The sequence below is a fragment of the Lissotriton vulgaris genome, chromosome 3_1, assembly GCF_964263255.1.
Source record: "Lissotriton vulgaris chromosome 3_1, aLisVul1.2, whole genome shotgun sequence".
In the NCBI taxonomy this organism is placed as follows: Eukaryota; Metazoa; Chordata; class Amphibia; order Caudata; family Salamandridae; genus Lissotriton; species Lissotriton vulgaris.
The window spans coordinates 472,121,489-473,145,153 of record NC_141689.1 but is presented as its reverse complement, the minus strand read 5'-3'; the positions used below and the strand labels follow the sequence as shown (position 1 = coordinate 473,145,153).

Here is a 1,023,665-nt window from a genome sequence, read left to right as displayed (position 1 = left end):
CTGTCCACACAGGTCCGAGGCCATTGCCTAAGCCGAGAGATATCATTTACTGCCCTTATTGTATGAGGTCGCTCTCCTTCAAAGGACCCTCTATTGATCCAGACCTCCCCACCCCCTATGACATGATCAGGCGCACACATCCTAAGACTCGACGGAACACTCAGCTGCGTGATGGCCCCCTCCTCTTATCAGCAGGTTGAGAAACTCTATTGTGAATGTATATGGGGGTGGGATTAACACGAGGATTACGGGGATGTCTTTCCCATGCTCTACAAAGTTGTGATTGTAATAAAGGAAGGTCACATGCCATAAACCAGTGTATAAGAGGCCAGGCCTCCGAGTGGCTGTTAGAGCACCTCGACATGATACCTTGTTGTCTGTTCTGATGTGTTCTGCTCCGTCGGAATAAACTTCTGTTTCCTGCCTTCTGGTCTCCGGCGCCTGCCTCATTGCTTGGTAAACTTGAATGGTACAAGGGCGGTTAGCGCCGGGCAAATCTTGAGAAAGGTCCTAGCCCTACCTTTTTCCACATATCTGCAATTGCCTCGATGCCCTCACATGGGATATAGTGCACCCCGCCGTAGGGCTAAGGTCTGCTAGAGGGGTGGCTTACCTATATCCCATGGGTGTGAGTGCATGGCACACAGGGATGTGTATCAAAAAAGTAGAAAGTGGCACACACTTTAGTTTGCCTGAATATATCAAAACTCAAAACAACAGTATCACAATTTGTGTATGAAGCACCAGGCCAGAGAGCGTCCTGTCTCCCGTTAGTGTTATTGCAATGTGTGCAACACAAGAATGTAATTGAATCTACAGATGAAGAATTTTTTGAAATTATCTTTTTGTTGAAATGTATATTGTTTTGGTAAATGTATGAAAAGTTGAAGAAGGCATAACAGATGGAAATAAAAATAGATTTTTGGAAATATTTAATTAGTGTTATTCATTAAATGAAATTTGCATACAAGGTCAAAATTGTAAGTTAAATACATTCTGCAGTGCACACTGGGATTCAGGTACACACTTACTAGAAACACATTGCAATAACACAGGGATGTGTGCCAGTCTTTGTCTGCACCAGAGCACGAAGTCTGCAATTGCAGCATGCATGGCCTTGGTGAGGGGACCCTAGTGTGGCACAATTTGTGCTGCTACCGTTGGTGTCCCTCTTCAGTGCCCTGGGTACCAGGGGTACCATTTACTAGGGACTTACTAGGGGGACTGAAGTTGTGCCAATTGGGAAACAAAAGGTTCAGTTTTAGGGAAGGAGCTCTGGCACAGTGGATCTGACTGGCAAGGCCCAAGCGCACTTCCAGTCGAAATTAGATAATTTTTCAGGCAAAAGTGGGGGTTAACCATGCCCAAAAAAAGGCACTTTCCTATATGCCCCTCCCAAACCCAAACACAAGAGGATGAGACTAACCTTCCCCTAGAGAGTCTTCATTGTCTACGTGGAAGAACCTGGAAAGTCTATCTGCATTGGCATGGGCAGGGGCATTCCCATGTCTGTGTTCCAAAGTCCATTCCCTGTAGGGCTATGGACCCTCCTAGCAGTCCTTGATTTTCACCTTTCATTTGCATTCCCAGCTCTGAGACCTGTGCTCGGTTTGAACAAGGAAGTGAGAGCCAAACAGGTATGGTCTCAACATCTTCAGGGACCAAATCACAGCAAAGGCTTCCCTCTTAATGTCACTCCAACGCTGTTCCCTGGGAAGTACAAAGCAAAACAAAAGGGGATGATGGATGGAGTGTTGAACAATGCAAGCACTCACCCCCAGTCAACTGATCTGGGTTTAATCCATCATCATTCTTTAGTTCGCTCCGCCACCCCAGTTCAGACATGGCCATATGCAACATTGCAAGCACTGTCTGAACTGGGGTACCGAAGTGAGCTAAAGAATGATGATGGATTAAACCCAGATCAGTTGACTGGGGGTGATTGCTTGCAATGTTCAACACTCCGTCCATCATCTCCTTTGGTTTTGCTTTGTTCACCCCAAGTTGGCAGGGTATTCCCATATGTTGGTCTGTTGCTCACTTTGCCACTGGATTCAAGCTAGCCTGGCTGATGACGGCTGATTATCCAGAAACCGGTTCTAGGATGCTTGTTTCCAGTCCAGGGAAGCCATGGCTTGGCAGTTCGGGCTGGACTGTTCGCATGAGGCACAGGGTCTGACTGATTTTCATATGGCCATGTCTGAACTCAGGTGGCAGAGTGAGCTAAAGAATGATGATGGATTAATCCCAGATCAGTTGACTGGGGGTGAGTGCTTGCAATGTTTAACACTCCGTCTATCATCACCTTTGGTTTTGCTTTGTTCGCCCTAAGTTGGCAGGGTATGCCCAGACGTGGGTCCCTTGCTCACTTTGCCACTGGATTCAGGCTAGCTTGGCTGATGACGTCTGATTAGCCAGAAATCGGTCTCAGGATTTTTGTTTCGGGTCCATGGAAGACATGGCTTGGCAGTTCGGGCTGGACTGTTCCCTATCAGTAAGTATGCTCTCTGACCCTGGACTATATTTGGTTAGGCGCCTTGACGCCCGTAGGGCAAAGTTGCGCGATATAAGTTTAGTTTCATTCATTCATTCCCATGAGGCACAGGGTCAGACTGATTTTCATATGGCCATGTCTGAACTGGGGTGGCGGAGAGAGCTAAAGAATGATGATGGATTAAACCCAGATCAGTTGACTGGGGGTGAGTGCTTGCAGTGTTCAACACTCCGTCCATCATCTCCTTTGGTTTTGCTTTGTTCCCTGGGGAGTAGACTTCTAATGATGAAAGCCACTGGCTTTTGAAGCTTCTCGCCCTGGAAAGATGTTTTTGCCTGGAGGAGCTGTGAAGCACCCCCACCTAAGGCAGGCTTTGTTTCTGCCTCCTGAGAGCGGAGGAGCTCATCCCATGGGTCCAAAAACATGTCTAGTAGTGGGAGGCTGGCGGAGACCAGTCAGAAACACATTACAAATCGATATGTTTCAAGGGACCCTTCTAAAGGGATATTGCAGAGGCATATCTGCTATTGCCTCGATGCCCTCACATGGGATATAGTGCACCCTGCCGTAGGGCTAAGGTCTGCTAGAGGGGTGGCTTACCTATATCCCATGGGTGTGAGTGCATGGCACACAGGGATGTGTATCAAAAAAGTAGAAAGTGGCACACACTTTAGTTTGCCTGAATATATCAAAACTCAAAACAACAGTATCATAATTTGTGTATGAAGCACCAGGCCAGAGAGCGTCCTGTCTCCCGTTAGTGTTATTGCAATGTGTGCAACACAAGAATGTAATTGAATCTACAGATGAAGAATTTTTTGAAATTATCTTTTTGTTGAAATGTATATTGTTTTGGTAAATGTATGAAAAGTTGAAGAAGGCATAACAGATGGAAATAAAAATAGATTTTTGGAAATATTTAATTAGTGTTATTCATTAAATGAAATTTGCATACAAGGTCAAAATTGTAAGTTAAATACATTCTGCAGTGCACACTGGGATTCAGGTACACACTTACTTGAAACACATTGCAATAACACAGGGATGTGTGCCAGTCTTTGTCTGCACCAGAGCACGAAGTCTGCAATTGCAGCATGCATGGCCTTGGTGAGGGGACCCTAATGTGGCACAATTTGTGCTGCTACCGTTGGTGTCCCTCTTCAGTGCCCTGGGTACCAGGGGTACCATTTACTAGGGACTTACTAGGGGGACTGAAGTTGTGCCAATTGGGAAACAAAAGGTTCCGTTTTAGGGAAGGAGCTCTGGCACAGTGGATCTGACTGGCAAGGCCCAAGCTCACTTCCAGTCGAAATTAGATAATTTTTCAGGCAAAAGTGGGGGTTAACCATGTCCAAAAAAAGGCACTTTCTTATATGCCCCTCCCCAACCCAAACACAAGAGGATGAGACTAACCTTCCCCTAGAGAGTCTTCATTGTCTAAGTGGAAGAACCTGGAAAGTCTATCTGCATTGGCATGGGCAGGGGCATTCCCATGTCTGTGTTCCAAAGTCCATTCCCTGTAGGGCTATGGACCCTCCTAGCAGTCCTTGATTTTCACCTTTCATTTGCATTCCCAGCTCTGAGACCTGTGCTCGGTTTGAACAAGGAAGTGAGAGCCAAACAGGTATGGTCTCAACATCTTCAGGGACCAAATCACAGCAAAGGCTTCCCTCTTAATGTCACTCCAACGCTGTTCCATGGGAAGTACAAAGCAAAACAAAAGGGGATGATGGATGGAGTGTTGAACAATGCAAGCACTCACCCCCAGTCAACTGATCTGGGTTTAATCCATCATCATTCTTTAGTTCGCTCCGCCACCCCAGTTCAGACATGGCCATATGCAACATTGCAAGCACTGTCTGAACTGGGGTACCGAAGTGAGCTAAAGAATGATGATGGATTAAACCCAGATCAGTTGACTGGGGGTGAGTGCTTGCAATGTTCAACACTCCGTCCATCATCTCCTTTGGTTTTGCTTTGTTCACCCTAAGTTGGCAGGGTAGTCCCATATGTTAGTCTCTTGCTCACTTTGCCACTGGATTCAAGTTAGCCTGGCTGATGACGGCTGATTAGCCAGAAACCGGTTCTAGGATGCTTGTTTCCAGTCCAGGGAAGACATGGCTTGGCAGTTCGGGCTGGACTGTTCGCATGAGGCACAGGGTCTGACTGATTTTCATATGGCCATGTCTGAACTCAGGTGGCAGAGTGAGCTAAAGAATGATGATGGATTAATCCCAGATCAGTTGACTGGGGGTGAGTGCTTGCAATGTTTAACACTCCGTCTATCATCACCTTTGGTTTTGCTTTGTTCGCCCTAAGTTGGCAGGGTATGCCCAGACGTGGGTCCCTTGCTCACTTTGCCACTGGATTCAAGCTAGCTTGGCTGATGACGTCTGATTAGCCAGAAATCGGTCTCAGGATTTTTGTTTCGGGTCCATGGAAGACATGGCTTGGCAGTTCGGGCTGGACTGTTCCCTATCAGTAAGTATGCTCTCTGACCCTGGACTATATTTGGTTAGGCGCCTTGACGCCCGTAGGGGAAAGTTGCGCGATATAAGTTTAGTTTCATTCATTCATTCATTCATTCATTCATTCCCATGAGGCACAGGGTCAGACTGATTTTCATATGGCCATGTCTGAACTGGGGTGGCGGAGAGAGCTAAAGAATGATGATGGATTAAACCCAGATCAGTTGACTGGGGGTGAGTGCTTGCAGTGTTCAACACTCCGTCCATCATCTCCTTTGGTTTTGCTTTGTTCCCTGGGGAGTAGACTTCTAATGATGAAAGCCACTGGCTGGTCTTTACCTTGGTCATCTATTTGGGATAGGACCACTCCTATTCCATGTTCAGAGGCATCAGTCTGCACAATTAATTGGTTGGCTTAATCTGGGGCTTTTCAGAACTGGTACAGAGCACATTGTTTCCCTAAGAGTGTCAAAAACCTTTTGACAGCTCACTGTCCAGTTAACCTTCGTGGGCATTCTTTTGGAGGTCAGTTCTGTGAGGGTGCTATAATTCCTCAAAAACATTGTGCAGTACCAAGTCAAGCCAAGGAAGGCCCTGACTTGAGTATGGATTGTTAGAGCTAACCAGTCCAAAATGGCCTGGATCTTGGGCTGTAAGGGTTGAACTTGGCCTGTACCAACAAGGTGGGCCAAGTATACAACCTTCCCCTGCCATATCTGGCACTTGCCTGCCTTGATAGTGAGGCCTGCATGTATCAGAGCCTCGGGTACTGCCAGATGGTGCTAAAGACAGCAATATAATCTAGATATGCTGCACTAAAGGATTCCAATCTGGCAAGGACATCAACCTCTGAAAAGTGGCAGGTGCATTTTTCAAACCAATGGGCATAACAATGAAATGATAATGCCCATCTGGTGTTGAAAATGCAGATCTTTTTTCCCTCCTGGAGTCAGGCCTATCTACCAGTACCCTGATGTGAGATCAAAACTACCCAGATACTTGGCTACTTCTATGCCAGTCAGTTCATCTCCCCTAGGAATTGGATGTGCATCAGTTTTGTTCACAGCATTGAGGCCCCTATAGTTAATACAAAACTAAATTTCTTTCCATTCTGGGTATGAGGCTTGGGGACTAAAACAACTGGGCTGGCCCAGGGGCTCTCCAATGGGTAGGACTCCCAAATCCAGCATCTTGCTTACTTCTGCTTTGATGCTATCTTTCATATGGTCAGACTGCCTCTATATTTTATTATTTGCAGGCAGGCTTTCACCAGTGTCCACATCATGGGTACACCAGCTAGTCTGACCATGGGTCAAAGAGAAGAGGTCGGCAAACTGATTTAGGACTTTCCTGCAATCAATCTGCTGGTGGGCAGTGAGGTTATCTGACAAGACCATTCCTTCTACTGACCCATCTTTTGGACTGTTGGAGGGCAGGGAGAGGCTCACTCTCCGCTTCCTGATCCTCATCTGTAACCATCAGCATGGTCACATCGGCCCTGTCATAGTAGGGTCTAAGATGGTTTACATGGATAACCCTCCTGGGGTTCCTGCAAGAGCCAAGGTTCACCTGATAGGTGACCTCTCCTTTTCATTCTATAATAGGGTAGGGTCCTATCTTGGCGTGCAACTGGCTCCAAAGCACACACCTTCTGCCCTGGCTGGAACTCAACCATAGCAGCCTTCTAGCCATACCATTGCTTCTGGAGCTCCTGGCTGGCCCCAAGGTTTTTTCTTGCTTTCTCCATTTATTCAGCCATCCTGGGGCAGAGGCTAAGCACATAGTCCCCTATATCCTGTTTAGGCTCAACGAGTATTTTTCTACCATCCTTCCTTCACAAAGGATAGTGATCCCATGACAGAATGACCAAACAGAAGTTCAAAGGGTGAGAACCCAACTCCCTTCTGTGGCACTTCTCTGTAGGCAAAAAGCAGGCATGAAAGTAAGACATCCCATCTATTTTGGGGTTTTCAGGGAGTAAACCAATCATGCCTTTCATGGCCTTTTTGAATCTTTCAACAAGGTTATTACACTGTGGATGGTAGGGGGTAGTGAACCGGTAGGTCACCCAGCACTCCTTCCACATGTGTTTCAGGTAACTAGCCATGAACCTGGTACCTCTGTCTGACACCACCGCCTTAGGGAAGTCCACCCTGGTAAAGACACCAATGGAGGCCATAGCCACTGGCTTGACAGGTGGGACTGGAGTTACAAAACTCCTTCACGTTCTGGTGTATCCCTGGCCAGTAGAACTGGCTGACTAGCCTACTCCAGGTTTTGGTCTGGACAAGGTGCCCAGCTAGGAGGATATCATGGGCTAAAGTGAGGAGGAATTCCCTAAAGGACTGAGGCACTACCACTCTCCTAGTGGTACCAGGTGTGGAGTTTCTGGATTCCCTCCATTCAATAGGTACTGCTGGAACCACTGACATCACCTCCTTCCTGTGCAGCCCTTGCTGTTGCTGGCTTTCAAGTGTGGAACAGGTCCTCTACCCTGGCACAGATCTTCCCTAGAGGGTGCCAGTGGACCTAAAAGCTCAGATTGGTGAATCTCCAACTCCTGAGGCTCAGTTCCCTCTGGTGCGGACTCTTTTTCTCCCGGAGGAGAAGGGGCTGGTGTATGATTTGAAGCTGGTTCCCCAGGCTCTCTATTCTCTTGGAGGGCTGGGCCATTATTCCAGACTCCAGCATCTCCTTTTCACTCTGGGCTCTGCTCTGTGCTCTGGTTTTTACACACACCCAGTGTGGAATTCAAAGCATTTTTGCATGGCTTTTCAGTTATGCCTCAGTCCAGGCTGAGGACTCCAAATCATTGTCAAGCAAACAGTTGACTGGTATGGATAAAGCTACTGCTACCTCCATCTTTCCAGCAACCACTCCCTAGTCAAAGGGCACCATCGACATTGGTGCCTGGATAGGCCCTACCCTCCAGATTCTGTTCAGAGGGCACCAGCTGCTAAGTCACCATGGTGATGCTGGCACCAGTGTCTCTCAAGGCTTCCTCCCTAACCCCTTGATTGTTCATGTTAATGGGCCAGACAGCTAAGGTGGCTATGTCTACATCCCCTACTAGAGTCGCCTCTGTGAGCTCCTTGGCATGGGCAGTGCTCTCCGGAGATCCCATCTGGAGATCTGGAGATTGGCCACTGCATTTACTACAGGTGGACTAGAGGCACTGGAGTCCCTCAGGGCTCTACTTTAGGCCCTTTGCTTTTCAATATCTATTTGACTCCCCTGATCTTTCTGGCTTAGGAATTGGGTGCAAAAATTATTGCATATGCCGACGACCCAGCTCCTATTTACTTGGAAGGACTCTGACCTGGCAACCGTTATGGCCCGGAATTGTCTCTCAGCTGTGTTTAGGTGGTTGGCTCATGCCCAACTGAAATGCAACGAGGACAAGTCTGAGGTTCTTTTATGTGGCCAGTTCCGTCCACCTTTAGAGAGTCTCTATGGCCTTCAGACTCCCTACGCCCTAACTCCGAGGGAGCCCCAGCAAAAAACCTGGGGGTCTGGTTCGAAGAGGACCTGCGGTTTGCGGTGCATATTAAGAAACTTACTGGTGTCTGTTTTAGCACTCTTTAGTCACTGAGAAGGTTCTTCCCTCTACTCCAAAGGTAGGCCAAGGAAATGGTCGTGCAGGCTTTTATTCTTTCCTACATTGATTATGCCAATGCTTTGTATGTGGGAATTCCTGGATATTTACAAAATAAACACCAGATCATACAGAACGCCGCGGCTAGACTTCTGTTCAACATCTCAGGAAGATCTAGCGTAAAACAACATTTACGCGCCCTACATTGGCTGTCTGTGGCCCAGAGAGTGCAATTTAAGGTTCTTATTTTGGCACATATAGCTCTGCACGATCACGGACCATTGTACATTAGGAAGCGTTTTGCCTTCTATGTCCCCAACAGACCGCTGCATTCAGCCACCCTTTGAAGGATAGCGATGCCATGTTTCCGCAGAATGCGGCTGGGGGGCCAGTCTCTATCCATCAAAGCAGCCACTACATGGAAGCCCCTGAACTACGGTACATTCAGGACTTCAGACTTTCTAAAAAACAACTGAAAACCCATCTTTTTAAGCAGGCATACTAAAGTTTTTATTCCATCCGGTCACTGTTATGTTTACGTACCAGGACACTCATGAGTATTTGTGCGCAACATAAATCCATTATAACATAACATAACATTCTATTTTTACAGCCAGTCTCTCCAGTTGGTGCCCTGTGGTTCTACAGTCCTAGCACCAAACCTTCTTGGGGTCCCAGTACATTTCCTGATACCCACCCTGTGGCTGTGAAGAGTCTCGGGTCAACCCTCCGAAATAGGTTTCGGAGGCCTAAAGAAGTCTCTGCTTTAAGAGTTACCCTCTTTCCCTAGGGGGTACATTGTGGCCTCTTTCTTTCGGTCTCTTCCACCGGTGGTAGTTTTGGTCACCCTTGTTTTGACCAAGTGGTCTGCCTTCTTCCCCAACTCTTGAGGAGAAAGTGGACCTAGGTCTACCGGGAATTAATGTAACTTCTCTTGGTAACAATTACTAATAAGATACTCGTTCATTAACAAATTATAAAGTCCTTCAAAGTCTTGCTATCAACTATCCAACATCCTAGGGGTTTCACTGAGTAGTCTACAAAATCTACCCAGGTCTGCCTCTGTGTTTTTCAAGCCTCCCTGAACCGAATTCTTTACTCTTCAGTGGGTAATCTAAAGGCCTTAATCAGGGATTATAGGATTCAGCATTGTTCTCATTAAGTGTCAATAGTTATCCCTGCACTTTCCTGAGGACATTTCCCACAGGATAGAACTCCACAGCTTCTTGTTGACCCGTCTGCTAAGGCAGTTCCTCTCAAAAGCAATGAATCATTTGGTGATATCTCCCTCAAAGTTTATGGGGCAATCCCTTTGGGGATTTTAGGGTCTGCTGCCACCAGAGATGGGTCTAGGCTCAACTCTTTTCTCTTTTTCTCTAAAGCTAGGAGTTGGGCTGGAGCTGCCCTCCTAGCTAGTCTTTCCAGAGCAAGCTCTTCATCTGAAGATGCTTCCCTGTATGTGGGTGTTACACGGTCATTCCCATTGTCAGTGTTTTGATCTGTAAGATCAGACTCATCGTCTGGATGACCTTTGTCATACTCTGCCAAAAGCTCCTGGAACTGTGCTTTGGGTGGGTGGCCCAGTCTCAAGGCCATATGTTTTACAAAAGCCTCTAATCTGTTTCATTGATCAGGACAGGTGAGGTGTGAGGTTGAGTTACGCCACCTGTACCACTTTCTCTGGAGTACTGTTTCTGGTTCTCATTTTTACTAAGTTGGAAACCTTTTTTTAGAGGACTAAAGACCCTAACAAAACCGGTTTCCTAACTACAGTAAGCTTTGGATTTTTAAAACAGTCGTACTAAAAAGGACCTAACCAGGGCCCTGACAATTATTTAAAAATGTTGAAAAATAGTTGGTTTGCTAAATACAATTTAACTAAAGGCAATTGTGACTTCACTTGTGTGGTTAATTTATTGTCGGAGTGGTTCAGCAAACACAAAGTCATAGACCCCACCAATGTAGGAAACCCACCTCTCTATATAGTGTTCCACAACGGGGTGCACTGTGCAGAGAGACCCTTACTGGGTTATAGAAGTAAAAGTAAATAATACTAACAATCTATTTCGTGGTAATATGGAAAAGCAGTTAGGCCTAACCAGAGTGTAGTGTTAGGCATTTGTTGAACTCACAGAGGCAATAAATGCAACACATACTCAAGAATGAAGTGGAGACTGAGTAATGAAAAAAATAGCATGTCTTTTTATGTATGGTTTGAACCAAGCACTTCAGTTACACGTAAGCATGTAATACGTTTCAGCAATAAGCAAGGTAAGTACAGGTAATATACAGTTGTGGGCAATTAGGCACACAGTTATCCTATGGAGAAAACAGAATGCAATAAATCACAGTGCAGTAGAACTTAGGGGTTCACCTTCTACATTTTGAGTGTTAGGCAGCCAGGGTCCAAAGTTCTGCCAGCAGGTTGTCAGGGGTGTCTCTGATTCAGCCGGGAGCTGGGAGATCAAGTACCTGGTGCGCTACGAAAAAGGGTGGGGGAGGGGGGGGGGTTAGGGGAGGTGGGGGGAGTAGGGTGGAGGGACACCGGAAAATAGGAAGCACGGGGGGACTTGTTGGCAAGTCCGGGGACACTCAAGAGTGCAGAGGTCGCAAGGGCCAGGGGAACACAGGACCACCAAGATTTCAGAGATTCCCCGTCTGGTGGAACTGGTTGCAGAGCGAATGGATGATCCAAGCTCAGGTGAAAGTCAGGGGCACACATCTCAGAGGGTCTGGTGCCGGGCAACAGGGCCACCCAGCGACTTGGTCATAGGGCTGCAGAAGTCATTCATAGGTTGCTTGGTCCTCAGGAAGTTGGAGTCCAGCATGAACTATTTTAGTCGGTCTTGTGCTGAAGGGTGTCGGGTACACCAGGGTTGATGCTGCTCAGCCTTGGAAGATCCTGGTGCCTCCAAACTTGACCCTTCAGAGCTGCGATACCTTCTCCTGGGCAGTTGAGGCGTCGGCTGGGCCCGGGAGCTGCAATTTGAGAGTTTGGACTGTAGTTTTGTGTTTGCGATGCAGGGGAGTAGCTCCACTCCTCCAAGGGAGTTCTTAGGCAATTTGTCGAAATGCTGGAGGGCCCATAGGGTTTGTAGAGGTCAGGACAGGGTTCCGTGATTGTCAAGTCTTTGGGCTACAGGCAGGGTTTTACACCAAAATCTAGTCCAGGCTCCCTGTTCTCAGGGCAGCTGCTCTTCTTTGTCCTTGATCTTCTTGTGTCTATCGAATCTGAAATTCAAGGTTCAGGAGTACCATCTAAATACTACACTTAGGGGCGTTCAAGGAAGTGTCATGTGATAGCCAATGGGCTACTTACCATTATGGTGACTACACCCTCTGAGTGCCCAACCCACGTGGAAGGTGGGCATGACCCTGACAGGCTATTTTCCCCATCTGGGGAGGTCCACATTTCCGGCCCGCATTAGGGATGGTGTAGGTTGATTGGTGACCCTCTTCCTCATCTGACTAATGTTCCCACCTGTCTTCCTGCCGAAAGTGGGGTCATGACATGGGGGGGGGGATGCCAACTGCTGCTAGCAGAAGAGGTCTGGGTCAGAGTTCAAAGGCGGCATCACCTTTGAAGCTTTCTTCCCTGGAAAAATGTTCCTGCCTGGAGGAGGTGTGAAGCAGCCATGCCCAAGGCAGGCATAATTTATGGCCCCTGAGAGTGGAGGCTCTCACCCCATGGATCCATAAACATGTCTAGTGGTGGAGACCAGTCAGAAAGACTAAGTTGGTAGGTTACAGGGGACCCTTCCAAAAGGGACCCCTGTGTGCAATTTCAATAAATGTTGACACTGGAACCAGTGCAGGTTTATTAAGACCAGCTGTTTGGTACCAAACAGCCCAAAACACAGTGAAGCCATCATGGTGCTGGGGAACTCATAATGACGAGTGTCTAGCCCATTTACTCTCTTTGGCTTCCCTGTTCACTTACAATATCCAACAATCGACAGGGATATTGCAGGGCATATCTGCTCAGGTAGATATGCCCTGTGTGCAACCTGCCACAGGGCTAAGGCATGCCAGAGGGGTGACTTACCTATATCTCATGCAGTATGTGTGGGCAAGGCACACAGGGATGTGTACCATGTTGACTATTCAGATTTTTCTGCACCAAGGCACGCAGTCTGCAATGGCAGAATACATGGCCTTGGCAAGGGAACCCTAGGGTGGCACAATTTGTGCTGCTACCCTTGGGGACCCTATTCAGTGCCAGTGCCCTAGGTAACAAGGTACCATTTACTAGGGACTTACAAGGGGGACTGACGTTGTGCCAATTGGGAAACAAAAGGTACAGGTTTAGGGCAGCAGCTCTGGTACAGGGGACCTGGTTGGCAGGGACCATGTGCACCTCCAGTCGAAATCACACAATTTTTCAGCCAAAAGGTGGGGGCTAACCATGTCCAAAAGAGGCACTTTCCTACACTATGGAACGCCTCCGTGACACAGAGTAAGATGATGCAGCAATTTGTTCTGTGTTGCTTTACTTGAGATTTATGCAGCCACTCGGGGCACTCAACCTGGCCTTGCGTGGCTTCATAAATCTCATTGAGTTTAGTCGCTCTTACACCACGATGCACATTACAAGAGTGAAACAACGGGGTTTGTAAATATGCTCCATGGAGTACCTGGTCTGCACACTATCGGCCCACAACTCCTTAGTTCTGGAAATGACCTGGGGTACACTAGTGGCATCCATTCCAATATGGAGACTCACACTTTCTAACTTCGTTAAGCCAATGTTCAGGAATCCCTTGGGTGAGGAGATCATGGAATACTTCTGAAGTAACGCAGGAAAATCGTTCCATATCAACACAGAATGGGATGTTTTAAAGTTAGTGATGAGGGTTTATTGCATAGGCAAGTCAGTAAGGGTCCAGAAGTCCCTGGGTGGTAAATTGACTGCACTTGAAAGAGACATCCGAGCATTGGAAAGGGATCTTCCAATCGCCCCCATGATGGAGTAGTTAAGAGTTATAACACCCCGGGACTATATAGACTTCACACACGCTGATGGAGGGAGAGCAGGCAGAATTCTGCCTGGTTTATAATCAGAGGAGAGCAGTAGCCCAGTTACCCAGACCAAGAATGCACTGGTGGAGACTATATTCTTTCAGGGGGACATTAGTTTTAACCTTCACTATTGGGATCTATACAAATAAAAGCCAACTGTTCTGGATGTAGACATAGAGGACTTCTTAGATAAGGTACCACTGGTCCAACTGGGAGCTGAGGAACAAGAGCTTTTAGGTGGGCCCATGACACTATTGGAAATTAAGGCCATTACAGAGCTCACCAGAGTTAAGACCTCAGACACTGATGGTTTACATACATTCCACAATTGGTCCCCAGACTAGCTGCAGTTTTCTGGCTCCATGGAATGTAGCGACCTGTCAGACACCATAAGGGAGGCACTGATTATCTCATTCCTTAAGGCCCAGGGGGGCTCTACGGAGGTGGCATTGTTTGGCCCCCTGTCCATGCTGAACCTGGACTACAAGATTCTCAGTAGAGTTCTCACTAATGGCCTGCAGGTACATCTGCACACACTAGTACATCAGGATCGGAATGGTTTCATTCTTCAATATAGCACATCATTTAACATTAGCGGACTATAAAGGATGCTCGACGAAACACCAGGGAGTTTGTTGCCTGCGTCACTGATACTGTTCATAGATCTACACAAAGCTTTTGACATTGAATTGGGGGTATCAATGCGCAGTAATACGATGAGTGAACTTTGGACCTGGATGAGACAAGTGGGTTCATTTCTTATATACTTAGGCTGAAGCTAGGGTCCGAACTGGGTAGTGCATATCTCAGGCCTTTGGGGAGTATGAGGGTGGCAAGATAGGGGTGCCCCTCTCGCTGATGTTATTTGATTGGCAATTGCACTATTTGTGAGTCTGAGAACAGACAGAAGAGGAAAGGCATACCGCTACAAGACAGGGAGCACATCATAGCATTATATGTTGGTGATATGCACCTGTGCTTACTGAACCCAGAATCTGGAATGCCTTGGAGTGTGGCAGCACTCGAGGATCCGAGTAGGGTGTTGGGCCTTCGATCTAACTGGAGCAAGCCCTGCACTTTTCCGGTGTCACACAAACTCCAGTGCTCCTCCAATGATCTTCCGACTGACCATTAAATGGGAGCCCGAGTCCTTAAGTACCCAGGGCTGCAAATCTTTCACACTGACGTAGTTACCAGAGAGGGGAATTTAGGAAGAGTGCTGCGGGCATTAAAGGGAAGTGTGACATTCTGGCGCTCCCTGAGACTGCCTTTCATGGCACGAGTTGCCATTTCTACAAGGGTGGTTTTGCAAGGAGTGGTTTGCAGGCCTGCTAGTCTGGAATCTATTGAGCTAGTTCTGGGCGATGAACAGCCTGATTTGAGAGTTGATATGAGATGGGGGATGAACGTGAGTCTCCTGGATCCCTCTCCACCACCATTGTCAGGTTAGGGGGCTGGAAGACCCAGATCTTAAACTGTACTACTTGTGGGCTCAGATCCAGGGGCCGTCCAGGGGGCCCTGAACTGAATGTTGATAAAATGGGGAAGCTGGGAGGTCCTTGCCGTAAGGGGGCATTGGTAGCAGTGATGTTGGAAACCAATATACATCAAAGGCAGCAGCCCAACTCCTGGTGGTGGTAGTGCTCAGTTTGAAAGGCTGGACAGGGTGAATGAAGCCTATGACTTGGACCTTCCATTGGTGGGCTTGCCTTCACAGGGGGTGAGTTTCTTCACAGTGAAGTGAGGGATGGAATGGACAGAGGCCGGGATAGAAAAAATGGGTGAATGCTACTCGGAGGATACCTTTCGCAGCCTGCATGGTAGGTATGATAGAGCAAGATAGTTTGCCACAGGCCCAATTCTTGGTTTATGGCACTTTGAATAGGACCATGCAGCATTTAGGGCAACATGGCTGATTGGAGCCATGGACACACAAGAGCTTTCAAGGCCTGCTGACCTTTGGCTCAGGACGAAGGCTGGCATCTTGGCTGTACTGTTGTGTTGTATCTAGGACCCCGATCAATATTGTGACCTCATGCCCCTATACGGCTATAATCAGTAGATATCCCTATAATGGCATAAACGATCAGAGCCATATTTCAGTAACTCGTTTCTGCAGCTCATTACAGTACATGACACAGCAGAAGCCACTTCCTTAGATTCCTAGATAACACACCGAGTTCTTTCGACAGCTCAAACCCCCCTCTCGTTTCCTTCACTTTCTCCCCTCTCTGTTTCTATCGTCGGTCTCTCTCGCTTGCCGTCCCTCTTCCTTTTCTGTCACTCTTGCATGTTGCATTACAAATGCAATAGGTGTCACATTTGCAAAAGTTATAACTATTGGCATTTTAAGTGACAAAGCTATTAATTTAAAAAACACATAAATAAAATAAATGTCATTTATAAGACCAATAGTTCAAACTTTCCTAATGAGAGACCTATTGCATTTCCAATTCTTGTCTAGAAAGCAAAGAACAGTAAATACACAGTCATTGTGCTCTAAAGAAGCAAACTTATTTACTCTTAGCCCCGGGGCGGAAACATACATATTGCATCCCGTCAAATGTGTTGTCGTGTTTAAGTTGAGAGGCCCCATACATATGTGTTAACTCTCATTGCCTAGCATTATTATTGCTTTACTCATTATCAATGTACAGCTGCACAGTAAAGCAAAGATGGTTGGTGGTATTTCAAAAGGAAAGATAAGTCTGTCAGCAAAGTGAATTTACAGCGATGACATTCTTTTATTTATGCGATTTTATATAGCGCGGACTTTACCCGAAGGTGTCCCACGGGCTTTGGCTGAAGGAACATATGCCGCAGCCTATCTGTCCCTAGAGAGCAGATCACGGTTACATATTTATAAAAGTTACAGTTCCATGCACAGGCCATTTTTATCTAACTTAGAAAACACAATTTTTACTAACGTGCATTCTGGCAGAACATTCATTGCAAAATACCCAATTATTTTCTTGGTTCTTTTAAAGTTCAGGTCCATTAACCATACATAGCTGAGATAAGGCAGCCGTTTTTATTACGGAGTTTTATATAGCATGACGGGTGTCAGAGCGCTTTACATAGCACCAGTTGCATTATATGAGGACACATTCATTTGTGTTAGTGAGGGGGAGATTAAGTGATTTTCCCAGAATCACAGGATGTGCAGCCGAGCGTCATTGCCGAGACTCGAACCCGGTTCCCCAGATTCGAGGTCAATCGCCCTAGTCGTTAGCCCAACTCCTGTCCTTATATGTAGGCTTCATCTGGTTTTATAATTAACAAACAAAAAAAAGAACTCCACGTTCTACCTTCAAATAATTTTTTTTAAAGAAATGTGAGCATGTTTTTAGAAACCATTCTAAAAGCCCAATTAAAATGGAGCATCTATTACTAATGTTTGGACAATAGTTCAAGCCTATATGTTTATACTGTTTGGGCTTTAACATTGCACTTCTTTTTCAGATATTTATGAATTTTGTCAATAATGAGTGATTCGACGTTCAGCATGACCTTTTTTGTGTTACAAATTAATGTTTTTAAAGATATTGTTTGAAGCAAGGCCTGGTAGGTTTTTATGCTGGGTTTTTAGCGAATGTGGAGCAACGGTGTTAAATGCTGCTAAGTTGGTGATTCTAAACTCCTTTAAAGTATTTTCATTATCTGCATGAGATGCAAGGCAACAGGGTTGAGATTGTTCAAGGGCTTGAACAGCAATCAAAGACACATTTTTAATTGAGCACTTCCAGGTCTTTATTGAAAAGTTACTGTGTAAAGAGTAGTCATTTGTGAATGAATGAATCAATGTAGGCGTGGGTCAGCATCTAGAACTGGCATATCTTCTTTATCAGGAGCCAGTGTTATTTCCTGAGGTGGGGAGTGATTTGGGTCCTTCTGGTCAGGTCGAGGATGACTCTAGCCGCAGTGTTTCTGTATTGTCTGAAGTCTCAATAGAAGGTGCCATTTTTCCTACGTAAAGAGTTTTTCCATAGTTCAGCCTACTGGTGATGAGGGCCTGTGTGGCGGTCCTTCTGGTGTCGACAGGGAGCCACCTGAAGATCTTGCGGAGCATGGGGAGGGTATGGAAACAGGCAGATGAGATTGCATTGACCTGTTTTTTCGAGAGCTTGCTCTTTAGGATGATGCAGAGGTTGCAGGCATGGTCTGTTGGGGCCACGTGCCGTTCCAGGGGCGAGGTGCTTTTCCCAATGATGAGCACTTCAGTCTTGTCCATGTTGAGTTTCAGACAATTGCCTCTCATCCATTAAGCAACTTCCAGCATGCAGGTATGGAACTTGGCTCTGGTGGTGGAAGGGTGATATATGAGAAGAGACCGGGATGTGGCCGGCGGCATCTCAAGCTTGTGGCACTGGACAATGAAACGTTTTTAGTCTGCAGGGTCCACTGTAAAAGAGATTTGACAAAAGCATGTATTTTTTATGGAGGAGAGTTTAAAGGGGCACAGGGAGATCAAGAGAGTTGCTACACAATTGTTGGTCAGCTGCTGATCCCATGATTAGAACAGAGGTCTCCAGGATACATCAAAATGCCAATTCTTTTTTTAAAATCTTTTTATTGTAATAACTAGTTCCATAAATTTGCACATCAGTCGGCATCGGAAGTTCATTGGCATTTATAAATAAAGTCAGTCATATAATCATTTTAAACAATATGTCCTGCATACAAAGATCAGGCTTCTTGATAGACACCTATGTAATAGCGTAGGCGCCCCATAGTCCCCAAAAGTAAAGAAGGCCATCCTCGGATTACCATCAACAGTTCACTCCCCCCCTATCCCCCAGGTCCATGGTGTGTCCATATTGATCAGCAGTAGCAGTCCGTTTGGCTCAGAGGAGGCAGGGTGACTCATAATAAGGACCCAAGAGAGGGCTAGCCCTAGACATTTTCAATATCTATGTTAGGGGCACAAAGGGAGGTCTACACTCGCCTATAGTTTCAGAGTTAGAATCCCTGTTAAGGAGGGGCTCCGATAGTTCTCATGTTTTAGTCACAGGTGACTTTAACTGCATCTTTGAGCCTCTTGGATTGGAGGACTCTTTGGGGACTGTTGATGATGACAACAGGAGAGGTATACCAGCTCTTACCTTACCTCCGATTAGAAGGTGGTCTCAAGTGGCGGTCCAAATTTACTCCTTAAACTTGGAATTCGATCTTAGGGCAGTGAATGGTAGGACGTCTCTGGATCCATCTGGAGCACATACCTATAATAGGGTGGATCATACGTCCAGAATAGACTACATCCTCCTCGACGTAAAATCCTGGGGTCACTTGCTGGATATGGAGGTACTCCCCACAGTAGAGAGTGACCACAACCCGCTCTCCCTTGCTCTTCGTCCTTTTTGGACGGAGTACTCGGGGGTACATACGTCCCTTTCAACGCTTGCCCACCAGGACCTTCATCCCTCCAATAGCGGTAGGCGTTTAAAATGGATTAATATTATTATGGACGAAGAGAAAGTCCTATCCATTTCAACAGTTCTGGCTACTGCCCAGTCTAAGTTAGTTGTACCTATGTTAGATCCTGAGGAAGTATCATCGCTTTTTTGTGCTAACACCAAGGCCCTGAGCGAACTTTTTTATCTTCCAAACAAGGCCTCTCGTGCTGATAAGCGTAAATCCAGGCCGAACCCAAATGGTTGGTTTACGAAAAAATTTAGGGAGATGAAAAGCTCCTTGATTTGCGCTGTGAAGAGCAAGTCCTTGGCCGATATACGATTGGCAAGGAAAAACTATTCGCAGACAGTGCTTGCAGCAAAGAGAGAATGGGAGGACAGCTTCTGGGCGGATCTGAGGAAAGCAAGTTTGGAAAGGGATGCTAGAGGTTTCTGGAACCTTATAAGATCTAGGGACAGGCCAGACAGCACATTGATGACATGCAACATCCCTGCCCAGAGCTGGTTTAATCACTTCTCATCCCTCTATGTTGCAATCGAGCCACTTATCAATACTGCTCCTTTATTGGGAGTTTGCCTAACGGGATTAGAGTACGTTTCCTTTACTGCTAGAGAGGTGGTGGATGTAATTAAAACCCTGGTGCCGCTGAAAGCAGCAGGGCCTGACGGGGTACCGGGAGATCTATTACGGACAAGCCCAATTGAGTAGGGGAATCTTGTATCATCTCTGTCAAATGCCATTAGTGAGGGTGCGCCCGTTCCCGAATCCTGGAAGGGGGCAGAGGTTGTCCCGATATTCAAGAAGGGGTGTCGGGACAACCCTGCCAACTATAGGCCAATAAGTCTTATTGACTCCTCCCAAAAAGTGGCAGGGAAGGTGATCCTGAGAAGGATGCTCCAGTGGATGGACGACAATAACATCTTGTCGGACCTCCAAGTTGGGTTCCGCTCTGGCACTGGGACCATCGAGCAGGCCTTTAGATTGACTCTTCTCCACTGGAAGGTGGTGGTGATGGGAGGGGGCAGTCTATATTTGGCCTTTATAGACCTTAAGACTGCCTTCGACCTGGTTCCAAGGGAGAAGTTATAGAAGGTCTTGCTAGACTTAGGGCTGCCCCTGTACATTCTTTCCCTACTGGTAAAACTACACAATGGCAACTTTGCACAGGTGCGTTGGGGTACGAAGGGTGAAAAAACAGAAAGGATCCCCGTGGGAAGGGGCGTCCGTCAGGGATGTGTCCTGGCGCCCACCCTGTTTTCGCTTTATGTAAACCGTGTGGTTGATCATCTGCTTAGAAATCCCTCGGACGCTCCTTCCTTGGCGGGTAAACGGATCCCTACACTGCTTTTTGCAGATGACACTCTTCTTATCTTAAAGTCCCCCATGGGTCTTCAGAGCCTTTTAAATAGTTTTCAGGAGTTTTGTCTGTTGAGAGGGTTGGTAATTAATACCGACAAAACTAAGTTCCTGGTCATGAAACCTCCCAAGAAACTTGGCAGACTCCCGACTTTGAATTCCAAGCCATTGGAGAGAGTTTCTGAATTTGACTACCTGGGTATCCGCCTCAATGATTCCCTTTCCTGGAATTCACACATCCATAAAATGGTACTGGGCCACAAAAGGGTAGGAGGCACCTTACTTAAGAAACAACGCTCCTCATCCAGCAAACCCCTTGCCCCAGTTGTGGAAATATATAAAGCGAGAGGGGTCAGTGCTGTTCTATATGGGGCGGAGCTGTGGGGCACCTGCAACCTGGATCCTCTAGCCAAATCAGAGAACAAATTCCTGAAAGACCTGATGGCTCTTCCATGGAGCACACCAACAGTGCCAGTGCTACTGGATTTAGGTTGCAGACCTATCAGGGACCAAGCACAACTTCGTCCCCTGCTCCTTCGGGCACGGTTATGGCGGGTGCCCGAATTAGTTTCTTATGCGGAAGCACTAGCTGAGGTCATGGCCATGGCAGGGTGGTCCAAGATCAAATGGCTGAGGGATGTCAAAAGATTATTAATGGAGATAGGGTTACCTGATGCATGGTCTTCGAAAACTGCCCCACCAAAGGCTACTATCAAAAAGTTGTATTGGAACTGGGTCTCTGCAAAACTACATCTAGACTCACGCCACTGCAACGCAACTGTAGCTTTTGTGAGGATCAAGGATGTGGTGGCATATGAACCCTATTTAGACATTATCTCCATCCCGTTTGACCGCACCCTGTATTTTAAGTTTTGTGTGGGGATTCTACCAGTAGGTGAGGTAGTCGCCTGCTGGAAGCGGCCTCATCAACATCAACTTTCACCTTTTTGTGCATCTTGTTCCTCTCGAGTAGAGTCTGTAGCCCACATCTTCTTTGAATGTCCGGACTATCATGCCCCGAGGACTCATTGGCTAAAACCACTTTGCAGACTCTTAGGCTTCCGCCAGTGTACAGTGGCAATGAGTATTTTAATGACTGACACATCCCCATTGATTGTATGTGCTGTCTTGACCTTGAGCTTGGTTCCACTGGCATGCTAAGCATTCCTGTAAAGGGCACATCTGGAGTCTTGCATGAGGTACTATTAATATGCAAGAGGACATCATCCTTATTAGTTGCATAAACACTCGAGCTGGAAGAGAGTGCTGCGGTTGGAATTTTGTTATAAGGGCTTGCATACTTCCTATCCCGGCTGGATTGGGATGTGCAAGGCCTTTTGAGGTGTCTATTGTGGCACCTAGATATTACTGGATGTGGGACGGCTGGAGGTGAGACTTTGGGAGGTTTATTGTAAACCCTAAGTCGAGAAGTAGTTGGATTTTAGTGTGTGTGTGTGTGTGTGTGATTTACACACTGGGTATGCGACTTGGCTTTCATGAGCCAGTCGCCCAAGTATGGGAAGACGTGAATTTGTTGTCTTCTTAAGTGGGCTGCTACCACTGCTAGACATTTTGTGAATACTCTGAGTGCTGTGCTGACTCCGAATGGGAGAAACTCGAACTAGTAATGCTGACCGGCCACTACAAATCGAAGATATTTCCTGCGAGCAGGGTGAATGGGAATGTGGAAGTAGGCGTCCTTGAGATCTAAAGTGGCAAGGAAATAGCCTTGAGTAGAGGAAGGACTTGTTGAAGAGTGATCATATGAAAATGGTCTGATTGTATGTATAGGTTTAATGGTCTGAGGTCCAAGATGGGTCTCGGGGTTCCATCCTTCTTTGGAATGAGAAAATACAGGGAGTAAACCTCTGTGTTTTGATGTTGCAGGGGAACTGGTTCTATTGCATGTTTTTGTAGGAGGGAAAGCACCTCTTGTTTTAGAAGTGTTAAATGCTCTGTTGACATTGGATTGGGTGGTATGTTTGGGGGAGTTGAAGTGAGCTCCAGGCAATAACCGAATCGGATGATTTGTCTCACCTACCTGTCCGTGGTAATGTTGTTCCAGACAGGTAGGAACTGTATCAATCTTCCCCGAACGTAGTAGAATGGTCCGGAGGGAGCCGCCAGAAGTCATTGTTTGGAGGTGGAGGCACTGCGAGTATTGGTAGTTTTGTCTCTACCTTTGCTATTATTGCCCCTGTAGCCTCCTCTGTAATAACCTCTGGTAGAGGAGGTCTGTGTGGGACTCTTGTAGGAGGTGGAGCAGTTATCCGTGTTAAAGCCTCTAGAGGCGCCCCTATAAGAGGAGCGACGAAAGGAACTGCAAAGCTCTCATTGATTTGGCAGTATCTGTATCTTTTTTCATCTTCTCCAAAGATGAATCTACAGTAGGCCTAAATAGATGTTGCTGGTCAAAGGGTTGATTTATTATGGTAGTCTGAACCTCGGATTTGAACCCTGAAATCCTTAGCCAGGCATGCCTGCATAAGAGAACACTTGTATTAATAGCTCGGTAGGCTGTGTCTGCCGCATCTAGAGCACATCGAATAGAGGTATTGATTGTTAGTTTACCTTCCTAGATGAGATCATTGGCCCTTGTTTTATATTGATCTGGAAGGTGTTGTAGTAGGGTCTCTAGTTCGTCATAGTGCACCCTATCGTACCTAGCCAGTAAGGCCTGTTTATTGGCAATTCTACATATGTTGGCTGCTTATGATGTTGTTCTTTTACCAGATGCATCCAAGAGTTTTGATTATCAGGCGGTGGTACATCACCTGAGGTCTTGGAGTTGGACCTTTTCCTGGCGTTGGAGACCACCAAGGAATCTAATGGAAGCTGGCCTTTAATATAAAAAGGGTAATTTGGGGCAGACTTGGAACATCTGGTGTGCCATAATTTTCCCATGGATCATTTGGGATATAAGGATGACTAGGTTCCCCTAGAGGCTCATCATACTCGTCGTCCCCAGAGGTGTCTTGATCATCTGGAGGTGGAGGAGATTGTGAGGGTACTGGAGATGGGATAGGAGAGATGTATTGTGGAGGAGTAGGTGGAGAGGGGAATCCTTAAAGGAGAAGTAGCAATGTCTCTTTTCTTTAAAGGAATTGGAGTTGGTGTAGGTTTGTCCATTTTCCTTTTGTTGAAAGGACTTATTCTAAGATGACCTGTTTCTGGGTTTATTTCCAGAGTGTTTTGGGTTGGATCAGGTCGAAAAAGCTCCTCTTCTGGAGGTTGTTGCCTCGGTGCCGATTTTTTCAGGTCCGAGTGTTTGTGTGGCACAGTTTTTGGAGTTGTTGTATGCTCCTTAGGTTTGGAATCAAGAGTTTTCTTGGTTTTCGAAGGCTTGCTTGGGGTCTTTGGAACCGGTTGTTTGTTTGGTTCTGATTATTTTTTTGGCTCCTAAGGTTTATTGGTAGTGGTTTTCGGAACCGGTTGTTTCCTTGGTTCCGATGATTTTTTCGGATCCAGTTGTTTCCTTGGTTCCAATGATTTTTTCGGATCTGAAAGTTCAGTGTCTATGGATTTCGGTGCCGAGTGCGCTGATGTGGAACCAGGCTTCGGTGCTGAGGAAGACAATAGTTTTTGGTTTGTCTTTTGTTGTCTGTGCAGAGGATGGGGTTTTGGGACCGCCGGTAGGCTGGCTTGATCCTGAGTGGCCTAAATGCTTATATGTTGACTTCTTTGCTGGGTCCGAAGGTGGGGCGTGGGAAGTTTTAACCCAGTGTGCACCTAGGCCCGAAGGTGAAGGTGTTACCGAAGCCTTTGTATGGATGGATGGGGGGGGAGGGGTCCACGTCAGTACTTACAACCTGCAGCCCTGTAGTGATGTCTTCGACAACGGATTCTTCGGAGGAGCTAAAGGTGCCCTCTTCGATGTGCTCCTGCTCCGGTTCATTAATGCCTTCTTGGAAGATCTCGTCCGGTATCGATGTTGATGATCGAGCAATGCTTCTTCCAGCTCAACGATATCGTATGGTTTTCTTAGAGTGGAAAGAGGCACAAGCTAGACAGTCTTTGGCCTTGTGATCAGGTGAAAGGCAGTGGTTACACACCTCATGAAGATCGGTGTGTGGAAACTTGAATTCACATTGAGGACACTTTTTTAAAGGAGTCCTTTCAATGAGCCAAAGGGCCTGATGGCGCAGACGGGCCCGAAGGCCTGCATCGACGACCGTAACCGAAGAGTTCAAGTTTGTAGAGATGAGCATTGAATGGGAAATGCGATCGAAGACAACACAGAAGAAAGGGCAAAGGATTGCTCGTCGAAAAGTAGATTGGTAACGACACTGCACTGGAACGCGTCGAACACATCCGAGCCCTATGGCTGAAAAAAATTATCTGAAGATGGAGTCGATGCCAATGCCCACTATTGTCCACAGGAGGAGTCACCTATCTTGTGACTTCCAAAGACTTGTTCCAAGACAATAACAAACTGCCAACATCAGGGCCCAACACCAGATGGCGATCTATGCATAGCGTGTATTCTGCAGCTCATATGCCTCTAACATATATTTTCTTTTAGCCAATGTTTTTTCTTTTAACTTGGTTAAGGCCTGGCAGTTCCTCAAAAATAATCTTTTACAATAACCATAGCTTACCAAAATAATCATTGACTAAGCCAAACGGTTGGCAGCCAACATCAAATTCAGTGACCTCGCCAGCGCCATGAAACTGATTCAGTGTACGTGCGCTTTATAAGTCTCTTTAAATTCAAATTCAAATCAAATTTATCGTCAATGCCAATGCTTGTTAAATAAGGGTATGAAGCTGGGGGGGTAAGGAGATGTGGCAGCTTATGATGCATTATGATGTGGTTGTACCAAGGACACTGAATAAACAGTGCTGATTAGGAAGTATGTAACACTGATTAACTATCTCTAGAAGCTGTTTTTGTTTCTAATGCTTGGTGAAGTGGTATCAAGAACTTAGGGTCACACTTATCAGTACATAGCGCTGGTGCAAAGTCACCAAAAGTGATGCAAAACACTACAAAGGATAATGTTACTTACCCAGTAAGCATCTGTTCTTGGCATGTAGAGCTGTAGATTTGCATGCGTTGCATACTCCTGCCATCCAGTGTTGGGTCTGGATGTTTGCAAGTTGTTTTTCTTCAAAGAAGTCTTTCCTAGTCACGAGGTAAGGTGATTCCTCCTTTCAGTGATATTGCACAGTGGCATCAACGCCATTGAAAGAATGTTTTCCCGCAAAGAGGGTGAGAATGGAGTAAGAAAGTGTTGTATATAGATGTCCATGCGTATAAATGTATAATGAAGAACTGCAACAACTAAATGTACCCGGGTGGGCGCATGAGAATCTTCAACTTTCAATGCCAAGAACAGATGCTTACTGGGTAAGTAACATTATCCATTCGAGGCATGTGTGCTGTAGATACACATGCTTATGATAGACTATAAAGCAGTATAGTCCCAAAGCGGTGGCTAACCTGTAGGTGTTGCAGTTGTTTGGAAGTGTTTTAAGTACTGCTTGGCCTCCATTAGCTTGTTGACATGCTAACACATCTATTTAATAGTGTTTGCTATACGTGTGTGGTGTAGACCATGTAGCTGCCTCACATTTGTATTTTTTATTTTACTGAGTTTTATATTGCGCAAACTTGACCTGAAGGTATGGAGTATCAGAGCTCTTTACATAGCACCAGTTTCCTTACATGAGGACACATTCATATTTGGTAGGCACGGGGAGATGAAGTGATTTGCCCATAGTCACAGGATGTTCAGCGTCAATGCCTAGACTCGAACCCAGTTCCCCAGATTGGAGGCCCTATCCATTAGGACAGCTCCTCTCACATATGTCAGCTAGCGGAATGTTACCTAAAAAGGCCACAGAAGCCCCTATTATGCAAGTGGAATGCGCTCTAGGGGGAATAGTTAAAGTTCTTTTAGCTTTAGCATAGCGTGTTTGAATGCATTTAACAATCCATCTGGCAATACCAGATTTAGAGGTAGGATTGCCTTTGTGAGGTGGAGCTAATGCAACAAACAGTTTTGTTTTGCAAAAATCTTTTATCCTATCTATTTAGTGCAGTAAAGCTCTTTAAACATCAAGCGCGAGAAGCGCGGGTTCTGCTACAGAGTCAAGTTGAGGAAAGAAAACTGGTAACTCAACCGATTCGTTTATGTGAAAGACAGAAACCACTTTGGGAAAGAATTTAGGGTTGGTGCGGAGAACTATCCTGTCTGTGTAGCTGAAAGAAGGGTTCTTCTAAAGTTAATGCCTGTAGCTCACCAACTCTCCTCAGTGATGTGATGGCAATGAGGAAAGCAAGTTTCCATGAGAGGAATTGCAGAGGGCACTTGTGCAATGGTTCAAAATGTGGAACCATGAGCCTTATGAGAACAATGTTGAGATTCCACACTCGGTCAGTGGGAACCAGTGTTGGTATTACTATATTTAATTAGAAGAGAGAGGAACCCCTTAAGTAGATCAAGGGAAGTAGGGTATTAGACCCAAAAATAAACTGGTTCCCTTGAGGAATATACAAAATAAGCTAAAACTTAGCTTTAAGTCAAAAAGATAAAATCATGAACTAATGCGATCTTAAACATGAAGTACAACAAAATTTATCAAAGTAACAAGAATAAAAACAGTTTACATTTATGCATCATAGAATTCCTAAGCATAACAATTAAAATTCCAACTAAAAATACAATCTATTGTGACCTGCACAATACAAAAGACAGACAAAAATTTGTAAAACATAAAAAATTGTAAAATACAAGTGGTACATTCAACACTATAATTTCATCACACCCTTGTTATATAGCCACAAATTTTATATAAACAGGGGAGGAAAGGGCTTGAATTGTACAGTGGTTGGGCGTCGACGCATTTCGGTGGTTCTGGACGGAAATATGATCCACCTTTGTCAAGACTGAGGTTTGATGTCTGTCTTGTTACTGGGTCTGAGAAATTACCCTATAATAGATATACATACAATTAATCATCCATTCACTTAAAATACTTTCACAATTGTGATACTTGGTCGGCACATAACATTTCAATGTCACATTGTTAACTCTCATTTCCTATTTCCAGGTCACATTTTGCGACTGACATAGTACAACTATGTTTTATTTATTCTGTCATGCATTGTCTCTATTATCCCCAACTTTGCTAGCTATTGTAGAAAACCAGATCATAAAGTTTACTGGGAATTTAGAAGGTAAAGGGTCATCCTCTATTCTCAGTTTCCTACTTTGGTACAACACTACCTTTTACACTATCGTGTTCTATTGAAATATATATGGCCGTCTTATGTGGTTATAAGGGCGCCCTACAATTTTTGGTGTATTTGGACCTATCTAGGAGAATTGGAACCTCGTACATTTGAAGTTTTGGAAAGGGAACTCGTTAAGTGTCTTCCACTTTTAAGTGACCTATATACTATTGTAATGTGGATTATTAAATCTCCACCTTACCTATACAAATCAGCAATGTGTGGCTGACAAATGAGTCTGGGCTTCTATCCTAATATTCCATCTCTGAAGGTTAATCTGTTTAATTATACCTTCAAGTAATTGCGCTATATTATATCTACATGGCTATACTGGAAAGGCTGTTTTTTGTAAGATCCTCATATCCGGGAGCGCGACAGTATTTGCGCAGTGATGGACTACAAAGCCTTAATATATTATAGCGCGGTACAATTTTAATTCTGAGAACGTTCAGATGATATTAGAACAAGTCACAGATGAAAGATAAAAGACTTTGGTACGATCCCTATACTCGAGTGCAGTAATTTGTGGCTATACAACAAGGGTGTGATGAAATTATAGCGTTGAATGTACCACTTGTATTTTACAATTTTTTATGTTTTACAAATTTTTGTCTGTCTTTTGTATTGTGCAGGTCACAATAGATTGTATTATTAGTTGGAATTTTAATTGTTATGCTTAGGAATTCTATGATGCATAAATGTAAACTGTTTTTATTCTTGTTACTTTAATACATTTTGTTGTACTTCATGTTTAAGATCGCATTAGTTCATGATTTTATCTTTTTGACTTAAAGCTAGGTTTTAGCTTATTTTGTATATTCCTCTAGGGAACCAGTTTATTACTATATTTAAGCCTTCCATGAAAGCTTTATTTAATGGAATTCTGAATAGTGATAGATGTTGCCTATTTTGCAAGTAGGAGGCTACTGCTGCAAGGTGCAAACAAATACATTTACAGCAAACTGGACTGGCGTATACATCTAACAGGTAACAGATGTTTTGTATGGAAACATCTAAAGGATTGATTTTGTTGTTATTGCAGTAAAAAACAAATCTTTTCCATTGTGCTGCAATGCAAGCTCTGGTGGTAGGCCTTCTTGTTTCTTTTTGAATAGTCATACAGTCTGGTGGTAAATTTAAATAACCAAACTCTAGGACTTCAGGAGCTAGATCGCTAGATTTAGTTCCTTGGGATTTGGATGTCTGATTTCTCCATGGTTCTGTCTGAGGAGACTGGAGGTGAGGAGTAGCTTTTGATGTGGAACTACTAACCGCTCCAACATGGTGGTGGTGTACCATGGTTGACTGGCCCATGTGCAACCTAAAAGAATTAGTGTGAGGGATGTTTGCCCGAGTTTCCAAACCATACATGCAATGGGCTGGTGAGGCGGAAAAGCGTAGGCAAATATCCTAGACCATTTCATCCATAGGGGAACTTACTTTGTCTTGCCGATACCGCCAAGAGTCCTGAGAGAGCAGCGGAGGGGCCATTCTTGCGAGCCCAGCAGCACCAATGGCACACCTGACCCCACTTCCATCACCGCAGCAGTTTGCAACCACGTCGCCGCCCCGGGACTGCAACTCCCGGCTTCCTTAGTGGTGGCGCGCACAGCTGACGCGCCAGGAGGCGCATTAAAGCGCTCACACATCGGTGGAGCGGGGGGAACTTACTTTGTCTTGCCGATACCGCCAAGAGTCCTGAGAGAGCAGCGGAGGGGCCATTCTTGCAAGCCCAGCAGCGCCACCGGCACACCTGACCCCACTTCCATCACCGCAGCAGTTTGCATCCGCGTCGCCACCCCAGGACTGCAACTCCTGGCTTCCTTAGCGGCGGCGCGGACAGCTGACGCGCCAGGAGGCGCATTAAAACGCTCACACATCCGCGTCACGGGACGCCGAGCGAAGCTCTGGCAAAGGGCGGGCCCTCTGAGGCCCTCAGAGACCAGAGGAGGCCAGGCTCTACCTCCCATGGTGGTTTTGTTGATGCGAGGTACAGTGGCAAGGGCTTGGTTGGATGATCGTAGCTGGCGGGAGGGGGTGTAGAAGGACAGTCGTGTGTTGAGGCATTCTGGTCCGATTTCGTAGAGTGCTTTGTGTGCGTGGGTTAGGAGCCGGAAAGTGATCCTCTTATTGACGGGAAGCCAGTGGAGGTTTTTCAGGTGACCAGAGATATGTTCTTTACGCGGGATGTCTAATATGAGCCTGGCTGAGGCATTTTGGATTCGTTGGAGTTTTTTCTGGAGTTTAGCGGTAGTACCGGCGTAGAGGGTGTTTCCATAGTCCAGTCGGCTCGTGACCAGAGCGTGGGTGACCGTTTTCCTAGTTTCGGTGGGGATCCAACGAAATGTTTTTTTGAGCATGCGAAGAATGTTGAAGCAGGATGAGGAGACGGCGTTGACTTGTCTGTTCATTGAAAGTGAGGAATCCAGGATGACGCCCAGGTTCCGTGCGTGGTCTGTCGGGATGGGTGCTTTTCCAAGGGCTTCTGGCCACCAAGAGTCGTCCCATGCGGAGGGGGAGGTACCTAAGATGAGGACTTCTGTTTTATCTGAGTTCAGTTTCAGACGGCTGTGTTTCATCCATTCGGCTACTTCTTTCATTCCTTCGTGTAGGTTAGTTTTGGCGGTGCTAGGGTCATTGGTGAGTGATAGGATCAGTTGAGTGTCATCCGCGTAGGATATGATGTTGAGGTTGTGTTGGCGTGCGATGACCGCGAGGGGGCTCATGTACACGTTGAAGAGGGTGGGGCTGAGTGAAGATCCTTGTGGTACGCAGCAGATGACTTCAGTGGCCTCTGACTTGAATGGTGGAAGGCGGACTCTCTGGGTTCTTCCGGTGAGGAACGAGGTGATCCATTCTAGTGCTTTTCCTTGGATTCCGATGTTTCTGAGGCGCTGTAGAAGGGTGCTATGGCAGACTGTGTCGAAGGCTACGGAGAGGTCGAGGAGGATGAGGGCGACTGTGTCTCCATTGTCCAGTAGAGTTCGAATGTCGTCTGTTGCTGCGATGAGGGCGGTCTCAGTGCTGTGTTTCGCTCGGAAGCCGGACTGTGAGGAGTCGAGGGATTTGTTGGCTTCGAGGAAGGCGGCGAGCTGGTTGTTGACAGCTTTTTCGATGACTTTGGCCGGGAATGGAAGGAGCGAGATGGGGCGGTAATTTTTGAGTTCGGTGGGGTCCGCTGTGGGTTTTTTCAGAAGGGCGCTGAGTTCAGCGTGTTTCCAGCTTTCCGGGAAGGTGGCGGAGTTGAAGGAGCAGTTGATGACGTCTCGGAGGTGCGGTGCTATGATGGAGTCTGCTTTGTTGAAGATGTGGTGAGGGCATGGGTCTGTGGGGGATCCTGAGTGGATGGAGTTCATCAGGCGGATGGTGTCCTCAGTGGAGATTGGGTTCCAGTCATTAAGGATGTTCGACGGGGGTGAAGGTCCAGCAAATGGTTGGGTGGGTTGGTCTCCGGGGAAGCTGTTGTGGATGTCTGCAATTTTGTTGTGGAAGAATGAAGCTAGGGAGTCGCAGAGGGCTTGAGAGGGGGTGATGTCGTTAGAGTTGGCCGAGGGATTGGTAAATTCCTTGACGATGTTGAAAAGTTCCTTGCTGTTGTGGGCGTTGTTATCTAGTCGGTCCTTGAAGGCGGTTTTCTTGGCCTTTCGGATCAGTTGGTGGTGTATGCGGGTGGCGTTTTTGAAGGCGTCCTTGGTGCTGGTGGTTGGGTCTTTTTTCCAGGCCTTCTCAAGGGAGCGGCAGAGTTTCTTGGATTTCTTAAGATCATCGTTGAACCATGAGGCCTTCTTGCTGCCAAGTTTGCTTTGTCGTTTTTTCAGTGGTGCTAGGATGTCGGCGCTGTTGGATAACCATAGGGTGAGGTTGGTGGCGGCTTGGTCGGGGTTTGAGGAGTGGGCTGGGGGGTTTAGAAGAAGCGATGAGATCTTGTCGATGGTGATTTTGTTCCAGTTTCTTTGCAGAGTTGGTAGGGGGTGGTTGTTGGGTTTGGGCTTGTTGTAGGTAAAGTGAACGCAGCTGTGGTCAGTCTAGAGGAGAGCCGTAGTGTGGCTGAAGGAGACATGATTGCTGGAGGTGAAGATAGGGTCGAGGGTGTGACCTGCGATGTGGGTGGAGGAAGTGACCAGTTGTTTAAGTCCGAGGTTGGCGAGGTTGTCCAAAAGGGTGGTGGAGTTGCGGTCGTTGTTCTTTTCAAGGTGAAAATTGAGTTCTCCCAGAAGGATGTAATCTTTGGAGGGGAGCGCGTGTGGAGTGATGAAGTCCGTGATGTCCTCACTAAATTGTGCGCGGGGTCCTGGTGGCCTGTAAAGGAGGGTGCCTCTGAGTGTGGTCTTGGGGTCGATGTGGATCTGGAAGTGAAGGTGTTCAGAGTTGGCGAGATTGACGTCAGAGCTGGTTGAGATGTGGATGGATTTCTTATGGACGATAGCGATTCCTCCTCCTGTGTGGCCGGTACGGTCCTTGCGTATGATCTTATAATCTTCTGGGATGGCAATGGTGATGTCTGGGGCGGAGGAGGCGTTTATCCATGTTTCTGTAAGGAAGGCGACGTCCGGAGAGATGGTGTCTAGTAGATTCCATAGGTCAATGGCGTGCCTGTGGACCGATCGGGTGTTGAGCAAGATGCATTGTAGGTGGTTGGGGTCGGGAATCTGTGGTGTGGTCGTAGCGGAGTTGTTGTCGGTGCCGATGAATTTGCAGGAGTAGCATGAGAAAGGACCATGGGTGTGTCCAGGAGCGGCTTGGACGCAGTTGGGGGAGCGGCCGGGGTTAAGGGCTAGGAGGGTGGGGGCATCGTAGGTAATGCGGGAGGGCTGGGCAATGCGAGGGCCAGGGGGTCTGGCGCTGGGCGCGGTCCAGGCGCGGACGGGCGTAGACGGGCTTACCTTTGGCGCACCTTCGGCGCGGATTGGGCGCGGTCGCTGCGCGTGGACGCTGCACGTGAAATCTTCTGTCATATATAGATAGTGGAGGGGGGCGGAGCGTGGGAGGGGCTGCTGGGAGGCGGGGAGCGGGGAGGAGACACGGTCCACGAGTGACCAAACCCAAAATGGACGGGCGGAAACCAAACAGGGATTCCAATCAGAGCGTCAAAAGTAAACAAATACACATTCAAAGCAGCGCAATATACAATGAGATGCCTTGCGTAGTAAAAACGATACCAGGCGCTATGTTCCCCTCTAGGCGCTCAGGGAATGCAGGCTACGTCGGAGCGCGATCACCCAGGCAGGCAGAGGGTGTTAGGAGCAGCAGCTGGGGCAGGCAGTCGTCAGAAGCAGCAAGCGGAGCAGGCGGAGTGCCGCAATCAGCCTGGAGATCGTGGCTGGGAGCGTGGGGGAGCGACCACAATGGAGTTAGTCCAGGTCCCCAGGCCCCATTACCATCTAAAAGACCCACATTAAAGAGAAAAAGGGGGGTAAACATGCAAGAGGGGAGGCAGGCTAAAATACCTAACATCTCTCGACTCCACCAGACTACTAATACTACAGGAATAGAGATGATAACATCAGGTCAGCCGCTGACTAGACAACATTATTCAAATCAAGATCTAATGGGGAACATTGAAGTGTTAGTAAAATCCTTATTGTTGTCCCTTGTTGAAAGAGTCAAAAGGCTAGCAACTCACCTGGGGTCAATAGAGGAAGCCATCACCACAAATACAACCCTAATGAAGGCTCTAGTAGAAGATAACAGAAAACTAACACTAGCTGTAAACCCTGGGCTATGTGACTCAAACAAAGGAAACGAAAGACCAAAACCGATACCTCCAGTAAAGGTGAAATCAATTCCCCCCACGAAGATAACAAATCCCCCGAAAACATCTATGACTTCCACGGTGAAAGAAACCGTGGAACACCAAAAAAACCCATTGGATGCATATAGAAAAGGTGAGAGGGAGAGGCAAAATGTCAGGAATTTAAATGTCCCCAAGATTCAGATGGACCTCTCGCCAGAAGCGGCCCCCTATGTTGCAATACTGACAGGGGTTCCAGAATTGAAAACAGAGAAAACTGAGGGGTACTCGAACCTTAAAAACAAGGTAATATACTGGTTAGGGAAGAACAGACCCTTACCCCCTAATATTAACGGGGAATTTTAAATGTGAGAAGGCTTGACTGGGTAGGGCAGAGGCCCAAAGACACACAGGGTGACGTGATAATCATTAATTTCAGAGATCATATGGTTATCTCGTTCATCAATTATTGGTACCACGAGAGTGGAGGGGAAGGGATTAGGAAACATGACCTGAGCTATTTTTATGCCAGGTCACTACTCCCCCACCAACGAAGACCATTTAAACCAAATTATAACATCTTGGGGGGCTCAGTCATTGCTACCACCAATCGTTTTGTGGCTCTCTCGTCTTTAGAGGGGGTAGACTGACTCGCAGATGAGCCAGACAAGATCCAAAAGGACTATGTAATTCCAATTAATATAGGCACTGAGAATGTAGCACATAATGTCCAGAGGACTGAGCCTCAGACTAGGTTCACTGCAAGCCATATGGAAAGAGAGGAGGTGGCGTTTATTAGTGAAGAGCCGCCAGGGTCCTTGGAGGAAATCTCTAGTATAGTGCAGAATAGTTTATGTATAGTGGACGAGGTATCTGTTCCCCAAGCAATTAACAAAGGAGCCGCTGCAAATTCCACCGTAATAAATTTGCTGTCATGGAACATAGCAGGGCTTCAAAAAAAATTGGCCACCCCAGAACGGAACGAATTTATTGATGCATATAAGATTTGCATGTTCCAAAAAACATGGAGCACGATCCCACTTCATAAAAGTGGGTATGCCACTTATTTCATCATGGCAACTTCGGTAGGAAGAGGTCGCCCATCTGGTGTCCTTCACATATGGATTAGTGTGGCATTGAATTGCGCTGTCACGGTGCATAAGCTACCTTCAGAAGACATACTATACATATCCCTTAAAGGCCCCCACGTCGGAAACTCTATGGAACTATTCTGTGTATATTCTAGAGGTGCGCCAGGTGGTCAAATCTCACCCACAATAGCATTACTTGACGCTGCACTAGCGGCTGTCCCTCCCCTCTCTAATGTAATTGTTGGGGGAGACCTCAATTGCACATACGAACCCCTAGCTGACGAAGACCTCTTTGGCTCTAGCGCAGAGGATTTGAGGCTATCTATTACTGCTTTAAATCTGGCACCTATTAAGAAATGGACAGCTAGAGCAATCCAAATAAACACATTGACACTAGAACATAATTTGTGTGCACTAAATGGGAGGACTATTTCAGACCCCAGTGGGGCAATGACATATAACAGACCTAGCTGCCCGTCACATATTGATTATATTTTACTTTATGTCCGTTCATGGGTAAGACTAGTGGATATGGAGGTTAGGAAAACGCAGGATAGCGACCATAACCCACTCTGTATGAAATACAGATGGGGGAGTGAGAAAGAAATAAGGAGCGGCCCTTTAATGGTTGCAAAAGAAGTAATTCCCTCCAATTGCAACCGTATGTTAAAATGGAATAAGGTAATGTGCGAAGAGGAGAAATTGAACAGCATTAAAGAGCTTGTGCAAGCAGAGACTAGAGACCTCTTACCCCTTATGCCTTATACACAGACTAATGGCCACAGTTCCAACTAAATTGATTCCTATAAGTACCTAATAGAGAAAATTGGAGTTTTTTTTACTATTAGGGGAATTGGGGGGCCTACGAAGACGGAAAATAAACCGATGAATGGTACCCCATGGAATACAGCGGCATGTAAGCAAAAGAGAAAGGCCATATCGACCTCCATCAGGAGGAAGGATGCGACAACAGTGAGGTTAGCTAGAAAAGAGTATAACATTTGCATTAAATTGGCCAAAAGGGACTGGGAGGAAGAGCATTGGCAGCAATTAAAGCAAGCAGCCAATTTGAAGGACTCAACTGTGTTTTGAAACTTGGTAAATAAATTAGATAGAAGGGGAGTAGAGCCCGTACTTAATCACATAATGGAGCACCAGTGGTATGCCCACTTCTTTAAATTGTAATGTGGTGAAGTAGTCATGGGTCAACCACCAGGGGCATCTACCGAGGAGGGTAACATTCTGACCCATTTCCAGGTGGGGTTTTGCCAAAATGTAGGCACGATGGACCAGGTTTTCAGGTTTTGTGCTATATATTGGAAAACTGTGTCCATCGCGAAGGGCAGCCTATATTTGGCCTTTATTGATTTAAAAACCGCGTTTGACGTGGTTCCTCGCGATAAACTCTGGAAGGTGCTGCTAGATATGAGGTTTCCGTGTTCTCTTTTGGAGTTTATCGTAAGGATTCATCAGGATAACTACGCTAGAATCCGGTGGGGTACCCAACAACAGTTAACAGGGAGGGTGCCTCTGAACAGGGGGGTCCGCCAGGGCTGTGTGATGGCTTCAACATTGTTCTCTCTCTTTATCAATGGGGTGGTAGCCCATTTGAGGGAGGACCCTGCGGATGCCCCAGTCCTGGCGGGGGAGAAAACATCTAACCTCCTCTTTGCAGATGACACCCTCCTGATGTCCAAAACTCCCACGGGTCTCCAGAAGTTGCTGGACAGATTTAGTCTGTTTTGCGATAAGCGGGGGCTAACTGTAAATACCACCAAAACTAAGCTGATGGTGTTATCTTCCCAAAAAAAAGCTAGGAGAGTACATATAACCCTTAATGGGTCCCCGCTAGAGGTGGTAGAGGAATTTGACTACTTGGGAGTCAGGATTAATAGCAGGATGAAATGGGACTCCCACGTAGCCAAAATGCTCCTAAACCTCAAAAGAGCTTCTGGAGCAATTTGGAGGAATCAACGCATATCAGTCAGCAGGCCCATAGCTCCGGCTCTGGCTGTCTACGAGGGCAAGGCGCTGGCTTCAGCAGTCTACGGGTCTGAACTATGGGGCTGCAAAAGTATTAATGATCTGACAAGAGCTGAGAACAAGTTTGTTAGGGACTTAGTTTCTCTTCCTCACTCAACACCTTTGAAACCCCTTTTTATTGATACGGGCAAACGCTCAATTGCAGACATAGTACGCCTTCGACCACTGCTGTTCTGGGTGCGCCTGAGAAGGACACCAGAACTGGAAAACTATGCTAAGGTCCTGGATGAATTGATTGTGCTGAATAGCTCAAACAAGATACAGTGGCTTAATAAACTGAGGCAGCTGATCGTGAGCTTAGGAATGGGCGAATCTTGGGATTCCCAGTCCCCCTCACCCACGAGCAAATTGTTAAGAAAATGTATTGGGAGTGGGTACAGGCTGAGGATTTAAAGAGCACTAAGTGGGGGGGGGTACTTACTACAGAATTCCTAGAACATAAGCCCAACAGAAAGCTAGAGCCCTTTCTAGACTATATTCAAATCTCAAGAGATAGATCTCTCTATCTGAAAATGAGATACGGCATACTCCCTCTTAATACATTTATAGAGGGGTTGAAAAGAATGAGGGACCATTGTTTCACCTGCCCAGGATACTTCTTGTTTGCATGTAAGGCATACAAGAGGCCAAGAACAAGGTGGCTAAAACCAGTATGCAGGGAGCTGAGTGTAAGACTTTAGGATTGCCCTACGTATCCTCTTAACAGATACTTTATCTCTGTATATTGTATGCAGGGTTGCAAAGTTTCTTGCCAGTGCTTGGTTTATACGCACAAGGCTGCTAAATGAAAACAAAACCTAGATCATGCCTCAATTTTTAACTTCTATGTATATTACTGTGATTGTACTTTACCCCCTTGTAACCATCCTTTTTTAACACCTTAGATGCGGCGCAAATATCCCTCCCCAGTGCTGCGCTGTCCATTGGAACTAGTGCTGAATGGACGTCCAATGGACGTGCGCAGCACTGGGGAGGTAGTGCTGCCGTCGGCCAACGCCCCGACGCAGCACTTAAGAGGTTAAATTGTAAATAGCTTTTTATCGTTTTTATGCGAAGAAATAGCCAGAATATTAATTATAAGTAACATTTTATGTCTGTAAATGTTTGTACTTTTATGATATCAATATATCGAATAAAGTATTATCATCATCACTATAGGGCATTGCCCTTTGATAGCGGGTGTGATAACCTGGAGCTGAATCTTTGGCATTTTGCATTTTCGACCATGTCTATTTGTGGAAAACATCTCATGTTTCTACACTTTGGCTAGTGGTGGTCCCATGTAATTTTGCTAAAATACAATTTGGTTAAACAAAAATGTTTATGATTTTGAAAAGCTTTACTTGTCATGGAATACATGGATTGTATATACATATGTTTTCACACTGTTCCCCTGCCGAAGGTGCTAGCACCGAAATGCATTGGGAATTGTCGGATGCTGTATGAAGAAATCAATATTGGAAACCGCAAATAAAACAGCAACTATCATGCTGATCATGTTTAAAAAAATAAATTCACAATTTTTTCCCCACTTATTGTGTACGCATTGCAATGTTGTTCTGTTGACTGTGAAAAATGTTTAACCTCATGTTATGGAGAATGCATAAGTGAGGAATCATTTTAAAACTAAATTCATTACTGATACAAGAATTATTTATATCGTTTGACATTAAGGGCCCGATGTAGGTCGCCATTTACCGGCCGTTACCGACCGGTAAATGGTTTTTCTTGATGTAGGGGGCCTATTTTACCGATTCGGTAAATTTACCGAATCTGTAAAATACCGAATCGGTATTTTAACCGATTCGGTAACTTCTATATGTAGGTGGGACTCTTCTGAGTCCCAAAGGCCTGTCAGATTCGGTATTTTACCACCCAATCCAATTGGGTGGTAAAATACCGAATCCAGGTGTGCATGCACATGTGTGCATGCAGACCTATGCCATGTGACAGACAGACATGCCCTTAGGCCATGTCTGTGTGCCACATGGCACACATGCCTGTATTTGGGGGTGCTCGAGGGTGTCAAAGTGACACCCCCTGCACCCTTGCTGCAATTGGTATTTACCGAATCGGTAAATAGCGATTCGGTAACGCCCATTGACTCCTATGGGCTTTAAAGCCCACAGGAATCAATGGGCATTACCGATTCGGTATTTACAGAATCGGTAAATAACGAATCTCAACGATTCGGTATTTACCGAATCTGAAATACCTACATCCCCACCCCTCCATTTTACCACTTCTTAAATACCGAATCGGTATGATTCGGTATTTAAGAAGTGGTAAAATGAATTTACCTACATCGGGCCCCAAGTGTCGTAATGATGAGAAATATAACATATTTAGCTCTAGGTTATGCACCATTTTTTGAAACATTAAAACACATTTTACAAATTAGTTAATAAGATAACATTATTTTTGAGTACCATATTAGGTGTGCAAGTTATCTTTCTGTTATTTGTGGAAAACCCCATTGTTGAAAATCGGGGCGGAGAACTTGGGGATGAAGTTCCCACTCGTGAATTGGCTGTCTCTTTCTGCTGAGGTCGGCAATTTGATGGTTTACTCCTGGGAGACGTTCGGCCAGAAGATACATTTTGTGATTGATTCCCCACTTCCAGATGGCTTGAGCAATTGTTGACAGTTGGTGAGTGTGTCCCCCTCTGCGAGGTGGAATGTTTGGGGGATTGCTTGTAAACTCCAAGCAAAAACCATGTTGGATAATTCCAGGCACCCATTTGTCAGATGTTATAGACTGCCAAACAAGGAGAAATTGTTGAAGTCTTCCCCAAAACAGGTGTGGTGTAATCGGGGGGAGTGGAAGGTTGGGCAAATCACGGTTTGTTGGGGGAAGGGGAGTAAGAGGCTTTGCTTCCCTTACTCTTACCATTGAAATTGTTGCCTCGATAACCTCCTCGAAGAAACCCTCTAGAGGGAGAGGACTAGTTGTTACCTCAGTAAGATCTGGGGATGGGTTTTTGAGCCTCCTCTGTAAAAGGAGTGATGAAAGGAGCCTATGCTGAAGGTAGTCCGGAGTGCTCCCATAGAACTAGATACCTTGGTGTCCTTCATTTTTTCGAACGCCTGATCGACGTTACGAACAAATAGGTGTTATCAAAGGGTGTGTTATGGATTGATTGTTGGACTTCAGGTTTAAACCCTGAAATCCTTAACCAAGCCTATCTCCTGATCAGAATGCTGTTGTTAACTTCTCTTGCTGCGGTGTCTGCAGCATCAAGAGCCCAGTGTATAGAGGAATTAGAAATTAGTTTACCCTCATTTACTTAGTTCTGCGCTTTCTATGCTCATCTAGGAAATACTGGAGCAATTTCTCCAATTTGTCCTAGTTGCCCGATTATACCTGGCTAAGAGGCCTAGTGTATTTGCAATGCGCCATTGATTTGCAGCTTGAGCAGCTTTGCGCATGAGCAGCTATGCGCTTGCCAGAAGCATCAATTAATTTGGACTCTATCTGGCAGAGGAGCAGCTCCTGATGTTTGAGAATTTTCCCAGTTATAAGCATTAGATACTACTACGAATTCTAATGGTAATTGCCCCTTTATAAATATAGGATCTGTAGGAAAGGCCTTATATAATTTTTGTCCACCCTAGGAGTCAAGGTGCATGCTCTGACTGGGTCTTGAAAATCTCATCAGCATGTCGCATCATGCCTTTAATCATGGGAAGTGTCTGTGATGACCTGTGTGTAAACACTAGTCTCAAAGTTTTTTTTTTCTTCTAGTGATTCTTTGTGCAGCTCAACCCCATGGTATTGTGCACTCCTGGCAATGAGTTCTTGGTGTGATGATTTGGAGGAGATGGTTTGTCTGGGTAAAGGTCTAGATCAGTATTTCCTGAGGGATCAATTGTGTTATCTGTCAATGGATCTATAGGGATATTCAACCCCCCATCATCTGCATCGTCATTGTGTGATTGTAGGGAATACTGAGATGTAATATGCAAAGGATGCTGAGGTGGAGGAGGAGGCGATGGAAGATGGAAAGACTTGTAACTACAGATTTTTTCTTCAAGGGGATCTCGTAAGAAATGTCCTTATCTTGAAGCTTGCGTTTTTGAGGCGGTTTGGTGTAAATATAACCAGTCTCAGGGTTAATGTGTAGCCTTTTCTGCTTTGGAACTGGTGTTAACAGAATAGTATCCACTTTGGGATCCGAAGGGGACTCTGTGTTTCGGTGCCGGTGTTTTCAGTGCATACGGATGCTGGCCTTTCGGCGTGGAATGTTTTGGCTCCGAAGGTTGCTTGGGTTTTGGCTCTGAGCCTGAATTATGCTTTGAACTGGAGAGTTTTGGCTCTGAGGAAGACTTTTGGCGAGCGGGAACAGAGCCGGAAGGCTTGACAGGCTGTTTAGAACCAGGCCCGAAGGCGGGCCGTTGGAAACTTCTCCGGGCCGACCGTGGCCAGATGGCAGAGGTGGTGCAGAAGCATTTTGGTGTTTGTAAGGGCATGGGGTCTTTGGTCCTCACATCACCTTGTGCCTGCGGCAGTAGTTCGGCGTTGAGGTCTATCTCGAGCTCCGAGTTCGAGCCTTGGTTAGAGAAGGCTTCCTCCTCTTCTGCTGCTGATGCCTCGGTGTCTTCTTGGACGGAGTCTAAACCAAAGATGTCCAGTGAGTCTTCGATGCTTTGCCGCTGCATGTCCCGACGTCGAGCCAGTCGATTTGCAAGCATCAGTTTTCTTCTTTCTGCTCGGGAGATAAGCACAAGCTGCACACTTCATGCGAGTCCGTACGCGGATATTTCACGTGGCACCAAGGACAGAATTTAAACGGAGTCCGATCCATCTACGGAGAGCTGACCGGGCACGGTTAGGCCTCGAAGGCCGTCCAAGATGCTTTCTGATGGAAGGTCGGTTCCGATGTTGAAACAATATGCGGAGAAGTGGAAGTGTGGAGTGGGGCAGAGGGTGGAGTCGGGCAGAGGGTGGGGTCGGGCAGAGGGTGGAGTGGGGCAGAGGGTGGAGTGGGGCAGTGTAGATTGGCGCAGTGTAGAGTGGCGAAGTGTGTGGAGTGGCATAGAGTACGAGTGGCATAGAGTACGAGTGGAAGGGCGGAGAGTACAGGAGGTGTGGGGTGTAGAGTGGCATAGAGTAGAGTTAAGTGGCTCAGAGTGGAGGGGCTCAGAGTAGACTTAAGTGTTGTGGAGTGGAGTAAAGCATCAAAGTGGAGTGACAGAATGTGGAGCGTCAGAGTGTAGTGTAGTAAAGTGGAGTGGCATAGTGTCGTACAGTGGAGTGTCAGGGTGATGTGGAGTGTCATAGAATAGAATGTCTTACAGCAGAGTAGAACGGCCTAGAGTGAAGTGATGTGGATTGTCGTAAAGTGAAATGGCAATGAGTGGCATGGAGTAGTGTCGTAGAGTGCAACAGAGTGTCAGAGTGCTATAGAGTGGAGTAGGATAGAGTGCAGTGGACCAGAGTGCAAGCAGTGGACCAGAGTGCAAGCAGTGGACCAGAGTGCATGCAGTGGACCAGAGTGCATGCAGTGGACCAGAGTGCATGCAGTGGACCAGAGTGCATGCAGTGGACCAGAGTGCATGCAGTGGACCAGAGTGCATGCAGTGGACCAGAGTGCATGCAGTGGACCAGAGTGCATGCAGTGGACCAGAGTGCATGCAGTGGACCAGAGTGCATGCAGTGGACCAGAGTGCATGCAGTGGACTAGAGTGCATGCAGTGGACTAGAGTGCATGCAGTGGACTAGACTGCATATTGTAGATTAGAATGCATGCAGTGGACTAGACTGCATGTAGTGGACACAAGTGCATGCAGTGGACACAAATTTATGCAATGGACTAGAGTACATGCAGTGGACTGGAGTGGAGTTGAGTAGACTAGATAGGAGTGTCCAAAAAACACCATCTGTGGCTTCCCTCAAGTCTCATCCCTCAGCCCCACCCTGTTCAATACCTACATGGCCCCTCTGGCCAACCCTGTCAGAAACCACAGACTGAACATCATCTTCTATGCGGATGACATCCAGTTCGTCCTATCCCTCTCCAAGGACCCCTCCACCACAAGGACAAAGTTCCACCTCTACATGACCAGCGTCCCCACCTGGATGGAAGATAACTGCTTCAAACTCAACACTGACAAGACGGAAGTGCTACTCGTCGAAGCACCATCTCACTGTGGAACGACACCGGTGGCCTGCAGATGTGGCCCAGAACCTTAGAATCATCCTAAACAGCAAACTCACCATGAAGAAACAGATCAATGCTGTCTCCCACACCCTATTTCTCTGCACCATCTTACAAACGGCTCCCTGCATCCACCAGACGTACTATCACTCAAGCTCCTGTGACCAGCCGCATGGATTATGGCAACGCTCTCTACGCTGGAATCACATCACAACTCTTGAGGAGACTTCAGACCATACATAACTCAACATCCAGACTCATCCTAGACCTCCCTAGACAGACCCACATTATCCCCCACCTGAAGAAGCTCTACTGGCTCCTCATACAAAGGAGATGCCAATTCAAAATGCTGACGCACGCCTACAAAACCCCGCACAAGCAAGAAGCAGCACGCATCAATCACCGCCTGAACTTCCACTGACCCTCCAGACACCTGTGCTCTGCCTCCCTCTCCCACACGCCCCGCATTCGCTGAAGCAACAGCAGAGGTCGGTCTCTTTTCTTACTCGCAGCGAAACCCTGGAATACCTACCACCCACCTGAGGACATTAACCTCCCTTCAGGAATGCAGAAAGGGACTTGAGACCTTGCTTTTCGACTGAGATCCTGAACAGCCTGGATACACTCTGGGTGATTACAAATCCGGACTGATTGATTGAAAGTGGAGTGGCGTGGCGTAGAGTGTTGTGGTGAAGAGTGGAGTGGCATAGAGAAGTGGCATAGAGTGGAATGGCATACAGTGAAGTGGCATAGTTTTCTGCAGTGGAGTGGTATATAGTGGAGTGGAGGGTAGTAGAATTTCTGTGAGTGGGGTACAGTGGCATATGCATGTTGTAGTAGAGTACTGCCGCTACCGACAACACATTTTTGATTGCAATGACCATTCAATTTATTCAGACATACAGTTTTTCTGATAATACAGCGCACATTGATAATGTGTGGAATTGGCATCACCTAGCGAATTGATTTGTTTTGATCACATTCAAATATTTGTTTCCAGTGATCTTCAGAATTACAATAAAATGTGCCTTATCTGTGCTTTCGTACATTAAATATTCAGAAATATTGGCAAAGGTGCAGGGAGTGTCTGGAAGTGGGTTATAGAGGTCAGGGATGGATTCAAGATTACGCAGCCTTGGTATTCTGCACACCCACATGTAATAGCGCCGGCCACAGGTTTCAGAGCAGCCTTGGGCACCAGCACTCAGTCCTATAAGAGCCTCACAAACTTTAGTGGGCGTGATAAGTCTTTTGCAACACTAATGCACTTTTTTCAGCAAGTATTGGGTGAATTAATGCAAGAGGTATCTTGCCCTGCTCCTGAGGAAAGCAAAGGGAGAATTTACTGAACTGGCTTTTTCTTTAAAAAAAATAATATATTAGAGCTATAATCACAGTTGGTTTTAGGGGCAGCTGCAAAACTAAAGAACACTTCAGTACAGACTATTTTACTGCCAGTCTACATTGAATTAAAAAGCATGTGGATCAGTCCACACTGTTGATAATGGATGAAAACTGCAGAGTGTTTGATAAGTGGGGCATCCTCTTGCCATGCCTTCACTTTGCTACAGAGAGGGGACGCAGAAGGGGGTAGCTTTAACCCCTTTGAGCTGTATGGACACCCTGTAAGGGAACTTCTCAGTTTGGCGAAGGAAAGGTGGGAGCAAGCTCCCAGGAAAACACCCCAGGATGTAGATAGCTACATGCTGGCCTTCAGAAGCCAAATGGGCAATTTGTGGAAGCAAGCTTCTGACAACTTAGAGGCCAGCCAGGAAGTAATTGTATGACCAAACAGCTACCCATGTGGAATTACAACCTGGGCAGAAAGTGTGGGTGATTAACCCTGGGGACCGAGGGCTCTCTAAGACTGTTGGACTGGGCCCTATGAGATAGTTGAGGAAGGTGGAGGTCACCTTGCTCATAGCTTCCAAGGTTTCAGATTGCTTATGTGTGACATTTTCATAATTTCAGTGTAATTATGAGTGACATTCAAAGACTATGTGTGACACTTTTTCGCATGCAAATATCAAGCAATGAAGACTAAGGAAACATAGAACTATCATAAAGTACACCCGTTTCGGCACCTAGAAACTAAGAAGATCTTAAAAATGCTGCAAAGCACCACAAATGGAAGGGCGCTAACCTAGTGCCCTTGAACATGATAGTACTGCTAAAGAAGGCTAGGTTGGACACGTGTGTGTTGTCGGGTGGGTCTGCAGAAAATCAATTAAAACAGATCCTGCCTATGCCAACTGGTCCACCTGGCTGGCTTCTCTCTGGCAATCAATCAAATGTAGAGTTGAGCAGCTGCAGTCTGGACTTCAGGCCGCCCTCTGTGTCATGCAGTATTAGTAATGAATATTTCACTTGCACATATGCATATTAACATTCTGCATCCTTTCCTTTTGAACTGTCGCTTTGATTTCAGCTGGATCCATTGATGTACGGTTGCTTATGTTTTGATTTGTGTGTTCTCACACTGAAATTCAAGCTAATGCTTTGTGTGTGCAAATCGTACTAACCAATTGCACAGTTTTATTCACAAAATGCTCCTCGAAAAGTTTGATATATTCATCCCAAGGACAATGATGTTATGATTCCAGTATATTTGGTTATATTTTTAGGCCGATGTCTGTAAGCAAACAGGATGTGAGAGGTCCCTGACCAATCTCTTCTCAGCTGCCTAATATACAGTCAACAGAGGTCAGCTGTTTCGCGGACTCCGTGCCGCCGCAGGCACCTCTGACCAGCATTGGGGCAGCCTCAGAAGAGTCTCTGAATAGTCAGCTGACTTACGCACACATATGTGACAGGGCAGCAAAGGCTGTTGGGGCAGGAGTACATTAAAGGGAGACAACTGACAATAAAAGGGTATTTGTATCCAAAGTTACTCTGCGTATATTTAACAATGTGATTTTAGACCGCAAGTGTACGTGAACCTTTTTTTCCTCATCATTGTTATGAGTGTGAATGAGAAATGAATGGCGTGGGGAATATGCAGAGCGCACTATTATAAAGCACATTTTAACAAAACTTACTTTGCTTTGAGGCAGGCGAGCACGGCAATTTGGTTACGGGCCGCTTGAGTCTTCAATCAGGAGTATGACCCGGTGGTATGCTGCTGGTGGTAGGCTGTTGAGCCTGGAACCACTCCGACCGGCAGAGCCACAGTCTGTCCAGTCACTCTGAGCTGGCCAGCTCCGGTGGGGTGACGGGTCGATGCAATTGTAAGATGACATATTCAATTTAAATAAAAGCGGCGAGCTGCCAGTGCCCTGACTGTATTGCCAACAACCAAAGACCATGAACTGCCGCTTGCTCGGCACATGACATGCCACTAGTGGCAGGACGTCCTACCGCCTACTGAAGAGACTAAAGTGTGTCAGACAAAACAGTCCTGACTTCACCCATTCACTGAGTCTGCGTGAGGTCCCCGGGTGCCGCTTCCGACAGACCTTACTTCCTTCCACGTGAGGTCATTGATTCCCCGACACTGCGCTGGGGCCACAGCTAACTGAATGACTGAGAGGGCAGGCCCCGCTCGGGAATTTAGCTTCAATTATGCTGGCGGCCTGGCGGATAGATTGTAACAGTGTAGCACTGTCAGAGCGCGATCTGATCTTTAAGTGTTTCCTGCTGGCAAGTTTGAAGGGAGCTGAGCAGCAGCCACATCGCACCGGCGCGCGCACTAGCACCCTGGCGTTACGTTGCCGGTTTCAGCTGGTGCTGTCAGCAGAGTGCATGCCAGTCCGTGGCATGAACATGTGTGACAATGCATTTCAGTGCTGTGATGCGGAACACCGCACTGAACTGAGTTAGTGTCACGTCAGTTGCGTGATACTTGGCAGAACTGCTTGCTGGTGGACTTCAAGACCACCAGGTGCCCCATATCAACAATCTCAAACCAAACTTTGAGAGGTCTGAGTTCACCATGCTGTTGGTGACAGGTGGAGGGGAGGAAGAGGAGCGTGAACCTCTCTTTGATCCCTTAGCCTCCAGTGGGAAGGATGGGTCAGTGGGGGGTGTAAACCTTTCCCCTACTCTATTTTCCGTCAGCCCAGGGACTACCCACGTGTGTACCCATGATGTGGAGACAGCCTCCTTGTCAAGAATAAAATAAGGTGAACGCTAGCATCAAAGAAGAGGCTTTAAAGATGCTGGCGTTGGGGGTGAGGGAACCCTCCAGTAGCCCCTCGTCCAGCCCATTGGTGCTGGTACGAAAAGCTGCACCTCTGGTTTTGTGTGGATTACAGGGGGCTCAACTCAGTTACCAAAACTGACGCTCATCCCATTCCCTGGGCTGATTAATAGGTTAGGGGCTGCCCAGTTCTTGAGTACCTGTGATTTTATATCAGGGTTCTGGCAGATTGCCCTAACTGAGGGAGCCAAGGAGAGGTCAGCCTTCTTTACTCAAGAGGGACATTATCAGTTTAGTGTGATGCCCTCTGGACTCAAGAATACTCACCCACCTTTCAGAGGCTGGTGAACCAGGTTTTGGCAGGAATGGAGGCCATCAGTACTGCTTACTGCATTTCATTGGATGACATTGTAGGATAAAAACAGTCTGCGTGTATTATTTATTTAGACATTTGTAAAGGGCACAGCTACCCCCAAAAAAGGTGTCCTGGCGCTGAAGCGGATGACTGATACGGATGCACAGTGAGTGGTTTTAGGGGCAGTTGAAGAGCAGGTTTTTCGAGCTAGTCGGAAGGCAGGTTCTGATTAAATCAGTCAGAGAAAGTGGCAAGGCATTCCTTAATTTCGCGGTCCTGACAGAGAAAGCTCTGCCTCCAGTCCTCGCCTTGCGGAAGCGCGAAATGGTGAGGTGCCGCAGATGGTTGGATCTCAGAGCCATGTCATGATGGTAATGTTGAAGTCTGGCTCTCAGGTATGCCGGGCCTTGGCCTCTGGTGGCTCTGTGCGCCAGGGTGAGTGCCTTAAATACTATGCGCCTGATGATGGGCAGCCAATTGAAGTCTCTCAAGTGGGGGGTGATAAAATGGCGAAAAGGTACCTTGCATATCGATCTGACTGCAGCGTTCTGAATCATTTGGAGTCTGCGGGTCAGATAAGTGGGGAGTCCCAAATAAAGACTATTGGCGTAGTCCAAGCAGGAAGAGATGAGAGCGTGGCTTACCGTCCTTCTACAGTCAAGAGGGAGGAAATGGAGAAATTTCTTGAGAATTCAAAGCTTCCTAAAACAGGAGGAGGAGGAGACATGCCTAATCTGGGATTTACAAGGGAGCTCACGGAGGGTGTTTAAAAATAAAAAAAAAGAGCAGTAACTCGGATTGGAAATGGGGAGGGGGGAGGGGGGGTGAAGCTCTTACAAAATAAAAGAAAAAAGAGGAGAAAAAAAAAGAAAAAAGGGAGAAAAAAATATGACGTTTATCCACCTCTAGTATCACTACTCTCTATACCTTCTTCACTCATGACGTCTTCCCCTTAAGGGTATCTATCTTGGTACTGCCGGATTACATTTCAGACCAAAAATACATAACAGGGCTGGGTGAGGGGGGGGACTCCTTAGAGAGACAAATCTGGCATCAACGGCCAGGTTCAGTAAGGGGGGGTTTTCCAGGGAGGGGAAGGGGGAGGGGGGGAGAGGGGTAAAATTGCAAAATATCCTCATCGGTCAGACACCGTTCTATATTTACAAATCTTATTAAACACATCTCAGTTTTGTTTAACCTGCCTTGGGAGTTGTTATCTTTATACTTACTCAATGAGTCGGTGTAGGAGTAAGGATATCAGATGATGGGAATAAAATTCTTGTCCTGGAATGTCAAAGGCCTGCGTGTTAAGAGTAGGAGGTATAGAATACTACAATATTTGAGGGACTCCCCAGCGCAGGTCATTGTCATTCAGGAAACACATCTTCTCCAACAAGAAGTGAAGGATATGTTGAGGAAAATTACATGGGTAGACTGTTTTATTTGTACCAACCATAATGCGAATATTTGGGGTATCCGTATCATTTTCAAAAGGCAAATTAGAGCACAGATTCTTGCCTATGAGGAAGACTTCAGTGGTAGGTGGCTATATGCTAAAGTAAGTCTAGAGGGCAGACCATATAATCTGGTTGGTTATAATGGACCTAATCAGGACGACCCCTCATATTTGAACAAAATCCAGAGCCACCTCTTAACTCACGATCCAATAATTTGGATGGGAGTCTTTAATTTAGTACTTAACCCAAAATTGGATAAATCCCCCAATTCAAGGGCATTAACCTATAAGAAATCCAGGCAGGCGCTGGGGGTTGTTATGTCAACGCTCGGATTGGCAGATCCATGGAGGGAGAGAGCAGGCGATGCACTCGGCGTATCGTATCACAATCAAAAATACAATCATAAATCGAGAATTGATTACGCTCTTTTTATTCATTAAGAGACCCCCTGAAGGATATAGTGTACATGCCCTCGCATTTATCAGATCATTCTGCCATATCTTTTTCCTTACAATTAGCTCAGCAATCCTCTCATACCTCTTGGTCATTTGACCGTACGATCCTTTTAGAGGAAGAGGAAACTGACTTCCTCATCCAAGAAACAAAATTCTTTATGGATACCAACATAAATTCTACACAGCTAGGTATAGTATGGGAGGCCTATAAAGCAAATTTGCGAGGTCATATAACCAACAGGGCCTCTTATCGAGGGAAATTATACAGGACAAAGATCGCCAACATTGAAAAGGAAATCGCCCTCCTTGACCAACATATTGGCTCCGGAAATGGGACTAATAAGGAGCAGGAACAACGTAAGGAATTAAAAGAGAAGTTAGACAGTATTCTTCAAGAGAGGGTTGCTCTGAGATGGGCAGCAAGTAAGCTCTCAAACTTTGAATACGGTGAATCCGCAGGTAAGGTCCTCGCATGGAAAATTAAATCTGACCAGGTCAAAAAACACAAAGCGCATCAGCGTAGAGGGGGAGACTCATGAAAGATCTTCTTTTAGAGATATCGGAGATGCATTTCTGGAGTTTTTTCAGCAAATTTATAAGGAGGAGATCTCGGATGACCCGATGTCTAAGCTTAGATGGTTAGAGAAGATGACTCTCCCCACTCACACCTCGGAACAAAGTGACCGGCTTGATAGACCTATTTCAGAGGAAGAAGTGAGCGAAGCTATTAAAAAGGTGAAGTGGGGTAAGGCAGCGGGCCCTGATGGTCTTCCCGGTGAACTACTTTGGGTCTTGGCACCCGAAATAGTCTCAGTGCTTACAAGACTCTTTAATGACATCTTAGCTAATGGTGCTACCCCTCCTAAATCATGGGGGGAGGCAACAATTGTCCTGATCCCGAAACCCGGGAAAGATCCGGCCAAATGTAGCACTTATCGGCCAATTTCGCTTTTAAACAGCGATTATAAGCTCTTTGCGGCTGTGCTGGCGAATAGGTTGGGACGCGAGGTTGGCTCAATAATACACACCGACCAGAAGGGCTTCATACGGGGTAGACAGCTCCCAGATCTTACGTATGACCTAATTGGGGCAGTGGATATCGCCTCAAAGTTCTCCCTTCCTTTGGCCATTATGACCATCGACGCTACAAAAGCGTTCGATCGAGAAAATTGGGCATATTTAGCTGAGGTAATGAAGAAATTTGCAATTGGGCCAAACTTTCGGAGATCAATTGGTCTGCTGTATGCTCATCCCAGTGCAAGCATTTTGGTCAACGGTTCATGTACCCAGCCCTTTCAGATCAGTAGGGGAACAAGACAGGGGTGCCCCCTGTCTCCTCTACTTTTTAACATGTATTTTGAACCACTCGCACAATCCTTCAGGGATGATCCAAGAATCTCCTCATTCGAATTCGGCGGTTGGGAAAGAAGGGTAGGGCTCTACGCCGATGATATAGTAATCTATACCAGTAATCCAGCAAATGCCTTCCCCTTTGTGGTTGAAAAGGCCAAAGAATTTGGAAACATATCAGGCTATGATATCAACGCTGAGAAGACTGAGCTCATGACGTGGAATATTGCTGATCCGGGCGTTGGGGTGGCACCCTCAATTCGCTACATCAGAGTTAAAATCACGCAAGACATTGACACCCTAGCAAAAGTTAATTTAGATCTGGTTTTCCGAGAATGTAGGGCCCTATTGAAATCCTGGGCGGGTCTTCAATTATCAATTTTTGGGAAAGTCAATATTGTAAAAATGTCTATCCTTCCGAAACTGACCTTTATTTTCAATTCTATTCCCTTGGCTTTTGACTCCAAGCAACTTCTTAAGTGCCAGCAAGAAATCAATTCTTTTATTTGGGGCAATAAAGCTACTAGGTTGGCCTGGAAAAAATTAAGGAGGAGGAGGGAAAAAGGAGGGTTGGCCCTCCCAGACCTGCAGTATTACTTTTGGGCATTCCAGCTCTCCCACTCAAGAATGCTCCTGAAGTCACCAGATCTCTCTTCAAATGGGAGACTGTTTAAGGCAATGCTGGTAGGGGCAAACCTCCCGCTAGACGGGTTTCTATTTAAGTTTGGAGACCGAAAGTTCTTCAAAAAGGTGAGGCTTAAGACTCTTTTAACACTATTGAAGTCATGGGTGCAAATCAAACGTAGAGTGGGGCTGGCATACTTTTCTAATTATGCTCAGATATGGGATTCTCCTGGGCGCCCACTGTGCCTGCAAGACTCTCTGGAAACCCCCCTAATTACAGCTGGGTTTTCAAGATGGGGTGAATTGATATCTGGAGGCATCTTGATAGAGTGGGAGGAGCTTAGGGAGAAAGCAGGGCCGACTGTCAAGATTTAAGTACATACAAATCAGTAGTTGGGCCAGAGAATTAATTAGGAAAAATCCTAACATCGGGAGACTTAGCCCCTTAGAACAACATCTAGTAGAAAAACAGACAGGAGGTAAGGAGGTGGCTCTTTGGTATTGGTCCATATTGGAAGAGATAGATGGGGATTTCAATCTCCCAATGGAGCTATGGGGAAGAGAAATTGTGTCATTAGATGAGGACTTGTGGATAAAATCCTTCTCTCTTCTGTATAAACTAGTTAAATCCGCCTGGCTTAGACGAAACCATCTGTTTACCCTACACCGGGCATATCTCTCACCTTTGCGTCTATCTAAATATCAGGACGGGAAATGTTGTAATAAATGCCAACTACCAGCAGCCTCAGATACACCAATGTTTTGGGAATGCCCCCACATATCCGTTTTTTGGAAAGAGATTAAAGTCACCTTAGATTCAATTCTCAAGACTAACATTCCTTTAACACTATCACTAGTCATCTTCGGGTTTGATCAGAATATTATTGGGGCAGCGCGGTCCTTTATATTCTATGCTATCCTGTTGGCAAGACGGCAGATATGTATGCACTGGGTGGATACCATCCCTCCCACTCACTCTGCTTGGCTAACCTCACTCTACGAAACATCTAAGGTAGATTTGAAAAGAACTTGTAGAGTCCAGAGCCTCACATTTTGGAAACTTTTGATAGACTGGAAGTGAGGTTTTCTTTGCCTCCTTGGGGTTCCCCCCTGCCCCCCCAAGATCCGATGATTATGCCCATTCACTCCATGGCTCAGTATTGTGGTCTGCCCCGACTCCGCTATTTACATACTGGCTTTACAGGCATAAAGTTGCCTAGAGGAACGTTAACAAGGTGCATTGTATCTCCTACCAACTCGTAATAACTTCTGCCTAGTTTGTGTAGCGGCTCAATGTCCAGGGCATTGCTCCCAATGGCAGTGAGGTGGTTGGGTTGTCTTCTTTGCATCCAAGGAACGTGTGTCGGGCAGATGATTTAAAAAAAAAAAAAAAAAGAGCTCATTGTCGATTCTAAACCCCAAGTTTGGCACCGAGTCCACTGGCTTGGGGAGGGGGACTGGCTCTTGGGAGGGATTCAGTTCTTGAGGCCAACAGAGTGCCGCGAGAGGGGGGGGAGGGGCCTGCTGGTTAAAGAAGAGCACCTCAGTTTTATCCAAGTTCAGCTTGAGACAGTTGAGTCATCCAAGCCGAGATATTACACAGACATTTTCTAAAGTTGGCAAATGCTGCCTTTGATTGATGTTTGAAGGAAAACAGCAGTTGGTTTTGTCATCCGCATAGGAGATGACCTTTACTCTGCAGGATTCAACCAGTGTGGCAAGTGGCATGAGGTAGGCGTTGGAGAGGACTTAGTGCGGAGCCCTGGGGGACACCAAATAACACAGGTTTCTGGGGAGACATGTAGGGCTGGAGAAAGACTTGCTGTGTCTGGTTCTTCAGAAAGGACCGGATCGAAGACCAGGCCATGCCCTGAATGCCCAGGCACTTCAACCAAGAGAATCGAATGAGCCACCGCATCGAAGGCCACGGACCGGTCCAATAGCACAAGCATGGCTGAGTCGCCCTGGTCTATGGTCTTGCGGACCACTCTCAGACACTTCTAGGAGGGCAGTTTCCTTGCTATAGCCTGTTCTAAAGCGTTTTTTAGATTCCTGAAATTCTGAAAGTTGACTCTGGACTAGTTTCTCAAGAATGTTTGCTAGAGCCGGCAGAAGAGAGATAGGTCGAAAGCTTTTATATTTTGTGGGGTCAGCTTCTGGCTTCTTGAGGATTGGCAGTAGGTAAGCCAGTTTCCATAAGGAAGGGAAGATGCCTAACCTCAGGGAAGCATTCAGGATCTGATTCAGAGGGTTATTAAAGCAGGTGGCAAGGAGTTGAAAAATCTGGGCAAGGCAGGGATAGCCAGGCTTACAAGCTAATAGAAGTTTAAGGAGTCATTGAGAGAAACCGGAAGAAATTCGGTCAGAACCTCGGAATTATCTGAATAGGCATCATGCTTGGGTGAGGTCGGGTTGGAAGGGAAGGTGACATAGATAGATAGGATTTTGTCCTGGAAAAAAAAAATCAGATAACCAAGCACAGAGGGAGGCTGTAGGTTGTACTCTACTAACAAGAGCAGCAGGATTAGTAAAGTCTTGAAACATTTTAAAAAGTGTTCGATGAATTTTCTGCTAGTTTGATCTTGTGGGCGAAGTAATCCTTTCTGGTGCTGCGTTTAAGCTTGTGGAAGTTTTTTTTAGAAAGTTAACCTTCATCCCTGGATGACATTTAAGGAGTGCTTCAGTTCCTAGGGTGTCACTTTGGTGGTGGGATTAAGCATTGGCTCATTTGATAGTGTGATGTTGTCACCGCCTTTTGCCAAATAGCCTCTATGAAGATGTGGCACATGCCGACAAGATAGTTTATTATTTGGGATTTGGTTGATATTACATTTTGACAACCGTGGGGCTTAACAAGTACTCTCTGGTTGGGGAGTTTGGGGATTGCTTCCAGAAGAAGCAGACCCACAGGGAACTATTATCTTCCTTCTCCTCTACTAATAGTGCCAGAAACATAAATGTTTACTATACTGGATTGAAGACTTAATAAACACATTACATCCATTTACAGGTTTAAAGTTTTATTTCTTAATTTACAAATTATTGAACAAAATCACTTGATAGTTGCATGGCATGAACAACAGAAGACTTGGTGTAATAGTTGGTGCTGTCCTGTGGCTTTCCTGAGCAGAGAGCGTAAATGAAAAACACATAAAAAACTTTATAATGGATCTAAAATTCAACATTAAAGATTTATCAAAATTTATAAAATTTTCTTTAATTATTTCACAGTGATACTAATTATGCTAATGTCTTCGTACGGTTTGTCAGTTTTGGGGTTGACTTTCACATTGGAGATCCGCTGAACAACTTCCATCCCTTTCGTCACTCGCCCAAACACTGTATGTTTGTTGTCTAGCCATGGCTATTTAATGAAAAAGAAAAGGAAAAAGGAAAGCAATGTTACAATTTAAAAATCTTGATTCAAATTTTTTTTTTTTTAAACCATTGAACGCAAGGGTGACAGTCTAAATTTATATGAGAGAATTAAAAGACTGCTTGCTTTAACTCCACAGCAATCACTGGTTGAATAATTTGCATTCAAAACATTTTAACCGTTCTACATTTTAGAATCATCTCTGTGTACTTATGATGCATGTTTTGCAAGAAAAATGCTTTGTTAGTACTGAAATCTCTTACTGACCAATTCTGCAAGTATAGACCGACTTCTTAAACCAGGGTATTATGGGCAGTTGTGATAAATGGTGTTAGGGCCTACTCGTTGAAAAACAAACTTATTGTTTCACATCGACTCTCTCCAGGTTTCAAAGAGTAACCAACAGAGCTACACTAACCTATTGCTTGAGGCGTTCAAATGTTTCTACAACATTAGCAATCTTACTAAGAGCATGGAAGGCTAAGGAAAGCAAAGCAAGAGGACCTGAACAAGCAAATAGACAGAGGGGAAATTCAAAGATACAATAGCACATGGTAATACCATTATGCAGAGACTTCATAAATGAGTTTGGCCCTCAACAGCACAGCACCATCCCCCAAGGTTTATAACAGGATCCCGGAAATATCAGGCCATCACACATGCATATTAAGGCCCACTGTCACAAGTGTCTTAGTCTTATGCTGCTGACATGTGTATGGACCAAAGTAATGGAGCAATGGTAAAAGTAAGATTAGTTCCAACACTTGCATGTTTCACATCTAAAAACCCTGTTAATCATCTTAATGGCAATTCAGCTATCAGTGTAAGCTATGTAAAAAGATAACTTCCTCTTATGGTGTGTGTATGTTCTTATTTTGTACCATGTTTTGACAGCAGTTTGTAACTGGCTTTTGGAGAAGCCAAAACAAGAAACAGTGGGAGGAATGAAGAGGAAACATGCTTGTGAATACAGTGCAGTAGAAGAGACGAATACAAGATACATGCAACTCAACAACAGGATGCCAGGTATTGATGCTTTCTCATAGTGGCAAGATCTTTAAAAAAAAATGCCACTCTGTTCTAATCAAAGCCAATAACTTGGAAGCTTTCCAAGAAATTACTGATATTGCTACAAAGAAGCTTGATAAAGCCACTTCTACAGAAGTACAGCTGTGAAGGCGGCCTGAAACTCTCCAAACAAAGCAAACTGCTAGAACCATTATTCCTCTACAACCTGCTCTACCAGATTTGGTCAGGGGTACTTTTCTGAATCCCTACTTTGCTACCTCTGTAAAGAAGGATCCAATTACAGAATACACTCAATTCCTATAGGAAAACCTACCTACATATTCCCTGGTACTACAAGCAACCAGTAGTAGTAGTATGCACAAGGGTTTACATGCCTAGTGCCCAGGCATGCTCCCGGGAAAGGGATCAGAATCAATCAATCTATCAGAGTACTTTTAAAGCGCGCTACTTACCCGTGAGGGCCCCAAGGTGCTGAGGGTAGGGGGGTGGGGGTGCTACTGCTCGAAGTGCCAGGTCTTGAGGAGTCCTCTGAAGGCGAGTAGGTCTTGGGTCTGCCGTATGTGGGTAGGGAGGGTGTTCTAGGTCTTGGCGGCGAGGTAGGAGAAGGATCTGCCGCCGGAGGTCGTTCGTTGGATGCGGGGGACAGCGGCAAGGGAGAGGATGAGGCTGGCGGAGCGGAGCTGGCGGGTGGGGGTGTGGAAGCGGAGTCTGCTGTTCAGGTAGGCTGGTTCGGCGTTGTGGAGTGCTTTGAGTGCATGGGTGAGGAGCTTGAAGGTGATCCTCTTGTCGACGGGGAACCAGTGTGGGTCTCTCAGGTGGGGGGTGATGTGGCTGCGGCGGGGGACGTTGACGATCAGTCAGGCGGAGGCGTTTTGGATGCGTTGTAGTCGTCGTAGGTGTTTGGCTGGGGTTCCTGCTTAGAGTGCGTCGCCATAGTCCAGTCTGCTGCTTACGAGGGCCTGTGTCACCGTTCTTCTTGTTTTGGTCGGGATCCACTTGTAGATCCTGAGGAGCATGCGGAGGGTGTTGTAGGAGGAGGAGGAGGAGGAGGAGACGGCGTTGACCTGCTTAGACATGGAGAGGGAGGAGTCAAGGATGAATCCTAGACTGCGTGCATGGTCGGTGGGTGTTGGTGCTGTTCCCAGTGTGGTCGACCACCAGGAGTCCTCCCAGGCTGAGGGGGTGGGTCAGAGGATGAGGACCTCCGTCTTGTCTGAGTTCAGCTTTAGACGGCTGCTCCTCATCCAGTAGGCGACAGTCTTCATTCCCTCGTGGAGGTTGGTTTTGGCGGTGTGTGGGTCCTTGGTGAGGGAGAGGATGAGCTGAGAGTCGTCGGCGTAGGAGATTATGTTGAGGTCGTGATGGCGGGCCACTTGTGCGAGGGGGGCCATGTAGGCGTTGAACAGAGTCGGGCTGCGGGATGAAGAATCCCTCAGAAGAATGGACTCTACAGAAAAGAAGGCATTCCAAACATCAGCTATCGTGGAAACTAAAAAAAAATGCTAGCAGTTAAGACCCGTGACAAAGGATTTTTCTAAGGATCAGATTAAGGAGTATCGAAGTGGCAAGCAGCATGTACATTATTCACACTGCCGAAGACTGTTGCACGAGCAACACCACCACTTATCAGAAGCTAAAACCATCATAAGGTAGAGGACATCTCTACAATCATCCTCTGGCTTGGCAGAAGATTATGAGTAACAGGCGTGCACTTAATATTGTGCAATTTAAAATATATACTTTTTAAGAGTGCTCATAGGCAGCCTGAGATAGCCAATTTTTCAATGACATACTTGGGAGAACCACATTTGATAATGATTGATTATTTGTGGTTGACACAAACCAGTTTGAAGATGCTTCTAGTTTCAATTGTGAGCCATTTAAGGGTCACTGGTATAAACGAAATGTGGTCAAAACGTCTTGTACGCGAGACCAACCTAGTTACTTGCTGCATGCAGAACCACTTTTTAAGGGGCAACTTGGACTTTGTGCAGTCCAGTGAATAGCGAGTTGCTAAAGATTGTATCACTGCTTGGAGGTCTTCCTCAGTGGTGTATCTTTCATTTCTTTCATCAACCTCAGCTGAAACTGGAAGCTTTTCAGCCATGCATTGAGAGCTTGAAGGTTTAGATTACTCTGAAACCCATGGATTATGGTCTTTTGACTGTTGAGATTTAGCCAGGCTTGAAGAGGAATGATATATAAACACTGATTGAGAGTGTTTCTTTGGAACCGGTGACCTCCTGTGGCGGAAGCCGGGAGCACCTTGATCCTCTTTTAAAATTTCACTTGTGTCACGAATAATTGTCATTTTACTTTTCTCGCTGTTTCCTGGCACCTCAGGACATTTCTGTCTGTACCACGAGCGCACCGCACAGCGGATTTTATCGCTGTAGTGGAACCAAAGCACCTAAACAAACCAGATCGCCATTGATGGCGAGGCAAGAGGCCACGCCCACTTCGAGGCCAGGCCCCCGCCCTCGATGATATATAAACACTGATTGAGAGTGTTTCTTTGGAACCTGTGACCTCCTGAGGCGGAAGCCGGGAGCACCTTGATCCTCTTTTAAAATTTCACTTGTGTCACGAATAACTGTCATTTTACTTTTCACGCTGTGTTCTGGCACCTCAGGACATTTCTGTCTGTACCACAAGTGCACCGCACAGTGGATTTTATCGCTGTAGCGGAACCAAAGCACCTAAACAAACCAGATCGCCATTGACGGCGAGGCAAGAGGCCACGCCCACTCCAAGGCCACGCCCCCCCCACCCTCCACTTCCCCTTGAAATTATGTGCAACCACCGTACACGCAGCGGACGGGTGCAGCGGGCGCGCCGTTTGCGCGCCGAAGGCGTGCCAAAGGCAAGCCCGTCTTCGTCCGTCCTCGCCAAGTCATCGCATCTCGCCAGGCCCCCTGCTCAAAAACCACGGACAGCATACGTCTACGACAGAAACCTACTCTGGGCACTCAACCCAAGCCCACGCTGTGACAAGTTAGAGGGCTGCATTGGACGAACTGCTCTTCAATGTAAAGCCTGTAAATTAACGATACCTGAGCCACGTTTACTCAGCCACAAAGCTACCAGAAGTAACCAGGCCTCGCTCACTATCTCCCAGCTCAACGTCAGGTCTCTGGTCAAACACCATGCGGAGGTAAAATCGCTTCTGATAGACGAGAACCCAGACATTATGTTCTTATGTGAAACCTGGCTTAGGGATGAACTAACCAGCATCCCCAATCTAACGCTACCGGATGGGTTCTCCATGACCTATATCAATAGAGACTCGAGGGGAGGCGGCATTGCCGCCATCTATAGAACTAGGGGACCTTAACCTCCACCTAGATGACATCTCGGACACTAATATCAGCAATTTTCTAGCGGACCTATCAGCCCTGCAGCTGACCCCTCTCATACAATCCTCCACGCATGTCGCTGGTCATATACTTGACCCGGTTTTCACCAACATTCCGGTAGCCAGAGCCGACTCTCCTAAGCCCATGGCCTGGACTGATCACTCTCTGGTCACATTTGCAATTCCGGTCGCCATCCCACCCAACAAAACGGCAACCGCCTCCTGCCTGAAACGGCCCTGGCACAAACTCCATAAAATAGACCTCTCTGCCAGCTTAGGCGAACCTAACTGAGTGGACAAACGACATTGACACGTCGTATGCTGCCTTCCTAGAGAGGATCACCAAGAGACTGGACTCTATTATACCGGCCAAATGGACTAAAGGACGTAACACCCCCTCCAACCCTTGGTACGACGAGAAATTGAAACTTCTTAGGAAAGAGTGCAAGAGAGCGGAACGACACTGGAGGAAAGACTACAATCACGAGGACAAAAACTCATACCTGGTCGTGCTCAAAGCATACCACAAAGCTATACGCGCTGCTCGTGCAGCCTTCTACGCTAAGGAGATCAGCTCCAGCCCCACAAAAACTATTTTCAAAATAGTCCAAAAACTACAAAACGGTGGCAACCCTGCCTCATATATCTCCTCAACTCAGCAGTGTGAAGACCTCGCCACTTTCTTTACTGAAAAGGTGAGGAAGATTTACAACTCCTTCACATACAACCCCTCAGATCGCACCAATTCTCCCAACGCCCCTTTCAAGGGTTCCAGGCTCACCTGTCTGCCAGCTATCTCTCATGAGGAGCTAGCTAAATTTTGCAGGAAGGTGAAATCCGGTGCCCATACAGATCCTATGAGACCAGTCCATTTTCTGGGAGCCTTGGACTTCTTTCTCCCATCTCTGACCTCACTCCTCAATCTCTCCTTCTCCTCGGCCGCAGTACCCATTTGCTGGAAACATTCCTGGGTCACTCCATTATTAAAAAACCCACCCTAGACCCCACTAAACCGGAGAACTACAGGCCTGTCTCACTGCTTCCCTGAGTGTCCAAACTAGCAGAGGCTCATGCGAACACCGTACTAAATGACCATATGGCGGAAAATAACATCCTGGACCCCTCCCAACACGGGTTTAGGCCGGGGCATAGTACGGAGTCCGCTCTCCTTTCCACCATTGAACACCTGCGGAGGATCATGTACACCGGTCGGAGTGCTGCGCTGATACTGCTCGATCTCAGCGCAGCCTTTGATATGGTCTCCCATGACATCCTTCTAAGACGCCTGGAAAGCATTGGGATCCAGGACCTGGCACTGGAATGGTTCCGATCGTTCCTTACGAGTAGGTCCTTCCGGGTGTCAGCTCCCCCATTCATCTCCCAACCACAAGCTATAGGCCAAGGAGTCCCGCAGGGCTCTGCCCTCAGTCCATCCCTTTTTAACTTGTACATGCAGCCCCTTGCGGAAGTAGCCAAAAAATGGGACCTCACACTGGTGTCGTACGCCGACGACACACAGTTGGTAATCACCCTCAATGAGGCGCCCTCCCCCGATGCCACTAGATTTAGGGATGGATTGGCCGCCGTCGCCAACTGGATGACGGCAAACTTCCTTCAACTTAATGCAGGTAAAACCGAGGTGCTGCTCCTGGGCAAGAACCCCAGTGGTTGGAGTGATCTCTGGTGGCCCCCCTCACTGGGCCCAGCCCCCTCCCCCCCCCCCAAATCTCTGGCAAAAAACCTGGGAGTATGGTTGGACTCAGCGCTCAACTTCCAGACCCACACCAAAAAAGTAGCCGCGACTTGTATTGGGCTGCTGAGAAGCCTTAATCCCATTCTAGGATTCTTTGACCCTAAAACGCGGCAGCTCATCGTCCAATCGACCATCCTTGCCCGGTTGGACTACGCGAGTGTCCTGTTACTAGGCGCGAACAAGGCTGAGACCAAGAGATTTCAGCGAATACAGAATTCTGCGGCCAGGGCAATAGTAGGCCTTCCTAGAAGGTGCTCCGCGAGAGCCACCATCCACAGACTTCACTGGCTGCCCGTGGAAGCCCGCATCCAATTTAAAGCCCTCACCATCGCCTTCAAAATTCTGAAAACTGAGGGCCCCGAACTTCTACGTTCGCTGATAACACCCTACATCCCCCAAACGCAACCTTCGTTCTATGGGCCAACACCTAGTTTTGGTTCCCCACACAAAGTTTTGCCGCATCGGAGGACGCTCATTCAGGCTGCTGGGAGCAAAGCTCTGGAACTCCCTTCCCCTCCACATCCGCTGCCTTGACAACCTGTCCGCTTTTCGTAAAGCTATTAAAACTCACCTTTTAACCCCCCCCCCTATAGGCCCCCTTCTCTCCCTTTTCCTCAGTAGGTTATGATATGGTTGTTAGCGCCGGGACGCCCCGTCGCTGGGGCAGCTGTCGCGCTCAACAAACACATAACATAACAATGCTGGATGGGTTTATAGGAAGGAATTGTGTTTTTACCAGGTTGAGCCTTTAAATTGTGGTAGACCTCCACTACTGAATGACAACTATTGAGGCTGATTGGGAATCTCTTCGGTGGAAGACATTGGCCAAACAGAGAAAAAGCTGAAAAATAGAATTAGATACTAACTTTTATCAGAAAAGAGCTCAGAGGTTGCATGTAAAGGTTAAAAAGGGTAAGCGTGAGGTTGGAGCATAGTACCTCTTTGCTGGAGGTGTAAGGGCGATGACAGTTTTTTTTTGTTGGCTTCTATTTTGCAGATACAAGTAGAACCAAGTGAGTATTGAGTCTTATTACCATTCTTGCTGTAACTATTTTAAGGAGGGTGGGATGGTTAAAGTCAATCACTGCTTACAAGTCAAGCAGTATGAGAAGACAGAATGCCTTCATTCAGAAAGCGTTGTCCTCTATCTGAAGTGTGTCTGCTTCTATTCGTACAAAATCACACCTACTGGATTGCACCAAAAAGTTTGAATATTTTTCCTCTACTTCCTAATCAAGAAAAACAGACCACTCTAAGAATTCTGGCATTCGCTATACCTGAAGACTGCAAACAAGCTTGCATAAAGAGACGTGCTCAGGATGTTAGCATTTTGCAAAAACTTCCATTACCTACAACACTAAGACTGAATATGTGCAAAAGACCCTCAAGATGGCTATTTGCGGGTTATCTTAAGCACAAGAAGCACACAGTTCCCAAGATTCAGAAGTAAAAACTAACATTACCAATGCAGAGTGATTTTCTTCAATTTGAAACCAGCTCCATAATCCTCTAAAAATACTTGGCTGTCACTGTAGTTTCTTCTTAGCAAGATGATATTTGCTTACCCCCAACTTGCATATTCGCTTCTCATAGCACTCTCTCACCAAAAAGTGTTTGACGATTTAAAAGTGACGAAAGCTCTTTAACAGATTAAGGGTCATCACCCAATGGGTTCAACATTTAGGAGTGGTGATAAGTTGCACATGATCTCCCCAGGAATATCTGGAGGATTATTAACACTAGAAATCAGGACTAAAACTGGATGAGCTCGACCAGAGTGCAGTGTATGGCCTGGTCCTGTCAAAAGATTATTCTGCGAAGGTGGCATACTGTCAATCACCCAGAGAACAACTATAGCAATATCATTTTTGGAGTTTTGAGATACCTATGAGAGGAAAAGTAACTTACTTGCAATTCCCACTATACATTGTGGACATTTCCTCTAAATTCATAAACAATGTAATATCTTCCTTCAAGAGTATTTTTAAAGTAACATGATTTCAAAGAAAGCATTTTCAACTGGTGAACATGACTAAAGGACAACACTTGCATGTTTTAAAATAATTCAGTCAACCAAATTTGTTACATAAAGGGACATCTGACTGCTAACACCACTGTGCTTTTTAAAAATGTGTTTGGGAGCGGTATGTTACTACCTCACATTTAATACCAATCAATTAGTGGTAGTGATTGATAGGAACTTTACGTTTTCTGAGATATAAGGGTCACAGAGGTAAACTATTGGCACATGGTATTTCGTTGGGGAACTGAAGGACAGGATGGGTATACTTCCCAAGGACATTGAAACAAACTTCCGCTGTTACAGGATTTAAATGTAGGAAAATGCAAACACGGATTTGAGTTCAGTACAGCCCTTAAAGAGGAGTTGGATAACAGCCTTTTTTAAAGTAGGACATGATAGCAATAACGAAACATGAAGACCTACTATATCACGAAAGACTGAAATATTTTAAGCAAACCTAAGCTCATTTCAAATTATATTGGAATGAGTTTTACAATTATTTACAGATGCTTTAGAGAAATACTTTGGGGGAGGCGAGTGGGGGGTCGAGAGGGTGAATCCCACACAATTTACATATGGACGCAAAAGTACTGATAGAGATGGTGAGTGAGGGTCCCATCTCAAATGTATATAAAACCTTAATTAGCACACCTAATTGCCATGTATGACTTAGGACTAAATGAGATATGGATTTAAAACTAATAGAAGAGGAAGACATTAGTAGCTCTTATGCATCTGTATTATACAGAGCATCTATTGTACTAAAATGGGGCTACTAGTTTCCTCTTACTGTTTGAGATTAAAGGGAGAAGAGGAGAAACCTGGGCACACGATAAGAGGGTACCGAAACATACAAAAGTACTCGGGTAATAATGGGGTAGGATATCGATCAGAACCCAAAATTGGCAGGAGTAGGCGTGATGGGGGGACTACGATCTACATAAATACAATAATCCATTGCACAAACAGACTTCTGGAGCAATGATGAGATTTCACGGTGTGCACGTCATCGTATCGGATGTCATAGGCCCATGGCAAGAAGTTCTGGGTCTCACACTCTCTTGGCCTAGTCCAGGAACACTAGGATGAAGTGTGCCTGGTCATTCCTGATGTTCTTCACAACTTTAGGCAGAAGAGGTAGAGACAGGAAGACTTACAGAAGTTCCGAGCTTCATTCCAGGTGGAAAGAATCTCTGGGGAGAACCACCTTGGAAACTCTTAATATTCAGAACCTTTGACACAGTATGTTCACTGCAGTGACAAAAAGATCAAGCCAGGTCTTTCCCTATTACCACCGACAGGCGATACGAACGTTCAAACACTGACTGACCAGTATCTCAACGCTATGACCTCTATAATTAATGAGGCTGCACCTTTGCAACTAAAAAGAGCCTCTACTAAAATCTCCAATCCATGGTACGACGGGAGACTCAATGAAGATAGACGAGACATGCGAATGGCAGAGCGTACCTGGAGATCAGCTCCCTCGGCAATGCACCTAAAAGACCTGAAGAAAAAGAGAAACGCCTACTTCAGGAAAATAAAACGCTCAAAATCAGACTTCTTCAGCCTCCAGCTCGACCAAGCAAAAAACCGTCCGAGAAAACTGTTTGAGCTAATCAGATCACAATCCAAGGATCAACCCCAACCACTCATCACTGCGCGTGAGGCGCCATCCTGTGAAGACTTCGCTGCTTTCTTTTCCCAAAAAAACTGACAACATAAAGAGCGATCTCCTCATTGACACGCAAGCCTCTACTCCAAACCACAGTGCCTAGCAGCCACTGAACCAAAAAACAATGCCACATGGTCAACCTTTGGCACATACTCAGAAGAAGAAATTTTCAAACTGCTCAGCACCCTGAAACCATCCAATCACCTCACGGACCCCCTTCCTGCTGCAGCAGTAAAATACTTTACCCCCTTGCTTATCCCTCTCTGGACTAAAATTATCAACAGCTCTCTCCAACAGGGACGCATACCTGACTCACTAAAAGTTGGTCAGGTCACACCTCTCCTAAAGAAACCTAGAGCCGACCCCTCTGATCTCAACAATTACCGTCCCATTACCAATATTCCCACCCTCGCCAAACTGCTGGAAAAATGCGCACAACTACAATTGGCTAAACACATTGAACAATTTGATCTCCTCAACCCGCACCAGTCAGGCTTCCGAGCAGGGCACAGTACAGAAACGGCTATGACTCACATAATTGACGACGCACTTCAAATGCTAGACCGGAACGACACCTGCCTCCTCATCCTCCTTGATCTCTCTTCAGCCATTTGATACAGTTAAACATGAGAATCTACTAGAGCTTCTAAAGACAAGAATGGGCTTATCTGGAACTGTTCTCAAGTGGTTCACCTCCTTTCTTCACAACAGGTCGCAGAAATTCAAGAGCAACAACAGGATGTCCTCGCCAATACCCGTAACGCTAGGTGTCCCCCAAGGATCCTCTCTATCCCCAACTCTATTCAACCTAGTCATGGAACCGCTCACCACCTTGCTACAAGCATCCAATGTACACTTTCACATGTACGCAGATGACACCCAACTCTATCTCAAATTACAGTCCCCCAAGGACATCTTGCTCCTGAACTCAACGATCAGATGCACCCAATCCTGGCTGGCCGATAATCATCTCAAACTCAATGCCCTGAAAACAGAATTCCTTCTGATCTCACCTCCAGCGAAGGCCTCCACCACTCAAATTTGGCTTAAAGATCTAACTGCACTCAATGTCCAACCCACCATCGTGGACTCAGCAAAATCCCTAGGCATAACACTCGACACCAATCTTATCTTATCTTATCTTAGGGGATTCTTGTATAGCGCACTGACACCGGAAGGTTTCCTGGCGCTGGCTGAGTGCCAATGAGATGAAAAGACGGGGGTCTAGCCAGTCTGTGTGAAGAGGTGAGTTTTCAGGAGTTTTCTGAAAGCCAGAAGGGAATTGGCAGATTTAAGAGGGAGAGGTAACTGGTTCCAGAAGGCGGGGGCAAGGTAGGCAAATCTGCGACCGCCGTTTTTTTTTAGTTTGGTAGCAGGGACAGCTAGCAAAAGGCGATGGGAACGAAGATTGCGTACCGGACGGTAAGGAATGACCAGTGATTTGAGAAAGGCAGGGGAGGTCCCGAATACAGATTTGAAGGTCAGGCAGCCGATCTTAAATGCAGTCCTCTGCTCCACCGGCAACCAGTGGAGTCTGTGGAGCAGTGGTCTCGCGGATTGCCACTTCGGGGTTTTATAGGCCAGCCTTGCCGCTTGGTTCAGTACAATCTGGAGCCTATTAAGGAGGAATTTAGGTAGGCCATAGTACAGGGAGTTTGAAAAATACAGGCGGGAGAGCACCAGGGCAATCAGGGCTTGTATCAGGGCCTCTGGTGTCAGGAGATGGGAAACTTTCCTAATTTTTCTGAGCTGGAACATACATGATGATACAACCGCGCCAACCTGAGGCTTAAGAGAGAGCTCCGAGTCAATTATGACCCCGAGGCTCTTTGCTGACTTAGCTGGGACGGGCGGGGAGCCGAGCTCAGTTGGCCAGAACTGTGGGCCCCAGTGAGTGAGACTGTTTCCTGGTAGGATTAACTCGGTCTTCCCCGGGTTCAATTTAAGCTGGTGGGAGTTCATCCAATGTTGGATGTGTAGCATCACTGCTTGACAATCGAGGGCTGCATTGGGGGTGTTAAGCGGGAAAATGATTTGCAGATCGTCTGCATAGTTGAATACGGTGATATTCCACCTCTTCAAGGAAAAAATGAGCGGCTGAAGATAGAGATTAAAAAGCAGAGGGGACAGGGACGATCCCTGAGGCACTCCGCAGATGGATGGGACCTGTGCGGCTGTGAAGGGACCAAGCCGGACCGCCTGCATTCTGCCCGACAAGAAGGATTTGAGCCAGGCAGAGGCCAGGCCTCGGATGCCGGCTTGCTCGGCACGGTGGATAAGGATGTTGTGGTCCACCGTGTCGAACGCAGCCGACAGATCCAGTAAAACAAGCGCCTGTGATGTCCCTTTATCGGCATTAGCCCTAAGCGTATCCATAACTGCCAAGATCACAGCCTCGGTGGAATGGGCTGGTCTGAACCCAGCCTGATTAGGTTCGAGAAAGTTGGAACGCTCGATGAATTCAGATAGGCAGCCAGTAACATGTGCCTCCAGGAGTTTGGATAGGTAGGGCAAGAGGGAGATAGGCCGATAGTTGGCGAGATCGTCCGGGTCAGCTCCAGGCTTCTTCAGTAAGGGCGCAAGGACAGCCTCCTTGAAGGAATTAGGTACTACTCCTGCCTCCAATGAGGCGTTTAATAAAGGCAAGATGCAGTCCGGTATGGACAGGCAGATGTTGCGAAAGACAGAGGGGGGACAGCAATCATTAGGTGAGCCAGATTTGACTCGAGCAGCAAGTTTTGCCAGAGTGCTGGGGTCGAGGGCAGGGAAAGAAAGCAAGGAGAGCGGGTTTTCAGGGGGGGAAGCTGGCATATCATCAGGGAGGACTGAAGGAATCGTATTCTGGATCTTGAAAATTTTTTCAATAAAGAAATTATTTAAGGCATTACAAGATTCTTGCGTCGGGGTCTGAGAAGGAAGAGTCCTTGCATCAGACGTAAGCTCCCTCATGATTGAGAAGATCTCCTGAGATTTGTTAGGAGCAGTGAGAATCCTTTCCGAGATGTGAAGAGCTTTAGCTGCAATAATAGCATCTTTATATTTTTTTCTCGCAGCGATATATAGCTCTCTGTCGATGGGCAGATAATTACGTCTCCACCTACGCTCTGTCTGGCGCAGTTCGAGTTGCTGAGCTTTCAGGGTGGAGTTGAACCACTTGTGGGACTTACTGTGCCGGGAACGGGGAAAGCTGGAGGGAGGGGCAAAGTGATCACTGGCTTTGATGATCCAGCCAGTAAGATCTTCCACCAGAGTGTGGACAGTCGCAGTTTTAGATAACGAAGGACGAGTCTCAGCCAAGAATGAGAGGAATGCCTGAGAGTCAAGAGTGCTCCATTTACGGGCAGTCCCACCGGCCATGGGAGGGACCTTAAAGCAACCTCTGACTGTGATCACTGTATCGATCAAGTAATGGTCAGACCAGATACAAGGGGTGATCACAGGATAGGGGAGAGTGAGATTATGAGTCCAGATGTGGTCTAAAATATGACCCCCAGTGTGAGTGGGGGAAGTGACGTGTTGGTTCATGTTGAAGCTGGTGAGGACTTCAAATAGCTCAGCCGCATGAGGGCCAGCTTCCTTGTCATTATACCAATAGTTGAAGTCGCCAAAGATGGCGACTCGAGCAGATGAAATAAGTAGATTGGCTATCTGTTCACTGAGGGCAGCAGGGAACGAAGGCATAGGGTAGGGAGCACGATAAAGAATGATGATGGTAAGAGCACCCTCTCCGGTCTCTAGCTTAATGATGAGATTGTCCACGTCAGTGAGAGTAAAAGAGGAAGTGGAGGTAAATCTAAGCTCCTTATGGATGACAGCTGCCACCCCGCCGGTGCGGCCAGAAGGTCGGTTCGTATTGAGCTGAACATGCAGCAACATATCAGCAAGGCAACAAAGGGAGCAAACTTCCAGATCAACACTCTGAGGAAACTTAAACCCTTCCTCCCAGCCAAAGACTTCCAAACCGCAGTACAAGCACTAGTCATCCCTCGAATTGAATACGGCAGCATCGCCCTCTGTGGACTCCCCCTAACTACAACCGCACCCCTAAGAGCTCCTCTAAACGCTGCAGCGAGACTCATCACTGGGTCAAAAAAACACTCACATATTTCCCCTGACTTGAAATCCTTGAACTGGCTGCCATTTGAAGCTAGAATACATCTGAAAATCGCCTGCCTGACACACAAGGCGGTACATCTAAACTCACCCAGATACCTCGCTCAGAAACTGACAATCTCTGGAGGAGCTAGAAACACCAGAGGCACAAACAATCTTCTGTTGAAACCTCGAAGATTCCGGAAGGAAAAAAACATATAAGCGCTCCTTCTCGGGAATGGCGCCTAGGATCTGGAACTCTCTCCCGCCTGAAACCAGACTTATCTCTTCCACCACACTCTTTAAAAATGAAGTAAAAGCTATCCTCATGGCTAAATACACCTGAACTACTATCTTGATCACTGTTAATACTCTGCACCGATCTACTACATGTTTGACCCTTTTGATTATTTGTATTAACTGTTCTATTACTCACATGTTTGGCTTTGTAGCCACCTATTTGTACTACTTAGTACTCATGTTGGGCTTAGTTGCCACATACTTGTACTAATTGACCTATTGATTTATCTGTTTAACCATGCCCATGTACTTCTCTTTGTAAAGCGCTCTGATATCTGCAAGGATCTTGTCCGCGCTATATAAAACTTTCAAAATAAAATAAAATAAATAAACCACCCTGGCATTTAAAGATCACACCAGACAGTGTACGAATAGGGAAATATCCTGACAACTCTGCCAATTGCAGAGGCACAGAGCCTCCTGGCACAGGACACACAACCCATCCTGCTCAGCTTGTTGCAGTAAGAAATGGCAGTAGTGCTGTGCATGAGGACATGCACCCGTTCCTTGTTAATGACCAGGAGGAAGGCTTTTAGTGGCAAGTGCATCACAAGCAACTTCGGCAAATTTATGTGAGTAAGGTATCTGTCAGAGAACAGAGTCCTCTGATCTCCACTTCGCCCAGGAGGCCTCCCTAACTCAGCAACAATGTATCGTTCTCAACTGTCAGATCTGCGTGGGGTAGGGAGAGGAGTCTGCGACTGGTGCAACTGGGGGTCCTACAACCACTACTGCAGATCTTTTACAGGCTCCTTTGACACATGGAGGATAACTAACCGTTTCCCTCAGTGCTGAGACCACTAATACTTCAGAGCCTGTATAGGCCACCTGGCACGTTCCACTAACAGGATGTAAGAGACCAAGAAGTCTAAGAGTAACACACACACTGTGACCCAGATCAAAGGTTGAAGCATTGGGATCATAGCCCGAAAGTACTCATTGAGATGGTTAGAAGGCTCGAAACACTGTATCCAGGATGGCTTAAAGAGGAGCCTCTGTGAAGAAATCCGATGTGACCTCAACACGTTGATCGAGAACACTAAAGATGTCTGGAGGTTTGCCATTGTCTAGATGTAGACGTAGACTAGTATTCCCAACTTCTGAAGATGTGCAGCGACCATCACTTCTGTGAACATCTACGGAGCACTGGTGAGCCCAAAAGGGAGCACCGAGAACTGAAAATGGTTGTGTTTCACTCAGAACTGCAGATGTTGTCTGTGGGACTGCAGGATGGGACTATGGAAATATGCATCTTGCAAATTCAGTGTCACCAGGCAGTCACCTTGATCCAAGGTAGAGAGAGAACTCAGGTCAAGGTGAACATCCTGAACTTGTTCTTTTTGGAGGAATAAGTTCAGAGGGTGAATATCTACAAAAGGACAAAATTCTCCTCTGCACTAGGAAAGAACAGTCACAGCATCCAGTTCTTATTACTAATACTAGAACCCTCTCAATGGCTTCCCTGTCCAAAAGAGCCTAAGCTTCCTACTTAAAATGGACAATCACCCCTCTGGATGTTGCTGTGGTGTAGGTGGCATACGAGGAGGGATGAGCAGAATACAAAGGGTGTATCCAACTGGGCAATTTGAAGCATCCATCCAATGTGATGCTTTGGCATATGTGAGAATAATAACTCATCCTGCCTCAGATGAGGTAGAAGAGATGGGTGCCATCAAATGGCATATCAATTAGTTACGCCTGTATGTTGTTGGAAAAGCCTATGGATCTATTCCATGTGTGCCACGAAGCATTCTATCCAACAATTGGTATTGTTGAGTCCCAATCTAATCACATACTTCGCATTGCCCTGTCTATTCTGTATGATTTATGCCAAGTTTGCATGCAACTCATCTGGGACCGCAGACAAGACCTTGCTCTCAATGCCCCATAATGCATGAGAATAACTGTTTAAAAAAACCACAAGAGGTAACTTATCAGTGGGTACGGTCGGCAGAGGATAACAACCTTTCCCCGAAAGCCTCCAACAGTTTAGATTCTCTATCCAGAGGTGTAAACAGAAAAAGTCAGGATTTAGCCTGCTTGTGGAAGTTTGCACCACAAGATTCTTGGCAGTAGGGTGCTGGAGAATTAAGAGCAGGTCTGTGCCATCTAGCAATCTGCCTGTTCACAAGCAGGCAAGATCCAGGTCTTGTCCAAGTGCTCATTAAGGCAAAGTTTCCCAAACTGCGGGTGCAAGCATACTTTTGGTGGGTTGTGAAAGTTCAAGTAATAAATAAATAAATAAAGATGCCTTTACATTCTGCTATTATCTTGTTGGGCTCTGTTCCATCACCAGCTGTACATTCTCAAAGGAGAAAACGTTGAGTAAACGCTTTGGGGCCTCAGACCCCTAGTCTGGTCTGCGGCCCAGCACTGAAAGGTCTGTTGATCCTTGTTATGTTATATTTAATTTATAGAGCGCACAGCTACTTGGGAGTGTCCCGGCGCTAGCTTCCAAAAAATAGAGAAATGCCCGCACAGCTGATTAAAAAAGCAGAGTTTTAAGTTTCTTCCTAAACAACAGTGGATCTTGGATGCTCCTCATGGCTAGTGGCAAAGAGTTCCAGGACAAACCAGCCCTGCGCACAAAGGAATTGCCTCCCAGATGCTGGCTTTTAAACTTCGGGGTCTGCATCAGCAATAGAGCAGAGGACCGAAGCTGTCTACCTGGTACGTAGAAGGAAAATCTCCTCTGCAGGTAAACGGGTCCTGTACCATACATGGCCTGATGCGCTATGGTCAGCATTTTAAATTTCAGGCGCGATTCCACTGGAAGTCAGTGCAGGGCGCGCAAATGTGGCCCAACACTGTCCCTGGGAGACAGGCCTGCAAGAAGTCTAACAGCAGAGTTTTGGACCACTTGTAATTTATTTACCAGGGACCCCGGACCACCGACCAGAAGGGCATTGGCGTAGTCCAGACAGGATAGGATTAATGCGTGGACCACTGTTTCTCTGGAAGTGCTAGGCAAGAAAGGGAGAAGCTTCCTCAGGCTCTTAAGCAAGCCAAAGCAAGTTCCAGAGAGTTTCTTCACATGCGTTATAAAGTTCAAATTTTCGTCAAACCAGACGCCAAGATTTTTAACGGCTCCAGTACTTTCAGAGGGGCATGGGAAGCCTGGAGGCCAAAACCTTTCTCTGAAATCCGATGGAAAGGAACCAAATAATAGAACCTCTGACTTTCCCTCATTACATTTCAGCTGGGCCATGGCCAGCCAGTGAAAGACTGAAGATAGGCAGTGTTGGGCCATCTCCATGGCAGCCTCCCCCTTGGGCCAAGTAAACAGCAGCTGAGTATCGTCAAGGTATGCCATGACCTTAGCTCCCAGTAACTCTACCAGCGGAGTCACATAGATGTTAAACAAAAGGGGGCTAAGTGATGAACCTTGGGGCACGCCAGTAGTCACGGGCATGACCGCAGAGGCACAGTGTGGGAGCCAAACCTGCTGCTGCCGGCCCTCCAAAAAGGAGCTGATCCATTGCAGGGCACTGCCAGAGATGCCAATGGCGGATAGCCGATTAAGAAGCAAGACATGAGGAACAGTGTCTAATGCCGCCGAGAGATCAAGTATAACCAATGCTGCTCTCCCGCCAGCATCCAAACACGTCCTAATAGCCTCAGTAACCTCCAGCAGCGCTGATTCCGTGCTATGGGCAGCACGGACGTCCGACTGAGCCGGATGCAGCCTATTTTTGTCCTCAACAAACTTGGTAAGTTGGAAAGTAACCGCCTTTTCGCAGACTTTCGCCAAACTAGGAAGCAATGAAATAGGACGGTAATTCACTGGTAATGAAGGGTCCAGAGAAGGTTTCTTTATTAAGGGAAGAATCAAAGCATGTTTCCAGGCCATAGGCACACAAGCCATGCCGAGTGATTTATTAATCATAAAATTCACTTCAGTATTTAAAGTGTCAGCCAGATCTGATAAAAGCCTAGCAGCGCAGGGATCCTTAGGAGAGCCCGACTTGAGGGCCTTCACCAACTTGAGTGAGCAGGCCAGATCGATCGGCCTAAATTCCGAGAAGGTGGAGAATGGCTCGGCCCTGATCACCGGCGAGGAGAGCGCCACATCGGGATTCCCCGGGAAGGTGGATAGCAATTCATGGATGCTAGTTATTTTATCCTTAAAGAAAGATGCTAAGGAGTTACACCACATGCCAGAAACCGGGGTAGCAGCCACCAGTGCGCAGGGAGCCAAAAAGCTTTGTACAAAAATACTGGCCTTTGGCCTCCCCAATGACAGCATAATAGATTCTTTGTTTAGCTCTGAGAGAATTTTTATCGACTGGGCGTTGTGGAGGTCTCAATTGCGAGTCAGCAGTAGTATGTCATGTTCTGCTCTAATCAGTGTTGGAGGAAGGCAAGGCACGGTGAAAAAAAAGTGCTAACGGGCGTTTCGATCCTGGACCACAAGTCGTCATGTCTGAACCAAATGGAAGGAAAAAAACGATCTAAATGGAATTGGGGCACATGACCAAAGCAGATATGAGGAAGAGTCACCATATAGCTCATGGCTCAAGAAAAACAAGTTGCAAACGTGCAAGCCTAGCACTAGATAGCAGGAGTATGCAGAGCATGTGCATCTGCTGCAACACATGCTACAAACAAGACTTTTCAATAATGCATTATTAGAACCAAAGATGTATTCCAGACTAAGCAGCTGTTATTCAACTACAAAGCTATTTGCACCCGCCCACCTCACCTTGTTCTAGGATCATAGTTTGAATAAGTTTTGTTAAAGACTTTGTAAATCGGTCATTCAAAAATCCTAACTGACTGACTGACTCCATGGTTATTATAACAGTATAGGAGAGCTTCCATAGTTATTAACATGTCAACGTCAGTTTTCTAAACAAAGAGGAAGGGGGGCTAAGACCCAATGAAGGTCCAGTGCCCAGGCTCCTACATCATTGATGTAACAAACTAGGAGTTACAGTTCGTATCGTGAAAGGAAGGTAAGGATGGACACATGCTCACTGTGGCGCGAATCAGTCGCCACAGCGTGAGGCAAGTGATGAAAACCTGCTGGTACACATGATTATGGGAAGTACATAGACATATTTGGGACACAGAACATAGACCCTTCGTGGGGCATGTAGGGCATTGCAGTGCTGGCCGTACGAGGAGCACCCCCAATGATGAAGTAGGCCATCCCAAGGAGTAATCCCTAGGATTCCTTTCTCTTCGTCCATCCTTACTTTTGTTTCCTGATAGGAACAGTACCCTCCTAGTTTGTTATAACATACATTTTCTGTCACATAGTTGTCGGCACAATTTGTAGCTTCCTGTTTTGTGTAAAAGTACATTGCTACAGTGACATTTTCAGTAAAGTATAATACTGCAATGTTTATTTACTTGTCTGGATTTAAGAAAATAACTAGTGAAAAGAAAATGTTGAATCCTACAGGCATGTTTTCTTGTTATAATCTGCTTACAATTTCAAAATGTTTATTTAAAAAAGTGTGTCCCAGGATCCTGCATGTGTGCAGAGCTAGTCAGAATCTTGCACACATAATATACCTTATATGAGTGCAGAGTGCGGAGAAGAGTCCAAGGGTACAGAGTTAATATTACATTTACCTTATTTTTCCATCTGCACCTTTAGCACTATTTTCAACCTCTGTTGTGTGTCACCATACGGAGCCTTTCTGGCTCGATTGGTTCCTCCTCCCCTGATATGCATTTCTCTGTTGATATCAAAGATAAACTGAGAAGCAACTGTGTTCAAATTACAGGGCTGCTAAAATGTTTACTATATTCCCATCATCCTTGCCGGACACCTGATGAGTCAATAGTCAACTCAGCAAAGTCTCTTCTAAATTTCAATCCAGGATGGCTGCCACATTTACCTGCAAATTCCTCTTTTCAAGTCTCTGGTTGCTATGGAATGACATTACCTAGATGATTAACCCTTGTATTTGATTACTCACTTTATTTACAACTACTTGACAAAGAGTTGATGTGTCTCCAATCTGTCCAAAATATGGCTTTGCATCTGATTACCAGATTCCCCAGAAGAGCTCATACCACTCCACTCGTTGAACAATTGCATTGGCTCCACATTGAACAGTGAATTAATTTCAAGTATCTCTGCATCCTATTGTAAAGCTATGCATGCTTGAAAACCTACATTTGTGTGTAATACAATAGATAAATCTACCCTTTTGGTGATTATGTTCTACCTCTGCTCATCTCTTGATCACCCTGAAATCTGAGACAATTACCATGAGAGGCTACTGCTTCTATGTGATGGATTACAACGGCATGGAGATGCGAGTGTGAAATCCATACTCCAAAACTTCTCACTTAGGAAGGCTCTTAAGACTTGGCTTTTTAAACAAGTTTTTGCTGACTGGCTTTCCTCTTCTCTCCAGTAGGGTCAGCACCAAGAAACCAATGGTATGCGTTTGCTTTATTAAGTAGGTTTAACGTAATATAAGCAAGTAGAAGAGAGGTGTACGTGTCCCCATAGGTGCTAGTATGTGTTTCCAACAAACTGTGGCAGACACCTCTACAAATAAATATGGACGGGGAATACTTACCTATGACCCCATACAAAAACACACAATTGCCTAAGAGGTGATAAAAGAAAAAGCAGGTTGTACAATGTTACTTACTGTGGGCACCACGGTTAGGAAGAATTGCGAGCCATTTGAGTTTGGTCCTGCATTGGCCATACTGATTGTATATGGCCGGTCATGTCGTAGCGTTGGATGAAATTCATCTTCAAATTCTCCTCCCCAAATACTTTCTCCACCCATTCCAGTTCCTGACGGATCTCCCGTTTGCACCATGAAACCCTGGATAGTTAAAAAGCATAATAAAATGATAACTTTGAATATGAATTGTACAGATCCTCAAGAAAATAAATATTCCAGGTTAATTTCTTCTTTCGTTATTGATTTATAAAAGAGCAAGGCATTTTTTGATAGGCAGAAATATGAATAAATATTAACCAGGTTGGTTCACAATGGTGCAGTTTGAAATTGCTAGACTAAGAGCTCATCAAAACACTCCTTTCCATATTTGATACATTAGTTGTTCTTCTGTTGCGATCGCACAAGATGCCAAATTACACCACTTCATGCTATATTTGAACATGTTGAGTGAGGGAAAAGCTTGGAAGGCCGAAGAAGTTCTAGTTATAGGGATAGTGAAAGTGGTGATAATGTAATTTGGATGTTGCATGTGGTGATTTGGGCGTTATCAGCAAGTTCTGATTGGGGGTACGTAAAAACATGGTGGGTAAATGCAGTGGGTGACTGAATAGAACTATCAGCAACTACCAGATTATTATTATTTTTTAGATTCTTTTTATTAAACAAACATCCCATCATAATCAGTGATCAAATTTGGATTCATCAGCAGTTCTTTTTTTGATAGGCAAATTTTTCTTGATTTTAAAAAACATAGAAAAACAAATCAGCCAATGCACGGAAATCACAGATATGAGTTCATTCAGATTTTTGCTGTACTCCCCAATCACGGACCCTCTAAAAAGAAAAAACATAACCCCTGGCAGACGCTGGACTCCAGTCAATCTGGACCCTCCACAGCCCCCAGCCACTCCCCCCCCCCACTCTACGATATTTCTTGGCACGCCCCTTCGCTGTATACATGGCTTTCTCTTGGGTCGCATACCAGTCCACCCCTCTTCGCCACTTCTCCAGGGTAGGAGGATCAGGGCTTAACCAGGCCGCTGCAATGTCCCGCTTGGCCACCATCATTGCTGTATTGTAAAACAACTTATCCATCCCGTCAGTGATGCCCAGCAAGGAGTGACGTGGGTCATGAGAATCATCCCAACTAACTACCTCCGTTAACTCTCCCTCAATGGAACCCCAGAACTGCCTCAAGCGGGGGCATGACTAAACTATGTGGAGGAAATCGTCTGGGACGTGTTTGCATCGTGTGCATGCCGCATCTGGGCGCAAACCCACTCGCTGCAGGTGCAGAGGGGTGAGATACCCAGCGTGTAGATAGTAGAATTGGATCAACTGGAGTTTGGCGGAGACAGTAACCGTTCTGGGGGCTATAAGGACATCACGCCAGTCCACATCATTTAGGGGGCCCACCCATTCCACCCATTGATCCCTCAACTTGTCTAGTGATGTGGGGGTGTTATTGACTAGAGTACGATAAATTTGGGTAAACCCCCCTCCCCAAGTCACCCATCAGTGTCTGAGCCTCAGTGGGGCTTTATTCAGGGAGCCTCGTGTCACCCGTGCTGTGTGTGAGGAGGGCATGTCGCAACTGCAGGTATTTATAGTGTTGTGAGGAGTGCAGGGGGTAACAGGTTTGGAGGTCTTGGAAGGATAACATACGGCCTCTTGCCCACACATCCCCTAATTGGGAGATACCAATAAGGTCACAAGGTTTAAAGCCCCTCAACCCGCTGACTTCACAAATCCAGGCCCCCTGCCAGAGGGGGGTGCACTGGGTCAGTTTCCCCGACAACCACGTGTGTCGGAGCGAAGACCGCCATGCCGACAACACTGATTGCGTCACTTCAGGAAGCATTCTCGGAATGGGTTCCCCATATAACATGGCCTGGACACCAATTATCCGCAGGTCGCTCAATTTAAGCCTATAGGCAGGGTCTGACCAGCCCCCATTAAACCAAAGGTGTATCACTAATAGGCGCACCGCCAGAAAATAGAGATATATGTGCGTCAATCCCATGCCACAGTCATAAGAGGGAATCCGAGAGACAGACAAAGCCACCCGGGCCCTTCCACCGCTCCAGAGAACCTTGGTGATCACAGTGTCCAGCTCCTTGAACCAGACCTTGGAATACCAGAAGGGGGTGTTCTGGAGGACGTAGAGGAACCTGGGCAGGATCATCATTTTAAAGAGAGCTATCCTCCCCAGGGGGTTCAGAGGCAGTGCCCTCCATTTAAGGAGATCCTCTTTAGCCTTCATAACCAAGGGGGCCACGTTGAGGGACCAGCCAAGTTCGGGCAGAAGGGTGATCCAGATCCCCAGATACTTAAATGACAGCCTCCAAAGGGGTATTTTGGACTGCCACTCGAAGCACTCTCTAGAAAGATGCAGAGGGACTAGCACAGACTTTCCGGGGTTAAGCCGCATTCCTGAGTCCAGCTCAAAGTCATGCAAGATTCTGAGGCACTGTGGCCCAGAGGGGTCGGACAGGAAGACCAGCACATCAGCAGAGTACAACACGATCTTGTCTGTATGCGGCCACTCCCAACCGTGGAGGCGATCCTCAGCCCGCACCAGGGACACCAAGGGTTCCATCGCCAGGGCAAATAGTAAAGAAGAAAGGGGACAACCCTGCCTAGTGGCCCTGGCCATGGTAAAGGCCTCCAACAGCACCCGGTTGACCAAGACTCGCACTTTTGGGCATGCGTAGAGGACTCGGACCAGAATCCAAAAGTGGGGCCCAAATCCCATCTCGGCCAACACGCCCAGTCCACGGAATCGAAGGCTTTTTCAAAGTCTGTGGACAGGAGTGCCAAGTAAGGGGTAATCAGGTGCTGGTGTGCCAGGGCTGACTGCAGTCTTCGGAGGCAATGGCGGTCCCAAGCTGCGGCATGAATCCGCACTGATCCGGGTGTACCAATGAGGCTAAACAGGGTTCAAGCGCAGGGCCAGAATGGTGGCATAGAGCTTGATTTCGGTATTAAGGAGGGATATGGGGCAGTATTCAGCACATAATCGGGAGGGAGGTTGGGTTTGAGATAACCACGATGGTTGCGATGTCCGTTTCTGGCGGAAATGATCCTTGGCCCACAGCTTCTTTAAACAAGTTTGCTAGGTGGGGGGGATCAGAGTGCTTTGGTTGGCAGCATAATATTCCTGCGGCAAGCAGTCCGGCCCCGGGGTCTTGCCGGTGAGACCAAGTTGACTGCCTCCTCAATCCCTTTCGTGGAGATGGGGGCGCTCCAGGTCCTTCTGGGCCGCCTGTTCCAACGTGGGAAGGCGCACCCCGCCCCGGTCAAGGAGAGCAGCGACGGTCAGCCCGGGGTCCCGTGCCGTGTACAACTCCAGATAGTACACGGCAAAAGTATTTGCCATAGTCATAGGAGCCCGGTGCACCACTCCATTTGCGTCAACCACTTCCAGAATGATAAGATTCGCCCTGGGGTACGTGGCCAGCCTGTGCAGTATCGTTCCATTCTTGCCACCCCAGCCGTAGACTCTTGCCACCGAGAACCGCCAGAAGAACTTGGCCGCATCCAAGGACAATTGCTTGATGTCACCCCGAATAGGGGCCAGTTGACGAGCCTGGAAGGCGCCATCCAATGTGGATAAAAGCTGCTCTAATCGAAGTGCCTGTGCTTCTTTGGCAGTAATTTATTGAAGCTGCGCTTGCCACTGTCGTTTAAGATGCCGTATTGCAAAACCCCTAACTGTCGCCTTCCCCACCTCCCACAGGATCCCCGGGATGCCACTGTCCCCTCGTTGGTGACAAAGTATTGGCTAAGCTCCCTCCCAATCTCTTTTTTAAAACTCTTTGTCCTGAAGGAACGAGGCATTCATCCTCCATGTTTGGCGGGCTGCAGGGGGGGAGCCCTGGAACCAAGAATTATCGGGGAATGGTCGGAAATGCCACTGGGGAGGATACGGACATCTACTATCATTATTTATTTAAACTTCTTTTTATTGATTTTATCATCATAAACAAAAACAAAAAAGATACATTTTACCAAACGTAAGGACAATTACATTACTGCATTCTTCCTCCGTGTGTCAACAATACATAGGCAAATAGACGTTCTGAGATCCAGCCAGTACAATAATGCAGGTAAGATAATTCATACATTCAAGTTTGTGACGTTACCTCAGTATTGATTACATAATCAGTAAAGTATTTCCAATAATCTTTTGGGCGGGACCTTGCTGGTAGTTCTTCTTCATACGTTAATAACATATCCCTACAATAGGTGATATCTGTCATACATTGTGTAACCGTCGGCGTGAGTTTCCCACCCCAGACATCTACTATCATTGAACAGTCATGGCGGGTACAAAGATTGCGTCTTTGCTGGCCTGGGTGTGGTGTGCCGTGGATGTGTGCGTGAATTGGACAGTACGCGGGTGCCAAGTGTGCCACGCAACACAAAGCCCCAGGGACTCAGACCACCTCCTCAAGTGTTTCGCATTTGCCACCTGTTCTGCCGAGGGGGGGCCCGGTGTATCAAGGGCTGGGGCTAAGACTGTGTTAAAGTCATCCGCAATGATCATGCTGCCTGCAGGCATGTCGTGTAGGAAGGAAGCTGTGTGCGCCAGAGTGGTCGCAAGCAAGGAGGGAGGGACAAATATCAACAACCAGACAACGTCCCACAAACCACCACAAACGAGCCCTAGGGGTCATGCACCACTTGAGAAAGAACAAAAGGCAATGTCCGCCTTAGAAGGATCGCTACCCCGCGGGAGCCCCTGGAGTAGCCGGAATGCCATACCAAGCTAGGAAGGGACAGCAGTTACCCAGAAGGTGCGTTTCTTGGAGCATGAGGATGTCTATGTGGAGACGCTGCGCATATCTTAAAACCGCTGTACCTTTGTGACGGTCCAACAGACCGTTGACATTCCACAACAGGACGTGGAGGGATCCCGTAGGGGAGGTGTTATCTGTCATGGTAGTGTGGTCTTGGTCTAGGCGGAACGTGTGGTATGGTGTGTACAGCCGCGCTGTAGCGCCTATGGTGGTGCATGCGCTCACATATTATGGGAACACACCCGCCCGTCCCACCAGTGATTCAAGTCAATCCATGATGGCTGAAACATAAAAACAAAACAACACAGAAAAATACCGGACTAAACTGTCCCAAACCCACCCCTCACCCCCACCCTACACTTCAGGAACAGAAGCATCTGTCTCCCCACAGACCCCCAAATCAACAACAGCACCCAGTATACCGGGTGAACAACCAAACTAAAACGCCTGGGAATCGGGAAGCGCGGAGGACCCCTCCTCAAGAGCGGATGCTAAATGATAAACATCAATGGGAATTTGGGAACAGATCAGGGACAGCAAGCCACCTCCGGGAACGGAGCAAGGCACGGCGGGCAGAGAACGGCTCATGCAGGGTCCTTCAGCAGCATCGGGCTACAGGAGAGGTCTGTGTCTGGAAGGTCAGCAACGGAGGGCCGGGAAGTGTCACCTCCATCTTCCTGCCGGCCAGATGAACCCGAGCGCCTCCCATTGGATGCTCCTTCCTCAACTTGGGTGGACTGCCGTGTGTGACCCGGCGGGGAGTCCGATCGGGCCCACCTCCAATCACGGGCCTACTGGAACGATTGCGGGGAGGCTGAGGAGCGGACCGACCTAGACCGCCCCCCTCTCATCCATGGCTCTGCCCTTAACCCGCGAGGATGCTCTTCCGTCGCCCAGGTCCAAGCCTCTGTCGGACTGTCAAAGAACAGAGCCTTATTCTCAAATATCACCCACAGGCTAGCCGGGAAGAGGAGCAGATATTGAATATTGAGCGCCCTCAACTTTTGCTTGACCTCTCCTAAGGAGCGCCTCTGAACCTGAACCTTGCGGGTATGAAATGCGTTACTTACCTGTAACTGCAGTTATCCAGTATTAGTGTCTTTCATAGATTCACATGCCTGAATCATTCCCCGTAGTCGAGACGGGAGCCTCCGGTATATAAAAAAGTAATGTCCTAAGACATACACATAAAGGAATAGGCCTAAGGGTCTCACCTTAGTGTCCTATCTAGGTCCTTATGCAGGAAGAACCAAACAGAGTAGGCCCAAGGGTCCCACCTTGGTAGCCTATCTGTGTCCTTTTGTAAAAAGGACCAAAGTAAAGAGAAACAACCAATCAGCTACTACCTCCTTCTAGAACCTTCCTGTCAGGAGCCTCAGTCTCTCAGATTTTCGTACGCACCAAGCTAGTTAGGCGTAAACTTGTTAGAGAGATAGGTGAGTCCTTCCAGGGGAGGCGGGAGGGTGCATGTGAATCTATGAAAGACACCAATACTGGATAACTGCAGTTAAAGGTAAGTAACGCATTTCTTATCCAGTATTTGGGTGTCTTTCATAGATTCACATGCCTGAAGCAGAGTAGCAAGCAATACAATATGCACATTCTGTGATGGTATAGCATATATAAGTCTAAAGATAATTCATATCTGTGACTGTAAATCAACAACATACAATGTCAAGTAGTATCTAGGAATAAAGAGATGTGCATACCAGTAAAGGATGGTGGGAAGTAAGAAGGCTCACCTCACTGGAATAGATGGCGAAGCACTGCTCTGCCCACTGCTGCATCTTTCGTCAGCTCAGTATCCAAGCAGTAGTGCCTGGTGAAGGTATGCAGTGACTTCCAGGTCGCCGCTCTACAGATGTCCAGGAGTGGCACTCCAGCAAATAGTGCCGCAGACGTGGACATGGCTCTCGTGGAATGGGCTTTGACCCGCGAGTCCAAAGGCCGCCCAGCCTTGTCATGGCAGAAAGTTATCGCTGAAGAGATCCACCTTGATATACTTTGTTTCGTCAGGGACATGCCCTTCCTTGGTCTGCTAAATGCCACAAAGAGTTGGGATGATTTTCTGAAGTGCCTTGCTCTGTCGATGTAGAATTTGAGACATCTCTTCAGATCTAATGAATGCAGGGTTCTTTCAGCCGTAGTAGTTGGGTTTGGAAAGAACGATTTTAGAACCACTGGCTCATTAAGGTGGAAGTCCGAGGGGACTTTGGGTATGAATCGTGGGTTAGTGCGCAGGATGACTCTGTCCTCTCTGAATTGTAAAAAAGGGTCTTGGATGGAGAGAGCTTGCAATTCACCAACCCTTCTGGCAGAGGTTAGAGCCAGGAGGAGGGCCGTCTTCCATGAAAGGAATTTGATATCCGTTTTGTGGATAGGTTCGAAGGGGTGCTTCATCAGTTGGTGAAGGACCACGTTGAGGTGCCACGACGGAGGGATAGGTCTTGGCCTTGGAAAGGACCTTAATAGGCCTTTCAGGAATTGTTTGATAAGCCTGTCCGACCACAGGGAAGGACCCTTAGAAGTTCTTGTGAACCTGGATATTGCTGCTAGATGTACCTTGATGGACGCATGTGCAAGGCCTGACTGCGCCAGGTGTAGCAGATATGGTAGCAGTTGCTGTGGGGTGACATGGAAAGGGTGTAGGCCTTCTGTCGCACACCAGACACAGAAGCGCTTCCATTTAAGAGAATAGGTCTTTTGTAGAGCTGTCAGCTCTAGCTTTAGCGAGAATATCTCTGCATTCCTGTGGAATGTTCAGGTGGCTAAATTCGAGATATTCAGGAGCCAGGCTGATAACTTCAGAGGGCCCGGGTGGAGAACCTGTCCATGGGACATTGTGAGCAGGGCCGGATGACTGTGTAGGCGAAGAGGTGGTTGGATAGACAGGCGATGGAGTTCCATGTACCAATGCTGCCTCGGCCAGGATGGGGCGATGAGGATCAGGGTGCAGGGCTCCGACTTCATCTTCCTGAGGACCCTGGGTATCAGTGGAAATGGCGGAAAGGCGTAAGCAAACACGTTCCGCCAAGCTATGGAAAATGCATTCCCGAGGGTTCCTGGTTGGGGAAGCCTGCTTGCGAAGCTTGGGCATTTGGCGTTCTCCCTGCTGGCAAAGAGGTCTATCTGCGGGGTTCCCCACTCCGCAAAGATGTAGTTCAGCGCCTCCATATCCAGCTCCCACTCGTGGGATAGAGACTGTTCCCTGCTCAGGGCGTCCGCCAGGACGTTGTCTTTGCCCGGAACGTATTCGGCTTTGAGAGTTATTCCATGCTCTAGGAGCCAATTCCAGACTCTCTGAGATTCTTGAGAGAGTGAAAGCGAACGCGTCCCTCCCTGTTTGTTCAGGTAGTGCATCGTCGTGGTGTCTGTCCGGACGAGCACTGGGGAGTTTCGGATGCGTGGGAGGAAAGATTGGAGAGCTAGAATGACTGCCCTTAGCTCCAGAATGTTGATATGGAGTTTGGATTCCTGCAGCGTCCATTTGCCGTTTATCTGGAGCTCTTGTAGGACCGCTCCCCAGCCCTCTAAGGGTGCGTCCGTTGTGACCACATGTGGTTCCGCCGGAAGCAGGAACGGCAGTCCCTGCGACAGGTGTTTGGGCGACCTCCACCATTGTAGATGGTTGACTATAGTTCGTGTGACTCGTATGCGGTCTTCGAATGATCCCGCAGCTTGTGTCCACTGCCTGGTCAGTGCTTCCTGGAGGGGGCGCATTTTGAGACGGCAGTGTGGAATGAGCAGAATGCATGAAGACATCATGCCGAGGAGAGACTTGAAGGTACGGACAGTCAGAGTCTTTTTGGATGCCACCAACGTGGCTAAGGAGATGAGTTTTGTCTTTCTCTCCTGCGAGGGGAAGGCTCTTGCGCGTTCCATGTCCAGGGTCGCTCCAAGGAAAGTGATGACTTTGCTGGGTGTCAGTGATGACTTTTCTCTGTTGAGTCAGGCCTAGTTGGCGGAAAAGATACAGACAGGCGCTGGAAGACGCGGCTGCGGCTGTTGCCGACGGCGCCTTTACCAGCCAGTCGTCCAGGTATGGGAAAACCTGGTGTCCTTGTTGACGAAGGAAGGCTGCCACAGGAGAGAGGCATTTTGTAAATATCCGTGGGGCAGATTTGAGGCCAAACGGAAGGACACGGAATTGGTAGTGGGTTCCTGCTACTGCGAACCTGAGGTACTTCCTGTGTCCCTTGAGGATAGGGATGTGATAGTAGGCGTCCTGCAGATCTAGTGACGTCATGTAGTCGCCTTCTTCCAGGAGTCCCAGGATCTCTTGTAGCGTGACCATACAGAACAATTGTTTCTTTAGGAAGACATTGAGTGCTCTCAGGTCGAGGATCGGTCTCCATTTCTTGCCTTTTTTGTGAATTAGGAAGAAGTGGGAGTAGAATCCTTCCCCCTTTTGGGCGTGTGGAACTTTCTCTATTGCACCCTTTTGAAGCATGGAAGTTATTTCCTGAAGAAGCAGCCGTAGGTGTCTGTGGGCCCGCTTGGCTGGTGGTGTTGTTGGGGGATTCGAAAGAAATTCCAGTGAGTGACCGAATTGGATAAGTTGTAAAACCAACCGGTCCGTCGTTATTTGTCGCCAGTTCTGCAGGAAGAAGGAGAGTTTTCCTCCAAGTCTTAAAGAATGCGTTGGTGGAAGGGCTGGCCAATTGGAAGAGTCATTGGCGATTGCCAGCAGGTCTCTTTTGGTTTTTTCCCCTGTAGGTCGATTTGTTGTAGGAAGTTTGACGTCCCGTCTGGTTTTGACGCTGTTGGAACTGCGTCTTGCCCTGGGAGTACGGGTAGGAGGACCTATTTTGGTAGGAACCTCTGTATGTAGATTGTCCTCTCCCTCTGTTGCCACGAAAGGACTGATTTCTAAATTGTAGAGTTCCCAAAGCTCTGGCTGTATCGGTGTCCTTTTTGATTGTGTTGAGGGCGTCATCGATCTTTTCTCCAAAAAGATGTGCGCCATCATAAGGCATATCAATGATTTTAGTTTGAACTTCCTGGCGGAAGGAGGTGGCCTTAAGCCAACCCTGACGTCTAAGGACAGCGGCGCCTGCCAGCTGTCTGAAGCCAGTCATGGCTACGTCAATGGCACAGTCAATCAATTCAGAAGCCGATGTTTGGCCCTCTAGGAGTAGTGAGTGTGCCTCCCCTTTCAAATCCTCTGGCAGATTATCGAGGTAGGGCGCGATGTCCGCCCAGAGCTGACGGTTGTAGCGGCCCAGGAGTGCAATCGAATATGCGATCTTCACCGTCATTGCAGACGTGGTGGAAAAGCGTTTTCCAATGGCATCCAGCTTCCTGCCTTCCTTATCGGGTGGCGTTGATAAGGGAGACGCAGGGTTGCGCGAATTTTTCTGCGCTGCTTGAGTAACCACGGAGTCTGCCTTGGGGTGACCCGTGAGGCATGCTGGTGCCGAAGATGTAGCTTTGTATTTTTTATCAAGCCTGGGCACTAGTACCTGCAGAGAAGCTGGCGTCTGCATCAGTTGTTTGCCCTGTTTCAATAGGTAGTCAATAATCGGGATCGATCTTGTCGTCTTTTTCGTAGGTTCCTTAAAATCATAGAGGAAACATTCAGTCTCCTGTGTTTCCATGGAACCTTTTGGCTGCCCTCTCAATGAGGTTATGGAAGCCACCAATGTCTGCGGGCGGAGACTCCGAAGACTGTGGCTCTGGAGAGGCCGGAGAGTGAGTGATGTAGTCCTGGTCTGCGTCAGGGTCTGAGTCATCATCGCGGACTTCCCCCTCTTCATGGTCTCTCTCATCGTCGTCGGACGAGATGGTGTCTTGTGCTGGATCCTGATTTCTAGGAAGTACCAGCGGAGGGGGTTTATGTCGAGGTACAGGAGCAGGTACCTGCGGAGCTGGAGGTGCAACAGGAGTGTTTTTTTCTGGAAACCGCTCTTTATAATCTTTGATGAGGAATTGTAGGTCCGAAACGATGGATGCTGGCAGGCCCACCATCGGTGTCACTTGTGTGTGTACCTGAGTATGGACAGTTTGATCCACGCATTCCTCTACTTCTTGTTCCTCATCTGTACTCTGGCACTTAAGTACCAGTTCCGAAGGGCTAGTGGCCTGAGTAAAAAGTTCCTCATCCAGTTCCTGGTCTTGTAAGAAGCAGGATGGTGTTAGTTGTTGCACCTTACTAGGTGATGTCATGTCCGGTGTGATTGGCTTTTTAGTTATTTTGATTGTGACATGAGACGTCTGGGCATCCATAGCATGCGAGAGCAGTTCAGACTCTTTCCAGGTACTAGTTGCCGTCGACGCCTGTGTTGGCGGTGTCACCAAAGAGCTTTCCGCCGTCGGCGGAATTTTACTCTTAGTCGACGGTATGTCCGTCGACGATGCCCTCGTCGACGTTCTCGTCGACGACAACTTTTCCGTCGTCGACGGCTTCGCCGCCGTCGACGGGGTGCTCCTAGTTGACGAGGGAGGCTTCGTCGATGTTGCGGCGATGTTGCGGCTTTCGTCGTCGTCGATGCCTTCGGCGTCCACCGCGTCATCGACGACGTAGTCCTAGTCGTCGAGGGAACGGTAGATGGCACAGGTCTACTCGCCGACGATGAAGGTGTCGTTCTCGTCGTCGAGGAAGACGCCGACGAGGCCGTCGTCGTCGACGTAGAGACGGTTTTCAGCGCTGAGGAGGCAATAGACGTTGTCGCCGCCGGAATCAGCGGCTGCTTCCTGGGGACAGGAAGGTCCTTGTCAGACACAGGTGGCTTGCCCTCTGAAGACTTTCTGGCCTTCTTAGGAGGGGTGTCTGAGGGCCCAGGGGAGGAAATCCTAGGCCTCTTCAAGGAGAACTGCGAGGCGCCAGACATGCTCTCACCTTCTGAAACCAGGTCGCTCTCAGGTTTGTTCTTAAGCCTGTTCAGCCATATCAGAAGACGTCCTTCCCGGTCCTTCTGGGTTTTATGGGAGAATGTCCTACATATTCTGCAGTCCTTGCCTGGTCGTAGGGGTAGAGGCAGTATAAACAGGTCTCATGTTTATCTTCCACGTGTAGCCTCTTTTTTCCACAAGAGGTACAGGCTCGAAATAGTCCTTTTTTCTGGCTATCAGCCATGGCAAAGAAGTTGTGAAAATATCGAGATTTGAAGAAAAGAATAAGTTTCCTGAGGAGAACTCAGGTGGAGACTCCCTAGCACAACGTGCGGTAGAAAATCTGAGAGACTGAGGCTCCTGACAGGAAGGTTCTAGAAGGAGGTAGTAGCTGATTGATTGTTTCTCTTTACTTTGGTCCTTTTTACAAAAGGACACAGATAGGCTACCAAGGTGGGACCCTTGGGCCTACTCTGTTTGGTCCTTCCTGCATAAGGACCTAGATAGGACACTAAGGTGAGACCCTTAGGCCTATTCCTTTATGTGTATGTCTTAGGACATTACTTTTTTATATACCGGAGGCTCCAGTCTCGACGACGGGGAATGATTCAGGCATGTGAATCTATGAAAGACACCCAAATACTGGATAAAATCGGAGAGATCATGATGGTGCAGTTTTCATGTAGGAGCCGTTGTTGCTTGCGGGCCTCAATGAACAGGAGGAAGTAATGAGGCAAATGGCACTACAGCCAAATGGCTGATTTCCTTCCACCTTGAGGGGTACTCTGTGCTACGTTTATCTGACTGCACTTTTATCCCCATTGAATTATTTCTTACTTGAATGTAACACACTGTCAATGGGTTTTCTATAAGAGCTGTAGCGTTTCCCCATGTAACTGTTCTTGATACATGCTGCCGCTTGTGACTGAATATATTGTATTGTTATGTATTTATTGTATTTTTGTGTTTGTTATGTATCTACAGTAACTGTTATTGTTGTTTTCTGTAATTTGATGACATGTTTGAAAACGAACTGGTGTTAAGATGGACTTGCACCTACCTTTGACATTTGATGGTTAATAATGTCGACCACTGTTGTATACGCTTTCTTCATACATGTTTGTTTGAAATTTTCGGCTTTAATGTGAATTAAATGGCGATATGATTCGATACCCTGGTTGGTATCCTCCGTTTACCCCTATCCAGGATTAGCGCTTTGAACGAACGTAGTCCTTCTTTTACCTCTATTTGTATGCGCCTAATCATTAGTCCCTTGTTTAGCCTTACGCGCCTTGACACACACTAATAGCTGTGATTGGCGGCGTCCTATCACGTGGTTTTTCCCGGATGTGAGAGTCGGGATGTGCCGGACTTAGTCTGCAGTAACGAGCCACTAACCTCAAATTTACGGACTTGCAGTACCAAATACAGGGACTTACGAACTAACAAAAGGTAAATTCTGCAAACCATAATCCTGATATTCTTCTGTTAGTGTCCACATGTGAATTTTAAAACTAATTGTATTGGCGTCAATTACCGCTAGTGTCTGTAATTGTAATGACGCTTAGACTTTATTAGTGGCGGCATTTTGAATTGTTGGACTCAAACCGGGTTTGTTTGCTCCAACACAGGTCTTCCCAAATTAGACCAACTTCTTCCTCGCTTTCAGCAACCGGTTAAATGTCAACTGTTTCACCGGACCAGGGTGAGTTGCTCTTAGTTCTACTTATTAGACCGGATTGCTTGCTAGCGTACTGTGTCCCGGGACTGATTGGATCCTCTTTCCCTCATGTAGCACGATTGATATCGTCGGCTTTATATGTGCAATGTAAAATATTTTCTTTGTTGCACTGAATTATCCTAAACCTTATGCCTTCAGCTTTTCTTTTCTCATCACTTGAGCACCAATCTTTCTATTTTTCCTATTGTTCATTCTCATGAATATGTAAATAAACTGCAGTATAATTTGTCTTGATACTGTTGTGTTGGGTTCATTGCATTTATAGCAGAATTAGCTAATAATACATCTCCGTCTGTCTTTCAGATTATATCTGACTATCTGTTTATTGTGAATAACTAATACTTACATCAATTGTCTTTTTTAAAAAATTGTGTCTAGGACCACTTTTTCTATATATATACAATCACCCAGGTCCTGTTGACTTATTGGGTCTACCCCATTGTTTTCAATGATGCTTGCGGGCCTCAGGCAGGATGATGTCACGGGCTTCGAAATTAAGGACCCGCATGATAAGCGGGTGAGAGGGAGCACCCAGCAGTGGCTTGGGGGACAGGGACCGATGGGCCCGCTCAATTGCAAACCAAGGGGATAGGGCCCCCTCAGGGACCCACGATAGCAACTACCGCTCCAGGAAATCCACCGCTCGCCCCTGCTCCGCTCCCTTCGGAAAGCCCACCAGGCGGAGGTGGTTGCGCCTCGACCCACGGTGCAACTCCTGTGTGTATGACTGGAGACGTGCCACCTGTCCCCTAAGTTGCTGCACGTCATCCTCACGAGGAGATCCTAGAATCACTTTCTTTAATCCGGGCATTTGCGTTACGGAGGTACTGCCTAATGTAAGTCATGTCCACCCTTACCTCGGCAATTTTGCCCTCCACCGAGGTCTGGGATGCGTGGATGGCCTAGAGGATGGTGGCTAGCTCTGGACGGAGGAGCATCCCCCCCTCCCCACCCGAAGCCCCCTCCCCTCCTGGGTGGTAAAGCGGTCCATTTTGGTCCGAGTGGTGGGGACCTTCGCAGATCTATCCGTTCTGCCCGTGCTCTGTCCCCAATGAGGACCAGGTTCCCAATGATTCCCAGGCCGGACCCCACTCCAGCTCGCGCCAAGTGCTCACCCGGCGAGTGACCGCTGCGCAGGGGGTTATAACTGACAAGCGCCGCTGTGCGTCACTGGGCAGGGCCCGGTCCAATCATGTCAGATCGCCTCAACCACAGGACGGAAGAGGTGCGCCAGGAGTGTGGGAGAGGGGGAGGAGACGGGGTGACCCAAAGAAAGCTGCAGTGACCAGAGCACCCTCACACCTGCCTGCCGCCCGTTTGACAGCTGAAACCTCCACCCAAACCCCGGCGCCTTGCGCCCCACTCCTTACCTCTACTTCCAGGCACAGGAGCTCGTCACAGGCCCACCACCAACCGCCGGAGGGGCCCCGCAGCAGCAGCACCTGCTTCAAACCCAACCGGGCAGACTGGAATCGGGCAGGCCCCCGCACGTGTCCACCACTGGTTTAAGACGCCCAAGGATGCCGCACAGGCCCAGTCTCCTCACTCCCAGCAGTCCTCCCCAAGGCACCGATGATAACTTCTCCTGGAAAGTCTACAGTTCCGCAGCTAGCCCCCCGCAGGTAGGGCCCACAGCGCACCAGGAGTCCAGGGGTCCCGGTCCATGAGAGTACCCCAGAGCAGGTGGCCGCTGTCACACGTAACAGACTGGACCGCTGGGGGCCTCACGCGGCAGTGTTGACAGCCAGGGATTAAACAGCAATGAGACCACAGCCCCTGCAAACAGCAGAGCTGAGAGGGCCCCAGAGAAGAACAGGGGCTAGGGCCAGAGGCGACCCATCCAGGGAGCCCCAGGCGCAGAGCCACGCGTACATGGAGAAGCCACGCCTACAAGGAGATGGAGCGAATGAGCGGCGGACATCCCCCTCAGCAGTCCTCCATCCAGTTAGCGCAGCCCAGGCTCCTCTGCACTCGGGGAGCTTGTGTGCAAGATGGCGCTTCCCCTGGGCAAATGGCAGGCCCCGGTCCGGAGAGTGCGTGATTTACCACACTCCCAGCAAACGCAGGAGTGTAAACTGCAGGGATCACACGTCCCGATTCCGATGGGGGGGTGGGGAGGACGTCCCCGTCTGCCTGCTGCCCAGTGATGCAGCCGATACCGCCCCCCTCCAGCAGGGCCTCACCACACCGTCCCGCGGGCCTGAACGCCACACTCACCAGAGAGGAGGATGCTGCACAACACCAGCTGCCTGCGCCCCACGGCTCCCTACCACTAGATTTCGGGAGAGAGGGGGAGGAGGAAGCAAATTGCCCAAGAGGGATGGTACCGCCTACACCTCCACCCGGAGTAGCAGCCGAGCCCTTCAAATATAGAGGAGGTCACTTGGGTCCCAGGCCATGTGTAGCGGGCCCTCGATGCTGCACACGCAGGAGGGCAGCGGCCTGGGAGCCCCGCTTACACCGTTGTTCCACCCAGGAATAATCTAGCAGTGCGCCCCACGGGCTGAGGACCCGCCCGGAGGTCGGGAACCCACGCTCAGGCTGTATAGCAGGTAACCTTCTTCAGGTACGCCTCATGGTTACCAGGAGACACAGGTCACCCGCTGTTTCACCCCTATGCTGCCCGAGCAGACGGCCGAACCACTCCGCCTGCTCTCCAGCTGCTTAGCGTCAGCATTCAGGCGGCACAGCAGGTCCGCCGTAGGCCACCTCCCAACTCCTCAACTCTTCTTGCCAGCTCCGTCAGATCAGCAAAGGCTGACCTCAAGGGCCCCCGGCCGACCCAGTCCCACAGGCCGCCTGCAGTCACCGTCCCCGGCACGATGCCACCAAGGGGGGTCACCACACCCAAGAGAGGTGTTAAGATACAGGATACTGAAATCTCCAGCAGCAGTCCGGGCCCAACACTCACTTAGTATGCGGCTCGGACTTCGGCAGCAACATCCACCAGCGGGAGAGGGACAGTCTCTCGCCTTTCCTCCGCACGATCGACAGCCGGTCCTCCCGCATTCCTCAAAGAACCCCAAGAGCCCAATCCGATGACAGCGGCAGGCCACCTCCACAGGCGCCTCTCACCTCCACCAGGCGCAGGGCTCACAGGTCCGCAGTGAATCTGTCACCTCTAGAAGACCCGGGAGCCTCGGTCCCCTGGGCCTTTTAGCTCAGTGCAGCGCCTCAGGCGGGAGCAGATTACCGGAGCTTGCCACCATTTTAGAGTGGTCATGTGGCGGTTACTCCGCAAGGCTGACAAGAACATCAAAGCACCACCCGGTAAACTCCTCTCATGTATTCCAGGCGTAGAAGCAGTCCAGGGACAGAAAACTAAAGCAAATGGTCGATGATAGTGGCGGATAAAGAAGCGGATGACAGAGGCGTACGGAGCACTTCTAAAGTGCGACCGTCATCTTGACACTCCTGGCCACGCCCGCCGTCATCAGCAGTTCTTAGAGCAAGGATACAATATTACATGTAACAGAGAGTGATTGCCAGCCCTCAGTTGTTTTTTGTGGGGCTATTACACCCTTCCTCCCCAGCAATCATATCTTCATCTTAATTAGGATCCGTATTTTTAACATGGACCCCATACTTTCTTCTATTTTTGGGGGGGGGGCATCTCCTACTTTGGTAGACAGCCTTTTCTGCCAGGCAACAAAAGTCTAAATGTTGCTTACAGCTGGAGAGCTTTGCTGATTCCAGTGCCCGCTTTGCCATCACTGAGGCCAATGCGAGCCAGGTTTTCAGGTGAGAGGGCCACCTGGTCTCGCCTGTTATGCCTTGTAAGTGCCAGCGAGCGTCTCTGTTTGTGCCCAGTAGTTCAGACATCACTCCAGTGACCAGAGTTCAATAGCGCTGTATATTTGGGGCAACCCTAGATAATATGAAAGAAATTACCTGTCCCCCCGCACCCCTCCGATGCAGTGATCTGAGTCCCAATTTAATGGAACGTCCGAGGTGTGTAAGATCTGTGCAGGACTCTCAGTTGGATCTATCTAAATCTACCTCCCTAGGGCTCTGAATTGCTTCCTGCCAATTGTCGTCCTCCAGTAGTCCCAGGTCAGATTCCCAGGTGGCTCTCAGTGAGACCAAGGGATCTGGGAGATTATTCATTATTTTCCGATAGGTTAGAGATGTTGCTTGGTCTTGCACAAGGTCGAGTAATAGTCGGTCCTCTAAAGGGGAATAGTACGGTATGGATTCTCCTTCTGGTATGGAACTGTGTAGGGCATATCTTAATTGTAAGTAGTGAAATTGTTCTATGCCGTCCATTTGATATTCAGTCTCGAGTTCTGCAAAGGTAAGCGTTCTTCCAACCTGCCATACGTCCCCAATGCTGTCCAGACCTATAAGGCTCTACTTGTGGATTCCCTGCAGGCGCCATACGTCGCCAAGTGCACCTCTCTCCCTAAGTGGTGTTTGTTGAGTCAATCTCGAGTCCCACCCCGCAGCTTAGTGGTTGATAGCCACGCTCATACGACCTCTTGTGTGTGGTAGAAGCGGCTTCCCCAGTTACCTGAGTAGAGGGCCGCTAGGTGCCCTTCACTCCTCATCGCATATCTGTCAATATTATATTCCGGTTCTGTCTGTGGCACAAAGACCCAGCAATTAATATAGAGCAGTTGGGATGCTAGATAGTAGCTCTGAATGTCCGGGACCGGTAGACCGACCTCATATACCCCATGCGGTAATTTGCACAATGCTATCCGAGGTTTACCGCCCTCCCACAGAAGGCTGCATTGTTCCCCCTCGATAGTCCTGAAAAAGGAGTATGGGGTCCTATATCGGGTGTTCTGCAGGGCATAGTGCAAGCGCGGTAGGGCCATCATCTTAAATAGTGTTGCACTACGCAGAAGGGAGGTCGGTAAAGGTCTGCCCGTGTTTTGTGTTCCCGCGCAGCCTCGCTAAATGGGAACATATATATTGAGACTTAGGAATTCCTCAGCTGTCCTCGTGATCCACATGCCTAAGTATTTGAATTTATCATGTTGCGTCAGGGACGCGCGATCAGTTGTGAGTGGTGGGAGTTCGCTTGCGAGAGTAAAGGTGAGAGATTTGTCTCAATTTATCTGGTATCCAGGATAGGTACAGAAGAGTCGAAGTATATTTATTAGTCTAAGGAACGTTTGTTTGGGTTTGTGTGCATAGAGCAGTACATCGTCTGCGTACAGCGATATACTCCTCCCAGATTAAGGGGTCTCCTCGGATCCATGTTGCTAATAGTTCTAGTGCCCATTCTAATAATATTGAGGGTAGCAGGCACCCCTTCTGTGTGCCCTGGCGGAGTGTGAACGCCCTCAAAATTGACCCATTTATCCGCACACAGGCTTTTGGGCATTGGTACAGGAGACAAGCCCAGGCACAGAAGTGTGTTCTGAAGCCCAGCCTGAGCAGCACAGCGTTGGGATAGGGCCTTTGATGCTATCAGTGGCCTTCTGGCATCTAATGACATAAGAGTTGCAGGTATATGTGGGTGTGCCGCCGTGGCAATGGATTACAAAGTATAGTCGTCTGAAATTAAGTTGCGTACTTCTGTGGGGTATGATTCCAGACTGGTCTGGGTGTATTAAGGTGGAGATTATAGGTATAATTCGGTTTGCCAGCACCTTTGCAAGGACGTGGTTTCAAAGTTAAGGAGAGATATAGGCCGGTAGGAGTCACATGGCTCTGCGGGCTTGCCCTTTTTGGGACCTTGGGCAGACATCCTTCTGTTAGGGCGGTCTGAAACATGTCCAGCATCAGTTGCACCACCCTCATTGCTACACATGTGAAGAGTTCTGCAGGTAACCCATTAAGGCCGGCGACCTTCCCGGACTAAGTCTCGGAGGGTCCCTTCCACCTCCTCCTTTGCTAAATCACAATCTGGGGCATCCATATCTTCATATGAAAGAGTTGGCAAGGAAAATTTTCTGAGCAGTTCAATACTTTCGTCCTCTGATCTAGCGGTCACAGATTGACAGAGTAATTCGTAGAAAGACGAAAATGCCTCAGCTATGTCTGCTTCCGACCCAGACTTTGCACCATTTGCCATACGGATTTCCGCGACCCAGTTATGCTCTTCATATCTCCTTTGTAGCAATGTGATGAGCTTGTTGGCCTTGACCCTTAGTCATATAGCTGCCTTTGAACAGCTATTGAGTGTTGGCGCACAGTCTCCTCCTCTAAATCCGTAAGTACCCTTTAAGGCGTATTGTGTGTCTCAGCCCACAAACCTCTGACTCACGACTACAGGACGTTTGTTCTAGTGTTTCTATCTCGTGCTCTAGCGTTTTACACAGAGCACCTCTCTTTCTTGATGCCCCCTATCGTTGCTTGCAAGTTTCCAATCGCCACCGCTTTGTATGCTTCCCACAGAGTGGAGTGTGAGTCTGCCGACCCCATGTTTTCGTTGAAGCACTACTGTGTTCGCTCTGTGAATTTGTCTTGGAATCCTCTATTCTGGAAGTACCAGGGTGCTATGCATGTGGGTGTGGTGTAGTTTCAGACTAGGCCCTGGAACTAGTGATTGATCAGAGATGCCTCTGGCTGTGACCTGCGCCCCTCAGAAGTTTCCCACATGCATGCATTGCGAGAAGAGATAATCTAGACGCGACCCGGAACCATGCGCAGCAGAAATATAAGTCTACTGTCTACTCGTCGGGGTGTGCAATCTCGAGAAGTCCGACAGGCCCATTGCCGTCGCAAATACCCACAGGGATTCTGCTCCTCCAATACGGGCTGGCACTGTAGTTCTGTCTAACTTGTGTGACATTACCATGATCATGTCCCCACCTAATATGCACATTTCTAGTAAGATTTTGCTTACCTCAGGGAGGGTGTCTGCATTGAGTTTTGGTGGGATGTAAGCGAAACATAAGTTGAGGTTTCGCCCCTCCCATGTCCCAGTTAATGTCACAAATCTGCCCAGTGGTTCCTGCTAAGTGTGGTTCTTTATCAGAGGCACCAAGTTTTTGACCAATATCGCCGCATCTCGGGATCCTGCCGTAGAGCCCGTGTGACCTACCAAAGTGTAACCATATCTATTGAGTGCTAGGTATTGATTGCCTCACAGGTGCGTCTCCTGAAGGATGACCAAGTCAGGAGAGTGCATACGTAGATCTTGCATGACCATAGTACGTTTAATTTGGTCCCCCAGGCCCTTCACATTCAAGTCAAACTTTTCAGTACGGTCACAGACTGTGGTGCTTAATCTATGTCTTGGTGTTTAGCGTTTGAGGTTCCATTCCCACCTCTCTCTTCAACCCCTCCCTCCCCTAGTTGCTGTACTGATCCGCCTAGTTTGAAAAGATGGGTTGATGTGTAAAACAAAGATAACATGTAACAAACATAACCTGATGTGTAAAAATCTAGTCCCCTATGTAGTTGACTCCCTCCCTGCACAGTAGGTTTAGAACTATCCAACTCCCTAATTTGCAGAGCGCCTGTCGTCCCATTAGAACCATTTTAACTACAACTTGTGGTTGGCTGGCTCTGCAGCGCGTGTGTATGCAGCCGCCCTTCTGCCCTCATTGCATCAAGTAATTAACCATACATGTGATGGGCCCCACTCCAGTAATCAGTTTAGGGTATCGGGCGGACGCGGGATCAAGTAAGGCAGCATGGTTTATTTTAAACTTTTCTTCTTTCAACTAAAGGATTTTAATAAAGAATTTGCACTGATGTTTTGTTTTAATCTTTGCTTGCACTAGCCCTTTGTTTTCTCACCTTGCCCTCCTTTAATTGGCAGTAACCTACTGCCATGCTACCCGGTCCACCACAGTTCGTCCCGATTGCGTGGAGGGAGTAGGCAGCACCAAAGGTTCTCACTTTCGGGCAGGGGGCGGAGTAACACGGTCAGCAGTTTAGCTGCTGGACCTACTTAAGCAAATGCGGACCGTGACACGCAGCAGGCGCGACATTGGCGCCAAAGGGAAGCCTATCTGCACCCGTCCGCATCCGGTCGGGCCAAGGGCCATACCCACTGTCCGTTCTCCTGCAGGTAAACGCTTTTATTCCCCTGAATACCTCAGTTGCCTGGGGGGGGGAGGTGTAAATGAAAGCGGTCTTCACTCTTTACTGCCATCGAAGGACAATATCTTCTGTCCCCATTGTTATTTTAAATTTTGCACATTCTTACAGCCCCGCCTCTGAGTTAGTTAGGAATCTGTTAGCACATTAGTTTAGACAAAGACTTTCTGGAGCCACTCACGTTAAGGGTCATTTATTGGACCATCTTCACTAACAGTGAGGATCTTTCAGTGGGGGCACCACCAACGCACCCATGGTCAGACCACCTCCTGATTCCCCTGTCATGGGACATTAGGGGCCCACCTTCCTCATTTAGTATGATTAGTAGCCAGGAATGCTCATGGTCTAAGCTTACCCTAGAATAGTGGGTTTCTGCTCTCATTGCCTTAAGCCTTTCAGCGAATTAAACCCTATTGTGGCCAATGATAAATTTAACAAGTGGATCGAGCACTCTTTAGACCATGTCCTCCCCAAAAAATCCACAAGCAAACAAGATAGGTCGAAAATCTCTCCGTGGTACTCCCCTAAGCTCCGCAAAATTAAACAAATTTTAAAAAACTTGAAAGAAAATGGAGACGGGACTATACGGCTTCTAGTAAACAAAAATACAGGGTGGCTATTCAAATTTATCAAGCTAAGATTAAATCAGCACAAGCCACCTATTATGGATGAAAAAAATCTGTCTTGCGTCTAATTCACCACGTGAAATTTTCCGCATTGCAAAATCTCTCATCAAACTTCCCACCCCACAAGCCACCGCTGAGGGCTCCCTTGCCCGCTGTAACAATCTGACAGAGCTCTTCTATAAGAAAATTCAAGACATATTTCACCTTCCCTCTCGCAGATGCTCATAAGGACCCGTCTCATACAGCTAACTCCCCTCTCTGTACCCAAGTCTTGTTGGAACACATGACTTTGCTGGACAGCTCTTTTAGCGGTGGCTGAGTCCAGGAGAATTTAGGACCAGGGTGGCAAAGCGGCTATCATTCTCCTGGACCTCAGTGCCGAATTCAACACTGTAAACTATAATATCTTCACTCTCCGACTCAGGAGTCTTGGAGAGACTGGGGGTGTCATCACCTGGCTTCAGTCCTTCTTAGAAGGTAGGTCCTTTCAGGTCTTCGAAGGAGATGTAATTTCTAAGTGTATGTCTCTCAGCTGCGGTGTGCCTCAGGGATCCTCCTCGAGCCCTACATTATTTAATGTATACATGAGTCCGCTGGCAGAGATAGTCCATCCATTTGGCATGAAAATTGTTACATACGCTGACGACACACAACTTGGTGGCCTTAAACTACCCAGAAAACTCACTTTCCAGCCTAGGCCCCTGTCTGGAGAAGGTAGCCAAATGGATGGAGCTCTGCTGCCTGAAGATAAACGGAGATAAGACAAAAAGGTCATGCTGCTAGGCAACTTTCCAATTTTCAATCTGGGGTTACTATGGCCAAATTGTCTTGGCCCTGTTCCAGCACCAAAGAACCAAATCAAAAGTCTGGGCATGTGCCTGGATCGCATTCCTTGCTAGAAGGATAATCGACCAAGCTCTGATTCTTTCACGCTATGGGAATGAGCTCTACCTGGGAGTCCCCCAAACCACCACCTCTAAACTACAGGTCATCCAAAATTGCACAGTTCGCCTACTTCTCAAGATCCCTTATTGGCAATCTGCCAAGCCTGCACTGAAGACTCCTCATTGGCTGCCTATACTGGAGAGAATTCAATTTAAGGCCCTTTGTATCACCTACAAGTCCTTCTGGGGGAAAGGACAGATGACTAATCAATTTATTGCTACTCCTTTCTGCCCTAACAGAAGCCTCAGTTCGGCTAACCTCTTGCTCACCCTAATTACAAAAATAAAGAGTTGCTTTTCCCATAACGCTGCTAAGCTCTGGAACCCTCTTCATTTCCACATACGCCGTGAGTCCAATCATTTGCCTTTCCAGAAAATAATGAAAACTTGGCTTTTCCAAGTCCCTGCTTAGCAAGCTGTCTCCTTTGTCCGCTGCAGCAGATAGCGTTGGGATGCTTCAGGGTAGCTATGGGCTTTATAAAGGCTTTTTCATTCATTCATTAATTTTTCATTAATTCATAAGGCCCGGTGACTTTTTCCAGTCTTTTTGTTACGCTCCACTTTTGTCTACCGGGCCAGATGCAGTCGCCCCGTATTCATTGTTATTCGGGGGCTCTTTCACTCAACCTCCCTCCCACCAGCCAGTCAGCGCCTGGCATCAGTTCCAGAGAGTATGTGTGCTTCTGTCGCATCTGTCTGAGCTCCTCCAGAAGAGGAGCGCCCCTGGTTTCTTCGGGTTTGTCCCTCCTGGTCCTCGAGCTTCGCCGCCATCACGCTATGCTGTTATGTGAGGTGTTTTATCTGTTTTTTCATTCTTTGGGAAGTGGCTTGTAGTTCAGTGATATTGGTCTCTGCTGCTATCACTTTTTCTGAAGTTTTATTCAGATCAGTAAGGTCACCTAAGTCTCAATCTGGGCCTGCCTCCTCCGGTGGCTTCCAGGGCACTTCCTCCTGCTACACCACACGAGTTTCACCCATTACTGTGGGCCTGGTCGAGAGGATTCCTTATGTGGCTACTCTGGCTCAGTATATTGTGGGCTATTCGGCTGTTATGTGGTCGCTTGTTTAAAGGGCCACAACTATCTCAAGTTTTGTATCTGAAGGGGGACGCAGAACAGTGACAAGGAGCACAGGCTTCTCTCCTGGGGACGCCCCCCCCCGTCAGAAGCCCATCAGGCGTGTACTTCAGTGTCCTCCATTGCAGCCGCTCAGCCAGCAGCCTGTAGGCTTGCAGTATGAGTTCTTCACCACTATAGCCTGGTTCTCTTCTTTGCTCCGGGTGTTGGGGGAGGAAAGCCCCAATGTGGTTATTTTAGGCGTGTCTCTCTATGGAGGGGACCACCCGGTCGAAAGAACGTTTTGCAGTCTATGTCCCTATGCTGGGTCTCTTGCTGCGGCTCGGCCTAACCTGACCTGACACTCTGGCCTCCGCTGGTCAGTACCCGGTGTCCAGCTTGAGATCGCTGCAGAGCCAGCGGTCCCCGCAACATCAGGGGCTCCGGTCCCAGACCCATCTCTATTGTGATCAGTCCGGCGCCACAGGTCTCAGCCGATCCTCGAATGGCTCCTTCCTCCATGCGTTCTCGAAGCCACACCTCGGTCACACGGATCTGTCACTGTCAAGCCTCTTACTGCGACGATCTCGGCCCCGCTTCAGCCAGCCAGGTGCCCCCCTCCAGCACGGACACTTAGGCCAGCTTTTCCATGTGGGACAGGGTCTCCAACGAGTAGCTCGGGAGCTACTGGTAGCTCTCAGAGTTGAAGACAAGCCAAGACAATCTCAGAGAATCTGTGCATATTAAAGAAGGCTGAACCTCTCATCTCAAAACACTCAGAGGGAAAGCCGACCAAACAAATATCAGAGCCTTATAGTAACACTCAAACACAAACTGAGTTGTGTTATGGGGTCTGCCACATGACCTTCTGCATCCCCTCTAACTCTAATTCACAAGGAAATTGGGCATGTTATACGCCCTACTCCATCAGTTTCAGCACATATGTGAACAATGCACTATCAAATAATGACAATAGTAATCAGTGCTGACCCACCAAAGTTTGGGACTTTAGGAGCCAGAGTTAAAATTGGTTAGGAGCATGATTAACCAAAGAGCTAAGAAGAGCAGGATATGGATCCAGAGCAAAGAAAAAATAAGAGCTTCATCTGCATTCATTTATCTGTCTGCCTGTCTGACATGGTGTCCCTCTCTGATAAACAGTGTTGTTTCCTGGAAGCTAGAGTCAAGGACCCTCAAATGTTGTTTCCTGGAAGCTAGAGTCAAGGACCCTCAAATGTGTATGCTGGCCCGCATCATAAGGGTTTTATCTTTGGTGCAATTGTGCCCGTTCATGGCATAATAGTGCCCATGGTGTAATAATGGTCATCTTTGCCTATTAGGTATTTTTTAGTATAGTTTTCCCATAGCGGCCGCCATCATTGACATATTAAGAGCACGACTGGCCCACTTTGAGCCATCCCGGTCAGAAGGATGACTATTCCTCGCATAATAATGGCCAGAACTGATATACGTTGGGCATCCAGGATGTTATGGCGTCCAGCCTTGTTACGCTGGCTCTGATATAATGGTGGGCATTATTCACATAACAAAGGCATCCTTGGTGCTATGGTGAACATTCATTACCTATGATTGTAATACCTGGGCACTTTAAGAAAAATTTGTCTGAGTTAAGCATTTTTACATGATAGTACTGATATTTGTGGATTGAGTGTTTTCTAAAAAGTAAAACTGATATTTTAAAGGTAAATGTTTTTTCGGAAAAGGTTTTTATTCTGAAACTGAGTTTGTTTGCCCAAAATGGAAAGTGGTATTTGATAGAAAAAATGTGTATTTTGAAAAACTAATATGCCAACATAGACAAAATATTTTAATTCTAAAATACATATAAAGTTGATGTCCGAATGATAATTCAAGCTGAGTTGGGGAGACTTACTGCTCTAGTTCTGTCCTTTGTGACACAGAGCATTTGATAATTTGAATGTAACTTCATTAGTGAGTTGGTGGCATTTAATATTGAGAAATGTTTTCCTGACACTTCTGCTGGTAACCTTGTCTGGAATGCTTGGGTGGTCACTTCTGATAATACTGCTTAGAGTGGTCATAGTTTAATGTTAACACATGTTGCCACTATTTTACAGTGATAACATATGCTAGTAGCTCAGCAGGACTTTCCTTGAGCAGAAGTAGCTCTCAATACAGAAAAGGTTGGACACCCCTGCTCTGGACAGTGTCAAATTTTACCAAGGACGGGAGGGCCGCAGCGGAGTTCTCAAACTACGCAGCTATCTTGGCTGGTGCCAAGCCACACCCCGCCTCAGATGGCTATTTTTTAATCTGAGAGCCATACATTGTCAATAAAAAGGTGGTAGGTGTATGAACAGGCGGATTGAAAAGCATTCTTGTTGCAAATTTAGGTACCTTGTCCAATGGTGAGAAGGGATAGTATGGGAATCCCACAGGAACGCTGATGAACTAAGTACTGGGAAATGTATTAACTGAAAGGGACACATGGATACATTTTCTTATGTTAAATACTTGGGTGTCCTGCCGTAGTGGTAGTGATAAATAATTCAATGCTTATCAGTCATGAAAACTACGTTCAAGTTTCTAGTAGAGGCAAAATAAAAAGATGACAGGAGGAAGAGGATAACACTAGGTAGTGGGGTGCATGTAGAAGATAAGTAGAAGTAGAGGACCCTCTCTTTTGGAGAAGTTCAGCATAAGAGACTTGAGAGGTATCTAATGATGAATCTCAGAGAGCCAGTCAAAGGGTAGGAAGGCAAAAGATGACCTGGGCTTATAAGCGAAAACATGGTAAGAGAAGCCAAAAGAGGGTATGCTTCTAATTCAGGCATTGTATAAAGAAAATAGGTGTGGACCTACTACTTACCCTTGAGAAACACAGATTTGTACTGTGGTTGGTGACAACCATTTGAAGTCCCACTGAGGAGCGATCTGTAGCTAAGATGAGAATTAATGAACAGCACTGCCCTTGATGTTAAAGTTCAGAGGGAGGAAAGTAAATGTGAAGTGGTCTATTAACTTGAATGCTACAGTTAGACAAAAAATAAGACGAATAAGGATAGAAGATTATGATGAGTGAGTTAATGAGGATGGCGAACAGTGAGTGCAAATTCAGCTGAATGAAGAGAACAGAAACCTGACTAGAAGCGAATGAAGAGCCTGTCACAAGAAAAATATGCAGTTAGTTTGTTGAACACTTGGTGTCTCTGTGGCAAAGTAGGTTTCTGTTGCAGTACACCCACACTTTTTGCCAGTGTTTTCCATCCACTTTGACTGAAGTATACTGGGACCCTGCAGTACAGGTTCCCAGTACCAGTGTTCTTTCCCTCAAACTGTACCACACTTGGCAACTTCAGGCCCCTCTGTAAGTCCCTAGTAATTAGTACGCTTGGTATGTAGGGCATTGGAACTGAAGAGGATCCCCTAGGGCACCTGACCAAGGCCATGCAAACTGCCACTGCAGCCTGCATGCCTTGGTGCAAACAAAAAAGACAAAGTTGACATGGCACACTGCCTGTGCGTTATGTCAAAGCAGCACTGCCTAAGGTATAGGTATGTCCTCCCTCTAGCAGGCCTTACAGGCCCTAAGGCAGGGTGCACTATATCGCAGGTGTGGGTATATCCTTACAATATTTAAGTCTAATATTTTAAGTGCCAAAGGAAGCAATAGAGAGTACATGGACTGGAACCTCGACAACTCAAGCACCATGATGGCTTCACTGAACCCAGGAGTGTTTGGTACCAAACCACTACTCTACATAAACCCATACGGATGTCAGTGTTGGATTCATTAAAACATGTACTCTGAGGGGACCTCGGAGATGATCCCTGAAAAAACTACTGACCCTGGTGTGCCACCACCGCACACGTTTCTGGACCCCTGGGTCAAGAGCCCATCCTCGGCGGCCTGGGGGAGCGCGACCAACTGTGTCCCTACATCCCCTACTATATCTGCTTACCTGGGCTGCAGTGGGCTGGCTTCGTCCGGCCTCCTTGCCTGAGCCTGTAGCCTTTCTTCAAACCCAATCTCCACCATTGGTTTGCATTTGGTACCCGATGCTGTGTTGGCACTCTGCGCATGCCTGTCGCTGAGGGTGTAAGTTTAGTGCAGCCTTGTGACCCCCCTGCGTTTACCTTAACCCCCAGAGACTGGGTTACCAAACTATCTTAATCAACTGTGAGCAAAATCCCTTCGATTACCCCCTTTCACAAATGGATAACATTGGCGCCCGATTCCAAATTTGAACCCTGCACCCAGCCACCCCTGTGCTGCTAGAGGCGCAGATTTGTTACTTACCTGAACCTTGCCTGATGCTTCATCCTGAAAACCAAGACTAACTTATATACTTACCGGCAAATCCACATCTTTGTTTTCCTCCCATAGGCTAACATTGCTAAGCAGCAAATTGCAATGTGTCTACTTTTTAAAGTGAAAAGTATTTTTCTTGAAAACCTTACTTACCTTTTTACAAATTTCTTAGTCTTAAAATAAATCTTGAAAGAAATTTAGTTCTCTAAAATTGGTGTGGGACTCCTTTTTGAGTTGTGTGTCATTTATTAAAAGAGTGCATAACACATGTCTTATACTCCCTCTTTGTTAGGCTTAAGGCTGGTCGCCCACACTATCACAAATAAAGCACTTTGGGTTTACATTGAGCCCTGTACACTTCAGGGGGAATTTCTGGACTGAGTGGTAAATCATAAAAATCCAGCTTCCTACAGTCACAGTACGTTGAAGTACAAAAAGACACTTGGAATACTAGATGGTTGTTAGAAGGACATGAAAGGTCAGTGTAGAAGCTGGCTCTGTATATACTATATCAAAGTGAGGTATAGTGTGCACAGAGTCCAGTGGAACACCAAAGATAGGCAGAGGTAAAGTTAGATAGAACCTCACTCTCTATTTGTAGGAATGTGGTCGAGCAGTACGGCTTTATCAGAGGACAATGTTATGCATTTGTTGTACACACTCTGTCAGCAAATGAATTCACACACTTTAAGACTGAACTTCAGGCCAATTGTTTTTGTATAAAAATATTCTTTTAGTTATTTTATTTCCTAGAACCAAGTAAGCCTGGCACAGGTACGTGATAAGTACTTTGCAGTAAATATACAGATTGTAACAGTTTGGATAGCAATTGTAAATGTACTTGGTTTTGACTTACAGTATTGTTTCTGAGAAATGCAATGCTTTGTAAATACAGTACATATACTTTGTATAGGATTTTCCGTAAGATTACAGGCAAGTTACTTTTGAGATTACTTTTCTTACACAGTGCAGCATACCTGAATACTACACTGGGACATTTCCTGTAAACAGGTAAGTAAAATAGTCTTTGTTAGTACTTTTTTTTTTTAATCAAATTTATTTTTATTGAGTTCAGCAATGCAATACATAATAGCACCTGGACAGATATAACGTTGCGAGTGACTTCCAATCCTAGTCGCTACATATGCGTTAGATATCTGAGCATTGGGTACGGATGCCATGTGTCCATGTGAGCTCGTGAGATAGAAATCTGTCAAGACAATGCAAACTGAAATCCTGTACCCATTCCTCCCTCGTGGCCCTCCCTAACCCCAACTGCCTCCCACCCCTAGTGCCCTCCCTCCTTCTTCGCCCTCCCTCCAGTGTGTTCCGATGAGTCGTCGGTGGGTGACTGAAAGGACCTGATTTAGACAGTGCGCCTCGTATCGTCCGTCGCTTTGTGGAATTCATCCGCTAATCTGAGGACCCTTAGGTATTTTGGGCACGTAAGCTCGTTAAATTCTTGGGTTAGCAGGGAGACTAATGGCAGCCATGTTTCTTTAAAAGTGTCTGATGTTTGTGTGAGTGAGGCTTGTATCCTTTCCATCCCCATTATGTACCATAGCCGGTGAAGCCACCCTGTGTGTATGGGCTTTCATGAGGTGCCCCAGAGTGAGAGGATGTGTTGTGTTGCTGCCCCTATCGCCAGTCCTATCTATTTCCCCCGTAATGATTTGAGCGGGAACGTGAGTTTGTTAGGGAGACCTAGTATTGTGTATGCCGGGAAACAGGGGATCTCCGTCTCAAAGTATAAGTCTATGTCCCGGAGCACCACCTCCCAGTATTCCTGTACCTCTGCACATTCCCAAAGTATGTGGTGCATGGTCCCCGTGTGTCCGCATCCCCTCCAGCATGTGGGGTCTCTTCGTGGGTTACTCTGGTGCAAACGCTCCGGTGTCAGGTGCCAGTAATAGCCCACCTTTACCGCTGATTCTCTACTGGCTGTATTTCTAGTGGTGTGGTGCACCCGACAGAAGATGTCTTGCGTCCCAGTTCTCGCTTCCATCGTCTGACCTGCTGACTGCGTCGTGAGGGGTGGTGTGGGGGGTGGGGGGGACGGAGGGGGGGGGGGGGGGAGGGGAGAAGGGGGGGCGGAGTCAGCAGTTTATATAGATTTCTGTGATTGTCCGTAAATATGTGGATTTGGTAAGAAGCCATTTCTCATACCGGGTGAGGGGGTGGTCCACGTGAGGTACAATGTCCTTGTGCGTAAGCCAGTGCCTGAGCTGAAAGTACTGAAAGCGTTGCGGTTTGTCAATCGCATACATGTCCCTTACTGTGTCCAATGTCATGAAGCCCTGTAGATCGAACAAGTGCCCCGCTGAGCAACACTCTGTCTGCCGCCACTGTGGGAAAGAGCCTGGGAACGACCCAGGCGGGAATGCCGGGTTATCCAGTAGGGGTGTCATCGGTGATGGAAAGGATGTAAGGCCCTTAGGGACCGCCACTGCATCCCATACCTGGAGAAGCGTCCTGGTAATGGGTGATATTTTGATGTAGGCCGGCCTATCTGGACGTGCCAGGAATGGGACTCTCCAGAGTGGCATGCCCGCCATGGCCCTGTCTTGGAATAGCCAGTGTTTTCTCCAAAAGTGGCCGGGACCATTCTAAAAGGTATCGCATCTGCAAAGCCTGGAAGTAGCGCTGTAGGTCTGGCACGCCTAGCCCCCCTCCGCCGTCACCCGTGTGATCAAATCACACCTCAGTCGAGGGAGTTTACCGACCCAGATGTATTGTTGCATGGTGTCTTGCAACTTCTTGATCATGCCTAGAGGAGGGGTGACCGGGATGGTCTGGAAAAGATAAAGCACCCTTGGCAATAGGGACATTTTGAAAGCAGCTACCAGTCCTAACCACGAGAGCGGTTGTTGTTGCCATCTCAAAATATCCCCTTGGATGCGCGTCAGAAGTTTGGAGTAGTTTAGTTCAACTGTCTGGGCTGTCGTGGGTGTCAGCTCAATCCCCAGGTACTGCAGTGCCATTTGTACGGCTTGCCCCCCCCATCTGTAGCGATCCCCTGTTGGCCTGATTGGTGTTGCTTCCCAGGGGAAGAATTACAGACTTCCCTACATTCATTTTGAAGCCCGATACCTTCCCGAAAATCTCCAGCTCCTTCAGAAATGCTAGTATCGATACCCTAGGATTGTCCACGGCGACAAGAATGTCGTCCGCGTAGAGGCTGATAGTCTGTTCCTCACCCCCAAATTTAATGCCCGTGATGTCTCGGTTGTCTCGAATGTGTTAGGCGAAGGGTTCGATGTAGATGGCGAACAGCAGCGGCGAGAGCGGACAGCTCTGACTCGTCTAATGTCGAATGGCTTGGAGCTTATCCAATTCACTTTGATCGTCGCCTGGGGTGACGCATAACAGCTGGCCACCTAGGCTCGGAACCTGTCCCCCATGCCAAACCTCGATAGCGTTTTATCCGTCTGGGCCCGGTGCCTTCAGCGGTTTGAGTCTGGCAATCGCCAAAATCACCTCTTCCAGGCGTATGGGGGCATCTAAAGCTAGGGCATTCGCTTCATTGAGGGCCGTGACATCTACGGCATCTAGGTACGTTGTCCCCGCCTCTTCATCCAATGCTGGGTCAGCCGCGTATAGCTGGCATAAAATGCCCTAAACGTTTCCACAATGCGGTCGTCCTCTCGAATGTCTTCTCCCCCTTCTGCGCGGATGACCGGGATTTTGGAACGGACAATTTTTGCTTTGAGCTTACTGGCCAGCAGGCGGCCGGTCTTGTCCCTCGCCACGTAGTACGTATGACGAAGGCGCAGTGCCGCATATTCTGCCCGATCCAAATCAAGCCTCGCGAGCTGCGCTCTGGCCGCTTTCAACTTGCGCCATATTCTGGGGACCCCTGTCCGACAGTGAACCCTCTCCAGCTCTAGCACTTGATCTGCCAGCTCTTGGCGCCGTTCTTTCCGTTCTCTATTGTCTGCTGCCGCGATCGCCAGTATTTCTCCTCGGACAACCGCCTTGAGCGCCCCCCAAACCGCCGTCAAGGCCTCCTCCCCCGTTTCATTTCGGCTTAAATAATCTGTGAAGAAAGCTGCTGTGTGACCCCCTTACGGGAAAGCAAATTCTCTCCGAGGCGCCATTTACCCCTATGCGACTGTGTACGTGGGACCATCAAGTGAAGGACCACTGCATCATGGTCCGACAGGGCCGCTGGGGTGACTTCTACGTCTCAGACCATGGGGACCAGTTGTGCGGAGCCAATAAAGTGATCTATCCTGGAGTACGTGCGGTGCACATGGGAATGAAAAGTGTACCCTGGGGTGTTGTGATGAATCTCTCTCCATGTGTCTACAAACCCCCTATCAGCCAGCCATTGCTTCTCTGCAGTGGAGAGAGCCCCTGAATCGCCAAACCTCTGCCCTGATCTATCACTCTCATTGTCCATGACCAAATTTATGTCCCCCCCCTATCAAGATGTGTCTCGCTTCGTTACCCATCACATCCGATAGCGCCCCTTTGAGGAAGGCCTCTTGTTTGGTGTTGGGAGCGTAAATAGACCCCACTGTGAACAACAGATTTCCAATAAAAAATAGTGTGGGCCAGGAGTCTGCCTTTGATTTCTGCCACCTTATCTCCCACCCGTCCTTTGAAGTGTCTGGTGAATAAAAGGGCCACCCCTGCTTTCTTCTCTGTTGTGGAGGAGTAAAATTTATTCGGGAAGGCTCTGGATTTCATGCGGTGCCAATCTTTAGCCAGTAGGTGTGTCTCCTGGAGCAGACATATGGCCGCCCCAGAGTTTTCTAAGAAGGAGAGCACTGCCCTCCTCTTGACTGGGTTGTTGAGCCCTTTTACATTAAGGGTAAGTACCTGGATGGGCTCGTCAGCCATACCGTGGTGTGTGCCCTGCCCCTCTATGTCCCGGTCCGATGCCACCTCTCGCCCTTGTGCCTACTGCCTGAACGAACTGAACACAACGGAACCCTCCCCCCTCCTCTGTCCCAAACTCCCTCTCCTGAACCCCAACATCGCATACCTCAAAGGACATCCCCTTACCCGCTCCCTCCCACCCCTCCCCAACCCCAACTATGAATCCCCAACTGGTGATCATTGTCCCAGGCCTATGCAACAGCAGTACAGAGTTTCGAGTGAAGGGAAAATGTGGAAGTGGCGGCTTCAAGGCCCCCCCGTCCGGCCCCCCCAACTCATCGCTGTGTCCATGCATGATAACACCCCCGCTTATGTTCTCTCATGACCCGTCGTTCGTGTCTCCAGAAACTTCTTCCATCACTGCTGCATGTTCTTGCGCCATGGTCTCAGGGTCCGGTTTAAGGCCTTTTCTAGACGGGAGTCCACGCCTCACTTTCTGCCAGCCATCTCTTATTGTCGGCGGGGATTTCGATTGGGAGGGACGGGCCCCCGAGTCGTTGCTGTTTGTGTCCCCTTCCAGGGGAATGCCTAGCAGGTCGCAAGTTTCTCGCAGGGACCGAAGCTGGTGGAGGGCCCCTTTCCATTTGAAAATAAGTCGAAATGGGTGCCCCCAGGAATACGGGATCTCATTGTCTCATAGGAAGGTGGTAGCCACTTTGAATGCCCGTCGTTTCTGTAGGGTGATGGCTGACAAATGCCAAGACGTCAAGTATATGGTCCAAACTGTAGCTTCCAAAGGAGCCCATGTAAATTCATCAATTCCCAACTTCCGTATCCGCGAGTATTACTCACGTGTAGGAGAGGGGGAAAGGGGAGTTGGAGTGCGAAAAAAGAGAGACTGCACGGCTTCTCGTTCTTCGGACTGGATTCTACTTCCTTCGGTTGTGGAACCCTGTAACAAGACAATCGTGCATTCACAGTGACAACACCTTATCTCATTATCGATTTTACTGGTCTAGTTGTACCTGTCTTTCACTGTGTTTTTGCTGCTCTCTTATTAAGGATATATGTTTTATAACCTTACTCTTCTCTTCGTGGGTAGGTATTTGCTGATTTGTATGCTCTGGAAAATGAAATAACATGTAAATCCTGTCAAAGGCTAATTATCCCTATCTCTCTCAAGAAACCTAGTTACCTTGCTAAACCTGTCCAATAAGTTGTAATTGAGCTTGTCCTTGTAAAGGAATTGGATTTATCTTCTTTCTTTCTCTTCCGCTGATCGACTTAACACGTGTTGGTAAGTACAATTATATATATATAATTATATCTACTTCTCTTCTGTATTGTATCTGAATTCAGGCTTACAATCTTAACCTTTTCTCAGAGTTCGTAAGTCTCAAGGCTTGGTATTACACTGTTTCAAATAAGAGTCTTTGGTCTCAAAACTTGACAGTTCGCTCCAAATATATCCACTCTAAAACTTCAGAATATTCTGCCACTTATCTGTAGCTTCAATCGCTGACTGAACTCTCAGTTTCTTCGAGTTCTCCAAATGAATGTCAGCAGCACTCAGAAGTCGCTGCTGTCTCCTCAGGAATATCGTTGAAGTGCGCAGTTTAATTAACGAGCGGTTGCCTTGCTGCTGCAATCGCTCGTGCACAAATGATCTAGACCACTAACCCGACTTGAGATCGGGTGGCGGCCATCTTGGAAATCTGCGTCCGATCTCCGAGTAAAGATCGAAGCACCAAGCGGACCAAGGTTAACGACATTACTCTCTTCAACTTGCCAAAGCGAGGTAAGGTGGGCCAGAGTCTAATTTGGCTGGACATTGGACTAAACTCGAGTGAGAGGCCTCCATTCCTGACCAGTCTTGAAATAATTCCACAGTATGGCCTTTAAAGTTAATGGGTTGCTTTTGGCGCACCGCCTTCAGAATGCGCTTCTTAAGGGGGTAATCGGGTAAGCAGGCTAAAATGTCAGGGGGGAGCTGGCGCTCGTCTTGCTATGCCCACTCTGTGGGCCCTGTTGATTCCGATCACATAGCCCTCGTCCTCCCCTAAAATGTCTCGGAATAAGTCCTGTAGGTAGGCCGTGATGTCTTCTCCTTCCGCCTTAGATGGCACATTTCTGACCCGAATGTTGTTGCGTCTTGAGCGATTCTCCAGATCTTCTGTGTGTGCCTGCAGATCTGTTTGCTGTTCATGGAGCCTGATAATTTCCTGCTGCAGGAGTTCCACCTCCTCGCTTCTGGCGTGCCCGGTGTTCTCAACCTCTGCCACCCGTTCACCTAGGCCATCTATGTCTCGGCGCAGCTCTTTGTACCCTCCGGCCATGTCGTGCTTGAGGGTTTGAATGTCCTCTCAAAGAGAGTTGAATAAGGCCTCCATGAACGATTTTGTGGCTGGGGCCTCTCCTTCATCCCATCCCTTCTCTTTAAGTTGAGTCGATGGCATTGACTTATCGGGGCTTTTTTCCCCCCTTGGTTGTGCCCTTTGCCATCATTTCTGGGATGGTGTGGCCGCCTCGGCGATGATTGGAGGACATGATATACCGCCCGTTCCGTTTCGGTGATGCCCCGTTCGTCCGTTATGACTCTCGGTATATCCCCGGTCTTTGGCTGGTCTAAGAGGGGGGCTGGGTGCCAGCAAATGGGACTCGTTGTGATTCGGCGGGCCCCTCGGTCCACCGGCCTGAGATTCGTATTTGGGCTATCTGGGAACTTTCTGGTCCGGCCGCTATCAGCGCTGGGTCCGTAGATATACCCGTCTGACTGGCTCGCCGCCTGTCCGTTGATTGGTGTACCTTCGGTCGCCGGGGGCTCGATGGGTGCCCCCCGTGCATATGCCCTTGGCCCTTTGGCCTGCTTAGTGTCCGACCTGCGATGTTACTCCCCTCCAGCCCAGGTATGGCCTTGTGGTTTGTGCCGGGCCCCGGACTTGCCTCTCGGTGCTGCCCGCTGTCGTGCGGCCGGGCGCTAATGGGTTTCAACTTCAGGGTCCGGACCGGTTGCGCGCCGGGGGCTCGATTACCAGCCCCCTGAGGTCTGTGTCCTGGGTGCCTCTCCGGCCCACTCCTCACCTCTGCACGGGGGTGCTGTCTGCCTCCCGAAGTGGGCTTGTGCTCACCGGCTAGGCAGGCCCAAGCCAGGGCCTTGAGTCGTGCCGGGCCCTGGACCTGCCTCGCGGTGCTGCCCTCAGTTGGGGGGTCTAGCGCAAGAGAGCCTCAACCCCTAGGCCCCGACCCGTTTCTTGCCGGGGGCTTGAGTACCTGCCCCCCGAGTGCTGTCCACTGGGTGCCTCTTCGGCCCGCTCTTCACCTCTGCGCGGGGGTGCTGACTGCCTCCCGAAGTGGACTTTTCTTCTCCGGCTGTGTAGGCCCAAGCTGGGGCCTCGAGTAATGCCGGGCCCCAAACCTGCCTCGTGGTGCTGCCTTCGGTTGCGGGGTTAGCGCAAGGGAGCCTTAACCGCTAGGCCCGACCTGCTTCTCGCCGGGGGCTCGAGTACCCGCCCCCCGAGCGCTGTCCACAGGGTGCGTCACCGGCCTGCTCCTCACCTCAGCGTGGAGCGCCGCCTGCTTTCCAAGGGTTTGCTTCTTCTTCGGGCGTGGAGGGCCAAGCCGGGGCCTCGAGTGGTGCCTGTCGCCGCCCGGGACGTCTTTTCGTCCCGCGGACCTCTCCCGGGCCGGTCAGCTGCCGGGCCTTTGCTCCTTTCGTCCCATCCCCACTCCCAGGGACGCGGGTCCACTGGGCTGTGGCGACGCTGGTCGATCCGTCGCAGAGAGCCTTACTGGATGCTATCGCCTGACGGGCCGGGCCGCTCTGATCCTTTCCTGGGCCGGGGACAGCCTTCTCCGCAAATCTAAGTCAACAAATGCTGGCTCCAAAGTGAGCATCCTATGCTATTTGAATGCACTTTCCTAAGGAACCCTCGCGGCGGGATGCCTGGCTTTCACCTTGTGGATACCCGGCCGGGATATCTCACAGGGGAATACCAGGACGGGTTCCCTAAGCAAGCGCCTTGGGACCCCTGGGTTAAAGTGCGCTATATAAATCGAAACACATTTACATTTACATCGCAGGACCCGCACCTCTACTACCGTTGCGTATAGGATTGTCTGGGCCCCTGGCAAGCAGCACTCTCAAAGCGGACCGCCGGTAGAGCGTTTCAGGGGGTGAAATATATTGCGTTAATGGTGTGTTGGGGGTTTGGGACGAGGAGCCTCTTCAAGACGCGTCCTCTCAGGCCGCCATCTTAGCCACGCCGCCCGTTAGTACTTTTTTAAAAATCATTTCTTTAGGTTTTCAAACTCCACACTTTCCCAAGAAAAAGTCAAAGTTATCCCATGGAGGAATATAGTGTTATAGGTTTTAGGGTAAGTATTCGGTAGTGGGAGTGGAGGTTCAGGGGTCCCTCAGGGTCAGGGATGCACTCTCGTTACACCCTCAGTGGCACTAGGGCGGCTGGGTGTAGAGTGCTGAGGCCCAATATTATCCAATAGAGGCATAGGGGGCCTCCAGTTGGTGGCTGCTGACTAGCAGGCCACTTGATTGTGGGAGCAAACCTCCTAGACTTTATCTCAGGGCAAATGGGGAAACAAAGTAGCACCAAAGGGGCACCCTCAGCAGCACTAGGGCGCGTGAGTGCAGGGTGCGGTTTCGATGTTGGATGCCCTGTTTGCAATGGGGAACCTCCGGTTTGCAAAGGCACTGCAGGCTTGGGGACGAAGGTCTTCTAGGTGCAACCACACTTCGAAGTAAGTTGGGATGTTGGGGGTTGGTAAGGCACAGTTAGTTTAGCCACCCAAGGCCGTGGGGTGTTGGGGTAGGGGTGCCTTTTAGGGTCAGATCTTTTTACTAGCTCCTGGTCGCGGTTGGGGGGACCTTCTGGATTTAGGCTGCAGGCGTTGGCTTGAGGTATGAGGCAGGTCAGGGGTCACCGGATCTCTGGTCAGGATCGCCGGGGGGACCTCCTCGTGGTGTTGCCCCAGTCAAACATGGGCCGTGAACATGTTTGACATGTTGACCACGAATCCGTAGAAGTGCGGATTTGCGGTACCCGGCCGGAGCCAGAGGTTGGAGATGAACAAATCTGGTATTCACAAGAGACACAGTCTTTGTGATTGAAGGCAGGCAGGTCCTCCGGGGTTTACGTGGTTGATGGCTGCAGGACAGACCGGGATTCGCAGGAGGAGGCTTGAAGTTAAAACAGGCCAGTAGAATTGGTGCCAAGTCAGTGAGCGTCTTCCTCTTGTTAGCTTCGGCACGGCTGTTCAGTCCTCCTTTTCTTGTAGTGTCTTCTGGTCTGAGGATGCAAGGTTCAGGGGTGCCCCAAACACTAGATTTAGGGGCGTTACAGGTAGGTAAAAAGGTTGGGACGAATGGGTCCGTTCACTGGGGTGGGTAAACCCCCTACTATGCCACCCGCCAGTGGGAAGAGGGCATAAGCCTTTCCCTGGTTGGCTGAGTACCTCTATCTGCAAGATAGCACGGACTGAGAGTTGTGCTTCACCTCGCCTCACCCACCTGAAGGGTGGAATTGGCAGAGGTGGGCACACCTCTTTTCCTCACTTGTTTTTCCCGCCGGTTCTCCCGCCTAAAGTGGGGGTCAGAACCAGTGGGGACTAGTGTCTCAACGTAGCAAGTGGCCTGGGGAAGCTCACAAAGGCGGCGAAGCTTCCCCTTCGTGGACCCTGCCCATCTTGGGGCAGGAGACTTGGCACCTCGTCCCAGGAGGTGCATTGTTTCAGGCCCCGAGAGCAGCAGGCTCTCGACCCAGGGGGCCAGAAACATGTCTGGTGGTGGCAGCTAAAAGCAGCCACTCAGCCTGGACACTAGTGGTAGGTTAATTATCAGGGGGCATCTCTAAGATACCCTCTGTGTGCATTTTTCATTAAGTGTGGCAACAGTGTAGGTTTAATATGCTGAGGAGTTTGATACCAATTTTCTCAGTTTTCAGTGTAGCCATTATGGTGCTGTGGAGTTCGTAATGGCAAATTCCCAGCACCATGTACTCTTAATGGAAGCACTGCACTTACAAAGTCGAAGAATGGACTTAGACACTGTAGGGATACAGGGCTCATGCACATGTACCCTCACCACTGGTATAATGCACCCAAATAGAGGGGTGACTGACCGATGCCAGGATAGTGGGCTGTAGGCATGGCACACAGGGATGTGTGCCATGTGAACTGTTCACTTTGTTCTGCACCAAAACACACAGCCTGCAAAGTCAGTGTGTGAATGTGAAGGTACAGGACCTCTAAGGGTGGCACAATAAGTGCTGCCACCCTTAAGAGGCCTTCTCTGGTCACAGTGCCCTGGGTACCTGTGTTACCATTTAACAGGGGCCAGAGATGCCAATTTGGTTTAGGCTTCAATGCAAATTTCGGGAAAGAACATAGGCCCTTCGTACCTGGTTAGCAGGAGCCCAGGGCACACTCGGTCAAAGCACATCAGCTATTCAGCAAAAAAAAGTGGAGGCAACCATGCAGAAAGAGGGCACTTTCTCAGTCAGTAATGGGAATTTTCTGTAAGCGTAGTTGAGAGCTAGTTCCCCGATCCCAGAGTAATAAAAAATTACTTGGCTCCAACAATAGCAAATGGAATAGGCCTAAGGCCACAGTAGTACTGAACTGCATACTGGTTGGAAATTAATCCCTCCTAAAAGGATAGCAAGCCAGAGCTGTTTAAGACTTACTCAATGAGTCAATGTAAGTTCAGACACTTAGACACTGTAATACCCCTTAATAACAGTCTGCAATTTTTTTTACTTACTTTATGTAGATATGATAAAGTTCTTTAATCAGAACCTACTACACATAAAATGATTAGCAAAGAAATTGCAAAGTCTCCAACTTCTTCTCAGCAAGAGACATGACTGCAAAAGCTATTATAACATTTACGTGCTAAGCGCTATCATAATATGTGGCCGATAACCAGCTGTTGAACAAATGGGACTGAATATGCGGAGCACCCTTGTGGCTTCAGAGTCAGCATATACTTATTGCCAAAGCCCACAAAAGCCCACAAGCGGTAACTCGGCCCTCAGTCTCATAAAAGATCAAATTCAAAGCATAAAGGTGATGTTACTCATTATCAAAGGGGAAATGCATCTTTGTTTACTCTGCTGTGGTTTTGTTTTTAGGTGCTGGAATGTTACCTGCCACAAAACCACCTGGACCAAAGAAGTGCCTACAGCTCTAAAAGTTTGCACCAGAAACATATTAAGCAGGATAATGGATTTAGGTTGTGCAGTCATGGTGCAAAAATGGAATTTCAATAGCATATAGGGGAGAAAGAAGCACAAGAGGTTTTGCTTACTGAAGATTAAGATCCATCTTGCTCCACAAAGGTCTCCCTCTAGAAAGGCTTATAAATTACTTCAAGATTATATTGTCTGCACTGGGCAAGAAGCAAAACCATGCCCACCAGGTATGTATGGATAGTGTAATGGTTGGTTTCCAATTTCTAAGTGTTCTCTTGACCACTAGTACTAAAAATGTATCAGTCAGCATGACATCGTAAGGATGCAGGTTGCAGAGATCAAATGGTGCCCATTAGCACAAATTACATTTTCAAGATATATAGTCTGATACAAGGCCACAGAAATTATATAAACTTGAATTCAAATATCATAAGGAGGAAATTATTAAAGAGATCTTTGCAGTAGCAACAAAAGTTATTGGATAAAGAATGTAACTTTTGTAGTCATGCGGGGGGTCCGGAAAGAGGTAGCCATTAATAAGTATCTAGGCTGGTAAATGTACACTTACTTTTGCAGTTAAGGCGGAGTTCCATAAAGAAGGGCACGTTTTCTGAGGAAGTGGGTTTTGATCATACAGATTCCATTTATACTCAGATTTCTTGCATGTTTTGTGGTTATGTTTAGAGGATTTTGGTAGTAGTAGGTAATGAACTTTGGAGACCAAATGAGCTGTTTTCATAATTTGAGTACTAGTATGGGGAGATCTGGTTTGGAAGTAGAGCACATTTATGAAACAACAACTTTCAATCTCAGGAGGGGAATAAGCTCACCGAACACATGGAAGTAAACCAGCTGCTCAAAACCTCTTAGTCAGGGTTCTGCGCCAACCACAGCACTGAGACAGCCTTGATCGCTGCGACTGATGATCTAACAACCCTCATCAACAGAGGTGAGAAAGCTGCCCTGATCCTCCTTGACCTCTCTGCTTCATTCGACAGTGTTTCGCACCACACCCTCATCACAAGACCCCACCATATCGGTGTTCAGGGAAAACCCCCTCAAGTGGATCACCTCTCTGGATGAACTCGAAGTCCGCCTTCTGCCCTTCACCGCTAAGAGAAAGAACATATCCTGCCTCCCACAAGGCTCCTCCTTCAGCCCCACCTTCTTCAACCCCTACAAGACTCATATAGCCGAAATTGTATGAACACACAGACTCAACATCCTCTGCTACGCTGACGCCCAACTCACCCTCTCCCAAGACCTCGGAAACACCAGATCCAACTTCACGAATGCGATGACCCAGATATTTGATTGGATGAGGTCCTTGGACAAGACCGAAGTGCTGACCTTCGTGCTAAACACGTCACCGTGGGATGACACCTGGTGGCCTACCAAGCTTACCAAACCCCTCCAACCACTTCCGGCATCATCCTTGACACCAAATTCTCAATGAAGCACCAGGTATACACAGTATCCTCATCCTGCTTTTGCACCCTCAGCATGCCCCGAAATATCTTCAGATTGATCCCCATTGTTACAGGGATTCTGCTCTAGAACAGAACTATGCATGGAACCATAGAATATCAGTATGCAGGGACTGAGTCACCATGCCACCTCAGTGTCTATTAGTTAGAGTCCGACTAGCTGTAGTGTCTCACTTGCTCTCCTAAACTTACCAGAGAAAAACGTGAATTAGCACCCCAGAACACAACACTCTCGATCCTTTCTGTAATGGGACATAAACTTTCACTCTCAATCGTCCTTGTCTACAATAAGTTAACCAAAAGACACAAAGTAAGTTGAGAATATTTCAACTATTGGGCTCTGAAATGCAGTATATGTGAAACAATTAGAAAACCAAGGCATAATAAAAATACTGCCAGCATGGTTAATAATCTGTATACCATGAAAAGCCTATAGGACAGAGTGACCCAAGCCCCCTTCTCTGCTGCTAAGCTAAATGATTGTATGTAAAAGATCTCTGGAATTACTGGCAGACCCCCGTACCTTAGCAAACAGAGGTGGAAGCTCTACATCTCAGCAGACACAGTGCTCTTGTCTCAGAACTCTTGTTCAATTTGTGTACTTTTGGCTCATGTGCTCATCTATTTGATCGGACATCTTTGCACATAAACAGCTGTGTTATCTGTGCAAATAAACAACAGCTGTTATGTCTGTGTTTATCTAGTAACGTGTGCAAAGGAAAAACAAGGCCTACAATGGCACAGTTAGGCTAACATAGGGAAAACAATAATGGGCCAGGCAGGAAACACACAACACCAACACCAGGAAAACAATCACTCAAGCCCTTGCCACCAGCTGACTGGCCTACGGTAACACTCTCTATGCAGGAACCACTACTCAACTCTTCAAGAGACTACAGACCAGGCTTCCCTAACGGGTAGCTCAGGAGCTACTGGTAGCTCTCCAACTATCTGAAAGTAGCTCTCCAGTTTGCAGCCCAAATGATTAAATTAGGAGTTTTGTTTGGTTGAATTAATATATGTATCCCAATATTGAAAAGTGTGTACTTGATTTGGAAATGCCTGTATTTTCGGAAGAGATAAGCTGATCTTTGGAGAAAAATATATTTCCGAAGTATATTTGAGTTTGAAATCATGCAATATTACTAATATTAGTACCTTTGTGCCAGGGGCAATGCAGCTGTTGCCGTCAAGTACAACCATTGTAGAGGCATTCCAAATTGAGATAGCTTTATTATATTACTACTGGCAACCCTGCCTGATGCATTGAGGTGATCAAGGCTGTTATTCTTGAATTGGGCGGCCACTAATGTAACCTTTTCTGACGTCACTATTATAACACTAATAATACTAGTAGCTTGGATTTACTTTTATTGAACATACTTAGCTCTTATTACCGGAAAGGTTGGAGACCCGTGCTACAGACTGTACAGAACACCACAGCCAGACTCATCCTCAACCTCCCCAAATGGACCAGCATCACCCCTCCTCAGAATTCTACACTGCCTGCCCATCCAGAAGAGATGCCAGTTCAAACCCCTCACCCACGCCTACAAAGCCCTCCACAACCTTGGACCAGCCCACATCAACCACCTCCTGACTTTTCACCAACCCGCCAGTCATCTGCGCTCTGCCTCCCTCGTACAAGTCACCCGCATTCACTGAAACCACAATGGAGGTTATTCCGCACCATCGAACTCTAACTTCCGGAAGGTCCCTTTGCTGAAAGAACTACACTGGTTGCCCGTGAAGAAACGCTCTGATTTTAAAATCTACTGTCTCACTTATAATGCCTTAAAGGGCAAAGGTCCAATTTACCTTCAGAAAAGAATAAAGGCGTATGCTCCCTGCCGTAATCTAAGATCTGGCTGGAAAGCCCTGGTGTGGGTCCCTCGCATCAGTTTAACACACAGCGTTGGAAAGTCTTTTTCCTGAGTGCTTGAACAAGCTTCCTGTTCATGTGCGTTCTTGCCCAAATTACTGTAAATTAGGAAAACAACTCAAAGCCAACTTATTTTAATCACCCTCATTGACTCTTGTTTGTGCTCCGCAAATAGAGCCGAGATGCCCTAGGGTGATTTGTGCGCTATATGAAGTCAATTTAACATACCATAACAAGGGACACAAGGCATTGCTCTTCAATGAATAGACTTCCAAACTCAGCGCCTGTATACCCTCCGGGGTGATAAATCCCGCTATACCAATACTGCCTGACTGACGGATATAATTTTAGACAGTGAAAGACTTTTCTTGTAAATTTGCAACTGACATGGCTGAGTGAAGAGATCCTAGATCTTTTAGCAATAAAATGCCATATCACTGCTCATTTTAACCAGGAAATTGTATCAGGCTTTTTCGATGTTCTATAACAACAACCCAATTAACTTTGCTATGCTCATGGACACGAGGGAACCATTTAGAACATTGTTTAACAGTGAGTGTTCTACATTAGCCTAATCATGGTTAGCTGTTCATTGATTTGAAATGATAGTGAGCCTAGGCAGAATAATAATGCTGTTTGGCAAGTATAAACGTTGGCCACATTAGCACCACCAAAACCATTACTGAGTTAGTTTTTTCAGAGAAATTCTAGCTTATAACCTTTTCACAGAAGTTTTGTGGTCAGCATTCTCAAGTCATACCGAGTATTAATGGCCATATGTGTAGAAGGTAATGTTTCACTGGTAATACAACATCTAAACGGTTTCTGATCTTCCCGATGTTATGAATTTGGGGGACCAGCCCTCTAGTATAGTAGCTATATTAATAATAGCCATCTACTCATTATAGGCCCTAGATTCCATTAGGTTGTCATTGATCCAAACATCAAATAATGTCAGAAAACAGTCTGCCATGCAACACATGTGTCTCCAATTAAATCAGAGGTACAAACAACAAAAATAGAAGAACGTTCAATCTGCCCTTGATCAAGAGATGCTAGAGAGTACCCGTCAATAGTGTCAAATAGGGCTGGAATTTAGGTATGAGCATCTTCTGCGAAAACTAAAATATTGTCGGATTATGCTGCCCTTTTACAGACACCAGATTTAAATCTGATTGCCAAAATGTGGCCATTGTGTAGGACGGACATTAGAATCATTTCAATCAACAGGAAAATCAACAGGAAAATCAAGAACAATAGTGGGTAGCCCTATATTGTACTTCGACTCAAGAGAAGAATGGATTGGAAAACTGCAGTTTACACTGATATTGGCTATTTGTTGGTCAGAGGGCCACAGATATATGGTCTAAATGTTTTTTTCAAAATGAAATTTGTGTAGCACAGAATGAAGAAAAGTCCACACTACTTTATCAAATGTCTTCCCTGCATCCAGTGCTATTGCATCTTGGGGAATTAATGTGTGGCTTTTTCTATACAATGTGATAGTAACCTAGTATTATTACTCAAATGTCTATTTTTATTTTGCATTGTTTTTGCAGACTACATTAATTAAGGATATTGGATGTAGTTATTAATGTTGGAGCTTCGTTTTTTTATGTATTACCATAATTGTGGCTTCTGGTGAAGAATCCTGAAACTTCCCAGATGGTGCAAAATGTTGAAAGAGAGCTTTTTGAGGGCAGAAAAGGTTTTTAATACATAGGCAACAAAACAGGTAGAATATCCATCAGGGACTGGGGCTTTGTGTGTACAAATATTAGGACTCGTGTTTCCTTGTGAAGGAATTATGACTTTCTGGTTTTAATTGCGTGAACGGCTGGTGTTTAAGAGAATGGAGAACTATTGATCACCATATGCTTCATGTCATGGTCAAAGAATGATTGATCAACGAGAGAAGAGAAAGTTAGTTTGTTAGACATAAGACTTCCCACCCTTATGCAAAGGTATGGAATGTGTATTAAATAGCAAGTACTGACACAGCAACTAAGAGAAGAATGTGTTACATAGTTGGATGCAGAGGCTTTCATAAAAACAGGCTACTTGACAACTGTAAAATCCCCGTTTCTGGTGTATGCAGATTATTGCTTTTATGTTTATACACATCAAAGCAGAACTCTTCAGTAAAAGTAATGTTAAAACAATTCTTTTGTGATTTTCTATGGAACAAATTATGAGTAGGTGTGTCTGAAGCTATACATTTTCTTAGTGACAGCACCTATCAGGACAGTCATATTAAGTCAGGCAATGTATAATCATAACAAAATTAGACAAAGCATGAAAGCCTGGTGAAAAATTGCACAACCATACATAATAAACAGCAAAGGTCCTTTAGCACATTAACCTAGCCACACACTACAATCATGCATGAAGGCTCAGATAACCTTCAATCAACCTAACAATGAACATGAACCATCTCTAAACAATTTACTTTTAAAGAATCACATGAAAAGGGTGCCAGTGTGCCTTACAAATGCAGGCACTGATCATGCCAGAAGCAGACACTAGTCAATGACACAGCACTTTACATTCCACTGCAACTTTCATGCAGCCATGTCATGGCCTTTTCCAGAAGGAAGTCTCAGATCTCCTCTTCCATCTGACAAGCCCACACCACCCTTTTGGGTGACTTCAATCTCCCAGGCTCGACAAGCTCAAAAAAGACAAAACACCCCCCTCTTCAACCCCATCATAACAATCAATGTGGTAAAGCATGTAACACAACCAACATAATCCTAAGGGATATATTTTCTTGACCATGTCAACATAATCAGCGATCCAATGCAAACCACCCATACCCATTGTCTCGACCAACTAACTTTACCGTCCTTAACCCCTGTTCAGCATCCTACTAAAAAACCAAGGTCAAAACAAAAGAGAAGACCCACAGGTATTCTACAGAGACTTCTCCATAGACAACCTAATGCTTGAACTCATCACTCAACCTATCAATTGCGCGCAAGATGTCAATAGACTTCTAAACAATTTCAAGAATTCTTGGGAAAACTATGTAAACATCCACACTACAATTAAAAAACATAAGTACAAGAGACAGCCTTCAGCACTTTTGTATTCTAAAGACTTTACAAACAATCCAGCTGCAGACAGGAAAGAAAATGGAAGTCAACCAAACTTCTGATGACCTCATGATATTGAAGTTAAACCACGAAACAGACAGAAACTGTCACACTGGTAAAAGCAAAATGCTATACCAACAATATCTACGAAGCCACCAACAGAAGCAGAATGCTTTTCATTCCAAGCTACTAGTATTATTAGTGTGCAATAGTGACCACATCAGATAAGATTACATTAGTGGCCATCTTGTCCAGGAATATCATCAATTATCAACTCAGTGCATCGGGTATGGTTGCCAGCAACATATAGTAAAAAAGCTGGTCAGAGGATGCCTCCATGTAGGTAATACATAAACCTTAGTTTGATACAAGACTAAAGACTAGATGGATTAATCAAAAAAGACATTTAGAATATTATTCCTGTAGTACGTCAGTTCTTTGAAAAGAGTAGATATACTCTCATCAGCATTTTAGATCAACTATCTAAGTAGACTATAAAGAATTCTGAAAGTAAGTGGAGGCATTGTTCATAACAAATATGCTTCACAGATTTTGTCAGCCTGATAAATAAATCTCCCTCAGGATTTGTGTATTTGTTATAGTACCTACTTATGTTATCTTGTCAGATTACAATCACTACTACAGAGTTCCTTATTCAGGCCAGGAAAGAATCAGTTACAAACCCAACCACCAACTGTGTGAAACTTTCAAGCACACTTCAACCATCCAATGCTTTATAGATTGCTTTTGTGTTTCAACCTACATGTCAAGCTTTTGTGTTTCAACCTACATGTCAAAATCATTACCATTCAGTCACAAATACAAGTTCATACTTGCTACAAATAGAAAAAATTATAGTATACCTTTATGATGCGATGAAACGTGTGGCCATTGTAATACCCATTTCGACTGTGGACACAGAAGTTTTCCACTGTTTTTGGGCACCTATATATGGAGACAAATGTAATGTTATAGCACAGATCAAAGTTAGTCTTACAAATTCTCATATAAATCTTATACCTTCTCTCTTACATCGCTGGTTATATTCACCCAGTTTACTTAAAGATGCAATGAGTGCCTCAGTCAACTGTGCAAAGGCATGATATAGGTAAATCCAGCTTCATAATGGGTTGGTCAAATAATTGAGGAGCTCAAGATAACGTTCTGGAAAAACTGCATTATACGTGTTAAGAAGTTAAATGCAGCATAAAACCAATAATCAAAGCTTGTGCCTGTTGAACGTTTTTAACATTGTAAATAACATTACACAGACTGCAAGTACATTTTTGACAAACCAGGAGAAACAGCAAGACCAGTCCGGAATAAAGGGAACAAGAAAGAAATGTGTGTCATAGTGGCCTCTCTTCTACCCATCACAGCAGTCGTTCTTCAAGTTGGGAATTGCTTTACCAATGGACGCATGACAGTCAAGTCAAAATGTTAGCATGAGCTTTTTTGCCAATATATTTTATATTATGCATGTTGCGCTACAGAATGAAGAATAAATGTGCTGCAAATCTGAATATAAAATAAATGAAATGTTTCTGACCTGAATCACAAAGCAATTTATGGACAAAACGAAGCATTACTTACTTGTAATCTTAGTTCTGCATTGTAGGAATCTTTACTGAGGTCTTTAAAAAGTTATATCCCCCACAATCCCATGAAAGGTTGAAATAAATCAGAGACGGTAAAGAGCAAGAATGCACAATGCAGATCAGCACTCTCTAAAGCAGTGATTCTCAAACTGGACTTCTGTGAACCCCCACTTAAACATTACTGGAACGTGGAGACCCCCACTGAATCATTATTGGAACCCAAGGACCCCCACTGAGTCATTAGTGGAAGCCGGGGACCTCAGCATAAACATTTTTGATGATTTGAAATGTTAGCAATACACACAAAATATGGAAACAAGCATTCATCATACCAATACATAAATTACAAAATGTCATGTAATTCCCAATCAAATTTGTATTTGTAAATTATCTGATTTTTAATGGGAAGGTTGGAGCTTTTCTAAATCCAATTTAAGTCACTTATCGGTCCATATTATATTCTATTTGATGTACTTGCACTCTTCCCACGATTCAATAGGAGGATGCTAACTGAATTTTCAATCTCCAACTTCAAATTCCTTCAAATTTATAAAATATTTTGAAATGTTTACATTCGAATGTTGCTTCTTTATTTATATACTTATTTATTTAAGGTTTTCTAGAGCACAAACGTGACCCGTTAGGGTATCAGGGCGCTTTACAGGGATCAACATGTTAAGTACAGGTTAGGCATAGGCAAAATACAAGGAATGGGGTTAAGGGAGTTGAACACAATAGGACAAAAGCCAGAGTTATATAACAATATTCAGCGCAGTAACTAAATCAGCGAGCAACATGTCAGCGACAAACAGGGAAAACCAGCAATTGTATACTAGGGGACACAATGATAGTAAAAGGCAGAGAGAACCAGCAGAACATTTGAAGGGGTGAGAATCGGTACACGGAGAGGGCCAAGCAGTACAGGAGATTATGCACAGAAACAAAAGCCATGATAAAAGGCAGTATGCACTACAAAGGACAGTTATAGGAGGATTTTGCTCCTTAAGAAGGTTTTAGCTTCCTTTTTGAAGATTGGCAGAGAAGGTATTAATCTGATGGAGGATGGTAGCAAGTTCCAGATTCTTGGGGCAGCCCCAGAGAACGCTCTGTTATATGTTTTTTCCCTGTGGAAGAGGGGTAGCTGGAGCAAAAAGTCTCTGTTGAACCAGGAGTTACTGAATTTCCCAGATACCACAATTTTCTGGGCGAGGTATGCCGCAGAGTTCATGTACAGGGCTTTGTGTGTGTGATGCAGGCCAGCTTGAACTGGATTCTGGCCTCAAGAGGAACCCAGTTCAAGGCCTTCAGACTTGGTGAAATGAGCCATATAAGAGTCTAGCTTCTGCATTGAGGCAAACTTTTAGAGGGGCCATGGAATTCTTTGGAAGGCCAGATAGGATAAAGCAGCTGTATTCAATTCTGGAGATAACACCTGAACTGAGGTTTTTAGGTCTGCAGTTTCAAGGAAGGGTTTTACTTTTCTTAAGTAGCTCAGATGGAACCTGGCCATTTTGGCCATCGAGTTGATGTGTTCACGCATATTCAAGATGCTGTCCAAGGTTATACCTAGAGATTTGGCAGAATCCACTATGGTCAGTGTGCAGTTGAGTGGTGTGATCGAGTTAATCCATTCCAGGATGTCATTGGAGATATTAAGGGGGGAGATGAGAAGGAACTCTGTTTATTGGGCATTCAGTTTGAGCTGGTTGATGGCGGAGCCATTGAACAGACCGTTTCAGGGCTTCATTCAGATGTGTAATCTCCTTGAGAGAAGAGATTTTGATGTATATTGGAGTATCATCAGCGTACATGTGGAAGGAGATGCTGGCTGTGAAAAGAATTTCAGCTAATGGTTCAAGGCAGAGATTGAAGAGGGTAGGCGACAGATTGATATCGGGGAAGGAGCAGATAGGTTGCTGTTGACTAAGAATCTCTGGGTGCGGTTCTGGAGGTAGGAACCAAACAAGTTGATGACAGTACCTCCTAGACCCATCCTGTGTTCCAGGCGTTCGAGAAGTTTCTCATGGTTGACTGTGTCGAATGCAGAGGAAAGACCAGAAGGTTCAGGAGACAGGTTTTGCCTTGGTTAGGGGCTTGGAGAGCATCATCTACGATGTATAGAATAGTAGTTTCATTGGCATATACATTGTCAAAACCCTTTTCAGAAGGCCAAGGAGAAGGTGGGAGCTCCTGGGCCCAAACGTGGGGCTTGAGGCCTTTTACTCCTGATGTCCCAGGGCCTGACCCACTATGGCTCCTGAGCAACTAGGCCAATTACCCTTTCGGCACTCAGTGCCAGCAGGGAATAAGCAGTGCGGGAGGGGAGATGGGGCAGGAAGACACAGGTGTGTAAACACAGGCTCACAACTCAAAATACATTTAGGAGCAGCAATAAATGATTGCCCAGTCAAATACTCGCTTTTATGAAAAAAGCAGTATTTATATACAAACCCAAAGTAAAATACAGCATTTGCAAACAATACACACAGTCCTCTGAGATCATGCCTTTAGTGTTTTAACAGGTGTGCTTTTGAGCCCCGCTCCCCTCTCGCAAGTGGTTATTCCCAATTAACTATAGGCGACATTCAGGTTATGCCCCACTGGTAGTCAGAGTCTCAGTAGTCCCACTCCTATTAAAGTCAGAAGGGATCTAGCGCCAAAGCAATATATAGAACGCAAGTTCCCCTGGGGCCGTCTGACCTGTGAATTAGTCTTACGTACACCAGCATGACCGAGTAGACAGGAGTCTCTGAGCACGCCCCCTTCGTGAGTGCGGAAGTTCTGGCGGGTGTCTCGGTTAAGTTTGTCACAGGTGGCCATGGAGTGGCAACGGTTGGGTGTCCTAGAGTTTCTCACATGCGGTCCTGCGGATGTAACGGCGGGGAAGGTGGTGGTAGGGGTGTGAGGGCAATCCTTGATGTGCCTCTGATGATGGTAGGCTTCCTGGGATCCTCTCCATAGGTTGAGGAGAGGGGGTTGGGGCGTCTCTGCAGGTAGCAGTCCTCACATGGGTTTGGGCCTACATGCGTCGCCATAGCAGCCGCCTCCTATCGATGACTCAACCAGACCACGCTCCTTGCCTTTTCCCGGAGGCCCCCTATGACATGCAAAGTCATTATCCTCGATCTGTAAATGAGCACAGCAGCAACCTTCATGATGGCCCCCTGTAGCATACTGGGTCACCAACTTCATTACGCACACAGGCTATGGCTCGATTGGTGCAGCAACATTCATGGTTCACTTCATAGCGGCCCTCCTCTTGCATACAGATGTTGCAGACTTTAACCTGCACATGGGCAACAACCCATTTTGGTGCACAGCTGTCTTCTCACAGCTCTCTACAGAGGTCCATTCGCCAGGATCCCGCAATTGACCTCACTCTCTGCTACACGATCATCTTCTTCACAAAGAACATTGGTCTTGGCAAGCATGCAGGCACTGGTGCTCCAGGGGCAGGTGATCTTAGATTTCCTGGATGATGTCTGCTCACTGTGCTGGAAGACTGGCAGGCCTTGGCCACCAGTCCTTGTGACAGGCAGATGTCTTGCAGAGCTTCTCCTCCTCGCATAGCTTCAGAGGCTGCTTGACAGTTGACATTTTTTGAGGCTTCAAGCTCCACTTCTTATACTCCATTTCCAGAATCCAAATGTTATTTATAGTCTTAGTCTTCCAAGTTAATATTGGGTGTCTGCTTTCCTTTGATGTGTCCTCTCCCCTGCCCAGCCTTTCCTCAAGAAAGCATTATGTCACAGCAGGAGCGACTCAAAATAGGACAGCCCTACAACACAGGCCCATGGGCGTGACTAGAGGGTAACAACAGGATGTCAGCCACAGTGATAAGTATAAAACAAAAAACAGGGCCTCAGCCCTACTCTTTAAGATTCTCTTATCATACCCACCTCCTGTCTGAGATATGCCCAGGCCCTTTCCCAGAGGCCTCTCTCTGAATCAAAGTGCACCCTTTGAAGTACACTAAGGAGCTTGGCCAGTCTGTCCCACCAAGCTCACAGGAATGCAGAAATACACAAATCTGTCTGGGGGATTACTCTACCTCCTCATGCTCCTCCAATTAGCCCTGGGCCTCAGAAAATGGGACCGAGAATCTTCCATGCATTGTACCATTCACAGGCACACAAACACCCAGGACATGCATATAACCGACGTATTGTAACATTCACAGCCACACATGCACTACACAGCAAGATGAGGTAGGTGAACGGGGGGCTAAGCACACAGCAGCGGACCTTTATATAAGTGAGCCAGTAGGCCTCACTCCAGTGACTCAAGTAATAAGGCATGTTCACTCCTATTGATCACTGTATGGTATGCTGCTGCCACCACCGCGCTCGTGCTGCTCAACTCCTGGCAAAGGCAGTAGCCTTTCACCACTATCAGGGTAGTGGTTTTGGAGCCCTTTGCGGTCCAAAAAGTCTGCAATTCTCTGAGACAGGCTTGTCATGGTGCACATGCAGATCTGTGTTCACCTATGAAAACAAAAATCAGCATCAGGGATCCAGAGATCATTACTGCTGGGGCAATCAGGGCAAAGGTGTACGTCCACCACCATGCAAAGGTATTTTCCATCCCAACATACATTTTAATATTCTGTTAATATTTAATTTTCTAGAGAGTTATGTACCCCCTGACTGGGCTTCATGGACTCCCATGTGTCCCGGACCACAGGTTAAGAACCACAGCTCTTCAGCCTACAAAAGGTAAAGCTTTCAGATTTTTTAGGTTTTCGAAAAAACACTACACCTAAAATGGCAACACAGCATCTATAACAACCTGCTGTTCTAGCAAGGCACGCTGCCCTTTTGACACTCCTTGGGCTTCCATCTCCCACGATGCCTAGTACTGTACGTTTTTAGAGTCTCCTGGGAATGGGATCTTGTAACACTCCGGGTGTTTTTTCTGCATTTTCTCCAGGGGATTTCCTCTGAGAAACTTCTTATTATCGACTTTGGCAAAAGATAATGTGCCAACTTTTCACCATCAAATACAACTTCCATCTTAATATTGAAAGAGCATGCCCACTTTGTGTCAGACAAATCTTTGAAACCTAAGTGGCCCAGGTCTCAAAATCGGACGTCATGTCCTCACTCAACATGGTACAGTTTAATGTAACTACACTACTCAAAGTCACATCATTCGACAATAAGTCATAATTCGATATTATGCTGGCCTATTCATCCTCTTTGATTCAAATGTTTATAGAATGTTTCATGGTCCCTTCCTGTTGCAAGACAAGACTTATTCTAAAGCCTGCTATTCTGACTAAGATTCTACAATTCAGAACCTACGTTTGCAACTGAAAATGGCCAGTCAAGAATCAACAACATACTACTTTGCAAGCACAAACAGTTTATCAACTGCATAATTGTACACAATCACTCTGAAAATAGGATTAGATCTAAGGTAGTAAATGTATAACATTTATTTTTGAATCGGGCTGCAGTATTTCAGCTGCTGCTCTCTTCTTGACCAGTATGAGCGGATTTGAAATATTTATGTCCTATCGACTGAATTTCCAAAGCTTGCCAGTATCATCCCTTAACACATAGAATAGATCATCTGCACTCTGACATCACATCAGCGATACAGAGTCATAACTGTGTCAACACTTAGTAATATATAGTTTACCCAGCATGTGGTTAACAACACCTATTAGCACGAAGGTAGTGCTATTATGCATGTAAGGCGCTAACACACTTTCAACAAAACACTTGGCTGGATGCAGGCAACTGTCAATTGACAATCTCTCAAATTAAAGTTGTGGTTCTTGGAGTATTTTCACTGATTTAAAAAAGTTAAATATAGTATGAACATTACAAAGTTTGTTCGTGGTAAGGAGAGAAGACTCTTTAGCTTTTGTAAAGCATGTATAAGAGAAAGGCTGAATACATTGTCCCCTACACCATTCAAAAACAGAGGCATGAAAACAAGTAGAAAGTTTTGTAATAAAGTATAGGACAGTGGGGTACAGCTGCAATGCTTGTTTGCACCCAGTCAGCTCACACAAATGCAGACTCTGGAGCTCTATAGGCAGTCAAGGGATGACAAAAGCCATCAGTCCTTTCACAGAGGAATCTCTAGCTCATAACATTTTAAACACTCAATTGTATATGTACGAAAAGGCTTGCTGCAACAAGGTTAAAGAAACCAAGCAACTTAAGTGCACCGAATAAAGTACTTACTCGACAGGGAAGAGTTTGACATGAACATCTCCCATACTAGTATGGACAATGGCACTGTCAGAAACCCTCTTGGGACCTTCTGCTTGCGTGGCGGCCATAACCTCTTCTTTTGATGGTTTCTCATTAAATACATCTCGATCAGAGTCGGCGCTCTTTGTGTCTTCGGGTTCCCGCTTGGAAAACTAAAACCAGAAATAATCATATTTGATCACAACAGTCAACATACTTAAATGCAATTCTTTGATGAATTACAAGACTGCATGCTTTGGTTTCTCTAAACACTCAAAGGTGAAAAGTGCAGCAATTCATTACGTACGAACACTGTAGTAAACAAGTCCGCAAAAGTTACTCATCAGTCTAAAGTTTCAGGCTACTGGCAAAATCAAGCTGGGTGAAATCAAAGAAAAAGTGATATACAGCTTTAAGAGCATTAATGCTAGGAGACTATGCAATGAACAGAACTAATAGGAGAGTAGCACACCTCACGCCATGGTGAATTATAGATGTGCATGCTTTAATTAATCCTAGGAGTCAAATACTGAAACATACATTTCAGATGCTTCTCCACATGGGACCAACTTGCATTGAGATTCCCAGCTTTGTTTTTTTCTAAATAACTATTTTCAGAATGTTACAAGTTGTATACATATGCCAAATTTACTGAGGGGAAGCTTACCTGGCGAAATCTTGCTCACCTGCTAATCCTGACCTTTGGCTGCACTACGGTCTCCCTCCCGCCGCCGCTGTAGTACATCTCGCGGCCGCAGAGCGGAGGGAGACTACACCTCCCAGCCTGCCCTGCGACCAAACCCGGAAGTCATCACAGGGGTTACCGCGCCCGGAGGCGCTACAAATTGCCTGCACTCTCGGTGGAGCGGGTGCTCTGCCGAATTTACTGAGGGGAAGCTTACCTGGCGAAATCTTGCTCACCTGCTAATCCTGATCTTTGGCTGCACTACGGTCTCCCTCCCGCCGCCGCTGTAGTACATCTCGCGGCCGCAGAGCGGAGGGAGTCTACACCTCCCAGCCTGCCCTGCGACCAAACCCGGATGTCATCACAGGGGTTACCGCGCCCGGAGGCGCTACAAATTGCCTGTACTCTCCGCGACGCGGGACGCCCGGACGAAGCCCGGACAAAGGGCGGACAGTCTAAGACAGTCCAAGACTGGCCACGACTGGACTGGACCAGGACTCTAATAACATCAGTACTGTGAGTTACTCGCATTTTCGCCCCGCTGTTATTGACTGCCCAAAGACTCAAGGCCTAATATCTTGTTATTGGTAATATCTCACAATCTAGCCTTATTGTATTAGGATTGTCTGGCTCCCATATGTCGAAAAAGAAAACTCCCATCACCCCTGCCAACACCATGGACAATTATTTAGTCCATGTGGTGGCAAAAATAAATAGTGAACGGAGGTCTTCCCTGGGGCTCAGCGACTCTCCACCATGTGCACAAAAAGAAACGTTAGGCTTGACTCAATCGGACTCTGATGCAATGAATGTAATAGATTTACATACTGAAGAAAATAATGATTGCTCAGTGCTAAATGTTTCTACGGCATCTATCGCCCCACAACTAGATACAAATGCCGACCTATTAATGGGGGATGAGATAAATACGTTCTGCAATGATTTAGAGATAGGTGAAGAGAGCATCACTCCACCAACGCCAGTCCCCGCACCAAGAGCAGCAAAAGGGTCCACCAAGGCTCCCCCTAAAAGACCAGGACTGCGGTCTAGTAGAAAAAGACCAGCAACCCCCCCTAAAATTAAAAATAAAAGTGTCACAGAAGAAATAAGGGAGGAAGGGAATGGCAGTACAGGATGGGATGATATGATATCGAATAAGTTTATGGGCATGTTAGAATCTAAGATATCTCGGTTAATTAAACCTCTCCTATCTAAAATAGACCATCTTTCTGATAAAGTTCACAAACTGGAGACCCTTTTAAAAATAACAAATGATAGTGTGGGGGAAATACCGAATTTGATCATAGGTAAACTTGATGAAAAACAAGCGACGGGAAACACATCAGGGGGGAATATTTCTGGGAGAGTAGAAGATATACCAGTCCCTATTCAGTCAGCTACAACTAGATCTAGTAATGATCTTAACAACCCTATAGCTGTAGTCCCTCCGACAATCCAAGGGAATGCTATAATTCCTGATCTTAATACAGAAACAAGCCCTGTGGAGTTAATAGTGGAAGCCTCACCCCTGATTCTAGTACTTGCCAACGTGCCACCACTGAAAATAGGCCAGATCGAGACTCCAGATTCCCTATTAAATAAAGCATTGCAGTGGTTAAGTAATAATATGCACATATCTCCCACAGGGGAAAGAAAAGCTGACAGAAGACTTGCTAACAGCAAGAAGAGTAAAGTGGATAGGGATTAAAGCCAAGAAATTCGCAGGAGATTGTGTGGTACTAAATTTTAAGGGCCCTGATGTATTACCAGACATTCTGCTTAATATTTTCCCTCCACAACGCAGAACGGCAGAAATAATTCCACTTACGTTGGACTTCTTTTATAGCAGAAGAGGACTTGTGGCAAAGCCAAGCATACTAAGGACTAAGTGGTCAGTAGTGGGAAATAGAAGGGCTAGGGGTGGCCCCATCTGTGACTGGGGGCTAAATCTGGAAAATCGTTTTTCGGCTTTATCCGATTTAAACGAATGCGATTGACTTGCAAGCCGTGAACCAGTCTCTCCCAAAAGGCAGATGATACAAAAGAATGGAAGGGTAGAAAACATGACATGTACACATTTGAGCAAGCAGATAATAGGCAAACTCGCTGAGTCCCACGTTGTTCAATCTTTACGTGAGACCGCTGGCTGATGTGGCTAGGCAGTGGGGCCTAACTTTGGTCTCATATGCCGACGACACACAGCTGGCGGTTACTCTCAGCGGGGATGCGGAGACTGAGGCCCCCAGGTTTCAGTCTGGACTGAAGGCGGTGGCTAGCTGGTTGACAGGCAACTGCCTTCAGCTAAATGCCACAAAAACGGAGGTGATGGTTGTCGGTAAGGGAGTGGAGCTGTGGGGTGACCAATGGTGGCCCTCTGAGCTGGGACCCACTCCGACCCCGGTATCTGAGATGAAAAACCTGGGGGTCTGGCTGGATGCGGGCCTCTCCTTTGTAGGGCATACTAAAAAAACTGCGGCCTGTTGTTTCGGTCTCCTAAGGGGCTTGAGACCTGTTCTCAAGTTCTTTGACGCCCCGACCAGGCAGCTGGTGATCCAGGCAACTATCATCTCCCGCCTGGATTATGCCAGCTCTCTTCTGGCTGGGGCTAACCAGGCCGAGCTAACCCGTCTGCAGCGGGTTCAGAATGCTGCGGCGAGGGCGATTGTCGGCCTGCCCAGATTCAGCTCGGTGGCAACTGTCCTTCGTACCCTACATTGGCTCCCTGTCAGGAAGCGCATCCTTTTTAAGGTCTTGTGTCTCGCTTTTAAGATTCTGAGAGGTATTGGCCCGGAAATCCTATCCAGCTGTCTTTCCTTTTATGTTCCCACCCGCACCCTCCGTTCCCAGGGTTTGGCCCTTGCGGTGGTCCCCAGATTTAGGCTTAGTCGCATGGGTGGTCGCTCGTTTAGTGTAAAGGCCGCGTCAGCATGGAACTCCCTTCCTGTTGAAATTCGTCTGATGGAGGACCTCTTGACTTTCCGGAGGGCTTTAAAAACTTTCCTGTTTTAGCTACTTTCATGTTTTTAGTTTCCTGTTGTGTTATGTTCTACCTTGTCTCTGCGCCGGGACGCCCCTTGGCTGGGGTATCTGTGCGCATAATAAATCAATATAACATAACATAACATAACATAACAAACAGATAACAGGTCCCAGGGAATCCCAAACCTTTGTATCCGGAGAGCCAAAGATAGATATAGAGGGGTCAATCAGAATTAGAGAGGCGAAAGGGAGTAAGATTACATTGGCGGATGGAGAAATAATAACAGCAGAAAGTGAAGTATCTGTAAATAATGTTGAAAAGGGCCAGCCACTGCAACAACAAGAAACTCCATTACTGTCCCTTGTATCTTGGAACATAGCAGGCATAGTAAATAAGGCAACTACACCGGAATGGGTTGATTTCATTGATCAACATGACATTATTATGTTGCAAGAAACTTGGTCATTGACTCCAACCTTTCGGCAGGGGTATCTAAACTTTTACATGCCAGCAACTAGAAATCGTTTGGGACGTCCCTCTGGAGGCTTGTTAATCTGGATACGCCAGTCCCTGAATTGCACAATAAAACAACGATCTGTACCATCTAATGACATCATGGCACTTAATATTAGATGGGAAAATGGCCATGAACTTGTCCTGTTTAATGTTTATGCCAGGGGAGTGGGTAGTGGCAAATCCTCAGAGGTTGTAGCAATTTTAGAACAGAATATCGAAATGTTAACACCAAAAACTCACATAATAGTGGGCGGGGATTTTAATGCCACCTTTGAACCCTTGGGTGTTGAGGATAGGATCTTGTCTGAGGAGGAGGATGCCAAGTGGGGAATACCCCAGTTGGAGTTGCCGGCCATTAAAAAATGGAGTGCAGTGGCAATCCAGCTAAAGAGTCTCTGCTTAGCAAGAGGATTGAGAGCGGTAAATGGGAGCTCGCCCTCTGATTTAAAAGGGAACAACACGTTTGATAATGGCCGATCAGCTAGTAGAATTGACTATTTATTATTGGATGTAAGGGTCTGGAATAAAATGCTAGACATGGTTGTGGAAGAAAGACTAGACAGTGATCACAACCCCTTACGATTGACCCTTTATTCCCATCATGAGTCTACAGTGTACACCAATAAAAATGGAATGGTGACGCAAGATGTTGCATGCTCGAATAACCAACGCCACTTGAAATGGAGAATGCTAATAGAAGATGTAGCAAAATTAGAGGTTCTCAAAAAAATAGTAGTCGATGAAGTAAACAACATCAAGTCCCATCATGGGAAGCTTAACTTCCAAGATTTCATGATGGAGGCCCATGAAAACCTATTTTTCAAAATACAAAGCTTCTTCATTAAAACAGTAGATCCCTACAAAGCAAAAAAAGAACAACCAAGACAAGGTTGGTATGACAAGAGCTGTAGGTTGGCACGACTCAACCTGAGTACGGAACTGAGAACAGGCAATGCCATAGCAATTTGGAGGGCGAGAGACAACTATAGACAGACCCAAAAACAGGCCAGGAAACGCTGGGATGAGGAATGCTGGTATGAATTGAAGGAGGCCTGTGCTGCCAAGGATTCCAAGCGATTTTGGGCCACAGTAAAATGGGAGAGGGGAGGGATAGCTGCCCAACCACAAAATTATGTTGCTATAAATAAATGGACTGAGTTTTTCAAACCACAATATGCCCGAAATCCAGCCTATATTTCTGATCAACCCCCCATCCATCTTCTTCAAACACCAAATATTTAATGAAAAGGATGTTAGCAAAGCATTGGATTGCATAGCGGGTGGAAAAGCTCCGGGCATGGATGGAATCCCGGCTGACGTATTTTTATCGGACCGGAATTCCTGGTGTACTTACTTTAAAATGTTGGCTAATGCAGTGGCGATGGGAGGGGAAGTGCCCACTTCATGGAAGGGAGCAGAAATCATCCCTATATTTAAAAAAGGCGATAAAACTCTAGCTCAAAACTACAGACCCATCAGTCTCATTGACACAGCACAAAAACTGATGGGGCGCCTAGTCCAGAACAAGTTGCAACAATGGATTGACGAAAAGAACATATTGTCACCCTACCAGGCAGGGTTTCGTCCCCTGACTAGTAGTGTTGACCAAGTCCTTTACTTCATAACTATCTATTGGAGAAATGTCACACTAAAAAAGGGTTCATTGTATGCCGTTTTTGTGGACTTAAAAGCAGCTTTCGACCTAGTCCCTAGAGAAAAATTGTGGCAGACCTTGGCTGATGTAGGATTAAGCCAGGAACTCCTCACTCTCCTAGTCCGCCTCCACGAAAACAATTTTGCTAAAATCAGGTGGGGCAAGCAGGGAGAAGTAACAGACCCCTTCCCAGTAGAACGAGGAGTAAGGCAAGGGTGCGTCCTAGCGCCAACACTATTTTCAATCTATATAAATGGCATTGTTGACCATCTAAAGAAATCCCCAAGTGACGCTCCAATTATAGCAGGCTCCCACGTCCCCGTCCTAATGTTTGCGGACGACACGCTTTTACTTTCACGCACGCCGAGCGGTCTCCAAAAAGCGGTTGATGCCTTTGGTGAATTTTGTGATAGTAGGGGCCTTGAACTGAATACCACCAAAACTAAATTCATGTGCCTAAATTATCAGTCCACTTTCAAAGGTGTAATAAAATACAAAGGCACCCCTCTAGAGAAAGTGGATGCTTTTTCTTACTTAGGCATTATTTTACAAGGAAACATGAAGTGGAAATCGCACATTAACACGACAGTATTGAAGTTTAGCCAGCTCGCAGGCGCAGTTGCGTTAAAACATCGAGCCTCGCTAACAATGTGGAGAAGTGTGGCTCACTGGTTAGAGCAGGCAGACCCTGAAGCAGAGGTCAGACCCGGGACCAGGGTTCAATTCCCGACGAGGCAGGGTGTTGAGCTCAAAATGTCCACGGACTCGATAATTCTCGCTTTGGTGCCTGACCTAATCATGGGTTCACACTCTGCAACTCTGGGCATTAAGCTTGTTTAATCTCCACAACGGGATGCCTGGCTTTCACCTTGGGGATGCCCTGTAGGGGCTATCTCACAGGGAAAAACCAGGACGGGTTCCCAAGGCAAGCGCGGAGATACCCCTTCGGGGGTCGATTCTGGCGCTATATAAGAAATATAATAATAAAAATAATAAAACAAAGCCGGTAAACTGTGCACTTGAAATCTATAACATGAAAGTAATGGGCGCCTGCTTATATGGATCCGAATTATGGGGGTTTTCAAACTTGGGAGAGTTGGGACGTGCAGAAAACAGATTTTTACGAGGGCTTGTAATGGTCCCCCAAAGCACACCCATAACTCCTCTGAAACTGGACCATGGCAGAAAAAACATTGAGGACATAGCTAGATTACGGCCACTTTTGTATTGGAGATGCCTGATGGTGACTCCAGAGCTAAGCCATTATGCTGCAGCTCTGGCAGATGTTGTCAAGTTTGATCGTTTTCACTGTATTGAATGGCTAAAAGAACTACGGGGACTTCTTGTAAAGCTAAAGCTGGAACACCTATGGGGCACTAATGATGTGGCTAGTTTTCCTTCGAAAGCAAAATTGAAAGAACTATATTGGGAGATGGTGTATGTAACAATGTTCTGTAAAGGATCCCAATCAAAATTGACAACTCGCTTTTGTGATATAAAAATGTACCCGTCATGCGAAACATATTGGGATATAATTGAACGACCACATGACAGGAAACTATATTTCCAATTTCGTATAGGAACATTACCAGTGAATGCTTTTAAAAAACACTGGTCTCCAATGTGGGATGAATATTGCTATTATTGTAAGGGTCAAACAGAGCACATTTCCCATTTGTTGTTCTGTTGCCCATTGTATGCCAGCCCTAGGCGCAAATGGCTAAAGCCAGTGTGCTCAAATATTGGTACCCGTAGTCAATCGACAGCCCTCAGAATACTAGAATCCGATTGTTCCACACCATTTGTAGTTGCTGTAGCTAAATTTCTCGCTTGGGCATGGGCAATCCGCACTTGCACTTTAATGTCAAATATAATCACAACATGAAATATGGCTGCTATAATTTAATCATTCCGTTGTATGAATTGTCTTTTTAAAAGAAAAATAACTTTTATGAATATTGGAAAAACTTTTTTGTATTTTTAACATGTATAGCATTCGACTGTCAATGTTTAATATGTGTTTTAGAAAGTATTTTTAGCTGTAGTATTTATTGTAATAGGGTTAGGAAGGATGCTTTTATGACAAATGTCGAATAAAGCTTTGAAATTTGAATTTGAACAAAATTTAAAGTAGAACAAACTCAGTCACAATTACATCAAGTAGGGGAGGAGGTGATAAATCCTTTTAGATAAACCCATTGTTCCCAAAACACTTTACCATATGTAACCCCTGTAACGGCAAAGGGTGGCACACACTTCGAGGATTCCTCTGCTGCATCCTGACACAGATCCACCTACCCCACTCGGTCCAAACTGTCTTGTTCATCTGAGCCATGTAGTTTACAGAGGTCAGGACTCTGGAGAATCTTGGATACTTTCCTGATATGTGTTTCTTCCACAAGAGTCCATTCTATCGAATCCCTTTGCCATGCTTGTCTTGTTAAACTGCAGGGCTACAGTCAGTGAATGGAGAGCCATCGTTTTACCTCAAGTGTCCATTAAACTACAAATGTGTGCCTCATTTTGTCTTTCTTCAGTTTTGGGATTACTCCTAGAAAACATTTGATGGATGCCTCAGGTCTGGTGCCTGAACGGGATGCAACTTGGTTGAGACCAGGCAATAAATTTCATGTGGCAACACAAAAAGAGATGAAGTTGTATTGCCACAGCACAGTCTCCAATCTAATACATTACAACAATAAGGATACGGTGTAGAGGGGGAAATTATTCAATTGGTCATAATACCTAATCCTACGGTAGGCTGAAGTAGCTGTTCTTGTATTACAGGGATTCTGCTCAGGAATAGAACTATGCTTGGGATCATAGAACATAGAGTCACCATACCACCTCAGTACCTATGAGCCAGAGTCTGACTAGCTATAGTGCTTCACTTGCCCTCCTAACCTTACCAGAGAAAAAAGTAAATTGGCACCCCAGGCCACAACACTCTTGATCCTCTCAGGGACCGCAGTAACAGGACACACACTTTTGCTCTCTCATTCATACTCGTCCACAAGAGACAATGGAATTTAGAATATTTATTCAAACTATAGTGTCCTGAAACAAAGAACTTGTGCCACAATTAGAAGAAAAAAACATGCTGAAAATACTGTTAGTATGGTATATAAATAAAAAAAAAAAAAAGGGGGCCAAGTTCACAGGATAACTTGGACTAGAGTGAGCACAGCGGATTAGGGCTTAAAAGCCTCTGATTAGACTGATCCACAGCTGACACGTAGACCACATCTACCATCAGTTTGTTATTTTTGGCCGCCCACAGGCCACCATCAGGGACTCCCTTCAGCAGTTCAGGTCCCCCCTTCTTTGATTTCCACGCTTGCAGAGCTGACCATCACCTTCCATGACCCCGCTCCAGGGCACGGGCTTGGGTGGGAGCTCCCCTACGGGTGGGCAGGGTCCCATGTAGCCATCTGCTTCTCCATGTGTCGTATTTTGACGATGGCTGGGTTAGCGCTTAGCTTTGCTACACGTTTCCCGCTTAAATTAGCTATACGTAAAAACGCCATTTTGTATGTGTTGGCGGCCATCTTAGATCATGAGCGGCCTCGTGGCCAGCGTGCGCTTTAGTCCTTTGTCCGTTCCACTGACCACTCGAGTCTGCCCAGCAACAGGCTATTTTTAGTATTGGTCAAGCCCACACATGCGCAGTTCACACTGACCAGTCACTCCTCAGGAATGTGCCACAAACTGACCAGTGGGTTTGAAACCCTCCAATAAGCTGGCAGTATTCCAAAATATGCCATTATATGTACATAATGTTCTGTAACTTTGTGCCGCGTGTTCGTTTTATTACCTGTAGAATTGTATAAAAGAAGGGGTCGCACCGATGTTCGGTGTGATACCTCTTGCATTACCGAAGGGTGCTGTATGAGTGTACCACCACCCCATGGGGTCCTAATAAACTTGTTCTTTGACTTTTACAGTTTCCGTGCCAACAGTTCTTCTAATGTATGTGGGTTATCTTCGGAACATGTAGGCCTTGGGAACCCGATACGACACATGGACCATTTAGTTGATGACTTGCACCCTCATTAAGCCTCTCCACATCCTATCATGGAACGTCCATGGCCTTTTAGACCGCATTGAGGACACAATTGTCCTCTGCGCTGCTCACCGCCACACACCGGACATCCTCTTTCTCCAAGAGACGCACCTCCTGGGTACACAATGCAACTTTCTAGCTCGCTATAGGTTTGACAGGGTCTGGCACTCTGGTTTTACACTCCGTTCCCGAGGGATGGCTATTTTACTTAGGAAGGGTCTTCCCTTTCCCATGTCACAGGCAAGACTGATGAACAAGGCCGATACGTGGCCGTCTCGGGAACCATCGAGGGGCGTCCCCTAAGCCCCCTGTGTCTTTACATTCCCCCCACCCCACCCCACTCCTGCCTTCAAGACTTTGCCATCTCACACAAGTGGTTTCCTCCCTTGTGGTGGTTGGGGGGCGGGGGGGGCTTTAATGCCGTCCTGCAGCCTGATCGCGATAAGACGGTGCCGGGCCCGGGTGACCTCCGCGAAACTCCTCTCCAGTTGGTCCTCGGCCCTTGGTCTATGCGATGTCTGGCGGGTCTGGAACCCCCGTGGGGAGCAGTACACCCACACATCGGCAGCCCACCATACTCACTCTCGAATCTATCTCCTCCTGATGCCGGCCACAGACTGCCAGCTAGTCTCTGGAGCCGCGATATTGCCCAGTGGGATCTCAGACCACTCTCCCCTCTCCCTCCGTCTTGGATTCCCTTCGTCGGGTCCCCGAGCGATTTGGCGGCTTAACACCTGGTTCTTGCAGGATTCTGCGATGGTGGAGTCCGTCGGTCAGGACCTGCGTTCCTTTTTTGCCACCAACGAGGGTTCAGTTCCCTCGACGGGGACGCTGAGGAAGGCGGGCAAGGCCATAATCCGGGGGGTGGCCAGGGGACTGGTCCACGCGAAGCGTTCGGAGCAGACAGCCCAGCTTGTGCAGCTGGAGTCCCGGACGGCACAGCTTGAAGCAGCTCAGTCCAGGGATTCCTCTCGACAACTAGCGGTGGTACATGAGGAGATCCGTCGGATCTCGTTGGAATCTGCCAAGATGCTTTGGCGTTCATCGGTTGCCCGTATTTACGGATGGGGGTATAAGAATGGCAAGCTCCTCCACAACCTTGTGTCTTACTCCAAAGTCAACCGTATCATTCCAGAGATCCGTTCGAGCACCGGGACCCTTCAAGTGACGTTCTCAGCCATCGCACGAACCTTTGCTGCTTACTATGCGACCCTATACACCGCCCGCTCCCCGGAGGCCTCGCTAGCCGACTTGCTGGACAGGACTGAAACCCGCCTGCCATGTCTCTCTCCACAGATTGCGAAGGCCCTGGACTGCCCCTTCACCCTGGAGGAAGTCCAGGACGCTGTCTCGCTCTTACACCCCGGTAAAACGCCGGGTTCTGATGGGTACCCTCCGGAATACTATGCAGCTTTTCGGGATATTCTGGCCCCCCACAGGGTGGCTGTTTTCCGCCATGTGGCAGAGATGGGATCCTTCCCGCCCGAGTCGGATGTCGCCACGATCGTGGTTATTCCGAAGACACAGCCGCCGTCCCTGAGCTTGGCGGAGTATCGTCCGATCTCACTGATTAATACGGAGATCAAGATCTTCGCCACGGTCTTGGACCAGAGACTCGGTCCCCTTGCAGGATCTTGTGCACCCCGACTAATCCAGGTTCATGCCTGCTAGAGGCACTTATCACTGTATTCGTCGGCTCCACCTGGCTCTGGTCCACTGGCACTGCTCTTCTTAGACTTTGAGAAGGCCTTCGACACGGTGAATTGGGGATATCCGCAAGATGTGCTGGACAGGTTGGGTTTCGGTCCCTCGTTCCGCCATCTGGTCGGAGTCTTATATACCAATCCCAGAGCCCAAGTGCTCATTAATTGGGAGCTCTATGAGATATTCCCGATCCGACGGGGTACGCGTCAGGGGTGTCCGCTCTTGCCACTATTATTTGCGCTGGCGATGGAGCCCCTGGCGGCCCTTATTCGCCAAGATCCGCTTAATCGAGGATGGGCCTGGGACTCGAGCCAGGTGGACAAGATAGCCCTATATGCGGACGATGTTCTGCTTTACTTGGCGGACCCCGACAGCTAAGGTCCCAGATGTCTGACGGTTTTGGCCGCCTTTGAGCTGGTTTCTTGACTCCGTCTGAACCCGGCAAAGTCAACTTTGGTCCCCCTGCATCCCTCCAGGGACTGCTTTGACTGGCAGTCGGACATTCTTCTTAGAAGGCACTCGGTCAAATATCTTGGATAACTCTCCTGCCAGAACTTGAATGGGCGTTAAACGTTAAGCCTTTGGTAGTCCGGATGAAGGCGGATCTTAAAAGGTGGCAGAACCTTCCCCTTAACCCCCTGGGCAGGAGTGCCCTCTTCAAAATGACGATTCTCCCCGTTTTCTTTTTATATTGCAAAACACTACTATTCACCTCCCGGGAAGTTGGTTCCGAGAGCTGGACTGCGTCCTCACCCGGTTCCTCTGGGGAGGGGCGAGATCACGTTTATCTCTGACGCACTGCCGTACTCCCCCCTTTGATGGAGGTATGGGGGTCACCAATCTCCCCCTCTACTACCTGGCCACAGAAACTTATTGTCATTCATGATTGGTATGCGGGCGGCTGGTCCGACCCTGCATACCGCGTAGAACTCAGCACGGACTTTCTGAGGATCCAGGCGTTTCTGTATGGTAGCCTGGTGCCACAGGCCCTACCCTCGGTTACCAAGACGGTGTTCCTGGCCTGGCGTACGGCTCTCCGCCACGTGCGGTGGGATCGGAAACTGACTCGACAGACGCCACTTTGGCACGGGTCCAGGATGCAGGAGGTTTCGTCCCTGCAGGGCTTCCGGTGCTGGGAACTTATTGGTGTTTCAGTGCTCGGGGATGTCTGGGTGGGGGACCACATTTGCTCCGTTGCGGATTTACAACAGTGCCCTGCCCTTCCGCACTCCCAACACTATAAATACCTACAACTTAGACATGCGCTTCATACATATGTCTCGCCACCGACCTCCCTTCCAGAGTTCAGCCTGCTGGAAGCTCAAGTAATGATGGGGAATCTGGGGAGAGGGGGTGTCCCGTATCTACCGGTTCCTGATGAACAATGGTCCCGCTTCCCTAGATCGACTCAGGGCTCGGTGGGAGGGATGGCTGGCCCCCCTGGACGAGGCGGAATGGAGGGATGCCCTTACGGCGCCCAAACCTCGTACCACATCCTCCCAGTTGCGCCTAGTCCAACTTTATTACCTCCATGAGGCATATCTCACCCGACACGTCTATTCCAGGCCCAGTTGAGATCCTCCCCGGCGTGAACACGCAGTGCTTATGCCCCAGCCGATTTTTATCACATGGTATGGTGTTGTCCAGTGCTGGCGCCCTTTTGGGGGTGAGGGTGGGGGGGTGAGGTGGAGGGGGGTAGAGCGAGAGCTCACGCGGGCCCTGGGATGGGAGGTTCCCCATGATCCGCAGCTCATGCTGCTGTGGGTGTTTGATGGTCTGGATGGTTCTAGGGCGGACAAGCGCTTGCTGGGGACAGCCGTGGCGGTCGCCAAGAGGGATATAGCGGCACGCTGGTCCCAGGCTAAGGCGCCCTCTGTAAAGGGCTGGAGGAGAAGGGTGGATTGGTGTAGGATCCAGGAGAAGGCCCTATTCAAAGCTCGGGGTTGCCCCGACCTATTTAATAAAGTGTGGGACAAATGGTTCAATATGCTTCCACCTTGATAGTCTTCCTCTATGTTTTCCTCTGTGTAACTGTATCTACCGTATGGACTGCCGGGCTAATCCCTAAAGGACCGCCCTGCATACCCCCCCCCCCCCCCCCCCCCCGACCTCCCTTTTTTTGTTTTTTTCTTTTGTCACCTGTGTGTAAGGTCATGTTTTTTTATGGTAACGAATGAACTGCAACCAATGAATTTGTATATTGTGGAAAAAATGTTCAATAAAATTGATTATATAAAAAAAAAAAGCCTCTGATTATAATCAATACGTTTGACTGCAGTTTATCTGTTTTTCACAAAAAATGTAATCTTGTTTACTCATGTTTCCGTTCATATGTAAATGTGTGTATATATTACATCACACAATTAATTCTTTATTGCTTTGACAAGAAAAAACTATTTTATACACAATACATGCACAATTTCTCATTCCATACAAGTATCAACAAAAGGTTAATATGAGCCCAATGCATTTCGGGATGGTGGTCCCTTCATCAGGGGCATAACCTGTGAAAACAAATTATTGACTAAATATATACATAACAGATGCAATAGATAGTGCAACGTGGCTAGCGCGCAACAAACGGTGAATATAACAATCGCTGCTCCTTATAAAACTGTTCACATACTTCTGTGATTTTTAAATGGTCTCTCTTAAAAGCATATGTGGTAAATGTGTTCCTTTATAGTCCAAATGCGTTAGAATCCCGGTATATGCATGCAGTCTTGTAGTGGGAATTCAACACTGTAATCCGTGCTCAATACCAGAGTAGACTAGTGCATGAATAGAAGTTGAAAACGTTGGGAAAGCACCCATCACCTTAATAACGTTAACTCACTAAAAGTATCTTCTAGTTGCCATAGATATTATGAATTTTCAAACTTCAGACAGCGAGACAGAGTGACACTAGTTTATGGATAAAGAGGTCAATGTCAGACTCACTAGACAAGATGGAAAAAGGGAAAAATCACGTTCATCAAACATTTAAATACCTCAATGAAATTGCTGTTGCCGTACTCTACTCTGTGCGATTGCCGTTCAAAGAACTTTCGTTCTCTGTCAAATATGGTGAGACGAGTATCAACACACTTAATAGTTTAAAATCATTTAAGTTGCCACATTCGCTCATTGTACCGTGTGGGTCTTACCTAAAACTTCAAACGCGGATGCCCGAAATTTCCTCCATAACAGCTGGTCACTTGTATGACTGACATCCTGCTTTATAAACAACTTGTCGCGAGAACATGCTGCGAATCCGACCGCAGAGAAATTTTGGGCGCCATCTTAGTGGCCACCGAGAACAGCAAATGCTCCCCAGCCGATCTGCTTCACTGCCTAGAGGACATAAAGGGCTGGATGACCAACTCCTCCCTTAAATTAAATGGGGATAAGACGGAGCTCATGCTCTTAGGCCCACCCTCTCCAGTCCCATTCACCGCCCTGTGGCCCAATGCACTGGGTCCCCCCCCCCACCCCAAAGGAAAGCGTGAAGAGCCTGGGAGTGTGGTTGGATAACAAACTGAACTTCTCCACCCAGGCCGCAAAACTATCAGCCACATGCTTCGGCCTTCTAAGAACCTTGAGGAAGGTTCTTCCGCTGCTGCCGCTAGAAGCCAAAAAGATTGCGGTCCAAGGGCTAATCCAGTCTCGCCTGGACTCGAATAATGCCCTATACATGGGGGCACCCGAGTTCACACTTCGGAAACTACAGATTGTCCAAAACTGTGCAGCTCGTTCCCTGCTAGAAATCCCGCGCACTCAGTCTGCTAAACCTGCTCTAAAAATTCTCCACTGGTTGCCGGTGAGGCAGAGGATAGCCTTCAAAGCATTGTGCCTGGCGCACCGCACTTTCTGGAACACAAGCCCAGCGATCAACAGGAATCTCGTCACCCCCTATCATCCCAACAGGAACCTACGATCAAAAGAGGCCTTCCTTGCCGTCATTCCCAGAGTCAAGCGAGCCAGAGCAGGGGGAAGAATGTTCTCGCTGAACACCGCGAGGCTCTGGAACGACCTCCCCCTCTCACTCCGGTCCAACTCAAACCTTCTTTCATTCCGCAAAAACTTAAAAACATGGTTGTTTGACAAACCCACTGTACCATAGCACCTCCTCCGTCACTTCTGGTCAGCTCAGCGCTTGGACGACCGCGGGCAGCAATCGCGCTCTATAAATACCGTTACAATTACAATTACAATTACTAACTGCACATTACTGATCTAAATCGAAAACGATACACATGCATAACTAGCGCAAAGGGTGGTGAAAGTCAATATTACATGATCAAATAATGAGTACACAACGACCCAATTCCACCTTATCCAGCCTGGAACAGTACACTCGCTTAAGTCGCGAGTGGTCAAATAACATGCCCAACTTCATTAAAACCTAGTGCCAGAGTACCTCATATTACTGAACAGAGTTGCACAAATAAACGACTGGGGAGATGTTCAAAACAGTGGCCCTGCATACTGAAACCGGCGTGATTCCAAGTGTTGTTATGCGTGACAAGTTATGTCAATGTACCGTGAGAAGTTATTTATGTAAACTTTGAGGTATAACTAGCTGTTTCAAGCACGGTCAAGGAGTACGGCCGTTTACCAACACTAGATTGGTTAAGGACCCTGCAACTGGTTCCACTGACTTGCTAAGCATTCTTGAAGGAGATGCATGTGAAGCCTGGCATGGGGAACAATCATCATGCAAGAGGCCATCATTCCCAGCAACTGCATATACACTCGAGCTAGTAGTGAGCTGTAACTGAAGAATTAGAGGCTGAATATTGCAAATTCTGGCTGCATGGGGGAAAGCCATAGCTCTTTGAGTATCTAAAGTGGCTCCTATATAGTTTTGAGCATTGGATGGTTGAAGATGTATCAGAATGTGGAACAAGTATTTGCAACGCAATAGGTCTCGCATTAGGAAAGTTTGAGCTATTGGTATTGTAAATGACAAATATTTTATTTATGTGTTGGTTTTGAAAATAGCGAAATTAATAGCTTTGTCATTTAAAATGCCAATAGTTAAAAGTTTCACAAATGTGACACCTATAGCATTTGTAATGCAATATGTGTTGTATTTACTTGACTTACATGTATTGATATTACAAAAAACAATGGCTTTACATTTTTTTTGAATAACTAATACTTAAATAAAAGTGATTGTAATTTATAATGGCAATAGCTTAAACTTTTGTAAATAACGTTCGTGAAGATTATGTTCAGTGTATTTTATTGTGACGAAAATCCAAGAACAGAAGTGAAATATTAACATCTTTTTGTGACATTTGTAATAAAGCTTGAAACATTGAGAGAACATATTTGAACCAGTTGTTGTTGAATGGTTGCACAGATTGATGCTGTGGAGGCGCTGATTGATGCTGTTGTGGCGAATGAGTGATGCTGTGGCATTCAGTGATGCTGTGGTAATGTTATGCTATGTTTTGTTTTGTTATGCTTTCTTATGCTATGTTTTGTTATGCTATGCTATGTTTTGCTATGCTATATGTTTTGTTTTGCTATGCTTTGTTTTGTTATGCTATGCTATGCTTTGTTATGCTATGTTTTGTTGTGTTTTGTTATGCTATGCTATTTTTTGTTGTGTATGGCATGCTATGCTTTGCTATGATAGGTTTTGTTTTGCTATGTTTTGTTATGCTATGCTAGGTTTTGTGTAGTTTTGCTATGTTTTGTTATGCTATGCTTTGTTATGCTGTTTTGTTTTGCGATCCTATGCTTTGTTTGTTATGCTATGCTATGTTTTGCTATCATATGCTTTGTTTGTTATGCTATGCTAGGTTTTGTTGTGTTTTGTTATGCTATGCTGTTTTGTTGTGTTTCGATATGACATGTTTTGTAATGCTATGCTGTTTTGTGTTTTATTTTGCTATGCTTTCTTATGATCTGTTTTGTTCTGTTAAGCTATGTTTTGTTATTATATGCGATGTTTTGTTATGCTTTGATATGTTTTGTTGTGTTTTGCTATGCTATGCTATACTATGTTTTGTTATGCTGTTTTGTTGTGTTTTATTATGCTATGCTTTCTTATTCTACATTATGCTATACTTTGTTATGCTATGTTTAGTTATGCTATGCTATTTTTTGTTATACTATGCTATACTAAGTTTTGCTATGCTATATGTTTTGTTTTACTATGCTTTGCTATGCTATGTTTCGTTATGCTATGCTTGTATTTTGTTATGCTACGTTTTGTTGTGTTTTGCTATGCTATGTTTTATTGTGTTTTGATATGCTATGCTTTGTTTTGTTATGTTATGTTATGCATTGTTGTGCTTTGTTATGCTGTGCTATGTTTTGTTATGCTGTGTTCTTCTGTTCTGTTTTGTTATGCTTTGCTGTGTTCTGTTATGCTATGCTGTGTTTTTTTGTGTTTTGTTATGGTATGTTTTGTTGTGTTTTGCTATGCTATGTTTTGTTATGCTATGCTATATTTTGTTATGCTATGTTTTGTTGTGTTTTGTTATGCTATGCTTTGTTATGCTATGTTTTGTTATGCTATGTTTTGTTGTGCTATACTATGTATTATGTTATGTTTTGTTATGCTGTGCTTTGCTATGCTATGTTTTGCTATGCTGTTTCGTTGTGTTTTGTTATGCTATGCTATGTTTTGTTATGCTATGCTATGTTCTAAACTATTTTACCTGTAGGCACTCAAGAAAATTTTTAAAGCCCACTGATGTGGCTCAGCAACAAGGGCGTAACACTGATTGCGAGGATTTGATCATCTCACCCCCGATTCAAAGCAGTCCTCTTGCCGCTCATTCAGGGTGGTAAAACATACCTGTTACTATAGTGATCCACGGTTCCTCTAGTTTGGAAATCTCGTAGTTTTGGGTGTTGCAGCTCTGAAGAGCCTCCTCTCGGTAGCTGCTACATGAGGAGGCCTCCCATAGGAAGCATCACTAGGCACCAATATCGGCGCTACCTAATCTGACTGCAAGTAAGGCGGGGGAGCGGCAGCCTTTGAAGTCTGATGCAGAGGCTCAGACAAATGGTGGTGTGCGAGCGGCTTCCTTTCAAGTTTGATGGGGGGGCGGGGGTGGGGAGCAAATGGCGAGCGCGCGCCCGCCGCACATGCACTGGCCATAATCCGCATTCCAAAGACCTCTTGGTAGGATTTTCTGGTGCCCCTCTAGATCTCTCCCAGGCAATGCGCAAACGCATTGACAGGCGAGAATTAAAAACGCATCCTTTAAGTCTTGAGAAAACAAAGTCTCCCTGTTGTAGAAAACTGGGTCTGATGGTGCAGCTTTATATTTTTTGTCTATCCTGGGAGTGAGAATACGGGCACGAACAGGATCCTTACGCACACCCAATGGAAAAATTCGATATGAGTTTTCCCACTTGCACTAGGTCTTAGGCTTTGGACGTCTACTCATCAGTCAATAATTGAAGCAGTTCCCCCATTTTGTCCCAATGCGCCTTATCGTACTTGGCTAAAAGGGCTTGGGTATTAGCAACGCACCAGTAATTTGCAGCTTGGGAGGCTACTCTCTTTCCAGAGGCATCTATCAACTTAGACTCTTTGTCCTGAGGTGGAACATCTCCTGACGCCTGAGAATTGGCCAGTTTACGGGCATTAGAAACCACCAAAGAGTCTAGCGGTAACTGGCCCTGGATGAAAACTGGGTCTGATGGTGCAGGTTTATATTTTGTATTTATCCTGGGGGTGAGAATACGTGCACAAACAGGATCCTTAAATATGTCATCCACATGTCTTATCATACCTTTGAGCATGTGGAGTGCGAGTGTGTGTGTAGATCTTTGGGAACTACTAAGGGTTTCAAAAAGGAAATCCTCCTCTAGGGATTCTACCTGGGCATAGGTCAGCTGCCCACTCTTCGACTGTAAGGAGTATTAAGCAGCGACATGGCTGTGTCTGATAGGGCCTTCGGGTGGTAGGTCATCCAGAAATTTCTGTACTAGGGCCTCTGGCAGCGTATCGCTTTTGGTGAAAAGTGCAGTGTAATATTCGGCGAAACTATTCGCAATCACAGAGGGATCAGTGAGAATACCACCGCTGGGATCACAAATCTTTGGGATATGAAACGGCTGTAGCGCATGCTGGCACAGCTGATGCAATCATTTACTGGATTTATATCCCCATTGATATATCCAACTATGGGAGCTCCTTGCAAGTATTTTAATAAGTTATAGAATGCATACCCTCTAGGCATGCCACTCTTTGGCCCGTTTTAGTAAACTGTTAGGAACCCCCCTTTTTATGATTTCAGCTCTACCACTCCCTCCTCACCCCACCTATTACCACCTATCAAGCACTACCTTTTTGTGACATTTTGAAAAATAAATCCCCTACCCCCAATAGGAAAATGCTACTTACCAAGTATGCATCTGTTCTTGGCATATACAGCTGTAGAATTATATGCTTTTGTATAGATCGCCATCTAGTGTTGGGTCCGGATGTTTGCACTTTGTTTTTCTTCGAAGAAGTCTTTCCAATCACAAGGTAGGTTACTCCTCCTTTCGGCGACAGTGCGCATGGGCATCAAATCCAATGTTACATTGTTTCCCCCGCAGAGGGTGATAATGGAGTTAGTAAGCGTAGTAAGAGGGAGATGTCCATGAAGGCATATATCTAAGTAAGATGTTACTGCAACAGGTATAGGTACCCGGGGAGGCAGGTGGGCGCAAAGGATTCTACAGCTCTATATGCCAAGAAAAGATGCATACTGGGTAAGTAGCATTTTTCGTTCGAGGCATATGAGCTGTAGATCATATGCTTTTGCATAGACTACATAGCAGTTATCTCTCAAAGCGGTGGCTAACCTGTAGCTGTTGCAGTAGTCAAATAGTGTACGTAAAACTGCTTGGCCTACTCTAGCTTGCTGTGCAGCTAATACATCCACAGAATAATGTTTTGTGAATGTGTGAGGTGTAGACCAAGTTGCAACTTTGCATATATCATCTATGGGTATATTTCCTAGAAATGCCACAGAAACCCCCAGTTTGTGTGTAGAATGTGCTCTAGGTGGAACTGGTAGCATTATTTTAGCCTGCGCATAGCATATTTGAATGCACTTGACTATCCACCTTGCAATACCCGATTTTGATATGGGATTGCCCTCGTGTGATGGAGCAAAGGCGACAAACAGTGATTTGTGTTACGGAAAGGTTTTGTCCTTTCAATGTAATAAAGCAATGCTCTTTTGACATCTAATGTGTGTAGTGCACGTTCTGCTACTGAATCTGGTTGAGGGAAGAACACAGCCAACTCAACAGATTGATTTGATATGAAAAGCAGAAATGACTTTAGGAAGGAATTTAGGATTGGTCCGAAGAACCACTTTGTTTGGATTCATTTGTAAAAAAGGTTCTTCTATAGTTAATGCCTGAAGTTCACTCACTCTCCTGAGTGATGTAACAGCCACTTAGAAAGCAACTTTCTATGTGAGAAATTGTAGTTCACATGTGTGCAATGGCTCAAAGGGTGGACCCTTTAGTCTGGTAAGAACAATGTTGAGATTCCACACTGGAGCAGGTGGACGTCTAGGGGGAATGACTCTGAGTCCCTCCATAAACGCCCTAATGACAGGTACTCTAAAAAGAGAGAGATGCTGTCTATTTTAGAGATACGCAGCTATAGCAGCTAGTTGTAAACGTATGGACGTGTATGCTAAAGTGGAACGTTGTAGATGTAACAAATAGCATATAATGTTTTGTACGGAAGCATCAAGCGGGTTCCTGTGGTTGTTATTACAGTAAATCACAAACCGCTTCCACTTTGCTGCATAGCAGGCTCTTGTGGTAGGACAACTAGCCTCTTTGATATTATTTGTGCAGTCTGGAGGTAAATTAAGATAGGCAAACTCTAGGACTTCAGGTGCCAGACTGAGCTGACTGGGGGTCTGGGTGTGTTATGTCTCCATGGCTCTGTGCGAGGAGATTGGGTGTAAGACGTAGTTTCGATGAGGAACTACAGAGAGGGTCAATAGGGATGTGAACCATGGTTGACGCGCCCATGTGGGAGCAACTAGGATAAGTGTCAAGGACGCTTGTTTGAGTTTCTGACCCACTATTGGAATGAGTGGTAGAGGCGGAAAAGTATAAGCAAATATCCCTGGCCAGTTGATTCATAATGAATTGCCTTTGGACAATGGGTGTTGATACCTGGAAGCAATGTTTGGGCATTTTGCGCTTAGATGCGTGGCGAACAGGTCTATGTCTGGGAAGTCCCACATCTGAATGAATGGGAGGAGAACTTGAGGATGCAGTTCCAAGTCGTTGATTTACTGTGTCTGACGACTTAGTAGATCTGCCACCTGATTGTGCACTCCTGGGAGGTATTCTGCTAGGAGATAGATTTTGTGGAAAACGGCCCATCTCCAGATGTCCTGTGCTAGGTGGGACAGTTGGAGGGAATGTGTCCCCCCTGTTTGTGAATGTAGTACATGGCTGTCATGTTGTCTGTACGAATTAGTACAATCTTGCGAACTAGTTGAATTTGAAATGCTTACAACGCCAGAAAAATCACTGGTAGTTTTTGATGATTTATATGAAGCTGTTTTTGTTGGGAGCCCCACATGCCTTGGATTTTGTGGGTTTGGAGATGCACTCCCCAACCTGTCAGTGAGAAGTCTGCTGTTAGTATCATCCGTGGAATCGGATCGCTGCAGGGGCGCCCTTCTTAAAGGTTGTGTGTTCCACAACTGCAGAGAGCGATGGGTGCGACCGTCTACAGACACTAGATCAGATAATTGCCCTTAAGCCTGGTTCCACTGACGTACTAAGCATTTCTGTAGGGGATGCATCTGAAGTCTTGCGTAGGGAACTATGAAAATGCAAGACCCCAGTAATTGCTTGAACACTCGAGCTGGTAGGGAGTGTCGAGGCTGGAACTGAGACATTAGGTTTTGAATATTTCCGCTTCAGGCAATAACCAGATTAGATAATTTATAGAACCCATTTGTCTGATCTAAACGTATTCCAAATGGGTAGAAACTGTGAAAGGCGTCCCCTGACAGGAGTGGAATGATGGGGGGTATGGGAAATAAGTCAATACTTGTTGTTTGCAGGGGAGGTTCGTGTTAAATTGCCTCTGCCCCTTCCCTTGCCGTGGTTTCCTCTATATCTTCCTCTAAAATAAACTCTTGAAGAGGGAGATTGATTGTTGCCCTTGGAGGAGGAGGGATTCTTTGTAGATACAGTTTTAGAGCTGCCCCTATAGAATAAGCGACAAAAGGAACCCCTGTTAGAAAGTTATTGCAATGCTCCCATGGATTTAGCAACTTTGGTATCTTTTTTCATATTTTCTAGTGATAAATCTACAGCTGGGCCAAAAAGATGTCCTTTATCAAAAGGTTGATAAAGAATAGAGGCTTGTACTTCAGGCTTGAATCCTGAAATCCTTAACCAAGCATATCTACGAAGTAATACACTAGTGTTTACTCCTGTGCTGCTGCCTGATCTAACGCACACCTGATAGAAGTATTAGTTTGCCTTTTTGAATAAGGTCACTGGCTTTAGTCTTATGCTCATCGGAAGGAATTCAATGAGCTTTTCAACTTTGTCATAATGAGCTCTATCATACCTTGCCCACAATGATTGGGCATTGGCAATGCGCAGATTATTAGCTGCTTGTGAGGCTATCCTTTTTCCCGAAGCATCTAACAATTTGCATTCCTTATCAGGCGGGGAATCTCCTGTTTGGGAGTTAGCTCTCTTACGAGCATTGGAAACGACCAGAGAGTCTAAGGGTAACCGACCTTTGATATACACCGGGTCATTAGGTGCAGCTTCATATTTTTTCTCTACCCGGGGAGTGATGATCCTAGCTCTTACAGGGTCTTTAAAGATATCTTCAGTGGGTTTGAGCATTGCCTTTAGCATTGGTAATGTTTGTGTATCCCTTTGAGATGAACTCTGTGTCTCTATCAAAAAATCCTCTTCAAAACTCTCCTTATAAAGCTCTACTCCACTTATTAAGGAGCTCAATGTACCCAATGTACCTGGTTTAAAAGCCTGGATGGGTCATTATCTTGAGGGACATTGTAATTATCCCATGGTTTGGGGTCCTGTATTGCCTCCTGTGGTACACAGTAATCTATATCCCCATCCCCTGTATTCTGTGGGTCAGGTGATGTTGGTGTAGGTGTAGGGAAATGTGTAGGTGTAAAAGGCAATTCTTCATGAATAGGTAAAGAAGGTACAATATAACGAGGAGAAGGGTTAGTGGCCAAATTTTTCTTCTTTAAAGGAATTTGGTAAGCCCATTTTCCTCTTTTCATTTTCCTCTTTTCAGGAAGTGTGGCGTGAATATGACCAGTTTGGGGATGAATCACAATTTCCTTCTGTTTCGGATCCAGTAAATTTTCGATCCGAGGATCTTTATTTGCCGTACTTTCTTTAGATGCCGGTTTTAGCACTGAATGTTTTGGCTCAGAAGATTTCAGTTTATGCAACAGTGGCACGGAAACCAGAAAGTGTTTCGTTTTTAACGCCGAAGGTTTCGGGTTGGCACCGGTGTGAGGACGGGTAGAGCCCAAATGTTTATGTTTCGGCGCCGAGCCCGGAGGCGGGGTGCTCGAAACCTTTTCTCGGTGCCGACTTTGGCCAGAAAGCAGAGGAGGGACCGGAGCCGTTTTCTTATAAAGGAGATGGTAGGGGAACAAAGTCTCTTTACTCACGATAACTTGAATGGAGTCCATTCCATCAGCTGCTACCGATCCCGGGCGGGTAGGCCCAACGGCCTTTCACGAATGAAATGAAATGAAACAGACTTATAGAGCGCGATTGCTGCCCTGAGGCGTCCAAGCGCTGACTAGAGAGTGGAGCCACTTGTCGGGGCGATCAGCTAGGGGATTAGTTATGAGCGTTAAAAAGAAAGGTCTTTAATTGCTTGCAGAAGGAGGGCAGATCAGGGTTGGACCTAAGTTGGAGGGGAAGGAAGTTCCACAGTTTGGCGGCTCTCGTTCTCTTGATTCTGGGAACTCTGGCTAAGAAGGCCTCGCTAGAGCGAAGGTGTTTTCTAGGGTGGTAATGGGTGATTAGTTGGCGGCTAATTGCCGGTCCTTTGTGCCAAAAGGCTTGATGGGATATGCACATTGCCTTAAAGGCAATTCTTTGCCGGACCGGGAGCCAATGCAGGCTACTCAGCCCAGGTTTGGCTGACAGTCTGCGTGGCAACTGGAGCAGTGTGCGAGCCGCGAAGTTTTGGACAATCTGCAACTTGCGCAGTGTGTAGTCTGTGTAGTGTGTGTTAAAATCAAAGGTTTTCTAGAGCAAACGATACACTGAGCATGGGAAACGCGATCAATAACAATACCGTCAAGGGTAAAGTATTGCACGTCGAAGGGGGCCCGAAGAAACGGTGCAAACCGGAGCGCAACAATTCACATCCGAACCCGATGGTGGAAAAAAAAAAACAATCTACAATGGAGTTGATGCCCATGCGCACTATCGCCGAAAGGAGGAGTCCCCTACCTAGTGACTGGAAAGACTTCTTTGAAGAAAAGCAAAGTGCAAACATCCAAACCCAACACTAGATGGTGATCTATGCAAAAGCATATGATCTACAGCTCATATGCCTCTAATACATAATTCCACCACCAAAGGCATCGTACCGCACGATGCACAATATTACTCAACTTAGCTTCTAAGTTAGTCAATCTAGTACAAAATATGCATGGGGGGGTTGTCGCCGAAGGTGCCAAGTCTCCTGGATCTCGCACAGGCTAGGCAATATATCAGACTAGCTTCCATATGTGGATTAGCAATAAATTGCAATCACTTACTGTTCACTTCCCTTAAATGTAAGGTCAACCATGGACAGGGGATCTGCTTTTTGTGTCCGGATGTTTTAAGCTCTCATCCAAAATCAACGTGTGGGTGATAACCATCCTCTGGCCCACCAATTTGTCCAGGAAATTTGCTACAGTCCTCCGCCCCCTCTTTCTCCCCTCCCAGCACTCAATATTTCAGAAACTTTGCTTTGGTGATGTGCCTCTTTCTGGCAATTATAGTTGATGTGCAGTAGGTGAGCCTTCAGCTCCTGCATGCCATCTTCTTGAATGATGATCCTGGTGTTGTCTCCCGAGTTCTGACCCAGGGGTCACTCATGTAAGGTGGACAGCTGCCCGCACCATCCTGATGTCTGCTGAACAATGTCCAGCTGATGTCTGGGCTCTGGTGGCCATCTCCATCCACTCCCATACTGTCGGATGTTGCAAACAAGTGTGATTGCTTCTTTTTCCTCCCAGTGACTCATAACCTGGCTGGAAACTGTACATTTCCAGTCCATTGTTTTCAAAACATTCCTTTAATCTCTGTACTATCTGGGAATATACAGCATGGTGCAGGCTTTTAAGTGAGGGTCTGCAAGCCTTTTATTGTTGGTTAAATGTGACATTTTTGTCTTTCTAATTAAAGAATCTTGCTATTATACCCCTCGGTGGAGAATCTGGTGGAGTATCTATTTTGCTTTGTGGTGCAAGTTTGTGTTGTTAGTCTTTCCCCATATTGGAAATAGTGTGTCTCATGTACGCTTGCCCCCTCTATAAAGTTACTACATCAGAAACAGATGCACCACAAAAGAAGGTGAGAGCCACAGACCCAGCGCTCAGCCCTTTTTAGGGCTCGTCCTATTAATCCCGCAAGGGATAATAGGACGAGAGTATAGTAGCCAAAATAAGCCGTCAAACCATTGGGCGGATTACCAAGAGTGCATGTGCTCATGCACGAGCTTGCCATTTGCTTCCCAGCCGCCTTGCATCAGGCAACGCGGCCTCAGGCAGTCACCCCAGCGCGCGCTAATTACATCTAATTAATCCCTGCTGTTTCACACTTCTTTCACGGCCGCGAGGCTGTGCTTCAAAGGGATCCGCTCCCCCGCCCCTAAAAGCTTCGTAAACTAACAATGGACTGGAATGTGGCCAGAGTAATTGCCAATGGGGAGATTAATACAAGCATTCCATCCATCACGTTTTTGTGTGCTTTATCGCAACACCCTAAGTGGGATGGATATACCTAGACATGGGTCGCATGCACAAGTGCTACCAGAGAACCAAACCATAACGGACTGATGAGGCATGATAACCATGAAACCGGTCTTGTACACTTGTGTATGTTTTGGACAACAAAGGACCTGCGATGGGCATGCCCTTTGGATTGTATATCTTGGAGACCGAATAGTTAAAACAAGACTGTAAAATAAAATGTCTGTGAAAAATTATGATGAGTATCGAACCTGTGCAGAGCTGTGATTCACGCTTTATTATGTTATTTATTTGACACTGTAAATAAAGACGTAATAAAAATGGCTGTATTTCGCTACCGAAACAAGGCACATGGGGGCCAGTTTCCTTCCTGTTAGGCACATGGCACCCACGCCGCTGTACCATGTTTTCATATTTTTATGATATAAAGACAGAAAGCAAATTTGTAACTGCAGAGCCATGCGTTTTGCCCTGCAAGTACACTAATCTGCCTGCACGAGAGGGGAGCAGCTGGAACACACAGCGCTGGCGCCGTCCATCTGTTGGCAGCGCCTTCTGATGCCACCACACACGGTGCTGCTTGAGCCGGTCAGTATTCAAGCTGCAAGGCTGGGGATCGGAGGCACGTCAACGTGAGACACTGCTGAACGAGACACTTAACCGATTTTTGCTGATCCCGAAGCAGCAAACAGCCATGCACAGCCGAAGGATGGGAATCAAAGAACTGTAAAAAACAAGGGCAACCGGATTGAGAAAACGCGACCGTCCATAACAATGCTAGACGGGGCTGCACACATGCTGATAATGTAACATTCATTCACAGGTTGTGCAAGTAAACATGCATTGTGCCCTAGAAACCATCCCACAGAAGGTTGTGGAAAAGCCCATTATGAAGAGTTTTGAATGTCAAGCAACTAAGCGAGCTATTAGTCTGATTTCATATTCAGACCTCTGTGGCATTTGCTAAGGCGTGCATCGCGTAGTTCTGTTGTCTTATTTCTACACAGTAGACACATCTGCATACAAAAACAGTCGCCTCCAAATGGGGAAAGCGTTCGGTTCTCCACTTAATATCGCACAACGCGAACTGGAGAAGCCTCATTAAATTCAACCGGCTTCCAAGCAAGGCAAAGAAATCAAGATTCGGAGAAAAAGTCAGCCTGCTGCGCCGCACGATGTGGTGGTTTTAAGAAGGCAAAACATATCCATTAAGAAATACCCAGCAACAACAAAACTAGTCTTGAGACAAATGCAGTCACTATTCTAAAGTTTAGTGTCGACGAGGTCAGTACGTTCAGCAGGGCAAAAACTCTGCAAGTGATAACGGAAGTAAAAAATAAATGAATAAAATCTGCCACTAAAGGACTTGGAATTAGTCTTAAACACCAATGATAAACTGAAAACAGGGCTCTACTCGGATAATAACATCTAATTTTGTTAACATTTTCTAGTAGGCACTTACCTGTGGGTATCATCTTAGAGCAAACTGTCTATTGATGTGTCACTTTATTTTAGGTAAAAAAAAAAATTAAACGCATCAATTACTTATGAACGTGTGCGTGTATTCACCTAAAAACACCCCATCCCTCCATCCCCCGCACTCCATCCCTCCATCCCCCGCACTCCATCCCCCGCACTCCATCACTCCATCCCCCGCACTCCAGCACTCCATCCCCCGCACTCCAGCACACCATCCCCCCACACTCCAGCACACCATCCCCCCACACTCCATCCACCATCCCCCCACACTCCATCCACCATCCCCCCACACTCCATCCACCATCCCCCCACACTCCATCCACCATCCCCCCACACTCCATCCACCATCCCCCCACACTCCATCCACCATCCCCCCACACTCCATCCACCATCCCCCCACACTCCATCCACCCCCCCCACACTCCATCCACCCCCCCCCACACTCCATCCACCCCCCCCCACACTCCATCCACCCCCCCCCACACTCCATCCACCCCCCCCCACACTCCATCCACCCCCCCCCACACTCCATCCCTTCCCCCGCCCCACACTCCATCCCTTCCCCCGCCCCACACTCCATCCCTTCCCCCGCCCCACACTCCATCCATCCCTCCCCACACTCCATCCATCCCTCCCCACACTCCATCCCTCCCCACACTCCATCCCTCCCCACACTCCATCCCTCCCCACACTCCATCCCTCCCCACACTCCATCCCTCCCCACACTCCATCCCTCCCCACACTCCATCCCTCCCCACACTCCATCCCTCCCCACACTCCATCCCTCCCCACACTCCATCCCTCCCCACACTCCATCCCTCCCCACACTCCATCCCTCCCCACACTCCATCCCTCCCCACACTCCATCCCTCCCCACACTCCATCCCTCCCCACACTCCATCCCTCCCCACACTCCATCCCTCCCCACACTCCATCCCTCCCCACACTCCATCCCTCCCCACACTCCATCCCTCCCCACCAGGGCCGGACTGGTATTTGCGGGCACCGGGCATTTCCCCGGTGGGCTGGAGGGGTGGGGGCCGGTTTTGTGGCCGCAGGGGGCCGCTTTTCATACAGAGTGCCGGTTTTTTAGCAGCGCTGCAAAATCGGCCCTCTGTAAGAAAAGCGGTAGCAGTGCTTTGCCGGTAACAACCCCCTCCCCTCCCGTTACCTGGGCCGGTGGAGAAGCAACCTGCCAGGGCTGTTTGCTGGTCTCAGTCCGGCCCTGCTCCCCACACTCCATCCCTCCCCACACTCCATCCCTCCCCACACTCCATCCCTCCCCCGCCCGACACTCCATCCCTCCCCCGCCCGACACTCCATCCCTCCCCCGCCCGACACTCCATCCCTCCCCCGCCCGACACTCCATCCCTCCCCCGCCCGACACTCTCCATCCCTCCCCCGCCCGACACTCTCCATCCCTCCCCCGCCCGACACTCCATCCCTCCCCCGCCCGACACTCCATCCCTCCCTCGCCCGACACTCCATCCCTCCCTCGCCCGACACTCCATCCCTCCCCCGCCCCACACACACTCCATCCCTCCCCCGCCCCACACACACTCCATCCCCCCGCCCCACACACACTCCATCCCCCCGCCCCACACACACTCCATCCCCCCGCCCCACACACACTCCATCCCCCCGCCCCACACACACTCCCTCCCCCCCGCCCCACCCACACTCCCTCCCCCCGCCCCACCCACACTCCCTCCCTCCCCCGCCCCACCCACACTCCCTCCCTCCCCCGCCCCACCCACACTCCCTCCCTCCCCCGCCCCACCCACACTCCCTCCCTCCCCCGCCCCACCCACACTCCCTCCCTCCCCCGCCCCACCCACACTCCCTCCCTCCCCCGCCCCACCCACACTCCATCCCTCCCCCGCCCCACCCACACTCCATCCCTCCCCCGCCCCACCCACACTCCATCCCTCCCCCGCCCGACACTCCATCCCCCCCCCGCCCCACACTCACTCCATCCCCCCCCGCACACTCACTCCATCCCCCCGCCCCACACTCACTCCATCCCCCCGCCCCACACTCACTCCATCCCCCCGCCCCACACTCACTCCATCCCCCCGCCCCACACTCACTCCATCCCCCCGCCCCACACTCACTCCATCCCCCCGCCCCACACTCACTCCATCCCCCCGCCCCACACTCACTCCATCCCCCCGCCCCACACTCACTCCATCCCCCCGCCCCACACTCACTCCATCCCCCCGCCCCACACTCACTCCATCCCCCCGCCCCACACACACTCCATCCCCCCGCCCCACACACACTCCATCCCCCCGCCCCACACACACTCCATCCCCCCGCCCCACACACACTCCATCCCCCGCCCCACACACACTCCATCCCCCGCCCCACACACACTCCATCCCCCGCCCCACACACACTCCATCCCCCGCTCCACACTCCATCCCCCGCTCCACACTCCATCCCCCGCTCCACACTCCATCCCCCGCTCCACACTCCATCCCCCGCTCCACACTCCATCCCCCGCTCCACACTCCATCCCCCGCTCCACACTCCATCCCCCGCTCCACACTCCATCCCCCGCTCCACACTCCATCCCCCGCTCCACACTCCATCCCCCGCTCCACACTCCATCCCCCGCTCCACACTCCATCCCCCGCTCCACACTCCATCCCCCGCTCCACACTCCATCCCCCGCCCCACACTCCATCCCCCGCCCCACACTCCATCCCCCGCCCCACACTCCATCCCCCACCCTGCCTTTATCTCTCGCCCTCCCTCTATCTATCGCCCTCACTATCCATCGCTTCACCACAGCATCACTCAGGGGCACCACAACATCACTATGTGCTACCAGAGCATCACTGAACGCCACAGCATCACTTGTCGCCGCCACAACATCATTCAGAGTCAGTACAGCATCAATCTGTGCAACCATTCAATAATAACGGATTCAAATATGTTCTCTAAATGTTTCAAACTATTACAAATGTCACACATTTTTTTAATATTTCACTTCTGTTCTTGTATTTTTATCACAATAAAATACACTAAACAATCTTCCAAAAAGTTATTTGCACAAGTTTAAGCTATTGCTATTATAAATTACAATAACTTTTATTTAAGTAGTAAATATTGAAAAAAATACAACCCATTGTTATTTTTAATATTAATACATCTAAGTCATGTAAATAACAACACATATTGCATTACAAATGCTATAGGTGTCACGTTTGCAAAAGTTAACACTATTGGCACTATACATTTAATTGTGCTATTTTCAAAACAAAAACAAATAAAAAATGTGTCATTTACAATACTAATACCTCTAACTTTACTAATGCGAGCCCTATTGCATTGCAAATGCTTGTTATCTTATAATGATGGCTATGCCTCACCTCTATGGGAATGCAAGCGACTCAGAATTAACAAGGCATCGGGAAATTGCAGCCCTGTGATAAAATCGGTTGTCTCTGCTTAAAATGTCACTAGGGTTCAGAGAACCAGCCACCACTTCAAAAGGACCTTCACTCTGTTCCAGTAGAAAAGATCAGGCTTGCTCAAGTGGAGGCACAGAAGGTGGCTCCCTTGGGTTTCTTCCTCCTTTATCCTATTTTAATATGGTACTCCATAACAGACTGGGCGTGGGCTCCGCAGGCAGCAGCTACCATCAGCAGGGTGGGGCGTGTTATCTACCGCCTCAACGTATATAGGATTTGATTTCTCGCACTAAAGTTCAGTCACTGGGTTGTGGTGAGAGGAGCCAATCAAACAGAAATACCCACGCATCCGCTTCCCTTAATGATCAGACTTACTCTAGAGCCCACGTTTAGCGGCAACCGTTAGGACACACCAGGTGCTCCTAGCATTGAGCTGAAATCATGTCTCCTCACTCCCAGATGTTGCCACCACAATCGGTCTCTAGATCAGAGGAGCCTTGAAACAGGCTTTCTGCACTTCCCGTACCATCTGTCATCAATGCCCAGGTGCCACCAAGGTCACCATACAGTCAGTCCACCTCTCGGAGACAGAGGATGCACTAGGTCTTGCTTCTCTTGCCTCACTAGGCCCAGTGGGAGGCGACCGGTGGAGCTCTGAGAGTAACAAGCACTGGCGTTGCCAATAGGTCTCGCAGTAGGAAAGTTGGAGCTATTGGTTTTGTAAATGACTTTATATTTATGTTTTGTGATTTACAATGCCAATACTTTTAACTTTAGCAAATGTGACACTTTTAGCATTTGTAATGCCACATTTTTTTTATATTGACGTGACTTAGATGTATTGATATTACAAATAACAATGGCTTTTAATTTTTTAAAGTAATTAATACTTAAATAAAAGTGATTGTAATTTATAATGGCAATTGTCCGAAGTAGATAAAATAGTGGCAAAATAGAAAAACTGTGGCACAGAAAACAGGGCAGAAATTCGGAATGGAAAAGGCGAGACCTAAAAACATGTCGCCTATCTCACCGTTTTTTTCACACCCGTTTGCTCCCAGAAGCCATTCATAATTACCCACGTATGTAAAGAGTACAATGGAGGTTTGTGGGGGTAGGGCGTTGAGAGGACGGGTCTCCCCGGTGAAAACAAGTGTCAAAAGATCAAGGGAATCACAAACACGGCGAACGAGCTTGGACGTCGGTGGCCGCGTTTCATGTAGGGCACGGGGAATGCCCATTTTACAAACCCTCTAAAAGAAAATGTGTTCCTTGTGCAGGTTCGTGCGCGTGCGAGTTTCAGAAACGCTGATGATACACAAGTGCGTACAAACGTGTAAGCACATCCCAGCGCACGAAAGAAGAATGCGAACACAATTAATAACATTTCCAGTTTTCACATTTGTTTTCCCGTTTACTGTCCCGAATTTACTGCTAGGTTCTCAGCGTTTCGATAGCTGCCACAACCTATAGAAAATATGTCTTATACATAGAACACGCCCATAGCCACCATACTAAATCGGACATGGTGGATATTCGGTGGCTAATGCAGGGCACACACGATAAACTGCTTGCTCTTAGGCGAGGCGCAACTGATCTTGTTTTTTCCGCTTATAGATTTGGCGTTCGATTATTGTAATGTGCGGATTTGAACAGCAATTCGTAAAAAAAGACGATTTTTGTTTGTAATGTATAGCTTTGAACAGCAATTCGTAAAAAGGCGACGGAAAGGCTGTCAATGAATTTATTTAAGGTCTTGCTTAGTGAAAAAAACTAGGTTAACCGCCTCGCATAAGTTTGGTTATTCTTTTGAACAAAAAATAGTTATTGCTATCGTTACAATTAACTGGTATGTCATGTTTTCTTCTTTAAAAACGCGGCAGCTAAATAAATACAATACTTTCTTTAAATTATAAAAAATGTTAGTTATTTAAAACAATTAAAAAATGCACTTGTATTCTTCATGTGTTTTACAAAAAGAGTATTCAGTGCTTAGCCTGGAGCGAAATTATATCTTCTATAGCTGTTCCTAAAGATGAAAGGAAACACGTTGTTTGAATGAAAGAAGGGACAGAGAGGAGGAAAGGTGGGAGGGAACACGGCCTGGGGGAAGCTGGCTGGGGAGGGGGAGGAGAAATCCAATTAAGGCTGTGTGCGGGGAGAGAGAGAGGGGAGGTGCTGGAGCTGGGGAACAGATGGCCTTGAAAGTTTATGGCCCAAAAGCACGTGCCTGTGGCCACGTGAACTCGAAGAAAACCGCACCAAAAAACCCTCGGTTTGACTAGTATTTTGAGCACTTTAATTCTCTCCATTTTCCATTCCTTCGAGTCACTAAAAGGTCAGGTTGGTGCCCATTCCTATGAGTGTGTTTCACGTAGGATGACGTGAGCGGTAAATCCACTCCCATCTTGTAACGTACATCATGCAAGCATAATTTACCTTATGGGTGTGTGATTCTCCTTTGTGGTGTAAACTAATTGTCAACTATAAACCAATGTCAACCAATATAACAACTTATGGGTAAAGCAATCAATGAGCATGCATGTCACAGCGCGCAGGGCCTGTGTTCTGGCTCTGTGATTGCACACAAACTCCTTTGACTGCCCCTCGCAAAGCCGACTCACATGTAAAGGGCCAATCTGCTATTATTCTCACTGCTTGACCCAAACACCAAATGGATGTGCAATGGAATGATATGCCCACAAAGCCAATGGCTGAAGGGTGCTAACTCATGGTCCCATTCTGTGTATTCTCTTTTGGGACTGTTCGAACACGTGAGTGGCACTACAACTCGGAAATTGCTGAAGGTAGCTCGCCCAAAGCCCCTGTATCTATTATAGTATGAGATTACATGAGCTGGCAGACAGCTAGCTACACTTGTCTCCAGGCTAGGACTGAAAAGGCGCCATTCTGAATGTTTGTTTTCAGAGGTTAGCTCTGTCAAAGGCTACCCATCTTTATACATTCTCCGCACAGCCATTAAAATGTGGCTAAGTATTTATCCTTTTACATGAAAGATTTTCCCACTTTCAAAAGTGTTTAATATTCCCTTTCTTCTTTCACACCTAACATGTTCAAATGTTTTGTGTATTGTGGAAAAATACAACTTCTGAATATTTATCAACACTGTTTATCACAAATAAACAAGATATAAGCAATGTGAATATTTTTGTTCAAAGCAACATTTATAGAATTCTTGCATAAGTTAAATACACATTCAGTAGACCCGATAACCCTCAAAATCTGGGTCCGTTACATATTTGATTAAAAGGTGACTGTTGGGAATATGTTTTAAAAACAAAGTTTTTTACTGTTTGGTAATGAGTTCAAAGAATACCCTTAACAGGTCATGTACTGACTTACAATACACACCTCTTAACCAAATCAAACTGTATTTAGAAATGTAAGACAAGGAATGGATAATATATGGATGTTCCACAAGGTGAAAGCAGTGCAGTGCTTGTTGGAGTGAGGTCACAGCGAAACAAATAGACACCATGTATTACATAAATAGGAGCTTGTGAACTTGGGTGGACAGTCAATGGGGAAAGCCAACAACTCATTCTGCCCCTTGCAGTCAATCTTCATCAAGCTCATGATTGATTTCAATGTTGACATTTCGGCCTGTATATGTATCCTTTGAAGCCTTCATCAGGACAGCAGGGGAAATACACCCTTGAGACCTCTTAATGGTAAGCAGAGGTACTTGTATACGGCCTTCGTACTGATGGCAGAACAGGAAAGAGATAATTCTCTTATAATGGTACCTGGGTCAAGGAACCTTGGAGGTACACTGCACCCAAGGTGGCGTTTGGTAGAGCTGCAACTGAAGTCCTTAAGAAAAACTTAGAAGTAGACACTTGTTTTATTTGCAACAATAGCGAATCAGCTAGCTGTAAAACTAACACTTTGAATGTATCTTTGAGAAAATCGAGAGCAGCGTATTGTAAGAAAGGCAACTTAGTTACATTTCTCAGCAGCAAAAACAGAGTTTGGTAGATTTATTGCTTAAAGCATGTCAAAGGCGACACATCCCATCAAGACAGTCGGCTATAAAAACATGAAAGATGTATCCGAATAAATCAAATTTGTGTGATGACATGCAGGTCTTAGCGCTCCGCGCTTCTCATCCTGCCGCTTTCTTGTAAGTGTTATGAGGAACTAATGTCATGCTGTTCGTTCGGTTGGAAATCAGATGATGAAATGCTGAGCCGCCCTGGTTTTTTTAGCATGTAAACTAGCGGTTAGTCTCAGAGCAGCATGTTAACTAGACCGCTAGTATCTGCTAAACTGTTTGACTTTTGCTGCTTGCCATTGACACTGATGCATTTAATCATAACCACAAGTGAACACATTCAGAGTGCAAGAATATTAATCACAGCCACTCTGTGTGTCAAAGTAAGGATACCTGTTGTAGGAGGGTAGGTGAGCCCGCAGGCGCACGGTCCGTGGTGCCAGTGGTTCTATAGATGAGCAGTGAGAGCAACAGTTAGCAGCGGCCTCCTAAAAAATAATAATTGGCGCAGGCGTTTGTTTTTTAACAAATGCAATACTTATCGGTTCTCTTACACACAGTCAGAGCTGCATTCCACCATGCGATTAACGTTCGATATCACAAAGATCTGGCGATCTTTGAAATTGGTGGGAAATAAACAAACGATGCTCATGCTTGATAAGTCCGCTGGCGCCCTAAGCAGCAGAACAGACGATGAAAGTCCACCCTGCAAGTGGGGGTAGGTGGATTGTAAATAACCTATATAAAATATCAGCTTCTTGATCGATGGATGCGAAGGTGGTCGGTGTAAAACATCCTTTGCAGTTAGCAGTCTTCAATTGTCAACGTCACGGTTGAGACTTGAGTGACATTATGCCATCAATTTGAGGTTTTGCTTTAAGCTCTGGTATGTCGTGTTTTCCTCTTTAAAACGTGGCAGCTAAATAAATAAAATACGTTCTTTAAATTATAAAAAATGTTAGTTATTTAAAACAGCTAAAGAATGCACTTGTATTCTTCATGTGTTTTACAAAAAGAGTATTCAGTGCTTAGCCTGGAGCGAAATTATATCTTCTATAGCTGTTCCTAAAGATGAAAGGAAACACGTCGTAGTTTGAATGAAAGAAGGGACAGAGAGGAGGAAAGGTGGGAGGAATACGGCCTGGGGGAAGCTGGCTGGGGAGGGGTAGCAAAAATCCAAGTAAGGCTGTGTGCGGGGAGAGAGAGGGGAGGTGCTGGAGCTGGGGAACAGATGGCCGTGAAAGTTTATGGCCCAAAAGCGCGTGCCTGTGGCCACGTGAACTCGAAGAAAACCGCACCAAAAAACCCTTGGTTTGACGAGTATTTTGAGCACTTGAATTCTCTCCATTTTCCATTCCTTCGGAATGGAAAAGGCGAGACCTAAAAAAGCAATCAATACCAGTAGACCACGCTGCACCGAAACAGGGGTCCTGTGGTCAACTGCGGAATCGCCCCTATTAAGACCCTTGAGGGGTGTTTCACAATTGAGATTGCCTGTTCTGACACCAGGCCCCAAGAAGTGCTAAGGAGCGCTGCTTTGCGGGGACACTTACTCCCTGAATTACCCCTTGACAACTAGGCTACCCACAGGTGTAAACTGCACGCCCTTTGTTGCCCTGGCATTGCGACCTAGCACTCATGGCGGAGGATCTTCACATGTGGTGACCATGGGCAAATACATCCGCAGGCGGGACCCGGATCCTAAGGGGAATGCTGGATCTTTTTCGGATGGCGAGGGGGACCCCCCCCCCACTAGCAGCGGTTAAGGACCCCTCGTAGCATTACATACTTTAGGCCATCACAGCATCTAGAACAGTGTCTCTTAAGTGATGATTATAAGTGCCTGGTGGAGAGGGTTACCACTACTAAACGAGCGCTGGCAGAAATACTGCCTACACTTACCACGACAAAGGAGCAAATGACCACTTTGGAATCCAAAATTCGTGCCTTAGGGCTCAGAGCGGAGGACGCTGAAAATTGCTCCCATATTTGGTCCAGTCGTAATATACAAATGGTAGGCCGGAAAAATAGAAGGACCCAGTATGATATCCTACCTGGAGCAGTGGCTACAAGCGGAAGTGGTGCAAGACCAATCTCTGCAATATTTTCTCTTGAAAGAACACAACGGGTACACTACACTGGCGCCTATGTTGGGGCCCCAACAGAGACCGACTATTCTACTACAAAGAACCCAACCACATTCTAGTCCAGGCCAGCCTTTAAGGAATACTCAGAGTCGACAATGCTATAGCTCAGATTTTCCCAGACTTCTCTCAAGAGATACACAGACAGAAAGACACATTTCAGGAGGCAAAAAAATGTTTGGACAACTAGATCTTCCCTACCCGATGCTATTCTTGGCTGGATTGTGGGTGGCAGCACCTGAGGGTGCTAGATTTTTTCGCTCTCCCCAGGAAATAAGGGACTGGTCAGACTGACGCCCGCAGCAGAGCCCACTGGAAGTCCAAAGAGGAAGCAAGTAAGTCGCTCTCACTCTGGGTGTAGAAGGTTGACACGCAGGCCTGTCACAAGTTGTAACACAACTACGTACAGAATGTGGTGGAAGTAGTGGTGCAAATCAGCAGAGGGGGACATAGGCCCCTCGATGACTGAGCTGGAGGCTGCAGCAGGTGATTCTGACTCGGACCAGGGATCCATCAGCTCTGCAGTTTCAGGCCTTACACTCCCCAAAGTGATACCAAGATCTTCCGACGACCATATCTAACTACCTGGACAGCCTTATACCTAGACAGAGGAACTCATCCATGGAGCTCCATTATATGCTAGAGGGCAACGACTGCTCTGTATGGAGATATATCCCAGGGCTACATCAAGTTATCCTTAGATTAAAGATGGATAGAGGGGTTGGTGCCTGAGGGGATCTCTTGATCATTCTACCCCTCCCCCCTTCTTTGAGAACCACAGGGGAACTCCCATAACTTTACCTGTCCTGAGGAGTGGGCGTTGGGGAAATTACTTTTTGTTAAAATGTTGTGTGTTCGTGCTACACAGGGAATTGCTGGCTGCTGTCAATAAGCAGAGGATGGGAGGAGGATAAGCCCATACCCTTCTAATATGTTATAGATTGCAGTATCAGTAACATTCTTTGTTCTCTGTCCTCTACGAATACATTTCTCTGCACTGCGGACATTCATCGGTCAGTTCACACTGCTGAATACCTGGCCTGCGCAATATCCGATCATAGCCCTGATCTCATCTGTTTGCAGAAGACCCACCTCAGACCCTCTATTCTTACTTGGAGACTTAAGCCAGAATAACTGGAGGACCAGGTTTTTAGGGTAGGGATCAAGGACAAAATAGTGTGGGATTTTAATGATAATGATGACACTGCCTCCTCTCCCCAAGTGGAGTGGGACGCCTTTAAGGTAGTCCTACTAGGCCAGTACATTGCAGAGCTATAGGAGATTCTGTATACTATACTGCCAGAAGTGCTAACTGCTGAACAAGGCCTAACGGATGTGGAACTAAGACTGGGAGGCCCGGAGATACAGCCTGCCCTACTGGAAGCTAAGAGTCAGTAGTAGTCCAGAAAGAGCAGCTTCGATGCTTTGACTTTAAGAGGTATATGGACCGAAAGCATGCTGAACGAAACAAGTCATTGTCACTTACAGCATGGCTGGCTAATCCGACCAAGTGTGGCTCTCCTGTAGTCGAGTTGGATGATGAGGGAGGGGACAAAATATAAACCCAGGAAGGGATTCATGACCTCTTTGCTCAATATTACACCACTTTATATCGTAAAGTTCCGACATTACATCCTGGCAAAACAGATATACTTAGAGATGCTACGTCTCCTGTGCCTCAGCGAGGAAGAGGGGAGGACCTAGGAGGGGACGTAAGCCCCCCAGGAGATCAGAACAGCTTTTAAAAATGTAGCCCAGGATACGATACCTGGCACAGACAGTTTCCAGGCGGAATTCTTTGCTGCATACCCGTCACAGAATTAGTACCCAAACTGGCTGCCTTATATACTGTAGCCAAGGCCACAGGGTCCCTGCCAACCACCACAGAGAAGTATTCATAATTCCTATTCTGAAGCCAGGGAAACCAGGACATGATTGTTCAGAATATAGGCTGCTCTTAATGTTAAATATCAACTATAAAAGACTAAGTAAGATACTGGCGACCAGGTTGCTGCCCCTCATGTCCAAATTAATTCACCAGGACCAGGCAGGATTTACACCAGGCCAGAACACGGCCATAAACAATAGACAACTGCTGAATGTTCTGAATGCTGTAGACTATGATCTGGCGAATGCAGTAGTGTTCGCTGTGGTCATAGAGAGGCATTTGACAGCCTAGAATGGCACTACCTCTATGAAGTACTGGCACACGTGAGACTGAGAGGGAATTTCCTTGCTTGGACAAGACTCTTCTACATAAATCTAGGGAAAGGAGAGTGTGTGTTCCATAAGGAGTCAATATTGTACTTGTTGGGATGAATGCCCGTTCTTTCAAAATTTCATATAGAGGACATGACTACTTCAGGTTGCAGTGTGACATCTTTATTGTTATATTGTGAAACATGGACAGCCGACACGTGTTTCGCCCCCTATTGGCGAATTGCGCCGGGGCTTTCTCAAGGCTATATACACAAATGCAGCTTATAGTTCAAACGTTTCCATATTGTCAAGATTCCAAAGACAAGAGTTTGAATGCTCGCAGAACAATTTTCTTCTGTACGATTGCAGAAGGCTGGAGAAACGTGCAGTCCGGTCCCTGCTCGCGGCTCAACGGCATTCATCCCAACAAGTACAATATTGACTCCTTATGGAACACACACTCTCCTTTCCCTAAACGTGCTTTTTCTTACGAAGCTCAAAAGGTCAAGAGCTTCGAGTGTGTTTCCATCTACCCAGAAAACCAGCTTATTAAGCGTTGTTTAGTCTTGGAATCCTTGGACCTTCCTGCCTTGCTAGTCTTCTACATAAATCTGACTGCCGCATTCCGTACAGGGAAAACCATCTCTGAGAGACATATGGAGGAGAATGAATAGGACAAGTACTACACGAAAAGAACCAAACACCTCTTCAACTTAACTCGCCCGTCTCCAAACCAGCCAAACCCACAATTCCTAGAAAGCAATATCTGTCATCCCAATAGTAAAAAGATGGGAGACAGCCTCTTTTGAACTTTAACAACCCCATCTAAATGTAATTATGTACATCTGTTATGTTGAGTGGCTGGCCTCGTGTCAGACAGCAACAAATGTGTCTGGATGTCATTTACTAGACACCATTAGTTGTCAATCCTTTTCAATCTTTCCTCTCATATCCTTCTTAACACGTGTCACTCCTAAAGCAGTTAAGCACAAAGACTTTAATCAATGCATTTAATACACCCCATTACTTCTCCATAACCCTTACTCATCAATTGGCATGAATTCTGGACTCATGTTGTTTAGCCATCTCATTGCCACACCACTCTGCCTTAAAAAAGAAACACAAGTGAAGCTTTTCCAGACCGTACCTTCTCTTTTCAGGTCTGTTATGATACATTTCTTGGTATTTTGCCTCTCTGTGCCTTCAGTTTCAGGCAGTCAGTGTCCATCTTGGCGAGTCTAAGAAAGGGGCCTTCCCACTGTGAAACAACTTCTCTATAATTTCTAAAACAAGGGTGCATTTAAATGGCTTCCATATCTTCAGGATTGTACACTCTCAGGTACCATCTCTAACCATTCTGTCCTACGTGAAGCATGGTGTCTTAGTCAGTTAAACATTTCAGCTATGCCTTCTCTCAGCTGCAGTCCTAGATTGGGGTTCAAGACTGTTGACGAGTTAGGTCTTTCCAGTAGGAAGATAACTAAGAATGACATTCTTCCTTAAGTATTTAGCAGATCCAGGTTTCTAGTACTCAGCTGCATTCATGCCAACTGTACTGTATTCATGTCAGTGTTGTGTCACTTTCTGCTGGTTGTTGACAAGAGCTGGTCTACTCCAGTTTTATCTTTTTACCTCTTGAGTTGAGTGAGTATCACAGACTTCAAAATTTAATTTAGTGAAGGTTTATTCCCACTGCCCATTCACAGTCTTCAGTTTCTGCAACGTTGTATACATCTCCTTTTCACTGTCTAGAAAACTGGCCCATCATTGAATTTATACCCTGTTCAGACAAAACAATCCACAAGTATATTAAGCATGTCTCTCTTTTTATGTCCACTAACATTGGTCAGCGCTTTACTTTATTTTGTTTACAACAGATTTTATTGATTTTCCGTAGTACCAGATGGACCAAGCCCGCAAGCAATGTACATTTGAAGGACATATTGTAAAAACTCTAAGTACTGAAAATGTTCCACCCTTGAGGTCTGCGGAACATCAGACCAGAAACAAAGTAATCCCCTTACATTAAAATTAATTTCACTGCTATTAAACCCTATGGTGCTTATGTGGCACAGGTGCGGCTATACAGAGGGATGCACAATTTTCTTTGCTGGAGGTGATTTGAGTATTTCCAGTTTGTTCTGGCTCCTTTGCTTTTAGGAAAAAAGCTGTATTTCTGTACCAACACAGAAAAATATGGAATTCACAAACCATACACACAGAGCGTGTCTCCTATAGTGAATGGGGAATAACTACTGCTAGCAAGGGAGGAGTGGGACTCAGGATCCAGTCAGTTAAAACATGTAAGCCCTGACCTCAACTGGCTGGATCCGGAGTCCCACTCCTCTCTTGCTAGCAGTAGTCATTCCCCATTCACTATAGGAAACATTCTGGATAAACGACACTATTCCGAGCTCAGGAATCCCACTCCGACTCTTAAAAGTCACAAGTGTTCCAGCTTGTTATTGTGACATTATTCCAAAGAAACCAAAACGCCGCAGCCAGGCTCATATTAGACATCCCACGCAACGAACACATCTCTGGTCACCTTAAAGACCTCCACTGGCTACCCGTCAATAAGAGGATCACTTCCGACTGCTTACCCACGCACACAAATCACTCTACGACATCGGACCAGATTGCCTCAACTCTCGACTGTCCTTCTACATCCCCTCCCGCCAACTACGTTCTTCCAGCCAAGCCCTCGCCACTGTACCTCGCATCAACAAGACCACCATGGGAGGCAGATCCTTTTCATACCTAGCTGCTAAAACATGGAACTCACTCCCCGCTTACCTTCGCCTCACCCAGAACCACCTAGCGTTCAGAAAGCAGCTTAAAACGTGGATATTTGACAAATAATCCTCCTCCCCTTCCTAAGCGCCTTGAAACCCTCTGGGTATGTAGTGCGCTATACAAATTTTATGACTTGACTTGACTTGACTATGTGGCAGGCAAGTTTTCCTGGGTTCTTAGGAGGGAAAAAGAGGGCTCTGCTCTTGCGTCTCTCACTTCGCAAATGGAGTTCAGGTTTAGTAAGACCTTGATCTTCACTATTCTCTCTTTCCCCCGCCCTGGGTATGAACAGAAGAAGGGGTATGCTGTCGTCCTTAAGATCAGGGGTCCATGTGTGCCCCACTGTTTAAAGCCTTATAACTTGATCTTCACTGGCGTCCGCTGAACTGCTATTAGGTTTGAGCATCAAAGTCTCTATGGAATTCCTAATATCAGATGACTCAGGTAGTGCTCTCCCCTAATATGAAGAGTTAAAAAAATTAGAGTTGTGTGCACACAGGGGGAAATAAAATTATCCACTAGGACAGTGACTAGTATTATGGATAGCAATTTATAAATGCAAATATTCTGAAAGTAGAAAAATGCTGATCGGACTATAAAGCAGTTGGAAAACAGGATTTGATCAGCTTTAAGTAAATGTAAGCATACAAGAAATTTGTGAGTAGAAGTGAAGAAATGTGCCTAGAAATTATACATACCAAATAAAAACGGTTCTTTTTGAAAGCTGTGCAGACAATTGTTGGGTCAGCTTGGACACTCATAAGAACAGGATTATCAGATGCCTTCATCTCCACAGTGGCAGCAGCTCGATGCTTTCTGGCTACACCTTGGAACATGGCAATTTGTAATATTCTGACATTTTCTTGTTTTCCAAGGATACGGACACACCTACACAAAAAGAAAAGAAAGCTTACATGAAAAATAATCATACCTTCCAATAAATGCTTTCATGCTCCCTTTCGAAAATATCGGCGTCAATGTAGACAATCAAAATTATTGAAACCAGCTATTGCATTTTAATTAACATTATTCCAAAGATTTTGAACTTAAAACTTATTTTTAGGTCGCAGCCTACCAGATAGCCCCATGTCTGGTTTGCTAAATACATTTTTTGGAACATTCAGAAAGTTGACCTAGGAATGCACTCTGCACGTTGCTTACTATTAGCTTTGTGATTTGTAACTCATATTTTCTGGCTTTGTATTTGCTGCCTTTTTTTTCTTTAGGCTTTCCATTTTGAGTTCGTCACTTCCGTTGCCCAAAACTTGTTTACTGTATTTTTCCATCAACTCGCTTTCTGTAAACAGGTCTCTAAATCTTGTTCTTATCGGGTCACGTTTGATGGGCATGCAGAGGTCAAATGTCAAGCTGTGTCTTCAAAGAGAGCTTGGGGTTTACTTTGCTTTTGCGGACTTTAAAGTGAGAGCGTTTTCTGGAAAGATGAATGCCGATTACTCTCCCCATGGAGCCCGCTCGTGCCCCTCCTTTACAAGGTTTTTTACAAGGCTGTAACATAACCCTTCAATAGCACATCATGTAACATTCTGATGACAGATTTTTATTTTAGCTAGATAGGTAAGCAGGTTTCTGCTTTTAACACAGAGGTCCGTTAGTCACTTGTAGTTAATACATTGTAATCCTTCTAATACAGCACAGTGAGCTATGAAGAACTTATGTCTCCTACGCCTTGTAGCCCTCACTATTTTATGCAACAATCATCTTGTACATTGATTTACATACTTGCAGGATTTAATGTCAATGGTGAATATGTATGTTATTTAAAGTACTCAGACACATTGCACTGGGATATGTAGCGCTATGAAAGAAATAAAATTGTGGTATTTGCATTGTCATTTGTGCAACTACTAAGCACATGTGAAGTGATAAGTTGTGAGTCTTTCTTTCCCCTCTTCCCCTCCTTTCCATTTGCATAGATGTGAGAGCCTCCAGACCGCACCCAGCCAGGATCGGACTAGAACAAAAGGAGAGCTGATGGCCCTTTAACTTTAGCTCTGGCCCAGACGAAGGCAAAATAAATGAAGTTCCCTTCCTGCCTGCATGTTGCTGCTTGGAATGAAAGCAGACAACAGTACAGGCGCTACTGAACGTGTCCCAGTGTCGGCAAATTACACCAGGAAAAGTTCAGCATAGGCAAAGTCGTCACTCACAATGAACCCCACAACATCTCTGCTCTTACTTCATTTTCAAACAGCAATTGCAGTGACACCAGGACAATAAAAACTCATGGAAAAATTAAATCTACTCTAATGCTTCAGTTTACTTTTTAAACGATCAAAAATAACAATTCATTCACTTGCACTAGCGGATACCACACACTGCCTAACCAGAATATAATTTTTTTTACAGGACCCAAGAATACTTAGAGTGACACTGTTCCTTTCCTAGTAGAGTATGGCTTACGAGTTCGAATCTGTCTAGGGGGAGAAGGAGTGGGGATTGGAGAATTGGAAACGTTAAGTACAGCCAATGAGACTTCTGCTTCAATTTGTGGAGACCTCAAGGGAACTTGCAATATACAATCTGAAATTGGATCAATCAGTTGCTGGGTGTCAACTAGGGGGTCTTCAATCAAAGCATATCGAGGTTCCAATGATAGTCTCCTTTGGGTGAGCTGTATTTCGTGGTTAAGAACGGACTCAGCCCACAGGAGAAATGCATCGAGGGTGCCCACAGGAGAAATGCATCGAGGGTGCCCACAACCCCTGGACCCCCTGACGACTACCCTTGCTCATGATGGATTTTTTGGGACAAAATAGGCAAACAAATATACACAAATATTACTAATATCTTAGACGTGCAAAGAATGTCCAAAGAATGTCCCATGTAACTATTAAAAATCCCACTAACGAAGTCCTTAACGACTTAAGTTCACCGATGAAAGGGAGGTGGCCCTGCCCTGTCTCCTCCTGGTACTCATTTAATTGAATACATGTGAATAATTCTGAGGAGGGCCAAGATTATTTTTTTCCCACTGGGGGCACGACATCAAAAATTTTCGAAGACTAATGCTTTGTACTGTATACATTATGTAAATACACTGTACTCTGTGCCATCCCGCTGTACTCTACGCCACGCCAGTCTACACATCACTATGCCATTCTACTCTACTCCCCTCTACTGCACACAATACCAATCTATGCTACTCTACACCACTATGTTGTGCCACACTCTATGCAACTCCACTCTGTCACTTTACTCCATGCGCCACTCTACTCTATGCCACTGTGCCACTCTGTGCCGTGCCACTCCACTACATGCCACTCAGTGCTACTCCACTCAATAAAATGCCTGTCTACAGCACTCTATGCCACGTCCCTGCACTCCGCTCTGTTACTCTACTTCACACCATTCTATGTCAATCTACACCACTCTATGCCATGCCACTCCACTACAGGTCACTCTGTGCTACTCCACTCCATGCTACTCCACTCAATACAGTGCAAGTCTACGGCACTCTACATCACTCAACTCTACGCCACTCGTCTATGCCACTCTACTGTACTCTACATCATTCCAACCCATGCAGAAATGCAATAACGCTGCTGTTCAACTTAGCTCAAAGACATTGGCAAAGCCAATAGCGCTCATATTGGTGTAACGGATTGGCTTTGCCAATGCTTGTTTAAATACATATGTCAACAAAGAAAGCATTCATAGTTCATTTCGGTAACTTTCCAAGTGAGGCTCAGCAAAAAGGGGAGTCCTCTCCTTCCCATTATACTAGCAGCTGAGAATCAACCGAGGGAAATCTTCTCGATTGTCCACAACTTGGCATTCTCCGACATGACATCTCTCAAGCCCTCCCCGTCCCAGGACCTTTGTCACTCTTTAAATAATTTTTTTATCGAGAAGATTGCTATTATTAAAGCCAATATCCCCTCACCCCCCCCCCCGACTTTTGTTGACCCACAGTGTCCTCCACCTAAAGGACAACTTGATGCCTTTCCTCCCTTGACTAAAGACTCCTTGACCTCGATAATCCCTCTTGTTAAATCCGGCTCCCCATTGGACACTTGCCCTGCGCACATCCTTCGCCACATCTATACAACCTGTCCAGACCCCCCCCTCTACTTCCTCAACAGTTCCCTTTCCCAGGGGGTTGTAGCCAATCCACTGAAGACAGCTGTTATTGTCCCCATCTTAAAAAAATCTGGCGCAGACCCTTCGATCCCCGCCAACTACCGCCCTATCTCCCTCCTACCATTTTTGGCTAAGGTGCTCGAACGCCATGTCACCAGGTCCTTGAGCACCTTTGTGGAGGAGTACGGGATTTTGGCTCCCACCAAGGCCGGCTTCTGCCCCGCACACTCAACGGAGTCCGTAGTTCTTTCGGTCCTTGACAACCTCAGGGAGGGAATGGACACCAACCAGGCCCAGGCTTTGGTTCTCCTCGATCTCTCAGCCGCCTTTGACACGGTTGACCATACCATCTTACTCTCCCGTGTCAGGGCGGCAGGGATCGGGGGTACCGCTCTGGTTTGGTTATCCTCCTTCCTGAGGGACCGCACCCAGGCTGTTCGCCTGGGTAACTTTTCTGCGGACTTCCGGAAAGTTCAGTGCGGGGTTTCCCAAGGTTCCTCCCTTTCACCCCTCTTGTTTAACCTTCATATTGCCCCCCTTATTTTTTCACTACAGCAAATGGAGGTCGGCGTATACAATTATGCGGACGACCTTCAACTTGTTTTCAATCTGTCTTCTTCCCCTGCTTCCATCTCAAACTTCCAGTCTATTAAGATTTTTATCCAGGACTGGATGAACTACAACCACCTGAAACTCAATCCGGACAAGACCGAGCTGGTGTTGACGGGTGGTTGCTCCAGTCCCTGGTCTTCACTTTTTTGGCCCCCTTCCCTAGGTTCCACCCCAGTCCCCTCTACCTCAGTTAAAACTTTAGGTATCAAACTCAATTCTCAGCTCACTCTTCACTTCCAAGTTAGTTCTGTGGTGTCTTCCTTCTTGTCACTGTGCACCATCCGCAAGGTATCCCGCTTTTTTTCCTTCGATGCCTTGAAAATGATTATTTTAGCGATGGTCATTTCCCGCCTGGATTAAGGCAACGCCTTATATGCAGGTATTCCTGCATATAGCCTACGGCGTTTGCAGCTGATCCAGAACCAGGCGGCACGGTTGGTGTTCAATCTTCCGAAATCCCACCATGTAACCCCCCTTCTCAAATCCCTACACTGGCTTCCTGTCCGTGAACGCGTCCAGTTTAAGCTTGCTTCTATCTATTTCAAGCACGACTGGGCGCGGCTCCGGCCTTTATAACATCTGAGATTGTTCCCTATGTCCCAACTAGGGAACTTCGCTCCTCCACGCAATCCCGGTTGTCAGCCCCCCGTTTTCGGAGAAAGAAATGGGGAGGATCAAAGTTTGCAACCCTCGCCCCACTCCTGTGGAATTCCCTTCCTTTGGAGCTCAGATCTCTAACTCTGTACCCTCAATTTCGGAAGAAACTTAAAGCCCACTTATTTGCCAAATGTTTTAACTAGACCACTTGTTGTTCTGCTCTGTCCTATTCTGTCTTCCCCACTCCTACTCTGGAGATCTGTCTGTTGCAGCGCCATGAAACCGCCGGTGAAAGTGTGCTATACAAATATTTTAAACTCAAACTCATCACCTTATACTTTCCTGCACTGTGCTACCATGCACTCACGGGGAGGATCTGCAGCTTAACCCATCTTCAGCATACTATCTAGAGGGAACTAGAGGCTTGCCAAAAACAAAAGAACACTAAATTGTGTGCGCTTTCCCTAATGATAGGTTTGCGATTCACAGAAGTATTAACATTCAATCATAAAACATCTAAAGGTTTAATTTTGTTTGGACTATTAGTCAAACTCCCAAACAAAGAAACACGGGTCAAATGTGAGATGATACACCATAACAGCACCATCACCAACATTAAGACTTACAATAAGGGTGACGTGGAGCTCTTGATTCCATCCCTGGATTTAGTAAATGTGTGACTATATAGCCCTCACCACGGCCGCGTGCAGTAAATAATCTCCTCTTGGGAGGTCGTATTGCTCCTGCAGGGTCTGGTACGGTGTTAGCACCCCGTCGGTATAGAGGTCTCCCACCATCTGTAGTCCAGCCTCCTCCCAAATTTGGAGGCACGACCAGTCTCCACCATGTGGTAGCGCTGTTATCATAACTATTGGGATTTCGGGCGCATACGGGTGCTCAGGACCGGCTCGTTTTTGCATGCGGTTCCAACATAGTCTCAGCGTCCGTTCTTCATGGGATAGCCCTCTGAGTATTAGCCTCTGTTGTAAGGTTATATACGCCAGCACATGGCGGGGGGTGCCAATGTCCCTCTCTTGTTCCGGACCCCGATATACCCTTGCCACCTCCTGCGTGAAGAACTGTAGTTGTGCTGCCAGGTAATAGAGCTCGAAGTCAGGGACCGCCAGTCCTCCCTCGTTCTTCGGGCGGGTCAGAGTCGCCAACGCTATTCTCCGCCTGCCTGTTCCCCATAGGAAGGATACTATCCGGGATTTTAGGCGTTTAAAGATTTCTCCTGGTATCCATATAGGAAGGGTCCTAAAAAAGTACAACAATCGTGGCAGGGCAATCATGTTGAGTAGGGATACCCGGCACGTCATGGATAAAGGGAGGGCGGCCCAGAAGGTCATGTTGCCTTGCAATGCTCCGATACAGCAGCCTATATTGCCATCTAGTAGATCTGCGGGCTCATGGTAGATATATACCCTGAGGTAGTGTAGACAGTCAGGCTCCCAGCGTATCTCGGGGCGGGCCAAGGGACACCTCTCCGCCTTCCGGAGGGGAAAGAGGCAAGTTTTCGCCCAGTTCACTTTTAAGCCAGAGACACCCCCGAATCGCGCCAGTAGGACCGCCGCACCCTCCACTGCCTCTTCGGCGTTATCCAAGAATAGCAGGAGGTCGTCTGCGTACAATGATATATAGTGGTGGGCCCCTCCAACCTCCAACCCGCGGTAATAATCACCTCTACTAGCCAGTGCCGCTAACGGCTCCATCGCAAGAGCAAATAATAGGGGAGAAAGTGCACACCCTTGTCTAGTTCCCCTGTTCACCTCATATCGATCCGATATCAAAGCCCCCACTCTCACCGTAGCGCCTGCCGATGCATAGAGCACCTTTGTCCATTGTATGTAACCTTGGCCTAGGCCAAAACTATGCATCACCATGTACTAGTAACCCCACTGCAGACTATCGAAAGCCTTCTCTATGTCGATCGCCAACACCATAGGGGCTCTTGCGGTCGGCGGAGGATCCGCTATTAGCCTAAGCAGCCTGCGAATGTTGTGTGATGTGTTTCTGGTAGGAATGAAGCCTGACTGGTCCCTATGGATCAGACCCTGCATATGGGCTACCAGTCTAGTGGCTAGGATTGTGCTTAAGATTTTATAGTCTGTCGTCAGCATTGATAACGGTCGGTACGAAGCCGGATCTGTGCTGTCTGTACGTGGTTTTAACAGGGGAATCATGATCGCCTCGCGCATCGAGTGGGGTAACTCGCCCCTCTCTTTGGCTTCATTATATATTATTTGGAGTCTTGGGGCTAGTAAATCTATATATTTCACATAAAATTCGACGGGCAGTCCGTCCATTCCTGGTGTTTTATTGCGCGCCATTCTCTTTATGGCCCCTCTAATTTCTGTTAAGTCGATCGGGCCTCCGATGGCTTCAGTTTGTTCCTGCTCTAGGTGAGGCAGCTGGATCTCGGTTAACAAGGCATCTATCGCCTCGTTTCGATTCTCCAAGCCCCTCCTATACAGCCTTTCATAATATGCTCTAAAGCAATTCAATATGTCCGGCTGGGTGTTGTAGACTTCGCCACCCGATCCTTTCAGGGATAGTATCGGGGTATTGCCCCTATTGGGGTTGGCCAGCCAGGCTAGGAGTGTCCCTGTCTTATCCCCCTCAGCAAGAGCTTTAGTCAAATATGTTTTGTAATCGAAGCTACGTAGGCGCTCTACCTCCACTGCCACCGCCTCTCGCGCTGCACATACCCTTTCTTGTAGGTCGGGGCGGTTGGGTCGTTTTTTCTCTGCATCTCTCAATTTCCGTTCAGCCTTGTCTAAATCGTCCACTAGTGTCCGCCGTGCACCCGCAAATTTCCCTATACAGTGCCCCCTCACCACTACCTTGAGTGCATCCCATTCTGTAGCCCTGGAGGAGGCAGTCCCCTCATTCTCCGCAAAGTATTGGGAGATTCTGTCTTCTAATGCCGCGTTGAATGGCGGGTCATCCAACGTATCTGGTCGAATCCGCCACGTCGGGATCAGCGTAATTTCGTTCATCCAAGCCAGCGTGAGGAGTAAGGGGTTGTGATCTGACATCGTGCGTGCTAAATATTCAGTCCGGGCAACCATCGGTAATACCGGCTGGGAGCACAGGAAAGCATCTATGCGGACGTGGAGGTCGTGTATGCTGGAGTAGAAGGCATAGTCCCTCTCTGTTGGATGTTGCACTCGCCACACGTCCGTCAGGTCCCACTTCCCTTGCCAGTTTGATCTGTGTTTCGCTAATCTGTGTACTGGGGAGGCATGCAGTGGTGGGTGTGATCTATCTAAGGTGGTGTCCTCGATAGAGTTGAAGTCCCCCCCCATCAGTACCGGTCCAGTAAAATAGGTAGCTAACAGCCTGGATAGTCTAGTGAAATATGATGCTTGCTCCACGTTCGGCGCATAAGTGCTGCAGAGTGCTATATGGCGACCTCTGAGCAAGCCCTCGACTGCTACAAATTTCCCATCTGGGTCTACAGTGTGCCTAGTGACCTAGAAGGGAACCCCCGCACGAATCCAAATTAGTACTCCCCTGGCAAATGCTGAATACGTGGTGTAGAACAGGTGACCCCTCCATCTCCTTTGTAGTGCAACACCTTCTTTTTTAGTTAAATGGGTCTCCTGCAGAAAGGCAATGTGAACCCCTCTGCAGACAAGGTAGGAATGTATCTTGTGCCTCTTCGTCATTGAATTCAGACCCCGCACATTCCAGGACACACATTTTAATGACCCCACACTATCCATTATGCCGGTGTAGTTGGACAAGGTCTATTTCCAGTAGTGACCAGACGCTAGGTATGACACCAGCCCCGCCTACCCCCAACAATCCTACCCCCACCCCTCTCCGAGCTCCGTTCCCTCCCAACTCAGTCCCTCCCCCCTCTCCCCATACCATGCCCTGAGTTACCCCAACTTCTCCGGGCTCCCCCCCCCCCAGAACAGGACCTAACTGCAAAAGAGTTACCCCCATCCACACTAGTGAGCAACGTGCTCTCAAAAAGTCTTACTCCGCAGTCTGTACTGCGGTGGCCTTATGGGCCTCTGGGTGCGTGTACTAGCTTCTGCTACGTTCAGTTGCCTTCCCTGTTCCCTCGCCCCTCAATATGCATCTAGACTCACGTTAGTCCAGTCTCACGGCTGCCTGCTCAAGTGTTCGTGCGCGCCATACTAGCTAGACTGTCGCAGCCAGTCCCCCATGTCCCAGTTTCAGCTGCCGAAGATTTCTTCTGCGGTTTGCGGTGTGACCTTCGGACCCCTCGTGCTGTCCACTTCTGACAGTTCAGTTTGCGAGCCCGTTCTTAATTCCTCCGAGACCGATTCTCTCTCCAGCGGCGTCGATGCTATGCCAGAAACCTCCTTCACCGCTTACAGCGCCGCTTTCCGTTCCTCCTCTGTCTGAGATTCCGTCGGTTTTTTCGAGTTCTGTCTACGTTTCCGGAGCCTCTTGGATTGTCGTACTGAGCGCAGTTGGAGCTCCTCCTCAGCTCTGAAGCGGGCCCCATCCGTCCCAGCCTTGTAAGTGTCCCACCAGGCCCATGCCTCCGCCGATGTTGTGAAGAACAAAGCTTTCCCATCTACAAGTATTCGGAGCCTGGCTGGGAATAAAAGAGTACTGCAGTCCCTCTGTGCGCAGTTATTTTTTAATGGACAGGAACGAGGCACATAGTTTTTGAGTTTCAAAGGTGTAATCCGGGAACAGCGTGACTTTACTGTTATCTACCTGGAAGGGACCCGTCTCTCTCGCTCGCTGCAACAGCCAGTCTCTGTCCCTGTAGTGGAGCAGTTTGATCACCACCGGTCGTGGGGGTTGACCCGGTTTCGGGGGCCTGGCTGGTACACGGTGTGCCCGCTCTAACGTGAAGAAGGGGGATAGGCCCTCCGGGGCCACCAATGTCCTCAGCCAGTCGTCTAAGTAACCCATCAGGTCCACCCCTTCTTTTTTCTCCGGAAGGCCCACCAAGAGCACATTGTTCCGCCGACTGCGATTTTCGGCGTCCTCCGCCCGTCTCTCCAGCGCCTGTATGCGGTCTAAGGCTTCCGTGAGCCTCCCTTCCATTGCTTTATGTCCCGGCACGATGTCTTTCAGAGTGACTTCCGCTTCCTTGACCCTGTCGGCTAGTTTCCCATGGTCCGCCCTCAGGAGCCCCAGGCCTGTCGATACCTGAGCAATGTCCCGGTGCAAGGCGTCCTTCGTGGCTGCAATAGCTTCGAGGATCCTGTCTTGCATCAGCTGCAACTCCGAGGGGGGCTGCTGCGCGTCCTCTGAAGCCTCTGTGGTCGGGCCTCCATCTCCTTTTGGTCCCCGCGGTTTCCCCATCTCGCCTCTGCAGTACCAGCTGGCCCTGCCAGGGCAGTCGGTGGCAGTGAGTTCACTCAGCAGATGGCTGATTCGTACCCCTTGGCAGAAGCGGGTGCCGCCCAGGCGGTGGTGTCTCATTCTGCGGGGTCGGCGCCCCCTTGTTGGTGGTGCTTGTCGGGCTCCAGGGGCCTTGCCGCTATGGCGGTGCGTTCACCTCCCAGGGGAGCAGTAGGGGTGTCCGTGGCAGCTCTCCCCAGTGATGAAGCCCAGCCGTGTTCGGGCCCTTTTCCTCGCTCGGCCTGGGCCCCTGATCAGTTGCTTGGGTCACTTCTCCTCTAGATGGCTCCGCACTGCGGCCGTTTGCCTCACTGGCTGCTGTGCTGGGCCTCCGATCGCCCTCCAGCGCGCGCAGGGGGGAGCAGGCCCCAAAGCCGGGGAGTCGAGTTGTCGCTCCGGGACCGGAGCAGCTTCACCTCGTTGCCGCCTATCACCAAGGCTCTACACTGGCCAGTTGTAACTAGTCGGAGGTCATACCCCCGTTGGTTGGAGGCCCCGAGGCCTGGGTCCGGGTGTAATGTTCCTGGGTGAGGTGGTGTTCCCGCTTGTCAGCGCTCCCCACTCCCGATGTTCCGCACCAGCCGCCCGGCGATGGGTCGGGCGCCCCCTAGTCGGGCAGGGTGCACCTCCGGACCGTCGCGGGCCCCGATTCCCGCTCCGGCAGTCCCCGGGATCGGAGTGCACCCGCAGGGCAGCTGGGTCTAGATCCGGGGCATACAGTTCAGTTCCTGGTTGGGTAGTGCCCCGCAGAGGATGTCCAGGTCCCCCACCAGCCGCTCCAGAGTCGGGTCAGTCGTACGCCCGGGCAACCCCTGGGTGCTTCCCCCGCTTCTCCCTCACCTCCGGGTTACAGGGCCTCAGGGTCGGAGCCCCCAGCAGCCGCCGGTCGCTATTGTCTCAGCGTCCTGGTAGTCCCACAGCGAATCCCTGCTGACGTCGCGGGTTCTCCGGTCTGCTTCCCGCTCACTCGCGGTGTTGCTCTCGCCGCTCCTCCAGGCGCCGAGGCGCCACTTCCAGGGGGCTGTAGGCCCTCAAGCCAGGTAGTAAATTTCCGATCTCTCCGGGCTGGCACCCCACCAGGCTGCCCGGGTTCCGCACCGGTGCCCTCAAGGTCCGGATCCGCCGGGGTGCCAATTGGGTTCAATCCCTCGCACTCTGGCCCGTAGACTTCGCACAGTTGGGCTCCGGGTCAGAGCCGACGACAGTCCACAGCCGCCGACCGCCTCCATGTCGCCATTTTGTGCTCTGTCATCTCGGGCACTCCGTGGCCAGTAGCGCTCGTTGTGGTTGTCCTGCCGGCTTGCCACTCGACCAGGGCAGGCACAGATGGAAATCGTGGGATCGACCCGAGATTCACGGGGATCCCACATCTGGTTCCGGATTTAAGACGGATAAGCGGGCTGAGGGTCGGGAGCCTCACTAGGCTGCGTCCGCTCTCATCGGCTGCTAGCCATGCCTCACTTGGAGCAGCCATCTAGTGTGTAGGACCTGGGAGACAGTGTACCTGGATTGTCCGGAGGTATCGGAGGCCACGGAGGAGCTAGAGGGTGGTGTTTGTCGCCGGGCCTGGAGACATTGCTGGCCTGCAGATTGGTGCGGCAGGAAGCGGGCGCCATTTTGGGGGAGGCGCCAGTTTGAGTGGGACTAGCACTAGTGTGGTGCACTCTCGAGGCAAGTGGTGAGCCTGAGAGCGGGGGACACGCCAGACGATAGTGAGTGGGGCGCCTGTGGGTCCCTAGTGGGACTCAGAGTCGGGGACTTGTGAGGAGCTGCCAGGAGAGTGCGGCCCCTGTTGAGGCGCTGATTAACCTCACAGCTGCGGACGGACCGACCAGGACCGTAACAGGTGCAGCCTTGTCGTGGTGGTGCTGCACGCAGTGGGGAAGCCATAGAGCGGGAACGCCCAGGGACTCAGTGGCCTTCATGTGGGCACCTACCGGCGTGTGCCTGGTGGGGTCGTGGCGTGCCTGTACTGGCCCTGCCGAGTACCATCAGTGAGGGGCACAGGAGGTCCTGCCAGACAGTGCACCAGAGAACCAAGGACAGTGGTGCGGTGCCCCAGAACAAGCAAGGAGTGGCAAGGGAATCCCAACACTGACCAGGAGACGCTGAGGGCGGGTTGAGCGCCCCTTAGTACCTGTGGCTGGCACAAAGTAGATGGTTTATCCCCCCAACCCTTGGGCCTGGGCATCGGATCCCTGAGGATTGGGCTGCAGAACTCCAGACGTCGCTCAGGAAGGGTGGGCCCCAGGGGGATGTTCTGTTAGCCACGCAACACAGCACTCTTTCACTTAGACAGTGGGAGGGGGGCCCTGGTCCGGAAGCCCTGCAACTGGTTGTGCCCTCATAACCTGCGGACAAGCTTGTGGATGCCAACTGCTCAACAGCTTGTGATGGGCCAGTTGTGGGACAAGTCGCAGCAAGGGCACATGTGCACGGGGAGCTTGGACCCCCCCACAAGGGCACCAAACTGGAGACATGGAGCCGCAAGCAGCGGCCCTCTCGGCCAAGATGGACTCTGTACTTGCGGCCGTGGAGATGATTGGCACTACCCTGGAGCAGACCAAGGAGTCCCTAGAACCGCGGATAGACAAGGTCACGTCGGACTTCACCCACCTCCATGCTGATCACCGTAAGTTGGCTGAGAGAGTTACAGCACATAGTCAAACACTTCAAGAGCTTCAGCCCATTACCCAGAGTCACACTTCAGCACTACAAGACATGATCGACTGGGTCCATGCGCTTGAAGACCGGATAGACGGTGCGGAAGGGCGCTCCCGGCGCAATAATATCCGTGTGGTGGGTCTTCCGGAGGGAGAGGAGGGAAGAAACCCGGAGCATTATGTTGAGCGCTGGTTGCGTGATCTCCTGCCCCAGGAGGCGTTATCTCAACAATTTGTCGTGGAAAGAGCGCACAGAGTACCGGCACAGAAGCACAGGCCGGGGCCAGGCCCCGCCCAGTCCTCTTCAAACTTCTTAATTACAAGGACAGGGACGTGGTCCTGAGTGCAAACTCTAAAATTAGGCGACCTGAACGTGGCCAGCAGTCGAGGTTATGTTTTTCCCAGACTTGAAGGCGACTGTGAAGCAATGAATAAGTAACTACATGGCGGTGAAGAGTCAACTTAGGGAGCTGGAGCTGCCTTATTCCCTGCTGTTCCCGGCCAGTCTGAGAGTGGTCACAAAGGAGGGGACTTGTTTTTTCAATTTCCCGGCAGACGTGTGGAATTGGCTGGAGGAGTCGGGGCAGTGGACAGGAACGAGACCTTCAGGTACAGAGGCCGGAGGTACTTGAAGAGGTGGCAACCCATGGGACAATGCATAGCAGTGACCGCATGGAGGCCTACATGGGCAGTGCTCCGGGAACCAGTGGCGCGTCGTCTTCATCCAGCGCGATCTCCGATTACTCGAACATGCCAGTGGTGACTCCACAGACTGCTGACCAAATTGAGTGATATTATGTCACAGTGCTAAGTTTGGACAAGGTTTACACACACTGGCCAAGAATTGCTATTCACCCTTTTATATGTTTGCGCACATGTCGTTGTACTGTACTGTGTACTGGTGGGTCCTAGGATCCTACCGGGGCACATTTGTAACAGGGGACAGCCTGCTGCGCGGGGGTGGGACACAAGGCGTTTGATGCCACTCTCGTCTGCACTCGCAGACTCCTGCTGCTGCGACTCGCACCAGACCTGCGCGTTAGTTTAATTCACGACACGCTACTGCACCTCCCGTACTCAGGGGAGACATGGGAGGGGGAATAGTGCAGACAAGTCACCGCTATCACACGCACCCCACCAGGCAACACACTGGAATAGCTCACCTTTAACTGAAGTTTTTGAGGTTTGGACGGATGCCCATTCGGGGATATGCCCTATTTGTTATACTGTTTGCAGTTGTTATATTGTTCACATGGCAGTGCATTGATATGCTCCCCTCAGGCCACAGCCCAGACCCCCTGGTGCAGCCACTTCACCCCACGCCACGCCACGCCACGCCTAACTACCCAGATTGATGACGACACACACTAATATTGTGACCTGGAACATACGTGGCATGCACTCCTACAGGAAACCCACATAACCCAGATGGAGCTTGTCAGACTTCGCAGGCGTTGGAGGCGACAAATATACGGCACCACCTTTTCAGCGCACGCGCGGGGCACACTGATCTGGGTGCGGGCGGGTATTCCCTTCAATTGTGAAGAGGTGGAGGTGGATCGGGAGGGCAGGTACACGCTAGTGTGGGGGAAACTGAATTGTCAAGATATGTCGTTGGGATCATTATATGCACCTAATGTGGATCAACAGTCCTTTCTAGCGAGACGGACGCAGCTCCTACACCCCTATGCTGAGTTCCTTGGTTGCTAGGAGGGGACTTTAATATGGTGCTGGATGTCCAGTTTGACAGATCTTCCCCCCCCTCTGTGCCGCAGCGACGGAGTCCAACGCGCAGGCGCTTAGGGACTGGCTCACACACTGGGTGATGCAGGACCTGTGGAGCATACTCCACCGGACAGATAGGATCTACTCCTACTACTCCGCAGTACATGATTTGCATGTCAGATTAGACAGGCTAGTGGGTTCCCAATCATTGCTCCCGCTTATTGCAGAGTCAGAATACCTGGGGCGGAAGCACTCCGATCATAACCCCATGTGGTTTCAGATCGGCTGGGAGGCGGATCACTCACCGGTGCCCACGTGGCGACTTCAACCAAGCGCGCTAGGGGATCCGGAGTTTCGCTCTTCCCTGGGTACAGCTATCTTAGCATACTTTGACATTAATGAAGGAACGGCGAGCAACGCATTAGTGGAGTGGGACGCCCACAAAGTGACTGTCCGGGGCCACATGGAATATACGCGGGACGCTTTCAGACTTCCTGGCGCGCTTAGAAGATGAGCTACTGCAATGTGAGCGGGAGGGAGAAGGAGGGGGTAGACACTCACACAGGTTGGAAGATCTCCGCGCCCAACATGCGGAGCTTCTGGAGAGGCTCCAATGTCACAATTGTGCAGCACACAAGGCCAGAACACATGCTAAGGCGGATAGAGCAGGCCACCTATTGGCTTGGCTGATACGGCAGGAGGAACACTGTGCCCCGATAGGAGCAATTCACAGGGTGGACGGGACGCTGGTGTATACACAGCGCAAAATCCACTGGGCCCTCACTGACCACTATAAGCAGTTGTACAAGGCCAAAGGAGTTGGCCCCAGGCACCTTCTAGGGGGGTTTGGACTCTATCCAGCTGCCCACACCCTCAGAGGAACACAAGGAAGCACTTAATGCACCTCTATCCTAAGAGGAAATTGGGGAGGCGATCCAGTCAATGGCATCCAGGAAAACGCCGGGGCTGGTCGGTTTGCCCCATATAAAGCATATTGTGAGTCCTTGGTGCCGTTACTTCACGCGCTCTACAACAAAGCGGTAGAGGAAGGATCGTTACCCCCTTCAATGCTGGAGGCGTTCCTGGTCTCCCTGCCAAAGCCGGACAGAGACCCTACGGCTTTAAGATCATATAGGTCCCTGGCGATGCTTAACAAGAATTATAAAGCCTCGCAAAAGTACTGGTGGAACGGTTGGCACCAGTGGTCCCCCACTTAGTACACGCGGACCAGAACGGGTTTGTCCCTGCGAGGTCCACGTCCGTGAATCTTAGGAGGTATTTCAGGGTGGCCGCCGAGGCCACACATGGGTGGCCCAGGGCAGGATGTCTTACCCTAGATCTGGAGAAGGCGTTTGATTGCCTAGAATGGGGTTACCTATCAGCAGTGCTGTTGCGATATGGGTTGGACATGGGGTTCCTCCACATGGTCGGCCTGCTCTACAAGAATCCCACAGTCTGTGTGCGGTTAGGCCCCCACATCTCTGAAGCGGTATCAGTGGGCCGGGGCACTCTGCAGGGGTGCCCTCTGTCCCAGTTGCTGTTCGCACTGGCAATTGAGCCGCTAGCGGTGGCTATACGGGCGACTCTAGGGGATGGTATACCACTGGGAATGCGGTTCACCAGGTGTCGCTCTACGCTGATGACCTGTTGGTGTATGTGAGAGAAATGGGGCACATGCCCGGGCAGCTAGCCCAGCTGGTGCAGACCTTTTTATGCTTTTAGCGCAGGGACTGCGGACCCGGGATACTGTCTTGACGGTACGCAGGTCCGGAGGAAAGAGGGTACCTTCCGATATCTGGGGATATTAATCTACAGTAGACCAGCTCATTTGTTTAACGGGAACCTGAGAAGGGCGGTCACGGCGCTTAAATCGCAGGTGCGCTTTTGGAGTACACTTCCACTGACGGCTACAGGTATGGTGGCGCTCGCCAAAATGGTCATACTTCCCCGCCTCCTGTACTACTTCCTTAATTTGCTGCTATTTATTTTGGCCCCCTTCTTTAACATGCTCAATAGGATGTTGCGGGACTTTGTCTGGGGCACAGCTAGGCACAGGCTGGCGCTTGCTAAATTATCCCTGCCGATGGACCGGGGTGGCCTGGCTGCTCCCTGTTTCGAGCACTACTATCTGTCTGCTCAACTGCAATGGGTTGCTTGCTGGCTGGCGGGCAGGGATGGTACAGCCACAACAATGCCGCCTTACTCACTAGAACAAATAACCAGACTGTTCCATCCCCTTGGTACAGTTACGCGGCAGACGCCGCTCCTATTGGCGGTGGCATACAAGTGCTACCGAAGGGGCCTATATCTCACCTGCACCGGCCATACCTCTGGAGGGTTCCCCTAGTGGTGGAGGGGTGCTTACGGCTCCTGAGCTTGCGGAATGGTGGTAGGCCTATGTTCGTACGCTTGGAGATCTATACCGGGATGGTGAGCTCATACCATACAAGACTCTGGTGGCAGAGGAAGGGCTACCGCCCGGGAGGTTTTTGGCGCACCGCTCCCTGATGGCGAGATTGACTGCCAAATGGGGGGACATGACCACGGTGCCCAATCAGCACCTAACCATGCAATACCTACAAGTCATGGGGAGAGGCAGGCACCTGGTTCGCGGCATCGCTGAGGGAGCATGCGCTTATCAGCTTAGGCCTGCTTAGATGCAAATGGGAACTGGACCTGGGGCAGCCACTGGGGGATAAGCCGTGGGAAAGGATACTTAAAAGTCCAGTGCGTATCCCCAGAAACATGCAGTTCCGCCAAATTCAGTTATTCATTGTCCACAGGTCTTATCTCACACCAGAGCTGATCAACCGGTATTTTCATCGTAACGATGCACTGTGCCCCATGTGTAATGAGCTGGGGGCGGCGTTCTTGCATATGATGTGGAAATGTCCTTGGTTGGCCAACTACTGGCACGCGATTAGTGGGCTGTTGCAGGGTAGCACGGGTCGTACCATACCCTTTGACTGGCCCGAATACATCTTGCACTACTTTAAGAGGTCCCTCAAAGACAAGGTAAAGTCCTGATTCTTGGATCTGGGGCTCGTGGTAGCAAAATGGCTCCTTACAAGGAGATGGAAGGCACACAACCCGCCGCACATACGGACATGGAGTGCCTCATGCCCTGGGCTAGGGCAGAGGGGACTGCCATCCGCAGGGAGGAAACGCTGGGGTTGCGGAAGGAGCCTATAGCGGCCCACTGGGAACAGATGCTCGGAGTGTTACAGCGGCTGGAAAGGGAGGGCCACATGAGACTCGCGGGGGAAGCAGGTAATGACCACACAGGCGGATGCATGCCACAGGCTGTTGTACTGACGGGATAGCCTGGTTCCACTTTTTCCTACCCTACCCTGGTGCGGGTGCAACTACACTAGCACGATTATGGCTGAGGAGCACATAAGGGGCCCCTGGGGGTGAGGGGTTGGGGCAAAGGTAAGGGTGGAGGGAGTTACGCATGTACAAATGGTTTGAGCTGCCATTGTTATTGATCCTTTGCTTTGTAAGTAAAATATCTGTTTCATTGATCAAGCTGAACGATCATCATTGGACCACACGAGTAACCGGGAGGTTGACGCACTCGTTTTCTACTGTAATTTAGAGACTGTAAAGGAACTGGCAGAATGCGATACAGCTTGCTCCTGGGTGAGCGCTCCTTGTCTCATTTAGCAGTGAAAGTTGAACGCACATTAAACTAATGTGGCCACATGCCCATGTATTGATTAATAAGTTATGCATGATTGCGGAATTCTGTATGCAATGCCTGTCATTATCAAGTGTAATCTTAAAACAATAAAAACAGATTTGTAAAAACAAAAAAGGACTTTAACTAAGAGGGTTGGTCTGGAAACCTCGAGAACGCACACAAGGTCGAAAGGTACAGTTTAAGAGTGCCCAGAGCAGAGCCCTACTGGGCAAGGATCAAAACAAAGAGAAGAACTTGAGAGAGGGAAGCAGAAAGAGGATCAATAGAGATTTCTGTACAATACTTTACAATTTGTTTCCACCGGCAGGTATACACGGTCTTGGTAGGGGGGGGACGCCTGGCTGCCAAAATTACATTACAGACTTTGGGAGGAAGGTCAAATGTTGTCAACTGCCACCGCCAAATCTCCACGCTAGAAGGTGTAGAGTTGACAGGTCTGGGTGAAGATCCCTCCCCTGCTGCTGTGACAGGAGATCCGCCCGAAGGGGCAGCCTGATCTGAGGATCGATGCTTAGTTGGAGAAGCTCAGGAAACCAGACTCCATGCCCAATCCGGAACCACAAGTATGACTTGGGCCCAGTATCTCCTGATCTTCTTGAGCATTCTGGACATGAGCAGTATTAGCAGAAAGGCGGGCAGGAGGCCTGCGCTCATCTCAAGACGAAAAGCCTTGCAGAGTGAGTGCTGCCTTGGAAACTCCGATTCAGTAAAGGGGGTGGTGATGGACAGAGTATCTGAATTAAGCAGAACACTCGTACCCAGTCAAGAGATCAGGGCTTGATCCATCACCGTTGTTTAGCTCACTGCACCATCCCAGCTCAGAACCTGGCTACATGCAAATTAGTCTGTCCCTGGCCCAGTGCATCATGGGAACAGGGCAGACCAAACTACCAAGCCAATTCTTTTACTGGGAAAGAAACAAGCTTCCGGGGACCGGTTTCTGGCATTACAGCCGTCTTCGGCCCGGCTTGCTTGAATCCTGATGGTGCAATGAGCAAGGGTCTCATATCTGAGCATACCCTTCCACGCTTATGGTGGACAAAACGATTATACTCGGATGTGAGTGTCTTGCTCATTGCACCATCAGGATTCAAGCAAGCCGGGCCGAAGACGGCTGAAATGCCAGAAACCGGTCCCCGGAAGCTTGTTTCCTTCCCAGTATAAGAATTGGCTTGGTAGTTTGGTCTGCCCTGTTCCCATGATGCACTGGGCCAGGGTCAGACTAATTTGCATGTAGCCAAGTTCTGAGCTGGGATGGTGCAGTGAGCTAAAAAACGGTGATGGATCAAGCCCTGATCTTTGGACTGGGTAAGAGTGGTCTGCTTAATTCAGACACTCTGTTCATCACCACCCCCTTTTCTGAATCGTTTTTGTCCACCATAAGCGTCGAAGGGTATACTCAGATGTGAGTCCCTTGCTCATTGCACCATCAGGATTCAAGCAAGCCGGGCCGAAGACGGCTGAAATGCCAGAAACCGGTCCCCGGAAGCTGGTTTCCTTCCTAGTATAAGAATTGGCTTGGTAGTTTGGTCTGCCCTGTTCCCATGATGCACTGGTCCAGGGTCAGACTATTTTGCATGTAGCCAAGTTCTGAGCTGGGATGGTGCAGTGAGCTAAAAAACGGTGATGGATCAAGCCCTGATCTTTGGACTGGGTAAGAGTGGTCTGCTTAATTCAGAAACTCTGTTCATCACCACCCCCTTTTCTGAATCGCCTTGGAAACTCCAGCACGCAAAACTGCTGACATGGCCAGTTATCAGCAGAGTCACACAGATTTAACCAAGGCTCTCCCAACTTTTGAAAGCAACCCTGTTTCACCTCCAGGTGGAGGCTGGTGTTCAGGGAACCTGTTAGGTGTTGAACCATCAGGGATAAGCCTTGCTGTTCCAGCTAGGTCTACAGAAGCAGGGCCTCTTGACAAAGGGTCCATGACCTCACACCGCTCTGCTTGTTGCAGTACTACATGGCAATCGTGTTCGTGAACACTTGCACCAACTGCCCCTTAACAGAGAAAATAAATACTTTCAATGCTATTCGGATCGCCCGAGCTCCAACATGTCTGAGACCAGAGTCCTCTGATCTCCACCTCTCCCAGATGGCCACCCCATCCCAGGAGTGACACATCTGTCATTATCATATGATTTGGTTGAGGAAGGGAGAGGGGTCTTCATGTGACTCATTCATGGTTGGTCAGCCACCACTACAGGACCTGTGCAGTTTCCTCCAAGATCGGTACCATGTTGGAGAGATTACCCTGATGCTGCGCCCACTGGAACTTCAGGTCCAACTGCAGAGTCAACATATGCCCTAGCATGATGCAGGGGACCATGAGGCCCAGCAGCTTCAGAATCAGTCTCACCGAAATTCAGGATAGAGGTTTACATATCTGTATCATAGTTTGAATATCCTGGACTCGCCGCTCTGGAGGATAGGCCCAAAACTGCAATGTGTCCATAAGAGCTCTGATGAAAGGGAGCTTCTTAGAGGGAGTGAGGTGGGACTTCGGTATGTTGATGGTGAACCCCAGCAAAAGCAGGAGGTTCGCCGTAGTCTGGAGGTGGAAGAGGGCAGTCTGGGGCGAGCTAGCCTTCAAAAGTCAGTTGTCGAGATGGAGAAAGACTGGTACCCCCGATCATGGTTCAGCAGAGGGGCTATAAAAGATTGTCCCTTGGTGTTTCTGCTCTCCCATCACTATCACAGGGATACACTGTCATATCTGGAAGTCTAGTTGGAACAGCCTTTCACTTTTGAAAGCTTTGTGAGAGGGGTTTATTACAATAGCAGTCAGGATGGATTTCCACAGCTGAGAAGGACTCCTAGAACAGAATTGCAAGCAGAGCTTTTTATTCTGCAAAACCGATATTCCACGATAAGGATGTCTGAGCCATGTGGTTGCTGCTAGGGAGATATGTGGATATAGGTGGTTGCTGTTGAGCAATTATTGCATTACATGTACCGCAGCAAATCCCCCCCACCTTTGCAGGAACCTCCAGCAGTCTACTATGTTACATGCATCCAGGTGGGATCTAAGCTGTTTAGTGGAGATAGGGGTACAACCACTTTGTTCGTTTGGTGAACAGGTTCCTGCATAAACCATTAATGGCAGTCTTAAAAAGAGGGGTGGCAGATGCACAATGATTGTTTGTTTTGTAGGATGTGTTCCCGAGGACACTACAATTGTATATGATTAAATAAACAGGGTGCTTAAGTAAGTTGAGGAGTGAGCTGGGCCTGCTTGGAAATGGTTGGGGACCTGGTGCAGAGAAGTGGTTTTCTGAACCTGTGGATTGCAACCATACGTAGGTTGCTCTTTCGGGTTGATTTAACCCCCTTGGGTTGGGTGAAAGATGCACTATTTCTTGTTTCCCGTGTCTAGTGGAAAGTCCATCACTAGCAACTACAAAAAAATCCATATTGGCTTGTTTTACTGACTTAAACTCAGGTTCTGGTGTTTGGATACCAAGTACTTCTGTTGTCAGATATTAAAGAACGTTCATGTTTCACCTACAAATGAATGTGTTCGTTTCAAACTGGTACTGGTTTTAAATGGCTGAAGTATAGGTGGGCACATAACCAGGTTAATACTGTTTGTTGCTGTATCCTTTTCCCCCCAAAAAACGTTCTCATTAAAAAATCCACAATTTGGCACTATTTTTCAGCTAAAGTGCAGGCTTTTCTTCACCATCATTAAAACGACAGCACTTGTGTGTGTGTGCGTGCGTATCTAGAGCATCCACTGAGGACGGGTGGATGTACCATCATTCTTTTTAAGCTGAATGTTGTAATATAAGTAGTGCCCACGGAACATGATTTGGTGGGTGACGCAACCCTTTGAAATTGAGCATTGTCTCAGCCCCTTCATCCATCTTGTGCCTTAGCAGCATACTTTGCATTGGGAAGGAGTAGTTCTTAAAGCATATGACCAGAAAGGAGAGCTGCTTCCGGCGCATAAGCTCACGTTTCAGGGCAGCAGAGGAAATTTGATGCCTGTAGAGTCTGCATTGTTAGTTACGTATTTAAAAATAGATGCAACAAGAGTGCATATTTGAAGCCATGATGAGCCACTAGAAGTGCCAATAAAACATTGCACTGGCATTCCTTATTTTGTAGGTTAGTGCTTCTAACTACACTATGCATTTGCGGACCATTCTACTGAATGATTGGTGTCCCAGTACGCTTGCTCTCATGTGAAGTCCCCTCACAGGTCATGGACATGTACAACCAGGGTTCGACTAGGACAAAAAATTGGCCCGGCACCAAATAAAAGTGGTCCACATTAGCAAGCCAGATAGCTATAAAAGGGACCTGCATTTGCAAGTAAGGCCAGTTGTGAACTTGCAAGTACTCCTGTGAAGGTATTTTGCAAGGTGGGGGAGACTGCAAGCATTTGTGTTTTCTGCAGGCAATGTTTGTTGTAATATCCTCCAAATCAATATTAAAAACCGGCCCACAAACTGGACTGTCAGACCAGTCTATCAGGCACTGCCTGATTGCCCTGTAGGCCAGTCCGACACTGTGCACTAGGATACATGATGGAAAGATACATTTATTTCAGAAGTTTAGCAATAGGTACCTCATTTTTCTAGGACATGTTAACCATGCCAATAGTCATTCTCTGGGTAAACCAAGTAACGTTTCGCTGTAAAGCCCAACTATGCTGCACCATTGAAGCCTAACTCAGTGATTGGTAAAAACGAAAAAAGAGAGAATGAAGTCACAAAGTTATCATAATAAATCGTTCTTGAAGACCATTGCAAGATCTTAGGTTGAACAGAGTTATCTGATAGAGACATCTAGCTGCAGTTTCCTTACCTTTAAATTACTTTTGCTCAAGCAATATTCTTGCACACCAGTAGGGGGTTGGTCGACTGCAAGATGTCGCCAGCGTGGAAAGCTACCCTCTGTCACTTTTTGACAGGTTTTTGTCGATGTTTTATCGACGATTTTTGGTGTGTAGGTTTTCTCTGAACATGTCTAACAACACTTCCTTGATTCAGACCATGTAGCGCCTGCCATTGCGCCATGTCGGTGAAGGATCCACACTTAATTTGTCTCTGGTGCCTTGTGTTCGTTGAGGACTCACTGGCAATGGCCATGTCCTTTGGCCTCTCAGTTGCCACCCGTCTGCCTTGCGTTGCCATGGAAGGGGCTTTCAACTGCGCCAGCCATCTCTCAGCCACTACAACGCGCAAGTTTCAAAACCTCTTCGCTGCTGTGGACGCATATCCTTTTGACCCCCCTGGGTCGGGCGGCCAGAGGGTGGGTCAGTTCACTCCTCCCCCGGCAGCCTCCAAACCTTCCTGGTTCGGCCATTCAAGATTCTGGAGCCACCAGTTGGTGGCAGTAGCAGCCATCACCCCCACCACTGGCAAAACATCACATCAGACAGGTGGGTTCTTCAGATAGTCCGATGGGACTGCTCTCTCCCCTTCAAGACCAACCTTAATGCCTCTAACTTACGACCAGCTGACTGAGGATCACCTGAACTTGCTTCTCAAGGACGTCAGGGCTCTCTTAGCCAAGGGAGCCATAGAGAGGGTTCTGGTGCCAGAAGAAGTCTGTGGTTGCTATTCCCGCTACTTTCTGGTCCAAAAAAAGGACCAGGGCCTTCGTCCTACCTAGATCTACGAGCCTTCAACTACTTCATCACAAAGGAAAATATCAAAATACTCACTCTGGCTCGGAACTTGTCTGCCCTAGACCGCGGAGCCTGAATGATTGCATGGAATTGCAGGGCCTTACCTGTGGTTCATGGTAGGCCACGAGTACTTTCAGTTCACAGTGCTCCCCGGTGGTCTTACCAGGACCCCTCGGGTGATTCAGTTCATCCATCCCATCAACAAGGAAGGATTGACTCTTTCTGTTCATCATGTGTGAGAATAGATATAACATCATTAGACTTTATGGATATTTTGTAGAAGAGGGCATGGATATTGTATTTTGAAGCCTTACTCCCTGGACCCTACTGCAATGTTAGCTACATTTAACCTCTGTAACCCGCACTGGGTCTTGTCTGCCCTATATAAAATTACATATGTAAGTATGCTTGTGCAAGCTACCAAAAATCCATGCATCATCTCTTTCTGCATATAGTGCAACTAGTGAAGCTTGTAACGAATGCAAAAGAGGATGCCAGAATAGGGAAGGGTAACCAAAGAAGATTGGTACGGTAAGGTGAAAGTCAATCCACCTGGGCTGAGAAAACACAATAGAGATGTGTTGTGCTCATAGCTTTTCGAGGCAAAAGTCTTCAGCTACTGCACTCTCTTGATTGCACTCGAAGGCTCCCCCAACTTATTGCAGATATTCACCAGGCACTGTGTCCTGTATGCTGTCATACTAATTCAGTAAACTATTACTGTGTCGTTACAATGTTACTGAGGTAGTGTGGCTCACTGGTTAGAGGCGGCAGACCCGAGAGCAGAGGACGGCCCGGGACCAGGGTTCGATTCCCGGCGCGGCAGGTTTCTGGACCAGGGTCAGCGGACTCGATAATTCTCTCGCCTCGGTGCCCACTCTGATCAGCGATCACACTCGGCAACTCTGGGCATTAGCTTGCCTCATCCTCACTAACGGCCCCACCAGACCGCCGGGGATGCCTGGTCTCACCCTGGAGATACCCATTAAGGGACCATCTCTCAGGGAAGCCAGGAAGGGTTTTGCAGCGGTCGAAGCGCCTTGGGACCCTAAGGGTAAGTAGTGCGCTATATAAATGCCTATACATTTACATTTGGTATACAGAGGTATACAACAAGAACATTTTAGGGAGTTGGCTATTCGCCATAACTAATTGGATGTCCGAGTTTATAGGTCGCCAGGGGGTGTCACTAAATGACTACCAAGGATGTATGCTGAACAGTAAATCGTTTTTTGTTATGCAAAGTTTTTGGTTTAAGTGGCATCTAAAGCAGCCGGACGAATAAGTACAGAGTTTTCAATGTAAAAACCATGTGGGACTTGCAATACCAGTTAAATTGCATCTAAAAATAGCAATGCATGCTGCTAGGAGAGATATGTGCACAACGGGAGAAGATTTACATAATACCCATACAGGACTGTGTCTTTCAGTTTTAGCACTTGAAGTCTTGAAAAATGACAAGTGCCGGAAAGCAAAAGAAACCGTAGTGGAGATCTCTGAAAATGTACTGCAAAATAATTTCTCAAGCAACTGAAGAAAAATATAAACACCTATCATAATACTAGTGAGTATGATCTTGGGGAAAAGATTAAAGGTTCGATTAACACATAATAATCCGTCCTGGCTACAATTAATCCTCTAAAGGAGGCAACTGCTCCATGTTGTATTTTTGGACGAGGCTTTTTTTGGGGGGAAGCAGGTCTCATAGGTTTCCGGTTAGGAGTATGAATCTAGCAGCTGCTTTATCTTCACAATTGGTCAGGTAGTGAAGATATTTTACATTGGCTGAGCAGAGGAAGAGTTTACATAGCACAAAGCCATCTACACTAGTGTACAAATGTACCCCTACTAGCTTAGAAACCGGGTTGGCTAAGTATTTGCTAATGCCTGTGTGTTAGTCGGCGGGTTGGGAAAGGACACACCTTTTATATTTGTAAATAATCTTTAACGATGCAGTCAAATTCACTCCAATATATTTAAAGTAGATAACCATTAAATTAGTTTTTGACTTTCACGTAGTTTTCCTTGCAATGTTTACATTTACACTCAAGACCATTTTGTCACCCTTTCCACAATTGTTTCTTCCTCTACAGGTCTCTCTACAATGTTAAGAGATCCATCCCCCTCTTGCTCCGTTTCGATTTCCACTTTCGGTCAATAATTAGTGGCAATGCCTATGGAAACCTAGAAATGATAGTATCCTACAGGATCCCAGAATGCAAAGACCAACTGCTAAGAGATTGGGAATAAGATCCACCAGGAGTTTTTTTCATTTTAAAATCAAATTAATTTCATCTTTTTATTTTTATATTTTGGGCCTAAATCAGCTACGATGGGTGAGAAGTCAGGTTGAAATTAAAATTACAACCAAATTAAGACCTTGGGTTACCATAAATGGTCGCTAATAGTTACCTCTTGTTTTGTTAGCATTGAAACAAGCTGGAAAATTATATGAGCATTCATCATTCCAGTTGAAGTTTACAGAATTTCCATTTATAAAATGCCAATAAAGGACAGTGTAATAGTTATATCACTGTACCATTAAGAGAGTAACATGTAATTTTTATTGTATTCAAGATAGGTGTGTGTGAGAAATTGAGCTGTTATTTGACTGGGGTGTGAGGCCTGGTCAAGCAGCAACCACAAACCTCGTTGGGGTGAGGCACAAGCAATCCTAAATTAGCCCCTATGCTCAACCCTTTGGTAGCTTGGCACAATGCAGTCTGGCTTAATCTGGGGGCAAAGTGTAGAGTATTTGTGCAAAACTTCAAACAGTAATAAAGTGAAAACACCACCCAAAAAAGGATCCCCCACCAGACTAAAAAAGAGAGTAAATTTTAATACATAACACAAGGCCAAAACATTAGAAATCTAATCAGTAGAATCAGAGATGTGCAATTTGAAAGATTTTATTCAAAATAGCTCCAAAAAGCACAAAGAGCCAAATGCGGATATCTGCTAGCACCGGACCAGGACAATGCCACACGTTCAGATCGACCACGACATGGGCTACATGTATGCAGACATGATATTGGTACCTCGGTCAGATGGATCTCATTGGGGAACAGACAAGACAGACTGGAAAGAACGGGTAGAGGCCTAGCCACTGCCCACAAAGCTGAAATCCCTCAATGCTTACTAAATAAGGCAGAATACTCAACATTCGAGTACCTCAGAGTCTAAGTTAAAGGCAATAGCTCCCCACCTATCAAACTACACACCATCTACAACCCTCCTGGTAAGCATGCCCTATTCGCTGAAGTGTTATCGGACCTATTAACTCGGTTCTCCTTAACTGACACGAAGGACATGTTTCTGGGAGACTTCAACTTACACTGGAACAACCACGACGACCCCACAATTAGGCGCCTCATGAACCTTCTTAAAACAAATTATCTAAAGCAACTCTGCTATAAACCAACACATATTAAAGGCGCTACGCTTGAGGCGATTATCACCAACAATGAATTGGTCTCACTTAACGTCATCCTACCTATAAGACTGGTCAGACCACCAACTCATACTGTTCAACATCGAGACCTCCATCAAACCACACTTAGACTCCTCAAATAAACCCAAGCATTGGACCAGAAACCTCAAACAAGTCCCCTTCAAGAATCCTGAAGCCAAGATCTGTGAACAACTACAACTCCCTTCCTCTCATAACGTAAATGACCTGGCCACCCACTTCAACCTTGCTATAACAGAAGCTCTCAGCCTAGACGCACCTCTTAAACTAAAACAACTAATATCTACTCAATCCAAATCTTGGTTTACCTCCAACATCAACAACAACAGAAGACTTCTTAGACTTCTTCTTCTGAAAGGGCCCGGAGAGAAAACCTATCGTCAGTACATCTTACTCTACTCAGAAAGGAAGGATGACATAAGAAGCATATCTTCAGAGAAAAAGTCATCTTCTTCCGCTATCAACTTGACCATGGAAAGAACAGGCCAGGGAACTCTTTAACACTGTCAAACAACAAACCACTTCCCCCTCCACAGCTGAAATTATAGCTTCTTATAAACAGTGTGTAGAAATTGCCACTGACAAAAGAATGAAAATTTAGCAATTTTTTCTTCAAGCCACAACCCCACCCCCCCCTTACAACCAATCTGCGCGGACACTCCCTACACTACCTCAATCACTCCTCTGGACCTCGCCAAAGACAATGGCTCCTAGTGGAACTAACGGCAACCATTGCAGCATCCAATTGCAAAGCAACGCCAAATGGTCGATCTTCAAGCCCATGACAGAACTTGAGGTTTTCAATATTATTGCAAAACTAAAGCCCACTTCCCATGCCAAAGATCCCCTCCCTGCCAAAATGGAACATAACCTTAACCACATTATTGCCCCGTATTGGACAAATATCATCAACTCACCTCTCGCCTTGGGTAGTGTTCCAGAGTCCCTTCAACTAGGACAAATCACACCCATTCCAAAGAAACCCAGAGCTGATCCGAATGATCTCAGCAACCTCAGACCTATCGACAACCTCCTGTTCCTAGCCAAAACCATGGAAAAAATGCATACTGCAACAAATTAACAAATATATTGAAGACTCCAACTTACTTGACTCCTTCCAATCAGGGTTCAGAAAAGACTGTAGCACAGAAACTGTTGTGCTTAATGTCACAGATGACATCCATGGATCTTTAGATGATGGTGATGCATGCATACTTATCCTACTTGACTTATCAGCGGCCTTCGACAATGTAAACAACACAGCCTTGCTGGAATCCTTGAAGATCCGTTCTGGTATTAATGCCACTGTTTTAAAATGGTTCACTTCTTACCTTCAACACCGATCACAATAAATCAAAATCAAGTCAGCCTCTCAAAACCCTCACCGGTCTCTCTAGGCATACCCCAGGGCTCAATCCTCTACCCGCCATTGTTCAATCTCTTCATGGAACCCCTTTCTATCAAATCAAATCCAATGACCTTTCACCTCTATGCAGATGACATGCAACTCTACTACAAAATTAAATCTAGTGAAATTCGTCATCTCAATGTCAGACTGTGTAATATTCAATCGTGGTTTAATGCTAACCATCTAAAATTAAACCCCACCAAAACAGAAATTATCTTGTTCTCCCCCAAAAGTAACCACATCCCTATCAAAGACTGGATCACTGACCTGAAGGCTCTAAACTGTACTCTCACTCTCAAATTCAGCTAAATATCTAGGATTCACCCTGGATAAAGACCCGTCAATGAAGGAGCACATCAATAACTCAGCCAAAGGAGCGATTTACACACAAACCTCGGAAAATTTCTAAAGGGTCGGTCAATCTCTGGTCCTCTCCAAACTTGGAATGCCAACCTCACAGGGATCCCGAAAACACCTCTTGCTCCCCTCACATCAGTTCTAAACATGACAGCCAGGTTCATTACAAATATCAAACGGTATGAGCACATCACGCCTGCAATCAAGACCCTCAAATGGCTTCCTAAAAAAGGAAGATGCAATTTGAAGACTGTCTGTGTCACACACAAAGACATACACTTGCACACCCTGGAATATTTAGATAATCTCATTAAAGCAGGAAGAACCAGATCACTGAGAAGCTCCAACCTACTTCTTCTTGTCCATCCCAAACTAAAAAATAAATCTACCCAGTCTAGCTCGCTCTCTGGTAACGCCACCACCATATGGAACTCTCTCCCGAGGGATTTACAACATAACCCCTCCTTCACTGGCTTCAAAAGAGACCTAAAATGCCATCTCCTCAACAAATAGTGGAACACTTGAGCAATTTCTTGACCTCAGTTTATATATCAGTCTCCCTTTAAACCGTTGAACTGGAGGGTGTTTACATCTGTTTCTGCCTCCGTCTAGCTTGAGGATATTGCTCTACCTGGAATCAAATTGGCGACTTGCCCGTTAAACAGTAACCGCCCTCAGGGCCTAGCTGTAGTCAGTGTACATACTGTATTCCACCTGTTTTTGTCAAATATTTCCATGTGTAGTTACTCTATGTTTGTACATGATCCTTAGTTTGTTGTGCGTCATTTACTTAGTGACTGGAGTATAGCCTGGATCTTGATTCTGTAAAGCACTCAGATACCCCCGGGGCTAGCTAACGCTATATAAAACTTTTATAAATAAAATAAATGAATAAAACCCCATGTGGGTGAAGAGCCCCATCAGTCCCCTGGCCACTGTGGGGACAGTGACTGACCTCAGACGCATAGCCTCTGGGTACCAACTGGCACGGTCACCAAAACCATGATGAACCTGTTGTCAAGGGCGGTTCCGGGATCCAGAGGCAAAAAAAATGTTGATGACGACCCAGCAACAGGGATGAGCTGCAGGGGAGCCTTGCTTCCCTTCTGACCCGCCACTGGCCTGGCATGTAGGACATGACAGAACGCATCTGAGGCCACCCTCATCTGGGGACAATAAAAGTGAGTGATAAGCCTTTCAATAGTCTTATACTGCCCAAGATGACCTGCCAGGGGTATGTCATGAGTCAACTCCCCAGGGAAGGCACTGTAGCTGTGGGGGACCATGAACACCCGGGTTGCTCCAGGCTCAGAAACTTAGGCTCGCTATACAGGAAACAATTCTCCTAATAGATCAGGGTATCACCAGAGGTGTCGCCAGCTGCCTGGGCCTTGGCCTGCCGGCGTAAGCACTCCAGAGTAAGGCACTCCACCTGTAACATGTAGAGCTCCTCCCTGGATTGACCTCCTTTCTTCTGCCAATCGGTCAGCTCCGGTACATTTCCCCAGGGTGGAAAGTCCTCCCCTGTAAGTTCTGGGGCATCAACCGCAGGTTCAGCCTCCTCCCAGACTGTGGGAGTTTCAGGGGCGGGTATTCCATGCCCCCTGCACTTCCTCTTAAAGGAAGGCACCTGGGCCAATCTTCCAGTCCGAAGAGCCTCTGGAGTACCCTCTCGGGTAGCCAGGGACCTTGTGGTCAGGAACACCCTCTCAGGCAACTCTAACATCTCCAAGTGTGACCTGAGCTCCCCTTCCTTCCAGATGATTTGCTTCAAGGCATTGCCAAGTAGACAAACTACAGGCATGGATCGACTCGCAGCTAAACTCAAGGAACCTGAGACAGCCCCCCTCCCTCACAAAAGGAACCAGAGCCACGGGGTAGTGGCTTGCGGGTGTCTTCTGCAATAACTTTGTGGAATGCATTAGGAACCACCTGCTGAGGTCACTAGATATATATCTGACAGTTTTCCTGCTGGCTCTAGTGTTCCTCAGAGCCTCTGCCCATTGATGGTGGCCCACTGCCTGCATTTCCTAGTTTTACTTGGCATGTGAATTCTCTGTACTGTGTCTCCGTCACACAGGAGCACTAGGAGAACCTCTACGCCATCCCCTACAGTATCTAAGGCTATCTCCTCCCCAAGCGACACACTTACCTACCAAAAAGTCTGCCGACCAGTAGGGGGTTGTGCCCGCTTGGGACACTTTATCACCCTTGCAGTGCCCGACCTGTTGAAACTCATAGCACTTAGGGGGTGCCTTCCCTGATGACTTACTATCAGGGAACCATTTCTTCATCTGTTCAGGTGGGGGTTGGGAGTTCTGACCTTTAGAGCTAGTTCAGGGACCTTAAGAGAGAATTGCGTTTTTATGTTTGTCTCCCCTTTTTATGGACCCAGGTGCAGAGCCAGTGGTCTGCCTCCTTGGCAAGCTTCCTGGGGTAAGTGAGCTTACTGTGCTGGCACAGATCTACAAAACAAAGACTGAACTTAGGTTCTCTCACAATTAATTTGTACAGCCCCTGATAATCTTTACTTCACTGCCATTCCATTACAAAGAAACAACCACTATACTTGTGCTTTGTAGATTTTAAGTAGGCTTTCGACTGTGTGCATAGAGATCTTTAGTGGCAAAAGTAAATAGATAAACGTATACCACTCTCCCTTTTAAAATTAATCCAACTTCTCTACACTGACACATGGGTCAGTGTCTGGATGGGAGATGGCCTAACAGTAACAGAAAAAATACGTACAGCATCAGATTTGAAACAAGGATGTGTATTGACACTGTTGCTTTTTAACTTATTTTTAGCTGTTCTAACACAAGGCCAGGTGAAAGCTTGTCCACCTAAATTAGCCAATACTCCGATATCAAACCTGCTTTATGCAGATGATGATATCCTACTTAGTCAAACAAAGGTTGGACTGCAACACCAGTTAAATAGGATATCCACCTATGCTAAAGAAAATAGAATGGTGATCAACGAAACAAAGACAACAATTATGGAGGTAACAAATATTCAAGGTCAAAACATAAGTATAAATGGATTTTGGATAACTCGCAACTCGAACAAGTGAGTACATATAGATACTTAGGAGCACTATTTGATGACCATGGAGCATTCCAACCACATAAGATTGACATACAACGGAGAGCAAAAATATTGCTAGCGGCTTTCAAAATTATATAGAAATCCATAGGAGGGCAGAGTTATGGACCGTTGTTAAAAGTAATATCAGCAAACATTTTGCCAACTCAGACATATGGAAGTGAAGCATTGAGTGGAAAAGACTCAGTCATAATCAACAGCGCAGTCAAGAAAATCTATAAAGCCCTCTTCTTAATTCCACATAATGCATCACCCGCGCAAATACGAATGGGATTTGGGATAACTAATCAGGTACTTGCGCGAAAAGGCCAATTTGTTTAAGTGTAGAAAAGGATAAAAACGGATACTGTACATCAATTGTCCAAATTATTGTGGCAGGAGATAAACAAACTGAAAAGCCAAGACGTGGAAATACCTATTTACATCAGTAGAGGATTATTCAGTAAACTCGGTCTGGGAAATGCTAATTACCTTAAACTCATTTAGAAAAGTCATTAATAGTACAACAAAACATTTATTACTTCTCCTGGATAAAGATACCTTCTCAAAAAGAAACATGCGTGGCCTCTAATGAATGGCTATACCATAGTAAAAGTCCAACCGTACCTCGAAATTCCTTGGTCTGTGAAGTACAAGCAAATATTTATAAAAGCTCGCTTTGGAGTATTTCCGGGCACATGTCATCTAATGCCATGGTTGAGTACAGAGGGACCAACGACCTGTAGCTTATGTAAACTTGGTGAAGAGAACATTATGCACCTCCTTTGAGCTTGTCCAGAACTGAAAACTGAAAGAATATCCATTCTTAAGAGACATTTTAATGTTCGAGGAATAAAGAGCTGCAGACAAGCTCTGATATGATGCCTCCATCCTGAGGATATAATTTTATCTTCCGCTTATGTAAAGTTCTTAACGCAACTGAGAATTAAGTTAGAACACCAAAAACTTAAAGAATGAAATGTCGGATGTACATAATATGTAAATAGTACAACAAACTCGATGCCCAAATGTTTTTATAATTGATTTTATAATTGGATTTTATAAGTAGGGATTGCTGCATATATTTTGTTAAACAAACTTTTCATTCATTTCACTGCCATTCACGCAAACCATCCAGTGCCTTGCAAAAGAAGTTCACACAATCCACTCAGAACTGTTGGTCCAGCTTGTGGCTGTACTTCACTGCGGTGAGAACATATTTTCTGACAAGGGTGTCCTTAATTGGAGGAGAGGGTGTGGGGGGCGCCATCCTGTCTCCCGGCACCCTCTCCCCCGCTAGGGATGTGCTTACAGAGGTTGCCCACCCTTCCTCCTCGGAGATCCTATGCATTTGTAAAGCCACCTCATATGCTTCAAACCACTTGCAGATGTCATCCCTCACAACAAAACCAGGCACCAGACCTTTGAGGAAATGGACCTTGTGGTTTCAAGAGGACACTGCAGCTATGCTGCCACCAAAATTGCTGGACTCTGCCTGCTGAGCCTTGATGTCCGACTCCTTAAGACTCAGTTTGTGAGCCAACAAAATGTTTCTCTCCTCCATGGCCAGGTTTTCCTTCAGGAAGGCTCACTCAGCCTCCGCCTTCTTTTTCTTCATCCTGAGTTTGGCCATTTACGGCCTAATCTCCCTTTCTGCCTTCCTGTCCGAAGGAGAGAACCCAATACTCTCTGCTAGAGAGCATCAAATCAGGAGGTACATCATCCCCCTCAGTAGACTACTGCCTATCAGGACTGGGATCCAGATCCTCTCCTTGCCTGTCCACATCCTCATCAACTTCTGCTGCTGTAATTGGTGAGTGGTAGACTTCTGCCCAGGCCCACTGCATCTTTTGAAGCTCCAGTTTCCTGGTGTTGCCTTTGGCAGGAAGTCTCCTCTCTTTGCAGAACTAATTGAGCTGGACCCCAGAGTAGGCATCCTTACTGGCCAGCCCAAACCCCATCCTTGCAGGAGTGGATTCAGGCACAATGATTGGAGAGAAATTAGAAAAAGCAAGGAGGCCAATCAAGGAAAATGTAGAACTCGAACTGGTCTCAAATATGGGATGGTAGTTTAACACAAATCCACTGAATGGCACTGCACAAACACAAATCTAAATCCCACCAATGTGAGAATTTGGAATAGTGTTGACTGGGTGTGAACCCTGGTCAAGCAGCAACCATAATCCTTTTCAGGGTGAGGCATAAGCCAAACATAAATTACCCTGTGTTCAACCCTCTGGTAACTTCGCACAGAGCAGTCAGGCTTAATCAGGGGGCAATGCAGAAAGAATTTGTGCACTACTTCAAACAGTAATAAAATGAAAAAAACCCACAGAAAAAGGATCCCACACTACATAGAAAAATAGAGTCAATTATAATAAATAAAAAGACTAATACAACAAAAATCTAATCAGCAAAACCAGAGATGTGCAATTTTAAAGATTTCAGTAAAAATAACTCCAAAAAGCACAAAGCGTCTACTATGGATATTTGCTTGAGCCGGACCGAGATAAAGTCACAATTTAAGATTAACCAAAAGGGCGCTCAGGCATGCTGAAGGGACCCAGTTAGGCCAGCTGAACAAAGTACCTTAAATCCTGGTTTGCAAAGCGTTTTGAGGGTCCACATCGACGATGACCCGTGCAGTCGAAAAAATGTGTCTATTCCAAGATGCAGCTAGGCTGAGCTAAGAGGGACTGTGTGGTCACGGAGGATCCAGTCGACAGGGCTTGTGATGCGAAGCTAGGTGTGCAGTCAGGGCGATGCAGCGGTTACAAGGAGCTGAGCGGCTGCGACGCAGAGGCCGTCATCAAGGTGGCTCTTGATGTGGGATGAGAGGATGCATCGCGCAGCAGCGGTTCCGCAGTGATAAATGCAGCAGAGGCAATGGGTTGCGCCACACAGCACAAGCAGGCAGAGCACCATAGACCCACTTCCAAGGGTCCAGGCACCACTTGAAAGGGTAGGACTCAGATGGCAGAGTGCAGTTGCCAGGTTCGAGGATGTTAGAGCCTTCTGTACTCGAGGATCTAATCAGGAGATCAGGCAATTAGCCTTTGGAGTCACTCCGGGGTCCTGAATCAATAGATGCAGGCATGGTCGTGCTCCCCAAAGCAAGAGGCCAGCAGGGCAGGGCAGCAGAAGAGTGGTAGTCCTTTCATCAGCACAGTAGTACTGTTTCTAGGCAGAAAATCCACTGGCCCAGAAGTATACTGAAGAGTTGGTTTCTGAGGTCCAACATGTTTACCTTGTGCCATTCCTCTGGAATATGGGAGAAACTTCTTGAAACTCAGTTTGAAGTCACGGGGCACCCTTCCTTCCCTGTCCTGACTCCAGACTAACAACAGGGAGAAAGCAGCCCTATGAGGGGAGGCAGGACACTGACTTTTCAAGTGTAGGTGGGGTTATGCCCAGCTCCTCCCTTCCATCCTGCCAGTGATGGCCCATCCAGGCACACCTATTGTGTGTGGCTGTAGAGGAGTACACAAAGCCCAGTTGCCACCTACACCCAGTCATATGATCCAGAGACAGCCTACAGACACTAAATGGCTAAGGCAGGAAAATGCCAACTTTCCAAAAGTGGCATTTACAAAATTGTAACTTAAACTCAAACTTTACCATAAATCAGGATTTGTTTTATTAGAATTCCAGAGACATTTGGAAATGATAAGGTAACTTGGCTGTAAAAATCAAGCTCTGGGCAGATTGGTATTTTGAAGATAGGTTTATTCATAGGAAAAGGGAACCCATCCACAGGAACCATGCAGACAGGATGGAGGCTCAGCTTCAACTGACAGCCCCTTACATAACACATTCCAAAGTTCCTGGCAACAGGAGCAGAGACCTACAATGCCACATTGGCCTTGCTGTAGTGAAAGCAAATTTATGAGTTTTCCACTATCAGGACATGTAAAACTTAAAGGGCCATGTCTAACTTTTTAAATACACCTCACCCTGCCCTTTGGGCTGTCTAGGGCCTATCCTAAAGCTGATTTATATGTATTAAAATGTAAGGTTTGGGCCTGGCAAAACAGTTTATTTTGCAAGGTCCACATGGCTGGTTAAAAACTGCACGCATGCTGCAATGGCAGACCTGAGACATGTTTAAAAGTGCTACTCAATGGGTTGACTATCAGTGCTGCAGGCCCATTAGTAGCCTTTAATGTACAGGCCCTGGCCACAGGTAGTAGCACTGTACTAGGGACTTGCAAGTTAATAAAATATGCGAATTAGATTTAAGCCAATCTTACAATTTTTTTTAAGGAGAGCACCCAAGTACTTATACATTGATAAGCAGCGGCAAAGTGAGCAGATTCCTAAAACCAGCAAAAACGAAGTCAGCAAAAAAGGAGGGTTGAAAGCAAAGCGTTAGGGGGGAAACCACTCCAAGGATGCAAGGTCCAACAGTGTGGCCGATTTGTTAGTTACCCAGATGTTGCAATACTTCCCCTGGAATGGTAAACATTAGAGCACAAAAACCAGTGGTCTCCGGTGGAGCAAGTGCATTTTACTTGGAAAGCTCCTGCTGAAAACAGAAACCATCCCCCGACAGCGCCACTTTTTTCTCTCCATAATGTGCCCATCAATAAACCTTCCAGCAGTTTGGTTCCCGTCATTCTTGTGGTCTAAAGACAAGACCTTAAAAGGTCTTGATAGTACGGAGTATATAACCTTAATTAGTTGGTACTTATGATTCAACATTGTGACTAATTTTAATAGCCTGAAATGCTTGTTAGAATATTACCAGGTTGGAGCTCTACAGTTATTAACATTTCTGATTCACATTACACAGCTATCCACTCTACTGGGCTTTTCCATTTTCAGCCAAAGAGCAAATAATGCGCCCAAGAAATATTTTATAGATGAATATGCTCATTAGGCTAAAGTACAAAGCAAAGTTGGGATAAAGCCCAAGATTCAATTAAGAGATTAGCCACACTGTACTCTCTGCTCAAACATCGAAAACCAGACTGTAGTGGCTTGTGCAGTAAGTACCTCCAAGTCTGTATGTATGTGGTTTTTCTAAAGCGCAAACTTAGCCAAAAGACATAATTGTGATGTACGGTTCTTTAAATAGTAGCGTCTTTCCTAAATTGAAGCAATGACGGATATGGAGATACTGTTCCATATCCTGAGAGCATAAATTGAAAAGGCCTTAATTCCCAGGTTAGCAGCTATGCGAGATACAACGTTCTGAAACAAGCCGATACTTCCCCTCCTCATGCTCTATTAAACAAGGCTCTTCATCAGCGGAATTGAAGATTCTCACCCTGAATTTTTTTTTTTAGCCTTACAGGATTCTGCGTCCTCATCTTCAAACTTGCCAAGTGGCTTCCCTGTTTTAGCATTGCAAGTGTAGATATCGAGCACTCAAACTACACCCGTATTGTTAGAATGAACTAAGGTTAGTGGGAGTTTTCTATATTATGTAGATTATTTTTCAAAGAAGTAGTCTACAATGTGTAAGACCAAACCAATGCAGGAGGTGGGTGTGCTCACGGGAGGTAACCCAATATGTAACAAGGCCTACCAATATGCCACACACTGTCACCTTGGACCATATGGTAGCATCAAGAAACAATGACTTGTTCAAACGTACATCTAAGCACTGATTCATAATAGCACCATTTTTCCCTTCCACAACTAACCTATCCTCTCGCATTCCCTTTTTAGGTCTTACCTTTGAGACAACATGAGCAAGACTATATGCAACTATTTCTTCATAGCATTTAGGGCTGTAGATTCACATGCACTACATAGTCCTGCCATCTAGAGTAGGGTCTGGATATTTTACAATTGTTTTTCTTCGAAGTCTTGAGTCACAAGACTTGTTGTAACTGTTCCTTTAGTCCATATTGCACCTGCAAATGGCTCTACCTCAGATTGCTTTCCTGTGCAGCAGGCAAGTAGTGTAAGAGTAGCATGGATTCAAATAAGAATAAACATATAAGTGCACTGTGTATTATATGAAAAGGTAATGGAAAATAAAGATGCCTGTCATCACTGCTGTCTTCAGGGAAGGCGGGTTGGTGCATGTGAATCTACAGCACTACACCATGAACAGATAGTCACAGGGTAATATTTTCCGTTTATAGTTCTAGTGGCTGTAGGCACATTCTCTGCATAGGCTACATATTTACCCCAAAAGGTGAGGCTTCCGACGAGATGATGCAGATGTTTGAAACAGAGTTCTTAAAATACAGTTAGGCCAACTAAAGCCTAATGACAGGCTTAGCCGCCTGTTGAAGCTAAATACAGCTATTACATGAGAAAATTTCCAAAAGGCAACTTTGGAAACAACTTTTGAAACCACATTACTACACAAATCGTGCAAGTAATTTCTTCGTTATTTGTTGTTTTTTTGTTATGTACTGTCCTGACGAATGCTCCGTAGACCCGGCTGGGCAACATGGAGCAGAAACATGTTGACACTGTAGTTTATAAGGTATAAGGAGATTCATTAACACGACCTCCAGCAATACCGCAATTTTTTAATAACAATACTTCACCTTTTTCATTAAAATTCACCACGGTGTAGTATATGTTTTTTATTAGTTTTTTCTGGGTGCCCTTTTCATCCTTTTGATCTCTGGACACTGCTACTTGCGCCAGAGGTTGCCTCTGGTTGAGGCTTGGCATATAGCATGTTGTTGGAGCACTCAATGATAAATGCCACAACGCGAGTGAGGGGCGGAAGAAAGACATACACCGCACGAACAACACCGCGTTTATGAGAGTGTCCCAACTTAACCAATGGTTAAGTAGTATCAAGTGTCCATTCTTCTTCTGATTAATCAAACTACTTGTACTGGGGTGATGAATGGACCTTCTACCCTCCTCCCTACATTTTGATTATCGCAGGCTTGAATGTCCTCCCAGTATGGTTTTGTGAACGTGTGTGGAGTGTCTCGGGTAGCAGCTTTGCAATTGTCTGCTAAAAGGATTTTGCCTACAAAAAAAAAAAGAGCATGGTGGCTACCTTTCTGTATGCAGGGTGGGCACAGCTTGTGTGTTCTTGGCATTGGTACAGCAGGTTTCTATAGATTTGACAATCTACATTGCAATGCCTACCTTATAGAAGGAAATGACAATTGTGAGGCTTGACAAAGGCTACAAACAGTTTTGTCTTACAAAAGGACTTATTCCTGCTGATAGTGACCTTTTAATATGTAGTGCATGTACAGCCCTTTCTGCTACAGAGTCAGGTGTGAAAGAAGGCAGGTTGTTCAATGGTTTGATTAGTGTGAAAGGGTAACTCTACCTTGGGTAGCGACTGGAGGTTGGTTCTAACATGTGAATCTGAATAAAAGGCTCCTGTATGGTTAGGGCCCAAACATCCCTGATGTGGCTGAAAGGTGATTGCTATTAAGACGACAACTTTCTATGACAAGAAGTGGAGAGCACAGGAGTGTAGTGGTTTCGAAGGGTAGACCCATGAGCCGTGTGACATCTATGCCCCAGACAGAGGCTGGAGCGTTTTAAGAGGAACAATCCTTTTTAAGGCCTTCAATGAATGCTTTTACCTCAGGGATTTTAAAGACGGATATGTGTTGCCTATTTTGTATGTATGCCACAACTGCAGTCAAGTGTATGTTGATGGAAGTGTATGCCAATCCACCTTTTTAAAGCTGACAGCAAATTATATCCTTAACTGAGACCTTGAGAGTGTATATGTGTTGAAGCAGTAGTGAACAAACATCTCCCACTTTACTGCATAACAGAAGCCAGCAGTGTGCCAGCACACTTCACTGATGCCCAGCTTGTACCTCACCGGTAAAACTGAGTTTGCTGGACAACATAAACATTACAGGATATCTTGGCCTATAATCCTGCTAGCTCAAAGTGCAAACATAATTAACACTAGGAAGGTAACAAATGGAATATGCAACCTCAGAATTTGAAAACCCTGATGACACCTTCAGGAATTGTGGTAACAGACCTAGAACCCTTTCGTTCAATTACTCATGCGTACCAAGAGAGTTACACAAGAAATGTACAAAGAGGCGTTCAATATTTATTGAACCACTCTGATTCTTGTATAGAAGACACACGCTGCAATGATTAATAGTCAAAAGCACATAAAAGTAATTAGCATTACAAGAACAGTGAAAAGGATAAACAATTCCACCATTGTGTTAAAGCAGTATATACATGCTGGCATGTAAAGTACTGAGTATAGTGTATGCACTGCCTAACTTATTTGCCTGGGGTGATCTGCCAAATCCCTTACCGGATGATCTAAATCCCCATTACCCGAGGGCAATTGGATGCTGGTCTCCGTTTTGTCACAAGTTAGACATCCCTCCTCGCAGTGGGAAACCAGGAATCAGGTGGGCTGAGATTCCCAACAAGCAGAGTCCTTGCAGTGACAGCAGAGTGCTCCTCTCTTGAAACCCGGAGAGGTTTGTGGATTTATAATAAAAAGCACCCATACTTCCGTGCCAAAGCGTAAGCCAAGTTGATATTCTTTATAAACTTGTGATAGCTGTGTCGCCTTCCGGACAATCAACAAACATTTACACATTGTGCGTTCAAGCCTTGTACTAAATGTTCAAGGTATAGTGACAGTGTGCCTACGAAGTGTAAATGTGAGCTATATGATTTCAGAGGAACTAATCCTGCCTTGTCTTCCCAAGATGACATGACTGATGTACATGATCTCACTGACTTCTATAACTCCACTATCTCTGGTATCATGGACTCAATAGCACCTCCACAACAAAAAAATGCCTCCTTCAAAAATCTCCAAACCCTGGTTCAACAACAACCGAAACTCTGAACGCCGCAACTTAAGGGCAGCTGAACGTTTATGGAGGTCAAAACCTTACGTGGATCATCTAAAAGTCCTTAGATCGGTTAGGAGCTCCTACAATAAAAAAAAAAAATCAAGACTACTAAGGCCAAATACTTCGGAGCCCAACTTATTCAAGCCTCTAATCACCCTAAGAAACTTTTTGAAATTGTCAAACAACAATCAGCGAAAGCACCCGACCACCTTGACTCAGGAGACAACTCTCCTTCATGCAACAATCTGGCTGTCTATGGCGAAAACTAAACTCATCAGTATTAACTTTGAATCTAAGAAGGCCCTTCTTACATCATAAGAGTGCTGCTCATCCTGCCCTGCCTGAGAGACTAAAGCCTCTTAGTATTAGCACCAAGAACAAGGCCACTTGGGGCCCCTTCACTCCCCTCAGTGAAAACGACATATACAAAACCCTTCTTAGCATCAACCCTTTTAATCACTTCAGCGACCCGTTGCCACCGTCTGGATGCCTTCATCCCACTTTGGACAAAGATTGTCAATGCTTCTTTATCTCAAGGCAAGAGCCCCAACTGTCTAAAAGCAGCTCAGGTTTCACATATTCTTAAACAACTGATCTCAACAACTTTCATCCAAACTCCAACATCCACACTCTGGCTAAGCTCCTACAAAAATGCGTGCAATCGCAACTCTGCATGCACATTGAGAATTTCAATCTCTTGGATCAACATCAATCTGGTTTTTGGAGCGGTCATAGCACTGAATAGGCGCTCACTCACATTAGTCATTCTGGAACACAGGATGGGCCTTTCTGGTCTGGTATTGCAAAGGTTCTCGTCCTTCCTTGGCAATTGATCCCAAAGAGTTAAGTCAATCCCAATCCCTGCCTTCTACAGTCTTCATGGGGGACCCTCAAGGGTCTGTCCTTTTTACCATACTCTTTAAAATTTTCCTGGAACTGCTAGCGAATGCTCTAAACTCCATGAACATTCTTTTTCATATGTATGCAGCTGACACGCAACTTCACCTGAAAATCACCTCCTTTGACGACTTCACTACACAACTCCACCCTGACGATTACCCAAAACTTGCTGAGAACCACCTCCTGCTCCACACCACCAAAACGGAATTCTTTCTCATATCTCCTCCTAATCACACCCCCAAGATAGACCTCTGGATGAAACACCTCACTGCCTTTTACTGCTCCCCTCATATCATTGACTCAGCTAAATCTCTCGGAAAAACCATGGACTCGCACTGGAACATTAAGAATCATATTAGTAAGATGTGCAAGGGTGCTAACCACCAAATGAGGATTCTTAGAAATCTAAAACCATTCCTTCCACAAGAGGACTTCAAGCAGGTGGTTCAAGAGCTTGACTTGCTGAGGCTAGACTATGGTAGCGCTATGCTCTGTGGCCTCCCCAAATATACCTTGACCCCACTCAGAGCTTCCGCTGCCAGACTGATTACTGGTAAAAAAAGAAATGAACACATATCCCCAGCCCTAAGATCTCTAAATTGGTTACCATACGAAGCAAGAAAACAACTAAAGAGTGCTTGTTTGACGCACAAAGCCCTCCATTCAAAACCCCTGGTTACCTGGCTCAAAAACTAGAACTATCAGGAGGGGTAGACCATCAAGAAGTGCAAATTCTATCCTACTGAAACCTTAGACCTTTCACAAAAAGAGAACGAGGCTCAGAGCTTTCTCTGGCTCAGCACCCAAGATCTGGAACTCTCTTCCAAAGAAAATCCGCAGGATCCCCTACACAGCCGCTTTCAAACATGACGTAAAAATAATTCTAATGAACAAGTTCTTACCTTAAATGGCCATGGTTCATCTGCTTTCTAAACGTCCTCTGATTACACTTTTGTTTGGCCTACCAACTGTAATCCTCAGGGTTGTCTGTCATACCCTACTAAGTAATGCTTGTTCTCATCCTGGTACATTGTCATAAGTTCATTATGTTATTCTCGGTTGCCCCCTCTGCAATTTCCCCTTTACTTTGTTCTTCCCTTCCTTTATGTTAAGTGCTCTGATACCCTTCAGAGTCTTGTTAGCGCTATACAAAACGTTATAAATAAATAAAATAAATAAACAGGCATGCAGACAAATGTATGTCAAATGTTGTCGTGTAAGAAAACTTAAGAAACGTGTGTATGTAAATGATGGCGTTTCTTCTCGGGCCTAACCCAGCCATATGACATTGCTTAGATTGAGCATGCACTTATCAGGGAGCTTGAGGTACCCACATTCTAGGTCTTTAGGGGGCAGATTGTTTGAATGATATGTCTGGGTTCTGAGTGCCTATGTTGGCCCTGATGCGGAGCAAGAAGTTACCGCCTCACCTTCTCGAGAGGGTTGACAGACATTTCCAGGAGCATGGGGTACCAGTCTTGCATGGTCTAGTATGGCATCATTACATTAAGAGTGATGAATAGCTCTTTGTACTGTGGAAGGTGCCACATGGGGCAGTTTTAAAGAAGAGCCAGATGGCACATTAAAAATACTGTTGATGTAGGGTTCTCACCAAAACAGAATTATGAACGTAATATACGGAGCCATCGTGAGACAGATTTCACAGCACTAGGAGCCAAGTTAAGTCAGGATCTTGAGACAGAGCTTTTTGACTGGGATTGGATTGTTTCTCTCCCCCACACATCTAAAGCTTCAAGGAATGATTGTCAAATCATTGCAATTCGACTAAGTTATATCACACGTATCTTACAGCAGCCAGTGTACCTCACAATTGTCTTGGGTGTGTGTGGGTGGCGGGAGGAGCTGGACATGCGTGGCACTCATGCCCAAAAAGTGCCTTTGTCAACACCAATCAAATCCATAGTATATTCATTAACCTTGCAAAGAGAGCTATTGCTGTTTACTGGAAGTCCTGTTTCCCAGGCTGTTGAGCTTTGGATGGCAAAGCACTGGAAATGGACCCAGGCAGAAGATGACGCTGTCAGGCACTTAAGATATAAGGCGGGAACACCCAGAGAAATAGCGGGGTGGGATACTATTCTCCTAGAGAGATGAATTCTACACCTTGTCAGTCTTATGAAAGTCAAATTTGGGTTTAAATGCAATTAAATTGGGAAATGTGTGTTTTAGTACTCTTTGTCCAACCTGTGCATCTTTGTGTATTTAGATGTTCACACTGTATTGTTGTTTTGCGAAGGTGTGCATGGAGGACCATGTTGCCACACAGATGTGGTTGATGGACAGGTTTGCTGAAAAGACCAAAGTTGCTTCATTCTTCATCATGGAGTGTGCCCTTGGTTTTGTTGATAACAGTTCACCTGCTTTTTCGTTGAAGGTTTTGATTGTCGACACTATTGTGCGATGGTCACCCTAGGTTACTTACTCACCCTCGTGCAGGAGACGAAGAGTTGGCTACTCTATCTTAGGGTCTTGGACTCCTGGGGGTAGTAAATGAGTGCCATTTGTACGCCTAGTGTATGTAAGGCTGTTTCAGCGTGCATCTTTGACTCCTGAAAGAAAGCCAGCAGCTGTATAAAACGGAAATGTGACATCACCTTAGGCGGGAACTAGGGGTTACTACTCTGTCATTATGGATTTACGGGTAGGGTTCTAGGATGGTGAGAGCTTTCAGTCAAACACACAACCACACACACACCACCACAGCCACACGCACAACACCACAACCACACACACACACCCACACAAACACACACAACCACACACACACACAACACCACACCGTCAGTGCACACTTTCACCAGGCACAGGCGCCATCACCTGTCAGTGCACGCTTTCACCAGGCACACACACACCACCAGTGCACGCTTTCACCAGGCACACACACACCACCAGCAGTCAGTGTACGCTTTCACCAGGCACACAGACCACCAGCCGTCAGTGCACGCTTTCACCAGGCACACACCACGAGCCACCAGTGCACGCTTTCACCAAGAACACACACCACCAGCCGGCAGAGCACACTTCCGGCAGTGCACACACACCACCAGCTATTTTACAATAGCTATCGCTTTCGCAATAGCGATCGCTTTCACAATAGCGATCGCTTTCACTTGAAGTGCCGCTTGTTTTCTCCTCTTGTGTCTAGTCCAGACGTCTAATTGAATCGCTTGTCTGAGTTTTCCTATGCTCTCGGCAGGATGCTAATCTTGAGTTCTATTGGAAATAACTCACTGCCGTAAGAAGTCACAGACGACCCTCCCACACTAGTCTCCCAAATGAACTTCCCCGAGCGTGCCAGGATTGGCTTTTCTCCCCGGAGATCCATCTTCTGCTCAATATTTATAGTCCTTGCATTTGGTTACCTAGAAGGTTCCCAAAGGCCAGGCACAAACGATGCTGTGTTCTCTGTGCTTAATTTTTCTCAAGGCTTTTTTTCTTTTGTGTCGTGTACAGGCACTGCAGTTTTTTTTTTTACTACTGGAAAGGTTTCATGGTTCTGGCTTGCTATATGTGACACAGTGGCCATATTTCTATTCAATCAATCAATCAGTCAAATTTGTAAAGCGCGCTAGGGGCTCAAGGCGCTGGGGGGGGGGGGGCGCTACTGCTCGAACAGCCAGGTCTTGAGTTGTTTCCTGAAGAGATGGTCCAGGGTCAGCCATAGGTGGGTGGGAAGGGAGTTCCATGTCTTGGTCGCCAGGTAGGAGAAGGATCTTCCTCCGGCGGTGAATTTGCGAATTCGTGTGACAGAGGCGAGGGCGAGGCTGGCGGATCGGAGCTGGCGGGTGGGTGTGTAGAATGTGAGGCGGCTGTTGAGGTATTTCGGGCCCATGTCGTGAAGAGCCTTGTGTGCGTGGGTGAGGAGTCTGAACGTGATCCTCTTGCTGAAGGGGAGCCAGTGTAGGTCTTTCAGATGGGCAGAGATGTGGCTGTGGCGAGGGATGTCCAGGATGACTCGTGCAGAAGCGTTCTCTATGCGCTGGAGTCTTTTCTGGAGTTTGGCTGTGGTTCCAGCATAGAGGGTGTTCCCGTAGTCCAGCCGGCTGGTGACGAGGGCCTGGGTGACAGTCTTCCTGGTTTTGGTGGGGATCCACCGGAAGATCTTTCGGAGCATGTGCAGGGTGTTGAAGCAGGAAGACGAGAAGGCGTTGGCTTGCTTGGTCATCGTGAGGGAGGAGTCCAGGATGAAGCCCAGGTTGCGTGCATGGTCCGTTGGCTTGGGTGCTGTTCCCAGGGCAGGGGGCCACCAGGAGTCGTCCCAGGCAGAAGGGGATGGTCCCAGGATGAGGACTTCAGTCTTGTCTGAGTTCAGTTTCAGACGGCTGAGCTTCATCCATTCCGCGACGTCTTTCATTCCTTCCTGGAGGCTGGCGCTGGCGGTGGCAGGGTCGTTGGTGAGGGAGAGGATTAGCTGGGTGTCGTCGGCGTAGGAGATGATGTTGAGGTTGTGTTGGCGTGCGATGGCTGCGAGAGGGCTCATGTAGACGTTGAAGACAGTGGGGCTGAGTGAGGATCCCTGCGGAACGCCGCAGATGATTTCGGTGGCCGCGGATCGAAACGGGGGGAGGCGGACTCTAGGTTCTTCTGGTGAGTAACGAGATGATGCCCTCCAGGGCCGCTCCTCGGATTCCGGTGTTGCTCAGGCGCTGTATCAGGGTGCGGTGGCATACGGTGTCGAAGGCTGTTGAAAGGTCTAGGAGGATGATGGCGGCAGTTTCCCCGTTGTCGAACAGGGACCTGATGTCGGTAGCTGCGATGACGGCGGTCACGGTGCTGTGGTTTGCTCGGAACCCGGACTGCGAGGGGTCGAGGGATCCGCTGGACTCGAGGAAGACTGAGAGTTGTCTGTTGACGGTCTTCTCGATGACTTTGGCCGGGAAGGGGAGGAGCGAGATGGGGCGGAAGTTCTTGCGGTCCATGGGGTCCGCTGTGGGTTTCTTCAGGAGGGCGCTCAGCTCAGCATATTTCCAACTCTCCGGGAAGGTGGCGGATGTGAAGCAGCTGTTGATGTTCCGGAGTTGGGGTGCGATGATGGAGTCGGCTTTGTTGAAGATGTGGTGTGGGCAGGGGTCGGTTGGGGAGCCGGAGTGGATGGTGTTCATCAGGTGGGTGGTGTCTTCGGTGCTGACAGGGGTCCATGTGCAGTGGGTGGTGGTGGGGGGCGTTGGTTCGGTGGTTGGGTGCGTTGTCTGTGCTCCGAAGCTGTTGTGTATGTCTGCGATCTTGCGGTGGAAGAACGAGGCCTATTGAATAGGTATAACGGTGGATTGGTTTTAGGAAAGGCTTTGGAGTCACTGTATCTTGGCAGTTTTCCAAATATTGTTCCTTTTTGATAAGGATGCATATCTAAAACCCAGTATGCATTTTAGATTAGTATACGTGTAATTTAGGATACTGATGGCTAATGTTTGATTATAAACAGTTGTGGCTTGTAGATTCTTTGTCCACATCGGATTTGCAAATATCTTGATTTTTAGCGTTTTCCTTTTATTAAGTGCATGACAAAGATACTGAATTGTAGCAGAATAACCCCTGGCAGCTGAGCTATGGTACCTTGTAAAAATGCTGCTGGTATTTTCCTGGGTACCAAGTATGCACTGTGTGTACAGGAGACTAATAGTTAGACTCACAGCCACTGTAGCAGCAGAGTTATGCATTTATGGTTCAGACTAAATCGAGAAACCGGATGTGCAATTTTCATTATCAGTAATATTTTCTACAGCTGAGCACCATAACTGTCTGTAGAAAAAATGGGAGGCTCCTACTGAACAACACACAACCACACACAGAACCACAACCACACCGTCAGTTCACACTTTCACCAGGAACAAACCCCACTAGCTGTCAAAGCAGGCTTTCACCGGGCACAAACACCACCAGACGTCAGTGCACGCTTTCACCAGGCACACGCACACCATCAGTGCACGCTTCCACCTGGCACACACACCACCAGCCGCCAGTGCACGCTTCCACCAGGCACACACACCACCAGCAGTCAGTGCGCGCTTCCACCATGCACACACCACCAGCCGGCAGTGCACACTTCCACCAGGGACACACACCACCAGTCATCAGTGCACAATTTCTACAGGCACACACACGAAATCAATTGTTAACGCATCCACAATTAACTATTGTAGCAATCGCAGTATGGCACACTTTACTTTTAAACATATTCATCTAAAGTGCAGCATGCCACCATAGCTACAAAAATAAATACACATTTTTTGGCCTACAATTTATAGACTTTTGTTGCAATTAGTGTTGCAATATTTAGCAATGCCAATAGCTCAAACTTAATTAATGCGAGACCTATTGCATTGCAAATGCTTGTTTCTTTCCGCTTCGACCTACCACTCAGATTGGATACTATAGAGTTGAGTGCTAGAAGCATTTGCATGCGCTGCTTTTGCAGGTCCACTTCTGCCGGTACTGCGGACAGCTTCACTCCCTGGAGTGCGTTTCTCATGAGGTTAGTTTCAGTCACTGCCCTGTCCCTGGTGTGCAGTCCGAGAGTTTCACTGCTGCGCCTATGCTGCAAACCTATCTGCCGTTCTCATGCCTCTAAGTGAATATTAAATTATATATCAATTATAAAGCAAAGAACTGGTGCACTTAGTCAGAGCGAGGCAGCATTTTTAGCGGCCTGCCCTCTTCTTCCACTCCTTCAGCACACCCACTATCTGGAATTACTTGCCCAAGCAAATGCACACGATAGCATGCCCTGGCTGCAGCATGCATTTGGTAAGTGTTTTTTTTACCCTGTACGGAACCAAAAAAAAAATCAAACAAAACCAATTTTTAGCATGCTTTACGGCCAGGCTTTCCCCTTATTCAGCGATTCCCAGATTAAATACAGCATTAGGAGGAATGCTGTGGGAATCTGGAGTGCAACTGTGCAGCTTTGATGTGTCATTTATTGGCAGCCCCCCTACTAGCAATAAAAAGAGCAATTAATGTCTGTGGCCGTAGATTGCTCAGAGTCGGGGGCTGCAGGAATTCATTTCCCTATTGCAATACCAGAGACCTTTAAACTGAAATGGTTGTTGTCGCCCCAAGAACAATAGCCGTCTGTCTTTCAAACTGATAGTTTTGTTTCACGTGTCCAGATTGTAAGTGGTAGAAGCCTAACTGATCAAAATAGACAAGATTGTGCAGTTACTTACTAGCAGCGAATTTACAATTTTAACGTTACTCGCCCACGCTTCAAGGGTTCATGCAATATTTCTGAAATAGAAGAAATTTCAGTTTTTGTGTGTGAGAGGTGGGAGGTCATTGCCTTCTACAGAAACACTCTTCACAGTATACATGTGCAAAGTGTTTAATGTGTTTATCTATTTATCATAATTTCTAATGCTTGAAACGTTTGTTTAGGTACTAAAAGTGGATAGCAAATACTTTTATTTATGGAGGGGTTTATTGCTCCTTCCAGAAAGAATATGCTACGGCGCACGACCTAAAGATACACCAGAGGCCCTCAAAAGGATATATGTCAAGGGTAATGCAATTGCATTTCTACCTTCACGTAGAGTGTTGTTTCGAGGCCACATAAACCAAAAGAGCACTTAGGAACACCAATCTTAAAACCTACTAAACAATCAGAGAACTCATATAAACTTTCAGCTTCCAAAAGCCTCTCTATGTAAATCATGGTTTCCATGATAGCACATTTCTTGCTCTTTTCTATTCTGTTTTTTAGGTCTCAGCCTGCGAAAGACTGCGCACATGCACAGTCGAGCTGACGAGATTTAATGATATAGAGCAGGGGTCTTCAAACTGTGGGGCGCGGCCCCCAGGGGGGCCGTGGAGCCATGCAAAGGGGGTCGCGCTCCCAGTCACACTTCTGCTCAGACCGAAGGGCTTCAGCCCCCCTCTTCCCCTGTGTCTCAGCCCGGGCTGCTGCAGTGTAACTTGAGCTGCTGGGGCCTCAGCTGGGCAGTGTCTGGAGTCTTATCTCCAGCACCCCATCAGAGTTTTTCACAGGTCTTTAAAGGCCATTTACATATTTACGTGCCTTTGTAAACTGGTTACAGAGGCTTAGTGTTTTTGTCCTGATTCCAGTACCCCCTGGGTCCCACTCTGCCTATTCCTTACATTTATATTTTACATTTACTGATGTAGTGTGCGAATGCATTTCATGAAAAGGAATATAAAGTAGGGTTGTCAAAATAAAAATGCCTGTGTGTGTTGTTCAAAGAGCCTGCAGAGACCTCCTCTTGACACTAAATAGATTTATAAATAAAAAAGTATGTATTCATTCATTATGTGACTTTTCTGTGTTTGTTCTTTTTAATTATCAGTCATGGATCATTGAAGCAGTCTTAGAACACAATTAAAAGTGCTTTCTATTTATATTTGCTGTTTGAAGTATGCACATATAAGTGCTTAAAATACAGCTTTAGGTGACTATATATTTTTGTACCAACTGGGCTATCACAATAATCTACTGGCAACCGTATACATAAGACTGGAAGTTTGTTGCAGGATCAGCACAATATTTATTTCCTCCACCCTGCCATAATAGCAATAGTTTAACTTGGATCTTAAACCCTACACCGCTGTCAGTAACATGCTGGGTTACTTCAAGTGTCTGGGAATGGACCCTGCATTCAGACAACTCACTCCTCCTTCACGCCCTTCACTTTCATGCTCACCCTGTCCTCATAGCGATCACAATGCACTCATACTGATCACCATGCACTCACACCATTCACCTGCTCTCCCTGCACTCACAATGATTACTCTGCACTCACAATGCACTTGCTCTGTTCACCCTATACCTCACCATGCAGTCACACAAGCACACAACTCATCCTGCACTCATGTGACACTTCTCTCACCTGTCCCTCTCACTGCTGAATATACAACTCACTTAAACAATCCCAGCCGTAATCATACATTCATCCCATTCTGAACTTGCATCCGGACCCAAATTCGTACGGCCACCTCACTCACCCTGCAGAAACTCCTCTCACCCTACTCTCACACTGTTGCATCGCTCACCGGGCACTCACATGGGCACTCCTTCCACCCACACAGCGCAGAGGGTTAATGTGCCTGCTACAAAGAATATGTACCATGCAGATCACAGAAATGAGTGTGAGTAAACTATGAGTAGCGCTATAAAAATGAAATGTTTGTCAGAAAGGTGTTATAGAGAGATGAGGTGCATTGCTGGTGAGTGGTAGTGAGGGAATTTATGGAGAAGGAGGAAACTGGGTGGGGCACCAAAAAAGACTTGCACCGGGTGCAAACTGTGTTAGGGCCAGCCCTGGCTGGGAGTGTTAGTACCCCTTCCCCAGAAGTTCTGGTCTAGTGGCTCCCCTGCTTCTGCATATTATTATTATTTACTAATTTTATTTAGAAAGTTTTATATAGCGCGGACAAGATCCTTGCGGATATCAGAGCGCTTTACAGAGAAGTACCTGGGGGAGCATAGACAGACAGGTGGAACAATAGATCACATAGTATGAGACAGCATTCGATGTCCAGTGCCCTCCTCCGCCGTGTAGCGGGGGACCTCTTCCAGCCCTCCGAAGTCGTCGAGCTGTCGGGACTAGGCTCCTGGAATTTCAGCTGCCCCTGTGATGTGCAATTAATAACAGTACTGAAAGGTTGAGTGAGAAAGTTCGGGCGGGGAGGTGTAGTGGAACAATAGGTCACATAGTATGAGACAGCATTCGATGTCCAGTGCCCTCCTCCGCCGTGTAGCGGGGGACCTCTTCCAGCCCTCCGAAGTCGTCGAGCTGCTGGGACTAGGCTCCTGGAATTTCAGCTGCCCCTGTTCATTACGAATGTTCAGAGTAAAGCTAGTAGGGATTTGCTCATTGTAGATCTCAGGCAGTTGGCATATGATGGCAAGACACTGGAGCAGGGAGATAGAGAGATTCCTCGGCGCGTTGGGGTGCTCGGAGTCAGGGGTAGGCATCCTTGGATCAGGGCGAGATAAGGCGTCATGGGTCATCCTTCCGAGATCAGCCCCGGGGGGGGCGGCCATCATAAGGGCAGGCACAATTCAAAGCCAGTGGTAAATGGCAGATCGCAGATCAAACGTTCGGCAGATCGCAGAGGTCGAAGCAGGCGAGGGTCACCGCCAGAGATTCCTGAAGAGGGCTCACCCCCGAAGGCAAGAGCCACAGAGAGAGTCTGCAGGGTCGCCCCTGGGAGAGGCAGCAAGCGCTGGGGCCAAGCACAGGCGCCGATCGTTAGCTGGGAGTCACACCGGGCCGCCATTTTAGGGTCAGGCAGGCGGGGGAAGGTCGATTCTAGCCGGGCCACCCCCGGGCCACCCCCGGTGTCTTGCCGCTAGAGGCCCCCGGAGACTATCCTCAAATAGAGGCAGCCCCTGCGTACCTTAGATTTCGCCCGTCAGCGTACCTCCCATAGAGAGTTGAGTCATCGGCGCTCCGGCCGCCATTTTGCCCGCAGCCGTCCTCTCCTCGCGTCTCCTCCCGGATCCAGCTACAGCGGCGCCAGGGGCGATCGGAGCAGCCCCGCAGGTGTCCTGCACATTCCGCTTCCTCTGGGTGCCGAAAACGGCCCCCGGGCCAATGGGGAACCGCCAAACCAGGCTCCCGAGCAGCGCCGGAGCCGGGAGCCGAGATGGAACACGACCGCCCGGCTCGGCTCCGCCCACCTCCAGTAATGACCTAATGGGCTAATGACCACCTGCTGCCTGAAGGCAAATGAGAAACACATAGAAGGAGATGGATAACCAGCCAAATTGGGTAACCCACAGAGCATAGAGAAAGGTTTTTATATCTTCCTAAAGGATAATCGATTCTTGGTGGATTGAAACAAAGGAGGGTGCAAGTCCCATAACTGCGCGGCCTGCACCAAAACAGCGAGATAAGACAACTCATGCCTTCTTGAATTGGGGAACAATAAGCTGAGTGGCATAGGCCGAGAGGAGCATAAGGGCCCGGCTCGTATGTTTGGTGAGAAGAGATGAGAGGATGAGAAAGGACAGCAAGGGATTGAGAGTATTTGATTGAAGAGGTCAGGGAAGAGGAGAAATGTAAATTGCAGAAGAGTAGTGTGGACAAGCAAGAAGTGAGTGTGAGCCAAAGGTGAGGGCTTCTGTTAGGACAAAGGGAAGATGTGAAAGATGAATGGGGGGACCGGAGAGGTGTAAGATACAAATAGACAATAAGTTGAATGGAGAGACGAGGTGAATGAGAAGTGCTGAGGTGACAGGGACAGAGAGGCCATGAGATAAATGCAAGAGACTGTTAGAGATGAGGGCAGTAAAAAGACAGAATGGCAAGAGGTGATTAAAGGTGAAGTGAGAGGTTGAATGGGGAGAGTTCAGAAGTTGTAAAAAGGGGTGAAAGAAAATGGCCTGCAAAGTGAGAGAGGGATCCAGGGTTGGGAGGGAGTGAGAGGAAAACTGCATGGGTAAACTGCTTAACTCTGCAGAAAACTGTCAGGGTTTTAAGGGTCCCCTGATTCTCCCGGCCAGGGTCAGGTGAGCTTCTAATGTGGCAGCATGTATTCCTGCAGAGTGGAGGGCCCTTCACAAAGGTTGACTAGAAATCTTTCTGATGTTAATTTCTGTATTTTGGTTATAAACAGGTACTGATGGGGTGAAATCTTTCCTCAGTGTTATTGTGTGTAAAAAATTAATTTCAAAATAATGAAGCAATGCTATCCCAAAATACGCTGCGTCACGTAACATCATTTACATTTTCTTCCCACACAATTTAGTCAAGCCTGTTGCGTAATTTGGTCCTCAATTGCCTCATAATTCCAGTAGCCCTGCCTACAGGTTTAGAACTTTTTGTCAGGAGGGGGTCCTTACACCTCAAAATGTGGACAGGGGGGTCTCGGCATCCAAAAGTTTGAAGACCTCTGATATAGAGTGAGTTTCACTAGCGAGGTTAAGCCCCGCCCCGCTTTTCCATTGGCTGGCGTCACCGTTCATGCTAAACGGTGGCCAGCCATTGGAGAAGAGGTCCTAGTGACGTTCTTCTTTCTCTTTTAGCCACGTCCTTTTCAGACTGGGATCCTTGACTTACTGGTGGCGTAAAAGGATTCTTATGGGCGAAACAGATGGCCCCATAAAGAAGATAAGGAACATTTTACCACAGCAGTAAGTCAGGCTCTAAAAGAGAAAGCAGCATGTCATGGCAATCTTCTTTGGCTATAATCGCGGCACCCGCGCTTTACTAAAATGAAAGAAATAGAAAAAACATCTATTTCTTTCATTTAAGAATAATCGCGGCATCCGCGCTTTACTTCTAACATTTTAAAAGTAAACCGCGGGTGCCGCAATTTTACCAAAATGAAAGAAATATATTTTTATTTATTTATTTCATTTTAGTATAATCGATTGTGTAAGTCTGGTTCCTCGCACAGCTTCTCTTCCCAAATTCAATCTTTATTTGCGCAAATTCATTTGTAAAATTCTATTTTTAAATTTTAAACGCTATGCTTTAATAGACTGGTTTGAAGTACTTGTATTGCTTCCGTTTTCAATAGCAGGATACTGTCAGCGTTTCCCGCGGAGTGAGTTATTGCTGAAATAATAAAAAACTGTCCTTGGACTCCTGGCCTGAGATTTATTTCCGTTTTCGGTGGGTGTGGAGGTGCGTTCAGCACGACGGTGCCCACATTGGTGGGCACAAGGAACCAGAGCCCCGGAGCCGGGTGTAAAGTAAAGCGCTTTGGGAGCCAGTAAATGGAGCGCTCTAATGGTACGGGTTTTTCGCGGTATCTCATCAGCGTGACAATGGCCGGCCTGGCACGATATATCATTTCCAGTAATTCCTGGAAGGGTGCGAGGCTGTCGGGGGGGCTAGCCGGGGCTGTAAATATCCAGTTTTATTGCCATATGAACATATGAAGCGATTGAAGAAGGCTCAGATCTTTTACCAAAGACACATTCCAACAACGCTGCCGTCCCGTCAGCAGCCAGCGTTCACACTCTGGCTTGTTTTCTTTCACTTACACCCCTAAGTGCCTGCTTCAAACAAATCGTTCTTTTCAAATATATATTTTCATTCCCGGCTTGTTTTCTTTCATTACACCCCTTTTCAACTGTTGTCACAGCTAAGCACATTGTGTCTGCTTCAAACAGAAACTTGAGATATTCACACTAATCTAAAATCGATTGTTTTGTAATAAATATTTCTGAGAATCGGTTTAAATATAGGAGAAACCAAAATGTGTTTTTTTTTCTTTTGAAAAAGGTTTTCATGCAATAGTTCATTGATGTATTTGAGGCTTATGTGCCATGACATTGAAATATTACATATTTATCTCCTTATTTTATTTAAACACATACTATAGCAATGCATATGACAGTCTGGCCTGTATTTAATGTGATTAGGACAGGTCCGCAGGTACAAGTTCTGGTTTGAAAGCTCTATCTCAGTTGATAAGGCAGTCCGTCAGTATGTCCTCGAGTCCCCTGTACAGCCCCAGTAATGTAGATGAATGCCACCGCACAGCCATCATTTACAGCTTTGGCGCTATGTTAGCGGTCACATTTTCATGTTCCGAAGTTCGGACTGGTTTTATTGTTTTACTTGCCGTATGCTGGCTGGGCTGATTTATAGCAATATATGATGCGGGCGGGATAGGCAACTGGCAGCGGCGACAGAGGCCGATACATGAACAGAGGAGTGTGTCTGTGCAAACCGCCACAAAACTCCGATCCCTTAATTTGAAATAGAAACACGCACCTACTCACTTCCTTTGAAAAGGGTGCATGCGTGTATATATATATATTATATATATATATTTCTATACTACTATTATAAAGAGAGAACTTGCACCTTTTGGCCAGGTAAACTCGGGAACCACAGCGCCAATCTACACACCCGATACATCTATGAAAATGTCAGGGTGTGCAGACGGGCATAGGCTATATAAAAAATAAAATAAAAAAGTAAATAAAAAAAATTACGTTTGTAAACAAAGTAGTCCCCTGAAAGTACCGCAGGCCGGGACCTAGCGCTGGCCGCGACGCGACATGCGTGATGACGACGAAGGAGGAGGGCGGTGCAGTGACTAGCGGCTGTGCAGTGAGGAGCGGCCGCACAGGTAAGGAAAGGGAAAGTGAGACTGTGATGCAGGGGGAGGAAAGAAGGAGGCAGCAGTAAATGAAAATGTCGCGGCGGGAGGGGGGGCGCGAGTGAGTCTGGGTGGGAGGGGGGCGCGAGTGAGTCGGGAGCGGGTGTACTGCCCCCAGCCCCTTTCTGCCCCAGGCAACGCTGGGGCGGGATATATATATATATATATATATATATATATATATATATATATATATATATATATATATATATATATTTTCCCGCAAAAACGTTCTCTTGGCAGTTCTGAAAAAAATGGTGGCTTCTTATTGGCTATACGCAAACACGTCACTACGTGTCTCCGTACGGCCTTAAAATAGAATAGCAGCCGGGAATCATTTCCTTTCAAGCATTTAGGGACAAGGACGCACACTGGCTGGGCTAGGCCCCCTCCGAAGAGCGCATGCTGTGTGGAACCGAGTCATCAAAGAGAAAGAGTGCGACCGCACTCAGCATTCACCGACCCCCCCACCTCCCTGATTTGGAGGAGCGTCTCGACTTACACTGTGCTTCCTGCAGGACACAAAGAACAGTTTAGTAAACCTGCAATGTAGTATTGCGAAATTAAGAAGCAGATAATGCACACAACCTTCACTTTTGAAATCAAGGTACAACACGTGACAGAAAAACCATATGGTGCTCCTGAAGGGTTCCCTAGGGACGGGAAAACAATGGAAGAGTCCTAAAAGTTTCAGCGTGACAGCGTCTTCCTAATGCAGGCTGTAACAGTGCCAACATGTCAGCTGCTGGTAGCTTTCACTCGAGTGGGCAGAGGAAGCACTCGTTTGTCATCAGTGGCTGTACACAAATAGTTACAGAACGTTGGGCAGTGCAGTGCAACACAGTACAATTCAGAATGTGTGAGCAGTGCCGACATACCACCACTCAAAGGTTTGGTTAAAAGTAGGAGCCTTCTACTTCGGTGACATCAGGGGTTCATTCTGTTTAGAGATATAAAGGTGAAACCTCATTTTATTACTCCAGTAACTGTTACAACAGATCGAGCAAACTCTTGTTTGTGACACTTATTAAATAGTACTGTACTATTTGAATAACTTCCAATTTATTAACACGGTCCTCAAAATCCCACATTTAGACGCCATTTCATTGGTGTGATTTTCATTTTAAACGTCTTAAAAATGTTTTTTTACCGTTTGTTCGCCTGTTTTTTGACTGCATGCTATATTTGTCTGAAGAATGCCATAAAGGACAGCTGTGACATCATATTGTAGAGATCCTGGAGGATATTGTGGCATGAATTCGCAACTTTAGCGGCACAAATATGGAAATTTAGAGGGGCGGGAGCTTTGAAGGACAGGTGTTCTCTGTCCTCAAGACAGTAGGGACAACATGGCAGCTGCTCTCTCAGGCCCTTTTCATTGGTTGCATGGGGTGCCTGCTGTCCCATATAGGTATAACTGTCACCTGGCCATTACTTTACCAGCCTGCCAATCATTTCTTTTCCAAGATGACAAAAACAGAATAGAGATATTCAGGGAAATCCGGTATTTTCTTTCTCCCTTGAAATATGAATTGAAATTGCAAATATAAGTGGAAATCACTCTAAAAGTCTTTTAGAACAACAGGGAAAAACCTAGGTTTTTTTGGGGTGGGGGTCTCGCCTACAGACAGCTTTAGCGAGACCCTTCAGCATTTCGTGATTCACAAAAGAATTGTGAATTCAGCTGGGTAGCGCAATGGCCGCAAAATGTACTATTTCGGTTGCAAATAAGGTCTCCAGAAGGCAAGAGGTTAGGATTGGGGCTGTGCACAGCTGCAGAACTTTAAACATGCCTATTTCAAAGTGGAATACTCTGCTAAAACAGTATCCATTGATTTAACGCTGAAAATGAATGATTATGAGTAAAATAAAGTGCCGCAAAAATGCCGCTAAATTTCCATATTTGTGCCGCTAAATTTCCAAATTTGTGCCGCTAAATTTGCACATCTATGTCGCTATATCCTGGGGGGTCTGCCTAATATACCACACTTCACTACCCATGTTTACCACCATGCAGATACTCACCACTTGCATAGCACTGCAGCCACCCACCTAGTGTTCAGAGCTATAAACCGCAAAGGACACCGAGCTATCCCCCCACGAATATCACTGCACCCACTGTGTGGGGAAGGCAAGGGGCAGTCAGCCCCTTGGATTACAGTTCAACCACCCTCCTCACGCACATCGTACCACACTGTGCACTTATGAAGGTGTGCAGCCATGCATCCAGGGCAACAACAGTACACTGCAGGAGCGGGTCAAGGCGCAGCACTCCGTACACAGCACTGCAGCAGAGTATTACACAGTCCGTCAGCACCACGTTTGTGTAGGTTCAGCAAGATGCAGTTCTAGCGTACCCTCTGAAAACGTCTTTCTGCCCTTTCTGTTTCAGATACAGTGCCCATGCACGCTGGCTGGGAGAGGGCACGGGCCTTGTCCGATGGTGTCCTAACACGGACGCATTCTTATCCCATCTTAGAGGCCCTTACTCCATCCAGCTTTGGGTGTGTGTCCGAATAAAGAATAACACAATCCCCGTAAACTATCCACCAAGGTGTCATCTTTAGAAACACAACTAGTCTTCGGAGTAGAAGGAGGGCCTCACTTCCTCTCAATTTTTATTAAGAATATTCGATTTCATTGTGTTTTTCACATTAGTTGTAAATGCCACTTGGCAAACAATTGGCAGTAGTGGAAAGCAGTGACCTATAACCCCAAAAGCGTTGCGCACCTCGTTCAGCTTCTACCCCGCCCCCCAGTGAATGGATTGGAACGGATTTGCACCCCCTAAATAGGGAACCAGGCCCTGCCCAGGAGATGCCCTTTTGGCACGGTGGAAAAATCTGCTGCACCCAGTTCTGTAACCAGTATGCCAGCCACCTGCAGGGCTCCCCAGGGGAGCACCCCGGACCCAGGCTTCGTATGGGGAGTCAGGTGGACTTCCTTCCCTTTGGACGGAGGAGTTCGACCCTCCACAGTGAAAAAGAATCAATCGGTTAAGACGGGATCCCTAGTCTGACAAAGGCCGGCTCCAGATTCTACCTGAGCTCACCCACTCCCAGGATACCGACCTTCAGGAGATCCTGCTGCCGAGGCCGGCTTGCAATTCCAGTAAGTGAGGAACTAAAACTGAAAGTACTTTTAACGCAAGCGTGCTGACAAGGTTCAATAATTGCATTTTTTTTTGTTTTTATTTACAGCGGAAACATATGCCCAGGATGTTCTAGAGCTTTACAAACAATGTATGTTGAAAGGTGTAATGACCAGATTCTCAGACCAGATAGAACCAGCTCACCAGAGCAACACCAACCTGGCCAAAACGTAACCACCTCCCTCCTCAGGACCCATCTATCCAGGCACCTGGGTACCTACCTGAGGATAGGGAACTCGCAATGTACAAGCTCATATCATCAGAAACACCACTAAATCTATAGGGATTACTAGGAATACTCACTGATTACTAAGGACGTCCATGCCCTACACCACACTCATACCTCAGTCTCGCGACCACATGGGTCCAGACTAATCTACCCTGGGGCAGTTCTGATTATTTACCATTACACACTGATCACCATCAGTGCTCACTCGGCACCTCTGCAATCCTGCGTGCCTACACACCGGTCTGCAGCCCTGGTGCTCTCTTCCTCACAACCCGGTCCACAATCTGGCGGACCTACACATCAGGCTTCCACCTGAAGCTCTCTTTAACGCCGCTTTCCCTAGAGGCGATCTCATTACACACCGTATCCCCCCGGTGCTCTCTCAAGCCACAATCTTGTGGGTATACACACTGACCACAATCAGTGCTCTCACTAACGCCGCTACACAACGACGATCACTTTCCTATGAATACCTTCAGCTCTCTCTCTCTCTCTCTATGTTGGGAAGTTTCTCTCACTATTCACTAAAGGTTCGCTACTACAATAATATTATGGGATGGCCGAATCACTTAGTGTACTAATGTTATTCCAGCCCAAGGGCTCCTCTCTCTCCCTAATTATTCAGTGGCTACTTACCGGATCAGGGGCAGCATTTGTTCTGGCTGTAACACCTGACTAGAAGGAACGGTTACCTGTGCTTTAAGAACAATAGACACACACTGTATGCAAGAGTTATTACCTGATTTAAACGCTCTCTATCATAAGAACAACACATGCACACTGGTTCACTAACAACTGGGGTATCTTTATTACAATAACAATAGAAAAGGATTCATACACAGATCTGCGGGGTCTCTGTGACTAACAGGAACTGTAACACACCGCTGAAAGAAAAGGGATTAGACATACAGTATAAGGACAAGGTTATCTGCGGGGTCTCTGTAACTAACAGGAACTGTAACACACCGCTGAAAGAAAAGGGATTAGACATACAATAGCCTAGGGAATAAAGACAAGATTAAGGTGTAAGTGTAAAGCAGACTAGTTTAGACTACCTCACCTATTAGAAGGAATGTTTCTCTCTCTCTCTGGTAGGATCAGGGCTCTCTGTCTCTCCCTCCGTCACCACAGCTTCACGCCTCTGGCTCAACTGCTTCAGCTGACAGCCTCAACTCCTCCATCTGCTTTAATGCATTCTGATAAACTGGCAGCTCCAGCTGATAGTTCCAACTTTGTTCATATGACTGCCTCTCCAGCTTCAGCAATCATCTGCCTTCTTTCTCCATTCCAGAAAACCAATAGAACTGAACTGTACTCTGCAGCTCCAGCAAACATCCTACTCTTCACTCTTCAAGAACCAAACTGACCACTCCTCTCCTGCAATTCGCTAATATGGAATCCTCTCCTCTAGTGGAAAGCTCCAGCCAGTAGCCTCCTCCCACCAGGTCCATGCACCGGGCTCCTTGCTCTAGACGCTCCCACAGTGATCAGCTGCTTGTTTCGCTTAGAGACCTGAGCCCAGGGACACTTCTTGATTAGATTCAGCTCTGGCCGGTTCTCTCCGGTTCGCTTAGGACGAACAACAGCTCAAAACCAAAATATTACCTTTACCCTTCAAGCATCTCAGCTCTGCAGGGATAGAAAGCAAAATGGAGTCTCTCTAGTTCTGGGCCTTGTAGGCCTGAGAAGGATGAAATAACCCTTAGCTCTGTCAGAGTACCTACACAAACCATACCAATGTGTAATATAAAGTCAAGACCACAGGATCCACCCTCTACTATAGGGAGGATAATGAAAGGACACATAATTATGTCAAAGCCAATAGGCAATAGATGGATTAGAGTCAAGAATAAGGGATCTATCATCATATAAAGCAGCTATCCTCTTCTAGGTCTGGAAAAAGGGCTTAAAAGGGCCAACACAAGGTAAGAATACAGATCCTAGATGTGAGCAAGCTTAAAGTCTTCATCACTCCGAAATAGAACCAAAAAACCCGTCAAGACAAAAGGACAAGCATTTTTACACCAGAAAAACGGGAGTAAAGACAACACAGAAACGGGAGGAGGCGGGAGTAAAGACAACACAGACAACAGGAGCGGGGGAAAGAGTAAAGCCAATACGGACAATGGAAGGGAGCGGGAGTAAAGACAAACCAGCTTTAAGTACGGGCACACGGACAGCGGGAGGGGGGGTGCGAGAACGGGCAAACAGACAGCGGGAGGGGGCGGGTTAATGGGCACACGGACAGCGGGAGGGGGGGGGCGGGCACAAGAAGGCTCGAAAAATAAAACAGCACTCACCTGGACATCTTCCGGCGGCAAATGATCAAAACATGGCGTCCCCCCCAAAAAAAACACGCCCACAGCCGCATGACGTAGTGAAAAGCCTAAAATTCGCCGGAACGCCCACGAATCTGCTCGCAGAATGACGAGCAGATCTCTCTTCCAATGGCTAGCCTCCATTTATGGAGCTAGCCAATGGAAAGAGAGGGCGGTACAAAGACAAACAGTGTAAGTCATTAGATTTCGCCTGCGCGAAAGGCTGCTTGAGCAGCTTTCGACAGGCGAAACCTAAAAATGAACAGACTCTGGCGAGTGAGCGGCAAGCACAGCGGGCTCTGGGCCCTAGACAGACCAGTGGAAGAAGTCCTGTGAACACGGTAAACAAAGGGTTAACATTCTTTGGCAAGTCCTTCTTTCACGCGAATAGCTTTGCCTTTTCTGCTGCTGTTATCAGCTGAAGGTATTTTTCATCTTAATTCTTTTTGGCAGTTTTGCCAGCTGTGTCTGCTCTGGGCCTGGTGGGCAGGACCCTCAGGGAAGAAGATGTTATCAGGAGAATAAAAGCCCAAGTTTAGGTTTGCCAACAGAATCCAGTAAGGTAACTCAGTGAGCTGCGTGCCGCAGCAGAGATCTGTAAGTAATTCGTTATTTCGTTGTTTGTTGCCAGATGAGTCCAGCTGTGTTACGATGTTGATGCCACTTATTTAAGAGGAAAGTCACTCTGTGGAATGTATTTCATCAAAGATTAAAAGCGGTTTTATTTGTTTTCTCATAAAACATTTTATACATAGCACAATGGCGTCATAAGGCGCTTTACATACAACGTCACACAAACGCACATAGCAGGACGGGAGAGAATTACAGTCTGAATCCTACTTTATCAACCAAATAAATAACTTTGTTAGCGGGCAAGCGGAGGCATGGAGGTATGAGAAGAGAAAAGGCAGAGGACTCTGCGAGAGTGTGTGGCCTCGTTGGTGGGCTTAAGACACCCAGAAGCCGAACAACTATCGAGTGACTAAGTTGGAGGAGGAGTGCACCTTGAGTGAGCTTCGTGGATACCGCGTGGGCAGAGCTCTGCTTACGTGTATTCCAGGCCCATGCATTCCATTTAACGACGAGTTCGTAGCCCCACCCTTTTCTGAGGTGCGGGACCAGCTTCTTTGGCAGTTTCCGCTGGTGCGAGACCCAAACCTCTGCAGGATTCCTCGTACGAAGGAGGCAGATAACTAAGAGGAGTTTATATAAACAGAAACTACGGAACCTTGCAGGGCTTGTTGCAGGCCCGCCACGCATGAGTGTCCAAGCTGCTCGCCAAGTACAGGGCAAGGCAAGACTTGGGCCTCCTGAGACACAACCAGCAGGGCGCGCCGGATGTCCCTTCTAGGGAGCCAAGGTATCCCTACAGACTGCTCTCCCTTTCTGCAAGTGGCATCATGTCACCGCAGCAACAATGCGTGTGTGCAAGGAGAGTACACTGCAAGCCCAAATAACATGACTCTTTCAGGGAGAAACACACCACAGGCGGAATCCCCCTTTTATGTTCAATTCTATGGATGTATTTAAAATAAAATAAACCTTGACTGGGTTGCAGAATTGAAAGGACAAGAATTTTTACACCAGAAAAACGGAAGTAAAGACAACACAGAAATGGGAGGAGGCGGGAGTAAAGACAACACAGACAACAGGAGCGGGGGAAAGAGTAAAGACAATACGGACAATGGAAGGGAGCTGGAGTAAAGACAAACAAGCATTAAGCACGGGCACACAGACAGCGGGAGGGGGGGGTGCAGGAACGGGCAAACGGACAGCGGGAGGGGGGCGGGTTAACTGGCACACGGACAGCGGGGGGGGGGGGGGGGACGGGCAAACGGACAGCGGGAGGGGGGCGGGAACGGGCACAAGAAGGCTCGAAAAATAAAACAGCACTCACCTGGACATCTTCCGGTGGCAAACGATCAAAACATGGCGTCCAAAAAAACAAAAAAAAAACACGCCCACAGCCGCATGACGTAGCGAAAAGCCTAAAAATCGCCGGAATGCCCACGAATCTGCTCGCAGAATGACGAGCAGATCGCTCTTCCAATGGCTAGCCTCCATTTATGGAGCTAGCCAATGGAAAGAGAGGGCGGAACAAAGCCACACAGTAAGTCATTAGATTTCGCTTGCGCAGCTTTCGACAGGCGAAACCTAAAAATTAAGCATAGGCTGGGTTGCCGAATACACGTTTTTTGCTTACATACCAAAAAATCCCAGGCAAGCATAAAGTGGAATGCAGAAAAAGTGTTTCATGTGAATTCAATTGGAAATCTAGCAGAGATTCAAAGCCTGTCTGCAAGGAAAACTAAGAAAACAATGGAAGATGACTGCAGCAGATTTACAGTCAGGCATGATTTTCAGGAATCACTTGGTGGGGTTTCCATAAATCTGGATTCGTTGCTGCTGTCAGGGAACACAGTCAGGAATTTTGCAGTAACCAAAGTGTATACAGGACATCTGGTTAAAATGTTAAGAGCCATGGGCAGCTGATTAAGACTGCCAAGAGCCGGGAATGTGAACTACACATAAAAAAGAGAAGTCTATGTGGTGTAATATGAAAAGTTGAATGCACTGCATCCCCTCTCCATTCTTACAAGGAAAATAAGCCATTTTTAAGCTTCTGTTTTCTTTTATGGAAACAAGGGTTCATAAAGTTAAGACCATGCATGTTTTCTTTTACTAATCTTCAACATTTAACAAGCTAAGAAAGATTGATCTAGTGAGAATGGCTTGAAATAAAGCAATTGCAGTATTAGCACAAGTCAGTTTACCAATTAAAAAGCGATTAAAAGAGGTGAGATCTTACCTATTTGTTTCTACATTTATGACTTTAATGCCGAGCATCGTTCCATACAGCACAAAATGTCCAGTCTCATCGAAAATGATGTTAATTAACCTAATTGCATCCACTTTCTCCAGTTCACGCTCCACAGCCATACGCCGGCCAAACTCCATATCTGGAAGCTGTTGCCTCATCTGCTGCAGTTCAGTGAACATCTATGGCGAAAAGTCAACATTAGAAGGCTCCTAGGAACACATGCAGCAAGACATGCCACAGGGTGCTACATCATATGCCTCATGGAAAATTAAAAGGCAGTTACTGTTTACTATGAAGCCAGCTTTGCATGGGCAGGGTTGAAGGTAAATCACACATTCCAAAAGACTCGATATCAATCACTAGTAAGTCTGAATCCTCAAATATGCAGAACTTCAAATGGAATAACCTTCTAATGAGGGAATTATAGGGGCTGTGTTATGCCTTGTACACCTTTGCAGTGTTGGACCTGGAGATGGCTAGTATTACACTAGACAAATTATAGGGCCGGATCGGTTTACACTAAAGATAAAGTGTGTAACCACATTAGAGTGTGAAAGACCTCTTTCAAACGAACCTGAAAAAAAATAATCTAAATTAAAGAAAATGTCTTGGTAGTGTCATAGGTACCAAATTACGTAGTTAACTGTTATTTTTTCTAGAAGAGACTTTGTCTCTTGAAAAAAGTATCTCGGGACACCCCAGGCTGGACTGGACATTCAATGTTCATGAGTATTATGATGGAGAACAAAGTAGAACAGAAAATTCAAACACCGAGCTGTTGGGTTCAATCTTGAAATCGACCTGAATACTGAAAACAGCAAAAGGACTAGGGTGGGGCCCGAAGGTTATAATATCGTGAAACGCTCATGTCTTCAGAATGTCCAATCTATATCTATGTCAAAAGCAGGATGCAACTAAACCAGCATAAACAGCTTTTTTAGATGGAGTCTACCAGTCTGGTTGCAAAAGAGCTATTGTTACCTTAACAAGATTGAGATTAAAGCCCATCCATTGCTTACCATTTGTAGGCTTTATTGTGCCTCATTGGTTTACTTCTTCTTTGATGGCTTGCCTTGTCCGTCTTTTGTTTGCCACCCTTGAGTATAGGCTTTTTTTCTTGTGTCCTACCACTGCTCAATTTTAGGGAACTACTTGCCTGACCGCTTCACAGGATTGCATGTGTTTTCCAGCTGTCTCCCCATCAATGTTGCACTCTTTTCTGAGTGCTCGTCTTCCCTCATTCTGCACTCCACATTGCTCTCTCTCACCAGTGTTCTTCTGGTGTCACCCCCCCTAACCCCCCCCCCCACCCCCCCCCCCAGCATTCCGTGTGCTGCTCTTCCTACATGAAACCCGCTCCTCTGACAGACCCCAACAATACATATAACATCTGGTCCATCAGCAGTTTCTTTTTATTTGCCACTTTTTTCCGTTCCAAGTGGTGGCTATCATCTGGGACGCATAAATAATACATTAAAGCAAATAGCGCCTGCATCATTTCGCTGCCACACACATACGTTCTGGCACATGTGGGTATCAATGGAATTAAGTGAATGCCATCACAGTTTTTCTTGACAATGCTGAACAGTGTCCAAGTGCTGCACAGCATCACCAACTCCAACTAGCGAATACGAGTCCCTATGGAGTGGTCTATTGGGCTTGTCAATGCTTGCACTTTAACTAGTCTAGCGCACAAAGTGCATTATTTTAAATGGTGGGATTCAGGCTCTACGATGCCAAGACGTTGCATTGTTCTAGATCACTTCCTCCTGAATGGTAAAAGTCTACATGAAGCGGACCTGGTTCACCTTACCAGTGACATACTGAAAGATCAGCCGATAATGACAAATGTTAACAACAACAAAAAACTTAATGCCATCACAAATTACATCAGACGCTAAAATGTTACTGTTGTTCCATGCCACAACTTCTAGCTCAAGGCCACAACCTTTCTACTGTGAGAAATCATATCAACTGTAAGATACATTTGCACTTGTGTTGTTTCAACAAATAGCAACTCACTGTAAACCAAACCACAGGATGGAAACATGCTAAACTGAAAAATAAGTATAAGGCGGAATAGGAAAAATAACAAGAAATACAGCGTGTAATGCATGATACTTATTGTTTAAAAAACATTAATGGACACTTCGAAGCAAATGTACCGCAATTATCGACAGGGTCGAAAATTGTTTTGTAGATGAGACAATTTTGCGTAGATGTTCAATAGTTTTTGCAGATGTTTGGCACAATCCACTACCTAGTTCTCCAATAGTTAAAGTGGTAATTGCAGAAAACCCTTTATAGGTATGGCTTAGAGAAAGCTTTAGATATAATTAAGTCATGTAATTAAAAAAAAAAAATAAATCATGAATAAAGTACATATTTAGTTATTTTATTTCGAGTTTTATATAGCGCGTAGTTACCCTGGAGCATCCCAGCGCTTATTCCAGAGCAACAAAAAAGGAGGCAGTTAGGCGTGATCAAAGGCATTAGTTGGGGAAGAGGTGCGTTTTAACACCATGCGCGCTAGCGGAATTCCGCTCGCACGCTGGGTTTTGCGGAAACGCACTTTACGTGACGAGCTGGGCTCGTCATCAGCGTGCGAGGAGGCTACGCCATGACGAGCCCAGCTCGTCATCAGCGTCGAAGGGGTTAAGGAGTTTACAGAACCGGAGAAGACAAGTCTCCGAACGTAGACTCAGGGGGAGTGAGTTCCAAAGAGTCGCTATATTCACGGAAAATCTTCTCCCCCCCATTCGGGCTTTTTTGACTTTGGAAGTTCTAAGCAGATGTTTCTGATCTGAACGCAAGGCTCTGTTTGCTTTATAGGGTACAACTAAGTTCTTCAGGATAGGAGGTCCCTTATCCTGAAGAATTTTATGCGCAATGCAGAGGGACTTAAATTTGACCCTTTCACGCACTGGGAGCCAATGCAGCGCCTTCAACGCAGGTTTAGCTGACCGCATCATTGGGGTGTTCCTGAGGAGCCGTGCTGCAGCATTTTGAATCTGCTGGAGTTTATTGAGCGTTGCTTCAGGCGCACCTAGAAAAATAGCATTGCTAGCTATAATCTAGTCTTGATACGATCAACCCCTGAATAAGCAGCTTTCTAGATTGCGGTGGAAGGAGAACAGAACTTTCCGAGCTGCGCGGAGTAGACCGAAACAAACTCCCGCCGTTTTTTTCGACTGGGTCCTGAAAGAGATCTTGCTCCAGCCAGACCCCAAGACTCTTAATCTCCTCCTTTGGATTCGGGAGCTCTCCCAAACATCTGGGCCAGCTGGTCGAAGGAAGTGAGGCTCCTTTATGCCCTAAGAGCATTATTTCGGTCTTTCAGCCATTTAGCTTCAAAGCCGATTGACACATCCAGGTAAAGACTTTGGACATGCAGGAGTGCAGCGTGACCGGACTTTTAGCAAGCTGGGATAGGGCGACCACCAGCTAAGTATCATCAGCGTAGCTCACGATTTTGATACCAAATGGGCTAACCACATCCTCCAAGGGGGCCATATACACATTAAACAATGAGGGGCTTAGGGATGAGCCTTGTGGCACACCACAGTGGAGGGGGGATTGACGCTGATCGTGAGCTGCCCTCCCATACTTGGTAAGTCCGGTCGTTGAGAAATTACTTAAGCCATTTCAGGGCCATTCCTGTTACCCCTGCAACTGACAGCCGTTGAATTAACACTTGATGATTAACAGTGTTGAAAGCCGCACTGAGATCCGGATCACTGCCACTGATCCTCCAGAGTCTAAAATGCTTCTGGCTTCCTCAACGACTGCCAGAAGAGCAGTGTCAGTGCCCTGACCAGGACGAAAGCCTGTTTGCGAATTTCTCAGCAAGCCATTGGACTCAAGAAAGTGTGAAAGATATAAGTTCACCAGTCTTTCCGCGATTTTACTGAGTCCCGGCAGCAGAGAAATAGGCCTGTAATTCGCTAGATCCAATGAGGGCTTTCACAACTGCTCCCTTCCAGCTCGGTGGCATCAGGCCACAAGCAAAGGATGCGTTGATTAAGTCGGTGACATGGTTGGAATTGGTAGCCCCTACCTGTTTCAGGATCCTCATAGGGACCGGATCGCTGGGGGAGCCACTTTTAATAGTGGCCAGCACTTTAAGGACCTCTTCCACTGTTGTTGGTCCAAAGGCTTCCAGGTGTGCAGGGGCTCCAAGTGACTCACTGCTAGCCTCTGCTATCTGGTCAATATGGGGCAGGGCACTTAGAATGTTCTCTATTTTAGCATAAAAATAGTTCGCCAGGTCTTTACATTTCTCTACTGGGTTATCATGGGCTGGGGAAGGCTCGGGAACTCTCAATAGTTCCTTAACCACTAAGAAAGTTTCTCTCGAGGAATTCGAGGAGTTTTGAATTCTTTCCCTTAAAGAATTGTGCTTTAGTGCGACGAAGAGCACATTTGTATGCCCTTATCGCAGAGCGATATTCAATTCTATTGGATTCGCCCCAATCCTTCCTCCATGTGCGCTCCAGCTTCTTGCAGCCCTTCCTAAGGATTCTCAACTCGGGCGTGTACCAAGGAGCAGAGCCTATTCTCTTCTCCCTTTTTGGGACTGCTCTTTTAGGGAGGATAGAGTCAAGTGAGCTGGCAGGGACTGACAGGGACTATAGACGGACGCGAGCCTTCGAGTTTGAGGACCCAATTCTCGACCGACAATCTGGACCAAGCTCTTTCCAGAGTGCGGACACTAGGAGGAGGGGATATAGTCATGGCCTACATTTGCCAAGTAAAAGGAACCAAGAAATGGTCTGACCATGGGAGAGGGTAGGGAGGCATGGCCTTACAAAGGGGCACATTAGAAAAAATTGGGTCAAGCAGATGGCCCTTATTGTGTGTTGCTCCAGAATTGATCAGGCCTAGCTCATAGGCCTTAAGATCACATTGTAGGTCTGTCGCTAACACGTCCGCTGGATCGTTAAAGTGGAGATTAAGGTCTCCCAGCATCATAAAGTTGGTAGCAGTAGATGCCAAAACCGTAACGGTTTCCATTAGGGAGCTGACAAAATTTCCAATGCACCCTGGTGGACGATACACCAGTAGACCGGATACGGAGACCGTGGGTGAAATCTGCAAAGAGAAATGACAGCTCTCACAGTCCAGCACCCCACTATTCTGTGCCCTACATACGAATGAATCCCTATATAGTATGGCGATGCCACCTCCTCGACCTACTGGCCTGTTCTGAGAGTATATTAGAAAGCCAGAGGGAAGGACTCATACAATGTCCACCCCTGTGCTCGAAGTGAGCCACATTTCCGTTAAAAACAGGATATCTAAATTATGATCCTGTATAAGAAAATTAAAATCTCTAAAGAGTGCCTCGGGAGGGATCTGCAATTCAACAAGGCCATTTGCAGGGAACTCTTTCCTATAGGTGGCTGGGGCGAGCAGCATATCTCACAATGAGTAAAAGGCTCTACTCCCCAATGAATATAGTTGCATGTCGTCTTTTTAGCAGGACGTAGTGCTAACAGATCATCGCAGGTGTAAAAGATCTTGGGCCCTAATGATTTGGACATAAATCCTGGCCCTGAGCCCGCCTGGGCCCGACGGGCACAGACGGGCTGGACTCTGGCGCGACTCAGGCGCCATTCCGGCGCACCCGCTGCGCGTTTCCATTACTGGTTTATGTAGCGGTTCGTGAGTCTGCCTGGGACACTGAAGCGCTAACCAAAATGGCGCCCGTGGAGTGTCCCAGCCTCCCCCAAGATGGCTGCGAAATCGGCGGAATGCAGCAACTAAGGACCCGCTCAAACGGCGGTGTAAATACAATTACAGTGCAGGTAAGCGCTAAAGATTTAAAAACAGGGGCTAAGAAATGAGGCTGTAAAATAATGAGAGAACAAACAGGAATATTTAAAAATAAAGTGCAAGCTTTCAGAACTGTTGCGCTATGCGCACGAAGAGCTGCCAAGTGCTAAGGTGATCAGCAAGCACCAAATGTTGTCTAGACTATGTCTAGACATATATACATAGATAAAAGACTTTGGCTATCATCCATTGTTCTTTTCAAGTGCCATTCACATTTTGTTTCTGCCCATATCATCATACCACATAGTGCATTGTGTCATCCTACTTTTGCAATTGGTTCATCTTGATCGATTTTGTTAAGTCATATTTGCATATTTAAACTATTATAGATATAGCTTAGTAGGTACACCCATCCTTAAGTCTCTATCCAAGCCATTTTAAGAGACGTTCACAATACAGGACATTCTAAAATGTGTTCATATGCACACTGCCAAAAAGCATTTACCTTTTATTTTGTTTTGTGCGACTAGGTACAAGGTGCAGCCCTGCCCAAGCATTTAACTGGTGGACTAAATATATTTAATTTGCATATCAACTGGAGTGTTAAAAGGGCCAAACGTGAGCCATCGACAGGCAAATTTTAGAACCATGCTGTGGTAGATTATATGCAGCTAACTCACAATGCTACACAACTTTGAAATGTCAAAAGCACCAGATATAAAGCGATGGATGGATTTCTCAAAGTAGTACGCTGGGAAAATCCTACTGCAACAAAAAACACAGTCTGTATGGCTCATCGACTATTGTACTCCGTCACAAGAACAATACATTTCAATGTCTTGCCCCTTGTCTGGAGAACTCCAGAGCATATAAAACAATTCTTAAATTGCATGTGCATCAAACACATTGCCCAAGAGAATTTATTATTTTCACAAGGGTAGACTCCAGCATGCAGCTTCTCTTTGAAGGGTGTAGAGTTCCAGCATCCAAAAAGTGAAATTCACTAAAGTGTAGAGCTCAACAAATCAGAATTATTCCCACAAGACTCATTGGTCGAGTTCCTAAGTTTGTGAATCTTGGAATTCTGAACTAGGCAGACACCATATGTGCCAATTGGAGAGCTGAGTATACTCACATGGTGAACTAAGTGCAGACAACCAACTAAACATCGACATAGTTGGTTGGGTAGGAGCATGGCATTGAACAGCTCTGGTGCACAAGTCCAAGCATAGAGGCCTGCATGCGACAACAAGCCCTATTTTCGTTGACTCCAAAATGCAAGTCAGCAATCAGTCAACCCCAGTTTTTTTTTTTTTACAACACTGGACCACCAAGGGGAAAGTTGTGTTGGAGAGAAGGAAAACACACTAGATTTATCAGAGCCTTATTTAGAGCCAATTAGTCTGCCATGTTCTAAGCTCTTGGTGAAGCTGTGAGGTAGAAGTATAACACATGCAAGTGCAAACAATTCTGGGATAATAAATATGGCCTTCCCCCGCATGCTGAGTAGATTTAGGAGTTTGTGACCTCATTATTTCTCTCTGGCAGAGTCTCCATTCTACAGACTATGCAGTCCCACTCCAAATATTTGCAACAGGTATCCAGATCCCTCTAGGTAGGATGAGATTGGGAAGGCCGAATGAGGCAGGTGCTAGCTGGTTGTATGACGATCCATCGTAAACAAACTCCTCGCGGCCGTTCGCATCGCGGCCAATACATCGCAATGCCACTTACATCGCCCATTTTATCATCGCACGTCGTTGCGACGCAAATGCGGCCGTGGCCTAGGATCGCGTATCACATCGGCGACATTACATCGCGCGACATGACAACGCGATGTTTCACAGAGTTCCCGTGTTTGAGTAATAACACCTATGTATTATTTAAGTCCCAATTGAGTTTGCGGAGTGTGCACCCTAAATGGTCATTTGTATGAAAGAAAATGTGTTTCCATTTGATGGGCTTTGAGGCTGAGCCCTCTAAAAAGGACACTGAGAAATAAAGGCCTCTTACACTTGCGAGATTGACTGAAGGGCTGGCAACAGAGCTAAAATTAAGCTGTGAAGCAGTTTCACTTGACCTCAGCATGGACAGACCGTACATTTCAAAACTTCACACCATTAGCAAAATTTATGGCGCGCCCCTCGAGTGACACCGGCAGAATGCGCATTACGTGTGGCAGCAGGCGCGCGAGCCAGCCACTTACTTTCATCGTGCGTTATACTTTAGGAACTGGGTCACACCTGCGGGTGCGATGACAAACGATGGCTCGAATTAACTTTCAAGACTGCCCCATCATTTTCACGGGTTACATACATGTCGTGCGTAACAGGGGCCTTTCCGCAGCCGATCAGGAAATTTGGCAGGGTGTCCAAAAGAGTTCAAAGCATAAATACCTATCAATTTGTTAATGGTATGTTCTGTCTCAATTAAATGTAATAGGATAAATGGCTATCATTAGAGGCCCAGCGGCGAATGGATTTGGAACGGAATTTCTGATTGTCTGCTTTGACACTTGAATTCTTAATAATGTTCTAAATGACGCGGACCGTGGTCGGCTCATCTAAGCGCACTTTTCATTTTCTGTGCCCCAGTGCAGCAGACTGTCAGGTGATTCTGCTTTTCACCCTAGATATTTTCTGCAGGGCAGCTAATCAGCTTGTTAAGTTTATAAACATGAAAATCAAAAGAGAATTTAAGAACATGATAACACCTTTTCCAAACTAACCACGCTTTTAGTTTGTCTGTTGTGTTTACCCATATTGATCTGTTGTCTGGAGCTCAAATGAGGCTGTGAAAGCCTCAGGCCCTCAGCGTGTCTTGAAGACTCTGTCAAAAATTGGATTCCAAGTCAAATAAAATCAGGCTGCGAGCGGGTAAGGAGGCTTAAAAGAAATTTAGCCTTTCGTAGCTTTTAATACCTTCATGGGCTACTGTGTATATCAAGGCCTATATTTATGAATTTCTCATGCTACACAGTACTGCAAACAGATGTGGTGCTCTGCATTGCACAAGGTAGAAACACTGAGCAAAGTCCTATCTAAGAAGATTAGCCTGCTGCAGGTGTTACCCCTGCCTTGATGCCCAAAGAAGACTGCCGTGCAAGATGCACAGCCTCACACCGTGGTGCAGAGGTGAGTGTGGAATGCCTAGTACATGACTGTACTGGAATCTTATCCTTTTAGCACACATTCCTGTATCTATACTCACGCAGAAGCAGTAGCATCTCACTATTTGGGGCGTCAGGCCTCCGCCCCCCATTTCCTGAATCCTATTTTTTTGTCCAGATATTATTCTGATTCCTGTCTCCTAGGTGATCACTCAGAGGATCAGGCAGTGAAAGGGGCACTTTTTACAGGCACATACACTCAAGCACACATGTCTCTGTCCATCCACCCATCCCATCCCACCCACCCACACACCCATCCATCCCTCAGCACCCACCCATCCATTAATCCACCATCACCCATCCATCCATTAATCCACCATCACCCATACACCCATCCCACCCACGCACATCCATCCACCCATCCATCCCCCAGCACCCACCCATCCATCCATTAATCCACCCGCACCCATCCATCCACCCATCAGATGTTTATTAAATATGATGCATCCACTCATCAGATGTTTATTAAATATGATGCCTGAATCAGATGTTTATTAAATATGATGCTTGAATCAGATGTTTATCAAATATGATGCATGAATAAATGTGATGCATGAAATTGACGTTAGTATCTTGAAAGAAATGACCTCAATTGCGTTGCATTTCTTTGTTTTGCAAATCAATTTACTTTAATAAAGACAATTTCCATGTTATGAACACAATTCCGCATATGCGCACAATTCCCAATTCCGCATATCGTATATCATTTTAGGAACACAATTCTGGTCGTATATCCAAAAACTTAATTGCCATTTTCTGAACACAATTCGGCTCGTATATCATTTTAGGAACACAATTCTGGTCGTATATCATTTTGGTATGAGTGGGCTCGAACCTTGTCTGCCAGCACCAAAGTCTGCCAACCTATCCGTCAGACCACATATCTTTTTTTATTTGTATTGTACGTTGTTTTCCCCACAATTCCGCTCGCATATGCATTTTCATATCTGTTAATGTTTCAATAAAGAAAATGCGATTCTACTCGCAAAAGTGTCTTAAACAAAGAAATATGCCCGGTAAAGAAATGTCTCTTCTTAAATAAACAAGCCGCTTTAGAAGAGCACCAAAGTCTCTTCTTAAATAAACATAAAGTATGCAGGTATCTATTCTGCAAGCGATTGCGAAAGTGTCTTAAATATACAAAAGGCCGGATTCCGATGTAATGGTTAACGATGTACAAGGAAATGCGATGTACTTGCATGCGTCCTGATGGCATGCGATGTGATGTCGTGCACGATGTAACAGCAGCGATGCACTGTCAGCGCGATGCGATGTATCCGCTGTAAGCGGTGCTTCCCGTGCTAGCTAGGTGCTAGCGTAAAAATTGTGGCATACCATTGCATCCAGACATCCCCCACGGCACTCCATCTGCCAATGAGAGCCGGTAAAAACTATGGCAAGACAGATTTTTTAGTCCAACCAAACATTTTTGCATTGGACAAAAGTGAGACAGTGAAGCTTTTGTTCCACCAGGCAAATGAATACATACACGCACAAAATATTTCTGATCAGTCCCAACCAGGGAGAAGAGGAATGCTATATATTTGGCCATGTAGCTCTACATTTCTATTTTGCACCACAGACCACAACGTTTTTTAATATCTCCAAACTAGAGAAGCCCCACACTAAAGTCCTGATGGCTTCTATAGAAGGTTCAGAGAACTGATAATGAGTAATGAATCATAACCAAGCCAGGAATTTGAGCACAGATCATTTTAGGTTTCTGGCCTAAGCTGAGAGATGCTAATTTCTGGGAAACCGAAATCAAGTCCCCAACGGAGAAACAGGCCAAATCAACCACAAACGTGTGATGAGATGCGGCAGCACACGGCATGATGGCCCATGCTTGGATAAAAGGATAGCCACTTTCAGAAAGTGGTATTATAAACTACTATGGTATGTCAATCAATGGTCACAGGAACCACAAAAAACTGCACTACACATTGTGACAGCAGTATCAAAATCTACATCTCTTAGATATTCCTCAAGGAGAAACCAGAGACTAACAAACCAACCTAGAAGCACAACAAATGTGGGAAGCCTTCATCTACCAGTCCTCACTGGCAAAGGATCCACAGTACTGATGTGGCATCAAAACCTGCTTTGGAGAAAGAGGCCATAGCAGTTCCATGCTACGCTCCACCGGGAAAAGGTAACAAAAGGTGTTTTGACAATCAGATCAGATTCACGTACGTAGACTGTGATATGAAAATCTGCATTGCTGAAATTAGGTATAGGAAAAATACACAATGGAGATTGAAGAATCAGTCTCCAAATGATCCCCTTTTTAGGTCTCGGCTCTCTAGACTTTATGTCTTAGAGAGTGGGGCTTGAACCAGCCCCTCTTCTCCATTGGCTGGCTTCCTAAACGGAGGCCAGCCATTGGAGGAGAGGGGCATCACTCCCGACTTTTTTGGATTCAGGGGGGGGTGAGGGGGGGGCTAGACTGTTGTGTTCTTTCTCTCCCCGACGTCATCGGTACAAAACACCCGCCCCATCACGCTGCCTGCACGCCCAAGTCGGCTCTCTGATTGGTTGACAACTACCAAAAGACACTAGCATTGGTGTTCCTTATTAACCAATCAGTGGCCTGTTTGGCACATGCAGGCAGCGTGAGCAGACTCTGCCTCACTTTTCTTGTTTTCGTCGCTTTGCCCTTCCCACCCAGACAGGAGTTTGAGAGGCAGGCAGGTACGGCTCCTGCTAAAGCCTGCACAGCGCATACCTCGTCGGACAGCCCCCAAGGAGCTACCAGAGCCTGGTGAGAGCCCCCTCTTGTTGTTACTCCTGCTACAGGGGAGGGAATTTATTTATCCCTTATTTTCAGCGAGTTGAGTTTATCAGTTGAATTTCCCGCAATTTGTCGTCCGAAACAAGTTAGCGCCCGGGTAATGGGGGTGTGGTGTTATACGGATCGTAGATAAGTAGCAGACGAGATCGTGGACACCTTTTTTCGCAGCCTGCCCTTAGATGAGTAACATTTATCTTTTTTTACTGAAGTAGGCTTCTAGATGTGTGTTGTAAATAGAGGTACGTCATGATAGCTCACAACAATAGCACATGATTAAGGGCCCTAAGAAGCAAGGCTACCTCGGTGGTTCACAACAGCGGGTCCAGGTGCCCCACGATACAGACTAGCTCCTTGTTGCTCCTTCATTCCCTTAAGTTATAAACCCATTATCGTGATTAGTTTTAAGTAACCGTTACAAGCACTTTTTGTCTCGCTTTAAACGTTTCTTCAGCTGATCAGCGAAAGTGTACACAGAATGGCACAGCGCAGCCATGCTGATGACTGACACTCTAATGCACCTACGTAAAATGAGACAAATTAACATTCCATGTATCAAAATGTTGGCGTAGATATGCCCCTGTAATATTTGCCCCTCGCTATACACTAACTGCACAAAGAAGCATGGATAAATAGTGGAACTCAATAGCTGCTTCTTTCACGTCTTGAGCGGATCATATCTCGCCACTTTATCATTTTTACAAAGACATGGTTTAATTGTATTTTGTTCAATACGTAGAACCGTTCAGTGTTTTTTAGATACGGCAGAGTAGGGATATGACGTTTACATAGTCAGATTAGTGGGACCTAAGTGGCTGCATTTCCGATCAGTTCGAGCCACCTTATTTTCTACACTTGGAAAAGTTTGCATTGGCACAGTTGCAGTAATGTTTAAGGAATTTGTCTCGGGCTAGCCTTTTATTGGTTACTTCATCAGAACATTATTAATTTCCACAGAAATTGGAAATTCGGCTTTTATAATCTAAATTATTTTTGTATTCGAGTGTTATATTTTCTAAATGTATTTTCCATGTAGTGAAGCATGTTGTAATGGGATTGGATTTATATAGCGTGTCATTGAGCAAATTCCTAGTTTAGTACCTTTAAAGGACTGGCATTTTTCTTAAGTGTGGCTCTGTGTGTGTTGGGCTCTGTGTGGCTCGGTGTGTGTGTGTGGCTCGGTGTGTGTGGGGGGGGGGGCTCTGTGTGTCTGTGTGCGTTGGGTTCTTTGGGTCTGTGTGTGTTGGGCTCTGTGTGTGTTGGGCTCTGTGTGTCTTTGTGTGTTGGGCTCTGTGTGTATGTGTGTGTTGGGCTGTGTGTGTATGTGTGTGTTGGGCTGTGTGTGTGTGTGTTGGGCTCTGTGTGTGTGTTGGGCTGAGTGTGTGTGTGTTGGGCTGTGTGTGTGTGTTGGGCTCTGTGTGTGTGTGTTGGGCTCTGTGTGTGTGTGTTGGGCTCTGTGTGTGTGTGTTGGGCTCTGTGTGTGTGTGTTGGGCTCTGTGTGTGTGTGTTGGGCTCTGTGTGTGTGTGTTGGGCTCTGTGTGTGTGTGTTGGGCTCTGTGTGTGTGTGTTGGGCTCTGTGTGTGTGTGTTGGGCTCTGTGTGTGTGTGTTGGGCTCTGTGTGTGTGTGTTGGGCTCTGTGTGTGTGTGTTGGGCTCTGTGTGTGTGTGTTGGGCTCTCTGTGTGTGTGTGTGTGTGTTGGGCTCTCTGTGTGTGTGTGTGCGTTGGGCTCTCTGTGTGTGTGTGTGCGTTGGGCTCTGTGTGTGTGTGCGTTGGGCTGTGTGTGCGCGTTGGGCTCTGTGTGTGTGTGTTGGGCTCTGTGTGTGTGTGTTGGGCTCTGTGTGTGTGGGGCTGTGTGTGTGTGGAGGGGCTGTGTGTGTGTGGGGGCTGTGTGTGTGTGTGAGTGGGGCTGTGTGTGTGGCTCGCTGTGTGTGTTTGGCTCGCTGTGTGTGTGTGTGGCTCGCTGTGTGTGTGGCTCGCTGTGTGTGTGGCTCGCTGTGTGTGTGGCTCGCTGTGTGTGTGGCTCTGTGTGTGTGGCTCTGTGTGTGTGGCTCTGTGTCCGCTAATACTCTACTACTCTCTAATGTTCACCTATTGCCATTGTAAATGACAATACCATTTATTTATGTTTTTAAAAAAAAACAAAAAATGCCATTTGCAATGCCAATAGCTCTAACTCGAGGCCATTGAATTGTAAACGCTTGTTTGGTAAGAGGGGACACTTAGGTTTTGTGAATAGAACCTCTCTGGCTCTCCCCACACCCTCAAGATTCCATGGAGAAGGGTGGTCATGATTTCTCAATAATGGTTTTCTACTGCATGTCTGATGAGGTAGTCTGCTTTCAAGAGCAGCCACTTTCTAGATCTTACGACTCCTCAATTGTTTGCCTGTGGTCACACAGTGTTCTACTCTTCTTTTCTTACTGACAGAGCATAGTGGCCCTAAATATCATCAAAATTCCGAATAGTGATGCCACAACTTGTTTGGCTTAAAATTAGAAGAAACACTAACCTTTTCATATTTTACTCATTCTTCAATTTCCAGATAAGAATTCAATCAGGTATTGAAAATATATGATTATAGTAGCCTACAGGGTTCATAAAAGCTGTGCAGTCATCCTAGTTGCAGGAGAGGGGTTCCATCACCTCTTTCAGTAGCAATTATTTCACCCCTTTATCTCAATGTTTTGGAAAGAGGGTAGCCTATTTCCTACAGCTGACCTATGGCACTTCCTTATAAACCTGCAAAGTGTTTATGGGATTGTTGGAGTGGTAGAAGCAGACTGCTTTTGATATGTGCCGATTCCTATGTCCCTGTAGGGATGAATATATTGTTGATGGAACTTTCTGGAAAAGTCAGACAGGAAATTGACTTCTCATGGAGTTCTTGGCTTTCCCTCCGAAGTCTTTCACCCTCAAACAGAATGTCAAGTTAGCCAAACTCGCACATGCATTGTGGACTGAAGGGGGTATGATTTTGTAGCTCAACGTCGGATCTCACGGAACGGCTACTGTGCCCAATCAGTTTTTCACTGCTTGCTTTCGCAGAGTTTTAGTGCAAACCTCTGCTGCTTTCCTTATAACACCAGTAAAGGAGAAGTGTGCCTCCAAGTGAGGCTTCAGAGAAAAAACTTCATTTGTGTTGAGGAACCATACCACCCTTGAGTTCCAAAACTATCCTGAAATGAACAATACAGAGGAGGGGCGCTGCCTCATTGATTCCATCTCACGATCAAAATGGATATGAATATGGGAAACGCAGTCTGATGGAAAAAACACATTCAAACATGTCTATTTTAAAGATAGCTTTTTTCCCACTGCTCTCTTTATGTTGCGCTCAGGCAGAATATGTAGATGAGAGTTCGCAGGAGCCCAAAGCTGTACACAACAAAGTTGCATGCTTTTTTATTTTCTTTAATGTCCAAAATACTCGTGTTGAAAGACGAGAAAGAGTAGGGCTAGATTACCCCAAGCACCCCTATAACCAGCGAGTCAAAACTGACAAGATTTGATGCGTGGAAATAAGGCTCAAATGAGAACCCCTCACAAGGGACATATCATTCACCTTATTTGATCCCAGAATACTCTAATCAGGGCCAACTCTCTGCTATCCAAGATACGGAAAGACTACTCCTTAATTCCTCTAGACATATTCACTACCAATAAACCTATCACTTCTATGGGTCAACTAGATTTTACTGTATTTCGCCCCTCAAACAAAATCAAACTGGAAAAAGCTTCTGCAAAATGTAAAGAGCTTTGGGCAATCATCCGAATAACTACACTTCTATAACTTCTGAGACATGTTCGTTGAACAAACAATCCCATTTACCACCTTGCCTACGCAAGATCTACTGGCTTTGTCTGAAAAGTTACTTATCTTTGGTAATGCCTTTCTGGTAGAGACATGATCTAGCCGGAGATTCCATACCTTTGAATTTTCCAGGTTTCAAATTGGATTCGGAAAATTTTTCTTCAAGCACTACTCCTGCACCCCGGTAGGTGGCGTTGGTCGGTTCCGCATGACATAGTCTGTATTGTCTGCACCGTAGTGATGTCCATGTCACCTATATAGGCACCACCTCAGCGAGCAAATATCAATTACTTTTCACGCCTTTCTATGCCAGAAGCGAGGAGCCATGAAGTACACTTGCATTGGTGGGTTGTGAATAACTTGAATCGTGAAAGGGATCAGCCCTGACCCCAAAAAACCTGTCCGCAGTGCAGGGAGGATGGATAGGTTGGTAAGGAATCAGCAGCTATATCAGGTCTCTACATGATAAGGCATTACTGAAGGTAAGTAACTTGTTCATCTGATAGACATCTAGCCACAGATCACTTACCTTTGAATAGATACCCTAGCAATACCATCCATAGAGGAGGGACTGCAGACAAGTTCAGATCAGAAAGTCCAGCATGACAGAGCAGCCAAAAGGCAGTCCTTGGAGACTTGACTGTCCAGGCAGTAGTGCTTGGTAAACACATGCAGAGATACACACATTGCTGCCTGACAAATGTGGATGACTGGAACACCATGCTACAACATTATGGTAGCAGCTTTAGCTCTGGTGGAATGAGCTCTTAGGCCTTCAAAAGGCTGTTTTGTTTGCCAGAGCGTAGAAAATGTTGGTGCCGAGGACTACCGTTCATGAGAGAGTACTCTTCTGCACCACACAACCTTTCTTAGCTCTCAAGTACCCCACAAAGGAGTTGATCGTCCAACCTGGAGTTCTTTAGCGCCGTCAAGGTAGAACGACAACACTCTTTTTTTATGCAGACGGTGGAGTGCTCCTCTCCTTTAGAGGGATTTGAATCACCGTAGAGCATGGGCAAGATGACAGATTGCCCCACATGAAGGGGTGTTACAACTTTCGGCAGGAAAGAGGCCCTAGTGTGAAGCACCAACTTGTAAGGGAATATTGTCAGGTAAGGAGACTTGGATGACAAAGCCTGCAATTCGCTCACCCTCCTGACAAATGTGACTGCAACTAGAAAGGCTGTCTTGATGGTAAGCAGCCAAAGGGCGCAGTTGTGCCAATGCTCAAATGGAGCGCACTTTGGGAAGGTGAGACCCAAATTAAGGTACCATTGACGCATGATGAAAGGGGAAGCCGTGGAAAGACTGACTGGGCCGAAGGTACCTTATTGGAGTGCTCAGTACAGAGCTCTGCTGGGCAAGTGTGAAAATAAAAAATAAAATATCAGATAGGTAAGTAGATAGAAGGTCAATAGATTTTTCTGTACAGTATATTACAAACCTGTTCCATTGGCAGGAATACACCGACTTAATAGAGGGACGCTTAGCAGCCAAAATAATATTCCAGACCTCGAGAGGAAGGCCGAATGCTGTCAACTGCCACCGCTCAATCTCCACGCAAGAAAGTGTAAAGTTGACAGGGTCGGGTTGAGTACCATTACCATCTGCTGCAACAGAAGATCCTTTCTCAGAGGCTGCCTGATCGGAGGATCAATGCTCAGTAGGTGAAGCTCGGGATACTAGACTCTCCGCCCCAGTCCGGGGCCACTAGGATGACTTAGGCCTGATCTTCTTGAGACCTCTGGGCAGGATTAGTATGGGCGGAAAGGGAATCAGGAGGCCTGAGCTCCACTAGAAATAACAAGCGAGAGCCGCCTTGGAAACTCTAGCACGTAAAACAGCTGAAATTGCAAGTTCTTGAAGGCTAGTCCCACTGTTGATAGAGACCTTGCACCACCTCCAGATGGAGACACCATTCGTGATCCGCTAGGCATCGGTGGAGGAGTTAGTCCACATTGGCTTTCAGAGAACCTGACAGGTGGTGAACCACTAGTAATATGCCCTGGTGTTTCAGCCAAATCCAAAGACACCGGCCCACTTGACAAAGGGTCCACAACCCCACCCTCCCTGTTTGCTGCAGTATCACATGGCGGTGGTTTTGTCTGTGAACACTTGTACTACACTTCCCTTGATGGAAGGAAGGCAGGGTTTTAATGCCAAACTAATTGCCAGGGCTCCAGCAGGTTGATATGGAGTCCGGATTCTGCCGGCGACCAGAGTCCTCTGATCTCCACCTCTCCCCGGTGGCCGCCCATCCTAGGAGTGAAGCATCTGTTACTACTGTGAGATCTGGTTGAGGAAGGGGTCTGCCCGAGACCCAATTGTGGTTTGGTAGCCACAACAGTAAATCCTGAACCATGTTGGTGAAGTTTCCCTTATGCTGCGCCCACTGGAACTTCAGGTCCCACTGCAGAGCCCTTACATGCCATCTAGCCTGTAACACCAGCACGATGCAGGGGACCAGAAAGCCCAGCAGCCTCAGAATCAGTTTCACTGAAATTCAGGATAGAGGCTAACATATCAGCATCATAGCCTGAATATCCTGAACTTGTCAATCGGGAAGATAGGCCCAAAACGGCACTGTGTCCAGAAGAGCACCGATGAAAGGGAGTGTCGGAGAGGGAGTCAGGTGTGGCTTCTGTATGTGGATAGTGAACCCCAGCAAAAGCAGGAGGTTTACCGTAGTATGGAGGTGGAAGAGGACAGTCTGGGGGAGCTCGCCTTCAAAAGCCAGTCGCTGAGATATAAAAAGACTGGCACCCCTGTTCCATGCAGATGAGCTGCGACCACTGCCTTCACCTAGGTGAATACCCGAGGGGAGCTCATAAGCCCAAAGGGGTGCACGGTTAACTGTATATGCTAACGGCCTACCGTAGACCGCAGGTAGTGTCAATCAGTAGGCAGGACGGGAATATGGAAATAGGCGTCCTGCAACAACGCAGCCATCCAGGGCAGACAGAACCTGAGCCAAAGTGAGCTTCTTGAACTTTTTCTTTTTTGAGAAACAGGTTGAGGGCTCGTAGATTTAGGAACGAAGGATCTTGTATTTTTTTCTGGTCGAGAAAGTAGGGGGATACAAACCAGCCTCCTTCTAGCGCCGGAACCCTCTCTATGGCTCCCTTGACCAAGAAAGTCAAAACTTCCTCTGGAAGCAAAATAAGATGATTCTCGGTCAGCCGGTCTTAAGATAACTGTATCCAAGAAGGGGTAGTCTTGAAGGAGAAGCCCCTTCGGACTATCTGGAGGACCCACCTGTCCAACGTGATCTCAAGCTAGTAGTGGAGGTGATGGCGAATCCTGTCACCAACTGGCCGCTCATGATCTTGAAGGGCAAGACTAGGAGGGTTTGGAGGCTGACCTCTGGCCTCCCGACCCATGAGGTCTGAATGAGCCACGCCCTCGGCCGCGCGAAGGTTGCTGAACCTGTGCAGGCTGGGATTGGTCTGACACAGCGGATAGCCTCTTCTGCAGCCACGAAAGGCAGACTGGGGACGAGTAGCCATGGAGAGGCCCAAGGACTTTGCCGTAGCTTTTGAGTTCTGAAAGAGCTCCAGCTCCATGTCTGTCTTGTCTGGTGCAATCAAAGAACATGTCCATGAGAAAGAACCTGATGCCGCTTGGAAGAGGATGTCCCGGGCCTCCTTAGAGACCTATGGCAACCCTTGCGCAACCGCTTCCCACAGGGACTGGGATTAACGGCCCAATAAGCATGCAGTGTTCACAGACCACAATGCAAGGCTTCTGGAAGAAAACTTTTCTTACTCTGGGGGAGCAGAAGTGAACAAGCCATGGGAGGTGGAGGCTTGGACCACCAAGCTCTCTGAAGTAGGGTGGGTGATGAAGAAGCTTGGGTCGCTCAGAGCAGGGCGATGGCAGCAGGCAATTATCCTATTCACAATTGCCCGTGCTGGGTTTGGACCAGATACCTAGTATGACATCTATAAGGGCCTCAAAGGGTAGCAAGGGCTCCACTGAAGGGAGCTGAAGGTCCAGGACCTCAAACGCCCTTTGCACCACCATAGCAAATTACGCTCCCTCCTCTGTAGCCACGGTAGGGAGAGAAAGCATGCCAGAATCTGGAGAGGAGTCCAGTCCATAGGCCTCGCCCAACTCCTCACACCAGCCCATTTCATGATAAGGCTGGTCTTCTAAAGGGTCCAACGACCCCTCCCAATCTCCTTCCACTCCTAGCCCTTTGCAATAGGGCTCAGGAAACCACCTAGGACCTGGAGATTCTGTCGGCTCCAGTATCCGCTTCCGTTGATGCGGTACCAGCTCCAGGTCGTTCAGAATCAGAATGGGGCTGGCGCCGCCAGGTGACGCCAGCCATGCCAGGAGCAAACAGCGCCAAGGTCAGCGCAGGGAAAGGTCACAATAGTATGCAGGGAACACTTTGGAGCCACCTCTGAGCCTACGGAAGGTGCGTTGGTAGGTTCAGACCACCCAAATTTGAGGCACATGGCATCATAAAATTATTTCAGTTGTGCAGGGATCGATCCGGCTCCGGGAAAGGCGGGGAAGAGGTATGTCAATCCAGGCGCAGGTTCAGAAGAACCAGGCCTGGTTCATTGAGGTTCCTCCGTCGCATCTGTTATCGGACAGCGAGAAGTCTAGGCACACTTCAAATTTGTGTGTTTCTTATGTCTCTAACCTGACCTACCCGACGACTTCGAGTGGGAAAATGAAGACTTGGGACTCCCGGAGTGGTGCCTGGACATTCCTCTTAACCAAGAATTATCCCTCCTAGGAATTGTATGATGCGGGGCTGAGTGCTGGGCCGCCAGTAGCTTTAGGGACCGCTCTTTCAAAGCTTTCCGAGCCATGGCCCGGCAATCAGAGCACAACTTCGAGTTGTGGTCGCGATACAGGCACCAGATGTAAACAAGATGTGGATCCATCATCGACATGTCGAGGTGACAGGCGTTAAGCAGAAAGTAAAGAACGGACGCCAGTGTGCAGAGGTGGTGCCTATATAATGGTGAAACGGACATCACTCAGAGCCAACCACCACAACTAACCGGCGTGCATGGGGTATTGATTGAAGAAAAATCTTCCTGATCCAGTTTGAAACAAGGGAAATTCAAAGTAAAGGAATCTGGGGCTAGATGTCGATCAGATAATTTTTTGAGAAGTGCAGCAGTTCATATGACGTGCAGCACAGCAGAAAGTAAAAACAAGCACTGGCGTTGCCAATAGGTCTCGCAGTAGGAAAGTTGGAGCTATTACAATTGCAAATAACAATGCCTTTAATTTTTGTTTTCATTTTAAAAAGATAAAGGGCTTTGTCATTTACAAAACCAATAGCTCCAACTTTCCTACTGCGAGACCTATTGGCAACGCCAGTGCTTGTTTCTGCTGCTGGTACAGAGATTAGGGCTGTGAACTCCTGCCGCCGGTGCCGGGCTCCCTCGCTCGTTTGTGAAATTGTTAAAGGTAAGGGGGAACGGCACAAGATGCAAACAGCAGGCTTTTTTTCTGCTGGGGATGATTTACGATCGAGATCTCGGTTCAAACTGAATTCACAGGGATTTGCTGCCGCTGAAGGCTGGGAGATGCGCCCGCCTGACAAGCGAGGCTGCCGGAGAGCGCTTTTTTTCAAGGGAAAAAAAATGCTCTGCTCCAGGACTGGGCAAACAAATTGTTCAGGAGCAGAATGTTTACTGGGGTGGGGGAGGATGGGGCGACTTGTTTTTTAAATGATATGGACATGACCCTACAATTTCCCAGTAAATAAAAGACCACGTCTTACGGTTTACAGACAGTACACCCCACCCCCCCTTCAGAAAACAAATATGTTGATCTCAAATCATGGGGTGCAGAATGTAGGGGTTCAGTGTGTGTGTGGGTTTAATGTTTACACTGCTGCACAGTGGGCGTACATTGGAGGGGTGTTCTCTGCATGTGCCTCACAAGAAGTGTGTGTGTTCCTGTTTGTGTGTCTGTCGGTGCTTGTACCCCGAAAAAGGCAAAGCTTGTGTGAAGGACCCAACCACTGTCCCCAGTAAAGTACGCCACGTAATAACCAAGGGATGCCATGTGGTTGGTTTAAAGAGGGGGTCAGCAGTAAGTGTGAGTTGGGCGCCGTCCCAGCACACCTCTTATGCAGCTGAGTAATGTTCGAACAAAATATTCGTAGAAAGCGCTTGCGCTTCTCGAAACACAAACTCGTAACTAAAGGGAGTCGTTTTGTGGGTCTGGGTCCCAGTCCGACAGCCCCCGCTTCTAAAAGCACCCCCCCTCCCCCCTCCCCGCCGTCCATACACTGGAAGCATTTTGCTGGAATATTTTAGCTCACTTTTTTTTTTTTTGGTTTGGCCGACTACAAAGTGCTACATCTACTCTTCAAAGGAAGTCTGGAGCTGGGCTCAAGTCAGATGTTAGCCCACAGAAAGGCTAGACAGTGACCCCGCATGTTTCAGACACCCTGCAGGAGGGACGGGTGCACTGCAAGGGGTCATCGGCTGGCCCACGGAGATGCAGTGGGGGTGCAAGAGGTTCGTTGTGGATGCCAGCAGAAAGGAGTGTCGAGTGAGCGAGGCCACAGGTGTAATTTTCTGGCTAGGAAGCGGTCGGGTGCGCGCGAGTGTCTCTTGCCTAAAGTGCCTTTTGGTAAAGAGGTCCGATTCCTGGGCACAGTCTAAGCGTTCGAGTCATTTTGGTAAAAAATATGTTAAACAAAAAATATAAAGGGTGTTCAAACGGGAAAGTACAGAGAGGTAGTTGGATGTGTGGCGGAGAGACATAGGGGGAACTTTACAACACTTTGTAGGGGAAGCTCGGGCGTCTCCGCCATGTCATGCTGTCGCAGAGATCTATAAGAGTTGGGGTGCGTGAGTACTGGATCCATGTGTGACGGTAACGTGATGACGTGGGCCTTGCTCCCTAACATAAGCATTGCCATTTGGAAATCCAATGGTAGGAATAAGCTGTTGCTCCCAGGTGGCCAAATTCATATCACTCGCTCGCTCTACTGTACAGAGTATTGGGCTAGGAAGTCTCCATAATTGGGTGAGCTTTCTGATTGGTCAGAATCCCCCAAGTCTGTTTGGGACTGCGAAACTCCTTGCTAATAGCCATCTCTATGCCGGGCCAAACTGAAAAGCTCTCCACATTCTCCTAAAGCTAATGTAAGAGGACTGAACCTGGCTTGAACTTTTAACACGGGCGGATGAAACTGAAAGCGAGAGCGACCCATGGGTTAAATAAATCATATACATCGAGGGTCTTCTCATTGCAGAGACATTCCAAACTCGGACTATAGGTTATCCGCTGGAGTCGTCACAAGTCTGAAAGTACGGCCGGCCGGCCAGCAATGATTAATTAGGGGAGGAGAAGCCGCAGAGCGCACGCTGGGCGAAGCCCTTTGATGTGCTGTGCGGCCGTGAACGCGCGTGCTTGTTTGGTCACGTGATTCACGTGAACTTAATGAAAACCGCAGCGCAAGAAGCCCTTGGTTTGACTAGGATTTCAAGCACTTGCGCGCATTGATAGGTCGCGAGACCTAAAAAAAAAAGGCCACAACATGGCCAATGCTATGCACATCATAGAGCTTTTATATATTTATTTTTTACACTTTCAGGCATGCTGCTGTACAAAATGGCTGAAAAAGCACCAACAAAGCAGTGACTTTCACAACAGAGATACTGGCATTGCCAATACTGGTCTGTATTTCACTTAACCCTCTAGCGGACTTTTTAATCAGCAATCAAACGCACCACTCACTAACTGTATTTTTTAAAAATGAACTTATAGACACTGATGTCTAGCGTCTGCCCACCCTGCAGAAGAAAATGTACTTAGTGAACTAAGAGGAAAGTCAGTTGTCATGTGCACATTCCATGTGGCCTAAATTCTCATTATTACACAAGTACGCACGCAGTTCCTAGTGTTAGCTTGTATATCCTTAGGGAAGTGAGGTCGGAGGAATGTTTTTATTTTGAAGCAAGAGCCCCCACCCACCAAACTCTTTGGTATGCTTTATCGGGCAGCTCCTTGTTGGGCCCGCACAGCAATGCCCAATAGGCTCCTCACATGGGGAGGTGGGGGTGTGGCGGGTAACGACGGATAGCCTGAGAAGCCCATTCTCTCTTATCTGCTAGCGGCCACTGGAGGGAGCACGCGAGTCACGACGGGAAACGCCAGAGCGTCTTTACCACCGAGAGCGAGACGGACGCCACGGCCGCCGCTGCCATTCCTGCCTGCCATACCCCACGCGCCCTATCCGCAGCTTGGAGCCACGGAACTAGGCATCGCAGGTTTGCGGTTTTGCGGACTTGCCGGTGCGTGAGGGGTCGTCAGTCTGAACCCGCCCCAACCTGCCTGTCTGCCTGTCCGCCCGCTCGCGATTGGACCAACGCCCAGCGTTGCCGGCCCTGGGACAGCAACCTGCGAGCAGGTAGGAGCAGGGCTCGGCGGGCGGGTGGGGATGAGAGCAGGCGCGCAGGTCTAGGCATGCAGGTCTAGACACCAGCTCCGCCATTTCCGAAGCTACCGCCCCCTGCATACGGAAAAAAAGGAGTAAAAAGCAAAGCGAAAAGCAAGGAGCCAGGTGCTGCATGGGGAGCAAGGAGAAGGTGCTGGTGCAGGAACCGGAGGGCAAGAGATAAGCGGCTTGGGCACCAGCGCGCCTACACCAAGGCCACAAGGCCAGAAGCAAAAGCAGCAAGCTAGCAGGGCAACAAGCCTCAGCTGCAGACCAGGGGGTGGTTGGGGGGGGGGGGGGGGGGGGGGAGCACACGCAGTGCAAGCAAAGAAAAACTTCCAACACTTGGCTAGCCCTAACGGGTTAGAGTCGGGGATAGCGAAGCAGCGGTAGGGGGTACTTCACCCACCCCCTACCTTATTGGAGACCACGCTGTCCTCTGCCGCCCACCCCCCCGCTCTACACCATCGCAGCGACTCCAGCGAAACTTCGCACTATCGCAGCGACCACTTTGCGACAGGAAAAAAGCAACAGCGAAAACAGGGAAAAACAATGAGGACCAGAAATTCGTCCTTACTGCAGGCACAGGAAAAACCTTGTCCCAAGAGAACAGCCAGGAGACTGAAGCCAAAACTTTTCTACCCCCCGAGTGCGGGTGGCTTCTACCCCGGGCTTGGGCTATCGGAGGGGGGAGCTCCGGGATCACCTGGTGCTACCGGTGCAACGCCAACGTCCCCAGGTTTACCAACTGCGTTCCCAGCACTGACATCGTCGCAAGCAGGGAAAGATGGGAGGTGTTATAATCCAGTTCACTTAATTCCCCGTCCCGGGGCAAACGTCTTCCTAGGAAACAGACATAAGAAGCTTCTTATACCCCCTGGCAACAAGTTCAGCTGTACCAACTAGACCTTCAAGCTGTACACTGCCCAACAAAGCCACAGAGGACGGCCTATCCCCCAGTCCCACTGCCACAAGGGTTCCAGGAATACCCCTATTACCAATAATAACCACGCTACAGGGCGGAATATCCCTCAAGCCAGAGGCTGCGGACAGGGTCGCATCCAGACCCGACTCCACTTGACCAACAACTCCTATTCACCACTCACCGGAAGATCCTCATTCGAACTCGATCCTAAATGGGGCCCTCACGGCTGATATATTGATCAGCACATGCAGCGAAATACCGGCAACAGGGGAGCACATGCTTGACGCAACTAGTCACACACATGAAACCTATGAAGGAGGAGGAACCACAGAAATACCGGCCCGGCACCCCCCACCTTAGATTTTGACGCACCAGAGCCCCCGGGAACAAGGTAAAACGGCCCTGCTACCATCGTCAATGAGTAGAAGCTCGGATGGGGGAGAGCCCCCTAGTGATAACAGATCATTTAACACTGATCAACGAGACACTCATTTCTATGACAGGTGCGGCAATAATGCACGCCGACAAGCTCGATGCCCAGATAAACATACTACAAACAGTCGCAAATTTAATTTCTGGAATCGACTGTAAACTGGACCATCTGAATTCCCTGATCCGCAGAGCACAAGACAGCACACACTTCAAGCCTGAGTCATGTAGTTGCAGTCCAATTTTGAACAATTTAGGAAAACTTCCACACATCATGACCACACTAATTGAGGACCTCAAGAAAGAAGTCGGCAAGACCAAGGATTCGATCTCACAGGCCCCAGCCCCCCATCCTCAAAAAATAGAAGGTTTAAGAAACTCACCAAACCATTCTACACAAACTAATAAAGAAGATAAAATCGCCTGGGAGGCTCCACCATCCATGCTCAGAACGAGCAGGCCAGACGCCATCACGATCAAAACGATCAAAACAAAAAACCACGAGCCCCAGCATACTATCACACCAACCAGCCCAGACCTCCATAGCCTATCCAGGAAAAATAAGAAAAAATAAAAAAACTCAACAAGGCGAATAAAAACAAATCATCTCTCGCTCCCAGATCCATCCGGGAATGGCTACGGCCTGAGAATGAGACGCCCGCCCACATCGTGTACCAGGAAATGACCAAATTGGGAGCAATCGTCAAAATACCAGAAATAATCGGGCCAAACGTCGAAGTTACTCATTCTACCAACACAGCAATAACCTTACTCGCAACCCCCCAGCCAGTTTTAACAGCATCACACACAAAACAAGCAATGGACCCACACGGACAAAGCTCTGTGGAAGCTACTCAAGCAAACTCAAACAGACACGACCCTCAGGTCGCCGCTTTATCAATGCTCACGACGGGCCGCACGTCTCAAGCGCCTTTGATTGCCACAAACCTCAGGGAAATTGAACACCCGCCACATATCAGTGCCCCCAGCTTGTCACAGATGGAGGTCCACCGGCGGTCATTGGGGCCATTGGGGTTAAACAGGCATGCAAACGACCATCCACCAGACACAGCACCGTTACCACAAACAGGCGGCCAGGTGGCGGACTTAGTCTGCCGAATAAACCACCCCAACCCCAGGATCGGAAAAAACGTTGTACCCAGACGATGTCTCCCAGGGGACGTGGGACATTCTCAACCGCAGTAATCTTCTAACACTTTTTGCAAACATCCCAGGGTTGGAGGGAACAAAAACTACAGACATTGAAACCATCTCCTTCCTCCCGCCAGATGCGGAGGAGAAAAACGAACCCACGGAGTTAACCTTCGTGAGCCCGCACACGGCTGAGGCTCTGAAAAGCCAGTATAAGTTATTGGAAAGCTGGGGCATAAAAATAAAACCTAAGCGCGCACAAAAATATCCCCCCATCTTGAAAACTCACACTGCGCACTTCCAGATGGGAAACACAGATCAGCGAATTTGAGGGAACTCACGCCTACATGCCTACACCACTGACGCGCCACATGTGGCGCCCATCCTCCAGGGGTCCAAAGGTGCCACAAACACTGGTCCAGCCATCAGCAACCCAATTAAAATAACTAATCCGAATCAGGGCACACGCACATGCGCAACTCTGGGATGCGTGAGTAAAGACTGGTCCTGGCTGCCGCTAGTACTAAACTCAAGATCCTAACACAGCCACGATGCCTCGGGCCACCCCCTCTGCAATACGACCATCGCTCAACAAAAGCCTCCAGGCAGGGACCGCCCCGGATCGCTTGAAAATCATACTTGGAATGTCGCAGGGCTCAGGAGGCTGCTTCTTAATAAAAACGCTGTGACATTCATGGAGGAGGCAGACATCATCTGCATACAAGAATCCTGGCAGCTCCACCCGCTTTCATTAAGAGGATACGCAGAATATGGAAAACCTGCAAAAAAGCTTAACATATTCGGAAGACCGTCGGGGGGGATATGTGTCTACATAAAGCATTCACTCAACCTGGAATTCGCGGTAATTCCCAATCTCCCGGACAACCTCCAGGCGGGCATCCTGAAAGGCCGCCGCCTGATAAATGGAAACTTTGCGTTTTTATTAATCAACCTCTACCACAATCCATATGGGCCCATATCCAACTTGGCCACGCTGACAACCCATCTTGAGTCCTTAATGCTCCAATTCCCGGCCTAGGAATGCATCATTCTTGGCTACTTCAATATCCTTAACAGGTATATTAACCACACGACGACATCTGCCTGGGGCCACCATTGCTCTGAATGATCTATTAAAAACGTATCAGCTGGCGACAGCGCACTCGGTCCTCCTAAAGAACAGCCCAGGGTCCTTTGTCGGTCCTACATATAACAACCATACAACCAAACAACGATCGACTACATCATCCTAAGTGAAAAACTGCAACCTCTTATGTCAAACTTTACAGTTCATCCGCGCAGCAATAGCGACCAAGCTGCCTTAACCATCACATTGAATCTCATAGCGGACACTCGCCACAGGCTCGAATACATTGGAGCATCTAACGGCGAAGAACTGACAAAGTTGCCCAGAAGAATCAAATGGGTACAGACCTCAATCACAACTTCTAACAATTGGGCAAACCAGTGGCCAGGCTGGCTACTGAATGAACAGAAAAAGGGTGCAATAGCCACCTGGAATGCGATCCTTCGCGGAACCTCAAATAGCACATTTAACAGGGACTCCCCACCTACATATGGACACAAGGCAGAAATCAAAATCAGCGCCAAACAACTGAGCAAGAAACGCAAACTTTTCCGCAAAAATGGCACAAGCCCAATGGAGAAACAACTCCAAGAGGCCAGCAAAAGTCACTCCAAGAAAGTTTGGGAGGCAAAACGAGACTACTGCGAAGCACAATGCGAAGCACAATGGCTGAAAATCTTTGATTTGCTGAGCCCAGAAAAATCACAGGAGTTTTGGCACTACTTAAGCGCCCTGAGACGAGGCACAAACCACAGAGAAAACTCCCTCGAGGCTCCCATCTGGGCCGCCCACGTAAAAACCCTTTACATCGAAAACGGCTCCGTTACTAAGCAAAATGAAACATCTATCGTTGGAGCTGACTTAGACCCAACCACCGAGATGACTGCCCCACCAGGAAAACTGTTGGTGTCCAAAATTCTAAAAAATATCAGACAAAATGGTGCCCCGGGCCCAAACGGCCTTCCTGGACACTTATTCAAGGAAAACATCGACTTCTGGTCCAAAACCCTGACCCACCTGTACACTGAATGCTGGCTCCTGGAGGATGTCGCAGATTCATGGAGAGGTTCGCTCCTACAGCCAATCCGCAAAAAGGGCCCCAAATCTGAACCATCAAACTATCGCCTGATCGCCCTTCTGGACATCGAGGGAAAAGCTTAGGCCAGTGCCATCTTGAGGGACCGTACAGACTGGACGAACGCTGAAGGTCTCCTCCCATTCTGCCAAACTGGATTTAGACCAGGATCCACCACAGTCGATAACATCACTGCACTTTCTTACCTGGTCTACCATGCGCGGATATGCAAAAGCCCTCCCTTATTCGCCTGCTTTATTGACTATTCGGCGGCGTTCGACGGGGTAGATCGTGCAATCCTGTGGAGAAAGCTGGCCCAATGGAACATCAATCCATCTCTGTTGAGGGCGATCCAATCCTTGTACCACAATACGTGGGTGATAATTAAACTCTCGAGGGACCATGCATCCGCAAAGATCAATACGGACCGAGGTCTAAAACAAGGGTGCGTGCTAGCCCCACTGTTATTTAATTTATACACAGTGGACATGGAGAGAGCCTTGACTGGGGTAGCATTGCTCATCCCTAAGATCGGCGGGACAAAATTCACTTCATGCAATACGCCGACGACCTGGTGCTCTTGGACCACACGAGAATTGGGCTACAAAAGGCGCTGAAGGCACTTGCCGTATATAACGATAAAAATAAGCTCGCAGGAAATCCATCCATGTCCAAAGTCATCATCTTTGGAAAGTACCCAAAGAAAAAATCATTAAAAAGGCTGGAAAGTACTCAGCATTACACTTACTTGGGCATTTGCTTCCAGGAGTCGGGGCTCTCAAGCGCGCACCTAAAGATCATCCAAGGCAAAGGCAAAACTATAACCTACACTATTTGCAAGCTGCACGCTTCCTTATATAGCCCGTCTACAATGGCCATCCAACGAGTACTCAAAGCCAAATTAATGCCGGCCCTTAACTACGCTCTCCAGGCATTTCCGGGCAAACTGAATAAAGATCTAGAAAAAATTCACTGCAGAGCCTACAAGAGACTATTTCATCTTCCGAGGTGCACCAGAAACACCCTTGTCCGCCTGGAGTTCTCGCTCAACCAGCAATATTTGGAAGAGATGGCCGCCCTAAGCAAATACTACTTTCTAACAACGACGGCTAAGGAGAACACACTTAAGGCAGCCCTGAATTGTATCTTCAGAGAACCAGGGAACCCCTGGTCGGCCACTCTCAAGGCGCCGATGGACCATCTTAATCTCGCCATAGAGTCCTGGAATCCCGAATGTGTCAGCTACACCGCCATTAAACACTCCATCAAAAAACAAGTGCGCGCGCGGTCACGGGAACTGGACCTGGAGTCGCTGGCAAAAAAAGACCTTCATGAGTCCTTGTGCTTACCGCACACCCTGCACAATCCCAAACACCACCTTAAGCAGGCTCTGGGCCACGCAGCCCTTCATAAAATCCTAGCCTACAGACTACATCCGCTGCCTCTCAAAGAACTATACGCCTTCGGCACGGTTGGCTCAGGAGTCCGGGTATGTAGGCTCTGCAGGTACAAACGTGAGTCACTGGCTCATCTTCTATTCTGCTGCCCGGCCCTGCGCATGGCCCGCAGGCTCTATCTCAGGCCAATTCTAAGACAATCAGGATCCTGCACCGCAAAGGAGGCGATCATCCATCTTTACACCTTGACAACGGTAAAGCACATGGCCTCCTTCGGAAAGTTCATTCACCAGACACGATCCTTGCTGATGGCCCCGGAGGGCCTACCCTTATATAGTGACTTTGCAGACCCATGCCTCAATACGAACCTTACTCATCGTAACCCCAGCCCCCAGGGCGGCACAAACTTCCTTGGTTTTAATTTTTGTAACTTTGCATTCTGTTTTTAATGTAATGGTTTTGAGTAACCAAACAATAAAAAGAAATCATTCATTCATTCATGTGTGGCGGGTTGTTTTGATTGCTTTGCTACTGCAAACTTGTGGTGAAGGTATATAGAAAGTGTAGACCGGAGTAAAGTTGAGTGTAATATTAAAATTAACTAAAGGCCTCCACGTCCCTAGTTTATTATAGTGGTAGTCCTAGTTAAGGGATAAAAATAAAATTTAACATGAAGGAAAATTATGTTCCTTCTTGTTCACATAATGTGGTTAAACGAAATAGTCGGTCAACATTTTTCTTGCCATCAAGAAAGTCATAATAAACTATGGCAAATTCAGCAGTACAGATTAATTCCTATTCGTCACTAGGTTGGAACAAAGGTTCAGAAGTAGTTATGTGCTCAACACTAGCACCCATCATTAGTGCGGACCTCTAACTTGATAAAGAAATACTGTGCTAAAAGCCTCTAACCCACCCAATAAGATCAGAACCCTTACACAATCCTCATTATCCAACTCAAAAAATCTCTTTGTTGGAGACCCCAACCTCCACTTGAACGATACCAATGACCCCACTACCACCCTCTTCAACAACCTTCTCGAGATCAATGACCTCAAAGAACTTTGTCAGTCCCCCACCCACACCAGAGGAGCCATCCTGGATGCTATCATTACCCATAATGACTTAGCCTTTCTGACCAACATCATCCCCATTGATTGGTCCGACCACCACCTCATACTGTTCACCATTTCCATCACGCCGCCTCCCCTCTCCTCGAAACAAATTAAATCTACGAAATGGAACAGAAATCTACAACTTATCCCTCCTGGTGAACTTCAGTCCAAACTACAAGCTCAACTGCTCCTCACTCCTCTCTCCCAAAACGCAAATGAGCTTACTGATCACTTTAATAAAGCGGTCACGGATGTCCTTGACCAATTGGCCCCTCCTAAATCTTCCAAATCTTGGTTTAACCTCAAACTTAACAACGAAAGACGCTCATTAAGACTGATGGAAAGAACCTGGAGACAGCATCCCTCCCACTTTAACCTGACACTCCTCTGATCAGCTAGGTCTACATACAAAAACCACATTTTTAACGAAAAGGCATCCTTCTTCCCTACACAACTCGATCGGGCCAAAAACAGACCTAGAGAACTGTTCAACATTATCTGGCACCAAACCTCCTCAGCTCCGCTTAACCCGACTGCCTTAACCGCTGGATGTGAAGAAATTGCCCACTTCTCAGAAAAAATAAATAAATAGATAAATCCTTCCACTCAACGCAGATCCCAACCAACGCCCTAAATTCTCCTGTCATCTCTTCAAATTCACAATCCACCCTCCTGACACCATTAGGTCCCCCCTCATACTCACCCCCTACCTCACCTCAATCTAACCCCGCATCACACATTCCTTCTCCTATTCCCTCCCTAAACTACCCCCCACACCTTCCCACCCCTCCTCCTCTGGTACCCAACATCCCATACTCGCGACCAAAAAACAATGCCTCCTGGCATAAATTCCTCCCTGTAACTGAGGACGAAGTCCACAGCATTATTACTAAACTAAAACCATCCTCCCATACCAAAGACCCCCCTCCCTTCTAACCTTGTCCAAGACCTAAAGCACATTATCGTCCCGTCCTGGACCGCAATCATCAACACCTCCCTTGCTACGGGAAGTGTCCCATGGTCCCTCCAACTTGGTCAAATAGCCCCCATTATCAAAAACGCTATTGCTGATCCTAATGACAAACCTCTACCCCAACACGAACCTCCCCCTTCTTTCTAAAGCCCTTGAAAAATGTGTCTTGCTCCAATTAGACAAACACATCGAAAAATTCAATCTTCTGGACCACTTACAATCAGGCTTCAAAAAAGGCTGCAGCACTGAAACTGCCATACCAAACATTGCTGATGACATCCACCACTCCCTTGATAATGGTGAGACATGTCTTCTTATCCTCCTTGAGCTCTCGGCAGCCTTTGTTACTGTTAACCACTCTGTCCTACTTAATGTGCTCAAAGATCGCTTCGGCCTCAATCAATCAGTCAATCAATCAATCAGAGTACTTGTAAAGAGCGCTACTTACCCGTGAGGGTCTCAAGGCGCTATGGGGAGGGAGGGTACTGCTACTGCTCAAAGAGCCAGGTCTTGAGGAGTCTTCTGAAGGAGAGTAGGTCTTGGGTCTGCCGTATGTGGGTAGGGAGGGTGTTCCAGGTCTTGGCGGCGAGGTAGGAGAAGGATCTGCCGCCGGAGGCCGTTCATTGGATGCGGGGGACAGTGGCGAGGGCGAGGCTGGCGGAGAGGAGCTGGCAGGTGGGGGTGTAGAAGCTGAGTCTGCTGTTCAGGTAGGCTGGTCCGGTGTTGTGGAGTGCTTTGTGTGCGTGGGTGAGGAGCTTGAAGGTGATCCTCTCATCGACGGGGAGCCCGTGTAAGTCTCTCAGGTGGGGGGTGATGTGGCTGCGCGGGGGACGTTGACGATCAGTCGGGCGGAGGCGTTTTGGATGCGTTGTAGTTGTCGTAGGTGTTTGGCTGGGATTCCTGCGTAGAGTGCGTTGCCGTAGTCCTGTCTTGTGCTGACGAGGGCCTGTGTCACCGTTCTTCTTGTTTCGGTCGGGATCTAGTTGTAGATCCTGCGGAGCATGCGGAGGGTGTTGTAGCAGGAGGAGGAGACGGCGTTGACCTGCTTAGACATGGAGAGGGAGGAGTCGAGGATGAATCCTAGGTTGCGTGTATGGTCAGTGGGTGTTGGTGCTGTTCCCAGTGTGGTCGGCCACCAGGAGTCATCCCAGGCTGAGGGGGTGGGTCCGAGGATGAGGACCTCCGTCTTGTCAGAGTTCAGCTTCAGATGGCTGCTCCTCATCCAGTCGGCGACTGCCTTCATTCCCTTGTGGAGGTTGGTTTTGGCAGTGAGTGGGCCCTTGGTGAGAGAGAGAATGAGCTGGGTGTCGTCGGCGTACGAGATGTTGAGTTTGTGATGGCGGGCCACTTGTACGAGGGGGGCCATGTAGACGTTGAACAGCGCCGGGCTGAGAGATGAGCCCTGGGGGAGGCCGCAGATGATGTCAGTGGCTTCGGATCGGAAGGGTGGGAGGCGGATGCTCTGGGTTCTGCTGGAGGGGAAGGACGTGGTCCAGTCAAGGGCCTTCTCTTGGATTCCGAACTCTATTACAAGATCAAATCCCACACTGACATCATACACCTTAATTACACCCTCACTAAAATCCAATCCTGGTTCCACTGTAATCATCTCAAACCCCAAAAAACTGAAGTCATCCTCTTCTCCCCCAAAAACAACCCTCTCCCCATTCAAACTTGGATCCCCGACCTCAATGCCCTCAACTGCTCTCTCTCCTTGTCCTACTCAGTAAAATCTCTTGGTATCTCAATCGATAACAGTCTTAACCTCAATGTCCACATCAAAAATTCGGCTAAAGGAGCCCTCTTCACTCTGTCATCTCAAGAAAATCAAACCTTTTCTCCCAACTGAAGATTTTAAATTAGTGGTTCAATCCCTGGTCCTTTCACGAATCGATTCGAGCTCGGCGGTGATGGGTAGGTGAATCCGCACGGACACGGGAAGTTTGAGCCAGATCCAAAGGTCCAACCCCGATGTACCGACCCGCCGAACACTCATGTGGCATTTAATCCCTGACAATCCCTTTCACCATCACTAGGTCCTGATGAATCGCGGGTAAACAACCCCATGCGAGAAACATGTTGACCAATCCTTCTTCTAGTCTCTTCTAGGGTCGCGCTACCTAACTTGTCGTCACCTAGCGAGCTAGATTCACGTTTCTAATTGCAGTAGGGGGACCCCCAGAATAAAGTGGTTTCCGGCACCCCCTGATACATTTTAAATCACTCCTCCAGGCAACTAGCTTCCCCACCCACACACCTGCACTTCACCATAAGGCAGTTGGATACAAAAGATCTCCGCCAAAGAGCCCCTCTCCGAAGTGAGCCCGTCGGGGATTGCACCGCCTCCCCGACGAGGAGCAACGCCTATGATGAAGCATGACACCCTTTTGGGTGTGTGAGGCAAATACATCCAACAAAATGGATGCCCAAAGGTGTTACATATACACCTCCGGTCACGCCAGTTTTACCTAATTCCTCCCTTTCCATAGGAACAGTTCAGCAACCCCCTTTTTTGCTTTACGAATCGATTACGGCAATGCCATCCTCACCGGAATACCCAAGGTCCATCTAGCTCCACTCAAATCTGTACTCAACCTTGCAGCCAGGCTAATCACAGACTGTAAACGGTTCAACCACATTTCCCCAGCTCTCAAAACTCTAAAAAGGCTCCCCATCGAAGGCAGATCCACCTACAAAAACGCATTAATCACACACAAAGTCCTCCATCAAAATGCACCATCATACCTTGCCAATAAACTCGGCAAAGCGGGCAGTACATGACCCCTAAGAAGCACTAACGCTTTCCTCCTTGCCCGTCCTCTGCTAAAAAAGAAATTCACTCAATCCCGCTCCTTCTCAGGAAATGCCCTCTACATCTGGAATGCCCTCACCAAAGACCTATGATTCAACCGTTCCTACACCAGCTTTAAAAAAGATCTCAAAATCCACCTTCTCAATAAATATTGGAGGTCTCTACCTGCGCCTTAAACTCGCTCTTCCATATCTTATAAGTACTTCTACTCTTTTCTCAGAGTATCAGTTTACATATGTATAACCTCAAGCCTTATGGTATTCTCTCTTACCTGCTGTTTATCCTATAATGATGTTGTAAATGTTGTAATTTAGTTTTTACCTTATTTATCTCAGTCTTGTAAAGCACTCTGATGTTTTTGTTGTTCTTTTATGCTGTAATTTGTCTCTTACCGTAACTAGCTTTATCATGTAAAGCGCTCCGATACCTCTGGGTCCAGCAAGCACTATATAAAACCTCTAAAATAAATAAATAAATAGTAAAAATGAAATATTCATCTAGGGTCACACAATCTCAAGTTTTTAGGTCGAGGGACAGTAGGCCAAGCCGGAAGTTCGGAGAATGAATATGCTACTTACCAGTATGCATCTGTTCTTGGCATGTAGGGCTGCTAACATTCATATCTTAGCATTAGATCGCCACCTAGTGTTGGGTCCGGATGATCGCACATTGTTGTCCTGGAAGAGTCTTCGAAGTATCCTGAGATGGGTGGCTCCTCCCCTGGACTACAGTGCGCATGGGCATCGGCTCCATCCCCAGATTGTTTTTCGCCATTGTGGCAGAGGATGGGGTGAAAAGTGTAAAGGATGTCCATGCTAATGATTGAATACAATAGTATATCTGCAGCTGCGACAGGCACCGGGGAGGAGGGTGGGCGATATGAATGTTAGCAGCCCTACATGCCAAGAACAGATGCATACTGGTAAGTAGCATATTCAGTTCGAGGCATGTGGGCTGCTAAATTCATATCTTAGCATAGAATACATAGCAGTCCCTCCTTTAGCGGCGGTTGCCTGTGCCAGCTGCAGAAACCTGAAAAAGTGTTTTGAGAACAGCCTGTCCTACAGCCGCTTGCTGTTTGGAATGTACATCAACACAGTAATGCTTTGTAAAGGTATGTGGTGTAATCCACGTGGCTGCTCTGCAAATGTCCTCTAGAGGAATGTTACCTAGGAAAGCCATGGATGCCCCCAACTTGCGTGTGGAGTGTGCCTTTGGGGGTATTGTTAAAGTGCGCTTGGCCTTTTGATAACAGATTTGAATGCACTTAACAATCCATCTGGCTATTCCAGCTTTGGAGATCGGGTTGCCTTTGTGTTGTGGTGAGAAGGCAACAAAGAGTTGTTTCGTCTTCCTAAAGTGTTGTGTCCTGTCCATGTAGTACATCAACGCCCTCTGTACGTCTAACGTATGGAGCATTCTTTCCGCCACTGTTTGTGGGTTCTGGAAGAATGCTGGCAGATCGATAGTTTGGTTGAGATGAAAGTGTGACACCACCTTTGGAAGGAATTTGGGGTTAGTACGTAGCACTACCCTATTTGGATGAATTTGAATGAAAGGCTCTTGTATTGTGAGTGCTTGCAGCTCACTAACACGCCTTAGTGACGTAATAGCAATTAGGAAAGCAACTTTCCACGTTAGGAATTGCAGTTCACACGAGTGCAGTGGCTCAAATGGTGGTCCCATCAGTCTGGTGAGGACCACATTGAGGTTCCAAACCGGAGCTGGCGGTGTTCTTGGGGGAATGACTCGCTTCAGACCTTCAAGAAACGCTTTAATGGCAGGCACCCTGAAGACCGAGAGATGCTGCCTATTTTGAAGGTAAGCTGCGATGGCGGATAGATGTATTCGAATAGAAGTGAACGCTAGTTTGCACTTATAAAGGTGTAACAGATAGCAAATGATGTTAGGGATAGATGCATCTAGCGGGTTTATGTCATTGTCCGCACAGTAAATGACAAAACGCTTCCATTTTGCGGCATAGCATGCTCGTGTTGAGGGCTTCCTCGCCTCCTTGATGATGTTCATGCATTCAGGAGGTAGGTTGAGGTATCCAAACTCTAAGATTTCAGGAGCCAGATCGCTAGGTTGAGCTGTTGCGGATCTGGATGCTGAATTTCTCCATGGTTCTGCGTCAGAAGTCTGGGCGTGAGGCGCAGTCTTTGATGCGGCACCACTGAGAGTTCGAGGAACGTGGTGTACCAGGCCTGGCGCGCCCACGTTGGAGCAACTAGGATGAGTGTCATCGAGTGTTGCCTTAGTTTTCTCGCCACCAGTGGTATCAGAGGTGTCGGGGGAAAAGCGTAAGCAAATTTGCCTGACCAGTTCATCCATATCGCATTGCCCTGCGATTGGGGGTGTGGGAACCTGGCGGCGAAGCTTTGGCATTTTGCGTTTTCCCTTGTGGCGAACAGATCTATGTCTGGACGACCCCACCTTTGGAAGTACGGCTGGAGTACCGATGGATGTATCTCCCACTCGTGCATTTGATGGCTGTATCTGCTGAGCAGATCCGCCATCTGATTGTCCTTCCCTGGGAGGTGTTCTGCCATGAGGAAGATGTTCCTCTGAATGGCCCACTTCCACATGCTCTGAGCCAGATGAGACAGCTGTGGCGAGTGGGTGCCCCCCTGTTTTTGGATGTAGTACATCGCGGTCATGTTGTCCGTCCGGACTAACACCACCTTGTTGCACAGATGTACAATGAAGGACTTGAGTGCCATGAAGATCGCCATCAGTTCTAGATAGTTGATGTGCATCTTCTGTTGCTGCGTCGTCCATAGCCCCTGCACCGTGTAAGTGAGCAGATGAGCTCCCCATCCCTGGAGGGATGCGTCCGTTGTCAGGATAACCTGTGGCACTGGCTCCTGGAACAGTCGGCCCTTGCAAAGGTTGTGTGGAGTCCACCAATGCAGAGAGTTGTATGCCCGACTGGTAACCAACACTAGGTCTGTTAATTGTCCCTGAGCCTGTGTCCACTGATTTGCTAAACACTCCTGGAGCGGGCGCATATGCAACCGTGCGTGAGGGACTATGAAGATGCAGGAGGCCATCATGCCTATCAACTGCATGAACACTCTTGCTGGAAGTGAGTGTCCCGGTCTGAACTTGTGGATTAAAGACTGCATGCCGTCTATCCTGACCTGGTTTGGTTGCGCCTTGGCCGTCAGGGTATTGATTGTCGCACCCAGAAACTGTCGGACATGTGCCGGCTGAAGGTGTGACTTTGGGTAATTTAGCGAGAAACCTAGGTCGTGAAGGAGGTGAATGGTAGTTGACATGTCCGCGGCGCACTGCTGTTCCGACCTGGCTTGAACGAGCCAGTCGTCGAGGTAGGGGTAGACATGGATGTTCTGCCTCCTGAGGTGCGCTGCTACTGTCGCCAGACACTTGGTAAACACCCTTGGGGCAGTTGTGACTCCGAAGGGTAGGACTTTGAACTGATAATGCGTGCCCTGGATAGTGAACCTGAGGTACTTCCTGTGGGACGGATGTAGTGGAATGTGGAAATAAGCATCCTTGAGATCTAAGGTTGCTAAGAAGTCTCCTTTGTTTAACATAGGAAGAATTTGTTGCAGTGTAAGCATATGGAAATGCTCTGACAGTATGTACAGATTGAGGGGACGGAGATCCAGAATTGGTCTGAGAGATCCGTCCTTCTTTGGAATGAGGAAGTACAGGGAATAAACCCCTGTGCCCTCCTCTCCCACTGGCACGAGCTCGATTGCCCCTTTTTGCAGCATCACCAACACTTCCTGCTGCAATAAGTGCAAGTGCTCTGCGGACATAGGTCTTTGCCTTGGCGGAATGTTGGGTGGAGTGGATTTTAACTCTAGACAATAACCGTACAGGATGAGCTGTCGCACCCACCTGTCTGTGGTGATGTTGATCCAGACGGGCAGGAACTGCTGTATTCTCCCCCCGACGGGTGTTAAGTGGTCGGGGGGCAGTGACAGCGAGTCACTGGCTGCTTGGGGCAGAGGAGCGTGAATTGTTGCCTCCTTTGCCGCGTCCCTTGTTGCTGTTTCCCCTGTAGCCCCTCTTGTTTTGTTTGGGGTACGAGGATTGTGCTCCACCTCTAGGGAACTGTGATTGGTGACCCATCTGTCCTCTGGTGATTCCACGGGCACCTGAGCGACGAAAATTATTGCCACGAAACTGCTGTGATTGCAGGGCCCCCATAGATTTAGCAGTTTCAGTATCTTTTTTAATTTTTTCCAGGGTGGTGTCAACATCTGGACCAAACAGTCTCTCCGGATTGACTGGTTGATTAAGTATGGTTGTTTGAATGTCAGGTTTGAACCCCGATATGCGGAGCCATGCCTGTCTTCTGAGCATCACACTGGTATTAATGGCCCTAGCGGCCGTGTCCGCGACATCAAGTGCACACTTTATGGCCGCGTTGGAAATCAGTTGTCCTTCTCGAATAATCATTTTGGTGCCCTCTTGAAACTGTGGAGGCAGGTGTTCGACAATCTGCTCTAGTGTGTCGTAATGTGATCTATCATAACGTGCCAGTAGTGCCTGTGTATTTGCAATACGCCAGAAATTGGCAGCCTGCGCAGCCACTCTTTTGCCTCCTGCCTCTAGCACTTTGGACTCCTTATCCGGGGGAGGAGCTTCACCCGTTGATTGGGAGTTGGCCCTTTTTCTTGCGTTTGCGACCACCAGGGAGTCAAGCGGCAACTGTCCTCGAATGTACGCAGGGTCCGCAGGCGCTGGTCTGTACTTTTTTTCAATACGTGGGTTGACCACCCTTGCCCTGGTAGGTTCCTTAAAGATGTCCGCCGCATGCTTGAGGACCCCTTTAAGCATGGGCAGTGTCTTGACAGTTTTTTCCGAAACCGAAAAAGTGTCGAACAGAAAGTCTTCCTCCACTGGGTCAGCATGCATGTCCACATCATGGTTAGCAGCTGCCCTCTCAATGAGTGCATGAAAACCTGCAGAATCCTCTGTAGGGGAAGCACGTGTACCGAAAGTCTGTGGGTCTTGTCCCATATCTTGGGTGCCTTGGTCCCCAATGACATCATATGAATCTGGCTGTGCCTCAGGTTCATTGACTGGGAATGTATATTGTTCATCTTCAGCATAGCCCTCACTTTCAGAGTGGTCTGGAGACGGTGTCGGGCTCCTTCTTGGAGGAGGCTGGATAGGTTCCATGAGGCCTGAGGCGTCATGTTGGTACTTCTTCTTCTTTAGGGGGATGACATAGGATTCCACCGGCTGCGAAGTGATTTTCCTTTTGTAAAGGGTTAACTTCCCCGTGTCCGCATCTATGAAGCACTCCGAATCCTCTTCTTGGTCGTGCACATGACCTGAAGATGCCCCTGCCGAAGAAGATTCCGACTTCTTTGGCGTCGATTTCGATGAAAAAGCCTTCGGCGCCACTTTTGGTGGTAGAAGGAAGAGGAGTTTACTTGCGGGCTTGACCGGGACGTCTGCCTCCTTTTGCGTCGATGGCGTTGGCGCCGACAATGAAAAAGCCTTCTCCCTAATTCTTTGCAGTGAAGGAGCAACGAGAGATGTGTCGGTAACCGATGTCTTTGGCACCGACGAGGTGGCCTTGCCTTCGGATGCGACGTTCCGTTGGTCTTTTGAAGGGATGGACGGCGCCGACCTCGAGTCCTTGGAGCGATGCGCCGATGTTCCTGTTGGAGCCGGGGCTGCGTCGCTTGCTTTGGCTGGCTTTGCCGGCGCCGGCGCGCTTGTCTTGTGCGTGCCACCCTTTTTAGAGGATCTCTCCTCCGGCGCCGATTTCGACCCTGTGGAATCGCCGTGTTTCTTCGACTTCCGCGGACCGGAGGTCGACGGAGTCGATGAGGCTGCCGGTTTACTCGACTTTGCTGTAACGGCCGCCATCTTAGGGACGATTGAGTCCTTAACTTTCGCTTTCAGTTTCGGGTCGGCCATTTTAGGTGTAGTCGAGACCGCTTCTTTCAGTTTCGGTTTCGATTCCCTCGGCGCAGCAAGTATGTCCGTGGCCGGGCCAGCAGGCGGGGCCGAGGCTTGCGCTACAGGGTCTTGGGTAAGGCCGACAGGCGATCCCGCGACCCTTTCCTGATGTTCGTCAACTTCGGGGCATAGCTCGTCCCCTGAGCTATCTTCCGCGGCCCCATAAACCATATTGTCGTCCCCTACCTCGTCGACGTATTCAAGGCCTTGATCCACGACCCCGTCGTCGTCATATTCCGGATCAGCCTCGACCTCCGTCTCAGGCGGGGAGATTTGAAGATGATGGCTCTGGTCCTCCTCTTCTTGGTCGTCGAAGATGTTTTCCGGATCCGGGGCCGTCTGCTTGGCCACCAGGCGCACCGCGCGCCGAATCGTGAGAGTCTTCTTCGACCTGAAACTCGCACAGGCCCTGCAACTTCCTTCGTCATGGTCTGGCGAAAGGCATTTATTACAGACCGGGTGCACGTCTATATGTGGGTATTTGGACCCACAGAGCGGACACAGCTTAAACGGAGTCCGCTCCATGTTGGGAACTTGGTGTCGAGTCGCGATGAGAAGGCCTCGATGTCCAAAGAGTTGGAAAAACTCCGCTGATTCCGGCTCCGAGAGACGGAAGAACTCGAGACCGTACGCAAACAATACCGACGTAAAGAACCCAAAGCCTTTTGGCCTTTAGAAATGATGTTTTTTTCGGTTCCGACGGAGAGACGTCGAGACCGCATCCGAACCCAATGGCGGAAAAAAACAATCTGGGGATGGAGCCGATGCCCATGCGCACTGTAGTCCAGGGGAGGAGCCACCCATCTCAGGATACTTCGAAGACTCTTCCAGGACAACAATGTGCGATCATCCGGACCCAACACTAGGTGGCGATCTAATGCTAAGATATGAATTTAGCAGCCCACATGCCTCGAACTTATTGTTACTTAGAGTGGCTGCTTTATCCCGCCTCTCTTTTCGTCTCTCCTCCACTGGCTGGCTTCCTAAACGGAGGCCAGCCATTGGAGGAGAGAGCCGTCCCTCAAAAGAAGCTCCGTCTTTTTCGGATTCGGGGTCGTACATTTTGCTGTTCTTTCGCCAGTGACGTCATCCGTCACTCAAAACAACAAATACACGCCCCCGAATCTGAAAATGGTCGGAAGCTTGTGGCCGCCATTTTGCTGGTCGAGCCCGACGCTGTTTTGCTGCTGAGACCCGAGCGGCTCGCTGTGCCCGATACCTCCTGGCCGTGTGATGCGTCACGATTGGTTCATTCCCCACAGTATTTCTTTTATTTATTCATAGGGTCATTGAACATGTTGTGCATGGGCCCGGGTGGTTTGAGTCATTGGGGCTCTGATCGGGATCGAGTCCACATTTCCGTGCCTATTGGACTTAGCCACATGTGTTTGTAATGTTATACTGCAGGGTTTAGTTAGCCTTTTCACTGCTGAGATGGGGGTCGTTGACATCAGCAGCAGTGGATCCTCTTGACTGCCGTCTGCCCTGTGTCAGCGGGTCGATGCTTGGAGGTGACCCGGTTCTCCATCGCAGTCGGAGCCGGGTCATTGTTTGCACAGGTCATGGGCTGCCGCCGGGACCTCTCTGCACACTTGCATACACTCATGCCTCAGTTATATGCTCCGCCGCTGGAGGTTGAGAGGTCTGCACAATTGGTATGGGCGACATATATAAGACCTTATCTGAACCCTGGGCAGATGAACATACTGGTGGCAGTGGTGCTGGGGCATTGAGAAGAGACTTTAAGGGTACTGGGGAAGAGAAAGGGGCGAGCGAGCTATGTTTCTGTGTAGCATGTTGTGTCAGTAAGAGAAGATCGGTCAAAAGTGCGATGGTGCTGCTTGTTGACAGTGACAAGTCAGGTAAAATGCAGCTGAAGCGGAGTTATCGACAGTGCAGCTGGTGTAGTAGCACAGGGCCCTGTTGGGCTTTCTACGGATCCATTGAACTCTATTTTTGACTTATTTTCAGTTCAGCCAAAATAAAGGCAATGGGGCATGTCCTTTACCAGGGCCCATAGCTCCCTTGTGTAGGAAGGTGGATACCTGACTATGGTTACCCCAACTTTTTTGCCTGGTGTTTTGCTGGTTTTCCGACTTAGTTGACCTGGGACCCTGCTATTCATGGCCCCAGGCCTACTGCGCTCTCTGTAAAATGGATTCCATGTACCTTGGGTACATAACCAATTGTTACTGGGCTACTTTATCAGACCCTGTAACTCAGGGCATAGGTGTACCCAGGGCCTACCAGGGGCTGCAGCATGTATTATGCCACCCCTGGCTGGCCATCTAAATCTGACACAACTGGCTGCACGACAGCTGGGGCAAGGTGGTGTAATTACCCTTTGCTTTAGATATAGTATACCTATATCTAACCCTAAAATGGACACATAGATTCCTATCAGTCACTCCTATGGCAGGCCTTACCAATTCTGAAGGCAGAGTGCTTGGAATCATGTGAGATGGTGCCCTGGCATGAGCTGAGCCCATTTGCAGCTTGCGGAATCAAGTCCTAATAGCTGTTCCATGATAACGCATACCATATACTCTTAAGTGCATTATAATCCTCGCGGTTATATGCCAACTCTGGTATCGCTTTATCAAAACATGTTGAGTAAGGTGTCATACGAATTGGAATACTAACCCCTCGCCAATTCTGGTGACGGGGTTAGCATTCCACCCTTCTAGAGGGACACGACATGTGTGTAACTGTGAACCCCGGTTAAAGTTAACTCGAGCCTCAGCATCACAAAATGGATGCTGCCACCACAGACACAAGTCTGACCTCCTGCTGCTGGGAGTCCTTCCAGCGAGGAGAGCTTGGACAAAGGGTTTCCTGTCAGGGGCGGTGCTAGCACCATCCCAGACAGGGTTTTGTGTATCCTGGGTAGGCAGGGCTGAATAGGAAGGTGACTGCAAGTGGCACCCCGGTGCTCATTATGCATAGGCCGGCTTGAACCAATTCCAGGGGCACACCAGCCCCTGAGCTGGGGAAAGACCGGCATGGGAGAGGGGTGTAACCACCCCCCTTCCTGGTCCCACCCCTGGGCAGGACCTAGTCCCGTACCAGCCCCTTTCTTTAGTATAAAGGTGGGAGCGGGGACCCTTCCAAATTAGATCATCTTTGAATCCTGAAACTACTTTCTACGAAAGGAACTCAAGACTTCTTCTCAAGATTTCTCCCTTGTGACTAAGGAGTAGTCACCCGGCACCAACTAAGTAACCTGCGGTTTGCTGCACGTCCTTCCTCCGGAACCAGACCAACCAGCATGACGAGACCCGGCTTCCCTGGCACCTCTGACCTCTACCTGCATCATCAGCCCAGCTGAGATTCGTGGGTGTGACGAGACCTCGAGGGACTGGCCATCTTCAGAACTGCACTACGCTTATCCAGCACGACCGCCGAGGGATCCTCGAGTGAGTGCTTTGGGGTTTGAGAAGCCCTAACCCTGAGCAGCTCCAGCACCGAAGTCCAGCCCCCCAGCATCCACACATCTGCGTGGGGCCCTTCTGCTCTTTGCTGCTCACCGCGTTGTCCGGCCACTTGCCTGCTGGCTTGTAGCCCTCTTGACGACGAACTACGACACTTCCATCGCTGGTCTGGTTGCTCCAGACTGGCCCTTGCTCCCCTCCAACAGAGGAGCACCCCGGACCCTCCTGGTCCATTCCAGACGCCATTTTGAGTCCACCGCGTGGGCTTGCATTTGCCAAGAGTTGTTGCCCCAATCCTGGGTCCAGCATCGCCGACAGCAGATACCTTTGTGGGACAGCTCGCACCTCCATCCTGGTCACCCACAACGCCTTCTGGTCCGAGAGACTACAGAGCCCAGCGTCGCCCACTCACCTGGTCGAGGTGACTTCATCCAGTGCCATCCTGGTGCCCATCTAATCACTGGCCAGTGATTCTGAACTTGGTCCCCTCTGCTTACAGGTCGTCTCCATCATCGATCCAGGCTGGGATCACATCAAACATCTTCACTGGTCGCCTGCCAGCAACTTCTTCTTTCAGGCTCCATAGACTGCAACGAGGTTTCCCGACGTCTTTTCAGCACTAGGCAGCCGCATCCCCTGGGCTAGGTAACCTGAGCATTTCGGTGCTCCAGCATAGCTTAACTATCTAAGTGTCCAGATCATTTTTCGTTTCAGCTCTACCTAGTCGGATTCGTCCGATAACACTAACTTTACGAAATCTAGCATCCATAGACTTTGTCCTGCATCCCGCGTGAGTGCACACTCTGCACCCGATCTCCCTAGGCCTCCTGCTCGTAATCTGAAGGTTCAGTAGTCCAATCCTAGTGATCCTAAAGCCTTTGAGACTAGTTACTTACCTGCTAGTATTTCGCATTCCATTTTTAGAGTATATGGTTTTTCGTGCCCCTCGGGCATTTGTGTAAATTGTGCGACTTTCAGAAATTCTTTAAGAGCTTTGTATTGTGCTTAGCGCCCTGTCCTCATAAAGAGTCCAGGGCTGTTGTGTTCTAAATAAATATCCTTTTATTTTCATAACAACTTGTGTGGTGTCCTTTCACTTGGTGTTCAAGGGGTATATGTGAGATGGTATAACAGCTGGCTTAACACGCCCTCTAGAGTTTAGCCTAAAGACTGCTCTTGTCCATGCTACTAGGATAGCTGGTCTATCAGGTTGACTTACAACCAATCATCAATAAGGGTTGTTTGGACTGATACATAGTGATCACTAGAATAGTGAGCACTGCATATCAGGCCAACTTCTCACACCTTGAGAAAGGATACAGTGAACTCTGGGCTATTAAGAAGAAGGCAGATAATAAAATGGTTAGCGGGCTCTGGGAGTGCTGAGAATGAGATCTGATAAGGTCATGATAACTGGGGTCAAGGAGAAGGGACTGGGGGTGAGCAAAGAAAACCGATGCACATGACGAGGGACCCGAATCACAAGGCGAATAGGTGATTAAGAATGGGCCAGGAGGCTATGAGGGAAGGTGTGAGTGATCAGGGGCTGAGGTACAGCGAGAAGGGATTGGCCAATTTGGACTGGGTTAACATACCTGCCAGCTCACATGGTGCCACCGTGTGATATGTGCTCCCATCACAGGGTCTCCAGACGAGGAGGCAATATCACATGGTTGCAGGAAAACCGAGATGATCGCCACTGCAAATAGTGGTCAAGTCAAGTCTTGTGTGTGCCTCTGTGTGTGTGTGTGTGTGTGTGTGTGTGTGTGTGCGTGTGTGTGTGTGTGTGTGTATGGCTCTGTGTGTGTAGCTCTGTCTATGTGTGTGGCTCTGTCTGTGTGTGTGGCTCTGTGTAGGTATGTAACTCTGTGTAAACAGCTTTTTTTGTAGGTGACTCTATGTGTAAGTGCCAATGTCTGTGTGAGGGTGGCTCTGTGTAAGTGGCTCTATGTGTGTGTAGGTGACTATGAACAACTCTATCTAGGTGGCTGTGTATGTGTGTGTGGCTATGTATGTGTACATTCGTGGAGAAGCGTGGCTCAGTGGTTAGAGGCGGCAGACCCGGAAGCTGAGATCGGCCGTGGACCAGGGTTCGATTCCCCGCCTCGGCGGGTCTCGGGCTCAAAATTCCACGGAGTCGACAATTCTCGCTCCGGTGCCTACTCGACTCACGGGGTCACACTCTGCGACTCTGGGCAATAGCTTGCTTAATCTCCACTACGGCCCCTCGCGGCGGGATGCCTGGCTTTCACCTTGTGGATACCAGGCCGGGGTATCTCACAGGGGAATACCAGGACGGGTTCCCTAAGCAAGCGCCTTGAGACCCCTGGGTTAAAGTGTTGCGCTATATAAATCGAAACACATTTGCATGTACATTCAATAGGTTATGCATATGCAAAAGATGAAGCTATTAGCATTGTAAATGACAATTCATTTAACGATTAAGCTATTGCAAATTAAAAAGACAATGCTATTTATTTATGATTTAGAAAAAAACCTTAAAAAACAATAAACAATACCAATAGCTCTACCTTTAATAATGGCGAGACCATTGCATTGTAAATGCTTGTTGAATTTCACATCAAGCAATGCACCCACTATATGGGTATCTTTGTCCCTCCTGATTACATCAAAGGTTAATGCGTTTCCTTTCATTCCTGGAGCATGTTTAGAGCTTGGGTGGCGGACAGAAATCACATGACAGCTTGGCTCGTATTTGGCCAGAGGGTCCAAGAGGACCTCTAGGTGAACCAGAGGAAAAGTATCTGGCTAAGTAGCTTACCCATCTCTATGGAATACTAGGAAAGGATGAGATTTGAAATTATCGGTGCATTTTAGAAACATTAAGCAAATTTAAGTGTTTGGGATATCACCTTTTGCAAGTACTAAGATGCTAATACTCAGTCTGCAGTGGTGATTCATACCACGCCGACCAGGAAGGGCTGGGGACTGCCATCTATGGGTTAACAGTCTAGTGTTGTTTATTAAAGGGAGGCGTATAAACAAGGGTGCTGCTCGGCTAAAAGGATTGCCACGTCTAATCTTGAAGTCACTGGGCACTTAACTTTTATTTGCGGCTAGGCAGGAGGCACTTTCTTTGAATTTGTAGAGAATATGGTGTATGAATTTGCCCTGGTGTTCCAGCCATTTTCAGAGACACAGAACCTCTTGGCAAAGGGTCTACGACCCCATCACCACCCTGTTTATTGCAGTACTATATGGTGATGGTGTAGCTCCAACAGGTCGATATGGAGCTCGGACCATGCTGGAGACTGGAGTCTTCTGATCTCCACCTCCCCAGAAGTTACGCATCTGTCACATCAGCCAACTCTGGTTGGGGAAGGAAGAGGGGTCTGACCGTAACCCAATATCAGTTCGTCAGCCAACACTGCAGGATCTTTGCAGTTCCCTCCAAGATTTGGACCACGCCAGAGAGATTTCCTTGAGGCTGTGCCTACTGAGACTTCAGGCCCCACTGCAGAGCCCGCATATACCAACATGCATGAGTCAAGTAGGATGCAGGTGGCTATAAAGCCCATCAACCCCAATGTTTCTCACCAAAATCTAGGATACAGGCTGAAACATTAGTATCATGGCCTGAATATCCTGGACTCGCCGCTTTAAGGATAAGCCCAAAACTGTACTGTGTCCAGAACAGCTTTGAAAAAGGGAGCTTCTTAGAGGGAGTCAGGTGTGACTTCGGCACATGGATAGTGAATCCCAGCAAGTGCAGGTGGTTAGCCTTAGTCTGGAGGTGGGAACACCTGCCTTCAACAGCTAATCGTTGAGGTAGGGAAAGACTGGAAACTCCTAACATCCGCAGATGAGCTGCAACCACCGCCATGCCATCCCTTCTTTGGGAACCCCCAAGGGGCACTTGTAAGACCGAAGAGAAGCATGGCAAACAAAGTGCTCTTGGCCTACCGTGGCTTTAAACAGAGAAATAAACAAAGTTGTAAGGGGGCAATTTTTACTCTTCTCTCAAGAAGCCAAGTCTAAGTTGTTTCTCTTAAAAAGAAGGAGAGTTAGGCTTAAGGCCCGCTTAAAACGTTCTAAGGAAGATGCCCTCTGGATCCAACTGAGGGAAGCTTCTTATAATGGTCAAGCCAAGACATTCTGGTCCTTAATTGGCAAAGGTTGTGGTACCAGAGCCAGTCCGTCGCCAATTGCCATTGAGGAACAGGTGTGGGTTCATTATATCGAGAAGTTGTACAGTAACAATAATTTTCATGTTTTTAATGTTGATTCTGATAATGTCTCACGTATACCTGACTGGCCAACGGAAAAGGAAATTGAATGTGCCATTAAGAATATGCGTTCCTCTGGTGCGATGGGTCCTGATAAAATCCCAATTTCAGTATTAAAAAACCAGAGTGAACTTTGGAGTAAAATACTCTTTCCAGTGTTTAAATTTTGTTTCTCTAGCGGAACAGTCCCTCCCTCCTGGAAAGGAAGTATTATTGTCCCTTTATATAAAAAAGGGGCAAGAGATCTACCACAAAATTATCGCCAAATTGCCTTGCTTGATGCCATTGGTAAGGTCTTTGCAAAATGTGTGCTTACTTTAATGAATCAATGGGTATCTGAACATAAAATCCTTCCCATGGAGCAAACAGGTTTCAGACAAAATCATGGAACTTTAGATAACCTGACTGCATTGCAAGTTATCAATGAAAAATATGTGAAAGTCCGCGGTGGTCAGGTATATGGCGCCTTTATTGACTTCTCCACCGCCTTTGATAAGGTAGATAGAACTTTGTTGTGGAGAAAGTTATCTAACTTAGGTATGCCCTCATTCCTTATTAAGTTAATTCGCGCCCTCTATTCTGACACCTGGTGCAGAGTTCTACTTGGAGGTGAACGTGGTGTATCTAAATTAATCCCCACTTCCAATGGGTTGAAGCAAGGTTGCCTTTTGGCTCCATTGCTATTTTCCTTATATACAGTTGATTTACCCATCACTCTCTCTGCTTGCACCGGTATTGCCCCGGCCTTGGGTGGAGTTGCAATGGCATGCCTTATGTATGCAGACGACATCCTGATTTTGGATCTCACGCCAAAGGGCCTGAACAATCGGTTGCATGCACTCTCTGATTATGCTGAAAGCCATTTCTTATCAATAAACACGGCAAAAAGCAAGGTGATTTGTTTCTCCGGTAGAAAGAAGCCTAAACACCTTAACTATCCATGGGTTGTGGGGGGGGGAAAAAACTGGAATGTGTGAAATCTTACACCTTCCTAGGCAAAATTGTCACTTCTAACTTAAGTGACAAACAACACATTGACACTAACTCTCGGAAGGCTATTTCGCAGGGAAAGAGTCTAGTTTCCCTGTATAAAGCCACAGGTAGAAGGCATTTTTCTATTCTTTTAGATGTTTTCAGAGCGAAAGTTCCGGCCTCCCTGTTATACGGAGTTGAGTTAGTTGATCTAAAAAAGTGGAGTTTTTTAAACTCTGCGGAAGGGAAAATTTTACGTAGTTTAATGTCGGTAGGTACAGCAAATTCAACTGCCTCCTTGAGACAGGAATTGGGTTTACGTAGCAGCTGGGTTCAAGGGCTGGCAAGTATCATACGTTGGGTAGTAGCTCTATCTAAAGGTGAACCTAATACCTTAAGAGATCTTATAAAAAATGAATTATTAGGTTCTTTTAATGACTTCTCACTGATTGTAAAAAACTTCAGATTTGCTGTGTTACAATTGAAATTGGACGAGGAGACTTTATTCTTATTGTCCTCATCAATTAAAAACTGTTCTGAGGTCAGCCTCTTGGGAATTGGGGTTTTGTCTGGATAGAGACCTCTGTCTAGCGAAAAAAGGTTGTACGCCTGTTATTGAATCTTATACCCTGCGGAAAGCTCAACCGTATATGTATTGGAACATCCCCCATGGGGCCAGGCGCCTGGTATATTTACTAAGACATAATTTGCTTCCGCTGAAAGTTCTACATGCCAGCTGGTTTGGACATTCGGCATGCTGTGATCTTTGTCAATTGTATGATCAGGACTTAGATCACGTCATGTTTGTTTGTCCTACACTGATGCCTTGCAGGCGTAGATGGTTAAGACCAATTTGCTTACAACTCAACATATTATCTGCTTCTTCGTTTAAGGCAGCCTTGATTAACCCACCTAATGAAATGTTTGCTTTTAAACTGTACAACTTTTAAAAATGTTTTTTGGACCTGTATTAAGATGTCTTTTGTAATTGTGATGGAATAATATTTTATGTATTTCTTGTTTTGTATGTATATGTTATTTTATGTGGACCTCATAAAGAGTTCCTTATCATAATAAAATAAACTTGAAACTTGTCTTGGCCTACCGTGAATTGCAGGAAATGTCTGTATGCGGGATGGACGGGGATGTGGAAATTTGCGTCCTGCAAATCCAAATGCTACCATCCAGCCTCCCAAGTGTAGGGCAGACCGAACTTGTGCGACCATTCTGAATTTCTCCTTTTTCAAGAAGCAATTGAGAGGGCAGAAGTCTAGGATAGAACGATGGCCTCAGTCCTCTTGGGCACCAGAAAGTAGCGGGAACAGCAACCACGACCTTCCTCTGATGCTGGCACCCTCTTGATGGCTCCCTTGGCCAAGAGTGCCAGCCCTTTCTGACAGAGCAAAGCGAGGTGGTCCTCTGTCAGCAGATCGTAAGTGGGTGGCATGGGTGGAGGGGTAGTCACACAGAGGAGATAGCAGCCTCTTTGTACTATTTGCAAAAACCCCAAAACCCGATGTTACTGACGGCCAGTGGTGCAGGTGATGCGTATCCTGCCTCCCACTGGATACCCATGATGGTTGGAGGGCAAACTAAAGGGGGCTGGAGGCTAGTGTCAGGGGTGGGAGGTTGGGGGGGGGGGGGGTGTTAGGAAGGATGCGGTTAGACATATCTTCTGATGTCATGAAAGGGGCAGACGGCGGACTGGGGGTAATGAGGGGCAATAGACCAGCCCCAGCGCCTGGCAGAAGCACTGCTGTCTTAAAGCTCTCCACAGCTAAGTCCGCCGTATCTACCAGTGAGTCAGTCATGCCAAGTCCACACTGTATGATGAACTTTGCTGCATCGCTCCAGCAAGCGATTGGGAGGATATGGCTCAGGCATTCTCTGAGACCACTCGCAACTGAATCCCAGATGTATGAGAATATTGGTTAAAAAGGCACACAGTGTTTACTGACTGCGGTGCAAGGCTAGTGAAGGAGAACATTCTCTTTCCATAGGAATTCAACCTTCTGGATTCTCTAACCAGTACAGTGGTAGGGAATGCACCAGGGTTAATCCTAGAAGTGGAGGCTTGTACCACCAAGATAATCTGGAGTGGGATGCTGGGTAAGGAAACTGGGGTCGCCAGAATGGTGGTGGGCAAATGTTTTATGCACAACAAGAGCTATTGTGCAGGCTTGGGCCAGGCCGTAGTAGGATGTCGGTAAGGACTTTATTAAATGGGAGTATGGGTTTGGAGGGGGCGACTCCTGGCTGAAGAATCTCTGTAAAGACGTTTGTCTTGTTATGTTATTTTAGTTTATAAGACGCACAGCTACCCCAAGGAGTTTCCCGGCGCTATGCCTGAAAAAAGGGAGGGAAAAGGAAAAAAACTACAAACTAAATAACCACGTTTTCAGCTGTTTTCAGGAATTAACATATACCATTTCTTTACCTAAAGAGAATTCCACATGGAGGGTCTGAAGTATGCAAAGGAACGACCGTGCATACGCTTCAATCTAATTCTAGGAACAAGACATTTAAACTGAGTAGTGGAGCACAGAGTGCAGGAGGGTAAATAGGGTTGGACAACAGACTGCAGGTACTGAGGGGCTGAGCCAGTTTTAATCCTGAACATATAGCTCAAGGCTTTGAATTTAGCATGATTCTCCACCTTAAGCCAGTGAAGGTTGCAAAGAAGGCCTGAAGTAGGAGCAGTCCTAGGGGCCAGACAGAGCAATCTGGCCGCCGCATTTTGCCTTGTTTGCAGTTTTAGTATCACCTCCTTATTGCAACCCAGATACAAAGCCTTGCAGTAGTCCAGCCTAGATATTATAAGGCAAAAACAACAATTGATGGACGGAATGTTGCACAATGGCAAAACATTCACCCCCAGTCACAGATCTGGGTTTAATCCATCGGTATTTTGCTCACCACACCACCGAAGTTCAGACATGGCCATATGCAAATCAGTCTTGACCCTGTGCCTCATGGGAACAGTCCAGCCTGAACTGCCAAGACATGTCTTGCCTGGACCGAAATCAAGCATCATAGGACTGGTTTCTGGCTATCAGCCTTCATCAGCCAGGATAGCTTGATTCCAGTGGCATGGAGAGCACGGGACTCACGTCTGAGCATACCTGTCCCACTCCGGGTGACAAATGCAAAAACAACAATTGATGGACGGAATGTTGCACAATGGCAAAACATTCACCCCCAGCAACATAACGACAGATTAAACCCATGTCTGTGACTTGGGGTGAATGTTTTGCCATTGAGCAACATTCCGTCCATCATCTTGTGTGTTTAGATGTTATAAGGGCCTGGATCACAGTTCTCTGAGTGGAAAGGGGCAACATTCAAAGAATCTTCTTCAGCCATTTAAGGATTGTAAAACAGACAGAGGCCACCTTCATGACTTGCTGTTTCGTAGATAACTGACCGTCGATAATCACCCCAAGATTGCGTACTTGATGAACAGGTTGGTGTAAAACGCCCATCTTCAAGGGCCAATGCTGAGGACTCCAAAGATCTAATTTTTTTCCATAGGATCAGAACCTCCGTTTTTCTCCATTTAGCTTGAGTAGATTGTCCTGCATCCAGGATGCAATCCTCCTCAAGCCAGACTGGATAATGGAAGAATCAGATTCCTTAGCAGTAAAAAGGAAATAAATTAACTGAGTATCATCAGCATACGAAAATATGCTTCAACCACCCATGCACCAGCATAGCATAAGAGGGTACTACCCCTGTAGCTGCTGAATGAGGAGACACCAGGCCATATCAGATGAAGTGTCTAGCTGACTGACCTCTGCCAGTTCCTCATACCAGTTGTCCTCCTCATCTACGGGATGACAGTAACCATAAGTGTCCTCAAAACCCTCCCATTTCCCTCCCTTCTATATCCGAACCAGGTTTGGGCTTTTAACAGGCCATGCAGCATCGCTCAGTGCTAGAGGTTTGTAGAATGAAATACCCTGTAAAGTATCACTGAAAAATGTATCCTGATGAAGAAAAGGTTAGTTTTATTACAACACGTTTCTAAACCAATGCTGGTTAATTGTCCTATGTTTCTCAAACCACAGCACATTAATGAAGGCAATTGTTTTAATATAAAACTAAATAATGTTTATAACTTGTAACGGGAGGGTGGAAACAGGGGCAACAAACGACAAGGAGGGGGGGCAGAGGAACAGGAGCAACAAGAGATGAGGAGGGATGAGACTACAAGCAAGGGGCAAAAGTAAAGAAGCGGGAGGGGCGGGCAGGATGGCAGCAACAAGCAACAATGGGGAGGAAGGAGCTGGGAATGATGGGGCCACAAGCAACGAAGGGGGAAGCAATAATGATTGAGAGAACAAGTACGAGGAAACAACAAAAAAGTACCTGAATCTGAGTGCAAGCTGCAGAAGGACACTAATAAAGCAATTAATAAGTACTTGGACCATGTTCCATTAAACGGACAAACGCACGAAGAAGAAAGAGTAACCAATGCGCTGATCAATGAGACGCAAGGAAATGAGGGACGCTAAACCAAACCAATGGTAAGCAATGGGAGGGCTAAAAGCACCTTTTGTTTGTTTTTACCCTTAAAAATAATAGATTGTAAAAAGCACCAGTGCATGCACGTGGTCCCATGCAAGACCTAAAAAGAAAAAACAGACCAGAGAATTGCTGGTATAAGACCTAACTAAGGACAAAGGGACAACTAGTTTAGAGGAAATCGTGTTTGTCCTACTCATCTGAGGCACTTAATATTTTTACTGTACACAATCAATAATATAAGAACAGTCTACACCAGAACAAAGCTATTTATTATAAGAAACAAATTCAGGAGGTCAACAATTCATCCTATGCTATATTCAAGCAAATCCAGGAGCTTGTAACCCTGCCTTATATGACTTGCACTTTTCCTAATTCCAGAACTGAGACTTGGTAAGCTATACAACAGAGAATCAAGTTCAAGATCCTCTGCTAGGTGCGTCGAGCACTTCATAGTACTGAAGCCCATGCTATAAAAGTCTGTATTTTGAGATATTATTAGCCTTGTTGCCGCTCTGATCAGCACCTCACTTTGATGGTGGTGTTGCCCAAGAGATAGAAGTTTATTCTGTCTTACCTCCAAAATGATTGAACAGACTACCACTGGCTCTCCACTGCATTTCAAATCATAGTTCCTTACGCAAAACATCGAAGACTCATCTTTTCTATAAACTGAGTTGTCTCTTTCTTTAGGCTTCAGACAACTGAATCTCAGTCCCAAAAGCCCATGAGAGAACGTGCACATAAAAATATATTTAGTCATTCATTTAATATTCATTCATTTAAATCAGTCTGAAGGAATATCTATTACAATTGCTGCTACACGGAGAAGATGGCTGTGCAGATGCCAAACCACTGGATACTGCTACTGTCTAAGGAGGTTTTTAGTCGGGCCTGCAGACATATTTTATTCTGGTAACCCTTAACTGCAGAAGATCCATGCAACAAGTGATGCACTAATGCTTTAGAAAGAAATACTTCTGTCCTAAGATATCATTCTGACGACTGTGCTCCATGCCAGAAGTAGGCCTAGATTGCCAATTTTCCGGAAGGTTCACTGAAACAAGATCTGTGCTTCTTTACATACGACGGACAATGATGGTGAAAATAGCCTATATAGATATATTTCAAACATTTAATAATGCACATACATCAAATCGGCACCCCTTCTTATTGTTGCTCTCTTTGTATTTTAGCTCCTGCAGCCAATATTGTAAACCACTTTTTCGAAGAAATGTGCAATCTCTTTCAAAAGCTACTGAGCCTTTAACCTGGAAACATGTTTGTTTCTTAGTCTTGCGGAAGAAACTCTATGCTGATCAGATAATTAACGATCACCCAATATATTTACTACCCTTTCCTCACAAAGTTTTGGAGAAAGTTATTAACAAACAATTCTCCAGCATCTTAGAAAACAACGATATTTCAGATTCCTCCAATCAGGATTCCATGTCATACATAATACAAGAAAATTTTCCTGCGGTAGCCACCAACCACATTAAATGACCGTGGACACCTTTTCACTCCAATTCTACCTCTTTAACACTACAGGGATCTCCTCTGAACCCAAATACATATTTAAAGTGCACCTATCCTCCTTAGGTTCCCTAACTTGCAGTTTCCATATCGAATCTGCATGTCTACAACACTCTGATTAGTATCACCTTAAGCAACAATCCACAATCATCTCACCATCAGTTTTCTAACTGAATATCTGCAGAGGCTAAGTGGATGTCAGAGAACTACTTGAAGCTTAAGAATTGACTTATATAAGTGCATTCAATGAATAAAGCTTTTATGCCCACCAATAACTGGCTCGCATTGAAAAAACCACAAACTCTCATGCAACCTCAGTAGAAAACAGAAGTAATGACATACAAACATTGCTTTACAACAGAAAAAGTAATAACTTGCAAAGAATGCTTGATGTAACAATTTAAAAATTAAAAATAAAGAATTGAGAAAAGCTAAAGAAAAAGCTTAATTGTTTTAAAGAAATTTAACTCTGCTATTCCACTGCACTGCATTCACAATTGGCCACCATTCCTATCATCGCTAAATGTTTAGAAATATGAGGGTTCATGATGCTCTGTTTTGACACGGTAGTAAGGTGAATTGAGCATGCAACTCTACAGATAAGAGAAGCACTGCTGACACCTAGTCAAGAAAGTATCACATATCTCAAAATACACTGCTTGTTATGTGCATCTCTACTACTTGTAACTGTGTCCGCCTTGCGTTCTTGGATGGCCGCTGGCTGGAATGTAAGTGTTAGGTTGATACTGTATTTGTTGCATTTCTCACTTTGATTGGAGGTGGGCGACATGTACTGGCCAGGCTGAAAAAGTCTAATGGGTAATTGAATGATGGGTTATTTTGCATGGTGGCTGGCTAGACCCTTTTAAATATGAAAAACGTAGCTGTCTACCTCATTCTGCTGGAGTAAACTGCTCGGCACTAGGGGGTTATGGTATGAGGAGCAGAGGTTGAGATATCTGGGTGTGGTGAATTTCAGACAGAGGATATGTGGATTGTTGGAAGGTCATACATAGAATGTTGAGGTGTCAAAAGCACAGCCAATTGTATGGCTTCGAGGTCTGTTGTACTCAAGACAGTTCTAGGTAGTGTGTCTATGTTTACTTCTAGTGCAGGGCAAAGAATAATTAAATGGATCTGCTGCTGACTTCGAAAGCCTTGCCCAGCTCTGTGGACTGTTGTGGACTTGCTCGTGCTAGAAATATACTTGCCACATACAGTAAATCAGAACCAAACATTAGCGGTCACAATTTTCCATTCATAGATTGGTGGTAGGAGAAATAGTCACTCATTAATACTCGACTTAAAATAGCATTCAACTCAATAAGTATAATTACAAGTGCATTTAGAGGGTCTGAGCATATAAATTCATACTTACGCTTAAAGATTCATCAAAAACTCTCATTAGTTTCCCAGTCAAAAATCTGAAAATGCGAACTTTTCTGTCTGATCCAATAGTAGCAATTTTCTTCCCATCTGGCGAAAAACACATGCTGGTGAGATAAGCCTTGCATTTAGCAAATTCATACAAGTCTGTATCAGTCTTATATTCCCAGTGGACATTCTTGGGAAATTTGTACTCTTGGGGAGGACCAGTCCAATATTCTATCATCCCAGTTTTGTCTGCTGATACTACTACTTTGTAGACAGAGTTCAGGCGTATGTGGGTGAGTGGGGATGAATGAAGTCTTTCAAAAACATACATCGGCTTATTACTTCCACGGCCATCATATATAAATATCTTCCCTGTGCTCTTCTCAGAAGATGCTACAGCAGATATGGCGTCTCCTGGGCAAAAAAGCCACTCACACTGACCAGGGTGGTACCTATAAAGAAAAGAAAGAAAAATAAGTTGACTACAAGAACTGCAAGTGGCTAAATCCTTCATAATGCTTTGCATGACAATTTTCAAATCTAAGCTCTTCGTTTACTTTAAACATGCTATAAGGAATGTAATCACCAAGCCTTTTGCTTTTTGGGCACTAATTTAGATTTTTGCTCCGTGGCTTGCATAAATGGCCCAGCCACCAACTGCCCTGCATTAGAATGACCTGTCCTCCATTTTCAATGCAGCTCCTGCAGCGGGTGCCCGTTTCGGACAGAAAGTCGAAATTCTAGTGCAGCAGTAAAAGGTGAATATAAATTATTACCAATGTAAGTTAGCTAGCAAAATACATAAATACTGCAGTTACAAATATGCTACCTTATTAAACTGGAAAGCAGAATGGTATTTCTCTTCTGGTGATGAATCCTGCGATTTAACAGGCTGCAAGAGTAACGTGAGCTTTCTGCAAGGTGGTTAAGTTATGCTCGAATTAATTAAAATTACACATTTTTTATGATGGAGATAATTTACAATTTTATAATTCTCCTTTTTCCAGGCCATTGTAAATGTAATAAAAATTGTGGCCTTGGAAGCATGCCTATTCGTTTAAGAGAAAATCACTGGGGGAGGGCCCGACAACATTTTGTGATTTAATAATTTCTGAGAGTAATAGGTGTCCAGGGAATAAGAATAGCAAGGAATTAGGTGTTAATGGCCTTTATGTAGAAGCCTACACAGCATGGATGGTGAAGGCATGTCTACGGGCTGCAAGAAAAAATAGAAGGGCTTGCCAAGAATGTATGCGCCTCGTCACTCATGTTACACGATCAAAAGTGTACACACTCGCATGTAGCACAGAAGTGCTGTTTCAATAATCTCTCAAAGCAAGCAATGGAAACAACAATGTACACCAAAACAATTAATTGCAAGAACTACAGTCAAATTTTCAGTTACATTCTTCCACTGGTTTTAAGTGTAATCGTTTAATCTAACACATGATTGTTTGCTGGGGTGAGTGGTAGAAAAAGTGCAAACCAAACCCTCACTGAGAAAATCGAAATAGTGTATATGAAAGTACCTGGCCTGTAAAATCTATTCTACAGTGTTCAATTTTCCGCCTGGTATTTAATCCCAGTAAAATAATAACTTAGTGTTAATGTAGTGCTAGATCACACAAGTCTCACTGTCCTGCAAAACCTGGTATTATCAATACTTATTTTATTAATCTCTTTTGCTTATTATCAATTTGCTACGGTTGTGTTTCTCTTCTAGACCAGGGGGCTCTAGTCTCCGAGCAAATCCTGCTAAAATTAAGCACACTGGCAACGGTGATGCACAATGCTGTGGCACAGCACACAGATGGCCCACCCACCTATGCGAAAGCAGATCCATCTCTGGTCAACTGCGCGGCTTATAAGGAGGCTTGAACCTCAGTTCAGTTCTCAACTCACTGTGGGATTTTAGTACTCTAATTAGTGGACAAATGCATGAAGGTTACACACTTCTCCCAGACCCAAATAGCTAACAAAAGCATACTAATCATATAGAACCATGAAAAGGCCTGACTGGATGCTCCAGTACCACAGTTTCTTAATGAACAAATTTATGACGATTTTACAGGTGTGTCGAGTAAAAGCAGACCTTGAAATGTGTGATAATACATTTAAAAAATAAAAAAAAGCAGGCAGACGCCTCTGTTGCCCAGTCAGAACAAATTATCATAGTTCTGCACAATTATGGGCCTGTCTATTTTAGTGTAAATTTATACCATTCAGATCATCTTGTTGAGCATTTAATTTTTTTTGTTGGAGAATCGCTTCTACCATTGTGAACTCTTGAAAGACACCCATCACAACAGAGAAGAAGACTGGGCTAAAGCAAGAAAAATGCATTATAAGAACGCAATTTATAGATTTCTCCTTCACAAGTGGTTTCTTGGCACTGGAAGACAAAGTTTAAGATTATCCAACCCGGTTAAGAAAAAGGCTGCTAGGCTTTAGTGAATTGCCACGTTTTTTAGGAGCACCTTAACGTGGTAAGACAGGTAGTGGTCAGGCAATTTTTTGCAATGTTGGCACCAACAAATTGAAAAGCTACAACCGTCATCCGTTTGCTAAATTTAGGAATTACCAGCAAATTGGCAGTGGAGAAAGAGAAGGTTCTTCGCGGGAGAACCTTCTCATACGCTCAGGTATGAAACCGGGAGCTTGTCCATACAGTGATCAGCAAACAATACATCTTGACCATTCGGGCTGTGACACTTAATTTTCTGCAGTAAAGAAGAAGGTAGAGATAGGCTAATGACAATGTAATCCAGTGTAATCCATATAAGGGTTCAAATGGCCCACCTCCTCTCGTTTCTATGCAAAAAAGGACCATTTTCAGCAGTAGCTTTAAATGGTATTAATAAGTCGATATCAGCAAAGATATCTGCATCTTCCTAGATAGGGCACAGCCAATCTTGACTCAAGAATTTAACGAAATTTGGAGGAGTAAAGAAAGTGATAATCACTTTGGGTCAACAGGAGTAAAGTCAGAGGGTGTATTTCCCATTAACAATTATTACCTCGGTTTTTCAGCATTAAGTTAGAGCCCATTATTTTCCATCTTTCCAATATTGATCTTATGCATAAATGTAAAGAGACTGGATGTCAAATGTACACCAATTCTTTCAAGTAACTGTGAATCCTCTACTTGCATATAAATATTTACACTTTGTGAATGTAGTGTTCTTACCAAAGGACTGATAAATAGGGAAAAGATGTAGCATAAGAATCAAAGTGAACTCTTTGGCAATAAAGGCTTGTGAGCTCAAACTAAGAGCTTCCTTAAATAACCTGGGAGCACAAAGGTAATGTAATGCATGACAGTAGAGCCAAGCTTAGGCGTTCCATTGAGATGCTAAGGTCTACAGTGTCAAGCATAGCTGATAAATCAAGAAATAGCACAGCGTTAAGCTTGCCTTGGTCTGCTTCTAATCTAAGGTCATCCAATATTGCCAGCAGCACACATTCAGTGCTGTGGGCAGATTGAAAGCCTGCTAAAGTCCAAGGACGGTGATAGTTTGTGGGTGACTGTGTCAGTGTTTGGCAACAAGGCTTTCTGGTAATTTGATGCTTGCAGGGAACATATGTTGGATGGAAGCTTTTCTTGGAGGTAGGGTTAGCTTCTAGCTTCTTAAGGACTAGAGTAAAGGATGCAATTTTAAGTGCTTCTATTATAGCACCTTCTTTCAGCGAAGCATTCAGTAGCGTTGTAAGTGAATTTAGTGATATACTTCATACTTGAGTCAAACGTTAAAGGGCATGATCAGAAGGTGCTCCTGAGTTCACGTCTGTCATGTCTGTATGGATATCCTTGCTGGGTCAAAGTTTGTGATTGCTGGAGGAAAAGTTTCCTTTTCTATCTTTAATCTACGTTGTACTATTTTCTCCGCTCTCATCCGAGAATTCTTTAATCGCTTGAAAGAAAGTTTTTTGGGCATCAGAGGAAATCATAATCCTATCCGAGTAAAACTCTGTTTAGCAATTTGAACTGTTCGTTTTAAGCAGCCAGTACTTCCTTAGCGACGTTGTCATAGTTTCTTTTACACAGCTGCCCTTACTTTGAGTTTTAGAAATTTTTAGTTGTTGAGAGTATCAAGGAGTTAGTTTTCTGTCTTCCATAGTTAATGTGATCCATTCATTTTTTTTTTGGTTTGGATCGGTTTTATTGGAGTTCGCAACAAGAGAACAAAGCAAATATCTGCAGCACGGTGTATGCTGCCCGACTATTGTGAACAATACATTTATGTTACAGGCATATAGTAAATTCCCAGTATTAATGAACGCCTCTGTACACATTCATGTGCTTCCCAATGCACTCTTCATACAATTTTATTTCAAAAGGGTGGCTGTTGGATAGTCCGTCAAATGAACAGCAGCAGGCGTACCACAATGAGAGTGGCTAACACAGGAGGCGGATACAACTAGAACATAACTAGGAGTATAAGTTCCAACTAACAAGATGCCGCCAACAGCTCAGACCAACTCTCCCCCGCATCCCACAAAAAGAATAAAGACAGCAAGTGCACATCAGTGTGTTTCTACATCTCAGCCTGCAAGATTTGCCAAAGTTTGTACCTGGTCAGCAATAAACATAACCATTGTTTCTGCTCTGGCAGTTGCAGGAGATCGCAGCACGCCCCTCTAACTGCTAAGTTTACTACTCATTTGGGCCAGTCTCTGGCCCAGTATCATGGTTCCCATCTGTTTCCTGAATTCATGCATTATCGTGTCCCACTGTGTGGCAATTAGTAATTTACGCAGTCCTAGTGCTTCCTCTCTATGCAGTGCGGCACTTTCTGCTGTGGCCCAGACCCACAAAGAGCGTTTCCATGCTAGAACTACAGAAGGCTCAGGGGATCGCCACCTTTTGGTGATTAGGCGTTTAGCAACTATCTGCCCCAGACCGATAAAACGGGAGGTCACTTTTTGATCCTTAGTTCTGCAATAAATATGTAGGATGCAAGCTTTCCAACATAAGGGCACATTGCGGCCCGTGTAGCGGTTTAGGGAGAGCACCACAGATTCCCAGTATTCTCAAAGACGTGGGCAGCTCAATACCATGTGAAGCAAATCTGCGTCAACTGTAAGGCATTGCGGGTAAACAATGCCTGTGCAGTTGTAGTGCTTCTTGATCTTCGCTGGCGTGAGATAAGCCTTCTGTCTTATAAAGTATTGAATTAAACGAAAACGCATGTTGCGTTGGATATGATTTGGCCCTTCTATCACTGTATTCCATTCAGAGTCTGTGGAATGGCGCTGAAGGTCTCTCTCCCAACTCGCGCACAAGGGAAGTAGTGGCGTCGCTGTGTGATGTCTGAGAGCCGCGGTGAACCACCTATTTAAATGTCGTTCCTGCTCCATGACATGCAAGTATTGGATGATTAAATGAGTTGGAAGCTCTCTCGACCTGTCACTCCAATGTTTTCTTAGTGCTGCTATGATTGCGCGATGTATTAGAAATTGCCCTGGCTGGATCTCATTGTTCTCCGACAGAGAGAACACCGTCAAGGTACAGATCACGGATGCCCTGTATCCCTCCTTCTATTAGGTGGTGCAATTCGTGAGCAGTTATAGCCCTGGAACCTCTGGGAGTGCCCAGTAGCGCTAATGCAGGGGCGTATGGCTTTGTGTGTCATGTCAGAAACAAGTTTGTGGCTACCTGAAATAGTAATTGCACTGGAGGGCTCTGCCTATGACATGGGTGAAATAGTGAGAGGCGGCTGCGATGTGATAAGGGCAGAGAGTCTGTTGCCTTGTGCAATAGGTATCGCTTAGAAAGCCACCGGACCACCCATTGAAGTTGAGCTGCAAGAAAATAGTGCTCTAAGTTGGGTAACGCAAGCCCACCTTGATTTGTCGGCAGGTAGAGTTTCTGGAGTGCTACTTGGCTGCGGGATGCTCCCCAAATAAATCCACTCTACAGCGTTTTGGAAAAAAGCTGGAGTTGTATATAGGGGTAAGTTGGTAAAATAGTACAGAAGTTGTGGCAATACCATTATTTTAATAAAAGCCATGCGGCCCATAATAGTCAATGGGAGAGAGCTCCAAAACAAAATTTGAGAGCGAATTGAAGTCACCGCCCTACCTATATTATCTTCTAGTAAGTCATGCCGCACGGCCAGGTAGCAGAAGGTTTGCGTCTGCCATTCGATGTCAACATTAGTGTGGGTGTATTGCGGGTCTGGGTATGCCGTGTTGAAGGGATAAAGGTGAAGGAAGCTAGCTCTGTATATACTATAACAAAGTGAGGTATAGTGTGCACAGAGTCCAGCTGAACCCCAAAGGAAGGCAGATGTACAAGTAGATTGCACCTTACTCTCTATTTGTGGTAGTGTGGTCGAGCAGTAAGGCTTTATCAGAGGTGAGTGTAAAGTATTTGTTAGAGTTTTTACTCTTAATGGCAGCACTGCACTTACAATGTCTAAGAATGGACTTGACTTGGACACTATAGGGGTACAGGGCTCATGCACCTGTAGCCTCACCACTGGTATAGTGCACCCAGCTCAAGGGGTGGCTGATCTACGCCAGAGAAGTGGTTTGTAGGCATGGCACACAAGGATGTGTGCCATGTCGACTCTTCACTTTGTTCTGCACCAAAATAAGCAGCCTGCAAAGGCAGTGTGTGAGTGTAAAGATACAGAGTCTCTAAGGGTGGCACAATAAGTGCTACACCCCTTAGAGGCCTTCCCTGGTTACAGTGACCTGGGTAGCTGTGGTACCATTTACCAGGGACTGACCTGGGGCAAGAGTACCAATTCGGTGTGGTCTTTAATGCTGTTTTAGGGAAAGAACATAGGCCCTGGGTACCTGATTGCAAGAGCCCAGGGCACAGTGAGTCAAAGCACATTAGCAGTTCAGCAAAAAGTGGAGGAAACCATGCAGGAAGAGGGCACTTTCTCACAAAAGGCAGAACTTAGACGCATTTACTTTTGACCCAGATATCGCGGCAAAGTCGTCCAAGATCTGCGCCACAGCATCTGGAATCGAGTGCACATCCTTGATGTATATAAGAAGGTCATTCACATATGGCGAAATCGCATGCATGTCTTCACCTAGCGAAATCCCCCCAACCCTCTCCCTGCTCTCAGATGGCTGTTGCAAGGGGCTCGATGGCTAGTGACGTTGGCACGCATATTGAGAAATGCCTCCCTGAATCCGTAACGTGGCAGTACTGCAAATAGAAAGGAAAATGCTACTTATCAGTATGCATCTGTTCTTGGCATGTAGAGCTGTAGATCATATACTTTACATAGATCCCCATCTGGTGTTGGGCTCGGATGTTTGCAGTTTGTTTTTATTCGAAGAAGTCTTTGTAGTCACGAGATAGGCGGCGACTCCTTACGATGATAGTGCGCATGGGCATAACTCCATCCCAGATTGTTTTCGCCATAAAGGGCGATGATGGAGTTAGTAAGAAATAGAAAGAGATGTTCATGTGTGTTGTATCGAAGTAAGAGAACACTGCAACAGATAAATGAACCCGGGGAGGCGGGTGGGCATGTATAAATCCACAGCTCTACATGCCAAGAACAGATGCATACTGGTAAGTAGTATTTTCTGTTCGAGGAATAGGAGCTGTGGTTTATATACTTTGCATAGACTATATAGCAGTTTTGTTTGTGGCGGTGGCTAACTTGTGTCTGTTGCAGTGGTTTGAATAAGTGTTCTTAAGACAGCCTGGGCCACAGTAGCTTCTTGTTTTGCTTGCACATCTACATAAAAGTGTTTTGTAAATGTGTGTGGTGTAGACCAAGTTGCAGTCTTGCAGATGTCATCTAAGGGAATGTTGCCCTAAGAAGACCATAGAAGACCAGAGTTTGCATGTAGAATGAGCCCTATGGGGAATGGTTAACGTCGCTTGACTTTATTAAGTGCATACAAATATGCTACCTTAATCAACCGTGCAATACCTGCTTTTGAAATGGGATTGCCTTTATGAGGCGGGGGGAAAGCACCAAAGAGTTGTTTAGTCTTCCAAAAGGATTTAATTCTTTCAATGTAATAGAGTAGTGCCCTTTTAACGTCTAGCGTGTGAAGAGCTCTTTCTGCCAGCGAGTCTGGTTGAGGGAAAAATACTGGTAGTTCAACAGATTGGTTACGGTGAAAGGCAGATAGATACCACTTTTGGTAAAAAAATTTGGATTAGCCCCGAAAACCTCTTTGTTGTGATGAATTTGAAAAAATAGTTCTTGTATGGTTAGTGCCTGAAGCTCACTCATGTGATGGCTATAAGGAAGGCTACTTTCCAAGTGAAGAATTGTAGTTCACATTTGTGCAGAGATTCCAATAGTGGACCTATGAGCCTTGTAAGGACGATATTAAGAATCCACACTGGAGAAGGCGGAACTCTAGGGGAATTATTCTTTTAAGTCCTTCCATAAAAGCTTTAATAGTGGGTAATCGAAACAAAGACAAGTGTTGTCTGTTTTGTAGATAAGCTGTTATTGTAGCTAGATGTAGTCTTATAGATGTATATGCTAGGTTACAGCGTTGTAGGTGTAATAAATATGAAATGTGGAAGAGAAGCAAGATGTAACAGTCTAGTGGATTGATTGATTGTACAGTAAATTACTTTTTAGAATGCCAGAAAAATTGCGAGTAATTCCAGATGGTTTATGTGGAATTGTTTTTGTTGTGTAGTCCGTATGCCTTGAATGGCAAGTGTTAGAAATGGGATTTCTGGTTGGCAAAGGTTTGCACCAAAGCCAGGCAGAAACCACCACTCTAGTCAGGATGAAGCAGTTACATTCCTAAAATAACCCCTGCTCACCGCCTTGGTAAGCTTGGCATGACCAGTGAGGCTTATCTTAGAGGCAGTGTGTAAAGCATTTGCACATAACCATCAGTAATACATTGTAAGCACTACAAACGGAAACCACACCTGTTCAGAAAAATAGGCAATATTTTTATATACAAGACCAAATACGATAAAAATCCACAGTACAGTACTTTCAAAATAGATGCGTTGCAAGATGTCTTTAAATTGCAAAGATACAGTGCGAACAAAGTTCCTTGATGCCGATAGCTCCGTCCGGGGCTATCAAGGCATCGTGAACAAACAAATTCAAACAGTTCTGGCTGACCGCGGCGTCGCTGGTCAGTTGCGGTGTCGGGGAGACCCGCAAACAGTACCTTTCAGAGATGCAGGTCGTCGATGACCTCTTGTTGTCACACCCATTGCAGGTCGATCTCTCTGATGGAATCAGGAGCGCTGGCGTTGGCAGGCGTCTAGTGCTGCGGTGCAAAGTACAGCGGTGCGGTGACCTTAGGTCGCGGTGCGAGCAGTGGCGGCATCGGATGGCATCATCGGTGAGACCAGGGTCGCGGTGCCTTCAGGACACAGCATCGTAGACGGCGTCAGGCTTGAAGTCTTTGCTGTTCCTGAGACTTCTTGAACAGAGGGCAAGCTCTACCTCAAGCCCTTGGAGATACTCAACACAAGCAGAGAAAGTTCAGTCCAGTCCTTTCACTGTCCAAGGCAGAAGCAGCAGCTGCAGGTCAACACAACAAAGCAACAACACAGCAAAGGGGCAGTACTCCTTCTGGCAGCTCTTCCAGCTCTTCTTCTTGCCAGGTTCCTTAATTCCAGCGAGATCTTTGAAGTCTCTGAGACTTCCAAAAGGAGGCAGGCTCTACTTCAAGCCCTTGGAGAAAACTTAACAGCAGAATGATGAAAGCACAGTCCAGTCCTTTCCCTATCCGAGGCAGTAGCAACCACTGCAGGCCAACCCCTCAACACGCAGCATAGGGGCAGTACTCCTCCAGCTTTTCCGGTTCTTCTTCCTGGCAGGTTCCTTAGTTCAGAAGTAAACTAAATCTCTGGGGTCTGGGCCCCAATATTCATACAATCAAATCCTTTGTTCTCTGAAGGCAGAAGGGCCAGTACCTAGTTCAAACCAGTTCTCTGTGCATTCTGCCAGTGTGTACTTCTTCCTTTGTCAGTGTAGGCCAGGGTCATCAGACGCACCACAGGAGGTGGAGCCAGCATGGTGGAGGGAAGGCACAGCCCTATTCAGGTCCCATGTGTAACTCCTCCCACCCATCTACATGTAGATGTGTTTATTCAGCTCTGTGCTGACTCACCCTGTCTCCTGGAGTCTCCCCCAGCTCCTGTCACTCACAAACCAGACAGACAATACACAAGCTGGCAGGCTAGATGGTTAGGTCAGAAAATACCTACTTTCTAAAAGTGGTATTTTTAAACACAGAATGTTAAAACCAACTTCACTAAAAGATGTATTTTATCATTCGGAGTTCAGGCATACTAAACTCGAATTTCTACATTGTTCCCTGAGTCAGTTAGGATTATAGGATGTAATAATCAAACTGCCCATTCTAGCCTTGCAATAGTGAAAAACGAAGTAGGCTGTAATTCACTATAAGGACATGCCACAAACACCAGGGCATGTCCTACCTTTTACATACAATGCACCTTGCCCATGGGGGTACATTGGGCCTACTAGAGGGGCGACTCACATGTAGAAAAGGGAAGGTTTAGTGACTTGCAAGTGTGTGCACTTGCCAAGTCGACATTGCAGGCCCAGGCTGCATACAGGCTCTGCAATGGCAGGTCAGAGTTCAACTTTACGGGCTGTTTACGTGGGTGGCACAATCCAGTGCTGCAGCCCACCAACAGCATTTGATTGATATGTCCTGGCACTTGCAGTGCACTTTACTAGGGATTGACATATAAATCAAATAGCCAATCATGGGAATACCAATCCATAACACATTTTATACAGATAGCATATGCACTTTATCACTGATTAGCAGTGGTAAAGTGCCCAGAGTCCTAAAACCAGCACCCACAGGTCAGGAAAAAATTAGGATAAGGCAAAAAGTTTAGGGATAACCCTGCAAAAAGGGCCATTTCCAGCAGTAAGGTTTTGGAGATCAGCTCCCCAGCCGGCAAAGGATGTGTCTGTGGTTAGCACCATCTGTGGAACCGGGTCGAGGAACGGTCCCCCTTTGGAAAGGTTTTGAGTGTTCCACCAGTGCAGAGAGCAATATGTGCGGCTGTACACCAACACCAGATCTGTTAGCTGACCTTGAGCCTGGTTCCATTGATCTGCAAAGCATTCCTGTAGAGGACGCATGTGGAGTTCTGCATAGGGGGCGATTAGAATGCAAGAGGCCATCATCCAGATTATTTGCATGAACACTCGAGCTGGTAATGAGTGTTGAGGCTGAAATTGTGATATTAGAGCCTTTATGTTGCATATTCTGACTGGGTTGGGGTATGCTAGAGCTTCGGAAGTGTCTATTGTAGCTCCTAGATATATTTGTGTGTTGGATAGTTGGAGGTGGTACTTGGTGAAATTCACTGTGAACCCCAAGTTGTGTAGCAAATGAATTGTCTTGCGGGTGTGGTGAGCGCAGCTGCTGTGTGACATGGCTTTTATGAGCCAGTTGTCCAGATAAGGGAACACAAGAATGTGCGGTCTTCTTAAGTGAGTCGCAACTACTACGAGGCACTTGGTGAAGACTCTGGGTGCTGTGGTCACACCGAACGGGAGAACTTTGAACTGGTAGTGTTGACCGTCCAGTATGAACCGGTGATATTTTCTGTGAGCTGGATGAATGGGAATATGGAAGTAGGTGTCCTTTAAATCCAGAGTGGAAAGAAAGTCGGCTTGTTGAAGCAATGGAAGCACCTGTTGGAGGGTGACCATGTAGAAGTTATCTGACTGAATATAGAGGTTTAGTGGTCTTTGGTACAGTATTGGACTGATAGAGCAGCCCTTTTTTGGAATTAGGAAATCTAGGGAGTAAACCCCTGTGCCCTGATGAGGCAAGGGGACTGGTTCTATTACATGTTTTTGTAACAGGGAGAGAACTTCTTGTTTTAAGAGAGTCAGATGTTCTGATGACATTGGACGTTTCCTTGGAGGGATATTTGGGGTAGTGGAGGGGAGTTCTAGGCAATAACCATACTGGATAATTTGTCTTACCCACTTGTCTGTTGTGATGGAGTTCCAGACAGGTAGAAACTGTGAGAGACACCCCCCGCAGGAGTGGAATGGTTGGGGGTAGTGTAGGGAAGTCACTGCTTGGTAGTAGGGGAATTACGGGTGTCGTTACCTCTGGCTCTTCCCCTATTATGTTCCCTCTGTATCCTCTCCGAAAATATCCTCTGGAGGAGGTAGCGATTGGGGCTTTTGTAAGATGAGATGGGATGGGATTTTCTGATGATATTGTTTTGGAGCCACCCCTGTAAAAGGAGCGGCAAAAGTAACCCCTATTGGAAGGTAGTTGCAAGGGCCCCATGTACTTAGCAGTCTCTGAATCTTTCTTCATTTTCTCAAATGAAGTATCCACAGTAAGTCGGAAAAGATGCTCTTAATCGAAGGGCTGATTGAGTATGGTGGTTTGAACTTCTTGCTTGAATCAGGAGATTCGAAGCTAAGCATGCCTACGCAGTAATATGCTGGTATTAATGGCACGAGATGCTGTATCAGCCGCATCTAGGGTACATTTTATGGAGGTGTTAGTAATAAGTTTGCCCTCTTAAATGAGTTTATTGGCCTTGGTTTTATGTTCCTCTGGTAAGTGCTGCATTAGTTTTTCCAGCTCATCATAGTGCGCTCTGTGGTAGTACGCTAACAGAGCTTGAGCATTAGCAATGCGCCAATGGTAAGCAGCCTGTGGCACAGTTGTTTTCCCTGAAGCGTCTATAAGCTTTGACTCCTTGTCAGGAGGAGGGCATCGCCTGTAGCTTGGGAATTAGGCCTTTTGCGTGCATTAGACACAACAATAGAGTGTAAGGGTATCTGGCCTTTGATATACACAGGGTCTGTGGGAGCTGATTTATATTTTTTTATCCAGCCTTTGCGTAAGTATTCGCGCTCTAACAGGGTCTTTGAATACTTCAGTAGCGTGTTTTAACATGCCTTTTAGCATGGCCAGGGTGTGTGGATTTTTGTGACGGTGCAAATGTTTCCACTTAGAAGTCCTCTTATAGGGGATCAGTGTGTAATTCCACTTCATGGTATTGAGCAGCCCTATAATAAGTGCTGCAAAACCAATGTTATCATCAGGTGGTGAAGGCCTGGAGGGATACAGATTAGGGTAATTGTGTAGATCTGGATCTTGATCATAGTCATCCCTTGGGACTGTGTCCTGTGGTATGTTCTGGTTGTCATCACCCCTAGTGTATCTCCATTCCCATCATCATCCTGCGGTGCAGGTGAGAGTGTAGGTGATGAGAATGTTGGTGATGCTGAGTTTGCTGGTGAGATAAATAAGTCAGGATCAGGAGGAGGAGGAGAGGGAGGTATATAAGGGGGAGAAGGGTTAGTACCCATGTCCTTGCACTTGAGGGGTATGTGATAAACCTCTGGGGGGTGGGTCTAGTTTTCGTTTCTTAGGAGGCTTGGAGAGACGGTGGCCAGTTTCGGGGTCAATATGCGTTTTCTGCTTTGGATCCGAAGGTACTACAGGTATGTCTTGCTTCGGTGTAGGAGGCTTGGGCGTAGTGTGTTCCTTAACAAGTTTTGTACGGGTTTTGGAGTCCGGAACCTTTGGTGAGGGAGTTTTCGTTTCAGAGTTTTCTTTGGCTCCGACGCTTTTGGTGTGTCCTGTTTTGGCTCCGAAGCTTTGTTTTTTGGTGGCTTCGGTTTCGAGGTTTTCAGCGAAGTGGTCTTCGGTGCCGACGAGGAAGGGTGGGGCACCGGCTTGGTTTTAGACTTCGGTACCGAAGGTGTATGCCGGTGCCGGAATGAGGCAGACTCGAGCCCGAGTCAGAAGGCTTTTGTTTCGGTATCATAGGCAAGGTGTCTGAAATTTGTTCAAGTGCCGACCAGCAGGCGAAGGTGTCACCGGAGCCTTAGGTTTGGGTTTGGTGGCGGCTTGGATGTTGGTACTCCAGATCCGTTGAGCCAGGGTCACGTTCTGCTCATCTCCTCCGAGTCGTCTGGTACAGACACGGAGATATCTTCTTCTGTAGGTTGGAATTCTGGATGGACATTAGAACCTGCTCTGAAGAGGTCTTTTAAACGGAGTCTGTTCCATCGACGGCCGGCGTGGTCGGCGGAGGTAGGCCAAACGGTCCGCGTCTAAGCTCTTGGTCGAATATTATTTGAAGTTGGAGGATGCACGTTGAAAGGGGAACACGATTCACACGCAAACCTTCACCACTCAACTGTATTGTTCTGGAAGTGGGTTGGAAGACGGTACAGACCTGGAGTGCAGCAAATCACATCCAAACCCGATGGTGGAATAAACAATCTGGGGATGGAGTCAATTTCCAAGCGCACCATCATCGTAAGGAGTCACCTATCTTGTGACTAAAAAGACTTCTTCGAAACAAAACAAACTGCAAACATCCAAGCCCAACACAAGATGGAAATCTATGAAAAGTATATAATTTACAGCTCATATGCTTCGAACCTCCCATTCCAGGGTATCAAAGACCTTTTAGATATCCAGTATGAGGCAGCCTGACCAGGGCCTTTGATCTGGTGCATAGCGAGCAACCCTAAAAAAGCGTTGCAGTTTCAATGAGGTGTTCTGTTCTGGTACAAAACCTTTCTGGTCAATATGCACTAGGGATTGGATTAGTGGTGACAGCCGTCCGCTAAAAACTTCGCTAGGATCTTATAGTCTGTGTTTAATAGTGCCAGAGGCCGGTAGGAGCTTAACTCCTTGGGGTCTCTGTCGGGCTTAGGAAGTGAAACTAGTCGTGCTTCAGCCATTGAGTCGGGAAGAGTTGCATCTTCCAGGCCAGCATTGTACAAAGTGAGTAAACACAGGGCCAGGGTGGCTGCATACATTTTATAATACCCTGCAGGCAGATTTTCCCGGTGGCTAATGCCGCTATAGCTTCCCTGATCTCCTCTTTTTCAAGCGGGGCTTCCAATGCTGCGCTCTGGTCTGGCGTTATCTTAGGTAGGCGTATAGAGTTCAGAAAGGTGGTGGTGTGCTCCCGATCCTGCTGAATTGTGTTTTCATATAATTCTTTGAAATGCCTTGTTATTTCTGCATGTATTTTGTGTTGAGTGTATACTGCGGGTCCCGCTGCCGTGTTTATGGCATATACAGAATGCAGAGATTGCTCCTGATGTAGCACCCATGCTAGGAATAACCTGGGGCTGTCAGATGTTGCATGTTTTCGCGCTGAGGGTGCCGCATAGTTCAGGCATCTTAATTGCTCAGGCAGCTCTATGCATTCGCTGTGCATTGCGCTCATGGAGCGCAAACTTCCTGTACCCGATGTCACCTGGTTTTCACATGGCAGCATCTCCCGTTCTATTCTTACTATTTCCTGAGTTAGGTTTTTTCGTATGTTCCATGTGATGCCCATGCTGTGCCCCCCCCTGACAACCACTTTAAACACCTCCGATTCGAGAGCAGTGCTACATGTGGTGCACACATTGATGTCAAAGAATTCCCTCGTGGCTGCACCAAGAGAAACCTGAAACGCTGGGTCCTCCAGTGCCGCTGGTTGAAGACGCCAAGTGGGGACCAAAGGTGGTTTGGCATACCAGCTGAGCTGCATGAGCTGGGGATTAAGAGGTGTGTGCGACCAAGGTATTCTATATGCTTAATGAGAGGGACGAGTTAGGGTGAGCTTACCAGGTGATCCAACCTCACATGAGGGTCATGAACATGAGACTAGAAGGAGTATATGCGGGTATATGGGTTGCGATTGCACCAAACATCTGTTAAAGACCAGTGTGCGAGCCAGGTGTTCAACACAAGTGCATTTGAAAAGGCGGACATGAGTGTCAGGGGACGAAATGAGCAGGCCGTAGCAGTGTCTAGTACTGAGCTGAAGTCCCCACCCAGCAGCTGGGGACCCCACTCCAGCAGACGAGTAAGGTGACGCAATAAGGTGAGGCAGTAAGGTGCGAACAGACTAGTAAGGTGACAAGGAAGATGGCCTGCTCCACATTTGGGGCATATATGGACCCTATCAAGGTGACGACTGTTTAAGCCAGGGGTCTCCAAACCGGTCCTGGAGGGCCGGATCCATGCCAGATTTTTAAAATTACTACATGTATCTCAATGGGGATATCCAACAAATCTGGAATGGATCCGGCCCTCCAGGACCAGTTTGGAGACCCCTGGTTTAAGCGTTCCTTTACAAAGTCATATCAAACGTCCGGATCAGTCTGCACCTCGTCTGCTGCAAAAGGTGTTCCCGCCTGGATCCAGATCAGCAAACTACTCTCGTGCGCAGAGTAGTTAGTACTAAACACTTGTCTCGCCATTTCCTGCGAAGGAGGATAGACTCAGGCTGTGTTATGTGTGTTTCTTGCAACAGTGCTATGTTGGTGGCACTGCACTGCAAATATGAATAGATGGAATATCGCCTAGCTGGAGTGTGAATGCTGCTCACATTCGAGTTAATTACATTAGTTTGCGTCATGCTATCAGAGTGTGATCATGCGTACTATGAGGGGGATGTGGAAGGTCTAATGGCGCAGTGCTAGTTACGGTCAATGTGGGCCCGCAGACCATCTGCCACCAACTGAGAGCAGCTAGAGACAGGGCATAGATTGTAACATAAGCTCACTGCACACCTCCCCGTCTGAACAAAGGGGTGGTCAGGGGCTGAGTCCCGCTGTGTGAAGGCAAGGCGCAGCCGGTAAAGGGAGTACAGTGGCGTGCGGGCTCCGACTCCTCACAATCGGACTGGAATTTTAAAATGGTAGGTGGCTTAGAATGAGCTAAGGCCTCTAGTCTAGCTGACCCCACCTGGGCTTGCTCATTAGATCTTTGCTCTCACCTACAGCTCCCTAGTGTCTGCAGGGCGAGGGGAACTTGTTTGCACAGTATGGGGGCTGTCCCTGGGTTACTCGTCATCCGCCCTTGCCCAATATCGCCCGCCTATCCGCACCGCTCAGTGGAGGCCAGATGCTGAGTGGGTTAGATGTGGGATAATCCAGTAGCTAGCATTTGGCAGAATTGGAAAGGAAGGCAGCACCCAGGCCTGGGCCCCAACGACCTCCATGACCTCTCTGATTAATCCTGTTGCTTCCCAGCCCCTCACCCCACGTCGGGGCAGTCTGAGAGGGCAAACGCAGAGAACCCAAGGGGGGGGTTGCAGGGGGGGGGGGTGGGGGTCGCAGACGGAGGAAACACAGGATACCTCAGTAAATTAGCCGCATTAAGCCTGGGCGCGAGCCGACCCAGAGTAATTTTCAATCACCTCTGCTGCCGCCCAGCCTCTCGCCCCGTGTTGGGGCTGTTGGGAGAGGCAGAGGCAATGAACGCAGGGGGGCTGGGCAGATTACTTGTTGGACCACCCGGCGGCTGGCAGGGAGAGTGAGAGCACCGCACCAGGCTTTGTCCTGAACCGACCCCCGGACTTGATTTGATCAGCCCCGCTGCCGCTCAGCTCCTTACCTCAAACTGCCACGGTAGGGTAGGGCACCTCTGCCGCTCCAATGGTCACTACTTTCCTCAATCTTCGGTGGGAAGCAGTGCCGCACTCAGTAAGTCAGACGTGGAAGGGCCGCAGCGCGGTGCGCCGGCTCCTATGTGGACTTCTCCGCCTTCCCGGTCTCTGCCTGCTGCTAGGCTCCGTGAGGGGCCACCCGGCTCTGGATACAGCCAGTCACCGCCAACTCTCTCCCAGTTACTGGCCGCTACCGTCAGAAGAGTGGCCGAGCATGAGGGCTTGTGGGAGCGTCGCTATGCCAGGAATGTAGGCCAGTGTTCCATATAGTCCGGCCCACTGGGGGTGGTATTCCGCTCGTCTCTTGAGTGTGGATGGCCTCTGGTGACATAGGGATTGACAGGATAATAAGGGTTTGTGGCAGAGCGTCTTTAGTTTGTGTCCGCCATCTTAGCTGCTCAGCCACAGCCCCTCTTAGTGTGATCCATTCATGACATGCTGTACATTATCCGGTGATCTATTCATGGTATTTTGTGCATGGTTTCTCCTTGGAAAGTATGAAAATAAATTGCTTTACAGTTGGAAGTATTTATTTTTGGTGCTGGGCATGGGTTTATTCATTAAAGATTAAATGATAGAGAGGTCAAATCAAACACGAGTTAACTTTAAGCTTTTTACTGAGATGATCCTCAGTTCATATATTGTCTAAAGTTTGTCCTTTATTGTGTGAAGCAAATCTTATTCTTTGGCCGAAGGTTTGCAAGGACTTCAGGTCAAAAAGACTTTATTTCGGTCAGAATTACCTAAAAATTGCAAAACAGCAATCAATTATATCTAAAATTACATCATACGGTCAATCAGGATTAAAAAAATAAAAGAATAAATAAAATTAATTATACACATGTTTTCATGTTAGAGTGCATTCAATTTTTAGTGTGTAGATCTAGGCGAAAGTTGCACAATTAATTTCGGAAAAAGTGCGTAGTACAGAAATAAATACATAAATTAGCTAAAAAGGACATATTAAAAAAAGATAGGAGCCCTTAAATTTAAGACTATACAAAATGAGTAAGCCAGCTTACTATGCTACCATAATTGCTTCACCATGGCGCGATCGATGCGACATCTCGAGATTTAAAAAAAAAAACTCTTCTGGAACACCACATGGAAAACAGGAAACCTGCAACTGAATAAACTATTGGGATACTAGAATCGGACATCAATATCCTGAATACATCAAGACAGCACCTGTTGCCAAGATTCCTACAAATTTGAACCAGCCAGCGTCTCCTTGCTTTGTGATGGCCTGAGCAGCTTAAGAAAACATGGAGCTCAGTTTCTTAGGGGTGATCACATGCCGGGCACTGAATCAATTGCTGGTCTCTCCACTTACATGTAAAGCAGCGAAGAGGAAGCACCCGATATCTGTACTGTAAATAGAGCTTCCTTGCCGCTGGTGGATTAATAAGATCTATTACTGTCTCGAAGCAAGGAATATCTTTTATTTCTAGAAAGACTCTAGTGAGTTTCCCGGTTCTAGAGGAGATATGAAGTTGAGCCAGTCTGTACTCTTTGTAGAGTACCTTCATTTGATTCCTAGATATTAGAGAACAGGCTGACTCAGGTTCAGACCAACAATCCCCTAAACCCATACTAATTAGCAAGGATTTAATGGGGTCAAACCACAGGAACTTTGCAGCGCCCCGTACCCTCATTACCTCTGACAGTTCCTCCCTGTAGGATATAAGTTCAGTAGTGGTCCACAGGAGGCGCAAATACATTATAGGTTTGAGGCTCGCCACTTCGGCAATTGGTGTTATTCCCATATCAAGACGTAGTGGGGCCAACGGGGTACTGCGTGGCAGTCTAAATAACTGTCTTAAGTATTGGTTCTCCACCTGCGTTAGATTCTCAAGCTTTAGGTGGCTCCATAGCTCTGCACCATATAAAGCCACGCCTCTAGCCTGTGCCCTATAAATTTCTATTGCTGGGCTGGCAATTCTTTTGCTAGACTTGTCAAAAATCTTCATGATGACACTTGAGGATTGTGCTAATTTTAGCGTAGATTTTGTAATGTGAGCCCTACATTCCATGGATTCGGAGATTGTAATACCTAGATACACAAAAGATGACACTCTCTCAAGAGGTTTACCATTTAAAGACGGGTTAGGACGTGTACTTTTTAGGCAGTTAACCGCCATAAATCTGGTTTTCTGTAGATTTATTTCTAGGCCTCTTTCACTACAGAATAGCTCAAATTTGTCCAAGGCCCTTTGTAACCCCATAGGCGATTTAGCTACCAATAGAATGTCATCCACGAACATCATCGCCGAGATTCTACGGGAGTCTAGCTTAGGGGCATCAAGGTCTTTTTCTGCAAGCAGGGCATCAATCAAGCCATTAATATAGAGGCTAAATAAAGTTGGTGCAAGCACGCAACCCTGGCGTACGCCACGTTTGATGGGTATAGGTGCTGTGAGATTACCATCCTTGCCATGCCTAATTTGGGCTAAGTTGCACTCATGTAAGCGTTTAAAGAGTCAGATTAAATATTCAGGGACCCCCATCTCACCCAGGACCAGCCAAAATGTCTCCCTAGGGACTAAATCAAATGCAGATCTCAGGTCTACAAAGATTAAGTAGAGGCTGCCCCCCTGCAGGCTTATGGTCTTCCAGTACAACAATTGAAATCTTAGTACTTGGTCCAGGGTCGACAACTTTTCCCTGAACCCAGCCTGCAGGGCGGACAGAACCCCCCTCTCTTCCATCCATGATTGTAGCCTTAGGAGTAAGACGCGTGCAAATACTGCAAAATGTCTATGAAACTAATAGTTCTATAGTTGGTTGGGAGGAGTGGGGAGCCCTTTTTAAAAATCAGAATTATTTCCGCACGAAGCCAGCTCGAGGGAATCTTCATGCCTTGCATGATTGCATTAAAAAGCATCCAAAAATATGGGGCCCAGATAGCAGGTTCGCTCCTAAAGAGGTCTCAAGGTATCTTATCCAGGCCTGGGGCTTTACCCGGAGCTATCCTTGCCAAAGCGTCCTTTATTGCTTCTAAGCTAATGCTTGGACCCACAACACCATCAGGCAAGGGGGTTTGATCCCGGTTAGCTCAGGAACAAGCAACCGACGGGTCGCAGCCATTGGCAAAATCATCACCGGGCAATCGCTCCTTGGCATCAAGGGATTCAAAATGCTCCCGCCAGACCTGTTCCTCCAGGTTTGGTTCAGCCGCACTTCGGGGGGTAGTCGTTCCAAAATTTTCGGCTCCCCAGAAGGTCCTCATGTATCTGTCCCCTAATGCAGTTTTCATAGTGGCCCAATTTTCATCTTCCCACCATTGCTTAGCTTCTAGTGTGACCGCTTTATAGTTTGCTCATAGCCAGTGTCTAACCCAGGTTGGTGTCGAGTGCAAAAAAACGATGGATTTAGGCCAAGATCCTTGTACTGGGGAGAATGTATGACATTGTTCTACATTCTGTCCATCAACTGTGTTTTTTGCAATTTTCACCCCGAGTGTGCTGGGTATACTCAGACGTGAGTCCCAGGCTCTCCACACCATTGGAGTCAAGCTATCCAGGCTGATAGCCAGAAACCGGTCCTTGGATGCTTGATTCCGGTCTGGGAAAGACATGTTTCGGACTGGACTGTTTCCATGAGGCACAGGGTCAGAGCTAATTTGCATATAGCCAGTGTCTAACCCAGGGTGCTGTGGAGTGCAAAAAAACGATGGATTTAGGCCCAGATCCTTGTACTGGGGTGAATGTATGACATTGTTCTACATTCATCAACTGTGTTTTTTGCGAAGATTAGTCACCAGCAGTGAAACCCACATGGGCTGCTCGTTGATGTGTTCTAACCTGGCCTCGGTGTGATTCCTCCCTGGGTTTCCCTTTTCCATGTTTGATTCCTGCGCTTTTTTCCTTCCTGCGCTTTTTTCCTTCTTGTGGGCAGTTTAACATTATGTTTTAGGTTTTTTTTTTACATTTTCTTCCTGGGCACCTTGGGGGAGTAATCTTGGGTGGCGCTAGACTCAATGGCTCCCCAGTTATAGATTTATCTTTAGTGGACTCTATACCTGTTGCCCTTAGATCAACTAACGAGTCACAGGCTGATGGGCTCAGCTCTAAATTTGGGGTGATAGACAGGCGCCTCTCTGTGCGCTCTATTTCTGTAGCCACCACTCCCAATGCTTTCTCTAGCATTCTATCTATGGATGTAGGTTTAGAATTACTTTTTGGGGGAGCTAGACTTTGTTGCCTCACAGTACAGGCCCGCTTCCCCATCTTGATAGTACACTCGTTTACTAAGAAAAGAAGGCTAGGAGAACCCCATACTATACTGTTATTATCCTGGGGAACAACAAGATCTCAGAGAGGTTAAACCATGAACACATATAATGCACTGGAAATGTGTCAAAAACCAGGTTTAGAAGAACGATAGAGTCTGAACAAGTATCCAACTTTTGTGTAAAATCAACAGTACCTCGTGCTCCGGTCAATAATTGTAGCTGTTAGAGAGGTTGCCCAGCCCAGCCCAGCCTCTACCGGCCTCCGACTGCCTGTCCTTTGCCCGGGGTTCGCCCGCGCGCGTCGGGAATAGCAGGTTAATTATATAATCCTGGTGCTGGTGAGGGAGGGGCAGCAGGTCGGCTTCCTGCCCCGCTGTGTTCTGGGACTTGCAGCTGTGTTCTGGGACTTGCAGCTGCGTTCTGGGACTTGCAGTCCCGGTCGGTGCCTCCATAGGTCTGGCGATGCGTTTCCCGCGAAGCGGGAGGCGTGAGAGGTATTTGCCCTGCTCCTGCCAGTGCTGGTGAGAGGGGTTGCGGGTCAGCTTCCTGCCCCGCTGTTTTCTGGGACTTGCAGTCCCAGTCGGTGCCCCCACAGGTCTGGCGATGAGTCTCCCCTAAGCATCGAATTGCTAAACTCCTGAGTCTTAAATTATTGAACTGATGGTCCAAATGACAAAGTCCTCCACTGCAGTTAATGTATTGACGAGCATAAGAAGAGGGGGGGGGGGGGGGGGAAGGGTTAAATAATAAAGGAAGAAGGTAACATGATTTGGAGTGCAACATGTAAAGCGTATAGGTAAAGTTTTTCAGGGGGAGGTGAAATATTTAGAAGCATGCCATCTACCTATTCAATTGAGATGAATAATCAGTTTCTTGAAAAGGTTTTAACCAATGGACACCACCGCCTCACCTTCCTTACCTTTTTGTCTGTTTTGTTTGAATAGGCAATACCCTTCGGGCTGCTTGAAGGGTTTCACTCATGCCAGATCGTAATAATCAAGTACCTGTTTTGAGTAGAACACCTATGTTGTTGTTAGGCATCAGGTCCCTGGCCTCTAAAGCAAGTTTTACTAACAAACCAGTCCAAAAAACAAGCCCCTGCCAGCCAGAAACAGGCTACAAGTATCATCTCAAAGTTGTTGGAGGTCTTCCCTTAGTGGGCAGTTCCACAAATAAGGGGAGTAGGAGGGGAATGAAGGGCATTGTGCAAGGGAATTTCACTAAACAATCTAGATGCAAATCATCCCCATGGCAATTCTGTCCTGCTCAAAGGTGAAACATGAATTGAAACCACAGATGACTGAATGTCATTTATCAGGGATCCAACACTTGATGACACACAGACAAAAGATTGAGTAATCAACCAATACTGAGGCGCACAGAACAACTTCCTCAGAGGATCTTCTAAGATATTGTTTTTTCCATGCAATAAAAGCGCCATTAGACAGACTTGTCCCATAGCCAGATTCCTGTGAGTCAGGTTCTGTCCCACTCTAAAGTTTTAAGTAGAACAGGACCACTGTATAATCTTTCAAGACATCAACAACTTTCCCTTTAGAGTTGCAAAGGCCGAGATAACCTTTAAACTTCTATATGGAACAGAGACTTTTCCTGGCAAACTTGAACACCTCACAATCTAAAATATATAGGATGTTATTTAAGCTCCCATAGAACTTTTCCTAGTCTTACATTTGAATGGTGCTTGGCCTATTCGACCAACATTTGGCACTAAAATCTGAGTTTCTGAAGCATTGTTTTAAATTTTTTTTAAAGGCCCTAAAAAATGATCTAAAGTTTCTTATAAAATCTAGACAAAAAATATTCCTGGCATGTTTATCTACACCCTGCCTTTAAAGGCAAATGGTTGCAGTGAGCAGAGTACAGGAAGTGATAAGGAGGCAGACTAGTGCCGTCTCTTCCCCAAAACAAAAGTTTAAAAAAAAAACAATTTTCCCTTTCTGTGATTACGGTCTTTACCTGTGGTTGTTACAGTTTAAAATTGTAGTTTTAACCTGCCTGTGATTGCTTATTTTATCACCTGTTTTGTGTTTTAAACATGTGGTTTTTCCTGCCCATGATTGCTTCTATTTAATGTGTTGAATTGTGGGATTTGCAGTCCAAACTCCGTAGTTTTTCCCTCTCATTCCTGGTGACTATTCAGTTTTCCCTCCAAATTTCTCCTTTGCTCTGTGCTAAGACCTGTAGGTTAAAACAGTGCACCCCCCGCCACCATTTTGTGTTCACAAGCCAGTGAAACCAGCCCCCCTGCTCCCCCCCCCCACTACCTCCCCAGCAACAGGGATATTCTACATCAAAGGGTGCTTCTGTGAGCTGTTTAAACTACTGTGTTTACTATGGACTGTGCACTTCGTTTGTTTTTTGGCCAGGAGAGGGAGTAAAGTTTTATTCAAACATTATTGTTAGATTTCAAGTTAGTGAGGCCTTTACCTGCAGAATTCCAAAGTGTGGATTGAGCCTGTCTGTCTCCTAGGAGATTCTGAACAGGAGAAGCAGCTCTCCAGCCCCCCTGCCAGCAGACCCAGGACTGGGGATTGGCTATTCAACTATCAGGCAACTCTGAGCCGTCCCCTCACACCTGCCCAGGCCCCTTAAGGCCTTGCTGGTTGACCCCCAAATCATTCTCCTCCATCTTGGGAGTTGCAGCCTACCTGTGCCCCAGATTGCAGTGAGCAGAGTCCAGGAAGTGGTAAGAAGGCAGACTAGTGCTGTCTCTTCCCCAAACCAAAAGTTTAAAAAAAAGATTTTCCTTTTCTGTGACAAGCCAGTGAAACCAGACCCCCTGCCTCCCCCCTACCTCAGCAACCGGGATATTCTACATCAGAGGGTGCTTCTGTGAGCTGTTTAAACTGTGTTTACTAGGGACTGTGCAAAGTGTGGATTGAGCCTGTCTGTCTCCTAGGTGGTCCTACGAGATACTGAACAGGAGAAGCAGTTTCTAACTCCCTGGCCAGCAAACCTTGTTTGAGGTCTTCGGGACCTTATATGGTCTGCTAGTGGTTGGTACATGTATACACGGATTAGTGGTTGTATCTGATGTTTCAATTGGATGAGGGTTAGTGTCCTCATTGGTTGGGTATTTGAGTGTTCGGATTGGTTTCGGGGTCTGTGATTCAATCAATGTAGGGTTGGGGCTAGGGTTAGGATTTCAATTGGAAGTAGGGACGAGGGTTTCCTGTGTTATTGGTTGTTGCGACTAGGGTTAGTTGGAAGTAGCGATTAGGGCTTCTGGTGTGATTGGTTGCTGGACTAGTTGTGGGACTAATTGTAGGGTTAGTCTTTCTATTGGAAGTAGGGACTAGGGCTTCCTGTGCCACTGGTTGCTTGGACTTGGGTTGGGACTACTGGTAGGGCTAGGGCCTCTATTGGACGTAGAGATCAGGGTTTTTGAACTAATTGGGTGCATGGGCTAGGGCGAAGATTGGCTGTAAGATCCTGGTCTCCTTTTGGTTCTAGATTTTTAGGGCTAGTGTTGTGATTGGATAGTGTAGGGTTAGGGTTGCCATTGGCTGACGAGGTCACTTGATTACTAGGGCTATAAAAGGCCAGGGTTAGGGCGTCTCAGCCAAGGGCAGAGAGGACAAGGGCAGTTGCTGTTTGAGCCTGTTCGAGTCTGACAAGGGCCAGAAATGCTGCCCAATATACAAGCTTCCTTTATGCATCTATATACTTTCAATGTAATTATCGATCTATATATTTATCACTTTCCTTTAATTTAGCATTTCCAATGCACTTCCCTATTTCTCAGCCTATACTTAGCTCAATATATCTTCTAGCCCAACCTTCTGACTCATCTCCAACTTTTCTACTACTCTTTCCAATGCACTACCCTCTCTCATCCTAAACATCTATCAATATATCCTCTACATCCACTCATTTATTCCAAAGCACATACCACTACTATGATCCCCAAAATAACACTTTCTAGACGCTCTCCTACTTTCCCCCTCCTTGCATCATCCGACACCTCTTTTACTATAACGATCCCCCAAAACAAACCTTTCTAAACTCTTCCCTCTTTTCTACCCCTCCCCAACCCATCTCAATCCAAATAACTGACTAACCTATCCACCACTAAAATTACTTTCATGTTTCACCATACTAATTCAACACCAATCCTGATGGGTTCCAGAGTAGCGTGCTACTTGCACTTCAAAACTCCATCAGGGGTAGCAAGCGCTATATAAATACAAACCTCTTTCCCTTCACTATCCCACCACCTACCCTGCTCTACCCAAATAACTGAATAACATATCCACTACTGAAATTACTTCATATTTTACTATACTAATTTTCAACACTAATCCCTTATGGGTTTAGGAGTGGCGTGCTACTCGCCAGAAAAGCGCTTCAACATCCATCAGGGGTAAGAAGTGCTATATGAATGCAAACCTTTCTTCCCCTTTTATCCCTCCGCTAGCCTTCGCACTCCAAATAACTGACTGATAACCACCACGGAAATACTTTCATATTTCACCATATTAATTCACCACTAATCCTTTATGGGCTTTCTGAATAGCGTGCTTCAACACCCCATCAGGGGTAACAAGCGCTATATAAATACAAACTTTTTTCCTCCTCTATCCTTCTGCTATCATTCCAAATAATTGACTAACCTATCCACCACTTAAAGTGTACTTGCATGTTTCACTATACTAATTCAACACTAATCCTCTATGGGTCCCTGAGGGGGCGGAGCTAGCCAGCGTCGATGGCGGACGCGTTAGCCTTCGGCTCCTCGCCTTAGCCCCGGAAAAATCCTGTTAATTTATCCTTCGAAGTGTCCAATCTTCCATATTCGGCTCTACTACACTCACTGACACCCCAAGGCAACAGTGGGTGACTTCCAGACCCTGGCTGGCGAGTTCCTCCGAGTGGATTGAAGCGAGGTTCTTTGGCGATCTGGCGGCGGCGGACCGGGCCTGACGCCGCGGACTATCCTGGAAAGCAGGCCGAGCGACGTCACCTGACGTGCGGCCGCGGAGCCCGGTGGAGGCGGTGTGGTGACCGGCCGGGCCGAAATCAAGCATTTACTCGACCGGAGCGCCCCCCCTTCTTGGCTGCCACCCCACTTCGTGAACATTTGCCCTCAATCGTAGTGGGTCTTTGGTGGTGCGGAAGCTGTGCATTTGGACTACGCGGTGGCGCCATCGCAGCAACGGAGTGCTCACGGGCGCATATCAGCCCCGGTGTGTCCTGGTGTCCCCACGGCCCTCCACTACACCTGAGTGGTGGATCCGGCACTGAGACTTTTGTACTGATATCGCCCGGTGCCGAGTGCGGACTTTGCTAGAGTGGTTGGAGACTGTTGGACCAAGCTAACGGGCGCCATCTTGGGCGCCTCGCGCCTCCAACACAGGCCCAGAGTCTTCGGCGACCGACAGTAGCAGATCGCCATCAGGAGAGACCCACACACTATCCTTGCCGACTGGGGGCTAACGAGGTGCCCATTGTTTCTGTGTTCGCCTGCTGCTACAGAAGAACATGGGGAAGAACGACGCCACGCAGGCAAAACTCTCCTTCGATCGGCGTCGACCGAAGGGAACGGATGCAACGGCCCCGGAGGCATCCCCGAAGGGGGCCACTGCGACTGGCCCGGCGCCCACAGAGCTTCGGGACATGTTGGCTGCCATGGAAAAGGGCATACAGGACAGTATCGCGTCTATGGGCTCAAAAATAGACGCACTGTCGTACCGCATGGACCGCATGGCGGAGCGAGTCGACAAGCATGCGGAGCGCCTGGACATGGCGGAGTGGCGTCTCACGGAGGCGGAGGAGGCGCAGACCGAATGGGACAAGGACAGAAAACAATTCGGTAGACTCCTACAGGTAATTCGTGATAAGGCAGAGGATTTGGAGGCGCGCTCGCGATGGTCCAATATCCGCATCACGGGAGTTGCGGAGACCACTCAGACCGGCAAAATGGAACTCTATGTAGAGAAACTGTTAAAGACTCTGCTCGGGGAGGAGGCCTTTTCCCCCATGTTCATCGTGGAACGGGCACACCGCACGTTGGGCCCACAACCGCAGCCGGGCGCGCCTCCTCGTCCCATCATCGCGAAGCTTCTCAATTACCGTGATAGGGACACTGCTTTGCGCCTGGCGAGGGACAAGGGTAAGCTGCAACATGAGGGCATGGACATCTCCCTTTACCCGGATTTTACGGCTAAAGTACAGGAGGAGCGGAGACAGTTTGCGCCGTACAAAAAACAACTACGTATGCTGGGCCTGGACTACGCGATGCTGTACCCCGCCAAACTCCGCATCAACACAGGGGGGCATTCCTACTTTTTTACGGATCCCAGAGACCTTCAGAAGTCCCTGAAGGAATGGACTCGGGAGCGCAAGGAGGCTCGGAAGAACCAGGAAGACGACGCTGGTTCAGTCTCGCACATGGACGAGCAAGACTAGATGGGTCCTAATGGAGTATTTTGCTCTCCTCAACGAGGAAGGGGACACTATTCCTCAAATGGAGGAGCTGCACCACCCCCTTGGGGGTCGGTAAGTCTGGCTTGCACTATGACTGTCAGTACTGTTTGATGGTGCAGCGTACGAATCGAATGGACTTGCGCTATGGCGGTTGTTGGAGAAGGGGGAGGATAACGCTGCTTGGGGGTATGCTCAGGCCAGTGTACAATGGTTGGGGGGTTGGTGGGGTTGGGGATCGCGTTGGTGTGATTTACTATGGACACTGAACAAATAGCGGGGCCGGGCTGGTGAGCCGAACTGACTATATGCGATAGAGCAGTTGGTGGTGCGGTTCCTATCAGGCGTGCTTTGCCCCAGTGCCTTTGGCTGTGTGACTCCCTGGGGAGTCGAGTTTTGAAACGACCTACGAATTGCTATTTTTGGGTTGATGGGGGTAGTTTTTGGGGCCTGTCTGACCTGGTTGGGGGTGGTCGGCTGTGGGTGGGTGGAGGAGTGGGGGGTGGGGTTGGGGGAAGCTACTGACGGGGGTTCTTGTTTCAATGGGTTTGGGGAGTTTGCAATTGCTTTGAGTGGACTGCTCTGTGCAACTGTACCTGAACTGAAATGCCGGCTGGCTACAACGGGGAAATGTGTACTGCTGTGTTTTGTTCTCGCCATCCCTGATGATAAAATGGTTCAAATGTCCTTGAAATGTCGAATGCTGCTTTGAATGTTCCCACACATTCGCAACACACTCTGAAATTGATGACCTGGAACGTGCGGGGCCTGAACGATTACCGAAAGCTGAGGAAGGTCCTTAGCTACCTACACCGACACCATGTTGATTTGGCCCTACTACAGGAAACCCATTTGCCTATCAACAGCAGGATGTTACAGTCTCGTGGGTTGGCGGGACATATAGTAGCGGCTGGCTTCACGACTCATTCTCGGGGGGTGTTAATCTGGGTCAGCCCTTCCTCACAGTTGAAATTGATCCCGGTAATGGCAGATACGGAGGGTCGATATGTCCTGGCTAGATGTGTGGGTAAGGGACTTGACCTGTTGATAGTTAATGTTTACGGCCCCAATTATGATAAAAAAAAAAAAAATCCTCTATGGGTCCCGGAGTAGCGCGCTACTCACCGTAAAAGCGCTTCGACGCCTCCTCATGGGCTGTAAGCTCTATATAAATGCAATTACAATACAATACAATATTCAACGGCGTTAATAACTGAAAAACACAAAGCAACTTTCCTTCCATGAAGGCAAAGCAATGGTTCTAAGTACAAGTCATGGTTGGTCAGATGCCTATAAACAGCCTTGTCCACCAAAATATCTAGCTGCGATTTATCCAGCTCACTACGAACTAAAATGAATGCAGCTACGTTTTGGCCAGTTTCCATCCCTAAAATTTCTCCCTAGCTCGGCTCAACGCCCAAGTACACAGGAACGCAGATTCCATAAATATAAAACTGAATCGTGATGCACATTATTTGCATTTATTCTGCTTTAATTATAGAACCCAGAAATGGTTAAGTGTCCCTTTTAGCTAAGTTAATGTACCTGCCACCATTCAATTATTGTTTGTTGGAAAGGAGAACACCCACAAGTGGTAAGCATATTTCTAATACTCATGACAGACCGACTATTTTAGGGGGTTAAATTGATTTTTATCAGTCACCATGTTAACAAATCAATGCAGAAATCTGACTTTTAATATATCTCTTATGCAGGTTATTATAAAGTGTCATTTTTGAACGATGATGGTCGTCATGCAAGTGTGTCCCTAAATCAACCCAAAGTGATCACCAGCTCTTATTGGTAGGACTTGACTTTCTCAGCACATCATTGTGCATGTCCAGTCCATATGTAATTTTTCTTTTAACCCCTTCGCTGCGGGGCTAATTTCCCCACAGCGCGGGGGGCCGCGCACGGCGCCGCTGTGCTCATGACGAGCCCAGGCTAGTCATGCAGCACGGTGCTCGTGTGCTTGTGACGAGCCTGGGCTCGTCATGACCACGCCCGCGCAATGGAACGCTCAGCACAGCGGGGAAATTAGCCCCGCGTGTGAGCGTTCCACGGCTCATGACGAGCCTAGGCTCGCCACCAGCACACGAGCACCGTGCTGCATGACGAGCCTAGGCTCGTCATCAGCACAGAAGGGGTTAAACATATTTGCAAATCATCGCACAAGCACATCAACAATCTTTCAAATGTTTTATCATTATTGTATGTTTAAATTTACCATTATAGATTTTGATCATTCTGGATCTGTTAAGTGTTTTAGGTCTCATTTGAAACATTTTGCACTCATGGTCTATATCTGCATATAGTTACTTTACCATAACAACTAGGGGTAATATAATATTTTAATAGAGTGAGCAGTCTGAATTCTGACTTTTTGCATCCCTCCACCTCGCTTCAATACTTCCAAGCCAAGCTGCCCATTTTTACTGTTCTTTAGCACAATCTTGTACTTGTATTCATCTGACAATTATCAACTTGCTGTGGTTTTGTCCCTTTTATTATGTTTATTCCTTTTATTATCCTAGTTTTATACATTGCTTGGGAACAGTCGACAGCAATTTATTACTTGTAATTTCACTTCCAAAAGTGCTGGAAAAGGCTGTAGTTCTTGGAAGACAGATTTCAGCTTTGCTTGACTTTTGTGGAGCCTCATTTCCCAAACACAATTCCCGAGTGTTAAGGTCCTAGTACTTAGCCACCGGCCACAATGGAAGCAGTCTGTTCTTAGTGTTATTTAGTACCATCTATATATGTAAGCCAGTCTTTGACATTGGTGTGCACACAAAACGCTAAGCATATACCAATGCTAGGAATACATAACTATTTTGATTTGGGATACAGTTTTGCTGTTAAATTATATATCATATTCCTAGGTACTACAAATTGTGTGGCCTGAACACACAGTTTGTCAAAGATCATCTTTTTAGATGCTTAACTAATACTATTTCACTAACTATTGTGATCAATTTCTTTTTTTGAACTCGTACATCCTTGTAACAGATTAATCTGGCTTTTATGAACAGTTTCTCATAGAAGTTACTTTATTACCTATTAATCATTGTACATAGCCCTCCAAAGTGATTTCTGTCCATGCCTCACTGATCACTTCTACTGATGCAATTCATCCAGACTGTGTGCATCTTGAAACCGAGATGGAGAACTGGGCACGTTGACAAAAGTAAAGTCATGTGTGTTTATCCTGGCTTCAAAATAAGTGTAAGGAGGTTTAGATAGAACATTAGAAAATCAAAGTTTCGACTGGTCTTATGTGACAGATGTCCTTCAGATTAGGTAGGCATGTTCCTCGATTATTCGTGTGGAAAATAAAAATCTAAAAGACTTGTTGAGGTGGCAAACTGATGGTTGGGGAAAAAGTTATACTTTCTAAAATAATTCCTAAAGCATCCTTTTGTTCTAGCAATTAAGCTGAAGGGCTTAGTATCTTCAAACCAGGTCTCATATTTCTCAAGAACCTAGTCAGCTGCAAACCCATCGACTAGATTCTTTCCCATCATTCTGTACTCAGAAATGCATGTGTCCAGTAGGGCCCTCTCTGGAATTTCCCACCTTTAAGGGTATTCAAGGCACTGCCATGTGGAAGCAATCCCAAAACTGATAACTGCAAGTTTTGAGAAACCTCTTATGTATATGAGATGTGTGACAGCCTGTCATGAAGTCAACAGTCTCTTGTAAAATCATATTTGTTTCCCAGCCACTTTTGCTGGATAAAGCACAGAAATGGCAGGAAATCAGTATATTTACAAGTGGATCTCATGATGTTGAATGGCTCGAAATGGCTCGAAAGTGTGTTATCTGAACACACCATGTTTCCATATTGACCATTGGCAGCTGCGAGGAAAAGAGACGAGACGCGGAAGACGCGCCTCGCTGCTCCCGGATGCGGCGGCATCATCCCCCGTACCAACGTGCGTGCTGCCTGCCGCTATCTGCAGAGTGCCGGCCCCGCTATTAGCATTCATCGGTGGTCGTTGCTGGCAGGCGGGTAGCCTGCGTATACGGTGAAAGCTGCGGAGTGTGTGGTGAAAGCAGCGCGGGGGCACCTGAGGAGCGGCACTTCCCTCTGCATCTCCCTCTGCACCCACCGGGGGCTACCTTTTGACTCTTCGTGTCTGCAGGAAGGAATGGGAGGAAAGATGGTGGTATTCCGGCAGCATTTACCAGACTGGTTCCAACGAAGTCTTCAATCATAGACTAGTTTATCTACAGTTTAGATTAATTTCCGAAGGCCCAATCGCTTTCCACTCGATAGTCTCATTAAAGCTATCATGCCTTACTTACTACATAGGTTGAAGTCTATTCCCAGCACACCTCCCCGTGGTCACTCCGCTCATACCAAAGCCAGGCAGCTGTAGATCATAAAACAGGAAGGATCTACTGGAATTCCAAAGCAATTAGCAAGTTAAATCATATGATTTCTCATGCTAAGCTAACATTAGTGGGTAATACTGGCAATCCAATAAATAGATTTGAGGCAACCTTACAATCGGAGTTCGCCTCTCTTCAAGGAAGTACCTCGAGTCGAGAATGTGTTAAAACATGCCATTTGGGAAAATCTTTGGAGAATAATTCTCGACAATTAAATAAATTGACTAGAATGCAATTTCGCTCTTTCTGTGTGCTAAGACCAGGAGAAATAAGGAAACTGAAAAAACTCCTCCAACGGACAAAGAAGAAAGAAAGACAAGCACTAAGAGATCGTGTCTGGGTTGACATTCAACAAGCAGAAAAACACAACAATAATAAATTATTCTGGAAAATAATCTCTGCGCAGATGGGGATACGTAAATCTGCTCAAGCGACTCCTGTATCATCATCTGACTGGGAAAAATATATTCTAAGGCTCTATAAATCTAACCATCGTGACCCTTCTTCACCTGGACTGGATCAGGCACTGAAAAAACTACCCAAACAGAAACAAATGGAAATATCAGCTGTCCAGATCTCTTTTCTGAATTCCTCTGCCAGGTCTTTAGCAGCGATGGGCCCAGACAAGATACCTATCAAAGTCTTACAAAAAAACGCTGACGTCTGGGGAAAATTCTTGTCCCCTCTCTTCCAATATTGCTTGAAAAGTTTAGAAAATCCAGATTCTTGACGAGGGAGTGTGGTGGTTCCCCTTTTAAAAAAAGGTGTAAAAACGAATCCCGCAAACTATATATAGACAAATAGCTCTCCTTGACGCCTCCGGCAAGGTCTTTGCTGCTTGTGTTTTGGAACAATTAAAAGACGGGGCTTTTTCTAGAAAAGTTATTCCCATGTATCAGGCTGGGTTTCGCCCAAAGCATTATACTTTGGACAACATTGCTGTGCTCCAAACAGTGCTTGATAAGTTTGTGAAGTTAAATGACCACATTTTATATTGTGCTTGTATTGATTTTGACGGCGTTCAATAGTGTAGATAGATTGACACTATGGAGAAAATTGGCTGAAATGGGGATTCCCAAAGATCTTTTAACAATAATAATCTCCCTTCATACATCAACATGGTGCAGAGTCCAAATGGGGGGAGAAAAAGGCCTAACCAAACCCATCCCTTAGCGGAATGGGCTAAAACAGGGATGCTTATTAGCTTCCCTATTATTTTCCGTCTATATTAGCGATCTCCCACGGTGTCTCTCTCAAAGTAAGAATTTCCCTCCAAAATTAGCTCAAGTCGATATACCTTGTTTAATATATGCAGATGATATAGTTATACTTTACCAGGCCCAGAATGGTTTACAAAGATCTTTGAATGAATTAAATCTGAATGGAATTGAAAATTTCCTGATGCCAAATATTAATAAAACGAAAGCAATCCCTTTCAGTGGCAGAAGGAAGCCCTTACCTTATATCTGGTCTTTAGGAGATGAACCAATAGAGACTGTAAGAGAATATGTGTATTTGGGTCATATTTTTACTTCCAGTCTGTTAGATACAGCCCACCTCTGCCACCTGTACCGGAAGGCAGATTCCCACGTTGGGGCTTTACAGAGGGTGTACCACTCCACGGGAAATAGACCCTTTACACCAATGCTGGAAGTCTACGGTATGAAAATCCCTCCGATTTTATGGTCTGCCATGGAATATTCACAAATGAAAACATGGCAATCTATAAAAGTAAAGGAAGGGGCCATACTCCGAAAATTGATAAAAGTGGCTCAGTCGGTGCCAGTTCAAGCCCTACGTCTTGAGCTATTGGTAACGGGGATCTCAACCAGAGTAATTTCAAATATTATTAGGTGGGCGTACAATTTATATCATGCAGCCCCAGACACCTTAAGACATTTGTTAAAATTGGAGACTTTCAGAGAGGAAGATACTGGGTATACTTTTAATAGGAATATGGTGAAAGCCTTTGAGGTCTCTCAATGCACGGTCGCACTTTTACAGCAGTGGTCCCCAGCACACCTGAAATTGTTTTTAAAACATTTGGCCCCTAGAATCAGCTTTGAATCTGATAAAAAACACTGCAGTCAATTGAAGCACTATAAACGGTTTGCAGAACAAATAGAATTTAAAACCTATGCTACCTATTTGCGATTTCAATTAAAGCATGGAGTAAGGCGTTGTATTCTACTCTTACGCTTGGGTATACTCCCATTAGCCACTTTTTTTAGCTAATTGGGATGGTACTAATAACCCCAAAGGTTTATGCGAATTATGCAAAGGTGGCCAACAAGATCTTCTACACGTTTTATTAATATGTCCTAATGTGAGCATAGTTGCGGCTCGTCAACGTTATATAACCCCAATTCAATTAAAGTATAACGCAGACTCTGCCCAAGACCTAATCAAATTGTGTAATTCTCCTGTTAATGAATTTGTCTGTCATAATCTGTTTAAGTATTTAAAAAGCTTTTTGCAGCCGTTTTAAGTTATAAGCGCAACACCGAAGATTTCACCATATCTAATCCTATCGAATGCTGTATGAGTAGGTGGTAGAATATTCCTACTGTACCAACTTGTAGTGAGCCTAAAAAGCAAACGTCTTATCGAATCATTTTTATGAGAATCTAAAATTATTTTAATTTTAATTCTGTATTTGTTGATCTCAGTTGAGGTCTGGATCAAATACAATTTTACTGTTACTGTTTTACTGTTACAAGTGGATCTCCAAGGCAACATGAGCAAGAAGCAGAAAAAAGGGCAAAGCAAAAAATTATTTCAATTCTGGGAAAAAATGTACACTCATGGTAAATAAAAACAAACTGCATTCTAAGAAAACATTTGGGCCCTGTAAGGCCAAGGAGAACATTTGCATAGGCAAGCTCACAAGGCATAGTGTTGGGGAAGACATCCACCATACAGGATGAGATTACTGAAACACGTTTAAGAAGCAATGAGGTGAAATGTCTCAACCACACATGTAATAAGATTTTAAACATACTCACCCAAGTTTAAGCATGTTGATCATGTCAAAATTGACAACATCAAACACCTTCATTGCCTGGTCATCTCCAATCGAACAAAACAATGCTCCCTCAGAGCTAACTGCAATGCACTCAATAACCCCTGTGAGAACAAAACCAAACATTATCAATACAAGGTACCCACAATTCACAGACTACACAAGGGACATCTACGCACATTACAAACTTCATTCTAACTCAAGGGTAGGATATACTGTGAACAAAATGAGGTCCCTACAAGAGGGCTAGAACAAATAACCTTTAATATGTCACCTAACCAACATGCCAGTTTGTGAGTATTCCTAGTGATAAAATGCTTGAACAAGAACGTGGATTCGTTTTCTGTACCTTGAGAGATTTGTAAATGTGCAAGGGTAAGTTAAGTAGTTTGATTATGAAATGCAACTGCTCAAAAGTTGTATATTAATATGAGGGACACAGGTGAGACTTGGGAGTTTCCAAACAATGTCTTCACAAACTTTGTCCTGTAGCACTGGTAGACCCAAGACCTTCTGCATTTTTTTTTTTTACAAAACGTGTTGAGAAATACAAATAAAAGGATACTGGTTTTAGTTAAGGTAGGACATGTTGAGTGAGTTGAGTCAAGTTTCAAGATTTGGTGAGGCACAATGCAGGGAGCGCCACTAAGTGGAGTGTTGCAGTGTGAGAACAGAAGCAGGACCATTTGCAGATACTTAACTTAGACTGAATCATAGAAAGAAACTGCCATTGATATACCTCAGTACTACAAGGAGTCCACAAATAGGATCATGAGAGGTCTTACCCACTGGAGGCGCCGCTAGATTAATATAAGAGTACTATATGGAGACAACCTAAGAGCAAACATGACCAAAAACAACTTGAGTCACTGTTAAGCAACTAGGCTATATTCTGTGGTGTCAGTCTAGGAGTCAAAGAGAACCAATCCTGGTCTGTGAAGGGTATTAAGATTATAGCTAAGGCCCACAGTTTTCCATCTTTACTGATTTTTACAGATAATACAGACAGAAAACAATGTGTTTCCTATCTGTTTTTATTTTTAAAAGTGGAAAAATACAGCAACTTTGGCATCTTTGCAGTGACTTCATGAATTCCCAAGCCAATAGAGCACATGGAATACGAAAAAAAGGCATTACATTTTCTACAGTAACTGCATATCTCAACACATATTTGTGCTCGCACAAATGTGTGTTGAGATATGCAGTTACTGTAGAAAATAGAATGCATTTTTTTCTGCATATGATTTCAATGTGGGTTTATTGTTTTATTATATTTGGGCCTGATGGGCTAAAACGAATAGTTCCTTACCTGTAGGTGTTATTTTGCAGCTTGAAGAATTTTATGGATTCACATGGCATGCATTATTTCGCCAACTGGAGGTTGGGTCCGGAATTTTCCAACCTTCCTTCTCGTTTTGTTTTGTCCTTTCTCTATTTTTTGTTGGGCACTGACAGATCTGCCCCTTTGGTGCTTCCTGTGACGTTGTGCCTTCCCCTCCGGAAGCTCTCACTTTTTATCGGCATATATAGATTTATTTATTTTTACTGCTTTTCCTATCTTTTTTGTGGAGGCGGTTGGGTCTCTTGTGAATCCAGAAAACTCTTCAAGCTGCAAAACTACACCTACAGTTAAACTATTTGCAGTGTGAATCTTTTCTGGATTCACTTGCTGTGGCTAGATTATATAGCGGTATTAGTCCAAGAGTTGTGGTTAGGTTGAAGATGGGTTTATATTTGAAAATAAATGTCTTAATATCTTCTGTCCCACCTGAGCTTCCTTATTCATTTGTACATCTATACAGTAATGCTTTGTGAAAGTATGAGTTGCTGATCATGTGGCAGCTAAACAAATATCTTGTAATGGTGTGCCTGCTAGAAAGGCAATAGTTGCTCCTTATTTCCTTGTTGAGTGAACCTTTGAAGATAATTTTTCTCCAGCTTTATTACGTCAAAATTGAATAGTCCCAGAGATCCAGCTAGCCACTGTGCCTTTAATCACTGGTTTACACATATGTTTACTGTGAAGAAGACAAAGAGCTACTTTGTTTTCCTTTATGTCTTTGTTTTCTCCATATAATACATTACTGCTCGTTGTGCATCTAATGTGTGAAGAGCTTTTTCTGCATGATCCTTTGGGGTTTGAAAGAAAGTTGGAAGTTGAATAGATTGGTGTATGTGAAATCGTGAAACAACCGTAGGTAGAAATTGTGGATCTGTTCTGAGGTCACTCCTATCCCTATGGATTAGCATATATTGCTATTGAATTGTGAATGCTCCTTAAAGATGTTATGGCCACCAGGAATGGGGTCTCTAAAGTAAGCATCTTTTTTGAGGCTTTATGTAAAGGCTCAAAACGTTCTTTTATTAGTTGGGCTAATACTAGATTAAGTTTCCGTGTAGGTGCTGGAACCTTCTTTGAGGAAGCAATCCTTTTGGTTGCCTCCAAGAATCTTTTGATAACTGGAGCTGTGGGAAACATCTTTCCCAGTGTTCTCTTGTGTAAACTACTATGGCTGCTAAATGTACTGTTAGCAAAGCATATGTTAGTTTACACTTAAATGAGTTGCATATTTTTAATACTGCTGACTCCTCCTCTCTTTTAAGGCACCATAAATAATATCTATTCCAGTTAGAAAAGTATCACCTACTTGTTGTTGGTTTCCTTGCTTCTCTTAGTACTGCCATCATTTTATCTGAATGATTTAAGTAGCCAAATATTATGTCTTCAGGTGCCAGGCTCTTAAGCTCAGTGACTCTGGTTCTGGATGAAATACACTTCCTTGGTTTAACGACAACAGATCTTAATGAATTGGTGGCTTTTGAAAAGTTCCCTTGAGCATTTTGAATTGGATCTGAGAACCATGTTTATCTTGCTCATTATGGAACAATTAAAATTAAGGGTATGTTGCTTCTCATGCATCTGTTGAATACCTTGTGCAACAGTGGAATCAGGGAAAGCTGTAAGCAAATGACCCTGCCCAATCTATGGACAGGGCATTCCAAAGAGACTGATTGGGAGGTTGTCTGGATGCGAAGCTTTGAAAGTTTGCTTTGTGAGGAGTTGCAGAAAGATATGGTGTAGGAGTCCGCCATATTTTGAAGATTCCTCTGAGGACTTCCGGTTTCAGTTTTCATTAGTGGGTCTGCTGAGCTTATCTGCTTCCATATTGTCCTTTCCAGGAAGACAAAGTACTAATAAATGTATTCTCCTTTGAATTGCTCAAGTCTAAATCTCCTGAGCTAACCTTGATAACTGTGTGTTGATGTAAAATATTGTTGTATTGTCGTTTTGAATCAATACTGTTTTCCCTAACAAATACCCCTGGAAGGCTCTTAAGTCTAGGAAAATGGTCTTTAGTTCTACGATGTTGATATGAAGAATTGCATCTTTCTCCTACCATACGTCTCTGATTTTGAGTAAGTTCATATTTGCTACAAACCCTACATGTGAGGCATTTGTTGTAATTGTTACTGATGGAGTTGGTTGTTGTAATGATACACCTGTTGCTTGTGACCATTGCACTTGTAACCATTACTCAATAGGTCTCATGTGAAGCCTCACAGAAGGGATTAGTGAAATGCAAGATGCCATCTTTCCTAATAATCTCCCCACCATACTCGCTGTCAGAGCTTGCCCCTTCTGGTACAGGTGAGTTTCTGCTATTAAACATGCATGGTTTTCTTTTCTCACTGGGTAACACTTTCCCCTGAATTGAGTTAATCCTTGCTCCCAGAAATATATTTTCCTGTTGTGGTTCTGGGGACGATTACCCTACGTTGATGGAGAATCCGAGTGAGAATAAAGTCTTTATTACTTGTTGCATATGTTCCTTGCATTTCTGGCGTTTGCTTTCACCAGCGAGCCATCTTGGTATGGTAAACATGTATGCCCAGTCTCCTTAAGTGTGCTGCCTCAGCTGTTAGATACTTGGTGAACCCCCTTGAAGCCGATTTGATTCCGAAAGCCAGGACTGATACGGAGATGTTTTGAGAGGGCTGCGTTTGCGTTGGATCACTTGTGAGTGGGAGTTGAACCACCTCTGTGGCCTTGTCCCTTACTCAGCCCCTACTCCGAAAGGGCAGTCTGCTCTGTTGGTATTGCCAACTTTGCAGAGTATTGGTTGACTAGCTTGTTCCCTGGGAACCTTGATGTGAGGTTCCCGATTGGAAGCTTCTTATTCCTGTGGATCTCCGAAAAGCCCCTGTCCCTCTGCGTGATCCTCTAAATTGCATAGCACCCATTGACTTGGCCGTTTCGTTGTCCTTTAGTTGGTTGAGTTTGTCATCAACCATACTGCCAAACAGCTGTTCCCCATTGAATGGCATGCTGAAGACACTAGTCTGAACTTCCGGTTTGAATCTGGAGATTCTTAACCATGAGTGTCTTCTTAGCATGAAGCCAATCAATTTCCTGGGCAGCAGTTTCAGCCCCATCCACAGCTGACTTCAAACATGTTTTTTCTACAATAAATTTTATTGAGATTTTACAACCAACCCCGGCAAATAACCTTCATGCAAATCACGAATTACAGATATAAAAGCAGCTGATGAGGGTAGGATTTGAGGAGCAATACCGCAGTTAAACCAACACCCACCACCTCCCGCCAGCCCCCTCCCTTGCACCGCATTTTCCACTAAGAACATTATACAGGCATATAAACATAAGCATATCTCCACTTTGGCCAAACCGCGTCTGGAATTGAGGATTCATTAAATAGTAAGTCTGTCTATAGGGTCGAACCTGCAGACGGTGATAAGAGGTAATGCCACGATAAGTGGCCTATACTTTCCAGATCTTCCCATGCTTCTGCGGACAACGTTGGGCCTGTAACACCGCCACTTCGGCTGACATACATTTATCTAAAGCGGATTTCCAGGCCCCCACCCCCCAGGGCTGTGTTGAGCTATGTCCCGCTTGGCCAAAGTAAGTCCTAGAAATAACAAATGCCGTTTGTTTATGTTCCCCCAATATCGTCCGTACTATGGAGAAGAGTTAGTTGAGGGTCTGCAAGGAGGTCCCATCCCAGCACTCGCCCCAGGCAGGAAAACACTTGGGACCAGAAATTTTGCAGTGCCGTGCAACCCCAGACCATGTGCAAAAAGGAACCATCGTCAGATTGAACACATGTTGCCAGAGCCACCCAAACCGCCCCGCCGCCCCAAAGGAAGATATTCACGAGTGCATTCATTTGAAGGAACCACAACGGCAGGATTGGATATGGGTAGTTTTGCAGTCTGTACAGCAAACGCGGCAGGGACACCATTTTAAAAATCGCGGATCTGCCGTATAATTACAGGAGAAGATGGGACCATATCGCCGTCTCATCCCAGACCACCGGAAGCAGAGACGCAATGTTAAGCGACCACGCCACTGTAGGGCTTCTGGTAATGTGAACCCATAGGTATTTAAACCCTTCATTTGCGATGACCAGTTGTGAGGCCCAGTCTGGACAGCCCTGATCCCCGCGACTTTACACGTTTTGGCAATGTTTTTGCCACTGTCCACTAAATGTGCAGTTCTCTTTTTAAAATGTTCAGGCAGTGCTTCATTAGCTCCCCAATCTCTTCCCAATGCTGATGAGCATGTCTATTAAGGAATGCATTTCAATTTGCAATGTGCCACTTCTTGGCACCATTACGTTCACATTTTCTCCCTAACAGCTCTATTCTCTTGCTTTCCTTTTCCCACTGAGGGTACATTTGCTCTTTTCCTACCATTAGATACAATAATTGATTCGGCAGGCACAGCCCTCTGTGTACAGACTGGATCCTTGGAAGAATGTTTGTACTTTTTCACAGCTCTTAGATTTACATTCCAACAAGAAGCAGGCTCTTTGAATGCCTCTCTTCCCTGACTTAAAACACCAGGAAGCATGGTAAGAAACTGATTTCTAGTTTGTATCGGTAGTAGGATTTCCAATAAAAAAATAACATGATTGTGGCTTTTCATCCTCTAATGGAACCTCTTATTTTATCTACAGCATGTTTTATTAACTTATTCTATATGCCTATATTAACTGGGGAGGGAAGGCTTCGAACGGCAACTGTATGTCCCTTCCTCTGGAGAGTGTCTCTAGATCCTGCCACTTGTCTGAATACTCAGTCTCTGATCCTTGATATATCTCCACCAAATGTTCCTCTTCTTCCTCATAATACAACCCTTCCTCCTCTTTCTGGGGTTATGGAGTGAGGTTTTTCTGCTCTTTCAACCCATTTTGAGGGATGTGGCACCCTTTCAGCCTTTTATCAAAGTCTCTCTTCTTTTGAATTATAGTGGCAATTTCAGCCTCTAGGCGTTTTTGCTTCTGTTTTAATTCTGCAACTTTATCATCAGCATCAAGATTCTGCTGTTTTTTCGGCATCGATAAGTCCTTCAAAGAGTCCTTTGAGGAGATGTCAGTTAATGAGCTTTGTATTCCCTGCCCGCTGTCTGTTTTGTTTCGACGTAGAAGATTCCTTGCAGTGACTGTCTTTCGACATCGAATAGTTTCTTACCCGTTGGTGTAGTTTTGCAGATTGAAGAATTTTCTTGATTCACATGCTGTGCATTATTCCACCATTTAGTGGTTAGGTCCGGAATTGTACTATTTCTTTCTTTTTTTAGGGCTCGCCTGCTGATGCGCTTGCACATAGCTGGCGAAGCTCTATAGTGGCTTATCCAGAGTTTAACCACTGGCGATTCCACTGGCGATTCCATGCAGTGCATGTGCTTTTTAGGTCATTGCGCAAGCACAAGCCCTAAAAAGCGCAAGCACAATGCCACCAGCCGCCTGCCTGCCTCGCATTACCACACCAAAGGCAGCCCAGCCTCGCTCCCACAAGCTTCTCAGCGTGCGCTCTGCATTTCTCCTCCCAGCGCCGGCCGTACTTTCAGTTTCACGGCCGCGAGGCCGTGTCTCCTTTTATGCTCCCATCGAAAATATCCAAACGTTAACATGAATAGAGAAATTGAAATGTCCAAGTCTACTCACAAGGGCTTCGCCAGTTCGCCCCAAAGAGTCTTGATTTAGTCGAATGTAGAAACATTTATTTTTTTAGTATCAGCGCATTTTCACACCCGCATTCGAGTTCCTTGTTTTCCTATCATTGTGCCTGTGCTTGGCAATGTTAGCAGCAGACCGTGAACTGCTCGCACCCACCCTCTTGTCTTATTCCAGAGCTCCAAGCAGATGAGGACAGCGAATGCCTCTTAATGTGTTTTACATCAAAGGTTGACTGGAGTTCTGACAGTCCGCATGTCCGTCTTGTTCTATTTCTTATTTCACCCGGCCGTCTCTCCAGGGCAGAAGACGCTGCCTCAGAGCCCTGCCAGGGCTGCAGCTGCTCGGCATGGTGTGCCCGTGCAGACTCAACCCACCATACCCCGAGCTCTGGCCTTTCAAGCTAGTTTGCAGGAGGAACTCGCTTCTTAGTCTCCCTCTCCCCATCTCCCCCTCTGCCTGCTCTCCTCTCTCTCTCCCTCCCTCCCCTCTCTCTCACCTCCGTCCTTCGCTCTCGTCCTAATAATAATAATAATAATAATAAGCATTTATTAAGCGCCTGGCTGCACAAAACTGTGTGTCCCCTCGCTGACTGCAAATGCAAACCATCAAGAAGACCAGGAGTCGGGCGAACGGAGTTAATTTTAGGGAAATTGATGGGTTTTAAGTCTGGCTCTGAACCTTGTTTCAGATGGCTCCATCCGCAGCTGGATTGGCAAGGCATTCCAGAGCTTGGTGGCCAAATAGCGGAAGGATTTTCCTCCCATTTTAGCTTTAGTGATGCGGGGGATTTTAAATAGCATTGTGCCTGCTGATCTAAGATCTTTGATCGGTCTATGGATGGTGATGAGGCCTCTCAGATAGCTAGGGCCTTTGTTTTGGGCAATGCGGTGTGCGTAGCAGAGAGTTTTAAATATAATTCTCTCTTTAACAGGGAGCCAATGTAGCTTGGCAAGCGCATTTTTCATGGATGCTCTCTGAGAGAGACCGAGCACCAGTCGTGCTGCAGAATTCTGTATGCATTGTAATTGGTGCAGACTCTTTTGATTAAGACCAAGAAGGAGAGCATTACCATAGTCCAAATGGGGGGATATTAAAGCATGGACTATGGTCTTTCTCGCTTCGGTCGGAAGAAGGTCTAGAACTTTACGCAGTACTTTAAGGGTGCTGTAGCATTTGCTTGTCACTTTGTTTACCTGGGCTCTGCCTGAGAGATCGGCGTCAAGCATGACTCCGAGGTTCTTCACCTTCTCTACAGGCACAGGTAGTTCACCCAATTCGCTAGGCCACCATGCATGTGACCAGACAGAAGTATCCTTCCCTACTATCAGTACTTCTGTTTTATCTCCGTTTAAACGGAGGCAGTTGGCGTTCATCCACGTCGCTATTGTTAGCATACAGTTGGAGAAGTTGGAGGCTAAGTCTCTACTGTCTGGCGTTATTTTGAACACCAACTGGGTGTTGTCAGCGTAGCTGACTATGCCCACCCCAAATTCCTCCGCAATGTGTGCCAGGGGTTCCATGTAGATGTTAAATAAGGTAGGGCTCAGACTAGAGCCCTGTGGAACCCCATGGCTAACACTGCGAGTGATGACTTAAAGGGTGGGCAATGAAGTTGGAAAGTTCTGTCAGTGAGGTATGACTGGAACCAGGTGAGAGCAGTATCTTTACTCCCATGTCTGAGAGTCGAGACAGCAGCGTAGAGTGCAGCACGGTATCAAATGCTGCACTTAGGTCCAATAGGACCAGCGCTGCTGTCTCTCCCTCATCCACCAGTTTCCGAATCTGTTCGGTGGAATACAGGACGGCTGATTCCGTTGAGTGGCCTGATCTAAACCCTGATTGGGAAGGGTGAAGGAGTGATTCTTTCTCCAAAAACTCCATGAGTTGGAGATTGGCCACCTTTTCTATGATCTTAGCACAGAAAGGGAGAAGAGAAATTGGCCGCAGATTTTGAAATTGAGTGATTGGAATGTTCGGTTTCTTTTTTAGTGGTATTACCTGGGCAGATTTCCAGTTTCTCAGGACATTGCCTTCCCGGAATGAAGTTGTGATCATGTTGCTTATGTGATCCAGTAATAAGCTTTCCATGACCGCTTTGTACTGTTCCGGTGGGCAGGCATCCATAGGGGAGCCTGAACAAATACTGTTTATGATTCTCAATAGTTCCTGTTTATTGGGGGTCCTGAAGTTGGTAAACTGGGGTTTGTGGAAACAGGAAGCTAGGGTCTCTGCCTTATTGTTATCTGACCTGGTACTGCTAGAAAACGTAGCATGAATTTTTTCTACCTTCTCCACAAAGAAGTCGGCTATCTGGTCGCATATCTCTGTGGAGTAGGTATCTTTAGTATCCAGGCGAGATGGTGTGGTAATTTCTCTGTAGATGCTGAATAGTTCTTTAGTAGGGTTTTTAGCTTCCACAATTCTGCTTTTGTAATAGAGACTCTTCTCTAATCGTACCAATTTTTGGTATTTTTTCAACTCTGTTCTATAGTTTTCTTTGAGTTCTGGAGTGTAGTTTTTCCTCCACTTTCGTTCAATGGATTTGCATAGGGCTTTAGCCTTTTTCAGTTTTTCTGAGAACCAGGGGGCATTTTTAGTTTGTCGAGCTGGGGGCTTGGTCGTCCAAGGAGAAATCTTGTCTAACGCTTTAGTTAGCGCCCTCTCTTCTTCCCCTCCCCCTCTCTTCTTCCCCTCTCCTTATCCCTAACTTCCCTCTCTCCCTATCCCTCACTTCCCTCTCTCCCTATCCCTCTCTTCCCTCTCTCCCTATTCCTCTTCCCTCTCTCCCTATTCCTCTTCCCTCTCTCCCTATCCCTCTCTCTCCTCTCTCCCTCTCCCTGCTCTCCTTTTTCTCCCTCTCCCCATCTCCCCCTCTGCCTGCTCTCCTCTCTCTCCCTCCCCTCTCTCCCCTCCGTCCTTCGCTCTCGTCCTCCCCCGCTCTTCTTCCCCTCCCTCTCCCTCTACCCTCTCTCCTTTTCCTTCTCTCCCTTTCCCTCACTTCCCTCTCCCTGTCTCCGTCTCTCTCTCCTCTCTCCCCTCTATCTCTTTACCCTCTCCCTGCTCTCCTTTTTCTCCCTCTCCCCCTCTGCCTGTTCTCCTCTCTCTCCCTCCCCTCCGTCCTTCGCCCTCGTCGTCCTCCTCTCTTCTTCCTCTCCCTCTACCCTCTCTCCCTTTCCCTCACTTCCCTCTCTCCCTTTCCCTCTCTTTCCTCTCCTCTCTCCCAGTCTCCGTCTCTCTCCCCCCCTCTCTCTCTCTCTCTCTCTCCTCCCCCCTCTCACCCCTCTCTTCATCTCTTTACCCTCTCCCTGCTCTCCTTTTTTTCCCTCTCCCCATCTCCCACTCAGCACCACCCCAGCATCACTCAGCGCCACCCCAGCATCACTCAGCGAAACCACAGCATCACTCAGCGAAACCACAGCATCACTCAGCGAAACCACAGCATCACTCAGCGAAACCACAGCATCACTCAGAGAAACCACAGCATCACTCAGAGAAACCACAGCATCACTCAGAGAAACCACAGCATCACTCAGAGAAACCACAGCATCACTCAGCACCACCACAGCATCACTCAGCACCACCACAGCATCACTCAGCACCACCACAGCATCACTCAGCAACACCACAGCATCACTGGTTCAAATATTTTCTTTCAATGTTTCAAGCTGTTTTCAAGCTTTCAAGCTTGATTACAAATCACAGAAAGATGTTAATATTTCACTTCTGTTCTTGGATTTTCGTCACAATAAAAACCACAACATAATCTTCCCAAAAGTTATTTACAAAAGTTTAAGCTATTGCCATTACAAATTAAATAAATTACTTAAGTATTAATTATTTAATTAATTATTTAAGTATTAATTATTTTAAAAAATTAAAAGCAATTGTTATTTGTAATATCAATACATCTAAGTCCCGTAAATATAAAACATGTTGCATTACAAATGCTATAGGTGTCACATTTGCGAAAGTTAAAACTATTGGCATTGTAAATGATAAAGCTATTAATTTAGCTATTTAAAAAAATAACACATAAATAATAAAAAGTTCTTTTATAAGACCAATAGCTCAAACTTTCCTAATGCGAGCCCTATTGCATTTCCAATGCTTGTTTTTGTTGGTGGGCTTTGACATACCACCATATGGTGTCCTCCTGTGACGTTGACAGGCTTCCTCCGGAAGCTCCCACCTTTGGTCGGCATCTTCGGATTCTTTTTTTTTCTTCTCTCCTCCTAATCTCATCGCTAGTAAATCCAGAAAATTCAAGCCGCAAAACTACACCGACTGGTAAGAAACTATTCGTTCTGCAGCGTGAATCTTTTCTGGATTCATATGCTGAGGATAGACTTTGTAGGGGTATGCTAGTCTTGTGGTGGCTGGGTGGAAGATGAGCTTTGGTTTGTGAATAGATGTTGTAAGTCCTTTCCTGGTAAGTGTATTGCTATCATGTCTATTCCCCTTGGGATTGCCCATCTACAAATCTCTTGCGCTAGCGTTGAGTGCTACAGACTGAGTACCTTCTTGCTTGTTGATGTAAAACATTGTGGTTGTGTTGTCTGTTTGTATCAACACCTTTTTACCGTAGAGCTATTTCTGAAAGGCTTTTAGGGCTAAGAGAACGGTTTTCAACTCCAAGATATTGATGTGTTTCACTGCATTCTGCTGTGACTACAATCTCCTCACTTTGAGATTGTTCATGTGTGCTCCCCATCCCATTAGGGATTCATCCGTTGTTATGGTCACTGTCGGAGTTGGTGGTGTGAAGAGTCGTCCCTGTGCTATGTTTGTTTTGTTCCACCATGCCATCTCATGATGAACTGTCTGTATGAAAACCACTAGATCCCAACTCCCTTTTGCCTGTGACCATTGTGTCTGTAGCCATTCTTGAAATTGTCTCATGTGTTGTCGAATATTGAGAATTAAATGAATGCATGAGGTCATCATTCCTAGTAATTTCCCCACTGTTCTTACTGTCAGATGTTGCCCTTTCTGGTATAGTTGTGTCTCCTTCAATAAGGCTGATCTCTTTTCGCTTGGGAATGCTCTCCCTATTACTGTATTTATTTCTGCGCCTAACAACACCTTTAGGAGTTCTGGTGATTATTTTTTACAATGTATGGTGAACCCCAGTTGAACTAGTATTTTTATTATTAATCTAATTTTATAAGGCACACAGCTACCCGAGGTTTCCCGGGGCCATCGGACAAACACATAAGAGAGGGAAAAAACATTATTAGTTAAATAACCACATTTTGAGACTTTTGCGAAAGTTCTTATGGATGGTTTCATGCCGAAGTGGCGTGGGGAGTGAATTTCCATAGCGAGGGGGCCAGATAGGAAAAAGACCAGCCACCCGTATGCAACCGTCTGAAACTAGGTCTAAAAATTTGGCCTGAGTGCAGGATCGAAGAAGACATGTTGGGAGATAGGGATGGACCAAGGCACTCTGATACTGTGGTGCTGTGCCCATTTTAATTGTATACATATAACACAGGGTCTTGAATTCAATGTGGTCCATCCTAAGCATGTGGAAGTCGAGGAGGGAGCCTGAAATTAGAGGCCTTTCTAGTTATCTGGCAGAGCAGTCTTGCCGCTGAGTTCTGTACTACGTGCAGTTTTGGAACCACCTCCTTGTTGGCTCCTAAATATAGGACATTGCCATAGTCCAGCCTAGAAGTAATTAGTGCCTGGACCACAGTTCATTGTGTGGGACTAGGCAGCATCCAAAGTATTTTTTATTTGAGGCATTTTAGGATGGTCAAGCAGATTGAGGCGACCCTGACTACTTGCTGCCTCAACGACAGCTGGTCATCAACGATTAGGCCTAGATTGTGGACCATTTGTATCGGCTGGTGGAGATCACCCATTTGAGGAGGACAATGTTGTGGGCCCCAAAGATCTTTGTTTTTACCGAGAATTAAAACTTCAGTTTTCCCACCATTGAGTTTTAGCATGTTGGCCTGCATCCACCCGGCTATATTTTGCAGTCCTGCCTGAAGAGAAGATACCTTAGATGCCTCATTTGTGTAGAGAGAGAAGATTAGCTGGGTATTATCCGCGTATGAATAGATACATAGCTCAGCCTCTTCCGCTATTGTGGCCAGGGGTCTAACGTAAATATTAAATAATAAACGACTGAGGATAGATCCCTGTGGTACTTCGTACGGAGAAGCGTGGGACTTGGAGCTTGCTGATGATGAGAAGACCTGAAAAGTCAGATCGCTCAAAAACTCAGTGAGCCATTTGAGTGCTGTCCCTGCAATGCCCACAGATTGAAGAGCTTTGAGTAGGGCGGTGTTTGACAGTGTTGAAAGCAACACTCAGATCAAGCAGTAGGAGTGCCAGTTTCACCTATATCAAGGCGTTGACTCAAGAGTTTCTGTAACTCCCAAAAGCGTGGTTTCTGTAACTCCTAAAAGCGCTGTCTCTGTAGAGAACCCAGCTCTAAAACCAGATTGTTACACATGTAAAAGATTTTGGAAGTCAATAAACTGCTTCAAATGTTGGTTTATATGTTTTTATGAAATTTGAGAAAGCTGGGTGTAAAGAGATCGGGCGAAAATTACGTAACTCCGTTGGATCAGCATTAGCTTTCAACAGTGGGCGAACCATGGCATGCTACCATGCCAAGTGAACGGCTGCTTCTAGCAGAGATGCATTAAGCAACTCCATAATGATTTTGAGTGATGATGGCTCCAATTTTTGAAGAATGGTGATTGGGAGAGGATCTCTGGGTGAGCCGAATTTCAGGCTATTTAAGATGCAACTGAAAGAGGGGTTATCCAAAAGCTGCCCGTTTTCTAGCAACTTTGTAGGCAAGGTAATCTGATTTGCTGGTGGAGCAGCGCAGCTTGATGGAGGGAGTGAGCTCCTTCTTGGATACCCCTCATTAGTTGTTACTACATTCAGTTCTGCGTAAATTTTCTCCACTTTGCCAATAAAAAACTTGGCTACGTCCCCGCATTGAGCTTCATTGAGCTCAATGCGGGGGTGGGGGGGTGGTTGTCATGCTGCTCCTGAAAGAGCTTTGACTACTTTAAACAAGACCATGGGGCTGTTATGTGCTGATATAATGGTGTTGTTTACATATTCAGCTCGGGCTGCTTTGCAGAGGGAATGGTTGTCCCTTTAAGCCAGTTTGTATATACGACTGGATTCAGGTGTGTAATTCTTCCTCCAACGTCTTTCCAGCACTTTGCATTTGGTTTTATTTCTATTTTTAACCTTTACGAGAACCAGGGGGCAGGAGGTTGATGAGTGTTCACCTTTTTAATAGACATTGGAAGGCACACATCAAAGGATGGTGTCAGAGTCTGCTAAATTGATAGAGGTGATGGCAGGAATGTTATTCGTGAGATGTGTCAATATCTAATTTCTTTCAATTTCTAGACTCCAGTAAAAATCGATGGATTCTCCCGCTGCCGATCTAACCTCACATTAAAACCGAACAAGAAAGGATCGGACCATAGTATAGGGATGGCTGCCTGGCATGAGATACTAGATAGATTGGAGAAAATGGGGTCTAACAAGTGGCCCGCTCTATGGGTGGGACCTGAATTGCAAAAGTAAAACATTCATAGCTGCCAAATCAGCCTTTAGAGCAGTGCTTGTCGTACATGTACTGTCATTGAAATGAATATTTAAATCTCCCAGGATAGTGAAATTTGCAGCATCAAGCAAAAAAGGGGCTAGGAGTTTGGGAAAAGTCGCTGCCCAAGATCCAGCTGGCCCCGGCGGCCGTTAAATCAAAATCCCTGAGAGAGTAAAGAGGGGTGTGAGGAAGAGTTTAAAGAAATTAGCCTCGCAACCCTTAAAGGGTACGTCTTCCATTTGCAAGTGTATGCATTATTGTAAATTAGTGCAATGCCACTTCCGGCTTGGTCGCTGCGATCCTTTCTACCTATTGTGTAGTTAGGTGGTAGAGTGAACGCTACATCAGGGCCAGAACTCTCCTGAAGCCATGTTTCTGAGAGGAAGATAGCATCAGGTTGTGTATTAGACAAGAGGCCATAGATACCATCCTTGTGTTTGGGGAGCGACCTACAATTTATGTTAAAGAAGCTAAACTAATTTAAAGAAGCAGCCTTATTCTTAGTAGGGAAGAGTGGCTGTGTACTAGGATTCATGGAAGCCGTGGTATTAAGAGTATGTTCCCTATTGGGTGATCTGGTAACGGGCAAAGCCACAGCAGGAGCAGGTGGAATCAAAAATTTCAGGTAGGAAAGTAATACAATCCTGTTGTGGCTTAGGCCTAAGCTCATACAATATTTTTAGCGAATAGGTCAACTTGTCCGTCGTAAAAGTGGTAGGGGTCGTGACCCCTGTCCCCGCGGCAGATGGGCTTGCCTTTGGCGCGTCCACTGTGTGCGTCTGCTGCGCGAAGCGTCTGGCATTTCTTTATTTACCTTCTTTAGTTGAGCTGCTAAGTGTACGTCACCTCCGGCCCCCACCTCCTGCCCGGAAATGAATGTTACCGCTAACTCCCTCCACAACAAACGAGAAATCCTGTGGTGGACTGGGGAGGAATGCAGAATTGAAGCGGTCGGCAGCATGCAGGTAGTGATTGATTAGTCATGTAAGAAGAGGTTAAAATTAATTAGGCAAAAAGTCGTAAAGTCTCACTTTCAAAAGCGCGTCCGCATTCTATAGTATCTTTATCACCTGTTGTATATGCTGTTTGCATAGACTGTAAGAGTTTGCTCTTACTAACCAGTCATCCAAGTAGGGGTAAACATGAATAACCCTGCCTTCTGAGATGTGCTGCTACTGCTGCTAGGCACATTGTGAAAACTCTTGGTGCAGATTTTAGACCGAAAGCCAGTACTTTGAATTGATAGTGTCTTTTGTTTACCATAAATCTCAACAGTCTTGAGTTTTTTGTTCTCAGAGATGTGGAAGTATGCATCTTTTAAGTCTATGGTAGCCATGTAATCGCCTTCTTGCAATTAAGGTATCACCTCTTGCAGTGTAGTCATCTTGAATCTTTGTGTCTTTATAAATTTGTTTAGAAACCTTGGGTCTATTATTAGACGTAATGTTCCGTCTACCTTTGTAATTAGAAGTATGTCAAATATACTCAGGTCTTTTCCTTGTGTGGTACCTGCTCTATTGCATGGTTTCCCTTGAAGTTCCTGCACCTCTTTGAATAGCTGAGATAATTCTGCTTTTGAATGTATCTTTTGTTTTGGTCTCCTGTTTGGAGGTTGTTTTGTTAGCTCGATTCAGTATCCGTACTGTATTATGTTTAAAATCCATGTGTCTGGGGTTATGTCATTCCATCTTTGAAGGAAATATTTTAGTCTGCCCCCTACTGGTGTGGCATGCTGGAGGAACTGTAAATTGAAGGTTTTTGCTTGTTTTTTACTGTGTGTACACTCATTGCGGTTATGTGTGAGTGTACCTTCGTTGTAACGCAGTCACTTGGTAGATGTCGGTTGTACTCCTCTTGTGGCTGTCCTCTGCCACAGGGACACCCTTGAAAGGATTGCCTTCCCGGTTGATATTTCCAGTTCTGCTGCTGTTCCTGTCTTATTCCTTGGTATATTTGCTGGAAAGGTTGAGGTGACGTAGCAGGTTGGTGTGTACCTTTACCTGCTGGTCTCCTTGAGTGGGTGCCTCTATGCATGCCTCTGAATTGTAGAGCGCCCATGGACTTGGCTGTCTCGTCCTTCTTTAATTGATTGGAAGTGTGGTTGATGACACAGTCAATCAGTTGTTCGCCATTAAATAGTGAGTTAATGATAATCCTTTGCACTTCTGGCTTTAAGCCTGATACTCAGCCATGCATGCCTCCTTTCTGTGATACCAATCATCATTTCTCTGCTTGCTGTTTATTTATTTATTTGCAGTTTTTGTAAAGCGCGACACTCATCCCATAGAATATCACGGCGCTATATACCAGGGGAGCTGCTGAGGCGTGTGCTGAGAGATGTAGGGATTAGGGAAGAGGTGCGTTTTTAGTTTCCTTCAGAACTGGAGATAGTTATTAGTATGTCTCAGGTCAGAAGGGAGCTCGTTCCATCTTTTTGCTGCAAGGTAGGAAAAGGAGCGGCCGCCTGTTCTGACCTTATAGATGCGTTTAGATTTAGACAGGGCTGATTGGCATGATCGTAGGTTCCTATAGGGTACATAGAATTCGATCTTCCCTTGGAGTATCGTGGGGCCAGTTCTATGTAAGGTCCCGTGAGCATGGCTGAGTAATTTGAAGGCAGCCCTCTGGCGCATCGGGAGCCAGTGAAGTTTTTTTAAGCACTCTGATGCCGAATCTCGTTTACCTTTGTTAAGGATGAGTTTGGCCGCCTGATTTTGCAGAATCTGTAAGCGGGAGAATAACTGCTCATTCTTCCCTTCAAATATTGCATTTCCATAGTCCAGGCGACTGACCAGTAGGGCCTGAGTGACAGACCGTCTGCAGTCCAGGGGTATCCAGTGGAATATTTTGGCGAGAAGTTTTAATATGGCAAAACCCTTGCCACAAAGAGATCGGACGTGGTCCTTCATGGACAGTGCGTCATCCATGATGATTCCCAAATTCCTGGCGTGTTGTTTAGGGGTGGGGGCCGTGCCCAGTGAAGGTGGCCAACCTGTGGCGTCCCACAAATGTTTTGCTCCCCCGAACAGGAGGATCTCCGATTTGCCTGCATTCAATTTCAGGAAGTGCTTGTGCATCCATTGTGCCATTTCTGACAGGCAGTTGTGTAGCTTGGTTTTAGTTACCTCAGGTCCTTCGTCCATGGCCACCATCAGCTGCGTATTATCTGCATAGGAGCAGATGCCAATGCCCCACTTCCTTCCAATGTCGGCCAGAGATGAAATATAGACATTGAAAAGGGTGGGGCTCAGGGAGGCGCCCTGTGGCACCCCACAGCCGATGGGGTTGGGTCTAGAGTAGAACTGTCCCATGTGTACTGCCTGGGTACGGTTAGTCAGGAAGGATTGTAACCAGTTCAATGCTGTGGATTGAACTCCCTTGCTCCGGAGTATGTTTAGCAGGCAGTCGTGGGAAACCGTATCAAACGCTGCTGACAGGTCGAGCAGTATCGGTGCCACCGCTCCACCTTGATCGGTGGAGGATCTAATACTGTCCGACACTGCCAGCAACGTTGCTTCGGTGCGGTTGTTGGCTCTGAACCCAGTCTGGGAGGGATCCAGAAGGGAATTGCTTTCGAGATACCTGGTCAGCTGTGTATTGATCAGTTTCTCCAAGGCTTTAGAGAGATAGGGAAGCTGGGAGATGGGCCTGTAATTCTCTGGATTGAGAATATCAGTTCCCGCTTTCTTCAGAAGGGGGGGTCACAGAGGCATGCTTCCAAGCATCAGGGAAAGTGGCAGTGGTTAACGATTTATTGAAAAGTTGAGTGATTAAGGGACAGAGCGAGGGTACAATTTTTGAAAACACGAAGTGGGGGCAGGGATCTGAGGGGGATCCAGATTTGATTGTGTTCAAGGCTGCTAGGACCTCTTCTGTATTGAGTGGATCGAAGCTGTGAGGCGGGGTCCAGTTCCTAAGTCTGGTGGATCTGTAGACACTTCTGGTGACGTGACAATTTTAGGTGGGTAGTCTGAGTAGCTGATGTTTTGAGGGGTGAAGGTGCAAAAACAACAGGTGATGGACCGAATGTGGATCAATGTCACACACTCACCCCAGTCCAAAGATCTGGGCCCAAATCCATCGTTTTTTTGCACTCCACACCACCCTGGGTTAGACAATGGCGATATGCAAATCAGCTCTGATCCTGTGCCCCATGGGAACAGTCCAGTCCGAACTACAAAAGCCATGTCCTTCCCAGAACGGAATCAAGCATCCGAGGACCGGACCGGTTTCGAGGTAACACCTCTCATCAGCCCGGCTAGCTTGACTCCAGTGGTGTGGAGTGCCTGGGACCCACGTCTGGGCATCCCCAGCGCACTTAGGGCGGAATATGCAAAAACAACAGGTGATGGACCGAATGTGGATCAATGTCACACACTCACCCCAGTCCAAAGATCTGGGCCCAAATCCATCGTTTTTTTGAGGGGTGAAGGTGGAATATATTTTCCTGATTTTTTCAGAGAAGAACGTGCTTATACGTTTACAGGCCTCGGTCGAGGGGGTGAGTATTTGTGAGGCGCAAGATGGTATGCTGAGCTCCTTCACTATTTTAAATAGTTCTTTCGCTGAATTGCAATTTTCTTGAATGCACTGTGTAAAGTAGTCCTTTTTTGCATGTTTGATGGCGAGAATATACTGCTTCCGTTTGTGGACGTAGTTTTGTCTCGCTTCACTGTCTTTGGACTGCCTCCATAGGTGTTCTTTTTTTTGGCATTCCTTTTTAAGGTGTTTTAGGCAGGGAGTATACCATTTCTCTGTTATGGTTTTTTTTCTGCCTTTCCGTAACAGGGCTAGTTTGTTTAATGTTTGCAGTATACCTTCGTCTAGTAGGGCGACGTCGTTGCAAATAGGGGAATACTCCGATAATGTAACCTTGTCTTTTGGGAAATTTATCTCGAAGTTGGATTCGTTGATTAGTCTCCATACTCGTTTAGAGATGTGAGAGGCTGTCTTAGGTTTTGGAGGTCTACAGGGAAGGGTGAGTGAGAAGGACATAAGTGAGTGGTCCGACCAGGGTAGTGGGTTGACCTCTTTAATAATGGTGGATTCGATGTTGGTAAATAGTAGGTCTAATGTGTGGCCGGCAGTGTGTGTGGGGCCCACGATCCACTGCTTGAGTTGGAGAATTTCCATGTCGGATTTCAGTTGGGAGGTTCCCGGGGCATCCATTTTTTCATAGTGGATGTTAAAATCGCCGACGATCATATAGTTTTTGTGTTTTAGACACAGTGGCAAGAGTTGATTTAATAGTTTGGCACCAAGGCTGGTTTGTTGTCCAGGGGGGATGTAGAGAACTGCACCAGCTAGAATAGTAAGACCATCGAAGAGTACTTTAAAAGGCAAGATCTCATGTTCCATGTGGGCAGTTGTCGGTTCGGCCAAGCATGTTAGATGATGTCTGAATATTACAGCAACCCCTCCTCCTCTTCTTTTACCAGCCCTGTCTTGCGAAATGATTTTGTAGTTAGAGGGGAGGGTAATTGCTAGGTCTGGAGCACTGGTCTCGGATAGCCAGGTTTCGGTTACGAAAACTAGGTCCGGGGTCTTAGATATAAGTAGATCCCAAATGTCTAGGGCATGTCCAGGTAAGGATCTGGCATTGAGATATAAGCAGTTCAGTGTCAGGTTGTTCTTCTCTCGAAATATATGGTTGTCCGATGGGGTTAGACCCATACTGGACCATCGACAGGCGAGGCAGGAAATAGGTCCATAGGATAATCCTGGTCCCGTTTGGGTGCACAGATGATTTTTTATACATCTATTATTTTTATGAAAAGCTAGCAGCTCGCTTCGTGAATATCGAATGGGCGTGGACAGGTTTTGGACGGAACCTGCAGGGGGTATAGTCCCTAGTCCCGGTCGGACGCGGACGGGCGCAGACGGGCTTGCCTTTGGCGCGCAGGCGGCGCGCCCGCTGCGCGTCCGGCCCAGGCACATGTTTGGTAATGGAGGGGAGGGGGCGTGGCCTCAGGGCGGTGGGCGTGTCCCACTGTCCTCGTAATTTGGCGGCAACTGATTGTTGTTCACCCGCGGCAGCGTTCAATCGGCTGCGCGGGGTGTGTACAGCATTTCAAAATGAGGGGGAAGTGCTCAGGGGCAGCGTGACATACAATAAAAGTAAGTTTTCCAGAATTGATTACAGTTTTTAAAAAAGAGCAAAGCTCCCGGCTTTCCGCCTCAAGAGCGGTCCTTGGATAATGGCGCGTTGGCTGTCTTAACGCGGCTTTTATACCTTGCAGGGGGAGTGGCCTCAGGGCGGTGGGCGTGTCCCACTGTCCTCGTAATTTGGCGGCAACTGGTTGTTGTTCACCCGCGGCAGCGTTCAATCGGCTGCGCGGCGTGTGTACAGCGTTTCAAAATGAGGGGGAAGTGCTCTGGGGCAGCGTGACATACAATAAAAGTAAGTTTTCCAGAATTGATTACAGTTTTTAAAAAAGAGCAAGGCTCCCGGCTTTCCGCCTCAAGAGCTGTCCTTGGATAATGTTTCTGCAGCATCTAGGGCTGATTTCAAGCATGTATTAGCAATGTTTTTAGCCTCTTCCACCAAATGGCTAGCTCTACCTTGGAGTTGTTCAGGTAGTTCTCTTAACAGCTCCCCTACCTCCTCCCAATGTTGATAAGCCTGTCTGCTTAGCAATGCATTAGAATTAGCTATGTGCCATTGGTTTGCTGCATTTCTTTCTACCTTCCTCCCTACAAGGTCCATCCTCTTGCTTTCCTTGTCTGGAGGTGAACCTACTGTTGGTACATTTGCTCTTTTTCTTGCTGTGGAAGTAATAATAGTGTCAGCTGGTACAGACCCTCTGATGTATATTGGGTCTTTAGGGGAATGCCTATATTTATTTTCTGCTGCAAGTGTGATAGCCTTGCATGTTGCAGGATCTTTGAATGCTTCTTTTCCCTGGTCCAATACACTTGGCAGCATTGGAAGGAATGGATTTCTTGATTGTGTTGGCAACAAAGTCTCAAATAAAAAACAAGATTGTGGTTGTTCTTCCTGTAGCTGCACTCCATATGCATCAGCAGCTTTCTTAATCACCTGATTATGCATGCCATTGTCATCTGGGGGTGATGGCCTCGAAGGATATGTTTCCACAGCATCCTCGGGTGATTCGTCGTAGAGATCTTGCTATTGCAGACTTTAGGTCTTGGAGATCGCCAATCCTGCATAAGTTTGTTTGTCCACCACAACGTCTTCTCTGAAGAAGAATCTTTCTTCGAGAGCCTTAGGTGTAGACGGAGGCATTACCTCCTCGACGACCTTCTAGACTTCTGTTGTCGTTTTCGGCTGTATATTGAATTGTTTCAAGCTTTCGTTAAACTCTTTTTTACGTTGTAAAATATTTGCTATTTCTGCTTCGAGTCTTTCTTTTCTTCTCCATCTCAGCTGCGTGTATTCTGGCATTGAGACCTTCAGCTTTACGTTTTGTGCTTGTGGACGGCGATCCGGCTGTCGAAGCATGTTTGGACCTCTCCTTTTTCGACGCCTATGTGTCCTTTTCTAGACTGTCTTTCAACGTTTTTGGCTTTCTGAGGGACTTTGCAGTTACGGAGTCCTTATCCAAGGATCCTACAGTGTGTTTTTGTTTGGATGCAACTGCGATCGAGTGCTTCGATGCAGAGTTTCCCTTCGTGGGTCTAGAATCAGATTTTCGAGACTTTTCTAGTTTGTTCGAGGTGGACGACTCACTTACCTCCTTTGAAGTCTTCTTCCCAACCTCCACGACTAACGTCTCTGTCCACGTCACTTTCTGGCCCTTCGGCGAAGTCTTCCTTGTCACTGGAGAGGCCCAGGTCACACAGCGATGGTGGTGGTCCTTGGCCTTCGCTGTCTTTCTCTCACCCTCAAAGTCTTTGGGGTGAAGTTGGAGCATGGGTTACAGTCCTTGCTTCAGTGATGCGGCGGTAGGCAACAGTTGCAAACTGGATGCTGATCTTTCTGAGCGTACTTTTGCTGACAATTTTTGCACAACTTGAACAGTGTCTTGTCCATTACCGCGCACAGGAGATCCACTGCATGCGTATTCTCCTATCGTCGCTGAAGCTTTTGTTGAACTCTGGTCGTTCTGATAGAAACATTCTACCACAGTTCTTCTGATGTTTTTTCCTTATTTTTGTTGATTCTTCTCTCCAATCTTGGGAGCTCCTTCAAAATTCATCCAGACCCTACAAGGGAAACAAAGAATCTGAAGATGGCGACCAAAGGTGGGAGCTTCCGGAGGTAACTCCTCGATGTCACAGAAGGACGCCAAATGGTGGTATGTCGACGCCCACCAACAACAAAGCAGCATTTGCAATGCAATAGGTCTCGCATTTGCGAGAGTTTGAGCTATTGACATTATAAATGACAATGCCTTTTATGTATGTGTTGGTTTTCAAAACATAAATAACAGGCATGGCCATTTATATGCGAAAATCTTAAACTCTCGCAATGCGAGACCTGTAGCATTGCAAATGCTTGTATAGCACTTTCGACCGTTCAGTATTTTTTGTAAAAATGGGATGAACAAATTGGTTAATTCACAACAAAATATGTTCTTTTTAACTTAACTTTGTGCTTGTTTCCTATTGTATTAGTTTGTGTGCAGGGGTGAAGGAGTTAAGAAATGGCCAAAAGCAGTGTGAATGCTGGAAGTTGTAGGACTGAGCTTCTCCCTGTTGCGTCCTACAATGGTGGTCACTGCTGGTGGAATAAGTAATCATGTGCTCTCTGTAGGATTGCAAAGGAGAGCTTTAATGCAAAACTTGGAGAGTATTTTATGCATAAATACAATGTGCAGCAACAGAGTTAAGATAATATTTAGAGTGTCTGGAATTCTATTCGAGAATATGCAAGAAATAAATGGTGTACGTTTACTGAGGTTTTTTGCCCTTGCCGGCCTTTTTGCTCGCGCAAACTGGCAACCTAAACAAGAGGAAAACAAATCCTAGTGAGGAGGCAGAATGGGCAGGAAGAGAGGGGAACACCCCGTGCACAGAGGGAGAGTGGGGGAGGGGGGGGGGGGGGGGGGGGGGGGGGGAATGTCGAGAGAGCTTCAGGCAGGGAGAGATGATGATTGGGCGTCGGAGGGCAGGGAGACATCATGTGGCGAGACTGTTGGAAAGAAGGAGGTGTGGCAATATCGGTAGAAACGGAAAGAGTTGCTACCCACACTCAATGGCACATGCAGTTGAATCCTATAAAGCAGGTATTAAAGATTGGGATGCACATAATTTAATATTACTAAACCAGGATTTCAAAATCACTCATATTTTTATTGTGACTCTGAGGAGGCTGTATAAAATAGCATAGCGCCGAAAGAAGAAACCGGACGTGGTTTCTCCGACACACTTTATTTAGCCTGCTATACAGATCCGTCAGCTTTTTTATAAAGAACATATTTCTCAGGCAGAGCTTTGATTCTTGCTCAGCGGTGGAGAGATTCATGCTCCAGCAGCGACAGGTCTGACTTGTGGAGTGGTGTGGCTCACTGGTTAGAGGCGGCAGACCCAGAAGCAGAGAACGGCCCGGGACTAGGGTTCAATTCCCGACGCGGCAGGGTCGTGGACAAGGGTCAACGGACTTGATAATTCTCGCCTCGGTGCCTACTCTAACCAGGGATCACACTCGGCAACTCTGGGCATTAAGCTTGCCTCATCTCTACAACGGCCCCCCACAGACGCCGGGGATGCCTGGTTTCACCTTCGAGATACCCAGAAGGGACCATCTCACAGGGAAAGCCAGGACGGGTTCCCCAGCGGTCTTCAGCGCCAGGACACCCCGAGATGGGGTAACAGTTCGCTTTACAAGTATCATCATTACATTACATTACATTATTTGTGCACAGAGAAAGAGATACAATAATGAGTGGCTCAGCTGGTGAGACGCAGGCAGTAGGGTGAGGTATGGCTTGTATGAAGCATGCGGCTAGGAGGTTGGAAGGTGCGCTGGTGGGCAGTAGGCTCAAGTGGATTTCGTGAGATCGGCTGGCCAGTTCTTTGCCACCCTGCAAGCAAAAATGTGACCGGCAGCGGCAATGAAAGCAACATGGAGAATGAGAGGGTGGGAAACGGAAGCTAAACAAGCGACAAGCCTTCTTACAGCAGTTAATTGATGGAGTCACATAAAGCTGACGACGGAGCGGGCGCGGTGTTGAAACATGGAGCCCGGCTCACGAGAAAAGTTATGCATGCCCATAATCAAATGCAAGCATTATAGACAAGCAGGCGCACGTATACAATAAAAGTGTGCGCTGTGCTGAAACATGGAACACGGCGCCTGAGAAAAGTTATGCGTGTGTTCGCAAATACTATAAAGCATACATAAAAAAAAAAAACAACAAGCAAAACAAACCAGTGCTGCGCGCGCACCACAGAGGAGCAGGGCTGGGAATCGGAAGTAGTGGTGCGCGCGCAGCACAGAGGAGTGGGGGCGAGGTAGCGCTGCAGCGAGACGAACGCGCGCTGCTGCGCATGCTATAAACAGGCGGTAATGGGTTTTGCAAAGGCAGGACATGCGCCCGCCTTTGCCCAACACGTGCATTTAAAAAATAAAAAATAAAAACACTCGCTAAAGCCAATGGCTGCCGGCAAAAGCAAAACCACACGCACAAGTGTGTGGTCAGCTTTCAAAACCCCCTTACAAGAGGTCTCGCGCTGCACGAGCAATGTGCAGAGCTAGGCGCGAGACCTAAAGAAAGGAAAAATACTACAATTTTGGATCTACCACTAGATGGGGGAATAATGCACAGCATGTAAATTCAGAAAAGATTCAAGCTGCAAAACTTTAGCTTTTCAGCTCCTCCTGAGGAGACGCCTTCCAGGATTTTTGGGGTGTCCCAGCGTTAAATATATTTTTTGAAGCCATGGTTCCCTGCTGCAGTCTCAAGTCTGATTTTCAAGACCTTTTTCAATGACGACGACTTACCTCAGTCTTTCATGGTTTATTCAGAGCTACTTCAGCAGGCTTCTAGACCTAGGAAAAACACATTCTAAAGATGGCGACAAGAGGTGGGAGCTTCCAGAGGAGGCACAAAGTCACAAAAAGCACCAAATGGGCAGATCTATCTGTACCAAACAACAACAAAAACAATACGTAGAGAAACGACTAATCAAACAAGAAGGTAGGAACATTAACGACCTAACCACTAGATGGCAGAATAATGCTCAGAATGTAAATCTAGAAAAGATTCACACTGCAAAACTGGACAGGCATCAAAGAATGAGTGCACATTTATTTGCTAAATAAATGTGGAAGTATATTTGTTACTATTTCATTTATTCACGAATTACAAAATAAATATGGCTAAATACTGATCAGATGACCCCCCAAAAAATATGATGAATACATACGGAAATGTTCAGCACATTGGTGTGGAGTCCACATGATAGCATTACAGCACTACTGAATGAATGAAAATACACTGTTCTTACCTAGGAGGTCCAGGCTCAGGAGGGGAGAGGTGTGCATAGACCAGCACCAAGAGGGACATGCACACATATTCCTAGATGAGGTACAGGTATGCGGCTAGTTAGTTAGAGCTTGGGAACAGAGGGTGGACCCCCCCCCCCCCCCGGGAGACACACACTGCACGGAGTACACTGCTTAATGGCTGAGACTAACATGCCATCCTCCGAACCAGATGCTCCACTGCACCCTATGCATGAAGTTTTGTTAAATTGTTTAAGTTTAATTCAATAGGAGTGAACTTGATGAGGACATCACCGAGCCCTGGTCTGAGGCTGGAGCCACTCACCGGCTCACCAGGATGGGGCAGGGAAGTAGCGATGGGCAGGGAAGTAGCGATAGGCAGGATCCATGGAAAAAGTAGGCAAATTAAGACTACTGGCTAGTAGACACACTGGAGGTAGGAGTTTTTACGCCCAGGCAAGTGATACGCACTATTATGATTTGTCTCCAGATTGAGTTGTATGGGGATCTGCCTAAGTGATAGATAAGAAACGTAATGTGAATATCTGAATAATAGGTTTGTACAAATGTGCTAAAAATATAAATGTCAATACAAATGTGTTTATAAAAATGAATGAAGACACCAAACTGTGGGGATTCCGGAGTACTGGATAACATTCAGCACCCCTGTGAGTCAACTGGCGATTCTTTAGGTAGTGTGAAGATTCCCATTTCAGAAGAGCAAAATGACTGGGGAATGTTCAGGTAGGGTGGCAAAGGGAAAGAAAGGAAGAAGTATGGTTGTTCGGCCCATCTAAACACTAACAAGGGCAGTGCCACAAGAAGACCCCCCCCCCCCACCCCTTAATATTTACACCCTTCAGCTAGACTTGGCACCCTGGGAGAGATGGTATAATAAGCAGGCACAGTTAAACTTCAATCAGGATGGGCTTTAGGAGGTACAAAAAGGCAGCTCAGTGAGAGAGTTTCAATGGGCAAATTGGGAATTTACAAGGCTCTCCAATCGGGTTGAGAGAGGTGGGGGACAATTAGCCAGCTTAGAGGACAAGAGAGGGGCACAGGAAACACGCAGTGTAATCTGTTGCACAGTAATTCAAACACGGAAATTACGTTTTTTGCCACTTTTTCCAGCCTAGCACCAGGGCACATTCTTTTAAAATAGCTTGCTAATAATGTAATCTCTCCATCTGGTTATATTTGAAAAAAGGAATTAACTGCTTTTTGAGGGTTCACCTTCTGTACTCCTGTGGTGGAAAAACTTTTGGAAGCATACCGTGCAAGGACCTGGAATTAATGTCAATCTCCTGCATATTTTCAATCCCACGCTGCCTAGATTTTTTCGGTTCCATTCTAAATTACATGTCTAAGACATAAGGATGGATTTTAAAAGGTTAAAATAAAAATTAACTACAAGGCATGCATTGGAGTTTCTTTTTGATCCAAAGTGGCAATAATTTAAGTGGAAATTCGGGATCAATAATGAGCTGTGGCAGGGTAGAAGCTACTCAATCAAAGAGATGGTAATGATGCTGTGCGCGAGAGGAGGGACAAAAACAAGATGGTACAAGGTAATCTATTAAATGAGAAGCGAGCAATAAAGCCAACCGGTCTTTCTTTGTTACTTCATAGGCAAATGTTGGATAAAAGATGAAAACCAAGATAGTGGTCTCCTAGAGAAGCTAAAATAATATGGGACTCAATTTCATCACACAGCACTGGCTTATGTAAAACCTACGGGAAAGTATTAGAAGTGATGCTCCTATACAAATAAACCATCATCCTGGATGCCAATTTTTAGTAAACAAATGCATACAAGTATCTGGAAAGAAAATACACAGTCCAAAAAACTGAAAGCAACTCTCCTTACAGAGTGCCCCATAGAAGATCCTGGTCTGTCTGGCTTTAGAGCTAACTTTAGCACAGAAACGGCTCTGCTAGAAGTTACAGAAACTATTAAAGCTATTAAAACTATTAAAGCTACGTTGGATAGAGGGGGTAAGGCCGTTCTGGTATTACTGGACCTCTCTGCAGCCTTCGATACCGTGCCCCATGCTAGATTACTGCAAAGACTCAGTGAAAGCGGTATTGAAGGCACGGTGTTGAATTGGTTTGCATCCTTTCTCGCCAGCCGCTCTCAAACCATCTGGTCCCCTCCTTTCTCTGCGACGATTCCGCTTATGAATGCTGGGGTGCCCCAGGGCTCAATCTTGAGTCCTACATTATTTACTTTGTATATGGCCCCTCTCGCAGAGAAAGTTGGTGCTAAAATAGTGTCATACGCTGATGACACTTAGTTGTTGTTCACCTGCGAGAAGGGAGTTGACTTCAATGGCAACTTAATTATTACCTGCCTCTCTAAAGTCTTCTCCTGGTTAAGCTATAACCACCTAAAATGTAACTCCGAGAAGTCCTAGATTATCTTTTTTGGTACATGGCAATCCGAAGCTTGGCATGTATGGTGGCCTCAGGACATGTCTCCTTCTGTGTCAGCCGTTTCCTCTGTGAAAAATTTAGGTGGCAAGTTGGACTCAACCCTTTCCATGAAGGCCCAAGTTCATACGGTAGCTGGGGTCTGCTTCGGGATGTTGAGAAAGTTACGAAATGTTCTCCCCTTCCTCTCTATCCCCTACAGGAAGACAGTGGTTCAGGCCTTGATAGTCTCTAGATTGGACTATGTTAATTACTTGTATTTCTGCCTCCCTGAATATATCTTGGGCCAACTACAAGTGATCCAGAACGCAGCGGCTAGAGCCATTTTTCTGACAGGACCTAGAAACCATACCACCCAGCTCCTGTCTTCACTACATTTGCTTCCGGTACGAAAATAATTCAGTTTAAAGCCCGGGTTCTGGTCTTTAAAGCCTTCCACAAGATTGCAGCCCCTTACCTTAGGGATCGATTCCAACCTTATCTTCCTCAGCGCACCTTGAGATCTTGAGCCCAATTCCTGATCATCACCCCTAAGGTGCAATTTTCCCAGATAGGGAGTAGATCTTTTCATGTAGTTGCTTCACGGCTGTGGAATAGCCTACCTTTCTCAGTTAGACAGAGCCCAGACCACCTTACTTTCAGGAAGTGTCTTAAAACGTGGATCTTCCAGCTATGATCCCCTGAGTAGTTAGCTTGCTTTGTTCTACGTGGCCTATATTTTTTCCAGCGCTGGGACACTCCAAGAAGTAGCCGTGCGCTTTATAAATAAGACCTAACATAACATAGTCATTATAGAGGGTATTGTGATGTCTATTAATCTATTGACCGTGAACCCCTATGCGGTTCTGTGTGAAGAACTGAAATCCTATTGGATTGTTCACTGAAAATATTGTTTTTTTATGCTGGAGTTGACTTGCTGTTTATAATGCTTGTTATATGCAGATAAGTACATTAGTGTTGCACATCAGCACAGTGCTTTTCACAAGGTTGGTCACATGATTAAAAGTCCTTCTGCATCAGAACAGATATGGAACCTGTCTTTGTAGAGAGACACCCTGCCAACTTCCAAACCAAACAAACTCTGGCTAATCCTAACAGACATTGAAGAGTGAAACGTAAAAGGTCACCGAAAATGTTCAATTTTGTGTCTTCATGTCTGCACCTGTATGCATTTTCAAAGGTAAAGGCTTATGGCTCTTTCAAGCTTGAACTCATATTACTTACAGGCACTTGGCTGAAAGAGGTAAAGATGGTGGGTAAGCGAGCAGATCAAAGTATTCATATATCTATTGTAAGGGTCACAGGGATATCCCTATCTAGCTGTAGTCTCCGCTGACATGTAAAGCGGTGTGAAAGAACAAGAGAGCCATAATCCAGAAAGGTGCAACCCAACCTCTACAGAATATGTGGTGCAACAGGTTTTATCAGCTCAGGTGCTGATGGCTGAAAAAGATGAACAGAATCACCCAAAGGAGATAGCAGCTATCGGTTTGCAGTCTTTGGTAGGGTGATTACTGCTGTGAAGAAAATGTCAATAGTGAGTAAAGCCTGATGGAAATAACTATCAACAGATGAAATATGAAAGGGTGGAAACTGCTTGTGTGTGACTCGATCCAAACACTGACATGAAACACTGAGGGCAAGAATGCTAGGTCTTTGATCGACCACAGTGGTGTGATTTGACACCAGGAACAAACTCTTCAGAGTACAGGTAGAAAGCACAACCAACTGGTCATGTCCCTGGTCTGTACATCCAGCGGAACAAATCTCAGTGATAAAGAGAATGGCATATAGAGTTCATGGTGCCAAAGGTACTGTTCTTTTTTGCTGAGACTTTACAGACCCGCTGGATGCTATGCACTACATAGCTGGAACAACAGTTGCTCAAGAAAGGCAGATGGTCTGTTTACCACAACCTGAGGCTTGGGAAAGTAATTGTATTGGCATTGGAGGTGTGTGGCCTGAAGAACCCCAATGAGTTGTCTGAAGCTTGAAATAAATGGAACTGAGGCAAAAGATTAGATCAGGCTGTAAGTGTATTTCAAGAAAGCTAGGATATTGTACCATGAAGCACTTTAGGGAAAAACAGATGTTGGCATTGTGTTACCCATCTGCAGCATTTGAAGGAACCCAGAATGGAAAAGTGAGGAAGCCAGAAGGCAACTGAAATTTCTGGTACTGGAAAGGTACAGAGACGAGAGTAACATGCACGAGTGGGGCATGTTCCGGCTGTAATGAAGTCTCTTCTGGAGTCTAGGAGGATCTGCATGTGACAGACTGCTAACATTTATTTTCATATGCTGTGGAAACAGCGTTCTATAGCTTCGTTTGGTTAAGGTTTTCCATTTGTTCAGTGAAGGGCACGGAAAATGGACCTGGAGGAGGTTAGGCTCAGAATATCATAATGGGTGCAATCCCCTTCCCAAACTATCTAACAGTACCCTTTTTTATAAAATATAAATATTTCAACAGTATGGTGAAACAAGCTCTATTTCACTAATGGCTTCCTCAAGAACAGCACACAATTATCTGAGGAACCCATACGCCTCCGTAACTCTAACTCAACTTTTGGGTCCTACTTAAAGGCACCTATCCCTCCATCTTGAGTAATGGTCCCCTGAGCCACTTACAGCCAGCCCCTGGTAGCTCTACTCAATCATCTATCACATTTTTAGTACAGCGCCACAGAAAACAATGTAGTATGTTTTACCATAAGGAGTTTAAATGTTATACTAAACATTTGAGACTAATGAATAATGTGGAAAGTGTATATGATTCTTGTCTTTTTACACAGAACAGGGGGAGGGAATACTACTTCCAACAACCCAAACAACTTTCATGACCAGTTCATTAAAATACAATGCTGAAAAACAGAATGATAGACAAAATGATAGACATTATGATTTCATTATATAGTATTGCTAAAACTTGTTTCATGACAAAACCTCACTTTCGGAGTACATTTGTCATTTGGTTCTGATATTCATCAAATAAGGTTTGGATGCAATTTAAATTAATTACCAGAAGTCGCCGCTATTTGCAGTTTACATTAACCACACTCTAGTTCAAATGCATTTCTCATGGTTAAAAACCAAACAGATTTAGCATACTTAGGATTAAATATTTTTGTTCTTCATTCATTGATGACAAAAACCTTAGGAATGACTCAAGTCTTGGACTCTTTTATTTTGAATCCAACACAGATACCCGGTGGCTTCAACCGAATAGTGTTGAAGTGAATTTAATTCATTTTACTTACTAATCTTATTACAATAATCTTCTGAGAAGTGCCTATCAAGATGTTAAATGTTGCAAATAAAGTCCTTTATTTAAAAGATCTTTTCCCCCAAAAATGTAATTATTCTGATGAACAAGTTAGCAGCTACATTTTAACGACTCATTAAGAAATAAGAGTGTTGATGTTCCCTGATGATGCTTCTATGACTAGATTAGGCACTTCTAAAAAAAATAAAAAAAAAAATAAAAAAGAAGAAGATTACTCCACATAGACAATCTTACACTAACATACACCGATAGGATATATGACGTTACGACGCGTACCGTCACAACGCGTGCTGTTACAATGCGTCTTTTACAACGCAAGTCGTGACAACGACTTGCGTTGGGGGCGCGGATCGAGAATAGTATAATTTACTATTCTAACACCAGTCCCAGTGGACACTAGGGAAGGTGTTGGAATAGTAAATATACTATTCTTAATCCTGTAGCGCCCTCCAGCGCAAGTCGTGGTTACGACTTGCGTTGTAAAGGACGCGTCTTAACAGCACTGCGTTGAAACATCCGCGGTGAAAAGGAGGTTTCCCACACCAGGACATTTTTGAAGTAGATGAAAGCCCAAACAGAAACCTACCAGAATGTTTTCCCCCCTGGGTAGGGTGGAATGAGGAGGAGATGGGTAGGGCAGTGGGAGAAATAGTTGCAGAATTTCACTACAAGGGGAAATCAGAGAAGGTAGATTTAATTTTTCATTGATTCAATTTAAACTTAATTTTTTGGACAAGCCACAGCTTGTTATAAAGTCAGCCTTTCTGACTGCCAAATGTTGAAGATGTATTACACCACAATTTAAAAACAGTATACCTGAGCTGACAATTGGGACAAGAACGGGAACAACATGTTTTCATTAGCAGGAGGCAAATGTATGCTCGGACATGCAAGCATCCCCCACCGCTTCTCTAGGACTTCAAGCCTCACTAAGTTTTACAAAAAAGTAAGAAAGTGGCTAATGTCCTGCAGTATAATGCCAAACCAGTGTATCATTTGCCTGTGAAAGTACCCTCTGCTATGAGCTTCCACAAATAGCTAATAGAACTAGCCAAAATAGCTTAATTCAAGATGGTTTGTACAGATTAAAGACCTTCAGGCTCAATACGTGCACAACTGGGGTCCATTCGGAGTACAACTAGGACTACTGCTAACAACTGTAATGCCATCTTATACTATCAATTTGTGGTACTGATATTGTTTCCAATGAGTTTACGTTTATGGTTCTAGTTTGTTTTTTTATTTCATTTTTTAATGTCCTCATATTGCCAGCTCTCATGTTGAGACTCTTCCCATCTCTCTATACTGATTGTGATGACCATCAGAGAGAGGAAGGAGTGCTACATTATGGAGAGTGCCATTTCTTATACCTGTCCCAGTTTCTCTGTTCCACCCTTGAGGATAAAACACTGGGAACTTCAGAGCCACAGGCACGTTGGCTTAATCATTGGACCCACTTAGTTTTTTCTTTCCATTCAATCAATAAAGTCCAGACCTTATCGCAGGCCGTATCTGATTCACTTGTTACTATGATGCTTTTTAAAAAAGTTCAGCAAAGGTGGGAGGGTCCTTAGACATGGCTGTATGTTCGGAAACAAATGACAATTCCTTACTATTCTATGAGGGCACCAATTTGGGAATCACCAGGGAGGCCTATATGTTTAAAAGATCACTTGAGTAAACCGCTAAAAGATGGGGTATTTACTATTCGGCAGCCCTTCGGAAAGAGGAAGTCTCGTGAGCTGGGAGACGCTCAGTAATTTGACTGAGGAAAAGCTTACAAGGTCTAAATACTATCAATTGGGCTCCTGGTGGGCTGCACAAGATTGGGCACAGGAGGAAGAAGACCCTAAATTAGACCAGATAACAAGAACAGAGCACGGGGGGAAGGAAATCTTCTACTGGTATTGGCCATTTTAGATGCAGAAGATAAGCTTGAGGCTGATGTAAGGAAACTATCGAGCAAGGAGGTTAATGAGGAGGAAGTTGAAATTAGATGTGCAAAATCATTTGAAATGTTACGAGCAGTTGTGAAACCAGCCTCATTTAAGCGTAACCATGTATTTACTGCTCACAGAGTTTACTGGACTCCGATGAAGTTAACAAAGGTCACAGGTAATAAATACTGCTGCCCAAGATGTAAGATAGAAGGAGCTGATGACAGGCAAATGTTCTTGGAATGCCAGAAAATTATGACATTTTGGTCGGATGTATGCAACTTTTTGGAAGAGCTCTGAGGTAAACAAATCAAGGTAAGCCCTTGTTTAGTGTTCTTTGGGCTATCGCAAGAGGAAGAGGTGGGGAAAAATGTTGCTTCTAAACTTATTTTGTATGCGATTTTACTTGCAAGGCGTGAGATATGCAAGAAGTTATGGTTCTAGTTGACCTGTTCCAGTTTTTATGGAACAATCATAGAATTGATGCAAAACCTAAACTCTGCTAAAAATAACCGACTTATCCAATCTCATAAGGATGGCAGAAGATCATCAATGGACCAATTCTCTGCACACTTGTATGAGATCTGGCATTAGATTTCCTGGCTACAATTATATTTTCAGAAGTAATTTTGCACAGTTCATCATGCTATATGTTTAGCAATTAGAATGTATTAGGTATAGACAATTTTCAATCACTAAAAGCTACATTCTTTCATAGTTATTGATGGGGACTGATTGTTTATCACTGCACCTTTATTTAATGAAAACAATTTAAAATGCATTTACGCTTATTACAGGTTTTGACACAGGCACAACAAAAACAATTTTCTTCAATATTTACTTTATTTTCATGTAACGTTATCCTTTTTTAATAATGTTTTTTAAACAACTTGTTTCAAGCTTTATGAGCCCGGCAGGAATGTGTGCTTAAGAGGTGTGGTTCTCCTGATGAAAAGAACCCCCAAACGAAGAGCGGAGGAAGGGGTGCAGAATTATTTATGAATACTGAACCAAAAGAATTTTTATTTGGTCACACATGCAGTTAAACATCACTATTTAATGCTCCAAAATATTAAGCTACTTACCTGCAACAATGGTTTTGCAACTTTCCCCAACACGCATCCCACAAAACATCCTGTGAAGGTAACGATGGTGGAAAAGACAGGTGCATCACAGATGACGACTGAAAACAAGGAAGCCTCAGGGGTTCTTGATCAATCCGGGATCTGGTAACTGACATTTCAACTGTCGGTGCCAAGGGTTACTTTTCAAAATTATTAACACTATTCTGGAACAAACCAATAGATGGCAGGATCTATAATAGATACCAAGATGCAAAACCAATGTTACAGGTAAGTACCTCACTCCATTGATCCATCATCTGGCCTGGTAAATGCTATTCCACTTATTCCTGACTGCACTACATCTGTCAAAGAACAGGTAACAACTTATTTCGTGTAGCTGCTAATTTAAATCTACACAAAGTAAGGCAATATTTGACAGCACTTGCTTTCTGTATCATTTCACTTTCACAATTTCTTGTCACAAAACACCCTTTGTACAAATAAATGTGGGTAAATACTCTAGTACAAAAAATGCAAAGGCTAATTGTATTTCAGTGTGACCAATCTTTGAGGCTGCTACATTGACACTGCAAATTTTATCTGCAGAAAGACCCAGACTTGCGATCTACTTAGTTGCGGACTAAACCACACACAACACGTAAACGCATATATTAGATATATACAACTACAATTCATATTTTGTTAATCTCATGTCCTTGCAGTTTTAAAAGTGGACAGCAAGGTCACAAAAAGAAAACATGCTACTTCATATGCAAAGATAAAGATACACACACAATACTGATTAATGTTAAATCATTGTTTAAACACACATTGCATAGAAGGTGTTACACAATGTCTGCCAATGCCACGCTGCCTCGAGAAACACTGCTGGACAACAAACAAAGCAGGTAATGTGGGCAGCAATCAGTATTCTGTACATTTTTGCTGCAACATTCAAGACTGCATTAAAAGAAAATATGTTTTTTTTACACACTGACTCCTCAGAGGAATGGAGGTTTCTGAAAGTGGAGTTTCTATTGTGTTGCACATCTGTCAACAGAAACTACATGCTGTGGCAACCCGTCGTGTGTGTTATATTGGACACTTGGGAAGGTCTGCCAGTGATAACTATAGTGTATTGGTTGTTAGGCTTGAAGTCATAAAGTCATAAAATGTAAATGATAACATCCGTAATACAGTAAAACAGAGGTTGGCAGCTTACATGTGAAGTGAATGGTCATCCTCAGAACCGGTACTGGAAAGCATATAAATGTAGTTATGGACAGTCAGCTGAAACCTCAAGCGGAGAGTCTCCATATGCAGACCACTAAGTGGCCAAAAGTTAAAGTAGTACAATAGGTAGCAGCAGATCCTATTGTATCGCAAATGCATGCATGTGGAGAACAAGACATAGTATTGCATTGTATGGTACACACTTCAGCAACAACTGCATAACGCTCTACAACAATTTTGATGAAGTTACAGAGGTATGGATGCCTTGAATGACATCAAAGGGTATGGCAGAAATGTCACAGCACCCAATGTAGGTATTTCTTGTCACTAGTAAACAAAAAGTCCAGCATTTTCATACTGAAACGGACATTGCAGGCAAGTGAAGCATCACAACAGAAATCCTTACCTAAATGGCTGCGGAAATGTTTGACAAATTCGATTCCCTCTGCAATTTTCTTCCAGAATTTAACATGTCCATCATGGCTGGCAGTGATGATAAAATCTGTCCTGTGTAGATTGATAAACAAATAAGTTACTAAATATCTATGGGCAAAATACTTTTTCTCAATAAGCCCTGTCTGTTGGCAGCAGACTGTAATCAACCTAATTGTATCGGTGCTTTCCCTGACTCTTTTACCAAGTGCCTCAGAATAAGTGTGTAGGAAGCTGGCTCTGTACATAATATACCAAAGTCAGGTATAATGTGCATAGAGTGCAGGGAGTCCGTGGAGATATAGCAAAGGCTAAATTAGGTATGTACTAACAGCTCTCTTTGTGGTAGTGTGGGCGAGCAGTTAGGCTTATTAGGAGGGTGTGTTAAGCATTTATTGTATTAAAGAACTTTTTTAGGAACAAAACTCGTAACATTGGTTCCTATAGGAGAAAAAGGATTAGCAGTACTCAGGTAAGTAAACGACTTACAGGTGAGTGTTTTCAGAGTTAGGAACAAGGTACCCCAAGGTCTAGGTAGGCATTCAAGTTAGACCACCAGTGGAACTAGGGAAGCCAGGTGCAGAGTGCAGGGGCGCAATGTTAGCCAATGGGGCTAAAGGGGTTTTCAATCAGGGACTGCTCACGGGCAAGCCACTCAGGTGTGGGAGCAAAAGCTCCCGGAGTTAAGGTCAGTACTGCAAGGGCGAACAATCAGCACAGGAGCTGCACCCCCAGTGGCACAGGGCGGCTGGGTGCAGCATGCCAAAAAGACGTTGAGACCCTGTGGATTCCAAAGGAGACCTTCGGTTCAGCAAAGATGCTGCAGCCTCGGGCAGGGAGACTAACTGAAGTTGGGCTTTTGGAGGATGCCTGGACACTGGTAGGGCCAAATAAGGCTGTGGGGGTTGTGTGCAGAGGTTTATTTTGGTGTCCAGTTCTTCTTACCAGCTACGAGTGCGGTCAGGGGTGGGGGGGTGTAGGCATCAGCTTGAAGCACGATGGAGGTCGGGGGATCGCCAGATCCCAGGTCAGAATCACTGGGGAGACCTCCTCGTGGTGTTAGGCTAATCAAACTCGAACCATGGGCATTAGGTGCAAAGTGGTGCAAAATTGTGAAGCCGCCTAGATCCAGATTCTGTGGGCGAGTCTTTGCCTGAGCAAATCCAGCGCTCATGGAGGACAAAGTCTTTAAGAGGGTTGTAAAGCAGGTCCTCTGGGCTCTGGGGGACTGCTGGTCATGCGGAGGTTTCACTGTAGTCGAATAAAAGTTGGGAAAGGCTGGTAGGACTGGGGCCAAAGCAGTTGGAGTCCTCTTCTTTCTGGGTCAGCAAGGCTCTTCGGTCCTTCTTTCTTCCTTTAATCTGAGGAGGCAAGGTTCAGGGTCACCCCTAAATACAAAATTTAGGAGTGTTAAGGTCGGTACCAATGGATCCCTTATCATACCACCCTCCCTAACTGGCTGGGTCCCCTTATCTTTAAGATTAGGGGACTGATATGTGTGCTTCACCTTGCCGCCCCCCTCCCCCCCACTTAAGGATTGGTGTTGGCAAAGTTGGGCACACCACTCCTCCTAGCTTAGTTTTCTTGCCCATTCTTCTGCCCAAAGTGGGCGGCAGAACCAGTGGGAGCGAGTTGTTGGGGCAGCAAAAGGCAGGGACAACGTCCAAAGACTACAGGCCTTTGAAGCTTCCACTTGGTGGATCCAGCCCATCTAGGGGGCGGAGGAATGACACTTCTGCCAGGACAGGCTTGGTTTCTTGCCCCAGAGAGTGGAGGCCCTCTACCCAGGGGTCCAGATACCTGTCTGGGGTGGCAAATGGTCGGTAGCCATGCAGGAGCCACAAGAGGACTGGCCGCTTTTCAGGGGGCTTCTTAAAGATACCATCCAAATGCATTTCACATTAAATCCCACACTGGCATCAGTGTGGGTTTATTGTGCTGAGAAGTTTACTACCAAACTTCCACATTTTTAGTAAAGCTATTATGGAGCTGTGGAGTTTGTAATGACCAATTTCCAGACCATATACTCTTTATGGCTTTACTACACTTACAATGTCTAAGAATGGCCACTGTAGGGTTACAGGGCTCCGGCCACTGTAGCCTCACCTGGGGACTTGGACACCCTGCTAGAGGGGTGACTTACCTTGGTTCCAGACAGTGATTTGCAGGCATGGCACACAGGGACGTGTGCCATGTCAACTCTTCATCTTTCTCTGCACCAAATCACGCAGCCTGCAATAGCACAATAGGTGCTGCAGCTCTTAGAGGCCTTCCCTAGTCACAATGCCCGTGGTATCCATAGTACATTTTACAAGGGGAGATACCCTGTGGCCAGAGATGAACTGACCAGAAGACATCTGTTTATCACTGCTGTAAAACACACTCCAAGCAATGCCCGAGTGCCCGGGAAAAGGTGGTCCAATATAAATGTGGGAAGATCAGGTAGAGATCAAACCAAATGGGGGGACTAAGGGCTTTGTCGAGGTCAAGCATACATGCCCAATCAAAGCCAAAACAGAAGAGGGTATGCTATTCCTAACAGGGCAGGGGGGGGCAATGTCAGCTAAGAAGGGAATATTATCCCTAAATGGAGGAGGGAAAGGGAGATCCTTCCTTAAAGAATTAGGCCCCTCACACACCCAGCCTGCTGGGTGTCATGCTTCATCATAGGGCTTGCTCCTCATCAGGTCGGCACGGCAATACCGAACGGGCTCCCTATGAGGGGCTCTTTGGCAGAGATCTTTTATTCCTTGCAGTTTGGTGCTGTGGGTGAGAGGGACCTACATGTGTAGATGTGTAAATGTGTATATGTGCTAAGTGAGGGTCAATGGACCGTGTAAAGGTTAAAACAGGGAATGGAAGTCCAAACAGAATAATTTTAATGAATATCGCTTCCAACCTGGCTAAAAAGTAAAAGTGGTGCACTCCTGACATAATATGTCAGGAACTTGCGCTCAACATCATGTGGTCGACATGTTTCTTGCCTATGTGCCAGGGTGGTCTAGCGGCAATTTATCAGGACCTAAAAGAACAGTTCTATCTACACTATTTACACTACTGGCATGTCAAACTTGATACCTGTAAATGCGGTGGCCAACCCAAAATCGATTGGTGGCTCATACCATCAACTCCCGACAGGTAAAGATGCCTGGAATTTCGGTGTTGTAGCGTCAACCACAAGGTCATCAGTGGACCTACCCATACGCTTCTTGGCTGACCTCGCTCCCCCTGCCCAGTTAGGAACTGCATACCCTCTTCAGTTTTAAGATCAGGAAGAGCACAGCCTTGTGTAGCATTCTAATTCAGCAGAAGCACTGAAAGACCAGGGTTGTTGACTGTAATCCCGCTTCAGGGGCTGGAATGTGCAACCCCATTACGTGAAGCAAAAGGCTACGTGGTTATAGTTCCTGAACTCACATGCTCTCACAAATGTACAGACTGGGGCTCAGGATTAAGTAAACAATTAGGACACAAATAGACCATAATCTAAACACACTATAGATTGTAAAAATATATAATACCAAAATTGCACATGTTAATTTTAGTCTGTAGTTTCAAATGCCTTTCAGTGTTTTCTGTAATCATGTTAAGAACAGGAAACAACCTGTTTCCCGTTCTTAACATGCTTTAAAGTTGTAACGCATGCCATTACAATTGAGCTATCAAAACTCAGACACCATTACAACGCAATACCAATAGAATGTCTACTTTTACAACGCATGCCTTTACAACAAATTTCATTGTGAAGGCATGCATGGTAAAGCCATAATATGCGTTTTAAACATAAGTATTAGGCAAGTATGGGTTTTTAGAGTTTGGGTGTGTATCGGATTTTGGGTGGCAAGGTTATTTTTAGGGTTTAGGGTGGGTAAGGGTTTTTGGGTGGCACCGGTATTTTTAGGGTTTAAGGTGGGTTTGGGTGACAAGGGTAATTTTTAGGTGGGTAAGGGTTTTTGGGTTGCAAGGGTACTTTTAGGGTGGTAAGGATTTTTGGGCGGCAAGGGTACTTTTAGGGTGGTAAGGATTTTTGGGCGGCAAGGGTAATTTTAGGGTGGGTTTGGGTTTTTGGGTGGCAAGGGTATTTTTATGGTTTAGGGTGGGTATGGGTTGAGGAGGTTCACAAATCTCCAGTCTCTAAAAGGTAGCTCCAATACCACCCAGCTCTATAGGAGGCAAGGAAAAAGCAGAAAAGCCAGGCACCACTGCTTTGTGAGTTTATTATTTATTGAGTTTTGGCAAGTTTATGTTTGATATTATCTCACTTTGATACTATATGGTTCTCAATTTCGGTATACATATATACACACAAAGTGATTATACTTAACTGACTTACCTGTACCACACTCGTAGGCCTTTACCAATCATGCTATTACAACAAAATTCATTTTAAAGGCATACGCGTAGTAAAAGTTTGTGTTTTAGTGATAATACGTTGTGATAACTGTGCTGAAATGGCAATGCAATAGCATGCGATGTAATGTCATACAACCGTTAGCAACATTTTTGGCATAGGAAGCCTGTGCGGCCATAATCAGGCCTCTAAGAAAGTTCTAACCTAGCTCAGTAAAATACATAATGGACCGTTCAGGGGTCCTGCATTGGAACAGATAGTCTGGACTCTACTTGACAAGATTACTTGAATTACTGCCATAGCAGGTACATAGGCAACCCAAAAACTGTTTTTAATTTATTTGGCAGGAAGCAAAGCTTTTCTTAGGATAAAACATATGGGATCACAATTTCTGAATCAGACTCTGCATGCTGCCAATGAAAATCAGTAAACATCAAGGTGCCCTGCGTGATGCACAAGCATTCTGGACAAGAGGTCCCAAAGACCTAAAGACACTGATAAACAACTAAAAGCCATCTTGCAATCTTAGAACACCGTTCAACAAAAAGAGCTTGTGGCAAAACACCACAGGCAGTAGACCCAGAAGCATCACACAAATGTATTCTAGCATTGTGAAAAATCGGTGCTTTACAAATTCTAGATAACCAATGTCCATCATCTTTCCTCAGGCTTTCCTACCCACCACAGAAACAAGAACCAGATTGTTAACTATGGAAACCCCCATCTGCATCCACTCCATAACCAACATGTTTACCCCAGTACTTAACAGAGGGAAAAAAATCCCACAATTCCTGAATCATGCTCAGAAATATTAACCATTTCGAAAATTCAACTGTAAATAACCATAAAAGCAGATAGCCTTCTATTCTAAGTCTTGAAGTGCCATTCGTTCTCCTTGTATTTAACTATTTGGTGAATTTTCTTTTTTTTTAAAAACCTCCCAAAAAATTGATCACTGATCTGTGCTTAAAAAGCCCTGATTTTTCTAGGCTTTAAGAACCTATTACTTTCAAGTCATGAATCACGTCTACACGGTTTTTCACACTACAGTTTTATCACCATTGCTTTTCACACTCCAAATAATGTCAGAGCATGCACGCCTGGAAAACATCGGTCTTTGGGCGCAATGCTGTGCGCTTCTGCTGGAGGACACATTTAACCTGACATTTATTGTAGGATGGTTGTTCTCATTTCAGACCATCAGAAAGGCATATTTAAGCATCAGCAATTAAGGCATGAGTATGGAAAGAAACTGAAGTATACTTTGGCCGTGGCATCCTAGAAAAGATGGGATTTGCACTGGAAACAGGTATTGGTCGATAATGCTGAATCCAGTGGCAATTCAATTGTTGCCTGCAGTGGCAATTCCCTTAGTGAACTATTTCCTTTAACTGAGGTTCAAACCTAGAAAAGTAACAGGGAAGCTACACACCCTGTACTCCATGCTCGTATCACATTTGTCTCTAGAAACTCTGTTTTGCCGTTGCAGGACCTATAGGCTTGTCAGCAGGTTCTAATGGAAAGATGTGAGGAAGATCTCGATCTCACTCCATATGGATGGTATTGGACTACATGCAGCAGACCAATCTTAATCGCATTTTAAGAAAACAGTTATACTCTCTGCAACAGATAAAGTAGATGGCTACTATATTTCCATTTTGAAAGGGAGAAATCAGGCTACTGAGTAGATAATTTACAGTGAGAACAGATTCAGCTGTTGCAGCACAGAAATCATTAAGATGGAATGGAGATGGGGGCATGGCTTGGCACCGATGGAGAGGTACCTTTGCAAATTTCCCGGTGTCACACCACCTTTCGGTGCCATCCTGTAACCCATGCTGACCCTATATCTCCAGTATGCATGGGGTACGAATAACTATCTGGCGGTGGGTTGAGTGGCATTTCTGAAGATCCGAATGCCCTTGTTGGCCTGTATTTTCTCCACAGCAGAGCGGTGGCCAAAATGCAAGATGGTGGCATATGCAGAGCTAAAGATATTGCCTGGCCGCAGTGAAGACAGGATCGTCGCTGGATGGCCTGGAGGACCACACGGTGCTCGTAGCAGCCTCTGCGGTGCAGGGGAGTTGGGAACCAGTGGAGGGCAACAGAGAGCCACCACTGCAGTGGGCGGCGATGGAGAGGAGGAGGCCTGCAGTGAGGCAAGGTGGGTGGCGGTCATAAAGTGCTACGGAACCTGTGATTCTGCTGCCGGATTGCAGTTGCATACCCTGGGCCCCTAGTGGAGCAGCACAGCCAGCTGGGCTGGGAGAAATAGCATTGAGGGCAAAGTGACTACCCCCGGCATAATGCATTGTAGGGAACCCGGCTGGGGCATTTGGACTCATGCAGTGTCTTTGTCACAGCAAACTTGGAGCCTGTGTGGGGAGAATGACAGCCTGCATGCATACTGCTATTGTTGACCCCAGGAGGAGAGACCACTGGGTATCCTCTTTGGTGTTCTCGTGGAGATGAGTGTGGAGTGCTTGTTCGCCTGGTGAGACAACAGGGAGCACCAAGTCTCTGAGGGAGACTACCTTCGAGGGAGATCAGGCAGTTACCCAAGGGGTGCCTGCTGAGTCAGGTGGAACCGGTAAGATAATTGCTGCCATCAGACCATTCTCCAAAACTAGGTGGATGGTTAGAGGTGCGATGGAGAGGCATTCTAAATGTAAAGAGCCAGAGGATGAAAAGTTGAAGGAGCCATGTTGCCTTCTGAGGAGGGGGAAATAGCACACAGCCCTTCCCAGAAGCTAGACACAACACAAACCACTTCACTGGAGGCCAGCCTGCTGGCATATCAGAGATACCAGGGAGACTTTAAAACAGAAAATGGATACTGTGGTGGCAGGCATTGGCCTTTTGCGGGATGACCAGCACAAGATGAGAGAGAATCAAACAACGGGCGAGCGTTGGCCAACCTTGAACCCGCAACTCGCGTCCTGCAGGAACAACAACAGGGACTGGAAGGGAGAGTCCAGACACTAGAACGCAAGGAGTAGGATGCTGAAGGCCGAGCACATCGAAATAACATTTATAGTGTCGGCTTACCTGAATGCATGGAGGGTACAAATACACTTACTTTTCTGGAATCCTGGCTCAAAACATTGGTGGCTCCTGAGGGCCTCTCCCCTACTTTGTGCAAGACCGAGCGTATAGTGGCCCGGCGAAGCAGCCCTCAACGGTACACCCCCCACCCTTTTGCTGTGGTGACACCAAGATGGTGAGATTGATATGCTCAATGCACTGTCTGCGCCCGTCCGCACCTGGACCGCGCCCAGTGCCAGGACCCCTGGCCCCCGTAGACCCCAGCCCACCCGTCGGACCTACGGCGCCACCTAACTCTACGCACTCAACGCCGGAAGAATCCTGGGGTGCTACCGAGCCACCCCTAGACGCACCCACGGACCCTTCTGCTGCAACGCCTGCAAGTTCACCTGCATCCGGACCTGCACCACTCCAGCAGTACTCAAGACCTCCACGAGCAACAGCAGCAGCCACCTGAAATGCATCCTGCTCAACACTCGCTCCGTCCACAGACACGCCGTCGAGCTCTGGAACCTGCTCGACACAACCTCACCAGACGTCGCCTTCCTCACGGAAACCTGGATGAATGCCTCTTCAGCGCCTGACATCGCCATCGCCATCCCAGACGGCTACAAGATCATCCGAAGGGACCGCATCAACCACACCGGAGGAGGCATCGCCATCGTCCACAGGAACACCATCCGCATCACGACCAACACCGACGACACCCTCGCAACCGCCGAGCACCTGCACTTCCAGGTCCACATCAACCCCAAGACCACCCTCAGAGGCACCCTCATCTACAGACCCCCGGGACAACGCACACAATTCAGCGAAGACATCGCCGACTTCATCAGCCCGCACGCCCTCTGCTCCGCTGACTACATCCTCCTCGGGGACCTCAACTTCCACCTGGAGAACAACAACGACCGCAACACCACCACCCTGCTGGACAACCTCGCCAACCTGGGACTCAAGCAGCTGGTGACCACCCCCACCCACTACGCCGGACACACACTCGACCCAGTCTTCTCATCCAGCATGGACATCACCTCCCTTCAGCCACGCCACCGGACTCCACTGGACGGACCACAGCTGCGTCCACTTCAGCTTCAAAAGGACCACGACCCACTACCACCACCAACAGGTTGCACGCAGAAGCTGGAACAAGATCACTGCCGACCAGCTCGCGACTTCCCTGAGCAAGAACCCCCCCCACCAGCACAACGAACCCAAGCCAGGCGGCCACCAACCTCACGAAGTGGATCACCGACTTCGCAGACGACCTCGCCCCCCTGAGGACCCCGCCTAGCAGACCCGGTAGCAAGAAAGCCCCATGGTTCACCGACGAACTCAAGAGCTCCAAGAAGAACTGCCGAGCCCTCAAGAGAACCTGGCGCAGAGACCCAACACCAGACAACATGACTGCCCTCAAGCTCGCCACCTGAAACCACCACCAACTCATCCACGCCACCAAGAAAACTGCATTCAAGGAACGACTGGACAACAACGCACACAACAGCAAGGAACTCTTCAACATCGTCAAAGAGCTCTCCAACCCCAACGCCGGAAAACAACGACATCACCCCTTCGCAAGACCTCTGCAACTCCCTCGCCTCCTACTTCCACGACAAGATCGCGGACATACACAACAGCTTCAACACTCAACCGACGACGCCACGACTGAACCACCGCCCCCCCACCACCAACATCCGCGCCTGGACTCCGATCAGCACCGAAGACACCGTCCGCACTATGAACTCCATCCACTCCGGATCTCCGACCGACCCCTGCCCTCACCACGTCTTCAACAAGGCTGACGCGGTCATCGCACCCCACCTGCGGGACATCATCAACACCTCCTTCGACACCGCTCCCTTCCCGGAGAGCTGGAAGCACGCCGAACTCAGCGCTCTACTAAAGAAGACATCAGCCGACCCCACCGACCTCAAGAACTACTGCCCCATCTCGCTGCTCCCGTTTCCTGCAAAAGTCATCGAGAAGACCGTCAACAAGCAGCTGCCCGCCTTCCTCGAGACGAACGGATCCCTCGACCCCTTGCAGTCTGGCTTCCGGGCCAACCACAGCACCAAGACCGCCCTGATCGCAGCCACCGATGACATCCGAGCCCTGCTTGACAACGGAGAAACAGCAGCCCTCATCCTCCTAGACCTCTCTGCGGCCTTCGACACTGTCTGCCACCGTACACTAGTGCAGCGCCTCAGCAACGTCGGAATCCAGGAGAAGGCACTGGAGTGGATCATCTCCTTCCTCGCCGGAAGGACACAGAGAGTCCGCCTCCCTCCGTTCAGATCAGAAGCCACCGAAGTCATCTGCGGCGTTCCGCAAGGCTCCTCGCTCAGTCCAACCCTCTTCAACGTCTACATGAGCCCCCTCGCAGACATCGCACGCCAGCACAACCTCAACATCATCTCCAATGCCGACGACACCCAGCTGATCCTCTCCCTTACCAACGACCCCGCCACCGCCAGAGCCAACCTACACGAAGGGATGAAAGAGGTAGCCGAATGGATGAAGAACAGCTGCCTGAAACTGAACTCGGACAAGACGGAAGTCCTCATCCTGGGATCCTCACCCGCCGCCTGGGACGACTCCTGGTGGCCCCCCGCCCTAGGCAGCGCACCCAAACCAACAGACCACGCACGCAACCTGGGCTTCATCCTGGACTCCTCCCTCTCCATGACCAGACAAGTCAACGCCGTCTCCTCGTCGTGCTTCAACATCCTGCGCATGCTACGTAAGATCTTCCGGTGGATCCCCAACGAGACCAGGAAAACGGTCACCCAGGCCCTCGTCACCAGCCGTCTGGACTACAGCAACTCCCTCTACGCCGGAACAACCGCCAAACTCCAGAAGAGACTCCAGCGGATCCAGAACGCCTCAGCGCGACTCATCCTGGACATCCCCCGTCGCAGCCACATCTCCGGACACCTGAGAGACCTGCATTGGCTCCCGGTCAACAAGAGAATCACCTTCCGTCTCCTCACCCACGCGCACAAAGCCCTACACAACCAAGGCCCAGGATACCTCAACAGCCGCCTCAACTTCTACGCTCCCAAACGCCAGCTTCGATCGACCAGCCACTCCCTCGCCGCCGTCCCCGGCATCCGAAGAACCACCACAGGGGGACGGTCCTTCTCCTACTTTGCCGCCAAGACTTGGAACTCCCTCCCCACCCACCTCCGCCTGACCCAGGACCACCTCGCCTTCAGGAAGCAACTCAAGACCTGGCTGTTCGAGCAGTAGCAGACCTCCCTCCCCCAGCGCCTTGAGACCCTCTGGGTGAGTAGCGCGCTATAGAAATGCGTTGATTGATTGATTGATTGTATGCTCACATAATGCTGGGAGAGAGACCTACCATGCCTAGTCTGGGTGGGGGGATGTTGCCTTAATGTCCCTGGGTGGGGTACTTGAGGTTATTTCTATTAGGGGTTCACTATGGTATATGACTACTACAGGTAACTGTACAACAGCAGCAGGGAGTACATTGAGAGGACTATGTTGTTGCGGCTCAGGGAAAGGACATGGTTACACGCTACGATGATAGAGGACCACGCAAACTATAAGATTATATCCTGAAATGTTCATGGGCTTAACAACATGACTAAATCATATAAGGTAAAGGCCTAATTTAAAAGGGTGGGGGTTCATATGGCACTGCTTCAGGAGACACATGTGGCTGCGGCTGAAGGGGTGTCCCTCCATAAGTGCTGGTGGGGTAAAATGTACACCACCCACAACTTTGAGGGTTGAGACATTACCTTGGTCAATACATATGCTCTCAACACGTACCAAGCTGGTTACCTGGACAGACTTTCACACATGCTTGCTCCACATATGTTCAGCGTTTGTTAGTGTGTTTAAGGAGGGGGGGGGGGGGGGGGGGGGAGACTTCAATGGAGTTGCAGATACCCAGCTAGACTGCTTGTTCCCTCCCCTTCTCTGCAATCCAGGGTTGGGGGGGGGGGGTGCTTGGCAAGGAGACTGACAGGGTCAATGGGAAGACTCACTTCCACAAAACTTTCAAAGATTTCCTTTGCTCAAACTGTGCAGGGGAGGAAGCCAGATGCCTACTTAAAAAGTGCTTGGCACTAGGTTCATTCCCACCGAGCTGAAAACAACCTATATTAGAGCTCTACTCCAAAAGAACCCCCCATCCCCCCAGACTCCTCCGACCCAGAAAAATCTACAACTCTATATCAAATTGAGCATTCTTGGGAGAAATGCTTGAGAGAACAGGGTTTACTCAATTCTAACTTTACAGAACATTATGGCTTTATGTTACTCCAACAGTCCAGCTTCTGACTAGGCAGAGGGACAGAGTCAGCCATCATATCCATCTGGCATGACCTAAAACTCACCATGAAAAACAATGGAGTAGATGCAGTGTTGCTTTTGGATTTATAAGCTGCATTTAAAACTGTCCACTATTAGAAGCAGCTACAAAGACTCCACAATCCCAGAATCCGTGAAAATTGGCTAAATTAACTACTTCGTATCTCAGAGACAAAGTGCAGTGTACCTACCACCTTTTGCAATCCCCTCCTCACACAGAACACTGTGGCGTTCCTCAGGAGCCCATCATATCCCCACTGCTACTCAACATCTACCTAACCACCTTAACAAATCGGATTATACCAAACAACCTCACAAGCTACATGTATGCAGATGACAAACCTTATTTAAACAAGCATTTGCAATGCAATAGGTCTCGCATTTACGCGAGTTCGAGCTTTTGGCATTGTAAATGACAATGCCTTTTATTTTTGTTTTTGTTTTTAAAACATAAAATAAAAGGCATTGTCATTACAATGCCAATAGCTTAAACTCACGTAAATGTGAGACCTATTGCATTGCGAATACTTGTTTAGGACTTGTGCCCTGACAACAAGCAAGCAGGGCATCAACCTTTGGGTACTCCATAGTGACCATAATGCAGTGGGCACCACCTGCTCTGGGTGAAAACAGAGGAGAGGGTGTGGCTTGAGGGCTAGGGCAGCCGACTTTGAAGCTGGGGAACGAGAATTGAGTCTGGCGGGACCCTGTGTTTCTGGGCAAATCACCTAATCTCCCCGTGCTTAAAAATTAATGTGTCTGTTTGTAATACAACTGTTGCTTATGTAAAGCACTCGAAAACCTTCGGGCCAAGTTTGCACTGTACCAAACTGCAACAAAAAAAAAAAAATAGACAATGCGGGAAGACATTCAATGACAAGGCGGGGAGAACGAGGAAGAGCTATCAGTTATGCTGTATTTACTGTGCCCCAATGAAGCGCTACTACAAACCATTGCCTGCCTAACCACGAAGTGACGCATTCGCCGGACCCTACGCGGGTTGCACCAACCCAACCTCAAATTTGTAGGGTGCTTGTCAACTACCGTTGCACTGACCAGACACGCTGTGAAAAGGAACTCAAAATTGTAGAAATGCTACGGGACTTCCGTCTTCTGAGGGAAGCCTGCGCCCACGGTGTGGATGGCCCAGGAGCAGTGGTGACGCGGGGCTCCCATGCCTGAGGGAGAGCCCTGCGGTGGCAGCAGAAGTCAGGAGTGGCGGCTGAGGCCGCTGATGCGGTAAGTTGGGCTTAATTGTGGGGGGAAGGCGGCGGTGTGTGTGCGCGCGTCTGTGTGTGTGCATGGGCGGCGGCGTGTGTATGTCTGTGTGTGTGTGTGTGTGTGTGCACGCATGGGGGCAGCGGCAGTGTATGTGTGTGCACATGTGTGTGTGTGCTTCTGTCTGTGTGTGTATGCGTGTGTGTGCGTGCCTTCAGCCGGCCTCAGTAACGCTGTGTATGTGTGTGTATGTGTGTGTGTATGTGTGTGTGTGTGTATGTGTATGTGTGCACGCGAAGCGCGTCCACAGACCCTAAGCGGCTCGTGCACCGGTCTGTCTTCCTTGGGAGGCAAAACAACAATATGTCTCGCTGGCGAGACCTAAAAATGGATAGCGAGTAACCATGGATTCAGACCTATCCTGGAAACCACATGATAAACTGAAAATTAAAACACTGTCACATCTTCCCATACCTTTCATAGCAACATACACTGCAAGCCATCCTTTCTCTCGTAATCCCAAAGCTTGACTATGCCAACAGCCTATACCTTGGTGCACCCACAATTATCATACACTAAATACAACTTCTTCAAAAGCTGCAAAGCTTCTTCTCACATTCACCCAAGCGAAAGCACAACTCCATTCCTGCAATCGCTCCACTGGCTACCTACAGCTGGGCAAGCAATGTTCAAGGCACTCTGCACGGTCTATAGAATCTCTCAAGGAAAAGGACTGCTATACCTACAAGTTAAATTCAAGCAAACCATACCAAACACTGCACTCCAGGCTTGCACCATTTATACATTACCATAAGAAATCTGTAGGAGGCGCTGCTTACTCAGTACAAGCTGCCAAGCTCTGGAACTCACAACCAGCCAATATTAGAAGCACCATGAGCATATACATTTCCGAACACAAAAGAAAACAGGACTATTATCTAGAGAATTGCACCACCCACATGCCAGCAAAAGAGGTCAGAAAACATTACCCCCCCTCCAAAGCAATTCTCAGCTTACATCCACTATCTTGGATTCAGCAGCACACCCTGCTAATTTATTTATTTATTTATTTATTTGCTTGTTAAGCGCATGAATCAATTCCCGAAGGGATATCTCTGCGCTGGTGCTCGCATATTAGAGGGTTACTGCAAGGATTAGAGCTGAGGATGAGAACCTGAAAAATTTAAAGCATGGTAAACAAGTAGGTTTTCAGTTTCTTCCTGAATAGTTCCAGGCTCCTAGTCTGTTTTAGTTCAGTGGGCAAGGAATTCCAAAGAATAGGCCCTTTGTAGGACAGTGCTCGGCCTCCCTGTCTGGCCCTTCTAATCTTTGGGACCTGAAGCAAGAGATGGTTGCTGGACCGAAGTGTGCGGGTAGGGATGTAGGGCAGGAATTTTTCTTTTAGACAGCTGGGGCTGGTGCTAAACAGGCATCTGTGTATGACGTTACAGATTTTAAATTTGATGCGCTGCTTTACGGGTAGCCAATGGAGTTGGCGAAGTAAGGGACTGGACGGCGTTCTGGGAGGGGCATTGAGGGCCAGTCTAGCCGCCGTATTCTGTACAACCTGAAGTTTGTCTAGCTGTGCTTCATTAGCTGAGATGTATAGACCATTGCAGTAATCCATTCTGCTTATGATAAGGGTCTGGATGAGAGTCTTCCTATGGTTAGGGGGTAGAAACGGGAAGGCTCGTCTCAGAAGCTCCACCACATGGAGGCAAGCACCTGCCACTTGCGTGGTGTGCTCTTTAAGCAGGAGCGCTTGGTCTAGTTTAACACCTAGGTTTTTTGCTGTTTGTTTGGGATTGGGGATGGGGCCAAGTTCCAGAGGCCACCAATCTGGGGACCAGAGAAGAGTCGCCCCTCCAAACAGCATGACCTCCGTTTTGGATACATTACATTGTAAAAAAAATTTAGCCATCCAATGTGCTACCGCCCTAATTCACTACAGACTTTGTGGAAAGCACCACCACCTCTGCTGCAGCATGTCTTCAGCCCGAGGGGAGTAGGAGTGCAGGATGGGGAGTTCCTGTCCTAATTTTGCATACAAGGAGGCTAACATATTTGTAACATGTGGGGGTAAGTGCGTCGGGGCTCCCCTATTGCAAGGAAACTCAGCAAGGTGTGTCCGTTATCATAGCTGGCTAACTCTGCCCCCAAACAAGGTAGTCAACCTTTATCTCAATGGTATGATATGAGCGAGGTAAAGATAGAAGAATGTGACCCCCTCACCACCACTTCAATGTCCCCTATTTTAGGTGGATATAATGTGTTTTGATAAAGAATACACTCCTCTGTAAACACAACACAAAGTTTGCTTTCTTGCTCTTATTTTTTGGAAAGCTTCATCTTATACGAAAACAAATGTTTTTTTCTTTTTAAACAAATGTAAAGGCGAGATTTGAAGGAGGCATTTCTTTTGAGGATATGTAAAATGATTGGAACAAAGCAATGAAAGGCATTGCACAATGACGGAAGCTCAACAGGTGTAATTTATTGAGTGGGATAAGGTATTGTACTAGTTAATTTCGACACCAACAAGATTGTCATATACGAATATCAAGAACAGAATAGCAAGAGATTAGTACAAATGGGGAAGTATAGATTTATTATTTTAAACTTCATTTCTATGTACCTTGAAGAAATATGTAGCGTGTAAATGTATGTGGAAGTATAGAGTTATCATTTTAAACTTCATTTTTATCTACGTTGAAGAAATATTAGCGTGTAAATGTATGTGGTGTTAGGTATAAAAAAAACCTAGAGTTATTTACCTGTTATTTATTTTCGTTATTCTGTCCTTGATATGGAGTCCCATTGATACTGCGGATTTAATATTAAGGAGGAACACGGGATAAGCCAAGGACAGACATCTACGGAGAAAATGCCAGACACCCCTACAGACGGAAGCACGTTATCTTCAATCCTAACATACTGATAACATTTCACTTTAGCATTCGTCCTCAAAATGCAGAGGCAATAGTATCAACAGAAGAAAGTGGGTCATGGAGTTACAATATAGACACATGTGAGTTTCTGGGCCACAGCTCAAATATAGGATTTACAATTTTCCCTGTAACCATAACAGACTGAAACATGTACCCAGACATAAGGTAATTTTTTTACCAGTTTTCTGTTCGGTGAAGTCTCCTAAGTTTCAGTTTCTTTTCTCACACACATATGGTGATTTTGCTGCTGTTTGTAATACATGTTGAGCTACAGGCCCGGAGCCACATACAATATATTACACAAAGAAAATAAATGGACGGTTCGATAGGAGAATCAAAGAAAAATACGCACTATAAACAGAGCATCAGCAGATGAGGAGTAGGAGGCCATTATTACATCAGTGATTACTGGTAGAACTACCCAAAAAGCAATTTTATAAAACTGTAAGGACCCTAAAGACTTTTCGCATAAGAACACGTCAACATAATTCACGTTCCTACTAACTTTGCAAGCTACATAAATAGAAATGCAAGGTGCTGGAAGTGTTCCAGCACAGGTACACTGCCTGAGGACAGCAGTTGACTAACAGTATTCTATAACATTCAGGAGACCACAGATTGAATTAACACTTAAATCACGCAGCTTTTAAAGGAATTACTACACACAACCTTATTGATTGAATAACTGCAAAGCATCCCCATCTAGGACTGAACAACAGGCTGCAAGACATTCGGAGGACATGGGATCTGGGCTCCAGAACCCAGCCATTTAGACCGTGGCTATAATTTAATTCTAGCTCACAAGTACCTCTCCTTTCATAATTCTATGTGCGTGCAAACCATGGTAATTGCAATGAACATTGTGCGAGACATCTGCTAGCTAATTTATTAATTGTAAAAAGCCAAGTACATTCGGTAACAATGTTAGGTTTGCATGGAGTTGTATCGTACACACTAATCAACGGCAACTTATTTAGGTAGTCTGAGTAGTTGTAGGGATCTAGAAGCCCCTAGTGATGAATTGTCCTTTTGTGTATGCACAAGACATGTTGACTAAGAAACATCAAGGGTCGTAACCTACCCTTTTGTTTTTGGAGTAGGCACAGGGAAACAACCTGAAAATACAGCTCATGCAATTTTAAAGTAGAAGCCCATGGCGACACAACATGGCTGGCTGCAGGTCTAGTGTACAAAAACCTTTAGAGTAATTAAATGTATAATAAAAATAAGAGTTAGTGAGGGTGACTACGGTTTTGTCTAAAAACAGCTATAGATTAAATTGATAACTGTTAACATTTTCGTTGATTTGAACTGCAAAACAATACACTAAAAAATAAAGAAACAAGCATTCATCAAACAAATGCACAAATAAAGAAATATTTAATTGAATTCACAAAAAAAACATTTTAATTTTAATCGGAAAGATAGACCTTTTCTAAATTTAATTGAGGCCCCTCATTATCCGTACGATATTCTGTTTGATGCACTTACACTACTTTATTTTTAGCTTCTAATTTGGAATTTCCTAAATATACAGAATAACATTTTACATTTGGCTTCTTTGTATATAAATTGTTTATTAATCTGCTAACATTATTTAATTTTCCTAAGCAGTCCCAGACTACCCGGGTAAGCTTTGTGGATCAGGAGGGGTCCCCGGACCACAGGTTAAATAGCGCTCTAGCCTATTTTAGCTCTTTGATCTGTGCAAGTCCTGTTCCGACTGTTTTTAATTCGTTTTCCCGTATTTCTCGAGCATTTAGTTCTACTTTCTACAAAGTTCATGTATCAATGTCTGAATGAAATACTGAAAGGCCTCATTCAGGTGGTGATGGGGAAGGCAGGAGGTACTCTTAGCAAGCTTTGATAAGTATTACCCCTTTCGCACTGGACTCTCAGGGTAGACAGAGTGAGCAGCCACGTTGATCAGGGAGGTAGTGTTCGGTGCTTGAGCTCAGCACTCGACCAACATACACAGTAATTTCAATGTTCAGCACAGAGCTGGTCTTTTCCAGAAAAAAGTGCTTTAATCACACTGCTGTACTAAATACTACACAACCCTAATAATCATACAAGTCAATGCCCTTCACTAGGATTAGTTTTCAGTGCTCTAAACCATCTCCGTTCCCATTACTACACCTTTCCGTGAGCGCTTCCACTTGCTCTGGATCCCCATTTATGAAGTCAGAAGGTGGCATGAATTAAGCACACGTGCAGCTTTCAGGCCCACAGTTAATTACACACGGTCATATTAGTCATGGTACAGGTCGCATGTTTTGAGTCGTTGTTCTCTTCCTGTTTAAGTGGTGGTGTTCCCATATGTCTTCTGCAGGTGCAGAAATGAGCCGAAGGTCTGTTGGGCTGCACAGAATGCTAGGAGTGGACGGTACCTACCATCATGCCCACCTAGCCTCAGTTTGGCAATGCAAAAGTGTTCAACAGCAGAGATCTCTTAAGGTTGCAGTGATTAAATTCCACTTGGGCCGAGGACAGATGCAGCCTGGGTTTGGCCAAAGGTGGTCACAGCAATTTCGGTTCCTATGGGACCCGAGGCGGCTGCAGCCCCAGTCAGACCTATGCCTATCACAACAATTGTAAACCCCATATAGGCCCATTGTGATCATGATAGCTGTAACCGCCAACCAGTCCTATGGCGATCACAGCAGTTGGAGTCCTTGTCAAGGCCTACAGCGATCAGGGCATTTGGGGCTCCTATATAGGCCACTAGCAATCACAGTAGCTGTAGCCCTTGTCCCAGAATAGGGCAACTACAGCAGTTGCAGCCCCCACTTGTAGATACGGCAATTATAAAGTTGCACTGCAGGCTGGGCCTAAGATGAGCACACAGTAGCAGTTTCTACAAGGAATCGTGTTGGGAAACCATGGTAGTCCACAGGACACAAGGATACTCCCTAGCTCGCTCGTCTGTCACCTGCCATCTTATCCTTGCACCACTAGAGTCATTCTGGGCCTCCTACTTCTTTATCAGCAGGCTGGCGTCTATATGCTGAGGGCAGATAAATAGCTCAGAAAGCGCAGACTTCAGGTGATATCCCCCTCAATTCTGGAAGACTGGCTGTCAGGCATAGACCAGCAGTACATCAAGTACGCTGCGGAGCATGCCTTTCCCTGGTCATAAAGAAGTTGCAAAAGAAACAAAGTAGGGTGGTTTTGGTCCCAATTTTTTTTACAGAACTTTTAGAAAGGGGATGTGGATCCATTGCCTTAAACTATAGAACAGAGTTGGGATTATTCTCCTTAGAACGCTCTCCAAACACAGCCGCTGTGAACAGTGATGCTTCTCACCGCAGGTAACACTGGGGGTGTTGCAAACTTAAAGCAGCCACAATTGAGGTATAAAGAAGAAGAAGGTTTCTGCACCGGATTGTTATCAACCCAACTAAAGGAGTAATAATGGGACAGACAACAAGCGTAGGCCTCATCTAAAATAGTCCTCTCCTCAGACAACAGAGACTGCAGTCGCACACTCCACTCCCTATCATCCACCAAAGAGCAGAACTCAGTAAGACTAGTCAGCAGATCCTTGCTAGAGGCCTCATGGAATAGCTAAAGTAACCTCCGCCTCATCCTCCTCACGTTAGTCGACTGATTGTCTTCCTTAAGCTACAGGAATGCAGCCAATACACTTCCACTGTCTCGAAGCACAGTCCTCACTCTTCATCATAAGCTATGCCAGACCTAGGACTTCAAAATGGATTCCAATGGCTGCACATGTACACACACACACACACTGCAAGGTTATGCGTCATACACATAATAGCAGAACTTCACACAAGTGAACCAGTAGGCTTTACTCTCACTGATACAAAAAGCTCTAGTCAACCTACTTAACTTTTTAAACAAAAACAGTATACTGCCACCACCACTTTAATCACTATATTAATAACCCACTGCTAACTCGGAGTGTACTTGGAGCACAGGTCTAGGCCTCACGGTCAGATATTCATTGGCTGCCAAAACACACACTAGATTAGTGCAACACCAGGACCAAAATAAAAATCAGATATACATGCAATTGGGCATAAAGGTCTGATTACAAATATAGAACACCTTAAGTCTAGAACATGTGTATATGAGCCAATATTTAGTGCCTCTCTCAAACGCAATGCTACAAGAGTAAGTTGACTGTGGGAGACATCCCTTAAGGATAGAACCCTCGCTCACCCGAGGGTGACATGCTTCATCATATGGGTCCTCCTTACCAGTGTGGACACCTAGTCAACACTGGGAGCTACTACTTCTGTGTTTAAAGACGGAGCTCAAAGATGTTTTAACAGGTAAGGAACAGGATGATAATCCCATATGTGAGATGGAGGTGTAGTAAGGTATGCAGTGCTGTGAAGGAGTGGGTGGATGAGATTAAAACTGCCTAAGTGGAATCACTGTAAAACTTTATTAATGTGTTCAACTTGACAGGGTTAAAATGAACAGCACAGTGGTATGGATATAGAACCACTGTCACTTAGTGAGAGTTCTATATTTGTATTCAGTTTCCATGAGGGAGCGTGCACCTATTAGTCTATAATCTATCATCCCTCTGGACCCCCAATCTACGGTAGTGTTACATAAAGGTCTGATAACAGTACCAGAGTTTCCTTTACCCAGTGAATTCAATGGTATACTATATTCAGAATCCTTAAGTCACATTCAAAGCTACCAACATCCTAACTCTTGTCCAAACCAGTCTCATTGGTTGCCATGCATATTCTTTTGCACAAACCGATAATGATAATCTCCAATTTATCCAATTTTCTAGACAGATTTCTAGTATCTTTAGGTTTAAACAAGTTTTATTGGGGTTTAAAAAACCCAGCTTGAGGTGGGTAGATCTACCTTGAATATAGAAGGAACAATCCTACTATCCCTTCTCCTAAAACCCTTCTCATAGCATCCAAGCTAAAGCACAACTGGCACCATTTCCACGTTACCCTCAAACCCACTCACAGCCTTCTATGTTTGAAAATCTGCAAGTATGTACTAATCATTGTTGAGGATGCTCAAGGAGCGCAATCAATTAAAGTAGAATAGGCTTCGGTCATCTTCATTTAAGTAAGTCAGGACTAAGCTCCAAATTCTGTTAAATTTATGGGTTATACCTTTCAGATTGTATACTTTACTACACTAGTTCTCCATCTTCGGTTCCTGGCCTTGCGCCCCTCTCGTGTCCTTAATGGAATTCAGTTAATTTAGGAAATCTGAGTGGAACATAGGCCCTCATTACTATGCCAGTCGGACGAGCGTCCTCCCGATATTGTATTGGGACTCCACATGCCTAATTATTATCTGACCGCCCTGAAGGCAGTCAGACACATGTATTTTTCAATTGAGGCATGCACTGCGGCCTGGAAAAGGGTTGCAGCACAAGCCCCAGTGGCAAAAGGCATAGTTACAAACTTCCCTGCACTGTGTGCCTGGAACATGGGTGTTTGGGGGGGCACCATGTGTGCCCTCCCCACCGGTCCCCATAGCGGAGGGGTGGGGGCGGACAGTTGGGTCACCATGTATAGGCAGAGTGAAAGGGACATGGTTATCCCCATGGCGGTGCCTGGGCAGGCCCTGCCCCTAGGGCAGGGATTACGGTCCCACTGATGCCCCGATGGGCTCCTTGAGCCGGTCGAAAAAGCAGCGAATGGTCGCCCCGTCCTATGCCTGACCACTGGATCATAATTCGGTGGTCAGACCGCTTCTGCAGAGGTCGGTGGGTTTGCCACCAACGGCTTGTCGGTGGCGGGCCCACCAACATTGTAATGAGGGCCATAGATTGGATCTGTGTGTACCACTGTGAAAGTTTGATAAATAAATTAAAATGTCATAATTCTGCTTGCCTCTAAAAACCTTTAAAATATGTCATGTCAATGGACTCCAACAAGCCAGTATCCGCTAACCTAAGGTACTAACTAGTTGCCTACAAAAAATACGCTATAAAACATTCATACAGAACAAAAATTGTGGTTTGCTTTAATCTATGTAGTGCATACTTATTGCATGCAGGTGTCCTAGTGATTTGTGTTATTCTGCATGGTTTATTTCAAACAAGAGTTTAGTTTTCCAACCAGTCATCATTTAACCTCTTTGACACTGAATGTTTGTTCTCTAGAAAGAAGGTCTAGAGGAGAACACTGTCTAACCATGAAAAACGAGTTGTAACATACAAGACTGAAATCAGAATACCACATTAGTTATAAAACGTAGTGAGGCATCCCGTAGCATAAAGGAACCAAGTCCTTTTGAATGCATGTACGCCTCCTTTTTGAAAACTAATTAAAGCAACCAGTACATGAATGTCTCATCTACGAAAAAAGGAAACTGATATTTGAACTAATAAGATTTATAGATTGTGCACTATTGCAGATGCAGAGTGGAGTGCACAGAAGGTCGGAGCAATATAATGTAGAAATGTAGCAGTAGCTCTTGCTTTGTATGGTACCTGTTAAAGTTACTAATAAAAGCAATAAAAAATATGGAGTCAGATACTGAAGCCTTCCATCCGATAATTAGACAAGATTTTAGACCAAGGCGGTATGTAATGAGGAGAATGCGCGAGACAGTCATAATATGTATGTTTTTCAAAAACCAACCTCAATTGCAACTCTTTCAGTAAGGAGCGTTTTACAAAGAATTCCAAAAAGTCACAACAGTCAAGCAGGAATCTACTGCACCAAGTCCTAAGCATAAGCAGAAAACAGACACAAAAACATCTTAACTAGACTTACTTTGTACATGCTACATGGGTGATGACATCTCTATGCATGTAACTTCGTTCATACATTGTGGCGCTGGGAAGATTGTCAAGGTAGACACGTTCAAATTCTAGCACTGTGAAAGAAACAAAAAAATCCATACATTTGTCTTCTAATTATATTTGGATTTTTTTTTACATGTTGTCAATATTCGTTTGCTAACATCTTTCTACTGGAGGATTTCTTTTTACCTCTAGTTAAGGGGAGTGAAGAAGGCACTTTGATTCACACTGCGCAACTACAAATTGTTTTAAGAATATGGCTCCTTGACTCAACTGTGGTCTACCGGCATGAACATGACAAGTTTCATATGGAGGCAAATATTTACCAATAAAGGCACTCACAAAAGACGCATAAGAAGGGTTTAAAATGGAGAATGTTTAAATGATCAACAGTCCGCTTCCTCTCCTTCCATGTGTTCTCCTCGAGGCATGTACAAAAGAATTACATTTTTTAAATCTTTATTTTTGTTGGGGAGCTGCTGAGATTTTGACAATATAAAAGAAGTATTGGAAAAGCCAGTAGGTCTGGTATGGGCAAGCGACCTTTTGGCTCAGTAAACACTTGTTTTATCATGGTTTTTACTAAACGTTGTTACTGGGGAAGGTGTCTGACCCAGCGGGGTGTCGGACCCCGCTAACCTAATAAATCAATAAAATATTTATGGCCTAAAGAAAAAATATATTTTCTTTTCACAAAACACATATTGCCACCGTAGTCAAATGTGAATGACAATAATAGATTAATGGATGAAGCGGGTTGGCTGAAAGCCTCTTTAAGTATGTATATTCTGCCTCTAACCTTAGTGAAATCAAAAGGTCTTCGTAAACGCAATACCTAAAAATGCAGAAAAACAAAAATATGTTTAGTCTCAAAAAGCACACATTGCCACAGTAGTCCAAGGCACGGAGTTGGTTTGTAGATGTGCTCCTTGTCAGAGCACTTTTGTTACTCAGTAAAGTTGGTTGACCCACTGCCCCAAACAGTTTACTGTAGTGGTCGGGAAAATAAAATATGAATGACATACTCCAAGCCAATAGACAAAGAGAGATGGCTGAGATTCACTATAAGGAGGTAAAGTATACATAGAAATTTGGCAAAATCAAAAGTTCCTGGCCAAAGCCAGACCCAAAAATGACTAAAAGCATAAATATCTTTGGTCTGAAAAAGCATAAATTGCCATAGCAATCCTTGGCAATGAAGGGAACTACTAATGTGTGATGTGTTCTTTGTGAAAGAGCAGAATGCATTCACTCACAGTGAAGTTAACCAAATGATTGAAGTACTTTGACCCATTGCACAATCTGTATGTTGTAGTGGGTGAACGAAAATGTGAATGATACAACAGGCCAATGGATCAAGAGGGCTGGCTGAAAACCTACATATTTAACTAGTACATACAAATGTTAGTAAAAAGCCAAAAAGACCTTGGCTAATGGAAGAACTAAAAATAGTAATATAGCATTTCTCAGTTCAGTATAGTAAGCCTTCCCTAATTAGCAGCATCCAGTTTATGTAGTGTACATGATAAAATGAACACAAAAAAAGAAACATGGTGCCGTACAATTGCCTACCGAAGGAAAAGGAAACGTCATTAAAGGCTTCATATACAAATAACCTCATATTGAATTAAGACACTCTAAACATCTTCTAAACAGCGAAGCAAGACCTTAGTTCTAAAAAGTCATGGGCACACTGTATCCCTGAACGTGATATACAAGATGTTGTAAAGCAAATACAACGATTTGAGCATTTTTTTTAATCCTGTGCTATAACCGCAGATATAAAAAAGTTCTAACAATATGCGTGTTTTCCAGGAAGAACAATTCAAATATCTTGGTAATGTTGTGTGCAGGAGTGGCGCATTTTATTATGCTACATGGCTTTAAATAAATGCACCAACATTGAAATATATTGTGGAAGTGAATGAAGTAATTCAACCTGCAGGGGAAAACGGTGCTCACAGAACACCAACTGCAACAGGTGCTGTGTTCAAGTAACACATGCGACACTCAGGATTTATAAATAGCACCCACAACTCGCACTGGCAAATGTAAACAAGCATTGGCATAGCCAATAGGTCTTGCTTTTGGGACCTTATAAGTGTTTAGCACTGCAACAGTTGATGTTGTTGTACCAAGGATATTGTGCTACATAACTAAATACTTATAAGGTCCCAAAAGTGAGACCTATTGGTTAGCCAATGCTTGTTGTGACTGGCGTTTGGGTGGTGCAGCAGCCTTATCAACACACCCTGCATAGATACTGGGGAAGTGAGCTGAGAGACAAAATATACACTTATTTTCAACATTTTGTGTGTGCACGCTATTCGAAGTTGCACCCTGTTTGCGAGGCAGGACTTTTTCTGATGTAGCAGAGGCTGGGCATCATGCGGTCCACTCCTGTGCTTCAAGTTGGACTCTGAGGTCCCAACCCAAACTCATGCTGGAGTCCTGAAGTTGCGAAAATAATTCTAACGGAACTGGTGAAGTTAAGGGGAAAGAGAGATTGCAGCAATTCTACAAATAGTGTACTTTTTTCGTCGCATTTCGTAATAATGTTGTTTAAACCGATAGGTGTTCAAGAAATAGTAGAAAATAAATATGCAAAGCATTTTGGTCTGGGTGTTAATTTACACTAATTAGGAAATTCCAAGTGGAATGAGAGGAGTTAACATTAGCTACCGTTTTGACCAAAATAGACGGACTATATATGCAGTTTTCACGGTTTCTCTGTCTGCATAGGTAAAGACCACTTGTCATTCTCACCTTATGCTTCACTGTCAGTTCAACATACAATATACTGCGGCATGCGAGTATTGCACACACAGCGGATTGTGGACTGCTGACTTCCCGTCAAGAGCAAGGACAATGGTAACGCAATTATCAAGGTGTACGAGCACAAGAAGGTAGGCCGAGTGGAGCAGTCAAGGCTACAAAAGGGCTATTTTTGCCGAAATTGATGTTTCTCAAGTAATTGAAATCTAGACACATTTAAATGATGCTCTGCAGATTTTAGGAATAGTCAACGGATGCTGATCGTAAGCATATTGATCGATTTTCCCCTGCATTTCTGTAGCATCCTGCCAGAATTAATCGGTATTGATAAATAATTACAGCAGTTCCTATTTCTTTTCAGCTTCCGCTTGGCTGCCGGCGTGAAAATAAGAGGTAATCACCAGCTCCTATTGGGGGTTTTACAATTCTCAACCGATGCACAACCAATTTACCTGCAGGTGTAAGACCAACCAACCCCACTTGTACTGGAAAATATACATTGAGAAACCCTCGGTGCTGCTGGGAAAACAGGCACGGATATGGCTGATGGTTACCGGACAGCAATGCTGCTCACTTCAGGCACAACAAAGGCAGGAGAGAGACGAAGAGAGGAACAGAAAGAAAAAGTGTAAGAATAGGTGCGCCAGAGAGGTGAGAAAGTATAAATGGAAGGGGAATGAGTGAAGGAGGTGCAGAGAAGGAAAGAGAGGGATGGTGACAGTACTGGTTTGACGTGCTGCGTGGATGATGGCCCGAGTACAGGACACACACGGTCAGGTGCCGGCAGAACATGAATAGCGCGAGACACAGATGGCGTGCGTGAAGCCACAATGAAACTCTGGCAGAGTGTGGAGGGGCTACTGTGAGACTGAGCTAGCGTGCATCATTGATAACACCATGAGTACAAGAGAACACTTGAGCGGATGCAACTGCAGGAGGAACGTCACAAGGTTGGTGCGAGTTGCCGCGAGGAACAGCTCATGAAGGTGGCGTGAATCATGAAGGTGGCATGTAATTATTAAAAAGTCGCAGCCAAGCGAACTTTACATGTACGAAAGCACCAGGTGGCAGCAATCAAGACAGAAAGAGTGGTGGGTGCGGGTGCCTCGCGCTAAAAGTGAAAGAAACCGGAACAAGCATGCGAATGGTGAAAGCGCGCTTAATGAGCCATGACGAGAGAGTCAAGCCAAATGGCATCTCTGCTCGTAACTGTGCAGGTAACCGCACGCTGTAGGCCACACAAAAAGCTGTGGTCCGCTTTTTAAAGCACACTCACTAAATGTCTCGCTGGAGCAGCGCATGCGCTGGCTCAGGCGAGACCTAAAAACAGCACTGAGAAAGCGAATGGTCATACGCTTCTGTAGAACCAAAACCTTTCCTATACCTTTACTAACCACTTCAACAGCAGCAGTGAAAGCTTCCTTCACACATATACCACAAAAACAGAGCAGACTTAGTCGCTTTACCAATCTTTCACGTGAGTGGGTATGCAGTGCCTGGCAATCCTACTCTTTAGCTGGTCGGACACCCAAGACAGCTGGTGGCCTCATCATCTAAGTGTAAATATGTGACTGTTCTGCACATCAAGCCATTAACACGATTCAATCGCCTACATAGAGCCAGGTTCAATCGATTTATTGGCTAACTGTTCTTATCTGTCCTGACACTAGAAACACTATAAATCAATAAAATAGGTGCAAAAGATCGCACCTTACCATACTCTAATCTCCAAGTGCTTCCATAGAGGGACAAGATGCCGGACTTTGTAGAGTTGTAGAGTGTTGTAGAGTATATTGGCATAGAGTGTTGTAGAGTATAGTGGCGTAGAGTGTTGTAGAGTAAGTAGTTGGCATAGAGTGCACTGGTTTTGAGTAAAGTGATGCACAGTACATTAGGTAGAGTGCAGTGATTTAGAGTAAAGTGGTGTATAATACACTGGTAGAGTATAGTGGCGTAGAGTAGAGTGATGTAGAGTAGAGTGGGGCCGCATAGAGTAGTGTAGTAGGTTGTTTCAGGGTAGAGTGAACTGGCGTGGAGTGGTGTGGCACAGAGTTGTACCGTAGAGTGCACTGAAATGGTGGTGTAGAGTAGAGATGGGGCCTAGACCGGAGTGTTGTACAGTGCAGTGGCAAAGAGTCCAGTGGTGCAGAGTAGAGTACATTGGCATACAGTTGAGTGGTGCAGAGTATAGTACAGTGGTGTAGAATGCATAGGCGTAGAATGCAGTGGTGCAGGGAGGAATAGTGCAGTGCTGTGGCATAGACTACAGTCTTTCAGAGTAGAGTGAAGTGACATAGTGCAGCGTAGATTAGAGTGGCTTACAGTGGATTGGTGTGGAGTGGTGTAGTATGGTGTGGAGTTGCGTAGAGTGTAGTGATGTAGAGTAGCATTGGGTGGAGTGATGTAGAGTGGAGTAAAGTGTAGTAGCCACTATAGGTGTGGCAGGGTATACTCAGACATGAGTCCCTTTCTCACTGCTCCATCAGGATTCAAGCAAGCCGGGCCGAAGAGGCTGAAATGCCAGAAACCGGTCCCCGGTAGCTTGTCTCCTTTCTGGTGAAGAATTGGCTTGGTAGTTTGGTCTGCCCTGTTCCCATGATGCACTGGGCCAGGGACAGACTAATTTGCATATAGCCAGGTTCTGAGCTGGGATGGGGCAGTGAGATAAATAACGGTGATGGATCAAGCCCTGATCTTTGGACTGGGTAAGAGTGGTCTGCTTAATTCAGACACTCTGTTCATCACCACCCCCTATTCTGTATCAATTTTGGCCACTATAGGTGTGGCAGGGTATACTCAGACATGAGTCCCTTTCTCACTGCTCCATCAGGATTCAAGCAAGCCGGGCCGAAGAGGCTGAAATGCCAGAAACCGGTCCCCGGTAGCTTGTCTCCTTTCTGGTGAAGAATTGGCTTGGTAGTTTGGTCTGCCCTGTTCCCATGATGCACTGGGCCAGGGACAGACTAATTTGCATATAGCCAGGTTCTGAGCTGGGATGGGGCAGTGAGATAAATAACGGTGATGGATCAAGCCCTGATCTTTGGACTGGGTAAGAGTGGTCTGCTTAATTCAGACACTCTGTTCATCACCACCCCCTATTCTGTATCAATTTTGGCCACTATAGGTGTGGCAGGGTATACTCAGACATGAGTCCCTTTCTCACTGCTCCATCAGGATTCAAGCAAGCCGGGCCGAAGAGGCTGAAATGCCAGAAACCGGTCCCCGGTAGCTTGTCTCCTTTCTGGTGAAGAATTGGCTTGGTAGTTTGGTCTGCCCTGTTCCCATGATGCACTGGGCCAGGGACAGACTAATTTGCATATAGCCAGGTTCTGAGCTGGGATGGGGCAGTGAGATAAATAACGGTGATGGATCAAGCCCTGATCTTTGGACTGGGTAAGAGTGGTCTGCTTAATTCAGACACTCTGTTCATCACCACCCCCTATTCTGTATCAATTTTGGCCACTATAGGTGTGGCAGGGTATACTCAGACATGAGTCCCTTTCTCACTGCTCCATCAGGATTCAAGCAAGCCGGGCCGAAGAGGCTGAAATGCCAGAAACCGGTCCCCGGTAGCTTGTCTCCTTTCTGGTGAAGAATTGGCTTGGTAGTTTGGTCTGCCCTGTTCCCATGATGCACTGGGCCAGGGACAGACTAATTTGCATATAGCCAGGTTCTGAGCTGGGATGGGGCAGTGAGATAAATAACGGTGATGGATCAAGCCCTGATCTTTGGACTGGGTAAGAGTGGTCTGCTTAATTCAGACACTCTGTTCATCACCACCCCCTATTCTGTATCAATTTTGGCCACTATAGGTGTGGCAGGGTATACTCAGACATGAGTCCCTTTCTCACTGCTCCATCAGGATTCAAGCAAGCCGGGCCGAAGAGGCTGAAATGCCAGAAACCGGTCCCCGGTAGCTTGTCTCCTTTCTGGTGAAGAATTGGCTTGGTAGTTTGGTCTGCCCTGTTCCCATGATGCACTGGGCCAGGGACAGACTAATTTGCATATAGCCAGGTTCTGAGCTGGGATGGGGCAGTGAGATAAATAACGGTGATGGATCAAGCCCTGATCTTTGGACTGGGTAAGAGTGGTCTGCTTAATTCAGACACTCTGTTCATCACCACCCCCTATTCTGTATCGAGTAGAGTACATTGGCATACAGTTGAGTGGTGCAGAGTATAGTACAGTGGTGTAGAATGCATAGGCGTAGAATGCAGTGGTGCAGGGAGGAATAGTGCAGTGCTGTGGCATAGACTACAGTCTTTCAGAGTAGAGTGAAGTGACATAGTGCAGCGTAGATTAGAGTGGCTTACAGTGGATTGGTGTGGAGTGGTGTAGTATGGTGTGGAGTTGCGTAGAGTGTAGTGATGTAGAGTAGCATTGGGTGGAGTGATGTAGAGTGGAGTAAAGTGTAGTAGCCTAGAGAAGAGTGGGTCAGAGTAGACTGCAGAGGCATTGAGTTCAGTGGCAGAATGCAGTGTTGGGGAGTAGACTGTCAAGAGTGCAGTGGTGAATAGTAGGATGGCATAGAGTGCATTGGTGTAGGGTACAGTGGTGCAGAGTAGAACAGAGTGGCATATAGTACAATGGGCACTAGTCAATAGGGCAAGATTACTGTACCCCCATAGTTCGGCCCCATAAAGAACCGCCGCATCATAAATTTTGAGTGCTGGGGCAATTGGATGTGTATGGGAGAGAAAAAGCTCTTTTTTAAGGGCACCTGCTAGTTGAGCATGCTTCATAACCAACTGGTTAGTGTGGCGTTTCCAGTCTAGTTTCAAGCCCATGGTTATGCCCAGATAAGAAAAGACTTGAGTCTGTTCCAGCTGGGCCCCATTCATGACCACCCTCCCTCTTACATGCTTGGACTTATGTAGGACCATGAACTTGGTCTTACTCACCTTAATGAAAAGTCCATAGTCCTTGCAGAATACCTCAAATCGATCAATAGCCTTCTGGAGGCCTTGCTGTGTTTTGGATATTAATAAGGTATCATCTGCAAATATCAGCAGAGGGATCTGTTTACCATCCAACTTGGGGGCGTCGGTGGGATGGTTCTCAAAATACTGAATCGCCCTGTTGATGTAAAGTGAAAAGAGAGTCGGGCCTAATACGTATCCTTGGCGTACTCCCCTTGAGATCGGAAACTTGTCTGTTACCCTCCCTTGTTGATTCCAACGAACTTGGGCAAAATTGTCCTCGTGTAATTTCGTTAGGAAGGCCAAAATATCTAATGGCATGCCCTGACCTACAAAGACAATCCACATTTTAGCCTGCGGCACCAAGTCAAATGCTGACTTAAGGTCAACAAATGCCGCAAAGAGCATCCCCCCAACAATACCACGTGCCAGTATATTAAACCAAACCTAAAGACTTGATCTATTGTGCTTGCATGACTGCGGAACCCTGCTTGGAGAGGTGACAGTATTTCTTCCTCCTCAATCCACCCTTGGATTCTCTGCAGAACAAGCCTGGCTATCACCTTCTGGATACACTATTAGGCTTATTGGCCTATAATTTCCTGGATCTGAGCGCTCCCCCTTCTTAAAAATCGGAATGATCTCAGTGCCTTTCCAGGTATCAGGTATGGGTGAGCCTTTGGCAATACCATTTGCTTGTGACTGGATGTACGGTGCCCTGTGTAGGAAGGTGGATACCGGACTATGGTTGCCCCCAACTTTTTGCCTGGTGTTTTGCTGGTTTTCCGACTTAGTTGACCTGGGGCCCTGCCAATCAGGACCCCAGGCCTACTGCTCTCTCTGTAAAATGGATTCCATGTACCTTAGGTACATTTCCAATTGGTACTGGGCCACCTTATAAGACCCTGTAACTCAGGGCATAGGTGTACCCAGGGCCTACCAGGGGCTGAAGCATGTATTATGCCACCCCTGGATGGCCATCTAAATCTGACACAACTGGCTGCATGACAGCTGGGGCAAGGTGGTGTAATCACCCCTTGCTGTAGATATAGTATACCTATATCTAACCCTAAAAATGGACACACAGATTCCTATCAGTCACTCCTATGGCAGGCCTTGACAATCCTGAAGGCAGAGTGCTTGGAATCGTGTGAGATGGTGCTCTGGCATGAGCTGAGCCCGTTTGCAGCTTGCGGAATCAAGTCCTAATAGCTGTTCCATGATAACGCATACCATATACTCTTAAGTGCATTATAATCCTCGCGGTTAAATGCTATCTCTAGTATCGCTTTATCAAAACATGTCGAGTAAGGTGTCATACGAATTGGAATACTAACCCCTCGCCAATTCTGGCGACGGGGTTAGCATTCCCCCCTTCTAGAGGGACACGACATGTATGTAACTGTGAACCCGGTTAAAGTTAACTCATGCCTCAGCTCCACAAAATGGATGCTGCCACCACAGACACGAGTCTGACCTCCTGCTGCTGGGAGTCCTTCCAGCGAGGAGAGCTTGGACAAAGGGTTTCCTGTCAGGGGCGGTGCTAGCACCATCCCAGACAGAGTTTTGTGTATCCTGGGTAGGCAGGGCTTTACAGGAAGGTGACTGCAAGTGGCACCCCGGTGCTCACTACGCATCTGCCGGCTAGAACCAGTTCCAGGGGCACACCAGCCCCTGGCCAGGGGAAAGTCCGGCATGGGAGAGGGGTGTAACCACCCCCCTTCCTGGTCCTACCCCTAGGGCAGGACCTAGTCGCGTACCCACCCCTTTCTTTAGGATAAAGGCAGGAGCGGGGACCCTTCCAAATTAGATCATCTTTGAATCAAGAAACTACTTTCTACGAAAGGAACTCAAGACTTCTTCTCAAGATTTCTCCCTTGTGGCTAAGGAGTAGTCACCCTGCATCCGAGGGCACCATCTAAGAACTCTGCGGTTTGCTGCACGTCCTTCCTCAGGAATCCGACCGACCAGTACGGCGAGACCCAGCTTCCCTGGCACCTCTGACCTCTACCTACCTCTACAGCTAAGCTGAGAACCGTAGGTGCGACGAGACCTCGAGGGACCGGCCATCATCAGAACTGCACGACTTCTATCCAGCACGACCGCCGAGGGATCCTCTGGTGAGTGCTTTGGGGTCCGAGAAGTCGCGACCCTGAGCAGCTCCAGCACCGAAGTCCAGACCCCCAGCATCTCCACGATCTGCGTGGGGCCCTTCTGCTTTTTGCTGCTCACCGCGTTGTTTGGCTACTAGCCCGCTGGCTTGTGGCTTTCCTAACAACGCCCTCACCACTGCTGGTCTGGTTGCTCCAGACTGGCCCTTGCTCCCTTCCAAAAGAGGAGCACCCCGGACCCTCCTGGTCCACTCCAGACGCCATTTTAGGTCCACCGCGTGGGCTTGAATTTGCCAAGACTTGTTGCCCCAATCCTGGGTCCAGCGACGTCGACAGCATCATCCATCGTGGGACAGCTCGCACCTCCATCCTGGTCGCCGACAACGCCTCCTGGTCCGTGAGACTGCAGAGCCCAGCGTCGCCCACTCACCTAGTCGAGGTGACTACCATCCGGTGCCCTCCTGGTGCCATCTGACTACTGGCTAGTGGTCACGAACTTGGTCCCCTCTGCTTTCAGGTGTCATCCATCTTCGATCCAGGCTTGGATCAACTCGAACTATCTTCACTGGTCGCCTGCCAGCAACTTCTTTCTTCAGGCTCCTGGTTCGTCTACGAGGATTCCCAACGTCTTTTGAGACATATGCAGCTGCAGCCCCTGGGCTAGGTAAACTCGGCATTTCGGTGCCCCAGCCTAGCCTCACTATCCAAGGGTCAGGATCCACTGTCGTTTTCGATCTACCTAGTCGGGTTCGCCCGAGAACATTAACTTTGCCTTTACTAGCTCCCATAGACATTGTCCCGCATCCCCCGTGAGAGTGCACACTCTGCACCCGAGTCCCCTAGGCCTCCTACTAGTAATCTGAAGGTTCAGTAACATAGTCCTAGCGATTCCAAAGCCTATTAGTACAGTACTTACCTGCTAGTAATTTCGCATTCCACTTTTAGAGTATATGGTTTTTCGTGCCCCTCGGGCATTTGTGTAAATTGTGCAACTTAAAGTATTTTCGTAAGAGTTTTGTTGTGTGCTTAGTACCCTGTCCTCATAAAGAGTACAGGGCTGTTGTGATCTAAATAAATACACTGTTTATTTTCATAACACTTGTGTGGTGTCCTTTCACTTGGTGTTCAAGGGGTATATGTGATGGTATAACGGCTGGCTTAACACGCCCTCTAGAGTTTAGCCCGAAGACTGCTCGTATCCACGCTACTAGGATAGCTGGTCTATAAGGTTGACTTACAACCAATCACCATAAGGGTTGTTTGGACTGATACAAAGTGTTCACTAGAATAGTGAACATTACATATCAGGCCAACTTCTCACACCCATACCTCCTTATCATGCATAAATGATCAGCTGGTACTTGATCCAGGCCGGGAGCTCTTCCCTTTGGGATAACTTTCAGTATGCTTTCAACCTCGGTTCTATCAAAGTGTAACGGAATAATATAATTTGTAGTGAAAACAAAATCTTCATCCGTCTCGCTATCAGTTCCGGAAGGGCAAACTGTGTCGCAAAATGGGGGACCCAGAGGCTGGGCGGGACATGGTTACTGGTTTCTCCCCTTTGAATCCTCCGTCCCCATTTGACCAAATCCCAAAAAGTGCTCATAGTCCGTTCTTTACTGGCACAATACAGCTCCCCCCAGAACTCCTCATCCCAAGCCCGTTTAGCATCATGTTGGGCTTTCTTATAAAGAGCACAAGCATACTTAATTCCGTCCCTGTCTTTCAGTTTTACTGCCTCCGCTTTATACGCGACCCTGCATGATTTCCAATACCATTGTTCTTCCCTATTTACGGGCCTCTTCTGTGTATTGGATACCTTTTTAGTAAAATATTTCCTAAGTTGGTTAAAAAGTTTAGTATGGATCGGGATGACATTAGCTACCACATCCTCCTATGTTGTACCTTTCTGGAGGTCAATTGTTGTCTGTATTGTCAGTTCCCTCATTGCCACTTTGTTATCCTCTTTCAATAGGCAGAATGCCCATTTAATACTCCTTGTGTCATTTGAAAGAAAAATGTCGGCACCATCTAAGGATGCCTCTTGGTGGTTAGATGTAAACAACTGAAAGCATAAGAGTAGTGGGTCATGATCACTTTCTACTCTTTCAACTACCGACATATCCTTAATAATGGGCCAATTGTCCTGGTTAGTGAGGATATAATCAATACGGCTCTTCCGTAGACCGTTATTAAAAGTAGGAGCCCCTAATTTATCAGAAGCTGTTCTACCATTTACCGCCTGTAACCCTTGCTCAATGCATAACACTTTAAGCTGGAGTGCAGCCTCGTCCACTGTTTAATAGGCAGTAGGGACAGCTGTGGGATATTCCATGAGAGATCTTCTTCCATGGTAAGGTCTATGTCATTACTGTTGAGGGGTTCGAAGCAACAGTTAAAATCTCCTGCAACTAGAATGTTACCTTTCCCATTATAAAAAGCAAGGAGTGCTTCTAACTGAACAATAGTATCTGAAGGTTTGCCCCCAGGCAGACCCCTTGCATAAATATAAAAAATATAGAGATCCTTGGACTCCGGGCACTGAATTTGTATTAGTAAAATATCATTACTTTTGGAGTCCAATTGTTTAGCTATATAGTTACTATCCTGTCTTACCCATGCCGTTAAGCCCCCCTTAGGTCTCCCCCGCAGACTGGGAGTTGCTGGTTTAAAAAAATTTACATAACCCAGGCTGTACTCTGGTACAACCAACCATGTTTCCTGGAACAATACTAGATCGTTACGGTCTATAAAAGACAGCCAATCTTGAGATGTTACCTTGCTTCTTAGCCCAGCAACGTTCCATGAGACCAAGGATGTTACACTAGCACCAATACTGGTGATAGGGTGTCCCTGATGCCCACTATCACTGAGCCCCCTATTTGTATCCATTTGCCCTATTTCGGGAATTTCCTGGGACAAGCTATTAGTGTTGGCTCTACCTAGCGGTACGTCCTTTACCAGAGCTATAGATTTCGCTATGTTAGTGCTGGGTCCTAGAACTATTGGTTCTCTACGAGTATAAGCTGGGCTTGTCCCTGAAAGATTCTTATCTAGTCCACATGGCAGTCAGTCATTGACAGCCAGCGTACTTAAGACCTCAAATCTGTTATTCAATGAGATAAAACTGTTAAGGGACATTCAAAACAGTATCTCTCTGAGCTCCACAAATGTAGTCACTAGATTGTGAATTCACCAATCTGGTATAGTGTTCAAATATGCTCAAGTGCAGGAGTAATATCTTCCTTGCCACAGTAATGTCCTTTAATAAGAAAATTCCACCAATCCGGTATTCCAATTTCTTTTAATGGTATTATTTCTTCAATCCAATTCAAATTGTCCTTAATTGTCTCTCAGCCAACACGTGTTTCGTCTGATGCTAATCCCTGCATCAACAGACTTCATCAGGGCTCTTTCACAATTAAGTCTTGTCAAAAACAATAATTCAAAGTATTTCTGTGTTGCGTAGAGATCAGTTAGAAGAACCTATCATCGTATAGGTTATTCATCTCCGAAAGGAACGTCAAACTTGATACAGCAGATTAGGTACCTGGATACACGAGTACGTGTACCTGTCTAGTGACCGCAGTATCTCCTCGTAAACTTCCCGGCTTTCGGGAAGTTTACGAGGAGATACGAGGAAGTTCATAACTTGGATGCCGAACTGTATGTACATTTGTGATCTGACATAGAGACAATTTAATGATACTGTCATTTCAAAGGGTTGAATTCTATAAGATTTTGGGAATGCCACCTGTTTGTAGCTGGAATACGTACATGTTTTGAATATCATGGAATCAGATCCGATTAATTTTTGCAGATCCTATAATTTGACTGGAGGATAGAGAATGTGTGGAAGGATGACTTACAGAAATTGTGATAACAATAGGACATTATGAGGAATTAAGTTATAATAGTACTTCACACATAATTTGTTTTGCTGCACGGGGAGGAACTGTCGAAATTATGCATATAATTATAGACTATAGGTTGTACATTCCTTGATAATAACAATTGGCATTATTGAGACTTATCCCCATGTTTATATGATACTTTATCAAATTAGATTATTGCAGCAACTTTTGAATTCTTAAAACCTTGGTTTTCTCATATATTTTCTGGATTAGTTGTTATAAGCTTGGGTCATCATCCATTTTTGATTTAAATTTTTTTTTTTTTTTTTGAAAAAAGACCTTTATTGTGAGTATCGCCAACTGTCAGCATACATTGTCATTGCAGTTCGACTGTACAGTGCACAAAACTTTGCATAAGCCCTGGGGGCAAGTCCGCTGAACCTTATACACAGCCTGTGTGCCGGCATCCCGGAGGCCCGGCGGCGTGAATTGATGGCATCATTCAACACATTACAATGTTATCGTGCACTGTTGGCCCCCAGCTTAGCATCAAGGCAGTCGGCAATCACCGAATGGAGACATATTAGTACGGTCTTTCATGAACCGGGAAAGGGCAGGAAAGGAAAAGTGGGAAAGGGAAAAACTAACCTAAACTACCCCTAAACACCCCCCGGGCCCTCCCCGTTTGCTATTGTGTACCGTGAAGGAGTCTTAGTGACGCTACCTGTGTGAGTGATGTCGTGTATGCACTGTGTATGTTCTGCACCCACCACCCGCTTGCCCTGTCCACTAAGGCATGACACACCCGACCCACCCTCCCCGCTAACCGCCTACACTCTCCCTGGACCCACCACCCCCCAGAAGAACATTAAAGCCCCCCCTGCGGTGATTGCCTTAGTTCCATAGCATTCTCTAACTCCTCATCCTGATGTTCCTCGGCTGCCGACATGTCACTGTCGTCCACCTCCCCCTTCTGTTGGTACTCCTTGTAGAGATCCCAAAAGGACTTCGGTCTGCTCTTGGGCGGCAGCAGCTCGCTGTACAATTCCGTCTGAGTGCAGCAGTATTGGAGATCCCTGAGCCATCTCGTCTTGGTGGGGAGTGGTCCGCGCATCCAGCACGCTGCCACCACCCTTCTGGCCAACAGCAACGCTACATCCACTAATCTACGCAACGCAGGGGCTAGCGGTTTGGAGAAGCCCAATAGCGCGAGCAATGGGGATCTCAACAGCGGCTCCCCTAAAATCTTTTCCAACTCCGCGAAGACCTCCTCCCAGAAAGCACTCACCCCCGGACACAGCCACGCTAAATGAAAGAAATCAGCAGTACTGGTCCTGCAGCGCTCACACTCCGGGGAGCCACGTAGGCCGTAGCGGTGAAGTCGCTCCGGGGTATAGTATACTCTCTGTAGAAATTTGAAGTGCACCAAGCGGTGCCTGCCATTAAGCGAGACCCTACGGGTGTTGGCGCAGCAATAGCGCCACATAGCATCGTCGATGGGGGTTTGGAGATCCGCTTCCCACGCCGCCCTAGGAGCCGAAGTGGGTAATGTCTGATATGAAGGTTCAAGCCTGTTAACCATAGAGACCAATTTAGCCGGAGTTTTCGTTTTGATGATATGTGTCAGTTCAGGGACCTCCTCCGGCTCCTGTAGCGCGGGGCCCAGTATTTCTCTGCAGGCCGACCGTATCCTGTGATATTGGAACCTCTGCAGCAGCGACGGAGCCGGGGTGACAGGGGGGAGTTGTTCCCAGGTTTTCAGCGTACCGTCCAAGAACAAGTCCTCCATTGTTTGCATGCCGAGGGCTTTCAAGGCCTCTGTCACCCCTTCTCATTGAGCGGATCTAGCCATAGGGCCCAGGCCACCGGCATCTGTGGGGAGTACAGTAAGGCACATCCCCGGTCTCTCAGCAGTGCGTGCCATGCATGGTTTGTCGCCTTAAGCGAGTCCATCCGCCCGATTGCTCGGTCTGTTGGGAGACAAATTGTGGCCGGCAGGGGGAGTGGGTCGGCGAACAGCCTCTCTAGTATGAGATGTGGAATGCGGGTATCTCCGTGGATCCAGGAATGTAAATGGGTCGCCTGTGCCACCCGGTAGTAGCGCTCCAAGTCCGGTGCCCCCAGTCCCCCCATTTCACACGGGAGTATCAGTGTCGCCCATTTGACACGAGGTTGCTTTCCGCCCCAGGCGAGCTTGACTAGGACTTGGTTTAAGCGCTTAAAGAATGATTTCGACAATACCACCGGAATGTTGACAAATAGGAAGAGGAACCGGGGAAGCACTATCATCTTCATAAGGGCAATTCTGCCCAACAAGGAGAGGGGGAGCTTAATCCAGGCGTCCACATCGTCCACCAGTTTGGTAAATGCGACCCCGTAGTTGTCGCGGATCAGGATCTCAGGATCCGTGTGGAGACGGATGCCCAGGTATCGCACCGAGTCGTCCGTCCACTGTAGGGGATACTCCATCTCAAACGGCTGCGTGACTGGGGTCAGGGGGAAAGCGATGGACTTGTCCCAGTTCACTTTGAGTCCCGACAGCGCCCCAAAGCGGACCACTTCCCTGAGTATCGGCGACAGATTGGTTACTGGGTCCCGGACATACAGTAAGGTGTCGTCTGCCTAAGTCGAGATGCCAATCTTATATGTGGGGAAGCTGACACCCTCCAGGCTATTGTATTCCCGCATGGCACACGCTAGTGGCTCAGCCACCAGTGCATACAACAGGGGGGACAAGGGGCATCCCTGCCGAGTACCTCTACCGATGTGTATCGGTTCCGAGACCCTGTCGCCGAGGCGCAGGCGGGCCGAAGGGTGATGATAGAGTGCCCCTATTCTCTGCAAAAACGGTTCTCCCAGCCCCAATTTGCGCAATACCCTAATCATGAACGGCCATTCGACAGAGTCGAACGCCTTCTCCATATCTAGGAATATCGCCAAGGCGGGATTCTCCTGCTTCACATGCTGTATCGTTCCCAGCACTGTGCGGATGTTATAGGTTAGGTTCCTGCTAGGTACGAAGCCCGATTGTTCCGGCGCCACCAGGTCCGGGACCAGCAGCGCGAGTCTGTTGGCTAGAACCTTTGCATAGAGCTTCGCGTCCACGTTCAGCAAGCTGAGCGGACGGTACGATCCACAGTGGTCCGGGGGCTTCCCTGGTTTCGGGACCGTAACCAGCAGAGCTTCCCGCATTGAGGGCGGCATTTCTCCCTCCTCGCATACGGTGTCAAAGAGGGCAATCAGATGTGGGAGTAATAAGTCTTTAAATGCTTTGTAAAAGCCAGCCGTGAGACCGTCAGAGCCTGGGGCGCTCCCCGACCGCATGCCACCCAGGGCATCCAGAATTTCATCCTCATGAAAGGGTGCCATTAGAAATTCCCTGTCTGAGTTCTTAAGGAACGGCATCGAGATGTAATCTAAATAGTCGTCAATCTCGGTTTCCGCACCCCCCGCCCTAGAACGATCCAGTTCCGAGTAATAGCGTCGGAACGTCTCCAGTATCTGGTCTTCCTCAACCACCCGGTTGCCCTCCGGGGTCTGCAATTCATCTACCACTAACGGTTTACGGGATCCCTTGGCCATACGGGCCAGCAGGGCCCCCGGCCTCTCCCCCTCCCCATAAGCCCGAGCCGTGGCATACTTTCCCATATAGAGGACTTCTCTATCCGCAAGCGCGTGATATTCCGCCAACATGGGCACTCGTTCTCGTCCCGCCACTCCTTCCGGGTCCGCCAGCCGTTCCCTCTCTAGGGCCGCCATCTTGTTCTCCAAGTCGAAGAGGTCCCTTCTAATGGAGCGTAGGACGCTGGAGTGTTTGGACATGGCCATCCCCCTGATACAGACTTTGAAGGCCTCCCACACAGTGAAGAAGCTATCTACGGAGTTAGTATTGGTGGCGAAGAATCTTTCTATATCTTCCGCCAATTCCCCTCGGAAGGCGTCGTCTAGTAGCGCATAGGGCAGGAAACGCCAAGTATAAGGCGGGATCCCTTTTCTGTCGGTGGAGAGACTGATCAGGACCGGGGAATGATCCGATAACGTGCGTGGGAGAACTGCACACGAGCTGATGCCGCCCAGCACCGAGGAAGAGGCGAGCCAGTAGTCTATCCTAGTGTGTATGTTGTGATAGGCTGAGTAATGCGTGTAACCGCCCTGCGTAGGGTGCTTTTCCCGCCAAACATCCACCAGGTCCAGCTTCGTCATTTCCGCTCTCATGTAGACAGCAGACGCCACTGGTCTTCGAGTAGGGCCCGCAGAACGGTCCCTGTCAGGGTCAAATACAAAGTTGAAGTCCCCCCCCATAGCATCTTGGTGTGCGTGTGTGACCTACAGGTGGCCGACAGTGCTGCATAGAACTCCGGACTATCATGGTTAGGGCCATAAACGTTTACCAAGAGCAGGTCCAGCCCCCTCCCCGTACACCTAGCCACTACATATCTACCCTCAGTGTCTACAGATAGCGGGGTCAGTTTCAATCTCGAGGCGGGGTTAACCCAGGTGATCACGCCACGGGCGTGGGAGGCGAAACCCGCTGCTACTATATTCCCTGCCAACCCTCTAGCCTGCAACATCTTACTGTGGACGGGCAGGTGTGTCTCTTGCAGCAGGGCCACATCCACATGGTGTCTATTAAGAAAGCTCATTACCTTCCGTAGCTTTCGGTGGTCATTTAGCCCTCGCACGTTCCAGGTCAACAGGGACAGCGCGCGTTGGGCATGCGGGCGTTCAGACATTACAGCAGCAGACATCGTAAAGCACAACGCGCCATATTAACTCCATCGGGAGGTGACGTACCCTTAAACAGTGCATCACCGCTCAAGACAAGCAGACAGACACTCCGCTCCCGCGCACTCACCATTCGCCAGATACTCATAGCAAACCACAGGCCCTTCAATTTCCGAACAGCAACAAACCCCTCAACTTTAGCCCCACCGCCCTCCCCCCTGTCCCCACCCCACCCACAGCTGACCACCCCCAACCCGGCCAGACAGAGCCCCTCACAATTCCCCATCAACTCAGGTACCCCAAAGTAGCGGGCGACACAAGTCCCAACTCCCTGGGGAGTGTCTCAACCAAAAGCACAGGGGCAAAGCGTGCCGAAACTGCATAAAAATCACCAGCGGTGTAAAAGTCCTTTTTTCCTCCAGTTCCGCATCCCCTCTTAGCCCCATCGTGTTGCAATGCCTCACACTGAATTCACCCAGTTCCCCCCCCCGCCCCCCAACCCGTCCCTGAGTACAACACAGTGAACGCCTCACCGGCATTTGTAGATTGGTCCAGCAGCAACTAGGCAGTAGGAGCCGCTGCGATATTACTCCACCCGTCTCCCAGCCAATGTCTCCAGTTGGGTCCAGGACGCAGCTCATAATATGGAGACACACAGTGTACCCACAGTAGCATGTCCAACAATGACACTTGCAACTAAGTACAGAGAAAAACAGGTGCACTGCCTCAGTCCTGTTCCTCCAGGGTCGACGCCTCCCCCGAATCCTCTCCGTGCTGCTGCCGGTGTTCCTTACGTTCTTTGGCCCAATTTTTCAGTGACTTCTGTAGTTCCTTAGGGTCCGTGAAGAAGTACGATTTCCCGCCGGTGTTAATCCTCAATTTGGCCGGGTACAGCATCGCATAGTCTAGACCCAGCTCGCGCAGCTGTTTCTTATGCGGAATGAACTGGCGGCGCTCCTCCTGTACTTTGGCCGTGAAGTCGGGGTACAGTGATATTTTCATGCCTTCCACCTGTAGTTGTCCTTTTTCCCGAGCCAGCCGCAGGGCCGTGTCTCTGTCCCTGTAGTTTAGGAGCTTGGCAATGATGGGTCGGGGTGGCAGTCCAGGTTGGGGCTGAGGGCCCAAAGTACGATGCGCCCTCTCCACGATGAACATTGGGGAGAAGGCCTCCTCCCAAAGAAGCGTTTTCAGCAGGCTTTCCACGTAGAGCTCCATCTTGCCTGTCCGAGTCGATTCCGCTACTCCCGTTATGCGAATGTTCGATCTGCGGGAGCGCGCTTCCAAGTCCTCTGCCTTGTCACGGATCACTTGGAGCAATCTGCCGAATTGTCGACGGTCTTTGTCCCAGTCGGTCTGTGCCTCCTCCGCCTCCGTGAGGCGCCTTTCTGCCATGTCGAGGCGCTCCGCGTGTTTTGTCTACTCGTTCCGCCATGCGGTCTATGCGGTACGATAAAGCGTCGATCTTGGAGCCCACTGCCTCTATGCTGTCCTGGATTCCTTTCTCCATCGCTGCCAGCAGATCTCGAAGATCCGTAGGGGCCGTGGACGCTGTGGCTCCTCTCGGGGAGGCCTCCGCCGCCGGGGGCTCCGACCCCTTCGTCTTCCGGCGGTCAAATGAGAGTTTGGCCTGCGTTGCATCGTGTTTCCCCATGAGGAAGATCCAGCACCAGGGAGGGTTTCTGTCTCACGATAACTACCCCGTAAACGTCCAGGCAGTGTCTCAAGGGTAGTGCTCCGCTCACTCCTCGGCCCCAGAAACGTTGGCACTGGCGGGCCAACAATGGCGGCTGCGGCGCAGGTGTAACCTCCGGAGTGCGTCTTGTGTCGGAGTTTGCCAACCGCCCAGAACTGTGCCGGCCCCGACGGGCGTGCTAGCGGCAGTGTCCCTGCATTGGTAACGTCGCTGCATGTGGGCTCCCAGGTGAGCCGCGGTGATCACTCGGACCGTACGCCGCCCCAGTATCAACGTGCTGCACTCTCCGGCTCCTCTGGAAGTCGAGGCCGCACGTCAGGTGACGTCGTGCGGCCTGCTCCGCAGGGCAGGTCGCGGCTTCAGGCCTGGTCCGCGCCTCTCTCCGTCGCCGACCGTGTACGGGTCGTTACCCACAGCTCTCGGTCACTCCGGGCCACTCAACCGGGTCGGGGGGGCACCAGGGGTCACCAGGCACCGAACTCAGCTAAATTGGCATTCAGTAGGATAGTTTATCAGGATATTTTAGGGGCTTAGGCGAGGAGCCGAAAGCTCACACGTCCGCCATCGACGCCGGCTAGCTCCGCCCCCCTTTGATTTAATTTAGCCCTCAGTCCGAGTACTTCACATGGAAAGGTATCGTATAATACCACAAATGATTAGATGGACCTGCTTGTAAATAGCTTTTGTAAATACTTTATTTAGAATTATCGGCTCTGTTCTTCCAATGATACTTTACATTGATTTCTTTACATTGATATGTAAAATGGAACTTAATTTGGTGTAAATACTTTATTTCGAATATATGGTTCCAAATTACCGTTATGGTACTTTACGTTGATTGTACATATTAGTGTATATACCTTTAACATGTACTGGCCATGTGTTGACTATGCTGGGTGGGTTGGTCTAGATGACCATGGAAATGGTAGAGGGTACTTACACTGTTCACGTTATTTAAACAAGGTCTAGACCTAGGGACTCTGTGGTCCAGTGGAAGGCAGGAGCCGAAACGCGTAGACCGTCCATTTGATGCACGTTACTTTTTGCACTGGTGTGTAAATAAAGAACGCTGAAAACCATCTGTTGCTGTGCCGTGTCCTTTGGTCTACTTAACGTAGGAAGAAGCAGCTGTGGATATATATATATATATATATATATATATATATATATATATATATATATATATATATATATATATATATATATATATATATATATATATATATATATTATTCAAACACTTTCACTCCAATAAGGCTGAAATTAGGCCAGCACACAGGTCTCCGATTTTGTAGATTTTATTGTAACCCCGTCACCCTTAACAGACGCGTTTCGCTTACAAAAGCTTCGTCAGTGTCAATTTGCGTGTTAAAACTCGCGCCATTTTAAAGACATTATCATTCATTGACATAGTAGATGGTAGGATACATTTCACCAACATTGTGGTGGCCATCTTGTAGTGTGTTCATTTACATGTATTTACTTGTGTCTTTTTTGTTTATGGCGTTTCTTAGATAAAGTGCTCAAGTGCTTTCCCTCTTTAAAAACATATGACAGCAAACTGATAGCATTTCATAATTATTATCAGCTTTGAACAATAATAAAGTGCATATACATTTATTACATTTGCTTATTTTAGCCCTGAATGGGTAAAGGCACTTTTCTCTGTTTGTTTTGTAGCCCTGAATGGGCATAGATCTTTTTAGGTCTTGCGGTTAAAGGAATGTCTTTTGCATTGTGGAGTCTCCTATTGCTTCATGATCTTATTTTGTACATGTATATCAGCTCTCCAGGGGCACTACAAGTGGACCCACATCTCCTCATCGTTGTTGAGTCCCCAAGGTGCCATGGTCTTGAGATCAATTATGTACTTTGACTCTAGAGTGCGCAGAGCCTTTGTTCTGTCCCCTCCTCTTTCTGAGCGTTCGACCTGGTCTCTGCAATAAAATTTCAACAGGTCCCTGTTGCTTTGATGTAGTTCAGCAAAGTGGCGTGCCACTGGGTATGCCCTGTCATTTTTAGTTATTGCACGCATGTGCTCTAAAATTCTCAGCTTTGTGGGATTGATGGTGCTCCCTATATATCGCTTTTCACAGGGACAGGTCAGGCAGTAAACTGTGTACTCTGAGTTACAGTTTAAAAGTTTCCTGATCTCTATGTTCGGTGTGTTTTCATTAGTTCTTCCTGGGTAGTTAGATACTTTCTTACTGCCTTTGCAGGCTTTACACCGTAGACAAGGAAAGAAACCTTTTGGGTCGGGCCGAACGAAGCCACGGGGCAGGGTCGGGCCGAACGAAGCCACGGGGCAGGGTCGGGCCGAACAAAGCCACGGGGCAGGGTCGGGCCGAACAAAGCCACGGGGCAGGGTCGGGCCGAACAAAGCCACGGGGCAGGGTCGGGCCGAACAAAGCCACGGGGCAGGGTCGGGCCGAACAAAGCCACGGGGCAGGGTCGGGCCGAACAAAGCCACGGGGCAGGGTCGGGCCGAACAAAGCCACGGGGCAGGGTCGGGCCGAACAAAGCCACGGGGCAGGGTCGGGCCATTTTCTTTTTCTAAATGTTTGCATTTTTCTGAATTGTCTGTAATAGTTAGCAAAACTTCCCCCAAGTACAACATTTATACAGATTGTTCACATAAAACCAACTTCAAACCATTCATCTCAGTTACTTTCAATTGTAGGATATTACGGTGCTCTAAGAACACACGTAAATGTCTAATCCTATTTGTAATTTCAAATACTAAGATTAATGGCTAAATCTAATCTTGGAATCTGTAAATCTGCTTTATAATCCCAGATAGTAATTTGTTGACAAAAATGTGCAATCGTTTGTTTTTACTCTACGTTTATAGAGTTTAACCATCATGGTTGTCTAGTCAACAAAATGCTAGTAATAAAGGAGTGATGTTGTACACCCTTTAACCCTGTATGACATCAGATAGTTAACCATTTGTCCTACTTTAGCCCTCAATGGCCTCTTATTTGCAGCTGAGGATAAAAAGGGAGGGCGAACTTGAAATTACTACATGTAAACAGGACTTTTTAGACTGTTTACTTTCCATTCTACGACCCTTTTCAGAGAGCCTCTAGCATTTCCCAATTTTGTGATAACAAAAGCAATGCCCCCAATACTTAAGCTGCTGACCGCAAAAAAGTGTTGGTAAAAGCCAATAGGTCTACATTGGCTGCCAGCTTTTTTGCTTTGTCAAAGCTCATTTTGATTTGCCATGTTTTTGGTAAAACTTTGTTGTTGGGAGGGCTGCCTGGTATGTGCCAAAGTTAGTTACAACAATATTGGCTACAGGCAAAAATATTTGTTTTGGCCGCAAAACACACACTCAAAGGAACTACTTTGTGAGCAGATTTGCTTCTTGTGAAAGAGCGGGAATACAATCACTGTTCATTTCAAGGTAAACTGAGCTTACTGCTGTTGGGGTGAAGTCGGTGTTTTCTTGCAGCAAAACTGGTTGTTCAGAAGAACGGGGACTTTTTGCACCTTGCTCTTCACCAACGTGTAAGCATGCCTACCCTTAGGCTTTCTGAAGCTGCACACCCTGTCCAGGATCCTGCTGTTAGTCACCGCCTGGTTCATGACACTCTAGTACTCAGCAGCATTTATACTGTGCAATCTCCGGCAGGATTTGTGTCTGGATAAAGGGGTTTGCAGCTCTTGGCAAGAGCCAGGTAACATTGCGCTTGGTTTGACCTATGCATTAGAACCCAGCACCTAGTAAGGTATAACACACAGTCACTCTGAATTACTTTATCGTGTCTATTTCAGTGTGCAATAATGTGATAGCATAGTTTAAATCTTTTAAGACTGATAAGGAATGAATTTAAGTAATAGTGCAAAAAATGATAGAGGATATATCTAAGTTTTCGCACATCTTAGACTGCACACAAATTTAGGGAAATCAGTATACACTCCGCCACCTGGGGTGTGAGAACCAAAACCAGGGAAACACTGGTTGGCATACAAATATCAAAAGAGAAAAGTAAAATGGGATAGTAAGTACACGGTCACTCCACCTATATATAATAGTGAAAAGGGGGAAATGACAAGGACTAGTTGCAATTGCAACTCAGATTTCATTTTCATGAGAGAACTTCAGAAGATGGAAGGAAGATTCAAGACGAGAGGTTATCCTAAGGAATATACTAAAGGAGGCTAGAAATAAGATCAATGGAGTAAAACGAGTTATCCTTCTTGACAGCTTAGGCTAAGGTAGAGTAAGGAAACAAAAAAATATCCTTCATTACCCCGTAAAGTGTACTTAGTTCCCAGATTTTTAGGATCATGCAGCGACACTGGCATTTCCTACAGACAGCCAACATTTTACGAAAGGCCATCACTACAAGACCTACACTACTACATAGCAGGGGACGTAAGCTGACAGGAACATTGTGCCACAGCTATATGAAACCGGGCGCACAACACATTTGGCTGACAAAACCACCTAATGGCTTTCATAAGTGTGGACACGAACATCTGTTGCTATGCAAGGGACAAAAGAACCACCTTTCAATACAATACCAAGAGGGTATACCAGATAACCAGGTTCATCAATTGCAATACTAGATATGTGGTGCATATCATCATTTGTGAATGTGGCCTTAAATACATCGGTAGTGCAATAAGAACTTCGAGGGACGCATTCAATAGCATGTCTGGGCCACAAGGAACAACAATAAAGACCACCCACTCGCAGTACATTATAATTCAGAACACGGACACAGGGAAACCATTAAGATAGGTTTCCATAGTATAGATGAAGTTGGAACATTGCCCAGAGCTGACAGAGCTGGGCATTTAGATACCAAGAGAGCAGGTGGATCGTGCAACTCTGGGCAGTGGATGGGGGTGGGGGTGGGGGGGGGGGGGGGGAGGCTAAATGTGGATAGGAACCTTCAAGTGTTCCTGGGAGAGTGAAATCATTTCCTGAATAAATGAATATATGTTATATCTATACTTCTGAGCTGTCACTATTTATAGAATGTAACATACAATCATATAAGGGTAGTGAAAGACCCATACTGTGTAATAACCTTTTTAGGTCGAGCCCAGGCAGCCCGCGCCCGCCCACTCTCCAACCCATATTTGTCATTGGCGTGTGTCATTGTCCACTGTAAACTTAGTCATGAATAGGCTTGGTAGTCCCTCCTTAGTGCCGCCTTATCTCATTTTGTAACCTCCTATGGCAACACCCCATTACAAGTGTTGTTACTCGGTAGGCTTCAATTACAGTCTCCGTGCACCATTTTTTCAAATAGCAATAGGTCTGGCATTTACGAGAGATTAAGCTATTGGCATTGTGAATTGCAATGCCTTTTGTTTATTGGTTTTAAAAGCAACACATAAATAGATGGCATTGTCATTTACAATGCCAATAGCTCAAACTCTCGTAAATGCGAGACTTATTGCATTGGAAATGCTTGTTATATATGATGTTCTTTATTTTTCTGGGCTTCTTTTCCCCATATGGGATGTCGTCTCAGTTTACATAATTTATGACTAGGTTTATCCAATTGTTTTAAAACATCCTATTGTGTAAAATACTTTATATTTGGACATTTTTTGACTGTATTTGAATCATATTATAAAAGTGCTGTGTTAATGTTTTTTCTACGCTTACATGCTTTGCATGAACTCTTCCCTTTATGTGATTCCAATGTTTTTTTCACGCTTCCTTGCTTTTCATAATATCTTTCCTTTATGTGATGATGTATGAAAACTGTCCCTTGTTGGTTACGACTCCGGAATTTTTAAAACTGTGTTTTTCTGCACTTTACTGGTAGACTCTGTAGCATACTGTCTTATCTTACTGATTTGGCTTGCATTAGTTAATGCGTTCTGTACATGACCCTGTACTAAGGTGGCGACTATCTATTCGTAAACACAGGCCTTTTTTCTTTGTTGACTACTTGCCGGACGTTAAATGGTGGGACAACAACACACGCCAGCTTACTCTGTTACGGCAACACACTCGGGGGGCCACGCTATAGTGTCAGGTATTTTACTCACATGCTATAAAGCGCATTAGACTGCACATCGACTTTTGTCATTATATGCACAGACAATTACATGGTCTGGTTTTTCTTGTGTCCCGTAGGCCCTGCGCTGTCCTGTATATGCATATATATTTATTTTATAAGGACACTTCAGAGGTATGCTACTTTAATTCACATTTAGAAGCCATTTACCATGTACTGGCAAATGACAGACTTGGGACTAGCATTTATCAGCTGTTATTATTTATAGGAACTCATTGACTCTTTCCTGTTGATTAGAACTTTACCTTTTATGTTTGTCTTTATCCTTAGCAAAGCCCCATGATCTAACTTTTCATTGCCTGCACAATGCGGGTGGCTAGTACACACGTCTTTTGCAGGTACGTTTGACTTTGTATTTTTAATATATGCCGCTAGGTATATTTGAGCCACTGACTCGCAGCATACTTTTTTTCTGGCGTACTGGCAGCCAACTCTTCGAGATATACGTACTTTGGAGTTGGTGAACTCGGATCATCTCGTTCGTCCAATATTTTACAAATGGATTGAGCCTCTTTTAGTTGCGTCTTCCTGGTTGGTTAGGAGTAGTCTTTGCGGACTTACCGAACATATGTACATTGGCACCAACTGTCGGCTGGCATTACACATTGCCACTTCCATCTCTCCCTAGCAATTTCTAGGAGCACAGACGTTGAGTTTCTCTGGCATTCATTTGTTATGTCGCAGTTTGCAGCATCCCCTTTTCGTCCAATGTTTTTTTTAATGCCTTTTTGCGGGGACCTTTAAATTACAGTATGGTACTATCTGCATACGCGCGGTTTACTATCACTGCTTCTTGGCAATATCTTTTCAGGTTCAGTCTTCTGACTTTGGATATATGGTATTTTATTCTACTATTCAGTACACTATGCTTCTATTTACTATCTGTGTAACTTTCCTTCTGCACTACACATGCGGATAGAATGACAGAGTTCGATGCTCAGTTTTTACTTTGTGATTTTTAATGTTTACTTTTTTGGGACACTTTGGTGTGTTTTAAGTCTCTTGTTAGCGATGGTAACAACAGTTATTTAAAATCCTATCCTTTTGTCATTGGTACCTCTGTGTAAGACATTGTGTATATCCTCGTGCAGCCTTGAAAAAGTGTGCATGAAGAAACACGTGTTGACTGCCTGTCTGTGCTGGATATTACATCCTAACCAAGTAACGTGAACAACTGTGGAAAGAATAAATCATATACAACAACTCCAACTTTGCAAAATCATTTCTTTATTTATTGCATTTCATGCTTTTGGACTTGTGTGCTGCGGCCATTTTCTTTTGATATGAATTTAAGTAATATTAGGTGCTGCAAAAAAAATTGTATGCCACAAAAAAGTTCATTTTTGTGCTTCAAATTGTGCTAATCTATCTCGCAATATACTGGGTGGATGGGGGTCTTGTAAGAGAATTAAAAGCTCATCGGTATCTTTAGCAGAGGGGCGTGGCTTGTGCGCACAAGATGCGACCTAATCTCGCTCCGCCGATTGTCCAGTTTATCGGCCAGTTATTGACCACACTGAACACAAACAGACCTCTAGACTTACCCCCTGCCGCATCCGGTGGCGTACCGAAAGTGCTGTACACCAGGTGGAGCCAAATAAGGGACTTTAGGCGGACTGACCGGTGGCTGCGAGGATCTGTTGAGCTAATTGCCAAGCACCATCTGATCTATGTGGCAGGACCCAGGAACTATGATATTGATGGCAAGAGGAAGAAGGACACATATCAACTCAGCGATCTGGGGTGGGCCTTTCTTAAACGCACCGTTACTTGGGAAGATCCACAGAATCACACATAGGGTCCAGCTCTGCGACACTAGAGCTGGATAATGCTTTCAGGCTAAAGAACAGGGCTACACAACATCGCTGGCACACAGGAGTGAGCTCTACCGATATACTGCTCGGAGAGCCTGCACAATAAACACTGAATAGGGGTGCGGTGTGTTGCCGTTGAGTGACGCGTAACGATGGGGTGCTCTTGGGAAGCAAACTCCAGAACTTCCTCATGAGCCTCTTCGGCAGCAGATTGGGGGCAAGCGCGTTCTCAGAGTTAACGGAACACATCCCCTGAAGACAGATAAGATACCATCCTTCAGGCTATCTAGCGTTCTAGACTCTCTCTAGAGTCCAAAATAGAAACTATTGCCACATAACTCACCGTACTATACGCAGACCTGAGAAAATTAACAGAGGGGTCACGTCAGTGGAACGTACCATAGTGGAAATGCAGCCAACCTCAGATCTCATGGAGAAACAAATTGGGGATCATGAAGCGCAGATCAGACAGCTGGAGGAAAGGGCAGAAGATGCAGATGGTCGCTCTAGAAGGAACAACATCCGCCTAATAGGCCTGCCGGAGGGAATGGAGGGCCAAATGCCAGTTGAATTAATTGAAAAATTGCTGAAGGGCCTAATGCCAGAAGGGACGTTATCCCCTACTTCTCAACAGAAAGAGCGCACCACGTCCGATCTCAGAGACCATAAAACGCCCGATCCTTCTTTTTTAAAATGCTACACTAACGGGACAGAGACTTGATCCTGAGGGAGACCAGGAAGATACAAGATCTTCAAGTAAACAATGCCAAGGTAATGTTTTTCCCCGATTATACAGTGGGAGTTCAACGTCAGCTAAGCTCCTTTTTTGCAGTGAAACAGCATCTCCGGAAACTGGACATCCAATATTCACTGTACTTTCTGGCAAAACAGAGTGGTGGTGGCTGACAGGGAGACTCAATTCTTTGATGCACCACAGGATGCATGGGACTGGCTCGAGTCATATGGAAGATTCACTGGCCCTAGACCCACTTGAAGAGGCACCAAGCGTGTAGCTGCTGCGACCACAGTTAAGAGACATAGTAGCTTGCGGAAATCACAGGTATCGCAGTTGTCAGCGGTCCCCAATTTGGAGCAGATAATTAAAGAAAGGCGACAAGCACTTTATGAAGCGGAGATGATCTCGGAAGCGGTTAAGGAACCAGACATGGATTTTCTCTCAACCCGTACTTCCATTGACGGAGACTCCTCGGTGATCGGCCCCCCGGACAACAATTCTTTGATCATGCCAGACTGCCCTCCACAGACATCAGAGTGGTTATCTGAGGTCATCATATATCTCTTTTGGCCCGTACTGCAAGTATGGACCCGACACTCATGTGGGAACCTGTTGAACTGCAGTGAGATGGCTGCTAATGGGTAAAGTGATACTGTGGGGGGCGGGTGGGAAGGGGCACGGGCCAAGCTCACTGTGGGTTTGAACAAGGCGGAGGAGATGTCTCTTACAAATATGTGAGTTATCTAAAAAGGGAATTGCTTTTACTATGTCATTGGGTGGGTAGTGCACATCGGTGGACCGTTGAAAGCCAAGAACCCCTGCTCATCCACGACCGCAGGGTTGGTTCATTGAACTGGAAACACTCTTACATTTGGGCAGATCTACACAGTTGCAGGATAACCTCTTTTGGTATTGCATGTTTGTTGTTATGTTTTGCAAAACGTTTGCTCAGGCGCTGTTACGCTCAACTAAAGCTACCCCCATATGGCATCATAACAGTCTCTGTTGGCCATGTGCGCGTATCTTCCCAAACAATATATGCATATACATCTAAACTATGCAATCACAACCAATCATTACCTGGAACATCACAGGTCTGTGTACGCCGTCCCAGAGGTATGCGGTCTTGTCACACCTTAAGCATCATAATGTGCAGATAACCTAGGGGCAAGAATCCCACTTGACACACTTGGAATCCAATAGTCTGCAGTGCTGGTGGAGGGGCAAAGTCATTGCAACAGACTACCCAGCATTTGCACGAGGAGTGCTGGTTTGGGTGCGCCCAGGGACCCCCTGTTGATAGAGGAAACAGAGATAGATGCAGAAGGAAGATATACCTTTCTGAAGGGTAAACTAGACGGTAGACGTCTCCTAATAGGAAACATATATGCCCCCAACACGGAACAGGGAACCTTTTGGAATAAGTTAACAACAACACTATCTAGATGGTGTCATATACCCTGGCTGATGGGGGGTGGGGGTGGCTTTAATAATGTATTAGGTATAGCCCTTGATCGATCATTCCCAGCCCTTAGGAGCACATCAGCAGCTAGTGGGGCTTCACTACGGAGGAACTGGGTTAATAGCTGGGGGCTGATAGACATCTGGAGACACTGCAATTCCATCACGCAAATATACTCCTTTTACTCGGTTCCCCACACTCTGCATGTCCATATAGATAGGTTCTGTGCACACCTAATGTGCTGCCTTATGTGAGACAGGTGGAGTACCTGGTAGAACACATTCGGATCATAATCCCCATTAAATTGACCTAGACTAGGACACACACTCTTCTACTCTCGTATTCTGGCGCCTGCAGCCTTGTGTGTTAGAAACCAGCCCTTCCGTGCCTCCCTCTGCACCACAGAACAGAATTACTTTACACAGAACACTGGCATGGTGGAGTCGGTCTTACTGGAGAAAGACGCCTTTAGGGTGGCGCTCAGAGTTGGCTGCATGGGTCTGGGTTGTGGTACGCGGAAACAAGAAATCCGTGATCTGGAAAGAATATTGTTGTCGCTCGAAACAAAGTAAGTCTCTGACTTCTCTTATGCTCCGGAATTGTCGTCAGTGAGGGGACAACACACCACATTACTAGAGAGGCTGCAATGTCTTAATCATGCAGCATATTTTGCAAGAACACACTCCCTAGCTGATAGATAGGGGACGCTCCTTGCATGGCTGATACGGCCACGTGGCTGTTCTTGCCTTATCACTGCACTCTACTCATCAGTAGAGGAACTGCATTACATCCAAGATGAAATACATAATGATTTGGTGCTCCATTTTATCTTGTTATATCAATCAACTATGGAGGCAACGGATTAGTATATAACCGACTTTCTGTATACGCTCTCCTGCCAGCAGATTACTCCAGATCAGCAAGCTGAACTAGATGCACACAGTCGAGGGAATTCAGGGTGCAATCATGTCTTTGGCGTCGGGGAAAGTGCCGGGCCGGATGACTTCCCAACTGAGATCTATAAAACTTATGCAGACCTTTTAGCCCCTAATCTATTGAGGGTATTTGAGGAGGCACTGTCTCACTTGCCGAGCTCTATGTGCGAGGCAACCCTAGACACTCTCCTCAAGCCAGATAGAGACCCCACCATGTTTGGCTCATATAGTCCATTGGCACTATCAAATGCATATTACAAGGTGCTGGCTAACATCTTAGCTGAGAGACTGGCATACATATTGCCTCATTTAATACATGAAGACCAGAACAGATTAGACCCGGAAAGGTCTACTTCCCTTAATCCTTGTCGACTGTTCGGAGATACGCTCCACTGACTTGGCCCAGATATGGCTGTATGGTGCTCGATCTGGAGAAAGCTTTCGGTACGGTGGAATGCCCCTACATTTTTAAAATTTTGCCTGGGACCATATTTTACCTCACGGATACAACTGCTGCATAAAAAGCCAGTGGTCAGAGTCTGGACTGGCCATTTGCTGTCACGTCAGGGGTGTGGAATTTAATAATATATCCGCTTGTCTATGGGGCAGGTTGCTTCATAAGTCTACTAGACCCTTTTGTGCCATATATTGTGGTGACAAATTATGCCCGCAATCTCATTATATAAGAGCTCTGAAATACCCTCTCTGATTATGCCAGGGCTCCTTCCATAGTAGGGTTTTAATACTAGCAGTTCCATTATGTTGCCACGTTTACCCAGCTCTACATACTCGTGTTGAAGGTAGTGGTTAGCAACAGTTCCAGAGTTGGAATGCCCTTTTGAGACTGGGCAAACCTACTAACTTGCATATTGTAAGGGATAATTATTCCTGACAATGGCAGATACAATACCTCTTTCAGGGTTGGGAAAAAAAGTGGTTGGAGGGAAAGTAAACTTGCAGACACTCACATGAGCAAATCTACACCTGCATATTGGCTCATGCTAAAATGCACTTCCAAATATTTTCTAAGAGTACTATTTCTTGGCCTACTTCTGTAAAGTCTTGTGAATGCAAGAAAGTTGTATATCTGCACTTAATCCAAGGACATGGGTGCACTTTATTTATTAATTGGGCCCCTAATTATGTCTGGTGTTAACCATGATCTTTAGTGTTTATTAAAATTCTGCGGTCTCTCTCTCTATCAACTAGATTCACTGTGACGGTATTCTGTTCTTTCACAAGGAGCATATCCACACACAGTTGTTTTGTTTAACCCCATCGCTGCTCATGACGAACTCAGCTCGTCATGAGGCACAGTTGAGCTGTGCTTATGCCGAGCTCAGCTCGTCATGAATAGAGGGATTCATGGAATGTCAGCACAGGAGGGAAAAACCACTAGCAGCCAACGTGTAAAAGCCAGGAACTACTGTGGAATGTGTGCTTTTTGAGGTCAATACAATTTTTGCTTTTGCCAATGTTTGTTGTAATGGTGAGGGCCATGGCAAAACAAGTCACGCATTGACACATCCAAAAGACTGACCAACAATTTCAGACCTACTGGCTTTACCAGTGCTTGTTTATTTTTATGTTTCCATAATCTTATTGAAACTGGTTACACTGATTTTCCATTATGAATATTTTTGGGAAATACTAGTGTACATCAACACATATTACTAAATGATGCTGCAAAGAAATGCTACCTAACGTTTTCAGTAGTTTTGCAAAATGTTTTGGCTTTTTTTGGGGAACATTTTATTTTGAAAACAAAGAATCTGTCTTGCTTTCAAGCTTCTGCAAATATTTGCATCTAATCAGAAAGCATTCTGGGAGCAGTATAGCCTCACATAGCTAAACATTGAAAACATGTGAACAAATTTTATACTGGAACCACTCGCCGTAGTGCAGTCGGAGCTTACAACATTTACTTAGAGCGCGCACCCTAATAATGAAAGCTTGCAATTAATGAACCATAAATACAAGTTTGAACAGCATTAACTCATGGACACAAATATTACCTTAACTGCAGACAATGCCCTTCCCTGATCAATAATGTGGTACTGCAAACTGGCAGCCAAAGGATTCCTGCTGTAGGGGGTTGGGCCTACTTGTCCCAAGGACAAAACACACATGAAAACTTGTTGCCCTTGACCCCAAACAATATGTCCCTGGCGTTGGGCTATAGGAATTGCACATCCCTGCGCTGCGTCCTTAACAGGTATGTAGAGGTACCCTCCAGGGACGCCTCTTCTCACTGGCCATTGAACCACTGGCATTAGCCATGCGCGCATCTGCAACTCATTGGGGCCTTTATATGGGAGGAGTTACTCAAGCAATATCTTTATACGCAGAGGACGTCCTCTTATATATACACACGAGATGTTGGGAGAATTCTAGCTACTGTACCTGCTATACTCAGCCAGTGTGCCCATCTATCAGGGCTACGGGTTAACCTGGATTAGTCTTGTCTGCTTCCCTTTGAACCTACCACGCATGACCCGATGTGCTCTATTGATGGCACCCCAGTCGCATGGTACCCATCCACGCTTTGTTACTTTGATATTAGGATATACCATAGTGACCGGGACCTCCTGGATGGCAACCTAACCAGAGCACTTACATCCCTGTTGTTGCAGATGATCTTTTGGAAATCACTGGCTAACTCGGTGGCGGGTAGAATCTCCCCCATCAAAATTGTGGTACTTCCCTAACTCCTTAATTACTTTGCCAATCTGTCACTATATTTAAAGTCTTCCTTTCTTAAACCAATTGAATGGATGATTTGTGGCCTTATATGGCACACATCACGCTGCAGCGTGGTGCTCACAAAGTTATACCTACCACCAGGCCAGGGAGGGCGGGCTGTACTAAACCTGGAACATTATATAGAGTCCCAGCTTTAGTGGGTAGCTCGGTGGGTGGAAGGCAGGCACTGGGGTAGAGGAGACTCCCCTAACAGTACATGCGATTCTTTCTTTCTTCCACCCCTGCAAAGGGAAAAGTAACTCACTCCCCCGGTTACTACAAGTAGCTTTCAGATGTTTCTGCAGAGCGTTGTTCCTCACCAGACATGTAAAGCCGTATACCCCAGCAATCCCCTTAATCAGGACACTTAGGGGACCCAGATCCACCACATCTTTCGACTTAGTGGACTGGCACAATGTGGGAATCCATACACTTGGAAACCTGTACTCCAACGAAAGACTTGTGCCATTCAATATTTTGGTACAAGAGGAAGGAATGCCCCTGGTTGACATTTTCTTCTATACACCTCTTGGATTAGGCTATTGCAAATTCGGAGATATTATGCCAGTGTAACAAACAAACATGCTACTTCAAAACATCAATGTAATTAGAAATGGTAGCCATCTGGTTTGCAGACACCCTTCGCCTCCACACCGCATCAGATCTGACCCCACTGAGTACGAAATTGGAATCTGATTTAGGTCGCTCAGATACAGAATGGAAGATGATACTAACAAGTCCTACACTGGTTCCTTGCAACGCTAGGTTTAAATAAATACAATTTTATAGTGTACACCGGGTGTAAATCATCCCAGAGAAAATGAATCGGCACTTTCACAGAACTGACTCACACTGTCCTCACTGCAAACACTTGGATGCAGACATTGTACATGTTATGGTATGTCATAAGCTTGGACAGTTCTGGGTAAAGGTTACATTCCACCTGTTTGAGTGCACTGATAGACAGCTACCAATCTCTTGGGAATCATGCATACTGGGGCTATTCCCTAGGGGTAAGGCACACAGGGCTACAGGTCGGTTCCTAGATTTGGGCATAGAAGTGGCAAAAAGACTCATTACATGATGTTGGAAGTCAGGGGACCCTCCGGTACTCCTGGCCTGTCCCCGTCCGGTTCTAAATTGGGCAGCGGCTGAGGGTGTATTCCTCAAGAAGGTGATACATTGGGGCTAAGGAAGATCCCGCTCTCGGATAGCTGGAACACAAATTCTTGCAGCACTGCGGCTTAACCTACAGTCTGAATAGAAATATAGATCACACAACAAACAGTGCCTGAAATCAGTTATGTCTAGGGTTGGGAATTAGCCTTATGCACACTGGGAAGAATGCAGTGGCTCCTGTGACAGCACGTATAATATATATATATATATATATATATATATATATATATATATATATATATATATATATATATATATATATATATATATATATATATATATATATATATATATATATATATATATATATATATATATATGATACAATTTTATTTGGAGAAGTATTAGATACATGACTTTATGGTTATACATGATTTCTCCTAAAGGGAAGATGTCTGGAGCCCTGTTGTTGCCTGAATATATTTAGGTTGTTAATACAGTATACACATTGACCTTTTAAATCGCATATGGGAAATTGTCATGGTCTCTGAACGCAGTGGGAAGAAAAGAATACAATGCGGAATTGATACCTATATGTATGACAATGAGTTCACCAAATGTAATCAGTTGACGTAATACGTCTTCCTGTCAATCTTGTGCGAAGATCCAAAAATATTGTGCACCTTATCTGTGTTTCCTTGAAACTTGCTGTGCAAACTTTCGGTCAACAAAATGTCAGAGAGTGGCGACGAAAGGAAGAGAACTGCAGCAGCAGCTCAGGCAGTTTTAGACGACAAGTCTCCAACAAAATGACCCGGATGCTATAATCATCCCGGTAAATTTAAGGAAAACAATCACTATAAAGCTTATAAAAAATGGAGTATCATCGAGAGGTGGTAAAGTAATATTTGTTATAGAGGCACATGAATATCGGTAGAGAGAGGTACTCTATTCATGGATTCAGTTTCCTGCAGCAAATCTAGTAACACACGAGTTCCACTACTACAAAGTAGAGGAATCTCCAGTGGAATACGTTACTTTCGAGGACGTTGAAATTTCACTAACTTGCAAATCACATTCCCAGGTTCGGTCCACTAGGTAGACCATGAGTAACATGGCCGATATTAGCCAGCTATACACCACATCTTGCCATTGAACAGAACTATTAGCTCAGCTAAATCAATTAATCAAAATACATAGGCAGTTGGTTCAATATGTCATGCGGACTTTAACAGTCCAACCTGCTATAAGGATTCCCCCACACACCCCTCATCAGGGGAACACAAACAAAATTACACCACAGACTATACAATCAGTCATTGGTAAATTGCCCGCAAAAAGGGAACAAATTCTGTTCGGTTTAGCTCAAAAAATTACTCAAACAGAGGCAGTATTTCCCGATAGTACACCTCATGAGAAACACAGGATTCTAACAATCTGTTTACCAATGGGGATTGCACCACACGTGGAGGACTGTGAAACTTGGGGTACACTCTTTGCTTCAATCTACACAAAAACACATGGTCTTCCGTCTATGGCGGTAATACCAGAAGTTCTAAGACAGATTCAAAATGAATACGGATCAGAACCTGCCTTAAATCTTGGTATGCAGTTACTAAAAGATTTCAAACAGGTCTCGGCTATAGTATTAGCTAACATCAAAGGTGAAGCAGCATCCTTAGCAACCCGCCAAAAACTAAAAGAAACTAATATAACAGAGCAACCATATGAACTTGCAAGAATTATTGGAAAATCCTAGGAAGAACTAGGAAGATATAGTTTGGGGGGGAACCCAGTAAAACCCGAACTAACAGAAAATCCTGATAAGGATTTTATTAAAAAATAATCTCACTACTCCTAAAAAGAAGTGGGAAAATAGTAAACAGACGCTTCCTAAAGAGAAGCGCTCCCAGTCCAGAGGTAGGTCTCCTCAAAAGGAGCCCTCTGAAAAGAGGTATAACCTCAGAAATAGGGATAATTAGAGAAAACCTGATAGATATCAAGATATTGATACACTTTCCTCTCGTAACTTTCAGACTTCCGAAAGAAGAGGACGATCAGAACAAAGGAAGAACGCATGAAGTCCAAAGACGAACAGCACATTCCGAAAAATAAGAAGACCCAATTCACCAAAAAGAAGGTAGCAAGTCTAAAGACTAGACATGCCGAGGATCTTGAGGACACAACTCAAGAACGGGGAGTGGGCCCAGATAATGCTAGACAGCGCAGCAGAAGTCACCATAGCTCGCAAGCTCTTGAAGGATCATCTGGAGACAGTGGACTTGAATGAATGCATTAAAGTTGAAACTGCCGACACCAGGGTTAGTGTACCCCATAAGTTATATGAAGTAACACTCCGGATGGAGGGGGACATAACTAGGAAAATAAAAGCACTCTTTTGGGAGAAGCTATCTAAGGGTTATGACATTCTTCTAGCTGAACGACACTGGCCACCTGAATTTGTCAGGGAGGGCCCACATGGCAAAAAGATGATTATGCCAGCCTTCTCTAATCACATTCCAATTCATAAAAAATACACCTATGCCAGAAAATGGACTGTACAATAGAAAAATGCCAATGCTGCCTATTTAATTTATTCTCTACTCTTTTATCTGTCTCACTTTTGACTGAAACATAAAGTGAGCGGACCTTAGTTTCTTGAATAAATCATGAATTTTATTTTGTTTTACTTCATTTGTACTTTTTGATCATTGTTTCTCAAATTTCTGGATTTCAAAAGAACTTATGACAAACAATATATGAAAAACATTCTGTACATTAAAACATTCCCCTCAACACAATCTCACTCTAACACTACAGTTCACAGTCGTACACTTTCATACAAAAAAACACTCATACCATTCCTATTTACAATGAGCAATTCAATAATTACTTCAAAAAACAAACTTTTTATGTATAGCCATAGATTATAATGTAAACATTGTTAAATAATTCACAAGAAATTCTCTTTTTTAATTGTTGTTCTTATGGCTCTATTAAAGGTCTACGCATTTCGAACTCTTCTTAATGTGGAGTTCTCATCAGGACCACACACTGTGAAAGAAGAGGGGAGACCTAGATTAGGCGTGTTGTTTATCTTGTAGAGTTTAGCTAGATGGCTCAACAACCACCTCTAGACATCTTACCTCTATATTTAAGACCAAATAAATTGCAGAGTTCCTCAAGCCCACGGCGTAGGAAAAGCCAAATGAATGAATGAAAACACAGAGCTCAGCCGAGCTGTACCACAATTTATGCCCTAATACAAAAACTGTGCAGTGAAGTATTGCTCACAGTTCAGATGTGTGAATTATTTAACAATGTTTACATCATAATCTATGGCTATACATAAAAAGTTTGTTGTTTGAAGTAATTATTGAATTGCTCATTGAAATACAGAAGTTTTAGAAAAAATTATCAAAAAGTACAAATGAAGTAAAACAAAATAAAAAAATTCATGATTTATTCAAGAAACTAAGGTCCGCTCACTTTATGTTTCAGTCAAAAGTGAGACAGATAAAAGAGTGGAGAATAACTTAAATAGGCAGCATTGGCATTTTTCTATTGTATAGTACATAAGGCAGTGGCTTGGCCTTGCTGCTTGGGAGCCCGTACCCAGTGGTGTTTAGTAGAAAATGGACTGTAGCATTATACAAAAATCACGTAGGATGGAATGAGGACTCTCCTCACCATAACATCCAGTAAAAAAAAAAAAAAAACAAAAAAAAAAAATCAACCTACTGCACAGAGTTAAGCAAGAAGCTAAAAAAACAGGTCAGGGAGATCTTAGATCAACTTGAATTCCAAGGGGTGATTGAAACATGCACCTCATCTATGAACAAACCTTTATTTCCCGTCTCCAAACCAGACAATTCATATTGTCTAGTTTTGGACTATAGACATTTAAACACTTGTTGCAAAAATTTTGCAGTACAAAATGCACACAGGGCTGCACTGATGAATAATATTGTGTGGAAAAAATATGAAACCACATTACATATTTCTAACAGTTTCTTCTGTCAAAATATTGCAACAGAAAGTAGGTACTTGACAGCTTTCTCAATTATGGGGAAACAGCGACAATTTTGCTGTCTCCCCCAGGGATTCAAAAATAGTCCAGGGTTATTTTCAGCCAGAGTAACAGAGTTACTACAAACGTATGATGATGAGGCATTATCTTATGTGGACGACCTTATCTTACAGATGATGATTTGGACGTACACTTGAAAGAGTGAACACCATAATACTTGGGTTTGCTTCTGAAGGGTATAAATTCAATTTTGAGAAATCATGAATTGCCCATCTCAACGTCCTATTCTTAGGTTATGAGTTATCCAGTGAAAGCAAAAGCCTGGCAGCCAACTTTCTAGAGAAATGTGCGCTGCTACATCCTCCAAAAACGCTGAAAAACTTACAGTCCATTCTAGGTTTCCTGAATTTTGGAAGAACATATGTTCTAAATTACGCAGAAAGTGTTAACACTCTCTACGAACTAATAAAACCTGACTTCAAATCAACTAATTGGACTCAAAAACACAGAAATTTTGCGTTCAGTGCAAACAGACATGTTAGCAAAAACACAATTACAGACAGTCGACAACGTACGCAACCTTGTGATCCGAATCATCCCAGGGAGATGCGGATTCACATACCTAACCTTTAATGAAGGTGAAAAGGTACCAATAGCTTACAAATCACACTTGTACACACAGGCTGAAATTCAATTCACTTCAACAGAAAAGATTCTGACAGCGGTTCAAACTGCAGTAGCAAAAGAGAGCTCTTGCGCAGGGTAAAGGCATTATGATCATTACAGTGACAAAAGCGAGCATTCCAAATGCTAAGGCCTTACATCTGAGATGGATACAATGGGTTAATTCTCTTGCTGCAACCGACGTTGAATACGTTTTTGACCCCTACTTAAAAACACAAGAATTTCTACAATACGAACACAAATGTCCTCTGCCCACTGAGATTCTGCCTCTAGAACATTACGGATGTATAATTTATACAGACGGACCAGCACAGCCTGCAATTGGGGGTAAACAAGCCTATAGTGCTGCAAGCGCGATTGTTAAAGGTTGCTGCCGCCAATGTAAATTTTGACCTATGGTCACAAAAACTCAATCACTCGGAGACTGTACAGCTCAGCGAGCTGAACTACAGGCTTTCAAGAGGGCGCTTGAAAATACTGATCACGAATTCCCCACACTCATAGTGTGCGATTTGTATTACTGCGTCCAGTCTTACAATGTATATCTGCAGAACTGAGTTCAAAACGGTTTCAAAGACGCAAGAAGTGGCACAATCAAGCATAAAATGTTTTGGGAACAGGTAGCTCTATTACAGAAAGAACTACAAAAGACTCACGGGATCCATACACCGAGTAATCAGCGTGATGGCGTTCACGTTGCAGGGAATTAATTGGCTGATAAAGCCGCGAAGGCAACTGTGCAAACTGCTTCCGTAGCTGCAATCACTCGTTCAAATACAAAAATAGACAGCGACATAATGCAAGCTATCACTGCCTCAGTAAAAGACAGTGGTAAAACACTCCCAAAAGGTTTTCCAGTGAAGTACTCATATATAACTGATACAAATAATGTTCCTTTTGCTCGAATCCCAGGAGTGGAGGATCGGGCAATTCCAAACATGGAACATAGGTTAGGACTAATCTTAGCAGCACATGAAGGACTCGCCTCTGCACACGCAGGAGTTTCCGCCATAGTATCATGATTAAAACAGAGATATGGGGGGCCGGGCCGCGCATGAGGAAACAAACTAGAAACTATGTTCTAGAATGTGAAATATGCCAAAAAAGAAAGTTTCTACAGTGAAACGACCTGCGCAGACGCCCCTTTTAATTACAGATAAACTATTAGCGTGTGTTTACCTGGACCACTGTGGTCCCTTACAAAGGGATGGCAACTATAAATATTTCATGATCGCAGTGGATTCCTGCACAAGATTCATTTGGATGTGGCCTCAGCGCTGAGCTGACGCCCGAACTGTTATAAAAGATTTGCGAGTCTTTATCGGCACATACGCAATAGGCACACTGCATTCTGACCAGGGTCCTGCGTTTAGCTCTAGAGCTTACAAAGAGGCCATGGCTAGTTTGGATGTACCCAAATCCATTTCATCCTGAGGGAAATGTGGTAGTGGAAAGAAAAAACCGTGACCTAAAGCAATCTATAACAGCTAGGGTATTAGGTTTGGGTGACGGGTGGGTCAAACATCTAATAAGTGTCCAACGTACTCTTAATAATCTGCCAAGAAATTCTCTGGGTGGGATCACTCCATATGAATTACTATTTGGTACTAGAATGATCATCCAGGATCTTAATCGTCAAACTTCAGTGGTGGAACAAAAACCCTTTGATATCAAAGACAGTTTGGCTATTTTACAGGACTTAAATGAAACAAGAAGAAGTCTGAGCAACACAACACAAAAGCTAACGACCACTGAAGAAAAATCACCTGTCACAGCAAAGCCTGGGGATCTAGTCAGAGAAAAGATCGCGGACAAGAAGGAATTTGGGCCTTCTTACAGAAAACCAGTACCTGTACTAGCAATCCACGGATCAAGAACAGTGTTACTGCCGCCCCTTGCTGGGAGAAAGGAGAACAGGTCCGTATCCATCGACCTGGTAAAACCACATCATGTGGCCGATAATAAGTAGTAGGCCCAGTGGAATTCTGAGATGTAGCAGACGACCAAATCTTGCTACAATGCAAGTTCAAACTGAAAGACTTATCACCTTTGATAAGCTTGCAGTAAGAAAAGAAGGACTATGCAACAAAGCAATGGAACTTGTACCTCTTGAGACCCAATTAGCAGTTCGTCAAGAAACACCTGTCTACAATGATATAGCCTCTGACTCTACTAATATGACAAAGGAAGAAAAAGCTCCAGCGATTCCAAACAATCCTGATGCAATTCCAACAATTGACAGAACTGCCTCTGGCTATTTCATCAACTTTGATACATTTTCTGAGGATCCCAGTGAACCTGAACTTACGCCAGCAAATAAAACTTTCAAAGAAAAAATCACAGAGTTCATTCATCAGCTTGAAAATACATATCTGGTTTCACCATGGGTTGAATTTTGGATTGTGTTAGGTGTACTTTTTCTCCTACTTTGGATCATTCTTGTTTTAAGTTTGGGAAAGATGATAGATGGAAGATATAGTACAATGGACACAGCAAGTAAGAACATAAGCTTGTTCATGAATCCTCACAAATCATCTCATCGTGACCAAAGAGACCTGTCATCGGTGAACATCACAGCCATTCCTATACCTGGTGGTATAGCATGGGACAATTGATTTTGACATTTATGGCCCGGTAGAGCTGTTGAAGATTCCACACCAGTTTAAGGTTTCTTTGAGTGACTTTGTTTCACCCAGCACATTTTCTGATCATTGGGACTTTGAAACTGTTAATAAAATGATGACAGATTAAGAAACGTCAGCTAAATTCACTAAACATGAATACTTAGAAGGCTCATCAGATTATGAACAAATGTATTGTTTTAATCATTATGGTCACCATTATTTGCACAAATCTGCAAACCCTAGAAATGTTTTTACTTATAATCGATGGGAACATTGTCCAACACCGCCAAAAGGCAGTTCAAAAACATTTTATGAAAAGTTTCCATACTTCTCCGGGCTTAAAGTCACAAATCCAGAAACGTTTTATTTCAAAAATGTGAATAAGACAGGAATGAAAAGCATGTTGACTAATACTAAACAAATTTATTCTGCGAACTTTTATGCTCAACTGTCTACATTAGGGTTTAACTTTTGGAAAGACAACATTGAGACAAAAACTGTCTGGGGCACAAAAGACTGGCAGGTGCAAGGTTTAGACGCCTTATTCTGAGCCTGCATTATCCCAGAACAAATAATGTTTTTAAATGACTATTCAACAAACATCTTGTCTTGACTAAGATAAAAGATTTAAACAAACCGTCCATACCTAAACCAAAGACTGACAGTAATAGCACTGCAGATGAGGAGGTAGACATAAAACAGATTTTAGAACAGAACTAATCCGGATTGGAAAAAATGGTTAATCTGGCACAGAGACACGAATAACTGTCAAGATAGATTCCTGAACAAAACACAAGGGTTCACAGTAACTAGGCCAGATCCAAGATATTCCCAGAGACAACATCCAGGGATAGTTACAACATACAGTGTAGGAAAACTATGCCTTGAGTGGCTACAGAAATCCACACTTCCAGAAATTAAACAACACTTAACTTTTCTTAAAGAAGGCGTTGATTTACGAGACTTCTTACTTGGACCTCGTAAACCACGTCAAAAACGTTTCATATACGCCGGTATGCACTCTGCTTACAATGAAGCATGGAAAATCACGCAAATGGAAACTGCAGAAAGAATACGAGAAATTGATTGTATTAATTTAGAGAAAGCTCTCTCTGTAGTGGACAATGGGTTAACGACTGTCCTCCAGAATTTATTCTTTGGACAGCATTATATCCTCTGCCATTGAATAGAGCAGGACTTGCTAATGTTACAACATGGCCAGTCTCAATTACGTTTTCTAATGATGCTAGGCTGGACATTACAAAATTTCCGTTCAGGCTACGTGCCGTGGCGTCTAATCAACACCACATCATTGTTTTCTGTCTTTAACCTTACAGATAAACAAATCTCTTTGGCACAAAGAGGAGCAGACTATACGGTGCCGAGCATAGAAAAATTGGAAAGATTATCATTAACTGTTTCCGAGAAGCCAGTCATGGAATGGATAATACATGGCACCATCACGATACCAGTGACGATTTTCCAGTTTCAGTATTGCTTAAAATACATACCAGCAGGCCTGTATGAAAGGTTGGGTGAAGAGTACATTAAGTCGACCGGGAATTTACCATACACACACAAATGTTGGAGTGGGGGAAAGGAGGCATTTCTTAGTGGAAAAAATTGTAAGAACTTGCTAAGCGGTACACTTTTGTGTCAAGGTATTAATTTACATGAAGCCTGCGAGGGTTCTTCAAATAACTTTTCTTGACCCCTGCACGGTTCTCCAGCGGCGGTGATAGACCCAGTTTATAGGCAGCTATCCAATGGTAGCTACATAATGTTGAGTGATCACAGCTGTTGTGGAATGATGCCAGGCATAGCCTATCTAGTTAGTGAAAGCCAGGGACACTTGTTGTATGCAAGTATTGTTTCCTAAAAGCAAGACAGACAGGGAGTCGCTGTTATGGCCTTCACTGAATATCATTTCTATACGAATAGATATGTAGTGAATGAGCCACTTTAGTGGTCTGATGATCTGTGATGACCCTCGATCATCACCATTGTGTACTGATTTTAGTGTGCTATGTTACTTTAGCCTTAATGTAGGATGGTCTTGCATTAGAATAATCTTGCCAAAGAATAGAAGGTATGGGATGTCAAGGTGCAGTGTTGTTGGTGATGGTGCACACATGTGCTCCATAGTGGATACTGAGAGATTAAGGGCATAGTGTTATTTGAGTTAGGTGAATTATGACTTTAGCCTATTGGCTTTGACGTGGTCTAATATCATTCTGCTTTCCAAGTAGTAGAGGCCTATGCTTGAGCAACTCCATATTCTAAACTGCAGCCACCTTCTGAGCCTCTGTAGGCCAGAGGTTATATTTGAGATTACATGTGTTGTTCACCGGCAGTGAACCAGAGCAGACCAGTTCTTATCAGGAGGAATGGGCCTTCTTCGCATTGGCATCATAACAAAATGCTTGGCCAGCTGCTGTTGGGTGCCTGGTGTGGAAAGGTACAGGAATCTTGTGAGAAAGGTAGGCGGGTTCTTCCAGAAGCTTCGATAGAGGATAGAGTTCTATATTAGAGAAAGGGGGTCGGAGAGAGGGAGAGATTCTGAGATTCAGAGATGCTGAGATGCTGGTCTGGTGATACATCACGGTGCAGACGTGCAGTCGTGTTTGTGCAACAGAGAGTCCTGACCCAGCCAGAGAGGGAAAGAGAGACGGACCCTTCTTCAGATGATAAGACGCCTAAGATTATGGTGAGGTGTTCCAGGTGTACTTATTGTATTCTAACTATGCTTTTATTTTCAAGCTCTATGTATATGTATGTGTTGATGATTGCTACTAATGTTTACTGTGATGTTAAGTTATTTCTTTATTTTGTCATCCTATTATCATGTAATAAAGAAACCCGAGAGCATATCATTTGTTTGTATTCCTTGTGAGGGAAGGTCGGGACCCTTTTTTACCAAGTACTTACAGAGGGATTGGCGATTCCCCTCTAATGGGTAATTGTTGATACAGGAGGGAAATCGGCTCCCATCAGGGATGTCTAAATTACATTGCTAGAGGAGCATGCGCTGTGTACCCTCTCGGATGGGGAGGTGTTGTGACTTGTTGTTTGCGAGCTCCTTGGCAATGGTTTTATATGTTGTCAGGGTTTATTCCTTTCTTGGGTAAGTATTGTGAAATGTGGTGTCTTTCTGGATCCTGAGAAAGGATGTGGTAAGTAATGGCCTGGTGACTGACAGAAGCACCAAAACATACAGAGAAGTAGGTCATTACAAGATACTTTAAGCAGAATGAAAGCCATTCTTTTGCAAAAAACTGTGCCTCTGACCTCGTCCAGAGAAACGTATGATCTGCAAGTCGCAAGGACTTCTGCGGAGATACATGCCCTATTATCAACGAACTGTCCAACACAGTTCACAGAAATGTTAAGTCGTATCTTAAACATGTCTGATAACAGTGGTATTGTACATGTATTTAAGGCTGTTTTTTCGGGACTGTTAGCACCCTTTGAAGCAGTCCTAGGCATTTTTCCAAATTTCTTGCCATCTGTGTTCGGCGGCCTGCCTCTTATTTTGGGACTCGTAGCAGGAATTCTATTTTTGTGTCTTCTGCTCCGCTATGGCAAGTCCAGTCGCCAACGATACCCAGACTACCATGGAGAACGCTCTTCTAGCCATGCGGTACCGTGACAGAATTACACAGATTCTTGGCTTGGCTCGTTTAAGAGATCTGAATACCACATGGTTTCTCTCGTTCAGACCAATCTGGCAAGATTGCATCTTACCTCTTCTACGATGCCTGCTTTGCGGAGAAGAATGCGTGCTGGACGTTTGTCTTACACTTCCATCAGCACTGCCAACGGATGTTGACGCTTTGCTAGGTTCGGTAACGGCTCGTGCATCGTGTTGCCCCCAACGGCTGCCAATCCTGATGACGGCATTCATAGAGATCTCACCAGCAAGCACAGCTAATGGTGAGGTACGTGGAACAACAGGCACACAGGTACCATCTGCTGCGAACATTGCTAATGCGAATGACTGACGGCGATGCTTCTCATCTGTGCTCAATTGATCTACTTAATGAAGTAGTTCCATTTTCACCTACTGTGGTAGACTATTTCTTTGCCAGCCTAGACGATTTGATGTTTTCTCTTGACACAGAGAATAACTTTTGAAATTTGCACACAGCGTTCCATGAACTCTGAAATTCGGCCTTCGTTTTTCAAAAACAAAGCTTCTAACTTTGGAACTCCATTTTTTCTACTATTTTTGATTTGTCTTTTTCCAAAATTGCATTTTTTTGGGCACTAAGCAATCTGCCTAAAGTAGAACTATTCATAGAGAACAAGAAGTCTTTGAATACTTCCTAGAGACAATATTTGACCTCGTCAAAAGCAAAACAGTATATTATTTCTGCTATGGGATGGTCTCCATTTTTCTTTCTGTAATAAGAGCCATTTCATAAATGTACATTTAGTTATTCATTTGGTTAGTATGAATACTTTAATGCTATATACTTCGTATGAAAACACTATTCTTAAATGCGTACAGTCACATGCTCATTTTTCGTGTGCAACCTTATCAAATGCATTTTGTGTATTTCGGGTGGATTGTAAACACATGCTTAAGATATGTTTTAGTGTTTATAATTTAGTAATGTTAAACATAATAAAGTGGAGTGGGTGTTGTATATGAATTTAGGACCCTAGTTTAATTTTCCCGATTCATGCCCATACATAGGTATAAATCAAACTATCCTTATATAGGCATAGAAATCATAACTAGACTTGGCCTATGCAGCCCAAATACGGCATGGCTACTTCCACTAGTTCCGAAAATCCACAACGATTTCTTGAAAAAACCCGCCTTCAGCAGTCAGGGACCTCCCCTTGCTTGAATATGGATTTATCCAAGAACTCATGGAGTTTTCAAAGAACTGAGTCTTTGATGACGTTATTATGACCAACCTTACGTCAAACTAGGCACCTTCAAGGTATAAATATGCCCACACTTGCCCAGACAAACACACGGTGGTTTGGAGCAGTTCGACTATCTACCTACACGACACAGCTCGCCGAAGGAAGCCGGCACTCCAGCAGACGCACTGAGAGAGACGCTGTCTTTTTCTCTTGCCGAGAAATCCGGCTCCAGTGTTTCCATGCTACCCTTGTGGGTTGTTGGGAAATAGAGTCCTTAGACAGAGATACCAGACCTCCTTCATTTTAAACCAAGGTACGGAGCTGATTAGACCCTTAGAGAATTCTTGGATAGATTCTTGGCAAAGAATACTGAAACTAAGCTACACCTCTCTTACTTCTTCCCTCGTACTAGACTTAGGTTAGGTACATCGGGGTAGGCGTATTTTAGAAGCACCAGTTGAGTACTTTTAGTCTTTATTTATTAATGTATGTATTCCATGTATTTTATGGCTTAGAAACCATATCATGCGTTTACAGTATTATTTTATAATACTCTTCGTACTGTACGCATAGTACTTTGCAACCAGTATTACGATTGTAGCAGTTCATTTCCTCTGCAAGAGAAAGAAGAGTGTTCAATAAATACTTTTTATTGAAAACACCCGTCTGTCTATTTCTCTGCACCTCTGGTGAAACGAAGCATGCCCGATTGACTGAGTGAAATATCTATCTATTGTTTCCGCGACTCTGGAGATACATTTCTTATTCTTGGGAAACAAAGTTGTCATGTTTATGCAGTTGTCAGAAACTAATCCCTTCTTGTTCATTCGAGAAAGTTTCTAGTGACCTCTGAGCTAGCTGGCACTCACAATTAAGTCCAATATATTTGATAGTAGACCTCAGGCCTACGTCAAATCTATAGTATATATTATTCCAATGCGCAGAGCCTATTGGGAATATAGGAACTACACTACAGGATAGGGAAGGGTCCAAGGGAATATAGGAACTACACTACAGGACAGGGAAGGGTCCAAGGGAAATAGTTTAAAGACCAACAAGGAAAGTATCCCCTACTAATATACAATTATAACACAAGAAATCCTCGGGTCTATACTTGTTTATTAATTAATTTATTTATTAATGATATTTATAGAGCGCGTACAATTACCCGTGGGCGTCTCGGCGCTAAAATGCATTGTTGTCTCACCATGATCAGGAAGTACGGAGATGGGAATTACTGATTGAATAACCACGTTTTCAGTTTTTTTCTGAACTGAAGAAGTGAAGGGCATGTTTTTATGTGACTTGGAAGAGTGTTCCAAAGTCTAGGGGCCGCAATTGAGAAGCGGCGATCACCCCAGGAAGCTGTTCGACTACGTTGAACCACTAGTTGGTTAAGTGAGGTGGATCGGAGGGTTCTCGATGGGTTGTAGGGAATCAGTTGATTTTTAAGGAAACGAGGTCCTTGATCCTGTAGTGTCTTGTAGACTGTGCATAAAGCTTTGAATTTTACCCTGTTGTGGATGGACAACCAGTGGTAGTTTTTCAAGGTGTCTGAGATAGGTGCAAATTTGGTTTTTTTTGACAGTACGCGAGCGGCCGCATTCTGCACGGTCTGTAGTTTTTTAGTAACTCTGCTCTGAGCATTGAGCAGCAGACCGTTGCAATAATCTAGTGATGTCAAAACTAGAGTGGTGACTAACGTTTTGGCTGCTGAATCTGGTAGATACGGTATAATTTTCCTTACCGTTCTAAGCTTGAAATGGGCGTTGGCTGCCACCTTATTTGCATGGGCCATAAAGTTAAGCTGGTCAGCGAAAGTAACACCTAGGTTTCTAACTTTGACCGTGGGGGAGGGAGGTGTACCTAAGGCCGATGGCCACCAAGCTGCAGACCAGACTGGTGAGAGATTACCAAAGATAACCACCTCCGTTTTATCGGAATAAGCTTCAGGCAATTCCTTGCCATCCACTCGCCGATAGTGATCATCCCAGTTTTGAATCTCTCTGCCACCCTCTGTCCATCACCCTTTATTGCCAGCACCAGCTGGGTGTCGTCAGCGTATGAGGTTAGGCTCATCCCATGTGCTTTGATGACCCTAGCAAGGTCCGACACGTATATATTAAATAGTGTCGGACTTAGGGATGAGCCTTGGGGAACCCCACACGGTAACGACAGGTCAGCCGACTGGAAGGGGCCCAGTGTAACCGCCTGGGTTCTATTGGCCAGAAAGGAGGCAAGTAAGTCCCTGGCAGTGAGCTGAATGCCCATCCTCTCGACACGGTTGACCAAGATCTTGTGGTCAACCGTGTCGAAAGCTGCTGAGAGATCCAAGAGAACTAACAAAGCAGTTCCTCCTTGATCGCGGATGACTCTTATGTCATCAGCTGCTTTTATGAGAGCGGTTTCTGTGCCATGATTTTTGCGGAAACCGAACTGCGTATCATCCAGCAAATTGTGTTTTTCTATGTAGGCTGATAGCTGCTGATTCATAGCCTTTTCTAGAACCTTGGCTAAGAAGGGGAGGCTCGCTATAGGGCGGTAGTTTTTTAATTCGCCTTTATCTGAGCCCGGCTTTTTGAGCAGGGGTTTGATCAACGTGTTTTTTAATGAATCAGGGTAAATTCCAGATGTCAATACTGTATTACAGACAGCGGTAATGATGGGGATAACTGTGTCTGGTACAGTAGCGAGCACGGAAGTCGGGCATGGATCCAGAGCTGAGCCAGCTTTAATCGATGCACACAAGAATGCATCAAAACCAATGTGCATCAAAAGATTTGAAGGATTGGAGTCTCATAAAATGTCCCATATAGACAGGGGGACAATCCCGTTCAGGATGAAAACCCTCATCCACCATAGGTGGCATGCTTCATCATATGGGTTTCTCCTCCCAGTGGGAGACCTAGTTCCACTGAGGGCTACAACTCCCTTACTGGTAAGAGCTCTTTTGATACACATTGGTTTTGATGCATTCTTGTGTGCAAGTTGAGACCAGAGGATTTCTTGTCTAGGTAACCACCCACGGTGTAATATGTTTTGGGTGCCATCTCTGTATAAGGAGAAATCAAAACTGAATTTCCTCATAGTAACTTCCAGAGATGTATAAAGTAATAATAAAAAATGTACTCAAATTGTTAATTTCTGAACCTCTATTCATTTGTGATAGCAAGAATGACTAAATTGATAGCATAAGTATAAGGCAACAATATCTCAATCGGATTCAATTGGGCAACAGATATACTTGTATGTACGATACAATACAATAGATCTGGACAAGGAAAGAGACTCACAAGTTTAGATTTTTGAACGTGCATATACCATTTTATAATTGGAAAGAAATATATGCAAAAACAATTAGGGAAAATAACAAAGTAATAAATAGCACTTGTGGCAAGTAATGCGGTGGCAACCCAAGGGGGCTTTGTGCACTACGTGATAGTGAGACCAACAGAGGCGGCGCAAGTGACATAAGAGTGAAAAACAGCGAATCTGCGAGGACAAGAAAACACAATATATACAGATTGTAGGTTCCTCCTTGATAAATGGATTATGGTGATTAGTTTTGGAACCAAAGTCAGTAGTGCGCCATGAGTTGCACTGCAGTGTGGGTCGACGGTGTTTCGATCCTATTGATTTAGGATCTTCATCAGGACCAGGTTGCCAAATAAAAGAAAAGGTACGATTACGTCCAGAAACGGAGCCCCCATTCTGGGGGGAAGAATCCCATGGAGGTAGTAGTGATTCAGGAGAGTGGGGAGCAGGAAGCGGCATGAACGAAGCCCCGTTCAGGCCGTAGGGGAGAGGAACACAGTTCCAACGCTTCGTGAGTGCTATCGGATGAATGGACCATGGTATGTAGGGTAGCCCCGTATGACGTACGGCGGTCACTGAGCAGTCCCGTTTAGGTGGACCGAGGATCATGAAGGAGCCGTCAGGAGCGGTCATACGATCTGATTAGTAGATCTGTGATCAGTTGCGAGAACGCCGTCGACCCACACTGCAGCGCAACTCATGGCGCACTTCTGACTTTGGTTCCAAAACTAATCACCATAATCCATTTACCAAGGAGGAACCTACAATCTGTATATATATTGTGTTTTATTTTTCTGTCCGATTCGCTGTTTTTCACCCTTATGTCACTTGCGCCGGCCGCCACTGTTTGTCTTACTATCACGTAGTGCACAAAGCACCCTTGGGTTGCCACCGCATTACTTGCCACAAGTGCTGTTTATTACTTTATGTTATTTTCCCTAATTGTTTTTGCCTATATTTCTTTCCAAATTTATGATGCTATGTGCGCGTTCGAAAATCTAAACTTGTGAGCCTCTCTTTCCTTGTCCAGATCTATTGTAATGTATCGTACATACAAGTATATCTGTTGCCCAATTGATTCCGATTGAGATATTGTTGCCTTATACTTATGTACACCCAGATCTCAATCTGGTCTACGGGTTTACTCCTGTTTTTTTTCGCCTAAATTGATAGCATGGCAGTCCGAACAATGTCTTTTTGAGGTACTTTGCTACTAAAAAATATAGGAGTGTACATAACTGAAGGCTCCTAATTTTAACAAAAGCTGGCCTACCTGTCAAATAATTTAGTGGGAGTCATGTCTTTCCTAACAAAGTGTTAACAATTCCACATCTGTTCAGTTGCCAGGTTTCCCTTTTTTAAAATCTTTACTAGAAGGTAATATTTTTGGGTACCAAAAGATCAGCTATATCTTACAGACCCCGGGACGCAGGTCAGACTGCACATGAGGAAAGAAGACATGGTATCCATTAAGCTGTGTATGTGATTAGCTCCAAGAAGAGTGTTATTGGCGTTTGCACACTGCTATCTAAATAGATCCTCCCATCAGATGATGTGAAAGTTTGACTGTTAGTGGGGATGAATAATTGAAAATATCAATAATGTGGCTATAGTTTATATAAGACCTAGATGTCTAGATACCCCCATGTGTCGGATTAGGTGAATGAAAAAATTCAAAGAGCGTCAGGTCCTGAAGAAGATGGCAGACAGTATACATGTTCCACAAAAACATGTGTGGACCATTTTTCTGAACAAACTGTTCATGACATATCAATGGAAGGTTAAAGTAGAATGCTCTCCTTTCTGGTTTGTTCAAGATTTTTTGTTCTGGGACTTTCAGTTTCATATGGAAACACCTGGGCTTTCGAAATACTTCTAGGTCTGGTGCGGAGTCTAACAACTGACTCAGTACACTATCTAATCCCTTCTGTTAACATGACACCATATTTTCCCATAGAATACATATAAGCAGCGGAGAGAACTATCATCTTTATCAGGATGATCCACCTGATCAATGACGGTGTCAGTTTCAGCTGAAACTAAACAGAACTGTGCCTCCTCTCAATGATCCTAGACAATAAACGCTTCAGGGTCTCGTTCTGAGTGCACAATTTGTATCCCCAAGTACTTCAACATCTTACCCGATCACCACACACCCAAAATATGACAGGTGCGTTCCACCAATTTCACCCAGTTCCCCAAAGGAAAAATCTGTATTTCGTCCATTTAGTCTTCAGATCCCACAAAGTCCCAAATGTCTACTAATTTAAGTAACTATGGTACCATTCTCTCAGGTTTGGACACATATGCCATGTTTCATCAGCATGAAGTGATACGGTACATGTAGTGCTTCCAACCATAACTCTCTGTGGGTACAATTACATTTTGGGCCTACATGCTATTACGTCAACAGCTAATGCAAACAGCAGAGGCGATGGTGGAATCCTCTTCTTGTTCCTCATCAATACTCCCAGCTGTCTGTGATCAGACCATTAGTTCTCTCTCTGGCCAAAACCTGGGCGTTGTACAATCAACCTTCATCCAGAAATTGGGGAACACGTGTAGCTCTAAAGAGCGGAAAATAAAAGTCCTATCCTTAAGAGTCAAAGATTTCCTCTTTATCAAGGGATAGGATGACATAATCCTTGGTGCTTTCCTCCAGCCAATATTGACTATGGGTCACCTGAGCAGATTGTTCTTCTTCGTAGTATTAAACCAGATTGGATTGGTCCTGGTAGACTATCAACTGTAATGTTTGCATTTACAGTCCTCAATGGATCCTCTTATAAGGGCATACAGGACATCTTCTGTTTTGACCAGATACGTGCCAATAAACAGATCCACTACTCCACATTCCCCCCTGCATCTTTCCCAACAACCGCATAGTGTGTACCTTACCCACCACAAGACATAACAAACATTAAAAGCACTAGTCACGATCCACCAGCCAACACAACACTCAATCAGTCCTCATTAGCATCACATTGACAAGCACCAGCAGGAAGCACTCTTAATTCTACCGACTTGTTAATGCCATTACTCAGATAACTTTAACAAGCTGCTGACCTATGATCTTATCACCACCCCTGGCCTTGAGGTACTCATAACAGAAATCTGGCAGTGACATACCACCACCAACCACCCAGATGACCCTGTCGCACAAAATTACAATACCCAACATATTGTGAAGCAATTGTAGCCCTCCATCAAACATTGCGGCTGTGCAGATACTAATAACCTGATCTCAGCCATACCACACTGCCTTACACTACAATTCCTAGTACAATCAACAACTTAAAGGACAATACAGACAGTATTCAACACCACATATAAAGCAAACTCAAGCCTGTCATTGCCTCAACCATTTCACCTAGCAACAATCCTAAATGACCAACCTTCCACACCTAATTTATTATTTGTATTTATTTATTTCATGTGTAAAGCGCTCTATCACCTGACGGCATCCTGGCGCTGAGAAACTTGGAGTACATGGCAAGAAACAGACAGTAGAGGGCAGCTAATACAAACAGTACCACAACTAGACTTTCGGAAACAACAGGGTTTTTAGCCTTCTTCTAAAAGGAAAGGGGTCACTGATATGTCTTAATTCCAAAGGCAATCCGTTCCAGAGCCTGGCTGCAGCAACCGTAAAGGTTCTACCACTGGCTCTGACTTTCCTGAACCTGGCTATGTTAACTAATCAGGCTGAGGCGGAACAAAGGTTTCTAGCCGACACATACCACTCAAATTTCCTCTGCAACACAACCGGGCCCATAATGAGGGAGCAGACCAGATGACGACCAGTATCCATCAATACGCAGAAGATGGTCAACTCTGGTTGGTGTCCTTGCTAAAAGTCACCTTCAGAAAGACTATGGAGAATATTGCCTTCATCTACACCTGAGTGATTAGAGCACACATTAAGGTGAGTTGCAGAAGATATCATTTATTCTCATTGCCAAGCCAGCAAACAACTGCAAGTACAGAAAGGACTCAAAAAGATGAACCACAACAGATTCATACCACAACTCGTCACCAGCAGTGAGTCACAACTTTTACATGGACATTAATCCCAGCTTCAAAACACATCACCAACAAGATGAAAAAATCTTGGCTCTACAGAGTTAAGCCATTTCGCACAGATGACAGCTACTGGGCAGCCATCCAGACAGTAGTAAAGTCTCACCAGACAGAGGAAAGGTTCACTCACCAGCAGCTCACCTGGCCCCATTGATTACGACCGTTGGTGCAGCAGCACAATGGCAAAGGTCTTCGGAACTTTGACATAGAGCCAACACTCAGACATCCACAAGCTCTCTCTTCCAGTGAAAATGTCCTTCAAGATCTGGTGCATAATCAATTGAGCTGCACAAAATGTCTCCCCATCTTACCTAGCACCCAAGATCAAAACGTCTGGAGGACTACAAAAGGCACAAAGCAAAAACATCACAAAATTCACGACTACAAAATGAGGGAAAGACAAGGTCAGGTGCTAGCTGGCCTCCACCATCTAAGCACCCATGGTTTGCAAAACTGTTCACTGATTAAATCCACCAAGCACAATCGTAAATCTTCAGGAAAAAAACTCAAAAACTGCTCTTTAGAACAACACCATGTTGCAAAACTCCCCAACCACCAAGACACCGAAAAAGCTCCAGCACACGTTGCTGCCACTGTGTCACTCCAGCTTATATGTATCCCTAGCACCCTTTCCCTTTGGAAATGAACTCACTATTACATCACAGGGCTTTGTTGCTTTATACCTACCTCTGTGCTATATAAACCACATGATCATCCCTGTTTTATGTGCAGTGCAATGTAGCTTTGTGAAGCTACACCATATTCAAACAATTAATGAAGAAAAAGATAAAATACAAAGTTGTCTACTGTGATATTGTACTACTCTAAATGTTCTTCTCAAGACCTCAGCTTTCTTAGTGTATTCATCTACAGCAGAAGTCCATCCCCACAGTACCAGGAATTTGCATAGAATAATAGATTTCCCATTAGATAATGCACAAATCCAAAACAGGCAGATACTAGAGTGGAACACTGAGGATAGAAAGGTTTCCTACCAAGACGGAACAAGAAAAAACATTCATAAAATTTGCCTTAAAAGAAATAACGTACAGAAACAAATTTCCATATGCCACAGATCGAGTGCTTTATGACAAAGATATTAATTAGATTTAGATACTTATAGCTGAGCTGACTGAAGATACAAGAGTGAGTTCTTGTTTATTTATTTATTTATGCTCTTGTATAGCGCAGGACTCGACCCCCGGAGGGGTATCTCCGCGCTCGTGCTTCTACTAGATATAGCCCAATCAAAATGTTTACGCTGAAAAATAACTGAACTTTTCTTTTAGGATGTGAAGAATAGATGGATTTTTTAAGGACTTCCTAAAAGACTGAAGGTTAGTGATTTGTTTCAGAGTGGGAGGGAGTGAGTTCCAGAGAGTAGGGCCTTTGTAAAAGAGGGCTCGACCTCTTTGTCTAGCTCTCTTGACTCTGGGAACCTCTAGTAGCTGCTGACTACTGGAACACAGAAGCGTCCTGGGCAGTAGAGGTTAAATTTTTCGGTCAGATATTTGGGGCCAGTGCCAAACAAGCACCTATGTATAGTGCAACAGATCTTAAATTTGACACGTTGCCTAATCGGCAGCCAGTGGAGTTTGGTCAGAAGGGGACGTGATGGAGTCCTGGGTTGGGCATTTAGAACAAGTCTCGCTGCAGCATTTTGCACCACTTGTAATCTGTTTAGTTGTTTCTCATTGGCCGAGATGTACAGGCCATTACAATAATCAAGTCTACTGATGACTAGGGTCTGAACCAGTGTCTTCCTGTAGTTGTCAGGTAGGAATGCGAAAACTCGACGTAAGAGTCCGATGACACGGAAGAAATAGAGTTGAACTAACCTAATCCTCCTGGGAAAAAAATTATTTATTCCTATAAAATTCAATCCTAAAGTAGAAATAGTGTCCTAAACAAATTTGCAGATGGGCATTCTTAGTAAGTTCCACCTGGAAAACACAAGGATTACCTCCAGTAAAGAATGTGAGGTTCTGCTCAGCGCCCCCCATGGCCCCCCCTAACAGTGAGTCAATGAGCCGTACAGAAAGATGGTTATCCTTCAACAAAAACAGCCAGAGTAAAATGTGTCTCCTATTTTTCCCATTTTGCCCTTGGAATCATACGGATTATACTTGCCCTTGCAGTGTAGTATACACACTGGTAGGTATTGTACTTTATGTTTGCATGATCTTTTTGTCAGAATTCAGAAAAAGCACAACCTTCAGTGATTCAACATCAATCACAAATAAATGAATTTTGTGGTGCCCCTACATGTGTACAGGATGAGAAACTGCTCGTACGTTTACAGATGGAGAGGGATACGTTTTTATTCTTAGCAGTGGGTTTAGAGACACCTAGTAGCACGAACAAGGCTATTAGTCATATAGCAGAAGGTTCCTGGGCAATTTTGATTTTACTACGAGGATGATAGGTTGCCCAGTTTTGATTTTAGTTAGCCACGTTGCCCTACTTTCACTTGCTTAGGCCGTGGTCCAGTTTTCCTCATTGGCTTGCCCTTATCCTAGTCCTTTTGCACCCTCACTCGGTGCTTCTGTGGCTCACCTCCATCTGTTCACTGTGTCCATCAGTTTAGTGAAAGGGTTAAACTTCTCACTCTAAACTGTGATCATTGCACCATCAACACTAAAAGGCACATATATTCATAGTACCTGTAATTGGTCTTGAATAAGACATTCGTAGTTATACAGAAGTGAATTCTGTGCATGCCACTCTTGAAAAGAAACTCCAGTCAATTAAGTCATTACCACATAATTAGCAAATGACTTTGAATTTAATTTGGAATATTTAAAGACTACAATTACAGACTAAACATTTCTACAAAACATTAAACACACAGCACAAGAAAATAATGTTTTCCCTTTAGATAATGTTCTACATCACCCTTAAAGAGGTCAATCAATCCAGGGGCTGGTATATCCCTATTAGTCGGCGAGTACAACTAATCGGTTTTCTGACTGGTGAACATTTGCTTTATTTTCAGTGAAGAGATTAAACTATTTCCGTAGAACAACACAGTAGTTTCTAATGACTATGTGACAAGATGTACAATTCTACACCAACTCAAGCAGGTGATGTGCCATCACACATTGAAGATATCAATCTATTTCATTAATTTCGAATAATAAAAGTGTAAAACAGGTGGTAAGTACCTTTTCTCTTCTTGGTCTGAGAAGCTTCTGTAGGGAGGGGCCCAACCCAGCGCTCTTCTGTATCTTCCTCTTTGGAGGGAGGCTGTGACGTCAGCTCCTCTTTTTTCCCATTGCCTCCGTCGCCATAACTTTCTTCCTTGGAAGAGGGTGAGGAAGATAGATCTTTCTTCCTTACTCTGCCTCGCTTAGCTGAAGTTTGGGACAGCAGTTCCATCTCCTCGTTCTCTTTGCCTCCACTTCCCATACTATCCTCCTTAGAAGGTGGGGACAGCAGACAGTCCCCTTTCATTTCTTGGTTTCCACCATTACTGTCCTTTGAGGAGGTCCAAGATCCCAGCAACTCTCGCCTCTGTTCTCGCTCTCTAATACCGCCATCCTCTGTGGATGACAGACAGGACACCAGCAGCTCCATATTTCTCGCTCTGCTTCCATCGCCTTCCTCCTCTAATGGTGCTGATGCCAGAAGCAGAGCCCCCATTGTCTCTCTCTCTTGGTCTAACCTTTCCCCCTCATCATCAAAGGGGAGTGTAGAGAGTGGATCTTTTATCTTTTCTGCGCTTTCAACACTTTTCTGTGGGTGCTGCTCTCTTATCCTCTCCTTGCCTATGTCAGTGGTGCTCTTTGCACGGCTACCACCACCAGACAGCCTGGCCTCTATTTCCTTCTCCACTATGGATGCATATTTCACCTCACCTCCATCTCCCAGTGGCACTCTCTCCCGTTCATCCATTAAAAATCCAGGCTTCACTTGTACCTCTTCCTGCTGTGCTCTTTTCTTCTCAGCCTTTCCAGGTAATTGCTCTCTCTCTTCTTCTCCATACCCCTCCAGCTGTCTATTCCTCTCCATCAGTGGTACATGTTTTGCCTCTCCTTCACAACCCACTTCCAGCTCTGTTTTCTTTTCATCGCGCCATGGTCCAGGCTTCATTTCTGCTCTAACATGTACCTCTGCTTGGCTACTCCTCGCTACAAAATCAATAGTCTGTTTTTCCTCTCCTTCGCTGTCTATTTCAGCCTCTATTTTCCTCCCTTCGCTGCCAGTTACAGGCCCAACTTCTGCTAACATATCCTCTGCTGAGAACTTTTCTCTCCTCCTGTCTCTACTATGTAATGAAAGCATTCCATCATCACCACTTGCCTCAGCCTTTTCTTTAGTCCCTTCCTTCTCCCTAGTGCATATTATTCCCTCTCCACTATTATCCACCTGCATTTTATCCCGGTCTACCTCCATGTAGATATATTTGAACTCAGTACTGTCTTCTTTAGTTTCTTCTTTTTCCCTGCTAGCATCATCATTTTTCTCTCCAATTTCCTCACTGTGCTCCTTAACTGACCTCTCTGACTTTCTTTCCTTCTCCGCTGCACTTCCTTGAATCCTTTCAGTATTATGATGCTGCGCTTCTGACTTTGTTCTACTTCGTTCCATCTCCATGACACTTAAGAAGTTCTCTACTTCATCCTCTTGCTCTTTTTTCTTGGCCACTTGCCTGCAGCTTCCAAGTTTGATCTCTATGTCTTCACCATCCTTCTCCAACACCCGTCTCTGTTGGCCATCACTCCTAGGTTTGTTCTCTCCACCATCTTCCCTTTCCCAATCCTTGCCCCTTTCCTTCTCACTATCACTCCAATGCTTTGAACCTCCTGCGCGAAGTTCCTCTTCTTCCCTTCTCTTCTGCTTCTTCCTGCTGCTCCTGTGCTTTCTTTGTCCACCATCATCATGCTCCCTCTTCCTTTCCTTTTTCCTGCTTGACTTTGGCTCTTCTGCACCACCACCACCTTCCTCATCCTCCTCCTCCTCTCTCCTCCTATGTCTCTCCCTGCTTTCCCAATGTTTTCTTTCACTACCAGTCTCCTGTTCATGCTGCTCCCTCTTGCGGTCTTTCCTACTGCGCTCATGCCTCCATTCAACTTCACCAACACTTTCAGTATGTTGCTCCGTGCCCTGGCCACTCCAGTATAACATTTCTTCTGGAATATCAGCACCTTCAACATGTGTCTCCATCTCTTGGCTGCAACCCCACTGCTCTCTGTCTAGGCCCTCATTCTCTCCTATACACTCACCCCAGTGGGGCATCTCTCCCTCCGCCTGCTGCTTCTCTCTCCTCCTCTCCCTGCTCCTGTTTCTCCTTTCTCCACCAGCATTGTGGCCATCTGCCTCTTCCTCCTCTTCCTCCCAGGACTTCTCTCGCCTCCTCTTTTTTCTGCTGCTCCCATACTTTCTTTCGCCACCAGCCTCGTCCTCCTGCTTATCTCTCCTCTCCCTACCTCTGTGTTTCCTTTCTCGGCCACCATCTTCCTTCTCTTCCCTCTTTTTCTCCTTCTTTCTACTACTCCAGTGCTTAATTTCAGTAGATTTTCTCCCATCTTCTCCCTCCAACTCCTTATTTTCGTCAGCTGTTCTACCAATCCAACGGCCCTGTTGTCTTTTTCCATCCTCCTCTTCGGTCTTCCCAGAATCCCACATCTTCAGCCCACTGCCACCATCTTCATCATCTTCGAATGTTCTTTCCTTCTCCCTGCCTCTATGTTTTCTCTCTTCGTAGTCCCCTTTATCTTCCTCATACATTCTCTGCCGCCGCTTCTTATCAGCTCTGGTATCATACTCCTCTTCGTCCTCTACAGCTATCTCCTTAGCCTTTCCACCATTATCTGCTTCATCCTCAAATGACCTTTCCATCTCCCTCCTACTCTGCTTCCTCTCTTTATTATCCAAATGTTCATCCTCATGCGCTTTCTGGCGTTTGTGCTTCATTTCTGATCTTGTAACGTAGTCTTCTTCCTCTTTCTTGACCGCAGCCTTTAACTCTCTACCACAAACCTCCACTTCGGTGAATGTCATTTCCATCTCTCTACTGCTGTGTTTTCTTTGTTCTTGGGCCCCTTGCTCATCTTCGGGCAACCTATGCCATTGGTGTTTGATCTCAGCACTTGCATCAAACTCTGCTTCTTTGTTCCCAGTCCTCGCCTTTATGTCTGTATCACATAGGTTCTCCTCCAGTGTCTTTCCCTTCTCCCTACTTCTGCGTTTACTATCTTTCTGAAACTCTCTTTGCTCATGCACTATGATCTCGTCATTTATCTCTGCTTCTAAACTACCCGATCCTGCCTTCAACTCCTTAAAATCTATTTCTCTAGCATCCTGATGCTCTCTCCTCTCCTTCGTGCTGCGCACCTTCTCCTCTGAAGATCCTGTTGGTTCGTGTACTCTCTTCCTCCGTTGAAGAACCTCTTCTCCAGAACCTTTCTCCTCAGTATCCATATTCTCATTCATATAAGGTGCCACGTCAACAAACTCCTCTCTCTGCACGACTTTCTCTTGGTTATCCCACTGCTTTACCTCTTCCTGAAGCCTTAGTGTACCAACATCCGTGTCCTGATGCTGCCCATATGCGTCTTGCAACGCCTTTAAGCCCTCAAACTGCACCTTCACAGGTCCCTGGACCAACATCTCTGTAACATCACCTTGCTGTCCCACAAACGCTTGCAAAACCCCATCTACATGATGCATGTGCTGCCCAACAGGTTCTGGTGACACCACCTCTCCATCCTCTTTATACTGCCCAACAGGGTCCTGCAATCCTCCTTCTCCGCCCTCCTTACTGTGCTCCACAGGCTCCTGTAGTGCTATCCTATGGTTCTCTGCACACTGCTCCATCATCTCCTCTAATGGCCGCTGACTTACTGTGCCCTCTTCAGAATTGCAAACTATGCTCTCCTCTTGATGTCCCACAGGATTTTCTGGCTCTTTAGCGTGATCTCTTTCATGCTGTCCCATGGTTTGTTCGGGTGTCATCTCACTGATCTCCTCATGCAGCCTCATTGACTCTTCCAAGCTCTCATACCTATCATGGCCATGTTGGTCCATGGACACCTCTGATACCTTGTCTCTGCTCTCTTCATGGTGCCTCATAGGCCCCTCTGACCCCCTCTCTGTGTCCGAGCCTGCCTGCCCAATGAGTTCCTCCAATATAACCTCTCTGTTCTTCTCATGCTGCACCAGTTGCTTCTCTGATCCCTTTTCTGTATCCTCCTCTCTGTACCCTGCATGCTCTGTTGAAAACCCCTCTCTGCTCACATCCTGCAATCTCACTGAATGCTCCGACTTCTCTTCTATGGATTTGTTGTGCTGTTTCATTGCATCCACTGGCACACTCTCTCTACTATCCCCCAGCTGGCTCGCTGGCTTTTCTGATTTGCTCTCATCATGGGACTCCAGTGATGCCACCGACCCGCTTTCTCTACCATATTCAGGCTGGCCCATGAGCTGCTCTGACCCCCCACTTTTATCAACATGATGTGCAAGATGTTCTGCAGGTACATTCTCACCACTCTCCCCGAGCTGTGCCACTGCATTTCCTGACGTCTCTCTAGCTGCCCCCTGAAGTGACACATTATCCTGCAATGCTAGATCTATGCTCTCAAGTTTCCCTACTGGCTCATGTGATCCCCCCAACTCTCTAACATCCACCTGTAGTAACACAGGCTTCTCCAGACATATATCCGTATTATCATCCTTGTGTCCTGAAGGCCCCTGTGAGGACTTCTCGGCAACCTCCATTTGAGAGACCTCAAGCTTCTGCATCCCAGCTTCCTGGCCCACAGGTTCATGCAACAATCCATGCTGTCCAACAGCCTCCTCCGAACTCACAACTCTGCTTTCTGTCTTTTGCAACATGAGCCCATCTGACCTTACTTTACCCTCTGTTTGCTGTAAGACGGGCTCCTTCGATATACAGTCTCTGGTCTCCCCCTGCGAGACTTTGTCTCTGTCCCCATCTCCTGGGTGCGTGGTTGGTTCATGTAATCCTGTATCGATGGCTCTAGCTTGTTGACCCCACGGCTCTGTTAACATTCCTTCTCTGCCTTCGGCCTGCTGCTGGCCCCAAGGCTCTGCTAAACTTCCTCTGCCCTCTGCCTGCTGTCCCCAGATCTCAGTTGCTCTCTTGCTGTCTTCATCCTGTTGCCCCCAATGAGCCGTAGACCCCTTGTCTCTGTCGCTGTCCTGCTGGTTCCTAGACTCCTGTACTACTTTATCTTTGGGAAGCTCTTGCTGCCCCCAGACGTCATGCGATCCCCTCTCACTGCCATCCCACTGCTGCCCCCAAGGCTCATGAGCTCGTCTATCTCTGCCATCTCCCTGGTGCCCCCAAGGTTTTTGTGATCCCCTCCCTCTGCCTTCCTCAAACTGACGCCAGGGCTCCTGCGGCCCTCTGTTCTGTCCCTGCTGCGCCCAAGGCACTCGACCTCCCCTTCCTCTACCTTCTCCCTGATGCCCCCAGGGTACACGTGGTCCCCTCCCTCTACCTTCACCCTGATTCCTACGGGGTGAATGTGATCCTCTCTCTCTACCCTCCCTCTGATGGCCCCACTGCTCACGTGACCCCCTTCCTCTACCCTCTCCTTGATTGCCCCAAGGCACACTGGAGCCCCTTTCTCTACTATCTCCATGCTGCTTCCATGGTTTTTGCGGTCCTTGGTCTCTGCCCTCCCACTGCTGTCCCCAGGGTTCGCGAGGGCCCCTCCCTCTGCCGTGCCTGTCTTGCCCCCGTGACTCTCGTGCTGGCCTGTCCTGTCCATGCTGCCCCCATTGCTCCTGGGAGGCCCTCCATCTGCCATCTTCCTGTTGCCGCCATGGTTCCTGGGGTGTCCAACCTTGCTGCTCCTGTGAGACCACGTTCTGTCCCTGTTGGCCCCAGGGTTCCTGCGCTGCCCATGTCTGCTGCTCCTGGAATGGCCGGTTCTCTACATGCTGTCCCCAAGACTCCTGGGATAGGCTATGTCCAGGCTGTCCTGGCCCACTACTGTCTGGCTGCTGGCCAGGAGGCATCGTTGCTCCCCTTCCTGCCCCAGGCGGGGCCCAGGGCTCTGCTGATCCCCTTCCCATTCCAGGTGGCGGCCACTGCTCTGCTGATCCTCTTCCCACCCCGGGCGGCACCCATTGTTCTGCTGACCCCCTTCCAATCCCAGGAGGAACCCATGGCTCTGCTGTTCCTCTGCCCACCCCAGGTGGGACCCAGTGCTCTGCTACACCCCTACCCGCCCCTGGGGGGACCCACGGCTCTGCTGCTCCCCTTCCGGCCCCAGGCGGGGCCCATGGCTCTGCGCCTCCAATACCAAGACCTGGCGGTGCCCAATGCCCTGCTGCTCCTCTGCCGTCCCCAGGCGGTACCCAGGGTTCTGCTACTATTCTGTTCGCTCCTGGTGGCAGCCATGGCTCGCCTGAAACTCTGTTAACACCAGGTGGGAGCCAGGGATCTGCTGGACCCTTACCAACTGCTGGAGGCACCCATGGTTCCGTTGCTCCTCTGCCAACACCAGGCGGAACCCATGGTTCAGATACTCCCCTACCCACCCCAGGAGGGACCCACTGTTCAGCTGCCCCCCTCCCCACCGCCGGCTGTACCCAAGTCTCTGCTGCTCCCCTGCTGACCCCAGGAGGAGCCCAGGGCTCTGCGGCTGCACTATTAACTGCAGCGGGGACCCATGTCTCTGCTGCTGCCCTGCTTTCTCCAGGGTTGATCCAGGGTTCTGATCCTGCCCCAGATGGGATCCAAGGCTCAACAATTCCCCTACCTACTCCAGGTGCAACCCAGGGCTCCGTTGCTACTGGGATCCAAGGTTGCTGGGGTGTCCTGTTATCCCCCTGCGGGCCCCACTGTTCTTGAGATGCCATATTCTGTCCCTGAGGCCCCCATGGTTCTTGGGGTGGCTTGGTTTCCATTTGCTGCCCCCATTGCTCAGAGGGTGCCCTTCCCTGTATATGCTGGTCTAAGGGTACCCGGTTCTCTCCTTGCTGGCTGTGGGGCTCTGCTTCCCCTCTGACCTCGCTTGGCTCCCGCCCGCTGTCTGTGCTGCTAAACGCGTTTTCTCCGCTACCAGGCTCGGGAGGCGGCGGGGGTGGTGGTGGGGGTGCCGGTACCGGAGGATCGTCTCGTTCCCTCGCTCGGCTGTCATCCCAGCGGGTCTTCCTCTGCCTGGATCCGCCGGACGCCATGCTCACCACTGCGTCACCGCGGCCGGCCGCCAGACACTGACGTCATAGCCCTGCGACACACGGGCCAACCAATCAGGCGTTCACGCGCTGTTTTCGCCCGAACAGAAACGGGGCTACCGGGGAAGGGCGGATTGTGGAAAGGTTGGGATCAGTGGTTGGGAGAACAAGCTGTAATCGTCGCTAGGCGACCGCGACGGGTCAGGAGGTGCCATCATGGTATGTATGAGATCACGTCAGCTCTGCATATTAGTGAACCGATAAAACGCAACACTGCCAGCAAGACTACGCCCCACTGCCAGTAAATCGGCACGGTAAAAGTGCGTCAGTTTGGCTCATCACGGCTAAGGGAAGTACCCGCCGTTTAGCAGCAGAGCACATAGTCACTAGTGACACCTCACTGTGCACATCACTGCATATGTAACACCAAAACAGTGCCAGTAGGATTGCTGTAGTATTTATTGCATTGGTATTACTGTATTAGGGTTGTAGTAGTGGGTAAGCTATTGGATGTGTAGTGGTTCTTTTAAATGGAACCTTCAATAGTGTAGAATGTTGTAGAGGTCTGATTTGAATTGGGGAACATGTAATGCAGTAGGTTCAGTGTCATGGTTATGTTGTTTTTGTGATTGGATGTTGCTGTGTACATCCTTGTTCCGGTGCAACTGGAATAAACAACTTGCAAACTTACGAATGTGGACTGTGGGACCCTGAGGATTGGTCAAGAACGGTATTTAAATCTAAACACCCAATTTACAGATTTCGTCCCATGGGAATATCTGCAGAGCTGCCAAGGTTTCTGATTGCTTATGTGTGACATTTTCATAATTTCGGTGGAATTATTAGTGACATTCAACTACTATGAGTGACACTTTCGGGCAAGCAAAATCAAGCACTAAAGACCAGCGAACCATATAAATACCAGAAATTACACCCAACTGTCTAACAAGAAACTAAGAAGACCTTAAAACTGCTAAAAACACAAGAAACGGAAGGGCTTTTAGTGTTGTCAGTGATCTTCCAAATGTGTGACACTTGGGGGGACATGTTCTCTCGAGTAAAATGAAGCAAAGAAGTGCATGGAAATAAATAAATATAAAATATCAGACACTTTATCAACAAGAAACCCTAACATACCTTGAAACTGCTTCAAAACCCTTGAAATAGAAGATTAAGATACTGATACGAAATGGTTTGTCTGCATACAAGATATGAAAGTAGGGAAATTATCATAAAACCTTTCACATCGGCATGCCATTGCTCTTTATTGCGGCCTAATACAGGTTAAGCACATACTTCCGAAATCAAATGAACACAGGGCAGATATGTTATTCCGGCATGTAAAAAAGTAAGCGAAATCACATAAAGCTGGTAAATATTTGCAGTCTTTAACTGAACATACTACAAAGAAGTAATGCAAATAGAAAGTTAAACGTGTTCTAGCGCTGATCCATGACTATTACTTAGAGTAACCAAACACAGAAATGGAAAGTTACAAATTAATAAATCTGATTTTGTTTACAATTCTATTTAGTATTATGTCCAGTCATTAGAAGACTTGATAAAACAAATCAACTTCTCTTATTTATTTATTGAATGTGACAACCCTAGTCAGAGTGCTTGACTCACCTGACTACTGCTGTCCATCCCACTACTGCCTGGGAGTGGGTCTGATGGCTGAATGCTTCACCAGCAAACTTTTTTTTCCCATTGAGGTGCGACATGTCTCGGTGATTCAGCTGGAGTTTAAAGCAGAGTCGGAGGGAACAAAGAGCCACAGGCAACTCTCCTCAAGTTTGTCATGATCTAATTGGCAGCATTTTTTAATACAGGACCCCGAGCATGTTATTTCCGGTCAGGCCTGCCTGAGCACCAGTGATGCCTTCCTGGGGGCTGGCAGGATAATATAGTTAAAAACATCCTGCCAGTCATGAGCGCTGACTACCCTCTCAGGTTTGAGGTTAGCACACTGTGCACTGCAAATTAAGTGCTATTTGGAAAAGAGGACGCCAGCCTCATACTCTCTCTCTCCGCTTCCGGCGGGCACCGGTGCGTACCTGAAAAAGAAACTTTAATTTGCCCGCCGCCACTCATTACTTCATTTGGCCATAATCCCAACACAGTGCAAGGGTGGCAGCAGTTGCCAGAAACACAGAAAGGCAAAGCAAACTGCTGTGATTTGATCACAGAAGGATAACTGTAGTTTCTATTATCCTCTAGCGGAAAACATAGTGCTCGGGTTTGATTCTAGAGATCATTCAGGCTCACCACTCAGCAGCAGCTGCACACAGTCATCAGTGCTGTGACTGCTGCCCTGGGCTCCAGCAGCCACATTTATCCCTGGGTTGGCTCCCATTTGCGCGGGACAATCATGTTCATTTTAAAATTTGCCCACGGCGGTGCAAGCAGCACTGTCATTTGGCGCATTTACACTCATCTGCCTGCGCAGCCACCCCTGCTTACGCCACAGGTGACAGCAGAACGTAGCTTACGTACTGCCTTCGGCCGGGTCGTGAGGTCAGGCTATGATATGACAGTGGCGCTGCACCGGACGGGAATGCGCTACAGCTTTAAAAAAAGAATACATTTTAGCAGCCTCACTGCTGTGCTCTGTGCTTCTGGCAGCTCGCGCCCGGGCTGGCAAGTGACGTCTGCGCGAGCAGCCCCAGGCTGGCAACTGACGTCTGCGCGAGCAGCCCCAGGCTGGCAACTGACGTCTGCGCGAGCAGCCCCGCCGCAGGCAATCACGCAAGCTAGCAACCTGGAGTGGCCAGTAATCTACTAGTTTAGCGCTTTATGTGACAGCAGAGAGTGGCATCAAATGCGTGACAACGCATTTCAGTGCGGTGATGCGGAGCACCTGACTGAAATGCATTAGAGTCACACCTGATGCTTGATACTTGGCAGGACTGTTTCTGATGGACCTTTGCCACCGAGTTAGAACGGAGCTAGAACAAAGCCATAAACTGTGCATACATCAACGGTCAGGTTAATGTTCAGTCAACGATGAGAGGTTGATGAAGTTTCAACACCTTTATTTATCTTAAAGGATTAGTATTAATTTAGTCATCTTTATTCATATTAGTCGTTTTACAGAAATATCAATAAAAAGGTTGATTGGGTGGCTTGTTTGAGGTCCTTGGGCGGGATGAAGGGCTTGATTTTGTTGAGGAGCTTCAGATTGAGGAAGGCACTATTCGCAGAGATCTTAATGTGATTGATCATGTTCAGTTTCGGGTCTAGGGTGATTCCTAGAGATTTTACCGATTTAACCAGAGTGAGATTACCGTCGAGGGCATCTATTGCTTTTAGCCACTCTACGATTTGAGGGTTTTCTTCTTTGTTGGAGATGAGGAAAAATTCCTTTTTGTCTTGATTGAGTTTAAGGTGTTTAGTTGATAGCCAGTGTTGAATCTCTAAGGGTTTTGTTTAGTCTTAGAATGTCGGTAATGGAGGAGGTTTCCAAGTAGATCTAGGTGTTATCTGCATATAGATGGAAGGGAATGTTGGGTTTTTTGAGTATGGTGGTGAGGGGTTCCATGTATATGTTAAACAGTTGAGGGAAGAGCACTGAGCCTTGTGGGACACCTCTGGTGACGGGATGTAGGTCGGACGTAAAGGTTTAGATTTTTACCCTTTGGGAGCGGTTGTGTAAGAAGGAGGAGAACCATTTTAGGACCATCCCTTCTGCACCTACTCAATCTTGGGAGATCCTGTCAAAGGCTGCCGATAGGTCCAGGAGGATCAGTAGGCAGCTTTGGTCGGTGTCTAGGGACTTGTGGATGTCATCCATGATGTTAAGGATCACAGTTTTGGAGCTGCAGCCTTTTCTGAAGCCCAATTGTTGGGGATCTAGCAGGTTGATGTTGTCCATGTGTTGGGTCAGTTGGTGGAGAACGCATTTTTCAAGGATCTTGGATAGAAAGGGGAGTTTGGAGACAGGTCTGAAGTTGTTCAGATCGTTGGAGTCTAGGCCTGGCTTTTTCAATAGAGGTGTGATTTTGCCGACTATGAGGCAGTCTGGTCTGACACCGGTTTTCAAGGAGCTGTTTATGATTTCGCACCAGAGTGGGGCGAATGAGAGTTTCAGCTTTTTGGTCAATTTGGAGTGAACAGGATCGAGAACGTGGGATGCGGGCTCGGAGGAAGAGATCAGTTTGAGAATCTCATCTTCGAGTACGGGGTCAAAGGATTTCCAGGATTCCGTGGGGAGCTTGTGTGTGTTGGTTTTGATAGTTGCGATTAGGTTTTTGCAGGAAGGATTGAGGTTGATGTCTAGTGATAACTCAATCTTGGTGACTTTTTCGTTGAAGACATTGACAAATTTGTCACACAGGTCTTTGGAGGCCTTGATTGGGGCTGCTGAGGTCTTGGAAGTTTGTTGCCTGATGATGTTAAAGAGTTTCTTGGGTCGGTTTTTCGCATTGTCCAGAGCGGTGCAGAAAAAGGTGTTTTTTTCGTTGATGATATGCTTATTGTATTTCCTTCAGGCTGCTTTGAGTTGATCGTGAAGGCTCATTGAGGGATGGTTCCTCCATAGACACTCTGTGGCTCCAAGTTGCTTCCTTTCATTGTTAATGTCCATGTTGAACCAGGATCTGGAAGGGATGCTCCTGGGTTTTTTTAGTTTCAGGGGGGCTAGTTGGTCTAGGATGGACGTCATAGTAGTGTTGTAGTGGGACGCGAGATCTGTTGCTTATATTTATTAGCACATCTTTCTCCTTGTTTAGTACTTGCTTAGGGGTTAGGGGAGTGGGCTGCGGCAAGTTAATAAATTGTAATGTTATTTTGTTTTTATAATCAATAAACAATTTAAACCTAACAACGCCATCAATATGTTTAAAAAAGTTTGCATATTTTAGCAATATGTAGTGCTAGAGAGCCCAACTTGAACAAGAAGCAGTATGTCTTGACTTATGATCACATTTAGCTCTTTTGACAGTTGGTAACCTACAAACAGCCTGCCCTTCCAGCCCCGAACACTCAATAAATAATATTGCTTAATACATGAAGCTTGATTGCTTAGAATAGGAGTAGCAGATGTCAATCCTGAAAGGCGTACCTTGGAAATGACGTCCCTGCTATTAGCTTGAAAACCTGTACAGTGAGAAAAGAGAGCCTTTGTCATATAGAAAATAAAGTAACTAGAATCAAATGCCGTATGAAAGCACAAAGGGCAAGATCTCATCCAGTAGAAAATTAGCAAAAATCCAAAAGCGTACTCTTTTTGCCTGCCTTTTTTTTAAAAAGCTATGGTGCATTAAAAAAAAATTAAAACATTGGCGTATTTTAAGCTCTGTTGAAGACAATAGAATTGCATAGGGCTATTAATGACTGATACCGGCATTCTGCTTCAATATTCCAATACTTGTTATGTTTTTCCCTCTTTAATCTAGATTATTTTGCCCTCAGTTCTAATAGCATTGTAGCCCTTCTGCTTAGGGCTTTCCAGATGCTGAAAAGCCCTCTCTCCCATTATATTCCCTTGACTATTTATTTATTTATTTATTTATTTATTTGGAAGTCTTCTATAGCGCTAGCCAGACCCGAGGGTATCGGAGCGCTTTACAACATGATGAAAAAGGAGACAAAATACAGGGCAAAGGCATTGAAGGAGAAATACAGAAAAAGTAAAAAAAAAAAAAGGGGGCTTTACAGATTCTGCCGAGTGTCCGAGGTAAGCCGTTGAGGGAGAAAATGTTCAGAAAGGAGGCCTTACAGTTCTGCTGAGTGTTCGCGGTGAGCCGCTGGGGTAGAGAGGTTGAGGAGGACGAGCCGAGGCATTGCGGAGGAGGGGTCATGAGGTAGTTTCAAAGTCCTAGGGGAGGCACAACTAGAGCTGCCGCCTGGTGGAGATGAGAGCATCACGTAATTGCGTTAGGGAAGGCGCGGTTGAGGTAGAGAGATTTTAGGAGGCTTTTGAATTTTGAAAAGGAGGGGGTGGTTCTGATGTTGACTGGGATGGCATTCCAGATTTTCGGGGCGTTTCCTGCAAAAGAGCGGGCAGCAGTCTTATGTTTGCGCGTTTTTAAGGGAATGAGTAGGAGAGAGTTGGAACTCCTGAGGCTTCTCGCTTGTCCGGCTTTCTTGAGCTTGGAGGCTACGTATTCTGGTTTGCCTGTGTGCAGGGCTTTTGGGTGTGGGGCAGGCAGTTCTGAAACTGGCCCGCATTTCGACGGGAGCCACTTTAGATCTCTGAGTGCAGGAGAAATGTGGTAAAATTTCTTGATTCCGGTGACCATTCTGGCTACAGCATTGAGGGTAGTTTTAAGCGGGGCTAGGTGAGAGTGAGCTGTCCTGGAGAAAACTGCGTTCCCGTAGTCCAGTCTGGATAATGGTCCATGGACTACTGCTCAGGCCTATAACTCTGATTGATAACATCATTTTTGTATTTCTCCGCAACTGTCGTTCTTGGAGTAATGACAGTCCCTGGCTGGCAGAACAGTTTCCAGAGGTCACAAACCAAGTATCTAGGTCCCTACAAAATTCATTCACCACGAAAAAACTCATGCTGCTTGACATAACAGTAATCCGACCAGTATAAGAGACTCTGGAACCCCAGCACAAGGATAAGTGAAACCTAGAAACAGATTTGGTGGTATGGCATCCTCCTAGGAGGAAATGATATTATGATATATGAAATATCTAAGACAATGATAATCATTGCACAAAGATGAGAGACTAATAAATTTAGGCCCACATGCATCAAGCATTTTTGGAGTCGCAAACGGTGCGATTTCTTAAAATCGTCCGTTTGCGATTCCAAAAATGCTTTTTGGAATGCATCAAGCATTTTTAGAAATCGCAACATTTTTGCGATTTCTAAAAATGCGATTGCTTTTAAGAAATCGCAAATTTGCGATTTCTTAAAAGCAATGCATGAATACTTTTTAAATTGCGAATTCGCAATTAGAGGGATACATTTACCGAGTAGTTGAACTACTCGGTAAATTTGCAAAAAGTGAAAATAACGCTGAAAATGCATTTTTTTAACATTCATGTTACGGACACACATGTCCTTAGGACATGTGTGTGTGCAACATGATGCGAAAACAGCATTTCATGGGTGCAGGGGGGGTTCATTTGAACCTCCCTCACCACCCTTGAAATGCAATCAGCATTTGCGATTTTCAAATTGCGAATTCGCAATTCCCATTCATTCCTATGGGCCTTTTGGCCCATAGGAATGAATGGGAATTGCGAATTCGCAATTTGAAAATCGCATTTTTTATGCGATTCGGTAAAAATAGCGATTTCTACCGAATTGCATAAAAATTAAAAAAATAATCATGCATACCCTTTTGCGATTTCTAAATTGCGAATCGCTATTTATCACAATTTAGAAATCGCAAAAGACGACATTGATGCATGTGGGCCTTAGTGTCTGCAAATGGAGCCAGTTGCTCTAATGCCAAATGAAGGTTAAACAAAAATGTAATGCTTAAATCACTTCTAACACCAACAACTTAACTATCATGAACAAGAAAAATGCACAGAGACTTCCTTGCCTTAATCACTAGCTCTAGGTTTTTGCTTCCCTTCCTACTAACTAACATGGTGTCCCAACCCTTTCTTCCATGGAAGTTTTTGTGGCTATTCAAAAGGGAAACTATGATAAAAACATACTACTCAATGAGTGTGAATGGTAAACATAAGGAATCAGATAGCAGATAGGTTCTCCTTTAACTGTGATCAATCCCTCCCTTTTTAGGTCTTGCTGAGCCAGCGCATGGACTGCTTTGCGAGACATTTAGTAGTGGGCTTTGAAAGTCCTACCCAAAGACTTTTGCCGGCCTCCAGCGTGCGGTTACGTGCGAGTGGCCGTGCACAGGCCATCTGGCTTTCTATAATGGCTCATTAAGCCTTACAGTGCGTGAATCCCCTCCCCTACCCCCCCCTTTCTCCCACTCCCTCCTCGTCAGCTTCTCTCATTGTTAGATCCATTTCACAGAGAAGCAAATAAATGAAAGAAGGAAAGAGAAGCGGGCTGCTTGCGCTCACCAATCAGACATACACTTGCAGAAACCCACTTTCACTTGCAAGTATGTCTGCAGCCTACATTTAAAATCATTTTTTTACTTGCCTCAGCTATCAGGGTAGGTCATATTAATGGGTTTCTTCTTTGTGCGAACACCTATATCCGGCTCATGTTTATTTTAAAATGGCATGTACCAAAACATTTTGCTCTTCCCCGCGCAACCTCCTTTCATGGTAAATGTAAGATGGGGGCCACTTTTTGTCATTTACCAAAAAATTTGTCTTCCCCGAACAGCCTCCTTTCTTTGTAAAATAAACCACCCCATTGTAAAGTGGGGGCAACTTTTTTCAGTTCAAGTTTTTTAGTTAGTTCAAGAGGATACATAGATCACTTCAAAACTTAGAAATAAATATAGTATATTTAGGAAAAATGAATACAAGCTTTTCCTTCAGTTCTGTGCTTAAATGTGATTGTGTATTTTGAATTAATATAGCATTTTTAATTAATACGGCATATTTTTACTGTATTTGTAATAAAAACAACTTATTGTTTGAGTAATAGTTTTTCACTTCCAGGAGCAATACAATTATTGTATGGCATAATCAAGTGGATTAATAAGTTTATGTTGGTATTTTATTAAAATAAGTGGCTAATATTTTCCTAAATTTCAGAATTTAATAAAAGTACATATGAAAAAGAAAATTGTGATAAACCAGAAGCAATAACGTGCATTGTAGTATTTTTTTTAATGTCTTACAGGACAAACAAGAGGAACTTTTGAAAGAGGTAAGTAACTTGCGTAACTTCGTGTTTTACTTTAATTATTTTTATATTGTGGCAAAAATGATTAAACATTAATGGTTGAAAAAGGTTTGTTTTTCTCCCCGTGTGTTCTTATTCTGTCAAATCTCCATTCTACTCCAGTCTGGTTCTGCACATCCACACAACTCTACTAAAGATAGCATCCTAACTCCTAGTAATTAACACAATGCTCAGCATGCTGAACTTTATTTCTTTGTTATTTTTAGGTAAAGAGAGGTACAAAGAGCTCAATTTGAATACGTGTTTCGGGACTTTCATGAGGGCATACTGTAGTAAGAATTGTGAAATTGTAGAGCTAAAACTGATGAAGGATTGGCTGAAGAGTTACCAGTCTGTAGGGCACTTCTCCAAATGCTGTTGCTTTCACCTGACACTAGGCCACCTTACGTACTGGAAGGCCGTACGAGTTAGTAGCAACTCTAAGTATTGGCCGGGCTATGGGTATGCAGATATGATTGGCTGGGCTGGAATTCGATGGTATTTATACAATGTTAGGCTCAGCTGTGTAAGGCAGACATGAGAGCTAAATGACGAGGTGCTTTATGCTCCTTACAGACTGAAAATCATTGTCCGTTATCGCCTATGAAACATTATGACGAGCTAAAAGATAACTAGCGATTTGATACAAAGGGAGTCAATGTATACCTGAGCTGTTTGTTGGACAGGTATATGTAAACATGACACTTTGGAGGAGGAGTAAGGAAGTGTTTTTGAGGCTTCTGCTGGATGATTATTTTGTTTTTAACTCTATTACTTTAGTTAATGTGATATAGGTTATACTATTCAATTCAAAACCCTTTATTTCAATAAATATGTGTTATAAAAGCAAGTACATCTAAAAGCAACCTTAAAATACAACAATCATCTGTACGATGATGGCTATTCAGCCTAATAACACAGAAACACTTTGTCAGTGTGATTTAAAAAAAAGAATAACAAGTAAAATGAAAACACATTTTGTGCACATTATCATAATAGCATCATTGTTAACCATCAGACACACAAAACATTGCCCTGATTTTCCACATAGCCAATAGGTAACCGGTACAATAGGTACAAAACAATGGTTTACTAAGATCCTTTAGGGCAAGATTATGCTCTTAAACCCCAAATTCCGGCAAAGAGGAGAAATCCAACACTGGATACTAGTTAAGCAGGCTGGGCAGAAAACATTACTGTTAATAAAGATAGGTTAAAACTAAACAGCTAAGGAATGCCATGGCCATTGGTGTCAGCTGCACACAGCCCTTCCTACGTATCCGTCATACATGTCCTGAAAAGACCATTCATCCTGGTTTGCTCAATAAACTCTAAAGCTGGTCAGATCCCTTTCTTCTTAATGCCTACTATTTATAGCTTTGGATTTTGAAGCAGGCCCTCAAATGTCTCTGCGGGTGTCATTGGGATGTTTCACCACAAGTATCCATTGAGGTGTCTTTCTTGAAAGTACCTGTTTCTGACAAACAAGTACATTGGCAATACCTTTAAACTTACATCTCAGCTTTTCACTCAAAATGTGAATACCAACCTCTTTGTCTACCATCCAGTTTTCGGCATGTTGCAGCAGTGCAGCTTAGTGTTCTGTCTTGGATAGCACCGTGAACAATGTAGCTTTGTATCTTTTAAATAAACGTGTATGAATGGTACAATTGCCATGCTCTCAAATACACATAGAAACAGTGGCACAACAATCAACTTTATAGGAAGCTCTTTTCCATCTTGCAAAATTCGAAAGTTAATCCACCTCTCCACCTTGTCCCGAAACTGTTTTAGGATGTTTTCCAGATTATACCTAAGAATATGCATCTTTGTATGTACTAGGCCCTACAAATCTGAAGGTCTGAAGTGCCCGTTTATCCAATAACACTTCTATTGTATTGGCTTACTTAGTGCAAATAAATCTGACTTGCTCAGGTTAATAGTTCTGCCCAAAACCATGGTTAGTAATATATACCGTTCGTGGTATGTTAACTGCATTTAGAGACACTATGTTTTTTAAACCATATGTTACGATACCAATACAAATAGCCATTTCTTTTTGTTTTTATTCCACGGACAGGTCAAATAATAATGTAAAAGATGGGTTCTCCTTTGGTGTGCTCATGTACAGACATACCTGAGGTTAAGCACTGATATTCGTAAAACCTTTGCACTTGTATTCCCCAGGGGCCAGTTATCGAAGCAAGTACTGCAGGTATTCTAATGCAGATGCCAAATATAACCTAGGTTATATCCAGTTATCCTTCCAAGTATGAATCCAGACTGATCCAGGTGCACCAGCCACACCATGAGTGATGTGATCATGGAGGCTGACATTCTCATCCAAGATCTTGTTATTATTGATAAGGATATATGACCAATATTTATTGATGGTTGGTTGATTTTTGCATTGTCAGCCAAGGGATGCCGTAGCAATGTATTAGTCTAATTTAATAGCAGCTCTCTCTGATGTTATATCCCTTTCAGCGTGTTGCATGTTTCAACCCAAAACCAAATCTATGAGTTGGGTGCACAGAATCTGTAACTGCAGCATACATAACAAGCACTCAACTGTCTTCTATTAAAGAAGTATGCCTAGCTGGTCTGTATACTGAGCTCGCTGCACTGAGGCATTACATGGCATGAACACATGTTCTAGCAGATCCTCCATCTTCATTATGATTTTAGGGAATGTATAATTCCTTCCTAGTGAATGTCTCTTTGCAGGACTTAACCACCTACCCCAAGTTCCATCACCAATCCCATAACCGAGGCCAACTGCCTCTGGATGAATACGTTTAATGTGCAAAGCCCACCTTTTTCCGTCAGCACAGCTTTTCTTCACTAGCATTTTGAAGTTCAGCTCCTTCTGTTGTAGAAACAACTCATTGGAAAGCTTAGGCTGAACAGACCTCTCTGTCTGCAGACTCTGGTTGGGGCACCTGCTCTAACAGTCCCACAGTTTGTAAATTTACTTGATCTACCGCCTCCTGTAGTATTGACCCTGCAGTAGTTGTTCAAACACGTACTCAGTTTGCTGCCTTTCTTGAAGGATCTGGCGCTCAGAGGGTTTATAACCTCCGCACATTACAGCATGGTGGTTCCTACTCACTCCTGCTTCTTCTCATTTTCCCAGTGTAAAAGTTCAGAGGAAATGCTTATGAATTAAGAGTTTAATTCCCCTTTCCTCTTGTTCTTGAGTAATTCAAATTAAAAGATGGGACTATGCTATCACGGAGTGTAAGGGACCAGATTTGTTGAGTAGGTGTCTTTTGGGGCATAATTTCAATGAGAAGTTACTGGACAGGATCAAGTGTATACACGTCTAATCGCATATAATTGGGCTGCATTGCCAGGTATGGCAAACTATTTGTAGTAGGACTGTAAGGTATCATAACTTGTTGGTGGAAAGTAGGTCCTCGTTTATACTGCACCTTTCTTGCTGTAATGGATCTGTAAATTAAGCTTTCTCTTCTGCTCTGATGTCATCTTCTCGTTGTTTGAGGTAAATGTGCTTCACAATGTGGAGGATACCACTACATAATCGTTAAAAAAAAATGAGATTGTTATGGTTTGACAGGGAAGTCCAACATAGGTTATCACCATTTCATATTTTAAATTTGTTTGTCTTTGTTGCATGCCAATGATCATCATTCTGGCCTCATTCTTAATTATATCACTGCTAGATATCATTAATTTATTTTATTCTTCTCAGGCTGAGGCGTTGGCAAAGCACATGTCATCATATAATTGTGAATTGGCACCGGATCTCACTTCCGAGTCTGAATGTTCTGCAGAGGCTAAGGAACAGTTATTAGACCAGTGTGAAAATATATGGGCGCAAATGGAAAAGGTACTCAAAAGTTTCACTTATTGTCCTGCATCTGTCTGTTTGGTTTGGTTTCTTTTATGAAGCAAAGCAGTGGAGCAATATCCTATTATTAAATGCTGATGCACGAGCTGCATTCTATGCAATCTCGAGGAAATGTTTCTCTTATTTTTCCAATTTAAAGTTTTGCTTAGCTTTAATCATGTCTTATAACTTTTAGTAAAGCGCACAATGCACAGGAATTCAGAACTCACAGGGATGGGATATTATGTAATAGAGATTGAACTGGGGTGTAAACATATGGGAAGACATGATTGAGGGCAGTTGTTTTTGTTCTTGGATAAACATTTTTATATAGGTACTATGTTCTGATAGTGTGCGGAACAACAAAAGTACCATTGGCAAAGCTAAATGCAGCATCAGAGCTATTGGCTCCTGTCATGCACATTATTATTATATATTGTACACACTAATATTACTCAACCGTTCCAAGATTCCAACGTGCTGCCTTCAAAATGTCGACCATCTTGGATTGGTAAAGTAATATTTTAATGTTTTTGATTGGATAGCAGAGTGTTGTAAGCTGTATTGCCCTTGTAAAAGGTAAGAAATGAAATAAAAGTTTTCAGTAGTGATTGAAAAATCATGTTTTTTATCTAAAGAATTAAGGACACATTAGCCCACCTTCCCCAGCATTGAAAGATTCTACATTTATAGTAAATGTGCACATGGTACAGAAGCAAAGTGGTGTCTTGTCAAAGTGAGGAGGGCAAATTGGTGAAATGGGCTGACCCATTGCCCTATGTTGTGTGCAACTTTGGCAGAAAGGTAGCTCCTGGTGTAGAAAAAACATTTTTGTTATTTGGTGTAAATCTGTTCAGTAGTTTTTGAGATAATAAACAAAAGCAAATTTGTATATATAGGAACACGGATCCTCCAAGGATCCAACAATCCCCATGCTGAAATATTATTGGCTGCCAACACTTCAACCAGGAAGTGTTGGCAACCATCTTGAGACTTAGGACTTTAAAAAACAAGGGCAAGGTAGGAATACCCGACTCCCTAACTGTGGTCCTGGAGTCCCACTGTGACCCCAACACAGCCAAAAAGCACTTAAAAATATATATTTTGACACAGGAACGTAACAGAGCCTTGAATTATCAACAAGAATAAAAAAAACAAGCATTTGCAATGCAATAGGTCTCGCATTAGGAAAGTTTGAGCTATTGGTATTGTAAATGACAAATTTTGTATTTATGTGTTCGTTTTGCAAATAGCTAAATTAATAGATTTGTCATTTACAATGCCAATAGTTTTAACTTTCGCAAATGTGACACCTATAGCATTTGTAAAGCAACATGTGTTGTATTTACGTGACTTAAAGGTATTGATATTACAAATAACAATGGCTTTTATTTTTTTAAATAATTAATACTTACATAAAAGTTATTGTAATTTATAATGGTAATAGCTTAAACTTCTGTAAATAACTTTTGTGATGACTATGTTCAGTTTATTTTATTGTGACGAAAATCCAAGAACAGAAGTGAAATATTAACATCTTTTTGTGACATTTGTCATAAAGCTTTAAACATTGAGAGAACATATTTGAACCAGTTGTTGTTGAATGGTTGCACAGATTGATGCTGTGGTGGCGCTGAGTGATATTGTGGTGGCGACGAGTGATGCTGTGGTGTTCAGTGATGCTGTGGTAGTGATGTTGTGGTAGCGCATAGTGATGTTGTGGTGGTGCTGAGTGATGCTGTGGTGATGCGATAGAGTGAAAGCGATAGATAGAGGGAGGGCAATAGATAGAGGGAGGGCGATAGATAGAGGGAGGGCGCTAGATAGAGGGAGGGCGATAGAGTGAGTGAGGGCGATAGATAGAGTGAGGGAGGGCGATAGATAGAGCGAGGGAGGGTCATAGATAGAGTGAGGACGATAGATAGATAGGAGTGAGGGCGATAGATAGATAGATAAAGTGTTAGACAGATAGAGTGAGGTGATAGATAGAGTGAGGGAGATAGATAGACAGAGTGAGGTGATAGATAGAGTGAGGGAGATAGATAGACAGAGTGAGGGCGATAGATAGAGTGAGTGATGGCGATTGAGTGAGTGCGATAGATAGACAGATAGAGTGAGGGCGATAGAGTGAGTGCGATAGATAGATAGAGTGAGGGCGATAGATAGACAGATAGAGTGAGGGCGATAGATAGAGTGAGGGCGATATATAGATAGATAGAGTGAGGGCGATAGATAGACAGATAGATAGAGTGAGGGCGATAGATAGACAGATAGATAGAGTGAGGGCGATAGATAGAGTGAGGGCGATATATAGATAGATAGATAGAGTGAGGGCGATAGATATATCGATAGACAGAGTGAGGGCGATAGATAGACAGATAGATAGAGTGAGGGCGATAGATAGATAGACAGATAGATAGAGTGAGGGCGATATATAGATAGACAGATAGCTAGAGTGAGGGCAATAGATAGATAGTCAGATAGAGTGAGGGGGATAGATAGATAGAGTGAGGGCGATAGATAGATAGATATATAGACAGAGTGAGGGCGATAGATAGATAGACAGAGTGAGGGTGATAGATAGACAGAGAGAGGGCGATAGATAGATAGATAGATAGATAGATAGATAGATAGATAGATAGATAGCGATAGAGTGAGGGCGATATAGTGAGGGCGATATAGTGAGGGCGATATAGTGAGGGCGATATAGTGAGGGCGATAGAGTGAGGGCGATAGATAGATAGAGGGTGATAGATAGAGTGAGGGCGATAGAGTGAAGGCGATAGATAGGTAGAGGGTGATAGATAGAGTGAGGGCGATAGAGTGAAGGCGATAGATAGATAGAGTGAGGGTGATAGATAGAGGGAGGGCAATAGATAGAGGGTGGGCGATAGATAGATGGAGGGAGGGCGATAGATAGATAGAGGGAGGGCGATAGATAGATAGAGGGAGGGCGATAGATAGAGGGAGGGCGATAGATAGATAGAGAGAGGGCGATCGATAGATAGAGTGAGGGCGATTGATAGATTGAGGGCGATAGACAGACAGACAGATAGAGTGAGGGCGATAGATAGAGTGAGGGCGAAAGACAGATAGATAGAGGTGTAGAGAGAGAGTGGGGTGTAGAGTTAGTGGGGTGTAGAGAGAGAGGGGTGTAGCGAGAGGGGGTGTAGAGAGGGGGGTGTAGAGAAAGGGGTTGTAGAGAGAGGGGGTTGTAGAGAGAGGGGGTTGTAGAGAGAGGGGGGTGTAGAGAGAGGGGGTGTATAGAGAGGGGTGTAGAGTGTGAGGGGTGTAGAGTGTGAGGGGTGTAGAGTGTGAGGGGTGTAGAGTGAGGGGTGTAGAGAGAGGGGGGTGTAGAGAGAGGGGGTGTAGGGGGAGAGGGGTGTAGGGGGAGAGGGGTGTAGAGAGAGAGGGGTGTAGAGAGAGGGGGGTGTAGAGAGAGGGGGGTGTAGAGAGAGGGGGGTGTAGAGAGAGGGGGATGTATAGAGAGGGGTGTAGAGAGTGAGGGGTGTAGAGAAAGGGGTGTAAGGGGAGAGGGGTGTAGAGAGAGAGGGGGGTGTGGAGAGAGGGGGGTGTAGAGAGAGGGGGGTGTAGAGAGAGGGGGGTGTAGAGAGAGGGGGGTGTAGAGAGAGAGGGGTGTAGAGAGCGTTAAGGAGGTCCTTTATCTAAGATGACTTATTCATTGCACTTCCTTAAATAACTATGCTGGGCCCCAAGTCACAAGAGCCTTTTCTGAACTTTTAAAATAAAGTGTTATGGGAAATAGAAAGCACAGTAGCTCCAACTAATCATTTCAAATGCATCAGCTGACATGTAAAAACACAAATGCTAGCTTTGAAACCTATGCATACATAGATTTTATAGTACAAGCACCGGTGCTGACAAAGCGCATGGTCTGAGGAAAAGAGTCTCTTTGGCAGTCCTAAGCATTAGTGCTTTCAGTGGGATGAGAAGTTCACGAGCCCACAGAGAGGGGGGGTGGCGTTAGCCGTTTATAGCGCAGGCGGAAATGCAACGAGGTATCATGATCTGCGCACAAGCTGTAGATACTGACTTTTCTGACTGTAAATTAAAAATAAAAGGCTGGTAAAATGTCATCAGGCAAAGGTCAACTACGGGATACATAATAGAATATTTCCAATGGTGTTAAAAAAAAAAAGTTTTGCTTCATTGCCTATTAATTATATATTTTATTATTATATAAACTGACGCAGCTTGTGCTTTGCCCAGGAGTGAATATCATTTGCTAAATTCCTGTTACACAAGCAGAAAAAAAACCAGGAAGCAAATGCAAACACACAAACAGCATATTTAATAAGTCTTATTTTAAATGATGGTGACTCTGGAAAAGTTAAGTTGTGTCTCTATAATGGTACGAGGGCCGGGTGAAACGTGAACCCGATATTGCAGTAGCATGGGGGCATTGGCCTGCTCGCCTGACATGAAAGGGTGCCCAGAGAGAGGCGCGTAATTACCCATGACATAGGAAAGGCAGATGGCCGGGCGTGCACTCACACGTGCACTCAAGCTTGTAGCCAGCAAGCAAAGGCTGGGTTGAACTTTTAAGATCCCATTTTACTAAAAGTCGAGCAAGCTCGACCTAAAAAGCATGAGCCAGAGAATGAGGTTAAAGGAATTAGACCGACAGAGAGAAAAAAAACACAATAGCAAGAGTCTAAAGGAACACTATAAGCTGGTCACTTTGCCTAAAACCACATTCAGGCACACCCACAAAAGTCAAGCTCACAACAACAAGTAAACTCTTTTACAGACACCTAGAACTGTCAAGATACGTATTTTTGTTGAAACATATTTCCCTTTACATCCCCTCCCTCTACTTCCTTCAGGTTCTGGCAACATAGCAGAGCTTTGGTTCATGGCACTTGCAGGTCTACTGTGCAACATAAGAGGAACCTCTCTCTGCAGGTTTATATGTGTGAAGAACACCAACTGGTCCAGGAGTTGCACCAGCTCCATGGTTTAAGTGCCTCCTGATACCACCTATGTCTGAACTGCTGGCAAAAGAGTTTAAATGCTAGGAGGGCCAACTGAGAATTTCATCCTTAAGGTCGATAAATTAAGAATTAATTTGGATAACATCACGATTTATGGCCGTACATAGAAACTGGAAAACTGTAGCATTAGTCTGTATGCAAAATTGTTATCATTATCATTTTTTTTTACAGAAAGCCAATGTTGACTCAACCAATCAGAAAGCTTAGAATACTGGCACTAAATGCTGTTGGTTTGTCTACGTTCTAGGATTATTTGAAGAGAACTAAACCTGACAAAGGCAGTAGGTGTTTTTATTTGCCAACGTTTGGTGAGCTTAGGGTGAATGCTAACAGCCTAATTGTGTAAAGCAGACAGGGAATTAATAACAGTACATTTCTCGTTCTCTTATTAGGTGCACTCGCCTTTGGCTCTGTTCCATTTTTGCGAGAGGTGCAATGAACGCAGTAAGGCTCTATTTAACTAGAGGACGTTATCCACAACTTACGCTCTTAGCAGAGAGCAATTGTATCTTTTTTGCAGCTTTATATAACGCGAACTCGATCCGAAGGTATTGGAGCGCTTTACAGGAGCACCAGTTACGTTACACAAGGACACATTCATTTTTAGTAGGCACGGGGTGATTAAGTGATTTGCCCAGAATCACAGGATGCTGAGCCGACAGCGAGGCTCAAACCTGGTTCCATAGCTCCAAAGTCGACAGCTCTTGCCGTTAAGCCACAATCTATCTGATCACAGGGCCTTTGCCAAACACTTCTTTGAATGGGTCCTGGTTTAAAAACGGGACAAGGGAGAATCCGGGATTCTCCGCACAAGATTCAGGGCAAAAATGTTTTTTTGTGTTCAAAACTTTTTCTTGATTGTTTCCAGAAAACAAAAAAGAACATATAATAAGGACATAAGCAACATTGATGGATACAGCAGAATGAGAGGCCAGTACAGAACGGAAATAGGAACACAAAGTCTGCAAAGTCTAACAATCAAGGGGGAGCAGGGTAAAATAAGAATGAGTAAAAAGGCATACATAAACAGTGTATCATGTCCTAAACATCCTGTATGAAGCCACGACACAAGACGAGTGACCCACAGGAGGGCTTGAGCCGGAGGTAACTAGGCCAGCTGGATTAGTGTAGAAGGAGCAAATGCATGTATACAGGGCAGTCTTAGAAGCTGGAGTGTGAGAGTGTATGGGTCTGGGGTTAAGGGAGTATGGTGAGCTCAAGGAGGTTTCTGTGTGCTGAAGTAGTTGTCAAGCGAGACCCACAGCTATGAGGGGGGCGCCATGGAGTGTTTTGGAGCGAGATGTTGTCCGCACCTCTCAGATTGGTTACCTAATTTATCCAGCATTTAAGGAGACCTTATGGGTATCTTTCCAGTTATTCAAAATCATCTTTACAGCGGCAGTGAGGAGAAGGTCAACTAGGGCCTTATCATTATCTGTTAAGAACTCGGCCCTAAGGAGGCCGAAAATCAGTGTGGATAACTCCCTTGGAGGGGAGAAGGAAAAAACCTTGGCAATGAAGGCGAAGATTTTGTCCCAGAAGGAAGTAACACCTACACAATGGATTAGGAGGTGTTCCAGGTCCCCGTCTTTCTCATTACAGTTCCAACACATGGAATTATCTCTAATAGTATGTAAGAAGAGACGTGCCGGTGTCCAGAAGGCTTTATGGAGAAGCCAAAACTTCGTCTGGGAGAGCATAGGGCTTATTTTGTATCTCATGGACGACTCCCAGGTTTTGGACCAATCCAAATCTGAAATCGGAAGTGATGAGTGAGCTTCCCAGAACTGAATTAAATCTTTATTGAGATTAGAGTGTTGTGGCCGCAGCAGTTTGTAGAGTCTGGAGACCTGGTGACCTAGTTTGTTGAGATTAGCAAGAAAGTTTGGGAGAGAGGGAGATTTTGCGGATAGTTTTGCTTTGGTGATCGCTATCTTAATGTTCAAGAAATAGTAGAACTCCACGCGGACGAGATTATATTTGGCTTGAAGTTCATTAAAGGAGAGGGAGTAAGAGTCTCTAAATAGTTGATGCTTGAAGAATACACCCTTGCTGATCCATTCCTCATTTTGTAGTGGTTTACCTTTGTAGAGGATAGCAGGGTTGCACCAAAACGACTCCCAATCAGAGCGTCTTATGCTGATGTTTAAAAGTTTTTCGATTTTCACACAGTCTTGTGTTTTTAAATATAGACTTCGAACAGAAAGCCGTGTTTATCCTAGCAGTGAGGAAGGTGGCTGGCGCCAGGTTTCTAAAAATGGCTTTTTCTACCGCAAGCCCGACAGGCGTGTAATCATTGGGGGGTGATAGCCTATATAAACCTTGTTTGGCGAGGAAGGCTGTCTGATAAATTTTAAAATCTGCTAAATTGACCCCTCCCAGGGATTTATCAAGACATAGCTTTTTATACTGATTCTAGCTTTTTTCCCTTTCCATAGGAATTTAGAGAGGATATTATCTAGCTTATGGTGGAAGTCCTGGGATAAGGTAAGTGGGAGCATTGTAATAAGATAATTAACTAGGGGAGAAATCATTATCTTGATAGATTCTACTCTACCCCTCCAAGATATAAATCGGGGGGGGGGCAGCCATCAAGTTGTGTTTTAATTTTATTCAATGTGATGGATTTTTTATGATGTAGGGTTTCGAGGAGGGAGCTGCCGAATTCAATACCTAAGTATTTAATGAAGATGGTCTGCCATGTGAGACCTGAGCTTCCGAGCATGTCTTTGGTACCATGGATATTTAGGGGCTTGACCTCAGATTTGTCCCGATTTCATTTGTAGCGGAATGTGTAGAGTATTTTTCAATGGACGACATAAGGGCTCCGATAGAGGTCTCTGGGCTTTCCGTGGCTATTAAAATATCGTCAGCGTAAGCCGCCAGTTTCACCTGTGTGTCCCCGAAATTTACACCCGCTATGTCTTTATTTTGCTTAATGTCTGCTATAAGCGCTTCAAGGGCCAATAGAAACAGGGCTGGCGAGAGGGGGCAGCCTTGTCTGGTCCCTTGTTCTAATCGAAATGGGTTGGAGAGGGAGCCATTGATGGAGATTCAGGCGGTTGGGGAGGTATAGTGCCATAACCATATTAATGTAAGAGTTCCCCAAATTAAAGGCTCTCATGGAGTGCTGAAAGAAAGACCAAGAAACCATGTCAAACGCTTTTTCAGCGTCCAGGACCAAGGGGGTGGACATTGTTTTGGCTTTCTCAAGTATGTGGCACAGTAATCGAGTGTTATCGTTAGACAATCGGTATTTTAGGAAGCCCACTTGAGAGTTGCTGATTAACTTAGGAAGGACGGCGTTTAGTCTGCTAGCCAGAATCTTCGCGTACATTTTGCAATCCAGATTGATGAGAGAGATCGGCCGATAATTTTTAGGTAGGAGGGGTCTTTACACTCCTGCGATACCAATTATAGTGGCTTCACCCATTGTATTAGAGACACTGCCTGAGGTGGCAATCGAGTTGAATAATTTTAGAAGTATGGGGGCGATTGGTTTATGAAATGCTTTATAGAAGCCGGCTGAAAACCCATCTGGGCCTGGGGCTTTTTTGCTTTTGAGGGATTTAATAGCGCCAGATATTTCCTTGTCTGTGATGGGGCATCCTAGTTTAGCGCAATCATCGTCAGAGAGTTTGGGGATTTTCAACTTGTTTAGGTATTTAGTGCAAGCGTCCGGCTCGAATGGCATTTTGTTTTTATAGAGGTCCTCATAGAAGGCCTGGAAAGAGGCTAGAATTTAGTCCTGCTTGGTGTGAATATTGTTAGCGGAGTCTTTAATTGAAGTTATCGTTAGAAGTTTCTGTCTGTGTTTGAGGTAGAACGCAAGCAGTTTGCCTGCTTTATTCCCCTCACATAGTTTCATGGCCTTGAATTTATTAATCCATACACCGGCACGCCTGCTAACGATAGCGTTCTATTCGTATTTCTTTTTGATTAATTGGTCTAGAATGGGCTTATTATCTAGGTTATATGAGTGGGCAATTTTTAGGTCCTTGATGTCTTTCTCAAGAGTGAGGAGTTCTGCATTAAATTTTTTATTGGTCCTTGCCCTAATGCCAATAATCACTCCCCTTAATGTAGCTTTCAGGGTGATTTTTGCTTCTGGGGAATCGTTCAATTTAATATAGTCTCTGATAGCGTTTTCTATTTGACTTATTCCTTCAGGGTCTGAAAGTGTTTCCTCATTGAAGCGCCAGCGTTTTGGGGGTAGAATAGAGTGAGAGCCCGAGAGTTTAATACTAATACAAGAGTGGTCGGAGACTAGTTTAGGGGCAACGTCTGATTCCTCTAAGAGGTGCGTGAAAGGATTGGATATTAAAATATATAGTCAATTCTGGAGTAAGAGTTGTGTGGAGCTGAGTAAAACGTATAGTCTCTTCCATCAGGGTGCTGGAGGCGCCATGAGTCTTGAAGGAGAAACTTGGTGCACAAACGAGAGAGTGCCTCGTGAGAGTGGGAAGACTGGAATGAGCATTTGGATTGTCGGTCCAGGAAGGGGTCTAATGGCAGATTAAAGTCGCCCCCTACAAGTAAAAGTTCGTCTTGTGGAATATTTTCTATGGATAGAGAGACGGATTCCCAAAAATCTGGGTCGTCAGAGTTAGGACCGTAAATATTTACCACATATATGGGGTCTTCGTCTCTCATCAGGTGGGTAATTAGTAATCTACCATCCGAGTTATGAGTGTGTGAAGTGACGGAAAGGTTTGAATTCTTAGAGATTAGAGTGATCACTCCTCTCTTTTTGTGAACAGCCGAGAAGCATAACGTGTGGGAAATCCAGTTGAGGTTTATAAAGCTTACATCATCCTCTGAGAGCTTAGTCTCCTGGAGTAGTATAATATCGCCTTTTGATTTAGAGAGGTAGTCAAAGACCTTTACTGGGTGGTTGAGGCCCTTGACGTTCAGGGAGACAACCGTGAGGTCTCCTAGAAGGGATTGGGGTTTAGCCATCTAGAGCATGGTGGTCGCTGGTGGAGTGGAAGACATATGATTTTGCAATTATGCGATTGCTGAACTTGATTGACACGAACTGGACGTCAAACACTGTAAGGTGTGTGAGAGGTGATTGCGGGTTATTTTAGTTCTTTACAATGAGAAGGCCACTGTTGGGTCTAGATCGAGATCTGTGTTAAACGCATGTCTTGTGAGGATTTGCTGAAGAGACATTTTCGTTAAAATAAAAGTTAAAAGTCATAAAAAACAGAACAAGTGGAAACAATCAGTACATTTTTCAACCCTAGCCCCCATCCCTCACTCCTCCCCAACCCTCCCTCCCCCATTCCCTTCCACCCTTTCATCCCTTCCCCACCCACCCAAAGGAATCGAGTTTAGGAGCTGCGACCGCAGTGCTGTCTGTGGGCAGCGCAGAGGTAATGAATGTAATGTAATACATATACCAGAAGAAACATGGTTGATAGCTGCACTCAGTTAGTGGTTCGTAACATATTGGAGCTCTTAGCTAGTAACATTTAGCCAATAACAAGTCAAGAGCAAACATATTCTTAGATCAAAAGTGGGGATATGAGTTCTGCAATGGTACAGATAGGCGAAAGCTACATATTTTACGAGTAACAAGGTCAAAATAGATAGCAACCAAACAGACCCTAGGGTCTCTGACGGTTATTGTGGATTGTCCACATGGAGGGGCAAAATATGGCCCACTGACAACATAATAAGGACACCATCGTTAACTTGTACATAGTGTAACTATTGGTAGACAACAATAGAAGCAACCAGCGGTTAACTGTGTGATTAGACAAGCTATAAACTGTTGACAAGGCATGTCTATAATATTAAAGTAAGAACAACAAAGTCAGTAGAGGTGGCGAGATTGGTAAGCAGTATGCAACAATACCAGTGACTGTAACCGAGTATGTCAGGCAATGGCAGAGTCTTGGGTCTCCGTTTTCCTCTTGTTGGTGGAACCACTTGACAGGTCCATGCGCCGTGTCGGAGAGTCTTCCAGGTGTTGCGCAAGGTCGTGAGGGTTAGAGAAGAGGAGAGGTCTGCCATTTTCAATGATCCTAAACTTTGATGGGCTCGCAAAAGAGAATTTTATATTTTTCGCTTTCAGCTTATCTCTCAGGAGGAGGAAACCTTTCCTTATTTCAACAGTTTCTTTAGAATAGTCTTGTGTAAATATTATGCGATGGCCTTCCCAAGAGACGTGGTGGTTTTTCCTTGCGAACTGCAGAATGGACTCAACATGCTGGTATCGTAGCGGTTTGCAGATCAGGGGGCGAGGGCCCTTCTTTCCTTGGACGTGAATGTTGGAATTCTATGCCCCCTGTCTAGCTCTAGGCCGTGTTCAAATGTGATCCCCGTTATCGTCGGAATCCAAGCCTCGAGGAAAGACACACATGACCATGCATCTTTCTCTGAATTCTCCGGGACCCCAAAGATTTGAATGTTCCCTCTCCTATTGCGATCTTCCAATTCAGCGTTTTGTCTTCTAAGGTCGTCTGTTGCAGATTGAAGATGCTTTATTATCTTTGATGTTTGAGGAGTCTTGTCTTCTACGTCACTTAGGCGTTGTTCTGCTTCGCTGATGCTTTTGTTCATAGCACTCATGTCCGCAGTAATTGCTGTGAGCTCGAGCTGCACGGTGTCTGTATTGCTTTTGGTAGATTTAGCTAAGTTGTGGACTTCGGCTAGTTTTTTAGAATCATGTCCATAGTGGCAGTTAAGTCCGATCTGGCTTTTATAGGGAACTCCGAGGGTGATGGTTTCGGACGCACCTTCTTATTGTTGGACTATCTCCATCCGCCATTGTCAGGATAGATTGTGAGGGATTTGCAAGTAGGAATAGTTGAGAAGAGTTGACGCAAGATGGGTTCACCGCAGGTCGCAGAGAGGACACCTTGCTATATGTTGTTGTTGGTTAGCAAGGAGCAATGGTGGTTGAGGGTGTTGAAGAGATTGTAAAGCGTCAGCAGTGACAAGGACCAATTGGGCAGTCGGTCACAGCCAGGTAGATTGAGCAAAGTACACTTTTAAGTAAAGGCAAGAAGACCCACCATCTCTAAATGCAGGAATATCAATTTAGAAGATGAGGTAGGATGCGGATTGCTTCAGGATGCCGCTTCCGATTTCTGTTGATATACTTGTAGCACAGGAAGTTGTTAAGATTTTTTACTCACAACCACAGGAAGGCAAATTAACAATTGAAAGATGACTCACTGCCACCGTTTAGTGACACACTGCTTCAGCTGCTGCACGTAACCAACAATTGGGGCCGGTTTTATTGTTAATCACACAAAGCTTTACCAAATCTACTTCATCCGTGTATTAGACCAATACAAGGGGTATAGTATCTCGTTCTCAGTATACCCAGGATATGTGAAATAACACTATTCCTATGGTCAGGATGTATACATAACTCAACACAATAAAAACACAGGCCAACACTTCCTTGAACCAGAAAAAGTGTAGAAAATAGAGTGAGTGCTTCACGGTAGTAACACCCGAGGGGGTTCCTGGCTAACAATCACAGGTTGACCCGCTTCTCATCATTGGTCACTCACTCTATGTGAGGAAACAAAGTGTACACAGACGAAATCAAAAGTGCACACGTGAGAATAGTGACAAAGAAAGACCAGTGAGTACATATAAGCACTACTGTAGAATAATGTGTACATACATAGACCCCCCCCCCACACAAACAAACAAATAAAACCAGGCAATGTTTTGCTGGCTGCTTCTTTTATTCTGTTGCTGCAAAACCTCCCATTCAAAATTGGTTAATTATATACCATAGTTGTTCATCCTCAAGCCGACATGTTTCATTGCTACAATTTCAGCAAATTCATCAGGGCAAATGAGGGTTTACTATTCTCAATCTTCACATATAAATAGTATGCAAAGACCTTTGTAAATAAAAATCAGAGCACTCTGATAATTGTCCTGCACCCCTTCAGCCGAAGGGTATGCTCAAAGACGTCACACCTGTACCAAACATAGAAATTGCCATAACATAGTATTTACCTTATGGTTAACCAGTCAGCACATACTGGTAACCAAATGATGGACCCCGTGTCATGTGATCGCGTGTCCGCCAATGGCTCTTCACTGATGTGAGCCACCTGTGACCAAAACATAAACGAGAATGGGAATCAACCTCCAAGAAGAACTAGAATAAATAAAATAACCCTGCCGAGTTACTCAGCAGTTTAGCGAGACTCACAGCGCTTTTCATTTCCACGTCAACATCTCTGCCAGCCGGCGTGTTAGACGTGTGGAGTGCTGCATGTAACCCGGTCCTCCAACGGAAAGCTAAAGGCTGCAGAAATAAAAACTCACAGCCATCCCCGCAAATACCGAGAGTGCCCCACTCAGCCTGTGCTTCACTTAAGCCATATCGCAAATGCCCCCAAATTGTGAGGATTATCAAGATAAATGCTCTTAGTCGCCATTAACAGTGCCGCTGAAACCCTGGCTGAACCTGTGTTTATACTAGGTTGAAAAATGTCCCAAAATACATCCAACCCCGGCCAACATCGATGAAATCAATGTTGACATGGACGGATAATGAGTCTTTAGCTTTCCGGTGGAGGACCGGGTTACATGCAGCACTCCACACGTCTAACACGCCGGCTGGCAGAGATGTTGACGTGGAAATGAATATCACAGCATGGGGCTCTTTTATAAAACAAAATTGTTTGTGAACTTCACATACACATGTTGTTTTTTTGTAAAAGTGTCCCACACCGGGCTTTCACTTTAATGACGCCCGTGCCCCTTTTTTTTAGATGGAGCTCTCTGTAACCTGAATACGGTGAGCAGCGTCTAAAGAAAGCAGCGTGTCCACCATTAAAGTGGTCTTGTATTTGGAAGAATTTGAGCTATTGGCATTAGAAATGACAATGCCTTTTATATATGTGTTGTGCTTTTTTATATATGTGTTGATTTTCAAAACACATAAATAGAAGGCATTGTCATTTACAATGCCAATAGCTTAAAATCTTGCAAATGGGAGACCTATTGCATTACAAATGCTTGTTTTACAGTTCACCCACTGACAGACCCACTCATGCACCTACTCGCAGATCCATTAAAGCACTCATTTACCCACACACTGACCCAATGAGGGAGTCACCTACTCACAGAACCATTCAGACACTCATCCACCCACATAACCACTCAGACACTTGTGTTCCTATTCATAGACTCTTGTACCCACTCACTCACCTACTCAGAGACTCATCCTTCCACTCAGGGTCCTTCATAGACACTAATGTATCCACTCATAGACCCAGTCAGAAACTCATGCACCGACTCAAAGACCCACTTAGACATTCATGCACCCACTCACAAACTCACTGAGACACTCACGCACCTACTCACAGATCCACGCAGGCACTCCTACACCCACTTACAAAGCCATGTACACACCCATACAGTCGCTCATACACCCTCTCAGAGACCCATACAGGCACTCACACACCCACAAACCCCCTCACACACCCAATCACCTACCTCTACAGCCATTCAAACACCCCCTCTCAAAGGTTACAGGTTCAGTTAGGAAATACAATAAAAAAAAACATTGACTTTCACAGTCAAAAATCCAAGGTTACAAGGACATTATAGTTAGTAAATAGAATTTAAAAAAAACCTTACAAATTCACTGGAAAAAACAAAGGTTACAGGGAGGTTCAGATTTCACTCGTACAAAACCATTGAAATTCAGTAGTTATAGTTACCTAAGCTAACTGGTAATTTCCTTTCTTTTCATGTCCTGTCCTGTATTCCACCTCTTTCATGTTCTTAGTGGGTTTATTGTGTCTGATGGTAGATCGTTCGTTATCTCATCCTCATTCAGTAGTAGTGAATAAGGGTCCTGCCACTCCGTACAGTTTTCTAGATGTGTATTAGGGGCAAGTATCCAGTCATTTGTTGTAGTGTGCACCACCCAATTAGGTAGAATACCGCCATTATATTTGTATAGTATAGCTTCTCTGAGTGCATTCTAGATGTTTTTCTTGATAACTACAACAACCCTTATTTCTTGGCTATTTTTTTAATTTCGGCATGGGACCTTTATAATACGTGGCAGACTCCAGGCAGCTCAGTTATGTTTTTTTAATATTGTTATTCTACTACTGAATCAGATCTTCTTTCAATTTCCCTAAACACTGGGTGAAGTTAATGTTTTTTTTATTGGTACCTTATTTTGGACACATATCCTTATGTTATTATATCAGTGTGTTTTCCATTTAGTTCTGCCTTATCCCTCTTACAGAGAAAATTGTGAAACCAAATATGTTCATATAATTTGGCAGTCTGTTTCATTTCACCAGTGCCATGTAAGCCTTGTAATTACAGCAAGTTCTCTGACCCATCTTACTAAGAGTTTTTTTGTTTGTGCAGTTAAAATTGGTTACAGAGGCAGTCTTGTCTCATGCTTCATTCAATAGAGAACACCAGAATTTGTACTTTTGATCTGTTTACGGGTCGACAGTTCCCTGTACATCGAGGGTGTGGTGGACTCTTCAAGTTAGCTTTTGGTGTTTTTTTTTTGGGGCCTGAATCCACATTGGTTTCTTTACCTTCATTTCTTTATTACTTGCAGTAGCCTAGTTGCTAGATGTTTCACTAATACTTTAGTCTCTGCCTTAATGAATGGATTGGCTTACGAGATTCACGTTTCTCTGGTGTTTAACTTGGATTTAAAGTAACTATTATTTCTGCTTCTTTAAGATCTTGATGGCTTCTCCTCTCTCAGGCAGGACTGATCTATTGGTAGAACGTAACCAGATAATTTTGAAATCTTCCCCCAACTTTTGGCTGAGTCACTATCCGCACTGGCCGTTGACTGTCTGAAAATCCTTCTCCTTGGTGATTTTATTTACTGGGTGAATGAGGATATTGGTGGGCAAAAGTCTCTACACCTGACTTGGTCAAAATTAAGATTAGTTAATGGCTAACAAGTATTGGAACCAACTCACATTAAAGGTCATACTTTACATCAATTCAGTTAAACGTACGGCTTCCCCTTGCATTTGGTCGGACCATTACTTATTACATTTATTTTAAGAGATTAATCTATTTTTTTAATCCCCTGTGTACCCTCTCTAGGAACTGGAATGTACAGATCTCAATTTGGTCTGTAATGCACTGACTCATGCCTTACCTAATCCCACTGAGAACCTGGATGACTATGTGGAAGCAATATCGGACTGGCCAAGGGTAGTCCAGCGATATTCATGTCCCTCTCCGCAAACCTAAATTTACTCGCCGCTATGAAGCATCTAAATGGTTTTCAGAGGAGTTAAAAACAGCAAAATATTGAACTCCGGCAGGCAGAAAAGAAATGGCAAAATACATACCTGCCTGAAAGTAGGGAAGTATTTGCCCAACCCAACTACTAAAAACACACACAAAATTAATACTCCAGACCAAATATACCTACTTTTCAATTAAATGTTGAATTTGAAAAACAAAAACCAAAGGCCGTCTTTGAGACGGTCAGAGAACTTTTCAACTCAGACAGAATAACTTTATCTGTGGCTCCCTCACACAATCTATGCAACAACTTGTGCTCATTTTTCATTGAGAAAATAAAAGTAATAAAAGACAGTATCCCACCCAGCTCAAGTATGTTTGTCACTTCTCCACAAGATAGAAACCCCTTTGCACTCACTCAGAGCCTCTCTGGCTCTTAGCAAAGAGCGCTTTAACGAGCTGATGAACATCGTTATATCAGATGTCTGTCCCCCACATGTTTTAAACACAGTTTTTCCCACTGTACTGAGATAGCCACATCCATTCTCAACATAACCCTTAATGAGTGCAAGGTTCCTCAACATTTTAAGAAGGCTGTTGTGCTCCCTTCTATTGAAAAAACCTGTGAACCTGTCAATACTGAAATTCTACAGACTGATCTCCCTGCTTTTGTATCTAGTAACACTTCTTGACATTCCAATTTGTCAACATCCATGTCCTTTTTGGAGGAGTCTGTTTTTTTTGACACCCATTAGGCTGGCTTTTAACCTGCCCATTCAGCTGAGACAGTCATCCTCTATGTAACGGACGATTTGAGAAAAGAAAAGTCAAAGACACCACACATGCACTGGTCCTTTTAGATCTCTCAGCTGCATTTGACATGGTCAACCATGCTATTTTGATCAACAGTGTCAGCACTGCAGGCTTGCAGGGAACTGTCCTTGAATGGCTGGCCTCTCTTCTCAGGAAATGATGAATAGTCACCAGTTCAAGCTAAACTCCGACAAAACTGAAATTGTGGTCACGAAGAACAAACTGCATCAATGGAATCCTTCCTTTTGGCCCCCTGGGATGGGATTCCCCCTCAACGCCCCAGAAAGCAGTAAAAAGTCTTAAGATTTTCATTGATGAGGAACTATCCCTGAAACATCAGATAGAGTCTGTCTCTTTCTCTTGTTCTCTACAACTCCACAAAACAGTGGATGCTGTCATCCAAATGAATATTGCCGTAGCGATGTCTCAGATTGACTATGCCAATGCTCTTTATCTGAGACGCTGTATTGGCTTAAACAGCAGGCTATAATTGTCTCAAAATTCAGCCGTACAGCTGTTTTTTTGCCAGCCAAGACACTACCATACTTAGCCTCTGATGAAAAAGCTACACTGGCCTAGAGGCCTTTTTTTAAAACGGCCTGTATTGTCTTTAAAGCCCTACGCAGCAAAAGCCCAGTTTTCGTGTCCTCAAAAAGTCAGCGTTCCATTCGTAACCCCATCTCAGATCAGATCAGCTCAGCTGAAACTACTAACTGTCCCAAAAAGTGAAAGGAAGAAGCTTGGAGGGGGTCATATTTTCTGTAATGGCTCCCCACATCTGGAATACCCTTCACCCTGTCATTAGATCATCAGCCAATTATGTGCATTTTAGGAAACTCTTAAAAACGTGGCTGTTCAGACAAGCTTTTGGCTAATCTTGCTGCTGTTGTTGCTTCCCGTATTTTAGCGCAAAATACCTCATGGTGAAGGTGCGCTCTATAAATTCCCGATAAAAAAACCACAATAATTTCTGTTACATTATTCAGTAATTTATTTTTAACACAAGGTCTATTTGTTGGCCTGATAGCGCCTGGACAATTGCAGTCCGATCCCTTGGGATGATAATATCATGATTATTTCCCAATGCCATTAAGTGATGGAAACAAGTTTTTGTAGTTGTTAATTTGGGCTTATAGAACAAGGATGACCCTTGAACTTTTCAACTGCTTCTGTGCTAGGTGGCTAGCATCTGTTCCCTGGATGAAGCATACTGGCCAGTGGAAATGAAACAATTGATCATAATCAAATTATCCATCTTTAATCACTGAAGTGCACAGATTAAGGGCCTGATTACGATGCCGGTCGAATTGATCACTGCCTTTGCGGGCGCTTTTCCACCGCCAAGGCCTTGAAGTTTCCTCCCGCCATATTACGATGCAGCCACTGCTATTAAGCGGCGGTCGCATCTACAGCGGAGCGCATATCCCAGAATATGTTGCTGCAAATGTGTACAGAAACATGTGAATTGTACACACATTCATGACATATGTGGGAAATGCATTGTGCACCATGTATGCCATTGCTGGAGTGTCCGGAATGTGGATACTTACTGCATAAGGACTTACCTGGATTCCGGCGCCCACAGGATCATAGTCATCAGGGTGCCGCTGTTCAGGTGTAGGGGGGACCAAGAGGAAGGGATCCACGGCGGAGACTGCTGGAGAAAAACGGATATGGCTGAGTATGCACCTCAAATCCATCGATGTCTTGCGTGACTGAGCAGCACTTATCCCACTGCTCATCTGTAATTGTCGTTCCCAAATCCATTTCCCAGGACCTGCGAACTTTACTGTCGTCTATGGGGTTGAGTGCACCACATGCTTTATAGAGTTGGAAATGAGATGCGTCTTGTCTACGTTCTCAATGACCATAGTGAGCAGAGGGAATGAAAGCGGCTCAACCCGGAAGGGTGGGAATGTAGAGTGTGGGGCCGAACAGATTCGGCTCATGACAAACCTTTCCATAATGGTCCCGGACTGGAGACGGGCGTCTTCCGTTAAAGAAAAGACATGGCCGTTTGGGTATAAGTCGCCCATTTGCAAGAGTTCAATTGTCTTGAGGGATCGTTGCACCAATCGTTCTCCTGTGATTGATATCAAGCGGGGGTTGACGATGGGCAGAGCCGAAGAATAAAGAATGTCAGTACCAGTGATTCTGCACAGTTTCTTCCATGCCCAGCTCATGGTGGAAACGGTTTGGATATCAGATGGGTCTCTGGGAAGGCCCGCGGGCAGGATAGTCACGAGCTTCTCAGGAAGGACGAGGTCAGCTTCCGGACGAAGATATGGAAGCCGGGCGTCGGGATGATACCACAAATAAGCATAGCTACATTGTGCCACCAAACAGTATAGTTGAAAATCTGGAACATTATATCCCCCCTCTCCCGTACGGCTACGTAAGGATAGCCCATCGGAAGGGTGCCTTTTTTTCACCCCAAATCAATTGGGTTAAAAGGGTGCGAAATGTGCAAAAAAAATTATTGGTAAGTGGAACGGTGTGTTATTAAACAGATATAAAAAATTTGGGAGCACAACCATTTTCAAAACTGCCACGCGGCCAGCCAAAGAGAGGGGCAGCCTTAGCCATTTCTCTATTTAGGTTGTGAGTGTGTCGACTGCCCATCTGTAATTAAGACTGATGATTTGGGTGGTGTCTAAGTGGGTATGGATTCCTAAATATTTCACAGAGTGGAGTCTGTGCACCATTCTAAGGCGAATCCGCGGTCCCATTGTTTTGTACTGGCTGTAGCGGGAATATAACTGATTTGTGTCAATTGATGCCCAAACCAGAGTAGCGACCAAATCGTATTATTTCCCTAATCAATTTGTGTAAGTTGTCCTGAGGGTGCCGGACAAAGAGTAGGGTATCGTCTGCATTTAGGGAGACCAAGAGGGCCAGTGTTGAACTGAAGGTCCCTGTGTAAATGAGTTCCTGAAATTGTTGTATAAGAGGGTCCATGGCTAGAATGAATAAGAGCGGGGACAGTGGGCATCCCTATCTGGTTCCACGAGATAGCTGAAAGGGAACAGAGAGCGTGCCGTGGAGGCGCAACCGAGCAGTAGGTTTATTATACAATAATGCTGTTGTGGCGATAAAACCCATGGGCATGCCCATGCGTCTCATGACAGAAAGAAAGAATGGCCATTCTAACGAATCAAAGGCTTTATCAGTGTTTAGAAGGATAGCTGCTGCCGGGGTGTCTGGGTTTATTCTGTGAATAACCGAAAAAAGGTTGCAGAGGTTAAGGGAGGTGGAGCGATGTGGCACAAAACCGTATTGAGACGGAGAAATTATGAATTCCATTAATTGGGACAACCGATTAGCAATGACTTTTTCCAAGATTTTATTATCTAGGTTGAGAAGAGAAATAGGCCGATATGAACCACATTGATTGGGGTCCTTGGCAGGTTTGGGAAGGGGGATTATAACCGCCTTTCTGAAAGTGGGAGGCAATATTTGTGTCTCTAATGCCTCAGCGTACACCTCAATGAATTTTGGAGCGAGTATCTCTTTGTATTCCTTATGAAATTCTCTGGTGAATCTATCCAGCCCCGGCACGGATGATCCCCGAATAGTCTCAATGGCTAATAGCACATCTGCGACTGTAATGGGTTCGGCCAAAAAGTCCTGCATGTATTTCTCTAGATACACTAAGGCTATCTCGTCTAAATATCCCTCTTGGGCTTACCAGTCACTCCCTATAGTGGTGGAATATAGGGTAGTTAAATACTCCAAGAATTGTTTTTGAATATCTGCCGTGGAGGTGTACATGTGCTTGCCTTGGGAATATATTTCAGTGAGGTAGGTCTTATGATACGGGGAACGCAGAAGTTGGGCAGGCACTCGGCCAGGTCTTTCCCCCTCGCATATTGTCGGGCTGTCTGTTATTTCCCTTAATATAGGATCTCCCGATCAGCTGTCTCCCTGTAGTCCTCCAGTAGCACCAGTCATCTGTTCTCGTATGTGGAGTGTGTGTGATTTGGGGTATCCCCATCCAGTGCCTGAAGGTCCCGCTATAGTCGTGCCAATGTGTTACGGAGGTCTTTGAGGACCCCAGCGTGTTTAACTATGCAGACACCCCTGATCACGGCCTTGAAGCCCTCCCATAGCACTGCCCGTGTGCTCACTGATCCTGTGTTGATGGAGAAGTATTCCTCTATAGCTTCCCGAACCTCTTCTTTAAACACTTCGTCATTCAAGGCGCAGCTGGGAAATCGCCACTGCCGTTCAAAGCCCTCTGGGGATCTTAAGGAATAATGTCACTAGGGAATAATCAGAGTAGGTCCTAGGTAGGGTCTAGGTAGGGTCCCCACTGCTGTACACCAACCATAAATGTCAGGGGAGAGCAACCAATATTCAATCCTCGTCCAGGTGTTGTGTTGGCCCGAATAGTGGGTATTTTCTACTATGTTGGGGTTGCGTGTACGCCAGACATCTAACAGTCTGAACTGGTCACAGAACTCATGGAGGGCATGTTGGGCTCTTGGCTTTACATCCGTAGATTTAGAGGTGCTATCCTTGTCCGGGTCAATTAGAAGGTTGAAGTCCCTTGCTATGAGCAGCGTCTGTGGCTGTAATCGCATGAGGTGAGTGTGAAGGGAGTGAAAAAATTGCGGATGTCGGTGTTCGGGCGTAAACACTAAGCAACGTGACATCTCTGCCCAGCAGTGTTCCGTAGACCACCAGATACCGTCCCCTATCATCTTAAATCATGGAATGAAAGCGAAAAAATACTTGTTTTTTTTTTTTTTTTTGAAAACCTTTATTTGTAGAGTGCACAATACACAGCGTCTGCCTACAACCCCTCGGGGCCGGCCGCTATGACATACGAGAAAAGGATAAAAAAGGAGCCATCGGGGCAGAACGCCGTTGAAGCAGTCTCTGAGCGACGAGTAGCGTGTGGAGCATAGAACATTGCATAAGGATAGAAGAAGGTTCCATTTTATGGTTTTGTTGAGTACAATTTATAAAACTACGGAAAGAGTAGAGGCTAATCATTGACCAGGATAGCTATCATAATTCGAGGAGCACCCAGAAGGAGGCACGATAGAGGAAGGCAGGGAACAGAAAGTAAATTGACCGCGATTAAAGAACCAGGACCAACCGCTATGTCACATAATGATAGAATACCATAAACTCCCTAATGACACGGAACCCCAACCCCAAAGGAAGCGAAGAGGTGAAGAAGAGAAAGAAACAGAAGAAGAGAAAAAAGAGAAAGAGGGCCATAGAAACAAAGAGAAAACATAAAACACATCCCATCCCCCCCACCCTGCATACCAGCGGAAGGCCACGGCCCACCCCCCCCCAATAGGCATGCCTGTCGCCCCAAGAGAACCCCCAAGTGGGAAAGAGAGTAGAGAGAGTGAGAAAAAACGATCCCAATCTCCAACCCTCAGAGAAAACGGGAGGAGGAAAATAAACATACTCCCGGTCTCCGTCGGCCCCGTAAGCATCCCCCACCCCAAATACCATCGGCATGACAAAAGTAGCAAGCGGAATTGTAGGTGGGGAGAGTCATTTCCAAATGTGCAAGTAAATCAGACAGAAAAACAGTCCCATCCTAGTCCCCGCCCAACCATGCGTCCATCACATTAAAGGAATCGCCTAGCCCTGGCCCGATCTCGGGCGACCCCACGTACCCACCCCCCCGTGAGAGGCCACGACCGTAGGAAAAAAGGAGAAAGCCCGCCCCAGTGAGAACAAAGAGGCAAAATGGCCGCACTCGAAGATGAAGTAATGTCCAGGGACAAAATGGACGTCGCCAGTCCCAGCCAGAGCCGACACATAGAAGGAGCAGCATTGTCAATATAATAACTCTTTGCGTTGCAGAAGGTGTCAATGTCTCCATTGAATAGGCACAGTACATGGGGATAGTCGGGTGTTGTAGCAGCAGCCCCGTGGACTCAGTAGGCAAGGTTGAGTGTCGCACCGGGGAAAGAGACACTGTAGCAGCGCCAGGGTGGTCAAATCGCAGCTCACACTCGGTATCCAAGCAAAGTTGCAGTTTAGGAACACACTCCCGCGGCAACAATGTATCATTGACTGGGATCAGCGGAGGCTGGTAGACATCGCAAGAAGAGAATCCAGGCAAAGTATAGCATGATGCAGTCACAAGCCCATCCAGTTTCTCCCTTAACAGTCTCGAGTTTTCACGCCACTCATTCCGCAGTCGAGTAAGGGCACAAAGCACAGAAGCGCGAGTAAACATTCGTTGATCATCCATTACCCCCTCGGTGCGAGGCGCAGTAGGCAGGTCTGCTTCCCAATCGGGTATGAGCTGGGCACACCGGGCAGGAGCCGAGGCGCCGTCCGCCATAGTTGGTGGGGAGCCAGCCGTCTTGATCCTGCCTCCAGGGACAACAAAGGATAATCGGCGAGGTCAGCGCTGTGGCACAACAATCAATCCCTTCGGAACAAGACAAGTCCGTGATCGTGGACGGCTCACAGCGAGGCGTCCCTTTCCGCTCGGGACAGGCAGAGGCGAGGCAAGAAAGGAGCCCCGGTGGCCCGGGGCACCTCCAACACTGGAGAGAACGGAGCGCGGCTCACCTTCAGAGTCCCACAGAGAAGGAGATGCGATAGGCTCCCAGCTGGCCAGCAGTGCCCTCCACACCAGCGTCCGGTGTAAACGACCACAGAGGATTTCGGCTCCGTTCCAGAGCGATCGGCCCCCGCAGCTGCAGTAAACACAGGCGGCGCGCTGTATCGTAGGTCCCGGGTCCAGGGCTAGGAGAGGGGTCGGCATGTATCTCGACGATACCCTCGGTTAGCAAGCCGGCAGGGACATCGGAGGAACACCCGTAGAGTCAGGAAACGTTTCCAAACATCCCGCTGGTACAAAATAGCAGGATAGCGGACAGGATGGCTGTGCGGGAGATATGGGCTCCGGGAGCCGGGAGACTACACGTCCGTCTCCGCGGCCATCTTGGCTCCTCCCCCCGAAAAAATACTTGTTTATGTATTAGAATGGCAGTACCCCTCACGTAATTACGGTAATTTGCTAAATATCTGTGAGCACCCCAGCTAGTACCAATGTGTGCCATGTCTAGTTTTGGAAGGTGCGTCTCTTGTAGATATGCAATATCAACATTATGTCTTACCAAGTAATGGAGCTTTTGCCTACGTTTCCTAGTATCATTCAGGCCACGTACGTTCCAAGACATTAGGGTGAGGTCAGAGGGACCCTCTACATTACCAAACGTAGCCATTTTCCGAGACCGCATTTTCAACATTGCATTTGTGGCAACAGCGAATAACCATGAACAACCTTGGACGACATGAATCGTCTCTTGTGATGGAGCTTTCAATGCTAAACAACCCCCCACCCAGCCCATCCCTAACCAGGGAAGGGCCATTTCCAACATAGCAAAGAGCATGAAGTACCCAATTATTTTACATTTCAATGAAGAATCCGTAAAACAATACCTCAGAGTATACCAACCCATTCTCAAAGGATACACCAAGGGGGGCGGCAACTCCCCGGCAAGCTTTCAGCTAAATAAAATGACAATGCAAGGATGTTGAAAAACAGATTCCCCAAAATTGAATTTAAACTGATCATGTGATTCTAATTGCTCAGAACAATTCAGCACTTGCGTCGGACGAGTCCGCTCCCGCTCTGTTGGAAGGAAGGTTAGTTTGTTTGTAATTTCGACAAAACTTCTGTGCCTCCGTTGGGTTTTCAAAAATATGGGCCCTGCCGTTGACGTCGATCTTCAGCCTGGCAGGATGTAACATGCCATATCTTAGCCCTAAGTTTTTCAGGGTAGCTCTGACACCATTGAATTTACAACGTGCGTCCTGAACCATGGCCCTGAAGTCTGGGTAGAAGGATAGTTTTGTGCCCTGCCAGTCGATATCACCTTTCTCTCATGCCAGGCGCAGAGCTGTGTCTCAGTCTTGGAAGTTCATGATGCGCGCCACTATGGGCCTGGGAGGAAGACCCGGGTTGGGCCGAGGTCCTCGTGATATGTGCGCCCTCTCGAGAACAAAGCCAGAAATGAAGGATTCTGTGCCAAATATTCCAACTAGCAAGGCCTCAACAAATAGATCCATGCGGCCGGTTGGAGTCGTCTCAGGAACGCCAAGAATGCGTAGGTTATTGCGGCAACTGCATGCTTCCAGGTCTTCATTTTTTATGGCCACCTCCTTTAAAATATGCTCGACCCTTTCCAGATTCTTCACGGATTGCGCAGTCCCTTCTTCGATATCACAGATGCGTGCTTCAGCCACATCGAGACGTCTGTCGTGGACTTGTATTTTGGCGCCCAGGCTAGAGATGTTCCTTTCGAGCACGTCAAAGCGACTGTCCAATGCCTTAAATCCAGCTCTCATCTCCATCAGTAAGGACGCTTGGGAGTCGGATGGGCGTCTTCCTGTCCCACCTGGAGTGCAGACTCTGTCCGTGTTGGGTCTTGATGAGGGGCGGTGTCCGATCATTTTTCGAATGACAAAGTCCTTTGTTTCGGATCTTTGCGGCCCATGCCGTGTTGAAGCTACTGTACCGTGACCCTTCAGGCCCCAGTGGGTGCTGTTGCACTCTCTGCCCCCAACCTGGTGGTGTATGGGGAGGGAAGTAGGATGGCGGTGTCTGTCACACAAGGGTCGGAGTCCGGTGCTCCTGAATTGGCACAGGTGTGGACCAGAGCTCGCAGAGCAATGCGCTTGGCAAGCGAAGGCGCGGTCGGGTCGTTGGAAACAACCATGATGGCTTGGCCGGATGGGAGGGGAGCAGCCAGCGGTCACGGGGGCTCGAATTCAAGGCGCACTGGCAAGTGTCTGACACCATGATCTCTGTGTAGTGTCAGGATATAGCCCAAACCCCGGCCGCAGGGCACCAGAGCAAAGGAGGGAGTTGGGGATGTCTGTGCTCAGAGAAGTAATGTTCTTGTTGATGGCGTAAAAACTGTCCCCAGGAGACCCAAAGCGGGGAGATATTGCGTGCCGCGCCGACCAACAGACTGACCACTGATGGAAGCAGTGGAGGCGGCAAGCAGCGTAAACAAGGCCGCGGCGCGATGTTCGTCAAAGAGGAGCAGGGTGTTTCCAGGGGGGCCCGCCGGGCCAGCCAGCAATACTGTGTTGCGGTAGCTGTCCCCACCTTCAGGCCGCAACCAACAGGAATGAGCAGTGTTCTGGTGCAGGGGGGACAGCGCAGCTCGACAATTTCTCGCGGCCAGACCCGGCCACCGGGCGCACTCTGGTCCTCCTCCCCCCGCAGCCTCTGTATGTCCACCTCAGTCAACCTACACAGCGGACACAGAACAGACACCGGACTGGCGGGGTCAGCACTTCCTACGCCGACTCCCACGCCGGCCGGAGGGATCGTGGTCAGCTTCTGTGGAGGGGCGCTACGTCACGCAGCAGTGTGGGCCGAGCAGCCCCCTCCTCCAGCTCACCACAGATCAGGGCCACAACATTGTCCTGGGGGCACAGCCCAACTCACCAGGGCTTTGCAGCCGGGTAAAGCCGCGGCCGCGCTTCGTACCTTTTCCCCCCACCAAAGCCGTCTCTGCTTGACAAGAAGGAGGTAGTCCCCCCGTATCTGTCCTCAGCCGCAAAGCGAGCCTCCAACGGGACGTTAGTGGGTTCGGTGGGGTCAGACCACCTTCTGCAGCTTCTCGCGCCGATTTACTGGACTCTTAGGCGGCATCTGTTCTGGGAATCTGTTCGACGGCTGGAAGGCTCAACGGAGCTTCAGAGCCTGGCGGCCATCTTCGTCGCCGGCTTGGCCATGCCCCCTTCTCTGAGATCTACTTCAATCCTTTCCTAATCACAACACAATCATATTTTCCTTGAAGTATTTTGCATTTTTTCCATAATTATCTTCTGTTTCTGCTTGGGTAACCTTCATAAGATTAATGCCTGATATTTACCTTTATGAAGCGATGGTGCAAGAAATGTTTTTCTTCTTACATGCTTTTACTTCCTGAGTTCCTTGAATTTTCTGTATCCGTAATTTTTTGTTTCTGTAACCTTAATTGTTTTGTTCCTGTATGCATTATTCTGTCTTCTTAATTAGGCTGATATGACATTAAACTTTTGAACTCTTTTCTTTTATATTTCTAAACTAAACTTTTATCACTTGTTTTTCATTTTTTGCTAAAGGCAGCCAAATTTAACATCTTACTTTTGTACACTTAGGTGAAATTAACATCAGTCTTTTCTGCTTAATCCCATACTTCTTTGTGAGCAGCACACATATTCTTCCAGCTATTTTGTAAATGTGTTTATTACATTTAAACACATAACTGTTTATAATTACCACACTACAAAGCATGTTCCATTGTGTTGTATTGTTTCAGGGAATAATATCAGCTACAAATGCGCTCATAGTCATTATAAACAAGCATTTGCAATGCAATAGGTCTCACATTAGGAAAGTTTGAGGTATTGGTATTGCAAATGACCAATATTTTATTTATGTGTTGGTATTGAAAGTAGGGAAATTACTAGCTTTGTCATTTACAATGCCAATATTTTTAACTTTTGCAAACGTGACACCTATAGCATTCTAATGCAATATGTGTTGTATTTACATGACTTTGAAGTATTAATATTACAAATAACAATGGCTTTTATTTGTTTTAATAATTAATACTCAAATAAAAGTTATTGTAATGTATAATGGCAATAGCTTAAACTTTTGTAAATAACTTATGGGAAGATTATGTTCAGTGTATTTTTTTTGGTGATGAAAATCCAAGAACAGAAGTGAAATATTCATTATTTTGTAACATTTCTAATAAAGCTTAAAACATTGAGAGAACATATTAGAACCAGTTGTTGTTGATTGGTTGCAAAGAGTGATGCTGTGGCGTTCAGTGATGCTGTGGCCTTTAGTGGTGCTGAGTGATGCTGTAGCCTTTAGTGGTGCTGAGTGATGCTGTGGCCTTCAGTGGTGCTGAGTGATGCTGTGGCCTTGAGTGGTGCTGAGTGATGCTGTGGCATTAAGTGGTGCTGAGGCCAGTATAATGCTGTCTTCTGCGTGCAAGTCTGGGAAGTCATGGTGTATTCGGCAGTGGTGCAAGCACGGTGAAAAACGGAGCAATTGCTGGGACTTTTCTGCTCGTAACTAAAAAAAAAAAAAAAAAAAGCTCTTGGCATTGCTGTGGCGGTGGGGGGGGGAGGTGAGGGAGCTGCAGCCTTTGAAGACTGATGCCTAGGGCTAAGCAGACAAATGGTGTTGCGCGATATGCACGGGGGGATACCAGAAACTAACCACTGAAATCTGCAAGACTAGTGTGACCAACTAAGCCCAGAGAGAGTGCAGCCACAACAAGTAACAATCCAAAAACATAACATTGTGCACGCAGATACATCCATGCCTGTGACACTAACAGCTCTGAATATCTGTGACAGCGTTACAGGCGGATGAGAGAAGGGACAGAGAAATCTAAAGCCGAGGTGGAGAGTGAGACCGGACGCACTAAGGCTGGTCTGTCTGTGAGAGAAAGGCAGGCTGCAGTATTAAGTTATATCAAGAGAGGAGCTGGGAAAGAAACTGCAGACAGAAGGTTTAACAGAAGTGCACAGAGCCACTTCACAGAGAAGGAATAGCGGAGGAGGTATTGGTAGCAGAAATGAATACCAACTGGTGACACGGAGGCAGATAGCAAAGAGTAAAGCTAGGAGAGAAAGAGTCCTGAAACAAGGAAAGCGAAAGTAAATGGGAAATCCAAAGCGGAGCTGGAGAGTGAGAGCGCACGTACTAAGGCTGGTCTGTCTGTGAGAGAAAGGCAGGCTGCAGTATTAAGTTATATCAAGAGAGGAAAACTGAAAGTAAACTGAAAGCAGAGCGCAAAGCAGAGAGCGGCCGTGAAAGAAGTGAAAACAATGGAGGAAGGGTGACGAGACGCATGAGGAGCAACAGCCTTTGATGTGCCGGCCGGCCGGCCATGCAGTGAATGATTGGGGGAGGAGAAATGCCGGCCTGAGGCCGAGCGCAAAGCAACAGATGGCTTTGATGTGGAGGCAGGCGGCAAGCTCGTGCACGAGGCGTGCACTTCTCAAAATCCGCTGGAGAGCCCTTGGCAGAAAGTATGGTTTGGCTGCATTAGGGCTCTTTTCCTATTGCTGCGGAATAGGAAAGGGGCGAGCCCTAACAAGTGTCTAGTATTGCAATCTAACTATATGGTATCATAGGCCTGCTGTTTGAGTCTTTTCATGTAATCTAAGATGTTTACGGCATGTGATCCTCATCTCAATGAGTATTTAAGCCTGTTTTGGGAGGGGGGACATCCAACCTTGAATTATCCACTACAGTAAATGTATTTTACTACGTGGAGCATGGTCTTATTGGTCGGAATATGGTTACACATCATGGGGGTCTGCCAATGACTTTTTTGCCATCACTGTCATAGGGTGTCCCAGTCTGTTTCCTCTGCATACCTTTTAGCCTGTCCTTGTCCCATAGAGATAGATTGGTCTCGATTTTGGCCTATTTTAGTAATTCCTTTACATATATTTCTACTACAGGAGCTGCTGCTGACTTCCAAGTCATAGCTGTATGCCGCTTCTCTAGGAGCATTGCCAGATCGGTGGATCTACTCTCTAAGTTTGCTTTCTTTGGCTTTGACATGAGCCCAGTCGGCTGGTCTTGGGGTCACAAAGATTATATCGATCCACCATGGGCAAGTCTAGAACATGTACAAAAACCTTTCCTCTCTCATCTTGGAGTGAGGACATGTACAATTTATTTTTGTGTTGACTTTATGCATACACATCAGTGTTAAATACGCCGTATAGAGTAAGTTAAATTGAATGAATCTGGCATTCCTTGACACACCCGGATGAAAAGCTGTTGCAGTGACCAATTCTTTTTTAATTTACTTCCAACTTGTGTCTAAGTACTATCAAGTTTTCCCCCATCTCACTAATTTGCTGCTTTTAAATATAGTTATTGCCCTCCGTGCACACCAGTGTTTGAGTAAGAGATGCAATGTCTCTTGTGTCGTGGGTTCTTTATCTGCTACCTTCCCTGTTTGTTGTATCAGATTGGTGGAAGTGCCGTATTTTAAAACTGACCTGTGATTATCTGTCTGTTTTAATGCAACTCATCAAATGTCTGCAACAAGCCATATGTGTGGTGCTAATCCTGTTCCGTTCTGCAACTTTAACAATCTTTGGCAGTTCCCTGAATTTGTGGTGCATCCATATTGGAAAGTCAGGGAAGCAGGCTTCCTTCAGATGTTTTTTTATGTACAAGGCAATGTGCCCAACAGTTTCTGGCCATGTCCAGCAACCTAGAGCATGGCTTGTTTCATGTGACTAACAACCTCAATATATGTAGACTCTTCAGCCCTGGGGAAGTCATGCCACCTGCCAGCTACCTGTAGTTAAGCTGAAAGGTAATAACCGCCTTAGTCGGGCCTCCCAATCCTCCTACCATAATTGGCGGCCTCAAGTTTTGCACTGTCACCGTTCGTCTCTCTGTTCTCTATGAAAGTTCTATTAGTAGCATGTCTAGCTGTTTAAATATTGTAAAGGTTAATGTTTGCAAACCTTTCTGGTTTGCCTATACTCGATCCACGTTCTTGCTCTTTGTTCTGCACTGGGAGCTGAAATAAAATACTTCCCAATCTTTTCCTCTTTAAATTCTTCAGATACATCTTCTTATCCCATTATGTATGTTATATTATTATTATTATATAATTATTATTATGTGATTCAAAATCCTTCCTCTCTGTTATTTATCTTGTCTGGGAACACTCTCCAGTTGCATGTATTGTTAGTATTCATCTTGATATATTTCTTACTGTTAACAAGCTCATGTATTTCAAAATCAGTTAATGCATTTCCTAAATGTAGTACTGCTGATTTCCTTGGCAAGTAGAAGTATTTTGTTTTCTGTTATTAGCTCATATCATGCTGAGGCACTTACCTAATACGTAAAAATAATGGTTTATGCTTTATTGTTCAGTGTCAGAGCAAACTAAACCAACTGGGCACAGAAACCTTGCCAGAGACAGATACTCAGGTGAGTTGTGACATTTTCCATGGCTTTAAACTTTGCATGAGAAAACAATTACATTACAGAAATTATTTTTGTGTGCTGTGTTATTCTGTGTTATTCTATTGTAGTAATGACGCAACAGTTTGAAAATCATAATACACAACACATTTACTGATAATAGACAAAAAAAGCTAAAAGTACAGTTTGCACACGTGGTGCATGAAACTGAGACAAATGTAGTAGAAGCATTGTAAAAGCGTGCTTTGAAATGTAAGATGAAGAAACTATACATTCAAAGTAATACTAATACATATAAACGAGTTGCACTAATGAGAATTACTTATGAACATGTTGTTTATTAGCATTTACTGATGAAAATTGTGCTATTAAGAAAGTGGGCTGGTGTTTCTAATGCCTTCTGTTAGAATGCACCATTTGGAAAAGTTGGTGCAAAAATGTGTAGAAACTAGGTACGATCTTGAACTTTCGCATAGGCATACTAGAGATTCTATAGTTTATGAAAAGTTAAAAATGGATTTTGTAGTGTGAATTTATATATTTATATGAAAATTGGCAAAACTTGTGGTAGTAGGGAATTTATAACGTTAGCTATTTCCATTTAATAACGTCTGGTGAAAGTTTACATATTCCCTATTTGAAATGATATATTGCATTATATTTGATTTTTACTTAGAGTGTATTTCATTTGAAAAGTGTAATGGCAATTGTGTTTTCAGAAAATGCTTTTTCTATAATGCTGACTTTTCCCCAGACCTAATAAAAAATGGTTCTTTTATAACTAATGAAATGTTGCTTTATTTGTTTAGTGCATGTGTAACATTTATATTCCTAAATGTTTCTTCAATGTTCACAGTGAATTATTCCTGTGGGAACAGCATTTCAGCTGTTACTATTGACTAATACTTAGTATTTTTCTTTTTTCACCGATGTTATTCCTATGTGGACTTCCGAATCTTTAGCTTCTCATGACTAGCATGGGAAAGCATCTTACGAGTATCCTCTGTGACATTATGTGAAACTGAACATGTGACAGTCTTTCGCTGCGACTTTGTTTGAAACTTTATAAAAGAAGAAACCCCGAAGAAGGGGCACTGCCATTCTGGGTTTTCCTACTCTGAGACCCCAACACTATGCTGATCGAATTTTGATGATTACCAAGAACTGTCCTCTTACTTTTGGATACTTTGCTGATGCTACAGTTGGTAGCTGATGGACTGGAACATTCTTTGCTTAACAATTTTATTTTCGTTTTCCTTTATTTATTTTGTTCTATGCTAATGGACTGGCCCTTAGTGGACTTTAAATCCGAAACCTTTTCCCTTTTTCTTATGATTTGAGCTGTTAGACAAACAAACAATCCTTCTGCCTTTAATGGTAGTGGGACTCTGTAACTCACTAAACTGATTTTTAGGTCAAACTTTAGTATACGTCTCTTGTGGGCTTAATTCCAGCTCCCTGATTTTCAGTGTCTTTAAACATCTTTGCTTGATGATGGTCAGTCCTGCCTCTTTGTCCCTCCTTTTGTCTTTGTTTCCCTCCACTGGAGTAGGGACCAAGAACTGTATGTTTACACCTTAGTTTTTCATCCTTTGTTAGGTGGGCTTTTTTAAACAAGCATTTACAATGCAATGGTTTCGCCTTTGGAAAAGTTAGAGCTATTGGCATTGTAAATGACAAAATGTGTATTTATGTGTTGGTTTTGAAAACAGATAAATAAATGGCATTGTCATTTACATTGCCATTAGCCTCTGCAGTCACTCTGCACTCCCTAGCACTCCCTAGTCACTCTGCACTCCCTAGCACTCTGCAGTCACTCTGCACTCTCTAGCACTCCCTAGTCACTCTGCACTCCCTAGCACTCTGCAGTCACTCTGCACTCTCTAGCACTCCCTAGTCACTCTGCACTCCCTAGCACTCTGCAGTCACTCTGCACTCTCTAGCACTCCCTAGTCACTGCACTCCCTAGCACTCTGCAGTCACTCTGCACTCCCTAGCACTCCCTAGTCACTCTGCACTCCCTAGCACTCTGCAGTCACTCTGCACTCTCTAGCACTCCCTAGTCACTCTGCACTCCCTAGCACTCTGCAGTCACTCTGCACTCCCTAGCACTCTACAGTCACTCTGCACTCCCTAGCACTCTGCAGTCACTGTGAACTCCCTAGCACTCTGCAGTCACTCTGCACTCCCTAGCACTCTGCAGTCACTGTGCACTCCCTAGCACACCCTAGCACTCTGCACTCCCTAGTCACTCTGCACTCCCTAGCTCTCCCTAGTCACTCTGCACTCCCTAGCACTGCCCAGTCACTCTGCACTCCCTAGCACTCCCTAGTCACTCTGCACTCCCTAGCACTCCCCAGTCACTCTTCACTCTGCACTCACTACTCTGCGGGTGACAGTGCTCGCCATGTCGGCCGCGTCAAAGGGGTGACAGTGGTCGCCATGCAACCCATGTCACAGCGGCGGGTGACAGGGCTCGCCTTGGTGGTATTCTTCATCAGAGAGTTCCTTCCCGGCCGTTGCAGAACGAGGCGTGCTACAACCTATGAGATGCATGGGAGCACTGTTGGAAAAGGAATAGGGTATTGAGTGGGGGTAGGGTTAAGCTTTAAAAATACCTGCCTGGTACACCTAACACTTTAATCTGGCTAGCAGCCAGTATGATTAAAAACAGGAAAATTTAGGAAGTCCCAGGGCTCTAGTAACCCCTACTTCCTCTTAGGGTCAACATATTTCTGCCACTGGTGTTCCCAAATGCTCAATCCACACTTATTCCAGAATGCTGACGTAACTGCTGAATTTAACATACATACGTCAAGCACACCTAAACACCTCTTCCAGGCAGCCCCTTCATCAGACACGCACACACCACCACCAGAGAGCCTGGAGCAGCAGCAATGCGACACCCTCCTCCTCCCTGCTCCTAGGAGCGAATCAGACCCAGAATCCAGCCCTTTCCCCTGCAGGACAACTTCTGAAAAGGAGGAGGAGGAAGGGGGACCTCTGAAGAATAGACATCCAAACCAAGCAATGCAATCGGCCGTGAAAAAAAGAGGTCACCCTTAGCCTGAGCTTTTCCCAGGGCAGTGTTTTTCTCTCGCTCTCCTATACCGTGTCCCTTACTGTGTTTTGAGATCCAAGTCCACACAGAGACAACACACACTGCACACACCAAACCACCACTGCCCGCAGCTCTACTGCACACAGGATTTTCGCTATACCCGCTCATGAGTCTCTGTTAACCAATTCCTCCCACAAACCACCTCAGGAAACACCAGCAGCGAGAAACCCCCCCAGCCAGATGAACCATCTCACGTTTGGACATAAAAAGCCCTCCTCCCGCCGCGCTCGCTCTCCCAGAGTGCGTGGGCTGCATTTATTTATTTAAATAAACAATTACCAATTGGAGATGGGGGTTAATTGCAAGGAACTTACAAGAGCTTGCCCGGGACGCCCACTGCTGCCGCTGCACTCAGGCGGGCTCTGCTGCTCCTACCACTTTCTCTGTAGATTTTTTTTAGCGGCTCCACGCAGCTTCTCGCCGGTGCTTTGTTGTTGTTTTGGCGGCGAGGGGAGCCGCCGGTAAAGTTTTGTGCGCTCGGGGCTTCTCGCGCAGGGTCTGCTCACCAGCGGAGGAGGAGTTGGATCGCCATCTTCCTCTCACTTCCCTCTCCTGCTGCTTGCTGCTGCAGCAGATGACTTGAGAGGGATCCGTCTCACTCACACTGTGCACGTCTCTCTCCTCGCTCTGAATAATGAGCAACCAGAGGCCAGGCAGAGCGAGAGACAAGGAAGACAACCTCGCAGTCCTTCTCCTCCACCACAGAGAAAGCCAGAGCTCCAGGGGGTGCAAGACTCCTTTCTATGACAGCACAACGGCGGCAGACTTGGTGCGTACACAATTGTATCCGCAGCTGCCCACGCTGGGCGTCTCCTCCCCCACGTGAGCAGGAAGCTGCTGAGGCCGGACGTTGCACGCACAGGCGGCCACGCCATGGCGACCAACGCTGGTGCCGAGCTGGCCAGGAGCTTTCGGGTTTCTCCAGGGGAGTTGAATGTTAGAGGGAGATGAATGTTAGAACAAGCACCTACAGGCACACGAACAGCGGGAGGGGGTGCGGGAACACGAACAGCAGGAGGGGGGGCAGGAACGGGCACACGGACAGCGGGAGGGGGGGCAAGAACGGGCACACGGACAGCGGGAGGGGGGGGCGGGAACTGACAGCGGGACATCGCGCAACCCACCCCTGCAAAGGATACTTCCGAAATGGTGGAAAACAAAGCTGTAAAAAAAATTAAAATAAACACCGCCGCATGACGATCGCAAGGGGGCGGGATGAGTAAAAATGTCCGGGACGCCCACGAATCTGCTCCGGCCATGACGGACAGATCTCTGTTCCAATGGCTAGCCTCCATTTATGGAGCTAGCCAATGGAACAGAGGGGCGGGACATGAGTACACATCTCTAGACATAAGCTTTCGCCCTGCGCGAAAGTCTGCTGCGCAGCCTTCCGGCGAGGCGAAACCTAAAAATGTCTTCCCTGACCGTGTTACACTGTGGATGTGTGTTCCGCTTCTGCCCGTATTTTATTGCATCTTGCTTTTCCCTTCGTGTAAAAGCACTCCACACAAGTGCTTCTCCCACTGCAGTTACTGTAAACAGGGCTATAAATCTTGTGAATCTTGGGCCGCTCTTAGTTGTAGCATTTCATTGGTCTCCACGTCACCTCCTGTGGCCCATCGCTCATTTCCTCTCTGCCGTTGCTCCAGAGCACTGCTACTCCCCTCCCTGGGCCACCACAGACTGACTCCCCCTTGTTCACTCTGACACTATACAGAGCCTTTCACAACAGGCTGGCTGAACATATATGGCATGATTGAATGTTTGTGATGGAATCAGACAGTTCCCATAGGTAATTGGATATTGATGTATGCTCTTGCAGTGCAGTGTTTTAATATGCATTAAACTTGTTTTGGAAAGACAATTCCTGTCATTACTGCATCCAGGTTCAAGTGTTGGGCTTGGCTCACAATCCTGTGATTCTTTGCAAATTATTTAATCTTCTGTAGCTAAAAAGAAATATATGTGTTCTACTGTAATGGAACTGGTTATTGTGTAAAGCATACCAATATCTTCTGTTCCGATTTGTGCTATGTAAAACTGCAAGCAAAAAAAAAATGTAGCCTGATGTATTGTGTTTTTAATTAATGTTTCCTGTATGCCACCTTGGCACTGCCCTTTTTCTCTGCCTACTATTCCCTCTGTGCTTTCGCAACACTGCCCAGCCTCATGTACCCAGTGTGCTGCCTATCGTATGTCATCTGTCCCGTTTGTCACCATGCACTTCCCTGCCCTCATCCTTGTACCCTCTTTGCACTCGCGCACCGGCATGGGCCTGACAATTTCCTCCTACTAGTCCATCATGCTGTTTCATCCAGATCTGTAACCATGGTGCCCCACGCACCAGCCTGCCTCTTTACCACTGTCGGTAGTTTCTGCCACCCATTCTGTGCCACTGCGTTTCTGTATATCTCCTGAACTTGTTCCCATTGTGGCAGCTGGGCACTGCCCACCCTCTCCGACACCCGTCCCTTCTATGCGAGTCCCTTTTTAGGTTGAGCCAAGAGCCAGCGTGCATGCACTGCGAGACTTATTGTAGAGGAGTAGGTGAATAGAAGCTCCGCCCATATTTGCCATTGGCTTGTGTCATTGTCTGTCCTAAATGCTGACTTCTGATACGTCGATGGGCTTGTTAGTCCCTCCTTATTACCGCCTCCTCTTCATTTGGCACCTCCCATGGTGACTGGCCCCTTTACTTCGGTTGTTACATGGTAAGTGTTATTTAGACTGTGATCACTATTTTCTTTATTAAGGCTCTCCTACTGCAGGCACAACATGCTTTGTGCCTTGTTTGCTCCCCCCTCCCTCCCGTTGTCGTGCCTTCTCCCCCCCCCCATCCCGTTGTCGTGCCTTCTCCCCCCCCCCCATCCCGTTGTCAGTGCCGTCTTCCCCCATCGCCCGCCTGCCGCCCTCTTGTTGTCCGTGCCTTATCCCCCCCGCCCGCCCTCCTGTTGTCCGTGAGTTCTCGCCCCCGTTGTCCTTGCCTTCTCTCCGCCCTTTGTTCTTGCCTTCTCTCCCCCTCCCTCCCTCTGTCCGTGCCTTCTCCCCCCCGCCCGCCTGTTGTTGTGATGCCTAGCATTTGCAGTGCAATAGGTCACTTGTAAATGTGAGACCTATTGCATTGCAAATGCTTGTTACTCTTGTATCTTGTACCAATAGACTACTGCCCACCCCCTGACATCAGTTTCTAATATGCAGCCATGCACGTTGCCTTGGCCGCAGCTTCCTGTTTGTGCCACGCTCTCTAACCCTCCAGGATGTAGAGAAGGCTAAGACTGCAGCTGTAAACAGGCATTTTGTGCTCCAATATCAATCCTCTGTAAAAAATAATATACTGTTGAGAGAACTTGATTGCATGAAATATATATATATATATATATATATATATATATATATATATATATATATTCAATGAAAAAACCATTGGTTGTAGGCCATATATAGTTAGGGATTTGCATTTAGAAAACCTTATTTTACTCGCATAAAACCATTGAAATTCCATATATAGTTATAAGCGCTAACTATATATCGCGCACCCGCAATCCACTGCTGATGATGTCACATATTACATCATTCATGACATGGTTAGTGACATCACTGATGACATCACTGATGACATCTCAAATTACATCACTGATGACATCACTGATTACAACATCCAGTGAATGTATGTTTCTGTAAAGTTAAAACATGTTTTACATATTGAAGAATGAGTGCATGTATAAGTGTCTGGATGAAGGATTTACTAGATGCATGACTGACTGATTGAGTGAGTGATTAAATGTGTCTCACTGAGTGCATGGGTTAGTGACTAAACTGTTTTAATTTGTGCATCATTATATCTGTTGTTCTACAAACTGCTGCATAGGTTGATCAGTAGCTATATGAGTAACTGTATGGGTTATTGATTGGTTCTCCAAGTATTTGTATGGGAAACTGAGTGTGTGTGTATGGGTGGCTGGGAGGTGTGTGACTCTGTACATAGATGTGTGAGTAGTTGATTCACTATATGTATAGATTCAAAACTGCATGTGGAAACAGCTGTATGGGCGGTTGACTGTGCATGAGTGTATTAGTGAGTGAATGGATATCTCAGTGCTACATGTCAAATTAAGTACATATGTAAAACACAGTACATGTGAGAGTTGACATCTATAAATAACTGTGCATAAGAGCTAGTGAATGTGTGAGTGGCTGTATGGATCATTGTGAACATGTATCAGAGATTGTATAAGAGAGTAAAGTAAATATGTGTTAGTATATGTTTGAATAAGTAAGGTGTGTATAACTGTATAGTTGAGAAAATGGAGGTGTGATTAATTTTTGGCATAACTGACTAGGTGTGTAAGTAACTCCATGGATGAGTGACTGTCTGTTTACACTGATTGTATCTAAGGTTATATTAGAGTCTGAAGAGGTTCATGGTATTATCACATGAATGATATCATCAGTGATGTGATCACTCATGTCAAATGAGATGTTATCAGTGATGTCATCAGTGATGTCATTTGAGATGTCATCAGTGATGTCATCAGTGATGTCACTAACCATGTCATGAATGATGTAATATGTGACATCATCAGCAGTGGATTGCGGGTGCGCGATATATAGTTAGCGCTTATAACTATATATGGAATTTCAATGGTTTTATGCGAGTAAAATAAGGTTTTCTAAATGCAAATCCCTAACTATATATGGCCTACAACCAATGGTTTTTTCATTGAATTTTCAAGGTTTTGTAAATGCAAATTCCTAACTATATATGGAGTATAACCTATGGTTTTTTCTGTGAATATATATATATATATATATATATATATATATATATATATATATATATATATATATATATATATATATATATATATATATATATAGTTGCACTAACTATATATCGCGGACCCGCAATCCACTGCTAATGATGTCACATATTACATCATTCATGACATGGTCAGTGACATCACTGATGACATCACTGATGACATCTCAAATGACATCACTGATGACATCACTGATGACATCTCAAATGACATCACTGATGACATCACTGACATCTCATTTGACATTACTGATTACATCACTGATGATATCATTTATGTGATAATACATCTTCAGACTCTAATATAACCTTTGATACACTCAGTGTAAACAGGCACTCACAGACTGTCACACATCCATGGAGTTACTCACACACCTATTCAGTCATGCAAAGAATCAATCACATCTCCATTTCCTTAACTATACAGTTATACACACCTTACTTATTCAAACATATACTAACACATATTTACTCTCTTATACAATCCTTGATACAAGTTCACAATGATTCATACAGCCACTCTCACATTCACTGACTCTTATGTTCAGTTATTTATATATGTCAACTCTCACATGGAGTGTGTTTTACATATGTACTTACTTTGACATGTAGAACTGAGATATCCATTCACTCACCAATATACTCATGCACACAGTCAACTGTCCATACAGCTGTTTCTACATGCACTTTTGAACCCATACACCTAGGGAATCAACCGCTCACACATCTATGCACAGAGTTATACACCTCCCAGCCACCCACACACACACTCAGTCTCCCATACAAATACTTGGGCAACCATTCAATAACCCATATAGTTACTGATATAGCTACTGATTTAAACATGCAGCAGTTTACAGAAGAACATAAATATTGATTGCCAAATTAAGACACTTTAATCACTAACCCATGCACTCAGTGAGACACATTTAATCATTCTCTCATACAGTCAGTCATGCACCTACTAAATCCTTCATCCAGACACTTATACATCCACTCATTCTTCAATATGTAAGACATATTTTAACTTTACAGAAACATACAGTCACTGGGTGTTGTCATCAGTGATGTCATCAGTGATGTCATTTGAGATGTCATCAGTGATGTCATCAGTGATGTCACTGACCATGTCATGAATGATGTAATATGTGACATCATTAGCAGTGGATTGCGGGTCCGCGATATATAGTTAGTGCAACTAACTATATATGGAATTTCAATGGTTTTGTGCAAATAAAATAAGGTTTTTTAAATGCTAATCCCTAACTATATATGGTCTATAACCTATGGTTTTTTCAGTGAATTTTCAAGGTTTTGTAAATGCAAATTCCTATCTATATATGGTCTATAACCTATGGTTTTTTCTGTGAATTTCATTGGTTTTTTAAAAGCTAATATCTATAGCTGTAAAATATATTCTTTATTAAGTGACGTATTACGTAGCCCGTGAGACGCCTCATGATGCATCGCATAACCGTGACGTATCGTCTCTGCAGCGCAAACCAAACCCAAAACGTAAGCGCGCCAGAACACGCTTAAAGATATATATATATTTTTTTAACCTTAATTAGACAAAATCCACACGTGCACATATCACAAACGTTCAAAAAACACAATATGTCGGACTCCCGTTACGCTGCCGGTTAGCTGCCCGGTTAACGTACCAGGAAGCACCTTTACCGCGAAAAATCGCAAATTTTTTTTTTTCACCCCCCAGAGAACTTTAATAGCCCCCTCATCAATCCTAGGGGTTCAGGAGGGGTCTACCTTACCCCTTTCATTCATTTACACCTTTTTTTTTTCCACCTCTTGTCTCTCGATCCCACAGAGAGACAAGATGGCGGCCGCTCCAGACTGTTTACAATGATAACAGCCAATCAGCTTCTCCTCAGACTCCCGTTACACTGCCGATTAGCTTCCCGGTAGCTGCCCGGTTAGCTGCCCAGTTCGCGTACCAAGACGCGTCTCTACGGCGAAAAAATCGGATTTTTTTGTTTGTTTTTTTTTGGCCCCACGTGGCTTTATAATATCCCCCTCATCAATCCTAGGGGGTCAGAAGGGGTCTACCTTGCCCTCTTTCCTTCATTTCCCCCTTTGTTTTGGCCTCCTCTTGTCTCTCGATCCTACCGAGAGACAAGATGGCGGCCGCTCCGGACTGTTTACAATATTGACAGCCAATCAGCTACTCCTCAGACTCCCGTTACACTGCCGGTTAGCTTCCCGGTTAGCTGCCCGGTTCGCGTACCAAGACGCGTCTCTACGGCGAAAAAATCGGATTTTTTTTTTTTTTTTTTTGGGCCCGGCGTGGCTCTATAATATCCCCCTCATCAATCCTAGGGGGTCAGAAGGGGTCTACCTTGCCCCCTTTCCTTCATTTCCCCCTTTGTTTTGGCCTCCTCTTGTCTCTCGATCCTACCGAGAGACAAGATGGCGGCCGCACCGGACTGTTTAGAATGTTGACAGACACCGGAGAGCCAATCAGCTTCGCTTCGCAAAGTTCCGATACGCGAAAAGTTCGCGAACCGGAGCGCTGCCCGGAGCGCTGTTACAGATATATATCTTGATTTAAACGTTAATTTCTCAAAATCCACTGAAGCACATATATTGAGACCTAGCAAAGGCACATCGGGCTAACAGTCCCTACAATTTTGCCAAGTTTCGTGCAAATCCATTCAGCCGTTCGAGCTAAAAGTGAGTCCAACCGCCCTATGGAAAACTCAATGTTAAAAACGCGTTTTGGGACCCCCCTTTTTTCTCAGCCCCCCCTTGACGAAACCCCCCCAAATTTGCAGGAGCTGCTCAGAAACAAAATGTGCCATTTTCCTGAAAATTTCAGCCGATTCCGTCCACAAACGCCAAAGTTATTAGACATAGAATTTTCAGAAATCCCATAGGGAAAAAATCCTAACTATATATACCTACTGGCGACCGCCAGTAGGTAATATATATATATATATATATATATATATATATATATATATATATATATATATATGTATGTATGTATGTATGTATGTATGTATGTATGTATGTATGTATGTATGTATGTATGTATGTATGTATGTATGTATGTATATATATATATATATATATATATATATATATATCCTGTTATTTACTGGTACTCCTGTTCGCATGGTCCACTGGGGTCTACCTGGGGAGTACACACCCTATTTCCCTAGTGATAACTTGCAACTTCTTTCCCGTACAAATGCTGCACACTTAGTTTACTTAAGGAAAACCTTTTAAAATGCAAAAAAAACACCAGCGTGAATGTTGCTGCTGTCTCATTGGCTCGGTGAAAGCAAACCTTCACACTACATTAGGTTGTCCTTACAAGCTTGGGGCTTGATTTATATGCAACCTCAGATGTTCAGTAAGACTCGCTTAATCTCTTAACAAAGTAAACGAGTAATTAACAAATTGTACCTGGTTTCTATTGTTTAAAGTTTCCAATCACCATCATATGTTGTTCAATACTCTATTGATGCAATTGCACACAGAATGTTATAGTGGTGTTGACTTGCATCAAGGCACTTGCCTTTCTGTCTGTGCTTTAAAAAACCTTGTGTCTTTTAAACTGTGCGCATTAGCGACTGACGTGTGTGCGCATGTGTGTGTGTGTGTGTGTGCGCGCGCACACACACGCGCAGTTAGTAGGTGGATCAATGTACGAATGTCATTGCGGCTGGGAGTCGCTGCAGTTAACACTCTGATGCCAGTATGCTCTGATATATTGTCGACCAAAGGAATAATACACAAATAACTATGCATACATCACAAACTAATAATTTGGTCTTACTGCACAAAGGAACTCTTTTCAACTCCTTAGAAAAAGGAAAAGCTGTGAAGAAAAGAATACGTTTTCACATTTATGAATCGCAGTCAGCATGCAGCTCCTTTATGCCAGTTCATATCTCACTAAGCTATAATTCTGGAAGTGTAACTTGTGACCTGTGGGTAACAAAATGATCTCTCATCATCATTAACTGACTGAGCTTCTACATAGAGTACAAATCAGTGTCCTGTATGCTACATGTTGTGGTTTGCATCAGCCCTATTAACCCTCCATGCTATATGATGAATGAAACCTGTGACTAGACTGCACAGATATTTCTAAAGCAAGTGCATTGACCATCAAGTAATAAAGTATACATTTATCTTCCTTATCCGGTGGTTTGCACCGGTTTCAGGTCATTTTAGAGCTTTCCATTGTTCAAAGTGGTAATTTCTGATATTTATTTTAATAGTCGCCGCTTTGCGCACATGCTCTGTTGGCTGTATGTTCTGTCAGTCTCTTGCCCACTCCTTCCTGTAGGTCTTCCCTTCCATCACAGATGAAACCCACCCCTTCCCCACAATACGACCCTTTCTGTTGCTGCTTGGGAGAGACCAGCATGCTGAACTCCTCCTATTTGTGCTGAGCAGCAGCTGACGCCTGTGGTGAATACAGGAGCGCCGAAGCTTGGTTGAGATGCTGTGTTACGGCTCTGAATACAGTGGCTTTGGTCACATTGGACTATAACACTTTCCAAACCCGCCATCAAACACTCTAGGCACAACTAACGAGCCTTCCTGTGTGAGGCTTCTACTCACTCGTGCAATCTTTGTTCTCCTCCACGTCTTTCCTTATCCTATCCTTTCCTACTCTTATTTTTCTACCTCTTTCCTTATTCGTTCTCCAGTCTGTCTAATCTCTCTCTTTCCGGTGCCCATCCTCGGTGCTCTGCTGTCAGCTGGTGTGTGGTCATTGCCTCTCTCAACACCTGCCTTACTTTGAGGTTAATAATGTTTCTATGAGAAGAGCAACTAGCCCCCTCTCTCTCCCACCTCTCTGCCTCGCTCTCTCACGCACTCCTCCCACCTCTCTCATATGGCTGACTTCAGATCTTGAGCACAGTTTCTATCCCGTGCCTTTCCAAGGTTTCCGTCCCTCAATCCCACGCTCGCCTCCTCTTCTTGGGGTGTCTTTACATACACAGGCGCTCCCTCTTTATGCTTCTGTCGCCTTCTCTCCCCTACTTTCTTTCTTTCTCTCACACTCTTTCTGCTCATATGTTTGGTGTTCATTCACCACTTTGTGCACAAACTATCTATCCCTCTTTATCTTTCAGTCTTATCTATTCTGTGCAGCTCTCACGCCTATCTATCCACCATGCCACATAATTCCACTACATAAATCCACTCCACACCATACAGAACAACCCCACACAATTGCACAACTTACAATTCGAATACAACCCGCATAATTCCATACCACCACATACATCCACTCCACTACAAACCAAAACACATGTGTAAAAGACATTGTCATTTACAACGCCATTAGCTCTTTAGTCTTGCAAATGCGAGACCTATTGACATTGCTAATGCATGTTATAATAACTATCCGATAAAGCCTTGCTTAAATGTTTGGCGCTTTGATGCAAGCTGTAATATTCTTAACCAAAAAAATCAAAAGATTACTTATTGCTTTGGATTTTGAATCTTTAATACAGTAACCAAATTAATCAAATACTTTATAGTCTATTAATGAGTCTTGTTGATTCTTCAATTCATACTCTATTTCACAAATGATTTAAATACTTTAAAGGGAGAATCAGCGCGCTTTTACTGAATATCAAGTTCTACTTATTTTGTTTTGTGTAGCTATAGCAAAACTTTTAGTCTGCATATTTCTAGTCATACTTAACTTTTTCGGGAGGTTGGGTCTTCCTTTTTCAATACCTTATTTTTATAGCATTGTCTTAAGAGTAGTGTACCTTAATCTAATCTCACATTTGTTAGTTATCTGGCAATTAATTGTCCTCATTGAAGATAAAACATGGTGTTTTGGCCACCCTTATTTCCACCCCTCCTATTGGTGGAGAAAGATTCATCAGAGGATCATTGCCTCTGTGGTAAATGCAAATTCAGCAGATTGTCGAATCGCAAAGGGCCCAGTACAGTTAAAGTAGTAAGGAGAGTAAGAGTATAATAAACTTTTACCACGCTTGCGAAGCAACAAAACCTTAGTAGCAGAGATATGGTTCTGCCTAGTGAAGTGAGATTTTAGGGTGCCAAAAATAAACCTTTGTCCAAGTTCATAGAGTCCACAAGTTTTTGGTTCTGCAAAAAGAAGGATTAATGGAGTGCTCATGGAGTTTTGCTCTGGATAAATAACGTGTAGCAGCAAAGGTGTGTGAGTATTAATAAGGATGCGCGTTGCTTTTGCTTATGCCTAAGATTGCGTTTTTTAAATGGCTGTGCTGTTGAGCAGAGTGCAGTGGTTAAAGTCTATGTATGATTGTGGCACTTTGTACAATGCTGAAGTTGTAAATGAGTCTGTTGTAGCCTAAGATCTCGAGATATTTACTTATAAGTTGTCTGTTGTTTTGTGGTGTTGGCCGTGAGACGTCGTCGACAACACCTTAATACAGGTTCTCTTTGTATGTTAGTGGTTAACGGTTGGTGTGGGTGATCTCAGGTGCACATGGAAGAGCTATATCAATTGAGGGTGAAATCCCGCTGGTCAAGATTTCATTTGAGGCGAAACAGTATAGAAAAGTTTAGTTACCTTGCAAGAGTAAAAATCCTTTTGTGGTCGGTTGGTGTAAAGCCATGCTGGGATTGGTTGTGTATGTCATAAGAGACGCGCTATTATTGGTTGAGGTTGCAGAACAGATGGATTATGGGAGAATATTATTTCCTGGATTTATAGATATCATTTGTGCATACAAAATTGAAATAAAAATGAAATTTTTCAAGTCACTGCAGACATTAGTAAAGAAAGATGAGACCATATCCGCCATAGCAAAGATAGTAGCACCCCTTTAGGGTACGCCAGGATACACTATCATGATGGACAAAGGATTACATCCATGCCTGTGGCTCAAGTTTTGGCATAACCGCACTGAGAAAGATGAGACATTACAGTTTCCTCGTTATTGAACATTTAATTTGAGGATTTTAGAAAATTTAAGGAAAAGAATGTACCAATTGAAAGATACTGTTAGAGCCACTGTTATTGAGGCTTCAAATACCTGGGAGCATATTGCTAATCAAAATGACAAAGAGAAATACCAGGGGAGGTATTAAAGAACTATGGACCATTACCCAGCAGCTAGATGGGATGCTCAACAGAAAATGTAGAGTGCAGATGATATACATGGAAGACGATTGTATCCAGTGTTAGAGAGATGGAATGGGCAAGAGAAGAAAGAAAAATAATCATTTAGAGACCGACAAACTTGATTCAGAGAAAGAAGGCGAAGAGAGCAACATAGAAGAAGAACTTTTGAATGATTTATTGACAAATCGGCGAGTACAGACTTGACACATATTCGTACAGTTGAGAAACCTAATGCTCATATGGGGCCAGATGTTCGACCATTTGATTTTGCTCTTCGCAATTTGCGACAAATTGCGAGTCGCAAATTGCGAAGTGCAAAATCAAATGTACAACAGTGTGTTTAACACTGTTTGTGATACCCAATGGGGTTGCGAATTGCAAGGCTCATTAATATTAATCAGCCTCTCGCAATTTGCATTCCCATTGGGAATGACAGGCCCTCCCAGGGATGGTGGCCTGCTGGGCTCAGCAGATCACCATGTCTGGGACTGCTTTTAAATAAAGCAGTATTTTTTAAAAAATGCAGCCCGTTTTCCTTAAAGGAAAATAAGATGCATGTAAAACAAAAAAATGAAACGTTTTAATTTAATTTTTTAAGGGCAGGTAGTGTTCCCTGGGACCACTGTCTGCCCTCCAAAAATTATTTGGGGCCCTCCATAAATAATTTTGCATGCATTTGCAAAGGGAAAGGGATCCCCTGGGGACCCCTTCCCATTTGCGAATGCATTACCACCAACTTGAAGTAGGTGGTAATTGCAAGTGTTTTTTTCAACGCCATTGTGGTCACCAAACATTAGTACATGGGTTTGAGACTCGCTATTTAGAAGGGAACACTCCTAGCCGTAGTCTCATCAGTATTAACTCACACAGAATGGGTGAATTTCCTGGGGCAGCATCTAAATTCACAATCTACGAAACCTGGAATCAAAGAGCACTGCTCACGGAAGGAAACCCCAATTCAAAGTCAAGATATGGATCTTGATATAACACACAAACAAGTTGTTAAGCTAATTAAGAAACAGAAAGATGGGGCACCTATATAAAGAGGATACAGACGCATGGGCAGAACATCTTGTAAAGTTCTTCAATGAAGTAGTCAGGAAAGGGGTGATACCGGAAAGCTGGACAGGGTCGTTAATATCCCCCATATACAAAAAAGGAGATTGGGCGTTGCTTAATAACCCTACAGGACACCGATTCAAAATTATTTGCAGGGCTTTTATTATCATCTTTATCTGATTGGGTAAAGAATAACAGCATTCTCCCGCCTAATCAAACCGGCTTTATTAAAGGACTAGGAACAACTACCAACATCTCAGTGCTATCTGTTTTAATCGATAAAGCAATTACAAAAGGACAACCTTTATACTTAGGCTTTGTTGATTTTAAATCACCTTTTGACTGTGTAGATAGAGAACGCCTGTGGGGAAAACTACACGCACAGGGATACCTCCCTTATTAATACACCTGATCCGTCTTCTGCGTACAAAAACTTGGGCTAGAGTACGTCAGTAACGGTCACTCATTAACCAAGGAAATACCAACGCTAGGTGGAGTGAAGCAAGGGTGTGTACTGGCTCCTTTATTATTTAATGTGTTTTTAGCTGACTTGACTCAGGCCTTGAACAACATAAATGCACACCCACCTAAGCTTGCCGATAATCATATATTGAATTTACTCTCTGCAGATGACGTTATCCTCCTAAGTAATACAAAGGTGGGTTACAACGGTTAATAACACGCATACAGGAATATGCGGTAGAAAACAAAATGGTAATAAATGAATCCAAATCTAAAGTTATTGTTGTCACAAAAAACACAAGAAGGAAGTACAATTCAAAATGGTTCTTGGGGAAGGAAAACTTGGAGCAAGTCAAAACCTATATATACCTGGGAGTTATATTTAACGATAATGGTAACTTTAGCCCCGAAAAACTGGATATCACCAGGAAGGCAAACCCATTAACAGGTGCATTTGGGATAATCAAAAAGTCTGTTGTATTTCTATCTAGGACCCTAATTCGATATTCCCGATTCATGCCCTTATGTGGTTATAACAAATAGTATCCTTATAAAGGCATGAGAATCATCCATATTTAGTAATAGCCCATGCAGTCCAAAACACGGCAAGGCTACTCCCATAGACTCCTAGAAAGCACAACGCGCTCTTTAAACAAACCAAGCCTCCAGCAGCCCGAAATTCCCCCTGCTTTTGTTTTGATTTGCACAAGAACTCCTGGAGTCCAGAAAGAACTGTTAGTTCTTAATGAGGTCTTATTTTCAATCTTACGTCAAACCCGGCACCTTTCAGGTATAAATATACCAACGTTGTATTAAGCAAACACACGGTGGTGGGGAGCAGAGCGACGTTCTACTTGCCCGAGAGCCCAGCTGTTGTCAGAGCCAAAGGAAAACGCCCCGCCCTTCGACGCACTGAGAAAGACGCTGTCTTTTTCTCCAGCCGAGAAAATCCAGCTCCGGTGTTCCCAAGTCACCCTCGCGGGTTGCTGGGAGATCGAGTCCTGAGAAGCGAGATACAAGAGCTCCTTCATTCTATAACCAAGGTACGGAGCTGATTAAAACCTTAGAGAGAATTCTTGATTCCGATACTTGGCAAAAACCTAACTTAACTTAAAACTGCAACTTATTTACTCCTTCCCACGTATTAGGCTTAGGTCAGGTACACCGGGGTAGGCGTATCTTAGAAGCACCAGTTGAGTTCGTTAGTCAATGTTTTTATGTATGTATATATTTTATCTATTTTAAAGTATCATATGGCTAAGAAACCATATCAATGCTTTTACAGTATTATTTCATAATACTACTTTTACTGTACGCACTTTACTTTATAATAAGTATTGCAATTGTGGCAATTCATTTCTCTTGCATGAGAAAGAAATCTGCTCAATAAAATAACACCTTTTATTGAAAACGCTCGTCTCTCTATTTCTCTGCACTCTGGTAAAATTAAGCATGCACGATTGACTGAGTTAAATAGCTGTCTATTGTTTTCACATGACTCTAGAGATACACTCTTTATTCTGAGGGAGAAAAGTTGTCATGTTTATGCGGTTGTCAGAAACGAATCCCTTCTTGTCCAAATCAGGACGGTTAACCCTTTCCTGAACATTCGAGAAAGTTTCTAGTGACCTCTGAGCTAGCTGGCAAAACTAATTAAGTCTAACATAGTCAGTAGAGACCTAGATGACCTCAGTCCTACGTCTACACTGCTGTTCATGTTATTTCAATGCGCAGAGCCTATTTGGAATATAGGAACGACACTACAAGTCTACAAGCAATTTAACTTATCAACCGCTTCTTGAGGTGATATTGGTGAAACTGTTACCTTCCTTATCCTATGGCAGTGAGGCTCTAAACGGAAAAGAAGCAATAATTATTAACAATGATATCTCAAAAACTTTTCGATCCCTCTTTTTTTTTACAAATAAATTCCTCACAAGCCCAAGTCAGGCTGGAATTCGGCTTGAACAACTAACTATATGCACAAAAGGGTCATATAATCAAAGTCTGGAATAGAGTGAAAAATGATAAGGAGAACTTAATTTCGCAGCTTTTATGGAGAGAAATAGAGGGTAACAATAAATTATCTGCCTGGAAATACCTGGACAACGCTCTGGATGAATTTGGAGTTAGAGGGATTTGGACTACTACCATAACCCAGGAATCCTTCAAAAAAGTTGTGAATGGGAGGAGCCTAGCCCGCAACCATGATGGCCGCCTAATTCCTCGGCTCCGCCGACCGTCTCGCCTTTCTCCCGTATTTCGCCCCATCCTGCCAGCGATCCTGATTTTAAGTGGAGTCATCGGAATCGGGAGGCGAACCCGGTTCCAACGGTGTGCTCTCCTGTACGATCCCCGCAGTGGAGGTGACGGGGCGCCTCACCTCCTCCTGGTGCTCCACAGCGGTGACCGGGTCTTTGTTCCCCGGGTGCGGCCGGCCCTGAACACAACAACAGCGGCCATTGCAGGCGGGGCGGAGCCGGCCGGTGGAACGTAGCTGCCGCATTGTGTTCTCTGCAGCGGAAATCCTATCCTGTTCCGCTAACCTGCAGGATTTGTGAACCGCCGCTGAGAGAGATACAGTGTATCGTCTTCCCAGCCCGTGGACGGCTCCGCTCGCTACTTTGTCTCCCTGAGCGCTTTGGTGGGCCCCATTTTAGGGATTGAGCATTCGTCACCTGAATGTGAAGACCCCGGGCCGCGGCTGACGATACAGACGACTGTCCACGCCACTTTGACACCGTGTGGGGTGTAGGAACGGAGTGTGCTGCCCCGGTGCCCCCGGACTGGCTGTGCTGCGAGGAGTGCCGGCGGGGTGATCAGCTACCTGCTGGAGGTGCTGGCGGCCAGCTTCCAGGTCTGTTACACGTCTGTGCGCCCCGTGTGCAGGGGACTGCTGCGTCCTTTCTCCCTGAGGCACCCATGATGGTTAGCGATATTTTGGGCACTCTATGTACCCTGAGAGCTGCCCTATGTACTGCTGCCCGGGATTTGGGGGACCGCCTGGATGCGATTCTGTCTGAAGCACCCCTGACTGGCTGTGGTTGCCCTCGAGTGCGGGACACTGCGCCACACCCTGTGTCTGACTACTGCGATTTCTCAGCCCCGGTGCACACGGAAGCGTTGGGGGTGCGGGATCTTGCTACTGCTGAGGTGCCGGCTGAAACATCCTCGGAGAGACCTGATGTTCATGGATCTGTGAAATGGCTGGGGAATAGTCTCCGGGCGCCATGTCTAGTGACTCCTTTGGGGACTATTGGCATAACTCGTTATCTTATCCTGGAGCGGTTGCTACTGCTTGGGCCGGCCGACCTTGGAGGATCACTGCTGTGCGATGCTTCTTTTTGTAACACTGCTAACCACATGGCTGTGTGTCGGATAGACCTTGGTGGTCAGCGTCCTACTCTGATGTGGTCACTTCGTTCGCTTGCTTCATCCAAGATGACTACTATGCAGCTGGACTACGTCGCTGTACCGAACCGCAGGGGGCAAGGTTGAGGATGTCTCCTCTCTTTTCTGGATTGTTGTTGCTCGCACTGCTGGGATGATGATGGATAGCCGGGGGAATTGAGCATTGGTCTTATTTCGGTTATGGGGTCTGGGGATGGGCGGCCCGAAATGTACATGTTGGTAGTTTTGAGTATATATGTATGGCCCTCCTCCGGTTTTATATGCTTTCTTCTTTCTTTCTTTCTTTCTGCGTCTATATTTCGGGTTTCTTTTTTGGGCGACAGGCACACTGCTAGGGGGGGTAGGCCATAGCCTCTGCATGCGTGTAGGGGGGGGGGGTTTATTTTGTCCGTTTTAGTTTCTATGGGCCTTATTTTTCTTTCTTATTCTTACACTCTTTCCTTTTCCTGTTTTTCTTCGGGTCAGTAGGGTGGTTCGGTGTGGGGTAGCGGCTGGCATGCACCGTGCTTTGTGATTGTTTCTCCTTTCGGACTATTACATTGCAGCCATTTTGATTATGCTCTTTCGGCTGGACTTTTCTGGTAAACATGGCCCATTTGTGTCCTTGGTGGACTGTATGGACTCTGATACTTCCTAGTTCCTATACTTTATATTATAATTTTAAAAATTTTAAAATGAACATTAAATTCTCCTGTTTCTCGGTAGTGCGATACTAGTCAGTGTAACTCAAATTGATTGCTATTTTGTATTAAGGTACTACTGAGCTGCTGCATAACTTGCTACTTTGCTTCAAAGATGTCGAGGCCGGCCGGATAGTTGTAGGCCCGTATTTGTTTGCTGATACTGTGCAATAAAGGTTCCAAAAAATAAAAAAAAATAAAAAAGTTGTGAATGAAACAACAGATTACCTATCATTGGTAAGTGATAAAGAGTCCCTTGGTAAAAGGAAACACGCTTGGTCCATAGTAAACAGCTACCAAAAAAGACGCCTCATAGTATCTGGACACAGCATGGTCGTGGAGAAGTAAACATATCTTCATTAAAGCACGATTTGGAATATGGCCAGGAGAATCACATGCTCTACCTTGGAAAAAACTCGAAAACAACATAGCTTGTCAGTTGTGCAAAGTTGGAGAGGAAAATATTATACATCTCCTGTGCATCTGTCCAGAACTAAAAAACGAAAGACTAACTTTATTAAAAAGGTTATTTAACGAAAGAGCGATAAGGACTTGCCGACAAGCATTGTCTTTGCCCAGATGATCTACCCATTAATTCTGCTTTCGCAAAATTTTTAACAATTGCACTGAAAAAATTAGAACAATATAACATTGATCATTATAATGACTATATTCATCACTAACTTTTAAACATAAGAACTTGTTTTATTTAAAATAGTTTTAACAATGTGTCTGTATAATTTTAAAGATTCACTGCTATTTAAAAACCATTTTAATGAGGTATTGTAACTCAAATGTACATAATCGAGCATTCACTCTTCGTAAAGATTTTAATTAATCAATCAATAAATAACTACTACTACATACTAAATGTGCAACCTGGAATAAGTGAAAATCTGAATGATGGAAGCTTGAATTTAAATAATACAAAAGAGCAATCGGGTTTACTCCTCAAGATTTAAAATAATTTCCTAAAGGATATAGTACCCCAAATAATCAGAATTCAGCAATAGTTCCAACTTCAGTTCTACTTTCTGCTATACATTCAGTTCCAATGTAAACTTTAATTTCTAGTTCAGCAGCTACTTCAGATTTAATTACAGGCTCAAGTTCGATCCGAAATTCAGTTTAGGAAAATAGAACACCCATTGATGTGAGCCAGTTAAAATGTGAATTAGAAGAAATGATTCTTCAAGCCCTTCAAGATTTTTGAATGATTCTTCAAGCCCTTCAAAATTAAATGTCTATCTGGTGGAAAAACTGTAGTTTCTCCGTAAAGACATTACACGATGAGCAAAAATTACATGAGAGATTGATAGAATTGACTCAGAAATATGGAGTGTATATTTGAAATTCAAAGATTTTAGAAAATTCTTACAGGATAGATTTTACTGACAAAGACATTGTAAACATGAGAGCACCTTGAAAGAAATTGCAGATAAAAAGAGCTAATGCTATATTTCAGAAAATGGGATGAAAGAGAAGAATGGGAACATAGATGGTAGAAAAAGAAGGAAACAAAGCGAGTTAGAGTGCAGGTAGTGTAGTGGAAGTACAAATGCTCCCTATGAGAGAAGTACCTGAAGGAGATTATGGTCATATACCATGAATAAGAGTAGACATTATGTCATTTACAAACTATTTACCTAAATTGAGAGAAAATCCAGTGGAATAGTACAGACAAATTGAACGATTTGTGAAGATTTAGAACGTTTTGTGGATTGATTTGAATACTCTATTTGAGATTGTGGTTATAAGAGATTTTTGGGCCGAATATAAGGTTACGGTGGAATGGCCTGAGTCAGAACCAGTAAGGGATCCTAGAACAGGAGCACAATCTTAAGTTATATTGAGGAAATACCAGCAGGTTATAAATCACCTAACATTTTCTCTAAATAGATTAATTGGTTACAGATTGACATGACGACCAAGAACTGAAAGAATCAGTACATGCCGTTTACGAGAGATTAGTACAGGCTTTCAAACAGTATAGCGATTGGACAATGCCGCAGATAAAAATGTGGGACATTTTGTTTACAGGTTTGCTTTCGGTTTGAGACCTGAGATTTCTTCTGACGCGAGTGAGATGAGGCACAATAAGCTTAAGGAGAACTTAATGATTGCCCAGAAAAACGTGATTGAGAAAGGTCAAAATCAGATGAGTATTGCTAATACAGTACAAGTACTGGGAGGTTACAATCATGCTCCGACGATGTAGGGTGTTAATGGTTTTCAACAGCAGAATCTTCCGTCCCAAGGTAGAGGCTGTGGTAATCCTGTTGATTCTAGAACTAGTGTTGATGTATCGCTTTTGAAAACAACAAATCCATGTCATGCTTGTTGAAAATGTGGACATTGGAGACGTGAGTGTAAGTCTTTTATATGTAATGCTGGGATTCAGATGCAGAATGTAGAATATGCACATTCTCAAGGTAATAACATGGGACGGACTCGACAGATGCAAGGACAGAGAATGCAGAATTCTAATTTATCACAGAAAATGCAAATACCCTAAGCTCCCATGTCACAACAAAAAACCTTCCAGAAAAAGAATGCAACACAGCAGTATTTGTTCCAATTGGATGACAGTGACCAGGACCCGTGAGCATGACGGAGCCTGGGGGTGGGCAAGGACTGCATGCTTGGCGCAGCCTTAGAAGTAGACCAGAGTGGTCCCCAGCAGCGGTTCCTCGGCTAAGGCATAGGAGCATCACCCCACTGCTTTTCAACAGTGCAAAAAAGGAAAAATAAAATGATAACACAATGTTATTATCATTTTTTTTTCAGTGCAATCCAAGTTAGCGAGGGTTGGGCTGTCAGAGCAGGGGGAGGTAGAAGTATGTGCACTTAATATGCGCATGCCAGTTTGGCCGGCCAAATAGTCTTCCGTACCTAGCATGTTCTTTGCCTGGCTGTATTGCACAACCTAGGTGGAGAACATGCACAGGCTCCCACTCCCTGTCCGAGCACCAAACCAGGCCGCTCAGACCAATCACAGCGCTATTGCCTTGCTTGTGACAGTGTCGGTATTGGCTTAGGGTAGCCTGTGTGATTCTTACTTCTGGAAGTCAGTAAGAGAAGCGGAGGAGAGACGACAGAGGAGAGATGGAGGGCATGCCCGCCGCGCCCCCCCCCCCGTTACGTACCAGCTTCCATTGGTGGTCCCTATGTGGATGGAGAAGTGGATTACTTGTCGACACTGGTGCTACCGCTCTACTGTAAGAACAGCAGAAGTTCCTAGCCAACCTCTCTCGGGAGAAAGCATCCAAGTTATAGGATTGACAAAAAGTTGTCTACCACAATTTCAAAACCAGTTACAGTTAAAATTTACCTCGATTTGTGGTGTGTGACACAAGTCCAGTGAATCTGCTTGGACGCGATCTTCTATGTAAATTAAATTGTTCAATTTATTGCACACCCCGAGAAATTGAATATTACACAAATGATGAGGATGTTGTTTTTAAACTTGCCCAACAGAAATCAGATGTGGGGATGTATCCTCTCCTGACGAGTGAGGATTTGCCTGTGGAATTGAGAGACAAAGTGCCACCTAAAGTCTGGGCCTTTACAGGTAAAGATATCAGACTAATCAAAGTTGTCGACCCTGTCCGAATTACTATTAAAGCTAATACAGAGTTTCTAAGAATCCCACAATAAAATTTGTCTCCAGATACTATTGCCTGAATTACTCCTGTGATCAACGCAATGATTGAGCAAGTAGATAATAGGAAGTCCATGTTACTCTCCCATCATGGACTTTCAGACACCGAATGACAAGTATCATATTCTGCAGGATTTGCGAAGGGTTAACTCTATTGTTGTTCCATGTTGTCCTGGGGTACCGAATCCAGCTGTGATTTTATTTAAAATTTCACGCAAAGCTGAATGGTTTTCAGTTATCGACCTGTGCCATTGCACAAAGATAGTCAGTATCTTTATGCTTTCTGTTTTGGCAGTCATGTTTTGGCATTGGTGCCGAGTCCCACAAGGTATACAGAAAGCCTGTCAATTTTTAATCCGGGACTCAAAAAGATTCTTGAGTGTCTGATGATGCCGTATCATTCAGTGTTAGTGCATTATATTGACGACCTGTTGGTGGCGTAAACTATGTAGAAGGCTTGCAATATTGACACTATTGCTTTTTAGAACCATCATGTATCCTGACCAAGTTACAGTTTTGCAAAACTAAAGTCCTGTACCTAGGATATCACATTTTGAAATAAGCAAGGAAAGTATCACAGGAAAGAATCTCAGCGATTCTTAACATGAATACTTCAGCTACCCAAAAAGAAGTCTGCATGTTCTTAGGAATGGTGCGCTATTGCAGACAGTGGATTCCTAATTTTTCTGTAACAGCAAAACCTCTCCAGGAATTGACACACAAAGACGTGTAATCTAGTACCCTGGGATTACCAGTCACACAGAAGGGGGCCCCTGATCGGATATGTAGGCAGGGGATGCAGGGGAAAACGCTACCTTTTCCTTTAGATCCCGGATTTTTGGACCTAGAAGGACACCCATGGCTCACCTCTTTTGATTCGCAGGGCTATCTGCTACTTTTTGGCGACACTTGATCCTGTTGCTGCTGTGTTGCCTGGATGTTTGAAATCGGTTGCATCTATGTGTGTGTGTGAGTCTTGAGCAGTTTGAAAGTATTGTCAAGGGTCATCCACTGACAGTATGTGTGCCCCATTTAGTGGAGATACTGTTGACTCGTATTCGAGGACAGTACCTGACCAACAGTTGTTTGACAAAGTATGAGCAAATTTTACAGGGTGCAGAGAATGTGACTCTTAAGAGGTATACAGTATTCACCTCTTTTGATTCTCCGTATCGTGAAGCATCGTAACAGAAGTTTTTGGTTTACGTATCTGGCCCCCAGGTGGGCAACAGCCCAGACTCTGGTCCACCACTGCATCAACCCCCGGCCGGTCGCTGACCTCCATTCTGTCTAACCTTTATGTGATGATGTTGGGACCTGCTTTCTGGATCAGCCGCCCAAGCCTCTGTCTAGATTCCTACCAGTTGTCACTCCGAGTTGGACTGTATTCTGGCGCTGTTCAGTCCTGGTGCTTCTTCCGTGGTCTTCTCAAGTTACTGCGCCCTGAAGAAGGTGAGACCCATTATCGGGATCACATACCAAAACGTGCGTTGGTGCTGGAGTTCTTGTTTTCTTTTGTCTCCCCCGAGTTTGTTAACTCATGTTAATGAAAAAACAAGCCTGTATTAAGGAATTTCTAAAACCTCTGTATTCAACTTATGAAGTGACACTGTGTTGATATTACTATCCTATCAACTGGATACATGTGGAGGACCACTACTTGAATGTTCATTTTGAAAGTCTGTTGGGTTTATATGTTTTTGTAGGATACATGTGAATGAATGAGTATGCATTGGTTTGTTTGAATGGATGTGTAGTTGTGTGTTAGTTGTGCCTGGGCAATTTGTATTATCCACTATTTTCTTTGATATTTTCATGTTTGTTGGGATTTAATATAATACGTTTAATGTAATTGATTTCATATCCTTGTGTCCTGCCTATGTGAGGGTTTGTGTTCTTGCAGTGTGTGTATATAGACCAGTGACAATTAGCCCTTTTTGAGTATAATTATAGGGTTTTGCATGTTAATATTACCTACTACTCTAGGATGACAGTTGCATGACTGCCTTCGCAGAGCTGCGAGAATGCGTTTGTTATTTTGCATCGAAAGAGAAGACTATGCTCTTTCAAATGCATGGAAGTAATCGCAGGTCTATCGGCTACTTTTTGGCGACACTTGATCCTGTTGCTGCTGTGTTGCCTGGATGTTTGAAATCGGTTGCATCTATGTGTGTGAGTCTTGAGCAGTTTGAAACTATTGTCAAGGGTCATCCACTGACAGTATTTGTGCCCCATTTAGTGGAGATACTGTTGACTCGTATTAGAGGACAGTACCTGACCAACAGTCGTTTGACAAAGTATGAGCATATTTTACAGGGTGCAGAGAATGTGACTCTTAAGAGGTATACAGTATTGAATCCTGCTACTTTGATGCCGTTGCCTGGAAATGAGAGCGTGATTGATGAGGTTGAATATGACTGTTTGCATGTGAATGAGTTGTGTACGAAGCCATGTCCTGATATTTGCGATGAACCATTGCCTGAATCATGTGTCGTTTGTTGATGGTTCATGTTTGAGAGACAATGAAGGAAATCTGAAAACTGCTTATGCTGTGTGTAACGTTGAAGGTGTTGTGGAAGCATTTTGCTTGCAGGGAGTGTTTTCTGCGCAAGTTGCAGAGCTAATAGCCCCGACACAAGCATGTATCATTTTAGAACAGCTCCGAGTTAAAATTTATACAGATGGATTTAGAGTTGTACATGAATTTGGGCAATTGTGGTCACAGGGTGGGTACATGACGTTTTCTGGTTCTCCCATTAGAAAAAGAGACTGCGTGAGGGGCCTTTTGTAGTCTCTATATCTCCCTGCCCAAGTTGCTTTTGTGAAAGGTGTTGCTCAATGGCAAGGTACCGACTATGTAACAGTTGGAAACCAATATGCTGATCAGATGGTTAAGTATTGTGCTTTGAATGTACATATTTTTTATGAAGAAATACGGAAAAACACATCTGATGTCACAGATTGTAATTTGCTGTTGTCAGCTTTAGATACCTGGGTAGAGGTGAAGAAATGACAGGATGAAGTGACAGAAGCAGAACAGCAGGGTTGGGTGTGAGCAGGTTGTACCAAACGAGAAGATGACATGTGGGTTTACATTGATGGTAGACCAGTGTTGCCTGACAGCCTATTGTCACCAGTTGCAAGAGACTACCATCATCCTGTACATGTTGGGAGGGAGGCAATGATGCGCCTTTTTCAACAGGTGTGGTTCAATCCTAGATTCAGAGTGACTGCAGAAACGTTGTGTCATCTTTCTGTGGTGTGTCAGCAACAGACCCAGGAAGAAATATACAGGTTGTCAAGAGTCACATTAGTAAATCTGCAGGTCCTTTCAAGCTGGTGCAAATGGACTCTATTGAGATGCCCCTTTGCAACGGCTTAAGATACGTTTTGGTCATTGTGTGCATATTTAAAAAGTGGGTGGAAACCTATCCTACTCGTAGGAATGATAGCTTGACTGTGGCAAAATTACTGTTGAGGGAATTGATTCCGAGGTTCAGATTTCATGCTTCTCTTGAGTCAGATCGCGGAACTCATTTTAATAATGAGGTCCTAAAAATGTTATGTGCAGCAATACAGGTTGAGCAGAAGCTCCATTGCAGTTACCGACCAGAAGCTTCTGGGTTGGTGGAGCAGATCAACGACCCATTGAAATTCAGATTGGTGAAAGTATGCACACCTCCGTCTTTGAAGTGCCCAGGTGCATTGCCTCTTATATTGATGAGTTTAAGAAATACTCCATATAGGAGGACTGGATCGGCACCCCAAGGACTTATCATGGGATGTGTGATGATGCTGCCAGGTGTTCTTGCAAATGCTTTAGTCAACATAACAGACGATATGATTTTGGACTTCTGTGAGGTCTCACTGACGTGGCACGTTATGTTTCTCACCAGGTTGGAGAAGCTGCCCTTGTGGTCCAAGAGGAGCAGTTCCATGACCTCAGTCCGTGTGACTGGGTAATAGTGAAGAAAATCATTCACAAAACGTGTTTGGAACCTCGTTTACCGATGTAAAGTGCGGAGGTCTTCTGAATTGGGTACAAGCAAGCTGCACTCTGAGTCCCAAGTCCCCTTGATGAAACAACAGCACATGTTCCTAATGTGCCCGTGGTAACAGTGAGACGTGGGGATCAGGTTAGTCAAGCTGTTGGGGACCAGTAAGCTGCTGCGATAGCACTAATTTGGCCTGAAGGGGTCAGAAAGATTCAACAGTAGGTACCAAAGGGTCGCAACCTTGAGAGTTGACTACGAGAGGTACAAATCCAAATGAAGGACCGAGTGCAGCCGGAAACCATTGCACCAGAAGAGGTGAGATCTTGAGAAGTTGTCTGATTGCAGGATGAGTACCACCAACTATTCCTGAAAGCTCTAAATTGTCAGAACAGAATGATGCAGATGATGAGTAAACAGCTGTGAGGAAATCAAAAAGAGTGAAGGTACCAAGTCAAAGGTACTCCTATCCGGAATGGACTTATTTGGCTGCCAGTGAGTGGGAGAGAGAGTTCATCAATCATTGCATTAACAATACAAGTCTAGCTGAACCTCCTTGAAAGATCTTTGTGGTTGATTTTAATTTTAATCTGGATGTATTGATTGATGGACTAATATTTTTTCCTGAATATACTCATCAATGAAGCCGATATTAGAGTCTTTCCATATCTGAGAAGATTTCGAGCTTCGCCATGATTTTTTAGTGGCAAGACTTTGTTGACTTGCTCAAACCACCGCTGCTATTTTTTTATTTTTCCTTAGTTAAACAGTCTGAATTTTGGGGAGCTATACGATCCAACACTGTTATTCCTCCGCTACCTTTCTCTATCCAACTGAATAGCACATGCACCACTCAAGCTACTTTCTTATTTCACAATACTAATTTTCAACACTAATCCTTTATGGGTTCCGGAGTAGCGTACTACTCGCCAATAAGGCGCTTCAACACCCCATCAGGGTTACAAGCGCAATATAAATGCAAACCGTTTCCCTTTTCTACCCCTTCCAACCCTTCTCAATCCAAATAACTGACTAACATATCCACCACTCAAATTACTTTCATATTTCACTATACTAATTCAACAGTAATCCTTATGGGTTCCAGAGCACCCAAAAAAGCGATGCAAACCCCATCAGGGGTAGCAAGCGCTAGATAAATACAAACCTCTTTCCCTCTTCTATCCTGCCTCTCCCCTTCTCTATCCAAATAACATATCCACCACTCAAATTACTTCATATTTCACTATACTAATTTTCAACACTAATCCTTTTATGGGTTCCGGAGTAGCGTGCTACTCTCCAGAAAAGCCCTTCAAGGGTAACAAGCGCTATATGAATGCAAACCTTTCTCCCCCTTCTATCCCTCCGCTAGCCTTCTCTCTCCAAATAACTGACTAATATCCACCACTCAAATTACTTTCATATTTCACCATACTAATTCACCACTAATCCTTTACGGGTTTCCAGAGTAGCGTGCTACTGCCCAAAAAAAAGGCGCTTCAACACCCTATCAGGGGTAACAAGCGCTATATAAATATAAACCTTTTTTCCTCTTCTATCCTTCCGAATTCAAATAACTGACTAACCTATCCACCACTTTAATTACTTTCATATTTCACTATACTAATTCAACACTAATCCTTTATGGGTCCAGGAGTAGTGTGCTACTCTCCGAAAAAATGCTTTGACGACTCGTATGGGGTAGTAAGCGCTATATAAATGCAATTACAATACAATACACTGTGATTCTTTCTATTACAGTTTTGATATTTTTTGCAATACTTATTTTGTTAACGCTGCCACATTATATTTCTGTGAAGGATTTTTAAACTTACTATCCCTTTCGGAACTACTAAAAAATGTGATTCTGAATCTATTGACTTTAATGAAAACTCTTTACACAGCAATACTTTGGGAATAGATTTGAGCTCAAATGTTTATACTATTCTGCTTAGCAAATATGTAAATACTGTGGATGTTGGTGGTTGCTACCTTTGTATGCAAATACCTTTATCAGTTGCTGAAGGTGTGACTTACCATAGCTTACTTTTAACATATGGAATTTCTTGCAGTGTGCTAGCTAGCGTGTTTTATGGTACTAATCAATTACAATATTACTACTCTAATCAAAATCAGATTTTTCCTGAACTTCCTATGCTTAAACATTAAAATCTGCATCCCAAAGCCTCAACAGTTGGAACTATGGGTTCCATATTTAGACCAACTCAATCTTTGGACATGGCTTATGCACTTATAAATAACCTAACATGTAATGAGAGCTGAAAAGAGTTGTATAAATGTAGTGGAAAGTAAAGAGATAATGTAACAAAGAATATTAATGCATTGCCTAACTTAATTCCTTGGAGCCTGCCTCGAGAGGAACATAAAACTACAGAGGGAATGATTTAATTAGTTTTAGACTGGTAACACAAAGGCAAACTCTATATATACAGGAAAAAGTCAAATACTAATACTGTTTTTGTAGGACTTAGCGAATGTAAATATATATTTGAAATGAATGAAAACTGGGCAAGATATTTAGAAGGTGTACATCCTATTTTCCGTTAGGAAGAGTGCTTATAACAAACTGCCAAAAAGATGGTATGAAAGTTGTAATTTGGGAATAGTTTTTCCAAAAATGTGTAATGTAGATACTAATGTGAGAATGAAAAGAAGTTCGAATACCCTCATAGCCAACAAAAAGTTGATTACCACCCGGATCTGTCTAGAGCGATCCAGATAGGAGGAAAGTGCACGCTTTGGGTCCAGACTGTCGAGCCTCTCTTCTTCCTTTGAAGGATGCGGAAACGGAAAGAAGGTGGGCAAAGTAATGGTCTGCCCGATGTGGAAGGCAGTGACTACCTTAGGAAACAAGCATTTGCAATGCAATAGGTCTCGCAAGTGCGAGATTTTGAGCTATTGGCTTTGTAAATGACAATGCCTTTTATTTATGTGTTTAAAAAACCTGCAATAGTAAAGGGATTGTCATTTACAATGCCAATAGGTCAAAGTTTCTAAAATGTGAGACCAATTGCATTGCAAATGCTTGTTATGAGAGTAACAAGAGAGTGGAAGAAGTATGTGATTGGAATCCGGTCTTGAATGGCAATCTGTGTATGGGCAACTGGAAGTAATCCATAGTCAACATTCCCTGTAAGAAGGCCATTAAGCTCTGTTTCTAGGCAAGAGGCATTAACCACACATAAGAATTGCTAAGTTTCAGATACATCAAGACATCAAAGGGGCAGTTCACCCATTTCAATTCCTTAGGAGTCACAGGAAATGCATTTCACTGTGCTGCACTGCACAGCATTTCTTTCAAATCCTCTACACATGAAAGGTGTGTGCTACACCTTTCCTTTCAATATATCATTGAGCGGTCTTAATTTATTACTGAAAAGGATGGCCCATCTTAGGCATTTTGAACCCTTTATTTTTAAACAAAAGTGGGTATTATACAGAATTCTTGTTGACCTAAAATAACTTTTCCTTGTTACGCCTCAGAGTAGGATCTTGCTCCCGGACCTTTAAAAGTTGGGCTCCACAGAGAGCCGGTTGTGCTCAGAGACAATCGCATTTGCATTCTCAGTCAAACAGAATGAACCTCCACAAAAGCGTAGAATAAAAATTTATCACAGCCTTGATAGCCCACTGCATTTATAACACAAGCCTTTGCAATGCAATAGGTCTCGCATTACTAACGTTTGAGATATTGTCATTGCTAATAATAATGCAACACCGATAGCAATAGCTATTGCATTGCATTATTGCATGCGCGCTGCTACAGACGCGACCTAAAAATTAGCTGAAACACTGGCGAGGAGAGAGGGAGAAGAGAGAATTGAAGGCATTAGTGACGAGGCAGAGGGGATACCGGGCGAGGGAATGAAAGGCTCTAAATGAGGATAGCTGTGACGTGGGGCCTGGGTGCTGCTTCACTGTGAAGCTGGTTTCAGCAGCAGAGCAAATATACAGCGGGCCGTGCTGCAAACAAGGGAACACTTTTTTTAAAGGTACATAGTGATGACGTGATCTGCCCAGATTCACAGGATGTTGAGACGCCGCCAAGAATCAAACCTAGTTCCCCAGTGCCTTAATTGCCAGCTTTGGCCACTATGCCACATCCTCTCCCAACACAGGAAGCCTCGGGACCAAACATGCCGTCCATGCCTCGAGGGCAAAAGTAACAGCCCTTTGATTGTGAAAATACTGCCCAGAGGCTGGTGGGAGAACTCGGAGGCGGGAGGAGGCAATTAAAAGACGCAATATACAACCGGTTTTAACTGCTCCACAGAAATAGTAGAATATATTCCTGGAAGGAAAGCAGGAAAGTCCGCACACTCATGTATCCTGTATATGTCATCGTTAATAGAAATAGTCTAATTGCCACTACCTATGATATTTTTCATACTAGCCATTTCTAAGGTTAATAGTGTACTTGGTAATATTGCTACTATGGTGCATATATGTTATCTTTAAGGTTCATGTTATATTCGGCAATAAATCAGCAATGCCACATACAGTTCTTGTGTAAATGTAATGCTCTCTTTAGCAGGAGCTCTTAATGCCTCATACATCTCTAATAAAAGTGCTCTAATTACAACATCCCTGCTATATACCTTCTGTAATATTATTTATCTGCTTAGCATCATCTACATTCATGAACTTTAGCTGTTTTGCACACAATAGGAATACACATTTACATATAAAATGCAAAATATAGGCGAACATGATCACAAACAGGTCGTGCAAAACGCTTTCAATTATTCATTACAAAAACTAAAAGTACTATCAGTTTCACTTTTACTTTTGTGACCTCTTCTGTGATCCGGATTTCTTTAATTACCATTTTGTTACTTTGCCCTTGCATTCTTATTTGTTTCTTTTTCTAATGTTCTTCCTCCTTGTAATTAATTACGTTGCCATCTTTGAAAAGTCTAATTATCGCTTTTGGGTTCTACTTTGCCAGTCCATTATTACTTGTTTAAATGTGCCTCTGCTCCTCTCCGAGTTGCTCCTCGTTAGCCTGCCTCCCTTTCAAAATTGGTAAACTCGTCTACCTCCAGTAACCTGCCCCAGCCCCTGTGTGCGGGCTTTCCTGCTTTCCTTCCAGACAGGGCACAAGTCCTAAAAAAAGAAGTGGGGGGACTCTCCAAGGTAGGCGTGGTCACAGGAAGTGACATCATGACAGGAAGTGACATCACAACAGGAAGTGACATCACGGCAGGAAGTGACATCACGGCAGGAAGTGACCTCACGGCATGAAGTGACATCACAACATCCTGAGTGTCCTATAATAGCACGTGTTAAGTCTGGTTATTCCACGTCCCGAAGAAAGGGTGGTACGGGTAACTGGAAGGAAGAGCCTCTGGGTTCTGCAAGTGTGACCATTGTCCACTGGGGTACAGTTATAGGCAGAGGTCATTCCTCTGAAATGACCCTCCAGTCAGTACCTCTGAAGGTCTGCCTACTTGGGGCGGATTTGCTGAGGCAGACCACTCTGTGTCTGCCATGCCTGGCAGGAAATATGAACACTGCCGACCACTTGTAGGGGAAAAATCTCCCTGTGGGTAGGAGACATTTTTATTTTTCAGAAACAAACCCTTGAATTGTGGGCTTGTTTCTGAAAAACAAAGAAGTTTGCGAAGTGGGCTGTAACAATATGACAGCCCACTCAGCATTCAGTCTTGCCAAAAGCACATCTACTTCACCAATGGATACACTTGTGTTAAAGAGTTCCCCATCGACACAGTAAAGAGTTATACGTTGGGTGGGTTGTCCTCCATAGGGAGCGGTAGTAAAGGTTACAGAATATTCTTCGTTCTATTATATGACCTGCATTTTTGGGCAGCATGTTTATCCCTCAGTTACAGATATTGCCAAGATGTCATTTTGCTAATTATCCAAATACAGCCCACATTGCCATATCATCAGACTGAATAAACTATGCACTTATAGTAGCTTAAACATGGATGTATTTAGGTGGTAAATGGTACTAATGAGATTAACATTTGCCCAGTTGCGGTGATTCCCAGGATCAAGAAGGCCAGAAGTGGCGGTAGCCTCTTCTCACTCAATGCCTCCAGACTATGGAATGCCCTTCCACTGCATCTATGGAGCGAACCAAACCATTTGAACTTCCGAAAACAGTTGAAGACCTGGCTGTTCATATAAAATCTCAGACCCCCTCCCCTTAGCCCCGCGCAGCGCTGGGATGCCTCCGGGTAGCCATGCGCTATACAAGTAACAATACAATACAATACAGTTAGTGTTAGCATGTGCAAAATTTCAAAATAATAAAGTAACTCTATCATAAAATATGCAGCATTATACTACATAACTTGCCTTTGCTTGCCTCATAATTCCACCCTGCTGCATAATTTGGTCTTCTCCTGACGCATAATTCCAGTGACCCGGACTATGGCAAAAGGCAAAGGTGGGCGAGACACCAAATTACCAGGGACAGCGGAGCCAAGGGTCTGCTCTGGCTCTTAAGAACACATACACAAGCCAAGCCTTGAAAAAATGTGGTGTGTCAATCATGCAGCACAGATTATGTTAGACTATAGTAAACTATCGAAAGCACCTCATGTTAGTACTTCAGATTATGTGCAAAGTATTTATCAAACAAGACCTGAGAATCGTTCCAGCTCCCGCACCACCTCCCCCCAAAAGACAGTGCTATTAGTGAACTAAAAGGCAAGTCAGGGGTTTTGTACAGTGCAAAGCCTGAAGTCATGTATTTGAAGGTGTATTCTTTGTGATGATAAATAAAAAGGAGGATTGGTTTAAACATTTTTGCCTATACTTTAAGATGAATGTTTAATCTAGTTTTTACAGTTTTTTGATCAACATCGACTGGAAAGTATTGGAGCTCTTCATTTGAGTATCAATACTGGAACCTGTTTCCAGGGTCGGCTTTAGCACTGGTGGTGCCCAGTTAGCGCCCCCCAATGACCATTACCGGCACAGATTCCCTTACAACCACCCTTTAACAGGATTCAAAATGTAACACCATACTTGAGAGTTCTCTGTAATAATAACAATTGTTTTCTACCCAAACAAATCTTTTTTGCAACAATAAAAAAATGGAAGACTGGGGAAAAAAGTATAACACTCTAATATATAACTTGCAGTTTGCATGCAGCGCTTTGATTACAGTTGATAGCTCGCTGTTCCATTTTAGGATTTTAACTTAGAAACTGCAAGTAACTAAAGAATACCTCTAACAAAAGCAGTAACCCACTGAGCTACCTTCATAAATACAGGTCTGTGATGTATGGTACACGTCCTTTGCATCAGGCATATTAACCCATATTAACAATGAGTCAAAACTTTCACTAGACAAAACTCCGATCTCACTCCAAGTAGAACATTAATCACCGAAGCTATGTAACATTTTTATTGTGGCTAGGAACGAGGCAGAAGGTGCTTTTTAAACTTTAATATACTTACCCTAGTGCCGGCCTCGCAATCCTCCCCCAGTTCCAATTTCAGCAACACTGGGCGTAATGACACGTCCACACCCTCTCATTGCAGTGTGAAACACATTCACATAGGATTAGTTTCACACTGCCTGCTAAGGGCCTCTTGGAAAACTGTAAGCAGCCCCTTTGTAATTTAATTGCTGTACTGGGCTTCCTGGTGCGCCTCCCGCTTTGAAAAGGAACGTTTTGACGATATTCTTTTGTTATGTATTCTGCTTCTAGAGGGGAGAGCGCACTCCCACAGAGCGTCTGGGAGCTGTAGGAAGCAAGTCTGCATTCGGGCACACACGCGCAGCCTAGAGGCAAACCTAATTCATCAGTAATGGTGGACGCGATTTTGATTGAGCAGGGTGGACGGCGTCCACCCTGAAAAACCCTCGAAAATAAGTGGGGGGATGCCGTCCACCCGCGTGGTACCCCGACTCGTGCCCTGCTTCCAGGAATATATTCTACTATTTCTGTGGAGCAGTTAAAACCTTCTTCTCTAGTCAGTCTCACCCAGACTTAAAACACCGCTCTTTAGTTAAGAAAGCGTGCATCGGTTAGGAGAAACGAGTAAAGCCTGCGAGATACCAAAGTAGTCGTCCACAGACACAATGCTCATTTTTTAGATGCTACGCACCAAAAACCGGGAGGGTGGGGGCGCTAAAATTACGAAAAGGCGCTTAAGTCAAGGTCAGACTACTCAAGAAGCCTAAAAACATGCAGGGAGAGCTGTATCACAGGTCGAAAAGTCAATGAAGATAACATCGCCCTCAAGGAGCAGCGCCAGCTGCCAATGCGCAGTTGAGGCAATCAGAAAATACTACGTATGACACAGGCTGGCTTCTGGGCACTAGGACCTCCAATATGAAGTCTGTAAACCAAACACCTAGAAGGGGCTCTCTGTGGGTGAATAACTCAACCGTTTGGAGGTTCCAAGAACTGATGAGGAGCATCACAGCTCTAGAATGGAAAATGGGCCCACTCAAGTCAAAATTCAGATTTACTCATGTTCCCATAAATATACATGCACAAGCGCTTTCTGCAGTGAACGAGGACTATTAAACTGTAACTGCCCTAACCCGCTTTTTCCACTATCTGCTCCTGACTGGTACTTTACGTCCTTCTTACATTTTCCATCCCCAGTGGTTTACCACCAAGGCCTCTGGTCGCAGTAACAGTACACTGCTGTCGGCTGTTGCGGCAACATGCAGCTTTCTGAAAATCCATCTTAACATAACATTCAACTGGCCGCATTTTCTCCGCACAATTCTGGGCTTTCTGCAGCTTACGCTCCGATGCAAGAGTGAATAGATTAGTTTGTGGTCCAGTTTCCAAATGATTGCGGCGGAGGTCACCAATTTATGGCGATGAAAGGCGTAGCCTCAAAGTACACAAACCCCTTTCAAAAGTCCCTTCCAGTTAGCTGGGAGTTGCTGTTTTCTATTAAACTAAGTTCGCCTGATGGAAGGAAATGGAAAAATACAGGAACTACATCTGTCGCCCTTTAAGTACAAAGTCAAACACATCCCAAAGCAATCCTCAAAGTTTCATGATCTAAGTTGACGTTTGCAAAGTTTTTCCGCACACTGCGAAAAATTTCTACGCATTAGCACTTCATTTTAATTTGTGGCTTTTTGTATGCAAATTTACTCTGAGGCGCAATTTTTCTCAGCACAACGGCAAATGTATGCAGAATTTTTGTATTCAAGTTTACTTTTATGCAACACATTTTTGAAATGTCAACATTGTTTCGCAAATGCTGGAGAATCACAAGTTGCAAATCTATAACACTTCATTTCATATTGCAACATTTTCGCTAGGACTTCGAGTAAGCCACAAAAGAAAACTTGGCCTTTTCGCATGCTCCCTACTTTGAGTCCGATCCTTGGCTTGGGCAGGTCCCTGCCTCCTGCTCCCTCGCAGAGACCGGGCAGACAGCCCGGGCACGTCAGCCGGCCAGACAGTCCTAAAACACATACTGTACCGATCTTATCACTCCTGGGCAGAGGAAAGCTGAATGCCTCGATTTATGGCTTTGAACTGAGTGTAAAATCACTGGAGGAGCCGCACAACCTTTGCAGGAAAAAGGTTCCCCCCGCGAGCCCACCGGAAGAGGATGCAGGTGTCAGCAGATCAGGCCTTTATCAGCGTCAGCATCCGGAGCCAGCCCCAACCCCGCCTGCACATGCTGAGCAGAGAGGGGACGGGCACCCTCCGGGTTAGGACCGGCAAGGAGGGCACGGGGGCAGGGGTGCGGGAGAGGGACTGGAAAGGACAGGGCCGGAACAGGCCGAAGGGAGAGGACACGGACTACTGACGACAGAGGGCCTTCTATTTCTACCGGAAGTTACATAGTGGGGCTTCAATAATTAACACTAGAAATTGAAATGTAACAAATAAAAAAAAAGACAAAAATACGGAACATGCATAGTAACGGAAGCCAAAAAAGTAATTCATAATATACCCATCCACTGCTTTAACCATGTGTAGTCATAATTTATAATTTCTCAACAATCATAAGGACAATACAGAACCAGCACCGCCTCTCCCCTACCTCCTCCACCGCCGAGGAAGGGGCAGTAATGACGGCAAAAACGCAAAAAAAAAAAAACGGGGCGGAAACATATACTGAATCCTGCCCCTCCAGGACTCCCTGCCCTGCCTCATGGTTGCAAAGGCAATATTTCTGAAAATATTGTCGTGCTACCGTAAGGCAGGTCATGGAGTCCTCGAGAGGTGGGATCCAGAGCAGACAAATCTGCTAAACAGGAGCTTTTTCCAATGGCAGGCCTCCGTTTCGAGAGGCCTGCCAATGGAAAAAGGGGGCGTGGTTTCACGCAGTACTGAAATCCCCTTGTTCACAATAGGTCTTTGCCTGCAGCAGGGCCATGCCCTGCAATGCAGGCTTCAACCTAAAAAGGATGGACGGATCCTGAGAACCAACTTGTCCGGGTGGAAAGAAAGGAAATGAGGTTTGGAGGAAAGGGCCTGGAGCTCACTCACTCCTCTAGCAGAAGTGATGACTACCAGGAAAGCAGTCTTAAGAATCAAGAGACGTAAAGGACAGTTATGAAGCTGCTCAAAGGGAGCGCACATCAAATAAGTCAGCACAAGATTCAAGTCCCACTGAAGCATAACAAATGGAATTGGGGGGGGTGAAGATGTGTTAAGCCTTTTAAGAAACGGTTAACTTTTTTTAAACCTTTATTTGTTGCGGACAACAGAGATACATGACAGTAACAGCATTAGCAATCCAATACAGTGTAATATTTGTGGTACATACAATCAAACTCCGTACATATGCATGGGCTGGCCTATCGCGACATGTCTAAACAGCAATACATCCCCCAGTAGTCTGCAGGGTTAAGGCATCAGGAGACGGGTTCAGTATCCCCCAGTTCTCGAGTTATAGATAGCGGGACAGTTGCTATACCCTCTCGATCCCTTACAGAGCGCTTAATGAAGGGCGGGCATCCTCCTGCACACAGAGTGTAGCTAACTCATCCCCCGCCAGGCCATCGTCAGTTCCCCTATGAGTTCTAGCGTATTATGTATGCTGTGACCAGTGTGGGCCGTCCCTCCGCCCGTGTGTGCACGTTAAGAATGGGTAATCTGAGTGATGGCCATCATGAGGCGGTACTTGGTGTCTATCCCCGGACAGGCCGTCCCTACATGCGTCCAGTCGCGATTCCCAGTGTGTATGCAGAACCTCATCTCGACTACATTATCGAGATATCGGAAGGGCCATTGCCACTTGCGCAGTGTGTTGTAGTGTGTGATAGACATGGGTCACATAGTCCCTAGTTCCGTTCCTATAATGTACACCCCACACCCTCTTAAGCAAGGAAGCTTTGATATAGACCGTTTGGAGCGCCGCGCTAGTATATGTGCATCAGGCACCATCCTATCGTTCAGGGACCAGTTGGCTGACCCTCATCTTCAGAGGCATCGCTGTGAGCTACCTGGGACAACAAGTACATCTGTAACGGAGACCAGATATCTCGAGGTCTACAGCGAGCAGGCATCAAGTCCGCATAGACGCTATGTTGGTCTTGACAATACGTGAGATCGTCCAACCACTCTTTAAACTTAGGTGCCCTGCCTCTACCCCACCTGCAAGCCACTCTCCTCTTGGCGAGGAGCAGCGCAATGTCTACAAACCGTCGCTCCGATTTGGGTATGTCTTTGGTATAACCCAAAAGCATCAATACCGGGTCTAGTGGAAGGGGGCCTGCAATCATGACTTGGAGCGCAGCATGCACCTGCGCCCAATATTCCTGTACCACTCTACACTCCCAGGCCAGATGAAGGAAACCCGCACCCTCCGAGTGGCACCTTGCGCACCTGTCATCTTCTGAGAGGCGAAAACGTAGCTTCCTGACTGGCGTGTAATAATATCTTTGTAAAAACTTATAGTGAATAATTTTCAATCGACAGCTGGGTGAGATGTTAGCCGTGAGCGAGCAGCAATACAACCATTGCTCGTCAGTAAGTGCTGTAGATAGATCTAAGTTCCAGTCATTCCGTGCTTTAGGCACACCAGGTGGACGCTGCGTTCGGATGGTAGTATACAGTTTCGATACCAGATGCCTCCCATCAGACACCAACAACACATGCAGGGGTAGCACCGTCCCCGGTTCATCTGGGAAGTTGGGGAGTATGTCACGCATACCCTGACGAAGTCTGATATAGTAGAACACCTCCATCGGCGTCGGGGGACCTGCCCGAAATATCTGGTCCTTGGTGCGAAAGGTGCCATCTTGAAACAAGTCACCCCATGTGCTAATTTGGACGCGCCGACACATAGCCCGGAATCCATTCTCCAGTAACAGCGATAGCTTCGGGTGGTATGTAAGGGGCAGTGCAGGGGAATAGAGCATGGGAGCGCCAAGTAGTCTTGTCATCCTCCTCCAGGCATCCATAGTACAGGTAACCGTGGTGGCGGGCGTCTCAATATCACCAACCGCTCCCATGAGCATGCCACTGAGCGGAAGCGGATGTGTAATCCAATCCTCAGCTGCAACCTGTGGCATAAAGGGAGTGGGGCAAACCCAGTGGTAGGCGTGTTGCGCCTGAGCTCCGAGATAATACGCCTCAAGATCCGGCACATCGAATCCTCCCTTCTCATATGGTTGTGTCAATACAGCCCAACTCAGTCGCGGCTGTTTACCTCCCCAGAAGAGGCGAAGAAGCTCAGTCCGCAATGTCTTAAAGAAATAGGATCCCGGGTAGTATGGAATGTTCTGGAATAGGTACAGGAATCGCGGGAGGATGATCATCTTGATCAGGGATGCTCTGCCTGCCATCGATAGTGGGAGGGACAGCCACCGAGTCACATTATCTGTTAGTTGTGAGATAGCCACTCCGTAATTCAGCCGGATAGTGTCCTCCTTATTGAGTGATATCTCAATGCCCAGGTATCTGAGTTCTGAACTGCACCACTCCAGGGGGTAGTCTAAGGGGAATTGGTCAACCGAGGCAGTGAGGGGAAAGAATTGCGATTTTGTCCAATTAATGTGTACTCCGGAAATGCCACCAAAAACAATAAATTCTCTGAGGAGCGGGTTAAGGTTTTGCTGTGGGTGTCGCACGTAAAGCGTGACGTCATCTGCATATAAGGAAATCCCTATCTGCCGTTGATTGCAGTTAAAGGCGCTAGCCTTATGTAGTTGCCGGACCCTGCATGCCAACGGCTCGATTGCCAAGGCAAACAGCAGGGGCGACAGGGGGCAGCCCTGTCTGGTCCCTCTTGTGATCGGCATTTGCGCGGAAAGCACTCCATTCACGACGACCCTGGCAACAGGGGAAGTATAGAGAAGCTTCACCCATGATATGAAAATCCGAGGGAACCCCATTCTAACCAAAATAGCCATGAGGTAGTCCCATTCCACAGAATCGAACGCTTTAGTGGCGTCCAGGAACACAGCGGCGACAGGCAGCTCAGGCGCAATGGTGGGTATAAGGGAGAACAGCGTGCGGAGATTGTGCGATGTAGCTCGACCCGGCACAAAGCCGGACTGATCTGGTAGCACCAGGGTGGGCATGAGTAGTGATAGCCTAGTCGCCAATACTTTAGCAAGTATTTTTGCATCACAATTGAGCAGTGAGAGGGGTCTATAGGAGTTGGTATCTAATGGGTCTTTCCCCGGCTTCAGAAGTGAGGTGATTGCCACCTCTCTCATTGAGCCCGGTAGTATCCCTATCTCCAGCGACTCTTCAAAGACTTCCTTCAGTACCGGTGCCATGATGTCAATGTAGCACTTATAGAATTCGGCTGGAAGGCCGTCCAGTCCCGCAGCCTTGCCATTACTGAGGGACATGATAGCCTCCCTAATCTCGTCGAGTTCAAGAGGGCTCCCAAGAAAGGCCCTGTCGCTGTCAGCCAGCCAACACAGCGCTATGTCGTCGAGGAAGTTCCCGAAGTCCACTTCGCCCGTCTGCTGCGTGGAATACAACCGTTTGTAGTGCTGCAGGAAGGTGTCCTGTATCCTCTTTGTGTCTTGATAGGTCTCACCCTCACTATTAGTGATTCCCAGTACATGGGTGGCATAGCGCTGACGCCTCGTGAGCGCCGCGAGTACCTTTCCCGGCCGGTCTCCCTCACAGTATCGTCTGGCCGTCCAGTACTTGCCCCGAAACTTCACCTCCCGTGCTGCCTCCTCCTCAAAGGACGTGAGTTTGGACCGAAATTCACCCGCCAGCTCAGGGCGAGGGTTCCTGACCATCTCCGCCTCCAGATCTTTAAGTTCCAGTTCGAGCTTAGTAAGCGTTCGCACTATGTCCCTCAATATACCGCAACTCTTAGCAATCGTGACACCCCGTATAGTAACCTTGAACGCTTCCCAAATCGTTTCTACGCTATCGACTGACCCCTTATTCCTCGGGAAGAAGGCCTCTATCTCCTCCCCAAGTTCATGTTTAAAGACAGGATCTAGTAGGGCAGAGGGAAAGAGCCGCCACGGCGGGCGCGTCCTGACAAGACCAGGCATCTCGAGCACAGCCAATACTGGGCAGTGGTCAGAATAGGTTCTAGGCAGATGCTGTACTTTAGCGACACCTCCCGACAGGCCCCGCGAGATGAAGCAATAGTCTATCCTCGCCCATGTGCGTGCATGTGTAGTGAAGTGCGTGCCTTCTCTAGTCCCAGGGTGCGAGTGCCTCCAACTGTCTATTAGCCCCGCCTCAGTCAGTATGCCCTGCAGTGTATCACGAGCTTTTGTGTTGTACTGGCTACTCCCATCAGACCTATCTACTCCAGGAATCAGCGCAAGGTTGAAGTCCCCCCCCCAGATAATATGTGTGGCATCAATCTCCAATACATGTCCCCACAATGTCAGGAAGAACCCGGGCGTATCAATATTGGGTGCATAACAATTCACAATGACAATCACATCAGTGCCCAGCCTGCCCCACAGAATCACATACCTCCCTTCAGTGTCAACCTTCGCTCCTAACCTTTGGAACGGCAGTACTTTATTAATCAGGATGGCCGTACCTCTCGAGTAAGTGGAATAAGAGGAAAATTCCCTCACCAGTGCCCATCTACATGCAAATTTAGGGTCGCTACGAGGTTTCAAGTGGGTCTCCTGAATCAACGCTATCTGCACATGATGCCTATCTAAATATGTAAGTACATTTCTGCATTTCCTGGGGTCGTTAAGGCCTCGCACATTCCATGACAGTATTGAGATGTTACGTAAAGCGTTATCATCCATGACCACCATCACGTTTCTGACAGCACATTACGGCCAGCCCGCAAGCCACCTCTCGTAGTGTACCAAGTTCAATTCCCTCCGCTGTTCGGGACAGTAGCACCTTCCACACTGAAACACTCTCAGGCACTCCAGCTACACCATATGCATACAGGCCATGAATATCTCCCGCAAAACTGCCTTCAGGCACAACAAACCAAACCTCAACAAACTCACACCCCCCCGCCCCCCACATGTAGCAACTTAACTCCTTCGTTCCCAGTCCCCCCCCCACCCACTGAAGCAACCCAATCTTGCCAGTACTACATCCCCTCCCCCCTCCCCAGACCCCATATCCAAAAACCATAGAAAAACTGTTTGGGGAATCCCCTTCTGGGGGCATCAGAGGAACACACAAATACACCCCGGTACCCTCCTCCCGCTCCGCATACGCCATACGGGAACAGTCAGAGATGGGGGGGTGTTGCCTGGTATACATTACCCCTGAAGAATAGACCCTGTCCATCACAGCATAGTGTCACATGTCTTCCTCTCCAGGCGGAGAAGGTAGTAGTCAATGCAGGGGAGCCCGACCAATTGGCAGCCGCTGCACACGTCCCCTCCACGGTTTCCACCAGTCTGCTCACATCAAGCATAACCCCTTCCTCCAATCACATTGTATGCCCCACCCGCCAGGCCACTCCTTGAGCATGTATCAATGAGACTGCAACCCGGTTCGTCAACCAGGTCTAGCTAGGGCTCGGCCAGGGCGCAGAATCCAAATCGAACTTCAGAGCATCAACAAGAGGTCATCCAGTTCAGAACTAATTGGCAGTTTCAGTGTGCATCCTGCTCCAGAGGCTCCTCGTCCGCGTCGACATTCTCCTCGTTTCGCCTGTCCCTTCTAGTAGCGCGGAGTCGTTTGATATAGTCATCTACCTGCTGCGGATTTGTGAAGAAAAATTGTTTGCCCTGATGGGTCACCCTGAGTCGTGCCGGGTACAGGAGCGCATAGTCCACCTGCATGTCTCTTAGCTTTTTCTTCACTTCCAGAAACTTCTTCCGCTGCTCCTGCACCATAGGCGTGAAGTCCGGGTACACTGAAAAACGCACACCATCACAAGCCAGGTTATGATTTGTCCGCGCCGCCCGCAGTGCCGCGTCGCGGTCGCGGTAGTTAAGCAATCGGGCGATAATAGGCCGTGGCGCCGCTCCTGGCTTCGGTTGTGGGCCCAAAGAGCGGTGCGCCCTTTCAACAATAAATTGGCTGGAGAAGGCTTCCTTACCCACTGCAGTGATGAGGATCTTCTCAACATATTCCTCCATACGGCCCGTGTTGGTGGATTCCGGCACCCCTACGACGCGGATGTTATTGCGTCTACTCCTCGCCTCCAACTCCTCATTCTTCGCCGCTATCACCCGCAGGATGTTGTCCATTCTGGAGAGGCGGGCATCATGGGATGTCGATGCGTCCTCCGACGCCGAGATACGCCGCTCCGCTTCTGTCAAGCGTTCCTCGTGGACCTCCAGTTTCTGTGCAACCCCATCCATCCTTGAGGACAGGCGGTCCACCTTGTCCACTATTGTGGCGAAGCCTTGCCTCATCTCCTCCATCATTGCCTGCAGCTCTGTAGTCACAGGCGGGGAAGGGGCCTCACTGCTCGTCGGTTCCTGGGCACCACCAGCGCCCTGCGTGCTCTTCTGCTGTTTCTTAGTGGTAGCAGGCTCGAATGACAACTTAGGCTGTTTATTGTCATTTTTACCCATTGTGCGTCGCTTGAAGGGGCCCAAAGTGCCCGGTTCGAGTCGGTTGGGGCGGTCCTCACTGCCCAGCGCCAGGTTTCTTCGCATCCGGGGTCACTAGCACTGTGTTTGCGGCCGTGGTAGCGCCGTCCGTGCAGGGAGCAGGCCAGTTGCGCCCTAATGACCTTCGCTTCCCAGCACACTCCAATCTCCACTGCCCAAGGCTAGCTGTGACTGCTCGTGAGGGGGCAGAGGCACCATGTGGCCACGCGGCTCAAGCGGCGGGCAGTGGCATGCTGAGTAGGTGTAGCCAGCCCTTAGTCTCCTCTATGCAGGAAGGGCGCGGGGAGGGGGGGGGGGAGGGACAGGCCCACCGATCCACCGGCAGGTAGCAGCCCACGTGGCACGATCACAGGCAGCGGCCCCCCAGGAGGTCCCCAGCACTTCCTCACCCCCAGCCCCCAGTTGCAGTGAGCTCGCGGAAGGCACACGGGCTCCTCCGGCAGTCCGCCGTCTAAGGCCGGGGTCCCGTCCTGCCACTGTCCGGTTCTGGCGGTAGCCAATGTCTTGTGCTCGCGCTCCTAGCGGAGCTTAGAACTGCCGCTGAGCGTCTCCGCAATCCGCCGTGGCCGACAGCAGAAAGGGGGAGGGGGGGGGGGGACTCACCGCCGCTGATGACCGCTGTATCCCGGCAGGTCCCTCCGGCCCCGGACAGGCCGCTCCGCCCTCAAGGCCTGCCCTCCTCGTGGCGAGCCCCGGCCTCGAGTGATGTCGCAACCAGGCTCCCTCGTCGCCCTCCGCTGTAGCGTAAGCCGGTCAGAATGTTCAGACGGCTAAGTCCGGCGCCGAGCCTCGGAACGGGCTCAAACTTGGACAGGATCAGCTGGGCCCCCAGCTTCGGACTCGCTGAAAGTTTCAGGCGTCCATCTGCAGGTTTTCAGGATAAGAGTAGGATATTCCTGACCAGGCAGCCAGAGCCTCACTGAAGTGCGGCCATTAGCTCGTGCGCCCTCTAGCGCCCCCAACTACCGGGGACTTGAAGAGAGAAGGCTGATCTGGCAGCCGAAGAAAAGCTGAGATGGCAGAAAGGTAACCCTTGATAGCCCCCAGAGCAAAGCCCTGCTGGGCTAAAGAGAGAAGGAACAAGAGTACTTCAGAAAGAGGGGCAGAAAGGGGATCCACAGCTTTTGCTGTGCACCATGTCACAAATTTGTTCCACCTGCAGTTGTATACCGTCTTTATGGAGTAACGCTTGCCTGCCAAGATTGTATCACAAACTTCAGGAGGCAGATCGAAAGTGGTCAACTGCTGCCGCTCAATTTCCACTAAATGAGGTGGAGACTGGACAGGTTCGGGTGGAGGACCGTTCCCTTCTGCTGCAACAGGCGATCCTCCCGAAGAGGCAGTCTGATCGAAGGATCGATGGCCATGTTGAGCAGCTCGGGATACCAGACTCTTTGTGCCCAATCTGGAGCCACAAGAATGGCTTGGGCACGGTCGTGCCTGATCTTCTTCAGCACTCTGGGCAGAAGTGGTATAGGCGGAAAGGCATACAACTGACCGCAACTCCACTTGCGACGAAAAGCGTCGCCGAGTTAGTGCGCCTTGGAAATGCCAACACGCAGAATTGCTGACATGGGGATTGCTGGGGGATGCCAGTGGTCTTGACACTTCACTCAACCTTGGCATGTTGTCTCCTCCTACAGTGGCTACGGAGGAGGGAGTGTCATACTCTGTGGTGTTGCGTAGTGCGGCCAAGGCGCTCAACCTCGAGCTTCCTACAGTGGCGGTCAGGACTAACCTCCTGACTGAGGTGCTTCAACCGGCGGCGAGCTCTTCAAAGCCTGGTCCAGGCCCATCATGGGGGCTCCCGTGGACAGGATGATTGCCCGACGCCACTTTCCTCTCCCAACACCCCACCCTGGAGAGCTTGATGGTCCAAGCCTCCACCTTCAAAAGCGCCTTCCCTACCGCTCCACCAGAAATGGAATCCAAGAAGCTGGACCATCTTGGGAAGAACATTTTCTCTTCTTCCAGCAAGTTAGGGCTGCGGTCCGTAAACACTGCATGTTCTTGGGCCGTTATTCGCACTCTGTGTGGGATAAGGTGGCGCAAGTGCTGCGTCAGTATCCCAAGGAGGCCCGCGCAGTGCTCTCCCAGGCTGTTTATGCTGGGAGAGATGCAGTAAAGTTTACGATTCATTGTGTGCTGGAGACCGCCGACTCTCTAGGCAGGACCATTTCATCGTCAGTAGCGCTCCGTCACTACGCCTGGATGAGGTCTTCTGGCTTTTCGGGGGATGTCCAGAACACCTTGATGGAAATGCCCTTTGATGGCGGCGCCTTTTTGGCGACAAAGCAGACAACTCCCTAAAGCGCTTCAAGGACTCATGGGCTACGGCCAAGTCCTTAGGCCTCTCCTCCTGTCCGGTGCTGTCTGCTTTTCGCCCCTTTCGTGGCTACAGAAGGGGTGCCCCACTACGTCCCACCCAGGGCCACAGGCCGCAGCAAGTTACCCAGCCTTTGCGCAGCCGAGGACGTGGGAACTAGTGTTGTGGTTCAGGGGGCCAGCGGGCAGACCAGTCCACCAACCCCCCCTCTGCAGCAGCCTCCAAACCCTCCTAGTGAGACCTTCCAGGCCCGTCTAACGCCAGTGGGCGGCGGGACTCGCCATCACCTCCCCACTGGCGCACCATCACGTCGGACTGGTGGGTTTTGCAGATAGTCCAAAGGGGCTACTCCCTCCCCTTCAAGGATAGCCCTCCTGCCATGCCACCTCGTTACCATCGCATGTTGGAGGATCATCTGGCTCTTCTTTAGCAGGAAGTTATGGCTTTCTTGGCCAAGGGAGCCATCAAGCGCGTTCCTGTCCCAGACGTAGGTCGTAGTTGTTACTCCCACTACTTTCTGGTTCCCAAGAAGGACAAGGGCCTGCGTCCTATCTTGGACCTCAGGGACGTTACTCACTTCCTCCGGAAGGAGAAGTTCAAGATGTTGACACTTGCTCAGGTCTCGACCCGCAAGGCTGGTTGGTAGCGTTGGACTTGCAGGACACTTATTTTCACATCCCTGTCCTGCCGGCCCACCGGCGTTACCTGCGGTTCACGGTAGGCCACGAGCACTTTCAGTTTACCGTGCTCCCCTTTGGCCTTCCCAACGCCCCTCTGGAGTTCACAAAAGTGATGGCGGTTGTCGAAGCTCATTTGCGCAGATCAGGGGTTTCAGTCTTCCCCTATCTCGACGACTGGCTGTTGACGGCGGGCTCGCCCCAGGCAGTAGTTTCCTACCTCCTGACGACGGCCGACCTCCTGCATCAGCTGGGGTTCTCCGTCAATATGCCAAAGTCACACCTGATTCTCTCTCAGAAGCTCCTCTTCATCGGAGCTGTTCTGGACACGACACTGTTTCGGGTCTATCCTCCCGAACAACAAGTCCGGAACATTCAGGCTATGATTCCGATCTTTCAGCCCTTGTCCCGGGTTTTGGTCAGAATGACCCTGAGGCTGCTGGACCTCATGGCCTCCTGCATCCTGCTGATCAATCATGCCAGGTGGCATATGCAGGGTCTGCAGTGGGACCTGAAGTTCCAGTGGGCGCAGCATCAGGGGAATCTGTCTGATTACGTCCAGATCTCGGAGGGCACTCAATGTCAGGAATTCTGCGTGTTGGAGTTTCCAAGGTGGCACTCGTACATTCAGTTTCAGTGTTTAGGAAGTATATTAACTAGCATGTTATATTATTTGTATGTGTTCTGCAGCAGGAAATGTCTTATTTTAATATTTGATTATTCCAAGAAGGTCATTTGTACACCTTGAAGAAACAGCACAAACCCCGACTACGTTGTTTTTTAAATCCCAGACAGATTGTACAACAAGGGGATCAATAATACATGTTAATCTCTTATGGTAGCTGAGAAGAATTGGGGAATCATTAGATCTTAAAAGGCACCGCAAGCTTGTTGAAAAGACCCATTGCCATCTTACAATGGTTTAAAACCACCCATTGCTTACCATTGGTTGGCTTTATTGTCACTCACATTCTTGCATTTTATTCGCTAACTTGTGTGGGCTTTTACTTCCTCTTATTGTGTTTGCCTCTCCCCTGGAGTATAAATGCACACTTTTGAAGCACCCTTTTATTTGTTTAGTTAAGCACTCCACATCAATGCATGTATTTTCTAGCTGTTTCCCTCGTGTACTGATATTTCCCCCTTCCACTGCACTCTGAGTTGCTCTCTCTTGAACATGTGCTTCTCGCCCACTCCCTCAGTGTTGTGCTCAGCCATGTGGGCTTCTCCGCTGTGTTCCTTTTTCACCTGTGTGCTTCCCCTGATCAGTTACACTCTCTAGCCCACTTGCTTCTCTCATTCTTCACTCGTTCTCCATGCTTTACATTCCACTCTTGCCCATGTGGCTTCCCCATCCCTACATTGCTTCCCCCACTTGTGCCCTCCATGTTGCTTCTGCCCTCTGTGACGCATCTGTGTTCCATATTGCTTCGCCTACCATATTGCTTCTTTTTCCACCTGCTCCCTCCGTGTTACTTTCCTCTATCTCACCTAAAAAAGAAAGCAAAAAACTTTTTGGGTGTTCTTTCTACATTTTTTGATTACCAATCCAACACAGATGAGTAAATAAAAAAAAATAAAAAAAAGTAACTGACTTTCTGTAGGCGTGTGCCTATAAAATGATGCGGGAGGACGGATAATAGTTCCTAAAGGCAAGACCAGTTGTATTGACCAGTACTCTTTAAGATTCCTGAAGTAGAGAACTACAAAGATTTATAGGATTAGCATCTTAACAAGCACCACATTGCCCAAACATTCAGCTTTTCGCAGGGAATAGTGTTGTGTATTAATGTCAGAAAGCAGACAAGATTTTAGATTTCATTTGTAGAAAATACAGCGAATGCCTTCTAGGTATGCAGTTTGTTCTAAAGTCCCTGCATTTTGGACAGATTTCTCAGAGATAAAACTCAATTTAGTAGAAAGCAACCTTCTAGTTTTATAATCACATCCAGTGTGGAAATGGTCTCCTTCTTCAGAGTAATTGTTGATGATTTTCTTGAACCCCTGTCCTTGACAGCATTATCTTTGATTCCAGGCATACTGTTTACCTTAATTGTATACAGTTTACAAAAAATTAAAAACCTGTAGTTTAAATATTTTAACAATTAATTGACAACAGTTATGACCCATGTTTATTTTTTCGTAATCAGGTGTCTTAAATAAAGTAACTGCTTCAAACTTTCTTAAATGAGAAAAATTATCAGAAACGCGTTGAAGGATCAAAAATTGGCGGTTTTATTACTTTACAGATTATGTTACAATAAATTAAGATAATCCGATTGCACCAAATTGTAATTTCTGAAAAATTCCAAATTGCCCAACTTAGTACATGGAAAGACAAAAAGTAATAAAGTAAATGTTGAATTGAACAAATGGGAAGGGTTTCGAAATGGTGGTTTGGGAGATCTTACTATTAAAATGAGCCTTGAGGTGATGCAAGGAGGGATAGAGGAGGCAAGAGTCTAGAAAGGGAGTATTTGGAGATCACAGTAGCAGAACAAGGTTTGGGATGAGTCAGAGAGTGGAGATAGAGAATATATTGAGAGGGGTACAGGGTGAAACATAGAGTAGTGCATTGGAGGGACTCAGTTTCTTTTTACGTTTTAAGTAAAGTAATACATGAATAGATATATAAGTTCATGGAAGGTATACAGGTACAAGGAAGGTAATATATCAATATTTAAGTTGTATGTAAGGAACTCTTGCAAGTGTTGCTATACTTTAGGTTAATTAATTTGTGTGGGATTTTTGTCTTGTCAATAATTCAATAGTGAAGTAATTGTAGATAATTATGATAAAATGTACATATTGTGATAGATAAATAAACAGAGAACCATATGAATCTAATCAAATGCCTTATATGAAAACTATGCAGTGACATATATATGTTAAGCATACAATAATAAAACCATAAGTAATGTGTACATTTATTAAGCAGACCTAAACAATATCTATATATTTATAAACATAATTATTAGACATATTTCTACAAAGAAATACACATATCTATATACATACATATGACCAGGTGAAGTGCTTGTTTACACAGGGATATGCTGTACATTTGTGTTTGACTATGGTGGTTGTGTAGCGAAGACCCAACTCTTGAGTAGTTTTCTGAAGACAAGATAGTTATACGTAGATTTTATGTTTTGGGGTATTGAGCTCCATAGTTTGGCTGCTTGAACAGAGAAAAATGTCCCACCTGTGTTTTTTTTTTCTTGTATGGTGGAATTTGGAGTAGAGATTTCTTGGTTGACTGTATTTGGTGATTTTATTCCTGATGAAAAGCGGCCCAGTTCCATTTATTGCTTTGTGGATGATGCAAACCAGCTTGAATGTGGATCTTTTGGGAACCGGTAACCAATGTAGGGGCCTAAAGGCAGGGGAGATGTGGGCTTGTGGCTTTACATGTAGGAGTAGTAGTCTGGCAGCAGAGTTCTGAATCTGTTGTAGTCTTTTCATAGTTGATAAAGAGGATCCGTGGTAGGGGCCATTGGCGTAATCAAGTTTAGACAGTACAAGAGAGATAGAAGCCCGGACATTGTGTGGAAATCCCAGGTTGGGGGGGATGGAATTTAATAGTATAAAGGAATTTTCTTATACCTAGGTTTACCTTAGAAGTCATGTTTTTCTTTTCTATCCTTCGGATTTGTCACTGCATATTGCTGTAGACCTTTGGTAAACCCCATGCACTATTATATTGGCCATCTGATCCATCTAAAAAAAAAAGGTGCTTCATTTTGGCAGCAATGCACTTCCATGTTGGGTTTATTCTGCATAGATTTATTTTTTAAATTACTGCCTTCATACATTGTGTATTCATATTCAAATAATAGTAATGTGGTCTAAATTAGCAGATGCATTGTAATTTGTTATCATTATAGGACGTTCTGAAATTTTTTTAAATGCATAAATATTGTGGATATAATTTGTTTAGAAGCCTCCCCAAAAAGAACTCCCTCAGGCAACTTTTTTCACTTTTTTTTAAATGAGTTAATACTGATGCATTCTTTTTTCTTCCTTTATTTTTTTCAGCTGTTTTTGTTGATGATGCAAGTGAAATCTCTAATGGCAGAGTGCACCCAGTGGCAGAAAAAAGAGCCAGAGAGTAAGATTTGTTTAAATATTTTTAATAATATGCTCAAAGCTTCAGTAGGAAGCCAATTACGAAAAATAAGAAATAGAATGGTGTGTTAGAATCATATAACTCCATATACCAGTCCAGCTTTCCAGGGCTACCTTCAAAAGTGTTTGATAAAACTTGGTTACAGCTTGGAGTAGAGCATTTTCTTAGTCTAGTTTCCACATCACTAACAGTTGTACCACTGTTTTAAAGTTGGGCTCTTATATTAGCTGTTTAACCCATTGAAGATGTTTAAGTTGGTATTTAGCTTTGTTTGTTATGCTTACTTGTGCGTGTGAGATCTGATTTTTATCTACTGTGCAGGCCAGTGATTTTGTGCATTCAATGATGCTAGCTTTGTAGTCCAGTACATTGATTGTGTCTACCATTTTTACACCGCGATTCAGCTACTTTCGGGGTTTGGGGGCTTAGAGAGGAGTAGGTACTCAGTTTTGGGTGGGTTTAGTTTTGTGTGGTGAAATGACATAAATGATTGCGAGTCTGCCCTAAAAGGAATATGTCCTCACAGGAGGAGACTTATTGCCATAAATATGTGTAATCTGCTTAGAGATTAAGCAAGATGTTTGTGTTTGAGAAGCATTATCAGTGGTTTCATGAAAAGTTTAAAAAGAGTTGAAAACAGAAGTACGCCTTTAGGCACTTCCTGACAGAGAGAGGAAGGATCCAAAAGACTACTGCTAATTTTTTTAATATCTTTTCATAACTGGGAAGCTATACAACATTCTAGTACTTAGCTAAACTTGGGAGATTTGTTACAGGATGAACATTAATTAGACCTTAAAGATCATCTTCTGGTTTTAAAGTACAAGGTTACCACTCCTATTTTAAGAGAGCAAAGGAAGACGTCATGTGTTGATGAGATGAAATGTTGATATTAATTGTCCAGTTAAGGTCTTGGGATGTATTGGGTGTTTTAGATTGGTGGCAGGTTTCTTATCAGATAAATGAGAGGATGGTCTGAAATATGTAATAGTCTTAACAATTTCACTTGCAGTAATTTCTCTGGATTGGGAGAGAAGAGAAAGTTGTATCCAGTGGAAGTCACAATAGTTTACGATGATAGTTCCGGACAGAACAGCTCTCCTGCCAAGCAGTTCTTCCGAAGGCTTCTTCAGAACAGAGACTGCAGAGCGGCCTCAGCAAAGCCTGAGTCATTTTCTCCCTGTTCTCCTTGAGTTGGTTGCACTGCATGCTTGGTGTCATGGACTTTTCATTATACCAACTCAGCAATGCCAAACAGATATGGGATTTGCTTGGCTGTGAGAAACTGAGTTGCTAGATAGACCCAGCATCTTCTCCTACGGAAACACAGAGTTCGTGCTGATTTTGGATAGTTCTTTGGGAGCACCAGAGATTTAAAGAGAGAAGCTTTGTTATGAAAATCCTGTTCACTCTTTAACATCTAGTGGGTTTCATTAGCCAGACATGCAGTCTAGGATGGATTGAAATCTGTTTCTTAAGTGTACTGCTTTTACTGTTATATAGTTTGAGAAAATACGCTACATGATTTGAGTCCAAAAGGGAGTACATTATGTTGATAGTGATGTTTCCTTATTTCAAATTGTAGAAATCTTTGATGATTCTTTGTGATCAGATTGTGATTGAAGGCACATATCCAGTTTTGTAGATGTAGTTGGGGATAAATCTAATTCAAAGTGAACATTGCGATTTTTTTCAATTTCTTCATTTCTTCACTGTCTTCTGATGCAGAATGGGTTTGAATTTGCACTTCAAGCTTTTTCTTTGGACTATGAAGTAAATTGAGTAAATCACTTTGTCTAACTGTTTTAAATGGTACATTATATCTCTGTTTCAATGAGGCTTTTCCTGTGGCCTGATGCAGCTTAAGGATATTGCTTTCTACTTGCAGAAGATCAGTTTTGGGCACTGTCTTTGGTGGAACAGCAGGCAGATTTATTCTAAAACATGAGACACAACCATTTGCCTACTATTTAGAACCAATCTGTCTCTGTTTATGTTTTGCCACTGTTTTAAATGATTTCCGATACAACTCTTCTCCTTCCAACCCCGTCAGAGTACAATAAAGAGAAGGAGAAATGGGAAGTCATTGGTTTGAGTTGCTGAGGGGGGACTGTAGCTTCCTTGCTGCCTTACCAATCCTAGGTTCCTATGGCTATAGTTAGAAAGAAAACCATTTTCTCAAATAAAGTGATTCTGTTTCTAATCAGAATCCAAATGTTTCCATTCCAGGACAGCAAGATTGTACATTTCACAGATCAAGTACAAACTATTAATCACACCTTCGATGACCAGTAGTGTCATGTTTTCTTTCTTGCTCTGAAATCATTTGAAGACAACAGAAAAGTGAGAATGACTTAGGAATTCAAGCAAAGCTTGATTAATGTGGATAGCAAATCTGTGCAAACGTATCTTAATATTTTCTTTACAGACCCGGATGCTTTGAAATCCCCATTCCCTTTTTGCTATTGTCACTCTTAACTCATAATCTCTGATGCTAGAGCTTATGTGGCAGGCACAATCACTTGACGCAAAAATTACTAGTGGAGCGTATTGTCCACATTATATGTATTTGTATTATATAGCACATTTCTACCTACATATATCCTCATTATAAGATTTTCCTAACTCCACCTAAAGTATGAGCAATTTGCAACTTCTAGTGCTAAAAGCATACTTTTTAGTTGTAAGTGGAAGAGGTGTGGCGCAGCGGCCTGGGTGCCTGACTCCGGACCACAGGGTTTAGGGTTCGATCCCCGGCTCCGGCAGCATGTTAGCCCAGCACCATGTGACTCTGGGCAATAGCTTGCTTAATCTTCCCGATAGCCCCCAGCGCCGGGACACCTCCGTCAGTGGTAGCTGTGCGCTCTACAAATGCTTGCATTTACATTTGCATTTGTCTGACTTGTATGAAACATGTATGCATAACAGATACCAATCTAAAGCTGATTAGAAGAGATTGATGTGTTTAAGAAAGACAAGGGAACCCAGAAGGTATGCCATAGGGACCTTGGGCAGTATCATGTTTCAAAAAACAGTGGTCCCTACTCGTGGACACAATGGTATACTAAACTGATAATCACACACCTGATAAGTGTTATGTCTTTTGTCCAGCCGGACAAGGAATTTATTTAACAATTCTCTTAATAAAACAGAATGAGTACATTAATAACAAGTGGGCACAGCCGTGACCCACAACATTCAGACAAAACAACGAACAAAATAGTAAAAGGAGCAAAGCAAAAATATGTCTGTGTACTTGTAGTCAGTGTTACAGACAAAGATTGTTATAACCACACCATTGCATTTCACAATATTTTAAATGTCATATTGCATAAGGGGTTTTTTTGGTCGACGACGTTTCGATGCCTTAAGTTAAATGAGGGGCATCATCATCAGGACAAGATTATAGTCATTGTTGTCTTTAAATATTACACTGCCTTTTGACGCAATTCTATACATTTATACAGTACATTGGAAAAAGGAGGAGAAAAGGGGAGAGAAAAAAATTACATGAAATTAGGCATGTTGTATTTGAAAACTGCAACCTCATCTCTTCCATTAAAACAGAGTGTGTTCATGTGCTCGTAATGAAGAAAAACGGAGCATTGTGGATCTCCGTGTCCAGGAATTCGTGAGACAACCGGGAAAGGACTTAATCGTTTGGAAGGGGTGTATTTGAGGGCCAGTGATGACAAATTAATGGCGCATTGAGGTGCAAAATATCAAGTCCTGTGAGGGCAGACTATTTGGGCGCAGTGATGGAGACAAGTGTTCCAAATTTCGATGTGACTCTGTGACCGGAGTGAGATCGGTCGGAAATATGGGCAGTGAAGTTCAATTAGCCATAAAACAAAAATATAGACGGAGGCTGAACCGGGATCCGTGGCCCGGTCATGTAGTGAAGGGCACAATTGTTATGAGTGCAAGTGAACATTATACGGAGCATGCGACTGGGAAGAGTAAATGCATAAACCTACGCGTATTACAACAGGCAATGCATCGAATCAGCGGATACCGCGAACAATGGAGGAATCTGGAAAAATAATTGTTCAGCATTAAGACGGTCGAGAGCGACCAGGGGAGTGAGCGGCATGGCGTGCTACTGGTAGAATAATTACCGGTACTGCCTTGTCCAGCGAGGAGAGTCGTCTGGATCGGGAGCGCAATAGCTCGATCTGGGAAGAAAGTTCAGTGGAGTCAATTGCCCAGCGGGGCATGGAGGGACTGGGGTGAGATGAAACGGCGCAAGCGGGTTACTTACATGCAGAAGTCAACGGCGCTGTGGCAGATAGTGGGGTTCTGGTGTTAAAGAGCCCCCATGTGGCAAGTTTATTAAAAGGACCATGTGGTCTGCAGAAAGCGAAGATGGACTGCGGAGGTGGGAGCTGGTTAGGCTGTGAACAGTGAGAAAGGACTGTGGAAGTGAAACCTCTAGTCATGGTGTGCAGACGCGGCGGCCATCTTAAGGTGGTGAATATTGTGAAAAAAGTGAACAATGTTCAAGTTAATCAGGCACACTGCAGTACATACAATAACATTTAGAGGATTATTTCTTGTAAGCTTTGTTTACAGTAGGGAGGTCCAATCTTCGAGACGATTCAGGCCATTCCTGATGCTGTTGGTTTTAACGATCCAATGGAGTTCCTCCTTGTTGAGCAAAAGGGACATATCTGCTCCTCGAGGAGGGGGTTTGATGATTGTTATCACAGTCCATACCAATTCTTTGTCACTGTGACCTTTTTCTGAAAAATGTTCAACAAGCGGTGCATTAGCTGTCTTGCACCTTATCCTGCTTTTGTGTTGGCCAATTCGTAGTTTCACTTTCTGGCTTGTTTGGCCTATGTAAAAGAGCATGCATGGACATAAAATAGCATATACAAGATTTGTGGAGTTGCAGTTAGAAAAGTATTTACGGTCAAATTTTATATTTCCATACTCAAAAGTTTTGCCTTCAATGGTTGAGTTGCAACATACACAGTTTCCACATTTTGAATGGCCCAAGAGTGGCGACAGACCCCATGCATCATTTATTGTAGTTTTGAGGGGTTGCTGTGGTAGGGAAGCTCTCACTAGATGGTCCTTTATTTTCTTTGCTCTTTTAAAAGCAAACATGGGGCAGTCCAGAGTCAGTTGACCTGTATTGAGAACAGGCCAGTCTTTCAACACACTTTTTCTGACTGCATTGGAAACAGGGGAAAAGGTGGTCACACAGATTAGCCTATCTTGTTCTTTCTTTTGTTTGGGTTCCAAGAGGGCATCTCTTTGGCAATACCAAGCCCTTTTGAGAGAGCGACGTACCAATTTTCTGGGATAGCCACGGTTTCTGAGTTTCTTACTGAGTGTTTTGGCCTCTGTAAAGTAATCTTCTTTCAAATAACAGTTACGCCTGATGCGCAAAAACTGGGAATAGGGGAGTGATTCCCGTAAGGCCCGGGGGTGGTGGCTGCTGTATTCTAGCAGAGTATTGCGCTCTGTAGGCTTGCGGTGTAGACAAGTGGTAAGACGACCATCAGTGTGTCTTATCTCCAAGTCTAGAAACGCGATGGATTCAATACTGGTAGACAGGGTGTATTTTAAACCTCAGCTATTGTTGTTCAGCCAATGTTGAAACAGTAAGAGATTGTCAGAGGATTCGGTCCATAACATAAATATATCATCTATATAGCGTTTCCACAGGGCGATGCCATTGTGGAAAGGATTAGATGTATGTAAGTTGTTATTGGTCTCTAAGTGGTCCATATACAGGATGGCCAGGTTAGGGGCAAAAATTGCTCCCATGGAAGTACCCCTGACCTGGCCATAAAACTGCCCCTCGAAAAGAAAAAAGTTTTTCGTAAGGCAGATTTCAAGTAGTTGTAGGATGAACAAGGATGGAACATTGTGAGGCCGTGTCCTTGAATCAAGTACCTTTTCGATCACACGTAAGGAGTCATACTGTGGAATGTTGGTGTATAGTGACTCCACATCCAGCGTGCACATGGTGCTGGATGTGGGGTCAAAGGGATGTTCTTCTATCATGTTACTCATGTTCATGCTATCCTTGATATAGCAAAGGGTTTCGGGTACAAAGGGTTTAATGAAATAGTCAATATAATGGCCCAGTGGCTCTAAGACAGACCTGCAACCAGAAACCATGGGGCGTCCTGGAGGGTGCAGGTGTGTACATGGATGGGTGAGGAGAGGAGCATGGAGATGGATGGGTCAGAGAGTTCATGCATGAGTGGGGGGAGGGTGCAGAGCGGGAGGGGTGGATGGATGGGTGGGGGGGTTGAGTGGGTGGGGGGATGGCTGGATGGGTGAGAGGGTGGGTGGTTGGATGGATGAGTGAGTGGATGGATGGGTGGAGGAGTGGATGGATGGGTGGAAGAGTGGATGGATGAATGGAGGAGTGGATGTATGAGTGGGAGGATAGCTTGGGTGAAGGGGTGAGTGGTTGGATGGATGTGTGGGTGGATGGATGGGTGAGGGGATGGATTGGGTGAAGGGATGGATGGATGATGGATGGATAGGTGAGGGGTGGATGGAGGGATGGATGGGTGAGATGATGGATGGAGGGATGGATGGTGGATGGGTTTGCAAGTGGTTGAAGGGGTTTGGATGTGGATGGGGCACAGATGGAGGGACGGAATGAATGGTGGGGGAGTTGGTGGATGACAAGGTGTACATGATGGATGGGGAGGGTTGTTATGACTTCCTTTGCCTTGGAGGATTGTGTTTTGAGCTGTGTGATACGCCTCTGTTGTTTCACCACACCCACTCACAGGCCTGCAGTTTGCTAGGCACTCTTGTTGTGTTGAGCATTGTTTGCCGGATATGGCCTGTGGTGTGCGCGTTGCAGTCGATCATGTGGTCTGCCGGATTCCCGAGGTTTCGGTCGGGTGGTGGGGGGGCCCAACATCTGGGGGAATTCAGCTGGGGGGCTCAACCTGGAAAAGTTTGAATACCTCTGCCTTAGGGGTTTTTTAGGAAAAGATAGAAAATTCAACAGGTGGACAGGGAGGACCCACTCGTAAAACAAGGGGCTGGGATAGCTTGAATCCCTTGCAACCCAGTGGTTGCGCTAAATATGTTTAAGAAAGACAAGGGAACCCAGAAGGTATGCCATAGGGACCTTGGGCAGTATCATGTTTCAAAAAACAGTGGTCCCTACTCGTGGACACAATGGTATACTAAACTGATAATCACACACCTGATAAGTGTTATGTCTTTTGTCCAGCCGGACAAGGAATTTATTTAACAATTCTCTTAATAAAACAGAATGAGTACATTAATAACAAGTGGGCACAGCCGTGACCCACAACATTCAGACAAAACAACGAACAGAATGGTAAAAGGAGCAAAGCAAAAATATGTCTGTGTACTTGTAGTCAGTGTTACAGACAAAGATTGTTATAACCACACCATTGCATTTCACAATATTTTAAATGTCATATTGCATAAGGGGGTTTTTTGGTCGACGACGTTTCGATGCCTTAAGTTAAATGAGGGGCATCATCATCAGGACAAGATTATAGTCATTGTTGTCTTTAACCCCTTGCACGCTGATGACGGAACCACTCCGTCATCAGCTGCGGGTGCGCTGTGCTGATGACGGAGCGGTTCCGTCATGGCCCGCTCGCCGCTCATGCGCGGCACGAATTCTGCGCCTGCGCTGAACGTTCTATTGAGCGGGGCGGGCCATGACGGAACCGCTCCGTCATGAGCACAGCTCAACCGAGGCTGGTGACTGAGTGGGTCCGTCACCAGCATGCGGCCGCCGCGCGGCCTCCCCGCCCCCTTAGCACCTCGGCGGAATAGCCGCCGCAGTGAAGCGGTTAAATATTACACTGCCTTTTAACGCAATTCTATACATTTATACAGTACATTGGAAAAAGGAGGAGAAAAGGGAGAGAGAAAAAAATTACATGAAATTATGCATGTTGTATTTGAAAACTGCAACCTCATCTCTTCCATTAAAACAGAGTGTGTTCATGTGCCCATAGTGAAGAAAAACGGCGCAATCCACATTGACTTTGAAGTACTTTTTCTCTTTAGAGGCCACAGATCAGTTGGTTAGGTGAATCCAGCCCTTACATGAAGCCTGTGACCCAGACTCTTCTTAAAATTCTTCGGTACTTCTTACTGAATTATCTGTAGTCTTCCTGTTGCCACACCAGCCAGTCAGCAGGGGGCACCGCCCCAGTGGTGCCTGTATAACTCAGCAGCTTGTAGATGATTAATTCTCTTACATTACTATATTAACTGGGAGACTTCACCTTATGGTCCAACTGATCTCCATTCTCTATGCTCCAATGTATTACCTGCCATAAGCAGGAGATAAATAAAAGTGGAGGTGTCAGTTTGGGGAGCAGCGGTAAGGGTTTTTGAGGCTGAGTACTTTTAGATTACTGTTCTTGTTTGGTATAAAACACACTCCTAACACAGTTTACATCACATAGGACATTTGCAGACAGGTTAACTCTTGTGCAACAAAAGGCTACTTTTTCTGCAGTACAAGACAGTTCCAGTTAGAAGAAAACCCACTATGCAGTCATAAGGGAAAAACGAAGTGTCGATTTACATGTGAGTATAACTGTTTTGGAATTTGAGTTTTAGGGGGTAGAACCAAGGTTCCCCAAGGTTCAATTTGGCACTTCAAGTGCACCACCAGGGCGGCCGGGTGCAGAGTGCAGGGTGCCAATGTTAGTATATGGAGCCAGGGGGCACGTCAGTTGGGGGCTGATCATGGGCTGGCCATTCGGTCTTGGGAGCCAAGCTCCTATGGTTAACGTCAGGGCAAAGGTGGTCCTTGGTTGGCCCTAAATCCACACCACCAGGAGTGCAGGGGCGGCCAGGTGCAGAAGGGCAGCAGGTGTCGGGAGCCCAGTGCAATCCTACAGAGGTTGCCGGTTTTGGATTTTGGCTGCAGGCTCGGTCCAGGATGTCGTCCGGGAGGAACCACAGCTGGACAGGTTAGTTGGAGGGCTCAGGAACGTAGGTACACCTCGGGTCCTCTTCTCCAGGACACATGATAGCAGGATGCAAGGGTGCCTTTTGAGGTTGGGTTTCACTTTAGCAGGCCACACGCGGTTTGCTGGTGTCTCCGTGCAGAGGCTGCAGGGGTCATCGGGTAGTCCTGGAGATGTCATCTCACGGTGAACTTGGACTCTGGAGTGCTATGGGACCGATGGGCCTTGAACTCTGTCTGTAGGTGACAGGTGCAGTGGTGGTTCTAGGTGTCAAGTTTCTTCGTCCTCAGCAGGGTCCGAATTATTTTGGGGAGTTTCTTTTGAACAGAGCTGCTGTTTGCAGGAGATCCTATCTTTGTTGAAGGCAGTCAGTCCTCCCAGGGGTTCTGAAGGCTGCAGGACAATTCGACTTTTGACGCAGGGGCCACGTCAGTTTTTCTCTACAGTCACCTCTGCTGTTCGACTTCTTCCATCTTTCTTCGTAGGTTGGAGGAATCTACTTCCTGAGTTCAGGGGGTGTTTTTGGGGTCTCAAAGTAGTAGCAAATGGGCTACTCACCTTAATGTGACTACACCCTTGATGCGTACCCCACACGGGGGAGTGAGCACATTCCCTACACCCAATTTGGGGATGCCCTCCATCAGCAGGATGCCGGGCACTGAGGAGTCTTCACCTCACCTCCCCGACCTGAGGGGTGGGGTTTGGTAGAGGTGGGCACACCTCCCAGGCTTGCCAACCTTCCCCTCCTGTCTTCTTGCCGAAAGTGGGAGAGTAGACAGAAAGGGGGCCTCCTACTAGCAGGATGGGTGGGGGTCGCAGTGCAAAAGCAGCAGGACCTTTGAAGCTGCTTAGCCTTTCCGGACCTCTGGGAGGAATTAGGAACTGCCTAGGAAAGGCTTTGCTTCTGGACCCAGAGAGCGAGGGCTCTCACCTCAGGGGTCCAGAAATCTGTCTCATGGTGGCAGGCTGCTGTTTACCAGTCAGAGAGCCCACCAGAGGCTGGTTTGGTTTAGGGGTCTCCTCTAGAATGGAACCCTGAATACAAGGGTTAATAAATCTGACACTGGAATCAGTGTAGATTTATTATGCTGCAATGTTTGATACCAAACATCCCAGGATTCAGTAAAGCTATTATGGTGCTGTGAACCTGTTATGACATGTTTCCAGCCCATGTACTCTTATATGGCTTTACTGTTCTTATATTATCTAAGAATGGACTTAGATATTATAGGGGACTATCTGCTCCTGCAGATAGGTCCTTACATGCGGTGAAGGGCACTCTGCCTTAAGAATTACTTAGCTATACCTCATGCAGCGACTGGTAGGCTAGGCACACAGGGATGTCGACTCTTCACTTTTAGCTGCACCAAAACACGCAGGCTGCAATGGCAGTGGTGCATGTTTGTGGTAAGTTATCTCTGACGGTGGCATAATACATGTTGCAGCACTCAGAGGCCTTTCTCTGGAAACCATGCCCTTTGGTACCATAGGTACCTCTTGCAAGGGACTTATATGTAGGCCTGAATTGTGCCAATTGTGGAAAACAATGGTACAATTTAGGGGAGGAACACCGGTATTGGGGCCTGGTTAGCAGGAACCCAGTACACACTCAAAGTTGCATCAAGCATTTGGCAAAAGGTTTCGGGGGTAGGTACTGCAACAGAACGCCAGCTTCCTACACTGGCCAATTAAATTCAGGTGGATCGGTGTCCGCCACCCCAGGGAAAACACTTTTTCTGACTTGTAATCGGGCCCTATGTGTTACTTGCAGGTGTTTTGTAATATACAACCATTTTCTTAGATTTCAAACACTATGTGCCTGACAGTGCCCGCCCGTCTTTGAAAGATTTTCATTTTACTGTTCCCAGACATCCTACCCCAATTACCACATACCTTATTTGTGAAAGTGGATTTCCTCTGGATTTCTAGTCCTTGAAATCTGAGGGCAGCATTAGTTCTATTCTTTCATTATTTTAAACCAAGTAAACAACCTTGGTGCTACGAACCGTGCATATTAAACAAGGAGCTAGAAACGGATGAAGAATACACATTTAAGATTAGACTATGAAGCTGAATATTTTTTGACACCTAGAGCGCCATCATGCTCTCCAGCCTACACATTTCTACATTCCACCGAGTCGGTTATTGTGGCTGTCATGGACACCCTCAGGAAGGGCGCCGATAATAACATCCCTCAAGCCCTTGTCCTTTTGGATCTATCGGCGGCTTTTGACACGGTCGATCACGCAATACTGATCGACCGTGTCGGGAACGCCGGTATTCAGGGCATGGCTCTTGAGTGGGTCAAGTCCTTTCTGGATAATCGCTCTCAGGCAGTGCATTTGTCTACCTTCTCGGCTTCCTACTCTCCCTTTTCCTGCGGTGTCCCTCAGGGCTCCGCTTTATCCCCTTTATTATTTAATCTATACATGCAACCCCTGATTTTTTCCCTTTGTAAGTCCGCCGCTACCATCTTCAATTACGCGGATGATTTGCAGTTAATTTTTCCCACTGATACCTCCCTTTCCTCCTGTACTACCTTTCAGTCTACCATGCTTGAGATCTCTGAGTGGATGTATCATAGCCAACTCAAACTAAATCCTACTAAGACTTAGCTTCTTCTGGTGGGAGGAGCAGCCAATCCATGGAATGACAGCTTTTGGCCTCCCTCACTAGGGCTCCCTCCCCGTCCTGTCAACTCTGTGAAGAGTCTTGGCGTGGTCATCTCTAGTGACTTATCCATGGGGCCCCAGATCAGTGCGGTGACGTCATCCTGCTTTTTCCAACTACGCAGGATACGAAAAATCTGTAGATTTCTTACCAGAGACGCTCTGATCCTTGTCATCATGGCCCTGGTCACGTCAAGAATTGACTACGCCAACACTTTGTATGCCGGTATTCCTGCATACCTCCTTCACAAGTTGCAACTTGTACAAAATCAGGCTGCTCGCCTGGTTTATCACCAACCCCGACATCAACATGTCTCGCCGCTACTGCGGAGCCTTCATTGGCTCCCTGTAGCCAAGCGTTGCATCTTCAAACTGGGCTGCACGATCTTTAAAGCCCTAGCTGATCTTGCTCCTATCTTTATTTCTTCTAAAATTGAAATGCTATGTTCCTTCCAGAAACCTGCGCTCCTCTGGCCACAATCTGCTAGTCATTCCAAAAACCAAACGGAAAAAACATGGCGGCTCCTGTTTTTCTTTCTGCGCCCCCAAAACCTGGAATGCTTTCCGCCTGCCATCCGTCACTGCCCTACCTATGGCTGTATTCGTAAACTGTTAAAAACTTATCTTTTTCAGTCTGCTGTTGAGTAAAACACACGTCCCGGCCTCTCCGCATTTGTCATGAGCGCCATGAAACCGTACGGTGTCCGAGCGCGGTATAAAACTTTTTACCATACCATACCATACATTGTTTTAAAAAAAATGTTATTTAATATTTTTTCAGTTTCCATTTATCACTTTAAAAATGAAATTAATTCATCATCTCAACATAAATAGAACGTTCAAGCCTCCCTACAGCTGACCATTCTCCCCCTCGCACCCCCCAACAAGGAAAGTCCTCATCATTTTGCAACTAAAGTGCATTCTGCATTACTAAAGTGCTAGAAAGAGGAAAGTGCTATTATAAAATGCTATTATAAAGTGCTCCTAGTTACAATGCTTTCCTTCATGTTGGGTAATAGTCCTTAGTGCATCTTCTTAGCTGGTATTCGTAAAGCACAAACTAACCTCGAGGCGCTGTGGGCCATCGGGGAGATTAAGTGAACTATTGCCCAGAGTCACATGATACTGAGCTGATCTGCCCCCGGGGCTGTAGATCGAACCATGAGCCCCGCACTCCGGAGTCAGCCACCCTGGCCGTTGCGCCACACCTTTCCCCTCAACGCCTAACCTTCCTGTACAAATGTTTTAAATTACTCAACCAGTAACCCAACAATAAATTAAGATTGAATATGCTCATAATGCCTACGGTTTAGAAAAGGGGGTGGTGATGAACAGAGTGTCTGAGTTAAACAGACCACTCTTACCCAGTCCAAAGATCAGGGCTTGATCCATCACCAATATTTATCTCACTGCCCCATCCCAGCTCAGAACCTGGCTATATGCAAATCAGTCTGTCCCTGGCCCAGTGCATCATGGGAACAGGGCAGACTAAACTACCAAGCCAATTCTTCACCAGAAAGGAGACAAGCTACCGGGGACCGGTTTCTGGCATTTCAGCCTTCTTCGGCCCGGCTTGCTTGAATCCTGATGGAGCAGTGAGAAAGGGACTCATGTCTGAGTATACCCTGCCACACCTATAGTGGCCAAAAACGATTTAGAAAAGGGGGTGGTGATGAACAGAGTGTCTGAGTTAAACAGACCACTCTTACCCAGTCCAAAGATCAGGGCTTGATCCATCACCATTATTTATCTCACTGCCCCATCCCAGCTCAGAACCTGGCTATATGCAAATCAGTCTGTCCCTGGCCCAGTGCATCATGGGAACAGGGCAGACTAAACTACCAAGCCAATTCTTCACCAGAAAGGAGACAAGCTACCGGGGACCGGTTTCTGGCATTTCAGCCTTCTTCGGCCCGGCTTGCTTGAATCCTGATGGAGCAGTGAGAAAGGGACTCATGTCTGAGTATACCCTGCCACACCTATAGTGGCCAAAAACGATTTAGAAAAGGGGGTGGTGATGAACAGAGTGTCTGAGTTAAACAGACCACTCTTACCCAGTCCAAAGATCAGGGCTTGATCCATCACCATTATTTATCTCACTGCCCCATCCCAGCTCAGAACCTGGCTATATGCAAATCAGTCTGTCCCTGGCCCAGTGCATCATGGGAACAGGGCAGACTAAACTACCAAGCCAATTCTTCACCAGAAAGGAGACAAGCTACCGGGGACTGGTTTCTGGCATTTCAGCCTTCTTCGGCCCGGCTTGCTTGAATCCTGATGGAGCAGTGAGAAAGGGACTCATGTCTGAGTATACCCTGCCACACCTATAGTGGCCAAAAACGATTTAGAAAAGGGGGTGGTGATGAACAGAGTGTCTGAGTTAAACAGACCACTCTTACCCAGTCCAAAGATCAGGGCTTGATCCATCACCATTATTTATCTCACTGCCCCATCCCAGCTCAGAACCTGGCTATATGCAAATCAGTCTGTCCCTGGCCCAGTGCATCATGGGAACAGGGCAGACTAAACTACCAAGCCAATTCTTCACCAGAAAGGAGACAAGCTACCGGGGACCGGTTTCTGGCATTTCAGCCTTCTTCGGCCCGGCTTGCTTGAATCCTGATGGAGCAGTGAGAAAGGGACTCATGTCTGAGTATACCCTGCCACACCTATAGTGGCCAAAAACGATTTAGAAAAGGGGGTGGTGAGAAGAAAGACAAGCATTTGCAATGCAATAGGTCTCGCATTCATGAGAGTTTGAGCTATTAGCATTGTAAATGACAATGCCTTTTATTTATGTGTTTTTAAAACAGATAAATTAAAGGCATTATCATTTACAATGCCAATAGATTAAACTCTCGCAAATGTGAGATCTATTGCATTGCAAATGCGTGCTATAATTTTTTTTAAAAGGGTTAGGAGAGAGCGTGTCCTGCCTGCAACAACAGCCAGGACAACCCCATTTCAGAAAATAGTGTCTTGAGGCTCTAATAAAATACTACTGAGAAACAACACATGTAACTGCGAGACCTAAAAAACAATTTGCTATTCATATAGTACCCGTTGTCATGCGTGGCCGGAATGCAGTCCTTTTTGACAGACTGCAAGTTAGTGCTTTTAGGCAGGTGTTTTCCCTCCCTCACACCTCCTCCCTGGTTAAAATTTGGCTGGAGTTTTGGCTTATAAAGCAAGATATGGGAAGAATGTCTTTTTCGATAATGTGCTGGTATAAAATAAGGATAGATCACAAACGTTTATTTAATAGGTTATTAAGGGCTGCATTCGAAAAAGGCCCACAGTCTGCTTACTGCAAGTACTTGTGTAGATCCTTGAAGTTGATGTACTTAACAAATCTTTGGGACAAGAAATGGCTCTTTCTGACCTTCAATAGAGTGTTGAACAAGACAGTAGAGAGGCATTCATATCTGGAAGATAAAAATAACTTTACTTGTCAATCCTTCGCTTGGATGGTGATCAAACAATATCGCAGCTTGAAACCATCCCCTACTTAAGTATCACATCAAGCGAAGACTGGTGGCTTAACTGTTTGGTCATTTACTTGCGTTGGCTACTAACCATTTTGGAAACAATGTGGAACAATAACATGTAAACTTTGTGGTGCCGAAAAAGAGGACTTCATATACCTGGTTTGTATATGTCCCCATCTGTACAATCCCTGCACAACTCTACTAAAATACAGTTTTAAAGCCAGAGGTATTCACACATGCAGAGAAGCCATAATAGTGAGTCTCAACCGAGCTGATCCTCAGTTGAACTGCAAACTAGTGACATTTTTATTAGAACATGAAAGTGCTTTCCTGCTAACGGTGGCCCGAATGCTAGCTTAATCTGCATTAGCTCATTGTACTTAAGTACTATCCAGAATGTATGCAGCTTATTCAGGCACAACTCGCCGCTACAACTTTGTAATTGCCCTTACTGAATTCAGCGGGTTGGCCAATCAGTCATGTACAAGCAATAACAATAGACTTCAATAAAACCTGAAAGGCTGGTAGCGAAGAAGGCAAATAGTTGGGACTGGCTCTGATATCCTGTCAACAGACTGGGACTAATTGTTTTAGTTTTTATGTATGGTTGCACTTTAATTAGGTTTTCTCTTAATTCAGATCTTCTAATCCCTTTTAAAAAGTCTGGTCTTTTTTCACGCGATATTGCACAAGTATAGGTGGTGTTATTACTTTTTAGCCAGTAACAACAACAGAGCCCCATGGAGCTCGACAGGCTGTTAGCAGAGAAGACAAATATTTGGGTCTGATTCAGCTATCCTGTCAACTGACTAGGACTAATTGTTTTTAATAAGGAGTATCATCCAAGGATAGGCAATGTTTTATATATTATTATCTAAAGTTGCTCTTTAAATAGGACCATCTCCCAATAGAGACACCCCAATGCTGTTGATGGTGACTGGTCAATTATCACACAATATTGCACAAGGATAGATGATGTTACTTTGTTTCACCTGGCACTGTTGATTTATTTAGGCACCCCCTTCACATATGTGTGTTGTTTTAAATGAAACATTGTTATGTTTTTAAATAACTGAAACAATAAATAATTTGATTGGTTGATTAAAAACTATTGCTGGAATCAGATTGGTCTCATAATAATCTGTCGGAGGCCCCTCATGGCTTCTTATCTGAAGTGATCAAGAGGCAGAGTTATAGCACATCATCACTAGGAGAGAGCTGGAGGACCCCTTGCTGGCATTTAAGGACATATCTCAAACTTGAAGAAGGAGGTAAGAGTACTTCCTGGCAAAAGGCTTGGTGAGGGCTTGATTAGAACTTTTGACTCAGACTCATGCTGAACATAAATTAATACAATGCAGACACTGGCTGACTACAAGAAAGGGGAGGAGAGGCTAAGTGGAGCACTGCAATTTCAGTGGGTGACTGGAAGCAGGACATGTGACCCAATAATTCAGGCGACAGTAAGAGCTGATTAGTCGGGAGCCTGTGATTTGTGAAAAAGGGGCAACCGGGCTCCAATAAAATAGGATTTAGACGCAAAGAGGAAGCAATAAATTTGAAGATTGTGAGTCATTGGGACTAGGTAAACTGTAGTTGCAATCCTGAATTGGTAAGAACTGGGAAGTAGTTGTGGCCAGCGAATGACGAAGAATAAAAAAAAAGAACACACCTCCAAGAAAGGGCCCGGGATATCCCCACAGGAGCTGGGCCTAGAGGACATTGGTTGAAAGAATGCCGCTGATGGAGAGGCCCATATGGTTGGCAATGTAAAAGCCCTGCAGCTCCCAAAAAAACCCTGGTGGGTCAGAGCCTGATGTGAGTGGTCAAATAGGCATTAGAGAACAGCGCTCCCTGGAGAGTGCAGAAGCTCAAGAACCTCATACGGAGTGTTCTAAGTATGATCAAACCTGGGCTCAATCACTTGCCCCGTCATCTAGCCTAGTAGAAGCTACAGAAGGGGATGGTGGCCCCACTATTTTCAGTTTTTTTGTAGCAAACTGGCGAGAAGCGATTGTCAGGATCCGACAAAGTTAATCGAAGAAATTTGATAAGACAAGACACCTCTGTTTAAGAGTGTGGCTGTATCTAATGGAAGTGAGATTGCTGAGAAGATTTTAGAGAATAGTGTCACCACTTGCAGCCCATAAATACTGCTGCAGGGATTCTGCTTATGCACAGAACTATGCGCAGGAAACCAGGACCTCGGTGCATTGTGGTGTACCAAGAAAGCCACCTCAGTGCCTAGAACCCCAATCCGAATTGCAAAAGTGTCTTATTCATTCTCCGTACTACAGCGAAGCTACCAATGATTAGACTACCTAGAACATGCGACTTAGTTAACTCTCAGGAATAGTGGGAAAAAGGAACACTCTTTCGCTCTAACATTCATTCTAGTCCACAAAGTGAGTAATCAGAGACACGGTATAGTTTAAAATGTTAATTTGAGCTAACGTGCTCTAAGATGCAGTACACAAGCCAACACTAGCAGAAGAATGCATTACAATAATACAATCAGCATTGTTACAATTCCATAAAGCACAAAAGGGGAAATCTTATTATAATGAGATGGAAATAGGACTTTAGCGCCTTTGCCACCCTCTCCGTGCTGGGAGCTAGTTTATTATAATTATAGAAGACCTCTAGGCTTTATCAGGGGGACCCCATTTCTCCAAGATCAGATACAATGAATCACATCCCAGGACAATCACAGTTCTTCTTAGTTGGAAAGGTTTTCTCCAAGTGCCTTCTCATGCATGTAAAGCCATATTAAAAAGCACCTGAGTTTCAGTGGGGCAGCTGTGCCTAATGTTATGTCTATGTGCGTGGGACTGACTAACGTGAATCAACAGCATACATTGTTATTTGACCTTGAACATGCTGTGCAGACAGAGAATACGGTGTACAGCTAGATATGTGAAAAGCAGACAGTTCTCATGTGAAGAAGCGCAAACAGTGTATTTACAAGAACAGAGCCATGTAGTGTTGTGTGCAAAAGTGGCAGAATGGTGTCTAAGCATATATTTCACTTATGCTAACTTAGCAATGTCTGCAGTTAACCCCATATCCTCACTACAGTACCTGGGCAGGAGTTAAGCGGAGGCATGGGCGGAATCAGAGGCAGTCAAAGCATGGCCTTGGCAATGAAGGTGACTCAGACACTAGGATGCTCCAGCCAGTACCTAATTTACCCCGGGAGCTCCAAACTAGTACTCTGCATCAGGGCCTTTAAGGGGCCTCCACAGTTGCTGGATTGAACAATGGTACAATGGATAGGCTTTACCCAGCAGGTACACTCACCAATGCAGGAGCTTAGCTCCCTCATACTAGAATTGAGATGCTACTGACTACAATTTTTGGGGAGATGCATGAGCTAAAGCAAAGGCAAATTTCTATGGTGTGAAGTAAACCTTAAAGGGCTTTCTTCTCGGGCAAGGAGTGTATTTTCATTTGTGGTTGCTGGATAGGTGTGTGGACTTTGCATACAAGACACAGACCACTTGTGATTTTACAAGTAGGGGAGGAGGTAGGAGAGAAGGAAGGTGATTATCTGAGGAGGCATGATTGATTAAAGTTTTACTTTGTTGAGTGAACTAACCCCTTACTCATTGACGAATCTAGATATAGTGCTGTGAAGTTTTCTTTAAAAGTCATGTTTTGCACTGGTGTTATGCTATGAATTACATTGTAATAGCATTGCTATTTGTTCTTTAAATTCCTGAGATCCAGTCTCGTGGTTTGACCTTAAATTGCATTGACATCCCTCGGAGTAAAGAGTAGTGCTTTATAAAAAACACAAATAAATAAAAATATCAGGTAAATGTAACCTCACTCCATTTCATATACATCACGTTTTTCATGCGGGTGATCTGAAAATGGTCTATTCCTGAATAAAAGTTTGTTAAACCATGAATGTTTCTCTTTTTTCTCCACAGTAATCTCTGCTAACCAAGAGGTACTCTTAGCTTTAGGAAAACAGGAGGTAAGCATGCAGTTTCTGAAAATATGCTTCAATTGATTGTGTTCCTCAGAAGTTTGGAATGAGTTATGTTTTTTTGTAACTGTTTTTTAAATTATCTTACAAATCTTTCCTGTTTTAGTGTGTGTTCCCCAGGATCTACAGTAGCATGAGTATGTTTATTTGATTTTGACACAGTTACTTCCTTTTTTACACCAATTGTGCTTAAATGCCAATTCTTCTACTTGGAATATTGTTCACTGTCCGGTTCGTTCGTTGAAAGCCTTTTTAAATTTTACTGTTGTGGATAGGTGTATGATGTACAACGAATTAAGATCACTTTTGACATTGGTAAATTCTCACTGGAATTTTAGATTGTACTCATACATTTCACTGAAAATTACTTAACTCCATTGAACTAATATAACGTCATTTTCTTTACTGATGTGCCTCTATGGTGCCGATTATAATTATCTTTTTAATCCTGATGAGGATGAGAATTTCTACCCAAATCGCTATTACACCTTGTGCGGAGGATGTTTCCTTGCTTTTCCAAACAGATTGTCCCACCATGTAACCCTGGTGAAACATTGGAAAGAAACAACCAGCCCATGCTGAGATTTGCATCTCTGATTGGGGAAGGAACGTGGTTAGATCACACCCCACTTGTTATTCTCACGTTTCGCCGTGCACTATTAGGGTCAGAGTTTTAAACTAAATCTTAGAGCATTAGATATCCGGGGGCAAAAATACATCAATTCCCGTGGTCCTTGTAATGAGCCCCTATGGGTTTTATTGTTTCCTTTCTAGAGTTTGCACAACCATCGGGAAATAAACACAACCACTTTAAGTTTAGGCAAATTCAACGAGACAGAAAATTCTCTTTCTAAAACTATTCTTATTTATTCTTGGAAAGCATCAGCAGTCCGCCCTACTTCAATATTCATGTGCTTGACACAGACTGGATTTAGCAGACGGTCACGCTGTGCTCTCCTAATGCAAAGAGTTCTAGGTGGTGCCTCATATCTTCCCAAAATCATGAAATTAGAGGTAGGCTCGCAGCAGTCCGGCGAGTTATGGATCTTAAACCGTATTACAACTTTTAAACCCTCAAAATCAGAAACGGGCTTCCTCCATGTAACAATTAGCATACATGCTGTGGGACTGAATCATTTTCATCCATGTATCATGCTACGGCGTTTTCTGCTCACATTTAAGATACTCAATTTCACTCTCGTTAGTTAAAAACTGAAAACTCACCTGTTCGAACGCTACTTTAATTATGTTTCCTTTAGGCCTCACTCAGAACGCTGCTTTTCTCTGTATCTTAGTTATCCTTCTCTCTTTCAAATTTTGGTCTGTCAGCACACCGCCACCTGCCCTCCCTACCTCCTCTCTCTCTCTTTGGTCCCTTGCCATGTCTCCCCATGAGCCTTTCACCCTACCTTTGCTCTCTTCTACTCTCCATCCAGAAAACTTGTTGCTCTCTTTGTTTTATGCTCTACTAAAAGGATTGAAGTTTTATATACTTAAGTACATTCATTGCTGGCTCATTTAAAGTGAAGCTTGATTTTGTTATTTGTATTAAACAATGACATTATGGGTTGAGGAGGCTTTTAAAATAATATAAACAATAATAAATAAATGCAACAAGGCAGTAAGGTGCCACTATTTGTTTTGTAGACTTAAAAAAATGAAACAAGTAATGACATTTTATTTGAAAAATAAACATAAATGCGCAGTAAGTACTGAAAAACAAAAAGCGTAAACAAGTTTAAAACTCTTCATGCATTAGATAAAAGGATTCCAAGTCTAATTATGAATAAACGTTCAGTAGTAGTGAAAATTCATTACATCATGTGACATTATTATTAGTAAAAAAAAAAAAGTTGAGGGTTTTGTGAACCTCTTCGCTTTTATTATTTTATGATTCAGTCAGACACATAGAATTGTTGTTCTTGTTGTGAACACTTGCTAAGAACCTTAGATAATCTCAGTCTTTGATCACACAATTTTCCCTTTCCACCTGCAGACGTAAAATATGTAGAAATGCCTTTTTTCCCTGTGGCCTTTTCCCCTATTTGGTCATTGCTCCCATAGTGGATTTCCTTTTTTTTTTTTTTTTTAAAGTTTTTATTTGCCTTTTATCATAACTTAACAATACAATCGTGTAATCAGCAGTTCGCACATCCATGTCTCCCACCCACCACCCTCCCCACATTACATCCGTAAAATATTTCATTTCGATCCGACCCAATAACCAAAGTGCCGTGTTGCAATTCTCTATAATTATTTAACACAGGAGCCTCCGTGGTGGACTCATACAGGCGTTTAATTGACTACTTTTCAAGTCTCCCTCATAGCCCCCATCCAAACCATGGTAGTGCCTCCATTTTCCCCAGATCTTGCGGAACTTCTTCGGGCATCCCCTTGCTTTGTAAGTGACCCTCTCAGCGGCCATATATAGGTCTAAACCTCTCCTTCATTCATCCAACCCCGGCGGTTGTGGTGCTTCCCAATACTTAGCTATGTCTCTTTTGGCTACCACTAGCTCCAGTATCAGAAAGATCAGTAAGGGACGCGCTAGGTCTACGTCATTAGTCATACCTAAGAGGGCCAGCCTGGGCTCCGGTTGGAGAGGGGTCTCCAGCACCTCACTCAACTCCTCAAAAACTTTACCCCAGTACTCCTATATCTTTCTACATGCCCATATGATGTGATAGAAGTCCCCTTCCATATCTCTGCATCTAAGGCACGTCGTGTTCTCCGTCCTCCCCATTTTGTGGAGCCGCACCCTGTCGTAGTAGGTTCTGTGGAGCACATTAAAATGAATGAGGCGCAGCCGGGACTTAATTGCCACCTCTCTGGGATGCATCAGCACAATGTCCCAGTCGATAACCTCCATGTCTCCCACCTCAGTCTCCCACGTCCGTCTAAGCTTGGCCAGATCGCCTAGCATGTTATTTGTCAAAGTCTTATAAGTAAGTGAAACTGCTTTTTCCTGGATACGCTCCTGTAAGAGGCGTCCCTCTAGAGGTGCGCTCTCCGGGAGTTCGTCTGCCTGGATGTTGTGGGCCCGCCAAGCATGTCTCAACTGCACGTATTTGAAGAACTGTGTATGATGCAGCCCAAAACCTGACCTCAGAGCCATGAATGATTTTAGTTCCCCCTTGGCCACTATGTCCCCCAAGGTGGAGACACCTATATCATCCCACCTCTGGAAGCCCTTTAATTTGTTCAATTCTGTTAGCCATGTACAATGCCATATCGGCGTCTGTCGTGTGGGTTTCATTCCCCACCCAGTGCGTTTCATCGCCTTACTCCAGAGTTGTAAAGTAATTCCTGTAGCCGGGAGTATCTGCCCTCGCCTGGTGCCCCCGTATAGGTAGTACATCAACGGCCTAGATGACATCTTGTGTCTTTCAAGGGCGTACGTGGGATGATCTGCCTGCGCGTGTTCCCAATCATTAATCGGGGCTAAGTGTTCCGCCCAATAGTATGCTTCCAGGTTCGGGAGTGAAATCCCTCCGCTATACTGATGTCTCTGAAGAATGTTCAGCGCCACTCTGGGTTGTTTATCCAGCCAAATCCCATAGTGGATTTCCATTCCTCCACAAACCTAATGCTGTGATACTCTGCACTTCTTAAAAGCCAATGTTTTAGATGTTACCTCCTTTGCAAGATCCGTTGAACGCTGTGGTGTATTTGCGTTTTTTTCTGTAATTTTTTTTTTTATTTTCATTCACGCTCCTCACGATATACCTCCTTTGTTAGATAGTCCTCAACTGCATTTGCTGTCTTAGTAAATATCCATTAATTATAACCATGCCATCTGGTGGTCGCTCGATTCAAGTAGTCTGCCATACCCCACCCACCTCTGTCCCTTCCCTTTCAGTGTGAACCATCAACTTAAGAAGGTTGTATGCTCCAGCTTGTAACTTTAGTTGCTAGGATGCTCGAGTCAACATCATTAGGTTTAAAGAGGCCTAAAAGTAGTAACTGATATTGGTGCTGATTCCAATCATGGTATATGACTCCCATGTAGGTACCCCTGGGCCTGGAAGTCTTCTTCGGGCTGCCCCTGTTAAATGTGGAATACCAATGGAGGAATATAAATTGGCAATAAAACTATCGCCTGGTGGGCGAAAAATACTTTATTCTGGTTCCCCCATTGGATAGGGGTAAAAAAGGTGCGAGAACAGGGGGTAAAAATGCTACCCTATTTCAATCGGTCAACATGTTTCTGCCCTTAAATGAATGTTAAGTTTGCTGGCATTCGTCAGGACCAGAAAAAAGACTTTCTGTCTGCTGATTATAAATCAAAATTAAATACCAGCCATACATTCGGCTAGGTAGATACCAGGGTGGCCCACTCTGGCATCCTGTGTGCATTCCACTCTCAAGCTTTAAATGTCATCTAAGTCACTGAGCTGCTGTGCTTCTGCTTATCGGGTTGTGAGTGGTGCTACAAGTGTCAAGATTACGTTCCACAGGATCCGGTCGTTGCTAAAGGGGGTCCACATCCTAACGTTGCCAGCTCCCTGATTGTATAACACAGGGAATTGGAACCATTAGGCGAGGGAAGTCAGGAACGGGGAGGGGACTGCTGGGACAAAGGCTCTGAAATGATCTAAGCACAGTGTACACGGTTAAACACAGCATAGTAATAACATGTCTACTCTCATCAATTCTCGCCAAGAGTGGAGCCCATGCTTGCGCAAAAACACACCTGATTCACAGGGTCTAAATACACCCAGCAGGAAAACAAGGAAGGTGTCTCAGCGCTTTCCTCTTGAAAGAGCCTCTGATTCACAGTACACACTGAGACAATCAAAAGTAAAGAAACCAGTTCCATATGAAACAATAAGCTCCTTGAACACCTGGATATTATAAAGCCATATCCAGTTCGTGATAGTACGAAGATAAGGATGAGGTTGCTTCCAGCAGTAAACAATGACAATCTGTATGAAAGGGGCAACCGCCGCTACAAAATCACTTCAAAAGATGAGTAAATTCACACAAGGGTTCAGAGCAACAAGTGGTTAGCCAACACACCTTACTCCGCTACACACGCCGAATGAGTACTCATTAACGGTAGCGCGTGGCAAGAACTCACTGCGCTCCGCTTTAGGAATAAGGAACTGTGGAAACATGGTAACATGTGGCAGCACCACAATGTTCCGCGATCAGGATGATACTACTGGAAACTCTCTGTAGAAACGCGTGGCCAGCCGACACACGGCGTTCTGCAATAACGAAAGCGCAGCCGCGCTGTAAATAGACCTCGGAGCCCCGAGGTCAGATGCAGGGGAAATGACAGTAACGTGTGGCCGGGATGACACACTACGTTCCGTTGACGACAAGGAGGCGCTACAAGACCGCCACTTACCCTACCAAAGAGCGAGGGCAAAGGGAAGCCTCTGAACCACAGAGGCAGGGAACAGCCACGAAGAGTAGAGAGACCTGTTCCTCCGGACCTCCAGTGAAGAACTGGAACCAACAGTATTACGCGCATCCGCCCATGCGCGTGGAGTCGCTTACTACCTTCCGGAACGTGAAGGATCATGGGAACTGTAGTTTGTAGGTCGGGTAGGCGCAAAGGGAGCCAGATTCCTCACAAAAAGTTGTAATATTGTTTCTTAGCAGCTTCAATATCACATCAGTAAGCTTTATGTTACAGATTTGCTGTCTCTGTCAGCTGGACTTTTCTTCTCTGGCCCTTTTTGGTGGTGGCCCTGAGCTGGGTTTTAACTTGCTTAAAGTCAAGTGTAAACTGCTTTGCTGAGGGCCGTCCCTGTCCTCTACAGTAATTTCTCTGACAAAGGTTAAGTGGTTGCAGACCTCTTTCAGAATGTTATTGTGTAGTCTGACCCAATTATCAACTTCTGGAAGAGATAGTCTTTTATCAGAAACTCAAGAGAAGTGTCACATTATGCCGGACTACTTTCTTATGACCATGCCTCCTTCCGTATGATCTTTACTTCTACCAATATCAAACAATCAGTAGACCATGTCATGGTCCAATCAGCTTATGGAAGATTCTTGATTCTTCTTGGTTGACCCATTTATTGGTATTCCCTATGTTACTACTTCCAGGGCTTCTGTAAGCGTAGTATAATTTTATCTATCCATTTAACCATTTCCTTTGTGTCTCTTGTTCAGAGATCCCATGTGGTGTGATGCAGAACTCATAGGTATCAAAGGGAGTTCAACTCTCTGTTGTCTCTAGCAAGAAATGTAAAGAGTAGTAGCCAGTCCCCTACATATGACTTGAGTATGTGTGCTTCTACTAAAGTGAGCTTATCCATCACAAGACTCTCCCAGAGTCAGTGATCCAAGATTTTACTGTTGGTATTCCTGGCCAGCCACATTCCACCAGAATATTCTGGATGGTAGAGACTAGAGTTGTTGCTGCTTGTTCCCCTCTTTTACCTTTACCTCACATGCCTTTACCACACAAGGTAAGTATATTTAAGGTATGTGTGGGGTGTGTGGGTGTATATTTATATATATTCACTGAAAACACCAAAGGTTACAGGGATGTTGTCGTTAGGTTCATGTTTACCCACACAAAACCATAGAAATTCAGCAGTTATAGGTTATAGTTATACTTTAAAAACTAAAACATATGGCCTAAAACTTAACCACACAAATTATAGTTTGTATTAGATAAGTATAACTAATTGAGTAACCTAAGGCAGCGAGTCATAATTTCTAATCATAAGTATAACTATTAAGTATAACTGCAGAATTCCTATGGTTTGGTGTGGTCATCACATGAACCTAGCTGTAACACCTCTGTAACCTTTGTGTATTTCAGTGAGTTTGTATGTTTTTTTAACGTAAAGTAACATATAATTGGATCCACGGGTACCCGCTTTCTTAGACATACAAAGTTTAATTTCTTTAATAACTCCAAAACTATCTAACAGATTAACAAATTACAGCAAGCATTTGCAATGCAATAGGTCTTGCATTTCGGAAAGGTAGTACTGCTAGATTTGTAAATGATAATGTCTTTTATAAATGTATGTTTGTTTGGAGTGAGGTGATGTATGTGGTGTGGAGTGGAATTATGTGGGTTGATTGGGAATTGTTAGTTGTGGAATTGTGTGGGTTGGAATTGTGTGGTGAATTTGTGTAGTGGAATTATATGGTATGGTGAATTGATATGGGTGAGAGCTACACAGAATAGGTAGATAGGAAGACAGAGAAGGATAAGTAGTTTGTGCACATAACAGTGAATAAACTCTAGACAGACAGAAAGAGTATGTAAGGAAAAGGGAAAGAAGGGGAGAGTAGGCTATAGATGCATAAAGAGGGAGATTTTGTGTATGCAGAAGACACGCTAAGAAGAGGAGACGAGTGTAGGCTTGCGGGATGGAAGTATTGTAAATGCAGTATAGAGAGGAGGAGTGTGAGGGAGGGATGAGAGGGTTGCAGTGAAATTACTAGATAAGAGGGGTGATGGTATTGTGAGGAAGAGATGTGAGGGACAGTGGGTGTGTGGAGGACAGATGACTGGGTTGGTGGAAGTGCGAGGTTGAGATGGGGATTCTTCTGAATTTTTTGTTGACTATTATGTTGTGGAATTGTGTGGTGTGTAGTTGTATAGTGGAAATATGTGGCATGATGTGCTGTTGAATTATGTGGATAGTAATTAAATGGCATCAGTTGTCATGGAAATATGTAGAGTGAGATTGTCTGTTAGCGACTTTATTTTGTGGAATGGTGTGGGTAGAGAGAAGAGGTGCCGGGTCGGAGAGGAGTGGTGCAGGGTAGATTGCAGAGGTCTAGAATGCAGTGATGCAGAATAAATTAGGACCCAGTGTATTACTTGCTTTCACAAGGAAGGGAGAAAAAATTAACTACATAAATAAAGAAACTAGACATTCAACAATATCGAATGAGAGAGAACACAGTAGAGTTCGATCAATGTTATTTAATCACATTGAGGATGCATTTTTATGAAAAATCGTAGGAACAAACCTAACAAGGTATCAAGTGTACATGAGTGGTGCCCAGTGGGAAGGGAGAGGGGAGTGTTAGATAGTAAGTGATGGGAAAGAGAGTTTGGTGATGGTGACAAACATGTCACCAACAGTTTTGGTATATATTGGTCATATACCGGATAGTCAGAGTCCACATCCTATATACATATTTGCCATATAACACATGAGATCACAGTTTATTTATCAGTGTCGATTGGGTATTGGCTGAGTTTCTAAAGTTGACGTTTCGACCCCTATATCCGTAGGTATCTTGAACCTTACTACTGGGGTCTTCATCAGGAGAAGTGTGAAGTGAAAAGAGCTTGGTGCACCTAAAAAAGAAGGACGGTGTATCAGTACCTGACTATAAACTACAAAACTACAACAGAGTCCCAAGAGGTTGGGCAGGGTTACATATTATTACCATAAGTGTTGCGGTGGAAGGGGAAGGTTTCTCTCACAGATCAATTGTTGAGAAAGAAGGGGGCTCCGTGGCTCTCCAAAGTATAGTGTGTTGATAGGAGTGAGGCGTCACCAGTGTGATAAAGGTGACCATTAGCCATAATGAAATGGGCATAAAAACCAAGGGGCAAATTTCAAAATGAAGACAACCACTGCGCACTTACTGAATGTGCGGCGCGCCAAGTTCCAATCTGTCAAAGGATTTCTTCTCTGGTGGACAGCGTAGTCCCGAAATTCAATGTGAATGAAACCATGCCTGAGTCAATCAAAGGCAGTACACGGTATAAATATGGGGAAGGTAGGGAATAAGCAGCTAAGAAACCAAGTTGTGAAAGAAATCGGGTAAGTACTTGAGAAGGGACAAAAACAGAGTGCAGTATCCGTATTGAATCGGAAATAATTATGGCGTCACCGGAGTCTATGGGTGAAGTAGGAAATTCCATATCAAGCTTCGTGCCGAAGCAATGTAGTCTACCATTGCCAGGGTAACGAGTGCATGCGGGTTAGTTCAATCAGTTCGCCGTGAGTGAGAAGTATCCCAATGTAAAAGAGCTAAAATGGCATACAGAAACACTCATAGTGTCGTGACCAATGAACATTAAAAACAATTGTGGTTGAGTTATTGTAGCAAGGCGCTCATTAGTGTGCCCCTCGTCAGGGTCGCTCGCTCGAAAGAGTGATTGTAGACGGCTTCGACTACTGGAAGGGTAGGTTCTGGCATGTACATGAGAGCATTGCGCATAGGGCGGTTGCTGTGAAACGGAAAACAACTTGGTTAAAAAGAACGGGCGGGTGACTTAAAAAATGATAAACGGTTTTAAACACCACCAGACATAGAGCTTAATATGTCTAACTAACCTTGTTCGTGAATATTAAATCAACAAATTAATTGAAAACCACTAATAATCTGGCGTGCTAGTGCCTAAATCGATGAGCCGTCGTGTCGTAAAGGGCCGTGAACAGATTATCGAGCACACAAACAGAGTGCTAAAGGCATCTTACCCGGTCGGCAACTGGACAGCGTCTTTGGGAACAGCCCGTACTCAGCGCAATGGTGTCAGATATATGGAAAAAGCTACACTACAAGCGTGCACGTTCACACTATGCTTGACGCGTCAACAGGTAATCAATAGTGAAAAAAGACTCGGTAAAAGTGGTAACCAGTTGTGTGAGTGAGATATTTCTAATATCGGCATTGTAGGGGTGAGAGTGATGTTCGCTAATGATGGGCGGTTGTAGAGGAAAACTTGTGTATCGCACATATATCTGCCCTGAAGATCAACTCCCAGCCTTCGGCGCCCCGCCCTGAAGACCTCCCCCTTACCTTCTGCTCTCCTTTGGCAATCACGCATCCGTGGCGATTCTAGCACCCAGGATCCTGAAAGGAAAAGAACAAAGAAAGCATCATTTTTGAGCGAGCCTGCACATCGCTACAAAAGACAGACACAGGTAAGTGCGCTAACAAAAACACAAAAACGAACGCGTATCGCTTTACTAACCATAAGGATCTCAAGATACCATTGTTATCTCATTCTTTGGACTAACCTCGCAGGTCTTACCTGCTATGTTATGTTATGTTATAGGTATTTATTGTGCGCACAGCTGCTCCAGCAAAGGAGCGTCCTGGCGCCCTAACAAGGTAGAACATAGCACAACAGAAGCCTAAACAGAATAGGGACAGCTAAAAGGAGAGACTAAAACAAAAATGTTTTAATGGCTTTCCGAAAAAGCATAAGATCCTCCAGAATTTCCACCGGGAGGGAGTTCCAGATGGCTGCAGCTCTGACACAAAAAGAGCGTCCACCGGCACGACAAAGCCTAAATCGAGGGACCACGGCGAGAGCCTGGCCCGAGGAACGCAGAGCGCGTGTTGGAACATAAAAGAACAGAAAGTTAGACAAAATCTGGGGACCTATGCCCTTCAAAATTTTAAAAGTCAAACAAAGGACCTTAAAATGGATTCTCTTCCTCACTGGAAGCCAATGCAAGGAGCGAAGGACATTGGAAACAGGACAAAATCTAGGCAGGCCAACTATCGCTCTGGCTGCGGCATTTTGTACCCGCTGTAGGCGGGTAATTTCTGCCTGATTGGCCCCCACCAGGAGGGAACTGGCGTAATCCAGGCGAGAAATAACTGTAGACTGAATCACCAGCTGCCTAGTTGGGGCATCGAAAAATTTAAGAACGGGTCTTAAACCCCGAAGAACACCAAAACAGCAAGCTGCTGTTTTCTTGGTGTGGCCGACGAAGGTGAGGCCAGCATCCAGCCAGACTCCCAGGTTTTTTAGTTCCGAAACCGGAGTCGGAGTCGGTCCCAGTTCTGAAGGCCACCATCTATCACCCCAGAGCTCCACTCTCTTAACGACAATCATAATCTCTGTCTTGGTGGCATTAAGCTGGAGACAGTTCGCCGTCAGCCAGCTGGCCACCGCCTTCAGTCCATTCTGAAACCTGGGGGCGTCTTGTTCCGCATCCCCGCTGAGAGTAACCGCCAGCTGAGTGTCATCGGCATATGAGACCAGAGTCAGGCCCCACTGCCTAGCGACCTCAGCCAGCTATCTTCAGAAACTACCTCCACCTGCTAATAAAAGCTCTTTGTGTACTAAACAAACTAATAAGCTCTTTAGGACTTGCCAATTGGGCATGGAATTTGAATCTTGAAGATTCAGTCTGTCACCAGAGTCCCTGATTGAAAAGGTCATATTTAACTTGTGAGTATGGTGTTAATGCTAAACTTGTTAACAAAGGTGAACAGTAATTAATGTATGAGATTTATTAAGAGTAATCTTCCTCCCTCATGTGTATAGTAACAAGACAAACCTCTAGCCCGAGATAGGCAGCAGTCTGACAGAAGACCTTCAGTAATCTGATCTGGAGAAGATCTCCTGGAGGTACCAGCAGACAACTTCACAATAATCTTCTTTTCTCTCATCCCTTTTCCCTCTTTCCCTAAGAAAACACCTACTGATTAGGGGGGGTTTCAGTCCTAGTCGAGAGCTGTGGAAGTGAGTGGAGGTCTAGCATCGCCTCCATGGACAAGTCACCAGGTGAGTGGCCTTCATAAAGTGAAACAGGAGGTCTTCCTCAACTTCTGTAAGTCGCTCTAGTCGGCAGAGGGAGAAAGCCCAGAAGAGATTACCTCATATTTAGATACACTCAGGTTGCCACAAGTGCCCCCAGAGTGGAAAGACTTCCTGGAGAAGCCCATTGCTTCCCAAGAAGTATTATATGTAATAACATCCTTTAAACCTCACAAAGCACCAGATCCTGGCAGGCGCCTTCTATAAAGAACTCTCAGCACTACTCGTAAAACCCCTATCAGCCCTCTACAATATGTTCCAGGAAACAAGATTACTGACTCCCACAATGAGAGAAGTAGCAGTGATGGTGAACCCTAAACTAGGTAAACCAAAAACAGAATGTAAATCATACAGACGTATAGCACTAATAAACACTGATGTGAAGATCTTGACCAGAATTCTAGCTGAATTGTTAAGCAAAATCCTACCTGTACTAGTGGAACCTGATCAGGTGGTATTTGTCAGAGACAGACAAGTCACGTATAATTTGAGGAAAGTCGCATATATAGTAGAAAAATTAAGTAAATGCTAGATACTGGCCATTCTGGTATCCCTTGACTCAGATAAAGCATTCAATAGGGTGTGCTGCAACTACTTCCAAACCATACTTGACAGAATAAATCTGGGGCCCAAATGTAAGCTCTAGATTTTGGCGAACTATGTGCAACCCGAGTCTCGCATCCAAGTCTGTGGTAGGGTGCCCAATATATTCTCACTCAAGCAGGGAACACAACAGGGATGTCCCCTTTCTCCTCTCCCCTTTGCCATTTCAATAGAATCGCTAGTAATCCGAAAAAACACACCAGGAGGTAGAGAGATGTTTGGTGGAGAAGAGCATAAATTAGCTTGTTCATAGGCAATGTCCTACTTAGATTAACAGAACCAGAGATCCCCCTTACAGCCATCCAAAGATGTCTGCGAGAGTTCAAAATGATTTCGGGGTTTAGATAAATACTGACAAATCCCAAATACTTGCTCTATCTCTCCCTACGGAACAAGTGAAACACCTAGCGATAACAGGCCTGGGCATTCAAATCACCTGTGAAGTAACTAAAACGGCACTTGAAATATGGGAAGCCATATCCAGGTTGCAGGTCCTTTCAACACCAGTGGCATCATACACGCTGATTCATGCTAACCCTAGTTTCGCTCCTGGTCTAAATATAGGGAGGCTTCAAAATTGGAGAAAAGCAGGGTGCCTCACAATCCGAGACAAATTTAACATTCACTGATAGCCAGTGCTTTAAATGGGCCGGTACTCACCTATACTGAGTACCGGCACTTCTTAAATTTACCAAGCCGAGTACCGGCACTTCTCCACTGTCAAGGAGAGCACCAGTACTCAGGGTCAGATTGATAGGGTGGGTGCTGGACTGGTGCCCGAGGGCCAGCTGCGTGCCGTTTGTTTGGCAGTATTTTGCATTGCCGTATATATTGTTCGGCTGTGGCAAGCAGCCCGATTGTGCCTGAACGGCCTATTGGAGGCCTGTGCAGGGGCAAGAGGGCTTCTGCTCCCTTCCTACCCAGATGGAGCCTCTCATTGTCCTCATCACCCCCCTGCCAGGCGTCATTGCTGGGTCTGTGGAGGCACGCAGGCACCAAGGGCCATTTTCACCCCTTAGCCTCCCGCTGGAGTCGGAGTGTCTTTCTCGTGACTCACTTGTCCCTGCGATTCCACCCCGCTCACTGGGACATTGAGTCTATGATGTGCGGGGATCAGGTGGTGAAGATGGCTTAAGCAGCCTCCCTGGAGCCCAGGCGAGGGTGGGGGAGGTGAACCGACCTTCTCATTGAAGGCCAGTATTGTTCTTCCCCTGACCTCTACCCTGCAGGACTCTGTACATAGTGAAGACCCTGCAGTGTTCACTGTCTGCCACTGCCAGCTCTCCGGCCGTGGCCCTCCTGCCGAGGGGAGTGGAGGGAAAATGGTGGTGAGTGAAGGTGAAGAATGAGGGGAAAGGAGCAGAGAGTTTAAAGTTTGAAAAGGAAGAGATTCAGAAGGGGTAAGCTCCGACAGAGATCCAGACAGTTATGGAAAGAGGTAGAGAGGTGCGGAGAGGGCAGATTAGAAATAGAAAGATTGATGAGAGTGATAGGTACAATTGGAGTAGAGTGGGACAGAATTAGCTACAAACGGGAGGGAGGTGAATGCGGGAGGTATCTTGAGCTTAGAGTTGCGAAAATAGAGAGGAGCAGAATCAGAAGATATTTGAAAATAAATGTGTGGAATGCTTGTTTGTGTGTGTGCATCCTTGAATATTTAAGGAATGCACCAAATGCAACCGAGTAGGAGCATTAGAACTATTATGATATTAAGAAGCTGCAAATATTACAAAACAAGAAAACAGGAAAATTTGGTGTTTCACCTTAATTTTGTATATTGAGTTAACACATTTTGTTTGGATGGAAACATTTCTCACATGTTTTGTTCTATTGCGCAACCAGTGTAAGTGTCAGAATCTCTCTCGTCCTAGAGCACATTGATTTTTAGCCTGAAAGTGCTAAAAGGACTGTTGATGGCTTGGCTCATTCAGGGTTTTAGTTGTTAATCTGCACAATGGAAAGTTTGAGACCACCATCCAGGACAATGCAAGGACAACATGAATACTCAATAGAAGTGTTATTGTAGCCTGTCTAACTCTGCCTCTAACCCCGCCCACTAGCCACGCCCCTAGCTCAATTTAATGAGTACCTGCACTTATTTTTTTCCCATTTAAAGCACTGCTGACAGCAAACAAAAATGTCAACTAACTTAAGCTGAAAGGCTGCAATATGTGCAAATACGCCTTTAGGTTATGCAAACAGAAATTCCGTTTGAGGCAACTAGAAATCTCTACCAGTTCGAAAAATTACTGGGCACCTATGACACTACCAAAGGACTTATAGGAGCATCGTACAAAATCTTGATGGACAAGGTGGAAAGCTTGCTATGGGCCTATCGGGGGCGTGGGAAAAGAAACTGACACAAAATATGGAGACAAAATGTGGGCCTCTCTGTGGCAAGCTATACAGAAGAATTTTAAAAGCCTGCCACACAGAGATGCGGAATACAAACTACTCATGAGATGGCACCACACGCCCAGCAAATTCAGGGCCATGTAGCCGGCAACATCGAACAGCTGCTGGTTCTATGGAACAGACAAAGGATCATTCCTTCACATATGGTGGACCAGCCCAACGATCCAGACTTTTTGAAAAGAAATCTTGAGCAACATACATAGGCTCTATACTGGTGTGTCGCACTTCCAAGGGGCCTGCCCTTTTGCAGTTTAATATGACGAGTTGACAGTGGGGGAAGGGAGGGGGTAGAGGCTAGGTACTTCTGGGACACCTCCTAGGGGTGGCCAAGAGGATGATTATGATATATTGGAAGAAGCAAAAAGCACCTCCTGCAGAGTTATGGGTTTGAAACCTGTGGCACACAATGACCCTGGAGAAGCTGACTTATAACCTATTGGACAATACAAAAAAATTGAAAGTGTCTGGGCTAGTCTACAGCAGCACCTCAAGTCTCTGCCATTAACTCGATCTATACCATGGTATGCCCCCTTGTTAGGCATGAGACCAAACGAATCACTGAGTTGAAGCACCTGGCAGGGAAAATAGGGTAGATGGCGGGAAAGGAACTCAATGCGTCAAGGATCATGGACAACAAAATAGAGAAAACACCCAAGTAGAATGTGCTGTGGGGAAGCGGGAGGGGGAATAGGAAAGGGGGGTGGGGCAAGTTGTGTTTTGTTTTCCTGGACATGCACAAATAGGCTCTTGGGGCATTGGGATTTGGTTGCAGTGCATGAAAACCTCGAGTGAGACATGCCACTCCGCCAGATCTTGTTAAGTAACATTGCTATGTTTATCTAAAATGTCAATAAAATTTGTAATACCATAAATAAAAGTCACCTATTCAAGATGGCTTCATTCATAGAAGTAAACTATCCAATTAGAGGAAAGTCAGCATGACACTTTATTTAAAAAAATGTATAATATGATAACAGGCTGCAGCAAAGAGGGTGAAAAACTAAAGACTACTGCAGAAGTAAGTGTTATCATGCACTACATTGGGGCAAATTGAATGCTGAGATGTGAGGCAGTGTGCCCCCACCCTCCTTCTGTTTGAAATGGCTCCCTCGAGCTACTAGTGCTGATGCACCTAGACCCAGTGAGTGGTACAGAGAACTGAGAAGGCTTGGGTCAGCATTTCCAGAACCCCCAAAACGACTTGTTGCTCTCTACTGATGAAGGAATTAATCTAGAAGCACAAGTCTAGAGATACTCAGTACAGGCTGCACCAACAAGAGTGAAAAATGAAAGAATACTACTGAAGTAAGTGTTATTATGCACTGCATTTACCATGAAGCATTGGCGCATCTACTTTGTAGTAGTAGAGAACGATAGCAATTAAATTAGGATCCTCTCTGGAAAAACGAAACAGAATATATCATGTCAAAAATGCAAAATACATAATCAAAAAAAAGGAACTACTTCACCCCATCACTGTTTCAAACTCCAACTTCAGAAAAATGTACACATCTTCAAAAAGCCATGCAAGACCCAATGGTTGAACAAGAAAGTACCAAAGCCCCTTTCTGTATTAACTGTGCAGTATATTGTGTGTGTCATGGAAAGTGTGTAATGGCGATATTATGCTTTGCAAAAAGGGTAAAGCTGTCTGTAGCCAGGCCTACAAAGGTCTGCAACAAATAGCAACTGAACAAAGATATAAGCAATAAAAGAACCTGGATGAATCGGAATGAACTGGATACCTACAGTTTTGAGACTACCTACTATTTATGCAGAAAAATTGTTTCACAGAAATAAATGGATCACTCAAAGAACTGAGAATTTGTATTAATAAATGACACACAAACACATTGAAGCAACTTGAATTTGGATCATAAAAGGAATCCCCAAATATTTGCTACAGACAGCAGTGGGAGTGCAACAAAGTTTTCTGTGCAAAGGAATACACAGACTTGAGGATATTAAATATTTTATGATATAATAATAGTTACATATCTACATATATACACTCACACATACATGTCAAAGTATATGTCAAAGTCAGAATAAATGAATTTGTTTAACATATTTTCCTGTGGATTCCATTTTAAGTCCCTACCTCCGTTAATTTCTATGGGAGAGTTTTGCAATACCATTGGTTGGCCATGTGTGGTGCTGGACTCCATGTAGGAGACAGAGTATTTTTATCATGGTTCGGAGTCCTTTTTTGGCTGCAGTAGCCTTACACTCATATATTTGGCGCCACCCCTTGTTTAGGGGTTGAAGACATGTAAGTCTGCACGTTGTATTTAATTTACAAGTGAACATTTTGAATAGCCAAAACTGGTACATTTACTACAAAATGTAAAAGTGAATTTACATGTGTAGATTTACTCACGTGTAAATCTCCCTTTGTATATAGACATCTATGAGTGCAAATTTAGTCAAAACTGTAGACTTGCATGCCCCCGTTCCCTGAAACAGGGCGAAGTTAGTAAAAACGGCATATACAACCATAAAGCAGTGACACTGTGTCTGTATTTGATTTTCCACACCCTTGGCAGAGACCTCTGCAATTCGGATGGATATTTCCCTATGGTAATGTATAGGCACATTTCTAAACTTTAATTCAAGTTGAAAAAATAAAAAGAAAATATTTGTAAATTAAAAGTTTATATATGCAATATTTGTAAAATGTTATAGCACTATTGAATACATTCTAAAATAAAAATGTATTTTAAGTGTAAAAAATTATATTAAATTAATATTTTTAAATAATAAAAAAATAACACCAACCTAAAGTAAAATGTTTATATTTACTACATTTTACTATGTATTAAAGGTTACTAAAATGTATGTGTCGAATCAATATAAATTAATTTAGTTTATTTTAAAAAATATTTAATTTTAAATTAGAAAGGCTATTAAAATATTTTTTATAAATTTATTTCTAATTTAATATGTTTGTTTAAACATCAAAATAAAACCTATATATTTAAAGTTTAAATAAATTAATTTCTTTAACCTATATTTCCTATAGGGTTTTATTTTAAGTGCCTACTGCCATTTACAAAGTGGCGTTAACGCTGGTACCGTTACATGCAGTTTTCTGCCTGAAAGGGACGTGCAAAGGGTTTTGATGAGGGAGTTCGATCGCAACACCCATTGCTTTTTGATGCTGCCCCATATTTACAAGGATTTGTAAATCTGAGGCGGCGCCAAAAACTAATGTCATGCAATAGCAGGTGTTAGAATGTCGCAACAAGGAGAAATACTCTTATTTCTCCTTGTTTTTGCGTTTTCTCAGTGTGCTGCATTCTGCAGTGAGGTAGTGTGGCTCACTGGTTAGAGGCGGCAGACCCGAGAGCAGAGGACGGCCCGGGACCAGGGTTCGATTCCCGGCGCGGCAGGTTTCTGGACCAGGGTCAGCGGACTCGATAATTCTCTCGCCTCGGTGCCCACTCTGATCAGCAATCACACTCGGCAACTCTGGGCATTAGCTTGCCTCATCCTCACTAACGGCCCCACCAGACCGCCGGGGATGCCTGGTCTCACCCTGGAGATACCCATTAAGGGACCATCTCTCAGGGAAGCCAGGAAGGGTTTCGCAGCGGTCGAAGCGCCTTGGGACCCTCCGGGTAAGTAGTGCGCTATATAAATGCTTATACATTTACATTTACATTTACATACATAGAGCAAAACACCATTAATGATTGTTTACTATGGCGCAAGAGTGTCTGTGTTTGCACTAACCAGCTATTTTTATGCTAGGGAAAACAAGGGGTGCACCGTATTGTTGTAAATTAGGCGCATCCCTCCGTTTTGGGAATGGCGGAGCGCAGCGCTGCAAATGTTTGCCGCAGCTCCGCCATTTCCTTGTAGATATGCCCCCGAGTCTGCAGCAGTTCCAGAGAGCTGCCCTTTACTTCAGCCCCGGAACCAGTTTCTCTGCAGTGCCTCTTTCACTTGACAAAATGAACAGTTTCACCGAAATGGAATACTAAGCAAAAAATACAACACGACCAAGCAACTCCAATTCTAAATTAGAAGTTTTCGTTCATCAGCTTTATATCAAAGACTTCCAGGAGACTTCTTCTTACACCTTCAGAGAAGCACAACGATCATCCAGAGTATCTAACTGGCTCCTGGAAATAAAAGGAAATGGCCATGTACAGTACAAAGGTTTATACAGTAAATCCGGTGTTCCTTCATTCAGAAGTGAATGCAGTGACCAAAGATTGGGTTTACAAATGCAAACTTAAAGCATAAAGGGTCAGAATGGCAGCCTGGAACAGAGCAAACATAAAAAGGTAAAAGTACAGTACCCACATTTATTCCTAGTAATTTTAAACACACAGCAATTATGTGACTAGCACCTTGTATAACTGGAAAGTTTTCTCTGGGATGAAAAATGCTTTTGTTTCAATTGAAGTCAAGTGCATCATGGAACCATTCAGCTGCCACTTCTGTGGCTTTTTGTGTGTGTTTTTTTACGATTTGTCCTTAAGTGATTTACCAGTTCAAAACTTTTCCAGTTTTCTGTTCCGCGAGTGTTCTTGCTTCCACTTTTTTTACAAACACGTCTCATTGTTCTGCAATTATCCTGAAGGATAATTGATAAGGATAAGGATAATGTTTTATTAATTGGTCCTTTGCTCAGCTGCTGTTTGTTGCTAATATTTTTAGGTCTGGCTGCAGAGAACTTTGACTTCATTTCGCCACTACACAATTTGAGCAACACACAACACAGATTAAATAGAAAGGGGCTCTGGGGCTTTCTTCTTCAGCAATTGGCTCTTGCATGGCATTCTAATGATGTAAACCCTTTTCTGCAGTGAGAGATTGAAACAGTGATGGGGCCAAGCAGTTCCTTTTTAGGTCGAGCCTAGCAGCGCGCATGCATGTGCTGCTCTGCGAGGCTTCTTGTGGCTTCTCTGTGTGGGTCAGACTCCTCCCACACGTTGGATTGGCTTTTGCTTGTGTCTTTCAATAATGACAGATGACAGCATGCAGATGGCTAGAGGGCATGCCCGTACTGGCCGTTGCGGGCACCGGTCAATCCCCCGGTGTGCCGCAAGTGTGGGGGCCGGTTTGGGGCCCCTGGGGGCTGATTTTGTTACAGGTCCGTTTTTGCAGCATAGCTGCAAAATCGACCCTGTAACAAAATCGGCCGAGAAGCGGCCCTGGTACAGACCTCGGTCACCCCGCAACACCCAAAAGGGGGGGGGGGGGGGGGGGGGCTGGCCTGGCCGAGCACTTCGCCAGGGCCGGTTTTCGATCCCAGTCCGGCCCCGCTAAAGGCGGGTGCATGTCCCACCTCCCACTGCGTTTTGTTCTCTGGAGCGAGCAACGGCGCGCAGAGTGGCAGCTATAATTCACTGGATAATAACAATAGTAATTAGCGCAGTAAAGCCACAAGACTGGCAGCAAGCGCTATAATCAAACAGCAACATAACGTAATTATTTTTGCTTTAAATTACTATGAATTAGCTCCGAAGTGTAAAAATAAAAGCCGTGTTCACTCTTTTTTTTCTCTAAAACACATTTTTGTTCCAAAACCTGCTACGATGGATGCCATGTCAGACAGGTTGAAATTCAACCTACAACAAGCATTGGAAATGCAATAGGTCTCGCACCATTAGAGTTAGTGCTTTTAGAATTGTTTATGGGTTTTTTTGGTAAATGTTTAGCATTTTTGTTTCCTGTAGCCAATGCTAAAGAATTACAAATAAAAAAAAGCCATAAACATTTCTAAAAGCTCTAACTGAAATGGTCTGAGACCTATTGCACTGTGTGAGGGTGAGGTGTTGAGGGTGAGTGAGGGTGAGCGTGAGGGTGGGTGAGGGTGAGTGAGGGTGAGGTGTTGAGGGTGAGTGAGGGTGAGTGAGAGTGAGGGTGAGTGAGAGTGAGGGTGAGTGAGAGTGAGGGTGAGGCGTTGAGGGTGAGGTGTTGAGGGTGAGTGAGGGTGAGGGCGAGTGAGGTGGTGAGGGTGAGGGTGAGTTAGGGTGAGGTGTTGAGGGTGAGTGAGGGTGAGGGGGAGTAGTTGAGGCTGAGTGAGGGTGAGTGAGAGTGAGGGTGAGTGAGGTGTTGAGGGTGAAAGTTTGAGGGTGAGGATGTTTTTTTTTTAAATTGCGAAACTAATTGCTTTGTTATTTACAATGCCAATAGTTTTATGTTTCGTAAATCTGACACATATTGTAACCCAAAATGTGTTGTAGCACTGAGTGGTGTGAGGGTGAGTGGTGTGAGGGTGAAGGGTGTGAGGGTGAGGGGTGTGAGGGTGAGGGGTGTGAGGGGTGTGAGTGTGAGGGGGGTGAGGGGTGTCAGGATGAGGGTGAGGGTGAGGGGGGTGAGGGTGAGGTGGGTGAGGGGGAGGGGGGTGAGGGTGAGGGGTGTGAGGGTGAGGGGGGTGCGGGTGAGGGTGAGTGTGAGGGGGGTGAGGGTGAGGGGGGTTAGTATGAGGGAGTTGAGGGTGAGGGTGAGGGGAGGGGAGGGAGGGTGAGGGGGTGAGGGAGTGTAAGGGAGAGTGAGGGTGAGGCTGAGCGGGTGTGAGAGGGTCAGTGAGGGTGTGTGTGAGAGGGTGAGTGAGGGGGTGTGTGAGGTGGTGTGTGAGAGCGTGAGTGAGGGGGTGTGTGAGGGGTGTTGTTGTTACTGTCTTAGCAAGTATGCTAAAACTTTGTGGGAATTAGCCATTTATTTCAATGAGCCAATTGGACAAAACCCGTGAAAACAATTATTTGCAAAATAGGACGCTGGCCGGGGTTTAAAATATTATGTCTATGATAACTCAGAATCAATTGGGAACCTTACCCACGTACAATCTAGTACCCAATCCGGCTTTCTGTATTCTGTCGATTTGTCTCTGACAGCAAACAGCGCCTCCATTTTTTTAGTCACATGAGGGTCATAAAACAATAGTTCCCTTCATCTTTAACTATACGTCCGGAGATGCTAAGAGAATACATAGCTACAGCGTTCTTTGACTTTTCTGTTATATAGAGATCTCGCGAGAACAACGATGCAGACTCTGCATGTTCTTTCACTTCGAAAAGTGATATAACGGAGTCCAGCTGGCATACGCTCCTGGTGATTGGCCAATAGGACTCCTATGCAAAATGAACACTTCACTACAAAGATGCAAATGAGCGGCCACACCCACGGCGCCCCGCCCACTGTGAAAAGTGTCACGTTTACATTGTGCATCCTGCTCAGCAGTGAGTCGAACAAAGGGTTACAGTCTATGGTAGCACCATGTCCTCCAGGTAAGCCGCTTATTATTTAGCAGTCTTCAAAAGTTGTATGGATAGTTGTATGAGAGATTTCGTTTTATCGAGCTTGAACATTGTTGCCCGCACAGTTAATGCGTGCACCCGCGGCTACTGGGTAAACAGATGCTACGCTGAGGGGCACGCGCTTTGTGAGCGCTGTCGTGCGTGGGTAGATTCAGTGCAGCAGGCGAGGTTTCCCCTGATTAAACCTTATGGGGTGGTCGGGGGGGTTCTTGCAGGGCAGAGTATTAGGTCAGCCCTCTTCTCTCGCTCCTAACTTCTAGTAGAGGTGCCCCGGCGTAAATTAGCAGCTCCCCTCGCCAAGCGTAACATGGGCATAATTTTCATCTATGCCCAATATGCAATGATGCCAAAAGAAGTCTCAGTAATTATCAGCGCAATGACGAAAAAGGTTGCACCTTCTATAAATAAAGCCCATAGGTTGCATATGCGGCGCGAGCGACTAACAAAAGATACATTGCATCAGGGAGCACTGAAAGGCCAGTAAATGGAGGGAGAGCGGGCTTTAGCACGGCGTCAGTGTTGGCATTGATGGGGGGTAGGGGGGAAGTGGGGATTTTAAAAAAATGCGACACGGCGGGCAGGGGAGGGGGCGGAGCGGGTAAAATAAACAAACGAGATGGAGGGAAGAGAGGGGAGGGGGGAGGAGAAATGCGACACGGCGGGAAGGGGAGGGGGCGGAGCGGGTTAAATTAAACAAACAAGACGGACGGAGGAGAGGGGAGGGGGGAGGAGAAATGCGACACGGCGGGAAGGGGAGGGGGCGGAGCGGGTAAAACAAGACGGACGTGCACGCGCTTTTAAGCTCAATGCGCATGCGCATTGAGCTTAAAAGTCACGGGCACTGCAAGGAATCGCCACGATTCCTTGCAGTGGATAAAGAGTGGATAAGCCCCCATAGTCTCGCTTGCTCGATGCGCATGCGCATCGACAGGCGAGACCTAAAAACCCACCAGGTCCTGTGTGATTCGTCAGAAGTCCCACTGGACAAATGCGAAGCGCTCACATGGGCATCACATTGGGGCTCCAGTCGTGTTTTCTTTGCAGACCTCAGCTGTCACGTCTTGCAGTTTGTTTTCACAGATACTGCGGAATGTGGCATATGGGTAACTGTGAAGTTTGGGGGGTCGGTTTGGGGTCTAGCTTTGTAGGGTGATTTGCAGGAGAGGGTGTGGGGGTCGATACCGCTCCTTGAAGATGGAATTGCACTGGTCCTTTCAGATTGACCGGGAACAGTTGGCGGCTATCGCACAATTAATTATTAACACTCCACTCTTGCGGGTTCTTCTTTTAAAAGTGCCCACTCGGCCTGCAACAGATACCTCATTATATTTGCTAAAAGTACCGTCCGGTAATTTAGCGCCTGGCTATTACATTGGGCCTTCAAGCACTGTATATAAACAACTCGTCATGCCCACGGCATTATTTTCTTAAGTTCTGCTTTAATGCCATTTCCAGCTTGTTGTGGCCTCTCCCTTCAGACTGCATGGACAGTAGGGCGCCTAGCACTGGTATGTGCTGGCCCGGGGCTGCTGGCTGACCGGTCGCATCAGTAACGTGCAGCCAGGCTGGGGCAGATAATGACGAGTAAACACAGGCACTGCCCAGGACAGATGATGGGGAGATTGTGGCAGACACTGCATACTAGCAGGGGGGATAGGGGGAGGGGGGCTTGGATACAAATGCCGAGTAGCAGCAGGGGCTAATTTTTTTAGCATATTTTATATAGCGCGAACTCGACCCGAAGGTATTGGAGCGCTTTACATGAGCACCGTATTTACATTGCACATTCAGGCACGGGGAGATTAAGTGATTTGCCCAGAATCACAGGATGTGGACGCGCCCTAGAGGCTCGAACCCTGGTTTCCAGCACCAGCGCCGGGCGTTTATGCCCATTTCTAAAGGTCAAATGAGAGTTCCCCTTTTTAAAAACTTTTTTTAGGGGCTTCTCGCCCTCCAAAAGTGCATTTTTGCTCTATTTTTCACGTTTATAAGTATGAGCTGAATATATTTCCACCTGGCCCCTTCTGTGGCACTGCATTGAAAGCGTCAGTTTATGTGTGCCTGCCAATTGTGTATGTGTGGTGGTCGGATGTTTGTCACACACCACTGTGGGGACGAGATAGCTTAAAACCAAACTGGGGTGGGGGAGGAAGTGAAACACAGCAACTGGTGCTTCAAACTGCATAGGCGCAGGGAGGCTGAACAAACATTGGGCGGTGATTAAGGGTGCAGGAAAATGCATGTGTGAAAGGAATTTGGAAAACTTTAATGATTTAATGAAAAACTAGCGCAAAAACTCCTCCAAGAGCCCCCCTCACCCCTCGCCCAATCAAGGAAGCAATTAAAACAGACTCAGTCTAGTGCGAACCTCAAGCTGAGCCATTCTGAGGGGAAACAATGCGATTCGTCATTAGCACTGCAAAAGTGAGTGGGCGTGGCCTGAATGTATGTCAGCTCCGTCGTGAAAATACCAGTGTGCAGTAATCTCACTCTTTACAGATAGGTCCAAGGTGTGATGCTTGTCATGAGTGAGGCCTCGGGTGTGAGCCTTGAGTGAGTTACCACTGGTGACGCTGAGCAGTGGCTGAGAACATCACAAGACCTGGCAAGTGGGAGGGCGTTAGGATCAACTTCCCACGAGTGCTGCAGGCGTATTTACCACTATTTCACTTTTAAATGGAGGGAGATTAAATACAAATAGTGGACATTTACATGCAAACAGGAGCCGATGTTTAAGTGAAAACGAGGGGCATTTTGGGGCTATTGAGTAGGTTCACTGCAGTCATTCTATTTACCCGTAAACGATAGCATTGATTGGTATTCATTATTAATATTTTCTTTACAATTCTAGATAGACAGTTTTACCCTTGGGGACACTTTTATGTAAAATGCACTTAGAAGTTTAAGGGAAAGAAACTTTAGGATAATGTACTGCGTGGCTAAATTCTTATAAGGTCCCAAAGGCGAAACCTGTTGGCTATGCCAATGCTTGTTTTTTTAATTATGTGCTTTACGTTGTAACATGATATATTTTGTATCTTTTCCATCGAGAAGTCGCTAATTTAATTGTCATAACTGTAATACTACAAAGTCAAGAATTAATCAGAGACAACGAAAAACATTTCAACTTATCTTCAGAGCCGATTGCTGCTCCATAGCACGTAGCCTGCAGCTGGTGTGCGTTCGTACCCTGCGTCTCTAGCGTTGCACCTGACCGGTACTTTTTTTTCTGCTCAGAGCACCAGCTGCTCTTCTGTGTTTTGATCACTATTCACTTTTGTTCAGAGTGTGGGTGCAGCTCAAATGCTTACGCCGGTCACCGTTCGTGTTCACGCCCATTGGGCCTAAACTGCTACTCCTTGGAGCATCTCTGGTGTCAAGAACACAGGCACGACTCCCAGGCTCATGCCAGACACATTTTTTTGTTTGCACACAGCAGTTGTCCCGCTGCTTCTCCTATGCAGTCAAATTTATACATATCAGGAGCTTGGCTGATTATGTTTTTTGTTTCTAATTAGTTCTATGGTACATGAAATTATGTTTGGTTTCTTATATGTGCAGTATTACTACAAAGACATTACCCTTATCTAATGTCTAAATTGTAGATATCTCTGTGACCCTTTCTGTGGTATACAATCCTTGATCTCAAGTGGCCGGTCGTGGCTAGTTCTAACACTATAAAGCTAGTTATATCACTTATAAACACGGATGCAAAGCTTCTAGCGACCATCTTAGCTGCCAGACTTATACCCCTAATGCCTAACTTGGTCCTGCCGGATCAATAAACTTATGCCTAGATCTGCTTTGCACCTCCTAGAGTTTCTCAGAGACAGCGCAACCTCTACCTAAATCAAGGAGTTCTGAGGCAATGCACCTTATATTTGGGCAGCCCACCCCTCTGGAGCGCCCACAGGTTCTGGAGGGTACGCCTAGTGGATTCCCATTGGGACGTTCGCACCCGGCTCCAGTCGGAACCCAATCCGGTGTTGGATCGGGAGTGACTCCACCTGTGCAATTGTAACCTTCCTGCGAGTCCGCTTCAGTGCAGTTGTTCCCACCACTACCTAGGTCCCGCAGCGGCTCAACCTCATAGTCATTGACGATTCGGATACAGAACCGGAGCGACGTTGCCCAATGTCGACTCCAGCAACAGCCGCTACCATGCCCTACAAGTCGGAGTCAGTGCCTTTTACTTTTAATGGCTTGTAGATGGAGACCAATGGGAGGTGTTATAGAATCCTTAGTCCATCCATTGCCCCCTGGATGAGCCAGAGGACTGGTATGAGGAAACGGCGTGTGCCAGTGGGTTGAACACCTTACTGGGCTTCAGCTTTGGAGGAGGGATCTTCGTTTGCACTGGTGCTACGGAGGTCGGCTGAGGTCCTCAACTGCCCTTGCTGGCAGTCATGATGAACGTCTTGACGGAGGTGCTTCTGCCTGAAGTTGTCACCTCTGAAGCTCTACTCCCATTTAATGTAGCCTTTGTGGACGTTCTGCTGGTTAAAGCCCTGCACAGGGGCTCCTTTGCAAAGGGCAATTGCCCATTACCCTGCTCATGGGGAGTCCCGTTTTCTCACCCAGCACTCCACCCTGGAGAGCTTGGTGGTCCAAGCCTCCACCTCCAGGATCAACCCTGGCGCGTTCCCTGCCACTCCATCTGGCAGGGAATCCTAAAGGCTCTATAACTTTGGCAAGCGGAGGATGCGTTCTTCTGCCAACCTACTACTGCGGTCAGTGAATACTGCGTCCCTTTTGAGCTGATATACACACACACACACTGTGTGGGACTCAGTTGCTCATGTGCTACCTATGGTCTCATAGAAGCCCCGAGCCATACTCACCCAAACCATATCAGACCAGCGAGATACAGGAAAGTTCACCATCAGATGTGAACTGAGCATAACAGACTCACTGGGCAGAGCAATTGCATTGTTGGTGGACCTTCACACCCTCACTTGGTTTAGAACCACTGGCTTTCCAGAGGATGTCCAATCTTTCCTTATGGGCATGCCCTTTGATGGCTCTCGCCTTTTTGACAAAAAGGAAGACTCAGCACTTTAAAGACAGCAGAGCTATGTCTTGGTCCTTTAACCTCTTTATGGCCTCTGCCAACCCCAGTCTGCTTTTCACGAATTCCGTGGTTGCAGTAATAGCTGCCAATTGCATTTTTTACCGTCCAAGCACCAAGACCAACATCCTTTTCATGTCCGTCAACACAGTTCCCACAAACTACATGGGAACACCAGATAGAGGGCAAGTCAGTCCACCCCAGCAGCCACATCCTCCAAACTCTTTAGTTCACCTTTATACCAACACGGGCACCAAGTAAGAGGCAGGAGCCGCCAACACCTACCCCCCCTGGAAGTCCATAGCATCGAACAATTGGATTCTACAGATTGTCCAGAGTGTGCTACTCCATCTCCTTTCTGGAACCCCTCCAGCCATGCCACTCACTTAAAATCAAGAGGACCGTCTATCCTTGCTACACTAGGAAGTGTTGACTCCTTCAGCCACTGAGAGGGTGTCTGCATCATAAGTATGTTGTGGTGTCTATTACTGCTACTTTCTGGTGCCCAAAAAGGGCAAAGGCCTCTGCCCTATTGTGGACCTGCACCTTCTCTACGCTTGCCTGAAGAAGGAAAAATTCAACATGCTCACATTAGCTCAGGTCCTGTTTTCCCTGAAGACTGGTTGGTGGTGTTTCTTATTTCCACGTCCCTGTCCTGCCTGCCCACAGATGTTGCCTGCGGTTCATGGTTTGCCAAGAGCATTGTCAGTTTGCTGTGCTCTCTTTTAGCCTAACAAACTCCCCTCGGGTGTTCACCAGCGTGATGAAAATGGTTGCAGCACATCTGCAGAGGTCAAGGCGTTCCAGTCAACAAGGGTTCTGATCTTACCCTACCTCGACAATTGGTTGTTGAAGACTGCATCGCCCCAGGCAGATGTCTTCTACCTCCAGACTATGGTGGACCTCCAAATCAATGGGACGGGGGGTCAGGACGAGGAGTTGAAGTATATGTGTAGAATTTCACTCTTCTTCCATGTATCATAACGTTCTCAATCAAAAGGGAGTGAATCCTGTCAATCTGGGAAGATCCGGATGTAATCAATCTTACCCCAAAACCCTCAACAAAACGTACCCATTATTGGCGTATATTAATCACCACTGTGTTTTTAGTCATTGGGGGGCATCATCATTGAGTTTTGCGCATAGGTACTCGCTGTCTTTGGTGAGTACCGCCTCCTTTCAAGGGAAAGAACTGGTGGGATTCGTCTGATGGTGTAAAAAATTACTTCCTGTATTTCCCAAAAAATCCTTTAATATGGGTGTAAGATACAGTGATCAGATTAAAAGAAAAGGGATTGCTAGTTAACCGTAAGATCATTCAGGAATGGCCATCATGCTTCGGCTTTTGATGTCCATCTGTGTCTATACCTTAGTCAGCACCTTATTCTAATTATAGCAGTCCCATTCTTGTTTCTAGACTATTTTTCTTGGTTCCTATCTAGACTCGTAAGTCATTTTCGGTCTTCAGTCTGTAATGTGTTAATCGGACAAATGTTCTGGCTTCTTTGAGCCTTAAACTCGTGCTTCACTTTTGTATGCCTCATAGGAATCAGGCGAGGTGGGATACTCCTATTTGGCTATTTGCCGATATGAGGGCCCCCAAGGCTTTCGCCTACGTGTTCTTCGTCTGTTCTGGCTGGAGACCTCCACCATTCGTTGGGGCTCACACCTAACTCCCTCTCAGATTCTCCCTTTCATCGGAGCAGTTTTGGACACAGTGCATGTAGTTTCGGGCATATCCTCCTGGGCGGCGAGTCCATGATAATAAGGCTTTGATACTGATGTTTCAGCCTCTGTCCTGGATTTCGGTGAGACTGACTCTGAGGTGGTTTGGCCCCATGACCTCCTGCATCTTGCTAGTGAGACATGCTCTTCCGCACATGCGGGCTCTGCAGTGGGAACTAACGTTCCAGTGGGCAGATCATTAAATCTCTCCGACCTTGTCCGTATCACTGAGGGTAGTGCAGTGGTGGCTGACGAATCAGAGCTGGATCGGCAGCATACCCCTCTCCCTTCCCCTACCAGAGTTGACTGTAGTGATAGATGGGTCACTCCTAGAATGGGGCAGCCATTTGGCAGAGTTGGAGAGCCCATTAGGGCTCTGCTCTAGGCACTGTTAAAGGTTACCAGTTTTTGCAGTTGCTGGACAAACCTTCTTCGTTTAAGTCACAGGTTGTAACTAGGTTCCTCAAAGTTCTTCAGCATATGCTCCCTCCCAGGCCATTATCATGCCTCAATGGTGTCTCAACCTAGTCCTGATTTCTCTTATATGTGCCCCTTTCAAGCTGCTACATAACTGCCCACCTTGTTTGCTTATCATCAAGATAGCTTTTCTACTGTGGCCATAATTTCGGCCAGGAGGATCACTGAATTGCTGGCACTATCTCTGCACCCTTCTTATACATTTTACCCAGACAAAGTGGTTCTAAGAACCTGTGCATCCTTCCTTCCAAATGTTGTGACACCTTTTCATGTAGGCCAAATGATCACTTTGCTGAATTTTTTGCTCCGCCCCATCCTTCTAAAAAAGAGGAGAGATTGCACCGCTTTGACCCATGAGGAGCTTATTTGTTCTACCTTGATCACACAAAAGAGTTCCAGGTGAGCGATCAACTCTTTGTAGGGTATGTCAGGGGGAAGAAAGAAAAGTTAGTGCAGAAACTGACTGGTATACAACGGTTACCACGCATATTTTACAACGCGGTACCGTTACCACGCTACTTTTAGCACGCAGGTCGTTACAACGAAATGCGCTGGGGGGCGCTCCAGGATAGTAAATACTTTAATTTACTATCCAACTCCTTTCCCTAGAGTCCACGGGGACTGGAGTTGGAATAGTAAATTAAATAATTTACTATCCAGCGCCCTTCCACGCAAGTCGTTGTAACGACTTGCGTGGTAAAAGTAGCGTGGTAACGGTACGCGTTGTAAAAGTACGCGTGGTACCGTCATACATCCAAACTGACTATCTCACGATGAAGAGTGCTCTGGCAAGAAATCTGCTACACCCTGGACAAAAAGCAACCCCCTGAGGTTTTGCATGCTTATTCCACCAAAGCTAAGGCTGCAACCACCGCTTTAGCTCGCGGAGTCCCTGTCCTGAACATCTGTTAGGAGGCTACGTTGCATCCTTACTTACGTTCACAAAACATTACCAACTGGATGGTCGGATCCATCGTGACTCTCCTTTTGCCTGTTCAGTCCTTCAGGAATTTTTGGTCTAATCTGTTTTGCAGACCCACCTCCATGGGGGTATTGCTTGGATATCTATTCTAAGATAAGGAATCTGCAGCTAGAAGTCTCTGTCAGATGAATAAGTTGCTTACCTACAATAATGCCTTATCTGGTAGCGACCAGTAGTGGCCGCTCGCACTGTGAAGTGGTGGGGCGGGTGAACACAAACGAAAAAAGACAGAATTATGAATACATAAAATAGCACTTACATGCTCCGATGGCGGCGGCGGCCACCTTCCTCCCTATCCTTTCCTCCATCCAGGAACTGCTGCACACTGCGCAGGCTCCCAGCTGCCAATGCCAGTGCTGTACTAATGCTGGGAATACTATTCACAGCATTAGAGCAGTGCTGGGATTGGTCTGAATGCGATGGTTCTGGGCTCAGGCAGATACTGGGCGTCTTTGTTGGTTCTCCACCCGACTGTGCAACTCAGCTCGGGTTGGAGAAAGGCTAAGCCCGCATGACGGATTAGCCGGCCACAGAGGGCCGGGCAAACGGTCATGCGTACTTAGCAGTGCCCACCACTCCACCCTAGAGCTATGGATTACCCCGTCCTCTGCTTGGCTGGCTCCTGCAGGACGAAAAATAAAATGATAATAAAAATGTTTTATTATCATTTTATTTATGCCCTTTGCCTTTGCTGGCTTTCAGCAGGGGGACCCCTTCTCCTCCGCCGTAACGAAGGAGCCACCTCTGGTCGAGACTCAGTCTAACTGCAGATTCCTTACAGACTCTCCCTGCTCTACATACTGATTTCAGTTTACATTGCTCTTTTGAGAACATTGATAATACACACCAGTAAGTCCGTATCCTTCATGGCTCCTCACTTCTGGCGTGGATTGTTGCAAAAAGAAATGGAAGTTAGCACGCTGAAGTGGCGCCTATATAGGCACCACCAACGTCACTTTCTGCGTTGATAACGCCAATGTTGAGCCGAAAGACACCACGTCACGGCATGCAGGGGTACTTCTCAAAAGTTTCTGGAAATTACACAGATGTTCAGGTAGCAGTTCTCTGTTCTAAAGAAAGTGAAACTGTTTCGTCAATAAAGTGACTTCAGAACTGCTGTTCAAGCGACTGTCTCATTTGGATGATGGTAATATCCTGCCCTATGGCCTTCAAAGATTCCACTCTGACACTCCTTAAGGACTTCAAAGATTCCACTCTGACACTACTTAAAGGGTTCTTACACGCCTCAGCACATCTCATCTAGGGCCTGAAGAAATGTGATCATGTCACTGTCAGTCCGCACCATTTTCAAAACCAGCTGCATCATTTACAAAGCCATCACCACCAACAACCCGGCTTATTCTGCAGACAAGCTCACCATCTCTGGTGGTTCTCAGCACACCCACAGCCCGGAGGCCATCAGACTGCAACATAGTAATTGTAAAAAAGAAACAAGGCAGCAGGTTTTTTCCATGTATGCACCTAGTATCTGGAACAGCATCCCCATATCTCTACGCTGCTCCAATTTAGGAAGAGTTGAAGACACACCTCTTTAAGGAACACATCATCACAATGCATTAACAATCCACAAACCAGCTACCTCCCCTGTCACTCGTGACTTATGCTTATCATTGACCCTGTTTGGTGCTTTGTTGTTTTTGGCTAGGTTTGCACTATAGAAATACTACAAACATAAATGCATACATGCATAAGTTACTGTCAGCCTGTCTTTCCTACATGAGTTTACAGCAAAGTTAGATGTAGGGATTTGATCCACTATTACAGAATTGCAATTTTGTGCCATCTGTGTTTCTATAATAAATAATAGCTCTGATCTATTTTTTTCAATCAATGGATTATCAGTTGGCTATTCTTACTGCTACCCTTACACCGCATAATGCAACTTCAAGCCTAGCTATTGAATCAGGGCTCAAATCAACCAAATAATTAAACATTTAAAAAAAGGAGAAGCAGGCTCAGAATTTCATGTTATTTTAGCAAAGAATTTAGGCTTTCAGCTACTAGCAGTTCACAAAGATGGAGATTGCGAGGAACAAGCCCCCAAATAAGAGGATCTGGTCTCCATTAGGTGAGTTTATTTAGAACAGTATCATCTCCCAACCCTCCAGGGTCCCTGATCTTCTACAATGCAAATTACCTGTAGTGTCTTAATTAGAAATTTGGAGCGTTAATAATCAATGTCAATGTTGTACCCTTATGGGTGAGGAACATGAGCCTGATCAGCACTACACACCTCCTGCCAAAGGGCAAGGTAGGAACTCGCCTAGAGTCCATTTTGAGAAGGTTGGAAACGCAGAACAGAGTTGAGTGAACAGATGACCTGTAGAGGAGGCAGGAACTGTGAAACACCTGAGGCTAACGACGACATAAATGCAGCAGCGCCACACATACAAAGAGCATGTTGTAGTTATTAACAAAAGAAGCACTGGCGTTGCCAATAGGTCTTGCAGTAGGAAAGTTGGAGCTATTGGTTTTGTAAATGACACATTTTATATTTATGTGTTGGTTTTGAAAATCGCAAAATTAATAGTTTTGTTATTTACAATGCCAATACTTTTAACTTTTGCAAATGTGACACTCATAGTATTTCTAATGCAAATGTTTTGTATTTGCGTGACTTAGATGTATTGATATTACAAATAACAATGGTTATGAAATTTTTAAAATAATTAATACTTAAATAAATGTTATTGTAATTTATAATGGCAATAGCTTAAACTGTTGTAAATACCTTTTGTGAAGATTATGTTCAGTGTATTTTATTGTGAGGAAAATAAAAGAACAGAAGTGAAATATTAACGTCTTTTTGTGACATTTGTGTAATGTGAGAGAGTGTGAGTGTGAGTGAGTTTGAAAAGGGTGATTGATTGTGATATGATGTGTGATGCTGATAGAGTGTGTGAGTGTGTTAGTGTGTGTGATGTTTGAGACGGTTATTGAGGGTGTGTAAGAGTCTTTTAGTGTAATTGTGTGTGAGGGTGAGTGTGTGTGAGGTGATGTGAGGGGGAGGGTGTGTGTATTCCAATGGTGTGTGGTGTTGTGAGGATGAAGGTGTGTGAGGGTGCCTTTGTATGACGTAGAGGGTGTTATGGTGATGGTGTGTGTGAGTGAGATGTTATGAGGCTGAGGGTGTGTGTATGTGAGTGTGAGTGTAGGTGCAGCTGTGTGATCTGTGTGATTTTCTAGAGAATATGACCTGACCAGCCAAAGTTCAGCTATTAATCAGTTGATTGAATCTGGACCCTTTTGGAACATCTGGATAGGTCATTTGGTCCTCTGATGTATGTTATTTTATAGTATCCAAATTTGGACAATGTTTGCACCAACTGGGGTCCATTCTTGCTTCGCCTGTAAAAGCCATGGGACGGCTCTCCTGTTCAAAACCAGCTGATGTTCTGACTTCACACAACCTCAGACATTGGGTGAATAGCACTCTTTTCAACGCATGCGTTTACAGCGCAAATCTTTATAACGACGCGTTGTTACATCGCATGGTATTACAAAACAAGTCGTTACAGTGACTTGCGGTGTGGGGCGCTTGAGTTTGGAATAGTATAATTTACTGTTCCAACTCTAGTGTGTGCAACAGTAGGGGAGGTGTTTCATTGAAAGTCCAACACCTTCCGCAAGTCGTTGTAACGACTTGCGTGTAATGGCTTGCGATGTAACAACGCATCGTTGTATCAACTTGCGTTGTAAACGATGCGTTGTAAAGGTTGTTTCCCGCTGTGCCCAGCTACTGTGTCTCAGTCTCAGGCACACTGTGGCAACAACAAAAAACTCTTCCTCATCCTGATCCAATAATATGTCATCGTAGCTGCATTTGTATAGTGCTTTAATGCAATTTGAATGGTCCTGTTACACTTTGTGAATCTGGGCCAACTCGGAGTAGTGTGTTTAACTTTCATTTGGTTCTGCTTCCTATCTAGCGATGAGACGCATGAGATAGTGGCCTGCGAGGTTAGAACTGACCAGCGAGCTGTTTAGTGATGGGTTGTAATGGATTGTGGTGAGTTGGCCCCGGTGCATGTGTTGAATGAGAAATGTGGCTACCTTGTTGCGATCTGAACCCTTTTGCTAATTTAAGCAAACATTTCCCAATTGATATACACCTGCAGATTATTTCCTTGCACTTGGAATTGTAACTGTTGCTGTACAGCTATTACTGCCAGTGTGTGGTCTCATCAACACCTAAAACAATCTTGTGTTATAAATCGCTTTCTGTAATATTTTTTAAGTTTTCAGTAAGTTCTGTATTTAACAGGTGCCACTATTATCCAATGTTTAAGAATACCCAATGTGTTTCAGAAGGATGGAAGCCTGGGTTGGCCCTGCTGGCTTTCGGTCATACAGATTCTGGTGTCCAAAGCACCAAATGTGCATGCTATCCCCCATTTGGAAATTGAAAACATGTGATAGGTGCCATTTATCATGTGTTCAATTCCGAACCTAGAGAACCATCCGATGGTACAGAGCCCCCTCAAGTGCACGAAAAAGTTTACGCTGCGCTACAAGGGAAAGAAAGTGTTGTGCTGTTGCTGCCACATATGTCATCCAATGTGTAATTAGCGTCAGTCTAAATAACAGGGGTTACAGGATTGTGAAGGGGGGACTCCGAGGGAGCAGAGCCCATGACCCGATCCCAGCCCCGGGGCGGCCGGCAGAGTGGAGGGAAGGAGAGCTATGTATGAGGGAAAACTTTTCGGAGACAAAATAGTGTCAGTAAGAGGTAGAGTGTGGGTCTGTGAGAGTCAAAGAGGGTGTATACGAGTGAAAGATATGGTAGAATGTGTGTAAGATTGGATTGTATGTGAGAATGAAAGTGCATGTGTATGTGTGTTTGAGAGAGACAAAATAATGTGGGTGTACCTTAGCATAAGAGTGTGAGTTTGTGAGAGATGGTGAGAGCACGTGTAAGAGAGAGGAAGATTTGTATGTCTCTGAAAGATAGTGAGTGTGTATTTATGTATGGGGAAATTGTGTCAGGGAGACAAAATAGTGTGTTAGTAAGAGGTAGAGTGGTTCTGTGCGAGTCAAAGAGGGTGTGTGCGAGTGAAAGATATGGTAGAATGTGTGTGAGATTGGGATGTTTGTGAGAAGGAAAGTGCATGTGTTTGTGTGTGTGTATGTGAGTGAGAGAGAGATTTAGGGGGTCTGGGGCAGTGGGATACAAAATCAACCTGGGTGTTTTTTTAAAAAGCGTTGGGAGAGCGATGTGTAGTGTGTGCAGGCGTGTCAAAAAAGGACATAGAAAGGGGGAAGAGCATATGTGTGTGCGAGCGGCGGGGGTGGGGCTGTTGGGAGTGTAGACCATGAAACAAAGTCAGTACGCAATACATGTTTTCAGTCTAGAAATACAGTTCCTGCTTTATGCTAGTAGTGTGCTGTGATTTGGATAGACATGCTAAGTTTCGATGCCCGCCCTCCCCCTGAAGGTACCGATACATACTTCCAGGTCCAGGTGGTGAAGTATGAGAGAGGAGAGGTGTGGGGGGGCCGGGAGGGGGGGGGGTGATAGAGAGTATGTTTCGAATTAGGTTTTTGGAAGGCATATTGAGTACAGAATATTTAGATGACAACTTTTTATTGCTGGGATCATATGATGGGCAGAACCGTTCATGTGACAGCGCTGTGATAACGCTTCGTATAGCCAGGCAACGTGCTCGTGCACATACACACCCACGTGTGCGTGCTTCTTAGCCATTTTATACAAAATTACTTGAGGTGGTAAAAAGAGTGCATCACAATATTCAAAAACAAACGATGCGCGAAACTTCGTATGTTTACGAATACCTGTAATTATTTGTAAATTACGTCACATCTGAGTGCATGTAAGTAAGCCGTGTATTTATTTAGCAGTGCCCTCACAGATCGATGCAGCGATGAACCGCACAGGGAACAGAGACTCCCGCGCTTTCATTTACGACTGGCGTAAAGTGGACGTTGGAGCAATCTATAGGGAAGGAAGTAAAAATGAGACGACCTATTAATGTAAAAAGTCATATACATTTTAAAAGTCTGCGCTGTCATGTGTAAGACGGTATCCGCGCTTGTTATTGACAAACATGATGTATCCTCCGTCCTGGATTCAGGCCGATTGAAGTTCTCATTTGCTGGCTGACACTTTGGTGCCTTCACACTCAGGATGTTTTTGTTGTTTGCGCGCAGGTTTTATGGCTTTTGCAGCTCAAAGGAGGAGAGAGGGGGAAGTATGGGGCGAGAGAAGACAGTGCCAGAGGAGAGAGAGGCGACAAGAGGAAGAGAGCGAGCGGCAGAAGGGGTGGGAGGTGGGCTCGAGTGGGAAGAGAGAGTGACTTGGAAGACTAGCAGCACGGAGCAAGTAAATTGGAGGAGAAAGATAGATGGGCGAGTTAGGTGGAGAGCGAAAGATAGAGAAGGAGGCAAGAAGCTGCCAAATGTGGGCCGGGAAACTGAAAGTACGGCCGGCCAGCCATGAATAATTAGGGGAGGAGAAGCCGCACAGCACACGCTGGGAGAAGCCCTTTGATGTGCTGTGCGGCCGTGAAAAAATGCAATTAGGAGGGAGGGAGGCTGAAGCGCGTGCTTGTTTGGTGACGTGATTCACGTGAACTCAAAGAAAACCGTACGAACGAAACCCTTGGTTTCACGAGTATTTTGAGCACTTGAATTCTCGCTCCACTCAATGCGCTTGCGCGCATTGATAGGTCGCGAGACCTAAAAAGCCAAAAATCAGCTGATGTAGATGGCCATGTTGGTGTGCATAAAGTAAAAAAGCCACCACTGCTCACCCCACATTGCTTTCTTGTCTCCACTAATAATCGAGATCCTACAATGCTGACTGGAAGTAATAATGTGAGTAATAACTTTTGCACCACTCTACCAGTCCACTGTCCTGAAAAAAGTACTTGTGAAGTTGAGCAAAAGAAACGAAGCCAAAAGTAAAAGGGCAAGGCAGGACATCCTTAAAAGAGATCTACTTTATGAAAGATGGCTGCCGACTGGGCAGGATTGCCAATGCATTTCCAGTTTTAACGGAACAATCCATTCTCTCCGTAGGCTAAGGGGAGAATACTTTGTAATTTTGGGACATTGAATATAGTAGCACGCAGATGTCCTTGGTAGGGAAAGGTAAGTAAGAGAGAAATACATTGTAACTTCAAGAAGTAAAACAAAATGTAAATAAGAGATAAAATTAGAATGCAACATCAATAGAAACCCATTAAACAGGCAGCCCCTGTTCTTAGAATGCCCAGACTTACTAAAACCTTGCTCCACATTGCTTTGTATGTTATATTTTAAGATTGATTGATTGATTGAATAGAGATTTGTAATGCGCAACTTTGCCCGAAGGCGTCAAGGCGCAAATGATGGAATATAGCCAGGTACAAATATAGAGATATAGGGTATAGAGGCCTAGGAGTAGGCTTCAGTAAAGAGCAGAGTTTTAAGGCCCTTTCGGAAGAGATTCTTGGTCCCTGAGTTCCAAAGGGAGCTCATTCCAGAGTCTAGGGGCGAGAGAGGAGAAAGCCTTACCTCCCCATCTCGCCTTAACGACTCGGGGGACAATTTACTGCATTGAGATGTTTTTTTGTCCTGTCTGTAACGCACTTAATCGAACAATGAATGAATCAGAATGATTCACCTCATCTCTTCTCAAGACACTGACTGATCTCTATACACTAGATTGTATGTTGGTACTCAAAATACACACTGTTTAAATGCTGCATTGCAAGTGTAGAAACCAATCGGTTTGGTCTTACCACTACAGACAGGGCCAAGATTTGCAAAGCGTTCTTGGTCCTGCTCTAAACGTAACAGTGCAACAGGATCATTGGTCAGATGCCATCTGAACAGAAACACAACCCGGTCCAGCTTTAATTTTTTGCCCCTTATCAGTCAAATGCAACTTTAGTCATGTTGAAAAATGAGCTAAAGGACCCACGTGTAGGCGTGTCCGGTACAGGTAGAGCACCTGACTGAGATAAGCCAAAAACTGATGTGTAGTTATATAATACTCGATTTGTTTTAAGCATTGGTAATAACTTTGGGCCTCATTCCAATTCATTGTTTTCAGTGCAAAGTGTAAAATATTTTTGTCTGAACTGCTTTTGTTTTCGAGTTACAAATTATATCCATTTACAAATATTGTTTACGTGCGTTGCAGGCACAAATGCTGTTTATCGCATTTACGCCTCCCAATTTGGCTATGCCAGTTCTGGGAAATAAGTAGCAGAATTTGATTTCTTACTGTACAGAATGCATGTAGTAGGTAAAGAATTGAATATGATAAATAACTTGATGTATTAAATTCCCTCAGACATTTCAGTGGGAGCACTTCCCTGAGAATAGGCTTGGTGTAGCCAAATCCTGCTCTTTGTGTAGTTTATAGAACTGGTAAAACAATACATCTGTGGACCGCTGCAGTGTCAAACCAGACCTAACACTGTTGGAAAAGAAAAGACATATTAGTTGACTAGTTACTTGGGTAAAGTCTAAAGCGAACAAAAACTAAAAAAAACTGCAAGAAGAAAGCAGTTGGATGTTTGGGAACACAAACAGAAAAAATAACACAGGAATAAAAAAAGCTGTGACAAGAACATTTGAAAATGATGTAATGTTTAGAAAAGCAAAATGGGTTTTTTGGGTGCATTTTCAAAGAGAAAAACATAAGCATTACATATGCAGGAGCAGTTTAAGCGGGAATGAGCAATGTAGAATGATACAGCTGGTGTCATAGCCATCAAATATCAGGTAGAGTTAGCAAATAAGAAGTAAAAGGGCTCCATATATCACGGGGTTGCGAAGTTCTAGGCAGTTCTTCAGGGTGGCAGGTGAGTTGATCCCGGCAATATACCATATCTTGCAGCCACTTCTTAATAGTCAGAGCAGTTCTACCTCCCCAGCATATTGAAACTCAATGTTTGGCAAGTAAGAGCGCTTTCGCCACCAATCGCCTAATAGAGGCCTTAACAAAGGTAACAATTCCCAGCAGACATAGTTGGGAAGTCCATGCTGTGGGTGTCCCCACCATTAACTGCAGAGTCTTTGTGACCTGATCCTAGAACAATTACACTTTTGAGCAAGTCATCGCCAAATGGCAAAAGTCAGCATCCGGGGCACTACATCTCTTACAATTAGCGACCTCGCTTGAACCATATTTATGCAACTGAGCAGGGGTATAGTATATTTGATGTAAATATTTCAAATGCACCAGTCGTAGATTGCCATTTGCCGTGAGTTGCCCTGTCAGTCTACAGTAGGCGCCCCAGTCTTCATCGGAGAGTGGTTCAGAAAGAAATGCATTCCATTTTTCAAGCGAGCTTCTTCCTGCATCAGCCCCATCTTTCTGTGTGGTCCGATATAATTGTGTAACTAGCTTAGCACATGTCGGGGTGTTGCAGAGCCTCCAGAGTTAGGGGTTCAGTCGGAAATTGAGGATATAGCGCTTGTGTAGCTGAGCGCAATCTTGTGTACACAAATGTTTGCATTGCAGTATTCCTCCCATCCCCTAGAACAGTGGCGGCCTCCACAAAGCGACCCTGGGGAAATGTGTCCCCCATGATAGACAGTCCCATTTCATGGAGAGTTTTCAGTGCACCGGTTTCCCCCGTCACTGAAATCTCTGTATGATGCAGGAGTGGCATATTTGGTGCAGAAAAACGGCAATTTACGCGCACGTTCCCCCAGCTCCCGCCCAGCACTGGTTGTGTTTTGCACTGTATCTATTTCTTCTTTGTCAAAAACTGTATGTTGGTTAACTATCATGGCTTTAAGGGGTATCGGGTGCACTGCACTGGCCTCGACCGCTACATGTGGTATATCAGCTGGAGTCTGCTGCCAGTAGTAGGCATAGTGCGCCTGTATTGCAGATATAATACAACTGAAAATCTGGCGCATTGAAACCGCCCATCTCATAGGGGAGAGTTAATATTTCCCATTTAACTTGCGGCTTTTTTTCAACCCATACAAGCGAGACCAGTAAGGAGCGAAGTGTGCCAAAGAAGTGACGTGTCAAGTGCACAGGTATGTTAAAAAATAAATATAAAAAGCGCGGAAGCACCACCATCTTCATCAATGCTATCCTGTCAGCGAAGGACAGCGGTAGTGCTATCCAACAATTACTTGTTCTTCAAGTCGTGTTACCACTTTGCCAAAATAGTTTTGAACAACGATCTGCGGGCCCCGGTGAATCCAAATTCCCAAATACCTCACCGGGTCAGTACACCATTCCAATCAGTAATCTAGTGCCATCTGCGGTGTGCAATCTGTGAGGGGCAGTATGAGTGACTTAGCTCAGTTTATCCCAAGGCCAGAGTGCCACTCGAATCATATGTGTTCCGGAATAAGCTATGCTAAGTGTGTTGCCGGTTCACGCACATATAACACCATGTCGTCTGCGTACATAGAGACTGCCAGGGGCCACTGGTAAAAACACAGCGCAGCCTGAGCATAGCGCTGTCGGAGGATACAGGCCAATGGTTCCAATACTAGTGCAAACAGCAAGGGCGACAGTGGGCATCCCTGCCGTGTGCCCCGCTGTATCTGGAAAGGATCTAATATATGGCCATTAATTCTTATTCCTGCCACAGGATCGGTATACAACAATTTAATCCAATTTGTAAAAATGAAAGGCACCCCCATGCGATTTAAAATTGTAAACATATACTTCCAGGATATATAATCAAATGCCTTGGGGGCATCTAACAGTACCGCCACCTCTGGCAAGGAGGGTTCCAGTACGTGCAAAACGGCAAACAACATACGCAAATTATGTGACGTAGATGTGGTGAAGACAAATCCTGATTGATCAGGAAGAACAATAACCGGTAGAAGCAGTTGTAGCCTATAGGCTAACACCTTTGCCAAGACTTTTACATCAGTGTTGATCAGTGACCGGGTTCTGTATGAATCACACCTGTCTGGCACCTTGTCGGGCTTGAGTAGGGCGTCCACCAATACTTCTCGCAGGGTTGGGGGGAGACTCTTGCCGTTATATGCTTCCAGGTACATTTCGAGAAGGATGGGGGCCAAAGTGTCTATGTATTCTTTTAAAAGGACTGGTAGGCCATCAGTGCCCGCTACTTTTCCATTTGGTAGTGCAATTATAGCCTTGCAAACTTCCTCTAGTGTTAGCGGGTGCATTAAACAGTCTTGTTGATTACGCGAGAGCCACACCAGTGCTATGTCATCTAGGTATTGCACTATATCTGCATCTGTCACCGTCTGCCGTTTTTTCATACATGAAGTGATATTAGTTAGCAAATGTGTGAAGTATACCGGGTGTATCATAATGGGTTGTGTCGCGTTCTGTGATAACCTTGACTACATAGTTCTATCCTCCCAAGTCTGCTATCCTGCTAGTCAGCGCTTTACCAGGCCTGCCCCCTTCGCCGTAGTCTCTAGCAATGTGTCTGCACGACATATGGCTTATTTCATGCTCGGCTACCTAATTATATTCAGTAGTCTTTGTTTTAATGCTCGCTAATGTAGCAGGGAAAGAGGTACTATATTCGCGTTCCAGACCACTCAGCTCCCGCTTCAACCGACTCATGGTGCCACGCACGGACTTCAAGACTCCAGCCTGTAGTCCTATACATGCTCCTCGTATGGTCACCTTGAACGCCCTTAACACAAAAGAACCATGAGGGGGGTCCGAGTGATTAGAATTTAAAGACCTGCAAGAAGTAGTTCCCCTAAACAAATACACAAAACACACAATGAACTTCTCGCGTCTATCAAAACTTGAAACCAGCAAAGGTAAGAGGGAGGTAAAACTGTGTTCTCTAGGAAGACCTTATCGGGGAGCGATCCCTTTGTCGGACGAATGCCCCCACTCACCAAAGGTGACATGCTTCATCATTTGGGCTTTCTCCTCCCAGTGGGAAAACCTAGTCCCACTGAGGGCTACAACCACCTCTCTAAGAGATGGGAGCTCTGGGATGTTTTTTTTGTTATTTATACAGCAGACATGGATGCTAAAATCCCAAATGTGAGCAATCTAGTGATGTGAGAGTGCATTGCAATATGTGAGTGAGAGGTGAATTAAAACTGCCTTGTGCAGATGAAAAGAAACTTTATTAGCTCATCTGGGCTGGCAGGGTTAAAACTCAGTGCTACGCAGTGTCTAAATAAACTGCTGGATTGAAAAGAAAGGTCGACATGTTTCAGCCATTGGTTATCTAGCAAGTATGTTTGGCTTTCTTCAGGACCAAAAAACAAAACTGCTGCTGTGAAGTGAAAAGGAAAAGAATAAACTCTAATACAAAACCAGTAATCCTAGGTGAAAATCGGTATCACTGGAACTTATCCAATTTTGTAGGACAATCTAGCCCACCTCTAACTGGTCACAACTCAGGGAAGGGTGCCCCTCTCTCTCCATTGATACTCCGTTGTAGTACAGAAGTTGCAACCGGAGGCCCAAAGTGTCCCCCCGCAGGAGACTGACCCAGTGTTATGTGAGAAATAGTCTGTGATAGCTTCGCAAATATCTTCCCAGAAAACCTGGTCAGCAGGGAGGAGGATTGGAGCCTCCACTGGGACTGTGGTGGATTATGCATCGGAGAGACAAAGTAAGAAGGAGCGGGGAGTGATCAGACAAGGTTCTAGGTAGGTGTCGGACATTGACAGTTCAGGTAGGCACATCATCGGTGACCAGCCAGTAGTCAAGGTGGGACCAGGACTGGTGGACATAGGAGTGACATGTGCCCTCTCGTATCTTAGGCGCTAAATATCTATTATGCCTAGATTATGCATACCGTTTAGCACTGATGGTGCTGCTTTTTTGGACGTGTGCTCCGCTGTTGAACAACGATCGATTTCGGGTGATAGCACAAGATTGAAGTCCCCCCCACATATAATGGTCGATGGAGGTAGTTTGTATGTTTTGCCCCATAATTTCTCATAAAAGGCAGGGTCGTCAGTGTTGGGTCCGTAGATGTTGATTATAAGCACTTTTGTACCGCAAGCATGCCCTGCACCAATATGTAACACCCCAACGCGTCCTCTTCTACATGTATGGGATCCCTTTTTTATTCAGTATCATGACACCGCGCGAGTGAGAGGAGTAGGAAGCAGCCAGGCGTACCCCTGCCCATCTAGATGCCACTGTCGAGATAGTGTGTTTGGTTAGATGGGTTTCTTGTAAGAGAGCAATTTGGACATTGTGATGGTCTAGATAGGATAATTAGCTTTGTGTATCGGGTTGTGCAGCGCCTAGATATTAACTCCAATTTCCACTGTGCACTAGGGTATCACTCCCCTCCTGGAGTGTATGTCAAATAACTTCTAGCTGCACACTTATTACCTCATAAGTGTATCACCCTAGGCACCAGTATTTGTTTGCTGGAATCTCCAGCGAAGTTTTACTTCAACAGTTCAATCAGTACGTTTTAAAAAAAAAAGATTACTCCATGTACTTCTTAAGTTCAAATCCAAAGGTTGCTTTATTCACTTTGTGTTCATTTCAAAATTCAAGACAATCCGTGTTCCAATGCATTTCGGTGTTTAACCACACCTTCATCAGGGAACGTCTACAATTTAAATAAACAAAATACTTTCTCAGTGCATGTATCAAAACAAACAACATTTCTACGCGCAGTACTGTCTGGTTTTATCTATAGATTAAGTGAACTTCATTCTGTCAAATGTAACCATTATCCGTAAGTGTATCGAATACTCTCTAAATTTAATAACACTCGGGGTTTGCTACTAAGTTACGCACTTGTTGCATGTTACTGTGTGCGCTACACCTACAACTCCGTAAATAACGGTTTAACTCTATGGAGGTAATCCCCGCCAATTCTCACCTCGTTCAAAAAGTGAAATCAGCTCATTCTGCTCCCGCGGAGTCGTCCTGCTCCGTTCGAAGTTCGAGTAATCTACTCTCACTACGCGCTGGTACGCGCATGCGCTGTATGTAGGTGAAACTTTTTTTTCTGTGTTCTAACTTTATTGTTCACTACACTGCTAGATCAATTACCGGCTCGTGCGAGCCCATCAATATAACTTTATGCAGTTGTGCTGTGCCTATAACGCAACATTAGGTTCAGATAATGCAATATAACTTAAATGGTACTAGAATTTGTCACAAATAACAAGTAAATTCAGTCCTGTCATTCATTCCATTGGGCTTCAGACTGCTGAGGTAATAAATCCAATAGTTTTCTCTTTTTAAGAGATTTTTCTTGTTCATTGTCCCTTCTTTTTTAGGGACTATTTCCAATACACATGCCCTTACTTGGTTGATGTTGTGATGTTTTTCAACAAAGTGCGTGGCCACTGTTGATTTCGATGATTGTGTCCTTATGTTACTCTTGTGCTCATTGAGCCGAACTTTAAGCTTTCTTTCCGTGTGGCCTACGTACACGCTGCCACAAGGACATTTTAGTAAATACACTATGTTGGTTGTATCACAAGTGGCATTCACTCTTAGAGGTATTTTATGTCCTTTCATCGAGTGATTGATGCTTGCACCCTTCATAATGTTGTGGCAGTTTCCACAATTTAAACATGGTTCTGTTCCTTTAAAGGTCCGTTGACTAGATTTTTGTGTTGGTGTTGTTAACAGTTCTCCAATGTTTTTACCCCTGGTATGAGCAAAGAGTGGTTCCTCATCGAATATACCTTTGAAGTCTGTTTCTAGTTTGACAATCTGCCAGTTTTTGTGTATTATTCTTTTGAACTGAGCACTCACGTTAGAAAATTTGCTGACACAGGTTATTCGTGGTTTTTTCTCTGTTTGTTTGTACGTTAGTAATTCAGTTCTGGTTTTTTTAAGAGCTCTCTCTTTGGATTTTTTGATGATATCCTCCGGGTATCCCCGTGATAAGAATCTGTTGCCCATTATGTTTAGTTGCTCTTGACGGTCATCATCTTCCGAGACCAATCTCATAACCCTGAGGAATTGCGAGTAGGGAAGGTGAGTTTTGAGTGACTGTGGGTGATGACTCTTATATTGTAACAAATTGTTTCTATCTGTTGGTTTCCGATAGAGATTTGTTGTGAAAGTGTTGCCCTTTTTTGTAATTTCTACGTCCAGAAATTGTATTGTGGTTTCGTTGATGTTCCAAGTGAATTTTATTCTGTCATTCCTGTTGTCCAAAATTCCTAGTTGTTGTTCTAAAGATGCTTGCGTTCCCTTCCACACTAGGAAGATGTCGTCAATGAATCTCACGTAGGTGAGGAGATGAGTGGCCCATTCATGGTTGTTGTAGATTTGTTCTTCTTCAAAAGATCCCATGAACAAATTGGCATACGCCGGCGCGGCGCAATTGCCCATCGAAGTTCCATTCAGTTGGATAAACCAGCGGTTGTTGTAGGTGAAATAACTGTTCAACAAGGTAAACTGCATTAGTTCCATCAAAAAGATTTGTAGGTCTTCTGGGTAAGAGCTATTCAATAGAGCTTTCTCGATAGCCTCCAGGCCTTCTTTGTGTGGGATAGCAGTATACAGGGTTTTTACATCTACAGTTGCCACAATAGTGTTGTCTTCCAATTTCACCTGTTGTAGTCTTAACAGAAAATCTGTGGTATCCTTGATGTGAGATAAGTTTTTATTGACCAACGGTTGTAAATGTTTATCAATGAATTTTCCAACTGGTTCATGGATACTCATCTTTGTCGATACTATAGGCCTACATGGCGGGTTGTGCTGATCTTTATGTACCTTCGGTACCATGTACATAGACGGGCTTTTTGGATTTTCTTGAGTCAGATAGTTCTTGGTTTTTTCACTGATAGTTCCTCTTTCCGCGGCTTTTTTCAAAATTATTTGAAGAGTTCTTCTTATTTCTTCTGTGGGGTCTCTTTCTATTTCCATGTATGTGTTTATATCACTCAAATGTGTCATGACTGCTCTTTCATAGAAATTTGTGTTGAGTATCACCATAGCACCTCCCTTGTCTGCTTTTTGACAAACTATTTTTTCGTTTCTAGCCATACTCTCAATGGCTCCAAACTCTTTCTTAGTCATGTTTTGATATTTGCTTCTTTTGTTGGTGTTGATTTTACTGATTTCTTGCTTGCATAGGTTTTCGAATAGATCGATAGTTTTGTGTGAAACTGGTGGCATATATGAACTAGTAGTTTTTAATCCTTTTATTTCATCGTCTTTATTTGGGGGTTTGTCAGTTACGATGTTTTCAAAGAAATGTCGGAGTCTCATTTTCCGTGTTAGTTTAAAAAGGCTAACTTCAAGTTCCAACTGGTTGGTACGTGCGCTGGGTACAAATGATAAACCACGTTGTAAGGTGTTTATTTGGTGTTCACTCAGGTGTTGATCCGAGATGTTTATTACTAAATTGTCGGTGACCTTCAATGGTTTTTCTTTTTGTCCTTTTTTGAGGTCACTGTCCTCGTTTGTGGTGGGGCTTTTTCTTTTGTTTTTGTTGTGTCCCCTCCTGGGTCTTCTACTTCTTCGGGCCTGAGACTAAAAAAGGGTCCGCTGTTGAAGTTCCCTCTGTTGGCGTTGTTTTTTCTGGTGGTGTGGTTTTTTGTTGGCTTGGTGGTTTCTGCGTTCTTGATGTTGATCTGTCGCTATCCGAAGATGAAGTGTCGGTCTGTGATGTGTATTGCTTGTTTTGGCGCCTTTTCGTATACACTTCAGCCCACGTGTATACCTCTTGAAGCTTATAGTCACGGGTATCCCTTTTATACTTCCTGAGTTTACGTTCGTTCACTTCTTGAGTATGATGGGCTAATTAAGTATTTATGTCCTCTAAGATTTTCTTAAGTTCTTCTTCCGTGACTCCTTTCTTTAATTCTTCGGTTGTTGTTTCTATTTCTGTTTTAAGTTCCTCCAATATTTTCGCCAGTTCCTCTATGATCAATAGTATCAAATCTAAGCTGCACTTATTGAGTATTGCAAACCAGCGTTCTGTGAAAGGTTTAGAGTTTTTACAAAGTGATGGCTTCAGGGCTATTCGAAGGCCTCTCGGTATTCGGTGCGCTTTGTGATATTGAACCATGGTGCTCGCGTGGAGACGTTGATTGATCTCTTTTCTTGTGAGATACATGAGATGTTTTATTTGTTGTTCTTTGTTTCTTGTGAATGTATGTTCCGTTGTTTCAGTTTGAATTAGTGAATAAATTCTTTCACTGGCCTCTGCCGTGAATGCAAAAGTATCTGCCCTTTTGTCCGTTGATTTAGTTATATCTTCGTATTGCATTTTGTTTGTTGGCGTGCTACTTCCCAGTGGGGGGAATATGCAATTAGCTTCGTGTATCGGGTTGTGCACCGCCTAGATATTAACTCCAATTTCCACTGTGCACTAGGGTATCACTCCCCTCCTGGAGTGTATGTCAAATAACTTCTAGCTGCACACTTATTACCTCATAAGTGTATCACCCTAGGCACCAGTATTTGTTTGCTGGAATCTCCAGCGAAGTTTTACTTCAACAGTTCAATTAGTACGTTTTTTTAAAAAAGATTACTCCATGTACTTCTTAAGTTCAAATCCAAAGGTTGCTTTATTCACTTTGTGTTCATTTCAAAATTCAAGACAATCCGTGTTCCAATGCATTTCGGTGTTTAACCACACCTTCATCAGGGAACGTCTACAATTTAAATAAACAAAATACTTTCTCAGTGCATGTATCAAAACAAACAACATTTCTACGCGCAGTACTGTCTGGTTTTATCTATAGATTAAGTGAACTTCATTCTGTCAAATGTAACCATTATCCGTAAGTGTATCGAATACTCTCTAAATTTAATAACACTCGGGGTTTGCTACTAAGTTAAGCGCTTGTTGCATGTTACTGTGGGCGCTACCCCTACAACTCCGTAAATAACGGTTTAACTCTATGGAGGTAATCCCCGCCAATTCTCACCTCGTTCAAAAAGTGAAATCAGCTCATTCTGCTCCCGCGGAGTCGTCCTGCTCCGTTCGAAGTTCGAGTAATCTACTCTCACTACGCGCTGGTACGCGCATGCGCTGTATGTAGGTGAAACTTTTTTTTCTGTGTTCTAACTTTATTGTTCACTACACTGCTAGATCAATTACCGGATCGTGCGAGCCCATCAATATAACTTTATGCAGTTGTGCTGTGCCTATAACGCAACATTAGGTTCAGATAATGCAATATAACTTAAATGGTACTAGAATTTGTCTCAAATAACAAGTAAATTCAGTCCTGTCATTCATTCCATTGGGCTTCAGACTGCTGAGGTAATAAATCCAATAGTTTTCTCTTTTTAAGAGGTTTTTCTTGTTCATTGTCCCTTCTTTTTTAGGGACTATTTCCAATACACATGCCCTTAGTTGGTTGATGTTGTGATGTTTTTCAACAAAGTGCGTGGCCACTGTTGATTTCGATGATTGTGTCCTTATGTTACTCTTGTGCTCATTGAGCCGAACTTTAAGCTTTCTTTCCGTGTGGCCTACGTACACGCTGCCACAAGGACATTTTAGTAAATACACTATGTTGGTTATATCACAAGTGGCATTCACTCTTAGGGGTATTTTATGTCCTTTCATCGGGTGATTGATGCTTGCACCCTTCATAATGTTGTGGCAGTTTCCACAGTTTAAACATGGTTCTGTTCCTTTAAAGGTCCGTTGACTAGATTTTTGTGTTGGTGTTGTTAACAGTTCTCCAATGTTTTTACCCCTGGTATGAGCAAAGAGTGGTTCCTCATCGAATATACCTTTGAAGTCTGTTTCTAGTTTGACAATCTGCCAGTTTTTGTGTATTATTCTTTTGAACTGAGCACTCACGTTAGAAAATTTGCTGACACAGGTTATTCTTGGTTTTTTCTCTGTTTGTTTGTACGTTAGTAATTCAGTTCTGGTTTTTTTAAGAGCTCTCTCTTTGGATTTTTTGATGATATCCTCCGGGTATCCCCGTGATAAGAATCTGTTGCCCATTATGTTTAGTTGCTCTTGACGGTCATCATCTTCCGAGACCAATCTCATAACCCTGAGGAATTGCGAGTAGGGAAGGTGAGTTTTGAGTGACTGTGGGTGATGACTCTTATATTGTAACAAATTGTTTCTATCTGTTGGTTTCCGATAGAGATTTGTTGTGAAAGTGTTGCCCTTTTTGGTAATTTCTACGTCCAGAAATTGTATTGTGGTTTCGTTGATGTTCCAAGTGAATTTTATTCTGTCATTCCTGTTGTCCAAAATTCCCAGTTGTTCTAAAGATGCTTGCGTCCCCTTCCACACTAGGAAGATGTCGTCTATGAATCTCACGTAGAGATTGATAGACGTGAGATTCATAGACGACATCTTCCTAGTGTGGAAGGGGACGCAAGCATCTTTAGAACAACAACTAGGAATTTTGGACAACAGGAATGACAGAATAAAATTCACTTGGAACATCAACGAAATCACAATACAATTTCTGGACGTAGAAATTACCAAAAAGGGCAACACTTTCACAACAAATCTCTATCGGAAACCAACAGATAGAAACAATTTGTTACAATATAAGAGTCATAACCCACAGTCACTCAAAACTCACCTTCCCTGCTCGCAATTCCTCAGGGTTATGAGATTGGTCTCGGAAGATGATGGCCGTCAAGAGCAACTAAACATAATGGGCAACAGATTCTTATCACGGGGATACCCGGAGGATATCATCAAAAAATCCAAAGAGAGAGCTCTTAAAAAAACCAAAACTGAATTACTAACGTACAAACAAACAGAGAAAAAACCACGAATAACCTGTGTCAGCAAATTTTCTAACGTGAGTGCTCAGTTCAAAAGAATAATACACAAAAACTGGCAGATTGTCAAACTAGAAACAGACTTCAAAGGTATATTCGATGAGAAACCACTCTTTGCTCATACCAGGGGTAAAAACATTGGATAACTGTTAACAACACCAACACAAAAATCTAGTCAACGGACCTTTAAAGGAACAGAACCATGTTTAAATTGTGGAAACTGCCACAACATTATGAAGGGTGCAAGCATCAATCACCCGATGAAAGGACATAAAATACCCCTAAGAGTGAATGCCACTTGTGATACAACCAACATAGTGTATTTACTAAAATGTCCTTGTGGCAGCGTGTACGTAGGCCACACGGAAAGAAAGCTTAAAGTTTGGCTCAATGAGCACAAGAGTAACATAAGGACACAATCATCGAAATCAACAGTGGCCACGCACTTGGTTGAAAAACATCACAACATCAACCAAGTAAGGGCATGTGTATTGGAAATAGTCCCTAAAAAAGAAGGGACAATGAACAAGAAAAATCTCTTAAAAAGAGAAAACTATTGGATTTATTACCTCAGCAGTCTGAAGCCCAATGGAATGAATGACAGGACTGAATTTACTTGTTATTTGTGACAAATTCTAGTACCATTTAAGTTATATTGCATTATCTGAACCTAATGTTGCGTTATAGGCACAGCACAACTGCATAAAGTTATATTGATGGGCTCGCACGAGCCGGTAATTGATCTAGCAGTGTAGTGAACAATAAAGTTAGAACACAGAAAAAAAAGTTTCACCTACATACAGCGCATGCGCGTACCAGCGCGTAGTGAGAGTAGATTACTCGAACTTCGAACGGAGCAGGACGACTCCGCGGGAGCAGAATGAGCTGATTTCACTTTTTGAACGAGGTGAGAATTGGCGGGGATTACCTCCATAGAGTTAAACCGTTATTTACGGAGTTGTAGGGGTAGCGCCCACAGTAACATGCAACAAGCGCGTAACTTAGTAGCAAACCCCGAGTGTTATTAAATTTAGAGAGTATTCGATACACTTGCGGATAATGGTTACATTTGACAGAATGAAGTTCACTTAATCGATAGATAAAACCAGACAGTACTGCGCGTAGAAATGTTGTTTGTTTTGATACCAGCACTGAGAAAGTATTTTGTTTTTTTAAATTGTAGACGTTCCCTGATGAAGGTGTGGTTAAACACCGAAATGCATTGGAACACGGATTGTCTTGAATTTTGAAATGAACACAAAGTGAATAAAGCAACCTTTGGATTTGAACTTAAGAAGTACATGGAGTAATCTTTTTTTAAAAAACGTACTGATTGAACTGTTGAAGTAAAACTTCGCTGGAGATTCCAGCAAACAAATACTGGTGCCTAGGGTGATACACTTATGAGGTAATAAGTGTGCAGCTAGAAACTAGATAGGATAATACCTGTCCAACTTTTTGGGGGTTATTGAGGCCTCGGACATTCCAGGTCAACCACTAAATCCCTTTAGATTTAGCATCCGCCATTCCCAGTGGAGTACAATGTGACAAAATGGCATCTCATAGAGCGCATCGCAGTACGTGCCCATATCTGTCAATGTTGTGTGTCCCATGCAGTGTTAAAAACATATAAGTCCCCAACATCCCAACCCTCCCACCCCATCAATAGAACTGAGCTGAGAATCCCTCCCCAAATAATGAAACAACAGACATGCAATCGCATGTCGTGATACAGGACGTTTCTTCCCGCAGGGGTCCTAATGTAACAGTAAACTGTGGTGGGGTACTCCCTATCAGGGGTTCACCAGTAGCTGTTTGCCCCCTGTGTGGTAGTGCAATTATGGCCTCGAGAACATGGGGGGGGGGGGATCGAGGGGGACATTGATAAACATCACACCCACAGGTCTATGAAAACATTAAGAAAGTTCAGAGATAAACATAGGCTACACCTAAAACGTGTACACAATTCCAATAAGAACTAGCAGTTTCTCATCGCCTATATTTATAAAAAATTACATTGTACATTAGGATGTAGCTATTATAGCATAGTAACCAGAACCTCATAGAAGAGACAAAGCTACATTAGTGATAAGTCTCTGTGCATCAGCAACCGTATTTTACCCCTATGCGCCTTATATTAATAATCTCACATGCTCAGTCCTCAGCACCAGCATCAGCTCCAGCTGTACGAGTCGAGTCCTGCCGTTCAATCTGGCAAACATATTGTAGGGCTTGCTTGGGTGATGTGAAGATCCGTGCAAGGTATAACATAACATATGGAATCTGGAGTGTTTGCAGTTTCTTTTTTACAGAATGGAATTCACAACACGCCTGCTTTCATCCCCTGGTAGTCGGTAATCCCTTTTTCCCTGGCCAGGCGCAGGGCCTTATCCTGATAGTTCAAGAGTCGAGCTATGATGGGGCGCGGAGGAGCTCCTGGGACAGGTTTGGGCGCCAACAAGCGGTGGGCTTTGTCAACAATTAGTACCTATGAGAAATGTTCCAGTCCCAGCATATCTTTAAGCATGGTCTCGATGTATGACTCCATGGAGCCCATGTTGGTGGATTCCAAGATCCCTGTAATGCGCAGGTTGTTCCTGCGAGAACGGGCTTCAAGGTCCTCGTTCCGCGCTTGGATCACCGCCAGGAGCTTTTCCATGTTGGAGAATGAAGTACAGAAAAACAAAATGATTTGATTTTGTTTATCCTCAGTACAGCATGTGCAGAATTTGGCAACGACCTGCTGGAGGTGACATGTGCCCTCTGGGCCACGTTTCTCAGCATCGGATGTATGCATCAGACCTTGAGATAAAAGGAACTTGGAATTTTGTCAAAACATCATGTGCCTTTTAAAAATCTGTAAACATATTGTTACGCGACTTAGAATAAGATCCAAAGTTGCAGCCCAGTATAACTTCTCCATATGTAATTTTGTGGCACATTATGTGTGGTATCATCCTGCTATTATTGATTCATTTGATCAAGACTCATATCAGTGAAGCCACAATTTTTTTTAGAATTGCTGCCTTGGAGATTCCCTATATTGTAACTGATGCCACTTACAGCATTGTTTGTCTCTTGCAGCTGCAAAAAGTTAATCGGGAGCTTGAAATGGTCCTTTCTTCTGTTCGATCGAGGAATAAGAAGCTGAAAGAGGAGCTGAAAATGTAAGGCTTGAAGCAGCATTAGTCAGCCATAATGAAGCAATTGTTTTCATGTTTCGTCTACCTGATGAAGTATCACAGAGCCTTCTGATAATTAATGGCCTGATTTAGAGTATGTTCTCATAGAAATTCCTATCATTCATGGAGGAAGTGCTAAATCTGGAGGAAATTCCTGTGGTGGGATTTCCTCTCCCTACGGTACGTATGTTTGAGACACTAGTTCCAGTGGCTTCAGCTGCAACTGCAGGATTGCCTCTGGAAATCATAGGCTATTACATGAACACTTGACCCTAAATAAGGCTCCAGTCACTTCACAGTTTTGGGTACCACATCTGCGCTGTATAATATATCCACTAGGATCCAAGATGTGATGGGGAATTTCAGGAATGGGATTTCAAGTTTCTAACCTAAAGAAATTACTTTAAACCATGACGTCTCTTGTAAGGCACCAAATCAGACTCTCTGCCTAACTTGAATTTAAACTTCCAACTCTCCAGAAGCTTGTGCTGTGGATCCAAGGTCATAATTTACAGATGGCACCTCAGCTTATTAAGGCCTCAGTAAAGGTTTCATGATAATCCAGCTGGGAATACAACATTTGGGCCCGAGTCAGGATTGTGAGATGTGCAGTAAATCCAGCAACTGGAGCTTTTAGCAGGACACATTTTTCCTGTTTAAAGGTAGGCATAATTTGTCCGGGGCAAACTCCAAGGAATGATGGGAAAACCTGCAGCAATCGGTGCTCAATCCCAGACTCCAGTGATTGCTTCTCATTCTGAGTAAGAAAACCTGTAATGGGTGGTAATACTGCTGAACCTGGCTATTAGTGTTCCCTGGGGTATTGGTAATTATGAGTGTACTATAACTGCATTGATTTTCCTGTGCGCGGGCCTTATTGTTAGTCAGGCTCTAACCACATAAATAACACTGGAGCTAGCAACATTATCTTGCACTGCTTTGGCAGTGGAGCACCAGATCCAATTGACTTTCTTTTTCATGTCATGAAAACCCATGCCTCTCTGCTTGTGTTATAGTTTTGCCTTATTTCATTCTCTAAACTGACTTTAAGACGACTCCTTCTGTATCTGATGGTCTGTTCTTCCACTCTGTTCATACATCACTTTTTGTGCAGTTGTTATGCTCAGCAAATTGGGTTTTGAGATAATATCAGAAACCTGCTGTTTGAGGTCATTAATGCATCCTCATTCTGACCAGTGTTTAAGATTATCAGAGAATGCTCCTGTGAATAGTAAAGCAAGTTTGAGCGCTGCAAAAGAAAGCCATGATTTAAAGAATCTGTTAAACACATCTGTTCAACATATCTCACTTTTCGCCCTGTTTATTTCATTTTTTTTCATGTTGGAAGGGAACAACGTTGGTTAGAAGAGCAGCAGCAGCTAGTTCAAGCTCTTTCATCGAGGCAGGATGAGCTGAAAAACCAAGTGGTGCAGATTTCAGAGAAAAGGTATTTTTATGTTTGTCTTTCTTTCTTCTAACTTCATTTGCTCAGGCGGCTTGAGAGAATTAATGCAACAGATGTATTCGGATCATGGAATCCTATGGAGAGCCTTCTGTCTCTCTTGCTCTTCCTCTTCCTAGTCCTTCTCCTCCCATCTCTCTCACACATCCCTCAATTATAGACCCCTGTATGAGTAGGCTCAGTAATCCTCCTTCCCTTAAGTTAACAATACCACAAGTATCGGGTAGTCTAGGGCAGAGGGGCGGAATCACTCCTTGTTACAAGTTTTAGGAGAACGTTATGCGGATATCTACAGGAGGTGGGCCCCTCCAGTCTCGTATGTGGCAGAAATACAAAAATAATTTCAAACGGGTCCCTTTCGAGCCCTGTATCAATATCCTGTACAGGGAAAAACAGTGATTAATTTCTCAACATCGGTATCTAAAAAAATAAAAACAATTAAGGTAACCCATGACAGTGAGGTAGCTACTGTTTCCATTTCAAATGTTTTACTTAATTTACTTCCGTACGATTATGTACTTTTCCCAGGATGATGATGATGATGATGTATTAAAAAATTCTTTTTATATTGCTCTTATATCCTGTGCACTGTGAACTGGGTTGCCTCTTGGTGTCTGGTTGAGTTCAGGTTGTCGGTGGGTGGTTATATCGGGCCATGTTAAGATCTTTGGAGTGGAGATTGAAGGCAGTGCCTGTGTGTAAGAGTACCTGTCGGTGGGCCATACGGGTCTTCAGAATACATGCTTATGTAATGCTTGGCACACAGAGCAGCAGTGACATGTGGTAGTTTGTTGTCCCGAGCAAAAGAGTGTGAAGGAGGTACAAAGCTGTTTACATATTAACAGGGCAAAAGAAAATGCTGTGTTTAAAGGTGAGTGAATGCGTTGTGTCTCTAGTGGGGTGGTGAAGTGAAGGAGATGCAAGGAATTACATGCAAAAGGAATGAGCAAAAAGAGATTGCAGAAAAATGAAAGCAACCAGTGTGAAATGTGCAGTTGGAGGATATCAGAAAGATATTGGCAGAAAAAGGGTGTAAGTGTCTCGCAGAGAGGCTGCAGTGGAAAGTGATGTGGTAAGTGGTGTGCATTGCGACAATCCGAAGACCACTACCGCTTTCACAGACATCAGTAATGTTTAATTCATTCATTCCTATTTTCAAAATTGAAACATATGCAGTTCTAATTTTAGATTGCCCTTAAATTATATAGGCCACACCTTTTGAAAAGGATTCCCAATTATGCTTCATTAACCATGCCCTTTTAGATACTCCCCTACCTTTTTCATCCTATTTAAGCCCGAAGTATCTGTATTTCTTTTTAAGGTAAAGCAGCTTTATTAGGCAAAACATTACATAGCCAAAACAGTTACACAAATTAGATAAAACAGTAGTTTAAGAATCATAAGAAGCATAAAAATTGAAGCTGTTTAACAATTTAGAAATTGTGGAAGTGGAAGGAGGGAATAAATAACATGAAGTCAAAGTTAACAGTAGTTACAAAATTAGCAGAACAAGCACTGGCGTTGCCAATAGGTCTCGCAGTGAGAAAGTTGGAGCTATTGGTTTTGTAAATGACATTTTATATTTATGTTTTGTGATTTACAATGCCAATGCTTTTAACTTTAGCATATGTGACACTTTTAGTATTTGTAATGTCACATGTTTTGTATTGCCTTTACTTAGATGTATTGATATTACAATTAACATTGGCTTTTATTTTTTTTAAATAATTAATACTTAAATAAAAGTGATTGTAATTTTTAATGGCAATAGCTTAAACCTTTGTAAATAACTGTTGTGAAGATTATGTTCAGTGACTAAAATCCAAGAACAGAAGTGAAATATTAACATTTTTTGGTGACATTTGCAATAAAGCTTCAAATATTGAGAGAACATATTTGAACCAGTGATGCTGTGGTAGTGCTGAGTGATGCTGTGGTGGTGCTGAGTGATGCTGTGGTGCCCCTGAGTGATGCTGTGGTGGAGCGATAGATAGATAGAGGGCGATAGATAGATAGACAGAGTGAGGGCGATAGATAGATAGACAGTGAGGGAGATAGATAGAGTGAGGGCGATAGAGTGAGGGCGATAGATAGAGTGAGGGCAATAGATAGATAGATTGATAGAGAGTGAGGGCGATAGAGAGATAGAGTGAGGGCAATAGATAGATAGAGTGAGGGGAATAGATAGAGTGAGGGCGACAGGTGTGTGTGTTTGTGTGTGTGCGGTTGTGTGTGGTTGTGTGTGTAGTTGGTTAAGTGGTTGTATGTGTGAGTGGTTGTATGTGTGGGTGGTTGTATGTGTGAGTGGTTGTATGTGTGGGTGGTTGTATGTGTGAGTGGTTGTATGTGTGAGTGGTTGTATGTGTGAGTGGTTGTATGCGTGTATGGTGGTGGGGTTGTGTGTGGGGCTGTGTGTTTGGGGGTGTGTGTGGGTGTTTGGGGTTGTGTGTGGGGTTGTGTGTGTGGGGTTGCGTGTGTGTAGTTGTGTGTGTAGTTGTGTGTGGTTGTGTGTGTAGTTGTGTGTGTGGTGTGGTTGGGTGTGTGGTTGTGTGGAGGCTAGCCAAAATGACTATGTGAAAGTTTTAGTCAGACCCCCCAGGATATAGCGGCATGGATTAGCAAATTTAGCGGCACAAAAATTGAAATTTAGCGGCACAAATATGGGAATTTAGCGGCAATTTTGCGGCATTTTATTTGGCCATTTTGCCTACAACAAACACAGATATCTTCGTTTTTTCAGTTATTTAACAACCTGAAGCTATGTATATTGAATACATATGTGTATATAGACGACTCTACAGGTGTACTATGCCATTAAACGTGTGCATGTTGTTCACCACTACAGCTCAGTCTGTTGATAGGGGGAAAACATTTGGGGTAGCAACATAGGAAAAAATATTTGAATATGAAAATGTGGAATGTCGAGAGGGCATAAGAGAGTTGAAAACTTTCCATCAAGCTAACGCTGCCTATGCTTCTTGTTCACCAAATAGTATTAACACTCACTGTATTTACAGGCATGCAGGTGAGACAGGCATTTTATTCCACCCAGCATTTCCCCGGTGAGGCCTGTTTTGAAAGTCAGTGACACTCCTGGTGCCTCTGCCACTTACCTCAGCTCCCTGGTAAACACTGAGGCTTCAAGAGAGAGAGAAAGAGAAGGCTGGATGGGGAATGTTGAGAAAAAACCATCAAGGTGGGAGAAGAGAGAGAGGAACGAAAGAGAGAGAGGATGAATGGACTGAAATAGATTGCTTGAGGAGATGAAGGGAGCGAGGGGGGAGGTTGAGAGGAAACCCTCAGAGAGGGAGAAGAGAGGGAGGGAAGAAGGAGAAAGAGAAAAAATGAATGGCCGGAAATAGATTGCTTAAGGAGATTAAGGGAGCGGGCATAGTGGAGTAATTTTGCTAGGGCTTCTTATGGTTTCCCCAGTCGGCCCTACAGGCATAGGAAACAGATTTACTCATGCTCCATTATGTTTTTTCAAATGCACTTGACTTAACATGTCAGGCGCGGCCACAACGGGAGAAGCAGCCTGATGCTTGAGCTGAGGTCGTAGTGACTGGTCTAACATGGGAGTTGAAGCGGTCCATAATAAAAGTATGCACTTTTTATTCCAAAAGCAGAAAAAGGCCCCTCGGAAGTTGAATATGACTCAGGAATCACGCAACAATTGACAGAGAACCCAGCGCAAAACTAGCTGAGGCAAAAATAAACGTCTCTCTGTGTATCTTACGGTTTTGACACGGAAGCTGTACTGAAATAAGCGTTGAAAACCCATTTTATGTTTAGTCCTAAGCGTGCTGTTGAACCCCTGGCCAGGCAGGAGCAGACTGTGAAGTCATCTGGGAGCAGACCGGAAACGCCCCTGCCGATGAGTACCGGTGGGTGAGGGAGGGGTAATTTGCTGGGGTTCCTCTATGTGTTAAATTAACATACACACACGCAGCTGGTACAGTAACCACTTGGGGGCTGGAGGTAACTGTGCGTCACAGCCTTGGGATAGAAAAAAGGGGCAGATTCATAAAAGTCATGCAGCATGCGAGCCGGAGTGGTGTCAGAGCGGCCGGTGCAGGCAGGGCTTGGGGTGAGTGCGCAGCCTGCAATGGTGCAGCCGGGGCAGGGCGAGAGCAGCCGCACGGCGAGGGGGATCTAAGCGGCCCCAGGGGACCGGGTGTGCGGTGGTACTTTAATATCCAATAGGGGTTGTAGCTTGATAAAAATGCAATACTATATGCATGTTTAGTAGCATAGCAATGTTATGTTTATTAATGTAAAATCGCGTTTTTTTACAAAAGTGCAGATTTCGCGGGCACTTTTGTAAAAATCGCGGCATTTTTTCAAAAATCGCGAAATCCTGGAGGGTCTGTTTAGTGATGAAATGAAATGAAATGAAAGGGGTATTTCTAAAGCGCATGGCTGCCCGGGGCCGTCCCAGCGCTGGGATTGCAATAACAACTGAGGGGGGGAGCGGAGGTAGAGAGGGGGTGCAGGGTTATTGTGGGAAGAGGTGAGTTTTAAGTAGCTTGCGGAATTTCATATAGTTAAGTTCGACGCGCAGATGGGTTGGTAGGGCGTTCCATGATGTTGCAGCTGCAACCGAGAATCGACGCCCTCCAGTTCGGGCCTTCTTGATTCTGTGTACCGTGGCCAAGTTACCTTGGGAGGAGCGCAGGGACCTATTAGGTTTGTATGGGAAGAGCATGTTTTTGAGCAACGGGGGGCCTTGGTTTTGTAGAGCTTTGTGGGTTGTGCATAGGGCCTTGAATAAGACCCTTTCACGGATCAGCAGCCAGTGGAGTGCCCTCAAGGCAGGTTTGGCTGATGCTCTTCGGGGGGTGCCTGTCAGGAGCCTTGCAGCAGCATTTTGGGTTCTCTGAAGAATGTTCATGGTTGATTCAGGGGCTGACAGGAAGAGGGCATTGCCGTAGTCTAACCTAGATGAGATAAGACCTTGGATGAGTAGTTTTTGAGAATGTGCTGGGAGAAGAGGGAGAATCTTCCTGGCCGAACGAAGTAGGCCCACACAGGTACCCGCTGTTTTTTTGGCCTGAGTTTTAAAAGAAAGGTCCCGTTCCGCCAGAAACCCAGACTTTTGAGCTCCATCTTGGGTTGCGGAAGGGTACCCAGGCATGATGGCCACATAGCGCAAGGGAGGGGTGATGTTTGGCGTCCCAGTAGCATGAGCTCGGTTTTAGAGCCATTTAGTTTCAGCCTTGAGTCACACATCCACTTATGGACTCCTTCGAGACAGTCATGGAGGTTTTTAAGTTTGACACTTTCTAGCGAGAATGAAACAACCATTTGGGTGTTATCAGCGTATGTGACGGCTTTTATCCCAAAGGGCGTAACCACTTCCTCCAGGGGGGCCATGTATATATTAAATAGTGTAGGGCTCAATGAAGAGCCCTGAGGGACCCCACACTGGAGGGGGAAAAGGTCAGATCGCACATTACCTTCACAGACCTGAAAGGTTCTCTCCCTAAGGAAGGATGAGAGCCAGCGAAGTGCCGTGTTTCTCACTCCTATGTTGAGCAATCGCTGGATCAGGATCCTGTGATCTACCATGTCAAATGCAGCGCTTAGATCCAGGAGGATCAGTAGTACCGATCCTCCTGAATCCAAGATGCATCTGGCTTCCTCTACCACTTGTAGGAGAGCGGTCTCGGTCCCCTGACCATGGCGAAAGCCTGTTTGAGAAGGGCGAAGAAGGTTGTTGGCTTCGCGGATAGCCGATAGTTGCTGATTAACAGCCTTCTCTGTGATCTTGCTTATACCTGGCAGGAGGGAAATTGGGCGAAGGTTGGAGAGATCTAGAGGGTTAAGACCTGGCTTTTTCTGTAGGGCTTTAACTATTGCGTGTTTCCAGTTGGGGGGGACCCTCCTTGGCTGAGAGAGACATTGATAAGGTTGGTGGCCAGGTGTGAGATGGTAGGTCCAACTTGTTTGAGGATATGAATGGGGGCTGGATCGTTTGGGGACCCACTTTTCATGCCTGATAGGATGTTCAGAAACTCTTCATTGGTCAGTTGGTTAAAGCTGTCTAAGAACGGGCCGGTTATAGAAAGTGGAGAGGTGTCAGAGTGGTTGTTATCAGATTTAGGAGGGAGTGTTTGTAAGATGGTTGTTATTTTGTTCTGGAAGAAGGCTGCTATTTGATTGCATCTGGCAACTGAGGGTTCCTGAATGGGGGGGGGGGGATTGGGGATTTTAAGTAGGTCTTTAAATATTTTATAGGTCTCACGGGACGAGTTCGATGCAGATTTAATTTTTTCTTCAAAGAAGGAAGCCTGTGCTGATTTTCGGGCTAATTTATAGATTTTCATTGCTTTTTTGTATTCTTCTTTGATGAGTGGGTCCCAGTTTTTTCTCCATTTACGTTCTTGGACTTTGCAGATTTTTCTTAAATTCCTCAATTCTTGTGAATACCATGGGGATTTGAAAGTAGTGCATTTTTTCTTTAGATTTTTCTTATGGGCAACTAGATCCAAGGTGGAGGTGAGCCATGTGGTAACATTTTTGTCTGCTTTTTCAGGGTCTGGATCTGCGGAAGGGGCAGAGTGAGTTAATTTCTGGGTCCAGTTTTCGAATGAGAGTTTGGACCAGATTCTTTCCTGTTGTCTGGAGGTTGAAATTTGGAGGGTGTCAAAAGTGGTTTGCCAGGTGAAAGGGATAAGGGAGTGATCCGACCATGGGAAGGGGAGTGGGTGAGAGACTTCTATGTTATGGAGGTTGGTGAAAAGTGGGTCTAAAAGGTGTCCTTTGGCATGAGTTGCCTCAGAGTTTTTAAGTTGGAGGTCAAATGCCTTTAGTTCCGAAATAAGATCACCTGCGATTTTGTCTGTACTATCCTCGAAATGGAGATTTAAGTCTCCTAGCAAGAGAAAGTTGGAGGTCGATGTACAAGAGGAGATAGTGCCCTCTAGCAGTGAGCTAACGAAGTTTCCTAGGCTGGCGGGCGGACGGTATATGAGAATTCCCGAGAGGGATTTATTGGGGTTTATTTGAAGGGAGAAGTGGATGCTTTCGCAGTCCTCAATTCCTCCCTCATGTATCCTGCATGTGAGAGTGTTTCTATACACAATCGCTAGACCACCTCCTTTTCCCTTTGTTCTGTTTTGGTACAGTATAAGGTAACCCATGGGTAGCATGTTGACAATGTCAGCTTCGGAATGGGGCGTCAGCCACGTTTCTGTAAGGAAAAGAATATCTAGCTTCATATCCTGGATTAGCAATTTAATTTCTAAGGAGTGTTTAGATGCAGATCTGCAGTTCAGCAAAGCTAGACTGACAAGATTTGGCGTATGGCGGTTGGGTTTCCCTCTTGTTTCACCTGGAAGCAAAGGTGGAGGGACAGGGGGTAATGCAGCCTTACGGTATTGTAGAAGGTGGTCCCGAGAATATTCGAGTCGGTGATTACTAAAAATGGACATAGTGAGTGGCCCTGTGCCCGGCCTGGCCCGGACGGGCCCAGACGGGCTTGCCTCTGGCGCGCCTCCGGCGCGCCCGCTGCGCCCGCCCGCTGAGCGGACGAGAAGAGGACTTCATTTTATGGCGGTTGGGCCCAAATCGCCCAGCCACTAGAGCGCTGTCCAGGCCCCGTTCCAAGATGGCGGCCGTGGATTGAGCGCCTCGAGGTGTAATAGAAAGACAGACCGGGAGCCCTAAAAAACAGCTTCAAGTCGTGCAATTGTTCTGCACGAGGAAGCGGCTCACTACGGTTGTTTAGGGGTAAATTTATACAGCTTTAGGTTATTTTAGCAAAAAACACAATAAAGCGAAAAATGCAAATTTTTTAAAAAGCGCGAGTGCTATTTAAAATACAAAGCTTGTCAGTCGAGTAACAATTATTCTGCTACACGGGGTCTAACCTCCCGGCTTCCGCCTCAGGAGAAGTGCAATCACTAAGCTAGGTGGAGACAGTGGGGAGCTCTTTTATGGCGGTTGGGCCCAAATCGCCCAGCCACTAGAGCGCTGTCCAAGCCCCGTTCAAGATGGCGGCCGTGGATTGAGCGCCTCGAGGTGTAATAGAAAGACAGACCGGGAGCCCTAAAAAACAGCTTCAAGTCGTGCAATTGTTCTGCACGAGGAAGCGGCTCACTACGGTTGTTTAGGGGTAAATTTATACAGCTTTCGGTTATTTTAGCAAAAAACACAATAAAGCGAAAAATGCAAATTTTTTAAAAAGCGCGAGTGCTATTTAAAATACAAAGCTTGTCAGTCGAGTAACAATTGAAAAACGACTTTAATAAATGGCCCAAAAATAAGCTATACAAATGACATAATTAGTTGGCCACAAACCAGCAAACCTTCTGAAGTGAGAAACATCTAAAAAACTGCAAATTGTGTTCTGGCTTAGTTCAACTGCTGATTACGGTGCGGGTCGTTTGGCGCTGGACTGACTTCATGTAGTGAACAACGATACATTTATATTGATCAAGTAAAACCAATACGAAATAGATCATTACAGTTAAGCGGCTCAAAGATGCAACATGAAAGCAAGACTACAAATCATAGTATCCAAAATACTATTGGGTAAAATGATCATAACCCTGGTTGAATGTAACATTATGTTTTGGGGCTCGAGCCATGTTCATTGACAGTCATTAAAAGCTTTAAGTGGAATTCCGAAAGAAAAATGCCCCAAAAACAAGTGTATCTTTCAAGAATCTCGATATACAACTGAGCCCAAGGCACTTCAGCCAGGAAAGCAGCACGCACGACAGGGACAATATAACCAAAACAAAAGCATGCCAGTTGATAAGAGCTCTATTTACATTCTCCCGGTGTCGAGTGACATTTACATAGAGGTCGCAGAAATCACGGGTGTGGCGCAAAGGTCAGTCCTACTACGAAGGAAAGAGTTGGGGGCATGCTCAGTCAGGATCGTTGACTTAAAACACAGCTGAACGACAAGAATATTAAAGGACGCAGGTGGTGTCACTTCCTCCAGAGGACAAATGGATAGTTATTAGAATCAAATAGTTAATAATAAAAAATACGAAATGACATGTCATGTTTCGTTTGTGACAGACGATAGTTTGGTTGCTTTGCGACTGCAAAAATAAAAACATCCAGAATATGTCTGAAAGTATGCACTCTCCATAAACCCTCCCCTTTCAACTGCATAACGGTATCCAGAAAACAAACAGACCCCTGCGGCTGCCCTGTTATATCAAATGTTGTCAGATTATCGCCTTCTCAAAACAAAAAGTACACAGTACCCATATATGGCTTGCTTTAAATGCACGTATCGCAAAGTAGAAGGCATGGCTCGCGTTCAGCTGAATAACCCCAACTTTCAGAAGTTGCAGTCTGAGACAAGCATCCTGTTCTTAGATGCAGACATAATAAATAAATGACACGCCTGTGCATACAAGGGGACTAAAAATGGCGGATAAGCCTCATTGCGTAGCAGCATTGTGGGATCTGAGAATGTGCTGGCAGAAGTCCCGGGCAAAAAAAAAAAAGTGATGTAATAGGAAGCCTGGCGGGAAACACGCCAAACAGAAAGTCGATCTGCGGAAGTGGGCACTCGCTGAGCAGACCAGGGTCATCCACAAGCGTTCTGTGTAAATCGTCACCAACACGTACCTGATAATGCACGCCCCACGAAACAAGAGCGGCCGGGAAACTGAAAGTACGGCCGGCCAGCCATGAATAATTAGGGGCGGAGAAGCCGCAGAGCACACGCTGGGAGAAGCCCTTTGATGTGGTGGCGGCCGTGAAAAAATGCAATTAGGAGGGAGGGAGGGAGGCTGATGCGCTTGCTTGTTTGGTCACGTGATTGGAAAAGGCGAGACCTAAAAAGGAGATAATAATGTTATGTAATATGAAAAGTCCGAAAAAGGAGTAACAACATTCAGAACTCAAGGCTGAGAGAAGGAAAATCAAGGTGGTTTAACATTTTTAGATGAAGTACAACTGGGGGATTTATGACCAACCTCATCCAGAAAGAGGTCAAGGGTAACCATTATAAAACTTTATTAGCAGAAGGAATATACATGAATATACGTTCATATCCCGCATTCATTTCCCCGCAGGGACTCACAACGTGGTCTTCACAACGTCCGCGTTGTGATTCCGCATACCATTACTCCGCAAGACGGAATAACGACTTGCGGAGGAGGGGTGCGGGGGGGGTTGCTGTAAGTTGGAATAGTATAAGTTACTATTCAAACTCCAGTCAGTGCGGACACTAGGGAAGGTGTTGGATTTTAAATCCCCCCCCCCTGACTCCCCCCCCCCCCCTCCGCAAGTCATTGTTCTGACTTGCGGGGTAATGGTATGCGGAATCACAATGCAGTTGTTGTAACAACGGCGTTGTGATTCCCTGCGGGGAAAATGAATCGTGGTAAACGCAGTTTACCAAACACATAGAGGAGAAGGCAGTATCTAATCTATGTAATGACAAACATTATTCCACCAGGCTACATACGAGATATTTGAAGCACATTTCCAATTAATAGCAATCTGTTAAAAGGCAAGAGCTAACATAAGATCTAATAAGCGTAAATTACTGTGTGGTAAGTGGATATATTCTAAGAGACTACCCAAAAAGAGAGTCAAGGGGTGTAAAGGACCATTTAGATGGGTTAATTGATACCAGTCCTTCTCCCAGAAGGATGTTAAAGGGGGACAATATAACAACATATGCATAAGGTCACCAGATTGGAGATTTGGGAGAGGAGTTCATGGAGAATCTTGCTAGCACCGACGGGGTAAAGTAAAGTCTATGATAGATAAAAACAAAGTTTGGGAACTGGAGGCAGTTCTTGAGGTTTTCAAGAGTTTGTCCCAAATTGTTTTCCAAAATGGGGGATTCCAGGTACATGCCAAATCCAGTTCTCACTGCAATTCTATCTTAAATTTGGATCTGGCATAAGATAAAGAGCGGAGAAGTTTATAAATAGGCGAAGCATTAGGAACAGAGATGAGAACTGAACGAAGGAAGGAATGATAAGAGGGGGAAGGTAGAGTGTCAGGTACAGAATAAAGAACATAGAGAAGAATGTTCATAAGAAGAAGAAATGTAGGTAAAAAGGAGCAAGGACATTTGAATAAGAGTTGGAATTGTGAAAAGGGTAGAGGATCATTATTAGGGAATAGTTCCTTAACCCAAATGATACCTCTTTGTCTCCATGTTTTCCCAAAAATTGGTTTGTTGTTACGAGAGGAAACAGGCGCACAGGTATCATCCATTACGAACATTGCTAATGCGACCAATGCTGACGTCGATGCTTCACATCTATGCCCGGTTAATCTTCTAAACGAGGTAATCCAACTGTCACCTACAATGATAGACAACTTTTTTACAGATTTAGAAGATTTGATGTTTTCTCCAAGCACTAACACTGACTTTTGAGCACACAGTGTTCTGAGAGACTTTGAATCTGATCTACATTTTTTCAAAACAAAGTTCTAACTTTGGGACTCTTTTTCCTTTTTTTTTTCTTTTTCCTGTGATAATTTTTTTTTTCAAAATTTGTATTTTTCATTTTTGGCTCGAGTAATCTGCTTAAAGTAGAACTATTCATCTATTCATAGAGAACAAGAATCCTTTGAAAAACTTCCAGAGACAATATTTGACCTTGTCCAAATACACAAACAGTTTTATGTAATTTGACATGAAATGGTTACGGCCCTTTTTTTCATGTGTATTTACAAGCCTGAGACCTGAGCAACATGGCTGATGACCGGTGGAGCTGCTTGACAGCTAATGAGGGGATTGGCCCTGGTTTCCCCTTGACCGTCACCTACCCAGCCGGACATTGTGCATTGTTCCTCCTCGTCTCCCCGCTATTACTCCTTCCTCCCCTCCCTCCTACGAATCCCTGAAACATTGTTTATGTGTACTGTACCTTACTACGCTCTTGTATCTGATGTAACTTGTAACACAACAATCCTAAATGTAAAGCGCTCTGATAACCTCTTGGGTCTTGTTCACGCTATATAAAACTTCATAAGAAAAATAATAAATAAGGATAAGTGTGTTGTACCAGAGAGGAGAATGATGAAATGAATTAGGAGTTGCAGGCTGCAAGTGGTAAATTGGTTTTAGAATATTACAAGTATGTTTACAAAGGGAAGAGGAGATTTTGGAGGTGTTAGCTGAGAAGGCTATACCTTCATGAGGGATAAAAGGAGAAAGAAAAGAACATTCAGCGTCCAACCATAAGGGGGTAAACGAGGATCACGTCAAAGAAAGCCATCTAGAGGCTTGTCAGAGACAGAAGCGAAAGTCGGTAAAATTAACTCCACCATCTTATTTGAGAATCTAGGGAAATTCTGGCTTTTTTGTTATTCCAAAGGAAACTAGAACGTTTAGTATCCAATTTCTAGAAGAACAAAGCAAGGATATTAACTGGGATCCTTGAAAATGTAGAGAAAATTATGGGTGAAATCATCCTTTTGATAGTGTCCAAACAACCCCACCAGGAGAGGAATAGGGGATTCCAGGAAGAGAAGAGCTTGTCAACTTTATCTAGACATATATTAATATTAGCTGAAACCGAACCAAAAATGGAGGAGGTAAACCAGATGCCTAAATATTAAATTTTTTAAGTATTCCAATAAAACCCTGTGGCATCGAAAGAATGACTAAAAGTAAGCTTATTGAGGGGCATAACTTCGGTTTTGTCAGAATTAATTCTATAACCCGCCACCGAGGAAAATTAAGCAAGTTCCAGAGGAAGAGATGGAACGGACTGAGATTCAGTGGTGTAGAGATATTGGTAATACTTAACAAATTCTGCCAGAATTTCAGAGTCTTTAAAAACAGAAAGACCTTCATTGTTCTTGACAGAATCTAAAATATGGGACTGTTTACGGATTTTCAGATAATTAGCTAGAAGCTTACCCATTTTTTTGCGGTCACTGTAATAGCGGGCACTACTTCAAAGTAGAATTGAAGAGGCATTATCTGTGGAAATTTGGTTAAACTTTAATTTTGCATGAACAAGAACTTTTAATTTAGCTGAAGAAGAAGAATAATATTGATGTTCCAATTGTTTGATATCAAGTGAATGGTTTGATGTTGCTTCTCTCCGAGAAACAAAGTCAATGATATGACCTCAAGCGGAAGCTTTGAAGGTGTCCCAAAGTAATTGTGGAGAAATAGTATGATCTGCGTGAACCTCAACCAATTCCTCAGAGAAAGTCAAAAAGGAAGATGTAAAGTCAGGATTGAACAAAAGAGAATTATTCAATCTCCATCTATTGGATTTGGAATCCACAGGTTGAAGATCGTAGTCAGTAATGACAGGGGCATGGTCAGAGATTACAATTGGTGCGATAGAAGAAGCGACAAGATTTTGGGAGAGTAATTTAGAAACACAGATATGGTCCAGTCTAGAAAGAGAACCATGTGGAGGGGAAAAGAAAGACAATTCTCTATTAGAGGAATTGCAGATTCTCCATGAGTCCACCAGAATACATTGGAATATAAAGGAAAGGAATTGTTTATGCATTTTGTGGGGAATAAATTTAACTGGAGATTGACGATCAATAAAGAGGTCCATTACTTGATTACAATCACCACCCAAGATAAAATAAATCATCAGCATATTGAGTAAATTTTCTGGAAAGTTTGGGCCAAAAGAAATTGTCAGCTTGGGTAGGACCATAAATATTACAAATAGTTAAGGGAACATCGTTAATAATTTTACAAAAAGCCATCTGCCTTCAGGATCGACGTCTTGAGAAACAGTTACCAACTTTAATTTCTTATGGCAAAGAATAATAATAACATTTTTCTTATTTCAAGAATGAGAAACAAAAACAGAACCCACCCAATCTTGTTTAAACTTCAAGGCCTCTGGTTCAGAAAGGCGAGTTTCTTGAAGAAGAATGAGGTCTGGGGAATTTTTACCTAAATGAGATAAAAATTCTTTGCCACTTTATAGGATCAATTACTCCTTTAACGTTCCAAGAAATAACTCTGAATAAAACAACGGGTGCAAATATATAAACAGTAACGGTCTTGGAAGACAAAAACGTACATCAAACATGAAAATATCAAGAGAGATATCAGGAAGAAAAGGGGGAAAAACAAGGGTAGAGGGAAGAAACCGGGAGAAAATAGAGAGGATCCGAGCAAGAGAGACAGTACATGTCAACAATGACGACTGCAAACACATAATGGGAAAACCAAAATGCGGCTGACCAAGGCTCAACACCTCAGTTTCTTAAGTGAACAACTTAATATAATGTCGGTACAATCACATCCGGAGTGTGCCGCACTTCTACTCCACTGGAAACCATATAAGAAGATTTATAAGCAGAAGGACGGCGCACCAGGATGAAGTCCGATAATTCCAAGTATATTCCAAAATATATTCTTTATTTTAATGTTTGAGTTTAAAATTTGGACATCAGCCGACGCGTTTCGTTCTGAATGGAACTTCGTCAGGGCAGAAATCTCTATGTCTTGGTTCACTCAATCAGTGTCCGACAATCAATGGATTCCAAAAAGGTTTATTTTATTTTATATCATATTCCTCGAAGACCCGGATTCAAAAATCAAATGTTAGTTTCAATGTCCCACTGATTTCCAAAGAGAGCAATTAGTTTGGAGAATAAAAACCAGGTCCTTCATATTCACCTTCACCAATCTAATCAAAATTTAAGAAAATCCGAAGGCCAAGATAGTGGCCAAAAGGCCTCGTCAAGGTCGACGCTCATGCTAGTCGTCCCGTGTTCGGACTGTCAAAAGAATGACTGCAAACAAATACCTGATGAAGATGAACAAATGGGGAAGAGTCAAAGACAGCAACGGGCAAGACGGCACAGCAAGAGAGCAGAGTCGACAGACAAATGGAACATAACAAGGTAAATGACTAGGATATAGAATATTGAGAAACCTGAAAAGAAAAAGGTTAGTCAATCAGCGCGAAGAACACTAAGGTCTTAAAGATACAAAGAGTAAGCCTGTTAATACATAAGAAAAACAACATCCAAAAACGAGGATACTGTGCAGGAGGAGGACCTTTCGACACAAAGTTAATCATTTTGACGAAGAGGCTGAGGTCTCCATAGAGCTGGGAGAATGTAAATGGAGAAACTGTTGTAGCTCTGCAGAAGCAGTGAAGGAGGAGGTTTTATTCTGGAATGTTACTTTAAAGAAGCAAGCATGAAATAAACCAAAGCGGACTTCCAAGAAACGTAGTTGTGGACGAAGATCTAGGAACTCTTTCCGCCTGGCACCTGCAGCTCTTGAAACATCCTGTGAAATAAAGATTTTGCAACCTTGCCATAGAAGTTGCTATTTAACCTTCGCTGCATTGAGAACTTTCAATAGATAAGTAAACTCCAGGAAAAACATGATAACTCTGGGTTGGATGACGAGGAGCATGAGATAGGGTGAGGACCCAGACGATGCGCTCTCTAGATATTAAAGTGTGTTGAGGGAGGCAAGTTCACCAGGTGAGGCAAAAAAGAAGTGAAAAAGGATACTGGGTCTGCTCCCTCCAATCCCTCTTGAAGACCATAAAGGCGCAGGTTATTTTTTCTATTTCTATTTTCCAAGTCTTCAGAATAAGCCTTTAATACCGTCACCTCCTTCTCCAGTAGTGCAATTTTCAGAGATTCATCATGCACTTCACTGACACGTTGTTCTAAAACCGAGACTCTATTTCCATTTGAGACCAGTTATTGTCCAAATTCTGGATGTACCAGAATTTGGCACTCCACAAAAGGACGGAGTGCTCCAATTTCTTCGAGAACCAGGTCAATAGAAATAAGAGAGGGGGGTCCTACTTAACTCTTGTGAATAGGTGAGGACACTATTGAAGATCTTTTTGGTGATGAAGAGGATGAGGATGACATGTCGTGTGTAGATGGAGTACTCCTCAAAGGACAGTTGGCCGATTTTAAGAACAAAGATGAGTAAGATGTGAAGATGAGGTAGCATGCAGAGGTGATGCCTTAAGTTTCTTCAGTCTGCCCATAAAGTGTGTAGGGAGGTTCAGCCCAAAAATAGAAGGAAAAATGGTTGGAAACAACAGACCACAGCCCCCAATGTCAGAAAAGGTACAGCGTCGCAGAAGAATTAAGAATGGAAGAAAAAACATTACCTCAGCATGGTGAGTCTCATGTAGGTTATGTAGAGCACAGCAGAAAAGCCAAGGGAGTGCACAGCATCACAAAAGGTCCTTAAAGGTAGCAGAGTGAAATGGCAAAAGCTCCTGTGTCAATACATCAGAAGAAAGGCAGAAGCAAAAAAATCTCCTCAGCTGGAAGCAAGATGCACTAAAATGGCCGCTGTTTTTAAGCAAAAATAGAAAGGACCTGAAAAAAGGTTACAAAAACCACCAAACTGCCATTGAAGCAGCAATGTAGGCTCACTCTGCCTTCCGATATTCAAAATACCAGTTTTCGCAGTAAAATTGCACCAAAAAAATGGGCTTCAAATAGCTCTGGTCATCTGCGGACGTGAGGAGCTCCCGGGCTAGGTGGCCATTTTGTCCAGTGATTCAGAAAAGGGGGTGGTGATGAACAGAGTGTCTGAATTAAGCAGACCACTCTTACCCAGTCCAAAGATCAGGGCTTGATCCATCACCGTTTTTTGCTCACTGCACCATCCCAGCTCAGAACTTGGCTATATGCAAATTAGTCTGACCCTGGCGCGCACTTTCCCCAAGTATCTGTATTTCTGATGGATACTTATAGCAGCAGATTGTTCATCTTTTGAATTTCCACAGGCACCAGACTTGATCCAGAAAACTCAAAAGCAGTGCTTTACGTCCTTTGTTGACACTGCACAACTCCACATCAACACCATCTTGCTCTAGAAATGTTGAATGGAGCCAAATATAAATGCCATCAATGCCTAATGACGTCATTCCCTTTTTTCTGCACTTACGGAGCTCCACTCTTACTTTCCTTCAGTCTGTGAAGAGATTTTCTTTCAAAAATGTTCTAGTGTGGAAAGGATATCACCCCTAAAATGAAAGGATGCAAGCTTTGTAGGGACAGTGACAAACAGATGTCTGTGACTGATACCCACGATGTATGCCTCTGGTGCTTGGGTTCGTCACATGGCTCCCAGGCCTGTGATGACTGCGCCGAGATAAACAACAAAGCCAACCAAGAACGTGAGGCAAACTCCATGTGGCAAAACATTGGACGGCCCCATGGTCGAAGGTGAGGACCCATTCCTGAAGTTTTTCCCGAAGCAGAACCTCCGTTTTGTCAAAGTAAAAATATAAGACCTCCTTGCCACCACACTCGTTCACCATGCTTCCAGGTGTCGCTCCTTTTCCACCAAGGAGCCAATGTCATTCCCTGGTAGCGATGCACCCTCAGTTCCCGGGTCCACTGGCGATGCCTTAGCAGGCTCAGACTTGTCAAGAAGCCATGCTGCACATCTTTGGTTTACTTCTAAATCCCTCTGGTGTGCCTTCAGACCCCAGCGATCCGCAGGGACTTCTACTCAGGTTAGTTTAGGCGGGTTCACCCTTGGCATGTCTGGGTCCCTTGAACCTGCCCATGTCTGGACCGGTACCGAAATATGCAATGGTCCCTTGAACTGCAACCCATCATGATGTTCAACTACAAGCTGGCATTGTCTCAACTGACCTGATCTTGGTGTGCCGAACCCACTACTGAATCTGTCTCACTGGTACATGCTGCACACAGGCATTAAACCAAGTTTTGGTTCAGACTCTGAGCAAGACAGCCAGATGCAGACAAGAGTGGTGGGGATGGGGAAGAGTTTGCCCCATCTTATGATGAAGATAACTAATACATGGAACTACAGGAATCCAGTGGAACCCATACTGGATTGGTTTCTCCGTGGCCAGTGACAGAAGAACACACTTAATTTTCTCCAATGAGAAGGAGGACTGCTGAGATTCTTGACCTCCACCTCACCACTATGGAGGAGACACATGTATTGAAAAAGCACTGACTGGCCCTCTTTTACCCTTCAATAAAGCCTTCACTGACACCCTGCTAGGCACTTAGGCTAAACCATGGTCCAGCCCCCGGTTAACTGACATGTCGCTCACTGCCGTAGCCCTGCCCCAGGATAACAGGACTTCTTAACCCAGCAACCATCCCCTTAAAGTCCAGTAGTATAGGCGTCCACCAGTATTGTGAACCCTAACGTTTTTGCAACACTTCCCCTGACAGGGAGTCAGAATGACCACAAGGTTGTATGTTCCACTCAGCCTGCGAACTGCTCAACTGGTTTAACACTCAGCGCATTAAGGCATGAGCTTGGTGTTAAACTAGTTGAACAGTTTGCAGCGTTACTTTCCATCCAATATTGGTTAAGAATCTGGACAACCAGAGCTAAAACCTCTCCTGGATAGTATGCGAGAGGTGTGGGTGAAAGTTAAACAAGTGAAATGACCTTAGTTTAGGTATGTGGCTAACATTTTGCAAACCATAGAATTCACTGACTGCTGGCTTGAGCCAGAGTACATGATGAAGGATTGCAGAAAGACAGTAAAGGAAGTTTCTTGCAATATATGTTTGTTAATGTGTCAGGACAGACGACAGAACAGCTCCGGACATTAAAGCCCAATTCCATCTTTGAACCATACCTGGACAAACTGTAGCCCCCATTTAAAAGATCATTGTATATCGTTTTCAGGCTTGGTACTCTGCCTGTGAAGCAATACACTAGCTCATGGAAAATAGTGTGGAAGCAATCAATCTGTTTGTAGATGTGACTGGGGGGAGCAGAGGCTCTAATGCACTTTATGCTCCTATATACTCTTACCTTAAAAGCTCGAAGAGAATATCTCCATCCACTTTTTATTGCATATGCAACCAGAAATTGTAAGGATGCTTTCATATTGTGTATACACACTGATTGAGATCAGATTATCAATCAAGTCGCTTCATACCTATATGCTGCCTGGAGAATAGCTCGAAAATTGCACGAATGCTATTGTTTAAGGATTTGTTTTCCTATTTGTAATTGTATTTACACATTTTGTTGGTTGGCCTACAATTGCCTATAACTGCTGTGATATGCTGAAGAGATATTCAGTTGGTGCGACATTGTTTGAATGAGTTTTAGACATTTCTGTGATTATATGACTAGATGGCTTTCTGACTAGGTGGAATCATCTAACTTGTTATAGGTATTAACATTTTAGAGCAACCTGATGATTATGCACAAGCACTTTTTTGTGCTGTTAGGGCATCTCGGGGATCTACTTTGATAGTAAGCCAGCTTGTTGGTTGGTTCTAAAATCATATAATGTTCTTCTGTCTAGTGGTATCAATGTGTTCCTGCAAAAGCCAATGTCCCAGATTTGGTCATTGGCTAGGCACTAGCTCTTTTATAAGAATATTGCCTTTTTGGAAAGCTTTTCATTCTCTATTTAACCTAAACTGGTGGTTTGTAATTACTTATGCGGCTCTACAATTTCTGTCACTTTTGGTCAGTCCCAATTAATGCATTTTTAAAATATTAGCATTTTTAGTCGGCTGTTTGTGAAATATCAGTATGTTTTATTGTATATGTTATGTTTTAATTATTGTAGTGCGTTACAGAATATTATATGTATATATATTTTGATATGTATTTTGTATGGCCTGTCTAAGACAGGCTTACACAATAAATAAATAAATACTCAGCCATTCTTGCCTTGCTATTAGTTAACTCAACCTGTTTACTAGGTTGTTACACATGCTCTATGGGACATGGCGTTGAGACCTCGTGTACAGTCCCAGAAGATTTAACTTAAAAGCTTTGAAATTAGTTGGGATGCATCCATATTTGTCATTGACTCAGTCCTGATCCCCACCGATTGTCTATGTAGGGCTATTGAAACCAGTTTGGTGCTTCAAACCCATGGCTGGATGAGGGTCACTGGCTTCTCCAAAGACGTCCAGGTATCCTTGACAGTCATACCTTTTGATAGCTCCCCCTATTTAGTGAGAAGGTGGATTAGGCCCTAGAGCGTTTTAAGGAGAGTCAAGACATGGCATGCTCTTTCGGCCTTTTAGCTCCCCAACAATTTAACTATGGCGTAATTTGATGAATCATCACCCAATTTTCAAGAAAGTTTCTAAGTGATCCCTCAAGAGGGGGCTGAGAAGAAGGGGGGTCCCAAAACGCATTTTCCCCATGTTAATTTCCATAGGAACTTTAGACACGTCTACAGCCCAAACTGTCGAAGGGAATTCCACCGAATTTGGCAGGAAGGTAGATGTTGTTCCAGGGAAGTGCCTTTTTGTGTAAATCCTTTCAGTAGTTGCGGAGTCATTTAAAGAAGTATCCAGTTGTATATATAAGGACGCGGAGGATCCGCAACCCCTTCTGATCTCATGTTGATCTGATTGACTGTCAGCACTTCACTTCAGGATGTTTTGGCAATAATCCAGAAAAAAAACATTATAAAAAAGAAAAGGGGGCCTCTAGGGGGAGTCCCAGAGGGACCCTGCAGGGACCGCGCAGGGCAAAAAAAAGCATTTTCTTTTCATTAAATTTGGGCAAGATCAGTACATCCTGTGGCAGAAAAAAAGTGTGGGCTCCCGCGCTGTGTTAATAATCACCACAGAGGAGAGGAGGAAAGGGGTAGAAATTTGGACAATAGAGGGCAGGAGGGAAGTGGACATGGGCACCAAACTGACCTTATATGGCAGACACCAGGGGCCGAAGGAGCACAATACACCGCACAGGGCAAGCGGCGGGAGGGCAGTGCAACACAGCAGACCATGGAAAGCACTAGGGAGGGGACAGGGCCATGCACATGACCAAAAGAGAGCAGGGGAAAAAGAGGCAAGTGCAACAAGCTGACCATACTAGCCATACAGGAGGGGCAGTTGCAGCACAACAGACCATGAAGGGCAGGAGGAAGGGGAAGTGGCAGCTCACCAAAGGATCATGGAAGGTAGGAGGGAGGGGATAGGGGTCTGCAATGGAAAACAGAGGGTGGGGAGTAAGGGGGTAGGTGCAGCGAGCTGACCATGCAGTGCCCAGGTCGCATGCACACTGTCACTGGAGCTAAGCTGCACCCAGCTGATGATCCCATAACTAGGCAAAACCAGTTGTAGGTTGCTTGTGATCCGGTTCAGGGACGACCTGGCTTGGCAGTTCGAACTGTTCCTATTGGTGCAGTGTCAAGTCTGATTTGCAAATAGCTGGGTCCACTTGAGGTGGCATGGTGTGCTAAATAACGATGGATTGGGATGCCCGAAAGATTGCCAGTGGCTGAGATTAATCCATCATTCCATCCATCACTATTTTTTATACGTATTGGGCAGGCGGGGTGGGAACTGGAAGCACAACACACCATGGAGGGCAAAAGGGAGACTATAATGACATACACCGAGACAACGGAGGGAAGGTGGGAGTGGGACGTGGCAGCAAGCTGACCACACTGGGCAGGTTGAAAGGGCAGTGGCAGCACAAAAGACATGGCAAGCGGGAGAGTGAGTAGCAGCACAGCAGCCACGGTGGGCAAGAAATAGGGGGGAGGGGTAACAATAAGGAGTATGGACAGCAGAAGAGAGGGATAAGGGCTGGACACAGTCAAGAAAGGGCAGTGGAAGGGGGCAGAGGCTTCACAACAGCCCAACCACGCAGGGTGGTCAGGAACAGCAGTTGCATCACAACAGAGCAGGGAGGTCAGAAAGGAGTGGCAGCAAAATAGACCATGGAGGACACGAGGAAGGAATTAAGGGCATGGAATTTGGACAAGGGAAGGCAGGGTGGAGAGGGCATGGACAGTCGCAGCCATCTGACATTGCTGGGTATACAGGAAGGGCTGTGGCAATGGAACATGGTGGGAAAAAGTGAGGGACCAGGGGCATGCACACACACATCGGAGTTCCGGGGGAAGAAGGATAGGGGCAGGAAGCTAACCTCAGATGCTAAGCAGGAGGGCAATGATAGGGGCATAGATTTGGGCAGCGGAATGCAGGAGGAGCAGGCAGGGATATCAGGCTATCTGGAGGGCAGTGTCAGCACATCGGACCATGCTGGTGCATGGACTCTGAGGAGGTGGGTAGGGACAGCAAGATAACTTCCCAGGGCAGGCAGGAAGGGCAGTGGCAGAACAACGGTCACACAGGGCTGGACAAGGGTATGGACTTGGACAATGCATGGTAAGGAGGAGGGGGGCAGGGGCAGCAAGCTTGGACAGGAGTAGTACAACGGTCAATGCAAGAGCTGGCCTGCATCCAGCCACCCTCTCCCTGACTTACCCCTACCCCTCAAACAGCCCCTCTCCCTTCACCGTGCATTACAATGGACAACTTACTTTACTTTTTTTTTTTAAACCTAGAAATTCACTGAAAAACCCAAAGGTTAAAGTGAAGTTATAGTTAGGAATAGTAAGAATATCTAACTTTACTTTTTCAAAAACTTAGAAATTCACTGAAACAAAACAAAGGTTAAAGCGGTGTTATAGCAACATTCAAGAGGGAAGTGAAGATCTTCTTAATGAACAAATTCCTCTCTTAAACAAGACTTTCCTCTGTACCACTCTGGGTCCTTTAGGTAGAACCTAATGGAAATACAAATCGGGACCATTCGGAGAGGATAAGGGGTACACCTCTGTACATTAAACAGATCCTAAATGTGTTTCTGTTGAAACAGCTAAGAAAGACATACTTCGGAATCTAACTTATTTTAACAATAATATACATCTTGCTGTCTAATTGTAACACATGTAACTGTGAAGCGCTCTGATACCCTTGGGTCATGTTTGCGCTATACAAAACTCTATAAATAAATAAATTAAATAAAAATAGGTGAAAATGTAATGTAAAACATACCATTTTAAAATAATAAAACCACTGAAATTCACCAATTATAGTTCTCTCAAGTAATTAGAGCTCTTACCCTAAAGTAACTATCACTTGCGCCCTCACCATGCACTGCTTTTACCCTTACATATTACATCACTCATGACATATTCATGGACTACATTTATAACATCCCTAATCACATCTGAAATGCCATCATCGTTAATAGGACAATTGTCCCTTTTAATTACTCATGAGTATGCAAAGGCACCAAATCAGCTACAAGCTCCATCTGTTAGATTCTACCCCTTCAACGTTAGAAGTATGCAGCAATGCTGGCTCCGGGTGGGTTGGACACAGGTCTGGCCGCAAACCAGGCCTTGTTGCCAACCCCCTGCAGTGCACAGCCAACAGCTGTGCACCGTGTGGGGTTGACTGCCTTTGGGGTTGATAGCTGTAGGGCTGGAACCCCCCCGCTGCTCACAGAAGAAGGGAGTTGGCTCTGAGTGTGGTAATTAAATATTACTTGACGTTAAAACAAAACCTAGAAATTCACTGAAAAAAACAAATGTTAAAGTAACGTTATATTATGGGTGTAGAAAACAATCTCAAATTGACACAAGAAAGGAGTTGGGAATGCACCACTTAAACTTTAATCAGACCAGATGTAGGCTCAAACCCCAGCTTCCTGCATCCAGCATTAAAAGGGAAGAAAAACTATTGGACTTTACTTTGGTTGCAGCAGAGGCCAGGAACGGGGCACTCACCCAAAAGAGAGATAGGCGCAAAGGCCGGTGATGAGTGCCCCGTGTTTGGAATTAGTGGGTCGACAATTTGCAGGCTCTTTAATTCTAGACCTAAAAACACTGTCCCTGGACCTAAATGCGGTGCTGCGGGCATCTGTCATGCTTTGCCACGCCCTACCTCCTTTTGCACCACAGGTTGCACTGCGAAAAATCCCTTCTCCCCCCAGCTCCACACCAGGACTCCCTCCTCAGGGCCTGGACAACCCAGCTGCACCCTACTCCATAGCATGGCCCTGCTGCAAAATACAACTTTGCTAGCAGTGGTAAGTGGCAGGAATAGCAGGGCTTGTTATAGGCCTGTAATCAGAAATATCTGTAGATAACAACTTGGTATTCACTATTTCTGAATCATTGTCTCTTAATGGATGATTGTGGTGTATTTGCTGTAAATGGGGATACAATACGTTCAAGAAATGGTTGTGGTAGTTCCTTACTACTATAAATTAAACACATAAAGACAGACAATTCACCACAAAGGATTTTGATCCGATTCAAAGAGTAAGGACATTTCATTTCCAAGAATAACACATTCATTAAATGCAATTGTAAATCAAAACATTAATGTTTTGACACGTATCAGCTTGAACACATTCGTAGTGCATGTGATAATTACAGTGCTCTCAGTGTGACAAGAAGAAAAAAGAGGGTATTGGGTAATGGGGGTGAATTGGTAAGTGAGGGACAGGGTAAAGGTATAGTGACATGGCACAATTACTATTATAAACAATAAGACCTTTCCACTGTGTGGTTTTCTAATATGCTCCTCTGGTGTAATTTTGTGTTCTTTTATGTATGCATATAATCATGTTTCAGCCAATCAGCTCTGTATAAGAAGGCTTTATTCAGGACCAGTGCCGCTAGGGCCGGAGTCAACCCTAAACTGGTGAAGTGTATGCACACACACGCCTGAAAGTGTACGTAAGTGGGGGTGGATTTGTAACTTGCGATTTGCACCTGAAACTATATATTATAGTTATGAACGTTTATGTAACATGGATCCCGCTCTGGGCCGCAGCAGGTAACCAAGCAGACAGAAGACTTTGACGAAAGTGTGACATTCGCCACCACCTCCTGCTGGGATCCATCTTACATAAACCTTTGTAACTATAATATATTGTTTCAGGTGCAAATGTAAGTTACGAATCCACCCTCACTTCCACACACCTTAGGGGGTGTGCGTACACTTCACCTGTTTAGGATAGCCTCCGGCCCTAGCAGTACTAGTCCAGAAGAAAGCCTTCTTATAAGGATTGATTGGCTGAAACATGTAGACCACTTTCAGATGTGTGAGATCATTTTTCTCTTTCTCATCCACCAGTGTTTTTAGTTCCACCCCAGGAACTCATTATTAAAAATGATCCTGATCTGACAGAGCATCCTGGATGTAGTTTTAAGGTTCATATTCACTAACTTCACCTACTCAACAAAGAAAATCATGCTTCACTGTAATCAGGCGTCACAGCACTCATAGGAGGGAACCTGATGATGAAGCATGCCACCAACTAGGTTGGTGGGTGAGGGTTCTTCAAAAAGCCTAATGGGTTTTTCTTATTTGAGACTACTTGATGCTAACGGGATGCTGGTCAATAGATAGGTCATTGAGCTCGCTCTTTTTGTTTGTTTCATTATTTTAGATATAAACAGAAGTAAGACAAGACTACAAGCAGATAAGACTAATGCAAGTTCAAGTTGCATCACTGTTTGATGGACTTGTTGCTGTCTGATTGGTGCTTGGTTTTAGTGGGATTCTGGTATTCCTCTGGTTGATTCGTGGAAGTTCAAGTATGTTTTATTTAAGATGACAGCTGCTGGAAATAAAGTAGAAAAAGAAAGTCATAATTTGAGTTCTATATCCTTAGTAGCATTGTCCATTTCAGATTTAAAAGCAACTGATTTTTATTCTACATTACTCTTTTTGAGCGTATAACGTTTTATGCTTCATTTTAGAGTCTGTCGAGAGATTGAGCAGAAAATTGCAAAAATCCGTGTCTACGAGCAAGAAATACTGGAAGCTCTTGGTGAATTTCTAGAAGAACATTTCCCCCTCCCAGAGAAACATGAAGAAACGAGTAAGAAGAAAAAGGTATGTTTTACCTTGAAGCAGATAAGATGTGTCATTTTCCGATTCTGTGTGTGCTTATTTAACCCCTTAAGTGCTGCGTCGGGCGTTGGCCGGCGGCAGCACTACCTCCCCAGTGCTGCGCACGACCATTGGACGTCCATTCAGCACTAGTTCCAATGGACAGCGCAGCACTGGGGAGGGATGTTTACGAGCATCTATGAGGTTAAGAATGGAATGTTGGGTGTGAATATTAAACCCTAGTGGCCTTGGAGCAGGACATTGGGATTTGAGGGCTAGGAACAGATAATGACTTCTGGGTGACAAATGTTTTGCTCTGACCAGTAGGCAATTGATCTGGCCCAGTCGCAATAATCTAGGTGTTGTGGTCTAGAGGAGATTAAACAGGCGTCATCTTGTCTCAATACCTGTCTTGTGTAATTTGAAACAAGCTGTCTAAAGTATGCGGTTCGTAAACTAGGCTGATGTTGAGCTTCAGCAAAGTAATGAAAGTCACCCTTTTATTTATTTATAGTTTTCGCGTGGAGCATATTTTACAGATCATAATCAAGATCTCGAAAATGTAGACAGCACAATTAAGCAAAGAGAGTGTGAGGGAAGGGGATATCTCATGCATGGGAAGGAGATAAGTTTGTAAAATGCTAATGAAATAACGTGATCTAATAGAATTCTTCAAGATGCCCAAAGCAGAACTACTTTCCAGAAAGGGCCGTTAATTGCCCCATATCAGTTCTGACATTAGCTATGACCGTTTGATTTTGCTAAAAATATATATACAAAACATATGGACTAAAAGGGGATTTCAGCGAGCCCTCTTCGTCCGTTGGTCTGTTCTTGTGTCATTCACATTTTTTCTTCCACCCACTACTACAGCATGAGGCAAAGGGTCAGCCCTCTTCAGCCATTGGCCAACTTCACTGTGAGTGTTGCCATTCTGCTCTTTCGCAAGCATCACATCTAAATACAAAGTTGTTCCCTTCAGTGCCTGGGACTACTTTTTGTTTTTAGCTAATGTTTTTTTTATATTGGCTTGGGCCTAGCAGCTGCCCAACTATAGAGTTTTGCAAAGACCATGACGAAACAAAATAAGCTTTGACAAATCCAAAAAGGCTGCCCGCCAATGGCAGAAATTTGGGCTTTGCCAATGCTTATTTTTTTAAAGTTGTGATAAATACTCCGTCATCTTTTAGCATATTTATGTCTGCAAAAAATATCCATAGGCCTTGTTTTAGAAACTCCGGTGGCTTACATTTTGTGACGCAGGATCTTCTTGCATCCAGATGTTTTTGATATATTAATATAAAATTGTGTTTATTTATTATCGGGTATTGTCACTCGACACATCCACACTTAAACAATGCAAAGCTTGTTGGTTATTATTTACTTTTTATTCAGAAGCTATAATTGTCCATTCCTGCCTCTTGCGACAGAATGTATTTGTTTAGAATATGTATTATGTTCTACTAACCACCAATTTGGAAGCCTCACTGTGCACAAAAAGCGTATCCATGTTCGACCTAGGTAAGAGGCCAGAGTAGACAAGAGCATTTGAATTCAAGTTGATTTTAGGCTCACAAAATATGGTAAACCCTGAGCAAGGTAGTGAAACCAGGCGTTAGGGCGGACATGATGAACTAGAAAACAGGTTATGGATGCAGTCACAGGGAAGATGGTATTTTCTGAATGCCATGGTCAAGAGGTGAGTCTTTAAAGATTTTCTCAACTTGGCGTGGTCCTGTTGCAAACTGAGGTGGCTAGGTAATGAGTTCCAGAGGGAGGTACCTTAGTAGAGAATGGCCCTCCCTTTTGTATCTGGTTTAATGTTGTGTTGGTTGTTGGAAGACCTGAGACTACTAGTCGATTGGTAGGAAACAAAAAGACTGTAGATATAATTTGGAGCACAGTTATTTATTGCTTTGTGGGAAAGATAAAGTGTTTTGAAAGTTGTCCTTTTCTGCTGAAGGAGGTAACGGGGAGATTTGAGTGCGATGGGGTGTGATTGTTGCATTTGAGTTTGTACACCTGTTGAGAAGCATACTTTTGCACTTGTTGTAGTTTGTTAAGGAATTGATGCTGAGGCTTGTGTAGAGTCATTTACAATAGTCCAGCTGAGACATAACCAGTGCAAGGATCCGTGAAATTTACTGTGAGCAGTTTAGCCAAGGTAACATCCTCTTAAATTGATTAAGGTGGAAAATGCATTTTTGCACAGAATTTCTATGGAAATGTGTATGTGATGAGAATGTGAGATCACTATAGAAGATCCCTCTCCAGTTATTTGTTTTTTTTTACCGGGTTAGAGGGAGAGCCTAAGTCATCAGGCCAAGCAAAATGAATCAACGGGCCAGCCAAGCCAAAGAGCCCGATTTCAGTCTTCTGCCCATTAATACATAGATTAGGTCTGGGTTTTTACAGAACAGGTGTCAAACAGACTAATTGCTAACAATACATAGCATGGACTCTGAGTTTGTGCCATTCAGCCTTGGGTTTTATTTCAGAAACCTCTTTTAGCCATTATCTTTAGAATTTGTCAGTCATGTCTTGGCTCAGCCCATTGGAGTACTTCATCTCTCGTCTCATGCTCTCTGCTTTTTGGGTGGATTCTCCCACCTCCACTAGAGTGCTTGCATTGAAGTGTCTACCTTACAACCATAGCCCACTCTGGCCACTCCTGTTGGCTTCCTCCTGTGTGTCTCACGATAATCTGCTAACTTTGTTTGAATTAGCACATTAAACCGAGACCTAATACCTTTGCCTGTGCTTGTTTCACCTAAGGTTGCCAGTATTTCTCTGTTTATTTTTAACATGCCTCATTTTGGTATGCTCACTGATAGGCTACAAGTTAAAAGCAGTGTTGGTCCTGCATGACACCTTACAATGAATATTTCATGAAGTGCCAGCCCTCAGTCCAGGAGACCTAGATGAATGCCAATGTGTACATTGTCAGTGGTTATCCTGAAAATCTGTCAAAGATCTGGAACTATGTTGGACAGCCTTTTGTTTTAAAGCATCTTGCCTGAAAAGGGATTTGCCTGCAAAACATTCACTAAGAAATGTCTGCTTTGTGATCAAGAAAATTAGATAGTATCAGGGAAAAAGTAATCAAAAAAAGGCAATTTAATTGTGCTTTTTTCCTATTTTTTTTTTAACTTAACCAAGTTTCCTTCATGCAAGGCCTTGGCACACTGCACTTTTGATCCTAAAGTTGTTGGCTGTGATGGCAATTTGTATTTGTCTGGTTCCCGAAGCCCGACGACACATGGATCCTCCTCAGTGGGAGGTGCTGGTCAGGGTGAATCTGTTCTGCGACATTCTGAAGTGTGATTTTTTTTCAGCCCGATACTTATCAGCTCTCTAGCGTAGTGGAGAGTTCCTATGAATACTTTGAAAGGCGAGCAGTTTTGAACGCCTTGGCTTTAACTGACATTGTCGACAGACTCTGACAGGTCAACTAAGGCAGTCTTAGCATATCAATCTGTAGGAATTGAAGGCTGTGAAGCAGGCATTAAGCCCTTTCCTACCTCAAGCTGGGAGACGCCAAGCTCAGATTTGTACAGGCTGCATTACAACAATGGTAGGATTAAAAAACAAGCACTGGCGTTGCCAATAGGTCTCGCAGTAGGAAAGTTGGAGCTATAACAATTGCAAATAACAATGCCTTTTATTTTTGTTTTCATTTTAAAAACATAAAGGGCTTTGTCATTTACAAAACCAATAGCTCCAACTTTCCTAATGCGAGACCTATTGTGCACTGCACAGTGTGGGTGAAAGTGTCACTGCGTGGGTGTGAATGGCTTTAAGTGAGTGACGTTGCGTGGGTGAGTGGCATAGCGTGGGTGAGTGGCGTTGCGTGGGTGAGTGGCGTTGCGTGGGTGAGTGGCGTTGCGTGGGTGAGTGGCGTCGCGTGGGTGAGTGGCGTGGCGTTGCGTGGGCGAGTGGTGTTGCGTGGGCGAGTGGCGTTGCGTGGATAAGTGGCGTTGCGTGGGTGAGTTGCGTTGCATGTGTGAGTGGCGTTGCGTGGATGAGTGGCATTGCGTGGATGAGTGGGGTTGCGTGGGTGAGTTGCGTTGCATGTGTGAGTGGCGTTGCATGTGTGAGTGGTGTTGCGTGGATGAGTGGCGTTGCGTGGATGAGTGGGGTTGCATGTGTGAGTGGCGTTGCGTGTGTGAGTGGCGTTGCGTGGATGAGTGGCGTTGCGTGGATGAGTGGCGTTGCATGGATGAGTGGCGTTGCGTGTGTGAGTGGCGTTGCGTGGATGAGTGGCGTTGCGTGGATGAGTGGCGTTGCGTGGATGAGTGGCGTTGCGTGGGTGAGTTGCGTTGCATGTGTGAGTGGCGTTGCGTGGATGAGTGGCGTTGCGTGGATGAGTGGGGTTGCGTGGGTGAGTTGCGTTGCATGTGTGAGTGGCGTTGCGTGGATGAGTGGCGTTGCGTGGATGAGTGGCGTTGCGTGTGTGAGTGGCGTTGCGTGTGTGAGTGGCGTTGCGTGGGTGAGTGGCGTTGCGTGGGTGAGTGGCGTTGCGTGGGTGAGTGGCATTGCATGCGTCAGTGGCGTTGCATGTATGAGTGGTGTTGCATGTGTGAGTGGCGTTGCATGTGTGAGTGGCGTTGCATGTGTGAGTGGCGTTGCATGTGTGAGTGACGTTGCATGTGTGAGTGGCGTTGCATGTGTGAGTGGCGTTGCATGTGTGAGTGGCGTTGCATGTGTGAGTGGCGTTGCATGTGTGAGTGGCGTTGCGTGGATGAATGGCGTTGCATGTGTGAGTGGCGTTGCATGTGTGAGTGGCGTTGCATGTTTGAGTGGCGTTGCATGTGTGAGTGGTGTTGCGTGGATGAGTGGCGTTGCATGTGTGAGTGGCGTTGCATGTGTGAGTGGCGTTGCGTGGATGAGTGGCGTTGCGTGGATGAGTGGCGTTGCGTGGATGAGTGGGGTTGCGTGTTTGAGTGGCGTTGCGTGGGTGAGTGGCGTTGCATGCGTGAGTGGTGTTGCATGCGTGAGTGGCGTTGCATGTGTGAGTGGCGTTGCATGTGTGAGTGGTGTTGCGTGGATGAGTGGCGTTGCATGTGTGAGTGGCGTTGCGTGGATGAGTGGGGTTGCGTGGGTGAGTTGCGTTGCATGTGTGAGTGGCGTTGCAGGTGTGAGTGGCGTTGCGTGGATGAGTGGTGTTTGCATGTGTGAGTGGCGTTGCATGTGTGAGTGGCGTTGCATGTGTGAGTGGCGTTGCATGCGTGAGTGGCGTTGCATGTGCGAGTGGCGTTGCATGTGTGAGTGGTGTTGCGTGGATGAATGGCGTTGCATGTGTGAGTGGCGTTGCGTGGATGAGTGGGGTTGCGTGTGTGAGTGGCGTTGCGTGGGTGAGTGGTGTTGCGTGTGTGAGTGGCGTTGCATGCGTCAGTGGCGTTGCATGCGTGAGTGGCGTTGCATGCGTGAGTGGCGTTGCATGTGTGAGTGGTGTTGCGTGGATGAGTGGCGTTGCATGTGTGAGTGGCGTTGCGTGGATGAGTGGGGTTGCGTGGGTGAGTTGCGTTGCATGTGTGAGTGGCGTTGCATGTGTGAGTGGCGTTGCGTGGATGAGTGGCGTTTGCATGTGTGAGTGGCGTTGCATGTGTGAGTGGCGTTGCATGTGTGAGTGGCGTTGCATGTGTGAGTGGCGTTGCATGTGTGAGTGGCGTTGCATGTGTGAGTGGCGTTGCATGCGTGAGTGGCGTTGCATGTGCGAGTGGCGTTGCATGTGTGAGTGGTGTTGCGTGGATGAATGGCGTTGCATGTGTGAGTGGCGTTGCGTGGATGAGTGGGGTTGCGTGGGTGAGTTGCGTTGCATGTGTGAGTGGCGTTGCGTGGATGAGTGGCGTTGCGTGGATGAGTGGCGTTGCATGTGTGAGTGGGGTTGCATGTGTGAGTGGTGTTGCGTGGATGAATGGCGTTGCATGTGTGAGTGGCGTTGCGTGGATGAGTGGGGTTGCGTGGGTGAGTTGCGTTGCATGTGTGAGTGGCGTTGCGTGGATGAGTGGCGTTGCGTGGATGAGTGGCGTTGCATATGTGAGTGGCGTTGCATGTGTGAGTGGCGTTGCGTGGATGAGTGGCGTTGCGTGGGTGAGTGGCGTTGCATGTGTGAGTGGCGTTGCATGTGTGAGTGGCGTTGCGTGGATGAATGGGGTTGCGTGGGTGAGTTGCGTTGCTTGTGTGAGTGGCGTTGCATGTGTGAGTGGCGTTGCGTGGATGAGTGGCGTTGCGTGGATGAGTGGCGTTGCATGTGTGAGTGGTGTTGCGTGGGTGAGTGGCGTTGCGTGTGTGAGTGGGGTTGCGTGTGTAAGTGGCGTTGCATGTGTGAGTGGTGTTGCATGGGTGAGTGGTGTTGCATGGGTGAGTGGCGTTGCGTGGGTGAGTGGCGTTGCATGTGTGAGTGGCATTGCGTGGATGAGTGGGGTTGCGTGGATGAGTGGGGTTGCGTGGATGAGTGGCGTTGCGTGGATGAGTGGCGTTGCGTGGATGAGTGGCGTTGCGTGGATGAGTGGGGTTGCGTGGATGAGTGGGGTTGCGTGGATGAGTTGCGTTGCGTGGATGAGTTGCGTTGCGTGTGTGAGTGGTGTTGCGTGTGTGAGTGGTGTTGCTTGGGTGAGTGGCGTTGCTTGGGTGAGTGGCGTTGCGTGGGTGAGTGTGGTGTTGCGTGGGTGATAGTGGGCTTGCGTGGGTGTGAGTGGCGTTGCGTGTCTGAAAGTGGTGCTGTGTGGGTGAAAGTGGCACAGAGCCTTTGATGTGGCCTAGCGCAGGAGAAATGCTGCTGCTGGGAACAGATGGCCTGGCCGTGAAGCAGGGGGCGGGGCAGCGCTGGGGAAGCCTGTGGGAGGGTGATTGATGCCTTTGATGTGGGGAGGGAGGAGAGCCTTTTGCGAGCCTTGTGCAGGAGAAATGCTGCTTAGGCTATTGCTATTGTAGGCGATGCGATGTGGGTAAGTATAGAGTGCAGGCATGGTGAAAGGAGATGCGTGGAGGATTGGGGCGGGCTTGGGAAACAGAGTACGGCCGGCCTTAACAGAGATCTCCTTCCCAAAATGTCTAATTGACAACACATTTCGTTTCACGCAGTGTGCTGCTCTGTGAGCAAGGACACGCTGTACTCTGCAAATGTGGGAAAGTGGGCAATTTTATTTATGAAGCTTGCAGAAACGACATCACCATAAATTATACCATAAAATATATATTTCTCGTGGCAAAATTGCAAAAACGTTTTACTTTTTCAAAAAGTCTAACACAATTAATTAAAATATTCGAAATCGTAAAAATAAATGTGACTCAAATAACAGATGAATGAATCAGCCTGCAGATTTCAAAGGACATTATTGTAGGCGATGCGATGTGGGTAAGTATAGAGTGTAGGCATGGTGAAAGGAGATGCATGGACGATGGGGGCGGGCTTGGGAAACAGAGTACGGCCGGCCTGCGGCCGGCCATGAATAATTAGGGGAGGAGAAGCCCTTTGATGTGCTGGGCTGGCCCTGAATGCGCGTGCTTGTTCACGTGAACTTCATGAAAACCGCGGGGCTGAAAGCCCTTAGTTTGACGATTATTTTCGCCACTTGAATTCTCGTTCCCTCAATGCGCTTGCGCGCATTGTAGGTCACGAGACCTAAAAATGCAAGGAGACAATTCCATTTGGAACCTGCCAATAAACAGGTAAATCGGGCTGTCAGTATTTTTAGTGAAAAAGAGAAATTTGAAAGCAGACTGACTAAGCAGGTTTCCTCCATCAATCATGAATGGAAAATTAATTCTCAGGTTCTAGAGCAGATTTTCCAGTCCTGAAGAATCCCACTCTGCCACGATGAAGAACAGCAAGTGTTGCTTTTTGCTCACATCAATTTCCTTGGAATCATCCATGGGGATGTAGTTGCCATTGAATTATCTTACAGTTTGCTTTTCACTTTTCCTCTTGTCCCTGTGATTAATATCACGATTCAGAAGATTACTTTTTTCAATGCAAGAGAAACTGTTTTTCTTCTATGAAATCTAGAAAATACTGAGCTTATACTCTCTGTCCCTCATGAAACTGCAGGCTCCTGCCACACTCGATTCTTCACTATCTTTCATTCCTCACAACAACAACTTGGGCAGAAGTGCTAGCTTCTTCCTCAACACCCTAAAAGAAAATTAGGGAACTCATACCAAGGACCAATTGAAAACAGCTGCCCAAATCCCTGTTCTCTCATATCTGTACTTTGGTATCTGTATTTAACAGGTTTCACAATCGCACCTGGCCACATTAACAGCCATACTTCATTCTGCAGCCAGGTTACTGACTTTATCAAGGAAATTGCATAGGCTACCTCCAAGAGCTAGAATTATCCCCAAACTCTCTGCTTTTTGACGTACAAGACCCTACATATGTAGACTTGATATTTTTCATCTCGGGAGTACAAAGAAGTTTAAGTAGGCATAATGATCTTAGACTAGAGACTCCGATATTCAGAACCTCCTTTGTACAGATCAGACCCTACTCTGGAGCTGAAATTTCAGCTTGGAGCTATCTACATATAAATGTCAGAATCCAACCTACTCTTCTGTCATTCAGGAAACTTCTAAAAACTAATTTATTCCACCTCTTCTATGATTAAATCCCTTTGCACCCACAAGCACACATTTCTGAGCAGATTATCAGTGTAACGTTACCTTTCAATTTCCTTTTGTGTGCATAGACCTCACAGCCTTTTGATATTTTCAAATCGGATTTGACCCATCTTTCCATATTACTTGTGTCCACACTCCTCACTTTTTACCAGTTTTATTTCTTGCATAGTAGTTTGCCGTCCCCCCTTTGACTTCACCAGTACCTCTCGGATGTTAACAAAAGTGATGGCCATGGTTGCCGTCTATCTTCCAACATCGTGGATACCAGGTTTCCCCTTACTTGATGGCTGGTTGTTGAAGTTGAATTCGCCACCGTCACTTGTAGACCACCTTAGGACAGCGGCAACCTCCTCACAATGTTTGGGTTAACCCCTTCGATGCTCATGACGAGCTCAGCTCGTCATGAGGCACAGTGGAGCTGTGCTGATGACGAGCTGAGCTCGTCATGAACAATGGGATTTCCAACAAGTCAGCACCGGAGGAAAATATCTCTAGCAGCGATGGTTTTAAAAAGCATTGAGGTCCACGATCAGTTAGCTTAAGTGGTGCCTGACTCCTTTTCAAAGTCTTCTTTTTTTTAAAGCTCTCCTGGTTTCGGTACAGGTGAGGGCCTTGCCTCTGTTGCAGTGAGTCCAGGACATTCGGGATATGATGATAAAATTTCAGCTTTGGTCCTGGATGTTAGTGAGAGCATGAGGCGCCCTAGCCTTTTAGCCTCCTGCATCCTCCTTCACAGCAACATGTGGAATGTGCAGGCTGTACAATGGAATCTGAAGTTCCAGTGAGACCAGCACTAAGGAACTTTATAAGATGGTATTCAAATTTTGTAATTGGACCAGTGATTGACCATTCTACCTTCCCTACCCAGGTCTGGTAGTGTTGACGGATACATCGCTACAGGGTTGAGAAGATCATCTAGAGGAGGTAGAGATCAAAGGGCTCTGGTCTCTGGCGGACAATCCAGTTGCATATCAATCTATTGGAGTTGCGAGCCATTCCTCTGGCATTGAAGGATTTCCTGCTATCCATCAAGGGGAGGTTGGTGCCGGTTCTCACATACTCTGTTATGTGTTACTGCAACAAGCAGGGCAGCATAGTGTTTTATGTCAGGAGGCTCTGCACCTCTTGAGTAGGCTGGATGTTAGTGCGTTTCCCTGATCGTGAACACCTGCTGGGTTCCTTCAATGCTAGGTCAGGCATGTTCAACTGACGATTTCTGGCGGATCGCGAATTGCATCTACATGAGCATCTTACAACTCTGAGGAGGACCCTGTTAGATATTTTCACCACTGTCGCGAAAAAGCATTGTAAAAAGGTTTGCGTTTTAGAGTTTCCTTTATAGAGCTCGCTAGGATATGCTTTGCAGCGGGAATGGAGCGCAGGACTCCGGTACACCTTTGGACCCCTACTTTTCCTGCCCAGAGTTATCTTACTGGCTCCGGATTGGGCCAGGAAAGTGTGGAACTTCTGAGCATAAGCATCTGTCTACCAATCAGGCTACCTCTTCAGGATGATCTTCTGTTGCAGGACAGCGTCCTTCGCCCAAACCTGCACAATCTACACCTCCATGCATGGAGATTGAAAAGCAGCAGATAACTGTGTTTGATCGGCCACCTGAAGTGGTGGATGTAATCCTTGCTTTCAGGCACCCTTCCACGAACTCCATTTATGCCAGGCACAGGGACAAATTAGTGGCCTGGTGTGTAATCCACAAGACAGACCCTTTAGAAGCCAAACTGTCTAATGTTTTGTTGTTCCTTTTGTCTTCGGCCTAGCAAAGCCTTGCAGTGGACACTCTTAAAGCTTATTTGTCTACCCTTTAAGCCTTTTTGTGTTTTCCCACCAACCATCCTCATTTAAGTCAATTGACACACATATTCCCTCCCAAACCATTTGTGATACCACAGTAAGACCTTAACTTGGTCTTGACATTCCTTATGTGTTTGCTTTTTGGGCTGACGGACAGCTGCTCTTGTCTTCTGAAACTAAAGACCGTCTTGCTTGTTGCGATCACCTTTACTCATCACATGAATGAACCGTGCACTGTCAGTATAACCACACTACACCACCATTTTCCCAGACAAACTAGAGCTGAGGATGCAGGGAGCCTTTTTTACTGAAAGTCATGATTCCCTTCCACATTGGGCATCCCATCACACTACCAGAGGAGGAGAAGCTTCATCGGCTGGACCTCAAAACACCTTTACGTTTTTACATTGATTGCACCAAGGGCCACAGTGAAGATGTTAAGCTTTTTGAGGGGTACTCCAGAGTGAGAAAAGGGAAGGTTGTGCAGAAAATAATCCTGTTGAGATAGATAACTCCCTCCATTTAAATCTGCTTCAAACTGGCGAAGAAGCAGCCGATGGAGAGTCTGAGACACCATTCCACCAGGGCTAAGACTGCTACCACTGCATTGGCACGTGAAGTACCTGTACTTGACATCTATCCGTTTGCAATGTGGTTGTCAGTGCATACATTCACAGAGCACTATTGCCATGACAACCAGGTCCGACACTAAGGATATTTCGCCTGCTCAGTCATGCAAGACTTTTTTGTCTGTATCCACTCCACAGCCCCTCCACCTGGGGTGTGGTGCTGCATTGGTATCTATTCTAAGGTAAGATATCTGCAATTAGTAGCATTCAAGTAGAACAAATTACTTACCTTTAGTAACTCTCTTTCCTCTTTCTGGTGGATTCTCTATCTAACTGCAGATTCCGCTTTGCCCTCCTGTCTCCATGTTCTGTTGAGCAGTCTCTTTTTAACATCTAAATAGGTCCCAAGTACAAATCTTCACACCGCTACTACCAGTTGTTCACGCTCCGAGTCTGAGGGCATGGGAAGAGACAAGTAAGAAGCATAAGCATGCAGGCATGGTTTTTATATGCACCTCGGCTCCTTCAGTTCCAGTGTGGCATGGAGTCAACGTGAATCCACATGGCGCCACCTAGTGGCAGAAAGGAGCATTGCTTGTGAAAGATTTCTGAATCCAGTCTGGCACCTGCAGAGTAGTCTCAGGTGTGGAATCTGAGGTTAGATAGTTTATCCACTAGAAAGATCATTACCAACGGCAAGTAATTTGTTAATTTGACTTAGAGAGATCTTCCCTTTAGGATCAATGGAATTAGGAGGAGTTTGAACCCTGGTAAATACTCTGAATATCTCTAAGAACTTTCTCGTGCAAATCTTTGTTGCTTCTATTCTTGTGTTAAAGTAGACAGATGTTGCTATGTCTATACTACTCAGTAGCATTCATCAGAAGATCTTATTTTTTCCTTGTCTGACTTGGGTCCTGATTGCACCTGATCATAGAGCATAGCTGGGCTTTAATTAGACGCAAGTCCCTTTTAACATTTTCACACGCTCTTCAACCTGGGGTGGAGATTCTTGATTGAGCTGCTATTACAACAATTCCCTTGCTAAAGGAGTAAGCTTATGCTTATTTGGTCTATGAATCTACACCCTGAGTGACTAACCTTATCCCTCTTAAAAGAGAGTTAGGAGGAGACTAGCGCATGGTCTATCCATGGCTGCAAAGTACTTTAAATGTTAATTGGAAAAAGCTCATCAGAATCCAATAGCAAATCAATAATGACCCTTATCATACGTAGAAGAGTTTACCCTTTGTGTGTGGCCCAGAGGTTCTAGGTGGATCACAAAGGACAGAGTTCCCAGCTACTCCTTGGAGTTGGCCTATTGATTAAAATGTTCATCACTAATACATGTTGGCTGAGGGAGGAAATGAACTGCTGCAAATCTTCCGTAAACTTTGAACAATGCCCTGGAGGTCTACAAATGTATTTGATGATCCGGGTCACTTTAGTTGTGAAATAAAGGTTTCTTACCGCAGCCTCCCAAGAGTCACAGGTGGCTAATGATTGCCTCTGCACATTCACTCTTTTTTACAATTAAGCTACACTCCCGTCTTTCTTGAAATGCCGTTTTACTAAAAGGATAGAAGTTATCCAGTAGCAACGAATGTATTTAATCTATGGACCCCTTTTTAGGTTTCGCCTACCCAGCGCGCATGCGCTGCATAGGAGGGCCTTTAGCCGTCAATCAGCATCCACCTTGCGGGAGCGAGCAGCGGCGCGCCACAAGCACAAGTGCAGTGCTTGAAAATGGACAGACTGCTCTTCCAAGCGCGCACCCGCCTCTCTCTTAGTACCTTCTTTTTGCACTGATGCAACCTGACAGCATTTTCTTCCTGTCCGACAGAAGAACTCTCCTCTTCCATTTCCAAATCTTCAGCCTCCACTAGACAAATGCTTTAGAAGACACGAGCAACTGAGTCAGGAGGATGCATACTACAGAGCACTGGACACAGGATCGTGGTCTTAACATAGCTGGGAGTGACCTGTAATAGATATAACTGACCCTCCCCTGATCCACGAAGTGGGAGAGTTCAAGGAGGTGTTTTGGTTTCCCTGAAGGTTTCTTAATAAACAGGCCTGACTAAAGAAACAAGATGAGCTACTGAAGGACAAGCTTCAGTCGCAGCCAGATTCCCTAGGCCCTATAACGGGGCTTTGATTCATTCTGTAGATTTTTGGGCTGCTGGTCGGATTTTTCCTCATTGAGAAATAAGTAGAGTAAGGGCAGGGCCCTCATAGGCGTATGTGCATGCATTGATTTTTATAGGCCTAAATACACCTCTCTGATATCATGTTTCATGGGCCTCACCGAAGGCTGCTGAGGAGTGGAGTTCTAGCAATAACAAGGCAGTCCAACATTTATTTCACTTTCCTCCTGGAGCTGAGCAAGTTTAGAGCTAAACATAGGAACCTTCTAACCGTGCATGTGCAATATGTAGCACATTTGTGTTTAGTTTTAAATGTCTTACCTACGAACTGTTTTCAAAAGCAGTAAAATCCATGCAAGGAAACCAGCCAATCGACATTGTTGAATAAGAAAAACACTGGTTCAAATAAGAAACAACGTGGTAAGTGTACGAGATGAACTGAGAAATTTGTGTCCGAATCGTGCAACCAGGTGACCCATCACAAAGAGCATTTATATATGTAGAGCAAATATGAACAAGCATTTGTAATGTAATCGGTCTCGCATTTGCGAGCGTTTAAGCTATTGGCATTGTAAATGACAATGCCCTTTATTTTTGTGTTTTTTAAAGCAACACACATATAAAAGGCATTGTCATTTTTGATGCCAATAGCTCAAACGTTTGTGAATGCAAGACCGCTAATGGTGGCCATGCCCCTTTCTTTTGATGCTGTAAAGGTAAAGGTTTGGGTGGTAAACATTTGTGTGCTAACGTCCTTTACGATGCAAAAAATGCGTGGTAAATGGTATACGAAGTAAAAACTTTGTAGTAAAGGTTGTTTCCCAAGTAAAAGCGGCCCGTGCTGTAAATTAAATAATTAAGTAAGCGCTACCTCTAAACTGAAAGCTGCCTGCGCTGTTAATTAAATAAATAAGCGTGGCCACTATAGTTCAAGCAGACCGCGTTATAATTTAAAAACAAATAATATAAAAACAGGCGGCCTGCTGTGATGTCGTGGGTGGAATAGGGGAAGATCATTAAAAAAATAGTGCTCACCGACTTATAAAGCAGACCGTGGAAAAACACAAGTAAAAAAGTCCAGTTGTTTTGGGAGGATACAAATGCAGACAAGGCGGTTCCAAGGAGGGACTACTAAGCCTATTAACAAATGAAAAGCAATGATTTTGCAAGAACAGTAACAGGAGGCAATTGAAAAGATGGGCAGAGCTTCTATGTCGTACCTTAATGCGGCATGCCTTGCAGAGCAGCACATGCGCTGCCCAGGCTCGACCTAACAATACAGAATGCCTCGCAGAGTAGCGCATGCGCTGCCCAGGCTCGACCTAAAAATTATTGGTGGTTGTTGGACCCGTCTGCTTCTGAGAGTCCCCTCACCACTATGATTTATTTTGTTCCCCTGTACCTCCAAAAATTTGTCGCTTTTTATTTTTTGTCTACCAGGACTTTTTGTGTGATTGTCTCATGGGGCTAGATGTTCCTTGACACTCAGTTACTCACGAGGTTTCTGGCACCTATGTACAAGGCACCTGGCGAAACCTGTGAGTCTGGAAACTGAGGTTGACAACCTGTGTGTGTGTTCAAACTTAAAATGGTGGACACATAATTCCCTCATGTGAGTGACTCCCATTGGAGCCTACATGAACTCTGGCCTTTTGAGGTTTTGGCGCCCTTTTGCTTGGCGCGCATTCCTGACAGGAATTCCTTTAGTTTCCTCAGGAACACAAAATGGCTGCTCCAGAACCCCAGTATGGTGGCTCTGAAGGACCAGAAAGCACCTCAAAAGTGCCATGTCATGAGCCTACCCAGAGAAGGTTCTAGAACCTTCTGGCTCGTGCTAGCACCCCAGGGCACTGGCTATATAAGGTCCAGTCCCTGGCGGCCATTTGAGTTGTTGATTCCTGATTCCTGATTTGACCTCGACAAGGAAGGAGTTCTAGACTGACACCAGATTGACACCTGCCCTGTTGACCCCTAAGGCAGCTGGTGACAAAGGCAATAGTGCAGCTAAGGTTGCTGGCGTTGGATGTGACTGGCGTTCCAGTCAACAGCGTGGGCGGTGACCTAGCGCCTGTAGCGCCTGCCCAGCGACTGCCTTGAATTCCCCAAAAGACTGCGGCCAAGTTCGAGTGCCTCTCCGCCCCCCCCGGTGGCTGAAGCGATTGTGGAAGCGAGTCGCCAGGCGAGCGTGACATCGCCGCGATCGTGATCCCCCCTGAAGTGCCCCCTTCGTGAATAGCGCCTACCGCGAGGAGCTCGGACGTCTCCGAGCCCCATCTGCGAAGAGCGCCTCCTGCGTGGACCGAAGGTGAGGTGGTGCGCCGGGGCGGGGAAGGCCAGCCTGCATTGGGCGGGACTAGCGAGTCAGCCCCTCCTTGTTGACCCGGGAGCTGAAGCTGTGGGCGGGAACCACCCCGAAGAAGGAAGTCGGAGGGAGGTCTGTGGAGCCCCTGCGAGCCCCGTTGCTGGCTAGAGAAGTACTGTGCTTGACTGCATCGTCCGCTACAGCTGATGTGAGGTGTGCCGTGTGTTCCGCTAAAAGACTGCGGTGTGTGAGAGCTAAACAGCGGCATTACTTTGACTGAACTGTGGAGTTTTTGCGACCTCCCCGGCAGCCCGTTCGTCGTCTTAAGACTCTGAACTGGTGCCGCCAGGGTTCTGAGGGCGAACCAGCCCTGTAGGCGAATATTGACCCCCAGCGCCAAGTATAGGTCCTCTCCCGGTGGCAGCCGAGTGTGAATGAGCTGCTAAATGTATTTCCTTGCTTTCTAGATACACGCGGTTACAAAAGAGTCCCAAAAGTAGTTCTGTATCCCGAGAAGCCTGAAAGCCTGTCGGGCTGTCCAACTAACTGTAAGAGTAATCTCTCCTTTCTCCACACTGGAAAAGTGACTGTATTTAAAAGTGATTAATTGGTGGCAGCGATACCAGTCATTGGTGATAACTAAAGTGATACTTAGTCCAGTCATTATTGTGCTAGACATTGCTGATATTTATTGTGATATTTATTCTGGTCATTGATATTATTTATTCTATTTATTCCAGTCATTGCTAAATTAATATTGATTCTACTGTATTCATATCTGCTATTTATCCAGTGTATTTATTCCTTAGAGTCCAACTATTTATTTATTTATGAGAAACCAGTATTCCATTGAGCAAATGCTTACCAGAAATGTAACTGTGAAACCCTAAGTGAATTTGCTACAAACCCAGAGAACTTTTATATAAATGAATCGTATTTTTCCATAACAGTGGTGTGGTGTCCTTCTTTTTGTGTGGTGTACAGGGGGTTATTATCGGGTCCAAGCTGGCTTAACACTATAGCCTTCACCTGCCTAGCCACTCGAGTCAAGCTACCTTCCCCCTTTATGCTGGGCTTGCCCGCGCAGGTCCAACATAAAATTGGTGGCTCAGCGGTGGGATTGCGAGCCGTGCTTGTTGTGAACCCCATAATAATTCAGTGTGCACCACAGGTACACACCCGGAGTTTTCTCCCAGCGGCCCTCTAATTTAACTTTTTGTTTTTTTCTAAATTCTTGTCTGGTGGTGGGTGGAAGTGACCCTCAGTTGTTCTTATCCTTTCAACCTACTTCGTGGTAGTTGTCCACACTTTTCGCTGACGAGATGGAATTCAATATGTCAGAGTTGGAGACCTATACTGTGGCGCAACTCAAGGATTTCTGTCAGGAAAGGGGTGTGTTCGTCAGGCGAGGGGCCAAAAGAGAGGAGCTCCGTACTAGTCTGCGAGCCTGGGTGGAGGCACACACGGAGGGAACGGTGGAGGAGGAGGAATTTGACAGAGATACTGTTGTTGAGGTAGTGACTGCAGGTCCCCCGGGGGTGGGTGAAATGTCAATCAGCCCCAAGGTAACTTCACGGGAGGGCAGCAGCGTATCCTCTAGAGGGTTGTCTGAAACCGAGTTGGCCGACAGGAGGGAAGAAAGACATCTGAGGTTAGAGTTGGCTAGGTTGGAGCTGGAAGAGAGGAGGATGGAACACGAGTTCAGGCTAAAGGAACTCGACCTCAAGTCCCGTAACAACACTCCGGAGGGTGTCGAGTCTCAGGAAATTGCCAGGGAGCCCAGGCCTCATTTACCTAAGGACGTGGTCGCCAGCTACACTGCTGGAGACGACATTGCTAAATGGCTGACAGCCTATGAGGTCTCCTTAAGAGCCCATGGGATCCATGAGAAGCATTGGGGTGGTGGATTATACCGGTACATGCCTCCGTCAGGTAGGGATGCCCTATTGGCCCTCGACCGGGAGGAACAGGTAAATTACCCCGCCATGAAGGTGGCGCTCATCAGGAAGTTTGGGTTGACCCCCGAGAAATACCGGCAAAGGTTCAGGGGCAGCCACAAGCTGAGCTCACAAAATTGGGTTGACTTCCTGGATTATGCCAAGAAAGCCCTGGAAGGGTGGGTCCAAGGTAGTGAGGTGGAGAACTATCACGGGTTGTATGACTTGATACTCAAGGAACATCTACTCGAGAAATGTCTTCCCGAGCTGAGGCAACACCTGGTAGACAGCAAACTTACTTGCCCCCGTAAGCTTGCTGAGGAGGCGGACGTCTGGGTAAGTACCAGAGTGTCCACGAGGGGGACGGGAGGAGAAACTCAGAAGTCCGGACAGGGCGCTCCCCAGAGGAAAGAGGGGGGAGATAATAAGAAACAGGAGTTCTCCAAAGGCCCCCAAAATAGCTTTAAGGGGAAAAACACCTTCTCCAACCCTAAGGCTAACCCGCAGAAGAACCCTAATCCTGGCCAGAGTCAGCAGCCAAGGGTTGTCCATTGCTTTGAGTGCGGTGGTATTGGACATTATAAGGGAGACGTGAAATGCCCAAAGAGACCACCCCCTCCCACTGGAGGAAAGGCCCCGGGAGTCGCTAGTGCAGCGCTTGGGGAGGAGATGTCCTTGAGTAAGGGAAGGGAGTGGGCGGGAGTCACCTTAGTGTCCCTGGGTGATCGGGCGATGGTTCCAAAGATCCAGGTGCCCGCGAATACTACCAAGTATGGGCAATGGGTCACCATCAATGGCCATAGGGGGGAGGCTCTGAGAGATACAGGAGCCAGCGTGACTATAGTCAGGAGTCATCTGGTATCCTCAGAGCAGGTGATTCCAGGCGTACTTCATCCGGCCGCGATGGCTGACGGCCGAACGAGCCACTATCCCGTGGCCGAGGTTCCCTTTGAGTGGGGAGGGGTTGCAGGTTCACTTCGAGTTGCCGTAAGCCCCGCCGTGCCAGTCGATTGTTTGCTGGGCAATGACATGGAGCACAATGCTTGGAAGGAGGTGGAATACCGGACTCATTCTGAGATGCTGGGTACACCTGAGTGGGCCTGTGTGAGTACCAGGTCGGCGGCTGCTCAGAAGGAGAAGTCGCGTGGGTTGGAGCCTGGAACAATGGCCCACCCAGCTGCCGAAGAGGGAGCATCTCGAGGACAGGAGGAGCCTGCCTCGGTGTCCGTGCCCCGTGAGACGGATAGGCCACCGGAGGAGGTGGACCCGGAGTCCGCGGAGGAGGACATGGTTCCGTTGGAGGACCTGCCTATCCCCGCCGAGTGGCGAGTGGAAGGAGGACCGTCCAGGGAGGAACTGAGCAAGGGACAGAGGGAATGTCCCACCCTCGAGGGTCTGAGGCAACAGGCTGAAGCCCAGGCAGCAGGTAACCAGTCTGGGAACTATCGTGTTTACTGGGAGGATGGTCTCCTCTACAGTGAACCCAGGGCGCCAGTGCACGGATTGTCACGGGCCCTGGTAGTCCCACAGTGTTACCGAGCCTTCTTATTAGAGTTGGCACATGAGATTCCATTGGCAGGACACTTGGGTCAGGACAAGACCTTTGCCCGGCTTGTCCCCCACTTTTATTGGCCTCGAATGAGGGTGGCGTCCGACACTTACTGTCGGACGTGTGTGTCATGCCAAGCCAGTGGGAAAACAGGGATGAAGCTAAAGGCTCCCCTGGAACCACTTCCCGTCGTTGGCACCCCCTTTGAAAGGGTGGGCATCGACATTGCTGGGCCCCTTGATCCACCGACATCATCCGGTCACAGGTTTATCCTGGTACTGGTGGATCATGCCACAAGGTATCCAGAGGCCATACCTCTGAGAACCATCACTGCACCGGTGGTGGCGAAGGCCCTGATGGGGATCTTTACCCGAGTGGGTTTCCCCAAAGAAGTTGTGTCTGACAGGGGGACCAACTTCATGTCAGCATACATGCGGGCAATGTGGAAGGAGTGTAGAGTGACCTACCGGTTCACCACTCCTTATCACCCACAGGCCAATGGCCTCGTGGAGAGATTCAACAAGACGTTGAAGGGTATGATCAGAAGTCTACCCGAAAGCCTGCGGAGGAAATGGGACGTCCTCCTACCCTGTTTGCTCTTTTCCTACAGGGAAGTGCCACAGAAGGGAGTGGGTTTCAGCCCCTTCGAGCTTCTGTACGGGCACCCTGTACGTGGACCTCTTAGCCTGGTGCGAGACTCCTGGGAAAAGTCTCCCCGGAAAGTTCCCCAGGATGTGGTGAGCTACATGCTGGCCTTCCGAAGCCAAATGGCTAAGTTGTGGAAGCAGGCTTCTGACAACTTGGAAGCCAGCCAGTCTGTGATGAAAGCGTGGTATGACCACAATGCTCACCCGGTGGAGTTGGAGCCTGGCCAAAAGGTGTGGGTGATGGAGCCTGGAGAGCTGAGTGCCCTCCAGGATCGGTGGACAGGCCCCTTTGAGGTGTTGGAAAAGATGGGCAAGGCCACCTATTTGGTGGATGTGAAAACCCCTCGGCATCCGCATCGGGTGTTACATGCCAACCGCCTCAAGCCCCACTACGAGAGGCCCGAAGTCACGTTAATCATGGTGACTGATGGATCGGAGGAAGAGGACACTGAGCCTCTCCCCGACCTATTTGCGTCTCAAGAGAAGGATGGGTCAGTGGAGGGAGTGAAACTCTCACCATCTTTGACTCCTGAGCAGCAGGAGGAATGTCGCCAGGTCTTGGGGTCATTCGCTCCTCTGTTCTCCCTTGTTCCGGGTAAGACCCACCTGTGTACCCATGATGTGGACACAGGAGACAGCCCACCTGTGAAGTCCAAGTCTTACCGGCTGTCTGACAAGGTGAAGGCCAGCATCCGAAGCGAGGTAGCCAAGATGCTGGAGCTAGGAGTCATCGAACCCTCAAGTAGCCCTTGGTCTAGCCCGGTGGTTTTGGTTCCCAAACCTGCGCCTCCTGGCACCACGCCAGAATTGCGATTCTGCGTGGACTATCGAGGACTCAATTCGGTCACGAAGACCGATGCTCATCCGATCCCTAGGGCGGATGAACTGATTGACCGGTTGGGAGCTGCCCAATATCTCAGTACCCTTGACCTCACCGCAGGGTATTGGCAGATTCCCATGACTGATGGAGCCAAGGAAAGGTCAGCCTTCTCCACACCTGATGGACACTACCAGTTCTGTATGATGCCCTTTGGGCTCAAGAACGCTCCTGCAACATTCCAGCGACTGGTGAACATGATCCTCACCGGAATGGAGTCCTTCTCAGCTGCTTACTTAGATGACATCGCTGTCTTCAGTAACAGTTGGGAGGATCACTTGCAGCATTTGCAAGCTGTTCTCCAGGCCCTGGAACGGGCTGGCTTAACGATCAAGGCCAGCAAATGTCAGATTGGGCAGGGGTCGGTGGTGTACTTAGGTCACTTGGTGGGCAGGGGAGCGGTGCAACCCCTTCAGGCAAAGATTGAGGCAATCATGGCCTGGAAACCCCCCAAGACCCAGACTGAGGTCCGAGCCTTCCTGGGCCTCACAGGTTACTACAGACGGTTCGTGAAGGGGTATGGCACTATCGTGGCACCCCTTACAGAACTCACGGCCAAGAAGCAACCCAGGAGAGTCATCTGGACGGAGGCTTGCCAGCGAGCCTTCGACACTCTGAAATAAGCATTGTGTAAAGCTCCAGTCCTGAAGGCTCCAGATTTCACGAAAGAGTTCATTGTCCAGACAGATGCATCCGACATTGGCATTGGGGCGGTGTTATCGCAACTCAATGAAGAGGGTCTGGATCAACCTGTAGTCTTTCTGTCACGAAGACTGCTTCCCCGGGAACAGAGATGGAGTACCATCGAGCGGGAAGCCTTTGCGGTGGTCTGGGCACTGAAGAAGCTGCGACCATACTTGTTTGGCTCGCACTTCCTGGTTCAGACAGACCACCGACCCCTTCGTTGGCTCATGCAAATGAAGGGGGAAAACCCCAAACTGTTGAGGTGGTCTATCTCCCTACAGGGAATGGACTTTCGGGTGGAACACCGACCTGGAGTTGACCACGCCAATGCAGACGGTCTCTCTAGGTATTTCCGCCTTAGTGTTGAGAACTCCCAAGGGGTTGGGTAGCTCTCCCCACTTTCAGCTGGGGGGGACGCGTGTTGGACCCGTCTGCTTCTGAGAGTCCCCTCACCACTATGATTTATTTTGTTCCCCTGTACCTCCAAAAATTTGTCGCTTTTTATTTTTTGTCTACCAGGACTTTTTGTGTGATTGTCTCATGGGGCTAGATGTTCCTTGACACTCAGTTACTCACGAGGTTTCTGGCACCTATGTACAAGGCACCTGGCGAAACCTGTGAGTCTGGAAACTGAGGTTGACAACCTGTGTGTGTGTTCAAACTTAAAATGGTGGACACATAATTCCCTCATGTGAGTGACTCCCATTGGAGCCTACATGAACTCTGGCCTTTTGAGGTTTTGGCGCCCTTTTGCTTGGCGCGCATTCCTGACAGGAATTCCTTTAGTTTCCTCAGGAACACAAAATGGCTGCTCCAGAACCCCAGTATGGTGGCTCTGAAGGACCAGAAAGCACCTCAAAAGTGCCATGTCATGAGCCTACCCAGAGAAGGTTCTAGAACCTTCTGGCTCGTGCTAGCACCCCAGGGCACTGGCTATATAAGGTCCAGTCCCTGGCGGCCATTTGAGTTGTTGATTCCTGATTCCTGATTTGACCTCGACAAGGAAGGAGTTCTAGACTGACACCAGATTGACACCTGCCCTGTTGACCCCTAAGGCAGCTGGTGACAAAGGCAATAGTGCAGCAAAGGTTGCTGGCGTTGGATGTGACTGGCGTTCCAGTCAACAGCGTGGGCGGTGACCTAGCGCCTGTAGCGCCTGCCCAGCGACTGCCTTGAATTCCCCAAAAGACTGCGGCCAAGTTCGAGTGCCTCTCCGCCCCCCCCGGTGGCTGAAGCGATTGTGGAAGCGAGTCGCCAGGCGAGCGTGACATCGCCGCGATCGTGATCCCCCCTGAAGTGCCCCCTTCGTGAATAGCGCCTACCGCGAGGAGCTCGGACGTCTCCGAGCCCCATCTGCGAAGAGCGCCTCCTGCGTGGACCGAAGGTGAGGTGGTGCGCCGGGGCGGGGAAGGCCAGCCTGCATTGGGCGGGACTAGCGAGTCAGCCCCTCCTTGTTGACCCGGGAGCTGAAGCTGTGGGCGGGAACCACCCCGAAGAAGGAAGTCGGAGGGAGGTCTGTGGAGCCCCTGCGAGCCCCGTTGCTGGCTAGAGAAGTACTGTGCTTGACTGCATCGTCCGCTACAGCTGATGTGAGGTGTGCCGTGTGTTCCGCTAAAAGACTGCGGTGTGTGAGAGCTAAACAGCGGCATTACTTTGACTGAACTGTGGAGTTTTTGCGACCTCCCCGGCAGCCCGTTCGTCGTCTTAAGACTCTGAACTGGTGCCGCCAGGGTTCTGAGGGCGAACCAGCCCTGTAGGCGAATATTGACCCCCAGCGCCAAGTATAGGTCCTCTCCCGGTGGCAGCCGAGTGTGAATGAGCTGCTAAATGTATTTCCTTGCTTTCTAGATACACGCGTGTGCATCGAGCGGTTACAAAAGAGTCCCAAAAGTAGTTCTGTATCCCGAGAAGCCTGAAAGCCTGTCGGGCTGTCCAACTAACTGTAAGAGTAATCTCTCCTTTCTCCACACTGGAAAAGTGACTGTATTTAAAAGTGATTAATTGGTGGCAGCGATACCAGTCATTGGTGATAACTAAAGTGATACTTAGTCCAGTCATTATTGTGCTAGACATTGCTGATATTTATTGTGATATTTATTCTGGTCATTGATATTATTTATTCTATTTATTCCAGTCATTGCTAAATTAATATTGATTCTACTGTATTCATATCTGCTATTTATCCAGTGTATTTATTCCTTAGAGTCCAACTATTTATTTATTTATGAGAAACCAGTATTCCATTGAGCAAATGCTTACCAGAAATGTAACTGTGAAACCCTAAGTGAATTTGCTACAAACCCAGAGAACTTTTATATAAATGAATCGTATTTTTCCATAACAGTGGTGTGGTGTCCTTCTTTTTGTGTGGTGTACAGGGGGTTATTATCGGGTCCAAGCTGGCTTAACACTATAGCCTTCACCTGCCTAGCCACTCGAGTCAAGCTACCTTCCCCCTTTATGCTGGGCTTGCCCGCGCAGGTCCAACAGTGGTTCTCAGTGAAAACGAAAGGGGGGTGAATGACCAAGTGACTAATGCAAATGTTCACCTACCCAAGCGCCTAGTTGAGCTTACTGTCAGTAATGGAGTAAAAGAAAGTGTGTCTTACCTTTGAAAAAACGCAAACAAAATGGTGTCACCCAGGGGAGAAGCCTGGTAAAAATTGAAACCAATATTGCTTAATCACTGGAGGCATTGCTTTTTAGGTTTCACGTGAATTGGCGCTTGTGCCATTTATAGCAAATATATTGTATTCTATACATATATAACATTATTCCTACAGAAAGGGGCTTTATGACAGCCCTCTTCAGTCAATGTTTTGATACAGTGTACTTCACACTGGCAAGGGTCAGCTTTCTCCAGTCATTGGCTCTCCTCTTGCCGACACCCACATTTTGGATCAACCCACAGGCCGCCCATTCAAGTTTAAAAAATCAGGCAGTTTGAGTGACTTCATATTTTTCACCATTACTGTGCATCCATCCGCACTGGGAGGGTCAAGCATCGAGAAGAAAAGTAGTCCACTTCTGAAAAACATATTTTTTCTTGCAGAGCTACACATTTGACAAAAGGAATGAAAAATGCACTGGTTTCGAGTAAATTGTCTGTGTTGTGCTGTTCAGTTGCTCCGGAGACTGCGAGATGGGCGTCTTTCAATTTCAGCTCGGCTGCTCATTTAGTATGCAGAGTTCCATGTAGTCTCCATATCACTGCATCAAAGGGGCAATGTGCAGCGTGGTTCACTCCATATCACTGCACCAAAGAGGCACAGCGGGTGGGTGACTCCAGCCGACAATGTGCAGCGTGGTTCACTTCATATCACTGCACGAAAGGGGTACGGCGGTTGGTGACTCCACTCCACTCCATATCACGGCAACAAAGGGGCAGGGGGTGGGTGACTCCAGCGGACAATGTGCAGCATGGTTCACTCCATATCACTGCACCAAAGGGGGACAGGGGTTGGGTGACTGCGGCTGACAATGTGCAGCGTGGTTCACTCGATATCAGTGCACCAAAGGGGCACATGGCGTGGGTGACTCCAGCGGACAATGTGCAGCATGGTTCACTCCATATCACTGCACCAAAGGGGGACAGGGGTTGGGTGACTGCGGCTGACAATGTGCAGCGTGGTTCACTCGATATCAGTGCACCAAAGGGGCACATGGCGTGGGTGACTCCAGCGGACAATGTGCAGCATGGTTCACTTCATATCACTGCACCAAAGGGGTACGGCGGTTGGTGACTCCACTCCACTCCACTCCATATCACGGCAACAAAGGGGCAGGGGGTGGGTGACTCCAGCGGACAATGTGCAGCATGGTTCACTCCATATCACTGCACCAAAGGGGGACAGGGGTTGGGTGACTACGGCTGACAATGTGCAGCGTGGTTCACTCGATATCAGTGCACCAAAGGGGCACATGGCGTGGGTGACTCCAGCGGACAATGTGCAGCATGGTTCACTCCATATCACTGCACCAAAGGGGGACAGGGGTTGGGTGACTGCGGCTGACAATGTGCAGCGTGGTTCACTCGATATCAGTGCACCAAAGGGGCACATGGCGTGGGTGACTCCAGCGGACAATGTGCAGCATGGTTCACTTCATATCACTGCACCAAAGGGGTACGGCGGTTGGTGACTCCACTCCACTCCACTCCATATCACGGCAACAAAGGGGCAGGGGGTGGGTGACTCCAGCGGACAATGTGCAGCATGGTTCACTCCATATCACTGCACCAAAGGGGGACAGGGGTTGGGTGACTGCGGCTGACAATGTGCAGCGTGGTTCACTCGATATCAGTGCACCAAAGGGGCACATGGCGTGGGTGACTCCAGCGGACAATGTGCAGCATGGTTCACTCCATATCACTGCACCAAAGGGGGACAGGGGTTGGGTGACTGCGGCTGACAATGTGCAGCGTGGTTCACTCGATATCAGTGCACCAAAGGGGCACATGGCGTGGGTGACTCCAGCGGACAATGTGCAGCATGGTTCACTCTGCCTTCCCTCTCATTAAAGAAAGTGCACCTCCTTGTATTGTCGCACACTTCCTCAACAGTGAGGGAGCTGAGGGGAAATTTCTGCCATATAAATGGTAAGAAATTAAACAAAAAATACCCTATCCTGAAATAATTCAGCAGGGTAAACAAGCGGAAACCATTGTTTTCTTCAAACAAAAATTAATATCCAAAGAACAGAAAGCAACTTATTTCGTCCTTACCCAAGTAACAAATGTATTGTTTGGTTAATTAAAACCTTTACAAACTTCTAAAATGAGATATAAATATGCAGTGTTAAATAGGAAAACCGTTTAGTAAAAAACAAGCATTGCTAAATACAAGCAGCAACAACAACTGGACTTTTTTTTTAAAGTAAAAAGGCATTCATAGCAAATAACAGAACGGACCTTTCGCGTAGAGGTAAAACTATGTGCAGACCTGTACATCTACAGGGTACAGGCAAGGGAGATTCAGCTGAACTACAATTTTAAAGATGGTGCAAATAACAAATCAACTTTTTACACATGGTTGTATAAAGTAGTGTGCAAAATACGCAAAGCATGCATGCCAGTTGTGAAACAACAGATCTATAAACGGTACTAAAATCAAAACATGTCACAAGCTTGTCATGCTTAGTGGTTGACCTAGTGCCATTCAGACTATGCACATTTCGAGCAAACCAATAACCAGCTGACCAATATTTTTCTTTTGTTGCATGAGGACAGCGGCACCATTCACATATGGCTGGGCTCTTTATCTGTCATTGTCCCCTGTTGTGTCTTTTCTTAGGGGGTTCTGTGGACCAAATCCCACCAAGGCAGCTTGAAACCCATCAGGCTGCAAGTTTACTGTAATTCAATCATATAAGTCACCACCATCAGCAGGCAACATTTCCTTTACTGTAGAAATACTCATCACTGCCTTGGAAATGTTAAGTGGATTTGGCTTTTACAGTGGGCACACAAGTTCGACCGATAACTCCTGTAGACTTTTTCCTAGTGAAACCAAAAACAGCTGGCGCTCTTAGATCTGCCTTCAAAACTTTTCCGAACCATGGCCGCCACACTAGTCTATGCCACAGCCTATCAAATTACCAGATGCTGATTTATATGCCTCGCTAGAGTTAATGTTATAATTCTATTAAAACAGCATATGGATCCTCACAAAAGCCACGGATGCCAGGCTACTCTTAGACATTTATTTTTTTTACAAACAATTTTTGTTGATACGAAATCACAAAAATATAGCACTTCAGCAATTGAAGAACAACCATTATCCAGTATTAGGGGTGTCTTTCATGGATTCACATGCCTGAATCATTCCCCGTCGTCGAGACGGGAGCCTCCGGTAAATAAAAAAGTAATGTCTTATAGACATACATAGAGAAAATAGGCCTAAGGGCCTCCCCTTAGTAGCCTTTCTTAGTCCTTATGTAAAAAGGACCAAACTCTCCTAGTCAGCCAATCAGCTCCGACCTCCCTCTAGAACCTTCCTGGGAGGAGCCTCAGTCCCTCAGATTTTCTACCGCACGTTGTGCTAGGGAGTCTCCTCTGAGCTCTGCTCAGATTCTGTGTATTTTTCACTTAATTTGGCTTTTCTACTATGGATTATCTTCACATACATTCTTTATCTCAAATAAAGAAGGTATAACAAGGGAAAGAACGGAAGAATTCTATTGGGAGCCTGCACTTCTTGTTCCAAGAGGTAGCTCTGCTCTGTTCCTCACACTCACAGACCAAAAGGTATGTTGCACTTTTTCAAGTGATTTTTGAAGGGTCGTGAAGAGAGGCTGTTAATATGGTTAACGCCAGAAAGGAGGTTACTATTTGCACTTCTTGTTCCAAGAGGTAGCTCTGCTCTGTTCCTCACACTCACAGACCAAAAGGTATGTTGCACTTTTTCAAGTGATTTTTGAAGGGTCGTGAAGAGAGGCTGTTAATATGGTTAAGACCAGAAAGGAGGCTATTATTTTCTCCAGTTACTGAGATGAGGTGTTGTACTCAAAGTTTAGGAGACCTTGATAAAGAATCTCCTCAGACTCATTCCTCGGGGTACCATCCTGAGAAGGCCCTAAAAAAGACCGCTCATGGTCTTCCGGGCGCAGTCCTTCAACAATCTCCCCACTCTGTGAAAAAGGAGAGTAAAGGACTTGCCTTTGGAGAATTATCGGATATCAAAGACGACGTATGAGCCGTCTAAATCGCCCCCTCTGATCATAGGATCATTCAGAAGGGCGTCTCCTACCCGAAGTACAGCCTAAGGAGCCATCGATGTCAAAACCATCATCATTGCTACCACAGCCTCTGCGTCTATATGGCTCATCTACAATGCTTGTCTAAGCGTCGACGATGAGAGTGTCGACGGCGACGACAGCGTCGACGATGACGGCAACGACGAGGGAAGACCGTCGACGACGAGACCGTCGACGACGAGCCGTCGACGACGAGACCGTCGACGACGAGCCGTCGACGACGAGGCCGTCGACGGCGGTACTATCGACGACGAACCGTCGACGACGAGGCCGTCGACGGCGAGGCCGTCGACGAAGGGGCCGTCGACGGCGAGGCCGTCGACGAAGGGGCCGTCGACGACGAGGCCGTCGACGACAAGGCCGTCGACGGCGGTACTGTCGACGACGAGACCGTCGACGGCGAGACCGTCGACGACGAGGCCGTCGACGACCGTCGCCGTCGACGACGAGACCGTCGACGTCGACGACGACACCGTCGACGTCGGAGACGCAACCATCGCGACAACCTCTAGGAATATCGATTATGGCTTCATCTACGAAGACTACTCGTCCATGGCAGTTCCTCTACGACGGCATGTCTACGGCCTGTCTACGGTTTCAAGGATGGCCTCATCTACGAAGGCGCATCTTCATGAGCGCGTCTATGACAGCCTATCTGCGGCGGCCTGTCTACAGCGTCGACAAGGGCCTAGTCTACGAGGGCCTAGTCTACGAGGGCCTAGTCTGCGAAGCCCTAGTGTTCGATGGCCTAGTTTACAATGGCCTACTCTACGATGGCCTACTCTATAGTCTACGATGGCCTAGTCTAATGGCCTACTCTATGAAGGCCTAGTGAGCGATGGCCTAGTCGTCTACGAAGGCCTAGTGCTCGGTGGCCTCGTCTACGATGACCTAGTCTAAGAGTCGACTGCTCGCCTACGACGGCCTGTCTACGGTATCGACGATAGCCTCATCTACGTAGGCTCATCTTCGAGGACTCATCTACGGCGGCATAGTCATGGACGACATTGTCTATGACAACCTGTCTAGTCGACCTGGGCCTTCTCTAAGATGGCCTAGTCTAAGATGGCCTCATCTACGCGGGCCTCGTCTACGAGGGCCTCGTCTACGATGGCCTAGCCTACGAGGGACTCGTCTACGATAGCCTCGTCTAGGATGGTCTTGTCTATGATGACCTCATCTACGACGGCCTCAGCTACGAAGGCTAGTCTTCGACGGCGTCGTCGCCCTTATCCACGACGGATCATATACGCAGTCGTCTACGATAGTCTCATCTATGACTGCTCGTCTACGACAACATAGTCTCTGACGGTGATCTCGTCGACGGACTCGCAACGAAGGAGGAAATCCGCCAATTATGTACTCTCTTCTAAGGGGGTATGGTCATCTATGACTGCTCGTCTGCGATGGCATAGTCTATGACGGCAACCTCGTCGACGGATTCATCGACGGAGGAAATCCACCAATTCTGGAATTTCTTCCAAGGTGGTATGGAGAACTACTCAACGTTTTAAGACCTCGATGACCTTTCAAGAGCAGGCCTGCTTCTTGTACGTCTCCAGAGACACCTTCAAGAAGGCTGTGAGGTCAATACTGGTTATCAATTACCTATAGTCGAAAAAGGTACGGGTCAGGTAGTACCCCTCCTCTGTATCACTAGTGATCCCTCACACCGGCGTGTTTAACAGGAACTTTCTATGCCGGACTCCGTAGTGACACGGGCGGCATAGAAAAACTCCGGGGATCCTTCGACCCCGAGGTCACCTCCTCCTGATACGGAGGATTTAAGAGGGGCAACCTTAGGAACAGGTTTTCCTCAAGTGACCGTTCTAGCGCTCTTGGTACGCTAGCATGGACAATTGTGGCCACACTGACCCCATACCAGTCGGAATTGCCAGGCTCATCCGAAGTGGAAGTAAAGTGGAATCCGCTACATGGTGAAGCATCGGCGTTAAACTATAGACTGCGCGAAGAACATCGCTATGACAGGGTTCCGCCAGTTGGCTGGAACAACAGTCTTGCGGATCCAAGGAGGGCCCTTTCCGTCCTGAGGTGCAAACGACGGTTGTGGTCAGGCCATATGAGGGCCAGTCACTATTGGCACGATTGGTTAACGAGGCAGACAATGCGAGAACTTTGAACACTCTTCAGTATATGAACCAGTCCTTTAGTACAAAAAAGGTCTTCCCACAAAGGACATTATCAATTCCAATCTTCCTGCTCTTCAGGCCAGAGTAGACCGGAATGCCTTCAGTCGCCAACAATAGCAAAACAAGCACCCCTCTTCTGAGAACTTGTCTTCTCAGGGAACGGACAGCGGAGATATCAAGAGGTACAGCTGCATCTACGTCTGGGTTATACTGTAGAAAGGAGCTATAACGAGAATTCCTCCTCCTCAAAGGAGCTATAGCGAGAGTACCTCCTCCTCATAAGGAAAAAGGGTTTTTTTTTTGTTCCCGCTTCCCTTTTTTATATCCAGAAAAAGATAAGAGGTGGAGGCCAACCTTGGGCTTCAGAGACTTCAACACACTCCTAAAAGAGACAGCTGTTTCGCATGGCAATCCATGAGGTCCTGCAAACAGGATGTTTAACTCCATATCCCACTTCACAGAAATCGCTAAAAATACTTACGATTTGCAGTAGTGGCCGGACATTTGCAGTTTTGCGTTCTGCCTTTCGGGCTCAAGTCTGCGCCACACATACTCACGAAATACCGTTCCCTGGGGGTGACATTGCTAGGACACCAGGTCCTTCGGTTTCTGAATGACTGCCTGGTCAAGGCTTCATCCTTGCAAGACGGTCCAGGTCTCCCAACGCCTGCTTTCAGTTTTCATTGCTTGGATCTCATCCTCAATCAGGAAAAATCGGTCCTGGAACCTTCTCACTACATCAGTTTCCTAGGTACTTCAATTTCCTGGGTATACCCTGGACACACGGTCACCACAAGCATTCCCATCAGTGAGTGATCGTGTATCCTCCTCGCTCTCAACTACGAACGAGACCTCTACAAGAGGCGCTATTGAAGCGGTGGTTACATTCCACAGGGTCATCTTGCCACATAAAAGATACTCCGCACATGGCCGGAATCCTACAATGGGGAATACCCTCTCAAACACTGTCTCAAGGCTGGTCACTCCTACTTCCGGCGGTTCCTCACGTTGTCACAAAAGGTGGACGGTGGTCTCCTATGGAGAAGACACTACATATCAATCGGACTAACCGGCTGGCGCCCTCCTGGCCCTTCAAGCTTGCCTACCAAGAATAAGACGAACAATGGGCTCACCAATGCGTTCAGCAGGCAGAAACCATTGTAACAGAGAGCTGGACCAACACATCATTGGCCACATCTTCTCCGGATAAAGCACGCCGCACATGGATCTACTTGTGACGTGAATGTACGCCGAATGCCCACACTTCGGAAATTGGCTGGGGAATGCATCTCCAACCGCATGGCGCACTGTTTTTGCGTGGGCATTCCACCATTCCCGATGCTCCCATTGTCCTCAAGACAAGAATGGTGGAGCCTTGTATTCTGGATTTACTAGCCCCAATTGGGCCGAGGCGACATTGGTTCACAGAACTCCACCGCCTATCCCTGGAGCCGCCGATCCACCGGCGGCAGTATCTATCTCTGCTTACTATGAACGATAAGGCAGTTCAACATCAGGGTCTGAAGTCTCTCAGGTTGGTCGCCTGGCCCCTGAGTTCAGAGTTCCACAATCGGAATGATCCACATGACTGTAGACATTCTTACCAGAGCAAGTGCGGATAGCACATAAACATATTCCCGGAAAGGGAAGCGCTTGTGTCTGGGGCGTAGCAGCGGAAATATGCTTTTCCCCACATCACTGATGCAAATATTACCTTATCTATTACATCTGCCACAGTCGGACCTAACCCACTCCTCCATTACAGTACACTTAACAGCGTCATCTCGTTATATAAGAATTCCAACGAGCCCATCGCTCTGGTCAAGCGGGTTGATTAAGCAAGTTCTGAAACGACTATATAGATCTTTCCCGACAGTAAGGAGGTTGCCACCTCCTGGCATCTCAATGTGGTTCTTAACATGCTCATGAAACATCCGTTTGAACCAGTACACGGAGCTGACCCAAAGTATGTCTCGTGGAAAATCCACACTAAGGGTCAGAGAGCTACTGACGGTTTTCTATCCGGAAGAGTGAGCGAGCTTCAAGCTCTGTCCATTCAAGAACCATACATGCAGTTCAGGAATGATAGCGTGGTGCTGAGTCCGAACCCAAAATTCGTTCCAAAAAGTGCCTTCAGACTTTCATCTCAATGAGCCAGTAATCCTTCAAACTTTCTTTGCGAACCTTTCCACCGCAGCAGAATGGGCTCTACATTCTTTAAATCTCAAAGATGGCTCAGGTTCTACCTAGATAAGTCTAAGACTTCAGATACTCTTCACAACTGTTCGTGGCATACAGCAGGCCAAGAATGGGCCTGTCCCTCACGAAACAAAGCATCTCAAGATGGATCTCATCAGCGATTGCATTCTACCACGACCAGGCCGGACGGCCTTTAACTGGTCAGGTCACTGCACATTCCATCAGGGCAAGGTCCACGTCAGCAACACTCTTCGCGTCACTGCCCATTCCACCAGGGCAATATCCACGTCAGCAGCTCTCTTCGCGGAGGTGCCAATATTGGACATTTGCAGAGTGGCGACCTGAAAGTCACCGCACACTTTCTCCAGACACTACTGCCTGGATTTCGAACTTCAGAAAGATGCGACAGCGGGTCCAGCGGGGCTTCGCCATCTCTTTCAGTGAGGTGAGCCTTCCTACATCCCGCCATCCAGGTATGCACATTCCTTGCTCTTGTGATACTATATGTGATAATATATGCATTGTCTAACATGACTGCAGAGCTGATTTACATCGCAAATGTGCATATCTGATTGCTAACTATTCTGATTCAGGCATGTGAATCCATGAAAGACACCCCTAATACTGGATAAGAAATGCGTTACTTACCTGTAACAGCAGTTATCCAGTATTGGTGTCTTTCATGGATTCACATGCAACCCTCCCGCCTCCCCGGGAAGGACTCACATCCCTCTCTAACAACATTACGCCTACCTAGCTGGGTGCGTACGAAAATCTGAGGGACTGAGGCTCCTCCCAGGAAGGTTCTAGAGGGAGGTCGGAGCTGATTGGCTGACTAGGAGAGTTTGGTCCTTTTTACATAAGGACTAAGAAAGGCTACTAAGGGGAGGCCCTTAGGCCTATTTTCTCTATGTATGTCTATAAGACATTACTTTTTTATTTACCGGAGGCTCCCGTCTCGACGACGGGGAATGATTCAGGCATGTGAATCCATGAAAGACACCAATACTGGATAACTGCTGTTACAGGTAAGTAACGCATTTCTTTTCATCGGCATTCCACAATACAGTCATTTAGTGAATCTCAATGCCCATGTACAGAATAGTTCCTCTGTGGTCTATGGTTCCTCGCATCAAAGACAGTGGAAGCCTAGTGCGGATGCAGGATCAAAGCCCCCCCCCCCCTCCTCCCAACCGTAACCTTCCCCCAACTGTTCCACCCTCTTCCTCCCCAATACATCCCCCCCCCCCCCCCCCCCCCCCCCCCCCCCCCCAGGCGTGTCATGGAGTGTCCCCCTTTGAGTGTGAAGGAGCATATAATTTTGGGCGTATCCAGCAACTGGGCCAACGCATACCATGTGGTATAAAACTTCCCACTTTACAGGAAGGGGTAGCAGTTTAACACTCGATCAAGATTAGGTACTTGCGACCACTGTGCCACAATACAGTGGGTATGACCCAGGTCAATCCAGGTGGAATACACTTCAATTCAACATACTAGAACATGCATATCGGATACCATCAGCAGCTCTGCATAATGCTGACCCTCGATTAGACAAATTGCCCAGCCGAAGAGTAGGTTCTGATTTGGAACATAATTTTTCTGGGTAGTGTCAGTACAATTTGAGCTTGGGTGTTGGAACAGACCCCCGACCAATCACTCCTCCCTCCCACTGGCTAATACTTCCCAGCTACCTCCCCCTTCCCCCCCCTCGCTGCATCTCTCCCGCCCCCTCAGGCATATTGTATTATGTCCTAGCTGTAATGCATACGGGCCCCCCCCCCCAGATCAATAGCCCCCATGGGACATGAATCATTTCAGACTATAATAAGGGGCAACCTGCTGCCGGTCGGCCCAGGCGCGGAGTCCCCCAAAACACCCCGAGAACCTATTGTGGGCCTGCCCCCATACCATCCATTGGGCCCTCTTCATCCTCATCTGCCGGGAGTGTGAGTGCCATGGCCAGTCTTTCCCAGGCTCTTGCCCTCTCTAACGCCTGTTCGCTACCCGTTCTATGAGCAGTTTGGAGCCGGACCTCCCCTTCACACCCAGCCCATTTACTAAATTCAGCTTTCCATTTATCTAAGCTGGGGCTTTTACTTGCCTTCCATTGGGAGGTTATGGATCTCTTAGCTAGAAGGAGACCCAGGTCTATAAATTTACCGGTGATTTTGTTCTTTGAGGTGTGGGGAAACCAGTGAAGAATGCAATGCGCCATGGAGGGGTGTAGTTCTCTTTCGGTGACCTCACTCAGCAAATCCGTCACCCCCTGACAAAAGGATTTAAGCGACAGGCAAGCCCACAACATATGTTTAAAATCAGCATCATCCATTGCACACCTAGGGCAGGACGCTGATTGGGTTGGGAAATATTTATGCAGGCGGACTGGTGTGAGGTATGCCCTATGCAGGATGTGAAAATGCACCAATTGGAACCGCGCATTACGCGTACTTTTCCAGGCCCTCTCCACTATTGCACTCCACGCCACGTCTGGTATGTCACACCCTATTTCAGTTTCCCATTTCGTTTTTAAAGCCGTCAAGGGAACCAGGGCTTCTAGGGTCATGCGCCTGTATAAGCATGTTACTGCCTTGATTGTGCCCGCAGCAACCACAACATATTGACACCCCATAGACGTAATTGGCTCCACCATACCCATCTTCCAATGTTTCCGCACCGCTGTCGTGAGCGCCGCATGCAATAAAAAGTCACCTCTAGGTAACTCAAAGAGGTCCCTAAGGACATCAAACGGCATGAGGGTGCTGTCCTCATATAAGTCACCCATTGTTGACAAACCCTGCTGTTCCCAGATCTCCAGCCTCTGCCAGGTTCCTCCGTGCGGCAGCGCCCTGCACATATTTTATGGGATATCTGGTGCATAAGGGGTCGATATACCCCCTCTTCGCAGGTACCTGTTCCAGCACTTTCGGGCTGTATTAAACTCCTGAGTAAGGTGCATATCCCTAATCGGAAGGCGCAAGACAATGCAGGACAACACTAGCAATGGACCCGTCAGTTCTCCTGAGTCCTCTTCCCCCCTAGTAGCCCTCGCTACCCACTGCGTGAGCCATTGAAGTTGAGCCGCTATGTAATACGTCTCATAGTCTGGGACCGCCAGCCCCCCTTCCGCCCGGGGCCTCATGATTGTATTGAGCGCTACCCTGCGTCTGCCCGCACCCCACAAGAAGGAGGTGATCATCGACTTAAGCCTCCGAAAATAACCAGCCGGTATCCATATCGGAAGTGTCCCAAAGAAGTATAACAACCGCGGAAGGGTCACAATCTTGAGCAGAGCCACGTGTCCCGCCACTGACAATGGAAGGGTGCTCCAGAACTCAAAGTTCGCTTTGGTTCCTCTGATCGCCTTCCCCACGTTCCCCTCCAGAATGTTAGCCTGCTCATGGTAAATCACCGTGCCCAAATAGGGAAGCCGCCTCTCCTCCCAGGTCACCTCGTCAGTGGTCCGAGGGCAAGCTCTGCCTCCCCGCGTCGGGAATAGACACGACTTTGCCCAGTTGACTTTCAGCCCCGCCACCACACTAAGGGATCGCAGTAAAGCCTTCTCTCCCCTCAGATCCTCATCCGTATCCGCCAAAAACATTAAGAGGTCATCAGCTTAAAGTGCTATATGGAGTAACTGACCATATACATCTAGGCCCTGGTAAGCTCATCCCAATCAAGCATGCGCCGCAAGAGTCTCGATCGCCAAGGCGAACAGTAAAGGGGAGAGAGGACACCGCTGACGCGTGCCTCGTCCCACCCCACAGGACTCTGATTTTACTCCCCCTGTCCGAACTCTGGCCGTGGAATCCGTGTACAGCAAAGCCGTCCACCTCACAAAGTCAGGACCTAGGCCCATTTTCCGCATTACATGAAACAAGTAGTCCCACTCTAAACTATTGAAAGCTTTTTCGATGTCTACAGCAAAGATCGCTGCAGTATCCGCCTCATAAGAATCAGCCTCCAAAATATGCAGTAGCCGTCGTATATTAAGTGCTGTGTTGCGGGCAGGTATGAACCCAGACTGATCGGCATGTATCAGCGTGGTCATGTGGAGCAGCAGACGAGTCGCTAGAATTTTGCTCAGGGTTTTGTAATCCAAATTGAGCATGGATAACGCACGGTAGGCCGGTCTATCCCAGGGTTGTTTGCCTGGTTTCAATAAAGGAATGATAATCGCTTCCCTGGTGGATTCAGGCAACCTACCCCCCTTCTTGGCTTCGTTATATAGCCCCGTGAGGCGAGGTGCATGGAGATCGATATAAGTCAGATAAAATTCTATTGGGAAGCCATCGGAACCCGGCGTTTTATTACAGGCCGTACTTTTGATGGCTACCCTCACCTCTCGCACCTTGATGGCCGACCCAGCAATTTTGCATCCTCGTCCCCCAATTCCGGCAAGTTCAAACCCCCGTAAAATTCTGCAATTCTTCGTCAGATGGAAGCACTCGGCTACAGTATAACTCCATGCAATAGTCACAAAACAGTTCATTAATCCCTTGTTGATCATATCTGGTCTCTCAGTTCAAGAATGACAGATCCGCGTCGAGCTGGATTAGCCAGCCAGGCCAGGAGTGCCCCCGATTTATCTCGCTCTGAATGTGCCCGTGTGATATACTTTTTATAATCGAAGCACCGCAAACGTTCTACATTCGCTGCAACTGCTTCTTTTACCTCCAGTAATTCATCCTGCTAATCCGGATGTTCAGGGCGCTCCCTCTCTAAAGCTCTCAAGCGTTCATCATCCCTTTGTATGTCCTGCAGCAGGGCCTTCTGGGTCCCAGCCACTGCCGAAATACACCTGCCTCTCACGACCGTTTTACAGGCATCCCATTCAACATTCATCGACCCCGCAGTCCCCTCGTTGGTCTGAAAATAATCCTCAATGGCCAAGGCTATAGTAGTGCGGAATACTTGATCCCCGAGCGCCTCCGGACGCAATCGCCATGTAGGGATTCTGGGGCGCGGACAAGACCATCCCAGTTGGGCCAACAATGGATTATGGTCTGAAATAGTTCGAGTGAGATATTCTCTCCGGCAAATCTCTCTGTGCACATCCGAGGAAGAGAGATAAGCGTCTAGGCAGACATGTAATTCACGGAGGGCAGAAAAAAAGGAGTAATCCTTAACCAATGGATGTTGAACCCTCCAGGTATCTATCAACCCCCAAGTCTGCTGCCAGGTAGTTCTCGCTACTGCCAGCTTGTGCGCTGGTCCATTCGGAAGGGGGAGGTGAGAGCAATCTAGGTCAACATCTGTTATGCAATTAAAATCTCCCCCAAGAAGCAGTGACCCTACCAGAACTGACACCAGTTTGTGGGACAGGAGAGAGAAAAAGGCGGGTTGCTTCACGTTAGATGCATATAGACATCCCAGCGTTAAGTCTCTTCCATCTAATTTCCCTTGGACCACCAAATATCTGCCCTCAGGGTTTATCAACTGTGAAGTTCATTGGAAGGGTATCCCTGCTCTTATCCAAATTAAGACCCCCTCTCGCGTACGTGGAGAATGTAGTGTAATAGACTTGACCCCTCCAGCGGTGCTGAAGAGCTTTCCCTTCTTTTGCAAAGAGGTGGGTTTCCTGAAGGAAGGCGATATGTATACCCCTACGTATTAAAAATGAGTGTATCTTGTGGCGCCTATTCATAGTATGCATACCCCTTACGTTCCATGTGAGACAAGTGTATCCTAATGTGGGTCCCATTGCTGATAGTGATGCAGGCAATGGTCCACTCCGGCCCCCCCGACACACCTGGGCCCCCCCCACAAACCCCCACAACCCATCAATTAAAACATCCCCAACTCCCCTTCCCCAGGACAGGCACCCAACACGGCACCCCCATCCAAACAAAATAATAAACTAAGAAAATCTATTTAGTTTAGGCTGCTTGGAACGTCAACTCGATAATTCCAGACATCCTCCCAGCCCCCTCCCCCTCTCCCAGGTTAGCAACTCTCTGTTCGGGCCCCCTTCTAGGTGCCCATATTGTTCTCAGTCGCCCCCCCCCCCACTTAGGTGTAAGGTCCCAAGACCCATTAGGCAGCGCAATAATACCGTAAAGTCAGGTACACTGTCCATGCTGCTTCTTTAGCCAAACACCCCATCCGCCGTTTGTGGGGTTACTTCAGGCAGGTCAGCCTCCGAAAGTCTGTGTGCGCTGCTAGAACTGGGGCTCTCCTCACCACTTTTCGTGCGCTCAGAATTGTTGCTGGCCGGACTAATCTCTCCATGACTGATGGCCGCCACCGCTAGAACCGCCTTGTCCCGTTCATAGCGCCAATCCGTGGGAGTCACGGGTCGCTGCTTCGACTGTGCGGTAGGGGAGCGGTTGCAAGGCGAGACAGCGGATGGCGATAGTTCGGCAGCCTCCCCTCAAGTTTCTAGCCAGTCCCAGGTGGCCTGCGGCGTGAGAAAAAAGTGTGTACCTCCATCAGCAGTTACTCGAAGCCGGGCCTGGAACTACATTGCAAAGGGAAGGTGCAACTGCCTTAGTTTCCGTTTCACCGTTAAGAAAGAGGTTCTTTGGCGCTGAACTTCCCGGGTGTAATCTGGGAAGATCATTATTCCACTGTTGCCAATGCGCAGGTTTTGTAGCTCCCTCGCAATCCGCAGGATATGGTCCCGGTCCCAGTAATGCAGAAGTCGCACCACTATCGGGCGCGGTGGGGCCCCATGCCTCGGCGGGCGGGCCGGTACCCTGTGCGCCCTTTCCAGCGCGTAAAAGAGGGAGAGCGCATCCGGCGCTACTTCTATCTTTATCCATGTCTCCAGAAATTGAACAGTATCGGATCCCTCTTCTCGTTCCGGCACTCCTACTATACGGAGGTTATTGCGCCTGGAAAGCCCTTTCCTGTCTTCTGCTTGTACCTCCAGCACATGCACCCTCTGCACCACTTCCTTCAGTGTTTTCTGCAAGGCGTCAACCGTGTCGGGGATATCTTTCATGGTTCTTGTTAGCCGCCACTCTCTCCCTGAGTTTACGATGGTCATCCTTTAACAAGGAAAGGTCCGACCCAATGGTGTCCATTCTCTTCTCCAGAGCTTGCCTCGAGGCAATGATGGCCTGCATAATGTCACCCAAAGAGGGGTCCCGCGGTTGCGCAGGAACTCCACTCCCAGTCGCAAAGTCCCCGTCTTCCATGGTGTGTCCCAAGTCGTCTAGCCGGAGGACCTCAAACCCCTTCTTCTTATTAGTCACCCTGCCCATCTTGGTTATGCTCGTGGCTGCCCAACTTCTCGTCGTCCCTTATGCTCACTCCTCCTCGGGGGGACAGACCGTGATTTCTCCCCAGTCCCAGCCAACTTTACACCAGTCACTTTATTGGGTTCTTTCCTCCAGCAGACAGTGCAATCAACTCAAGAGCACCCCAGGGAAACCAGGCCGCCAGCCCGCGGTGTCTCGTGGTAACTGTGCCCCTTCAGTTCCGTATCCCAGCTGCAGGCTCGGGTTCGGTCCCCATGTAGCGCCGGTAAATGGTTCTTCACGTCCAGCCACTGCTTCAGCCTCCCGAGGATGTGTCTCACCCCGTCAGGCCAACACACCCCCGCGGCCCAACGACTCTCGGCCCCCTCACCTCGTTTGGCTCCGGAATAGTATCAACGGGCCCCAGGGCTGTGGGTTGTCTCACTCGGCCGGTCTGCTTCTCTTGAGGTGCACTCAGGCAGCTTGCGATCCCATCCAGTCATCGTTCCCCCTCACTTGTAGAATGGGCATCAGTGCAAGCGGCACAACATCAGGGTGTTCGGTCCTCAGGGGTTGCTTTGCCGGCTCCCCAGCTCCGCCGAGATGCATCCCAAATCTCCGCTTGGAAGCAGTCATTTTAAAGTCAGGCACCACGCAGTTTGGCCGCCTGCAATGTCGTCGCAGGGGAAGGCAGCGGCACCCCACCTTCAACAATCTGCGGGGTCTGTCTGTTCCCACTCACACAGCTCCGGTCACCACCAAAGGTTCCTCACTTCAATCCTCGAGCCGCAGTCAGGCATTTCATCCGCTGGCGCCGGCCGCCATTTTGTGATCCCACACCGCAGGCCACACCAAGTGTGGAGGAAAAGTTCTCGGTCTACGGAGCACCACAGCTCTTTCTGCTTCAACCACTATGTGCACCAGCCTTTCCGGTAGATATTCCGGGGTTTGGGGCCCGAAATCAATGCCAGGATAATTGTGGGAAAAGGGCGGCCGCGGTGGAGCTCCGAAGTCCGCTACCGCTTACATCGGCGATCAAGCCACGCCCTACTCTTAGACATTTATGCCTTCTTGATAAAACCGATCCATCTCCTAGCCTCACTGGCCCGCGCCCGTTGGGAGAAAGAATGTGAGCAAACTTTTACGGATAGGGAATGGAACAACATACTCCACCCGGCGCGTTCCTCAGCACTAAAAATTATCAGCAAAGAAATGATCCTCAAGATTGCCCACTACTGGTACCATACACTTGACAGGTTGGCTGCGTGGGGCCGGTCCGGGGATGGAAGATGTTGGCGCCAGTGTGGGAAACAGGGTACACACACACACATGTCCCTAGTTGGAATTCTTTTGGTCCAAAGTCCTGGAATCAGTCAACACCATTTTTCACTCAGACATACCCAATTTCCCGAGCTACATAATATTAGGCTTTCCCAATCCCTTCACATACTCCCTGCGATCACACAGAAGCAGAGCTATCACCCTTTTGCTGGGGGCAGCTAAACAAATCTTACATGATAGGTGAGAAGGGACATTGTGCCCACACACCAGGACTGGTTACATTAAGGTCTGGGACATATTGAGCATGGAAAAGTTGACTGCACTGGCCACACAGCAACTGCCTTGCTTTGATAAAATGTGGCACCCCTGCATATAGTATTTGTCAGAAGAATTTCGGGAATTGTTTTGCCTTCCTCCCTTTCCGTTCCGAAGCCTCCGAGATCATCTGCGGCATACCCCAAGGATCAGCCCGACACTGTTCAACTTCTACATGGCACCGCTCGCCCATGTCGCCCAACTGCACGACCTCAACATCATCTCCTACGCCGACGACACCCAGCTGATCCTATCCCTCACCGCCAATACCAACCTCCAGGAAGGAATGAAAGCTGTCGCAGAGTGGATGAAGAACAGCCGTCTGAAGCTGAACTCGGATTAAGTCAAAGTTCCTCATCCTCGGCTCCACCCCCTCGGCCTGGGACGACTCCTGGGACCCCGCCCGCTCTGGGAGCAGCACCGACACCCATCGACCAGGCACGCAACCTGGGGTTAATCCTCGACTCAACACTCTCCATGACCAAACAAGTCAACGCCGTCTTGTCCTGCTGCTTCAACACCCTCTGCATGCTCCGCAAGATCTACAGGTGGATCTCCACCGAAACAAGAAGAACGGTCACCCAGGCCCTCGTCAGCAGCAGACTGGAGTACGGAAACGCCCTCTATGCGGGAACCTTGGCCAAACTCCTGAAACATCTACAACGCATCCAGAACGCCTCTTCTTGCCTGATCCTCGACATCCCACGCCACAGCCACATCACATAGCAACTGAAAGACCTACACTGGCTTCCCATCAACAAGAGGATCACCTTCAAGCTCCTCACCCACGCACACAAGGCACTCCACAACACCGGACCAGCATACCTCAACAGACTCCTCACCTACACCCGAACCACCAGCTCTGCTCTGCCGACCTCGCCACCGCCCCCCTCATCCGAAGAGCGACTACCAACGGCAAATCTTTTTCCCACCACGCTCTACAAATGTACTGATTGATTGATTAATTGCCCTAAGTGCTTGAGAATCCTATGCTTAACTGCACCAACACCTGCCGTTGATCTATAAGGAACAGAAGCTACGTTTGTAGCCTTGAATTTTGACTTTACTCTTGCGCCTGCCTCTCCCCCTTTCTCCCTTCTCGGATCTGACCTCCTTTTTCACTCTTCTTGTTCTCTTCTCATTGTTACTAAATGCCACTCAATGCCTGCTAGAAGATACATCACTGCCAGCCTGCGACTGTAGGCAGTTTGTTATGTATTGTATCACAAAACTAATAAAAAGAGATTTCAACCCTTAAATCAACATTATACTTCACATACTGTTTTGGGTAATGTATTGCAGTATTACCTTTCCATACATTTGTTTCACCACACAGAACACTAACACGTTCTATAGACGTGAAAGCAAATTTGAAACTAACATATTCTTATGGATGTAAAAGTGTATTTGAAACTATAAACCCCTACGGGAGAGAGCACTGTCTGTGAAATTGGAGTTCAGTGTGACATGGTAGCACTAAACGCAGTTTATCCAACCTGATGTGTACTTGTGCTGGGGCATTTTTGTAGTAAGCTTGTAAATACATTTGACTGAACTAATGTGAAAGGTGAACGAGGGCAAGATCCTGTCTAGGACAAACTTTCTACCCATGAGCGTAAGGCACACATGTAGAAAGTTCGTCCTTTTAAATTAAACCAATTTATATCACATTTCCCATGTGTTTCGTCCTGTATGTCAAGAGCATTACATGAATGTCCACTTGGACGACCAAGCTGCAGATCTTCAAATGAATCTAGAGCCATTTATTATTACAACAAATATAATAATAACAACCACTTTTATACCAGTGCCACTATTATAACAGGGGCTTCTGTGTGCAGCCTCCATCACACTTTCATTTGTCCATGCTAGATAAAAATAACGAGTGCAACAAACCCCTTGTTTTATCAAAGTGCAAAGAGGCAATTCAGTGTATGGTGTCAGATTTTAAAAGGAGTATTATTGAGTTTAACGGTTTCAATTCTCATAGGCACCTGGGCAAACCTTTACAGTTTTCAGCCAATCATGGCTGTATATTCTTAGATATTATGTACCCTTTACATGATGCTCAGCTACATGCACCATGCTAACGTCAAACCAGTTGACTTTGCTAATGCTTGTTTGATGCCTGTACTCACTGTGTTTACATGCACCACATTTTTAGGTCTAGCCTAGGCTTTGCTTTAGCAATGCTTGTTGGCGAGATATTTAGTGGGGCTTTCAAAAGTGTACCCAAAGGCGGATTGCCTACAGTGCATGTAAGCCAGGTGCGTGCACATCGCACACCATTTGGAGGAGGCATCAGACCTCAAAGGAATCTGCTCACCTGCTCCCCCCAATCAGACTTCAAAGGAATCCGCTCTCCCGCCCCCCCCTTACCCCTCACCCACCACGCAATGCCGAGAGTTTTTTCTTAACAAGCAGCACACAGTGCCCACACCACAATTACTCAATACGTATTTTGAAGGGTAAGAAACCAATTTATTGTCGCTTCCCTAGACCACATTACTTTGTGTTCATTATTTTATACCTATTTCAAGTTTTCAAAAAATTCATAGCAGAAAAAGACAATGAATTCAAATATTTACAAGGCTAATTAAACTTTCTACAAACATTAAAAGACAAACATTATTTACACATTAGAAAACATTTTGACATCAAGCATTTACAACAAAACTACAAAAAAATGATAATGGTTTCATCACAAACAACAATTATTACAAACCACAAATGAGAGAAACTAGAGTTGGGAGGAAAAATATAAGCAACTCAATGACTTTTGAGTTTTTTTAATACTGGACCAGCGGTCCTAGTGTTTTTTAACAATGATGGTTTTTAACTCCCAAACAACACTGCCGACGCGTTTCTAGACCAGGCGTAAAGTCACTGCTCTGTCATCAGGGCTGTATGTATCTTGTATCTGCAAGATGCAAAAACATTATTTTACTTAATCTAGCGCGTGGGCTCCTTATATCCATTCAGTAGCTAAAAACCGTTCTCTGCTACATACCAAATTTGTTCAGTGGAGGACTTCGAGAGGGGTCTTTTGAAGGTCCTTTTGATAAATATCGTGGCCAGACAGGGATGCCTAAAGAGATTTTTTGAGTGTGTGTAAGTTACATTATTGGTCGATTTATTTTGCTAATGACAAAAAACAATTTGAGAGTGGAAGGGGGAAAAAACGAAAGCGTACCTTATTCTTTGAGTACTGCTGAATTACGGCGGGATCAATTTTGGCGGCGTAACCATCGAGGTTGAATCTGTGGTGTTGGGGAGATTTGCGTTATTAACTTTATGGCGTGCAACCAGGGTAACACGGTGGGTAAAAAAAATTGAGGTGGCCTATCTTCCTTCGTTTTCTGGAAAAAGGAGTATCACTATCACCATCCTAATAGAAAACAAAAAACGACCTTAGCGGTATGTTTAAGATTGTTGGGGCGCTAAATAAATGCTTACTGTTGCAGGGTGGATGATTACCTGCTGCTTTAGCCACTGCTCGATACTGATGGGGGTCTTCTTTTCTCAATAAAGATGGCCGCCGCTGTTTCTGTTTGTTTTATACACAGGAATGAGCTGGTGCATTCTGGGACGTGAAGTCCCAAAGATTGCAGTCAGTTAAAACATTTTTTTTTATGTAACCAGAATGCACGTGGATTAATATCCTACTTCTGGCACATTGCACTCATATTTTTTTTTCATAAAGGGTGAATGGTGCTTGCCCCCAAGTGTTTTAAACTTATTATGGATATTAAAGGAGCAAGTGACTCTGGCAACCTGTACTTATAAAAACATTCAACACCAGCTCATTCCTGTGTATAAAACAAACAGGAAACATGTGAAATATTAACATCTATTTGTGGCATCTGTAATAAAGCTTGAAACATTGAGAGAACATATTTGAACCAGTTGTTGTTGAATGGTTGCACAGATTGATGCTGTTGTGGCGCTGATTGATGTTGTGGTGGCGATGAGTGATGCTGTGGCGTTCAGTGATGCTGTGGTAGCGCATAGTGATGTTGTGGTGCCCCTGAGTGATGCTGTGGTGCCCCTGAGTGATGCTGTGGTGCCCCTGAGTGATGCTGTGGTGGTGCTGAGTGATGCTGTGGTGATCCGCTAGATAGATAGAGTGCGATAGATAGATAGAGTGAGGGCAATAGATAGAGTGAGGGCAATAGATAGAGTGAGGGCGATAGATAGAGTGAGGGTGATAGATAGAGTGAGGGCGATAGATAGAGTGAGGGTGATAGATAGAGTGAGGGCGATAGATAGAGTGAGGGCGATAGAGTGAGGGCGATAGATAGATAGATAAAGGAAGGGCGATAGATAGAGGGAGGGCGATAGATAGATAGAGTGAGGACAAAAGATAGATAGAGTGAGGGCGATAGATAGATAGATAGAGTGAGGGCAATAGATCGAGTGAGGGCAATAGATAGAGTGAGGGCGATAGATAGAGTGAGGGCGATAGATAGAGTGAGGGCGATAGATAGAGTGAGGGTGATAGATAGAGTGAGGGCGATAGATAGATAGAATGAGGGCGATAGATAGAGTGAGGGCGATAGAGTGAGGGCGATAGATAGATAAAGGAAGGGCGATAGATAGAGGGAGGGCGATTGATAGAGTGAGGACGAAAGATAGATAGAGTGAGGGCGATAGATAGATAGATAGAGTGAGGGCGATCAATAGATAGATAGATAGATAGAGTGATGGCGATAGATAGAGTGAATGCGATAGACAGATAGTGTGAGGGCTATAGAGTGAGGGTGATAGATAGAGTGAGGGCGATAGATAGAGTGAGGGCGATAGAGTGAGGGCGATAGAGTGAGGGCCATAGATAGAGTGAGGGCCATAGATAGAGTGAGGGCCATAGATAGAGTGAGGGCCATAGATAGAGTGAGGGCCATAGATAGAGTGATGGCGATAGATAGAGTGAGGGTGATAGAGTGAGGGCGATAGATAGATAGAGTGAAGGCGATAGATAGAGTGAAGGCGATAGATAGAGTGAGGGCGATAGAGTGAGGGCGATAGAGTGAGGGCGATAGATAGAGTGAGGGAGATAGATAGAGTGAGGGCGATAGATAGGTTGATAGAGTGAGGGCGATAGATAGAGTGAGGGCGATAGATAGAGGGAGGGCGATAGATAGATAGAGTGTGGGCGATAGATAGATAGCGCAGTGTAAATATGTTGCATATAATTATGTGGCACTGAGTGGTATTTGGAGTGTATGTTGCATTGAGTGCAGTGTAAATATGTGGCATATAATTATGTGGTATTTGGAGTGTATGTTGCGTTGAGCGCAGTGTAATTATGTAACATATAATTATGTGGTACTGAGTGGTATTATGAGGAGTGTATGTTGCCATTGTTATTTGAAATATCAATACATCTAAGTCACGTAAATGCAACACATATTGCATTAAAAAAGCTGTAGGTGTCACATTTGCTAAAGTTATAACTATTGGCACTGTAAATGACAAAGCTATTAATTTCCCTATTTTCAAAACCAACACATACATAAAAAAATTGACATTTACAATACCAATAGCTCAAACTTTCCTAATGCGAGATCTATTGCATTGCAAATGCTTGTTCATCGCGCCGTCGCCATGCACCCTATACACCACCCTCGTTCTTTACAAACCTCCTTTCCAAACCCTCTCTATAGAGTCTGCCACCGACCTCTGTAGCTGGCAGCTGCCAACGCTAATGAGTTCCACAGCACCAGAGCCAGAACATTTTTGCATTACGTTGTAGGCGAAGTGGCGACAGTTATTTCTGCTTCGTAATTATGTATGTATGGAATTGTGGCGCCACGCTGAGTCTGTTTTGTGCATTACAGGTAAGCTAGATGTGTTGTTATCAAATGCTTGCTGTTATTTGAAATCGCAGCTATCGTGGGGAATTTTGAAATGCCATAAAACGCGAGTATCCTAAAGGGCATAGAAAAGTCGCCCATATAGTCAAACACGGAAGCAAACCGTGCCTTTATTTTATGATCACAGGGGGCTGGTACTAAAGGAACTCCGTCTCAACGTCAGTATACTCCCACCCCTTCATAGTCAGCGCCTGGGTTCACTCCTTGAAATGCAAATCTAGTCTTTGCAGTGCACCTCGCAGCACCAATCTAGGACTCTGTTTTCTACCTTGCTGAGCCTCCAGCTGATTTTCTGCGTACAGGTTTATTATTTTTTAGCGACCTTTGAGGCCTCTGGAAGAGATGAGAGCTCGTTAGTAATGACCACTATCAAAGCCATTCGGTCTGTGATTGGCAAACTGATACTGTAGTCAACATTTTTAGTAATTTTTTTAAATTTCAGCAAATGCCACAAAGCATAAAAAGAAAAATTAAATAAATGTGCTGCACCTCTAAAAGTGGCAGCCACATGCTTACAATAAAAGTAACATATGAACGCATAGTAGATGTTGCATATACATGTAATGTAACAATGCAGGTGTTTTTTAGTAGGCAGATGGATTTAAACACATTATGAAAACCTTGCTTTGTTAATGGAGCAAAGGAAATGAACTATGGACTATTGATTCCTTTGAATGAGTAAAACACGTAATGATAAAGAATGGGCAAAAAAAATGGCAAAATAAAGTATTGGGCCACCAGCCAAGTACCCTTCTTTTTAGGCGGATGTGCATTTGTGATCAGGGAAAAGGTTGTCCCTCACAGTGTAAGAGCCAATCGCCGAGGGCGGCTTACCCATTGCCTCCTGCGGTATGGTGTGTGTGAGGGGGTAGGGGGTGGCGGCAAAATGTGAATGACAGTGGACCTGACCTATGATTAAAAAATAAATAATCCTAGACCTTTATGTGAATGTATTTTCTATTAATTATTTTTTCCATTACATGAGGCTAGGAGAATGCTAAAGCTAGCCAGGCCTAGAAACGTTGGTTCAAGGTAAATTGTTGAGGGGTTTGGAAACCGACCAGCCTTTCATAAAAGAATAATGTAAAAAAAAAAGCACAAAGGATTGCAAAATAATGAAAAATTTCCTAGCTATTGTAACAGAAAGTTTCAATTCTATTAAGGACTCGGAGGCGTGGATTATGTCTTCTTTCTTCACTTTTATTGAACAGCAGCCATCATAACTTTAAGACAAAACTACTTTTCCCATGAAACATTGGGATAAATGTAGTTTAAAAAACAACCAATAGGAACAGATTAAGTGTCCAATCAGAATGTAGCCAGTCCAACATAGTCCGTCTTCAGTGGCCCCTTGTCCTCTTTTGTTGCTCGAAATCAGCCCTAGGATCACAGTCATGCATCCTGTTTATTATCATCAGATCCTGCAAAGACAAGGAAGACTGTCATAACTAAGGCCTTCAACCACTAAAGCATGTGGGGAGAAGTACATCAACAAGAAAAGCAATAATCTGTAATCAAGATCAACATTTTCATAGGCGATTGTACATGCAAGAATTACTTACTCCAATACAAGGAGGGTGATTTCCTTGAAGGGATCCCTAGGGTGGGATAATCCTCGCCTCTGAGTCCTTAATAGAATGGAAAGTTTTCGTTTTCGATAGCTAGGACATTTTTCATTCTATGTCAGGACTGGAGGCGAGGATTATGTTAGTTTAAAGCTTGCTCACCACGAGGTGAGCCATGTTAACCACCGGCTTAAAATAGCACCTTTTAAAGGTTAGGTCCGAAGACCAGTCTGCCGCGTTGAGGATATCCTCCAATAGGACACCTAAGCCAAATACTTTAGAAGCCATAGCACTCTAGCCGAGTGTGCTCCAAAAATCCTAAGGTAAATACCAGCTTCCTGCATTACCAACAAACCCACCTACTATTAGTAGGGGTAGAGACCGCCTTAAAAGGTTTATGAAGAGCAATGAGCAGCTGTTGCTCTCCGGGGGTACGAACCTCCTCGGTCATTTCCTCGTATGCTTTCAAGCATCGCACCACACACAGTTTGGGAGAGTCTGGGAATTCTGGGTAAGAAATTTCTCTTGTGTGACACTTTGTCCTTCTGTGAAAAGTAAAAGTTACCTTGGTTGGGGAAAAAATCCTGCCTGTGATGTCTAATGCCTTTATATCAGAAACACAGTGGCAAGATATGGGGTATAGCAACATAGCCAGTTTGGCCGACAATTCTTTCCTAGACAAAAACTGGTTAGGTTGCCAGGAGAGAAAAAGATTAAGGACCTGATTGACATCACAAAGGGCAAAGTAGTGAGGTTCCGGAGGAAGAGAGAGTCTGATACCTCGTAGTAATCTTCATATTAAGGGATGCTCTCCCACCACTGCGTCATTGATCGGGTGTGCCTAGCTGAAATGACTGACCGGAAAGTGTTAATTGACCTGATGGCCATACCTTTAAGGGCTAGAAAATGAAGGATGTGGACTACATCTGTGTCCAAAGAATTGAGGTCCCTTCGCATACACCAACCGGACCATCTACCCCAAGCGCATTTATACCTCTTCATTGTACTGTCTGCCCATGCCCTGGACCTGAGGATCTCAGCCTTTTCCGAAAGTCCTGGGATCTCCCAACGTCTCTGGTAATCCGCCACACCATGAGCAACAACTAATTCTCTTGAATCAGAGGATGAGGAACTTGGTCGGGACTCTTGGGAAGAGTTGGAAACTGGCGGAGTAGGATTGGAGAATCTCAAGGAAGTTCCAGAAGTACTGGAAACCAAACATGTGACCTCCAAAGGGGTTGATCAGAACCACTTCTGCCCCTTATCTCCTGACCTGTGCTGTCACCCTTGTGATCATCGCAAAGGGGGGACTCCAGTCCTGGAGAAAGGCATCTGTGGCCACCGCTGGAGGGTCTGGTCTCCAGCTGAAGAAGCGGTGAGATTGGTGGTCCAATCTCAAGGCGATCAGATCTATCAAAAAAGGACCCCACTAGGAGTTCAGAGTCGCAAACACTTCGGGGTCGAGCTTCCAAAAGCTGGAATCCTTGAAGTTGCAGGATTGAAAGTCCGCTGCTTGATTCTCGCGGCCCGGCAAGTACTCTGCCGTGACCGAGACCTGATGGTCCAGGCAATACTGCCAAAATCCGGCTGCTAGGTCCGAGAGGGCTTTGGATCGTGTGCCCCCTAAATGATTGTTGTAACAGACCGCTGAAATGTTGTCCATCTTTAGAGGGACACATGACTGAATAGACTCCTGTCCAGCAACAAACTCCGAATATACCTGCCAGAAGTTCTAAGCGATTTATATGTAACCCTCCCTCTTCTTGAGACCACAAGCCTCCTGTAGTAATAGCGCCGCATCTGCCCCCCCAGCCCTTCCTGCTGGCATCGGACTCTATAACCAAATCTGGTACTGATCCGAAGGTAGCTCAGCCATTCCAGGCCTCCATGTGGCCAAGCCACCAATGGATTTCCTCTCGAGCCTCTTCTAACACTGACACCTTGTAGGAAAAGGGTTAACCTTTGTATAAGTGGGACACTTTTAGACGTTGAAGGGCCCGGCAGTGCAGGGGGCCGGAAAGATGGCCTGAATCGATGATGAGAGGAGGCCCACCACTCAAGCTACCTGTCTGTGAGTCACTTGTGGTTTGGACAGAGTACGCCTTAACTCGTGACAAATGTTCGCTACTTTCCTGGATGGAAGACTTAGAGTAGATGTCTGGAGTCTATCACAAAACCTAAAAATGTTACCTTCTGTGAAGGAGATACGAGAGACTTCTTCTCATTGGTCACAAAGCCTAGGCTCTGAAACAAATTCACCACCAACCGGAGGTGGGAAAGTAACTGGCGAGGACATGAGTCCATAAGAAGCAGATCGTCCAGATAAACCATCATTCGTATACCTCGAGTCCTGAGATGTTCCACCACTGGTTTGAGCACCTTAGTGAAGCACCACAGAGCTGAGGAAAGACAGAAGGGAAAGGACGCAAATTTGTATGTCTGATTTTTCCAAGTGAATTGGAGGAACCTGCGCTGAAGTGAAAAGATTGGAATCACCAGGTAGGCATCCTTTAGGGGCAAGCGGACCATCTAATCTAGGAGTCTCAACACATCCCTGAGGAGATGGTTTCCCTCCATATTGAAATGGTGGTAGCCGACCCACTCCTTGAACTCGCTTAAGTTTATCACAGGTCTTTGGCCTGATCGGTCTTGCCAACCAGAAAAATAATGCTGATGAAACCTCTTGGGTGGGGGAAGGAGGGAAGAAAAGTTTCCTTGGAGAGAAGGGATGCAACTTCTTGGTCCACCAGACCGCTATCCTGTTTGGAGAATTGGATGGGACGAGGGTGAACCGCCTGCGCGGGTTCCCCGAAAAACTCTGTGGAATCCTTGAATAGTTTGAAGGACCCACGCATCTCCTGTGATGAAATTCCACACCCATAAAAAACTCGCCAGCCGCCCCCCTACTTTTAAGGTGTCATTTTCGCAAACGCCTGGGCAATTTGGCAGGAGAGTCTCTCCTCCAAGGGAGTCAAAGCCTCCTCCACTGCCCGATAGATTGAGGAATCCACCGCGTCTTAAAAATCATCATCTCATTGGAGGTCGGCCATAGGTGCCTCCACCTCCTGGGACTCATCCGCATAGTCCATGAGATTAAAATTAATAGCGGACTAGTGAGGGAAAAAATGAATAATAAAGTCTGTGTGGCAGACTGGCAGCCCTATTAAAAGTGCCCACTTATTGGGGGCCTGGGTGGCAGTCCGAAATATATGTGAAAGGGTTTTGCAGGAATTTATTAGTGGGTCAAAGCCCTGGGACACTAGCCTGGTGCAGGGCACAGTTGAAAAATAAGGCCGGACTGGGTTTGTCTCTCAAGAGGCCTTTTAGGGCCAAGTACAGACCTTATAAGCGCTTAGAGACCGTTGGTGATAATGCGCTATACAAATATAAATTACAAATTACAAATAAAGGCGTAAAGTACAGTGAAATACAGACTCTGCAGCTCACAATTCCCCGAGGCTGTAGAGCGGGCAAGCAATCCCATCGGCCTATTAATCAAAGGCCTAATTGCTACTGACCCGTCTGGGCATCTCACTGAGTCCGGAATTAAACTGGCACAGCGCGGCCAGTGAAACTCCTCTGAAAGGAATTTCAAACGATCGTGCCACGCTTGTTGCGCCTCCCGCGCACTGTAGTGGTGGGAGGCTAACTACCCACCAGGACGAGACCCGTAAGAGCGACAATCGCTCTCACGTCTCTAAGCTGCCAGAATGGCAGAGAAACCATGGAAAAGGGCTGCCAACCTGGCAGAGCCGTTAATAAAATCAAAGTGCAGTGCAGTGTCTATAGAGTGAAGTCTGTGTTGCCGCTTTGTCTATACATTGAAGCCTCTCCCTGGCAGCGCCTCGACGCTGAAGTTCTCTTCCTGGAGCTGTCTGGACACTGCGCTCGGCCGCCCCAGGCACAGTTCCGGCCTCCCACTCACCGTACCGACCGGGCCTCGACTCAAGACACATAAATATTGCAGCGATCGGATGAGATAAAATCTTAATTTAACTCGGAAAATCAATTTGTCAGCTCTGTGATTTCTGGTGGAGGAGAGAGGGCCTCGTGCATTTTTAGGTCTCGCCTAGCGATGCAGCGCATGCGCCGCTCGCCTTGGCGAGACCTATTGTCGTCAGTTTGGTGGGCGGGAGGGGGACAGGAGATGTGCACACCTACGCGTCAGCAGTCTCGAAGTGTGTGCATGCAGGGACAGACAGGAGATGTGTACGCCTACGCGTCAGCAGACTCGGAGTCGGCTCACTTTTGAGCACAACGCGCGCATTGCGCGCATTCACTTTCCCTCCCTCCCCCCTGTTGACTTCAGATCATCACGCGCGCATGAGGCACACTTTCATTTACCCCCCACACTCCCCGTCCGCTCCAGATCAGCTCCCGGGGACTCTGCACTGCGTCAGCAGTCTTGGAGTTGGAGTTCAGGCTTTCAGCTGGGGAGCAAGACCGTTGTAGCCAAGGGCGCGTGTTCAGGGACAGCGTCAAGCAGAGCGTTACAAATGCTTAACCGTCGCGCTGCCCGTCCAGGAGGTTTTTGGAGTCTTTCATAAATGCCTATAATAACTATAATAAGGAGGTATCTGAGAGCTTTGGGGTAGCCCCTAGCTGCGTTTCCTGCTTGTAATCATTTATCATGTGCAGTGCTGTCACCTCCCCCACGCACACACATACACATACACCCATGTTGCTAGCCAGCAGAAGGAGAGTTTTGGAGGGCTGCTTGGCTTGTGATATGAACAAATGGCGGGCAGATCGTGCACCAGTGGGTGAAACCTGGAGGATCGACTTTTGACGACCGACTTACATTAATCATTTACCTAGGAGTTGCTCTGAAGTTCCTGCAAGGCAGGCGCCATGCGTGGCGCAAAACTCAAAATAAATGGACTATTGGTAGCATCTTGTGTATTCTTCTATTGCAAGTCCTCATGGAAATGTACACTTTTTATCAACAAGACTTACTGTTAATCAATTTACCAGAGAGATTGTTATATTTAATGGCCCAGTTTGGCTACATTTGCGTTAATTTATTATTGGCCATAATGCGGTCAATGAAAAAGCGAATGTACTAAAGGGCAATTATTTGCAGGCAACTTCACAGAGGCTGTGTGGTTTAAGCAACGCCACTTGTCTGCTGTCACTTAATTGTGGTCGCACACAAGGGGGCACATGGGACTACTCCTGTTCTGGCATGCTAAGGTGTGACGAGGACGATGAGGATGGTAGTCAGGAACCAGAGTGATTATCTCTGATAAAATACATAAATATTTATTTATTTCCTTCCCCAAACGATCACGGGAAAAAAAGCCAGCCACTCCGGATTTGTGCTAAAGATAGCAATTTATTTAAGGGCAAATGACAGTAGATAACGTGTTTCGACTCACCAGAGTCTTGGTCAGTGTTTATCTATATATATATGAAGAACTCGTCAAGGGTACTCCGGCACTGCCACAATAGTTCGCAGATTTGAAAAGACGAACAGAGGAACCCAGAAATGGTGCCAAACAAAGTGCGTGGTTATTTCTGCTCAATTTCGCTCAGCATGCCCGCCATTACGCGTTTCGACAGTATCCACTGTCTTGATCACATGATGTGATCGCAAAGCCACAAGGGGATTATATGCAACATCAATGACACAAAAGGTGGACTAAACGTAACCACCCACATGTATAAACAATGTTTTCAAAGGTTTAAGGAAACAAACAGGGGACTATACAAATAATTCATAGCTTTCCTGGTCCTGAATACAACCCACAGTGGGTAAATGAATAATATGATATATGTACAGTTGTGCAACATAGAGCAAATAAATAAATATATATATAAATAAATTCATAAATATATACATATAAATATATAAGTCATAAAAACATAGTGTTTATTTCATATTTCAAAGACAACGTTTCCTAACCTTTGAAAAAACAATTCCCTAGTGGGAATCTCTATTAAAGTGTCTAGTGCTACATGTAAACAATAAGCGTTGTAAACATGGACAATTCTATCTGTTATTCCCCTTCTGTGGCAAAGAGCAGACATCATAGCAAAGTGCAAATTAGATAGTAAAAGTGCTAAGTGCAAGTGAATTATTATTTCTGAAATTGTGAAAGGAGGAGACCCTCCCTTTAAAATCAGATAACTGACTGATGTTAATGAACAGCTACATACCACAGTGCAAGATGTTACTGAAACCCCTTAAATTAATGTATAGTGGCTGCCATTTAGTAAAAGATATGTCTTTTATCTGCAATAAGGCGAATTGGCAAAAGACAATAATTAAGGAATCATAAACAGGTATAAAGATCCTCACTGGCGTTAAGACCTCCAGGAGTACGACTGTTTAGTTCCAAGATATAACGAGTCTCTAAGACCCTCAGCAATGTATCCCTATTGCCTCCTCTCTTGAGGGGCAAAATACAGTCAATGACATAGTAAGTGAGATGTTTTGGGTCACTCTCATGAATATTTTGAAAATGGCGCGCCACCGGATAGGATTGATCATTATTGGAAATTGCTCTTATGTGCTGCAGTATTCTCCTGTGAACCGGAAGCCGGGTACTCCCTACATACCGGAGGTCACAGGGGCACTGCAGCACATATACAGCAAACTCCGTTTTGCAGGATAACTGTTTTGTGATGAGCACAGGATCATCTTTGAATGGTGTATAGTATCGTGAATTGTTACACCCATTCTTACAGGCCTTGCAAATGGAACACTTTAAAAAACCTTTTCTTAGATTCATAAAAGTTTTTGACATAGGTTGTTCCAGATGATTTTTGACCAGCCTATCTGACATAGAGGTTGATTTTCTGAAGGAAAATTCTGGCCTTCTACCTACTGAACCTCCGATGACAGGATCCCCCGTCACCAGGTTCCAGTTGCGACTGAAGATCCGCCGGATCTCCATGTGTTGCTGATTATATGTGACCACCACCCTTGAGGATTCTGATGGAGTGTCTGGATGGATAGTGCCCGGCTTAGGTTTAGGTGCCAGTATCTGGGCTCTAGATATTATACTAGAGCGCTCCATTGCCTTGGCGATTGTTTTCTCAGAATATCCACGCGCTAGGAAGCGCAATTTACTCGCTTCCATGGCTTTAGCACACTCTCTTTCGTCACTACATATTCTTTTGATACAAAGCATCTCCCCAAAGGGGGTGCTTTGTATCAAGTCCATAGTGGATTCCAAACCTGCCATTTAATTTTGGGATAAATCAATCAATTTTCGGCCTTAATTATTTTTTATGTTCTTTATGTGATTAACTGAATTTTAGTCTTTGGCTTCCATAAGTCATATTGACTTAGTGAGCAAAAATGGGATCTAAATGACTCTACCCTTTTACTTTGCAGCCCTGAGTTGAGAGCCCATAGTTAACGACGTTTGAAGGAAAGCGTGTCTCTCTCTATCCTCTCTTTTTCTGTTGAGTTCCTTAAATGAAGGCTCAGTTGTGTGTTTCTGTCTTAAAGTTTTCATCATATGAAGTCCTCTTTGTGGTGGTGGTGCTGACCTTTTTTTGAGAATTTGTTTTTGCAAGGATTTCTCACGACAAATAGCCCATTGTTGCCTATTTTGCAGTTTCATAATTTGTGTTTTGCTAGCGCAGTTTTCCCACTTCGTGCTGCAAAATTTTCAGACTAAGTACTAGAGCTTATGATGAAGCTAGAACAGTAAAAAGAGGACCACTTGTGATTTTTCCACCCCTAACTTTTAAAGTTATTTGCCTAGAACACATGGTGGACTTTTGGGTGAGATATTCTGCAGTTCCTCTTACAACTAGCCCCTTTACATCTGGGAGATGGGACTCCGCACTTCGTTGCATCCTCTGGTTTCTATTAACTCAGACCACAATTTGTTTGCTTTTGGAAGAATGGTAGCTCCATGTCTGTCGTCAGTTAATATTTTGTAGATGAAAGTGGTATTCTTTAGCTTTGACCTGATGTCCGGAGCTGGCAGTCACCACTCACTTCCTGAGAATATTGCAAACTGCATCCATTAAGCAGTTTTGCCAAATTTCAACCGGCCTCCTAGGAAAACGTTCATTTGCAAAACCTAAATATTCACTTCAGCAATAATACATCAGTCCCTCCTTGAGCCCAGTAACCAGGTCTGTTCTGTGCCCTAGCTGACACCTAGATCGGTGACATGGGGTGTGTCTGAAAAGTTTCAGCGCTACGTCCATCATCTGCTTGTGTTTGCTTTGTTCTCCCTAATTATGCAGGGTATGGCCAGACATGGGTCCCTTGCTCACTTTGCCACTGGATTCAAGCTAGCCTGGCTGATGAGGGCTGTTTCCGATCCAGAGAAGATATGGCTTGGCAGTTCAGGCTAGACTGTTCCCATGAGGCACAGGTTCAAGACTGCTTTGCATATAGCTGTGTCTGAACTGGGGTGGCGAAGTGAGTTAAAGAACAATGATGGATTCAACCCAGATCTGTGACTGGGTTGAGTGTCTGAAAAGTTTCAACGCTCCGTCCATCATCTCCTTGTGTTTGCTGTGTTTGCCCTAAGTTGACAGGGTATGCCCAGACGTGGGTCCCTTGCTCACTTTGCCACTGGATTCAAGCTAGCCTGTATGTATTGTATCAAGCTAGCCTGGCTGATGAGGGCTGTTAGCCCGAAACTGGTTTCAGCGCTCCGTACGTCATCTCCCAGTGTTTGCTTCACAGCTGAAATTTCGGCATTATCCCAGAGGCCCAGATGTTGTAATTTGACAGAGTTCCAAAGTGAATTGCTTCTACACCTTGGTCTTGTGATCGAGTGTGCATGATTCCATAAGTAATGACGTGTAAATCACAACGCTGATGCTTCATAGCCAGTTTATGAGCGGGTTTCTCTGCCTTTCAGGACTCTTGGAGGAGCGGTGCTATTTGCCATGTAAAAATGGGTTTGTTTCTATTGCACTTCTCCGCCCCGCCCTCCATCGATATAATGGAGAGCATTTCTTACAGCTGACAGAAAGAAATGTGGCTCAGCTTGCAATGCTGCTTTTGATGGGGATCCTGCCCTGTTGTGTTTGTAGCTTCTTTATAATAAAGCGTTTGTCAAGCTGAGGCGAGAGGCTGAGCAGAGTAAGTACTGTGTGTGGTGATACTCAAGCTTTATCTTCTATAGATGTTTCCACCCACCAGCTCTTTGGCTTTGGAAGAGCATCGCAGTTTAATTTTTTACTTTTATTTAAGTTGTTTCAGCCCTCGCATAGACCCCATCCGGGTCTGGGGTCTTTGTCAGGACTAATTGTCCCAGCCTGTCTACGCATGTACCCTTAAGAAACCTAGATTTTGGTTTTTAACTATACTCACAGCACATTAAATAAATAGGATTTGCAATGCAACAGGTCTCGCATTGCTGAAAGTTTGAGCTATTGGCGTTGCATTATTATTAGGAACGCCTATAGCTCAAACTTTCAGTAATGCGAGACCTCTTGCATTGCAAATGCTTGTTTTCATGTGCCGTTGGCAGATCAGGGCTGGTGCTCTGGACGAGTGTTAGTTGAGGAGAAACAGGAATGGGAGTCACGGGGCCACCTCTACATCCTGCAGGAGGTTTAACATTGGGTTTAACACTGAGCCTGGACCTACGGAACATCTCCACTCGCAATCAAGAGGCACGCAGCACATTCAGCAACTGCTGTGCTATCCTTCTTTAAGAGGCTGCCTCCTGCCTCCGGAATCAACAAACCATGTAGAGTCCATGACAGCCTGTGTCACATGGGCGATGATTACAAAGAAACTGCTGTTGTTGGGGGCCGGTTCAGCTTCTCCAGGTGTTTCGTGAGTGTGACCTCATTGAGCCTGGGCGCCATGGGCTGAGCCTTCGCAGATTAGTCTCTAGAACTTTCTAATCGGCGCTTCCTGCTTCAGACGTTGTTTCGTTGCAGCGGCAGCAGACCTGCGGAGTTGCTTCTGCTACAGAGCGTCCGACCGAGAACAACCATGGCACGTGAATATTTCTAAGAGCGGTGAATCTCGTTATGACAGAGTCAACGGTTTCTCCTGGCCCATGCTACTCACTCAGTCCAAACTCTGCTTCTCTACTTCCTTTGTGTCGTTTGCATTGGAAGGTGACCGACGGACCGTAGAGCCATAGGAGGAATCTACAGTTTTTTTAGGTCTCGCATGCGCTGCATAGGAGGGCCTTTATCCGTCGATCTGCTCATTTTCAAGCACACACGTGTGCTTGTGGTGGCTTCTGTAGTGTCCTGCTGGACACGTTCTAGTCTTTTTGGTAACTGTAACCACACTATACAACCACCCACCCACCACCGGAGTTACAAGTCAGGTGACCCGTTCAATAAAGGGGGCCGAGCGCACGTGCTCGTGGCCCATTAACCAGCCCACTATCCTGGTGTTTGTGTCTCCCTCATTTACATAATGCGGGCCTAGGGCCCAACACTACAATGGCGACGAGGCGGGTCTTTCCCGCGTGTGCAGCCTCTGTTCGCCGGTGGAAAAAGGGGTAGAGAGCTGCCCGTGCAGAGGGCACCCCCTGTAAACGCCGCCGGGAGGTCTGCGGGGCATGTGCAGAGCACTCGGCCTGCTTCAAGTCACGTGGTGACCGGGAGCCTCCCCCGCACCTCTTGTGCCTGCGGTGAGCCACCCTGCCGAGGGAGCGCCCCAGATAGAAGCGCTGACCGACCAGAGCCCACCCGAGTCGGCCGCAAGTGACCCCACCGCGTGGAGGAAGATGTAGCCCCGCAGCGTGACCGGGTGCCCACCCCGCACCTCAGCATCTGGCCCGTGTGAACACCCCATGCGTGGAGCGCCAAGAGTGGAGTGCAGGCCGAGCGGTGCCCACCCGCATCTGCTGCGACAAAGTGACCCCAAGCGAAGTAAGTCCAGCGGGAGCCCGGCCTGTTCATATGGCCGACAGCACTGTCCAGAAGAAAAAAAAGTGAGCGTGCAAGCGGAGCCCCCCCCCCCGCTACTGATCAGAGCGGCGCCAAACCCCCCCCTCCACACCACCCCTCCTGCCCCCGGCACAGCCCGTGAGGAAATAGGGTGTGCTGCGAGAAGCAGGACGGAGCGAATGCGAATGGCTGGCGGCCGCCAAGAACTAGAGACTAGGCTCAATGCCCCCAAGAGAGCCAGCAGCCTTTCCCCAATACAGTGTGGTCCTTCCTCGCCCCACACGCCGTGAGGAACGAGCCGGCAGAGGTGGGGTAAGGCAAGAATGAGAGACGGCGTGCGGCCAGCGCCGCCCTGAAATACGCTACAGAGCCCTCCAGTGCTAAGTGCACAGACCGCCGGTAGCAACGCGTTCCCTGCATAGTCGGGTAAGCACGAGGAGCCTGCCATGCGGAACAAAGGGCACCAAGGGACAATATGCCCGGCGACGCCCAAAAGCAAAGGAAGAGGCACAGAGACTTACCCGGAGTGAGTCTCTGGAAGGGCACAATCCGAGAGCAGCCATCGGAACCAGTGCCCCGCCCGTTGGGGAGACTTGTGCGTGGCCTGCAGGAACAGACATTAAATTAGACAGGGTTTCCCAGGGGAGGCAGGACAGGAATCCCAGCAATCCTGCAAAATGGATCGGGAGCAAAGTAGCAAGGTCCCCAAAAGGAAGCACGCACCATGTGGAAGTTTTCGTAGATGAGGAAAGAAAAGCAACACTGCCATCTATGGCCATTTCTAGGTACTGCGGGAGAGAAGACAAACAAGCCTGCAACAAGACAAGAAGTCCCTGCAGCAGCACAGGACAAGCTGTTCTCCAGCACAAGACTGTAGGACAAAGAGCCAGACAGAACTAAAGGCACTGTGTGCAGACAGCGCAGGAATGCGCCAGAAGCTCAAAGAACGCACCAGGAGCGAAGCAACCCAAGGCACCAGAACCTATGCCGCCAGAGAGGACACGTAGTGAATTCCTGAGGAAGTGCAGCACGCACGCTGACTTCCCACCGCGACAGACCTCACCAGACCAGTAGCAAATGTGGCTGCTTTACACCCCACAGACCAGCAGTATGGGAACACAGCGCAGCATCCCTTTAACCTGCCAGCAACAGCAGTCAACAGGTCTCCGAGTGCGCACCGCCACAACCAGGGAGACCGCCTGCTCGCACCCAGTTGCTAAGACGGACGGCACTAGACACAGCAAAGACAGGCCCCCAGGAAAGAATGCGCATGAAGTGGCCCTCTGCACCTCGCAAGCGTGGACAGCCAGGACGCCTGTGAAGATAGCGAAGTCTTCAGGTGAATGCCACACTGGAGCCCCAAGGTGCCCCAAGCTGCGCCAGCACAAAACAGCATCACTGAGGCAAGAACACCGCCTGCCACCCTTGCAAAGTACAGGGAGTGACTGACAAACCCCGCAAGGAACTGTAAGAAACACAAGCTGCAACATCGAAGACAACCCTACTAGCAAGAGTGGACAACCAGCCAATACAGCAATATCTGAAGGGAAATACCCCAACGACAGAGCAAGGAAAGACTGGTGCAGAACAAGCACCACCCGTGGCCACTCAATGCAACCACCAGCCGCGCTGACATCGCGCCATCTGCTCCTCCCGGAGCACAGGCACCCCACGTGCCAGGAAAGCATCCAAGAAGAAAACCGAGTACGCAAAGAGCACGCCAAGCCAGAAGCGCGCAGGAGGTCGCGCCAGGGAACCTGACTGCACAGTCAGCACCCAGTAAACCTCTCCACACAGAAGCACTGCTGAATGCAGGTTGGAGAGCACACACATCTCCATCGCCACAGTGAAGACCACCTACGGTGTCCTCCCGCACACTACCTCAAGATGGAGTCCGCCGCGACCCAAGATCGGCAAGAGAGGACCATGCGCTCCAACAAACAGCGACACAAGACCGGACGTCACGTCGCCCAGCAAGCAAGGAGCACCTCACCAAGTGACTAGTCCAGACAAGCATGCCAGAGCAAAGGCAGAAGCCGGCGCCATGACAGCACCGCCTCGAGGTGCAAACGCAACGCCCTTGAAGAAAAGAAGAGTGACACCCCTGTTTCCCTGAAGACCGGATGAGCACAGATGGGCTGAACAAGCCAACAAAGGGAGAAGACCGAGGACTCGCAGCCAGCCAAGAAGTACACCCTGACACACCAGACAGCTACCAAGGCGGACGGACATCCCTGGATACAGCCTCATGGATGAACCGCGTCTCATCCTAACGCTTCCCCAGGCGACCGCCCGTCCCTGAGCGTTGGCAGCCTAAGTCAAGCGCAACCCTGCTCCTGTTCGCAGATGCCACTGGTGAAGATCAGCACTGAGTGCCCACCCTCACACCGCCTTAAGATGGAGTCGGCAGTGGCCCCACAACAGGCAAGAGACGATCCCCACACTCTACGTGTCAAGCTGCCACAGACACTCCACCTCAGCAAGGCGGAGGCACATGGCTGCCAAGCCTCTCCGGACATCCAAAACTCCCAGCAAGTCACCAACACCTGTCATCCCGAGTCACTACATGGCTGGCAACCACCATCATCCCAGCCATCAGTACCTGCCCAAACAACACCACTGCCAGAGATCGGCAGAGTGGACTGGCAAGAGGTCCAAGAAGTTCAAATAAGACGTGGTCCGCGAGCATGGACCAACTAACTTCGACATCATCAAGAACCAGAAGTAAAACTATCAACAGAAGAAAGTCGCGGCGACCGGTCCAGTCACAGAGTGAAAGGAATACAGTGTCCTAGAGCCAGGACAAGACCAGAGGGAAAGGGTGGAGTGCAAGCCACTCGGAGAAGCCTGGTCAGGAGAACTAGAGCAGCAAGATGACCGGACCGCGTCGAGAGGAAGAAAAGAAAGGAGTCAAGTGGCATAACACCATCAGAAACAACAACGTCCAGGAAGAGGTGAAGAGGCGTGGCAAGCCAACACACACCACAAGAGAAAGTGATATGTGTCGCAACATCGAGTGCAAGAACAAACATGTCCAGGGGAACATCGGTAGCACTAGAAGAACAGGCATCTACTTACAAGTCCTCTGACAACCTGTCGGCTGCAGGAATGAACAGGCATGACCATTCGCAACACCCACCTTTGGGATTGAGCAGAAGTCTGGATGGGGAGAGCGCTCAGACGTCCGGCAGAAGGAGAACTGACCACTCCACACCAGCCCGTGGATATCCAAGGGACAAAGGCCTCAGGGACACCGGTGGCAGGGGGTCCCGACAAGAGAGATGGATCCACCGCCGTCTATCCTGCACATCCCAGGAAGAAGAGGAACTTGTGCGCAAAGGCAGGAGTCAACAACCACCCTCCAGGTGGAGCTACGGACTTTGAGGTAGTACTCTCATCGTCTCCCTCATTCACACGCAGAATGTGGAGTTGGAGCAACGCTGCGGAGAACACCCGGCCCAGTGGAACCCTGGTGATGAGGGCCTCCGGGATATCTCCTGGCAGGAGAACATCCGCGAGAGGGACGTCCTAGTGAGAAGGATGTCTTTCAACTACTCCCTCATTTGCAAAGTGAAGCCACGCTGCCGCCAGTGAAGAAACCAGACGGACTGGTAGAAAACAACATCCATCAGATATACCATCTTGGCATCTGTCTGTCGTCACCACAAGAGCGAGGCTGAAAGTCCAGAAAGAAACATTCCCGGAGCATCAGGACGTCCTGCCCATGTGAACTAGTAGTTCCAGCTGCAAGTTTCCACCGTCGTCATCCGTCAAGCAGCTGAAGAGACTTCTATAAAATTGTGGCAACAGTATATTGTGTGTTTATTTCCTCCTGCAGGTTCGGACTTTTGTTCCTTTCATTTTTATTAAAGTTGGGGAGGAATGTTGTGTCCTGCTGGACACGTTCTAGTCTTTTTGGTAACTGTGCCCACACTATACACCCACCCACCACCGGCGTCACAAGTCAGGTGACCCGGTCATTAAAGGGGGCCGAGTGCACGTGCTCGTGGCCCCTTAACCAGCCCACTATCCTGGTGTTCGTGTCTCCCTCATTTACATAATGCGGGCCTAGGGCCCAACACTACAGCTTCCACATTGCGGGAGCGAGCAGGGGCGCGCCACAAGCACGAGTGCAGTGCTTGAAAATGAGCAGACAGCTCTCCCAAGTGTGCGCGCGCCTCACTCCTCGTCCACTCACTCGCTCCGCATGCTCCGTCTTATTTTTGCTTGCGCTTCTTGTCTTTCCCTCTCTCCGTTCGTCTAAATTAAATGGCATACTAGGGCATATTCCTGGGCAATCTTATTTTGCTGCTTGTCATATTAACTTATTAATACTGTCCGAGCAAAACGTTCCCTTCTTTAGTTGGAGGACATTATTACACCTTGGAAAAATGCCTGCCAATGCGCGAACCACTCCACCTTATCTTTGTAACGTTTGCCCCATTTGATGAGCAACTAGTCTTCGTTCGTGTCTGCAAGTTATGAAGAAAATTGTGATTTATGATTCAATCAAGTGCAATAAGTCCGGGTTTAGGACGAAAATTTGCGGGCACAGCACTGCATAATTCTTGTGTCCTTGATCATGAGGTATGAAAAGGGTGGTTGCCAGTATGAGGGACTCGTGACCATTGCAGACGTTGCAGGCGATCCCTTTCACATGCTCATTGCTTTGTTCAGGCTGTCTTCATATTTTATTAAGCCTAGTGGCGCTTATAAAGTGTATGTTTCAGGAGAAGAGTCAGAGTGTTTTGTGCACAAGACAGTGACGACAGGATGGAGGCTACTATCCATTAGAAGCAAAACAACATTTTCAACATCGCGTCAATAATAAAATAAACCAAATGACAGAGTTGGAGAAAATCATTTTTATTCACAAATAAAATACGACATATTGTGCTGAGCACATAGTTCTCTTTTATTCAAATTAATATATTGATCCTTTAAAAGCTTCCTAGCTAAAGCAAATTTGGGTTGGCATCACCGCGAGCTTTTATTTACTAGCTTTCTCATATTTCCAATCTGTGGGTACTCTGCCACCTAGTGGCCGAGCTTGAAACTGCCCCTGGGAGTTTTTACACACCAAAATCGTAATATGGCTGGTTTCAGGCCTCCGTGGGCGTTTGTGGCACACACATTGCAGCCTCCTCCATTATAAAGGTAGGCACCATTGCTAAATCCCGCGCACAACATCCTAACGCGGCCCCCCAAGCCCCACTAAATTATCTATAGGGCCAAATGCCAAAATCGGACGATCTGGAGCTTCTGCCGCTGGGGCCGCCGATACTTCCAGCGGCTGCTCTGCCGTGATATCGGCAATATCCATCCCTAGCGATAACACCTCAAGATGGCGCCCGAGGTGAAACGGAGGTAGAAGTGAGGGGTCTGCTGTGAAACGGACCCAGGTTGTGAGGTAACAATGCGGGGGCCGCAACATTAAGAGCAGGCCCTTGCTGCCCTTTCATCTTACCCTGCGGGCAACTGCAGCTGGTGCAGCCCGTGATCGCCTGATCTGCAGCCTCCATCCACCTGTGTGGTCCGGCCGCAGTGTGTGGATGGGGGCCCGTGGCCACAGCGGATGGGCGAGACAGGTTACACGACTGGGAGAGGATTTTAATTACAGGACTCACCCCCTACATATGACGAAGCCGCTAACGCCCCCCTGGGAGAGCCAAGATAGACATCAGCTTTTTGTCGAGCATGAAAGCTGGGTGGAGACCTGGGGATTAGTTTCAACACCCCTCGAGCTAAAGAAACGGGTGGACTGTGGTGCCCAGTACAGGAGCATGGGAGCATTTAGACCAGGGATCATGGGTGCAGCAGTGGTGAAAGGAGGTGCAAATACTGAAGATGATCCTCCTTTTGACTGCCTGGCTCCTTTTCCCCTCTTGTTCTTCCTCCGTTGGGTCGGTTCTCCGGTTTACTTTGGACTTGGCCCTCGTAACTTTTGGACTGGAACTCATGTGCGCCCCGCTATTTTCGGACCCTCTCCTGTTGTCTCTCTTGCCCTGGGTGCATCTTGCCATGTTGAGATGGTTTCCATCGATGCCCACGACCCGGGTCCGCCATTTTGTTGATTCTTGTCCTTTCCTTTGGTCCCTTGGATTCCATCGTGCTGACCTTCAGACATTTCTCTTACGCTGGACTGCCTTATCTCTTTCTCCCCCTCAGGTCCCCCTCTCTCCTCTCACCAATCTCAACCTCCAACTCTTCTCACCCTCATACCGCGCTCTATCCCTTTTTATTTTAATTACATTTTTAATTTTTTTTTATTTCTCTTTTCTCTCTGTAAATATGTGATATATACTTGTCCAAGCTGAATCACTGGTAAAATGGAATCCTGAGAAAATCTACTATTTGTAAATATATGTATATAGAGATCACTCTAACCACTAGTATATGTAGTAGACCTTTGTACTCACTACCATTCCTATGTGATTCTTAGAGTTTATCCATTTGTATCTCTTCCTTTAAAACTTGTACATTTGCAATTTTTTCTATTTGTATCTCTTCCCTGTGTGACTTTACAACTTGCACATTCGCAATTTTTTTTCCTGTTTGTAACTTTTATGTAACTCATGTAATCCTATGTCCTTATGTATCGCAACTGGTTGTTTTGTAAAGCACTCTGACACCTTCGGGTAATGTTCGTGTTCGCGCTATAGAAAATCGCATTAAATAAATAAATAAGGACGGGTTTTAGGATGTCCTTCGCTCTGAAAGAATCACACACGAACTGTTAGTATTTCTTTTTATTATTCTCATTAAAGTGCTGGTTAGTAAGAGGGCACCTGTTTCCTTATGAACATTCAGAGTTCATGATGTAGGTGAACGTCGGCGTCTCATGGCCTAGAGGGAAAGCAGGCTTCAGCGCCTGGAAGTTGGCACTGTTGTGGCTCACGTGCACGCCCTGGTGCCTTTCCGGTCACCGACATTCATTATTCGGGGGAGGGGCTGGGGCGTTTGTTAGATGTGCTCACAGGCCATCATTGAGGGCAGATCCTGGGGCTGGTATCTCAAAGCCGTCAAGGACGCTGATGAGAGTCACATCTTAGAAGTGAGGAGGAGAGCTGAGTGACCTCAGTCCCTAACCTGCAAGCTGAATTCCACAGAGCTGCCTGTAATGTTGCTCCCTGAAATGATCACGCTGCACAGATGTGGGGTATAACGCTCTGTTTATTATAATTACAGATATCCCCTAAAGAGCGCCGAGCCGATCCTGCTCCCGGCCGGCTTTCGCGCCTCTCTGACCGGGTGCGCGCGCAGCCACCCAAAATGGCCGCCCGCACGTCACGTAATGACATGACGTGCAACAACTAGTGCGCGCCACTACATATCTCCCTTTTTTCCAAACAATGAATGAGTAACTTACAGTTCGCTGTCCATATCATAGTCTCTGAACCTGGCAGGTCTCACCACAGTCCTTCCTCTCCGGGTTACCCTGGTCGGGGTAGCCGGGGCCCCCCTTCTCTGGATCTCTGTGCTTATCTGTCCCTCTCTCAGCGCAGCCGCGCTCTTATCAGTTCTCCTCATGTGCATTTCCGTTGCGTTTCCTTGGTCGCTGTCGGGGTTTCTCTCCTCCTGTTGTTCACCTCTCTCACTTTCCTTTTCTTGCGGCTCTCCGACCGGTTGTTCCTGCTCCTCGTTGGGTTCCTCCATGTCCTCCCATTCAGTTCCGCCCTGGTGCCATCATAAGACTTTATTGCATCTGGCCATGCGGTCTTGGGACCACACGTTCCCGTCACTCAGCAAGGCCGCTCGGTCATACACCTCCTTGACCTGCATAGGTTTACTATATTTACTGTCTCCCTTCTTCTGTAGCGTTGCCAGTTTTACTTGCACCCACTCGCCTTTTTCCAGCTCAGTCTCTTTCACATTCCTGCGTTTGTTGTAGTGGTTGGCATAAATGGTCTGTGCCTTTTCCAGGTTGGACTGTATCACTGTAGGGGACCATTCACTCATTATGATTTTCTCTTTCCAAGCACGGCTGTCATGCGTGAATGGTTCACGACTTCTCAGTATCTGAAATGGGCTGTATCCAGTTCCAGTGGGAGAGATCCTGTACGCCCACACCATGCTCCATATTTCCTTTTCCCAGTCCTTGTTGCTGGAGATTGCTGCTTGCACAGCTCCCATCACGACCCTGTTAAATCGCTCCACCAGTCCGTAAACAGCTGGATGGTAGATCGACGTGTGTTTGGTTATGATACCATTCCTCTGCATGAAGTTGTTCCATCTTTCAGAAATGAATTGGGGGCCATTATCATTCAGGATGGACTTGGAGATGCCCTCTCTCACGAAAGTGTCCGATAGAAACTTCAATATATTCTCTGCGTCCATGGCTTCGTCTACTTTTACCTCAGGCCATTTGGAGTATCTGTCTATGAGGACACATACATACTTCTGGATGCCTTGGCCATCAAGAATTGGGCCCAAAATGTCTATTGACAGTTCTTCCCACGGATTCTGCGGGGGGGTCGAATTTTCCCAATGCAGGGCGCAATAGTTTTAGTGTCTTGTCTGCTCCTTGGCACTGTGGACAATCTCTGACGTGTCTCTCTGCCCGTATATCCATGCCTGGCCACCAGTAGTTTTGTTTGGTCCTTAGCTTCATTTTTCCTATGCCTAGGTGACCCTCGTGTAGGATGTCTAGTAACTTGGGAATAATGCCTCTTGGGGGGATGACTTTATCACCTCTGTACATGAATACTCTCCAGTCATCTAACGACAATTCTTCCCTGACCTCATAGTATGGTTTGAGGCTGTCGTTCATTTGTCTTTTGTCCGGCCACCCCTTGACAATGTGCAACTTCACTTCCTGCACGGCGTTGTCCTCCTCGTATGCCTCAGTCCACTCTTGGTTGCTGATGACTCTCTCTTGGTCCTCCATGAGTGCTACCATCTCCTCCCTTCCTGCTTGGTCTTCCTCTCCTGGCTCCATGGCCGCCGCTCTGCTCAGGTAGTCTGCTACTTTGTTCCGATTCCCTGGAATGTACTCTACGTCGTACCTGAACTCGAGTAACTTAAGAGTCATCTTCGATATTCGGGGGGTGGCACTGGCATGTCCGCTGGATGTTAGTACTTTCACCAAGGGCTTGTGATCTGTCTTTAGTTGGAATCGGATACCCCACAGGAATTGCCGGAATCTTGTCATGGCCCACACAACGGCCAGCATTTCCTTTTCGATCACACTGTATTTCCTTTCTGTGTCACTCAATGCACGGGATGCGAAACTGATTGTCTCCATCTTCCCTTGTCCACGATCTTGCATGAGTACCGCCCCCAGCCCCTTGTCGCTGGCGTCGGTTGTGAGCACCGTTGTGCCCTGGGGGTCATATCCTTGGAGTGGTACTGCTCCTGCGACGTCTTTCTTAATGGTCTCAAATTCACTTTGGGCCTCCGCTGTCCACTGCAACGTGGTGCATTCCCTAGTCAGCATCCTCATGTAGTGTGTCTTTGAGGCGAAGTGTACCACAAATTTGCTGTAATACTCCGCCATGCCCAAGAATGACCTGACCTCCTCCTTGTTGGTGGGGGGCGGAGCCTCTGAGATCGTTTTTACGTTTTCTGCCTTGGGCGTGATTCCTTGCTCCCCTATCTCGTGGCCTAGATAGGTTACCGACTCTAGGCCCAATCGGCACTTGGTCCATTCTGCCGTGAGGCCCTTCACCTCCAGGGTCTTCAGTACCTTGCTGAGCTTCGAGTCATGGTCCAATTTGTCGCGCCCCATTACCAGGATGTCGTCCTGGAAGTACTGGACGCCACTCATGTTCCTAAACAACTGGTGCATCAATTTCTGGGAAACTGCGGCTGCCGAAGCCAGTCCAAACGGCATGCGGCAGAATTGATAGCATCCGAATGGGGTGATGAATGACAACAGTTTTCTGCGATCAGGGTGCAAGACTATTTGGTGGTAGGCTGAGGTCAAATCAATGGTGGAGTACCACTTGACTCCCCTGGTTTTTGCCAGCATTTCTTCGATCCTTGGAAGGGGGAATTTCTCCACCACAATGTTCTTATTTAGCTCCCTCAGGTCAACACAGAGCCTGACCTTCCCACTGGGCTTCATGACTACCACCAATGGCACGAGCCACTCTGCACACGTGATGGGTTCAATTATTCCCTTTTTTTTCCAAGTCCTGTAGTTCCGTTTTAACCGCATCTCTCACCGCTATGGGCACGTTTCTTACTTTGTGAGCGACTGGTATGGCTCCTTCCTTCAGTACAATTTTGTGTAGGAATCTCTCCAGCTTCCCCACTGTGCCTCCAAACACTCCAGGGTAGTCCTCTTTCCACTTGGCCAGGTCTGGCCACACTTCTGGTTCTGTGAGAAGTATCTGTTCTTTTCCTCCTGGATCCAGTTTGATCCCCAGGTTGCCTTGGTCCAGCCATCCCAAGACTGATGGTCCCTTCTCTGATATGTACAACTTGCAGAATGCGGATCGTCCTCTGAACTCAAACTTCAAGGGTCGGAATCCCGCCATTGGTATACGATCGCCGTTGTATGTGACTGGTCGGATGTCCAGTTTCTCTAGTTCTGGGCCCAAGTGTGGTCTGAATATTTCGTTCCACACCGCTCTCTGGACGATGGTGTAGGGAGATCCAGTGTCCGCTACTACACTTATGGGTATTCCGCCAATCGTCATTTCTAACACAGGTTTGGTTGTCCTTTTTCCGTCCACACACAGCACTTGGTCGTATATGCATAGAACGGTGACTACTTCTTCTTCTGCGCTTACTTCCTGGTCTTCATCACCCTGGCCAACGTATTTCACCATACTATTGGACGCCTTCCTCCGGCACACCTTCTCATAGTGGCCTATTAAGCCACAGTACATACATTTGGCCCGGAACCCTGGGCATTTGCTGTTGTGTGCTTCATGAGACCAGCTTCCACATCTGTAACACGATTTCTTATTGTTGTTGCCTGCTTGTTTCCCTAATGGTCCGGGGTTACCTTGCCATTTATTTGGTCCCTTTGGGGCAGAACTCTTATACTTGTAGTCTCTGCGCGGTTCCTCGTCATCTACTCTGTTCACCATGGCACTGGGTGTCGTTTCCTTCTTTGTTGCGTCTGCACATCTGCGTGCCAACTCTGCCCTTTTGACGATGACCATTACTTTCTTAAGTGTAGTATCCCCACTGGCCCACAGCTTGTCCTGTACGTTCGTACTCATTGTGTGCATCACTATTTGGTCCTTGATGAACTCCTCCTCCCATGCTCCATACCTGCACGTGGTTGCCACCTTCTTCAGGGCCGCCACATACTCCTCTACCGACTCTCCGGGACGTTGTTTCCTTTGTTGGAAGTTAAATCTGTCGACAGACACACATACTGTCGGCCGGTAGTGTTCGTTCAAGTCATCAATAGCATGGGCGTACACATCGTCGTCTGCACTTCCCCTCGGCTTGGGTACCAGGCTTTTGTAAATTCTAAGTCCTTCTGGTCCCAGATTGAGTAGTAGTATGCGCTTTTTTCTCTTGGGGTTAAATCGTTCCTCGTTCTCATCTTCTAGGACTCCTATGAAGTTGTCTATATATTCTCTCCAGTCTTCCCATTTCATAAGTGGTTCCCCTGGTTTGGGCAGGAATTGGACTGGCGCTATTGCGTATCCCGCTGGTGTGCTCATTTTCTCCTCCTTGACTGTGGGCGCTGTGCTCCCTTTGCTACTGGGACTACCTGGGGTGTTGTCCGTTTCTTGACTTCCTGGTTGCGACTGGGGACTCTCAGTGTCAGCCCCCTCCCCCTCCTTTATGGTAGCCAGCGCGATTCCTCAGGTACGTTTGGTCGATTGGGTTTGGCACGCTCTGTCCTGACTGCGCCTGGTCCTTCAGTCTCCTTTGCCAGGTTGCCTTCCCCCCCCTTGGGTGTTTTTGGGCTCTGCAGCGCTCTTTAGGGTTTGGTACGTTCTTCGATGTCTTTTGTTCGAACTACGTCCACACTGTGCTCCACTTGGCTGCCTGGCCGTGCTGTTCTGATCCCTGTTTGGATCTGGGTTCACCGGTGTGCTGCTGTCTCCCTCAGTGTGCGCTCGTGGTGGGTTCGTTTATTTATTTATTTATTTTTTCCTTCTTAGGTGCAGGGGTGTAGCATCCCGACCTCGTTGCCACTGTAATGTTGCTCCCTGAAATGATCACGCTGCACAGATGTGGGGTATAACGCACTGTTTATTATAATTACAGATATCCCCTAAAGAGCGCCGAGCCGATCCTGCTACCGGCCGGCTTTCGCGTCTCTCTGACCGGGTGCGTGCGCAGCCACCCAAAATGGGCGCCCGCACGTCACGTAATGACGTGACGTGCAACAACTAGTGCGCGCCACTACACTGCTCACAACAAGACACTCAACTCAAAGCTAGGGCGGGCAAAGTGCAACAATCCCTGCTATAAGAAGAACATTGGCTGAAGAGCCGTGTCAGTGCAGACTTCTCTTACGTCCCCATAATGAAAGATTTCTCTCTGAAACCGATAAACAGGTCACTTTCATGGATGCTGTGAATGTGTTCTGTTAAAATACTGTCAATTTATAACTGCGGTGATATCAGCATAATTGCATACTGTGAAATGAAAAAATGAAAGATATATTGCGTAAGATAAAACAGCTTCTAAATCTCCAGATTCGTAGGTATATCCCTATGAATTACGGATGTTTACTACTTGGTGCATACTTCTTGGTAAACTGACAAGTGTACTTGAGGCAGTGTAAATTTCAGAACTCTCCTGGAGTATTCCCGTTTTTCTCAACCCTTCGAGTGGGAGGTTCTCAGGCCTGTGGAAACTCGTCATGGACAGTTTTATAAATATGCAAAATTTGCTAAGTACCTATTATTTGTATTTTTTTCCTTTTTGTGGAAACTATTTTTTCATGACTTCTCTTTCCTTACAGACGCGATAAATGGGAGTGTTCCATGCATTTTGTCACACTTTCTGCACCACTGATGGAAAGTCATTGCAATTGTTTGTGAATGTCCCTACTTCACAAGTCTGTGTTCACATCACTCGATTGCATTTCCATGCATATCACACTGCTTTTTACCTGAAACGAGTGCTTGCACTCTTGTAGGTTTTACAAATGCAGAAAGATCTGCATACTGGAATCTTCATTTGTAAAACCAAGCCGATCTTGGCTCTGGTCATACTTTGCATATAGCGTTTCAGGCGTTTTGCAGAATTCTTCTTTTGTGTTGAAATTGTTTATCAGCATTTATTAAATATAAGACAATAAAAGCAATAAAATACAGAAATGTGCAATATGATAACATAAATTACATTGGAAGTAATGCATAGAATTAAATATATATGAATGCATAAAGATGAAGACTGTATCTTATTTAAATACAAGTAATACAATAATAAGATGAAAGGAGGATAAAACAATAAGCAATTTGATTGAAAAAGTCTAATGACTTATGGTGAGATAAAAAGTAATTTAAAAGCAAAAAAGATCAAGAACTTGATATAAGGTGAAGCATAAAATTGCAAATGAATGAGTCAGATAAATACAGGAAATGTGGGTAGAAACAAAGTGAAGTAAAATTTAATAGAACGTATAGTATAGAAAATTATATAGGGAAATTAACCAAAGATAAAAAGGAAGAAATTGGAGGTAATAAAATGAGAGCGGATTTAGAACAGGTTTTTAGTGTTGGTATGTAAATGCATGACAGTAAATTTGAGAAAAGTAGAAAATTAGAAGCAAGAGTAAAATAGACAGAGAGAACAGGTTATGATACAGTGGAATCTACTATAGTCTATAGTGCTTCTGCTGTGGTTTGATGTAGCCTGATCGCGATCCGATCCACAGAATCTCTCTCAGTGATCTGGAAGAGTTGTGGTAGGAAGGAAGGATATCCAAGTGATGACACTGACCTCTCTTGGTAGTTGATGAACACCTATCATCTGTTGAAGGCTGTCTCTCTTTATACACTCTTTCTGGGTTTATTTCATTTTGGATATACGCTGGGTGTTTTCAATCTTAGTTGTTGTGATAACCAGTTTTTTGCTCCCCCCTTCCCCCCCCCCCTTTGAGACCACCAGATTCTTTTGTAGTTGGGATACTCTCTCTAACCACAAATTCCTTGCTGCCCTCCCAGTTTCGCGTTCTGTGGCGTGTTCTTGTTTTCCCATCTAAATTAGGGGTTTTTATACTGGTACTCTGTTTGGTTTGTGCTCCGCATCCAAGGGCGTGGAAATAGTTAAGCAGGAAACTGAAGTCGACACTCAGGGGTGTTGCTTATTTGTGGCATGCTGGAACACTGCTATGAAGACTTCCAGATCCAGTCTGGTGCCTGAGGAATATTCTATAGGTGAGGAATCTGTGGTTTGATATAGTATCTACCAGAAAGAGCGTAACCAGAGGTAAGTAACTTGTTCTTTGCTTTCAGTGTATTTCTTGGGCGTGATGGTATCCCGGCATCACAAACCTTGCTGCTTTTTTAGTATTTCCAATTTGATACATTTTTGTTTTACACCCTTTTCATTTGTGGGTAGGTTGTTTGTGGTCGCAGTACTGGGGCACTCGGTTCCAAAAAGTTCCTCAACTAATTTGTCTCTATTGTTGTCAAATATATTCATGCTTCAAGGATAAGAATTCTGTTTAGATTTGTGGAAATCAAAGGAGTGCTAACAACCACAGATATGCCAACTGTTACAATGGTCGAAGTGGAATAGGTGTTGCACATCCAAAGTAAGTATTTATATATTTATTTATTTCATTTCTAGGGCGCACTATCACCTAAAAAGCATCCTGGCGCTGGCAGACTCAATAACAGAGGGGGGCCAAACTGATGGCAAACTAGAGCTTCGGGAATAGCCATGTTTTTAAGCTCCTCCTGAATAGAAGGAGGTCAGAGGTATGTCTGAGCTCAACCGGAAGGGTATTCCACAGTTTGGCTGCAGCCTCACCAAACGATCTACCTCCAGCTTTGGCTTTCTTAAACCTGGGTATTGTCACCAATCTAGCCAAGGAGGATCGAAGATTACGGACCGGCGCATGCCACATGAACTTCCTTTGCAAAAGAACAGGGCCCGACCCATGGAGGGCTTTAAAGACCAAGCAGAGAGACTTACATTGGACTCTCTGTCTCACCGGGAGCTAGTGCAGCTGAGCCAGAGCCCTAGAAGAGGATGATCTTGTGGGCCACCCCAGGGCTAATTTTGCCGCCTCAGACTGAATTCTTTGAAGTCTATCCATAAGGTAGTTTGGGGACTCCAACAGCAGAGAATTACAGTAGTCTAACCTACTGAGCACAGTGCAATGCACCACCTCAACTTGGGCTGAGGACGGCAGCAGAGGAAGGATTTTCCTGAGCAGTCTAATAATGGCCAAACAACCAGCCACTATCTTCAAGACCTGCGCCTCAGGGTAGGATTGCTGTTAAACATGACGCCCAGGTTCTGAACCGCCGTCACTGGCTGCACCGATGAAAGGAAATCAGCAGGCCAGAAGTTGCAAGGTAGAGCAGATTGAACCCTGGCCCTTGGGAAGTATAACACCTCAGTTTTTCCTGTATTAAATTGAAGGGAATTCGCCTTCAACCAACCCGCCGTATCTCGCAGGCAGTTGTGAAATACTTCCAAAGAAGTTGAGTGATTTCTCTCCAAGGAGAGAATGAACTGCCTGTCATCAGCATAGTTGACAATCTCAATATTATATTGTTTGATGACCGCAATCAAGGGCCTCATATAGATGTTAAATAATATCGGACTAACTGCCGAGCCTTGAGTAACGCCATGCGAGATGGTAGAAAAGGCGGATTGGTAAGGAGGGAGGGACACAGCTTGTTTTCTGTCCTGAAGAAAGGACTGAAGCCACCCAAGGGCACTACCTGTAACCCCCACCTCTCTCAGCCTATCCAGCAGGATCCCATGGTTCACCGTGTCGAAGGCGGCAGACATATCAGGCAGGATCAGAACACCTGCCTGACCCATGTCTGCCCGCCAACGAAGCTCATCCAACACGGTCACCAAGGCCGTCTCGGTACCATGAGCTGGCCAGAAGCCAAACTGGACTTCCTCCAGGAGTTTATGCTGTTCTAGGTGCCTAGAGAGAGTGCCTGCCACCACCCGCTCTGCAATTTTAGCTGGATAGGGTAGGAGCGAGATGGGCCTAAAGTTCTTCAAGCACTCAGGATCGAGGAAAGGCTTTTTCAGCAATGGGGTCACCATCGCTTGTTTCCACTTAGTTGGAACCCCTCCAGTGGAAAGAGACTGGTTACAAACCAGCCTAAGCGTAGGAAAGAGCTCAGTGTCGAACTCTTTCCAGATTTTTAATGCAATCGGATCAAGCGGGGACCTGGACGTAATACCAAGGGCCACTCCACAAACTCATCTGCAGTCAACTGCGCAAATTCCGATAGGGACTTATCTCCCCCCTGTTCAGGGACGGCCACGAAATCCACCACGACCTGCTTCAAAGGACTATCACAATCAGCCAACACTAAGGGATCGGTTCCGGTCTGTTGATGCTCCACCCCCAAATCATCAATAATCGTATTGATTTTATCCTGAAAGAACCTAGCCAGGTTCTCACTGAGTTCCTGAGAGGGGGGAAATTCATTCTTGGTGCAGTCCAGACTAATGAGACTATTCAGGATGTTAAAAATACTACGAGAGCTATTCGGGGCATCAAGAATCACCTTGGAAAAATATGCTGCCTTTACTCTATGGATTTCCTTCTTATAATCGATCAGCTTAGCTTTCCAAGTAAGCCTATCCTTATCCAGTATGGTTCAGTCACTTGAAATAAATGAACTAATAAGGGTAAGAAAGAGCATATATTTATGATGTGTGCTTGTAGTGCACACCATACAAACACCCTGCTATCTATGGGTGTTACACGAGCTGAAGGCCAGAACCAAGAATCAAAAATAACCATCAAGGGGGGGCGTGGCCGAGCGCGAAGCGAGATGGCCGCTTAGGCTGTGAGCTCCGCTCGCCGCGGCATTAATCCTGTAATTATCCTGCCTTCCCCCACTTGCTCCAGCTTGGTGCTAATCTTCCGCGGCGTCGGAAGGTCCGGGGAGTAACTGGCCGAAACTTTGGGGCTTGACGATATTGGCATCCCCCTTCTCTGCTTTCTGCCGCTTGAGCCGTAACGGAGTCTGGCAGCTGACCGAGGGGCCGGATGCGGACGCCGGCTGCAGAGGACACCGGAGACCGCGGCTGTGCAGGCCGGGACGTCCGGGGGTCCGACATGCTGCTGATGGCACTGGAGCTGAACGGATGAGCACGGAGACCGAGCGCAACACCAGAGCAGACGCACACATTAAGGAGTCTATTATATCGGCTTGTGAGGCCGTCCCTTTGTTTTCGAAGCTGCTTGTACAGCTTGGCTGCTCGGAGGTGGGACGCCATTTTAAAGCGGACTTTGCGTTGTGTAACTTGTTTGTTGAAGCAAGCCCTATGCATTGTGCCTCCCGGATCCCATTGGTACGGGGATTGGTAATCCTGCATTGGCTATCCTGAGCATCACGACCCCGTACCATGAAGCGCGAATATCGCCAGCGTCTCCCGTGGACTGCTCGAGGTCTGTGATGGCACTACTTTGCGGGGTTTTGCGCTTGGTCTGGCCTCTCAAGATGGAGCCCTCGGTTCGACACATCCTGATTGCATTGGACTGCCTCCGTGCTGCTTGGGTAAGGGGAGCCGAAGACCTTGATAGACGGCTGGACGCCATTATAGCTCCGCTGGTGGATGAGAGCCCCGCTGATCCGACGGAGAGTTGGGCCACGGACTTTGTTATGCGGGAGATGGGTGTGGCGGCTATCCCTCCACGGGTGGACCTGTGGGGGACCCTGGCCAGAGATGGAGGCGGCTTTGAGCTGGCCGACTGCGTGAATGTGACTTTGGGACCTGAACCTATGTTGCAGGTGGATCGCTTCCACGGAATTGCTCCTGTGACCATCGAATCTGATTTGCCCTTATTGAGTTGCGACTTGGTGAGGTGGCCTGGTACTTTGTTGATGTTCTTATACGTTTGGAAAGTCTGGTTTCTCAGCCTCTGGATGGCGGGATCACCCGTGCGGCTGGTTTTGCCTTGCTTGCCTTGCCACCCTGATCTTTTGAAGTATTGCATCACTAACTTTCAGTGGCCACGCTTGGATGGAAGGGTTAGAATGGGTCAGGGGTGAATTCTTCCTCTAGATATCGTAGGACGGATACCCGGTCGCCCATTTTGATGTGGACGCTTTGCTGAACTATACTACGACGCCGCCATTGCTTGTTGACCTGCGGGTCTGTTTGAGATCGAGTCTGAGCTGCTTTGTGCGAGTGGGTTGGGGCAGGAGTTTGGTTGTGTTGACTCTCCCCCGTCTTTTCCCTTATGTGGGTATTCTTGGGGCGACAGGCACGTTAGTAAGGGGGGGAGGGCCGTAGCCTCTTCAACGTGCAGGGTGGGGGGGTTGGGGCTTGATTTTTCTTTCCCTTTTTTGTTTCTATGGCCTTTTCTTCTTGTTCTTTCTCTACTTTCTCTTTTTCCTTCTTATATATCTTGGGTCAGACGAGGGGTTGGGGTTGGTTCTTCCCGGGACGATTTTTGCGCTTTGCGTCTATGTCTTTATCACATGGTTTATTGTTTCTATGACCACGAAATCGATTTAAATGCATAGTCACCGAAAGATTACATATCTTGCTCTTCCTTCCCTTTTCTACTACTGTTTGAGGGCGCATATCCTGTTACGCTTTTTCCCAAGTAATAATTGCCTTTCTATATGTCGACAGATCCTTTTTATTGCTGCTATAGAATGATCCCTCTCATATTCTATTATACCGTAGACAAGCTAGATTGCAACTCCTGTGGTGATATATTGATTGGGCGGGCGCTAACTGGGGCGACATGTACTTCGGCGCTTGGGTATCCTTATTGTAATGATTTGCGCCAGTATTTTGATAACGATGTTTCACTTGTTGATATCCTGATATGTGGCTCGCCCACTCAACTATCCAGTCTGACTTTACGACGATTCGTCAAAATTATAAAATGAAACCCTCTTTATCCTTTTCCTGTGGCTCCTTGCCAGTCCATCGTAGTGCTGTTATTTTTGTCAATTATTGAAGCGCAAGGTACCTTGGTTGTATATTGTCATAGCGGCCGGCCCGCAGTGGTTGTAGGCAGACGCTGTGTACTATGTTTACGATAAATAAAGGTTTTCAAAAAAAAAAAAAATAACCAACAAGCACATAGGAGCACATCAAAACAGTAATACTGGAACAGGTCCTTAATTAATACCTGAGAAACACTTATGAGGTTTTCATGTGGGATTTATTTTTGGTTTGGTCCAACAGGCCAGCATTCAAAATCAGTTGTCTGTTAGATCGACAAATAGCCAATACATTGAAAAATAACCACAATGTTTCCTTTCAAAAAAGACTTTCACCAGGCTGTGAATTGATAAACATAAACTGTGTTACATATTACCTTGAGAAAGATTTAAAAAAAGGGGGAAGAATTGTGCCGTCAGTTGGGTGTTGTAAAAGTAAGAGGAATGTGAAAAGGTCACAAGTAGATCTCAAACTTACGCAGTCTCTTACCGTTATTTGTTCTTGTAATTGAGCCATGCTCTTTGGATGTGCAAATCTTGTCTGTGACTGTTAGCGCTCCTACTTTGACATCTACAATTCTAAATAGAATTGTTATCCTTGAATCATAAATAAATTTGAAGACAATATAGATAAATTAGTTGAGGAACTTTATGAAACAGAAGACACTTGTTCTGCTACTGCATTCTTTCCAGAACCCGCCGAAGCAGCGTGATTTATCTGCATGACGAGGCTCTGTTCCCCTCCAATATCGTGGTGGTTTATATTTTGCAACATTTGTGTTCCGCTTGAGGGTGCTACGGACCGTTGTATCAACAGGTTCCTCAAGCATATACAGCCTCCAGGTTTTAAAATAAGAAAAACACTCTTCTCTACCTACATTCGATGAGAACAAGCTCCTGCTTTTTAAGATCGAACTTGGCCCATAACGCCAGGAACCAAAGGCCATTGCATTTCCTTTTACCAGTGATTCATCATATAAACCCAATCCAGATCAGATGCATTGAGTAAACGTCTTTTAAATACACCAATACTAGATGTGGCGGAGATTTAGTCCCTACGTATATCGAATATATTATAAAACCAACCGGAATAGGGTATCTGCTCAGACCCCTAAACAGGACAGACATCCAACAGTAGTCTTGATAAAGGTGGACCCTTTCCTCGCCTAGAACCACCGAAACGCGTCGACGCTCATTTCTTTGTACAATTCATGCCCTTTCATCCCATGTTGATATAGTATTTGCTCATGATGAAACATGGTTGTAATCACAAAACAGCTTTGAATGTACTTTTTGTATTTAACAATTTTTATGTTTTACAACTTTTGTCTGTCTATTGTATTGTGCTGGTCACAATAGATTGTGTTTAAATTGAATTTTAATTTTATCTATGGCTAGAGATTTTTTGTGATGCATAGGTAAATATGAATTGTTTTTATTATTTACTTCTATAATAAATTTTGCTGTATTTTATCTTTGAGATTGTATTAGTTTTGACTATATGTTTCAACTTGAGGCTATGTTTTAGCCTTTTCTGTATACATTTCAAGGGAATCAATTCACTTCTGCTACTACAAACAGCCTACACCAACCAATGAAGGTCTAAAAAAAAATGTATCAAAGTTGAAAATGTTCGTGATGACAGGAAGCCATCACGCTCAGGAAATACATTGATTACAGTAGGGTTGCTAAAGGACACAGGATATTGATTGTTCTGTCAAAGGCCTAGCTAATGATTTGCTTCTATAACTGGAGTTTCTCCTGCACAACATATCCTACAGGATGATTGACAACTTGGTGAGACATATTGAAAGAAAGTGTAACCACATTTTCCTAGAAATTAGTAGAATAGAATACAATTTAAGGACCATGCCTACTAAATGCCACATAAAAGAAGGGCACTATACATAAAGATGTATTAGCCCCACACCAAATATACAGCAAAGACAAAAAATGAGAAAAATAACAAGGTGAGAACAACTACAAAACTGGTTGCATTTGCACATATGCCAAGAAAGTTGATAAAAATAGGAACATCCTGTACTCCTAAAAATCTTGACGTGGTAGGTCTGTCCTCCATCTCCTCAACTAGCGACACAAACCTCTCCACTATTACACGTGATACTACAGATGATTTGCCGCTCCACACAATAATCTTCCATCCTCTCCTCTTTACAGATGCAGAATAGGAAATAATCCATCCAACAAAATAGCAGCTTTGATTACATACCCACTCACAGAGGCAACAAAAATAGGACCAAGAGACACCCCAAAGGGTGATTTTGTCACACTAGCAGGAGCCAAGGAACCGAAATGCTGAATACATTCTGCATTACTACCACAGGCCCAGCAGCATCCATTCAGTTACACACTAACAAGCTGGCCATTACTGACAACATAGATGTGGCAACTCATATTGTGAATATACATCCAAAAGTATTTGACCATTTATGAAATAAATATTTTGAGCAATGGCTTGAATATAGTCCTTCAAACAAATGTGATTTCATCCACATTAATACTTTCTAATTTTTTCGAAAAATGAAACTCGAAACGTTAGCACGTGAGAAATGCATTAACAATCACATTCCGGGATGTATGCCCTTACCACTTGAAATGTCCTACAAGGATCTTGTTGACATACACACCTTACGATCACCGAACGACATAGACCACTTATCAACTACTATAGGCGATATGATTGCTGATCTTGACGTAATTTGGGGTATTAATGTAGACAATGGGTTTAAACTGTAATTGACATTCAGCCCCGCTTGTTCCACTTGGTAACAACATAGATCTGTTTTACAAATTAGTAATTAGTGACTTGTACCAGTTAAAAGATTACAATGAAAAGTGTCCGTGTGAGATTCTTGACAACCTCACACAAAAAGAAAGGAATGCTCTTAAATGCCTTACTATTAATCATCACAGTATTGTAATGAAAGAAGCAGGCAAAGGGGAATATTGTCATCATGGAGAGGGATACATACATTATGCAAACAGATAGACAAGTAAATGACACAGTAGCATATTCTGTACTCGGTAACACCCCTATTCAGGACATTTCAGGACTCATCAACTGCAAACTTGTGGAGTAAAAAAAAACGGTCTCATCACGAAGGTAGAATGTAAATAACATAACCATTCCCAGCTTTACCCTGCATTTATATAATCTCCAAGATACATACACCTGGACCTTTCCCTTTCCCGTGTGGCAGACCAACAATTTTCAGAAATTGATTCTCTCTAAAGAAAGGATCTCAGAGTAAATATCATATTTTACAACCAATTGTCTATAACATACGTCACATCCAGGATACTAAAGATTTACTTAATAAACTCAGCGATGTACAATGGTCACCAGACACGACCATGGTCACCTCAAATGTTTGTCCATTGTATACTAGCATCACTAAAGCGGGTGACATACGAACGGTTAACTATATTTTTCCCATTAGGAATGACACAATGTATGAACACACAAAGATGTTGTTAGATACGTTCTATATTGTCTTGAATACCAGTGTTGTCATGCACAATCAGGTTTGGGACTGACAACAACCTTGGGATTTACATTTTCCTCTTCATATGCCAACCTGTACATGGGAAGGTTTGGAGAAACACGTATTGGGTAGCACTGCATACACAAAACATGTAAATGAATGAATGAGGTAGTTTTATAAAAAAAAAAACTTATCTTTTACTGGGGCAGATACATGCACTAAATTTTTATGTTGTGAATAGGCAGTACCACCAAATTAGAAAGAACTCAATTACAGCCCCATCATTATTAAATTTACCTTTCTCCATAGCAAAGAATCTATTGAATGCCTAGATGTTATTTTGCACATACACAACAATGAAATTGCTTCTGGGCTACATTACTAACCCAGTGCTTAATTTGAGCCAGTGGTTGCAGGTGGGGACCACTGGGACATATTTTTCCACATCAGACATTTCCCTAAAGCAAGAGAGGGAAAAATGGGAAAGGAAAAGAAAAACATTCACCAAGGGAAAAAGCAGGAACTTGCAAGAGCAAGTAAAGGGCAGGTAGTGGAGTAAAGAGTGTTGAGGTGGATTCAGGACTAAGCAGTCTTAGTATTCAGCACGCTGATATGTGACAGCGTCGGCCGGGCTTCTGAGCAGAGTTGGCAACAGCACTCATTATTTTCCAAATTAAGTACTGCACAAACCGACAGCATGCAATTGGCTCCTCCACTTCGGTGCGCCATCCCACTGCATTTTGAGCAATGGAAAAAGGAAAAAAAATTATAACAACACTAAACACTATGTTATTATCATTTAATTTTTCCGTTTTCAGGCAGGTTTACAGGGTGGGGCTTGGCTGTTGTCACAGCCAGCAAGTGGAGGAGTGGTTGGCACTTAGTGTGCCTGACGGTTTGGCCGGCCGACTTGGGCCGGCCAAACAGTCATGCTTACATTGCATCTTCCCCACCAGGCTGTAATGCACACCCTGGTGAGGAACATGCTCAGGCTCCCACTGCAATGCAGCGTTGTGATTGGCTTAGTGGAGTCTCGGTGTCCTTCTTGCTTAAAGCAGGAACAGATTAGGACGACCCAAGGCAGTGGTCTGGCTAAACATTACAATATCATACACCAGTCGGAGGACCATATCTCAAGCAATTTTCCAGCATTATCAGTATTGTGAAAAAATCCTCAGGGTGTTTGTGTGTGGGGGGGGGTCTAATAGATTCCTACTGCTTCATAGATTGGAATCAAAATATACATTAGACTCAGGTGTTAACCAAGATAGGGAGCTTCACAACTTCTTTGTTGGCCAATAATATGACATTCTCCAGTGTTTTAGCTTTTATCGTTTCACATGCTTGAATCTTCCCCGTCGTCATGGTGAGAGTCCCATGGTAACAGTAAAATAGCAGTATTAAAACATTCAAATGCCCTTAAGAATTCACTAGCTTTTAGCAACCTATTACCATTGTTTTAAAACATCCAAACTCTAGCCATTAAGAGCGTAGACCATAGATTCTCCTTCCCCTACAGGGCCACCATACCTTCGATTTCTTACCGCATGCTGTGTGTTATGGAGTCTTCCCGAGCTCTGCGCAGTCACAATGTTTCTACTGTTGCCTTTTTTAAACTCCAGCTAGCTGTTCTTCTCTTCACTTCATATTTCTTCTGAGGTACAGGCCAGGAGTGTGAGTACCTACTGCCGACGGCCCCATCAACAAAAAAAATCTGTCTCCACTGGAACTGGTGCTCCGTCAACGGTTTTGTCAGCGACGCCTTCTACAACGACGGTCAGGACAATGACTGCAGCTGCGTCGACGGCGGCAGTGGTGGTGTCACCGTCGTCGGCTGTGGTTAGACAATCTCCGTTGGCGAGAGATTCTCCATCGACGATTCAGCAGGTTCGTTGACTGTCGGCGACTTTTAAACTGCCACAGTCGGTTGTGCCGTCAACGATCCCGTCTAAGACCCTGTCGATGTGGTAAAAGGTCAGTCTACTTCTGAAACTGATACCCTCCCTTCTGCAGGACTTTTAAAAAATGTCTCCTGTACCACCTACTCGTCTTCTGGATTTTCAGGAGTCTGAAGATGATGGGCCTATGGTCCTGCTTACAGTCCTTCACAACTCAGGGTTAAGTGTCAGGACTTGGAGGAAAAAGAGACAATGGATGATCCGTTCCAGGATCACTATCCTCATGATATTGATCTTGGAACTATCATGAGGATACCCCCGTTGCAGAAGAGATAGACCGTTCCATCACCTGTGGAAATTCCTGCGCAAAGTCAGGATGGAGACGACCAGCAACTGAAAGTGGTCTAACTGCAGTTGGTCAATCTTTACGTGATAACAATGAAAATGTATTTTGATGTAATGATAAAAAGTGTGTTCTATAAAGAATGAAATTATCTAGTATTAAGAGACTTGCTCGATAACTGTGTAAAAGTCGATGTGCGTGTTTTTATTCTGTTTGAAATTGTTATGTACAAAATTGTAAATAGCCTTTTTTATATGTACTTTTGTAGCCCTGAAGAAGTCCCTGGTTGGGACGAAACGCGTTGGCGGTTCCAAAAGTCATGCTTTCAAAAGTTTTTAAAGAATGAATAATAAAGAATAAACTGAAATTGAACATCGACTTGCTCGTGGAACTAGATCCTTTTTGAACCATTTTTCAAGATTGTTATAAGTTGCGTTTAAAGTGTGCTGGGCTATCATGTGCTATTAAAAAGAAAATCTTCTCTCCATGAACCAGTGCCAAGGGGCTCATCCTCAAATCCACTCACTACACTTGTCGGCTTGGCTACTCATCACACAGAATTCGGGCAATTAGCGATTTCTGAGGAATGTCAGGCAATACTACAGAAAGCCCAAGCTCCTTCTACGATAAAATGCTACTCAGCAAAGTGGAAAAGATTCTGTAAATGGTGTACCGCGCACTGTTGCGATCCTCTCTTATGTTATGTTATGTTAGAACTATATTTCTTGAGCGCACGGCTACCCAGATCGGGTGTCCCGGCGCTTTGGCAGAGAGTCCTGAACACAACCAAGAAAAACCCAGCGGCAGAAACACTGTAGGCCCACTGGTTAGGCAGAGAAGAGGAACGTCTTGAGCTCCTTTCTAAAGGCCAGAAGATTGTTAGCCTTGCGGAGTGACAGAGGGAGCTCATTCCACATCCTAGCCGCCATAAACTGGAAAGACCGGCCTCCCATCCGCACGCGTTTGATCACTGGTACCTCCACTTTAGCCAGGTCAGCAGATCTCAAACTCCTCCGGGGAACGTAGAGAGCAATCCGCTTCCTGAGGTAAGCTGGGCCAATGCAGTGGAGGGCTTTGAACGCCAACGTGAGGACCTTGAAACTAATTCTGCTAGGGATAGACAGCCAATGCAGCCTGCCGCGCAGTAGAGAGGCACTGGCTCTCCGTGGAAGGCCAAAGATGGCTCTGGCCGCCGAGTTTTGGACAACTTGCAATCTGGATACCAGATATTTAGGCAGACCAGAGAAAAGTGCGTTAGCGTAGTCTAAACGCGAGCCCACAAGTGCTTGCACGATGTTCTTGCGATATTGAAGGGAAAGCAGTGGGAGAAATTTCCTCACCATCTTCAAGATACCGAAACATTTCCCCGCCAGGCCCGTGATGTGGGGACGAAAAGAAAGACTGTCGTCAAATACCACACCCAGATTTTTTACTTGGGCAGATGGTTTCTCAGGGGGGAACATGTCGGAAGGCCACCACGATTTCCAGCCAGGGTCCTCAGCGCAGCCAAAAAAGAGCAACTCGGACTTATCCGAGTTACATTTCAGGTTCTGGTGCTGAAACCATGCAAAAACAGCACTCAGGCAGTCTCTGATTTTGTCGCCATTAAAAACCTCTCCCTTCCTGCAGGTAAACAGGAGCCACCTGAGGACGTTTTGCCCTTTCTCTTGTCTCTTGCCAAAGCTGGTCTGGCGCATGCGTCCATCAAAGTGCACTTAGCGGCAATCTCCAGATACAGATGATGTTCTGGTTGTTAATCTTTGTGGTCTAACAGACTGATAAAAGAGTTCATGAGAGGACTTTTCAGGGTCTACCCTCCAGTAAGACCTCCTCCAGTGCTATGGCAATTAAATATTGTCCTGTCGCAGCTTATGAAGTCACTGTTTGAGCCAATTCACAAGTGTGACTCAAAGTACCTCTCCTGGAAGGTGGCCTTCCTGTTGGCCATCACGTCAGCTAGACGCATTAGTGAAACTCAGGCCCTCACAACAATGGAGCCCTACCTGCAGTTCTTTCCAGATAAAGGGATTCTTCGTACCACTCCATCTTTTATTCTCAAAGTATCTTCTGCTTTTCATCTTAATGAGCCAGTAGTTTTAGCATCCTTCTTTTTAGCTCCATCTTCGCCCTCTGAGAAAGCACTCCATTCTCTGGAAATTAAACAATGTCTTAAAGTTCTACTTGCAAAGGACTCAGCCCACTTGGTCTCATTGACTATTCTCTCCTGTCATGAGAGGGCTGGCTGTCCTCTGGTTTCCAAGGTCGCAGCGCACTCAACACACAAAGTGGCAGCTTCATCCGCCCTATTTGCAGGAGTTTCCTTGCCTGATATCTGTACGGCGGCGACATGGGCGGGGGTCCATACCTTCACAAAACATTACTGCCTGGCAGAATGCGGATGTAGAAGTTGGTCAAGCAGCTCTAGGACATCTATTTGCATAAGGTATGATCTCCTGAGAGTAGTTTTCTCCTAAATAAGTGCACTATTATGATAAGTAATTAATGTTTTTTGAATATTTTCTATTGTTTTCGTTTTAGTATATGTATACATTATGAGCTCATGTTATATGCTCCTTATGATTATCATTCCTATTTTGGTTTCTGAGTCGCATGGTGGGATGGTTCACCTTACCCACCACCTATGACCCTTTGGTACTGCTTGCTATTCTGATTCAAGCATGTGAATCTATAAAAGATACAATACAGGAGAAAAAACAAGTTGCTTACCTGTACACTGTGGTTCTCCAATGTTGATATCTTTTATAGATTCACATGCGACCTCCCTCCTCCCCTTTTCAGGTTCACCTTTCATACCTCTCTTATTACCTTGTGGTACTTGTTCTCAAAATCTGAGGTATGGTGGCCCTGCAGGGGGATGAGACTCTGTGGTCTACGCTCTGATCGGCTAGAGTTTGGATGTGTTGTAACAATGGAAACAGGTTGCTAAAAGCTAGTGAATTCTTATGGGCATTTGAATGTTGAAGTTTTAATACTGCTATTTTACTGTTACCGTGGGATGCCCACCATGACAACCTCAAAGATTCAAGCATGTGAATCTATAAAAGATATCAACACAGGAGAACCCCAGTGTGCAGGTAAGTAACTTGTTTTTTATCCGCTGACGGAAGTACCTGTTGTATTCCCCCCTGGTAATATACCTCTGGTTTTGCTGCACTGTGTCAGATAAGTGTATTACTGCACAGCACTGACATTGCTCTACATAGTATTATAATAGGTTGAGTATTCTACAAATGCAATGCAGGGTATATTTTTTACATTATAAAAAATGAAACCACTCTATCTTCAGGCATATTATAAATATGTACTTTTTACCCTCCAGCACAACCTAGTATCAACATATAGTAATTAACAGTAATGTTTCAAGATTCCACAGATTCTTTTGTTCATATGTTCTTCATTCTTTTGTAAGTCTTTAGCCATTCTTAGCCAACACGTGTTTCGTTGCCTCTGGAAATCAATCCCGCAACTTCATCAGGGCTAAAAATACATGGAAAATATACATTCATATAATATAATATAATATAATGAGTTTTTAAAAGTTCATTTCCATCATAGTGACATTGCTGTGAGTGTGTTATTCTACTGTTTTTGAGAGTAAAATAATGTAAATTAAATAAGTTGGGGGAACCATGCATGATTTGAATTGGGGAACTTACCCCAATTCAAATCATGCATGGGTTGCCACATTTTATTTTATTTTATTTAAATTATTATTTAATAAAGAACACATGAAAGAAAGCATCAGAGGAATCTCGAAACATTACTGTTAATTGCTATGTGTTGATACTAGCATGTGCTGGAGGGTAAAAAGTATTTATCTGTTGACCGAGATCATGTATTGGGGAGGTGGGTGATCTCTCTACCTCGTAGCACTGCAGCAGACTATAGGGTATTCAAATAACGTTACACAAGTTTATTGAAAGCTATATCCCTTTGACAAATCACCCAGGAGAGCTATAATAGTATATGATAATTATGCTTTGATCACACCATGCTGATTTACAATAATAATGGCAGGATGCATTTATGCAAATGTGTTGCCCCTTCTGAAAGGCATCAAGCATATTCATTCATTTGATGTTCCCCTTTGGTTGCATCAGGCAAATTATGCAGTCATAATCTAATTTACCAGAGTTTTTGTCCTGATCATCGGCATGCACTACAATGTTTTCTGTTTTGCTTCCCTGTTTCTTCAATTTCTTGCTGTCGGCTATTTAAGCTTTATTCTTTTGGCTACGATTACCACTTACCTAAATAAACCTCATTTTACCCCACTCTTTAACATTTAACATCTATTCAATGTGGCTGTTTGGTGTTTGAGATTTGCTATAATTTCTACTTTTTATTACATTGTTGTTTCCAAAATGTTTTTTTTCCACCGCCCACCCCCTCATCCTCGCTACAGGGCACACTCGTTTCTTATTCTATATTTCTGCAGATTCTGAGTTGTGACACCATCGCACTAAAATACCTACACTGTCTTTAGAGTACATGGGGCCAGATGTATAAAGCGTCTTTCTGCTTGCAAACGGCCCGATTCACATAATAGGGCTGTTTGTGACCAGAAAAATGCATTTTCTGATGTACCACATCTTATTTGCGATTTAGTAATTGGGTGTTAGGAAGGAGCTTGTTTAGGGCGTCCCTTCCTAATACTGAAATGCAGCTGTATGTAAGAATGTTTTGCAACTGAAATGCAGTCAGAAAACATTCACATTTTACCACCAACCTCAAGTTGGTGGTAACCCTTCACAAATGGGAAGGGGTCCCTAAGTGACCGCTTCCACTTTGTGAATGGCATTACAAAAGAAATCAGAGCTGGCAGTGGTCCCACAGACCTTTGCCTACTCTTAAAAAATGAAAAGAAAACTTTTCATTTTTATTTTTGAAACAAAGTTTGTTTTCCTTGGAGGAAAATGGGTTGCATTAAAAAAAATTGCTTTATTGTAAAGCAATCACAGAAATGGTGGTCTGCTGACCCCAGCAGGCCACCATCCCTTTGTTGTTAGCAATACAAAATGGGGCGCAAATTGCAACCTACCTCATGAATGATAATGAGGAAGGTCTATTGTGCCCCCATAAGGAATCGCTAAATGTGTGTGAAACATTTGTACATCGCCATGTGCGATTTCCTAATTGCAAATCACTAAAATTCGCAATTAGGAAATCGCAAACAGGATTCCACGTACATCCAGTCCATGGTTCTTTACACTGTATTTTCTTTTCCTTTTGTTGTAGACATGTGGTGGTTCACTTAATCTTACTCTTGCAACACCACTCTAACATGGCACCCACCCAACTCCTAATTCTGGTAATTTATTTCAAGCTATCACTGCTTGCCTACTACCTTATATCAATTCACGCTTTATTCCTCTTTCAAATACATGATAGAACCTCCTACTTTCGTTCCTGGACATGTACTTTTTATTCCTGTTATGACTTAATACTTGCATTTCACTTTTAAATATGGTGCCTGGCAGTAATGATTCGAATCTGGCCCTCCCCCTTTTTCCCCAAACACTCTAGTTCAGTGTTCACCTTCCACACTTTCCTACTGTACATCACAGTGAAATGGTCAGTTCTCTTCCAGGAGATACTCATCAATTGTCATAAGCACTGAATAGTCCCGCCCATGTGCGGGATCCCGGAGCAATAGCCAATAATATATATATATACAGCCTGAAAAACACCATATTAGGCTCCAAAACTGCCATTATTGCATGTAAAACATTTACATTTGATATATGTAAAGAAAAAAACTGCCTTGAGTTTCGTTGAAACACACAACCTTTATTTTCAAAGGTAAAACAGGCAGGATCATAGAGCCAGGTTTAGCCTAGACAGGCTGCATAGAAAACAATTGGAAAATTGGTGCCGTGCCTTTAAGACCCCCAGGCTCCCATCATGCACCACAGGTGACAGTTAGGTCAATTCTTTTTTTCGGCTCCTTCTGTGAGGATCCTGGAGCATTGAGCTTGCAGTTGTTGATATTTTATCACTTTTTTCTCGTAGAAAGATAGTTGTTTTGACTTCACTCGACGTCTTAAGTCTCTATCTGACTAATTCAACCGATTTTTCTGACTTTTGCCTATTTTTTCCAGTCAAAATGCTGGCCTTATTCAATAAGTGCCCGGCCTGTGGTAAAAAGATGGCCAAGTCAGACCCTAATTCGGTCTGTATTGCTTGTTTGCCTTCATCCCACAAGCCAGACAAATGTTACCACTGCAGCAAGTTTTTCAAGAGAACCCTTAGAGAGAGGGAGAAGATCAAGCTGCATTCCTTACATGAGAGAGGAGAAACAGTGAGTGGGCGAGAAGAGCATCATTCATGAAAGCCCTCTTCTCATCCTAGAGAGTGCAAAGAAAGAGGTGAAAAAAAAAAGGCATCGGTCTCCTTCCCCATCGCGGGACAGATCGTCATCCAAGGTACATCTGTGCTCAGAGTCGGCGTCGAAATTGCAGTTGAGACGTCCGTCGACGTCGACACATCCTTCGCCGTTGAGAGGCTCTGGACCAACATTGAGATCGCTGTCGACGCGAGAGGTCCAATGGCATCGACGTCTAGCCGAACACCAAGGGTTTCGACGCCGAAGAGACCCAGCCATTCGACGTCGAGATCGAAGAAAAGGCCTTCTGGGTCTAGGAGGTCGAGATCCAGGTCGACGTCGAGGAGGTTGAGGCCGAGAAGATCTCAATCAGCTTCTCCTCCAGCGAAGAGACCTAGGGCGACGTCGAAGGACCGTTCGACGCGTGATGCCCAGGTGGTGACTTCAGGGAGTGCTTCTTCCTCCCCGGGGCTTCAGATCGTGCAAGTATCTCCAGAGCTTTGGGGGCCTGGCTACAGCGCGTTGCGGAATGGCACGCCGGACTTGAATATTAGTCAAATACCATCCTTTACCCCGCTGAAAACGGGCTGCAACTGTGTCTGGGGATCCCGGGAGTGAGCTGGCACATTCTCTGCAGGTGCAGAGGCTTTGAGCGACACGACTTCACCCAGAAAGTGCGATGCCGGCGGGCTGCGAAGCGGAAGACAAAATGGCGGCACCGCGCTAGGCCCTGTGAGCGCGACCGGAGGACCCGTCTGTGAGGCGAGGCGGACGGAGGAGGCAGATACTGGGAGGCTTTGGATGTCCCTGTTGTCCCGGTTTGACCTGAAGTGGCTCTTCTGAGGTGCGTGGGATCGGGACGTGCGGCTCGGCGGAGCGGGAAGCCCCAGACTGAAGATTACGTGTGCGACCCGGGCGCCTCCTAGCCTTTGCTAGTTGCGGAGACTCCGATGGCCAGCTGAAGAGTCCACGCTGCGAGAGGAACCGGCTGCCTGCTGCCCCATCCTGAGGAGTGTCAGAGAGGACGCAAAGCGGTCTGCAGTAAGACAGGTACCGCTAAGTGGGGCGCGAGTTGTGGCCGGGCTCACAAGGTCTAGTGGTGTGGGACTGGCGGTGCGCGCTGCCAACGGGAGGCGGTGGCGCCCTGCGGGTTCTATGCGGCGGGGCCCTTGGGGGTTGGGGCTGGAACGGCGCGGTGCCTGGCTGGGCTCTGGGCTGTCTGCGGGGCCTGTGGACACCGCCAGTGTGCTGCATCGTCACATCCCTGGGCTAGCTTAGACCGGGGGTGAGTGTGTAGCTGCGGTGAGGGTCCTGCGGGTGCTGTGGGTGGCGGATGGACTGGACGGCGCTGTGAGTGTCAGCTGTGGATGCGGCTTGAGAAGGCAGACGGAGGCCCCCTCATCTACTGGATTGGATCAGGCTGGCACGTGGCTTAACACATTGAAGTGAAGGGCCGTGCTGCAGTGCGCAAGAAAGGATTGAGGAGTTTCGGGGCTGTAGCATTTGGGTCACCTGCTGTTTATAGGGCTGAAGGAGGTCTTGGCCTACTGGGGAATGCTGAGTGACGCCATGGGCAAATTTGAGCCCAGACAGGCTAAACTGGCCTTTGAAGACAAGTGCCTGACGAGGGCAGTGGACGGCCTGTCGGAGTAAGGCGAAGCTAGAGATGCGTCTTCCATGCCAGACGAGACTGAGGATGATAACCGCACAATCCTCCTTAAACTGCGGGCGGGGATGAAATCCATTGATAGCAAGATAGATGCATTAGCCACAGGACTGGATGTGGTGAAAATAAAAAGTTGACAAACATGAGAAACGGCTGGATGTACTCGAGAATCGGGTGTCTGGTGGACATGACACGCAGGCCGAGACCCACACTCAGCTCCTTCAAATGGAAAAGATTCTGGAGGTGATCAGCGCAAAAAACTAGGATTTAGAAGCGCGCTCTAGGCGGAATAATGTACGTATTCTTGGCCTATCGGAGACGACGCCTATATCTAAGATGGAACCTTTCATTGACGGCATGCTGAGAGAACTTTTTGGGCCTGCCTTGTCTAGTGTGATGATAGTGGAAAGAGCTCACAGGTCGTTGGGTCCCAGACCAAAGCCAGGTGCGCCGCCACGGCCAATCATCGCCAGATTGCTCAACTATGCGGACAGGGACGCTATTTTGAAGGAGGCGAGGGCGAAAGAACCGGTGGTATATAAAGGTGACTTTTCCCTGATTACACACCTGCGGTGCAGTCGGCGCGCCGTGAGTTTGTCCCGGTGAAGAAGCTGCTGCGGGAGGCGACGGTGCCCTATGCTATGCTCTACCCAGCAAAACTGAAAATTACTCATGAGGAACAGTCTCATTTCTTTACGGACGCTACATCTGCATTGTAGTTTACGAAACATATATGCAAGACGAAGCTACGTGAAAGACGGACAGTTGAGGAGCAGATGACGTCCGGACTGGAGGACGCAGATTGACAGACTGTTTAACGCTTTGCTTAGCTACGGTTTCACTATTGTATTTGTTGTTTATGCTAGTTTGTGGGGTCGTGCCGGGCGGGAGCCCTGGCTGCATTGTTGCTCTCCCGGGAGGTCAGGGCGGGGCCAGGCGCTGGTGTTTTATTGCTCAATAAAGTTTTAATTGCGCTTCGGCGGAGATGTGATGGAAATAGTTCCGGCGGCCGCACTTCGGTGCGAGTACTCGCTGCCGTGCTTCTTCCCCCAGTGGGTATTACCCGTATGGTTGTTGTGAGGAGGGTGGCGGGGGAGGGCTGGTCTCGACCTGATTGGGAGGTTGGAGTGGGTGGTGGGTGGAGGGCGGCGTGCTTTTTTCTTTTGCAGTCTGTTTGTTTTAGTTTCTTTTTTTTCTTTTGTTATTTTTGCATTGGCATCAATCACAATTGCGAAAGGCTGTATTTGCTATTCATGATCTGGTGCGGCACTGAGGTGGAGTGCGTGGTATCCCGGAGGGCTTTCTGTCAAACACTGCTAGTCTGGAGACATTATATACCTGACGGCTGATAATTGTACACTGATAACTTGGAATGTTCGTGGCCTCAACTCTCCTAAAAAAGGGCAACAGGTGTTGGCATATCTGAACCGGCATGGAGTCCAAGTGGCGCTGCTGCAGGAGACACATCTAGCCCCACATGTGAAATGCGGGGCGCTGACCAGGTGGGCGGGCTTTCAACTTGCTGCCTCATATTTGACCTATGCGACGGGAGTGATGATATTGATCAAAAGGGGTGTGGACTTCCAAATGTTGCATACATATGTGGATGATGAGGGGGGATGTGCTATGGTGTGCGGGAAGTTGTATGGCACGTTGGTTATCGTTGTGAATATGTATGGTCCAATAGTGGACGATCCGGCGTGCGTGGCCCGCATCTGTGCTCAATTGAGGGACTGGCCTGCTACGCTAGTTATCTGGGGGGGGAGATTTGAACACGTATATTGATGCACGATTGGATAAGTCTAATCCGGAAATGCACCGCACCCCCAGAGTGGCAAAGAGTGTGCTGGGAGCGATGGATGAATTTGGACTGTGCGATGTCTGGAGAGTGCGAAACCCGGAGAGGCAGGAGGGTACGCATGCGACACCTATGCATGGCAGCTGGTCGAGACTTGATTACTGGCTGATTGGGGATGAGTTAATGGAGTGGGTGGTGGAGGTAGCGCCTCTCGCTCGAACGTTGTCAGATCATAACCCGGTGCGACTACTGTTGAGGAACCCCGCGGGGGTGCATCGTCCTTTCACATGGCGATTGCGAGCTGAGGCACTGCTAGATCCTTTGTATGGCAAAACCATTCATGACGCTATCGAACAATACTTTACATTGAATACGGATACGGTTGATCAGGCAGCAACATTGTGGGAGGCCTTTAAGGTCACCATTAGAGGGACATGTATTGGCACGGCGGCGGGCATAATCCGGGATATACGCACGCAGTTGCAGAGACTAGAATCCGAGGTACGGGAGCTAGAACGAGATTATGCTACTCAACCTGAAATGTCTAACTAGCTCGGATACAGGAACTGCTGACGGAATACGAGGCACAGGCGGAGGCAGAGATTAAAAATATATCTCGTAGACATGCAGCTCGAAGGTATGGAGAGGCGGGTAGGCCGGTACGGACGTTGGCGTTCAAGATTAAGGAGAAACTAGAACAGCAGCGGTTGGATAGGATAGTGGATAACACGGGGCTGAGCACTACACTCCGGAGGATATAACGGAACAATTTTGTATCTTCTATGCGGATCTGTATGGTACTCGGAGTATGCTATCTTATGTAGACTTCGATGAGTACTTAGACGACATTGCATCCGCGTGGCTCTCGGATGCGCAGCGTAAGTACTTGTGTCTTCCCATTGATGAGCAGGACATAAAGTTGGCAATAGCAGCATTGGCTAATGGTAAGGCACCGGGCCCGGATGGGCTTCCGGTCGAATTTTATAAGAAATATGCTGATCTAATTGCGCCACATCTGTTGGAGGTGTATGCGGAGGCGTACGATGCCGGTATGCACCCCCCATCTTTGAGAGAAGCACTCATAGTCACATTGCTTAAGAAGGATAAACCCCCGGAGCGCTGTGACTCCTACCGCCCGTTGTCCTTGATTAATACTGACGCCAAGATCTTGGCGAAAATCATAGCCACCAAACTCCAGCCCCTGATGCATTGACTGATCTTGCCGGATCAGTCAGGTTTTGTACCGGAGTGGTCCACCTCGCACAACCTGCGCACAATTCTTTCCACATTCCATGTACTGGAGCCCACTTTGGAGGCTGCGGCAGTGTTATTGGACGCTGCCAAAGCGTTCGACTCGATAGAATGGGGATATATGCACAGAGTCTTGCGGCGCATGGGGTTTCCCCCATTATTTCTGCAGTGGATAACATTGCTTTACACTAAGCCGTCGGCGAGAGTGAGAGTAGGCGGGCTCACTTCTGTTTCGTTGTGTATTAACCGGGGAACCCGGCAGGGATGCCCCCTCTCGCCCATACTTTTTGCGATTATTATGGAACCATTGGCTTGCTTTATCCGGCAGCGTCATAGGGAGACAGCATTACATTTTAACTATCGTCAAGTGTCAATCTCATTATACGCAGATGATATGGTACTGTTTGTGCGTGAACCATCTCGATATCTGATGCAATTGTTGCGGGAATATATACGGTTCGGGCGCATTTCTGTTTTGCATATCAACTGGGAGAAGTCGTTTGTGCTTTAATTAACGGCTGGGACCACAAGACCTACTCTAGATTTTCCATTGGTGTGGACAGCAGACCCCGTTAGATACCTAGGAGTGTGGGTGCACTGCGATCCGGAAGTTGTAATTCGTGAGAACTATGGCAGAGCATGCTCGCATCTGGAGAATATGGTTGACAGCTGGCTGTCGCTACCGTTGTCACTCGCGGATCGTATAGCTCTTATTAAAATGGTGGTGCTACCCCGATTTCTTTATTTATTCATGAATGTGCCCATTGTGCTCAATTTGTCCTTTTTTAAGACGCTGCGTGGTCATCTACTTCGGTTGGTGTGGGGAGGTACCAGTGGCAAGAGTGCAGTGGTCGGTTCTCACCAGGGAGTACGAACGCGGAGGCTTCGCGGCCCCAGACTTCTATGCCTATTATTTAAGCGCACAGGCTCAGTATCTGTATTACTGGTATAGACCACACGCTTTCACGCCACACGTGGCAGTGGAAGAGGGAGATGCCGCTCCGATCCCGTTGTACAGTGTGATCACTAATGGCTCGCGCGGAACACCGAGGGTGGAGATCAATGCGATTGATGCTACAGTATCAGCATGGCAGCGCATAGGGACGTTGGCCCAGAAATTACTGCTGTACGCGCCGGACCTGCGCCTGGAACATTATGCGCATTTGTCGGTCACACATGAGGCCCTATCAATGAGAGTGCTGAGGGAGGCAGGTATCACTCACATGCGGGATGTGTACCCTAATGGCACTTTTATTGGACAAGGGGACCTGAGCCACATTGTGAATCAGTCACTTTTGTTCCGCTTCGCGATTCATTGCTTGCGAAGTGCGGCTCGGGAACATTATGTCACCTTTCCGGACGAACCTCCGGCTTTGGGGTCTTTGCAGACTGTGCTCACTCTGTCTAATAATAAGAGGCTAATTTCTAAGTTGTATAAATTAATTAAAGAAGAAACAGTGCTGGGCATGGACAAAAGTTGGGCGAGATGGAACGCCTGTCTGGATGTTGCAATATCTGAAGACAATTGGAAGCACATATGCGGGCTGATGGGAAACTCTGCATGAATGGGAATCTCAAAAATATTCATTTCAAGAATATACACCAAGTGTATTATACTCCGGCTCGACTTCATGGCTATGGCTTGCGCGAGATGGCGAGTTGTGACAGGTGTGAGCAGGATGATGCGGACTTCCTGCACTTAGCGTGGGGCTGTCGGGTGGTCGCTGTGTTCTGGAATGCTGTGATGTGCAGTCTGTGTGAGATGGTTGCAGCGGACCTCCCTAGTACACCGATAGTGTGTCTTCTCTGTTGCGTGCCACATGTCAGGGGGGCAAATGGCAGGTTTGTGAGACTGGCGTTGCTCATGGCTGCTAGGCGAGTGGCGATCACATGGGGGAGGGGTAAGCGACCTGTTTTCAAGGCCTGGCTTGCAGATTTGGTGTATTGTCGGGATAGTCTCAGTGTGTATGCGGAAGAGCTGCCCCTATCCGCGAGACCGAGAGATATTTGGGAACCACTGCGCTTATATGTGCTCGCACACTCCGAGTAGGGCGTTGGTTGAGGCCTAAATAGGAAGGGGGATACGCGGCGGAGTGAACTTGTGAGGCCCACTACTGGAAGCGACTGGGTTGCTGCAGAGACACTTGGATGGCTGTGTCGCACAGTGATTGATCTAACTTAAAGTCATTCTTTTGTGATTGATGAAGGGGTATTTTTAGCCTTTTCTTTTTTTTTCTTTACCTTTTTCTATTTCCTTTCCTTTTGATCCTCCATTCTCTTCATTTCATTGTCTCTTCCTGCATTGCATTGGTGTTTTCTTATATTCTATCTGTGTTGCTTTGCACTCGCCCTGTCTTTTAATAATGGGTTATTATGATGCTGGTCTTTATTACATGTGATGAAATTGCTCTCTGATTAGACGAATTGCTGTTGTGGACATATACGGGCTATTTGAAGACTGTGCTCATATTGCAGAGCAGCTATGCTATTGGTGAAATGTGATTGTATTGCAGAACGGAAATGCAAGTTTTTTTTCTTTTTGATTTTTCTTTTATTTTTTGGTATTGTATATTGCAAACTATAAATAAAAATGTAATTAAAAAAAAAAGCTCGACCAGTACCGTCTCCAGCCCAGCCAACCAATATCTCGCGGAGGTGGCTAGGAGATATTAGAGAATGGAAGATCCGCAGAATTAATCTACCACGGTCTTCTTCAAGATCAAGGTCACCTTTGATCCAGTCAGTGCCTTCTTTGGGTAGACACGAGCGTACCACGCGAGAAGGTCCCCATCGGTGAGGAGACGATCATCACGCTCTCCTAGGAGTAGAGCATCATGCCACCGATCGCCTAGAAGACGAAGCTGTAGGTCTTTCACAGGGTTGTCGGATTCTAAGGCAGACTATTCTCCCACTCTTTCTTCCTCTTCTCCAAGCAGAATATCACCCATCGATGATATTCTAACCTTTAATGAGGTTCTCTGCCGTGGGGCTGCTAAACTCCACATTGAAATACCGGTCTCTACCACCAAGACATCGGTGATATTTGAAACCCTGCACCGAAAGTCCTCCTCCAGACCTTTGCTTCCTCTAGTGCCTGGATTGCTGGAGCCTGCTCTACAGAAGTTTCTCACTCCAGCATCGGTGGGGGCTGCACCATCTAGGATAACAAAGAAATATAAGGCTCCGGATAATGATCCCTTCTTTATGAGAGCTGACCCTCCCCTGGTCTCTGTTATTGTGTCGGCGGCATAAAAGAATCAGACAGGGGCAGTCTGCGCCCCCAGGTAAAGACAGTAAGGCCATGGACTCTGTAGGAAAGAGAATGTGCACTACCTCAGCTTCCAGCTTTGTCGCTTCCCTACAAAGGGAGTCACATATGAGCGATATGATCGCTCATTATGGGACTCCCTTTCACGCTTAACGGAGAAGCTCCCAAAAGAGGACAAACAAGACTTCCTTGAAATCCTGCATGAAGGTGGCCTAAGAGCCAATCAAGTGATTAGTGCAGCGGCTGATGCTTCAGATCTAGCTGCACATGGCTATTCTCATGGAATTTGTGCTCGACGCTCAGCTTGGCTGAGACTGACAGGCTGAGACCTGAAGCACAGCAGGTTTCAGCCCCGTGCATTTTTCACGTTCCAAATGCCAGGCTTCAAATGAGACCTCTGCTACAGACTCTGGAGGATCAGTGGCCCCAAATCTCCAATCGCTCGGAGGACAGGTTATCAATACCTCTGTCAGTCCGACTCTCCATCAGATGGTGGATGCGACGGATTCATCTCATTGTGGGAGTCCCTTTTCAAGAAGATATGCCTTAACAGACTCTGGTGATGGATGCGTCTCTTCAGGGATGGGGCGCTCATATGTGATCTTTACAGATCCAAGGAATGTGGTCAGAGAAAGAGAAACTATACCACATAAACATGCTGCAACTCAGAGCTGTACATCTAGCTCTCAAAGCGTTCTTTCCGTCAATAACATCGACCTCTCTGCTTGTTCAGATGGACAACACAACAACGATGTACTACCTGAACAAGCAGGGCGGAACAAGATCCAGACCCCTGTCGCTGGAAGCACAGGCAATCTGGAAATGGCTTCTGGCACGAGATATGAGAATATCTGCAGTTCACTTGCCGGGCGTCCTCAATGTTCAAGAGTACGACCTAAGCAGACACTTCGCAGAAGCACATGACTGGGTGCTAAAACAAGAAGTGGTACAAGACATCTTCCACAACTGGGGAACACCAGACATCGATCTTTTTGCGGATGCCGAAAACGCAAAATGCCGTGTCTTCGCATCCAGGTACACGCAACCAGGGTCCAAGGGGAATGCTCTGTGGATAGACTGGTCAGAGACATTACTCTACCCTTTTCCACCGATTCCACTCATTCCCTTGGTGATCAGGAAGCTGTACAAGTCCAAGACAGACATGATCCTGGTTGCTCCAGATTGGCCTCGATAGTGGTGGTATCCAGACCATATTCACCTATCCAAAGTACCACACAGGAGGCTGCCATGTCCTCCGGATCTGCTGACCAAAGTACCACACAGGAGGCTGCCATGTCCTCCGGATCTGCTGACGAGGGCGAGCGGCAAGGTGTTCCACCCCAACATGCCATCCCTGAGGTTAACAGCAAGGCTCCTGAGTTCATCCAACACGGACATTTAGGCCTCTCACAGGACTGCATGCAGATTTTAAAAGAGGCTAGGAGAGCTTCTACAAGAAAGTCTTATGCTTTTGAGTGGAAGCGTTTTTTCATGTGGTGTACTGCTGAAGGTCATGACCCTATTCGAGGTCAAGAACAGGTACTGTTGCCATCCTTACGCAGGAAACAACGACATCACCCCATCGCAAGACCTCTGCAACTCCCTCGCTTCATACTTCCACAACAAGATCGCGGACATACACAACAGCTTCAACAACCATCCAACGCACACCATGACCGAACAACCACCCCCCACCACCACCCTCCACGCCTGGACCCCGATCAGCACCGAAGACACCATCCGCACGATGAACTCCATCCACTCCGGATCACCGACCGACCCCTGCCCTCACCACGTCTTCAACAAGGCCGACGCTGTCATCGCACCCCAACTGCAAGACATCATCAACACATCCTTTGACACCGCCACCTTCCCTGAGAGCTGGAAACACGCCGAACTCAGCGCTCTACTCAAGAAACCAACAGCGGACCCCACCGAACTCAAGAACTACCGCCCCATCTCGCTCCTCCCGTTTCCAGCCAAAGTCATCGAGAAGACCGTCAACAAGCAGATGGCCGCCTTCCTCGAGACGAACGGATCCCTCGACCCCTCACAGTCCGGCTTCCGAGCCAATCACAGCACCGAGACCGCCCTCATCGCCGCCACCGATGACATCCGAGCCCTGATGGACAATGGAGAAACAGCAGCCCTCATCCTCCTAGACCTCTCCGCGGCATTCGACACGGTCTGCCACCGCACCCTAGTACAGCGCCTCAGCAACATCGGAATCCAGGACAAGGCGCTGGAATGGATCATCTCCTTCCTCGACGGAAGAACACAGAGAGTCCGCCTACCACCGTACAAGTCAGAGGCCTCCGAAGTCATCTGCGGCGTCCCTCAAGGATCATCCCTGAGCCCCACTCTCTTCAACGTCTACATGAGCCCCCTCGCGGCCATCGTACGCAAACACAACCTCAGCATAATCTCCTACGCCGACGACACCCAGCTGATCCTCTCCCTGACCAACGACCCCGCCTCCGCCAGAGCCAACCTGCACGAAGGGATGAGAGAGGTAGCCGAGTGGATGACGACCAGCCGCCTGAAACTGAACTCGGACAAGACGGAGGTCCTCATCCTGGGCTCTTCCCCCTCCGCCTGGGACGACTCCTGGTGGCCTCCCGCCCTGGGCACCGCACCCAAACCGACAGACCATGCACGCAACCTGGGCTTCATCCTGGACTCCTCCCTCTCCATGACCAGGCAAGTCAACAACGTCTCCTCGGCGTGCTTCAACATCCTACGCATGCTACGGAAGATCTTCCGGTGGATCCCCACCGAGACCAGGAAGACCGTCACCCAGGCCCTCGTCACCAGCCGACTGGACTACGGCAACGCCCTCTACGCCGGTACCACCGCCAAGCTCCAGAAGAGACTCCAGCGGATCCAGAACGCCTCAGCCAGACTCATCCTCGACATCCCACGAACCAGCCACATCACCGGTCACCTGAGAGACCTTCACTGGCTCCCCGTCAACAAAAGAATCACCTTCCGCCTCCTCACCCACGCACACAAAGCCCTACACGACCAAGGCCCGAGCTACCTCAACAGCCGGATCAACTTCTACGCACCCAAACGCCACCTCCGATCAGCCAACCACGCCCTCGCCGCCGTCCCCCGCATCCGAAGAGCGACTACAGGAGGAAGGTCCTTCTCCTCCCTGCCGCCAAGACCTGGAACTCCCTCCCTCCCGACCTGCGCCTGACCCAAGACCACCTCTCCTTCAGGAAGAAGCTGAAGACCTGGCTGTTCGAGCAGGAGCGGCACCCCCCCCCCCCCCCCCCCCCCGCCCCCCCCAGCGCCTTGAGACCCTACGGGTATGTAGCGCGCTCTATAAGTGTCACTGATTGATTGATTGATTGATCCTTACTATCTTTGGCCAAAGCAGGTTTACAGTATTCAACGATAACAGCATATAGAAAGTCTCCCACTCAGGCTGCTTTCTTTCAAATGCCAGTTGTTAAGGATTTCCTGGAGGGTCTCAAGAAGTGTATAGTCAAATATCCAGTGAGAAGCAGGAAGTGAGCTTATACACAGGCCTCAGAAGCAGAGGCCATTGATACTACAGCCTGCAGACATTTAAAATCCTTCTCCCTGGGAGCTAAATGTGGTCCTTTCTAAACTAATGGGCCCCACATTCGAGCCCATTCATTAGGCTTCCCTGCAACACCTGCCATGGAAGACTGCTTTACTCGTGGCAATCACTTCTGCGCGCAGGGTAAGCGAGATACAGTCCTTATGCTCTACAGAGCCTTATCTCGTTTTTCATGCGAATAGAGGTTCCTCCCTAAGGTGGTTTTGGATTTTCACATTACCCAGTCAGATACTCTTCCCACTTTTTTTGCCAATCCGGACACTCCGGTTGAGAGAGCTCTGTACTCTTTAGATTTAAAACGAGTGTTGAAATTCTACCTTGATAAAAACAAAGAGTGTACGAAAGTCTGACCAACTGTTTGTGAATTATGGTCCGTTGAATACAGGTTTTCCTGCCTCTAAAAGGTCCGTTTCAAGATGAATAGTGTCATGTATTTTGTTATCTTAACAGTTGGCACAAAAGCAGTTCCCGGGCAAGCCGAGAGCGCATTCTACAAGAGGCAAAGCTGCTACAATAGCAAAGCTTAGGAATGTACCAATTCATTAAATTTGTAAGGCAGCCACATGGCGCTCGGATCATACCTTCGCACGCCGTAACTGCCTTGAGTCTGACATTCAGGCAGATGCTCAGTTTGGTCAAGCATCCCTGAGAAATTTGTTTGGGTAATATCTGTTGGTAAAATGTTTTGGTAGGCTGGTATTCGCCCGCAGGGTATGGGGATGGACTTGCTAATCTATTCAGTGCTTATGACTATTGATGAGTATCTCTGGAAGAGAAGGATAAGTTACTTACCTGTAATCCTAGTTCTCTTCCAGGGGTATACTCATCAAAGTCATAAGCAACCCTCCCTCCTCTCCGGACGAATACCAGGCCTGTATATGTACCTGTTACCCATGCTGTGATTACACTGGTATACTCCGTCCAAAAGAACCGACCAAACTGTCACCTGTGGTGCATGATAGGAGCCTGGGGGTTCCTGGAGGTCTTAAAGGCACAGCGCCAATTTTCCAATTGTTTTCTATGCAGCCTGTCTAGGCTAAATCTGCCTCTATGAGCCTGACTGTTTTACCTTTGAAAATAAAAGTTGTGTGTTTCAAAGAAAATCAAGGCAGTTTTCTTCTTTACATATATCATGTATGGTGACTTATATGTCTTTATTTGGTCAAATGTAAAAGTTTTACATGCAATAATGGCAGTTTTGGAGCCTAATATGGTGTTTTTCAGGATTCATATTATCTATATATATGGGTATTTATGTATATATATATATATATATATATATATATATGTATGTATGTATATATATATATTTTTTTTTTTCACCACCAAAAGAATTTTACTCGCACTCCACCAGGGTATCGATTTTAGCAGGTTTTATTATATCATTGTGCCATTACAGCACACAGCATCTTGGTTAAGATGCTGTGTGCTGTAATGGCACAATGATATAATAAAACCTGCTAAAATAGATACCCTGGTGGAGTGTGAGTATAATTCTTTTGGTGGTGAATTAAAACACAGGGAAAGCCCGTCCCTGCAACTCGCACCAGCTGTGTAAAGTGTGCCCTCGGTAACGGGATTGTTTGGTGATATATACATATATATATATATATATATATATATATATATATATATATATATTCAGTACAAATGAAGAATACGCTGCACACTTCTTGGACTTTGCAGTTGTTTATTCAAAAACGTGCCACACTCCTACGCGTTTCGAACCGTAGTTCCTGGTCACGGTAGTAAAGGTGAGTTAGTCCCTCATCAGTGTGTAACTATACGCTGTAATAGCTATAGGAAAGAACTTGGATGGACATGAAATATTTTGGGCTGGCAAATATAATACCACATGAAAGAGGAGGGAATCGAACCAAAAAACTGAGACAACTGGAATCGAAATTAATCATACGATTCCGTACCAAGCAGCCGGCAGGCCTGAATGGGGACGAAGAACTCTATGTCCACTTATAATTTCAGACATTATATGCGTCATATATGCTAATATGCTACTGTGCCATTGAAACATGCATTTAAATAACCATAGATTGAGGGATTGGCAATTTCTTCAAATATGAGACCAAACTTGTCTTAAATTTGAATTAAATGCTGTGAAGTTGGTTCGCGCAATGTGGGCTGTGACATTAAGTGGGGACGTAGGGCACTCAGCCCGTTATTCCCTATAGCTATTACAGTGTATAGTTACACACTCAGATCTAGAATCAGGTAAATTGATTCATGATCTCACCGCTCGTGTCAGCACGATAGCGACTCAAAGGCGACGTTTTCCCCAAAACATGGCAACGCCTTTAGTGTGATAACATAAGACACACCCAACGAATGTGCGCGGTCCACAGAGCGTGACCAAACTCATACATAACATTTGGGACGACTACAAGTCCCAGCATGCACTAGATAACATAAGTGTAATGCATCGGTATATAAAGCAAAACTGATGAGGGACTAACTCACCTTTACTACCGTGACCAGGAACTACGGTTCGAAACGCGTAGGAGTGTGGCACGTTTTTGAATAAACAACTGCAAAGTCCAAGAAGTGTGCAGCGTATTCTTCATTTGTTCTGAATATCCTTGAGACACTGCCCTGGTCTCCATGCTAGCACCAACTGTAAAGCGCTCCCGCTGCGACAGGACAACTAGCATATATATATATATATATATATATATATATATATATATATATATATATATTATATATCTATCCTAGGTAGGTATATATAGTTAGGATTATTTGTCTATGGAACTTTTGAAAATTCTATGTCTAATAACTTTGGCGTTTGTGGACGGAATCGGCTGAAATTTTCAGGAAAATGGCACATTTGGTTTCTGAGCAGCCCTTGAAAATTTGGGGGGGTTTCATCAAGGGGGGGCCGAGAAAAAAGGGGGGTCCCAAAACGCGTTTTTCCCATGTTAATTTCCATAGGGCGGTTGGACTCACTTTTAGCTCGAACGGCTGAATGGATTTGCACGAAACTTGGCAAAATTGTAGGGACTGTTAGCCCGATGTGCCTTTGCTAGGTCTCAATATATGTGCTCCAGTAGTTTTTGAGAAATTAACGTTCAAAACAAGATATATATCTGTAACAGCGCTCCAGGCTGCGCTCCGGTTCGCTTACTTTTCGCGAAACGGAACTTTGCGTGCAGAAAGCTGATTGGCTCTCCGGTGTCTGTCAACATTCTAAACAGTCCGGAGCGGCCGCCATCTTATCTCTCGGTAGGATCGAGAGAGAAGAAGAGGTGAAAAACGAAGGGGGAATTTAATGAAAGGGGGCAAGGTATACCCCTCTTGACCCCCTAGGAATGTTGTTGGGGTTATTAAAGGGTCCCGTGGGGAAAATAAAAAAAAAAATGATTTTTCACGGTAGAAGCGCTTCACGGGCCGCGAACTGGGCCGCAAACTGGTAGCGAAACGGGAATTCGCCATTTTGTGCTTCGTTAATTAAATTACTAGGTATAAGGGGGTGCGGGAGACGTATCCTAATCCCCTATGTTTCCTGAGGGTGGCTGAGGAGGCTCATATATGTTGATACATCTCTTCCAGCGGCTGTGCGTGAGCTTTTTTTTTTTTTGCTGCGTGACAGTCCGGAGCGGCCGCCATCTTATCTCTCGGTAGGATCGAGAGAGAAGAAGAGGTGAAAAACGAAGGGGGAATTTAATGAAAGGGGGCAAGGTATACCCCTCTTGACCTCCTAGGAATGTTGTTGGGGTTATTAAAGGGTCCCGTGGGGAAAATAAAAAAAAAAATGATTTTTCACGGTAGAAGCGCTTCACGGGCCGCGAACTGGGCCGCAAACTGGTAGCGAAACGGGAATTCGCCATTTTGTGCTTCGTTTTAATTAAATTACTAGGTATAAGGGGGTGCGGGAGACGTATCCTAATCACCTATGTTTCCTGAGGGTGGCTGAGGAGGCTCATATATGTTGATACATCTCTTCCAGCGGCTGTGCGTGAGCTTTTTTTTTTTTTTGCTGCCTGACGTCTGTTAACGTTCGATTCGATGGAAATCAGGAAGTGTTGACCGCCAATTTGTCACTGCGATAAAATATTTTGTTATAAATGAATCCTTATTGATAAACATTGTCTGCGCCATCTTGCCTTTTTTCCAATGCCACAATTTTGTCGTGCACGGCAGCCATTTTAGATGCCAGGCTGGTCCCAGGCTATCACCTACCCCTGCGGATGTAGTTTATGGCCCCAGCTGTAGAGAATCCAGACATGGCAACCCTCCCGATTCAGGCGTGAGACTACTGATTTCAGTGCTAGTCTCCCGCCTCCCGATTTCTGCAAGCAAAAACCCGGGGGCATATTACGAACAACTAGCGATAATTTTTGTCTCTAACTTGTTTAGAGACAAAAATTATCGCCGCACATCGGCGATTTTTATTGCAGATAAACCTTGCTATTATCGCAGAAAAGTCAGCGATATTCATGTATTATCGAGCAAATGCTCTTAGCCATGTTATCCACCTCCCATTGGATAACATGGCTAAGAACTGCTCAGGGCAGGTGTTAGCTTTTGGAGATATTCGCGCTTAGCGCGAATATCTCCAAAAGTTGGTAATAGGAGATAGCGATGTTAGGGACTGTTTCCAGTCGCTAACATCTTGGCACGCCCACTTTGCATGTCATTAGTGATAAGTATCACTGACATGCAAAGCGGGGCCCAAGATGGTCGCTATCTCCTTTTAGCTGTCACTAACTGGTGTTAGCGACAGCTTGGTAATAGGGAGATAATTTTATCTCCGCTTTCATGGCTTTTAAAGCCAAAAAAGCGGAGATAAACCCCCTTGATAATATGCCCCACGATTCCTCGGGGGTTTCAGCTGACAGGGCTTGGTATTGTGTTACGTGGTAATTTTTCCAGGAAACGTCAGAGGGTCGATGCAGGGGTTCTAGAAGAGGTGATAAACCATTTAAGCCTCATGAACAAGCGCATGGTCTTTTAAAGATTTGTGAAGTACTCGGGGCGGCGGTGTGTGTGTGCCCTCTTTCAGGAGCGGGCGGGGGGGCACTGCCAGCAACTTGCCAGGTCAGGTAGTGTTCAACACGTGCATCACCCTTTCTCTGCCTGCTATTGCGCTCCGTGCTTCGGAAAGGTAAGAAAAAGAACATGCATTTGAGTTTGAAATGTCCGATCCTGCAGCAGCACACTTCCAAAGCCCACACATGACAATAACCCGATTCAAGGCCCCATTCACCCGTTTTTAAAAAAATATATAACACTCCAACAAAGTAAGATTATAAAACTTTATTAACTTTTAAATATAATGAACGGAACAAAAACTGTAAAAACATTTAAACATTTTTCACCCAAAAAAGCAACAATGGTCAGAAGCTGTCTTTTGTGCGAATAGTCCCAAGGCAGCACAACGTGCAGAGTTCTGGACGGCACCCAGGTGATGTCGCCTGGGTGCCGCACTGGTTTTGGGATCCTACAATGCTGCTCCGAAAATTGGCGTGGGGCGTCCCGGGTGGTGCGGGGGGAGGCCTCGTCAGTAGCGGTCTGTTGTGCGAATAGTCCCAAGGCAGCAGAACGCGCTGAGATGTTGATGGCACCCAGGTCATGTCCAGTAAACTGCCGCACTGGTTTTGGTATCCTACAATGCTGCTCCGAAAATTGGCGTGGGGCGGCCCGGGGGGGGGGCGTGGGGGAGTTGGCGTGAACGGGCCTCCCCAGGTGGCGGCCATCCAGCTGAGTTGCGCCCGCTCTTGCGGCTACAGCGTCTCGCTCACCATGTTGTTGAGTTGCTCCCACTCTTGCAGTGCAGCGATAGGCGGCTGCCACATGACTCTTAAAATGGCGGACGGCTCTTCGGTTTTGGGCCTGGTCCACTGAAATGGCCCTGGGACACCTTGGAACTCGGACGCTTGCCTGCTAGGGCTTGGGCTCCATTCTCGAAAAGCGTCCCCTCAGCCGTGAAGATTCTACAAAAGTCTTGGGGGGCCCCGACTCCTGCAGGCTTCCGGTGGGGAGCGGCTGCCATGATTGCTCGCGGAATGACCACGACGGAGCCACAAGATGGGGGTGCTCTCATGCTGACGCCAGCTTCAGTCTGAATGATCCAGAAACAAGGTGGGGCTTTCATCGTTTGGGAAAAAAAAATGTTCTAAACCAATGAAAAGTGTTATTTTTAGGTCATATGACCAAGCCTTCCATCTTTAGGAAACCAAAAGTAAAATGAACCAATGAAAAGTTTTATAAACAAGTCACATGACCTGTTATGCGGCATAGGGCTACAAAAAGCGTAGAAAATCCGTTGGCACGTGAGGCAGCGTCAGTAGCGGACCGATGTGCGAATAGGCCGAAGGCAGCACAACGCGTCGAGATCCGGATGGCACCGAGGTGGTGTCCAGCAAATTGCCGCACTGGTGTGGCCATCCTACAATGCTGCGCCGAAAGACGGCGTGTCCAGCTGAGTTGCGGTCACTCTTGCGGTACAGTGACTCGAACGCGCCGAGATCCGGATGGCACCAAGGTGGTGTCCAGCAAGTTGCCGCACTGGTGTGGCCATCCTACAATGCTGCGCCGAAAGACGGCGTGTCCAGCTGAGTTCCGGTCAGTTTTGCGGTACAGTGACTCGAACGCGCCGAGATCCGGATGGCACCGAGGTGGTGTCCAGCAAGTTGCCGCACTGGTGTGGCCATCCTACAATGCTGCGCCGAAAGTCGGCGTGGGGTGCCCCGTTGGCTTATGAGGTGATGTCAGTAGTGGACCGATGTGTGAATAGGTCGGAACCAGCACAAGGCGCCAAGATCCGAATGGCAAGTCCTCGATGTTGAGTGCCATAGTTGAGAGTTCTGAGCAGTGCTTGTAAGACTGTCTGAAGCTTATTTGCACCTGCTGCAGCTACACTATTGCCCTGGTGTGGCCAAAGGTCGCACATGACATAGGCGGCCAGCTCCCGAGGTCCGGCGGAACTTTTTTCCTTTTCCTTTCTGCTTCTTTTCCTACAATCCGTTTCATCTGAAGACACGACCAGGTCCCTGAATGTGTGCAGGGGGACGCTATTGATTGAATGAAAATGGCGGCTTGACACAAAGCTGACTCAAGCGTTGCTGTTGATGCTATACAGACAAAAATTGGTTTTCAGTTTGTACATTCTTCAGGATTTTTTTTCCATCCAAGTCTGATTGAGAGTTTGTAGAAAAATGGCTTCAGATTTTCCACATACTACTCTTCAACATTCTTCCTAAATGTAACAATGTGAAACTCACTAGGAGAACGGCTGTTTCTGTTTCCTTTCAAAATGCTGCCAACAATATTTTCTGAATGAAAGACACCATCTTGTAGCATAAAGGGCCGAAAGGGGTTCTGGTCTGGCCGATGGTTGGTGGAGACATTTTGACTATATCTTGGACCTGCCCGGACTCGCCCAAAATGGCGCCGGTATAAATGGGACTCGTAACTCATTGTTGTGTACTAGTTGAACAACCTTGATATCATGAGATATGAATGCAGTTTTGATGCTCATGGCGGGCGGGGACGAGAATTGATTGAATATTTCGACATCCCTATTGATATTAAGTTCTGATGTGTTATTGATTACTGTACTATTGAAAGTTCGAATTAACGTCCCCCATGGTACTTGCACGCAAATGTATATCTAGATAACTTTTTTGTAAGTGGCCCTGTCGTATTTTAATTACAAAATGTACGTCCACCGATTCCGCAACTGTTAGACACCTTAGTTCTTGCAACCTAATGGCCCGCTCGTTACGTTCCTCTACAATGTAAATGTCTCCTCATCATATACGATTCCAGTTTGCTCCGTGGCCGGCCCACGTGGTTATAGGCCCGTATTTGTATACTGACATTTTCACAATAAAGGTTTTTAAAACAAAACATGGTAGTAGTATTTACATTGGTAAAGTTTTTACTTTTAGTCACTGTTTTCGAATCAGTAAAAGGCAAGTGAAATAAAGTAGTCCAATTACATGACGGATAAAAGGTATAATATGTAGGAACGCAGTAAAGATAAATGGTCAAGGGCAGTTGTGTTTTTCACTCCTGCAACATAAAGTGATCGATAAGAATCTGATATTCAGGCGTATCAGCGACTAAGACAGCAGGCCGAGCCTCTTTTGCTCAACGGCTCCGTCATGGGACGAAGAAACGCCCTTTTTCTCGAAAAAGGAATATATTTTACTTGCAGGACAGTTGTAAATTTTCCGGGAAAGTACATTAGCCTGGAATATTATAACCTATATGTTTAAAAAAAAATAATGTTCGAAAACAATAAAAAGCGTAATTTTTAGGTCATATGACCAAGCTTTTCATCATTAAAATAACAAAAGTAAAATGAACCAATGAAAAGTTTTATTAACAAGTCACATGACCTGTTATGCTTACGTTGCGCGCTGCGCGCCGCGCCCCGGATCACTTCCGGGTGCGCTAACGCGGCGTGTCATATAACGCATTACGCGACAACGTAGGTCAAGAATATAGTCAAAATGTCTCCACCAACCAGCGTTCGGAACACAACCCCTTTCAGCAGTCCAAAAAGTTCTGTTAAATGACAACAGAGGGGACAGGCAACAAGAACCATCAGTCAAAGAGGGGAGGGCAAGTTCTTCTCTTCCGGGTCATGTTGGGGCGCTACCGGAACTGATCGAATTGGTAGTCTACAGTGTTTCTGGATGTTTCAGACTAAAGCTGGCGTCAGCATGAGAGCACTACCATCTCGTAGCTCCGTCGTGGCCATTCCACGAGCAGACATGGCAGCCGCTCCCCACCAGAAGCCTGCGGGAGTCGGGGGCCCCCAAGACTTTTGTAGAATCTTCACGGCTGAGGGGACGCTTTCGAGAATGGGACCCAAGCCCTATCAGGGAAGCGTCCGAGTTCCAAGGTGTCCCAGGGCCATTTTAGTGGACCAGGCCCAAAACCGAAGAGCCGGCCGCCATTTTGAGAGTCCTGTGGCAGCCGCCTATCGCTGCACCGCAAGAGCGGGAGCAACTTAACTACATGGTGAGCGAGACGCTGTAGTAGCAAGAGCGGGCGGTAAACAGCTGAATGGCGGAAGATGCACAGTGTAGCAAAAGCGGGCGGAATGGCAACTAAAACGGTAAAGGGGCGCCCCACTACAGCGTGTCTTCAGGTGAAACGGATTGTGGGACAAAGTCCAGGATAGAAGAGTCATCAAAAGGCAAAAAGTTCCGCCGGACCCCGGGAGCCGGCCGCCTATGTCGGGGGCGATCTCAGGCTACACCAGTGCTATAAGACTTGGGGAGGGGGTCGGAGCCAAGCGTCTTCTCCGAGTCCGTGCCATCACACCGTCCCTCGGGGGCCTCCGTCAAGCGGTTTAGGGAGGTACCATATAACATTGTTTTCAAATGCAGTCAGGTCCACAAACGACCCTCACTTACTTTGAGAATAGTGAAGCTGCAGTAGGTGGAAATAAGCTTCAGACAGTCTTACAAGCACTGCTTTTGTAAACATTTTTTGTTTTTTTTGTATTTTTGCACAGTTTTATATATTTTTTTTGTTTTTGATGGAGGGGAAACAACAAAGCACAGGCATTGAAAAAGGCTCAAACTCAGAACTCTGAACTATGGCACCCAACATCCAGGACTTGCCATCCGGATCTTGGCGCCTTGTGCTGCTTCCGACCTATTCACACATCGGTCCACTACTGACATCATCTTATAAACCAACGTTATGTAAATAGTTATTTAATAAAATGTTTTACCCTGTTTCTTTGCTGGTGTGTTGTCTATATTTTTAATATTTGCATAGGGTTTGTCGTTATTTTGGGCGGGATGGGTGATGGAGCCGAGCTGTCTTGCAGCCCTCATGGTGTGGAGCTCAGTTCATCTCACTATTTTCGTATTTCTCATGAAGGGTTGTTTATAATATTTCTATTTTAGCGAGGTCAAAAAAAGATCCAATTAGTGGCGTACTGATTTTGCTCGATTACTTTTATTTTTTTACACGATTTTTCCCGATCTGCAAAGACTAAACAGAGTATTGCGACTTTGTGCTTTTTTGTAAATAGAGAATGAACCAAAGAGAATCAATTGTAAAACAGTAAATGCTTGGATAATAATCAATCAAATGGAGAGACAAGCAGGCAGGACGGATTACAACGGGGGTAAAGGCCTGCGTTAACTACTCTTCAGTATCTGCAAAGAGAGAGTACTACTAAGAGAAAAGAGGGGAGGGGGGCAGCGTTCAAAGCACATCAGCGTGCATAAACACGAAAAAGTTTTTATCTATCACGTACTTGACATTTTAAAGCTTTTCATATTTGCTATTAAAAAACCATTGAAATTCACTGAAAAAACCATAGGTTATAGTCGATATATAGTTAGGAATTTGCATTTACAAAACCTTGAAAATTCAATGAAAAAACCATTGGTTTTAGGCCATATATAGTTAGGGATTTGCATTTACAAAACCTTATTTTACTCGCATAAAACCATTGAAATTCCATATATAGTTAGATGCGCTAACTATATATCGCGCACCCGCAATCCACTGCTGATGATGTCACATATTACATCATTCATGACATGGTCAGTGACATCACTGATGACAACTCAAATGACATCACTGATGACATCTCATTTGACATCACTGATCACATCACTGATGACATCAGTCATGTGATAATACAATGAACCTCTTCAGACTCCAATATAATCTTACATACACTCAGTATAAACAGACACTCACAGACTGTCACTCATCCATGGAGTTACTCACACACCTAGTCAGTCATGGAAGGAATCAATCACACCTCCATTTCCTCAACTATACAGTTATACACACCTTACTTATTCAAACATATTCTAACACATATTTACTCTCTTATACAATCCCTGATACAAGCTCACAGTGATCCATACAGCCACTCACACATTCACTGGCTCTTATCCACAGTTATTTATATATGTCAACTCTCAGATGTATTGTGTTTTACATACGTATTTACTTGCACATGTAGCACTGAGATATCCATTCACTCACCAAGACACCCATGCACAGTCAACCGCCCATATAGCTGTTTCCACATGCACTCTTGAACTCATACACCTAGTGAATCAACTGCTTACACATCTATGCAAGGACTGACACACCTCCCAGCCACCCACACACATACTCAGTCTCCCATACAAATACTTGAGCAACCAATCAATAACCCATATAGTTATTCATATAGCTACTGATCAACACATGCTGTAGCTTACACAACAACAGACATACTGATGCACAAATTAAGACAGTTTGGTCACTAACCCATGCACTCAGTGAGACACATTTAATCACTCTTTCATACAGTCAGTCATGCACCTATTAAATTCTTCATCCAGACACTTATACATCCACTCATTCTTCAATATGTAAAACATATTTAAACTTTACAGAAACATAGTCACTGGATGTTGTCATCAGTGATGTCATCAGTGATGTCACTGACCATGTCATGAATGATGTAATATGTGACATCATCAGCAGTGGATTGCGGGTGCGCGATATATAGTTAGCGCATCTAACTATATATGGAATTTCAATGGTTTTATGCGAGTAAAATAAGGTTTTGTAAATGCAAATCCCTAACTATATATGGCCTAAAACCAATGGTTTTTTTCATTGAATTTTCAAGGTTTTGTAAATGCAAATTCCTAACTATATATCGACTATAACCTATGGTTTTTTCAGTGAATATATATATATATATATATTTTTTTTTAATTTATTATTACCTACTGGCGATAGCCAGTAGGTATATATAGTTAGGACCTAGTTGCCATAGGAAATCCCCAACATTCTATTGGGAATAACTTTGGCGCCGATTGAGGAATCTGTGTGTAATTTTCCTTAAAATTGCCTTGCTCCGCTCCGCTCCTTCCCTGAAAGTTTCGGGGGGATTCGTCAAGCGGGGACCGAGAAAAAAGGGGGGTCCCAAAACGTGTTTTTCCCATGTTAATTTCCATAGGAAACTTTAGACACGGCTACAGCCCGAACGGCTAAATGGAATTACATCAAACTTGGCAAAATGGTAGGGACTGGTATGGAGATGTGCCTTTGCTATGTTTGGTGAAAATCCCTCCAGTAGTTTTTGCAAAAACTGAATGTGAAATGTAGCCCAATGCAATTTTCCATAGGACCTTTAGAAACGGCTACAGTCCAAACGGCTGAATGGAATTACACCAAACTTGGCAAAATGGTAGGTACTGGCATGCAGTAGTGCCCTTTTTATATTTGGTGAAAATCGCTCCAGTAGTTGTTGAGAAAATTGAATTTGCCCAAATTATATATCTATGGGCGGGACTTCGTCCGCGCACGGTTCATGCACGGTCCTTGCACTGTGCGCGGACCCTAGCGTGCGCGAGTGGAATTCTGATTGGCTTTTGGACGTCTGTCAGCATTCCAGTCAGTCGAGATGAGGAAGTGCTGTCCGCCATCTTGTTTTTGTGGCAGAAGGTAGCTGTAAACAGAAGGCTAGTACTTGAAAAGCGGGCAGGGTAGAGATTCCTGACCCCCCTAGGTTTTGTCATGGGGTCTCTAAAGGACCCCGTGCGCGGACGGTGGTCTAACAAGACAAAAAAAATACATTTAAAAACAAGTTTGAGTGTTTAGATGTTGGTTAAGTGTAATATTGAGTGGTGACTTTTTCACCTTTGGGTTTAGATAGGTGTGTGTTTACCAAGGCACAAGATGGCTGCCAACACTTCCTGGTTTGGAGTGTTGACAGACAGTGGCAGCCAATCAGCATGCCTTTCGCAGGAAAGCAGCATGCTCATTGGCTGTCAACACTTCTAACCAAGATGTGTTGGCATTCATCTTGTGCTAGGTAGACCGAGGCACAAAAGAAGCAGAAAAACAAACGTGTAGAATGCAAAAAGGGGGCAGGGTAGAAACAACCTGACCCCCTAGGGCTGCTCAGGTGGTCCCACAAGGATATTTACATATTTAAATGTTATCCGCTAATAGAATTAGCATTTAAAAAACCTTGCGAATTCACTGAAAAAACCATAGGTTTCAGGCCTTATATAGATAGGAATTAGCATTAAAAAAACCTTGCAAATTCACTGAAAAAACCATAGGTTTCAGGCCTTATATAGTTAGAAATTAGCATATAAAAAACCTTTGAAATTCACTGAAAAAACCATAGGTTTCAGGCCTTATATAGTTAGGAATTAGCATTTAAAAAACCTTTGAAATTCACTCAAAAAACTATATGTTTTAGGGGTGTTAAAGTTAGCTGGACATTTCACTCATACAAAACCATTGAAATTGCTCCTATATAGTTAGTTGTACTAACTATATTTCGCGCACCTGCAATCCACTGCTTATGATGTCACATATTACATCATTCATGACATGGTCAGTGACATCACTGATGACATCTCAAATGACATCACTGATGACATCATCCACGTGACAAACACATACACCTTTTCATACACTAGTAACATCTTTCATCACTCTTTGTAAAATACAGAGTATCATATTTGAATCCATTGACACAGCAATACAAGTATCTATAAAACCCACTCAGTGATTCCTAGATGTATACACACATCTAATCACTTACCTGTAGATTCACTCATACAAGCTGTCAATGAACAACAGAACACTATCAAAAATACTTATACACATATATCGACATTACACACCAGCACACAACCTATTCACATATGAAGTTATCCTACTCACTTATGCAGAGAGCAGAGAGAGCAGTGTGCAGAGCGCAGACCGCAGAGAAGGAGGAGCAGCAGAGGAGCGGAGCGGTGTGGAGGCGGCGGCGGCTGTGGTGGCGAACGCAAGTCATAAAGCGCCGTAGCCGAGAGAGAGAGAGAGAGAGAGAGAGCGCTGCGGAAAATCGCAAAATCGCAATAACCGAATACCAACAACCAAACCAAGTACAAAAAACCGGATGTGAAACGGCAGCGTAGAGCAGCGAAGAGCCGCGGAGAGTGCTGTGGGAGAGCTGCGTGAGAGGAACCCGGGTGAAATCGGGCAGTTCCGTGTAGCTCCGGGCGCTTTCGGGAGACGCCGGCAATTACATCACAGCTGAGCCCGGGCCTGTCCTGAACCCATGATCCCGAGCCCCACGATCCTCAGGGGCTATGGGGCTCTTCAGGGGCAGACGAGCTTCTCAAGTTTCTGCCTCTGCCTCACCTCTTCCATTGAGCTAGTGAGACAGGGGTGCACGTAGCGGAGCTCAGAGCACGGAGAGGAGAGGAAAGAAGAGACGTGCCAAGCTAAGGCCACCCGCTTGTATAGAGAGAGCACGAGTGATAACGCGAACGCTGTGGATATTTGTGGAGGGTCGAGCCGAGGCGCTGTGATCCCCCCCCGGATTCATCTTCGGCTTTTCAGGAGATCAACTAATTGGCTCCACCCCAGCATCGCAGCATTACCTGCTCCATAAGTGTTATGCAACGCAGCGCAGCGCTTAAAGTATAAAAGCATAAAGCACAACCCGAAGTCACAGCTGCGATTTATGGAATAACCGTGAACAACTGGTATTTGGTATAAAGGGGTGATTTCTACTGAAAGGACTGCAGGGCTTATTGGACCTTCCCCCTCCTTTTGGCTGATACCAGCTTTTAGCCATTATGAGATCAGGCAAAGAGAGACGAAGTATCAGAACAGTAGTGAGCAACCGGAAGAAGAAAAATAAGTTACTTATTGCCCCCTCCGACAACCAACTAACAAGGCCAACAAGACGTGGCATAAGCACAGATGATGACATTTTAGTTACCCTTGACCATGAAGCAGAGGGTTCAGTACCAGGCCAAATTTTTAACCAACAAAAACCAAAAAAAAATCTCGTCCAACTGAAAATGTTCTCAAAGTTCACCTTTGTAAAAGATGCTGGGGCTGTGCTAAACCATATGAGTCCCACTCAGAAGGGCCTTCCCTCCTCTCTGCTTCCTGAAATAATTATCTTAACAAAACATGATGTCGCAGACTCAGCAGTCTCAGCACGAGCCTTACAATCAGCATCGGTTCTGGCAAGTCATTTGGTCAATGAAAATCCACTCAAACCGTACAGAGATTTAACACCCACTTCACTTACAATAGAAAACAGTCTTCAACGTTCTGAAACAAATTAAAATAATCCGGGCTGCAAAATAAAAGTTTTGAAGCGAATAAGGATACAAGCGTGGCAAAAAAACGAGAGTGGATGACCTCGATGATCAAGCCAAAGAGCTTTCCCTCAATGAGTACTTAGAACACCCAACACTTCAAAACTACCCTTTCCGCTCTACTCCAGCAAAAAAACCAAAGCGTGAGTCCCCTGTTCTGGCTTACATGCTTCTTTCTCCAAAGTACAATCAGCATACTTATAATTAGATTAGCCCAGTAAGTATTTGATCCTTACTCTTCAACTGCTTTTCTACACTGTGCTTTCCTGCACCTTAATCTCATAAGTTCATTAGTTTTATAGGTTACTCCATTTTAGAACAAAAATTATACTTCAACTTTTGATTTTATACTTTGAAATAGATATTGACTTTTTTACTTCCTCTTTCTCCCTATTACCTAACTACCACCACTCCACCATCAATAGCTCTGTCTCTGGTTATTGTAACTCTCCTCTGATCTACTGTTCTGGATGCGTAATGGAAATAGTTTTTTGTTTTTCAGATCTTCATCTTCTTATTATTTTCATAAATTAGTTGTGTGTAATTTATAACTCACATAACCTCTAATACTACCATCAGTGCCTTTTTGACATCATAATATTTTCTGGTATCAAATACTTGGTACTTTATCTTTCCCCATATTAATTTCACTATTCCCATTGCCCTGGTCTCCTGTCAACAGGTTCAATTCTTCTTCCTTGTGCTGATCTTTCTGTTGTTGAGTATCAACGTTTTATGTAATTCAACTTACTGTAACAATTCACAGACTTGAGAAAGCCTTTTTGAGATGAAATGTGTTGGCTGTTTTTAATGTAAGAGGCACTCTATTTTGAATGCTGTCCTGTTACAACAAACAACACATAAATCCAGCATACAAACTTCACAAGTCTTCCATCACCAACCTTTCCACGGACATTGCCTTAATCACCGAAACGTGGCTGAACCCTTCCTCAAACCCCGACATCACCTTGGCCACTCCCGAAGGCTACAAGATGGTACACTGAAACCGCACCAGCAAACAAGGCGGAGGCATTGCCATCATCTTCAAGGAAAGCAAAACAACAGTCCATTGCACACGCCAACAGTATATATTATGTATCATTGACAATAATAAAAAATACTCTTCTTCCTCTGTTGAAACTGTCACTTCAGTTTAATCTTGAGATCCTTAGCCAACACGTGTTACGTTGCGCTTAATTGTTGTGCAAAGCGACTTCTTCAGGGCTCTAATCTCTTTGTATGGATCGTCAGTTCCAGCTGTATTTCCAACCCGGAATGGGTTCTAGTACTCCAGTGATATTTGCGCAGTAAAGGGCAACAGATTTGGTGTATTTCAGAATTTTTTTCGTAAGTGTGGATCTTGTGTGTATACGTCATAAATCTATCATGAAGAAGGTCAACGTGGTATAGTAAAATCACTCTTTGGGGGCCAACACGGTCCCCCATGTCTAGAAGCGCGCCCAGGTAAAGGCCATGCTGAAAAAACCTAGCTTGGATCCCTCCAACCTGTTCAACTACCGCCCCATATCCCTCCTCCCCTGGTTATGTAAGATAACCGAGAGGCACATAAACTCCGTCCTAGTTCAATACCTAGAACTCAACAATCTGATTCACATATCTCAAACAGGTTTCCGGCCCGAACTAGGGACGGAGACGGCCCTCTTGGCCGTAACCGAAGAGGCCCGAAGACTTATGGACCAGGGTGGCTCAGCAGCTATTATCTTGTTGGACCTCAGTGCCGCCTTCGACACTGTTGACCACAAGATCCTGCTGAGCTGACTAAAAAACCTAGGAGTGATTCACTCAGCACTCTCTTGGCTACAATTATTCGACAATCTAGCCAATCCGTCCTGTACTGCACCAGCCATTCCCGTCTCTCAAGAGCTGTGCGACTCTTTGGCTTCTGCGTTTGAGGAGAAGATTAGGACAATATTGAACGGACTGCAGATTGCTGGTCAGCCCGTATCATCCTTGTCTTCTCTTGCAGAACCCCTCCTTCTTGCGGGCTCTAAGAAGGATTATAATCGGGAGGATTTCCTCAGCTGTCCTGTTTTCCCATTCCTTCTTTGGAGGAGTTCTGCCTCCTGGCCAATGGTGTGTCCTCAGGATCACCACTTGATCCTATGCCACATAAGATCTGGAAGCATTTCAGGATGAGCTGTTCCCTCCGCTTCATGCCATATGCTGCCAGTCATTGAGCACAGCAGTAGTCCCAGATAGCTGGAAGTTGCCGATAGTTACACCATCGCTGAAGAAGGTTTCTTTGGACCCTTCAAGCCCGGCCAACTATAGGCCCATCTCACTTTTACCATTTACAATAAAAACTGTAGAGAAATGGGTCACGAGAGCATTATCCAGCTTTCTGGAAAATAACTCCTGCCTGGATACATCACAATTCGGCTTCAGGCCAGCTCACGGCACTGAGGCTGCATTGGTCACAGTGTTGGACGATCTATGAGTGCGTGTCGACATGGGCAAGTCAGCATTTTTAGTGCTGCTTGACATGTCGGCCGCGTTCGACACGGTGGACCATGCAGTACTTTTGAGCCGTCTCCAGAGCATAGGAGTAACTGGTTTGGCCTTGAGATGGTTAACATCATACCTCAGTAACAGACAGCAGGCAGTGGCGTTACCTCCTTTTCGATCTGCCATACGACAAGTTCCCCAGGGGTCAGCGATCAGCCCGATCCTTTTCAATCTTTATCTTCGGCCCCTGGTAGACCTGATAAAGTCATTCGGCATATCTGTCATCAATTATGCCGATGACACTCAATTGATTTTTTCATTTGAGGGCACAAAGGCAGTATCGAGGGACACTTTCCACTGCTGTATGTCGGCAACAGCAGAGTGGTTGCGAGCTAACTCGCTTCAATTCAATGGATCCAAAACAGAGATTCTTCACTGCTCCCTAGATCGCACCCCTCGTCCGCTTCCGGACGATTTTTGGCCTACATCCATCTTAGGTACGGTAGAGGCTGCCGAATCGGCCCGTAATCTAGGAGTTCTGTTTGAACCTGATCTGCAGCTTGATGCCTCTGTGAATAGGACCACGGCGACATGTATGGGCTTACTCCGCGCCCTACGTAAGATCTTACCGCTCCTTCCCATAGAGGCTAGGGCAGAGGTAGTGCGCAGTTCTATTCTTAGTCGATTAGATTACTGCAACACACTACTTTTGGGAGCTCCCAAAACTCTGATCCTAAAGCTGCAGAGGATCCAAAATATGGCGGCCAAACTGGCTTTATCTCGCCCTCGCTCCTCTTCTTCTTCGGCTGCATTGGCTGATCTTCATTGGTTACCTGTCCAACAGAGGATTGCCTTTAAAGCTTTATGCCTTGTTTTTAAGGCTCTGCATGGACAGGGACCGATACCGCTCCAAAATCTTTTTTCCTGGTATCAGGCTTCCAGACTTCTGAGATCCTCCTCCGCGTTTCTAGTGACGATCCCTAGGATCAATAGAGTGAGGATGGGTGGCCGTGCTTTTAGTTTTACAGCCGCTGCACTCTGGAACACCCTCCCGCTGACACTGAGGAGCAGACAAGACCTTACTTCTTTTAAAAAGGATCTTAAGACCTTTCTGTTTCCCAGAGTAATGTAAGATGGTCTATCTGCAGGAATGATGTGGTCTCAGCGCCAGGATACCCTTTGGGTGGCAGATGCGCTTAACAAGCAATAAATACATTCATACAAACATACATACATTAAAGACCTGGTCTTTCAGGTGTTCGAAGGCAATGCCTTCTCTAACTGCTGGCCGCTTGGTTGTGGGGTTCCCCAAGGCTCCTCCTTGAGCCCCACACTATTTAATACTTATATGGCACCATTAGCAGAAGTAGTTCTACCCTTTGGTATACAAATAATAACATACGCTGATGACACCCAGCTGGTGGTATCCTTGAACCACCCGGAGGGCTCATCGTGCTCCCTCGGCAGCTGCCTAGAGGCTGTAGCCGACTGGATGAAACTCTCCCATCTAAAATTAAACAGCGACAAGACCGAGCTCATGTTTTTGGGAAAACTACCATCCCCCCTATCATCATAGCTATGGCTGACCTGTCTGAATCCAATGCCCACGCCAAAACAGCAGATTAAGAGCCTCGGCATATGGCTTGACCGCTCTTTGGGCATCAGCTAACCTTCCCTAAGGGCGCTGCACTGGCTCCCCATCCGGGGCAGAATCCAGTTTAAATCTTTGTGTATGGCTCATAGAGCCATGTGGAAAACCGGTCCAGCCATCTCACGGTCCCTTATCACGCCCTATCAACCCTTAAGAAACCTCCGGTCCAGATCAGCCTTTCTGGCTACCACCAGGAAAGTCCGCCGGGCCAAGTGGGGTGCCGCTCCTTTTCCCTCAACGTCTCAAATCTATGGAATTCCCTCCCCCCCTCTGCGCAGCGAACCTAACATCTGGCTTTCCGCAAACTCCTCAAGACCCACCTTTTCCGCAATGTTCCCTAATCATTCTGCCATCCTCAAGCAATCCACAAGCGCTATGAGGCCTTAGGGTAGAATGCGCTATACAAATATAATTTCATTCATTCATTCAAGTGAGTCCCTCTTGCCAGCAACCAAGTCTTTGCTGGCGTAAACACAAACCCTCTGTACAGTAGCAGGGGTGCCTCAGATGCACCATCACCAACGACGACCCCACACCTCTCTTGGAACACCTCAACTTTCTACTACAAGCCAACGCTAAAAACCACTATAAGAGGCACCCTCGCCTACAGACTCCCGGGACCCCGAGCAACGTTGTGGATGCCATACCCAGCCCTATCACCCCTCTAGCTATCCCCCTCACCACTACTTCCTACTCGGCAACCTCAACTTCAACATCGTTGACCCAACAACGCCAACTCCATCTCTTCATGGAGAACCTGAACAACATCAGCCTCACCGGACCACAGTCGACCCCATTTTCACCTCCAACGACAGAATCAAATTCAGCCACACCACAGAACTTGCCTGGACTGGCCACACCATCATACACTTCACCATCACCGATGCATGGCACACCATCACCAGGCGTCAGATCTCCTCCCACAGCAGCTGGAGCAAGGTCACCGAACTTAGTGGTCACAGGTCCTCACCACCTACCAACCCGAGGCTTCAACAGACCTTGACTTAGATTCCCAGAACTTCGCCGCCTGGATCACCAGCAGCGACTGATAGGGTTGCCTCACTAAAACCTACAAAATCCATCATGACCTCCCAAAATGCCAGCTGGTACACCCCAGAACTCAGGACCAGCAAGCACCACTGCCCCAAAACTCGAGATACGATGGTGCGCCACCAAGAACCCCGTTGACCGTCAGCTCACAAAACAGCCCTCAGCAACTATCACTGGCACATCAAAGAAGCCAAGAAAGCAGCCATCACCACCTGCATCGACACCACAGCATCCACACAAAGGAACTCTTCAAAATAGTCAGAGATTCTCCACCCCGACAGCCATAGAGAACACCATCCACCCCTCCTAAGAACTCTGCAATACCCTCACAGACTACTTCCACAGCAAGAGCACCAATATCAACAACAGTTTCAACCTCCAACCCGCCACCCTCAACCCCAATGACCTCAGCCAACCAGCAGATATCATCCAAACCATCATCACCTGGTCTCCGTTCACCCCCCTGATCACCTCAACCATCATGTCTTCCATCCACTTAGGGGCGCACACCCACCTCTGCCCCCACCACCTCTAGAGCCTCCTTGACCATGAAGAAACTGGGGCCCCAATCCTCCTCTACCTTTTCCTGCGTTCAACACTATCTACCATAATACCCTCATCAACAAACTCTGCAACATAGGTATACAGCATGACACCCTCAAGAGTATTGCCTCCTTCCTTACAGGATGCACACAGAGCTTCCGACTACCTCCCTTCACCTCCGCACCCAAAGATATCATATGCGGCATACCACAGGGATCATCTCTCAGCCACATCCTGTTCAACATCTATATGACCCCCCTCGCAGACATAATCAGTCCCACGGACTGAACATAATCTGCTACGCAGACGACACTCAACTGATCCTCTCACTCACAAAGGACCCCTCCAACACCAAAACCAACGTCTGCTACACCATGACCAACATAGCCAAATGGATGAGAGACAACTGCCTCCAACTCAACGTTGACAAAACTGAAGTATTGATCTTCAGGAAGAACACCTCCGGATGGGATCACAGCTGGTGGCCCGCAGAACTGGGACCTACACCCACACTGACCAACCATGCACCCAACCTCTGCATCATCCTCAACAGCCAACTGACCATGAAACGACAATCCAACGCAATCGCCTGCTCCTGCTTCCACACTCTTCACATGCTCCACAGAATCTTCAGAAGTACACTTTTCTGATGATTTATAAAAGGACAGGCATCACAACGAATGATGTGAAATTTAAGAACAACCATATTAAAGTTGCTGCACAGTCACTTATTTCTGTAACATTATAAATCAAGTGAACCCATGTATATAAATAAACTATGCACTATTATTAACACAAATGTTATAGCTTGTACCAATGCAATCAATATTAAATGCAGCAAGCACATGCTTTTAAATGAAAATTTTCTCTCATATACTTACATATATGAATATATTAAATGTATTGGGGATACGCAAGCAGAAAAACCTAAAATTACATCACCGGAGTCAGAATTGCTGGAATTTGATCTTGAGACCTCATTGTATAGAAAGACTTTGACAGGTGTTTGTTTATTTGTTTGTTTGTCATATTGTCAGGCCCATTTATGGGGGGACACTAGGTAGTAAGGGGTTACTAGGCTTCAAACCTACCTCTGGTTCTGCAAACAAAGTCAAGTAAAATCCTTTCTGCACTTAAGTCTCAGTGCAACAAAGGTAAGCAGTCACAGACATCTGAGGGAGGTAGTTTGACAGGTCATAAGCTCAGAACTCAATGAACAGCCAATGGACACAATAACCTCACTTTCCAGCACAAGTACTTGTCTTTTTAGAAAATAAAGTGCTTTTTAACCTCACAGTAATACTCAGTACTACACAATGGAATCTATCTTACAAGATAGTGAAACTAGCAGTGCTTACATTGTAAAATAAGGAGTTCCGATTCAAATGTTTTTCTGATGCCCCCAGCCGGCGCTGACAAGGCTGCTTAGTCTTGCCTCCATCTCATGTCTCTTTCTTTCACCATCAAACTCTCCCTTGCCCTCTATTTCACTATTGGCAGTTTTTTTCATCCCTACTTTCTCCCTTTGTCACTGTTTTTCCATTTTCCTCTTCCTTTCTTTATTTGGGTTTTTCTTACTCTTGCTCCAGATCAAAGTCTGATTAGGAAAAGTAAGTGCTGTGGGACACAACTGCAGCCTCCTTGTTTCAAACCAAGGACTAGTTTCTTGTGGTGCTACTCCCCTTATCTCCCACGTTCTACTTCCCCGGTCTCCCTCTAGCCTACCCACCACCCAGGTGATCCTAGATTAAACGGTCACTCAGAAATTTATGGTAGAATTATGACTAAGGCTCAAGTGCAGCTCTTAGTGACCCACAAGTCAAATGTGTAATCATTTCACTTCTTTACCTGAGTACTTACCCTTGGTAGTGTAGCATCTAGGAATTCAGTCCTTTATTCTTTTGCATTCGACTAGTACAAACTCAGCAACTTGACAGCACCACAGGTAAAGGCCAAGGGTAATCGAGTGCAATAATTCTGAGGCCGTCAAAGAGGCCAAGCACAGCAGTTGCCCAGATTAGTCCAGGGTGAACAGTCCTGGTACTACCATAGTGATGCTGATTCATCAGCAGTTGACCCATCACAACTAGTGACATCGTCGAGGCTGGTTTAACCATGAACCGGGCTGACACAAACACAACACAGCAATTGCATCCCCAACAGGGCCCATTCGAACACCACAGCAGTTTCAGATCCGAATGGTCGGATGTTAACTCCTAAAGCTGGCCGATGTGCAGAACCATGTACACGTTCCATAGTTCTTCTTATCTGCAGCACAGGTTGCTCCCGTCTTCGCTGTATGTTAGTCTATTGTCTCTCAATGTTTTCACTAGGAACTTGCTGGGCTTCTCCGGTACAGTCTCTCGTCCTGCCGGTCCAGGCAGACTTCCTTTCTCAGCAAGTAGGCTTCTAGGCACAAGGTAGACTCCTAGCTCCTCCAGCAGAAAGTGCAGACGTCAGGTGATGTCCCCTAAGCTCTGGGAGACTGCTGTCTTATAGATGCCAGTGCTGATCACACAACAGTCCTTCCAGTGCTCTGCGGAGCACTCCCTTAATTGGTTATGAATAACTTGGAGTGGTTTAGGTTCCACTTTTATATATGTTTTCTAGATACAGGATGTGGATCCACTATCTCAAACTTGAACCCCCAGTTTGGGGTGGCTCTCTTTGAAGTGTCCTTCTGAAGCTGCTCTCCAAACACAGCTGTTTGTGTAAAATGATGCTTCTTACAGCGGTTTCACTGGGACTGTCTCCAAACGAATACATCCTCAACATGGGCACATTGCAGTGTGATGTTTCTGCACCATGCTGTCATCAGTCTCTCTGGAGTAGTAATCGGGGACAGACAAAAGGGCAAGTCTGACCCAGAAACCTCCCCACTTAGAACAACAGAAAGTGCCAGCCAGCTTTTCTCCTCTACCATCCTGCACATGACAGTGCTCAGGAAGAACTTATCATCAGCCCCTTGCTAAAAAAGTCTTCAATTGATGTTAATTAGTAAAAGTAGCCCTGTCTCAATCCTCCTCACTTGAGTGTCTGGACCTCCATCATCCAACCACAGAAATGCAGACAGCACATTTCCACTGTCTGAGGAAGCTGTCCTCCTCCATCTTATGCCATGCTAAACCAATGGCCTCATAAATGGATCCCACTGACTCATACACACACAGAGACCTACTGTTCTTTAAATACTTTTCTTGATACTTATGTAACTTTTAGCTGATGTTAATTGCAACATTATTGTTCCTCATGTAAGGCGCTCTGATTTCCTCGGGTCTAGCCAGCGCTATATAATAACTCATTAATTAAATTTGTTCCCATTTAGTACTCTTTCTCTCTTTGTCTACCTCCCTAGCTCCTATACCCTCTCCCCTGAATCTCTCATCTTGCTTGCAAGTCTGCCTAGCCCCCTGTCCTTTGTGCCCTTTGACTAAACACTCCTTCTCCCCTTGTTGGGGAAAGATCCAATATTTATACTCTGGAGTCTCAGCGAACCCGCTGAGAGAGTCCACTGCGCCAAGGGAGCCACTCACAGCTGAGGTATGGTATGACACCCCTTGCCAAAGCACTCCCTCTCTGAGAGAGTACACTGCGTAAAGGGAGCCTCCCGCAACTGAGATAGGGAAGTGATACCACTTCCCCTGGGATCACAGCTTACTGGACTTTGGACGTTGCTTTGACTCGTCTACCTGTTTGTGTTCCCCGTCGCCCTTCCCCTCCTCTTTCCATGCAGTGTCCTTCACCCTCCACTCCTCTTCCCCGCCTTCATTACTTGTCTAGTTCCCCAGCTCCTTCCCCTCCCCTGAATCTTTCCCCCTGCCTCCTTTTCTCCTTTCGTATTTGTGCTTATTGTTTATCTCGACCATACAAGTAACTATGTTGCCATGCTCTAATAACTGTGTAACCTTTGTAACGATGTAACCTGTAACTATGATCTGATGCTCATGTAAAGCGCTCTGATACCTCCGGGTCTAGCAGCGCTATATAAAACCTTTAAAATAAATACCACATGCACACTAAACGACATGGATACAAAGTGTCAGTGCAAGTTTCTGTGTATTCAGATAATATCTTTATTTAAGAAGGACAGAGAGCCACTTTCTCTCTGACCCCTATCAAAAAAGATGGTCCAGTCAATCTAACACTCTCATAGCAGGTTTCGCTGCTGCCACTACCTCTTTATGTGTTTCATTCAATAATATAGCAGCTACTTGCTTTGGACTTCTTCGTAATTTAAGAAAAGTCCTGCTGATGTTACCCCCTCAAGCCAGAGCACTGATTATGCAAAGTGTAATAATAAGCAGGCTTGATTATCGCAATGCTCTGCTGCTAGGAGTAGTAAACTATGTAGTAAATAGACTGTAGAGTTCAAACAGCAGCTGCAAAAATTAGCATTAAATAAGCCAAGAATATCATCATCCTCCAGCGCTTAGAAGAAGCTCCACTGGCTTCCAATAAAACAAAGGATAGGCTTTAAATAACTGCATAGTCTTCAAAGCTCTCCAGGGTAAAAGCCCCATGCCACTGCAAAGAAATTTAAAAAGATAAGTCCCAAGATGGACTCTTCACCCAGCAACTGCAAGTCTTCTATACATTCCTGAATTCCTGAAAACAAGACAGGGTAGTCGAGCTGGTGAAAGCGGCATAGCTTTGGAATACATTATCTGCCGCTTTGAGGACCACCAATGACGTATTGCATTTCAGGAAAGCTGTATAAATCTGGCTTTTTCCTTGTAATAAGTACTCATTGCTCTGGCTATTTCAATAGATTTTCTACTTCTCAGTAGAGGTTTAGCACCAGGATATCTGTTAGGTGACAGTGCGCTCTACAAATACTATAAATAAATAAAGTAAACCCAGGACAGGGACAGCAGTCTCCAATCCACTATGAGGGCAAGCTTAGAGCATCCCTCCAGGTCACAGGACAGGTCCTAGGCATTGCATCGTCTATAGGTTGAGGACTCTGCGCACACGCTGTTTTAAAATGACGTCATGGCCAAAAGAACAAGCATTTGCAATTCAATAGGTCTTGCATTAGTGAATGTTGCAGCTATTGGCGTTGTAAATGACATAGTTTTTTAATTATGTTTTTTTTTGCAGTGGAGTCATAACTTGACCTATATATGCAATTACACCACTGCGCGAGACAATCGGAAGAGCACATGTGGGTGGCTTACCTGAATATTGCATGCACTCTGAAATTGAGGGCAATATTTGTAAAAAAAAAAAAAAATAGGAGTAATAATCACTCCCGGAATATGGATTCATGCTCGGGACACACACGCGATGTAGGGAACTCCGAGGAAGCTTGTTTAAACCTCATACGTCATGACAAAATCATTGATGTGGAGAAAGAACCTGAAGTTAAAAGTCCCGTTTGGATTGGCCATCAATGGTGGCCATATTTGCAAAATATATAACCTCATGAATTGTGTTTAAAAATACAAATGTGAACAGTAAGGCGGCCTGCAGATTCCTGGAAATTATGGATGTGTTGCCCTAATTCAAAGTAGTGCTACATTATGTATAACCTACATTTAAAAATAAGAAAATATAAATTGTATGTAGCGGGCAGTAGTGCAAAATAAAAGAGGCTCAACCTCCAAACGATCATTGAAGTAGTGTGGCTCACTGGTTAGAGGCGGCAGACCCGAGAGCAGAGGACGGCCCGGGACCAGGGTTCGATTCCCGGCGCGGCAGGTTTCTGGACCAGGGTCAGCGGACTAGATAATTCTCTCGCCTCGGTGCCCACTCTTATCAGCGATCACACTCGGCAACTCTGGGCATTAGCTTGCCTCATCTTCACTAACGGCCCCACCAGACCGCCGGGGATGCCTGGTCTCATCCTGGAGATACCCATTAAGGGACCATCTCTCAGGGAAGCCAGGAAGGGTTTCGCAGCGGTCGAAGCGCCTTAGGACCCTATGGGTAAGTAGTGCGCTATATAAATGCCAATACATTTACATTTACATTTACATATAAAATGCGCTTGTTCTCTAAAACAATGTATTAATGGTGCACCTGAAGCACCCACCGATGCAATTCAAAGGTTAGAGACCATCTAGACCATCTAGAAATATTGTGGCAGCGTCTTACATGACGTCACTTACAGGATTCCCATGCAGCAGCGAATGATGGGTCTAGGACATGTGCGGTCTACAGATTGGCTACAGCATGCTCATCCTTGCAGTACAGCGTATAGGGATGTGGCGTAACAAAGAGCTGTTGACTATGGGCATGGGGAACAGGATTCGAGTCTCGGCGTCAGCTCTATCAAAACAAGCATTTGCAATGCAATAGGTCTCGCAATAGGAAAGTTTGAGCTATTGGTATTGTAAGTGACACATTTTTTATTAATGTGTTGGTTTTGAAAATAGGGAAATTAATAGCTTAGTCATTTACAATGCCAATAGTTTTAACTTTTGCAAATGTGACACCTATAGCATTTGTAATGCAATGTGTTGTATTTATGTGACTTAGATGTATTGATATTACAAATAACAATGGCTTTTAATTTTTTTAAATAGTTAATACTTAAATAAAAGTTATTGTAATTTATAATGGCAATAGCTTAAACTTTTGCAAATAACTTTTGTGAAGATTATGTTCAGTGTATTTTATAGTGACGAAAATCCAAGATCAGAAGTGAAATATTAACATCTTTTTGTGACATTTGTAATGAAGCTTGAAACATTGAGAGAACATATTTGAACCAGTTGTTGTTGAATGGTTGCACAGATTGATGCTGTGGTGGCGCTGAGTGATGTTGTGGTGGCGACGAGTGATGCTGTGGCGTTCAGTGATGCTGTGGTAGCGCATATGATGTTGTGGTGCCCCTGAGTGATGCTGTGGTGGTGCTGTGGTGATGCGATAGAGTGAGTGCGATAGATAGATAGAGTGAGTGCGATAGATAGAGTGAGTGCAATAGATAGAGTGAGGGCGATAGATAGAGTGAGGGCGATAGATAGAGAGATAGAGTGAGAGCGATAGAGAGATAGAGTGAGGGCGATAGATAGATAGGAAGAGTGAGGGCGATAGATAGATAGGTAGAGTGAGTCCGATAGATAGATGATTGAGGGTGATAGAAAGAGTGAGGGCAATAGAGTGAGGGCGATAGATAGAGTGAGGACGATAGATAGATAGAGTGAGGGCGATAGATAGAGAAATAGAGTAAGGGCGATAGATAGATAGAGTGATGGCGATAGATTGATGGTTAGATAGATAGATGGAGTGAGGCCGATAGATAGATAGACAGATAGATAGCTAGATAGATAGATTGATAGATAGATGGCGATAGATAGATAGATAGATAGATAGATAGATAGATAGATAGATAGATAGATAGATAGATAGATAGATAGATAGATAGATAGATAGATAGAGTGAGGGCGATATATGGATAGCGTGAGGGCGATAGATAGATAGAGTGAGGGCGATAGATAGATAGATAGATAGAGTGAGGGCGATAGAGTGAGGGCGATAGATAGGGTAAAGGGCGATAGATAGATAGATAGATAGATAGATAGATAGATAGATAGATAGATAGATAGATAGAGTGAGGGCGATAGATAGAGTGGGGGCGATAAATAGATAGATAGAGTGAGGACGAAAGATAGATAGAGTGAGGGCGATAGTTGGATAGATAGAGTGAGGGGGATAGATAGATAGATAAATAGATAGAGTGAGGGCGATAGATAGATAGTTCGAGTGAGTCCGATAGATAGATAGATAATGTGAGGGTGATAGATAGATTGAGGCCGATAGATAGAGTGAGGGCGATAGATAGAGTGAGGGCGATAGATAGATAGTGTGAGAGCGATAGATAGAGTGAGGGTGATAGATACAGTGAGGGCGATAGATATAGTGAGGGTGATAGATAGATAGATAAATAGATAGATGGATAGAGTGAGGGCAATAGACAGATAGATAGACAGATAGATAGATCGAGTGAGGGCAATAGATAGATAGATATATAGATAGAGTGATGGCGATAGATAGATAGAGAGATAGATAGATAGATAGAGTGAGGGCGATAGAGTGAAGGCGATAGATAGAGTGAGGGTGATAGAGAGATCGATAGATAGATAGATAGATAGATAGATAGATAGATAGATAGATAGATAGAGTGAGGGCGATAGATAGATAGAGTGGGGGCGATAGATAGATAGATAGAGTGAGGACGAAAGATAGATAGAGTGAGGGCGATAGATAGAGAGATCGATAGATAGATCGATAGATAGATAGATAGATAGATAGATAGATAGATAGATAGATAGATAGATAGATAGATAGATAGATAGAGTGATGGCGACAGATAGATAGAGTGAGGGCGATAGATATATAGATAGACAGAGTGAGGGAGATAGATAGATAGAGTGAGATAGATAGATAGATAGATAGATAGATAGATAGATAGATAGATAGATAGATAGATAGATAGATAGATAGATAGAGAGTGTGAGGCCGATAGATAGATAGATAGAGAGTGTGAGGCCGATAGATAGATAGATAAGACTGAGGCCGATAGATAGATAGATAGATAGATAGATAGATAGATAGATAGATAGATAGATAGATAGATAGATAGATAGATAGATAGATAGATAGAGTGAGGGCGATAGATAGATAGAGTGAGGGCGATAGATAGATAGAGTGAGGGCGAAAGATAGGTAGAGTGAGGGCGATAGTTGGATACATAGATAGATAAAGTGAGGGCGATAGATAGATAGACAGATAGATAGATAGAGTGAAGGCGATAGATAGATAGATAGATAGATAGATAGATAGATAGATAGATAGATAGATAGATAGATAGATAGATAGATAGATAGATAGATAGATAGATAGATAGATAGAGTGAGGGCGATAGATAGATAGAGTGAGGGCGATAGATAGGCAGATAGAGTGAGGGCGATAGACATCGCATACATAACAGGGAGCTTCAGAGCGGACAACCAGTAGCATGAAGGGTCTGCAACAAATAGCAGGGAGCTTCTGAAACAAAAGAACAACGGACAACATAGGGGCGTGCTACTACTGTAAATTTACACAAAAACTGACCATCCCACAGCAATGAACTGGTGCACGTAATGAATATCAGACAAGAGGAAGCTTTTGCAACAAATGGTAGTTATGTGCAAGAAATACACATTAGGCAACAGGAAGCGTGTGCAACAAATGTATTTTATACATCAGGGAGCTTGTGTGGCTCGCATGTATCTTGCAAAAGATGAATTTTCTGCATCAGGAAGCTTCTGCAACAATTGGAGATCATGCAAGCGTGGGCTGCAATTAACGGGCAATCCACTACATGGAGTGCGTACAACCAAAGGATGTCCAACAAGAAGTAACCTGCGCACCAAATGGATATTGGACAATAGGGAGCGTATGGAAGAAGTTCACACCCAACAGCAGGCACCATATGCAAAATAACAGCCATCTGACAACTTGGGAGTTTCTAGAGGTGGGCTTTCTGGAAGGAGGAGCTCAAGAATCAGGGCAGGTTCGAGGCACGTTTACATAGGAGCCTGCCTCGATCACCACAGGCAGAGGGCACTAAATGGTCCCCACAAACACTGCAGAGTCGGGTGGTCACAAGGGGTAAAGTGCAAAGATACTGTACGGAATAAAGATAAGGTTTTGTCAGCATATTCTATTTTACATGTTATTCATGGGCTCGAATATGAATGGAAACATTTGGATTTTTATTATTTAGCATTTGACGATCTATATGAATAAAACATGCATTTCTTTAAAAATGTAATTGCGTTGATTTCGCTACTCAATAGACAATTGGCCCAGAAACGAAACGCTGCATGGGGGTGCAGAGAACCAGCATTATTTGGGGCAGGTGACAAGCACCACACATATCTTGACAGTTGCAGAGAAATGCAATATACGTACAGGCTAACAGAGCAAGTACTGGGTGTAGCTGCAGACAATGCTACAAGAATTCAATAGGCGGAATATTTGTATTTGCTGTTATTAATTTAAAATGAATGTGCATTCTAACCATACAACGACCTCCTGTTAAACTAAAGAGGAGCAAGAGAAAGCTTAGGTCTGCCTTTATAACCCTCTCAGTCAGAGAACTTAAAAGAAAAGAACAGATCGGGTGTCCTAGAAATCGGAACTATTCGCCAGCAAACAATGAGCCTTGTATGCCTAGTTCCACTGTATTTACTAGGTGCGCACAGGAAGTGACAATTTCTAAACTATATGATGGGTAGTACTGCACTCGAAAACGCACCCTCTAGCCTACAAGCAGGCAAGCAGACCCCGTCAAGTCAATGGAAGAATTTTCGGGCCTGAGCCAGAACAGAAAACATGAAGAAAAAAAACAAGCAGGAATTGAGATAAGGGAGGGGGTGGCAAATGGTGAGTACTTTCACGGCCGCTTTGATGTTCTCAGTGGCCACGCGGCTCACTGAGAACATTAAAGCGGCCTCGATAGTGCTCCCAAAGGCTTCAGAGTGACAAATGGTGCGTGCGCCCGGCGCACATGAACTGTACCTCATCCGCCTGCAGCCTTTGGGAGCATTTTTGAAAGTTCCTACTTAACTCTCGCAGAGCAACGCATGCGCGTTGGCTCAGCGAGACCTAAAAAGCAGAGGATAACAATTAAATGTAAACGCATCTAGGATTGTTGTGGAGCATTAGAAAAAGAAGAAATGCAAACCCCCCTCGAAAGCCAAAGCAGGAGGGGGAAGTGCACGGAACACGCACCCTCATACCGCTCTGATGAAACTAAACAAGGAAATGCAAATGCCGCTCGAATGCCAAAGGGGGAGGGGGGAAGTGCACCAAAAAGGTGCCCTGGGTCTGCGTCTGATTAGCAGCGCCCACGTCTTATTAGGAAACAGAGAAATGCTAATGCTGTGTGTGTTATCTCAAAAAAAGAAAAGCCAACCCAAAAAAGGTGCCCACAAGGCATGGTTGATAGCATGAAAGCGTATAAGCACATGTAAGAGGGGCAGTCCTCAAAGAAAAAGAGGAGGGACTAGTGACCATATCAACCAATGAAAAGCAGCCATTTACAAAGGACAGTAAAAGGAGAAATCACAAAGATGAGTGTATGCCCATATTCTGAATACATCATGTCTCGAAGAGACAAGGCAAGTGATGCCAAGGCAAGACCTAGAAAGGATATCAGATATGCATGCAGTCAGGTACTCAGGGCAGGGAAACATGCTTTGAAACCATGCAGAGAGCATTCCGTACCCAACAGATACAAATCTACATAGCATGAACTAGCCACTTGGGCAGCAAAGTGCTTTCACATTACAACAGTATATAGTACAGGGGCTGCTCAACAAAATTACATTTCATTATCAAACAAGGTAAGGAACTGTATTTGTATCCCAGAAGTGTGTGTGTGACAAAATGTAAACACACTATATTTCAAAACTTTAAACACACAATTATGCTAACTTTGCCTCTGTAGGTTCTGATATGTGCAGACGTTGTCTGTATAAATAATTCTAATTATATTTCATATTCGATTTTTTCCTCAAGATCCTGCTTAAAAGATCAGCTACACAGCGGAAGACTTTGCATGACATTTTGGAGGTAAGAATTAGTAATTTGCAACTGTCCATATGTCTTCTAGATTTTTCCATGTTTCTGAAAATGGAGGATGAAATCAAGCATTAGAAAATAGTAAGTTTACAATCTGGGGATATTGCAGTGTTTAGAAGAAGATCGCAGGGCTGGCGCTATGCATGGACACTGTGGGCTGCTGTTGTCCAGGGCCCGTCTCCTGCTCACAACCACGGACCTCACACCCCAGCAACGCCTTTAAAAAAAATGACTCCAGTGTTACTTGGCCCTGGGAGCAGTGGTGATGCATAGCTATGAGGCACAAGGAAGTAAGCCCCCTGCCCCAGACCCCGCACCCATTGACTGAAAGGGCTTCAGAAATCTAATTGCTGCATCTGCATGATAAGTGATTAGATACTTACTTGAATTGCCCTTAGGTGTGAAGTTAAACCTGCTTGAATGAAAAGCAGGGTGTCCTGTAAGGCTCACAACAAAATAAAGAATCATGTTCCATCACCAATCTGTATTAGCATCGTAGGGTGAAGGAAAGGGAGCCAGGAGGATGGAGGTAAAGGGAGGGAAGAAGAGCAGTGTATGAAATGGGCAGAATCATTTAAAGTCTGGGATAGAGATGAGGTGAAAGATGTAACAAATTAACAGGAATAACCCATAGATGTCATCAAGATTCAAAAAAACATATTTCTTTAACATGCAGGAGCATTTTACCTTAGTACATCAGAGTATATACCTGCAGTGAGATGTATTTGCTAAATGTGAGAGTTTTTAAAAATCAATCAGAAACATTCCTTCATCTGGGCGGATGATAATGATATTAGTAAACTGGAATTGTGCGACAAGGGAGGACCGAATTATGCGGCAGTGTTTACCACATTATGCAACAAGAAAAGGCATATTATGTGACATTGTGCGGCACATTTTGTGATAGTATTACCTCATGTATTTGTCATTTGTACATTTTAATACTATCTGGGGAAAGGTTTCACCTCATTAGTACCAGTTTGACACCCAAATACAGTAGGAGCGACAGAAGGATGACCAGTCAACCTTTGCAAAAGGCTTTCCGCTGCACTGCAACATGTGTTGCTGCTTTTTTTTGTTTTAACTTTTGATTAGTTTATGCTAGAAACAAATGAATGTTTTGCAAAAATCTGCAGATTATCCAGCAGATTATGTATTATGTGGCAAATGCAGCAAATCCAAAAATATGTGGAAACGGTACCAACCACAAAATCACATAATTCCAGTGGCTCCAAGAGGCACGTCAGGGTTCATGTGCACCCTATATGAGGGCTAGATTCTTATTAAACATGGAATAAAATTCTGATGGACATATCTGCCTGTGGATTCCTCACCTTTTGAATTACCCCTTGCGCAGCATTCCTCAGAAACGTTTTTCATAGCTCTCCCACATCGATGAGGACGTCACAATGGCACGGCTTCACACGCGACTCCGTCTGATGTCATCGGAGCCATAAGAAGACCTCGTTGGCGCGCTGACGTCCGTTCCCATTTTTCCGTGCCATCGACGCGTAACTGTTTTTCTAGGACTCTCCATTTCTTTGTGGTCTACATTGTTGCAGTTGTCTGTAAACTGTTTCTGTACGATGGCTACTCAGAAGAAGCCTGGTTTTAAACCCTGTAGGGAATGTGGGGGCAATATGTTCGTCACGGATCACCAGAAGATTGCCTTTGGTGCCTGTCGTCAGAACTCGATGTTGAGGGATGCTCGTCGTGTCTTCGGATGAGTCCGAAGGCCCTCTAAGAGAGGGAGGCGCAGTTCTTATAGCCCTGGACGAGGAAGGAGAAGAGAGGTCAGACAAGGACTAAGTCGAGGTTGAAGTCGCCGACTACGCACACCTTGAGGTTGTCCAAAAACCATAAGAAGAAGCAGAATCATGGGTTCAAGCGTCACTCTCCAAAGGCCAAGTCATCGAAGTCGGTGTCCCTGATCCAACAACGTTATAGGAAGGATGACATTTCTCCTTCACTGCAGGTGATTCTGGTGCATTCCCCGGCACTGAGGGACTCTCCGGCACCCAGGGAAGCTTCCTGGCTCCAGGTACGGATCCATGGCATTTCCTGAATGCAATGTATATGCACGGCTGGCCCCATGAGACCGCTTTCCTATAATTTGGGCGTTCACCAGCATTATGCCCAGGAACCATTCATGCTGATGACTCCTATCTTTGCCTCTCCTGACGCCGAGGTTCTCAACGCCAATTCCGTCCCAGCCAGAAGGGAAGGATGGACTTTTCTCCAGCGCTGTCGGGCTCTGGTCAGGCGCTGTCTCGACTTTGTGCAGCGCCGCTGGCTGCTCCTGAAGGGCCTTCACCGACGCCGGCTTTGAGGTCACCGGCACCGCATCTGGCGCAGCCAACACCGATTCCAAAGATGTGATCGAGGAGGGGGGCTCAGAGGCTTTTGAAAGAGGAGCAATTCTAGGAGCACCTGGAGCAAGTCGAGGAAGGAGAGATACTGGTTCCTCTGGATGACTTTGAAGGTTTTCAAGAAACCAGTGGTTTGAACACATCACCAGAGAGGGAGCTCTCTTCTTCCAAAGCTCTTCTTTCTCAGGAGGTGGCCTCATACCATTCAGTCATAAGGAAGGCGGCTGACCTTCTGGATTTGCAGTTGCCAACTTGCGAGGTCAAGTCTAACATTTTAAGTGAGGTACTGCACACCCCTTCATCAGCGATGGAACCTTTGCTTCCATTCAACGAAGCCTTGACCGTATCAATTTTGGAGGTATGGCAGAAGCCAATGTCTCCCCCTCCTGTGTCCAGAACGGTGGGAAGGCGTTATAAGGTTGCGCCTGGAGATCCAGCATTTTTATCGTCTCATCCTTCGTCTGAAGGCTTGGTAGTTCAAGCGTTGTGTTCCTCTAAGCGACCCTCAAGTTCCTTTCCCTCCACTCAGGGAGATAGAGATTCCAAGAAGCTAGAACAGTCTGCTAAAAAGGTGTTTTCATCTGCCAGCATGGTTTTGAAATCAACTAATGCCACGTGCCTGTTGGGGTGGTGCAGCCATGCATTGATAGACTCAGCTAAGAAGGTGATACCTAAGCTGCCAGAAGATGTCCGGGGACACTTCGCGGAGGTACAGTCGGACACTCGGGTTGCAGCCAGTCAGGTGATCCAGTCCAGGCTCAATACGCCAGTCTCCATTGCCGGGGAAATGGGCTCTTCGGTGGCAATTAGGAGCCACGCCTGGTTGAGAGGGTCAGGCTTCTTTGTGGACGTCCAGGCCACGCTATTAGATCTTTCCTTTGATTGCTCTAGACTCCTTGGGACCAAGGTAGACTCAGCTCTACAATGATTTAATGATAGCAGAGCTACTGCTAGATCCTTAGGATTGCAATCTCAGCCTAGGGGTTTTGGTTACCGGTGATTTCGGGGCTTTGGGAAGGCTGCAACAACAGAACCCACTGTATAGATCATACAGAGGGAAGGAAAGAGGTAGTCTGTGAGGGTTTGCTCACCAATAGGTCTCCTCCTCCCCCCCTGCCCCCACCACTGTCACGGCAGGGAAGCAGCAATAGATCCCCATCTTGGAGCATGTTGGTCCCGTAGGTGTTCGGGTGTCCCATTTTCTACAAAATTGGAAATCTATTACATCAGATTTTTGAGTTTTGAATCTTGTAGAAAATGGGTACGCTCTTCATGTCCTGGAGTTTCCCCCTCCATTCCCCCCGTGTCAGGGTTGGTGTTCGGAGGACCATCTGTTGCTTCTGTAGCAGGTGGTTCTGTCTTTGCTTCAGAAAGGTTTGCTAGAGGTGGTTCCTGAGCAGGAAAGGGGTCAGGGATGCTACTCCCAGTATTTCCTGATTCTCAAGAATGACAGCTGATTGAGGCCGATCCTAGACTTCAGGGTTTTGAACTTTTTCCTGAAACAGGAGAAGTTAAAGATGTTGACCCTAGCTCAGGATCTTCTGGAGCTGCAGCAGGAAGACTGGATGGTGTCAATCAATTTACAGGATGCATATTTTCACATTCCTATCCCCAAGTCGGATCGAAAGTATCTCTGTTTTACGGTGGGGTTTCAACAATATCAGTTTGCAGTCCTTCTGTTCAGTCTTACATACGCACCATGGGTCTTCATGAAGATGATGGCAGTGGTTGCACCACATCTCAGATGGTTGGGGATTCCTGTTTTCCCCTATCTATATGACTGGCTGCTCAAGGCAAAGTCGCGAGAGATGGTGCTTCATCATCTACAAGTAAAAGCTCGGCTGCTGTTCGACTTGTTTTTCGATAAATTTACCGAAATCTCCCTTGGTGCCCTCTCAGCGCAACCTATTCATAGGGGCAGTACTGGACACTACAGTGAGTCGTGCCTTCCCACCTCCTCAGAGGATTCTGGACATACAGGCTATGATTCCACTGTTTCAAATTGGAGCTACTGTTCCCGTCCTGAAGGTGCTGCGTCTGCACAGTCTGTTTGCTTCCTGCATATTGTTGGTCAACCATGCACGCTTGCACATGGGGGGACCCCAGGGGTGTCTCTGCAGACAGTGGTCTCAACACAACATAGATCTGAGGTAGCTGGTCAGAATCTCTGGAGACACTGCAGCAGAACTGTTTCTGTCTCAAGCGGAGCTTTTTCAACCTCCTTCACCGGTGGCCACAGTGATAATGGATGCCTCCATTCTAGGTGTTGAGCTAGGGGATCTGAGATCAAGGGCCTTTGGTCGCCAGGGGAAAAATTGTTTCACATCAATCTTCTGGAACTGCAGGCAATACTTTTGGCTATCAAGGCTTTTCTTCCCTCCCTTTGCGGTCAGTCAGTTTAGGTTCTGACGGACAACACTACAGCGATGTGGTACTTCAACAAGCAGGGAGGAGTAGGGTTGTATTGTCTCAGCAGAGAGGCTTTGCGGCTCTGGTCCTGGGTTCAGGACCAACAGATTTGTGCAATTGCAAATCATTTGTCCGGGGTGCTGAATGTGTGTGCGGACAGTCCCAGTCAGCAATACTCGGCCGATTACGAGTAGCGTCTACATCCGGAAGTGGTCCACCACATTTTTGGACCTGTTTGCCACTCCCGAAAATGCGAACTAACCCATCGTTTTGCAGTCTCCAGCATCCGATGTGGGTAGCGTTGGGGGAGGTGTTTCAGCTAGTTTGGGTTCAGCTTCTTCACATGTTTCCTCCCATACCCTTGATTCCTCTGGTTCTGAGGAAGATTCGCCAAGACCGGGCCTAAGTCATACTGATTGCACCGGAATGGCCAAGAAGGGTGTGGTGCACAGAGCTTTTTCTCCTCTCATCGCACCCTCCGCTCTGTCGCTCCATCAAGGCAGACCTCGTCTCGTAATCGCAGGGGCAGATTCTACGCTCCCACCTCCAGAGCCTGCAACTTCATGCTTGGAGATTGAACAAGGCAACCTGAGTTCTTTCTCTCTCACTCCGGATGTGGTGGATGTTATTTTATCGGCCAGAAGACACACCACCAAATGTGAATCACAAACAAGAACCCAGGAGGTCTATGAGCCATACATTGTACTGGCCATACTGACAAATCTTCCACTATGTCAGTTGGTGACTGCAGCACCAACTGACATAGTGGAAGATTTGTCAGTATGGCCACTACAATGTATGGCTCATAGACCTCCTGGGTTCTTGTTTGTGATTCATATGATGTTGTTGGGGAAATGAACCAGTAGTAGGTCTTTAATCTTTTCCCTTTGACCCTCCTCTCCCTGTATATGTTTGTACACCACCAAATGTGTCTATTCCAGTAGCTGGGCCAGGTTTGTTAAATGGTGTGGAGAAAGTTCAATTGATCCTTTAAAGGCCCATTTGTCTGATATTCTTAGTGTTTCTCTTTCTTTGACTCTACAGGGTTGTGCTGTAGCAACTGTTAGGGGCTACTTGTCGGCCTTGTCAGCCTTTCTTTGTTTGCCAGACCAACCATTGTTGTTCAAGTCACCAATAGTCATGAGATTCATTAAGTGTCTCACTAATAGATTTCCTCCCACTCCTTTTATTATGCCTCAGTGGAATTTAAATGTAATTCTTCTTTCCTGATCTGGGTCTCCTTTCGAGCCTCTACATAGTTGTCCGTTGAGGCTGCTCTCATTCAAAACAATTTTTCTGATTGCGATTACCTCTGCCATGAGGGTTAGTGAGCTGCAGGCTCTTAGTTCTTATCCTCCTTTCATCTCTGTCCATGCATTTAGGATGGTTCTCAGGACCAGAGCTGCTTTCCTGCCTAAGTTGGTTACTCCTTCTAATCTAGCTCAGTCCAGCACTTTACCCACTTTCTATCCTCCCCCTCATTCTTCCAAGGAGGAGGAAAGACTTCACCGCCTGGACCCTAAGAGGGTGGTCAGCTTCTACGTGGACAGAACTAAGGACTTCTGCCTGGACAACCAGCTCTTTATTGATTACGTGGGAAAAATGAAAAGCAAGGCTGTCAACAAGCGAACGCTGTCCTGTGCATCAAGATGTACTACGCCTTGGCCAAGAAGGAGCCGCCTGAAGGTATTAGAGCTCTTTCTACTAGAGCGAAGTCTTCGTCTTTGGCTAGAGGTGTCCCTCGTGTAGAGGTCTGCAAGGCAGCAACTTGGGCCTCCCTCTGCACTTTTGTGAAGCATTACTGCTTAGATTTGGAGGTGAGGAGGGACGGCCATTTTTCACATTCTGTGCTGCAGGTTTTTTTTAGTATAGGTAGGTGGACACCCACCTTCGGTAGCAAGACTGCTTGGGGATTCAATTCAAAAGGTGAGGAATCCACAAGCAGATGTTTCCATCAGAAGAACAAGTTACTTACCTTTGGTAACGCTTTTTTTGGTGGATACAGTATCTGCCTGTGGATTCCTGAATGACCCACCCACCTCCCCTTTGTCTACCTACTTATACTGAAAAGAATTTGGGGTATGACAGTCTTGTATTTATTGGCATTGGCCTTTCCTTTCTTCTTGAATAGTATGTGCATATTTTGTATTCTGTATATCCTTGTGAAATGTTGTCGGTTCACCTGTTTGCCTCAAAGGCATGGGAAAAATGGGTGGAACTGACATCAGCACGCCAACAAGGACTTCTTATGGTTCCGAAGACGTCCCGCGGAGTCGCAAGAGGAGCCGTGCCATTGTGACCTCCTCGTTGACGTGGGAGAACTATGATAAAAGTTTCTGTGGAATGGTGCGCAAGGGGTAATTCAAAAGGTGAGGAATCCACAGGCAGATACTTTATCCACCAGAAAAAGCGTTTCTAAAGGTAAGCAACTTGTTCTTATAGTCTATTACATCAAACACAATGAGTGTCTGTACAGCGCACACCTGAATACATGTATTTGAAAGTGCTCTGATTTGTGATAATGAACAAAATGGATGTTAGCGAAATAAACCATTTTACTAGGATCACACCCTTTGGTCAAGCAGGGAAGCTGTGATTGATCCTAGATTTTCCTGTTTCTTGCTGTGCAATTCAGCCACCAAATAGTTATTTGAATAAGCAACTATGCCCCTGCACTAAATCACATTAGATGGGTCAATAGTAATACTGTAAGTTTGTTTTTAGAACGGTAATGAAAGTATCAGGGCAACTTTAAACATTAAGTGACTCTCCGAGAATTAATACATATAAATCACAATATGTAGGTGGATAGACACACAGTAAGTCTCAAATAGAATTTCTCGACCTAGAATTCTATGTGAAAGGGAACACTCTGCAGAGTAAACTTCACAGGAAACCTACATCCTGCAATGCTATCCTACGGGCAGACAGCTTTCACCCTTTCCATCAGATCAGATCAATACCGTTTGGAGAATTCCTCCGTGCAAGACGCAACTGCAGTGAGGATGACGAACTTAATACCACATTGGAGGAAATGCACATGAGATTTGAAAAACGTGGTTACCCGAAAACGATCCTTAACAAGGCCAAAAGGAAACTGAACAAAATCAAGAGACCAGATACCTTGATCAAGAAAGACAACCAGAAATCGACCGACAATACAGTGAGAATTATCACGGAATTCAACGCACTTCATCACATGATCAGGAACAGCATGACCAAACACTGGTGTCTGCTAAAAAATTATACGGCACTAAAAGAAATGATCCCAAAAACCCCACAGATCACTTTTCGAAAAGGGCAAACACTAAGGAATAGACTTAGTCCTACGGTCCTTCGCATTGACATGGCTCCTAACTGGTTAACCCAACACAGCAATGGATTTTTCAAATGTGGTTTCTGCACTATGTGTAAGTGGGCAAAACACAAAATTAAGCACTTTAAGGGCCCTTCCGAAGAAACATATGACATTAGTGTAAACATCAATTGCACTACAAAGTTTGTTGTTTACATCATTGAATGCAAATGTGGCAAAAAATATGTTGGAAGCACAATAAGGGCCTTGAAAGACAGGATATCTGAACACATGAGGGCTATTCAAAAACAGGACCCAAAATATCCAGTAGCCTTACATGTAGCAAAATGCCAAACCAACGTGGAAGACTTCCAAGTATCATTTTTTGGAATAGAGACTGTGCCAATCCATGTAAGGGGGGGTAACCGTGAGTTGGCGTTAAGACGCAAGGAAGCAACTTAAATTATGCGTCTGCGTAGCATAGAGTTCGGCTTAAACTATGACCCAGAGCTTCAATTTTTTCTGGGCAACTAAGCCTTACCAAAGTATGCCATTCAATAATACTTTTTTGGGGTTTTTTCTCATACCTTATGATCAGCGATTTGCGCGCATGTTATATGAATAAGTATACATAATGTTTTGTATACAAAAAACATCACAATGTCATGGCTACACGCGCCATTCTTTACACTGCACCGCGTTGTTTGTTGTCGTTTGTGGTCCTAACCTAACAATTTTTGTGTAGTCTATGTCACTCACAAATTGTGTACATAGAATTGGCGCTTAACATAATCCAAATACAGATTAGAGGGTTGTCCTAGAATATCTAGTTGGTATAGTCAATATATCGTAACTACCTTCATATAAATGTCCATGAAATATCGCCCCTACTCACCCTCTTTTCTCTCTTCAGATTTAATTGCTGGGTGTCAACATGAGATAAATGTGATCGATGTACTCATGTTAACTTTATGGTTCCTCGACATATCGGACACACACATGCCGATTTTCATGATTCTGAAATATTACACTCAAATAACAATTTATAGGAAAGAAAGTATTGATGAAATAAAGGATGGCCATTTAGAACGCGTTTTTAAACAAAAAAATCCGTTTGATTTCGCCCCATCCCACATACCTGGGTACTAATGTTTACAGATTTTCATAAACACTAATCTGTAACTAAATACTCATCTCACTCAATAACCACAATGGTTAGAGTATTTCTTCTTTTATTTTCCAAAACTTCGGAAAACAAGGAGGTCAATCTACGGTCTAGTTGTTCTAAGTTAGAATACCGGTATTTATTCCGGTCAGACTTCCTGTCACATGTCCCGTCTTTGATACACGGCACCGGGCAAATTAAGAGGGAGACTGACACTGATTAGGTAAGCGTGCTCCCGTCTCAAATTCCAAAACTAAGCGGAACAAACTCCGTCCTCCTTAACCGTCAAGCATTAGTGCATCACGAAGTATGACCTAATTATTACTTTTGGCTACACATTGCAGGTGCACTTCCTACGTGGACGAAACGGCGTACCCGCCTTTCCACGAAGCCTTTTCTCCGCCCGGTTTACTTTTTGAGTCACAAAGCAACGAGGTATGTGATTGCATCGAGACTTCCCCATGTGTTAAAATTTATAGTTACCTTTTCAAATATAACGCCGCGTTTACTCTTTACTTTAGTTGTACACATTTTATATTCTCCAGATCATTTGCTACCAGAATTCACTATTTGGTAGTCCGAATTCAGATTTCCAAATTACGCCCGGACTGGGCTTATGCTAACACAAACTTCAATTCTCCTTGACTGAGAAGGGTAAGTGTTTTTTACGTTCAGAGATACTACTCTAACTATGGCCTCCACTACACCTAACTAATTAGTTAGGGATAGCCCTTTTATAACTTACTCCACAATTTGGAATATTTTCTGATTAGCACCCAGCATATCCTCTTTTCTAATGAATGTATATCTCCCTTTTCCCAGCTCTTGTTTCATTTACATGTGTTTGCAGACATTCAACAGAGTCTGCACACTAACTGGCCTTTTCCCTTTTAATTAACATTACAACAGCGTGGATCACTATACATCCGGGTGAACTAGATATAGTCCAATAGCTGTGTTATAAAGGTTGGATCTATACCCATCAGAGTAATTATCTCGCACTAAAGGGATTTAAGAATGACTAAAGGCTTATTATTATTCCGGAACCTAAACTACTTTTGTGTCCACTATATAAAGTGACAAATATTTTAAATAATGCAATAACTATATATGACAAATATAAATAAATGTCGGGCAAATAATCGCATGCAACCTATACTGCCATTTACTCTTTTTGCGTATTTTTAATATAAAAATACCACAGGAAAGTCACTCGAGTTTTCGTTGTATAAAGAGCACTACACTAGTTCACCTTGCCACTTCACTGTTTGATCCGGCCAGTTTTTCTAGGTCCATGTAGACCGTTTGACCCACTGCTTATCCACAAATATCACCTAATGAGTGACCTCTCACAAAGTCACTGAAATGGCATGCTTTGTGTCACTTGGGTTGACACTATTCAGTCACTACCTAAACCTGTTTGATATGAGAACATGTTCCCAAAAATGTACCTTTGTTTCTATCCAGCCCTGAAGATTCGCAGTTTTGTTCCCTGCGATGAAACACGTGTTGGCCTGTGCTTTGGAACAATAAACAGAAGTGACCACACCACGAATAAGACTGTCTATCCACCTACATATTGTGATTTATATGTATTAATTCTCGGAGAGTCACTTAATGTTTAAAGTTGCCCTGATACTTTCATTACCGTTCTAAAAACAAACTTACAGTATTACTATTGACCCATCTAACGTGATTTAGTGCAGGGGCATAGTTGCTTATTCTAATTTGTGTGGATCAGCTTGCTGGTCCCCCTTTTGGAGCGGTTCTGGGATATTACCGCTCGCCCCATTGCCTTCACGGAGCAACGCTTGAACCTATTACCTTGTGGCAACTCAGGAGTTGCGCCCAGTAATTCTGGAACACTAAAAATATCTCTCAGCTGTTTTTACCAAATAGGTATTTATTTTTGACATTAAAGCCTAATGCTTCATCTTAAATGAAGAGCATGGTTGACAAGCAGGATCCACATTGTATTTTTGGCAGTTTTACATGACACAAACCTTAGCTATAAACATAAGCGCGCTTAACAACACACACAGACTATTTTAATATTTTTTCTGCCACAGGGATTTGAGTAGATTAACAGTATGCAGAGCCATGGCCGGGATTCGAGCCTAGGCAGCATGGTAGGCAGCTGTAGCCCCTAGCCCACATCACCTCTTGAGAAAGCTCTGCTCATTTTGGGCTCGAGGGTCCAAGTGGACCTTGAGCACAGCAGGGTCAGGCTCCTGCCTCGATCTTTCAGTTGCACGTCCACTTACAATAGCATGCAAAAGAGAGAGATCCTAGGACGGCAGAAGCAATGCAAAAATGTAAAAACCTTTCAGAGAGGTGGATGTAAACGAAGAGATCTGAAACAAAGTAAGAGGCTAGGAAGAGAAGAGTGGTGGAGAGCAGCCGTGGAACAGGGATGTGGATGTAAGGGGCAGAACCAGCAAAGAAGAGGCTGGAGAAAAGGGCGTGCTTGATAGATGGGCTGAACCAGAGAAAAAAAGTTGAGGATGGGGAAAAAATGAAGGTAAAAAGTAGTGCATGGACAGAAAGGGAGATCAAAGAACCATAAGGAGAACGTATGTGACAGGGAGAGAGAATGGTGAGAAGTGGATGTAAGAGGGCAGGACCACCAAGGGCAGATAAAAGGCAGAGAGGGAGAGGCGGGGGAGGTAGAAGTTAGAAGAACCAGTGAGCGAAAGAGGCTGGGGAGTTGTGAAAGAAGACGAGTACACCAGAGAGGTGAGAGGTGGGTCTAATAGGGACAGAAACATTGAGAAAGGTAAAAGACTGGGGGAGAGAGGTGAGATGTAAATATAGAGCATGGAAGGGAGAGGTGGATGTAAGAGAAGCAGAAATAGTGAGCCAATGTAAGAGACGGGGTTTTAGAGAGAAGAGGTGGGAGCTAAAAGGACACATGAGGTCAGTGTAAAAAGGACGGATCAACAAAAAAAGTTAGGAGACTGAAGGAAGAGCTGAGACAGAGTAGTACATTGATTGGAGATGTAGAGGTAAGAGAAGCTGAACCAGCTGGAGAACTTAAGCGGAGGGAAAAGAGTGGGGTGGATGATTAGAGGAGTATGTAGAAAGACATAATGAGAAAGATAGATGAAGTGAAGTGTAGAGCTTGTATGAAAGATTGGTGGATATGAGAGACAGAAAGAGAAGGGACGACGCTAGGAGAGAGATGGATGCAAGAATGGGCAGAATCCCCAAATTAAGGTTAGATACTGGGGAGAGATGAGAAGAAGAGAAGAGCATTGAAGGGAGAGAAACATATAAGGGGGCAAAGTCAGTGAGAAAAGATAAGAATCCTCTGGAGGATGGAAATGGAGAAGTGGATGTAAATAAGACAGAACCAGTGAAAACGATTAGGGATTGGGGAGAGTTGAGAGATGATGCGTATTGTATTGATATAAAAGAGACTGGGTCTGCCGTACCAGAGTGGAGAGAGGGAGACAGTGGTGATATGTGAATGGGAGAGAGAAGAACCATCAAGAGATGTAAGAGGTTAGCAGGTAGAGGGAGAGAGGATCGGAAAAGTGGATCCCAGATGTGCAGAACCAGCAAGAGAAGATAAAATGAAAGGGACACGCAAAAGGGACTGGTGAAGTTAGGTTCACAGGACCAGCAGAGAAGATAAAAGTGTGGCTGGAGAATTGAGAAGTAAAGAGTAGGGAGATATGGATGCAGGTGAGGCAGGACTCGCAAGAGAAAGTGGAAAGATGAGAGGTAAAGAGTAGAGCAAGAGTGGCGGAATAAGAGAGAGAATGTAAGATATGTGGTAAAAGTTGAGAGCTGAAGAGGCGAAAATGGAAACTGTGGATGTAAAAGGGAACTGAATCAGCAAGAATAGGCAATAGGCTGGGCAAGAGCTGAGGTGAAAGGTAGAACATGGAGAGGAGAGGAGGATGTAAGTGGACAGAATCAGCAAAAAAAAGTAAGAGGCCAAAGAAGAAGTAAAAATGTCTTAGAACCGGTGTGTGCTGCTAAGTACATAGAGCCCTCTGCCGAAGTTTGCAAACCCCTCTCTTTATTTTTTATGTAAAAAAGTAAACACATTGTCTTAGTTTTGTGATGCATGAGGTATCATTCACAAAGGGCTGTGATCTTGAATCGTTCTCAGTGTGTCTGCTGAATTTCAGCCTGCTATATGTGTACTCTATTGTTCCTATTAACCTTTCTATTAAATCTCGCTCTCAGTGGGACCCTTTCCTGGCAATACACTGACTGTAGATCTAGAAATCATAGGTCCTTCCCTGGTCTCCCTTTGCAATATATTGCTTAACCAGCAAGTAATCATTGACTGACTTAAATGTGAGAAGTGGATGAATATCCCATGGCTGCCCTACATTAAGGCATGCTTCACTTTCCTGGGTAGACCCTCCTTGTTCTCTAACCCCACTAGAACAAACAAGGCTGAAACAAGTTGGCTGTGTCTTGCTTACCTAGAGCACAGGTGGTTGAAGAGAAATGAAGCATAGCTTTTTACAAACCAGTGCTAGTAACGAGCTCTATCTGCAGTATAGAGTTAACCACTGGGAAAGGGCTCTGTTGTTTGCGTTTAGACTGGCATCTCCCTGGGGCAGAATGGGGGGTGCTATTTCCCTGTATGTCCGTGTGACAATGCTTCCCCTCCACCCCAGTCATTACTTCATTTGATCTTTTCTGCAAATATTATATTATGCATACCAGGTGTTTGTATTACCCACATTGAAAGTACGTTATTTTAGCTTGTGTAAACAGGCCCTTCTTTTTCTTCAGAGATTGCAAGACCGGTCAATTTGTGTTGGTGTGGTATCCCTTTTAAAATGGGCTGCCCATTGTTGAAATAGTGTGCGCTCTTAATGTGAAATGTATTTTGATGTATGTTTTAAGTGTCCAGTTTTATGATTAATTATTTTCACCAAATAAATTGTTGTCTGAATTAAAATGAATTCAAATTGAATACTGCTTGCCTCTCCATCAGTGTACAAAAACTAAAAAGGCTGTTATTGCTCTTTGCTCAAAAACCTTCAGCAGGCTCAAAACTTCTCAGTATCTTCTGACATCACTTTGCTAACTTTTTCTCAAAAGAGCCACAATATTTTTATGTAAAAGAAAAAAAGCAGAAGTATATTGTGAGACCTTCACTTTGGCTCAGGGAAAGAGGTGATTAATAGGCAGCGTCTGTGAAGGATGCCGTTGTTTAAGATTGCTGTTTCAGAGCTATGTCTTTTAAAATAGACTAATCTAGAGAAGGAGAATCCCCCAATACTCCACAAAAACCTTACAATGTCTCCGTGTGTGCAAATTGTCCTACAAAGTGATAATGGACAGTTTTGACACTCCAAGACTTAAGTACTGTGAGGCCCAGGTAAGGGGCTAGGCTCAGATAGGAAAGGCAGAGACTCCACAGTTGACCGTCAGACCTATTGCTGGGCCAGCTGGTGAGATGATTGTTTTCATAACTAGGAATAAACTGGGGTCCTTGCTTGAGCTGGATTGGTCACTGGTGCAGTGTTAGGGTTGGTGTATACAGGATCAGTCTGACTGTGCTCACAAAACCAGCCGGCTCATTGTCATGTGCAGAATGACAATGGACTGCCTGGGAAAGCACAAACAACAACAAATAATCCAAAACCTCATGGAGTGAAAGCAAGGCACGAGGAATGGATGCTTTTCAAGAGCACAGTTAGAAATGGCCTCCTGTGAGAGGTAAAGTGAAGAAGGGGGAATGTACAGGAGACAACAAGCTAGGAGGGCAGCTGCTGAGTGGGGAAGGCATTCCTGTGCAAGTAGATAGCTTGTAGGTTAAGGGAGGCAGATCCTCCATTGGAAGTTGAGAGACCAAAAGCATTTGGTTAGGTAGCCTGGGAAGGACATGGTCTTCCATTCAATTATCTCTTTATCCAAGATCCAATGGATTTACCTGAAGGCAAGCACAATTTTGTTATTACTTCTTAGGCCAAATATGAACTAAGCTGCATGGTTCTGTTCCCATTGCAGTTTGGTAAGTGTCTTCTCAAATATTTGGGACATGTATTATAAAATGATAGCTAAATTACTGGCAAATAGAATGAATAACTGTGTAGGGTCAATTATACACACAGACCAGTGTTGATTTGTTGCAGGGCTACATTTATCTTTTAATACAACTTTTTAGTTGAAGCCCTACACTATTTTAGTCAAAACAAAATCCAGGCTCAAATTATGTTATTAGACGCCGAGAAGGCTTTTGACCTTGTGTGCTGGGAGAGTCTCTTTTACATTTTGGCAGAGTTTGCTTTTCCTTCTGAATTGATTGGCGTAATTTCCAAATTTTATAAACGGGGCTTCGGCACAAATAATTCTTAATACAAATAAAATTGATAGCTGAAAGTGCTTAGAGTAACGAGACAGGGCTGTCGCCTGTCTCCATTACTTTTTGCTTGTTTTAAAGAGCCCAGTGCTATAGCCATGCGCTCTATCAGTAGCTCGACATCTCCAATGAACGGCATGACAAACATGAAGTTGTATGCTGATGAAATTCCCCTTTTTTTTTTAAACCTATCTTAGGAGTTCAAAACCAAATATTTAATATTTTTCGGAAATATCAGTCAATTGGAGGGTATAGAATAAATAAAGCAAAGACAGAGATTTTGCTCTGTAACTGTGTTCCTGACTCATTACTAATAGAGTTAAGTTTGCTGGTTAATGTTAGGCCTAAGAGGTATCGGCATATTTGTTGCGGAGAATATCAATGATCTATATATTTTAAACTATGCCCCTCTAATCAATAAGATAAAAGACAAATTTATAAAATAGAAAGATCTGCCTATTTCAATAATAGGCCGGGTGCAGTTATTCGTATCATGATTTTACCCTTGTGTAATTTTTTTTTTTAGCCATTCCAAATGTCGTTCAGATGACATTTTTTAAGGAAATGCAAGGCCTGTTTTCTACATTTATCTGGGCAAATAAAGTATCATGTCTAGCTATTGATGTAGTGTATAGAACTAGGGAAGAAGTAGGTTTAGCTCTTCCTGACTTGAGAGAATACTACTTTGCAAATTTTGCACATATCATCTATAGATCAATTAAAGTTGTAATTATTAAAAGATATGACAATTTCTTTTTATATCTAATCCACTAAGAATATGATATTGAGGATTTTATGCACTTAACGAGAACTCCCCAAAAAGTTAGATATAAAACATTACAATTTTATTTATTAATTTTATTTATCGAGCTTTTAAAGCACGACAGCTACCCGACAGGGTTTCCCGGCGCTAAGAAATTTCAGCTAGCAAAAGGCACAAAGAAAACTCAATTATTGATTAAAAAGCCAGGTCTTGACAGCTTTACGAAAGCGAGCATAGCAGTCCTCGGAACGAATGCTCAGAGGAAGGGAGTTCCACAACTTAGGCCATGGATAGCTGAACGACCTACCACCGCCCATTCTGGACAGTCTGAACTTTGGAACCGTAAAGAGAATTTGGGAAGAGGAGCGGAGGGAACGAGTAGGAGAATAGGTGTTCATTAGTGTTTGGAGATACAATGAAGTATCAAGCGCAAGAAACAACTCTTTAGCCATTATGCATTCCTATTATTAATGGGGAAACACTGCTATCAGACATATATATAGACCAAGAACCATTGTTAAACAAGACCGGTATATCTAAATGGAGAAAACTTTTTTTTAAATAAAATATGGGATTTTTTAAATGGGAACTGGAAACATTGGATCGACATAGAGCCGAGCATTGAACATAGTAAAACAATTCTGCAATGGTCCTTTATAGAATTAGATATTTCCCGCAGGACCTTAATCCATATATATTAGTAAAATAAGGGAGATTACAGGGCAGCTGTTAGGTCCCAAAAACGTAAAACGATCAGCAGTTGGGTTTCTCTGGTACGAAGTCAGGAGGCAGGTAAACTGTGTCTGAAAGCTCAGAAAAAATGGCAATCCCTGCAAGGGCTCCAGATCACCACCTTAGCCTGGGATCAGATCAATAGGTTTAACTACTCCTTATTGAAAGCAGTCAATCTCTGACGTATGCTCTACTATACTCAGTGGCTCCTCTATAGAACGCCAGGCTTTTTACATAAGATAAATTCCCAGATATCTGCAAACTGCTTTCGTTGTAATATGAAGGGAGGAGGAAAGTGGACACATATCAACTGGGATTGTCCAACGTTAAACGAATTTTGGGGTGAAATTAAATGGTACATTATTAATAGATTGAAAATAAAGCAAACCCTAAACATTCAGACTGCTGTGTTGGGATATTAACCAGATCTAATAGCCAATCCACTGCAAAAAAAAACGAATATATATTCTGGTTTTGGTAGCTCGTCACTAATTCTTCAATGATGGCGAAATAGTGCTATCCCAACTTTTCAGCATTTACTTTGTAAATTAAATAGGGTTAAGGAATGTGAATGGAAATATATTCAAAGATCAGGGTCATATAGAAAGTTTGCGAAATTGTGGGAAAATCTGGGCTAGGAGTTGGTTTATTAAGAAGCTATGGAATATGTAGTGGCATATATATACCTGGTGGATTGGTATGTTAGGGATATAACATTACGGTTTTAAGAATTGCAGAGTCCAAAGTTGTGGATTTGGACTGTGCAATATTCTAAATATGTTTCTCTTTTTTTGTATATATTTATTTATTTGGTCATGTGGGATTGTGCAATAATGTTACGTCAGTATTATGCAATGACAAACTATTCCTAAATATAAAGAAAAAGAAAAATAATATTTGGACATGTGACTTTACGTTTTTTAAACTGTAAATCTATGGTATTACTTTAGCTTTATTTTGCAAGTAAAGCACCACCTCCCCCAACATACCTGTTCCACATTGCTATATTTCCTTTCCATATAGATGTAAACTGCACAGTCTACTAAAGTAAGCAACTCTTGTTTTGTTGCTTTAATGTATCTCTTTAGTGACTGGCTTCCAGGATAGCTTTTGGCAGTCTTTTGTCCCTGGCCATAAACTGTTGTTCATTTTTAGCCATCTTTTTTGTATATCTTTAAATTATTTCAGCTCTTTGCAGCTCCTAAAAATGAATTTTACGAATATTTGCTATGTTTAGGCGCTCAGTATGCAGGTGTGGTGTACAGAAGCAAAAAGAAACTTCCTCGTGACCTTTAAACACTTTGCAACTGGGTATAACCTCTGATATCACAGGCATACAACAAACCACATATTGACTTTCAGGGTGGTTCATAATATTTGTCTCTACCCATCGAAGTGAAGACTGAAAAGGCTGTAGTCCACAGCTGTAAGCTGATCTGTGATCCTATGAAGAGGGATCGAGCTAGTGTATTGACATAACTACAGTTTAGAATCGAGACACAAACTCCAAGTTTAGAGACCCTCTGTTAAATTGCCTTTGGCGGGTTCTGATGAAGGTGGTCTCCATTGCTGTTTTTCCACCGAAACGCGTCGGCCATTTTCCTATTTAGATCCAACCCTTTTTGGTTGTATACTGGCCAACGGATGCAAAACAACAGGATGTTTTTTGGTTGTATTGGAGTTGTGCAAGTTTAGGATGTGTGATTGAGTGTGTACGTATGTGGTTCTCTACCTGGGTTATGAGAATTGTCTCACTTTTAAGATATATGCTTTTTTATACATTATGTATTTATAGCTGAACTTTTGGAAATGTATTTAAAGAAATTTATGTGATGTATATTGAATAATTTTTTACATCCAGAAAAATGACATAAAGAAATGAGAAAAAGACTTTCAAATATAATAAATAAATAAATCAAAAAAGTCAATATGTGGTTTGTTGTATGCCTGTGATATCAGAGGTTATACCCAGTTGCAAAGTGTTTAAAGGTCACGGGGAGTTTCTTTTTGCTTCTGTTTCGCCTTTTTCCCCTATACTCCTTGACTTAAAAGTAATTTTGAGAGGGGGTCCCCATTCTTATCTAATTTGCTGGTGTGGTCTACCCTTTGGTGCTGCTGCCTGCTAATTTATTAACCCGTGTATGACATTTGTGCCATCTCTTCTTTTTATCTTTTGCAATCTGTGCTCTTTGTTGTTTGTTGTAGCACTTGCAGGTCACTCACATGATATAGCATGTATCAGTTTGTATTGATTTCACATACCTGCTAAAAACAAAATACCTTATGTTTAAATTCACTGGTGTGAAGAGAGAGCTAAGGAGTCACTTAAGGTTCTCCGGTTTAGGCCTGGGACAATCTGACTTAGAATTATAATCATGCACTAATGTTAAAACAATAACTAAACACCAGAGTAATCATGGCAGTTTTGGAGCGATCTAGGCCTCGTTTTTCCACCCAGTTTGATTAATGTTAAGTATTTCTACTTAATACAGCTTTCCAAATATATGTACTTATTTTAGTAGGATTATTTATATTTTTAGTCATTTTAGTGATGTCCACATAGCTCTGATGCTCCTAGAATGGTTCAGGTCCTTCCTCCATAATCGATCACAGAGATTCTTCATTAACAGCAACCTATCAGCTCCCACGCTGGTCACGGTTGGAGTCCCCCAAAGCTCAACCCTGTTCCCCACCCTCTTTAATCTTTACTTAGAGCCACTCACTGAAGTTCTTCGTACTGCCAACATTTCCTACCATATGTACGCGGACGATACCCAAATATACATCAATATCTCTTCGCTGGAGGAGATCCTCTCCCTGAACGAGACCTTAAAACTGACTGTCCAGTGGCTAGCCGCTAACCAACTAAAACTTAATGCAATGAAAGCTGAATTTCTCCTAATCTTCCCTTCTAAAGCCAACCTGCAAATTCAGACGTGGAACAAGGCCATCACAGACCTAAACTGATTGCCGACCATTGTGGAGACTCTGCCAAATCCCTGGGCATAATCCTAGAATGTAATTTGAATATGCGGGACCACATCAACTCAATGGCTAAAGCAGCTAGATACCACTTGAGCTATCTTTGGAAGCTGAAACCTTTCATTGAGGTTGCTGACTTAAAAATGGCAGTGCAAGCACTAGTCATCTCCAGGCTGGAATATGGTTGCTCCACCCTCACTGGTCTACCCAAGATCTCCCTTGCACCCTTAAAAGCTTGCCTCAATGCGGCTGCCAGACTACTCACCGGCACCAGGAAATTCGACCACATCTCTCCACATATGAAAGCACTGAACTGGCTCCCCCTAGAGGCCAGAATTAAGCTGAAACTGGCATGCATCACACACAAGACTCTTTACTCAAACTCCCCTGGTTATCTGGCACAAAAACTAGTGGTATCTGGAGGAAGCAGGAACTCCCGGTCCGCCAGAAACCTCTTACTCCAACTGCCTTTTTCCAGAAAGAAAGAAGCTATAATAGGGCATTTACCGGGGCAGCTCCTAGAATCTGAAACTCCTTCCCAAACACCATCAGAAGAATCCCCTCTCTAGCACTTTTCAAGAAGGAAGCCAAATCCTTCCTCATGGGTAAATTCCTTGTCTAATGCCTGCCATGCCGGACCACAAGTCTGAGGTTTCTAAGACTAGTGCTTCTGCCTCAGATCACCAACTCTCCCCGCCGAGAATTTTCGTGGCCCTATTTTTATTGTTATTGTTTTATTATTTTATTCCTATTTTTTACCGACTTTAATATGATTGCAATCGTCTTGTGTATCACCAATATCCCTATTTTCCCTACACCTCGGCCCAATACCATCCCCTTGTACAGTTTTTGTATGCATATTTCTGCACCTAAAAGTTGTTTTTACTCCTCTGTATAGCTTGTAAAGCACTCTGATACCCTCACAGGTCAAGTTTGCGCTCTATAAAACAATAAAATAAATAAATGATTTAAGGTGATCTGGGGATGGACTTCCATACTTGCAGACTGAATCACCTGCTGGGCTTTAAAAACCATGCAAATTTATGAGTAATGTCTATGTGTATAACCAGGACTCTTGGGATATAGAGTACACCAGAGATAGACTAATCCATGAATCCATGCCAAATCACGAATGGCAGCTCTATTTTTCACAGAGGATAAACGGCCAAATTAGTGGTGTCTTCTGCATAACTCATAACATAGTTGAAATCCCCTAGGAGAAGTATATCTCCCTACCACTTCGACCCCCCTCCCTGTATAGAAGTTGACTAGCTGGTACAAATGGCAAGATACAAACCAACCTGTTTAGAAAGAGACTGATCCTTACAAGCCAAATGAGTCTAAGTTTAACAAATAATGTGTGGCTTATAAGCCAGAATCTCTTCCCTAACCAGCTGCAGTCTAAGAGGGCGATTGAGGCCTGCTACCTTCCAACACATCATCCTTAAACGAGACACAGTGTCTTTGTAACAGATGAGCAGGCTGATTTTTAAGTATCACCACCCTTCCAGCACATCCACGACCACCCGTTTGACCACCCACCCAACCACCCCTGAGACACAAAAAAAATAATATTAAATGACACCCAAACACTCCCATAACATGGGAAAAAATCATCCCACCCATGAGCTGTTAGAACACTAAGACAGCTGCCAGAGTGACCATAAACTCATCCCCGCCCGTGCCCCAGTGGCACCCATTATATAAGAGGGAAACAAATATAAATGCTAAAAAAGCCAATAGTAGAGAAAAAAACATGGAAAAAAGCAAGCTGGCAGCAAAGATATATCAGGTCTAGCCCTGTCACTTCTTAAGTGTTTTTGTGGTATCGGCTTCTGTATAGCAGTACTGAACTTGGCCATCCGTAAGGATCTTCAGCCAGGTGGGTTCCTGAAGAAAAACCTGTGCGCCCACTGTCTTTAGTTGATCAAGCATCTGCCAGAGCCGCCAGCGTCTATCCATTGTAGATTTACAAAAATCCGAGCGAACGTAGAATGACATGGCATCAACAGTAATGGGAGCTATGGGTCGGGCCTTCAAAAAGATTGCCTTCTGATATAGATAATTGCAAATACATATTAGTAGCAGCCGAGGGTGTGCTTTATCTGATTTAGTAATACTTGTTGGGTGAAAAGCAATGAGCTAATTGAATTTGAAGTCCATATCTCAATCCGAAACCTCCCGAAAGGCCTTCGTAAACATTGTAATAATAAACTGTCAGGATTGTCTCCTTCTTTCCTTTCAGGTATTCCAATCACTCTTACGTTATTATGCCGCTGGAGGTTCTCTAAATCTTTGATCTTGGTCTGCAGCTGTAAAAGATGACCCTCATGAGCACAGATTGATTTAGCTGAGGCCATCGTGGCCTCTTCTGTGTCCATCACTCGCTGCTGAAGATCTGAAACCTGTGTTGTAAGAGTAGAGACTTTTCCTATAAACTCTGCAATAGATTGCTGTAACTGTACATTATAACTCCTGATCTGGGCATAATGCTCAAGTGTCTCAGCTCACTGGAGCTGCATTAGCTATCTAATTGTATAGATGCTGGGATCAGGGTTGAGGTATCCATGCTAAAGTCAGTTGATGTCGCAGTCACTTTCCCACCTGAGTTTATGTCGTGGGAAGATAGTCGTTGACTGTAACAAGGATAATTGGCGTGGGGCACTCCAGGCCGACTAGCACTATGTGACTTCTCCTGGGTGACCAGGCAATTGCCAGATATAATACAAGAGATGGATATACTGCAATCTGGGATCTGATTGTGACTGGGGACCAAGGCTTGAGGGGTACTATAGCCCCGCTCTGACGACATACATCGGTCCATGGAGCGATCTCTAGTACCTGGAGAATTGGTGGACTTTACCTTTGACTTCGACGTCACCCAATGCTGTAAAGGATGTCTTTTAGAATGGGGCGGTCTGTGACTGGGTTTATTTCTCTTCTCCATCCTCACCGACTTAGATATCATTGCTACCACATCTGTAGAATCCTTTGATGGAACAGAACATAATGCTTGAGAGGGTGCTACCAGGATATACTGTAGTATAGAGCCACAGTCAACTGCTTGGTTATTGCAATTATAACTTGCCGGCAAGGACCAATTATCATGCTCTTGACCGCCATTACCCTTATTGCTGCCCAGAGTCACAAGGGACATATCAGCTTCAAATGTAGAAACAGAAGTAACTGGACACTGCTGGCTGTCCCCGAATCGCCTGATTCAACAAATGTATTTTTATCAGTGCAGTCACCAGTGGTGTGGGTCACAGAACAGGCATTAGTCTGAAAGGTAGTATATTTACCTGAAGAGGCCATCCCTAGAGAAGTATTATTAGCCGTGGATACATTGTGACACTTCTCCTGTCTCACCTGGGTATCCGCCTTTGAAGGGAAAACAGGGTGGATAAAAGCGATGAAGCAATCAATGCTGGAGACAGTGTATCTGCTTCTGATACCACCTTGGTAATTGATTCCAGCAGCATCAGGCCCACAGTAGAAGCTGCAGCAGAGGAGGTGTGGTCCCCTTGCCCCAGGCCCTCCGGTAACAACAAGGAACCTGCAGCGTCTGAAGTAAGCAGCTTCACTACAGGGCACCCAATTACCATGGTGGATCACCTCTCCGCCTGTTGCTGCTGAGTGAAGCCCGAGCCCAGGCCGCCTGCTCAGGCTGAATTAGCTGCACAACGAGCACTTCTATATCTGCGTGTACCACTGGCCTTGGTAAACACCATTACTACAGAAAAATGCAGACTTTCCCTCAGGAGAAGGAAAGGAAGCGACCGCGGGCACCCCAAAGACAACACAGCCACATTTTATTTATTTATTTTATAAGTTTTGTATAGCACTAGCTAAACCCGTGGGTATCCGAGCGCTTTACAACATGAATGGAGTGGTGAAAAACATGGTATAAGGATACATGAGGAGATATGCATAATAAGAAACATTTCAAGACAATACATTAGAGGGGTGAGTCAAGAGATAGCTTAGGTAGGTGAAACAGTCAAATGACAACCAATCCTTGATGGTCTAGATGGTAATGAGAGTCAACTGGGTTGTCAGAGTCTGTCACATCTGCACCAGAAAACGAAAAGTGCAGGTAAGTCAGCGGCTCTGATTTCCTAGCCTTGTCCTTTGACCGCCCTGCTTCAAAGCTATCAGTGAGGATGGTTTGCCAGGACTTGCTGAGGTGAAGTTGCAGACCACACCAGGGAAGTGGGGCAGGAGGAGAGCACACTCACGGCAGGATCAGACTGGTGCCACCTTTTCACTCAGAATATTTTAAATATTCCACAGAAGTGACATCAATTTAAAATTAATTTTCTGAAACTGTTGAATCAGCTTTGCAAGAAGCTACTGTTGTTTTATTTTATTTATTTATTTTATTGTTTTATAGAGCGCGAACTTGACCCGTGAGGGTATCAGAGCGCTTTACAAAATATACAGAGGAGAAAAAACAATGTTTAGGTGCAGAAATATGCATACAAAAACTGTACAAGGGGATGGTAATGGGCGGGGTGTAGGGAACATAGGGATATTGGTGATACACAAGACGATTGCAATCATATTAAAGTCGGTACAAAATAGGAATAAAATAATAAAACAATAAAAATAGGGCCCCGAAAATTCTCGGCGGGGAGAGTTGGTGATCTGAGGCAGAAGCACTAGTCTTAGAAACATCAGACTTGTGGTCAGGCATGGCAGGCATTAGACGAGGAATTTACCCATGAGGAAGGCTTTGGCTTCCTTCTTGAAAAGTGCTAGAGAGGGGATTCTTCTGATGGCGTTTGGGAAGGAGTTCCAGATTCTAGGAGCTGCCCCGGTAAAGGCCATATTATAGCTTCTTTCTTTCTGGAAGAAGGCAGTTGGAGTAAGAGGTTTCTGGCGGACCGGGAGTTCCTGCTTCCTCCAGATACCACTAGTTTTTGTGCCAGATAACCAGGGGAGTTTGAGTAAAGAGCCTTGTGTGTGATGCACACCAGTTTCAGCTAAATTCTGGCCACTAGGGGGAGCCAGTTCAGTGCTTTCATATGTGGAGAGATGTGGTCGAATTTCCTGGTGCCGGTGAGTAGTCTGGCGGCCGCATTGAGGCAAGCTTTTAAGGGTGCAAGGGAGATCTTGGGTAGACCAGTGAGGGTGGAGCACCATATTCCAGCCTCAACCTCAATGAAAGGTTTCAGCTTCCAAAGATAGCTCAAGTGGAATCTAGCTGCTTTAGCCATTGAGTTGATGTGGTCCCGCATATTCAAATTACATTCTAGGGTTATGCCCAGGGGTTTGGCAGAGTCTCCACAATGGTCGGCGGGCAGTTTAGGTTTGTGATGGACTTGATCCACGTCTGAATCTCCGGGTTGGCTTTAGAAGGGATGATTAGGAGAAATTCAGCTTTCTTTGAGTTAAGTTTTAGTTGGTTAGCGGCTAGCCACTGGACAGTCAGTTTTAAGGTCTCGTTCAGGGAGAGGATCTCCTCCAGCGAAGAGATATTGATGTATATTTGGGTATCGTCCGCGTACATATGGTAGGAAATGTTGGCAGTACTGAGAACTTCAGTGAGTGGCTCTAAGTAAAGATTAAAGAGGGTGGGGAACAGGGTTGAGCTTTGGGGGACTCCAACCATGACCGGCGTGGGAGCTGATAGAATGCCGTTAATGAGTAATCTCTTTGATCGATTATGGAGGAAGGACCTGAACCATTCTAGCCCAGTCTTGTTAAATTACAGCTCCCTGCCCTTAGAAAGGAAAGGCGGGGTTTTACTTTTCCTAGACCTCTGTTCTCCAATCTGGGGTCTATTGACCGGATGAATGATTCTCTCAGAGAATTTATCTTAGGTAATACTAACTCTATTACACCACGTATAGTCTGGGATTCAACGAAGGCGTACATACGTGGTATTACACTTCAGTTTATCTGGCAGGCTGACAGATTGCAGAAAGAGGAAGCTGTTTGGTTGTTGTAACCAGCTCAGTGAGGTTGAATGCCAGCATTCCCAAGTGATTAAAGATAGAGATAAGGATGGGCCATCTATCTATTCTACCTTAGTAGAGGTCTGTTGCAAGCTGGATCGACTATTTCAATACAAAATAACAGTATTTAAACCATAGGGTGCTTCAATAGGAGTATGTGGAGAATATTGGACGCTTTCTTGCCCAACAAATAACAGAAAGGAGAAATAAGACCTTGAAAGCATTGAGGGCAATGGCGGTATTCTCCAACATGGTACTTCTGCCATAGAGGAACAGTTCATGGAGTGTTTTAAGGACGTTTATGGTCATGCACTACTTGTGGTACAATCTAGAATTAATATTAATATTCACAGTGTGTGTCTCCCCTGTCTTAGTCCATTGCAGACTATGGAATTAGAGAGGGATGTAACAATTCAGGAGATTGAAGGGGCTATTAGGGCTTTACCATCAGGAAAGGCAGCTGGAATTCTACAAGACATTTAGTCATGTTTTACTTCCCCTTCTCTTGAACTTGGTATCAAGTATTGAGAATGGTTCCAAAATTCTGGCTACTTGGAATCATACTAACATTATTGTGTTTCTCGAAAAGAAACCGCCAGGGGAGAGAGGTTCATACCGGCCGATTTCATTGATTAACTCTTATGCTAAAACTTTTGCCAAAATTTTGGCAGCCTGTCTGGCCCAGTATTTAGTCTTGCTGCAACAGCATGGTTTTGTTCCCTGTCGGGATACTACCAGTCATACTAATTTGGTGGTTGCCATTTTTTATGTGGCTAGGAATATCTGCAACAAGCTGGGTATGGTTTTGTTGGATGCCAAGAAGGCTTTTGGAAGAGTTTCATAGTCATTTACTTGGTCCGCCCTGTCTGCATGTGGTATTGGTAGTCCGTTTGCGGCCCTTGTTAGGTCTCTTTTTCAATAGCTGACAGATAGCACTGTACATGGACTCCCAGGTCTACACGCAACATGAGCGAACCCAACGGGAACATTGAGTGGCGTCCCGCCGGATACCTTGCTATACCTAACACTCTTGCCTCTTTAGGGCCTCTTGAGTAAGATACCTGTTCCCACCCTGCGCACCTTGCTATCTGAGACTTCCCTAGCTCTGAAACAACGGCCGCCTGGCTAACCCAACCGCAGCCATCTGATCCTTACTGCTGTTATGGCGCTGATTAATCACTTCCAGCCCAACTGCTGTTATGCTATGTACGCCTAATCTCCGGCAGTACATCCTGTTGCCCGGCCCTGTATAATGACCTTTGTAGCCTACCTTTTTTGAACCATCGAAGCACATGATATAATCTGCTCCCTCTGTAATACCTTATAATGCCTACTGCCTGGTAACCGCTATGTTGAATTTTCTTGTTGTGTATACATTCAATAAGAGATTTAAACAACAACAAAAAAAGCTGACCGGCTGGTTCTGGATGGATACATTTCTACCTCATTCAGTATTTACTGGTCAAGGCTGCCCATTATCCCCTTTATTATTTGCACTTTTTATTGAACCCGATTTACAGCATTTTAAATGTAAAGCACTTGATTCCTTCAGCTATTTTTAATGGTATTGTAATGAAAATAAGTGCATGCACTGATGATGTTGCAGTTTACTCTACTGATCCCCTGTCGGCTATTGAACAAATTACAATTGAGGCTGAGAGGTTTGGGGCTGTTTCCAGCTACAAGCTTAACCAGTCTAAAACACTTTTTTTTTTAAATGTTCAACCTGACTCTCCAGTTCCTGTTATAGTTACTGGTGCTACTTACCTTTGAGTTAAGCTTTGTGCCAACGCGGATCGTATTGTTTCATTAATTAAATTATGAACCGCTCTTAAACTCGGTTGTCGCGCAGATGCGGTCATTTATTTATTTATTTTAGTGTTTTATAGAGCGCGAACTTGACCCGTGAGGGTATCAGAGCGCTTTACAAGATATACAGAGGAGTAAAGACAATGTTTAGGTGCAGAAATATGCATACAAAATCTGTACAAGGGGATGGTGACGGGCCGGGGTGTAGGGAACATAGGGATATTGATGATACACAAGACAATTGCAATCATATTAAAGTCGGTAAAAAACAGGAATAAAATAATAAAACAATAACAATAAAAATAGGGCCCCGAAAATTCTCTGCGGGGAGAGTTGGTGATCTGAGGCAGAAGCACCAGTCGGAACTGCCTTCCAATCAGTATTATTGGACGACCTAATATTGTTAAAATTAACGTTTTACCCAAATTTCTTTATCTTTTTGGGGCAATCCCTTTACGGGCTCCATATCACTTTTTTAAGCGACCTCATAGGGGGCTATTGGCAGTTTTACCTGGGGGTATCAAAGGGCCTCAAAATGGTGAGGTGGAAGATCCATTAATGTATGTATTAGTCTCTCATGCAATTGATGTCACAAATTGTCTGGCCGACTTGATAAACTGCCTGGGTGTCTACAAGTGCTGCTGTTTTTGGTTTATTCTTTGTTTTTCACTTTGACACGCTGTAAATTGCCTGAAAACTCAGTACACACATTTAAAAAAACACAATATATCACTTCTTTGATATTACATCTTAGAGGCTCCTATTCTGTCTGGGGCCAAACAAATCCTAGGGAGAAAGAGAAATATGCTGGATATACGCTGTACTTTACCGTATGGCTTGGTTTACCATGCTTAACTTGATATTTACCTTTGTTTAAAATATATATTCAAGTTTCCTCCGTCATTTTAAGCCGCTCGGTGCTTATGAAGTGGTGCTCAACTTGTGGGCTTAGTTATTCTGATGATATCAGTGTTATAAACGCTCTCCTACAGTTGTTGGTTAACATTGAAGATGGAGACTTTATTTTGTTATCTGCAAACCGAGGCCCAAGAAAGGGTGCCCTTATATTGAGACACTAAAAGTCATTTTAACTTTACTGTAATCAAAATCAAGAGCAGAGTATGCTATGTTGTTATGTTATGATAACTTATATAGCGCACGATTACCCGGAGGTGTCCTGGCGCTAGTTACCTTTCCAATACCCAGGCAAGCTAAGATAATATGAAACCATGTTAACTCTCAGTTGTCAGCATATCTGGAAGCTAATCAGTTGCTTGATGAGACTCAGTCCAGTTTTAGGTTTAAAGTATTTCATTCAGCACAACATACTGGGACAAACACATAACATCAAAAAGCGCCATAACAGGGCGGGTAGGCCCGGTCCCCTGCGACGAATCAGCAGGTGCAGTTCTAGTGGGCTATGCCATCATAGTGATACATGATGTGAACTGTCGCAGCATGAAGTGACATTTCTATTGCAAACCCCCCCCCACAAACCCCCAACAGCCCAACATCCCATTCCCAACCTCCCCCTCCCCCTTCCCCACCCAACGTCCAGTGCACAGCCCCCAGCCAAAATGTACATCAAAGCTACCTCCTACAGGTAGAATGAATCCCCAACCAGTCACTGGGCAGGCGCAACAGGGCTCGTAAGCCGCAGAAGGCGGTGGTACTTAGGGCAGGTAAGCTCCCTAAATTCGGTAAGCAATAAGGAATGAAAGGGTTGCCAAAGCTCATTAAATTGCTCTATATCACCCGCCACTGTAAGAGACAATTTCTCCATGCCTAACACATGCCATAGCCTATGGAGCCAACCTGTGATGGAGGATTAAGGAGGTGCTGGATTCGGGTGGCAGGGCGATGTTGGTGATGCTAGATCTGTCGGCGGCCTTCGACACCGTCCCCCATGAGGGTCTTCTTGCAAGACTCTCAGAGATTGGTCTCCGGGGGACGGTGCTCCAGTGGTTTCGTTCGTTCCTGGCAGGCCGTCGACAAACGGTCTGGGCTTCTGCTTGCTCCGCCGAGATGTCGCCATTGGGTGTCGGAGTTCCTCAGGGCTCAGTATTGAGCCCAACTCTATTTAACATCTTCATGACCCCTCTGGCGGCTCTGGCGGAGTCTTTCGGGGCTCAGATCGTTTCCTACGCCGATGACACCCAGCTCCTCTTCACCTGTGAGAGGGGTGCGGATTTCGATGGAGGTAGGATCCAGGGTTGCCTTGAGGCTGTGTTTCAGTGGTTCCAACATAACAGCCTCAAGTTCAACTCGGACAAATCCGAGGTCCTCTTTTTCGGGTGTAGTTCGGATCCGGACTGGAAAGTGTGGTGGCCTGAGAACATGTTTCCAGCAGCAAGTTCGTCCCTGATGGCAAAAAACCTTGGGATTAAGATCGACAATGGCCTCACACTGCGCTCACAGGTAATCGGTCTCACTGGCACCTGCTTTGGCTTGCTCCGGATGCTGCGTAAGTTTCTCCCCCTGTTATCGGAGGAACACAGGAAGATCACGGTGCAGGCGATCATAGGCTCGAGAATTGACTACTCTAACATTCTCTATCTCGGCCTGCCAGAATACCTGCTTCAACGGTTACAGGTGGTCCAGAATTCGGCAGCACGGGCCATCTTTGGATTATCTCGCCGTGCCAGAGCCTCGGGCCTCCTGGAGGCACTGCACTGGCTTCCTGTCCGAAAGCGGATAATTTTTAAGACCCTTACTCTGGCACACAAAGCCTTGCACGCCTCCGGAGCGAAATACCTCCAAAAAAGGCTGACCTTCTACCATCCAGCCAGGTCGCTGAGGTCAGAATCCTTGTTTCTTGCTGCGGTGCCTCGTGTGAAGAGAGCACGTATTGGAGGCCGCTCTTTTAAATTGTTGGCGCCCCAGTTGTGGAATAAGCTGCCTGTAGCTCTGCGCAGCACTCCAAACCTGTTGGCTTTTAGGAAAGGGCTCAAAACCTCGCTTTTTACTTCTTAGTTTTTCTGGCCTTGTCCGGTTTCCTTTTCTCCGCCTTTTTATCTGTTTTTCCTGTTATGTTATGAGTTTAGTGTGCAATTCAAAGCGTCGGGACACTCTTTCGAGTAGCCGTACGCTATATAAAACCCCGGTATAACATAACATAACATAACATAACATTCGGGAGCCCCAGCAGGGTGTAAGCGGGAAAGCGTGGTAATTCAATGCTAAAATGAGAGTCAATTTCATCCAACACTTCCTTCCAATGAGGCTCCAATAATGGGCAATCCCATAGAATGTGTGTGAGTGTACCCCGGTGTCCGCACCCTCGCCAACATGTATCCTCTTTGCTACGATCAAACTCGTGGACCCGTTCTGGTGTGTAGTACCAATAGGTGGAGATCTTGTTAAATGTATCAGTGAGACCCATGTGGTACGCAGAATGCCTCGCTCTATAAGATATGTGCTCCCATTCCTTAGGGCTCAACGTCCTCCCCAACTCCCGTTCCCAACGTTCCCTCCCCGGGTGGTAAAGGTGTGTCGAGGGCGGTTGCAGTAGTTTATAAAGATCCGTGATCAGTTTCGAGTCTGACTTCCGTGACAGCAACCACTTTTCGTATGGAAGAAAAAGCCGATCAGCTGACTCTCTCACCTGCGGCTGAAGGGCCCAATGGCGAGCCTGCATATAGCGGTGCCGCTCGGTCTCCGGAAGTGAGAACTCCTGGCGAAACTGCAGGAAGAGGACAACCCCCTCAGGGCCATACAAATGACGAGGGGTTCTACACCCCGCCTGTCTCCAGTGTGTGAACTCTCCCTTTTCCATTCCCGGGGTGAAGTCCGGATTGTCCACCAACGGAGTGAGCGGCGACGGGAACGTGGTAAGGCCATATGGGGTGCTAGTGGCATCCCACACCCGCAGGGGCACCCTTGTAATAAAGGAGGCGTATACGTTCCTGGGCCGGTGAGGTCGACGCAAGAAAGGGATTTCCTGCAAGGGTCTCCCTGCCACCGCCTGGTCCTGGAAGAGCCAGTGCTTATCGGACTCCCACCGACTCCATTCGACAAGATAACGCAACTGCGCTGCCTGGAAGTACTTACGGAAGTCAGGTATTCCCAAACCTCCCGCCTCAGGAGCCAGTAGTGAGAGGGCTCTGCGCATTCTGGGTTTCTTACCCTGCAAGACAAAGCGCGAGACGTCTGCCTGTAGTTGCGGGATCCACCCGACCGGCGGTTGGAGTGGCAAGGCCCGAAACAGATAAAGCACCTGGGGCAAGACTGTCGTTTTGATGGCGGCTATCCTGCCCAACCAAGAGAAGGTTCCACGGTTCCACCGGCCCAGTTCCTCCCTGATCTTGGCACCTAAGGCCAGGTAGTTGGCCGACACCATAGTCGGTAATGTGAGAGCACATTACCGACATGAGGAGAAGAACTGTGACGGGAACTTATGAGAGCGCAGCCTATGTGTGTCCTGTGGCAGCAGATGCGTCTCCTGGAGTAAACATATGTCCGCACGGGTATTCTCTAGAAGAGAGAGCACTGCCCGTCTCTTAACAGGATTGTTCAAACCCCGAACATTCAGGGTCACAACCTTACATGTGCCTGGGGGCATATGAAGGAATGTAATGGAAAGCGTAGAGACCCCGCTCCAGCAGGCCGGGGAGTACAGGGGCTCCGCACTCCCCCAGAGGCAGCAGAGCAAAGAGAAAAGCATAGATGTGTGTGCAGCATTTATATCTGGGCAAACCAAGAAGCATGCATATTGCCTGTATGACTAGGAGCCACATTGTGCACTGGACGACCCTCCCCCCACCCCCCCAACTCCCGGATCCCACCCCCTTCCCATCCCCCCAACTCCCCATCCCACCAATCCTTCCACCCTCCATCCCAACTCCCCAACTGACCCCAGTCCCAACCCGCAACCGGAACTGTCTCAACAACCCCAACCCCACCCCCTCGGTCCCCCAAAGAACCCCAAGAACCCATTGTCCCAGTCCGGTCCTCTACGGACAAGCCTGCGGAAAGTCACAAAAATGGACGTCCAGCCACCACGCACTTCCCCGTCCCCCCCTCCCCCGGACCCTCAAACCTGCATTACAGTTGTGGTGATGTCGATCTCCCCCCGGAGTTTTCTCAAGCCGTCAATGACACCTCACCAGCTGCTGTGTCTCTTGCCACACCCCGCACTGCACTGTCCATGTCTGCACTGACAGTAGGCGAGTCCGGCCGCGCTGAGGAAGTAGAAGACCGTCAACCAGGGATTATCTGCCAGCCGTCTCTAGTGATGCGTCGATGAGGCGGCGTGTGTGCTCCGTCGTCTGTCGCGGTGATTCCCAGCACCCCACAAGTATCCTGAAGGGAACGCAGCTGATGCAGAGTCCCGTTCCAACGGAAAATGAGGTGGAAAGGGTGCCCCCAGGAGTACTGAGTGCCATGCTCCCGTAGGAAGTCAGTCGCAATTTTGAAGGCCTTACGTTTCTGCAAAGTAGATGCTGCCAGATCTTGGTAAAGGGCCACCCGGTGACCTCTAAATTCCAGGGATGACCTCTTCCGTGCTTCGCGAAGGATTCTCTCCTTCAGGATATAGTCCGGCAGGAAGGCCAGGATGTCGGGAGGAGGCTCTGACGACCGGCGTTGAAAGCCCACTCTGTGCGCCCTGTCGATCCGGATGGGGAAGTCGGCCGATTCACCCAATACCTCTCTGAATAAGTCCCCCAGGTACCCAGCCACGTCCTCCCCTTCTTCCCTGGAAGGAACTCCCCGGACCCGGATGTTGTTCCTCCGGGAACGGTTCTCAAGGTCCTCGGCGTGCGCCTGAAGATCAAGATGCTAGTCCCCCAGCCGTATAACCTCTTGTTGCAACTGTGTGATCTCTTAGTTTCTGGCTTGGCCAGCCTCCTCCACCGTGGTCACCCTGTCACCGAGGCCGTCAACCTCCCTCCGCATCTCTCGGACCTCCCCAGCCACCTCCTGCTTAAGTGTTTGAAAATCCTCCCTCAAGGAGCTAAAGAGGGACTGAAGGAAAGATCTGGTGACCGGTGGCTCCCCTCCGCTCGCCCCTTGGGAGCCACCCGATTGGCTTGGAGACTGCTGTCCCCGTTCCTGTCTCGCGTTGCTCCTGCTCAACATGTCCGGCAACGTGTGCTCCCCCTTCTTGCCCCCTCTGTTGTTCGCCATCCTGCACGTAGTGGCGCCTTCTCGAATGGTCCGTGGGGCCTCTGGCTAACCGCTGGCGCACGCCCTAAACCGAGCCGCCGCGCCTCCACACCTCACCTCCAAAGATCCAGCGGGTCAGCTCGCACTACCGGTCAACCCCCTCCAATGGTCCGTAACTCTGGCTGTGGTCCGCTCACTCCGGGGTCCGGCCGTCCACCGGGACCTCCAAGCCAGACCAGGCCTGCCCTGTCTTCGCCTCCTCCACGGCCAGCACCGTAGGCACGAGCCCCCAGGGTCCCCCAGCACCCGGCAAACAGGGGGCCGCCACCAGCGCCCCCGCTTCGCGGGAGGGTCCCCCCTTGATCAGGCCTGATGTATGCAGGATGTCCAGGTCTGTAAGCCACACGAGTAACCTGCTTGCACCTTCGTTGCTTTCTAACAGTATGAGTAGCGGAGCCTGTGCCTCTCGTTCAAGGTGTCACTGCACCTCCGCTGATTCTGGGCGGGCGTCGCCACACCGGCCTCTTCGGTTCTGAGCTTCCCTTAGGCACTGTCAGCTCGGGGGCTTGCACCGCGGTCAGGGCCGTCTCCAGGATTGGGCAAGGGGATCGAGCCCTTCCGCAGCAGGCAGCGAGGTTCTCCAGCCTCTAGTCCTCCGTAGGGGCGCCCCGGGAGGTGCAGGCCGCAGCCACGGCCTCGCGTGAGGACCCTCCCCCAGCGGCGTCACAGCCTCCAGCGGCCTCTCCAAGGTCCTCGACTCACCGTCGGGGCACTCGCTTCCTCGGGGGTGCAGCGCAGCCCCTGATTAGCACCGCAGGCGGGGCGCCGCAAGTCGAAAGCGTCCTCCAGCGCCTCGGGCCCGAAGCGCAGGCCGCAGCCTCGGCCTCACGCAGCGCCCGGCCCCGAGGCCTGCACCCTCGCTACTCCGCCTCCGGGGATCAGGCGACTCGGACCACCGGGATCTCCCGCAGGGTCGGGCAGAAGTATCCGGGACCGGGGGCAGGATCCGCAGCCTCGAAGCACCCACCGGGTTGAGGGGCCGCCGAGGGGCAAGTTCTGGCTCCACCTCTGGCCCGCGTCCAGGGCCTCTCCTGCTCCCGACAATGGCTCCGATTCTGGGACCATTAGAGCGCATCTACAGGCGCCTGCGTCCCCTTGGCAGCAACACTGGGGTTCTTCTCCTTTGCGCCGTCGATTGCAGCAACCTGGGGGGGAGATCAGCGCAGTTTCAGTGATTTAAGGGCCCAGGGCCGGAGGAGCTCACGACGAGCGCGTCCACTCACCCTGCCATCTTGGCCATGCCCCCCTCAGTCCGGTTTTAAAGCACTTCTCAGTATGGCTCTGTCCGTAGTTGATGATTTCAGAACTATCTTGAACCAGAATGATTCTGATGCTTTCTTCCTACTCGATCTCTCTGTGGTTTTTGATACTGTCTCTCAGTTTTCTTCTCATTCAACAACTCGTAAAAAATCAGTCTATGGCTTTTCTGCTGAGGTGGGTTAAATCTTTTTGGTTAGAGATCCAACTTTGTTTCCTTACCTCCTTTTTGCTTGGGTGATTTCAGTTTTCCCCTCTAGCACATCACAGAGATCTTCTATCAGACCGACTCTGTTTAATATATATAATTCCCCTTTGACCGCTCTGACCAAATCTTATGTTTTTGCTGTATTGTAGTGTAGTTCCTGTATTCCCAATAGGCTCTGCGCATTGGAATAATATATACTTTAGATTTGACGTAGGACTTAGGTCGACTAGGTCTCTATCGAATATATTAGACTTAATTGTGAGTGCCATCTAGCTCAGAGGTCACTAGAAACTTTCTTAATAAACAAGAAGGGATTAGTTTCTGACAACCAATGAATCATGAGTTTACATTTTTATGAACTGGCTCTAGGTTTACAGAAGAAAAAAGGTTGAGACCATTCCATAGCAGAATATATAGAGTTATTGTTTTTTGAGGACAAGGTCAAATATTGTCTCTAGGAAGTGTTCGAAAAAGAATTTCCTGTTCTCTAAGAATAGTTCTTCTTTAAGCAGATTACTCTGTGCCAAAACGAGTTCAATTTTGGAAAAAGTCAAATCAAAAGAGTAGAAAAAAAGGGTTTCAAAGTTAGAAGCTTTGTTTTTGAAAAACGAAGGCCGACTTCAGAGTTCATGAACGCTGTGTGCAGATTTCAAAAGTTATTCTTGGTGTCAGGAGGAAACATCAAATCGTCTAAGCTGACAAAGAAATCGTCTACCACAGTAGGTGAAAGTGGAACTACTTCATTAAGTAGATCAATTGTGCACAGATGAGAAGCATCGCGGTCAGCGTCAGTCGCATTAGCAATGTTCGCAGTAGATGGTACCTGTGCGCCTGTTCCACGTACCTCGTCATTAGCTGTGGTTGATGGTAGGAAACGTCCCTCGGAATGCACGGTTTAAGATCATTCAGTATTTTATAATACACCGGGCATACCTGTCTCCGGACAAACTGAATCGCTATTTTGGCCTCACCTCTTCGGCGTGCCCCAGATGGGCTCCTGGACGCGGACCTACTACACACTCTCTGGCATTGCCCTCATCTTTGTACATATTGGTCGGCGGTTACCGCCACACTAACAGTGGCCCCTGGCGGCACCCTTCCCAACACATGGGAGGCATGCCTGCTGGGGCTCTATAAGAGATCCAAACAGTCTAAATTGCAGGCACGGTTCTGGGGTCTGGGGCTGATAACAGCTAAGCGACTCCTTACGAAGCGCTGGAAGAACAGGGCCCCCCCCCCCCCGCCCCACCGCGGCCGGTAGACTGGCGTCATTCCTTTGCTAACTGGGCCAGCGCGGAAAGCATGGCGCTCCACAGGGAGGAGACGGCGGGGCTCCGCATGTATCCAATTGCCCAGGAATGGGACACCACTCTGACCGCATACCATCAGGCCTGCCTCCAGTCGGGCATCACATGATTGTCCATTTGTGGTGGGGTGATGACCAAGTAACTATAGCACCCTGGGGCCTGGCCCTCTCCCCCCCCCCTCCGCCTGCACCCCCCCCCCCATCGGGGCTACGATCTACCAGACATGTTTACCGTTCTCCCCCCTGCCACCTCATTGCTTCAGCAACCCTCAATACACGACTGCTCCCTCCCTCTACTGGCCACATCCGATGTCCCCAGTATGTTGGCACTACAGCCACACTGCTATACATGCGAACACTAGTCTTATTGTTGTTGATGTGTTTTCCCCCCCCCTTTTCCTTTTTTTGGTTTTTTTTCCTTCTCTGTTTGCAGTTGGTGATGTTTCTGCTGTGATCATGATTTCTGTTCTTGCGTTTTAGTTCTATGTAATTATGTACTGCCATGATCACATGACTGTAGCCTCGTGCTCTGTAATATACTGCGGGAAGTGGCTAAGCCCAATGCACCATCTGTATTACCCAGGAAGCACAGCCTTGAACAATTGCTCTGGCCCGTCACGGACAATTTTTGCCCATATGCAGTGGGGTACACTGCAGATTTAACATTCTTGCTTTATTCTAGCTACCGTTAACTGTGGACTAATGCATCTTTCCTGGCTACTGTTTACTCTCACTTGAATACGTCCGAAATACCGGGCACACTGCCGAGTATGAAAAGACTGCTGATTATATAACATTGTATGATTGATTGGCTTTGTGTACATTTTACTTTGTGAAAATAAATAAAATCTGAGGCAGTGGGTCTCAAAAAAAAAACAATTAGCTGTGGTTGATGGTGAGATCTCTACGAATGCCGTCATCAGGATTGGCAGCCGTTGGGGGCAATACGATGCATGAGCCGTTACCGGACCTAGCAAAGCGCCAACATTCGTTGGCAGTGCTGATGGAAGTGTAAGACAAACGCCCAACACGCATTCTTCTCCGCAAAGCAGGCATCGTAGAACAGGTAAGATGCAATCTTGCTAGATTGGTCTGAATGAAAGAAACCATGTGGTATTCAGATCTCTTAAACGAGCCAAGCCAAGAATCTGTGTAATTCTGTCACGGTACCGCATGGCCAGGAGAGCGTTCTCCATGGTAGTCTGGGTATCGTTGGCGACTGGACTTGTCATATCGGAGCAGAAGAAACAAAAATAGAATTCCTGCTATTAATCCCAAAATGAGAGGCAGGCCGCCGAACACAGAGTGCACGAAATTTGGAAAAATGCTTAGGACTGCTTCAAAGGGTGCTAACAGTCCTGAAAAAACTGTCTTAAATACATGTACAATACCACTCGTATCAGACTTGTTTAAGATACGACCTAACATTTCTGCGAAATGTTTTGGACAGTTCGTTGATAATAGGGCATGTATCTCCGCAGAAGTCCTTGCGACTTGCAGATCATACGTTTCTCTGGATGAGGTCAGTGGCACAGTTTTTTGCAAAAGAATGGCTTTCATTCTGCTTAAAGTATCAATTCGTATAGAAGAGATATTCAGTGAAGGCCATAGCGGCGACTCTCCGTCTGTCTTGCTTTTAGGAAACAATACTTGCATACAACAAGTGACCCTGGCTTACATACTAACAAGCTAGGCTATTCCTGGCGTCATTCCACAACAGCTGTGATCACTCAACATTATGTAGCTACCATTGGATAGCTGCCTAAAAACAGGGTCTATCACCGCTGCTGTAGAACCGTGCAGGTGGCAAGAAAGGTTATTTAAAGAACCCTTGCAGGCTCTGTGTATATTAATACCGTAACACAAAAGTGTACCGCTTAGTGAGTTCTTACAATTTTGTCCACTAAGAAATACCTCCTTTCCCCCACTCCAACATTTGTGTGTGTATGGTAACTTCCAGGCCGACTTAATGTACTCTTTACCCAACCTTTCATACAGGCCTGCTGGTATGTGTCTTAAGCAATACTGAAACTGGAAAATCGTCACTGGTATCGTGATGGTGCCATGTATTAACCATTCCACGACTGGCTTCTCGGAAACAGTTAATGGTAATCTTTCCAGTTTTTCTATGCTCAGCACCGTATAGTCTGCTCCTCTTTGTGCCAAAGAGATTTGTCTATCTGTAAGGTTAAATACAGTACGTGGTTTTAATTAGACGCCATGGCACGTAGCCTGAACGGAGATTTTGTAACGTCCAGCCTAGCAGCATTATAGAACGTAATTGAGACTGACCATGTGGTAACATTAGCAAGTCCTGCTCTATTATGTTATGTTATTGGTATTTATTGTGCGCACAGCTGCTCCAGCAAAGGAGCGTCCTGGCGCCACTAACAAGGTAGAACATAACACAGCAGAAGGTCGAAACAGAATAGGGACAGCCAAAAGGAGAGACTAAAACAAGAATGTTTTAATGGCTTTCCGAAAAAGCATGAGATCTTCCAGCAGACGAATTTCCACCGGGAGGGAGTTCCAGATGGTTGCTGCTTTGACACCGAAAGAGCGTCCACCCGCATGACAAAGCCTGAATCGAGGGACCACGGCGAGAGCCTGGCCCAAGGAACGCAGAGCGCGTGTTGGAACATAGAAAGACAGGATATTAGACAAAATCTGGGGGCCTATGCCCTTCAAAATTTTAAAAGTCAAACAAAGGACCTTAAAATGGATTCTCTTCCTCACTGGTAACCAATGCAAGGAACGAAGAACATTGGACACAGGACAGAATCTGGGCAGGCCGACTATCGCTCTGGCAGCGGCATTTTGTACCCGCTGCAGGCGGGTAATTTCTGCCTGATTGGCACCCACCAGGAGGGAGCTGGCGTAATCCAGGCGAGACATGACTGTGGCCTGATTCACCAGCTGCCTAGTTGGGGCATCAAAAAATTTAAGAACGGGTCTTAAACCCCGAAGAACGCCAAAACAGCAAGCTGCTGTTTTCTTGGTATGGCCAACAAAGGTGAGACCAATATCAAGCCAGACTCCCAGGTTTCTTAGTTCCGAGACCGGAGTCGGAGTCGGTCCCAGTTCTGAGGGCCACCATCTGTCACCCCAGAGCTCCACTCTCTTGCCGACAATCATAATCTCTGTCTTGGTGGCATTAAGCTGGAGACAGTTCGCCGTCAACCAGCTGGCCACCGCCTTCAGTCCATTCTGAAACCTTGGGGCGTCTTGTTCCGCATCCCCGCTGAGAGTAACCGCCAGCTGAGTGTCAGCGGCATATGAGACCAAAGTTAGGCCCCACTGCCTAGCGACCTCAGCCAGCAGTCTCACGTACAGATTGAATAACGTGGGGCTCAGCGAGGATCCCTGCGGAACTCCCATGGCCAGAGGCTGGGATTTGGACTTGAAGGGAGGGATAGCCACACAGAAAGAACGATTGTCGAGGAAGGAGCGGAACCATTGCAAGGCCTGTCCCCCAACGCCGATCTCTTCTAGCCGGTGCAACAGAATGCTGTGGGAAACAGTGTCAAAGGCGGCGCTGAGGTATAATAATACCAGCGCCGCCGTCTGACCAGCATCTAACACTGCACGTAGATGCTCTACCATGGCAAGAAGGGCTGTTTCCGTGCTGTGCCCCCCTTTTCTGAATCGTTTTTGGCCACTATAGGTGTGGCAGGGTATACTCAGACATGAGTCCCTTTCTCACTGCACCATCAGGATTCAAGCAAGCCGGGCCGATGACGGCTGAAATGCCAGAAACCGGTCCCCGGTAGCTTGTCTCCTTTCTGGTGAAGAATTGGCTTGGTAGTTTAGTCTGCCCTGTTCCCATGATGCACTGGGCCAGGGACAGACTGATTTGCATATAGCCAGGTTCTGAGCTGGGATGGTGCAGTGAGATAAATAACAGTGATGGATCAAGCCCTGATCTTTGGACTGGGTAAGAGTGGTCTGCTTAATTCAGACACTCTGTTCATCACCACCCCCTTTTCTGAATCGTTTTTGGCCACTATAGGTGTGGCAGGGTATACTCAGACATGAGTCCCTTTCTCACTGCACCATCAGGATTCAAGCAAGCCGGGCCGATGACGGCTGAAATGCCAGAAACCGGTCCCCGGTAGCTTGTCTCCTTTCTGGTGAAGAATTGGCTTGGTAGTTTAGTCTGCCCTGTTCCCATGATGCACTGGGCCAGGGACAGACTGATTTGCATATAGCCAGTTTCTGAGCTGGGATGGTGCAGTGAGATAAATAACGGTGATGGATCAAGCCCTGATCTTTGGACTGGGTAAGAGTGGTCTGCTTAATTCAGACACTCTGTTCATCACCTCCCCCTTTTCTGAATCGTTTTTGGCCACTATAGGTGTGGCAGGGTATACTCAGACATGAGTCCCTTTCTCACTGCACCATCAGGATTCAAGCAAGCCGGGCCGATGACGGCTGAAATGCCAGAAACCGGTCCCCGGTAGCTTGTCTCCTTTCTGGTGAAGAATTGGCTTGGTAGTTTAGTCTGCCCTGTTCCCATGATGCACTGGGCCAGGGACAGACTGATTTGCATATAGCCAGGTTCTGAGCTGGGATGGTGCAGTGAGATAAATAACGGTGATGGATCAAGCCCTGATCTTTGGACTGGGTAAGAGTGGTCTGCTTAATTCAGACACTCTGTTCATCACCCCCCCCCCCCTTTTCTGAATCGTTTTTGGCCACTATAGGTGTGGCAGGGTATACTCAGACATGAGTCCCTTTCTCACTGCACCATCAGGATTCAAGCAAGCGGGCCGATGACGGCTGAAATGCCAGAAACCGGTCCCCGGTAGCTTGTCTCCTTTCTGGTGAAGAATTGGCTTGGTAGTTTAGTCTGCCTAATGTTGCTCCTGGTCTACCTAGTGGACCGAGCCTGGTAATGTGATTTTGATGTTGTAGGGCGCCTTTAAACCAGAGCTGATGCTCTTGGTAAGTTAGTGGAATTTCAACGTCCTCGAAAAGAACGTATTCCACTGGAGGTTCCTCTACTTTGTAGTAGTGGAACTCGTGTGTTACTGGATTTGCTGCAGGAAACAGAATCCATGAATAGAATACCTATGTCTGCCGATATTCATGTGCCTCTATAACAAATATTACTTTACCACCTCTTGATGATACTCCATTATTTATAAGCTTTATAGTGATTGTTTTCCTTATATTTACCGGGATGAGTATAGCATCCGGGTAATTCTGTTGGAGACTTGTGTCGTCTAAAACTGCCTGAGCTGCTGCTGCAGCTCTCTCCCTTTCGTCGTGACTCTCCGTCATTTTGTTGACCAAAAGTTTGCAGAGCAAGTTTCAAGGAAACAAAGATAAGGTGCACAATATTTTTGGAACATTGTATGCTTCAACGTTAAACAAACCAAAAAACTAATACATAGGATTTTCGGCCAACTCAGTTATGGCGGATATTATATCCTTTTACTCACTCCAGACGTCTATTGGAGTATTTTATGGGAAAAAGGGGTCTGTGTGAAAAGCACGACTGAGTTACTCTAGTGCCTTACCAAACATTGGGCGCCATGTAGTGTAGTTCCTATATTCCCAATCAATCAATCAATCAATGACATTTATAGAGCGCGCTACATACCCGTAGGGTCTCAAGGCGCTAGGGGGGGGGGGGGGGGCGCTACTGCTCGAACAGCCAGGTCTTCAGCTTCTTCCTGAAGGAGAGGTGGTCTTGGGTCAGGCGCAGGTCGGTCGGGAGGGAGTTCCAGGTCTTGGCGGCCAGGTGGGAGAAGGACCTTCCTCCTGTAGTCGCTCTTCGGATGCGGGGGACGGCGGCGAGGGCGTGGTTGGCTGATCGGAGGTGGCGTTTGGAAGCGTAGAAGTTGATCCGGCTGTTGAGGTAGCGCGGGCCTTGGTCGTGTAGGGCTTTGTGTGCGTGGGTGAGGAGGCGGAAGGTGATTCTTTTGTTGACGGGGAGCCAGTGAAGGTCTCTCAGATGTCGGGTGATGTGGCTGGTTCGTGGGATGTCGAGGATGAGTCTGGCTGAGGCATTCTGGATCCGCTGGAGTCTCTTCTGGAGCTTGGCGGTGGTACCGGCGTAGAGGGCGTTGCCGTAGTCCAGTCGGCTGGTGACGAGGGCCTGGGTGACGGTCTTCCTGGTCTCGGTGGGGATCCACCGGAAGATCTTCCGTAGCATGCGTAGGATGTTGAAGCACGCCGAGGAGACGTTGTTGACCTGCCTGGTCATGGAGAGGGAGGAGTCCAGGATGAAGCCCAGGTTGCGTGCATGGTCTGTCGGTTTGGGTGCGGTGCCCAGGGCGGGAGGCCACCAGGAGTCGTCCCAGGCGGAGGGGGAAGAGCCCAGGATGAGGACCTCCGTCTTGTCTGAGTTCAGTTTCAGGCGGCTGGTCGTCATCCACTCGGCTACCTCTTTCATCCCTTCGTGCAGGTTGGCTCTGGCGGAGGCGGGGTCGTTGGTCAGGGAGAGGATCAGCTGGGTGTCGTCGGCGTAGGAGATTATGCTGAGGTTGTGTTTGCGTACGATGGCCGCGAGGGGGCTCATGTAGACGTTGAAGAGGGTGGGGCTCAGAGATGATCCTTGAGGGACGCCGCAGATGACTTCGGAGGCCTCTGACTTGTACGGTGGTAGGCGGACTCTCTGTGTTCTTCCGTCGAGGAAGGAGGTGATCCATTCCAGCGCCTTGTCCTGGATTCCGATGTTGCTGAGGCGCTGTACTAGGGTGCGGTGGCAGACCGTGTCGAATGCCGCGGAGAGGTCTAGGAGGATGAGGGCCGCTGTTTCTCCATTGTCCATCAGGGCTCGGATGTCATCGGTGGCGGCGATGAGGGCGGCCTCGGTGCTGTGATTGGCTCGGAAGCCGGACTGTGAGGGGTCGAGGGATCCGTTCGTCTCGAGGAAGGCGGCCATCTGCTTGTTGACGGTCTTCTCGATGACTTTGGCTGGAAACGGGAGGAGCGAGATGGGGCGGTAGTTCTTGAGTTCGGTGGGGTCCGCTGTTGGTTTCTTGAGTAGAGCGCTGAGTTCGACGTGTTTCCAGCTCTCAGGGAAGGTGGCGGTGTCGAAGGATGTGTTGATGATGTCTCGCAGGTGGGGAGCGATGACAGCGTCGGCCTTGTTGAAGACGTGGTGAGGGCAGGGGTCGGTCGGTGATCCGGAGTGGATGGAGTTCATCGTGCGGATGGTGTCTTCGGTGCTGATCGGGGTCCAGGCGTGGAGGGTGGTGGTGGGGGGTGATTGTTCGGTCATGGTGTGCGTTGGTTGGTTGTTGAAGCTGTTGTGTATGTCCGCGATCTTGTTGTGGAAGTATGAAGCGAGTGAGTTGCAGAGGTCTTGCGATGGGGTGATGTCGTTGTTTCCTGCGCTGGGGTTGGAAAGCTCTTTCACGATGTTGAAGAGTTCCTTGCAGTTGTGTGCGTTGTTGTCCAGCCGTTCCTTGAATGCTGTTTTCTTGGCGGCGCGGATCAGCTGGTGGTGCTTCCGGGTGGCGAGCTTGAAGGAGGTCCTGTTGTCCGGTGTAGGTTCCCTTCTCCAGACTTTCTCGAGGGCTCGGCAGTTCTTCTTGGAGCTCTTGAGTTCGTCGGTGAACCATGGGGCTTTCTTGCTGCCGGGTCTGCTGGGCGGGGTCCTCAGCGGGGCGAGCTCATCCGCGCAGCTGCTGATCCACTTCGTGAGGTTGTCGGCGGCCTGGCTGGGGTCCTCTGAGCTGGCAGGAGGGTGCTGGCTCAGGGAGGTGGCGAGCTGGTCTGCTGTGACCTTGTTCCAGCTTCTGCGGGCGGTCTGTTGCTGGTGGTGGTGGGTCGTCGTTCTCTTGAAGGTGAAGTGGACGCAGCTGTGGTCCGTCCATTGAAGCTCTGTGGCGTGGCTGACGTCGATGTCTGTGCTGGAAGAGAAGACTGCGTCGAGTGTGTGTCCGGCGAGGTGGGTGGGGGTGCTCACCAGCTGCTTGAGTCCAAGGTTGGCGAGGTTGTCGAGCAGGGTGCTGGTGTTGCGGTCGTTGTTGTTCTCCAGGTGGAAGTTGAGGTCCCCCAGGAGGATGTAGTCAGAGGAGGGGAGGGCAAGCGGGCTGACGAAGTCGGCGATGTCTTTGCTGAATTGTGTGCGTGGTCCAGGGGGTCGGTAGATCAGGGTGCCTCTGAGGGTGGTGTTCGGGTTGGTGTGGATCTGGAAATGCAGGTGTTCGGCGGTGGTCAGGGTGTTGTCGGTGCTGGTCGTGAGACGGATGGTGTTCCTGTGGATGATGGCGATGCCTCCTCCCATCTGGTTGGCGTTGCGGTCCCTCCGGACGATCTTGTAGCCCTCTGGGATAGCGATGGCGATGTCGGGAGCTGAAGAGGCGTTCATCCAGGTCTCCGTGAGGAAGGCAACGTCAGGGGCTGTGGCGTCAAGGAGGTTCCAGAGTTCGATGGCGTGTCTGTGGACGGAGCGGGTGTTGAGCAGGATGCACTTGAGGTGGGTGCTGTTGGTGTTCGATTTGGCGGGTGCTGGTGTGAGGCAGGTCCGGATGCAGGTGAATTTGCAGGCGTGGCAGCTGAATAGGCTCTGCGCATTTGAATAATATATACAATAGATTTGACGTAAGACTTAGGTCGACTGGGTCTCTATCGAATATATTAGACTTAATTGTGAGTGCCAGCTAGCTCAGAGGTCACTAGAAACTTTCTCGAATAAACAAGAAGGGATTAGTTTCTGACAACCGCATAAACATGACAACTTTGTTTCCCAAAAAAAAGAAATATATCTCTAGAGTCACGGAAACAATAGATAGTTATTTCACTCAGTCAATCGTGCATGCTTCGTTTCACCAGAGGTGCAGAGAAATAGAGAGATGGGCGTTTTCAATAAAAGTATTTATTGAACAGTCTTCTTTCTCATGCAGAAGAAATGAACTGCTACAATCGTAATACTGGTTGCGCAGTACAATGCGTACGGTACGAATAGTATTATAAAATAATACTGTAAAAGCATGATATGGTTTCTAAGCCATAAAATACATAGAATTCATACATTATTAAATAAAGACTACAAGTACTCAACTGGTGGTTCTAAAATAACCCTACCCAGTGAGGTGTAGCTTAGTTTCAGTATTCTTTGCCAAGAATCTATCAAGAATTCTCTACGGGTCTAATCAGCTCCGTACCTTGGTTTGGAATGAAGGAGGTCTGGTATCTCTCTCTCTCTCCCAGGACTCGATTTCCCAACAACCCGCAAGGGTAGCTTGGAAACACTGGAGCTGGATTTCTCGGCAGGAGAAAAGACAGCGTCTTTCTCGGCACGTCTGCTGGAGGGTCGGCTACATTCGGCACTTGCTGCGGCGAGCTGTGTCGTGTAGGTAGATAGTCGAACTGCTCCAAACCACCGTATATTTGCCTGGGCAAGTGTAGGCATATTTATACCTTGAAGGTGCCGAGTTTGACGTAAGGTTGGACATAATAACGTCATCAAAGACTGAGTTCTTTGAAAACTCCATGAGTTCTTGGATAAATCAATATTCAAGCAAGGGGCGGTCCCTGACTGCTGAAGGCGGGTTTTTCCAAGAAATCGTTGTGGATTTTCGGGAACTAGTGGAAGTAGCCATGCCGTATTTGGACTGCCTGAGCTATGTCTTAATATGGTTATGATTTCTATGCCTATATAAGAATATGGTGATTTATACCTATATAAGGGCATGAATCGGGGAAATTACACTAGGGTCCTAAAATGCTCTACAACAGTATGATCTACACTGATGACATATAGATTAACGTCTCCATCTCAGACAACTGCTGCGATATGCAAACTTCTCTCTGCCTATACAGCAATTTCTTGAAGTTGAAATATGGTGTAGGGACTCTGGATGCCGATCTTAGAAGGGCTGAGCATGAGGTGGCCAAAGAGATAGCAAATGTTCAAAGGAGATTATCACTGGACGCTCTAGCTCACTCACCTCCCCAATCGGCGAACACAGAACCGTGAAGTCCTACTACTTCCCCACTTAATTCGACCAATGACTGTGCTATTTCCATCATATTCACTGATCCCATACAGGGGGGAACTTTGCCTCCTAACCTACCACCTGGTGTTACATGTGCTGGCTCTAGTTCATCTCCCTCTCCCCTAGCAGCCCGCACTAGGCACCCGCGGGCATTAGCGTCTGCCAATAATTACATCCTAGCGGGCAAAAGAAAAGATACTGGTATACCCATGGGTAGTAGACATCAAGCTAAACAGCCTAGGAGCAAAAAATCTGCACCTGGGCTGGAGCAGCATCTGGGTAATCCGGCCAATGTTGTAAACCCGGATCCTGAGGCTAGTATAACTTCAAACAATGCAAGAGTGATAGAGGCCAACACATTTAACCCTGGGGGGATTAAGCACAATCTCATAGATTACATTGAGCGTAGGTTTAAGGCACTTATTTCACCTGTTTTAACTAAACTTGAGGAAATAGGTAATAGACTTTCTGCTATTGAAATCAAATTGCAGCAGCAGGCAGTACCGTTACCTACCCCCAAACCACCGGAAGTACTATGTTTGAACATTATTCCACCCAATTTAACTGATCAGACAATCACCACTCTAACCACTGCCACCCAGGCTAGAGTTATCAATGCCCCGCCTACAGCCCAAAACCTAACGAGTTCTAAGCGAGTAGCCAAGTCGTGCCCTGTTGGCCCAGTGGGTAGTTTATATCCCCCGGATCAGGCCTCCCTTTCAGATTTCTCTTTACACCTTCCTCCGGAGTCATGCCCTTACACAGTCATCTTGGCTAATGTCCCTAAACTAGAAGATGGAAAAACTGAACATTGGTCCGCCCTGAAAAATAAGGTGCTCCTTTTCCTAAGTAATAAAACTGTTCTGGGTGAGCATCTGTTTGACAACTTCAAAATGGTGAGAAGGGTTCCATGGGTAGGGAAAACTAAGAAAACGTTGACTTGTGGATTGTGTTGTGGTTAATTTTGGCTCTCCCAAACTAGTGAATCATATATTAACCCCTTCGCTGCGGCGGGAATTCCGCCGCAGCGCTAAGGGGGCGGGGGGGTCGAGCAGCGCTCGCATGCTCGTGACGGAGCCGCTCCGTCACGAGCCGCGGTTGAGCTGTGCTTGTGACGGAGCGGTTCCGTCACGAACGCGCCCGCTCAATGGAGCGCGCCGCGCAGGCGCGTCGAGCGGGCCATGACGGAACCGCTCCGTCATGAGCACAGCTCAACCGATGCTCATGACGGAGCGGCTCCGTCATGAGCACAGAAGGGGTTAAGGCAAACTGGTTCAGTTTTAATCAATCATGATCGTGTCAATGTTCTTCCATTAGGTATTTTTACCCCCCTCCTAATATTAGCACCTTCCCAATTGTTGAATTCCCTCTCTCAACCGTACCCACTGGCCACATTTCCCTAAGTAATAGGTACGACCTATTAGGTTCCCTTGACCAAAACGATTGACTGACTGGTTTGCAGTCACCAGCCAAGGCAACTTCCCCCATTGCCACTCATGAGATTAGTCCACCAGTTCCCCTAGCGGAACAACCCTCAAGTCTGTGGATAGAGGGGGGATCTATAACTAATTCTGCCATTAGTGTGTAGTCCTGGAATGTGGAGGGCCTCCCATCTAAATTGAATAATCCTGAGTGGTGCCTATTTATTGAACAGCATGATGTATGCATGTTTCAAGAGACTTGGGCAAGATCCAAGCCTGCGAGTTTGGGCTTTGCCATATTTGATAAACCAGCTACCCACCTAAGCAAGGGGCGACCGTCTGGTGGTTTATCCACTTGGGTTGGCACGCACCTAGGGTGCGAGGCTAAAGAATTAGATACTGAATCCATGGACATTTTGTGTGTGGTCCTTACCTTGCCTGATGAATTACCTGTTGCCCTGATTAATGTCTATTCCCGACCTGTTGTAAGAGGTGCGACCTCCCTAACCCTGGACGCCCTGTCTGCCTTTCTATAAACAATTCCCCCTAACACAAGGATGATCATTGGCGCCGATCTCAATACCCAATTCGAACCCCTTAAGGGTTTGGCACCTGATACTACATATGAACAAGATCATCATTGGTCAATTCCAGAAACTAGCCTTCCACCTGTTATTGCCTGGACCCCATTAGTACTGCAAACAAATGCCCTTTGTTTAAAATGTTCTCTTCGGGCTTGCAATGGCCGGTTCCCGGCAGGCACTGCCTCCAACATTACATTTAATAGACCAGGATCCACATCAATTATTGATCATATCCTTGTTGATACTGATAGTTGGGATAGAGTTCTTGGATTCAATATTAGTCCCCGCAGTGATAGTGATCATAATGCCATGCACATAAATATCTGCCTTTCAACGGGCAAAAACCAGGATTTAATGGATGGGAATCCACTCCCCGCCCTAGTTCATGTAAATAGAGGGAGAAGGGTACGCTGGGGGACTTCACAATCTTCCAAGAAAAGCTGGCCAGCCTCTACCAGACTGCACTCCCTTTTCTTGTCAAAGCAGACTTTCTAGCTACTGAAACATGCTCTCTGGATTTTGGGCTAACTATTTCTGAAAACCATAAAGAACTAATGGATACTTTTGCTCCCTTTTTTGTTAACCATAGTAAATCAAGGGACAAGCCCAAGCCTAGTCACCAATGGTTCAATGGCAATTGCAGAGCTGCTAAACAAAATTTACTGAATGCAGTTAAGAGTAACAAAAGGACAGATTTGTGGGAAGCACGGGCCGCTTATACTAGGGACTTGAAACAGGCCAAAACATGCTGGGAAAACCAGAAGTGGGAAGATATTAGGGCAGCCCTGTTAGTATGGGATCTTAGAGCCTTTTGGAATTTGGTCAACGAGGGCTCTAGGAACCACAAATCTGCCATTGAGCCAAATATTAGCGAGGATGTTTGGGTTGCCCACTTCCAACCCCTTTATGCTCCCCCAGCTAATGGCCCTCATAACACAATAGAGGGAGGTCAAGAAGAACTAAGAGGGGTCACCAGGCCACAAATACAACTTAGTGAAGTTGAGTTTGCACTGGAGAAAATAGCACCTAATAAAGCACCAGGATTAGACAGAATACCAGGCGATCTTTTTCATAGCGAAGTCTCAGTTTGGGGTTCTTATCTTATCTTGTTTTTAATGCTCTATTGGAGGGCATCCCCATGCCCCCCACGTGGGCGGGGGCTGAAATTATACCCATTTTTAAAAAAAGGGTCCCCACTCCTGCCATTGAATTATCGGCCCATAAGCCTTTTGGATGTAACCCAAAAAATCTTCGCGCGTGTTCTCCTTGAGCGTTTACACGGATGGATGGAGGACCACAGCATTTTAACTCCACTCCAAGCTGGGTTTAGAGCACGTACATCTACGGTCGACCAGATTTTCAGATTGCAAATGATTCACTGGAAGATCGTGAGTATAGAGAGTGGCACTCTATACTTAATATTTGTAGATCTGAAATCTGCGTTCAACCTGATCCCCAGAGAGAGGCTGTGGTCGATCCTTTTGGAGATGGGGGTCCCGGTTTACCTTTGCCATTTGTTTGCTCGCCTGCATGAGGGCAATTATGCCCAAATCAGTACGGCAAACATGGCAATCTTACATCCCCAATCCCAGTTATGCGAGGAGTCCGCCAGGGATGCGTCCTGGCCCCAACACTCTTCGCCCTATTTGTTAATGGACTCATTGACCATCTTAACAAAGCCTTAACATTGATGCCCCCAAACTGGCAGGGCGCAGTGTACCAGCCCTGATGTTTGCAGACGACACGTTGTTGCTGGCCAAGTCCCCTATGGGTATCCAAAGGACGCTCGACAACTTCGTTGTCTTCTGCAAACATCAGGGTCTGGAGATAAACCTTCAGAAGACCAAATATATGGTCTTTAGTGGCGGTAAAAGCACACGCAGCAATCCGACCCTGGGGGGCCAACCACTCGAAAGAGTGGTGGTGTTTGACTATCTTGGCATTACCCTGACGGAGAGCATGGACTGGGGAGCCCAGATTAATAAGTGTAACTTGAAGCTCACCCAGGTGTCGGGAGGTATCCATAAATTCTTTAAGGGGGCATCACACAAGCAGGTCTATGCTCCTATGGAGGCCTACAGGGCACAGGCAAGAAGTGCTGCGTTATATGCTGCAGAAATTTGGGGCCATTGTGCACTCGTATCCCTTGAACGCACTGAGAATGCGTTCATCAGACAGCTTCTTAGCCTCCCCAAAAGCACTCCTCTGATCCCGTTGAGAATGGACTTAGGAATCAAACCAAATACCGAGGATGCCGCACTTGGACCACTGACCTTCTGGAGACGCTTGTGGAGCACTCCCGAGCTAGCCCCGTATAGTGAGGAATTAACTGAGATATTGGGGCTGAAAGGGGTGGGTAAGATACCTTGGTTGAGGCACCTTAAGGTGCTATGTATGGAATTGGGATGTGTCGATTTGTGGGATGAGCCCCAAACCGTGTCACAATCACTAAGTAGGAACACACTTGTGACTGCCTATAGGGAATACCGGCTGTCCAAGATGATGCGTAGCTCTTCATCGGGACGGCTTACAAGTGAATTCCTTCTAATTAAAAATATCTACCAGGCAGAGCCCATCCTGGATAGTATCCAACCAGTGTTGGCACGAAAATTGTTTCTCCAGTTCAGATATGGGTGCCTCCCCCTATGATCGTATATTAAAAAATGGGGGGGACAGGTTATGATTGAATGTCCTGCATGTGGCTTAGTGGATGAAACTGAGGTGCATGTTCTTTTCCAATGTGACTCCTATAGGTCGCCAAGAAGATGATGGCTTGTACAAATTTGTAAGAACATGGGCACAAGACACTTTAGCGAGGCTTATAGAATATTGAAAACTGAGCTCCACCTCCCAATAGTCTACTCTGTTTCCCGTTTTTTATTCTCAGTGTGGTGTATGAGGAGGAAGTTTTTGGAGCCTTCCGTGTAGTGGCTGAATATAGTACACGGTCTGCCCAGGCTTACTAATACTTTTAAAATGACCTACGGTAACTAATTTTTAACTGTGATTTTTTTTAAAGAAAAGAGAGTATTCCCTCTTGTTTTTAAAAACTATTTTATTACCCACTGTGGCTTTTAGTAATGTTCTTAATTTTTCTCCCTGTGTATAAGTATTGACCATACGCACTTGCACTTTATTCTGACTGTTTGCTTTATGGCGACTGGATCCAAAATTGTACCAATGTTGTTAATTACTGTGATAATGATATATGTTTTTTTAACCTTTGTGATGCTTTTATGGTCAATGTACCGAAATAAAGCTTTTCAAACGAAACGATAAGACAAATCTTGTTATTTGGCTCCAAATTCTCTTGCTGATCCTCTAGCTGGTAGCTTTCTGGATTAGCTCCTGTAGCATCCTCCCCGCCCGGGGTACCCAGTAATGACTATGCCACACACGAAGGTTAGTATAACTCATCTTTTTTCTTCTGCGTGTAACTGTAAACACAACATTCTAAACCTGCTACGCTCTAACACTTACGTCACATTTCTATGTAGTCCATCAGGAGCCAAAAGAGTTCCGTCATTGCTAACTCACATGACAGTACATCTCCCCTTCTGCTAAATAAAAAAGTACGTTTTTTACAACTATATACAATCCTAACTCTTCAATGAGTCTTCGTGGCGCTCTGATCACATGTCCCCACCATGTCTTCCTAAACTGGGGACAGGCGGTAGAAGTGTCCGTGATCTGCATTGCTGATGTAGAAGCCACAGCAGTCAGGGAGTTCTCAGTTGTCCTTTCAGACCCAGTCTCTACACTGACATCAGTGCCTGATGAGTGATGAGCCACATGCCGGAAATGCAAGGAATCTCGCATAAGGTACTTCCCAGGACGTTGGGCAGTCACCATGTGTCCTTTGCTGGTCACAACAAATGAAATGGCTCAGCATCGAAGGGCCCATCAGATTTCCATTTTCTAAGCTGACAGACATGCAGTTGATCTCTTCTAGTGAACAGAATGTCTTTTGCATGTCGCCGCTTATCTGCATAGGCCTTCATCTTTCTTTTAAGATCCAAGTTTTGTGTACGGGTTTATTCTTCAGTACTCAATCTTCTGTTGGTCCATTAAGGTAACTTGGTTGTCATGGCTCTCCCGAACATCAAGGTTGCAGGGCTTTTATTTATTTATTTATTTATTTATTTTATAGCACTTATAAGGCGCGCAGCTACCCACAAAGGGTTTCCCGGCGCCAAGATAACAGAGCCCAAAACACAACAGGAGAGGAGACAGTCAGCAGCCAACTATTTGTCAAACAGCCAAGTTTTAACACTTTTTCTAAATCTCAGATGATTTTCTTCTTTGCGTATGTGGGGGGGAGTGTGTTCCAGAGGGTGGGCCCTAGGTAGGAAAAGGATCTCCCATCCATTCTCGCCAGTTTGTACCTGGGAACAGCAAAATTTGCTGCTGTACAAGAGCGAAGGTTGCGGTTGGGGAAATGGGGCTTGGCAAGATCTTGTAAGTACCTGGGGGCAGTGCCAGGTTTGATTTTAAACAGATAGTTCAGGGCTTTGAATCGAATCCGATTTTCCACCCTTAGCCAGTGCAGATCCCTAAGATGTTTTGTGATCCTAGCAGATCTAGGGATTCTGCATAGCAGTCTAGCAGCAGAGTTTTGCACAAGCTGCAGGCGTCTTATCACTGCTTTGTTGGAGCCCAGGTAGAGGATGTTCCCGTAGTCAAGCCAAGATGTAACTAAGGCATTGACTACGGTCTTCTGGGTAATAGGCGGTAACATCCAGACAATTTTGCGTAGCCATCTAAGAATAGTGAAGCACATGCCTGCCACTTTGTTGGCTTGCTGCGTCATAGATAGTCCATCATCTATGATAACCCCAAGGTTTCTAACCTGGGTGGCTGGTGGCGGGAGCCTACCCAACGACGTCGGCCAATGGGGATCACTCCAGAGATCCTTGCTTTTCCCTAAAAGGAGGATCTCCGTTTTCTCCCCATTAAGTTTTAATTGGTTATCCGACATCCAGTTAAAAACTTTGTGAAGGCCTGTTTTGAGTGCAGATGGGGCAGACGGATCAGATTTGGAAAGTGAGAAAAGGATTTGCGAGTTGTCTGCATAGGTCATTAAAGCAAGACCATAACTCTCTGCAAGGTCAGCAAGTGGACGGAGGTACAAGTTGAAAAATAGAGGACTCAAGATTGAGCCCTGTGGCACACCGTGGGGGGAGTAGAGCACATCAGAACATGCCAAGGAAGAGGAGATCTGAAATGTACGAAGGGATAGGTAAGACCTGATCCAATTCAGTGCCATGCCACCGACACCATTCTCCTCCAGCCTGACAAGCAGTCTGGAGTGAGAAATGGTGTCAAACGCCGCACTAAAGTCCAGCAGAACCAATGCAACCGTTTGGCCGTCATCCATTAGCTCCCTGATCTTTTCTGTGACCCCAAGAAGGGCAGTTTCTGTGGAATATCCAGTCCTAAAACCGGACTGGGAAGAATGAAGCAGATCATTATTTTCCACGTAGATTGAGAGGGCATTATGGATGTGCTTCTCCAAAATTTTAGAGAAAGCAGGAAGTAACGATATTGGACGATAATTGGCCAGTATCGTGGGGTCGGCCTCCGGCTTTTTAAGCAGTGGACTAACCATAGCGTGTTTCCATAGCGCTGGAACTGTGGCCTGTTCTATGGAGGAGTTAAGTGTCTCAGCTATGATGGTCAAAGCAGAGTCCTCCAACTGGCAGATGATGCTAATAGGAATAGGGTCTCGTGGGGAACCCGACTTAATGGATTTTGACAATTCCTTCAGTTTATCCAGAGTAATGGGAGGCCAAGTTTCAAGGCGGTAATCTCCTCTGGGGGCCTGGGGGTGTCGTCCTGCTTGTATGTATCGGTACAATTTTGGTTTATGTTAGAGATGATAGTCTCAATCTTTCCAACGAAAAAAGACGCCAGATCCTGGCACTGCTGAGTGTTAAGAGGGTTCACCTCAGCTCTCGATTTCTCCCCAGCCAGATCTTTTACGGTATTAAAAAGAGTCTGGGATTTATTTACAGCCGTGTTGATGGATGTTGTAACATAACACGCTTTGGCTTTCATGCAGGCCGTGTGGTAAATGTTTCTGGCCCTGCGATAAACCTCTTTTTGGTTCAACTCATATTTCTTGCGCCACTGCCTCTCCAGAGCCTTGCATGTGGATTTTTCCTTCCTGAGGGCCTCAGTATACCAGGGGGCAGGGGGGCGGTGCACTTTCCCTTTACAACGAAAAAGAGGCAAGCAGACATCAACTGCGTTTTTAAGCCATTTATGTGTAGCGTCCGCTATACTTTCCATATCCCCAACTAAGCATGGGGGATCGTTCACCTGTGGTCAAGTGAGGGGTAGAACAGTAAGCTTGAAGAGTAGAATTCAAGACAGTTTTAAGGTCAAGGTTTTCCAGTACTGTACACTGAACAGCTTTCTTGAGAGTACTCATGAAACATTCAACAAGGCCATTGGCCTGTGGCCAAAGAGGTGTGCCCTTCTAATGCTGCACATTAAGATGAATGAGAAAGTCTCTGAATTCTCGACTGTTGAAAGATTGACTGTTGTCCGATTTTGAGATCACAGGAGCACCCCATGTCGCAAAGACGCTGTTTAATCTCTCAATGAGCCATTCTTCAATGATAGATGCGAGATCTTCTATCAATGGAAAACGGGAGTATTTATCAACAATCACCATCAGGTGATGTCCATTGTCAAGAGGACCAAAGAATTCCACAGCGACTCTTTACCATACATGCTTTGGCAACTCTGAAATGTTTAAGGTGCAATGAATGGTTTTTTATGAAAGGCAGTTGCATAGGTGACAGGCATTCATTTCTCTTTCAACTCTCTCATCGAGATAAGGAAACCAGACTTAGTCTCGGGGAGCTTGTTTTTTGGCAACGATTCCATGATATCCTTCCACAGGCCACTTCAGTTATCTGTCCAGAGTAACAGTTCTCCAATCTCTCAGGATAGCGCCTTCTTGCATCACAGACAGTCCATCTTTGGCGTTTTTAAACTTCTGGTATTCACCGATACTGGGTTGGGTGTGCTGGTTCCAAGACTGATGTGTAATAATGTCTTTTATTTTTAACATGTCAGTATCTTGACTTGTGTCAGTGACAATTTGTTCTAATGAAATGGTGGCAGCTGGTATGCTTGATTTCCCAATTAGTTTTATTTAGGCTTCAGTTGTCTTAGATGGGGTACCATGGCACTATAGAGGCGATCTTGAGAAGTAGTCTGCAGGGTTTCGTCTTTCCCTGGATGGCCATTGGATTGCCAAAGATGGTCAACAATGCTTGATGATTTGTCCCATGCTTGAAAGGCTTTCCGTATATAAAAATGTGGAAATGTTCACAAGCCCACACCATTGCCAAACTTTCTTTCTCACAAGGTGAATAAGCACGTTCAGTTTGGTAGAAACCTCTGCTTGTATATTGCATAATATGACTTCGAGCATTTGGGTGTCTGCTGTGCTGTGCAAGGACTGAACCTAACCCGAAGGGGTTAGCCTCAACAACAACCTTGGTATTAAGCTTAGGATTAAAGTATGTCATTTCAGTATCATTCTTAATTACTTGTTTGATACTCTTATTATTATTATTATTATATTCTTATATAGCGCCAGAATCAACCCCCGAAGGGGTATCTCCACGCTTGCCTTGGGAACCCGTCCTGGTTTTTCCCTGTGAGATAGCCCCTACAGGGCATCCCCAAGGTGAAAGCCAGGCATCCCGCCATGGGGGGTCGTTGTGGAGATTAAGCAAGCTTAATGCCCAGAGTTGCAGAGTGTGAACCCATGATTAGGTCAGGCACCGAAGCGAGAATTATCGAGTCCATCGACATTTGAGCTCAAGACCCTGCCGCGTCGGGAATTGAACCCTGGTCCCGGGTCTGACCTCTGCTTCAGGGTCTGCCTGCTCTAACCAGTGAGCCACACTTCTCCACACTTCTTGAAGCTTTGCTCGCATGTGACCACTAAAATATGACATCCTTTTTCATCAAGTCTCTTAACAGAGCACATATGGTGGTGGCAAAGTCTTATATATATATATATCTAGAACAGTAATGAACGTAACATGGAAACATCTTGTGGAGGACTGGCAGTTGACAACACTTGCACTTTAGCTGGGTCGGGTGACAAACCCCCATCCGAAAAGATATGGACAAAGAATTTTAGCTTTGTCTGATGGAACTCACATTTATCGACATTCAAAGTGAAACCTGCATCTGCTAGTAAACGACACACTTGTGTGAAAGCCTTATCATGCTCTTTCTGTGAGCTCCCAAAACCAATATTTCATCACTATAATTAAACGCATTCATGACAGCCTGTATGATACATCAGATGACATCTCGAAACAGCTCTGCAGCTGATGACATACTGCAACATAATATATAATCGGATCAGACCAATATGTGTAGAAAAGCTTGTAATGTACATGCAGCTCTTCTTGATGATATCCTTTATTTAAATCAAGGCGAGAGTAGAGCTTCACACCATTCAGTTGTGTTATCATGTCGGCGATGGGCGGACGTCCTCATTCAATTGCCTTATTCACTTGACGTATATCAACGCAGATGCGTACAGCTCCTTAGCTGTCCTTTTTAGGCACTGCCACAATAGGAGAAACCCAGGGCATAGGACCTGTAGAATGTTCAATGATATCATGTTTAAGCAATATTCCAAGTTCTTTTTCAACAGCTTCCTGTAAATGAAATGCAGGACGTCTGTGTCTTTTGAGCAATAGGATGGACGTCCCCATTAATGTGTATTTTAACTTTTATAGTCTTGAGTTTTCCCAACCCATTTAACAATGAAGGGAAGTGACTTACTATTTTGTGATCAGCACTCATGGTATAGTTCAGTCCTATATCACCAGCTGTGCTGAAGCTGAGTAAACAGGCACTTGACACCATACCTTGAAGTACATGAATGGGTGCTAGAACTTCTGTTTTCTTGTGTGTCATTATTGCTACAAATGAACTATGACTTTTTGGCGTCAATGCAGCCCACGTATACACTTTAGTATTGTATGGCATAAGACATGGCAATGAAGATAGTTAATTGTATTTCTCCTCAGGCATTATGTTTATTGATGCACCATTGTTGATAATAAAAGGTATTGAGCAACCATTTACTTTTAGTGTAATCTTCGGAATTTTTTATGTTGACTTTTCTTTAGAATTAATTTTTCTTCACAAGCGGCCAGTCCAACATGTGCATATTTTTCTGAGGTAAACATTGACATTGCACCCCCATCTACCTCACTTTCAGTTGATGTTGATAACGGAAGAACTTTTTGATGATGATTTAGATGAAGATCGACTTCTTTTGGTATCGATTTGCTTACATTTGTGTGGTCACTTGGACTTGTGGGCTTGCATCGAACGTCGCTTATGAAGTGTTGAGGCAGCCATATTGTCTTCACACCGTGACACACTTACTTTTTCCTTTGCCTTGCAAACCATTGGAGAATGGTTCTTCTTCCCACAGCCTTTGCAAACTTGTCCAATGGCGGGAGAATTTACCTTTGTGTGGAAACGGAAATCCACGCCTGCAAAGCAACTTCTTTTCCCATGAAGACATCACTCTGTGTCCTTTGCTTACTTTTCATATTCATGACTGACTCACTCTGGGCACCTCTGGCCACCATATCAGCAGCTTGTCGATCGGCATGCTCTTCAGCTCTGGTAATATGACAGGCATTCGTCAATAACTTTAAGACATATAGCTTCCTCCTCATTAGATGAATTCAACTTACATTGTTTGATGAGTGTATTCAGTCTCTCAACAAATTCTTCGATGGTTTCACCATTTTCTGTCGTTTTTGACTGAAAATATATCTTTCATAATTTACATTTGGCATTGGATTGTATTTAGGATTCAAGGCTACTTTAATTTGCCGGTATGTAAGTTTGTAAGCTTGCTGCATTTTCTTTATGACTTCTTTTACATCTTCACCTACAAGATTCTTAAGTTATTTTATAATCAGCGTGTTATCTGCTTCTTCTATCGCATCAATGAAGTCATCAAATGTCGCTATACAAACAGTTCATCTGTCGCCAATATTCAGCATTTTGGCGGTCACGAATGGTGGTGATGGTTTCAAGAAAGCAGCAGCATTGTGACCATTTATTGACTGACGCTGAGGGTAGAGTTCTCTTCAACACAGTCTGCTGTCCACTTAGACCTGCTTCATCCCTAACATCTGTAAGGCCAGTGCATTGCTGGCCTCTGGGTCATCCTGGACGGTCTATTAACCCTTAATCTCCCTCTTGGTCTCCATTAGAGTCCTTCACTTTTATTGAGACCTTTAGAGTTGTTCTGAGCCAACAACCTGCAGCTCTGTAAGCACAACCCTAGGCACTTCCTCTGGGGCCGCTCCAACCAGCGCTGTGTTATAATGACTCTCTTTACTCAGTTCTGGTGAGCCGATAACCGTTTCTTGTGTTTCAGGTACTTTGCTTTTAGGTGTCTCTTTGTACTGTCTGACACCTGTTGATCTGATCTTGCAATTTGCTATTGGGATTTGCTGCTCTTTTAAAGCCTGGTTCTATCCATATGGTGCTTTAAGTTGCGTAGTTGCGCAGTACCTCTTTATACAGCCTTCCCAGCAGGTTCTGAGCCAATGATGTATGGACTTCTCAGTGAAGGTTTCTTTATCGCCAACTGCTTTACACTGGCTGGAGTTGCGCTTTGCTCCACATTCGCCAAAAGTAATTTCTGCACTTCGACTGAGGCACGCATGACACACATGAGAAGTTTGCTGGACCACAGCAAACTCTCTGGGAGAGCACTGTTGACGTTCGGGTTACTCAATCCCTATCTCGTCGCCAGTTGCAGAGTCCTCCACAGCCTGGGGATCCGCTGATGACTATGCCAAAAAAGTTTAGTATAACGCGTCTTTAGTCTTCTACGTGTAATCGCTAACTCAACATCCTAAACCTGCATCCACTTCACTACCATCTAACACTTACATCACGGTTCTCCAGAGTCCATCAAGAGCTCAAAGGTTTCCGTCTTCCCTAACTCACACGACACTACAGCTCCCACCCACATCTTTACTTCCTGTACGAGGAACTTAGGAGTATTATTTGATTTCAGCTTATCCTTCAACCATCAGACGCCGATGCTGGCAACTAAATGCTTTCTTCTGTTGAATTTGGTTCATAGCGTTCTTCCTTTTTCTCCTTTGTCAGCCTAGAAAACTGTTATCCATGCTTTAATTACCTCTTCCTTAAATTATGACAATTATTTATGTCTGGGTCTCTCTGCAGTCACATAAATAGGTTTTAGATTGTAAGGAATGCTGCACCACAAGTGCTTTTGAACCTTTTTTGCAAGGTAACTATTTCTCAACTCCGCACTTTGTACTGGCATCCAGTGCAACAAAGATGCACATGTAAATCTTTGTTTTTGACCTAGAGGGCAACAAAGAATGAAGGCCCCGTATATCTTAGAAGAAAGGTCTGCTTGTGCTCTTCATTTTTTTTATTTTTAAACCATTTTATTAGTTTTTTTTTTACTTTACACATTCATCTTACATCAACAACACAGTAGTCAAGCTTACAGTTGTTACTGACTTTCACTTCCATCGTGGTAGTGCTGTGGAGACGGGGAGGTGAAAGTGGGTATGAGGGGCTTGGCCCGTCCTTCGCGCTTGGGGAGGTGGTTTGCTATCCCCTCTTTATACTAAATTCCATGTGCATTGTGACCCCTGTGGGTGGAGACTTAGGTGAAATGTTCGACTTCTAACTATTGGTCTTAACAGGGGATATGGTGGTAAGGGGGTGGGCAGACATGTGCTTATACTGTATGGTGGTGTAGTAGGACGTGAGTTATGGCATGTTCTGCTTTGCGGCTATAGTCAGGGCTCCCGTGGCTGGTGTTACGTTAGGTGTCGCTGAATTAGTCGGCTGTGTCATGGGTGATGGAGTTTCCGTCGTTTGCTGCCGAAATCACTGAAGGAGAGCGGTCCATTTCGTAGAGACGTGGCGCCGGCACACCCCCGCGCCTCCTCGTTTCTTACTGTGTCCTCCTCTGCTGCGCCTCACTTATTTAGCACTCTCATCTAGGCCTCCATCAGGGGACCCCCAGGAGCGCCCCAGTGCATTCTGATGCCGCGTTTTGCCAGCAAAATGGCAAGTGATGCGAACTGTGTCGGAATTTGAATATTGTATCCAACACCGGAAAACACCAAGTGCACAGGCTTCCCATGTGTCTATGTCAGGTAGTCCCTTGAGCTCCCGTAGCATTGTATGGATTGCAACCCAATAGGGTTGTATGGTGGGGAAGCTCCAGAACATATGCTGGAATGTGGCACTGGGGGTCTGACATCGTGGACAGAGATATTGTGTTTCATTGGAACTGCAGGAGCCGCTCTGGTGTGAGATATGCCCTATGTAGGATGTAGAATTGAATGTTTTTAAATTGCGTGTTGCAGGATACTTTCTTGGAGTGTTCTACGGCACTTTCCTATTCCAAGTCGTGTAATGGATGCTCAAAGTCCTCCTCCCACGTTTGCTGCAGCCGGGTGAGCGGCACACTTATAAATTCTCAAATTGCTTTGTATAGCCAGGTGATGAGGTGTTGCCCCGGTCCCATGTTTAAAATAGTGTGCTGGACTGGGTGTGTCAGTGGTTCCCCATCAGTCAGGTCCCATAGCTGTCTGCAGTCTGCGAGTATTTTTCTGTGTAAAAGGAATTGTCCCGGAGGGAGTCCATTAACCTCCTCCAGACCATCTAAAGTGAGAAGCTGTCCGTTCTTGAACAGGGAACCTATCTCGAGGATCGAATGGTCTGTCCAGATTTGCACGGTTTGGGTTGTATAGTGACCTTTTCCCCAGGGTAGGCCTGTTAGCAGTAGCAGTGGTGTATACAGCTGCCTCCCGCAGGTTAAGCAGAGGAAAATCCTCATACAGGAACTGGCTACTGCAACTTGCAGTGGGTGCGCTGGATCCGGTCAAGAGGTGGGCAGGAGCAAGCAGCATAGCAAAGGGGTCGTCATGGGGCCGTTCTTCCCCAATCCCCGTCCGGCTGTCCAGCAGGATATCCACTGCAGCTGTGCTGCCAAATAGTACGCCTCGAATATTGGGGATCCTTGTCCCCCCTGAGCTGGCCGCAGCTGCATCTTGCTCAGGGCCACTCTGCAGCAGCCCATGCTCCATAGTAGTGAGATGAGCAGGGAGTCCAGTTCTTGGAAGAAGGAGCGTGGGGGGGGGGGGGTGATTGGTAGATTGGCGAAGTGGTATAGAAGGCGTGGCACCATGGCCATCTTCGCCAGGGCTATTGTCCCCATTTAGGCTAGGGGCAGGGTCTCCCAGAATCCCACTTGGGCTCGTATTCCTGCTAGTGCCATACGGAGGTTTCCCTCGTAGAGATCATAATGAGAGTGGTAGAGTTTAATTCCTAAGTCCCTGGGTGCCTGGTCATTCCAGGCCAGCCTGATGTTGTCAATGCTGATCACCAAGATGGGGAGGTCGGGATTTAGGGAGTATATGGTGGATTTCGCCGAGTTTACCTTTAGTCCTGCCTCTGCCGCAAATTCTGTAAGTGTCTCCCAAATGGAAGCAAGATCCATTGTGATGTCACGCATGTACAATAGAAGGTCGTCAGCATACAAAAATACACTTTGGGTGGTGCCCGCCATGTGGATGCCCCCTCCCTGAGGCGAGGTGCCAATGGCTCCATTGCTGTAGCAAAGAGGAGAGGGGAGAGGGGCATCCCTGACGTGTGCCCTGTGCCACCAGGAAGGGTTCCGACATGAGGCAGCCAAGGCCTATTCAGGTCGACAGATTTGTGTACCATAGTCTTTTGTAGTCCAGTAACCTGGGGTCCACTCCCACCCACTGCAGCACTACGAATAGATACAGCCAGGCTAGGATGTCAAATGCCTTCTCCAGGACCAGGCCGGCCGCGCGGGGAGAACGACCGCTCACCCAGTCCTGGACTTGGATCAGTCGCCTGATGTTGTGGGATGTGGTTTGACCCTACAGAAACCCACATTGATGCAGGTGCACCAATGTTGGGAGAATTGGGGTGTACCAGTCTGCCAGGAGCTTTCCGCAAATCTTGCAATCCGCCGAAAATAGTGTGATTGGTCGGAAGGATGTCAGTTGTGTAGGGTCACGATCTGGTTTCAGGAACAACACCATAATAGAATCATGGAGAGAGCCAGGGAGTTCTCCCTCGTCAAACGCCGCTCTGGACATTTCTTCGAGCCTGGGTGCCAGTTGTGCGTCAAATGTGGCGAAGTATTCTAAGGATTGCCTGCTTCACATTTGACAAAGTGATTTGTGTGTCTAGAGCGGCTTGATCTGCGGAGGAAATCCACTGCATAGTCAGAGGGGTTAAATATCTTTCCATGATTTATGCACTCTCCTGTCCAGGGGCTGTGGAGACCTTGATGTAATAATTACGAAAGCACTGCAGCATATCTGCCTGTGTGTGGACCATGGTACCCTTGGGGTCGATTATTTCCGTTATTGGGCATGCAACTGTATCCTGTAGGATGAGCCAGGCTAGTAATGCACTGGACTGATCCCCCTCTCGGTGGGCTTTGGCTGCGTACGCTTTAAAGTTATATCTACATAGATCTGTCACCGCCTCTGCATATGTAGTTTTAACCTCCGCAACTTGGATTGCGGATGCTAGGCCAGCGCACACCTCCTTAATCATGTTAGCCAACTTTGTTTCTGTGGCCAGTAGCTTGCGGACTTCCGATATGTGCCAAATACATGCACCTCGAATAACCCCTTTAAAGGCATCCCATTCCAGCAGCCTATAGGAAGCAGAGTGAGTATTTTCTGCAAAGTAATTCTGGATGCTGTGTTTTTGTTCATGGCGGAATACTGGGTCCTCAAGGCTATCTTGTGGCAGTCTCCATGTAGGAATTGGGGGTGGATACGTGCTCGTCATGGTCTGAGAGGACTCAATCCGTGTAGTCCAAGCGTTGGATTAGTAGTAAGACAGCCGGTGAGCATAAATAGCTGTCTAAGCACAATCATAGATTGTGTGGGATAGAGTGAAAAGAGTAAATCTTTGTTGTTGGGTGTAGGCTTCTCCAAGCATTTATGAGGGACCAGTGAGCCACCCAAGCCTAGTGTCTCTCCATCTGTGCACCCTCTGGCGAAGGCGGGTGAGATCGGTCCAGGGAGAGATCTAGTACACAGTTTTAATCCCCTCCCAGAATCTATTGTGATGTTGTGAACTGGGCTAGAACCCCAAACAGGGATTCCCAGAATTTCCTCTGCTCTGTGTTCGGTGCGGAAGTGCTGCCTATTAGTATCTGCTGACCGTCTAGCAGTCCCTCTTTGAGTGTGTATCGCCACTCATCTGTCACCCTGCTGGTTTCTTGGAAGGAGACTCCGGGTCTGAGCCAGATCAGCGTTCTGTGTGCGTAAGCCAAATATGTGGTGGCCCAAAAGGTCCCCCGCCGGCATCTCTGCAATTTATTTAACTCCCCAGTGGTAAGGTGTGTTTCTTGCAGTAGCGTTTTTTGTGCCTGTTGTCGCTTAATGTAGGAGTAAACTGCATATCCCTTTCGCGCCGTATGCATTCCCCGGATGTTAAGCATGAGAAAGTTAGTGTCTGCTGTAGGGGCCATGTTGAAGTATCGGTGACGGTGTAAGGGCGAGTACTGAGGTGACATTGTGACGCATCTGTCTTTGCCCCGTGCATTTTGTGAGGAAGCTAGTACACCTGCCCACCCATTGTGTGTTTCTGGTACAGGGAATTAGGGTAGAACTGAGGGGAGGGAAAGACAACTGTAACAGGACCGTATCCCTATGCTGGGGACCTACTGCAACAGGCAGTACTTTCAAACAGAGTATAGTGCCAATACTCTTGGGTTTAAAGGGGGCTACGCACGTGTGACTTCGGTGTTGGCGGTGCATGTGGCCCGTTGAACTACGTGTATTTTAGCGGGCTGGAGGTGTGTATCTGTCATTCTGTAAATAATCTAAGTCAACTACAATTCAATAGAAATTTCAAAACATGTTAAATAAAAGTAGTGACACTAACCTTTAGAAAATTACAAAATAATGTATTTGTTATATATGATTTTGTTTTAAGTATAAAAACATGATAGATATAAATTTACAGAGACAATAATTTGTGCAAAATACTCACTACATACATCCATCACACACACATACCACAATCTGATATTTGTTTCAATATATCTGATAATAATACAATTCATTGACAAGCCATATAGAGTATAACAGAGAATCTGTTTGAACACATGATTTTCGGGTGTTTCCACGTTGTCTCAACGTGCATTTCGGCAGAACACTGCCTTCCTTAGGAGTTCCATCTCCAAATATTATGCTCTGTAAAGACAATTAAATATCACAACAAAATATAGTGGCACTACTATATACAGTCAAAAATGCTCACACCGTTTAACAGCAGCGGATACAATATAGTTCACATCTTTTTTATATATATGAGAAATTTAATTGAAAAATTAAAAATCTCAAGAAGAGATCATGTATTCTTAGCCATAGTGAGTTAAGAGACAGGTATAGAACAGAATATTATGAAAAAAAGAAAATAGGATATGCCTAATGCACCACCCTTCTACTTTGAAAGTGCAACCCATATTTTTTCCTAAATAAAATATAACATAAACCTGATTACAAAGTATACGTGGATTTACTGAGCACAGCACAGCATTCCAACGGCTAGACAACTTACCAATTGGTAAGTATTTCAAATGATGATGAAGCTGGTAAATAATGGGTATAAGTCACAGACACTAAAACAGCCAGTAGTTTCAGGCCAGAAAAATCCTGTAAATTTGAAGACAACCATATTCATATAAGCTAGATTAATCTGGATTGCACATCAAAATTCTGAGCTCCTTAAAGGTTCCAAATCTCTCCTCCAGTGTCACTCTCGAATGTTCGATTGCAGCCAGGACCTTGTCTAGCTTTTCGGACATTGAGTTGGCCGTCATGGTTTCCATGTCCTCTTGTTAGTTTTCCTTTGCTGGGGCAGGGTTGTGTGTGGAGGTTGCTGTTTGCTGTCCTGCATTCGACCGCAGCCTCCCCGTAGTTAGTTACAGATGGGTGCGCTAGGTTGTGGGTTGAGTCCAGCTGCTGGCCGGGCCGGCCCTCGCCTTGTGGTTGGGCGTTTTCTTCGCCACTACTGTTCCTCGTCTTGTCACCTGAGCTCGCCTGGGTCGTCCACCGTTTCCCCCATTCAAAAAGGGGGGGGTGTGGCCAAGATGGCGGAGTAGAAGGACGCGACCTCGGCGAGCTCCTCCGACCCAGGCCCCTGAGCACCTTATTTATCGCTGATCTCCCCCCACCGTCGCTAGCTGGCGACGGCGGGTGCAGTGGAGAACTGGTGGACCTTGCTGGGAGAGAAATCTGCGCGCCAGAAGGCATTTTTGGCAGACTGTGGAAGCCGAGCCGCGATCTTCGAAAGCTGCGGCCCGACCGGAAGTGCTGTTGGGTCCGCCCTGTGAGCGAACTCGAGCCTGGGGCGCTGTGCGGAGGCCGCTGGCGCGGCCTAGAGGGGAACGGGGACCAGCTCGGGTCCGCCCCCTACTGCAGTGCGGAGCCGCTGACTGTGGTGCTGAACGAAAGCAACCGGAGCGGTGAGAAGTTGGGGCCACGCCGAGATGACCGACCGATTTACGGCCGTGGATGGGACCGGGGCCGAGGATTTCGGAGGCCTTGTCAGCCTGGCTCGGGACACAAGATCGTCCCACCCGCTGCCGCCGGACAGACAGTGGTGGATGCCTAGTGGTGCAACTCGGGCCCAGAGGAATCTCAGGAGCCTTTTGAAGCGACTGCCGTGGGGACCTGGTGGCTCCCTTGTCATGTACGGCCTGGGGCTTGAGAGGCAGCGTGCTACGGAGCGTGGACGCCATTTTGACCTGGAAGCTGTACCCCGTCGGCCTAGCACTGAGGTGGAGTAAACACGGAGCGGTGGATAACGGGTGCTGGACTGCACTACAGGAGCGATGTGCAGCCCCTTCGGTCAGGGCGGTCACACAGCGTGTAGCTAAGTGGTGTTGTGAACGCTGCTATCGCTGGTGAACTTGAACACTCTTATTCGGCGCCCAAAATGGCCGGTAACAGGGGGAACAGGAAGGGTGACCGCACCCTGCCGGAGATGCTGAACAGGAGCAATGCTCGACAGGATCATGGACAGCCCTCCACCAGTCAGTCTAGCAGTTCACAGGGGGCGAATGGAGGGGAGCCACCAGTGACTAGGTCGTTCCTTGAGTCGCTCTTTAGCTCCCTACGGGATGACTTCCAGACTCTCAAGCAGGAAGTAGCGGGGGAGGTACGAGAATTCCGGAGAGAGGTTGATGGCCTAGGAGAAAGGGTCTCATCAGTGGAGGAAGCGGGACATGCCCGGGACAAGGAACTCACACAGCTTCAGCAAGAAGTGATTAGGCTCCGAGACCAGCAGATTGATCTACAGTCCCATGTGGAGGACCTCGAGAACCGTTCCCGGAGGAACAACATCAGGGTCTGGGGAAGTCCTGGGTGAGCCGGCAGACTTTACTCTCAGGATCGATAGGGCTCATAGAGTGGGCCCACGACGTAGAGCCCCGGCACCTCCCCCCGATCTTCTGGCTTTCCTGCCGGACTATCCCCTGAAGGAAAGGATTCTAAGGGTAGCTCGCACTAAGCCCTCCTTGGAGTTCAGAGGCCACAGGGTGGCCCTTTTTCAAGATCTTTCAGTGGTCACCCTGCAGAAACGCAAGTCTTTTAAGATTGTGACTGATTTCTTGCGGGAGCATGACATTCAATATTCTTGGGGCCACCCTTTCCGTATTATCTTCCGCTGGAACGGAATATTGCATCAGCTGCGCTCCCTCCAGGACACCTGTACTGTGTTGGGCATCACGGCGACTGACGAAGATGGGCCCTCTCCACGTCGTCGCCGGATCACCAGGGATGGCTGGCAATCGATCCCTGGCCGCAGGTCTTCGACCTCTTCGGTGAGACCGGACTCGCCTACCATCCGGGCTGAGATGGATAATGCTGTGCGGGAGGTTGCTAGAGAAACGGCGACAGAGGAGGTTGCTTTGACCGCCTAAGAATTCTCCGGGGGGAGATCGACATCGCTTCTTCTTTTTTGAGCTGCAGGTTTGGGGGCCTTGGGGAGTGGGGGGGTAGCGGGGGTGGTGTTGTGGCTGGACGTCCACTTTTGAGACTTTCTCATAGGCTTGCCTTTTTGGCCCGGCCTGGACAATGGTTTCCTTGACTCTATTTTTGGAGGGACGGGGACAGTGTTTGGGGTTTGGAAGGGGTTGTTTTGGGGCGTTGGGGTACCGGGAGGGTTCGTGGGAGTTGGGTGTGGGGAAAGAGGTTGTCCAGTGCGCTTTACTAGGAAATGTTGCTTTGCCTGAGTTTCTCCATTTTGCTTTGCTTTGTGGCGATGGGTTGGTGCATGGGGAGAGGGGGTCTGTAAGGTTGGCGCGTCTATGACGGGGGAATTGGTCGCACTGGGGCTGGTGGTTGGTACTAGGCCGCGCTGCGCAAGGGGGAGAGGCGTTGCATACTGTTGGTGGGTGCCCGACTTGCTGTTTGAGTTTGAGGGGGTATGCTCACCCGCGGTATTCACCATGCAGGACACTTGCGCCTTTACACACATTTCTTCCTATGCCTCCTCATTCCTTTAAAATTGTGACCCTGAATGTCAGGGGTCTGAACAATCCCGTTAAGCGGCGAGCGGTGCTTTCCCTGTTGGAGAACACCCAAGCAGACATCTGTCTCCTTCAGGAAACCCACCTATTGCCACAGGACACACATAGGCTACGCTCTTGTAAATTTCCGACGCAGTTCTTTTCTTCAGGTCCTACCAAGACAGCCGGGGTAGCGATTCTAGTGGCTCGACACTTCAGGGGGGAGCACATCCATAAATTCGCAGAAATTAAAGGGAGGATGTTAGCACATAGGTTCCGGATGGGGGGCATGATATTCACGATAGGCTCTCTTTATAGCCCTAATGACAAACAGGAGCGGTTCTTGCAGTCTGCAGTGGAAGAGATTTCAGCCTCGCCGGACAGGCATGTTATCCTCGGGGGCGACCTTAACATGGTCTTTGATTCGGTGGTCGACAGATCGGCTCAGCGCTCCTCGCAAGTCAGGGAATTCTCAGCTGGTTGCAAGGCGCGACTTGCGGAGGTGGACCTCTAGGACCTCTAGCATCATAAGCACCCCGCGGACAGGGTTAACTCATACTACTCCCACGCGCACAAGACTTATGCAAGGCTTGATCACCTCCTGGTCACCTCCCCGGTGCAGGCCCTAGCGACTACCGTAGACATGGGGGTTATTTCCCTGTCGGATCACGCCCCTGTTAAGGCATCCTTTTGCTTGCCGCCGTCTGCCGCCCCGGCGAGGGTCTGGCGCCTCCGGGACACTCTGCTCCACAGGAAAACGGTGACGGGCCGAATTGAGCAGGTACTTCGTGAATATTTAGCACACAACGACAACACGGATACTACCAGAGCCACCCAGTGGGCAGCTTTGAAGGCGGTCCTCCGAGGAGAGTTCATATCGATCTCTGCGGCCGACAATAGGGAGCGCAGGATAAAGAGGGATGAGCTCACTGACAGGGTCAGGGAATTGGAGCTGATTCACCGCAGAACTGGGGCCAGAGGATTTGGCGGCAGCTTAAAGAAGCGAGGAAACTTCTTGCCGCCTTAGATATGGACAGGGCGGAATATGCGGCCCTTCGACTACGCCATGCGTTTTACACTGGGGGGGGATCGCTGTGGCAAACTATTGGCCAATAGACTCTGGGCCACTAGGCAGAGCCAGCTGGTGAAAGAACTCTCTGATCCCATGGGCGGAATAGTGACAGATGACGCCTGTATCTCGGCCGCGTTCCGGGAGTTTGAAGGACTGGGCTAATTTAAGGCCCAGCGGTGTCAGGGGACAACACCTGAAACCTTCGTGGATATACCTGTTCCGGCGTACAAATCACAGAGACACGGGACACTTCCTTCGGCGTCAAAGATCAGCGTTTATTTACTGCAGGGACACAGAAATCGCTAGAAGTACAACAGAGTGTATGTTCAGAGAGTCTGCTTCGAATTGCAAAAGTGGATCGCTCCTTTTATACACATTTTCACCATTGCACAACATAACGAACAAAAGGTTACAACTCAGTTCCCACAGTAAACTTCAAAAGGATCGCATTTATGTTTTCAGAAGCCCGGAACATAATTACAGAAACATGTCGGTTCCCAACTGTAAAAGCACGCTATCCCACCATTAGGCACATTCCATTCTAGTCGTAAACGAGCTAAGAGAAGAAACAGAAACAGGTGCAGGGAAAACAAAGACAGACAACAGATTGAAAAGAGTGTGGGGGCAATATCGGGAGCGTGATCACAGGATCAAAGGATTCGAGCCTAGCGTATGCAAGGCTGAAACAATAGACCGGCACGGCAAGATGAGCCTCGAGCGGAGCCATCTGCCTTTGCCGTGTCATTTCCCTAGTCATAAAGGCACACTCAAAGGAATATGCATCTTCCGCAAGAGTTTGGGAATCCCAGGGTCATCGAGCGGACATTGTCCGTTCGCCGGCTACGTGAGGGCAAGAAACAAAATGGATGCCGTATCTAAAATGGAACCCGAAGGTCCAGATGGAAAACCCGTAAATAAGACGAACCCTTCCAAGTAGTGTAGCGAAAACACGCACACCTACTAAACTCATCATTTGCGGTTCGTAGATACCAAACTCGTCCATATCCGAACAAGCCCAAAACTTCGTTACGATCCTCACGGAACCTCAAGTTCTACGGCAATCTCTATGCGGGGGACCCGCCAGACGTGCCGGCTATGTCCTCCTACCTAGACTCGATCACTTTGCCCTCCTTGGACCCGCTACAGGCAGACCACCTAAACAGGGACATTAGCATAGAGGAAGTAGTGACGGCCATTGCCAGGCTCAAGCATGGCAAAGCACCAGGCCCAGATGGCTACTCGGCCCTCTTCTATAAGACGTTCTGCGGATCGTTAGCCCCAATCCTTGCCTGCCTTTTCAATTCCTTCGCGGAACCTGGAGCCATCCCGCCTGATCTCTTGAGGGCCTCCGTAACGGTAATCCCCAAACCAGGGAAAGACCCCAAACACTGTGGATCTTATAGGCCGATATCTCTTTTAAATGTCGACCTGAAACTTTATACTGCGATCTTGGCAAGCCGCTTGGCGCTTCATCTGCCCGGCCTTGTTGATCCGGATCAGGCGGGCTTTGTTCCAGGACGGCAGACGGTGGATAATACAAAACGGGTGGTCCACCTGCTGGAGAAGGCGTCCTGGATCCTGGGAGAGAGGATGATGCTCACGGTCGACGCCGAAAAAGCGTTTGACCGCGTGCACTGGCCCTTCTTGGAACAAGTACTGGTGAAGGCGGGTATTGGAGAACGGTTTCGCTCTATGATCCTCAACTGCTATAAGGAGCCATCAGCGGTGGTCCGAGTTAATGGCCATACTTCCGCAGCCTTCCCCATTGAGAGAGGCACAAGGCAGGGCTGTCCACTCTCACCCTTGCTATTCGATCTCTACATGGAGCCGCTCGCTCAGTGGGTGCGGACTCGATCGGCGGTGGAGGGAATACGGATGGGTGGCTTTACCCATGCAGTTAGTCTCTACGCTGATGATGTCATCTTCACATTGGCTACACCCCGGACATCACTTCCGGCCTGTATGGAAGAACTGGCGGCATTCGGCACGGTCTCGGGCTTTAAAGTAAATATGGGGAAGTCGGTGGCCTTGGATATATCCCTGGCGCCTGACACCAAGGCGTACTTGCAGAACAGGTTCCCGCTACTTTGGTCCTCGGAGGCGATACCGTATTTAGGGATTCAGATTGCCCCTACGTTGCCAACCATGGTCTCGGCCAACTGCTTGGCCTTGGGTGCCAAGATCAAGGCCGAGCTAGGTCACTGGAATCGCGGCATCCTTTCCTGGTTGGGTAGAATAGCTGCCGTCAAGATGACGATCTTGCCACAAGTGCTCTACTTATTCAGGGCTCTGCCGCTGCTGCCGCCGAAGGGGTGGATACAGCAATTGCAGTCGGACGTAGCCCGTTTCATTTGGCAGGGGAAAAAGCCTAGGCTACGCAGATCCCTTTCTCTTTTGTCTCCTGACGCTGGAGGCTTGGGCATTCCCGACTTCCGGAAATACTTTCAGGCGACACAATTGAGGTACTTTGTCGACTGGTGCAGGTGGGAGTCGGATAAGCATTGGCTTTTCCAAGACCAAGCGGTGGCGGGGCGGCCTCTGCAGGAGATACCGTTCCTGCACCGGACTCATCGGCCTAAGAATATTTATGCATCCTTCATTACTAGGGTACCTCTGCGTGTTTGGAATGCGACCTACCTTAGGTACGACCTCACCACGTTTCCTTCGCCCCTTTCGCCGCTAGTGGATAATCTTGCCTTCACCCCCGGGATGGAGAAAGGAGCTTTCACACATTGGCAGCAGGCAGGATGCAGAGCTTTATGTCACCTGTATGGCCCCGAGGGTATCATCCCGTTCACACAATTTCGGCAGGAATTCCCATTCCCTGAAACGGAGAGACACCGTTACATGCAAGTTCGGCATTGGGCCCTTCAGCCACAGGTGCGGGAGGTGGCGGATAGGATGCTCTCACCGTGTGAGAGATGGCTGTTGTCCCGTACATCGGACTCGAAACTAATCTCGGACCTGTATACGTTTTTGCAATTACCCTCCACACACTTCCACAATCCAGGGAGGGTTAGATGGGAACGGGAGCTTGGGAGGACACTGAGCCCCAAGGAATGGGACCACATATCTTATAGGGCGCGCCACTCAGCCTATCATATGGGCCTCACAGATACCTTTACTAAAGTGTCCACTTATTGCTATTATACGCCTGAGCGGATTCATGAGTTCGACCATAGTAAGACGGACACGTGCTGGCGGGGGGTGCGGCCTCGGGGTACACTCACGCACATTCTCTGGGACTGTCCACTCAGCCTATCATATGGGCCTCACAGATACCTTTACTAAAGTGTCCACTTATTGCTTATACGCCTGAGCGGATTCATGAGTTCGACCATAGTAAGACGGACACGTGCTGGCGGGGGTGCGGCCTCGGGGTACACTCACGCACATTCTCTGGGACTGTCCTCTCTTAACTAACTACTGGAAGGAGGTGCTGGATGAAATTGACTCTCATTTCGGCATAGAGCTCCCGCGCTTCCCGGCATATACCCTGCTAGGACTCCCAAATGCCCTAATGTATCCCCTCAAGTCCAGAAGAGGTAGACAGATCGCCATTGCACTCGGCTCTGCTGTTCAGAATATCTTGATACATTGGCGTACAGACACAGTACCCACGATAACGGGCTGGCTCCACAGACTTCGGCACGTGCTGGGGATGGAGAAATTGTCTTTGGTTGTGGCTGGGGATGTAACGCACTTTAATGAACTGTGGCAACCATTTCACTCTTTGCTGATCACAGAGTTCAGGGAGCTCACTTGCCCGAGGTACCTCCGCCTCCTACGGCTTACGTGCCCGCCAGCGCCAGATCAGTGAGAGGGATGAGATCCTCCTCCCCAATTACCTATAGCCTCCGGAGATAGGCTACATGTTAAGTAGCGCACTGGACAGTGGGGGGGGGGGGGCGGGTGGGGGGGAGTTGGGGGGGCATCGGGACGTTGGGGTGGTGGGGAATGTTTGGGCTCAAATGTTGTGACATGCCGGACTTTTGCTCCTTTTCATTTGCTGATCTTATATTGCTGTATATAAGTTTGGATGTGTCACACTGAATGAATAAAATACTTTAAACACAAAAAAGGGGGGGAACCCACTCTCCATGTCTGTGTCACTAAATTATCCAGATTGGGGGGGGGGCCGTGCAGCTCGGCCCACCACACGCCGGGTCCTGAGTGAATATTCAATAAACAATGGGGTGACCCTGTGTCGCTCAGAACCTGGGTATCGTAATGCAAAAAGTAGAATGGTTCTGTCGGATATGAACACAATATTTCTAATAAATAGAATTCAATTTGAGGACAAGTTATTTTATGCACCTGTCGGACGTGGAAACGTTTTCCAAGGAACACAAATAAACACAAAAAATCATTTCTGGGTATAACGGTATTTTATATAAATTAAATCATTTACATCTACCCACATATGAGAAATGTTTTTATGTACCCGGCTGCCAACGGGGTGAGAATCAAGGCTAATTGTGATAAAGTGACATCTTGTGCTTAGTGACTCAACAAGTGCGTGATATGTACACAGTGAAAATTACATATATACAGGTATGGAAGAGGCCAGGGTAAACAGATACACAATGACCCTGCTGCACTATTCACTTTCAGTATTTTTGCAAGCGGGGTCTTGTACTCGACCAGGAGGTATTGTCGATGTTTCAACCCTATATGCGCGATAGTTAATGGTCAAGGCGGGTCTTCATCAGGACTGGAGTGAAGTTGCAACTCTTTCGGTCTGGGGTCTTACCTCCTTTCTCTTCCGAGTTGTCGTCTGCTTGGGGTGGGGGGTCCTCTTGTCCCTCTTCATGCACCTCGAGACCAGGTGCTGAATCCCCTGTTCGTGGGGAGCTATGCCAACCTCCACCAAGGGTCTCTCAGTTGTGGGATTCCCTTCCTCACCTCCCTGGATGATGGAGGTAGTCCCCTTCCGTGGTGGCTGGGATCGGGCCTCCAGGTAAACAATGCTGGTCCCAGCTGTCACCACCTTTCTCCACCTATGGCCTGGGGCAGCTGCTGTGGGTGGAGGAATCTCTTTGACGGGTCTTCTTCCTCCTGGTCAGGGAGCCTGCTGGTGTCACCTGTCTCTCCCTGCTGGGCCATCTCTTGGACAGGCCCCGTCGATCGTCCTCAAATGCCAGGCCTCTACTCCGCTCTGGGCCTCCTCCCTCTGGAACACGCACTTATCCTAGGGTCGCTAGGACCTCTTCTTTTCCCTGTAATATGAGTGCTGTCCGCTGGATAATACGGTGCAAGGTTCTGCCTCTCCGAGTTTGGGCACACAGCCGACGGACCTGTGAGAGCCTGGCACACCGAATCTATCAAACACTCACACCCAGTCAAAAGATCTGGGTTTAATCCATCACCGTTCTTTAGCCCACTCTGCCACCCCAGTCTAGACATGGCTATATGCAAATCAGTCTGACCCTGTCCCTAATGGGAACAGTCCAGCCCGAACTGCCAAGCAATGTCTTCCCTGGACCGGAAACAAGCTTTCGAGGACCGGTTTCTGGCATTCCAGTCGTCTTCAGCCCAGCTTGCTTGAATCCAGTGGCAAAGTGAGCAAGGGACTCACGTCTGAGCATACCCTGCCACACTTATGGCGGTCAAAAGCGGTGCAAAAGGGGGTGGTGATGGACGGAGCATCTGAATCAATCAAACACTCACAAACAGTCAAAAGATCTGGGTTTAATCCATCACCGTTCTTTAGCCCACTCTGCCACCCCAGTTCAGACATGGCTATATGCAAATCAGTCTGACCCTGTGCCTCATGGGAACAGTCCAGCCCGAACTGCCAAGCCATGTCTTCCCTGGACCGGAAACAAGCTTCCGAGGACCGGTTTCTGGCTTTCCAGCCGTCTTCAGCCCGGCTTGCTTGAATCCAGTGGCAAAGTGAGCAAGGGACTCACGTCTGAGCATACCCTGCCACACTTATGGCGGCCAAAAGCGGTACAAAAGGGGATGGTGATGGACGGAGCATCTGAATCAATCAAACACTCACACCCAGTCAAAAGATCTGGGTTTAATCCATCACCGTTCTTTAGCCCACTCTGCCACCCCAGTTCAGACATGGCTATATGCAAATCAGTCTGACCCTGTGCCTCATGGGAACAGTCCAGCCCGAACTGCCAAGCCATGTCTTCCCTGGACCGGAAACAAGCTTCCGAGGACCGGTTTCTGGCATTCCAGCCGTCTTCAACCCGGCTTGCTTAAATCCAGTGGGAAAGTGAGCAAGGGGCTCACGTCTGAGCCTCCCCTGCCACACTTATGGCGGCCAAAAGCGGTACAAAAGGGGGTGGTGATGGACGGAGCATCTGAATCAATCAAACACTCATACCCAGTCAAAAGATCTGGGTTTAATCCATCACCGTTCTTTAAGAGGGCAGGATTCTACACCCAGGCCTTTGCAATCTCCACCTTCATGGTTGGAGATTGAGCAGCTACAGCTGAACATCTTTGACCCCCTCTGGAGGTGGTTGATGTCATCTTGGCATCTAGGTGTTCCCTCGACAAAAACTGTATGTGCCTGCCGTTGGGCCAAATTTGCAGTTTGGTGCAGCATATGCCAGATTGGCAACCCTCTACCCACCCACCCTGTGACAAGTTGACTGATGTTTTTTTATTCTGTTATTTGTTTTGACTCTTGTCTGGCATGGCTTTGCTTTGGGCATGGTTAATGGTTATCTTTCGGCCTTCCTACAGTTGCCAGATCAGCCTTCTTTGTTTAAGTCATCAGTTCTGATGCGGTAATTCTAGGTACAACATATGATTGTTCCCTTGTGATGCCACAGTGGTACCTTAATCTGGTCTGTACTTTTTTGTTTTTAAACTTTGTTTATTGATTATCTTGAAGACATTAAGTTCATTAGGGAATACATAAATGCCAAAGACAGCGGATCAAGCATGATCAAAAAAGACACCAGCACAATTCTGACAATTTGTAGATGTACACAACCATAGCAATCCCATTTGGGCCTCCAGGAGCCGCCTTACTTCACCTCGGCATAGGCATTTGCCTGGTCATGCCAAAGTATTAGGTCATTAATCCACTCCTTGAACTTGGGTACGCGACCGCGCCCCCAACGACAGGCCACACGTCGCCTGGCAAGAAGAAGAGTAAAGGAGATAAACTTGCGGTGTGCCTCTGGTAGCTCCTCTATGTACCCCAGGATTGCGAGAAGAGGGGAAGTGGGGAGTCTCAGGGAGGTAATTAATTCCAGCGCAGTAAGAACCCGCTGCCAGTATGTGAAAACGGCATTACAGCTCCACGCGAGATGTAAAAAGTCAGCAGCCTCCACCTTCCAACTGTTGCATCGATCTGTCTCGTGCAGTATGTGTTTATGTAGTTTGACGGGGTTTAATAGATGATATGTAGGAATTTGTAGTGTGTAATACGTAGCCAGCTGCTGGAAGATACTTATACGGTTTGCCTACAGCAGGTCAGCCATTGGTTGTCTGCTACTCCATTGCCGAGTTCAGCAGCCCACTTATCCAGGGATGCGCACAGTTCGTATGTTGCCTCTGTATACAAGCTATGATAGAGTAAGAGATCCATGGGAGATGGTGGCGTATCTTTAAATAACTGTTTTGAGGCGCAGAAGGTGCGATTGAGATAAAGATCTCCCCAACAGTTAATATTATGTTTAGCTTTGGCTTTGATGAAAACCCCTTCCTGCAGTATAGGCATCTTGGAATAGGACGTAAGTGGGAGTAGCGGAGAATATAAGATGGGGTTTGTAAATGGTGAGCAACGCGATTCCACGCCAGGACTGTGTAGTCAACAGATGTTGGATCTGATCTGCGAGGTGTGATTACAGTCATTATGACCCCACTGAGTGGAATAGGAGCAGATAGCCAGTGCCCTGTCGCAACATGAGGTGTATATCTGGGAGGATGGAACCAATAATGGGCATAATGCGCCTGAGCACAAATATAAAAGAGTTCTAAGTTAGTGTTAGAAATGGGATTTCTGGTTGGCTAGGGCTTGCGCCTATGCCAGGCAGAAATCACCACTCTAGTCACGGCAAGGAAGTTACATGCCAAAGATAACCCCTGTTCACCCCCTGGTAGCCTGGCACGAGCAGTCAGGCTTATCCCTGAGGCGATGTGTAAAGGATTTGCGCAATCCACACAGCAACAACATACTAAGCACACCACAAAAGGAACTCCACACAATGTTATATCAAAAATAGCCTTTGTATCATCATAAAACACATTAGAATAGTAATTACACAATATACACTATGCCAACTGGCACTGGGCAATATTTTCAGGGGATTATATACACCTTACAGGGCCACTTGGACCACTATAATAAGCATAGAACACAACCAGTAATTACTGGCAAAGAGTGGACTCAGCATCATCCTGTAACATAAATCATATTATGCACAGTATCACATTAGGCGTGAAATATATCCTGCCCCAACCTCATAAGCCTAAACATATTAGACCATAACCTCCTAAGCATAACCCACCTTAGGAAATAATCTCACTAGCATAAACCAAAGCAGAGGATAACTCAAACACAAATTCAGTATGCAAAACCTCATAATCATAAACCACCTTTACAGGCATAAAACAGGGTGCATAAATCATACTACATAAATCACATTTCCTAGCACCACATCCGTCTGTGCACCCTAAAAACCTAACAGTCCCCCTGGCCAATGGGCCTGCTTAGCGGTGCTCAAAAATGCCCTATGTCCAAAGTATCAGGGCGGCTGCCAATGCAGCAAAATCCATGTGCGCAATTGCGCAGACCTAAACTTTGCAGCTGGCACTAAGTGCTGTACAGCTGTGAAAGTACGGGGCTTAAAGACGGGCACTCAGAGGAACAGCTCTCAGCTGCAGCGGCCCACAACGGCGATAGCGATGATTTTTATAGTACAGCAAATGCGGGCACTCAGCCGTACAGCTCCTCAGCTGCAGCGGCAAACAATAGTAGTAGCGATGATTCTCGTAGGACGGCAAATGCGGGTACTCAGAGGCCACAGCTCCCCAGCTGCAGCGTTCCACAATAGAGATCACGGTGACTTTGTTAACACAGGCAAATTCGGGCTCTCAGTGGCAACAGCTCCTCAGCTGCGGCGGCCCACGATAACGATGACTTTGGTAACACGGGCAAATGCGGGCTATCAGCGGCAACAGCTCCTCAGCTGCGGCGGCCCACAATGGCGATTACGATGACTTTGGTAACACAGGCAAATGCGGGCTCTCAGCGGCAACAGCTCCTCAGCTGCGGCAGCCCACAATAGCGATAATGATGACTTTGTTAACACAGGCAAATGCGGGCTCTCAGCAACAACAGGTCCTCAGCTGCGGTGGCCCACAATAGTGATAACGATGACTTTGGTAAAACAGGCCAATGCAAGCTCTCAGTGGCAACAGATCCTCTGCTGCTGCAGTCCACAATAGCTATGCGATGACTTTCAGCTGCGTTCCCCGCAGTAGAACCAGAGGCTCTGGAATTCTCAACAGAGGCCTCACCTGCAAGTAGAATCCCCCTCAAATAGGAATCCGGACGGCTGATGGGTGAAGTCTAATGTCCCTGAGACTTCGGCAGGAGGCAACCTCAAATCAAGCCCTTGGGTAGTTGCTACAGCAAGAAGGATGAAAGTTTCAAAGTCCTTTCCCTCTCGTTACACGGACAGCGGTTCGTCTTGACATTCAGGAGTAACACGTTCTTCCTCCAGCAAAGAATTAAAATATAGTGCTCACAGGGCGCAGGGAGCCATAGCTCTGAAAGCAAAAGCCCTCAGCAATCAAGGGGGCAATGCAGGGCCCAGGGAGGCAAGCCCTCATGGCAGTTCCTCCTGGGCACCAGCAAGATCAGGAACAGCACATCATGCTAGAAGAGCACCATGGAACTGAACAATTTCATGGGGTCACATATACCACCAAAGTCTTTGTTGTCAAAAGTCTCAAGTCACTGAACCCAGCCTGCAACAGTTTGGTGTGGTCCTGAAGCACTTTGTTTACAAGGCTGCATCCTGCCTTTGAGGACGAGGGGGTCTGCCATCAGCTGCACAGTGGGAGGTGGAGCCATCATTCACCTTGCCAGGCACAGCCCTGCTCAGATCATAGGGTCACCCCTCCCCATACTCTAACTGCAGATCTCTCAATTCAACCCACGTCTGGCTCAGCCTGCCCCGTCCCTCTAAAACCAGACATGCAATTCACATCAGGCAGGCGGACACATAGCACACAAAAATGCCAACTTCTAAAATAAATCTGCACACACCATTGCGCAGCATTTATTCTCACAATTTCATACATACCAGACTTGACCATACTGCTACTCTCATAACAGGAATTACCACTGACACACACTGAGCAGGGAATCCCCCATGCATTCCTATGGGAGGGCAGGCCACTCTCACTCCCACTAAATGTAACAGAGAGCGCACGCAGTTTACACTGGACCACAGGGCTAATGTGCCCAGCAGCGTAAAACCACTAACACTACACAGAGAAAAAGGGTGGGAGAAATGCAAAACGTTTATGGGTGAACCTGCAAAAAGGGCCAAGTCCAACAGTTCGACACCTCAAACCCCCCCCCCCCACCCCCCTGCCCCCCCTGAGAATAGGCCCGTAAGAGTGTTTCCCACTGCAAGCTCGATTTCCTGCCCCCCCCAAACTAATCTTATGAGTTCTGAGCAGAGCTTATAAAAGAACGAAAATGCCCGGATCATACGGTATATTTAAAAATAGGTATAAGAGCTTGGGGAGAACAACCATTTTAATGAGCGAGATCCGTCCCGCCATAGTAAGGGGAAGGGCATTCCACCTTGTGATACTTCTAGCGATGTGATCCATTGCACGCCCGTAATTGAGCCTCATCAACTCCACGCGATTTGTGGTGACATATATTCCCAAATATTTGACCCTAATGGGGAAATCAGTAGGAAACTGCACCGCAGCTGGTGTGAGTGGGAAAATTGGAGATTCAACCCAATTGATATGAATACCAGTGAGGCCTCCAAACCGAACAAATTCCCGGAGGATCGGATTGAGATTCTTTTGGGGATTTTTTATATACAGGGTAACGTCATCTGCATAAACTGAAATAAGGATGGGGCGGATAAAACACCGCAGGGCCTTTTCCTGATGGTGTTGTCTAATTTTTGCCACCAGCGGCTGTATAGCAAGGGCAAACAGGAGTGGAGACAGGGTACAACCCAGCCGAGTTCCACGAGTGAGGCGGAATGAGGGGGAAACATGTCCATTGATTAATATCTTCGCAGTGAGAGAGGCATAAAGCAGACGAACCCATGCTAAAAACCCATAGGGAGCCCTATGCTTTGAAGATAGTAAAAAGGTAGTCCCACTCCACTGAATCAAAGGCCTTTGTGGCGTCCCAAAAAACAGCCACTAGTGCCAACTTAGGGTCCACAGTCTGCAGGACGGAGAAAAGAGTACTGGGGTTATAGGAGGTCATTCTACCGGGCATGAAGCCCGCCTGGTCAGGCAGGACCAGCTTCTCCATCAATAAGCAGAGGCGATAGGCTAGGAGTTTTGCAAGAATTTTTCCATCTGTATTGATGAGGGAGAGGGGCCTATAGGAGTCAAAGCGATCCGCTGGTTTTCCAGGTTTCAGTAAGGAAACAATAAGTGCCTCACGCATTGAACCAGAGAGAATCTGAGCCTCCATATATACCGCCCGCAACACCGAGATTAATTGTTCAAGATAAGTCTTATAGAAATCAATGGGTAGGCCATCAGAGCCCGAGGCTTTACCCGATTTCATTTGCATGATGGCTGCTCTGAACTCGTCGTCTTCAAAGGGAGCCACCATAAATTCCCTTTGATTGTCGCCTAGCCACCCTAAAGTGATATCCGCTAGAAACGAAGCAAAGTCTGGGGGCTCGGCTCGTCAGGAGCTGTAAAGATTAGTGTAAAATTTAGTGAAGGTATGTAATATTGCAAGACTGTCTCAGTGATGCGTCCCTGAGGCATCAACCACATCCAGAATAAAGTCGGAGAAGCGGGGTGGACCGATCTCCATCGCGAGCGCCCTGCTGGGCCTTTTTTCTCACTCCCCATATTGGCGAGCGGTGAAGTATTTGCTGCGAAAGCAGACATCTCGCTCCGCTGTGTCAGCATAGTCCAGAGGTCTTCAAACTTTTGTCGGCCGAGCCCCCCATCAAAACCTTTTTTCAAGTCGAGCCCCCCACCGCCACCACCACCCGATAAAAAAGTTCTGAAAGCTGGTACTCTGCATCATTGATGGCCATTCCCTCCTACAGAGCCCAGGTTGTATAGGGCAAATAATGTTAAACAAAGTAAGAGTATTTAGTAAACTGAAGTTTTTGTAGTGCTTGTGCTCATTCTAAAGTTCAAATGAAAAGAAAACAATTAGCATAAGACAATTAATTGGTGCTTTATTTTTCACATAAAACACAACATTTAGGATAGATTAGCACAAACACTCCCAAAACACAGGTGTGGGAGTGCACGTTTTTCTCCACAGAGACAATGTGTGGATGGAGTCTTGCTTCTGCCATCCTTAGGTTGTGCTCCACTTCCAGTCTTGAGCAGTGCCTTGAAACAGGAGTGCTCACAAAATGTTGTAATATATTTTTGTTCAGTTTTATATAGCGCAAACATGACCCAAAGATATTGGAGCGCTTTACAGGAGCATCTTTTACATTACACAAGCACACATTCATTTTTTGTAAGCACAGGGAGATTTAGTGATTTGCCCAGAATTACAGGATGTTGAGCAGACATCAAGAATTGAACCTGGTTTCCCAGCTCTACAGCCATCCGTCCTGGCTTAGTCAGAAGCGGTCGCTCCCTGCTGCCCCTGCTCGACCCTGCCTTACTCTGCCTGGTATTGTTGGCGCTACGCTGCTGCTCTCAATTAGCGCTTGACCGTGCTTGCAGAGTTGTTTGATTATCTCCACGCGCCCATTTGCTTGTTCGACTGTGCCTGCATTGTTTTGCATTGATTCGGAGTGCCTGTGTTGTGCTGTTTGGCTCACATTGCCACATCGTTTGTTTAATCTTGCTGTGCTGCCCACCGCGTAGATAGTTAATTTCACTTTCCCCCAACCCGGTCTGCTCTTCCGTTCTCACCGCCATTAGCATTGTTGTTGTTGTTTTGCCCGGAGCCCGCCCCCTCCACCACGCACCCGCCTCCCAGCTGATCCTCCCTCCCACTAAGAGGCAAGGCTTCCCCCTGAGCACCGAAGCGCTGTGACCGTCCTGGCTTAGTCAGAAGCGGTCGCTCCCTGCTGCCCCTGCTCGTCCCTGCCTTACTCTGCCTGGTATCGTTGGCGCTACGCTGCTGCTCTCAATTAGCGCTTGACCGTGCTTGCAGATTTGTTTGATTATCTCCACGCGCCCATTTGCTTGTTCGACTGTGCCTGCATTGTTTTGCATTGATTCGGAGTGCCTGTGTTGTGCTGTTTGGCTCACATTGCCACATTGTTTGTTTAATCTTGCTGTGCTGCCCACCGCGTAGATAGTTAATTTCACTTTCCCCCAACCCGGTCTGCTCTTCCGTTCTCGCCGCCATTAGCATTGTTGTTGTTGTTTTGCCCGGAGCCCGCCCCCTCCACCACGCACCCGCCTCCCAGCTGATCCTCCCTCCCACTAAGAGGCAAGGCTTCCCCCTGAGCACCGAAGCGCTGTGACCGTCCTGGCTTAGTCAGAAGCGGTCGCGCCCTGCTGCCCCTGCTCGACCCTGCCTTACTCTGCCTGGTATCGTTGGCGCTACGCTGCTGCTTTCAATTAGCGCTTGACCGTGCTTGCAGAGTTGCAGAGTTGTTTGATTATCTCAACGCGCCCATTTGCTTGTTCGACTGTGCCTGCATTGTTTTGCATTGATTCGAGGGTGCCTGTGTTGTGCTGTTTGGCTCACATTGCCACATCGTTTGTTTAATCTTGCTGTGCTGCCCACCGCGTAGATAGTTAATTTCACTTTCCCCCAACCCGGTCTGCTCTTCCGTTCTCGCCGCCATTAGCATTGTTGTTGTTGTTTTGCCCGGAGCCCGCCCCCTCCACCACGCACCCGCCTCCCAGCTGATCCTCCCTCCCACTAAGAGGCAAGGCTTCCCCTGAGCACCGAAGCGCTGTGACCGTCCTGGCTTAGTCAGAAGCGGTCGCTCCCTGCTGCCCCTGCTCGACCCTGCCTTAGACACGCAACTGAACTCTGGGACCTACTCGACACTGCGTCACCGGACATCGCCTTCCTCACAGAAACATGGATGAACACTTCATCAGCGCCCGACATCGCCATAGCCATCCCAGACGCTTACAAGATCACCCGTAAAGACCGCACCAATCAAACAGGAGGAGGCATCGCCATCATCCATAAGAACACCATCAAAATCACGACCAGCTCCGATGATAATCTTGCAACCGCCGAACATCTCCACTTTCAGATCCACACCGACCCTAGGACCACACTTAGAGGCACCCTCATCTACAGGCCTCCAGGTACCCGCAGTCAATTCAGCGATGACATCACCGACTTCGTCAGCCCACATGCCCTCGCCTCCGAAAACTACATTCTTTTAGGAGACTTCAACTACCACCTCGAAAACAAACACGACAGCAACACCACCACCCTTCTGGACAACCTGGCCAATCTCGGACTCAAATAACTTGTTGACACCACCACACATGTAGCCGGACTCACGCTCGACCCTATCTTCACCTCCTACAAGCACATCTCCTTCGACTGCACCACAGCTCTCCACTGGACGGACCACAGCTGTGTTCACTTCAGCTACAAAACCACCCTGACCCACAACCGCCCACAGCCTATTCCTCGGAGAAACTGGAACAAAATCACCTCCGACCAACTCCTCACATCACTCAACCAAAACCCTCCCACCCTCTCATTGGACCCAAACCAAGCAGCCATCAACCTCAAGAAATGGATCTCCCACAGTGCTGACGAATTAGCACCCCTGAAAAAACACCAGATCAAATCAGCCAGCAAAAAGGCTCCCTGGTTCAATGATGACCTTAAAAAATCCAAGAAGCTTTGCCGCACACTGGAGAAAATTTGGTGAAAAAACCCAATCACCGACAACATGTCCTCCCTCAAGGCAGCCACCCGCAAACACCACCAACTACTTCGATATGCCAAGAAATCAGCATTCAAGGATCGTCTCGACAACAACACTCACAACAGCATGGAACTTTTCAACATCGTCAAAGAATTCACCAACCCCCCGCTTCATCTAACGACATCACTCCCTCCCAAGACCTCTGCGATGCATTATCCTCCTTCTTCTACAACAAAATTGCCGACATCCACAACAGCTTCGAAATTACTCCCAGCGTTCAACCCTCCCCAGCCCCCTCAGATCCTACTCCGCCAACTAACATCATTACCATCTGGAACCCAATCACCACTGAAGACACCATACGCCTAATGAACTCCATCCATTCTGGCTCGCCAACTGACCCCTGCCCCCACCACATCTTCAACAAAGCGGACTCCATCATCGCACCCCATCTCCGTGATGTCGTCAACTGCTCGTTCAACTCTGCCACCTTTCCAGAAAGCTGGAAACACGCCGAACACAGCGCCCTTCTGAAGAAACCCACAGCAGACCCATCTGAACTTAAAAACTACCGACCCATATCCCTCCTCCCATTCCCGGCCAAAGTCATTGAGAAAGCCGTTAACATCCAGCTCGCCGCCTTCCTTGAAACCAACAACTCCCTCGATCCCTCTCAATTCCGGGTTTCGAGCCAAACACAGCACCGAAACAGCCCTCATTGCAGCGACTGACGACATCCGAACACTACTGGACAACGGTGAAACAGTGGCCCTCATTTTACTCGACCTCTCCGCCGCTTTCGACACAGTCTGCCACAGCACCCTTAAACATCGCCTCAGCAACATCGGTATACAAGGAAAAGCCTTGGACTGGATCACCTCATTCCTCGCTGGGAGAACTCAAAGGGTCCGACTTCCCCCATTCAACTCTGAGGCCACTGAAGTCATCTGCGGCGTACCACAAGGATCTTCACTCAGTCCCACCCTCTTCAACGTTTACATGAGCCCACTCGCCTCCATCGCGCGTCAACACAACCTTAACATCATCTCCTACGCTGACAACACCCAGCTAATCCTTTCCCTCACCAAAGACCCCAACACCGCCAAAACCAACCTACACGAAGGCATGAAAGAAGTAGCCGAATGGATGAAACATAGCCGCCTAAAACTCAACTCAGACAAAACGGAGGTGCTCATCCTAGGATCTACCCCCTCTGCCTGGGACGACTCTTGGTGGCCTTCCGCTCTGGGCACAGCACCCACACCCACAGACCACGCACGTAACCTTGGCTTCATCCTAGACTCCTCTCTCTCGATGTCCAGACAAGTCAACGCAGTCTCATCCTCCTGCTTCAACTTACTTCGCATTCTCAAAAAGATCTTCCTTTGGATCCCCCTCGAGACAAGAAAGACTGTCACCCACGCACTGGTCACGAGTCGTCTGGATTATGGTAACACACTATACGCCGGAATCACAGCAAAATGACAGAAAAAACTACAACGCATCCAAAACGCATCAGCGAGACTCATATTAGACATCCCTCGCCGTGATCACATCACCGGACACCTAAAAGACCTCCACTGGCTTCCCGTCAACAAAAGAATTACATTCCGCCTTCTCACCCACGCACACAAGGCCCTCTACAAACTAGGACCCGAATGCCTCAACTCTCGACTTTCCTTCTACAATCCCAACCGCCAACTAAGATCGTCCAATCAAGCCCTCGCCGCTGTCCCATGCATCCGAAGATCCACCATGGGTGGAAGATCCTTCTCCTTCCTTGCTGCCAAGACCTGGAACTCACTCCCCACTCACCTCCGCCTCACTCAAAACCACATCTCCTTCAGAAAAGAACTTAAAACCTGGCTATTCGACAAATAATGAACCCCTTACCCAAGCGCCTTGAGACCCTCTGGGTGAGCAGTGCGCTATACAAATACCGAACTTGAACTTGAACTTGATCAGCTCTGGCTGTTGTGCCACATCCTTGCCTCTAAACAAGATATCAGAAAATGAAGTTCCACAAAACATGCTTTCTGACACGATTAAAAAATCCATGATTATGTGGAGTATGGCCAGGTGTTGCCATGTCAGTCGGAGGCCAGCCACACTTTTTCAAGAAGGCCTTTGGGGACATTTACATCATACACATGTGATATAAGTGATTCAAGAGAATATATACATCTTTATTCTCTATCAGCACAAGAGTCAATTAGTTGGCAGAGTTGGCTTATAAAGAAGATCGCCTTCCAAAGCTTCAGAAAAAGCTGCACAAGAAAACATTTAAATTTGGTCTACAAAGAAGCGACGACAGATGATAGGCATACTTGACAATATTTGTTATATTAGGTTTGTGGACTCAGCTCTAGGGATTGGAACATGTTAAACAAGCATCAGTGACTTTAATCAAGGTCTAATTCCTTTTTCGTAAGTCACTGGTAAATTAAGTGATTTTGCCTAGGATCACAAGATGTTGAGCCGATACCAGGACTCAAACCCGGTCCCCAGAACCAAAGTCAGCACCTATGGCATTAATGCCAAATCCGCTCCTCCTTGACACATCCAACGTTCCCACTAGTATTGAGGCGAAGGGGAAAGGACAGAGGCTTTAAAAAAAATAATACAAAAAGCTCTTCACTCTTACCTGCCAGAGAATGGAATCTTCAGGAAGGATACAACCATTGTAAACTCCTTGCAGTGAAACGTACTTCCGACGTGGGAAGCAACATGGGGTTCAACTAGACCTGAACTTTGGGTGGGGAGCTAAGGCTCCCAGCCGGGGCTATCCCTAACACTGATCGCTTCAGCACATGTTGCAGCAGAAGGGACCGCTTCCGGTTTTAGACGTCATATGGATTGAGGAGAGCTCCAGTGGGCACTCTCCCCTGTGAGCTGTCCCGTTTCAATCTCAGCCCTCCCTGCAAGTTTCAACAGGCTGTGGGGTCTGATTGCATTGCTGAACACTGATAATCCGTAATCCTCCTTTGTCACTCACATCAAAACAGACATGGCTGAAGAGCATGGGTACTGAGACAAGACACAACAGTAAAATATGTTATGGTCACGGATTTTATCATGTGTGAATTGACAGTATCTGAATCGGTGGCGGCAGCCATGTCAAAGTCCTTACACATACAGTACCGCCTGTCTGACCAGTTTCTACCTGCAAAGGGTCGCAGTTCGGACACACCCTGTGGGTGCAGGTGGGTCCGCAAAGTGTTATGTTATTGCGTATTTGTATTTGTAAAGCGCGCAGCTACTCAGTAAAGTGTGGATCAGAGTTAAGAGAAATCCGGAACAAAGGCATACTCTGTTGACAAGTTGCAGTTGCGAAGACCAAAGGGATGAGGTAGCTGCTGGACCCAGTGGTGTATTTTGACCAGAGAAGGGTGCCGCCCATAAATGGGCTTCTGACTAAGACCTGGGGATACAATTGCCTTCACATCAGGTGCGCAACGCCCATAGGGCTCAAAGGGCTTCAGCGCTCTCAACCCCCTGCCCCCTCCCAACCCACCCGTCGTGTGTGTCAGCCCCGCTGAACAGAATTCTGGTGGAAAACCACCAGTGTGCTGGATGCACAGCGTGGATTAATGTATTTGTATTTCACATTCTTAATCAACAATGAAATCACCAGTGCTAATCAACTCAATTTAAACCTCACATTTATCTGAAAGTACTTATTCCAGCATCACAGAAATGTTTTTTTGTTGTTCGTTTAAAGAAAAATTGTCAACATGTGCAAAATAAGATCATTGCATTTAACTAAATGCATGCACAAAATCAATAACTTCAACAAATAATATGACTTCAGTGGTGTTCCGAATTTACATAGCATTGCCCAATGCATTTCGGGATTAAACTCAAATAACTTCTTCAGGTGACACTGTAGGAATAAAGAAACATACATAAACATACCATATATAGAATGCTGATATCATTTGAATTCTTTAAGATGGATCGTTTAACATGTCCAGGAGTGCCAGCATTGACCCTCTATGTATTTAACCCAAGGCAATTCCAAGAAAGTAGAGCTGTGATGTTGTGCACCATGCCCGAATTTGTGAAAAGAAGCAGTGAGCATGCCCTCTATCTAAAACCCTGTGAACAAGTAGCTCATAAGCCACTGAGACTGCATGCGAACCTGCACAAAACCTGCGTGCACCTCACTTAACAACTTACTGGAGGGTTGTGTACAAATGGTGAAACTCAAGTAAAAAATGTAGGCGACACAACTACAGGAAAAAATTAATCTGTGGAAAAAATATGAAATCCGTGTGTGTATGTCACCGTTGGCACCTTATTTCAGTTATGGATTAAAAAGAACCTGAAAAAATGACTTACGAGTGGAGCAGTGACGGCAATGTCAAACTGCTGGGGACAGCTCGATGTAACAACCAACTTCTGAACTATACACTGAAAAAACATAAAAATCAGCGGTGTGTGTCATGCACAAAAATTACCTGAAACCGAGCCCGTTCTTCACTGCACTGTAATTCGATGTCGACCTTAATCCAAAGTGAAAGAATTGCAACTCCCGACTCTACTCTTTTCTCACTTGCCAGGCTTCATAGGCAACACTGATGGTGTAACTCCCAAGTCCTGGCTGAGACAGCTAGACAGTTTTGGAGCTGCCAGCGCACCCGAGTACTTCACAGGTCTTTAAAAGACCATTTCTGCGTTAATGAGACTTTGTTTTCATCCCCTTCTTAGAGCCCCTGAATCTCCACTCTTCCTATTGCTGGAAGAATTAGCCCCCTCCCACTCCCCACCACCTCCGAAATCGTTGCGCCCCTGGCCTTTAAAGAACTGTGATTCCAGACACTCTCAGCCGAGCCCCCAGCAGCTGGGGCTGCAGCAGCACGGGCTGAGAGAGACGACTGGCGCCTGAAAGCAATAACAGAAGGTAAATGCGCGCCCCCCCCCCCCCCCCCTGGAAGGATGCTGCGCCCCCTCAGGGGGGCGCGCCCCACAGTTTGAAGACCTAGGGCCAGATGTAGGTAAATTAGATTTACCGATTTTTAATTACCGAATTTTACCGATTCGGTAATTGAATATCGGTAAATCTAAAGGGTGGATATGTAGGTATTTCCAGATGTGGAAAAACCGAATCTGTAACAATCGGTATTTACCGATTCTGTAAATACAGAATCGGTATTTCCCATTGATTCCTATGGGCTTTGAAGCCCATAGGAATCAATGGGAAATCGGTAAATACCGAATTTTGGAAGGGTGCAGGGGGTGTCACTTTGACACCCTCTGGCACCCCACAAATAGGCATGTGCGCCATGTGGCACACAGACATGCCCTAAGGGCATGTCTGTCTGTCACATGGCTAGGTGTGCATGCACACATGTGCATGCACACCTGAATTCGGTATTTTACCACACAATAGGATTGTGTGGTAAAATACTGATTTTGTAGGGCCTTTGGGACTCAGAAGAGTCCCACCTACATCTGAGATTTACCGAATCGGTAAAAATACCGATTCGGTATTTAACAGAATCGGTAAATTTACAGAATCGGTAAATTTACTGATTCTGTAAAATTGTGCCCCTACATGCCAATCCTTGAATACCGGTCGGTAACGGCCGAAAATACCGATTTTCGGCCGTTACCGACCGACCTACATCGGGCCCCTATTGTATAGTCTATGAGTTTATCTCTAAGTTTTGTTTTCTGAGCCCCTCTGGAATCCCGCCACAGATCTGCTTCCAGTAATTTTATTTCCCCTTCAAGGCAACGCATTCTGCGACGAATATCCCTAAGAACTCCACAGCTTTTTGCAATGCAAAATCCACGCACCATTACTTTAAAAGCCTCCCAAAGGGTACTCGTATGAGTAATGGAGCCTTTATTCCAAATGAAGAAGTTAGATATCTCTTCCCCAAGCTCTGCCTTAAAAGAGGCATCCAAGAGCGCTTCTGGCACTAACTGCCAGATTCGAGGGGATGCGATCAACTGAGTGAATCCAAGGAGCTACCCCTCAGGATACTATCCAATAATCAAGGCGCGACCAGGAGGAATGTGCTGTAGTGTAATATGTGCTTTCTCTCCCCTCTGGGTGCACATGGCGCCAGGCATCTATCAGCCTGTGATCAGAAAGCAGACGCACTAATGTTTCATGAGTTTTTGTGTAGTGATGAGCGAGATGATTGGACCGGTCAGCAGAAGGGCAGAGAACAGTGTTGAAGTCCCCCCCCCACAAATGACATTTGTGGAACCCACTTTAAAAATGTGTCCAAAAGAGTATTAATGTAGTGCGGGTTATCAGTATTGGGCCCGTAACAATAGACAAGTGTAACTGACTGCGTGCCCAGTGTGCCCCAGAGCATGAGGCTCCAACCAAAAGGGTCGCTGAATGCGCCGCCCAGAATAAAGGGTGTGTTCTTTTTTACTAAAATTAGAATTAGAGTACCGCGGGAATAAGTAGAATAGGAGGAGAATACCCGCTCCGCAGCCCATCGGCTACCAAAACAGGGAGGGCGGCGCTGGTCGACATGCGTCGCTTGAAGCATAGCGATATGGATCTGATATCTCTCCAGGTATGCAAGATTTGCCGGCATTTACGGGGGTTACAAAGTCCTCTGTCATTCCAGGTGAGCAAGTTTAGGCGAAGCTGTTCAGGAGACGCGGTCATCCTTCTGGGAGAGGGAAGTGATCGCTTGGAGCAGCATGATGGTGTGCGCTACAGGTGTCTACATCAATGTACTCTGGCATAATGATCTGTTGATTCGTACCTGACAAAACAATAAAAACAATAACAATAATCCCCATCCCGCCCCTACCCACAACGGCACCCCAATCGTGCCGGTAAGATATCGCCCACCCCACTGCTCAGGAACTTGCAAGATTATAGTCCAGTTCGAACAAGTCCAACAAGTATAAAAGTCCAGCATATTAAGGGGGTACTCCCATTGTGGGTGGTCACCGGTGGGTAATGGAATCCTCCGGTCTCTCACGAGCTGCATGGCAGCTAACCACTGTAGTGGGGATGTAATAAAATAGAACAGGAGGGTACTTGGCAGAGTTCAGAACTAGCACTCTAAACATATATCACAGCCATTTGCCCAACACTTGGAGAGTACATAAAAAATTTTGCACTTATCTGGCCGGTCTGCGCTGAAGCCATTCTTCAACTTTGGAGACGAGTGAGATAAGCAAAGTCATAAAAGACAGGCCCAATGCCACCTCAGCGTCTGAATGCCTGGTGATAACTGTCCTGGCAAAGGGCGTGGACTGCAGAAGAGATACTACAGGGGACAATGACCTCCTAAGGATCAGTCCTCAGCACGAGAAAAAGCCCTGGATTTGCAGGGGTCAGAGGTGTGTCTCGGCGATCTTCAGTTGATGGATTTAAGGAAGTCCTCTGCCTGCTTTGGATTGGAGCATATGGTGTGTTTGCCCTGGTAGGATATCCATAGGCGCACCAGGTACATGAGGGTATACTCTATCTGCACTTTTCAACGTTTTTGCTTCACAGCCAGGAATTGGGGGCAAGGGCCCAGGGAGCGATGTGCCCGCTCCACAACAAGTTTCAATGAGAAGGCCCCATCACCACACGCACCCCTCAGGAGGCGCTCCACAAAGTCCTCCATGCGGCCCGTGTTTGTACGTTCTGCAATGCCCATAATCTGGATGTTGTTGCGGCAGCTGCGACCCTCCAAATCCTCATTCTTTGCTGCAATAACCTTGAGGTATGTATCAATGGGGTGGCCCGATAGACCACTGGACTACACAGCCAACACATGGTCTATGAAATAAGAATGTGACAACACCAAATAGCTCTCACAATAAATGATTGTGATTTAATAAATTACTACCCACATGCTTCGGTTTCACTGACCGGAAACTTCTTCCTTTTGCAGCTACAGGTTACTTTTGAATCTTTGTCCTTCATCCGCTACCATAGGTTACTGCGAACCCTTGGCTCACTCCATACAGACTATTGTACCAACCGTGAGTAAGTGTCAGGCCATTCTTGCCCTATGTTGTACTCCTCAGAATTCACTAGTTTGAACACTGACGCTAGCGCATTCTGTATGTCTCCTTTCTCTCCCCCCCTATAGGAGCCTCATAGGCCCCCATCACCACATTCCAGCCCGAAGATTTATTGCGGTCACCTTGTAAATCATACCTAAATTAACCTGTTAGTTGGATGTATTCATCATGAGACACACCTTACTATTCACATACCATTATCCATAGGTGCCCTTCTCCCCCCTTTTGGTCCTGATGAAGACCCCACTTCCAAGACGTTCAATCTGCTGGTCCCCATAGGGGTCGAAACGTCAACATTTTCCTTTCTTGCATATCAAACCTGGATGACAGAGAATTTATATCTGCATCTTTCGTTTATGATTTAGCATTTTTGTATTTGCCAGAAATCTGACAGGATAGGTTGTCACCACTGAATGTTGATGTATATATATGCACCACCTACCCTCTGCACACCACCTGCACTCATCCCAACTGCGCACTCATCACTTCACGGTGTATGCACCTGATTCTATTAAATGCCAAATGTGATATACAGTCTATCAGTTGAGCCCTTGATCTACTGACAATCCCTGTAATATTTATTAAATCATTTATTGTATGAGCTATTTGGTGTTGTCATATTCTTATTTCATAGACCATGTGTTGGCTGTTGATGCATTATGAATATTTTCCATTGTGACTTTCTCTTTTGTACCGCAATAACCTTGAGCAGCCTATCCATTTGCTTCACTTGAAGCTGTAATTGTGAGGTGGTGTCCTCGGTATCTGAGATAGGCCGTTCCGCTACTTTGATATGTTCATCATGTTTATCAACCTTCTGTATTAAAAAGTCCAGCCGGCTATTCATAGTATCCATTTTGCCAGAAAGAGCAGTAAGACTGTGCTGCATAGCGAAGAGCCATGTTTTGACCTCCACCTCAGGCTCCGGAGACTTTATCTGTACCTGTTTACCGCTGGATGGGGCAGAGTCCTCCGGGTTGGACGCGTGACCGCCTTCCTGGCCTCGAAAACCTACTTGTGCTGGCGGCCATCCGTCTTACCCATGATGGCAGAGACACCGCCCCTCCGACCGTCAAGAGTTTAGTACCACCGGTTGTGCAGGGAATGATGGAGTAGATGATAGACTTACAGCTTAGCTGTGCCTGTCCAAGGAATACGTAGGGTTATGGAGGAAAGCGTCCTGAAGAGACTGCCAGGCAGGTGGAGGGTCGTAGCCTGTCACGTAAGGACCTGTCCAAGGCCCAAATGTAACAGCACTGATAGCAGCAGGGTCCAACTGACTCTGTAGTCGATGACCTTGAAATATGTAACGTGGAGTCAGAGTACAGCCAGCAGGGTGACACAATAGAGCAAACCTCCCAGAAGAGTAGAACTATGCAAGCAGGAACGAGTCCACCACACAGTAGGGCAGAGGATCAGAGCACTGCAAGCACTGCACTGCATGATGGCACCCAATGAGGAGAAGTCTAATCTCCCAGCCAAAGTGGCCAGAAGAGCCAACTGTCCTCCAGGATGAGTAGGCCCCACGGCGTCCAGTCTCCTCAGAGCACTAGTCAGCAATGCCCGTCAAAATTCTGCAGGCAGTGCCAAGCAATGGCCGCCGCCGTGCCAACGGCTAGCTATGTGCAGAAAGGCAGCTGTCACCGTCGCTGCCGTCAGTAATAAGGCAGCGCTCCCTCGACTCACCGGTCCGCTCAGGAATATTGGCAATGTGTCCTCAGGCCGTCAACTTGGCACCAGATGGGATCCAGGGACGCAGGAACGCGGTCGGCTCCGCCGCAGCCGAACAAAAGACAGCACAGCCACTTCAGGAGAGGACAGGGAGGCAGCTCTTCACTGTGTCTGAAGGTCGCGGGCAGCACTGCAGGTGAGGACAGGTCGGCACATCGTCTACAGGTCACGGGCAGCACCGTAGGCGAGGGCAAGAAGGCAGCCTGTCTCAGCGTTTGCAGGCTGTGGGCAAGAGCGCCAATAAGATGGACTCGGTCGATAGATCCGCCCCCAGAAAATCCGAACAGGGTCGCAGAGCGGCGATCGCCCCACCTGAGTGATTGCAGCACAGGAGGGTAAAGCGGCCGCCCTGTTTCAGCAACGTTGAGGAGCTTTAGAGTAGGATAAATGCAATATCATGCTGCCAAGTGTCCAGAGCCTCACTGGTGGGCGGCCATCTTGGTCTTGCGCCACCTAGCGCCCCCAATCTGGTCTGTACTTATCTAATGTGCACTATCTTGAACACACTTCACAGCTGTCCTTTACAGCTCCTTACTATTAAGACAGTGTCCCTCACCGCCATCACCTTGGCACATTGTGTGAGTGAGCTTCAAGCTTTTTTTGTCAGTCCACCATACATTAACCCACCATACACTACCTTCTTCCCAGACAAATTAGCTCTTGCAGACAAAAGCATTGTTGCTACCCAAAGTTGTGATGCCTTTCCATGTCAGTCAAATTATTACCCTCCTAGCATGCTATCCTGCCCCTCACCCACCTCAGGAAGAGAGGCTTCAACAATTGGATCCCAAAAGATGCTCAACTTTTACAATGATAGTACCAAAGAACACCAGGTGGACGATCTGCTCTCTGTAGGGTTCTCTGGAGCGAACAGTGCAGACAAGGCAGTGCAGAAGAGAACTATCTCCCACTGAATCATGCTTTACATTAAGATCTGCTATACCTTAGGCAGTAAGCAGCCTCCGGGAGGACTGCTTGCTCATTCAACCAGGGCCAAAGATGATATCACTGCATTGGCACGTGTAATTTTTGTCCCAGACATTTGCCATGCAGCTACATGGGCGTCCCTCCATTCACAAACCCACCTCCAAATAAGTACTGCTATTCAAAAGGTGAGGAATCTCCTACTAGAAGTCTCTATCGGAAGAACAAGTTGCTTAAAGTCTGTAACACACTTTCTGGTAGAGGCTCTATCTAGCCGAAGGTTCTTCACCGAGCATCCCTTTGTCCCCATTCGGTGATTGAATCTCTACATTAATAAGACCTCAAGTCTAGGAATCTGCACTCTGGTTACAACTAATATGCTCTTGGGGCTCTGTGTACTGGGGCGTGGACTGCCTTGAAAGCAATTGACGTCAGTGCACAGGGGTTGCACCAATATGGGCTCCGCATGTCATTTTCAGAGCGGAACTGCATCATTGCGGATCCCCACTGCACCACCTGATGCCATGCTGCGGTACTGCTGAAGAGTTTCCAGATCCAGCCTGATACCTGGAAAATACTCAAAAGGGGAGGAATCTGCAGCTAGAGTCTCTAGCAAAAAGAGCTTTATAGAAGGTAAGTAACTGGTTCTTATACCTTCTTCTTGTTTGCGGTCTCAGAATTAGGCAGTTACCTCTTTCAGAAGGACCCAGTATCGACAAGTGAAAGATACAGTAAAAGTCCCCCTAGCAAACATTATTGTGATTTTTTGCAGGTAGCAAACCTCAGAAGATGTGTTGCCTCCCCCCATCCCCTTCCCCCTCTTCCTTAGTGACTCATGTACAATTTTTCTCAAACACTTCGAATAAATAAAAACCTTTTCTGCTAGATACTTCTAACTGCGGATTCCTCATCTTAGGATACTCCCCAGATGCCAGACTAAATCTAGAAAACCTTCTCAATAGCAGTGCTCCAGCACACAGGTAGGTAGTGTTGTGGAGCTCTGTGCTGACTCCATAGTGCCCAGGAACTTACAGCAGAGCTGTGTTTTAAGCACCAGCCTGCTCGCTGATGTGAGTTCCTTTCTTTCCATGCCATTCGACATGAATCCGGCGCTCCGATCCCAACATTGTCAATTTCTTGCAAGGACCTCAGCCAGTGTGCTAGTGAGCTATGTCCCCACCTAAAACAACAGGTTTCAGACCATGCTGGTACTATAGAAAGCAGATGTTGGTCACGGACCCACATAACGTCCATCTTTGCTGTTTAGGCTTGGGTCACACATTATTTGGGCAGTAAGTGTATCTCATACTCCTAAAGGTGATCTGAAACTGGGAAGCGTAGCTGTGTGACACCAAACAAGAAGTTGTGGGCTTCTCATAACTTGCACTCACGATCCAGGTTGTGGGTGTGGGCCCGGTCCTGAAGCTGTTGTCTTGATCGTTCAGCTATGCACTCGAAGTCCTCCGGTAAGTCGAAGCCCAAGCACATGCATAAGAAATCAAAGCAGGACTCAACTCCATCCCACCACTAAGACTTCAGAGAGAAAGCAGAAGTGCATCACTATGTCATTTGCACCCCATCTAGGGATCTGGCTGTGTAACTGATACCTCAGCTCCTCCTGACTCTTCCCAGATATCCTGGGCCATCGTTGATACCACAGCAGATCGAGGCCTTTTAACGAGGCAACTCTCCAAATGTTTGCTGAGCTTTCAGCTCCCTTTGGTGCATCTTTTGGCCTCATGGAACCACAGGGCCCTCAAGTTTGGTTACTACCAGCTAGTCCTTCCCTGGCACAGTCTGACCCTTTGTGACGTATTACTTGGGTGCATCCTGGCCCCGGTACAGACTTCTACACCGGCCCGAGATCCATGCTGTTCCCAGCTACATGGCACTGGTACCAGTGCCAGAAGAGAATCCAGTGCTGTTGCCAATGTTGAACAACAAACCCACATTGGCTTGAGCCCAACTGATGTCACACTACAAAATCGCAAATGGTCATCATGCTACCTTTAACCCAGGGCCTGTGCAAAATCACATGGACCAGCAGAGGCTCTATTATCTTTTTAGGTCTGACTTTGATCCTATGCCAGAGCAAGGAGCACACCAGGACGTTGATGATTATGATGGGGATGGCTTGCTCCCCCCTCACTGTACTGATGATGCATTATACATAGATTTACAGAGTGCAAGTGGGTTTGACACCTCACCAGAGACAGAGATTGACTCACCACTAGGGCCAACAGAGTGCCTCATTTGCTCTGGTGGTCTAGAAGGCAGCTGAGGCACTAGAATTGCAGCTAGCTTAAGTTGAGACTTTGATGGCCACTACGTCGAAGTCTTATTCTTGCCTGGCAGTGTTAAGAGGCAGATGGCTAGATCTCACAGATGGGCAACTGATGACCTGGATTTATTTCAGCAATCACCCCACCCCAGAGAGCTTTTATACAGGACTCGACAGTAAGGCGTATCCTAACTCATTACCCCCACTCTAGGTAGGGTGTCAAAGAGGATTTAGACTTTCGTCACGGGCATATTTTCTTCTGCCATTGTTTCATCGTGATCCGTAAATGCTGTGTGTTTGCAGGATCACTGCACGCATTGCCTGGAGGACATGGCTAGCAAGATCTTGCTGACAGTCCTGAAAGACCTTAGGATCTCTTTGACCTAGACGATTTGTGGGACAGAACGCGACCAAATATTATTTGTGTAGGTCCGAACACTACAGATTGCCTGTGAAGGACAGTCGGGACTAGTGTTGTCCGTCATCGATATGCTGGATGCGTTCCACAAGATTCTCTGCCCTATACAGGCCTCCCTCATGGATATGCCCTTCCATGGGTCGCGTCTTTCAGATAAGATGTACTCAGCGTTGGAGAGCTTTAATGACAGCAGAGCTGTGGAGTACTCAGTGGGACTGTTAACCCCTGCCAAACAGTTTCTGCATCCGTTTAAAAGGTTTAGAGGCTGTTGCAGAGGGCTTGCATAGAGGCAGCTTTCCCCATCAGTACAGCAGACATCCCAGTTCTTTTGAGGCCGTTGACTCGATCTGACAGGCAGCCTGTGGGCCAGCGGGGCATCAGTCTTCCATTTCCTCTTCCTCTACTAAAACTGTCACCAAAGCACTTTCCCGTTAGTGGGATATACCCAACTGGTAGAATTTGACATTAACTTCCAGATTGACGATATATCTGATATTACAGATCATTCAAAATGATTATGATTTGCATTTTCCCCGCCCGCTATTTCTTCCACACCAAGCAGATTTCAGACGAGCACCCTTTCATTCTGCTACATGAGGAGCGTGTGTTGCTCTCCAACGGTGCTATCTAAAGAGCCTGGTCTCTGAAAGAGGAGATGGGTGTTTCTCTGTTTCCTTGTTCCGAAGGAGGACAGGGGCCTCAGCCCTAATCTGGACCTTTGGCCTCTGAATGACTTTCTGCAGAAGGACAAATTAAAAATGTTTATACAGCCCCGGACTCTCTCTCCTCTGGTCCCCTGCATTTGTACAGTGAGTGTCCTTTCACCTACATGATGCTTATTTTTATATACTCGTCCTGCAGTCCCACAGACATTATGTGAGATTCGAGTAGGCCAGTCAATTTTCATTTCGCCATGCTTCCCTTCAGCCTTACTAGCACTCCTAAGCTGTTCCCACCTGACTCTTCCACAGACACTTCCATTCATTGGGACACCCTGGACACAGTGGAGCTCAGGGCTTTCTCTCCACCACGAGTTTAGGACATTTGGGATATGGTCTTGATGTTTCTGGCTCAGTTCCGATTACCGTGAGAATATCTCTGAGGCCTCTGTGCCTTGTAGCCTTCTGCATCCCCTTTATCTACTATGTCAGGTGGTACCTGTGTGCTCTGCTGTAGAATTTGAAGTTCCTATCATCCCAGCACAAAGATAATTTGGCAGAAACTCGAGATTTGCAGTGGTGGCTACTCAAATACATTTGGTCCAGCTACAGGTCTCTTGTGCTCTCTTCCCTCTCCAGAGCTGACGATGGTGATAGATGCGCCCCTGCTGACATGGGGAAGTCATCTAGGGGAGGTGGAGATCATGGGACTCTCGTCTATGGCAGATGGTCTACTTCACATCAATCTGCTGGAGTTGCGTCCATTTATCTTGTTCAGAAGGCCCTCCTGCCATCTATCAAGGGGATGCTGGTGCAGGTTTTAAAGGATAACATTACCGCCATGAGGTTCTGCAATCAGTAAGGTCGAGTGGGGGCCTGGGTCCTAAGTCAAGAGGTTCTGCACCTCTGGAGGTGGTTGGGACGACGGGATATTTCCTGATCGTAAACCATTTAGCAGGGTTGCTTATGCCACAGCAGACAACCTGAATAGGCCTTCCGTTGCAGTTTACGAATGGTGTCTACAACTCAAGGTGGCACAGGATGTCTTCTAACAGCGGGGAAAACATGCCTAGATCATTTCACAACCGTAAAGAACTTGGCAACTTTGGAATCAAGAAAAGGGGAAAGCTATGCAGTAGAGCACTCTGTCGAGGTGGATTGTTCTTTGCATTACGATCTGCTAAGTACTACCACTAAGCAGCTTCTGTAAGGTCTAAGAGCCGATTCAAGCAGGGCTAGGGCTGCTACCACAGGCACATGGAATGCCTATCCTTAACATCTGCCAAGCTGTGACATGGGTGTCAGTGCACATGTTCACAAAGAACTATTACCTTTACAGCCAGGGTAGGCAGGAAAGACATTTTGCCTGCTCAGTCCTTCAAGACTGTTTGGTCTAAGTCCACTCCACAGATCCTCCACCAGAAATGTACTGCTTTGCTGTCTGTTCCATAGTGCAGAATCTTCAGTTGGAAGTATCCATCTAAAAAAAGTAATGTATCCTTTGTTAACGCTCTTTCTGATGGATTCTTTATCTTACAGCAGATTTCTCACTGCCCACCCACCAGCATGTTCTGTAGAATGGCCTCTTATTAACATCTTAAAAGGTACTAAGTTAGTATTCAGAACACGTGTACCAACAATTGTTGATGCTCTGCTTCCGAAGGAACAGAAAGGGAAAAGGCAAGAAACTGAAGTCGGTGCACAGGGGTGGCTGCTCCACTCTGTCCCTTCTAGGATGGTGTGGAGTCAGTGCTGAGTTGCATGATGCCACCTAGTGACATGCGGGAGCACTGGAATGAAGAATGTTTTTCAGATCCATTTTGACAGCTGGGGAGTATTCGAAGATGAGGAATCTGCGACAGGATAGAGTATCAACTAGTAAAAACATTACAGAATGTAATTAACTTGTTCCTTACATATTCTGTGGGAAATCCAAAAAACGGTATTTTGCCAAATTCCTGATAAATGCAAATAGCCATACTCAGTTTTGTTTCCTTTTAAGTATAAATACTTATTTTTACGAAACTGCCTCATCTAATTTTAATTTCTTTCTTTTAGGATCTTATCAATAAGTTGTTGGCTACTCCCCATGACCCATATGTGCCAATTGTGGAGTCATACTGGCCTCCTTACATCGAGCTGCTTCTGCGCTATGGCATAGCATTAAGACACCCACAGGATCCAAACAGGCTGCGACTCGAAGCCTTCCATCACTAAACCAACAACAAGCATAGTCTACCTTTCCAGTATATGTTGTAGGTTCGTTTACGGATGCCAATGTTTAGCAAAAGTAAATTTAAAAAAGAAATTGTCTCTTATTCGGACTTATCCTGACCATCACTCTTGTTTTTTTGTGCTTCTAGTAATTTCTTTCAAGATGGTCCCTAGGACTTTTAGGTTCTCCTTTTTCTTGTAAATAAAATGTTGTACATTTTAAGATATGTTTTCTTAAATTTCAATTTTATCTCGAACCGTGTACTGCTCTACTTTCACTTCCCATTAGAATTTTAAATGTTATTAGCCAAGGTTCAGAACTGCTCAGGTAGTTGTTACCACATATGGTGTTGGATTACGTACACACTGCTTGAATGATGTAAATCATTCCTAGTTAGCACCAGAGTACATCTTGTAAGGGTGTACAATTGTATTTCGTGTATTTATGAACTAGTCAGTACTATTTTACAGCACCGGAAGTCAATGTTCGTTTCTGGTCTCCTTAGGAAAAAAGCAAACATTTGTTAATGCTGCAAAACACCACAACTTGCCACAAAAGAAATTGAGCAAAATTGTAAAAAGGGTGCTATTATGCTTCTTTTCGTCTGCCACAAAAAAGAAATTATGAAGCGCAATAGCACTTTTACATTATAAGTCTGATTACAACTGGCCTACAATGCAGATGGAAATTGAACATCCGCCAATTGACACTTATGTGTGATGTGGTAATTAATGATCAGAATATGTGCAAATTCCACATGAATTACCATTTACAGACTATACAATCCAGCATTTTACACCATGCGTAAACACCTCCTCCCCAAATTGCATTATGTTTTATCTGGTGAAAACCAGGTGGGCATTTAGCCACGTCAGGAGGAGCAGTTTGCACCCGACTTCTTGTACTTCCATTTTGGGCCTGAAGTCACATTTGTGCCCTAAAGGGGTCCAGTTGTAATCAGGATCTGTGTAAAATAAATAGCATTAGGGTGCAAGTTAGTAAGGCCTGGTGTTTTTTTGTAATGTGATCCTACATTTTCCTACTTTATGATGCGCGTATGATTTGAACGAATTATTCAACAATGTGTACTTACAGAACTGTCGAAAAAAGAACTATTTGAAGAGCAATTGTGCTAAAACTGTGGCATAGCTTTGAAATGTAAATGTGTGTATTTTGTGTGTTTTCGCGCTCAGTATGCTCAGCCATCAATGCAGTACAGTTACAAGGACAATTGAGGCCATTGGGCATTAACGCTGTCAATAATTCATCTCACTGCTCATGATCTTTTGGAAAAGGTGCGAGGTTACCATTTGCCCCATCTGTGAAATAATTAATACTTTTTTGCTTATTCAAGCTTGTTTCTTGTGTTTACTCAAAAGAAAAATATTGTTTTGTTTCAGAGGATGTTATAGAACTTGAACCATGTCAAATTTGCAATAATTTAGTGAGAAAAGCATCTAATTGAGAATGATTAATGTGAGATCATTACAAATCTAGAAAACATTTGACAAGGTTTTCCAACCTTTGATGGTATTTTATACATTAAAATAACAATGTACCGCAACATGATGTTGAATCCGTACATTTAATTAGTCCCTTATTTTTCAGTGCATAATGAATGATCAGGTCTCCTCGTAATGAAATATGAGACATTTAAACAAGCACAACTTCTGAAAAATAGTTTCTTGGTATCTTTTGACTGGGGGGGGGGCGGCAGAGGGGGGGGCAGGAAGATATCCTTTCCTCTTTCCTGCATTAGGTGAAGGTCAGTATAAGAGAACAAATCTTGCCCATCAGAAAGTTAGATTTGTTGGGAGTTGGAGTTTTTTTGGGGAGAGAGGGGGCCAGATGCGGATCGGTCTGCTCACTTGCCTGTTCGTTACCTCTCAGCACCAGTCATTTTCATCTGTTCCCAGTGATTTCCCTTAGTGCAAGCTATTATACCCTTTCGGTCTTTGAGAAGCAGCCTTCTTTAGTAACATTGTCTCTTTGGCTTAACTGCCCTGTAGTATCTGCTCGGTGGTGACTATGAAGGCGAAGAGGCTCCAGTGGCCTCCAGTAATTGGGGCTTTATCTTTGCGGACCACCATAAGGTGGCTATCTGTTCTTCTTGGAAGGTTGTGCTGCTAATTTGAGACAGTTGGGACAGACTCTCCTGACTCAAAGCTTCATCTCTGGCCGAACACAGGAGCTCTCACATATGCCCCATGGACAAATAGGTTCAATGCTACCTGGACTTCCGATGTGGAGGAGCACAAACCAAGGCCTAAAGGTACCAGAGCAGCCTAAATATTTTGGAGTTCTCTCTGAGCGGCTGTCTGGGAATGAGCATAGAGAAGTTTCCTCAGAGATAATTCCAGCTTCTGAGTGTACTGAGTTTGTCCTGCAGCTCCTCAAAGGTATGAACACCTAGGGGCCAAGCAAAATTTAACAACGGTTCTCCTTTCCATGGGTCCCACCCAAGTGTCAGCAGGAATGAAGTACCCGTTTCAGGGAGGAATCTTGACTACAGCCACAACTACCAAAGATTTAGAGATGTACCACAGGTCAGACTTGGAACCACAAGAGCAAGATTATCGGTCAAGTACATTTGTCATCAGTTGTAGGACATTCTGGTAATAGATCCTTGGGAGCTGTCTTGAGGGCTGCGGGGAGAGAGAGAGAGAGCGAAATAGTAATAGGTTTAAGGAATCTGCACTGAAAAAGTAATGAAAAGTTCTTCCTCAGTCTTTGCTACCATGGTACGCAGCAAACGTCAGTTGACCACAGTTTGGCTCCTTACCCTTTCTTACAGTACACAAAGCACCTACTGTAACAGTAGACGGCCTCGTGCCCCACGTTCATGAGGCATGAGATCCTGACTTGTTTTGGGCTAGAGGAAGCAGGAGGGGTTTTCGGGTCTCTGGACATTGACTAGTATTTTGCCCTAGTTCCTTCTACCTCCCTGGAGTTTCCAGGTGGCTCATCTTGCCAGCAGATGTCTTTCAGAGATCCTTGCTTCTCTTGGATTGCCTGGAGTTCCAGCTGGCTCGTTGTGCCTTTTGAAATCTGCATGGATATCCAATTCTTTCAAGCCATTTCTCTTTCTCTAATTGCTACAAAAAGCCTCATATATAGGTAACCTGGATCGACTCACTGACCATATTCTTGGCATGTGTCTTTATGATGTTTTTCAAAGATCTCATTAGCACATTCTTATTTCAACTATGAATCAAGCCATGGCTCCTTCTGATTGCTGCCTGGAGATGGCTCCGTTAACCCCCTTTCTCCACTCCTCGTCCTTGTTCTTCCCTCAGCGATTGTGACGTAGACCTAGAAGGAAGCTGTATGACCCAGGTTTGAAAACTATTCCTAAGGTGAAGATTGGCCTGACTTGGATACTAGACCTTTTTATCCTAGTTTGAGCTCTAAGAGATGTGGTGACCTCTCTTAGCAGGCATAGTGAAAGCAACAAGCTGTTAAGGGATGGAAGTGAAGTAGGTCTGTCAAGTGCCTTTCAGAATTGCCTGAGGAAAGGGCGACTTGACCCAGTAGTCATGGGGCCACTCTGCACAGAATATTACATGTGAAAAGTTGACAGGTGCCTCCTTCAGAGGGTTACTGTTATGAGGAAACACTGACAAAGAAGAAACTGGACTGCTTTGGTAAAATCAGCAGGGCACCAAACTCCTAACAGCAGGAAGGAGAAAAGAGCCGAGCAACATACAGGTCTAGAGTTAAATATTCCACAACAAAGTTGATCGAGATTGAAACAATGACAGTAAAAGAATACAACCGTTGTAGAAGGAAAAATCAGGGGGGAAAATAAAGAACAAGAGGGGGGAAAAACACTGGCGGCCTAGCACTGAACAAACAGAAAAATTATACCCATGTCTTGGAACTCCCAGGGTGTCAAGGTCCTTTATTATTTTTATTTCAAAAACAAACTCCAACTTTTGGAGTTTGTTTTTGTCAAACAAAAAAGTGTGGTGAGCCTGAAACATGGCAGCTGCTCAACTAACTTTCATTGCCCTTCAGAGGAGCTGCTGTGATTCTAGCTCCTCTGAAGGCACAGAGATCTCTGCTGGGCTGGCAGAGATCTCAAAACTTGATGAGCAGTTGTCCAGCCAGGATGGCGGAAGAGATGGCTTCTGCCACTTTGACCTGCCTCCATAGTCTAAATCAGGCCCTTAGTTTTAAACATAGACTACTTCGCCAGACCAGAGTTTACACTTTCAATCATTACTGCAACCTGTCCTAGGGGATAATTGTGGCATTGAATTGGGACAGAGCCTGGCATCCTTAGTGCCCGTGGTGCTAGAGCAGGAGGCTATGCTCTTTGACATCATAAATAAGACCTACAATCATGCTTCTCTACATTTCGGTCCGATCAATGCGGATGTAGTCCTAAGGGTGTTTAGCTGTTTTTTCCTCATCATCATGGTGATCAGTGGGAGCTTCAATTCAGTCAGTGGAGAAAAGCAGTTGACAGTTCTGCTTTTGATCTCCACACTTGTGCGGGTGTAGTTTGTGGGAGTAAGGGTGCTGGAGCTGTGTATTGTTATTGTTAGTGTGTATTTATATAGCGCATTATCACCCAAGAGGCCTCTAAGCGCTGTCCAAGAGGGGTCCAGAGAAGAGGGCAGCGAGTCGGGCATGCTTTATATGGGGCTCCAGGCTTCCAGGAAGAGAACAGTTTTCAATCTCTTCCTGAAAGTGAGCAAATTGGTCTCTTTACGCAGGCTTTCAGGGAGACTATTCCATAGAGGTAGCAGCATGGTTGAAAACCTCTCCAAGCGTAGAGCGCTTAAAACGCGGACATACCAGAAGACAAGCTTCTGAGGACCGCAGCCTCCTACTGGGAACATAATGTGCCAATTTGTCCTTGATGAAGTTCGGGGTCGAGCCATAGATGGCTTTGTGAGTGATGCATAAACTTTTAAACTTCACTCTTTGGGGTACAGGCAGCCACTGTAAGTCCTGTAACAGTGGAGTAACATGTGTCCTCCTAGGTTTTTTGAAAATCACCCTGGCTGCATCGTTCATAACGCCTTGAGGCCTGGCCAAGGATTTTTTTGGCAACCCCACATAAAGTGAGTTACCGTAGTCCAAGCGGGCCAGTATCAAGGCCGAAACCGCAGTCCGTATAGTGGAGGAGGATAACAGCGCTGACAGTTTCCGAAGTTGTCGTAGCAGCCCTACACTGGTCCCTACCACTGCTGCAACTTGTTGGGACAGTGATAGCGTGACATCAATTTTTATTCCGAGACTTTTTACTACGGATGCAGGTGCGGGAGGCTGTCCCAGTTCACCAGGCCAGAACAACACGTTCCAGGGGTTTCCTGCCGTGGTGACCGCTAGCACCTCCGTTTTATCCGGGTTTAGTTTCAGGCAGTTTGCCGACATACAATTCACCGTGAATTTTAGAATTTCTTGCATGTTCGCCTGCGATGAAGGCGACTGATCTATCTGAATCAGAATTTGGGTGTCGTCGGCATAATTGTATACCCTACAATCCAGGTGATTTAGCACGGCAATCAAAGGCTGCAGATAGACATTAAAGAGCAACGGGGACATTGCTGAACCCTGTGGCACTCCACAAGACAGAGTCCGGGAATCAGATACCAGATCTGTAAGTTGGACTCTTTGGGAGCGGTCTCTAAGGAATGAGGCTAACCAAGCGCTGGCTGTGCCCTGGATCCCCAGAGCAGCAATCCGCGACATAAGTTGACTATGAATTACCGTGTCAAGCGCCGCGGAGAGATCCAACAGTGTCAGAGCACATGGCGCCTTCCTATCCGCTCTCATTCTCATCTCATTCAGAATCGAGAGCATAACTAGTTCTGTACTGAAGTGAGGCCTGAAACCTGCCTGATTGGGTTCAAGAAGATGGTTGGTCTCCAGGTAAGAAGCAAGAGACTGCAGCACATGCTGTTTAAGTATCTTAGCCTGGAATGGCAACTGGGAAATAGGTCTGAAATTCTTCAGATCCTTACCATCCGCGCCTGGTTTCTTCAGCAGCGAGGTCACTCGTGGCATACACGTGAACACACTTTGAGTCCCCTGAGGAAATCTGGGACCTCCTATTTGAAGGGTGGTGCCCATAAGTGTTAAATATTTTATTGGGCGTATGTATGTGGCCGATGATGGCTGAAAGCCCGAAACCGGTCCTAGGATGCTTGTTTCCAGTCCAGTGAGGACCTGGCCTGGCAGTTTGGGCTGACTGTTCCCATTGGGCGCAGGTTCCAGACTGATTTGCATATGGCTGGATCCAAACTGGAATGGCATGGTGAGCAAAATACCGATGGATTTGGCCCAGATCTCTGTACTGGGGTGAATGTATGACATTGTTCTACATTCTGTTCATCAGTTGTTCTCTTTGCATGTGGCACAAAGTTACCTCAAGGGGCAGCACAGTTTATGTAACACAAGGGTTACATGCCAGTTATTAGGGGTTACAGAAGCACAATGGGGGCCAGCAAATATTTTCTGATGGAGCCTTGTAACAAATAAGACAATAAGCAATTCCGTTGAGTAAATACTGTACTGAGGAATTTCTGGTGAACTATGTGAATTCCAATGTGTATGTCCAATGAATAGGATAGGCAATTCAAAAAATTGGTAGGTTAGCTCTCACACCTTCCCAGATCTCATGTTTCCTCATTTGTCAAGAACGAGTATAATGACGAATGGGCATTGTAATTTATAGGAAGCACTTTGTTTGGTGCCAATAAGAGAAGGGGATTAGGGAAGCTACTTACTCATCAGGATTGCTTTTTGTCTTATTTGCACTTGACTTGGAGGGGGCAATAGCATATGCCCTTTTGCCCTCCATTGCCTTCTGATCTGAGGGCTTTGTGCGGGATACTTGTAACCACAGATTCTTCGCCTTTTGAATATCTGGGGGCGTCCGAGTGAATCTGGAAATCTTCAACAGCAGTGCTATTGCACTCTTGTAGGTGGTATTGGGCGACTTTGCATTGGCTCGTGCCACCCAAGAAGCAACAGAGGAAAGCCACATATATCAGTTTCTTTTTATGCCTTCTGATATCGATCCGCAGCTCCAGAGGTTTCAAAAGAAAATTACAGTCCTGCCTTCTACGAGTGTGATTTCTTGGCCGTGAAATTTCAGCTGCCAGGGGGTGTGGCCAAGTGGCAATGGAGGACAAACAACTGGCAGGACCAAGGGCTGGTGCCGGCGCTCTGCGGGTGAAGGTCAGGAAGCATGCGAGACGACCTGCAGCTAGGTGAACCCTGAGAGAGAGTGAACTCAGAGTGAGAGAGTGCAGCATGACGAAAAAGGGGCGGAAGACTGCTGGTGCGGCCGGGTGTGGGAGCTCCAAGAGAACAATGAAAGAGCCGGAGCCGTGGCAGAATAGGGCTAACCCGGATCTTCTATACCCCGCAGCCTGGCCAAGGCTTCGGAGAAGGTGAGCGGTGACAGCCAAGAACTATTAGGGGCTCGTGGGGATCTGACACGGCCCTGCTGGAAGACTCCAGGGCCTGACCTATGATTGTTTTTTTCCCTCTACAATATTGCCCTGTGATCTGTTGAGAGGCACTGCTCAGCATGGATGAGTGACACCCTTCGAGACCCAGCACGGGATCGGCGGGCCCTGGGAGACGGACGGCCCCCTCCTCGCGGACAGCACTGGAAGAGCCCCTGATGTGCTATTTGGAGCCTGTCCAGGCCTCGAGAAGGGCTTTCAGCATGGTGGGGTGGGCTGGCCTGACCTGACATCCTCTGAGCGTTGTTTGTTGTGCCCCTGCGAGGAGGTGTTAAAGTTCAGCTGCCGCGCGGCCTGCAGAATGCGGTCGAAGCTGAATCCGAGGGCTAGAAGACACTTACATACTACTTGGCCACAATGGGGAAGCGAGACCCAGAGGCGAGAGGGTCGACAATAACTGCGGGCTCCACCGGTGGAGCGGCAAGACCTCTCAGGAGGGGGCCCAGGAGAGGTTCACACTCCAAGACATTATGCAGGCCTTCCCTACCTCCAGAGAGGCGCTAGGAACAAAGATCGATACCATAAGGGCAGACCTGGGCGTCTTGAAAGATGATCATCGGCGTCTCACTGATCGTGTCACCTCTACAGACTTGGCTTTGGAAATTTCAACATTAAGAGACAGATTTGGTGCCATGGTGGATAAAGTCAGAAAGTCGGAGATCGCGGAGGAACAACATCCATGTCATGGGCCTCCCTGAGCACACCAAGGGGAAAAATATGGTGGCCTATTTGAAACGATAGTTACGTGAGGACGTGGTGCCACAAGCCTTCTCATCTTTTTATGCACTGGAGAGTGCACACAGGGTTCTAGATCGACCGCCCCTGCCAGGGGCGCCACCACGCCTGGTAGTGGCCAGGCTCCTCTACTATAGAGCCTAATACCATATTCTTCTGCAAGCTAGGCTCCGGGGAGACATTCAAGTCGCTAACATCAAGGTCATGATCTTCCCAGACTTTACTAAGGAAGTACAAAAGCAACGCACTATGTTTATGGATGCCAAGCATCAGCTTTGCCAAATGTGCCTGCCCTATGCTATGATGTTTCTGACCCATATAAGAGTGGTGTCATCAGAGGGATCGCCGTTCTTCAGAGCCCCACAGGAAGTGTGGGAATGGATCGAGACACACCTGCAGGCTGGCCCGAGCCTGGTGTCACCATGGCGCACCCCTATCAAATGAAAGTGAGGAGGTGAGGCGCAAGGGCTCCTTCGGGTGCTGAGGTACAAAGGGAGCAGCAGCAAGCAGTCAAAGTAGTGGCTGCTATGACCAGGGTGGGTTTGAGCCCATTGCAATCACAGAGCAACAAAGGTACCCAGGACTCTGATAGTACAAGAGATACCAGCTCGGCGGAGAACTCAGATGCTGAGCTGCCTCGGGTCACACCTGGCACAGCAGATTAGCTCATATGACAATGTTGGTGAGCTGTATGATCTTGAGACTGGCTGTTGTTAGGGGAAGGCCTTTAGTTTTTCTCCAGCGAGTTACAAGGCCGACTTTTATTTACTTCAGCTAGTTTGATGATGATGATGGGGGCAGTTGGGAGACCACTTAACGGTCACTGCTGTTATCCCATTGTGGCTTCTGTGGGTACTCCCACAAATGTATGCCTATTGGCTGAAGGTTTGTATGGGGGTGTTGCCCTCCTTGTCCTGGTGAGTGGGAGTTGGAGTATATGTTTGTTTGTTGCAGAATGGGGTTTGGTACGTTCGTGGAGTAAGAGCTCCTTTTTGCGTGAAAATGTGGGGAGCTGACCAGGCTGGAGCCTGCATGTCTGATGGGGGCCATCCAGTGTATTCTCCCTATGTTTTATTACGCCAACCATGACATATAAAGTTTTATTGTGAAATATTAGGGGAATGAACACTGGCTAAAAGACATTAGGTCTTCTCATCTCAATAGATGAGGGTTGCAGATAGCACTACTTCAGGAAATGCATCTCATTGCTAAAGAGGGGGCAGTGCTGCAACGTAGATGGAGAGGACAGGCCTATTTTACTGATTATGTTATGTTATGTTATGTTAGACTTTTAGAGCACATGGATGCCCCAGCAACGGAACGTTCCAGCGCTAACATCGCAGCAAAAAACAGAAAGGCGGGGAAAGATGAATCTGGGGGTAGACTAAGGGAATAGCCAGATCTTGACTGCCTTCCTAAACACCCTATGGTCTTGTAGGTTCCTGATAGTACTAGGGAGAGCATTCCAGAGAGACACAGCTAGAGCCTGGAAAAAGTGACCACCCGCACATGCTCTTCTAACTCGGGGTGCTTACCAAAAGTTGGTGTGATGAGCGGACGTCACATACTGGTTTATAGGGGGTGAGAAGGTTGGTTAAAATGGGGGTGTGGGGGGGCCTGGGCATGAAAAATTCTGTGAGAAAAGCACACTGATTTGAATTTAATTCTTTTTTCAAACGGGAGCCAGTGTAATTTCTGTATGAAATACGGCGTTTTGCACCCTCTGTAATCTGGTAATGCCAGCCTTGTTGGCACCCAGATACAAAGCGTTACAATAGTCCAGTCTAGAAAGGATGGTGGACTGGATGATTACTTGGTGAGTGTGAAGATCAAAGAACCCGAGCAGTGGCCTCAGTCCAGGTAGGAGACGAAAGCAGCTGCCCGGCACTAGTTTTGTCTGACCTTGAAAGGTGAGTGCGCTGTCTAGTCACACACCCAGATTTTTTACGGTATCTTTTGGAGTAGGAGAGATTTCCAGTGCCGAGGACCACCATTTGTTGTACCAGCGGTGGGTGTCCTTACTCACCAGTAAGAGCTCAGATTTACTAGCGTTTAGCTGCAAACAGTTTACCGTCATCTATTCAGCAGTGGCCATCATGTCATCGCGGAACTTGGTGACACGAGAGGTGTTGGATAGTGAGATGAAAAGCTGAGTGTCATCAGCATATGAAACCATAGAAAGGCCTCTGCTTTCAGCCCCTTCCACCAGGGGCTGGACATAGATATTAAATAATGTCTGAGTCAGGGCAGAGCCCTGAGGAACCCATTGATTGACATGCTGCCTCTGGGAGTCACATGGGGAGGAGATGACTTGAAAGGATCTTTCAGCTAAAAAAGACACAAACCAGTAAAGATCCGCGTCTCCTAGGCCAATCTTTTGAAGGCGATGCAGCAGGATTTTGTGTGATACTGTGTTAAACGTGGCACTAAAATCAAGGAGAATCAAGGTGGAGTTCCCCCCCTCATCCAAAGTGCACCGCAGTTGTTCAGTCACAGCTAATAAAGTGGATTCATTGCTGTGACCAGACCGTAATCCATTCTGTGTTAGAGTTATATCACAATGGGGTAAACCCGAAAGGTCACTGGACCAGGGTAGGATGTGGTACAAAAGTTATGTGTCACAGTGGTAAACAATTGCACAACATAAACATATAGACAGAGACTTAATCTTAAACATTCGATCAAAATAAATATGTGCACTTCACAATCTCAAATCCTTCCTATGCACTTGTCACCTCACCCTTCATGCACCAATTGTAAATATGTAAATATGACATGCATTGTACCTCCTGACTTGATTTATTCGTGCATCTGCGATTAAACAAAATCTCATTCATTTTGGAAAATGTACATGGTGATGCTTTATTTTGATCGAATGTTTAAGATTAAGTCTATGTCTATATGTTTATGTTAGGCAACTGTTTGCCACTGTGACACATAACTTTTGTAAAACCATTCTGTGTTGGGTCTAGTATGTTATTAGCCTCTATAAATTTAGTAAGGATAGAGTTGATGTAAAAATAGGTGATATTGGCAGCAAAAGGAAGAAGAGAGATCAGGTGAAAAAATTCAGGTTTGAGGTGTCTAGCATAGGCTTTTTTAACAGGGGGATGACCTTGGCATGTTTCCATGACATGGGAACAGTGCCAGAGGTTAGGGACAGATTTATTAATTCACAAAGCGTGGGTAAGAGTAAGGGTAAAAATTGTAAAAACTGATCAGGTTTAAAAGGATCTTATGGGGATCCTGATTTGATTTTATGGCACAGGGTCCCTATTGTCTCACAAGATAAGGCAGGGAAGGAAGATAAAAGGGTGCCTGGACCTCTAGTAAAAACAGTGCACTTTGTGCTATGGTAATGGGTGGGAAGGATTTGTAAATCTCCTCAACTTTATTAACAAAGAAAAGTAACTAGAGCTTCACATTGTGAGTTGAAGAGAGTGGTCGAGGGCCTTGCTGATGGTGTTTTTTTTGTTTAAAAAAAACGTTTCTGTAGTAGGGGATCTCTGTGTATAGTCATAATCTAGTGAATAGTCCCGCTCATGTACGGGGACCCCAGAGCAATCTCCTAAACTGTCTTACCGTGCCTTTAAGGAAACTTTCCAGAACTCTCCTGGTATCCCAGAATGCACAGCCACTCCCTCCACTTTCAGTTCTTTTTTCCGGCTCCTGCTAGCAGGACTCTGGAGCATTGAGCTCTCCCTTTTTTGGGTTTAATTTCTACTAATTGTGCACTTTTAAAAGTGTTAGAGTGTGTTCACTCGACATGTTTTTGCCTTGTCTCATCTGGCTGGAGTTTCTCTGTTGTTTTGGCTGCTCTTTTATCAAATATGCCTGCATTATTTGATAAATGTCCTGAGTGCTCCAGGAAAAAGGCAAAATCGGATCCTCACAGGGTGTGCATCCTGTGCCTGCCTTCTTCTCATGTTCCTGAGGAGTGATATCTGTCTGCAGTTCCCTAAAAGGACCCTCAAAGACAGGGAGAAGACCAGGCTCCAAGGCTTGGAGCTGAGAAGGCAGCAAGGACAAGATGGGTCTGGGCATGAAGGGGCTCCTTCCTCTGCCCGTGCGTCGGCCTCTGGGGGGCTCCCAGTAAAGAAAAGGCCAGAAAACACCACCTGTCTCCGTCGACTTCGATACCCTCGACGTCAGCGTCGAAAGGAAGGACCACAGTCTGTTCCCCGTCTCCTCGGGGCTCCGGGTCGAAGCGTCGAGGGGACTGACGTGGAGACCTCCGACGAGGTCGACGTCGAGGACTGGTTCGTCGTCGAGCTATCAACGACATCGAGAGGGGTCAAGACGCCGGCGCTCGCCATCGTGGCGACACCACCGGTCGCAATCTAAGTCGACACGTAAGTCAGCGACGTCGAGACGAAGATCAGCGTTGAGACAGGGGTCATCGACGCCGAGGAGATCGCCGTCGTCGAGGAGACGATCGACGTTGAGGCACCGCTCGTCGACGACGAAGAGACGGCCATCGACGCCCAGCAGACGCTCGTCGGCGTCGAGGCGACGTTCGTCATTGTCAAGGAGACGTTCGTCGACGTCGAAAGGACGCTCAGCGTCGAGGAGGAAGACTAGACGTTCTAGGACTAGGACGGAGTCCTCGGCTTCAGCGAGCACATGGTCGCGGCAGCGCTGTCGCTCGTCCACTAGGGGGAGGGCCTCTAGATCGCCCCCCTCTGGCCAGAAGAAGAAGAAAAGGAGAGTGGGACAGTATCCGGGCTCGGAGTACTCTCAAGTCTACTCGCCCTCCAAACCGAGGTCGCCTACACCTAGGAGTCGCCATCGCTCATCTACGAGGTCCAGACGGCGCCATAGGAGAGACAGATCTAGATCCCGACACACGGACTCGTCCAGTGCCAGGGACTGCTCGCCGACCCTGTCAGACTCTCCTCGGAAGAGGGTGTCCCCGATAGACGACATTGTCTCCTTCCAGAATGTGTTGCTGCGAGGAGTGGCTAAGCTGGGCATCACGCTCACTACGCCCACGCGTTTGACTTCCGTTATTTTCGAGACCCTTCACAAGAAGCAATTGTCTCGCCCATTGTTGCCGTTGGTGCCAGGGCTGGTGGAACCCGCCATGGAGCTCTTCCTCACCCCTGCGGTTACTAAAGCAGCGCCTTCCAGGCTGCAGAAGAAGTATCGGGCCCCTGACACGGACCCTGCGTTTCTTCGCTTGGACCCTGCGCCGGATTCGGTGATTGTGATGGCGACGAGGAAGCAGCACGCAACCACCCCTTCATCGACGCTGCCTCCTGACAAGGAGAGCCGCTGGACGGATTCGGCAGGCAGGAAGGTCTGCGGGTCAGCAGCCACGTCTATGAAGGCCGCGAGTGCCTCTGCCTTGTTGGGACGTTATGATCGGTCCCTCTGGGAGTCCCTAACGCGGTTCATGGAATGTCTTCCACGGGAGGATAGGGAAGATTTCCAAGAAATCCTTAATGAAGGACTGATGGTCTCCAACCAAGTGATCAGTTCGGCTGCGGATTCATCCCTCCTGGCAGCGCACGAATTCTGCCATGGGGTCAACCTGAGGCGCCACGCCCAGCTGCGTCTGATGTCCTTGAAGCCCGAGGCGCAGCAGAGGGTGGCCAATCTACCATTCACTGGTAAGACCCTGTTTGGAAAACACGCAGACAAGGAGATGGCCCGTATGAAGGCGGAGGCGGAGACCTTGACGGCTGTAGGACTGGAAAAGCCGAAGGAACAGAAAAAGACCTTCCGCTCGTTCCAGAGACGGTACGGGGCGCAAGGTAGAGGGCAAGGTCGCCAGGCTGGACAACAACAACAGCAGCAACAGCAGCAGTTCCAGCGGCGCCCGTTCCAAAAGTGCCAGAGGGGCCGTGGTGGTCAGCAGGCTTCATCCGCGACCAAAGACCCGGCTGGGTCTAGGCCCTGAGCTGTCACTTCCCCTTCATCCGTTACCCGCTCCGGTGTGGGGAACCATTCAACATTACCTGGCAGAGTGGAGAAACATTACTCAGGACAAGTGGGTGTGAATATTGTTTACAATGGATACAGTCTTCGTTTCACCAGCCCGCCTCCAGCAATTCCACTGATCGGCTCGCAGTTCTGACTGCGCGAGCTCCAGGCAGAGGCCAATACCCTTTTAAGAAAAAGGGCGATAGAAGACGTCCCTCTGTCTCAAAGGGGAAAGGGTCTTTACTCAAGCTTCTTCCTAGTACAGAAGAAGGACAAGAACGAGTTCAGTCCCATTCTGGATTTGTGACAAGCAAACAAGTAGATTCGCAGGGAAAAGTTTTGCATGCTGTCTTTGCACCAGATCTATCCTCAGCTGCAGAGGGGAGACTGGCTGTGCGCGATAGATCTGCGAGATGCGTACTTCCATGTGCCCATTGCACGGAAACATCGGCAGTTCCTGCGCTTCCTAGTCGGCACCAATCACTATCGCACAAGTTACTACTTGTGTAACGATATATCTGTAAGAGACATTAGTTAGTGATAGATTCCTTACCTTAGAATATCCCCAGGCGTCAGACTGGATCCGGAAAGTTTTGCGTAGCAGTACCCTTGCGCGTCGGCAGGCGTCGTCTGCGGCTCCGCGTCCGTCGTAGGCGTCGTGGGTGCCGTGATGATGTCGTCGGAGTACTTAGACGCCGCCACCGCGTGCTGACGTCAGTTCTTAGCCACAGCTTTTCCGCGCCAGAAGCGCAGAGCCATGACAAAAACCGACACTGGTGCCAAGAATCTAGGGCCCTGAAAGGGAGTGACCGTAACCCTAGATATCGGTTCGCAGAACGGGGAGGATGGGTGGGTCGGTAAGGAATCTATCACTAACTAATGTCTCTTACAGATATATCGTTACACAAGTAGTAACTTGTGCATCTGAAAGAGACACGTTAGTGATAGATTCCTTACCTTAGAATAGATACCCCAGCAATACCATCCCCGTGGTGGTGGGTCTGCGAACCAATATTTACACCAGAAAGTCATGGAGAACGGAGCGGCCAAAGTAGCCGTCCCTCCGGACTTGACTGTCCAGGCAGTAGTGCCTAGCAAACGTTTGCAACGAGGCCCACGTAGCTGCCTGGCAAATGTCCTGCAAGGGCACACCTCGGCCCAAGGCAGTTGTAGTGGCCGTGGCTCGAGTGGAATGAGCCCGCAGCCCAACAGGTGGTTTCTTCTTAGCCAAGGAGTAACACGCCTGAATGCACATGATAATCCATCGAGAGATGGTCCTCTTGTGCACCGCTTTCCCTTTCTTAGCGCCCGCGTACCCAACAAAGAGTTGATCATCCACCCGGAACTGGCGTGTGCGATCCAGATAGAACGAGAGCGCACGTTTTGGGTCCAGACGGTGGAGCCTCTCCTCCTCTCTCGAGGGGTGCGGAGGCGGAAAGAAGGTGGGCAATGTGGAAGGCCGTGACCACCTTTGGCAAGAAGGAGGGCCTAGTCCTCAAAACAACCTTGTCCGGATGGACTGACAGGAAAGGAGGCTTACAAGAGAGGGCCTGGAGCTCACTCACTCTCCTGGCAGAGGTGATGGCTACCAGGAAGGCAGTCTTCAAAGAAAGAAGGCGAAGTGGACAGTTATGAAGTGGTTCAAAGGGAGCGCACATCAGAAAGGTTAGAACCAGGTTCAAGTCCCACTGAGGCATCACGAAAGGAACAGGAGGAAAGGTATGCGTGATGCCTTTCAGGAATCTGTTAACAATAGGGGACTTGAACAAAGAAGGTTGGTCAGGCAGCCTCAGAAAGGCTGAAAGAGCCGAAAGATAGCCCTTGATAGTGCCCATGGCAGAGCCCTGCTGGGCAAGAGAAAGAAGGAAGAGAAGAACCTCAGAGAGAGGGGCATTGAGGGGATCCACAGCCTTTGCTGTGCACCATGCCACAAACCTGTTCCACCTGCAGGCGTATACCGTCTTTGTGGAGGGACGCCTGGCTGCCAGAATGATGTTGCAAACTTCAGGAGGCAAGTCAAATGGCCTCAACTGTCGCCGCTCAATCTTCAAGCATGGAGGTGGAGACTGGACAGGTTCGGGTGGAGGACCGTCCCCTGGTGCTGCGACAGAAGGTCCTCCTGAAGAGGCAGACGAATCGGGGGATCGACTGACATGCTGAGTAGCTCGGGATACCAGAACCTTCGAGCCCAGTCCGGAGCCACAAGGATGACTTGTGCCCGGTCGCGCTTGATCTTCTTCAGCACTCTGGGCAGAATAGGTATAGGCGGAAAGGCGTACAACAGACCGCAGCTCCACTCGCGATGAAAAGCGTCTCCGAGCGAGCCCCGCCTTGGAAATTCCAACGCGCAGAACTGATGACATTGCGCGTTCTCTTCGGTGGCGAATAGATCTAACCAAGGCTCTCCCCATCGCAGAAAGAGGCCTTGCGCCACGTCCGAGTTCAGACGCCATTCGTGATCCATCGAGCACCGACAGCTGAGTTCGTCCGCCCTGGCGTTCAGAGAACCGGCCAGGTGTTGAACCACCAGAGTCACGCCCTGATGTTCCAGCCATTGCCAGAGACGCAGAGCCTCCTGGCAAAGGGTCCATGACCCCACTCCGCCCTGTTTGTTGCTGTACCACATGGCGGTAGTGTTGTCGGTGAACACCTGCACTGCACTCCCTCGGACAGACGGGAGGAATGCCTTCAGTGCCAGACGAATCGCCCGCAGCTCCAACAGGTTGATATGGAGCCGGGACTTCGCCGGAGACCAGAGCCCTCTGATCTCCGCCTCTCCCAAGTGGCCTCCCCAGCCCTGGAGGGACTCGTCCGTCACAACTACGTGCTCCGGTTGGGGAAGGGAGAGGGATCTGCCGTTGACCCAATCGCGGTCCGTGAGCCACCACTGCAGCTGTCTCGCAGTGCCCTCCGAGATCAGGACATGGTCGGACAGGTTGCCCCGGTGCTGGGCCCACTGAAACTTCAGGTCCCACTGCAGAGCCCGCATCCGCCACCGTGCGTGATGCACCAGAAGGATGCAGGAGGCCATCAGCCCCAGAAGCCTGATGTAAATAAATAATTTACTCTTAATTTCTATGCAGGTAAGTACTTAATCAATAATAACTCAATCGGAAATGAAAGAAAACAGAGTCCGTGGTGTTAGAGTTCTTAGGGGTTTTATTCCTTAAAAAGGAATGGTCAAGACCAGGATATCATGTTCTGAACACCACACAGGGTGTCAGAAGGGATAGAGCGCTACATTTTATTAACAGTACATAGCTTATATACTTATTTTACACCATTGGAAACAGTATAGAAGGCGTAACAGCTGAGAGAAGACAAGATAACAGTATACACATGGTACAAGTGCGTAATCAAGAGGCGTGAACTAGAGGTGTGTGCTAGAAACGTCACAGGTAAGTGTCACGAAAGGGGTGGCACTAACAGGAATGTTGCAATGTCAGCAGAAATCGGAAGCTTGGATGCGCGCGCAGCGGCATGACGTGTGATGCACGTGAGACTAGAGGGTGCATGGGGACTTGACATTTACACTGACGGAAAGAGACAGAAGTCTGGCATGTCAGATCAACTTGTGCTTCTATCATATCTGGTATCTGATGTTTAGGAACTAAGCTATCTGGGCGGAAAGGTCTCTAGGGTAGAAGCTATTCTATACTTGCTGTGAGTGCGTGTATAAGCGCCTGAGTGTCTGTATGAGAAGCGTGGGGGCACGGGCCTTCCATGGGAGCATGGCAACAAGGGCTATGAATTACTTGAATTAGTTGCATAGAGACAGGCCGGCCCTTTGGCTCTGCAGCTGAAGAAGGATGTTTACTGAAGCTAGCAGGCAGGAATGTATTTTCGGGGAGCGGAACAGATAACTCGAAGGTTATAGTCGATCTTGGCAGGCAGCAGGCTGAACTGAGCGCGAGGGGCCGCGCTGAAAGTAAGTCAGAGTTCACGGGTACAGAGGCAGCCTGGGCAGAGGCCCTTCGAGTCAGAAGCCAGAAAAGAGGCTCGGTAACAGAAATTCAGGGGCCTACTCAGCCAGAGCTGAAAAAACGTAGAAGTACGCTACAAAAAGACGTTGGCATAGCATACTTAGGAACGGACCATTCAACCCATTCATGGTGGGTCTGAAAGAGGACATGTTATCGGTGGACGCAAATATATTTGCGTCTTCATAGCTGGTACAGGAGGGAAGTTACATGCACTTTAACTCGTACATGGAGACGGTGGGGTACGCGCTAGGGAACATAACTTGACCATAAAATTTATATTTCCTCATTCCCTCCTTGTTCCCTACGGACCCTTCATGATATATCAATCCTCATGAATCGATCAGTCTGTTCTTGTAACATTATTTGTTCATCTTTCTTTCTTTGACTGTTTGAGAGAAAACTGGAATGTTCAATGCATGATGTGGCACACAGTCCACATATCGCCGGCCCACACTGTAGGCACAGGCAGCAACTGAATACTATGACAAGGCCGAAACCTAGGAAGGATAGAATCTTCCATCCCCAGGAAGTTAACGTTGTCCAGAACCAACCGGACCAAGTCCAGGTGCCTGGATTCTGATGTATCTGATTTGCAATTTTATGCAGACGGGTAATAGCTTGATAGACAGATGGCGCATTTTGTGGAATGAAAACACAGCAACTCGACCCGATGACCTTACAGGCTCCACCTCTATCTGCCAAGATGACGTCAATAACAAGACGATTCTGAAGGACAACAACCCGCATAGCAGATTGCTCCTCTGTTAAGTTACCTAAGGCGGAGGCAGTTTCATGTACTACAGCTTCAAGTGTTCTAGTTAATCTACGTATTAATTTACTGTTTTGGACAGGCCCTAGGAAGAAAAAGAATCCTTTATTGAAATCAGTGTACTGTTCCCATGCCGTTTCTGTGTAGTCGACAAGTGGAATATCTCTTCTGGGTCTATTCTTTACTAGATTCGTATTTCTATGATAATCGGGGGGAGCTAGAAAAACAGGTGGCAGAAGGAATGCAATATAACAGGTACCATCCCAATCTGAGGGCAAACGTATGTATGCGGTATGACCACAAACAAAATAGGAATGGCTGATAGCTTTAAAGGACGATTTTCCATGGTCACTGAATTCGACCACAGTAGTGCATTTACTATGACCTAAGTGTACTGAACCTTTCTTTCGGACACATAATTCACCAGTGACTGGTAATACTAGCATATGGGGCAGAACTGGTGCAACTTCGGATTCTACAGTAAGGATCATGAGACTAATTGTGTAGTTACCTAACCCATATACTTCATTTTCTAGATCAGTTCCTATTCGAGTAGGGAGTCCCTCCTTATCAGGGTAACAGACGTTGAGCAGAACTAAGTTCAAGTTTCCCCAAACCCAGCCCCCATCGAAAACAGCAATATCAGGATCTAAGGAATTAATTATTTTAAACCATGCCCCACAGGAGCCATTGTGAGTGAACGGGTACGGAAAGAGGGGCAGAGCTCCCTTGTAATTCTGGTAGGGAGGGAGTCGGCCACATATCCAACAGTCTGTAGCATTGTTCGTCTGATGGGAGTGGTGTAACATACTAATGAATGTATTGTTGCGCAGCGCAAGTCTGTAAGAGAGTTCGTGTGCAGGTAATTCACTAAAAGTGTGTTCAGCAGAGACATTGTAAACAGATTGTTCACGCTTGAAAATAGGCCAGTAGATAGGTAGCAGAATACTGGCAACAATAATTAGAACACTTAGAAAAAACATTATTAACAACGTCACTATACAGTGACTACGCAATGATTTGCAGTATGTATTTCTTTTGACTTGTCTCTCTCTCTCTCTATCTCGATCTAGGGGATACATGTCAGAAACTATTTAACCGATTCACCTAGGGGAGGACTTAAACAATTAAACTGTCTGACTTGCTAGATCGGAGTTTCATACGATATTTTTCTTGGGGAGTTTTTTCTCGTTCGGATACTGTAAAGTCTTTTTCCTCAACACAGTCTTTGGTGGGGGTGGACGAGTCTCGATCAGGTTTCAGTCCACAAAATTTCTTCACATGACTCGTATGGACCCACCCCTTTCTCCCCTCAATCTTCACGGCGGTCCTTGTGGTGAGAAGGACGGTCTTCGGAGATTTCCAGCGAGGCTCCAGCGGATTTTTCCGGTCGAAATTCCGGACGAGTACCAGATCCCCAGGACGGACCTCGTGCGGCTTTACATCAGTGTTGTCAGGGAAGGCTGCGGCAACCTGTGAACGACATGATTGGAGTGCAGACATCAAGGAGGCAAGGTAATCTGTCAACATATTACAATCAACATCAGTGATTTTCTTCGGAATGGGCGTCCCCCACATATTCGGTGGTCTGCCAAAAACCACTTCGTACGGGGATAGCCCTGATCTCGAGTGGGCGACCATCCTCATGTAGAATAGTGCCACTGGCAGGGCGACTATCCAGTCGACCCCTTTTTCCTGACATATCTTGGCAAGTCTTATTTTCAGTGTCTGGTTATGCCTTTCTACAAGGCCTGCGGCTTCAGGGTGTCGGACACAATGGAATTTCCACTGGTAACCTAACAGTAAAGAAACCTGCTTCATTAACTCGGACGAGAATGGCTGTCCGTTATCTGAGTATACGACACGGGGCAAACCGTACCGTGGGAAGAATTCACGAACCAACTGTCTGGCAGTGGTCGGAGCAGTGTAATCTGGGACTGGGTATGCTTCGGTCCAACGGGACAGAGCACAGACAACTACGAGAACATATTTAAATCCTCGACAACAGTCCATCTGGATATAATCCATCTGGAGGACTTCAAAAGGGTGATCGGGAGGATGAAATCCACCTTGCTCTACAGGAACGCTTTTACCTGGATTGAACTGACAACAGATCATGCAAGTACGCACTTTCTGTTTTGCTGCTGCTCGTAAGTGTTTATTGCTCCAGAGATTTTGTAAACTGTCTAACATCGCTTTCTCTCCTAGATGTGCCGGGCTATGTGCTGTATTAATCATGACTTGAACCATAGAGTCAGGGAGAAACCATGTAGATTTTCCCTTCGTCATCCAACCTTGATCTGTCTGGATCCCTCCTAGTTCAGTCCATTCCTTTATGTCTTCTGTGGTAGCATGCGTCTGGATGTCAATTACATCTAGGGTGGGATCTCTAACTGCCATACACTTTGTCGGTACTATTGTCTTTGTCACATCAGTAATCTGGGTGTGAGTCAGTGCTGTATGTTTTGCTGTCTGGTCTGCCAGGTCGTTACCCTGGAAAACAGAATCTGTAACTTTAGTATGTGCTTTACACTTCATGACTGATATGCCCGAGGGCAAATGTATTGCCTCTAACAGTGCTTGAATGAGGGGACCATGTTGTATCTTGGCCCCATGAGAGGTCAGGAAACCTCGTTCTTGCCAGAGGACTCCGAAGTCGTGTACAACTCCGAATGCATAACGGGAATCTGTGTATATGTTAACATTTCTGTTCTTGGCTAGTATACAAGCTCGGGTCAGAGCGATGAGCTCTGCTGCTTGAGCAGACAGTGTGTCAATACGGTGTGTTTCTTTAACTTCAGTTTCAGTGGTCACTGCATACGCAGCCACTAATTCTCCTGTACTTGTTCTCATGCATGAACCGTCCACATAAAGTGTCAGGTCTGGATTTGTCAATGGAACATCTGTCAAATCTCGTCTAGGCTTTGTTACTGCATTAATGATTTCTATACAATCATGTGGGGCTGGATCTGTCATAACTGTGGGTAACAGTGTTGCGGGGTTCAGGATACTGCAGCGCCTGATTTCTATGTGTGGCTGGAATAGCGTTAATTCATAACCTGTTAGTCGTGCTATAGTCAAGTGTTGAGTCTGGGTTCTGTTTAACAGAACCTCTACAGAGTGTGGAACTTGTACGGTTAACTGATGGCCTAAAACTATTGAATCGCTCTGTCTGATGGCTAACGCTGTTGCTGCTACTGACTTCAAGCACGCAGGGAGTGCCTGGGCTACTGAATCCAATGTACTTGAGAAATAAGCGCAAGGCTTATGTGAACCTGCTTGATCTTGGGTGAGGACAGACAACGCTGTACCGTCACGTTCTGTAACAAAAAGTGTAAACGGTTTGCTGTAACATGGTGTCGCTAAAACTGGTGCTTGGCATAATGCTTTCTTTAATTCTTCAAAAGCTTGTGTGTGTTCCTGAGTCCAAGGGAGGGCAGTCGAAGTAGCTGCCTCTTGTGTCGTTAACTGGATGAGTGGTTTAGCTAGGAATGCATATTGAGGAATCCATTGTCTGCAGTATGAGGTGAGGCCTATGAAGGCCCGCACTTCCTTTTGTGTCTGGGGTTGTGGCATATTTACAATTAACTGAATGCGATCGGGAGTGAGCTGTCTCCCCACTTTGGACAGCAAGTGACCCAAGTACACAACTTGCTGAACACAAAATTGTAGCTTCGAAGGGGACACCTTGTGCCCCTTGTCGGCTAGGAAATGTAAAACTGTCAGTGATGCTTTTTCACATTCGGGCTCACTTCGTGCGGTGATCAGTAGATCATCGACGTATTGCAGTAGAGCGGTGTTAACTGGCATTTGAATACAATCTAGTTGTCTTTTCAGTGCTTGACTATAGATGCTGGGGCTTTCTGTGAATCCTTGAGGTGCGCGTGAAAATTTGAAGCTGCGTCCATTTAAACTGAATCCGAAGAGATATTGGCTCTCTGGATCAATAGGCACGCTGAAGAAGGCGTTCTTGAGGTCAATTACAGTAAAGAACGTTGCTTCTGAATCAATGGCCGTCAATAGGGATGAGATATCAGGGACCACAGGATACTGTGGTATAATGCATTTATTCAGTTCTCGAAGATCAATCACCAGCCGGTATACTGGCGGTGCATTGGGGTCTGTACGTTTAAGAATCGGAATGATAGGTGAATTACATACATTGGAGTCGGTCTCTACGACCACTCCTTGGGCAATAAGCTCTTCAACGATTTTCAGTAAAGCCATTACAGCATCGGGTGGTAACTTGTATTGTCTGATTCTGGGTAAAACAACTCCTGTCTTGAGTGTAACACGGTATGGAGTGATGTGCATACAACCTACATCAGTTGGGCCTTTTGCCCACAAGTAATCTGGTACATTTTTCAATCTGACATCGAATTCTCGCAAAACATAATGACCCTTGAAATCCCGTAGAAAGAGTCTAACCCCCTCCGGGGAACAGCATATTATAGCTCCTAGAGCCTTCAATGTTTTAATTCCTAACAGATTTTCTGGACATGATTTCGTGAGTAACAGGTCTGTAACACGTGATAATGGACCTACAGCCAGGGGAACTGGTTGCGATACTTCATTTACAATAGGCTGTCCTGAAAAACCAAGGGAAACATTCTGTGAGCCTGAGAGGGGTGCCCCTGGAACTTCATCATGGCTGATTGTTGTGCGACTTGCCCCTGTGTCAATTAAAAACTTTCTGTCTTTTCCCAATACTTGACTGTGTACATAAGGACCTTCTTGATCTACAGGAATCTCAATAAGAGGCAAGCCACCTTCCCTCTCTAGGCTGTTTCATGTATATCGGGAATATTCGGGATAAGCGGACTGGGCATACTGGTACATCTGTTGTGAAACTTGCTGAGACGCGGCAATGGGCTGTGGCTGTGGTATCCCTACTGTCTGTGCTGGAGTCGAAGAAGCATGCATAGGCTGTGTATTCTGTGTATTCTGTGAAGACTGATGCTGGTTATGGTCTTGTCTAGGCGGATGCGGTCTTTCCTTAGTTTTACCTGTCGCTATGTTATGTTTCAGAACTGGGCATTCATGTACGTAGTGACCTGGCTGCTTGCAATAATTGCATGTCCCTTTAACGGGAGCTGCGTTGTGATTTGTCTGGGTCGTACCCTTTCTGTGACTGTCGGCTGGGACCGTCTGTGCTACTAGCATTTTCATCTTCGTGTCTTTCATACGTTTCTGTTCCTGATCTTGTTCTTCTCTAATTCTGTTCTGGTGATATTGTAACATCTGTAACATCTGTGATGGCGTGTTTGCTTGCCATGTACTCTCGACCTTGTATACACGGTTTTTAACTAACGGTAGGGAATTCTCCACTAACTTTGATACAAAAAGATGCGGGTACGACTCGCTACTTGGTTTGAGGCCACTATTAATAATAAAACATTTCTCGAATCTTGAATAGAAGTCACTAGTATCTTCATCATGCTTCTGTTTACAGGACGAGATGGCGTCCCAATCTTCCTTTCTAGTTGTCAATAATCTGGGCAGAACCTGTACTATCAAACCTGGTAATGCTTTAGTTTTGTCCCCAAGGCCTAACCCTGGGATCCGTTTCTTTTCTTCGTCCTCTATTTCTGCCCATGCAATCTTTGTGTCCCCCACCTCCCATTCCTTTTCTTTTAATTTCTCGAAGATACCCGTGGGTAATAATACTTTTAACATTTTCATAATGTCATCATATGTGTAATCCCCCATCAGTAACATGTCTTTAAGCTCTCTGTGAAAACCTGCAGGGTCTTTATCATGGCACGGGACTAGTTTCTTCATTTCTAACAGTTCTAACTTAGTCAGAGGCGTGTGTACATACACGCGTTTCAAGACACGATCCTCACCCATAACGGGGTGCACTTCTCGTAAGGGGTTCTGACTTTCAACGCCACTCAGGCGTTGCATGTGATACATTTTCCTTTCTGGGGGCGGGGCGGGAACATATTCAGAGCTTACAAAGGTATTATATCTGTGTCGTTGTTCTAGAATTATTTGAATTAATTTGGTGCTTAAGCCTCTCCATCTATCCATGAGTAGTGCTTCTAGTGTCTCGTGTAAGGGACCTGGATCAGAATAATGTTTTCTGTATTTGATGAGAAGGTGCTGAATCATGTATATACCTGCTAATTTCTGTTCGTCCGGGGAGAGGTTCAGAAATGTCTGCGCCACCGTGTCATCGTTATATATGTCTGCATTTTCGGCCCATGATACAGCTGATCGGGCTAGTTCTTGTTCATCCATAGAATTGAGTACATGGTACCCAACTCGGTCTCGAAGCCTTTTATCGGTTTCCTGGAACTGATGCTCAGCAGAATTCGGATTTGTCAAGGCAGAGAAGAAAACTCTTTTGTTCTCTGGACGGATACCCTTCCTAAGGTAAGTTCCCTTACCTACATATGCTATGGTGCCTGCAGTCTTTTCTGGTTCTTCAGATTCTTCTTCCTCCTCGGAGGAAGCTTTGTCTTTCTCCTTTTGGTGTACCTCTATTACTGTTTTTCTTATTTTTCTGTACATAGTGGCTATGCAATTCTGTTTGTCATGTTTTCCATCGGCTATATTTTGACCCCACTTGTTCAGTGCATCTAATTCACTCTGATCTGTTCCAGGCCTATCTCGTTCTCTTATTAGACAATTTATGAAAAATCGTAATATCTGTGCTTGTATGTCAACTTTCTGGTTTTCCATGGCATTCTTGATACTGTCAGGGTCTTTCCCTGTCTGAACAAACTCGTATATTCTGTCTAGACGGTCCTTCATTCCTACATAGCTTAGCAAGATATCAGTAGCAGATCTTAACCGTAGTGATGCCAATATCATTAGATCGTCTTTACCGGGTACTGGATCGTATCTGCAAACTGAAATGTCGTCCTTGAATGCGTCTAAGCGGGACAAGTGAGGAGACCTGAACGTGAGGGGACTCTGTATATCTCTGACATTTAATCTGTGTGTCAATGGCGGGGTCCGAGGACCCGCGGTCGCACCCCCTGAAACGGAGGCTTGGCTATCATCTCTGCGTGCAGTCTGTATTTGAATTTGTCTTTTAGTAGGATCTGGTAAACGTGGTTTCGGCAGATCTGTTTTAGGTGCAGGAAGTGGCGGGGCTGGCGGAACAGGGGAAGTCTGTTGCAGTACCGGCGGAACATGACCTGGGGGCGGAGTGCCATCCCCGTCCCTGTCAGTAGGCAGGGCACGAACAGGCAGATTGGTGTAAGCTGGGGCTACATCTTCTAGGTAGGAATTCAGGAATATATCTTTAGTGGTCTTATGCATTACTTTAGTTGGGACCAGCGGTGGCGGCAGATTTTTCGGTATTTCTGAAATGGCGTCAGGTGTACCCTCGGCCATAAGATACATGCCGTTTACTTGGCTATTTCGGATGCGATCTATTTGTTCTGTTTTTACTCGGATTCCTTCAGTAACTAATTCATTTTCTTGAGCTTTATCTGATTCTCTAAGTCTGTCTTCTCTACGGAGTGCTCTTTCAGCACGTTTATGTGATTCCTTACGCCAAAATTCTATGGCGTCTTTCTGAGATTGTCTAGCTTTCTTTTTCCGTAATACCTCTTCTACCTTCACGATGCACTCGGCATCCCATGTTCCATTAACTGGCCATCTGTGTCTTTCGTCTAGGTGCTTTGTATAATCGGTCCATAATTCTAGATACAATATGGCATCTATGCCATGCTTGTTATACATAAAGTTACCTGGAGTGTCCCTAGGGGGGATAGGAATCTCTTCCTCTAACATCCCTTTCCTAGTTCCTATCTGCTTTAACTTGTTGAAAAACGGCATTTTGCCTACTTGATACTAAATGCGCGATTCTTGATACTTAATTCTGAATATAACTAGTTATACAAGAAAACACAATAATACACATAAAACGGTCACATTCATACCACGACATTAATCACATGAAAAAACATAGGAGACATAGATAATTACCCCCTATACCGGATATACTGCTAAACAGTACAGATACACTGGTGTAACAGTGCAGAAATTCAGAAATTCGGAATACTAGATATACTGCTAAACAGTACAGATACACTGCCTAAAAACAGTGCAGACCGGACTTGTGTACCCAAACCCGTCTAGATACGTCCCAGCAATGGTACTCACCGGGAAGCACGGAAACAGAAGGCCTCGGAAAACTCGACTGGACTCGACTCGGAACTTCGGAAAACTTCGGGAAACTTCGGAAAACTTCGGAAAACTTCGGAAACCTGGTGGGCCTCTTGACACCTCGGACCTTGTTTCTTTCGGCTAGGCTCTGGTCGGGATCCTCCGCACTCCTCACCGCCTCGTCTGGGCACTGATCGCAGTCTTCGTCACCTCCGTGGGTCAGAGGGAGATGCAGGAAATCCTGCCGGTACGCGTATGGTCCATCTAACTGATGGCAGGGGACAGAGCTTGCAATGCGCCAACCGGCGCGTGAGGTGGGGGAGGGGTCCCTATTCGGGCGCCAAAATGATGTAAATAAATAATTTACTCTTAATTTCTATGCAGGTAAGTACTTAATCAATAATAACTCAATCGGAAATGAAAGAAAACAGAGTCCGTGGTGTTAGAGTTCTTAGGGGTTTTATTCCTTAAAAAGGAATGGTCAAGACCAGGATATCATGTTCTGAACACCACACAGGGTGTCAGAAGGGATAGAGCGCTACATTTTATTAACAGTACATAGCTTATATACTTATTTTACACCATTGGAAACAGTATAGAAGGCGTAACAGCTGAGAGAAGACAAGATAACAGTATACACGTGGTACAAGTGCGTAATCAAGAGGCGTGAACTAGAGGTGTGTGCTAGAAACGTCACAGGTAAGTGTCACGAAAGGGGTGGCACTAACAGGAATGTTGCAATGTCAGCAGAAATCGGAAGCTTGGATGCGCGCGCAGCGGCATGACGTGTGATGCACGTGAGACTAGAGGGTGCATGGGGACTTGACATTTACACTGACGGAAAGAGACAGAAGTCTGGCATGTCAGATCAACTTGTGCTTCTATCATATCTGGTATCTGATGTTTAGGAACTAAGCTATCTGGGCGGAAAGGTCTCTAGGGTAGAAGCTATTCTATACTTGCTGTGAGTGCGTGTATAAGCGCCTGAGTGTCTGTATGAGAAGCTTGGGGGCACGGGCCTTCCATGGGAGCATGGCAACAAGGGCTATGAATTACTTGAATTAGTTGCATAGAGACAGGCCGGCCCTTTGGCTCTGCAGCTGAAGAAGGATGTTTACTGAAGCTAGCAGGCAGGAATGTATTTTCGGGGAGCGGAACAGATAACTCGAAGGTTATAGTCGATCTTGGCAGGCAGCAGGCTGAACTGAGCGCGAGGGGCCGCGCTGAAAGTAAGTCAGAGTTCACGGGTACAGAGGCAGCCTGGGCAGAGGCCCTTCGAGTCAGAAGCCAGAAAAGAGGCTCGGTAACAGAAATTCAGGGGCCTACTCAGCCAGAGCTGAAAAAACGTAGAAGTACGCTACAAAAAGACGTTGGCATAGCATACTTAGGAACGGACCATTCAACCCATTCATGGTGGGTCTGAAAGAGGACATGTTATCGGTGGACGCAAATATATTTGCGTCTTCATAGCTGGTACAGGAGGGAAGTTACATGCACTTTAACTCGTACATGGAGACGGTGGGGTACGCGCTAGGGAACATAACTTGACCATAAAATTTATATTTCCTCAAGCCGCAGCGTCAACCTGACCGAAACCCGGGATAACGGCCGAAAGACCGGAATCAGAGCCTGTATATCCCGGACCCGCTGTTCAGGCGGGTAAACCCGAAACTGCGCCGAGTCGAGAACCGCTCCGATGAAAAGGAGCTTCTGAGAGGGGCACAGGTGTGACTTCGGCACATTGATGGAAAATCCCAGCTGGTGCAGGAGATCCGCCGTAGTCTGGAGGTGGCTGACGACTGCCTGGGGCGAGCCCGCCTTCAACAACCAGTCGTCTAGGTAGGGGAAGACTGACACCCCTAACCTGCGCAGGTGAGCTGCGACCACCGCCATCACCTTCGTGAACACCCGTGGGGCGCTGGTAAGGCCGAAGGGGAGCACGGTAAACTGAAAGTGCTCGTGGCCTACCGTGAACCGCAGGTAACGCCGGTGGGCCGGCAGGACGGGGATGTGGAAATATGCGTCCTGCAAGTCCAACGCTACCATCCAGTCTCCTGGGTCTAGGGCAGCCAAGACCTGAGCCAAGGTCAGCATTTTGAACTTCTCCTTCCGGAGGAAGCCGTTGACGTTCCTAAGATCCAAGATAGGGCGTAGGCCCCCTTTGCCCTTCTTGGGTACCAGGAAGTAGCCACGACCTACTTCTGGCCCAGGAACGCGCTCGATGGCCCCCTTGGCCAAGAGGGCCGAAACTTCCTCCTGCAGGAGCCGCAAGTGATCCCCCGATACGCGGTGGTGTTGCGGTGGCATGGCTTGAGGAGTCGTCTCGAAGGGGAGGGAGTAGCCCCTCCGGACGATCTGCAGCACCCACCTGTCCGAAGTGACAGTGCACCAGTGAGAGTGGTGATGGCGAACCCTGCCTCCCACTGGCGTCACATGGGCCGAAAAGCACGGACTAGGAGGGTTTAGAGGCGGATGCTGCAGGGGCAGGTGTGGACAGGCTCCGCTTGTTCCCCCGACCGCCTCCACGGCGGTTCCCACGGCCGCCGCCGCGCTGGACGACAGTTTGCGGCGAGTGGCTGGCGGCACGTGTGGGGACGCCCCTTCCTTGGCCACGAAAGGGGCGAAAGGCACCCACTTGCTGGCGCGGGGCCGAGAGGCCCAAGGACTTGGCCGTAGCCCTGGAGTCCTTAAAACGCTCAAGCGCGTGGTCTGCCTTGTCGCCAAAGAGGCAACGGCCATCGAACGGCATGTCCATGAGTGTATTCTGGACGTCTGCCGAGAAGTTGGCGGATCTCAGCCAGGCGTGGCGTCGTATCGCCACCGTCGTAGCCATCGCTCTGCCCAGCGAGTAAGTAGTATCCAGTCCGCACCTGATTGAATACTTCGCTGCGTCCCGGCCTTCCAGCAGGGCTTGGCCGAGTTTGGCCCGTACCTCCAACGGACACTCTGGCAGCACCTCCGCCACCGTTTCCCACAGAGAGTGGGTGTAACGGCCCAAGAGGCATGCGGTGTTGGAAGACCGCAAACCACAGCTAAGGGACGAGAAAACCTTCTTGCCATAGGCCTCGTACCTCTTGGATTCCCGATCGGGGGAGCCGTCGGGAAGGCGGTCTGGGAGTTAGAGGCCTGGATAACCAGACTCTCGGGGTGGGGTGGCTGGACAGGAAACATGGGTCGGCCGGGGCCGGGCGGTGGCGTCTGGCCACGTTCCTATCTACAGGCGAACCTGTAGCGGGCCTGGACCAAGTGCCCAAAAGAACGTCCGTCAAGGCCTCATTAAACGGCAGCAGAGGCTCCATGGAGCATGACTGCGGCTTAAGGACCTCAGTGAGGAGGTTAGTCCTCACGGCCGCGACGGGGAGCTCAAGGCCCAAGGCCTTAGCAGCCCTCATCAACACCACACTATATGTCGCGCCCTCCTCCGAAGCCACGGTAGGAGGAGATACGAATCCAGTGTCTGGAGAGGTGTCCAGGCCACTGGCCTCCCCAAGGTCTCCTGTCCAGTCCATGTTAGACTGACATTCCCTTGTCAGAGGGTCCTCAGACCCCTCCCAATTCTCCTCGTCCCCCACCTCCTGAGGTTCAGGGTCATAAGTGAGTGGGGTGGGTTCATAGAATTGAAATTCTCCGAACGGCGTCGAGAACGGCACCAGCAGGCGTCGACCCGACGTCGGAACCCAGTGAGAGGAGGCATCGGGGACGGCGCCGCCCGAGGACGGCGCCGGAGGGGACACCACACAGACTGACGCCGGGGGGGTCGTAAGGTCCACCGGTGACGATCCATCGCCCGACGAGGGCCCAGCGGCGCCCTGCGGCGCCGGGCCCGAAGGCACCGACTACGCCGGGGCCGCTGTACCCTGCGGCGCCGAGCCCGAGGGCAGCGGCAGCGTCGGGATCGTGGAGCCCTGCGGCGCCGGGCCCGAAGGCGCCGGCGGCGTCGAGGCTGAAGCACCCGACGGCGTCGGGGTCGTAGCCCCCGACCCACTAGGGCCCCCAGACGGGTTCACTGGGCCCGAAGGCGCCGCGGAACCCGTCAGAGGAGAAAGGGACCTCATGGCCATAAGGAAGCGCTCGATCTCCTCCGGCGTCACGTTCAGCCCAGGGACCGGGGGTATGGGGCCGAACGCGGCGCCCGCGACTCGCGAGGAGCCGCGTGGGCGGTGTCACCCGAACCCCCGGCCGCGTCGCGCGAGCGTCGGGGGGAGTCAGAAGAGCGATGATGTCTCTTCGACTTCTTATGCCTCTTACCTGACGACTTGGACCCGGAGGAGTGGCGCCGACTCCCGGAGCTGTGACGGCTCCGTCCCCGCGACCTGTCCCTCGACCTCCCGTGGGACCGGGACCTCACACGGCACGGGGCCGACTGACGGATCTCGAGTCGCCTGCGGGACCGCTCCCGCCTGGCCTTCCTCGAGAGGGCCCGACAGTCGGAGCAGGCCTCGTCGTCATGGTCGACGCCCAAACCCATCAGGCACAATCGGTGGGGATCCGTGACCGACATGGTACGGTCGCACTCGTCGCAATGCTTGAAGCCGGGTATCCCTAACGGCACCGTCGGAGTCGTAAAGACTTCGAAATGGATCAAAAAGATCAAAAAGTTTAGTCAAAAAGTGACTAGGGAACTGCTCTTTCCAGATCTGCGCTGGCTGGCGCGGAAAAAAGAAGAACTGACGTCAGCACGCGGAGGCGGCGTCTAAGTACTCCGACGACGTCATCACGGCACCCACGACGCCTACGATGGACGCGGAGCCGCAGACAACGCCTGCCGACGCGCAAGGGTACTGCTACGCAAAACTTTCCGGATCCAGTCTGACGCCTGGGGATATTCTAAGGTAAGGAATCTATCACTAACGTGTCTCTTTCAGATAGTACACCGTACTACTGTTTGGACTGAAGTCTGCACCCAGGGCTTTTTCAAAATGCATGGCTGTGGTAGTAGCGCACCTGAGAAAGAACAAGGTGTTTGTCTACCCGTACCTGGACAACTGGTTGATCAAGGCCTCCACCTTCCACGAAGCACAGTTGCACTTCAACAGGACGGCCGTCCTGCTGAACAGTCTGGGGTTGCACATAAATCTGTCCAAGTCTATCCCGATTCCTGTGCAGTGCCTGCAGTACTTGGGAGCCTCCATCAATACGTTGTCGGCAAGCGTTTCTCCTTCGGAGGAGAGATGCTTATCCATCCTTCGGAAGGCTCAGGCTCTCATAGCTGCTCCATCTACAACAGTGAGGACTGTGTCTTTTCTACTGGGATCGATGGCCTCTTGTATCTTCCTCACTCCACACGCGTGCCTACACATGAGGCTGCTACAGGAATGTTTGGAGGACCAGTGGGACCAGAGGAAAGAATGTTGGGACGACCAGATTCAGTTGTCTCTTCATGCCCAACAGTCCCTGAGATGGTGGTGCTCGGCAGAGAATCTACTCAGAGGGGTTCCTTTCCACAAGGATATCCCGACTCGGACTATCGTGACGGATGCGTCTCTCCTGGGCTGGGGAGCGCATTCAGACCATCTGCAGATCCAAGGACAGTGGTCTCCGGCGGAGTCCACGTATCAGATCAATTTCTTGGAACTCAGAGCTGTTCACTTGGCACTGAAGGCCTTTCTTCCGTCCTTCCAGACCAGCTCCTTGCTTGTACAGACGGACAATAAGACCACGATGCATTACCTCAACAAGCAGAGGGGCTCGAGATCGGGCACACTGTCACAGGAGGCGCAGGCGATCTGGCACTGGCTGCTAGCCAGAGGACTGACGATAACGGCGATTCATCTGCCCGGTGTACAGTATGTTCAGGTGGACGCCCTCAGCAGGTTGCTGCAAGAAAACGCAGAGTGGGTCATAAACGACGAGGTGCTCGAAGACATCTTCGCCGTGTGGGGCACTCCAGAAGTGGATCTGTTCGCCGCCGCCGAAAACAGCAAATGCCGCGACTTCGCCTCGAGGTTTTACAAACCAGGGACTTTGGGGAACGCGTTATGGATCAACTGGTCGAACAGCTTTTTGTACGCTTTTCCACCCATTCCCCTGATTCCGGCGGTGCTCATCAAGCTGGACCAGTCCCGGGCGCGGATGATCCACATTGCTCTGGAATGGCCCAGGCAGTGGTGGTTCACGGACGTGCTTCATCGCTCGATTCTGCCTCATCGGCGGCTGCCGTGTCGGCCGGACCTTCTCACGAAGTTCGGGGGCAGATGGTGCACCCCAACCTCTCGTCGTTAAGTTTGGCGGCATGGCTCCTGAGATAGTGTAATATGCCCACTTAAATCTTCCTGAGGATTGCATGGACATATTGAAGGAGGCTAAGAGGCCGTCTACTAGGACCGCTTATGCTTACAAATGGAAGAGATTCTACATCTGGTGCATGTCTAAGAAATATGATCCTACGACCTGCAAGGAGGATGTCATCCTTCCATACCTTCGGCATCTGGCTCAGTCTGGCCTTAATTTCCATTCCATTTAGGTTCATCTGGCTGCATTGACTGCTTACAGAAAATGCCCTTCTCAGACGTCCTTCTTCCAGATCCCTGTGATTAAGGATTTTTTGGAAGGATTGAAGAAGGTGTTCCCTCCTGTTCGACTTCCTTCGCAGGCATGGGAACTGAATGTGGTGCTGTCCAGACTGATGAAGGAACCTTTCCAGCCTATTCACAAGGCTTCGCTGCATCACCTATCTTGGAAGGTGGCGTTCCTCGTGGCCATTACATCGGCCCGCAGGGTGAGTGAGATTCAGGCGTTATGTTGCCAAGAACCTTATACTGTGTTTCATGCTGCTAAGGTTGTTATGCGTACTCACCCTAAGTTCCTTCCCAAGGTGATTTCTGATTTTCATGTTAATCAGACGATAACTTTACCAACTTTTTTCCAGAATCCTTCCACTCCAGCGGAAAGGTCTCTTCATTCCCTGGATTTTAGGAGGGTGATGAAATTCTATCTGGATAAGACCAAAGACATTCGCAGGTCCGACCAATTGTGTGTCAACTCTGGGTCGGTTAGGACTGGTCTGGCTACTTCGAAGCAATCTATCTCTAGGTGGATTGTGTCATGTATCCAGCTTTGTTATCAGAAAGCGAATAAGACCTTAGGGGGTAAGCCTAAGGCTCATTCCACCAGGGGAAAGCGGCCACAACTGCTTTGCTTCGTAAAGTTCCCATTTCAGAGATCTTCAAGGCTGCCACTTGGAAGTCGGTCCATACCTTTGCTAAACATTACTGTCTGGACTCTGATGCCAGGGCAGATGCTCAGGTCGGACAGGCTTCGCTGCAAAATCTGTTCGCATAATAGTGCTGTTGTCTTTTTCTCCACCGTTGGGTTGTTTTTGGATGGGCTTGCCATTCTATTCACTAGATTATGACTATACACAGAGATCCCCTACTACAGAAGGAGTAGTTTCTTACCTGTAACTCCAGTTCTGTAGTAGGGGTGGATGTATGACTTTACAATGCATACTTTTACCATGCATGCCTTTACAACGCGGTTTTTACATCGCAAACCTTTACAACGCATAGCGCTTTGGGGCGCTGGATAGTGAAAAGTTTAATTTACTATTCCAACTCCAGTCCCCGTGGACACTAGGGAAGGTGTTGGACAGTAAATTAAACTTATTCCCTATCCTAGAACGTCCCCCAGTGCAATGCGATGTAATGGTTTGCGTTGTAATGGTCGCGTTGTAATGGTAGTGCGTTGTTAAAGTTTCGTTGTAAAGGTTGTTCACCGTAGGGGTATCTCTGTTATAGTCATAAGCGCCTGCCCTCCTCCCCAGTGGAGAAAGTGATGAAATGATGAATGCAACAGGTCTAGCTGATACACCTCCAAAAAGAACTGAAAGTGGAGGGAGTTGCTGTGCATTCTGGGATACCAGGAGAGTTCTGGAAAGTTTCCTTAAAGGCACGGTATCCCTTTTTAAGCCACATAATGGCAGCCTATAAGGGCTTGTCTGTCCTGTCCTTCCTCTATCATTCCAAGGATTTGGTGAAGGGGGGGAAGTGTTTTCCATGGTGAAACTTGGCAGACAGGTCTAAAGTGGGATATTTTTGGAATATCCTTGCATTTCTAGTTGAAATACTGGACAGTGTAGCCTTGCATGTATAGGCTGCATTATTTGTCTTTAATTTTCTCTTAAGTGTCTATGCAGTACTGCAAAGAAGACAGTTTAGGAGATTATTTTTGATTGCTCAGGGGTCCCCGCACATGAGCGGGACTATTCACTAGATTATGACCATACCAGAGATACCAAACACAACAATTGGGAAGAGGGTCCAAGGGCGATTTTAATGACCCATATCTAGATATGTGCCCCAAAATAACAATAGTCACAGCGAAAATTATATCTAGGGGTCAGAAAAAAAGGAAAAAACTCACTGTAAAGACAGACCTCGACATGACAAGATGTTAGTTCACTATAACAAATAAAAGACTAAGTGTGCTCTTAAAAGTGACAAATTCTATGTGAACGTGGACTCAAGAGCATGGGAGAAATTTTCACATCAGTAGCCATTCTGTACCGCCCTTTTTAACATCATGTGGGTTCTCCTTACCCAGGAGACAAAGTACACAGCCTACAGGTGTTTTCAAGGCTGTAACAAAACTTTATGTAATGTGTTAACAAAAAATGGGAGGTGCAGAAATTGTATGAGTATTAGTGGCAGACTGATTAAGCAGTGCAGAAAGTGTACATGAAAGTGAATTAAAATTGGATAGGCCTGAGTAGATGCTTAGCTTTAATATTTCTTCTCAGCTCTTCCAAATCTAAAAAAGTGCAAGAACAGATTTAACAAAATATCTGTGAGCAATGACGGTCGACATGTTTCAGCATAAATGGCCATTATGCCAATGCTTTCTTCAGGACAAGATACATGCTACTGCTATATAGTGTGAGATAAAATAATGTAATATCACCTGCAAATTCCAGGTTACATACTCCACCACAAACTAATGTGACGTCACGCCGAAGACAGAAAAAACAGGAGAGAAACACAATGTTAGTTTGTTTGCAGACAGAATTCAAATACACTGATGTGATCAGCATTAGGACATCACGTGGGAATATCTGTCAAATAAATGCGTTATTTCTTTATACAACTGCTGAGGTTTTTAGCCACTCACCCATTAGTTGTGGGAATGGCGCTTCACCCCACCTGGCTGCAGCTCAGGTATAGAGGAGCACCGCTCTAAATAGAAATGATAAGAGAGACATTCAAAAGCATTAGTAGTTGGGTTCATTCCAGGTAGTATTGCTAAATATCTGCAATAATGTTTAGCAGCACTAGATGTTAATAGACAAAGCGCCTGAGACTCGAACATATCGAGTCCATTAGAATTGTGCAGTCTCACTATTTACTGATCAGCTGTAGACAGTAACTCTCTGGCTGCTATTGAGATTTAAAAATCATTCCAGTAGTGTATGGTATATACACGATTGTTACAAATATATTTTGGCTAGACATGCGCATTCAATTATTTTAGTTATGTCACGGTTATCATAGAGTATCTAATATACTGGCATTAAGTAATAGCCGTTGTGCTGGAGTCGTAATAACATTAGTACCCGGTTTTTCATTAATGGATAGCTCCTTGCTAGAGCACTAGAGTATTCGAAATCACAATTGTACAGAGCCTTTTTTGAGTGCGTTCGACAACGTCAACTATTGCCCTCCAGCTGTATAAGTGCTCAATTATATAGGTACGGCTGGTCAACAAAAAGGCACACCCCATCGTAATACATATGATGGAGCAATAAAGTTTTTCAATTGCGACTCTTTTATGCTGCAAAATGTATATTCGGTATCTAACTGCTATTATCGTTCAGCCTCATACAGAGCACATATCTTAACTTGAAAACTCTTTTAGCCAGCCCGTACTCGAGAATAGTCAATAAAGTTAAGTGTAACAGCTACACCCTTGTAAAAAGGTGTGTGTTGTACAAACAGCATGAGCCTTATCGTTGCATAGATTTGTCTTCGTATGATATCTCATCAACTCCGTTTAACTCACCTAATCAACGGTGTCTCCAAACTTCCTTCTGTGATGTCTGGGGACGCACCGTTCGCTCGGTTGGCGTCATTTTTGATAGCCCAGTGTTTCCGCTCACGTGATTAACAGTCACATGAGCTCTAGAATTCTGGGTATTGTAGTTTGAGATAATACCGATCTCGATCTCAAATTGAAAATTGCGTTTTTGCAAATTAGATTATTATTGTTGAATGCAGATATATTCCTCTACAAGTATTACAGATACAACAATGATAGTAAATTAAATAAAAAATGTCTCGTATCTGTTTTTGAAAAAACTTTTGGGGAAAAGTTTTTTGTCAATGTTCCCAATGTCTCATTATTATACTGTTAGTCACCAAAGTTAAAAACTAACAGTATACTATCCCATTGGTTTTAGGCGGAGGTACTTTCACGTACACTTTCTGCACTGCTTAATCAGTCTGCCACTAATACTCATACAATTTCTGCACCTCCCATTTTTTGTTAACACATTACATAAAGTTTAGCCACAGCCTTGAAACCACCTGTAGGCTGTGTACTTTGTCTCCTGGGTAAGGAGAACCCACATGATGTTAAAAAGGGCGGTACAGAATGGCTACTGAGGGGAACATTTCTCCCATGCTCTTGAGTCCAGTTCACATAGAATTTGTCACTTTTAAGAGCACACTTAGTCTTTTATTTGTTATAGTGAACTAACATCTTGTCATGTCGAGTCTGTCTTTACAGTTGAGTTTTTTCCTTTTTTTCTGACCCCTAGATATAATTTTCGTTGTGACTATAACAGAGATACCCCTACTACAGAACTGGAGTTACAGGTAAGAAACTACTCCTTATTTTCAAAAAAGAAATCCAAAAACCAAAAGTCAGCACAACACAATATGTAGGAACGTAGTGGCACATGTTACTTAAGGTTACATAATTTCTTCACAGTATAACCTAAAGGGAAAATAGACAGATCAAAAGAGGGCACATTCTAGATACAAAGGGCCAGGTGGAACTTAAAGTGTGGTGTTCAGGGGACTAGAGAGCGAGGGAGGTGGGGAGGGTTCAGCAGCGGTGTGACAAGTAGTGGCTAATGGGTCTCCAATGGGGTAGCCGGTTGAAGAGCTGTCAGTGGCCTGTGTACAATGAAGATAAGAGACAAGAGGGACCCAGATATCAGGGGGGCGGCTTGCAGCAGGTATCAGGTCCCAAAATTCTTCCAATAGCGTTTGACAATGGACAGCATTGTCCGGCCTCTGTGTGCACCGGTTTACGCCCCCTATAGTGGGTTTTAATGTTGTTAGGCAGGGAGAAGATGCTTTTGGCTGGATTATTACTGCACTTTATTGTTTCTGCAATGTAGTTAGGCACATGTTTTCCAGATCAGTTTTGACAGTGGAACGATTTTGAGTTTTAAGGGCAGGGTCATATTTGCATCTCCAATACCGTTCATGAATTTTGCAGTCTTTCTTCATCTGGGACAATATATCATTAAACCAGGGATTGGTATGGGTTCTGCGAAGTGATGCAAGTTTGACAGGAATGTGTTTATCAAGAGCCTGGAGGAGCCACTCGTGGACACATCTATCAGCTGCCTCGACATCAACAGCCATTTCCGGTGTTTGAGCACTTAAGGTGTCCCTGAGAAGATTAGTGTTACGCATATGCCAAGGACATTTTAGCAAAGGCTCAGGGTCAATGGGCAGTGGCTGATACTCATAAAGAAGTGCAATAGAGATGAGAAAATGATCAGTCCATGCCACGGGGAAGAGTGGTTAGGGCTCTGAGGGGAGATATGTTGGAAACTACTGGGTCAAGAATATTTCCTGCCAGGTGAGTGGAGCCGGAAGCAATCTGCAGTAATTGACAGGCAGCAAGGTCTGCTAGAAAGTCTGCCATTTCGCAGTTGAGGTGGTCCTCAAGATGAAGATTGAGATCTCCTAAAATAGTGAAAGTGGCAGACTTAGCGGCCAAGATAGAGACCAAGTTGATGAGGGAGTCCTTAAACATTCTAGGTGGTCCAGAAGAACGATAAATAAGTAGTTCCGTCAAGGCAAAGTTGTGATTACTCAGCTTCTGCAATGGGAGGACCGGGGGTTCCATTCCATCATACTGAAAGATCTGGCGGGCTGCTACTTGGTGATCACTGGACAGTTAGATGGCCGAGATAGTACAATAGGCAGCATTTATGGCCCAAATGTTGATTAAACTATATTTTTGGCCGAGCTTTCAAGAGATTTAGCTCCCCATATGGTGGGTCTGGTCCTCCTGGGAGGAGACTATAACTGTGTGGCTGATCCCACAGTTGACCGCTCCCATCCTCCGCTACGGGACTACCCAATAATCAGCGTGGCCAGAACATTCATAAACTGGCAGACACAATGGAGTCTAATTGATTCCTTGAGGTTACTCCACACAGGGGAACAGGACTACTACTTTTTCCCCAATTGCATGATCTCCATGTGCCAGCTTTCTTGTGCATGCCTGCTGTTCTTGTGCATGCCTGCTGTTCACGAGCTGGTTAGAACCACAGATAATCTCTCTAGGACCCTCTCCGATCATAATCCCATGCAAATATATGTTACAGGTGCATGTAGAGAGGGGCCAAACTGGCTTGCTATTAGTGTGGCATGCAAACCCGTCGAAACGGGTCTCTGTGATAGTGGAGCTCACTGTGGGCCGAGGACACACACGCTATACCACCAAGTAGACATTTATCTTGAGTTTCAAGACTATTACTCTAACCTTTATAGTAGTACGGTTGATCACTCAGTCGCCGTCATGGAGGCCTTTCTGGTGCCGGTGGAGCGACCGACTGGAACATCGGCAGAGGCAGATGAATTTGTGGAGGGGAATATTACACTCCCGGAGATTCATGGAGCGATAAAATCCATGGCCTGGAACAAAACCCCTGGCTGGGACGGACTGCTGGCGTTTTACTCTGCCTATACAGAAGTTTAGTCCCACAACTGGTGGAGTTATATTGAGTAGCGGAAGACACAGGACTACTCCCCACATCTACGAAAGAGGTCCTGATTGTGCCCCTACTGAAACCCGGGAAACCAGCTCATGACAAGTGGGCCTTCCGGCTGTTGATAATGCTAAATATCAATGATAAGATCTTGAGTAGGATCTTGGCCACTTGCCTTTTACAGCACATGCCATTACTCATGCACCAGGATGAGGCAGGGTTTATTCTAAGCTACAATGCAGCTCTTAAAATTAGTAGAATTCTTAGACTATGCGAGGCAGATACATATGACAAAGAGGTGGCAGTGATTTTCACATTAGACATCGAGAAGGCGATTAATAGCCTGGAATGGGCCTTCCTCTATAGTCTAATGATGTGCTTTAGCCTACGCCCGAGGTTTGTGGCTTGGACCCACCTACTGTACACAGGTCCATCGGCTAGGATTCGGACGGGCCATATAATCTCAGAGAGTTACTGAGTGGAGTACTGCTCCAGACAGGGCTGTCCTCTGTCGCCCTAACTCTTTGCCCTGGCATTGGAGCCACTGTCCTGCTACTCCAGGACCAGGTATCGGGGTATAATAATAGGCGAGCAGAACCACCATAATGTGCTCTACGCCTACAACCTCCTGCTGTACCTCCTTGATGGTGGGGGGGAGCTTTGGGGGGTGCTCGCAAGCTCCTGGGATGGTTATTTGCGGTGTTGAGGTTGCAGGTTAATTGGCAACAATCTTATTAATTCACCATGTGGGCGACGAGGGAGCTTAGATGTCTGCCTTACCTGGGGCTGCCAGTTCCTAGTCTTGTCTTCTTCTCATTAGCACCTTGGTTAAAATTAGCACATTTGTGGCCTAAGTGTTCCAGTATTTCATGATATTTGCCCATTTTCAGGGACCACCCCTGTCCTCGAAGACCACCCATTCTGCCATCATACACCAATCCATGTCTTGCTTCCTAACGCCCATATCTGGGGCCATTCCTACTTCCCACGCTTTTGCCATATTTCTTTTTGCCGCAGCCAGACCTACCATCATGTATATACTTTGTGCCCTTGTGACTTCAGTCTCCCCCCAGATGTTCAGAATAGATTGTTTTGCAGATACCTTTATGCACTCACCCCCTACTGTCCTCAGGCATTCTACAACTGCTGCCCAGTATTTTTGCAGTCTCGGGAACTCCCATAGAATATCAAAAAAGGCAGACATAGTGCATCCTCCTCACCTGTCCCATCTTCACCATCATAGTCCAGGCATAATAGGAGCCATTAAGATCCCAATCTGGGCTAATCCAAACCCAGAGCATATAGTCATCTCCTTAGGTGCAGCTAGGGCCTTTTCTCACTCCCTATCATCCATGTCACCCACCTCCCACTCCTATTCTTCCCTTACGACATCTGGAGAATGATTAAGTAGTTTCTTATATGTCAAGGAAGTGGTTTTTTGGGGATATATTCATCTAGCAACCTGTCCTCTAAGGGCAAAAACCCTGATAGGTGTGTCCCTCATGGGAGTAGCGCTCAAGGCGTGTCTGAGTTGCAGATAGCGGAAGACTTTGCCAGTTGGTATTCTCGCTGCAGGTCAGGCCAGGGGTGACATTGCCCTGTGTCCAAACGTCGCTCACTTTGGAGATCCCTATAAGATCCCATCTGTCAAAGCCTGGTTGGCTCCATAGTGTCTCTAGCATTACTGTCTCCCACAGCGGCATCACCCTGTTCATTCACCCCATGAACACCATGGCCTTCCTCCATAATTGTGCCACTATCCGCATGGGGTCCTGCCAAAGTCCGTTCTCTGTCCCCCCATATAAGGCTGGTAGGTATCGCCGCAGTTCCATTACTGCCCTATTCATGCGGCATGCTGGTTCCGTCTGTGGGACGAAGGCCCAGTGATTAATCATACTCAGCTGTGCCGCTCAGTGGTATTTCTGGATGTCTGGCGCCGCAAAGCCCCCTTCATACCAACCAATCGTTAATTTGGGTAGTGCTGTCCGTACCGAGCCTCCATCCCACAACAATGACCAGACCTCTCCTTCGATTGCCTTGAAATACGAAGTGGGATCCTCGTAGGGCGTGTTTTGCACGGCATAGAGGAAGCAGGGCAGAGACATCATTTTAAACGCCGCCCTACCCCAGCAGTGAGATCGATAGCAACCTCCAATGCCTCACATCCTGTCTTAACCTGTCTAACAGCAGGGCAAGATTTTTCTTGATAAAGACATTGGCATCCTGTGTAATATAGATCCACAAGTAGTGGAAATTCGTAGTCGACACCACCACTGTGCAATCTGGCGGCAGCCACAGCTCTTGGCCCTTCAGTGGGTAGAGCATTAATTTTGGCCAATTAATGGTTTATCCCGAATACGTCCCAAAATTCATAATGATCTGCATCAGCCAGGCAAGGGCCATTTCCAGATTGGTCGCATACAGCAGCATGCCGTTTGCAAATAATGATATTTTGTCATACCATCACCCCTCCCAGTGCATAACCCTCACTAGCAGATTTTGACTGATCCATGCTGCCAACGGCTCAAAAGTCAAGGTACAAATTAGTGGGGATAGTGTGCAGCCCTGCCTAGTACCTCTTTGAAGCCTGAGTAAGCGGGATCACTCACCGTTCACCTCACCCTGCGCCATCGGACCTGTGTGGAGAAGTTGAACCCACTTTATGAAATTCAGGCAAAAGCCCATCTTGGCCAGTACCGCAAAAATGTAGTCCTATTCCACTGTATAGGGCATAAATCCTGATTGATCCGAATTGATCAGGGATTGGATCACCGTCTTGATCAGGCGCAAGGGCAACAGTTTTGCTAATATTTTAACTTCTGCATTAACGAGAGATATCAGCCTATAAGAGGTGCATTCCTCAGGCGATTTCTCTTCCTTATGTATGACCACAGTGGTGTTCAGTCTTTGATTTTGTGGCAGAGTTCCCCACGGTCATCTCTGTTTGTACAAACTCAATAAATGGGGGCTAACATAGAGCCCATCATTTTGTAGAGTTCAATTGGTATGCCATGAAGGCCCATGGCTTTGCCGGAGTGAAGTTCTCTCAGCGCTTTGAACATTTCCTCCTCAGTAATGCCTGCATCTAACAGGTTCTGATCTGCTGCTGACAATCTACAAAGTCGTATGGCATGGAGAAAAGCCCATACGTCTTCAGCCGTCATACTCACCGCCGGGGAATATTGGTGGGCTTAATAGTCTGCAAATATTTTGGCTATGAGGCTACCCTCCCTTTCCAGCCTGCCCTCACTTGTTTTAACTTCCAAAGCCCGGCGCCTAGACTAGTCTCGTTTGTCGAGTCTTGCCAACAGCTTGCTCATTTTGTTCACTACCTCATATAGGCGATATTACGTTACTCGACGGCTTGCCCGTGCGGCATCTTTAGACAGGTCATGAGTGTGTTGTGTGTTCGTGCTATCTACAGTTATGAGGAGGCGCTACGGGCCAGAAATCTCTGACTCCTCTAGTTTTTCCTCTTTTCTTTCTTAAATCCTGATATAAGGGAGATCATCTGTCCTCTCACTACGATCTTGTAGGCTCCCACAGAGTTTGCGTCAACGTCACTGAGGGCAGGTTTTCTCCCTCCCATATAGTATGCTGCTTCAAGTACCACGGACTAATAGGAGCAATTCCCTTTTCTAGTCTTCTGCTTCAGCTCAAATCTCGCCAGATCGGGGAATCGTCAGTTATTCCCATCCCCTAATGTCAGACATCCGAAAGAATTGTGTGATGGCATTATGTAAGGCGGCAGTCTATCCAGAGAGAAAGGTGTATTGTTGTTCTCTAGGATTATGTGTACGCCAGAGATCCTCCAACGCCCAGGAAGTTAGGAATAGTGCTCATGGGCTGTGCGTTGGGCCAGTGAGTCTGAGTGGCCACCGGTCTTGTCTCTCATGCACTAGCAAATTAAAATTGCCGCCCATGAGAATCATGCTTTCCGGTTATTGTAGTAGAAGGGCACTAAGATCAGAGAGTAAGGAGGCATGCAGGCGTTGTGGGACATAGAATGAGCATATATTAAGTGTCCAAACCTTCTGTCTCCCAGATAGGGCCACATATCTCCCTTGGAGATCTGCCCACATGTGAAGGATCATGAACAGGAATGTACTTTTCACCAAAATTCCCACTCCTCTTGTGCCCGATGGGTAGCCAGTATGGGTCACCATTTTTAAACCCCATCTCTCAAGCGCACAGTAGTTGATGCCCATCATGTGGGTTTCTTTTAAGAGCACCATGTTGAGCGCCTGGCACCTAAAACATTGCAGCACCACTCCTCTATTAATTTTATCCCGATGCCTATTGACATTCCAGGACAAGATCTTTATGTCAATACTCCCTGTCTTCCACTCATGTGTCCCCTCTAGTCTGAGTTCACAAAGGACGCTGCAGATTTCTCATGAGTCGTAAGGCCCGCCTAGGGTGGTGTTTGAGGACATGCTCACCAAGGTGTATTGATCATGTATGCAAACAAACCAAAATCTTGAATCCCCTCCTTCTTAAAATAAAGCAATCCCACATTAACTCACACCTCCCTGCATCTTGCATGGCAGACTTGAAACTGCCAACTCCCCCCCGACATTGCAGAGCTCTTATCGCCCCAACTTGAACCTCCCTGTTGCACCTCACCTCACCATCCTCCAACCTTTTACTGTATATCATTGCCGAATTATCATCCCCAGGGTGTTGTAGTTCAGTTCAATCTCTCCCACCTTCCATCATTCAGTTCCATTTTCCACCTCCCATTCATGTACGCGTCCCAAGCCTCAGCCCAGTGCGTCGAACTAGACCCCTAGTGTCTTGCCGGATACATTGTCCTGCAAATCCCTCTGCTGTAATAATCGTTGGTACCTTTCGTCTTCCTCCTCTGCGGTTCGCTGATCCATGCCCTTTCTGTCCGGTCTGTTGGTGGGGTTGATTTTGAGTCTTTGTGTTGTGCGCAGCCCTCTATTCCTCTGGCCTCCTCCGGGGATCTGAAGTGCCACATTCTCTCTTCCCCATCACTCTCAGTTTGGCTGAAAACATCATTGAATACTTGACGTTTCGCTATCTCAAGGTCATGTTTTTAACTTCAGCAAAGCCGCGACGTAGCCGCTGGACCCACAGAGTAAAATCTGGGAAAAAGCAGATTGCTGCGCTGTCGTATCTCACAGGCAACTATTGCGGGCATCTTCTAGGATCATATCATTGTCTCTATGGTTAGAAATCTGGGCAATGATGCTACATGGCTCCATCCCCGGCCTCGGTGGCCCCCCCGGACCCTGTGTGCCCGTTCAACAGAAAATCATGTTGACCCACCTCGTGCCTTGAGGGTGTTGAGGATCAGGTCCGCCACAAAACAGATCAGCCATAGGTCCCTTTGCCCTTTCTGGGACTCCGACAGCTCTAATGTTCCTCCTTGCCCAGCCTTCACAGTCATCTTGTTGCGCCTCAATCACCGGCGTGGCGACCCGCAGTTTTTCCATTTGTGCTCTCAATGTGTGAATCTCAACCTTGTGTGCTGTAATAGAGTCCCCTGTCTCTTTGACTTGTTCTCCCATTTTGCAGAAATCTGCACGGATCAGTGCAACTTCCAAGGTCACCGAGTCAATCTTCGATTCAAGTGAGCCAAGGACTTGTCATGATGTCATTTACAGTGAGCATCTCTCCAGTCTGAGATGGATCTTCTTCCACCTCCGGTGTTCCTCGTTATTTGTTCTGGCCGCTTGTCCCTGGGTAGGACCTATTTATCCAGCTTGGTTTGCCAGGAGTTCCAGGTCCCTTTCCCTCCTGTCATTGTTGGCCTCACTGTTTTGCCAGGCCCTACTCAGAGTTATGGGGTACTCACTGCCACCTCCCCAGGACCCTCAGTAGTTGGGTTCTCCTGGCAGTTTTCCCCTTTCAGCAGATGACAGGCATGTGTTATGTTATGTTATGTTATGTTAAATACATTTCTATAGCGTGCATCTACCCAAGGGTGTCTTGGCGCTTGCGGACAAAGAGGTACTTAGCTAGTGCATTACTGATTCCTAAACAGCCAAGTCTTCAAATGTCCAGTAATTGGGTCACAATGGGGGTCTGGCTTCCCTTGCAATCTCCATCCTTAGGTCTCCAGCGAGGACCGGTCCCCACTACATCCGCCTTGGGTGTCTTAGTACACCTAACTGCACCTCTCATTTACAACCTTTACTTTGTTCTGGCAGTTGTCAGGACCTCAGTGTCCCCGCTGTTCCGCTCTGAGAGTCTCTTGTGGCCCTCCGGCCTGCCTCCATTAGAGGCTCCTTGGTCTTCACCAGGGTCCCTTCCTAACATATGTCTCCGTCTCCCTTCAGGGAATTCTAGGCCTCTTGTTGGTGGAAGCAAGGCAAGCCTTTCTTTGCACTCTGCCCCTCCATTGATCACTGGGACTTAATTGTAGGACTCCTGCTTCCATTACTATCCAAGATGCCCGAGCGGTCACTCACTCTTCTCCAGTGTCACTTCTTCTGGCCCCTATGGTCAGTTGGGCTCTCCACTCTTCACACGGCCGCCGGGTGCAATTGACTGGCCACTCTTCTTGACTACAAGGACCCATGCTGGGTTTTCACTGGCCTTTAGTCTCTTGGGGAGGGGGAATCACTGTCCGCTCTGTCTTCACCCCCCTCACCCCACTTCAGGGATATTGCCAACTCTCCTTTAGACCAGACTTGTTTAGCGGCTTTCAGGGCTGCATCTGCTGTGTGTCACTCGGCTCCACTGTTTGTGGCCGTGGCTTCCCTTGTTGCTGTGGGCTGCACTACCGGCTGTGCCACTGTTCTGGGGCCCTCGGCTCAGTCAATTTCCTCCCCCTTCTGCTGGCATCACCGTTTATCGTCAGGCAAGTGGGGGACTCAGATTGTAAACGGATGCTGGTGGATTGAGCTGCTTGATTCACAGAGTCACTTTAGCAAGCTGTCACTGTGCTTGGTGGGTGGCCACGCTCCCTGAGTTCTGAGCACTGTTGATCCTATCATTGTGTATTATATCTGGACAAACTAGTCCTACACACTCGCTCTTCCTTTTTGTCAAAAGTGATCTCTGCTTTCCACATGGACCATTCTATCATTCTTCCATCTTTCTTCTCTCCACCTTTCTCTCTTACGGAGGAGGAGCACCTGAACAGGCTGAGCCTTGAGAGAGTTGTCTCATTTTATAATGATTTGATGAGACTGGTTTGTCTGGATGACAAATTTTTCATTGGTTTTGCTGAAGGGAAGCAGGGATAGGTAATAGCCAAGTGTACCTTCTCTCATTTGGCCACCCTTTGCATCAAGTAGTGCTCTGCCTTCGCAAAGAATGGTCCTCCTACTCGCATTTGAGCACATTGCACTAGACCCATGGTGGCTTCCATTCGCTGGCCTGTTGTGTTCTGTTGGCTGATCGTTGTTGAGCAGCTATTTGGTCCTCATTATACTTTTAGTAACCATTACTGCTTGGCCTCTCAGGCGAGAAGCAATGACTTTATTGCAAGAACTGTTCTTCATGATTTCCTTGTTTAGTTGGCACTACTAAGTTCCATCTCCTGGCGGGTACTGCTTTGGTACTCATTCGTAATGTGAGGAATTTGCAAGTGGATTTGTCCATCAGAAAAATTAGTTTCTTGCATTCGGTAATGCACAGTCTGATGGATACTTTATTTTCCCACAAATTACTCATTGCACTCTCTCGTCAGCCTATTTGATACTATTAGCTTTAATAAGGGTGCAAATTATCTACTTGTGCTTGGGTTTTGCTGCAAAATCATCTGTTGGTTTTAAGCTTGTTTTAGTTCCTCTCAGCAAGCCTCAGACAGGCAGGGAAAACGTGAAGGAACTTATGCTGGCGTGCAAGGTGGTACCCTACATAGACTGTTATCATCAATTCCAAGGACGACAGAGCTGCACCTGTAGTTTTGTGGTGCCACTTGACGGTGGTGAAGTACAATTGCTAAGAAAAACATTTCCAGATCTTGTCTGGCCTCAGGAATATGCGTAATGTGAGGAATCTACAGAAAGAGATAGTATCCCCAAAGCAGTGTTATCAAAGATAAGTAATATATTCTGATTGGCAGTCTCATGGAATCCTTTGGCTTTTCTTTCTTCTCCTATGCTCAGCCCATCATCTGGCTGTTTGGTGACCAGACTGTGGTTCAACTTTCTAAAGATAAACTTAGACAAACCTGAACTACTGGTTGTTGGGAATCTTTTAACTAACTGGCTTTTGGAGTGGTGGCAGGTATTTATGGTCTCGCATATGATCATGATTTCCAAAACCCACAATCTGATAGAGACTCCTAGCCGAAGATTGCTTACCTTTGAATATCCCCAGGCCTCAGACTGGATTCAAAAGATTTTTAAGCGGTACCCCTGTGCACCGGTATGTGGTGTCGTTCGGTTCCGCATCAGCGTTATCCGCACCAGAAGTGACGTGTAAGGTATCTTTATAGGTGCCACCATGGCTCACTGATGTCAGTTCTTTCCTTTCCACTCCAGTTAATGCTGATCTGGATTGAGCAACCCCTCATTCACTTTTTGACTATATTTTTTGTCGAAAGTTTTGAGATTTTATCTCCTAATGTTCTTCATCACCAAAGAAACCGTCTAGTTTCAAACTATAGAGAGTCTGTCTTTGGCAAATGTCGGTGACTAACCCCCCACCTGGTGTGTTTGTGGTGCCTGGAGCTGGGTCACAACTTCAAGGCATGTGAGGACTGCTGTGTCATGCACCTGAAGGTGCTGAGGGCAGCTCATTTAAGCTCCTCACCACCCATAGTCAGTCGACTCCTCTAAACTAGAGGTCCCATTCGCCTGGGATGTCCCAGGACCGTTCGCAGAGCCTGTCTCAGCGTTCATTGTCACATTCAAAGTCTTCGGAGAAGTCCTACAAGCATAAAAAGTCAAAGAAATCCAAACACTCTTCAACTTTCCTGCGTCCATCGAAGTCATCCAACGAGACAAGGAGGCATCAGCACCACACGCCCGCGAGTCCTGGCCATCTGGACCTGGGTCAGCTCTGCGCTTCCCAGATATTTCCAGAGCTGGACTACCCCCGCCCAACTGAAGTAATTTTATGAGGCCCTAAGCCTCATTTTTAGGTGGCCTGGGGTATGGGGTTCCCAGGGATATATTGGCTCGGGGAGTGGGGCCACCCGGGTACCCTCACATTTAAAAATAATATATAGGACCTGGGGGATGGGGTTCCTGAGAGCCGAAATTGGCCATGGGAGGGGTCCCGTGCAGCACCCCTCCCATGGGCCCGGGGGCCCATGGGCCCGGGGCCAAGATTGGCCTAGGGAAGGGGGGCCACATGGCCCCCGTCCTATATTTAAAACAAAAAAAAAGGCCATGCGCCGGGGGATAGAGTCCCCGTGCTGAAATAGGCCCATAGAGGGGGCCACGCAGAGATGTCATCAGTGATGTCACTGACCACGATATATATAATATATAAAATATCTCAAAGTATTTTTATCTCCAGCCGTTTATGACAAACCTACCTTCATATTTGAAGAACACAACTGATTTCTTGGTTAAGATCAATAATGTCGATTGGTGCTCAAATTATTTATTCTTGGTGATGGATATAGAATCCTTATACACTTCCATCAACCATCACCATGGAATTTGACCTGTTGAACAGTATCTCAGCAGACGTGATGTGATCTTCAGGGGTCACAACGAGATGTTGATCGAAATGATCGAAATTTGCCTTACCTCTAATTTTTTCAGATTTCAAAGTAACATCTACCAGCAGTTGCGTGGGGTGGCAATGGGTTCGTGCTTCCCCTCCAGTTACTCATGCTTGCATGTGGGCTGGTGGGAGGAGCACGTGCTCAGTGTCGACCACTGGCACTGGTGGGATAACATCGTCCATTATTGGCGTTGCATCGACGATGTATGCATAATCTGGAAGGGGTTTGTTGATGATGCTCAGGCATTTGTTAATGATTGCAATACTAATGAACTCAATCTCAAGTTTACTGCCACCATCAACAACAAATTGGCTGACTTCTTAGACGTACAACTGTATGTGGATAATTATTAACTAAAGACCAGACTTCACCGTAAATCCACAGCGGGTAATTCAATTTTACATGCGCGAAGTGCCCATCCCATCCACACAATAAACAGTATACCTTATGGTGAATTTATCCGAATTTGTCGGATTTGTAGTGATAGGGCAACAGTTGATTCCTGTCTGGCAGAGTCAGTACAACGTTTCCTCAATAGAGGATACACTAAGAAGGTCCTCGACCAAGCCTTAACTAAGGCTAAGTTACTCAATCGAGACGTTCTATTGGCTCCTAAAGTTCTCACCCCAAATACCACTGAATGTTCAGTGAGGCTGATCACCACCTTCTGTGCCCAAGAAAGGACCATCCGCTGTATCTGTGCGGAATGGCCTATTATTCTAACTGACAACATCTTGGGACCTATTATGCCTAAAACACCTGCGATTACATTCAGGAGGGCTCCCTCTATGCGGGATGCCCTAGATAAGCCTATGCCTGTAGTTCCACCAAAACAATCCTCGCTGAACAAGTTGGGATTCTTTAAATGTACGTCTTGTCATGCATGCAGTTTTGCGAAGAATAGCACCCACTATTCAACAGCTTTTAGTGAGGCTAAAATACAGATTCATGCAGGTCTGAGTATGTTGTTTACAAACTGAAGTGTACCTGCAACCTTGAGTACATAGGGAGTACGAAACTCCCTGCGCACAAACGTATCCTGCAGCACATAAGGGCTATTGTGAACTCCGACGCCAACTATCCGGTGGCAAGACACTTTAAGGAGGTTCACAATAATCAACTGAAGGACTTGGAATACATCGTCCTTTGCTCTGTTCCACAGCCCGGCCGGGGTGGGTACAGGGATAAGTTATTGAGACAGAAAGAATCCCATTTTATTTTGTCACTCGACACTAGAGCCCCAAATGGATTGAATTTGACGGAGGACCTTCACAATTTTCTGTGATCTACCTATGGTTCACTGACACATAACCTGTATTGTATTTTTCAAACCAACTAAAGTGCCTTATACTAAGAATAGTGAGGAACACATTCGATCCTTTTAGGTTTTGTCCGTATCTACAACTGACTCCCTATGCAACTTTTTCTGGGTCTTGTTTTAGCCATACATACTCATGGATCCAATTAGATAACCTAGTGTTATTTAAATAGTAATAATGGTAGTTCTCTATACAGTTGCCTCATAAGCTAAAAACAAGCACACTGTTTAAGAAACCGTATGAAAGTTTTATAAATTATGAAAATGTTGATTCAGTGAACACGTTTGCACTTTTTTGCAGTCTTAAATTATGCCGCTTCCTAGTAATTAGCTATGAGGGACTGTTTTGAATATTTTGGTCCTATGATTTTTTCAACCACATGGATTTGGCTACTGAAAATTGGGAATTGATAATAAGTAGAGTATGAACTATAATTTTAAAAACATTGTATATATTTGTCTGTATAGAAAGCTACCAGTTATATAATTAATACTTTTTTATGGATTCATGCTTTTTGCACTTAAAATGACTATGAAATACCCACGTTCTGACACTTGTCTAAACATTTGTCTATTTATATATTCCCTTTCTAAATCCATTATGTGGTCCTTTTGATATTGATTGGCTTTTGCTTAAAAATTCTACAGTCCCCGGATCTAAAGAACACTATGTTGTGATTTTGAAGCGGTTTTGTAAAACTAGTCTGTTTACTATGTTTATTTTATTTTCTCACTCTATGGGTGTGTTTAACTTCTATGTTTACTATTTATTTGCAATGCACTCGGGGGCGCATCATGTGACCAAGCTCCTTCGTGGAGCGAAACGCGTCATGGATGGGCATTTTCCCCTTTATTTTCATTAAATAAATTTACTCTGCTCTTCACTTGAAAATTGGATATGGTATCCTGCTTGCTGCGAGTGTGAAGGCGAGTTTGAGGTCCCCACCTGGTTTCCCTTCGCCGAGTGTACTGGCGGAACAGGAACATCGTTTTATATATATATATATATATATATATATATATATCCAGCAAATTGTCCTGTCGCAGGGGGAGCGCTGTATATTGGTGCCCACGTCGAGACCAGGACAGGGTCTCGTATTACTTCCCCACAAAAAGAAATCGTGGCACTCTTCTTGATAGTTCAAGGAATTTTATTAAAACTGTGCAAACCTACGCGTTTCGAACCGTAGTTCCTGTTCACTGTGGTGTTGTACATTTTGTCCCTCTTTAGTTTCTCCTTTTAGCGCCAGCTAAATGACACAAACAATTACAGAATCCTACAGAAGAATCCAGTTGAAGACCTCATAGTGGATTTGAGGAACAAATTAGAGCTGTCGCAGAACAAGGGACTAATAACAGAGGATGAAAAAAACTTTTTAATGGTGGACAATCCAATCATTCCCACCATTTACTTCCTCCCGAAAGTCCATAAAACTCTGAACAAACCACCTGGGCGACCCATCATTTCCAGCTATGGGAGTCTCTACGAGAACATCTCAACTTACGTAGATTATTTTTTAGCTCCGATTGTACCCACACTAAGTTCATACATAAAGGATACTGGAGACTTTTTGCGCATACTCATGAACACTGAGTGGCAACCCACATATCTTTTAGTGACAATCGATGTCATATCACTTTACACCTCCATTAACCATGATATAGGTATACAGGCAGTTCAACACTTCCTATAACAACGACCCATGGACGAATTGGAACATTCCAACATGCTGAGAAAAATGATAACACTTTGCCTACACAACAACATCTTTCTCATTAACACCTTGGCTGCTAGAGGTTTTCCCCTCCTGTGCTGCAAACCAAGATTTACCACTGTTCATGACGAGCTCAGCTCGTCATAAGCACAGCTCCACTGTGCCTCATGACGAGCTGAGCTCGTCATGAGCAGGGAAGGGGTTAATAAGAAGATGTATGCACAGTGCTGTGGAACCGCAATGGGAGTTTTCTTCTCTCCAAGCTATGCTAACCTCATGATGGGGTGGTGGGAGAGGAGCATAGCTTGGAGGGAAGAAAACGTCTATCACATGGCAAACGTAGCATTATGGCTGCGTTTTATTGATAACTTATTCCTATTGTGGAAGGGCACAGAATCAGAATTTCTCGCCTTCTTTGCTATTTTGAATGATAATAATGTGGGCTTGAGATTCACTTACACCACAAGTCATTTGCGGCGTGCCACAAGGATCGTCACTCAGCCCCACCCTCTTCAACATATACATGAGCCCCCTTGCGGCCATCGCTCACCAACACAACCTCAACATCATCTCCTACGCTGATGACACTCAACTGATCCTCTCACTCACCAAAGACCCTAACACCGCTAAAACCAACTTACACGAAGGAATGAAAGAAGTAGCCGAGTGGATGAAGCACAGCCGTCTGAAACTGAACTCAGACAAAACTGAAGTCCTCATCTTAGGCACCTCCCCCTCCGCCTGGGATGACTCTTGGTGGCCAGAGGCCCTTGGAAAAGCACCCATCCCGACGGACCACGCACGGAACCTGGGCGTCATCCTGGACTCCTCACTCTCGATGACCAGACAAGTCAACGCCGTTTCATCATCTTGCTTCAACATTCTTCGCATGCTCAAAAAAACATTTCGCTGGATCCCCACCGAAACTAGAAAAACGGTCACCCACGCACTGGTCACGAGCCGCCTGGACTACGGGAACACCCTATACGCCGGTACCACCGCAAAACTCCAGAAAAAACTCCAACGCATCCAGAACGCTTCAGCCAGGCTCATACTAGACATCCCGCGTAAAGAACACATCTCTGGTCACCTGAAAAACCTCCACTGGCTCCCCGTAAATAAGAGGATTACTTTCCGCCTCCTAACCCACGCACACAAAGCACTTTACGAACTTGGACCCGAATGCCTCAACACACGACTGTCCTACACCCCATCCCGCCAGCTACGATCCTCCAACCAAGCCCTTGCCACTGTACCTCGCATCAACAAAACCACCATGGGAGGTAGATCCTTCTCCTTCCTGGCAGCTAAAACCTGGAACTCACTTCCCACTCACCTGCGCCTTACTCAGAACCACTTAGCATTCAGAAAGCAACTTAAAACTTGGATATTCGACAAGTAATTCCCCACCCTTCTTCAAGCGCCTTGAGACCCTATGGGTATGTAGCGCGCTATATAAATCTCTTGACTTGACTTGACTTGTCATGGACAATAAAATACAAACTACGGTGCACAGGAAGAAAACTGCAACAAACAGTTTATTACATGGTACAAGTTTTCACCCGGAAAAACTCAAAAAAAGCATACCATATGGTGAACTATTGAGAATGAAGCAAAATTGTTCTGAGAATTCCTAAATGGAAAAGATGTTCACAGAAACTAAAACGCGGTTTGCACAACGAGAATACAGGCCAGCAGATGTAAACAGATGTGAAATAAAGGCCAGACAGAAAACTAGAGCTGAGACCTTACTAACAAAAGACAAAAAGCAGAGAACACGAACTGAAGGATCAAGTGAAGAGACTCAAAACAAATCCAGGCCCCCACAATCAGCAGAAGAAAAACCTCGCATGGTAGTGACTTTCAGCATAGAGAGCTACAAGATCCAAAAAATATTGACAAAATACTGGCACGTCCTGCAAAAAGACCCTGACATTGGAAGCACAATAGGGGAACGTCCTCTAACATCATATGGGAGAGCGCCAAACCTCTCCGATCACCTCGTACGGAGTCATTTCGAAATGAAGAAACCAGAGTCTTGGCTTGAAGCTAGAGCGAAAGGCTTTACGAAATGCCCAACATGCAAGGCATGCAAGATCGCAAGAAATATGAAAAATCTCAAGGATCCTATGGGCAAGAACTTTGAAATAAGAGACAGCATTAATTGTGAATCTTCCTTTGTGGTTTACATGCTCCAATGCTTCTGCGGCAAGCAATACATCGGCAGCACCATATGTCCACTCAAAAAACGGATTTTGGAGCATGTCCGTGCAATCCTAAACAAGGGTTACACCTACGCAATGGCTAAACACATAACATGCCATAATGGAAAAACATGGACAGACGTGAAATATTGTGGTCTGGCAACAATTCCAAAACATGAATGAGGAGGAAACAGAATGCAGAAGTTAAGAAGACTTGATTCAAAGCTGATAACGAGATTTAAAAACAAACAACCGCTAGGTCTGAACGGGGACGAGGAGATGTACGTTCACCTGAAGCACCAAGAACTGCGAACTCATGAAGAAAAGAAAAAGAAACAAGAAAAAGAAAAATGAAAACCAAGAGACTCCCATTACCTGATTTGTGCGAATTATGGACCAAATTATTATTAGTACATAATAGTAGGTTGGGTAGTTGAATAGCGGTGGCCAGGGCACTCACCCCTAGTAAATATCTAAAGACACTCAGTCATAACACTACACACTAGGTCCAAACTGATAACAGAAAAGTATGGACCTTTGCAGTTCTGGCTATGCCAGGAGTGCCTTCACGTTGAATACTATACTCACAGTAAGGCGTGCTTGTTGTGTAATGTAATTTGCTCCGCTATGACACACAGCCACCAAGTGTATATATAGAAATACAAATTTATTTTGAGGGTTTGAATAAAGTTTAATCAAAACATGTACAAAACTACATGACCCACAATGCACCAGTAATGAATAAGGGTGTTGCATGTATAAAAGAAAAACTAAAGAGGGACAAAATGTACAACACCACCATGAACAGGAACTACGGTTCGAAACGCGTACGCTTACACAGTCTGAATAAAATTTCTTGAACTATCAAGAAGAGTGCCATGATTTATTTTTGTGTGGATATATATATATATATATATATACATATATATATATATATATTGCAACATTACATTGGTAGCCTTCTTTAATTAGGAAGCAGCCGCATTTGTCATTGTAATCAATCATTGTTCTATTAAAAATTATTAGGTCTATGCATATTTTTACCAGGTTGTTAGTTTGCATTGTAGAAGAGCATCAAATTATTTAGTAATATAAATCTTGTATTAAACAAGGTGGATGCTCCAATGTATTCTTTTACTTAACTTTTTACTGAATCAATGGAGACCTTTAAAATAAAAATGCCATCTAGGTCATTTTCCAGAGGCTTCCACAAAATGTCAGCTGGTGATTTTGCTTAATGTGGCATCCCATTTCTTAACTACTTTATTTACTAATAAAGGCTTAAGTTCTTAACAGGTCTCCAAAACCCACAATAGGTCACTCTATACAGGTATTAATGAAACAAAATAACAATATACATTTTTGGGTAGTGTGTGATATTTGTGTAGTTTTTATTTAGTGTTAGTAATTCCTTCTACATAAACAGGATTACATAAAATGGTTTGCTGAAAAACATTTACAACACATGTAACAGAATAGGTACAGGATAAACCAATGGTAGTAGTACCATGTGCCTCATACAATTACCAAGTGGCTAAAACATATATGCAATGCCTCAAAGTAAAACATTTTTAAGTAAGTAACGTTGTGATAGAAGGTACGTTCTTATAAACAGTAAAGAGGATCAGTGTCATTAGTCTCACCTCGCAGGACAGATCTGTTGAAACCAACAACATTCTAAACCAACTCCAATAGGAATAATCCAATTGTCATGGGAAGAGGGGGTGCAAAGGGAAGGAAGACCTAAGGGCAAGGTAGAGATAGGAAAGCAGTTACAGTATGCAGCTGCAACCAGGGACGTATTACTTCATTACAGGATAATGAAAACAGGTATGAGTGGGACAAAACATATTAGTTTGTGCGCTTTTGGGGCCCTCTGGGTGGAGGGCCCCAAGGATCCCTCGCTGGATCTGGAGCAAAGCTGCCAGTGATACAGAGACCTTCCTCAGAGCAAGTGTCTTATTTAATGGCTAGGCCTGGAGAGGGAGATGTTTTGGAGGGGTCTATAGAAACTTATGGAGAAGAACCTGTTGACGAGGACAACTGGTATGAGGAACTGGGTGAGGCCAGTGGGTTATACACCTTATCTGACACTGGCCTTGTTTCCCCCAACTGTGTCTATAGAGGAGGGTGTCTCTTTTGCTATGGTGGTGCATAGGGTGGCTGGGGTCCTATATCTTAACCTACCCTCAGTGGCAGTCAAAACTAATGTTTTGACGGAGGTTCTTCAGCCAGGAGTTTCTCCCTCAGAACCCTTACTACCATTTAATGAAGCACTTACAGATATCCTACTTGGTGCCTGATCCACGCCCTGCACAGGGCTCATGTGAATAGGGCGAATGCCCAGCACCATTGTCCCACTCCTGGGGATCCCAGTTTCTGGTCCCAGCACCCACCCCAGAGAGCTTCGTGGTTCAAGCCTCCCTCCTTATCCCGCATTCACTTTGGGGTGCTCCCTACTACTCCACCAGATAGGGAATCCAAGAGGTTGGACACCTTCATTAAGAGAATGTTCTCTTCAACCAGCCTGGCACTATGGTCGATGAATAATGCATGCCTATTGGGCAATTATTCCTATATTCTTTGGGATTCTGCTGTGCAAGTGCTGCCTATAGTCCCGGAGGAGGCCTGGGTCACACTCTTTCAGGTAGTTGCAGATGGGAGAGATGCAGCATAGTTCTCCATCAGATGTGGACTTGACACAACCAACTGTCCACAAGAAAGGAAGGTGCACTCTGATCGAAGTCAGTCAGAAAACGTGTGTTTTTCCAAAATTCTTCTCTTGTTGTTTTGTCATAAAAACCGGCACAGCCAACGCGTTTTGTTCCCCTATTAGCCGGTGATCCCCATTGCGTCCTGTATCAAGGTGCAACGATCCAAGACGGCCTGGAACCTGGTAGGAAAGAGATCCAAACCGGATACCAGGCTGTCTTGGATTGTTGCGCCTTGATACAGGGCGCAATGGGGCTCACCGACTAATATGCCTTTCTGAGGCTGTTGTTCCTAAAAGAGGGAAGCGGACGCCGCTTTTTCACGTCTAAACAGTGGAAGCAACGGCACACCTTTTTACATTTTGGAACTAGACATCCTTGATATTAACGCTGAAGAGAGCGGATTGCACCTAAGAACAAGGGGAACTACGGTACCTTTTTTACACTAGACATTTATGAAATTGACGCTGGAACGAGCGGATTATATTTAAGATCCACCTGGACTGTACGCACAAGACGATCTCTACTGGTGACGTCACATTGTGATGACATTTTGGAATTCTTTTCAGGTCATACGTGTCCTGTTTGCCTTTGAGTAAGCCCTGACGAAGTTCCGGTGGCACTAGGGGAACGAAACGCGTTGGCTGTGCCGGTTTGTATGACAAAACAACATTAATAAAGAGAAGAATTTTGGGAAAACACACGGTTTCTGACTGACTTCAATCAATCAATGGGAAAACTCTTCCTGTGTTACTATAGGCAGCACTCCAATTTTGTTGCGTACTTTAGTACAGACTTTTGTCAGGTATATGGATAGCTTGGATTTGTGTGTTGATTTAAAAAAATCATTTTTAATGTCCAGTGGTCCTGGGAAGCGACAGCTAAGCTCTATTGCAGTGGATAGTCAGAAATTGACAAGTACCCGCACATTCCCCTATCTTAGGTTGGTCTTTGCTGCGAACGGCTCCTGGACTGAGCATCTTGCTCTTTCCAGGAGCAAGTTCTCAAAGGCCACCAACTCAATTCTTAGCCTTCCCCGCCCAAAGACCACTGGTGCCATTTTAGCTATTCAAAAAAGTTTTAAATTACAGTGCGTTCCTGTGGCCACATATGGGGCTTAGATTTGGGGCATTGCAAACAGTTCCTGTATCCAGCAGGAAGAAAATAGGTTGTGTAGCACATTGCTGGGCATCCCAATCTCGACCCCACAATATATTTGCCACAGAGAACTTAAGATTAATTTTATATCTGACTTTATACGTGCTCGACCTGCTCTCTTCTGGTTATCAGTATGGAAGAACCAGGCTGCCTCCCTTACTAGAGAGATTATTAATGACTGTGTTATGTGCGGAAAAGGGATGGATATCCCTTGGTTGAGAGGAGTGCATCAGAGCCTCCGTAGTGTTCATAAAAAATGTATCTTTTTAAATTTAAGTACAGCTGAAACTCTGCCTAAAAAGGGGTTAAGAGATGCCCTTTATTCGTTATATAACACTGAAAGGATTGAATTGGAATCCAAGAAATCTTCTGTTTTTAGCTATATGTCCATTGAACAGTATCACCATCCCCTACCTATGTATCTCACACTATCCATGAGTCATTGGGAAAGGAGCCTACTTTTCCACTTAAGATTAGGAACTGTCAGATTTGCATTGTGTTTTCCTCTTGGTTACCACCCTAACCTTGGGGAGAGTGATCTATCAATTTAAACATTTTTATTTTTCTGTAAGTATTATATAAAATACACAAAGTGGCTTTTACATCCATTTTTTAAAAAGAAATGGCCTATTAGTCTGGATAATGCTTACTCGTGCTTAGTCTCTTTGGCCGATGAGGAGTTGATCTTTCGTATAAGTACAATTCTGAGAATCGCTACTAGAGCACGTAAGACCATGTCCCATCCCTAAGATTTTATTGTGAATGACTATCTTTGTATAACTGCAGGATGACATAATGTTTTATATAATAGTCATTTATGTATTTATTACCAATGAAGTTATTTTTAACTTGTAACCTAATTTACCAAAATGTTATGGCTATATCATTGTACATTTCCTCATTGCTCTGTATTCTAAACTCTCAGTTTGTTATTTAACTCATTATGATGTTGTGCTTTTATGGGTAATAAGCTACCCGAATAAAGTTTATGAACTGAACTGACTGACTTCGCTCAGAGTGCAAAAACAACAATTGATGGACGGAATGTTGCACAATGGCAAAATATTCACCCCCAATCACAGATCTGGGTTTAATCCATCGTTAGTTTGCTCACCAGACCACCCCAGTTCAGACATGGCCATATACAAATCAGTCTTGACCCTGTGCCTCATGGGAACAGTTCAGCCCGAACTGCCAAGCCATGTCTTCCCTGGACCGGAATCAAGCATCCTAGGACTGGTTTCTGGCTATCAGCCGTCATCAACCAGGATAGCTTGATTCCAGGCTCGGTAGCGGGCAGAACCAAAGACCTCGTCTGGCTTTCTCTCCTGACAGCCTTTGTAGTGTTAGGCCACCGATTTGAGAATTATGACTTAGTCAATGGTCTACTTAGCCGAAACTCCCTCCTTTCGTCGCAGGTTTATACCCTTCTCTGGATGGCACTGTGGGGTCAGGAATCTTTGCTAGTTCGAGTGTCTCTGTGTCTGGATAGCAGTTCAGTGATGGTCGGTCTTGGTTCAGGGGCTCTTCCTGGGTAGTCACGTCTTCGGTCGTCGTCAGAGTCGGGGGGGTCCGCTTGCAGTGGTGCGCATGTACCCAGGTCCGTTTTCCTTCCACTCGAAGAGCTGTTCGGGTGGTGAGGAGGACTTGCCAGGGGCCCGTCCACCGGGGTTCCAGACTCTTGGCACGCTGGAGATTTCTTATTAGCACGTAGTCCCTGGGTTGCAGGTTGTGTCCGGGACCCCTGGAAGCGTCAGGGATGGCATGCAGCACCTGTTGGTGAATGACAGACAGAGTTTCAGTCAATTTATACAAGTAATCAGACATTAGGACGTCCGGGACGTCATGAATGGAAGTCGGTTTTGGTGCAGACCAGACGCTCATGGGTCGGCCGAAAACGACCTCGTAAGGTGTCAAGTGGTGTTTGGTGGGGGTGGAACGCATCGATAGCAATGCCAGTGGGAGAGCGTCTGCCCATTTCAGCCCTGTGGTAGCCACTATCTTAGCTAGTTTTAGTTTTAGTGTGGCATTGTGTCGCTCAACAAGTCCAGCAGACTGGGGGTGGAAGACTGCGTGGAACTTCTGTTTTACACCCAGCCCTTTCAAGATGAGCTGGATAACTTCGGCTACGAAGTGGGGTCCATTGTCGCTCCATAAAATTCGGCAAAGGCCGTAGCGAGGGAAAAATTATTTTAATAGTACTTTTGCAGTGGCCATAGCAGTGTTGTCACGGGTTGGGTATGCTTCCACCCATTTGCTGAATGCACACACCACAACAAGTACGTATTTCAGGCCTTGGCATCTGTCTAGTTGGATGTAGTCCATCTGTAGGACTTCAAATGGGTGATTGGGAACCCCAAACCCTCCCCGGGGTACTACAGTTCCTTTCCCGGGGTTATGTTGCAAGCATATCAAGCATTGTTGGACCAGACGTTTGGCGGAGTCTGTGATTTTGTCGTTGTGCCAAACTCTGGAGACAAGTTCGATCATGGGGGTTGATCCTATGTGTGCAGGGGAGTGTGCCATAGTCAATATGGGAATCAGGTATGAGTCAGGTAGCAACCATTTGTTCGTGTCTTTTGTCCGCCAGCAGCCTTCATCGTCTTTCAGTCCCACCCGTGCCCATTCAGTCAATTCGTGTTGTGAGCTAGCCATTTGAATGTCCCTAATAGTGTCCCTAGCGTCTGTCCATTTCTCTGCTTGTGACCTGGTCACGTACATGCGTGTCGTCGTCCTATTCTCAGCTGTGGGCCGAGCAGTGATGTCGGCTAGTGCATTTCCCTGTCCAATAATGTCTGTCACTTTCTTGTGTGCCTGGCATTTGATGACCGCAAGTCGTTTGGGGAGAAGGACGGCTTCGATCAGGGCGGAGACTAGATCTCCATGTAAGATGGGGGTGCCGTGTGAGGTCAAGAATCCCCTCTCCTTCCAAAGGAGTCCAAAATGGTGAACCACCCCGAAGGCATACTGGCTGTCGGTGTAAATGTTTGCTGTGGTTCCTGCTGCTAGGATGCATGCTCGTGTCAGGGCAATCAGTTCTGCTGCCTGTGCAGATCGTTGTGTGATACAGGCTGTCTCTACTACAGTTCGGGCCGTGGTGACTGCATAAGCAGCTGAGGTGGTGCCATCGGGGAGTTTGATGCAAGAGCCGTCCACCCACAGCTCTCCGCCAGGGTCAGGAAAAGCCGTGTCTCTGAGGTCAACCCTACTCCTGGTCTGTTCGTCCGTGAGGGTCACACAGTCATGTACAGGGGACACATTGGGATCGTTTTCTGGTAGGGGCAACAAGGTTGCCGGGTTCAGTGTGGTGCATCTTTTCAAGGTGATGTGGGGTGCAAGCAGAGTCAGTTCGTATCCAGTCAGTCATGCACTCGTCAGGTGTTGCGTCTTAGTTTGGTTCAGGAGGGTGTCAACTGCATGGGGTACTAATACCGTGAGGGAATTCGAGAGCACGATCCCGTCACTTTGTCGGATAGAGATAGCAGCGGCAGCTACAGATCGAAGGCAGGCAGGCAAGGCTCTGGCTACGGAGTCAAGAGTGGCAGAGAAGTAAGCGCATGGTCGTTGCTTTGGGCCAATGGACTGGGTCAAGACAGATAAAGCACACCCCTCCCTTTCGTGAGTGTAGAGGGAGAAGGGCTTCGTGTAGTCGGGGGTTCCTAGGACGGGCCGAACAAAGGGCATCTCGTAGTTCTATGAAGGAGGACTGGCATTCAGGGGTCCAAGGGAGTGGGAAGGGGACATCTTTAGCTAGTAGAGAAAGCAGCGGTTTCACAATGAGGCTGAAGTTTGGCAACCACTGCCGACAGAAGGAGGTGAGGCCTAGCAGGGAGCGGACTTGTTTCTGAGTCTTAGGGACAGGGGTTTCAAGAATGGTTTGGATCCGGTCTGGAGTAAGTTTCCTTCCGTCTTTGGACAAAAGGTGGCCTAAGTAAGTGACCTGGGGTTGGCAGAATTGCAACTTCTTCTTGGAGACCTTGTGGCCATTTTCCGCAAGGAAGTGCAGGAGTTGAATGGTGGCTGTGACTGCAAGTGGAGTGGTATCGGCCGCCAAAAGGATGTCATCGACGTATTGTACCAACACCACTCCATCGGGTAACTGGACTTCGTCCAGTTGTCTCTTGAGGGCCTGACTGTAGATGCTGGGGCTTTCTGTGTAGCCTTGGGGTGCTCGACAGAATCTATATGAGCGGGCTTTAGGGTGAAGCCAAAGAGGTATCGGCTGTCTGGATGGATGGGGATAGAGAAGAAAGCATTTTTGAGGTCAATGACAGTGAAGGTGGTGGCAGTAGAAGGAATCAAAGTCAGGATAGTGGTGATGTCTGAGACCACAGGGTACTGGGGTACAACTACTTTGTTGATCTCTCGAAGGTCGATGATGAAGCGGTACGCTTTCTCATCTCCCTCTCCTTGTTTCTTTATGATGGGCAAGATAGGGCTGTTGCAAACATTGCTAACTACTTCCTCTACCACTCCTGCGTCTATCAGTGACTGAATAATCTTTACCAATGCCTTCTCGCCCTCGGGCGATATCCGATATTGTGGAAGTTTTGGGAGTATTGCATCCAGTCGAACAGTGATGTGCACTGGGTCAATCATCATGCGTCCTACGTCCGAATCTGTCTTTGCCCACAGATACGGAGGCAGAGTGTCAAGTAGGGACGAGTCAGTGTCAGTGATGGAAAACATGCGTCGGGAAGGGCAATGTCTGAGCAGAATTGGGTTGTCGTACAGGAAAACTCGAACTCCGTCTTGTGAACATCTAATAGTAGCTCGGAAATGTTTCAGCAAGTCAAGTCCCATAATGGCGTCAGGGGTATTAGCGGAAAGCAAAAACGTTGTGTCAGTTGTGTTGTTCTCTAAGTCGAAGGAGATCGGAGTGGACAAAGGGTTAGTGGAGGGCGTTCCATCGAAACCTATCGATGTTACAAGCGAGCCAGACAAGGGTGCCCTTGGAATCAGTCGTTTAGATAACGCACTACGTGTCGCGCCAGTGTCTACCAGAAATGGAGACTTTGTACCCAGGACCTTAGCGGTGACATAAGGACCTTGCTGGTCAACATAGAGCTCGACTGGATCCCTCCCTTGCCCTAGGCAGTCCTATGCGAATTCGCGGGCATCGTCGCAGTCAGACTGTTGGTACTGGTTCTGTCGGGGACGGTCAAATGTATTCGGTCTGTTTGATCTATCGTTATTCGTGTCATTCGTGGACCCCCGTTGCTGTCCTCTATTTCTCGGTCCACCCGCTACGTCCTTGGGGTCCCTATTTCTGTTCATCTCCAACAGAACCGGACACTGGGATTTCCAATGGCCGAATCCTTTGCAGAAAGCACACTGGTCCTCGCTAATGTCTCTACGTCCAACATGGGGTGTTGGGGTGCGGTCTTTAGGGGGTGCGTTCCTAGGGACATTTGTCTGAAAGTTCCCTTTGTATTGCTCTCGTCCTACAGTCACCCCTTGCAACTGAGCAATCATCACCCTTTCTTTTAAATCTTTCTTCTTTTTCTCTGTCGCTCTATCGTTTTCATTTTTCTGGTGCTCGTAATATTGGGCCATCTGGAGGATAGCCGCGGGTTTGGAGGCTGCCCAACTACTCTCGCTGGCCTGCAGTTTCTGAGAGACCTCCTGCGACAAACCCTTTACATAATTCTGGACAAACAGATGGTGTCCGGTTGCAGTGGTCATGTCCTGGCCGCTGTAATCGGAGAACACCGTTTCAAACCGGGAGAAGTATTCCGATACGTCTTCCTGGGGTTTCTGACAACAGGCCGTTACTATCGACCAGTCCACTTTCTTTTCTGGGATCAGGGTTTTCAATTTCTGTACAATTTTGTCTGGAAGTTCTAAAATGGGTTTCAAAGGCTTTTGTCCAGGTTCTCGTTGCCTATCTATGCCATCGAGTTGTGACCAGGTATGTCCGAACAGCTCAAGGTGGTCGACTTTCCGGATTTGCTTCCACACATCAGCTGGCAGACATAACCCGAAAAACAAGTCGATGTCAGCCAGGGTCATAATCGTTGAACCTAGGGCTGTACCTAATTCAGTGTAGAAGGCAGTGGGGTTTTTACGTAAATCGGGCAGAGACTTCCGGAACGTCAGAATATCTTGCCGATCCCATGGCTGATAGACCCAGTTGTACACTACCCTCCCTTTTGCATCTTGGTGGTTGACGTCATCGTGTGTTCCCAGACCTCGTGGGGGAACCCAGTAGGGGGCAGCCTCTCTTATTGGCATCATGGTGCTAGCTCGCTCAGTTTGTGATTCGGTCGCTACGGGTGTCGTAGGTTTAGCTTCCGATTCTTGTTCAGTGAGGTGGCGGAAAACCTCAAGCGTACGCATAAGGAGGTCCGTCACGTCACACTCGCCATCATCCCCGATATCGACCTTTCTATACAGAGTCGTGAGGCTCTCGGGACCTTTGTCTCGATATCGGTCCTCATACGCATTCAGGGCATGATTGTCAGAATCGGTCCGTTTTGGGCCGCTGTCCGCGCAATGCGTGGGGATCTGAGGCCTTGAAGGATCGAACTACAATCCCCAGAGGGCCATGGGTGTAATAGCGCGAGAGGTTACCGCGCAAATCCGGAAACATAAACCACACGAACGGCACAAACGGAGCCGATAATTCTGGTGAGCCGGACTGAAGGGCTGTTGTGCATTTCTGCAAAGAAACCGTGAGTAAGGATTAACAGTGTGTTTCCGGCGGGGAACTCACGACGCCAGAGACACGTTTTGTACTGTTGCTGATCTTTGTAAAGATCCCGGGAGAGACGGACACGGCTGTGTTTGTCAGTTTCATTTCTCGGTGATCTTTTCCCGGAGGCTAAGTGTTTGTGTTCCGAGGGTTTGGGAAGCGCGGCTGCGCTTCTATTTGTTGGATGTTCCTTGGATTCAGAACGCAATCACTTGCAGAGTTTGGAAGTTTACGGAACTATTTGGGACTCACAGGTTTTGGTGAGAGATTCAAGACTGTGATAACGGACTAATACTTGGCATTTCACCTTTATTTCAAATTTTGATACCTTTTGGTGTGCTGAACTGAATCAGTTGAAAGGTGCAGTTAACCTTCAGCTCGACATAATATTCCATGTTTCTTTTCTCCACAACTTGCTTGTGTTTTCTTTTCAAACTGCAGGAGAGGAAATAGGGGGGTACCTTGTAACGAAAGAGTGGATCAAGACAATCTCTGGTCAAGTATTGGTATGTGAGGTGGGATAAGCAACCTATGATTTATGGTACATTTGTGGTGTAATACATGTGCCTGTGTGTTCTTTCCTTACCAGATTATTGCCACTGATAGGACCTTCCCTCGCTCTCCTGCATATAAAGATTTAGAATTTTTCTTTACAGGTAGGCTTGAGTAACAGTGGGGGAAGGGAATCCTATTAATTTCTATAGAGTGCATTGTTGTCATAGAGTAGATAAGGAGGGGTGTGAAACTAAATCCGGTGTTCTTTATCGTTTCAGATCTCCCTCCCCGCTGTCCCCTTCCTTTCCCGCGATTGCGGAACCCTCCTATTGGTCTGTGATTTATGCTGGGTCACGGGTGGGTTGCGTGATCGCGGGTTTGGTACTTTCAACACAGCTCCGAGGAGAAGCGTGTCGGATCTTGACAGAATTATCGGCCCAAGGAGACGATCCTCCTCTTGGCTGTGTTGAAAGAAAATGGCCACTATGGATGACGTTTTGGCTGCCCTTGCATTAGTCCAGACGGAATTAGCCGCCTCCAATCGAGAGGTTGCTGCTTCCAGAGCAGAGAACGCCCAGATTAAGGCCCGTTTAGATAGCCTACATGCAAATCCATTCAGTGCAGGAGCTAGTACATCCACTCCTTCCTCTGTAGTGGTAGAAATGCCCACCCAGATTCCGCTAGCCCCCCCTGAGAGGTTTTTTGGAGATAACAAAAAAGTCCAGGTATTTATGACACAAGTACGCCTACACTTCATGTGTAAACCTAAAATGTTTACGACAAACCAAGCCCGAGTGGCCTTTTTGATTTCATATTTGGGTGGGGAAGCAGCGCAGTGGGCAGTTCCCATAGTCAGGAGAGATGATCCACTATTACACGACTGGGATGAATTCCGGTTGGAGTTCGAGAAAACCTTCGATCGCAGGGCAGAAACGTTTTCTGCAGACCGTGAGCTGTTGGTTTTGAAGCAGGGCACATCCGATCTGGTTTCATATCTGAACAATTTTCGTCGCTTGGTGGCTGAAACAGATTGGCCCGAGGCCAAGCAGTCTGCCTTATTCTATCAAGGATTAAACGACGAAATGAAGGACGTGTTGGCACACATTGACCCTCAACCCCGTACATGTACCGCACTCATAGAGCTCGCTCTTCGCCTGGACCACCGCATAAGAGAACGCAAAGGGGAGCTACGTAAGATGGAGCCGGTGGTGATGGTACATGAGAGAGGAGGGGGGAACAGTGAAAAATCTACGTCCGCTCAAGAAGCGATGGAGATAGGAGCGGTTAGAGCAGCACTGTCCTTCAGCGAGAAAGAACACCGCAGAAAAAATGGACTTTGTTTATATTGTGGAAAGAAGGGGCACTATCTGCGGGAGTGTCCGGTTAAACCGAAACCCGGAAGGTTCAGGACTGGCCAGACCGCAGTGAGCACCGTGGAGGAGAAGTCGGGAAACTTCAAAGCTTGAGTGTGAAAGGAGGGGAACCCTCAAGCCAAATCATTATCCCTTCAATTACGGCCTGTTGCGATCAAGACAAGAACCATGTCTTCCTATCTATGATACTGGTGATGGATACTGGAGAGCAAGGTGTAAAGGCTATGGTGGATTCCGGAGCCACAGGGATTTTTATGGATTATGCAGAGGCAGAGAGGTTGGGTATTCCGCTCCTTGAAAAGAAACACCCGGAACCTGTATATGCAGTGGATGGTAGCGAACTGATTGCAGGACCCATCAGATACCACACTCCTGAATATCAGTGCATTAGCAAGGACTTGCATCAAGAAATCATTTCATTTAATATCATCCAAGCACCACAATATGGTATCATATTGGGTCTTCCTTGGCTTCAAAAACATGAACCATCCATTCATTGGACGTCGAAGACGATCAATTTTGTCTCTGAATATTGCAAAGAACATTGTATGGTTTCCACTGTTAGCCCTTCTCAGACCTTGGCCAGGGTTTTCAACATCGCCACTGCGGCCGAGAAGGAGGTACAACTCCCGTCGTGTTATGCTGAATACGCAAAAGTGTTTAGTGAGGAACAGGCGGAAGCACTTCCCCCCCACAGAACCTTTGATTGTCGCATTGACCTTGTTCCTGGAGCGGTAATCCCGAACGGCAGGCTTTACGCGCTTACTGTTCCAGAAAACGAATATCTGAGGAAGTACCTGGACAAATATTTGGCCTTGGGGTATATACGCCCCTCTCGGTCGCCGGCATCGTCGCCCTTGTTCTTCATCCCAAAAGCCAACGGGGACAAGAGGTGTTGCATCGATTATCGCGCATTAAACACCATCACGGTAAAAAACCAGTACCCTTTACCGCTGATTCCGGTCTTACTAGAACAAGTCCGAACTGCCAATATTTACACGAAGTTAGATCTGCGAGGAGCCTACCACCTGGTCCGCATAAGAAAAGGCGATGAATGGAAGACCGCATTTAAGACGCGGTATGGGCTCTTCGAATACCTTGTGATGCCCTTTGGATTGTGCAACGCCCCCGCCGCGTTTCAGTACTTTCTCAATGAAGTACTGAGAGAATATCTAGACCTCTTCGTAGTCGTCTACATTGACGATATCCTCGTATATTCCACCAAGACGAGTGAACATCAGTTTCATGTGAAAAAGGTGTTGGGTGCCCTGATGAAACACCATCTTTATTGTAAGATCACAAAATGTGAATTCCATGTTACCACCGTCGAGTTTCTGGGAGTAATGCTTACCCCTTCAGGCCAGGTCATGGCTGAAAGAAAAGTACAAGCCATAAAGGACTGGCCTTGTCCCAGTACTGTAAAAGACATACAGTGTTTATTGGGGTTTGCGAACTTCTATAGGAGGTTCATATGTGGATTCTCTGCCTTGGTAACCCCATTGACCCGTCTAACGAGGAAGAAGGTGCCGTTTCCCTGGAACACCGAGGCACAACTAGCGTTTGATGGGTTGAAAGATGCATTCATCAAGGCTCCTGTTCTAAGACATGCCAACCCCTCCTTGCCGTTTATTGTTGAAGCGGATGCGTCTGAAGTCGCCTTGGGGGCGGTTCTATCACAGCGACAGGAAGACACAGGCATGTTACACCCAATTGCCTACATGTCCAGAAAACTCAACCCTGCAGAAATCAATTATACGATAGCCGAAAAGGAGCTACTGGCTATAAAAGACGCTTTTGTTGAATGGAGGCATTGGCTTCTAGGAGCAGTTCATCAGGTGACGGTTTACACTGACCATCGCAACTTGCAATTCATAAGAGCAGCACATCATCTGACGCCCCGGCAGTTACGCTGGATGCTCTTCTTTGAAGAATATCGATTCATAGTCACCTTCAGACCCGGAACAATGAACAAAAAAGCAGACACTCTAACCCGGCAGGAACATCTGGTGTTACACACGCAGACCCCAGAAAGATCAATTATAGATCCTTCTAAAGTGGTGTGTGTGACTCAATCCACCGATTTTGTGCAATCCTTGCGTTCAGGGATCCAATCATGCGTCTGGAGAACCTGGCTTAGACATCATCCAGAATGGCGGTTGAGACAAGGTGTGGCAATGAAAGGGAAACAAGCGCTAGTGCCCACAAAGACCTTACAACGTCTAGTGTTTCAATGGTGCCATGAAATACCGAGCGCCGGACACATGGGATATGTAAAAACGTTGGAAAAGGCTTTAAGACAGTTTTGGTGGCCCTCCATTCGACTGGACTTGAAAAGATGGGGAAATCAGTGCTCGCAATGCGCCAGAATGAAAGCAGATCGACAACAACCTCAAGGTCTTCTGCTACCTTTGCCAACCCCCGAAATGCCTTGGGAAAGCATTTCCGTGGACTTCATAGTGGGTTTGCCTAAAGACCAAGGGAAGACGGCCATCATAGTAGTTGTGGACTTTCTTACTAAAATGGGCCATTTTATCGCTTTTGATAGGGTGCCTACTGCAGGTCACTTAGCTCATCTCCTTTTAACACACATAGTTAGGTTGCATGGACTACCGAAAGTGATAGTGTCAGACAGGGGGGCCCAATTCACTGCAGGGTTCTGGAGAGTATGGTGTGCTGAGTTACGGATCTCATCTTCATTATCCACCAGTTTCCATCCGCAGTCGGATGGACAGACTGAGAGGCTGAACCAGTCATTGAAACAGTACCTCCGCTGTTATGTTCAAGCTGACACAGATTCTTGGGTGGATTGGTTGTGGGTGGCGGAGCTGGCCTACAACAGCACTTGACACTCTTCCACAGGTCATTCCCCTTTCTTTAGCAATTATGGTCACCACCCTAGGGTTACTCCTCTGATTCTCCCCAGACCCACGGTTCGATTTCCTGATGTCAATTCACGATTGTTGCGCATTCGCAGAATACTTCTAGCGACGCGCAGGAATCTGGTTCGGGCCAAGGGGAGATACAAAGCTCAGGTGGATAAACACCGTAGGCCGAGTCCTGTGTACAAACGTGGGGATCTGGTGTGGTTATCCACTAAACACATCAAATTCCGTAGATATAGTGTATTTAACCCTAAGTTCATCGGGCCTTATAGGGTGGTGAAAAATAGAGAAAGAGATCTGCCCCTTTTCTGATCAAAGATAGGCTCTTATGGAGTCCAATTTCTTTCAGTAGTCACCCATTTAAGCGCTCACCAAAGAATCAGTGCCAGATTAGATTCAAACAGAGACATATTTATAAAAAATATAAATCATTTTTATTATTATTTTCTTCATATTTTTAAAGTACATATGAATATAATCATTTATTAGAACAATTCAAAATCACAAGATAAAAGACAGACACCCCATCAGCCTTCCAGCATTCAAACAAAAACACATTCAAATATCAGAAGCAGTCATTCTCATACAGGATTCATTCATTCATTCAGCTCAGATAAGATTTAAGAGCAGTTGCTCTGAGAACATGACGCGCGTTTCGGTGCCAGGCCTGTGGACTGGCCGCACCTTCGTCAGGGCAAGGGAAGGAGAGGGGGTGAGGGTTTGTATTTGACAATATGGAAAATGCTTCTGGTATCCAGGCACTCTGTAGAAAAAACACATTTTTTAGGATTGTGTTTAGCCCCCATTACAAAAAACATTATAAGAAAAATACTCATTCGTTATCCTCATATTTTTTTCTCTTACACAATTTTCCTTTAAGTCTAAATACAATTGTGCTGATCACATTGTACTTAATCATAGTGGCTTAGTCACATATTGGGGGTATTGGTGAGCTCAGAAAATGGGTGACATATTAGATGACGTTAAGAAACAGACAATTAACACCAAAGGTACATTTAAGACCCATACATTGGACCCTCACATACATACTCATTCTCTTATCATTATACTCATATGCATAGAACATAGATCACGTCATTCGTTTTTTAGTGTATATAAATATACACACATTTATATAGTCCATCACGCAGGTCAAGTTTTTTTTAAAAAAGAAAGATGCTTCAAATTCCCATAATAGGTTATGTTCTGTGCGGGAATTACCTTGTAGTCACACCCAGATCTGTTTATATGGTTCTACCGGAGAAGAATGACAGGTCTTTTTCAATTAGATACAGGCTTTCAGAGCCTTCCAGATGTCCTATACAGTAGACAATAAGGGCATTTCAATGGCCAGATTATCATTTACACGATCGCTTTACTCTCAGATTACATGTGACACTTCTTCCCTAGATATATGTTCTGATGTGCAAATAGCGGAGCTTAATGGAAGGTTAGGGCAGGAAGCCAAAGTCTGTTTGAAAAAATGGGGAGAATGCGATTAGCGGCGCCTCTTTTTCACAGTTTTTCACAGTTGCAATCAAAAGCAAAGGCGACTAGAAACATGATGAAGTACCTACTTGGTCGCGTTTGCAAAGTAGCGTTAACGAGCTTTCTTGATTTATTGCACTTTGTGATTTGAACGATAGGCAGCTCTCAGCAAGCATCTGTATTCAGTTGCAGAGTCAGCTCTAGCGGCGTTTTGTTCATTTGGTGCCGTCGAGGTCTGCTGGGAAGAGGCACACACAAAGAAGCCCGCATTAACTCAATCGGAAGGAGTCTTTCATGACAGGCTGCACGGTAAATGCGTGTAGGGGCAGTGAGTGTAGTTAAAAAATAAAGACTAGGTATAATTGCCCGCCGTAAGCTCTGGGACTAGTGTTGCTATTTGTATTTACAAAGTTACGGGCAACACCTTCAGACCAAATTTCGGATCGGCTTCTAAGGCTTAGCTCGTGGGAGTTTAATTGCGCGCAGAGTACTTACACATATGGTGCTGGTGGAGATTCCTGCTTCGCTCTACATCCGGCAGCCGGTGGGCGACAGCTCAACCCACCGCTTCCCTCTATTTAAGGTACTGCACACGCCATATGGCTTTCAGGTGTGCTAGACAGCTGACCGGCACAGGAAAAAGGGGGGAAGATCCGGACTGGATTCCTAATGTTAACCAAAACCCGAGATGGAGTTGGCCGCTCCGTTTTTTCTTTGAGTTTGCATAGTGCTGTAGTTTCTCAGTACAGATAAGATTCAGCAGATGGCATTTTCCCATGGGCATGCCTCGTTCAGTCCAGACTTCGCCGCATCTAGTAAAAAAATCCAAAAGACCTCCCTCTTTTTTCTGATGGAGGTAGTATTTTTGCCTGGGATTTCTCGAATCTTTTCCAGGATGGACCATTTTACATCCTGTTCAGTGTGTTTCATTTTTATCCAGTGGGCAACGAGGGGGGCTCCCCGCCTCTCATTCCGAATATTTCCTTTATGTTCGCCAACTCTAGTTCTACATTCACGACTGGTTTCGCCCACATATGGCAATCCACATGGGCAGATGATAACATATATTATATTGGATGATCGGCAGTTACTCATGGTGTTTAGTTTTATCTGGCGGTTTCCAATGTTAAGAGAATCGCCTACAATGGCATTAGGGCATGTGTGACAGTTGCCACACCGATGATTTCCTTTTACAGGTGGAAGGCCAGAAATGCCAGTCTGTTTTGGGCCTGCTTGGCTCCGAACTGCCCCTTGTACAAGATGGTTTCTCAAATTCTTGTTTCGCCGAAATGCAAAGATGGGTTTAGTTAGAGCTTCCTCTCCTTCATTGCCATTTAGGATGTGCCACTGTGAATTTATGGCTTGACGAATTTTGTTATTCACCGTGGAATGATTGGTGATGCAGACCAGTCTGTCTAGTTCGTCTTTTTTGTGGGCCTGGAACATGCTTTCACGATTAAAATACCTGGCCCTCTTAAAGGACTCCTTGATTAAGCGATGCGGGTATCCTCGTTTCATGAGTTTGTCTTTCAAAAGATCAGATTGTTCAAGAAAGTCACTCATCCGAGAGCAGTTCCTTCTTAATCTTAAGAACTGGCTGAAGGGGATAGAATCCCGTTGGCAGCGGGGGTGGTAACTTCCATACTCTAGGAGCGTGTTTTTGGCAGTGGGTTTAGTATATAGCGACACATATAGGTATTCCCCATTGTGCCTTACCCATACATCCAGAAACTCAACTTGGGTATTGCTCGCCTTGGCAGTGAATCTAATGTGGTCATCTGCTAGATTGATCCATTTGATAAATTCATCCAGAGAGTCCTGGTCGCCACTCCAGATGAAAAAAATGTCATCTATGAAGCGCGACCAGGCTCTCACATTCTCAGAAAACGGGGCTATTTCGTTGTAGATGTTTTTATTTTCGAATTGGCCCATGTATAGACAGGCTATACTCGGTGCGCATGAAGCCCCCATGCTCACCCCCTTCACTTGGTGGTAGAGCTGTTTGTTAAATTCGAAGTAGTTTTCGGTCATCACAATTTTAGAAAATTCAATGAGGAGCTGGGCATTGGGTAGGGCATCTTCAGTAAGTAACAATTCTTCTAGGGCCATGATGGCTCCTTCTTGTGGAATGTTTGAGTATAGTGATTCCACATCCATGGTAACCATAAGTTCCTTATCTGGATTGAATATACAATTTTCCATTTTTCCAATAAAGTCACCCGTGTCCTTGATGTACGATTTCAACTTACATACTAATGGTCTCAAGAACTTGTCAAGATATTTAGACAGAGGTTCTGTAGCAGATCCAATGGTAGAAACAATTGGACGCATGGGAGGGTTCGTTTGACTTTTGTGCACTTTAGGAAGCCCATAAATAATGGGCATTCTTGTATGTGTGGGCGTGAGGTACTCTGCTTCTTTCGTACAGATTATCCCCTCATCTGCAGCTTCTGTCACAATAGCTAAAATTTGTCGCTTCAGGTTCTCCTCAGGGCATCTCAGAATCCGTTTATAGTGGGCATCAGAGGATAGAAGACTATCCATTTTTTCAATATAATTGCTGGTTTTGATAACCGCGATTCCTCCACCCTTATCGCATGGCTTAATCGTTAGATCAGGGTTGTTTTTTAAGGCTTTCAGACCCATATTCTCCTTGATAGTTAGATTGTGTTTGGGTGATGGAGTAAATTTAAGTGCTTTTGTTAATTTGTGGATTACCGCCTTTTCAAATACTCCTACTTCAGGCCCCACATTCTCAAGACTGGGAGTGAAGTTAGAGGGAGGCTTTAATCCGGACAAGTTGTCAGTGTTCTCACACTCAGGTCTATTCTGAAAGAATTTTTTTAGGCGTATCTTTCTGAAGAAAGCATGTATGTCTCTAAATATCCCAAATCTGTTGACCTGAGTGGAAGGGACATATGACAGACCATGGGTAAGTAAAGATATTGATTCTTCAGAGATGTCAAGATCGGATAAATTAAACACAGGGATCTCTTTTACCTCCTCCAGTACTGTGTTTGTCGGGTTTGAATGTATCTCTGCGGAGGTCCCTGGCCTCGTATGAATTGAGGTGTCCGATTTCTCGGGCGATGGTTGCCACGGCGATTGGCTAAAAAATGATCCTGCCCATTTGATCTATCGAACTGTTCAGGATATTGTTGAAACCCATAGTTGTAATTTGGGTCATTGGTCATTTCATTCTCACCATCAGAGTCTGTTGAATTAGAGAACGTTTGTATTCGTCTCTTGGTGTCTCTCTGGTTGCCATATTGATTGGTCCCACCATTGATGGTATAGTATTGGGGGTTCAGATACGGATATACTTTTTCTTGCGAGAAAAGTCTAACATCTTTTCTGAACTTTTCAACTTTTCTTTTTAGCAGATAGTCAGAAAACGAGTCCAATTCGATGTTTATTTCCCCAAGAATTTGTTTCCCAAGGTCAGACGGATTATCCTTTTTTAACTTTTCTTCTAATTCTTGGATCTCTTTAGCTAAAATGGATAGAACCTCACGTGCGGTCTCAATGATGAGCATCATATAATCTCTGCTACATCTATTGGAGATTAGGGCCCATTTCTCCAGAAAGTGGCGTAATTCCACAAACAGTCCAGGGATGTTTCTAACCCTTAAGCCTAAGGGTATGGTGCCTGCCTTTAGGTAATCTAGCATGTATTTAGCGTGGGCTTCCGTTCGTATACATTTCTTTTTTAAATTTAGAAATTTATCCCACTCTCCATCAATTTTTTTGGAGGGAGCAAAGGTATTAGATGTTCCCTCTGCCCCAATCATTTTAGAAAAATCTTCATCAGAAAAGCCAAATGACTTTATACTATCCATTTTTAGATGGTATGTGGTGGATGCCCTGCAAATAAGGTTTAGATTTCTTTTAACAGGAAAGAAGACGTTCCCCGCTTTTTATTTAGGGGATTAGACGTGACATACGGGTTTTATAGGTCTTCACTCACTATTCAATTCACATTCACACACCTAATGCACATATATATTTCACTACACTTACATCAAGCACACAGTGTTTCATAGGGTGGTGAGAATGATGAATCCGGTGGCTGTGAAGTTGCGATTGCCTGCCCACTTGCACATTCACCCTGTGTTCCATGTGTCTCTATTGAAGCCTTCCAGAAGCCCTGTTCATCGTCCTCCCGTACCTGTGTGGGTGCAGAATGAGTCTGAGTACGAGGTGTTGCGGGTGTTGGACTCCCGGTGGGTGAGAGGGAAACTGCAATATCTGCTTTCATGGAAGGGTTACGGGCCTGAGGAGAATTCCTGGGAGCCTGCGGGGTCCGTGCATGCTCCTCGGTTGGTGTCTTGTTTTCACCGCCGTCATCCGGAGAAGCCTGCTCCTGGACAGCGTCCCTTGTAAAAGGGGGGTGTACTGTCAGAATCGGTCCGTTTTGGGCCGCTGTCCGCGCAATGCGTGGGGATCTGAGGCCTTGAAGGATCGAACTACAATCCCCAGAGGGCCATGGGTGTAATAGCGCGAGAGGTTACCGCGCAAATCCGGAAACATAAACCACACGAACGGCACAAACGGAGCCGATAATTCTGGTGAGCCGGACTGAAGGGCTGTTGTGCATTTCTGCAAAGAAACCGTGAGTAAGGATTAACAGTGTGTTTCCGGCGGGGAACTCACGACACCAGAGACACGTTTTGTACTGTTGCTGATCTTTGTAAAGATCCCGGGAGAGACGGACACGGCTGTGTTTGTCAGTTTCATTTCTCGGTGATCTTTTCCCGGAGGCTAAGTGTTTGTGTTCCGAGGGTTTGGGAAGCGGGCTGCGCTTCTATTTGTTGGATGTTCCTTGGATTCAGAACGCAATCACTTGCAGAGTTTGGAAGTTTACGGAACTATTTGGGACTCACAGGTTTTGGTGAGAGATTCAAGACTGTGATAACGGACTAATACTTGGCATTTCACCTTTATTTCAAATTTTGATACCTTTTGGTGTGCTGAACTGAATCAGTTGAAAGGTGCAGTTAACCTTCAGCTCGACATAATATTCCATGTTTCTTTTCTCCACAACTTGCTTGTGTTTTCTTTTCAAACTGCAGGAGAGGAAACAGGGGGGTACCTTGTAACGAAAGAGTGGATCAAGACAATCTCTGGTCAAGTATTGGTATGTGAAGTGGGATAAGCAACCTATGATTTATGGTACATTTGTGGTGTAATACATGTGCCTGTGTGTTCTTTCCTTACCAGATTATTGCCACTGATAGGACCTTCCCTCGCTCTCCTGCATATAAAGATGTAGAATTTTTCTTTACAGGTAGGCTTGAGTAACAGTGGGGGAAGGGAATCCTATTGATTTCTATAGAGTGCATTGTTGTCATAGAGTAGATAGGGAGGGGTGTGAAACTAAATCCGGTGTTCTTTATCGTTTCAGATCTCCCTCCCCGCTGTCCCCTTCCTTTCCCGCGATTGCGGAACCCTCCTATTGGTCTGTGATTTATGCTGGGTCACGGGTGGGTTGCGTGATCGCGGGTTTGGTACTTTCAACACAGCTCCGAGGAGAAGCGTGTCGGATCTTGACAATGATAACACAGTCGTACGGCAAAGTGCCGTCTGTGGCTCCCTGCATATGAGTTGAACATATCCGTGATGTGCTCCTCACTCTCCTTTCTTTCTACCAGTGTCCTTACTATCTTGTCAATCCCCGCTCGCTCATCTTTGCTTAACCTGTTCGTTCTTGTGGAATCTGTCTTTCGGGCCTCTGGGTCATCTAACACTGTCGCTTGTGCTGTATCTAGTACAAGGGGTTCGGCCGGCGCGGAGGCCATGGGGACTGAAGCTCTGGTACTACTCTCGTCTGTGCTTGGGGGTAGTGCGTGCTGTGCTAAAGGTTGGGAAGGGGCATATGGAGGGGGCATGTAGATGATCGGAGGACCTAACAAAAGATCATCGTTGGCTCGCTGTTTCAATGGTAATTCAGGGTAGAGCGTAGAGGGTGTTCTAACCGGACACTGACTTGATGTCTCTACCTCTTGTTTCTGTTTGGCTTCTTCTCTCTCCTTTATCTCTTCTTCTAATTTCTTAGCAGCTAGGTGGGCTGCCTTTCGCAGCTCTTTTCCCAACCTACTTTCATTTCTCTTTTTACGTTGTTCTGTTTCTTTGCGCCACATGCCGAGACTATCGAGCATAGTGGGCGTTATCTTGTGTTTCCCAAGGGCTGCTTCTAGCGCGCTTATTTTATCCTCGTCGAAGGATCCTATCAGTGGCCACTGACTTTTCTGATCCTTCTTCGTATATTTATGCCACAGCTTGCTATAAGCTATAGCGATCAATCCATGCTTCATAAACATGTCCTTATTAGGGGTGCCTTCCAGTGGAGCTGGATGGTTCATCTCTAATAAGCGGTCCGGGCTAAACAGGCTACCAATCAGTGGGGAGAAGATAGGCATGACGGATTACAACGGGGACAAAAGTCTGCACTACCTATCTCATCACTGCGTGCAAAGACTAGACAGAATATTTCTATTCTTCGTTATTTGCAGGTGGTGAATACCTCAAAAGAACCAATATCGAACAGTCAATGTTCGGTCAATCAAACAATCAATGGGGAGAAATAAGTAGGCACGACGGGTTACAACGGGGACAAAAGTCTGCGTTACCTACCCTTTCACTACCTGCAAAGAGAGAACCTGTTCTTCCCTGTTTGCAGACAGAGAGTCTCCAGAAAACAATCCTCGAACAACAGTTCGGGCCAAACAATCAATCAGTGGGGGAGGAAGATAGGCACGACGGATTACAACGGGGACAAAAGTTTGCGTTACCTATCCTTCACTACCTGCAAAGAGAGAACCTGTTCTTCTCCGTTTGCAGACAGCGAATCTCCAAAGAGAACCAACAATTCAAAGAGTAATACTAGTATTTTCCAAATCAAACAATCATTTCGCAATTTGTCGTGTTACACGACCTTACCCGGACCGCATGGACAGTTTCTTGTCTTCCGAATCCAGCGCCTGATCGTCCTCTATTCTTCGTGACCGTCGCGGCACTCCTGATGGTTCCCAGTCAGGACCGTAGATCACTCGAGAGAGGTCTGTTCGGAACCAGTGAAGTTCGGATGATCGGCTGTCAGACGAGGGTCTATCTGACAGGAGCTCTCCCGATTGTTGCAGTCGTTCACTCTGTCGTCAGGACCTCTCCCACTGGATCCACGAGTCGCCGATGGGCCCCACGTTTGGGACGCCAATTGTGGAAAAAGGTAGGACCGATGACCTTTTTCAAAGTTGCCCGGCGCTAACCGCCTCTAATACCACTCAAGTTACCAAACAAAGAGGCAGGCGCTGGAGACTGGAAGGCAGGAAACAGAAGTTTTATTCCGACGGAGCAGAACACATCAATTCAGACAACAGGGTATCTTCTCGAGGTGCTCTAGCCGCATCTCTGAGGCCTGGCCTCTTATACACCGGTTTATGATCTTTATTACAGTTTATTGCATGTGGCACATTGTCGTAAATACTTTGAAGTACGGAAAGGCATCCTCGGAATCCCCGCTTCGGGCCCGTTCCCACACACATTTACAGTAGAAGTCCCCACCCCGGTCACAACAGGTGATGATTGTCGCGCAGCTGGACATTCCGCCGATTCACGGAATGTATGTGGTCGATCGGATCTCATGGAGGTGGGGGCTTTGATCAACTCGTGGATCCTTTGATGGGAGAAGCTTCCTACTGTATGGGGGGGCAATAAACAGCATCCGCAGGGGCAGGTGGCGGCCTGGGAATGAGTAAGACAATCGGGCACAGAGGAAAGGGGGTTTCATCAAAGGACCCGGGATCATGAAAGGAATGGAGGGAGGTGTTGAGCTGGGAACAGGATGGGGTTCCGAGGCAGGGTTGCGCTGAAGAGGGGTTTATGGCCCAAGTATGTGGGAGCGGGGGCTGTCAGCGCGCGGGGGATGCCTGCGAGGTCAGGAGAGAGAGAGAGAGACTCGCTGGCTGTTGGCGATGGGCAGAGAGGCCATGGTATTTAAAATGGCTGCCGCTTACGCGCACGAATGGACTCAAAAAGGGGGAACAAGATGGCGCCGATAATGTTGACACTGCAGACTAGATTTTAACAGAAGCGTTGGACTTGCAGGACGCTTATTTCCACATCTCAGTCCTGCAAGCCCTCAGAAGCTATCTGCGGTTCACGCTGGACCACAAGCATTTTCAGTTCGCTGTGCTCCCCTTTGGCCTTACCAGTGCCCCTCAGGAATAGGTGTGGATGCTCAGAAAAAGAAACCTGTCTGAACCTCTCTGCAGCCAACTTGGCAATGTAAGGAATAGTGCCTCAGTGGATAGTTTCTTCTATAAAATACTGGAAGTGTCTCAAAAGATACATGAGGGTTGTGGGGGAATTTTCAGGTGGGAGCTTAGGGAAAGGAATAAACCTTTCAAGGAACAATCTGTAGAGACAGCAGTATACAAACTTGCTTTTACCATCTAAAACTAGAATGCTACTTGGAAGCAGAAGAACTGAAGGACTTCCTGATGTCCTTGCAGAACACTGTAGTTTTAAGTGTAATAAGACGAAAAAGAAAATAGCCATACCAAGGGTGAGAGCAGAACGAATGAGATGGATCAGCACAATATGGAGGATATATTGACAGTAGCCCCCTCAGCATATAAAAAGGTAAGTCATCTTAGCCGTCATGGTAAGGGAACGCACAAATAAACTGAACATAATAATAGGGATGCTAGCAGTTATGATGGAGATGTAAATAAAGGCATGATGTACAAGGTGAGATTTGAAAGATACAGCTTTATTTAAGAGAAGAAAAGCAACAGCAGTTTGTAATGGGATTTACTGCCATACTGGATACCCTATCGGGTGATTAGCCGCAATTTATAAATACTGGTTGATTGATGATTTGTACTGTCACCATTAATAATAAAATTGTTAGGGCCTTCTGCACACTTTATTTCAGCAGTTACTTCAATCAGGCTGCTGGGACTGGTAGACTCTCACACACCCTCCCTCCCAATAGTCGGTCTGAACCTTCCATCACACCTGCTTCTGCCTCTAGTACAGCTAGACCTGGGACAGACATGAAGGTGCCTCCCCTGGTGCTGCCTACTTGACTTATGGTTTGGGACTGGGATATTTGGGCCTAAGTGTGTGCATGTGTGTATACAATTTTAAGTACATTTTGCAGCAAGATGGCGACCTTTGTGATAAAAGCCTGCAACATAGGCGATAAATAATGCACGATCTGTGGCCAGTGAGCTCACTGATTAGATGGTTATAATCGTAATATGTTCCTTCTTCTCCCAGGCGATAGTGAAGAAAAGCTCAGGTACTGAATGGGGAAGGCTTTTGTGACTGTGTGTACGAAATGGCATCTACATACCCTTTCCTGAGCCATTGAAAATTGTCAGGATGCTCCATGGTTATAACAACTAGTTTGCTGGTTCCCAAGGCGAGAATTGAGTTCAAAGCTCGGCTATTGTTATTATAATGCTGGGACACGTTGTTGTGTAACGTTTTAGGATCCAAGGGTAAGTTACCAATTCATGCCCTTATATAGGTATAATTCACCTTGCCCTTATATAGGCATAGAAATCATAACCATATTTAGACATAACCCATCCAGTCCAAATACAGGCATGGCTACTTCCACTAGTTCCAAAAAGCCACAACGATTTCTTGGAAAACTCGTCTTCAGCAGTTAGGGACATCCCCTTTCTTGAATATTTATTTGTACTAGAAATAATGGAGTTTTCAAAGAACTACCATTCCCTTGGGGTTCTTTGGTGACGTTATTATGTCCGCCTTTACGTCAAACTAGGCACCTTCAAGGTATAAATATGCCTACACTTGCCCTAGCAAACACACAATGGTTCGGAGCAGCTCGACTATCTACTTGCCCGACGCAGCTCGCTACAGCAAGTGCCGAAGGAAGTTTACCCTCCAGCTGACCCACTGACAGAGAGGCTGCCTTTCTTTTGCTGAGAATACAGCTCCAGTGTTTCCCGCTCCCCTTGCGGGTTTTGGGAAATCGAGCCCAAGACAGAGATACCAGACCTCCTTCATTCTAAACCAAGGTACGGAGCTGATTAGACCCTAAGAGAAATCTTGGATAGATTCTTGGCAAAGAAACTAAACCTATGCTACACCATACTTACTTCTTCCCTCGTACTAGACTTAGGTTAGGTACATTGGGGAAGGCGTATTTTAGAAGCACAAGTTGAGTACTTTTAGCTTTATTATTTATGTGTGTATTTTATGGCTTAGAAACCATACCATGCTTTTACAGTATTATTTTATAATAATCTTCTTGCTGTGCGCATTATACTTTACAGCCAGTATTATGATTGTAGCAGTTCATTTCTTTTGCATGAGAAAGAAAACTGTTCAATAAATCCTTTTATTGAAAACACCCGTCTCTCTATTTCTCTGCACCTCTGATGAAACGAAGCATGCACGATTGACTGAGTAAAATATCTATCTATTGTTTCCACAACCCTGAAGGATTGTTTTATCTTGGGGAAACTAAGTTGTCATGTTTATGCGGTTGTCAGAAACGAATCAGTGACCTCTGAGCAAGCTGGCACTCTCAATGAAGTCTAATATATTCGATAGAGACCTAGTCGACATAAGTCCTACGTCAAATCTATAGGATATGTTATTCCAATGCGCAGAGCCTATTGGGAATATAGGAACTAGACTACATGGCGCCCAACGTTTGGTAAGGCACTAATTTAACGCTAGATACTAGTAACTCAGTCGTGCTTTTCACAGAGACCCCTTTTCCCGTAAAATACTCCAATAGACGTCTGGAGTGGGTAAAAGGATAAAAATATCCGCCATAACTGAGTAGGACGAAAATCCTATGTATTGGTTTTTGGTTTGTTTAACGTTGAAGGATACAGTGTTCCAAAATATTATGCACCTTATCTTTGTTTCCTTGAAACTTGCTCTGCAAACTTTCAGTCAACAAAATGTCGGATAGCGATACCGAGAAGGGTAGACCTACAAGAAGCAACAACGCAACCGGTGGGCTACAGCCCGACCGGGCTTAGACGTTACAGGTCTCCAAGAAACCGACCCGGATGCTATAATCATCGCGGAAAACTTAAGGAAAACCATCACTATAAAGCTTATAACAAATGGCCTATAATCAAGAGGTGGTAGGGTTATTTTTGTCATAGAGGCACATGAATATCGGCATTCAGAGGTATTCTATTCATGGATTGTCTTCCCTGAAGCAAATCCAGTAACACATGTGTTCCACTTCTACAAAGTAGAGGAACCTCCAGCAGAATACACTCCTTTCGAGGATGTTGAAATTTCATTAACATACCAAGAGCATACGCTCTGGTTTAAAGGCGCCCTAAAACATCAAAATCACATTACCATGCTTGGTCCACTTGGTAGACCAGGAGCAACATGGCTGGTATTAGCCAGGTATACACCACATCCTGCCATTGAAGAAATGTCAGGTGCAGAACTATTAGTTCAACTAAAACAATTAATCAAAATACATAGACAATTGGTTCAATATGTCATGCGGACTTTAGCAGTCCAGCCTCCTATAAGGATTCCACAGCAAACCCCTCACCAGGGGAACACAAATAAAATAACACCACAGACTATACAATCACTCATTGGTAAGTTGCCCGCAAAAAGGGAACAAATTCCATTCTGGATAGCTCAAAAAATTACTCAAATCGAGGCAGTATTTCCAGATAGTACACCTCATGAGAAACACAGGATTCTAACAATCTGTTTACCAATGGGGATTGCACCACACTTGGAGGACTGCTACACTTGGGGTACAGTCTTTGCTGCAATCTACACAAAAACACATGCCGGAACAACGACATCACCCCATCGCAAGACCTCTGCAACTCCCTCGCCTCCTACTTCCACAACAAGATCGCGGACATACACAACAGCTTCAGCACTCAACCGACGCACGCCACGACCGCAGCAACACCACCCACCACCACCCTCCGCGCCTGGACCCCAGTCAACACCGAAGACACCGTCCACATGATGAACTCCGTCCACTCCGGATCTCCGACCGACCCCTGCCCTCACCACGTCTTCAACAAAGCCGACGCTGTCATCGCACCCCACCTGCGGGACATCATCAACACCTCATTCGACACCGCCACCTTCCCCGAGAGCTGGAAGCACGCCGAACTCAGCGCTCTACTCAAGAAACCTACAGCAGACCCCACCGAACTCAAGAATTACCGCCCCATCTCTCTACTCCCGTTTCCAGCCAAAGTCATCGAAAAGACCGTCAAGAAACAGCTGGCCGCCTTCCTCGAGACGAATGGATCCCTCGACCCATCGCAGTCCGGATTCCGTGCCAACCACAGCACCGAGACCGCCCTCATCGCCGCCACTGACGACATCCGAGCCCTGATGGACAACGGCGAAACAGCGGCCCTCATCCTCCTAGACCTCTCCGCGGCTTTCGACACGGTCTGCCACCGCACCCTAGTGCAACGCCTCAGCAACGTCGGAATCCAGGAGAAGGCACTGGAATGGATTGTCTCCTTCCTCGACGGAAGAACACAAAGAGTCGACCTACCACCGTACAAGTCAGAGGCCACCGAAGTCATCTGCGGCGTCCCTCAAGGATCCTCGCTGAGCCCCACTCTCTTCAACGTCTACATGAGCCCCCTCGCGGCCATCGCACGCCAACACAACCTCAACATAATCTCCTACGCCGACGACACCCAGCTGATCCTCTCCCTGACCAACGACCCCGCCGCCGCCAGAGCCAACCTGCACGAAGGAATGAAAGAGGTAGCCGAGTGGATGACGACGAGCCGCCTGAAACTGAACTCAGATAAGACGGAGGTCCTCATCCTGGGCTCCTCGCCCTCCGCCTAGGACGACTCCTGGTGGCCCCCCGCCCTGGGCACCGCACCCAAACCGACGGACCACGCACGCAACCTGGGTTTCATCCTGGACTCCTCCCTCTCCATGACCAGGCAAGTCAACGCCGTCTCCTCGTCGTGCTTCAACATCCTGCGCATGCTTCGGAAGATCTTCTGGTGGATCCCCACAGAGACCAGGAAGACCGTCACCCAGGCCCTCGTCACCAGCCGACTGGACTACGGCAACGCACTCTACGCCGGAACCACCGCCAAGATCCAGAAGAGACTCCAGCGCATCCAGAACGCCTCAGCCAGACTCATCCTCGACATCCCACGACACAGCCACATCTCCGGACACCTAAGAAACCTGCACTGGCTCCCGGTCAACAAGAGAATCACCTTCCGCCTCCTTACCCACGCACACAAAGCTCTTCACGATCAAGGCCCGAGCTACCTCAACAACCGCGTCAACTTCTACGCTCCCAAACGCCACCTCCGATCTGCCAGCCACGCCCTCGCCGCCGTCCCACGCATCCGCAGAGCCACTACAGGAGGAAGGTCCTTCTCCTACCTGCCGCCAAGACCTGGAACTCCCTCCCGGCCGACCTGCGCCTGACCCAAGACCACCTCTCCTTCAGGAAGAAGCTCAAGACCTGGCTGTTCGAGCAGTAGCGGCACTCCCCCCCCCCCCCCCCCCCCCAAGCGCCTTGAGACCCTACGGGTAGGTAGTGCGCTCTATAAATGTCTTGATTGATTGATTGATTGATTGTTCCGTCTATGGCGGTGATACCTGACGTCCTGAAACAGATTCAAAATGAATACGGGGTAGAGCTGCTCTAAATCTGAAAATGAAATTACTGAAAGATTTCAAACAGGTCTCAGGTATAATATTAGCTAACATTAAAGGTGAAGCAGCATCCGTTGCGATCCGCCAAAAATTAAGAGAATTTGATGTAACTGGGCAACCATATGAACTGGCCAGAATAAAAGAAAAATCCTATGAAGAACTAGGTAGAGATAGTTTGGGTGGGAAACCAGTTAATCCCCAACTAACAGAAAGTCCTGAAAAGGTCTTTATTAAAAACACTCTCACTACTCCTCAAAAGAAGTGGGAAAATACTAAACAGTCCCTTCCTAAAGAGAAGCGTTCTCAATCCAGAGGTAGGTCTCCTCAAAAGGAGCCCTCTGAACAGAGGTATAACCTCAGAAACAGGGATAATTTGAGAAAACCTGAAAGATATCAAGATACTGATACACGTTCCTCTCGTACCTTTCAGACTTCCTCACAGAAATCCGAAAGAAGAGGACGGTCAGACCACAAGGAAGAACGCTTGAAGTCCAAAGACGATCAACACGTTCCAAAAAATAAAAAAAACAGTTCACCAAAAAGAAGGTAGCAGGTCTAAAAATTAGACATGCCGCGGATCTTGAGGACAAAACTCAAGAACAGGGAGTGGGCCCAGACAATGTTGGACAGCGCAGCAGAAGTCACCATAGCTAGCAAGATCTTGAAGGATCATCTGGAGACAGTGGACTTGAATGAGTACATTCAAGTTGAAACAGCCAATACCAGGGTTAGTGTACCCCATAAGTTATATGAAGTGACACTCCCGATGGAGGGGGGCATAACTAGGAAAATAAGAGCACTCTTTTGGGAGGAGCTCTCTAAGGGTTATGACATTCTTCTAGCTGAAAAAGACTGGCCACCACAATTTTCAGGGAGTGCCCACATGGCGAATACATCATTATGCCAGCCTTCTCCAATCATATTCCAATTCACTTAAAATACACCTATGCCAAAAAATGGGATGTAGCCCAGGCTCCAGCATTACACAACAATCATGTGGGATGGGATAAGGATTCTCCTCACCACAAACTCCAGTTAAAAACTCAACCAACTGCACAGAGGCAGTACCCAGTTAAGCAAGAAGCTTAAAAACAGGTCAGGGAGATATTAGATCAACTTGAATACCAAGGGGTGATTGTAACGTGCACCTCGCCAATGAACAATCCTTTGTTTCCTGTCTCCAAACCAGACAATACATATCGTCCAGTTTTGGATTACAGACATTTAAACTCTTGTTGCAAAACCTTTGCAGTACAAAATGCACACAGTGCAGCACTAATGAATAACATTGTGCGGAAAAAATATAAAACCACATTAGATATTTCTAACGGTTTCTTCTGTCAAAACATTGCACCTGAAAGCAGGTACTTGACCTCTTTCTCAATTATGGGGACACAACGTCACTTCTGTCGTCTCCCCCAGGGATTCAAGAATAGTCCAGGCTTATTTTCAGCCAGAGTAACAGAGTTACTACAAACGTATGATGATGAGACATTATTTTGTCAATGACATCTATCTAACAGAGGATGACTTGGATAGGCACTTGAACAGAGTGAACACCATAATACTTGGCTTTGCCTCTTAAGGGTACAAATTCAACTTTAAAAAATTGAGAATTGCCCACCTCAGCGTCCTATTCCTAGGATACAAGTTATCTAGTGAAGGCAAAAGCCTGGCAGCGAACTTTTTAGAGAAGCGTGCGCTGTTCCAAACTCCAAAAACACTGAAAAAGGTACAGTCAATTCTAGGTTTCCTAAATTTCAGAAGAACTTACATTCTAAACTACGCAGAAAGGGTTAAACCTCTCTATGAATTAATTAAACCTGATTTCAAAACAACTAATTAGACCCAAAAACACACAGAAATTTAGCATTCAGCGCAAACAGACATGTTAGTAACATCACATTTACAGACACGCCTGAACGTACGCAACCTTGTAATCAGAATAATCCCAGGATGATGCGGATTCACGTACTTAACCTTTAATGAAGGGGAAAAAGTACCAATTGCTTACAAATCACACTTGTACACACAAGCTGAAATGAAATTCACTTCAACAGAAAAAATTCTGACAGCGGTTCAAACTGCAGTAACAAAAGAGAGAGCTCTCGCACAGGGTAAAAGCATAATGGTCGTTACTCCTGTACCTTTCTTAGAGGCAGTGACAAAAGCAAGCATTCCGAATGCAAAGGCTCTACATCCGAGATGGATACAACGGGTTAACAATCTTGCTGCACCAGACGTTGAATACGTTTTTGACCCTTACTTGAAAACTCAAGGATTTCTACAATACGAACAAGAATGTCCTCTGTCCACTGAGATTCTGCCTCTAGAACAGTACGAATATATAATCTATACAGACGAATCAGCACTGCCCGCAATTGGGGACAAAAAAGCTTATAGTGCTTCGTGAGCGATTGTTAAAGGTCGCTGGCGCGATGGTAAATTCCAACCTATTGTCACAAAAACACAATCTCTTGGAGACTGTACAGCTCAGCGAGCTGAACTACAGGCTTTCAAGATGGCGCTTGAAAATACAGATCGCGAATCCTCCACACTCATAGTGTGCGATTCGTATTACTGCGTTCAATCTTACAATGAATACTTGCAGAACTGGGTTCAAAACGGTTTCAAACATGCAAAAGGAGGCACAATCAAGCATAAGTTGTTTTGGGAACAAGTAATTCTATTACAGAAAGAACTACAGAAGACTCACGTGATCCATAAACTGAATCATCAGCGTGATGGCATTCACGTTGCAGGGAATTCATTGGCTGATGAAGCCGCGAAGGCAGCTGTGCAAACGGCTTCCGTAGCTGCAATCACTCGTTCAAAAACGAAAATAGACAGCGAAATTATGCAGGCTGTCGCTGCTTTCAATCAGGTCAGAGGTAAAACATTTCCAAAAGGCTTTCCACTCAAATACTCATATATAACTGATGCAAATAATGTTCCTTTTGCTCAAATCCCTTGAGTGGGGGATTGAGTAATTTCAAACATGGAACATAGATTAGGACTAATTTTAGCATCACATGAAGGGCTCGCCTCTGCACACGCAGGTATTTCCACTACAGTATCATTATTAAAACAAAGATACTGGTGGCCGCGCATGAGGAAACAAACCAGAAATTATGTTTTGAAATGTGAAATCTGCCAAAAAATGAAGGTTTCAACAGTGAAACGTCCTGCGCACACGCCCCTTCTAATTTCAGATAAACCATTAGCATATGTTTACCTGGACCACTGTGGTCCCTTAAAGAGGGACGGTAACTACAAATATATCATAGTAGCAGTAGATTCATGCTCAAGATTCATTTGGATGTGGCCTCAGCGCTCGGCTGACGCCAGAACTGTTATAAAAGATTTGCGAGTCTTTATCGGCACATACGCAATCGGCACGCTACATTCTGACCAGGGTCCTGCGTTTAGCTCCAAAGCTTACAAAGAGGCCATGGCCAGCATGGGCGTTGCATTGTGGTATTTAAGTCCATTCCATCCTGAGGGAAATTCTGTAGTGGAAAGAAATAAAACGGGACATAAAGCAATCTATAACAGCTAGGGTATTAGGCTCGGGTGACGGGTGGGTCAAACATCTAATAAGTGTCCAACGTAGTTTAAATAATCTGCCAAGAAATTCTCTGGGTGGAATCACTCCATATGAAATCCTTTTTGGTATTAGAATGCTTGTCCAGGATCTCGATCGTCACACTTCAGTGGTAGAACAAAAACCCTTTGATATCAAAGACCGTTTGGCTGTTTTGCAGGACTTGAATGAAACAAGAAGAAGTCTAAGCAACACATTGCAGAAGCCAATGACCATGAAGGAGAACCACCCGTCCCAGCAAGGCCTGTCTGGATTCCAAAGATTGGGGATCTAGTCAGAGAAAAGATCGCGGATACGAAGGAATTTGGGCCTTCTTACAGAAAACTAGTGCCTGTGATAGCATCCGCTGTTAAAGAAAGCGGGTGCTGACCCTAATTTGCCCTCTAATTTCCGGCCTATTTCCCTCTTGCCCATTTTTGCAAAAATATTAGAGAAACATGTTCATCGGTCCCTTACAGACTTTAAACTACACATGACCTGTTGCCCTCCCATCAATCAGGATTTCGGTCAGGCTTCTCTACTGAGACGACCTTGCTGGGTGTAACAGAGAACATCCGTTCCATGTTGGATAGAGGAGAAACAGTGGCCCTTGTGCTGCTCGACCTTAGTGCAGCATTCGATACGGTGTCTCATGCGGTACTCATGCGGACACTTCACTCTATAGGCATACGTGGTGCAGCATCAACTGGAATTAATTCACTGCTGGAAAATCGTACATTTCAAGTTAATCTGCTTGCTCAGACACCCTGACTTTCAACACGGAGTACCGCAGGGCTCCATTCGGAGCCCGCTGCTCTTCAACATATACATGAGCCCACTTGCTAAAGTAGTAGAAGAGACTGGATTGCAAATGTTTTCCTATGCTGATGATTCTCAGCTTCTCTTCTCTCTTTCCTCTGCGGAACGTGACAATCCTTCCTCCTTAAAATTAGGACTGAGTAAGATTGCAAAGTGGATGCAAGAAAACTTTCTTAAACTGAACGATGATAAGACCGAGTTAATTGTCCTGGGAAAAATAAAGAGCTTTGGGGACCCCAACATTGGCCATCTGAAATGGGCACTCTTCCGGTTCCGGCCACGCAGGCTCGTAATTTGGGTGTCATTTTTGATGATTCCCTGAATATGCACCAGCAAGTTGTGAAGACTTCGGCCACCTGCTTCGCAATACTAAAATGGCTCAAAAAGATATGCTGGATGCTGCCGGAACACACTAAGAAAACAGTCATCATTGCCTTAATAACATCTAGGCTTGATTATGGCAACTTTTTTTACTTAGGGGCAAAAAAGGCCACGATCCGCAGATTGCAGATGGTGCAAAATGCAGCAGCTAGACTGTTGTGGAAAATCCCCATTAACACATCAACGTCCAAATATATCCGAGAGTTGCATTGGTTGAAAATTGAGAATTGGATCAAATTTAAATCCCTTTGCTTTATGCATAAGATCTCCACTAAGAATGCCCCAAAGTACTTGCAAAATCTAGTACGTGCCTATCATCCCTCCCGGAGCCTGCGATCAGCAACAGCTAATCACTTTGTGATCCCCAAAATAAAACTGTCGCGTATGGGCGGTAAATCCTTCTCGTTTCTTGGACCCTCACTTTGGAACGCTTTGCCACACGCACTATGCAATGAGACGAGTTATATGAAATTCAGGAAAGCCTTAAAAACATGGCTGTTCAACATCTGAAATGCCTTGCCCCGAAACCTATCACTGGATCTTTAGCACCGGGAAACCCTTTGTTGGGTAGCTGTTGTGCTATACAAATGAAATAAATAAATAAATAAAATAGCAATCCACGGATCAAGAACAGTGTTACTGCCGCCCCTTGCTGGAAGGAAGGAGACCAGGTTCTTGTCCATCGACCTGATAAAACCACATCATGTGGCCAATAATAAGTAGTAGGCCCAGTGGACTCCAAAGATGTAGCAGGCGACCAAATCTTGCTACTATCCAAGAGGTTGAAACTGAAAGACTCCTTTGAGGAATCTGCAGTAAGAAAAGAAGGGCTATGCAACAAAGCCATGGAACCTGTGCCTCTGTAGACCCAAATAACAATTTGTCAAGACACTTTTGTCTACAATGATATAGCATCTGACTATACTAATATGACAAGGGATCAAGGAGCTCCAGTGATTTCAAGTAATTCTGATGCAATACCTACAATTGACAGAACTGCCTGTGGCTATTTCATCAACTTTGATACATTTTCTGAGGATCCCAGTGAGCCCAAAATGACGCCAGCAAATAAAACTTTTAAAGATCAGATAACAGAACTTTTTCAGCAACTTGAGAAAACTTATCTGGTTTCACCATGGGTTGAATTTTGGATTGTGCTAGGCGTACTTTTTCTCCTACTTTGGCTAATCCTTGTATTAAGTTTAGGAATGCTGATAAATGAAAAATATAGTAAAATGGACACAGCAAGTAAGAACATCATCTTGCTCCTGAGCCACACAAATCATCTCATCGTGAACAAAGAGACTTAACATCAGTGAACATCACAGCCGTTCCTATACCTGGTGGTATATCATGGGACAGAACTGAGTATGACATTTATGGTCCTGCTGAGCTGTTGAAGATTCTACATCAATTCGAGATTTCCTTGAGTGACTTTGTCTCACCCAGCACGTTTTCTGATGATTGGGACTTTGAGACTGTTAATAATATGATGTCAGATTTAGAGTTGTCTTCAAAATTTACAAAACATGAATACTTGATTATCCCCCAGATGCATCAAGCCCAGATTCTGCGAATTCTAAATTGCGAAAAATACCGAATCGCAAATTAGAATTCGCAGAATGGGATGCATCAAGAAAAGCGAACAAAAAAAGCGAATCTCAGTAGGCCGCAATTGCCGATTGCGATTTTTGCTAAATCGTACAAAATTCGCAGAATCGCCTGTTTCCCATGTTAAAATTGCGATTTCGCAATTACCGAAATCGCAAATTGCAATCTCGCTAATTGCGAGATCGCAAAAACGGGAAGTCACATTTTGAGCACAATGATGACATCACAACCAGGAAGTAGGCAGTTCCCTCACTTATTCTGAACACCCTCCCACTCCACCTTTGGCAATCTCCCACATTGCCCCAGTTCAGGAAGAACCTCAAAACCTGGCTCTTTGGAAGTCCCCAGCACTAAGCGGTGCTGCCCTACCCCCCAACACCTTGAGACCTTCACGGGTGAGTAGTTGTGCTTTACCAACCCTGATTGATTGATTGATCGAATATATATGTTCAACACTCAATAACTTTGAGAAAACGCTCATAATCACTAGATGATGTCATCACTCAGTGATGTCATTTGAGATGTCATCAGTGATGTCACTGACCATGCCATCAGTGATGTAATATGTGAGGTCATTAGCCGTGCACTGCCGGGCGCGAGTTAAACTACAGAATTTCTCTGGTTTGTTCGAGTGAAATGTCAGCCTAACTATACCGTCCTTGAACTTTTGTGTTTTTTCAGTGAATTTCTAAGGTTTTTATAATTCTATTCCCTAATTATTATGTCCCTGTAACCTTTGTTTATTTCAGTGAATTTCTAAGGTTTTTTAAATGCTAATTCCTAACTATAATGTCCCTGTAACTTTTTTCAACCTGAAACGTCTGCAATTGACGAAATTCCCATATCTAAATGTAGTGGGACCAGCGGAGTGCTGCGTGGCAATCTAAATAACTGTCTCAAAAATTGTTTCTCCACCTAGGTTAAATTGTCAAGCTTTAAATGTCCCCATAGCTCTGCACCATATAATGCCCCGCCTCTAGCCTGTGCCCAATAAATTTCAATCGCCGGGCTGACTATTCTTTTGCTAGACTTGTTAAAGACCTTCATGGTGCCACCTGAGGTTTGTGCCAATTTTAACTTAGATTTCGTAATATGGGCCCCCCATCCCATAGATTCGGAAATTGTGATTCCTAAATACACAAAGGAGGACACTCGCTCAAGGAGGCTGCCATTTAAAGACGGCTTAGGACGCGTACTTTGTGGGCAATTAAAAGCCATAAATTTAGTTTTCTGTAGATTTATTTCTAGGCCTCTGTCCCATAGAACATCTCAAATTTGTCCAAAATCCGTTGTAGGCCAGTTGGTGATTTGGCTATCAGTAGAGTGTCGTCAGCAAACATCATCAGCAAACATCATGGCCGAGATTCTACGTGAGGCTAATTTAGGGGCATCCAGATCCTTTTCTGCAAGGAGGGCATCAATCAAGCCATTGATGTAAAGGCTAAAAAGGGTTGGCGCGAGCACGCAACCCTGACGTACTCCACGCTTATTGGCTATGGGCGCTGTAAGGTTTCCGTCCTTACCATGCCTAATGCACGCATAGTTGGACTCATGAAGACGTTTAAAAAGTTGGATTAAACATACAGGGACCCCCATCTCATTCAAGACCAACCACAGTTTCTCCCTGGGCACTAGGTCAAATGCAGACCGCAGGTCTACAAAGATGAGGTAGAGACTGCCCCCCTGCAGGCTAACGGTCTTCCAGTATAACAATTATAGTCTTAATACTTGGTCCAGGGTCGACAGCTTTTACCCAGCCTGCAGAGCGGACAGTACCCCCTTTTCCTCCATCCATGATTGTAGCCTAAGGAGTAGAACCCATGCAAATACTTTCTGGGGTATGTCTATTAAACTAATTGGTCTGTAATTAGTAGGAAGGAGTGGGGAGCCCTTTTTAAAAATCTGAATTATTTCCGCACCAAGCCAACTCGAAGAAATCTTCATTCCTTGCATAATTGCATTAAAAAGCATCCAAAAATATGGCGCCCAAATGGATGGTCCAGTCTTAAAAAGGACTCCAGGTATCTTATCTAGGCCTGGAGCCTTACCCGGGGCTATCCTTCCCAGCGCACCCTTTATTTCATTTGAGCTTATGCTCGGACCCACCTCACCATCGTGCAGGAAAATGAAATCCCCTTTAGCTGTGGCGTAGGACACTAACAAGTCACAGCTATTTGGAGGAGCAGCACCGGGCAATTGCTCCTTGGCATATAGAGATTCGAAGTGCTCCCGCCAGACTTCCTCATCCAAATTTGGTTCAGTCGCACTACGAGGGTCTGACGAACCTGTATTTACCACTCCCCAAAAGGTCCTCATATCTCTTTCACCTAGAGCATTTTTCAAGGTGGCTCCAATTTTCATCTTTCCACCTCTTCTTAGCTTCTTGTATGGCCGCTTTATAGTCTACTCTAGCTTTTCTAATTAGGGGGCGGTCTTTAGCTTTAATTGATGTTACTAGAGCTTTTTTAGCTATGCGACAAGAAGCATTATACCAGGGGTGGGAGGGCAGCTTATCCTGCTTCATACGTCTGTTTGGATAAAAAAAATCAAATGTGGCTTTCCCTAATTTAACATTAGACGTTTATGCATGCAGCAAATCTATACCCTTCTCACTAGGGCAACATAAAGTGGTCGCCTCTACAGGAACAGGTAGCAGGCCTTCATATAAGCTACGCATCTTGTCCTCAGATTGACTAAAATGTGTCCATCTCACTCTTTTCCTACAGTTTGAGACAACCAACGTAGAGTCTGAAGGATTATCTAGATGAGCCATATCCCCCATGGACAGAGCCTTAAGTTCTACTACTAGCGCATGATGATCGCTGTCTAGGCGTGGTATAATTTTAAAATCCAACATCCCGTCCCAGGATTAGGAGTTGATGAAAATATAGTCTAATATAAACCCACGATTTTTACTGTAGAACGTATACCCATTCGAAGATTCAGATAGAGCTCTCCCATTACAAGCTCGTAAGGAATGCCTCAATGAGAGGCAACTCATCTGAATCACAAATGGAGTCCATTTATTAACTATTGGGCATCTAGACTCGGGGATTTTCAGAAAATGGTCCTCATCATCAAGACTATCGGATGATAATCCTTGTAGTGGCTCAAACTGACAGTTAAAATCCCCACCTACTATGATCAAATAACTATCATCAATAGAACCCAGGAAGGTAGATAGCTCTTCCACCGTAATTGATTCATTGCCTTTAGTAGTGGATCTTGAGTATACATTTATTAAAACTACGGGAGGCTTAGAAGGAAACCGTAACAAGACAGATAAAATGTCAATTGGCCCGGTATCCACTTGTTCCGCAGAGCCCTCACCCAAAGAGTGAGTCCCCCCGATGGTCTCCCAGTTCCCCTCGATGTTGCTAAAATGTTGAAAGTGGCATAACCCTGTTTGGGGACCTCAATTCTTGCACAAGTTTCCTGGAACATGCAGATTTCAAATTGGTTAACCAAAAATTCCCATTCCAGATCATCTAGTTTATTATTGAGACCTGCAATGTTTCACGAGAGCACCCTGGTAACCTGGGGGTTCGGGGAAATCTTATTTGTGGGCTCTGCAGTTGAGTGTTTGGGGGACTCTTTATTGGATCCAATGGCATTTACTAGTTTTATTCCTGGGTCCAATTGATGTTCAACGATCTCGCAGTGGAATGGGCCCAAAGTCGGGGCGGTTAATGCAGCGGGAACCGCTCATGCACCGTCCGACTAAACCATCTTCTATCTCATTTGTTGGATCTATGGGGCTATCCTGTCCTTCTAGGGGTGATATTATATGGGGTATTACCTTTTTATCAATTAAGTTTAACTCCTTCTGACAATCTACTCCTTCAAGAGGGCTACACCTGTTGAAGATGTGGATATTAAAAGTAGGGACATTATACGAAAACTGGCCTGGATGCGGAAACACCGTTTCGTTAAGGGCAAATCTCCTTTCTGTCTCATAAAAATAACCTTTCTGGTGAGGTCTACTTGGGGGGTAAAAAAACCCTAAAGGGAGTAATTCAGTGCTGCTCCCGGGCCTCCCATACTTGGAAGCCAAAACATGACTAGTTATACTTGGATTTCTAAAATTAATTACCACACAATCTCCTAGGGTATCCTTGTGTCGTACACCTATCCATCCCACCCTTCTTGTGGTTAGAATCTCATGAGTATTATTATAGCCAAAATTGCTATGATTAACCAACCAATGAATTGTTTTGTTTTTTAACTCTTGGTGTGATTCTGACAATCCTTTCCTTAATTCCGGATCCCCCACAAGCACCAGAACATATGGGACCGACTCCGGAGGTAGATTTATAATTGGGGGGCAAAATGATGGATTTTTGCGTTCAGAGTCCCCACAACCTTGATTATGAAAGTTCACTTTCTCCCTCTGCTTGGGTCTACTCCTAGAGTTCCTTCTATTTACTGGTGGAGGGGGTGCTAAGTTTGCCACATTTGTTGGCGTTAGATCGCGTCTCGGTGCCAAGTTTTCATTTGGCTTGCTGTGGTCATTTATCTGATGGTTATTTCCATTAGGAATTAAATGGGGACAGTCTTGCTGATTACTCATAGTGGCCTGAGTACTGTTATGTAGATTACTAACAGTTAGCAGTGGGCACAACCTATTAACTATTTTACTTGGGGCTTTAGAAATCTCTCTGTTATCCTGCCATCTATTCAGTTTGGCTGATAACCCATCTAACATAGCCAATACAGGGGTTAGTTCTTCTTTAACAATCGATCTCATTTGATGTTCGAGATTTATCACCAACAGTGATACCCATGCGGGCTGATCTTTAGTGGGTTCTACTCTAGCCTCAATAGTGTTCTCCCCTCGATTACCTATTTCTATGTGTGCTTCCTGCATTTTTTCTATTTTGTGGGCATTTTTACATTCTTAGATTTTGCTTTACATTTTCTTCCTGGGCGCCTAGGAGTAATGACCTTGGTGTAGTGTAGTTCCTATTTTCCCTATAGGCCCGGCGCATTGAAATAACATAAACAGCAGTGTAGACATAGAAGTGCGGTCTTCTAGGTCTCTACTGACCATGTTAGACTTAATTGGGTTTGTACCAGCTAGCTCAGAGGTCACTGGAAACTTTCTTGACTGAATAGGAAGTGATCAGCTTCCCTGGCTCAGACAAGAAGGGATTCAGTTTTCCAGCAACCGCATTAACATGACAACTTTGCTCCTCAGAATAAGAGTCAATCTCTAGAGTTGTGTGAAACAATAAACAGCTATTTCACTCAGTCAGTTGTGCAGAATTACTTTCACCTGGATGCAGAGAATAGAGAGACGGGTGTTTTCAATAAAAAGGTATTATTTATTGAATAGTCTTTCTTCTCATGCAAGAGAAATGAATTGCCACAATTGCAAGACTTGTTATTATAAAAAGTGCGTACAGTAAAAGGAGTATTGCGAAATAATACTGTAAAAGCATTGATGTGGTTTCTTAGCCATATGATAGTTAAAATTAGTAAAATATACACATTCATATATACATTTGGCTAACGTACTCAACTGGTGCTTCTAACTACGCCTTCCCCGGTGTACCTGACCTAAGCCTAATACGTGGGAGGGAGTAAGTAAGTAGCAGTTTAAGTTAAGTTGGTTTTGCCAAGGGTTTGCTTCAAGAATTCTCTCTAAGGGTCTAGTCAGCACCGTACCTCTGGAATAGAATGTTGGAGATCTGGTATCTCCTCTCAGGACTCGATATTCCAGTTACCCGCAAGGGTAGGCTGGAAACGCCGGAGCTGGATTTCTCGGCAGGAGAAAAGACAGCGTCTTTCTCAGCGCGTCAAGGAGGAGGAGGGGCAGCGTCCGTGGGCTTCTCGCATCTGCTGGGCTCTGCAAGGGACAGCTGTTCTGCTCCTGTATTCACCACTACCGTGTGTGCTTTAGGCAACGTTGGTATTATTTATACCTGAAAGGTGCCTTGTTTGACGTAAGTTTTTGGACATAAGACGTCAATAAAGATGTCACTAAGAACTGGTCATTCTTACAGTGCTCGTTAGAGTTCTATTACTAATCAAAACAAAGCAAGCGGGGATTTCCCAGGTTGCTGGGGGTTTTATCTGTTGAAAGAACTCGGTGTGTTATCTAGGAATCTAAGGAAGTGGCTTCTGCTGTGTCATGTACTGTAATGAGCTGCAGAGACGAGTTACTGAAATATGGCTCTGATCGTTTATGCCATGATAGGGATACCTATTGATTATAGCCGTATAGGGCCATGAGGTCACAATATTGATCGGGGTCCTAGATAGAACACAACACCCACTCCACAAATTTATGTCCATCAAATTACTAAAACTAAAGCAAATAGGATGCGCGTGTATTCCTACCCATCCCAAAATACATATTGCATTTGGAATGGCGTATATGAAATACATGAGAAAATAGGTACTGTACGTTTTCAAGCATAGTAATCATTCAAAAATTATTGCATATGCAATCAGTTTGAACGATTTTGCGAAAAATTACACATGAAAAGTCTCTAAATACAGAAAAGAAGGGCGAGACTATTTCATCACATATAAATACAATTGCTGTAAAAATGTGCTAGAGGCCGTGGTAATATATTGTCTCTAGATGTACTAAAAATAGAAGCTATGTTCTTTATGAATAGTTCTACTTTAAGCAAAAGTATTTGTGCCAGAAAAAGGTAAATATTTTGAAAAATGTTCAATTAAAAAAAAAAATTCATGGTGAACGGGGGAATAGAGTTCCAAACGCTTTTCAGTAGTTTTTGTTGATCAAAACTGAAGGCCAAATTCAGAGTTCATGGGAACGCTGTGCGACGGAATGTATTTACCAAAAAATCATTGTTGCTGTTCAGGGGAGAACATCATATCAGACAGGCTCTTAAAGAATAGGTCTACATATTCAGGTGACAGTTCGACCAGGTTCGATAGTGCAGTAGCCTGGCAGTTGTGAGAATGATTGCTATCATCAATGTTTGGATCAGCAATGCTCACAGAAGGTCGTACCTGGGTGATGCTTCTTTCATTTATTGCTTCACTGCCGCCACCTAGTCGTAGCGCAGGAGTCTCAACGAATGCCGTCATCAGGATTGGTAGCCGCTGGGGACAACACGAAGCGTGAGCCGTTACAGGACTTAGCAAAGTATCGATATCCATTGGTACTGCTGATGGTAGTGCAAGACAGGTGTCTAACACGCATTCTTCTCCGCATAGCATACATCGAAGCACAGGTAAGATGCAGGTCTGCCATATAGGTCTGAATGAAAGAAACCAGGTCATGTTCAGATCTCTCAGCCGGGCCAATCCAAGGACTCTAGTTATGCGGTCCCGGTAGCGTACTGCTAGGATCGTTTCTTCCATCCTTGCCGGAGTCATGTCTGTGTTTTGGCTTGCCATATCGGAGCAGAAGGGTCAAAAATAAAATGCCTGCTACGAGTCCCAAAATTAGTGGTAGGCCGCCAAAGACTGATTGGACAAAATTGGGAATAATGCCCAGAACTGCTTTGAATGGTGTTAACAGTCCCGAAAAAATTGTCTTAAATACGTTTGAGATACTAATGTCATCCAACATATTTAGGATTTGGCTGAGCATTTCTGTGAAATGCACGGGGCAATTTGTTGATAAAAGTTCATGTATCTCCGATGTTGTCCTTGCAACTTGGAGATCATACGTTTCTTTTGATGACGTGATGGGCACTGTTGTCTGCAAAAGCACAGACTTCATTCTGCTTAAAGTATCAATTTGTATAGAAGAGATATTCAAAGGAGGCCAAATCGGCGTCTCGGAATCTCCAGGGCCGTTTGGAAACAATGCTTGCATACAGCAAGTGACCATGGAAGTCACGCTTACGAGATATGCTTTCCCTGGCACCAAGCCACAACAGCTGTGATCCGTTATTAGAATGTAACTCCCGTTAGAAAGTTGCCTAAAGAAGGGCTCTATCTGTGTTGCAGGTGTGACGTGCTGGTGGCATGAAAGGTTGTTTGAAGTCCCTTCACAGGCCCCATGTAAATTAATACCCTGGCACAAAAGTATACCGCTTAGTGAATGTTTGCAATTTTCACCACTAAGAAATACATTTTTGTCGTTGTCACTGTAGCATGTGTGTGTATATGGTAATTTCCATGATGACTTAATGTATCCTTTACCCAACCTTTCATACTGGCCTGTCGGTATATACTCAAGGCAATTTTTAAATCGGAAAGTTGTTATCGGAATTGTGATAATCCTGTGTATTATACATTCAATGACAGGTCTTTCTGACATTGTCAATGGTAATCTCTCAAGTTTTTCGATGCTCAGGATTGTATAGTCTGCTCCTTTCTGTGCCAAACTGATTTGTTTATCAGTGAGGTTAAAGATAGAAAACAATGACGTTGTGTTGATTAAACACCATGGCACATAGCCTGAACGAAGATTTTGCAACATCCAGCCTAGCTGTACAATAGAACGTAATTGGGACTGGCCATGTTGTAACAATAGCAAGTCTTTATCTATTATATCGATGGCAGATGATACAATACTGTCCAGTGAATATATTCTGGAGGACAGAGTCATTAACCCATTGTCCACAACAGAAAGTGATTTTTCCAAATTAATACGATCAATTTCTCGTATTTTTTCTGCTGTTTCAATTTGCATTACTTACCATGCCTCGTTGTATGCCGCATATACACTTGCCGCTATGAAACGTTTTTGACGCTGTTTGCGTGGTCCCATAATGAAATCACGCAGGTCAGCACCATCCTTAAGTAAAGATAAATGTTGCTTAATTTCTGCCAGTGTGGATGTTTCTAGCCATTCAAGGCACAATTTCCCTACACTGTATGTTGTTACTATCCCTGGATGTTGTCTCTGGGAGTATCTAGGGTCTGGTCTGGTCATTTTTAACCCCTGAGTTTTGTTCAGGAATCTATCTTGACAGTTATTAGTGTCTTCTTGCCAGATTAACCAATTTTTCCAATCAGGATGTGTTCTGTTTTGATGTAAAATTTGGTATACGTCTATTTCAATCTCTTTGGTAGCATTATCAGGTATTGGCTTTGGAATAGACGGTTTGTTTAGGTCCTTAATCTTAGCTAGGCCAAGACAGGTTGTTTGATGAATTGTGTCATTTAAGAACATTATTTGTTCTGGGATCATGCAGGCTCGAAATAATGCTTCTAGGCCTTGTACCTGCCAATCTTTTGTACCCCAGATTGTTTTTGTTTCAATGTTGTTTTTCCAGAAATCAAAACCAAATGTAATAATTTTTTCATAAAATGCTTCTGAATATATCAATTTAGTATTTGTCAGCATGGTTTTCGTCCCTGTTTTATCCAACAGTTTATAATAAAATGTTTCTGCATTACTCGTGTTAAACACTGAGAAGTATTGGAATTTCTCATAGAATGTTTTTGAACTGCTTTTAGGTGGAGTAGCACAATGTTCCCATTGGTTATATTTAAAAACATTTCTAGGTTGCGCAGATTTATGTAAATAGTGGTCTGCGTAATGTGCAAAACAGTACATTTGTTCATAATTAGATGAACCTTGTAAATAATCATGTTCTGTAAATTTTGCTGACAACACTAAATCCGACATCATATTATTTATACTTTCAAAGTCCCAATCATCAGAGAATGTACTTGGTTTTACAAAGTCACTTAATGAAACCTTGAACTGGTGAGGATATTTCAAGATCTCGATTGGAATGGCTGTGACATTTACTGATGATAGTTCTCTTTTTTTGACGTGAGATGATTTGTGAGGTTTCAGAACTAAGTTGATGTTCTGACTTGCTGTGTCCATTGAACTGTATTTTCCCTCAATGAATTTTCCCAAACAAAGTACCATGATGAGCCAAAGCAGGAGGAAAAACACACCTAGCCCAAACCAAAACTCTAACCATGGAGAAATAAGATAAGTTTCCTTGAGTTGATAAAAGTGTTCTGTTGCCTTTTCTTTAAAAGTCTTTGTTTCTGGCGTTACTTCAGGGTCGCTTTGATCTTCAGAAAAGTTATCGAAATTGATGAAGTAGCCAGAGGCAGTTCTGTCGATTGTTGGAATTGTTTTCTCCATTTGCTTTTCATTAGCACATTCTGATGCCACATCATTGTAGACTGGTGTTTCATGACGAACTGTTTCAATTTGAGTTCCAAGAGGCACGAGTTCCATGTCATTATTGCATAGTCCTTCTCTGTGCACTGCAGGTTTATCAAATGTGATTAGTCTTTCAGTTTGAACCTCTTGGATTGTTGCAAATTTGGGTATTCTGTTATTTCTTGGGAGTCCACTTGGCCTACTGTTGATTATAGGCCACATGTTTGTGGTTTTACCAGGTCGATGGATACAACTCGGTTCTCCTTTTTACCAGCAAGGGGCGGTAGTACTACTGATCTTGATCCGTTGATACTTAAGACAGGTACTGCTTTTCTGTAAGAAGGCCTAAATTCCTTCTTTACCGCTATTTTTTCCCTGACCAGATCCCCAATCTTTGGAATCCAGACAGGTCTTGCTGGGACAGGTGGTGTGTCTTCAGTGGTAGCTGGCTGTTGTTTTAACTTTATGTTGCTTAAGGATTTTCTTGTTTCATTCAAGTCCGGTAAAACAGCCAAACGATCTTTGATGTCAAAGTCTTTATTTTTATCTTTTACCACTGAAGCCTGACTATCAAGATCCTGAACATGCGTTCTAGTTCCGAACAATAGTTTGTACGGGCTGAAACCTTTTAGAGAATTTCTTGGCAAATTATTAAGACTATGTTGGACACTTATTAAATGTTTGACCCACCCATCACCCGAACCTAATACCCTCACTGTTATAGATTGCTTTATGACTCGGTTTTTTCTTTCCACTACACTGTTTCCCTCAGGGTGAAATGGACAAGAGAATCGCAACCCAATGCCCATACTGGCCATGGCCTCCTTATAAGCTCGAGAGCTGAAAGCAGGACCCTGGTCAGAATGAAACATGGCAATTGCGTATGTGCCGATAAAGACTCGCAGATCTTTTATAACAGTTTTGGCGTCAGCCGAGCGCTGGGGCCACCTTTTTAAAGTGAATGTAGTCTTAAACAATTAATAGGACGCTGGATTTCATATAGACAGCATTACCCTGTCCATAAAGGGTATCTGGGCTACAGGCTGGACCGGTTCACTACTGCGATCTCTGCTGCAGTCTTGACAGTTTTTTGCAAATATTTGATGTTGCACACTCTTCCCCGGCCACCAGTATACTGCTTGTAGTTCAGTCAGAGATTCTTTGATCTTTTTGTGCCTCGGACCCTCACCCATGTGTGCGTCTGCTATTAGTAACTCTCTCCGGTTCATGTTTGGAATTACCCTATCCCCCACTCCAGGGATTCGAGCAAAAGGAACGGAGTTTGAATCAATTACGTATGCATAATTGAGTGGATAGTTCACGGGTAGTGCTGCACAGTCGCCTTTTAAGGATGTTTTTACTGCCAGCATGGTTTCCCCGTCTATGTATTTTTCTGTACGCTTTTTTGTGGCTACGGAAGCCGGTTTACTTGCTTCCGCAATGGCTGTATTAGCCAATGAATTTCCTGCAACGTGAACGCCATCACGTTGATGACTCAGAGTGTGTATCACGTGAGTCTTTTGTAATTCTTTCTGTAAAAGAACTACTTGCTTCCAAAGCATTTTATGCTTGATTGTGGCACCTGTGTCATCTTTGTAATCATTTTGAATCCAGCTCTGCAAATCATTATGGTAGGAGTTGATGCAAAAATGCGAATCGCACACGATTAGTGTCGGGAATTCACGTTCCGCATTTTCCAGCGCTATCTTTAAAGATCTGATTTCAGCTCGCTGAGCCGAACATTTTCTCAGTGATTCAGTTTTTGTTATTTTCGGTCTGAATTTACCGCAGAGCCAGCGACCTTTAACAATCGCACAGGCTGCATTGTAGGATTTATTTTCTACGTTGTAATGCTGTACAACTCTGTCTGTATAGATTATACAGGAATACTGTTCTAGAGGAAGAATTGCGATTGGCAGAGGATATTCTTTTTCATAATTTAAATCATTCAGTTTTTTCATGTGCGGGGTGAAATAGTATTTCACGTCTTCTGCAGCAAGAGAATTTTCCCACTGTATCCATTTCGGATCCAGTGACACTGTAGGCAGGTTTACTGGGCTGAATAGCGCCTCGAAGGCGGATTCTGCTGTGAGGACAGTGATCCTTTTGCCATGTGCTAGTTCTCGTTCTTTCGCTATAGCAGTTTGAACTGCCTTCATAGTATTTTCTGTGAGACTGAATGTTTTTTCTGCTTGTGTGTACAAATGAGATTTGTAAGCTATTGGTACCGTTTCTCCCTCATTAGAGGTCAGGTACATGAATCCGCATCTTCGTGGGATGACTCGGATTACAAGGTTGATTGTATTGTCACGTGTATCTAATTTTGTTTTTGCTAACATGTCTGTTTGCAGTGATCTCAAAATTTCTATGTGTTTTTGAGTCCAGTTGATTGGTTTAAAATCCGGATTAATTAATTCGTAGAGAGGTTTAACCCTCTCCGCATAATTTAGAATGTAAGTTCTTCCGAAATTCAGGAAGCCTAGAATCGATTGTAAGTTTTTCAGCGTTTTTGGTGCTTGGAGTACAGCGCACTTCTCTAAGAAGTTGTCCGCTAGGCTTTTTCCTTCACTTGATAATTCGTATCCTAAAAATAATACAGTCAGATGGGCAATTCTTGACTTTTTAAAGTTGAATTTGTAACCCTCTGCTGCGAACCCAAGTATTATGGTGTTCACCCTTTTCAAGTGAGTATCCAAGTCGTCGTCTGTTAGATAGATGTCATCGACATAAGATAATGCCTCATCATCATACATTTGTAGTAACTCTGTTACTCGGGCTGAGAATAGTCCTGGGCTGTTCTTGAATCCCTGTGGGAGCCTACAGAAATTTTTCTGTGACCCCATTATTGAGAAAGCGGTCAAGTACCTGCTTTCTGGTGCAATATTTGACAAAAGAATCCATTAGATATGTCTAATGTTGTTTTATATTTTTTTGCCAACTATGTTATTCATTAGTGCAGCACTATGCGAATTTTGTACTGCAAATGTTTTGCAACGTGAGTTAAGGTGTCTGTAGTCCAAGACTAGACGATATGAATCGTCCGGTTTGGAGACAGGAAACAAAGGATTGTTCATTTGAGAGGTGCATGTTTCAATCACCCCCTGGTATTCAAGTTGATCTAAAATCTCCCTGACCTGTTTTTTAGCTTCTTGCTTAATAGGGTACTGCCTTTGTGCAGTAGGTTGATTTTTTAACTGGATTTTGTGAGGAGGAGAATCCTCATCCCATCCTACATGATTTTTATATAATGCTGGTGCCTGGGCTACTGCCCATTTCCTTGCATATATATATTTAGTGTGAATCGGAATGTGATTCGAGAAGGCAGGCATAATCATTTCTTCGCCACGAGGGCACTCCCTGACAAACTCTGGGGGCCAATCTTTCTCAGCTAACAGGATGTCATAGCCTTTTGAGAGGTTATCCCAAAATAGACCCCTTATTTTCCTAGTCTTATCTCCCTCTATACGCAGTGTTATCTCAATTCAATTCAATTCAATTAAGCTTTATTCGATTTAAAAAATATAAATCATAAAAGCATACAGATTATTAAAAACAGTCACAATAATTACATCTCGCTAAAAATAATTATTTACACAGTTAAAAAGAAACAGTTGTTTACAAAGTTTAACATCAAATCAGTTAAGGGCTTCCCCTGTCTAAGTTAATGTATTCGGAGCAGGTAAAAATGGGTTGAAGACGGTACGTGTACATTTCTGACCCTCTGATGGTTACTCTCTACTATTGGTCTTGACGGGGAGTGATAACACGTCCTAGGGTAAAAGTCATGAAGTTGCCATGTGGATATAGGGCCATCTCCCAGTTGGGGCTGCCAGGATTGTAGATAGGGGACAACATTTTCATTTCTAAATCTTACCAGGACAAGGTCCTCTTTATTGTCCTTAGGGAGCGGTCCCAACCAACCCACCCTTCTGACGCTTACTATCGAGCTGTCAATATTAGGTGGCAAGGGTCTATTTTTCGTTAGCCAAAAGATGACTTTATTTCTTAAGTCGTGCTGTCTCTCAGGTATTCTTTTCTTAAGTGCTGGGACGCCTGAGAGAACACATACAAAAGGGGCGGCTATAGGGGGTAAATTTATGTGGTCACTTCTGCCGGAGTTGATACCTTTGCTGTCGGCTATGGCAGTGTGGGGGATTGGGGCTAATGTCGACCTTACTTTGGGGCTGAGCCTCTGGGTTGTAGTAGTTCTAACGGATCGGCTATCTGCATTTTGATTTTTCCGATTTGCCCTGTGTTCAGCCATTGTTTTATTCCCACAGTTATTGCTTTGAGTAGCCGATTTGGGTGCGACAGTGACTGGTAGAACGGGTTCCTGACTGGATTCTGCCACGTTCTTTATTAGTGAAGCACTGGGACTAATCTTCGGCTCAATCTCACTGAGTTTTTCTCCCAGACTATTTATTCTTACTATCAGTGGGGATATAATAGAAGTAACGAGCAGTTCTATGAGGTCCAATAAAATTGCCTGGGAGGTAAGAGCAGGAGAATCTAAACTATTCTGTCTCTTAGCCGTTGACGGGGTAGGTGTAGTCGTTGCTAGGGAGCTTGGACACAGTTTCCGTTGTTTGTCTCCATCCCCCAAGCATATAGTCCCGTGTCGCTTCCTTTTGGCGGGTGGAATATGAAGGGGCTCTGCATGATTACTGTTATCTTTTACAGACGAAGATGGGGAAAGAGCATCTGATGTGTTACAGACTATCAATGATGGCGTAGTGGACTGGGCATTTGGGGTTACTGAGGGGCTAACCAGGGCATGGAGTGTCTCGGTTACATAGTCTACAGCAACATACTGGGTGTTACAAAGGGCATTCAGTTCATCAATCAGGGTGGATCCATATACTAAATCAGCAGTCTGTGTTGCGGGGAGATTGCATAACACGTTATCTGTGGGCAAGCGTTGCTCTAATCTGTCTAATTCATGCGTGATAGTTGCGGTTACCCTTTCTAGATAACAATCCATGGGCCCAGTGACCTCGCTCCTCTGCATACCACAGCTCTTAGAAGGCAGCTTAGGTGACATGTTGGTAGTAGATCCACAGGACAGTCTTTAAATGCAATTAACAAATAGATAGCAAGGGCATTAAAATGACCAAGTGACACCTTTTACCTTACAGTCAAAAAATCAAGGGGGCTGGCCCGGTCCGGTCTCCTCTGGCCTCTGAGGGCCTAAGAGGGCCCGCCCTTTGCCCGGGCTTAGCCCGCGCGCGTCCCGCGATGCGGGAGGATATTGTTATCTATGAGGAAGTGACGATAAGGGGGCAGAGCCTCGTTCCGGTGTTGGCCCTGCGTCTCCTGGGCCTCAGTGCACCAGCAAAGTAAGTTTTTCTTCCCCCCAACGTTGCGCCTTGCTTCTCAGGCGAAGCGTCTCCCGAGGAGCGGGAGAAGCGAGCAGTTTTGAAAAGCCCCGGTGAAAAGGGGGCGGAGCCTCGTTCCGGTGTTGGCCCTGCGTCTCCTGGGCCTCAGTGCACCAGCAAAGTAAGTTTTTCTTCCCCCCAACGTTGCGCCTTGCTTCTCAGGCGAAGCGTCTCCCGAGGAGCGGGAGAAGCGAGCAGTTTTGAAAAGCCCCGGTGAAAAGGGGGCGGAGCCTCGTTCCGGTGTTGGCCCTGCGTCTCCTGGGCCTCAGTGCACCAGCAAAGTAAGTTTTTCTTCCCCCCAACGTTGCGCCTTGCTTCTCAGGCGAAGCGTCTCCCGAGGAGCGGGAGAAGCGAGCAGTTTTGAAAAGCCCCGGTGAAAAGGGGGCGGAGCCTCGTTCCGGTGTTGGCCCTGCGTCTCCTGGGCCTCAGTGCACCAGCAAAGTAAGTTTTTCTTCCCCTCAACGTTGCACCTTGCTTCTCAGGCGAAGCGTCTCCCGAGGAGCGGGAGAAGCGAGCAGTTTTGAAAAGCCCCGGTGAAAAGGGGGCGGAGCCTCGTTCCGGTGTTTGCCCTGCGTCTCCTGGGCCTCAGTGCACCAGCAAAGTAAGTTTTTCTTCCCCCCAACGTTGCGCCTTGCTTCTCGTATATCTTATGAGGTTCGCTAACTCTGGTGTCGGCAGTTTCTACTTGAATGTATTCATTTGTGCCCACTGTCTCCAGATGACTCATCAGGATCTTGCGAGCTATGGTGATTTCTGCTGCACTGTCTAGCATTGTCTGTGCCCACTCTCCGTTTTCAGCTGTGTCCTCAGTATTCTCGGCATGTTCGATTACTCTAATACTGGCTACCTTCTTTGTTGGAAATTGTAATTTTTTACTTTGAGCAGGTTCCTTGTCTTTGGACTTGGTGTGCTCTCCTGGGTCTGACCGTCCTCTTCTTTCCGATTTCTGCGAAAAAGATCGAGAGGGACGTGTATCAATACTTTGATATCTATCAGGCTTTTTCAAGTTATCCCTATTTCTAAGGTTATATCTTTTCTCAGAGGGCTCCCTCTGGGGAGACTGGTGTTCTCGAGTCGGAGTTCTTTCCCTCCGTCGAGGAGACCTTCCTCTGGACTGGAAAACTTTTTCCTTGGGAGTGGACTGTTTATTTCCATCCCAATTTTTCTTTGGAGTATTTTGACTAATTTTAATAAATAATTTTTCAGGATTTTCAAGTAGTTGGGGTTTTACTAGTTTCCCACCCAAGCTGTCTCTACCTAGTTCCTCATAGCATTTTTCTATGATTCTGGCGAGCTCAATTGGTTGATCTGTTATATCTGTTTCTTTCAATTTCTGGCGGATCGCCACAGATGCTGCTTCTCCTTTTATGTTGGCTAGTAATATAGCCGAGACCTGCTTGAAGTCTTTCAGTAATTTCATACCAAGAGTTAAAGCAGGTTCTGGACCGTATTCATTCTGAATCTGTTTTAGCACCTCTGGTATTACCGCCATTGACGGAACACCATGTGTTTTTGTGTAAATGGAAGCAAAGACTGTGTCCCAAGTGTCACAATCTTCCACGTGTGGTGTGACCCCCATTGGAAGGCAGATGGTCAGAATTCTGTGTTTCTCAATAGGGGTAGTATTCGGAAATACTGCCCCTATTTGAGTAATTTTCTGCGTTAACCAGAAAGGAATTTGTTCCTGTTTTATGGGTGTTTTACCAAGACATGATTGTATGTTCTGTGGTGTAATTTTATTTGTGTTCCCCTGATGAGGGGTCAGCTGTGGAACATTAACAGCTGTTTGGACTGTTGCAGTCCGCATTACATATTGGACTAACTGTCTATGTATTTTAATTAATGTTTTTAGCTGTGCTAACAGCTCTTCTTTTGACATTTTATCAATGTCTGGATGTGGTGTGTAGCTGGCTAGAACCGGCCACGTTGCTCCTGGTCTCCCTAGTGGACCGAGCCTGGTAATATGATCATTGTGTTATAGGGCGCCTTTAAACCAGAGCAGGTGCTCTTGGTATTTTAATGGGATTTCAATCTCCTCGAAAGGAGTGTACTCATCCGGTGGATCCTCTATTTTGTAATAGTGGAACTCGTGTGTTGCAGCGTTTGCCGCTGGAAATTTTATCCAAGAATAGAATACCTCTGTCTGCCGATATTCATGTGCCTCTATCACGAAGACGACTGTGCCACCTTGTGTGGTCAGTCCGTTTTCTATACGTTTTAACGTTATAGTTTTTCTTATGTTGACCGGGATGATTATTGCACCCGGTGGGTAAATTCCTGTTTCATCGGATTCCCGCTGAGTCGCATTTACTGCGGCATCAGCGTTCCCATTGTTTCTGCCTTCTCCTGGCATTTTACTGTCAGGAAGGTCTTTTGTTGCAGATCAGGTTTCAAGGAGACAAAGATTAGGTGCACAATATTTTGGAACACTGTATCCTTCAACGTTGAATAAACCAGAGCTTTACATAGGAATCTCTTCCTACTAAGTTCGGGTGGATTTTAACCTTTCACCCACTCCAGACGTCTATTGGAGTATTTACGGTAGAAAGGGTCTGTGTGAAAAATCACGACTGAGTTACTCTAACGTCTTGCGTTAGTTTTATCGCCTTACCAAACGTTGGGCGCCATGTAGTGTAGTTCCTATTTTCCCTATAGGCCCTGCGCATTAGAATAACATAAACAGCAGTGTAGACGTAGAAGTGTGGTCTTCTAGGTCTCTACTGACCATGTTAGACTTAATTGGGTTTGTACAGCTAGCTCAGACGTCACTGGAAACTTTCTTGACTGAATAGGAAGTGATCAGCTTCCCTGGCTCAGACAAGAAGGGATTCAGTTTTCCAACAACCGCATTAACATGACAACTTTGCTCCTCAGAATAAGAGTCAATCTCTAGAGTCGTGTGAAACAATAGACAGCTATTTCACTCAGTCAGTTGTGCAGATTTACTTTCACCTGGATGCAGAAAATAGAGAGATGGGCGTTTTCAATAAAAAGGTATTATTTATTGAACAGTCTTTCTTCTCATGCAAGAGAAATGAATTGCTACAATTGCAAGACTTGTTATTATAAAAAGTGCGTACAGTAAAAGAAGTATTGCGAAATAATACTGTAAAAGCATTGATATGGTTTCTTAGCCATATGATGGTTAAAATGAGTAAAATATATACATTCATATATACATTTGGCTAACGTACTCAACTGGTGCTTCTAACTACGCCTACCCCGGTGTACCTGACCTAAGCCTAATACGTGGGAGGGAGTAAGTAAGTAGCAGTTTAAGTTAAGTTGGTTTTGCCAAGGGTTTGCTTCAAGAATTCTCTCTAAGGGTCTAGTCAGCACCGTACCTCTGCAATAGAATGTTGGAGGTCTGGTATCTCCTCTCAGGACTCGATATTCCAGTTACCCGCAAGGGTAGGCTGGAAACGCCGGAGCTGGATTTTTTCGGCAGGAGAAAAGACACCGTCTTTCTCAGCGCGTCAAGGAGGAGGAGCGGCAGCGTCCGTGGGCTTCTCGCATCTGCTGGGCTCTGCAAGGGACAGCTGTTCTGCTCCTGTATTCACCACCACCACTGTGTGTGCTTAAGGCAGCCTTGTTTGACGTAAGTTTTTGGACATAAGACGTCAATAAAGATGTCACTAAGAACTGGTCGTTCTTACAGTGCTCGTTAGAGTTCTATTACTAATCAAAACAAAGCAAGCGGGGATTTCCCAGGTTGCTGGGGGTTTTATCTGTTGAAAGAACTCAGTGTGTTATCTAGGAATCTAAGGAAGTGGCTTCTGCTGTGTCATGTACTGTAATGAGCTGCAGAGACGAGTTACTGAAATATAGCTCTGATCGTTTATGCCATGATAGGGATACCTATTGATTATAGCCGTATAGGGGCATGAGGTCACAATATTGATCGGGGTCCTAGATAGAACACAACATTGGGAGGTTCTGATCCCAAAGATTCCACTGATATAGATTGATTTTTAGTGGAATCTAAACTTAATGGTCTTATATCAGGAGATAAATCACAGAATAATGGGCTCAGCTCTAAATTTGGAGTGATGGATAATCACTGTTCTGTACGTTCTATTTCATTTGCCACCGCTCCCAGTGCTTGCTCTAGCATTCTATCAATAGCAGTGGATTTAGAATCAGTTTTAGATGTAGCTGTACTTTGTTGCTTCCCAGCACAAGCCTTTTTCCCCATTCTGCTACTCTTATCGTCTAACAGGAGATAGAACTGAATAAACCCTGTATTTAGACAATAATGATTCCTAGAACTGTCCAGATATAAATGTAAATAAATGATGGGCTTAAAAATCAATAGAGGATATAATGACCCAAGTCCAATAGGGTGTTAGAGTCTGTGCAAGTGTCCAGCTCTTTATTATTTCCTTTGTTAAGAATCAAGAAGAAAGTCAACAGTACCTCTCGAATCAAACACTGCTAGGCGATGTTAGAGGGGTGGCCCAGCCTGGCCTCTGATGGCCACAGATGGCCCGCCCTTTGCCCGGGCTTAGCCTGGCACCCGCCCACGTGCGTCCCGTGTCGCGGAAGGGGCTGGGCTCTTTAAACCTTCCAGCTGCAGGGGGGGAGGGGCGGATTGGTCAGTGCGCGCCCGCAGCGTCCAGTGGCTTGTGGTCCTGTTAGGCCCCCACCAACACAGCAGCAGAACACGAAGCGTCTCCCGCGGAACGGGAGACGCGAGCAGTTGATGTAGCCCGCGGTCAGTGGGGGGGGGTGCGGATTGGTCAGTGCGTGCCCCGCAGCGTCCTGGGGCTTGTGGTCCTGTTAGGCCCCCACCAACACAGCAGCAGAAGACGAAGCGTCTCCCGCAGAGCGGGAGACGCAAGCAGTTGATGTAGCTCCCGGTCAGTGGGGCTAGGGGCGGATTGGTCAGTGCGTGCCCCGCAGCGTCCTGGGGCTTGTGGTCCTGTTAGGCCCCCACCAACACAGCAGCAGAAGACGAAGCGTCTCCAGCAGAGCGGGAGACGCGAGCAGTTGATGTAGCCCCCGGTCAGTGGGGGGAGGGGCGGATTGGTCAGTGCGTGCCCCGCAGCGTCCTGGGGCTTGTGGTCCTGTTAGGCCCCCACCAACACTGCAGCAGAAGACGAAGCGTCTCCCGCACAGCGGGAGATGCAAGCAGTTGATGTAGCCCCCGGTCAGAGGGGGGGGGGTGGATTGGTCAGTGCGCGCCCGCAGCATCCTGGGGCTTGTGGTCCTGTTAGGCCCCCACCAACACAGCAGCAGAATACGAAGCGCGCGGGAGACGCGAACAGTTGATATAGCCCCCGGTCAGAGGGGGGAGGGGCGAATTGGTCAGTGCGCGCCCCTCAGCGTCCTGGGGCTTGGGCTCCTGTTAGGCCCCCACCAACACAGCAGCAGAACACAAAGCGTCTCCATACCCCTATTTGTCAATCATGGGGTCAGTGTACCTCTACCCTGACCCCTTATGTCACTTTCCCCCAAAATGTTCAGCCCCGGGAACTGTCCACGATACATAAAATGGCAGCAGCAACTTTCTGTTCAGGTTGCATCTAGCCAAGAACTCTGCGAAACCACAGAGAAATATCTGTGACAGACATATCACTATACTGTTCGGATTTAATTTCATGAGAACTACTGGACGGATTTGTACGAAGTAACAAAAAGCACAATCTGCATAACAACATCTACCTTTTTACAAAATCTGCTGTAATTCCATCTAGTGGTTCGGGCTGTAGGGTCGACAACGCGTTCCTATTTGAATTAACATTAGAAACGCACCCTTATTTTGCACCCCTATTTCTCTTTATTTTTCAAAAGGACATTTCTCCCAACTCCGGCAGAAAAACAAGCCCAACTAGACGGAGTGCAATCCAGTCTCATTTATTTCATAGAATAATCCCATACTGAAGATAGGAGAAAGTGAACTCTCAAGATGAGGCCACTGTGAAATAGCGGGAGGCCTGCCCTTGGACATTAACTTCTGAATATTTTCGAAATAAAGCAACAGCGTAAATCAAAATCATGAAGCAGTAAAGTCAGGGCTTTTTATTTTATAGTTAGGAGATTATTATCCTGCCATTTATAAAATTAACTTCTTTAAATGCAAAACGAGGATGTACAATTCTGATTTACAAGGGAAGCACAATTCTGGAATAGGCCAAGGAAAGAACAACAACAATCAAATATTTGAAATAACTACATATACAAAGTATTATGGACTATGGAGTCTGTGAAAGAGGGTTAAAAAAATATTGTTAAGCTATTGCTGTGCTCATTTAAAAATCAAATGCACTGAAGCTTGTAAAACCAGCAGATATTTCATCATGGCGATGTTATTTTCGTTAGTGAGCCTACCTTATTGTACACTGTGTTTAATGAGCTATTCTGCTAGCACAATGCCGAGCGTTTCCTTTAAATAGAATTCATCCTCCACAACACAGATGTCCCAAATGATTGCCATTGCACTAAGTTTGTTTTCAAAGGAGCTGATGACAACCCCACTCACCTCTCCTAAAGTTGAACCCGGCTTCTCTGTCCGCTTCTCTTGATGGTCTTGCAACCCCTCATAAGACCCAGGTCCACAAATCCAGACTGACCCTCCAGCAGTGATGGGATGTTTGAGGTACGACCGGTGCCTCCTTCGTTACATCTGCGCATGTGCAAAACACCAACTTGAGACACAACACCACGACTCCAATGGGTGGGCGGCTGGGGAAAACTCTGAGTTTTGTACTAGGTGTCGGGGTGTAGTGTCTCAGGTCGCTATGTCTCATTCATGCGTGGACCGCGGGTCCATAGGGAGAATGTGTTTTAAAGACAGATATTGTGAGAAGCTGGCTTAGTGTATGATGCTCACTTATGTAAGTGTACACAAGAAGATGATGGACGGATCGCTGAACCTTTTCAGATACTCACCCCCAGTCATAGATCTGGGTTGAATCCATCATCATTCTTTAGCTCACTTCACCACCTCAGTTCAGACCCAGCCAAATGCAAATCAGTCTTAACCCTGTGCCTCATGGGAACAGTCCAGCCCGAACTGCCAAGCCAGGTCTTCCCTGAACTGGAAACAAGCACCTTGGGACCGGTTTCTAGGTAACACCCTTCATCAGCCAGGCTAGCTTAAATGCAGAGGCAAAGTGAGCAAGGGACCCACGTCTGGGAATACCCTGCCAACTTAGGGCGAACAAAGCAAACACAAGGAGATGATAGACGGAGTGATGAACCTTTTCAGACACTCACCCCCAGTCATAGATCTGGGTTGAATCCATCATCATTCTTTAGCTCACTTCGCCACCTCAGTTCAGACCCTGCCAAATGCAAATCAGTCTTGACCCTGTGCCTCATGGTAACAGTCCAGCCCGATCTGCCAAGCCAGGTCTTCCCTGAACCGGAAACAAGCATCCTGGGACCGGTTTCTGGGTAACAACCTTCATCAGCCAGGCTAGCTTGAATGCAGTGGCAAAGTGAGCAAGAGACCCATATCTGGGCATACCCTGCCAAATTAGGGCGAACAAACATTGTTAACTATGCTGATGATACTCAGCTGATTCTCTCCCTGGAAGGAGAGAATTCAACTTTGGTCGAGGAGTTTCATAGTTGCCTGCGTGATACGGCTGTGTGGCTGAGGGAAAATTCGCTGCAATTTAACGCCTCGAAAACGGAGGTGTTGTACTTCTCGACGCAAAAGATCCCTCCGACGTTGCCCTCCAATTTCTGGCCATCGGAGACCCCCAATGCGGTCTGGCCTGTACAGACCGTGCGCAATTTGGGGGTGATGGTTGATGACAAGTTAACCATGGAGGTGCAAGTGACTAAAACCGTGGGTTGCTGTCTGTCCATCATCAGATCCTTGCGCAAGATTCTCCATCTGCTCCCCCCCCGACGCACGTAAGCTAATTACTCAGAGCACGATCCTCAGTAGGCTCGATTATTGCAATGCCCTACTGCTCGAGTCTCCTAGAACTCTTTTGGATAGGTTGCAAAGAGTCCAATCTTCGGCGGCGAAACTGGCGCTTGGTTGGCCTAGGAGATCTTCATCTTCGCGGACTCATGCTGAGCTTCACTAGCTGCCAGTGAAGCAGCGTATTCAGTTTAAGTCACTCTGTATATTGTTTAAATCCTTGCATGGAGCTGGCCCGGTTCCCCTGCAGAACATGTTTGACTGGTATGTTCCTACCACACTGTTGCGTTCGGCTGAAGCAAAGCTGGTGAGGGTACCAAGATTTAAGAAGGTCAGAGCTGGTGGTAGGTCCTTCGAAGTTGCAGCAGCCAAGTTGTGGAATACCCTTCCGCTGGAACTCAGGCAAATCAGTGAACTTCTCCAGTTCAGGAGGAGGTTGAAAACATGGCTATTTCCCACACTATAGCCTAGTCTCAGCAGTTGTGTCCTATGGTATTGTCATTTCTGATCCCTCGGTATCACCGTCCCACCCTTTCTCTAGCGCCAGGATGCCTGTCAGGTGATTGCGCGCTCTATAAATTCAATAAATAAATAAAGAAATAAACAAAGCAAACATAAGGAGATGATGGACAGAGCGCTGAACCTTTTCAGACACTCACCCCCAGTCATAGATATGGGTTAACTTTGCCACAGTTTTGACCTAGCGCCTCATGGGAACAGTCCTGCCCGAACTGCCAAGCCCGGTCTTCTCTGCACCGGAAACAAGCATCCTGAGACCGACTTCTGGGTAACACCCTTAATCAGCCAGGCTAGCTTGAATGCAGTGGCAAAGTGAGCAAGGGACCCATGTCTGGCATTCCCTGCAAACTTAGGGCGAACAAAGCAAACACAAGTAGATCATGTACGGAGCGCTGAACCTTTTCAGACACTCACCCCCAGTGATAGATCTGGGTTGAATCCATCATCATTCTTTAGCTCACTTTGCCACCTCAGTTCAGACTCAGCTATATGCAAATCAGTCTTGAGCCTGTGCCTCATGGGAACAGTCCAGCCGAACTGCCAAGCCAGGTCTTCCCTGAACCAAGCATCCTGGGACCGGTTTCTGGGTAACACCCTCCATTAGCCAGGCTAGTTTGAATGCAGTGGCAAAGTCTTGACCCTGTGCCTCCTAGGCCCAGATCTCTGTACTGGGGTGAATGTATGACTTTGGTCTGCATTTGTCCTAGGATGCTTGTTTCCAGTCCAGGGAGGACCTGGCCTGGCAGTTCGGGCTGGATTGTTCCCATTGGGCGCACGGTCAAGACTGATTTGCATATGGCTGGGCCAAACTAGAATGCCATGGTGAGCACAAAAATGATGGAATTAGGACCATATCTCTGTACTGGGTGAATGTATGACTCTGTTCTGCATTCCGTTCATCAATTGTTGTTTTTGCATTTGTCACCCCGAGTGGGACAGGTATGCCCAGACGTGGGTCCCCTGCTCTCCATGCCACTGTAGTCAAGCTATCCTGGCTGATGATGGCTGGAAGCCCGAAACCAGTCCTAGGATGCTTGTTTCCAGTCCAGGGAGGACCTGGCCTGACAGTTCAGGCTGGACTGTTCCCATTCGGCTCAGGGTCAAGACTGATTTGCATATGGCTGGGTCCAAACTGGAATGGCATGGTGCGCAAAAAAATGATGGAATTAGGCCCAGATCTCTGTACTGGGGTGAATGTATGACTTTGTTCTGCATTCTGTTCATCAATTGTTTTTGCATGTGTCTCCCCTAGTGGGAAGGGTATGCCCAGACGTGGGTCCCATGCTCTCCGTACCACTGGAGACAGGCTCTCCTGACTGATGAGGGTTCAAAGCCCGAAACCGGTCCTAGGATGCTTGTTTTCAGTCCAGGGAGGACCTGGCCTGGCAGTTCAGGCTGGGCTGTTCTTATTGGGCGCAGTGTTAAGACTAATTTGCATATGGCTGGGTCCAAACTGGTATGGCCTGGTGAGCAAAAAAATGATGGATTAAGGCCCAGATCTCTGTACTGGGGTGAATGTATGACTGTTCTGCATTCTGTCCATCAATTGTTGTTTTTTCACTTATGTAAGTGTAGCACCCATCACTAATCCTGATAACACTTATGATGATTTTAGTGGTCTTAGACAACCTTAGAAAGCTCTCTAAGTGGTAGTTATGGAGAGCAGCCTTCAGCCTTAGTCCAGTAGGAGTGTAAAGCAGCTGACTTTACTTGTACTTAATATTGTGGTCTAGGTTAAGTGAAAAAGAACCCCACAGTGTAGTTATAAAAATATGTATTTATTATTAACACTTGCTAAAACAATGTATTATCTCCTACCCAGAGATACAACACAATACTTTTTCAACAGAATACGTAAATAGCACAGAATATACAGTGGTCCCCAGGGGAGACCAAACCACATACTAAAATAGTGGAATGAGAACCACAATCTAAGTCAAGAATGGACCCAGAAGACGTAGAAGAGCCGGGGACCCAATGAACCACCCAAAGTGAGTATCTAGGAACCCCACGGAGGTCGTGTGCAGAGTGAGAACACAACTGCATGCTCAATGTTAGTCAATGGGTAAGTCACAGATTCAATTTTAAAGAAGAAGGACCCTTCCCAGCGGACCCTGAAGAAACCCTATGGAAGATAGAAGGTTGGAGCACAGAGTTGGCAAAACTCTGCAAACTCCGCTTGTGGAGTGGAGTTCACCGCCCAACCCTACTTTCTGCAAGCCAAAGAGAACTGTGGTTTTGTGATATATATTCACTCAAATAAAACCTGTGAAATTTGGCAGTTATAGTTACCTGAGCTAAGTATAACTTACACCCCTGTGACCCCACATATTACATCACTCATGACATGGTCAGTGGCATCACGAATGACATCACTAATGACAACTCAAGTGACATCACAAATGACATCCCCCAGTACGTGTAAGTATTCTGTAAGAGTTTATGATATTTAAACATATATACTAAGTTATAACAAATGTTAAACTCGGTGTACCGCTAATGAGTGACAATACTTCTAATATATATTATGTAAGTGGCTGTGTGACTGTATGTATTCTTGTGCATATGGGTGTGTGAGTGGGTATATAAGTGGGTGTGTGAGTAGCTGTGTGAGTGAGATGCTGTGTGTGGCTGTATTGGTGAGTGAGTAGGTGTGTCAGTGGTTGTATGGGTGAGTGAGTGGCAGTGTGAGTGTCTCTAGGTGTGAGTATATTGGTCTGAAGTGACTGTATGGGTGTCTGAATGGCTGTATAAGTGAGTGACTGGGTGTGTAAGTGGCTGTATGGGGAGTGGCTGTTTGAGTCAGTATGTGCTTAAGTTGGTTGGTGTGTGAGTAGCTATATTGGAGAGTAAGTGTCTGTGAATGCATGGGTGAGTAAGCAGATGTGTGAGTGCTTGTGAAGGATGTGTGAATGGGTATGTAAGTGGGTGTGTTAGGGCTTGTATGGGTGAGTGAGTGGGTGTTGAAAGGCTGGGTGAGAGAGTGGGTGTGGGAGTGACTTTGTAGGTAATTAAGTGGGTATGTGAGTAGCTGTATGGGTGAATGTATGGTTATATGACTGGAGGTATTGGTAATTGACTGGTTGTATGAGTGGCTGTATGGATGTATGAATGGTTGTGTGAGTGGCTGTATGAGTGAGTGGGTGTGTGAGTACTGGTATGGTGTATGAATGGGTGAGTGGTTGTGCAGGTACTTGAGTGGGTGTATGAAAGGTTGCATGGGGTGGGAGTGGATGCGGGAGTGGTACTGTGGATGATGTCATCAGTGATGTAATTTGAGATGTCATGAGTGATGTCACTGACCATGTCATGAGTGATGTAATAGAAGAGGTCATAAGCCCTGCATTGCAGGGGCATACGTTATACTTAGCTCAGGTAACTATAACTGCCAAATTTCACTGGTTTTGTATAAGTGAAATCTGAGTCCATGTAACCTTTGTTTTTTCAGTGAATTTCTAAGGTTTTTAAAATTCTTTTTCCTAACTGTAATGACCCTGTAACCTTTGTTTTTTTAGGTGAGTTTCTGTGGTTTTTTAACAAGTCACGTTTGTAGAGTGATGGAGAAAAGGGGCTGCCATCCATGCAGCTTTCAGAATTCCAGCTGTGTCCGATTTACTGGAGGTAACAGGAGGGCTCCTGGGCCCCTAAAAACTCTCAGCATCTAAAAGGACTTCATCCCCTAACCAGCAGTGCACCAGGAGGCGCGTTTGCAGAGTGGTGGAGAAAGGGGGCATGGCCTCTGAACACCTCTCAGCAATTCTGCTATTTGGGAATTATTGGAGGTAACAGGAGGGCTTGTTGCTCCCGAGGACACTCTTGAGCCAAGGGGACTTCATCACCAACCAGCAGTGAGTCAGGAGGTTGAGAAAGGGAGCATGTGTGCAGAGTGGTGGAGATAGCGGGCATGGCCTCTGAAGTCTTCTCAGCAATCGCGCTCTGTGGGACTTACCAGAGGTAACAGAAAGCCTTGTTGGCTCCCAACGACCCTCAGCAACCAAGGAGACTTCATCCCGCAAACAGAAGTGTGCCAGGAGGTTAATTTGCAAAGAGGTGGAGAAAGGAGCGTGGCCTCTGAAGACCTCTCAGCAATCCTGCAGTGTGGGACTTACTGGAGGTAACAGGTCTTGTTGGCCCACAAGGAACCACTGGAACCAAGGGGATCTTTCCCAACCAGCAGTGCGCCAGGACGCGGGTTTGCAGAGTGGTGGAGAAAGGGACGTGACCTCCAAAGTTCTCTTAGCAATTAGGCTGTTTGGGACTTACTGGAGGTAATAGGAAGGCTTGTTGGCTCCCAAGGATGCTCAGCACGCAGGGAGACTTCATTCCCCAACCAACAGTGCACCAGGAGGTGCGTTTGAGAGTAGTGGAAAAAGTGGGCATGGCTTACGAAGTCGTCTTAGCAATTAGGCAGTTTGGGATTTACCAAGGACCCTCAGCGCATCCAAGGGGACATCATCCCCCAACCAACAGTGCGCCAGTAGGTGCGTTTGCAAACTCGAGAAAAAAGGGCCAGCGCCTCCCGCATCTTGCTGGTCTTTTAAAACATATATATATTTAGAATTATATTGAGGAGGGGGACTACTCACCGCCTTCCCTGGGCCCATTTTGGCACCGGGAACTCCATCGCCCAGGGCCAGGCCTATTTTGAATAGGGGAGGGGGCTGTACAGCCCCCTCCCCGGTCTATTACGGCCCTGGGGACCCTATACCCCTGAGCCCAGCCTTTAAAAATATATATTTTTAATAACTTAAAAGGAGGGAGGCTGAGTGGCCTCCCACCCCGGGCCAATTTTGGCCCAAGGACCCCATCCCCCAGGGCCAAGGCTTTTTTTTTAATTAAAAAAATAATTATAATTATTAAGTTGGACAATAAGCTGGCACTGACCGGGCAGGTGACGACAGTGGTAGGAAACTGTGTGGTCCTTCTGAGGCAATTTTGGAAATTGGTACCCCTCCGATCTTTCTCAACAATGCGAACTGTAGTGGCAGCACTGATTGTGTTGTGACTGGACTATGGAAATGCATTATATATCGGGCTCCCAGATAAGTTGTTGGGGAGGCTCCAAGTAATGATGAATGATGTGGCAAGATTAATTTTCAAGCTTCCAAGGCGGTCACAAGCTACACCATTGCTGCAACAACTGTATTGGCTTCCAATTAAGCAGAGGATTAGGTTCGAAGGCCTATGTTTTGCACATAAGGCACTGTATGGGACGGTACCAGTCTAAATTAAGGACCGTCTAAAGAGATATGTTCCAGGGACGATGCCTCCGGTCGGCTGTTGCAAGCCTGTAGATCTGCCCACGGTTTGATCAATTAACCATGGCTGGAAAGTCTTTCTCAGTACTGATTCCCCAGTTTTGGAATAAACTGCAAATAAGTTAGCGTTGGGAAGTCACTCTCTTTCTATTCAGGAAGAAACTGAAAACGTTCTTGTTCATGCAGGTTTTTGGGCAAGATAAGCTCTGACTTAATGGGTATTATGCCAGGTAATAGCTGGAGCCGGCACTGGGGGGTGGCAATCCCCAGGGCTGTGTATGACTACTGGAGGGGGGCCGCGCAACCCCGCCTCCTTTGTGTTGTTTCAGCCTGCACCAGGGAGATGGTGGTCTCCAGGGCAGAGAATGGCCCCCTTCCCAATTTTTTTTATCAGTTTGAACTGGGGAGGTGGTGGTCTCCAGGGCCAAGGAGGGTCTCTGAGGCCCCCAATACATATTCATTTTGGCCTAAGTAAGGTGGTGGTCCCCAGGGCATGGAAGGGTCAAAGAAGCCCCCCGATTTATATTTTGCATATGGCCCTGGGGAGGTGGTGGTCCCGTAGGATGTTTGGGTGGCCTGCTTTAAAAGTAGTGAGCCCTGGGGAGGTTGTGGTCCCCGGGGCATAATAAGCCCCAGGAGGGTGGGCCCTGTGCCCCTCTCATTTATTTGAGAAATGCCCCTGGGATCTGGCCCACCCGGTTACCTATAATAAACAAAGCACAGGAGTCCGCACTTCATTTAAAAAAATGTTTTGGTGGTATTTGCGGATCCAGCCAGACTACCTCCTAATTTATTTTCAAAAAAATGCTTTTTGGGCCCTGCAGAGTCCATGTGGGACAGCACCCAAGAGGCTTAGCGGGTCAAGGTGTTTCTACCCTGCTCCCTTTTCTTTTTTATGGTTTAAATGTTTTTATTGATTTCAAAAAGGAAAAGCATATAAACATCTCCATGTATATTCTAGCTGTGAACCTGCAAGATCAAATCCGTGCAATCGGGTAGAGTCCAGTATAGTTATAGATTCAATGTACAAGATGAAATCAAGTAAATGCTCGTACATGGTATGAAAGGGGTAAGAAGAAGAAACAGAGAAAAATAGAAAAAGTAGGAACAAAGAAACTAACCCCCCAGCCCAGGAACCCACCCTCCCTCCTCCCGTCCAATGCTCCCTACGTTCCCCTTAGCCCCCCCCCAAACCCTCCCTCCCAACTGTGCCTAGCCCTCAATGAGTCTCAACAGTCTAAGATATCGGGGACATGTGGTTTCCCGGAATTCAGTGGTCAAGAGTGACATGAATGGTTGCCATAGGTTATTATATTTGTCTCCTTCCCCCGCTAATGTGAGTGACAGTTTCTCCATACCGAGCACCTGCCATAACCGGTGCAGCCAACCCACATAGGTGGGTGCGGTGGGAGTACGCCAGTGTGTGAGTATGTTTTGTACTGCGGAGCCCAGTGCGATAGCCATCTGTCGCCTCTGCGGGATCGTAAGGGGTATGTCAGGGGGTTAGAAAGGCCTAATAAGATATAGGCTGGGAAGCGCAGGAGTTCTGTCTAAAAATGCTCATCTATTTCGTACAGTACTTGCGCCTAGTAGGGTTGAATCAGTACACAGTCCCACAACAAATGTACCAGATTGCCAACCTGGCCACAGCCACGCCAACAAGTTGCCTCTCGACTCTGGTCCATCTCATGCAACCTTTCTGGGGTGTAATACCAATATGTCACCACCTTCGTGAACGTGTCTGTGAGTCCCATGTGGTATGCAGAGTGTCGGGCCCTGTAGTAGATCCCCTCCCACTCCTTGTGGCTAAGAGTCCTCCCCAATTCTCTCTCCCACTCCTCCCTACCCGGGTTGTGTATGTGCGCCTGCGAAGCCTGTAGCATCTTGTAGAGATCGAAGATAAGTTTAGCCTCTGACGTGCGGGAGATGAGCCACCGTTCGTATGGAGATAAGCGCCTATCCACACAAGCACAAACCTGTGGTTGCAGTGCCCAATGCCTCACCTGTATATAGCGTAGCCGTTCCATTTCCGGGAGGCCATACTCCTGCCTGAAGTTGGAAAATGGAATAACCCCCTCCGCTCCTTATATGTGGTACAAGAAGTGGCAACCAGCAGGCCTCCAATGCGCAAAAGTCTTTCCCACTGCGCCTGGGGCAAAATCGGGATTGTCGACTAACAGCGTGAGTGGAGAGGGGAAAGTTGTAAGGTCGTGTGCGATGTTAGTGGCATCCCACACTTCAAGAGGAACACACGTTATATGCGAGGCATACAAATTAGGAGGCCTGTGGGGCTTGCGGAGAAAGGGGATTTCCTGCAATGGTCTTGCCACCACCGCCTGGTCTTGAAACAACCAGTGTTTTCCCGATTCCCACTTGCTCCATTCGACTAGATATCGCAATTGCGACACTTGATAATACAAGTGAAGATCAGGAACAGCTAGTCCTCCCATCTCTGGGGTAAGCGCGACCAACGTTCTCCGCCTTCGAGGCTTCCGGCCACGCCAGATAAATTGAGCCAGCTCGGATTGTGTCTGCCGGATCCACCCAGTAGGTGGTCGCAGAGGGAGGGCACGAAAAAGGTAGTAGAGTAATTTTGACAGCGCAATCCTGCCTAACCAGGAGTGTGGTATTGGGTTCTCCAGGACTACATATTCCGCAAAACCCGCTACACCATAAAACAGACGTTGGCATGGAAACTGGAAAATGCAAAAGACAAGTTTATTAAGACCCCATGGGGTGGTGGTACATTCCTACAGCACCCTTCGGCAATGCAAGAAGTGTCACACCGAACATCGGTGTGCGACCTCTTTTATACAGTTTTACAGTAATAAAAAGAGTAGGGGAACACATTTGTTGAGTTTAGGTACATATAAGGTCATTTTTGGAACACAGCCAACTCATGGGAGGAGTTATAACACTACTGGTCAGTTTGAAAGAACATTCCTAAGTGATGACTGTCCACTAGTACAGGGAGTTTAACTACGCATGTGCAAGCTTGACCATTACTAAAAATAGCCTGTTGCTGGGCAAGTTAAGTGGTCAGTGGTACAGAGAAAGGACAAAAGGGCATGCTGACCACGAGGCAGCGCGTTCATCTAAAATGGACGCCAGTGTTCTCAAAATGGCCTCCAAACACCATAGTCAAGATAAGAAGAAAATTCGTGTAGCAAAGCTTAACGCTAACCCGATCACCGTCAAATTACGACAGACGACCCTTTTAGCGTTTAGCTGAAGCTACCTCATAGTGGACATAGTCAGGGTATTCATCATCAATATTAATGGACATAATGTTTGCTACTTCTCTATGAAGCATTTGTTCATTCTTAACAATAGCTCGTTTGGATGGGATACAAGCAGAAAGGCACATAGAACATAACATAGTGCCGCACTGAATACAGAGACATAAAAAGAACAGTATCCCAATTATTACACATAGGGTTGTCAGCAGCTTCCAACCCCAAGTACTAAGCAATGTCCAAAACCAACCCGAAAGTGTCCAAGTACCATTATCAGGATGTATCTCAGCAGCTATCTTATGTAATTTAGAAATTGCATCATATACAGAGGGTGAACTATCTGGTACATACACGCAGCAACTACTTCCGATAATGCGGCATGCACCCCCACGATCAGCTAATACTACATCTAGAACCATTCGGTTCCTGAGCGTTACAATTCTGGTAATTTGAAGTTCCTCAGTCAAGTTCCCTAAAGCAAAAACGGTCTCATTAGCAACAGCTTCTACAACAAGTGTCAGTCGTCTTATTTTTCTGCTATTTAAAGCAGCCCCAACAAATGAGAAAAGAGGTTTTTTTTGTCGAATTGATGCAGGAATAGCGAAACCAAAAAGGCATCCAGGGAAAAGGAAAACGAATGGGGAAAACTCCAACCCCTTCGCGGACCCGCCCGCCAGTCTCCCGCCGCTCCACCGCTTTTTACCACCTGTAGCGGGAGCCGCCGAGTGGAGACCGGCGAGGGGCAGGACTACGTTACCCAGAAGCCCTACTGGGGTCCGCGTGACAAGAAAGCGCCAGGAGGCGCATAAAATCGGCGTCATCACCACTGTATGTGGGTTCCCTTGACTGCCCGTGCTGTCATTTGCTGTGCTGTTGCCATTTGCTGAAAATACTTATTGTGTCCCTTGCAGCCCTTCGCGGACCCGCCTGCCAGTCTCCCACCGCTCCACCGCTTTTTACCACCTGTAGCGAGAGCCGCCGAGTGGAGACCGGCGAGGGGCAGGACTACGTTACCCAGAAGCCCTACTGGGGTCCGCGTGACAGGGAAGCGCCAGGAGGCGCATAGAATCGGCGTCATCACCGTCTCGCGGGACGCAAGCGGGACACCCGGGGCGAAGCCCGGGCAAAGGGCGGGCCCTCTTAGGCCCTCAGAGGCCTGAGGAGACTGGACTGGGCCACACCCCCTGGTCGTGGGACTCTATTGAAGTAAGTGTGTAACTTCTTGCACTTCGGTACTATAGCCACTGTTGCCAATGTCTACTATCGCGCTTAGCTCACCCTCTGCTACTGTTCCCGATAAAGTAGGGAGCTCGTTGAATGGCACCCTAGATAACTATTTCACTAAAGCTGCTTTCGAAGGAACAAAAGACTTATCCTTAGCAGAAGGCCGGGCTGATCGCCGTCGTTCTATTGAACAAATCAAGAATAGAACTCTCTCTGAGCCTATTCCTGTTGTCACAATAGACAATGATTTCTGCGCCGATACCATGGACGCTACATTAATTGGGGACAGTGTGCCCTTATTGTTAAGGGACTGCTTAGCACCTTCTATCGATTCAACACAAACTGATTCAGCTATTATCTCTCTTAATTCCTCCAGCACCCCTAGTGCATCAAAAGTCATGATTTCACCAACACCCAGGCCAGGGAAGGTAGTAAGAGGCAAAATCATTAGGCCCTTGCCACATAAAATCCATGGCCCTCCGCCAACCAAAAAGAGACGTACAAGGATGGACCCAACCAAGCCTAAGTTGAGCCATTCCGAGTTTGGGAAGAAGTCTAATTCTATCAGCACAGAAGCCACGGGAATTACAGTTGCTAAGGAGGTTGCTGAAACAGTGTCAGACACCCCAGCACTCCCATTATCGGCACCACACTTGGTCGCTGAGTGCATTACTGAATATGCTCCAGATGCTGAAAGGCCTCCATCAACCCCCACTAGTAAATTACTACACAGTATAGAACTCATCGTGAGGAGTTACACGTTAGCTATAGTTGAAAGATTAAAACGAGTAGAATTAAGACTAGGGAAAATAGAGGCAGATTTGGCCACACATGGGAACTCTACCAGGACCCTAGAAAATAAAGGTCCAACAACAGCACTAACCCCTAGCCAAGCATCCACTTCGGCGCATATTCCTTCATCAGACGTCGCTGCGGCAACATCTTCTACTACCACTCCTTGTAACAATTCAAAAATAGCCACATTAGTTGCGACCAAAAATCAGCCTACAAGCATACTATCTGCACCTAAACATCCCCCTAATTCCAAAACAAACCAGGCAAAAACATCAACATCAAGATTAGCTACAACCTCGAATCGTACTCCTGACATTCCTGTTAATAATAATTTAGTAAGGGAAGTGGGTAATTCATCAAACTGCCTGCCAAGAATGGAGGTAGAAGAAGCTAGATACACAAGAGGGGCTCAAGGCAGGAGACCACCCACTGAACTCCCGCCAGAAGCTGTACCTTATGTGGTGGTACTCACCGGGGTACCAGAACTGTCAGGAAATAAGCGGGAAGGTTTCTTTCAACTAAAGAACAAAATAATGCACTGGCTATCTTCACACAGACCAATAGCCAGTAACATTAATGGGGAAATAGTCCATGTTCGACGTTTGCCTTGGTTAGGTGGAAGACCAAAGGACATAGGGGGAGATGTGGTTGTGGTGAATTTTAGAGACAAAAACGCAGTCCAATATATATTGTCCTGGCCACATGGCAATGTGAATAATTGTATTACACCGCACCCACTGACTTACTTTTACCCAAGATCCATAGTATTCCCACACCAACCGGTAACCAGCAATGCTCTCTTTGACAATCATTTTTCTAACATGGAGCTTGCTAGAAACCCTGTTCACATGTACCAACCAGCTCCTGTCCCTGTTTTTTCCGGGTGGAACACCATACCCCCTAGACACAATACAAGTGAATACAGAAGTATGGCTCATTTAATACCATTCACGCCATTGGAAATATCAAACAGGTTTGATGTATTCAGCGGTCTGGATGAATGTGACTGAAGTTTAATGAACAGGGAGGAAGATAGTTGTGGTGTAAACAATTATAATACTGATGGAGCCAAGGAGGAAGAAGGAAGTAGACCCCTGAGGGCAGAAAACATTGTTACTGTAACTGGCACTGGGGCTAATGGTAGCCTGTCTTCACCCACATTAGCTGGCAACTGTGGGTTAAATGTGGGGCCCTCTTTGATTACATTAGTCTCATGGAATGTGGCGGTGGTGCGCGCAAAAATATGTGACCCTGATTGGAATAGTTACATGAACACCTTTCATATTTGTATATTACAAGAGACATGGGCTACGGACCAGATCCATAGAGTGAGTTATAAAACATACCAAACAGAGGCTGTGCCATCATCAAGAGGACGAGCCGCAGGAGGCCTACTAATATGGATCAGTGTATCTATTAACATCGGTATAAAAATCCTAAATACCGATTCCCTAGATATACTAGGTCTGGAAATAACTACAGAGGATAAAAGGGTGATTAACCTTATAAATGTGTATAACTGTCCTCATCCATCTCATAAGGTGTTGCCATGTATTGAAAACTGGAGAGTTTTATGGACACCTTAGAGCCTGATGCAAGTGTAATCTTATGTGGGGACATGAATTGTAATTTTGATCCGATCACGGGTATGGTCAATTTGTATGAAGATAAGGATGTGGCTAACAGGATACCTCTCCTGATTGACAATGGAACTGTCGCTGGGACCACACTAGCCCTTCAGATTACTAGGTTGCTTACAAGCCATGGTCTGAGGACTTGTAATGGGCGTATGCCATCTGATAGCCCGAAAGCACCCACCTTCAAGAGGTGAGATTACAAAAGTAACCTAGATTATGTTATCATTTCTTTTGACCTGTGGCCATATACAATTGATTTAAAAGTCAAGGAGAGATTTGACAGTGACCATTATCCCCTTGAAACCAGTTTCCTCAATAACTTACTAAAGGGGCCGGGAAACATAGAGGGAGGCGATAGACAAGTACAGTTACCAACACTAGATAACATCATAGTTAGCAATAATCGAAGGGCTGTTAAATGGGCATATATATTGGAAAGAGAGGACCTTCTATCTAATATTTATTGTATTCTAGCAAATACATTTGAATCGTTTTGTCCACTCAGATGTGAATCTGGGGAATTTACTAAATTACATAAAAAATTTTTTAACCAATTGCTAGACCTTTTAACAAAAAGACCAAAAAAAGAGTCTGGTATAGTTAATGCAAAACCAGTCGGGAACCCTTGGTACAACAAGGAATGCCGTGCTGCCAAAACCGCTTTGATCGAGGCCATCAAAAGAAAAAGTCCTGTAGAAATTAAAGACAAAAGAAAATGATATAACTCAATATTGGCAAAAGCAAAATCCTCTTGGGACGACGAATTATGGTCCAGCATGCTACAAGCAGCTAAAACCAAGGACCAGAGGCACTTCTGGGAATTAGTGGCTAAGGGGAACAAACGTGAGAAAGGCTCTAGAGAGGTTTTTTTAGACGAGGCCACTTGGGTAAAACACTTTACAATTTTGTACGCAGCTAAAATCAGCGAGGTTACCTCTTTGGAAGAACCAACTTCCATTCAGCCTGCGAATCCATACCCACTGGTAGTCTTTGACTTACACGAAACTGAGCTAGCAATTGCCTCAGTCAAACAAGGGAAGGCACCTGGACTCGATAAAATTCCAGGCGACCTTTTTTTGCATAACACTGATGTTTGGGCACCATATCTAAACCATCTATTCAATGCTATTGCGGCTGGTGATCAAATCCCAGACACTTGGGATGGTGCAGAAATTATCACTATTTTTAAAAAGGGGGATAGAGGCGATCCAGTCAATTATCGCCCCATTAGTCTTTTAGACATAACTCAAAAGATATATGCCAGGCATATATTAAATCATATAAATACGTGGTTAGATGAAAAATTAGTTTTATCAAAATATCAGGCGGGGTTTAGGGAAAAAACTGGGACCATAGATCAGGTACTAAGGTTGTGCTGCTTGTATTGGAAATATGTCATCATCCGCAAGGGCCACCTGTATGTGACCTTTGTAGATTTACGAGCAGCATTTGACCTAATACCTCGTGACTTGCTCTGGAAGTTCTTGGAAAGGCAGGGACTTCCTGGGGAACTACTAAAACTGGTGATGGGCCTGCACCAGGAGAATTATGCTAAGGTCAGGTGGGGCCCAAATGGGGAACTTACAGACCCAATCCCAATAAAAAGGGGAGTACGCCAGGGATGCGTACTGGCTCCCACACTTTTTTCCCTTTTTGTTAATGATATTGCGGCTTACATGGAGAATTGTGATAATGATTCGCCTTGATTAGGAGGGGAACCTGTACCGTCCCTCCTTTTCGCCGACGATACGATCCTCATCTCACAAACTCCTAGGGGCCTTCAGATCTTATTAGACAGGTTCCAGCAATACTGTACTTTAAAAGGGTTAGAAATCAATATAAAAAAACTAAATATATGGCACTAAACCCGCACAAAAGTTTTAAAATTTTTTTTATGTTAAATGGTCATAAGCTTGACTATGAACAGAGCTTTACATATTTAAGGGTATTATTAGATTCGTCAATGGGATGGAGACCACAGCTAGAAAAATCAATAATAGTGTACAAAAAAATTGTCTCCCAATACTCAAAAGACACAATAAATGTGTGAACAAGGCAGTAACCCCAGCAATAGAGATTTTCAGGTATATGTTCAATCAGCTGTTCTGTACGGGGCTGAACTTTGGGGACCAGTATGTAGGAAGACCTTCGAAACACTGGAGAACAAGTTTATTAGGGATTATTAAAAGTTCCCATTAATACCCCATTGGTACCATTATTTCTAGATTTAAATATCAAGCATACTGACCACCATGCAATGTTAAGACCATTATTATTATGGGTTAGACTATGGACAACCCCCGAATTGACTGACTACAAAAATGGATTAAAAGAAGTACTGGACCTAGATAGTGGTAATCAAATTTATTGGTTTAAGCATGTAAGAGCGTGGTTATCCAAACTAGGCCTAACCCACTTTTGGAGTGAGCCGGAGTCCTTAATTATGGGCTCCAAGAAAATTGTTAAGTTGTCCTTCTGGTCATATGTGAGCCATGATTCTGCGTATGTTAGAACACATGGCCCCTTAACTGAAACATTTTTAATGGTTAAAAATGTGGCTTGTTTCGAACCATTTCTTGATGAGGTTCAGCCGCCGTTGGCTAAAACCCTGTACCTAAAATTTAGATATGGAACACTGAGAACTAAGACAACAGAGAAAAGCTGGGGGAAGACAAACAGCGATTACTGCACTTTATGTTCTAACAATATAAGGGAAGAAGTTTTACACATATTGTTTTTTTGTCCTAGCTATGGTAAAGCAAGAAAAAAATGGATAGTGCCATTATGTCACATTATTGGCTCTAGATCCCATAAGGAAGCTGGTAGAATTTTAAAAACGGATACCAGCCAAGTAATTGTGTTTGGAATCAGTAGATTTCTTCTGGCTGTAAATTTCATTAGACTAAAAATGTCTCTTCCTTTTTAAGCTGTACATCACGTGGATCTGTTCAAACCACGGAATATGTTTTCTTCGGTTTTATTTGCCTTGATAATTTTTAAATCTTATGCCTTGGTTGTTATAAACTTGATTTAATGATTTCATAACTTTGTATAATGTATTTTAAACTATTTATTCAATTATATGATAATTCTAAACCATAATAGATTCTCCTAAAATGATGATCCGTAGTATTGATTACTGGTTTTCTGGTATTGTATATATGCATTTTTATTATTGTATTACTGTATATCTTTTATGTTGCAAAGCAATGAAATAAAGATTATTGAATTGAATTGAAAAGACCTAAATTAAAATCAACATACTGCTGCAGAGAAGTATCGGTCTGATCTACATCATCGAGAGCTAATGCTCTTTTTACTCTATTCAATATAAAATCGTGATACAAAACAAAATCATTATGGTACATAGGTGGGGCAATAAACACAGGGGGTAATACAAAGGATATATAACATGTTCCTAGCCATCCTATAGGGAGACGGTGATAACCTTTATTTCCACAGATGAAGTAAGTGTTTCGTGAAGCCACAAAAGTAATACCATTTGGAGTGTCAAAGGTGAGAGTAGTGTTACATTCACTTCTTCCTACTGGGATTGTACCTTTATTTCGAACACACAAATCAGCTTTCGTATCAATAACTGTGATTATATGCAAACTGGACATATTCACATTTCTTTGGTTAGTATAAATTCGAGGAGAAGATACATTATCTGGTCGATATTCTTCCCATTCAAATTTAGTTCCTTCAGCTTGTGGATAACCATCTCGGTCATTAAAACAGACTTTATTAAGTCGGAAAAGTAGTCCACCTTTGGTCGGCCATCGCAAAGTGAATAGAAGTGTATATCAAGCATTACAAGAACCATTGTGAGAGAATGGGAGTGGGATAAGCGGAGTGCCTCCTTTCTTTTGATGTCCAGGCAACATCCCACATACCCAACAGTTCGAAGTGTTCGTCAAATTATGAGTGTGATGCAGAATCTGGATGAAACTATTATTCAGATAAGTCTGTCTGTGTCGTTCTTCATGATAAGGCAAAGTAAAATGTTCAGATGGAATTGGGGTAGTTGGCAATAAATGTTCTCTTGCCGGCACCAGGAGTTCTACTACCCAAGCTATTACTGCTATCACCACAATTGTCATAACAAAGAGTACTGCACCAAGAATTCTCTTATTTCGCATTGTAGAAGATGCCATAGTTCAAAGTTCAAAATGTCTCAAAAAGAAAGCAACTAAAAAATAAAAATATGAGTGCTGAGCTCCGAAGTAGCCGTTGGTTACGTCTCCGAGATTCAAGACGGGTGTCGCTACACTTGGCAGAACTGATCCCCCCCCCTTGATATTCCCGGCTTCCGTTTCACAAACCTGGAGCGGTAACTCAACCAGTCTCGCACAAAACAACTGCTTCTCTTGGTCGTAGATTGTATCTCTCTTTACCAGGGACGGTGTGGTCCAGGAAGGCTCCCTCCGATTCAGTAGACGCAACAGCTGGGCTCTTCTCCTCGTCCAAGATGTCTCGATAATCAGACAACACAGTTGGGTTCACCAGATCCGGAGAGACACGACGGCAATGAGTGGAATGCACCCACCGTTTCTTGTCCGTAACTCGCACAGCCGTACGAGTCGCCAATAGCACTTGCTCGGGTCCACGCCACCTCGGCTCCAAGCTGCTTGTTCTCTCAAAGGACCGGACCATTACATAGTCGCCAGGACGAAGATTGTGAGCCTCTCCAATGGAATTGTCGGGAAACGCTTCTCGAACCTGCTGATGAATGGAAAGTAAATCATTTGTTAATCGTGCCAAATAATCGTTCATCATTATACAAGGCACTTCATGTAACAATCGAGGCTTAGGAACTCCCCATATATTCATAGGCCTTCCAAACACCACTTCATAAGGTGTGAGGCCAGTTCGGGAATGGGGCACTGATCTAATAGATAGCAATGCCAAAGGCAGAGCATCCGGCCATTTCAAAGACGTGGATGCCACAATCTTTGCTAGTTTTAATTTCAAAGTAGCGTTTTACCTTTCCACCAGACCTGCTGACTGCGGATGGAATACAGCATGGAATTTGTGCTGAATTCCCAATCCCTTCATGACGTATTCCACAATTTTCCCAACAAAATGAGGACCATTATCGCTCCACAAAAATGTACAGACACCATAGCGCGGGAAGTACTCTTTGAGCAGCACCTTAGCTGTTGTCAGCGCTGTATTATCCTTCGTGGGGAAGGCCTCAATCCATTTACTGAAAGCACACACCACCACTAAGACATACTTAAGGTTATTGCAACGCTCAAGCTGGATGTAATCCATTTGTAGTACTTTAAATGGTGCAGTAGGTGGAACAAACCCTCCTTTCGGAGTATACGTCCCTTTAGCAGGATTGTGCTGCAAGCATATCAGACAGGTCTGCGCTACTCTTTTGGCCGTATTGGCAATCTCAGGATGCTCCCAGACTCGCGTAAGCAATTTAGTAATTGCGAGAGCTCCAACATGTGCCAATCCATGTGTCATTTGAACCATTGCTTGCAAGTAAGCTGCAGGCAATTTCCATCTCTCCATGTCCTTGCTCCTCCAGCAACCCTCGTCATCCAACACTCCCTCCTTTTCCCAGGTTGCGAGTTCTGCCTCAGACGCTGATTTCTGAATGTCTAATATCTCCTCTCTAGCATCATGCCATCGCTCAGCCTGTGATTTCACTACATACATTGGCGAGGTATTTCGCAACATAGCAGTTTCCCTCGCTATGCAATCTGCAAAGGCATTTCCTTGTCCTACTTTGTCTGTCACTTTCTTATGTGCACTGCATTTAATTATCGCCACTTTCTTTGGACATAGTAACGCATTCAGAAGATCACGCACTAGTTCTCCGTGCATGATGTGCACTCCGTGCGAAGTCAAAAACCCTCGCTCTTTCCAGAGTAGGCCAAAATCATGCGCTACTCCAAAGGCGTACCGGCTATCAGTGTAAATATTCACACAAAAGCCGGCACTCAATTTGCATGCTCTTGTTAAGGCTATCCGTTCCGCTGCTTGGGCCGATTTCTGTGGTATTCGTGCTGGTTCTACCACTGTTTTAAGTGTTGTGATTGCATATGCTGCGGAAGTTGTACCATCTGGCAGCCTCAAACACGATCCATCAACCCACAGTTCCCCATCTACATCTGGAAGTGGCGGATCCTGTAAGTCGACACGACCCTTTGTTTGTTTTTCAGTCAGGAAAACACAATCATGGTGTTCTTCCTCTTGGCCCTCAGCAACTGGATACGGCAATAAAGTAGCAGGGTTCAGAGTAGCACATCTCTTTAATGTGATATGCGGCGCCAACAGTGTGAGCTCATATCCTGTTAAGCATGCACTCGTGAGGTACTGAGTTTTTGTTTGGTTTAACAGAGCATCTACCGCATGGGGAACTAACACCAACAATTTGTGTGACAAAACTATTCCCTCACTCTGTCGTATGGGCACTGCTGTTGCTGCAACTGCTCGAAAACACCCAGGTAATCCTCGTGCTACGGGGTCAAGTATTGCTGAGAAATAGGCGCAAGGCCTCTGTTTATCCCCGTGTGTCTGCACTAGGACTGACAATGCACACCCATCCTTCTCATGTACATATAATGTGAAAACCTTCGTATAATCTGGTGTACCTAACACTGGTGCGGAGCAAAGGGCTTGTCTTAATTGTTCAAAAGCATTCTGGCATTCATCTGTCCATTCAAGGGGCATTGGTGTAGTTTTGGACAATAATGCTAACAAAGGCTTTATAATATGTGAAAATTCCATTATCCACTGCCTACAAAAAGACGTTAAGCCTATAAAAGCGCGCACATCTCTCTGAGTGCGGGGGACTGATGTATCTAAAATTGCTTGGATTCGATCAGATGTCAATGCACGTCCCTCCTTAGACAAAAGATGACCGAGGTAGGTCACCTTTGGTCTACAATATTGAAGCTTTTTCCTAGAAACCTTGTGATTGTTCTGAGCAAGAAAGGAAAGCAAAGCAAGACTAGTCTCCTCACATTGCTCTTGCGTATCTGCTGCAAGTAGAATGTCATCGACATACTGAATTAGAGCCACTCCAGACTGTAAATCAAAAGAATCAAGCTGTCTTTTTAAAGCCTGGCTATAAATGCTAGGACTTTCTGTATAGCCTTGAGGAACTCGACAAAATCTATACGATTTATTATTTAATGTGAAACCAAACAAATATCTGCTATCAGGATGGATGGGGATGGAAAAGAAGGCATTTTTTAGGTCAATCACAGTAAACGTGGTGGCAGTGGGCGGAATCAGAGTAAGTAAGGTGGTAATATCAGACACCACCGGGTACTGGGGCACTACTATCTTGTTAATTTCTCTCAAATCAATAATAAATCGATAGATTTTGTCATCAGTATCTTTCTTTAAAATTGGTAGAATAGGGCTGTTACAGACATTATAGGGAACTTCCTCCACAACGCCTGCAATAATTAAATCGTATACAATATGAGTTAAGGCAACTTCACCTTCCCTGAATATTTTATACTTGACAGTTATTCGAATAGGGGGAATAAGCATCTGTCCCACATCCGTGTCTGAAGTAGCCCATAACGTTTGTGGGAGAGAGGCCAGCGCTTCAATTTCTTGCATAGTGTACAATCTCTCTACATCTGGGTAATTGTCATTCAAAATAACCCGCACTCCTTCAGGAGCGCATCGTATGGTTGCTCGAAAATATTTAAGCAAATCTATCCCCATAATATTGTCTGGAGTGTTTAGTGACAATAAAAACGGGCACGGACCAAAGAATCTGTCAATGTAAAATGTAAGGGGTTGTGACAATGGGCTAAGCGAGGGTGTTCCATCGAACCCTATGGATGTAATCGTTTCGCCAGACAGGGGAGGCCTTGGAACCAAGTCTTTAGACCGAGCGCTACGAGTAGCTCCTGTATCAACCAGGAACTGATCAGTAGAAACCAAAACGCCCGCTGATACATATGGACCTCTTTGATCTACTGGTACTTCAACCGATTCCATACCCCATCCTATGCATGTACATAATCCTGAGACTCTGCATATTCACCGTCCGCTATCTGATACTGATTCCGTCGATCGAAAGTGTTATCATCAACCTGACCACGACCCTTCGCCTCAAACCTGCCACGATCACTTGCTCCACCCCTCACTCCTGAATAACTATTCCGTGTCCTTCCACCTCCTCGACCACGCTGATTACGTTGTTCCCGAAGCACCGGACAGTCTGAGGCCCAATGTCCAAACTTTTTACAGTATGCACACTGATCCTCAGAAATGTCGGTACGACCGGAAGACGTACCGTACGATCCACGCCTACCTCTATCATGCCCTCTTGGTTGCGTAGCATAAACCTGAGCCAACATCACTTTCGTCTTTAATTCCTTCGTTTTCTTATCAATACTCTCTTTAGCCTCCAATTCCTGTCGTTCATAATACTGAGCAATAGTCAGCAAAGAAGCAGGGGTCGCTGTGGTCCAGGAACTTTCACTAGTCTTTAAACGTTTCGAAATCTCCGGTAAGAGATTCGCTACATACTTATCAATGAACAAATGCCTACCCGTGTCTTCTGTTAGTAACTGTCCGCTGTGGTCATGAAATGCTTCTTCGAAACGTGAGAAGAAATCAGACACCGACTCATCCGCTTTCTGCTTACAAGAGGCTAACATGGTCCAATCAATCTTTTTAGGGGGAACAAGCGTTTTTAATTTGTTAAAAATAGCCGTCGGGAGATTTAGGATTAATTGACATGGCTTACATGCAGGCTCCCTATCTAAATCTGCTTGGACTAATGTTTTCCAATCCGCCCCCAGGACTGCTTGATCATCGAACTTACGAATCGCTCTCCACATGTCAGGAGGCAATATTAATCCAAAGAAAATGTCAATATCAACTAACGTCATAACACACGAGGAAATAGCCCCTTCTACTCCTTCATAAAAAGCTGCCGGATTCTTACGAGGGTCAGGCAAAGCATTTTTTAGTGCCATAACATCTGCTCTATTCCATGGTGTATGAACCCAATTATATATAAAATATCCCTTGGCATCCGCAGACATTTTATCATCGCTTGTACCTTGCCCTTTAGGAGGGACATATAAAGGTGCAGCTTCACGCATAGGCATAACATGAACTGTAGAACTCTTATCTGCTCCAAAGATGGAACACTCTTTGGATTTCTCCATCAATCCCGGCGCAGGCGCATCTGATGCTTTTCTCGCCTCCCATAGTCTTGACGCCTCATCCCGTAGCTTGACCAACTGCTGAAAAAAACGATCTGCATCTGCAATAACAAAAAGACCTTTACGCATATCCTCACGACCAACTGATACATCCTTAGGCTCCAAATCATCCGAATACTTTCTAAATCGGTCTACAACTTCATCTCCAAACGAACTCAAAAAATACAACCGTTGTCGCTCAGACCACTTATGCATTTGGTCATTAATCTCAGCAATAGTTATCGTGCCCAAATTTAGTTTACGAGCAAAACTGCGCAATTCCGCAGCTTCACTAGCGTTTAACCTGCTACGACTACCCCCTCGATCAACTCCGTCCGAATCCTCATCTGGGGCCGTAGGTGGAACATACGGAGGCGGGGAACGATCTAATAATGAAAAATCATCAGTCTCATTATTAAGGACAGGATAAAGAGGACGTAGAATAGGAAATTGACCATTCGTTTGCAAATTACGTTCCCGTGCCTCCCTCTTTTTTCCTGCAACTCTTTCTCCTCCAGCTGTAAAGCCTTATCCCGAGCAGCCTTCCGCTGCTCTTTGTCCGCCAAGGCTAATTCACGCTTCATTCTTTCACGCACCGCTTTCTCCCACATACGTACACAATCAAACATATCTTGTCTAGACCTGCGCTGAAACCAACATTGCTCCACGTACTGAACCTTTCGTAAATCAAACGACCCATGTAGTGGCCATTGCAATTCAGGATCAGATTTCGTGTATCTGTGCCACAATGTACTGTATAGAATAGGGGGAATACCAAATTTAACGTACATTTCGCGATAAGGTGTCCCCTCTGGAGGAGCCGGCTGAGATTCATTTAATCGATAATTGGTACCTTTTCCAAAACAGCACATTCCTCGGAGTGTGCTTAAAACAGGCATGTCAAAATATCACTAAAACGCGATATCACAAAAATGGCACTTAATATACTTCACACAAGGTGTGCCGTTCAAACAAAGACAATTTTAGAGAAATATCTCCACATGCCCGCCTATGTGAAGTGCACTGCACATATAACTCAAGTCATAGAACCAAATGTTAGCTAACTCAAAACATATTCAAAGAGCCACAGTAAGTATCCGTAGACTACCTTAACAATCACAGGCTTACCAAATTCTCAAATATCCAGGTTCCATCTGACAAGTTCTTTAATCGAATCAGCCAAACCGGCACTGTACGACAACTCGAACGAGCAGGATCTCAGTCGAGGACCGGCGCCACCTGGAAGGTCAGATCAGAAGGAAAGGAAGAAAACACCGTGGGTGCCAAGACTCGGGTCACTCAGTGGCAGCGTACGCGTCCATGGCGAGTTTCCAATCCTTCGTCACGACCTCTCCTTCGGGCATCCGAGTCGCCGATGAGTCCCTTCGTGGTCGCCAATTTGTGGTATTGGGTTCTCCAGGCCTACATATTCCGCAAAACCCGCTACACCATAAAACAGACGTTGGCACGGAAACTGGAAAATGCAAAAGACAAGTTTATTAAGACCCCATGGGGTGGTGGTACATTCCTACAGCACCCTTCGGCAATGCAAGAAGTATCACACCGAACATTGGTGTGCGACCTCTTTTATACAGTTTTACAGTAATAAAAAGAGTAGGCGGAACACATTTGTTCAGTTTAGGTACATATAAGGTCATTTTTGGAACACAGCCAACTCATGGGAGGAGTTATAACACTACTGGTCAGTTTGAAAGAACATTCCTAAGTGATGACTGTCCACTAGTACAGGTAGTTTAACTACGCATGTGCAAGCTTGACCATTACTAAAAATAGCCTGTTGCTGGGCAAGTTAAGTGGTCAGTGGTACAGAGAAAGGACAAAAGGGCATGCTGACCACGAGGCAGCGCGTTCATCTAAAATGGACGCCAGTGTTCTCAAAATGGCCTCCAAACACCATAGTCAAGATAAGAGGAAAATTCGTGTAGCAAAGCTTAACGCTAACCCGATCACCGTCAAATTACGACAGGAGAGAGGGTAGTGTCTCCACCGGTTGACCTCGCCCCGAATCTTCCCGCATAGGGCGGCATAGTTGGTGGTAACCATAGTGGGGAGTGAGGAGGGCAGTTGAATCCCCAGATATGGGATTGTGTCCGTCGCCCATTGAATGGGAAACAGGCTCTGCGGGAACTCCCAGGTGGGAGGAGACAGAGAGAGATCCAAGGCTATCGATTTGTCCGTGTTCATTTTTAATCCAGCAACCCGGGCAAAGGCGTCTAAAATCTGCCATGCATGCTGGCAATGCTGTCTTTGGGGTGGCTAGTGAGATCAGTACATCATCTGCTTATAGACTGATTTTGTGGATGTAACCACCAAACTTGATCCCTGCAATTGCCGGATTCTGTCGCATTTTCTGTGCCGGAGGTTCCATGTACAAGGCAAAGAGAAGGGGCGACAACGGGCACCCCTGGCTCGTACCCCTCTCAATGGCGAAGCTGGCAGAGGTATAAGAGTTCACTCTGACCACAACTGTAGGGAACTTGTAGCAGTTAAAAATAAAGGTGCAAAATTTCTCCCGAATCCCCACCCTCTCCAGGACTTGCTCTAGATAAGGCCAATGAACGCGGTCAAATGCCTTTTCGGCATCTACGGCCAACATCATATATTCCCCAGGTACTCGAGTAGCTTGCTCTATAAGATGGAGAATCTGCTTAGTGTTATCAGTCGCCTGGCGTTCGGGAATAAACCCTGCCTGATCTAGGTCGATAAGACCGGACAAATGCGGGGCTAGTCGAGCAGCCAGAATTCCTGTGTACAATTTAAGGTCAACATTAATGAATGTATGTATGTATAACATACTTATAAAGCGCTTTCTGTCACCCGACGGG

General features: G+C 46.1%; 2 protein-coding genes across 2 annotated transcripts; one reads left to right on the top strand and one right to left on the bottom strand.

Annotated features, from left to right (window-relative positions):
* Positions 1-53,986: 53,986 nt before the first annotated feature.
* On the bottom strand, positions 53,987-453,676 carry PPWD1 (peptidylprolyl isomerase domain and WD repeat containing 1). The gene is made up of 11 exons (XM_086960692.1): positions 446,656-453,676; positions 388,914-389,016; positions 366,257-366,357; positions 329,901-330,021; positions 294,429-294,876; positions 237,444-237,634; positions 173,155-173,344; positions 129,828-130,009; positions 122,896-122,977; positions 75,204-75,386; positions 53,987-54,347 (listed from the first exon to the last, which is right to left on the bottom strand). The coding sequence occupies exons 1-11, from the start codon at positions 453,647-453,649 to the stop codon at positions 54,204-54,206; spliced, it is 8,739 nt and encodes a 2,912-aa protein (XP_086816818.1). The 5' UTR covers positions 453,650-453,676; the 3' UTR covers positions 53,987-54,203.
* Positions 453,677-453,703: 27 nt separating this feature from the next.
* On the top strand, positions 453,704-885,446 carry CENPK (centromere protein K). The gene is made up of 11 exons (XM_086960693.1): positions 453,704-453,865; positions 462,384-462,410; positions 466,141-466,278; positions 497,263-497,319; positions 549,640-549,712; positions 568,771-568,817; positions 621,627-621,709; positions 623,073-623,171; positions 648,650-648,785; positions 783,139-783,192; positions 883,726-885,446. Exons 1-11 carry the CDS (start codon positions 453,863-453,865, stop codon positions 883,882-883,884), a joined length of 876 nt encoding a protein of 291 aa, XP_086816819.1. The 5' UTR covers positions 453,704-453,862; the 3' UTR covers positions 883,885-885,446.
* The last annotated feature ends 138,219 nt before the right edge of the window (positions 885,447-1,023,665 follow it).

Coding starts and splice junctions, on each gene's coding strand:
- PPWD1 (XM_086960692.1), bottom strand. CDS start 453,649: ATGGCGTCCGGCGGATCCAGGCAGAGGAAGACCCGCTGGGATGACAGC. Junction 294,877..329,900: donor ATCAACATGCTTAAACTTGG/GTGAGTATGTTT, acceptor TTTTCTTTATAG/GTACCACCCTGGTCAGTGTG. Junction 54,348..75,203: donor TCCTAACCGTGGTGCCCACA/GTAAGTAACATT, acceptor TTCATTAAATAG/CCATGGCTAGACAACAAACA.
- CENPK (XM_086960693.1), top strand. Junction 497,320..549,639: donor TGCCAGAGACAGATACTCAG/GTGAGTTGTGAC, acceptor TATTTTTTTCAG/CTGTTTTTGTTGATGATGCA. Junction 568,818..621,626: donor TAGCTTTAGGAAAACAGGAG/GTAAGCATGCAG, acceptor TGTCTCTTGCAG/CTGCAAAAAGTTAATCGGGA.